This window comes from Indicator indicator, chromosome 7 (genome assembly GCF_027791375.1).
Source record: "Indicator indicator isolate 239-I01 chromosome 7, UM_Iind_1.1, whole genome shotgun sequence".
NCBI lineage: Eukaryota > Metazoa > Chordata > Aves > Piciformes > Indicatoridae > Indicator > Indicator indicator.
The window spans coordinates 4,555,456-5,688,060 of NC_072016.1; the positions used below are offsets into that span (position 1 = coordinate 4,555,456).

Sequence of the window (1,132,605 nt, forward strand, 5' to 3'; positions counted from 1 at the left end):
TAACATAGGGCAAACTCAACAGCTAGGCAGTTTCTTATGCCTTGGTCAGCTGTATTTCATCTGCTTGGCTCTTTGGGAAGAAGGGGAAGGCCTGGTGTGCTTGTCCTTCCATATCATGCAGGCTGCTCTTTCTAACCAGAGCAGCTAGCTGTTCTGGTCCTTGCAGCCTCACCATCAGAGGCAGCTGGAAGAAAGATGACTTCTGAGAAAGAAAGTGATAAATAAAGAGCCAGTTTTGTTTCTGAAGTCCTGAAGAAGTAGTAGTATGAAACAGGTGGAGGAAAAGAATTGATTCCTAATGATGCAGGATGCCATGGCTCTGTCCTGGGACACTGTATGGTGCTTCCTGGCATTGTTCATGCTTCCCTTGCCACCTGTCAAACTGCCAGGGGACATGCAGTATTTGGAACTGCAGATCTTTCTTGGCTGAACCTCAGACTGGTGTTTAAATGTGCTTCTAATTTCATATAGGTTTAGTTAGCGTTTGGACAAGGATACAACACCGACTGTTGTTGTCTTGTTTCCCTGTTGTAATATTGTCATGGTGAGGGTGATTAGGGATGATTATGGTTATTAATTATGAATTATGAAAATTATTACTCATTATAATTATGAATAGCTATTAATCACCTTATATATATTTATTTGGATGCAGTGTTGTAACAATATAGACCATAACTGGTTCAATATATACAATTTTACCCAATTATAATATTTACAGTCAATTTCTAATTTAGGGAACGAAAGGTGCGGTTCCACTGCTTGTCCACTAGATGGAGACTCGACAAGATGCTTGCGGCTTGCAACTATATACAGAGATATTTATAATGTTATCACGAGGCAAGTTAAGCTGGAAATATCACGTGGCTACACGTGGGCACTTTGAATAGAATGTTACTGAATGTTGCACACATGGAAAGATACGTTCTGTCTTTATGTGTAGCGAGGCAAGTTGCTGGGTTACGCTGGCTCACTGCTTATCTGCCCTGGGCTGCTCCCATCCAGGCAGCAACTTTCTTTCTCCCCCCTGCCACTGTGGGTGGGGGCAAGGCCTGCTTTCTCCTTCCGTGGTCTGCGGGGAGGGGTGGCTTGCTTTCCGCCTATCGGCAGTTTCCCTTAGCAGGGCTTGGAGCGGCTCCCTGACTGGAGGATCAGCCCGGTTCTCCGCGACGGGGCCGGGTCAGGTGATGGTTCCCAGTAGGCGGGTTTTGGTCGTCTCCAATCTCGGAGATAGGTTTCAGTGGGGGGTGCAGTGAAGCGATGCTTTCCCCTCTGCTCGGCTCGAAGGGAGCTGACTCTGCTGAACATTGGCGACTGCTTTCCATTAAGGTTATAAGGCAGTTCTTGATGTGATCTCAACGGAGAGGCTATCTTTCGCTCTTTCTTTCCCTTGGGGAAATCTCGGGTGCTTTGCCTGCTTAGGGCTTTGGAGCAGTTGCGGCTCCTTTTCTCTCCTGCAAACGGTGGAGGGTACGCAAGATGAGTTTCTGCTTATTTAGCTGCTTATGGCTGCAGCAGATCTGGACTGCCTGGCTCGGGCTTAGTTCTTCTCCTTTTGGACTAAAGCTTACCCTCTCTCGGGGCTTCCTCAGTCCTTTTGACTGGGCTTATGACACTGATATGTGCATCAGCGAAGGGATTATCCTTTGTGGGTTCCTCAAGTGTCTCAGTGGGCTAGCTTCTGTATTGCAGAGGCTTCCAGTATGCTTGTGTGTGAGAAGGCTTACAGCTTACACAGCGTGAGCTTATGTAGCAACTGAAGGCAAAAGGAGAGAGCAAGGTAGTAAACAAATGGAGTAGTACTTATAGATTTCTTGAGGCTAGATCTGGCCAATGGGCACATTTGTCAACAATCTACTTCCACCTATGGAAAAGGTGAAGCTAGAATTATGCCCTTAGATGGCAAGAGCATGAGCATGCCATGAGGTGGATGCATGCCAGTTGTTTACCCCTTAGGAAACAGGTTGGCGCCTAAGCCTTTGTCCTCCTCTCCTGAAAGGGAGGGTGGAAAGGTGAGACTTACCAAGGCATGTTGAGACAAGTTACCTGATATCTAGGGGCATAATTCTGGGCATTTGGTGCCTTCACTACAATATTTCGCTCAGGTATCTGTGTTCATCACAAATACATTCTATTTCTAATATATTCTATTTCTACTACTATGTGTTAGAAAAATCATCTGCCCAAGTGTTTGCACATAATTTATTAAGTGTGAGGGAATGGAATTGAGTAAATTATTGAGTCTTTCTTCTTATTCATTAATTTAGAGTTTGGTTTTCACATTTAGAAACATATCCACAGCCTTTGTCTCTTAAAACTCCACGTGGCTCTCTCATGGCATGCTTTGAAGAGCAATAGCATTCATTTTAGTGTGAAATGGGTTTTGTGGGTATTTTGTAAAGCCTAGAGTTGTTCAGAGTCAAAGTTTCTCTCCAAGATTGTCAGTGGTCACAGGAAAGAAATTCAGCAGTAGCCAGGTCATATGATTCAGCTGTTCAATTTCTTCCAAAGTAGGGAACCCTTGAGGTTTGCCTCCATCTGTGGGTTGCATGAAGGTGCAGTGTACAAAAGGCTGTTCTGACCTGCTGAAGAAATGCACTAGTCTTGTTCTGATCCTGCCTCACCCCAAAGTGTCTTCTGAGGGCAGTGCTCATGTGTCTGGAAAGTTTTGAGGGATACTATAGGCTGCAGAAAAGAAGGTGCTTGGGACCACTCCCAATCTCAGGGATGTGCTGCTTTTGAGAGTGTTTGATAGATGCAAAATCCAGCAACGTTATCAGTGTGGTGGGAAATGGTTCTTACCTTGAGGCACTGATAGATTAAGACTGTGCAGTTACAAATGGATTTTAGCAAATAGGATTTCCAGTTTCTTCCATAGAAAACATTGACAGTGTGTTTTCAGAGAACTTGAAAAAATTGAGGCAGCAACAGGCAGTTTGATTTTTTTTTTTTTTTTTTGCTTTAATAGCCTTGTGTACCAACATTCCCATGCACAGGACTGATGGATTGCTCAGCTGTTGTATACAGAACAGCTTGTCCTAGGCAACCTCTAGCACGGTGAAAGTAACTGAGGAACTCCATATGTCACGGTTCCATGGCCACATAATGTTGACCTAGGAAGAAAAATAGAAACAAACCTCAACGCCTTAAACCACGATTCATTTATCTATTTTCCCACAAAGAACGATGAAAGACTGTCAGCTGTCACCTTGAGGCTTGTTACTTTGATCCATAACCCATGTAAGCCTTTCTGTCACCTTGAGACTTGTTAGTCTGATCGACAAATCCACGTAAGCCTTTCTAAGAAACTGCTCTGCAGGATATTTACATTAACAGTAACAAGGTGAGTTTCCTTCTTTGGGGGATCAGCTGTAAAAGCTGAATTTTAATAAATGAATAAAATTAAACTCAAGATTCAGAAATAGAGTTCTAGATGAAAACATCAGGCAGGTGTCTTGGTGAGATCTCTTTCTTTTGGCTAGGTGCTTAATCCCAATCAAAGCTTTGTGGCTTTTTTTTTAGTTGAAAGAGATTTTACCAGCTCCTCTAAATAATCTGTGGCAATGGCAAACTACAAACCAATAATTTTTCTGTTGTAAAATGCCTCAAGGAAACCTTGATTTAAATCCAGTGAATACAGTTGACTGTGACACTTCTCCAGGCTTTTCTTTACTGAGAAACACATTTTCTTCAGCTGCTCTACACACATCAAGTTTTCTAAATCTTGTTTGCTGCTTTTCCAGACTTCAGTCTCTGTGCATTGTTCCTGAAGTATATTCTCCAAACTGGAAAATGACCCTGCTTCTGATCACAGTCTTCTCCCAGTTATGCACATTACAGATTCACATATTGCATCAGGTTGGAATTGACCCTCAAAGGTCCTCTTGTCCAGCCCCTTGCAGTGAGCAGGGACACCTCCAACTACCTCAGGCTGCCTAGGGCTACATCAACTCACTACCCTGCTCCAGTTTAAGACCATTGTCCCTCATCCCATCACTCCTAGCCTTTCCCTAGCTTTCCTCTAAGTCCCCTCAGATACTGAAATAAGGTCTCCCCAGAGCCTTCCCTTCTCCATAATGAACAGCCCCAATTCTTTCAGCTTGTCCTTGTAGGAGAGGTGCTCCTGCCCCCTCATCATCTTGGTGGCACTGCTCTGGACCCACTCCAGCAGGCTCATGTCTCTCTTGTGTTGGGGGTCCTATGGCTGGACACAGCACTCCGAGTGATGTGTCACCAGAGCAGAGTGGCAGGATCACCTCTCTCAATCTGCTGGCCATGCTTCTTTTGATTAGAATAATTACTCCCTGGATCTTCTGTCCAATAGGCTTGATAATACATAAAGAATTGCTTTATCTTGTTTGTAATTGTTTTACTGTAGCAAACCAGCACATATTCCAAATCATTCAGTGCTGTATTCCTTTCCAGACAATTATTCCCTGGCTTCTACTCAAACATTTGATTTTTCTGGCCAAAGTGTAATATCTTGGCCTTGACATTACTGAAATTCACATTGTTGATTGTAAGCCACGTGTCCAGTTTACTAAGACCATTTTTCAACCCTGTCTCCCAGAGTTTTTGCACTCTTTTTCCATTCCTTTGACCTGTACAAGGGATATACTTACCTATGTCCATCTTCTCCATAAATAATATTGACTGTTTCTGCTCCCAGTCTTGCCCAGAGCAGGGTAAATACTGCTTTGTTCCAAAGGAATTCAATTTTTTTAGTATTTTTGGGATTAATTTCAACATCAATGTATTTGCTATAAACTTCATCTTGAGAGAGGACTCCACTGCAAATAGAATGAAGACAACAATTCCAAGTTCAATGGTTTAGAGATTATTGAACTAAATTGCACTCTCCACAAGATCTGAGTTTTCCCCTTTCTTACAACAGAAAATTGCTGCTCTTTGTAACAGAGTAAGATAGTGGACCAAGAATATGGGTGGTTGTGCTCTGAACGAGGAGAGGATGAAAAACAATAAGTCTCCACATGTTGGGAGACCAGTGGGAGATGATAAAGGTGAGACTGGAGCTGCCTCCAGTGCCCAAGGGTGCTGAGTTTTACAGGTATTACTCCAGGGAGAGCTCCAGGTGACGTTTCCAGGGAGGATATGAGAGATGAGCTGGGAATTTCTGTGGGGCTTTGGTCTGCATGTGCAAAGAGGATGGTGGGAGGGATCTGGACATGCTGGAACGTGTGCAGAGAAGGGCCACAAGGATGATCAGAGGGGTGGAGCACCTCTCCTATGAGGAGAGACTGAAAGAGTTGGGGCTGTTCAGTCTGGAGAAGAGAAGCCTCTGAGGTGACCTTTTTGTGGCCTTCCAGTATCTGAGGGGGGCTACAAGAAAGCTGGGGAGGGATTTTTTAGGCTATCAGGTAGTGATAGGAGCAGGGGGAACGGAATAAAGCTGGAAGTGGGGAGATTCAGGCTGGAAGTGGGGAGATTCAGGCTGGAAGTGGGGAGATTCAGGCTGGATGTGAGGAAGTTCTTCACTATGAGAGTGGTGAGAGCCTGGAATGGGTTGTCCAGGGAGGTGGTTGAGGCTCCATCCCTGGAGGAGTTTAAGGTCAGGCTGGATGAGGCTCTGGCCAGCATGATCTGGTGTGAGATGTCCCTGGCCATGGCAGGGGGGTTGGAACTGGCTGATCCTTGTGGTCCCTTCCAACCCTGATGGATTCTATGATTCTAATTCAGCCTGGAGAAGAGGAGGCTCAGGGGAGACCTTATTGCTCTCTAGAACTACCTGAAAGGAGGTTGTAGACAGGTGAGGGTTGGTCTCTTCTCCCAGGCAACCAGTGACAGAACAAGAGGACACAGACTCAACCTGCACCAGGGGAAGTTTAGGCTTGAGGTGAGGAGAAAGTTCTTCACAGAAAGAGTAATTGGCCAGTGGAATGTGCTGCCCAGGGAGGTGGTGGAGTCACCATCCCTGGAGGTATTAAAAAAAAGCTTGGATGTGGCACTTGGAGCCATGGTTTAGTTGTCAGGAGGTGTTAGGTAGTAGGTTGGACCTAATGATCTCTGAGTTTTTTTCCCACCTGGTTGATTCTGTGATTCTGTAATTCATGGAAGCTCTTGTTTCAGAACAGGTACAGAAGACAGTGAGAACTGCTACTTTGGTAGTCAGCAGGAGATAATACGAGCTGTGAATGAAACTTACTGCCCAGACCATATAAATATGCCATTTATATAGTAATGATGGCTTTGAAGGTATCCTAGGGAGGAAGGAGGGATCCACCTTGCAAATTTGGTAAGCTCAGACACAAGATTGCCTTGTGTAAGATCATACAGCAAGTCACTGGCAAAGCAAAGTCCTGTCAGCACGTGGAGTGAGTATCCTGACAGGTATGATGCCATGCTAGTGTGAAAGCAGTGTGCATTCCAGAGGTGTAAAGTGTGGGGCTTGGGTTTTGATTTGACTGGGGGGGTTGGTCTGCTTTTTTGGTCTGGTCTGCTTTTTTGGTCTGCTTTTTGTTTTGTGAGCAACTCGGTCAAGCTGTATTCCAAATTTATTGTAAAGCCATATAATTCATGGAAAGAAGTGCCTTCCACTTTTTGCAACCATCTACCTGCTTTTGGTTTTTTTTTTTTTTCATATCTGATATTGAGTAGAAGATCTACAATACAGATGTAAGCAGTGCAAATACTTATTATGTGGACAGTGTGTAGATTAAGGTTAGCAGCATTAAATGCTATAGGAAAATATCAACTTGTCTTACCTGGCAACTTCATATTCTTTTGTGTTCCCTTCCGTGTCATGGAAAACTAGGTTTATGTCCCCCCTCATGTTCTCTACACCAGACAGTCTGATAAATACTTGTTGTCTCCAGGCTGCATAAAGAAAAGGAAAATAAAACTGCCATTTGTGATGGTTTGAAACTATCTTTTTAATTTTTCCTTGCAAAGTTCAGAACACTGACACACATTGATATGAGAGATCTGGGAGTCCTAGTATACTGGAAAGTTCTCTCTCTCTCTTTTTTATTTTTCTTTTCCTAAGAGGAATTCCTCTGTGCTAGCAAATGAAATCTTTAGCCTGCCTGAATTGTGATTACTAATGTGGCGTTATTGTCAGAGATGTGAGCATCTCTTTATGAAAGCAACAGAGCTGCATGTCTGCAAGTTACCTCAAGGCAATTACTTTCAAACATATGATCAACCACAAAAACAAAACAAAACAAAAAAGCCAAACCAACCCTCCACTTACTAGCAAAAGGTGGGTCTGCTGCTGTATTTAAAAAATACTTTTGGTTTACCCTCTTCAATTTATCTGGGAATCTGTCAGCGTAGTGGCCCATCATTGGACAGCCCTCCTGGGGACAAGGGAAGCAGTCTCCCTAGGGAAAATAAGAGCATCAGTTAATGAGGATTCTTTGTTTTCATTCCAGCTCTGATAAAATCAAGCCTTAAGATGCTGTTCTGATCTTGCAAAGCTGTGGCAGTGCTGCCTGTTCTCACATCCTGCCACCAAAACCCAATCAGCTTGTTTCAGGTAACTTCTGTACCAGTGCATACCAAGTGGGTATGGAATGAGCAGGTTTCATACCTGTGTGGATAATGGTCTAAAACTCCCTAGTTCAAATATTTTTCAGCTACCATCTAAGGCAAAAGTATAAGCTAATTTTACTCTCCCAGTGGAAGGGAACTTGCCTGCATCCGCTTTGCAACACAATATGAGGGGGAAAATAAAGGAACATAATTCATCAGTGCATTTATTTAGGTGCTGTCATCAATGCTTAGTGTAAATTAGGGAAGAGTCAGTGATTTTGGAGGCTCCAAATGTCTCTTCTAGCCAGGAATTAGTAAGGTGGATAGAGCTAACCTAAGTGCTATTTGCATAAAGGTTTAGGGTGAGAATTGTTGGGAGGGTTATTATTTTTCCTTCCTATTTGATGACATGAAGAGAAACTGATAAACCTATGCAGAGAGACTGAGAGCCCTGGGGCTGTTTTAGTCTTGAGAAGACTGAGAGGGAATCTGATCAATGTCTATCAATATCTGAGGGGTGGGTGTCAAGTGGAGAGGGCCAATTTCTTTTTGGTGTGCACTAATAAGACAAGAAACAACAGGTTCAAACTTGAATATAGAAGATTTCAGCTCACATGAGGAGAAATTTCTTTCCAGTGAGGCTGATGGAGCACTGGAGCAGGCTGCCCAGGGATTTGTGGAGTCTCCTTCTCTGGAGACTTTCAAAACCCACCTGGATGCATTCCTGTGCAGACTATCCTAGGTGATCCTGCTTTGGCAGGGGGATTGTACCCAATGATTTCTGGAGGTCCCTTCCATTCTCCAATGTACTGTGATACTGGGATATCATCCGTGCTTCAGGATTCGTTTTCCAGAACAGAGTAGTTGATGGAACCTCTGTGCTTCCTGATACCAAACCACACCACCAGAGCACAACCACTGGCATCCAAGTGCTCTGTGCCCATAATGGGCCCTACCACGGGCACAGAGATTTGCTTGACTCTTTAGAGCTCACCCATTCCTGGGCTGATATACTTACTGACTGAAAGGAGTCGTATGATTCACAGGGATATGCAAGGTATCCGGTGGGATAGAGGATACTTTCAAAATAGAACTCGTGGCTGCGGGAGTGATGACACCCCCCAAACACTGTGACATCTGTTGGGACAAAATTTGTGAGCATCCATGAAGTCACCTCCCTTTCTTCTGAACAAGAGCTGCACTTGCCTCACCATGGAAACAAAGGCACAGAACAGCAGCGTGGTCTTGGTAGTGCTTTTCCTCTGAATTTACGCATTCCTAGTTGCAGTAGAAGTTACTACTGGTTTATCTGTTTTGTTTGGGCTTTTTTAGGTGCCAGTTTCCCCAAGATTTTAAGTGAGATGCATTGGTCTGTTAGGGTGCAATAGTCCCTTTTAAGAAGACAGCTCTCTGCATATATACATGTATACAAGATGTCACAACAAGATTACATTAATTCAAATGTAAAAGAGTTAATAGAACAAGAAGAATCCACCAGCCTTCTGTCAAACTTTCTAAAGCCTGTGAAGAGAGAGAAGTCTCAGGTGGAGAGGAGAGGCATGTACAGTTTCTGCAAACACTGAATGTTTTCACCTAATTCATGCCTTAAAGGTGTGAGATGCTCTTTGCAGCATCTGCAAGAAAGTCCAGGTGATGGTGTCATGCTGCAGGTTTGGCCATGGCCCTGCCCTGTCTGAGCCTGGAAAACTTCCTGGGGGGCGGTTATTGAGCTGTTGGACTTGCAGACTCCCTGATCATTTTGTATTCTGCCTTTTTGTGTTCTGCAGGTCCAATTTCAAATGACAAAAGCAAAGCTTAGGCCTGTATTGTGCCTTCTTTCCATACAGTCCTCCTTGGGGAGCACTGTTCTGATCCAGTCTTTATTCCTTTCCTCATTTATGAGTAAAGAGGCAAAACTCCATCTTGTCACTCTGCCATTTCCTGCCCCAAGGACAGTTGCTTTCACTGTTCGCATTTCAGAACCAAACAAAAATAAAGCACTGTTGCATGGTGGCAATGTATGTTTACCTGCAATTAGAGCTCCAAAATCACTTTGTTCCACCTCTGGAACTAAATCAGTGCATCCAGGCATCACAGTTCCTCCATTGGGGTAAAAGTCCAGGTGCCCAGCAGTGCTATACATTCCAAGCCCTGAGATACAAGTGATGTCAGTGTCTGAGTGCCAGGCCCATCCCTCCAGATACTTACCTGCAGATGAACACTTACCTGTGGCAGGAAAGTGAGCAGCATTAGTGTGGATAACATCAACAAAATTTGCATCTGAAGGATCCAGCCTCACCACAGGAGAAAAGCCTTCAAAATAGGGCCCAGCAGGGTCTAAGCCTTAAAAAAAACCCACCACATTTATTGGTTGGGAGAAGGTGTTGCATATATCAACTTAAAACATCAGCTATTCAGTATAGCATGAGGCTTGTGGGATAATAACAATATGAATTTTAAGCTAAACTGTAGGGGGAAAAAATTGCAATAATATGGTTTTCTGAACCTTTTCTGCAAACTTTTGACAGAAGGAAGTTATTACCCAATAGAGTATATCATGGCATTTTTTTATTATGAAGGAGGCGTTTTATTAGCTGAAATCTTATTAGTGGCCTGTAAATCTATAAGACTAGGGAAAACCTAAGGATTATTGGTCTGTTGCTTTGCCTTTAAGGGCTTGATGTAATCCAGGGAATGATAGCAATGCTAATATGTTTGTCCTTCACTAAACAGTTTGTAACCTAACTAGACAAATTGGAATCAGGATAAAGTTTGTCTGTTCCCCAGCATTGCAAATAATGGAACTCCAGTCCACAGATGAATGTGTGGCAAGTTAGAAATGCACTCTGTTAGCTCTGCACCTTGCTGAACAGCCTACCTGTGATCCGTCTGATGTTTCTGATCCTTCTTCCTACTTCTCCTGCAGTATGTGCTCCCAGGCTGTGGCCAATTAAATGGACTTCAGAAGGGGAGTACTCGAAGATTTTCTAATTGTTAAGGTGGTGGTGGTGGGAGACAAGAACGCAGGCTTTAAATAGCAAGCAAAGAAGGTGTCTGAATCTCCCCACTTCCAGCTTTATTCCATTCCCCCTACTCCTATCACTACCTGATATTCTAAACAGCTAAACTGACTTCCAGCATAGCAAATATGGTGTGAATTCCTTTATTTTATTATTGTTTAGTTACACTAAGACTTGCTAGAAAATGATCCAGTCTAGAGTTTTTTAAATGTCTAGTGATGATGGATTCACTGTAGAATCACAGAATCAGTCAGGGTTGGAGGGGACCACAAGGATCAGCCAGTTCCAACCCCCTGCCATTGGCAGGGACACCTCACACTACATCAGGCTAGCCAGAGCCTCATCCAGCCTGGCTGCAAACACCTCCAGGGATGGAGCCTCAACCACCTCCCTGGACAACCCATTCCAGGCTATCACCACTCTCATGGGGAAGAACTTCTTCCTCACGTCCAGCCTGAATCTCCCCACTTCCAGCTTTATTCCATTCCCCCTACTCCTATCACTACCTGATATCCTAAACAGCTGGACTGACTTCCTGCATAGCAAATAGGGTGTGAGTTCCTTGATTTTATTATTGTTTAGTTACACTAAGAGTTGCTAGAAAATGATCCAGTCTAGAGTTTTAAATGCCTAGTGATGATGGTTCACTGTAGTAGTGTTGGCATCCAGTTACCATTGAAATAGAAAACTTCTTTGTTATTTGGATCAATTCCTAATTTCATCTTCCATCAATGAGATCTCAATTTTTCTTTGTTTGTTCTGCTGAGGTGCCCTTTTTGATCACATCTATTTTCCCTGCCCCTGCCTAGAACATGTGGTCACAGCACTCAGTGTTTTCACTGAAAAGCTTAGGTGGGGTGACATTCATTCTCCTCTTTGCCAAGTTCTGTGCTACACATGTAGATGCAAGCACTTGCCTTCAGGAGAATGAAATTCACAACTAGAAGGCAACTGGGCAGTTTATCATGCCTGTGGACAGCAAACAGCATTACCAAGTGAGCCAGCTCCTGCTCGTGTCAGTGATGCTGAGCTAGCTTACTTCTAGCACACGTATGCAGTGTTGGCAAGACTCTGGCAAGCACTGAACTGGTGAGCCGTGCTGCCTCTCCCTTGCACACCTCCTCGCCTGGATCATCGTATGGAAATGTTGCCACCTACTGGTTTCTAGCTAGTTGGCAGCTCTTTTAACCCACCTTCCCTTCTTTTGCATCTCCCGTGGCTGTGAGAAATCCTCACAGAGTTGATAATTAGTACAACTACCGGGATCTCAACCTCATCCTACAGCTCTGCCTGAAGCACTGGCTGACCACACTGGGCAAGCTTCATAAATCAAAGCAGCAGCAGCAGCATAACCCCACTAGATGTACTGAAGAGTCATAGGTGGTAAAGCTGTGTCCTTTACCTGTAAAGTGTTTAGGAAATAAGCAACCTCAGCCCCAATGACACGGATGTTGTTCACGGCGCTGACGTAGGTGCCTTTTGCACCTTCTTTCCAGTCAACAGCAATGCAGTTGATGTTTTCCACTTCCAGTAACAGCTGATGTGGGAACACATAAAGCAAAGTACTTAAGGAAAGAGCAGAGATTGGTCTTAAATTAGAAGAAACATTCAAAGGTAACATTAAAATTAATTTTCTCATTCCTAACCAAACAGGACCCTTCAGTGTAGCCTGTGCTGCAATTAAACACATATCTTCATAGAGATGCTTCACAGAGCATTAGGGGTTGGAAGGGACCATGAAATATCATCCAGTCTAACCTCCTGCCAGAGCAGGATCACCTAGACTAGGTCACAGAGGAACATGTCCAGGTGGGTTTTGAATGTCTCCAGAGAAGGAGACTCCACAACCTCTTTGGGCAGCCTGCTCCAGGTCTCACCACCCTCACTGTAAAGAATTTCTTCTTAATCTCCAGTCTAAATCTGCCATCCTCAAGCTTAAAGCCATTGCCCCTCCTGGCACTTGCTTTCAGCAATCATCACCTCACATTCCTCAGTCTGGGGCTTGCCACACAATTGCACTGTAGTTTCTATCTGACTTTCCTTGAGGGATGTTGGTAACTTCACTAAATAGCTTAGGAAATAGACTTCTTGACCAAATGCCTTTAAAACTGAGGGAGTCACATCAGGCTGAAAAAGTTTAGAGTAGAGTAGAAATTTCTATTTCAGTAAAGAAAGCTAATACATTGGTCACAGGCTTGCAGAGATCAGTGGTTTTTTATTTTTTTTTTCCCCTGGAAGAATTAAGTATTAAAGTCTGCAGTTGTAGCTTTCTGTAACTAAGGTTCACTTAAGACTTGAGAGAGAAAAAGGAGTGTTCTTCAAAAGAACTAACAAAAGTTGATCCATGATGAACAGCTGCAGGTGAATGACAAGGGAAACAGAAACTTGAAATGATAGTGCATTGAATCCTGGACTCTGTAGGCACCATAAGTGCATAGAGTGGAGAAGCAGATAGACTTGCCCTTCTTTTCAACAGAAAAATAATATGGAATTTTAATATTCATAGATTTATGAACAAAAATAATGCTGCAAATCTGTTAGTATCCAATGGTGGTCTTTTCCTAGCTTGTCCTTTTCCCTGCTAGCACGGAAGAGGCAAAAATTAGTGCAGATTTCCTTAACTATCAGAGCCAAGGCTGTCACTGACACAGTACTCTCTGCTGGTTTTGTGGCAGCTTCCACATTTTAGATTTGAAATCTGAGGAGCAGTGAACCAGAACAGTATTTGTAGACTGAAACTTGAGCTTTTTAACTCAGGAAAGTCTTTTGACTGAAAGCCAGTTCAGCTGGTGAATCTAACACAGTATTCTGGGGACATCTGTGTTGATTTTATTGCTTTTGTCTGATGTGTTGGGTTTGGAGATGGAAAGTGTCTAGGGAAGCATAATGTCAGAGATGACCAACAATCCTTGGCTCTGCTGCATCTTCCAGAGTGATAACAGTTTGCCTCTTGGTATCTGCTATTGCCTAGTGACTTGCAAAGTGGAAGGTGACTAGCGCCTAAAGGATACTGACAGGTTGTAGTTACATCTGCTGATGAAAATCAGAGGATACTCTCTCATACCAGGCACATTTCTACCACCCAGCCTTTTTTTCCAGTGCTGCCAAATCCATGAATGATGAAGGAGGTATTTCTACGTGAGGAAAAATGTGATTTTTGGATGGTTGAGGAATTTATCGCTGAGATCACCTGTGTGTGAAGAGAAATAAAAAGTTTTAGTTATTAATACTTTTAAACGTTTTTATAAGCCACCTAGTCAATCCCTCTGTAGGACTCAAGGGACTACTTTGAATAGACAAAAGTCTGAGATTTTTGGAACTTCAAAAGACCCCTGTATCTCATCTTTTAAAGTTCCACTCTGGGTTTCAAAGAAGCTGTCCCCATGGGGTTTCTTCTGTGCCTGTCTGCTTTGCTTAATGCAGGAAGAACACCATCATACGGAGGCAATCAAAAAAGGGACACAGTGTTGCATGACTCCTGTTGACCTGAGTTGGATGAGTTCCTCCAGGGAGCAGCCCACCAGCTCCACATGTCCTGGTTCAGCTTGCCCTTTGCTTTCAATGTGCTGCTCTGTGCCAAAGCAACAGATGGGTTTTGTTTATTTGTTTGGGGGTTTTGGTTTGGGTAGGTTTTTGTTTGTTGTTGTGTTTTGTTTTGTTTCCAGGTAGGTGATGTTTCTATCCCTGTTTTTGTCATTGAGGTGTTTCAGAAAGGCAGAATTCCATGCAGGAATCATGTGTAAGAGGGGTGATGGTTATTCTTCACCCATGGCTGCGAGCTGTGTAGTTCTATGTGTCAAGTGGAGGGGACCAGGCTCTTTTTTGTTGTTCACAGTGATAAGATAGGGCACAATGGGTTCAAACTTGAACAGAGAAGATTTCAGCTCAACATGAGGAGAAACTTCTTTCCAGTGAGGGTGACAGAGCCCTGGAACAGGCTGCCCAGGGGGTTGTGGAGTGTCCTTCTCTGGGGACTTTCAAACCCCACCTGTTTGCATTCCTGTGCAGACTACCCTAAGCGATCCTGCTTTGATAGGGGGGTTGGACCTCTTGAGGTCTCTTCCAGACTGATATATATTCCTTTTCTCTGATGGGGTTGTTTAGCCTGGAGAAGAGGAGGCTAAGGGGAAACCTTATTGCCATGTATAACTACCTGAAGGGAGGCTGTAGCCAGGTGAGGGTTGGTCTCTTCTCCCAGGCAACCAGTGACAGGAGGAGAGGACACAATCTCAAACCGTGCCAGAGGAGGTTTAGGCTGGATGTTAGGAAGAAATTCTTCACAAAAAGAGAGATTGGCTATTGGCATGGGCTGCCCAGGGAGGTGGTGGACTCACCATCCCTGGAAGTGTTTAAAATAAGAGTGGATGAGGCACTTAGTGCCATGGTTTAGTTGAATAGATGATGTTGGGTGATAGGTTGGACTAGATGATCTCAAAGTCTTTTCCAACCTGGTTAATTCTGTGGTAACAATATCTGACTGTCTGTGTTGTTTTCAAACACAGGGTCTGTGGTGTGAGCTCAGGAAGTTTGGGTGTGGATGAGGTGTGCCCTAGGTCATAGATACCTTAACATTTACTGGCTGGCAATTAGTACAAGATGTACTTTGACTTATTTTGTCATGAACAGAAGTGCTGAGTAACCTGCTGCTGAACGTTTCTTGTGTCCTCACATGTCCCTGCTCTGCAGATCATAAAAGCTTGTTACAGGTATAAGGTATCCTTAGAGAGCCTGGGCTGGATCCTCAGCATCAACTAGGATTGCTGTAAGCAATGATGTAAGTAATGGCAGTAATGGCATCATAGCTCATGCTAGAGGAATCCTGTGGAGCACAGAGGAAACTAGATTTGAGAGCCTGACAAGGATTTAGTGGTTTCATAGGCTGAAGTGTCGTGGTCCCAGTTCCTGAACTCACAGGTTGCTCCACGTTGATTTGCTTAGTATTTCAGGGTGTAAGCAGCCTGAGTAGTTCTATCTTTATTTTCAGAGTACAGACAGGTAAGAATGTGAAATCACTCCGATGTCAGGATGGAACGTGGCTTTGGAAACTGCATAAAATCAGTCTCTTCAGACTTCTGTTTTGAAATGTCACAATATCTTCCTAGCCGAGCTTCCCTGTAAGACAACAGTAATTGCTGTCCAATCTGAGTACTCAGGAGGCTGTTTATTTGCACTAGTCTTCAACTTTCCTCAGAGACCTAAATGCATGCAACAGGTAGCCTGCCATAACCCACATCCTGCCAGAAAAGCTGTTGTGTCTTACAGTTAGTTCTCAACACACTTTTTTATGCTTTACCCCAAAGTACATCCATTACTGTACCTTCAAACTGTCTTCTTTATCTGACTTGTTTTGCTTATGATTACTGACAGAGGCTTTTTAACTAGGTAACAAACATTTGTAGGTTTAGTCAGTTCTTGATGCTAAAAATCAATGTCACCTGTGAATGATTTCCTGTTTCTCTGGTGTAGAGAGAGAAGCTGATGTTCATATCTTCTGGAGAGTCAGGCAAACCTGTCAGAAGTCTCCCTGGTATCCCAGACCATGGTGGGTCATCTGTGAAACAGCCAAGCCTGTCATAGCAAACTTCTTTACCTGGAGAAGAGGAGAAAAAAATTGTTTGTATGTCAGACTGTCTGATGGTTGATGATGCATTTGAGACTACAGCAGATTGAAGAGCAGGAAAATGAGGGTTCCATTTTACAATTAATTTTGAAATTGAGATTCATTCTTGTTTCCTTTATGGTTATTGCCTGAAGCAGGTAGCCCAAGAGGAGGTAAATAATTTGAGGATAACCCAAATCAAGGCCCTGACATGGTTTTTACACTGGTTTTTTAGGCTTCTAAAGGATTTAGTTCAATTTCTTAAAAAAAAAAAGAAAAAAAGAGAGAGGGAGAAGTCTTTTAAGAAGTGCTTGTTAGAATTGCCCCTGCATGCTTCCTACTCCAGAGCATTGTGTCTCTGCTTGTAAGACTGTAGTCTATCTATGCACTATGAATGAAATGATAATTTCTTCCAGTACAGTACCATTTTCTAGATCAAACATGGCTCTTGATCACTTAGGTTCAACTTTTATGTTTCAGCACTGTGTGTTGGGCTGAGGACCCTGTTAGTGAGCAGTCCTTTGTCTGCATCTGTCATGGAATGACAGCACATGATAGAAGTAGCCCACATGACTCTGAATCTCTCTGTGAATTTTCAGTCCCAGGTCATGTCTCTTATATTTATAACAATAAAATTTAAACAGAGCAGAGCCTTTTAGCATTAGTTCTATGCACAGGAATAAACAAGTTGCCAAAACCTGCAAATCAGACTACAGCTTCAGTTCAAAGGAAAATATTAGTCATCCTCTCCTATATATTATTTCATCTGAATTCACCTTCTAGTGGTAGTTTATATTGATATAGTCTCACCTGCTGCTGTGCCCAGGAGATAAAATGCGATAATCCACATTCCAACCACCTAAAGTAAATTGAATATGCAGGTTAAGCATTTCATTTAGAGTGACTTATCCTTTTAAAAAGAGTGTAATGCAGAAAGAAATGCAGAGACCTGCCATTTGGAGAAGAATAAACTCCTACTCCAGTCAGAATACATTGGAGACACATCAGCTGGAAGGAAGTGTTGCACAAAGAGACCCAAGGCTCCTGGTAAATATCAATTAACCATAAGCCAGCACCATGCCCTTGCAGCAAAGGCAGCCAGGAGCATCCTGGGCTGCATTAGGAAGAATGTTGCCAGCAGGATGACATAGGTGACCCTTCCTGTCCACTTTTGCTGATCATTGCATTTCTTGCACAGCCAATGCTGCAAGCAGGTTGCTGAGGGAATAAGTCAGATCACCAGGTTTTGAGTTTTGCCAGCTGTGGAGATAACAGGTGAGAGGTGTAACAGAACGAATACAGTGATAACCTGTAACAAAATCTGGCTTGGGCTTGTCACTAGCAGAGACACTGAGGTGCTGCAGTGTGTCCAAGACAGGGCAGTTAAGCTGATGAAGGGTCTAGAGCACAAGTCTTCTGAGAAGTGGCTGAGGGGCCTGGAGAAAAGGAGGCTGAGGGGAGACCTTATTGCTCTCTACAACTCCCTGAAAGGAGATTGTAGTGAGATGGGTGTCAGTCACATCTCCCAAGTAACAAACAGCAGGATGAGAGGAAATGGCCTCATGTTGCACCAAGGAAGGTTTAGGGTGGATGTCAGGAAAAAATTCTTCTCTGAAAAGGTTGTCAAGCACCATAACAGACTCAACAGTAGCTGAGTCAGCATCCCTGGAGGTAGTTGTATTGTCTTGGGTTAATGCAGCTTGGTCTCACAAGCCCCTCTTTCCCCACACAAGTGGGAGGGAAAATAACACAAAAAAAAACCCTCTGGGTTGAGATAAAGAATTTAATGGGCTGAAACAAGGCACAATTACTTTGCAGAAAAACACAGCAAAAAGCAGAAGCAGCTGCAGAAGCCAGTGACAAAACAGTTCCTCCCCACCTAAGCCAGTAGCAGCCAGCACAGCTGAAAAGGTCAACCCCCCAAACCCTGAAACCAGAAGCAGCAACTGGAATAGGAAGCTTCTCCTTTACAATCTGGACTTCAAGGCCCATGATACTTTGCTGCAGCCAGCAGTTTAATTTTGAAGCTGGCATGATGGCAACATGGTATTGAATATACACGAGCAGATTCGACTCAACTTAGGACATGTATAAATATGGCATTTGGGGACATGGTTTGGCAGTGCTAAGTTAATGGCTGGACTTGATGATCTTCCAAACTAAATGATTCCATGATTCTTCTTTCAGATTCCATGATTCTCCCTTCCTTCATGTGCTGCTTTTACCCAGGGCTTTTTATATCCCTAACTTTATTTGGCTTCCTTTCCTCTCCACTTAGAATCATAGAATCAGTCAGAGTTGTAAGGGACCACAGGGATCATCTAATTCCAACCCCCCTGCCATGGGCAGGGACACCTCACACTAGATCAGGTTGCTCAGAGCCACATCCAGCCTGGCCTTAAAAATATCCAGGGATGGAGCCTCCACCACCTCCCTGGGCAACCTGTTCCAGTATTTCACAACACTCATGGTGAAGAATTTCTTCCTAGTCACCTGCCCCATGGCAAGGGTTCCATATGTTTCCCCATTCTTCCTCCCTTCTTGTTTGCCTCCATCCATTGTTCTCAATTTCCTCTTCTAGGTGTTTTCTGTGGTACTCACCACAGTTTTCTGTGGTACTCACCTGCCATTTTCAACATACTCTCTTTCTTGTAAAGGAAAAAATTTGAGCTGTCACCCTTGGTGACTGAGATAGTCCATTAGAAGTAATTAAGAATGGTCAATTTAGTATGTATATTCTTGCAATGTGGGGAACTGTCTCCAAAGGGGTAGCATTTGTCAGAGATTCAGCAGTGTAAGAAAGCTGGAAAACCAATGTTCCAGAGGCCATTGTCACTGCCAAATGCTCTCAGAAGCAACCAAGAAAACTGGGAATGTCAGAGAATTTGTCCTTCATGCTTGTATGCCAAATGTCAGGTAGGAGTCACCTATGTCCTTTTTTTTGGTGGAAGTTGGATTGCTTGGCTGTAATGATGTAGTTTCCTAACCAAGCAAAATGGGATAGGTCAGAATGCAGAATGTGTCTTTGAGCACTCTCTAATCAGCCCTGCAGTCCCTGTGTGGTAACAGCTCACTGTTTATGGGATAGGGCAGAGGAGCAAGGCTGAACACCTGAGCAGTGAGCTGGAGTTGCAAAGTGCAAAGCTAAGAGGAATCATGAAATTTCCTTAGAAATACAAATCTGTTCCTAAGTCTAATGCATCCTTTGATGCAGTTAACAGAGAATAAAATTAGCTGCTTGAGGAGAGTGGAAAGCAGAGGGGAAGTCTGACAGTGAGTGAGAGCGAGAGGAAAAAGGATCAGGAGTTATTCTATGCAGCTGGTGACAGACAAAACCAGAGAAGTCCTAACTGCCAGCCAAAAGGAACACCTCTGTCTAGCTGGAATATCTGTCATCATCATGATGAGAACCTCATGGCAGTGCAGGAAAATCATAGAAAATGTGGCTCACTAAATGAATTAGAGAGGTCAGTAGCATTTGTTTGTTTATTGGATAGCTCTCATGCTCAGGAGATGCATTGTCCATGGTGGGAGTGCTGTAGTAGGAAGGTTAATATAATTTCTTTTTAGACCCAAAATCTAAAAGGCAGCTAATGAGTAATGATTTTAGGAAATGTGGGAGGTTGTGGCCAAGTAAAAGGGATCAGTAGTTTCCTTTGAAGGCAGCAAATAAAAATGAATATACAGCTGGGAAAGTAATGGAAGGGGTAGAATTTTTCTTTCTTTCTTTTTTTTTTTGATGGTATTTTGATTCATTCTGTTATTGAGAGAGTTGTAGTGTGGGTAGGAGACAACGTTTTAGTGGGCAGGTTTTCTGCATTGGTCTATGTTAACTTAGTGACAAAAAGATGTCAAAGAGGTTAAGAAATGATATCTTGTAGCATACAATTTTATGGGGCAAAATTATTTTGCTGGTTTTTTAAGAGGCTTAGTGCTAAACAAGAGGAACTGGAACGACTTGTTCGTGAATGTGATCTTGGCAAGAAGGCTGCTGAGCTCACCCAGTGGACAGAGGACTGGCACTTCTAAGGCAAAACTAGAAAATTCTAAATTCCTGTTCAATTAGAAAGAAAAAAAAAAAAAACCAAAGCAAACAGTGAAACTGGAAATAGTCACAGACTGACATCCTAATGTGTAAAATCTACTGGAGAAGTGGTTGTCCTTCACAACAGGCCATGAAGTCACCTTCTAGACACTGTTGTTCAGACTGTGATTCATGGGCCACAAGTGGATGGTTTGTGAGATAGGAGAAACTCTGCATAATGACTGCCAAGTGTGTGCTTTGTATAATCACACACATGCACCACTCACCCTCCTCAAGACATGCACACAAGCACAAAGTCCATTCAGGAGGAACAAGCCCAAATCTCAGGGTCTTTAATTATCAGCATTTTAAACCTAATAATCTCACAGTAGTAAATAGATTTTTAAAAAGAATTAAACTAAGATACATTTCTTATCTACTTGCTAAGAATTTTACTCACAATTCTCTTATCACCTTTCTTACCTCTTCCACTGCTGAGCTGTAACAGATTACAAAATAGTTTTGTTTTGGGTTTTTTTGATGAAGATTGAGTATTCCACCTGGAATACTGTGTCCAGTTTGGGGCTCCCCAGTTCAAGAGAGACAGAGACCTGCTGGAGAGAATCCAACAGAGAGCCATGAGGATGATTAGGGGACTTGAGCATCTCCCCTGTGAAGAGAGACTGAGAGCCCTGGGGCTGCTCAGTTTGGAGAAGAGAAGACTGAGAGGGGATCTGATCAATGTCTATCAATATCTGAGGGGTGGGTGTCAAGTGGAGGGGGCCAGGCTCTTTTGGGTGGTTCACAGTGATAAGGAACAATGGGTTCAAATTTGAACACAGAAGATTTCAGCTCAACATGAGGAGAAACTTTGCAGTGAGGGTGACAGAGCACTGGAACAGGCTGCCCAAGGGGGGTTGTGGAGTCTCCTTCTCTGGAGACTTTCAAACCCCACCTGGATGCATTCCTGTGCAGACTACCCTAAGTGATGCTGCTCTGGCAGGGAGGTTGGACCTGATGATCTCTTGAGGTCCCTTCCAACCTCTGATATACTGTGGTACTGTGAAGAGGAAGAACAAGGAGGGGGCTAATAGAAATTGGGAATCAATAGCTAGGATTCACACAGGTTTCATAAGGAAAATGGCAATGCCAACATGTAAAAGTGTAGGCAGTAGAATTAAGACATGAGTTAAGGAATGTTTCATGCATAGAATTAAAAAGCTGCAATCTCATTGGTCCACTGCAGCATGAAATGGAGCAAAAGGCAAGGATGCAGCTGAATTAAAAGTTTTATGCTTTTTTTATTTCTTTCTCTACCAAAATCCAGTTAATGTTCACACCAGAAAAAAAATTATTCATGGTGATACTCTGTTCAGTCAATAATTCTAGCTGTAGAACAACTGCTGGAGCCACATATTTAAAATCACTGAAATTTGGTAATTCTTAGATGAGATTCTTAAAAAATAAAAATCCATCTAGAAAAAAACATTGATGATTTTTTATTAAGTTTTTGATTAAAAAGAAAAATCCAGAGACCCTGTGATAGGACAAGGGGCAATGGATATGAACTACAGCACAGGAGGTTCCATCTCAACATGAGGAGGAACTTCTTCACTGTGAGATTCACAGAGCACTGGAACAGGCTCCCCAGAGAGGTTGTGGAGTTTCTTTCTCTGGTGACTTTCAAGACCCATCTGGATGTGTTCCTGTGTGACCTGTGCTTGATTCTGTGGTCCTGCTCTGGCAGGTTGGACTCAAAAGTTCTCCAGAGGTCCCTTCCAATCCCTAACATCCTGTGAGCCTGTGAAAACTGACATGCTAACAGGTGGAAAAAATAGGATGAATGACCTCAGGAATTTCAGACCTGTGGGGTCTTAGTTCAACATCATCCTAAGGCAGAATAATGAAGCTCTCCACAGGATACACAGTCATGAAAGCAAAACTGTGAAAAACTGTTGAAAGCTTCAGTTGAGTAATAGAATTCAGTTATCTGACGTGACAAACTAACATGACATTCTTATAGGATCAACCTTAATTCTCATGATACTTGGATTTTAATCAGATCTGCTCTGCTACTTGATATTTTGGTTAAGAAAGCCAAATGGCACCCGGGCGTTGTTAAACAGTTAAGCAGATTAAAAATTAAACACATGGATTAAGTAGATTAAAGTAATTATTTCAGCTCTGACTACAGTGGCAGAGAACTCTAAGGTAATTCCTGGATTTACAAATACAGTTCTTGCTACTCTGCACCATTGTATCACATCATGACCAAGCAGTGATTGTGTTTGTGTAGCTGTTTTTTGGCCCTGTAGGTACTCCCTGCTCATGGCAGATATCCTCAGCAGGGTTTTAGAGGCATCAGTTCCTGGGCACTGGTGTTGCTGGACAGGAGCTCCCACTGAAAAACTACTGACATCTAGACTAAGGGATTAGTAAATAAAAAGTACAGGCCATGGAGGCTGGATTATGTTTTATGGGTTGGGAAATAAATGCTGTCAGACTGCAGATGATACTCGCAGAATGCAGGTGAACATTTGGGGAGGCAGAAACTGAAAAGGCCTTTGAAGTCTTGCTAATGTGTTATTGGTGGCTTCTGAAGTGTCAAGGAACTTGTTATTGTTTTCCACATATACAGGAGGGAGAATGGTATTTCCAGTATCTATTTTGTATTCCATATATAGATTAGGGTATATTTAAAGAGTACAGAGGTTCTGTTGGTGCTGCAGGCACAGGTTGGGGGACGGTTATTGAGCAAATGGAGAAAGCTGAGGAAATCTTTTCCATGAAGGTGGAAAAGAGGAAATGTGGAGAAAGCAGTAAGGCCAGGATTTTTTTGAGTAGGAGTGTGAAGGCTCAGAGTGTAGATGATTGTTCCCCAAAGATATAACCTGAGATTGGGAGAGGAGCAGTGATAACCAAACAAAGATGTAGTGGTCGAACAAGAACTCACCGTGAAAAATGAGTCTGAAATAGCCCAGCCAGGGCAAAAACCAGCCTAGTTTTAAGACAGTTTTATCACACAGTGAGAAGTGGTATGGGCAGGGATCAGTAATCTAGAAGGTGCCTTCCACTTTATTCTGTGTTTCAAAGAGGCCACATGGGAGGTTAAATGGTCACCTTAGCAGCCTAGCTGAGAGGTGGAATGGCCTTCATTGATATCATTGTGTTGAAAGCAAACACTGTTAGAGCTGGAACAGCCCTTCTGCAGTACCATTCTGCAGTGTTGGCTCATTTTCATCTGGCAGAAAAGCTAAGACTGACATTTTGTGCCTTTTTAGTCTTATGCAGGTTTTCCAATTTTCAGGACTACTTTTCCCCCATCAGTAGTGAGGTTTAAGTTCTTTACCTTCATGGCTTTTTGATTGTCACCATTTACAGGGCTTTTCCCATCTTTTCTTGCCTTACTACTCCAATCATACTTCCTGTATTTTTTGCACCGCCACTGCCCTTAAACAGAGAATATTTTTGTCAGTTCTGTCTTTCCAGTGCTTTATTTTTGTCCTTCATATTTTTCAGTAGTTTGGCACAGCACTCTGTTAGCAGTGTAAAAGCAACAAAGGAGAAACCATCCAGAAATTAGTGCATAAGCATTGGATATAGATTCATTGAAACCTTTTGGTTGGAAAAAAACTCGAGACCAACATGTACCTCTCTACAAACTCTTTTCAGGTAGTTATGGAGAGCCTCCTCAGACTAAACAATCCCAGTTCCCTCAGCCGCTCTTCCAAGACTCGTGCTCCAGACCCTTCACCAGCTTTGCTGCCCTTCTCTGGGCATGCTCAGAAACTCAAATTCCTTCTGGTAGTGAGGGGCCCACAACTGAACACAATATTCAAGGTGTGGCCTCACCAATGCTGAGCACAAGGATAGGATCACTTCCCTGTGCCTGCTGGCCACACTGTTCCTGATACAGACCAGGATGCTGCTGGCTGTCTTGGCCACTCGAGCACACTGCTGGCCCATGTTCAACCAGCACCCTCAGGTCCTTCTGTGCCAGAGAGCTTTCCAGGCACTCTGCTCCAAGCCTGTAGCATTGCATGGGGTTGTTGTGACCCAGCTGCAGGACCTGGTGCTTGGCCTTGTAAAACCTCACACTACTGACCTCAGCCCATTGATCCAGCCTGGCCAGAGCTCTTTGCAGATCATTCCTACATTCAAACAGATCAACACTCCCATCCTGTTTGATGTCATCTGCAAACTTACTGAGAGGACACTTGGTCCCCTCACCAGATAGCTGATAAAGTTGTTAAACAAGACTGACCCCAGAGTTACAGGTTAAATTTCCTGTTCTCTCAGCAATTACTGCATGGCTTTGTGCTTGAGGCATTTAGAGAACACTTGTTCATTGCACACCCAAGCACTAGAAAATTACCCAAAACTGTAAAAAGAAATAAGGAAAAGAAGATGACACAGTATTACAGTATATCAGAGGTTGGAAGGGACTTCAAGAGATCATCAGGTCTAACCCCCCTGCCAGAGCAGGATCACTCAGGGTAGTCTGCACAGGAATGCATCCAGGTGGGGTATGAAAGTCACCAGAGAAGGAGACTCCACAACCCCCCTGGGCAGCCTGTTCCAGTGCTCTGTCACTCTCACTGTAAAGAAGTTTCTCCTCATGTTGACACTAGTATCTTTAGGCCTCATAAAGAGATCCTGTAGGTATTTATCCATATGCAATTACCTGAAAGTACCCTATAGTTTTGGGGGGTTATTTACATGTAATTTTGTTGTTTGATCCCATTCTTTCCAAATGTACAACGAATATCATCATCTTTTCTAGGCACCAGGCTCACATAAGCTCTCTGCTCTGGGTAAGAGAATTCTCTGAGTATCTTCTGACCTTTTAAACTGAAGCTAAGATGGTGAGCTAGGGCATTAAATTGGAACAGCGACTAAGAAAAGCAATGAACATTCTTTTCTGGAGATGTTTAATGTGGGAAGCACTATAATAAAAGGTTAGCAAGTATGCAAAGTTGTACATGCATTTATTCATCCTTGGAGGATGTAGTAAGATCCAGGCTTTTAAGGTTTTTAGGTCAGTTGCTTAGAAATGGTGAACAACGTAAAGAAATTGCAAGACAATGCGAAGAAAACCCATTAAATATCAAATCCCTGGCCTCCTACTTCAGGACCTTGTACACAGTTCTGCTCTGATTTCCTAAATAATAGAATTCTCACCTTGACCCAGCACTGGAATTTCATAAGTTTAAATTTACAGAGAAAATTATGACCATTTAAGCACTACAAGCATTATATAAAACCCCAGACAACAAACATGATTCAGTTCTGGGAGGTGGCTGTGCCAATTCTGTGCTAACTAGGGAGCCTTCCTCTGACTTGCAGCCACCATCTGCCCACTTGTCTGTCTTTCCAGGAGGATGTTTCACTATTCCTTTGTATTATTAGACTACTACTAAATTCAATCAACTCAAAGACCAACAATATTTTCCTTTTATCATTTCTGAAGTGCAGAATAACCCTTGCTGATGACTAGTTCAAGTTTCTCTGTATGTGATAGTCTAACAAAATACCTCGTTTGCCACGTTCCTCTATAGAACAGCTCTGTGATTTTTCCTCCTTTCCAGTCTCTCCTTAAGCTTGCAGCTCTCCTGGTAACACTTGATTTGGTAGCCAAATTTATCCTCCTTTCTCATTTCAGCTATTGTTTGTGTTCTCAGGCATTGTCCCTTTTTAAAAACAAAAAGTCCAGATTCCACCTGCAAATTCTGTCATTTTGTTATTAAAAAAAACCAACCAAACAAACAAGAAACAAACAAAACTAGGGATGCCTTCAGTCTTAAATTAACTTAATCCCACTGAATCCACACAGTTTTCCTGGCTGCATTACATTATCACAGCCCAGAAATTCTCTTCCCCTACTGGGATTTCCTGGAATTGAAAAGTTTTATGCCTTGTAGATGTTGCCAGGGACTCCTCAGGATCACTGAGTGGTGTTGTTTACTTTACTCCTGTTGACTCAGACCACACCATTTAACCCTGTCCTTTTTTAAAGCAGGAGTTCTCACACTCCTCCAGCCTCAACCAGCAGTTAGTAAGGATGCTTGCCCGAACAGCTTACCAAGTTTTCATCCATTTACCTCTCCAAATGCAGGAAGGGTTGTTGCTTTGCAAGCTCCGTTCAGCCAGCTCCCTGTCAAATCCTGGTTGCTAGCAGCTCTTTTCACTTGGAATCCATCCCAGGATGGTGGGTGTGGACCTGCCCACATGGCCTCTAATTATAGGCTTCATGTGGGTGAGTGAGAACCTTAGTAAGAGCAATGCCCTTATTGCTGGATTATAACAGATGTTGCCTTTTCTTGTCTCTTGTCATATCTAATTAATCAACATTTTCACCTCTTAAGGTTTTGTTAACGGGCCTGATGAAAAGCCAGGCAAAGCCACTTTGGCCCTCAGAGGAGTTATTCCATGTAGCATTCCTGCCAGTCAACACAAAATGTTTACCTGAGTTACCTGCTTGTTGTAAACTACTGCTACAGGCAATGGGCTGAGCCTCCTCTGTGGGGAAGTTCAGAACAGGAGCATAATTTCGTTGCTCTGTGGCACCTTCTGGAAGTTACCAGCTCTCTGCTTGGTCTCTGATGTACATGCCCTGTGAAGCAAACCTTTGGAGATGTTCATGCAATCAAGTCTGGATATTTTTTTACAGAGTGTGGGCTAGCTTCTTTAAAAAAACAAAAAAAAATGAGGTGGGGGGAGTAAGAAAAAATGGTGTTACAATTTAGAGACAATATAGATCCCTGAGCATTTATGAGCTTTTGCAAATGGAGTCAGTCAAGCTCTGTGTACACACTACCATTTTGACTAATCTGTGTTGTCTTTGGCCATGTGAGATTCACAGATTAGATGTCTCTGTATCAAGCTCTCTCACTGGTTGGCATGCTCTAAATATCATAGAGTCATACAATTGTTAGAGTTGGAAGGGGCCTCAAGGATCATCTAGTTCCAGCCCCCCTGCCATGGGCAGGGACACCTCACACTACCTGTTCCAGTGTCTCACCACCCTCATGGTGAAGAACTTCTTCCTAGCATCCAATCTGAGTGTACCCATTTCTATTTTTTTTCCATTCTCCCTAGTCCTATCACTACCTGAAACCATAAAAAGTCCCTCCCCAGCTTTCTTGTAGGTCCCTTTCACATACTGGAAGGCCACAGTAAGGTCTCCTCTGAGTCTTCTCTTCTCCAGACTGAATAATCCCAACTCTTTCAGTCTGTCTCCATAGGAGAGGTGCTCCAGCTGGCATCCAGCTGACAGTATTGTGATCCACTGAGAGCAGAGAAAGCACAGCCACTTTCATTCAAAAGTGTAGCAGGAGGAGAAGGATAGGATGATAATAATCACAATACAGATTTGTGTGTTTGTTTCCTCTAAAACCTGTTTGTGACTTGCCCATCATGTAAGTTCCAGGTTCTCTTTTTGTGGTGTGGAGGTTGTGGGTCACAACTATGTCACAACCTAGGTCTTTCAGCTCCTGGGTGAGATCTCAAGTCACTATCTACAGGATGAGGGCTGTCATAATCATCTGTTCAGGCAACTGTGTAAGAGCAGCTGTCATTCTTGTGCAAGGAGTGATTCAAGTGCCTAAGGGCAGGAAGTAACTTGACTTAAATTTTCAGTTCATTCAAGATGCTGATTTGTGGTCTTGAGAGATGTGTATTACCTGAGAAGGTATAATTTCAGAAAAAAAACCACCAAAAATATGTTTTGGTTTTTTTTCCATGTGTTGAGTTGTGGATATAGCACTCAGCCTGCAGCTATTGTAAAAACACCAAGCCCAAGAGTGGCTGTCACTCCTTGTAGCACATGGCACCTACATGAATGTTTGGATCTGAGACTGGCTCCTGCTTGTAAATTGGTGCAAGCCAGTGCCACATATGATGACAAACATTTGAAAGAAGTCTCAGAGGAATCTGAAAAAAGCAGTGGCTAGTCAGTGTCTGGATCTCCTATTGAATTGCTGCTTACACTGAAGATGTATGCAATTCCAGATAAGACAGAAGAGATCTAGCTAATAAATTATCTACAGCCTTAGTCTATATTCATTGATTGGAAGATGGAAATTTGGCAGGAGTTTTGAGACCTGTATCTCCTCAGAACAATATAGCTCCTAAGTCCAGGGAGGAATGATGAGGCTGGGAAGCCACAGGAAAGAGACAAGGAATGTCATGTGCCCCATTTGTCAAAATATTGGCATGTAAGCTAAATGGAAAGCAGCCAGTGAAACTGGCATCACTATTCATCATGAAATATTTGAAATTGCTGAAAATCAGGACCCTTTGAAATGCTTTTAGGGGATCAGGATTGCTGGATATGCTCAAATATTTGGCTATAGTTTCCATGGGGTAGGTTCTTTGTGTGTGAGTGCTGAAGCAGTGCCACCAAGTCCCACCCAGCAGTACAGTTACAAACCAAACCAGAAGTGCACACTTGTAAATGTGACAAATGTCCACATCAGCTGAAAGTTGTATTTGGCAAGAACAGAAGTTTACCAACTTCCTTAGTTCGTTTACTGATCTGCTATATACATTTCTAAGTGGCAAACTGGTTGATGCAGGGGGGCTGTATACATTTTCAACGCAGACTTTCACTGTCTGTGTGTTTCAGAGGGACTACACAGTAGAGCAAATAAAATTAATGTAGGTTGGTATGACAAGTAGGAATTTACAGTGAAAAGAATTTCTAGTACATGTTGAGGTCTGATTTCTTTTAGGAATGGTCAGTTCTTCCAGGTCTGGCTGTGTGTCTTGGAGGAGCGCAGTAGATTTTTATGGTGAGTAAGAAAAGGCTGGGGTTTTGCAGTTGCTTCTGACAATAAGCAAGTGAGCACAAGCCAGATGGTTTTATTAATGCCAGCCTAAGAATTATTAAGGACACCAATGCATGCAGAATGATAGTAGTGGCCTTCACATAGGTAGGAAACACAGGATCAAAACACTCACTGAGAATCATGTTCTCCAAAGGAATCTCAGCAGCCATATTTCAAGTGCAGCACTGCAGGAATTACCAAGGCTTTCACAGAAAGACAAGTGAATAAAATTATAAAAGCAGCATTTTTCTCTCTCACTGCAATTTTAGATTGAAGACGATTTATGAATTCCTTAGCTTGGATGGAGGTCATCTAGAAGAAGCTTTGTGTATTCCCTAGAGAATTTCTAGTAGGTGTAGACAAAGACCACTCACCACCTTGGAGAATCTTGCCTTTAGTCTCTGAGTGGCAGGGCCATGAATAAAAGACACTTGTGATATTTCTACAGTTTAACTCTAATGTGTTCATTCTGGCCAAGTGAACAAATCTTACATCAGAGACAAACCCAATTTGTGTTAGTGTATCTTTCCAGCATCATACAAGAGCAGTAAAAGGAATATTTTGGAGATGATAAGTATGACCTCCTGTAATACAGGCTGCCTGCTATTTAAGTCATTAAATCAAGCAAAAATAATGTTAACTTCTGATTTTGTGAGGTGGAGACGTAGGGAGCATGGTATCATTTAAAGGAAACAGCAGTAGGAGAGAAGTCTAGAGCAGGTGGTGAAAGTAAGTGAAGAAAGAGAGAGAGCCAGTAGGGACAGCCAGGCTTTCTTTACAAGTAATGGGCAGAAAGAAAGGGAAGTGGATGAACTCCATTATTCTCAGTGCTTGATCTCCTGTTAATGCTAGACTGGTACACCTACTTGGAAGGTGCCAGTGAAATAAAGGAATAACTGTAGATTTTCCTTGGAGGTTGAAAGGCAAATATAAGTCTTTCATGTTTAGACTGATGTAAGAATGGCTCTGACAAGCTTGGATACAGATGAGTATCCCCTTGTCCTCAGCTCTGGTGAGGTCACATCTTGAGTATTGGGTCCAGTTTTGGGCACCTCAATACAAGAGAGATGTGGAGGTGCTGGAGCCAGTGCAGAGGAGGGCAAGGAAACTGGGGAAGGGCCTGGAGAATAAATCTTATGAAGAGGGACTGAAGGAGCTGGTTAGTTTGGAAAAGAGGAGGCTGAGGGGAGACCTCAGCTGCTCTCTACAGCTACCTGAAAGGACACTGTGGAGAGGCTGGTGCTGGTCTCTTCTCACAGGTAATAAGTGATAGAAGAAGAGGGAATGGCCTCAAGCTAGGACTGGGTAGGTTTGGACTGGACATTAGGAAAAAAAAATTTCATGTAAAGAGTGGTCAGGCATTGGAATGAGCTGCCCAGGGAGGTGGCTGAGTCACCATCCCTGGCTGTGTTTAAAGGTGGTTTGGATGTGATACCTAAGGATATGGTTTAGGGGGTGAACTTTGTAGAGTAGGGCTCTGGGTTGGACTTGGTGATCCTGAGGGTCTTTCCCAACCTGAATATTTCTGTGATTCCATGATTCTTGGAACCAAGCTTGCCAGCTTGGACTCTGGGCTTCTCCAAGCTTTTCTAGGGGGGAGGAGGGAAAGGACAAATAATGGGATGAAAAGGTGGCTGACACCAGTGCCAGCCTGTATTTTCACATATTGCTTATGTTTCTGGTGTTGCAAGACAGTTGCCCCATCTGAGCTTGTGGTGGCTGGGAGGAGAGGTGTGTTTTTGTACAGCACAGCAACGTAGGTGTGCTCTGTTTGCGTGAGGGCTGCTGGTGATGCATGTCCTTTCCGGAAGTTTTTAGCTCTTTGGTAACTGAAGGGAAAGAACAGATTCTTGACTCTGTTTTATCTTGGAAATATGCCATAAAAAATGGATTTATGCATGCTGTCAACTTCTGCTTACTATTTATTGGAAGCAGAATTACTTCAAGCAGCTTAGAGACTATTTGAAACTACGAAGTCCCTGGAGATGCAAAAGAATACAAAAGCCACAAGTTTTGCAGAGGGCTTATGTGGATAGATTTGCTGATAGGTCAGTGAGCAATTTTTTATCCTCCCAGTAGTCACCCTAACCCCAAGCAGCTCTGGTTTTGGAAGAATAACTCAAATAAATGTTGGGAATGAACAAAGATTTAAATTTTTTACTTCTGTCCTAGAAGCCTGCCAAACATAACTGTTAGAGCTGGGGGTTACACAGAATACCCTCCTCACATCCCAAAGATTTCATCTTACCTTCCATATAACAGATTGGAGTCTCATGTAGGAAAAAAAAATAGTAATGTGCACTGAAGGAAGAGAGTGGGGGAACTGCAGGTAAATAATTTTGCTATAAAAATATCCAGGAGGAAATGCAAGAGAAGGGAGTGAGGCAATACCCCTGCAAGAGTGTTAGCTGGGAAAATAGACTTGTTCCTGAGCAATGTGACCTTACAGGTGGGTTGGTAACTGACATGACATAACTCTGGGCTGAAAAATATTAAAACCAGATTTTGGCTCTACAAAAAGTACCTTCAGCATGTGTGTTTTGCAGGCATTGATTCACTGTAATCGTTCACTCACTTCTGGTGATAAGATAAAACCTCCAACCTAAATTAGATGTACAGGGAAAAGTCAGAAAAAATTACAGAAATACAACTATCCAGAAAAGAATTCATTTTTCTTAGGGAAACAGAAGCCCAAAGAGAGAAGCAAATCCTGATTAAACCAAAAACAAAAACATGTGGGAACTTGTGAAACACAGATTATCTAGAGAAGAGAAAAAAAACCCCCAACCTGATGTATTTTTACCTGGAGAAAATGATGGAGTTTCTGTAAGCAAAGATGCTTACAAATGATACAGTCAGGGCTATAAAATGGCACAACCAGAAAGGAGATCATCCTGAAGGTAGAATGAAGGCACTGGGGAGGCCTTCTGTACAAAAGCCTTGTCAAGCTTCACCTCTAACACAGGTGAAAGACCAAAAGGACTTGAAAGACTGGACATTAGGAAAAACTTTTTCCCAGCAAGAGTGGTCAGGCATTGGAATGAGCTGCCCAGGGAGGTGGTTGAGTTGCCAACCCTGGATGGTGTTTAAAGGTCGTTTGGATGTGGTTCTTGGGGATATGGTTTAGGGGTGAACTGTGTAGAGTAGAGTAGGGTTATCGGCTGGACTTGGTGATCCTGAGGGTCTTTTCCAACCTCAATATTTCTGTGATTCCTGCAAATTGATGATTCAATTACAAGGATTTTATTGATATATTCTAGGGTAGCAAGAAAAAAAAAATCTGAAAAGTCACAGAAGTAAAATGGATCAAAAGTGGGATGAGAAATAACTGCATAAGCTGAACATGGAGGTCTTGGTCTGTCAGTTCTATTGAATGAATTTTAATTATTCTCCTGCTTTTGGTTTTGGGCTGGCAAATATTTACAAGGGCCGTTTTGATACGTGATGCTTTTGGGGAAGAAGACGTTGTGTTGTGCTATGCAAAAGAGAATTTTAGTCCTGTTTATGGGAAACTTTGACCAAAATGGTCCTTGTTTCCTGATTAGCATATCTGCATACTTTATGACAAGCATGCTTTTTTCCTGTGTGACCTACTCTAGGTGATCCTGCTGTGGCAGGGGGGTTGGACGCAATAAACTTTTGAGGTCCCTTCCAACCCCTAACATTCTGTGATTCTGTGATTTTTTTTTTTTTCTCTGAAAATGGTATCTCTAATATTTCATACAAAGTAAATATAGATGATATGAGTGGAGCATAGAGTTATTACCTACTGTCACTCTTCACTTCTTCTCTAAGAGACTTAAGAGGTTTGTTTTTGTGTGTGTATATTTTACCACACCCCACTGCCAAAAGAGTGTCATGAGAGAGAAATGTGACTGAGGCTGAATTGCTTTCTAATGGCTTCATTAGTAATTTACCTTCAGCAGAATTTTCATAGTGAACAAATGCTTAAGGAGTATGAAATGAAATTTGTATTGTATTTCTGAAACACTTATGGTCTTACAGAATATTTCAATAATGCAGAAGACTGAATGCAAATTGTAATATGTCCTTACAAGCCCCAGACAAATGAAGCACATCTGATTTAAAAAGTGCTACCTTTCAACATGACAAACACATCAAATGTGCATCTCACTTGACATTTTAAAGCTGCAATTTCAGTGGTTCAAAAAAGGTGACTTATCTTGCTGTGAAAATATGAAAGAATTACCTATTCCAGTCTTTGTCAAGGGCAGATTGTCTTGTGAAATATCAAGCCCTTGCGTTTTTTGGACTGGTGCCATAACACAAAGTGATTGTATCCAAACATGTCATACAAGCAACAACTTCAAATGCAGGCAAAACAGGAGGAAGACTAATTGCTACCAGCAACAAACAACTGCTGTCAGTGTTTAGGGCTTTTTTCACCTGTACCTCATAAAAGTAAATTTCTTTAGCTCTGCCTATAGATGTTTTAACAAAGAAGTGCAGTGTTGGTGTTCGCTATACCAAACAATGAAAAATCACTCAGGAAACAGAATATGACCAAAAAAAAAAAGGCAAAGCAGGGCAATACAAGGGAAAGAAATTAATACAGTATTTTATTTTTAGCTGAAATGATTGGGTGAGAAAAACGTATATTTTTAAGTGGGCCAATCAGCTGGACCACCTTTACAGCACAGTTTATCAGCCCATATAAGCTGTCGTGTTTTGTCAAAATGCTGTTGAAATCGAGAGGGCTTGAAAGTAAGAGCTTCATTTATTGTTCATAAAAACATCAAATTAATTTTTAGAATGGCAAAAGTGGAGAAGCCAAGTATGGAGTCAGGAGAGGATGGGTTTTATAGGAGCCCTGAGTTCAATGGGACATTGGTTCCTTCTTGCAAGAAGCCATGGCCCACATTGCATTGTCCATACTGCTGCATCAAGTCATTAGATCCTGTGACCCAGTCCAGTGCCTGCCTCTGCTGCACACTTTTCTGTGACTCCAATGTTTACATTTCTTCTGCTTTAGTTTCTGACTGTAAGAAAGGGAAAACAAATCTTTTTTTCTCTCCCTTAGCATCCTTTATTTATGCCAGCCTGGGGCAGAGAGCTATGCCTGATTTGTGAAGGATATTAAAGATGGGGTAATCACTAGCTGTAGGTGTTTCCCAGCTGTGTGGAGGGATTGTTTTGTACTTCTCCAGGGGAGTGCAGAAGAGAGGAGTCCCTACTTACACAAGAAGCGTATCTTGCCTAAGGAATTTCCCTAAAGGATTAGAGGAGGATGAGTTCCCAGTTCGGGATGGTGTCTGATCCTAACCGGAATGAGTAGTGGTGGTAAGCATGCTGAAGCAGGAGGTCTGAGGAGGTAGACAGCTGATCTGTCAACTTTGCTGCAAACCTCCTAAGTAAGCTCCTCTGGCAAACTTCATAGGAGGTGACTGGATTCTGACATCTCAAAATGACTGCTGCATAATTTGAAACACACCTGTTCATCCCTCACGTTCAGCCTTGTGTAACTCATCTCATTACCACCGGCTGGCAAACCTCATGGGAGGTATTCTGGAAGAGCTGGTTGTGAGGTTGGGACAGAACAGTCACCCAATGTGATTCACACACAGGATTTCTGTTCCCAAATGATAAACCTCCCATTGGACTGAAAAATTTGCTGTCTGTCTTAGACCACAGTGGGCAAGTAAAAACCTAAAGGCCTGGGAAAATTGTTGTGATTTATTGAAGGAGCTTTGCTAACGTTTTGCTGTTGACTGAGTCAGAATCACAGAATGGTGAGGGTTGGAAGGGACCTCTGCAGATCATCTAGTCCAATCCCACTGCTGAATCAGGTAAATGAAGACATATCCTCTTCCAGACAATGTCCTTTTGTGTGGTTAGAGTTGTCATAGCAGGTAACCACGTCATTCCTCGCTGAGCCTCAGCAGAGTGCCAGGGCTTGCCACGTGCTTGGCTGCACGGTTCCACAGCCACAGAACACAGACCTGGGGAGGGAGGAAGAAAATATTTTTCAGCACAATGGGTCGCTTTTTGAGCAGCAGCCCAAGATAATCAATATAAATCACATTCTTATTTCACAAAGCCTGAATTTTTAATAGACTGAGAAACAGGAGTCCTAGCAGACTGAGAACGTAAAGTGCACGTTAGCAAATTATTTTTTTTTTTTAAAGAATTACTGCTTAATGACTAATTATTGAATTTTAAGACATGCTTGCCTTTATGCTCAGACTCTGTTAGCATTTTAACTTCAAGCAGGAGTGTGCTTTCAAAGGAAAACACTGCATTTTCCCCACTTACCACACAGGAGTGGTGTCAGAACATATCAGATGGATTCATTTTAGTTAAAACTAAAGCAAGAGGTGTGCTCCAGCAGTGTACCTAATGTACTGCAGATGCCAGTGAGTGCCTGGTCCATGGGATCAGGTTGGATTCAGCCTAAAGTTCCCTGTAACCTAAGTGTGCTGTTGCTCTGTGCAGATTTGTTTCTTCTGTGTTGTACTACATGTTAATGAAGATGCAGACACATTTTAGGATAAAAACTTGCATCTTTCTTACAAGTGCAGGACTTAGCCCCCCCCCCCCCCCCCCAAAATTTCAGACTCAACATCTCTCTGTTCTTTGGGGAAGCTTGGCTGCAGTGCTGACCTGGTTGGAGAATCTGTTAGCCAGCCAAACTCTCAGGTACTGCTACGAAATTCAGATTAGGCTTTTAGTTTCAGTACTTAAACCCCCTTGCTGTAAGGGTAGTGATACCATATTGAGGTGTTTCCCCTTTTTCTGTTTGTAATGTTTGTTTGGGGTTTTTCCCCACCCCAGACCCATGGAACTTGAACACCATTAGATGTGTACTCACACATTTCCATTCTCCCCTGATATTATTGTGACTTCTTCAGCTCCCATGCAGCCTCTGTCTGTGTGACCTCGATGCTTTTTCCAGAGAAACTCAACTTTTGAAATGTTCCCAGGAATTTCTGTGTCAATGTAGTTTAAGTATGTGTTGCCTGGTTTGAAAGTTCCTCTGCCAAAAAGAAAAGCACAGATGTGGTGTTCTGTGTTGTTTACAAATGGGGGGGGGTGGGGGGGTCGGGGGGTGGAATTTTGCTGCAGTTTAGGCAGAAAAGGAGATGAGTTGTGGGGTGCTAAGAGAGTTGAAATTTTGGGTACTGTTGTTAGCATTTTCTTGCCTTTTTTTTTTCCCCCCAAGAATTACCAATCAGTTATGTTAGACAAAATTTTACCTTAGAAAGTGCTCTTGGAGAATATGTTCCTTAGGGAATGCAGAAGGGCTTACACAGATCAAAAGCTTTCAGCTTAGCAGTAGCAGAGGATCACATCACAAGGTCCAGAAACATCAAATTCTGTCTTCTCTGCTGACTAACCGTTCAAGCCAATCAACAAACTCCTTCATGAAGTCTTTGGACTTTGTTTTTCATAGATAAAATGGATCAAAGATTTTTTTGACAAATGTTGTGACAGGGTTAACTTAAGAAAATGTTAAAAAGCCCTCCAAAAGTATTGTAGTTATAGTTATTTATCTCTCACACTTCTCAGGTAACCATTTTTTGGTAAGAATTAGAAGGGATTGTTTCATTGAAGTTTGTACTGATTTATTCCTCCAAATCAGTAGTGCTGTTTTTTTGTCTTTCCTGAAACTGTTGGGGTGGTGCTGGGTGCTCCCCAGAATGGCTGATGCTGAATAAGCTTTTTGGAGGTAGCTCTGAGGACTAAATGTCACTTTTTTTTTCCCCACCCCTTTTGGATGAAGCCTATGGTGTAGATGCCAGAGGGTTTGGAGCACGTCTGCTATGGGGACAGGCTGAGGGAGCTGGGGTTGTTCAGCCTGAAGAAGAGCAGGCTTGGGGAGACCTAACAGCAGCCTGGCAGTACCTGAAGAGGGCTACAAGAAGGATGGAGAGAGAGACTGTTTACAAAGGCCTGCAGTAATAGAATCAAGCAATGGCTTCAAAGTGGAGAAGAGTAGATTTAGATTGGATGTTAGGAACAGGTTCTTTACTATTAGGGTAGTGGAACAGTGGAACAGGTTGGCTGGGAAGGTGGTTTGGGCCCCATGCCTGGAGATATTCAAGGTGAGGCTCAACAGGGCTCTGGGCAACCTGATCTAGTTGAGGATGTCCCTGCTGACTGCAGAGGGGGTTGGACTGGATGACTTTTGGAAGTCCCTTCCAACACAGACCATTCTATGACGATTCTATGAGTCTATATACAATTGAAAGTCCTGGTGGTACCTACTCAGAGAGATATACAGAAGTATACAAATGACTTAGGTGTTTAAATTTTTGTGCCTTTCAGGATGAAAATACTAGATTAGTTCCCCCAGCCTTTGTTTTGCCATGGAGTTTATTCTAGATGTCTGGAAAAAGATCTCTCTTCAAGCAAGTCCAAGTCAAAAAAGTTTTATGAGTGTTTCTGCTTGCTCTGAACCATGAAGAAAATTATAGTTTACATTCATGCCTTCTGTGGTATCAGTGTTAATTATAATGGGATGCACATTACATAGAAATTACCTGCAGGTGTAACATTGCAGTTGTGTATTTGTAACCAAAAGTCCTCCTGGTCCAGCCCAATAACAGGGACAGTGGAGCCTGGCCTTTAATATTTAAACTGTGCTCTGGACAAACCTATGAATTTTAAATTCAGATTTACTGGAAAAAGCCAGGCTGACTGGCCAGGAGTCCCAGGCTCCAGAACAGTTCATAAGCAAGCTTCAACTTTCTTACTCGTGTATTTCCTGGAAGAGGGAATGATTAAATAACCATACAGCATGAAGCTCTTTGTATTCTCAGAGAAGATCACAGAATTATTGAGGCTGGAATAGACCTCTGAGATCATCAAGTCCAGCTTATGACCTAACACCACCACATTGACCAGACCATGTCTCTAAGTGCCACATCCAATCTTTCCTTAAACACCTCCAGGGATGGTGACTCCACCACCTCCCCGGGCAGCCCATTCCAATGTCTGATTCCCCTTTCTGTGAGGAAGTGCTTCCTGTCCCCAAATGGTGGTTGAGTCTTTGCCCTTGCCCACTTTGCTATGCTAACCATTATTCCCATAAAATAAAATAAAATAAAATACAGAACAGGAGAGAGACCAGCAAGCAGATTTTGAGCACAATCTGTATCATGAGGATCTTCAACCACCTAGCAGCCACTTTGATTGCCAGTGTAAATCACAGATCACAGAATGAGATGAGACAGGTAAAAGCAGCTGTCTGTTAATTCAGTACGGTAGATATGATAGAGGCATTTTTTTCAACAGTCATGTTAAGCTTACTTGTCAATGGTATATTTTTTCCTGATCCCATTAGTTCCAGTCAAGGCTATGTCTATGTTTCCCTTCATGGTTTCCTCTGCAGACACTCTGACATGTATTTCCTTTCGCCAGCCTTTGAAAGCAAAATGAAACAGATTATGGTTGTAGAGAGATTTCTTTCTTAATGGTAGAGCTTCTCACATCTTTCAATGCCTTTCAGGGAGAGGAAAGGATTGCAGAAGTGTGCTAGCAAGCAAATCAAATCTCACTCTTTATTAAGGCAAATGTTAATTCTGCATCGTTCTGGTCATATTACCTTTGTTGTCAGTGGTCTAAATTACAGATCTAGTATTTGCTGACCTACTGACTATGGTGCTGAGTATCTCATTTATTGTGTCCAGTGCTGTACTTTGCTTTTCCACTTGGCATCAATTCTAATTTTGTAATTCCTTACACTTGCTAGTAGTTTGGGACATCTCATGGGTAGCATGTTAACTCTCAGCTATGAAGTGGGGTTCACTGAAGTGCTGTGCTGTTGTTAAACAAAACTCATTGCTTTCCCAGGGTGAGCCCAATGTACCATCTGGTTAGGGTTTCTCTTATAGTTGTGCACAGCTCAACAGCTGTCATGAGATCCTGTCACCCCACAAGTCTTTCTAAGGCAGAAGCAGGGGCTTGGATACAACAGCACTGTCTTTGTTTAAAAAGTGGAGTTTAAAGAGTGGAGTAAAATGTTGCTCCCCCAGGAGAGTAAACAGATATAATTTTACTCCCCCATAAGGGTAAAATAAAACACTCTCCTGGAATTGGAGAGAAATACAGATTTATATTCAAAAATATATAGAAAATACAGAATCCATGAATCCTTACCAACTAATGCATATACAGAGTACGTGAAAACCTTCCAAAAACCTGCCCCCAACCAGACTAAACCACAAGCCCCAGTGCTTCTTTTCTCCTCCCCATTGCTTCCCTTTTATGAGGCCTAAACAGGCCAAAATTGTGCAGGAATTAGTCAGGTCTCTGCAGGCTATAAACAGATTTACTCCCCCTTGTTACCAGATAAGGACTCCCTCCGGAGAACCAAAAGGAGGGGGAAAAGAGAAGGAAACTAACTCCGCATCCAGTTTCATGGGGATGCAGGGATTCTGGGAATGAAATACAAAAGATTACGTTTTTCTGGGGTGTGTTTTCCAGACTGTGTAGACTTCTCTGTGGACTTCTCTCTGGAAGACTTCTCTGTGATTTAAGACCTTGCAGTGCCTTAAAACCAGGATGAGCACATATTGATTTTAAGCAACCAGGTTTGGGAATGTTTTGTTTGTTTGTTTTTTGCACTGGTTTTAATTTGGGCTTTCTACTCAAATTAATTATTTTGGTTTTTTTTTTTTTTTTTTTGCTCTTAGGGCGATAAGATATAAGCTTATTTTAATCTTTTTTTTTGGGTACTTTTTGCTCTTAGGGAGACAACATATAAGATTATTTTAATTGTTTAATTATTTTTTGGTACTTTTTGCTCTTAGGGAGACAAGATATAAGATTATTTAGGGGTTTCTTTTTGCTGCTTTATTTTAGTGCTGAATGAATAAGGACCTCAGAGGCTCTCTCTCATTTACTGCCCTTGCAGTTCATTGCCTGTAACGAATTACAGGTTATGACTTTTCTTACTTCTTGGTTCTGTGGCTGCTGCTACATTAATCACAATTAAAGCTGTATTTCTTATCACCCCCACCCATTTTGACTTGATGAGCTTTGCAAAAACATCCCAAAACGATCCAGTTTTATATATCATGTCCACAAGAACAAAGGTAACTTTCTTCATTCGAAATTTTCCACTTTCAGCATAGCATTCCCTCCACTTCCAGCTTTATAGAATTTTTGAAGCCATCATCTAATTAACAACATTTTAGCAGGATTTCTAACTCAGAGGTTACCATGAGTTGATCTGTTTCTGTAATTATCTCATCTTTCCCCAAGTAGTTCTGGTACTGCATGTTCTTAACACACCTGAAACTAGTTCTTGCTGTGAGTGCCACCCACTGACTCCAGCAGCTCTCTGTAGAAGGGCAAGGTGTTTGTCCACACATAAGTTCATTGCCACTTTAGCATTCACCACACAAAACAAGCACTTACGAGCATATGGAGGGGAGGCCCCTGTGTTTAAATAAACCTTTTGCTGTTCTTTCTCAGTTTTATGTGAAAACTGATCAGCATAATGACCCATCAGCGGGCATCCTTCCTTTGGACATGGGAAGCAGTCTCCCTGGAGGAAAATAGCAATGTGCGTTATGAGAAGTTATCTGTTTCTGGCCCACTTCTTCAAGGAGTACTTCACATTTTTCCTAGCTTTTTTATGAAAAAGTCATTCCTTGTGTTCATATCATGTCTTCAAGTGTGTATTAGTGTAGTGAGGAAGGGAGCTGAGATGGTCAATCAGTTTTTTTTCAGGTTGAAAATCTGGTCAAATTCCTTGCAGAGACCACCTTAACACATTGTGCCTTGCTACCTGGTCGGTAAAATACAGGTAATGTAACAATCTTTCATAGGGTCCATTGAAAGGTTGTCTGCTAATAGGGTGGGTAATTTGCTGGAGGTCTGGCTGGATATATCACTCATATAGTAAAAATATAGGAGTTTAGGAATACAGAATCTTGGGGTCTCACTTTGAGATGTATTCTGCCTGCTTTTGAAACTTTATTTTCATGCAGAACCTTAGTGAAATTTATCTACCTATTTAGATCAAAGATTCAGATGAAGACCTTGACACCTACTAAAACCAAACCAACAAAATACTACCACCACCACTCTAGATCATGGGACACAGGTCTGCATGGTGCCACCTGGGTCCCATGATCCAGACTACAGAAGTTGCCCAAGGAATCACCTTCCCAGGAGTAGGGAGACGATTTTCCTCCTGTACTTGGCACTGGTGAGGCCACACCTTCAGTATTGCATCCAGTTTTGGGGTATCTCAATACAAGAAAGATGTGGAGATGCTGGAGCCAGTGCAGAGGAGGGTAATGAAGCTGGGGAAGGGCCTGGAGAATAGATCTTATGAAGAACAACTGAAGGAGCTGGGGATGGTTAGTTTGAAGGAGGCTAAGGGGCGACCTCATTGCTCTCTACAACTACCTGAAAGGATGTTGCAGAGAGGTTGCTGCTTGTCTTTTCTCACAGGTAATTAGCCACAGAATAAGAGAGAATGGCCACAGACTGCAACAGGGTAGGTTTAGTCTGGACACTAGGAAAAAATTTTTCACAGAAAGAGTGGTCAGACATTGGAACAGGCTGCCCAGGGAGGTGGTTGAGTCACCATCCCTGGATGTGTTCAAAGGTTGTTTAGTTGTGGTGCTTGGGGATATGGTTTAGAGGAGAACTTCGCAGAGGAGGATCAATGGTTGGGCTTGATGATCCCAGGGTTTTTCTCCAACCTGAATGATTCTAAGATTCTCTGATTCAATGAATTAAGGGAAGAAGAGCAGGGCTACAAAGCTGTCAGTAAAATGTGTCCCTGGTACTTACCAATACAAAAGCTTGGTATGTTTCACACTGATACCCAGCAAATCCATTTGGATTGAGAATACTCTCAGCATAATACCGGAGACTTCTTTTGTGTCCACATCCAATAGATCTATACTCTGGAAAAAACCCCAGGTGAAAAAGATTAAAGCTATACATTAAGGCCATGACAAAGTAACCCTTATGGGTTTGTTTTGTTTTGTTTTGTTTTGTTTTCCTTAAAAGCCTTTGTTATGCCTCAGATTAAAAAAATATTAATACTTAAGCAATATTTAACATGTAAATTACTTGGTTTAATGGTAAGAAGTGTATTGATGTCTACATCTATTTTTACTGTTGGGAGGAGCTAGGTTCTAATCTGTGTGTCCCTGTGCTCATGATGAAGTTAACAAAGGTGGAGATGCACCAAGGTGGACCTTGTGCAGCCTTCCATGCTGTTATGTGTATTTAACTGCTTTTACTGTAGCATGAGAGCATTGTTTTTACACAAAGAGGGAAAAAAAAAACCACACTAAACCCACTCTGGAAAGTATTTTTGTCTGTTTTTCTTGTAAATAATCTGCATCATGAAGCCTTTCTGTGTATGTTTCCTTTATAATTCCTTCTTTAAATCTGATTAAAGTTGGTCTGTGCTTATAGCTTTAAAAATCTTAGCTCTTACTATTGGCTTGCTTAGTACTAGTGCCAAATTCACTTAACACCTATGTAAAGGGAACATAATGCTCTTCTTCCTACTTCATCCAAACCTGTAGAAAAAGGTAACTAAATAGCATTTTTAAAGCACTTCATGCATAAAAGCATTACATAAATGTAAATATCAAACAGAAGAGGAATGCACAAAGTAAGGTTTGACCAAGAGGCAGGAGTTAAAGATGTCTCTATGAACAGGAGATTCATGAAAATCCAACTCCATATATTTGTGTTCAACAGACCTGAGGTTTTCCACCTCAAAATATTGCAAACAGCCTTGTGCAATGTCTCTGGAGACTATTTAAACTTTTTTTTCTTTTTTTCCTGAAAATGCAAGCATTCTTATGCAGTTCAGTTGGAAAGTGTTTTGGTTCCAACTGACTTTGTGCACAGTCAGCTTTAGGTCCTCTTTGTTACTAAGTTCTCCAACCAATTTGAAGACAGAGCATTTCTGAAAGCAATTTACTCAACTGATGGTAAGGATTTCCAAAAGTTTAGCTGTGAGTAGCAGAGCTTCTCATTTCTGTAGATTAGGATCAGAAGTCAGGATTTTGGGGATATATTGTACTGGATCCCAGGGTAATTCTGATTAACTGCCCAGCTTTCTTTGAAGAACATGAACACAGAGTAGTCCTTTTATTGTCTGCTGTATTTTAACCTTGTGCTATTCCCTTTGAAGACACTAAAGCTGCTGATGACATGAATGAGTATGTCTAACCCTGGTAACTCTGGGACTGGTGTCTTTTTAGGGAGAAGGGAAGCTCAGATTTTAAAATACTCATTTTTATATTATCCTTAAATGAATTTTTTTCCAGTCTTTTATGTGTGGAATTCCCACTGAGGTTAGTTTGTCAGCACAGTTGCAGGCTTTTACTAAGGTTGTGATGAACAATTCTGCAGGCTTTTACTGAGGTTGTGATGAACAATTCTGCAGGCTTTTACTGAGGTTGTGATGAACAATTCTGCAGGCTTTTACTGAGGTTGTGATGAACAATTCTGCAGGCTTTAACTCAAGTTTCCACCTGGATTTTGCCTTGGTTAGTATAAAAGAAAATTGGAGGGTATTTCACAAGCAGCTTTAAATCTTCCGATTTCAAACATTCTCTCCCTATTCCAAACTAAGCTATATAAATAATGCATACATTTAAAAGGTTTTTTCCTTGGCCTAGTCTTTATTTCTAACTGTGGCTTGTAAGGTGGTATCATTTCTTTAAAATACATTTACCTCTCATAAGGTCATTGATACTCCGATTTGCAGGAGGCACACGAAGCTGCCTGCATCCTGGCATTTTCTTCCCACCATTTGGGTAAAAATCCAGATGGCCACAGGTCTGAAGAATCCCTGGTGCTGAAATGCACAACGAATTGAGCTTGCTCACTCTCAGTTGTACCGTGGTCAGCCCTCTGTGTTGGTGTCAGCCTTTGTGTGAAAACTTACCAAAATCAAAGAAAAGATGACCAGCATGAGTATGAATTATATCAACAAATTTTGCATCTGAAGGATCCAGCCTCACTGTTGTGGGAGCATACTGGAATAGGGGCCCAGCTGGATCCAAACCTAAGGGGATGGAGAGACATCTCATTGAGCAAATAATGCTATGTGTGTGTCATCATCAACAGTGTGTGTGCACTATATGCCATTACATTTAATTTTGTGGTCCACAGCCAGTAAAACAAAAGAAAGGTGGATGGAGGCATTGCAACACAGTAACATGCTGCTAGGTGCTTCCCTTATTTTTGGGGAGCAATGTTATAAGAATAGGCTTTTGGTGTTGTGGGGTTTTTTGGTGGTGGTTGGTTTGGTTTGGTTGGGGTTTTGTTTTTCTGCATGTTAATGAGAAATACCACAGTATCACAGTATATTAGAGGTTGGAAGAGACCTCAAGAGATCATCAGGTCCAACCCCCCTGCCAAGGAAGGATCACTTGATATGCTACTCTGAGCATGTAAATTTGAGAACTTTTATTTGGTCAAGAAATCTAGTTTTGTTTCCAAAAGATTTTGCTTGAAACTGTTTACCCCTTCACTTCAGTGCCAGTAAGCTCTCTTTGGGATGAAAGCAACATAGTTCCATTCTTCACTTCCCTGAACTGCTTATGTGACTGCTTGCTGTGTACAGAGCTGAGTCAAAGCAGTGTCTGCACAGAGAGAAGACCTGAAGGAGAAAGGAAAGCAGAAGACAGTGAGCCTTAGAAAATAGTGACGTGTGTGTGTCATGATGCTGTGCCTCTCTGTAGCTGTGCAGCTAAAAGCTTTCTTCCTTTCCAGGGTGTCTGTGGCTATTTATTGTCTCATCCTGACATACTAGGGTATATGACATCCTGACATAGGTATAGGGGATTTAATTTTTCATTTCAGATTTTCAATTTTTTTGGATGGCTGAAAAGTCACATTAGAGTGGGCTTTAAAACCCCAGTATGACAATGAGTTGCAGCAGTGATTCCACAGTTCTTTTAAGTTACATGAAAATGTAAAACTTTATCAGCTGAAATACCTGTAATCCTTCCAATGCCAGGTTTCCTCCTCCCTGCCTCTCCTGCAGCATGTGCTCCAAGACTGTGGCCAATGAAATGAATGTTGTCAGGAGAGTAGCCATAGTCTTTCTGTGGAGTTGTATGGAGAGGGAAAAACAAGTGTGTGAAGCAGGGAATACAAGCCCGTGGCACTACATCTTGGCCTCAGGGTGTGTCCTGACGTGTCCAGAGCAGTGGGTGATGGAGGGCAGGAGTGTCTTGGTAAGACAGTAAGAAGCCCATCATAAGCAAAGCTTCCAGAACCTATTGTCTGTAAGCATTTAGGGACATCTTATCTGTGGCCCAGCACTGAAGCAGATATTTCCATTTGTAGGTGATTGGAAACTTTTAGTGGCATTTTCAGCAGCATTATTGAGTACCTCTGTACTTCCTGACTCTCTTGCATCAAACCTAAAGGTGCCACCCTGAACACAGCCTTTACCATACAGCCTGTGCACCATCTTTCCTGCTCCACAGACACTCTTACCTCAAGAAGGTTCACCAGATACACCAACTCAGCCCCTACAATGCGAACGTTGTTAACCGCATCGGTGTACAAACCACTGGAGCCCCCTCTCCAGTCAGTCAAAATGCAGTTCACATCTTCAGTGTGCAACATGAACTGGTGGAAAACATGAAAACAGAAGCAAACAGGCATCAATTACAATGGTAGCAGGGTATATGCAAACAGTATTTTGGTTTGCTGTAGCTGGGGGACTCACTTTCAGACTGGTACAGACACATCTTTAGTCTATTACTTCCTACTAATACTGAAAAATCAACACAAGGAGGCAGAGTGGAGGCAGTGATTTGGATACTGTGCAAAGCAAGGAAGCTTTGCTTCAGTTCTGTTTCCCATTCCAGGTGCCTTGGTTGGCTGAAGTCATCACAGAATCACCGAATTAACCAGGTTGGAAAAGACTTTTGAGATCATCAAGTCCAACCTATTACCCAACACCATCCAATCAGCTAAACCATGACACTAAATGCCACATCCAGTCTTTTTTTTTTTTTTTTAAACACTTCCAGGGAATGTATCAGCTTCTCCTGATGGTTAAAAAAAGCAGATGGTGTGACTTCTTTTTTATTGTCCAAGATTTATTCTTGAAAATTTATATTCCTGAGTTGTCTAAAAGGCTTCACAAATTTGTGTTTGTGTGCTTGAATTTTTCAGCCTCAGAGTTTAACCAAGGTATCTATTTCATACACTTCTTGCAGTGGAAAATTCAGATGTTTCATTCTGAGACAATTCCATTTTTGAAATGTACCTAAATGAAATGAAACCAATCTGCTGAGCAAAGCATTTCGTTTTTTTCAGATCAAATGCCTTGCTGAGACTGAAAGGTTTATTTTTGACCTTTTGCTGAGGTGAGAAAAGTGACTCTTTTTTCTCTCTTTATTATGGGCAAGGAATTGAAAAATCAGTTAGTTATAGTTTCCCTTGTGGAGGTGAATGCAGGAAAAAGGCACTTAGCAGAAGGCTGAAGTGCACTAAACTCAGAGCTGTGTGGAACTCAGCTTCATTCTGAGGGTTCCCCCCCCCAAGCCCCAGATATTCCCTGAATTAACAAGAGGATAAAGGTGTACATTTTATGAGGGAATTTTCAGCCAGTTAATTGAGTGATGGGGATATTTGCACTTTGAAACACAAGTAAAGTGACTGCCAGGCAGCAGTGATACCATACCTTGCACATATTTGTTATCCAGGGGAGGTCTGCTCCCGCCAGGTGGCCGTGTATAAGGAAGTGAGTTCTCCTGTGTGGTCGGAAATGGGAAGCTTTGATAGTTGCAGGATTGGTAGCAGAAATTTTCTGTGTCAAGAAAAACCAACCAACAAACAACACAAGGATGTGACTGCTCCACTCCAGTATACATTTTGATATAGGCCAGAAGGTATAGTTCTGGGCTCAGAAGAGATGGGTCTTGCTCCTCGTTTGTAAACTGCCTTGCTGGGAGATATCAATTAATTGCCTCTAAAATTATTCATTTGCCTCTAGTTGATTGATCTAAGGATACTGGCATCCTCTGCACAATGCTTTGAGATACAACATGCCATGTAAATGCAAGATTTTTATCAAACCTGCTCTAGGAATACAAAGACAGCATCTTTGTGTGTTAGTGTGAGGTGTCCCTGCCCATGGCAGGGGGGTTGGAACTAGATGATCCCTGTGGTCCCTTCCAACCCTGACTGATTCTATGATTCTGTGACCTTCTGCAAGGTATAATACATCTGAGTTGGAATCTCTACCTGTCTTTCTTTCATTATAGTTTGAAGACAAGGTGCTTCATCTCTAAGCTTATTTATATTTTATGAGGAAGCTCATCAGAAGTAGCAGGGATTTGGGGATTTATTGACAAGAAAGGTTTTCTTTCCATTTAAAGACATTCTGAATGCTAAGTTGTTTTAAAACTTGTCTCTCATGTTTTGTTCTGGTTTCAGAAGTTTGAAAGAGGATCTTATGCACTAATTAGCAGACAGCTCAGATTCACTGAAAGGCCGATTAATGTTAAAATCTCAAATCACAGAAGTTTGGTTGTGAGGTCAGAAAAAGCTTGTTTAATGAGAAATCATTAAACATCTCCACTGTTTGTGACAGTCATTTATATATATAAAAAAAAGTTGAAATCACCTATCATGATTTTTTTAATGTAAGCCAGCAAGAGCAATAAATTTCACCACCCCTCAGTCCCTCATTTTCATTTGCTTCCTTTTTCTTGCTCTTTGTGCAGGTAAAATTAATGCTGTCTGATGATCTTCACCTTCTTTTCTTTCACCAGACTAATCTATAGTTCCACAAAACTGCTTGGTGCTGTGGGTGAATCACTTCCAACCCCTTGAACATCCTGCTGTGAGTTTCCCCAGTACTTGCTGATCTTTGGAGGAAAAGGCTGAGAGACTGCTGGCATCTTTCAGTACCTTCTCATTTGATCTGTCCTAAACAATCCTGCAGGGTTCTTTTAACTACTCCCATTTATTGCTCTGTCATAGTCCAGTTCCTCTCACTGTCACTGGTTTGCAGATGTTGTAGATTACCTCACATTTTTACTTCTTTTTTCTTCCATACAACTTCAAACTACTGTCTCTACACTTCTGTACCTGATGTGTCTTCTTGAGGATAACCTGGTTCAGCTCCCTGTAAGACAAACCTCCAAGCTCTCTCCATGGTATATTTTACCAAGTCTCCTTTTTTCCCTCCATCCCAGACTTCCAAAAATTTTTTAATATTTGAGGGCTTTTACCCCCATTTAATTATCCTTTTTCTTTTCTTATTTTTCCACATATGATTTAATTCTCTCCATTTTTTTTTCTTTAGTCTCCTGTTTTCAAAGTTTTCCTTTAATTTCTTTGTTCCATTTTCCTTTCTCTCCTTGGTGAACTTGGACATTTCTCTTCTGATCTTCACCCTTAACCATCTATCTTCTCTTGGGGCTTACTGTTGGCCACCACATAAGCAGAGCCTCTGAGACCAGCCATATGTAGTTCAGAGGACCTGGCAATCATGGGTGTGAATGATGTCCTTGAGTTGTTTGTATGGGCCTGAAATATGTTTTTAATCTGGAGACACACAGGAACCAAAATTGAACTTTCCTTTTGTACTGCCTTCCTTACTTCTGGCTTTATAATGCTAAACCTGAAACTAAATTTGGGGCATTAGCTGTCTGTAGAGAAGTGTATAAAATGTATCCAAAACATCTCAGACTACTTGTCTTAGGAGGCTGCAAATTATAAGTTTTAAACATACCTGGCTTGTCAGAAAGCTGAAATGAGGAAAAAGAGAAAAGGTGAAAGAAAATTATGATGTTCATGTGTAATGCAGAATTGTGACTTCTACTGGAGACTTAGGAGAAAAAAAATATGGTAGAAAAGAAAATGTCCATGTAATTTGTTGAATGTGTGTTAAATACTATCAGTATTCAAAACCAAAGCAGTTTCTTACTTGATATTTCATGATGTTGTCTCTAGTATAAAGAAAGAAATTGGTGTTCACATCCTCTGGAGAGTGGGGCAAGCCTGCCAGTTGTCTCTGTGGGATCCCAGACCAAGGGGGTTTGTCTGTAAAGCATCCAAGCCTTTTGTAGCAAACTTCCCTTCCTGAGGTGCACAAAGAAAAATGTCAGTGTTCTGGAAATGTAGCAGGTTAGGCTGCCAGAAGCTGGCAGGAGAGTGTTTATGCCAGGGAAGCAGAAGGTAGCCTGACTCAGATTAGGCTGGCACTGGGCTCATTTTTCCTTAAGGGGCTCAGCTGAGCCTTGTGCATATAGAAGTGGCTTGAGCTTCAAGACTGATTCTTGCTGCAAATGTAGCATAGAGCTCAGCCTGGTGAACTCAGGAGGATGCAGGATCTTTGGTTAAACATGATGTTAGCACAGCTGGCAGAAAAAGGCCACAGTATCTTGGTCCTTTGTGGATCTAGAGAACAAGCCAGCTTTTGCTGCCAGCACAGAGCAGACCCTCAGATTAATCCTAACGCTCCAGGAATTATCTAAATTGTGAATTTTGTTGTGCAACAATTCAGGAAGGAGTAAAACCAAATGAAAACATTAAACTGGATACCTCTGGTTGCTCCACATTAAACACCTTTATATTTTTTTTCATCACAATAAGATTTTAGTGGAAGCAATGAAGTGGAAGCTGAGTGGAAGCTTTGAGCAAAGCACAGCTTTGGGAAGTGTGGTCTGTGCCCAAAGGAGTAGAGTTTCCCAATTTCTATGGTGGCTTTAATGCAGTAATGATGCAAATATGACATATGGGTGTTGCCACTAAATGTCATCCTTAACCACTATTATAGCACAACAGTTGTGAAATCTCAAATACTTTTTATTGCTGCTAAAAGGATACTGAAAACCATGAGAAACTCTTATTAGCTAGTAAGAGGTGACAGATTCATACCACATCAGACTGTGACTTCATTACTCTGTATGAAATGCAGGGGTAGAGTGATAAACTCTAGTAATATCTCTATAGAAAGAGAAGATTTGAAGGTTTCAAATCTGCAGCTAGAGATTCCACAACCAACCCAGTCATTTTCACAGTCTCTGATGCCAGTGAACTTTTGGACTACGTCTTTTGTTCCTCTTGGCTCTTTCTGTGTGCCCATTCCTTGAACTATTCTTTCCTATCAGTAAAGAGATGTTCAGGAACAGGAATATTTTCTTGTTCTCTGCAGAGCTCTGTGAAGAGTAAGCACCAAGGCTGGCATTACAAGTGTTATAGCTACCATAAATGTTGGAGAGGGGGGAAACTGTTCTGACAGATGGGGCCCCATCCCTGGAGATATTCAAGGTGAGGCTTGACAGGGCTCTGGGCAACCTGATCTAGTTGAGGATGCCCCTTCTGACTGCAGAGGGGGTTGGACTGAATGAGCTTTGGAGGTTCCTTCCAGCCCAGACCATTCTATGATTCTAATTTTAACACCAATACCTTTCTAATTACCATTCTCTTTGCTAGCTGCAATACCTTTACACAATTAGAAAGTAACAGGTTATACATGGGAAAGACATGACATGACTCAGTGTTCCTAATGGGAGTAGTACATTAAATCTGTTCCAAAGCACATCCTTTTTACTAAATATAGATATTCTGGTGTAAGCTGCACCCAACAACTCTTTTTAGGCTTTATTGGCTATGTGTCTTACCCCTGGCTGCATCCAGAAGAAAAAGAGCAGTGATCCATATTGCAACCATCTAAAGCAAAGAAGAACACAGTTCAAATATAATTAAAAATGGAATCTGGAATTCCTTGACCCACAATAACAAACAGACAAAAAAGTCATAGTGACCAAAGGAATAGTCCAGGCATTTAATGAGTTGAATCCAAAAGAATCAACAGTTTCTTAAAAATAAGATATTAAAAAAAACCCCACCTTTGGTATTCAGTTTGCCATGGATATTTTGCATATGCAGGATATCCTCTAAGTATCTCTTAAAGATTATCTTCCCCACCTTGACAAACAAGACTTTTTTTTTCTTTAGAGCTGCAATTTATGGGCAAGCAAAGGAAATTCCTAAAGGATTTGCAGCAACTTCTTTTTACAGAGTGAAGTTTCTTTAGTTTTAATAGGAAAGTTACTCATAGAACTGCTATTCAGTGATTGTATTCAAAAGATTCCAGGAGCAAACTTCATCTGCTCATCTTCAAACTTTTCTAAGTCATGTAGATAGTATTGAAAACTCATTTTGATCATTATTGTCTCCTGTGTACCCTTATAAGCCCTGATCTGCTTGATCACTTAGTCACCAGCTGATACGTAAGCATTGGAGTAAATGGAATAAGTCATTTACTTCCAGGTGAAGTGGGGAAAGCCTTCTAAGTAGTAACTTATCTTTAAAGAAAAGAAGATCATGCTTAGGAAACTCTAATATCAAACCCTGATCCTCCAATGAGTCCTGCACAGACAGAGACCTGCAACTCTTTCCTGACCTACCCTTTCTCAGTCCCCTGAAATCTATCACAGAATCACAGTATTGAAGTATATCAGAGGTTGGAAGGGACCTCAAGAGATCATCAGGTCCAACCCCCCTGCTACCAGAGCAGGATCACTTAGGGTAGTCCACACAAGAATGCATCCAGGTGGGGTTTGAAAGTCTCCAGAAAAGGAGATTCAACAACCCCCCCTGGGAAGCCTGTTCCAGGGCTCTGTCACCCTCACTGTAAAGTTTCTCCTCATGTTGAGCTGAAATCTTCTATGTTCAAGTCTGAACTCATTGTTCCTTGTCTTATCACTGTGCACTAGCCAAAAGAGCCTGGCCCCCTCCACTTGACACCCACCCCTCAGATATTGATAGACATTGATCAGATCCCCTCTCAGTCTTCTCTTCTCCAAACTGAGCAGCCCCAGGGCTCTCAGCCTCTCTTCATAGGGGAGATGCTCAAGTCCCCTAATCATCCTCATGGCTCTATAGTATGCTGTTAGAAGCAAAGAGTTCATCCCTGTGAAACCCACTGCAGGTTCAAGCATGTCTTGCTTCCACCTGCTCTCATCCAGCCACTCACCAAATACCCCCCCCACATCTTATCACAGATGCATCTTATTTCAAGTCCAACTCCAATGTATATCCCATTTTACCTTGGCAAAGCTCAGAGCAAGCTCTTTGGGTTCACTTCTCAGTTGGTTGTGGCAAGCCTCGTATAGAAGCCCTTCAAGGTGCCTGGGACAAAGCAGGACAGCACTTCTCCTGCCCTCCAAGGGCACAGAGCAGAGGGACACTCACCCCACTGCAGCTCCACAACACTTGGCTTCCCAGCCACATCTGGGACTTTGCTGGCTAGTGCCAAAAGTGATCTCTTTGTTTCAGCATACCTAGGCTGAGATAACAGGAACCAGGTCAGACCAGTTGCTGCGTGACTCCACCTGCCTAATTCAAAGTTTTAAACAGGCTGTTATTGCTGTCCATCACTAATTATTTTTAAAGCTGAAAATAAGTGCCAGTAAGTGTGATGTGAACACTGAACACACATACTTTCAGGATCAGGAGGAAGGCTCCTGCCCCTCATCCTGTTCCTCATCTCTCTGTGACGCTGAGCTGGGGTTCAAGTGATCTATCACAGCAGAAGGCTGTAGGAGAAGCCCAGTTTTGGAGCCCTAGGTCAGAATTCTCATAGCAAAGCCATCCCTCCTGCAGCTGATCCCTGCCTTGCCTAATTTTCAATCTCAAGCAACATTTTCAGATTTGTGTTTGATACTTAAGTCTACCATTACAGCATTGAGGCACACACAAGGCTGGTGGAGATGAGTTAGCCCATGTGTTTGCAAGGTTTAAGCTTGGAAAAAAACCTTGGAAAAAAAGGAACAAAGAAGATTAAAAGTGATAAAAAACCCGAAATTGCTCAGTCTGTCATCTGTTATTTGTTCCTCTTGTAGCTCTCTCATCTATAATTTTGCTAGGGGATGAATTACCTGAATTTGAAAAGATGACAGAAATGCTTTTAAACAGTGGAGAATAGCTCCTTGGGCAGCTTGTCACCACATCCATTTGCCATGACTCTTCATAATTAAATTGTATTAATTGCAGTAATTTTAGGTTTTTTTTAGTGTGTTGATAACAACGTCTTTTCACACACTACTATATTGTTGTCATACTATTATGGTAACCTTTTTGATCAGGCTTTCCTGGAAATCTTTGTTCCTATGTATGTTGTTTTTATTTTTTTTCCCAACCAGGTGTCCCTGCCCATGGCAGGGGGGTTGGAACTAGATGATCCTTGTGGTCCCTTCCAACCCTGACTGATTCTATGATCCTGTGTAGACACAAACATGAAACTCACATCACAAGATTTTAATGCTAAACCCTTTAAGTGTATTGGGTGGCTGTTGGCACCTCCTAAGCCAAAGATGTACAGAAAAGGGAGACTCCCTTTTGGTATAAGTCATCAGTTGGTGGAAAGGATTATCTCACATCTAGCACACACAGATATGAACTGGATTAAAGTGATTCTTAAGAGTGCTAGGTACAAAAACATTTCCAGGCTTCAAGTTTTGCTTAGCCAGCCTTGAAAGGTTAATTACTTCAGATGCAGATTGTTGAAGCAAGTAGATTCTTCATTTCTGTGCTCTGTAGCCCTTGCAAGAAATTAAGGGAGATTAATATGTAGCTCAGAGAGTTATTTTTGGTTTGGTTTGTTGGTGGGGGTTTTTGGTTTGTTTTGGTTTGGTTGTTTTGTTTCCTTTTGTTTTTTATATACATTTCTTCAGGACTAAGTTAGCCCAGAAAAGTATTGGCTTATTCACTCTAAACTTCATTTGAGTTATCATCTGCTCACATAATTAAAGATAGTTGTTATGGTGCAAATTGGTCAGTTAACCAGGCACCAAGAGAATTCAGCAAACAAAAATTCTGAGCACGTGTTTGGAAGATACCTTCAAAAGAAGGAGACACACACACAACATCTGCCTCCAAGTCATCCCAGGTCATCCTGGTTAAAACTGGGTTCAGTGATAGCTCAGAACGGGGATGCCTCAGTGTGTGGTATACTCAAATCTGTGATACAGTAACAAATTCAAAGGGAGTGGATGCCTGTTGTTCTTTATGTCTGTAAGAATTTCTAGACAAACTCAGGCTGATTCAGCAGAATTTAATGACCCCACATAAACTTAATCTACATCACCTTCTTCTGATTTCATTCTATTATGTCTAATATTAGACCAAAACCTCACTTCATTCTATCCTCACAATTTTTCCCCACTTCAGAAGGAGAGTTTACCACAGAAATACATCATTTAAACTTCTAAATTAATCCAGTTGATTCAATAATTAATTTTCATTAATTTTTAATTGAATGTGTTTTGCCTGTTTGGAGTGTTTTGGTGTATGTGCTCTCTGGGCAGCTGAAGAAATCAGAATTACCTGTTACATTAAGAAGTCCTTCTGGAACCTGGTGTTATAGTCCCAAATTACACCTCCAGCTCTGCTGCAGCATGGACTTCAACAGCAGTTCAGTGGGGGGAAGGTTTTTAGCTCACTGATGAGATTCAGTGATGTTGCCAAGTTAGAATTAGAATGACAACATATTTGAAGGGTTTAGGAGTTTACTGATGAGAGAATCCTTGTCTCTCATTCTGGATGCAAATGTGTACTATGCACTTTAATAAGCCATCATTTCAGCTAATAGTTCTGTTTCTCAGGACAGATGAAGTGATCAGTGAGTGACTGCTGCCTTTCAGCAGCTGGTGCAACACTGTGACTCTTCTCCAGTGTTTAAGGCAAGCTTACAGGGAGAACAAGGCATGTTCCTAGTTCTGACAAATTAGACAGAGGATTTACTTCTGCAGACAGGCATGAAATGGATTTTCTATGCTAATTTACCAATACCAGGAAAGCTTATGCCTCAGCAAGGTTGTTAGATGTCAGCACTTGTGTCAGTTCTAGAAAACTCATTTCAATAGAGTTAATTATTTCACTGTTTGGGACGTCTCGAGGAAGCAGCAAGACACCAAGTGCTGACTCTCTCTCCCTTGAAAGTTTGTGAGAATTTCTTTCCCATTAACTTGTCCAAGCTGTCCCTGATCTTGCACATTTCCAGCATATTCAGCATCCTGTAGCAAACACGTTGGGATTATGCAGCTGTGAGAAGAACCATCTCCTTTTGTTTGTCTCGAGGTGTGCAACTGCCACCTTCGTTTCATTGCCCCTGTTACTAGTGTGGAGGAAAATTGAGAAGTCATTTTTTATTTGCCTTCTCCATAGAATCATAGAATCAGTCAGGGTTGGAAGGGACCACAAGGATCAGCCAGTTCCAATCCCCCTGCCATGGGCAGGGACACCTCACACTAGATCAGGCTGGCCAGAGCCTCATCCAGCCTGGCTGCAAACACCTCCAGGGATGGGGCCTCAACCACCTCCCTGGACAACCCATTCCAGGCTCTCACCACTCTCATGATGAAGAACTTCTTCCTCACTTCCAGTCTGAATCTCCCCACTTCCAGCTTTATTCCATCCCCCCCAGTCCTGTCACTACCTGATAGCCTAAAAAGTCCCTCCCCAGCTTTCTTGGAGCCCCCTTCAGATACTGGAAGGCCACAAGAAGGTCACCTCAGAGCCTTCTCTTCTCCAGACTGAACAGCCCCAACTCTTTCAGTCTGTCCCCATAGAAGAGGGGCTCCAGCCCTCTGATCATCCTTGTGGCCCTTCTCTGGACACCTTCCAGCATGTCCATATCCCTCTTGTAACAGAGGCTCCAGAACTGGATGAAGTACTCCAGGTGGGGTCTCAGCAGAGCTGAGTAGAGGGGGAGAATCACCTCCCTTGACCTGCTGGCCACACTTCTGTGCTGCAGCCTATGATCCTCTTCCTTTCATAGACTGCATTCATACCTTCATCTCTTTTCTGGGCTGACTTCTGTTTTAACTTTGTGTGCCAGAGGAGGTGGGGAAATGAGTGCTGCTTCCCTCCAGCTGGAGGAGATGCACAGTAGTCTTTTGCACTCCATTATCCAAAACAGTGAGGGGAAATTCCTTCTGTCCTGAAGCTTTGCCAACAAATTTGTGCTTTCTGGAGGAAAGAAGTGGCCAAAGATGGAACAAGGTTCTTTCTGCCACAGAAGCACAGCTCTGTGCAGTCTCTTATCAAAGCTTCCTTCTAGAGCATCATCTGTAAGAGAGGAACTTACAGGATGAGTTTCAGTGCATCTAATATGTAATGATAAAACCCAGGACTAATAGAGATCATTCACTTCAGTTATTGTGCAGGCCTATTTATGCTATTTATTTATTTTGTCTTTTAACTGCAATTATACTCACTGATCCTGCTCTGTCAAGGGGGTTGGATTCGATGATTTTTCGAGGTCCCTTCAAACCCCTAACATTCTGTGATTCTCTGATTCTGTGATCATGTCTTAACCTGGAAAGGAAATTTGCTAGGCTAGAACATAGCTAGCTATCCACCTACTTGTGCTCATTGTGGGGCATGTAATTCAGTTTTGGGTAGTGTAAGAGTAATTTTTATTATAAATAATAACAGTAAAAGTCACCTCTTCCAGCACATCAGTTCTAAGGCCCTCCCTAAGGAAGTAACACTTTTGAATACAAAAAATGAAATACCAGCAAGTATTTTTCTATTCTTTCCAGTCTGCTTGGCTGCTGAAATAGATATGAAGGGATTATACTATTTTCATCTGCTCTTCCCTCATTATGATCCAGCTTTTAATACTTTTATTGATGCTAATCCCAATGGGATCACTCATAGAATAAAATACTTTTTAGCTAAAGAAAGAGCACCAAGTGTAAGTTTCACTTGCTTTGTGTTTTAATGCTATTTAAACTAACAGCTATTGTGTGACTTATTCATACCTCCCATGGAAGCTTATGTTGTTTTCTTGTACTTCTTGAGGTGAGCCTGGAGACACCATGAGATTTGATCAGTAATACTCCTCACTACGTTTTTGTCCCCCAAATTAACTTAGTGTGAAGAAGCTCTTTATAAGAGCATTGGCTCCTATCTGCTCTTCTCCTAGCAGTATGTATTTCCAAGGACGTGAGTGTGTAATTAGTCATCCTTTACTCACTGCTTACCTCTCTGTGATTAGCTGTAACACTGACACCCCTGAGAAGAGGCTGGGGAATGACTAAACTTCACAAGCAATGCTGCAAGAAATATCCCCCTTGAGCTTCATCTGGCCTTCTGATGTTCAAATCAAGAAGTGCTGTGCAGCCTGCTCTGTTCTGGATGCATCTCACACAGCTGGTCTGAAACATCCCACTATCACAATACAAAGTTATTTAATTCATTGTCAGTTCAGAGCTCCTAGAGAAATGGAGATCCATATCCTGTTGATGTAAAAGAGCAGAGATAAGCATCCTCTTTCAGCCCCAGTACTGTTTAACTCCCATCTGGCAAAATTCAGGAATATCAAATTTAGACTGGAAAAAAAATGGGAATGCATAGTGCATCAGTTTGATAAAGCATCCCTCTTCCTTGAACAGTTGAGAGAAGAAAAGCATTCAAGCAGTATTAGTGAGTTCAAGATTTCAAGCCTGAAGATATTTATTTTATTATTTTCAAGGAACAATGGTGCAATTCCTCATAACCATCCTGTTAGGAATAGTTTATGCTTGTCTCTACAGCAGCTGCTTGCAGGTTTTAAGAGCCTAAGCTACACCTTTGACACAGATACAGACACTGATGAAATTCAGCAGTTAGAGTGGTTTAAGCCAGGTGAGATCTGAAATTCCTGTCTTAACAAAATTAAATTATTATTACATTTATTTCTTGGTTTATGTTGAGCAGCATTCCAAGCCGCATCATCATTTCTTTTCATCATTCCTGTGATAAAATACTCTTGTGCTCAATGTCTATTCTGAGGAAAACAGTGGCTTAAAAGTGCAAAATAGGGAACTGAGGAATGTGATATAATGAGAAAATTTTAAATCTCCTCCAGGAAGATGTTTTAAAGCCTATGGACACTATGTATAAAGATCTAAATTTCAAGATTTAAGTTAGTGAACTTCCGTGCAAGAAGAAAAAAGGAAATAAACCTTTGGATATTTTTCTAGCCAATTGCCCTTTTTTCCTTTCTTCCTTGCCTGCCTTTCTTTCTTCCTTGCCTGCCTTTCTTTCTTCCTTGCCTGCCTTTCTTTCTTCCTTGCCTGCCTTTCTTTCTTCCTTGCCTGCCTTTCTTTCTTCCTTGCCTGCCTTTCTTTCTTCCTTGCCTGCCTGCCTTTCTTCCTTGCCTGCCTGCCTTTCTTCCTTGCCTGCCTGCCTTTCTTCCTTGCCTGCCTGCCTTTCTTCCTTGCCTGCCTGCCTTTCTTCCTTGCCTGCCTGCCTTTCTTCCTTGCCTGCCTGCCTTTCTTCCTTGCCTGCCTTTCGTTATTTCTCTCATCAGCCATCTAGCATGACATTATGTGTTTTGTACATTGCAAAGTTAGAAATTGTTTTAAAAAAGGAGACAAACACCATACAAAATGGATTTCACAGATTAATGAGAAAGCATGGAGTGAAGATTCTAATCACAGCTGTTCTCCACAGCCCTGCAGAAAGCTGTGGTGAATGAATTTTAAGTGATCATCATGAGTTCTGTTATACAGTTTAAAGATTAGATGAAGTGAGGGGATGGAATTTCTATCTGAAGGCCTTTTGGTTTTAGATGTGTGAATTAAAGCTAGTAGTTATTAGTAAAATAGGAAGCCATCCTTTATGAGATAACTGGAACAAGTCCCTGATTGGTAGCATCATAACTGAAATGCTATGCCTTCAGAAGCACCATTCTTTGGTTTTGGTTTGTTTCTTTTTTTTTTTCCCAGTTGCTCCTTCTGTCTAAAATTAAAGAAGGCATTTTATTGAAACAAGGAACATCAGCTTGTGGGAGGGCTGGATTATTTTCTATGTGTTAGTAAAAATCATTTAATGTATTTATTTTGGAAAGATAAGACTAAATACAGAAACAGACATTCTACATATTCTGAATTCTTTCCTCTGTATTTCAACAATGCTCAGGTTTGCATTATCCTTATGTCTAATTTTTCTCAAATGACTGTAACTGTTGGAGCAGAATGCTCAATAGGATGCTATTAATTGGTTCTTTTAACTCTTGGTTCTCTTAAATATAGACACCAAATACAATAATTAAGTGATTTCACATGGGGCCTTCAGTGTACTATGTGGCCCGGGTGTTTTTTGGGTCTTGGTGGTATTTTTGCAAATGCTGGTTCCATCCCATTGCATTTCCATTGGCTTCAGTTGAGTACAGAAAGTTTATGTCAAAGTGCAGCTAAGTTTGTGTCACTGTCTTTAGGTCCTTAAAACCACTTATGGTGCGGCAACAGCTTAATGAAACTGAGTTTTGGGTTTGTAGTGTCCTCTGCACTTGCAGCCTGAGCATAGATTTGTGTTTATTCCTGATTTGTGTCTTGCCTGGAGAGGAGCTTTGACTTTGGAGCTGTGCATCTAAGGCACACAGATTCCTTCCTCAGAAGGACCTCTGTAAGGGGCTGGCAGAAGGAGAAGCAGTATGTGGAGTGTTCCTGACGTTTTCTTGGTGCCTTGTATTGACTTTGTCCCTCCCTGTACAAAGGGCTGACCTACACAGGGAACATTTTATCATCTTTGCTTCAGATACCAGAGTGCCTGTAAGCAGGAAGTCTTCCTTATTTTGCTTTGGTACACTGCTGTTTCTTTAGTCAGTTTGGTTCTTTTTTACTGCATTTTGCTGTCAGAACTTTAATAATTTGTGTGCCACTATGGGACTTGATTCAGGTTTTAATGAAGCACTACTTCTGCCCTCAGCTAGTTTTGGAAGGTCTCTCAACACTCATCTGAGAGATGCCAACCAATACAGGGTGGACTATGAAGAAAAATAATCAATTTGTTCCATCTTTCTGTAAATGAAATAAGGAAAAATGCTACAGGATGGCATCCATTTATTTTGCAGGACAAAATCAGTCTCAGGTTTAATAAGAAAACTGAGCATGGCCATTTTAATTGTAAATTGAAATTACAGAAACATAGATTTTCCTTTCCTTTGCTTTGTTTTATTTTTTGTTTTGTTTTAACAAAACAAACCTGGACAGGCTGAGAGCTAGGTGCAGGCAAACCTCATGAAGTTTAATAAGGAAAAGTGCAAGGTCCTACATCTGGGGAGAAATAACAACAGGCACCAGGACAGGTTAGAGGCTGCCCTGCTGGAAAGCAGCTCCACAGAGAAAGACCTTGGAGTGCTGGTGGACAGCAAGTTCTGCATGGAACAACAATGTGCTCTTGTGGCCAAGAGAGCCAATGGGATCCTGGGATGGATCAGGAACGGTGTGTCCAGCAGGGCTAGGGAAGTTCTTCTACCTCTCTACTCTGCCCTGCTGAGACCACACCTGGAATACTGTGTCCAGTTTTGGGCTCCCCAGTTCGAGACAGAGACCTGCTGGAGAGAATCCAATAGAGAGCCATGAGGATGATTAGGGGACTTGAGCATCTCCCCTGTGAAGAGAGACTGAGAGCCCTGGGGCTGTTTAGTGTGGAGAAGAGAAGACTGAGAGGGGATCTCATCAATATCTTTCAACAGCTGAGGGGTGGGTGTCAAGTGGAGGGGGCCAGGCTCTTTTGGGTGGTGCACAGTGATAAGACAAGGAACAATGGGTTCAAACTTGAACATAGAAGATTTCAGCTCAACGTGAGGAGAAACATCTTTACAGTGAGGGTGACAGCACCCAGGCTGCCCATGGGGGTTGTGGAGTCTCCTTCTCTGGAGACTTTCCAAACCCACCTGGATGCATTCCTGAGCAGACTACCCTAGGTGATCCTGCTCTGACAGGGGGGTTGGACCTCATGATCTCTTGAGGTCCCTTCCAGTCTCTGATATACTGTGAGACTGTGATACTGTAATTGTGAAGAAGAAAAAAAGTCATGAGGAATAGAGAAAACTCTTTAAAGGGCTACCCTAAGTGAGAATTATGAGGCAGGGCTGCAAAGCATGAAGTCATTTCAAGCCCAAAGAATGTGGGAGTGGGATGTTGCAATCAGCACAGCGTGCAACATATAAAGGCATTACCACACAGATTAAACCTTGAGTATTTCATAATATGGGCCCTACCCAGCCTCCTTTTAAGTCAGCTGTTTTAAGACAGCTTTTAAGACAGCTATTGCCACTGTTTGCTATATGCATGGGTGGAAGCCAGAAGTGCTGTATTGATTTCAGGGTGTATGGAGCAGTGGTGTGTATTTCAGGTGCATACATTTCAGCAATATTTCAGTGGTCTGTTATTGGATGGGCACTACCTGCTAAATGTGAAGAACGGGAGAGTGAAAAGCTTTAGGACTGGTTTCTGTGTGGGCTTTGTGCTTCTGAGAACCAGCAGGGTGGTTTCTGAACATACGACTTGTAGATGATTGCAGCAGGCAGGCCTTGGATTTTCGTGGAGCTGTGCCTGCTCTGGGGTTATTTAAACAAGAAATGGTCAGTCATCCTTCTAAACTGACCTGTGACAACTATGTGACAGAAGGATAAAATTCTTTCAATGGCAAATACAGCCTCCTACTCTAATTAGTCCTCCTCAGTCTGGTGACTGAGCACAGTTCAGTGTACAATCAGTTTGTGCAGAGCAAGTCCTTGCTTCCCAGATGTGTTGGAGTGCATTGTAGGTGCTCTGCACTGTTCATGGGTATGTCCTTGTGTCCTCTCCAGAAGAGAGGATGCTGAGACTCTGCTATGGACATGCTACCCATGGACTGAGTTGAGCAGTGCTGGTCCATGCAAAGGAGACAGCACTGCTTATTCTTGTCATTTGGAACATGTTTAACAACTATTATCTGCTTTCTGCTGCTGCCAGGCAGACTACAGATTAATTTAGTTGAGATTGATGTAAAACAACTAATGATCAAAGCTAGAACTATCAACAAGAGGCAAGAGCCAAACGATGCCTGGGCTGTAGGCAGGATCAGTCCTGGTCACTTAGGGGTGTACTGCAGCCTTTGCCTGACTCACCAGGACCACTGCCACCACTGGGGCAAACTACTCCTTTCAGGTGCACTGTTTCACTGCTGAGGTTTGTGTGCCAGGCACAGGCTCCCATGAAGTCTATCATTCACAGGCAATGCAGACATGCTAGACTGCCTCTGTGTCCAGGCAAAGTGTTTCAAGCACTCACTTAGGAGGTGAATATGCCATCAGCCAGGCAAGACAAGTTAAGGACACAGCAGTTTTTAAAGTCCTCAGTACTACTGATGATATGAACAGTAGTTAGAGCTTGCATCAGATGGAATAAAAGGTAAGTTTCTAGACAGACTCCTCCAGGTGGCTGACAGAGACCTGAGCCCATTGATCTTACTGACATCAGAGCCTCGCCAGAGAATATGGAGCACCTGGTCCAGATATCAAAGGCTATCCTCAGTGCTGGCAGTTTCATAGGTTCTGAGACAAGCAGCTCTTTTGTTTCTCTGGAAGTCTTCCTGCTAGCCTCAAACACATGCTTCAAAGGGATTGGTTTTGATGGCCCTCATCTAGCTGGTGTCACTTCTTAAAGTAGTAATTCTCTTGTTGCTATGAAATACAACATTTACCAGGTAGGGTAAGTTAATACTTTTTTGTATTTTATTTATTTATTTTGCAATGCAGAACACATAATAAAGGCAATAAGGAAGTTGAGGGACATTTTACCTTTTTTGTACAACACTTCTTATAGTAATTGGAATGAAATCTTAGACATAGTGGAAATGCCACCTCAGGAGTTCTTTGTTTTGCCTTTAGAGATTTTTCTCTGCTGCACCCTTAAAGTAGGATTTCATCACTGAAATGTTTCTCATATCCTTTAGTCATAGTTTTTAAACTCTGAAATTTGGCAGCCTAAATTATTATTTCTTGTACACTGTATACCTGTGTGCCTTTTAACATGGTTACTGAGCCCTGTGTGTGTAAGTTTGTGTGGTGCCTGAATGGTGAAGTATTCACTGTGTGTCATTTTAAATGGCACTGAAATGAAGTAATTCAAGTGATAAAAAGAGAGATCTGTCCTCAGGCAACTACAGAATCATAGAATTGTTAGGGTTGGAAGAGACCTCAAGGATCATCTAGTTCCAACCCCCCTGCCATGGGCAGGGACACCTCACACTAGATCAGGTTGCTCACAGCCACATCCAGCCTGGCTGCAAAAACCTCCAGGGATGAGGCTTCCACCACCTCCCTGGGCAACCTGTGCCAGTGTCTCACCACCCTCATGGGGAATAGATTTTTCCTAACATCCAATCTGAATCTACCCATTTCTAGTTTTGCTCCATTCCCCCCAGTCCTATCACTCTCTGACACCCTAAAAAGTCCCTCCCCAGCTTTCTTGTAGCCCCCTTCAGATACTGGAAGGCCACAATAAGATCTCCTCAGAGCCTTCTCTTCTCCAGACTGAATAGCCCCAACTCTTCCAGTCTGTCCTCATAGGAGGGGTGCTCCAGAATCTGTAGACAGAGAGTGAGTTAGATATTGTGTTTTGAAGCTTCACACAATGCTTATCTCCACTGTGTAACTGCTGATTTCAGGGAGCTCTGGGACACAACTCGAAGCAATTCCAGCCCTCCCAGTCTGTGAGGAGCACATGCAAGACTGCCATTCACAATGGCCAAAAGAGTCATGGCATGTTTGGTGTTCTATTCTAAGATAAACTGATTTCATTCATTAATAACACATTCCCCATGCCCTGCTCATAAAGAAAAACTACTAACAATGAACAGCTGCAGGACAGTGAACTGCAGAGGAGCAATAGCCTAGGTTACTGAAATGGCAGAGAGAGAACAAGCCCTGAGCTCTGCCTGCCTGTGCTGTAAGTGTTTGTATGCCTCAAGCTGCAAAATGCAGTTATATACATTTAGAGAATTGATGAGGAAAGACAATGTCTTCACCACTCAATTATTTTGTGAACAGAGAGCTCCCTGAACAGCTGAGCTATGCTTCCAGAATTAGATGTTTGAATACCAGCATCTTCACCCATAGCTTCAGCTGATTTCCAAAGACACTCTGAGCCCTAATTATCTGTGATGATTCACTAGATTGTCAGCCCCAGGAAGAATGCTTTCTGGTTATCAGGCTGGGGTCTGTGCTCTGGTAGTATTGTCATTATATATTCTTTACCATGAGGATGGTGGAGCAGTGGAACATGTTGCCCAGGGAGGTGGTGAGGCCCCATCCCTGGAGATACATGGGGGTGAGACCCAATATGCACCACCCCTCTTCACACAGCAGTCAGCTGGGAAGAGAACTGAAAATTGCACCCCAGAGTGCCCCAGTCTTTAAACTTGACTTTAAAAAAAACACCCTTCATTTCCTCACTGAGCATTACTACTAATTTATTATTACCTTAAAAATAGCATAGCCTCTAAACAATTCATTAATTATTAGCTCGCCTCATTAGTTAATCCCATTAAACTGATCTATGCAGGCATTTTTATCAGTAAAATTGAAAGTAAATTACCAGGAATATTGCTTTTCCAGTTGCATTTTAGATAGCAGATTAGATTAATAGATGACTTGAACACACACTTGCTTAATGTTGTACACATCTGGCTTCCTCCTCTCTGTGTTCAAGATAAGAGGGCATTTGATGGTGGAAAACGATGCTTTTGCCAAATGGTGTTTTGGGGAAGGATGAATTAAGTATATAAGATGGTGGCACTGGGACTGAACTCTACTCTTTTTACTAATTTGCATTACAGATCTTCCTAGGAAGCCTTGCTTGGAGCACAAGTGCCAAATGCCAAGCCTTGCATTGAGTACCATGTCAAGATGCTTCCAGCTAATCTTCCTAAATGAAAGCTTGAGTGATTAAGTAAGTGATTCTCAGCTCTGGAGTTTGCATTGACTCCAAGCTCCAAACCTGAGACAGGATGGCACCTCACATGGCTTGGAGACACTGAGACTGCCACAGGGGTAGCATTTTCTTCATGCTTCCATTTTCAGATCGATTTGCTAACTGCCTAAAGGGAAAATATTTTTTTTAAATGCCTACTTAAAAAGCAATTTGCAAGATTTTCATTATCAGATATTCATTTCAAAATAGTATCTAAGGGCCTGTAGTACTGAAACCCTTAATGAGGATTTAGAAATGATAATAAAACACAGTCAGAGCAAGACACTCTTGTGAAATGAACTTGATGGCTTGGCTCTTGAAGCGTGCTTGGAGTTTTCCTATGAAACTTGTAGATATGAGCACAGTTGTAGAAACACCTCCACAGAACAAGCATTTTACTGCTCAGGACAGGATCAACAACCACCTGTACCTATTTTATGCAGAAGACAAGAAGTCAGTACACAGAAACTGTGGGAAATTTTGTATACACCTTTTAACTCCATCATAATGTGTCACTGCCATCATCCATACTGCCAGTTACTTGCTTCACAGCAACACCTAGAGGCTAATGCTACACAGACATGAAAGGGAAAGATCTAGGTCTTGAGGCAGCTAACAGCTGGAATAAGCAGGAGGGATGGAGAGAGCAGCAGTGATGAATGAAGTAGTGCAGATAACTGACAGCAGTTGTTGTTGCCTACCCCAATAGCTGTCAGAAGTTAATGGATTCTCGAGGTAAAACTGTGCTGCAGCCTCCCTTTAGAGGATTTGAAGGAATCAGAGATAACAAGTGGTCTGGTGGTGGTTCTGTCCCTTCATATTTACTGTTTCATGGCATGTCTTTTGTGACATGTACATATAAGCTTATTCTAGCTTATAGCTGTGTTCTCACATATGAAAAGTTAGAGCTGGTTGCATTTTTTTTTTTTGAGAATTAGAATTAAGCCTTATGTTAGAGGAGCTATACTCTCCTGCCTCCCATGACTGGGTAACAAAACTGTGATGCCTCATTTCCCTGTAGAAATTGACAGTGAGAAAGTGTGTGCTAAACTGGTGCTGTTCAATGGGGTTCACATTCTACTGAGTTACTGTATCTGACATAAAATAAAAGCTATGTGTGTTGGCAAGGGGATAGCAATGTTTGCAGGCAACCATGGGTGTTGTGTGCAGTCATTAGTTTAGGATATAAGTATCTCTAGGTACATCTGATGTCTCTGCAGGGGCACATACAGCTGTATCCATGCAGCTGGCATAGAATCATGGAATCAGTCAGGGTTGGAAGGGACCACAAGGATCATCTATTTCCAACCCCCCTGCCATGGGCAGGGACACCTCACACTACATCAGGCTGGCCAGAGCCTCATCCAGCCTGGCCTTAAACACCTCCAGGGATGGGGCCTCAACCACCTCCCTGCACAACCCATTCCAGGCTCTCACCACTCTCATGGGGAAGAACTTCTTCCTTACATCCAGCCTGGAGCTACTATTGTTTTCTGTCAGGTAGAGAATTACAATTTATCTTGTTTGAATTGTTAAACCTCTCTCTTTTTTTATGCATTCAGTTCCACAGGAACCAACCACACCCAGACTAATCTGATCTTCAAATATGTTTGATTTCTTCTATCAGATTTGCTTAGTGTCATGGCTTAGTTGATTAGATGGTGTTGGGTGGTAGGTTGGACTTGATGATCTCAAAGGTCTTTTCCAACCTGGTTAATTCTCTGATTCTGCTTGAGTAATTTCTGAGAAGCACTAGCATGAACCATTTAAATGGTTTTAATGGTTTAAATAGTTTTAATATTTTAAATAATTGTATTGAAGATAAAGTTGGAGACAACTGTGTTTAAAAAAAAAAAAAAAGAAAAAGACAAATCTTTAATCTGTTGGTTGAGGTGGTTTCCTTGAATTCTTGAGAAGGATCCTTCTCATTCCAGTTTTGGGTTTTTGTGTTTGGTTTGTGTTGTGTTTTTTTTTTTTAATTGCTGTTATTTATCTGTGCTATTTTGTTTGATGAAATCAGTAAGAGCACATACTGATTGGATAAGTGTTTATTTTCACTGGATCTGGTTACAGCCAGGGTTCAGGTTTGCCTTTCTGACTGGTTAACAGCTGATAGTGATAAATATCCTCCAGTGAGAGTCTGCAGGTTTCAGAGGGGGATTTATTGATGATTTTTCTTTACAACTGGTTACCCAAGGAAAGTGAATTAACATAGCTTTCTCTACTCAGTTTCACAACTTTGTTGTGTTTTTTTGAGCTGTCCCAGTCTCCCTTGAGCCAACAATACTCAATTTGTTTGTTTACCTCTCCTGTGGTGCACATCCTCCTACTAAGGCACTCCTAGTCCTAGAGTGGCTTTGTAGGAGCATGGGAAACACACATCACCTGCAAAACATCACTCAGCTTGAGTTCGTGTGTAAGTACCACAGTGATGCACTCAGCTCTCCTCAGGGTAGCTCTGTGCTCCCTCTACAGAAGCTCTGTTTGCTCTCCCTTCATCATGCAGTTGTGCTTTTTGCTGGTGACTTGAGTGGCAGGTTTAGCTTTTCTGTGGTGCCATGAGATCTGTCTGTGCTGTGAGGCACCAGTTCACTTTCAGGTGCCATAAACAAGGATGTTCTAAATTCATAGATGGTATTTTGTGTGTGAAGATTATCCCTGTGCCTACCTTGCATTTAGTCCTAGTGGAGCACTCCAGCCTGCCCTTGTGCATGTGGGGTGGCATCTAGGGACCTGGTTTAAAGTCTCTGAATCTCAATGGGTAGTGATACAATGGAGCGTTGGAGGTAAATTTGAACCATTTTGGTAACCATGTGGATGTTCAAAATTTAGTGTGATGTGCTGGTTTTGACTGGGATAAAATTATTTTTCCTTATAGTAGCTAGCATGGGGCCATGTTTTGGATTTGTGCTGAAAAGAGCGTTCATGACTGAGGGATGTGGGGGTGCTCAAGAAATTGGGAGGGGACACAGCCAGGACAGTTGACCCCAACTGGCCAAAGGAGTACTCCATCACAGTCTCACAGTATATCAGAGGTTGGAAAGGACCTCCAGAGATCATCAGGTCCAACCCCCCTGCCAGAGGAGGATCACTTAGGGTAGTCCACAGAGGAATGCATCCAGGTGGGGTTGGAAAGTCTCCAGAGAAGGAGACTCCACAGCCCCCCTGGACAGCCTGTTCCAGTGCTCTGTCACCCTCACTGTAAAGAAGTTTCTCCTCATGTTGAGCTGAAATCTTCTATGTTCAAGTTTGAACCCAGGGAGGGACCCAGCCTGGCCCTCTCCACTTGACACCCACCCCTCAGATATTTATAGACATTGATGAAATCCCCTCTCAGTCTTCTCTTCTCCAGACTAAACAGCCCCAGGGTTCTCAATCTCTCTTCATAGGGGAGATGCTCAAGTCCCCTAATCATCCTCGTGGCTCTCCATTGGATTCTCTCCAGCAGGTCTCTGTCTCTCTTGAACTGGGGAACCCAAAACTGGACACAGTATTGCAGGTGTGGTCTCAGCAGAGCAGAGTAGAGAGGTAGAACTTCCCTAGCCCTGCTGGACACCTTTCCTGATCCATCCCAGGATCCCATTGGCTCTCTTGGCCACAAGAGCACATTGTTGTTCCATGCAGAACTTGCTGTCCATACTGTACAACATTGTGCTCAGCATATAAAGCTGGAGGAAAAAGGCAGGGGGGACATTCAGAGTGACAGTGCTTGTCTTCCCAAGCAGCTGTTACATGTGTTGTAGCCCTGCTTTCCTGGAGATGGCTGAACATCTGCCTGCTGATGGGAAGTGGCAATTCCTTGGTTTGCTTTGCTTGCTTGCATGACTTTTGCTTTATCTATCAAGCTGTCTTTGTCTCAACCAAAGAGTTTTCTCAATGCATTCTTTCTTTCTGCCTCCCAGTTCTCTTCCCCATTCTGTTTGGGGCAGGGATGAAGGAAGAGAGCTAGAGCTAGAGGCTGCATGGAGCTCAGTTTCTACCTGGGGTGTTAAACCACTATGTATGTTCTTTGAACCTGATGGTGATGCTCTCTGGTGGACAAGTTCGAAAAATTTGTTGGTGTGAACATCTGAAAGGTACCCAGAAAGACAGACTCTGGTGCTCAGGATGCAGGTAGGTAAGGGAACCAAATAGAAAATGTAAAGATCCCTGAAATAAGTGAGGAACTCAGATGGAAAAAAATCTTTTTGAAGTGTCCAGGAAAGAAAAAAGGAAAGAAGGGAGGGAAGGAAGGGAAGGAAGAAGGAGGGAAGGGAGGGAAGGAAGAAGGAGGGAAGGAAGGGAAGGAAGAAGGAGGGAAGGGAGGGAAGGAAGAAGGAGGGAAGGGAGGGAAGGAAGAAGGAGGGAAGGGAGGGAAGGAAGAAGGAGGGAAGGGAGGGAAGGAAGAAGGAGGGAAGGGAGGGAAGGGAGGGAAGGAAGAAGGAGGGAAGGGAGGGAAGGAAGAAGGAGGGAAGGGAGGGAAGGGAGGGAAGGAAGAAGGAGGGAAGGGAGGGAAGGAAGAAGGAGGGAAGGGAGGGAAGGGAGGGAAGGAAGAAGGAGGGAAGGGAGGGAAGGAAGAAGGAGGGAAGGGAGGGAAGGGAGGGAAGGAAGAAGGAGGGAAGGGAGGGAAGGGAGGGAGGGAAGAAGGAGGGAAGGGAGGGAGGGAAGAAGGAGGGAAGGGAGGGAGGGAAGAAGGAGGGAAGGGAGGGAGGGGAGGGAAGGAAGAAGGAGGGAAGGAAGAAGGAGGGAAGGGAGGGAAGGGAGGAAGGAGAAGGAGGGAAGGGAGGGAAGGAAGAAGGAGGGAAGGGAGGGAAGGGAGGGAAGGAAGAAGGAGGGAAGGGAGGGAAGGGAGGGAAGGAAGAAGGAGGGAAGGGAGGGAAGGAGGGAGGAAGGAGGGAAGGGAGGGAAGGAAGAAGGAGGGAAGGAAGAAGGAGGGAAGGAAGAAGGAGGGAAGGGAGGGAAGGAAGAAGGAGGGAAGGGAGGGAAGGAAGAAGGAGGGAAGGGAGGGAAGGAAGAAGGAGGGAAGGGAGGGAAGGAAGAAGGAGGGAAGGGAGGGAAGGAAGAAGGAGGGAAGGGAGGGAAGGAGAAGGAGGGAAGGGAGGGAAGGAAGAAGGAGGGAAGGGAGGGAAGGAAGAAGGAGGGAAGGGAGGGAAGGAAGAAGGAGGGAAGGGAGGGAAGGAAGAAGGAGGGAAGGGAGGGAAGGAAGGAAAAAAGGAAGGAGATTAAGGGACTGGGGGAAAAATGGTCTAGAAGTCATATATGTTTTAGTCTTCTTGTGTATTTAGCTTGTACATATTGAGGAAGAATTAAGGTACATCATATGTGGTTGGTTATAGATGTACAGGCAAGACTATGAGGCAAAATTGAGGTGGTTTTGTTTTGCTTTTTTCTGGAAGTGAATTTGTGAAAGATCTCTCGAGTGTTCAGTATTTACTACTGCTCTCATCTTGGTAGCTTCCCCTAGGTAAAGTACCTCTGGTTAAGGCAAAAAGGCACTGCAGAGTGTTCAGTATCACAACTGTATTGCTGCACACGATTTGCTGTTATTCCTGGACTATTTTCTCCTGAGGTGCAAGTTCATGCTACCACCTAGTGCAATTTGTGTTTCAGTGCAATGGCATTATGCAGCACGATGGCTTTGTTATTAATGAATGCCTCTGAGTCATTTCTAGCTGGTGTACTTATTGACTATAGTAACAGTTCTCTATTAGTGGAAGAAACAAAACATGATTGTTGTTCTACCTCTAAGCCCTCTGTAAACAGTATGCTGACTTCCACGCTCTATCTGCCTGTTTTCTCATATGTCTATAGTAACTGCAAGATAAGTAATAATTCTCCTAGCACAATAAACACACCCACACCCCTGCAGAATTATGCAGCTGTGGGATTTATAGAATCATAGAATCAGTCAGGGTTGGAAGGGACACAAGGATCATCCAGTTCCAACCCCCCTGCCATGGGCAGGGACACCTCACACTACATCAGGCTGGCCAGAGCCTCATCCAGCCTGGCTGCAAACACCTCCAGGGATGGAGCCTCAACCACCTCCCTGGACAACCCATTCCAGGCTCTCACCACTCTCATGGGGAAGAACTTCTTCCTCACATCCAGCCTGAATCTACCCACTTCCAGCTTTATTCCATTCCTCCAGTCCTGTCACTACCTGATAGCCTAAAAAGTCCCTCCCCAGCTTTCTTGGAGCCCCCTACAGATACTAGAAAGCCACAATAAGGTCACCTCAGAGCCTTCTCTTCTCCAGACTGAACAGCCCCAACTCTCTCAGTCTGTCCTCATAGGAGAGGCGCTCCAGCCCTCTGCTCATCCTGGTGGCCCTTCTCTGGACACCTTCCAGCATGTCCATATCCCTCTTGTAATAGGAGCTCCAGAACTGGATGCAGTACTCCAGGTGGGGTCTCAGCAGAGCTGAGCAGAGGGGGAGAATCACCTCCCTTGACCTGCTGGCTACTCTTCTCCTGATGCAGCCCAGGCTCTGGTTGGTTTTCTAGGCTGCAAGTGCACACTGACAGCTCCTGTTGAGCTTCTCACCCACCAGCACCCCCAAGTCCCTCTCCTCAGGGTTGCTCTCCAGCCAGTCCCTGCCCAGCCTGGATTTGTGCTTGGGATTGCCTCGACCCAGATGCAAGACCCTGCACTTGGTCTTGTTGAACCTCATGAGGTTGACTTGTGCCCACCTCTCCAGCCTGTCAAGGTTATATGCATGAACAGTTGTTGGTTTGCATGAGCACTTTATGAACCTTTGAGATATGATTTGGAAATGACTAGATTGTCTTCATCTCATGTGCTGTGGTATGTAAAACCACAGGGAGTGTCTAAATTCATAGGAATTAGAATTCTGATCTTAACAAAGAATGGTAGGGATTGAGCAGCTGGTGCTGCTAATTCCTAGTATGTAGCTCTTACTTTGGTGCCACTCTACATGGCTCTTGAAACACTCATCTTCTCACAGTGTCACAGTGTATCACAGGCTGGAAGGGACCTCCAGGGATCATCGGGGACAACCCCCCTGCCAGAGCAGGATCACAGGGTATTCTGCACAGGAATGCATCCAGGAGAGGTTTGAAATCCTCCAGAGAAGGAGACTCCACAACCCCCATGGGCAGCCTGTTCCAGTGGTCTGTCACCCTCACTGTACAGAAGTTCCTCCTCATGTTGAGGTGAAATCTTCTATGTTCTAGTTTGAACCCATTGTTCCTTGTCTTATCACTGTGAACCACCAAAAAGAGCCTGGCCCCCTCCACTTGACACCCACCCCTCAGCTATTGATAGACATTGATCAGATCCCCTCTCAGTCTTCTCTTCTCCAGACTAAACAGCCCCAGGGCTCTCAGTCTCTCTTCCCAGGGGAGATGCTCAAGTCCCCTAAGCATCCTCGTGGCTCTCCGTTGGATTCTCTCCAGCAGGTCTCTGTCTCTCTTGAACTGGGGAACCCAAAACTGGACACAGGATTCCAGGTGTGGTCTCAGCAGGGCAGAGTAGAGAGGTAGAAGAACTTCCCTAGCTCTGCTGGACACACCTTTCTTGATGCATCCCAGGATCCCATTGGTTCTCCTTTATTTATTTATTTTAAAGGATCAAATTCCCTATGAACACAGGAATCATAGAACCATTTCAACTGGAAAAGACCCTTAAGGTTGAGTACAACCATTATCTAGCTACCAGCTCTGGTGCTAAACTTATGTTCCTTAGAACCACATTTCTGTGTCTATTAAACACCTTCCAGAACGGGGATTCAACCACTTCCCTGGGGAGCACATTCCAGTGCTATTGGACCCTTTCAATGAAGAATATGCAGTCTAAATCTTCCCTGGTGCAATAACTGAGAAGTTTCAGTAATATAGAATTCCAGTATGATTTGGGCATCTTACATGAAAAGCCAAGTGTTAAAAACTTAGAGTACAGACCTAAAGGGTCAGTTTTGTGGTTGAGGGATAATTAATCCATTGGAGTTCAGGGAGACTGGGAGGTGTTTAAATATGAGCAGAATGCAAATCAGTGTAATAAGTGTAATCTGTAGTGCTGTAACTACATGACTGTAAGCTGTATGTAGCTGTTCTAACAGAGTAAACTTTTCTAAAGAAGAGAAATACGATGCTGCCTTAGTAGATTTGGAGGAGAGAAGGACTATGATTGGTTGTGTTACAACTCTGAGTGAACTCTCTGTGAGATTTTGGGCAGTGGTCCCAAATACATATTTCAAATGGGCCCTTCAGATTGATATTACAGCTATGTAGAATGATGCAGAGAGGACAGAGAGCATCAGTATCTTGTTTCTGTTCAGTGTTTGGAAGGAAGCATGCTAATGCACTCATTCCACTGAAGTCAGGAGGAAGTTAGGTGTCTGCTAGGGATAAGGATTTTTTAAATGGTTGAATCTGGATCATTCACACCTGAGAGTTCCTCAAGAAAGTACCCTTGGGTGAGGCACTTCACATACACAAACCAGCTTTGGAAACGAATTTTGGAGTGTGGAGGAAATTGCAGAAGCAGGGAAGCTGTGAATAGCTGCTGAACTTTGGAAAGGGCTTGTAGCTAAACGGCATGTTAACCTGATGTGAGGGAAAGGGCAAAGGATTTCAGGGATAAGGAATTAAGTGATAGGAATACAATTAATGATAGTCAGCATGACTTTATAGAAAATAGGCTTGATTTAACTCTTTGAGTGATCACATGTAATCATACTGCATAGAGATCATATCCTGGGCTGCATCAAGAGAAGCATAGCCAGCAGGTCAAGGAAGATGATTCTCCCCCTCTGCTCTGCTCTGGTGAGACCCCACCTGGAGTACTGCATCCAGTTCTGGAGCCTCTATTATAGGAAGGATCTGGAGGTGCTTGGAACATGTCCAGAGAAGGGCCATGGGAATGATCACAGGGCTGGAGCTCCTCTCCTATGAGGACAGGCTGAAAGAGTTAGGACTATTCAATCTGGAGAAGAGAAGGATCCAAGGAGACTTCCAGTATCTGAAGGGGGCTACAAGAAAGCTGGGGAGGGACTTTTTAGGGTGTCAGGTAGTGACAGGACTAGGGGGAATGGAAAAAAAACTAGAAATGGGTAGATTCAGATTGGATGTGAGGAAGAAGTTCTTCACCATGAGGGTGGTGAGATGCTGGAACAGGTTGCCCAAGGATGTGGTGGAAGCCTCATCTCTGGACGTTTTTGCAGCCAGTCTGGATGTGGCTGTGAGCAACCTGCTGTAGTGTGAGGTGTCCCTGCCCATGGCAGGGGGGTTGGAACTGGATGATCCTTGAGGTCCCTTCCAACCCTAACAATTCTATGATTCTATGCTTTAACTGCTGGATTACATTCAGCTGGCACAATATGCTACTGTGTATTTAAAACAACTGACACTGTAGTACATAAGCAACAACTCAAACCCTGAAACTGATGGTTTTGCCAGTGAGAAATAATCATCCAGTGAGGCTGTTTACAATTGTGTCTTCCAAAGAAGAGCACTCAACTCAAAGTGATGCTACAGTTTTAGGTACAATCTGGACTTCAATATAAAATCACTGTTGACAAAACATGCAGATGATACAGAGGTTGACAGCATGACAGATAGTGATGCTGAAGTCACAGAGAGTAACATGGGTAGTTAGAATGAAGCTGTACAATTAGCTACTGGTTTGATATATTTAATACCTGTATTTACATTTAGGATTTAATAGAACATGCAGAGTTGTATAGCTGAAAAACTTAGTTTGTAATTATAGAGGGGAGTGCAGTATACTTGAAAGCAGCAACTCTGAAAAGATCTTATAAATCATCTGGAACAACTGAGTCAACACAGACTTCTAATGTGATGTGTGAGCAACAAGAAAAAAAAAAGATTAACAAGTATTTGGCAATCTATTCAGGAAGACAGTGTGTAGGAGTAGGAAGGCAATTTTATGTTTGTATAAGCACTGATGGAGGCAGTATCAGAACATTGCTTACAAGTCAGGTGTCAGTGTTTCTAACAGCACAAGAAATGGAGAGGGTGTAGGAAAGCCAGAGAGATTATCTGAGCACTGGAAAAATGCCTTACTGTGAAGGACAGAAAGAACACAATTTGTTAAACTTATCAAAGAAGAGTCTGAAAGGTAACTTGACTGTAGGAGAGAAGTACTAATACAAGGAGAATACACCATGGATTAAAAAAGCATTTTAATCTCAGAGAAGAAAGCAAAGAAAACCTAAAGACTAGAAGCCACAGCCTCACTATCCAAACTCTCAATTAGACAAAGTTCAACATGCCAACTAACCAGCAGATGAGGTCAGATGAATTCCTCCCCTTGAAATCTTCAAACTGAACCTGACTTCCTTACAAATAGATGGGATTTAATCCAGCTAGATTATTGGCCTCAGCCTCAGAGTATGATGCCTTTCTTGTATGGGTTATAGTTTAAGGTATACCTACGCTGCATGAGATTCTTTGATTTTTATTTTTTTTTTTGCACAAAAATAGGATATCCTTAGGCAGAGCCAGTAGGATTATTTTAAAAGCAACGTGTCCAACATCATTATCTCTAAAAGCGAGCAAGCGTTTAGCAGTAGGGGGAAAAAAGTGTTTTCTGATTACTATTTAAAAATGAGAATTGCTATAGGGGAGGGAACGTTTTCTACCAGGGAACCCCACTAGATGGCACTGAAACATGCCTTTACAAATCCTCTCACTCGACTCGGAGCCGGATTATCCGTTCTTTTTAATCAAGATTAAAAGGAATTTATGAGCCATAGCATGAAGAATCCAAGGGACATAAAATTCTGATATTGGATAGGATGAATTTTCTTTCTTTCTGCTTATTGTACACAATAGACTGTTCACTGCTTAGTTTATTGATTGTCTTGAATTATCTTTATGCACTTAAAGGTTTAGAGGCTTTGTTTAAGGGAATTTAATCAGTATCAAATTATATCAAATCCTTCTTAGAATATGGAACTGAACACCATTCCAACCCATAGTTGGATTGCTAGCCAGGTCTTGTTCTTTTCCTGCTACAGTAAATTTAGTTAAAGAAATTACAGCAATTCTCTATCCTAAAGTGAAACAGAAGCTATGGGCTCCTCTCTCACTAGGACATGGCATCAAGACTGCTTGGAAATTTGTTGGTACACAAGAACAGGAATGACTGTTTCAGTAAAACATAAGAAACGTGATGTGAGCTTATAAAGACCCTTTTCTGGCATTTCACCTATTCAAGAAATTATTTATATCTAAAATTGATCACAGCAATACCATTCCTCCCCAACAAATAGATGTTGTCTTTAAACACTCAAGACATGAAGTGGGAAGAAAGGAATCAGCTCCTGCTTCACGTTTCCAATGATGTTTTTAATCTACTCAGCTATTCAGGCTGATAGATGTGTGCTGATAGGAGTGGTCACAGCAGTGGTGAGTCTGATAGTATCTGGGAATCACTGCACAGGTCTGCTTGAAGACATGCAGAAGGGATATACTTTAGCTTTGCACATCTAGTGGCTTAAGTTTAAAAGTGTGTGGTATTATGTTTTCTGATGTGATTCTAGTGAAAAAATAAACAAGACACAAGCTTTCTGCTGATGACAATCCCATGCTGAAAACACATTCAAACCCTACATGTGTCAGCAGGGTGACTGGAGGTGACTGAATCTATGGATATGCCTTGAGCTTGGCCCTTCAGAGAGTCAGAGTTAGCACATCCTCTGCTTGGAACTTGAAGCCTGTTATGCTTTTGACAGTTTGGGCTTTAGGAGATTTACCAGTGAGCCAGGTGAGAATCAACTGTCCTTCTGCAAATGATGGTATTACTAAATAGAATTGGTTTTCAGCCCAGTATACATTGCTTTGGTACACTCAAGGTATATATTGCTTTGGTCCACCCAGGGCTGTGAACAGCCCTGTTGAGATTCTTGGATCTTCTGCCCCTCAGCATGGCCTCTGAACATGTCTTTGACTACTATATCACCTAGTTTCTTTTGCTCCTAACCTTGGGTTGTCCTTGCTCTACCTCCAGACTCAGTAAGTTTATAAACCCATTCTAACCCTGTAATTCTGCAGTTTCAGGATTTAACAGACTTTCTTTTTTGAGCCTTTGTGGTCAGACCTTACTCATCCTGGCTGGTGAACTCTTTTTGAAAGTTCAGTGTTTTTTTGCCAAGCATTCTCAGGTCCATGGCCTGGCTTAAGTATGTACCTGGTAGATGTGTTTTCAAATGGATCTTGGATTCTCCTTTGCAATAATATATTTCATTAGGCTGCTAGTGGGAAGTGACTTCTACAAATTGTGACTGGGAGCTGTGATTTGGTGATTAAAAAAAAAAAAATGGCTGTCTTAGACAAGTGGTCACAGTTGAGGAGAAGCACTGCAGTGTCTGTGTATAAGCCTGAAATAAAACTGTAATCCATTAAGTCTTTCATGAAGGACATAGGACTTGACACTTGTCAAATCTCAGGCCTTACCAGGTAGATTTAAAGTATTTCTCTGTCTCTTTCAACAAGTGAGGTGTGATTTTTTTTTTTTTTTTTTTTCAACCTGTCCATAATAAAAAAGCAGAAGGTCCAGCACACAAGCATGGCTGATTTTCCCTATGCTTTTTTCATCCCTAGAACAATAACTTTTTGTCTTGGGCTGTCTTTGTCTCTCCCACTGACTGCCTCAAGTATTTCTGTGACTCCAATTCACCTTTTTTAGTCATAAAACCAATAGAGCTAATTTCTCTGGCCTCAGAAGTCTTGTTTGATTCTCCTATATAAGATACATCATCTATCCTTTGAAAAAAAACCAACATCTTATTATGTCATCTGTAAAATAATTTATTCATGATTACTTTGTGGCAATTTGGCAGCATTCTGATCTGTAACATAGTTATAAAACATTACCAGAAAGCCCAAATCATTCTTTTGTACTCACCATTTAAAAGATTACTCATCCCTGTTTTGAGAATATTACAGAAAATCCACAAACTTTCACTTAATTTTTAGGTTGAGTCTTCCAAGCAGAAATATTATATTTGTCCCAACTTGCATTATTCATAAGACCAGGGTGACAAATGTAATTTTACACTTGAAGAAATTAGTATGTTTTATATTCACCCTGCAAAAGCTGGTTTAGCCTGGCATTATATTTTTTTTTTTTCAGAGCTGTTGAGGGATTTGGGTTGCCCAATAGGATTTGTATTGATTTCTTTTTCACTTTTTTTTTTTGTGAGCTTTATTTTTGTTTCGTTGTTCTATTGATTCTGAGAGCTTTAGCCATTTGAGTTATTACAGATTGCTATATTTATGCTGTAATTCTACTCCAATAATCAAGAACTTAGATCTTCACAGCTCTTAAAACACCCTAACAAACAACAACTACCCCCCAAAATGCCACAAAGTTGCAACTGGCTTCCTGGGATCTGAAGTATCTCTGAAAAGATTTTACCATATTCCTTTTCTGCAGATATTTTTTTTTTTTTTCAGAGGAGTTAGAGACATTGGTTTATATCATTAATTGATAATTTTTTGGATGCTATTGCTCATTCCACTTACCTGAAATGTGTATGTAGAGTGCTGGTATATGCTAATGAGTTCTGTTTCATGTCATATGTCATACATAATGTCGTATGTCATATGTCATACATAATCTGTATGGAATGAACAACTATATAAATCATAGAATGGTGTGGGTTGGGAGGCACCTTCAAAGGTCATCTAGCCCAACCCTCTCTGCAGTTAGCAGAGGCATCCTCCACTAGTTCACATCCTTGTCCAGCCTCACCTTGAGTATCTCCAGGGATGGGGCCTCACCTGCCTCCCTGGGCAACCTGTTCCAGTGTTCCACCACCCTCATGGTGCAGAACTGGTTCCTAACATCCAATCTAAACCTACTCTTCTCTAATTTAAAACCATTGCTCCTCATGCTATCACTCCTTTGTCAACAGTCTCTCTCCATCCTTCCTAAAGGCCCCTTCAGGTACTGGAAGGTCGCTATTAGGTCTCCCTGGAACTTTCTCTTCTCCAGGCTGAAAAACCCCATCTCCCTCAACATGTCCTCACAGGAGGTATGAGATCATTGCAAAAGAGATGCAAGGACCTTGTAAATTCATGCTACTGTAAGTGGATAAACCTGAAGTTTAAAAATAAGCTTCTCCTGGTTGATTAATCAATACACTTAACATAAGCAAGCTCCCTTAAATGTATAAAATGATCAGCATAAACTCAGTCACCCTAGCAAGTCCTAAATTTATCTGTTTCCAGTAATTAACACCCAGAAATAGCACGGCTTTAGCTGTCTGTAGACACTTTGATATGCAACTGTATCATTTTGCTATATGCCCTGCATTTGATCAAAACCCCCAAACAGTAGCTGCCTAACTTTGAAAGAGTCCCACAGAGGTCAGAGGGACTAAGTTAAAATTAAGCACACCCTATGAGGATCTCTTTTGAGGAACAGACAAAAGAAGTACCTTACAAGTTAGTCTGCTCCAACAGTACTAGTTACTGAGAATGATAATTCCAACACCTTGGAATTATCCCAGTTAACACAATGGAGCAGAATATTCTTTAATACCAGTGCTGCAGATCAAAACTTGCCAGGCTTCAAACTGTAGCTGTGTCCCAAGAGGAAAAAACCTTTCTCAATCACAGGCAGAATTTGGTCAGCTTCCAGAAGAGATTTATTCCTCCCTACTTAATAAAATGTATTGCAGTTTTATGACAACCTGTGTAGCTTGGAGAGCTTTGGGTGTAGAAAAACTAGTGAAGAACAATTATCCACCCCACTCCCCAGGTGGGAAGCAGATTGCAAGCTATTTACAGAGAGAGTTGGATGTGGTGAGACAATGACCACAGAGCGGGCTTCAGCTGTGCAGACTGAATGTTTTCACATGGTTCCTATTGTAAGCACCCGAATTATAAAGTCAGTTCCTACTGTGGGGTTGGGAACTGCTGTAGCAGAAGTTGTGTGTCCTACTTGCTTGAATGGATGGAGTTCCTCATGCCATGGAAATTCTTCATCAGTTCTCAGGAAATGTGGACTTTTCATCTAGAAGGCAGTTTTTTCTTTGCTTTCAAGTGCTGTAGCTAGCACTCAGTATTTTGTGGTTTGTGGGAGGGCAGAAAAGAAGACTTCTCATGTAATCAGAAGGCAAGAGCTAATGAACTGGTTTGCCATCACTTGGAGGCATTTACTGCTCAGTAGATCTGTGAACTGCTTTGGGCTATCCTGCAGTATTGCTAGGGTTAAGCTGTTTTGGAGAGTTCATTACAAAATGGCACTGTCAAGGTATGAACTAAATAGCCACAGTTCCTGCTAAGTGTTTCTTGATGGTAATACAGTCACAACCTTAAAAACAAGAGTATTCATTCTCAAAAATAGTGCATAGAGAATAGAGCTCTGTATGTGTAGTGGACTATCATGGGCAGCAAGAGGAAACTCAGGATAGATAGCTGTTGAATTTGAAGATAAAACACAGAAAACTCCACCACTTTTAAATGAATAAAGTTGTATTTTAGTGAGAGGTAAATGCAGATATAGCTGTGGTTTAATGAAAGAAAAAAAAAAAACAAACCCACAAAAACCACCACCACCAAACAACAAAACAAAGCATAAAAATAAACAAACAAAAAAAACACAGGAGCAAACTTGAAAGAACCTGAGTAAAACAGTTTTAAAATCCTCAAAGAGTATCTTCTGTGGCACTCCATGTCATATGCCACACATTATTCACTTGCCTGAAGACGTTTTTTGTGACAGGTTCTGGAAAAGAGAAAGGATTGGACTACAGAAAATGAAATTTAATGAGTGCAGGTTGTGCTTTACAGAGAAAGTTTTAAACATTGAGGTTTTGTTTGTTTCTGATGTTTGAGAAGCATGATAAACTTAACAGATAAAGTACAGGGAACTCCAACAGAAACTTGGAACTGATCATAAAATTGAGTAACATGAATTTCCCATGACTCTTATTCTGCTGTGGATGCTAGTGGCAGCTGCAAACTCATACAACTCAATCAGAGGCTCTGAAATGAACCTTTAAAACCCTTTCACTTCCAAAAACTGGACTTGAAGGTATTTTTTTTTCTCTTTGTATTGCTACACAGACGAACAGTCAAGAAATTTGAAGGTAAGATTGCCATTTAGAGAAAAAAAAAAAAAAAAAACAACACAAGAAAACACTCTTTAATAAGTTTTTTCTAAAGGAATTTGTGAGTGGACAAAATAAAATATGACACAAAAGTATGCTGTTATCATCCTATTTTTCAGTATTTCCATCTTCCATTTAATTGACAGCTGGAGATAACGATTAATTTTAGCTCCTAAATGCATAATCTTTTGCAGCTTTCAGGAAACTAATGATTAGCACTAGTCCCTCAAATAGGTCTGTCTTGTACTAAAAATGTATCTTTACATTCTTTTTTGTGCCTTTTTTTCTTTTTTTTTTTTTTGTGAGAAAATGTATTCTTGGACATTTAGAAATAATAGACTGAAGGAAATGAGAACTGGAGTGCCCCTGCAATGCATGGATGTTTGGTTGTGTAAATAGTATAGAAATGCTCCTTATTTAAACCCACTGCTAATAATCATCTGAAATGAAACCTTGCAACCTGAAATTATCAAACACTTAAAATATATAATGGCAATGGCTTACCGTTTGCAGAATTTCAATTTCAGTCCGAAGAGTCTCACAGATACTTTCCCAATCATCAGCTTTGCAATTCTCCAGTTCTTTCTTAAGCCTGTGCCCAAAAGCAAATGCATTTTTAGGTCAGGGAACTGTAGCTTGGGTAAATATTCTTTTCAGCTTTGGTACCAGCTGTTGATTTGACTTACGTGAGAAGACCCTCATTGATTTATCTGCAAGATCAGGGTTATAAGTTTGCTAGTTTGGTAATTGGCAGCTCTCCAGCAATATAGTTAGATTTCATTCAGCATTGCCAGTTAAGATGACACTGTGGGGAGCTTCACAAAGTGACATTTTGGCTTTTTACACAGTGTATCTTGACTTTGTTGGGCAAAATTCTGGACCGTGTTGTTTTCATAAACCATGGAAGATTTATGGCCTCATTAGTCATAATTTTCCATATTTAAATGTGTGAATTTGAATGTTGATACTTAGGAAGTACCATATGCTAGTGTTCTTACTTTTCCTGGGCATCTATTTGTAGCTGCTGATGGAGACAGAATATTAGATTGAATGGATCCTCACCTGACCCTGTGCAGCCATTCCTGGGCAATCATTGCTCCACACCCCTCCACAGACTCCTTTGCTGTTACTGATGCTTCCCAATAGTTTCAGCCAGGAATTCTCCAACTTTTCCACAATAAGGACTAATTTTAATGTAGAGGTGTTTGCCTTCAAATTAGCATTTAGTCCTGCTAACAGGAAACACCTAAACTGTGCATGTCAGTGACTGCCGTGGTTTAAATCAATACTCAGTAGGCCAAGAGAAATCTATGCCAAAGCTTTTAGTAGTCTGATGAATGCAAGGTGATGAGATTATACTGAGCCTTTCCATGGCTGTCATAAGAAAAGTGTAATGAGAAAGCTGGAGTTGTTTACCCTTAGTAAGGCAAAAAACTGTGGATATGCTGGGACATAGATGTTGGGACAAAAGGAGGAAAAGTAGATACATTAAACGCTTCAAAATAAGATCTTGTTTCTCCTGAAGTTGAAAGAGGAGGTAGCAACTGTTTTTTTTTTTTTTCTTTTATACACTCTCACAGGCAATAAACAATTTAACCACATTAGATAAATGATGCACTTCTTTAGTTGTCTTACTGCAGACAGAGTTTTTCTGCACAATAGAATGGCTTTATTAAAAGTAAAAGGCATAGCTTCATATCAGAGGAATAGCTTAGTCACCATTTGGCGTTAGAATAGTAACATAACACTGGACCTTAAATTAATTTTGCTGTTCCTGTGGAAAGTGTAAATTTCTTACCATCAATATGGAAACAGTAAGAGCTCTACGTGTATATATTGCAGAGGATTAAATGCCTCCTTCAGGAATATTTCTCCTGCATTCGTGACAGATTGGGGTGTTTGAACAAAAGGAAATTTTGAACTACACTTTAAGAAATTAAATATTCACTGTACTGTAGCACACAGCTAGTTTGCAGACCATTTTCATTGAGGGAAGTTCATTTCAAGGTCTAAGATCAGCTTCTGATCTTGATTAAATCAACTTAACTTCATTGCTTTACCTCCTCAATATCTTCTCTCTGTGTTCTCTGTTAGTTTTATATTGAAACCCTAATTTGTTTAAGATAAACAAAACCCCTGCTTTACTGTAGGAAAAGACATAGTCTGCTACTCTCAGGGAAAATGCCCTCTCATTGACTTTCACATTGTAAAACTAATGCTTGGTCTGGTTGCAAGTTGTCAGCAAAGATTGACACCACTCTATGTTAGGTGTACATTAAGAATGGAACAACCAGAAGATAAGCAGTAGGAGTTGCTCATCTGTGTCTTGGGGTTGTGAATTAATTACTATTGATGATGTGCTTTGGAATGGTGACATTTTAGACATGGAGTCTAAAATGTATTTAAAATATCTTCCAAGACTGCAAAATGTGGTGATAGCACAACTCCTTACATAGCATGAGGTAGTGCTGATGAAAGGCATTCATTCAAATGTGGTGGTTATTTTTTACATTAATCAATTGATTCTGCTTTCAGGTCTTCCTTCTTTCTTGTTTAGAAGCTAGATAATTACAGTATGTGCCAGGAATATTATACTCACAAAAAAAAGGGCTGTCTGTTAGGTTACAGTCTACCCAATTAATGCATTGGAGACGCCTGAGTTGCTGAATAAATGATGAAGTTTTACCAGAAGGAATGTGAGACAATGGAACTATTAAAAAAAAAAAAAAGAAAGAAAAAGAAAAAGCTTAACCTGGAAGCAGATTTAGTTTTTTCATTTTACATTTAAGATAAGCAGGCTATTCATATTCATCTTTCCACTATCAGATTGAATGTGCAAACCAATTATTCATGAAACTGTACTGCCTAGATGGAGGACAGGTTTTCTGTCACCTTTGGAAATGGAAAGAGATGTACCTTCAGCAAGAACAAGGATTAATATGACAATTATATCCTCCTTATGACCCGTGATAAAAAGCAGATCTCTTAAAAAAGAACCCTGACAAATCACATTAACATTTGGCCCTCAGTTGCCTGTGGTTTTGTTTTATTTCCAACATTTCGGTCTCCTGGAGGAGAATAAAATATATCTTTTAAAAAAAGTCCATTGCATGGAATTATGAGCGTATTGGGAAGCTACAGCACCACAGGTAATGGGCTCTAATGAACAGCTGGAGTTGAAATGCCACATTGGTGAACGGAGGTTGGACTGCCCCTTTGAAAGCGTCCAAGATAAATAGTGATAGCAAAACCTAGCTTTAAATCAAGTAGGTGGAAAAACTGCATCAGCAATTTTTTGGATGCTAGCCTGCCCTAGACTGAGCTCTGCTCTCAGTGGTCCATTTCCCATTACTCTTGAATGCCAGAAGTGACAAAGAGATGAAAAAGGAGGAGATCACTGAAGACAATCGATTTTGCAGCTTCGAAATGAGCACAGCTATTAAGTGTCATTGGCATTTGTGGTTGATATGCACTCTTCTTGAAATTCAGCTGTATATGCAGAAGGAGAAGAGGAAAAATAATCGTGAAATAAATACATGTTGGTATTTTGAATTGAATCGTGATGAAAATAATGTTATTGTCAAAGAGGTTTCCTGAAAATCATCCACAGATTCAAATTACTGGATCAAAAGTTCCATAGTCCAAACTTGCATTCCAAGAATAAGTCTGTGTAAGAGGTCTTAAAGAAGAAATAGTTTGTGTAGAAGGCAGGGGGACGATGTGGGGTTAGGACTTTTTTTTTTCCTAAGTGGGGATTGTTGGAGTTGCAGAAGGAGCAAACTGGTTCTTGGTTACCTTTTGCTTAGTTTTTTCTTGTCTTTTCTTCCTGTATTCTGTTTTTTTTTCTTGTATTTTCTTCTTGTCTTTGCCTTGTCTCTGACCACCATTTTATTTCTTTAACCATAAATATGAGGGAACACATTAGAGTGTATTATAAAATGGAATTGCTTGATGCTGGTATACAGGGCATTGAATTTATGGGACAAATGAAGTTCCGTAAGAAGATATATATAAACTTGAGGGTATGTATGCTAGTTTTCCTGAATTTTATCATGAAAGTCAGGAGAAATGTTTATCCAAGGTTTTAAGACTTGATATTGAGTCTAAGGAAAAGTATAGAAGACTTTGGTTTATTGTCTTGAGCCAAAGTAGAGCTAACATGTGAGGTGATTCAGTCTGTGTTCAGTACTGGGACAAAATTAATGTATATGTTTCTATAGTGAGAGCAACGTTTTGCTAGGTATTTACAATTTGCTGACAGCACTAAACAGAAAATGCTATTGATACAGCTGAAGAAGTCAATAAATTTCAGACTATTATCATTGACTGAGGGAGAAAATGAGTCCTAAATGGAATTCAGCATCTCAAAACATAAATCCAAGCACTTAAGTTGAACAAATAAGGTATGTGCTTGATAAAGCAGAAATAAAATAAAACTCAAGAAAGTGATTAAGAAAGTGATAATAAATTCTAGCAAGACGATGGAATGTGAAAGCTAACAGGGTACTAAGCTACTTAACAATGAGAAATTAATGTATATTTAAATAAATAGGAATACCTTGCATAAAATAAGAATATTTGAGGTTTTACTTTTCCGGATCAAAAGGTGACTGTAAAATACATAACTATCATTGATTAAAGTTTGCATTTTCTGAATGCCATCAAGCAACTATTCATAAAAGTAGTTCTAAGTCTTGAAAGGTGTGGAGTTTGATTTTTTTTTTTTTTTTTTAATTTATATTCCACACACACATAAAACATCACAAAAAGTCTTTAAGAAATATGTTATTATAGAGGAATAAGCACGAAAAGTTAAGACACATTGAATTAAACTACACATTTAGGATGAGCTTCTGTGCAGCCAGTTTGTATGGACTGCTATCCATTGGAACTGTAAATACAAGTTAAATGGGACAGAAAAAATGTACAAGCATCAGAGACATCAAAACTGAACTGTGTTTCTAGGGGTCAATAAAACTCCTGTTGAAAGGCAGAGAAAATAAATATGGCTCAATGATCCTTCTAGTTCAAATGTCTTGATTTTTCTTTTGTACAGGGATGTATTAATATGGCTAGGGTACTGCTGAAATTAGTATTTCTGACTGTACAGCTTTGCTTCATGTCAGCTGTGAAATTTTCTTAGAGATAGAAAGGGATTAGACAGGTCCTTGTTTTCTTCTGCTTTATAGGCTCTCCATTCTCTGGTCACCTTTTGGGCTGAATACATCTCTTGAAAAGCAGGTGAGAGAGATACACAGAGTATTCTTACACCCTCCTGCTTTTTCCTGGAAATATCTCTTGCTTCTATATTTTCCATAACTTTTAATTTACACTTATATTTACTTTTCAAGTTGATAGTTGTCTTTTGACTACGTGGCATGCTCAGGCCTCTCCTTTACTGATATTGAAGTCCTTAATTATGTACAATATGTAAGCTTGCACTGTAAATCATTATATTCTTCCTCTTTTTTAGTGATTCCTGTTTACAAGGTCTAGAGATTTTCAGTTTTATACTATTGTCTTAAAACCCTTTCTATTGCATTGTCACTGTTTAAAACATTAAACAAGACCAGACGTGGCCATAATTACTTTCCTCCAGCCCCAAAATTTATTTTTTTCACACGTATTGCTATTGTTACTATTAGTCACTTCCTTACCCAAAATATTTAATAAGTCTTCCCCAGGTTAATGAATAGTTTTCCATGTAGGATAACATCAAATACTTGACTAATATCTAGATGGATGGCATTTGCATTTTCTTTGTGTAACCGATCAGTTCTCTTATCAAAGAAAGATATCATTAGTTGAATATGATCTACTTTTTGTAAAGCCACACTGCAGTTTATAATGGAAACCTAATTTAACATAATTCAAGCTATAATAGTTCCACTGGGCACTGCTATTAAAAAGAAAAGCTTAAAAAAATCAGTGAGGAGATTGTAATTAAAAAGCTCATTTTGAACCACATATAATACTCCAGAGATTGCTCTTTCCTGATTATAAAATTTAACAGAAAATTAAATTCCAAATTTTTTTTCTTCTAAATTATCAGAACCATGCATGGCCTTAGGCAGTCTGCTGTTGGCATGAAACATTTGTTCAGTTCTAATGAGTGTATTTCCTGTATGATTTGTAAAAAGAAAGCATCGTTTTTTTATTTCCCAATGTTGCTGTTGAAGTTTCTTTCTCTGTATCACAAAGTATAAGAAGCAACACTCTATTTTTAGGAATTAGGCAAGTATGCAAAGCCTTGAACTACTTACAAAATACACTGACTTGATGCACTTCCTTTCTATATTCTGATTTTCTGAAGTAGAATGGAAAGTCAGGTTTCAAAGAAACAATTTTGCCCTTAGTCTACCTTTAGAATGGTATGAAAAATACCAGTTTGAGGTAAAAACTCCCTGCTCTTAGTCTAAATAAACTTCCATTAAAATTATTTCTAGGTTGCTGTACTTAAGGCTATATATAAATTTGAAATTAAAATTTGAAAGAAGATAAATAATTAATATAGTAAGTAGTTAGAATTTAGTGGCATCAGCTAGTCTCTGCTTGACTTCTGTATCGTTCCGCTTAAGTGATGTTACTTGCTACCTGCCAGGGGAAATGGGACTCAAGAGAACTGATGCCAAAGTTCTTCCCTGCTGTTTTGTATTTGGGATTGGCACTGGAAGAACAGTTGATTAAAATAAGGCTTTTGATTTTAATTGTAGATCTTTTTGAAACAAAGCAAAACAAAAGAGCCCTTTTTGCTTAGTTTTTTTAAATTAGTTTTGCTCTTGCGTCATCTGACTTAAAATTTACAGGATGCCTCCTTTGAGGAAGGGGCTATAGTGCCTTATCCATAATTAATGCTGTCCTTAAAAATTCATATTTTGGTTAGTTTTTTTCCTGTATCTGATGTGTCTTAGAACAAGCCTACAACTGCAGCAATAACAGCTGTTGGAATTACCAGTGTGTGCTTCTCATGACCTTTTGTAATTCTTGGATGGATTTGGGAGACATTTTATGAACCTGTAGACATGGTATAGAGCATTTTTCTCAGCTCAGAGATGAATTGTTGCAATTTGAATTAGCTGGCTACGCTCCTCAGTTGAAACACAATTTACTTTAAGGTATATACTTAATTGTAATGAAGATTCTTGCCTTGCCAGCTACTTCTGATATTGATTTTTAAGCTGGGACTAGGTATGTGATACAATAACAGACTCACAGGGTGATCTGGGAGGTACATATTTCAGGTTATTGATGCTGACTGTCTCTCATATTAGTTCTAAGGAAGCATTAAAAACATTGGTGTTTTTACCATTTAAAGAGTGATGTTGTTTCCTGCTCTGTAAAAAACCAACCAACCAATAATCAAATCCAATGATGTGCTTATTTCATAGGGGGAAAAAAAAAATCGCATTTTGGATCCACATTACTTGTAACAAAATATTTTTCTCTTTATGCATACTAAATATGATTGTCATTAAAAAAAAAAAAAAAGTGTATTCTTGCCACAGACTCTTTATGGGCAAAAATGCATACCTTGTTAGGCCAAAAAGGGGTGTCTCAGAGAAGGCTCAATCACATTGATTTTAACATGACCAAAACTAACCCCTGTAAGATATTCACTAGCATATGCAAGAGAGCATTAATTGGTACTTTGGCTGAAAGAAAGCCTTTGCAAGTGCCAGGAAAGGCTTCCTGAGTTGCCCCCAGTGCCTGGTACTTTAGTTATTCTCACTGATACTACATGAATTCTTCTTTATTCTCAGATTTCCTTCAGAGGGCATCCAGAGGAGTGGTCAGGACAGTTCACTCACAGATCCTCTCTAGAGAGATTATTGGCATGGACTGCATCAGAATGCACCCTGCTGCAGCAGCTATGGTCCCTCAAGAATTTCTGTGGTCTCTTCTCCCAGGCAACCAGCAACAGAAGAAGACACAGTCTCAAGCTGTGCAGGGGAAAGTTTAGGCTTGATCTTGGAAGTTCTTCACAGAAAGAGAGATTGCTCATTGGAGTGGGCTGCCCAGGGAGGTGGTGGGGTCAACATCCCTAGAGGTGTTTAAGAAAAGCCTGGATGAGGCACTTAGGTCTAGCTGATTAGATAGAGTTGGGTGATTTTGGAGGTCTCTTCCAGCGTGGTTGATTCTGTGATATCACAGGGCATGCCGCACAAGTGCTAGGTATTGTCATTTTGAGCCAGCACTCTGCTGTGCCAAATATAACTCCTTAAAGTATTTCATGGACGAGATGTGTATATACATGATGTTATATGTTAATGTCACAGAGACACTGTGAAGGGGCCAGAGCAGCTATGATGTCACCAAATGCTGGGCAGTGTGGAGATGACTGGTTTGCTGCAGATGCTGCTGCCTCTTAGCAATCTAGGCACAAGACAGTGCATATATATTGATCTATAGCTGATGCAATCTATAATGATGATTGGTTTATGGGATAATTCAGACTGGAAAAGACATCAAGATGTCATCTAGCCCAATGTCCTTCTCAAAGCAGGGTCATCTACAAGGTCAGATCAGGTTACTCAGGGCTTTTATCCAGTCAAATCTGAAAAACTTAAAACCATGGGCAACTTTTTTTTTTTGCTTGATAAAGATTTTTTTTGTTGAATTCATCCTGAACCTCTCTTGTTTCAACTTCTGATTTTTTTTCTCTTTTGTTCTTCTACTGTACAGCATTGTGCAGAATCTGGCTCCATCTTCTTGAAGACCTCCTTGTAGGTACTACAGGATGATCAGGTACCTTCTAGGGGGACTATTTATATACTGCACCTCTTATAGCACAGAATATAATACTTCCATTTCCCTTCCATTCTCTTAAATTTGTAGTCTGATCTAAGAGGTGATGAAGGGGAAGGAGAAGGGGAAAGGAAAGAAAAGAGAGTTGATGGAGTTCTATGAGTCTGTTTAGAATTATCCCAAACTCTATTAGCACAGCACTGTGACGTGGAGAAGTGGACAAATGAACAAATGAATTTTGCCTGCTTGACTCTCCTGAAAATGACATGGAAGTAGCTATGTTGCTTCTGGCATGTGAGTTAATTTATTCAGGACTGTATAAAACATTGAGCATTTCTGATGTGATTAAGGCAAATCTGTCCTAAATTTTATCCAATGTCTGAAATTAAATAATATTTCAATAGAAAGAAAATGTCTTCAATACACTATTACACCTCAAGGAGCACTTTCTTTTTGTGATAGTAGCAGTAGCAGCACTTTATATTTTGCTCTACATGCAAATAATGCAAACTTATGGTGACTATAAAAGGAGGCATTTGAAAAAATAAAAATATCTCATTGTCCTTCTTGCATTGGTCATAGATGACACATTGTAGTTAATAGAATTTAATGTGTTTTATCCAGTGTTGTGTTTTCCACCCAGATGAAGCTGAAGTATTGTTTCACAGTGTTAATTTCACCATGTGGACAGGCAGTCAGACATGGATTTGAATGATTTGCCTAGGATCTCATAGCAATCAGTGGCAGAAATGGGGATTAGCAACATAATGTTTGCTACTGCTGTACCTTATACACAGGAAACCTGTTACAGAAAACTAATTACACCAATTTGAATATCAAGTGGCACCATGGCAGTAAACCACTCCAAGGGAAGTATGTTATTTAGAAGGAAGCTGACAACCTCATGTATCACAGAACCTAATATATCATGATGGAATGAATAATGTAAAAGAGTGAATTAACACATGCTGTCTTACAGAACTGCTGCTGTTATTATTATTTACACTCTGCCTTCTATGTACATGTTTGAATGCAAAGGTTTTGCTACTGTATGCAGAATCGTGAGCTAATTAATTTTTGTGCTGAGGGAATTTTGGCCATGTCTCAACTGCATGTAAGAGTTTGAAAAGAGTTAGTAATAGGGCTGATATATCATTTTCTTTCAAAGAACAACATTCAGCAGAAAAAATAGGCCATTACCAAATCATCTTTCACAAAAATGCTTGGGGTTCTCTGCAAAATTTTACTTTTCTGTTGAATGTTTTCAGAAATAAAAAAAAACTCAACAAACAACTTCCCCCCCCACCCCCACCCCGTAAAACTCAAAAATATATAGGGAAAGAAAAAGTGATGATAACAAAAGAACAAAAGTTGTGTTTTCCCTAACGGTACCTGTCAGAGATTTTTTTTGGTCTAGCTTTTCTAGAAGTTCTTTTTTATTGTTTCTTAAACATTTGTTATATATCTAGAGGGTCTATCATCTGCAACACCATAAAATAGGAAAAAAGGTGGTTAATTCTGTGATGTAGGGCTTCCTGCATTGGAAGATTTTTTTATTGTTGTTGAAAACATTACCTTATTTCCTCTATAGTGAAAATATAAATGTGACAGTTAAGCAAGCTGACAAGAAATGAGTCATTACCACTCAGTTCCTGTGAAACAATATTCACTGTTAAGGGATACTGTGCAAGGTCTTCTGTCATGGCTATATCTTTAGAATTGTGTTCTAAACTAGTTTAATTAGAAGGCAAACTGGAACTAATAGTAGAGATCACAGAGAAAAGAGGTCTTCACTTAGCAGAACCAATACAAGGTCCATCTGACTCAGTGACATTAATGTGGCTGATTCATCTCCTGGCAATCCCTCTGAGGAAGGTTGTACAGCCAGTCAGCAGAAGTAGGTATAGCACTGGGTAGTCCATCAGTACTCTGTGTGCCACTATTATTTTTACAAAAATTTAAGAACCGGTCTACCTCCCAAAGAGCGTTCACCTGCTCTGCCTCCAGGTTTGACTGACTTCCTTGCAAGGGCTTTCAGTTTTCAGTTCATTGGAGCATGCATGTAAGGATGAAAGGTTGGGAATTCATATTCTGTGGTAAAAATGAATGACTGCTCTGATTTCAGAGAGGAAAGGTAAAATAGTCATTGCCACAGCTACTAGGCCTAAAACTAAATATAGGGACTTACCAACATGAGATCTTACCTCAAACATTCAGGATCAGTCTGAGGTTTTTTGGCAACCTGGACTTTTTCCTTTTCTAAATCTTTTGTCATTTTTTCAGCCTCCCTGATTGCTTTCTCAAGGTCTAAACACAAAATTACAATTACATTATAAACATATATTAGTCATCCATATTCAAGGACTTCCCAGATTTTCTAAATATATCTTTTCTAATACTTCATGAAACTGTTTGTAGGGTAGAGGCATCTGAATAAAGAACATGAATTCTCTTATTATTGTAATTGCTATGCACATTGCAACCTTCTAGAAAATGTCACTCCTATTTTCAAAAAATTTATGACCAGATTCACAGCCTTTCTTAGCTCTCTTACTGTGGCATGGTGTTTACACATTTGTAAATGGTTTGGAGAAGAGAGGGCTCTGAGGAGACCTTATTGTGACCTTCCACTATCTGAAGGAGGCCTACAGGAAAGCTGGTGAGGGACTTTTTAGGGTGTCAGGTGGTGATGGGACTAGGAGGAATGGATGCAAGCTAGAGGAGGGGAGATTTAGATTAGGTGGTAGGAAGGTGTTCTTTCCCCATGAGGGTGGTGAGACACTGGAACAGGTTGCCCAGGGAGGTGGTAGAAGCCTCATCCCTGGAAGTTTTTTAAGGTCAGGCTGGATGTGGCTCTGGGCAACTTGACATAGTGGAAAGTTTCCATGTTCATGGAAGAGGGGTTGGAACTAGGTGATCCTTGAAGTCCTTTCCAAACCTGACAATTCTGTGATTCTGTAAAAAGTTACTAAACCAATTCTAATTTTTTTTTTTTTTAAAATCCAAATTTCAAAATCATCCCTATTGCTTGTGATCACACAGAACCTTTCTTGGTTCCCTCTGGGTTTTTTGTTTGTTTGTTTGTTTCTTTTCTTTTATAGGGGTTTCCTGTGTATTCAACATGTTCCTCCCAACTTTGTGTGTAGACTTTTTTTTTTTTTGGCACTGATATTTGATGAGCATCAAATATAAGTAAAGAGAGGATAGCTGAATTTACAGCTCAGATGTCTAGTGCCAAGGCCAAGTCTGTCTTTTTATCAGTCCAAGACATTTTGCCTGTTAAACATTTGAATTTTAGTGATATTCTTTGATTACAGGTTAATTGGTTTCAAACAAAATTTGTTGATTTATGTGTCCTTTGAAACACTACATTCTCTGTTTAAATATGTGACTTAGCAGCAAAAGCATAAATTTCCTTCTTTTTCAGCTTTATAGTTTGTGATTCAGAAAATCTGTAGGCTCAGTATCACTGACACTTAAATCTCATTGAAATGCATAATGTTTGTTATAAACATGCTTTAATTATATATTATGTAATGTAAAATACATTAAAATCTTTTTTCTATGATTTCTTTTTCTTGAGAAAAATGACAGAAGAGATTTTTCAGAAGCATTTTTCAAGTCACAAATAATTATCATAACAGGTGATTATCAAGCATACCTTTGAGTTCACTTTGGAGAGTACACAAATCTTGCTTTAATTCATTCTTCTGCAGCTGGAGTGCATTTAACTGAATGTTTTTATGTTCCATCGATTCCATTTCTGAGAAAAAAAAATGTTTTTAATTAAAGTGCATTACAGATTTAGTCTTCATGAGATAATCTTAATTAACTCTTCTTAACTATTTCTACCAGCCTTCAGCTGCCCAAAAAGAACCTTAAATAGAAAACTAAAATCAACTAAAATTACAGAATCGATAAGGTTGGAAAAGACCTCTCAAGGGAAATTATACATTAGGCTATGTGTTCATAATTGTGAAAGAAAATGTTATTTTTAATATTACTTATTTTTAATATTAGTAAGATCTTTGTCATGCTTTCTTGACTGAGCATAAAAAGAATGCTTTGCTTTAGAGTTACTTCAGCTGTAAAGGAAGATGACTTACTGAATAGGCAGTAAACAGTCACCTTTCGGCAGGACTTAAAAAAAAATTCTGTATTTTGTTTGGTGTTATGGACATTTGAAGCTGATCTTTGACAACACCTGGAATTAATTGTCAGTGTTTCCCTGACAGCTGGAGGTCCTCACATAATTTTCTTGTTATGAGTTACTTAACATTTCTATTTAGCATTGTCACGGTGGTCAGGACTGTAGCAGACAGAAAGACAGAGAAGGTCCAATTTGAAAGGATAGAATCAAGACAGCAACTGGACCTAGAGAGGAATGTTGGTCATGTTTCATATCCTCATGATCATTTGACTGATCAGATCTGCATGGATATGTAAAAATTAATCATGAAACTTAACAAGTGCTCCAACAGAGACGTTTTGGGTTTTTGTTTGGGTTTTGTTTGGGTTATTTTGTTTTGCTTGGTTGGTTGGTTTGTTTTAAAATCAGAATCAGAGCCAGAGAAAATACAGAAGAAGGTCTACTACCAAGTACAAAGCCAAATGAATAGTTGTATTGCAGTAACTTCACGATGGATGTCATGAATTCAAAGTGCTGGTGCTTGATGAATCATAGAATCAAGAGACTGGAAAGGATTTTGAGGGGTTTTTTACTGCATTCCTCCTCCTGAAGGCAGTATCAGCTGTACCTCTGTGATTTCTGACAGATGCTTGTATAACCTGTTTTTAATGACTTTTGACAGAGAAGGCTGCTAACTCCTTTAGTAATGGAATCTCCTAAGGCAGAGTATTTCAGCTGCTCACTGTTCTTACAAAGACTACCAAACACTCAGCCAGACTTTTCCTTACTATGCTTTACACTTGTTACTTCTATGCTTTACACTTGTTACTTCTTATTCAGTTCACTATAGGTATGGAAAATATATTAAGTTCCTTTTTTACAAAATCCCTTTTTGATTTAAAGACTGATATCCATTCTTGCTCAGTCTTTTCCTTTATAGGTTAAATAACCCAAATTCTTTAATATTTCACCACCTTATGTTCTCCAGATCTCTGATCACTCTCACTAGTTCCATGTGGCTTCTCTCCAGCTGGTCCACATTTTTTCTTGGATTGTAACATCCAAATGTGGATGCATGGTACTCCAGCTAAGAGCTTAACTGCCCTAGAGTGAAGAAGGATTATTTTGCATGTCTTAGAGGTCAGAATTAGGTTTATATCTCGGTATGGTGTTGGCATTCTGATGTCACTGACTCATGTTCAGCTTATGATCCATGATGATTCCTATTTCCTTGCTGAGTGACTGCTTTTCAGTCTGACTCTCTCTCTCTGTTCTAGAAAAGTCACATATTCTGTACCTTAACTCAAAGACAAAGTTGTGCTCTGGCAGTAAAGCATGAGTCCTGCAAGTCATCTCTGTATATAATTTTTTTGAAGCAAAGGAAATTTACATAGCTCCACTGTAGGTGACTATAATGAGTCCAAAGCTAATAGAGTACACTGCATATGAGAATGCACCTCTGTACTGGTTGACATTAGACACTGGGAGTCACTTCTGCAGGTCTGCTTCTTCTCATAGTGCTCATAATCAGAAAAGACTGAAGAAGATAGGAGAGCCTTTAATTATTCTTGTGTAGTGTGCTATGTCAGACCACACTCTTTCAGTTTAGTGATAAGAGGAAGTTCCAGATAGCAAGGGAATGAAATTAAAATTATTGTTTTGCAGAGCTATATTTCACTGGTTTGTTTTCCTTCCCTGCTAATACAAGATAAAATAGTTTAATGTGAGGCTTACCATTTTTCAACAGAGCTGCCTCGTTCTCTAAATCATTTAATTCAGTCTTGACTTTTTTTTTAACCAGAAGATCTCTATTACTCGTTAGTCCATACTCATTGTTAAACTCTGTTACTTCTCTAGTAAAATTATCTTCCTCTTCAGTCATTTTTCTCTTTGTATCTGCCTAGGGGAAAAAAAAAAAAAGAAAAATTGAATGTGAAAAAAAAAAGTCTTTATTAAACTAGGCAGAATGAAACCTGTTGTTGTTTATCCTTAAACTTGTAGTCTAAAGGTAGTATATTTACTTATCCTGACTTATGAGAACATGAAGATGGTCTGCAGTTCTATCGTTTTGTCTGCTGGTTTAACCTATTTTTTTCCCCCTAAAATAAAACTGAAGGATATACTCTTAATAATAAAACACTTTAAAAATCATCACATTACATTACTTGTACCAGCAGTTTTTTCAGGCCAACTCTTTACTGAAATCAGAAGAAAGTTTTGTTTAAAGCCAGTAGCAAAGTATGGCAACTATTATTTTTCAGACTGTTATTAAATGAAATAAAGTTGGTGTTTATTCCTCTGCAGAATACAGACTTACTTCAACACCCACAGTAGCTACCAGGAAAGCTATAGTTGATAGGAAGTCATGGTTTAAATTTTATGAAAAAAAAATGCTAAAGACAACATTAAATTGATTTTTAAAAAAATCTTAACTGATTGCTAAATTAAATAAAATTAAATAACTCCTATATATAGGAAGAAAGAAATTGTAACCTATACATCAAAGGTGACTGGTTACAATTAGAAGCAACTTTGCACTTCTTCATTTATAGATAAGTAACTTCTCTATGATATTTATTTTTCTTTCTTCCTTTCTACACTTAGGAAGGGGAATAGTTTGGGTGCCAAAGAAGTATTTAGAATCATAGAATCAGTCAGGGTTGGAAGGGACCACAAGGATCATCCAGTTCCAACCCCCCTGCCATGGGCAGGGACACCTCACACTACATCAGGCTGGCCAGAGCCTCATCCAGCCTGGCTGCAAACACCTCCAGGGATGGGGCCTCAACCACCTCCCTGGACAACCCATTCCAGGGTAAAAATTTAATGAAAAGGATATCTGCCTAAAGATTTAGGGTTAATACTAGTGATTCATACTGAATATTTGAAATGTAGCTCTGATGATATCCAAATACTCATGCAGAGAAGACCAATCCTTTGTGGCATTTATTAACATCTACAGATTCAAGGATCCACAATAATGGAAGAAGGAGGCAATTTTCAGTTCAGCACAAGAGAAAACTGAAAAGTTTGTTGTCTGTGTAGCTACCTTTCAAAAGGTGGCTAAGTGTGTCTAGCATCAAAGAGACTGTGTATGTCAAGATTCCTAAAATGTGGTGCTGGCTTTCCTGATTTTTTTTCTTTGATCCCTCCCAACGTGTTTTATTGTGGATGAGGCGGTTCAGTTTAAGGTGAGACTTTCCTAGTTTTCTTTTACAAAGGGAATTGTCAGCATTGGAGTTCAGTCATGCAACAAGTTGATAATGAAGTCAAGCATGTTAAATCAACTTTGCAGATAAACTGCAGCATGCATTACCTTAAATCAAAAGTGAGAATTTAGCTACATTTACATTAAGTATGCTAGATTTAAAAGAAAAGAAAAAAAGAAAAATTAAAAACCCCTCCATATTTAAAACATTCCTTCTTCCACATTTTCAGATTTTAAAAGTTGACTACCCTCATAGAGTGTAAAAGAGTTGTCTGAATAACATAACAGGAAACATACAAAAATTTTAAGAAGACTACTTTTTTGATTAATAAGTTCAGCTTTCTGTTTTTCTAAGCTGTCTTCACGTTTCTTCAGAGTTTCTAGGTAGAGCTGTTTTTCAGACAGATGTTGAACCTTCCAAGAAAAGAAAAGAGGTTATAAAGTTAAGATTATTGTTTCATTATTTCATCTACTTTGATATTGCACATAAAGATCTTGGTCCAGTTAAAACAGAGATGAACTAGCAAAAGCATAACAGCCTTTTTTGCCTCAATAATCTTCCAATATCACATCCAGTTGGAAGAGACCTCAAAGATTATCCAGACCAATCCTTGACCCAGCACTGAGGAGTCAACACTAAACCATGTCCATAAGTGTTATGTCCAGCTTCTGAAAAGCCTTTCTTAAAAGACACACTTAGTGCTGGTCCATCTATCTAAATTGGTGTTTTAAAGTCTGCTTTTCTTTTTTAGGTTAAACCCAAGAAAGATATTGATCACATGGGATCTTTTACATAGCATAGTAGTGTCCTTCATCTAATGGCATACAGCTCATCATGTACCAAATCAGACAACAATATCAGAGGGACAGGGGTCCAACATCATTGTTTTGACTGAATGGCTGTACACATCACCAACTCTGATATCCTGCTGTTGCTTGTGTGAAGGAAGCAGGAATATGCTTATATGTTTCTGGAATTCTTAGCCAAGGAAGTGTAATGCAAATTAGCTCATTGGCTAAAGACCATTTAACCACAATCCCCCCCCCCCTGCCAAGCACCAAGTTTCTATTCAAGTTTTAGTTTTACTAATTTTCAAAAACAGTTCTCTGATAGGACAGCATGCTGTTCAACTACTGCATTTTTAACATTTATTCTCAACTTTCCAGGTTGTCTAACCTGAGTTAAGATACATGGTAGGATAAACTATAACAGCAGAAAAACAGGGAACAGCTGAGTGTTGAAGAGTCTTGAAGGATAAAAGCCATTCATCTGATGAAGTGGAGAAAAAGAGGTCAAGAAAATAACTCAGACTGTAATACTCAGAACAATTAGGGAAAGCAAAGTTATCAGAATTTGCCACAGACTGTAAAGGCATAGAGTAAGTATCAGGGAATAAATTGCATTGTCAGGCTGACACATGACAGTTTGAGTGTGCAGAAGCAGGAAAACCCAAATGATAGCGATATCACAAAGGTAGAAACTGTAAAATTAAATAATGTAGATGATTTGGGAGAGGGTGTAGATGAAGTGCTTCTGATAAAAGAAAAAAAAAAAAAAGAGGAGGATAGTGGAATCAAATGCCCTATGACTAGAGTGTGAGAGGTGGAAAGAACCATATTTTTTTCCCTTATCTCTGATACATCCAGCATACTAAGTGTCCAGGAAGTGCTTGCCTCAGGAATATTTATGTTACACATTAATTCAAAGAGAGTAGATGGTCTTATATCACAGTATTTATATAGGTGAATATAACTAGCTGCAGTGTAGTGTCTCCATCTGTAAAATGCTTTTACAACAGATTTTTTTTTTTTTTTAAGGAATCATTGAACCATGAAAAGCAAACTGCTATCATTTGGGTTCTAATTACATGCTACCTGATTTTACAGGACAGAGTCAAAAAAAAAAAAAAAAAAAAGGCATTTCCTAGGAATCTTTGATTGACCACAGGCAGTCTCTGTGAAATAAATGTCAAAACACTTTTGAACTCAGCTTTATCTGCTTGGTCAGGCATAAGCAGGCATAAGCTGTTGTGCATGTATGCACTTGGGTATTTATGCTTATAAAGAATTGCAGTTACTTGGTGCTGGACAAATTGAACAGCATTAGTTGAACAGCATTATTTAACATTACTTAAACTATATTAACTGTTGTACACATATATAAATTTAATTCCTGTACTGAAAAAGAAATTATTTTAAGTAATTTTGATGACTGTATTACCTTTAAACCCAAATACAGTCTGATTGAAATGCACCTTCCCATTTTGTTTGTTTTCTGTATAATTTCCTATCTATAAATGGCTGCAAGTCAGACTAAACAAGCAAATAAAATATATTTTTGTGGACATCAGTGAGAATATTAATAATCCTGGTGAGAATACCAATAATCCTGGTGGGTGAAGCACATAAAACTTCATTAAAAATAGTTCTTCAGCTCTTCCTGTTAGTTGTCTACACTAATGGCTCTACAGTTGGGACTTTCTGTACCTAGCATGTAAACCTTGATTATAAATCATAGTGCATCAATAACAAATTATCAGTCTAAACATGAAATTATGATGTTCATAAACAAATTTATGAGCAAGATGACAAAGGACTGTACCTAACAAGCAATACTCAGGTATAATCTGTGTTGGATAAATAAGTTACTATTTGCAAGTGCTTTTGGGCTCTAAGACTGAGGGATGCATAAACGCAAGCATGTGAATAACTAACTGCTTGCATGATCACAGTCTCAATTTACAACCAGTAAATATTTGTAAATGAGTTCTCTTTTATTTTGAGCCCTTCACAGAAATGTTGGTATTTATTATTTATATTACATACTCTCTTAGAAAAGGCAGAAGAGCTTTTATTTAGGAAGGATCAAAACCATCCCCCAGATATTTATTCTTACAATCCCCCAAACGTTCTTGAAGATATTTATTTAAGTGATAGGATACCACAGTTCTGACTTCAAAGGAGGATCCATGCACTTTCCTTTTGTGCATATGTATCCTGCAAACATAGGTACTTAAAAGAACAAGAGCTGATGTTTAGGCTTCATTTTCAAGCATACACAAAAAATGGATTTGTGAATAATTTGTAACCACAGGTATTAATGATGAAGCTTAATCTGAAAATACATCTGCAGTCCGGTTAAATAGAAAGCATAGTAAAATGTTAAAAACACTAAACAGATTCATAAATTTTCTTCTGTCTTTGGCACCCCTTGGAAAACTCTTAAACCTTGTTAGCCCTAACTATGAGCCCAGGGTCTCAGGAAGATCTTAACACATGACTCAAGATCCTGTAAAGCAAACACAGGGAATATATCAATGTAATTTCTGTTAATGGCCTTTAATGAATAGCAGTGAGCAACGAAGGACTAGAATGAGAGAATAGTTTGGCTTGGAAGGGACCTTTAAAGATTGTCTAGTTCCAAGTTCCCTGGACTGAGCAGGGACTTCTTCAACTACTGCAGGTTGCTCAGAGCCCTGTCCAGCCTGACATGGAACCTGACAATCCAGGGATGGGTCATCTCTCACCTCTCTGGTGAGATGTGCCAGAGTCTCATCACCTTCAGTGTAAAAAATTTCTTTCTTATATCTACTTTGAATCTCTTCCCCTCTTGTAGTCCTGGGCCTCTGAAGGAAAGCTCTATAAGAAGTTCCAGGACTGTGAGGACAGGGCAGCTCACACCATACCTGAACAGTCACTCTGCCCCAGCTGATGTCTGGTGGCCATGTCTTGAGACCAGGCTGACCTGCATGGTGGCTGGCTCCCTGGCATGCTCTGTCTGCAGAGCAGAAATGCCTTTTACATGCACAAGTTCTGTCTCCAGTGCTTCCAGATTCTGCAAGTGTTACCTGGAAATGTTCTTACACCTGAGGTGAGTGAGTCCCTGAATACAGCCAGGAGCAAGCCTGAAAGGTGAGATTTGTGACAGGGGAAAGACAGCAGATCTTTTGGTTTCTTTTCACTGCAGAAATGCAGGCTCTGGCCAGCCTGATCTAGTGTGAGGTGTCCCTGCCCATGGCAGGGGGGTTGGAGCTAGATGATCCTTGTGGTCCCTTCCAACCCTGACTGATTCTAGGATTCTATGGTGTAAGGTTTCTCAGTGCTGAATTATTCAGTAGGTGGAGCATACGCCTTGAAAGTGTTTATGAATATATTCCTGAAAGAATAGGTTATATATCTGTAAATACAACGTATTTCATGATTGTGTGTGCTATAAACATGCCTGCTTACCTTACTTTCTAATTTCATTTTTGCAGCGCTCAGCTCCTCTTTTATTTGGTTGATTTTTTCGTAACTTCTATTTATGTCTAATTTAGCTGCAACAGAAGAGAAACCTGTAAGAACGTTGGCTTGGTTTGTACAAGTTACATTCTCAGGAAAACATCTCATTGGCAAAAAGCAGCCAGCCCCAGCTGCCTGCCAAGCTTTCGCTGACAAAGATGCCCTCATGAAAGCACAACTGGGGCCACTCTGCTTTTCCCTGGTGCAATGGAGAGGCCACGAATTGTGGTTCTGCTGTGGCACCCACAAGAAGAAGCCCATGGGGCAGACCTTGCTGGATAAGGGACCTTTTCTCCCTGGCCTGCTTCTCTGTGAACTGTATTTGCTTGAACAAAGCATCCAGGTTCATTTCTGTCTTCCCTTGGAGTCTGTGGGCTCTCTGGGTCTTGCTGTCTTTGTGGAAGGCTGGTTGATGGAGGTTGGGATTCCCTGGAGCAAGGTGAGGGTGGGCCCAGCCACGGCCACAGCTCTGAGCCTGCCAGGCCTCGGCTCTGGCTTCTTCCTCTCCGGGATTGGGAAGGAAACCCCAGGCCACAGAAGGAAGGACACAGCTGAGGAGGGAGTGCTGACAGTATAGGGACATGGGAGCTGCAGAAAATGGAGGGGTGAAAGTGAACCTCGGGCAGAAGGAAACACGGATGGCTGGTAGGGGGAGATGGAAATGATCTGACAGAGAAGCAGCAGAGTAGAAGCAGGAGAACGAAGATATATGGCTTGTAAAAGGCAACTGACACTGAATCTTGTCAGCTGTGCACATTTGTGACACATTGGTTCTGATTCGGGGTCTGGAGAGTTTTGATGCAACAGCTCTGAGTTTCTGTGTTTCTCTGGCGCCGCATGCTTTATACTGGTTTTGTGTCGTTCAGAAGCTGGGTTCTTTACTCCTTGCTCTTTGTGGAAGCATCACCATCCTTTTAACATGTTCTATCTGCTTAGATTTCTTTTTCTTTTGATGACTGATGCCTAAACTTAGCAGTTAAGGAAGCAGGTTACAATCTGCTATCATACAGAAAGAGGTAGTAAAGCTGGCTGCGTAAAACTTAAGTAATGGTGATCAGACTCAGCTGAGCTGCACTTCACTGTTAACATAAAATGAAAGTGTTTCTGTTCCAGAATGTAAAATGACAGTGTCTGTATTACAGTTGGTCTCAGTAAAAGATGATAACATAGCCTGTTGTAGTGTCTTCTAGAGCATATTTGTGCATGAGCTTACTGTGCTCTCAGTTTAAGCAGCTTCCTGGTTTGTACGTTACTGGATGGTACCATATACCCAGTTAAAAATATAATTCATATTGCAGGGTTTGTTCCTGCATCCTGAAAAGGATTAACTGCATTGCCAATAGGGAATACCTATGTGAAGTTGGCCCGTTTGTGCTGAGGCAGAAAAAGCCTGAAGGAGTGGAACTTTATACCCTTCCAGGCTTTTTAACATTGGAAAAGATTAGGATTATTGACAGCCCTGTCTGGTTAAAGAGTTTTCCTCAGAGGAGATGCTATTTTAGAATAGACTGCAGCAGCAAAGTCCAGAAATTAGAAAGAGAAAATCTTTACAAAAATCCCCAATGATATATATGAGAGTACAAATGTCTTACTAGTGAAAAAAAGCTGCTCTAAGTTAGCAGAATTAAACTGAAAAGCCTGGAAAAATGTTATGTTACAGTACTTGCTGCTTAACAAGCACCACGTTATAGCTGATAGCATGCTATAAAATGGTGCTTTAAAAAGACAAGACATTGTTCTATCTAAGAAATAAAATGTGGGTTTTGAGAAAATTTGAAAACCTGAAACTAGTGCACTATGTTGCAGGAAATGCAATTATTTTTTAAAATGGAACAAAGAGCAACTGAGGGAAAAGAGTTCACAAAAGTGAATTTAGAAAATGTTTCAAAGTGAAGCTTCCTACCCCAAAGGCCAAAGGTAAAGCAGATGAGTCAAATAAGAACATTTGATGATTGAGACAGTGATTTGTTACACAGGTCTGATGAGTGAAAAAGTAATTTTACAGAATTCAAGAAAATGAACTGCTCTATCAGTGGATCAAGGAGAAAAGGAAATGAAAAGCTTCCTTTGAAGTTTTTGAGACTTGACTGCTTTTGTGTTTCAAACTAAGAAATCTGCTGTAGGCTGGAATGGCGTTCAGTGTCACTCATTAAAGAAACAACTGTGTTTTGTGGAGGGTGCTTTAGTGTCACTAATTATGGCAAAGGAATTGCTCTTCCTAGAAAGAAGAGTCTGGCTCCAACTGTACTTCTCACTGTCTGAGAATGACCATTCAGTGTGATTAACAGTTCTGTAAAAGAGTTGTTCAGAGACAGAAAAAATTCAAAGTGGGACACGTATTTGACATTAAGCTTCATTAGCTTTTGGTTTTTGCAGCTATTTGCCTCGTGCTTGATTTTCACATGGTTAATAACTCACAACAATAACTCAGGATTGTATAAAGTGAGTCACACATGTCAAGCATATACAGGAGCTTTCAGAATCAGGATCAAGGCCATTACTTTACAGGTGTGTAGTTGCCTGGCTCCCATGGAAATGGGTGAGATGGTAGGAACCTAAACGTTTCAGAATGAAAGTAAAATGTGAATTACCTTTGCTCAACTCCATCTTTTGCAAAGCATAAGATCTTTTGTAAATCACTAGCTGTTAGAAAAGTGACTTTAATTTTATTCTGTCGGTCATATCAGTACGTCCTAATCTTAATCTATATCTGTATCTTAATCACTGTGCTGTAATCAGGTCATGTCTTTCCAGTGTACTTCAAAATTAGTAACTGCCCTTTGTAATCAGGCTGCTGTGATAATAGTGAAGTTTCTTCTACAAGCTTCAGTTTGTGTAGAAAGAAGAACAGAAAGATTTCATTTGCAATTTCAAGTCACTATAAAAATATTTATTAGTGTCATTTATTCCTAAATTCCTAAATGCTCAGACTGTTTCAAGAATGTGCTGGGTTTTTAAAGCTAAAAATGAAAGAGGCAAAGGTAAAGAAGCAGGAGGGTAAAAATTAGATGATGCGATATAGTCATCACCATAAAAAAATGTGTAGTAGAAGCTAGATATTATAGAATTATAATCACAATATAATCACAAATTTCCTCCTTTGCTTTTAAGCACTGCTAGTATATTTTTTCCCATACACCAACTATACTGCTTACTTTCAAAATGTGTTTACAGCAAACCCTCTTCTCAAAGCACATCACTTTGGTCTTCATTTGCTCTTGGTGGTCTTTGGATTCACCATCTATTTTTGCACTAACTGTTTTCTTACATGAAAGAATAAAGCTAAATTATTCTGTGGCATGAATTCAGAGCTATCATTTCATGTTCAATGCTGAAGTCTGAGCTATTCTTGACTGGGAATAATATATGTATGTGTGTATGTGTGTGTCTGTATATGTATATATACATAGAAAAGAATGAAAAAGCACTAACCACTTGGAATGCAGTGGTGAGCAGCAATGATGATGGAGGAAGACCACAAATGGTAAGAGAGCCAGTAATAATTTGGCATAAGTAAGCAAAAGAAACAGCAGAGTTATTCAAAAGTAATTTTTTTAATGTAGCTTTTAAAGTCAAAGCTTTAGCTCTACTGTTTTCAACTTCATTGTTAAAACACGGTAAGCACTAACACGGTGGTTTTAATTCAAAGCAAGAACATTTTGTGTGGTTGTCCTCCCACTGGCCATCCATTGCACTGCAGGGGAGGATGGAGATACTCTGTCTCTTCCATTTCTTGTCTCCTGCCCAGGCTAAGTGGGATGGGGGGTAGCACAGAAACAGCAGAACAAGCACTTGGTTGTCTCTGCTTGAATATGTTCATATTTCTAGAGATGAAAAGGAAAAAGGAGAGGGAGAGGAGAGGACTTGGCTATTTCTGTAAACCTAGGAAGGACAGCAGAGGAATATTGAAATGCATTAATAACCTGCCTCTCTCTATTTATGAGGAACCTAGGTTAAACACAGTCTAGTTATTCTCTCTGGAATCACTGCTGACTCTGTGGCTGGAAGCTCTCCCTTCCTAGTACACTTCTCATCAAGGGACTCAGTTTCCTCCTTGCTAAAGAGAGGAAATTAAAAAAAAAAAGATCATATCATAAAATATAAATCATGGGAAATGTAGAAATCCCTGGTAAATTATATGCAAAGGAATGCAGAAGGTTTCTCAGTACCCCAAATCCCTTTTTTGCTTGTTTGTTTGATATTTTTTCTTCAGGTGACAAAATTGTGAGTTGCTGAAAAGCCTTGTGAATTATAATGCATTAAATCCATGAGGAAGTCACTTTCTACTCTCCCTAACATGGCTGGCTGCAATGGAGAATTAGCTCCACTCTCCATCAGTTTGGTGGGAATGTAAACAACTTCACAACAGATGTTCTTTATAAGGCCAGAGCCTCGTGTTTGCATCTTGATATCTCTGCTTAAGTCTTAGATCCAAGATTTTGTTTAATTCCATCTGGAAAGGCTTCACTGGATCCCTTTGGATTATGAAAGCAAAGATTATTCTTTTAGGCTTTTAAATCTACATTTTCTCTTGTCTTTGGTTATAATCACTTAGCACCTGCTGTGCTGATTATAACTGATTGGTGGCTGTGCTGTTATATGAGCATCCACATTGTTCCTCTGTAGTGTTTTCTAGTCTTAAATATATTTCAGTTGTTTCTTTTACTGGATTTAAAAGTTTATCCCCCCAATTTTTGTACTCCCCCATTCTTTAGTATTTGGATAAGCAACAAATGAGGCTCTCATTTTGAAATATTTATCAGAGCTCTTATTTATCTTGGCATAATGGTAGTAACTTTTCTAACGGAGAAAGAATTTTTCAAATCTGCAGTACATATCACACTACAAAATACTGTCTTGGCTTTGCATTGTCACAGTAAATTTTCTTAATTATTTGGCTGTAAACCTGCAGTTTGCTTTATATCAATACAATCACTAACTTGGCACCCAATGGAAGCCATAACAGAAGCAGTGAAAAAAGTATTTTTTCTAGATTTTAATAATTGTTTGTACCTTCCATTTATGAAAGAGATCAGCTTTTTTATTTTGTGTTAGCAGAAATGAAAACCAATTATCAGTTATGTTGTAATGCTCTGTGAGAAAATGGCTACCATTAAATCTTCTGAACAAAAGCTAGTAAAAGGCTGGGATTTCATGCAAGAGATGTAATCTTGGATTGCAATGCATTAAATAATCTGTTGAAAATTCTTCATTTTAACCAGTTCAGTACAGTATGCTCCCTATAATCATATAACACCAGTATGCAACTTATCATAGAATCATAGAATGCTCTGGATTGGGAGGGACCTCCAAAGGCCATCTAGTCCAACCCGCTCAGCAGTCAGCAGGGGCATCCTCATCTGGATCAGGCTGCCCAGAGCCCTGTCGAGCCTCACCTTGAATATCTCCAGGGATGGGGCCTCAGCCACCTCCCTGGGCAACCTGCTCCAGTGTTCCACTACCCTCATGGTAAAGAACCTCTTCCTAACATCCAATCTAAACCTACTCTTCTCTAGTTTGAAGCCATTGCCTCTCCTCCTATCCCCACAGTCCTTTGAAAGCAGTCTCTCTGTCCTGTGCATGCTTTTCACAAGACCGAGTGGCTGGTAATCACTGAAATTTTAAAAGACAAAAGGAAGATTTCAAGTTAAACAAATGGTGATCTTGGCTGAACGACAGCAGTAGCTGATGCCCTTGGAATGCTTAAAAGTTGATGCTGCTGGCATGTCCCTTAGAAGCTAAAGTTTAAACAGTGCTGTTCTGGTATCTGAACTGCATTGCTTTAGATTTTCTAGGCACGTGAAATACCAGTACTTAATCTATGAGATTGGAAGGGACCTCTGAAGTTCATCCAGTCCAACCCCCTCTGCAGTCAGCAGGGACATCCTCAACTAGATCAGGTTGCACAGAGCCCTGTTGAGCCTCACCTTGAATTTCTCCAGGGATGGGGCCCCAACCACTTCCCTGGGCAACCTGTTTCAGTGTTGCACTATCCTCCTGGTAAAGAACTTGTTCCTAAAATCCAGTCTAAATCTGTTCTTCTCTAGTTTGAAGTCATTGCCCCTCGTCCTATCATGACAGGCTTTTGTAAACAGCCTCCTAGAATCATAGAGTGGTCTGGGTTGGAAGGGACCTCCAAAGGTCATCTAGTCCAACTTAACCTGGTTTTCTCACATAAACATTATCTTAGACATAGAAAAAGCTTAATGAACACTGAAACATAAAAAGTAAGAATTCTACAGTCGTTGTAAAAAAGACTTTTTTTTTAGATTCAATTGAATCTCAGACGTTCATATACAATGCTTCTAAGTTATCAGATGAGCAGCTGTCATTGTTTCTTTTAAAATATTCTAGGAGATTTAAAATTGCTTGTGTTTGCTCTTTAAGCTTTATTTCTACTTGATGCTGCAAGTTATAGGAAAAAGAATATGTGCAGATGACTGAAATAAAACTGCTTTATGGTCTTTACTCATAATAGGAGCATTATTTAGTGCCAGGTTAGACAACTGCTATACTTCTGCTCTGTGCATTGAAACCAAATGAGTTTCTCTGCAAGCTGGAATTAACTCTTATATGAAACCAAGAGCTGTCCATTATACTTTTAGGCTTCTCTGGTAATAGTTTTCATAAGATTAATTTTATGGTTCCATCCATGGTCCTGCTTAAAAATATGACAGTTTCCTCAGATATTTGGAAGACTTGGCTCATGGCCTGAATTAGGCAGCCATAGGGATTATTCCACATTCCCTGCAAGTGCACATACCAAGAAAGCACTATTAGAGGAATGGCTATTTCAGATTGACTAAAACAACCCTGAATCTGAAAACCTGATCTTAACACAACTATTGAAACTGCTTGATGTTACAAAACCTCTCACCAAAACTGGGCCAGATGGTATTTTTTTTTTAAGTGACAAACTGTTTTGTAAGAAAGTTCCCAATTCTAATTATTTATTTGGAAAAAAAAAGGTGTTGTTCCTGTGCCTTCAAAATATCCTGATCAGTTTTTAGAATACTTTTTTTTTTTCCCCTCTAGAATACTGTGGGGAAAGTATGTTCTACCTGCAGGTTTTAAAAACTGCTTTGTAAAACTCAATCGAATAAATAGATCTCTATAAAACTGTGCCCTCTATTTTCTGTACAGCCTTTTGTGGGCAGAGGAACATATTTAATGAAGACTTAACAATGATAAATAACACTTTATAAACTTAACTGCCTATTGATTCAGATGTTATGCTGTGATTTCATCTTTTCTAAAGATGACATAAAAACCAAAAAAGAGAACCTATAGCTGCATATCTATCCCTTCCATATTCCTTCTCACAGATGATTCTGAGAGATTAGCTGTCTTTAATCCTGAAGTTTTCAAAGGCTTCATAGCACACATCTGCATACATATGCCAGCACTCAGCACACAAGCAGTATAATGAAAGCATTGAATCCAAGTAAGAGTAGAAAATCACAGCTGCAGTAAGAACATATTATCAATTGGGCCACATTCATGAGTTCATAATTTGCATTGTATTGCAGTCACCTCTTTGCAGAAGCATTAAACATGTCTGTTCACAGATTGTGTGAAAAGTATGTAAATAGCTCCTGTGGGCTTGTCTTTTTGCAGCTTGTTTTTTTAGAAGGAAAGTAACAGAAGGAAAATTAATTAGACTAACTAGAAAAAAGTTGCTTCCTTTACAATAGTTCCATTTCTCCTATTTTGAGAATTAAATCAGAATATTTGAAATACTTTTAGTAAGTCAGTTCTTTGAATTCAAAATTAATATCTATAGCTAAGGCTTCAGAGCTCATAAACACAGCATTCTCATATATGTTTTTACATATGTTTTGACCTCTTCCTCTCCTCACCTCTTTTCTTTTTCTTTTTTTTTTTTTTTAAATCATAAGTATGCTTCTGTTAATGTGTTTTTAACAGTCTTATTCCACTGCTAAAACAAATAAACATAGCTTAAATACTAGTTCACAAGCAACTGTTGATTGTTAATGCTGTTAGATCTTCTACTGCTGGAAAAAGGAAAAAAAAGTCTTTATTCAAAGGACTTAATGATGAAAAGCTTGATGCACAGACACCTTTGTATTTCCAATCTTTATTTATAGCAATAATCCAGTAGGACATACTGAGTTAGACGGTGTAAGAATCTTAGGCATGGAGAATCACAGAATGGTGTGGGTTGGAAGGGACCTCTGAGGAGCATCTAGTCCAGCCCCTGTGCTAAAGCTTGCACTCAAAGGTGTCCAGGTGGGTTTTGAAAGTCGTCACAGGAGACTCCACAATCTCTCTGGGCAGTCTGTTCCAGTGACGTGACAACCTCAAGGTAAGATTGTTTTTCCCTATGTTTAGGTGGAACTTCCTGTGTTCCAGATTGTGCCCATTGCCTCTTGTCCTGTTACTGGGCACCTCTGAAAAGAGTTTGGCCCCATCCTCTTAAACCCCCACCCTTTATACATTGCTACAATCCCCTCTAACAGCCAAGAATTTAACTGCACAATTAAATCAAATGTGAAGATTTTCTTCAGACACATTATTAAAAGGGAGAGCAGAAGTAAGGAAACCCAGAATATCAGGAATGAAAGGGAGATGAACTACAATCTAGGCATGATTAAAATGCTAAACAAATACTCTGTCTCATTTTTCAGAGGGCATAATATAGAATCATAGAATAGTAACAAAGTGCTTAAGGGAATGAAGACAGAACAATGCAAGTTTCCATAAGTGAGCTCTCAGCTATGCATAGACTACTTACTGTGATGAAATGGAGAGGGTTAAACAATACTCATTTCAGGGCACTGAAAGAATCCTCAGATGTAAATGCTGATTTGCACAGAAGGCATTTGCAGGATTTTATGCATATCTCTTCATTCAGAGCTGGCTCAATACAATGAAAAAGTTATCCCCTGTACTCATAAAAGGGAAAAGAGGTGGTCAAATAGAATGCAGGCATGGTAATTTGACCTCAACGCTAAGCAAGGTCTTAGAGCAGATTTTGAAGGGAAAAAACTTATCAAGGACCTAGAGGTAAATGGGGAAAAAACTACAACATGGTTTTATCAAGGGTTGATCATATCAAACTAACTTAATATCTTTCTTTGATAAGATAATTGTCCTAGAGAGGAGTAATGCAGTAGACCTAATCTACCTTGACCAAAATAGGGCATTATACTGTTCCTTGTGGGAGCTTATTTAAGGTGGAGAACATAGGCTTTTAATGTAAGAATTGTAAAGTGGAAGAGGTACATGGTAAAGGGCTATATTAAAAGAGTTCCTGTAAAAATGGACACATCAACGTGAAAGGAGTTCACTAGTAGAATTCCTCTAGGACTAATCTTGGCACTGATTTAAATAGTACTTTTGAAATTGATAAGAGAATGGATGTGGCATAAAGAGATGGCACGAAACTGGAATGTGACTAGCATAGCAGAAAGAAAAAGAAGAAATTACCTTATGGACTCAGAAGATGGAAACCTGATAGTAGGAAGGAAAGTAGAGCTGTGTACTTGGGGATTAATATCCTGTTCTTTTAGTATAAGTTGCTGTCTTGATAATTGCTGGCGATAGTAAAGGCAAGAAGTTTCATCAAGTAGTCAACTCTGTGGTGACTGTGAGCCACCATTATGTCCTGGCCACAAAGCAGTTTCAGGGTGTATTAGATGAAGGACTTCTGTGTAGACAATAAAGTGTTAATATTGCTCCCCAAAGCATTGGTAAGACAAGTCTGAGAACATTGTTTACAGTTCTGATGACCCAGATTGAGCCACAGCAGGTGCAGAGTGGGATGGGTAGGGGAAAGGAGTACCTATTTTCTCAGCTGAGATGAAAATAGCTTATCTGGCAAAACAAAGCTTGAAAGGGCATATGGTTATATCTTTAATAGCACATGTGGGGGTAGACGTGAGGGAAGGAGACTTTTATGTTAAAGGATGACACTATTTCAAGATCAGATCCTTACAAACAATTATGAATATATGAGGAGTTTAAAAGAAGGCTCCTGGCAATCTGTGCACAACTCTGGAACTGCTTTCCAGAGAAGGTCATGGAGGCAGGGACCTGAACTACTTCCAGATGGAAATTTATAAATTAATGAAAGGATATGTGTGACATGGTGAAGTGATCATGAGTCAGAATATAAACTTTGTGCTCGAAAGCTCTGGGTACTTACTGACATTGACAGAGCAGTTTATCGGGAAACTTGTCTGTGTACTTTTCTTGCACAGCCCTTAAAGGGAAATGTTTTTAGCTGGTCCATGTGCCTGTTCTTCTATTGTTCTGCATTTCCCAGGACTTTTAAATTCCTTCTTTGTGCATAGTATAGGAGAAGGACACTGCCCTTTCTTAAATAAGATTGGTAGCAGGTAAAAACGGGGTAGTTTATTAGGATGTCAGGTGTTAGCTGGATGCAACTTGCTTACATAATCAGGGTTAATTTTATCACCTGAATGGGATCAGGAAGTAATTTTTCTCTAAGTCATACTGACTGGGGTTATGGAGAGTATTGTTTTCCTCTCTAACATAAACTGTCTGAAATGGGATGTGAGTTTTTATCTTCTGAAGTGTCTGCTCTTGCAGACTACTAAGGTGTGGCTGGTCAGGAAATTTCCTTACTTTAATACCTTCTATAGTCCTCTGACACATTGGTGGTTTTCCACCTTTTATTTTCCTGAGGATTGTGACTGTGATGCAGGACATCAGTATGCCACAAGACGTGATTCAATGTTTACTTTTCAGATCTTTCAAGAGGTTCCTCTGAATAAGAAAATCTTTATTGAGGTAGCATGGAGCAGAATAACAGGCAGTCAAAGACACTTCATGTGCCTTGATAAGTTTTGAAACAGAAAAGTTGAATAATTTTTGTGGACCAGATATTCCTGAGGCCTTATAGACCTGTAAGTGATGGTTCTAGCTTAAAAGATCTTAAACTACTGAGAGGATATCATATTCTGTTAACTGGGATTCTCAGGCCTTTCTAGCTTGGGTTTCCACTAACACACTTATAGATGCTTCACCTTACTACTAAATGAATGAGGTTCTTTTGACTTTATAAAATGCATTTTGTAGTAACTACAGACACACTGTTTTTCCTACTACTACTTGAAAAGTGATAGCGCTCTCTCTCATTAAATGTAAAAAGAGTCTCTGGCAATTAGGCTCCTAACTCATCTGTCATAGTTACGTGGGTACAATTAGATGGGGTGTAAATGCACTGTATTTTTTATGTTTAGTACTAAAGATTGCTCTTTGCACATATATAGAACCTCAGACTAGAGGCCACAAAGGACATAATGGTGTTAAAAATCGACTGCAGTGCAAACTATTGATAAACCTATGCTCATAGTGACTATGCTGATATTTTTCTTACCACTAATAAAACCAAGATACTCAGCTTGTTTCTTGAATTCTGGATAAGCATACTCTGAAATTGGACAGTTTATTCCTCATGAACTGCACAGTGGCATCAGTGTGTTGGTTCTGTGATGTGGTTTATCTCTTGCGATCGAGGAAATTGGAGTTTGAAAGTTTTTCTTAAATCACAGGATACTAAATGGCAGCATATCTACAGCTATGCATTTTGTACCTCTCCTTGCGTTTCTTGTCAGAAAAAAAAGAAAGCAGATTCATAAGTCAGGTCAAATGTAGTCTGCATCTGTTTTCTTGAGCCATATCTTGGCATACTCGGATAAATCATCTCTCAGTGAAGAGATGGCCTGAAACCTGTATAGCAAAGGCATGTCTCTAAACCTGCCAATCCTCTAAAAGCCTCATGTGGCATCTGCTTTGAATTAAACAGTTATCTGCTGGTGAGGCAAACAGCAAAATCACCAAATCAGTTTTCATTCGTTCTTCACATCATTGTCTCTGTGGAGTCCAGTCTTACAAGCCATGGAGCCTTTCAAGCAATAGTTGGCAGTTGCATGGCATATGTAACTTTCTAAATCTAACCCCCTCAGATGGAGAATGGCTACTCCCACACTTCTCAGTCCCTCTTGGCTACCATCTGGAACAGCAATAAAATAAAGCTAACTATTTTTATTATCATCCTAGGTACATCCTAGATTATTTTTTTTCTTTAATAAATTTTCTGATTTAAATTTAAGCTGAAAAGTTTCTGCTGAGTCATTTAAAGTTAACTATTTAAAAGTTTTGGTTAGAAGTAGAGGATTTTTTTTTTTGAGTGGATTCTGTCAGACTGTTTTTGTTTTAGAAAGCATAACACTCCTCTCCTACCCCTCATTATTGTTGTCTAAATTATTGTCATCAGGTGCTTATTTTCCTTTTATGTCACAGGGAAACTTTGATACATAAATCAGGGAAAGCTTTAGGTTCCTGATAGCAAAAAATTTCTCCTGCCTAACAGACACCTGCATCTGTTGTCAGAAACTTAGCTACCTTGTCCTCTTACTTGTGCACCATAGATATGTCACAGAGCACCTCAGACAAGTGTTTAGCCATCTCCTTTTAGGGTCTCTGTTGCAAACCAGAGCAGGGCTGAATTTGTTTTTACAAGTCCACCCAAAAGACAAAAAGTAAACTCTACTACGCATAATTGAAAAGGAAACAGTACAATATTTCAGTGCTCATTTTAATTGCCAAGGAATTGTGTTTCCCTGCAGAAGTGTTGGATTGAGATCTGTAAGTGTGCTAAGAATGGAGTGATTTGGGTTGAGGCAAAGGAGAAAGGCCTGCATTGTTAGGAACTGTCAGAGCATGTGGAATCAGAAGTACTGCAAAGGCTAGAGTACTTGCCCAGGACAGGAAAATTTTGATTCTGTATTCTCAACAGCACTAGGGAAATCAAAATCTTACTTTCCTACACTATTACCAGGCACCACATTCAGATGGGGGCAGTCAACAGCAAATTGTGTGAGTTCTGGAGTAAGCAAGGTGTGGTGTTAGTGACCATGATACCATGCTTCCAGAATTGTTTTTGTCTGGCAACTATGCAAAACATTCCTAGAGTCCTCAGAATACTTCCACTTCACACATTAAGCCTGAAGTATATTCTTAGTTCATTATAGCCCTGGCTTGTCTTTTGTGTAGTATCAGAATTGAAATGAAATGGGCCTTACCCATATGATAAATGGCTTTAAGAAATGAGTTATCTTGCGGAGAGATTTAAGAGCATGGGTTCAGTATTCAATGGATGGCATAAATTTGTAGTATTTTCCTTAAATATTGATCCAGTAACAGCATTAGTCTGAATATATAACCCTAATTAAAATAGAATACAAAATTGTTTGCAAACAATTGTCGTGGGGAGAGGAATATATATTTTATAATACATTTTCTTGCCCAAGGAGGCTTTATGTCCTGCTTGTCATCATGTTTTATAGTATTGGATTCCATTTGGACCAAATATACATACATATATATATATATATATATATATATATATATATATAGTAGTCTGAAACAGAAGTCAGCAGTAACTGTTGTATGCCATTTCCCCTGATTCTCTGTCAGCTGATGCTTGGAAGGAAGATAAGGAACAGGATCTTTGAGATGGTGTCTACAAAGCACTAAGATTATGAATGTTAAGAAGAGAGCATTGGAAGAAAAATCAACTGGGAGAGCTCATTTGAGATAAAATACAGCTTGGGTTTTGATCCAGGATCAGGGTACACAACCCAAACAAAGCAGAACAACTCATGGCTGTATTAAAACCAAAATGTATTGTAGTAGCTCAGGCAAATGTTGTGGTATCTGATGCACTCACACTTCTAATACTTGTAGGCTTTGCATAAACACAGGGCTGTTTTATTTTCTCAGACTAACCTCTGGAGTCTATGCAAACAGATTTTTGAGGATATTGGGCATTTTCCCATATTTTCCAGATACTTGGTGGGCTTGTCAGCACCTCATATAAGCTTCCAGGTATCTGGACAGATACCATAAATGGTCCCTGCACAGGAATATATTGTATGGTGAGTCCAATGTTGGATTTAGTCATAAGAGCTGCATTTGCACAGATTAGTCCTAAATACTTCTGGTTTGTGAATCTTGCACAGAAACATGGTGACCTTGCCTTGGCTAAGACAAGTTCTTTCTTGTCTTGTCTTTAAAACTTCAGAATTCCACGGAAAGCCTGACTTGAATCATTACAGAAATAAAAACATCCTTGAGTGACTTTAAAGTACAGTAAACTTAATTCAGCAACCAAGTGCTTTAATATAGAAATGGTTTTACTTCAGAAGGAAAGCTGTAACACTTGAAAAAAGTCTTGCGCAGATAGCTTTGACAGGCCAGTCACATAATTATGCAAACCATAAGCAACACAAAGCTCAGAGTAGGACCTCGTGGGCCCCCAAACACTGGAAGATTTTTGTTTGGATGTATTGCAGATGTATTGGCCAAGTTTGGGCTGGCATTGCAAAACATGCTCAGGAAAGTAGCCAGGGAGCCTGGATCAGTTTGCCCTCTCTTTGACCAGTACTTGTCAGCTTGGCCAGTAAAGAGACAGCTGGATATACTTAGACTTCCCATCAAGTGTTCATGTGCTAGCAAGCATCTTCCTGTCTCTGTATGTCAAGAGAGATTCTCAACAAAGAATCTTAAGTTTTTGTATGCCAACATCTTAGCAGGATTCAGAACTGTGACTAAGTCCAAATCTTTTTAACAGCCATTATGTTTCACCTTCAGTTTTGGATTTATCTACTCATGACTTCTGATAGTTAAAAGTATCACTAAAAGATGTTCAAGAGAGTTAAAACAGACCGAGGGAAACTTCTGCATGTGTGACAGTTCTCTTAAACATCTTTAGTCAATATTAATCAACTGGTACATTCCACTTAAGGAGGAAATCTTACAGAAAAAGCACTTGTGGTCATTTGTGGAAATCTTTCAGGAAGAACACTCATAGTTGTTGCTCTGGAGGGGCAGAAAATTACGTTATCTTCTGGCAGGGATTCTTTCCCCTCCTCCCCTGCATCGGATAAAAGATGATTGTAAATTTATCTTTCTCCCCCCCACTTTTTAAAGAGTTCTAAGCAGCATTTTTAAATTAATACTGACTGGGTAGTGAAGGCAGTTTCACCTTGCCTTCAATACAATGCCTCAGTGCTGAAGTGAGTTATTTCAGATGCCTGGAAAAGGACACTTGTCAGAAATCAATAACTTTGAGATTAATGCCATTTGTACTTTAAGTTTGGCATATCACTTTAATTCAGTCTGTTTACAGTGGAATGAAAGTCTGTGTGGACAATTGTCACAAAGCATGTAAGTGTTGAATAATGCTCCTTTAAATTGCAGAAAGAACATCCATTTTGATATTTTTCAATATTAACCATATGTTTATTGAATCTCTGGGAAAAAAAAAAAGTGCAAATTCAAAATATTATCAGAACTTGCGTTGCTTTGGTGGTTACATACAACCTGGAGATAGTGACCACAATCACACTAAACCAGTTTTTTAATACTGAAGATATTGTTTCATATTCTAAGCTTATAATTAATGAAGAACCCCCCCCCAATTTTTCAAGATATTTGAGATGAATAAATGATTAGCAAAGCACTGCTGTTTATAACTTGAGCTTTTAATATTAAGAAAAGCAACACACACACACACAAAAATTCCAAATTATGTTTGACAAGGGGAAGAAAGGATGCTGAATTTGAATGTTGTATTTTCCAGCCCTGTTGAGGCTGAGTTTTCTATGTTGCACAGATGTCTGTACCTTGAAAATGAAATTTATTCACTTGTGTTACATAAGAGTATGATCAGCTCTAGCACTTGGGTCATCTATCTTTGGAGTCTGTTTAGTCTTAATGGGAGGATTATAGGCATTTTCAACAAGTAAAACTTGTTTAAGCACCCAAGTGTGAGAATTAAAGTATAACAGTGTTATATCTGAATTAAAAGAAATTGAACCAATTAGAGTGGGCATTTAGACATTGTAATACATTCCACCAAAAAGTGCAAAGTGTTCATTTTAAACTAAGACTGTGGTAATGCATTTGAATAGATACCATGAAGAGTTTTATCCTTTCTGCTTCTCCTTATGTTCTCCAGATCTCCACAAACTACTGTGGCCCAGCTAGCTATCCTGAAAGGAAATCAATGAGCCATTTTGTGTGACATTTAGACTCAAGATTCTCTCTCTCAATGTGTCTTCACCAAAACTGACTCTACTGTTACAGTAATCCCCACAATTCTAGCCAAGACTGTAGCCTCCTTGCTGACTCTCTGGCCTGCTTCAAAGCATTTGCAACACGTGTAGTGAAGACCCAAAAGGAGGATTACTCAGTTTCCAAAGACCAGATCTGATACTCAATGTTCTAACTACAAGGATGTAGTCTAGGGGATGCACAAGTTTCTCTTTGTGAGGATGTCATGGTTTAGATCAGGACTGACTAAATACAGGCATGAATTACTACATAATAAATGAAACTCTGAGATGTTATTCTGTGTGTTAGCAGTCACTGCATCACAGAGGACACAAGTATCTGAAGTTATAGATACAGGATTAATAGAACTAGGGGAAATGGAGCAAAATTAGGAATGGGTAGATTCAGATTGGATGTTAGGAAGAAGTTCTTCACCATGAGAGTGGTGAGACACTGGAAAAGGTTGCCCAGGGAGGTAGCAGAAGCCTCTAGAAGTTTTTAAGGCCAGACTGGATGTGGCTCTCAGCAACCTGATCTAGTGTGAGGTGTCCCTGCCCTTGGCAGGGCAGTTGGAACTAGATGATCCTTGAGGTCCCTTCCAGCCCTGACAATTCAGTGATTCTCTGATTCCCCTTTTCTTGCTGATAGGAACAGTGTGGCGTGCAGTGGTTGTGAACTTGGTTCTATGCATCCCTGGAGCTTCTCCAATGTCAGGTATTCCTGAAAGTTCAGTTGTGCTGCCTCCTAAATTGAAACTCCTTCGTGTCTGGTGGTTTATTTTGTTGTTTCTTTTGTTATTATTGTTGTTTTGTTTGTTTTCTTGCTTCCTTGTTTCTTATTTTGATGTATAAAATTAAAAAAAAAAAAGGAAAAGGAAAAAAAACCTCAGATGTGCTGTGCTGATATTTCACAATATCCTGATTACATCTGTCAGGATGTTCTGACCAGCTCCAGTCATACAGATTAGAATGTAATCAAATTCAGAAATCATGATATTAATCACAATTGCTCTGTAGTTTCAAAATGCTGGGAACATCGTGCTTACATTTCATTCTGGCAAGATGCCATTATAGTACATGTTTAAATAAGTTTGCATTATTTTATTATAAATAGTGATCTACAGGATAATTAACCAAGTCAAACTTGGAGAGGTCACACTGTGGGTGTATAAGTAATTTGTTACAGCTTTAAATTTACCATAAAATATTTACATTTCATCTTAACATTTTGTCTGCAAACATGGGGTTTGTTTTTTTTTTTTCTTCTTCCATAAATTAATGACTCAGAAATTCCTATGAAAATGAGTTCATCAGAAACATCCTTCTCTTCCTTACTTGGAGCTGCAGATTCCTAGCCTTTTTGACATTTGTAAAATAAATTATATGGTTCCAGTTGCAGATATGAGTTGCTGATATCTGTAGCCATTGCTGCATTCAGAAGTGTGGCCTTTAGGAATGTTTTGTATGAAGCATGGTTTGTAAGAAGCAAACAGATAGACATTGGACAATCTTGTACGCTGGATGCTCTTTCAGTTTGTTACAGGATTGGCTGTTAACCTTTTTTAGGGTCAGGACGTTGCCCTTTCAAGTGCTTTACAGACATACAGATGAATCTCCATAGTCTGGAGCACAGTATTCCCTGCAGCTGACCCATAGTTATTCACCACTGTCCAGAAAAACCTGATCTAGAATGATTCAAATGAAGTAAAATTGAAGCAAGATGTAAATTACAAGAGTGCTTGCTTCAAAGAAACTGCTGACTGGTGGTTTCAAATGTTGTGCCAAGCGTTAGAGAGGTGCCCCAGGACAACAGAAAAGATGCCTATGTGTTCTCTTTGGCTTGGCTCCTGCATCCAGGCCATCTAGAGAGAGGAGTGAGGAGCTTCTGCTATGGATGGCAAGGCAGGTATTACAAAGTCAGCAAGGCCTGGAGAGACAGGTGGTGAGGGCTTCTAAGGCACACCCAGTGTGGTTCCTCTCTCTGATTGCCTGAATATATCCAAAGGCAATCCTCAGAACTGATGGTAAAAAATCCAAGAGTTTAGTAACTCCGAGAGAATTTGAACTTTGTTCATGTCAGGAAACTACTTGGAGAAAAACACTCATGTTCCATCCCTACAGGAGCGGAGGAAAGATTTGTTTTCAAACCTTGTATTTAGTCAAGCCCACCCAACTAAAGTGAGTTTTCTCTACTTAAACCAAACCAAAACCCTCAAGGTAATACATTATTTTCTGTTCTAACAAAAATATGTTTTAAGATTAGAAGGCTCTGATGTGTCTGCTCAAAGAAAACAGCAAATCCACCTTCGTATCACTCACAGATGGACAAACATGTGGAGTCCTTTACATTTGGTTGTTTTGTCCAAGTGAAGATACAGTGTATTTAGGAATATTCAGGATGCAGTTAGAGGTAAATTACTTGAGTCAGGATGAAATTTAGACAACACTCAGGAAGCCTTCATAATTTTAAAGCATGCATTGTTGCTTTTCAACTGAATTATGTCTGGTATTAAAACTGCAGGATGGATAGAGGATTTTTTTACAGGTGTTACCAGGAGGTAAGGAAGGTGCTGTAGGTTTACCTGGGCATCACATCATTAAACCAGAAAAAATTCTTTAAGATACAGCTGTAGTAAAGTGCTTGCAGAAAAGTGTGGAAGGAAGAAGTTGCAAATAACATCAGTTGTGACTCTCACTTTCAGAGCTTGCCTTTCACTGCACCCAGCTGTGTTTACTTCTTGTACCTTGTATTTGCATATTGCTTCACTTCTTTGATGCCCAGTGAGCACTCTGCTGTCATCAGAATTTTACAGAAGTAGTAACAGGGAGGCCAAGTAATGGGATTATCTGGTATTTTAGTAGAACAAACAGGTCTTCATTTTTCAGCATTGTTTTCAACAGATAATCATTTGGGTTACAGGAGAATTATCTCATTGTAAGGTTATTGCTATACTATAAAAACCCCCATAATGCTTGTGTTAATTAAGGTGCCATTGTTGATGTCTCAGGAGATATTTAGTTCCATGTTGAATACTTTAGTCCCATTGGCTGAATACTTTTTATGACTGAGCATCTAATTTCAACCTGTGTTCTCTGCATTTTTTTTTTCCTGAAGTGTGTGTAAACAAACCAACACCCTTCCCAACCCACTTCGAATAATAATAATAATAAAAAACAATCAAACACCACAAAAAAAAACCCACCAAACAACACCCAAACAAACAACCTCAAAAAACTCCAACCTCCCCCCAAAATTTCCCCCAAAATACACAATCATTCCCAACCTCCAACAACATGCAAACAAAAAGCCACACCTTCCCTCCGCCCCTCAAGCAAACAATAAAAAGTCAGATATCACTATACCTCTAGTAGAGAGACTACTACATGCAGCTGATGGCACATAGCTGAGAACAGTCCCTTTTGCTTTTTCTGTAGGACAGATTCTCAAGGCATTTGCCACACTAGTTTCTTCCACTTTCATTTTTTCTTTATCTCCTTTCACCTTCAATCTAAATACGTTGAGACTTTTTTTGTATCCTAAATTTCTCACCTCAGAGGAAGATGAATCAAACAGGGATCGTAGAAATTGACGTTGACAGTGTCACTAACCTTTTGGGAAACTTCCAATAAAATTGCAATTTTAGAGATACCATCAGGAGAAAAATTTATTATACTCGTCAGGGCTAGTCTAGCAAATGTACATAAAATACAGTTTTGAAAATTCGAGATGATAATTTTGCCTTTGGTCACTAAATTCTAAAATGACTTTAACCTCCATATATCTTTTTTGACTTCACTACACAGGGCATGAGTCAGGGCAGATTTGGTCCTACAGTTTAGAATAAGATATGTACAGTAAGTGAAAGCAAAATCTCCCCTGTGCCTTTACAGTCTTTTCTCTGTAAATGTGTGTGTAGCACGAACAGTGAACGCTGAATACCCATCAGTGGCTAGAGCTATGCACGTCTGAAAAGCAAATCTCACCACATTTTACACACCATTCTCTACACACACACTCAATTCAATGTGAGAGGGAATGAACCCCTTCACATGGAAGTGAAGCAGTATGCAAATATAAGGTACCAGCATTCTCCTTCTTTAGATGGGTTTTCTCAGATGCTGTTCAACAATCTGATTTCAATGTTCTGAGATGTTAATGCTTTCCACAATTATGTTCTTAAAGCTGCCTGGATGTTATATACTTACAGCAACAGACAATTAGAAGAAGTTGTTTTCTAGAGCTTTAGTTTTCCTGTAAAGACTATAAGGCTTAGTGATGTAAATATATTTTACATAGAGTAAAGCAGGGCTTCCTGTCACAGAATCATAGAATGCTCTGGGTTGGAAGGGACCTCCAAAGGCCATCTAGTCCAACCCCCCCTGCAGTCAGCAGGGGCATCCTCAACTGGATCAGGCTGCCCAGAGCCCTGTCGAGCCTCATCTTGAATTTCTCCAGGGATGGGGCCCCAACCACCTTCCTGGGCCACCTGTTCCAATGTTCCACTACCCTCATGGTAAAGAACCTCTTCCTAACATGCAATCTAAACCTACTCTTCTCTAGTTTGAAGCCATTGCCTCTCCTCCTATCCCCACAGTCCTTTGAAAGCAGTCTCTCTGTCCTGTGCATGCTTTTCACAAGACCGAGTGGCTGGTAATCACTGAAATTTTAAAAGACAAAAGGAAGATTTCAAGTTAAACAAATGGTGATCTTGGCTGAACGACAGCAGTAGCTGATGCCCTTGGAATGCTTAAAAGTTGATGCTGCTGGCATGTCCCTTAGAAGCTAAAGTTTAAACAGTGCTGTTCTGGTATCTGAACTGCATTGCTTTAGATTTTCTAGGCACGTGAAATACCAGTACTTAATCTATGAGATTTCCTTTTTTTTTTTCTTTACCTTTTATAATTTTACCTAACTGCATCACATCAAGTTTCTTTGCTGGTTGCATCCTCTGGTGCTGTGGGATTTAGCACGTTGTTTTTGCCGTGGAGGCATCAATCGCCTCCCTCGGACGCACGCACTGCCCGTAGGAGCAGCTAGAGGGCTGTATTATCCCATTTTTAAAGCAACAAGCCATCAATCGAGGGATGCAACCACTACCAGTCTGTCTCAACAATTTTTTCCCTACCGGTTTGGGCAAACAACCTTATCCGAGTTTGTATACCAGTACTTAACGGTGTCATTTGTATAAGATACAGAACTTCATGAGTGGCTGTGGGTTTGGCCATATTTTCAAATCTTTAAGGCTTATCAGTATGTCCTGCTTCTTAACTACAGGCTCTCTAATTGTACTGGTTTAGTATTTAACTACCTGTTCTCCTGAAATCGTAATCAGGTCACATATTAGATATGAATTCACAGAGGAATTTTGCAGCTTTTTCTTCTTCTTCTGGTGAGGACTGGGAAGCAATAAAGACTTAGGAAAAACTTCTTGGCCAAGAACAGCTGTGGGAAATCATTACCAGGTCTGATTAAAGTGAGGGGTGGAGGGGAAAGGGCATGGGAGGTCTTTCTTTTCTTATACTTTTGAATCAGTTAAGTCACTCAGTGATCTGAATTGCACTTGCACATGTTTTTTATTTGATTACTGTGTGACTGTTCATTGCTTAACTTTGCTTTTGTTTTATGTTTTTCCTGATACTTACTGAAAGCTCTAAACCCAAATAAATGACAGGTTCAGTAAAAACTCAATCTTGCTTTTGTGCTGCAAAAGCCCATTCAAAGCTTCATAAGCCCCTCAAAATTGATTTTTGGAGCACTGTTATTTTTAATCTGTCCTTTACGAAACTTTAATGCCTTGAGCAAATCCTTCTTGACTTATTCCCACCACTAGGCACTGACTTCATGGTAAGCAGATAAATGTAAGACAAAAAAAATGCAGTTCAGATTGTTCCCCCAGTCCCTAGTAATTCTCTAACTTGCCTATTCTCCCTTTCTCATTATTGCAGAAAGCCTCCTGTGTAAACACTACTTTTTGTGCTCCTATGCACGCAGACTTTTTCCCATCAGTTGCTTGCTCTCCCCCACCTGCTGTATCTGACTCATTAGTTCAGCTTCAACTTTGCTTCACCTATTCATTCTCCAGAGAATTATATTTAAAGCTCATGGCACTGTTCTTATTTTCAAGCATACTTTCTCTTCATACCTGCCAGGCTTGTAGATAATACTGTGCAATGTTCCCTAGGCTCAGTGTCTCCAACTTCAATATTTTCTTGGAGGGTTCAGTCTTTACAAGGAGGTCTATGGCAAAGGGAATCTGCAGACTATCTGTGGCCCAGACAATGTATTAATTCAACCTTCTTGTCAGCTTACTGAACTACTGCCAGCCATGGCAACCCAATGCAGTGCTCCAGAGCTACTGCATGTGGGACTGGCTGTAAAACAACAGTGACTACATTTGAGTCAGGCTTTTTTGCATGTGACTCTCTTCTGAGAGTTTGCTGTCAACCAATAATTTACATGCAAAGGAGGAGGCAGAAGGAAATCTAGTAAAACTGAATGCAGTAAAAATAGTATTATGACTTTGCACATCTTGTGTGGCTGAACCTCAAGTACCATATGGCCCTGACTACAGGTGTAGTTTGATGCTCTCGCTGTAATCAAGAGCATCTGGGTTCAGCCTGCAAGGTGGCAGGAAGCTTAAAACTGCCCAGAGTTAGAGGTTCACTTATCTCTACCTACTTTGAAACAAGTGTTGGAAGCACAGTTTTGATGGAAATTTTAGTATCAGGTAACTCCTCTATCCTCGTTATATTGTCTTTTCTTTATTAAAAGTTTTCAGTGACAGAATCCTAGCTAAGGTAGGCAACTAGACAGAAGTAAGGACCTGAAATTATGTAAAGACTGAAGTATGAGCAGTTAAGGCTGGCAACAAGGAACTTGAAGTAGTTACTACTGCCTTCCACATTATTTATATTGTGATGGTCTTTAAACAATAATTCAGCAGTGATTATGTTGTCATCTGTCTTCTAATGAAATATTCCTCCCTAGCAGCTGCATCTTATATATGTTACATTGTAAAACAGTTCTAGAACAATTAATATAAAACTCAAACAATAGAATAGAAAACCAGCTTCGATACCTTAAAAATGTTCACATGAAATAATCTGGATGGCTTTTATTTATTTTTTATTTTTAAATCATTATTATTCTACTGAAGAGCCTTATGGTCTGAGCAATTGCCAGATACAAATTGTAAGGTAGACTTTGGTTTCACTGAAATCAACAGCAAAACATCCCCACTGACTTAAAGTTACTCCCAAGGAGTCAAAAGGCAATTGGAAAAGAATGTTCAAAGGGAAAGAGTACAATTTCAGCTACCAGGTGGCTTATGGGGCTTTGTCTGGCATGTTTTTAATGCTTAAAAAACATTAAGATGACTCACAGCTATGATTTGCAGCAGGGCAAACATAAGCAATCCTAATACAACATGCCACATCAGTTCAGGAAAACTGCATGCCTTGTGTCTTGATGTCACACCAGTCCAACAAGCAAGTGACTTCAGCAGTCCTCTATGAAGAAAGCAAAATGCTTGTTTCAGTGCTGGCAGGATGTGGAAGTTCACAGAATCACGGAATTAACTAAGTTGGAAAAGACCTTTGGGATCATCAAGTCCAACCCATTACCTAACGCCATCTAATCAACTAAACAATGGCACTAAGTGCCTCATCCCATCTTTTTTTAAAACACTTCTAGGGACAGTGACTCCACCACCTCCCTGGGCAGTTCATTCCAATGGCCAATCACTCTTTCTGTGAAGAATTTCTTCCTAACATCCAGCCCAAACCTCCCCTTGTGCAGCTTGAGACTGTGTCCTCTTGTTCTGTCATTGGTTGCCTGGGAGAAGAGACCAACCTCCACCTGGCTACAACCTCCTTTCAGGTAGTTGTAGAAGGCAATAAGGTCTCCCCTGAGGCTCCTCTTCTCCGGGTTAAACAACCCCATCTCCCTCAGCCGCTTCCTCACAGGGCTTGTGCCCCAGACCCCTCACCAGCCTTGTTGTTCAGTAACAAACAGAAAGGATGGCACCCAGAGACTAATGAAAAACTATTACAAATAGGCTGACAAAAGTTATAAACAATTCCATCTCTGAAACAAACAAAAAACTTAAATACAATTGGTAAGTTCTGCTGTGGAAAAAATGTCCTGATTTGCAAAAGGCACCTACATTCCTGTTTAAGAGTGTGTGGTGGAGGGACATTGTAAGCAATTATACAAAGAATGGACTCAGTCCTTGGATTTATGGGTTGTTTTCTCAGAAAATGGTTGCATTTAAAACCTTCTTTTTTTCATTAAGACTTTTAAATATTTTTTTTTTTTCACTGTGGGTGATAGTCTTCCGGAGATGAGTCAAAATACTGGCAAGAGGAGTGTTTAGTGACAATATTTGGAACTTTGGATGAATGCTTTTCCAGCTGTCTTGTTATTTCTGAACTGTCAGGGCTGGTTTGGGGTTTTTGGTTTTGTTTTTTTTTTTTTTTGTATTAGTTTTAACACTTAAAACATGACTTCAGTTTCACTGTAATAGTAAACACCCCACGAAAGCTGTGTTGTATAACAGCAAATTTAGCTATTAATGCAGAGATTTCCAATGTGTTGCTTTTATATGCCGAATAATACTGGGTGTATATGTACACATGTATTCAGGACATTAATGCATGAATGGTTTTGTTAATGGTGGCCTGGATTTCAGTCTTATTTTTGCTTGCCTTGCTCTGCTGTGAATGTTGTAGCTATTCCTGGCTGAAAGTTGTATGTGACAGGAGAACAATGCTACCTGTGCATTAGACATGCAGGTAACTTCTACACAAAGCTTATAATGTGCCACATGGTGTCAAAATTACCAGTGAAGGAAGAATCATCTCTCTATAGCACCCTCTTCACTTTGCACTGAAGTGTTTGGAAGGCTAACTGGTTTCATTAAACACCATTTATTCCAAGAGCTGAAAAGTGTCTTGAATCATCAATGCTATCACTAACTTGGCACCTTCTAATTATCTTGATATACTCTAGAAATCTGATCTTTGCCTTTGATTCTCCAATGATACTCTTGCACACATAGCAGATTATAGATTTTGGGACCAAGTAAGAGTACATGACTTTTCATTATTAAATAATCAAAACACAAACAGTTGTGACTTAATCAGCTGCAATTTGACATCATTCCATCTTCATGGAGAGATCCAGTACTGGGGATAGTTTCACTTATTTGTTGTGGTTTTTTTGTTTGTTTGTTTGTTTGTGGGTTTTTTGGTGCTTTTTTGGTAGAAATACAAATCTGTCTGTTAAAATAAAAATGGCAGGAAAGGAAAATAAACCAAGAAATAACAGAATAAAACTTCCACTCAGGTTCTGTGAATGTCACATTCTCTCCACATCCTGGCATATGCTCAGCTTTTAAGTAAGTGTTTCTGAAGTACCTTACAACAGTTTAGCTCCATCTGCCATCCAGTTTTAGCTATAAAAGTGGCCAGCCTCATCATCTTCCATCTCCTGAGGCAAGGCAAACTCCTTTAGGCAAAATTTATTGTGAGAAGCAAATTCCTTAAGTCAAATGGGCCAAAGAGCTTGTTGACAAAATTAGAAGTAAATTATATACTGATTTGTTAAAAAAAAGAAAACCAACCAAACACAAAACAAAACCCACAACCAAACACATGAGGTTGCAGCTAAAGCTTAAAAACACCTGAATCAAATTTTCTGCTTATGAAACCAAGGAAATCTGGAAAGTGACGCTATTTTAGGCTAATTGCATTTTGTTGGGTTTCGGGGGAGCGCTACATAGTAGCAACTGTGGGAAAACCACTAAATAGTTCTCTGTTGGAACCATCTGTCACGAATATAGGACATATGTTCGCTTTGTTTATTCAGAAGCCAAGTGGAAGCCGATACACTCAACTCGGCCCCGGCCGAGGGATGGCCCGGGACGCGCAACGCGGGCCCTGGTTCCCCCAGCCGGCCGAGTGCAGTCTGCGCCGGGCTGCGCGTCCTCTGCGGAGCTCTGCAGGCATGGGACCAGCCCTAAAGAAGATCGCGGGACAAACACGGGCGGTCCATCCTCGTTGGTCCATCCATCCAACCTCGGGGTCGCAGCGGGATGCGCCGGGCTTCCCTCGCAGGCGGCGGAGGCGGCGAGACCGGCAGGGGGAGGCCGCGGCCGCCGCTGAGTCCCAGTGGAGGGCGGGGGCGGGCGAGGCGCGGGGTCATCCCCGCTGGGCGCAGGCAGCGGCATGCACCCCGCCGCGTGCGGCCGCAGCGCGGTCAGTTCGCGGCGGCTTCCGCTCCACAGCGCTCTGGCCGCGCCGAGCTAACCCGTAGCGCCGTGTGCTGAGTCTTCGCGGAGCCGCTCTGCTCTGCTGTGCTCGGTGGAACCTAGGCAGCAGCTCTCACTGGGGTTCGCCCGCCTCCCGCTCAGCTTCCTTCGCCCCCGCCCGTCCCAATTTCCCCTGCCAAACTTTCCCAGCCGCTGCCGGCAGCGCCGCACCTGCCCCCGCCGCGCCCCGACCCGGAGGCGGAGGAGGCAAGAGCACCGCGCAAGCTGCGCAGCCCCCTGAGCATCGCCTCCCCGCCCCGGAGCTAAAGAATAAATAAAGTTGCGGGCTGAAGGTTGGAAGAGACATACTGCCCCCGGAGGGGCTTGGACAGCTTTGGGGAGCGGCAGAGAGGGACTGCAAGTGGTTGCAGGGTTGTCAGAGGCTTCGTCCCGGCTGCGGGGTCGGGGGCGGGCGGGAGCCGCGGATCTCGTGTGTTGTCCCCCCACCCCCTTGCCGTGTGTGCTCTCGGTCCCTCCCTGGGAAGAGGCGCTGCCCACCCAAGGAGGCGACCGGCGCTCCTGCCCCGCTGCCGCTTGCTCACTCGCACACTGATATACCGGTGCGTACGTCTCTCGTTCCCTATCTGAAGCCGGTGCTTGTGTTTTTAGGTTGCTCAGACCTGAAATCCAAAGGAAAAACCTCAGCGTTTGCGTCGCTGCTTCTGCTGCCGCTGGTGGTAGTAGCGGTGGAGAGAGGGTTTTGAGTTTTGGTTTTTTTTTTTTTTTTCCTTTGGTTGGTTTGGTTTTTTTTTTTTTTTTTCTTTTTCTCGAATTCAATGGATGTGAACTTGGAGTCTTTGGACCTCGGCAGTTTTGGAATATCTACGTGCTGATGCTCTTTGTTGTGGCACATCAGCTTGTTTGGGGAAACCATCCGAAGACAGCAAGATGTTTCTCGTTATCTTGTACTTCGCTTTGCCCTTAGTGGGTAAGTTGCTGGCGTCTGATTTCTGTCTGTACAGCGGTTCATAAAGCAAAGCATAGGGTTTGTGGGATCGGATGCCTGACGGTTGTCAGTCTATTGTTTAGGCAGAACAGTGAAGTTTCCAGTAGTTCTTACGGCTCTGCCTCACATCAGTTATCCCAGTCTACATTTATAGCTCTGGGAGATAACAGACTTCAATACTCGCCTGTGTAGCCTCTTATTAAATTGAGCTCTCACAAGTTAGAGGGAAACTTTTCATTTTAATAAAATAAGGCTGCTTGGGAAGGGTTGAGGAGGGCTGACAAGAAGCAGCTGAAGGATTACATCTTCACCTGAACCTGGCAGCCTGCCCGACTGCAAGTGGTTTGCAGTCCAAACTGATTTCCTTTCCACAAGAGATGTTTGCGTTTCCATCTGCATGTGTCTGAGGAAGCGTGACAAGGGGGCAACAATGGAGAGGAGAGGGTTAATCTCATTTGCTTTGTTCTCCGGCAAAAGCATCATACGTGGAGAGAAATGGTTGGGGGAGAGTAATAAATTTTACCTTTATACATGTAGAATACTGACTCAAAAAGAGGCTGGTATCCATCAGTGAGGGTACCTACCTCTGAGCGGGTTGTTTGTGGGTGTAATTGAAATTACACCAAAGCTCTTGTGGAAAGTGAAGCCGAATATTTAACCCCTCAGTTAAACACTAGAACGGAAAGGTTATTTGTTCACCAAAGTGGACCTGAGGAGTAGTGAATGCTTGTTTTGTCACGCACGTTAACCCCTGTGGGTTTTCCTTCTTTTTTGTGTTTTCTCATAAATCAAGCAACAGGGTTAACGTTTTCCGTTTCCTTGGACTCTCTCTAAAGTGGAGCTAAGATCGTGAAAACCCAGTGTGCTTTCTCTTAAGGTGTAGTCATGAAGCCTAGAGGTTTCCAAGGTGCTGCTCGTGGGGCAGGCTGCCTGTGCTACTTAGGGATGTGCCTTGTGCTTGCCCAGATGCCTGCTTCGGAGCTCTGGTTAAACCAGCCTCATCTCAACGAGAGTTTGTTGGTTTGTGTCTTCTCTCTCTAGATGTACTTTTGTCTGCAGAAGTGAGCGGGCTGCCTGGAGGGGACCGCCTCGACTGCGTGAAAGCCAGCGATCAGTGTCTCAAGGAGCAGAGCTGTAGTACTAAATACAGGACACTGAGGCAGTGTGTAGCCGGCAAAGAGAGCAACTTCAGCCGGGCAACAGGCCTGGAGGCAAAGGACGAATGCAAAAGCGCCATGGAAGCTCTCAAGCAGAAATCTCTGTACAACTGCCGCTGTAAGAGGGGCATGAAGAAGGAGAAAAACTGCCTGCGCATTTACTGGAGCATGTACCAGAGCTTACAGGGTACGTTGCAAAACACAGAAATGTTACACTCCCCTAATGCAGTGTGTGATTTTGCAGCCCCTTACATCTGCAGCTAGCTGCTGTCACTGAGGCTAAACCGAGGGTCTGACCCCATAATTCACATTGTGCTCTTCAGCTGCAAACTGAGGACCTTTCATCCGACTCAAGAACAGCTGCTGCTCCGTCTCCTGTTGTTGGGAAATCCACAATAAGGGTTTCCTCCAGGGGACCCAGCTGACCTTTCTAAACCAGAGTCAAAAGATAAGGGCAGTAGCAAGTGCAAGAGCTACAAAAACAGTCATTCGGAGACCTTTTGCTAATAATATTTAAACTCCTTAATTAGGACTCACCTAACAAGATCACAGGACACTGGGACTAATTGCTGAAAATTAAACGTATTATGAAGAGGAGCATTACTGTAAAGGAAAAGTTTATTCTTGTTTTTCCTGTATTTACTAGCAGTATTCCCTGGTCATGCTGAGGCAGAAAAAAAAAAAAAAAAAAAAAGTTGTGCTTCCTAGAGCTTGTGGAAGTGCCAGTTAGAAGGGATATGATGGTGATTGACTTGAGACTTCTGTTCTTGATGTCACTGGCAAATTGCCCTTAGTCTATTGAGAATAGGTAGATCCTTGTATATCATTTTTAGCTCTGTTTTGCTCTGGCCCTGGGGTTGAAGATACAGTCTTTCAGATCAGTGTTTGTCTCCATTTAACTCTTTCATGTTGCTGCTTCTGCAAAAAGGGAAGTCAACTTCTGTTCACTTATCTAGGCATCAAATAGAACATTTTAATTTTTTTATTCTAAATTTTTTTATAATAAGTTACACTACTTGAATATTTTCTGCATTGTGAAAAGTTTCTGTTTGTGTTAGGAGTGTTGTGTTCTAAAGGTGCTAGTTTTCAGCTGTTACCTGGGCTGCTGCTCTGAAAAAGAGCTCTGCCTAAGTTAGAGTGAATGAAGAGGAACGTCCTTGCTCCAGCTTCTCTCCTGCTGGCATGAGATGGGACAGTCCCTGTGATGTCACAGACTGTCTGCAAATTATGACCTTATCCATGGAGGAAGGAGAGAAAAGATCTGGTGATGGCGATAAACAGCTAGCTTCTTTCAGGCGTTGTTGTAGATAACGCTTTGAGGAGAAATAGCCACCTGAACAGATTAAAGAGAAGTACATTTTACTAATATAGAATAACTTAAATTCTGAATTAAAGTAAGCCAAATCTTTCCTGAATTCTCATACAAGAAAAAAAACTTTTTTTTGTCTTTAGGGAATGACTTGCTTGAAGATTCCCCTTATGAGCCAGTTAACAGCAGGCTATCAGACATATTCAGACTAGCACCAATTGTATCAGGTAAGCAGACTTAAAATTCTTTAACTGAAACGTGACTGCAATCTGCTGCTTTGTACTTGAATTATGGACTTTCAAGCAATACTCCAAAATGTTAATATCATTCTGGATATAGGAAGTTCCTGATAGAGTTGCACAAAAGGAAATACAAATTGGCTTTTGAAATAATAGGTGAAATGGAAAGAGTGCTTGGCAGGATGGCAATTTGTATTCTTTTTGAGTCATTCTTGACAATAAATGCTAAATTTTCCTGTAGGTGGCAATCTGATTCCCTCTGTTCCTAATTTACAAATCGTTTCCTTTTTGGGAATATGGTCAGTGCAAGTTACCTTCCGTTGACATTAAAGAAGATCAGAAGATAAGTCTTTCAAATGTTTGCATCAGAGAACACTTTATAGTTTCATACATTTTTGTTGAAAAAGCAAATTTCAGAATTAAGGGCTTGTCTTCTTTTCTGGAACTGCTGTGTTTATGAAGTGCCTATTCACAACTTCCTTCTTTTTCTAGTTTTTCATTTTTGCTGCTATGTGACTGTATTTCAGAACTCATTTGTAGTAATTCGAATATGTTGCTCAGTAATTACTCTGTTTGCTTTTTATCCTAAATTACACCAATTTCGGATCGGATTTATTGACACAGTGATTTTTGGGGCATTCCCAGGGGTTACAGGTTGGAATTAATTTCTTTTTTTTTTTTGCAGTTTCAGAAATTCTTCTGAGGATGCAATCTGTACTCAGGACCTGTATTTGTTTTGTTACACAAACTAACCTGAATGTGCACAGTATGACTTCTGGGGCTGACTGTGTTGAAGCTGTAGTTAACTGACATGCTATGGATAAGTGTTAGTAGATAGCCCTTTAAAAGAAGGAAGAAAAGACCAGAGAGAGTGACTAGACCAATTTTCAGAAGTACTTACACTTTTTAGGACCCTAAGCCTCATTAAAAGCCAGGGGACTTGGGTTGTTAAGTATTTAATGGTACAGATTTTCAAAGGCATATAGACACATAAAATGTAGATAACTGCCCATTGGGGTTTTCTGAGAGGACTAAGTGATTCAAATAGGCGTTAGATGCCCAGGCAGTTAAAAAAATTCTAAGTGCTTAATGCACCTTTAGGTATCTTAATGCCTTCGAAAATTTGCCCTTTAGTCACTTTTCAAAATGCGGCTTCAGATCCAAATCGCATCCTGTCTTTCAAAATCATTATCCTAGTTTGGTGAGCAAGTCTGTTAGAAAAAAATACTAGACAGCAAAGAGTAATTTCTGAGGAACCTTTATTTATTTATTTATTAATTGCTTAAACCCCTCAACTTAGTACAAACCCAAGTCAAAAATCTATTCAGAGGCATTTCAGTCTGTTTTCTTAGTTTATGGTCAGCCTGCTGAGGGCTTTATTCTAACCTGCTTCAGCAGTTTTATGGTATCTGTAGAAGTACCCAGTGTACACTCTACCTTTTGGTTATTTTTTTTTTTTTTAACATTCCCCATTTGCTTTCAAAATAATTACCTTTAAAATGTATTATTTTTCCCCCTGCCTATTCTGTGCAACAATGAAGTAACACATAGTTGCCAACAAGTGGTGTCCATCCTACCACAGTCACTTAAGATGCTCACGGACTGGTTAGGACTCGTTCTGTGTTGTTAGTGCACCTGAAATTGCTGTTGGCTTTATCAGGAGATTCAGGTTTGCAAGGACTGGATTCACAGGAAGCAGCAAACAAAAGTTGTAGTCTGGTGGAAAACCAGCAATATTTGGAAGTATTGTCATCTGAAAGGAAAAGATTAGCAAAAGCATCTTCCTTATTGTCATGGTTACTACTGTGTGTTACATTCTCTAAAGTGGACGAGCCTTAGAGATTTTTTTGCAGGGCTCTGCAAATACCTCAACCAGCAGAACTTGGTCAGATTTTTTTTTTTTTTTATATACCTTGATTAAAATGAAACAACTCCCCCCACACACTGTACAAGCAGTGTTGGCAAGGGTTTCATAATTGGTGTTCTGCTAGTATGGCCATTGTGTTTTATAGATGTTGTTGCAGTGTTCACTCCCGTTAAAGTTACTTAGGGGTACTTAAAAGCATCTATTAACCCTTTCATCTCTCAAAGTCCATCTTGTGATACTGCATGACTTGGCAAAAACATTATACTTGATGTGCACCATCTTTTAAAATTATTTTAGGGAAAGTATAGAAAATCCCAACACTTGTCTTTGATGGTACAGAGAAGAGTAAAACCTTGGCTAAGATGACTGTTCCATGTGTTACATGTCTTCTGTAGGGTATACAAGTGTAAGAAATAGAGGATGGTTTTTAAGTGCAGTTAAAGTTGATGTAATTCTGTGCTGAAATGCGTTTCAAAATTGTATCTTCAGTGGCACCCTGTTTCCATGTTCTCATTAATCATTTAAACATCAATATGTTGATTTAAAGCAGCAGTATATTACTAAACCTGTTGCTAAGTTTGTAGTTTCTGTCTAGTTCCTGTTATGTTAATAGGACAAGTGATGCAGTTGTGTTATTGAAGTGACTCTGTTTATAGTTGTGGTTTATGTTGTGCTGGGACTAGTGGTGTAGTCAGCCTAGAACTAGAAGGGCAAGCTAAGAGCTCTACGTAAAATTTACAACTATGTTCAGCAACATAGGAAAGAAAAATCTAACCCCACAAAATTATCTATCATAGTACTAGCTGTTAAGCCCAAAGTATTGAAAATTTAGGTACTAAAATGCATGAATTCTGCATTTGAATCATTACTAAACTTGCAAGGAAAGTGTAATTGATAAAAAATAATCGATGGCTAGTACAGGGGTAAAAGTTCAGTGTTTGATTTACTTGTGATGACGTATTCTGAGTATTCAAGGTGTGATCTTTCCTTTCAATCTATGCTTTAAGATTGTAGTTAAGCTCCTTCTATAAAGGTAGTCCTTCTATAAAGGTAGTCCTTCTATAAAGGTAGTCCTTCTATAAAGGTAGTCCTTCTATAAAGGTAGTCCTTCTATAAAGGTAGTCCTTCTATAAAGGTAGTCCTTCTATAAAGGTAGTCCTTCTATAAAGGTAGTCCTTCTATAAAGGTAGTCCTTCTATAAAGGTAGTCCTTCTATAAAGGTAGTCCTTCTATAAAGGTAGTCCTTCTATAAAGGTAGTCCTTCTATAAAGGTAGTCCTTCTATAAAGGTAGTCCTTCTATAAAGGTAGTCCTTCTAACTCCTCACATGGCCAAGTGCAGGACCATGAATCTCTGCAGATGAACGGCACAGCTCGCTATCTTATTTTTTTGTTTTGAGCCTTCCTAGGTCTGAATTTTCTTGAACCACTGTGTCTGATGTGGTGCTTCTGCCTCAAGGGTGTGAATTTCTTGCTGGTAGGCAGCTTTTTGAATTACTGAAGACTTGTGTGTTTTAGAGGATAACAGATTTGGGTTACTTATGACGTGAAGATTTTGCTTAAACAGATATTTTTGCATGAACCTTAACAACTTCTGAGAGGTGAAAACATTTCAAGGCCATTGACTTCTGTCACAAGTACAGTAAATGGAAAATCTCTTGATTGGATTTCAGAGGTGAGCTTCACATGAAATTAAGGATAGGTGCTTGAACTTGCCACTTGTTAAAGTGATCTATAGCTTTTTGCTACCTGGGGAGCAGTTTGCCTCTTGAATTTCTATTGTGTTTGGCACTGAGCCTCACAACTGGAAGGTATCTTACTATTTTGGTATCAACTGATACAGGATAGTTGCTGTCTCTGTGGCATGTTGTAAGAAAATATCCTACGTAAAAACTGTAGCCTCATGTACCTGTGGGAACACAAAAGCCATGTTTCTGAAATACCTCATTCATTTCAACACAAAATGGAGAGCCACTAAAGCTGAAAGAAATGCCTGAAGCCAGATCTGTGAAGTGATGTAAACGGAATACTTAAAAAGAATTGACTATTTAGATCAATGTGTTTAGGATGACTTTTAAGTTGCCTAGTTAATATTGGGCTTATTATCTCACTGTTCAGCATTGTGTGTCTTCTTTCTTTCATGACTACTATGTTCAGAAATAATCTTAGAGGGCAGGCTACGTAAATCAGAATATTTCTTACAAGGGTTAGGTCTTGCTGGTAGTCTGTGGAGAACTGCTTGGTTGCATGTTGTTATGTCTGGTTTCTAAAATGTAGGACAGATAGTGATTAGTTATTTTTGCAATATTTTTTTAGTGTAGTAAACTGTTTTTACAGAGAGCCTTTTGTGTCATTAAGCAGTGAGAGAAAGAAACTGACTCATATGATTGCAGGTTGAAAGGAGTGTTTCCTGGTACTGCTGCTCTCATGAGAGGCTGCTTACTCTTTGAAAACTTTGGGAATCTCCTTTTGCAGAAGGTATCTGAAAACTTGTATTCAGGTAAAAAAAAGGGGGAAAAAGTAGTATATTTTATATTTGGTATGGTAAATTTGTTAATTAAAACCAGGAATTCAGTAGACAGCATAGGACATACAGCTTCCTCCTGGAGTGTGTCATACCCACATTAGAACATGGGTAGCACAGCACATGAAGTTTAGCATGTTTGATTTGCATACTGAGAAAGCTGTAAGTGCAAATGCAAACAGTCATGGTCAGTAAGGTGGCTTTTATTTGTGTTTGACAAGTTAGCCAGGCAGGAATTCTCAGGAGGTTGTGTGTGCTGGTGGTTGGTTGGTCTTATGTCCCCTTTCTGTAGGACTTAATGAATCCCTACGTTGTTCATAAGGAGAGCAGGTTCATTAGTAGCTTGCCCTTCTTCCCCTAGGTTTTTCAGAGGCAGGCATTGTGTATCATTGGTGCTCACAGATCTGAAAGTTCATGCTGGGAAAGAATGAACTCCTTCCTTCAAGATTTGGCTGACGTTTGTAAGGGGATACTTCTCCCTAGTGTGAAACTTGCTCTGAGGATTGATGACAGCAACCTGGCCCATCCCTGTTACTTTATTCTTCCCAGGGATGGGGTAGAGACACCACAGTGAACAGACTGCAAATGTTTCCTCTGGAAAAGCTGCTGTTGGCAAAGGGGGTGGGGAGAAGTTCAGTGTTTTGCAATACAAATTCTCAGGATTCAGGGAAACAGAGCTTCCTTGTCTGAGTGTTTAAGGTCCTTTAGAATTCCTTTTACCTTCTTTCTGCTACTTCTGGTGAATTACTTTTCTTCTGTAGAACCCATATATGTAATTCTTTAATTGTGAGAAAGATGAGTTATATCTCTGTCCTAGTCAACAGATTCACTGCTTTTTCCTTGTGGGGTTTGTGGCATGTGAATTAGTGGCTTCTCTCATTAATTAATACTGTATGACATCCCTGATTCCTACTGCCTGAGGCCTCTCATCCTAATTCTATTCCTAATTCTGTGTTTTCTTGTTCAGATGTTACATATTTTTCTAATTTAACACTATGTCTTTTTCTGACATGTCTGTAGGAATATTTGGGATGCCACACTTCTACAGAGGCTGTTTAATTTACAAGGTGCTGATTGTTGATTTCTCTTGACTGTTTACCATACTCTCACTAGCTCTTACCTCCCATATTGAAAACAAATGAGGTCCTTCATGTTCCTTAACTTGCACATTCACCCAATTTCATAAACAATAAAGCAGAACTTATTAAGTTAATAGGAGTCTTCCAATCTGATTCTGTTCCCTCTGAAGTAAGCATAACACATCAAAATCATTTCATTTGATTACAATGTATTCTGTTTCCTGTTGTAATTTGTTTGGATTTAGTTCTGGTGTTCTGATGTGAGTTTGAGCCTTTTGGTAACAGAAGAGTAAAGACCTGTTAATTTAGCCTTCACTAGATTGTCACACAACTATCTTGTAAGTAATACATGAAAAGAATAGCCTTTGGATCAATATATATTACTGATTTTACAGTGGCAAAGCCAGGTTAACTTCTTCCCCCAGTGAGAATTTGTGGCCCTCTGCCTGTTCCAAGAAAAATACAACCCAAACAGTCATCTATTTTAGGTGCCTTTAACGAAGTGAAAATAGTTTGACAAAAACAAACCTAATATGGGCGAGTACAATGTTTGTGTTCTTTGACATTTCTGTCTGCAGATTTTCTTTGCAGAGACAACTAGGCTGGCTTCCAGTCAGATAACAAGTTATCAAGGGTGCAGAGATACCAATTGCTGATTTCCACTCCTGCATTTTCATAATCAGATTGGACTTCACACAAAAGAAAATCACTTTGGTGACCGTTGGCTTGCAGGAGCTCTTTGAATTTCCTGTTTTCTGCATTTCTTGAAGCTTGATCTGATTATGAGAGGGGACTTAAGTACCTTGCTGAAGTAACTGATTGACCAGCTTGTAAAGGCAATGCCTGTGCACTTTAACTTCAGCAGGAACACAAACAGGCCTTGAACCCCCAGTAAGAATAGGTAAATATCCTCAATTTAGTACATGTTTATTTCCATGGTGAGATTATTGAAACTTGTTTGGTAATTTCTTCCAAGATCTGTAAAACAAAAGAAAAGGTCTTTGTTTCTCAAGTGTTTAAAATGCAAAGCTTTGAGCAAATGCAGAGTTTCTGTTTGTCCCAGTAGCCTAAGTAGGCTTTGTCAACCTATTTCAACAGGGGAAAGGAGATGAAATCCATTCTGTGGAAGGAGGAAGCCTCTAATGATACAACAGAGAAGACTTCTGCATGAATATTCAGGGTCTCCTCTAATGCTAGGAGTAGTAAAAGAAAATATTTAGGAGTGCTGAGGGAAACTCAGAGGAGAGCAGTGTTCTCCTGAAGCCTCAGAGGAAAGTGTTGGGAAATGGCTAGTTGAATAAGCCTGGTCAAGCATTTTGCTTGCACTGTATAATGTACACAGTGAACCAAGCCTTCTCTTTGTCTAGAGTAGCACCTTTGGAGAGTGGAATTGCCTTCCCTTTAATCTGTGTGTTTGCAGGAGAGCCTCAATTATAGTGTGATGGGCCAGGTAGCAAGAGGGCAAATCTGTATGTGCTTTTGAGCAGCAAATTGGATATTCTTCTTTCCTGTTACAGGCTGGCTTCATGGTTTGCTTAAGTGCCACAACCACTTCCTCTGAAGGAGGAGCAAAACCAGTACTGGTTGGATTGTGAGGAGGCATTGGGTACTTACTAGCTACTGAAGAGGAGTGCAGAATCTGGTTACTTATGGGGAGAAATACCAGCATTGTAAGGATGTGGTGAGTAGGGACAGGTGTGAACTGCCAGGGGAGCTTAGAAACACAGAATTTTCTAGGATGTCCCCAGTTTTGTCAGGCGTCTACAGACTGCTGTGTTTCAGGGATAAGCAGTTGGTTACAGCCAGTCTGCATACGGGGCGGCTGAAGTCAGTGAGAAAAAGCCCAGAGTTCATGTGACATAGCTTTGGTGCAGTCCTGTTGCAAATACCATAGTGATAAATGTGATGGTGTGGGCTGGTGCACAAGAGAAGCCTGTGCTGAAAACATTTCTATGGCAATCTTCCTCAGAGGGCTCCTGAAGATCTTTGGTAAGCTGTGTCCCCTGGTGAAATGCAGGGACCAGTGCCCAGAAGAGCAGTATCCTGCAGCTTGCTGTCTCTTTATGGCACAGCAAGGTGCGGTTTATGGCACACGGTTTGCACTCTGGCTCTTTACATTCAAAAATATTTTAAAGCTTTATTTTTTTATAGCCCTATTTGTACTTGATTCTCAAGGATGACTTTGACAGTCTTGGAAGAGCCAGTGGTATCTGTCAGGAGCTGACAGTATGTTAAAAATGCTGAGAGTTAAAATGCCTGTGTGATGAAAAGAAACCAAGAAATTCTGGATTGTAAGGGAGAACTTATTGGTGATAAGTATCCAGCATTTCATATCTTAACTCTATTGTTTTCATCTTAGAAAGGAATGTGTTTTTCTTTTAGAAGAGAGACCCTTTCTGCTCATGAAAACTAATTCTCTATGTTATTTTTTTGGGTGTTATATTCTTGCGTTTTCTGTGGTTGAAACTAACACAGCAACAATGCTGTCAGTGCAGTCAGGGCATTATCACAATTAAGTTATTTTTGGAATACTTCTTTAGTTTCTGTGATGCTTTGACAATTTTTGGAAGTGTCAGGATATTGTCCTGTGCAATCTGCACTCAGTCTGAAATTTAACATGAGAGATGCATGACACAAAGCGTAATGGCATGGAGATAGCAGTTCCTGCATAGAAATTTGCAGAAATGATGGGTTGTAAAGAGACTTGAAGATATCAAACAATTTGAGTAGGAACCCATAAATAAAGATGAATTTCTGCATTCACTGGTTATATGATTTTATCACTGTCTAGTGTCCATAAAATGCATCTTCCCATTAAAGTTTTGTCATGCAGCTGATGGGGTTGAGAAGTGTTAAAAGCTTCCACTCTCTTTCTTTTAAATTCTGCACCCTGTGTTCAGTACTAAAGCTCAGTTAAGCAAAACCAGAAGTTGCCATTTTCCCTCTTCCCCCTCTGCAGGAGACAGTTCTGTGATTCTCCCTGCTCCCCAGTCCTGCAGCTTCCAGCCCACTGCTGGGTTTTTTGCTTAGCCCTGACAGTCAGGCAAGTGCTGTGGCTTCCTTGAGCTTGTAACCATAACTGGTTCCTGCCTGACATACCTTTTGCATATTCTGCCATTCCTTCTGTGGTTGTTGTCTTTTATCTCTCTGAACTGTAACTTCTCCACCAAACACCCACCAGCTGTAGGACTTCAGTGGTTTCTTCTGCTGTTGCTAGAGCTTGGAGCAGCTTTGCTTTCCACCTCAGCTGCTCCTCAGAAATCTGACTTCAATTTTCCCCTTCTCTTTTTATGGTAGCTTGTCTTTTCTCTCTTATTTGATGTACTTGTGTTGTGGTCTGGCTCTGCCCCCAACCCTGCTTTTCCCTTTCTCCACTCCACCAACACCTCCCTGTTCTCCCTTTTCCGGTACTTCTACTGAGGCAACTCCTTCACTGTTAACAGAATTGTCAGGGTTGGAAGGGACCTCAAGGATCATCCAGTTCCAACCCCCCTGCCATGAGCAGGGATGCTTTCCACTAGATGGCCAGAGCCTCATCCAGCCTGGCCTTAAAAACATCCAGGGATGGGGCTTCTACCACCTCCCTGGGCAACCTGCTTCAGTGTCTCACTGCCCTTAGTGAAGAACTTCTTGAAAGCTTCCCATAAACTCTGCTTTTTCCAGCAGTCTCTAAATTGTTCTCTCGCCCTCCCTGTAGAGAGTTTGAGATGTGTTGTTAAAAAAAAAAAAAAAGGAATTATTCTTGAGTAATGGAACTAATAAAACCTGGTTTCCTACTAGAGTCCTCCATCTCCATCGGGGGCTGGACCTGATGATCTCTTGAGGTCCCTTCCAACCTCTGATATGCTGTGATAGTGTGATCTTCTGAATGCCCCCACTTTCTGTACAGACAAAGCTCCTATTTTTTTCTCCCTGTGCTGTGCCCTCCCCATATGCACTCCATTGTCTCTTCATCAGTCCTTAATTCTGTTCCGTGTCTCTCCTGTCTGCGGGGACGTGCTGCGCCTGGCTCGGTGTTCCACATATGCTGAAGGACTGATGATCAGGTGGCTGATACCTGCTCTCTCTTGGAATAGCTGGAAGCCAGAGACAAGCCTGCTTGGTCTTTGGCAGGGAAGTTTATTTGGATCTAAAACTTGCAGTTTTTCACAAGATTTGTGAGAACTTTGCATCCATTCCTTTTGTCAAACTTGCTCAATTATGTCCTATGGGTTAAAAAATCCCTAGGAGTTGCAGGGGTGTGGAGAAGATAGAGGAAATGAATATTAACTTTACTTACTTTTTCTTGAAAAATTAGGAGTAAAGAAAATCACATATGGTGCCTGTCATGTTGCTAAGCATTAGTCTGGGACATATCTCATCCTAGTCTCATAAAACATCTAGTGTTGTGCAAATGATAAAAATAAACATGCAGTGGACTTGAAACCTACAGACAAGTACAGTTGATGGCTGGCAGTTGTATTGGATAATTGAGCATCTCAGGATTCTCAAGATAGGAAATAATTCCTGCATTTGGGCTAGCTGGCATGAAGATTATTTATTCATTTGGATTTAGCAACGAAACAAGAAATAAAGGACCCATCCAAAAGCTGTTATGTATGAACACTTATGTTGCATTTGACTGTTTGGATGATACCACATTGTATTTACAAATGACACTGCTCTTTCTGGAGCTGTCTTTTTCAGATGGAATATTTTTAGGGTTAAGGATTAAGATTTGTTGATTTTTTTTTTTTTTTTTTTTTTGGTGTGGTAAGGTCATAAACAAAATTAAGAAAGGCAATACTAACATTTTGTAGTGATTTCAAAGAATTCATTTCAAAGTACCCAGACTTCTCCAGGCTTGCCACTTGCAGATAGAACGGAAAGTACTCTGCACAGCAGTGGCTTTGCATTAATGAACACTTAAGCAGCAGATTAAAATGTCTGTTGAAAAAATACCTTAGGATTATGTAATAACACTAGTCTGAGATACCAATAACAGCAAAGATAATTTTATTGAGCAGATCAAGTGCAATTAGATCTCAACTACAGAATATTTAAATACAAGACTAGATCAAACCCCAGTCCATTTAGCTTTACTTGCTTTCCTTCTCACCTACAGGAGCAGCACGTGACAGCAGTGTAAATTATCATTTTTATTGCTGTTCATTTTATGTTGTCATGGGAATGTACATCATGAACATCATTAGGAGCCAAACAAGTCTTCTCTCCACATACATGGCCATGAAGGGAGATGTGCTCGAGGAAGGCGACGTGTCTGCACTATTTGAAATTCTAATCGCAATTGCTAAATTTGCTTGGTGGATCTCTGTAAAGGCTTGCATAGATAAGAACTGCCTGTAGTGTTGTCATATGAAAAGTGATAAGCATTACAGCTTTATAAGCAATGAGGTTGATTAGGGGACTTGAGCATCTCCCCTATGAAGAGAGACTAAGAGCCCTGGGGCTGTTTAGTCTTGAAGAGAAGACTGAGAGGGGATCTGATCAATGTCTATCAATAGCTGAGGGGTGGGTGTCAAGTGGAGGGGGCCAGGCTCTTTTTGGTGGTTCACAGTGATAAGACAAGGAATAATGGGTTCAAACTAGAACATAGAAGATTTCACCTCAACATAAGGAGAAACTTCTTTCCAGTGAGGGTGACAGAGCCCTGGAACAGGCTGCCCAGGGGGGCTGTGGAGTCTCCTTCTCTGCAGACTTTTCAAACCCACCTAGATGCATTCCTGTGCAGACTACCCTGAGCGATCCTACTCTGGCAGGGGTGTTGGACCTGATGATCTCTTGAGGTCCCTTTCAACCTCTGATATACTGTGGTACTCTGATAATGTACCCATATAGACTGAGAAACTGTCGCTCTTTCTGTCACAATCTATGCACATCTAAATAGTGGAATGGAGGGGCAGACTTGCAGTGGTTGATGACACTTCCGACCTGATGAAGTAAACTGGTTTGATCCTTTGAGAGGTCAAACTGTGTGTGTGTGTTTCTAAGTAAACCTTCGTTCCCCAAGGCTGATGATGTGCGAGATGTCTCTTCCCCTTGCCAAATGTCCCACCTTTGCAATAGAAAATCAAAGGAGATTTGCAAAGAAATGTAGTATGTTTAATCTCATCTATAAAGTGGTGTGAGAGTTGTTGAACACAGAGTTTGGGGTGGTGGATTTTTTTGCACAGCTTAAAAATAGCTCTTTTCTGGGCTGGGTAGAAAGTGAATGTATTAACTCTACTGTGTAGGGAGAAAGGCATACAATGCTTTTTAATTTAGTAAACAGAGATACTTAAATCCAACTTGGAGCTTCATTAATTTTTGCTACAGAGTAGGAATGTATTAAAAAGATAATCTTCATGCCCTTGACCTTTCTCTAGGAGCTGTGGGAAGATAAAGCATAAATGAGAATAAATTTAGAATTAGCCTATTTGGAGGAAAAAATCCAGAAGTTATCGAATACCTTGGCTATCCACAAAATGGTGTGAAGTTGTTAGTCCTACATGTTCATCCTGGTAGAGGTGAGGAAAAGCAGCCTGCTGCTACAGCAGGGCTCTTAGTAGTCCTAGAAATGGGCAAGTAGTTCTTTTTGCATTCCCTGCTCAGTTCTAGCCCCTCTTGTGGAAGCTGCCAGAAGAGGTGCCAGTTAGAATGATGATTTCTGTAGCTCAGATACCTATCCCTTAACATTCCCTTTCCCCCTACTTGTTCTGTGTAGTTCACCATGCATCTGTCAAAATACTTTTGGTCATTACCCTCATGGAGTGTATTTGAACTATTGACTGAAAGGTGAGGATGTCAGTAAATTACAGATATCATTAATGGCATAACCACAGCCATAAAAGGTGAATGATTGTGGCGGTTCAGCTTTATTTATATGTTCATTAAAAATGTGTTGGTATCTGGGCATCTTTGATGTTACAGGAATAGTTCTGAAAACAGATGACTTTTAGTGATATCCACTGCAAGCAGCCACTCTGCAGTGTTCTTAATTATCTACTTTAAATTACTCACTTAACAAGACAGAGAATGGTTGCACTTGTGAAGCTGTCATCTTTAGGGCTTAGGTACTCCATTGCTGTGCAATAATTAGACAGCCTGATACTAACTTTCATTTATGCTAATTGCAAGTAAGCTTATAAATTCCTCAGATTATTATAAAGAGAGAGTTGTCTCCTTCCTATGGTGGTAAATCAAGGATTTAAATGCTGCAAACTTTCACTCCTGCTTTAAAGAGATTATGTCATCATAAAAATCATTCAGATATCAATACTTTGTCAAGCTAAGAAAACAAGAAATGTTCTGTCTTGCCTTTCAAAGTTGTTTTTGTAGTATTGCAACTGTAGGTACTGTTTTTTATCATTATTTTAGATTTCAGTGATGTAAACATTTATTTAATCCTACACAGGTAGACATAATGAAACTAACATCATTCCTCAAAGATGATCAATAAGTGACTCTACCTAGGACCTTAACAAGAGGCAAAAGCAATTGATTTCATAAATGGCAATGTTTTCTGTAAAGCTGTTCTCAGTAGGATCTTCAGGGGGAAAAAAAAGTCACAGATTTCTGTAGTACAGGCAGCATGTAATATCTGCTTTAGATTGTGGGGAGAAATGTAATTTACAGGTTACAAAGTGAATTATTTTGTCACACAAAGAATAAAATAGAGCCAATAGTTAGCACATATTACTGCTCAAGGGGAGCTAATTGAAGGATTCAGGATTGCATTGTAAGAGTCAAGCTTGTAGAACACTTAAAGTGACTAGTTTCTGTCTTTAGCCATACTGAGAAATATAATAATAAGGATTCTGGGCCTGGGCTTTGGTGAGAAGAACTACTTTCCTACAGAATGGGAGCTATCAGAATAGGAAATGTGTAAAGTGCTTCTAACAGATAGCTCCTCTTTCTACAGAGCAGGTTGTGCTGCTTCTGTGGCAAAAAAGTGTCACTGATAGATGAGGATGACAATTCATAATGTTCCTGAACGTGAATGCTACACATGTAGAACAAGATCAGAGTCTCAAGGAGCATGTCATAATGAATTAAGGTTTATTACTTATCCTTCCTTGTGGTTTCCAGATTTTTTTTAAAGGATTTATGATATTTGAAATATGCTTCAACTCAGAAAACCTTGTTATTTCAGAGTAATACTTTACAAATCATCTCTTCCCCAGGTTGTAGCTTGAGTGTAGTGATCTGATTCTGGGTAAGAACTTCTGTTGTGTGACGTGATATGGGAACAGAAAACTGTTTAATGAAATTCTTGAAATTGCTGCACACATTAGGAATGATTTATTAGACTGTAACAGGAAAGCTAGAAAGTTTTGTTTGTTTTTTTTTTTTTTGGACACTTCACAAATGTGTGTTATTAGCATGCAATAAATGTATTATTTTAAGCTATTTAAAGAGTGGTAAAAGTATTAAAACACACCTGTAAATCACTCTACAGCTATTTAGAGACAAGGTTTTGGCTAGCTGCCCAAAATACTGTTCATAGGAGGTATTTGGGGAAAAGAGGAGGTTTCTTTTGAGTTGTTTTTTACCACTGGGAGACTCCTGCTCTTCAGATTTTTTTCTGTACAGCTTGGAGTACCCCAAATTTGCTTTAAATAATTGAGTTTACCTGAAAGAGGAGGGTCATGCTAGTCACAGAATCACAGAAACATTCAGGTTGGAAAAGCCTCTCGGGATCACCAAGTCCAACTGAAAAGCCTACTCTACAAGGTTCACCCCTAAACCATATCACCAAGCACCATGTCCAAACCACCTTGAAACACATCCAGGGTTGGTGACTCAACCACCTCCCTGGGCAGCACTTTCCAATGCCTGGCCACTCTTTTCTGTGAAAAAACTCTTCCTAATGTCCAGTCTAAACCTACCCTGTTGTAGCTTGAGGCTGTTCCCTCTTGTTCTATCACTAATTACCTGTGAGAAGAGACCAGCAAGCACCAACCTCTCCACAAGGTCCTTTCAGGTGGTTGTAGACAGCAATGAGGTCTCCCTTCAGCCTCCTCTTTTTCAAACTAACCATCCCCAGCTCCTTCAGTCGCTCTTCATCAGATTTATTCTCCAGTGCCTTCACTAGCTTCATTGCCCTGCTCTGCACTTGCTTCTAGTGCTGGAAGAGGTGCAACCAGTGTATTTGTCATAGAAAATCCTGGTAATTTTAGTTGGCAAATGAAGTGTTCGTCTGTTTCACATTGAAACACCCCAATGTCAACCCAGGTAGTTTCTCTTTGCTGCACTGTTTGTGGAATGTGTGGCTGAGTTCATTCTTTTGACTGTTTTATCTTTAGTTGTTTTGAGTGAATGTGTGCTGGCAGGACTGTAGCTTTTTTCATATTAGATGTAAAAGCTGAGCTAATGTATATTTGGCAGACACAAGTATTTGGAGGTCAGGAAATGTACGGCTTTAGCTTTTTGTCTTTTGTACAATTCCTTCCTGACACAGACCTGAAATTACATTCAAACGCTCCTTTTCCAGTATGTGAGATGAATCAGTGCTTCACCAGTGCCTCAGATCACCTTTGCTGATGCACTTAAAATCTGACTAATACATATATTAAAGGGAGAGTTAAGGTACAAAGGCTCTAATTCTGGGCCTGCCTGGAAAGTTTCTTTTCATAAATCATTCAACAGCAGGTTTACCGAAAGGAAGGTTTGGAGGCTCATTCGTGTAAACTTTCAGAGCTTTCCCTCAAAATAGCTCTTTTCCATTGGAAAAAATGCAGTTATCCTCATTTCCTGACTGTACTCTGGGTCAGTTGCTCTGTGAGACTAAATGTTTTTTTTCTTCCTGTTAGGACTTTTCAAAGCCTTTACAGGTGGCATCGAAATGGCCATCAGTTTTTCAGAGAGCATGGTGCAGAAGAGACATGTCTGTATGTTTCTCTTCATGCAGCTGTCAGTTTGTAAAGAGTCAAACCTCCTTGTGTGGAGTATGATGTGATGTCCTTGAAACATAGGATATTAGGTCAGTATGTGTTTAAAGAGACCAGTAGCATAAGGCTAAACAGTCTCAAAGCAGTGTTTGTTGCTGTTGGATTGCAAGTTGTATCACAGTTTATGTCCTTGCACTAATTCTTCTATCTGTACCTGCTGAATCACAGTGAAATGAATTTAACAGTCATAGTTGGTAGGAAAAAGTATGCAGGAGCCCCATTTCACATCTGGCTTTCAGAGTCCATTTGTTTTATTAAAGATAATAAAGTGAATTGTACTTCAGCTAGGCAATTACTCCACTCTTTATTAAATAAAACAAACAAGGAAGAACCAAGTTGCATTTGCTTCAGAAGCAAAAATCTGCCAGTTGTTGTTTAGAGAATGGATCCTGTGATGACTGTCATACAGCATTAATTTTTATGCTGTACTTAGAATTTAAATACCTGGGTTCCTGGCAGTTTCTTTTCTTCATTGGTGACAAGTAAATGTGGAATAAGCAACCGAAATATAATTTTTGCAAAGTAACTTCTGGAACGAGGCAGACTGGTAGAAGGGAAGAAGGCAACATTTTGTGTGTGAATAGAACTGAAGTGTTTTTCAGGTAGTATGAAAGACTTATTTACACAGAAAATTCTCTGATTGTTCTCACTGTCATGCTTATCAAAAAGCTACTCCACTGAGTACCAAAACTTGAGAGCTGGCAACTTTGTCCTGGGGGGAGAATCTGTAGTGCCTTTATTTGGTGTGGGAGAGAAAGAAGAAAACAAACAATTTTCTTTCAAACATGGTAGAATTCCATAAACTCTGGTATTATTTTGCATTCTAATACAATCAGTCTTAATGTGTAATGAAGCATAAATATTACTCTATTTGTTGCTATTTTCTCTAGTTGTCAGTTGGTTGCTAATGGGAAATTCTGAGGTATGGATAAATTTGGTTATGTGGAGGTCAGTCCAATTTGCATGCAAAATAGTTGAGCTGAAGGATGCTTGGCAGAGGAGAAGAAGTGATATTTACACATTTAAACCTGTTTATTTCATCAGGTTGCATTGTTCTTTGAAGAGCATATGCTGCAGTAATTACAGTAGCATGCCACTTCTCCTAATTGCAGATTGTTTTTGTTTAATGTGGAGGTTAGATCAGCTCTTGTGGAACTCGTTGTGCTTCCATTTGTGTGCGGTGGAAGGACTGGGGCAAAATACAGTTTTATATTACTTTGACTTGTCATCTGGAACAAATTTTTTTTAATCAGGAGATTAAATGCCCATTTTCATAGCATTCAATTATGACAAATATTTACTGTAGAATATGTTCTGTAGTTAACTGCAGAAGAGTGTTTTCTCTTGCCTTTAGTCACAGAATACCCGTTTACATTCTATTATCAGGGTCTCATTATGAGTACTGTAGGCCCTCAGCTACCATTGAGTCTCCAGTTGTTTACCATTGGAGTTGGATCAAAATCCTCTTTACTAGGACACATTTTCAGTCTCTCTTTGGGCAAAATTCTTTTTAAGATAAAGCAAAGCTTTACCAATCAGGCTGCAGAATGCAACCACTGTCCACAGTGGTGTTTATTTGTATGTTCTCTAGATTGCAAATACACCTGGGAGTCCTGGTGGATAACAAGTTATCCATGGGTCAGCGATGTGCCCTGGTAGCCAAGAAGGCCAGTGGTATCCTGGGATGCATTAAGAGGATTGTGTCCAGCAGGTCAAGGGAGGTTCTCTTCCCCCTCTGTTCTGCCCTGGTGAGACCTCACCTGGAGTATTGCATCCAGTTTTGGGCTCCCCAGTTCAAGAGGGACAGGGATCTGCTGGAGAGAGTCCAATGGAGAACTACCAGGATGATTACGGTACTGGAGCACTGCTCTATGAGGAGAGGCTGAGAGCCCTGGGGCTGTTCAGTCTGGAGAAGGGAAGACTGAGTGGGAGACTTTCAAGCCCCATCTGGATGCATTCCTGTGTGACTTGTGCTAGATTGTATGGTCCTACTTTGGCAGGGGGGTTGGACTCAGTCTCCTGAGGTCCCTTCTAATCCCTAACATCCTGTCATCCTGTGACCTGGAGATACTTTGCTTAATTGCATCTTTTGGAACTCCATATGTGTGTTGTGTCTGCTTTTTTTCATGCATAAAAGGGTTGCAGCTATTACCTTCCCTCTAAGTTATGTGTGAAAAAAGGATTGTATTTAACCTCTATGGTATATTTGTAAACTCCATAACATTTAAATAATATTTTTTCATGCCTTTGGTCTAGTTCTACTATTATTTTTTCATTAGTCATAAAAAATATGGGTTAAAAGCTCTCAGAGGTTTTATGTCTGATGTCTCTGATAGATAATCATGGATAGATCTCTTCCACAAACCAGGACTTGTTCTTGATAATTATTCTCATATTATGACTGCTTTTTTGCTTTGGGCAATCTGATAAGAAGACTACATCATGCAGAGTCAGCAAAGTTCCTTCCAAATGGAGGATGTTTTCTCTGTGGGCAGCTCTTGAAATTAAAGTTCTGTGATTATTGACAGTGCATAGGATATGCACATATATATATTTTTAGGTTGGATATTGGGGAAAAAAGTCTTTACTGAAAGATTGGGTCAGGATTTGGAACAGGCTGCCCAGGGAGGTGGTGGAGTTACCATCCCCTGGAGGTCTTCAAACAAACCACATAGACATGGCACTTTGGGACATGGTTTAGTGGCTTGGTGGTGTTGGATTGATGCTTGGACTGGGATGATCTTAGAGGTCTTTTCCAACCTTAATGATTCTGTGTATGTTCCACCCTTTCTCTTACACTGGTTAGTAGCATGCCCCCACTTCTGTTGTGCAGCAAGCATTGCTCAGAAGGGTGCAAGATAAATGATCCAGCTTAAGCCAGTGTAGTCACTGTTCAATGTTTACTTCCTTGTCTTCTTCCTCATACTGGCAAAAGTTCTTAAAGACACTTCTAGTGCCAAAAGAAGGTTTTGTGAAGTGCTTTAATGTCCTGTTTGTGATACCTGCGATGCACCTTAACCTGTGTTTTAAGCACTGTTGTCATCCTCATCTGACTCTTAGAATTGATACACATTTCAGGAGAGCAATCAAACTTTAAACAGTTATGGTATGAAAGCTATACGCCATGCTCTATCAGGAGCAAATAGTACTGAGACCTTGTATGACATTAATTCTTAAAGATAATGCCTGCATTTTGCAGAACAGAATTGAGGGCCCTACATTTTTCCTTTAGACTTCATGCTACAGATGGAGAGGAAACTCCGTTTATAGCTCAGCAATCAGACTGCAGCTGTATTTTCCTCCTTTGCCAGATCCTCAGCAACATCTTGTCCTGTTCGTAAAGCCATCTAGTTTATGAAAGTCAGAAGGCTCCCAAACAGGACAAGCTGCTCATATTTGTGAAGTGTACAGCTGCTAGACCCAGAGCTGATGCACTGGGAGGGAGAGCAGTATTCCCATCTTTGTTTAATTGGTAACGTTGGCACTTTTCATGCCACCACTTGGAAAAGTCTGCAGTTTAGCAGTCGCTCTTGCCTGGCTTGATGCTGGCATGCACCCAAAGCAAAGCAAGATAGCTCTCTTAATGGCTGCTTCAGTTCTTCAAGATGCTTCAGTCAGTTGGAGTACACTGCTAAGGAAAGGTTTGAATTACAGGGAAAAGGAGAGTAACTACTCCACCTTCGAGCTCTCTGTGTAGAGGCACTGAAAGTCAGAGGTCAGGTGTGCAGTAGTACACAGTGCTGGGTGTAGATCTTGCAAGGTCTCAGGTCAGAGGGCTGATGTGCTTGGCTTCTGGCAGTGTATTGTGATATGTATTATGAGAATCACAAATATTTAGCAGGCAATCATTATTTTTGATAAAGCAACTTTGGGTGTACTTGTCATAAAGACACTTTTCAAGTACCTCAATTTTCCAGTATCTAAGTTCTATTTATAATTTATTTGTCTTTGATTCTGGTTATTTTTTGACATAATAAAACTTTGTCATTTAAAAAATAGATGATATAGAACATTGATAATTTTTCAATCCTTAATTTAAATTGCACAGTTCAATAAGCTTCCTTTGCCTATATTCTCTCTAGAAACTCTGTGCTTTCTATAAATACCCAATTCACCAATATTTAAAAGGCCATGTGCTATCTGAGAAAACTTGTGCAGGCGATCAGCAGCTCTGCCATAGGAATCCATCAGTGTAGTACTGCAAAAATTTGCACCTCTACAAGGGCAGAATGGTACGAATTTTACAGCTGCTGAATGTACTGAGTTAATTGCCATTTAGAGCCTAAATAAAATAATTCTCTATTAGAAGTTGTGATAAAAATGAGTGGTGTATAGCATCCTTTTTATTATTTATTCATCTGTAACTGAGATTGCAATCAGAAGTCAGATTTGAATCACACTACAGGGAAAAGTGCATCCTGTAAGTGGGGCTACTTGAGAGAACAAAGTGCTAATGCAGCTATCTGGAACCTGAGTTGCTTTATTCAGTGTATATTTGTGCTATATAGACACAACCTTGATGCCAAAGCCTTGTATTTAATGAAGGGGTAGAGAGCAACAGTCAGGCCATTTAAGAAGTAGCATCATTGCTTAAGTGATGTTTAAAGCAGTGCAGTAAACACTGTGCACAGGACTGGTTTAATGTATTTATCTAGTGTGTATGCTACAATGTCTAGCTTAGAGTGTATAGAGATTGCACAAATTATCCTCTAGTAGTGGACATGGGATTCCAAATTGCACTCCTTGGGGAACAGAAGGTTCCACAGGTGGAGGAAGGATTCTTCATGAAACCCTGAACTGGCTGAGTTAATTGCAAGGAAGAGATGTTGAGTGCTTCCCCTATAGTTCACAGAGCATCCAGTGAACTTGCACTCTCTGCTGACTCTCACAGTGCAGTCCTCAGCATCTCCAGTGCCTTTGGTTGCCTCAGGCTTGGTGGAGATCAAGCTTTCCAAGTGTAGGTGTACTTTCTGTGAGGTACCTGGCAATTGTTTTTCCTTCCTCTGTTGACTTCAGTTGTTATTATATTTTTGCCAATATTACTGACCTTTCAAATATTAAGCATTGTTTCTAAGGAAGTTGGTTTCCAAATGAAGCTAAATAAAACTTCTCAGTAATGTGCTTGGTTTTTACTGCTCTGTGGAATCACTGCTATAGACTGTATCAGATTTCTAGGAGTCTCAAATTCTTCCTAAGGACCAGGTCTTCATAGTCATTGTCTGTTGCAGAGTTGTCTTTCTTTTTAGCCAAAAAACTTTAGAGATAGTTTTGTTTTTTACTTTATATCTACTTTTGAAGGAATCTCCTTTCTCTGAAGCACTTGACATTTTTCTTGTTCAGTTGAGCACATTGTATTGGATGTCACCATGTAAAGCTACAAAATGTAACTGATGTGGACACTGTAGTTTCTAGGACAGTGACACTGGAGTGCATATTGCTTTCAGGAATGAAGAATTGCCTTTAAAGTCTATGTAATGGCTATGTTCAGTGTTCACTTCTGACTGGATTCAACAACAATAACATTTTTTTTCCACAGAAATTAGTAACTGCATTATTCTGGAAAGCACTTGACCATAAAAAGTCTTGCTTTGACATAGACTGGAAAACAGATGGAACAAAGGAAGGGCACATGGATAATTTGCATTCCTTTTCTTTCCTTCTGTTTTGTTTCCAGTGCCAACACATTTTGGTGCTTCTTTGTGTTTAGAGGCTTATGAGTGTCATAATGCAATGCCCAAAGGACTTGACTGAACATAATATGAAATTAATATCATTATTAACTATTGCTAGCAAATCCTTGAGCTTCCAGATTCAGGAAGAGAATATGTTCTAGGATGTAAACATGTAAGAATGGGAAAGAAAGAGGCAAGGGAAACTAAGTGAATCCTTAACTGTTGATACCTAAAGGGGATGAAGAGGTTCCTCAGTCGATTAGAGTACATGGGAGAGAAGAAATTTGAACATTTTTTTGGGCATCTTCTTCCCACAGCCTTACTGAAACTAGCTGCATCTTGTGGTATTTCTGGGCAGAGAATTAATTTATTCAATAGGAAAAAAAGTTAAATTCTACATAGAGGATCTGTTAAACTTCCTGAAATTCCTATGAACTTGTATTTCCCTTGTAGAATCTTATGGTGTCATGTCCAAATTAAGATTTTTGGTTTTTTTCCTTCTCGTCTTTTGCAATCTTCCATCTCCATTCTGTTCAGCAGGCTTCATTTTTAAGCCTGTTGCTGTGTAGCAGGAGAGTATTATGTACATCCTCTTAAAATGTATATTGTACAGTGTATCAGTGTTCAGTGATATAAAGACTGATTCTCCTATTAAAAAATGAGTGTGTTGGGTAAAATAGTGAGAATTTTTCTGAAGGAAAGGTGAAGTGTAAGTGTAAGATGATCATCAACACAGTTACCATTTACACCTGTAAAATTATCTGGATATTGATTAGGGCCAGAGTATGACAACAAGATTCTCCTCCCCCTCTACTCTGCCCTGGTGAGGCTGCATCTCAAATATTAAGTCCAGTTCTGGGCCCCTCGGTTCAGGAGGGAGCTCAGGGAACTGCTTGAAAGAGTCCAGTGCAGAGCCGTGATAATGATGGAGTGGAACATCTTCCTTACAAGGAGAGACTGAGGGAGCTGAGGGCTCTGTACCTTGGAGAAGAGGAGCCTGAGGGGTGACCTCATTCGTGTTTATAAAGATGTGCAGGGTGAGTGCCCAGAGGCTGGAGCCAGGCTCTGCTCAGTGATGCCCAATGCCAGCACAAGGGGCAGTGGTGGAAGTTGAGGCATAGGAAGTTCCATGGAAACATGAGGAAAAATATTCTCACTGTGAGGGTGACAGAACCCTGGAACAGGCTGTCCAGAGGGGTTGTGGATTCTCCCTCTCTGGAGATATTCAGAACCCACCTGGCTGTGTTCCTGTGTGATCTGCTCTAGGTGATCCTGCTCTGGCAGGGGGGTTGGACTGGATGAGCTTTTGAGGTCCCTTCCAGCCCCTAACATTCTGTGATTCTGTGAATTCAATATTAGGAAGTGAATTGTTATCTAACCTTTGATTGCATTTAATATTGAGAATTTAATTACCCAATATTTTGGTGCCAGTTTAGCATAATTAAGATTTCTGTCATTCTTCTAGATTATTTTTAAAATAGTGTGTTGAAAAAAAGGCTAAGAATGAGCAAGACAGCATGTGTAATTTTAGTGCCCATCACCATCCTGCTTGAATTCAGACCTTGAGTTGTGGTAAACACCAAATAGGACCTCTGAAATCCCTCCACAGAGAATATACAGATGTGATTTAATGTATCAGGTGGCTTGTAAATACAGCTGAAAGAGCATTTCACAGAAAGTCAGAAAGAGTTCTGTGAAGTTCAGCAGCTTGAGTCCGTTGTTGACTTGGGATGTATCAATTGTACTGGAGAAGTATTTCCCTCAGGCCTGTGATTTAGGAGAAAGAAATGGAATATCTGTTTTGAAAAACTGGGTGCTTTAGCTAAGTAGTCTTTTACTATAAATGCATATATAGAGATGTATATTTGTTTGGCTTTTTGCATGTGTTTTACTTTCATAGGGAATATCACATTGCAGTTCACCATTTAATGAAACACTCACAGCTTGTTGCCTTTTTTTTTTTCAGTGACATAACTTGGATATATTAGTGCATGTTTGGGGAAAGAGCTTGTTGACAATACATGCGTTTTGTGGACAAATTGCATGACACTCCATGCTGGTCTGCTTTGTCACAGTATATCAGAGGTTGGAAGGGACCTCAAGAGATCATCGGATCCAACCCCCCTGCTACCAAAGCAGCATCACTTAGGGTAGTCCACACAGGAGTGCATCCAGGTGGGTTTGGAAAGTCTCCAGAGAAGGAGACTCCACAACCCCCCTGGGCAGCCTGTTCCAGGGCTCTGTCACCCTCACTGGAAAGAAGTTTCTCCTCATGTTGAGGTGAAATCTTCTGTGTTCTAGTTTGAACCCATTGTTCCTTGTCTTATCACTGTGAACCACCAAAAAGAGCCTGGCCCCCTCTACTTGACACCCACCCCTCAGATATTTATACACATGAGAGATCCTCTCTCAGTATTCTCTTCTCCAGACTAAACAGCCCCAGGGCTCTCAGTCTCTCTTCACAGGGGAGATGCTCAAGTCCCCTAATCATCCTCTCATCCTCGTGGCTCTCCATTGAACTCTCTGCAGCAGGTCTCTGTCTCTCTTGAACTGGGGAGCCCAAAACTGCACACAGTATTGCAGGTGTGGTCTCAGCAGGGCAAGCCCTGCTGGACACCTTTCTTGATCCATCCCAGGCTCTCTTGGCCACAAGAGCACATTGTTGTTCCATGCAGAACTTGCTGTCCACCAGCACTCCAAGGTCTTTCTCTGTGGAGCTGCTTTCCAGCAGGGCAGCCTCTAACCTGTCCTGGTGCCTGTTGTTATTCCTCCCCAGATGTAGGACCCTGCACTTGTCCTTATTAAACTCCATGAGGTTTGCCTGCAGCCAGCTCTCAGCCTGTCCAGGTCATGTTGGATGCTGCACAGCCTGAGGGGTGTCAGCCACCCCCCAGTTTTGTATCATCAGAACTTGCTGAGGGTACTCTCAATGCCCTCATCCAGGTTGTTGATAAAGATATTGAACAAAACTGGACCCAGTACCGATCCCTGGGGGACACCACTTGCCACAAGCCTCCAAGGTGACTCTGTGCCACTGATGACAACCCTCTGAACTCCCTTGTGGAGCCAGTTTTCAATCCTGGTTCTCAGGTTATGTTTGTTATGCTATTAACTGCATTTACAGAAGCTCCTTTTATGATGGGAACTGTAAACTATTGCCTTTCTATCTGATGTGCAGCTGCTTCACATCATGTTTATTGGGTATTTCTTTGATGCAATCAACAGTGAGCAAATTTGTTGATGACACAAAACCAGATGGGCAAAGACTATGCTTGTTGTCTAGCAAAAATGACCTTGAGAGATTAGAGTGGCAGAGGTGATGAGGAGCAAAGGAAGATTAACTTCTTAATAAACATGAATTTATGTAAGGCAAGGGTGAAGAAGAATAAAGAAGCTTTAGCAATGGGAGGACCTGGCCACATTGGTCATGTTAAAGAGAAACTTAATTTTCCAGAGTGGTGTTTCAGTTCTGCCAAAACCTGTCCTTTTATGAAAAGAACCATTTCAGACCTCACAGTTCTAAAACAGCAAAAGTTCCATGGAGCAAGGGGGGGAGCTAATGCACAAAATTAAAACTTTTGAGGATCCTGCTGTCATATGAGTAATTTACATTTCAACCCTGAAATGGGGACCTTGCCTATGTAGTTGAGGGGGAAAAAAAGTCATCTATTTTGCTTTGCTAGACTCAGATAAGTCATCACCGGCTGCTAGAGTGATGAAGTTTAATATATTTTTATATACCAGAGAGTTTAATAATGCAGCCTAAACGTTTGTACTCAAATTCCTTATGCCTGAATTACATATATTGTAATTAAAAAGTGATTCAGTTTAAGTAATTCTAAATGGATATAAATGGTGGTATCATGTACTTCTGCTAATAACATGACCTGTTCTGAGTTTTTCTCTTCATTCATAACAGAAAATAGCATTGAGCTTCAACATATGCATGTAAAAACATCACTAACAAATAGGGTCTTGTAGATTTAGTATCATCTGTAACAAGGTAAATAGGGTCTTGTGGATTTAGTATCATCTGTAACAATGAAAGCCTTCCATAAGAGTTGTAAATGTGTGTGTGTGTATATATATAAAAAATATAAAAAGCTTATATATATAAAAATACATATTATTTATATGTTATATGTATAATCATATCTCTAGATTTACAAGATTATAGATATATATAAAAATTATATAATTTTGTATATATATAAGCTGTTAAAAATCAAAGCTGTAAAGCATTGCAGAGAAAAGGCAATTCATTGAACATAAGCAAGTGTATGTGGGATTTCTGTTTGGTCATCTCTTTTTCTCCATGATACTTTGAGAGCCCAGCTAGCCTTCATAGTGCTTGTAATAGAGAATCATACTATAAAGATTTGGAGGAGGAAGGGGTGGAACTGTGGCAGAATGGCCTTGTATTTTGCATTGTATTGAAATTGGGAAGCGAGTCTGATTTTCTGAAACCTGTGAATTGCAGAGGATGCTAGCAAAATGTCTTAAAAATGAGTCCTGACAGCACTGGATGGAGATAGTGGAAAACATCTTCGGTTACTCATAGTAGTTGGAGACAGAATAGACACTGAAGCAGAGAAAATAGCAAGTAGAGGCTTGTTCCTAATCATAAAAAAAGAAGTGAATCCAAAAGCAGAAAAAATGGCAAATGTTTTTACATGTATCAAAACCCATGAAAATTCAGTGAAGTAAAAATAGACCAATACTGTCATAATTGGTTCCCATGTGGCAGAACAAAAGGAGACTTGAAGACCTAGGGAAAGAAATTGTTCTTTTCTGTCCAGAGCCTTTAGTGTTACCAAGAAGCACAGAACTCATCCTCAGAAGAAAAATAGTTAGGAAACATGGAAAATCAGAGATATTTGCAAGCTAGCAGCTCTATAAATACAAAGTAGTCAGATTCTATTACTAGATGCATTTAAAAAAAAAAAAACCAAAACACACATTAATTTTTTTCATTTTCCCCCCAAAATTCTGCACTAGAAAAAATTGCTTTAAACTTCTCCTAACTTTGCTGCTTGCTTACTGGATCCCTGCAAAGAAATTGTACAGCTCCAGCAGGTGTATATTCATATTGTTGGTAATATCATGTGGGTAGAGATGAACAATCTTTTGCTCATCTAAAAAAATTTTAGGAGGACCTGACAGGAAAACTGTTTTGTCACTCCTTTTCTGCAGTAGTAATTGTGCTGTAGGGTGAGACTGAGCACTGATCTTTTGTTGTTTTTTTTTCTGTTACATAGATTCACATGGAGACATCCTACTTCATCCTTTCTTCATTCAGATGTATTTCATATACAGGAAAAAAGCATATTAAAATTTCTGTGATGTCTCAAGACATACAATTACTTCATGTTTTGGATTTTGTACAAAAGGCAGATCCTGAATGGTGTTAATAAAATGTATTTAGTCCTCCTTTGAAGGGTAAGGAAACTCCACTCTAGGATGTAGTGGACAGAAGAGATTCTTCTCCCAAGATTGCAGTGAAGTCAAGATGTGGTTTGTAATGCTCTTCGTGTAATGCTCTAAGTGAGAAGAGCTCTTTCTCACTTAGTGTGGTGCTGTATTCAGTGCACAGAGCTTCTCAGTCACTCCTATGTAGAAAGAGATACTTACCATGTGTAACCTATATAAACAACTGCCATAGGCAACTGTGGGTCGTAAACTGCACAGGGTGCAGGCAGTGGTGTGTAAGAGTGCAGGAGCCTTTGCTTCAGAGCATAGCTGTCTGTTTTGACCATCTTTGCTGTTAAACTGCTTGGTTTGCTGCTTTGCAAGTGGTAATAGAGGGCAGGGCAGGCTGAAGCAGAGATAAAACATGCTAATCTTCACTTCTTGTGAGTTAGTGTTAAGTATCATAAGCACCTGTGCCCCTGCATGGAATAAGTAACTTCTCATTCACTGTTCCTCTCTCTCATCCCTGAATTAGATCACTACCAGTGAATTCAGTTTAATGCAACTGGCAGGAGCTCCATAAAGCCCCACAGTGTGGTGATCTGCAACAGGGTGATTTTTTTTTTCTCCTGTGTCGTCTTTATTGTTTCCTTCTGAATCTTTATTTTCTAAAGTGAGCTGAAAAAGTGTTTTGTCTTGTGGCTTCTTATTTTTGTTTTGTTTATAAATGTGTCCTGTCCCATAATCCTTCTTCAGAATGTTCTTGTGGGTGGAAAAATAGTCAAATGTAGTCATTAAGAAAAGAGAAAGAAGCTTTAGAGTTGCCTAAAACATTTGTAATATCTATCTAAATATTCTGCCCTGTGTTCTTAATTAGTTTTATGAACTATGCCAGTTTGCACACTGAGGTTGTCTGGATATTAGAAAGTATTCAAGTGTAAAGTAAGGATTAGTCTGGTGCTCTTATGCTATCATTAGTACCTTTCAGTTTATTCTGAGGAAAGTGGTTTGTTTGGCTTTTTTTAATCTTAAATTACAGTTTTTATATTCCTGCACTTTATGATATGATTTACCATCCGGTTAAGTAGACTAACTAAATTAATATCCTAATGAGTGTAGTTTATTTTGGAAGATGGATTATTGTCCTTTTCTACTAGTTATCTAGATGATTTGCCATATTGCAACCAAATCATTACCCAGTTTTAACATGTGTTATGTTTAACTTTATATATTTGAGCCATGGATGCCTCTTTTTGCCTAGATCATGCACAGAATCAATGCAAGCATTCATTCCGATACAGCCTTTAAACCTAAGAAATGCTCCCATTCATGCTAAATCAGGTTTGGGGCTTTCTGTGGAGGCAATCAATAAAGTGATGGGATTCTCCTTTTGCTGCGTGCTGTTAGCATTAGAAGCTCACCCAGGGATACAGCTTAATGCTTGCTTACTTGGCCAAGATGATTAAACTCTGACTTAGATAAAAGGAGAATGAGAGTGATTGTATGGTAGAGGCAATGAGGCATGGTGTGGACTACACAGATCCCATAAAAGAGCACATGGAGCTGTGAAAGTTGTGAAAGCTCCAATGGGGCAATTCTTGAAATGATCAGGTTCAAGGGGAAAGCTTCATCTGGGGCTCACATCATTTTGGAGGAAGAGAAAGGTTTTGTTCTTTTGTCCAATTTACTTGTTTATGGGGTAGAATTTTAATCTGTTTTGCTTGGCTGAGGAAGAAGGTAATCTTTCAGTATGGAAGGAGAAGATAGTCCTTAAGCAAGGAACCCTTCTTCAAGTTCTTCTGACCAGTTGCTCTGAGGTTTGTGTTATGTTCTCATCCGGCACAAATCTTTCCTTGTGTTACTCCAGCTGCTTCTATCTTGTGGCTTAAGACAGAGAACTTTGTATCCAAATGTGCATCTACCCAATTTACTGGAATATTTTTCAAAGTGGAGAGAAATCTTTTCTCTTTGACCAAACTGGTTGAGGCCATGTGGGTCTTCTCTTCTAAGCTTCACTGTGAGGATAAATGTCTAGAGAGAGAAAATCAGGTCTAGAGGTTTGGGGGTTTTTAATAGTACAATTAGACAGGAAGGTTATTGAGAGCTGCAGCTTTGTCCCCAGGCATGAATGACTTCTGAGATTTGTCTGTGGTAAATCTCAATTTTCTTGGATGTAAAGCAGTCTGAAATGTTTAGGTGTTGTTCTGGGTACTTGATCCTCATACTTAAGGGAATGAATGGGACTTGAGTGGGAATTAATTTCTAGAGACAGGATGTGAAGGTGTGAGGGTGAAAGTTCTTGCAGAAAAGGGAAATTACTCCCTGAAAAGAGGAGACAGGTGATGTAAATATCCCATATACATCTCTGCAGACAATATATATATGTGACACAGGCAAAGGAAATTAAAAAACAAGCAAACAACAGAACCACCACATAACTCTTAAATTTAAAACTCATGTGACTATGTTCTGTACAGCTCTCTGTGGTTCACTGGCCATACAAAGAAAGACTTCTTGAAACAGCTTCTGTACAGGAACTTTGGGAAAGAGTCCAGGAATGGTTATTTTGTCTTCAGAAGACCCATGTTCCTAGGCCTAGGGTTCTTCTTTCTTTCAGAGTTACCTATGGTTACTTGCTGTTAAGTTCATCAGATGTCACCTTGCCAGCATTTGTTCTAGAGGAAAAAAAAAACCAACAAAACAAAAACATTTTCCCAAAAGCTTTATTGGACAAGCAATGCACCTTGTGCTCATGCTTTCATACTATTCCTTTTGTTTTGGGATCAGTAGCTTTATTGATATAATAATGGATCTCTGGAAAAATTAATCCTAACTGATTCATTGGTTCTATTGATATTATTACTGAATGAGAAGAAAGGAGAACATTTGATAGATTGAATGTAGTTTGACTTAAAGGAAGATACAGACAGGAAAAAAAAAAAAAACCTGTGTTCTGGATTGTTCTTGTGAAAGTCTCCTTGTTTGTTCACAGCATTTTAGGATAATTCTTGTAAATAAAAGGATGGGTTTTCTTTAAAGTACTTATGCTTTTTCTAGTGAGAGTGGTGAACATACTCAAATCTCTGGTTTTTAAAGACAGTATTTTGGGTTTTGAGGGGTGGCCAGTTGTAGTGTGCATCAAGTGCCATCTTGGTTGATGAAGAAGATCAAGACAGCTGTTAGTGCTCACAGAGCAAGCAAGGCAGAATCTCCCAGAGATGGAAGATGTACTTGGCTGTTCAGAAGAAAGCTGACCTTACAAGCAAAGAACTGAATTTGGCTCCCAGCTACGCTGCCCAGCGTATCTCCTGGCCTCCCCTGACAGTGTTTGTTAAGCCAGTTGCACAGGTTAGCTATTTGCTTATGTCCCTGCAAGCTGATTTTACAATGTACAGTATGAAGTCCACCCTCCGTCCTGGGAGGTTTCCAAACCTGTTTGAATAAGCCTTGAGCAACCAGTTTGATGCTGCAGCTGGCCCTGCTTTCAGCAGTACCTTGAACAGAGACCTCCTGAGAGCGCTTCCAACCTGAATTGTTCTGTGATTGTTGTGAACCAACAACCCACAGCATTTGAGGATACATGGTTATTGCATTGGTTAAATAAGGCAAACTGAGTTTTTTCCTAAATGGTGTCTGGGTGTAATAGATCCAGATCTCATTATGCTGTAATTTGACTTTATTCTGTGTATGAATAACAGATGGTAATAGAAGGCTAGTTCTTCATCAAAGTCATTGAAAGTTTTGCTATCCACAGAGGGGAGGTTCAGCATTCTCAGTCACAATTCTTCTCTATTGCCTTCTGCTTTATGGAGTCACTGTCCCTGTGCACAGTGGGCAGAAAATGTGTTATCAAATCAGATTGGGCCTGAATGTTTTTCACTGTGCTTACCAAGGACATTGCAGGTAAGAGGCACAGAGAAGGATGACTCAATGTTTTTCCTCACTGTTTTCCTTTGTTTCAGAGACCCGTAAAAGAAGGTGTGATGGCTTGAAACTGTCTTTTTAATTTTTCCTTGCAAAGGTCAAAGGGTATAGGGTATAGGCTGTGGTGGGAAGAACCCAGCCACCAGAGTGATGTAGAATTCAGTGCTGCTGTGGTAGATCCATGACATCCTTTTAAGATTAATAAATGAAATACCTAACTTTAGGGGTGGCTGGCTACAGGCATGCTGATGCTTTCCCAGAGATTTGGGAAGCTGGTATGCTAATGCAATTAATTAAATAGTGAATACACTTTTCATTTACACAGCTATCAAAATGCAGTCCACAGTAGTCCATTTATTTACACAGTTGTCTGTCTGTCTCTTGAACATCAGGGTGGTATTAATGATTACTTGGGGCATATGGCATGGGAAAGAAGATGGCTTTTGTAGGCTATCACTTATTTCCAGAGGCTATGTTATAGTTTGCTGTTTCTTTTTTTTTCCTACAGAGACTTTTCTGTGTAGGGCATATAACCTAACATGCTGTAAGTTGCATTAGAGGTTATATTTAGTTGAGGTTGAACAGATAAACCTGAAAGGGGGATGAGGCTGTTTCTTTAATGAAATACCTGTTGTGGTAATGCATATCTGTTGGGAATCTTTCTAGTTGGCTCCAGCCATCTAGACAGCTTCGGCTATAATGTCTTTTATAAATTGGAAATAACCACAACCAAGAGTATAAGCTGCATTTCTCATGTTACTGCAGTATCTATTTGTGCTGTGCAGCAGTCTTTCTGTGTGCAAAACCAAGGCAGATTTATCACTGACAATGGTAAAAATCTAAGTGCTTTATTGGTGAGCATCATTGAAGTGCAAAGAATAAATTCAGGTTTATTACTAAATAGCTTGCTGTACTTTGTAAATGTTGCTGTCCTGTAGGTAAGATTTGCCAGTCAGTAACATGATATACTGTTAGGCAACATCTTAAGAAAATTTCTTGTGATTGTCAACTCAGTAGCATTTTTTTTTTTCAGAGACTGGAGCAGTACTTGTTACACTGTGATTTCTGCACGTTGCTATCACAGAATGTTAGGGGCTGGAAGGGACCTTGAAAGAACACCCAGTCCACTCCCTGCCAGAGCAGGATCACCTCAAGCAGATCACACAGGACTGCATCCAGGTGGGTTCTGAATATCTCCAAAGAGGGAGAATCCACAACCCCTCTGGACAGCCTGTTCCAGTGTTCCCTCACCTTCACAGGGTAAAAAATGTTTCCTCATATTTCCATGGAACTTCCTATGCCTCAACTTCCACCCATTGCCCCTTGTCCTGCAATTGGGCATCACTGAGCAGAGCCTGGCTCCATCCTCTGGGCACTCACCCTGCACATCTTTATAAACATGAATGAGATCACCTCTCAGGCTCCTCTTCTCCAAGCTACAGAGCCCTCAGCTCCCTCAGTCTCTCCTTGTGAGGAAGATGTTGCTCTCCATTAATCATCTTTGTGGCTCTGCACTGGACTCTTTCAAGCAGTTCCCTGAGCTCCTTCCTGAACTGAGGGACCCAGAACTGGACTCAATATTTGAGATGCAGCCTCACCAGGGCGGAGCAGGAGGAAAACCTCTCTCAACCTACTAACCACAGCCCTTCTAATCCACCCCAGGATGGCAAGAAGGCCACAAGAGTACATAGCTGGCTTATGGTCAACCTTCCATCCACCAGGACCCCAGGTCCTTTTCTCCTTCACTGTTCTCCAGCAGGTCAGTCCCCAACCTCTCCTGATCCATGGGGCTATTCTTCCCCAGGTGCAAGACTCTACACTTGCCCTTTTTGAATTTCATCCAATTTCTCCCTGCCCAACTCTCCATCCTGTCTGTTTCTCCAAGTCTCTATATGAGAGCAATTTTCTTACTGGGAGGAGTTCCTGACATTACAAACACTTGAAGTACTAAAAACACTTAAAAAAAAAATTTTTTTTTTTTTTGGTCTATGCAAAGCAGTGCCCTAAGAGTCACTGTATAAAGAGATTGAAATCCTGTGTTCATAGTTTTCTTCTAGTTTTAGATGTAAGGCAGTCAGAGGTGTTGGTCTTGATACATGGTTTACTGCTCTCACTATTTTAATTAAACCTTTGCTTAGAACATTGAAAAAAAGCCAAACAAACAGACAAAAAACACCAAAACCCAACCAAACCCACAACTAAATAAAGTCAGTGTTAGGTTCAGTAAGTGTAATGGAAAAGTTACAAATACAATTGCTATGGGAATGACAGATTGCGTAGTAGTGTGCTGGATGTTTGACAGCAATCATATAAAATCCAAACCTTCTCTATAATGACAGCTTAATTTTGATCTTCTGTGAGAAGAAATGTTTAAAAAGCAGGGAAGAGTGGTGGTGCAGCTTGTGTCTGAAAGAAAGGGCCATAGCCAGGCCCCTGAATGCTGCCATGTTTGTACATACACCCACACGGACATCAAACTATGGCAGACACAACAGGCTCTATTTTAAAGCAGCTTTCAATGTGGAGACACTGAGAGCTTTTTAGAAGACTTGAAGCTGTGATTAATTTTCAGCAAATGCAGAGGAAACATTTTTGAGAAAGTGAAGAGTTTTGAAAATTTTCTCTATTTGTCAAAATCTGTAGAATTGCTGGAGTTACAGAGCCTTCATTTCCAAAACACCTAATTGTCCCATAAATCTATAGTAAATATTTTTTGTTACTTCCATTCCTTTTATCCTTTTGATTTCCTTCTCTGATAAATTGCAGGAAGGAACAGTTTGATAATCAAAACTTCTAAGAGCTCTGAAATTTCTCAGTGAAATAGTAAAATTCCATTAAAGTGTCAGAAATACTCTTAGATGGGATGAAAACCCTGAAGAGGTGACAACTTTGGGAGGCTTTGAAGCACCTGTGGGTGCACTTTGGACATTCAGACTGCAAGGTTTGCTGATGGGATTCTGGTGTTGGGCATTGACAAACAGTTTTGTACAGCCTCAACTTGCTTCAGTAGCAATAACAAGAGTGCCCTTCTTCATGCCAGCAGTATTTGGTGTCCCCACCTTCCTCATGGCATTTGGTAGAGGTTAAATAGGGGGAGATCCTTCTTGGGCCTTTAAGATGTTTGGTTTTCTGCCTCATCTGCAGTATTCTCCAGTATCAGTATTCCTGACCATATGCCATTTTCAACTGCAGTATGATCTTCATTCTTACTTCTGAGACTGAGCTTTCAGGGGTGACCTCATTGCTGTCTACAACTACCTGAAGGGAGGTTGTAGCCAGGTGGGGGTTGGTCTCTTCTCCCAGCAACCAGCAACAGAACAAGAGGACACAGTCTCAAGTTGTGCCAGGGGAGGTATAGGCTGGATATTAGGAGGAAGTCCTTCACAGAGAGAGATTGCCCATTGGAATGGACTGCCCAAGGAGGTGGTGGAGTCACTATCCCTGGAGATGTTCAAGAAATGCCTGGATGAGGCACTTGGTGCCATAGTCTGGTTGATTGGATAGGGCTGGGTGATAGGCTGGACTGGATGATCTTGGAAGTCTCTCCCAACCTGGTTGATTCTGTGATTCTATGATTTCCTAACTAGCCACTGAAGTTGGAGCCCTCTGGGCTAGTGACTTGTTTTCTGCTTTAATACTGGTGTGAGTGAGGCTCAGAATTACAGAGGAGAGTTCCTAACGCTAGTAAGAAATCTTCAATTAGAGAATACTGTTGGAAGGCTATGGCCACATAAACGTATGCACAAACTTAATTTTTCTTTAACGACCTTTTGTGCAATAGCAATCAAATGGATGAAGGAGTCCAGATGGGCTTGCGCATTCCCTCAATATGAAAGCTACATGAAACCTCTTGTTCCTAACTCTCTGAATGTCTCTTCCCTATACCTCTAGACCTGTAAAAAGAATCAACCCACTTGGGTGTCTTTTTTTTTTTTTTTACCTTAACATGTTTCTTCACAGTGCCAGTAAGGCATTTGCTTACTCTATTTCAAGGGACTGCTTGACAAGAATTGTACTCTCAAGTGCCAACAGGAAATGCTACTTTTGCTAGATTTGGTGGTTTTTTGTTTTGTTTTTGGTTTACAGCTCTGTAGCCTAAACAGTGCATGTTACAAAAATATACTAAAAAGTATTTTGATATGGATGAACTTTTGATCAGCCTGTGCCAAAGACCTAACAGATAAGGAACCTGAGCTTCCAGAGAGGCTTCTAATTTGTCATTGCTTCAGTAACCTGCATTTATAGGTGAAAGAAAGGGTTGAGAAAGTTGTGAGTGACCTTTACAGTGAACATATGTACATCTAAAGCAAAGGAAATGTTTGTCTGGGCTGGTTGGCTGCGTGTGGCAAGTTAGAGTTAGTTTCTAGTCATGTGTTTGAAGAATGAACAGATGAATGCTGAAGGAGTATCAGGGTTTGGCAGTATAAATTTTCTCTAGAGTAGAAAGGGTTAGGAACAGGTAACCTTTGATAAAACATTGTACAAAGTTTCTCCTGATCAATCAATATGTATTTACTGCCTTCATTTTTGTCTCCGTTGTTTGCTTTTTTTGGCACATCTCCAAAAGCTCAGCTCCTATCATTTTTTGGATCTCCTTTATTTCCCAAGGGCACCTCTGATTTTATTGAACAGTTTGGGGAAAAAAAAAAAGAATCCCCAACTCCACATGCCACAAATGAAAAATTTAAGACAGAAGATTTTAGTGAAGGAGGGAGGAAGGAAAGTGGTTTCAGTAACATGGCAAGGGGGGTAAAAAAATGCATTTATAAATAATTTCAAACTTAGCAGTTTACTGTCAAATTGTTACTCAAAGTATTATAGGATTATTGGGAGCAAGGATGTAAAGACAGGCTAATAGCATCACTGTTGTGCTGCAGAGAGCAAACGGGGTGCTACAAGGGAGCTGGTGGCAGGGAGGAAGGAAGCTGCCCTGGATGGGAGCTCATGCATTTCGCTTCCCCACTGGAGGAGAGGACTGAAGCGTGACTCTCCCGAGGCAGCGTTGTCTTGCATTGCTGCCAAATCTGCTGCTTTTGGCAGTAGTCTAACACTTCTGTGAGTCATATATCATCCTACCATTTTTTTCAGCTTTTCTATCACCAGTGTGAAACAACAGATTTTCCCCTCCTCCTTTTCTAATCCTGCCCTTGCTGTCTGTTTCCAGGCTGCTGTATGAGCAACATAACGTGCGTGTGCTCATCCCTTGCTTCCCAGCGATGGGATCTTGTCTCTTTGTCACCCCCCTCTAAGTGCTGAATGGGGTGCGTTCAGCTCAGCTTCACTCTCATCCTTTTTCTGGCAGATTCAGGTGCTGGAGCATGCATTAGGATATAGGTTAACTTGGGCTGCTGTGAAATGTATCCAAGGGCAGGCTGGCATATAGCCATCACATCAGCTACTGTATGAATCTCAACTACTACTAGGTAGGGGCATGACTACTCAATGTCCTTTATTCAGGTCTCAGGCTAAATCCATGATCTAGCCCTTAAGCATTATGGGAAGCTGCCAGTTCTCCTGTGATTGTGAAACTCTTGTTTTGTCACACATGCCCTGTTCTTGTAAAACATCAAAACACAAGTTCTGTATTCATTTCAGCAAACAGGAGAATTGAATTCTCTCTTCGTTAGCAGTGCGTGAAACAGTGTCTGCTGGTTGGTTCAGGGCTTTGATTTTTATTCTAAACCCAGATGGAAATATTTGCATAAGTCCTACAGTAGTCCTTTGTGGGGGCTCTTTAGTTCTTCTCACCCCAGTTAATATTGCAAACTTAAGAAATCCTCTAAAATTAATCTTTTCAGCGATGCCTGTCTCTGAGTACTACAAATATGACAGAAAGATCTAGAAATTGCAGCTAGTGCTGCTTTCCAACAGGCTGTGAAGCTGCAGTGATTATTTGTGTGTCGTGTGTGTGTGTTTATTTCTTTTGGCTAGTGAGACCTTCCATGTTTCCCCATTTTTATTTCCCCTCTCCACACACTCCTCCCCAGCTGCCGTAACCAGCACAGCACTCACCCTCTGGCCAGTATGCAGAATAAGCTGTTTGTGAGGCTGCTGGTAATGCCTCTCAGTCCACCACTAGACAGGACACATGCAGAGATGCTTGGCATCTGCGCTCCAACTCGCTGTCAAGCAGCCTGATACCACCTGGTGCCCTGTGGTCCAGAGTTTGTGCTCTGCTTGGTCCTGAGCACTCTGTAAAGAAGCCCTCCCTGGGCCAAACACATCCCCAGAGTCACTTCTGCTGCGTTGCTGTAAAAAGGATACATTTGGCATGTGTAGGCTTTGCAGTGCTGGAGAAGCAGGACACTGAATAATATTGTTGTTGTTTCATGGAAATTCTACTTACGGCTCTAGCTAAAGCTCTTAGCCTGCATGGAAAATATCAGTGATTTCTTGGGTTTTCTTTTTTCTACACACCAGATTCCCTCATTTCCACCCTGGGAGACTTTGTGCTTGGCATTGTCTTGTCTTCTACTGCTGTTAGTATGGTAGGGGACTCTGTGTGTGCTTAATGCTCCATACAGGGGATAGAAGCACTTACTGAGACAAGGGCTGAAGGATCTGAAGGTTGAGAAGGGAAGCTTTTTACTTAACATAATTTATTATATTAGAATTAGTATTTATTTTACTTGTAAAACATAAATGTTGCCTGGTTTTACCCTACCAATGATTTATTTTCCACTTCTATGTTAATTGATATCATGCCTGGACAGCATTTATTTTTAATTTGGGGTTTGTACGTGGTTTACTGCTGAACATAAATATCAGCCCAGTGTCTCTACAGTTTAAAAATTCTGCTGTTCAGGCTGTCACACAGGTCTTTTCAATGAGCCACATCCTTCTCAAACTCCCTGCGATTTGTTTTTTAAGTGTTGGGGCCAGTGGACTGAGTTGTGTTTGCTAGAGACATCGTTTTGCATTCACTGATCAAGTGCTGCTGTATTTTTGACACCGTTTCTTGTTGCCCTGTCTCTTGTTTTAGGCCAGAGTGGAATATATTCAGAGATATGTTTTCTGGAGTGTAATAATAGGAATGTAATAGCCTAAATTACCAGGCTGCTTGGCTCTGTACATGTGTGTACATGGGTTTCATAAAGTCTGAGGTGCTCTCTGCTTTATGCCAGCACAGCAATCAGAATAAAATCAAGTAAGGAGTAGATGAGCACCTCATGTACAGTAGTCAGTCAGTGGGTTTTGAGGGCCCTTTTCCAGTTGCCACACACGGAGCTGTTTTGAATACCTTTTAGTGACAGCTTTTATGGTATTAGAGATCAGAGTGAAGCTTACCTATTTCATCCTAAAAGCACATAGATGTAAGAGCTTTTAGGCCAAATCCAACATCTCTTTCCCTTGGAGTGCGAGTTTGGGAAGTATGAAAAGCATCACAGCTGCAGTGTTTAGATTTATGGGGTAGGTGCAAGCAGTAGAGAGCTGATAACTTCCATAGTTAGCTATTCTCACACTGGTGTGTTGAAGATGTTGAACAGGTTGGCAGTAGCAGTTGGTGAGCCTGCAAGCATCCAAATCACTGGCCAGTGCCCCAGCGCAACATCTACATAGCAGGCACAGATATGTCATAGCCACACAGCTGTTCCACCCCTCCTGTGACATTACGTACAGGAGTGAAGCCTATCCAAACTCTGCACTGAGCTTTACTTCCTCAGGGGAGTACCATTGGGCTTTCTGACTTAGCAGTCTCAGTACAAAATTGGTTTTCTTTGTCAACATATTGTCAACGTCCTGATGTCACGTTTGATATTTCTGCAATTTTGGATTAGAGGCTGAGTGATGCCAGTTGTATTCTTTCCTTTTCCACCTCTCTGACACCACCATTCTTTTTTTGATCATTACTTACCTTTCTCCTTCCTTACATTCTTCTTTCTCATTATGCCTCAAAAAAAAAAAAAAAAAAAGGAGGGGAAAAAAAAAGTTGTACATCCACGATAACTTTGGGGTTTTGTATGAGTAGTATTACCCAAATCAGGTTACCCAACTGGAAAATATAATATGGGAAACCGCACCTCTGAATGGAAGGAGGTAATGGTACCCATGCAAAGCAGTTAACAGCCACACAGCAATAGAAATGATTCTTTCAGAAGCCCAAGAGGTTCTTCTCAATGTAGTTGGTGCTCAGCTGAAAAAAAAAAATGAAAAAAAGAAAAAGAGGACATTTTCCCACTAGTTGGTGCTCAACTGAAAAAAAAAATGAAAAAAAGAAAGAGAGGACATTTTCCCACTAGTTGGTGCTCAACTGAAAAAAAAAAAATGAAAAAAAGAAAAAGAGGACATTTTCCCACTAGTTGGTGCTCAACTGAAAAAAAAAATGAAAAAAAGAAAGAGAGGACATTTTCCCACTTCTCTGTAAATAAACTTTTTCTCTGGAATGTCATGGCTGCATGTCACCCACTATAGCTAGATTTGTCTAACTTCTTGTCAAGTCAAGAGTTTATTTGTACAAAACTAATTTTAGGGTTTTCTCTTCTATGTAAAACGTTAGGGTTGTTTTTTTCCCTTTGATTTAATTTGTCAGTATCATGTAGCATTTCTGCCTCCATCTGGATCCATCTAGTCAGTCTGTGGATGATGGCACAGATTTGACATTTGGGGTTTTTTTCATGGATTTTAGGGAACTAAAAGAGGCTGACAGTCGCTGGCTGATTGGTATGATAGGAGAGGTCAAATTTAAGATCAACATCACTTTGTGTAAAAGTAAATAAAACATTGCTGGGCTTTCAGTTCTCTGTGGTATGCAGAATTTGGAGTTTGGTGTACAAACTAATTAGAGATGGAAATACATGGTAATGAACATGACTTGAAGTCAAGTATAATGCATACCAACAGTTCTGGAAATGCAGAAGCAGGTTTCTTGTTTTTTGTTTGTGGTTGTTTTTTGGTTGGTTTGTTTGGGGTTTTCTGGTTTTGTTCTTTTTCCCCCCAGAATTATGGATGCAAAAGATGTGGATGCATGACAATGTGAGGTCCCAGTAGGAGCATAATTGCTAAAAGCCTTGTGAAAAAGAATTGTTTTCAAATCACAACAATTCTACCGAATTGTTCTACCATTTGTTTTCAATAAGTATGAAATAAGAAAACATATTGGTTTGATCTCTAGGTGTAGCTTGTACCAGTGGTGTAAAAGCAGTATCAAAGGTTCCTGTTTCTTCAGGGAGAATTTGTACAATGTGCTACCACAGAACCAGAAACTCTGCTATACCATGTGAGCAGATAGGAGCTTGAGATCAGCATCAGACAATTGTTTTTGTCTTTGCTTTTACTTAAAATGTGTCATACAGAAGTATAATTTGGCTTAAGGATCAGAGGCCAATTTGTGCTTGAAGTACTAGAGTAAATAGTTTTTCTGTTGGCTTTGTATGAGCTACACTGAACGCTTATCCACTTGTCACAAGGATGTCAAGTCTTGGAGAGAGGCTTTCTAAGTAATCCTTTAAAAGAGGGGAAGTGGTTACAGAGCTCTGAACTCCCTGTGGATTTAGGAATTCATCATTAGATTGTCTATATCCATTTCTCTAGGAAAAGTAGTGATTTCTTGAGAGTGAGGTAGGAAGTTAATTTAAAGAAAACAAACCAACAGCAATGCACACTTTGAATCCCCAGTGATGGCACTCAACTGTGCAGGCTTTCCACATGTGGATGAATAAACCAAGGGTTTATTGCAGTTTTTGCAAAAACACATGGGTTTGGCCTTATAATTGCTCAAAAAAAAGCTGTAAAATGAATTGTATTTTGAAGTACTGTATGCATAAACTCTAGTCCCTTGATTACAGAGTAGAATCACTCAAAATCCAGTTTCTCTCATGGATACCAGCTAATCCCTAAAAAAGGAAACCACAAATGGTATTTTTTTTTTTGAAGCATTTAGTGATAACCAAAGCACAGATCTGAATTCTAATTTCTCTTTGTCAGTAATGGATAGCAGAAAGATAAAAGCTGTTGTGGAATATGAATATTAATTTGTTAACTGTGCTGCAAAAATCCTTCTGACCACTTAGCCCTGTGTTTTTGAAGCAGTGTTCTGGGGAGTAGCTAACTGAATCCCATTAATTTCAGTGAGAGCCAAATGACAGTCTGTATGGACCTCGTGGAAAAGGGGAGGGTTTAGTTCTTTATTCTTACTTCTTTCAAACTGTTGTAGGAGACTTCCATGTATTTAGTGGACTTTCAAAGGCAGACATATATAGTGCAGTTAAAATACTACAATTTAGTACTCGCACTGCCTAAGTTGCCATTTCCCACAGAGTAAAAGAGTACCGTTAAAGCACGTTGCTTTATTTGGTGGAGCAAGATTTAAGGCTTCTGCTCGTTCACAGTGTAGCTGGTGAAAACTTCATTGCCTCTCGTCAAAAAATAGCTCTGATTTAATTTTTGAAGCTGGAACCTAAATTTTAGGTCGTAGTTCCTTTATAATTACACATAACTATTGGAGTGGCATACGGTGGAAATATAGAAGGGTTTGTGATACAGAAGAAAAAGGAGGTAAATGCTAGGCTTTTATGTTGATTGCACCTGTATGGGGGCTTTATAAGCTTACAGTTTGAATCATTTATAGATACAGTCTCAACATTAGCTGCAACATAACTAGTATTGCAAGGCTTTTTGAACACTTTTTTCCCCCTGTCTTCCCCCCCCCCCACACACCTCTTTTTGCTGACTGAATGATAGGCAAAGCAATTTTCAACAAATGTCTCCCAGTAGGCTGTCATCATGGAAGCCTTATAATGTTCCATTTTAACCTTAGGACTGGCAGCTATCCAGAAATTATTTAGTTTATGCCAAACTGTTCTCAAAAAAGCACTTGCTCTTTTCCTATATGGGGAGAGAATAAACTTGAAAACTTCATGTTCCCTCCATCTTCCTGTTGTTTTGTCAGATCTTTTTTTCATCCGTGTTCTTCTATGCTTATGAGGATGTAGCAAAAATGAAGCAGCAATGTGTTCCCTTTTTCTCTTGAGGTGATCTCAGTATCATCATCAGATTTGACAACTCCCATGTGAGTCAGGTGCCTAAGTGCCAGCTGTACCTTCTAGAATGTTTAGTGGCAGAATTTGATCATTATGAGAGTAAATTCGACGTCATTGTGTCCAAACTGTTTTCTCTTTAGTAGTTTTAAAACTCTTACGTACTCTCCAATGGAGGGACTTGGGTGGTAATGTTACTGCCTTCTATAAAATCAGCTTTAGCTGTTGCTTTATATATATTCATTAATCCTTTAGTGTTGGCTAAGAGCTTTTTAATAATAATAATAATAAAAAAGGCATCCTGGAAGATGAAATGATCCCTTAAATTAAGCCTGAATCTAGAGTTTATTCAGGCTCAAGTCCTGAATAAGCTGGTGTTCTGATAGCCATAAAGCCTCATAGATTCTGTATGCCCATTACCCGAAACTTGCACTCTTAAAATTGCAGCAAAGTAACTTGGAATTGAAGGTGTATGTTTTACCTCATCTCTGCTGAGGAGTTTAGTTGTCCTGTGTTAACTAGATGGAAGTCTGTGTACTTGCACATCTTCTCAGTGACAGTATTCAGAGGAAACATCTTACCTTCAAATAATGCTTTGTGTTAGAAATTGATCCACTCCTTGAAACTTGCCACATCACATTGACTAAGGCTGCTGAGACTTTCAGCTCCTTCTTTTACTGAATTCTTTCTTTTTACCTTTTGTTTTTCTTTTATTTTTAACCCCTCTCTTTCCATGAGAGGAACTTTGAGTCATGTATGAAATACTTACTGGTTAGACAGTGCTTTTTGGTCTTGCAGTCACCGGAGTAGATTCTGTTCTGAATTTGGCTGCTAACCAACAGAGTAACTCACAATTTCTAATTAGATTCGTTATAGGTCAAAGTTGTTGCAGAAGAAGAGCCAAATGCTATTTACTGAAGTATTTAAATGTGGACAAGAAAGCCTAATTTGAAGCTTCCTGCTCTAGAAGCCTTGACCCTCTGTGATTTCATTGGTTTTTATTTCCCCTTTGGTTTCCAGTGTTCAGAGGCTCAACTACACATAATTTACCCACTGTGAAGTCAAACTTTTTCAATCAGTCAGTTCACTTACCAAGGTTACTGGTGCCATTTTGCTCACTGTTTTTTGTGGTTGCAGTAGTGGAAGCATAAAATTGTCTCAAGAACAAAGCCATTTGATGAGGGTCAAAGCACTGGCCTCTGTTGCTAGAATCTTTAGAGCAGTACAGGTGAGGGACAAAAAAGAAAGGCAAACCACAACCATGAACAACCCTGGTATTGCAGTGGCTGAGATCTTATGCTAATAGTTTATAGAAATATCCTCTCATGTATTTGAACTGTGGGAACAAAGAAGTTAAGAACAGAATTCACAGGCACCTTCCTCCAGAGATGAGCTGCTGAGCTTTGGTAAGTGGAAAAGTAAAACCATGTTTAGTAAAAACAGAGAGGAAAAGAGAATTCTAGATTCAGTCTTTATTTACTTAAGAGACTTCAAACAATTTGTAGTTGGAGAATTTCTCTTCCAGTCTGTTTCCTTTACATCAGTGCGTTCAGTTCCCGTGCGTGATTTCTACTGCCTGAAGAGTATAATTCACCAAACAGGGTTGGGGAAAAAGGCAAAGTTTTGCTAATAAGAATTTCACATAGACTATTAACTTAAAAATTCCAGGAGACATTATTAGTTGCAGGGACAAGGGTCAGGTCTCTTTGTGGATCTATCTTCTGTTGGCTTTCAGCCTAACAGCTTTAGGGGACATTAGCTTGGAACTGAGCAATATAAGCAGAAACAAGTCTGGTGGGAGCTCACAGATGCTTGTAATAAAAATTGTTAAAAATTGTTTCATTAGTTTGCGAAAAGCAGATTTCTTGGAATACTGTACTATCTTTTGCCAGGAATGCTTAATTTCTTTTATGTTCTCTATGTGACAAGTGCAAGCAGAAGGTAGCTCACAATTAATTATGATGATGTATAGAACTTAAAATGAGCGCTCAGCATTTTTCCATTTGCATGCTGAAAACAAAAGATAATTGGATTGGAAACAATATGGCATTTAATACAATTGTTCCTTTAAGTGGCACATTTTTCCAAAAGATAGAGATATCAGCCTTCTAGAATTACATAATATTGCAGACATATAAGTAAAACTAATCAGATATGCCACGTGCCCTCATTTTGTAAGTGCAATAGCTCATTTAGCTGTTAGCAAAACCTTGCTTAGTGATGCATCAATAATTAGAAACTGTCACTCTCTGTATATGGATAACACTTTTTCTCCCTCTTGCTATTTTGCTGTTTAGGTTAAAAAAAATAATCATCACATATCACATTTTATCTGTTCTGGAGTACAAACGTAGTTGGACACTTCAAGATGTCTATACAGAATTTTTAAACTATCACAAGGTGTAGAATTTTGATACTTCAAATTACCCAAGTATGTTTTTTATCCACTAGGCATGTAGAAAGGGTTGCTCTGGAGGCAACATGCTTATGAAGCAGTCTACTGTATGTAGAGTTTAATGAATATACTTAGTTTTCATAGCATAGAGAGCAAGTATTTTAGAACTGGAAAATACATTGGTTTCTTACTTGCAAGGAATATTTGTACTTAAACGTGCTTAGAAGGTCAGTGGCAAGCCATTTACTGGTGATCTTTTATCAGACAGGCTTCTTGGAGCTCATAGCTGTTCATTCATTTGGGGGAATGGGCATGAGGAAGGGCACAGTGCAGTTATGTCTGTCAGCAACTAAACTGCCAGGAACCATTAAACCTCTGTGAGCCTGGGCTGCAAACAAGATGGACAATCTTCCTAGATGATAGGGTTGCAGTGTCCTTTTCTTTACAGATCAAAAGAGTGTCTTTGCAGACCTGCTCTGTTACAGATCACCTTTTATGAGGACACAATTCCTCTGTTCTCCAAGGCATGTGTTTTATGTGCAACCACACTTTGTGTGTAGCCTTCTTGGCTGGTACTGTTGCTGCCTTTCAACTGAGCAGCAAAGGAGGTATATAGTGTAACTATATGTACAGATGTGGGGTCAGGAAGAATGCATGAAACCCCTTTTAATTCGTGTTTGGAAGCCTGTCCTGTTCCTTTTAGAAGTTATGTACAGAAAATAATCCGGACTGAACTATTATTAATGCAGGCTGATTTAAATCAAAGCTACTGTAAACATTCTGGCAGTGCTGGGACTGTGATGCATGGATTGTAGTGCCCTACCCCTGGTGTACAGTTGGAGTAGGTGGGAGAACGTTCCTTTTCCTTTAAAGAGATGCATAAGTGGATAGTGGTGAACGTTTTTTGTCCATTTTTAATTCCCAGCAGGTCTGTGATCGATCATTGGTAGGACCCTTACTCATCTGTGGGGGGGAAGAGGAAGATTTAGCCTAAATGACATGCTGTAGGGGATCCTGAGATGTGCTCTTCCACTAAAAATGATGGTGGTGCAAAGAACTGCTTGCCTGAAGTCTGTGAAAGAGCAAGCCTTGAGTGACAATTAGGTAACTCAGGTAAATAGAGATAAACCCATTTCTTTGGGAGGCATATGAAGCCTAAAGAACCCTCTATGCTGGGGAGAGAATAATGCAAGCTGATTTAAGATAGTCACACCTATTCAGATTTGTTAACAACCCTTCAAAATAATTTGTTTACAGTCTTCTTGCCAGTCTGCTCACTGTAGCCATTTCTCTGTGAGCCCATTTATTTCTACCCATGTGAACCCCACATTTCAATATTGCAGTGCACCAAAGTGTACTGGGACAACTCCAAAAGGTTACTTGGAAGCTCCCAGGTAGTCCTCAGTGCAGCTGTTTGCATTACTTAATGGTAGCACATTCAGAAACTATATTGCACTACTTCTCCAAAGGAAGCACCAGCTCCCTGTTCACTTGTGTGCCCCTCAGGTTGTTCATACACACTTAGAAAGGATTCTGAGGGGACAGCTAGCCTCAGATAGTGCTACAGAGGTGTGGATCACCGAAGGTATATTCCAGTCACTCCTTAGCTGTAAACATATGAGAAATGCACAAATTTGAGCTGGTGCTAAACCAGCATGGAAACATTTGGTTTTAATATGTAAACTAACAATTTCCAATTCTTTTTGTAATGGTAATGAAAATAATGAAATAATAATGAAATAATAATGTAGGAGTTGAGAAATTCCCAGGACAACTTACTCACCTGCTCCAAATTCCTACTGTCTCCAGGCCAGTGGGATTTCAAAACCTGATTCAAAGAGCAGCTGCCTGAATTTGTATGGAATGTTTTAAAGGTGCATGGTGTGGTGGACTCCCATGCATACATGTTTATGGCAATAATTGCATCACTGTAAGAATTTGGACATAGTCCCTGTGTCTCAGGTGGCTCCTTGACACACAGTGCCAAGACATTCACTCCCACACTTGGGCTGTGGAAGGGGAATTTCCTTTTTCTCTTCCTGTATATAAAAATATGACAAAAGATTGTACCTTTTTTTTTTTTCTTTCCCCCAAACAATCCTCTTTGCTATTCAGTCTGTAAATATTTATGGGCTGTAAGAAAATACACCTGCTACTTATTGCTCCATGTGAAACAAAAACACAGGAAAGAAAATGCTATAAAACAAAGGAGATGCTGAAACATATTTTATCAATTACAGATAAGTACTAGAAGTTAAAATGAGATTTTTTTTTTTTTTTCCAGAGACAAGCTTAAAAACAGATAGCAGTGAAGTTAAATCATGCCTTTGAAGAACCTGGCTCCAAAGGCTCCGCTTAGTAAAAGTCATAAGGAATAACTACAACCTTCTCAAAAAATAGATCACAGTTGAGTGGATTGGAGAAGTAAACTCTTCTCAGTGTGTTCTCAGAGATTATGATGGGTAATCTGTGTAGACAAACCTGCTTGAGGAGTCCCTTTTGTTACAAGGTTAAGGGGATTTTGTGATCAGGCTCATGTGAATTGGCATATAACTGTGCACTGCTTTAGTTATTAATCTGAGAGACCCCTGCATTTACATGGGCTATGTCTACATTGCATTCAGAATGCAAACATTTGAATTAAATTTGGGGGTTGATGCTGTGTAGCCTCAGTGGCATGCAAAATAATCCAGACTGTAAAAATACATCTAAGAACTGGGGGAAAAAAAAAAACCTTTTTTGAATGCTAAACTTGTACTGTCTTGACTACATGATTCTCAATATCAAAAGTTGCTATTTGAAGCATTCTGGAGAACATGTGCTTATTTTTATTAATGAAATGCCTACATTAGGAATTCTAAATGTATACTAGGATGAAAATAGTGAGGTAAAACTGTGCTGTTAATGTTACATGAATGTTTTCTTGGTTAGGAGTCTCATTGAGGAAACCCTTTTAGATGCTAGCATGACCAGGTCAGAGGTGGCTGTTCACAGTCTCTAATGCAGACACAGTCATTTCCTAGCCAGCGTTTCTGTAGATGAAGCTTCTGCAATGCCATTTTGTGCATTTCTTGCCATTTCTAGTAAATGTGGATAATCCTGCTTATATTTTGTGAATAACAGGAGACAATATTGTGTATGTCTTCTGCCTCTTCCAGTGGGAACTTGAATGATTGAAGTGTTTCAAAATACACTGTGCAATAAAGGAGCAGCAGTGTGCTGTGATTAACACTTTCCGTTATTAGGGGCACCATAGAAACTCATTTGGAAACTTGTTTGAGTTGTTCTTGTCTTGGCTTCTAAATGTGTGGAGTGGCATCTAATAGCTTTGCAGCAGTGCAGTGCTTCTGAAACAGCAAACTCCAGCCCAGAAACTGCTTCTGTTAAAAGCATGTAATGTCTGTGACTTTCCCCTGGGGAATCCTAGAATTCTTCCCTGTGATGTGGGGAGAATCTTCTGCACAGTATTAGAACTCCAGGCTTTAACATCAGCTTGAAGGTTTTTATTTGTAGGCCTGGTAAAGTTGGAGCTGGCTCATTGCTTCCTGCTGAGCAGCCTGTGGTAAGGTCTGATCAGAGCCTGGTAAAAATTAGTGGATGCTGGTAAAACTAGCTTCTGGGCCTTTAAAAATATTAATTGAGTAGTCTCTAATAGTACATTGTAATTCAGCTTAAAGAGCTTAATCAGAATCTATTTCATGCTGCTAAAGTGGCTCAATAATGGAAGGCTGATTCATAACCATCATAATCACTTCATTGAACTTTTAGTTTAGATCTGTTTTTCTTCTTGCTTTAGTGATTAGTGGTCTTCATAGCTAGAGAAACCTTTGAATCCAATGTTTGTAATATGAAAATTTAGTGTTATATCTATGAAATAATGAAATAGGGAAAGAATTGAAGGGTGGTAAATTCTATTGCTTTATTGTGTTTGAATGTAAGGACTTTCTGACTGTACTGATATTTATATTCTATCATCTTGGAAAATCCTGCAGTTCATTTTTTTTTTTTAAGGGAAGTGTCTCATCTTTGAGAATGCTTTGCCTGCTTGTCTGAGCTGATCCAGGAGTTTGAAAACATTGCTGAATTTGTAAGATAGATTATAATAATACTCACTGAGCTCCTTTCCAGAAAAGGTTTTGCCCCAAATGAGGTATGACTACAATAAAAAGTGCAGCTAGAGATCATAGAATCATTGAAGGCACTGCTTGGAAGGGACCTCCAGAAGTCATCTAGTCCAATTCCCCCACAGTAAGCAGTGACATAGAATCATAGAATGGTTTGGGTTGGAAGGGACCTCCAAAGGTCATCCAGTGCAACCCCTTCTGCAGTCAGCAGGGACATCCTCAACTAGATCAGGTTGCCCAGAGCCCTGTCGAGCCTCACCTTGAATATCTCCAGGGAAGGAGCCACAACCACCTCCCTGAGCAACCTGTTCCAGTGTTCCAGGACCCTCATGGTGCAGAACTTGTTCGTAACATCCAATCTAAATCTATTCTTCTCCAGTTTGAAGCCATTGCCCCTACTCCTATCACTGCAGACCTTTGTAAACAGTCCCTTTCCATCCTTCTTGTAGCCCCCTTCTGGTACTGGCAGGCTGCTATTAGGTCTCCCCAGAGCCTCCTCTTCTCCAGGCTGAACAATCCCAGCTCCCTCAGCCTGTCCTTGTAGCAGAGGTGTTCCAGTCCTCTGATCGTTTCCGTGGCCCTCCTCTGGACCTGCTCTATCATGTCCATGTCCTTCCTGTGTTGAGGCATCCAGAGCTGGATGCAGTATTCCAGGTGAGGTCTCACCAGAGCAAAGTGGCAGAATCACCTCTCTGAATCTGCTGGCCATGCTTCTTTTGATGTGGTCCAGGATGCCATTGGCCTTCTGGGCTGCAAGTGCCCATTGTTAGCTCATGTCCAGCTTCTCATCCACCAGAACTCTCAAGTCCTTTTCCATAGGGCTGCTTTCTATCACCTCATCCCCCAGCCTGTATTGATAATGAAGACTGTTCGAACCCAGGTGCAGGACCCTGTACTTGCTCTTGTTGCGGTTCACCTGGACCTACCTCTCCAGCTTGTCCAGATCCTTCTGGATGACATCCCTAAGCAGATCAGGTTGCTCAGAGCCCCATGAAGCCTGACCTTGAGTGTCTTCAGGGATGGGGCCCCACCACCAAATCCTTCTGGTGTCCCTGGGGAAGTTCCTGGTGTTGCTTAAAAAATTGCTGGGCTTAATTTTTCTTAGTGCTCCTTTGGTGAATGTTACTTTTCCCCAGAGCTGAGCTTCTGTAATAGATCATAGGATTATTCTAAGTTTTTCTTTTTTTTCTGTGGAGCTAACTTTGAATTACTACTGCAGGGTGATTTCATATTGAAGACGCATAATCCATTATAGTGTATCTTCTGCAGGGGTCATGTCAGGTGCCCTATGGGTGACAGAGTGTTATGTCACTATAGCTTTCTGAAACTGTTGTGCATCCATGCTCAAATAATGTATCTGGAAAAGGGTGATTATATGATACTGAAGTTGGCCTGTTGCTGTAGTCCTTTGTTCATATTTCATGTCTTTCACTGTTGCCTCAGTAGCAATGTCCAAATGTGCAGACAAAAGACACCATTTCCCAGGGGGCTCAGCTGATGACCATCACCCATGTTCTTGAGGGAAGGCAGAGCTGTCTGATCAGCAGACCTTAGCTCAAGGCTTTAGATACACTGTTGATTTACTGACTGATCTCTGTCTCAGCTTATCCATCTGTTCAATAGGAATAAAATCACTTCAGCTTTCCTCCAGAGCAGTTGTGTTTGCACCCTCTTATGAAGGACCTTCAATGTATGCATTCCTATGTAAGTAACATAACATACTGTGGAATTCCATTGGGCTGGAGTGGATTAATGAAATTAATTAATCTTGCCCTAACCATGGCTTAAAGGTAGCCTTTATCTGCATAATGGATTTAAATTTTGCTCTTTGCCTGTTACTGTCTCACAATTTTTCTAAAGAAAGATGTTTAGTTGTTAGTAGGCATTGATTTTCAATGGAATACACAGTGAATTAAACTGATTGTTTAGGAAGAGAGGGTCATGGATAGTTTTTTGTGTTTGTTTGCTTGGCTTTTTAAAAATGTTTGAAGATGTCCCTGTTGTGAAATGATTTGCTTGCACTGCTTTGAAAATAAAAAAAACAAGAACTCCAGGCAGGAGCAGTAAAACTGCCTTTGGACAGAATTAGAAGCAGCTCAGTTGTGATGCTTATTTCCTTTCTCAAAATAAGGGCAAGGATTATGTTCCACTGGTTAACTGCAGGTGAAAGGAAGCAGAGAATTTTAAGAAGAGATACCTGAGTAAGTGTGACAGAGAGCTGTGTCTTGGAAAGGAAGGAACAAAGTTATTTTGTATATTCAGAACTGTGGTGGCATAGATGAGGTTTTGTGAGAAGCAGAAAAAGAAATAATAATTTAAAAAGTAGTAATTCAGTTTCTTGGAAACAGAGGCCAAAAAGGAGATTTATAGAAAATACTGAAGAGTGGAGATGTGCAATACTTTGGATGTAAGAGTCAGGACCATGTTCTTAATAGAGAAAGTAACAGGAGAATTTGGGTTTTTTTTTTTAATGAGTGAGCATAGTGATATAATCAATGCAGGCAAGGAGGGTAATTATTTTAGCAGCTGTATTTTACATGTATTGGAGCATAAGAAATAAGGCCTTAAACAGGAATTTGCTGTGACTGTTGCAAGTAATGTGAAGTCTTAAACAAAGAATTTTAGTGGAAGGAATGGAGAAGATAGGGAGGCTATTGGAGATATCATAGAAAAGTAGCGATGCGATCTGATGACAGTTTGAGCTGTGATCAAGTGATGAAGAGTTGAATGGGCCATGAAAGTTGAAATCTAGAGAAAGATAGTGGTATTGTCAACAGTAATGGCAAGGAGGTGACAATTGGAAGAAAAGATAAGTTCAATTTTCAAGAGGCTGACTTTGACATCAAAATTGTGTATTTGAGAAGCGGGCAAGGAAGTGAGATAGCCTGCAGCGTGGGGGAAATGAAAGATCCAAGTGAAGATTGGTCATTTATCAGTGTCAAAATGGTGTTGGAAGCTGACAACAGGTGAACTCACCAAGAAAGGAGTAGGGAGGAGGACTGGCTGCCATTTTGCTCTGGAGATCAATGAAAGCAAAAGGAAGAAAAGGCAGGAAGAGGAAGTGCTGACCTGTCAGATCTTACAGTGGACAACCATGTCAGGAAAGAGAAGCAAACAGCACAGCAGGTGTTGTACTGCTGAGCCACAGATCACATACCCAACTGAAAACCTTACCAATATCTTTTATAGTAATACTTTTGGAAGGTGATTTACTTCTATGCTGAGAAAATCAGGCTTCTTCAGCAGTGTCTGTTAGGCACTTTTTGCCATGCATAGCATACGCTGAATCGCTGTGCGTACAAAAACTCTTGCTGTGCTTCCAAAATCTTAAGAACCTTTTGTTTTCAGATAGTTTATTGGATGGAGTAGTGCAGACACACTGCAACAATGGCATGAGTTCAGATGCTGCACTGGGTGTTGCTAATAAAACCTGATCTTCCCTTGCCTTGCTGTGCAAACACAAGTGCATATTCTTGCCTGTCCTGGGTGTTAAGTTCCTCCATGGGATCCTGTTCACTGGCAGCAGAGGCAAGAATTCCTGTTTTGTCATAAATTGTAAACAGTCACTAGCTGTTTACATGCATGAGAATAATTTGATTAGAGGCCTCTGAGATAAATGTACATGTATTATCTTTAATTTATGGAGCAAGCACGTCTTAAAGAGCATCTAGATGATCAGTTCCCCCTAAGTCTCAGTTACCTTATGGCAGGATTTTTGAACACATCCGATAAATCCATAATGCCTTCTGAGACACTAAATATTATTTTTAGTTTAAACATTGGGAAAGAAATTGGATTTTAAAGCTTATTAAAATGTTGTATGAATATTTTTCAAATATAATTTATATTATCAGTGGTGCATATCCTTTCAGATGAATAATTCACAGAGTGAGTAGTCACTTTTGATAATCTATAGTGGTATATTATGTGGGTTCTGCTGAGAGATTAACACTTATTGCCTGAGGAATGAAACTGGAGAATCTAATCCATTTGTTTGCCTCTTCACCGTGACAGATATTTTCTTAAATTAAAACCTATTAGTCTAAATTCTGAATCTTAAAATTGAATCTGTTTTAGCTCATTTTAGATTCTTATAAAACAGGATTATGATATATAGCATAGCACAGGCAAAAGAAGTATGCAGACTATTGATTTTCAACATAGTTTTTCTATCACAGACACTGAAGAATGTGTCTAACAAAAATTTATAGGATATTAAGCTGAGAAATGGTTTCGAGAGGCTACTGGAAGATGCAGGAAATAGGATAGACCCTTTCTGTTAATAATTGGGGGTTATAATTTTTCTGAAAAGCAGCTGAATTTGAATTGCCTTTTTAGCGCACATCATGATGGCACATCTAAGATAAAAGCAAGCAAAAAATGTAAGTGTTATTTCAGCAATATTAGTTGGACCCAATCCACATCATGTTATAAAGGTATGCATTTAACTAGAAATAGTGATGTAGCAGAAGCTAAATTTTACCAGAGAAAAACATGGGGTATGTACCAATTATGTAGTTCATGTCTGTTTAACTTCTTCCATTTCTAGTCAACTAAATTTTAATTGTAACTAGAAATGGAAGTACTAACTGCAAAACGTTAATGTTGGTTGTTTTTTTGACTGGAAGCAATGGTGGACCCGCTGGTATTGTCTCCTGGCAAATACTGCACAGTCTCAGTTGGACTTGATGATCCTGAGGGTCTTTTTCAACTTGAATGTTTCTGCGGTTCTGTGAAATCATGCTGAATTTAAGGAATATGCAGATCTTTGTGTGGTGAGACAGGAGATTACTAGAGCACTGGACCAAACATAATTTTAGGATGCATCCTTCAGCACTAGGGGGGAAAACTCTTATTCAGTTTAGATATTAAAGAAGGCACTTGAGGAAGATAAGCCTCATGTGATTCAAACCACTTGTTCACAACCCACTTCATCTTCACCTCCTGTTGTGGTCCATGAAAACAACCCAAACATGCAAATCTTGATCTGCTTGAAAAAGTAGGAAGGTAGATGTAGGCTGAGTTTTGCAGCAAGGACGTATTGAGAAGGCATGCATTTGATTAAGGTACATGACCCAATATTTAGAGCAGGTGCTTGTTGATCTTCCAAAAACCCCACAAACCCAACAAAACCCAAACAACAAACCAACCAACCTAAACAAACAAAAAACTCCACCAAGCCCACCCCCAAACAAACAAACAAATGAAACCGAAACCAAACAAAACCTGCCAACAAAGCAACAAAAGAAAATCCCCACAACCCTAAACACTCCTTGTCTTGTACTGGGCACTTCAGAAGAGACAAGGCTTTAGTTTTCACTCTGAAGTAGCCTGTCTAAACAGTATTGTAAATTGCCCTCAGAGCAAAATTGCTTTAAGCACTTCTGGTTTCAACAGTTAAAAGGCAAATTAGAGAAATGCCAGGATGATATAGTTAGTGGAGCTGCACCTGCCAAAATTGAGTGTCGATTTGGTCATATGTGAACTTGGTCAGACGGAGGTGGGGGGAGCTTTGTAGGACATGCTTCCAGTGATTTTTTTAAGGATAATGTGAAAAAAATGTGTTTCCTTTTAGGCAATAGTGGCTATTTAAAAACTTTTTAAAAGACAGTTTATGTGGATTGTGGTTTTGAGTTAACTCTTGGGGGGAAAAAACAGCCCTTTTGGACACCTTTTCGACACTTTAAAATACCCCTTTTGGACACCCACCTGGTAGGGAGGTTGGACTGGATGATCTCTGGAGGTGTCTTCCAACCCCTAACATTCTGTGATTCTGTGTGTGATTCTGTGATTATGGAAACTATGGTACCTGATGGAAGCTGTAATAGCTTGCTAAACCTTTAATTTGCAGCAACTATGGTGTTTATATTCCACAGCATAGAAATTGCATGTCAGCATAGTTTTGAACAGAGCAGGTGGCCAAGTCATGCAAGAACCAGTTAGCTAGCTACATAGTATTGGAACTGATACACTGTGGAGTTTAACAGTAGATCTTCCCTAGCAATTCATCCCTTCCTCTGTCAGAGGTGCTTTGAACAACCTTACAAAAAGCTTGTTACAACAGGCTCCCAATTTTCCTGGATGAACAGGGAGCAATCTCTGAAAGTTGGTTGGTGTAGTGTGGAGTGCAGCTGTTACATCACCCTGGGTAAAATGCCAAGACTGTACTTAAAAATTAGAGTCTACTCATATTAATAAATCATTCAAAATACAGGGCTTTCTTACGGTTGTTTTCGTATCAAGTCAATGCTGTGATTTAATGACAGTCAAGTATGTTGCAAAGAAAGAAACTTTATCCCATGAGTTACTTGAATAAACAGAAAAGGTAATTAAATAACTTCACTCTGTTTTCTGAACCAGATTTGGAATTCAATATATATTTGAAAGCTACAAGTGAAAGAGATCAAGCAGACACTATTAAAAGTTTTGCATGAAGAACAAAAGTTAATGTTGGTTGGGGTTTTTTGTTGGGTTTTTTGTTTGTTTTGTTTTATTTTTTCCCTAAAACTGGATCAGAGGGATAATCAGAACTATTATTGGGGTTTGTCATTTTCCTGCCTTGGCAAAACTATTCCCTAACTGAATATGATTTTGGAATATATTCCCTGGTTGTATGATAAAAGGGAGGTCCTCCTGTTCGAAAAACCAAACCAGAACAAGAACAACAACAACAAAAACAAACAAAAACCCCAAACCAACCAACCAACCAAAAAAAAACAAAAACAAACAAACCAAACCCAAAACCACACAAACCACAAAAAAAAAAAAAACCAAACAACAAAACACCAACCAAAAAAACCCAAACAAACAAAAAACCCCACACCAAAAACAGCAACAGAAAACCCCCGCCAAAAACCCCTGCTATTATTTGTGTCTGATCTAATGTGCCTAAATCAGAAATAAATGTATAATTAACCTTTTTTTCATGATAAATTAACATTAATTTTCTCAGGATTAGTGGGGAATAGCATAATACAGGGCAGGTTTAGCATTCACAGTAACTGTCACATGGGACCTTTAACACTCTTACAGGATTAGTGCAGCCAGTGATTCATCCTGTTACCATGCACACAGAAATGGTGTGCAGCTTCTGACCATCAAAAGAGGCTTTCCTAATTATCAGCTTTTTACAAGTGAGCACAGAAAGATTAGAATATAAATACGAGGAAGATGGCTTCAGAGTTCTTGAGGGAACCAGATAAAATCTGCTCTTTCCCCAGCCAGTAGTTTGATTTTTGAAAGAAGTTTTTTGCGGTATTGTTTGGGAACCCATCATTAGGAAGATAATTAATGAAAAGGCCTGTTGTTAGGCCTAAGTCAGCATGCTTGTCTGTACATCTGACCTTCTTTTTTCCACACACACCCCCCTCCCTTTTACAAGGGCATTGCTTCCTTGTCTTATTAATCTGAGCATTCTTTATGCAAGGAAAAAGATGAATAATTTTTGGTAGAGCGGCAAAGAACTTGAAAAGCTCTGGTGGAAAGTATACTGCTTTGATGATAGCAAGAAACAGGCCAGCTCTGTTTAGGTACTGAAGTACAGATTCAGTGCTTCGTTTTTTGGAATCCAAGAGTCCACAAGCAGAATTCTTTTGCTTGAACACTTGAACCAAAACAGGAAATGAAAATAGAGATGCTTTAGCAGCATCGGTCATATTAGCTGCCAGAAACTCCTCCCCAAGCTGTGCTGTGATTCATGTTTCTCTGAAGCCTGGCACAGAGAACTGATGGATGCAGCTTGTCCTACTACCTGGGAGAGCTGCCTCAGGGTGTGCACACAGACAGTGACTGCAGCTCCATGGAGGTAACTTGCTGAACTGTTGTGTGATGTGCAACTCGATGCAACTCTGAGCCCATAGATATTTTTTTAAGCAATTGACTTCATCTTCTTTTCTTATCGTTATCCTTTACAGTAATGCAGCAATTTATTGTCTCTAATACACCAACCATGACTTGCTCAGCTCAGTCTCCTTTGTGTGTCCTTCGTTAAATATCAGCCCATAGAAGAGGAAACGTGGAACTGCAGAACATGAGCAATACCTTAGGAAGACAAAACATGCTCACGGCCCAATACGCCCTTTTACAGTGCACAAGCTCTGCTTTGTAACTCAGAAAGGAAAATCAAAGGGGGGTCACAGCTCCTCTTTGAATACAAGATACTGTAGATTGCTTGGACCATTAGTCTGTGTCTGCCAGCAGTCATCTGCATTCTCCTGGACACGTTCCCTTTTGCACACAGAGTTCTTGTCCATGTAGATTTCAAGAATTTAACAGATTAGTTTGAGTTTTGTGAGTATCCTAGAAATTTGGATGCTACTGTGTAGGCTGCCATATGTCCATAAATTTCAGACATCTGGCAGTCCAGCTGGAACTGGTGTGCACATAAGATCTTGTAGAGCCATGCACAGCAAACACTGGGAAGAGCTGGGTTCCCCCGCTTCATGTGTGCTGCACAGTTGTGCGTGGAAATGTCCTGAGCTCTTGGACTAGTTCATTGCACATGGGCAGGAGTACCTGCAGTCTGTTTTGCTTCATGCTTTTATTCTTTGCCTAAACCTTGCTATTTTGTGCAGGACAGCCAGGATGAGTGTAAATGAATAAGGCAAAAATGTTAGTTCGTATGTAATGGATAACGTGGGCTCAGGCCTTTGGAGGGCATACATTTGAATATGTAGGGCTAGATTCTAGTGTTACAAACACTCTGTAAATTCAGAGAACCTTTTGGATCCCAGTGCAGTTTTTCTAGATTTGCATTTTGGCAGCAGAGATCAACATGAAAACTCTCCTTTCTTTTGCTATCCTGATTATTCATGCTTACTAGGAAAACCCAGAAGGCTGAACTTGTGTGTGTTGAAAACAAGCCTGTTTGTGCTTAATGTATATTGGAGAAGTTGTTGGGGAACAGTTAATCCATAGATTATAGTCGTAATGCTTTCAAGGACAGTTTCATCTTGGGTTATCAGCTGTTGTAAGTGCCAGTTGCACAAAGGTGTATTTAACTTGCACATTCAGTTTGCTTTGTAGTCAGATTTTATGCTCCTGAACAGATACAAGTTGCTTATTGTGTGGAACTATTTCTTTCTATTTATGTAAATTCTTCATCTTTTCTTAGATTATTTTACCTCTGTTTCATGTCAAACAAGATCCTGATCACAGGGCAGGATGTCTATATGTGAAATAGAAATTGAGTGTAGGTTGGGGCAGCTGTGTTCCATTGTCTTCTAAATTACAGATTGCATGGAAACCAAAAAGTGCTCAGCATGCATCCTCTGCTAGAGGAAGGCTATAGAACTGCATGTTTTTAGATATATCCTCTCTGAATTATGCACAAGATAAAGCCTACATATAAATATGAAGCCTGATAAAAGGAACTTGTTTTACATGAAGCCTGAATGATTGCATTTGGTTATGGATGTTATCTGCAGACCTATAGGCACACTTACACATGAAGTTCAGCCCTTTGTATATGGATGTATAGGGTAAAGGTCTTTGTTTTCATCTTGTAGTGCCAAGGAGATGGTGGCTCTTTGTTGTAATTAAATCTTGTATTATCAAGAAGAAATTACTGTGCTTCAATCTGAAAAGTCATTGTGCAGCTAAATGCTTCTCTTTGCATAGAAACTGTTCATAATTAATAACTCGTTTGATGGATTATTAGTGCCAGGCTGGATTGACATCTGCACTGGGGACATGATGTACCTGATTGTACAACCAAGTTGTAACAACATGTATGAACTACTGTAATTATCACATTGCTACTGTTTTCTACAGATGTAAAGATACATAATTCAAGCTGACAAGCCCAAAGATTTTATTGGAATGACCTATGATACCCTAACTTCTCATTAATACACAGCCAAATGCACAATATCAATTAAGTGTAAGACACAACCTCAGGGCCTCTTAACATTAGCAGCAGTTAAAATTAATAATGCAACAGAAGTTCTTACTATTTTACTTTTCCTACCCTATTGAAATGAAGAACTTTTGCAGTATAAAAGCTTTCTTAAAAGTGTGTGTTTTTAAATGGTCACTTCTTTTCTTGTGTTTTTGATTTTTTTACATTAGTATGGAGTAGGAGTAAATAGCATTTAAAATGAACCCATTGTTTATTCACAAATCAAATAAGCTACCGACAGCTGCCCTAGTGGCTTCCTCATTCACTTAAATTAATGCCTAAGGCCTTGGGGTGAATAGTCTTCTGGGGAGAATGTGGGCATTTATTTTCGATTTCCATTCAATGTTGGGTCTTTTAATGCCAAATCCTATTTAATGTGCACATGTTATGTTGAACTGTGTGCAAATTTATTCTATGGACCACTTGACAGAATTCATACTATTAAAGTCACATACAATTTGTGCTCGAAAAATAGGGTCTTTGCTTCTCTTTTGAACAAGTAGAGTACAATTCTGTCTTTATTTTAGTTTAAGATCTACATAGCACTGAGAATAAGCCCTACACAATAATAGGTACTTTTTAACTAAGCTTGTGGTTTGATGTTTGGATTTATTCCAAGCCCTGTCCATTTAATCAGGATTTTCCTGTGGCCTCAAGTGTTGAGACAGTGCTGTGATGGAAGCAGTTCAAGAACTTGAGGGGGAGGGTAGTTTTGGTTGATTCAAGTATCCTTTTTTTTTTTTTTTCTTTTCTTTTCTGTCCCCTAGTTGGAAGCTGCTTTAAATGTATCTGGACACCTACATTATGTCAGGTTTGCAAAATTCATTAGGCTCTGTGCCCACATGAGGATTTACACTCTGTGACAAAGAGATGAGAGGACATAAGAGTGATAATGATTCTGTAACCTGATGGTCAGCTTTCTCTTGGGGAAGTGGAGTACAGTCCCAGTTCTGCTCCAGGGATTGCTTATTCATTGAACAGAAGAAATAATTGAGGCGGATGACTGTCACTGTCTCGCTTTCTATCTGGACCTCATGTCAAAATGACCACAGGTTTTACAGCATCCACTTTACTGAGCAAGTTCAAATAAATTCCACTAGGTTTTAAGCTTCTTAGGCCTGGGAGAGAGAATATTTGTTCCGTGGATCTTGAGGGACATTGTTACTGGCTAAATGGAAAGCTGCTGTGCCCATTAACAGTGAAGTTATTGACCAGTGCAGAGTTCAGTAACAGGAGAGTAGCAATGTGGCCGTGACTGAAAGTCAAAGGTCTGACCTCAAATGTGTGGAAATTTCAGCCTACCATATGAGGGAAGGCTGAAAGAGTTGAGTTTGTTCAGCCTAGAGAAAAGAAGGGTTAGGAGGGACCTTATCACCATATTACAATATTTAGAGAGTCACAACCAAGATGGAGACTCCCTTTTTAGAAGGAGTCATATGGAAAAGTTTAAGGGTAATGGGTGCTTGGTACTCCTGGGGAGATTCCAGATAGACACAAAAAGAAAACTTTTCACAAGACAGTCAGCCATTAGAATAACCTCTCAAGGGAAGTGGGAGGTGAAGTCTCAATGTTAGACACTTAAGATTCAGCTGGACAGGATGCTGAGCCATCTTATCTAGACCACACTTTTCCCAAGAAAATGGGGCCTTGAGGTCTCTTCCAACCTAGTCTTCTACAATTCTATGATGCAGGGTTGTAAATAAAGTGCTTGTGGATTTTGTGTATCTCTTATAGCAGCTGAGCAGGGGCCTGGAATTCATAATGTGGGATTAAGTGCTTAGTTTCCAGCTAAAAGCCAGCACAGATATATTTGAAGTATTACTGGAAAGCTGGTTCTAGATGGCTACTAGCAGTGGATTGCAATTAAAGCTGAGAAAGGATTTCAGGAGCAGAAGTTTGAGCTTCTGACAGCTCCAAACATGGAATGTAACTTTCCTCCTTTGCACTTGTCTCAGTATAAGCATAGACTTGACACAAACTGGTAAATTTACACCTTTTGGGTTTGCTTCTCTTTTGCTTCTTTATGCTGCCTTCTGTCTCTGCAAGTTCTCAGATTTTCTTAACCATTAACTAAATAACCATAACTTGTTTAGCGTGGAGAAGACTCTGGGGAGACCTTAGAGCAGCCTTCCAGTACTTAAAGGAGGACTACAGGGATTCTTTATCAGGGAGAGTGGCAATAGGACGAGGGATAACCGTTTCAAACTAAAAGAGGGCTGATTTAAATTAGATATAAGGAAGAAATTATTTACTATGAGGATGGCGAGGCACTGGAACAGGTTGCTCAGAGAGGTTGTAAATGCCCTGTCCCAGGCAATCCCTGGCAATGTTCAAGGTCAGGTTGAATGGGGCTTTGAGCAACCTGGTCTAGTGGAAGTTGTCCCTGCTAACGGCAGAGAGGTGGACCTAGAGTATCTTTAAGATTCTTTCCAACCCACATCATTCTATAACTCTCTAAAGTGGGTGAAGTGTCCTTATTAGGTTATTTCTTATCCTCACTGATCTATGTTTTCTTCCTTTTTCTCTGGCATAGGTAAAGGTCATATCCCCTTGACTATTTCACATTCAGTCCTGCACTATTGTCTTTGTTTAGAAAGGAGGACTCTCAGCTGTGGTAGTGCTTCTCTGGCTCTGATTTGCTGTGTTGTTTTTTTCTGTAAAAATGTGAAGTTGGTGTTAACCCCTGCTTCAGTTCCTGGATTTCCCAATTTACAGCAGCAAGACAAATGACATGACTTTTGAAAGCTTTGCAGAAACCCTGCATAGCTCCTAATAACATCCATGTTATGACAGGAGTGTTGTCAATTTTAGGGGGTTTTACCTTGTTAGAAAGCTGTAGGCAGCAGCTGAAAGGTGGAGGTTGTGCTGTTTCCTCAGTTGTTTTTTTGGTTTGGGGTTTTGATTCATGTCAAACACCTCCACCCCAGCAGCTTCAACAGGACAATTCTGCATTTGCTTTATGTGCACTTCACGTCTGCAGGGTTATCTTTGTAACCATAAGGGCTGGGAAACAGTGGCCAAATTTGTCAAGCCAGCATACCTGAAGGTGTGCATTTTAGTTCCTTTCAAGGTCCTCAGATCAAAGTGATTTTCAGAGTTGCCACATGTCCCCCAGCTGCCAGTATCTCAGCATGAACTGGGTTTGCTAAGTGCCTCTAGAAAAAACATTGCTTTTATTGAGAAGTATGACATGAGGTAACCTGCTCTACCATTTTGCTCCTAATGTGCCTTTTATTTTCATAAAAGCTTATATTCTGAAGGAATTAAAGGTTGCAATTCCTCTCTTGCCAAAGAGAGCTTCCAGCTCAGCCTGTAGTAGCAGATTTGTCTGTATTTGCTGCAAGATCAGTTATCCTTGTTTGCTTGTCAGAGCTGTGTCCAGAGAAATTGTAACAAGTGGACAATACAAAGTAAAATTCTGTACCTGTAAGAAAGGGGAGGAGAAAAAACAATATGCTTGAAAAGCTTTGTAAACTCTGTGTTTTGTCAGTCATATTTGCATACTCAGCATGCTACATGCAAAAAAAGAAAAAATCAGCGTGTAATCTTTTTAGGCATTTCTTTTTAAGCAGTGCTTCTGCATATCATATGAATGCTTTTTTCCTAAATGACTTACACTGAGTGATCTGTTGCCTGCTCATTGACTTCTATTTCTGTGTTCAGCATATGTTTACACATGCCATTTACAGCTTTCATCATCTCTCCTCTCTTACTCTATCCTAAAAACCTTCATTCCTCAATGTTTGTCTGCTTCATGCATGCATTTAAGGCCAGCCTTTTCTCTTCTTGAAAGTGATGGTTTAGTAGTCATGAGGTCTTGGGTGATGACAGGTTGGACTTGATGATCCTTGAGGTCTTTTTCAACCTTATTGATTCTGTGATTGTCAGGAAGACAGAATTCTAGAGCATGCCCAAAGACCCTGTTGCTTTAACAGAATCAGTTTTATAGTAATGGTGTGCCTCTTGCTTTTAGAGCCTCTGTCACTGGAGGCATGACTTTCTGGTGTTTCATAATTGAGCTGTGAGCAGCAGCCTTCATTTGCCTGTGCAGTGGCCCTTGCATCAAATTGTTCTGAAGGAAACCACAGTCTTCTGGTTGTTAAAGCTGATCTTTCTCTGGAGGACAGAGCTGTCTTCTTCAAGTATGCCAGCTAGAAATATTTCCCACCTTAGACTAAACAATGGAAGTATTAAACAGCCTTTTTGTAACAGTGAGCAAGTAGGAAGTACAAGTTGAGACACATCATTGTTTTTAGCCATGAAATACATGGAATTATTCTTGGCCTTGATAGGAATTGGCTTAAACTCCAAGACCTCAGTCAAAGTGCCTGCATGCCTAGTTAGTTTTTCAGCCCCTATGTTTTCATCCTCCTGGGAGCTTAAATACTTTGGATCTGGACATTAGAACAGAAAATTAGTTACAGCTATAAATCTCAAACAATAAGAATATTTCTTTCCATTAAAAAAATGTTTTCAGAATGTGAAATAACCAGCCTCTGTTGGAGCTGGTTTCTGTGTCAGATCCATAGTGGTTGGGCCAGTACAGTCCTTGCATGGCATACTCCAGTCCTGAGTATGTCTAATTAAAGTTAGACCAAATCATCTTTTGACATTACTTCCAACTTGGACTATTATATTATCCCAGACAAATCCCACAAGGAATTTTCCCAAGCTTACCTGTTCCTTAGAAGTGCATTATTCATTCTCTGAGCTAGAGAGGGGCAGAATCTAGCTCTGCTTGGCCATCAGCCTTGTACTCCCTGACAAGGTGGCCTGTGTGAACTGTGTGTGGGATGCACTACCTCTTTGCCTGGGGGCTTCTCATGATACACATTTTTATCAGTTTGTTATAGTATGCTGATACTTGAAGTCTCAGAATGGGCTGGACTACAAAACGAATAGGAAATCCACATTAGCTCTTATCCCAACTACCCTCTCATTTGCACGCACAAATGATAAATTTCATCTTGTCTACTGCATGGGATATTGATTTTTCTTTTAAAATTCTTCTTTCAGGGTACATATCTATTTTCCCTTCATTGCTCTTTTATGCACCCGTTTAAACACAACGCCAGGAGCCCCCCAGGCTTGATAAAAAACCAAAATCCTTTGTGAATTTTTAATTAACCTGTCTATATGATTTGAACTGAATAAACAAAATTTCTTGCATATTTTTCCATTAACTGGCCTTTTGTATTCACACACATCTAAGCAAAACCTTTCTGGGAGAAGACTCAATTACCATTTCGATCCCTGTTTCACTTGAACAGTTCAAGCATGTTTTTAAGAATGTAGTCTTTTGTCTGCATATAAACACAGAATTAAAATCCAGCCTAGTATAACAACTAAATTAAAATTGGACAGTTTACCAATACCCATCAGACGTTACCTGTGGAGCACGCTTTCTCCTTGCAGCCTGACAATTTAAACTCCAAAGTGGCTCTGTGTGGCACTTCATTCTAGAAGTACCACAAGGAAATGGGTTTGTGGGTCTTTGGTTGCGAGCAAGAAAATCCAGACGGCTATATCGCATCGAAGGAAGATAGGAGTGTATGTGAAACTTTCCTTAGGAAATACCCTTAGCAAATGTTCCAATCTGGATACCTTTTTCTGTTTGACCCCTTTCTGAGGACAGTGACATAAAAGAAAGAAATAGATGCCAATAGATAGGTATTCTTGGAAACACTTTTTTTTATCAAGCGAGAATTGGCTTGTACAGATCCACGCAGTAGAAGATGGAAATGGAAATGTGATTTTCAATAAACACAAATTGTGTATGCTGATGTTTTAAACAGTCCTCTCCAAGATACAGTCTCGTTCTTCCAATGGAGTGTAACACCTCATTTACTCAAGTGTAAATGTTGTTTCATAATGGCAGTGTCATTCATTCCAGTGTTCTGTGGACAGATGTAAACAGATCGATTCGTTTTGGGTTTTAATTCACTGACTTTTTCTCTACCATGTTAAAATTTAAAAGCAATAATGAGGCAAAGATGTTGTACTGCATTGTTCTAATGGAATGAGGGAGGTAGCCTGAATTCCCATGTTCCATATTCAAACAAAAGAGTGATAAATATGGTGGCAACTGAATGAACACCAGTTGTTTTTCCTGAAAAAAAAAAAATATGAATCCAGCAGCATTCCTTGACTGTGGTTAGCCTTTGGGTCCACAAGTAAACATCCCACATCTAATTCAGATGTAGGCAAAATGCAGCTGACTAATTCTGCAGGCAGTTTATAAACATGCTTTGATAGGTGTGTCCTTCTAAATCTTACAGCAAATCAAATGGATGTCGTACAGTGTGACCTAACATAGCTGAAAGCAAACTAGCACATGCAGAATTCACATATGCATTTGCAGGAGAAATACAGTGTCTTTGTACCTTGTCTGCCTCTCTCTGTCTTTTCATTTTTATCACAAGGCTAAAGATGTTTACACTAGCAGTCCAAAACACTTCACCAATGCTGTTTGTAATTAAACAGCTTTTGCCCTTTCCAAAAAAAAAAAAAAAAACAAAAACCAACCTACTGAGGTTCGATTGTTTGCTTGTTTGTTTTAGGGGCTTTTAAATTCCGTGTGAAGTGCATTTGCACAAATGAATAGAAGTTTAATCTAACCTTGAATGCCTTCAGATGTTTCTTGGAATAAAGATTTTCTTGAGTAAACAGAGATCTGCCTTTCACCTGACCATCTGATAATAAAGAGTTTCTTTAATGTCTGAAGTGTTTTTTCAAATGCCACATCACTAAAATTCCTGCTGCTGTCCTTTGCTGCTTGTTCATCCAATTGCTTGGCTGGACTGTAGTTACCATGATGAGAATCTATAAAAGCAGTACTTTGATGTGGACTTTTTTGGCCCAGGAGAGACTGTAGTTTTAGACTGGATATTAGGAAAAATAAAATTCACAGAGTAATCAGGCAGTGGAGTGGGCTGCCCAGGGAGGTGGTTGAGTCACCAGCACTGGATGTGTTTAAAGGTGGTTTGGGTATGGTGCTTGGGGATATGGTTTAGGGGTGAACCTTGTAGAGTAGGGTTCTGGGTTGGACTCGGTGAACCTGAGAGTCTTTTCCAACCTGAATGGTTCTGTGATTTCTGTGATTGTTGTACTAACAGCTCTAGAACCATGTCTGAGACTTTCAAACTCCTTGGCTGTTGTTAAGCTGCTTTACTTTGGTGAGCTTCCTTTTTGGTGGGGAGGACATCCATGCAAGCATCCCTGGGGGGTTACTGGTTCTTGTGCCTATCAGTAGCCAACATGCAGCTGTGAAACCTGCTGCCACTCTGCTGTGTAAACAGCGTTGTGTAGTGATTTCAGAGCGCTTCGGTTTATAACCTTTCTTTGAAAACTAACCCCCTTAATAGTATTTAAACATGGATTCCAGATGTGACAGTTAAATATACTCATCCCTTGGGAAATTAGCAGTGGGGTTTTTGGATGGGTTTTTTTGTTATTCATTACTGAGTGCCCTCTGCCATTTTTCATGCTCTCTCTCCCATTGTCTCATTCTCTCTGTGTACTCCATATTACAGCAGGGACTGCTGTGTTTTGGTGCTTGCATTCTTGTGAGGTAATGGAAGAACAGCATTATCAGCAGCTGAACAATGCAAAGTCTCTTAATCCTGGTTACAAAATGCTACTGTATAGCAGCATGCTGAGTTTCACATTTCACTGTATGCCTAGCATGTGTATATATGGGCATCTCCATATGTTGGTGCATTTATGCACAATAAGAACATGACTGTAAAGTGTCCTTTAGGTGAAAACATGCAATTTTTGACCAGTATAGTGGGGTTTTTTGGTTTTTTTTTTGTTTTTTTCTCAAGCCATTCCAAATCAAGGATGGTTTAACTGAACACTCTTAAAAGTAAGTGGCAGCTGCACCATCATGAGTCTGGATTGTGGATGGAAACATCTTATGCCATGTCTCAGCTATAAAGTTGTTTGCCTTTGTTTTCAGAGCAGGTTTGTTTGAAAGACTGCTAGAAAGTTTTACCACTGACAAGTGAATTGTTCAACCTTTCAAGTTTCTTTCCTTAAAAACTGTCATGACCATTTTAAGAAGAAAAGACTTACCTGAAGTAAAGGCTCATTTTAAACTGTCCACATTTAAACAAAATTAATCATGACTTCTTCTGTAAATGTTCCTGGGAAGTCTGTCAAAGTAGGAGCATGGCTTTGACTGATGAATTACTAACTGAATGAAAATACAAGTTCCAGATTTATTTGGGACATCATTCAAGACTGGTTGGGATTGATTTTTTTTTTCTCTAAAATACACAAGATAGATTTTATATCAATTGATAAAGTTACCTTAAGAGCTTTATTGGAACTTGAATTTTGAGACCCATAGAAGAATCGTTCTTTAAATACTGCTTGGGCCAATGCTTAGGTCGATTTATTTGCAATGTCAAATAAGACGCTGTGATATGACAAAATTTTGTCTGGTGTTATGGTTAAGAAACTACTACAGGACCTATGTTTTCATCTTGAGCTATCTCTCAAATCCTTTGTGAATACACCGATTTCACATGCGATCTGCAAAGTCACAGTCTCACAGTATATCAGAGGTTGGAAGGGACCTCAAGAGATCAGCTCCAACCACCCTGCCAAAGTAGGACCATGGAATCTAGCACAAGTCACACAGGAATGCATCCAGATGGGTCTTGAAAGTCTCCACAGAAGGAGACTCCACAACCCCCCTGGGCAGCCTGTTCCAGGGCTCTGTCACCCTCACTGTAAAGAAGTTTCTCCTCATGTTGAGGTGAAATCTTCTATGTTCAAGTTTGAACCCATTGTTCCTTGTCTTGTCACTGAACCACTGAAAGGAGCCTGGCCCCCCTCCACTTGACACCCACCCCTCAGATATTTATAGATATTGATGAGATCCCCTCTCAGTCTTCTCTTCTCCAGACTAATCAGCCCCAGGGCTCTCAGTCTCTCTTCATAGGGGAGATGCTCAAGTCCCCTAAGCATCCTTGTCATTAATACTTTTTTCTGTGCTTAAATTCTGTAGCTATAAATGGGAAATACAATGGTTGTCCCTCTGCAATATTATGAGGATAAGTGATAAATTCATTAATGTTTTGTTGCAGATGTATGGAATGACGAAAACCTCAGAAGTGCTCAAACATCAAATATATATTAAAAAAAAAAAATCTGTGTTTAGATCTATTGATTTGAACTATGATTTGCCTGGCTCAAATCAAATACAAACTAGATTTTGCAGAAACCCATAATGGAATCTCATCTTCAAGTTCCTGAATTTCATCAGTCTTTTGGGCTGGGTTTTTTTTTTCCAGTAGCTTGAGTCAAGTGATGATTTAATTTTGCTTTAAAACAACTGTGGATAATGAGGCAAAATAGTCCCACAGGACGGTTCCAAAACACTGTGCCCTCATGCTGAAACCTGACTGTGTTTGGGAGATTTCTCTCCGGGGTGGATGGAAACGTTGTATGGCATGCAAAGCAGCCACTCCTTACAGAAAAATTTCAAGTGCTGGATAACACTTCGGTATTTAATGTACCAACATGATGTGATCTGAATTGGGTTTAGTTTTGCACTGCGATTTGTGAGGATCATAGAGATCATAGGATGTTGGGGGTCGGAAGGGACCTCTGGAGATCATCAAGTCCAACCCCCCTGCCAGGGCAGGACCATACAATCTAGCTCAGGTCACAGAGGAATGCATCCAGACGGGCCTTGAAAGTCTCCAGAGAAAGGAGACTCCATAACCTCTCTGGGCAGCCTGTTCCAGTGCTCTGTCATTCTCCCAGTGAAGAAGTTCCTCCTCACGTTGAGGTAGAACCTTCTATGCTGTAGTTTATATCCATTGCCCCTTGTCCTGTCACAGGGTGCAACTGAGCAGAGCCTGTCCCTCCCTCTTGACACCCAGCCCTCAGATATTTATAAACATTAATTAAATCCCCACTCAGTCTTCTCTGGACTAAACAGCCCCAGGGCTCTCAGCCTCTCCTCATAGGGCAGTGCTCTGGTTCCTCAATCATCCTGGTAGCTCTCTGTTGGACTTTCTCCAGCAGATCCTTGTCCTTCTCGAACTGGGGAGCCCAATGCTGTCTTCTGGGGCATGTCCTGCATCTCTGCTAGCTTCATGGTTCCCATCTGTTTATATTAATGTCCTCTGCCATCTTCAGTAGTGGGGAAAACTTCATTCCTTGCATCCAATTAATTTTCTAAAATTCTGTAAATAGAAATACACAAAATTATGAATTCCTGACAAGCTAGTGGCTTATTTGCTTTTGTAAGCTTTGTGCATCCTTTATATCATCTCGTTTTTTTACCAGATACCGTTCAAGCTCTTCATCTTCACCTCTAAACCTCAATTGCTCTCACTCTCCCCTACATGCACATTCTGCCTGAACTGTCTCTCTCCGTGTTACTGTGTCCTTCCATTTTGCTTTTCATCTTGTTCTTTTATGTTACACTTTCCCTAAGCTGTCTCCTCTGCCTCCAAAATCTTCGTTTTCATCCTCTAAACTCTTGTGCCTTGTCTTGCTTGTCATCTCTCGTTTGTATCTCCAAGGCACAAAACTCACCCAACTGTATTCCTACTAAAACTCTATGTTAAAAAATGGACTTGTGTAATCAAAAGAAGTGTTGTTTGTTTGGTTTTTTTTTTTGATAGTAGATTTATGAGGTGGTTTCTTTTTCTCTTTTAATTGATCCAGATGTTACATAATCCAACAAAGCACTGTGGCTCACACTTCCCAGTTTCCTAGTTAAAACTAGTTGGAGGCAAGAGGAATGGTGTGAGATTTTAAAGAAAAACCTAAGATGTTCAGAGAAGAATATTTGATTCATTCTTAGCAAAGTGAAGAAAATCATTCAAATCTATAACATAATTTTAACTTACCCTGATGACCTGTAATTTCCTTCTTCTGAAACATGGCCCCATTGCATTAATCAAATTGGTATTGTCGTGATGTATTGCACTCATTAAAAGGGTGATTCTTTTATTCTAGTTCGTTTACCATTCAGGATCTGTGCTATATATCTAGTGAGGGTGCTGTACAGAAAATCAGAATTTCATGATTTTTTTTTTGGCTGTCTTTTCCCCTTTGGCTGAGCCCAAACAATTTTTTGTTAAGATATGGCATTAATATCACACTGTATTGTTTCAGCAGCTAAGCAGAGCAGGTTTTGAACAAGACATAAATAATACAATGCCACAAAAGATTTAAAATATAATGAATAATAATGCTAGGTCAAGAACCAATTTATTTTATTGTCTGTTGCCTCTTTTCAGCTGTTATGCTAGAAACTGATTTGAATAGAAGTTTATTTCATTCTTTGTGGGGCAGATTCATAAACCAAAGTTGATCTTTATAGCTGCTTGCTTTTAGCAACTCTAAAGCTGGAGAGATCTATCCCAGTGAGTAATTCAAGTATGTATCCAGGATGATTGCTGTGCCACATGATACCTGTGCCATCTTACATTCAGGCAGCCAAGGTTTAAAATTTTCCCAGGTCACTGGCTGAATTGCTGTGAAATTGAGAAATTTAACTCATTTACCTCTTTCAAAGCAGCAGATTTCTCCATTCATTACTGTACTGGCATGGCTGAAAAGGTGGCTTAATAAATATATTCTCAAACATTAGCAATAATTAGGGCAAGTTTTTAGAAGTTTTACTAGTCATGTTTTTGTCAAAGTTTACCTTCCACCAAAAAAAAAACAACCCCAAAACCCCACCCAGAAATACCTCAAACCACAGTGTTCAGCTATAGAGCAATCTCTCTGTTCAGCCTCTTATGATTTATGTCCATGCTGGGAATTTAAGAATAGAAAGATGTCTGCAGTGAATCAGAGCAGCTGTCCATCTATCCCTGTCTGACAGCAGCCAATAACAGCTGCTTTCCAGGGCATTTTTGTGCTGTTTTCCTCTCCGTTAAACTCTTTTTGTGGGAAAGTAGGTGTTGTATATGTCATGGCATCAAGTAATTTGCTGTTAGTACAGGTGGAGTCAAGACAGGAAATGGTAATTAAGGACTTAATCTTGAATTCTGCTCAGTATTAGTGTTTGAGCCTAGGCTCTGCCATGGCAAGACAGGAAATAGTAATTAAGGACTTAATCTTGAATTCTGCTCAGTATTAGTGTTTGAGCATAGGCTAGAACAGACTTCTTACCCAACTTTTCATATTATATAGATTTCTGTTACACATTACTTATACAGAGAAAGAATTAATATAATCCTAATTCTTTCTGTGTGATGCTTAAGGAGCTGTGGGTTAGATTACTTGTTCTGTGTTGATCTCTTCTGAAGAGCTGCAAAATTAAATAGAATTTGACATCTTTCAGTGAAGCAGCAAAGTTACTCTGGGTTTGGTTTTTTTTTTAATCTAATTTCAAAGCAGAGAGTGTAGTTAATTTGAGTACTCCCAATTACATTGAACATTTTACCCTCAAAATTCGTGGGACACTCCTAGACTGGAAGTTTATGGTCGGTGTACACTGCTGCTGCACACTGAAGTGTTGAAAGCAGTTCCTTCAAAAGGTATTATTGTCTGTCAGTCTTTGTGAGAGTGATGGAGATGATCCACATATGAATCATGTTTATTGCATAACGTTCAAGAGCCATTTGGGAATGAGGTACCCTTCTGCCAGGCTGTACACAAACATGGAGTAGGAGATAAACCCTCTCCCGATGAACTACAGAGTAAATCACTGGGATAGACAGAGGGACAAAGCATGCAAGCAGTGGAGAGTGTGATAACTGCAAACACTATTTTAGTTCTATGATTGATTGGTTTCATTTTATTAAACCTGCATGTTAGTGCAGACGTGTTTTTCTCTCTTGAATGTCCACTATAAATATGCTTAATCAAGGAAAAGGGAAGTAAAATGAAAAGACAAGTGTGCCTGACATTGATAGAAATCCCATTTGGAGAAATTGTTCAGGAATAGTTCATCCATGTAAAAATATGATCCTTGCAAGACTGCCAAGGTCATTGAGGCCTGCGGTGATCTGATGAGTAAATGCTGGTCACGCCTGGAGGCAGCTTTAGCTTCTGAACTCAATTCTTCAAAAAAATGTAAAACAGTTTTACAGAAAAGAATGTTTGTCATTAGCCTGTCAGGGCCATTTGCTCCTTGTTTTCTTGGTGCCCTTTTCAGCAACTGCATAGCCCTTTATGTCCCTGTCAGCTGTCCTAGATAAGTGCAGATGGCAGAAGCGCTGGCACTGGTTTGCATTCTGCTGTTTGGGAGGTGGCTCAGCCACCTCACAGGGATGTGAATGTGTGCATACGTAGCCCATTTTAATGGCAGGACATCATCAGGCTTGTACCAGTCCCATTGTGGTTGGTATGCCCATACTAAGGGTTGCTCCCAGTAGGTTACAGCACGGTGGCCACCCTAATGAGATATGCCATCCTGATGTCTGAAGGGAACTGTGTGGTAGTTCAAGGTATTAACACATTCATGTGGAAACAGGAGAGTCTTAATGAGAACAGTACTAGGTTATTAGAGAAATTAATCCTTTCATTGCTGGTCTTCCACCATCCCTGCTGCTTTGCCATCAGCCACTGACATATGCAAACCCCCCCAAATGTTTGGTGCAAATTCAGAGCATCTGCATCTTTCCTAGACATACTATGTGCAGGCAAAAAGTTCATACAGGACATGCCAACTTCTGGAAAGCCATTAGTGCCAATGTCTCTTCATGCTGTAGTATACCTTGATGTTTGAATTTGCACATCCTTTCAGCATTCCTATTTTCTTTGATCCCCTTGCTTATTGAAAAATGCAAATCTAAATTGTATCTTATTAATGTGCTGCTTTGTGCTAAAGCTGTGGGGGGTTAAAATCCCAGCTTTGGTAACGTATTTAGATTCTTAATGTGCAAAGTGCAAAGAGAGCCAGACTTTCTGCAGGCCATATTTCCTAATCAAGTGTTATGAAAAGGATTTTTTTATTGTGCTTCTCTTTCTTGCTCTCATAGAATTTACAGAAATAAAAAGAGTAATGATTTCGTTGTTATACGAAGGATATTTTCAACCACAGATAGAGATCCTTATTAATTTGCTGCAATTTCTCAAAAATGACAGGAGTCTTAGATGAAAACTCAGAAAAAAAATGTATTTAAAATACATGAAAGCCTTTTAGCTGGTTGGTCTGTAGTAAATAGTCATGGACCTAGGGCCTCAGTTTCTTAGTAGTAAACAGTGGTCACTCATTTTTCCAGTTAAATATAGTAGCTTTTAGGTCCTATATTTAAAAAAAAAAAAAAGAGCAAATGCTGTAAAATTACTGATGCATTTAAGGCCATTAAACTGCTCCTTATATTTCCTTTTTGCTCTTGACCTATCTCATTGCCCTGGTAAAAGCTTTCTCTGTATGCTTAATGCCTTTTTTTCTTAGTGCTACTGCTTATTTTTTTTTGAATTATTTCTTATGCCACTGCTTAACTTTGTGGAAATTTGGGTGGATCACTGTGACTTTGGATTCAGCATTGCTGGAGAGGAGAAGGCTTCGAGAAGACCTTATTGTGGCCTTCCACTATCTGAAGGGGGCCTACGAGAATGCTGTTGAAGGACTTTTCAGGATGTTGGGTAGTGATAGGACTTGGGGGGAATGGAGCAAAACTAGAAGTGGGCAGATTCAGATTGGATGTTAGGAGGTAGTTCTTCATTATGAGGGTGGTGAGACACTGGAACAGGTTGCCCAGGGAAGTGGTGGAAGCCTCATCCCTGGAAGTTTTTAAGACCAGGCTGGATGTGGCTGTGAGCAACCTGATCTAGTGTGAGGTGTCCCTGCCCATGACAGGGGGATTGGAACTAAATGATCCTTGGTTTCCCTTCCAACCCTAACAATTCTATGATTCTATAAAGATATTATAGCAAAATGTAAAGCATATGTGTGACTGGTTAAAAGAATGCAAAGCTAGAAGGAAAATGCTATATATTCCTTCATAACTTTGTAGTGTTTTTTCTGCAGTAACTGCAATTTTAGGACATGCAGATCTACACTAAATTGTTGATTATACTAAACTGTGCTTCCTTGACTTTTCTCTGCTCTGGCTGCTTGAGAAGCCTGAGGGATCCAACTGTGGAACCGAGGTGGTATAGTCTATCATGATGTGGAACAGCTACCCTGTTACTGAGCTTCAGAGTTTTTCCAAATTCAGAGGAGAAGGGAACTCTTCTAGGAGCCACTCTAACATAGTAGTATCTCTATCCCAGTACTTCAAAGAACTTGAAAAGAACAAAAGGACAGCGTGCTTCATCCAAAAATGAGATCTCCTTTATCTATAGCAGGCCTTTCCATACTTCTGCAGTTGTGAGATCATTTAATGGCAGTGGTCCTCATCTGAAACATACAGATTCCATTTGATTTGTTGTAGTATTCCCTGATCCCATCTCTTCTCAGCTCTCTACTGCTCAGTGGCTGAATGCTGAGCAGGCTGACATTTCTTCCAAGAGCCCTTCAGAAATGGAAACTGATGCTCCTGGCACTGTCCCTTCACTAGCTTCGAGTGATTTTTATAGATGAATAGAAAATGCTAAGAGAGTGGGTTTGGAGCTCCCCAGGCTCTAGCTGACTGACTGACAGCTCCACGGGGCTAGGGCTTTGGGGCACTGATTAGCTCCTCTAGCTCAGTTGTTTTCACTGCTTTCCTGAACAGGGTCTATTATCTGTAATACTCAATAAATCATCAAATTTAGCTGACAAGAAATCCCAAAGTTTTGGTCAACTTTGCTGTTTCAGTGTATGGTTTATCAGAATGCTTCTGTTTCTCTGGGCCACTATGGTGATACAAAAGTCACCAGAAATCTGGTTTAATGTCTCAGTTGGGGTGAGAGTTTGTTTTCCTTCTCCAGAGGAGCAAAAAAAAACCCCAAAGCACTTGAAGACTGCTAATACCTTAAGTCTCACTTCTTGTGTGGTGGGGGTCAGAAAGGACCTCTGGAGGTCATCTAGTCCAACTCCTCACCTAACACAGGTACAGCTAGATCAGGTTGCACAGGAACACAGTAAGTCTCCAGAGAAGGAGACTTCACAACCTTTCTGGTCAGTCTGTTCCATTGCTCCATCACCTTCATAGTAAAGAAGTTTCTCCTTAAAGTGAAAACTCCTGTGTTCTAGTGTGTACCCCTTGTCCCTTGTACTATCACAGGCAAACACTGTTTTGGAGATGAAAAGACAGATTTTTTAAATTTTTTAAAATTATTTTTTATTTTGAGAACTGCTATCCTCTGCTGATAAAAGATCATCTAAAAAATATTTAACATAGCAAGCAATTTAGGAAGGTCGATTTGCGATATTTGACCTGTAATACATAGTATGTAACAAAAAAAAATTTAAAGATTTATATTTCCTTTTTAGTTTCAAGTTAAATTTTATCGTTAGGGTTTTTTTCTTTTGATGGCCCGAAAATACTCCAAAAGCCTGATGAGATTAGTTTTAGAGTACTTAAAGTGAAACTGTCTCCATACCATTAGCAATTATCTTTGAGAACTCATGGAAGAAAGAGCAAATCTCAGGGGACTGGGGAAAGACAAACATAGTACCTGCCTTATGTAAAAAAAAAATATGTATTTTTGTATATATACGCACACAGTCAATAAAATAAACCTAGGAAAAAGGCCCAGGGAATTATGATCCAGTTCCCATACTTAAGGCTTGGAAGGATGATCGAATTGGGTATTAAAAACATTGATTTAAATGCATCCAGGGGATGTAAGGTGATAAGGAGGGTCAGTGTGCATTCATTAAGAACAAATGTCAGAGCAGTCTAACATCCTTTGTGACAGGGTAATTGTCAATTGGTCTGAATTGTAGTCTGTGATGTTTAGGTTAGATCTTAGGGAGAAGAAATCTAACTGTAAGAATAACTGGGCAGTGTATGTAATACCCTGGAGGCCAGAGCATCCCCTCAATGGGAGACAGAGTCAGATATTTTCCAAAGGATGGGCTCCGTTTACCTTGCCACAGGAGGGTGAACTAGATAGCCATTGCAGTCCCTTCCAGCCTTGAATTGCTGTGAGCTTGTTAAGATTTCACAGCACACATTTGCTTGGTAAAATACTTGACAATGGGGCTTTCCTGAATTTAGGAATTTGTGTGTGCAGTAGGGAGGCAAACCACTCCTTTTTCTGCTATATTCTATGGAAATTAACTGAGGGGTTTTCTCATGTGGTTGCATCCACTGTGTGAACATGCAGTGTAGTCCCAGGTACAGACCTTTCACCTGCAAGCAGTTTTCCATGCTCAGTTATAGTTTTGTGTGGGCCAGGGTATTATTTTCAAATATTGTTTAAATCAGCAAACTTCTGTGTTCTTTTGGAGCCTGTTGGGTGACAGTGTGATGAGTGTGACTGGAAGAGCTCTGGCTATATGGATCAGATTACAAGATCATTTACTGGTTTAATCCATTTTTCACAGTCTCACAGTATATGAGAGGTTGAAAGGGACCTCAAGAGATCATCAGGTCCAACCCCACTGCCAGAGCAGCATCACTTAGGATAGTCTGCACAGGAATGCATCCAGGTGGGTTTGGAAAGTCTCCAGAGAAGGAGACTCCACAACCCCCCTGGGCAGCCTGTTCCAGTGCTCTGTCACCCTCACTGGAAAGAAGTTTCTCTTCCCCCCATGGCCGGGGGGTTGGAACTAGATGATCCTTGAGGTCCCTTCCAACCCTAACAATTCTGTGATTCTGCTTCAATTATCACTGTTAGATTTATCCCATTCCTCTTACAAAGTAATGAGTGTACACACCCCATTTGGCTTAAAGGAACAGATCTATATCCAGTTAATTTGTGGATAAATATGGGTTTCTGCTATTGATGTTTCTTGATTCACACAAAGTGGTTATATTAATACTGAAACATTATTAATCGATAGGTAGCTCTTTAAAAATAGATCACTAGGACTAGCCAATTACCTTTAAGTATATATCAAAGGCGACAGAGCAATTTGACTTAACGCTCATAGTCCATTAGAGAGTTCCAAACATCTTAATTATGATTTATTTTTTTTTCTTCTGCAGTGAAACTGCCAAAGCAAATTTAAATTTCTCATTTGGGCCTTAAAAAAAAAAAAAAAACAACAACCAAACACAAACAAACAAAGCCACAGACACTCTAGCATCTGAAGGGGGCCTGCAGGAAAGCTGGTGAGGGACTTTTTAGGGTGTCAGGTGGTGATAGGACTGGGGGAATGGATCCAAGCTAGAGGAAGGGAGATTCAGATTAGGTGTTAGGAAGTTCTTCCCCATGAGGGTGGTGAGACACTGGCACAGGTTGCCCAGGGAGGTGGTGGAAGCCTCATCCCTGGAGGTTTTTAAGACCAGGATGGATGTGGCGCTGAGCAACCTGATCTAGTATGAGGTATCCCTGCCCATGGCAGTGTGGGTTGGAACTGGGTGATCCTCGAGGTCCTTTACAACCCTGACAGTCCTATCATTCTATGAACAGCAAACCAGAGTGATTCTTCAGTTTTCCAGGCTTTTTTCATTCAAGAAAGTACAAAAATATGCTTAAATTTGTGGTAGATTCCTGAACAGCATCTAAATAGTGTGTAACCTTGTATGATTTTTAAGGTAGTCTGCTGTGTAAAGTCACAAAAGTAAGTTATAAAGATAGATGATGTCATTGAAATGGGGAGTTCTGTTTGCTTTGTAACACTAATTAACTCTATTGACTTTCAGTGAAACTGCATTGTTTTCTCCATCTACCAAAGGAAAATCTGACCAAAGCGTGCAATCTATTATTAAATTCTTAGAAACACGTTCTTTAGTCAAAGAATACAGTCTTCAGTTCAGGGGAGTATACGTTATGTTTTGTTTATACCTTGCTAAAACTTCAAATATCTGTTTAAAATATAAAACCTACGCTGACCTATTTATGGAGTCACTACTGACACGTCTGCTTGATGAAAGGAATACGTTTGTTCAAGTTGAGCATTGCACTGTGTGTTACAATCAGATGAGAAACTGTGTATTTCCCTTTGAGATTATCACACCATTCCTCATGTACATTTCCTTCCTTGAGTAAACTGTTTCCCTTCTGGCTGATGTCCCTCAGCAATTACCCAGCCTAAGCAATCTAGAGAGGAGAGTGCGTGAGGTGTAGCTGATTGTCATTCAATGCAAGCGAAATCTTTAGGTGAACATTAGTCACTCTTTTAGACATGTTAGCTTGAAGTGGAAGCAGTCAATTACAGCATAGAGGCTTTATGGCTACATTATTACCATCATACTATTAGGTTTTCAGCAGTAGCATTCTGTTTGATCGATCCGTGCCAAGACATTGATGGATGGGTTTGTTCTTCAAATGTCAAATACGTGGGACTTCCCTACTTATTTACTGCTGCACTACCATGCTGGGGCTGTCTCCCCTTCCCTACAGCATTCTGGCTTTAACAGCTAAGTGTGATTCCTTTGATTTGAAGTTTGGGTGTTGATTTCAATAGTGTTTTTAATCTTTCTTCTTCATGCTCTTGAATTGCAGAGGGAGTGATGCTGTTGGGTTGGATGGATGTGTGAAAGCTTCACAGTCATACAAGGGCCTTGGAAGGTTGTTGCTGATTGAGAAATGTATGGCTGTGGTGGTGTCATAACAGTGGTATATCCAGTGTGTGGTGAATTTCAAGATTCTCAAAGCTCAAAGCTTCTCAAAGTTCTCAAAGCTTCTATCAGTTGTGCTTGTTTGGGGGGTTGGGCTCTGTATTATTCTATGTTTCTCTCGTACATCACTATAGTTTTAGAGCACCACTAGTTTACAGATGCAGGCCTAGATTAGGTCCAGGCTTAAATCAGTACTAATTTTTTAACTAAATATATGTGCTTATAAGCATATTCAAAGGTAAAAATACTGCTATTGAGACTATTGTTTTTATAAGGCTAAAGAAGCATGTAAATACAAAAGAAAGATCAGATAGACATGGGGTGCTCTTAATCTCTCATCTCCAGCAGGATGGAGAAAGAAACTCCTCCTCAGCCCACTTGTGGAGGGGTGCTAGTTCTGTTCTAAGTACTTTAACCAGTATTTCCCAAACATTGTTACTGAAACCATTCTTGAAGAAAGAGACTAGAGAAAAATGGGAAAATGGAACTCAAAGTTTTCACTTAGTTTGATTAAGCATCAGGTATTGCAGACAGCAATTAGCAGTACAAAAGCTCTGAACCCAGCCTGCATCCATGGCTTCAGTGACACAGAAAGTCGGAGCAACTGTCATAAACTTAGATCAAGAAGGTAGCCCACATTGAACAGTGATCAGTGAACTGTGTTATGTACCAGAGGAATCACTCTACCACTGTACAACCGTGGTGCACTGTAAAGTTGCTGTACTGGCTGCACCTGCGGTAAGGGGAATGTGATCAATATTATTAATATCAGTGAATTAGTATTTCAGACCCATCCGTTTAGGTCAATACCGCACAAGTGTCCCAGCAGGATGTGGGTTGGAATGTTAGTTTGAATCCCTGGCAACAAGAACACTTTTTACCTAGTCAGGAGAGTTAATGTTGGGGGGAAAAGAAATTTCATATATTGATTTGGATAAATGTTACAGTTTTGATTACAGGAGTATTATACATTCAGAGTTCATCTCTTATCCATGTCCTTTCAGTGCATTTTGGACACCGTTAACACGTGCTGGATAGGTACAATTCTCTGCTTTGGAGCTGGCTGCAGTTCAGTAGTGTGTATGTGTGTAGTGACTCTGAATAAAATAGACTATTTAAATGTAAATATTGTTGACATTCTACTGGCTGAGGATCACTCCTCGTTAATTAGGAGGACATTCATTTTACCTCAGACTTTGAACATTGAAATAATTAATTTGAGTGTAAAACTGGTTTTCTGTTTCAGTTGTTCTTACTACACTCCTAGGTATGTGTACATTCACATACTTGTATACGTGCACACTAAATAAAAGCCAATGCTTTCCATATGTATTTTAGAGTTAAAACTGGAGCCAAGGAGAGGGTAAGCTGCTTCCCAGGTCATGATAGCACTTAATCAAATGGTGAGTTAATTTAAATGAGTTAGAGCATAGGCTGAATTAGGGCATTAAACCTGAATCCAGAGTTTATTGAACTTTTATCCAGAGTTTATTGAAGCAAATGAAAGTCAAAATATTATTTTCACTGGGCTTGAGACTGGACCCTAAATAACAGATGGCTGAGGCATGAGGGCAGCACCTCAAAAAAAATACGAGTGCTATGTAGTTAAAAATGAAGTCAAAATAATTTGATTTACTGCTTATTTTTTTTCCCCAGAACTATGTTTTTGCTTTTAGGGAAAAAAAAAATGTCAAGTTAGGCATTTATAGGAGATAAGTAAAAGTAAACCAGACCTCTGTCAGGGAGAGGGATGAGCAGAGAACAGGGGGGAAAAAACAGAACACTGGAGACAAAACAGAAAGAAGCTCTCTCTCTATTGCCACTTATCATATGTGGCATAAGTGGAAGTGTGAAAGGTGATTTAGAGTAGACAGCAAGCAGTGGCCTAATTATTAATGTGGTCTAATTTATTAAATAACATAGTGATCACAAGTTAATAAACCACCAGTTGCATGTAGGTAAGTGACAGACATCATACACAGCTGCCTTACCTTAATTTTGTACTGCTTTATCTTGTGGACACACAGTAGGACAGTGACCATCATAATCACTATTAAATCTCTAAGACAGTATCATTTAAGTGACTTATTTCCAAAGTGTCTATTTCCCTTGTTCCATTAAGTGCATCAATACACAAATCTCCTTGATCATTGGCTTTTGAAGTCTCAGCAATGAGACTTAAGATGAAGTGAGCAGCAACACAGTGGCTGCAGCTCACATAAGCTTCCTGAAGCCAATCCAGAGCAAATCCATGAATAGACAAGAGTTACCAGTGTTGTCCTCTTTGCATTATGGTGAATTTATTTATATTCAACAGGATTGCACTGGGACCGACTGGTAGAGTAAAGAAGAGCATCTGCTGGTGGATTAATGGAATGGCTCATGTTGTTTGGTAGATAGGCCAGATAACTGCCCCAAATGCTTTTCAGTAGCAACAGGGAAAGGGAGGGTGATTTGGTGCCCTCAGCTGCTGTGACTTTTCTGTTCTCTGACTCTATTGCTCTCTCTGCTGCCATGATGGCAGCTTTTGCCCCACCCCTACTGCTGCTGTCACTAATTGAGCATCTGCCCCATTTCTGTTACTGCTGCTTTCATTGTGATTTTAGTCTCATCTTTTACATGTGATAATGTACTTGGTCGTGACCACAGAGACACCAGTGCCTACCTGATAGGAGTTCCAGGCAAGCTTTAGAGACAGTGGAGCTTTCCTGTTGTTGTACTGGAGAGGGTATCTTTCCCCACTCTCTGCTTTCAGATATTTCCTGATTTATCCCATCAGTTGCTGCCAGGCTTGATCCATAATCACTTCTCCAGCCCTCTGTCCTCTCTTGATTTTCCTTCCAAAAGAGTAATACCTCGGAAAAAGCAGGATAATTTTTCTACTAAGGTTTTATATACTTTGATTCTTTTTTCAGGTTATAGCCATCAGGAGCAAGCTGCTGTCATAGATAAGCTAATATATGCTCCTGCAGTAGACAGTCACTGCGTGTAAACCATCCCTACCTATGCTGGTATTGCTTGAGGCTGGAGTAAGCTATGCTTCAGCAGCTCTTGAATTAACAGGTTTTGTCTGTCTGTAGCAATCTCCTGAGTGCAACCTGTACAGACCTTGGTCAGTGGATTTTTTGGTTATCTCCCATTCCCTCTCCTCCCCCTACCCCCCCAAATCTGAGAATAAAATAGCATAAATTTAGATACCTAGAAAACAAGATTTGTTAAGAAACAGTAAGTAAATGAGCGCGGACTACATAGAAGAGTGGAGTGATGGTAGTACAGCAGTCTTCATGAAGTTAAAAAGCTATTGCTAAGAGGAAAGGAGTAAAGCTAGGAAGGAAATGTGTTCCAGAAACATATTGTTGCAGGAAGTGATAGGGTGCATAGGAAATACTGGATGTCTAGTTGGAGAGGCTGTGGAGATACTGAATGTTAGAGCAAAGATTAGGCAGATAATAAAGGTGGGAAGAGAGTATGAGCTTTGGAGGTCATTGAGGACCCACTCAAAGCAGGGCCAGTTTCTACCCTGTAGCCCTCCTGTCCAAATTCTGTTTTTTCCAATTTGGCTGCAAAGATTAATCTGGGGAATTGTATCAAAAGGTTTGCTAAAGTCAATGTAAATTGATTCTATTCTCTCTCCCTGTTCACTGAAGCATTCATCTCAATGTAGAAGGCAGCCAGGCCTGATTGGACCTTGGTAAATCCATGCTGAATACTGCTTTTCATCACCTTGTTGTCCTTTGTGTGCATGGATATGGCTTTGAGGAGGGCTTGCTCAGTGATCACCCCTGTAACTGAGGGTAGGCTGAACCACCTGTTATTCTCTGTATCCTTCAGTGTGCCCTTCTTGAAAATATTTATATTTGAATCTCTCTAGTTCCTCTGATTGCTAAGACCTGTGAAAAGATCAGCCTCACAGAGACAATGGCCAGACCCTCAGCGTTTTTGCATGCATACCCTCTACCTTAAGGACTTGGGTATGTCTAAGCATTAGTCAGGATTTGTTCTGGCTATATCTGGTCTTGCTGTGGGGCAGGAAGGAGATATTTTTTTAGGAAATCCCTTCCAACATTGTGAATCTAAGATGAACTATGAATACCAGCTTCATAATGTATGAGGTTTTTGGCTTTCTAGAATTTCCTTCCTGCTCTGACAGACTCTCTTTCCTTGACACCTCCTATCTCTGCTTGAATCCAAATGTTCCATGGTTTTTGGTGCTTTGGGCACCCCCAAGGTCTTCCCAGCTGAGAAGCACAGAGAAATTCCTTGGTTCCCTTACTGTGCATTTATCCACCTGATGAGTTAAATGGAGTTCCCAGTTAGATTTCTGAGTAAGGGTTTTCATATCTTCTGCAAAGAATTGTTGTGGGTCATATTCACCTGTTCTTTGAAAAAATATAATTGTACATCTTACCAGTTAATTTTTACTTAGGTACCATTTGCTGAGCTTCTACTTCTGCTGTGTCTGTATGATGCCCAAATTTCAACATGTGGATTTACATTTTTGTTGTTGGAGTTGTGCCCATCTCTGTGTACACTGAATTTCTTAGCTGAGGTTTTTTTTCATCCCTTCCCTGTTGTGCCAGACAGTATTCACTTTCTCAACCTTTGACTTCTTCCCTTTTGGCTCATCTGTTATTCTTTCTCGTGGTGTTGAGAAAAAATGTAGTGGTGTATGGGCAAATATACCAATTTTAGAAGAAAATACTTATCTTACCATTTTTAACATGCTCACTTCCCACATTTTAACAGCTTCATTGTTTAATGAAAATGATTAAAAAGTAAAACTGAAACACTGAGGTTTATTGACAAGGCAATTCATGGCAAGTTGTTGAAATACTAAAATTGGAAAATTCCAGAATGTTATATCTCAAAACACACTGTACATTTACATTGTATATCATATATTATGATTGAAAAGGGACATGGTCCAAAACAGTAATAGCAATGAACTTAACATGTTGCATAGTCAAAAATGTATATTTAGTTTATTAAAATGCTCTAAAAATCCTTATTGCTAATTCTAAATCCATTCACAGTTTGTTTTCTGAAAAATGCTTGGATACTTGAGCCTTTGTGAAAGTTCATTTAATTCAGTGTTTTCCCCTCTTTCTGTTATTGTTCATGTCAAACTGAGCTCAGGTGTCTTAGAATCAGCCTTAAGTTAGACAAAAACTTTGCCCTAGTGAGGCCCTACCTGGAATATTGCATCCAGTTCTGGGCTCCCCAGTTCAGGAGGGACAGGGATCTACTTGAGAGAGCCAAATGGAGGGCTACGAGGATGATGAAGGGACTGGAGCACTCTCACAGGCTGGGAGACCTGGGGCTGTTGGGTCTGGAGGAGTCAAGACTGAGAGAAGATCTAATAAATGTCTATAGATATCTGAGGGCTGGGTGTCAAGAAGGAAGGGACAGCCTCTGCTCACTTGCACCCTGTGATAGGACAAGGGGCAATGGATATACACTACAGCACAGGAGGTTCCACCACAACATGAGGAGGAAGTTCTTCACTGTGGGGGTCAGAGAGCACTGGAACAGGCTGCCCAGAGAGGTTGTGGAGTCTCCTTCTCTGGAGGCTTTCAAGGCCTGTCTGGATGCATTCCTGTGCTAGATTCTGTGGTCCTGCTCTGGCAGGGTGGTTGCACTTGATCTCCAGAGGTGCCTTTCAACCCCTAACATCCTGTGATGCTGTGGATTATTTCTGATATCTTATTAATATCTATATAAGTAGCTTTCTTGTGAAATGAGACATGGGCCCAACTAGTATAGAAGCATTCTAGGTGCATATACAGATGTGCATACAAATGTGTCTGTGTGCATAAATCTGAGAGAGATCTGGGCCGTTTTTAATTAACAATATACTGTGCTCTAGGCGTATAGAATTGTAGAAGGGCTCCTTTGATTTTTTTGGTGCACCAGTGTAAAGAAAGCAAAATCTCCTGTTGAATTTAGTTTCAGCAACAGGAAGGTAGTGTGGTTAGAAAAAAAAACATTACAACATTCAGAGCCAAAACCCTTTCCTTGTCTGAATTCTGGTGTTCTTTCCGGTGTGGATGTCATAGCTAAGAGTATATCTAGCCCCTTCTTTTCTGTAACTGGCTTGACTTCAGGAATAAAGCAGTTGTTAGCAAGCAGAGAAAGGGCTTTGGAATTTCCTGCACTCCTGCTGCGTCGATTCAAATGCTGAGTTTAAATAATGGATGAAGCTAAGATTATTATAATTGATCATTGTATGATTTATCTGTCGTAATTATAACTAGGTTGAGAGAGAATTTTCAGATGCTAGTTTCCTGGTAGGCAGAGCCATTAAATAACAGTGTGCTGCCAAAACAAAATTAGGTGGGAACGTAGCCACAGAGTTCAGAATGTCTGTCCTCCACCTGATTTATTACTACCCTTCTGATGACAGTATCAGTGGTTATTTTCTTATTAGGAGCAGTAAGAGATTTCTGAATTGTTTCTCTTATCTTTCCAGCAGAACTCTGCATTGTTTCAAGCTTAGTCAAGCATAATAACTGGAAAACTGGAAAAAAAAACAAAACAAAACAAACTAAAACCCCACAAAATCTAATGTATAACGAAACTAAAAGGTGCAAGAGGTTGAAAAGGTTAATTAAAAGTCTAATGATCGCATTTACTGAGACAGTCCAATTAATCACTTTATTCCAGTGGTCATGTGAGAGACAAACCATTGCTACAGATAACTGATTTCTAGTGCTGGCATGCATGGTCTGTGTGCAGTTTTCTATGTATGGAAACGTAACTTTTTATTTGTAAGATGCAGTTGTTTATTTGTTCATTTCTTTTTAAGCAGCAGTTAATGTTTAACCCAGTATCCTCACATAAGACTTTCTCAAGCTGTAGTCCCTCTAAACACTGTGGGAGCATTGCCCCCTTGATACTTGTAGTCTTACAGCCCCACGAGAGGTTTGCTTACAGCTTAATGGGGTTGTAGGTATAGAAGAAATAAAGCACTAGAAATACATCATTATGTAATCTGATCTGTCTGAAGCAGTGTATATGACCAACAAAGTGAATTCTCAAGTGTCAACAACCACATCTAAATGTAATTTTTACCCACGTCGACTGGAAAAAAGGAAAAAAGAACCTTGAAGGATCAATTACAAGGGTCATAACCTTGTATTATCTGATTTGCTATAATATTCACACGAGCTTTATTGGAATGGAACATAAATTTGAAAAATAGTGAGATTAGAAAGGATTGCAGTGCTGGAACAAAGAGCTAGAAGCTTTTCCCTGGTTTATTTTGCTGGGGCAGCACTTTAGAGGGAGCCCATTATGAGCAGGAGAACAGTAGTTATGTTAACACGGTAATTAATCAAGTCTGAGGAAAAGAGGAAACAAGTTGTGAATTCAATTCTGCAGTAATAAAAAGAAATGCTGAAAGTTGCCCTGTAAATTGGCATGACTTTGGTAAACAGTCCCTCACTGTGTCTTGAGAACTTACATGCCATAAATCACTCCTCATGGCAACTGTGTAGGTTTGAATGTTTTCACAGGTTTATTCTGTATTTCCTTGTGTCTTAGGTCTTTCTCAGTTCTGTTGACTTGGTATTTAGGAAATTGTAAAATCCTGAACTGCGTAACACGAGGGCATATGCAGAAGCATGTTTTCACTTTGAATATTTTAAGGGGAAATTAAATTAATCTGAAGAACTCAGCTGAAACCGTGGCGATAGCCTTCCGCATCACAAAACCAGCCTCTGCCTCAGTACAGAGCATGAATTGTATATGGCATGACTGAGATCACTCCCACAGAAAAAAAAATATAGTCCCCATCATATATAATCCATCACTAATGCTAATGCAGCATGGATATGTTAAAATGAACCTTTGTGTCCAAAAAGCTCTTTAGGTTAGAACTGAAATCGTTGGGTGCAGCAATGTGAGAAGTGGTGACTGGATCAGGTTGAAACAGTTGGAAGTTTCTTTATTTAGCAGCCTCTGATTTTTTTTTTTTTCCCCCCATGCATTTCTGCCTCCTATGTGAGACAGCTTGGACAAAAGTAAAAATAGCATTTTTACTAATCAAGAGCCAAATTCTTGAACTTAATATTATTGAAAGTTGAGAGTAACTCTTCACAATAAAATGAATTTAACGATGCTGTCATAAATATAATGCAAAACTGCTGTCCACAGACCCATGTGGAAAATTAGGGACCCTGGCATAACCTTTCATTAGATTTGTAGCAGAAATGAAAGGTGATCAATCAGGATTTTTGTGTGAGTGATGACTGAAAATGTCAGTAGCAGACCATAATGTTGTTAACACTGAGGAGCAGGATTTCCTCCCCCTCTTTGCTTTCATGGAACCCTGCTGTTCACTATAGGGTTATAAGACTTTCCTCTTACATAACCTGTAAATTGAGCAGATGTCCCTCAGCCAGCCCACTGGGATCAGCCCCTTCTGAGTTTTCTGCTCAGTCTTTCCCCATTCTTCCCCAGAAAAGACTGGAAATATCAAAGGAAATTTTAAGACATCGTTTCTCCCCTTTTTCATCAACACATACTCAACATAGGAGTTTTCTCTTGCAGTCTTTATCTGCATTGTCTGTGGAATGACTCATAAAGTGGCCAATTAAAGGTAGCAGAATCTGACTAAACAGAGATATGAGGCCTCCTAAGTATTAAAGCCCAGATCCAGTGGTGAACTCAGGCAATGTAAAATTCAGCATGTAGGACATGCAGCCCTCTTAGTAGAATTAAACTTCCAGGAATAGACTAAGAGGTAGATTTATCCACCTAAAAGTCAGGATATCGCCTTCCAGGTGATACTTAACATCCTTAGAAAGATGCTCAGAACCCTTATAAAGTGCACAAGGAATACTGTGTTAAAAAAAAACCAACAGAAACACAACCAACAAAACCCCAACCAACTAAAACCAACCAACCAAAGGAAAAAAAAAACAACAAACAAAACAAACAAAACCCAAACCTTTAGGCATTCAGTTAGTAATCAGAATACTCTTTGAGGAAGGGAAATGGCTTTGCTCTCTTCTCTATGGGTTTCCACAAAGCCTAGGAGACTACCCTATAGATTAGACAGTAGCTTGGTTTGGAGGGAAGGGTTGTGGTATAGAAAGGGTTATGGGTTTTTTGAAGGGATTAAAAGAAGAGGGCACAAGTGGGATCATGCCTCTGCAGAGTTAGAATTAAGGGAGTTCTCATCAAGGAGGGAATCCTGGTTTCCACTCATTGCTCTTGTAAGAAGAGAAAGAACATTCTTCCCTGGGTGCAGGCCAGAACCCAGCAGTCTGCCTCCCAGGGAGAGCTCTCTCATCCTTGAGCTGAAGCATCATGCTTTCCCTTGTGTTAGCACTATTTCCTGTGCACCTTCTTGAGAGCACTATGAAGTGAGATGGTTTGTGAACCTCTCTAGGAAATGAAAACTGTGATTCTGAGTCTCAGATCAAGGAAGGCATTGAACCGAAGTTTCTAGATCCCAACTTAGGGTTCACCAGTGGAATCTCACAAAAACAAAGGTCAGGATGATTTTAGAAAGCCTTTGGGCACAGAAGCGATAAATACTTCCAAATCATCATACTGAGCAATGTAGATGCTCTAGATCTCTCCAGGGCTTGGACAGAAGACAGTATCTACCTCCTCAGGTAAATTTATGGTCTAGTCAGAAAAGCATTTTAGGGACCTGTGGAATTGCATTGTCAGAGACTGACCAGAAATGTAAAAAGTTCCAGTTTCTGTCTCAGGAACCTAAAATACCAGTGTAGGCAGTTTGCTTGTTTAGGTCCTTTTGTTCCTCTAGCCTTGGGTGTGTGCACACAGGAGTCAGTCTTGTCACCTGGTGTACCTGCTGCTGCCATCTGTTGTAATTTCAGCATGCAGAGTGTTGTATTTGATAGTACTCTGAAAGCCCTGGGTATAGCTAATAATATATTAGCTTTAACTGCTTATGATTATGGAAAAGGTTTGAAGTAGGTCTGACTAGAAGACAAGCAGAGCCTCAGAATAGCATGCACATGTGCATTGGTCTTATAATTTCTCAAGGCTGACTTTTTTTTTTTTCTAGTTCTCTGCCATTTGAGATTAGAAATAATTTGCTCAGGAAAATGGTAGTTTATTTGGATCCATGGAGATACAGGTGACATATTTCCCATGCTTCCCTTCTTTATTTTTTTTTTTTTTAAATCTGTTCTTTTTACAAAGCAGAAGTACTTTGGTAAGCCCCATAAAAAGCACTTTTCTTAAAGTGGGACCAGGCTTCTCCTCTTAGTCTGGTCAGTTTTTGGTTCTTGTATGCCATGTTCTGCACCTGCATTGAAGTAGGCCCATACTTGTGTGGTCACCTCTATCACTTTGTAATTTTGCCTTTCATCACATTAACATTTACTGCTCTCTTTACAGCATTCCATTCACTAAGAACTCTAGAAAACTACTAATGCTAATTACTTGCAAATAGTAATTGTAGTTTTAACATCAGCCTCAATAAATTGCTTTTTGTGTACTGTAAGAAGATTGAAAACCAAATGTCCATTTTGCTGTTTAATAAGAATCTTCTAGAACAAGTAATAGTCCTTTTACTGCTTCCATCTAGTGGGAGCATGATTAAGAAGCTACCAGTATCCACTGAGAATCCCTTCTCATGTACCATGTGGTTAACAGAAGTTGAGGAGACAGCCAAAGGCTCAGTAGGTGTAGAAATGAAATAGAAATGGAAATGCAAGAAAGATGAAAGATTAAAGAGGAAAAACTGTGAAAGAGGGTGAAGCATAAGGAAGATCCCACAGGGCAGAGGAAGCCCTATTAAAACTTTAGAGAGGTCTCTGTATAAGAGTGTGGAATGTTTGCCTGGCTTCTTTCTGCTGTGCAATGGGAACTTGAGTCCAGAACTGTTGCAGCTGCAGCAGTGTTGGGCTGAGGGCTGTGGGGTGTGAGAGGAGGTGGTTCAGGAGATGACAAATATCAAAGTGGTAACACCTTATACTGTATAATGCAAGTCTTTTTTCATCAATCAAGTTTACCAAAAAAGTCATCTCACCTTGCTTGCATGTGTTACGTGTGCAATAGAAGAGTTGGGAGCTGGTGAGCCATGTAGAGGCCAGTATCAGTGAGCTGGTGATTGCTGCCTCAGGGTTTTTGCATGTAGTGTGCAGCAAAGTGCTTGATTAGGAGGCTGCTTTTAGGCATCCTAACTCTATGGATGTTGAGAGCTGCTGCTTTCCAACCAAGGCAGCAGCTCCTGGCTTTGTCTGTGTTCTGCCATGACTCTGCCTGCACAACATCAGGGTATCACCCTTAGACACAAAGCAGCTGGTAGCTGCTGGTGACTTCTGCTGGGAGGCAGCATCCTGGTATTTGCAGATTTCTGCTGGGCCCCTTGCCGTGGGTGGGAGCCAGTGCCTTGCACACAGACGTGAGGCATCACTTGTAACCTGCCTGGAGGGAGCTTACCCGGGGGTCTGTAGGGGTTTGGTAGGAGCAGACAGCTAGATGGTTTGGCAGAGATTTCCAGAATGGCCCCAGGGAAGCTCTGGATGGGGAAATGGTGGTGGGAAGAAATCGTTACTTGTCTCAGGCTGCTGCTCTGACTGCCCTCAATCCATATTCAAGTGCCCCAAGAGCATGGGGAACTGAAAAAGGATTTCCTTACACAGACCTTTCCCAAAGGTTGCTGGCAGGAAAAGTAGCTCTGGATTAGATCCATTTGCTCTTAATGTAGTCAGTACCTAGCAAGAGCCAAACTTCTGCCTGTCTTAATAATTTTAAGCTTTGCAGAACAGAAGCTGGGTGAAATTTTGACCTTATGTGTTACTGCTGTGTAAGTAATCTCCAGCAACACACTCAGTATTGTTAACTGTTTGTAGTTACTACAGGATTTAGGAATAATTATGTTGCACTTTTTCAATAAAAATAAAGCATAAAGTATGTTCTGGGTTGTAAGTTTTGCATTAAAATGGGATTTAAAAGCTTGGGAGAACCTGGCATTAATGAGAGGAGATGGTTTAAGTAGTCATGTGTAATTCAGATGCACGTGATGAATGTGTTGTTATGTGCTCTGTGTTAGTCTTGGTTTTAAAAGTTAGAAGTCATTTGTATAACATTCTGATAAATACTCCAGAAACAGTAGCTGGACACATATGTATAAATTAGAAAAAGCAAGTTCTAGAGAAAAAACAAGCACCAAAACATCTGGCCCATGTTCAGAGTTGACATGTAGAGGATGCTGGTCTTGGGTAGATATTAATTGCATGAAAGATATGAATGAGCACAATTACTGTTTATGAACAATTTGCACCTAATTCAACTTCTATCCGAGATAACTTTCCCTGCTGCTTGGTTGGTCACTTGTGCTCTGTTTTCAAAAGAAGAATGATAAACCTGTCCCTTTGGATTTGTGAGGTGTTCGTATTCATCCTGCTTTTTAATTCTGTATGAGTTTTTGCTACATTTTTGACCTTTAATGGAAAACATGTGTATGATTATCAGCAAAGAGGTGCTTTATTATATCTTGGCTTTTCTTTAAAGAATGCCATCTAATGTATCATACAGTGAGCTGATGTCTGTTCATATTGAAATGCCCCATTCAGAGCTTTGCCAGAGAATCCCATTTGAAAGACTGGAATTTAGCAGTTGACTTCCAGGCACAAATAACCATGTAATTACTATGCAATCACATAGTAATTAGCATGTACTATTCACATATTGCATAATTATATACCCTGCAGATTACATAGTAATTATATTTGTACTAAACATATGATTCTATATACTGCATTTAAAAAAATAAATAAAAAAAACACCTTGGAGAATTCATTGTTAAGTTTATAGTTGTATGGAAAAGTAATACATTTCCATATATAAAAATATTGCACTTGTCTGACAGGGTTGTATTTTGGGTATGTCACCTCTGCTGCATCTGATGTTGCTTAAACTGTGGTAGGCTGCTATTGATAAGAACTACTTGGATCTGTTAATGTATAGCCAACTGCTCCACGTTTGTAATTTGGTAATTTGTGAAGCTAAGCAAAAAAAAGTTGCTGTTCACTGTGCAAGACACTGGGACTGAGAAAGACTCGGAGTGGGGATGTTTAATATCCAAAGTTTAAACGGATGAATTCACTGAACCGGAGCTATAGCATATTGCTAGAGTGAAAAAAACAAATCTAATGGTGTTTATGCATTGTGTTATTTGTGGACAGGTGAGATACATGGGATAGTAACAGGTGATTAATTTGTATCATGTAAAATGTGTGCTAACACCAAGGGCTGTCTCGGGCACGGTCAGTTCAGGCAGTCGCAGTGCCTCAGTGCAGAATGTCAGCCAAGCTACATCGCTTTTTCCTGCCATGGAGAAAGATAAAAATGTGATGCCCTGCACTGGAAATGGGAGGCAGGTATTAGGAAATGAAGAGTGACACAGACTTGAAGGGTCTTGGACCAAGTTTATGGGGGGGGGTGGGGGGGGGGGAAAGGACAACAAAAAATAAAAGCTTTTTAAAGAAGAACTTAAAGAGCTTTAGATCATTTGAGATGTTTTATCTGTGGCCAGACCCCCTAAGAGTTTTAGATATTTGCAAAATGTTCTCTTCAGCTTGCCAATTCTGTAGCAATGGGAAGTTAATGTATTTTCTAGGATCTGTGAAGCTAGCATTCCTAATATCCAAACCAGCATTATGATTAGTCTTAATTGAATTTTGCATTGTAATGCCAGTTGCCTTCATTTTCAAGCAAGGCATATATTGGAGCTTAATATCTGGATAATGTATTGCAAAATTAAATGTGCAATTACAATCTTAACTCTTACCTGAGTTTTTAGTGTTTTTCCTCTAACTTCTTGTAGTGTGTGCCCATAGGTGTGTGTGGAGAGACACATACTCCTTTTACAGTGTCCCTCTCAGGGTCACTTGGTAATTCTATGTCAGTTTCTCACAGCTTGTAAACTTTGTAAAACTTCTAGAGTTCAGGTGGCATCTATAGATCCTATAAAAGTGTCTTTAACTTACAGGCCTTGTGGGTGGCCTTAGGGATCTCACAGTCATGGGGCTGCAGCTACTTTCCTTTCTGTCTGGGTGGGCTGTTTTCATGCCTCAAAAACTTGTAACAACAGGCATGGGGGTTTTAGGTTCTGCAGAGCACACAAGTCACATTTCAATGCTGTTACCTGCTGTAGACACTGAATGTCACTTATGCTTTTCTAGAAAAAAAAAAAAAAGTCAGAGCTTTAAAAACACAGAGTTAGGAGCCCATGTTCTCACTGTGTTCTTACACGATGGGCCAAGCATAACCCTTCCAAATTTGCCAGTGATTTTGTTAGCTTTCTAATGAGGCCAAGTCTGGTGTGATACTCATCCTGCATGTCCGCTACGAGGAAGATGAAGTACAGCCTGCCTGGTGTAATCCTCCTTGATTTGTCAGCGTTCTGATCTGAACAGCATGCCTGTGCACTTGTCCACTCCTTAAACCTTGAGAAACACAAGGACTGGTGGCAGTTTCTGGCACTGAAAAGTTTTGTTTGTAACGAATGTATGCTCAGGATCTCATTGACAGCGCAATAAACGCGAGCATGGAAAGACAATATAAATGTGACGCATTTCTTACTGCTGTTGTGTTGTCTTTTCTAGTGGAGCCAGTACTTTCAAAGGGGAACAATTGCTTGGATGCAGCAAAAGCTTGTAACCTAAATGATACCTGCAAGAGGTTCAGATCTGCTTACATAACCCCCTGCACCAGCAGCACGTCTAATGAAATCTGTAACAAGCGGAAGTGTCATAAGGCCCTCCGGCTATTTTTTGACAAGGTTCCCCCAAAGCACAGCTATGGGATGCTCTTCTGCTCCTGTCGAGACGTAGCCTGTACAGAGAGGAGACGGCAGACTATTGTTCCTGTGTGCTCATATGAGGACAGGGAGAAACCAAACTGCCTGAATTTACAAGAGTCCTGCAAGAAGAATTACATCTGCAGGTAAGATAGCACATGGCAGGGGAGCGATTAATGAGGTGCCTACTAGGGAGGACTTTTTGGTACTGCTGGATTTGCCAGGGCTGAGGGTCAGAATGTCCACTAGGGAAAAGGATGAGTCAGGGAAAAAAGGAAATGCCTCTGAGGTCCTTAACAGAATAACAAAAGCATGCATCTGGTTATGGTGTGTGTCTTCTCCAAAAGTAGTCACAGCTACTCCCTCACGTTACGGAGGAATCTTTAAATTCCGTGTTTAATTCTTACAGATTTTGTATTAAATGCTTTCTTTAAGTTTGTGTATGAAATGATGTCTCAGGATGATTTCAATAGCCCATTAGTGACCAGATGAAAAGCAAATTGTTCATTATAATGGGATTTATTTTCATTGTAATCTTATGTGTGAGCACTAGTAACTGTGAATTCAAGCCACACACTGGACTTTACAAACAGTTGCAACACACAGACTACTCATGGGTTTGACTTCATTGGTTAAAAAGGAGTCCCCATTTGTAGACTAGATCCCACTATCTTCATAGAGCTGTTTTAGCCTTGGAATTGTATTATCTCCCTGCCCCTGGCAAGAGTACTGGGCTGATACAGCTGAAGGGTCCTTGATTCCCTGACCCAATTCCCAGCTTCTGCTCCGTGTGTTCACCCTGGAGAGGCAGTGCAGAGCTTTGCTTCACAGGACAAAATGGGTCCCCTTGCCTTCACTGAGCTCCTGCAGGCTGTTACACAACACTTGCTCCTCCTCCTGCCCTTAGGAAATGCTTTATTCCTACTTAGCGTTGTATATGTTTACATTAGAACATTGCTGTGCTAACATCTTATTCATGAAGTTATGCCCAAGAGTTGTGCTCTTTTCTCATGTGTAAATTCCTTGTAGATTATCCAATTCTATGAATGAGCAAGCAGGGAAACAAACACTGTTGTAAAATGTCAAGAACACTGAAGATATGATATAAATCTTAATAAGTCTTAATTGGTAAAATATTTACTTTGAAGTTTGTTTATGAGATCTTCACTGCTGATCTTAAGTGTTTAACTGTAGCACCTCAGATGTGCTAAGTGTTGTTCAGAGGTGTGGAGGTGAGTAGTGCTCTATCATTCATGGCTCAGGGGAAATCTGGAGCCAGTTTCCTCCGAGCAGATTTAAATCAGAACAGGATTCAGTGAGCTGCATTGAGCACCTTCATAGCTGATGTGGCTGTAGTTTGCATCTCAGAACCACCTGTTGTCCATGTCTGTGTTGTGCCATCAGTCTTCTTGCTTATATCCATTGCCTATATACAGGCTTAGTTAATTCATAGAAGTTAACAGTGTCTTTGCTGTGTTTTCTGACAAACTTCCAGTGTGTTACAGTGGCACAGAAATGGGAGAGAGAATTTTATAGGGAGGCTTCATCCTATTATTTGGGCTGTAGCATTCAGGAATTATTTAGTTAAATTAGTGCCATTACTATGGCCTCACTGTTTTTCTTTGGTCAGCTTTGATCTAATGTTATCTCAGCAGTGAAGCTTTTAACAGCATTTGTTTAATTTGACTTCAAGAGTCAGGTGCTGTGATTTTTCTTTATTGCAGTGCTGCAGAGGTAAGCTTGTTGAAATCTCTTCTCTTGTTGCCCTAAGTTGCAGGCAGCAATAGGATGAAAACAAATTTCTTTAGAGGCTGTTCCTGTGGCTTCTTTAGCTTTAAAAATACCCAAATTAAAAAGTTTGGACTCTTCCAAGGCTCAGTGAGACATGCCTGTGGAGGGTGAGGGGCAGCGCTGGTACAAGGGAACCAGAGAGCAAATGCAGGGTTTGGGGAAAAGTCACTGAGTGCAGCACTTAGGTCCTCTGCCTGGAGGTAACTCAAGCCTAATGTGCTGCTGAGAGTCATCTCATGTAGATGTTAATACCTTCTGCGCTGTCTAAACGACTGCTGTAGTTAATACCTTCCCTCTCTGCTGTCTAGGAGAGGAGGAAGCAGCAGTTATTCCTGCCTATCCATAATACAGCAACGTCTCTTACTTGTGAAGTTAAAGGGAGTTGATGTGATTTGTTCCTCTTGTCCTGCAGGAAAACAGAGACTTGGACAGGGAGGAAAGAAAGGGGAAATCTCTTTCCTGCTATTGAAAATGTTGGCACTGAAAAATACCAGTCTACATAGCAGTTCCAGATATGTTTAGAGTAATTAAAAGCTGGAGTCAGTTGGTATATAAATCCTGCTCTGATAATGTCTATTTCACTTTCAAATCAGAAAGAGTATCTAAATGGGAGTATAATTTGAGAATATGTTCTACCTACTGTGAAACCAAATCATGTAGAAACTGTTATTTGTCTGCCAATTAGAACTATTAAACCTTCTTCATAGTGCTGGTGAAGACAAGGGGGGCAAGTTATGAAAGTTTCTGAAAGTACACTTACAGGTGGTTTAGGAACGCTGCTTGTTCAGAAATGCAAGATTTCAATCTGTCCATACTCTCTATAAAATACCATCTGGGCCTATGCAAACAAGTATTTAAACATCCTAGGTTTGGATACTCTTTAAAAGCTTTGTCCTGGATGCACATACCACTGAATAAGATCTTGAGACAGAGTTAAGAGAAGGGAAGTAGTTTTGCCAAGCTGCAGGTGCCGCTTGCTGAAATGGCAGGATGCTTGGCTTCATTCTTTCTTTTTTTATTCATTAATCTCTCTGTTACATAATATTATAAAGTCTCAGTTGAGGAAGGGGGTTGGAAAAAAAGGCCAGAAATGTCAGGAAATGCAAATAAGTTCTGACTTATGTAAACAGTCCTAATTTTTCAACTTCATCAGAGTACTGAATGGTTCTGTTTCATTATCATTTTCCTGCTGCCTTTACTTGTATCCCTGTCCATATCTAGCTTTGAAAGCAATTGGAGTCTCCCAGACATGCCTGTCAGTGCTCACTGAAAAGCAAAGCCAGAAACTGAACAACAAAAAGTATTAATTAGATTCCTTTTTATTGTGAACATAAACAAAACTTTTAAAGAAAGTCAATATACTGTCAAAAACTTTCATCTACGATGTTCTCCTGGAATAGCTCAGACCTCTGAGGAGCCTCTTGATCATTTGAGCCACCAATTAAACTCAGAAAGTTGATTGATGTGTTTTAAAAACATCATTCTGCTGTAAAAGCAGGGCAGGCAATGTAGTTCATTTTTGCTGCCATCACATTTAAGAGTACTCAACCACTATTTTCTCTGAGAAACGAGAGTGTGAGTCATCAGTTTGGTCTTTTCAGTAATCTGTGTTTTGAATTTGCACATTTCCCCTGTCTCCTAAATGTGTTCAGAAGGCACTGACCAGAATGGTGATAACACAGACACATTATTATTAAAAGGACAGTATCAATCCAGTCATGTGCTGCAAAGATCTGAAAAGAAGGAGAGCATAAAAAAAGGCTTTGGGTTTTTTTAGTAGAAGAATCTCATAATAGAATGATTCTTGTTGTCCACAGTTACTATATTGTAAATGGTTGGTCAAATGTTTTGGGGTAATATTTCAGGTGAAGTAGCCAGACAGTAGTTCTTGACCAATTTCAGAAGACAACTATTTTGACCTGAAAAAGAAAGGGGGAGGAAAAAAAAAAAAGAAACAACATCCCCCCCCCAAAAAAAAACCCAAGCCCCAAAATGGATAAAATGTCTGTATGATATATTTAAATAACATTTCCTTATGGGATGTCTGTTAGATAATAATGAGATGTTCCATTAGGTGACAGTAGATGGGTCCTCTCCCTGAAAATACAATATTTTCAACAATGTGTATTCAAGGAGCTTAATTTTTATAAATGTGCTTTCATTGGTGTGTTCTTAACCTCTCTCAGTTTCTGATCATCTGTCCTAACCAGTCTTTATTTTGTTGCACCCACCCATTCACTTGTATGGGAAAGATAAATGCATCTACAGGGATGAGAACATTGTGTGAAAATATTTTCATCAGTACCTAAGAGAATTAATCCATAGTAAAAATCTGACAAAACAAAAAAAAAGTGCAGCTTCTTGCTATGTTTCCTGAAAAAAGTAAGAAACTAGACCAAAAAAGTAATAATAAAAAAATTCCCCTCTTTATATTCTGTTGAATAGATTTTTTTAATGCTCATTCACCACAGAAAGGGAGGACCTGTGCCTGTGCTCTTTTTCCATAAGATATATGCAGTCTACAAGTGCTTTGTGTCAGGACCTGTTTGTAGAAGTTGCTTCTCTGGGAATGAGTTGGGACTGTTCCTGCAACATGCACCATTACTGACTGCAAACTGTACACCCTCCTGGATCAGATTTCCCAGAGGAGGGGGTGGTTGAACACTGTAGACTTCTCTGTGATGAGGTGTTATTAATGTGCAGTCTGCCTTTTTTGCCCTGATACAGCAGAGGGGGACCCCAACACCTCTTACCAGGTGGGAACCCTCTTCAGTTACAGCATTAACAGGTAGAAGGGAGGAGGAGTACACTAAGTTAGGATTGTGTTAGGGGAGAGGGAAGAGGGGAGAAAGAAATAGGCTCTTTTTCTCCAGGTTTCTATCCCTTCGACTTCTCTTTCATTTTCCTCACTTTCTGCATTACTTTTTTCTCTTTCCTCTTCCTATTGCTTAGTCTCCTTTGATCTCATCTTTCCAGATCTCCCAGTCATTATCTTTCACAACCACTCCACCACATTTGAATTCTCTCTATGATAGCCACTTAAGAGTCCCTCCTCACCTGCTCTTCTATGTGGTGATCTTATCCTCCCTGAATATCCTGCCACAGTCCAGCGATCTGTAATACAGAAAATGAGAGGAAAACGTTTGTGATCTGTAATACAGAAAATGAAGGGGAAAACGTTGGTGTTACCTCCCTTTCTGAACCTTGTAGCTTGTATTGGTTACTATTTGGTTGGCCAGCTTCAAAGCCTGGCTGCTCAGTCTAACTGGCTCTAGCTTTACATGTTAAAAGGACATGTAGGGGATGTTTTCATCAAGGACACAGTACCATTATCCAGTTCTCTCTAACAGAGCTGGATGTGCCTCCCACAGGGGTATTTTTGTCAGCTTGGCACTCAGAGCTCCTTGAGGTTATTGTTCTGCTGTGAGTATGCAAAGCCAAGACAACAACATCATTTTTGTAACGCTGTTAAGGACATCAAAACAGTGACAGTCTTAATTTTGAGACGTGCAGGCAATGCCCATATTGTACATTAGAGACTGAGTCAGAGAGTGGGTGAAAACCTTCATGTGCTAGCAGCCTGACTCACCCTGCACCAGGGCAGGGTGTCTGCAGTGTAATAGAGTTGGCCTGAGCTCAGCCTCCTTGCACATCCTGCCTGCTCTCTCTGCACATGGCATAAGGCAAGCTCCTGTGTCTGCAAAATACCAAGTGGGATAGGAAAAACTATGTCAAGCTGACTTTTGGGCCATATCCTTCAGCATGCCCACAGGCTCACCTCACTGCTATAAATACAGCCTGAATTTGAAGAAGAAAGATTTTTGTACCTGTGTATATACAAGTGTATGCCTGTGTGTATATATTGCTAGAGACACCAAATTTATTTAAGTGAGGGAAAAAAAAAAAAAAAAAACAAACCAAACCCAACCAGGTTGGGTACAACCCAGGTTGGGTTTTGTTGGGTACAAACCCAACAAAAAAACAGGTATTAGGTCATTTACATGAATTAATATTGAGGAATGATCACACCTCAGAAAATTAAGAAAATAGGATCTAGGGAAAGGTAGATCAGAAGCTGGTGTGCTCTGAAGAAGAAACATGATGATGTAGTAGAGGGGGTGTGTGGGGAATTACTAGCCTGGAAAAAAATATTAATGCAGTCTCTGCAAACTAAGCAAAAACCCTTTCAAGGCGAAGTAAAGATGGAAAATACGTAATATTGTATTATTTGTTTCCCTTCCAGTCCTTTACATGATTAATTACATTGATGTTTTTTGTTAGTAAAATATAATAGGCAGAGTATTACTCTCCCCTCCCATAAAGAAAAGTAATTTAAATTTTCTTCCCTCCGAATAAAACTGGAGATGAATCAAGCAGTTCCTCCTTAAAATGTATCCAGAAATCCCTTTGGAGTCCAAAAATCAGAAGGCCCAGCAAAACAAGACTGCTTTGTCCCTGTTGAAGTGTAGAAGGATCTCATTCAGCCAGTATCTGCTGGGCCAATCCTCATTTATACTCTCTCTCTGTTCTGCTTAAGAGAATCTTGAAGATTAAAAGCTTGCTGGGTGATTGACATCTCTTCAAAAGAGGCCAAACCACAAGGATATAGTAATTAAAAAAATGGCTCAGCTTTATTCTTGCACCCAACTTTCCCATTGCGTTGTGCTTTAACAACAAAGAGCCTCACAGACAAGGGTTTTATGCTCCAAGAAACAGTAACTAGACAGCATCTTTGCACTGAGGTCCCTTGTCAGGCAAGCTTAAAGTACTTCAAGCAGCATCCTTTCAGTTAACTAGAACCTCTGCTGATTCCTGAACCCCAGGCTCCACAGAAAGGGGAGTGTAATTCTTTTGTGGCCAGTATCTGTAAAACACAGTGTTGTCAGAACTCTTTGATTCAGGTGCCTTCATGTGTGACCTACTCTAGGTGATCCTGCTGTGGCAGAGGAGGTGAACAAAATGATCTTTCGAGGTCCCTACCAACCCCTGACATTCTGGGATTCTGTTTTGCATGCTGTATCTTTGGTGGTATTCCTGATGTGGCTGAGGTCCTGCTAGTACTGTCTGGTTACTTTTAAGGACAAATATGGCACCAAATATTCATTTTTATCTATATACAGGGCTGAAAAAGGGAATGAAGTATGTGTGTCTGAGCATTAGGCAAGCATAAAAGAAAAGTGGATACAAATGATAAGAGGTTTATTGGCTGAATTAGGACACCCTGCCTTCCATGGCAGTCCCCTTTTTAGCCAAAACAATTCTGTAGGCTGAAGTACTCCCAGCCACCAGGAAACTTCCTCGCTAAGAACTTGGGGGCATTAGTATCATCCAAACGTGATCCTTCATCTCTGTGTATCATTTTGTCTGGAAAGTTTTGTTATTCTGAGTTAGAAAGGAAAGCCACCTGTATAATACAAAAAAATACAAAGACCAGAGATGAGAAAGACAAAGCCAAGAAGGAGGTTACAGCAGGGCAAATGTGACCCATTTGGTTTTGTTCAGTTATCATGGGGGGAAAGATTAAACTACATAATATTAATGAAGGAGTTTCACCCATGTTCAGTCAAAAATACTGAAATCCAGGAAAGTTGTTTGTCATTAAGCTTTAATAGAGATCTAAATTTGGAGCTGCTCATGTTCTTACAGATAAGCAAGCACTTAATTGCTTTGCTGGGTGGGGTTCCAGTGAGTAGCACTCATTTGTTGAATTCTTAGTTGAGAGACTTTTGTAGAGGGCAAGAGTTTAGCATCTGCTGCTTTGCATAAGTAGTTTCCACTCCCTAATCTGTTAAACCTGGTGAGGAGTAGAGTTTTGATTCCTTTTAATGTGCACCCAGTAACATTTGTCTAACTTTTGTTTCTGGGACAAAGAAAGGGTGTATATATGATGCAAGAGCATTTTCCTTAATAAATAAAAAATTTTCTCATTTACCTCAAACCATGTACATGCTACAGGCAAAGAGCTGCTCTGTGTTTAATGTGAATAACAGAGCTGTTATATCAAGTCCATTCCCTGCGTGCTTCCTCTGACATCAGTGACTTCAGTGGATTTATTCCAGGGCTGGATTTGGCTATTGCTGTTCATTGTAGGTAAATCTTCAGGCAGTGCTAATTAAAATAATGTCAACTGATTTTACCATTCCATTATGCTGGACTTTGTAAAGGTTATTTATATCATTCTACATCAGGCCCCAGTGAGAGACTATTTCTAGTGGCAGTTCATCTATTAAAAGGGCTGCAAGAAAATGCAAGCACTGGAAGTGAAAATAAAACTTTGTTTCTCAAGTGAGCAAGTGACAGCCACATGCATATTTTCAAGTTTTAGCATTTTAATGTTTACTGAACAGAAATTGCATTGCCTTCATTATGTTTTAAGCAGTACCATGTTACTGATGGAGTGACTACTCTTGACTGGAAGCCAGACATAAGTGCACCAGTATTATCTGCAAAGACTTCTTCTCAGAGGTGGTGGGTTTTTTTCCTATGCTTTGATTGTCTGCTGCCTTTCAAACAAGTGACACAAAAAGTTTTCTGCTGTGTGTTTACAGTTGAATATAGATGTGGCTGTGCAAGCTGACTGTGGCCCTTGCCTAAGGTTATTAATAGATAACCTTAAATTCACATGTTTGTGCTTGCACTGTAGTTGTTCAAACACATTCTATAAACCATGACAGCAAGCCTTCCTGTTATGAAACCTCTGTTAAGTTAAAACTTGACCATGTTGTTTGAATGGTCAGTTCATTTTATTTTTGTTTTTCTTCAGGCATCAGTTACAGTGGTTGTTCTCTTGGTTATGATGCTCCCTTTTCTAGTAAGGCACTGGAGGTACATCTCAGTAGTTGGCCATAATGCAGCATTGCAAAATGTTCTTCAGAATGGACGGTGTCTTTCAGAGGAACTTCTATAAACATCTGGATCACAGGATGTTAGGGGTTGGAAGGGACCTCTGGAGATCTTCCAGTCCAAACCCCTGCCAGAGCAGGACCATAGAATCTAGCAAAGGTTGCAGAGGAACACATCCAGACGGGTCTTGAAAGTCTCCAGAGAAGGAGATTCCACCACCTCTATGGGGAGCCTGTTCCAGTGCTCTGTGACCTTGACAGTAAAGAAGTTCTTCCTCATGTTGAGGTGGAACCTCCTGTGCTGTGGTTTACATCCATTGCTCCTTGGAGTATCAGAGGCTGTCAGCACGCAGCCTCAGTGGCTGTGTTCAGGTTTTTTTGACCATGGAGACAAAAAAAAAAAATAAGTCAAGACAGCCACATCATCCTTAACTGGTAAATATGGTTTGTTTTTCCAGTCTTATACTACAAATCAGTGCTTCTTGTATTAGCTTTATGTATCGGTATAGCTTCTAAAAGCAAGTAAACCATGTTGAGTAAGATCAATGCTCTGTTGGTTTGCGAGTGCTAGAACTTCTCAGCTTTTAGATGGAGGTTGTTTTGTGCATAGAAAAAAATGGGCTCACATAAAATCTGCTTTTATCTGCTTTAATCCTGATTTTATATTTGTCATCTTACTCCTGAAGTCAGAATCGTTTTTTGAGTCATCTTCAGGATAGCTTTCAGCTGTTGTGGATGCCTACAAAACCCCGCAGTAGGCACCCTTTCTTTCCCTCAGCCACGTCTCTGACAAGGGCACATGGGGATTTTCCCTTCAGAAACATACCACAGTGCTGTTGAGAGATTTCCTATGCAGAAAGCATGCCTCCATAACCTTAGGAAACTTGATGATCCAGTGCATCTGCCAACAGAAACTTCTCTGGTAAAGACAGAACTCGTGTTGGACTTTTCAGATTATTTTCTGTCTCCAAACTCAGCAACAGTTTCATGCTTGAGACAGCAATATCCTATTCTAGTTTATTCAAGTGGTTACAGAGAATATTGTTGTCGTGGACATCTTTCTCAGGTACTTGGAACTGCATTCTTTCAGTGTGCACTCATGATGTAGATTTCAGTAAACACCTAAGCATCCAGTGGCCCACTCAAGGACTTGCAGTGGCACAAATTTCTTTGGCTTGCTTTTTGAGAGTGACAATGATTTTGTTAAGTTTCCAGCCTGTAGTGCAGAGGCACTCCTGTCTGCTCAGCTAATGAAGTGAGAACAACTCCCTCCTAAATGCATTAGCTCTTTGCTGAGTAGCAAGCTATCAAGAGACAGTCTATGGCTTGGGCATCTTTAACCACGACAGTCATTTATATTTAGAAGCTTCAAATTAAACGGCATGAAGGAAATGAAATAAAATTAAAATACACAAACTCATGAAAAGCAGCTAGTGGATGTGTTGATGTTAGTGAAGAGCCTCGGTACAGGGACATACAGACTAAATAGAAACCTTACCAGCATCCCCTGAAAGAAACCACAGCCTGACAGTTCAGCCTGTCATTTTGTAGCAGGTTCTCAGAAAAGTGTTTTCTTTGCAGATCAGAAGACAGAAACACATTATGCATGCTTAAAATCAATGCAAGGAAACAGAGCCCTGCAAAACATATTTAATATAGGTTTGATTTCCTGTGGAATGCTTTCCAGATGTTCTCTCAAACAGGCCTCTAAAAAATTATGTGATGTAATTTTTTTTTTTTTTTGCAAACAGAAAGAGAAAATTCTGTTTTGTGTCACTGCAGCTGAGCATCACTGTTCTAATTCTTTATTGTATTACCTTGTACTCAGGATTTGCTCCATACTTTTCAACATTTGTTTTACTTGCTCAAAAGGTCAGTAGTATAAAAATATTTGTAATACTCAATTGCAAACATATCACACTTGTTTAGAATCACATTTGGGCTCAGTAGTTTTCCTTAAACCTAAAGGAGACCTCATGTGTTAAGTTAAAATAACTCTGATGCACAGTCTTGGGTCACTCACTTTGAGGACTTAACATTGATCAACTATGGGTCCAGTGTTTTGTTAAATTCTTCTTTTGATTATCTGTGGCAGACACTGTGTGAAAAGAGTTCTCCAGCAGATTGTGTGACAAGAGCAAAGGGAAAGGATAAGGTTAAGAGAACATGCTATATAATTTTATTTGTCTTTGCATGAAATCCAGTAATAGAACATGGGTGTGGGATCTTTAGAGTGCTTGTTACTTGGAACAATGAAATTTGTTAGTGGAAAAAACAGAATGTTTGTACTGGTAATTTTAATATCTAGGTATGGCTAGATGGAAATATTTTTCACTTTCCATGACTCCATTATCTGAGATCCTAGGTGTCTAGAAGGCTCTTGGTAAACAAAAAGCCTGGATACTGATAGATATGGTGGGGAACAGAATACAGACAGCCAGCTAGCCAGTTTGAGTCAAGTGTGGGTGCTCAGCTAAGAGGAAGCAGCTTTGGTGGACTGTCATGTCTGTGTCTGATGCTAGGAGCAAGCATTAGTGATGCTAAAAGGCATCTGAATGAGTCTTGTGTGGTCTCTGCTGATATATGCAGTTATTCCACAACCTAAATAAGCTGCCTGTAGGTATATGAGAATTGTTTGTGTTTTGCTTCCAGATGAACAACATCATTTTTAGAGAACAATCCAACCCAGAATCAAATATTTGCAAGGGCTTAAGTTACCAGTCATTTAAAATAACAAACCAGAAGCAAAATTAGATAGAAAACCAGCTTCTTTTCAGTTAATAGCTGGTGTTTGGTGTCCACAATCTGGTAATGGTTTCTGCCAGTATTAAAAAAGATTTGGGTCTGCTCGTGTGAGAGAAATTGCTTTCAGTATTCAGGTCTTGGGAGCCAAATAGTCTGCCATCAGATCTTTATATTTTTACCCTTCCCTCTCACTTCCCAAAACATACAAATGCTGAGCGTTGTGTGAGAGTGCAGCATGGGCTGGAGTCTGTCTGGGATCCATAGGGACCTCCCTGTGACAAACAAGGCAGGACCATGCAGGCAAGGCTCACCCCACCACCCCAGTCAGGGAGTGGAGCAGCCAGGGACAGCCCCAGGCATAAGGCATGTTCCCTAGGGATGGGCTGGGACACTGACATGTGAATGAACCTGGCTGAGTGCAGCCCATGACTGAGTAGGGGAAGGCTGAAGTCTGAGGTACTACAGCATCTCTGAGATAGGGGCTGAGGCCTGGGGGCCTGCAATGGGGTTCTGGGCTAGGTAGGGACTCGGTAGGGAAAGCTCCAGGGGTGGCCAGGCTCATTAGTGCCCTAGGGCCCAGACATTGCTGTTTTTAGAGGAGGGCAGCAGCCATAGGAAAAATAATTGTTTTGCTGAAAAAAATAATATGGTGTTGCTCTTTAATCAAAATACGTAAAAATGACCATTTAAAAGAACTACCAAAATTGATAGTTGCTTATAGGTGCTCAGTAGTGTGTGTTCATAACTAAAGAGATGTGAGATCTCTTGGTATTGCACAGCTTTAGTGTCTTTTAATGGAAAGGGAAAAAAAAAAGGGTCAGCTATATCACTGAGTGCTGGGAGGGTTCTCTCTCTTGTGATTGAGCTGCTCTGAGGCTTTTTTTCAGCTCACTGGTTGATAGAGTTTCTTATGTAGCCTTTGCCTCATGTTCTTGCTGCCCACTCTCTGTGTGTTTATGAAACAAAGAGAAATGAGAAGCTCCTCCAACAAGGCCATTAGTTTGGCCACGTACCAATCCCTTTTGCCACTTATGCATCCCAGTAGAAATAGCAGCACCCAAGCTACACAGGAGCTGTTTGTGGCTACAGAGGAGGGTACTGCATTTGACCCTCACAAAAGAATAAGAATTTTGGCTTTTTTTTCCCCTTCCCCCCCTGTACAATGGTGTCATTTATCACTCTGATACACATTCATTGCCTTAGTCTGCATTTTTTCTGTGTCAGATTTATATTCATTTCTGTTCTGAATATTGATGCAGCACTTTCCTTACATGACTATGCTGTGTCTGCCAAATGGTGTCTAGACACTGGAGCAGCTTTGACTAATTACTGTAGTCACCCCAGTCATTCAGCTTTGGCATTTATGTACTCTTTGTGTTACTGCCTATCAAAACATAAATAGGTACCTTAACCCTAGCAACAATGTAAAGAGAGGTGGCAGTGAGCATTGTGCACTTGCAGCCCAGAAAGCCAACCAGATCCTGGGCTGCATCAAGAGAAGTGTGGCCAGCAGGTCAAGGGAGGTGATTCTCCCTCTCTACTCAGCTCTGCTGAGACCCCACCTGGAGTACTGCATCCAGTTCTGGAGCCCCTATTACAAGAGGGATATGGACATCCTGGAAGGTGTCTAGAGGAGGGCCACCAGGATGATCAGAGGGCTGGAGCACCTCTCCTGTGAGGAGAGACTGAAAGAGTTGGGGCTGTTCAGTCTGGAAAAGAGAAGGCTCTGAGGTGACCTTCTTGTGGCTTTCCAGTATCTGAAGGGGGCTACAAGAAAGCTGGGGAGGGACTTTTTAGGCTATCAGGTAGTGATAGGACTGGGGGGAATGGAATAAAACTGGGAGTGGGGAGATTCAGGCTGGATGTGAGGAAGAAGTTCTTCCCCATGAGAGTGGTGAGAGCCTGGAATGGGTTGTCCAGGGAGGTGGTTGAGGCTCCATCCCTGGAGGTGTTTGCAGCCAGGCTGGATGAGGCTCTGGCCAGCCTGATGTAGTGTGAGGTGTCCCTGGCCATGGCAGGGAGGTTGGAACTGGCTGATCCTTGTGGTCCCTTCCAACCCTGACTGATTCTATGATTCTATGTCTAAACTCCATCTAACATCACCCAGGTGAGCACGGAGGACAGCAACTGTTGCTCCTGGCATCCACTGTGTGATGGTTTGAAATTGTCTTTTTAATTTTTCTTTGCAAAGTTCAAGCAGAGAAAGTGAGGGAATGTAAATAAGTCACTATTGGCTGTAAGAAAGCAAAATAATGATTGTTCTAAACACTTCCATTGGATAGATAGAAATGTTTAAGAACCACTATTCAAAACAAAGTTGGGGCAGTCAGAGTCAGAGTTTGGGCAGTTCTCAGCTTGCTGGGCTTCTGTCTGGTTGCTACTGCTTCTTTTCTGGCTGAAGGTAACACACTGACCTTGACAAGCTAAGTCTAACAGCCTTTCTGCTTCTTAACTCTCTGCTTTCTGCCAGGGGAATGTGGGGGGAGGAGGCCCCCAGGAGAGGCCCCTTGGGGAAAGTCCCTTTGGGGGAAGGGAGCTTGGTTGTGCTTTTCTGTTGATTGCATATATTTGTAAATGTTGTGAATAGTGTACATTTGTACATATTCATTGCATTTCATCATAGATTGTAGATTTGCTTGTAAATATAGCTTTCATTTGCTTCCAGACTGAGCTAGCCTGGTTATTGTCAGTGGGGGTGGGGGGAGTTCAGCTCTCACACTGTTACAATACACACTGACAGGGCACTTAGTTGTAACCACTCACTTGGGCATCACAGCCTGTGTTAGTGCAGTCAGTGGGAGATCTGGATTCAGGCAAAGTTAAAAGAGAAGATCTCTCTCTCAAGGCTTAATCACTATGTACCAGTAACTGAAAATGTGTACAGCTTGAGACAAAAGAAAAAAAAACACAACACACAAAAGGCAAGAGAAATCAACATCTGCTAGCCTTTTTTCTTCCCCTTTGGGAGCAGAGAGGGGTTAATAGAGAGCATCTGTCATTTGTCCACCCCAGCCCTAACCCTTGCTACCCAGCAACAGGGGCACTTCTTGAGGAGGATTCGTACGTCTGGTTCTTAGACTTGCCTTCCAACAGGCCATGATTTATACCACATCCAAACTGAAAATGCAGTTTCAGACACTTTCTGCAAATTCATCGTTTGCATCATCCTTTCAAAGACTTGCACCCGTCCTGAAGTGCAGAGTCGACCAACTTTAAAGAGGGAGAGCTGATAAATATCAAAGATAACTTCAGAGCATCAAAACCTTGCAAATCAAAACCAGGGCAAACCTCATCAGTGCTGTCTGTGCAACAGACTGTGCTAACATAAAATCAAATTGCCTCAAAAACTATATGCAGATTAAACACAATACTACTATTAACAGTGCTTATTTGGAAGCAGAAGTTGAAAGTTCTGATTTCTCGTGCTGAGTATTTGAAAAACCATTCTGAAAAGGAAAACAAATTAGCTTTGTTTCCTTTGTACATTTAACTGTTACAAATGATTTTCCTGGTGCTAACACAAAGCATTAGAGAAGAGCAGGTTTGGCTATTTTTTTTTCTCTCCTTCTTCTCAGAAATCCCGTTTGTTATTTGAGCAGATTTTCTTTGAATTTGCCAATAGGATTATTCTTATTTTTTTTTCCAGTTAGTGGTATACAAAATATTTAAAGTAAGCTTCCCAGAAGATCTGTGGTTTACTTTGAGGAGATTTTCTAGGGCTAATATAGGACTCATTTAATTTGTGGGGGAAGCGGGTCGCCCTACAAAGAGAAGAATTTAGTTTTGTTTTCTTTCTACAAAGATTTCTGAGTGGTTCATTTTCATTTATTTATTTATGCAAGGGGAAGGAAAATAAAAAAAAAAACATTAATGCTGCTGTGCACAAAGCAGGATTTGTGATTCTTCAGTGGAAAAAGGAATTAGTAGTTCCTTTCAAATGTTTTGCTGCTACAGATTATGTACAATATAAAGCTGCCTGTCTCACTATGCAACCATCTAGCAAATGGATGCATAGATGTACATTGCAGGCATAAAGTTGTGCACACTTGAAGACACACACGTTGTAAACTCTGTTTGTACTCCAGATTGTCCAACTGCTCAGTCATAGCTTAGAGTCTTCCCCACAAATTACTACCTACAAGATGTTCCCTGCTGAGGGACGACTAGGTGAACACTGTATGCATAGCTTTAACAGGACTACTGTCCTCTGACTGCTTTTTTTCAGCATCCCTAAAAAGATTTTCTCTTTCCCCCAGAAAGTTCTTAGTATCATGTACAATGCTTTAAGGATAAATGATTCTGTAGTTCCCAATTAGGCTAATTTGTCTCTCAAGATAAATAGCAGTACCACTGTTTTGCTCTTGCTGATGACCACTTTCATCACTGCCAGTCTACTGGAAATGTGTTGGGCTAGATCTTCAGTGACTGTTAATCAGCAGATTTGTGCTGAAAATAATGGAGTTATTTTGTGGCAGATGGAAGTCCATCTCTGTTTTTATTTGCTGACCTTAACTTTATCTCCAGTGGAAATGAATCCACATAAATATCAGGTGTAGTTAACAGCTTAGGAGAGAGTGAGAACTTTGATAGTATGAAGTTTGGATGACTCACTAGGGAGGAAGTGCATGATGATGTCCAGTAATGTTTGAACCAGAGCTATCTGAACTATATTTGGTTTATGAAAACTTAAATGTGCAATGTTGTCAGATCATTACCTTTTATGACCACAAATATTCTTCAGAAATTAACATAGAAATCAAGCTGTAAGCAAAAGGGATCAGCAAAGCAATTTTTAGCCTTCTTTAGGGTTTACAAATAAATACATTCCTTAAGCAGACTGGGTAGTAAATGACTGATGTTATTCCATAGTTACCAGTCCCTACAAACATTTAGAGAAGAGGAGTGTCTTAAATGACCTCTGGACCAATGCACCTAATCATCTAAGGGAGAAGTGGACCTTTAAAAATGATGAAATGATTGCAAGAAATGTTTTCAGGATTATGGAGGTGTTGACCGCATAACTGCATCTCCAAAAAGATTTATTTGTGGCCACATAAATACTGAAATTTACATCTGAGGACCTACTTTGTTTTCCAAACACAACAATACCACACATAGAGCAGGCTTGATCTTTCTACCATGGAAAAGGTTTTTTTGTACTAAAGAGATATAGTAGGGTCCCTTCTGTTCTAAAAGAGATTTCATCCAGGTGTTAGCAGAATTTGTAAAAACCTTAGAAACTGTCAACTGCCTTTGTTCCTAATTGCTCAGAAAGCTGGATCCAAGCCACTATCTTAATTATTGATTGGGAGAGGAATTACTGCAGTGACAGAGGGTTTCCTTGCCCAGATTTTCTTGACAGTGCTGCTATTTATCTCTTCCCATAACTTGGGATCTATTTCCTCTCAGCCAGTCCCCTGGTAGGTGCAGTATATATTCATCAGCAAAGCAGAGATTTTATGGGAATTTAGAAATTTACATGTCAGGCATCTTGGAGGATTGGTAGAAAGCTTTACTTTTTAATAAAAGGCATTAAAGGCAGCTAGCTACAGATGTCCATCTCAAGGTTAAATGGTTATATAAGGGAAAGGAGGGGGTGAAGATCTTACGGCTGATGGTGATTTGAAGGCAACTGTGGGTTTGTTGGTGTCAGTATGTTTAGTGAGTGAAGGAACTAAAAAGAGGTCATGAGAATAGTTCAGATAAATTCAGGTACAGTTTGCATGGAGTCTATTTATAGGATCCTTTTCCAAACTAAGCCTAGGAAGCTTTTGAAATTTGCCCATCACTGCTTTCAGGCCAATTATTGATATGCATCCAATCCCATTCTGAGATAGGTAAAACAATAAAGCAAACAAAGATAATTAGTCTCTGGAGCATGTAAGCAAATAAAGTAAATCACTTGCAAATCACTTGTTTCTGCTATTTTTGTGTTTTCCTTGCAAAACTGAAAAAAAAAAATAGGCAGTTATATTGCAAATCTACACAATGCTAGAGCACACTAAAAAATGCATGGATTATATTATTTTCCTTTGGAGAGGCTTTGCAAAGATTAAGCACCTGATGCTGAAACATCACTGAGTTGTTATATGCAAAAAAAAAAAAAAAACACCATGACTTTTTCACAGGAAGAATATTGAAGTAGGGAGGTTAATTAGTTTTTGTTCATGGAGATAAAGGTCTAAGTGACAATTTGTAAATAAAATCCCTGCTCCAAGTTTACAAGTCTAAGTGGATGCACCAGTTGAGCTGGGGAGAGCAGGCCAAGATGGGCAGGAGAATGACTGTAGGATGTGGGACCTTGACCCACCTCAGTAATGCCTCTCAAATTCTGCAGACCTTAATGGGAGTTTTATGTGGCCTTTAAAATGCAAATAAGCAGAAGAGCTGCTGGCTGCTAGTCTCTTTTTTTTGGATGAGTTTTCCAACATAGTATTAATCTGTTAATGGCAGTACAGTTTCCCTCCTAGTTTTAAAGCACTTTCTAGAAGTAAGCAATGCTCTCCCCTTCTTGGACATGGGGTAAGTGAAGATAATCTGGCCATTCAGCAGCAAACCTTGGTGCAGAGCACACATTCCCTCAGTATTAGGGGTGGGTGTCAAGTGGAGGGGGCCAGGCTCTTTTGGGTGGTTCACAGTGATAAGACAAGGAACAATGGGTTCAAACTTGAACATAGAAGATGTCAGCTCAACATGAGGAGAAACTTCTTTCCAGTGAGGGTGACAGAGCACTGGAACAGGCTCCCCAGGGGGTTGTGGAGTCTCCTTCTCTGGAGAATATCCCAGCCCACCTGGATACATTCCTGTGTGGACTATCCTAAGTGATCCTGCTCTGGCAGGGGGGGTTGGACCTGATGATCTCTTGAGGTCCCTTCCAACCTCTGATATACTGTGACACTGTGATTACAGACTTTGGATAAATGCACATCTTGGAAGAACAGATTCTTAGTACTGTGGCTGCAGGGGGTGTGGAGACCGTGCGGTCTGGATCTGCCTGCTACTGCAGTTCAGCCAGCTACGTCTGAAGGCCAGTCCAGAGCAGGAATATAAACCCATACCCTGGAAACTCAAGGCAGTACCAGAGCAGGCCCTGTCTCAAGTCACATAGTAAGAGGACTGTGGGAGCACAAACATACAGTTTTGTATAATCAGTAAAACAGAGGAAACTCTGTTCTGAATCTGTAGAATAACAGATTCCAGTTAGAGATCCAGGCATAATGACTGCTCATATGATAAAATAGCTCTTTGTCTTTTTTTTTTTTTCTCTTTTATTTTTTTGGCATGAAAATGCAGAGCATTTCTTTTAGTAAAGGGCAGGCATCTCCCTGTTGTTCTGTCCCTTTTCACTGTTTTCTTACACTTTTTTGTTCTGACTTCAAAAACTGATTTTGGAAAGCAAGGCCTCTTAGAAAGAGACTCTCGTAGCTGAAACGTGTCCAATATGCATTTAAGTTGAGGAATATTAAGCCTTGTCCAAAACTAAAAAGTGTAAAAGGTAAGAGTGCCTGCAGGCTTGGTTGTTAAAGATATACATTTTTCTTCATCTTGCAGATCTCGCCTCGCAGATTTCTTCACAAACTGCCAGCCTGAGTCACGGTCTGTTAGTAGCTGTCTGAAGGAAAACTATGCTGACTGCCTCCTCGCTTACTCGGGGCTTATTGGTAAGATGGCAGGGAAGGGTGGGGGCTTGCTTGAGCTAGGGAAAGCACCCAAACTATATTTTAAAGGCTCTCATGAAATAAAAGCTATGGAATATTATACTTTGCAATACGATGGTAAGAAAAATTCTCCCCCCTAAGTGTATTTGCCCTGTTGTACGTTACAGGGTGTCCTGGGGTAAATTTGTACATTGCAAGGAAATCAAGGATTGAAGATAAGGAGAGAAAGGTGTTTGAATTTGAAATAAATTTGAGCTTTGAAAGTAAAACTTATTAAGGTGGTGGAATTCAGACAGAACCATGAAGGAGGAATTAGAAGAGAACAAGTGAAACTGCAGCCTGGTTGGTTTTGCAGCTGTCATCACAAGACTGGGTAAATGCCTCTTCAGGGAAGTTTGCAGGACATTTGAGGAATGACACCATAGACCCAGCCTTGTTTCACTTCCAGCTGCTATTCCTTCCATGATGTTGTTCTGTTCTCTAGTAAGTGCTTTCTGAGATGCCTGTTAGTGAAAGTGAACTGAGATAAAAATTATCTTCTGAAACCCTCTTCCCTCTCCAGCATCATTTTGTTTGCTGTCGTGCTCCTGACTGTCAACAGGGTACCTTTAATGCAAGCCAGATTCCATATACAACGTGCAATATTTGATTCCTGAGAGAGAGAGACCGTCTCAGAAAGGTGGACTGGTAGAAATACTGTGCTTGGGCAATAAAGAATAAGTGAATGTCAAAACTCTGAAACAAACAAATTTTAAAGGCCACCAGATAAGATGTTTTTAGGCTTAGAGCCTGCACCTGCTGCGATGCAATAATATCCCCTTCTGCTGGGTGTGAAGGTCCCAGCTGAGGCCCTAAAGCAAATCCTGCTGTTAAATAAACGTCTCAGGAGATAATATCCAAAATAAAATATTTCTAAATATTGTTGGGTTTGCTGAAAAATATATGAAAGCTATATTCCCTGGCATATTGTTATTATTTTTACTACTATAGCAGCTAACAAGTGAGTTAAGTTCATGTGGCAATTGGTAAAATAAGATGTGATGGTTGCAAAGGATATTCTTCTACAACTTAAGAGATGAAGACAGTATGCAAAGGGTATAACATATGAACAGTTGTGACAGAACATCGTTGGACTCGAAAAGAAAAGAATTGAATGGCCTTGAAATCTGATCTAGTCAATGAGATTAAGAAGTCCTGGCTGCTGGCAAAGAGTAGCTGTTACCAATAGATACTTCTGGGTAAGAGCTGCCAAGAAGTTGTTGCTGCAACTAGTGAATTTTGCTGGCAGTTTTGTTGGATCCATTTTTCAATTTAACCCCAAGCACGACCCAGTTTTTTACTCAGGTATTTTTGTGTCACTGTGGATGGATATGCTGCAAAACATTGTCACACATCAGAAATGTGGAATGGATCCCTAAGGAGCTGAAATCAAAAGGAGATGAAAATTTCAAAGCAAAAAAGAAATATTTTTCTTCCTTCCTGCTGGCCCCTAAACCCATGCCAAATGATTGGAACTGACTAGTGTGACAAGGTTTACTTCTTGGTAGTAATTCTGATAAGCCAAGAAAATGACCAAAACAAAACTTCAATTTGCTGAAGCTGTAAATTCCTGCTTCTGATATCAAGCTGATAAAAAAGTGGAGTAAATTATGTGAAGACCATTAAATCTATAAGATGCTGAGATAGAAATCAGAGGTACAGTTTTTCAAATGTCTGTTTGATAGATATATAAAACACAGGAAAAAGGGAGAGACTGTGGGTAAGAAGCTGTTACAGATTCATGAATTCATCAGAGCTTCAGGATCTCCAGGTGTTTTAATTAAGATAAAATATTGTCCATTAAAATAAAATATTTCATTTAGCCATTTCATTAAATGTAGCAAAAATTTCACCTCCATAGAGTTTGTTCAGGAAAATTGACGATTCTCTGTGGAAGGTGCAGTGGATGTGATTCTGCTGTCACATGGTGATGTAAATGAGACTTCCCTGCACTTACTGCAATCCCACCTGAAACAAATTATTTCAGTGGGAGCAGAGTCAGGCACAGTTCTTGTATGAGATGCCTTTGTCACTTAAATGGAGAACAGTCTATCTAGGGTCCTTTAAAGTTTTTGTCATATATATAGTATTTTAAAGATATACATGTTTTACAGGAATTCTGAAGTTTTTAATTCATTGCTTAGGACCCTTGCTGTAGTAATAGGGATAAATTAATATATTTTAAAAACAGAAAAGCTGTAACAATTATCCAATGTAGACTAAAACTGGAGTTAGCCGTGCTTGAGATTCAGTGTTTTGGTTACAGCCTATTTAAGCCATCTGGACTTGCCTGTGCTCCCACTATCAGTTAGGTATTGTTGTAACTGCTGATTTTAAGATCTGCTTGAACATTCACTTTCTCACACATTTTCCCTTGTCTACAGTGAAATCCATCCCTGAGATTCCCAGGGGAGATTGTGTGAATATGGTGGAGCTGCTTTGGGACAAAAGCACTTCAGTCACATAGTCCTCTTCCTGAACTACCTTCCTCTCATTCTTAATTCACCCTAATTTGAGCAACCTCTTGGCTGCATTCAGGTCAATTCTGCTTTTGTCTAATGTAGGGAGACTTTACTGCCTACTATTGAGATCATCACAGGACTATTTGATACATAGAGCACAGAAAGCCAGGCATGTCCTATTTTACTGCCAAGCACCATGGTTTCTCTGATCTGTTACTGTCCTTCAGCAGTATTTCCAAGATGCCAGATAGTGGGGGTGGGGAAGGGAAGGTACACACATTGCAGGACAAAAAAGAAAATCCACCCCAGGAAACCAAGCATATAATCCGCTTGGGTTCACATCTGCCCCCAGGTTTAAATGACAGACTGATTTTCTACTAGCTGCTCTTTCAGCCACTCTGTTTTTGCTGGATGTACAGTTTGTGTGCTGTGTATACACATTCCTTGTCCTGTCTTTCTGTGTTCATCAACCTTAATAGCACCTTAGTATCTGTTACGCTTTTAGCACGTCTTGACCCGTTTTAATTACCTTATTAACACTTTCAGATATGATAAGGAAGTCTTAACCTCAGTGACCTTTTTAATTTCCCCAATACCTTTCTTGGTTTTTTGTTTGTTTGTTTTTTTTTTTTATTTTAACCCTTCACTAAGTGTTTGCTACTTAGCCTTTTTGCCTTTTTTTTCTTTTTGTGTTTTGAAGCCTGCTGTTTTCAGTCTTGATTTTCAGCTTCTCTACCCTCTTTTCAGGTAGCATCACATGGTTGAAATAGTGGTACTGAGCCATCAAGTAGATAATGGACAGATATTTTAATTTGTTTTATATTAATTTCGTGTTATTCATCTTCTTACTCATCTACTGTCAAGTTTTCATTAATGGTGCAAATTATATTTGCCTGTTTTACTCAATTCTCTACCTGCAGTTAATACGTTTTGAACTTTGCTATTTACTGATGTGCTAATCTCCTGTAGAATTTGAGCAATTCTTACTGCAACTATCTGTTAAAAATTGGAAGTAGATAAAGATATGGGATTGAACTCTAATTTAAGAACATCTCAAAATGAGATAAAAGATGGATTTTGTGAGTTTGGCAGTGGGACTGCATTCATTTTCACATACATTTACTGCCTTTCTCAGGCTAGGCCTTAATGTCTGTTGTTCCTTGTCTACCACATCATGTATGAAGCAGTTTGCATGTTGATTTGTGCAGTTCCCAGTGCTCCCTGAAGACTGAAAGGCTATTTGACATCATTCTGTGATTTATGTTATTTCTTATGTTCCTTTTTTTTTTTCTTTTTTTAGTTTGATGTTTGATAGCCCTTTCCTGTGTGTTATTGCAGACTCCTGGACCCTGGACCTATGGACCAAATTTTCTCTGCTAGTGTATGCTTTGGGTCACTGATATTTGTCCTTCATCTATTCCATCTTCTTAATGACTACTTTGATGTCAGTTTTGAGGAGATGTGATCACATTTCCTCATGATTTATAGCCTGCCCTAGAGTTGTAGATTACCAAGTCAGGACCATATTTCCTGGAACAGCTTTCATCAGTGAAGTCTGGAATACCTGCTTCTTTTCATTTAATTTTTCCTGTTTGGTCAGACAAAAGAAAATAAAGCCTCAAACTTCTCAATCCCTAGGGAAGTTTGAAATCTCTGCCTTGTTGGAACAAGTGCTGGTCATGTAACAGTTGTCTAATCCAGATGAGTGATGAACAGTTGCTTGTGTATCTTTTAGGACACAATGCATTCGTTGGTTTCACTTCATTCATGGTAGCCTTGAGTTGACATAAAAATGTGAGAGTCTTTACCTAAGAACTTGTAATAGCCTTGCAACGAACCTTTTGGTTCCCAGTTGTTGACAATGTTTAAGAAACAGTTACTGTACTGAAAAAAGTGGTGACACAGCAATAGTAATAGTAATTTATTACCTGCAAAGAATCTACTCTACTGTTTTATGAATGCTGGTTGTGTTTTTGCTTTATTCGTTGCCATAACCCACTCTGTTGTCAGGTCCCTAATGAGCACCATGGGGCTAACACTCCTTCAAGATGTATTAGGGCTCCTTTCAGCATGACTAGCATGCTCCTTGCTCAAGCGTTCTCCTTGCTCCTGTGTCTCAGAAATGTTTTTTTTTCAGGCTGGCTGCAGACTCAAGGAGGAAGCTCAGATCTGGATGTCTAGCTTCAGCTATTTATTTGCAGCTAGAACAAAAATGGGGAAAAACACAAGTGAGGAAGAATAAATGGATTTTGAGAGTTCAACTTTAAGGACACAAATCCACTTATGTTTGATTTGGCAGCAAAGCCCTTTCAAGAGGTTCCAACCTTTTCCCGGTTCATACCTCCCCTGTGCTGCACTTTTCCACCTGTCAGTTCTGCTGATGCAGCTCTCTGTGGGAATGCAATATAAACCTTTTTAGGGGAAGTGAATGGATCTTCACTGTGTGAGTCATTTTACATTCCCTAAAGGAATTTCATTCAAACAACCAAGGGTCTGAAGTGTACAGCACAGGGCTGGGTGTGAAAGGGCAAAGGGAGCCAGGAACTGTTAGGTCTGGAAGTTAGGGCACTGTCATGGCTCTGAATTGTGAGTCCAGCTCTGTGTACAGGACTTGCCAAGTGCTGTTTGCTATCCTCTTAGTATGGAGAGAATATTTCATTATAACAGTTGCTCACAAGACTGTATTTCACTCTTTGTTAACAGGTACAGTGATGACACCAAACTACATAGACTCAAACAGTCTCAGTGTTGCCCCATGGTGTGACTGCAGCAACAGTGGCAATGACATTGATGAATGCCTGAAATTTTTGAATTTCTTCCAGGACAACACATGCCTTAGTGAGTACAAAATTCCATGTCTTAAATGTGTTTTAGCATGTTTTCTGGAGTTTCTTTACTGTTTAAATACGCTATGATACAGCAAGGCCATCACTTTGCACTTAGTAAGGATATTTCTGCTGTAGGTATAAGAATTAAATGAGCAAAGTATGCCTGGTACTGTGGTTTATGGTCAAGACTGTGTCTTAGTTTAGAGCAAGATACATTGCTCTTTTACCTCTTCCAAAAGGGGCAAAAGAATATCACTCAGACAAAGGATTGGATAGGACTGGAAAGTTTAAATTGAAATGCTACTCAACTACACACAACAGTACAAAGCATATAAAATACACAAAAATCCATAGCCTGGATTTACATAGGACCCCATTAAGCCAAAGCTTCACACAAACCTCCCTTTAAACCAGGCCAACAAACCCAAGCCTTCATGCCCTCCCCCTACCAAGCCACACCATTGTGACACAGAAAAAAATTAACTTGGCAGCTCCAGGCCCCAATTAGGCAGCTCCATGCCTAATTGGCAGCATTGCCAAGGCTGAAACCAGGCCTCCCCTGCAAGAGATAACAGTCTGTGCATTCTCCCTGGGAGAAGGGAAGGAGGGAAAAGGGAAGAACAAGTAGAAGTGCTTGGGTTTGTAGGGATGCAGGACTTATGGGAATGAAATACAAAAGTTACACTTTTCCAGTCCACCTCCTGGACCTCTCTAGCCTTTGGAGGTCTGTAACTTTGTGGTTCTTAAGGCATCTAGCCTCTAAACTACTCCAGATTGCAAACATGAGAAGTTTTTGGAAAAAATTCAAATTACACAGTTGTATCCTATAGAAATATGTTTACATCCCAGTTCATATTTGGACCCTGACAGTCAGACAGCATCTCTATCTAAAAATTACAACACCTGAGGGACTTCATATAATTGAAGAAATTCATATGAAACAACCCCCCCTCCCCCAAAAAACACCTTGTAGTTATTGTATGAAGGATTTGCTCTAGGTAAGTACAAATTGCATTGTGCTTGCAATTTATAGCCAAGCTTCAGGCTTTTTAGACTACTTGATCTCAGATGCCTGCTTTTAACAGAAGTCTGGATCGTATCTTTTGTCAGGATTTCGTTAAATTATTGATTGTAGTTTTCTTCAGTCAAACTCACTCCCAAATAAAAGACTGTTATAAATTTCAGAATGGTTCAGTGGAGTCGATTTTGGCAGGTTCTCTTTTCAAATTTCCTGTCTGCCTGGAGCAGCATAATTGGGTGATATGGAGTGTGCATCAGAGTTTTAATTTCAGATAAATGAGGAGACCAAAGGAGCTTGGCTTCCTAGCCTAGCAGAACAGAAGTTGAAAGGATACATGACTGTCCTTTGAAATGGCATTAGAGGAGCAAGCCCAGTGAGGGAAAAGGGTTACAACATCACAGAATTAACCAGGTTGGAAAAGACCTTCAAGATCATCAAGTCCAACCTATCACCCAACACCATCTAATCAACTAAACCATGGCACTAAGTGCCTCATCCAGGCTTATTTTAAACACCCCAGGGACGGTGACTCCACCACCTCCCTGGGCAGTCCATCCCAATGGCAAATCTCTCTCTCTGTGAAGAGCTTCCTCCTAATATCCAACCTATACCTCCCCTGGCACAGCTTGAGACTGTGTCCTCTTGTTCTGCTGCTGGTTGCCTGGGAGAAGAGACCAACGCCCACCTGGCTACAACCTCCCTTCAGGCAGTTGTAGATAGCAATAAGGTCTCCCCTGAGCCTCCTCTTCTCTAGAGGACAATGTTGTCATGAGATCAAAAAGATAATAGCCATATATGTTTAGGTTCAAAATTGGAAAATATGGTTTCCAGCAGGAGTTTTTGAGGGTAAAAAAAAAATTATTACTTGTTTTAAAAGTCATATTTCATCAGCTTATGAAAAGATACATACATTATTGCTTTTTTCCAATATAATGAATGAACTCAATGATCCAGCCTGTCCCATCCACCCCTAACACTTGAGCTAACACTAAAGCAGGGTTCAGCCTGTATTTTAGTATAGGATGTGAAAATCTCCATTGGTAGGTTCTCCACTAGGCAGCATTATGGGGAAGACATGAGGAACATTGCTTATGAAAAGTGAGTGACTTGAGTTGCTGTTTGATCCATTATTTATTAAGCTTTGAAAGATTAATCAATTACCCAAGATCGTTAGAAAAAAAAAAAAAAAAAAAGAACCCAGAAAGCAATTTGGGCTATGGTTGGGTAGAAGTTACAATATAGCATCAGACCTTCTTCAGACCTAATGGGGCTGCCATTTATATATGCTGTAATAAGTCAGACTTTATTCATTCGTGAATGTATTAATTGCCAGAATGTTACAGGTTCCTTTTAGAACATAAAGACAGAGTGATCCTTTGTCCTTTCTTTTGCTATTGGTATAAAAGCATTAATGAAGACAAATCAAAGACATTAGATGTTCCTGTGAGACAAATTACAGCCATCCTAGCTGTACAAGATGTCTTCATGAAGGCATTAAAGACGTTTCTGAGTTTAATACAAAGTTTGTTCTCTTGCAGAGAATGGGAAAACTTCCAGATCGTGTTTTTTTTAACAAACAAAATGTTGCTATCATTAATGGGCCTTCCAGTGCCTCCAGTGGAGGAAATGCCATTTGTTTATTGGATGAGGCTAATATCCCTCCCACTTTTTTTCAACAAAACCAAAATCACTTTTCCACCGTGAGATAAAACTAGGACTTTCTTGCTGTTTTGCTAAGTTTACCTCCCCTTTAAGCTTAAAAATAAAGCAGTGATTTGGGGCATTTACAGAATATGTGGAAAAGTGAGCTTAAAACCCAATTTGGTTAGTTATGCAAAGTAGAATAGCTGAGACTGTACCCTGAGGGTTAGAGAACTCAAAAAGCAGGGCATGTAAGGGTCACATTCTCCTAACCTGGAGCTGGGATATGAAGCTGAGTTTACTGTGTCCCATATACACACCTGAAATCCTGGCTTTTCTTGCATCTCTATAAGCACTTGCCTAGGAATTCCACCCCAGAGTTAAAAAGCCTTTTGCAACAGGTGTGTAGTTGAAACTGGAATGGAAGTTTTGATTTCAAAAGGTCAGTGTGAAAATTCCAGTCTGGTTTAATGATGAGTTTCAACAAAGATAAACATAGAGTTATTTTCTTCTTCAGTTATGTTAGACAAAATGTGACTTTATCTTAGCATTGCCCTTCAGAATATGGCTGAAACTGGCCCAAATAAAATATATTCCATTCTAAAATTTGAGGCTACCTATTGCCTTGCTTATACTTTTATCCTCTTTGCTGAAAGATGCAATTTTATTGGTAATATTGCAGTGGTCCTAAGCAATGGCTGTCCACTTAGGGTTTGACCAAACTTAAATTCTGCAAATCCACTTTAAAGCTCCAGTTTAGCTACTGTGAAAGCAAATGTCCTGACATTCATTTCAGTACTCTAGAATTCCTGCTGAACTGAATGAGACTCAGGATATCAACCTATCTGTTCGAAGGATTTGTTCACAGCTGCCTTAGACTGCAGTGAAAAAGAACTGGGAAATGGGAGGAAAAATATAAAGCAGAGTTGGTCAGTAAAAGGACCTTTCTTAAAACTAATAGACTCAGAAGATCACAGGATGTTAGGGGTTGGAAGGGACCTCCAGAGATCATCAAGTCCAACCACCCTGCCAGAGCAGGACCACAGAATCTAGCACAGGTCACACAGGAATCCATCCAGATGGGTCTTGAAAGTATCCAGAGAAGGAGACTCCACAACCTCTCTGGGGAGCCTATTCCAGTGCTCTGTGACCCTCACAGTGAAGTTCCTCCTCATGTTGAGGTGGAACCTCTTGTGCTGTAGTTTAGATCCATTGCCCCTTGTCCTGTCAGAGGGTGCAACTGAGCAGAGCCTGTCCCCCAGCCCTCTGATATTTATAAACATTTATTACATCCCCTCTCAGTCTTCTCTAGACTGAACAGCCCCAGGGCTCTCAGCCTCTCCTCATAGGGCAGTGCTCCAGTCCCTTAATCATCCTGGTAGCTCTCTGTTGGACTCTCTCCAGTAGATCCCTGTCCCCCTTGAACTGGGGAGCCCAAAACTGGAGGCAGTATTCCAGGTGTGGCCTCACCAGGGCAGAGCAGCACCTTGAAACACCTCCTTACAGTCATTATGTGGTTTTTTAAAAATCCATTTGAAATATATGTGAAAATTATGTATAAAATGCATATTTAACAAACAATTTATATGTTTGAAGTATTATGAAAATATGAGAAAGGATGGACCACCTCTTCTATGAGGAAAAGCTGAGAGGGTTGAGGTTATTTAGCCTGAAAGAAGCCCCTGGGGAGACCTTATTGTGACCTCTCAATACTTAAATGGGCTTATAAAAAAGATGGGGACAATCATTTTAGCAGGGCACTTTGCAACAGGAGAAGGGGTGGTAGTTGTAGAATAAAAGAGGGAATATTTAGACTAGATCTAAGGAAGGCATTTTTGACAATGAGGGTGGTAAAACACTGTCCCAGCTTGCCCAGAGATGTGGTAGTAGCCCTATCCCTGGAAGCATGCAAGGTCAGGTTGGATGGGGCTCTGGAAAACCTGATCCTAGTTAATGCTCACTGCAAGGGGATTGGACTAGATGACCTATAAAAGTCCCTTACAACCCAAACCATTCTCTGATTCCATCAGAGACTCATAGAATATCTCAATTTAGAAGGGACCCCTGAGGATCATTGAAGTATGATTGTATGAAATAATTAAAGACTAATTGTAAAGACCACATTCAGTTAGAAAACAGAAGGATTGCATGCATTTCTGTGATCCTTCTTGCAATAATGGAAACAAAGAATTACTCTTTATTTAGGAAATCATAGGGGAATATTGCTTCAGATATTTACTTAGTCAGGTAAACCCAAGGTAAATATCATTCCTCTCTTCCCACTTTGTCTCCTGTAACCCAGCAGCGTGACTGTGATGCCTTTTGCAAATTCTTCTTTGCATGTTGGAGGTCTGAGAACTATCAGGGTAAAATACATCTTTTTCAGACAAGAATTAAATGTAAATTCTTTTACAAGGCAAGGAATACTGCTGAGAAGAAGTATTAATAACTTCCACATATTAGTCCCCAGTGAAATTGTTTGATTTCTCCTACAAAGAATTTGAACTAAGAAATCCCTAAATCCATGCTGAATCCCCAAAGACCTGATTAAAAACTGTTTTTTTTCCTGTTTATTTATAAAAAAAAAAACCCAGCCAATTTACTCTTGCCATAAACACACTCTTTAATCCCATGAAACTGTGATAAGCTTTTTAACTTTTATATTCTGAAGTTTTAGTTTAAGCATGCTTCCCTCACCTCATTATGCAGATTTTGATTGAAACTGTAAGGAAAAGATTGTCTTAGTTAAACCATTCTGTAGTTACAGGAATATTAGTTTTACTACAACAAGCTGTAGAAATAAATCAGTATTTTGCCTGCTCCCTGGTTCTACTTGGCTATGTTGTAACATCACATGCCTGAATGGGGACATAACAATAAAACTGTATTTTAAGTCTTCGGAGTAAATTTTTGAGGTTTTGGATGGTAACAAATACGATTAGGCTAAGTCCTGGAGCTTCTGTCAAGAATTACTGGGAACATTACAGAGAAGAGGCTGCACCACATAATTACATGACCACAGAATTGGAGTCCGTGGTTCTAATATCTTCAAAATTAAGGCATCTTTTTTTTTGTTTTGGTTTGTTGGGGGTTTTGTTGTTGTTTGGTTTGGTTTTGGTTTTTTTCAGCATAAAAACTGAGTTTCTATAAATACACATTTGTAATGGAACAGTAATAATGACGAAGATGATTAAAAAGCCAATTCTGCTTTCTGCAATTTGTTTAGAAACAGAAGAATGCCTCTGATTTATTTTTTACAGAAAATGCAATTCAGGCCTTCGGCAATGGTACTGATGTGAACGTGTGGCAGCCAATCCTACCAGTACAGACCACCACAGCCACAACTACAACAGCTTCCAGACTTAAAAACACAGGTTCAGAGACCACCAACAATGAAATACCCACCCACAACGATTCACCAGCATGTGCAAACCTGCAGGTAAGAGAGTCTTGCACTTGTTGCAGTGCAGCAATGAAAGTTTGTCATGGGTAAGTATTCAGAGTAGTCTCCTGCTGAATAAATAGATGCCTGCTTAAATCTGAGTATCTCTTTATTCCCATGCTGCAGTTACAATTGTCATGGATCGGACACTTATTTTTAAATCAGAAATGTGCATATTTCAAAGTAGACTTTATTGGATCTCTGGACGCAGAATGTAATTTGTTATCACAGGTTTGGAATGAATGTGGCGTTCTCCAAACCTTGCCAGGATATGTCAGATTAAATTAATCCCCTGAGTTACCCAAATTCAACTCTTAATGTCAGATAGCATGTCCTGCTACCTTCTTTCTTATGTTATTGGCAGTAAACTTAAGAGGTTTTTTTGACTGAGTAGGTCTGGATGTAAGAGAATATGTGCTGCTCCAAACTACATGATGAAGAAGCTGGATAAAGACAGAAGCTGTTTTGAATCAGGTGCTTTCCTAAACTGGGGTCAAGATTGTGGTTTTATTTTTGGCTAATGGCTGTAGCAGTTTCCTCTGACACTTCAGTTAGGCTATTCATGGTGCATCAGATTCTGAATGTAAAAGGGCTCATCGTTTGCTGAAGGCAGTACCTGCAGCTCTTTGAAAGTTTGAGGAACTTGGACAGGAGACAATTGCAAAATCAAGGCAGAAAGAGGTAACAGGAAATGGAAGTTGAAAATATCCTTAGGCCAGATTAGAATCTGAGGTTATAAACATTTTTGGTGATTTAAATGCAAGATTAGGTCAGAGATAGATCAGCTTGGCCTGTTTATTTGTCTTTTCAGGAGGAAAATTGTTATGTGCCATAAATGAAAGCATCCAAGTTTTAAGCTCTCATCTGGTACTAAGATACCTTTTTAATTTTTTTTTCCTCTTTTTTTGTCTTGGATTCCCAAACCCTTCCACAGGTGTAGCATTCACACTTCTCTTATTTATAAAAATTGATTTTTCATTCTTCATATTAAACTGTATCAAGAATTTCCATATTCACTAAAATGGACGTTTTGCATCCCTTAGAAATGTATTTTGCTTCTTTCTTTTTCTGCACCACTCTCTGACCTTCATCCTTTTCTAATTTCACTCTTCGTTTTGCACTGACAAATTTCTTAGGAATTAATATTTTTCAATGGAGAGACAAAATATATGTGGTTAATGGTATATAGCATTGAGTTTAGGTCCTTCTGCTTTAATTCTGTTTTTCATATCTGTGTGTTCATTATTAGCTAAGCTTTGTTAGTTACTGGTGATAGGGAGGTAGTTGCAGGTATATATTTCTATGTAGATCAATCATCTGACCAAACAGAATATGCTACAGAGAAACATAATCTTTTAAACCTTTTAATTTTTTAAATCTTTTAAAAATTGGAATATCTTGCATTATAGCAAAGCCTTTGATGGGAAATTACTCATTCACTTTGGGTTGTATTAAAAAGTTATTTTATGGGATTTCATTTCCTTTCAGTGTTTATCCAGTCCCCTATAGAGTGAGGCCTCCAGATGCTACCAAAGTACACATCATAAATAATAAACTGAAGAAATGGCAGGTGATCACAATTCCCATTGGGTTTTGCAAATGTTCCCAGTGGGTTTTGCAAATGTTCCTCAAGCCAGTGTCTCGAAAATAAAAGAAATTCTTTCCTATCCTTACTCCTGTTCCTCTGACATTTTGAAGTCACATCCTGCATGATTTTATCAGCACTGGTTTAAAGCTGTATTGTGACTTCAAGTGTTGTACCCCTGATATAGTTGATACAAGAACTAAAGGTCTGCAGAACAAAACCAACTTCCTTTAAGTAAATGATCTGTGCTGATTTTGTAGAACCTATAGGTAAGTCTCCACCAAAAGGTCACTGGAGTCATCTGAATCAGGCAGTTCTATTCTTGTGGAGTACAGCATTCTGGTGCTCATTACTTCCTTGTGTCAGAATTGACACATAAAGAACAAAGCTCTTTATATATTAATGCATTTTTCAAGAACAATAACTTATGAATAAAGCCAAAACAAGCCCACAGGTTTTGAAAAAGAAACCTGTGTTTGTTGGACAGTATGGTGCCACTCTGCATGTGAGGCTGAAACCTCAATGCAATTTACAGAAGAACTGGGGGCATTCATGTCACACTTGGAGAAGTGCAATCATTCCAAGGCTCTGTTCCCATGGAAAATATGCCTTTGTGCTATTTTCAAAGTATGAACTATTGCAACCAAAAAACAGTCTGAAGGGTTTTGTTACATGCTTAGCAGTTGAGCTGAAGGGTTTCCAAAAGGCAGTATAGCCTAAACATTATGAAAAGCAGAATTAAACACATAGTCTCAGCACAAAAAGACAATGGCAGAGAGGTGATGAGGAAATGATCATTGGGATGCTACAAGACTGCATACCCTACTTAGTGGGCCTCAAAACCCACTGAAGGAAGAAAGAGCAGGAAGTGATTGATTAGTATAGATTGCTATAGAAATAAATACAGTAAGGGGAGAAAGAAAGGAAGTGATTGATTAGTATAAATTGCCATAGAAATGAGCAGATGCTAATCTCCTGGGGTTGTAAAATAGAGGGCACTAACCCAGCCTGCCAAGAATACTGCCTGAAAGGAGGCTGTAGCCATGTAGGGGTTGGTCTCTTCTCCCAGGCAACAGAACAAGAGGACACAGTCTCAAGCTGTGCCAGGGGAAGTTTAGGCTCGAGGTGAGGAGGAAGTTCTTCACAGAAAAAGTAATTGGCCATTGGAATGTGCTGCCCAGGGAGGTGGTGGAGTCAACGTCCATGGAAGTATTCAAAAAAAGCTTGGATGTGGCACTTGGAGCCATGGTTTAGTTGTCAGGAGGGGTTAGGTATTAGGTAATAGGTTGGACTTGGTGATCTCTGAGGTCTTTTCCAACCTGGTTGATTCTGTGATTCTGTGGCTGTGCAATTTTTTGATACATTTGTTCCTGGCTTGTTCAGAATGGGTGTGTCTGTGCCATGTTCTCCTGCACATATGCAAACTTGGGTGTCAGAAAGGTTGTGAACATTAAAGAAAATATGAGATACTTTTACTACCTGTTGAAGATTTGGACTTCTAAATGATTTTTTTTTTGTGTTTCAGGGATGCGGTTTAGAAATGGTTTATTATTACAACTTACCATTGCTAAAGCAATATACAGTTCTATTGTGGTGGTTTCTGAAATAAGCTCATTTTTTGTCTCCATATGTATGAGTTTGTGTAATACATTCTTTTTTCTCTCCCTGTATGAATTTGTGCAACACACTCTATTTTCTACCCCTGTATGAATTTGTGTAATACACTCTTCTTTTCTATCCCTAAATTAAATCAGCACTCTGGCTTTGACAGGAAGATGCTTAACTTTGTCAAGCATCCTATAAACTCTTTTATAAATTTGCCTTCTAGTAGTGGATGGCTGTATAAAAAATGCTAAATTCAAGGATTTTTAGAGGTACTTGAGATCTTACAAGGGCTCCTCAGCACCGCATAAAAATAATTTATAAAATATTGTGAATGAAAAGATGAATTCCAGCAGCATGCTCCTTATAGAGGCATATTTTATTAAGTAGTTACCATCTCTGTCTTTATTTCAGATAGCTTCACTCTAGCATTTTCTGTTTAACTGATGTATTTGTTTATGCCTCGTGCTCAATCGTAACTTGCGTTCAGTAAGCCAGTCAAAAAATCGTTGTGGTCTTTCAGTCTCATCTTCTGTCACCACTGCTTGCACTGTCAGGTTGGATTCTTTGCAAGGGTCAAAAGAATGAGTTTGGATGTGTACTCACACCGTGTATTCTTCAAGAAAAATGCTACTTCTGCATTTAGGAGAGGTGCATAGAACTGAAAGATGATAATGAAATAAACATCAAGTGGTAGATTAAATTAGACTAGATTGCACCAATTGTTCCAACATCAGCAGCAGAGATAAATAAAACCCTAAGATTTTCATGCTGGCTTTGCTATAAAGTTTTAGAGGGCAGTGACAACAGATGTGGTGGAAGCCCCAGCCCTGGAAGTTTTTAAGGCCAGGTTGGATGTGTCTCTGGGCAACGTGATCTAGTGGAGAGTGTCCCTGCTCATGGCAGAAGGGTTGAAACTAAGTGATCCTTGAGGTCCCTTCCAACCCTGACAACTCTGTGGTTCTGTGAACAGTGATAGATGTCAAGATGGTTAAGGACATTTAAGTCTAAATTTATGCATTGATGGTTCTGTACTTTGTTTTCTCATATTTATTGTAAACGTCTTGTTCTAGTTAACCTTAGTTCAACACTCACAGGGAATTTAAAGTTTCTGTGCTTCTGAAGACATTTAAGCAGTGGACACATGTGATTGATATGCATGGCCCTTCAGACTGGCAAGTTGTTTTCAGTTGAATCCAGTATGTGAATTTCTTTGTTTTGACCCTTTGCATGTAAAATTACTGAGTGTTTAGAACAGATGAGGGTCGTATTGCAAGCTGCTCTTCCACAAATTTGTATAATTCCACAAACACTTGGGATTTTATAAAACATCTATTATGGCAAGCCTGGGGACTAAACCTGAAGACAGAGCTCAGAGCTTATACATGACTCACAGACTGAAAATGAGTCTGTGCTTTTCACTTGTGGATCTGTTGCAGATCTTCAGATGTGTAAGGATCTGCTCATCTGGTGTTTGAAGTACTGTCTATAATTATGTGATGTAGCTTCCTGTGTGCTAAATAGTATTATTTGTTATTATAAAGCATTATGTAGGTGTTTGGAGAGGGTTAAAAGCCTCAGTGTGGTATTCTGAGGATGAAGACACAGTAGGTGTGGAGCTTCTTGGGCTGGTAATTGGGTGGTGGGTGAGCATAAGCAGGAAATGCAGGCAGCATGTAGGTGTGTTGCTGATGAGGGGATAGTCCAACTGCTAAGATGGTATGCTGGAATAGAGACAAAGGGAACTTAATTTATCACCTGAGCACCAGTATTAACTTGCCCATATGCCTGGCACCCTCTTTACCCCATCCTTTCACACAACTTGTGATCTCTTTCCTTTTTTTTGTTTGTGGAAAACAAGCACTGCCCTTTCAAATGCCCTGCCTGCTTTGTCCCTCAGAAGAGGTCTTGGACCTCTCCTTCAGGCACTGCAGCTACTTAGAAGGTTGTAGTCAGGAGGAAAAGATAAACTCCTAATGCTGTGCCAAAACAAAATTAAAACCAAACCAAACAACAAATAACAAACCAAACAGAAACCAAACCAACTGAAAGAAAACCACCAACCTCCAAAACCAAACAAGAGAAAACCAGTATTGACTAAATGTTTCATATGAAAAGATTTAAATTTACCTGCTGTGTTTCCAGGATTAGCTGGCATAATGAGGTCATCCTGCTGCTACAAGTGATTTGGAGAACAGCTATTGGTGACTTTTCTTCTGAAAAAAGCAGCATCTTTGATTTGCTTCACTATGAATTATGTTGAGCCTAAAGAAGTATTGTGTGCTTGGCATGTACAGATTAAAATCTGACAGCCAGGGATAGTTTTCATCTTTAAACCTTTCATAATTTTAATTTTACTCTTCTAGTTTGAGGAGCACTGAACAGAATTTGTCTTTTACCAAAACAGAGACTGCTTTGTCCATTGATTTTGTTGATATTGATTTTGGTGAAGTGAATCCTCTGCTTTTTTTTATTTGCTTCATCACCATGCTGGAGTGGATCCTCCAAAAATGTGGAAATAAAACTTTCTTGAGATTGTGTTGATTTACTGCATGGCTCTTGCACCTTTCAGAAAGAGGTAGGGAAGGTCACCATGGGTGAGGTTTGGGTTTTCAGCCTGTATGGCAATCTTGGTGTTCACAGGCAGGAAAGCATTCAGTGGTCCACCTGCATTACTATGCAAACAGTGGACCTCAGTGGCAAAAGGCTGCTTTGCAGTGAGCATATGCATACAGATGTGCTAATGCTATGATCATGCTTGACCACTCCCTTTTGGAGGAAGGTTGTGCATCAGTTCTTCACCATCTTGGCCAGAGAATTCCAGGACCACACAAGACGGATATGTTCAAGCTTGTTGAAATCCTACTGAAGTTAAAGGTCTGGTTAATGTAGCTGATTAAATTCTAAGTACAGAGACTCTTTTGCCTCTGTTTTGAACATCAGAGGAACAGTTTGAAGATGTAGCCAAGTATCATACCCTATAGGCTCAGATATATCATATTAGTGTCAGTGTTGCTATGAGACATCAGTAGTCAGTAGAAAATTGTTCTCATTTACCAGTCTTGCTTGAACTTCGTAGTTGAACGTCGAGCCTCTTTGTGAGATCAGGCATCGTTTGTGGAGTAAAATACAGGCTAAAACTTCCCATCAGTGCAAGTCAGCACATCTCTTGTTATCATCAGAGCTACACAGGCACACACTCATTAAAGTTCAGTCTCTTTGGCATGAGAAGCTTTCTGTGAGACAGAAATATTCTGATGAAATATTTTTCACGTCGGAAGTCAGGAGTGATGGATTTCTGTACTGAAAGGCAGCAAAAGAGTTTATTGTGCACATTAGAATTACAGTTTAAATTATGGCTTCTTTGATTAGCATGCTTTTCATGATACCAAAATATTGTGCATGTATACTGCTGGAGAGCATAATACTTTAGCATTATTTCATCAATGATAAAATATTTTACAGTTCATTTAAAAAAAAAAAAAAAGGCTTTAATAGTCTGAGCATCTTTAGTGTATTATAATGATACAGCACTTTATAGCAGACTGTAAAAATCCAGACTACAGTTTTAGGAATCATGCAATTTTGTTTTATAGTTTAATAATTGTTCAATTGAAAATGAGTATGAGGTTACTAAAAACCAATTTAATGACTTAGAAAAATACAAGTTTATTAAAATGTACTGCACACCTTTAGAGAAAATTGAAATTTCTATGGGCAGATTATGGCTCTTATCCTCAGAAAGAATTTTGCAAATTATTACTGCTAAAAGCAGATGTAGCATTTGCAGTTTTTCCCCTAAGCCACATTCGTTTCTACATTTCACATGAGTATCCTCTTACAGGAACACCTACAACAGTACAAAGTGCTGGAATAAACCAGAATCAGAAAATCAGATCACATCAGATAAGCCAAATCAAACTATTCATAGCTGATGCTATTACTTTATGTGGTTCTTCATCATATTAAAGGTATTCCTAATGTCAGCCAACTTCAGTTCTCAATCAAATATCTAGTCCATCATGCATTTCCCTTTTAAAGCAGATAGCTCACTATAATTTTATGGCATAGCTACTACTAATAAAAAGTCTAGGTCATTTCATTGTGATGGTAGATGTTTAATCATACTGTCTGTGGAAGCACAGTTCATAATATATTGTGTGTTTATGAGACTTGACAAAGTGCTGTGTTTTAGGCATACTGGTTGCTACTGGCAAGTACTGGGTTTTAGCCATGCCTCTGCTTCCATTTGTACTTGTTCAAGTGAAAGTAACTGTGGTTATGCCAGCAGGCTGACCCCCTTGCAGAGCAGCAGGTCGTGCTGCCAGGTTTCCAATGGAACAGAGAAAAAGAATAGAATCCTTGAAATCATTCGTAGTTTTTTATTTCAGAGAATCAAAGAATCACAGAATGGGAGGGGTGGGAAGGAACCTCCAGAGATCATCTAGTGCAACCCCTCTGCTGAAGTAGGAATGGTTTTAACTGTTAGCTTTAATTTCTGTCAACTGGAACAGCTTGCAGGAGTCCTTCATGTAGACCAGTCTCCAGAATCATACTAACTATTCCACAGGCTCCTGATGTAAAAGGCACTCTTGACCTTATAACCCCAGTGAATGACAATTAACTACAGTGAAGATATCATCTCACAGGCTATATTTGTTGTGAAAACCTCAGTGTATTTGAGTGCTCTAGAAGGAATAAATATTTTATTAGTAGTATAAACTATGCTAGTGCCCTGTGTTATCCTCAAAAAGTATATCCACAGAGATACATGAGGAAAACCAAAGTAGAAGGCTGGTGATATCTCAGATAATTGATACAGTTGTCAGTACAGAGATGTGTCTTTCTAAATCACAGAAACAGATCGACACTTTGCAGAATAGATCAAAACTTAGCAAATGAAATCTTTATCAGCTCTGCCATTTTTGCAGAGAATTGTCATTTGCTCAGCAAGCAAAAGGATTTCACAGGACTTGTGTAATTGGAAAGTGTTTTTAAACACTGTTACTGAAGCAGTTATTGATGGGTTTGTTTTGTAGTGTCATAACTGAAGGCAAATGACTGTGAATGCTAAATAATTTTGGCTAGCGAAGCATTTTAATCATAAATGCATACAATTCTACAAATTAAATACCTTCTCTGTCTTGGGGGGGATAGTGCAGAACAGGTGAGAAGTCAGGGGAGTAGTGTAGCAATTTCTTGCACAACCTCCTTAATCCATTGGGAAGAAGGCTCACTCCCAGAGAGGAGTGAGTGCAACACCCTGGTACAGGGTTCTGAGGTTTGCCATCTCTTGTCCAGCCCCCTAAAATCCCCAGAGGTTAGAGAGGTGGTCCCAGATCTTGGAGCAGGGCTTCCCACCTGTGCTGGTTTGAGGCCAGCCAGAACATCTCTTGCCCCGAAAGGGACATAAGAATGACACACACAAACGGATTGGAGAGTGATGGAAAAGTTTAAATGGAAAAACGAATTGGTGAAGCTACAGAAAACTACAAACTACAAAGCATAGTGGAAAAGAACATCCTAAAGCATACAGAACCCCCTCACAGAATTCCCAAAAGCTTCCCAGTCCTCCCTTCCTCCCACCTGAGGGTCTACCCAACCCCTCAGGGCTCTTTCTTCCCCCTCCCGCTGCTAGGCAAGTCTCAGGCTGGCCAGGTCCGAGACTGCCCCCCCCTCCATTCTCCTCCTGGCATTAGGCCTAGACAGGCCTAAGAGGCCTTGAGGATACTCCCCCGGCATTACCCGATAAGAGAGGACATCTCCCAGGGGAGCAGAGAGGGAAGAAAGAGGAAGAGAATGACTCTGCAGATGGCCTTATAGGGCGCAGGATTTATGGGTAGAAATACACCGTTTCCTGTGTCCACCCCTCTGGGTGGGCACCCAGGACACCAGAGGTGTACCTCATGTAGCAGTGGCAGGGGGCACCCAGCCTAAACTGCCACACCACCCCAGAGTCCTTTCCCAAGCTGGATGAGGCTCTGGCCAGCCTGATGTAGTGTGAGGTGTCCCTGCCCATGGCTGGGGGGTTGGAACTGGATGATCCTTGTGGTCCCTTCCAACCCTGACTGATTCTAATGTTCTATGATTCTAAATGTTTATTCCCTGGCATTTTTATGAGCCTTAAATGTATGAGTGGGCTGAGGAGAGCTCAGGGTTGACTACTGCGTTCAAATTGCACTACAGTTCTTTGATTTCCTGTCACTCTTGTTGGCTGTTTGCTTTTTGCAGACATTTGCACTTAATGATCAACAGATTGTTTGCACAGATTAGCTACCTATTTCCCGGAGCACACAGACCTATGCTGTTGTTTGGGACAAGTAGTTGATTGAATGTTGTCTGCTGCTGCAGAAAAGTGTCAGTTACAGCTCACTGTCCTGTGCTTGCAGCTCGGATTTATTTTCAGCCAAAATACTTTTAAAGAAGATCGGAATTGTGTGGTATGTAGAAGCCACTGCCCTGTTGTGGTTGGTCTTGAGCAGTTAATCAGGCAGACTTCTCCACAAGCCTCCAGAGTCTTGTGCACATGCTTAATTGCCTATTTCTTAGTAGTTTCAAGTGTTCAGATTGCTTTGTTGCTCATTTCAGCTGAATCATGAGGAATATAGTAGAGTTAAAGCATCTGAGTGAAGGTGGATGAGTTTGAGTACGCCAGCGCTCAAAAACTGGAAAGGATAAGATGATGTTACCCACTGGATGAAAATGGGCTTGAAGGCATTTACCACATTCTCTCCTTTTACACATCTTGCAGAACATGCCAGTTGTGGAAGCGGATGTGGCAGCTTTGTTCATCCTCTTATGTTCAGATTCATGACAGCATTACTTACCCCAGCACAGAACTGGAATCTTTCCTCTGGAGATCTAAACATCTCTGCAGTACTAGGAAAGAAAATCACACTGCTTTTAAAGAGAGAGATTCCCTTAAACTAATACACATATAGCAGCTCTGAGCACAAAGATCCTTTTCAGACATCTCCCTGTACTCTTGGAAATCCTCTCTATTGGAAATAATAGAAATTGAGGACATGCACTATTTTATCATGGACAGTTCCCCTTTGGGAAATGATAACCAAGACTGGTTCTGCCCATTTATATGACCTGAGAAGTTGTTAGATTTTTAGTCTCAGTTTACTGTCATATTGACACCATCTCTGAAAACTCACTTCCAGTTAACCATTAATCTTTCTTAGATTCTTTTCCTATCTGTCATTTCCTCTTTTTGTTGTTGTTTGCTTTTTGGGTTTTGTTGTGTTTTGTTGTTGTTGTGTTGTCCTTTCTTCTTGCAGATGCATGCTGTAATCTTTGGGCACTCAACTGCCTCATAGGCTTATTCTGGTATGTAATTTATCAATATATGTCTTTCTCTATTTCCTCTAAAGATGTCATGGCTAAATGCAAATTCAAGGGGGAAAAGACTGCACATGATTGAGCAGGAGAGCTGTTGAGCCCATATGGCATAGGAGAGTCACCATGCCATCACTGGCTGGGCTGCCTTGGAAGCCACAGGGGGAAAGGGAGAAGGGGCTGGGGGTTGTGGCCATACTGGGATGCAATTAAGAGAGTGGTGTAGGTCTGTATTTTGATTCTGGAAAAAGTCTGAGGGAACCCTGTGTTCTTTTCCTTGAGTCAAAAGGATACATCGCCTTCCTGTGCCAACAGCAAACCCAAATACATGAAGTATGTTTATGCATACAAAATCACTTGAATCTGAAGAGGCAATCACACAAACTAATCAAATTCTGCTTTTTTTGTTTATACACTTCTAAAAATGGAATAACTCCACAGTCATGTACATTGCAATTATCCTTAAGTGTAGGTTGTAATTATCAATTACTCCTTGCATATATAGATATAATTCTTTGATAGTTCTGTGTAACCCATAAACTACTGCTCTTAACAAAATAAACTACCCAGGCTTGCAGTTACTGTGTGGCAGATTTGACCAAAAGCATTTAGGTAGTAATAAAGAAACATTTGTAGGGATAGTTTCTTCTTTATAACCAGCAGCAAATGAAATACAGAAAAGCCTAATGGAAATTAGAATACAATAATAAGTTAGTAATTCCAAATCATACATTGGTGACAAGGCAGCATAGCTGAAAAAGTAATATACCATGAAAAGAGAGAATTTGGAACCTCTTCCATAGCTTGCCAGGAATTTTCAAGTAGTCATATCAAGTTTATAGGACAGAAAATGAAATACAGTCTTTTAACCAAATTGGCTAAAATATACTCTTAATAAAGCAACATTAATGATAGCGAAACACCTGAACCACTTTTAACCCATCTGCTCATTTTATTTACAGTCTTTGCTGTACATTAATAATCAAATACTGGAAATAAATCACATGCTGTATTTTCTACTTATTTTTATCCCTGTAATTCCTAATCAGCTGTTTTATCTGTGTGACAGATCACTACATTGTCCTCAAACCCATTTACTTTATAGCATCTGTCAATTTGCTGTTGAGTTCCAGAACATGAAACACTGTCACCTATTTCAGTGCCTTGCCTTCAAAATCAATATAAGCTCAAAATGTTTATTTAATCTGTACTTTGGAGGAAAGCCTAATTATTTCACACCAAACTGTAGATGTAATCAGTGGACTTGGCCTAATAATCCCACCTCAAGTTAAGCCCTCCTGTGTTCTTGGCTCTTTCTGTGAGCCACAAGTAAGCAGACTAACTATTGTGTATAATGTAGGATATTTTTTCATAGGTTCACTCAGCATGTGTCATAAAGAATTAGAGGATTATCCTCCCTCATGTCTTTCTTGAAACAGAATTAGATATTCAGGGCAGTAATTTACTAAGTACTGCATTACTTGGTCCTACTTTATTTTTCCAGATTGCCTTTTTTCAGAAGCCTGAGGTTGCCTCTAATTCAAGGCTAGATATGCATTGTCACATGCACATAAACATTTGGGTGTACTGAATTCATGCTCAGATTTTCAATGTCTGCATTCAGGTTTCTAATGTACATGGCAGGTAAGGTGTGTACTGGCCAGGATCTAAATAGCTACTTGCAGTCCTAACTACCTAATTTGTGCAGAGCTGCATGAGTGGGCAGATAAAGCACACATTCCTTAATCTGTCTCTGCACAAATGGACAAAATGTAGTTTGATCAGAACTTTTCTGATCAAGAGTGTTTAGAATGTTTTGGGTGTGTTGTTTTTTTTTCTGCAGGGGCTTGCCCTCCTCTAGAAGCAGTGCATTAACAATGGCACAGATCCAAGATAAGTTCTTGAAGACCATTTGTGATGAATTCTATGTCACTGTGCTGTACTGCATGCTTCAATCACATGTGCACAGTAATTATCTGGTTCTGAAGGCAGATTTAGGGATCTGTTCCTTCAGGGACCTGAGTGCTTGTATACAATTTCAGAAGTCAAATGCAAATTCAGGAAGGGTAGTCCCTTTTCTCCTACTGATTTTGTACTTAATTAGTTTGACAAATTCTTGCAACTGCTTGCTCACTCATCAAGCATTGCCCTAACCCCTATTACTTTTGATTAAGATTTCTTGATTGTTCCTGAGGATTCAGTCATGGTTATTTTTAGATGAGAAATTCAGTTGTTAGGGAGACAACAGAAAAGGTTTAGATAAAAAACAACGCCCCATCTATATACCCAGTGAACACCTTAATGAGGATACTTATGAATCATTAATTAAGCAGAGGCTTTTCACCTTCAGGTGGATGGCTCAGATACAGTGTTGTGTTTAGCAGCAGTACAGACCTTTGGTGAGAGAGCTCTGGTCTTTGGGAGCTGAGCTGGTCAGGGACAGCCCCTAAACTACAAGTCATGCTGGCTCACATGAGTGTAACAGAGGACTGGGCTCTGGTGTTTCATGAACATTTAAAGAGAGCAACTGGCAGTGCTGCAGCTCCAAATAGTCTCCAAGCCAGTCAGGCACATCTGCTCAGATATGCTCAGCAAGGCCTCATTCATCATCTGCTGCCCTTTGTTATGTACAAAGCCTGTTGTAGTGAGTGCAATTACATTCATCCATGCACGGCACATCAGAAATGTGATGTCCTCTGCTGTTCAAGTGGTCACTGAGTGTGAGCAGCATAGTGAGCAGCCCAGATTCCTTTTAAGGATGCTGTTCTCAAATGCTAGAGAAGCCAGCCCCATCTTGGCCACTGCACATGGTGTCTCTTAAACCCATTAAATTCACTCCTCACTGGGGTGTTTCAGTGCTGGTGAGCAGATACAGCGCCATACATTAATACACAGTAGACACAATCTGTCTTTTATACATATATTCATCCCTCATCTCTGATAATACTGTCTTAGTTCTGACTTCCAACCCACTGCTCTGGTGGGGGTAGGGGTAACACAAGAAGTGCTGCAGTCAGCACACACCAGATGTGCCTTTCTGGAATGCTTCCTCTCTGGAAACTTGATGACAACATATTGACACTGAAACCTGCTAGTAAAACAAAGCTGATGCTTGCCAGTGTTAGATGGATCTGAGTAGGGAGATCACAGAGAAGCACTCCCCTCTCTTGGTCTGTTTTCTACTTGCCTCAGCTCAGTCCAGCACTATTAACACAATCCTTATGCACTCAGGGAAATGTTTGCCACCCACTGTCATCAATCAAGATTCTCTTCAGATAGCACTCAAGATATTTATCTAGGTGAAACCTTCTACTCTCTTTCCTGGTAGCGTGGGGCACCTTTACATTTTTTTCTCATAGACTTTTCAATGGAGTTGGAAAAATCTGAGGATATAGCAGGACTGTCCCTTTTTAACTGAGCAGTTTATCTCATAGGAAGGTAAATGATTGGTATGGGGAAACATTCTGAGTGCTTTGCAGTGTTATAAACCTACATCCCATTAATTCCTCAGTCTCTTCGATGAAGTGCACTGCCTGGGGTGCAAATTAGTGCCACTTCTGTGCATTGAACCTGTCCTCTTCAAAGAAGAACTGCTCCAGAACCACCTCCTCATTTCAAAAATACTACAGACTAGTTGTGTCAGTATTGACCTGAGCTAGATTAAACTAGCTACCTCAGAATATGAGGCTGTACAACCCATTAATATTCCCCTGGACTATTCAGTCTTCCACAACATAAATACTTCAAAAAGTAGGCAAAGTAGTCACAATAAATCTTCAAAAGCTTCTTCCAGTTTAGCATGGCAACCTTCCAAAATACACCCAAAGTGATCCTGTTGATCTCCACTGCTTGCATTATTAGCATTCATCTATTTATATTTTCTGGCTTCTTAAATGTAAACATAAATCTAAGCCTTCTGTCCTGTGAATAATTTGTGTGAGGAAACAAAGGAAGATCATATCCTGTGAATACAATTTTGCATAATCTGGTAGTTATTTGCATAATCTGGTTATTATAGGCTGGAGTTTCGTTTTAATAGGGTTATAATTGTTAAAGATCTAAAATTCACAATGCTTTTGTGTCAAAGAAATTGTTTCAGCAATGGGGAAAAAAAACTCTCAGTACTTCTTACTGATCTCACATTTAAGGCCAGGAGTTAGATAGGAAGTTACTTTTCATTTTTACTTGTTGCTGCCTGGCCAATGGAAGGAAGAATTCCTGTTGGTGCAGTGGGACCAGGGCACATTTCTAATAATGCTGTAGAATCATAGAACAATTAGATGTTGGAAGGGACCTCTAGAGGGTCCAACCCCCCTGCCAAAGCAGGATCACTTAGGGTAGTCCCCACAGGAAAGCATCCAGGTGGGTTTTGAGAGTCTCCAGAGAAAGAGACTCCACAATCTCTTTGGGCAGCCTGCTCCAGTGCTCCATCACCTTCACTGTAAAGAAGTTTCTCCTCATGTTGAGGTGAAGTCTTCTATGTTCAAGTCTGAATCCATTGTTCCTTGTCTTGCTACTGTGTACCACTGAAAAGAACTTCGCCCCCTCCACTTGACACCCACCCTTCAGCTATTGATAGACATTGATCAGATCCCCTCTCAGTCTTCTCTTCTCCAGACTAAACAGCCCCAGGGCTCTCAGTCTCTCTTCACAGGGGAGATGCTCAAGTCCCCTAAGCTCTCCTCTGGACTCTCTCCAGCAGGTCCCTGTCTCTCCTGAACCATGACTCTGCAGACTCCCCTTGCACAAACACTTCTCTGCTTATTTGAATAGCTTTGTTAACTACAGGGTAGGTGTTGTGTGTGAGAGCAGTGTTCATGTGTAAATCATGGAGATGGGAAAGGCCGCTGTGGTGTCTGTTAAAATATAGTCCGCTATAGTATAGCCCATTAAAGAGAAATAGTGCTAGGATTTCGCTTGCGTTTTTGGGAAGGGATGATTCTCTCCTGTCACCTCAGCAGGGAAAGAATGAATGTAGAATGCCACATCAAAGTCTGTCCCAAGTATTGACTTTAAAGATCCATACTGCAAGGGCCTTTTAATAATATTTAGGAAGCTGACAGGACAAACCAAGGTCTGGCTTAGCTAATGAAGATCTGTGGACAAGACCAACTGGATGAAGGTTTGCTTGTTTGTTTGTTTGTTTTTCCCCAATTATGACTTAGATCTGTTGAAACATATGCTCATTGTAGAAAATAAAATGCCAGCAATCAAAATTGTATGATATTAAATCCCTTTCAGGAGTTAGAATGCTATCAGAATTTGTTAATCATGAATACTAACAGTGAATTTTTAATACCTTTCTACAAAAACATAAAAGCATATATTCTAATGAAGATAAAAATAGGTTATTATAGACACAGCTAGCAGCTATGCTTGAAGTGTTGTCTTAACATTTTGCATTTTAAAAAATCCTGTGTGCAGCAACTTTGGACTTTGCCAAAACATTAACTATTTGGGTGAAATTTTCATGCTCTGTGTGTGGCTCTGGCTGAATTATTGGGGAGTAACTGCTTGTCAAAACCCCACAGTCACAGTCAGCCATAACCTGTTATTCTTAGAGATTCACCTTGGTAAATTTGAATGCATTATTTTAAAAGATATAACTCTCCAGTATTTTTCTTCTGAATGATATTTTCATTGCTAAAAAATTGATATAGATACTGAGGCAAGCACTGCTGCAAGTTCTCTTAAATTTCAGTCGTGCAAGTTCTGGGGATACATCTGTCCACCTGCAGAATTCAGCTAAAGGATTAGAGGAAGAGGGAGAAAACACTTTCAATTTTTATTTCAGTGGCACTTCTGGATAGCTGGTTGTGCCAAAAATGCAAAATTCCCCAACTGATCCGAATAACAGCTGTTCAGGATTGAATTACTTTAAAGGGAAAAAAAAAAGGGGGGGGGGCAACAAAAAAGCCAACCCACAAGTCTCTAAACCATGTTGTAATTAAACAGGACTTGGGTGCAGGCATAGCCACATAACTGGAGAGGTAAGGAAACTAAGACATTGGGCTGGAAACATAGAAGCTCTGAATAGGGATGGATGTAGCTGTGTGATGGGTGCTCAACTAAGCAGTTATTTTCTTCTACCTTTCTGTGCAAGGTTACTTTAGCATCTGCAGCCTTTGCTTTTGCTTCCCTGTAATTGCAGTGAAGTTGCTTGTTGTCTGAAGTGCCTTCAAAACCCTCTTAAGGCTTTCTGTGTTTGCTTTCTAGCCGTGCCAGTGCTCACAAGGCAGACGCACATACACGTACGTAAGTTAATGAAGAGAAAAGTCTGAAACGTTTTTACTCACTTAACCAAAAGCAGATGCTCCTGGTCATTCTTTTGCCTTCCTTTTTAAAAATTATGAGTGAATGCAGTGCTCAAGAGACCAGCAGTAATACCACTTGCTTAAGGTTGGTGTAGCACAAACAGTAGCTTCTGTAATGCTCAGCGCCCAAGGCCTCATGTAGGCTGGTGCTCAGGCAAGCTTGCTTCGTCTTCCCTTCAGCTGCAGAACCAGAGGACACCACCCCTGGTCCTGCTGGCCCCAGTACAGAGGCAACAAATTCATTGTTTGCTTAATCTCTTCCACCTACTGACAGCTTTGATCTGGATGTTTCATGAGTCTGACCAATGCAGCAAGGATCCCTGTTGAGATGTCTCTCTGCAACTCTGCTTCTAGCTTGTGAGGCTTTCTTAGCAAAGAGTCCCAGTCCAACACTGTCCTGTCATCTGCTTGGTGTGGAAGAAAGCTTGCCTTTAAGTAGCAGGCTTAGTGCATGCCTGCCCAGCAGAGAGCAGCTGCCACCCAGCCCAGGCACACCTAGAGGTGTGAGATGTGCTGTGGAGGTGGTGTAGCTGCATGATCATGGTGCCTGCTTTCAAGGCTCATTAGTGCAAGGCAGGCCTGTGCTGTTCTGGTTGAACTGCTTTTAGTCCCTGAGTAGCCATGGCTGACAGCTGCTCAGGAGTGTTTACACCACACTCCAATGCACCACATAGCCCAGTCTAATAGGGGAGGTGGGTACTTCATCTGCTGCCAAACAGAACAACTTTGTTTGCATATTTGGACATGCAAGGGCACACACTTCAGTCTGGGAAAGTGTTGTGGGATCTGTAATTCTTCAGTGGCTTAGGTTTGTTCAAAATTAAAAGCAGAGTGTGTCTTTTATCAGGGACTGTAATGACTTTGTGTTGATGCAGCATGCTTAGAAGCTGTTCAGTGCCTAACAGCACATGCTACCTGTAACTGCTGTGTATGACACTGGGGTGATAGTCATGCTGAATCACTAGGGAAATGAGTTTTAATAATAAAATCCCAAACAACTCAGCTTTGAATGATATGGCTGTTCAGTTTTATAACTAGAGGAAAAAAAACGAAGAGGAAAACCTAGGCAGCCTAAGCCATTGAGATAGTAACCTAACAAAACTGATTCTGTCTATGCTTTTTACTATTCTGTTTTCTCCTCTGCCCTTCTTAATGCAAAAATGTTTGCTTGAGGCATATCCATAAAAAGACCATATTAGGAGAATTGCATAATATCTCCTAAAAATAGGAAGCAAGAATCTAGGACTACAGAAATTCGTTTTACTCAGATAAATGAATGATTGAACACGAAAACAAAATTGTTAGCAAGTTGCTGTACTGCCATGAAAGGTAAGTCAGTCAGTTCAGTTGCCTTGGCTGGGTGTCATACTTTGTGCTGTGCTCACTAGGAGACTAATTGCTTGAAATAAATATTTGAAGATCTCTGTGTCTGGTCCTTGTAAGCTGTTTGATCAGTTTAGTGTTTCTGATAGGATCTGTGTTCTATAAAACCTTTAAGATTGCAGTTAGGCAGTTTGTGTGTTATATTGTCTCAGCCATATAAGTGCAGTGAGAGATGGGGCTTAATTAGGTCTCATCTTTGCTAACATAAGGATGTGGGAGTGGTCCAGAAATAATTAAAATGCCTCAGGTCAACTTTCCTTCTTTCCACACTTGTTTCTGCTTATTTTGGGAGGATTACTCCCAAACCCCACACCTTACCTCCCCCAATCAAATTTTCTCATCATTTCAGGATTTGGAGAAGTTGGAGGGAGGAGGATTTCCTCTGCCTGTGTTGGACTTGAACAAATAATAGGCCTGTTTCTCATATTTCTAAAGTCAGGTCTGCTGCTAAGTGTGTTTCTAGCTACAGTTATCAAGAGACACAAGTATCTGCACTGGACACCTGTTAGAGCAGGATTAATTCAATCCATCCTTACCCAGTGGTCTGATGAAAAGACATTGCTGCCAGCCCACCTGGCCCTGTCCAGAAGAGGCTGAGCAGTGCTCCTCAGCTGGTTACCAAAGAGCTGGAGAGCTGGCTCTAGGCAAATAGGGATCTGTGTCTGTCCCTGCCTCTCTTCCCAGAGGGTTCCTCATTCCTGGTCTGGGGCAGACTTCTTTTCAATCCCCTTTCCTCCTTGGAAATGTTCTCAGGAGTCTCACCATGCCTTTTTCCCTTGCCTGACCAGAAGGCAAACCTCCCTGCTTTGAGGTTGCCTTCCATCCCGTGTTTCTGATGCTTGATTACTCAAAACCAGAAAGAACCAAGAGATGCTGAAGGGTATGCATGTGTGTTCCTTTAAGAAAGCCAGAGCTTTGTGAAGGTAATCTGGAGCTGCCCACCAAGCAGCTGTCTGCTGCTTTTGGATGGGACCTAACTCATGATTTCTGAATGCTCAAACTGGCAAACCAGAGGATGCCTGGACCCAAAGCACTGCCTGGGCTCTGCCGCCCTGCCCAGGCACAGGAAAACCAGACACAAGGCTCTTGTAGGAGAATGAGAACAAACTGTGTTTTTTAGGACTGGGACAAAACTGGGGAGGACAGGTGTTTGGGGCTGGGAGGTAAAGGGATCTGAAGGGATTGGCTGATTAACTGTTCATTGCAATGTACTGCAGCCTGTTAAACTCTGTGTGTGATTCCCCAATGCATCTTTGGGCACAAAGGCATGATTGCTTTGGTTTATTTGATGTCTGTTAGCTGAAAAACTTGTGATTTGATTCTCAGACTTGTGCCAGCAGTGTCCTGGCAATGCTCATTTTTAAAAGATACTTGCTTCCCTGTGCAAAGTGGGATGTCAGCACTGTACTGCTTTTATGCAGAATGATGACTGATAATTTCATGCCCCAAGCTTGCATCTTGAGGGCTGATTCAGCAGAGAATAAAACAAAAGGGGAGGGGAAAAAAAAAAGGCAGAAAAAATATTTGAATTCTTTTTTATAGGATTGTACGAAGCTCACTTTTTATAGCATAAATAGCTTTGCACCCTGGCTGTATAGTATGAGTCTCAAATTGCTCTGTGCTGAATTGGATCCTTCTTTTAGTGGCCTGTGTCTCTGACCCACACTTTGCTTGTCTTCCCTACTGAAAGTAATTTATACTCCAGCATGGCATAGTATCACCGTGCTAAGAGGAAAATACTATTGACAGATTTGATAGATGCACCCATGGCTTAGTGAGTGCAGAAGAGTTAAACTGATTGCATTTTTACAGTCTGTATGTTTCTCTGCTTATTGTTTGTGTGCCCTGCTGTTAGAAAAACAGGTTAGTTGCATAGTAAATCTCTCTGATCAACACAAGAAAAGAACAAAAAGAGCAGCCAGCCTCATGTGTTACAGCGAATTCAGAAGCGTGGTCATTTGAAGGCTGTGTTCTGGGGGATTTGTCCCTCTTCCTTAGAAAGAAGAAGTTAATTTGGGCATAACTAATCAGGCATCTCAGGAGAGGACAAAGGCACCCTCATTAAAATTAGCTGAAAAAGCAACCCACATAACAGGTGTCTAGTGAAATGATACTGCTGGTGTCTCTCACTGTAATGCCGAAGCAATACGTTCCAGAAAGCACAGAGGACCCAAAGCATGTAGCTAACAGCAAAGGCCTGGTTTCTGAGTTTGGATGCTCACTCTGTGCCTCTTTGCCTTCATGTCTGATGAATTTATTTCCCTTTTCATGCTTCTTTCCCTCCCCTCCCTCCAAATTAAAGCTCACCTCCATTAGGAGCTGTCCCCAGTCAGACCTTTTCCTCGCTGTGAGTAGCCCCAATATGCATGCTGTAGCAGATACATAAAAATACTGCTGGATGACAAGCCATAAATAATGTGTGTACTGGCTCCTTGTGAGATATCACTGCAGTGTTTAATGCATTTATTAACCATGTAGTGCTATGATTTATAGAAGCTGGATGCATAATTGCAAGATAGCATTTCTGGGAATAAATCCAGGGCTATAGTGTCTTCAAGGGACAGAGGCAGAGTGATCTGGGGAATGGGAAGCAGGGAGCAACTAGGTTTGGCAGAATGTTATGGTAGTTACTAAGTGCAGGACAACAGAAGACCTGGTTGGGATGTGTCAGAGCAAGGACATATGATAGAGGTAGTTTAGGAGCTATTTGGATTAGAAAGAAACATGGAAGTCCATAGAGTCCTGTGTCTGGAGAAATATCTCTTTATGCAATATTCCTTCTTTCAAAACAGTGCTAGCTTCTCTGTGGGTCCTGATTCTCCTTTCTTGTAAGGAAAGAAAGTAAAATTTTGCCTCTGGTCATGAGAGTTATTTTTATTTCTGGTCATGCAGTTGATTTGTCTACCAGCCTTTGAATAAGACCAGCACTTTGGATATTAAAAGCTAAGGGTTTCGAAGGCCAAAACAAGGCTTGTGGAGGAACGTACAGGATGCTAAGCTCACCAGGAGGTGTGTGAATATGATTATACCTCTAAATACTATCTGTTGCTTGTGCTACCACAGTGATGAGGTTCTCTGTAAAAGCAGATGTTCGTTTTTACAGCATAGGAAAGCTCAGGTGAGTGCAAAGGTTGTTGGCAGTGTGGGGGTAGCTTTGCCGGAGCAGCCCACGTTAGTGAATTACAGTTCAGGCGAAGGCAGGACTTTGGCTTACAGTTGGAGGCATGTCACAGCTGAGTGTGTAAGTCATTAGGAAATGCTATTTTACCTCAGTAAAAAAGAACTCATCCTTCTTTCCATATGTTTAGCTGGTTATTTTCAGCTGCTTTTCTTTCACTGTTTTGGGGGGGTTGTTTGGTTGGTTTTAATTACTGCTTTCATCAGCCCAGCTCCGCTTCTGTTTCTTTTGTTTAATGGTGAAATTCCCATAGATCTCTTTGTCACCAGATGAGAGCTTTACATTAACATTAAAAAAAAAAAAACAAACCAACCCAATAGTTTGAATATAGAATTCTTAGCCATTTGTGTGTGCTATTTTATTCCTGTGGGATTAGGTGCTTCCAGCACATTTGAAGTTACCTTCTCACCTATATGTTAGGTAAGTAGGATACATGAGATGGGGATTTGGCAGTGAATCATAGACTCAGAATGGTTTGGGTTGGAAGGGACCTTCAAGATCGTCTAGTTCCAACTTCCACCTGCCATGGGCAGGGACACCTTCAACTAGACCATGTTGCTCAAGGCCTTGTTCAGCCTGGCTATGAGCACATCCAGGGAGGGGACATCCACAACCTCCCTGGACAACCTGTTCCAGTGTCTCACCACAGAATCAACCAGTTTGGAACAGACCTCAGAGATCACCAAGTCCAAACTATCACCTAACACCTCCTGATAACTAAACCATGGCTCCAAGTGCCACATCCAATCTTTCTGAATACCGCCAGGGGTGGTGACTCCACCACCTCCCTGGGCAGCACATTCCAATGTCTAACAACTCTCTCTGTGAAGAACTTTCTCCTCCCCTCAAGCCTAAACTTCCCCTGGTGCAACTTGAGACTGTGTCCTCTTGTTCTGGTGCTGGTTGCCTGGGAGAAGAGACCAAGCCCCACCTGGCTACAACCTCCTTCCAGGTAGTTGTAGAGAGCAATAAGGTCTCCCCTGAGCCTCCTCTTCTCCAGGCTAAACACCCCCAGCTCCCTCAAGCTCTCATCAGAGGGCTGTGCTCCAGACCTCTCCCCAGCCTTGTTGCCCTCCTCTGGACACATTCAAGTATCTCAATGTCCTTCTTAAACTGGGGAGCCCAGAACTGGACACAGCACTCAAGGTGTGGTCTAACCAGTGCTGAGTACAGGGCAGAATGACTTCCCTGCTCCTGCTGACTACACTGTTTCTGATACAGCCAGGATGCCATTGGCTCTCTTGGCCACCTGGGCACACTGCTGGCTCATGTTCAGCTGCTGTCAATCAGTACCCCCAGGTCCCTTTCCACCTGGCTGCTCTCCAGCCACTCTATCCCCAGCCTGTAGCAGTGCATGGGGTTGTTGCGGCCAAAGTACAGACCTCCACACTTGAGGTTCACCATCACTGTAAAGAATTTTTTCCCAATTTCTAGTCTAAATCTGCCCTCCTCAAGCTTCAATCCATTCTCTCCCATCCTGTCACTACAAACCATTGTAAAAAGTGCCTGCCCTCCCCCACTCTCTGTTTCCCCTCTGCCCCCCCCTGCTTTCTTGCAGGCCCCCTTCAGGTCCTAGAATCTTTGACCTCTTGCATAATGAACAACTCTCATTTCCCAAATGTGTTAATGGGTGTACATACTCCCTGTCAGAATTGTCTGCAGCAGTACCTGGTGGGCACACATTTCTATTGTTTAATTTTTTTTGTAGGATAATGGAAGATGTTATAAATATATCTCCCAGTCTGGGTGCATAGTCTCTGAGCCCTGATTTTTTTTTTTTTTTAACTCTGATAAGGTGTTCACTCACTGCTCAAGAGTTAGGGCACTAAGAATTTTCCGCTTAGGTTGTAATTAAAAGGCATACATTTTCTATAGCACTCTGTTCAACATGTACAGGGTTTTTCCCATTACTGGTGATTTAGTGATGCTCTGTTGTATTATAGTAGTGCAGCCTATGCCAGCATTTCCATTATAACCACTTTCTACAGGTTTATAACTCAACAGTAAAAATGTACTCTTCCAGTGGGAAACTTGGCATATAATGCCTCATCTCATCCTCAAAAAATAATAGTTTTTTTTTTTCCTTTCCCTTCACCTTCCATCCACCAAAAGAGGTTGGATTTTTTGCTGTATTTTAAATGGAAGATATTGTCCTTTCTGTTTCCATAAGAGAAAAGCCTACCCTGATTATTAAAATAACCTTTTCATTTCTAAGGAGGGAGGACTGTACAATGCAGAGTACATGTGATTAAGTGTTGTTGATGTTAGAAGGATTACAATAAGTATATGGATGGAGTGAAATATTACCTCCCAAATGGAAGCAAGTGTATATTGATCAATGCCATTGAAAAGCTTTTTTGTGTGTGTTGAATTTGTTTCTAGCTGTTGATTCTACCCTTAAAATAGCATCCTCAAAGGAAAATGGGTTTGAGCTGCTGCACACCATTGTATGTCTGGCTGAATGAAGTAAAGGAAGACTTTACTGCGTGTAGACAAAATAATGATATTTTTCTCTTGTCTCATTTGAGAAGCTCAGTAAAGAAGGAATTTAAATTCTAACTTTGGTGTTGAGGCCAAAGCACAATGTTTCCAACAGACAGATGCTTGTGTGGGTGGAACAGGTTGCCCAGGGAAGTGGCAGAAGTCCCATCCCTGGAAGTTTTTAAGGCCAGGCTGGATGGGGCTCTGAGTAACCTGAAATCCTCTTTCTCCTTTACCTGCCTCCTTGGAGCTAGCCATTTAGGAGTTAAAATCTACCCAGCTACCATTAAAAGAAGTTTCCTTACCTCTGTGAATTCCAGCACCAGTGCAAAGATAGAAGGAATCCTTCACTCTATTGTGTTTTCTTGTCACAAATTTGCTTCCAGGTATTTCTTTTTCCATTTTGTTAGTTCAATTTATCTTACCATATCCACTTCAACAGTGATGGTTCTTCTACTCCTTAGTAATTTTCTTCTACTAATTAGAAGAAAGGATATGTAAGAGGGAGACGTCTCTGAGTGTTTACTAATGAATTGAGCTATTATTTTGTCATATACTTGAAAACTATCAGCATATATACTGTATGAATTCTTACTATGGCCAAGCTGTCTTTCTCTTGAATCCCAGCTGGTTTAATTTTTTTCAGCTGTCTCTAATATATCTATTTATTAATATTAAAGTATCATGAAAAGCAGAGAATGTGCCTCCTAATGAGAAGTTCAGTTCCTTCATTTGGTTTCCAAAATCAGTAATTAGGTGGAAGACTCTTTTGTATCCATAGGCAGTACCAGTGGCTCTCAGATGTAAAATAAAATAGCCCTGTGTGGAAGTGAGCTTTTGGAGGGCATAAAATCAGAATGCTCAGCGCTTCCTCACATCATAGAATAGAATCATGGAATCATAGAATCAACCAGGCTGGAAGAGACCTCCAAGATCATCCAGTCCAACCTATCACCCAGCCCTATCCAATCAACCAGACCATGGCACCAAGTGCTCATCCAGGCTTCTCTTGAACATCTCCAGTGATGGCGACTCCACCACCTCTCTGGGCAGCCCATTCCAATGGCAAATCTCTCTCTCTGTGAAGAACTTCCTCCTAATATCCAGACTATACCTCCCCTGGCACAACTTGAGACTGTGTCCCCTCATTCTGCTGCTGGTTGCCTGGGAGAAGAGACCAATCCCCACCTGGCTACAACCTCCCTTCAGGTAGTTGTAGACAGCAATGAGGTCTCCCCTGAGCCTCCTCTTCACCATGCTAAACAACCCCAGGTCCCTCAGCCTCTCCTTATAGGGCTTGTGTTCCAGGCCTTTAGTCCAGGCATTTCTGCCCAAACCAGTGAGATTCTACAATGTACAGTGAAAGGAACAATGAGATTCAGATCCTTATATTTTTTCAGGAAATGAATTGCAAGTCCAACAGAATTTCCAGGTGGATGTATCAGGGTGCCGAGTGCAGTCAGTAGTTCTAGTGTGTAAATGCAAGCCTTCTGTTGTAAGAGTTGTTGATGTTTCTGGAACATTCAGATAAAGCAATGATGTTGAGAATCACTGAAGTACTTCAATCAACTGCAGCACCATTTATTGCAAATATCTTCAGCATCATAGGCATTGATATTGCTATTGCTATTGTAGAAAAGCAGAAAACTCTCAGCCCAGTCATGTACACCTCAGCAGTGGGAATATTGGATACCTTGTGATGCCAGGTAGAGTGCAAAATACTCCTCTGCTGTTGTATAATGCTGACACCAGAAATGCTTCTTGCTTGAGTCAGTGGGCAGAGCACACAATAACAGCAACAGATGGATGCCCATCATAAGACATGCCTGAAGATATATAAGATGGATTTCTTACTTTGCAATCATCTGAAATACCTAGGCATTTCATAATATTCCATGTATAATAATCCATGAATGCAGTGTAAACAAACAATTCACTTTAATTTACAGGTAGGTACATTAAAAGGCATTAAATGTTCTTTTTGTAACGTTTTAGAAGGGTCTCTGTGGCAGCTGTGCAATGTATTAAAATTGTGTTTGTACTTTCAGAATAATACTAGGAGAAATTGAGAGAGTCATTAAGACTAAAATACTCCTCTGTTGTATGTTTCCCTAAAACTAAGGCATATGATAAGCTTTTTGTTAATATCATAAAATCATAGAATGGTCTGGGTCATAAGGGACCTCCAAAGTTCATCCAGTCCAACCCCCTCTGCAGTCAGCAGGGGCATCCTCCACTAGATCAGGTTGCCCAGAATCCTGTTGAGCCTCACCTTGAATATCTCCAGGGATTGGCCCTCTATTACCTCCCTGTGCAACCTGTTCCACTACATCACGGTAAAGAACTTGTTCTGAGCATCCAATCCAAATCTGCTCTTCTCTGGTTTGAATCCATTGCCCCAATGCAGTGATAGTATGGTGATTATTAACTGTCACATTTAATCTCTTCTCATGATCACCTGGCACCCTTTTTAAGGGGCCAGAGAATATCCCATGGTATCTGCAGCTGATGGCAGTCAGCATTGTAATTACTGAGTAACTTTAACTGTTTGAGGCTTTGCTGTGAATTCCAATGGGAATGGGAATGTTACTGGATAACAGCTACATTTGAAGAGTTTATTTGCTGGGCATGTGCAAATCACTCTTAACATTTTAGGAGTATGACAAGCCATGTGAATTTATTTGAAGTGCTCTGTGCTGCTCTATGCATCAGCTGTACAGGGAATAATTTTTTCATTTGTTCTTTAGGCACAGAAGAGGAGGAAATCCAATGAATCTGTAGACACAGAGCTCTGTCTTAATGAGGTAAGAGTGTGGATCCTGTATACATCACAGGACATGGGTCTCCCTATGATATAAGATGTTAGAAGTCTATCAAGGTTATAATGGGCTTACTTCACACCAAAGTGTTGTAATGTGGTGGGTTGGAATTCCCCTCCCAACATTAACTTCACCAGGCTGGCTCAGTTCAGAAGCAATTGGAGCTATATTTACAAGCAGAACTACAATCTCCAATGGAATGCTATGAATATATACAAATATACAGTATTTACAACGTTTACAGATATTTACAATTAACAAAAACAGCACAAAACCCTCCTGGCCAAAGCCAGGAAAGTTGCCTCTCTGCCTCCCCCTTCCCTGCCTTCCCCTGACCTCCCTGGCCAAAAGGAAGAGAGAAAAGAAGCAGAGATTTATCTTAGACTTAGCCCAAGGTCAGTATGCAGGTTGTTGTCTCCCCAGTGAAGGAAGCAAGAAGAGAAGCAGAACACCCTGCTAGACTGCTAGAGATTGTTTTGAGAACTGAATCTTATGGGATCCATCCCTCCAATGGATTTGTTTAGAATAATAAATATTTTCCTTTTTACACCCAATAGTGATTTGTTTGCATTCTGCTCAAAATCTGTGAAAAATTTTAAGGGCATAGCCCTAAAACCAACACACAAAGTCTTCTTAGTATTGTTATGTTTAGATCACAGTATCACAGAGTATCAGAGGTTGGAAGGGACCTCAAGAGATCATCAGGTCTAACCCCCCTGCCAGAGCAGCATCACTTAGGGTAGTCCTCACAGGAATGCATCCAGGTGGGGTTTGAATGTCTCTAGAGAAGGAGACTTCACAACTCCCCTGGGGAGCCTGTTCCAGTGCTCTGTCACCCTCACTGGAAAGAAGTTTCTCCTCATGTTGAGCTGAAATCTTCTATGTTCAAGTTTGAACCCATTGTTCCTTGTCTTATCACTGTGCACCACTGAAAAGAGCCTGGCCCCCTCCACTTGACACCCACCCCTCAGATATTGATAGACATTGATCAGATCCCCTCTCAGCCTTCTCTTCTCCAGACTAAACAGCCCCAGGGATACATAGCATATTAAAGAATGGTCTTCACAGAAACCCAGAGCTGGGCTCAGTGGCCTCTGCTGACTATATTTTAGTAGCTGTGTAGTACATGTTGAGGCTGATCCCATGGGAATTGCCACTGTGCTGAGCGAGGATAATTAGGTAATAATCTGCAGGGACACAAGCTGATAGGGCTATTAACAAACAGACAGAAGCACAGTGGCCATAGAGTCATAGAATCATGGAATCAGTCAAGGTTGGAAGGGACCACAAGGATCATCCAGTTCCAACCCCCTGCCATGGGCAGGGACACCTCACACTACATCAGGCTGGCCAGAGCCTCATCCAGCCTGGCTGCAAACACCTCCAGGGATGGGGCCTCAACCACCTCCCTGGACAACCCATTCCAGGCTCTCACCACTCTCATGGGGAAGAACTTCTTCCTCACACCCAGCCTGAATCTCCCCACTTCCAGCTTTATTCCATTCCCCCCAGTCCTGTCACTACCTGATAGCCTAAAAAGTCCCTCCCCAGCTTTCTTGTAGGCCCCTACAGATACTGGAAGGCCACAAGAAGGTCTCCTCAGAGCCTTCTCCAGACTGAACAGCCCCAACTATCTCAGGTTGTCCTCATAGGAGAGGTGCTCCAGCCCTCTGCTCATCCTGGTGGCCCTTCTCTGGACACCTTCCAGCATGTCCATATCCCTCTTGTAACAGGGGCTCCAGAACTGGACACAGTACTCCAGGTGGGGGTCTCAGCAGAGCTGAGTAGAGCCATCATTCTGTAGCTAACAAAAATGACCAGTTTAGGGCATGAAATCATGTTCACATCAGGAGATGTGATGCCTGGACATCGGGAGACAGATTGACAGCCTCAAGAGACAGGAACCTCCCAGTGCTCTGTGAGCAGTTGGCTGAGCCTGACCTCCAAGCCTGCCTTTCAGACGTAAACATTACATCAGTTTCTGTGTCTGTCAGTTTATATCCTTTGTACTGATTCTCTCAGGAAGTTTAATAATTACTGATGTGCATAAATTATTTTTTGCACTGTGGAAGTACATAGCCCAGGACCTAATGTGCAGGCAGAAGACACCAAAAGAATGTGACAATGTCTTTCAGCTTTTCCTTCTACCAGCCCAGATTTTTCCAGTTCTTACCTCTTTAGGTAGTAATAAGAATTTCCTGTAAATACTAGAATGAAGCCCAAAAACACATGAGGGAACAATGCAGTAACATTAACAGATTTGTTGACCTCTTGTGCCAACTACAAGACCATACACAAGGCCCTAGTAGCTGTAGCTTAGCCATAAAGAACTGCTGGCCTGTCTTACCCCATACTCTTTCTCTGACAGTTTCCAAAAAGCAGATGCCCAGGGTTGGGTATAAGAAGGTATATTGTGATAATTGCCCCAATGCCTTTTCAACTTCCAGCAGTTTGCATCTCAAGGCCTTCCAAGTTAGCCAGTTCCAGCAGGTGGTTTCAAAATGAAGGAATGGCATGAAATGTATCTGTGAATGTCTCCCTGGCTCTGTAGACAGTCAGTTCTGTGGAAACTGATCACAGAATCAGCCAGGTTGGAAAAGACCTGAGAGATCATCAAGTCCAACCTAACACCTTCTGACAACTAAACCATGGCTCCAAGTGCCACATCCAAGCTTTTTTTTAACATCTCCAGGGACAGTGACTCCACCACCTCCCTGGGCAGCACATTCCAATGGGTATTTACTGTTTCTGTGAAGAACTTTCTCCTCCCCTCGAGCCTAAGCTTCCCCTGGTGCAACTTGAGACTGTGTCCTCTTGTTCTGTCACTGGTTGCCTGGGAGAAGAGACCAACCTCCACCTGTCTACAATGTCCTTTCAGGTAGTTGTAGAGAGTAATAAGGTCTCCCCTGAGCTTCCTCTTCTCCAGGCTGATGTTCTATACTCATTTTTTGTACCTTCCCTTCTGGGTACTTCTAGCTTGTACCTTGGCCCATTGCCTCTCCAGGATGGAAGAGGCTTGTGCCCTCTGTAGAAACTGCATCCTTGGGGATTTTCAGATCCTAAGTGGACAGGGTCTGAGCAGCTTTGCATGGAGTAGATTTGACTCGATGACCTTAGAGGTCCTTTCTAGTCTGTGATTTTCCCTGTTGGGTTTTTCTTCTTAGTGATGATGATAGCAGTGAGAACTATTCCTGCTACATGGTCCTTCTTAAAGAGTTCACTTTAATCTGCCAGTCTACACTTTTCCATATGCACACTGGTTAATTACTGGTAGCACAGAAGACAAGGAATGTAAATAATGCAGTAATTAAAGGAAAAAAAGGCATGAGGATAAAGTTTCCTAAGCTAGGGAATACTGTCTTTTCTGATCCCATGGATTAGATGTTATTCATTGTTATCCAGAAGTAACTTCTTGTCAGAGTTATTCTGTTGACTGTGCTGAAGCTGCACTTTCTCTGTGGGCCCTGCATTTGCTTTTTAAACTAAACTGGCATCATAAACACAAGTTTGTTAAAAAATTTGGTGTACTTAACTCTTGTAGGTTAAGGGAAACCAAGAGTTAATTGGTATAACCACAAAGAAAAGTCCTCCAAAGGCTAGAGAGTCCCAGGGGGATAGATTTACACAGGGAAACCCTGTTAAAATGGGGATTTTTTTTTTCATGCTTTCTTTTTGTATTATTATTTTAAATTGTGCTGTACTGTTGGTTTTATCCTTTAACCTAACTTCAGAATAGTGACATTTTAACATCTGGGTTTGTGCCTTTCATATCTTCTGTTCTGTGGTAGTGCTGCCAGGGGAGGGCGGGTCACGAACAAGGAAAAGATTCATTTCACGATGCTGTAAATTGAAATATTTTGCCATAAAATGGTAATGCAATGATGACCAAGGAAAGTATTATGTCTTGCAGAATGCTATTGGGAAAGAGAACACAGCAGGAGTCTCCACGAGTCACATATCTTCGGAAAATTCGCTGGCTCTGCCTGGAAGCTTCTATCTAAGCACACGGCTCACTCTGATGACTCTTGCACTCTCACTCTGTTTGTTCCTAAGCTCATCAGTGGTCTTGTAGCTGCATTACAAAGGACATGTAAAAAAAAAAAAAAAAAAAAAAAGTCTGTTTCCTGTCCTCTGTTGTTTATCTGGAATTCCAGGTCTGGGAGCTAAGCTGAGGCACTCCTGGCTAGAACAGTCAGCTGGAATTTTTTTCTTTCTTCCTTTCTTTCTTTCTTTCTCTCTAAAAAAAGCTTCTTGTGATATTTAGAGGCTTTGTGAAATACTTGGTGCAGTGCTACATTCCAAACCCAAAAGGCTTTTGGGCATGCAGTGTTTTAAAGAGACAGTGTGTAAATTTGCCTGTAAAGCAACCTGTTTGGATTATTTTAATAATTATTATTTTAATTCTGGCTTTTCCCTGAGGAGGAGGAGGAGGAGGATGGCGGTTTTCTTAGGATCCTATTTATCTCACTGAATGGTTTTGGTTTTCCAATTGATTGAACTTCAGACTATCGAGGATGCCAGGCTTTTGTCTAATGGTGAATGTTCTCCCAGAGAGTGGACTTTATGAAACTTCTTCATTTGATAAATTGCTACTGATGTTAAACTCTTTCAGTGTATTTAGCATTTTCCTCTTTAAATGTTTACGTACTGTAAGTGGTTCTGCATTCCCTGCTGAGAAGCCATTATAATTCACATACAGGTATGATGTATGTCTTTCAGTTAAATTCTCATAAGAATAGAGTGTGGCATAGAACTTTCTAACAGTACATTTATCTTTTAATTATAATCATCTAGCCTTAACAAGGGTGAAGATTCTCTACATTAACAAGAAGCAGCCATTGTGAAAGCTTGATAAAGATACATTTGAGGATCAGCAGTAGAAACAAATTTTTGCTACAGGGTTTCAGCTGTGCAGCCTGTGGTCTCCTATGCTTCCATTGTGATAATATAGTCCAGTTATTATACTGTTTGTTTAATAAAAAATGACATACAATTTATTTTCTCTACTATAGCAGCATTTTCTCTTTATCCATAGCTGATAATGTCAGCTCAAGAAGTTACAGGAACTTCATGCCTTGCTTTTCTTCTTATCACAACAGTACAGAGGGAAAAGAGGTAGCAGGATGTAGTCTGAACTGTGTTTTATTCCTTAGACCACTAAAATCAACACCAGAGGGTGGTTGATCCAATTCCAACACAGCGTCGTGCACGCTCGCCCATGTGGCAGGCTTTTCCCACCCCGGTACTTCCTGCTGCAGAGCTTGCCACTGCTGACATGATGAACTGCTTGCAAAACCAGTATCATAAATTGTTTTAGTGGTTTGGGTGGCAATATTGCCAGTATCCAGGATTTGATCACTTGGGGTTTTATTCAGTGATATTGACAGCTTGTGCTGGTTCATGCTGATGTTCTGCTGTGTTCTAGAAGGAATTCTTTAAAGCTTTAAATGTTATCAAATAGGCAGCATTTCTCCTAAGGGCTGTCTTTCTACCTTACTGTGATGGCTTGTTGACTGTTACAAGCAGTTCTGTCTAAATGATCAACAGTAATCAGGTTTTGTTTCTACTGAAGGTGGAAGATAACTTCACTAAGCAAGGAGTTCATCATGTCGAATTTACAGATTTACATTGGGACTTGACAGTTATGTCCCATCCTGCTCTTAAATGTCCAGAAGTATTTGCAATACAACTTACAAAGTACAAATTGCTGCTTTATAAACTGCAGTGAAGTTAGGGACTTAAGTGCAAACCCACACATCTGAGTAAAAGATTAGTAAACCTGTTGACGAGTTCATCTTTGGAACTTTTTCCTAGCTAGTAATAAACACTTTCCTAAATGCTGAAATTCATTTATGTGCCCCTGATTATGGTCACATTATGGAGGTTTCAAAGCACTGTGCATGTGATAAAATTCTGCAGTACTCTCTGCCACTGAACCTAACAAATCAGACAATATTACTCTTTAATTCTGATGCTGATAAGAAGCTGCAAATTACTTTCAAAGGCAGCAGAGCTGCTTTTGGAGTAGAAATACATAGCACATCATTACCAGGTAAAGCCCATGTGGTTCCTGTTGCTCTTCTTGTAGAAGCTCTTCAAATTACTGAAAACTAGTGACAACAGGCAAAAAAAAACCCAAACCAAAGATTATGAGATTCATCATTTTAAAAATAAATCAAATTCTTTTATGCCAAAAGGAGTTGATGGTATAACCTATTGAAATGCTAATGAACATAGCATTAGAATTCTAAAGTCTGACATTATCCAATTAAAAATATTTTCAAAACAAATTCATAAACATTACAATTACTCAATCCATCTTTGATCCACAAATCTTCCTTTAAAAATGCCATTTGTATTCAGCCCATGAAACATTTTAAGCAGTATCAGGAATTTTAATAACTTCCCAGTGTATAGTACATATGTTTTGAGGATTCTCTCTTTTTTTTAATTTGATTTTATTACAGTATCTCTGTTAGATTTAATACCAGTTATTAGAGCTTTGACAGTGTGTGATCCAGCATGAAAGCTATTGATCACTTATACTGTAAACAACAAACTAATTAGGTTCTGCTTACAAAAGAAATTGCTGGTTGTCTGATTCAGTGAGAGTTGCCTTTGGAAATACAATTATGTATGTAGCAGAGGAAGGAACAGCATTTTTTACAGCTAGCCATGTTACCACAGAAAACCCAGAACACTCAAACTTTTTTTTTTTCCTGTGGAAATTAAAAGCATTAATTAAAAAAAAAAGGGCTTATTAAACAGGCAAGAAGGAAGAAAACCCCCTTAAGAGTTTGACACTTAATGAGGTTTCTACAGGCACCACTGTGCAAATGTTGGAGGATTTTTAGAAGTTGGATGTGGTGTGGGTGATGTCAGTTTAGCACAGTGACCTTGTCAATGCAGTCATTTGCCACACTACTGATGTATGCAAACCTCAATTGTTTTTTCCCTTTCAGTCACTAAAATGTCATGTGTGGAGTGCTCAGTGAACAGGCTTAGGCTGGGCATTATATATTTTTTTCACACATTGATCAATGTAACAATAATACAGGAGGTGTCCACATACAGGATGTCCATACAGATGATCTGCTGTTCAAACTGTTAAGTTTAAATCACCTGATTGTATTTCTGTTTCTTCTTAAAAGTACACACAAAGGTAAAGTTCAGAGTGAACTGAAATATGTGACTAAGGTTTTGCAGTATTTAACACAGATAGTAATTCCACAAGTGGGTCCAATGAAAGAGGCACTGAAGATGAACCTTTCAGATATAGTAAAAAACAAACAAACAAACAAACAAAAAAAACCAACCCAGCAATTGAGGCTTTCCCTTGCCCCCAGTGCAGGAGAGCCCTGCTGGAGTGTCTGCACAGGCATTTGGGCAGAAATGAGGAGTGCAGCCCTTAGTTAACCATCTCAGCACTCTGACATCCTGGCCGCTTCAAGAGCTTGGGGAGGGAGCTACTGAGCAGGAGCCATCCATCCATCTTCACTGGGGCATTGCCTGCTTTCCCTTAACAGCTTCATTCTCACTGTGTCATTAAGGAAGAATTGGGAAAAGAGATTCTTAAGCATTTCAAAGCAGTGTGCAGACAGACTCTGTCTGGAGACCTACTTCCACCCTTATTTTTTTTAATATGAAATGACATCACTCCATGATCCAACCTTTTGAATATCAGGCTGCTCACAGTTTGAGGGATGTTGCAGTTTGAATCAATAGACTGAATACATAAATGTATACACTTCAGCTATGTGCTTAGCCTTTGCAATTAGGCTGGAGATGAAGAAATCAGCTTGAAATTTGAGTCCTCTTTTAATGTGTGGTTGTTGGCTTAATCAGTCCTATTTCCATGGAGGAGAGATGGTGAGAAATCAGTGAAGGAGAGGAGCAAAACTCAGAACAGCTCCTTGAAGGGACATGCACTTTGTGAATGTCAAGTGGCAGGAGCATCTCATACTTAGCTTGTAATAAAAGAGCTGGATTCTACTGTAAGGGCAAGCAGGAAAAGAAGGAAGAATGAGCAGTTATTTGCACAGCAATTACAACCTTCTGTCATGAAATGCAATTGTTTGTCTTCAGCACCAAGGTGGATCTACTTCACAGATGAGACTTCTTCATTAAAACTGCGCTGGGCTAAAGAGGCTTCCAAGGTTGTTGTATGCCCATAAAGGTTAGTCAGAGTCTACCTGATGTCTCTGACATCAAATAGAAGCATATTTGCTTCAGATGAACTTGGCAGAGAAATTAATCCAGTGACTTGTTAAATGTATCTCATCTTTAAATATTTGCTTTTTCTTACCAGTTCAGTTCCTCCTATGACATTTCAATTATTGGCTATTTCAGCTTCTCCTTTAACTTTGGAAGGTCATTTTCTCTGTGCTCTACAGTAATCCACTTTATAGATTTTTTCCTCAAGAGTTTTTGTTGTTGTTGGGTTGTTGGTTTTTGTTGTTTATTTGTTTGTTTTTTTAATCATAGCCTTTGCTTCTGAGAAAAAAGAAATGTGATCAGGGCTGTGTCTCTTCTGAACAGCCAACACCTTCACAGGGGGAGGAAACTGCAAGTGCCTAATTTACCTGTTAAGCACTTCTTTGACTAGAACAAGCTAAAACATGATGATGCTGAGCCCCAGATGGAATTTAAAATTTAGTTTGGCACTGAGGAAGAATTAAAAAGTTCTAAACTCTCACAGTCTTTTAGAAATATTTGAAATGCTTCTAATGTATTTTCTGATTGGAGTTTTAAGTTAAAGAGATAAAGTCTATTTTTTTCAGGAGGAAGAAGTTTCACTGGGAAAATTTGATGGGTCCATTGTTAAGGTAAAATTAGGGATGGTGGTGGATTCACATTTTTAATTCAATATTATCTTGACTTTCATACACCCTTGTTCTATGTTCCCTTCATCTGTTTGCCTTCAGGGGACTGTTAGGCTGAGTAGTTTCATATTAGGTATGATCACCTCAATAATCAGAAGTTGAGTTCTGCAACTCCTACTTAGATGCTTCATCTCTTTTATTTTTCATAAAAGTCAGAGCAACAAATTCAAGAGGGGGGCTAGAGATTATGTGCAGCTTAGAAGAGCACAGAGTCAACCAAATACTCAGTAGTACTTTTTATCAATATAGGTTGTGGTGCTATGAGTTGGTACCCTCTAGGCTAGGTCTGAAGTTCTCTGAACACATCTAACCAGAGAGCAGCAGCAGCTTCTGCTGTTTTACCTGTGCCAGGTGCCAGTGGCTGAACTTTGCTGTGTGTACACTTAGAGCTAATTGCTCCCTGGATGACAGGAGCCAAACCACTTACTTCAGCAAGGGTTCTCCTTAGCCCAATTTCCCCTGCTTTTAGTGGTTCCAATACACTTTAATTATTTTGCGCTACTTTTTAATCTATCAAAAGGAGAATTTCCCAGAATCCAGGAAAAAATGAGTCACAGATTTAAGGGCAGTTTTCTTCAAATTCCTCCTGCCAAAACATGACAGTAATTGACCCCTTACAGACTTCTATCCTCCAAAGGATTGAACAACCCCTGCCCAGTGACTTAGGAAACTGAGCAGGATTTTCAGGGATTTGGCTTCTAATAAATGAGGCTGCTTCTTATTTTCAGGCTTCTTCAAGCCACTCATTCCATGAATTGATGTTATGGATAAACATCAGTAAGTAATTGGCAATGGTGTCGTGGCATTATGCTGCCCCCCATGTTGACCAGCTCGTGTCAATCAGTTTTCCAGCATTGGTACCAATGATGCAAAGTTCCTCATGACAGTTGAACGTTGCTTTGATAGTAGGAGATGACATTCAAAGTCCTGCTATTTTAAGTGCAGAAATGCTATCTCTTGTTGTCTTACTCTTGTCTGAAGTAGAGCACCCCTCTTGTCTGAAGTAGAGCCCCCCCCTTGTCTGAGTTCATATACTTGATCTGCTTCAAAGCACTAGAAAGCTGAAAATGGTTGACTGGTGCCACCCAGTTCTTGATACCAGTCTCAGTAACCTAAATCCATCTCAGGTCAGTAACCTCAGTCTCTGTTTACTGGCCAGTTGCATAGAAGCAGTACCACAGTGAGCACTAGTAGGCACTTCTGGCTGAGCACAGATGGTAGCACAAGGTACACTGGCACTAGCTGGTCTGTATTACACCTAGCCTTTGTGTCTGCTTCATCACCCAGGCCTTTCTTGCTGCTGTGAAGCTCACTTAAACCACCCTGGTAAACCTTGCCAGAGCTACAGGCTGACAAGTCAGTCATGCCAGGCTTGCTATCTCCAGCTCTTTACCTGATCTCCTAAGGAGACTAAGGAGTTGTTTTTGACCACTGCACTTGACCTTAGGTTGGAGTTTAAAAGGTGCAAAAGCTAAGCTCCCTAGATTTTCTGAATCACAGGGAGATGTGAACTTCAAGCACAGAAGCCAGCAAATCTGCTGAAACTCTGGAGTCATTTTCACAATGAAATTACAACATCTTCATCCTCACTTGACCATGTTTATGGAATAGGATATATAATGACAAACAAAGCTTTTGTTGAAAACAGGAGAAAGCCTTAAGATGCAAAAACTACTGTTTGGGGACCCACCCACCATTTATTTTAGCAGGAGATACTGCAGAGAACACATTGGTGAGAAGTAGAAATAGATGTCCCAGTAGGTAGAAGTCAGAGGAATCATGTTTTTAACTGTTTTTTTCCTTTCTTTGGCTTTGTGAATTGGCCCATGGAAACTGGTGCCGTTCTGGGAGGTGAAGCAATTCTCTCAGGAGTATGACGTTAGCCAAACTGCAGCTGATAGGAGCAGAATCTCCTTCCAGCATCCAAACCTGGTTATTAGTCTTGACATCATCGGGATGCTTTGAGGTGGGACAAAGACTTTAAACCTTAGGTGAAAGTTAATTCAGGAAGAGTGTCTGTAAGGATTGCTGGAGGCGGAACAAAGCCCCATGGTGGATTTGCAGGTGGAAATGTGCAAAGCAGGCTGAGCTCTGTCACACGCTGCTTGTAAAGAGAAGTAAGTGGAGGTAAAAATACAGTCCTGAATTTTATCTTGCCTCCTCTCTGGGAGTGTTACAGTAGAACTGAGGGATAAAATGAACCTCTTACCTCTTCACAGTCCTTCCCACTGTTTCTGGATAGGAAAAGAAAAATAAATCCAAAAGGCAGACAGTGGAAAAAAAATGCTTCAAAGCAACATGTGGGAAGCTTAACTGGTGGCAATTATTAATCTCTGTGTTTTCCCCTCCCCCAGAATTATTGCTCCTGAGTTTGGGCTTGTGTGGTGTTTTGTGTAGCGTTACTTAGTGCTGAAATGATTAGTTGTGATTCGTCCTGCTCGTCCTGGGAGGCTGTATTTGTCTTTCACCTGAGGGGATGGCGAAGTGTGCACTTTTTTGGGTAGTGCAAGTTGACAAGAGCTGCAGAAAAGAGGAAATGTCAGGGCAGGGCTCAGGTAAAAGCAGTTTTGTTGTTGCACTGCAATGATAAAAGGATTGATTGCAGGTAGGTAGAAAGGATGCAGATAAGAGGTAGCATGTGGACCCAGTAAGACTGGCTTTCACTGTGAACTGAGGACATCCAATGTTAGAATTTTCCTTTTCATTTTATTTGTTGGGGGTTTTTTTTGAGGGGTGTGTGCTCTTTTTTATACTTTTTGTTTCTTTTTCTTCTATTGTTCCAAAACTATCTGTCTAGATCATGCTTCCATTTTCTGGAGGAAATTCTGACACAAACAGTTACCTTCTTGTGGAAATTCTTTGTTGTCATAGGGATTTCTGTCCATTTCGCTCTGCAGGTTATTATATGTCAGGTCTTCAGTCATAATGGCTGGTGATTTGTTGTTAAAAAAATAAATAATAAATAACTAAACCCGTTTTTCACTTGTTCCTGTTGAACTCTTTGGACTGTCCACACTTTGGAAGTCAATTCACGATGTCTGATGTTTTTCTGTTAGCATAATCCTCCTGTGTTAGTATTGTACATATCCAGAGAGGGATCCCTCCCAATAAACATTATTCATTATTCTCTCTTTTTTTTTTTTTTTTCTTTTTTTTTTTAATTAAAAAGCATGGGTTTTGTGAGAAAAATTTCATTCTGGTTTTGATTTTTTACAAGAAAAAAAAAGAAAGCTTGACTGGCAAAAACAAAAAAAAAAAAAAGGAAAACAAGTTTATTAAAAGGTCGGTCTCATTGTTCCCTGTTGTTTTACAGTCCACTATGATCTAAGAAAATAAGAAATAAAGCTTTTCCCTTTAAATATCCATGCATTTGCTTGCTCCCTAGTCTTTTGTGCTGGTGAATGTGGCCTGCAAAATGCCAATGAGGAGGGAATATCGGATGGAAATGATGGAAAGCAGGGTGCAGGAGTGGCCAGCTGGCCCTATTCATGCTTGTTCACTCTCTGGCGTGCAAGCAACGCCTCCACCCCGTCCCACCCCTGCAGCCTGCCAGGCCACAAAGAGAAGGCTTGCTCCAGTTTTCACACAATGGGAGCCAAAGAGCTGCATTGGGCTTCAAAGACAAAGGGATCTGGGCGGGGGGGGGGGGAATATTACAGGAAATGCAGAGTGTGCTGGAAGGGGAAAGCGATGGCAGCCAAACAAGTCTTCATGACGCACTTGCTCGTGCTGATGACTGGTGTGCAGGAAAATCACGTCAGCATTTGCTCATACTCAAACTGAGGCTTGACAAAGGAAAGTGTTATGAGCAAAGAACAATTGCACCCACCTGCAAAAAACTGCTGCACAAGTAAAGGGCAGCCCAGAGCTGCTGCCATTTTAAGGTGGAACAGTTTCAATTGGTGTTGCCTAAAGAGAGGGGATGCAAGGTGTGGGGGCGGGATGGGAGCAAAGGAAAGATGGGAGTGGTAGCAATGCATGTTAATCCAAAATGAAAGGGCTGCTTGTTTAGGGCTGATGTGGTTTCCCAACTGAGACACCAGCAGGTCACCATCCTACAAAATTCACCATCATGTTTTGGCAGCTCCAGAATCATAGAATCAATCAGAATCAACCAGGTTGGAAGAGACCTCCAAGATCATCCAGTCCAACCTATCACCCAGCCCTATCCAATCAACTAGACCATGGCCTAAGAGCCTCATCCAGTCTTCTCTTGAACATCTCCAGGGATGACAACTCCACCACCTCCCTGGGCAGCCCATTCCAATGGGCAATCTCTCTCTGTGAAGAACTTCCTCCTAATATCCAGCCTATACCTCCCCTGGCACAACTTGAAACTGTGTCCCCTTGTTCTGCTGCTGGTTGCCTGAGAGAAGAGACCAACCCCCACCTGGCTACAGCTTCCCTTCAGGTAGTTGTAGACAGCAATGAGGTCACCCCTGAGCCTCCTCTTCTCCAGGCTAAACACCCCCAGCTCCCTCAGCCTCTCCTCACAGGGCTTATAGGGGCCAGAGTTGCAAGGGATAATGACACAAGCAGGAGGAGATGGTTAGCTGTCCTAGCATCATTTGCTGTTCAGATAATCTCTTTCTGGAGGTGGAAGGGGAAGGCAGTAGAATCTCTATGGGAGCCTCCAACAGCTCAGTTTGGGTTCCCAGGCCACTTGTTGAGGCTGCTTGGATTTAGGAGTCATTCTGCTGCTGTTATGGGCCTGTGTGTACTCCTGCAGTGCCATCTCCCAGGTGTTTAGCAACTTCAAAGACACAGAGTTGGGGAATGTGATGCACAAAAGCAATCAAAAAGTTTGACAGTACGAGTAAGCATTAAAGTTTCCTTCTACCTGCTTTCCCTCCTTCTCTATGCTGCCACAGCACCACTGCTGTGAAAGAGATGAGGGAGAGTGGGAGAGCAGTAAAACTTCCACTCGAGAGGCACAGCTCTGTGACAAACTTGCCGAGTAGCAGCCTCTCCAGGGACAGAGGAAACCAAGCTGTGTTGACACCACTAAGCAGCCAGCTATGCAAGACCAGATGGGTCCTTTTGTGTGTGTTGTCTGAGGGTTTGATTTTTAGGCTTTGTTTTGTTGATTACTTGTTGAGTTTTAGCGGTTACTATTCACACATAGGCTTCCTTTGACAATTTCCCTCTGGGTGAAGAGAGAATGGCAACAGAGCTACTTCTCCTGGACAAAGGCCAGCTGGGTAAGTGAGAACCAGGGATCTGCCTAGAAGATGCACAAACATAAGCCATTGGATCACATTGGGTTTCTTGCAGAGGTATACATGATGCCATTAATAAAGAGTGATGCCTCCCAGCATCAATTTCTTGGCATGAAAGAGAGGATCAGTGTCCTCACGAAGAAACTGAATTCCCTCTCCACTGCCCCGGCTGCTAGGTTTTAAACACACAACACCCATCACAGCAGGCAGGTTGTCTGCCTTTTGAAAGGACTGTTAGTAAGGTGTAGAGATGCCCAGGTAAGTAAGTTGGGTTATCTACTCCTAGTGACACTATAGAATCTTTTCAGCTTAATGGGCAGAGTTATGCAGAGGCATTTTAAATGGCACCCTGGTAAGCCAATTAAGAAAGTGGTTTGATCTCATCGTCAAGGCAGGCATATGACTGACATGTTAGGGGGGGCAAATAATTGGAGTTCCCAGTGTGCAATTAAAGCTGCAGGGGGTCTCATCTGTCGAGGACATGGATTTTTGAGAGGTGGTCTTAACTATTACCCAAGCATGTTCCTACAGCTCTTCAAACCACTTTGCCCAAGCAATCGGCCAGCCCTGACACTTGCCCAGTTCCTGTGTGTTGGCAGCAGTAACTGTCTGTGTTAATGTCTGCTTCAGGCTGAATGCTCTTTTACATTCAGAGACAGGCATATGATTTCCTGCAACAGTGGGTTTTTTTGGTACCAATAAACTCAATTGTTTTGGTGACACACATGTCTTTTTTGGCCCCAAAGACAAATCACCTTCCCTTCCCCCCCACCCCTAATTCTGCATCTCCAATTTTTTTTTTTTTTTAATCTATATTAATTACAGAAAACTGCAGAGCAACAGCCAGGAACAAGCCAAAATAGGGATTGGGAAATGTTGCTCCAAAGTAATTATGCAGAGCTTTTTTTTTTTTTTCTTGTTTGGTTGAGGTTTATGTTTATTTTTTTTTCCAAAGAGGATGCTAGAAAATATGTTGCTTTGAGGTAAAAAAGCATAATTCACACAGTCTTTAGTTAAAAAAAAAAAAAAAAACCACAAAAAAACTAACACATTTATGTTTTGTAGCATTATAAAATAAAGACTGGGAGCCAACTGCTTCAGAAGGACCTTGGCATTCAAGCTTCTGAATTGCTATTGTATATATATGGTACCTAGGTTAGCTAAACAGATGGTATTTATCTCTTGGTTTGCAAGTGTGCCACATCCCTCTTGCTTGCAAAAGAGACATTAATGCAAACCATCTTAAAGACAGGCACTTGGGAAAGTGTCTCACAAAGCACACACACACAGACACATTCAGAGATATGCAAGCAAAACCCAAGGATTAAAAGAGAAATCTACATTCACTAATCCACTGCTGGCTTCATTCTAGATTGGAGAGGCCTCAAAGGTTAGTATTAACCCAGCTGAACAATGATATTTGCCTGTTTGTCAGAGGTCAGGATCCAATGGTTCTAAATATAGTTTAGTTTTTATTTGTCTCCAAAAAAAACCTCAGCCAACCTATTTGTCAATACTGCAGTGCTCTTTTGAGCAGATCAATGGCTGCATATAACTTGCTGCCTGAGGGCTTTATTATTAATACAGCTATAGGTAGGCTAAATATTGAGTGGCACTATTGGAAGGGGATTCCCTCCCCTCTGTGACTTTGATGTCAAATGAACTTAAAGCTCACTAACACATAGCCAGGATTCTGCTTGTGCTTGCAAGAAACTGTATCTCCCTCTCTGCCCATCATAGTAGCTATTGAATAATCTAAGGAAGGTTATTCAAATAGAGTTTTGGAGTGCTAGAAACCTATAGAAAAGATTTGCCACCTTGGATGAAGGCTGAGTCATCTCTGATCAGCCTCTTTAGTGAGATGGGATTAGATCAACCTGTGAGAGACTCCAGAACCTTTGTGCTCCTTAAATGTAGCACACAGGGCTGTGGTAAAATTAAGAACTAGCTGACTCTGGTTTAATCTCTCACATCTAAAAAGTAGAAGAAGTTGTATGTTAAATAATTACTGCTGCTGAAGCAGATTTTCCACTTAGGAGCTGGTACCTGTGTTACATGAGACGTTCTGACCCTTGCACATCAGTGCCTACACAAAAGTCGTGTTGCCACATTAATCTCAGCTGAGGTCAGTCACAAGACTTCATGCAGTTCAATGCTTGCTAGGTCTCAGCTGCCACCACTTGCCCCAGTAGGCATCAGAAGTAGCCAGATGTGAAGGTAAGGAAGATCCTGTTCAAGCACACAGCTGTCTGTAGGAACAGCCACGCTGTCAGCTCTGGTGGTGCTCAGGTATCTGATATGAGATTAGGCAACTGGCTGGTGAGCTGTTCTGTATTCTCTTGAGTAATATTTAACCTGACCTCATGAAAGACATGCTGTTGACCAAAAAAAGAGATAAATAGCTACATATAAAGCCCCTTGGTTGCTAGCACATAAAGTATTGCTGTGGGAATTCCTCCAGAAGTGAGCATGCATGTTTAGACAACTGGTTTTGTTGGTTTTAGACCAATTTTTATAATAAATGAGCCAACCTTGTGCTTACTTGAGGTATAACAGTGAGATTTTAACAAATGCCATTCAATATAGGGAAAGAAAAATTTCTGCTGGAGAACACAGAATCCGTGTGGCTGAGGGGTTCCTCCTGTGATCACAGACTGTCTACACTTGACAATAACTTAACTTTCAACACCCAGTGACATTAATTTCACTTGACTTCCTTTCTTAAGGTCAAAAGCATTAATCAGCACTTCTATCATTAGCTCGGTTTCCTTTTCTATTAAGTGATTATGATCACTTACTATTAATGAGTCGTGAAGTTTTAATAAATTTCTGCTGGTGTGAAATTGCTAAACAGTAATTATGGCATACACTGTATGGATGGTTTGTTCCACAATGTACATTCTGCTTAATGTGGGCTCGAAACATCCTCAAAAAACAACAGAAAATAATTAACTAGTTACGGCTGAGGATGTGGAATGGCCTTTTCCACCACATTTATAGTCCATAAAAAGACAAAGCAGGTCATTTCTTCTGTCATTGCTGGAATTATTGTGTATCTGGACCTTGTGACTCCTGCAGTTCTTTATAGGAAATGGCACTACCAAGGCTGCTTACTAAAGAGGAGGTGAAAGAAAATATCACATCTTTTAAGAGCTATTGCTTTAACTTGTGTGATATTTCTGCTATTCTGGCATTGCAACAGCAAGGTTAAAAAACAAAAGCCAGATCCTCTCTCTGTTAATACAGAAGAGAAATAACACAACAAGTCCCATTGCCAAAAAGTAATGCCTGAATACTGGCGCAGCTTTCCTCTAGCTCGCCGTTACTCACAGACACATCTAAACAAGCAATGCCAGATGCTCCTTTGGAGCTTGGCTGAGGCTTTTATTGGTTAACTGATTTGTTCAAACACATCTCAGCTCGGGGCTAGACCAGCAGTGCTGAAAGGTAACTCTGAACATGGAACATGTCAAGACAGCGTCTCAAAGAAAACAGAGGTTGCAGTGATGAGACTGTCTCTACCAACTGCCCCCTGTTACCAGTTTTCTGGTTTACTGACATCAGTGAAATTTGCTGAGAAGACTCTATCTGCCAGAGCCACTGCAGATGTACTCCCTTTTGTACTGAAGCCAAATTTTCTGAACCACACAAACGGAGGAATAGAATCCACTGAGGCACACTGGCTCCATTGAGCACAATTTCTGTGACATCACACCCCTCTCAGAGCAGTCAGGTCCTGAAGAAATGTAAGATTAAATCCTTCTCAGGATTTGTTTCTCTACTGATAGTAATGTGCATGAAATGGAAGTTGTGTTGTCTGTTTTGAAAGCCCTGGCTGGGAAGCCATCTGGGTCAGTATTGTCCTTTCTCAGTAAATCTCTTCAAAGTAATGCTGAAAACTTGAAAATGGTTCCAAGAAGAGACAAAAGGATGATTCTAAGACTGTGGAAAGCATGGCTAATAGTAAATCTCTAACAGTGCAATCTCATCACAAAACCACTATGTATTGTCTTGCAGACTGACTGTAAGTAGCTGAAATGGGGGAAAAAAGTACAAAACTGAAAATTTTCCATCCGATAGACAAAGCTTTAACAAGGCTGACTGGCTGGATGTTAAATCTAGACCAGCTCAGAATAGAAAAGTGTCACATTTCTAGCAGAGGAGGTAAGTAAGCATGGGAACAAGTAAATAAGATTTGTGCTGTGTTCTCCCCCATTGAAAAATATCCTTAAAACTGGACGAGGTGTATTTCCCAGAGAAAAGCTGTGTTCAAAGAATAACTCAGGGAAGTCCTACATCTTACATTGTACCAGAGGACAGCCTCTTAGTCTAGAATGGGTAAGCCCATTTCTCTAGTATATAGTTCTTCAGAGTTTGGGGTTGCCACTTTGAGATATCCTTGAGCTGTCTTTGAAGATTCTTTGTATTCTAAAATGCAAGAACAAGACACTATTCTTCTGGAATAATCACAACATGGAATAATCACAACAGATCATAGAATCATAGAATTGTTAGGGTTGGAAGGGACCTCAAGGATCATCCAGTTCCAACCCCCCTGCCATGGGCAGGGACACCTCACACTACAGCAGGTTGCTCACAGCCACATCCAGCCTGGTCCTAAAACCTTCCAGGGATGAGGCTTCTACCACCTCCCTGGGCAACCTGTTCCAACATCTCACCACCTTCATGGTATAAAACTTCTTCCTCACATCCAATCTGAATCTGCCCACTTCTAGTTTTGCTCCATTCCCCCTAGTCCTATTACTACCTGACATCCTAAAAAAAGTCCCTCCCCAGCTTTCTTGTAGCCCCCTTCAGATACTGGAAGGCCACAATAAGGTCTCCTTGGAGCCTTCTCTTCTCCAGACTGAACAGCCCCAACTCTTTCAGTCTGTCCTCATAGGAGAGGTGCTCCAGCCCTATGATCATCCTCTGATCTTGACTGACAGCACATGTTTATGCATGGGAAGGATGGCATCATGTAGGTCTGCAAGATGTCTCATATTGGTTGACTTCTGTACCAGAGAAGGCTATCACCAGGAGGCTGTGATCAGAGCTACTGCACCACCAAGTATTCTGCCATACCACCACAGAACTGAGTGGCATGATTCACAGCTGTATTTCGATTCAAATCTACTCTTAGCCCATCAGAAATTGAACAGCTCCTTGCTTTACACTATAAAAATGGTGAATGCCCTGCAGGGGGAGGAAAAGAATGACTTGCATAGGATTAACTGAAAGTAAAAAGAAACTCATTGGCTTCCTGTGTCTTCAGCAAAAGCTGTGACATTCTATGCACACGTTTGCACCATACTGCAGGGACAAGGTCATAACTTTATTGGCAGCTAAAAGTGACCATCTGTCCTTGCAGACCTTAGACTATCATCTCCTTGGAGAGTTATAAAGCAGTAGCAGTTACAGAATCACAGAATCAATAAGGTTGGAAAAGACCTCAAGGATCATCAAAGTCCCACCTGTCACCCAAGACCTCGTAACTACTAAACCATGGCACCAAGTGCCACGTCCAATCCCCTCCTGAACACCTCCAGGGATGGTGACTCCACCACCTCCCTGGGCAGCACATTCCAATGTCTGAGAACTCTCTCCATGAAGAAATTTGTCCTCACCTTGAGCCTAAACTTCCCCTGGCGCAGCTTGAGACTGTGTCTTCTTGTTCTGGTGCTGGTTGCCTGGGAGAAGAGACCAACCCCCTCCTGGCTACAACCTCCCTTCAGGTAGTTGTAGACAGCAATGAGGTCTCCCCTGAGCCTCCTCTTCTCCAGGCTAAACAGTCCCAGCTCCCTCAGCCTCTCCTCATAGGATTTCAGTTCAAGGCCTCTCCCCAGCCTCATTGCCCTTCTCTGGACACGTTCAAGTCTCTCAAAGTCCTTCTTAAATTGAGGGGCCCAGAACTGGACACAGGACTCGAGGTGTGGTCTAACCAATGCCGAGTATAGGGAGAACAGTCCCTGCTCCTGCTGGCCACACTATTTCGGATGCAGGCCAGGATGCCATTGGCCTTCTTGGCCACCTGGGCACACTGCTGGCTCATGTTCAGCTTCTGTGAACCACTACCCCCAGGTCCCTTTCAGCCTGGTTGCTCTCCAGCCACTCCAACCCCAGCCAGTAGCACTGCCTGGAGTGGTTGTGGCCAAAGTGCAGCACCCAACACTTGGACTTGTTGAATGCCATCCTGTTGGACTCTGCCCAGCTGTCCACCTGGTCAAGGTCCCTCTGCATACAGAAGGAGCTGTATTGCTCACCAGCAGTTACTGGGATCCCTGCCTGTATGACTTGTACCAATACAAGGAAGATTATTCAAACATTAATTCATATCTCTTACCTTCATCTTCCTTCCCTGGTTGTCACAGTGTTCGTTACTAGGTAATGTGCAGTTATACCACTGAAGCTTTATATCTCTCTGAGGATACTTGGGGTCAAAAATGAGCTTGGGATTCCATGGCACAGGAGGAGCATAATTTTTATCTGAAGAAACAACAAAGTGCAAGGAGAATTATGACCATCATAGCCAAATATCTACTGAAAGCAATTTTACTTTAATTGCACCTGCAAATGACAATTCCTGCATATGTAGGAAGGCCAGTAATTGCTTTTGGGGGGGATTTGCAAGGAGCCACTGAATGGTGCCTTGGAGACAAGTATTGTACAGGGTTCCTAAGAAAGCCCAGCCATGCATATGTGGGCACCCAAGTAACTTAAACCACCTAGTAACTCCTACAAGTAAGTCTGTTGCGTAAAGATTAAGCTATATCTCAAGGCTAAACAGGTGATTGGATCCTTAGCACCTTTCCCTCATTCATTAAGGGTGCCAGGACTCTTTAGTGTGGCTGGTGCTGTTACAACACAGCAGGTTTTGCACTTGATAGTTGAGGTGCATGACACAACATTCCCCTTCGTGTAGCCATGCTCTGAAAAGGCCTCTTGGATAAACAGGCAGCCAAGACAGGTACAGCCACATGTGGGGCTTGAGACAGCTGCACAGTGACGCTTTCAGCACTGTCAAGAGCTGAGAACTAAAGCTGCTCCAAAAATCATGCTCAATACTTGGGAACTGCTGAAAATGCAGGCTCAATGCAGCTTTCAAGGCTGGCAGTGGCAGAACAAGGGTTCAGAACTCTAAAATTGAGCTTGGAAACCTAAAGCAGTATGGGTGGGGATGAGTCTGGGCACATGTGTTTTAATGAAGGGGCACAAACCTCTCTCAGAGACAATGGGCAGGCCACAGGGCTGCTTTTTCTCCATATGTAAAGGGAGCTGATAACCACAGCAGGCCTTTAATGGAAAGTTGTCACTGGCCATATGGTGATGCCTGGCTACGGGCTGAGATCGTTCCACCAAGCAAGTGATGCTGAGGCAAAGTCAGCCCTTGTTTCAGAGCTCATTCCTCACTTTTGACAAGGGTTTGTGTTGCCAACTTCATTGTATGCTAGCTTCTGTCCACTCTTTTCATGGCTTTGTACTCAGTTACTGGATGGCAGAATGTCTCCAGGTTTAAACAAACAATACATATATATATGTGTGCTGTAAAGTCACATTTTAAAACAGATTTCAAGTTGGTGATATTACCTACCACTTGCTCAGAGAAAAAGCTCTCTAGTTTAACACCCTTCAGTTCTGAAACACTTTCAGTCCATTAGAGCCACATAAATACCAGGCAGAAAACAATAGCAAGCTACAAATCAATACATTTGCACAGCCAGACCTAAATAAATATGATCCAACTGCTGACTTGAAAAACAGAATAGTCCAAAGTTTGCAGAGTAAAATGCCAGTGGTGAAATAACGTTCAACTGAGTGGAGAAACCTTGACCCTCTTGTCAGGTAGCACACTCAGTGTAGGCACCAGGAAGGTGTTTATCAACTAGGAAAGCCAATCTTTGGCCAAAGTAATGAAACAGTTAATACTTTCCCCATTGTGAGTTGGGCATGGTTCAGCATTATTGTGGCTGTTGAGTAGAATGAGACACGTTCAGATGCTCAGCAGAGCTTTCTCATGAAGCAAGCATTAGGCCTAGCAGGAACTTTAAATAAATAATACACACAGTCTTCAGTTTGGAAATTGGTACTAAGCAAACAGAAATAAACAATACTCACTGTAATCTCACAGGCTTGGTGTCACTGCAAAGAAGTGTCAGAAAGCCTATGGGAAGAGACAAATCAGGAGTGACACACTCTGTTCATTTTGCCTTGTACATCACACATGCTTCTGCTCTGCAGCTGGTGGTGTGATAAACATCTGAAGATGCTGCAAAAGATCATACTGCAAGCTCCTAGGAAAGAAAGCCTAGAAAAGACAACAACAGTGCTTTGTTCACTTTCCAATTATGAGCAATAAAGTCCTTTGGATTCAAGCCCCAAGTAGCAATTTAAACTTCCAGACATTTTATGCCATGCTATTCCTCTCTTGCTTAGAGGTTTCGCTTCCTGATCCTGCCACAAATTAACATTTTATTGCATCCAGCATTACTAAGCATAGGGAGGGATACACATGAGTAAAGGACAAAAGGCAAAGAAGGCATGAGAGGAATGGTTCCTTTGTACCTCTGGGCAGGGGGATTGGACTAGATGATTTTTCAAGGTCCCTTCCAACATTCAACATTCTGGGATCCTGTGATTCTGTATGCAGCTCAAACTCACTTTTGTCCCTTCTTTTGTCCCCTAAAGAGAGGATGTGGCCATGTTTCACACCAGTCAGATTCTGTAAGCACATACCATATTAATATTGGTGGATTTAGGTTAAATAATTAGTGGATGAAACACAATTTTATTTTATTCCTTCTTTCATTTGACCCCCTGTTTGTATGAGAAAGGAGTTCAGGGCTCAAAGGCAGAGGTATCAGCTCTCTCCCCAGTGCAACTGCCTCCACTCAAGGCTTCTTGCTGTGGAGCAAATAAAATAAAGCAAACCAAAATAAACCAAACCAAATAGGTTCCCCAGGGTGAAAATGGTGGACCACTCTGTGCATATTTATGCATGGACCTTCACATTTGATGGGTTCTGCTCCCACTGGTCCCTCCACAAAACAGGAAGATTTCCTCTGGGATACCCCCTCAGAAGTGACCTTAGTGATTCAGTTATTTCCAGCAAAATAAAAAAATGCCCCCACAGCTTTTTAATCTACATGGTACTCATTTACAGTATTCATAAGAGCTCATTAGTGCTAAGGCACACACCTTTGTGTGCTTACCCAGCTGTCTTGAGAGACAGGAAAATGCTATTAAAACCATTTTATGTATGAGGACATAAAGGTTCAAACAGTCTAAATAGGGATTAAATTGAAGTTAGGAGCCAGCTTCTCAGGAGGGGATGTACAATATTTGCTTTCTGCATGGCCCCGTCCCAAAGATGCCTTCATTCTGTCAGCATCATCCTGCTGGACTCCAGAGCTCATTAAGCACTTTTGCATGCTGGGAGGCTCCTGGGGGAAGCAGAAAGGCTCCCATCTCCTGCCCAAAGTGCTATCACACCTCAGGGACACATGGAAACCCACCTCAACTCTGCCCAGATACTCAGTGGAAAATACAGTTGGGGTAGGGTGCTGCCTCCTATTGCTAACTGCTGTTTCTTAAAGACCTCTGCAAAACGTGGGAAACCCAGAGACTAGGTCCTCCTTGGCCTGAAGAAGTTTGGATTTATACTATATGTCCATCAGAGGAGGAGAATCCACAGGGCTGTAGCCAAAGCCAGACCTGGTCCTGTTGCATTCCTATGCTCAATCCAGTTTGGAAAGCAATGCCTGTTGAGCTGGCTGCTATTTCCTTTTTTTGTCTGTCAACCCTCCTCAATGACGTCCTCACCTAAGGATTTCAAAATCCACAGAAACTACATAGTATTTCCATTGAAATCTGGGAGTACCTGTGCACAAGTTGTAACCAGTGTTGTAAGCGTTGTACAAGCTACGCCAACACTATGGCCACTGACAAACAGGCATGAAATGTCTTCCTTAGGCCTTCTCCTAGGAAAAACAAGTCAGATCTATTCAAAGATGACTTAATTCTTAATTTCACACAAAAGCATTCAGGTTGGAAAAGACCCTCAGGATCACCAAGTCCAACCCAGAACCCTACTCTACAAGGTTCACCCTTAAACCATATCCCTGAGTACCACATCCAAACCACCTTTAAACACAGCCAGGGCTGGTGACTCAACCCCCTCCCTGGGCAGCTCATTCCAATGCCTGTTGTATTTCCTTTTGCATGACTATACCTAAGAGATGGATTGTCTGCAGTAAATTGTGTCTGAAATTTTCCAAGTGGCTCCATCCTACAGAAGATGCAGATAAAAGTGGTTTTTAAAACCATGGTCCAGACAAAGAGCACCACTAGCACTGGGCTAGCCACTTTAGGAAAATTATCTGGTAGCACATAACTCATGTTGCACGACAGCATTTTGAAAAGGACAAGGTACAAGGTTAACTTAACAAAAATCCATCATTAGCAGCCCTTTTTTGACTTCTCAGGCATTCTGGAGTCTGACTAGTGACTGTTAGTGAGCAGTTACTACCATTTCTTCAAAGCTTTACAACCCACAGCCTCTCCTAGGTTAGTCCTACCCACTAAATACAGTAGAGTAAATCTGACCCTATCTGTCTTAATAATCATTTGAAAATCTTCAGAAGCCTACACATATTTTGTCAAGAGCATGGCTGATGCCATCACTGCTTTAGGAAACCCCAGTGTTTATTGAGACAGTTCAGATCAATGTACAGTGACAATAGTCTGATTATCTTGGTAGGAACTGTGGTGGATGCTCTACAACTAGCATGTATGGTACACCAAAGTATTCACAGTGTATGCAAATACTGCATTTTCTTGTATAAATGTTCTCTTAATGAACACAGAGGCTTGAGATATTCTAGGACCTTGGCTCTATATCTATGATCTTCTTTGTGGAGAAATGGAGAGGTGAGCACAAGACAACTTCATGAGGTTCAACAAGACCAAGTGCAGGGTCCTGCATCTGGGTCGAGGCAATCCCAAGCACAAATCCAGGCTGGGCAGGGACTGGCTGGAAAGCAGCCCTGAGGAGAGGGACTTGGGGGTACTGGTGGATGAGAAGCTCAACAGGAGCTGTCAATGTGCACTTGCAGCCCAAAAAGCCAACCAGAGCCTGGGCTGCATCAGGAGAAGTGTGGCCAGCAGGTCAAGGGAGGTGATTCTCCCCCTCTGCTCAGCTCTGCTGAGACCCCACCTGGAGTACTGCATCCAGTTCTGGAGCCCCTGTTACAAGAGGGATATGGACATGCTGGAAGGTGTCCAGAGAAGGGCCACCAGGATGAGCAGAGGGCTGGAGCTCCTCTCCTATGAGGACAGACTGAAAGAGTTGGGGCTGTTCAGTCTGGAGAAGAGAAGGCTCTGAGGTGACCTTCTTGTGGCCTTCCAGTATCTGAAGGGGGCTACAAGAAAGCTGGGGAGGGACTTTTTAGGCTATCAGGTAGTGACAGGACTGGGGGGATGGAATAAAGCTGGAAGTGGGGAGATTCAGGCTGGATGTGAGGAAGAAGTTCTGCACCATGAGAGTGGTGAGAGCCTGGAATGGGTTGTCCAGGGAGGTGGTTGAGGCACCATCCCTGGAGGTGTTTGCAGCCAGGCTGGATGAGGCTCTGGCTAGCCTGCTGTAGTGTGAGGTGTCCCTGCCCATGGCAGGGGGTTGGAACTGGATGATCCTTGTGTCCCTTCCAACCCTGACTGATTCTATGATTCTATGAAATTATCCTAGTTCTAGTGAACTCTTGTAACCACACTGGGACAATCCCCACTGTGAACAAGGAAAGGTACTGTCTTTAGTAGAGGACCTCATCTAGATTTCAACAAGGCAGAGGTGTAGCAGCATGCTAACCATCCACATCATTCTGCAGAAACCAACATATTACAGTTCTGGGAAGTTCATAACGTTGTGGGATGCTGTCCTTGTATTAAGGAAATCTCAAATTCACTGCTGCAACACACAAGGCTATTAGAACAATTCCCCTTCTGTTCATTTGATGAAAACCACTCATCAGGAATAGTTAATTAAAAATCTATCCTTTGAACTCTCAATTTGGAAAAAGAAAAGAATTCCAAGTATTTTAACTCTCTCAGGAAATGAGGCGAGATGAAAGGAGTGCAGGCACGATATGGAAATGTGTTGATAAAAGACCTGTGGGACAAATGAAGTCACCAGCCCAAGGAGAGGAGAAGAACCAGTGAGCAAACTCCAGAGTAAAGATGATTTTGGCTCAGGTTTGAGACATCTGAAATGCTTCTAGTCTTCAGAGGTTAAGCAATCAAAGCCAGCTGAAAGCCAAATCTTCTTCTGGGCACCTCTTATCGTCAGTCATTTCTGAGAACCCATCCTTGGTCTGCTCTCTTCAGCCTGTGCTTTCTCCTGGGCTTTGATGCTGCAATTTCAAGGTTGCTGTTCAACTTGTAAGAATGAGACTGGGTGTTCTGCACACCATTTGTCAGAAAGCTGACCATTTTTTTCTGCACAATAAAAGCATGGGGTAATAATTTTCAAAGTGATCCTGGAAGTGACTCTATTCACAACAGTCAAATCAAGCCTTGAAGCCCAGGATTAATGATAGGATAACTGACAAGAAAATTCTTCCTATCCTTGCTAATGGAAGCAAGGAGACAAAGAGGCATAAAACTTGTTGTAGGAGATGAAATGCTTGCTTAAACTTTGCAACTAAGAAAGAGAAAGATAAGGCAAAGAGAGGTAGAAACAGAAGGTTGTTAATGGACTTATCTTGACAATTTCTGTTTTGAAGACTAAATTTAGTAATATTCTCCTTGTGAAATTACTTTCTTCCTCTGCCAGTAACTTTCAGAGCATGCATCCCCAGGTATGAATTAAAAAGGTATTTCCTGACATTGGCAAATCTATTGCTCAATAGGTGTATCCTTACTAGCTCTCAGTTTTCACTCTCTCGTCCTGCATGGAAACTGAGGTTTCAACAATCAGCTATTTAATCTGATTCAGTGCAGCCCCAAATCTCAACCAGTTTGCCCATGGATGCAGAACAAACAGATCTAAGAAGATGTGCCCTTCATCTATCAAAACAGCTGCCATCTGGAGACCATAAATATTGTGATCCTACCTAGGATAAGCTCCTGCACATGCATGCAAATTGAAAGCGATTTTGGTAACTTGGGCATAATAAAGTTTTAGCAAGATGACTGTTAGAATTATAGGTCACAAGCTGGAAAGTGAGCCGCCAGCCCTATTCACCCTCTGAAAAAAGAATAACAGGAAAACGAAATATTCATACAGCACAGGAGGTTCCACCTCAACATGAGGAGGAACTTCTTCACTGTGAGGGTCACGGAGCACTGGAACAGGCTGCCCAGAGAGGTTGTGGAGTCTCCTTCTCTGAAGACTTTCAAGACCCATCTGGGTGTGTTCCTGTGCGACCTGTGCTAGATTCTATGTTCCTGCTCTGGCAGGGGGGTTGGATTCGATGATCTCCAGAGGTCCCTTCCAACCCCTAACATCCTGTGAGCCTGTGATGGAAAGGAATCTTATATAATCATTCCTATTTGACTCACCTGTTTAGGTTTCTCAAGGTCTGTGTTCAATGTCCCTATTCTTTACCTCACAGTGTGTCACATGTGTCCAGATCACAGTCTCACAGTATATCAGAGGCTGGAAGGGACCTCAAGAGATCATCAGGTCCAATCCCCCTGCCAGAGCAGGATCACTTAGGGTAGTCCACACAGGAACACATCCAGGTGGGTTTGGAGAGTCTCCAGAGAAGGAGACTCCACAACCCCCCTGGGCAGCCTGTTCCAGTGCTCCATCACCCTCACTGTCAAGAAGTTTCTCCTCATGTTGAGGTGAAATCTTCTCTGTTCAAGTCTGAACCCATTGTTCCTTGCCTTATCACAGTGCACCACCAAAAGGAGCCTGGCCCCCCTCCACTTGACACCCACCCCTCAGCTATTGATAGACATTGATCAGATCCCCTCTCAGTCTTCTCCAGACTAAACAGCCTAAACGATGTCTTATGTTTCCTAGCAGTGCCTCCAATTCCTGGCTGTCATGAGGGAACATTCGAATTAGCACAGATACTCTCCCAAGGAATGCTGTGCCACGACCAGCCTCAGGAGTTGGTGATGCAGCCAGCTCCTCAGTGAAGCAGATACCCTCATTCACATGCAGCTAACAGGGTGCCATCAAGCCCCACACAGTCAGACCTGGGTCACTGCACTGGTTCAGCAGCAAGCCCCAGCCTCAGAGGTCTCTGCTCCCTGGCTGCTTGGCCTGCACATCTCCTCCTGACCCCCATGTCGGTGTGTCTTACTTGTGCCATCATGATTGCTTGTGGAGATGAGCTGTAACCTGCATTCCCAAAATGAACAGCCTGCAAAAGACTGTTAATAATAAACTGGTGCTAAAAACACAGCTGAGAGGTGATGGACTGCAAGGAGGTAAGTGGGAACTGGCCAAGGGCAACACACATCTTCAGCCAGCATTGCTGCTGCAAGCCACATCTCTCTGATTGCTCCTCTCAGTTACAGCAGGGGTGTTAGTGAAGTGGCATTGATGGGATATTAAGATATTAAGAAGCTAGTTCATGGGGACATTTAAACCTTTTATTGCTGTTGCTGCTGTGAATTTAAATAACACACCACTTTCTGCTGCGCTTTCCTATGGTACCTTTGAGGGCAACAGGGAATTCAAAGCCAGATCAGGCTGTGATCTCTGGAGCCCAGTGCCTTGTCATAAACACTGGCCAGCAAGACATTTCTAAAGAAAGCCCTTACAGCCCAAAGCTGCAGTTGCATACAAACTTGTCACCTGGGAGATTTCTTACTGGCTTCAGTGGTTTGAATGTGGCTTAAGGTTATCACGAGCACTCCACTTTTAGCAGAAGGACTCACATCCAGTTTACTGTTTTAAAGGCAGGGATTGTAACTGATACAAGGAATACAAAGAATCAAAAAAAAAAAAATCTATACCACAGAGGCCAGCTAAACTCTGCCTTTCTTTAAATCTCAGATTTTGAAGCTCAGGTAAAGTCTTATATATTTACATTCCCATCATGATGCTTTGAGAGTCAAGGCTGTGGATATATTTGTACCAAGGCTTAAAGAGCTGACAGTCCAAATAGACTAGAAAAAGGAGAAGAAATACATTATTCTTATTTTACAGATAGAGATCTAAGACAGAGAGAAATGAGGGGCCTACCTCAGGTCATACTAAGAGTCAATAGCAAGAATTGAACAAAGATTGCCTGAATCATGCCCAGTGTGCTAATACCTTGACCTTTATACCAAGGCATTTACACTTCCAGAAGAAAGAGTTATAGAGATGGCTGAAGGAAATCAGGGTATAGACAATTAATTATGTTTTACCTGCTCGCTCTTTCCTTGTCCCCTGTTACCTCCTGGCCCCACAGCTGGAATCATGAATTCTTGAAGCATTTTCTTCATTCAGGGAATCTATACATAGAGGATAAATAGAAGCTGGAAGAAAAATGCCAAGATGATAAGAATAGGTGGGGAAGGTTTTCTATGCTGCTAATCTGAGCTATGTGCAGCTACTCTGAAGAAAGACAGTGAAAACCTGAATATTTGGATTTTCCTCTAGGTAATAACTGCAGACCATAGGTGTTGAAGAGATAAGTATCCCAGCTCTTTGAAGGATGGTAAAGAAAGTGTTTTGTTAAAAATTACAGGAAAAGAATAACCCTCTGCTTTTTTTCTTGCCCTGAGAACTTCCAGAAATTCCCCAGCAGGTGCAAAAGACTTCAGGAGACATTGACAGTGAGGGGGACAGTGAGGACCTTTTAAAGCACTGATGGGATTTAGGAGCATAAGTCCCACTGACAGGCCTGAAATGTCACCTTGCAATTAACACCTGGAACAGCAGATTTTGTGCATTATCCTTCATAACTGCAGGTGATGTTGGATTAGATTTATTTTTTTATTACACTAAGAGATATTTTTTTATTTGTCTTGGGAATGAAGTTCTGCTCTCCCAGCCCTTCAGAGTCCCCAGTCTCATGTTTCTAAAGCTTCTTGGGCATAAGGTAGCTGTGACTTAAACCATACACTCACCAGGAACTCCCACTTCCAACCTTTCTCCACATGCACTCTCTTTGCTGACACTCTCAGGTGTCTCCTCAAAAGACACTGAACTGAATAAGAATATATTTAGCCCTCTGTTCCAGGTACACTGAACTATGTTAGATACTGCTCTTTGATTCACAACTTTGTACAGCTTTACCCTGCACATTCTCTTTGTGCTCTCCCATGCTCTCATTTGCTTGGATGGAATGCAGGAGATGTACAAAGGAAATCACAAACATCACTGCTTTGTATAGCTTGTTAAAAAGTTTGCAGCTGGCACATGCACATAACTCTGCTCTCTCTTTCTGATATAAAGCATGTCTGGGGAAAGAGAAACTGACAGTGACAGAAGAGTGGCTGCAGAGTCAGTGTCTTTGCCTTCACACCCAGAGCCATGGCTCCTGCCTGCCAGCAGTCATCTTTACACAGGAGGAAGCTCTGAATAGCTATAATTTAGACACCCATGCTGCTAATCCCACTAATCCCATGCCCTGATGTGCTCTGCTAGCCTGTGAAAGGCAGACTTGAACTTTCAGACCTGGTGGCACTCTACACTTCACAGACATGTCTCATACGTTCTCCTAGACTGAGCCAAAAGGGAAGCAACAAGGTTGAAGCCAAAGGAGCTCCACAGAGATTGTGCCAACCCAAGAGCTTCCTCCTGGAGGCCCAGGGAGGCTGGTCTGGTTTGTATCTGTGCATTTAAAGTCTACAGACATAGTCTGTAATCTTAGGCCACAAATGCCATGAGCTGTCAATTAAGGATGACAAGGTCTGTGTGGGAACAGTTAGTGAAAGGATCATTTAATCCTGAGGAAGCCTGGAGGTAGCTAAAAGAAATGGCAAGGTGCTGCCTGTGTATGGCTAAGAAAAGGCACACTCTTCCTACTGATAAACTTCAAAACATGATTTACTCTGTGCAGGCAGCAGCCTCAAACATCAAAGCTTCAGCCTCAGTGCAGTGTCAGAAACCCATGAAGCTTTAAGACTCAACCAAGCATCAACACCAAGCTGAGGCAGAAGCTTTTACTCTTGAGACTGCTGACTGGATGGATTAGATTAAAAAAACCCAAAAAAACTCAAACCCACAACTCTTTAAAATTGCTGGTAGAAAAATAAATGACTAAATGCATGTTTGCTCAAGTATGTCTTTATTTACCCTGCTGCACTCTACAAATCAGTATTTAAGCCCCCTACGTTTTCAGTGGAGTCTAAACCCAGCTGTATATGCACTAGTCAATGAACTAATGACAACAAATGCATCCAACAGAGGAGACAAAGGTTTGCTTTTAATCTAGAAATGAAATAAACCCCAAGGTAACTGCATCAGGCATTTTCTCTCATGCTACAAGTGAGTTGGCCTAGAGCAGCAAGGAACAGCTCCTTCCTTCCGGCATGCATTTTTACAGAGCCACTCCTGATCCACCCAGGGTCACTGCACCAGATGGGTGGATCAGGAATGGATCCATCAGCTGGGCAGAGTGAAAAGGTGTTCTGGTGGGAATGCTGTGGTAGATCTGGGTAACTCAGGGACTACAGACTGCTCAGGCCCTTCTGTCTGTATAGTAGAGCCATGACTAAAACTACTGTGGTGCTAAAGAATGGGACCTCCTTGTGCTGAGCTCTGTGGATGTGGTTGGGAAACGCTCATTAGGTAAGGAACACACAGGTCTAAATAGGCAACATACATAAACAGGGGGAAAAAAACAAACTGGGAGGGTTATAATTTCTCTTTTATATATCAATTATAATAATAATAAAAAAAAGCAACCCAAACTGGAAGCATTATATTATATCTTTTATATATCAATAATAATAATAGGGAAAAAAACAAATGGGAAGTGTTATAATTTCTCTTTTATATGTCAATTATAGTAATAAAAAAAAAAAACAAACTGGAAGTTTTATAATTTCTCTTTTATATATCAATTATAATAATAAAAAAACTCCAAACTGGAAGTGTTATATTTTCTCTTTTATATATCAATTATAATAATAAAAAACCCCAACTATCTGGAAGTGTTATATTTTATCTTTTATATATCAATAATAATAATAGAGAAAAAAACAAACAGGAAGTGTTATAATTTCTCTTTTATATATCAATTGTAATAATAAAAAGAAACAAACTGAAAGTGTTATAATTTCTCTTTTATGTATCAATAATAATAATAATAATAAAAAAAACAAACTGGAAGTGTTATATTTTCTCTTTTGTGTATAAATAATAATAATAAAAAATCCTAAACTGGAAGTGTTATAATTTCTCTTTTATATATCAATAATAAAATATGGCAGAGCTCCTAAAAAGTTATTTAAGGCCTTCCCTTAGTTTCAGCTGGAGTTACATGCCTCATTGGCTCACAGAAAGCATGGCAGGTACACAGCCAAGCCTTGCAGGGAGGAGATGGGAAATGACTGCAGAGTCCTCTTGTAAGCATTCCAGTCATATATGCTCCTCCTTAGAGCTGCATGGTTCCACCCTTAGATTTTGTCACCAAGTGAACACTGGAGAAAGGCATGGCCAGAGAATCTCAGTTCAATGTTTCATGCTTATGACACCTCCTACCCCAATGTCCCTACTGAACAGGGAATCAAGTCAGTATTACCTGGATTCCATACACTTGTATGAGAAGGTGACTGAAATAGTGATGGGGGAACACTGCCTTGCTTTGGATGGCACACTCGGATTTACAAATAGCCTACAACAGCTGGTGGGCTGCAGCTGAAATGATAGTTGGCATCCATACTGCTTGCACAGTTTATCTGCAGGTCTATTTTGATAGAGTTTCATTATTTGGACTAGAATTGGGCTTCGAGAAAAAAAGGATCAAGCTTTTAGAGACTGATTTCATGGTAAGGAACTCTGGTTAATCCTTCCCAAGGTTTCTTTCCCCCTCCCTGTGTGCTCACAGGTAGCAATCTTTCTCTGTGAACATTTGAGGTAAATTTGCACATTTCAGAGCTTCTCACCTCCAACCTGCCTTGGGCAAATTGGCAAAAAAAGCAAAAAGCAAAAAACCCTACAACCACCACCACCATAACAATTGGTTTCCTACAACAAAAAAGAAAAGTGAATCTCTGGAAGGTCTGTGAGCCCTGCTGCTGACAAAGAACAAAGTAGGAGGGGAAACAAAGGGAAAGATAAATGATTGAATGAAGATCCCGGGTAAGAAGCTGGCAGCCTGCAAAACTCCATCTTTTCTGCCACTTATTAACACTAAGACAATTTAGGAGCACTGCATTGTTATTTCTGTAGCAGGACAGCCAACCAAGCTTAGTGACATGGAACAAGTTGTCAATAGGCCTACAGATCTGCAGGAGGACTTTAATTGGGTAAGAACACATGTCAGGAGGAGGAGGAGGAGGCTGAGTTCTTTTCATTAGCAAAAGATGTTACTAGGTGTGGTAGCTTTTGGGAAGGAAAAACTATTCCTTTTTCTGTTTTATCATACAAAAATCTACTAAACCACAAATCATTCAGCATTACAAAGAAAGAGTGCCTTTGTATCACTTATATTACCCTACTGTGTTCTTATTATTAACAGTTTTGTGCTTAAGAACAGCACTTGGAAAAAAACATGCTCTTAAAAGCATGAAAACACTCCCTGAAAAGCTTTCCTCCTTTGCTTGTACCCCAGAATCCCAAGCAACATGTGGGTTTTGTATTCAGGCTCCCCAGTCACTTGTGTGAAATATTAATTCCTCCTCAGGGTCCAAAAAAAAAAAAAAAAAGAAAGAAAAAAGAAAAAGAACAGTTGAAAATCAGCTTTAGACACTTTACTCCCTCTGGGAAATGCCACCCTTAGAGTGTCTGGAGATCAGGAAGGTTAGTTGGATGAGAGGTAGGAAGAGCCATTGCCCTTTATGAAGGAATGATGAATCTGAAAGATGGTTAAGAAAAACCTGGCAGGATGTGCAAATTTGCCTCAGTACACACTGAAGTCTCTTGTCTTGGAGAGTGGTGGGGGAAATACAGCAAACCTAACTCTCTCTCAGGAAAAGAGGAGCTTGTGAGCCATTTGATTTCACAGATCCCATGCAGCTGAGGAATAATAAGTTATCACAAGCTCTAGACTAGAGACTAGCAGCAGACATATTTTGATCTTCAGCTCACTATTCTGCTACAAGCTACAATAAACATCTCTTCACAGAATCACAGAACGTTAGGGGTTGGAAGAGACCTCTAGAAATTATCAAGTCCAAACACCCCACCCAAAGCAGGATCACCTAAAGGCAGGCAGTACAGAGATGCATCCAGGTGGGTTTTGAAAGTCTCCAGAGAAGGAGATTCTACAACCCCACTGGACAGTCTGTTCCAGTGCTCTGTCTCCCTTACTATGCAGAAGTGTCTCCTGTGTTGAGGTGGAAACTCCTGGGTTCCAGCTTGTCCCCACTGTTCCTTGTGCTGTCACTGGGAACCACCAAAAAGACCCTGGCACCTTCATCTTGACCCCTCAGCTATTTATCAACATTGATAAGATCTCCTCCCAGCCTTCTCTTTTCAGACTAAACAGCCCCAGGGCTCTCAGTCTCTCTCCATAGGGGAGATGCTCAAGTCCCCTAATCATCCTCGTGGCTCTCTGTTGGATTCTCTCCAGCAGGTCTCTGTCTCTCTTGAATTGGGGAGCCCAAAACTGGACACAATATTCCAGGTGTGGTCTCAGCAGGGCAGAGTAGAGGGGGAGAAGAACCTCCCTAGACCTGCTGGACACACTTTTCTTGCTGCACCCCAGGATGCCATTGGCCCTCTTGGCTACAGGGCACGTTGCTGTCCCATGGAGAACTTGCTGTTTAGTTTGTAGAATGTTTTTGGTGCATGTCAGTTAGGTAGCTTTTGGAGACAGCTAAGCTTGAAGCTCCAAACACGTGCCAACTGTTAACAGAGATGTGAAAGTCTGTACCAACAACCAAGTCTTTGGAGAGCTTTTCAAAATGTGCCTGGTGGGGACATTTCATGTCCAATCCACAGGACCAGGCAGACTACATCTGAAGTAAAGCCTTCAAGCTGCCCACTGTGTAGGTGTAGAGGTCTCAGCCCACCTGACTCTGAATCTGACTCTGATCTTCTGACTGCTCTGTCCTAAGGATGCCAAATTATTATTGTAGCTAAGGTCACAGCAAGTCACCTGTGGCAGAAAGGAAGCCTGAAAAAGGACCTGAGGTCTGTCTAATTTTCATGTGTTTTTTTTTTTTGAGACTACAGGCAAGGAGGCCAGGTGCTCCCAGTGCCACTCAAAATGCTGAGGAACAGTGAATCTTGCCATGAGCTCCTCAGAGACTTGACTGAGCCTTTAGTCTGCCAGACATCAATGCAAGAATCTTAAAGCAAGATGAGCTAAGACGACTGCAATGAAAACATGGAGCGGGTAAAGGATTGATGCTTTCCTTTGACACTCTGCATCTTTCACAGAGACTTTCATAGCAAATGATCCTTAATTTCCCACGTGTGCACTCATTTTGCCCTGAGTGTGTCTTTTTAGAGGCTCAGATAATACAAGCTCACGTGTATAGGCTGCATAACATTCTGCCCTTTTTGGAAAGGACTATGGACAGGCAGCACTGAAGTTAAAAGTGCATGCAACTGATCAATGTTCATGGTTAAATATCATCAAATAAGACATTTCTCCTCTGATTAATTTCGAATGCATTGTCAAAGGTGGTACAGATAATATCAAATTCACATGGCAAGGCATAAAAAAAAAAAAGGCAGCATAAAGTCTCTGTACTTTTAAGCTGTCTGGTTTGATGAAAGGGTAAGGATTGTTCTGCTCTCAGCAGGGAGGAGAACATCTCACATACATAAAGGAAAAAAAAAACAAAACAAAACTAAAAAAGAAGGTGGTATTCTTCATGGTTCACCAATAGGGGACAGACTTCCTCATATTTGTCAGATTAACATATTCTCAGATGGCATTTCCCGAAGGGAATAAAGTGTCTCAAGTTGTTTTTCAAGCTCCTGTGCACTGTCTGAACAGATAGTTAGGAAATTGCATTGCTAATGCTCACAGTGGAGAGGCTTCCTATTGTAGGCTACACTGAAAACATTCAAGACACAGCTACACGTCCTCACTGTCTCTAAAGGAACAGAGCAGCTTGCTCCAGCCTGAGCTGAATGCTAGGCTGTTAAATGGTGGGGAAGCAACAAGAGAATATTCCTTGTGATGGAGGAGCCAAATTTCCTTGTGAAAGCACATGCCAGCTCACCTCAGCCAAACTGGCTACGGTGCACTCTCCTTACAGCACATCAGCAACATCTATCCACTCTGTCTGCTCTAGAAATTGTTCAAATCACCATCTCTGTCTTTCTCTCCTTTCTTCCCCTGAATGTCACAATACTTTTTGCCAGGGGTTGTAGTTCTGCACCCAGAGAAACACAAACCATTTTGTGTCTCCAAACCCATCCCCTCCCCCCCTGCTATTTCCCCCTTTCCTCCCATCCTACTGGCAATTATGAATGGGAAAAGAAGGTTCCACAATGGCAATGGTAAAACAAGTTTATATGGGTGTTTGGGTTTAACAGCTTTAATCTGTCCCAAACTCAGAAGCTAATAGGGTTACAAAGTTCACTGTTTGCCAGACCAAGCTACACAAAGGACAATTTCTCCTTCTTCCAGCCCTGTAGGTATCTCCAAAGTTACTGTTTGTCATTCCTGGGTAACACAGCTCTTTCATTGCAGCCATCTCTATTTCTAAGGTGACAGTTTGTTCTGCCTCAGGAGCCACTCACAGGCTCAAGGAGAAGTTAAAAGAGCTTCAGTTCAATGTATATTTTTATGAAGCCTCTATGATGTCAGTAACAGTTGTTGCTTTGACTGATTAGGCAGTCTCTAAGTACAATGATTAAATATGAAGATGATGGGGTATTCAGACTTAATCTCCCCCCCTCAATCCTCAAGACATTATCTGTAGAGAGCTGCTAATGCAGAAAATGTTGCTGCTACCACCCAGACAGCAATCTGAGCTATCCCAGGCAGCATTTGAAGGATATACTTCCTAACAATGGGGTGGGAGGTGGGCTGGAAGCAGGGTTTGCAAGGAGCAAGTTTGGAGCTCCATGCATCAGAGTTGTCGGTTAACTGTGTATCAGATTTACTAACAAGCCTCACTGAGGCAGGGCTTTCTAATTTATCACTGTCTTTCTTACACTGGAAGGAATGCTTAAAATACATGAACTGGGCTGTTTTAGGTAAGACCTGCAAATTAATCTCCATACTGTTGCATTTACTGGATCTTTACAGTGAAAACACTTGCAATGACTGTAGTTGATAAAAGGCTGCCGGATTCAGAACTGCAACTATCAAATAGTAAAATACCTGTTGCAGGGGGAGGAAAGTACTTGAGGTAATATCCTGCTCCTTGTAGCTCAAGCCTACTTTAATTTCATAATTAAAAATACCCTGCATTTTGAATAATAAATATCCATACCCATAACAGGTGGTCTGCCACATTTTTCAGTGTAGTTCAGTTCACCACTTACCAGACTTTTCCCCAGACAGGCTAAAATCTTTGTTTGCCTAAAGACTTCTTACAGCAGGCCAAAGATGCTGCTCATAAAACTCCCTCTGGCCAGAATCTTTGTTCTGTGTGTGAAGAGCTGGTTTCAGAGCCCCTCACTGTCCCTCCTTCATCAGAAGCCTGAGGATGGCTGATGTATGTGTATTTAGAGTTTTTCAGACACTTGCTTCTTTCCAGCTCCCAAACCCATTCACCAACAGTATGCACCTATTCTACACTGATGGAAAAGCTAAAAAAGTGGCCCCTAAACACCTGTAATTTCTTGAAGTTATTCTTCTTTTCCCCTGAGTGCATCAAATGATCAATGTCTATCAATAGCTGAGGGGTGGGTGTCAAGTGGAGGGGGCCAGGCTCTTTTTGGTGGTTCACAGTGATAAGACAAGGAACAATGGGTTCAAAGTAGAACAGAGAAGATTTCAGCTCAACATGAGGAGAAACTTCTTTCCAGTGAGGGTGATGGAGCCCTGGGACAGGCTGCCCAGGGGGTTGTGGAGTCTCCTTCTCTGGAGCCTTTCAAAACCCACCTGGATGTGTTCCTGTGTGGACTACCCTAGGTGATCCTGCTCTGACAGGGGGGTTGGACCTGATGATCTCTTGAGGTCCCTTCCAGCCTCTGATATACTGTGATACTGTGATACTGTGAAATGAATCTCAGGCTTTAAATACAGCACAAGTGCCAGGTCTCCTGTTCCTTCCCACTGCATTTCATCAGCAGAGCTGAGTGTTTGATCTGTTGTTGAGTGACTGAAGGTGGAAAGAGCGTGGTCACCCTTGTGTTATTTAATGCTGTTTTCCCTCAGTTTAGCAATTAGCACAGTCACTGAGCTGTTTTACAGGAGGTGTTGCAATGCTGAATTGTTCTACAGCTGCACAGGATCAAAGAGTCACAAGGGGAGCCCAGTGCATAGACCTGCCACATGTTCCTTTAGCTCAGCTTTGGTTGATGCTACCAGCTCGGATTGTGGTCATTAACTCTCCTTCTCTCTAAGATTTTTTATTTCTTGCAACATGTCTGAGAGCTTCGTTCTGGTCCAGCAAGCCATGACAGTGAGCCAGGAAAGATGAGACTGATGGAAAAGAGCCAGGGCTGTGGCACTGTTCTGCAGGAGTATTTCACCCCAGAAAGCTCTCTCCCTGTTTCAGTTACCATTATTGCCAATGTACTTAAGAGCCCTTAAGGATATATAACTTGTTTCCAAAAATCTAAATATGGGTGTATAACTAGTGAGCCTTAAGGACTACACTTTTATAGGTCTGTCTTGGGGAAGCATTAACAGAATGGAATCAGTCAGGAGAAAAAAAGGCAAACCCAAAAGAGTCATCTGAGAATAGCAACACAGACCTCCCTCATCCTCCCCAAAATCCTATAGCCATGCTTGTCCCCATATTTTCCCAATAGAGGCTTTGCATCAATAGCTCTGTCTGAAACAGCTGTACATTTTCAAAGTCAACATAAATATGATATCCCAAACTGGCAAAAGGGCTTCCTGGAGCTGTGCTGTGAGGAGGTGCTGCTTCGTGTCCCCCTGCTGTAGCTAGGGCTCCAAAACACAGCACCCTGTATAGCCTATGGCAAAAGGCAGGGGGGAGCAGAATGCAGTGCAAAGGAGAGAGAAAGGGGAGGGAGAGAAAAATGGCATCTACAGTTACAGAAAGGACAAAGAAAGTGTCAGAGGGAGAGTTTGACAGCACAAGCACACAGGGAAGATAAAAAATACATTAAAGTTGGATGAGACAATACAGAGCAGAGAGTATGTGAGTACAGCCATGATCTACTGCTCAGTTTTATTCTGCCAACATAACAATAAATTTATATTTACACATTTAAGTGGCACTATTAAGGTTTTACAGAATTCTGGGCCTTCCTTAATTAACCCCACAAGACAAAGTGTTCCAAGCCTCAAAGGCATGGCTTTTCTATTGCATACAACTCTGTTAGGCTCTTGTTAGGTCATGCATCTGTATCATGACAACCTGATTATAATTCACTTTATCTTTCCCTTTCCTGTGTCTTCTATAGACCAAAGTCTATAGCCACCATTCCTTTACTCCTCTCTTCTGCCACTTGACAGGGTAGGCTTTGTTCTCTTACTTCAAGGCTTGATTTACTTTTTACAGATGCTTGGTAAGGTTGGGAAGCTCAAAATCTACAGCTGAGACTCAAAGGTGGAAGGACTCTCCTTGCAGACTGCAGTCTCATGTAGCTGAGGAGACCTCTCCCTCTGAGAAACTGTGCTCCATGTCTTTAGCTCTGAACAGCAGTTAAGACAAAAAGGGGTTGAAAGTTTTCTGGGGATGGTGTAAAAATCTCCCAGCAATGAGGCTGGGTGTAAACCACTAATTTTAGGGAAAAATATTCTTCAGTTTAGGGAAGTGGTTCTTGCTACTGCTGCGTACCACTGTTTCTCCTGCAGATCATGTTAACAGTGAGACTCATCCTTTCCTTGGGGATAACATGTCACAGAGGATATGGATATGGATCCTATCATTTTTTCCTCATTGTAAGCACAGATGTTTGCTCTGGCTGGCAGATGCAAAAAACAAGTTCTTTTTCTCTCTGCTGAGATAGATATACTCCCTAGATAAATTTGAGAATGATCAACAGATAACTTCTTCAGAAGATTGACACAGAACTTGAAAAACAATGCATTTGTCTTCTGGCAGGAAAGTCCTCCCTGCAAAGCAGTGGCATAGAACAGGAAGGAAATGATCTATACTCCTTGCCTATTCCATCATTCTATCCTGTGCTCTACACCTTTATGAAGGCAATCATAAGATGAAGGCTTGAGACAAAGTAAAAATGCAGCAAATTGCCAAATAATTTCTCATAGTATTTTTGGCCTCTCCATTGTTCATTATTCCTTATGAGGAACTTTGTTTCCTGGCAACTAGATGTTAAGTGTTATTTCCATGCTGTGCAGGGAATTAAGACCTCTGTTTGCAACCTCTTCTCACCTTCACAGTGCTAGGGCAGCTCAGGAAAAGGTGGTGCTTATTTATCAGGAGCACCAGAGGAAGTCAAAAAGTGGGCCAAATCCTGCTGTGCTACCTGTGAACTAGAAGAGCTTGCCAGGACCCCACAGCCTGACCAAGTCCTGCTTCTGAAAAGAGAAGATCAGTAAGGGATAGTCTGAGGGCTCCTCCAAGGTCACCATCCTCCACCAAAAATGTGGCCAAGACATGACAGTTGAACTGTCAAGGAGGGAGGGAGGGAGGGAGAGAGAAAACCCACTCAGATAATGGACCAGTAACTCACCCTGTCTGAAAAGTGCTATAGCATTCTTAGGATTCAGTGTCCCTTTTCTTTTTTCTCCAGCCTTCTGATGACTTCCCAAATGGACCATCCACTGTAGAAGTAAATGTGTGTGCAGCTAGAGTTCCTTTGAGAAGTCCTTTGAATCTCTCTTAATATGGACTTCATTTCCTCTCTGTATTATGCTAGCCCCACTTCAATCTTAAAAGGCCTTGGAAAAAGTTGTCCAGCATTGAGAGACAGAATCCTACTTACGCTGAAGTGAATACTGGGTACTGAACACTGATGAAATACCTGTGTTCCTCTGCTGCTTGAAGCAAGAACTAAGGCAAGGGGATTTTAGGTTTTAAACAGAATTATAGGGGTGGGAAAGGACCTCTGAAGATCATCTAGTCCAACCCCCCTGCCAGAGCAGGTTCACCTAGAGCAGGTTGCACAGGACAGTGCCGAGGTAGGTGTTGAATGACTACAGGTGTTGAATGAGACTCAATCACCTCTCTGTCAGCCTGTTCCAGTGCTCCTTCACCCTTAAATTAACAGAGTTCCTCCTCCTATTTAGATGGAACTTATGTTCAGGTTTGTGCCCATTACCTCTGGTCCTGTCACTGGGCTCAGTGCAGGGGGGTTGGACAAGATGACCTTTGGGGGATCAGCCAGTTCAAAGATTTGAGGGCATGATATTATTATGATGTTATTATGTTGTTTGTGACTTTTCCTGAATTTCATAGCCTGGAAAATTTGTGAGGAGGAATCTTGGGTATTAAGCCTAACAAAGCTGCACTATGGAGAAAGAAGAGAGAGGAGTGAAAAAGCAATACCAGAGAAATCTGCACACTTGGTCTCATTGAAGTGTTGGAGCACTACCAAACTCTTGCTTGCGTTTCGTTTGCTCATCATTTCCGCTCACTGTGCCCTATTTCAACTCAGATTGTAACTATTTCTGAACATAAACTTCATTTGTTTCTAGCACTCACTGGGTGCCTAGCACTAATGATCACCACAGCCATTAACAGCTTGGAGGATTCCAAATTCTGGCTCTACTTAAAAGAACCTCAAATATCTCAAAGGATCGAAACTCATAGCCGGGGCTTTCAAAATCTTAATTAATTGGTACCCCACTGCTAACCTCCAACTCCCCATCTTTGTTTTAGTCACACTTACTTTGCAAGGTTTGTTTATTTGTCCTAATCAGTTCCTTTTCTGGGGCTGTGTAGGAAGGCTGCAGCAATGCACTGAGGATATACTCCACACAGAAGAGGCACGGTGGTTACGCCAATTATCTGCGCACCGCAGAGCTCTCCTTTTGTAATTGACTTCATACGCTCATGTCTTCAATGCTGAGTGCACAGCTTCATCACCACACTAATCTTTGTTCTGTTGGGAAAGCAAGTGCAATAATTTCCTGATCTGGGCCTGGGAGGTTTATTTATGCAGACAGACTGTGGCCTCTATCTAATGACATTTGTCTAATTGGTGGCCCATGCAGAGGGAGCATTAGAATTGTTGGAGCTCTGCAGGGAGGCTTGACCGTGAACTCCCCCCTGTTTCACTTGCTATTTGCAGGGCTCCCTCACTTAACCAGGTGCCCTCAGTTCTCACTCCTCCATTGCTGGAAAGCCTCAGGAATTGCCCCATTATCTGCCTCTCTGTAGCCAGGTGAGGGCTGGTCTCTTCTCCCAGGCAACCAGCAGCAGAATGAGGGTACACAGTCTCAATGAGGGGGACATAGCCTCAATGAGGGGGACACAGCCTCAATGAGGGGGACACACTTATCTAATGTGAGGTGTCCCTGCCCATGGCAGGGGGGTTGGAACTAGATGATCCTTGTGGTCCCTTCCAACCCTGACTGATTCTATGATTCTAAGTTGTGCCAGGGGAGGTGTAGGCTGGATGTTAAGAAGAAGTTCTTCACAGAGAGAGTAATTTGCCATTGGAATGGGCTGCCCAGGGAGGTGGTGGAGTCACCATCCCTGGAGATGTCCAAGAAAAGACTGGATGAGGCACTGAGTGCCATGGTCTAATTGATTGGATAGGGCTGGGTGATTGGTTGGACTGGATGATCTTGGAGGTCTCTTCCAACCTGGTTGATTCTGTGATTCTCTGATTCTTTCATACTGTTCTCTATGGAGAAAATATGAACCAGGAAGAAAAGCTTGCTGAGCCACTCTTTCCCTGACTGTGAATGTGGAGCATACAGCACCTGCTTTCCTCTGGTCTGCATCTGGCCATAAAGAAAATTAGGCATGGCAGACTTCTACTGTAAGATCTAAAGTAAGTTCACCGATAAAACAAACCTGTTTGTAGCAGAAATATGAGATTCAAAGTACATCACTGATAGATAAAATAAGCCTGTTTGTAATGGAGATAAAAGCTATTTAGGTTGCTGTGGTGCTGGGTAAACAGTTTTGCTTGAGTCAACAATAAAGTCACGAAAAAAAAAAAAAAAAAGCATTTCCCATTGTCCAGAAACTGCTTCTGAATTCAGGTCAAATTTCCTTATAATTCCATCTGAGGAAAAAAAAAAACATTGAGGCAGGACTCTCAGAAGAGGTGGCAGATGGTTTTGTTACCTTTTACCCAGCAGTTTAATGCAGACCCACTCAATTGATTTTTACTGAGGTCCATGTCCTCTCAGCAGAAAGCAGTATGCCAGCTCCTGCCCTGCCAGGATTTGCATCTTGTCTTTTGAGCCAGGATGGACCATTGCAGCTGCTCCCTTGTTTCACTGCCTTCCCACCTAGCAAGACATTACAGAGTGGTGAGCAACTAGAAATGAGGATCTCTTTCTTGAATTGCATGTCTAGAACTGTGGTGATGCCTAAGGGAAAAGCACACAGGGTCTGATCCAGCCCAGTCTCGTTTTACAGGCTCATACATCCCTCCTGGGACATGAGGTAGTTTGTCCTCTGACTCTGCTCAAGCAAATGTTAATTGGAGCAAGACCTGCAAGACAGTTCCACCTCCCAGCTGAAGATCCTAGGCTGAGGTTCACATGGTTTCCCTTCCTTCCTCACTCTGTCTAGGAGTGCTGAAGTGTTTCACCCAAGTGACACAGGTTCAGTGCACAGCATCCAGCAGCTGCTTCTCCTGGGTTGTGGGGAGATAGTTTCTATGTCTGTCAGGTAAAGAAAGAAGCTAAATCCAGACCTCTACATCTAATCAATGACCTTCTATTGTTGTTAGTGTTCACTTGCCTTTTGTGATCCAAAGAATGACAGATTTTGATTTGTGTTCCACAGAATTAAATAAACTACTTCATTTTATCAATGTTGATGATATCTCACACCATTTGGTACAATATTTCAATTTTTACCTCTGCTGCCTGAAAAAAAAAGAAAGCCTTATGTTGCACTTCTCTTGACTTTTCACAGCACTTCTATTTAAGAAGGGCTGGGTGTGTTATAGAAATCCTTTTAATAGTAAAATTCACACTTCTGGTGTCTAACTTTTGGAAGTATTCTTGATAAATTAACCTTACCTTTTAATTTTCTGGCTTTACTGGTAACTGGAAGCTTAAAAACCAGCCAGATATAAAATCTGGGAGTGGTGTTTTCAAAACAACCTTGACAGAAGGAACAATATATCCCAGAGGGAATGCATGTTGCAGGGATACTCTGGAACTGAGATACTCTATTTTCAACTTCTCAGTCTCCATGAGTTACCTGGAGTTCCTCCTCACCTGCCCTCCAGTTCCATAAGTGTTGTGTCTACTGCTAAATGTTAGCAGCTGCTGCAAAGGCAAGATCTCAAGAAGAGCTTGAAATAATAAGGAAAAAAGTCACCTAACCAAATCCACTCGCCTACACTGACCACAATCATGAGCAGTTTTGCTCTCCTCTTTTAGCCACAATTTTCTAGAGAGTCTTTTTACTTGATACACTTCTCCCAGCTTTGATCAAATGCCTGAAGAAGAGTAAAGCTGAGAACTGGACAGAAAGGGACATCTCAAGGATGCCTAACTTTGGCTTGAAACATTAGAATTGTCAGAATATTAGTTAAGGACATTTCTGGAGAGCCCAAGTGGCCATCTGAGGTCTGAGGCTGGGCTGAATATCAGCCACACAACTAAACCCTGTATGTCCCTGAAGCTATGAATGAATAATTCACTGGGCAAAACAGTGACCTCAGTGAAGTGGCAGGAAAAAGTTTCTTTTTGCCTCAGAAGGGGAAAGGGCAGGTTGCAGGAGTCCACCTAGGATATTGTGTTGCCTACAGTTGTGAGATGGGAGGCCCCTTCTTTAAAGACAAATGTGCAATAGTGGAAATTGAGCTGGCAGAAGCTGCCTGGGGAACAAACTCACCTTTTATTAAAACAAAGGAAAACTTGCCAGAACTGCTAGGCTCCACACAGCTTGATTAAAGCCATTGGGGAATTTACCAATCAAGGAAAGGGCAGAGCATGGGAAAAATAAGAAGTGCTAGATCAGTTAAAAGTAGCTAGAGAAAACCCCGAGGCTCTGCAGCTGGTCATTACTGATGCAGGAGATAGACTGCCTCAAGGAGAAGGGATTTAACAGGAGAAGAGCAACACATTAATCTGCAGAGCTCAGCATTAGGGCTGACTAATCACATGGCTGTAGACCACAGACCACCTTCTCAGAGTGAGGGCACTGACAAAGATCCCTGAGGCCATGAAAACTGCACATATGACCACGTCTGCATGCCTGAAGCAGTGCAGCTCACTATTACCCTTCCATGCCAGAGCAGATTTGTGTGAAAAGTAACTCCAGACTGTGTTTGCCCTAAGTGCAAACTGAAGATACTGCAGTGAATGGCACTAGTGGAAGCATTGCTCAGCTCTTCGGTGCCAGGTTATCACTGGCCCTGCTGGGCAGTCAGCCCTGCTGGAAATCATCACCACTTGAGAGGCTTCAGCTGAAAAGTCTTCTCTAAAGGCACTTTAGTGAAACAAAGTAAATTGCTAATCCTGATTCCCTGCCTCCCACCAGACAGTGGGACAGAGATGGCAAAAGGAGGACACACAAGTGCTCTCCCTGAGGCAGGTAAGCACCAGGTGCATGCATTTATCAGGCACAGATAAAGCCATAAAAACTTACTTCTCTGAGTCCTTTCCATGCTCTCATCAGTAGAACTGGCATAAGGAATTCAATGTTTTACCATACAGAATCAATTTCTGCCTTATTGAAGAACAACCTGACTCACATTCAGGCTATAAACTAACACTGATTAATAGCAGGGCTTGAAGGCACATGCCCACACACCAGGTAAGATCACAGACTTTTACCAGGATCTCCTACTTGCTATATAAGAGAGAAGGAACTGAGGCCACTGGGGTCACTTATAACTCAGTCACTTTGTGCCTCTCATGAAGACAAAGTTATGCAATCTCTGTAGTTGCATTTTCAGGCCTGATCTTCTCTGCCAGAGAGCACATGCTCTGAACTTAGCACATCCTGCCTCCTGGTCACAGCCAAGAGATTCTATACCTGTGCTAGAAAGCAATTACCTTGTGTTGGCCAGGATAGCAATATAAAGGAATGGCCACAAATCTTTTCTGCCCTGCTGCATCTCAGAGCTTTGTGCAACATTTTTTTACCCCCACCAGCCACCTCTCCTTCCTGCCTGCCATGAGAAGTGTCAGAAAACATCAGATTACAATGTTTAAATTAAATGTAGTAATCTGATCAGGATGAAATGCCAAATGAGTCTCCTCCTTCCACATCGGCCTCTGTGCCACCTGCCCTTTGCTCTGCTGCTTGGCTCTCATAGTCTGCTGCTTGGCACAGTGTCCAAGATAATATAAAATGGACAAGATAAAGAAGGGACTAATGGATAAAAACTTCTTGAGAGCTTTCAGGTAGAAGGCTTTGCAGTATAAGCAGATATAAGTGATGACATTTGTGAGGAGCCTGCCCTATGCTCTTCCTTTTTTAATGGGAAGAGTAAAGTGAAGTTGATAGAATAATTCTGAATTTTTCACCTTCTCTCTTCTAAATGGCACATCAGTGAGACACTGACAATGTTCTCACCATTAAAGCTGACAGTGAAATATATGTTCCCTGATTCCAGAAAGCTGCAATAATGTAAAAAGCAGTATGAATGTGAACCAGATGACCGGGTGGGGACCTGAATACAGAACAATGTGGGATCAATAGCTTTTAATAAACTTGCTGAATTTGGCACCAGGTGTTGTTCCTGAACATCAAAGAAGAAATTAATTTAAGGAATGGATCTGGATTTACGAAAGGAAAAAAAACGAAGAAAGAAAAAGAAAAAGACAACAACATGATCATTTTTTCTTCATCTTCTTTGATTTTACAGAAGTATACACAATACCACCATGTGAATCGAGATATTTTAGCCACTCTTTGTATTTCCCCCTCTCTGAGGCCAGAGCTAAGTTTTCACATGGGCAAGATATCTTTTCAGAGCCACTCATCTGTGATATTAGCTAAGTGAAGGTCAGACAACTTAAGAGCTCTGTGTCTCAAGCTGAAGATATTCAGAAGACTGAGCATTGCTGCTAAATGGAAGACGCAAGGAAAACTTCAAGAGAACTGTCTGCCACCTAAAATTCCTTGTCATCAGCAAGCTAAAAGAAATAATCCTGTGTTAAAATTTAAGAACATTTTAAAAAAGACCTCACACCCCCTCCATACATATTTTTTCTCTTTGGCTATGAACTCTACTAAGTTTAGTGTAACTCACAGCTTAGACTCTCTAAAGCAGGACACCCCAGGACACACTGTACCTCTCAGGCTACCCTAAAAAACAGATGAGGCCTTTTCTCTTTTTAAAGGTTCCTCTTTTAAACCAAGAGGTCTCCAAAAATCAAACAACCAGGAAAAAAAAAACCCTCCCAAGTCTTCCCTCATTAAACACTGAGCTCTCTTGCTTCACATACCTGTTACCCATGTAGCCACAGGTTCAAAAGTCCCATGGTCAATACCTCCCATTACTGATTTTATCACTAACAACTATTTGCTGTTGTCAAGGCTAAGATAAAAGGCAAAACAAGAGAAGGACTAGAGGGTGGGAAAACCTGATGAAAGAAAAGATTGATCCAATGGCAAAATGGGTTATGGTAGGGGAAGGTGAGCCTTTCATGATGTGCACAAGAGTTTGCCTTCCCTGTGCTCTTCGTCCTCTCCCTGATTCTGGCTGGCTTCCAAAGGGTTAATCCATCTTTGATAGCAGGAAACTAAAACTGTCCTAAATGCCTTCAGAAATCTGCTTGCCTATTACTAATTCCCTAGTGACAACGTAAAGAAAACCAAACACCAGATTTCACATCCTGAGCAAGCCTGGTTATGCATATTTAATAAAAGGAAACATACTATAAGATAAAAATGGGTGTCCATGGAAACTGCATGGCTGTCTTTACAAAAACACCCCAAAAAACCCTCCCAGGAAATTTTGCATATGACTTTCTTCCAACATACACTCTCCCTCTACCAGTGCTGGAGTTATGTATTGACTGTCAGAGATCCTCAGTGCCTGAGTGTTATTCTCACATCCTGGGGATGATCTCGGCGTTGCACAGCTCTGAGAGCTGTCATGTGCCGTACACAGCTGGGGATGCACATCAGCTTTTCTGCACTAGGCACACATGGGCTGCAGCTAAGCACTGGGTATGATGGCTTGCCCCTAGGATTTAGAGCTCTTCAGTTAGTTTTTTGTTTGTTTTTTTTTTTTTTTAAGGGGTTAGATGAGGGGAAAACAAAACAAAAAATGGCACGGGGAAGGCAGAAGCAGTCTGTGCTCTGTGAAGAAATGGGAGGTGGGGAGGGGGGGCCTGTGCGCCCAGCTCTCCACTGCTCCCTGTCCTCATACTCTGCAGGTACAGGGGAGAGACAACAAATGTGGGGATCACCCACATCTGGCTTTCAGAGGCTACTTTGAGCCTACAATGCTGTAACAACTCAAAGATACAACCAGCAGCTGTCCTGCTGCTTTATATGGGGTAGCCAACCTGCAGCTCTGAAAGCTGGGGTTCAAGCTCAGGACAGAGCGTAGAGCGCAGTGGGGAGAACAACAAATACTGAATCATCTTGTGGTTCTCTCAGCTCCAGCCACCAGAGCAGTGGCCAGCATCAAGAAGTGCTCAATAAGCCTCTTTGTTCGCAGCACCAGCTGCTAGGCGCTGTGGAGCTCTGCAGCAAGCGGTGGTTTGGGAGGGAAGCATGTGCAGGGACAGGCAGCAAAGGAGCTCTGTTACAATTAGCACACGATGTACAACTACAGTTTTATCAAAATGAAAGCCAACAGTTGCCTTCCTCAATGTTTTACCTTTAGCAAACCAGCCAATATGCCAACTCTACCAGCTGGCTCTTGTGCAGCTCTGGGAAAATGGTGAGATGTACACAGTGGGCCACACTGAGTCATGCATGAAGGCATGGTAGCAAAGGTCACCACAGAAACTTTGACCTCCTCCAATCTGTTTCCATACAGATTCCCAGTGTGTAAATTGCCCTAGCACTCAGCAGCTCTGAGGATCAGGACCCTACCAAAGCAAAGCCTGTGGCAGCACTGTGAGCTATCTTGTTACCATTGTTTCCAACAGAATCACCATTTTTTCCTCTTCAGTAACTAGGCAATTAAATTCAGTCCCCACTGTATTTTTTTTCTTTTTTTTTTTTTAATAGCAGTGAAGAATTTCCACAGTGGGATCAGAGATTTAAATAAAGAGCATCAGTTTCCCACCTCACTCTGCAGAATGCTGACAAACCCAACCTCTACCCTCCTCCTCTCCACATCTCTGCACACATTGGTTCTGTAACTGCTGCCTTTCATTTAACTTGCTCTCAGGGAATGACTTCCCAAAGGTTTTAGTTGCCCAATTACTAGACAAACATAACCACATACAGCTAAGCTAATGCAAATAGATTCCCTGCTCCTTCATCCAGTACACTTGCTTCAGGCTTTACTATGCATTCATAAGCAAATTCTGTTTCCTCCCTCCTAGAGAGAAGCTTTTATCCTGCTCCCTTGTTATCATATTGAGCATCCATAAATTCATTCCACTGCTTGAATCTTCTCATATTCCTGCAAAGTACTGGTGTTCAAGTGTCCACTTCTGCAGACAGTCATTCAGAGATGGACCTACAAGCTCATGCAGCAATGCAGAAGCTACCTAGCATTGCCCACATTGTCCTGCTGTAGTGCTCCTGTTTGTGCAGTTCAGACCGCTGACTTCCCATACTCTTGTTCAACAGTATTCTATGGTGTTTGGAAAGGAGAAGACCTGGCTAAGGTACCTCCATGTGAAATTTGCATCCATACTCTGAGGCTTTCACACCTGATAGGCACCACCATGTATCTGACCATGTTGATTAATAACACCTGCACAATCTAAGCACACACCATTAGCAGTATGCATATTCATGCCCTCCATGGCACAAGCAGAACACACACTCTTGAGGCCCTGAGCAACCTGACTTAGTAGAAGATGCCCTTTCCCATGGCATGGAGGGAGGGGGCTGGAACTAGCTGATCTTCAAGGTCCCTTCCAACCTAAACCATTCTATGAATCTTCTCATCTTTAATAGTGTGGTGGGTTGAAATTTCCCCCCCAGCATTATATTTGCCAGACCAGCCCAGCTGGAAGCAAATGAAGCTGCATTTACAAGCAAAACTACAATCTACAATGAATTGCAATGAATATGTACAAAATAGACACTATTTACAATATTTACAACTGATAAACAGCACAAGAAGCCCCCTGGCCAAAAAACAGGGGAGCTGCTAATGGCTTCTCCCTGCCCCTCTCTTTACCCCCTTGGAGACAAAGGGACAAGAGACAAGAGCAGACAAAGACCACCACCAAGGTCAAGCAGAATCAAGCTAGTCTCCCCCAGAGTGAGGAAGCCAAAAGAGAGCAAGAGTGTTTACCAAACTACTTCCTATTGTAGGTACCTCTCCAATGGGATTGTTTAGCACTATCATTATTTTTCCTGGTTACACCCAATGGTGATTTATTTACATTTTACTACTTTCTGTTCAAGATCTGTGGAAAATTTTGAAGGTACAGCCTGAAACTACCACAGACAGGATGATTCCATCACACTGATCCAGCCATGCTGCCAGCTTACAGCCTACAGCCCAGCAGCACTATTCTGAAAGACTGATTGTGCAAGGGGAGGGGTGTCCAAGAATAGAAGTACCCACAGAAGAGTCTCAGGTGCAAGCCTCATTCACATGGTCACAGTCACCATGCACAGTATTTTCAGTCTAAAGATAAGGTGTGCTCCTAGACCATGCTTTCACAAGTAGTACTTTCTGAGCATGTGTGGGGTTTGGAGTTCATGAGTAGATTATGTGCCACTGCAGTCCTGCCAAGCAGACTGTGCTGTTTGACTTAACCACAGTGACAGCCTTGCTCCTTGGCCTTGCCTCAAGAGTTTGCACAGCCTGAGAGTTATCAACAGTGTACTGACTTCTGAGGAGGGCCAGAGAGCACAGGAGTGCAGGTGAAATGGGCTGACACAATGCTAGCTGTGTCCCAGAGGTGATGGTGCAGGACACACCCAAGCTGACCAGATCCACGTGCCAGGAAACACACAGCACCTCTAGAGGAATGCTGGCACCAGCTCTCAGCAAGGACAGCATCTCTGGCCCTGGAACTAACCATGTGTCAGCAAAGGAAAGAGCACAACACCATTTCTGATGAGAGCTAGCAGTTTTCCTCTCCTGGCTCTTCTTCCCCAGCTGTAGGTTGTCCTATGCAATAGGCATGGGACCACCCATAGGCCATACAGAATGGCCTATCCCAGGACTTGAGGAGTCCTGGAAACCTATGGGAAAGAGGCAATAAATGCATATGTGTGATGCTTGCAATGCCAGTCATGCTCAAGCACACATGACAGGTAAGAGGGATGGATGGCAGGAGGAGGGCAAGGACTGCACTATGTGGTCAGCAGCAAGGCTGCAACAGCACATATGAAGCTGCTTGGAACCCAGACTTTTTAGGGTATCAGGTAGTGACAGGACTAGGGGGAATGGAATAAAGCTGGAAGTGGGGAGAGTGGTGAGAGCCTGGAATGGGTTGTCCAGGGAGGTGGTTGAGGCCCCATCCCTGGAGGTGTTTGCAGCCAGGCTGGATGAGGCTCTGGCCAGCCTGCTGTAGTGTGAGGTGTCCCTGCCCATGGCAGGGGGGTTGGAACTGGATGATCCTTGTGGTCCCTTCCAACCCTGACTGATTCTATGATTCTAATTTGGAAATATGGGTTGGTGGACATCTGAATTCCACTTATCACTCCAGTCACTCTCTTTTTGCTGCCTGTTATGTTCCCAGCACCAACCTCTTTCTATGTGACTTTCCAAGGATAAATACAAAATAGATTTCTTCCTGTGAGTGTAAGAAATGGGTTAAGTAAGCCTAGAAGTGGGTTTGTTCTCTGACTAGCACCTGTGTGCCCAAATCAACTCAGATAACTGTATTACTGGGGTAGCTTGAAAACAGACAAAAATCTGCTTTCTCTTTTTTTTGCTAAATCCACAGCTAAATGATTTTTGAGGGGGATGTTTTTGTGGGAGATAAAAGACTAAAATCAATGATAGGACTGTCTGAAGACTGAAGTTTCATTTTATCTCCACAAAAGAAAAAAATCAGGAGTCAGCTCTTTCAGTCACTCTCTATTAAGTTTTGGTTCAAAAATGTCACTTGTACTCACAGCAGTGCTGAAAAGACTATTTGTCTGAACCCAGCTGTAGCATGAAGAATCTCTTGGAATCTTTTGTTTATCAAATTCAATAAGCATAGGTAAGTAACAGTGTTTACTACAGAAAAAAAAATGAAAAAAGAACTTGCAGGTGATATGAAACCTAAACTATGACATGTGAGAAAAATTAATAACAGTAATCACAAATGGCTATGAGAATGGTATGAGGTCTGAAGATAATGCATATATATACTTAGATATCAGTCTGTGGTTCAGAGAGTTTAGGTAAAAAGTGCCTGACAGTTCAAAAAGGAAAATTACCTTCTCTCCCAAACACTTTTCAAGGACTGCAATGACAGTTTAATGCTCTGTATTATGAACTCTACCCTCTAACCATGGTGATGGCTCTGCAATGCATCTAAGTCTAGAGAAGAACTCTGAGAAGTGAGAGAGCAGTACAAGATGAAAGTTAGTTAAAGATTCCACAGTCTAAAGGGGTGCAGATGACACTGTTTTACCTTCCTGCTTATATCCTGCTGTGACATCTTTTCCCAGAAATACCAGCTTATATAAAATGCCACCAAAGACTTGGTTTTCACCCAGGTAACTGGGCAGGCAGCTGGCAATGGTTTCTCAGTTCTGGGTCTATGTGGCCCAAATTAGAGCTAGAAAGGCATCATGATTGTCTGCAGTAATTGGGTGACTAGAAATGATGGTCCTTGACATGCTAGTCCTTACAATCCTAATCTTCCAGTCAGTCTTCCTTTGCAGCTGGCTGTGTCTGGAGACTGCTGCAAGAGGAATTAGGATTAACTGTTTCTTCCTAGACATGTTATCTTTAAACACAGATCTAGCTGTAAAGCACAACTAAGCAGAAGTGAACTCCTGCTCATTTTCTCTTTGCAACCAACTTCTTTTCTAAAGAGCTTAGTCTCCAGTTCAGCTAAGCCTTTAATTGTGTGCTTAACTTTAAGTATGTGCTTAATGTCAGTGAAACATATGGGTAAGTATGAAACTGTGTGTTTTGTTCAATAGAGTAAGTTACTTCAAATGCTTAAACATTTTGCTGAACTGAGGCCTTGACAAGTAGAAAAAGAAAAAAGCATTTGATGGGATATAGAAAAGAAACAGGTTCTTAGTATCAGCTGGTAAAAAGCAGTATGCTAAAGTTTTTTTTCTCCTCACTGGTATAATTATATCAGTAACTCATTTCTGTTCATCCTAGAAGGAAGGATTTCTTTGAACCTTAATTGAAATGTGGGAGCTTAAACTGAGTAACTGAACTCTTTGCTTTTTGGTCGCCTTTGATCAGAATGTCAAAGATATTTGGATAATTATTTCTATTACACCAGTGCTCAAGAACTTGCCATTAAAATATATGCACATATCCTCTCATCTTCCCTGCATTTCTAGGATTACTAAAGTCCTGTAGGTATTCAGCCAGAAAAATGATGAGGTGAGTATCATGCATACCAATGCTATAAACCCAACAGATGCTCTCACTAGGATTTCAGGGCTGTTGTGATGGCACCCTGCTGAGATCCTTGCCCCCAGTTTATGTACATTCTTGTTACAAGCGGTGTTAGTAATGGCTCTGAAGCAAGAGGAGAGGCATGAAGTGATAAACTCCCTCTTGTTGCAGCTACTGTTCTTGAGTCTGGGAAATTTATCTTCCACGAGTTTCTGTACTTAAGCCCTTTCCTCCACAAGTCCTTCAGTCATTGCATTTACCATCATTTGCTCTCAAACAAGACACTACCCTGAATCAAGCAAGGTGGGCAGTGTTTGAAAAGCTATACATAGCAGACAAAAGAAGTCTGCCTTCTGGCAGCTCTCTTTCCTTGTCTGCCCCTGAGCTCAGGCTGTAGTGGAATGAGGTGTTACCCCATAAAAAAGAATAAATGCTACATGCAGGCAGAGTGCTTCTCCTCTCCCTTGCCCTATCCAAATCTGTTCTACTCTCACCTGTCCTATAGCTATTGCATCATATTCAGCCTCTATTTGTCCAGACTCTACATTTTTGCCCCTTAACTGAAGTTAATGACCACACCTAGCCATCCTCCTGACATGTATGTTCTCATTATTTCTTCATCCTTTGGCCTTTTCTGGTGCCATCACCATAGCAATATCTTTTACTTTGTGTGTTCTCAGCAATGGGAGCTGTTCTTTCTCATGACCTAGTAGGGAACATTACTCAAGAGGCAAACTTTTCCTAATGCCTCACTAATATGTCACTTAATTTCTTTCACATGACAAACCACAGAAATACAGAGCAGTGAGACCAGTATTTCAAAAAATGTCTCATCACAGCTCTCATGCAATGGCTATAAGTTTATGTCCCAATCTTGGCTACATTTTGGAGCCAAAGTAAGTTGCAAGTTAAAAAGAGCAATAAACAATAGGTATCACCTTAATTATTGAGATATAGCTTGTATTACTGCATTCCATTCTTAGTCCCCATTTGTTCTTTTCCTTCAGCATTTTGAGGCAGCTTAGACAGTTAGCAGGAACTCATGTCACTGCTCTTCTGGTTTACCTTTTAAATTCTGATGTATAATATTTGGGTTGCAGCTCTCACTAGAGGTTTCTTATTTCTTTTAAGCACTCCTCTTGGAGATTTGAAACCAGTCAAGCACATATTCCTGTAGGCCTTTCATTTTGTAAACACAGCCTTCTTCAAACAAAAATCTGCATTCTGGGTCATATTTGGAGATTTGTAATGTCTCTTTAATGGATTGTAAAAGCAAAGGGGTTGTTAGGATAATCTGTTTTACATCAACTTCTGCTTAAACAATAGCATATCTTTCAGAAATATCAGAGGGTGAAAACATGTTCTGATCCCAGACAAATTATTCTGGTAATCAATTACTCTCAGATTCAAAACACGGTGTGGGTTATTTTAAGACCATATTCGTTCAGTTCCACCTTCCATTCACTGAATACTGTTACCCTTTTTAGTGATGCACTCACACATCATAGTAATAAAATAGCTATCCATTCACCTCCAAACTTTCTTTTAGATAAATTAGGTAGATTCATTTTCTCAAATCATACATTATTGGATTTTTTTTCTTTTGCCCAGAGGATCAGAATCATTATTTCCTTCATCTCTGAACCTTTTCTCTGTTTCAGAGTTTCCCTTAATGTGTGAAAACAAGATCTGGACAGGGAATGTTAGCAATTATCTCAGTTATACCACAAACTCATCTTCCTCCTGCTTGACATTCATGGCTTATCAAAGCTAATGTTTTCCTCTCAGCCATTATTGGACAGGGAGCTCATATTCAGACAGTACCTATCATAAACTCTAAATCTTCATCAGTATTGCTGTATTTCAAGGGTACTTTTCAGCTATTCTGTGTATGTGATTGGAATCCTTTCCTCCCAGACACATGACTTTGTATTTGACTGTATAAAACTGCATGTAGTTCAGATGAGCTCACTTTACAGAATGATGGAAATCCAGAACATGGAAATTTTCTGTCCTGTCCTTATTTACCACTCCACTAATTTTTATGTCATCTCCAGTGCTTACCAACAGAGATTTTTGTATTTTCATAGAACCACAGAATCAACCAGATTGGAAAAGACCTCCAAGATCATCCAGTCCAAGCTATCACCCAGCCCTATCCAATCAACCAGACCATGGCACTAAGTGCTCATCCAGTCTTTTCTTGAACATCTCCAGGGATGGTGACTCCACCACCTTCCCTGGGCAGCCCATTCCAATGGCATCTTCCAGCTCATTACTAATGAATAACTAGCATTAGGCCAAGAAGAGAATACTGCAAATATCTCCACAGGACGCAGATTTTCAGTCATAGTACTTTTGAAATCTATCTACTAATACATCTTTCAGTCAAAGCATAAAGGGTTTGGGGATAAGCTTTATATACACTATAAAATAGCAGGGAATGGTTAAGCCATTTTAAACAATAAAATTCTAGCTGACCAGGCAATAGATTGGAAGCTATTGTTGCCATCTAATAACATTTTAGCCTATCCAGTCATAAAGTTTGAACATCAGCACGGGAATAAATACAAAACCACATTGTGCAACGAAAAGAATTCCAGCCCCTTAGAAATAATGCAAGACAGCTTTCTCCTTCAAGTGCATTCAACTGAGTCACTTTGTGATAAATACAGCATGATAATATTCAGTAAAAAGCCTTCTAATATCCTACATATTGGACAGAGAAAGGCATCTGCCTGCTTTGTCCCCCAAACAAGCAAAACTTGGAGAGCACTTTCACTCTGGCAGGGGTGTGGAGAGCCAGCACTACATATACATAGTCCCAGGAATGGCCTAATGTATATGGTAGCATCACAGTAACCTAATTCTGTCCTTTCTTTGTCTTAGTCAGCACAGCACACAGTGATATCACACGAGCCTATATCTTGCAAGTTATGTAGGGTTTTGGCAGCACTGTCACTTCCCTTACAACACAATGCTGTTTGGGCTCAGCCTCATTATTAAAGAAGTAGTATTTGTCTCGGATCAGTCAGTCCAAATGTAACACTCTAGCTTTAATTTTTAGTGATTTATCTGGGTCATCTATCAGGATGTGATATATAACACAACTGTATATTTATCTCATCTTGTCATATGAGCTATACAATTATTATTGCAAGCTTGAAATAATTCTAATAAGCTACAAATCATGTGGCTTGGACTTGGCTAAGAGTAACATTCAGCTGAAAAAAAAAAAATACAACCCAAAAAACAAAACCACAAAATAATTGTCAAAGGTTTTGTATGGGTTTCAAAACTGCTTGCCAAGAAAGTCCTCCACTTCCACTCCTCCAACCTTCCAGAACTAAGACTCCAGTCTCACCTTATTATTCAAGAAAGTCAAATACTTGAGATTTGTATTGCCTTCTGCTGTTGGCACTTGAAAATGGACAAGTAAATGTAATTTCACCTTTTGGCTTTGTGGTAGTTTAGTCAAATAGCTGTGATTTGTCTTTCTTATTAATAGGATCTGCATGCCACAATCCAAGCAAATAAATACATTCCCATGCAGCTGTTATAAGGCAGGTCAAGACTTGCTCTTTGTCTTGCTTGTCTGCATTGATGTAAGGCTCTTTCATAAGCAATAGTAAATGGAGATTGAAGGTCTTTTGTACCTTACCATCACAGTTTTGTTCAGAAACTACTCAAGTCCTACTAGATTAGTCATATGAAACACAGCTCTTCTGTTTTTGCTTGGTATTACAGGATTCACTAATCTATATGGTAAAAAGGGAAACAGAGCATTCACAACAGCTCTTCCATTCCCGGATGCTCTACATCTGAAGAAAATAATTAATATCATGAATAAAAACATTTGAGATGTGACTTCAGAGTCTCCTGGTTTGAAATATTACAAGCTTTCTTATTGCCAATGTCACGAGGTGGGTATTGAAGTATTCTTCAGCTTTACAGGCTCTTACTATGTTAAATATTTTTACTTAGGGCATAATATATGTTTTAACAACTCTAGCATGTAGAAACCATTTTATAGCCCTGAGCTTCACGGAAGTAATAGAAGTTTAAAGGTAATAAGGCTCATCTATTTTATGAAAGGGATGAGCCACCTTGACATGCTCATATTTTGCAGGTCCTAGAGTCTCCAGGTGCAAATAGAATTAGGCAGATGGGCCGGAACTGGTGAGAAAACTGAGTGAGTTTAGTCACATGAATTGGGCTTTCTAAAAGTGGAAACACGAAATCACCCTTTCATTACCCTTACATCTGACAAAATACATTATCATATGGTTCTGCTTGAACAGTGCAAAGACCATTCAAAACAGATACAATTGCAAATCAGGAAAGCTCACACTTACGTGGAGCCCTGACAATGTGATCTCATCAAGCTGGAACTCGAAATTGCAAGTGTCACTTCGGATACGATCAGAGAATGCTTCCTGTCCCAATGATGTGACATTATCAGGTTTGAGACTGTAGCAAAGGCACATGCACAGTTTTGTGAACTAACAAGGCAGATTGAGAACACGCTGGTTGGCAGGATATTTTAGATCCTGAGATTGCCTTGAGCTGGGCATAATTACAGCTCATTTTTTGCACATGGGAGAACCATCTCGAAGACGAAAAGAGCAGGGTACTCACTGAAGAAAGGAAAATGTTGATCTTTCAATTAGCATAAGTTCAAGCATCTGAACTGTGTTTCACATGGTGTGGACAGCTTTTGAGTGAAAAAATGCCATCTTATGTACAAAACTCTCAGGCAGCTGTGCTTCCATTTGTACAGGAATCATTTAACATCGAGAATTCTACTTTTAGCTGTGGTGTATATAAGCTTCCTTACAAAAAAAACCCAAAACAATCAAACCCCCACCTATATAAAATAGAGAGTTTGCTGCTATTGGATTGCATAAAGTTCACCCTTAAGGTAGGTCATTAGGAATTTATTAGCAGGATCTTTCTGTTGACTTGGACTCCTGCACTACAAAATAAGCACCGTGGTTCACGGTCACAAAGAAGGAAGGGCAAGGTGGCAGGAAGCCATTTAGATTTCTTGGCTCTCTGCAGATTTTTGGTGTTGTTTAGAGCTTTGTACACAGCACTTTGCCAGGAACCAGTTCGGAACTACAAGTTAGGTACCAGTCCAAAACAGAATTCATGCATTAAAAGCAGTAATTGGGAAGATGCTGAAGGTCACATGAGAATTAGAAATTTCAGAACGTTTCCTAGCACTAAAAACCTCCAAGCCACCAAATGCCTCTCTTTTCTGACATCGAAATTCCTTAGCACCTACAGTTTGCCTTTAAGTGACCAGGTGCTAAATTACTGTTTATACAGCAAGACATACTTTTTGGATATAAAGTCCTTTCTGACTTTAACTCTGTCAGATGGATGAAGACCCCTGGAAGCCAAGGCTTGGGAGCACTCCTTTTCTGTTGAAACCATGGGAGTAGAAGAGGCACATTGGTATTATTTGCATGGTGGAAGACATGAAGTCTATCATGGTAAAGCAGCTGGAGGAGGCAGAACTGTGAAGTGCTTTTGCCTCAGTGCTATGAATAAATGTACTTGGGAACAAAACATTTTATCAAGCATATACACAGTCTACTTTGAAACCATGTGATACCACATAGCATGGGCTGGAGCATTTGAAATACTAATTCTACGTGCAGAAGATTACAGAAGGTCACTTTGTTGGACATATGCACATAGTGTGATACCAAAATAATTATAAAATTAACATTTAAATGGAGAGCATCCTATCCACCACAAACCCAGCAGTTTTTCCTAGTGACCTCCCAGCATATTAAAACCATGACTGACAGCTTTCTATACAATGTCTGACAAAACATGAAACTCTAACATTAGTGCATAACTAAGGATGGGTGGGGAATGCTTTTCAGTATCACAGCTCCTGTCCCACCTCCTCATTTTTGCACAAATGTTCACATCAGCTGAAAGAAAAAAAAAAATCCCACACGTTCTCCAAATACCAAACTTCCTTGCATTGATTAATGCAGCATTTTATGAGACCTGAAAGAACAATGCTAAATGAACACAAGTGAAAACTTATGATGGATGTGTCCCTCGTAGCATTTAGATCTTTTCCACTTGATTAAAAATTCCTAGTTCCTCTTGACTGAATTGTTTAGGTTTTCAGCAGTCTCTGTCCTGATTAAAACAAATCAGCATCAAAGATCCCCAGCTGAATGAGGAATCATTAATTGAGAAACATGCAATGCTCCTTAATTACCTTAGAACAGTCAGAGAACAAATAATCTTAGGTTTCAAAGGGGTTTGCACACTCTGTGCATCGTGGGCTCATTCTCTGTGTCTGCTGGAATAAAAGTAGACTTGCCTATACCGTTGAGGGATATCAGTACAAGGCTCAGTAAACACATTGTAGATTGTTTATCTAAAGTGAAAAAACAAAACAAAAACAAAAAAACAAACCAGCAATGTAATGGCTGACTGGAAGAGCTAGATGTTGCAGTTTATTATGTTGATCATAGCTTTCAATTTGCTTTGCATATGCCAGCATTGACTGAGAAAGAAGGAAAGCTGTTCATCATTGAGACAAATTTAAATACTTCTGGAGCTGGAGTGTTTTACTCGGAAACATCTAACAAAATGTCAGACACGGAGGTACAGAGAGTAACCTTGCAGCTTGAAAATAGCAGACAAAAAGGCACAAAACTTTCATAAAACCTGGCTCAAAAGGAATCCAAGGAATATTTGCTATTCTTTGGTTGCTTGTTCTTTGGTACACAGTTTTGGTTTTTTTTTTCCTGACTGCTGGTTGTTTTTAAGATATGACTCAGATTCCACAGATCAGTCAGTGCCAACCTTCAGAGAAGAAGGAGTAACTGACTTTTTTAAGGGCACAATATACTTACTAATATGAATATCTTAACATTTGTTTTGCCTCACCAGCTCATAGAAGAAATCCTGCAGAAAAATGTCACTGAATAGCACTGAGCATATTCCTGGAGTGGGGTTGTTATTTACATTGCTTTGGCACTAAGGCTAATCCAGCAAGCGTAGTTAAACTTGAAAGGAGACAGCAAAATTAAACCTTGCACAGAACTACCTGAGAACAAGCTGCCTTGTGCCAGTGCCAGCATCCTGTGCTCTCTCACTGAGCTCATTGGCTCTGCAGAGCAGTAAGCTACTAGCAGGGGTGCAGGACAGTGATGATGCTGCAATGCCCTTCTGGTACCCAGACTAACTCACCTAGAGTGAGCCAGACAGACCTGTGCCATGCTACATTAGGCTCTAGAAGTGTATCCTTACAGCCTTTGGCATACAGCCCCCTGATACAGTCCAATACAGTGTGTGCAGTTGACATAACAAGATGATCCCAAGAAATCTAAGGGATAAATTCCATACTAACACAGTCTGAAAGAGTCCCTACACCACAGGAAAGCTTTAGGCTTGTTCCCAGGTCCTATAAACCAGTGCCATTGTTCTGGCATCAATGAACAAGTCAGAAGGGCGATTCTAAAATCTATTAAAGAATTTAATCTAAATACTATGTTCTGGCTTTAGTTCTCTGGCACCTGAAGGGCAACAGTGGCACATTCAGCCTTTTAGACTAAATCAACTTTGCTTGATCCCTTTTCAGTCCATAGCCATGAATTCCTGCCTAACTAGAAGCCCAAGGATTTCAAAGCTTTCATTAGAGCTACTTTTTCTTCTGGATAACTAAGGACTGTATCCACTCCTAAAACAAATTCCCATTTCAGCTACAGCCTGTGTAAAACTAAAAAGAACACTCCTCAAGCCCCTGGAGGACAGAAAAATTCTCAAGCCCTCTTGATCTCTTTATGCAGAAAGATACTGTATATATTTGCAAGCAAAACTACAGACCTTGAGCCAAACTAACACTTCTATAGGTGAGACACACACATACATATAGCAGCAAAAATGGACCATTTTTGGTGAATATGAGTTATGTTAACACTTTGTCTCTCCTGTGAAACTGAACTTCACCTATATATCACACTCCTAACTATCAAATGAGAAATGAGAAAGGAATATGTCATCTTGTTTACTGGTTCTGATTTTACTCAGAGTTTAGTGGTGCTGGTTTTGTTGTTGAAATCATAATCTGTATGGCTACAGCTACTGATGCCCTTCCTGTTGGCCTTCATTTTTAGAGTCAATAAACCAAAGCAAGTTGATCTTCCAGACAGCAAAACTACTGCTTGCACATTGTACTGTCACAGGAACACAAATAAAGAAGCCTTGGCAATTCTGTGTTGTTTGCCATCAAAGCAAAGTTTTGTAAAGCAGGTAAAAGCCAACCAAGCTTCAAAACACTCCTTTTAGCTTGGTAATTTTTGTAACAAAAGTAGTTTTTTATAACAGAAGGTTGAGCAAAGAGAAGGTAAATCACAAGTTCTGAATGCTTCTATTTTGAGCTAGCATTGAGCCATACAATTTTAAAGGCCTCCTTTTGAAAAATGGATTATTTTGCAAGACAAAGTGAACAATAACACAAAGTCTACCATTAGTAATATCAGTGGCTCAGTGGTGAAGACACCATAAAGCTGTATGCTTTCCTTTTGATGGGACTAGGAGAAGCACAGTGAGAGGCAAACCATGTAAAGTGACCTGTAGGGTAAGTGAGACAAGAACACCTACAGGGCTACATGGTTAATTCTTCCTCAAACTTTTCCACTTTGCTCTCTAAGTATTGCACAACAAAGCCCTCTACAGTAACACAGAAATTAGGCTGCAGTTTACACACTGGCTCTTGATAGAGTTGCCTGGATCTTGACATAACACACTACACTGGATACAAATACTGCTGACTGCCAGAACATGGGCAGGTTACAGGAGTGGGGTCATATTACAGTAAAACTGTTGGGTTTTGAAGGGATTCTTTTCATAAATCACAAAATTTCAGAAGACACTTCCAAAAGTCTTGGGCTAACAGCTAAACTGCAGAGGTGTGAGGAAAGGGTGGACACTGAGGACACGGAACATTCTGAGTGCCTATGGTAAAAGAGAAGTCAAAATGCAGTGCAGGGAAATGGGAACAAGTGGCTGGATACAAAAACTTTTAAAGCCCATACAGGAGACTGCTTTGTCCCACAGAATCAAATTCAACATATATGCTACAAATAAAACTTACAAATTCTGAGGGATTCAGGAATCACTGAGTAGCAGCTAAGCACAGGATTGGAACTTTGGAAGATTTCTATCTGAAATACACAGATGATGCTGAGACTATTTGCAAGATGATCATAGATAAAGTAGGAGAACTGCTGAAGGAACCAACAGCATAATTCCAAGAGGAAAGATGAAAGGATTTGGAAATGAATCAGGATCAGCATTTGGCAAGGACTGCATGCCTTCAGAACCTGGATGGGTTTCATGGAGAGACTGAATGAAAAGAAACTGCCAAGAGAGGCAGCAAATGCAAAAGACAATGTTTGAATGAGATGGTGGGGAGGATGGTGGGGAGGATGGTGGGGAGGATGGTGGGGAGGATGGTGGGGAGGATGGTGGGGAGGATGGTGGGGAGGATGGTGGGGAGGATGGTGGGGAGGCTGGAGCAGAGCAGCAATGCCTGAGCAGAAGGCAGCATCTACACCTAGAGGACAGGGTATCATTTTACTGAAAAATCTACTGAAGACTGGGAATCCTGTATTTTCAAAAAAGAAGTTACAGGAGGATGGCCCTGAGTTGTTTGTGGAGCTCAGTTCTGAAAAATATCCAAGAGGCAGTTACAACCCTTTGGGAAGAGCTTGGCACTACGTGTTGAGAGGGTTGCCACTAAATTATTAAAAGGAGGAGGTAAATGAAGCCAAAGGGTGTACAGAATAATTCTGCTGATTTCAGATATCTGAAAAAAGTTCAGAATAATGGAAGATGGGTTTCACAAATGCAATGCAAAAGCCAGTGTGAGGCTTGTCTGTTTCTTAACATCCAGAATGCTCAGTCAGAAAGTTGTCCGTTGGGATTTTTTGTTTGATTGTTTTGGTGGGATTTTTTTGGGTGGGTGTTTGTTTTCTTTTGTTTTTTAATTTTTATTTTTATTTTAAATAAAGTAGGAACAGTTCAGTACCACCAGTGGGAACTCTGGAAAAGAGTTCTACCAAATATTAAATATTTTCATGAGCTATTTGCTAATATCTAACACTATCATCACAATGGATATCCAGACTTACATATTTTAAGAAACCTTCTGATGTTACATCATGTCTTTTGACTTGCATTGGAAGAATTTATAACTCCAGAAAAACCTTTTTTAAAAGGCACAGTCTCTGTTTGCAATGAAGAAGACTGAGAATGAAGAGGATGTATAATGTTGGGCCCATTTAATAGAAATAAAGGATTAAGGCATGGAAATGAATTATGCCTTATATTCTCCAGCATGGTTAAAAATCACTGACATTTTCAGGTACAATGACCACCAAAACCCTGGTGCACCTTTGTGATCCTATGATCTAGGCAACTTTGAATGGAGCAGAAGGTACTGTACAAAGAATGGCTTCTTAAGGAAAAGAAAGAACACAACATCAGACATCTGAGAAGTCTGATTAATCAGTGGTATCAGTTGAGTAGATTTGTACAATGATTTACCAACAATGGGAAAATTACCTCAATAGGAAATAGTGACAGCAAATTCTGTGACCACTGCTGTGTGAAAAGCCACAGAGGATGAATTATTTAACATCTGCAAGCAAAGTTTTATTATATATTTTTAAAATATATCTCAAACTGTGCTACAGAAACCCACAACATGTAGCACTGTTAAATAAATCTGACAATAAGTAACTTAATAACTAAATACATTTAGCACTCCTGCAGTGATTGTTATTTTTAGATGAGCAAAGAGCTCTGAGTACTCTTTAAACATTAATTAATTAATCTTCAATACTCCCATGTCATTAGCAAGGTTAATTTTATAATTCAGTATTCGGTTAGGAAACTTAAAGCAGCAAAATCATTTGCCATATTCCAGCCAACTCTTTAAAAGCAGAAACTAAATTCTCTTTATTAATAAATTTAGAAAGATTTTTATCCCTGACAAGTTGGCTTTTGCTTTGGGAAGAGGGAAGGACAGATTTGCAGGAACACTAATAAGAAGCCATGTCTGAGAGAAAGCTTTAGGACACAGACAAATTTGGGTAGAGTTCTGTCACAGGAATATCCATATTGTTAATCCTAAACATTAGATTCCAAGACTATGTTTACTTTTTCTCAGGTATATTTTATAACTGAATACCATAAAAGACTTTAGGACTTCACATAAAATAAATAAGTTGTTCTTCATGTTACAATGTTCTTCATGTTACAATGGCTTTTGACAAACACAGACCTGGAAAGGAAGGTTAAAAAGAGTCAGAGCTCCAGTAGAATAAAATGTTTAACATACCTGCTAAGTCCGGAAATATTTGAAGAGCTCCATCTTGTTCTTTTCTTGCTTCTTGTCTTACAAAAGCCCTTTTAGAAAGAAGCATTTGCTAAAATTGGAAAAGAACATAGGTAGGCATTGTTTTGAGGATACCACAGAAAGCCAAACAGTTATTGTTAAATGAGTTAACAACTCTCTCAAAATCCAAATTCTTATTCTGTCTGTACTGTGAACTCTTGCCTCAGCATGCAAAAACTGTTACAGGAAAATATACTGAAAGATAAAGGATATAAAAGGATGGAAGACACTTGCCTCACTTCATGCACTCATGAAGTGCATGCTGAAAATATTGATGCCCACATTCTCTATGCACTATTTCCAACAGATTTCTATAATCTCACTCAAAAGGATAAATATGTTCCAAGTTTTGTTTCTGTAGAAATGACCATTGGTGTGCAGAGAAATGGTCACTGGTTCAGTTAAAGTCTTCATACCATGCAATATAATATGTTAGACTATGTCAGGGAACTGAGAAAATGTTCTGATTTAGATCAGCTCTGAAAGCAATTACATAACTCCATATATATTATATCTCTGTCTATCTATCTATAATTCCTCTGTGTTTTAGAGAGTGTTGTCTGGCCTGTGTGTTTTGATCTTTGTTCACCATTCCCACCCTTGCTTTCTTATTTTAGAAAAAGGGAGTTTTTAACATATCAAGAGATGCAAAGAGATTTTATTTTTTTTTTTTTTTTTTACCAAAACAAAACCAAGCTTCAACTTACAGGACTAAAGAAGTAGCAATGAAAGAAAGCCTGGGGTAATAATAGTCCTCTTTCAGCCTCACAATAAATTCATTTTCTTTGTTTAATACTATTTCACTTTCAAAATGAATGCTTTTATTTCTATAAACTGAAACAAAGTACGGCCCTGAGTTACACAGACCCAGGTTCTGCAAGACCTCTTCTCCCAGCTGTGTTCTTTGTTGGTATTTAACAAGCACAGCTGAAGACAATATGGGAAGTTCTGCCTACCTGCAGACAGCAGTAGTTTTGTTATTTGTCAGCATCTAAAACAGCCTCAGGTATTTCACACTTTGGTGATGATCTGGAGAAAGTAACAGTAAACTACAGCTTTTCAGGTAATGCTGCACTTAAAGACTGAAAAAAATAAAGTTAATTTATTTAATTTTCTCTAGTAACATCAACCATTGGGGTAGGATAACTCTGCTTAAAAGAAGACAGGGATTGTTAATTACCTTTAACAGAGACTTTTCCTTTATTGTCAAGAAACCTTTCAGATGCTTTTTAAAAACTGGTAATGAAATTAGATACATAATGATTTTATCATTTAGATTGAATACTAGGAAAGTTATTATGCATAAAGTCTGAACACCTGTTAAAGTGACCCCAAATTAAAATTCTTACCATCAGGATTCCAGGTCTGTATATTAGATTATGTAGAAAATAATTATCAATATGAATTTAGCAACACAACAAATTCCAAGTCACAATTTGAACATGTCCAAATGTTTTTGATTTGGGAAGATATGAGGGGACTCTAACTACAAAGAGAGAGCAGTCAGTTATGAAATTTTCTAATCAGACAAATCTGAATTAGTGATACCTTCATGCCTCAGCATATCTAGAATTTAGTTTTTTCTTAGATATAATTTTAAAAGTGACAACATTCAGACAAACTTTTTTGACAGGGGTAAACCAGCATTCCATTACATTTCACAGGAATGTAAGGAATGGAAGTATTCTAAAGGGTTAGTAGTAAAATTTGATTTAAGTAGCTTAAGAACTTTCTATAAATATGCAAGTGCAGAGGGGAAGTGAAGTAGTGAACAGCTGCTACCATGGACAGTCTATCTCATATTTTGAAGAGCAGTTTGTAGCTGCTTAATTTCCCTCAGCAGAATCCAAGGACTGAAGGGGTGGAGGCAGAATCCTGACAGACAGAACTTTATTGGGGCTTACTTTCCAGAACAGTGCTTAGTCTTTTATTTTTCATCCAACACAAATCACATTAGGGGTAAAAGAGGCCATTCAACATTTTCTGACTCTAAGAAAGAGTTCAAAAGTTAAACTAGAGAACAGAGTTTTAAAAAATCAGCCTTTTCATGAAGCAATCACAATGTGCCAGCTGATAACACATCTCATCTGACGGGCAGTGATCGTGATGTAAAAGTTTGCACATGCCAATAACTAACAAAACGTAGTTATCAGACATATTATGCTGTCTTCATACCTTTCAAATAGAAAGTTGTAACAGTTATTCTGAAACTTTGGGTTGTGATGTGTTGGCAGACTTCTGGTATGGAAGGGTAGTCACCATGTAAGCATTTGTATTTATTGTATTATTACAGGACTTTACTAATTCGCATGCAATCCGGGACCCCGGGAGAAGACAGATCCTTCAGAAAAGAACATTCTCAGAGGGAATGAAAATGCTGAATGATCCCATGACAAACATGCTTTCCTTGTACAAGCAACTGTTAGCACAGTAGGAATGGCTGATAGCTATTTGCTCATTTCCCAGGTTGTAATAACATATTTTAAGGGTTCTACAACTCGTGCCTGCTTTCCAAGTACGTCTCAAACCCTGGTTGGGACGCAGAGGAATGACATCCTTTATGAGCGAGTACAGGCAAACCTGCTCTGCAACACCTTCTGGTCTTTCTGTGGACAAGGTTTCCAGTACATCCACAAAACACACACTGTGTTTGTGAAATGTGTAGGCTGAGGATAACACAGAATTTGGAATGTATTCTAGACGAGTGGTTCTTTCCTTTTCCTAAGCGTATGCATCATACAAACCAGTTCCATCCATTTTCATTAACAGAGATCAACTTCAAAACTGACAGAAAGGGCTGTTATCAAAAGACCTTTTTGTTTTCTTTTCTTTTGCTAGGCTAAGTAGCATTGATTGAAAGCTTTAAAAAGGAATTTTCAAAGTTTTAAGATAGAAGGTCAGAATAGGCAATAAAGGTCACAAGATTGTGATGGCATTATTTCTGAATAATAATCTTAGTTTAAGATATGAAAATACTGAGACAATCATGCCAGCATAAGAAATAATTATACCATAATTCAGAAGTGCATAATTTCTTGAAACAATAGAGCAGTTATGGCTAGATGCAACATGATTTTCCTGTATAAGATATAACTACATACTGTACAATCCTGCCTTTTTTTTTTTTATAGTAATTTTTACATTTAGTCCTCACCCAAAAGGAAGCTGAGCACCTCCGTGTATGAATGGCATTACAAAATAAACACAACTCACAACAGGGCTTTATTACTGCTACTGCACCACCATGGCATGCAAGTAACTATGTAGTCAACTATAAACAGGAAGATGTCATCATCTTCCTGAATTAAAAAGAACATGAAAAATACAGATATAGTAGCAAACATCAATTATCTTTTTATATCTTTCATATTTACCAAAAGTCCATCATTACATGAGGCATTTAGACCTCTGCATCACGTTCCTGTATTAGTATGGAGTTGAGAAACTGTATTTTCAACAAGCTTGTACAAAACTCTTCATTTCCTATGTTGTCATCATGTAATGTGTTAATGACAGTATGACATATCTGCTACCTACCCCTTAGCATTCTCTTGCTCTTTTGTATACTCATGAATTCTGAGCAAATAAAAAGACTGAGGGCTGTGAAAGCAGTTTGTTAGGTTACCTATTGTGGCAACTGAGCCCCTTAAAGACTAATGTCCTACAGAAAGGAATATCTGCTGTTTGTTGCTGAGTTCTGATTGTGTGAGGTTCCATACTGGATGCTGGATTTGAGAACCACTGTTGGAAGCAACTTGGATTTCTAAATATTTATTTGATTTTTGTTATGCAGGGTAATTCCTTAACTGGTGTGAAAGTGACAATGAGATGAAATTCTGCAGCTGGGAGGAAAAAAAATACAATCCATACTTTATTATAAAAACAAGGGTCAAAGTGCTGACTGGGATTCCTTTCTTCTGCTCGGAGGTCAGGGCAATATATAGATACCAGAAAACTTCAATATTGAAATGGGAGCAGGTAGAATTCACAAGTTAAGCTGTACTTTGGAGACTCTCTTAGAAAAATAAGCACACTATTGCAGAAGCAGCTTTCCCATGCTCAGTTAATTTTGCTAACCAGATGGCATGGAGGATTCACACTCACTCTTTGCAAAATATATCATTTGGAATTAAGAACAGACTCTTAGGTACAGAAACATGAAAACCCACCCATCACTCAGCTGCAGCACCAATTAAGTTTCTGAGGCTTTTTCACAGTAAAGAAAACTAATAATGAAATGCTGAAATTAATTTTTTTCCTTTTTATGGAATATTTCAAATATGACAGGTGGTGTTCTTGGGACATACTTATGCTAAATTCAAAAGCTGCCTCCATATTTCAGGAAATTACAAAAGAACACCTAAATCCAAACAATCCTCTATATTTCCTGCTTGCTGGAAAGAAATCTTAACTCTGATTTTTAAGGAAAGAACTGTACAATTCTCGTTGTTACATGAAGCTGTACAAAAAATATTCCTTGAGTTTCCTGCAATTTGCTTGGTTTTCAATTATACAATTTCCTTCTACATTACAAAACAATGTACAGTTTTCCCTAGTTCTGTTCAAGGATTTTTTCCTGCTCTGATATGTTCAGGATTAAGAACACTAGGTATTTTATTTCAGATTTTGTTGACATCAGGACCCACACTTCATTAAAAATCATCAGACATACCTACCATAAGTTTGTTCTGCTTTGGGGGATAGCAGGCTGTGTGACTACAACAGAGCACAGTACCTCATATGTTCATTCATAGACTTGCCTCCATAAAAACTGAGGCTGTAGTATAGCTTTCAATGGAAGCCATTTAAAAAGAAGACATTACAGAATATACAACTGTAGTTTTGGAACCTCAGACACAAGTTCCTTGACGTGTTGAAAGATGATGCTTTCGATTCCTGACTCCTGAGCTCTTATCTTTACAGTCCGCAGGCTTCTGTTGCGAAATGTCTATCAGTGCACTTGCAATTGCAAGACCTGTAAGGTAAATAAAAGGAAAAAAACCAAAACTTTAATGCCCAGCTTTCCTGAGAAGTGCTTCAGAGCATTTGATGGTTCTCTTCATGACAAGTTTTCATGCTTTCCCAGAACTCATCAGTTTTATTTCTGAATTACATAACAAATTCTCAGTTTCTAAAACTTCTTAACAGTGAAGAAACAGAGGTAGAAAAAGAGTGCAGTGAAGACACTAGACTGAAAATCAGGACAACTGAATTCCATGTAAGTCTCTTATTGATTTCTTCTGTGATCTTAGCACCACCTTTTTGCACCACCATTTTCTTGGTTATGTGGACCAGCAGCTCCTTGTAATGGATTGTCTCTTATTAAATGTTCGTGCATTGCATTTAGAAATGAGTGAAACAATCAAATCAGAAAATAAAAGGGAAATAGAGACAACAGTTAAGACAAAATTCTATCCTTGAATACTTCCCTCTGCAATATAAATGCTTCCCTAATTGGGGAATATTCAGTCAGTATCTACGATGAACAAAAAGGCATGAAAATAAGTTTCCAGAATGCATGGATTTGTCTACAGAGAGTGAAATGTGATGGTGTTGGCCTAGATAAATTCTAAATGTTGTCAACTCACCAAAACTCTTCTTTTTCTGCTTCTGGTTCGGTTGTTGCTATTTTATGACTGTGATGATCTTAATCTATTACAGAGGGCACAGACTGGCATGCTTAGGAAATGAGTAATTCAAGAATTTACTCTTCCATTTGCTTGTAGCTGCATACTTGCCAGAAATGACTAACTTCTGCTGAAGTACTGTTATTGACCACATACTTAACACATGGTAATTGTGAATTTTTAAATTCACACTGGCAGCATTACAAGGGAACAGATTAGGAGCATTCCATTGTTCATGTGCTCCAGTGCACCGTGGTTGCAATAAACCATAGAATCATAGAATCAACCAGGTTGGAAGAGACCTCCAAGATCATCCAGTCCAACCTACCACCCAGCCCTAAGCAATCAGGGCTGGGTGACCATGGCACTAAGTGCCTCATCCAGTCTTCTCTTGAATGTCTCCAGTGATGGTGACTCCACCACCTCCCTGGGCAGCACATTCCAATGGCAAATCACCCTCTCTGTGAAGAACTTCCTCCTAACATCCAGCCTAGACCTCCCCTGGCACAGCTTGAGACTGTGTCCTCTTGTTCTGCTGCTGGTTGCCTGGGAAAGGAGACCAACCCCCACCTGGATACAACCTCCCTTCAGGTAGTTGTAGACAGCAATGAGGTCACCCCTGAGCCTCCTCTTCTCCAGGCTGAACACCCCCAGCTCCCTCACAGGGCTGTGCTCCAGACCTCTCCCCAGCTTCGTTACCCTTCTCTGGACACATTCCAGTACCTCAACATCTCTCTTGAGTGGAGGAGCCCAGAACTGGACACAGTACTCAAGGTGTGGCCTGACCAGTGCTGAGTACAGGGGAAGAATAACCTCCCTTGTCCTGCTGGCCACACTATTCCCATACCTTTACATCTGCAAAATCAAATCTATAGATATCTGCCACAAAGGTAAAACTGCTGCTGGTTCTCCATATGGCCCAATGCATCTCAATCTCTAACCAGTAACACTGCAACTCCACTAGGAAACTTTGAAAATACTTTTCACCACATTCAATGACGATTTTTAACCTCAGGTCAATATCAAACTCAGTTTACCTATTACGGAATGCAATTTTGCAACATTTTCCACGTGTCCCCTCATTACAACAGTTATCTACTAAGAAACTGCAAAAACCATTTTTCACTTACAAACATTTCTACAGGCTTCTTTCTTAGTATATGATATGCTGTCAGATTAAGTTCAGGTCTCCAGTAGCCTGAAAAAAAAATCTCCTGACTTCACAACAATGTTGTAGGAATTAATTAACACCCATACAGCTCTCTGAGAACGCATGGCAGTGTAATGCAAAATGCTGAGTACAATTAGCATTGCTACATTTTGCTATATGTAAGAGTCAAGATTAATTAAGGCATTTTTCTCACATGCACATATATTTCTTGGCATGAGCTAGCAATGCCTTAATTTGGACTTGTGCTCTTGTGGCCAAGAGAGCCAATGGGATCCTGGGATGAATCAAGAACAGTGTGGCCAGCAGGGCTAGGGAAGTTCTTCTACCTCTCTACTCTGCCCTGCTGAGACCACACCTGGAATACTGTGTGCAGTTTTGGGCTCCCCAGTTCAAGAGAGACAGAGACCTGCTGGAGAGAATCCAATGGAGAGCCACAAGGATGCTTAGGGGACTTGAGCATCTCCCCTATGAAGAGAGACTGAGAGCCCTGGGGCTGTTTAGTCTGGAGAAGAGAAGGCTGAGAGGGGATCTGATCAATGTCTATCAATAGCTGAGGGGTGGGTGTCAAGTGGAGGGGGCCAGGCTCTTTTCAGTGGTTCACAGTGATAAGCCAAGGAACAATGGGTTCAAACTTGAACACAGAAGATTTCACCTCAACACGAGGAGAAACTTCTTTACAGTGAGGGTGACAGAGCACTAGAACAGGCTGCCCAGGTGCAGCCCACCTGGATGCATTCCTGTGCAGAATACTCTAAGTGATCCTGCTCTGGCAGGGGGGTTGGACCTGATGATCTCTTGAGGTCCCTTCCAACCTCTGATATACTGTGAGACTGTAACTTTTTGATATATTAAATTTTGGAAATCTTTGAGGCACCTTTAAAGGATCAGTATCTGGTATTAGCAAATTCAGGGATAAAACCCAAACGGCCTGTTGATGGTTGCTTACATGTGATCCTGTCTTTAACTGCTAGGCTTTAGGGAGAACACATTATTAGGAAAACAGATTTTCTATATTCTATTTTTCATAAGATATTTTAAAATATACTTGGATGCCTGATGTTAACTTTGCTTTACATAATAACAAAAAGGAAGAACTATTTCCATCCACTCTATTGCTGCACATTGGGATATACCCTTAGAGTTCCATTAAAATTGGGTCACTATAGAAGATCATTTTTCAAAATGTCACACAAATCATCTGATGAAATTAATTTATTATGTTCTCTACACCCAGCATAGTTCCTTGTTATCAAAGCAATACAATTAACTGGGGGAACAATTCATTATTTCAGACTTGCAGTCCAAAGGAATTTCATTTACCAAGTCAAGCTGATGCACAGACACTACAAGCAAGCAGAATTTACATCAAAATACAACAGAAGTTTTGATAAAAATGCTGTGGCTTAAATATTCATTGAAAGAAAAAAAAAAAAAAGAAAACGTTCCCCTTTATTTTGCAGGGGTTTGTATCTAAACACCAAATATGAATATATAATCTGTAAATCAGATGGTGCTCTGTATCAGTTACCTCAGATCATGGTAATGATCTGAATGCTGCCATTTCAATACCCTACATACCATCCAAACTGGTATTTTCCAAACAAGTACCTGATCTCTGGTTGCTTCTGACTCTTGAGTAAAGTGACACAAAGGAACAGTGCAACAGTATGCTTCTTACACAGAGATTCAATGGGTCACCTCTAATAGTCTAATTTTTGGAAATTCAAACCTAGCTCCAGACCTGGACCTATTTTTATGTTCAGTTTGTTTTTTCTACTAAATGTGATAGAAATAACCTGACCTAGTTCCATGCAGCTAAAACAACCTCTAGCTTGTTTTAAGGGAAGATCATTAACAAGTGAGCTCAGTCAAATTCATAAGTGGAAAGTGTATTTTTTGTAAGAGATAATTGCATTCACAATGAAAAAAAAAAACCAAAAACAACACCAGAGAAAGCAATATGAACTTGGTTATCTTTAGCAGAAGTATTGTCTTTCCTAATGGAAGTTAAATGGTAATAGTTTATTCTCAAGAAGTAAGTGTCTAATCACAAAATTACTGGTGTGTGAATTGTTTGGGGTTTTTTTTTGGTTTTTTTCTGTGTTTTGGGGAGTTTGGGTTTTGGGGGGTTTTGTTTGTTTGTTTGTTTACAATTCTGTAAAACAATTAATAAGTGCAGGAATAGAATACAGCACATCAAATGAGATTGCCTTGAAAACCCCACTCCCAATTTCTATACAAACAGCCCTACAATTCTGCAGTTGAGCAAAAGCATCTGAAAAAGTCATTCATTTTGCAACGCTCTCCCCCCCCCCCCCAGTCTCTGTAAAAGCAGGCAGTACTATATATTTTAATTTTGCAGCAAAACAGCTTCATTAGGCGTGAAAGGTTAATTGCAGGTTTAAGTGCAGTTCAGGGAACAATGCATGGGTCTGTAGTGAATAGCACAGTCTGCTACAGGAAGGCTGAGTGCTATAAACTGTTTGCCCTGCTGAAATGTTTTACTACCTCATTTACTAACTGTCTTCTTTTACTGCTTGTATTTGTAGTTCTTCTAAACCTTTAATAGCTACAGTTTTATTTCACTGTAATCAGATTTAAATGGAAATACCCATGCTGGGATGTTTAAACATTTTTCCTCTGATTGTATACAGCTGCATTTGAACTGATGTAAGGCTACACTATCTCTCAAAACAGGAAAAAACCTTACATTGAAATCAAGTTAGTCTTACATGCTGGCATGCATATTTAAAACCTTTTTTCCTCCTCTATTGTTCATTTTAATGAGAAATGCACTGAGTTCTCACTATCCCCCTTGTCAAAAGTAAGGAAACAAAGAATGACCTCAGATTCATGGGTAGGCAAGTAACTGGAATTTTTTTTTTCTTTTCAATTTAAATATACATTATTGAAAAGTAACAATTGGATAGATGTCTTCATTTGATAAAAATCTACACGTTTTCATTGTTATGCAGAATCAGAACGTTCAGAAAACCAAAGATAGTAAAAATAACTAAAACTCAGGTAGATAAATTAGATTTGCTTGGACATTTTAACCAAAATTGTAGTTGCTGTTTAAGGTGAGCTCAAGCAATGAAAATAAAATGACAGCTGCCATACAGAGACTTAAACAGAAGAGACTGGTTAAATGCTATACTATTAAAGTAAGAGCTTCACCTTCAGCACCCTGCAGTCTTTCTGTTACTTAAAGACCTTTTACTGTACATGCTCACCTAATAATAGTGGACAGAGTCCTTTTCTCGTAAAGGATCTGTTATTTGAAGTCTTGAACAAGATGTAATGCCCAGGAATAGCTGTACAAATGGATCTAATCACGTTGAAGATACACTGAGAAGTGATGAGAACTACAGACTCTAGTGCTTCATGAAGTTGACCATAGCACAGAGTGAAGACATCAAAGACAATTTCATGCCCATCAATAAAACTAGCAGCTGTTGTGAAGGGAACTTTAATGAATTCTGTCATTTATCAGGGTTTCAAGTCTGTAGAGAACTGTTTGTAAATACACAATGTCTATTATCTGTGTACATTAATAATGTATTTTGCATTAGGTACTTCTTAATTTGATGAAGATGATCAGAGTCACCATAACCTTTATGGATGCATAGCAGGACTGCATACCTTTATTCTTCATAGCAAATACATATGTCAGCTATAGTGTCTATGTTGGTGAGGGAGCATAACTTTCAAGAAGGTTGTAGTGGGGAATTGTTTCTGAGTGATGCTGAAAAGATGATCTCACTTTTTACAAGAGATTGTGCTAGAAGTATTTTTATTCAGTTCAGTTATTTGGTCACATTTTCAAGGTGCCTAGTACTTCCTATACTTTTCCTGTTTTCTCCACCAAACTTTCTCCAAGTGGACTAACTCATGATTAATTTTCATGATTGAAAAAGCCAGAATGTTGTTTGTGCTATACACTCCTGCACTGTAGTTCAAGCCACGTTGAGAAAGATCCAAAAGGCACATAAAAAGGAACAGAATTTGGAATTCAACAGCACGATCCAAAAAACCTTCTCCTAACTATATACAAACCTGATACTCAAGTATTTACTTTTCAGGAGGAAAAATAAAAGTCATGTGAAGTTCAGGACTGTGCACAGCTAGAGGAACCAATGTATCTTGCAACAGAGCTAAGTTCATTTCAAAGTCAGAAATAGTCAAATCTTTCACATGTATCTGAATGTCTTGATCTGGCAGGTGTGCCCAGACGATATCCAGAGATCTCAGACTTAGTCACAGAGAAAAACAATCATAAGCAACTGCCAAGAAGAGTGAGTATCTTCATAACCTGTCACATGGAATTTTTTTTTTTTTTAAGTTGAATTAGCTATTTTAAAAGAAGGACAAGCTGACAGAACCTCAAAATCACAGAGTCTTTTTATGGGCTTCTCTTCCTATTTGGTGCATGGATGTGTATTTTAAGTTGACAGCACTCTTACTATGAGAAAGATGTATTAAACAAACTAAACTAACTAGGAAATTACTTCGGGCAAGTAACCACATCATTTTTTTTCAGGGATAATTTTTGCTAGATGGGAGGACAGCCAAGAGTCCAGAAGGTATGTTTTCCTTTACTTATGCATATAACGTAATTAAATAAGTAAAATATGAGGCAGAGCTTAAACCATAACAATAATAAACTAAATAATGAGAGTGTGGAATTAAACAGAGGCACACAAGTAGAGAGGAGATGTCATGCTCCTTTTTACTATAGCCTTGGTGTAGTATTAACAGTTCTTATCTATATCAGGGGCTAAGAAACTCTTACTCGCATAACTGACTTATAAATTACTTGCTGTCAGTTCATGGGAAATGGAGAATATACCATAAAAGACTTCTAGAAAAATGTTCAACCTTTCTTATTTTTTTCTCATTTTGAAAAGGAAATGGCCTTACATATTTGTGTGAAATATTTCTGCTTCATGGGGCCAGTAGTGATTATTTTGGTCAGGCAGTTTCCCCTTCGCTTGCAGTGTCAGATATCTGTCATTTAGTTTGTAAGCCAGGTCTGCACAACATCTGGTGCTTTGAAACTATCCAGCCTTCCAGTGGCTAAGAGATGGCATGGGCTGCGTGGTCTCCCTGGCTATGGATAGACAAGGATTTGCTTTGGCATAGCTCTTGTATGCTCATCATGGCTAACAAACACCGTACCATCAAAGGAAACTTAGTGAGCAGTTGGAGATACCATGGGAGTGGGATTGGTCCAACCTAATGGTAATTAACTGAAGCTTTATTCTCTCACCTATGCTGCTTAGCTGATGCCCTTCTGGAACCCAAGAATCACAGAACTGTTTAAGTTGGAAAAGACCTTTAAGATGCATAATGCAACACTACCAGGTCCACCACTACACCATCTCTCTAAGTACCACATCTATGGCACCTCCGGGGATGGTGACTCAAGCACTTCCCTGGTGCGAAGCCTTCCAATGCTGGACAGTGAAGAAATTTTTCCTAGTGGAAGTAGAAATGCACAAATGGGAGAGGAAGGTTGGGACAATAGCTGACCTGAGCTGCAAGAACCTCTTGCATGGGAGGATAGGTGGGAAACGGTAAATGCAGGAATGGTCTTGAAGAAGAATTATATTTGAGGGAACAGAAAAAGAGAATGGTGAAGCTACTAAGAAAAGGTCTGAAGCTTAAAATGCTAGTTGTTCAATCTGGCAATAAGTAAGCTGCAGAGATCCTGGGCAAGGAGTTTTGTTTTGGTGATGTAGAGGAAAGAGGACGTTTTGGAGAGGCTGCAGGAAGAGAATTCAGTGAGACTCTTCACTGTGGTGGTGAAGAAACAAAGTCAAAGAATACTTGGGTGAGAGTAAAGGGACAGTATCGTTAAACAGACCCCTGAAATCAATACAAATATTGCATCACGAATACAAAATAGCATCATGAAGCTTAAAATGTGGCAATGAAAAATAAACTACATAAAACTGGTGTGTAACATAACCTGTTGGTGAAGGGCAGCACAAATTCAAGTGTATTTGGAGTTCCATTAGGGAGAAATACAGGCATTTCCTACAAACGAAGGTAGAAAGATTTCTGATACCTTGCTTTGCCACAAAATCTTTACATTTGAAGAGTCAAGCACACCTTAATTTATGATGGTTAAATAACATCACTAGATATTTCTTGGACCCTATCCCTTGGTGTTCCCTGGTAAAGCTTATCACAGATTTGTCCAGGGATATCAAGAAGATGACTCACTCCAAAGACTAAAAATAAATTAAAAAAAAAATAGAAGAGGAATCGTAGTTGGCTGCCGAGTCACAGAATCACAGAATCAATAAGGTTGGAAAAGATCTCAAGGACCATCAAAGCCCAACCTGTCACCCAAGACCTCATGACCACTAAACTATGCCACAAAGTGCCATATCCAATCCCCTCTTGAACACCTCCAGGGATGGTGACTCCACCATCTCCCTGGGCAGCACATTTCAACATCTAACAACTCTCTCCGTGAAGAACTTTCTCCTCACCTCCAGCCTAAACTTCCCCTGGCGCAGCTTGAGACTGTGTCCTCTGAAGATAGTTTCTCAAAACCTCTTAATGACTCAGTTTAGACACTACAATGGGCTTGAAAATGGTTACATTTAGACTAGTTCAGTAAGAGCTTTTGAAGCTGCAATACATATCCATACTTAATTTCAATTAATAAAGCAGGTACCACATTTAGTCAGGAAATTCATTCAATATCCTCACAGAACAGCAGAGCTAAGAGAATTAAAGACTCTTGATGGTTTTATCTAAGAAGTTTTACCTTTTCACAGTTACAGGAAAGCAATCTACTGTTAGACCATTATTTTATTCCATTATTGTAATTTTTGGATCTCGGACCACAAATGGCAATGATGGAAATCTGAGAATGTCCTTAAGTGTTTCATTGCTTTCTCAACATTGCTTATTTAATAAGATATGATGGCAGGTTTTTGTGTGCAGTTTCTCTTTCTCCATCAAAAACTAAGGAACAAGTAATTACTGCACAAGTAATTATACATGTGATTAGACTTTCCCCTGCATTCCTAGAATATAAGTTGTGGAGACTCAAACAGGTGTATCAGTAGCGAAATAAATTTACATTTTTAGAGGGAAAAAAAAAAAGGCAGTTTTATAGCACGTATAACATTTTCAGAAAGCAAATCAAGTACATGAATGACAAATTCACCAAATAATTGTTATTTTATGTTATCAGCAAAACTGATGGCTATTAAAAACACCCAAAAGGAATAATCTGCTTAAAGTGTGTGTAAAACCCAGGCAAATTAAATCCTTGATGCTCTCTCACTCCATGGCACACATTATCTGCTAAAATGCAAGTAATTACACAGGTTTCTATAAGGGACAGTAAGACTTGAAACAGTTGTACTTTGTTTTCCATGCAAACTATTAAATTTTCAGTTTGATTACATCTCCTTTCCATTGAATCATTTATCCATATGTTATGAAAAAAAAAAATCTCTATTCTTGTGATGTTGTACAGCCGTTTAATTTGTTTTCAAGAAAATCTCTATAAACTAATTTGCCACTCTGCAAGAATTTGGTGAGCTGCATTAATCATGCCAGAATCTAATTTGGTCTTGTAAACCCATTTCTGTAGAAGAGAGAGAAAAAAATTTACTTGGAGTACTGGAGAAGCATGATTTTCCCTTACTTTCAGCAATACCTGGGTAAATACAAACTAAATTAGAATTGGTTTTGTTTAGAAGTCACTACCACAGCTGCGACCCAGTTGGGGTTAGTTTATGAAGCTCTCTGTAGTAATTACATGCATTTGGATTGCAAAAAACGTTCCAGACTTGCACTCCAGGCCAGACCTCCACTTGAGGTTACTTGCATAGCATTATTTTACTCTTTGCCTATTAATTTCAGCAATCTCCTTTTATTGGCATTGTGCGTGCCAATCAGAGAAAAGTGAAGATATAAATACTGTAAATGACCTTCACTTAAAACACTTTTAAAGCCTTTTTACCCAAATCCATTCATGCAGGTTGGACTCCTTAACCACTGTGATGAAAGCTAAACATGGTGAGTAGGAGGAACACCTGTGAGACAGATTTATTGTTCATATAAACGGAGTGTGATTGTCACTCCATTAATATACTGCTGAACTATCAGTTCGTGCAATTAAATAATCAGCATATCTGCACCTGTGTGTCTGCATATGTGTGAGTATCTGGGACACAAGGGAGAAGGCTCAAACACAACTGAGCAATCAACAGAACAGTTCGGAGGAGAAAAGGCAGAGCTATCCACCAGGGCTTGCTTCCCTCTAGAGAGGCCTTACTTGCAGGGGGTGATTTAAAGCAGATCTCTTCCTGTCTGATCAACCTCACCAGGTGAAATTCGGTTTTTGTGAATCCCTAATGATCCATCTGGGTAATAACATATGTTGTCAGATCTGCAGCTTTACTACTTCCCTCCTCAAGACAAAACACACAACCTTAAAGACAATAGGTTTAAGGGCCCAAGAGGGGCCAATTCTGCCCTCACTGGAGATAAAACAGTATTACTTACACGATCATTTACTTTTAAGGTAGAAGGTCAGAGCAGTAATTCCCAGAGATGTTGTTTCTCACACTTGCACCTTTAGTTTGCAGGTGCTGTTTCCCAACCCCCTCCCCCCCCCTTCAAAAATTTTATTTAAACCAGAAAGTGATGAATATGTTCATACAAAGCAATTGTTATGTTCACCAGAAATTCAATAGGATTGAAGCTTAATCAGAAGTCAGCACTGATATCTTCAGCTTTCCCATAATGCATTCTCATAAGTTTTGCTTTCCAAGGTTGATTAAGTACCAGACTTGGCTTTCATTTTCAACATATTATCACTCTAACCACTGCTTGGTTTGTAATTTGGTTCTGGCCAAAACCCAGTGCCAGTTTTTCAGTATTCTGCTGATTTCTACAATTAGACATTCAGTACATCCCCAGCTAAACAGCCAGCAGTCACTCTGGCAAAACAAATGATCTTGGGCATGCCACGCAGAATTAAATCAACAGGACAGAAAGTGTGCCCGGAATTTTGAACCATATTTTGAAATATTAACTGAAGTGTCAATTTCAGGGTCTTTTAGGATCTCTAACATCAGGGTATTTGTAGTTCCAGCAGTTATTAATGCCTGAGACAAAGGAAAAAAGAAAAGACACAAATACCCTGCTGTCAGTATTAGGGTGGCCCTATCAACAAAGCTAACATCAACTTACACAGAACAGTAATTGTTATGAATTTGTGTAGAAAAGCTGAAAAGCATGAAACATAAAAAAATATTTAAAAACCCAAAGATTTTATACAAGTGGCCCTATCAGAATCCTGGTCAGCATGCAAAGAGAATAATTCTGATGGATTCCAGTATGCACAGGCAAGCTATACAGCTAGTCATTTAGTCTTTGGTGAATCTCCTCTATTGCACTGAAAACACTACATTATAATTTCGGCAGGTAAAATGACATAGTTAGACCAGGTTACCATCAAAATGTATGGAAAGAGGGTTCCATTTCAAACAGTGCATGTTCATAATTCATTACATACACTTCATCCTGAACAGTCAATGTAGATAAATATCAATAAAATCATAGTAGCAGAGCACTGTTTCTGTTTGTGTGACATATAGATACACTGCAAATGTCTGAAGCTCTGAGATAATAATACTATGACTGTGTATCACTGAAAATATAGAACAGGCCCTAGGCATGCTTCATAATTTGGAGAGGAAAAGCTAGAAAACCGATAGTAATAGTCACAGTTTGTTATATAGCTCTGTGTGTACTTGCATTCCAACCAGTAGCATTTATTCTCTCATTTATTAATGCCATTAAAAATTTGAAAGAACTACTTCAGTACAAAGGTATCAAACTAACTTTTGTCATTTGAAACATTCCCTCTGACACTCCAAATTCAGGTTCACTGTTCTTCCTTTTAGGAACAACTTGCACAAGAGATACAGAAGCTGTGAAATATTTCTCTCTTGGGATCGGATTTGGCATAAGTCTCAGCCTGATGTGCCCACCACCTTTTTTTTATACAACAAAGTAAAATCTCTCACTCATTGCTTGTTGAGCAGGACTTGTGCCAGTAAATGGATGTGAAAGCAACAGGTAGAAACCAAGTGAAGGCTATAGTCCAGAAATTCTCCTAAAGTCCATTTCCCAGCAATGTCACCTCCCATAAGATGCACTCAATGAAAATAAAACTTCAGATACTGAAGACTTCCTACAGCAGCCCTTCCCCATCATTAATAAAGGGAGTGAGACATGGCAAAGATGATGTGGCAAGACATGCACTCTGCTTGGAGTATTCCAATACCAGATTATTTCTTTGAGACATAAGGCAAAATTCTGTGCATTGTTCTTCCTAATATTTTCATTAAAAACTGACATGCTGCATTAAGTGCCATGCTAGCTTTGTATTTCCAGGATGTAATAAGGAGCTGGTTTGCAATTCTGTATTTCAAAAAGTTTTTACTGTGTGATGAAGGAGAAACAAACCTTCAGCAGGACATTAGAATTCCCTCAATGCCATTTCCCTAAATCTCCCATCTGTTTTTTAAAAGCAGAAATTATGTTCAGTCTTCTATTTTCTGTTTAACTGCTGACCTTTTCCCTCTGTTTTTTTTTTTTCCCCGTATGCTTTTTGATCACATGTGAAAAACCTGGCTTGGGTTCTCTCATTTCCTGATTTTCTATATTTCAATTATACTTTAATGGCTATATATATATACAGTGATGACGATGATACAAGAGTGTGTTATGAATGAAAACTGTTTTGTACTATCTAAGCTTCTGAGAACTGCTACAATCTGAGTTGCTTTCTTCCCTAGCCTCTGAAGTGCATTCTGTAATACAATAACACAATAAACCCTGAATCTGCTCTTCCCTTTGCAATGCAATCCAGCATTCTGTTTCACATAATGCTGCTACATAATGATTTGCAACTATAAATAATTACCCCAAGTTATAAAGATAAAATACAAAACTTTAAAGCCATACCATTAGACACCATACACTTGAGAGTCTGAAGCAGCCATAAACAAACATTGATTTTTCACAAAGAATAGAAAAGAAGGTGATAATGAAAAGCATAGATCCTGCTTAGGAATACTTCATTAAAAGCCTGCTGCAAGCTTGGGTGTAAAGAATGGGAATAGTAGGTAATCTGTGGCAAACTGCACCTTGTTTCTAACAGGTGGGGCACCAGGTTTTATGACCTTTATCTCAAAAGTTAAGGGGAAAAAAACCTCAGCTGTGAAAATGGAATTTGACAGCATGTGAGATTCAGTAATAGAAGGTATTATCCCCCAAAAGGGCAAGTGTCAGAGACAAGAGGGACTTACCTAAGCCTCTCTTATGCTTGTGTTCAGATGTGTGAACTTATGAGCTGATTTTTATTTGTACTGTCTTGTCTGGAGAAGCCTTCAATATAAGGACAGTGGAATATTTAGAATTCCTGGATTTTTCCTACACAAAGTTTCATTGCCTTCATTCCAAACGGCCCTCCATTTTCTATTCTTATTTTTGCTGCTTCTTGTTCTGTTAAGCTTGAGCTGCCACACAATTTAACTGCCTTTACAAAGTACTTGTTTTTCCTCTATCTGCACTTTCAATGATCAGGAATTCTCTTTGTGAATCTGATGTTAGTTACCAAGACTACTCTAATTCCCTTCCCCATTCTTTCATCTCTTTGGACTGTCATAGCGTGAGGAGATGGTGGCATGGCAGGCTTTAAAAGCTGCAAACATCCTAAACATAATTTATATTGTTAGCCCTTCTTCTGTCTTCTCATTTTAGTGGACAATTATCTTCCAAGAAAAATACACAGGTCCACAATTTACAAAGAGAGATAAAAATCACTGTTCACATTCAAAGCATTCAATGCTTTCTTTAAGAGTGATGAAGCAGATTGTGAATAACCTAAATACAGCCACCAGCCTTATTTCACTGGTTCAGTCCCACATCTGCTTTAAGAACAATATTTACTGTCAAGGTTTTAAAAGCTGTGTTTTAACTAGTGCACATTTTTATGCAACTTTTCATCTAATTCTGCAAGAGTGACAGAAATTTGCTTTTCTCACTGGGATGGCCTCAAGGATACAGCTATCCTTTCTGCCAGCGTGCAACGTGCATGAAGCTGCTGAAGGTCCACAGAGGCTGAGGCAGTGTGGTTTAAACCCTGTTCAGAACCAAGATGGATTTCAAAGGGAGGGAAACAAGGCCAGGAGGCTCTTGCATGAATAAAGAGCCTTTAGGGTGAGGGACATTACTGCTTTGCTCTCCTGAAGATGCAAATGCTCAGCAGTTTAGACAACTCGATCTAGTATGAAACCACAATGCAGTATTTTCATACACTCCTGGCTTCCCACTCCTTGCTTTTCTGTTTACACATGTAAAAATCATCCTATTGCCCTGACACTTGCCTTTTCCAGTCCATACCAGCAGTCTGTATTAGGTCCAGACAACAAGAATATTTTAATAACACAGATGCTTAAACACAAATGAGTCTGTTAAGAGATCTAAAACTTGGAAAGAGAAATACGGCTCTCAAAATGGAAGGCTTGACTGAAACAAGTTGAATTTACAAACTTTCCCATCCAAAAAAAAAAAAATAGCTTTTTCAAATCATACTTTAGAGGTTTTCTTTACAAAATCAATGTTTCTGCCCTTTCCATATTGGTTTAAACATGAAGATATGTGTCTAGGGAGGAAAAAAAGTATTAAAATAGTGAGCTTACTATACACAACTTAACAGATGCATACTGATGTAGTGATTAGCTTGTTTGCCCAGGTTGAGTGCACAATGACTATGTTTCCTAATGCCATCATCATTCAATGAGACATGGTTTGGTATCACACAGAAGCTGGGACAGCTCTTCTTAAAACATAATATTTATGTATTGTCCAGTGAAAATAACATTTATCTAGGGTACTGATTATTTATTTAGACTACTGGTTATTTTCAAAAGACAATTACTTTTGGAGAAACAGTTTGAAGTCAAGATATGCTTTAAGTTATTGAATGATTGCAACACTAGGTAAAACCATAATGGACTGCTGCTGGCTAGGTGAGATGAGGACAGAGCTACAGCCATTCCACCTGGGATAACTAGTGTATTCTGCATAAATTTCATAGGCTTTGACCCTTCACAGCATTTTATTAGGAGCAAAACCAGTAGAAAGTTCCTAAAGTGAAGTGCTGTTCCTTCCCAGATGACCACAGTCCCTGGGTAGTTGCACAGCATGTACAATTCCAGTGTTTGTAGGCTAGATTAGATACATGTTTGTGCACCTCTTGATGCAATGAGGGCCCAAGCCACAGGGAAGCTTCTGAATGCCTCAAGAATACAAAGAATGATAACAAAAAATAGCAATAAACAGAAGTGAAACTTGTAGCATCACAGGTACTCATGGAGCTTTGGATTGACCACAAGAAAGCTGGCACAGTGTCATTGGTACCACGTATGCTGAAACAGCTTGGAAAAAAACAATCTGGGGGAAAAAACCTCAACCCAGTATGAATATAATGAATGGGTCTTCATTCCACACGTGAAAGTGTTTCTGATGCTGACAGAGCAAGGTAGAATATTTATCACTCTAGGATCACAGGGGACAAAACAACAATATTAAATCATGAGAGGTTTTATTTGTGAATTGGTAGTGTTTTCTGTCCCTTGTGTTACCAGAATGATAAATGCTTTCCTTTGTGTAGGAAAGAAAAGGTTCCCTACTGGCTATGCATTCTGTACATTTGTGCTACAATTTTTTGGAAGGGTTTGGTTAAATCCTCATAAATATCAATGTTTACATTAAAGGTGCTAATAAGCATTTTGGGGTGGTTATTGTTTGGGATTTTTTCCCTCCTCCACAGTTTTGAGAGTCTCCTTCATGATATTTTGTTTTCCAGGGCAAACAAACCAAGATTCAGTTATCAGAGTTCTTAGGATAACTGGTGGGAATATTGCAGAAGCACAATGTGATCAAAGCGGATGGAAAAGCAATCCCCAAATGACTAAGGGCAAAACTGCACCAGTCCCAGCATTACAGAAAGAGCTGGTATGTAGGAGACACATTAAACACTTGCATTTGAATTTTTAATACTGAAAATAAATGTCACAGCATTTTCATGAATCTATTTGCCTTGAATGCAGCTCATCTGCTACTCCTTGCTATGGGTAATACCTTCTACTTTTTATCTGTCTTTAACTCCTGCTTGAACACTCCAGCACTTGCAACATTTAATAGGGAAAGTTATGGCTTTTCCTAATTTTCTTACATTTTATGTTTTCATAAGCTAGGACAGAACATTCCAGTGATCACATGAGAGTTAACACACTTTCCTGCCAACATTTTCAAACGCAAGCACTATCTTCTGGTTTGCACAATTCAGGATGAATCCAGTGCATCACTGTGCCATCTAATGTGACTCAGCTCTGAGAGCTTCAGGGCTTGGCTAGTTATGTTCAGTATTGACTGTCTAAAGAAATTCAGCCATATATAAAAATAATCTGATTTCCAAAGATACAAACGTGACCCCAAGAGAGGATTATTTTCTAAAGGCATAATGCTATGCATGCTCTGAGTTCATGGGGAAAAGTTCCTAGAATGTAATTTTATCACATAGATTTCAATATCTAGGTTAAATGTGCTAAAGAATAATGCTCAAAAATACATAGAAATGCATTGTATGGTTATGCATTACAGCATGCATACATAGAATGGCTCTTCAAAAGAGCATGCTGGGTTTTCAGCTTCTTTTTCAGTGCAATTGCTATTACTGTTACTCAGACACCTCCCTGCAACCTCTGTCAGCCCCAGCCAGGGATACACCTCCCACTGTGCTGGGTGCAGTATGTGAGCACTGCACTGAACAGCCTACAATCTAACCAGCTTTCAACTGTGCTTGAATTTTCATGTTGTAAGAAACATTCACAGACCTTCTTAACCCACTGACTTTTAAAGTCAGGCTGAACAGGAAAACGTAGCTGGACTTTTCTGCAACAACCTACTAAGCACTGGAGGTTCTGCAAACCATCATCAGCTTTCAGTTACACTGCAATTCAGAGCCTTCAAATTTCTGACATCTTCTTACCCAGCTACTGAGTAGACCCTTGTAAATAGCTATGTTAATGATGTACAAGGAAGAACACAATCTATCTCACTTCTGCCTACCTTTGCCTTGCAGTTCTAACAGAAGTAAAAAAAAAAATGCTATTTTACATTAAAAACTGTCAAGATAAATGCTGCATAGACCTAAGGAGCAATAAGAGTACATTAATAAATTTCTTTTTTTCTGAGAGAATGAGACTAAATTATTGTGAAAAATGATAAGTTACTAGCTGCAAATCTCAATGATTTTATGGTTAATTTTAATATCAGAATGAGTGAATAAATTTTATTTAAAAGCAGTTTATTCTTCGAGTTAAGTATAGAACACATAAGTAAAACTAAACAAACAAAAGATTTGTAGTTTTGAATAGATTAGAAGATTATTTCCAAGAAACTTTTAGGACCTGTGCAAACAAAGTTTTATGTAGAAAATCACACATATGGAAGTCACAATGAATAGTCAAGAAGTTTCCAGATTTTGATAGATTTCAGGCTCTATGTGTCAAAAGATAAGCCCTGACACTGGCAGGCAGTCTCCCTTGAAAATTTAGACTACATATACAGAGATCTTCAGGTAAACCATTTTCTACTTTCACCTCTGCCTCCAAATGCTGGTCTCAAAGGACTTCATTTCAGCCAAGACCTGTCAAAACCCCCAAATGTTTTTCATTACTGAGTTCCTTCTGTATGTTCTCTGTCAGCTCTGTTGAAATAATAAATTCACAACTGATTGATTTTGGGAAAGGGAGAAAACCACTTTAACTCATTCCCTGATTTCGTTATTTCAGCCTGTAAAACTGGAGGCATATTTAAAATAATTGTTTGAAGTCTTTGCTTCCTGTGCCCTTTAAGGCATTTAAAATAGCAACAGGTTCAGAAGAAGTTGTAATAAAAATCATTCTGACTAGGACGACCATAAGAAATTAGTCTTTGCAATAGTAATTCACCCACAAACATCCAGCACAGACAAGATGCCCTGGTGTTGTTAATTGGTGCTAGGACATAGGAAAATTATTTTTTATATTCTGATGTATCTGGAGGGAATTCAGGACATTTCTGAAATTCCTTTGAGAGGTGAGTCTGTATGGTTTTTGTCAGCAGCAAGGGAGGAAAATACAAAACATCCATACTGCTGGATTAAGAAAGCAACAATGGTTATATTACCCAAAACCCAGAGAAGAGTCATTTCAAATTGTGTGTGTAGACAAGGACTTTAGTTTGGTCGAAGCAGTTGCAAGAACACCTTAATGGAGGACAAGAAAGCAATTAACAATGAAAAGTCACTGATGCAAAAGATAGTTCTAGAGATTAAAATCTTATTGAAACAAATGCTTCTCCATTTGATCATAATGAATTGAGCTGAGAGATCTGCAAAGCCAGTTCACTGAACACATAAGAAGGAAATAATAATTTGTTACTCAATTATAGTACAAAGCTTTCTGACCAACACACTGCTCTACAGCATCAGTTAAACAGAAATAAGAAATAGATAAACTGAACCACACAAGAGAAGAATTAGAGGCAGTACTATGTGAAATTGCAGTGTGATAATTGTGAAAAAAAATATACAGATACATCAGTTTGTGCAGTGCTTTAAAAACACAGGAAGAATATTCTTTATCCCAAATGGATAGCCACAACACTCAAGGGAACAGAGACAAAATGGGCATTGCAGGAAGGGTAGGGCAGGGATAGATGAAGCTAACAGCACAGGGAGGAAAGGGCCAGTGGTGGAGCTAAGCTGAACATGGCGCAACTGGAGAGTATTCTGAAATAAGAGAAATTGCAAAGTGTGAAAGAGAGATGGAACATTAAGAAGCAAAGATTGAGAAAAGTACATTACACGTGTGGGAACAGACTGCTTAAATTAGAGAAATCCATCAGATCAAGGTAGATTAGGTCTTTGTAATGAGGACAAAGTCTCAAATTCATCCCATCTGACTTTAGGCACGTAGCCAAGACATCCAAATCTGGAAGGTATCACATCAGATTTGAAAAACCAGTGGGGAGGCATGTGGAAAGAGGAAGCAAGATTGTAGGTGGGCTGAACTGCCCTTTGATAGAAGCTTAAGAATGAAACATAAGGGACCAAATTAGTAACACAGCCAAAACAATATGCACAGATTATGTGAAACCTTTGGTTAGATGGGACAGCTATAAAAGAGGAGGGAACAATAAACATAAAATATCTACAAAAACAGATGTAACAAGAAATTGCTACTGAACTGCTTTTTACAATGCAGCCCTCACGGGTCCCATGGTCTTCAAAATTCCTATTTATGGTAAAATGTGGCAATAAGAGAGAGATGTAGCAGAGTAGTGAGCAGTGATGAAGATAGCATCCACAGGAAAAAAAAAAAAAACACCTCTTTGTCTTTTAAATGGGCTATATTTAAATGGTTTATTTATTTTGTGGTTTCATTTTGGTGTTTGTTTTTGGGGGAGGTGGTGGTGTTTTTTTTCTTTTTAGTTGCTTTGCAGCTACAGCAAAATACGAAGTTACGCATGTAGGACAGAAATGCGAGATACACCAAAAGCCACAACCTTATTACGTTTTGGAAGTTCAAAGGAAGAAAACATCCCATGTTAAGAGGGTTCTTTCACACTATCAGTAAGAAAGATTTAACATTCAAGTCTAAAGCATGAACTCAGGAAATCTAAATGAGGTGATATTAAAGGAACTTTGATAAACAAATTATCAGAGTAGGTAAATCGATGATTGAAATTCTAAACTCTAAACTTGATTCTAAATAAGGAATCAAGTAGACACTCTGAAAGAGCCAACAGACTTGGAGGCAGACCACAAGACAAACCATAATAGAAACACACAGGAAGGAACATACATAAGTGGGAGTAATTACAAAAAAAAAAAAAAAAAAAAGACAAAATAGCTTGTTAAAAATCATGGAGTTTTGTATATATGTGTTTCTATATACATAGTTATTCCAGTTGAACATATTTCACTAATTACTAGCAGATAATTTATTCTGTCAGCACCACAAAGTAAAGAATTCAGGAGAGATATTTCAGTAATTTCATGATGAAAAGAATTATCTGAAAAATACAGATTTCTACACTAATAAATACAATATTTCTAGAAAATGCAAACAAACCCATGAAATAAGCTTCTAGATAAGAAAAGGAAAACACAAATCATCAAACTATCAACACGTTTTGTGCCTGTCACTCTGTAAACAATCAACTTAAATCCCATCTGAAACTGAGCTGTGAATGCCATACAGTTTCAGATTGCCACCTACTTGCATTTCATTCACAAAAACTTTGAGGAAATTCAGTTCAGTGCTCAAACTGTAACTATGTTTTCTAATATTCCTAATGATGTGCTACAAGCTGCATGTAATGAGGGCCTGATGAATCTTGTCCCTTAATAGGGACAAACTCAGGGTTACAACTTAGAGCCTGAACAAAAGTGAGGTAAAAAAGAAGTAGAAAATGTACTCCCTACAGAAAAGTCTTCCTAGTTTTGGAGAGATCCCTTCAGAGATACCTTATCCTTACTGAGTGTCTTGCTGCACTGCCTGCCAGGAGTGTACAACCCTGCACAGGAACCAGACAGTGAACGCAGAGTCATACATTGTGGTTCTTATTGCAGTCATGAAATTGAATTTTAGACATTTTCTGCATGGCTAATCTCTCTTGATTACATTTCAAAGTTCTTCAGTGAATGGTTAAATTAATGAAGCACAAGGTTTCCTCTTCGTGATTCTGCTGTCTCCAGTGGGAAAGGATCACTGGTCTTTGGTGCACATCTACCACTGTCTAGACTCATTCCTATTAGACTGTTCCTTGTCTTCCATTGGAAGTGTGCAATAGAGACACAGTGAACATCAACACTGGACTCAGCACCCTGTGAAGCCATCACCAGATAAACTCCATTTCTCCCTCTTGAAAAGGGACCTTTGAATGGAATTCTGTCCAAGAAAAACAGCCTCCCCCAGCCTTCCAGATCAAAAAAGGGGAAGAGAAGAGGGTGTTCAATGCTGAATGAAAGGATGGGGGGGGGGAGGGGGGGTGTATTTCCTAGCTATTGGACTTTGTCCCCCTCATATTGCCCATGTCTTCCTGGAGATGCATACACAAATGTTTACCATCAAGTCAATGCATCCATTGCATGCCTAAACTTTTACATGGGTATCTTGATTAGGGCCTTACAGGGACCCATCTTGTCAGCAGGGGTAGTATCCATCCCATAATGAAAACATCTAATAAAATTTTGTGTTTCACATTATTATTATTATTTTTTACTTGATATAGATATGATCTGCCACCAGGTTTCAGGACACTTAACATCAGAACTGCAGAATGCCCCTCAAGAATAGGAGGGATTTGCTTCAAACCAGTTTTCCACCAGCCTTGATACAACTGTGGACATGGAAACAATCTCTTTGCAAATCTCTTTCACAAACTGAAGCTAATACCTGGAAAGTCCAGACCAGAAATGTACAATAAGGATGAGAAGCTCTTTACAGAATCTGACTGAAGGGAAATCAGTATTACAAACATACTTGTAACCAGGGATCCATTACTGCTGCAATATATAACACACTACTGTGCTATTCAGCAAGCACTTGTAAGGTATGTGTCAGGAGTAGGAAATCACTCTTTCAACTCTCTGGGAATATACAGTGATGCAACATCAATGAAACTGGAAAATATTATAAGCATGCCCATATGTTCCTAACCTTAAACAGTTATCCACCACAATATATCCTCCTCTGCCTCAGTCCCAACATGATCAATTTTACTTTTGGGCTTTTAATCTGCATATCCCTAATTGTCTAAATGATAATTATAGGCATTAAATTATGTTGCCTTCCACAAAAAAATGTGCTTTGGAAAGACCAAAACAAAGATTAAATGCACGTAAAATAATAGAACTCTTTCAATGGCACTAATTGCAAAACAATTTAAAGAAGCATCTTTTGATGAAATAATTGTTTTAATTATACAGTATAGTTAGGTTTACCAACTATAAACACTTCAGCTTTTAGCATTGGTAATTTCATCTGCATTGTTTTCCCCACACTACTTCAGAGTGTAAATAAACTAGAAATATAAATCACTGCAAAAAGACATCTGAACAAAGCAGAAGGCAAAGAGGTGATCTGTCTACATACAACAGCTTCTATCTAGTGCATATATAATGGATATAATGCAAAAAGGCAACTTGTGAATTGCCTAGGAGAAACCTTAATGTTGAAGCACTAGGAGAGAGATCAGACCACAGGGCATTCAGAAATGGCATCTGCCCACAGAGAGCTCTGAGCATAGCTCAGCGAGGTCCCTCCCATTATAGAGGGACTACAGCAATGCATGTCTTCTGCCAGGGGCTTTTCTAAGTGGAAGAGTCCACAAATGACAAGGTTTCCATGACTGACTGCCTTAACCTCACAGATGGTTCATTTCAAAATCAAAATGACATGATTCTTGACTGCACATTGTGGCAGACCATAAACCCACCTTGGTGTATTGCCCACTATCCCAGGAAAAAAAAATGAATGTATCTATGTGGCTGCATCTTTCCATTGAGTTGGCCTTAAAGTATGCTTTGAGGCTGAGACACTTGGAAAAGGTGCTAAAAATCAAATACAGTAGCAGGGCAAATTTATTCTATAAAATGACTATTAAAGGAAACTAATATCCCTAGGCCAAATACCTCAAATTTGGTATTGTCTTCATTGTCTAGTGGATACAGACATAGTGAATGTCTTGTGACATTTGGTATAAAGAGGAGGGGAAAGGACATATTAAGGATGTGGAATGAATGTGGAAAGGGGATGGCAGTGAGGCATTGCACATGCAGGCATGCTGTAGCAGAACTGCAAACACTTCTACAGCTATCAACCAATCAAATCTCAGTTTAAAAATATGCCTGTAAAGGAGACTTGATATATTCCATGGAACAACTGCAGTACCAACTGCTTGTATTCTCTCTGCCTGCAAAAGCTCAACACACAGCAGCAAGGAAGTTCCTGCCTCAGTAAAAATCACAGTACTGCCCTTATGAAATTTCAGAACTATTGGTCCATCACAAGACACAGAAAAATCCTTCTGTGCTCTGACTGCTGAATTAGTGTAAATAGAGCAAAACCAGGAGAAGTGCTTGGCAGGATTTTAAGTAGTCTCTGATCTCTACACAGCATTTTCACTTGTATTGCACCTCAGTACAGGCACAATACTTGGTCTTGTTCTCACCTTGTGAATCACCAATCAAACTGGTTGAAGGATGCCAGACACAAATGTTGCTGTTTAAACTTCACTACCTGGGAATTGAATCGCAATTTCTTTCTATCAGAAAAACTTATCTCATTGAGCTTTCTTATGAGGAATGTTATTTTAAATAGCATTACTGATTCATTCATACTTTTGACTCATTGAGTTTCCACAGTGTCCTTAAAATTTTTTCGGGGGGGGGAGGGGGGGGAAGTCTAAAATATATTTTACTACAAAAGATAATGTTTGAAGCCTTTAGAAGAACTACATGGCATATTTTCAGCTGCTATTAATGGATACTCTCTACTACAGGCAATGAGTTATTTCCAAATTTGGCTAGGTTCTGGTTCTCCTTCTGCCTAGCTAGCAAACCACTAAAGTCCTAACTGATGTTACCTGTAGTACCTAGATATGGGAACATTATATAAGCAAATGCATATATATGGGTTTAATTCTGCAATATTCAGGGAAAAAAAAAAAACAAACAACCCTCTAATAAGAAAATATATCATTATTCTTTTCTACCTGGTTAGTTTAAGGATTATAATCTCAGAGAAGAGGCCTCAAGAGACCATCAAATCCAACCCCCCCTGCCAAAAGCAGGATCCCCTAGGGTAGTCAGCACAGGAATGCATCCAGGTGGGTTTTGAAAGTTTCCAGAGAGGGAAACTTCACAATCTCTTTGGACAGTCTGTTCTAGTGCTCTGTCACCCTCACTGTAAAGAAGTTTCTCCTCATGTTGAGGTGAAATCTTCTATGTTCAAGTTTGAACCCATTGTTCCTTGGCTTATCACTGTGAACCACCAAAAAGTGCCTGGCCCCCTCCACTTGACACCCACCCCTCAGATATTGATAGACATTGATCAGATCCCCTCTCAGTCTTCTCTTCTCAACTAAACAGCCCCAGGGCTCTCTCAATCTCTCTTCATAGGGGAGATGCTCAAGTCCCCTAATCATCCTTGTGGCTCTCTGTTGGATTCCCTCCAGCAGGTCTCTGTCTCTCTTGAATTGGGGAGCCCAAAACGACACAGGATTGCAAGTGTGATCTCAGCAGGGCAGAGCAGAGAGGGAGAAGAACCTCCCTGCCCTGGACACACTTTTTTTGATGCAGCCCAGGATAGCACTAGCCCTCTCGGCCACAAGCATACATTGCTGTCCTGTGGAGAACTTTTCCTTTTTACCTTTTGATTTCATGCCACTGCTAATGATATAATAATTTTCTGCAACATATTATGTAATACTGGTCAAAACTGTGCTACAATAATGCTCAAAAATAAAAAAACACCATAAGGCTGGCAAAATCTCTTTGCATACATACAGGGAGGCATCTGATCATTACAGGGCACATTTTAATCACTAACAAAAGTTTATTGGCTGTATCTTTAAAACTGACAGTGTCTTTCAAGATCTATCAAATTTATCATAACACAAGCTATAAAAATGAATAAAATATAAAGTGCATACTTCTTAGAGACATCATTTCCAAGCACGTAAAACTTTTATCCTACTGCTGAGCACTTTAAAAAATATGATTTATGAAAAAGGTTTATTTTATGGGCTCTGAGAACTAGATAAAAGTCCTTTAAACAACAGGGCTACCCTGACTTTTAACAAAGAAAGTAGTAAAGCAGGTGATGGGTGGCTGGGAGCAGGTAAGACAGAATTGTGCCCTGCATTCAATCAAATGCTTCTGCTTTTGGTAAACAGCTCTGAGAATTAAGGATGTTACAGCTGATGAAACACTCTTGCAAGTTCCCAGTTCACATTCAGCAGATTAGATATTTGTAGCACAACACACTGCCACACTAAGGTGCCAGCAGTAATCTTGTGCACAGAAGAGTGCTCTGAATGTGCAGGTTGGTGAAGATCTCATGGCTGAAGGGACTGATAAAAGAGCAGTCCTGTCATGCAACTCTTCTAAGTAAAGCCTCTTCTTAGTGTAGGCATCATAACATGCCATATTATTATTCACACAGCACTTCATGGATGGCATTGTGCTTACATTACCTCAAACATTAGGGCTTCTCAAGGTGAATTCTTATTAAAATTAGTAGTTGATACTAAGCAACTAGTTGCCTATTTTATTATTATTCTCATTAAAACTAGTAGTTGCTGCTAAGCAACTACTGGCCTGGCCACCCTTTCAGCTGTATAGCATCCACATGAACTAATGCAACTATTCCACTCTGGCTCCCTGCAGACTTTCTTTACTTTTGACCCCATACTTGCTGGGTCAGAGATACCTCTGCTAACTGCATTACTGCCCTACATTTGATTGAAATAGAAGTCCAGATCAGGACAGTTTCAAAGGTTTTTTTTGTAAGCTGATCCAACTTTAGATGCCTAGGGTGAGGTTCCTAAGCTAAGCTAATGATCTAGGGTTCCTCCGGAGGCACCAGAAAAGTAGGGTCAAGAGTGAGATTTAACAGCCAATTTCGAGCTTATATAATACCATAGGACAAGACATCTTTTTCAACTGCTTCATTCTTTCTGTTGACTAACAGGAAAAACTTAGATTAATTTAGAGCAGAAACCTAACTTCTAGACCCATGTGAGACAGCTCTTGGTTATTTTGACACAGAATTGGTTAAGAACAGCTGTGGGAGCAGCCTTATACAGACAGCATTAAAGATAATTCTTGCTTCAGGCAATTCACAAATTAAGCTAAACTAAAATCCCATTTCAGCTATAAAACTATTTCAAAAGATGCTTTTTGGGCTCATATTATACAACTTAATGGGAGAAGGGTGCCATATGGAGGGATTTCATTTTGTTAAGAGATACTCAGTTTCCTATCTTCCCTATGTACAGCATGGAAATTGAAAGCAAACATAAAGCTCATCATATATTTTTGGAAGCAATTGTCATTTTAAATACAGAGAACTTTATTAATATTGCAATGGGATACAGAAATACCAAAGTGAGAGATGTCTGAGTAAAGGCTCTTTTAACTCGGTTAATGCCATCTAGCTGTATGTAGTCATCTTGCGTTTATTGGTTTGCATTTGTGGATCATGGCTCTTTAGAATGTCATGTATTATTTTCCAAAGATCATTTTCAAAGAGAAATTGTAATTTGCCAAGCACAACTGGCATATGAAATAATAGCTAATGTAACCGTATGATGAAATTGCTGTCAAGTTGTTTACCAACTGTCCAGTACGATCAAACATGGTCTTGTGATTATATCCCTGTTCTGCTTGAGAAAAGAAATTTATTTGACTTCCAAATCCAGGCTTTTGTTCCAGCAGTCTTTGAATTCTGGGAGTACAGAAGTATTTTGTAACCTCCTTGGCCAAATGAAGGATTTCATGCTCTAAAAAGTGAATCTCATCAAACTCTTCATGGCCAAGAAGTGTCTGCTGATACGACGGGGGAGAAATCCTTCAATGAAGATGACTACTCTTCAGAAGGTGCCCCACACTTACAAAGTAGATCAAAGGTATGCAGCTCTAGCACATTCCTACCTATAAAGAATACTGCTGCAAAAAAAATATTCTAGTTACCTACAAATTTTGATGATATATACCACCTTTAGTGTGCTTTCCCACTCTTTATGGCCTAAACCCCAAGACGTTCGGCTTTACTTCTAAAGGTCTTCCCCATCAAACTGCCTCATTCTTAGAAGGGATTCCCTACAGTCATTGCAAAGCTATCTTAATTATCTCATCTCAGATCCTGTCTTTGATATGTTGCTTATAGAAAACTCATAGCTGGCTTACTGCTTTCCTTTGAACAATGACTTTTTGGCTGACCAGTACTGTCACATTGCTTCCTTATGCTCCCCCGTCTGTCTAGCCCCATCTGTTGTCTCTTGTTTTATACTTTGATTATAACCTCTATGGCAGTGGAACTGCCTTTTTATTCTGAGTTCATTTAGTGCCTAAACCAATGCAGCCTTGACCCATGATGAGGGCTTCCCAGCACAAGAATAACACAAACAAGCAAACAGTCTCACAAATAATCCAGCTGGAGTGCCGGATACAGACACTGCCTCGCAGACATCACAGCACAGAGGAATCAAATTCCACCCAAACTAAATTACCCAGCAATAGTGGTCCATTTGGTCATCACTGCAAAATAGCCTTCATGTTCCTCTTGCATTTCAGTCTAGCTCACAGTTGTGGCTTTTAGCTAAATAATCTCTCCTCTGAATAAAAATTGTTAAATTGTTGCATTGTGCACTTTAGCTGACTTGGGCTCATCTTCCTGTGTCTTGGCTGTCATGAAGTAGGCAGGCTCAGAATCTCCCTTTCTCTATTTTACCAGAAAAAAAGTTGGAGATTGAAACCAGCTCCCACAAAGCCAACTTGGATGTAGAGAGATGCTCACTCATAGCTACAGTGGCTGAAGGCACTGCTGCCTTCTGGTGTGTTACCATGCCTTGACCCATGCCTCATTCACAGAAGAGATGGAGGAACATCATGCATGAATGCTCCTCAGCTGCTCTGTGCAAAGTCTGGGACTACAGCTACCTTCTGTGGCAGTTTTGAGCTACACACTTTCTTTCCTCCTTCTGTCAGTCAGCCTGGGGTACTGCTCTCAGCTGCTTAGCTCATTGGATCATGCCTTGGTTTCTATCCACCACTGGCCAGGCTGCACTCCAAGCCTAGCTACTCAGACACAGCACAAGGAATACTCATGGACACTGTGTCAAATCTCTGCTACCTTGAGGAGGGGACATAAAGATTGAGAAGCCACTGTGAGAAGAACAAAAGCCACAAAACACCACATGTGTATGTTTGGATGAAGCAAATGATGGATCCTGTAACATCTCCAAGTCTCCATGGATGCAGAGCCTGAGCCTATTGGGAGTCACCAAAGTCACTGGGGAAGCTCAGGATGCTTACAGCTACCCTCACAAGTCGCCTGCAGATTCTGGCAGGGGACGTGGCACGGTTATATCCTCATTCCCATTTCAAGGCTCCTGTATACAGATGAACAGAATGTGGGACAGGATTTCTCTTGAGGTTCTTAAAATGCTGATTAGTTTAATTAACTTTTTCATGAAAGTAAAATAGGGAATAAATTTTTGCTCTATTCCTCTGAGATCAGATTATTAATGGGTCTCACTAACTTAGATTTCTTCAAGCATCTCTTTCATATTGTCAGTATTTTGCTGATTTGATTACATAGAAAAGGTGGCAGCATCATGACTGCTAATTAGAACTGAACTCTCAACTTTTTACCAGCCCACCTTTGTCTAGGCTTCATATTAGCAGATAAATAAAAACAGATAAAGTGTGTAGAGCTGAGCTTACCTTTAATACTGGTATTACTCTAGTTCATACACATCTTCTTTAAAATCCTACCTTTAATACTGATATTGCTCTAGTTCATACATGTCACCTTTAAAATCCTTTGGCATGAAAAATTGATAGGGAAAAAAAAAAAGAATATAAGGAAATCCAAAAGTTCTTTTTCACTAGAAATAAAGTGTTATAACTCTAGTGATCAGGAATGTCCTTGAGCTGAGAATTTTTGATGATATCATTAACAAGCAGTGGCATTACTTGTATGCAGGCATCAGCTATAAATTATGCTTTATGTACAGCCACTATATATTTTTCAGGGATTCAGGACCTTATCTAGGAGGTTCTGTAGACATCAGCACCAACACTTGAATAGGAGCTGAGGAGGTTCTGCAGCCTGCAACACTAAGACCACAAAACACAGTAATGAATGCTGAAATAATCATGAGGTAAGTACCTGGTAATTTCTCTTTCCTAGCCAAAGTGCACACTACACATTAATTAGAGGTAAGCCACCTAAGCACAATTACTAAGTATTCTACAGAAACATGTAATTTCTATGCAGATTGTGTTTGGCAAGAAAGCTCTGTGAATCTATGTTAGTCTGTCTCACCACAGTGGACAGTGCAAACTAAGCTATTAAGAAACCAAGTAACCTTGTGAGAAAATTTAGTATTTTAGTATTTATTGCTGCCACAGACTCACTGACTCACCTTCTACAAACGCCAAAGTAGTTATAACATGGAAAAGAGTAGGTTAAGAAAGACATACAGTTAAATTTCTTTATCTGACATGCAGAATGCCTAAAGAAGCTAAGTCTGGCTTCTCATCAGTTGCTTCTGAATTTTCCAACAAAATGGTAATGATATTGTCCAGGTGGCAAAAATTCTGTTTTAACAGCTGCATCAGTTGCTCAAAACTCAAAAGCAGCATCTTAACAGATTAACAGTTCTCCATAATATTATCTTTGTAGCATTCAATTTGTTCCCAATGATAATTGGGTATTTAGAGACACACATAATTAGAAAGAAATGACTGGATGATTTTTTCATTTGCTGAGAAATCTACTGTCAGGAAAGGAGATCCACTATGGGGATTAATATGATTCTGTTGCTAGAATTAGTGTCAGAAGGATATGAAAGATGTGGTTTAAACCATCTAGATGATAAAATAATGTTGTAGCAATACAGAGCTACACACAGTTAACACGTGCATGATACTTTTTTTCTCCAAATGGAACAATTCTAGTCCTAATTTCTTAAGTGTGGGTACTGAGGGGAATATGTAAGACTTAGGAAAAGATTAACTAGATTCCACCACCCCCCCACCCCCCCCCCCCATTAAGTGGATCTTTCCTAGTGTAATTTGGGATAGGAGATAAAACATTCAAGGGACCATTAGTTGTAGAACACATTTGTTTCTTCTTACTTCCAGATACCAACTGCAGGGCTCTATTTCTGTTTGCTTTTGCTGCTGCATTGCCTGACACTAAAATACATCTTTAACTGTGTATCATTTTTCTTCTGGATTTTATTTACCATGTCACTCACCAACTAGCTTCATATAAGTACACCTCAAGCTATGGGAAAAGAGCATTCCCCACATTCACTACTAATATCATTCCATAGATTGAGTGGAGTGCTTTATGAGGGATGCTGCTATCATCCAAAGACAAATCATGTCTATGACATATTCAGTTAGCTTTTACCCAGGGCTTAAAATCATACATCTACAGCACTAAAATGTTTAAGCTGGTCCTACAGCATCCATTTTCCAAGAAACTGATAGCTCTTTCTGTGCAGCAACAAAAAAAACTTATTTCTTCAATTACAGGTGCTATCCCCACCCTTACATGTGATTCCAGTAGAATCCACACTCAGAACAACACATTAAAACATATCTAAGTGGCAATACCAAACTGTATTGTTGCAGCTGTTTGTACAAACATGATTTTGTCCTTTCTTCTGTTCAGCCTATGCAATGACTGTTGCAGGTGCTCTGCAGAAACACATGACAACATTATGTTACTGAAGGCTGCTTCACAATGCACTCAGGGGAACTGAATAATGGCTGCACAGCCAAATCTGGCAAACCATTATTTCCAAGAACTTGGCTTTCTAGTTCCAATTATTTCCTTTTAAAACAGCCTTTAAAGCATTTTCTTCTGGCTCTTGCTCTTTGTTTGTTTTAAAGGAAAAGGCTAGCCAAGCTGCAACGTTCTTTCCAAAGCCCTGGTACTTGATACTGGATCTATCAAGCTCTGTCACACAACTCTTCAACATTATGTGCAGGACCAAATATGAGAATTGCCAACTATACTTCTGTGGGTGGAAATAATCTTTTCTATGACCCTCCAGATGGGGCAAAATGTTAAGGCTTCATGACAGGTACGGAGAGCTATGTTTGTAGAGCAGAGAGCCTTGACTCTGCCTGCCCTTCCCTCCCCACTGCTCCAGCACCTCAAACATGTTACAGTACAGCCTGTGCTGTACAGCTGCTCTGGCAGAAATGTGAACCCAAATCTTTAAAAATGTTTGAGTTCATTTATTATTTTGGTGTGTTGCCAATTTTTCCTATGAAATGCAGCTAAAAGAGAGAAATCTGTGATGTTCTGCAGTTTAGGATTCCACTAAACTGGACTGAAATCAGCAAACAACAACAACAAAAAGGCACTTCTTTAGTTCATGGGGGTTTTTTCTTGACCAAATTTAAAAGTCTGCTGTAAACAACAGAAGTGTTAGAAATTGCCTTTGAAAGGAACCATATTTTTCTGCAAAAAAATCTTCCATTCCAATGAGCTGGGAAACTTAGCAGATAGCCCTAGGTTTGTCAGAATATATGTTTCATATATAACTACACAAGCTCTTCACAAACAAGTTTATAACCACGATAAAATAGGCACCCATGTGACATCAGTTGCATTTAAACTTGTTAATTCCTTCAAATAGCTAGCTGCAGATACAGGCAGCCTTACACAGTTGCTAATGCCTTATACACAGTGTGACTGAATCACTAATAGCATTAGAAAATAAACTTAGCACCTAAGAAATTGGAATTTGAGCATAAATACAAACACCCAGTTAGCCTGGTTATTTACAACATCCAAAGTAATTCTTACAGCTAGCTCAGAATGGCACCATTCAAAGTACTGAGCTACTTCTGTCCATTTATTCTGAGTAGCTCAGTCAAGAACTGCAAATTGCACTATTCCATGTCTCCAGTTTCTTTGTTTCTATGGATCTGTGTCCAGCAGGGCTAGGGAGGTTCTTCTCCCCCTCTGCTCTGCCCTGCTGAGACCACACCTGGAATACTGTGTCCAGTTTTGGCCTCCCCAGTTCAAGACAGACAGAGACCTGCTGGAGAGAACCCAATGGAGAGCCACAAGGATGCTTAGGGGACTTGAGCAACTCCCCTGTGTGGAGAGACTGAGAGCCCTGGGGCTGTTTAGTCTTGAAAAGAGAAGACTGAAAGGGGATCTCATCGATGTGTATAAATATCTGAGGGGTGGGTGTCAGGTGGAGGGGGCCAGGCTCTTTTCAGTGGTGCATAGTAAAAAGAGAAGGAACAATGGACACGAACATAGAAGGTTTCACCTCAACATGAGGAGAAACTTCTTTACAGTGAATGTGACAGAGCACTGGAACAGACTGTCCAGAAAGATTGTGAAGTCTCCCTCTCTGAAGATTTTCAAAACCCACCTGGATGCATTCCTGTGCAGGCTACCCTAAGTGATCCTGCTTTGGCAGGGGGGTTGGACTTGATCTCTTGAGGTCCCTTCCAACCTCTAAGGTACTGTGATAACTTACATTTAAAAGACCAATATCACAAAGCATTTTTGTCCTTTCTTCTCAGTGTGGAACTTATTGGCCACGTTTCACAAGTCCTTATGTACAGTGAACAAAACTCAGTATTGCAGCACTTACATAACCAAGGTTCAGTATTTAATGCTGCATCACAGATACATCATTGAATGGCACTGAGGTAGGATTGTGTGGAGAGATGGTCTTGACCAATTGATAAAGTTGGAAAAACAGAAACTTTCCTAAACAGGACACCTTCTTCAGAGCTGAGGTTTCTAAAGGGAGGGATCTAAAGGGTGTTATGGTTCACATGATTAAGAATCATGAAATTTTATCCATGCAGAAGCATGCACAAGCATGTCTCAACTTTTCTAAAACAGTATAAGTTATCTTAAGCATCTGCTTAAGACCACTTAAAACTTCATAACTTTTTTTTTTGATTGATAAAGAATTCCTTTATCTTATAGAGTTATACTTTGTATCATGTTCTCCAAAAATATGCCTATGCAGGTACATATAAAATAAAGTTGAATCTGTGGAAAGAAGAGCTAACTTATTAACACCAAATAATACTGTAAGATTCTTGTCTTACCATTAAAACACTAAATATAACTGCTTCCACAAACAAAGTACAAAACATTACAGTTTCCCATATGTATAGGGATGTTTACTTGCAGCAACATCTACCTCTTAAGCAAGGTAGTAATTTTCTTGTCATTTCCAAGTAATATGTCATAACTTGCTCAATCTCCTGAATGTTACTTTCCATAATCACACCTTGAAGTGTCCTAAAAGTCTGAGGGAAGTCAGAATATTTTATGATGTGATATCAACACACCACTTTATATGCAGACAAGGAATAATTAAAGTTCCTCGTGAAAGAGTGGTAAGTGTGGTTAAGGTTGACTTTATTTTCCATTTTGCTTTCTGCTTTTGTCATTCCTAAGCAGAAACCATTAGCCTGAAAGATATTTGTAAGTGCAGGAGAATGTCAGAAGTTTCTTCCCAATTAAATATTTTTTCAGTAGGAAGATCACAGTCAATTTGAAAACCAACCAACCAACCAACCAAAACAAACAAAACAACAAAACTACTACTACTTTTAATCACATTAGTACCCCCATGTGCAAGATGATGGTTAAAAAAAGCTGCCTATTGTAACAATTTGATTTCATGTTGGCATTTCAGCTTACAGATGAGGTATTTAACTTTACAGCCTCATTTAACAACGCCTTCTCATGTAGACAGGGATCGAAATTGATCTGTAGCACACCTGTCTTTCTTTGTGGAGCCAGTGTGTGTATGATTGGATGCTTTTTTCTTCTTCACTAATGGGAAATAAAATTGGTTTCAACTGCATCCAGAATGAAACAAAGCTACAAGTAGTCCTGCAACTTCAATCAGGTTTGTTTCTCTCCATTTCAGCCTTACCAGTCTGGGACAGAAAATGGTATTACAACATACTGGGAGTTTACAAGAGAAGCACATAACTGTGGAGAGAAAAACAGCCAGCTCTTTAATTTAGGACTGGTCAGGTCATGAAATGAGCATAATTCACAAACTTGCTTCCAAAACAAGGAACATGTTGAAGTAAGATTCCAGATGCAATAATGAGTAGTCTGCTCTTCTTCCTTTAAACAGAGATCTATTCCTCTACATAAATTGTTTGGCTAGAAATGATGAAAATGTTTTGAACAGAAAGAAATGTTTCCTTTTTAAGCTCTGTCAGAAAAGCATTCCAATTAGAGAGTGGCAGATTTGTGGTATAAGGGGCATCCAAAAGCAAAGAAGATCAGAAAGCACTTTGTGAAGCAATGCCAGTGAGGTACCCCACTCCACTTTTTAATGCTATTTCATTTTCTAATACATGATTTCTTGAGAAATCAATATTACATCCTCTCCTCTATGCTTTGGAGAGTGCTTAGAACTACTGATTTGAAGGTGGGGCTTTTACTCATAACTGACTTTTCAATGGGCCCTTTGTACTACAATCCAAAAGATATAAATAATACCCTCAAAAACCCCAACTAACACTTAAGGGCTCATAACTTCAAGTTATGTTCAGTTCAATCTTGCAAATACAAAGCAGGTTAAGTGCTCAGACATGGTCCTCCTCTTCAGCTAAAAATTATTACTACTAGCATCTGATTATTATTTGGTGCTCTCTGTGACATGGATGTGGTATTTTTTAAATTTCTTTCTACTAGAAAAAAATTATTATAAGAACCTCAATAACCTTTACTATCCTCCATACCTGCTGGCAATTTCTCTAGGAGCATTAAGGAATAAATGGAAACAGCTTCCTTCAAAGTAAGGGACCAGACATGTTGCTGAGCCCTGCTGGGAAAACCATACCAATGCTTCCAGTGCTCAGCTGAATAAACAAAAGTTTCATCTCCCAGAGCAAGAAATCCAGCATTAAAATTCATGCATGCAATTTGATATCAAAAGAAAAAATAATTACAGGAAGTAAAGTCTCTCAACTTTTGTTTTTCAAAAGGGAAAAGAAAATGCATACAGTAGCTATTGCATTAGGTAGGGGAATTTGAAGAGGAGAATGAAACAAGTACTTAGGTGACAAGTATTTTTGTCAAAAGCACTCAAGCAATGCAACACCAGCTGAAGGAGGCAGACCAGATACTGCAGGCGAAACAAACACTGAAAAGAACTACAAGTGAGCTAGTTTGAGAGTTTACAGAAATTATTTGCTTTGCAGTCTCCTGGGACTTCTTCAGAGTCGTTTTTGTTCTATAACTTACACTGTTTTAATGGCCCTGGTAACATTATAATGATATCATTCCTCACATGGAAGAGGGGCTGGAAATGTATCTCTAGATATAAAGGTGGTCATGGCAGCATATCTTATGTCTGAAAGAGAAAGGCAATAATTTCTCTCTGTTTATGGTGTGTTTGCACACTTTAACTCTTTCCACACAGGCTGCGGTGGCAAGCACAGATCTTTTGATTGGAAATAATCTTTTTAAACACACCTGCTTTGCTAGTTTGAGTGTGCATTTATGCTATTTTGTGCTACTGGTGAATGTGTAAATGAAGACAAAATTGTACTGCCATTATAATTCTGTTCCATGTCTGAGTCAGCTATAGGAGGTATGGTTGAAGGGACATCAGCTGTGACTAGAACACCTGAAGTGGTCTAGAAAGTATTTCCATATATTTAGAAAATGAGCTGAGGATATAATTTCATAATTTTCAGGTGGCTAGATATGTTTCAATCAGCAGAAGCATTGATTTGACGAAGAACCTAGTGTTTTCATTTGGATAACAATTCGGAACTGAGATTTAGAGTTTCACACTAGCTGGGGATTTCTGTCCATCACTTATTGTAACGTTCACTCTGCTGCACTGTGGTTATTTCGTTGCACCTAGAGGAATAGATGCATTTGGTTCATTTAAGGATATAAAAGTGGAGAATATGATGATATAGAGCAGGGCACTTGCTGAGGTGAATTATTTCATATTGATTGAACCTTCTAGAAATTCATTGTCTTTGTGTCAGTACCCAGTTTGATGGATAAGTGACAGCTACAGGCACTGTGCAGCAGTCAGTAAGATCTGACAGTCTAAAGAAGGATACTGGATGCTCCTTAAGCTTTGCACAAGACAGCATAGGATGTAACCTGCCACTGGCTGGTGGAAACTCTCATTGATAGTTGGGCTGTACTGTCTGAGTGGCACAGGTTGTGACTGTGGTCATATTTGTTTATTATTGCATTGTTCAGATTCTAGTCTGCTGTAGGGATTTGTCTGATTTAGGATGTAAAATCCCATAGGTCTTGAATTTTTCATAGGGATTGTCACAGCAGGGAAGTGCGACAACGGGCTCCCCTAACTGTAGCAAAATGCCTTGTGCTGAAGTTGGCAAAACCAAATTCTAAACCTAAGGCAAAGACTGAGCCTTAAATGCTTGACATGGTTTATGACTGCTCACTTGACTATTTGGAATATCTTAATGGACCTGCCATTGATAAAAAAAAAAAAAAAAAAAAAGAAACAAACAAACAAACAAAACCCAGAATCACAATAATTTACAAGAAGATGCAGGAAATGGTGCTTTCTAAAAATCTCTTTTCGTATCACCACTTTTGATCAGCAAAAAAAAAAAGAGAAAAAGCAGCACTGCTTCCAGGGAAATGTCATTTCAATAAAATTCCAGGCACCTAAATGACAACTAGGGAAAGTTTATTGCAGAATCTCTTAGCACTATTCTGGGAACAGATTATCAGATTATAAAGCTCTAATATGCCAGTTTTAGGAGTCAATATTTATCCCACAGGTAAGGATTACCTGAATAGTTTGCAAATTTCCATGTGAATGAATTGCACATCCCTGTAACTAAAATGTACCTCACAGGACTTAAATTGCCATGTACCACTTTTGCTGGGAACTAAGTCACAATTGCTCTCTAAGACAAATTCTTCTCCATTAAATGCAATTGTCATTGCACCTTGCTACAAAGTGCCATAACCCTGCAGGAAGAAATAACTGATCCCTGCTGGCAGACTGTACCAGACATGAATCACTTACTCCACTGTGTAAGGAAAGAGATGGGCATGTTTGTGGGAAGAAGGAATTAGAGCCCAGGGCCAAGATCTCTGCAGGAAATCCTAAAAATAGCCAGACCTAGGAAGAAGTGTGGAGTAAGCTTTCTGGTTTCAGTGTCAAGGCACTTAGTAAAGTTAAGATTTTGGAAGTGAAAAATCTGAATCAATCACAGCCTTGATTTTCCTGTTTGTCTATAGATCCTGCACATAGCCCAAATTCAGAATTACAATGTCATGCATCAGATACCTCTCATTTTAGGGATGCCTGCCTTTCAGCAAACCAGTTCAGCTATATCAAACATCAGTAATTAACATTGTAAGAAGAATGGAAGTCATGCATATGGAAAAGGGCACAGTGAAGAAGAGACTGGAATGCAAGCTGGTGTACTTGCAAAAATGTTATTGAATGCTTGGTATCATTTTAGGAAGATTTTCTTTTAAAGTATCACAGTATATCAGAGGTTGGAAGGGACCTCAAGAGATCATCAGGTCCAACCCCCCTGCCAGAGCAGCATCGCTTAGGGTAGTCCTCACAAGAATGCATCCAGGTGGGTTTGGAAAGTCTCCAGAGAAGGAGACTCCACAACTCCCCTGGGCAGTCTGTTCCAGTGCTGTCACCCTCACTGTAAAGAAGTTTCTCCTCATGTTGAGGTGAAATCTTCTATGTTGAAGTTTGAACCCATTGTTCCTTGTCTTATTGCTGTGAACCACCAAAAAGAGCCTGGCCCCCTCCACTTGACACCCACCCCTCAGATATTGATCACACATTGGTCAGATGCCCTCCCAGTCTTCTCCAGACTAAACAGCCCCAGGGCTCTCAGTCTCTCTTCACAGGGGAGATGCTTAAGTCCCCTAATCATCCTTGTAGCTCTCCGTTGGATTCCATTTCCCCCTCCTCAATTTCCCCCTCCAGTCTTCAGTATTCTACACTCCTGCTGTGCCTCTTTGCATAGCCATAATACAGAGGACTAACACAAAATTATCAGGTCTAGAAAACACGACCTTGACCATCTTGGAGGAATTGGGATTATTTTGATATAGAGAAAGGTGACAGAGAGGAAATATAAAAATATAAAAGGCTGCAGAGAAGATGAAGAAGGGAAATGTATTTTTCCCCCTCCCATGGTTATTTTGGGCATGATAAAAAAAACTAATGGACTTAAAACATAGCAGAAAAAATTTAGGTTAACTATTAGGAAAAACTTCCTAAGAGTTAGCACAGCAATATATGAGAAAAATATTTCCTAAGTAAGAAGCAGAACCCCCATTTTTGTATGCTTTTATGGTCAGGTTAGACAAACATCTGCCAGGAATTGTTTACATGCAGCTGAGAGTGCCTTGAACAAGGGAGATGGGACTAAATGATCTCTAAAAGTCCTTTCCAGCCTTATTTTTTTATGATCCAGTAATCAACTTTGAAAGGAGCTTGGCATCGCTCCTATTGAAAATAATGAGAGTTTGCAGAGTGTTCTATAATGGCATTCCAGGCTTCCTCCAGTACAAACCAAGGTGGAACCATGTGCATTTTAATGCAGGAAACTGGGACCTCGAGCTCCAGCAGCTGCAAGAAGGGTGATAATTTATACCTAGCTGCATTTGGAACACTCAGTATCTTGCATTACCAAACTCTTTACACAGCAGAAGAGATTTGTTACCTTTCAGACAATTCTTCAGCTTCTGCTCTGCATTGAGGCTGATGGGTACCTGATAAGGTTTCTTAGGTGGATGAGTAACTGATTTTAATGTATCACTTCACATAAATTAGATCTTTCTTTATTCTAAATATTTTTCTGAGCAAATACTCTGACATCATCAGAAAGCAGTAAATTAAAGGATATATTTTAATTTTCATCTAACAGACCTTATAAAGCTACAAATAACTCTTGCCTATGTCAGTCTGAACAACCCTTTGGTGTAGTTCAGGACTTGGCTCACTCTGCTGCCAGCTATGGGTTGCTGTTTTCTAAAAACAAACCAACCACAACAAAAACTCCCAGCCCATTATTGTCATCCTGTCTATGTACAAATGCAAATGGAATTTATTCAAAGGGCCTTTAGAATATAGTAATTACAACCCCCAGAAACTAAAGAAAATTCCACCTGAAGTTCACATTTATACTTGGATTATTTTGCACTTTATGGCCAAAATTTCTTTCCTGCTTCCCCTGAAAGAAATGTAGTTTCTTCTTGAGGGTAATGTGTTATGCTCTAATAGTTTGTAGTGCAACTTATTATGCTTTGTGCATATCGATGCACTTGCAGGTAACCAAAATATCTCCACAAAAAAATTCATTGTCTACAGTCAGCTGCAATGTGCTTTCTAAGATTCTTTATCTATTTTCCCTCATGATGACTAATCAGTATTTCTGTATAGTAGACAAAGATTCTTCCATGAGTATATTTGACAGGAATCATTTATCTACAGGAAGAATAATGGATTAATCTGCACTTCCCTAGAAAAAACAAAACAAAACAATGGAGTAACTTATATATTGAGATACTGATCTGAAAATTCATCAACAAATACTGAAGAAAAGTTCTTAACTCTGTCCTTGACTCAAACTTTCCTGCTGAGGCAATGCAGGCATCTGGAAATTAATGAATGATGTTATGCACTAACCCATGCTATGGATGATTGTTTATATTTTTTCTATTACACTTACAACAATGAATCTGAGAACATCTCAAACAGTAATTCATTTACTTCCACAACATCCTCAGAAAGTAGTATTGCCATACTACACAGAGCATGGCAAAATGCCACCCATCCACAAACACATGGGGATGTTGTAATAGAGCAAGGACTTGAGTTTGCTTTGGATACAAGTTCCAATAGATGCAAGTCCAAGGAAATTTTTTCTTCCTTTTTTCTATGATTAACTACAATCAGCCATCTGAAACTTCCATGATTATCTCTAGCTAGAGAATCCATCTCTCTACAGAGCAAGTTCTGCTGAATCCACTGTCCTGTGAATTTGAACTGAGAGGCAGATTCAGCTGCAAATATGCAGTAAGGGGAAGGGTTGGGGTGGAAAAGACAGCACAAGCTTGAAGCAGTTATGTACCTGGAAAAATGCCCTGAGTGATGCTACCAGGGACAAATCTGAAGCCCTGAACTGCAGTTAAGGGTATCATGCTGGTATATCACTGTCAGAGGACAAGGATAAGGAAGGATTATCCTTTAATCACTGAAATTCAAGTATATTGCCTTACCAGGTTTGCCCTACGGCAGGGCACTAGGTATTTTATCTCCCACTTACAGTTGCAGTTGTATTCAAAGCATCCTGAGAACACAAGACTAATTACAGAAGACACTCAAGACTATGTATCATTGAATATTGAATTACAAGTAATAAATATATATATATATAAAAATACAGGAATTGAGCACAGAATGGGTAGATACATTGTCAGTATAAACTTGCCATGACTGCGTCACGTTGAGTCACTCTCAATCCTAAATATAGTTTGCCATCATAATTCTCTTTGCAGTCTTTCATTCATGTTTTGAGCACTTCAGACAAATTTATTAAAATGAAAGACTTAAAAGTGACAAGAGTGGTCCTTTTCTGCTACTGTCCAGGTTCATGCTTCATGCTTAGAAATTTGGAAAATTCACTTCATATTAACATTTCTTCATATCCAAGGATTCTGGAAAAATTAGGTTTATCAAAAGGGATTCTTTTAAAAGCAACTCACACACAAATATTATTTTTAAATGTCCCCCTTTGGGCTGAATCCTTTTGTCTGCCATTTTCCCATATTCAGGAGCTCTCAGTCATTTTTAGGCTCATCTTCTTCAGTATGAAAAATATATGCATTTTGGTGTGTGACTTACTTGGACTTACAGGTCCAATAATATACATATACACACACACACACACATCTATCTATCTATCTATAGAGATGTAAAAATCTAGCTTTTATACTTTCCCTGTCTTTATTTCCTAATGTGTTTACCTGATCCTTTGATCTTTGTTTGGATTGGTTTTTTTAACAGTCTCTTTTCATCTTATGGACCTGATTACTCTATCTGTCCAAACCCACCCCTTCTCTTATCCTGCCCATCTAATGCAAATTCTACCAATAGATGTGCATCCTGCAGAAATCCTCAAGCAGCAAGGCAGTCAGGTATGGTTCACCAGGGTGTATGAGTTCTGACAGCCTTTCTAGATCAAACCAATTCCTAAAAGCACCATTTGGTGGTTTCTATACTGCTCCCCATTTCAAGTTCCACAAAGAGTCATTTGGAGGCACTGTTGTATGCTAATTATGTAAGCAGGCACAGTGCCATACCCAGATGCTTGTACAGACAAGTGACCTGGATCTTCTATATGGCTACAGGATGTGAGCTGGCATGTAGACACCTCTAAACTATATTCCCTACATCCCTCAGTTCCAGAATTATAATGCAGATCCACAGAAGGCAAATGAATAAGGGAATTAACACCAACCCTGAGTTCTCAGATATCTGTGGGTTGAGTTAGTATCTTTGCTGGAACCAAAGTAACTCCTTCAGAAGGACATTTCTAGTGATTTCATAGCTAAGGGGCAGTTAATCCACAAGCAGAAAGGAAGTGGACAGTAACTGAGTTCACTGTTACAAACTCACTTTTGTTACAAGAATGAAAACATCCCATTAAGATATACTTCCACAGTCTGCTATTTGAATTTATTAAAGGAAGGTTTTGAACTTTAAACTTTATGTCTTTTCCTTTGTACTTAAAATAGTTACTGAATATATAGAGCACAGAGAGCAGATTACCTCCCACCGTTCATCTTAAAAGTTTTTATTTAACATTAACAATGCCAGTGGTATTAATTTGTGTCCATAAACTTTAAACCTAGCCACATACAATAAATAGCTGGACAATATTGATTCTAGACATTGAGCAGCTCCAAACTTTTAAGAGCTACTTTTAAGCAAGAACTGTCCCTATCATGTTTTTAAAGTAAGAACAGAAAGCCCTGACAGCATTCTGTCAACATTTACCTGAACCACAAATTACTCATGCATTAGAAATTCACTTGAAATGGCATAAAAGGGCTGTGAAGTAAATGTATTCCTGAAGCCTGCAAGCCAGCGTGGCTTCAGAAAACACCATACATGGTAGAAAGATAACAGATGCAAGGACTGAGTTGAGCTATAGATGGCAACTAATTTTATTTTCTCTGTAGCCTAATAACTCAGTAAGTCTTTAATGGTTTCACAAACAAGCAGATGGATGCCATCAAAAGCCACAATAGAATAAATCTGATTGCTCTCTGTAATTTTTGATATCTTTATCCTCAAAATAGACAATGGCAGCATCTTACCCCATGAGTGTGATGAAAATACATGTGGGAAAGTAGATTTATGAGCAAGTGCATTGTCCCACAGATGAAGGAAGCTTTCCACAATGGTATGACTATGAACCAGAACAGGTCTCAACATAACTCTTCCTAGTTTTGAAAGTAGATTCAGTGCTTCTTTTCAAGGAATTCAGTGTTAGGTGAAGGAGAAATAGGTGATGGACCCTACTTCTGAAATATTTAAATCATATATAACTTTATCTTTGAAAGGTTTATGGTTCTAATTTAACTGTAAGCCATCTGCTCCACCTAGTATGTGTTGACTGAATATAAAACCAGACCACTAGTTTCAAGTAGGAAAGATGCTTACGAGCAAGTGTGTCACTTGCACAGGGATTTATCCACTTCACCTAAGTTTGCAAGTCTAAATAGACACCTATTGAACCCTCCAAGTTTAAGAGTACAAAATGAAAGTCATCTGCTTGGTTTTCAAGGAGAGGAGAAACTTGGCCAAACAAGATGCTCTCTTAGGTTAAGTTGTATATTGACATGGGCTGAATGGAGGCAAGCCAGGCCCAATTACTGCCTGTTTCCTATGTAGGAAACACTGAGTCTTTTTGTCAATATCAAGACAGAAGAACAAAATATTGCTCAGTTGCATTACCATCAGTGTTTCCCTTTGTGTAAAATAAAAATAAACCATATTGGTGAAATATTAGTGGTGAAATATTCTGGGTTTTAGCCCCCATGAGATATCTCTTTAAAGTTACATAAATGCCATAGAAACTCAGAAAAATTCTCAAGTGAGAACTTCATATGTTTGTTAGTTGTTGTTATCACTTATCTGGGTTGTTTTGGTTTAGCTTTCTCTTTGTTGACATCTGTATAGTTCATGTCAAAAGAAAAACACATTACAATTTCTTTCAACTAAGGAAAGCTTAGCCTTGCACAGTGCCTAAGGGTCTGCCTGCGATACAATCAAATCTGAAGACATGACTCCACAGAACATTTTTTCTTCCTATTCATGAATTACTTGGTTTGTCCTTTCAATTTTACTCTGACTTTCCAAACTCTAATAAGCCTGTGTCTTCTTGATCACAGAATAAGCAAAAAGAAAGGGAAGAGAAGGGAGAGGAGACGGAAGGGAGAGGAGACGGAAGGGAGAGGAGACGGAAGGGAGAGGAGACGGAAGGGAGAGGAGACGGAAGGGAGAGGAGACGGAAGGGAGAGGAGACGGAAGGGAGAGGAGACGGAAGGGAGAGGAGACGGAAGGGAGAGGAGACGGAAGGGAGAGGAGACGGAAGGGAGAGGAGACGGAAGGGAGAGGAGACGGAAGGGAGAGGAGACGGAAGGGAGAGGAGACGGAAGGGAGAAGGGAATAGAAACATAACATCCATAACATGCAGTAACAGAGATATAGGATTTCACAGCCTACAAAAAAGGGAAACAAGACCTAGTTCTATAAGCTACCACTTTGCTTAGAGAAAGTGAAACCGGAGAAGAAATTGGTGCTGCAAGTAAAAAGGGGCCAAAATATAAAGGACAGCAGTTCCCCATCTGTTCACATGGAGCCCACTGGCTGTCTCTGCCAACTGACAAGGTAGGGAGCACGAGGCCCTGGCTCCTTTAGATCTCAGGCAAACCTTTCAAGGGACAAATTACTTCTAAAATCACTTCTAGAAACCTGCCCTTTTCTACATCTACAGAAAAACATGTGGCATATACATATGGTATGCAGTAGCATATAATTGAGAACAGTAAATTTAAATTTTCTATTAAACATTGTCTAGATTCCAGAGAAGCTTCTTTTTTTACTGATATATTAATCAGACTCAGTTATATGATACTTGACAATAAAAAATAATTAAAGGCTGGTAAATGGAAAATAGGTCAAAAATACATCAACATTTCACTAAAGATTGTGCCAGACCAACCCGATAATTTTCTACAGTAAGTTAATTGATTTTCTGGACAAGAACATGCAGAAGATTTTCTAGATTTCTAAAATCTTATACTGTGAAATCATCAACAGACAAAACAGAAAAGAGATTAGTACAGGAGTTACAGAGAATGAACAGTTGCATGAAGAGGAAAAAAGCGATAGTGTTGAAGAGGAAGAAGGCAGCGTGACAATAAGAATAAAACTTTAAACTTTAATATTTTCATTAAAAGGCTTGGCATAAAAGTAGGAGGATGTTGCTGACATCCAATCATGACAAACACTGCTATGTATCATAAGTAAAGAGAAGGAGTAGAATACAATGCAGAAAGAGATGCATGACCTCAAGGAATCTAAAGGCACTCAGATGTAACAGTGCAAAATTCAAAGTTATGTATTTTGAGAACAAGTAGAAACACACAGTGAAAGTTCACTGTTTGAGGAGGAGAAGAAGGGCAGGGATGTAAGAAATTGGCCAGAGAAAGACCGAGTTGGAAGGGAGGAAAATAGTTTTTAAAAACTTAAATGGGATACAGCAAGGAAATGTTAGTGCCATTGGGCAACACCAGATGGGACTTCATGTGGTGCTCTGAGTACAACCTGGCTATGCAAGGCAAAAAAAGCTGAACTAAAGCCGAAACTAGGGCAGTGCTACAAAGGTGTTCAGAAGACTGAAGAACATGTTTAAAGCAGACCCTATTTGCCTAAATCTGGCAAAAAAAGGTGGTGGAAAAGAAATACAGTTGCTGTGTTAAAATATTATACATGACAAAATCACATCAAAATAAAAAAGATAACCTCTGAGTACTTCAGCTGATAGTCAGCAGGTAGGTATGGTTGAAGGATGATGTTTCTTTCCAGGATAGAGCCTCTGATCTGAAGAGTTGGGTTCTAGTGCACCTGTTCACAGTCAGAAGATTAGGATTATGAATATCCATCATTGCCTCTATAACCCATGATGACTGGGGAGAGGAAATCAAATCACCATCTGGTCACAACCTGACAATGGCTCAGACAACCTCCATGAACAGTGGAGATACACACAACTGCAGCTACATTTTATGGTATTCAGAGCTTTTACAGCCCTGTCAGATGATTTTTTTCAGATACCTCTATGCAATTAAAGCTGTAAAACTCCCCAAAATAAAACCCACCACCACACAACCAAAACAATCCCCCACAAAGACAACAACAAAAAAAATCCTAGTAAAAACAGCCTACTTCCAGCACTCTGGAGGAACAGTCACAGTTTGGGTTTGAACAATGACTAATTGTCTATGGTATTGAATAGTTTCTATTAATATGTTTCTTTTTATTGAGTCCATCTAGGAAAGGAAATCCAGTAATAAAAGTTGTAAACCTCTCCTCCCCTCACTTTTTTTCTTTTATTTTTTGTTTATTTTTTTGGGTGCAGTTTCCCAATCAATGACTTGTGGAAGACACCTTGCTAACATTACCCTCCATTGTCTTCATATTAAAGTGTTGACATCCTTTTCAAACAAGTCCTTCAGAATATAAAGGACTCAAATGTCTATGCCTAGAATAATGTAGACACTAATTCATAACAGAGCCACCTAAAATTCTTTAAAAGACCAGAAAACAAAAATCAATACCCACCTCATTCTTCATCACTTACAAGGCTTACTATGTTAAGAATCTCAGTGCTTTTCAGGTAGATTTTTACCCTGAAGGTTGCAAAAATAACTGCTTTAAGGTTTGGGCTGGAGAAGGAATGATGGTGGCTACTGGGTCTTATTATCTACTCCGTTTTTGCTACTGCCATAAATATTTTTCAAGTAATCATCAGCACCATCTGCCACATATCACTGTTCTTTTCAGTGTCAATACTATAAACACAGCCTATTCCCTCAGTTGATGCAGCACAGAAGAATGGAATGAAGGAGAAAACAGTCACTCTAAAAATAGGCCTTACTATTTAAAAGAAAACAATTCCTTCAGTAAAATAATCTTCAGAATAGACGATCCCAGTTCCCACCAAGTGTTAAAAGACTTGCTAAGCATCTCCAGTTATCTGAAAAGAACCCCAGATTTTACTTCTCTTGAAACCATCCAACTTGACAAACCACTCTCTCTAGGTGTCAACAGTTTGAAGTTACTGTTTAATATATTAATTAGCTCAGCCTTAGTTAGAATCATGAAACTCTAACAAAGACCATTTGGATTTTCTCACACAATTTTACCTTGTCCTGTTTTTTGAGAATTTCACTGGCAGCATGTTGATAACATACAGAATATTCCTCAATACAGTTGCATTTCTATGCAAAATGCTCTAGTCATGCCTTAGGTTGGAGAAATCTTAAACTCCATCTTAACACAATCTGAACAATAAAGGTAACAAAAAAAGCCCTGTCCCTCACTGAGTCTTTTAAAAGAAACCATCTTATCTGCAGAGCTTCTGGTCAAATTAATACAGCTATGCATCTTTGCAGGCTGAGCTGCATGAACTGCCACTTGTGATTTCCATCACAGAAACCTCATTTGCATAATGAAGATATAGGATATTTTCTGGAGACAGTTTTGTTTTCTAGGAATGGTGAATTGTATGATACTGTGAACCCTACTTTGGTTTTGGCCCAGATAAAATGCCTGACTGGTCCCTGTAGCTTAGCACTACTTCTAGACACCCACACTGTTTGGATGTAAAACATTGTTTTGCTTATTTCCAGTTGCATGTTGGCACTTCAGAAAAGATTAAGAGAATGAAGATTGTGGGGTTTTTTTGCATTAGTTCATAGGAGACTATGAACTAATGATGGGTGGAGTGAGGTTGCTTTTACTCAGCATTTTTATAATGCTTTCCCTGTTTACATGTGACTTTATTCTAAGCCATATTGTTAGATTGCAGATCCAAAATCTGCTTCTTTGGTGCATCAATAAAAACATATGCAAATAAAACAGCAAATGATGAAAATAAGCCCACAGTTTCTCACCAAAATGACAAAGAAGGAGAGATGACACTCAGTCTAGACAGGCAGATTGGTACAGGACAAAGAACAGGATGCTGCAGAGAAATATGTTTACTTAAATACACATGTACTGTGCTCAGATATTAATTTGATGGGACTAATAAACTGGATAAGAAACAAATGAATGGGCAACCAGGTTAATCTTTATCTAGGCTTACATCCTTTCATAGATTTCCTCTTTTCTTCTATGTTTATATGTTTAGGAGTCTAACCAACCTACTGGTTACAAATATCTTCTCAGTTGTACCTCTGCTCCCACTTTGCTTCACCCAACATTCAGTGCTCTTGGTCTTTCTTCACTACAGCCTGCCACATATATCTGAATTAGAAGTCCCACTTCTAATTCAGAGAGAGGAGAAATAAACTTTTTAAATATAACTTCAATACCTCTTTAAATTAAGCTCTTTTTCCCTGCTTCTGCTGTGCTGGTTTTTTTTGGTCTGTTTGTATTGGTCCATATACACCTTCAAAATGCTGGATGAAATAGTCTAGAAATGGTTAATGGAATATGTACTTAGGGTGAGCATTATTCCACAACAGGTAACTCACACTCTACTGGCTACCTGACATTATACCATACATGCAGCTCTTGAGCTTTCAAGTCTTTGTTTTGCAGTTTGAGACCACACAAAGGACAAATATGATTAATGATCTGGCCTACACTGAAGCAAGCCTCAAGCCCTTTTTCTACCCTGTTACTGAGTATAAGAAAACGTCTACAAAGAGGTGAAATACTGTACCAGAATATGTATGTCTAAGAAAACAAGGGGTCAAAGATTGAAATGAGCCTCTGAGGTTCACCCTCAATTCTTCAGCCTCACTGCTACCCTGAGACAGCAAGTTTTCAGTGGGCACATGGATATAGTTGATAATTTGGAATCAGATTCAGATGTTTCCCTGATTTCCCTTGCTTTTTTCCCTTTGAATACATGAAAATGCTAGAACCCTCAGCATGCACACACAGGCCTTTAATAACATGTACCTTTAATAATAATTAACACCTACAATTCCATTTATATTCTGAGGTTACCTTTTTTTCATTAACTCATCTCATATTTCCACTCCTTTAGTATTCTATAGACACCCTCTAACATGATAAAAGCCAGAAGAGATTCAACCATCTTCTGTATGTCTTAATTACAGTACATTTTCATCGACATCTTTAACATTTTTCTGCAAGAAAATCTTTACTCATCCTTTTAGTCCTGCTGACTTTATCAATATAAAGTCATATTTTGCAAGTATGAAGGTACTGAGCAAGGAATGTGTTGGCAGCAGGTAGGGATTCATGGGAATTACTTTCCCCTGGTGTATGTCTGCAACTGTTTCACTGCATACTGTGGTAGGTGAAGGAATCCATCAATCCATTCTGCTCTGGCAGGGGGGCCGGACTAGATGGATCTTTTGAGATTCCTTCCAACTCCTAACATTCTGTGATCCTGGGATCTGCATATGGGTTTGTTTCCAAGGATCAGAACAACTGAGCAATAGCACAAAACATAATACTGTATAAAAATGATTAGCTATTTCATATTTATGTTAATGTGCCTCTTATGCTACACAATTCCCTTTTTTTCTTATTAATTTTAATCAAAGAAAATTAGAAATAGTATCAAGAAAGCAACTGAATACCCCCTCCCCATTCAGAACTAATTGTCTTGTAGAACACTTAATGAGTTGTTATTCATTATGATGGTGAGTACAGGGAAGGCAGATGGCATGATAATTTTATTGATTCTATGATCCTGCTGTAGCTTGCTGATTAAGTAGGATTGAATGCCACAGTTAGTGTGGCCAGAATAACATGAAATTCTGTTTTCATCCAAGGATATCAGAGAGCAACTTTCAGGTAGCACTGATGGAGAGACCTGCTGAACATGGAGTTATGCTATCTTCAGTTATATTTAGAGCAACAGAATATTACATGAACCCTTCCAAGGTGTATATTCAACAACTTCCATTGGAAAATTATTTCCACTGAGGTTGTTCTGTTAATTACTACATTACCTTTCATTCTAGTTTTTCATTTCCAAGTCCTGTTTCTAACCTCTATGTTAGATTCACCTCACACAGATGACTGGCTAGAAAGCAGCCCTGAGGAGAGGGACTTGAGGGTGCTGGTGGATGAGAAGCTCAACAGGAGCTGTCAGTGTGCACTTGCAGCCCAGAAAGCCAACTAGATCCTGGGCTGCATCAGGAGAAGTGTAGCCAGCAGGTCAAGGGAGGTGATTCTCCCCCTCTGCTCAGCTCTGCTGAGACCCCACCTGGACTACTATGTCCAGTTCTGGCACCCCTATTACAAGAGGGATATGGAGATGCTGGAACGTGTCCAGAGAAGGGCCACCAGGATGAGCAGAGGGCTGGAGCTCCTCTCCTATGAGGACAGACTGAAAGAGTTGGGGCTGTTCAGTCTGGAGAAGAGAAGGCTCCCAGGTGACCTTATTGTGGCCTTTTAATATCTGAAGGGGACTACAAGAAAGCTGGGGAGGGACTTTTTAGGCTATCAGGTAGTGACAGGACTGGGGGGAATGGAATAAAGCTGGAAGTGGGGAGATTCAGGCTGGATGTGAGGAAGTTCTTCCCCATGAGAGTGGTGAGAGCCTGGAATGGGTTGTCCAGGGAGGTGGTTGAGGCTCCATCCCTGGAGGTGTTTGCAGCCAGGCTGGATGAGGCTGTGGCCAGCCTGCTGTAGTGTGAGGTGTCCCTGCCCATGGCAGGGGGGTTGGAACTGGATGATCCTTGTGGTCCCTTCCAACCCTGACTGATTCTATGATTCTATATCAGGATGTTAGATGTGCTCTCTTGTTTAATGGAGAGAAACTCTTCTCCAGACACCTTCAAGAGAAAATTCAGCTCACTGTCTTCATAGGGAAGCAGCTTTCCTGGGTGCTCTAGCACTTGTACCTGCTTGGTAGATAGGGAAACTTTGCTATGTGAAAGTAACATAAGTAGTAAATAATTCACAAATGACACTATGCTTTAACACATTTACTGGCCTTCTCCAAGAACACTGCGAGTGTCAGGGGTTTAGAAACTGAAGAGCACAATATCTCAACATCTCCAAGGGTGGGATTTAGTATCATTAATAATGATGATGACATGATTACAGTTCTCTTAACAGAATTTATCACACTACCAAGATATTCTTTCTGTATTGCCCAATATATCACCAGAGCTGTGTGAAGACCTTGAAGGAGTTATTCTTGATCTTTCTACTGCTGGTAATTCATTGGCACTTTTTTTCTGCATTAAGTAATTTATATATTATAAGCTTCTTTTTTCTTTTTCTTTTTTTTTCCATTTTTTTACCCTAGCTTGTTTTATTCATTAACCTTTGAGATGTATAATTTACTTCTTTCTAGAAATCTGGTTGCAGCTGCTCTCATTATCAGATCTCCTTTGATATTGAGAAGAGTTTAGGGTATTTAAAGCAGGGGGTCAGATGCTACAGCAATAATAGATGATCTCTAGCTTTTCTAACTCTTCTGTGTCATAAAACCTGTAAGCCATGTATGTGCATTGTGTATTATAAGCTGCCTGTAACTGCCTGAAGAAGTGATTTTTCTGATTATGCACATACATTGATGCATGCATATTAATCCATCCATGAATTGTAGAGAGAATTGCTATTCTTTCTGAACCCTGAAATTCTTTTCTGATTACTCAAGAAAAATGTAGTCAATGAGACAGAAAAAGAATGAGGAACCCACATGTTCTAATTGACAAGTTTAGGTTTTGTCCTTGCTAAACTTCATGTTTTTCATTGGTCATCCTAGTTTATAATTTGGTTACTATTTCTTCATTAACCCAAGGAAAATTTCATAGAATCATAGAATCAAGAAGGCTGGAAGAGACCTCAAAGATCATCGAGTCCAACCTGTCACCCTAAACCTCATGACTATCTAAACCATGGCACCAAGTGCCACGTCCAATCCCTTCTTGAACACCTCCAGGGATGGTGACTCCACCACCTCCCTGGGCAGCACATTCCAATGGCCAACCACTCTCTCTGTGAAGAACTTTCTCCTCACCTCCAGCCTAAACCACCCCTGGCGCAGCTTGAGACTGTGTCCTCTTGTTCTGGTGCTGGTTGCCTGGGAGAAGAGACCAACCCCCTCCTGGCTACAACCTCCCTTCAGGTAGTTGTAGACAGCAATGAGGTCACCCCTGAGCCTTCTCTTCTCCAAGGCTAAACAGTCCCAGCTCCCTCAGCCTCTCCTCATAGGGCTTGTGCTCAAGGCCTCTCCCCAGCCTCGTTGCCCTTCTCTGGACATGCTCCAGCAATTCAACATCTTTCCTAAACTGAGGGGCCCAGAACTGGACACAGTACTCAAGGTGTGGCCTAACCAGTGCTGTGTACAGGGGTACAATGACCTCCCTGCTCCTGCTGGCCAAACTATGCCTGATGCAGGCCAGGATGCCATTGGCTCTCTTGGCCACCTGGGCACACTGCTGGCTCATGTTCAGCTGCTGTCAATCAGTACCCCCAGGTCCCTTTCCACCTGGCTGCTCTCCAGCCACTCTGACCCCAGCCTGTAGCTCTGCATGGGGTTGTTGTGGCCGAAGTGCAGCACCCAGCACTTGGATTTGTTGAATGCCATCCTGTTGGACTCTGCCCATCTGTCCAGCCTGTCAAGGTCCCTCTGCAGAGCCCTTCTACCTTCTAACAGATCAACACCTGCTCCCAGCTTGGTGTCATCTGCAAATTTACTGATGATGGACTCAATCCCCTCATCCAGATCATCAATAAAGATATTGAACACGATGGGGCCCAGCACTGATCCCTGGGGGACACCACCAGTGACAGGCTGCCAGCTGGATGTGGCACCATTCACCACCACTCTCTGGGTCCTGCCCTCCAGCCAGTTCCTAACCCAGCGCAGAGTGCTGCTGTCCAAGCCATGGGCTGACAGCTTGGCCAAGAGTTTGCTGTGGGGGACAGTGTCAAAGGCCTTGCTGAAGTCCAGGTAGACTACATCCACAGCCTTTCCCACATCCACCAGGCTGGTCACCTGGTCATAGAAGGAGATCAGGTTGGTGAGGCAGGACCTGCCCTTCCTAAATCCATGTTGGCTGGGCCTGATTCCTTGGCTATCCTTCAGGTATGCAGTGATTGTCCCCAAGACAATCTGCTCCATGATTTTCCCTGGCACTGAGGTCAGGCTGACAGGCCTGTAGTTCCCAGGTTCTTCTGTCCATCCCTTCTTGTGGATGGGTGTCACATTGGCCAGTTTCCAGTCTTCTGGGACCTCTCCAGTGAGCCAGGACTGGTGGAAAATGATGGACAGAGGCTTGGCCAGCTCATCTGCCAGCTCTTTCAGCACCCTAGGATGAATCCCATCAGGTCCCATGGACTTGTGAATATCCAAGTGACTCAACAAGTCTCGAACTAATTCCACATGGATTTCAGGAGTACAACACTGCTCCTTGACCCCATCGACCAGCTCAGGAGGCCAGTTATCCTGAAGTCCTCCTGCCTTACTGTTGAAAATGGAGGCAAAGAAGGTATTTAGAATCTCAGCCTTCTCCTCATCCTTAGTTACAATGTTACCCTCCACGTCCAATAAAGAGTGGAGGCTCCTCTTGCCCCTCTTTTTAACATTAATATATTTATAAAAATGCTTTTTGTTGTCCTTCACGGAAGCAGCCAGTTTAATTTCTAACTGTGCTTTTGCCTCTCTAATTTTTCTTCTACATGATCTAGCAACATCCTAAAACATATCACTAGTTGCCTCCCCCCCTTTCCAAAGGCGATAAACCCTCTTTTTTTCCCTTAAATCCTTCAGGAGCTCCTTGCTCATCCAGGCCGGTCGTCTTCCCCGCCGGCTCGTCTTACGGCATGTGGGAACTGCCAGTTCCTGTGCCTTTAGGAGCCCCTGTTTGAAGTAGGTCCAACCATCCTGGACCCCTTTCTTCTTAAGGACTGTTACCCAGGGAACTTTCCAAATAAGTTGCCTGAACAACCTGAAGTTTGCCCTCCGAAAGTCCAAAGTGAGGGTTCTGTTACTGCTCCTCCCTATTTCCCTGCATATTGAAAACTCCACTATCTCATGGTCGCTGCACCCTAGACAGCCTCCGACCATCACATCTCCCACCAGCCCTTCTCTATTTGAGAACAGCAGATCAAGCAGAGCCTTGCCCCTGGTAGGTTCACCTAAGAGCTGCATCAGGAAGTTGTCATCCATGCACTCTAGGAACCTTCTGGACTGTCTCCTCTCTGCTGAATTAAGTTCCCAGCAGATGTCTGGTAGGTTAAAGTCCCCCACAAGGACAAGGTCTGATGATCTTGAGACAGCTTCCAGCTGCTTATAGAATATCTCATCGGCCTCCTCGTCCTGGTTGGGTGGTCTATAACAGACTCCAACCAGGATGTCAGTTTTGTGTGGCCTCCCTCTGATTTTAACCCATAAGCATTCAACCCTTTCATCTGCAACCTCGAGTTCTGAGGCATCAAAAGATTCCCTAATATACAGGGCCACCCCTCCTCCTCTTCTCCCTTGCCTGTCTCTCCTAAAGAGCTTATAACCCCCCAGTGCAGTACTCCAATTGTGAGAATCGTCCCACCATGTTTCTGTGATGGCAACTACATCATAGTTCTCCTGGTGAACCAAGAGTTCCAGTTCCTCTTGTTTGTTGCCCATACTGCGTGCATTGGTGTACATGCACTTCAGCTGGGCTGCTGATTTCACCAGTTTGTGTGGTCCTCCCTCCTCTCCAGGGAGACTGGTTTCCTCACCCACCCCCTTCAGACCTAGTTTAAAGCCCTCCCAATGAGTCCTGCCAACCCCAGTGCCAGCACACTCTTACCCTTTCTAGATAAATTCAACCCATCTTGGTCCAGCAGGTCAGGTGCAGTAAGAGTTGCCCCGTGATCAAAGAAGCCAAAATTCCGCTGCTGGCACCATCTCCTAAGCCAACTGTTGATGGTGTGGGTTTTCCTGTTCCTCTCAGTGTACACCACTGCTGGTGAGGGAACTGAGCAGAACATCACTTGAGCTCCTGCCCCGTCAATTGATTTCCCAAGGGCCTTAAATTCCTTTTTAATCTTCCTGGTGCTGCTCTTTTCAATTTCTTCACTTCCAGCCTGGATTACCAGCAATGGGTAATAGTCAGAGGGCTGGATTAGTTTAGGTAACCTTTGGGTGATGTCCCTCACCCGGGCCCCAGGTAGGCAGCACACCTCGCTATGGGATGGGTCGGGACGACATATGGGTCCCTCTGTTCCCTTCAAGAGAGAGTCTCCAATAACTATAGCATTTCTCTTTTTCTTTGTAGCACTGGTCCTTAAGGTTTGGGGGGGCTGCTTCGTCTTTGGCATCTCCTTGATTGGTTCCTCTACAATACTCTCATCCACATTGCCCTGAGCCTGCAGAGTCTCATAGTTATTGCTCAAGGGCAGCGGGGGAGGGGAAGAGGGTCGGGGTGCATTCCGTTTGCTTCCCCTGACAGGGACCTGTATCCATCCTCCACTGCTCCCCTCAACTGGAGAGGGTTTCAAAGCCTGTTCCCACATATCCAACTCCCTTTCACATTCTCATATGGTCCTGAGCCTTGCTACCTCCACTTTCAGCTCAGCCACTTCATCCTTCAGCTCAGCTACCAAATTTAAGAGACAATTCACCTGGTCACACCTGACACAGGTGTCTCCTTCACCCTCCACACCAAGTGCCAGGCTCGAACACTCGCTGCAGCTAGAAGCCTGAACACCAGCATGCTTGTAGAGAGACTCAGTCTGGGAACCTACTGCGTGTTTAACACCCTTTGTCCGAGTTGTTACCATGGTAGGTACCTGCTGGCAAGAGATCTTGAGATCGGAGGTTTTATTGAGAGGTTGTTTTTTTTGTTTGTTTGTTTGTTTGTTTTTTCCCCTGTACCCTGTCAGCTGACCTGGCACGTGCAAGCAGGCAAGAAGCCTATAGCTCACCAGCCAAACTGGCGTCGCGCGCTCAGCCCCGCCGGGTTTTAAACATTCCCGCGGCTGACGTCACAATCCCGAGCAGGCACGCGAGAGGACGACCGCTGGTTGTCGCTCTCTGCCAGGGTCCTTCCGCCCCGCAAACCGCGAAAAGAAACGAAAAGAGAGAGAACCTAAAGCAGGCACAGCGGACCCGGTGTCGATCCCGATCAGCTCACCAGCCAAAATTTAAAACCAGTTGCTACTCTAGAGAAGTATAACTGAAGTGTTAGGATCCTCTTCAAATCTTACAGATAGAAGAAAATCTAATGTCTACTATGCTACACCTAACCTAAGCTGTTACACACTAACACTTACTGACTTTTCAGAATGTTTAATACTATAAATAATTCCTTCGTTGAAGAAGTCCCCTTTAAAACATGAATCACAATTGTGTTTCTTTTTTGACAATACATTATTTTTTCTTAATATTTCATCTGAATCTACATGACTAATCTGTATAAGAACTATCTTAAACCACCTATTAATTTTAAGCAGTTTGATTGTGTCAACCTAACAGTTGTTTATTTGTAGGATTAGGATTTAGAATTAAACAATGCTATTGGAAATCTTTAAAATTCTCAGTATTTTCTGCAGGGAGTAGAGAGCACTGAGATCTCCACTGGGACGTGGTCTCTCCTAGAGAAGTTTTTGCCTTGCCTAATCTTGTGTCCAAAGCCCACCATCTGTAATTTCAACTTCTCTTCCAGCTGCTGATAAAGGTGAAATGTAGAACATATGCTGCAGGAAGAGTAACCTTTACAGTGGTTTCTTGGATTTTTTTTTTAATGTTCAGAGACATTTTTCAACAAAATATTTGCTAATGTGAACCTTGAAAACAACTCATGTTTGATCAAACTTGGGGCTTAATAACAGAATTACAACCCTAGTAACTCCAGTAGACCACAAACTAATTGTTTGTGGAAAGAATTAGCTTTCCTGATTTGGGAGAAAATATAATGCAGAGCAATACAAGCCTTTACTTCCTATATTTCAGACATATACATCTAAGATAGGAAAGACATGGTCTTTTCATTGGGAACTGATAACCACTATCATTTAAACAAATGTTTGACACATTGCCAATTTATCCTAGAATGATCACAATGAACTTGAAAATGGTTATATGCAAGTAACAGAAGATCCCAAAATTACTTGGCAAGAAATAATTAACTCACTACTACCATTCACCTAAATATCATTGTTTTAACCTAGCTTAGGACATAAGGGAAACCAACTGCATAGCAAACATATGTCCACTGCACAAAGCTTCCACATCATTTCAAATAGCTTGGCACAGTTCACAGCATCTGCTCATAGGAAAGAAGCAGCAGGTAGTGCTGCAGGACAGGAATGAAGTGAATTAGTAGAGCTACAGGTAATGCCAAGAAACTTGCATAACAGCTTCTGCCTTGACTATGCATGGTTACATACAGTGAAAGCAATCCATGAGTACCAAAATTCATTAGACACACAAAAAACTCCTGAATTACAGCAATATAATCAAATGGTTGAACCAGCAGGTTGCACACCACTACCATTTCTACTTGCTTTTGACCCTGAACAAAGTGAAAGTTGTGGGACTAATTATTTTAGATACTTTAAACTCTGAAATGGCTGACAAATGGAGGAGCAGCATTTGAAATATAAGCCTGCAAAGCTGAGGGAAGGCATCAACAGAGCAGAACAGGAAGACATAACCCATGTAAAAAAGGGGTATTCTCTCCTAGATTGAGAAACATACAGGATGACACATCTGCTGTGTGTCAAACACAGCTCTTGCAAAAGCCTATTTTCCTCCACATTTTACACACAAAGGACAGCAATTACTTAAAAAAAGCAAATAAACAAACAAAAAACACCCCAAACAACCCCCTTCTGTATATAGTAAATAGAAGCTGATTATGAAATAACTAGATGAATACATTTTTTATTGCCAGGATACACATCACAGGTAAATTTGAAAACAACAGAAAAAAAATAAAAGAAAGATATAATTTCAGCTCCAATTCCAACAACTACTTTTAATTTCCTTTCAGGATGTTTTTCCTCATTGTATGACTATAAACACTTTTGTTTCTTTTTTCATTTCCTTAAAACACAAAAAGGGAATACACTAAGCATCCTTCCTCCTTCATTGCTCTCTTCAGGGCACTTACAGTCATATACTTCTTCCAGGAAATGTTTTTGACAAAGCATCAGTAACACTTCATAGCACTTCCAGAAATTATATTCCAAACCATAAACAGCATTTTAAGAACTAAGTCTTCATCTCAGAACTCAAGAGGGAAAAAAAATATATATACCCCTCCCCCCACCTCCTCTCAAAAAAAAAACCAACCAAAACAAAACTAAAACCACCAAATAAATAACAGATAGTCATCAAGCCAAAAGAAGAAAGAACACTCAGCTGAGTTTATTTCCAACATAAGTCAACTGAGTTTGCCCCCATCATCATTACTCAATACTTTTTAATCTCTTAAATGGATTTTTGAAGGTTAAAAGGATATCTTTTTGGCTCTTAATGATAAAAGTTAGTCTTAAAGCATATTTTCTGGGGTTTTAGGAGCATTGTGGGCACATACCACACAGCATACTATTCATTAAAAAGGTGTTCTTCTTGGCAACAACTCCAATGAATTCTGAAGAAGCAAGCTGATGAACTGTGATGTGCCACACTACTATCTTGACTTTGTTGCCATGACTGTTTTGTATCATATCACTGTAACCAATTATTTAAAGGATTTAGGTAACTCCTGTTTAGGAATAATTTTATAAGAATGGCTGTAATGGCTTTTAACAACAACCTAGCATAGATCAGATAAATTACTACAAGCACCTTCAGATAGTGCAAATGCTGCTTTAAAACGAGGTAGGATCATTTCCAAAGTGAACACCTTCCTAATGAAGCAGATGTGTTCACTCACACAATCATAAATTTCATCCAATAGGCATTCTGGAAAAGCCATTTCACTCAGATCCTGGGCAGCACAGCACTGAGATTCATGGAGCAAAGGAACTTGACTAGAAGTTAACTAGTCCAATGAATGTCAGCTTGAACTGGCATTCCCTATATGGCCTCATTTCTAGCAACTTGAACTGAAACCTCTGGAAGTGTTTGCATCTAAAATTGCTTTGCCCTAAAAACAAAGCTGAAGAATAACACACATTCTGTTTAAGGAAACAGAAATTAAAGATGCCGCTGTACACCAGCCTAGTTTGATTATTGAGTTTTTGATTTGGGATACCACTTCAAATCCCAAACAGAAATTCCTCAACTTATCAGCTTGACTTAGTAACCCCCTTGTGTCCATCTGCTCTGCCATTCTTTTGGACTCACATGGGTGCTTGGGTCCAAGTAGACTGCATTGCATGATGCTCACCACCACAAGGCTTACCTGACTGACCAGGAGGTGGGACTCCTGATGATCCTCTGGGTAGACATAAAAATACTGTGAGGACTGCTGCTCTGTTTCCTGAGCATGGCTCAATGGCAATCGGTTTAGGAGCGCCCTGAAAAAAAAAAAGCAACATACCAATGTAATGATTGAAGTTGCCATTTTGGTTTAATTTGTACATCTTTCATTTATTTTAGGTTCACTGTACCAGTGGGAAGATATTTTTCCCAAAACAGTTCTTTGCATTTCCACATATTGTCTTACCCATGTTAACTGACTTGAAAATGGACTGTAACAACCCACACTGCAAATCTAACCAAAAGGAAAAAGTGAAACCATCATAAAGACAACAAAATTATACTTAATTTTGTACTTCAGTAGATGTAGTGATACCAACTTCTTAAACTTTAGAAAATGACAAAAGCTTTTGGTATACACACTGCTGTCTTAAAGTAGCAGAATTTCCTCTACTCTAAGAAGTATTCTTGCGAAAGAACTGTGCTTCAATAGCATCCATGACCTAGCCTTCCTAATGCCATGACCATAAAGTGAGAGCAAATCTGTATTATATAGACATATATAAAGGTAGTCAACCCCCCCTGTATTTCCCAAACCAGCAAGTCTGCCTTCTCTGTCTGTCCTGGTAAGCAAATGATTTCTTTGAGGCAGGGCCTTCCTGATTTTTTTATTGCTTAGGTGGAAAATAGGTGCAGTATTATTATATTTAAATAAACTCTCTGAAAACATTGTCTGTATGATCATCATCTTACTTTGACTTACATAAAGATATAATGGTGGTTTTGATGGGACCTATGTGCTGTTACCAAGCATTTCTCATTAGCTAACCAGAGAGTTTCATTTGTAGTTAGCTTTCAACTAAATGGTTGCTGCCACGTTGTTCTTGAGATTAAGGACACTAGGAGTTGGGAAAAAAGCAAAGCAGTCTACAAAGCCATAGAATAGTAAGTTTCTAAAATGACAATTTACAGTGTTTCCACATTTGCATGTTTTGTGCTCACTAAGAGATAGGCATTTCACTTTGGAGGGCTTAAACACTTAGCCAAGCAGTAAAGATATTTCTGAAAACTTTAGGTCAAAATCAGAATAAGCATTTGTTTCCTTTGTAGTTGTTTGCAAAGTTTGAGAGTGTCTGTCATGTTGCAAGACAAAACCAGAGTTTGATGATTCAAAATTCAAAGCCACAAAACTTTCTATTTACATACAAAATTCAACATATATGTAAATGTCAACTGATTCAAGTAGACTAAGAAAAATTACAGTTTAGTCAAGTTAAATATACTGCAAAGGACTAGATATAAAGAAAACAAAGACACTTTCATCATGTAAAGCAATTATCATTTTCTGTTTTTCAAGTAAGCAACATTGACTACTGCTCAGTGAAGATAAGGAGACAGAGAATACAGCAATAAATTGAACAATAGATAAATATACTTTTTTTTTTTTTTTTTTTTTTACTTCATGGTCATATTTGAAAGGCATTTCTGTAGTTTCATTTGAGGTGATAGCATTAAAAAATCACCTAGGCAAGGAATGTCACCTAATTTAAAATTGCCATGGCATAATGAATGACAATTTATTGTCACTAAAACCTTGCCAAATGATGAAACTGCAAAATAAGCCCCTCCAAACCATTAGCTAAAAAATAATAACTTAAGAAAAAAACAAAACCAAACCAAACATACATAAAAAAAAAAATAAAAAAAAACCATAAGAAATATTTTCCAATCCAAGAGTACTGGATTTGTAGCCTTTAATTTTTTTTTTTTTTTGTAATACATTGGCTCACCATGTGGCAAAGGATCAAAGAAAACAGATTCTGAACTTATGTAAGCTGGTGCATAATTGTTAAGTTCTGGTAACTTGCTGTTCTATTATCAGCAAGACATTTAGACAGGCATTGCTGGATAATATGATTCTACACTAAAAGCAATGCAGAAAAAGTGGAAAAAAAAAAGAATAAGAACCTTGCTAATATCAGCAGCACTGATTGCACATGTACAAAAGAAGTGCATGTGCATTACTAGGGGAAAAAATGGTGTGGGGAAGTTTTAGTGCTAAGGTTTCTTTGACTTTCCTAGGTTGAAGGGCAATGTAAAATGAAATAAAAAATAACAGTAATTCTTCTGATCATAGCATTTAACATAGAAAAGGGTCTTGATGGGATCATTCAGATTAGCAGCAAGTCTGTGCCCTGGGCTTTTTCAATCTAATCAGACAAGTGTAGTCATAGAATAATGTAGCACAGCACTGACAGCAGTCTGCTCTAGACCTCTCTGCTGATTTCTCCCACCATTCATTGCTATACACTGCACCTTCAGTTGTCAAAATCTAAGGCTTCTCAACTGTGACATACTCATATCACACCGCCCCTTGGATCCCTTCACTGCAGCACTTCTACCTATATCTCTTCCCCAACCATGCAGACAGGGATGCAGCTCTCTGACAGTTAAGTTCATCTCCCTTCAACCCCATGCTTCCTACTCCAACCTGCATTGGCTTTTTTGCATCTCCACTGCAAACCAGTGTGCTGGTTTGGGGCCAGACAGATCGTCTCTTGCCCCGAAAGGGACAAAAGAATGAGACTCACACAAATGGATTGGAGAGTGATGGAAAGTTTAAATGGAAAAGCAATTGGTGAAACTACAGAGAACTACAAACTACAAAGCATAGTGACAAAGAGTATCCCAAAGTGTACAGAACCCCTCACAGAATTCCCAAAGGCTTCCCAATCCTTCCCTTCCTTCCACCTGAGGGTAAACCCAACCCCCCCAGGGCTCTTTCTTCCCCCTCCCACTGCTAGGCAAGTGTCAGGCTGGCCAGGTCCGAGACTGCCCCCCCTCCATTCTCCTCCTGGCATTAGGCCTAGACAGGCCTAAGATGCCTTGAGGATACTCCCCCGGCATTACCCGATAAGAGAGGACATCTCCCAGGGGAGCAGAGAGGGAAGAAAGAGGAAGAGAATGACTTTGCAGATGGCCTTATAGGGTGCAGGATTTATGGGTAGAAATACGTCGTTTCCTGTGTCCACCCCTGTGGGTGGGCACCCAGGACACCAGAGGTGTACCTCATGTAGCAGTGGCAGGGGGCACCCAGCCTAAACTGCCACAACCAGACAGTCCAGGTATGTGCAAGTTCCTTGTAGCAGGAGATGTAAATGGAGCAGGCCAGGTGCCCTTCATGTCCATGTAGAGAGTGTCATAAGCAGGGGAGGTGGTTAGTGAGTGACACTCAGGCATTCACTAATATTTCCACGTGGGATATCACTATGTACTAGGATAACAGCACCTGAATCCTTATACAACATTTATGATTAAAATAACTGGTATTACTAATGCAAGCAACAGAGCATTTAAGTAATTGTTCCTGGCTTGTCACAATGGCAAATCAAAACACCACCATTCCTTTCTGTTCGAGAAAGCAAGCAAAATGAAATCTTCATTTAAAAATGTAACTCAGAATACAGTTTATGCAGACACGACTGAAAGGAACAAATCTGCCCTTCTGCCTTCATTTGGTGAATAATTACTTTATTATAAAGCGAAAGATGATGTTTTCTATTGCTGTGTAATATAAAACCTTTTATTAATGGTCCTCATCCTTTTCTGCTTGAAGTTTATACTAACGCTTTTCAAAACACAATTGGAAGAAATTAATCCTGATAAACACTTTTGAGAGAATTTAATCCAAAAATCAAAGAGTAAGATTTTTTTATTATTATTTGTGTTTATTTGTTCTTTATAGCATGTTATGACTGAAAAAGCAGATCTCTTTATCTTACCCCATATCATTCAGATTCACCAGCAAAAAACCACAGAAGCACAGAGTAAGCGATAATAATTTAGATACCCTAGGGTTTGTCAGTTGTTAAAGATAAATACATAACCATGAATCAAAGTTATTTCACAGTGACATAACATGTTCTCAAAAACATGCCATTTATCATGCATTTTCCACAGGTTTTTTGGATGAGATAAGGCACATGTTTGTTTGCCCAAAGCACTTAGCCACCATGATTTACTTGCTAGAATTATCTTTATTTTTTCCCCCCTCTGTACAGAAAATGACTTACATTCTTGCCAACAAGCACCAATGACAATCATAGAGTTAATAAAACTTTATCAGTGGAAGACAGAATAAACAAATACTTCTTTATTTAACAACCTTTTACTCTTACATCCTCTTTCTTACACAAACATCATGACAGAAAGAGACATGCCAGTTGGGAAGGTGAAAAAGAAAGGGGAAGAAAAGCACAAAAGAATAAAAGGGTATCACATACCACTGTTAATAGTGAGAGAGTAAATCAGTGGAATGTAGAAAGAAGAAACAAGTGGAGAGAATAAGGAATGAAACAGAGAATTAAAGAAAAAAAAATATTTTCTCCACAACTTAAATGCGAAGTTATATATTTACTCACAGAAAACAAGGATTAGAAGTAATCCTCTATTTTTATCACAGAAAACATTCTCCACACTCTAGATTCTCCACATCCTAGATTCTCTTCTGAGAACCCTACAAAGGCCCAACCAAAGTCCAGCTGCCTGGATGAGTTTGTGAGAAATTATCAAACTTTGGGAAGATTCTTTGCTCACTCTTGATCTGTTTCTACATGAAATAAATTGTGGTTAGATTTTTTTTTTTTTCCTTACACAAAGGACAGATGACAATACTACCATTGCTGGAGTAAAAACACATGCCAGTGTATGCCACATTCATAGCTGTATTAATAGTATTTCTAAGCAACATGGCACACCTGCTTTATAATGACAAGGAAGTAACAAGTTGATAATTTTTAATTTAAATATTGGGGAAATAAAAGCCAGAAAATCTTGTATTTTGTTATTTGGCTGTTTAAAAATAAGAAGCTTTAAGACTCCAGACCAAGAAATAAGCTAGAAAGGGTATTCTGTTGTTCTTGATGGGCAGGACAGGCAACAGAACCAGCAAGTGTGAGATGAGAAGAGCAGGAGAACATAAATATGACTAAGGGATGTTCATGGATTTGCACAGATATTTTTGAGGGAAATGCACGGAAATTTCAGCATCAATTCATACCTACCAATGAAATTATTTAATACTGTGAATATGGAAAGATGAAAAGTGTAAAGTGTTTGGGGTCTGTCTGTGTTCCAAGCAGTGGTGTCTCAAGGAAGCATTATAAAACTTTGGATTTTCAGTATTAAATATATTTTCTGCTCAGAATTCTAAGTAAGGTACATCCAATTTTTAAGAGTGCATTATTACAGCAAAAGACAAATAGATCATGTAAGACTAAATGGCTCCAAACTCATGCCAAAAAAGCAATTAGAAAATTGAATCAAGGAATTAAGGATTAATGTGAGCATGGTACACCTGTCAGCAGTAATAAGTATTTTGACAAGAACAGAATAAAGTTTGACAGTGTGCACAAATACAGATCTGATATATAAATCAAGCATTAAAATGCAAACAAATGTGCATTAATCACTGTAATGTTTCCTAACTAAAGTAGTCTTGCTATTACTTATGAGAAATCATTATAAATAAAACTTCACCTCTTCTTACAAAACAGCCTGAGTTATACTTTTTCTTTTAGCAATAAGTTACGCCAATTTAAAATCAGTTCTAAATCATATTATTAAAAGACAATTTATCTAGTGAATTCAACATAAGCTAAGCTTTATGGCTTGGCAAAACCCAAGCAAATCTGTTGTTGTAGCAGGTTAGTACCAGACTCAGAATGTAAATGGCCACTTTTCTGCAGTTCAGTGTGTTAAGTCTTCATAAGGGAGAAAAAGACAACACTGTGTCCTCTGAAGAGGTAAAGAATATAGAAAAGGATTTGTGATATGTAAGCCTCAGATTCAGAAAAGCACTTGAGTACCTAAATTGGCTTTTGGTCAAATTTAGATACCTATATGAGAACTCAGAAGCCTCAAAGCCCTGTCAACCTTAGTTTTAATAGTAAAATTTTCCCAAGAAAGAGAAGCTCTCTTCTACCTGCCCAGGCACACCCTTGTGCTTTTTATATCCACTCAGGATTCACTCTCATTACTGTAGCTGCCCTGGATGGAGAGTGTGATCTAGGTAGCTGTTTGCAAAACATTCTTAGCAAATTAGATTTTCACAATACAGTTGTGGTAACTTGCTTTTAAAAGACTGCTGAAAGCAGAGCTAGCTCTGTTCTTCATGGAGTAGATTAATCCTGGTTTTCCCTTTCTGCTCTTGATAAATGCTTGCTTGAGATAAAATACTCTGACCTATATTTAAAGATGCAGAGTAAAATTCTGTGATTGGTCTGACCATTTTCAGTACAGTCAAGGCAGGCTTTTCTGCAGTGCAAAGGCGAATAAGAAAATTCATCATCTAAAATTCACAGAATTCCAATAATATCATTTAGTGGGGGCTTTTTTGCCCATTTTGCTGGAGAAACTTGTAAGTCCCTAACACAATTATCCTGTCAAGATTGGAGACACCCACCTGTAGCCTACCTCCATCCTATCCCCTCTTGATTTTCTCCTCATTTGTCAAGAGAATCAAGACCATCAGAGGAATGCAGAAATGCTGTCTGCTCCTCCCAACAGAAGCCCACCACTTTCACAGGACCCACTCCTCTACTAAGGAGAATCTGGCACTTCTCCCAGAGTGCTGAAACTAAGGCAATGCCTCAGACAGAAAAAGACCACAATCAATACTGCTGTTCGAATGCCAGTGCTATACTGCATTGCTATTCTAAATGTCAGGTATGTATTAACTCTCCTTAGCATACTTTTGGGTACGAGCTTTGCACTCACCCAAAAGTTTTGACAATTTTCTCCACAGATTTATTTAATGAGTAATAAGCCTTAATGACAGTGCAACAGGAAGAAAGGAAGGAAGGGAAAAAAAAAAAAAAAACAGCTTTCACCAAACATCATTTGTGTGCTAGGAGAAGCACACTTCAGGAAATACCACAACAGAACAAATAAGGGTGAAGTTCTCAACATTGCATAGGAAACACCATTTCTTCATATGGCCCTAGGGTTTTACTGAAATTGTAAGCATCCTCTGAAGATTTTCATCTAATCCATCCCATAAAGTTCCTCTCTTGCAATTAGAGAGCAGAAAGCTTTACCTCACCTAAACCTACAAGAATGGCCCAGAGCCTGAGTGTCCTCAATGCCCTGGGCTTCTACACTGCACTTTGTTTTGCTTGAGGATTTGTCAGTGATTTGTAACTATGTTTAATGAGGTCGTACAACCCCATACATGGTACGTAAACACATTATTTATATGTGATGGTACAATTCCCCCCCCGGTTTATGCCATTGGAAAAGCAGACTGCCAAAAGCAGTGTACCAGAGCACTACAACACACCCTCAATGTACCCAGCCCCTGTTCTCTGGGGACAATAAAGATGGTTACTTAGAATCATACAATCAACCAACCAGATTGGAAGAGACCTCCAAGATCATCCAGTCCAACCTATCACCCAGCCCTATCCAATCACCTAGACCATGGCACCAAGTGTCTCATCCAGTCTTCTCTTGAACATCTCCAGGGTGACTCCACCACCTCTCTGGGCAGCCCATTCCAATGGCAAATCTCTCTCTCTGTGAAGAACTTCCTCCTAACATCCAGCCTATACCTCCGCTGGCACAGCTTGAGACTGTGTCCCCTCGTTCTGCTGCTGGTTGCCTGGGAGAAGAGACCAACCCCCATCTGGCTACAACCTCCCTTCAGATAGTTGTAGACAGCAATGAGGTCACCCCTGCAGTGGACCAGAGCATTGAGACAGCCCTTCAGAGAACTTGGCTCCTACTCCCCAATTCTTATCATCTTGGACAATCAGTTGACACTCTTATGAACTGAAACACTTGTACTCAGGTTGTGGCCCAGAGAGGGGAGACCAAGACCCCAAGATCCAGTAAGTGCTGGACATGCACACCTGGAAAATATCAGGACCTTCAAGTCTGGGACTTGCAAAAAACAGAACATCGTATCACCTGAGTTGGGCTGAAATGGAAAAGAACCTGACAAAAGTCAATTATGTTGGACTTTGTAAAGAACAATCCAAAAGGAGATCTTTTGAGCTTTCCTGGACCACAATGGGCTGCACCCAGCATCTCTTCTGAATTGGGCTCCTCTCAGGAGCATCTGACAGCAAACTTGACACAAGGCCTGGGTGAGGCCACCTCCTTGAATCTCAACTGCCACCTGTTGAGAAACATCTCAAAACTCAAAAAGGAAAATTTTGACCATATCTTAGTCTCCTTTACTCACCTTTCTACATAATTAGGTGTTTGGTTGTATGCATTTGCTTTTAGAAGCGTGGGCATCTAGATATCTCACTATCCAAGTCTTTCCCTGTCTGCATGCTTTGTGTTTATGCAGAGATGTATGCTTTGGTTGAAAGTACCTTGTACCAAGTTAGCAGGAATCTTGTCATCCTTGAGTCTGTAATTAAGTCACTGTTTCACTAAATCACCTGTTACATTAAGTGCTACCAAACTTAGCATTTGATTCATCTCATTTGTTAATAAATCTTGAATTCCTGATAAATCAAACTGTGTCAAACATTTTACTCCTCAAAAAGACGTAAAAGCTGAAGAACATTTTTGTGTAGTTTACAGTTCTTTCCACCTTTACTGAAAGAGACCTGAGGTAACTGTCCTCCACAACTGAGTCACCAAGCCAGCACCGATTTACTGGGAGGACTCTACCAACTCTACTCAACCTCCAGAATGAACCAGGTCTCATGAAATATTCTATACTGTCTAATGGAGCTGAGATTAATAGGTTTATTGATAATAAAATGGAACCTGACCAAAATTATCTTCATATTTATTATTAGAGATTTTTTAAAATAGTTGATTATCCTTCCAGTATAAGTTTGCCATTGATTTCCTTGTTTCAAAATAGCAATGGAAATCTTAGAATATATTGGTGCATTACTTTCCATAAGAAAACCAGTGGAAATTAATAATTAAGAGAGCATATTGTCATTACCAACCTGTTACCCTTCAGTTTATTGCCTTACTTCTCTGTTTCAACATGCAGTCAAAGGTGTTTGGGTTTGCATTCTTTTCTGAGTACAGTGTGGTTGTTAGTTAGCAAGGGTTATGTACTGATGCCAAATTTACCTATTAATCTGAAAGCATTTAGACTCAGAAGAGCCTTATTTTTATTGCAAGAATTATACTTGCAGGAAAGTTACTCTCAGTTAATCTGGTAAAAGGCTTCTTTTCAAAACCTGTGTCACATAGCAGTTCATTAGCAAGAGTTATGAATTGACATTCTGATTAAAACTGATTTATGAAGACAAAGCTACAAGAAACACCTGCAGACATATTTATTTTCAACAGGGTTTCCAGAAATAACTCCTAGTCAGGTTTGCCTATTCAGCTTTCATCCTACTGCCTAGAGGTTGTCTGTTCTGAACAGTGACACCGGTGTGAACCATCCTGCAGTTTTCTTGACTTTCACAAGTGGCTGAACAGAACATAAGACATTGAAGTTAAATCAAAATACCAAGTAGCTGCAAGGCACATTGCATTTCTTTTTCTCTGTGTCCATGAATGCAGTTTCCTATCTCTTCACAACGATAAATCAACTTGGTTTTACTTTACTTGCCCACTAATAAAAGTAATTTCAGGTTAATCTGGAAAATATTGAACATAACATACAACGGATGGTGTGTGTAGCAGTTTTACTGGATTACTGCCAGAGGCATCCCCAAGAGCCTCCAGAACATTCCCCTATTAAGCTGTATGAGTCTGATTAAGGGCTGGCAATGCTAGCATCCAGTTTGTGAAAAGAAATTTATCTTGGCAGCAGCTAGCTAGATACTATTGGGAAAAGCACCTGAGACTCTATGGCTGTGGCATATCCCCAGACAGCTTCCTGTAAATTCTTCCTGCTGCTACTTCAACTTCTGTAAGTCAAAGTGGTGCTGTGCAGTGAAGTGCTACTAATGGGCATTTGTTTCCCAGATGGGTCCATTTGTTGAATCTCCAAGGAACAGAAACAAGTGGAGAATACTGTTATTCCTTCACAATTTAACCTGAAAGGCTTGCCTGTGAAAACTCACATTTCACTAGTGACAAATTACTGACAGTCCATCACTGTTTGATCTTGGGCTGATCTTTTTATGAGCAAATTGTCACTCCCATATTTCACACTGGGTTAACATTACCCCAGACTGCCTGGCAAAAGAGGACATGGTTCTTCTAGAGCCACTAACAACTTTTCAGGGTGGGAAAGGTGAAGTACTAACACAGTTTAATTTCCTCCTAACTTGTAGGCTAACAAGGGTGGCTGTGTTGGCAGGGAGGGGAATACCGAGCTAAGGAGGAGCACAGCAGAGGTTACTTTCATTGGGGACTAGCAAACTGAGTCAGCTACAGATTTCTGCAATGTCCATGAGGTGGATAAATTTGAGCTATCCTTTGCTCTGGGTGGGTCATAAAATTTATATCTGTAGTCCTGACAATGAACCTCAGACAGAAGTCAAGAGTTCTGACTAGGAGGTGCCTTTGGTGACCACAGACATCTCATTGCTGTAGCTGTGCAGCATCCTAGAGCCATTAAAAATAAGCTTTGATTATTATTTATATCTGCAGCAGACTTGAGGGCTAGGAAAGACAAGTGTCTTGAAATTATTATGCTGCATTTTGCATTTCTTGCAAAAATGGAAAGAAAATATAGTATACCATATGTCACCCAAAATACACTTGTAATGAACTTTTCTTCAGCAATGTCTTTCAAAATTCTTTTGTATCCTCCTGGCCACATGTAGGATGCCTAGTGAATGATAAATTAAAACTTTTATACCTGGAATCATAATAATAAAAAAGAGAACTAAATCAAGACACATTGTGAAAACTAGCTGCCAGCAGAAGGGATTAAAGTGCAAACTTGGCAATATTCTTAAAGCAGGAAAAAAATGCTAATGGCACTAGAATAACAAATTACTTTCCATCATGAGACCTTACAAAGATCAGAGCCTACTGAATGTAGAGGTGACACGAGCTGAACATCTGAAAGTATGGCATAGCTTTTGTTTTTATTGTCCTTGCCATGGTCCAAGGACAAGCTATAAAATGTACACACTGTAGTCAAAACCATTCTGAGTCAGATTACCCCTTTATTTAAGATTTGTAAGCCTATAGATGTTTTGATCCTACTCACTGTGTGGACAGCATGAATCAGACCATAGCTGCTCCAGCAGCAGGAACAAGCCACCATGAAAGACTTCTCTATCCTGAGGGAAAGCAAAAGGAATCCCAGTGTTGCTGCATTAGACAGTAACAGAGCAGCATGTGTTAAACTGACCAGTAGTTTTGGCAGTGCTTGCTGACAATGAGGTGGAAAGGGAGAGGGCAAGATGGCAGGCTTGTGGAAGTACAAATCAGGCCTTTTTAAAGGTGTTGCAAGATGCATCTCTCACCTTTATCTCTTGAGAAGACCTCCATCACCCACTAGTACTAGCACAGTTTAGTTTCCTCCTAACTTGTAGGCTAACAAGGGTGGCTGTGATGGCAGGCAGAGGAATACCGAGCTAAGGAGGAGCACAGCAGAGGTTACTTTCATTGGGGACTAGCAAACTGAGTCAGCTACAGATTTCTGCAATGTCCATGAGGTGGATAAATTTGAGCTGTCCTTTGCTCTGGGTGGGTCATAAAATTTATATCTGTAACTGTGACAATGAACCTCAGACAGAAGTCAAAAGTTCTGACTAGGAGGTGCCTTTGGTGACCACAGACATCACCTACTCCAGCCCATTCACCCATTTGATAGCATAAGTGGGTACAGTTTTTCACTTGAATCTGATGAATTAATTCAAATCTCAAATATCAGTGAGAGAATCCTTAGCTGCCTAAATCAGTACAACACTCAAGTAACACCAGGACTGCACTGATTTACACCAGCTGCAAATCTGACACTATATCATGAATTTCCTAATGGTGTCCTTGAAAAACCCTGCAAATAAACTCCAGCTAAAATAACATTACTTAAAGTTGCTTTCTAAGATATGCCCCATCAAGATCGTTAGCACTTAGAGTGGTCACAAAAATATTAGGAACTTCACTGAAAAGGCACAAGAAGTGAAACTTGCAGGATCTAATCTGACAAATAATTAGACACATGAGAATTGGTGCTTGGAGAAGCTGGTACATTAAAGCAAACAGGATTACTCGCATGGATGAAATTATTTATGCATGTTACCCATGTTAGCTTAACATAACTGATGGATTTTTGGTGGGGTTTTTTTGGTTTTTTTTTTAAGGCAGAGGTTTTTAACATAACAAAATAAGAAAAAGCTTCCTTCTCTACCATATTACAATATCTGCACATTTTTTTACTAAACTGGCAAAGCTCTGCTGTATTTGCTGAACTTGGGTTCGTTTAATCCCACTTATTTATTCCACTTATTACTAGGAAAGTGTGTGTTATTTTTTAAGAATGTATCACATTCCAAGCCTGCTTAGCCCCCTGAGTACTGTTAACTGAAAAAGACTAGTATGGAAACATAGTCCAGTTCAGCTTATGCTTCTGTTCCATTATAGTAAAGCAAAACTTAGAAACTCTGGCCTCGGTGTATGGGCAGCAGGTCCCAGTGGCATCAGGCCCTAGTGTGTATTTTTTACTTATATTTTAAATGTTTATTATTTTCTTCAGTCCCCATCCCCCAAAATCATTATTCTATGGGATCATAGAATTGTTCTTCTAAGATCATCAAGTCCAACCACCAAGCTAACACCACCATACCTATTAAACCATGTCCCAAAGTGCCATGCCTACAATTTTTTTGAATACCTGCAGGGGCAGTGACTCCATCACCTCCCTGGACAGCCTGTTCCAATGCCTGACCACTCTTTTAGTAAAGAATTTTTTTCCCAGTATCCCAATCTAAACCTCCCCTCCTCAACTTTAGCTCATTTCCTCTTGCCCTATCACTTGATACTAAGGAGAGGAGAACACATCCCATCTTTATTTCACAAAAGTACAGAAGATCTTGTTATTTTCCTTCAGTAAATGTTAATTTAAATTTTATGTTGTAAAATTTAGCAGCAATGGTGACACTTGAAACATCTTCTTTTCGAAAGATACACCACTTTCACAGCAGACTGACTATCTTTTTTTAAAGAGTTCCTGGAAAATTTACAGATTTGTGAATTTTTAACTAGAGTTTCCTTGAAATCCTTACATCTGATGAAGCTTTGTAGTCCAGCTCATATTTTCATATCTAAATTATTTCTCTTCCTCTAATTTTATGCCTAGAGTTTAATCCACTGCCAAGAGTAAAACAGAGGAATGTCTGTCCTGTACCTCAGTCAACACAATGGTGTAACACATTTACTTTTGTACTATATGCAAACTCTTGTTTATTTTAGCAGCAGCTACATACTCTTACGCTAATGAGGCAAATCTTGCATTTCGCCTCTGTTTCCTGATTCCTCTTCCTTTTCCCTCGCCTTTCCCAACACCTTTCTCAGTCTCAGGGTGCTCTTTCCCTGGAAATAAATGCCCCGTATCAAATGCCACTGACTAATACAACAAGCAGGAAGAGCGGGATCTTATTTACTTAAACAAGGGTTGAGATTTGAGAGCAGTCATCAAGCAGATGTTATTTCTGAAGCTGGAAGTGTTCATGATGATTGTTACTATGGAGACCAAGCTTTGTGAAATATTCCAAACAAACACTTCTTTATTAGCCTGCGCTGTAACTACAGCGCTCTGCGTTACGCCACATCCCACGGTAAGTTATCGAAGGCACAGATTTTTGTTCTGGTTACTTGCTTTCAATAGTAACTACAAGGCAGGATTTCTATAGGTCTTAAAAGATCGTGTGTCACAATACCAGCCAGCCATAAAATGACACACACTGTACTCATTCAGCACTAAACTCCCCTCTGTTTCATTTCCCCCCTCCTGCGGGCAGCCACTCAAATCAGTGTTGCCCTGTTCAGCAACAGCGAAAAACAGGAACCCACTGCTAATTCCTGTGGTTAGATCAGCAGCCCAAAACCAGCAGTGGTTGCTAAATGCCAGCCCCAGCCTCTTTAGCAATTAAAACATTCTTCATTCTGAGTAGACTGTATGAAGCGTGTGCGTCACTCAGAAAGTATCTTTCAATGGCTTGTCGTATCATAACCAGAAGTGTCATACTTGTGGCTTCAATCATGCTAGAAGTGAAAAAAATCATCCCAGTTCCACTGAAGTCAGTGGGACTCCATCAGTGCAGGATCCTTGGCCTTGAGCACATCCCTAGGGCTGGAGCAGACCACAGCCATCACCGCCAGGTGACTTCAAAACACCACAGTGCCAGTGGGAAGGGGCAACATATGCCCAACATATGCCTGGCATTTTAAACACATCTCTCTCTGGTGACAATTAAACTGCCCACAGCCAGAAAAAGGGACAAACTCTTTTTTTAAGTTAAGCTGTTATTAAAACACATTGAAAGGAAAACTGTTTTTAGGGCTATACAAGGAAAGTAGAAGGAAGTTTACTATAGAATGACTGCATCATGTGGATAGCGGAAATACTCCTTCTCCAAGGCCATTCTGCCTCCTTTCACAGAGAAATCCTTAGAAAGTATAAAATGTTACTAGTATTTCAAAATACAGAAAAGATTCAAGTCAGATATGTTAGCAACTTCAGATTATTATAAATTAAATTCCAAAGGTGTTTTGATTCTCAATTTACTGTCATTTGAGTACAATCTCCTTTAACTTTTCACACCACATTTCTATTCAAACAGGACAATTTTGTCCAAGTCTTCCAGAAACTTCTCAGCTATCTATCAGATGCGGGAAAATGAACACTTTTTTTTTTTTTCCTAATACAAGTTCTATCCAAGACTTACAATTTAATTTAAAAGTTGGCTTTGACTCAGGTACGATTGAGGATTCCTGCCTTTCATTATTGTAAAACAAATGTGTTTTAAAATACAACTATACAGTCAGAGCACAAGAATATTTCCACAAGAATATACAGAAGTATGGAACTACATGTGCCACTGGTACCTATTTTTAACACACAATATTGCCATAATGAGGAAAGTAGTAAGCAAAAGATCACAAACAGAGGAACCAGTTAAAAAAGTTTTGGTTGTGGTGATTTGTGCTGTCTGCAAGAGTATGCTGGAGGTAATAATTAAAAAGAAAGAAAGAATGATTTAAAAAAAAAAATCTGCAAAACATTTTAAGTTTGAGAAATCTCTGGCAAAGAATAATCTGGAAATGGGTCACAGACAAAGCAAGAGATCACAGACAAAGTAGGCATGTTTTATGAAGACAGAGTTACAATTTAGAAGTGCTTGTGTGGGACTGAATACAAAGAATGCAATTAAGGCATGGCACATGTCCTGGTGGACCAGCATAGAGAGAGGAAAGTGCTGTAGTTAAATGCTGTCGTTACAGGAAGGTTAAGGGTTCAGAGAACATACAAGCTGTCTTAAATGGCAGTTAGCTGTGCCCTAGACTCAGAATATCGTCACAGATTTTGTACTCTGTGAAGAAGGTCAGGCTTTCTCCACAGAAAAGTTAGAGATAGATGAACCTACCATGGCTGAAGCATGTCAGGTGCTCTGAATAGGGGTCCTCAAGGAATTACAACAAATCCTACTGCCTCCTGCTCCCCAGCTTATTTGGGCAAGCTGCCATTTGCAGCTACTTAGGGCAACCCTCAGCACCTGCTTATAGCAAGCCAAACCCATTCCCATTTATGTGGAGCAATTAAGACTTTCTAAGGGTTTTTGTTTAATTTTTCTGTGCCTTTTCCTGCTGTATTCCATGTAGAGAGGACACATAATGTAAGAAGATAAAGTACATAGGTAGTTATACACAGGGGTGAACAGACACACACAAGTACATGCCATTATTTCTGATCATGCTTTCAGAAATCTCTGGAATGCTTTGTTAGAACAAAAATACAAGCACAATAAAAACCATATCAAAGACCTTGAAAGAGGAATCCTCTTAAAAACTTCCTCAGTCCTAGACAGCAGTTTCTCATAATTCCCCAAGTGTCCTGAAATGATTTAGACTAAAAGGTTCTAGAGCCATCAATATATTTAACAGTTTCATAGATGTCTTTTAGTTCTCTTTGATCACTCTCCAGTTCTCTTGTCCCTGATTTTTCTGCTATGACATTTCTGGATGACTTCCAGTTCTGATTCTTGTAAAGTCCTTGTTTTTGCAGAATCACCTAGTGTTGAAATTTGCAATTCCAAACACTATCTTTTTTTGGTCTGTTTATCAGCTAACACTCTTTGCTCAAGCAATCTTTGCCCTTCACATTCCAATTGATTTTGTCCTTTTTCAAACTTCTATGAATTCACCATGAGTAATATAACTTTAAATACAGATTTTGCTTTATTTAAGAAAAAAACAATCTTTGTTTAACCTTCAGTTATGGGAAGTATCTGAACACCTCCACAGAGGCAAACTTAATTTGGGGGATTAGCATTTGATTCATTTGATAGTTAAATTATTGAGTTTTATTTTTACATTTTATTTATACATGTAAAACAAATTTTCCTGTTCACATTAAAGGTGTCTGAATAGTTGGATTTTTCCTCCAGTTTGCTGGGTTTTGGTCATGAGAGTTTCCTAATTTTCAGTGAACTGCTGAGCAAGCTGAAGATGTTAATTGGATAGATCACTTTATTTTTTTCTTCTAAGGGTTTCTTATTAATGGCTGGTCATGTAGATGATATAGATGTTAATCAATTAGCATCTGTCCTTCTAAAAGATTCAGTTAGGCCCCTAATTAACCATCTGTAAACAAACCTGTATACAGTAACAGCCATTTATTGTGAGCTAACAGACACTAGTAAGGACCTTATTTCTAACACTGTAGATACTTGACTTCTCTCAAGATACAGAAAGAAATTGGAAAAAGACAATTAACTTACTCTAGGTTGTGGATCACTGGATTCTCGCTATTTCAAATCATTGTTATTATGAGAAAGCATCAAAAATTGCAGGTGTCTGTTGCTTCCGTGAAGGGTTTTTTACTTTAGCAATACTAAGAGCTGTGTATTGCACAGCTCTACATGAGGATAATGAAGACCCTAAGATGAAAGCAATAGAGAGACAGCCTTTAAAAATGTCTTTTTTTTTCTGCCCTAGAAGAAAGACTTGTTATTATGAGCATTTGCAAAGAACACAAATGTCCAGCTACTAGAAAGTTCTTTCATATTGTTGAGTTTATAATCAATAAGTTTTCAAAGTTACTCCTGACCTAATTCTGTATTGTAGGACTTTGTACAATGTGCAGTGGTCACAGGAGCTTCTGAACGGCTTCAAAGAGGAACACTAACCTCTCTAGTAAATCTTGTCTCTCACCACCTCCTGGGAAGCATCCTCATTTAAGCATGCCAGTGCAATGAGGATTTCTCTTTTTATTATAACATGCATGGTATTACATACTGAAGGCACTATATATTTTTATACATCCCATTCCCAGTACGCTGTTATGGGCCACATACACTCACAAAGGCTTGATGCACAGTTTCCAGCTCTTTTCTTATGGGCTGCTCATAGACCATGATAAAGGGAAAGACACTAAGTTATTGTCCATATTTAAGAGCAATTTCTAGCACAAAAGGAAACCATCTTCTCTATTCTTACAAGCAGATAACTTAGTGATGTGTGTTGGAAGGCATAGTTCATTTTTACCACACAGAAGCAGAGCCAGGGTGCCACTCAATCACATGGAAGGGATTGCAGCTATTCGGAGGCACTTCCAGTTCTGCCATCATATCTATTTCTCATCCTTCCCTATTCTGTGCAGTGCCTTACTGTACTATTGAAAATGACAGGTATTACTTACATTGCTGTTAATGCACACCCAAGATTTTGTGTGATGACCACAGATAGTGGAATGTGGAAGTGCCTACACTTCCAGGCATTACGTCATGTGAGCAGAAAACATGAGAGAATCCACGGAACTTGGCAGAGATGACTTCAAGATATTCACATTTGAATAGAAGATACTCACATTTGAATAGAAGATAGTCACATTTGGGTTTAGTGCTAATATCTCAGTGATAATATTTTATGCTTTCCACCAATATTTCAGGAAGGGATCAGTGTGACTTCTATGTACAAAGCACTTTATTTAGTCTCCAATTCTCCACATAGAACTGTTTTCTAGACAGCAGTTCTATGTCATCAGAGCCCTGCTATATTGTCTTTAGGAGTTCAGCAGAATCATTAGGAGTTGGAAAGAAAATAAAGAAATAAAATGAACTTGTTAATCACCAAAGGAGAAGAAAAAAAAAAAAGAAAATCTATGAAGGGGGAAAGCAGAGCCACAAATCAGAGATCTAGCCTAAGGACTTTCATCTTCCTTATTTTGCAGTTCTACTTTTCTCTGACTCAGTGATATGCCTCAACATCCAGTTTTGTTATAGCACATTTATTTCATATTGATTGCAACAGATTGTATAACATGAGACATCTTCGCTTTGCAATTTTCCAGATTCTTCTGAAAGTGAACTCGTCAAATCGTCTAAAAACTTGTTGCCAGGGCTCTTAAATATGGAACCTACTGCTCTTTCCTTTCCAGAACTGTGTACATTTAGATGGTTAAATTAATATTCTCCTGGATTCCACACAGGGTATTACCATACCTTTTGTTTCAGATGTAATTCGTTACAAACCTCTGTTCTCCCATTCCACACTTAAAAGAAAAAAACCTGTCTCATTTGGAGACTTGGTCTGACTTCAAAGATATCTGCATTTTGTAATAGATGTTTCTAACTGAAAATACCAAGGCTTTTTTTCTGCTGTTAAGATCTGGAATTCATCTAAAAGCTCATGTTATATATGCTTGATATTTCATTTAACACCACTGAGCACTTTTGGGCCTCCTACCTCATGATCCTAGGAGATGGAAATTGAAGGGATTGATAACCTAAATTGGGAGATTTACAGCTTTCCACTGAGACACACAGCATCCACTTCAGGACCTCAACTTTAGACTGATACAAACAAACTTTACAATCTAAGGATATAAGAATAAAACCAATACCACAGTTTTTAATTTCTGGGTTTTTTTCTTTTTTTTTTTTTTATTTTTCTGCTGTGAAACATGTGGCATATGCATAATGTATGGCAAGGCAATCTACAGAGCTTTTATTGATGGTTGTTTGGTGTGATCTATATAACTCACATATTGCTCATTTATGAGTAATGCAGTCCTCCCAAACTCTTACTCCTATATATAAGAGATGAAAACATTCAATGAATATCACTTGGGAAGGCCACAGAATTCCTGAATGTCAGAGCTTACACAAGTCATGCTGATGAAGGCATGATGCTAACTGACATCACACAATTATGCACTCTAAATACATTATACATTTTAGGAAAATAACTAATTTAGGGAAGAAATGTGACTTTTTTTTTTTTTCTGGCCCAGACTAGTTTTGTATACTTTGGATGTAAAACCAGTGCCTTAGTTCCTGTCAGTTTGACTGCATGCTACTGAAAATTAGAAAACTGGGCTGTAATGTTGTCAGTTTCCAATTTTGTCTAGAATCTGTTTTATTTGTATTTCATAAATAACAGGGGGGGGGGGTTATGAGGTTTTGGGGTTTTTTTGGATAGTACTGAGATTCTACAACTTCCAATATGCACTCACATCTGATACTTTCACCATCAACATCTCTGTACCATGTAATGACTAGGGGCAGACTTCACATGCTGATTATTTTTTTTTTTAATTTTAAGAAGTCAGGCTAAAAATTTAGATTTTTTTTTCTATAGTTGTTCACTACGATTTCTCAAAAAATTCAAAATATCCCAAATTTTAAGAAGCTGCATCACACTACCACCAAATGCCTTTTATGTTCTCATTCTAATGGAATTTGATTTATAGAAATATAACTGTATATTCCATACTTAAGAGTTTGCTGTGAAACACTCAGTAATAAATCAAAGATTATTTTATTAAAGAAGTGTTTTCAGTATATTAAACAAAAAATACAAATTCATAAATTCTCTAAACTATCTATATACCTTTCAGTTTCTTCATAGGATATAGCTTGTAAATCTTTAGTATATAAAGTTTAAATTATTCATAATCAATACCAAAATCAAAGAGTTGGCAGACAGCTCATTCTAAAAACTGCAGCCATGCAATTCATACTCTGCCATAGTGGTCAGGTCAGAGTAAAAAAACAGAATGAACTGATGCAGCTAATTACAACTTAATTTCAGCTTCCCAAAGTGAAACAAATGATTGAACTGTATCTGCCATATTGACCTTAACATCATTCAACCACCTGAGGTTGTACCAGTTGGTAACCTGTAAGAAAATGGACACTGATATGAATGGTCCATGGTGAGGTGCTTCAAAGGTTTGAGACCAGTCTATTATATCGCTCTGAGCAGCTCTTACAGATTAGAAGGCATGAAAATGCATGATGGTGTTCTTCTAGATCCATCTGGTTCAACATTTCCAAATGCTGAAGGTAATTTCAGTGCATGCAGATTTCCTGTCTCTACAATCCCATGATGATACCTATTGCAATATGAATCAGACAGGTTTTCTTCCAATCAGTTAATTTACACATGCAAACAGATCATCAAAGTTATGCAGTGGGGCTAATAAAATAAAAATAAGTTTTTCTATTAAAAAAATATAAAATCTTTTAAGAACAGAGTAAGAGAGAAGGTCAAGGCCAAATAATTGTAGGAATAGATCCACTAACAATGTGAGCATGTCCAGAGAAGGGCAGCGAGGCTGGGGAGAGGCCTTGAGCACAAGCCCTGTGAGGAGAGGCTGAGGGAGCTGGGACTGTTTAGCCTGGAGAAGAGAAGGCTCAGGGCAGACCTCATTGCTGTCTACAACTACCTGAAGGGAGGTTGTAGCCAGGTGGGGGTTGGTCTCTTCTCCCAGGCAACCAGCACCAGAACAAGAGGACACAGTCTCAAGCTGCGCCAGGGGAGGTTTAGGCTGGAGGTGAGGAGAAAGTTCTTCACAGAGAGAGTGGTTGGCCATTGGAATGTGCTGCCCAGGGAGGTGGTGGAGTCACCATCCCTGGAGGTGTTCAAGAGGGGATTGGACGTGGCACTTGGTGCCATGGTTTAGATAGGCATGAGGTGTAGGGTGACAGGTTGGACTCGATGATCCTTGAGGTCTCTTCCAGCCTTCTTGATTCTATTGATTCTATTCTATTGAAAAGTTCTGCCTTGTTTGTTTAAAAATAAGGAATTCCATCTGTCTCCCACAGCCTAGGTGTATGCCACAATCTCATACCATCATATGATAGTCAAACATTAATGCTGATGAATATTTTTATAAATCCTTCCAAGTGGTACAGATCACCTGCAAGATATTTATATTGTGTTAATCAAGTCACATCCACAAGGGATACAATACTGCCACAGGTATGCAATCTGCCATGGTTCCCTGATCTCTTGGACTTCATCAGAACTCAGGTATGTAATTTAAGCAACCACATTTCCTTGCCTGTATTTCTGTGTTTTTTTTTTTGGAGGCTCCATTAACTCACTGAGCTTCTCCATCTGGGTCAGAAACCAATCTGATCACTTAAACTGTCTTTCTGCAGAGAAGAAGTCCCCATTTGGACCTAAGTATTTAGTAGCTATCCATAATCTACTGAAACTGGAGTCTCTTAGGGGAAAATATCACCATCTAAACCCCACACAGAAGTCTGATTTCTGAAAAATGTATGTTAGTTCATGTTAAAAATAGAAATATTACATGCCTTTTGCATAATAATCTTTAAGTTGAAGTACACATCCAAGATGTATGAATTCTGGATCCAATTTCCCACACTGGGAGCACTCAAGCAAAACTTTACCAATTTTCTGAAGACAGTTTTCCCACCAGAGTATGCCAAGGTATGGCATAGTCCTTGCTAGGGAAACTCCTTATTCTAGTGGTGGGACACATGGACAGACACTGTAATCAAGACTGCTTGTCAGGTTTGGATTAGACAGTAAGCAGGACTCCCTCTCTTATCTGAGTGTTTGAATGCTGGATACAAATTAGCCTATTAATGTTTGGGGGGTTGGATGCTTACATTATTGTAGTTTTTTAATGGCCCACCTCCAACCTCTTTTTAATGAAAGAATTATTTTGAAATTAAAGGCAACTTTCTTGCCAGCTATTGGACCTGCAAAAGACTAGCCAGGAGTAAATCAAAAAGCTATTTGGGGGTTGAAGGGAAGAGGTGCTCAAAGAATAGATGAAGAAAAATACAGTTAGCTCTTTGGTACTGAGCAAAATTAAATAGAAACCATCACTTCATTATACTATACCCAAAATGTTGCTTTTCATTCAATGCCTATGTTCAGCACAAATTAAAGCTAGTATTTTAATAACATTTACAAATATATGTTAGCTGTTATTGCATCAGTCACTCATTACTAATACTTTAAAGCAAAGTAATAGTTCAACAACTCCATTGACAGCGTGATAAATTACAAGGAACCAAACGAGTAAAAGGTACTGCACTTGCCACCACACAACTAGAGAGACTGCAAAAATAACAGAAATCTTTAATTAACTCAGGAAATTAAAAGGTGACTTTAATAAAGAAGCTTAATAACATGACACACTCAGATGAGCTCCCTAGCACATGTTAATCAAGAACAAGAAACAGTTTCAGGTACACAAATAACGAGATGCTTATACTCAGCCTAAATTAAAAGACAAATGTTTTAAATTGGCATCCAGATAAAAGATGAATCTGTGCTATCCAAGACTATAATCACAGGCACTGACCATAGGTCTCTATTAAATAACAACTGGAAGCAGGGCTGATTCTTGACTGAGCACAGATTAAATGACAGCAAAACTACACGAACCTCCTTCTGCAGTTTATGCCATATATCAGATGCCATAGGTTGAAAGCTAATAGCCCCATGTTTATGTGTAGATAAGAAAAACTTTTATGTTGGTGGGTTGTTTTCGGATGAGTAGCAGCCAATTAATTATTGCAGCAAATTATGATGTTAAGTTTTATTTCTGATAGCTGCTTAACCATAATTCCATTGCTTTCCACAATCACATTCACTGAAAGTGCAATATAAACACAGGAAATAAGTGGAAAACTCACTGTACACATTCAATGGATGTTTTAGTAGAAACAGGAATGGTTCTTTTCTACTCAAATATACCTAAAAAAGACAATATTGACAATAAATATAAGCCCTGCAATATTATGTGTGGGGTTTTTTTGGTGTCCAAACACATAACATTGCTACTTCAGTGGTATTTTTAATTGGTAGAATTGAAAACAAGGCATTTCCCTACAATCAATTGAACTGGAGCACAAAAACCTCCCTACAAAAAGTACTGAAATTAGAGTACACTAAATTTAATGGGCAAAACTACAACTAAACAATTTATTAAATAAGACCAATTGTTAGTATTGGTCTTCATCCACATGGAAAATATCTGGAAAGGTTCAGTCTCCCTGGTTTTGATGTAACTTTCAGCCACAGGCTTCAGCAGCCTCCACTTCCATGGTAGAGCCTCAGTTCCAAACAAAGTTAATTTTAAGTCTATGCAACCCTTACAAACATTTTAATAGCCATACATTTTCAGATGCTGCTTTGAGTGCATGCCAAGGAAGAGAACAAAAGCACTTCACATGCATTTACAAAATCCTACTGATTTATTTACCTGATCTCATTTACTGATTTATGAACTAGTATTCTCCTACGACTTAATTTCTGACAGCTTATAAACATCTCATATAGATTAATATGATTATGTTTGATTTTTGGTTAGATGACAAGGTATTCCCATGTGACAAGATGCACTCAATTATATTTCCCCCTTCTGATACTATTATGAAATATTAGTGGGTTTAATACACTTCTATCACAACAAGAATCACTCCCCAGCCCATTTTCCAGTGACTTGCACATCACTGGTCAGGAAGCAACAAGTAGAGTTTCAAAGTACAACTTAAAATTGATCTGCTTTATAATGATAGGGTTTTTTTTGGTGATATTTATCAAGACTAAGTGTGATCTGACCCTCTTTCCATCCAATTTTAAATTCTCCTTGAGAAGAAATCACTGGTGAGGAGTGACAAAATATAAATTTGATGAAAGCAACAGAGACTACACTGAAAAAGAGTTATATATTAAATGTCTCAATGTCTTACACAAATGTGGCCTTGATAGTGATAAACTACTAAGTAAATTTCAATATTAGAATACTATTTTAATTAACATTTAGAAATTATCCCTTGGCATTCCTAATCTCAGAGCATATTCACCTTAAAAATTCTTTTGCTTTTGTTCTCCTACAAAACATGTTGTGTGAGCTATGGGATGAAACTTACTTTATAAACCATGTTTGTTGCCTCATTCAAATGAATTTGGCAGTGTACAGTGGTACCACAATTTATTTTCAGCAGCCATGCCTCCTGCATGTTGCCTCTCCCTCCCCCAACTCCCCCCTACCCTGCCAGTTTATTCATTTCCTAAAGGAAATTGCAAGTTAATAGAAAAAGCAGCACTGGAACTGCCTCACATCCTATAGTTATTAATTAAGTAAAGTCTGGTTCAGTAACTCTGGATACTAAAAATACAGAGTTAAACAAAACCCAATGCTTTTTGAAATGAAGTTTCAACTTCATCAGTCATTCTACAAAATTTATGCATTAAGTTCTGTATCTTTCCTTTAAGGAGATTTTCCACTAAACCTCCAAGTAAAAATAAACAAAAAATAAAAGAGAGCTCTTGACCATTCCCTCTAAAGGACTCATGTATGAAACTCAGTACAGAAGCATCACAATAAGTTATGTTACCATCATGTAGAAGCCTCTAACTATGTAATTCTCCTTTACACCTATATGCAGATTATTACCCTGCAATTAATAAGAAGGAGCACTACCTGTATCATTCATAATATAAAATACACTTACGTGAGAAACTTTTAAATGTTCCTGATATCTGTAGGTCTTACAGAATAATTCATAGGTGCATTTAGTATTGAATGTTAAGTGAGTAGGTAGCATGCTGAGAAAAATGCACATAAACTTAGGTTGTAACAAGTCTTTTCCTTCCCAGTGAACCTTTCCTTAGAAATGAGCAGGTTAAGTGTTTTTTTGGAATGGAGGACAATAACAGGTTCAACAACTACATCAAATACATTTTGCATTCTGAACAGAATTAAATACATAGAAAACTCGTTGCAAAAGGTTGAACCAACTGATGCTATACATGCAAGGCAAAGGAGGCAATATTAACACATTTCACAGAATCACAGAATCAACCAGGTGGGAAAAGACCTCAGAGATCAAGTCCAACCTATTACCTAACACCTCCTGACAACTAAACCATGGCTCCAAGTGCCACATCCAAGCTTTTCTTTGAACACCTCCAGGGATGGTGACTCCACCACCTCCCTGGGCATCACATTCCACTTGCCAATTACCCTTTCTGTGAAGAACTTCCTCCTCACCTCGAGCCTAAACTTGCCCTGGCACAGCTTGAGACTGTGTCCTCTTGTTCTGTCCCTGGTTGCCTGGGAGAAGAGACCGATATTTCATCTGTAAACATGCATGCTGCAGAGAATGCTTGGAGTCAAATCACTTTGTATCCTACGGAAGAATTAAGTTTGCCTGAGGGAAGAGGAGACTCGGTCACCAGAAGCCTCCAACTGAAAAGCAGTGACATGGAAAGAGAAATGATCCAAATGCATGTATTTTATGACAGGTTAAATAAAATTGGTTATTATAGACGGTCTGGCATTCACCATTGATTGAGTTGTAAATATTTAGTTTTGCTCTCATATCTGCTTTTATACTCTAAACAATATTTGTGTCACAAGAGGAGTTTGTCACCTTTGTTTGAAGTTAAACATCAAGTGATATTTGCTATGACCTACCTTCAGAGGCTGAACTGTGCCCTTGCTATCACAGCTTACACTCAGAGAAAAGGAGAGGCACTTACAGAGAAAGGAAAAGAGATTCCTCATGGGAACAAAAAAGAACACAATTACTGGCAAGGAGTGCAGGGCAGATGCAAAGCAAACCCCCTGTGTTTACCCCTGAAGTCACAGAAGCTTCCTGGGCAGCACTAGTACTCCTCCTGTTCAAAAAGAAGTGCCAACTTGTGCTCCTCATCTTCAGCAGGAAATTTTTTTGGGCTTTTTTTTTTTTTTTCCTTTTTATGAAGTAAGCAGAACACTGTCTCCAGCCTTGTCTCTGGCTATTAGCACCTCCATCTGCTAAGATCTGTAACAGCACAGTATCTGTGCTTCAGCAGACTAACTCCTGCAGAAACACAGTCTGTGCTGCTGCCAACCTTACAGGCAGTAACACACAAGGGACTGAATAAATGACATCAGGTCCAGGTTTATAGCAAGAATCAAAAAGAGAAATAAAAGATCACACATAACATTAAAGCCATGACAGCCAGCATCAAGATTTCCTTAACCTTTAGTGTAAAAATCCCAAAACCCAACAAAATCAAAAAAACCAATGACCACTAAATATAAAAATGAGGCAAAAATTGTTGTATTATTAGTAGGTTTTCTTGTAAGAGGCTTAAAAGCTATTCTACCAACTTGGCTACACCTAATTTCTGTATGTTTATGAAAATGCTGTTCAGAGTCATGGTTGTTTTTCTTGTATTGGGAGTTTTAGCCCTCTTTCCTTCCCCTCAAAGAGATGGAAACAAACATGTCACATATCTTCCCATAATCTATATGGTCACCTATGTTATCAGCAAAAAGTAATTGTAAGAGTGAAAGATATTTTGTTTGCCTGACAGCTGGCCTGGTTTTTCTTTCAGAAATATATTAATTAGGTTAATAAAATAAGTGGCTTTTCTGGTAAATCTATTTCTACAGAGTGTGCAATTAACAGCCTGGTGAGTTAAATTTTATGTAAGCAGGATATATTTCTCCAACCTCAGATGGAGAAATATCTCCATCATCTCAGTTTCCTCTGAAAGGCTAGGTCCATTGCAGGAAAAATGACCACTATTACTCTCCCATGGAGAGTTTTGTGGGGTTTTTTTTGGTTTTTGTTTTTTTTTTCACATTGGCTCTTTATCTTGATATAAAAAAATCCCCTCAACCTTACTAATGATGAAAAGCAGAACTCAAAAGTAACTCTTCTCACTACTTGCTCACAGAAAGGTATAAAAAAGGTATATAAAAAAAGTATATCATCCAGCCCAGAAAGCCAACCATACGCTGGGTTGCATCAAGAGAAGTGTGGCCAGCAGGTCAAGGGAGGTGATTCTCCCCCTCTACACTCCTCTCATGAGACCCCACCTGGAGTACTTTGTCTAGTTCTGGAGCTCCTATTACAAGATATGGACATGCTGGAAGGTGTCCAGAGAAGGGCCACCAGGATTATCAGAGGGTTGGAGCAACTCTCTTATGATGACAGGCTGACAGAGTTGGGGTTGCTCGGTTTGGAGAAGAGAAGGCTCCGAGGAGACCTTATGGTGGCCTTCCAATATCTGAAGGGGGTTTACAAGAAAGGTAGTGAGAGGCTTTTTAAGGTGTTGAGTAGTGACAGGACTAGGGGAAGTGGATCCAAGCTAGAGGAGGGCAGATTTAGATTGGATGTTAGGAAGAAGTTCTCTGCTGGTGGTGAGACACTGGAACAGGTTGTCCAGGGAGTTGGCAGAAGCCCCATCCCTGGAAGTTTTTAAGGCCAGGCTGGACTGGGCTCTGGACAACCTGATCTAGTGGAGGCTGTCCCTGCCCATGGTAGCAGGGGAGTTGGAACTAGATGATTGTTGGGGTCCCTTCCAACCCTGACAATTCTGTGATTCTGTGTTAAAGAACAATGTTTCCAGAGCTCTAGGGCATTGCCTTAACCTTTCTACAATTAGAAACAGGTTCCTAAGTACTGCTGTTTTGGCAGAGATTGCATAATGCAGGCACATTTAAGCAGGGAAATAAATTAGACCTAGTCCATCATATTAACCTTCAGTTATGAGTTATATGTTCAGTTATATGCTTGGGCTGTGCTAGAACTAAAAAGTGTAGAAATGGAAAGACACCACTTTCTGTGAGGTTGCTGAAATTGTGAAATCTTCCACAAGGTCATCTCACTGAAGTCTGGCTGTTTTTTCAGACATTTTTAAGAAATCAGCTTTCCCCATAAGACAGTGAAGTATTCCATTCTTTTCTTTTTGTTGGATTCTTCAAAAAATTCGGAAGGCTGATTTCTGTTCAGTAACCTACGTGTGTGAGTTAGAAAAGAAGAAATCTCTAATTCTTCTTTCTTTGGTGAGATAAAAACACATTTTAAGTAGTTTTTTCCTTCAAATCTTGTTTTTCTTATAATTTTGAAAAAGGGCAAAAATTAAAATATCTAGACCAGGTTAATAAACAAAGCAATCACTGTGATGTAAAGTTCATGTTTGCAGACCCCTCTACTTATACTCTCTATATGCTATGCGTCTCTCTATAATGCTGTTGGGTGCATTTCCACCTGTACTTTCTGATCATGAATGAGAAAGAATAAAATGGTTATGCAACATCAAGATTTTGTGTTGGTAGCATTTTTATGACTCATAATTTGTCTGGTTCCCCTCTAGAGACTTTAACAATCGATATCTGCCACATAAAACAACTATTTTTGCCAAGAGGACAGTGTCACAGTTTGGCAGTGGACAAGTTGTAATAAAGAGTCAACAGAAACAAATGTATTTTCTATCTGTTTGTTTGTAAATCTGCTTTACTAGAGCCAGACCTAGGAAAACAAGTGTATGTACAAAGGAAAGCCCTTCCTTATCTACTGGTAGGTAACTCTGTCAGTGAAGGGACAGGTGTTCATCAAGGATATTCAGATACCTCAGCAACTGCAATAGAATTCTAGCTAATGAGGATGTGTGGCAGAAATGAGGCAGTGCTCAGAAGGAGTGAAGGAAAAGGGATTATGGGATTATCAGTCACACAGGAAACGAGGTAGAGAGGAGCTGCTCTGGAAGAGCTATGCAGTTATGGCAGGAAAAACTCTTGAGAGGATCTGCTCTGATTGGTAAGGACAAGTTTAATCACAGCGATGGTTAACAAAGGCTACTGAATCTTCCAGAAGCAGCAGCGTAGTAAGTGTCTACAACTACCTGAAAGGAGGCTGTAGTGAGGTGGGACTCAGTCTATTCTCCCTAACAAGAGAAAATGGCCTGAAATTGTACCAGGGGAGGTTTAGGTTGGATATTGGGAATAATTTCTTTCCTGAAAGAGCAGAAACAGGTTGCCCAGGGAGGTGGTGGAGTCACCCTCCCTTGAGGTGCTCAAGAAACACGTGAACGTGGCATTTCAGGACATGGTTTAATGGCTTAGGTTGATGGTTGGACTAGATGATCTTAAAGGTCTTTTCCAAGCAAAACATTTCAGTGACTCCATGATAAGTAGAATAAAGCTAAAAATGGCTTCCAGGGAGATAACCCTAAGTGAGTAGTCTTTTTCTTCTATCAGCAGAAAACCCAGCAAAATCAAAAACATTTAGACCATTAACATGCTTATTACAACAGCTACAATAAGTGCCATTGGGTTAATACACTCCCTCTCAGGAAGCACATGAAAGAGAAAGAAAAGATGGAACAAAAATCTCATTCATATAGGTGTGATACAAAATTACTTAAATTAGCTGCTGACGTACTCCTGTTACTGCCTGTTGCCATGCTAAAAGACTACATAAAAGAAGAAAGAGAGAAGAAACTACCAAAATTTCGCATTGCTTGCAAGGTCAGTTCTAAAAATTATTTCTATAATCCAGTTAAAATTGCACTCCTTAATGCATTCTTGGCCAGTTCATTCACATTTTCCTGTTTAATGACAATACCCAGTATTATTTAACTCTCTCCTTCAGACAAAAATGATGCACCCTAAAAAAATTAACATAAATTTCACTGGAAGAGGATGAAAACCAATGTAGGTTCTATCCAAATTAATTTAGGTAAGTACACTAGATAAATAAATCAGCACCCTTCAGCTCTCAGAAAGCACTTCAAGCAATTTCAAGTCATTAAAAATACTTTTAGTTCCAACATTTTGGCTCTTAGAACCATCTTAATGGCTATATGACAGTATGTTCTACTGCTAGCTGTATGGCTTTTATTGCATGCCCTGATCTATTTGATTATCACGGCAGCTTTTTAGAGAGCTACAAAGAAAAGCTGAAATAATGAATTATTTTTCAGACAAGTCTAATAAAAGTGTTAATCAAAAATACCATAAATGTCAGAGGCTCTCATAAATCCATTTTATATATTCCTCTTCTGAACATTCAACCAATGGAAGAAGAGTCCTAAAATGGGGAGAGGAAAAAAAAAAAGAAAAGGAGTGCATGCCAAGGAAGAGAACAAAAGCACTCCATATGCATTTACAAAATCCCACTGATTTATTTACCTGATCTCATTTACTGATTTATGAACTAGTACTGTTCTCCTATGACTTAATTTCTGACAGCTTATAAACATCTCATATAGATTAATATGTTTATGTTTGATTTTTGGTTAGATGATAAGGTATTCCCACATATGACAAGATGCACTCAATTTTATTTCCCCCTTCTGATACTATTATGAAATATTAGTGGGTTTAATACACTTCTATCACAACAAGAATCACTCCCCAGCCCATTTTCCAGTGACTTGCACATCACTGGTCAGGAAGCAACAAGTAGAGTTTCAAAGTACAACTTAAAATTGATCTGCTTTATAATGATAGGGGTTTTTTTGGTGATATTTATCAAGACTTAAGCGTGATCTGACCTTCTTTCCATCCACTTTTAAATCCCCCTTGAAAAGAAATCACTATTAAGTGAGGAGAATATAACTTCATATGACACTGTGGGTTTGTTAGCAAGAATTAATTTTGCATTTTTATGAGGTTTCAAGAATATTATGTTGGAAGGTGAAATTATAGAGCTGTCAGGTATGTCTGTTGGATCTCATACTAATGTTAGTACGATGCTATGAAGTTTCAGGAATTCTTTGTGGGGTTTCCATAGAGCTGTGCAGATGCTTTGTACCTATGGTGCAAATACCTGCTAATTTGCTTCATTTTCCAACTGAAAGCATTGAATCACATTTAAAAGAAAAAGTAAAACTTCTTAGACACGTAATTCATGGCAAAAAGATGGAGCTTTGTAACAGAAATCAAAGAGAGGCTTCCAGATGCCTTGGTAAGAGTGGTGCAGTAGATAGCTACTTTCAGTCACAATATACATAACCCTTTACTGTCAACAATCACACTTAAATACTTCTAGCAACCCCTAAGAAAAAATAAGTTGTCAACTGACTTGCATATGCATTACCTATTGCTTCTCTTACAGTGTATTCCTCATGTATAAAAACCTGTTAAAGCTTACAGAGATTCCACACAATTATTTGTAACTCACATACTCAGAGGAGAGTCCAGTTATTTAGATTTCATAATTCTTGGTGTGAAAAGTGAAATCAATAGAAAAAGTTCCATTTAAGAGTACTTCCTAGAGCACCCTTCTAGCATGAGAGCATCAAAAAATATATACAGTTCCTCTGACTGACAAATGCATCTCTACAGGTCCTCTTTTATAAAAGAACAGCCAGTGGCAGAAAGTGTCTCCACATGCTCAATGTTTCATCAAACATCCAGCCCAGCTCATTTTATATACTTGAACTTTTATTCAAAATGGGAAAATGTATTAATTTTAAGTGAATAATTCTTCCCCTGTTTATTTTCCACTAATAATATAAGAAAACAAATACATTTTACTGATAAAATTTACAAGAACCCAGAATAATGAAGACTTTATTTTCCCCCTTGCCCACTCTTCCCCCAGTGTTTTTCATCAGTACAGTTTTAATCTTTTAAGAAATCATTCTGATAACTTTTAACCAGTCATTGAAAAGAACCACAACAGCTATTGAACAACACTTTTTCCCAGATTTTGTTGAAGGATAATTATGGAAAACCAGCACCTGAGAATTCAGGGAATACTGTCATCTGATATTACTGTAAGTGGCAGAAGTCTGTACTCATTACCTGAATAGTTGCATCAAATCTTTGTTGGTTTTACAGTCACAGGTTCAGCATGTTAGGAGGAAATCATAGATGAAAGGACTATTTCAAACAAAATTTTATGTGTGGATTCAGTGCATTCTTGAGCATATTTTTTCCCCAACATGTCCACCTGTATCATTTTTTCTGAAAAACTATGACTAAGCAGAACAGCAGCTTGGTTTCATAGATCAACGTCAGGGCTCCTGTCAGTTGAGAGATGAAATGTTGTGCTTTTGGTTGGTACAGCCTACATTAACATGGACTTTTCAACTCAAGTTCACTTCCTATATCTGCTATAACAGCAGTTCCAATGGGATACAAGCCTTTCAAGATGAGATTGATTTCACTTCATTCTAGTTAACCTGATCACTATCTAGCCATACACATCTGTTAACATGAGACACACACAACAAAATAGTTTCTATTGTCATCTGCAGAAAACACCATGACACTGTCTAAACAAAGTGTGCTGTCAAAGACTTAAAGTGTCAGAGGAAAATGGTGAATTAAACTATCAGATTAAAAGGCACTGACATGAGTTAGGAAAAGAAGATTCAACAGCATTGCAGAGTTACTGCATTCCATTTCGATTATCAGATAGAACCCAACATTTAAATTTGAATAACGCAATACAAATAGATAATGGACAAGCTTGCACAGACTGATTGCAAAATAAGAGCAATACATACACTTAAATCCCACAAATCATTAGCAAGACACAATATTGGCCAAATTACTAGCTATCAAAATTCAGTTTCCACTTCTGAAGAATAAAACAAATCAAATGGATTTTTTTTTTTGGTTAGTGTCAAACTTGGAGAAGGAGCACACAGCAAGGTGTGCTGTAACATTACTTGTAATTTTGCATGAACTTTTCAAAAACTGTTGTAGGAAAGAACAGGGTAAGGATTTCATACCAATTTATTGATCCTAGAAGAAAAATAAAAAGGCAGAAGTATCATAAGTTTGTTACTAATTCCTTCAAAACTCAAGAGGTACAGGACAAGAATCGGAAGCACCTTATTACCATCACTTTGAAACATTAAGTATGAAGGGAGCAATTTTATATATAGAAGCAATATGTGAGTCTTACAAAGAAAAAACAAAACTGGAGGAAAAGAGAAGCCAGAGGAGAGAACTTGGGGTTTTTTGTTTAAAATGAGTCAGCATTTTGCTCTAATGCCAGCTTTTCTTCTTTTAGCAGATCTCACCTGACTGGATCACTCTGGATCAATATCACCTGACTGGATCACTCTCAGAAAATTCTACTGAAAAATAATCTCTTCTCTATCATGTAATTGTTCCATGACCCTTATTAAATAACTCCACATCAATGTGTTTCTATTTCCTTGCCCACTTCTACTCAGCTACAAAGCAAACATTTTAGGGCAAAGACTCTTAACCACAGACCTGCACTGTGTGTAGCCTGGTGGGAATTCTAACTTCACTTGGGACTGCAGTGTGTATAACACAAACAAAGCATAAAAGGAGTTCACAGAATTATGCAGCCACAGAGATAAGAAAACGCAGCAAGAGGGGGGAAAAAAAGAAATAATCTGATTTTAAAAATCAAATGACAAAATTTGGATAGTGCTGTGAGCAGTGCTGAATAAATGTAGTTTGCAGAAAATTTTATTTATTATTTGATTATTCCCATAAGCAGACATGCCAGTTCTTAATGACCATGCCCTTCCAAGATGACACAGGATAACTTGACTTTTTTTTTTTTTTTTTTTTTTTTTAAGTCTAGGGACATTAGCCTCACCAATATCTGTCCCAGATGGAGGTCTGGTAGCAGATGTCTGCTTGTATTCAGAGATTATTGATTTCTGAAATTTGAGCTCTGTATTGAAGACTTTGAGGATTGCTCTTTTTGGGAGGGGGTGAGAAAAGGAGCTGTCATTCAGAAATAGAAAAAAAAACCAAATATGCAATTTACTATGGTCCTCATGCTTATTAGAATTTACTCACACTGACTTCCCTTCCATAATAAAGAGTTTCACTGTCATTCTGCAGAGGACCCAGGCCATTTAATACCTGGAAAGCTTCACTTAAAATTTGTGTTTTGATACATCCAGATTCCCAGCAAGATCAGAATGACAGTGTTCTGTCTTGGACCTCTTGCAGTTTAAGAAATCTCAAAGGTCTGCTGTTTAAACCAGTAACATGTCTAACTCCTCACTCCTTGCTTTACTCATCCTCTCTTTAAATCTGGCAGAGACCACGCTGCTGTGAAGGGGCTGCCATGACATCATGCAAAATGCACCAGTGAAGCTTTAATGTGTGCAGTGACAGAGGCACAGGAAACAACTAATTTCTCATTTTCTGCCTCTTCCTCTCTTTCCTGTCAAAATTCTAATTATATGAAAAAAAATTGCATTTCATGGACATTGTGTCAAGTTGTCATAACTGCTGCCCAATGCAAGTGCTTGACTCTGGCTCCCAAATAACAATGTTAATGAGATAATGCAGAGCAGGGGGAGCATGGGCTGCCAAGCCTGTGCAACAAGCTACAGCAAAATTTCTCGTGAAAATTATTTCCTCCTGGACACAACTGCATTTGATGTAAAGATTTCTTAGCAGGTTCTTCTTCAAGCTGTATCATCCAACATGCGGCTTATGTCATCAGCATTCTGCACAAACTTGCTTTCTGCCAATGAAAGCCTCTCTTTGAAATGTTGTTACAAGAACTAATCCTATTTGAACCTATGAGTGTAAAACTCTGCCTCATGACAGAAACACTCAGAGAGACCCAGCAGACGAAATACCGAGGACTACGGAGGCCAGCACTGAGCTGGGTGGAATCTCTGTAAGTAATTTTACACTCTAGGGGGAAAAAAAAAAAAAAGAGAGAAGTTTAAAAACCAGTAAGTTGTGGCAGAAATTAGATCCATATTGACAGGTCACTTTGTATGTTCTTTCAACACTGACTCGTTCCAAACTCCATATTTTCAACTCACAGCATTCATTAGAAAATCATAGAATTGTCAGGGTTGGATGGGACCTCGAGGATCATCTACCTGCCATGGGCAAGGGACACTTCACACTAGATCAGGTTGCTCACAGCCACATCCAGACTGGCTGCAAAAACCTCCAGGGATGAGGCTTCCACCACCTCCCTGGGCAACCTGTGCCAGTCTCTCACCACCCTCCTGGGGAAGAACTTCTTCCTAACATCCAATCTGCATCTCCCCACTTCTACTTTTCCCATTCCCCCAGTCCTGTCACTACCTGACACCCTAAAAAGTCCCTCATCAGCTTTCTTGTAGGCTCCCTTAAGATACTGGAAGGCCACAGTAAGGTCTCCTTAGAGCCTTCTCCTCTCCAGACTGAATAGCCCCAACTCTCTCAGTCTGTCTCCATAGGAGAGGTGCTCCAGCCCTCTGATCCTCCTTATGGTCTACACTCACCTGTGTCAAACAGCAGTACTTATATTAGTTTATGGGGAACTTTATCTACCACCTTGCAGCATCATATGCAACATGCATATTTCTTCCTTAAGAGAAATGTGATATACTCTCTTCACATCTTTGGATTTAACTGCAACATCATCCTCTGTTCCTTCACTGAGGAGAACTAATGTAGATCTTAGTGGACAAAACAAAGCTATTGTTAACTAGTTGTAAAAAAAGGATTTGTAGTAATTTCACACTCAGATGAGCCCTTTGCAATTCTGTCTCTAATGGCACTTGGATGTCCATTGATTCCTAGAATTCTGTACAGGCATCAGGGATGGGATTAAGGGATGGACACAGTCCTGTTGGTGAAAATGCAAAACTCAACAGAATCAGCTACTTGCCACCCTTTTTGTTGCTATATATGTGCAGGGTCAAAAGAACAAACTACAAGTTGCATACTATTTGCATTCCTTAATGAACTGCTGGAGGCAACTGGGACATGGTAATGATGAAAACAACCTACACAGAACATAATTAAAACCCTATTTTGTTTATATTTTTTAATACTGCAGTTAACCCCAGAAACACAGAAAACAAACCTGTTCAGAAAACACTTTTGCAATAGCCTTTTCATCCTCAAAGATGCACAATTATGTCAGGCAATCTATGGGAGTATGCATGTTTTCTTTTCTGATGTATAGTACGTTTTCTTTCCAGGTAGGTTAATATTAACAGGCCTTATCATGCTCTGTACCCTCATCTTCCTCTTGCTGTCTGCTCCATTTCAACATTCAGTAACCACAGGGATTTTGTAACCACCCTCCCCAGGGATTCTTTTATCAAACTTTTCACTACATAGGCAGCAGCTGCACCCCTGCAGGTAGGGTAAAATTCAGGCTTAAAAGCAGAAATTATATTTCTTTCTTACAAATGAATAATAAAGCAAATAATTACATGATTAATATCTCAGTGCTTTCCTTTCTACTATGGCTGAATTTTCCTGGAGTTTACACAGAAAGCCAATTATTACTTTGGAGTTAAAATGAACTATAGTTGGGTCTTTTAACTAAAAATTCAACAAAACCCCTCATCCTAAAAAATCACGACTACTCATTCAATAAAAAACCCACAAGAAAACAAACCACACACGAAAGTAGAATTTGTTGTTGAATGAGATAAACAAAGCAAATTCCACCTTTTGCCTGTATAATTTAACATCTCCAAGTCTGAGATATTTCTCTTCTGAACAGGGTTCTCTGAAATAATTGTGATTTATCCTCACAACTCATTACAACTTTTTGTTTGTTTGTTTGTTTGTTTTCTTCAGTATTGCCACATAATAATAATATTCTGTTCCAAAAAATTCCATAAGGTACCACACTGCATAAAACTGTTATCATCTCTTGCTGCTCTCCCTGTAACTAAACAAGATGCTGCCTACAAGTGGCCACTTTGAGAAGGACTTCCATTTCCTGTAGTTCTCAGTGAAGCTGTTTTATCCCTCTCCTAAAAGCACAGGAGACCACCAGCTAAAGGCAATCCAAGCAAAATCGAAGGTGATAACTTTCTAAGGAAGGACAGCTCCTCATAAGATTTTTCAGACAGGCAAAATCATATTTATGACTCCTCTCTTTAGGACTGACATGAGTGCTGAGCACAGGAAGCATTCCTGATAGGCCTATCAGGAGCTTGACAACAGAAGGAATTGAAATACAGAATTGTGCAGGACATACCTGGTGAAAAAAGGGATGTCACGTTGGAAGTATTCTGCAGGGCGCTGAGAAAATAAATCAGCGTCTTACACATAGATATAACTTTGGCTTGTGGGAAGAATGCAATACACAAAATATGAAACCATTTTCTTTTGATTGAAGCTATTAACAATAATTCTGTATCAGCTTTTATTTTTAGCAAAGATGACCTCAGAAAACCTTAACTTCCCCCCCCCCCTGCAGCTCTATAGTGTAAGCCAAGACAATTGAACCCTTTTAGTATTAAAGCTGGGCACTCAGAGAGGAACTCTCAAGTACTATTATCCCTGGGACCACGAAACAAACTATAATTTGTGCTGCGTGTAGCAGTTTTGAAATGTGTCATGGAGATGGAGTGATTCATACTTTTTCTTAACAATAGATGCTAATATTTTCTAGTATTTAGAGTGTCAGCTTTTTGACAACTTACATTGCATTTTTGCTTCAGGTATTTCTTTTGTGTTACCTGAAAACTAAATTGTATGACTCGGTACAAAATACAGCTTATGGCTTGGCTACCACTGCTAGCTCCTCTTCTTGTTAAACATCTTGTGAGCAGGTCATGAAATCTTGGGGAGGGGTGAGGGCAATGAGAAGGAGAAAACCAGGGAAAATTTAGGATGATGAAAACATCTGGATCTCAATGTGAACAATAAATTTTGAAAGATGGTTTCCTTAGGCGGGGGGGAAACCTACTAATCTGTTATTACGAACACTTCACATCTTGTTTTCAGAGATCTCTGCATCTATCAAAATCCTGCTATAACTGTATAGGAGAGAAGCTAAGTCATGCAACAACAAAAGGTCTTCCTCTGGCATCTCACTTCTGAACATTCAAAAGTAATGCTGAAATTGCCAGAGCAATACCTGAAAACTGGGTAGAAGCTTCCACGGAAAAGATGGGATAGAGTTTCCATGGGCATACGACTTCCCCAAATTTGCATATTGACTTCAGAGCGCCCTTGAAGGCCCCATGACTGTAGTTAAAAACAAAACAAAACAAAACAAAAACCTCAATGTTTAAAATCTTCCTTCTGCTCTTTGAAAAACTATACTTTACACTTTCTTGGCAGCAGCAGTATGGAATAACTCCTGTGTTAAGCTCTGAAGCATATAGCTTTTTTGGAGCATTGTTGAAGAGCAACAGGATGCAAAAGTTCATACAGCGGAGTAAGTATCAAAATGTGACATTCCTAATAATGAGGAGGTAGCATGACTTGTTACAAAGCTCAAAAAACAAAGAAGAAGAATTACAGACTTGTTTCAGAACTGCAGCACAGTTTCATACACTCTCAAGAAATTCAACTTCAAAGCTGCCTGTGACATACTATGTGTATGTTGGACAACAGGAGAAAAGGACAATGAGACCAGCAGAACTTCCATGTTTGCTACTGATGTCAAGATCATGTTGCAGTTTGTGCTTTCACTGCAGAAAGTATCTAGGAGCAAATCAACCTCTTCCAGGCTCTCAAAAAAAACCCTGTTACCTGTAATGGAAAATCATTCCTCACCTTTCAAAAGAAAATTTTCCTCCGTAGATTTTTACTCTCTCATTCTCTCTCCTTTTTCTCTCTCTCATTTACTCTCTCATTCTCTCCTCCGTTTCATGTATCAGTATCAGTTAATGGCTCCACCTACCAGGAGCAGGAATACTGGATATTTATCATGTTAAAAATTTGACCACATTTACAGTAACAGACTTTTTAAATAAAGTAAAAGATGACAAAGAATGAGTATTACAAACAAAATCATCACCTGGTAATTTCTCTGGTATCTCCTATCTTACAATTGAGGTTGTGAAGGTGAAGCTAAGGAGATGAGGTGTAAGTAATAGCACTGCTTGGAAGACCAACCCACAAATACTCATAACACAAGGTCAAAATCATGGTATAAGGCCTATGATATACTAAGGCTGATATTCTTGTACTGTAGGGGACTGTCTCTGAAGCATTTCTTCCCAAAAAGATAAAAGTGGGTTAAGCATTGCAGAACTTTTCCAGTTCCAGTTGTCCATGCACAAGTGAGATAAAGTAAAAATCCAGGATTAGTACAATCTAGGAGATCAATGACCATCACATAGCTCCAGGATAAAAAAGGAATTACTACTCATAGCAGAAAAAGTCTCTAGTGCATCTTTGAGGATGTGGAAAACAACAGTAAAGCTGCGTACTTAAAGCATGTCCTTGTGTCTGGAAGGTATCTGTAAAAAACACAACAAAATAGCCTAATTTCTGACAACAGCAGGCTCTGTACCCCACTTGAAGATTTGATTAACCATGTACATGAACACAGACTCTGAAGAGTAAGATGGTACACTGAAAGGACTGTGATGGTATAGAAACATTCACAAGACTGAAAAATCTTGTTGCTCTGTCCAGCACTAAGTTTATGCAGGGCGTGATGTTATAACGTGTTAGAATCCAGCAGCAGTGAAGATGATGCTGTGACTAAGTCCTGTTCCAGGCTTCATGCCATGATCCATGCAAGCATGCCACACTGTCTTGCCCTCTCATTTGCTTATCATTAAATAAATAAATAACCAACCAACCAACCCACCCAATAACAAACCCATGCAAAATAGTCCTAGATAGTGTGACTATTTGTTTGCCAGCAGAGTTTAGTGCCCCAGCTTTTAGTCTACCAGGAGTTTCCCTGCTGTTGCTGTGCTTCTGACCACTGGCAACTACTGCAGCCCAGCAGCAAACAAGGGAATGTATCATACTCATACAACACAAGCATTGACATGACCACTATGGCCCTCTCCTGACACTTAGGGTTAAACATTTCAGACTTGAATGAGCCTAGATCTTGGGTTCTGTATAAATGGTTTAATCAGTAAAGAAGAAAATCTGCAGTAACGTCATCCCTGTGAACTTGTAACTGTGACCTATGAAGCTAAAAGCTGCTGCAATTTCCTTCTAACAGTCTCCTGCCCACACAAAAGCACCCACCTACCTCAACAGGCATTTCTGAGATGGCAGATACAAGGTTACCTGTAACAAATTTAACTATGGCATTGATCATACACATTCTCTGATGCCAACAGCATGAGATGTAGATGCTTTAGGCTCCATTGTAATAATTTGCTCCAAGTGCCACTTCTGTAGCAGAAGCCTAATCTCACTTTTCTACAATAACTACTATCATTCGTGGTATTATGGTACCCATATGACTCATCCTGCATAAAAATGGTCAAAACTCTCTCATTCAATAACTCCTGCATCAGGCTCTGCTGCTTGCTCTTGAGGCAGCTCTTCTTTTAGAAAGATATGCAGTTTTGATCAAAGACTTCCACTAATGGAAAATCTATCATATTCCCTGAATGGTGCATTCCAACAATAAAATATTTTGGCTTTTTAAAATGGGCATCATCTTTCCTGATCAAATTCTTTGACTTTCAGCCTCAGCCTGAGCATCTTGTTATGTTTTTGTCTTCATGATAAATGAATCCCCAATACAAAGCCTCTACTCTGTGTGGAGTAGATATGTCACCCCTTATGCCATTCTTTGACAAAGAAAAGCCAGTGGAAGAAAACAGGAGTGAAAATAAAGCCCCATATGAATTTGTTCAAGGTTGACTCAAGAAGACAAGTTTAGGTTTCATTTTAAACGCAAACCAAAAGTTATCCACTTCCAAATCTAGAGTCAAACACAGATGTTCTGATGTAATGGAGCACAAAAGAGAGGTGCATTTACCAGCCTCACTTATACAGTTACATTATAGATTTATACTTTTAATTAGTTCAAGTATTAGCAAATGAGCATGATGAATTTCTGTCAAAGTTAGAGGCACACTAGTGATGAAGGAAATGAATAGACAACAATTTCCCTGCTAAGGAACAGTCAGCATTTGCCAACACAGCCAGTATTATTTATGCTTAACACAAGGTGAAAATACTGCATAAAAGCTATCCCTGGAAAACAAGAAAAAAACAAACATCTTGTGGCCTAATCCATCCAGACTGCTATTCACCTCTTGGGAACAGTAACAGATCTATAACAGAGAACAGCTCTAGCACCAGGAGACCAAACAACTAAGCTGGATCAAAGGTCACATACCCATCCAGAAAAAAAATGCCAATTTATGTATTCAGCAAAGCTTCTAGAACACACAGATTGAAAACACAGTGGCTCTGTAACTACAACAAATGCTCCCCCGCTGATCCAGGGCTACCCTTGTAGCCTCTCTTAGGAACAGCTGTACAACCACACAAAAACATTATCTGACATGGAAGAAACATGTCAAATCAGCAACACTGGTCGATTTTAATGGTGCTCAAAGGACAGAGAAAAATTAAGTCACAGAGCTGTTCCAAGTTAGTCCATGACTGACCTGGGTTTGGGCATGATCACTGACAACCATGTTGCTTTGGTAAAGCCAGATATGTCTTTTGTTTTTTTTTTTTTTTGTCTTATTACATAAATACCCTGGACCTCGTTACCATACACAGTACTCAATAGAAAAGCAATGGTAAAGGTTTCTTTTATTAGGGCAGTAGCAAAACAGTCCAGTACATTAATAATCAATAGTAAACAACAGAATTTAACTGTCCAGCATCAAGATATCTGAAGTTCTAACCATAGCTTTCTTTACATATCCACACATTTCAATAGTCTCAATGCATATCTACTAGTTGGTGCAGGTTATATTAACATCTTGTACACACAAACATACATATGTACCTCAGTATGAATTATTTTAATCATCCAGGCACAGAGAACCTGCAGTAACTGACACTGTCAATAGCCATGCACAATTTTTTATGATCAGTTAAGGCCAAATAAGAGAAGAATAAGAAGCCAAAGGGAGCTGTGTGGAGAAAAGACGAGCAAGCAAACCCACTGATTGGAGATAGGCCATTTTCTCCCAGCTCTTCAGGCCTTAGATGCTAATGGCTTATTAAGAGTCAATGTCCATATCAGAATTTAGGAAAGCCTACTTCTGGGCTAAAAATAACTTCTAGAACTCTGCTTGTAAAGCTAGGTGGGAAGGCCAGAAGAAATGCCTGACAAAAACTTTCTTAATAAGTTGAAGAGGGCATTTGGGAGACCTAGACCAATGAGTCCTCATTTGATAAGGCTGGGCTAACCTAAGCCACCCTGGTGGGGGATGCATTTTTTGATTAAATAGTTCCTGTTCAGGTCTATCCCTTGAGAATTCTGTCTGATCACTACATACGATTTTGGAACAGAGATACAATAAATGTCTGAATGCTGGCAGACCTACTAAGCAAGCCCAGTTGGCAAAAAAAGATTCTATGGTGGTAGAATGGGTATGACAACAGAAGAACTACGGAAGTCTGCCTAGGACAGTGAAAATCACTAAGCCTTTCTCTAGATAGACTGATTCCATGAGAGAAAAAGGCAATATAAGCCTTTCAACTTTGGTACAGCATTTCTCTGCAGGTAGATGGCTTTTGCCATGTTAGCAGAACGATAACATGTTAGGTATTGTGTCTGTATCTAGATATGCTTGGAAGGTCAGCTTCAGCAAACACTAGTACATTAAATCTATGGTCCAAATCATATTCTAAACAGACTGGGTTCTTTATAAAGAAAAAATAAGGGCACTTTGAAAATAGTTAAATGTACAATCAAGTTTCAACTATATTGAATACTAGTATGGAAACTTAGTTACTAGATGTCTTCCTATCGACTTCACATAGCTCAATATGGTAGAGTAAGAAATCCATTCAAATGCCCAGGTAACCATGGTTGACCACATTGTGAATGTCAGTTCACTGACTCAGTTAGTGAACTCTTGCCATTTTCAGCTCAGGCAAGTCATTCACCTCAAAGAAAATCAAAGATTAACTACCTGTTCAGCTGCAAGTACAAGCGTGGTATTACAATCTGATGAACCAAGCATAATAAGTATTTTCCTCATTTACCTTTTTAGCTACACACAATATACATAAATCCCAGAGGTGCTAATTTCACTATAGAAACTACGCAATTAAAATTTGCTAATATAATTTGCAAAAGAGAAAGCAGGGGGGAAAAAAGGAAAGGGAAAAGAAAGAAAGAAAAAAAAGAGCCTTTTGGGAAGTCATTAGAGACTGGTAAGGGGTACAAGCATGTGACATTCCACAGAGATGAGGCAGGCTGGCTGCATGCCAATGTCAGCCACTGTAACTGCACCCTGCAAGAATTCAGCTGCAAATCTTTGTTTCCTTTATGTCTTTCACATCTTTGCAATTTTCAAGGCAAAAGGCAAAGACAAAGTCTTTCAGATGGAGTTCTTTCATCCAAGAACATTCTTCATCCAAGGCCAAAAGGTTCACCATTTCCTAAAAGGCCTTTGGATCTGCATGTTCAGTCATCTTCATCCAAATGTATTTCTTTGGGAGCATTATTCAGTCCTTGTGGTGGATCCTAAAAGAACACCAATAAAAACTATCTTCATTCCTTTCAATACAATCTTCAGTGTTTTTATCTCTAGGACCGCTGTATGAGAGTGCAAAATGGTAAATGAATCAAATATATTTTAATTAAAACCACAGCACATTGAAACTCTCCTCCTTCTACAGTTTTCAGTGTTTGGGTTTTGGTCAATTCTTTAGGTAAAGGTTTCCAAGATTAAACAGACTTTCTGGAAAATACCACATATGAACACAACATTTTTCTTTTGTGCTGACAGCAGTTTAAAATGATTACCTATCAGCTTTCCCTGGGCAATATTTGTAAAATAATAAAATTTGTGGTAGAAGCCTTTACTTGTATACTACAGTACTACAAAGTCTTCTGAATACAAAACTGTAGGCTACAAGGAGGTTCCTGTATACACTTTGCTTTACTGGAGCAGGGATAAGCAGGGTTTCTTCACAGAAGAGTGCATGATAACACTACAGAGAGTAAAAAAAAAAACCTGCAGTGGTAACTTGTGATTGCCAAAAAACACCTAGCTAAACCAAAAGAACAGCAGCTAATTCTGGTTTTGAAACCAATCCCACTCTTCTGCTTGCCTGATACTCCACATCATGTAGCATACTTCTCTTTTTCAAATACAAAGTTTTCCAATCCTTTCTTTGCCTCATTTTTTCTTTATTTTTTCATTTCTTCCTTCTATACAAATATCTTCTCTCCTTTTTCTCCCTGCTATCCTTCTTCTCAAGTCCACAAGTCCCCTCATGATTCTAGTTTTTGCATTTCTCCATCTGTATCATTTGCAGCTGTTTTGATCTCCACAGTCTCTCTACCAGTTCTGTCTTCCACCACTTCTCAACCTATTGCACCAGTCACTTTCAGCTCTTCTTTGCCTTTATTATTTTGTATCTCTCTCTTTCACCTAAAAATCAGTGATTTCCTATCTTCTCTATTAATTTTGTACGTGCTACAACTTTCTCTTGCACCATCCTGACAAGCAACTAGGTCACTTTCAACAACAAAGGACTTTGCTCTAGTAGTCTAACAAGTTGGAGGAGAGCTCATCCTCAGCTTCATTTTGGAACACATGAAGCTCCTTTGCAAGCACTGCTTGCCAACTCTCATTATTTTCTTACAATACTTGCAATAAGTTTATTAGTACTAGATCTGCAGCTTCTGAAGGATATCTCAAAGAAGTCTCAAGTTCTGGTGGTTACACAAAGAGAATGAAATGTGTCCCTGTCTTAACTTAGTAAATCACAGGTGAGAAAAGGTAGAATTCAACCCAAGTATTTTAAAACCTTATGATGTTTTAGCTGTGTAACTATTCACATTCTGATTTGCAGAGATAGCCAAACCTGATCTGAATAGAAAAGCAGACTGTAATTATTAAAAGGGAAGGGGAAAAAAAAAAAAAAAAGAAAGCTAATCTCCAAGTCACTACCTGAATGCCATTAAAATGTCACTAATTACACTAAAGTTGTAAAAACTGGCAGCAATGTTGTCTCAGTAACTCTTGTTTAATTTTGGATGGAAATGAGCAGAAGTGACAAGTGCTTGGTACTTTGCAGATTTCAAACCAGTACCAAACAAAGGGGGGAAAAAAAAAAGAAAAAAAAAAAAATCAATGTTCCTCAGCAGTTTGAGAGGTTTGTTCCTATCAAAAGTAATTTCTTGATCTCAAATTGGAAGTCGTTTTCCCTGTAATGGGAAATGGCCAGGCCAGATATAGGATACTAAGGAGGATTACTTTTTTATTGCATGCAATGTAATCAGTATATCCCTCCTTAATTATCTCAATTGTCATAATGGGGACAAAAAAAGGGCTTGATTTTTTTCTTTTTTTTTTTTTTTAGGGTTGTTTTTTTGGGGTTTGATTTGTTTGGTTTGGTTTTGGTTTTTTTGTTGTTGTCTTTTAAGTCACTCAGCCTCCACAAAACTTTAAATTTCTGTATTTTTTTTTTTTATGTTGCAAGAATTAATATAGCTAAATTTACCTTGGGATCCTTCTTCAATGTTTCTATTTAGTTTTGCAATGTAAGAGTAGAAAGCATTACAATTTTGACCAGAAACACTCTGACATCCACCTTCTAACATAATAAGTTATACCCCCCTGACTAGGCTATGTTTGCATAACTGGGTTCATTACTTAAAGGAAATATTTGTCTATCAGTTCTGTGCTGAGATTAATTTAAATACACTGAAGGCTTCAGAAAGAAAATCCTTTATACCATTAACTTTTTGAAAGATGTTAACATGACTTTAGCTCAAACAGAAGCTTCCTATACACTCTTTTGCCTTCAAGGCTGGAATAAAGCAGAACTCAGACCTGAAACCTGATAAAGCTCAGACAGTATTTAGCTTGTAAAAAACAATGCAAGGCTTCAAAGTCTATTAATTCTTTAGTGGCCCATGTTCTTTAGCCTTTTAATGTGTAAAGTAGATTTCTCTGCATGAGATTCAATAACTTTTAGCTCAAAGGGGATAGTGATATAAGGTACCATGTATCTTCTAAAAGCAAACATCATAAGCTGGTTTTAACACCAAGAGAAATGTAAAAAAGATAGATTGTGTCAGCTGCAACCTGGAGAAAGACTAAAGGCAAAACGAGGGAGTGTGCTCTCAGGTCAATTTTTCCTAACAAATTTCAGGCTTACCAGATATTGGACCTAGTATATTATGCAACTAAGGATCAAATTTATTCATAAGCAGATCTAAGCTATCACTTTTTGTTATGGGACCTGACAGTAAGCAGTCCTTAGCTTTCCCCTGCTGACTCCTCCTGAAAAATGTAGTTTAAAATAAAAAAAAAAAGGAAGCAACAAACAGCAAGCTTGGTGATGGCTCATAATTTTTCTCTGAGGTAGTTAAATATTATGAAGGGCTTCAGAGCACCCACAAACCAGTTTTGCAGTGCTCAGTTCCCAGCAATGAAGCTAGTTGTGGGTCAAGTCAATGCTAAGATAAATCTAAGCTTTCTTTTCAGCTGTCAAAACACTTAAGCCATACGAGATTTTAAAGTGATGTCATAACAATGCAGTTATTACTTGCCTGCCACAGGAACTGCTGATGGCAGTTGAAGTTCTTATTCATCATGGGGTCCAGACAATGGAAACAATCCATCTACCCTGTGTACTTTTTTCCTACCTATACTGTACTCACTTTCTGCCTTGTGACATTTGTCAGTGATGTCATACTTCATCAAGCAATTGGTGGCCTGCTAGATCTCCCGAGAACCGCGCTGCACTCCCGTGATGGAGAATAGGTAACTAAAATAAGCCACCTGTTCCAAGATTCCCCTTTTCAAAACCTGATGGGACATGATATTTGACAGTGACTGTCATAACTGATCAAGCAGTTGCCAGACTCATGCATATTTCCTGAAAGCTGCTGCTGTTTTTCATCACAGATTCCAGATAATTGAAATAATTGACCTGCTCTAGGGCCCTGCTTTGACTCTGGCATTTTCTGCAATGGGACATTTGCCTTTTGTCCTATCTGTCTAAGAGCTGCAGCAGAAAAAGGCTTTGATGCTTCTTCACAAGACGTCATAGCACCACAAAGGAAAATGACATTGTTTGCACAGTTTGCATTACTGAACTGCCAGACATGACTGTGCTCCCCATACTCATAGCATGACTTGCAAGCACATGTGCTATGTCTGAGAAAAGTACAGAAAGAGGCAATGAAGCAAAGCATGCAAGCTAAAGCTTGGCAATCCATATGAGTGCCAATCCTACCACTACCCTCATGAGTGTCAAGTAATTTAAACACTCCAGTTGGTTAAGCAGACTTCTACTAAGCTTTTTATCAGTAGATAAGGAGCCTACAAACATTTCCCAGAAGATCAGGTGCTCTGACTTAGGCTTTTCACCACTTATACATAGTTAAAGGACAGGCTTGCCTGTTGATATAAAGATTTTTAGAACAGGTCAGTTTGTAGTAGCCATTAAAAACTTATGTGTTCATCTGCTAAGGGGTATAGATCTTACTTGTCAGATTACATTGCTCAGTTTTATTTGAGAAAAATACCACATTCACTCACTAGATCACACCCCACTCCTGAATCTACTGTATTCATCTCAAGGATGCATGCTGAGTTGTGTTCATTGCTCTGCTTAGCACCCAAGCTAGTCACAGACTGACTGAGACCTTGGAAATAGAGCACACTGCAATAAGCACTCATGAGTCAATGATGAAAGTGCTGGAAATCTCTTAATATCTAACATTTCCTCAGCTGTACTGTAAGGAGTTCACTATTTTGCCTTGCACAAAATACAGCACACAGAATTAATTTAAAAAGACCTACTATAATACAACGTCAACCTCTAATAATGTCCAACTTTCCTAAAACCAAGATTCTTTTTAATCTGTAGCATTTTCTTTTCAGCCCTATCATCAAACAGATAACACTGAAATGACTAAAGTGAAAAAAAAACCTGCCAAATCTTACACTGATGTACAGCTAGGAATATCAACAATGGAGTGACAATTATTTATCCACTTGAAGATTTGATTTTTTTTTTTTTTTTTTAATTTGGATGAAAATTAAACCAACTCAGAAAGTCAAGATGATCTGTTAAGAACAACAGAGTTTATGAGTAAACTATGTGATAAAAAGAGTAAATTTTTCTCCAAGCTTTGTAGAAAAGAAAGTACTAAATGTCTCTTGAGTTTGATTTCTATTAGTGCAAAAGTAAAATCTTGACATCCAGAAGAGATTTGTGTTTCTGTCAAAAATAAGAGTCAGTACTCACATACAAGGAGAGGTAGTACCTAGATATTTGTTGTCCAGAGAGAAGCTACAGATTGCTCTGCTTCTCCCACGTTCCTGACCTTCAGTGGTCCTTACAAACCCTCAGGTCCCAGAAGCACCACAGCAAGTGCAACCCAAGCACTGCAGCAATACTTGCATGCTTTTCCCCCATTGAGAAATGTCTTAAGTAGAAGAAGAAATTTACTGAGCAGCAAAGTTTGACTTTTACCTGAGCAGCGAAGTTTGTCTTGCAGCTTCACAGAGGAAATTTTATCTAGGAAGACTTGACATACTACTCCAGTGAGTATTTGTCAACCAACACTTACTTGAGGGGAAAAAAGATGACAGAAACAACTTGGCTGTTACATGCAGGCACACAGCTGGGGAGTGTGGGAAGTCAACATTCTGATGAAAGAGTTGTTGTTTATTTTTTTAAGATACATAGGTGATGATTGAACACATTGAGAATTCAAAAGGGTGACTTTACAGATAATTGGCCCTGACTAACAAAAGAAAACAACACTTCAGCTTTTTTGTCAGCAGTGGGATGTAATTATGCATCATTAATTATACTGGCATGTCAATGAAAGGTCAGGCAACACCGTATAAAGGAAGAAGGAAGTAGTTTTATACCCTGACAATGTTATTGTTTGGAAATGTTAGTGCTTATACAACCCTCTTGGGATGGGAGGAAATCATTCTTCATCTAAATCAGGTGAAAATCTGGGGTCAGATTCGGAGCTGATTTAAAAGTAAGGACGTGAAATAAAACAAAGTGGTGGGAATAAAGAGGAATTGCAGATATTAATGTAACTGCCTACCCTTTCATCCCAGACAGACAGGTATGCTCTTGAATGGGTATAACACCAGGCAGCAATATTTTCACTTAGCAGAGGGTCTGCTTGCCAGCAGTAGTACAATTCAAAGCAGAAAGCAACTTCCCTCATCACTGTGCATCCTTCTATTAAAATAATCAATGTTATTTTTATTCAATACCTTCTTCTCCCAGTCCATCTTATTGGTCCTACTGCCAACTCTTCTAGAGGATAGATTTGTCTTCTGTGATATTGTGCCTCACTTCAAATAAAGCTGTGCTTTAATTTCATGCTATTTGACCCACCATTAAGAAAAAGGGAAATTTCAGCTTTGTTAGCAATGAATAGTTAAAGTTCTTTTTAGGTTCGTTTGCTTGTGGCTTGGTTTTAAGGTTTGTTGTTGTTTGGGGAGCTGTTATTTTTTATTTGGTTTTGGTTTATTTTGTTTTCTTTTTGTTCTAACACAAGTCACTTTTAGCTAGATTCTCCCCTTTCCACTGACTTACTTCCTCCCATCTCTTTATTTCCACAGCCTAATTCACCAGTAAAAAAGTGGGAGGCAAGTTTTGTGACTTTTAAGTGTATTTCAAATATCCTAGTAAATAAAAGACACTGTAACTTGAATGATGTCATCTCTGAATGCAATAGGTACTGATTTCCCTGATTCTTTCCATTTTTCTTAACTGATTAGAAATACAAATGCAACCTTGAAGGCCAAAAACTTCTGCAGCAAAAAGCACAGTGTTCTAATGTTTATCACTAATAGAGGCAGTCATGCCTCTTTGCCAGGATGAAAGAGGCTTGCAATGATATTCCAATACTGCTGCCTCTTTTCCCAAAGCAGGAGTGAGACTTGGCAATGGGTAAATGGGAAGAGGTGGGGGAAGCTGTGCCCCAAAAAAAAAAAAAACAACAAACAAAAAACCAACTCAGGGATACCCCTTCTCATTGGCAGGTTGGAATTAGGTTAGGTGACCTACTGGGAAGGGAATATATAATGGCCTAAATTCACAAACTTTGCTTCCTGAAGTTCAAGGTCCTGGAAAGTGAGAGTGTATTTTTGAAACAAAACAAAACAAAACAAAACAAAACAAAACAAAACACCTCCAAACAATAACACCAACAAAAACACACACACAAAACAAAGAGCAAACAAACAAACAGAAAAAAAAACAAAATGAAAAAAACACCACATGCAAAAAAACCCCAAACCATAACTCCCCCCAACAACCCCAAAAGAAAACCAACCACTAAAACCCAAAAATAAACTCAAAATCAATTTATGCCCATCACCTCACATTCAGATATATTCCCATTCCCTGCCCAGAAGAACACAAGGTTCAGTTATATATTGACATGATTAGAATGTTGACAACAGAAATGAATTGATGTAAAAATATTTTCATTTTTCTTTCCAGTTTAGGAGAGAAATCTTGTTTTCAGCAGTTCCATTCCATATACATCTCTCCCTTGAGATACTAAATTCAAAGGCCAAAACTGACTCCTTTCCTCATGTTCTATCTTTTCACATAATTAGAGAGAAATTGCTAATGGTCACATTGAACACTTAAATGAGATTTATCAGTAGGGCAAATCAAACTTTCACAGTAAGTCAAGTTATGCAGGATACATATTTCAATACAGCACTATACCACCACAGTTGGTAACTTACAGGCAAGCATTTAATTGCACAAAAAGTTTGGAGAGAGGGTGAGGGAAGTGGTGTAATGAGACTGTCTTTGAACAAAATCAGATGGATAAGCACTGATAAAACATATCAAAGTAATAATGTTGAAAGTGAAATTAAGCCAGAATAAGGAAACCTCAAATCCCTGGATTTTAACCTGGTGCAAAGTTTAAGCAGAAATGAACTATAAAACTAGGTCAACCTCTTTTTCAGTTGGCATTTCTTTACACAATGAAGTTGTGGTTTTGTCTAACAGTGCAGCTCTTCTAATGGCTAATGATGTATCTTTCTTTTCAAGTCTCTACAAGCTGCTAGAGAACAACTCAGATACTGTTCACCGTATCCAGCCTTTTGCTTAGGCAGCAAATGCTACTCTTAGGCAATGGTTATCTTGAGTAACTATAGCATCATTAACTTGTCTCAAATGCCCCATTTTTAAAGATTGTTCTTTCCAGGAACAATTTTGGAGGAGTACAGAGGAGCTGAAAAGGGCTGAGTGGTTTAGATTAGGCTATTATAGTAAAATTGAGCATCCCAATCTAAAACGATTTATTGCATCCATGCTCTTCTGTGTTAAAAGGTCTGACAGTATGCATCAAAAATTTTGCAGTAGTTGTATCATGTTAGGCCTTCTCCCTCACCATTGGTCAGATTTCAATTTAGATTACATTATTTACTAGAAAATAAAATAATACTGAAGTAGAGGATATCAATGAAGTGTGTCCAACATTTCACACCCAATCTCACAAACAGCAATTAGCATACAGTGCAAGTGAATTTGAGAGATCCTTGATTATTTCTGAGGTAAGCTAGCAGCAAAGAAAAGATATCTGGGGGATTCCTTCTAAGACAGCACAACTACTACACCACCTCTTGCTCAGATATTTAGCCAGTCTACTCTCCAGCTTCTACCACTGCAGCTCTACAAGAAGAAAGCAGGCATTTGGAAGACTTCACTGTACCTTACACCTCCCCAAAACAATGACTCGTGTGATGGAAATTATCTCCACTGTTAAAATCCATGCAGTGTGTTCAATCATTCAGTAATCAAATAAAGGAGGTATCTCCTTGTCTATATTTAGCCCATATCTGGGGCTAAATTACAGTAGTTGTTCTATCAGCCAATGGCTCTCCCTAACTGAGAAGGGGAATTGGGAAATGGAGAAAGACCCATGGGTTGAAATAAGAACAGATTTAATGAAACCACAAAACTTATACTCAGCGCAGTGAATGTACAGCACTCACAGCAGACCAAAAAGCAGTCCCCAGGAGCAGGCTGCTAAGTGAGCCACTCCAGGTATGGTGACTCCTGAGAGGAGAAGGAAGAAAATGGAAGGAAAAGGGGGAGGAGGAACAGGAAATCCCATTTCCAGCAAATGTCCTCCTTTTATGAGCACATTGTTTATGGTATGGAATATGTCTGCAGCCTGCTTGGGTCAGCTGTCTCGGCTGACTCAAAGCTGCTAATGGCTTACAGCCCAAGGCTGGCCTAGGATTCTGTCCCAGCAAATCCAGACCATTTCCACAGTTCATGTATCATTATAATCATCAAAAAAGTTTTCAAAAATGTTAATTCAGTAAAAACTGCTGAAGAGAACCAGAGGTAACTAGAACAGTACCCACATATTAATATCTTTACCAAGTAAAAATTACACTTTCTAGATAAACTAATGTATTAATGGAAGCTTAATTTATCCTTAATCAAAGAAAACTACCACTTGGCAAATAAGATCCAAGACACAGAATGGCTAGGAGGTTTTATTCTAGCTATGCTAGACAAGGGAAGACAAGTTTTTCAAAGGACAAATAAAATACAAACTAAATTTACATTTCAAAACATTTCCCTGAGCATCTGAGTCAGCAAACAAGCCTGCCCATTTTACCAGATCACTTTGCGTTTTGTATTTTCTACATCCACTATTCCCACTTTTTATTCAAATAAAGGTGATCAGGGTCGTTCTAATTTGTAAGAGGAATGCTATGCTTACATGGGCAAAGCAGGGCTCTGGGCCAGGACTCATGTTTATTGAAGCAAGAGTTCATTTAATGAAAATTAAGGATTTAATATTGTGTAATTAAATTTATGTCAACACAAATCAAAATACATAATGTTGGTTCTGTTAGTGCAGTCAGAGACAGGTGAGCAGACCCCTGCTCTCCAGAGAAGCTCTTTTGACTTAAAGAGCACCCCAAACTGATGGATCTTGGCATTCCCTGCACAGCCACTGTAGTCAGTGGTGTTCACATACATCAGTCCAGAATGACCTGGCAGTAGGATGGAGTTTCTTGTTTGCAGTTTTGACTTCTAAGAAAGCTTTAATTTGATGTGAAAGAAGACGAAAACATTTACTGGTCAGACTTAGAAGAAAATGATCTGAGGGTGTTCTTCATCATAATATTGTTGATGATTACTACCTCAAGTCTTTTCAGAAGTGGATAGGTCTTCCACACAAGCAGCTTTCAAGAGGGAATGCAAGACTAAACATTCTGTTTTGAAATACTGCCTAATGGTAAGTATAATACAATTAGGATTTGCTGTGTATTCTGCAACTTAGCATACATAACTTCCAATTTTGCCAGTCATTCAGAAGGCTTCAACGCTTATTTAATTAGTCAAAGCTTGGTAATTCAGCCAATGAAAAAAAAATGTTTAAGTCATATTACTCAAAACCAATGTTAACAGTTAATATTCTGAATGATGGAGCAACATAAACCCAAATTTGAGTAACACTGAGACTAATAAATTGATTAGCTAGTTCCTGTTGAGGAATTATATTCAATAAGAGTCTGCCAATACAAATTGCTATCAATTGCCACTTTATGAAGTGTCAAGAACAATGGGCTCAGGTGCATATTAGAACTAGTTGTCATGAATGCCAATTTACAGCAGAAAAATGGATTGTTTATCACCTAATTTAATTTCAGACAGCTAACTTACTCGTAGTAACTCATTTTAGCATTGAATTTTCAAGAACTTGTAATAAATTTGCAAAGCTAAATTCTTCTGTAAATAATTTAAAGCAGCATTTAAGTCAATTTTGCCATTGATTACGTAGAAAATATTTAGCGATCGTGTTCAACATCCAGACGCTCTCATTCCTGCCACTGGCAGCAAGTTTCATGACAAATGCTTCCCTGATGCAGTATTAGACTCGACTCCATGCTTTCAACACTGAGAAAGATGCATTGTCCATTGCTGCTTCTGGCCAACTCAGTCAAAATACTTTGTGGTGCCTGGTAGGTCATGCATGCTAGCAAATACACCACGTGTAGTAGAATTTACTACACTTCAGCACATCTGAACAGTTTGATGACCAGATGCTGAAAAAAAAAAAAAAAAGAGCAGGGAGTAGAAGTCTGCTCACAGGTTCATAAGCAGAATGAAGGGACACAAAGTTGCTTTGGTTTGGGGCAAAGGAGTGGTTTAGCTCATGCTATGTTTTCGCCATCCCGTTTCTGAAGTCTTAGGTTGATTGATGGCAATTGTGAACAAGGAAAAGTTTGAAGGAAAAAAAAAAAGTCTCTTGGAGCTTCTGAAAAATGATACAAAACATCAGTTTCTTAATGGCTTCAAGGAAGCTGTCAGCTAGGGATAAAATGAACATTTATGGAGAAGACCTTACAGATATCAAATATTCACTGAACTTCAGTTAACACTTTCCATCTACAAAGAAGCATTTCTATTGCAACAATAAGCTACAATGGCATAATTATTTAAGTGGTTATGGATCTACATAAAGTTTTACATCTAGGAACCTCACCAATCTGTGTCTACAGTTGTAATATACATTCTTCCAACAGCTTGCAGTTTCTGCAAACTGATGTACCATAAGCCTGTTTCTTCACTTTGCAAACAAGGGTTTGAAACCAATAGTGTTCCAGCATGCTTGCAATCAGTACCTGGCAAAGTCCACCAGCTTGTACTCCTGACTGTCAAACACTGGTGAACATAAAGGTTACTGGCAGCTTCATTGACTTACTGCAACTACCTCATGCCAGTATACCATATGTGCAAATCACTTTATATTTCAAAATAACAATTGTATTAATACTCTTCTGTAATCTGTGGCTTCAAGAAAGATCAACCACAGTTCTGTACAAGAAGCAATAAGCTTAAAGGTTCCAAAAGCCTTTTCAGCTTTCCTTTAATAACATGAATTGATTTAATAAAGAAAAAAGTTCAACAGCAAAGTCTTTGAAATGCCACCTCAAAAAATAGGTCAGAGTCTTACTTCCCAGCTTCCGTTTTACCGCATGAAAGGCTGGCTGTGTTTTGCCTCACGACTTTTTTCCTTATGGGAGCTCCCATGGATCATTTCTGTTAGCAAAAAGGAATCCATTGACTAAGCCTATCCTAGAGCTAACAGACTGAGCTTCCACTGGGAAAATGCTGCAGGCTGAGCAGAGATATTGACCAGCCTAGTACATAACAGCACATAACTAGCACTACACTACCATTGCTTTTCACCAAACTTTTTCATAAGTGAAGAAATATTTCAACTTTAGCTTCAAGTTGGACTAATAATGGAATATTTTACTTTGGCTAAAAATAAATAAATAAATAAATAAATCCTTGTTTTCTACAAGTCTGTCCCTGTTCTGTCCCTGGGAACATTTAACTGGATTTTCTGGTGTCCATCTGCTCTTACTGTTCCAGGAACAGCCTGGGATTACCACTTTCAGAAAGTCACTCTGTTCTTTTCATGACCATTTTGGAATGCCCTCAACTGCTGTGAGCATAAAGCAGAGCATGGACCGATTAGGAGAAGCCCGTTTCAGAAGCACCACTGCAGAATAGGCATGGCTTAGCACTTTACCATTGCAGACATCCAGCTGAAGCTTCTAAGCATTCAATTCAAAAATCCTGCCAAATAGAGAATTATTTACACCATGTTCAAAGAGCTTTTGGTAATAACAGAAATAACCCTTTGCCTGGAGGATCACTTTTGAGCCAGATTGTTTCTGTGTTTTACTGTATTGATCCACAGCTATACTGACACAAATAAAGAGGCAATCAGAGATGGGAACTTCTTCATCCAGTTTCATTACTGAAGCTAACCTCGCATATCTATGATGTCAGGACTCAAATGGCTATTCTCAATACTGTCAGGAAGTGTTTGACACCTGAAAGACAGAGGTGGAGTATGACATTTGAGTTTTTCCTTTTAGAAGGAGGGAAGGAAAGTATTCTCAATTAAGAGTTTATATATTCATACAGAGAAGGTTCAAAAACCTATCTGTATTCGCTGAAACAAGATAATAGTGTAGTAAACTTTAAAAGCACTCCCTCCCCACTCCTCACCCTAGTATGTTGTAAGCTTAGTGAAGAATTTAATGCTTCAGTTTAAAAAAAAAAATATTTGGAAGAACTTTTCTGTCAAGAAAGGTGGCCTTACTTCATTAGTTTGAAGTCTGTATCACATCTTAAACCCTTACAAAATTAGAGCTGTATATGCAATTATGTCAGAACAGAAAGGTAGTATTAGAAAGGTTGCAGCAAGGCATTACCACTGAAAAACCACAAGCAGATCTTACTTTCAGATCAACACCACAATTGACTGATCCAAGTGATTGTATACATTAAAATACAGGCTGGTTCCAATAAGTGATATTAATGATGAAATATCAACTAGTATTTCTATTGGCATCCTGCAACAACTGGTGTTTGACTCTGTACAATCCATTAATCATTACGTGGTAATAAAAGCTTTTCTAATAAAGCTTTCAGATTATAAATAACATTGATCAGCAAGAAATTGTTACTTACCATTGACAGACAATACATAGCACAACACTTTTAAGGAAGATATATGCACCACAGTACAGCTGCATACGAGGTCCTACCTAGACACAGGGGAACTAGGAAACAGTCACAGATGAGTACAGTGGTGCTTTTATACAGCATTTGGAAAGTTATGTTCATCTTTCACCAGAGCCTTACCAAGCATGAAGCATTAACAAAGCTATCCCAGCTTATCATCAACTCTTAGCTTTTATCCTTTGGTTCCAGTCCTACTCCAAACATGGAAGGCAAAAAAAAAAAAAAATATATATATATATATATGGAGAATTACATCACACTCAGAAGAGCTCCACAACAATCTACAGTCTGGGAAATATGCTATGCAATGTGAAGAATTGTTCAATTTACTGGACAACTTTTAAAAGACTACTAAATCTACAAGTACTAATAAAACTTTTACAAGACTTTGAGATCACTTAACAGATGAAGACTAAACAAAATGTAATGGCTCTTGAATATAGCACAGCTCAAGTTGATGAATTATTTTAAATACATCCATAAAAACAAGTGAAGGTATTCATCACTGGAAGACTGTAGATGGGTCAGCTGTAACTAGACTGAAGATGTGCAGAATTTAGATACCTAAGTTGCTCGCCCTGTGCTTCTCCCTCAATCCAACCCCCCCCCCAAAACCAAAAGAAATTAGAACAAATTTCTGCACTATTTCACTGCCACCTATGTCCAAAACCAGATAGATTCCTGCTCATGTACAAAGAAACATTCACACATGCAGCCTAAACAGAGTTAATGCCTTCAACCTTTACGTCTTGCATAAGCACATGCAAGGAACACCAAAGTAAACATTCCTTTGCTGAGATTTCTTATAGAGCAACAAAAATTCAGGATTGATTAGGCCAGGGAAAAGTACAAATGTGGAACCTATTATTAATATGTTACTGGGGAGTGAGAAAATTCTCCCTCAAAGAGCAATACATGAACCACACATTACATCAGTACAATGGGATCAAAGGCTTGGACATCATCTGGTGCTCAGATTAGAAAATCCATACCAAGTATCTTCTGTGTCCCAAGACAGTAGTCTAGGCCAAAGTTCATCTTCCCAGCAAGTTTGTGAGATCAAGAACCCTTTTCTCTACAATAGTAGAGTCCCAGATATGACAATAAAAGACAAGGACAGCCCATAGCCTCACGTTCAGGTCATAGAACTGATTGACTTTAAAGTGATGATAGCCTGCAATAACCACCTCTTATTTTCAGACCATTTGAGGACTGAACTCCAGTACAAAATGTAAATATGATCTGTTTTTTAAAGCAGAAGCACCTAACCCCAGGAGACCATTTTGATATGTGAATCCTGACTTGACAGAAGTTTTCTGCAGCCTGTTTTAGGTGCTTTTGAAGAGGCATCCCTTTCCAGTATTCCCTTTTAGCTCTGTTCCACACATAACTCCGGATTCAGTTGAGTCAGGCATCTAAAATTGGATTGCTACAGCAAAGGGCATTACAATAGCAAAACGTTTTGGGAGGAATTTACACCAACACTTCATGTGGTGTTTTGAAATTCACAACATTTCTGAATGAAAAGCTGTAGTAATTGTTGGCTTCTACTTTATGGCTTCTGTTACACTGAAACCTGTATCTATAGTGAAGAGAGCCAGGGCCAATATAAATACTGTCATTTATGAGTAGGTCACTGGACAGAGAGCAAAACCAACCTAGGCTTGCTTCCAATTTTTCTGTGTCGGTTTTCCTGTGGGTAAAGCAGGACAAATAACTATTAATATATAGGAAGCATTTTTATATGTAAAGATGAAAATAAACACCATCTATTAATAGGCTGTTTCAAATAGCTACAAGGCTACTGAAATACTGAATTACTATAATATTTGCTTTCCCTCAAAGGTTCTCCTTGGCTTTGTACAGAATTTACTACTTAAATAATGCATAGCCAGAAATCAGCAAAAGGACATTCACACATCAGGGAGCCTGACTCCATACACCACAAATAGCACTGAGATTATAGCAATGATTCTTAGATAATACTGGAATAGCCTCATGTTGTTAATTGTGACACTTAAAAATAAGGTGACCTGGGGCCTCGCCAGCATTTCTAAAACCTCTCAGGCTACACAATTAGTACAGCAAAAAATTCACCTTCATATATAAGGAAGGAAACATGAAGTAGAAGAGGGTTAATTTCTTTGAACACATGAACAACTTAACAGGACACTTCAGGTGGCGTTCACACAATAGGAATATTTGTTCCACAACAAAGAATACCTTTCATTCCTTTGAAATCCTTTTAATTTTGAACTGTGCTTAAATCATGTAACATATTTGTACTATTATCTGAATCTATCACATGAATAAATACTTCAGACTCTGTTGCAAGTACTGCTAAAGAAGAAAAGTAGCTTTTCAAATACAACCTCTGTTTAAACAGTATTGCAATTTATGAAGAAAATACTCAATTTTATGCATTCTTTTTTACAGGAAACCTTTAATCCTGGAAAAGGTCTATGGATTATCTTCATGAAAACAGATTAGAAACATTTTTTTTTCTTTTTAAGAAGTTACTTAGGTTTTCTCCTCAGAATCACTAACAAAGTCTTACCAGGAATGCAAATTAAGGGATTTCAGAATGCTGAAAGTATTTATATTCTCCTCTCCTTTATTCTATGCACAGGGTGAAATTGAAAAGCAAACAGTTGTTAAAGAATCCCATGTAAAAATCCTAGGCATAATTGAGTGCTTTCAGTAAGAGGCCACTGAACGTAACCGGGTGTGCATTAATTCTGCTTTTCAATCTTAAATTTCTAAAAGTTGAACATAAAAATATACACTGAGAGTTACATTCTCATAGGAGAAACCAAACAGTATGCACAGTCTTCCTGTGAACAAGCCTACATCGTGTCTTAACATCAGAGAAGATGCTCAGTTCTACCCAACCAAAGCAGAATAAACTGGTTTGTGTCTAATTTTTTCAAGCTGATGAGCCTTCGTAGCAGTATGCTGCAACTGTAGTACTCCTCGCTTTTGTGCATGCTCCCAGCACCACAACAAGAGCTGCTCCACAGCCTTCTCACCACCATCCCCCTTCCAAAATGCACCACCTTTCTTACTCACCTGTGCTATGCACATTTGGTGATCACACAGGAATGCTTTGCATAAACAATAGATATGTTTATGTCCCTCTCTTCTGCTGCTTTGCAATAGCTGTACAGATACCTCACTTACTGCAGCTACTGCAATGTGCAGGATTTGACTTAGGTCACAGCTTTTACTCACTCCATTGCTCATCTTTTCACAACTTGATCCTTTATTTATGCTGGGTAAAAGGAATCAATTTTATTTACCAGCTACTCGATGTATTCACTGTTTTTAGGCACCGGGACAAAATACCTTGCAGTATTAATCAACAGTAGGTGATTGATATTGAACCTCAGACCAACATAATCATGAAAAGGAAAGATTTGTATCTCCACTCAAAGTCGGAAGCCTCATTCTCATTGCATAGATCATTTGCAAGGCCCCCATATTACAGGGGCAGTGATGGCTTTATAAGTAGGAAAGAATTTCTAGATACTGAAGAATGGTTGTTTTATTTTTAAAAAGACAAAGCTGATACTGAGTCACTGTGAAAAGGACAAAAGGTGAACTAAACTGCCACTCCCCTACTAACAGTGGGACAGAAAAAACAACCAGGGTGCACAGGCTTTCTTTAATTCCTATGAGTATCCCCTCAGTCCTTATCAAATTAATACCTATGCTGACTGCTGACTAAAGCCATCAATTTTCAAAAGTTTCCTTTCTTAAAACTTACTTTACAAACATCTCTTTAACATTACACTCTGTGACAGAAAAGCTTATAAAGGAGTGTAACATGAGAGTTCATTTGGCCCTGCATCTCTGGTAATGGACACTGTATGAAATATGAACTTTCTTATCTGTGATACATTATACTTTGCTTGAAATATGGCTAATTACTGTCATTTGTTAGAGATGAGACAGTTCAGTATCAATTCTTGTGTCACATTGAATTCAAATTGCTTAAGATTGCATGAAATTAGTGAGAACAAATTTCTGTATACAAATTTTAGAGGATTCACCCTGTACCTCATAATTAATACATTGCCTTCACTGAAATTTCCAGCTGAGGAATAAGATACCAATACTAACACTCACTAAAGTCATTATCCCATTCATTGTAGATTAAAATCACTATAACATCTGTAACATCAGATCATATACAGAGGAGAGTTTCTCAATTTGTACCTTAAATAATTCATTACTTTTGCTTTGTTAAGGATTTGTAAAGCCACTTTATATCATGGACTCACAAGTTTGCTTCCAAGATACAGACAGTATCTTGGACACAGAAGTATCTAGGACACAGTCTCAAGCTGCGCCAGGGGAGGTTTAGGCTGGAGGTGAGGAGAAAGTTCTTCACAGAGAGAGTGGTTGGCCATTGGAATGTGCTGCCCAGGGAGGTGGTGGAGTCACCATCCCTGGAGGTCTTCAAGAGGGGATTGGACGTGGCACTTGGTGCCATGGTTTAGATAGTCATGAGGTTTAGGGTGACAGGTTGGACTCGATGATCTTTGAGGTCTCTTCCAGCCTTCTTGATTCTATGATTCTAATCACACAAGTAATTCTGTTTGTAAATTCTATCATAGTCCAACTGACTATAAAATTGATGGGTTAACCGCAGCTACTTACTTCCTTTTAAGTCACATGGACTACTTTTGGAAGGTCAGTACTGCATGTGAATTTGTTTGAAAGATTAGGGCATGCATTACATGAGCAATCTGATCTAGTGGAAAGTGTCTCTGCCTTTGGCAGGGCTAAATGCTCTTTAAGGTCCCTTTCAGCCCAAACCATTCTATCATTCTGTGACTACATTATACACAGCTACAAATCAGTAATACAAATAGCAATGACACTCATTAAATATCACTCATCTGTTGGAAGAGTAGAAAAAGATGAGATGATGGTTACATGAGAACAAATGAAGGCAGTGAAACATTTGAACTGGGGCAAGCCAACGAGTTTGCAGAATTGCCATCCTTAGAAATACACAAACTATGATTGGACAGGGCCCTAAGCAAGCTGATCAAAGGTAGCTTGACTTTGTTCAGGGGTTTGGTTCATCCCCAGCCTCTTTGACTACCAGATGACTACAAGAAACTCCTTCTAACTCAGATTATCTATGTGCAGGATGAATGCATTTTTCTACAGATTAGGTTTACTGCCTAATTCAAATTCAGTAAGTAAAAATATTGAATTTCAGCTTAACATGAACTCCCAACAAAGATCAGCTCCTTAGTCCCATTAATGTAAAGTCTCTAAAACATCTGATGAGAAGCTGAGGTCCTTAGCGCTGCAAATAGCCAGCTAACAAATAATTGCATTTGTATGTCAGAAGTGCTTACTATGTTGCTGTGTTAGAGACGTAATGCTGAAACAAAATGGTGCATGGAGAAGATCTGCATACTAACAAAGACAAGCTGGTTAGAGTTAAAAATGGGCAAGGCAGAGGTAAGCAAGAGAAAGCATTCAGAAGACCCTACACTTATACAGAAGATGGACCATACAATGATCAATACAACTCATTGTATAGAAGAGCTTTTAAAGTTCTAATTCAGTCCCAGCTTTCATTAAATCAGCATTTCTCAAGAATGATTTCTGCCTTTCTTGGTTGATTTAAAGCTGTTGCCCCACAGTCTGGAAGATATGAGTTGACTGTACTATTTTCACCTCAGGGCAACCACAGCTCTATGATATACCTGGATGTTTTAAGCTCTTTAAAACTCTGAAACAGAGTAATAAAGTATACCTCAGTAGCAAAGAGGCAAAGGCTATTGCAGAGATTGGTGTAAAAACATCAGACATAGCCTTTGCTTTCTGTGCTGGCTTTCTAAAGAATATAAATTCAAGGTTTCAGACCTCATCTTCAAGATACTCAGTGGCTAAGATGGCACATCTAAAACTCTGCCTAAAGGTCTGCGATCAAACCATCTCATCTTGCACAATGGAACTTTTTTGAACAAAAAAACAATTCCAAGTATGACAGGAGATGTAAGTTCCTTAGAATTAGGTCAGTAATGTTACTGAAATATTACTTGGTCTGTGGACTTTCACAAACTTCCCTACTACTTACCCCAAATCCTAGACAAGTTTCTCTGACTTTGCCCTCTCCCACATAAATGCAAGTCAAAAGATACATGGCACAAAACAAAGCATGACATCACACATTCCTACACTAAGTGCACTGGGGTTTATGCCACTTGTTGTGAATATTAATGGCTATATGCAGTGCATATCCCAACTGTAGTGCTATGTCTAGGCTTCGGAAAATATGATTTGGGTTGCATGCAAGTTTTATCAATGTATTACTCAGTGAAAAGGTCACATTAAGGGAGACACAGAAGCAGTTTTGTGCCACTTAATGGATTTGTATTTTTTACATTTTTATAGATATGTAGGCATTGGTCCCAAAGTATCAAAGCATCTTCCTATATGTCCCCAAACAAACTTTTGCTTTCCTTCAGGCTCTTATGTACTTTGTGTACCCCATCTAGTTCTCTTCTTGCTTTTAACTTTGAACTGTTGCATCTTCATATAAGGATGTAACACACACATCTATGTTAGAGAAGCTTGTTTAAAATCTATTTTGCAAAATAGTGGCAACCTGGTCATAAACTGTTGATAGATTACAAGCACACTGTGCTTTGTGCTCATTTCAATGGATGTTGTCCATGAAAGTTTCCTAACTACAAGAGAAAGAGGAAATGATATATTCTGATGCAGTACTACTACCATTTAATGATACTGGGAAATGAGGGGGGGGAAGTTCTTTTCAATTTTTAAAAAATACACTTTTGCAGTTATTCTGCATTTCACCATAGACACAAATCCACTATCCCACAATAACCCCACCAGAGTAAGTATAAAATTTCACAAGTCCAGATTTAATGGTGCTCTAAAAGACATACATTGTGCTGGATTTTGGACCTGGTGATGGGAGAATTTAACTCAATTTTCATGATTAAGCCCTGAAGGTACAGAGGAGTACACAAGAGCAGGTTTTTGAGATTTTAATGCAGATCCAATTTATGATGTTTGGCTGGCTCTGTTTAAAACAAAACGGTAATATATTTTCTTTCTATTAATATGATTTTCAAATCTCCTCCATAAATAAATAAATAATAAATGTGCCCTTTATGGCATCCATATGCCCAGAAGAAAATGATCTCACTGGATCTCATTGCCAAAGTCATGTCAGTGCCTGTTGGCATATTTAGTGGTGATCTCAAAGCGTGTCCTGCACTTGCGTGCTTTGTGCTGCGAAACGCAAATCATGTTCGTGCCACTGGATAATGCTCTGCTTTTGTGCTCATGAGCTGATATTTCAGTGTGTCCAGAAGGGTACATTTGATTCCTTCTGATGCCTACAATTTGAAAATGTTCTCAACATTAAATAAATTGCTTGTCTACTTTTTCAAAAGCCTAGCAGTTTTTCTTTTAATAGCTATTAAGTTGTTGGTAAGAACAGAATCACTTTATTTACTCACTCCAGTTGGCTCAATATTTATACATCTTTTTTCAAGTCTATAACGGTGAAGACAAGAAGCTAACAAAAGTGTCTCTTTAAACTTCCTAGTTTCTCACTGAAAGCTGGATAATAAAGATAAGAAAAAGGTCATTTTGCCAAGGATATAGCATAAAGAATAGCAGTTGAAAAGACGAAATTCTACTTTTAATAAAATTCCCATAACAATATATACCAAAGGTGAAATAAGGAAAATTTTATTTCGAGCATGTCTGTTGAAAACTTTACTGCTTCACGCTAATGAACAATAATATTTTACAATCTTTGTTATAGGGAGCCTTAATAGATTTGCAAGAAAGCTCTAATAGGTTTGTAAAGCACACTGAATTTATAACTGAAAGTGATCACATATCACAAATACTGCTTAATTTTTAAAGGAGTTCCTCTTGCAGATACAGCCCTGATACAAACTTAGAGATCTTCTCAATTTCTCTGTGGCCTAACTGCCTTCCTAACTTCTGTTTTTACTCCAGCTTCTACTTTACTGCAGCATAGCATTCACAATCTTTTGGTTTTCAAAAGGAATTGTACAAGCAGAAGGCTCCTTCAGGACCATTTAAGATTCATACCATTAGGTCCTAAATCCACACTGAGCCCATTCATTCTTAAAATTCCAATATTATGGTATTTTCTCTAATAAAAAATAATTCTGGAGATTATTGCTGAAACTAACACCTTATGCAATGTTTCTACCTCTGCTTTGCTAAAGCCAGTCAATGGAATCCATGCCCTGTCAATTTACATACCCAGCCTCCTCCCAGTCTCTTTGACATTTTGTGTTCCTCACACCAAATGATTGATCTAGTCTGCCTGTAACTACCACCACACTCCTCTAAACAATCAGTGTAAAAGTGGAAACTGCCTCTCACAATATGCAAAGGGAAAAACAGGACTCCTCCTCTTCCTCAGCACATGAAAGATGTGTTGGACAAGGTCCAGAGGAGGGCCACAAAAATCATCAGAGGACAGGAACACCGTCCTATGAAGATAGGCTGAGAGAGTTGTTCAGCCCAGAGAAGGCTCCAAGGAGGTCTTATTGTGGCCTATCAAAACTTAAATGGGGCTTTTAAGAAAGATGAGGATACAGGGGTCTGTGACAGAACAGTCAAAATAGTAGTAAATTAAAGAAGGGTAGATTCAGACTAGTTACAAGGAAGAATTTTTTTACAATGAGGGTGGTGAAACACTGGAACAAGTTGCCCAGAGAAGTGGTAGATGCCCAGTCCCCAAAAACATTCAAGGTCAGATTGGATGGGGCTTTGAGCAACTTCATCTCCTTAAAGACGTCCCTGCTCAAGGGATGCATTTGGTGCTTGAGCAGTCAGTTTCCCTTTATTCTCCTTTGGCCACCTAACTAATCTGCTCTTGTAGGTCTAAAAAACTCCCATAGGCTGCTTGGACTGTGTAGGTACAGCCCTCCTGAGGCTCAGTGCTTTATTACCTCATGGACAAATGCTATATTCACAGTTACATATAAAAATATAATTATATATACACACACACACACACACATATGTATACATATGTGTATACGTACAGTAATGTAGTTACTACTGTAGAACAGGTTGCCAGCTTCAAAACTAGTTTAGTCACAATCCTGCCTGGACATAACATTTCAGGATTTTCAGTGGATTCAGGCACAGCTTAGCTGATAAACCACCAAGTGCCTGCTTGGTTGTGTATTCTCAGAAAGTAAGAAACTGGATGAATCTGAAGTTTAGGTGATGTTTACTCATCTGCTCTCCAGAGCAGGTGCATTGCTCTCTACACAGTGAATCGTATTCACTTTGGACTGGAATTTAGTTTGATGGAAGTTACAGATGAATAAAACTTCAGTGATATCTGGAATAACTTCCTAGACTGCTTAACAATAGATGCAATTTGTCAAGCTCTGTAAAGTAAAGCAAAAGTACTGCAGTTTTGTCTCCTGCCTTCTGCAGTTTCTGTATGCATTGTGGGCAGGAAGGACTGAAACTCAAGTACAGAGCTATGAAATGGCATGCACGTAAAGTCTCCAAAACAAAACTAAGGACCACAAGTTGCCAAATATCAAACATTATACAACAGCCAGTTCTACCTGGAAACGTGGGAAATAGATGATGAAAGGCTACAGTCTCTGTACCTATATCTTCTCCTTTCCTTTTCTAGAGAGAAATGTCATGCTTCAATAGATGAGAAAAAACTTGAACTAAACCAAATGAAATGTTAATAAAATATATATAACTGTCAGAGAATGGCATGGGCAAGTCAGGTGTACAGAAAGGCACAAAACAAAATCAAACACCTTGAATGTGTCCAGAGAAGGGCAACAAAGCTGGTAAGGGGTCTGGAGCACAAAGCCCTATGAGGAGCACCTGGGGGAGCTGGGGGTGTTTAGCCTGGAGAAGAGGAGGCTCAGGAGAGACCTTATTGCTGTCTACAACTACCTGAAGGGAGGCTGTAGCCAAGTGGGGGTTGGTCTCTTCTCCCAGGCAACCAGTGGCAGAAGGAGAGGACACAGTCTCAAGCTGTGCCAGGGCAGGTTTAGGCTGGATATTAGGAAGAAATTCTTCCCAGAAAGAGAGATTGGCCATTGGGATGGACTGCCCAGGGAGGTAGTGGAGTCACCATCCCTGGAATTGTTTAAGAATAGACTGGATGAGGCACTTAGTGCCATGGTTTAGCTGATTAGATGGTGTTGTGTGATAGGTTGGACTAGATGATCTTGAAGGTCTTTTCCAAGCTGGTTAATTCTGTGATTCTGTGATCAATCTTTGTGCTTTTTAGTTATCCTGATAACATAATTTTTTTTCAATGCTTTGGAATGTTCAGTTTAAACTACTCTGGAAAAATCTCATTGACATGGATTTGCTGTCCAAAGGCAAGATTCCTGTAAGCAGGCCTTATCCAAAGATAATCCTAGAAGTATATACTTTGCTGTTGTTTTGCATTCACTCAATTTTGTACCAATCTATCTACTTTATGAAACAAGATGTTGAAAATTTGTATTTATTAATTTTAATGAACATAGGACATGTAGAGTGTCACTGTTCATTTACAGACACATCTGAACACTTCTGCTTGAAAACAATCAGAATATTTATTTTGATACTTTCATTCTGCAACGATGCCTAATTTAACAATTTCTTTTCACAGCATGCCAATACTGCTGCAACACCTACACTTAGCTAGTCAGCCAAAATTCCTGCTAATTGTTCCAATTGAGCATGAAATTTGTTGGCAATTTTGTTCAACACAAATGATATATTTCTATCCAAACAATTTTTGTAGTCATCTGATTAAGCAGTACATGTGCCAAATAAATTTTGTCAAGTGAAAAGACACATTTTTATCCAAAAAAACCTGAACAAAATCTGTTTTTCAGAACTAATTGTGAATTCACAGATCCTATAGCTCAGAAGCTAACAGGTAGAGGCTTTACTCTCTTGTTAGTATGAAATACTACAACAAACACCAACCTGCATGTAGACAAACATCCTATACATCATGTTTAAGGCACTCTTACAATGCCTATTTGCCCATAAGGCCAAACTGACTCACCAGAAATAAGCAAGCAGACAAGACATTGTTGGGATTAAAAATGTGGTTTCTGTAACTTCAGAGACATGACATATTGTAGAACTAATCTAGATTAAAAAAAAAACAACCCCAAAACAACAACACCACACCAACAACCCCCACCCCCCAAAAAAAAAAAAAAAAACACCACAACAAACCCAAACAACTTTCTTTAAGTTAAGGATTCTCTCAAAACATCATAGATTCACAGAATGGTAGGGGTTGGAAGGGACCTCTAGAGATCCTCAAGTCCAACCCTCCTGCAAAGCAGGACCTCTTAAGGCAGGTCACACAGGAATGTGTCCAGGTGGGTTTTGAAGATCTCTAGAGAAGGAGACTCCACAATCTCTCTGGGCAGCCTGTTCCAATGCTCTTCAGGTTTTGAGTTGTTTGTATATATTTTAGTAATAAAAACACACACACAAAAATTGGTCTATATGAAAAAAAAGTGGCTTATTCCAGGCATCATTTCTCAGATTATTTTTAGATTTCCCATATGCCAAAGGAGAAAACTATTACACAGAAATCTTAAAATATTATTAAGTTGATTCTGTGCAAGGAATTGAGTAGCTCTATGCTTTACATTGAACAGAGTTAGCATACACAACACACACATAACATCATAGCTGTGACCAGTATGCATGAGCAACTAGATTAGGCATTTGAGTCACATGCTCAGAATATTCACACTTTGCTAGATATAACTTTAAAGAGAAGCAACAAAAACCTTACACTTAATTGGGCAGAGCTACACTGTTTTATACAACCACTGAACGAGGAATTATTTTATGAAAACCAATTCATTATGTGAGGAAGGAGTTATTGCAAACCAAACAATGCTGCTTTCAGGTAAATGTTTTTCTCTGATGGAAGAACTATCAAATGTGAATTTTGCACATGATAGAACATCTCTCACACACAGTATCACAAAAGGATACCCAAGGTGAATCAGTCATTTGCTAAAAGGAATAAAAGAAAAATATTTGAAGACAGGATTTGAAATAAAGCAACTCAATAAGTTTTCCAGACATACAGGACCGAGGGAGTAGGCAGAGGAGAATGCAGTAAGCCATCAAGGTCAAAGTGTAGCACAAGATAATGGAGTTCTTCAGGCAGGAGACAGCAAATTTAGCATGATCTTTAAGTAATACAGAAAAACAGAAAATGTGATCCAATGCAGACTCCTCCTCTCACTGTCAGATGTATCCTCTTACTGCATTTCTCTGAGATCTAGTAGGCCCAGATGCATGGATTTTGAAAGGTTATAAAAATGGTAATGCACTAATTAAGACAAAAAATTACATCATGAATACAGACTTCAAGGAGAACACTGAAGCTATTTCAGAATGGATTGGAGATCATGTTAGGCAGACCTACAGTCATGGAGAGACTAGGGGTCAGAGATGACCTAATAGTCTCTCATCTTGCAAGAAAACTGAGGATGTAAATCAATGAAGATAACAGGAGAAGTGAAGGGTCAGAAATATTCAGTAACAACAAAACTAATAGTGCAATAAAGATACTGAAGGTGGTCAAGCAACAGAACAGAAAATTTTCAGAGACTGTGCAGAAGGAAGAGCTAAAGAGGAATCATGACAATAATAAAGAAAAAGTTGAAGGGAGAGAAGCTAATGCAGCTATAGGTACGTGATGTCCGAGAAATGTTTGTTCAACCTATTCTAAAAAGCTTCCAATAAAAGAAATTCCATCATCTCCCCAGGCAATTGCTTCCAGTGATTCAGCTTTATTATGAGAAGCCTTTTCCTGATATCTAGCCTAAACCTCCTCTACTACAATTTAAGTCTATTACACCTTTGCTGCCTACAGTGCATGCCAAGAAAAGATTGTTGTCTTCCTGATTGCTACTAACCTTTTGCATATTTCAAGGTTATTATTTTTACTCCCTTCAATAGCTTGCTCCAATTTCCTTGACTTTTCTTTGTAGTTATATTTTTTAAGTCCCTGATTGCTCACATTGTTCTCATCTTTATTGTCTCTCCTCTGGCCCTCCTTGAGCAGTGCCCCAGACCAGACACATTACTTAGCAAAGACCTTTCCAACGCCAAGCAGAGCTTGTTTTACAGACTTAATATATGGACAATATGGATAATCCAAACTTGGAATTAGCATGTGGTTAAAAACAAACACACACACAACTTTGCTAGGAAATAAAAAGTGCTTGTCAGGAAAATTACAATTAAACTCAGGAATGAGTGTGCTAAACCCACAAATGCCTTACATGTACATTCAAAGTCTTCTAAGGGGCAAGTAATAAAAACAACAACAACCATAATACAACCTTCATTTCTGAATGGCATAGAAAAGAAGAAATGGAGAAGGTATCTCTAAACTATGTTTTTGCTTCCTTAAGTCCAGCTACAGATTTTGCAGTCACAGAATCATTTAGAACAAGCTGCAAATTGTCTTATGTGAACAAGGTTGATCTGTGTGATCGATGCTGGCCTCACAGGCTGTATCAAACATATTCCATTACACCTTCCCCAACACTAAGCATGGCAAAGAGCAACATGGATTAGCCACTAAAACTGTCCTTCCCCATCCAGGACAGTGTTGGCTTTACAAACAAGATAGTGTGGGATAATGTCTAGATACCTCACTTTAACAATTTAGAATAATCAGATTTGATCATACTGCAAACAACATTTATAATAACTAATTTGATATATTCTTTGAAGTTCCCAGAGCTCAATTCCCAATAAGCTTGCAACTTACTAAATTATATAGCATGACTTCAAAGTAAGCAAGAAGTGCAAATATAATAATATCTGATAGCTGCAGCTGCCAAAAACGTCTTGCCTTTACAGTCACTGAAAACAAGATGACCATTGTAGGGACAGTTTCATCATCACCTGAAATAAATTGTTCCTTTCTTACAAGGGGAATGAAGTTATCCTCTGATACTGAGACTAAAATTAGCAATTGAGGATATCTAGTGGCAATCGACCTGTAACAAAGAGTTGGATAGAGTCTGTTCAGTGATATTAGACATTATGTCATCAAAATTATGCAGGTGTAATGCTGATGAAGCATACAACTATTGCCATTTTGTACAAAATAAGGAAGCATGCTTAGGTTGCAGTTTTAAAAATTACTCACAGAATTATTCTAATTAAACAAGAAAATGAACGTAACATAAAGGGATTTATTTATAAAGTAAGTTTCAAAGTCCTAGCATCTTATTAGCAGAAGAAACTTGTAACACAGCTTTCAGTATGAACTTCAATTATCAGAACCTCACAAATCTCTAGTACAGGATTTTCATGTGCTTTAATAAGTCACTCTGAATTCCAATAGCCATCTTTGGTATAATGATAGCTACTGGTGTCCGTGCAGACCTTCCAATTTTTTACTCAAATAAATGAGAAATAATGGCCAATCTTTGCTTCACACTTATCAGAAATGCCTGAAACACAAAATTTATTTAATGTACCACGAATATTACTTACTGCTTGCTAGAGAAACACAGCTAGATTTTATTTGAAAATCAAAATTCTTAAGATCGTCTTACCTTGTCAGAAGGAGAGAATAATCTAACATCTGTGACAATTCTACAGGAAATGCAGTTACTTGATAGAAAAATGATTGAAAGATTTACTGCATGTCTTTTTTTTCTGCAGGAATAATTATTAAAGAACAACAATTTGCAAAAAAAAAAAAAAAAAAAAAAATCCCCACATCTCTCTGCTCCAGTAGATGCAGCACAAGAGAGGCTGCTGTCCAGAGACTTAGCATGACCATGCAGTAGTGCCCTACTTATCACAAAGGCCTAAAGAAAGAATTTGTCCCTGTTTGTAAAAAAAAAAAAATAATAAAAAATAATCACAGGCTCTGAATGAAATGAAAAATACCCAGAAGTTAGATTAGACAAAGCAGGATAGAAAAAAAAACCATTTTCATTACTTTTCACTTGACAGATTAAATAAAATGACTCTAAGCAGCGCAGTGGAAGTCACTCTTCAAAAGTTATTTATGTTTTGGGGAAAAAAAGAGTGTTGCCTAAATGAGGCTTAGAATATTAAGATAGCCTAAATTATTTGCTTTTGGGTTATACTAAGCAGGGGAAAGCAAACAGGTCAAGAAATGGCTTAGGAAAAAAGAAATTAAATGAATAAAAAATGTTTTAGCACTGAGGCCAGTGAATGTCATGAAACACTGTATCTATTGATCTATGATGATATTTTAGATTTTTATGATTCTGATGTTGAAAATATCACAAAAGATCACAATGTTCTCAACATCTCTGGACATTGTGTTTCTGGTGTTTTCTCACTCTGCTCCTTAACAGCCTGTGCTATGTGAAACTGCTAACAGGGGCACCCCAGGAATTCTTTCTGTTACCTGCCCCTGGGACACTGGAACTTTGCTGTAGCTCCCCTTGACTGTTCTCCTCTTGGGATTCAGAGGTTCACTGCCTTCTAAGCCTTCCCTTCCTCTCCTCCATCAGAGTAACTTCAGGCTGCCCTTGCTCTTTCTAAGAGGGAGAAGGGCTGAGGTATGGCCTCAACTTCAGTCTCACCTTCTCTCATGCAGATTTCATCACTCCTCAGTAGGGAAATTGTAAGTGTGATGGCAGTAGATGCAGATTCAGATTAGGGCTGGCATGGGATAATTGTGCACAGGGTAGTATCATGAACATCATGCCACATCAGGAGTAGGTATTGCTTCATAGATCTAGAATTAGGATACTACTGTTAGAAGATAGTGGATGATATGATACCCAGAGGGAAGGAGGGCAGGGAAAAAAAATAGATTTGATTTCATCTGTGTTAATTTTAAGATGATGGTAAGATATTTAATAGTTGGTATAAGGCCAACATGACAGAAGGATGACAGGATGAGACTTGTTAATGTCATGGGGTGAATCAGTTACACAGAAGGGCAGCCTGAAGAGGTAAATATTGATGAGTAATATGGTTTAAATTGGCAAATGCAAAGGCTGTTGCCAGGGCTTGTAAACTACTCAGAGAGCAGGACACAGAAGGAATATGATGCAGATTAAAGTTTTTTTGAAGGATTTAATCCCAACATTTTGTCACTTTGTTGACAAAACATTAATAAAGTTAGACTGGCTGGGAAAGACTCCAAAGCAGAAAGAGCCCAAAATAACAGAGATACAACTCCTCTGTAATGTTTTCAGGACATTATTTTAATCTGTTGCAAATTGCTGCTAACTGAAAATAGACCCAAATATTATAAGATGTCTTGTAAGTATCTAAACTAGGCAATCATTTTAAGTACAGTATCCATACTCTTGTGTTTAGATATGCTTTCCAAACTCTGGGTAAAGAATGCCTTACTACCACAAACTAAAACTACAGTTGCTCTGAGTATTTACAAATAACTGCAAATAATAATAGAAAAAGCTAATCAAATGGCATATTACAATTCCCATGGAGAAAGGACCCATGGATCAATACAGTGTCAATGGAGTGCCTGAGTTACTACAATGTAAAGAAATGTATGAGGTGAGGGGATACATTAAAACTGGAACTTGTGGTATATCCATGGAAGTGTGAAGCCAGTGGGAAGCTCTGAAGAAAGTTACTGCATGTTGCTCACTTTTACCAAAAGATCTCTAACTTCAAAAGATCCCAAATGGCATCAGATATCACAGCATTACTAAAACAGTTCAATGATTATAACTTGACACAATAAAATGAAGTTATAGCTACTCCATCCTATCCTATTGTTTAAGCATTGCATCCTAGAAATACTTGTGTGATCCAAATTCCCTCCAGTCCAAAAGAGAGTTGAGATAGAAGACCAGAATGGCAACTACAACTTCTAGTTGTAGTTCTATCTACAACTGAAGATAGACTTGGAATAGAATCTTACTATAGTTTTTACACAATATGCATCAAAGGGCAATCAATACCCTGAAAGACATTGATTTACTCTTCAGTCAAATGTTTTGTTTTGATCTAGATTAGTATATTGTAATTCCAAGGAAACTTTGAATGGACTTCAGTCTGTGTATAACTATGTATTAATTAGAAAGAAACATTCTGGATACAAAACAATTACCAGAAAATGCTAGGCTAGGAAGAAAAAGCTAATGGAAACTGTAATATATAATGAAGATATTTTAGCATCTACCTCTTTTAGTGCTAAAGAAAAAGATATGAGAGAAGAAAATGGGGCAATTAACTTGTGATGTTTACTTCTACATTTTATTTAAACAACCAGTAGGTATAGAATGGGTTTGGATGCCTCAGTTCCCACTCATCTCCTTCCACAAAGACAGGAGAGAAAATGTTCCCATGTAACAGTGTAGAAACAAATCATATTAAAAAAAAAAAAAAAAGTTAACTTTTAACTACTGTTCAGTGTGTTCTCAGCCTGGGGAGCTGGAGAGGTATTCTGTTCCAAGAAAAGAGGAGACAGAAGAATGGAGATATTGGTGAAGAATGTGGGGGTCTTAGTATTTGGTCAGAAAATAGCAAAGCTTCTTCAAAGAGATACAGCATTTTTATGTGCTATCTATTCCAAGTATTTAAATTATGTCAGCAAGAACAATTGTGATTGCTTCCTATAGAGTAGAAGGACAGAGCACCTCAATTTGATAGGTACTCAAGAGCTGATTCTTTTTCTTTCTGCTATGAATCTGTTTTTCGCATTGCTCACTTCTCCGTGAACCTTAGAGATTTGATAGAGTGTATTTAATCTTCCATTGAAAGAGGCTATTGAGAAAAATAACAGAAGCTTTGAGCTTAAGAGGAATTGGCAGCAATGAAAAGTACAATCTTGAAAGATTTCAGAGCCATCACACCTCCTTCCCAGGTCCCATTATAAATAAGATAAAGTAATAACAGTAAACATAGTATTGTAAATAAAAGGAATAGAGAATTGTGATCTACCAAAAAGCCCAATATGGATTAGATACTCATTATTATCCAGATATTGTAATTCTCCCTCTATTTTCAGGTGAAACTTCCAGAATCCATTTCATGCATTATTACACTATTCCAATATCACATTGCTTTGCATATTATTATTTCTTTTCCAATGTACTGCAATTGCAATAAAAGAATGCAGTAATGTAGCCATTATGCACAAACAAAACCACTCAGTATACTCTCTATTCTTTAAATCTGTACAAGCAAAACACAACACTGAAATTCAACTCACAGCTGCTTTATTTATTTGTTTGTTTGTTTCTTTGCTGTAATCTCTGTTAATTAAGATAGATGTTAACTGGGGGCAGTATGTACTCAAAGGACTGAGCATGAGGTTTGCTCACTCCTTAATGCCTGTGTCTTGCATTCCTTCAGCTCACATCCATCACGAGAGGACTACCAGATGAGCTGGCTGTCACTCCAGCCCAGGCTAATAGATTCTCCAGTGGCTTTTGTTACAGCTCATGTCAACCTATTAAAACCCTACACCTTGAAAATGGCATACCATACATAGCTAAGACTTGTCAGCTGCAGGTAATCAGATGCTGCTTGGTTTCAGAAGCAGATGCAGATGAGACTAGCAATATAAATATGCAAATCACAATGGTCCCTTGTCAGCACCACTGTTCCTACCTCTAATGGCCCTCGTAGAAAGTCTGTTTGCTCAGCTCCTACTTCCAGTGCTACATCGACAGAAGCAAAGGGGCGGCTGGCCATCTGCTGTCGCTCCCGCATAAGTTGCTGATGGGGAAAAAATGATGTTTTAACAAAACACTGAAAAATGCACCAGGTATTAAGTCTGCCCTACTATCCCTCCCACTGAAACACAAGAATGTAAAGAGCATGCAAGGCATCATATTTGTAATATTAAAGGGAGAAAATCATAGCAAATTTTCATCATCTATATTTACTTGAGAATGGAGCCCAGAGAGCTTATGTTGTCTACAAATGGTCATTCAGCCTGAATTCTGATGAAACCTTCAAACAAAATCTTTTCTAACTGACTGTTCACTCTATATAACTTTACTTTTTGTGCAGGTTGTAAGTAAATACGAAAAACAGTTGGTAAAAATACTTGAAGTCTAATTCCATTGATAAGGCATGCATTAGAAAACCTGCCAAGAACAAGTCCATTTAGCCTTCAAATTTTAACACTTCACTACTAAGTCAGCTGAAATTAACAGTATCAGGACCCATAATTACATGCAGTATCTTTTCTTAAGTTGCTTGTATATGAACATGTCAGGATTGGGAAGCCTGTATCAGTGTACTTAAATATGACCAGCTATGCTCACAGAGCTCAGATAATCCCTCCCAATCACACCAGTGTGCACAGAAGTCCCAGGCAAAACAACAAAGCTAAGTCATATTTCTTCCTCAATCTATAATTATAATGCTTATTAATCCATGATGAATAAAAATGATGACTGCCACTAGATATTACAGATCTTGCTTCACTGGTTCAGTGCAACTAATAAAAGCATTATTAAATATTTAAAGTGACTGAGTTGTGCAATTAAAGTTGTGTGCTCCTTCAACTGAACAGGACATCACAGCATCTTGAAGAGACAAAATGCTTGCAAAAAATGTTTTATTAGGAAAGCTCTAAGTTTAATTTTCTTAGCATTTTTCTCATTATCTCTCTAGAAAGCTTAAAACACTAGAAACTGGTATTTGAATGCAAATGACACTAGCACTGTGATGTACTGTTCATAAAAGCCTTTGAAATAATAAAAGGTATGCAAGCAAATATTTGCTGGCAGCTTACTAATAAACACTATTGATTTAAGGTTTGTTAAAAAGAAGCAAGCTCATTTTGCAATACTTCCTATGTGTATTTTTCCCTGACTTGCACTTTCAGATTGTCTGAATAAGTATCATCATGTTAAAATCAAACCAGTAGCCTTCTAATGCATGCCCAGGACATCCTTCAGTCTCCTTTTTCATAAACATGTAGTGTATTTGACAGTACTCACCTGTGCAAACAGGCTTCCAGTATATCATACCAAGAGAATAACTACAGAATCACAGAACATTAGGGGTTGGAAGGGACCTCAAAAGATCATTGAGTCCAACTCCCCTGCCAGGGAAGGATCACCTGGAGTAGGTCACAGAGGAACATGTCCAGGAGGGTTTTGAATGTCTCCAGATAAGGAGACTTCACAGTCTCTCTGGGCACCCTGTGCTCTGTCACCCTCACAGTGAAAAAGCTTTTCCTTATGTTCATGTGGAACCTTCTCTGCTCCAGCTAGTGCCCACTGCCCATTATCCTGTCACCAGTCATTACTGGGAAGAGCCTGGCTCCATCCTCCTGACACTCACCCTTCCCATCTTTATGAACATTAAATGAGGTCACACTGTAACACCCCTCACCTCCTCTTCTCCAATCTGATGTATGTGAGGATGAAATGGCATGGTTTACATATAGAATAAATGCAAGGCTAGTATCAATCTAGATGGACAAAAACTACATTGTTATACCTTCATTTAAAAATGGAACTGGTGGTCTCTATATGCTTATTTACTTAGCACTTACTTGCACCAATAGAATATATTCACACATGTTACAGCCAGAAAGAACCACTATGACCCTCCAGTCTTACCAGCAACCTGACAAAGACCACAAAACTTTAAAACATAAAATACTGAGTCACTACATGCTAAAATTATTATATCTAGCTAATTTTCATCCTAAAATAACAAAAAAGGATTAAAAAAAAGAAAGAAAACAATGTTATTAGAGCAGTTCTGCCATATGGAACTCATTACAGTATTGTAAAGTCGACAGAGCTATTGGCAAATGCTTACTTTTTAATGGGAAATGAAACACTGTTTTAAACAAACAGAATTGCTTGGGGAAAGTACTTAAATTAGCAGAATAGCCTATGCTCCAAATGTACAAACAATTATTTAAAATATTTACTTGACACAGACTATAAAGGAATGTATATTTGATATCCTCTTTGGTTTTTAAGGTTAGCAGGTTTTTTTTTTTCCATCTCTGCTTCTAGACATATAGTCAGTAAAAGCTTTTCATTTACAAGGTAGTCATTGTAATTTTGATACTTTGAGAAGAGTGGTGCAAAGATTATTAATTAGCTCTGCAAACACAACTGAAAACTTTAAAATGTTTGGCTGCCCATGAAGTGCTGCCGAGTTTGGCAAGCTAAGCACTTGCACATCAAAGAAAAGTGCTCTATTCAAAACTGCTTCTTTCTCTTCAGCATTTTAAAGCTCCCTGTAAGGCACAGCAGAGGAAAAATAAATGCAATGAGGAGAGATGCAGGCAGATACCATGTAGTTTAAAATCAGTGTTGTAGCTGGAAAAAGTTAATTCTTGGACAATTCTGCAACTGTCCCATCAAGACTGGGGCAAAGGCAAAGTTCCAGTTATAGAAAATCTTGTGAGCTAGATTCTCACATGGTAGGTGGCATTCAGGTGTGACACAGTATTCATGTAGCACATAAGGGCATAGGGAAATTCCTGTGATTCGTGTATAGGCAAAGAAACAGGGAAACTCTCTGACCAGGGGTGTTACAGGAAGAGTGAGAACTCTTCCTTACCTTTTCCTCAGTAGCCAAAGAGATTAAAACCAACCAACCAAAACCCCCACGCATTGCACCATAGCTGAGTTAGAATAAACATGGCATGGTGGAAAGTAAAAAAAAAAAATGCTGGTGTTACTATCATACTCATAAATACACATATATACATATATATATATGAAGAAAAAAAAAAGTGATTGCATCTAGAAATTATATCAACAAAACACCCACACCATACTTCTTCACTAATTGTGGATATTAACTAGGAGACAAAATAAAAATTGACATTATTAACATGTAATATGTGAATATTTTATCAAGCTTTTAGCTTATAATAATCAAAACTAAGCACATGTCTAAGTACTTGCTTAAAACTATGTGAAATTCAAAGTATTCCTTTCACAGCATAGGACCAAGAATTTCACTGAGTATTTATCTTAGTAGCTAAGTGACTTTTAAATCTCATTAAGTACAAGAGGATTGAGAAGCTTAATTTTTTTAGGCACACCTTTTATTTTGCAGCAATATCAAAGTATTTTTTCATTTTATTAAATGGTTTTTCTTGTACAATACAGAATTATACTTGGCATCACTGAAGAAGAGTATGATGTTAACATACTGTAAATTATTTCAGTTTCTCACTCAAAACCCAACTGATTTCTTAAAAACCCCAAGCATTTTGGCATAATTAGTCCCTCATTATGGAAATATAGATTTCATCAGATTCTCCAAGAACATGTAGACATCTTTGCCCATAGATAATGTGAATTTTGAGTTTTAGTGTTCTAGACAAATAAATACCTTTGAAATAGAACCTGATTCCCCATCTAGAAGTATATCAGAGGAAAGCATTTGCCTGGGAATCCAATTCAATTTTACTACTAATCAGAAATATTCTCATGGGGGATACTTCTCTGATCAATGCAACTGGAGTGAATTAAAATGTTCCTTTGCATCTTATATAAACTTCTATAAGAAAATGCATTTGTTGCAAAATTCTTATTTAAGCAGACCTTTTTTTTTTTTTTTTCCTTTTGGTCAATAATGTTTAAATTTACTTTCAAAATATTTCAACTCCCATATTGTATCCATGTGCAATAAAGCACTCAATGTAAAATACATATAGCAACGATTTAACATTAACAGAATGCATTTCAGCAATCCCAGGCTGACATCTTTCAAATATTCTGTAATTTAGGAAGTGTTACCATTTTGCTTCTTTTTCCTATTTCTAAGACAGTTTTTTTTTCCTGTTGTTTAAAGACTTAGCCTCATGTGGAACAGGATAGTGCTTTTCTGACTAGCAGTGCTTTTTCTATGCTCTTCTCTTCACCTTCCAGTGTCCTAGAAAAGCCCTAACTGAAAAAAAGAAAGACTTAATAAAGTACAGGAGATGTTAGGAACTAGGGCAGGTGTCCTTTCTCTTTGTTATACAGTAACACACATTCTTGAGGGACTGATAGATTAGGGTAGCTGAAAAAGATGAGACTGTTTTAGTGCCCTAATAGGACGAAAAGAAAAATCCTTTCAGAGATTGTTCTGTTGCTGTCTGGCACCTTTATGGGCTAGTTGGGCTACCCACTGCCATAAGGTACACCTTAGAGTGTGCTGTAACACATGCACAGGCAGGCATGCACTCCCATGTTCATGGGGCAGCTTGGTAGCTAGTGTGGGGATAAGAGGTGACAAACACTTGTAGACATGTTAGAAAGACTTCTGACCAACAGCCCAATCTTTAAAAAAAAAAAAAAAGGGGGTGGGGGAAAACCTTCATTTTGGCTATTTAGAGGCAGGCAGTCCCAGTACAGTTCTCAGGAATTAAGGAAGGATATGGCAGTTGAAAGGGTGGCTGCCATTTTAACAGGAGTGACAACTGCCTAGGTTTCCTAGGTTTTCTTCCATCTCCTATCTTAGATTTTCTTTTTCTTTTCCTAGATCAGATCTCTACCCACACTGCACCACGACATCCATGACTTTGTCAGGGTGGGTATACACAACCACTAAGAATGTGAATTCTATAATCTCTCTGACAGCTGCTGTCCAGTCCAGTGCTGCATTACCCCCCTGGTGACAAAGACTTTCCAAATGTCTAACCTGAAATTCCTCTTCTGCCTTCCATCACCCACCTCTGACTTGTTTGCAGTTACAATTCCTGTTTCTGTGCTGTTTGCTGATGTGAATGAGACCAAATGCTACAACAAAAGAGTTAAAAAGGCTAGACATTAAATCTACCTTTTATAGGAAAAGTGTTAGCAATGAGGAAAAAATGTCAAAACCTCACAGAGCGCTGCATTGACTAATTTCAGTTCACATTGCATTTGACAAACTCCAAGAGTTTAATATATATATATATATATGTAAATGGACAGCCCTGCAAAAACAGAGAGTCTGTTGATCAGCAGCCATCTGAACATGAGCCAGCAGCATGCCCAGGTGGCCTAGAAGGCTGACAGTATCCTGGCCTGTGTTAGGAAAGACGTGACAAGCAGGACCACAGATGTGATTTCCCCCTGGACTCAGCACTGGTGAGGTCATACTTTGGGTTCTGTGTTCAGTTTTGGGCTCCTCACTACAAGAAAGGCATTGAGTTGCTGCAGTGGGTCCAGAGAAGGGCAACAAGGCTGGTGAAGGGTCAGGGGAACAAGCATTACGAGGAGCCTGAGCAGCTGACAGAACTGGCATTGTTTGGTCTGGAGAAAAGGAGGCTGAGGGAAGACCTTCTCGCTCTCTACAACTACCTGAAAGGAGGTAGGGGTTGGTCAAGAGGAAAAGGAATGATAGGACAAGAGAAAATGGCCTCAAGTTTCACCAGGGTAGGCTTGATTGGATATTGGAAGAAATTTCTTGCCTGAGAGGTTTGTCAAAGACTGGAATAGACTTCTCGGGGAGGTGGTTGAATCCCCATCCCTGAAGCAGTTTAGGAGACACAGAGATGTGGTGCTGAGGGACCTGGTTTAGCACCAGACTTGGTAGAGGTAGGTAATGGCTGGACTCAATTGTGTTAAAGGTTTTTTTCCAACCAAAATGATTCTGCAAGTCAATGATTCATTCCTTGAGGTTTTTTTATTGCCATATCTAATCAACAGAGGTAATTTAAATGGGTTTAAATGACTGCACAGATCTGTGTGGACCACAGCCTTTTCAGATAGAAGCACAATTTAATGATCTTAAAAAAAATCTTAAATTCTCATTCTCAAATTCAATTATAGTGACATTTCAATGAAGCTCTGATTATTTGCTTCAATTTACACAAGGCAAAGATTGCCTTCTTTGTAACTCCTCTCATTATAACTCTTGGTGTTACAAATCTCTCTAAATTAAATTAGCTATTTACATAGCTGGAAAGGAAAGCTATTTCTCATTTACATGTTGAATAACCTATCTGATGATGGATGATTTCCTCAAATCAGCTGCTTTTCCTGGAAAGGCATATCACAGTCCTTAAAGCAGTTGTTGGGTTTTAGTTTGAAAGAAGCTCACTGTTCCATGGTTGCAGGAGATAGGGCAATTGTGAGAGATTGACAAAAGCCAGCTTGGGAAACCAAGCAGAAGAAATAATCATATTTCTGACAGTAGTCTGACAATCTGGATTCATTTCTTCTCTCTGTTACGAACTTCCTAAATAATCCTGGTTGCTTGATTTCCCTGTGCCTCATTTCCCACTTTAAGTGGAAAGTGCCCTGAGGCAAGAGTGCCTTCAGGTAGGCAATGAGACATTACAAGGGACATAGTATGACATGCTATTTTCACTGCAAAGCAGACTCTACTGAAACTTCCTAAGACATCAGGGCCTATTCCATGCCACTTTCTTTTAAAATTGCCAGAAGAAAAAGTGTTCTCAGGTGTGGGCAAAGGTCTGACATGGGAAAAAAACGAGAGGAGTTATACTCCTTGTTCCAGCTTAATACCGAACAAAATGAAGGGTTATTTAAACTAGGCATAGTCCAGCAAACAACAGCTAAGACATACTTAAAATACAGTGTACACATCCCAAAAAATAACAGTTCCAAAAGGTCAAGTTTTTATGTATCCCTTCTGGAAACCAAATACCAGTCGTCTGTAATTTCCCTTGAACAAATCAAAAATGAGAAAAAAAAAGATGAGCCCTGAAAAGGTCATTTTGCTGCTAGATCCAAGGAACAGACATTTAATGTATTGCACATTAGCAAGCAAAGAGCAAAATGTGAATCTACTGTGACTTCAGGTTTTGGACCTTTTTGATTCTGGAAGAGAATCCCCATATCTAATCCACTCAGAGTATGAAAAGCTTCTTATTGTAATGGAAACATCACCCTGGTTTATGCTTATTAGCCAGTAATTTACAGAGCCTCACGCTACACTAAAGTTGTGATCAATCCTTTAGAATTTTCCCCAGAAATTAATTTAGGAAGATTTTTCTAGGTGCTAAGAATCAGTAATAAGCTCAAAATTCATTTCACTGCTTTAAAAACATACAAAGTGCTAAACAAAATCTAATCCTATTATCTCTTACACTTAGATCACTATGAATCCATGCTGCATATTTACACACTTTTGTGATCATAGACATTTTGAAGGTTCCTCTAGAGATACTTAAGCCTTTCATCAGGCCTTGCTAACCCCAGAACTGCCCTCTTCTTCCTAGTCAAGTGGGTTTAAAAAATCTTTTCAGCAGACTGTCGATCACTTTGCTGGTAGTGAGCCAAGTTGACAGAAATTCACAGAAAACTTCTAAAAATACTCAGCAAAGTAGTTTTGTGCACAGAGAAAAAGAGAGCCAGGTCTACTAATTATTTGTTAAATGTTTCCACATAAGACATTTTACTCTATTTGCCCAAGGACAGTTATTTATAAATTAATGTATTAAACTGTGTTCCAATTAATTATTTCACAATATGAAAGAGAGATTTAAGTATCATTTAATGCTAACTACTCCTTGGAACTCTTCCTTTTACAATAGTGCAGCACTTTAAACCTAAGTGCCATCTTTTTAAGTGCAATAGACACAGTATGAAACTACTTACATTAACAAAATCTCAGTGCATCCTATGGACATTATGAAGCTACTGCTTTTGAAATAAGTCATCAAGAATATTATCTATTATTATCACAACTGTTTAAACCTGCTTTTGTTACTTACCTTAGACAACAGATGTCAAGCTGGTAATTCCCAGTTCTGAAATGTTTAAGCTGTCCCTACAGCAATTCAAATTGTTTTAATGGCAGTAAATATGGACTAATAAAAGGAACTGAGCATAGGTGGAACCTTGTGAGGTCATTTTGTCCACCTCTGTGCCTACATAAATGTCTTTATGTCCTACATAAAGGCAGGTGCAATGTGATTATGATCCTTCTGCCAGATGTATAAGTTTCTTAGAAAGGCTCTTGTGATGGAAGTTCTACAATCACTTCACAAGTCCAGAGTGCCTGATGATCTCCATGCTGGAAAGGTCTTTTCTAAAATCTAAATTAAATCTCCATGCTGGCATTTAAGCAAATTGATTCTTGTCTTGTCTACAAGTGAGGAAAAAAACCCCAAACCAATAAACAAAAACCCACCAGAACCAGATCCCAGCATAAGTCCAACTGATATAACTTTTCCTGGTCATAATGAACAATTTATAACTATAGTTACTCCAAGAATATAGTTTTACATTAATTTCCTTTTTATCTAAAAGATCTGTTGTATCAATAAATTAGTTTGGCTTGACATGAGTTGATAGTTAGCAAGTATACTCCAACCCATTTTTCTACATTACTGTTTGATATTTTACCTCTTCACTGTAGGTGAAGAGTGAAATTAAGAGACCTTAAAATGCACTTTTAAAAACAGACTCTTTTCCTAGCACAGGCAAAGTCAGAAAGATGAGGTGTATATAATGTTTCTGTTTTATTCAAGTGCAGGAGAAGTATATTTAAATTGTCAAAGCATAAATAACATCAATGCATTTTTCAGCTTACAAGAGAACAAAAAGGGTAGGCACTGGATTTCTTTTCTATGTGATCTGACATGAAAACATACAGTCCAAATAATGACTCAATTGAAGCTGTATCAATTCAGAAAAAACTGAAATTTCTGGACCCTAGACCACACAGTGACTTCAGATACTCAAAATCTTGAGAATTTTTCCCCAAGTTTTTTTTTCCCCAAGGTTTTTTTTCCCCCCAGCTATTTTCTTTCTGCTTTAAAAAAAAAAAATTAAATTGCAACATCCTAAATGAAAAAAATAAAAAAGAAAAGAAACAAAAAAATACTGAGTAGGAAAATTGAGCTGTACTGCAACAAAGGTGAAGTATGCCTTCCTCACTACCTCTAATTCTTTCAAACCATCTCTTATTTGATATTACTGGCACGCCGAAAAAGTGACAATGTAAATGAAACATTTTAAGTGCAGCATCATTTCCAATTACACAACTATTCTAAAGTGGTACATTAGAAGCTACTTTAAGCACAGATTACATTACCATTAGGAAGGTAAACTGGTGATAGACAATGACTGACTGATGACTTTTAACTACTTTTAAGCTTTAATTCTTAAAGCATTAAGCAAAATGTTGTCCAGGGAGGTGGTTCATCCCTGGAGGTGTTTGCAGCCAGGCTGGATGAGGCTGTGGCCAGCCTGCTGTAGTGTGAGGTGTCCCTGCCCATGGCAGGGGGGTTGGAACTGGATGATCCTTGTGGTCCCTTCCAACCCTGACTGATTCTATGATTCTGATTCTAAAATAACCATCACTTCTACTGCCTCTCAAAGGGAATCAAAAAGAGGTACACTTACCAGGAGCCCTGCCTGTCTCAGGATTGAAATGCCCTAATCTAAAAGGATCCTTAGTATAAGGAGATGAATACCCTTGCTGAACAGGCATGCCACACTACCTTCTGCTGCTGTGTCAGGTGAGCTCTTCTAGACAACCATAGAATGGTCCAGGCTGGTCTCTCCACAGAAGGAGGGAGGTTGAAACTATTTGTATTGATTAGATGCTGCAGGTATCCAGGAACAAAATAGGCCATAAAGAATTGGTGAGCCATTTATCACTGAATCAGAGAATGGTCTGGGCTGGAAGGGACCTCCAAAGGTCATCTAGTCTGACCTCCCTGCAGTCAGCAGGGACATCCCCAACTAGATCAGGCTGCCCAGAGCCTCGTCAAGCCTCACCTTGAATACCTCCAGGGATGGGGCCTCGACTACCTCCCTGGGCATCCTGTTCCTGGAAAGAGCTGCTTCCTTATATTCAATCTAAATCTGCTCTTCTCCAGCTTAAAGCCATTTACCCCTTGTCCTGTCACTGCAGGCCTTTGCAAGCAGTCTCTCTCCATCCTTCTTGTAGCCCCCTTCAGGTACTGGAAGGCTGCTATTAGGTCTCCCCAGAGCCTCCTCTTCTCCAGACTGAACAACCCCAGCTCCCTCAGCCTGTCCTTGAAGCAGAGGTGCTCCAAGCCCCTCCAATCCTCACAGAAGTTGAGCTTGTGTTACTTGGTTACCTGGCTTACTTTTTCACAAAAATAAGAGGCTTATCCTGGCACTGATAGCTTTTTAAATTTCAATTGCTCCATCCAGGTGAAGCTCTAAACTCCAGTAGTTTTCACATCAACAACACAACTCTGAATCATTAGTAAAGTCATAGTTTTAAGATATATCCAGAGTCAGGAAGTGTGGGAAAAAAAACCAAAACAAACAAAAAAACCCACCTCTGGTCATTCAGAGTGTACATAAAACCATAGAAACATAAAATGGTTTGAGTTGGCAGGAACCTTTAAAGGTTGTCTAGTCCAAGCCCCCTGCAGTGATCAGGTTGCTCAGAACCCTGTTCAACCTGACCATGAATGTTTCCACTTCTCTGGGAAATTGGTTCCAATGTGTCATCACTCTCATGGTTAAATTTTTATTCCTTATATATAGTCTAAATCTATCCCATGTTAGTTCAAAACCATTACCCCTTGTCCTGTTACAACAAGCCCAACTGAAAACATAGTCTCCATCTTTCTATAGCACCCTTTCAAGTACTGAAAGGTCTCAATAAAGACCTCCTCGAATTCTTCTCCAGGCTGGAACAACTCCAACTCTCTTCACGGTAGAAGTGTTCCAGCCCTCAGAACACTTTTTTCCCTCCTCTGGCCCTGCCCCAACAGGTTCATATCCTTTTTGTGCTGAGGGCTCTAGAGCTGGACACAGACCTCACTCCAGGTGAGGTCTCATCAAACAGAGTAGAGAATCCATTCTCTACCTGCTGGTCATGTTTTTACTGATGCAGCCTAGGATATGGCCAGACAATTGGGCTACAAGCACATGTTGCTGGCTCATGTCCAGCCCAAATCCTTCTTGGCAGGGCTGTTCTCAATCACATCATCTCACACACTGTATTGATATCAAGGATTGCCCAGACCCAAGGCCACTTGGCTTTATTGAACCTAATGATGTTCACACAGGCCCACTTCTCTCTGGATCCCTCTGGATCGAGGTCCCTTTGGATGCCATTCCATCCCTCAGGTATGTTTTAGGCATATCCCTATAACTAATCCTGTCCATGCATGTCAGGAAACGAGAACACTGATCTGAACTCTAAGTGCTTGCTGAAATCAATATTGCAAACATCACAGATTTGGTCACCATGCTGGGCTGCATTCAGGTCAGCAAGAACTGGCACACACTGCAAGTGGGAATGGCATGTGGTCACAGCCAACTTATCTTGTGCAGGGGAGCGAATGGCTTTGAAACAGATGCAGCTCTGCTATCTGATCAGAGTAATGATGTGAATTAAATCAGCAATCCTTTAGTCATGTTTTTCTAAGTTTGATCTAGGAGATAGGAGATGTTAAACCTTTTAATGGTGGATGCTCATTAATACTCAAGCCATAAGTTGATCGCAAAGCTTTCCACTCCTGCTATATACCTAAAAAAGCAAGGCCACTGACTATCCCTTACCTTTGAAAGAAACCAAGATACTGAGGCAGTTGCTTTCTCTTAGTTCAGGTATCTTGAACAGGAAAGTATGAATTGCAAGAAAATTCTGAGATAATGAAGTCTGAAGTTCACAATATTCTAATGGAAAATTATTTAAGAGTTGAACTGCTACCTAGTAAGGTATGGCTACTGAAGGAACTAGAAGCTGTATAATCTCCAAAAATATTTAAGATACCTCAGAATTTCAGCAATAGAGGGCTTCTAAATGTTACATGTCCTAATCCTACAGTCTAAAATTCAGTTCTGGTACAAGAAGCACCACACTAATTCCACAAGACCATCTTGGTCAATATCTGCAGCAACAGAAGTCAAGTCGTTGCTCTCTTCGTCTTGATAATAACTTTGTGCACAAGCCAGCTGCAAACAAGGAAATTTGATTTTCCCACTAGTACTCCTACAAGGGATTGCAAAAGTCTCTATCTGTACATACACCACAGATTAGAAAAAAAATCACTGTGAAGAAGTTAATTCCTCAGTGAGACTTTCAACATAAAGGTGACAGAGAATGTAAATCAAAGTTCTCTGGCATTTGGAGCTCCAGTCAGACTGTTTAAAGAGAGAGAAGTGGGACGATTTAGAGTTCATCAATTATATCACATCAAATTAGCCTCCATCACTGGCTTGGCTTGACAGCTTTCATCTATTCTAATTTACCACAGAGAGGACAGCCAAGTACAGGATTGTGGCAATGACAGAGTCAAAGGGAAGCACAGCACTTTAGCATCACAAGAATGGTAGGGTCTTCTGGGCAGCCACTTCAACTGGGTCAATTTCCAGCCACGTTTAGTTTCTTTCATTTGCTTTGATCTGATAACCCTCATCCTCGTTTAAGGAAGCAACGTGCTAAACATCTTTTTAGCAGTCCTGCAGTCACTGACTCTGCAGACACAATTCTCTATATATCTACTTTACACCGTGATTTACCTTTGCAGTTAAATCCTTAAAATAGATGAGTACACTACTGGAATGCTACTGTAACTGCATGTGGTTAGACATCCTTCAAAGGAAAATCACTGTCAGTAAATTGTTAGAATTTGCTTTCAAACCAACAGACTTTGAATTTTCCATGGTTATTTGAAGACACTGACAGTGCTATAACTTAAACACAGTGAAACATAGCAAAACATTCAAGAACCTTAGAGATATTACATTCCAAAATATTTTATATTAAGAATTCATCCCTTTCCTATGGATACGATCACAAGCACTATGCATCATTTAAATTGCACTTTAGAGGCTTAGATAGATTCAAATGGAATGTGGGCCTTGGGTTAGCTTTCCGCATAATGGTTAATTTCCACAACAGAGATGAAAAGCCAGCTTTACTATTTCTACTGCAACAAATACCAAGAAAGAAACCAAAAGGACAAAAAGATTGTTTTCCTCTCCTCCTACAGAAAACATTTTTTAATACAGGAAAGTTAAAATAGGCATTTTAAAACGTCCATATTGTAAGGATTATTTCACCAGAATGAACAGGCTTCCAAAAGAGTATTTCCATACTCTTCTGTCATAAGTCCCCTGCATATTGGTATTCTGTGTATATTATCACCTTCTCACAGTACATTAGAGGTTGGAAGGGACCTCAAGAGATCATCAGGTCCAACCCCCCTGCCAGAGCAGCATCACTTAGGGTAGGCTGCACAGGAACTCATCCAGGTGGGTTTGGAAAGTCTTCAGAGAAGGAGACTCCACAATCCCCCTGGGCAGCCTGTTCCAGGGCTCTGTCACCCTCACTGGAAAGAAGTTTCTCCTCATGTTGAGGTGAAATCTTCTATGTTCTAGTTTGAACCCATTGTTCTTTGTCTTATCACTGTGAACCACCCAAAAGAGCCTGGCCCCCTCCCCTTGACACCCACCCCTCAGCTATTGATAGACATTGATCAGATCCCCTCTCAGTCTTCTCTTCTCCAGACTAAATAGCCCCAGAAATCTCAGTCTTTCTTCACAGGGGAGACGCTCAAGTCCCCTAATCATCCTCATGGCTCTATTTTTATTTTGTCTCTATTATTATTATGTGCATATCTCTTTTACCTGCTTCTGTCTAATATGGCCCATTTCCAAACTGAATATTGCAAGCTTTAGGCAAGTCAAGGTCATCTTTCCCATTCCTTCACTTCCTCCCCAAGATTGACTTTGCTGGTAGGATTTTAAGTACTGAACTACTAATAACCTTTTTATGGCAGTCTTAAAGTTGTGTTAATAAATGTATCAGATTAAAATGCTTAGAGACAAGTAAATTATCAGAATTTCTGACTGCTAATTTTTAGTGAAAACTTAGAGACACAATTGTCTTTTTCCTGGAATTTTAATTGGCTCCTTGTTTTTATATGCAGTCTTATGCAACTTGTATAAAGAGTAAATGAATACAACAAAATGCATTCATGACTTTCCTCTTACAAAACTGAAAACATAAGACATTTTTATACTCTTCCTTAATATCCCTCTTTCTGCATAGGAATCCTTTACCTGCATGAGAAAAGCCATAAATTTTTCAAGAATGTGGACTTGTTTTCTGTTATTTGTTCCAGCTGGAAATCTATTGGTTTAAAATGTCAGGGAACCTGCTATGTGTTAATGGATTTTTATATGGGCATCTGCTAAATGCTTTTAAATTTACACCACCATAATGTATGAGACAGCTGAAATTTCACTAATTGAAATTTATTTACCAAGAAAAAAAACAACAGCATCCTTAACTGGGAGACAAAAGAAAACAAATATATGATCTATGAGTCAAAGGTTCCACTGATCTCAATGATTTTTCTCAACAGACCTATATTTATCACAATGTATGCAAAGCAAGGCTCTGCTCTCAGGGGCTTCTTAAAAAGTGCATGGCAACTATGATTTGGCTAATTAATTTTCCACACTCATTTGGAGCTGTGGGAAGTGTACTAGTATGCAACCCTCAAACCTTTCGACTTAAGTGTTTCTTTTCTGACTTTGGGGATGTGGCAGTTGCTTGATTATTAACATTGAAAAACTTCTTGATTACATGAACTGTTGTTATTTAAATAGATGTGTTTTAAAAATACAGAAGAATTAAGGCCCAGGGAGGTGGTGGAAGGCCCAGCCCTCGATGTTTTCAAGACCAGAATGGATGTGGCTCCAGGCAACCTGATCTAGTGGAAATTGTCCCTGCCCATGGCAGGGGGGTTGGAACTAGATGATCATTGAGGTCTCCTCCAACCCTGACAATTCTGTGATTCTGTGACAATATTCACCTCTGCAGAGATACATTTATGTTCTCTCTCCTAAGCGGAGACCAACAAGTCTTTGTACGTAAGGAACATTCTCAGTACAGATCTAGCACAGTTTCAGTGTGTCACATGATAGCAGGTAAGTGCTAGGGCAGTGTGGAGGAGGCAGTTCCTCTCCATGAAATAAAGGTCAGAATCCTGTCAGCAAAGATGAACTGAATGACCACAAGTCTGTGAAATGCAAGAGCAGTGGTAGGGAGCGATGATCTCAAAAGATTCTCTGATCCTCCTCTGCCACACATGAAGAGAGGTGGAGTACAGAAACCGTTAGAGGTACTACAGGTAAAGCTTCAGGATAATGCCTTCATTGCAGCTTTCCTGCATTATCTTGGAATGGTTTATGTAGGAAAGAATCTTTAAAAGGTCATCTAGTCCACGTCCCCTGCAGTAAGCAGGACATCTTCAAGTAGATCAGGTTCTCAGAGCCCTGTCCAACCTGATCTTGAATGTTTCCAGGGATGGGGTTTCTACCATGTCTCTGGGAAACCTTCCCCTCATTGTAAAAAAACCAAAACATTCCTCCTTGTATCTAGTCTAAATCCACCCTGGTTCAGTTTCAAACCATTACCCCTTGTCCTCTCACAATAATTTGGTTCTATTTAGCAATTGATTACACTGGTTTTTCAACATTTTATATGGTTCAAAATGCAAAGAATTACGTTGTCCCCACAGATTATTTCTCTAACATGTTAGGAACACTCAGATGAAGTAGGAAAAGCTTTAATATTTTTGTTTTCTGACAAGAACTATATTTAGTATGAAGTTACAATTGCAAATACCCATAATTCAATTGCAAAAATCTACCTAATACAAATACTCCAAAATAGTTAACGTTTACTGCTTGGTCCACACTCCAACACAAAAGGTGTGAAAACATAACACTAGAGAATTTACTTTAATGCAGGGATACCTCTGCACCTGCAAACCATTGACTGTAAGATTCCAGTCTTATTATAAAATAAGAACAATAAATAATTTTTGGGAAAAAAGTGACCTGAATATTTGCCTTCCTTTATAATTTAGCATTTTGATTCTCTTCCATTTCAATTCTGATGAATGAATCTTTCAACAGTAAAGATTTGCTTGGAGTTATATTTCACTGGCCTTTAAACTAACGTGCATTCATTCCTGTCCTACAGGCAAAAGTCATTTCTGAGTTTCTCAGTCTTTGATGGAGGGAAATGTTGACCTAATTCTCTGCAACTTTAAAGGCAAAAGATGTCAACAATTCTTAAACATGGCTTTTAAAATGCAGGTCCAATAAAAGGTGCTCCAATAAAAATAAATAAATTTAATCTGTGGCCGATTAAATTATTTTCTTTGAAAGTGGAACCAGTCAGATCCCACAATTACAATCTTCCCTTGGATGGTACTAACATTTTAGGCACACAGTGACTTAAACAAATTAAAACAATTTGAGAATATATCTGGTTTTCCACATTACATAACCTCGTATCAGAGTCCTCATATTGCTTTGCCCTTTTTTTTTTTCCTGAGAAGTCCAGAAATTTCTAAAATATATAGCCTTAAATGCATTCTCAGTTGTAGTCTCTCTTGCTATGCTGAAAATAAATGGGTCCCACTGACTTGTTCAGCACCCAATATTTCTGACAATCAGTTTATGTATGCTCTAGCATATATATTTTAAAATACAGTTTTATTTTTAATACTCTGTATTCTTTTATTGCAGAAGTACAGGTTGTATGATTTAGTGTTCAACTCAGAAATTAATGGTGTTTGTGTCTGAATTAGTCCAGAGGAGGGAAAAAATAAAAATAAATAAATAAATACTGGAATTCACAGCTGCAGGAGCACAAATTCTTGTACACTAAACACTTCAGGTACTTTGTCCTTTCTTCTTCATTTATATTCAATGAGTCAAGGCTGACTGCAGCTGAGTATCTCAATTATTATTTTTAAGTCCTTGCATTCTAATCATGCTACTTGCACAGCAGAGGTCAGGTCCTTCCCTAATCACGTCCTGCCCAGTTTTCAGAAAGTGAAATGTGAAACCTACAGGCTGAACTACACTGAGAGTAAGAGTTGGTGTCACTCAGACTGCTCAGGTCCATGATATGCTAAACCAGAAATAAAGATGAGAAGCAGAATCAAGGAAAATGCTCATCACAAGCTGCAAAAACGTCTTATTTCTTTTCTTTCAGCTGTTTAATTCCCCTGTCACTAATGTGATTTAAAAAATAGATGGCAGTGCACATCTTACCAATGAGTAATATCCATTTTTTACTACCCAGTTAATGATAAATTCTGATTTGTTTTTCTGGTAAATTTTAAGTTCTGTTTCTGTAAATGTTTATGCATTCAATCACGCATAGATAACACAGAAATCTGTAGATATTGTATTACAGTATTACTCACCTTGTTTTGAAGATTAACATTAAAAAACAAAATTAAAAAATTAACTAGTTAGATGGATTTGTTTAAAGGAACAGTCTCCAGTATTTAGAAGTAAAGAAAAGATAGTGAAACCTCATGGATTAAAAATGCTACCTTTAAGTTTTCACCTACTCACTGTGTTGTCCATCTGTTACAGGTTGAGGATTAAGCATCCTACCATAGAGATAAAAAGTCCTCCAGGGACTACAGTTCAGGGGGGAGGCATAGGATAATTGTATTGTATTTTTTGTTATTCCATCCCTTAATCCTGCAATCCCTATATAAGCAGAGCTCATAGCCTGTTCTTTGCCTTTCTCCCTCCTCTCTGCTCCCAGCACGTGGCTCTTGTTATCCGCGGGGTTTGGGAGGGAATGCAGCCTTAGCAGCAAGCTAAATTCTTGCTGTGCCACTGGGCCTAATGAGTCCTAGTGGGGGTGAGCATTGAAGCCTGGTAGGCCTGTCTTGGGGCAGGGACACTTTTGGTTCCTTTTATAAATCGTGTTTTCCATTTAACCCCCAATTCTGTTACTCCTGTGGGGTAAAATACTTTCTGTCCTTTCACCCTGGGGAGCTCGCGGCTCAATCCAGGACACTATCTAAATAGTTTTTTATTTGTAGAATTAGAAAATTAAAATGTTATTCAGATTCCTCTTCACGTAAAAAGTACATTGAATATTTGCAGTATGTACGTGTGTCCAGCAGGGCTAGAGAAGTTCTTCTACCTCTCTGCTGTGCCCTGCTGAGACCACACCTGGAATACTGTGTGCAGTTTTGGGCTCCCCAGTTCAGGAGAGACAGAGACCTGCTGGAGAGAATCCAAGGAAGAGCCATGAGGATGATTAGGGGACTTGAGCAGCTCCCCTGTGAAGAGAGACTGAGAGCCCTGGGGCTGTTTAGTCCTGAGAAGAGAAGACTGAGAGGGGATCTGATCAATGTCTATCAATAGCTGAGGGGTGGGTGTCAAATGGAGAGGGCCAGGCTCTTTTGGGTGGTTCACAGTGATAAGACAAGGAACAATGGGTTCAAACTTGAATATAAGTGATCCTGCTCTGCAGGGGGGTTGGACCTGATGATCTCTTGAGGTCCCTTCCAACCTCTGATATACTGTGATACTGTGATACCTTCAGCCTCCTGTTCTGGCAATTTTCTCCATACACACACAAGTACTTACAGAAATCATCCACATAAACTCACAGAAAGGGCTTTTGTCTGCAGCCAAAAATGCATCTACTCTGATACTGTGAATTTATGACTATATCCAGTCTCTGAAGTGGCCACACCAGGACATGCAGTAATTATACCTGCATTTACTGAAGCTACAAGTAGGAAAGGATGGCAGAATATTGGCCTTATCATTTCCCATAGTATAAAATGGGTTATTTCAGACATTGAGTTAGGTCTAACATATTTAACATGACTTTTTTTTTTTTTTCAGTAAGTCCAAGTAAGGCTTAAAGAGAATGAATTCAAACAATTTACATACAGATAGATGTTCCATATTTCATGTATTCTATTTAATTCCAATGCATATTAGGCTTTCACTGCTGAGTGAACAGCACTTTGTAAAATGGTTGGAAGTCAGCTAAAGAATCATGTTGGCTTCAGTCTGCTAGGCAAGCCAAGATAGCTGTAAGCTAGTTACCTCTTCTGCAAAAAGAAGTGTCAAGTCACTCAGCAATATGCAACGGAGAGCAAAGATGGGGGAAAGCTAGAGCTAAAATCACACAATGTTCTCACATGGTGCATGGCATTGGGCAGTAAAGGCAAGCTCTGCAGCCAGCTAGTGTGTGATAGATAGGAATGCACTCCTTTGGACAAGGGGAATTGATCACATTTGTTCTACAGAGTACAGAGCTCAGGCATCTGAACCATGGGGGGAGACTGTAGCTAGATGCAACCCAGGTTTGCAGCTGGACACAGATGATGGAGGACAGCACTTTTTGCTACCTGGAGTGAACAGCTTTCAGAAGGTATAGCAGCCTTCTGAACGTTTCAGAGATCAATGATCATCTGACCCAAACCAAAATCAGTCGATTTTTCATCTATTCATTAGACATTTTCCCTGAAATTTCTCTCCTCTCATACAAAGCTGACATTTAGATAAAGTAATATTTTTGAAAAGAAAAGGTGTTCTTTTTACTCTTAGTAACAAACAATGAAAAATATTTGGGGTAGGGAGCACTGCCATCATTTCCAGGATTTTACTCATTCTGTACATATCTTGGAGTAACTTTGAAATGTTTCTGATCCTAATGCACAGCACAACACAAACACTTATGCACAAAATAAACAAAACTGAGGTGTATGGAGTAAGACATAGTTAAGATGAGTGGTGACACCCCATCTACTGAATTTACTTACTCTAGGAATTTTTTGCTAATCTTCTATTTCCAGAAAAATTTGCAGCCCTCTTTCATCTAAACTGCAGATTGACAGCTGTGAATCAGCTGTACAAAACAACTCTCATATTTTCCTCTCCTGGGGCACTTCTTCTCCAGAAGCCAACTGATTTAATGTCACCTCAGCTGCCACTGGCAAACTCACCAGCAGTGCAGAAGAATCAAGCTGTGATGTGATGAGATCTAGCACTCCCTGAGCACGTCATTTATTTTTGTGATGAAACAAAAATAGAGGCTGGACCTATAGTTAACTATATGTGAAAAGGACATCTAACACTACTTCACCTGGATATAAATTCCATTTACTTTTCAAAGAATAAAGCTTTATGCAAAAATCTTACTTTGTGCCATGCTTTCTGTGGTATCAGCTGCATTTCTCCATATGAATTTAATTCCTTAAGAGAAATGATATCAGCAGTGGTTCTCTCTCAATATATGGCTCAATACAGAATATTTTTTTAAACACTTTTATACAATTTATAATAAAAGGTCCAATTCCTTGTTGTATTAACAAACCAACCTGCTACCAAGTTGACACAAATGCCTCAAACAACTGGGCATTATTGGGGAATATTGTTGTTTATTCTAAGAACATATATGAGGCTTTGATGCAAAGGTTTGCAGACATCAACCAAACAGGGTATGTGAAAGTCTTCTTAAATATCTCCCTGCTTTCCACAGAGGTGTTTTGGGAAGGTTGTGCTTTAATTTGATACTGCAGACAGTTGTGTGCTGTTAGTCTAAAACTGCTAGTGCATAATATGGAACTTGGCTACTGCGTTTCTTAATGCAGAATGACATGGAACATTATTTGCCACATCAGGAAAAGCTGAAACTATGCCCTAAGGCAAAACATCCTGAGTCACAATTATTCAATTATGATGTTTAAGATCATCCACTGTTGTGTGAGCACTGTGAAAATGAGGCATAATGAAGTAGGTTACTCCAGGTCTGACATCTCACCCTTCTTTCTGATCATGCTGACTTTGGGGCAATTAACTCAATTCTGTTGTATAGTTTTGTGTGGCTTATTATTATTTCCATTGTAATATTAAACTATGTCTTCTGTTCCATTGTAATATTAAACTATGTCTGAAATGTCTGTTACGGAAGTCTGCATGCCACATTTTAAAAATAAACATCATCAAAATCTATCCCAAAGAAATGCACATATACTTAAAATGGTAAAAAAATATTTAAAATCAAGGCAGCTGGAGAACTAGAAGAATTATTAATTCATTATTGCTGTCAATAAAACTGGCACACACTGACCTATGCAAGACTATCCATTTTCTTATTATAATGCACTACTATGAATAAGGTTATTGGGGAATACTACCAACAAAGAGATGATAAACAAAAGAATGTTTGTTCTAAGCAAAGGCCATAACAAATAAAAAACAAATGGGAAATGTTTCCAATATTCATTCTCAGCTGCCCATCTCTCTTGTAGCTTCTTTAAAACACATTTAATACTGTAAAAACACATTTAATATTGTATGTAACAGAATTCATAAGGAGCAACACAGCTCTCAACTGATCATCCTTACAGATCTGAGGAGAGAGAAGTCTGCCACTGAGTGAGGTCCCAGCTTTGCAGCTCTTGACTACAGACAGCTCAGGAGGTGCAGGAACCACTCCTCCTCTGGAATCTGTCTTGTTCCTCCTGTACTTCCTTTTTACAGATAATAGATTAGCTCAATTTTCTGCCATAATGCCCTTATCCTTTCTCTTCTTCCTGAGATAAGGCAGATTTGGGATGGTTTTGATTTTCTCTTCAGCAATAGTAGAACCTCCTCAGGGCTGGCTTTTTTTTTTTTTTTTCTCCCCTTTTACCCTGCTTCCCTTGGAGACCAAAGGTTCTGAGTTTTTTGACAGTTAAGGATGAATGTGAGGAACACCTCTTTCTGCACTTCTTCATGCCTCCTCCTCCCAGCCAGCCTCCCACAGCCATGATGCAGAGTAAGCAGTGGTACAAGGAGTAGTCTCTTTGGTGGTACACTGACTTGTTTCACCAACTATTCCATCAATTAGGAATAGAGACAACAAGAAGAGCATCCTTGTGTTTCATCCCACTTGGGAGTTGGCTGTTGGAATGTGCTAGTAGAGTACTTAGAGGGGGGAAAAGAAAATAAACAAAAGTAGGAGATTTAGTCACCAACATAAGAATGGCTGGACTAGCCAGAAAAGAAAAGCTAAAATTTACCATTCTTCTCCTGCAACTATTGTGAGGAAAAGAAAAAAAAAAAAACAAACTATAAAAAAGAAGAAAATCATAATAATATTTCCTGCTCATGGATAATGCTCAAACAGGAAAAAAAATACTCTACAAGTATAGAGATGATTTGTGGAATGACAAGCTTTTCCCAGGACTCATACACAAGCCATATCACAGCAGGAAATATTGCTCAATGCATACAGACACACACACACTCTCCAAAGAAAAAGAGTATTTTAGGAAGTTTAATCTGGCTTCTTCTTAGCTGTGGGGCAAAAATTATGTGGGTTTTAATAGAATGTTGAGATAAATTAAGCCTACAGTAAATATGTGTACAGGTAGATGTGTCCTATTAAAAGTAGCACATAAAGTGAGAAGCCAAAAAAAAAAAAAAACAAAAAAAGAGGGGGGACTAAAAAGCAATTTAGCTGAAGAACAAAGATTTCAGGTATTAATTTACTGCCATAGATAGGAGCTTACAACTAGCACAAGCACAGAACATTTCCTATGCAAATAGGCAAGACAAGCTAGTTTCTATTTTCCCTGGACACGTTCAATAAAAGGCAAACATAATATCATGGGATGAGTAAAAATCTACTCACTGACTTTTATACTGTAACGCTTGGGGAAAAAGAAAAAAAAAAAACCTACAAGCATTTAAAATCTAGTACAGAGAAACCAGCTGGGACATGTTCAAAAACATGACACAATACTTGCCTCTGACATTATCCTGTGAAACATTTATTCAGGGTCTGTGGCTTTTGATAACAGTTGAGCATACTGCTGCTGTTCTCCAATTTATTTATTTGATCTGCCTGCTGATTATCTCTGAGCCAGTGGTTCAAGAATCTTAGTTTTTCCATCCTGAGCCTTACCATCAGCAAATTCCTTAAAGGAAATAGGTCTCACAGGATGATCCCACCTTCTACAGCATCTTACATGTTTTTAGCAAGACCAAAGCTGCTACAGTAACACAACAAATAAAGGCTTAGGTCAGAATGCACTGCTTGCAGTGATGGAAAAATTACTTTGTCTTTATAGGCATGCAAGAAACAAGAATCTTCTGATTTCTGTTGGTGCTTTTAGCCACAGAATTAAGCACAGTGCATAAGTATTCATCAAAGGACTGGGCTGCATGGAGTATTACCAAACAAAACTGATGTAATCAAGTTGAGCACCTTGAGTATTTTGGTTTCTTATGCTAAAGCAGGGGATTGGCTAAAACCTTATCTTTGATAAAAAGATAAATTTACATCTGCCTTCACTTTGGGAATACATATGGGCTCTACCATAAAGGAGGTGTAGATGGCCCCCATGTTAAGGAGAAGCAAGTTGAAAAGAAGGGAAAAATACTGGAATTATATTCAGATCCTGGTGCTATGTAAAGAAGTTAAACAGCAGTAACCAGCATGGATGGTGTGTCCCTGTAGCATCCCTTTGGTGGACAATCAGCATTTGGAAAGACGTGCATGCTCTAGAGTAATTTGGGTGAAATGTAATAATTCTAAGAAATCAGACCAATAAAGAACAAATAACACCAGACAGAGGCATTCCTCACTCATGTCTTTGCAGATCAAAATCCCTTGTGTGAATATGTGTAAAACTAGCATAAAAATCAGCATCGGGGCCTCCTTATTTTGAAACGTTAGGGTATTAATTCAATGGCAGAAAAAAAACCCAAAAAACAAAAGAGTGGACTAAGACTCCAATAATATGTCAGTACTTTTTTAGTTTGGCAAAGTCCAATATTTAAAATATCTGTTCATCTCCACTGCATATTATCATTTGTTCTTTTCCATTACCTCTCCCTCAACAGCAGTAGCAGAATGGGAAGCAATGTGTGAAAGCAAATTTCAAGATAGAGAAATGTAATACTTTGACTAAAACGAGAGGAGCTACCATTTCACCTAACATGCCTGTTAATAGAAGCAAAGCCCCTTGTCACAGATGCTGACTCCATATAATCTGTTCACTTTAAAGTTGAATTTAATTATATTATTACTTTTTATATACAGTCCACGGCTTAAAAGCCATGAGCCAGGACTTGTCTGCATTAGCTGCTGTGCAAACAAAAGAAGAGAGAGTTTATGGGCCAGAGAGTTTATATTATAATTTGTTAATTTTTGATGAAGAGTAAAAGATAATCTGAATGAGGCATTTAGGCATTCCAAACCAGAAAGTATTTAGCTTTATAATGTAGTTCCTATTATAATTCTCAGTCTGCATTCAGAAAACACCATTACCAGACACACTGAACATTGCTATGAACTGACAGTACAGAGGATAAAATCCTCTTTAGGTATAAATGCTTAAAGTATTACTGGCATCAATGGGATTGTGCCTTTTTACAATAGGATTTCAACCCACTATATAAAAAAGGTGGCAGGAGAAAAAAAAAAACGAAAAACAAAACAACAAACAGCCAAACAAACACCACATATAAACAACAGACTGTAAATTACCAATATCCATTAAAACTATGTTTTCTCCCATAACTGCAAAACAAAATAGCAGTAGTAATGATAACTACTGCTCAACAGCTATTTTCTGGAGCCAAAGCTTTGCTGAAGATTCTGTGTTGGTAAAAAAGAAATCTGATGTTGCCTAATGAGTTTTTCCATCTGCAGCAGGCATTGAGGCACTCTAAGAAAAACCTACTCAGAGCTAGAGTTATGGTTTTATGTCCTCTGTGAAAATAAGGAAACACAAATAAAGGCATTTGCTTACTATAAACTAATAAAATACTTTCCCCCTTACAATATGTGCCCATGTATGCTTACTATGATGACTTAGAACAAAAGGAAATGATTTAATCTTCAAATAGGAACATTACTTAAGAGTAGAAATACTAAGTCATGTCCCTTTGCCTTCCCAATATCCTCATCTGCTGCCTATAGAGGACATCTCTAAATCCAAAACACAGTAATCTATCCATATTCCAGCAATTTCCTAAGTTGCTAAGCACATAATTGGGTAAAATACATTGTCACAAATTTCATATCCTGACACACTGTATTTATATTCTTTCTTAAAACCTCTGAAAACATAAGGTAGGCATTATTTTATATTAAAACTTAGCACTTCATAGTAGCCATTACCCAATTTTATTTGTCATGATGACAGAACTAAATAAGTAATCACCACTATTGAATTTTAGATATAATACTAGATTTAAACTCTCTTATAGGTCAAGAGTCATATTCCCAAATGAATAAACATCACAGGAAGATAATCCCTACAGAAATCTTGTGACTAGCAAAGCTGTCAAAATTTGATTCAATACATTTGAATCTGAGTTTTAAAACTCCACTATTAAATGAAAATGTTGCTGGTCCGGTTCTGCTCTCTCACGGTGAACAGCATTATTTCTTTAAACTGACTACAATATACTCTCAAGATTAATTTTAAGAGGCAGGAAATTGCTCAACACATGGTCATTATTCCCATTAAGTAATTTCTTTCAAGGAAAAGAGGAAAGCTTTGTATTTTCAAGAATAACAAAAGAAACAGCAATTTTTAAAACTATGGAAGATAGAATTGGATCCAGTACCTCCCAAAAATATTATTTTAATAATAAACCAACCATTCCTTCAGCATGTGCATACAACAGTTCTGAAATTAATCTTTAAAATTACTTCAAGATTTCATAATTATCATAAGTGAAAATGAACATGCAGCATGCTATGGTAATGCCACCACTGAGTGGTATCATCTGAGCCTATTACCCAGTAGAGGAGAGAAGTAATTGGCCTGAAAACTCTCATTTGAATTGCTCTGCACAGCCCTGGAAAGCAAGTTTGATGCCTCTAATATCAAGGAACATATCCAATTCCAAAAATGAAGCAAAATGGATCAGGCTGGTCATAAAGAAATTACAAGCACTGAGCCAGAGTGTGCTAAACCACCTTCAAAGCAAATGGGCACAATTTTACTATACCAAATAACAACAAAGCAAACAGCTCACAAAGGCTTGTTTAGCACTCAAAGAATATTTAGATTGAGGAGATGGATATGGGCTTTACTTTATACTCTTAAAAACATCCTGTGAACTCTCCAAGATACATTTCTAAGTATCTCCTTAGTACAAGCCATTAAAAAAGTATTCTTTTTCCTCTTTTTTCCTCAGGTGTAATTTTGTAGATACCGTTACTTCCCACCTCCCCTAGGATCAGAGTGATTTTAGAATACACCACAACTTCAGATTGCTCAGGTTTTATAGTTCTTTGTATTAGTTCTATCAAACTTCTTCTAAAATGTCTAGTCTGTGGAAAATAAAAAAAGTACTTGGCCAATTTTCAGAAGCTTAGTATCTCTGGGATAATAAAGAGTTGTTTAAGTCAATCTGTTCTATAATGGAGAACTAGCATCAATGAGAACTTCAAGAGTGATTCTTGTCTCTTCATTATAAATACCAGATCTGTCTAGAGACATAATTTTATGTCATTATATGTTGTTTGCCATGTCAGAATAGAAGTGTTAGCCTCAAAATACTAAATTTGGGACTGAGTGATTAATAAGCATGTTTGAAGTTGCACTGGATGAAAAGTATTGTTGCAATTGTTTCTTCCTCCTGAAGTGCTGTGGTGTGAAAGCTTGTTTTGTGTGTGTAGAACTACTTACAGAAAATGCATTTTTAACTACCACAATTGATCATAAAGGGAAATAAGAGGAAATAAAAAGATACATTATGTAAACGACCTTGAGATTTCTTTCTCTTAATACAAAAGGCACCAATGTTTCTTTGCTCAGTCACTGGGTTCTGCAGAATGACACACAGTTGATTTAAAAACACCTTAGTTTGAGACTGGAAGCCATTTTACATTCTAAAGGATGGGATGTGCATCTTCCAAGTCTACTAAACACAAAGTATTGGGTTTGTTGCCTTGGAAAAATAAAGGGAAAAGTGGATCCTGCCAGGATGAATAAATTACAGTTTCATACAAAAGGAGAGAATGATGCTGTTGACACCAGTACAACATCTGGGGTTAACTGCCAAAAACAATGCAAAACTTATTAGCACCTGACTGAAAAGCTCATCTTCTATCCTGGGCCACATTACTCATTTGCTTAAGCCAAACACAGCTCTTTATCAGCTTCTGTCTTGCTTTATGTTCTCATTTCCCTGGAAACGTGTGGTAATGAAGGTCCTTCTAACAGATGTTCCTTTAGACTTATTAACTTCTGAATCTTCTTGTTCATGTTATCCAGCAAAAGTTACTTTATTGGAAGAGACAATTATGGGAAAATGGAAACTCACTCAGAGCTTTCATCATGATACTTAACTCCAGATGCTGATACTGAGTGAATGCATGCAGATGTTAATAATTTTCAAGTATGATACTTAGAGGTTGTCTTAAGTGATGAGGGAGTTCTTGTTTTCTCAAGAGATGAAGATATCCTGTGTGTCTTCAAGCAAAACATTGTAAATCATTGCTTAGCAAAGACTCAAACAGCAACTGTCTTGGTTACTGACAATAACTAAAGGCACAAAGCACTTTGATCCTACTTGCCTGAGGGAAAGTTATTTGGTGAGCTAAAATAACACTGTGGGACTATATAAATAGTATTAAAGCAATGAGCTTCGAGGAAAACATTAAAGCCTAGATGACTGAATGAAAAATACATGAAATAAAGCCCTAAGAAGAACGAAACATAACTATGCACTTGATTTACTTTGTGATGCATAGGACAGGATCAATGGCAGACTTCAGTTAAGAAAGGTAAATTTATTTTAATCTTTCACTTCTGTGGTAGAGCAATTAGCTTAAGCTTTAGCTGGTGATTACTATATGAAATTCTGATATCGAGGGAAGGTACACTTGATTTTAAACAAACCAAACAAAAACCAACAATCAACCAACCAAAAAACCCTGTACAGGTGTGTCACTACTCCTCATTACCATGTACAGGCTGTAAAGCTCAGTGCCACTAGAAATGCTGACAGTTTTAAAATATTTTAATGTAACAAATTACTTTTAAGGAAATCCATCCTTAAGTTCAGAGGAAGCTACAGTATGCACTTCCATGTGCCAGTGGGATAGCAGACTATGATTTGTTTTTTCAGAAGCAAATAGAAGTCTGCTGAAAACAAGGAACAGTTTGATACATGTTTGAAAACATGAGTAAACATGAAAAATATAATGTAGGGAAATGTCTCTGATGTATTTTGAAGTCATATAATTATTTCTTTATTCTTATGTCTTACTAAAAATCAGCTTATGGTTTAATTTACCCATTTACACGAGCTAAGCATTCTTACCCTGAACAAGGCAGTACTGTATTATCCTCAGTTATTAAGAATCACAAGCAGTAGCATTTCTCCCTTGAACAAGGCAGAAGGAGATTGTGAGCCAGTTGCTTTCCCTTGAAATATACACACTGAATGTACAAAAATCCAAAATATTTTACTGTCTTGGTTGATCTTCAGATAGATGCTAAGATCATTTGGTAGAGTTAAGACAAGCAAAACAAAGGAGCACTGTGTCCTAAGGCCAAGTCATAATCTCTCAAGAGATCAAGTTTGTGGAAGTAGAAAAATATTTTGCCTGCCAATGACACTGTTGTATGTGAATAGTACTAAGACTGAACTAATCCATTCTTTCACCAGGTCAGCAAAATATTGGCCAGTTGCATTCACTAACCAAATGTATATTGTGGTTATATACAGCTGTCAAACATTTTTGCAGGGACAGCAGAAGGATGACTTACTTTGAAGTGTTTTGTGCCACCTTCTTTTTCAGGAGCAGGGCATTCACATCTCATAGGCAAGAAGAAAATCTTCAGACATGAAAAACCCAACAACAAACATCTCACTTTAAGGACATTCTCATACTATTTAGTCAATCTCACTTAAATTAGCATACAGCTATGACTTGTAATTATTTTCTCCTGGAACTACTCCAAACAATACTTTGCCTTTCTTAAGGATTGAGGGGTATGTGAACAAAGAGAGAGAAAATAAAATTCTGCATAATATGTGGAAATTAGAGACTCACTTAAGCTTTTTCTTAACAAAAGTATTCATCAATTCTGTGTCTACTCTTGCTAAAACTAATTCCTGATTTTTAAAGGTGTACTGCTGCTCCCATTCTAAAACCTTCATTACTTCAATGGGCATTATGGATACTCTGCATTTTGCAATATTGAACCTTGGGGTCCATCACCTCACTCATATCATCAGGATAGCAAATTTCTGAATTTGCATTATGTTTTTTTCATCTTTCAAGAAACCTTATTGTCCATCTTTACAAAGGAATGTTCATACCAACAACTAAATCCACTACCCAACACAAAACTTCAGAATACATAAGGAAAACATAGAAATGAAATTGAATCAAGAAATGAAGAAAACGTGCACAAATGCAGTCACATGAAATGACTGCCAATTTAATCAAATAATTGAGTTTTGAGGCCCAATGAATATTCAGAAGAAGTTTTTTCCTTGATGGTGCTTCTAGAGAGTTGTTACAAAATGATGAATGTATGATTAGCAAGCCAAACTCCTAGGATTTGTTTTGGGGAATGCAAGCAATAGAAACATACTAACTGGACCGCAACTGTGAATATAAAATTTCAACAACTAAAACACCCTGAGCAAAACCCTGTGTTGTAAACAACAGCACCCAACTAGCAGCAGCACCTGCAAGCACCATTTACAAGCTCCAGGTTCATTTCCTCAACACTAGGTGTCTTACAGACACAGAAGAACAAAACAAGTCCTGTCTCAAAGAGCTTCCAACATAGACATGGGAATATTGCAGGACTGACAGTTGGTAAATGGGCAGTAGGTTGCCAGTGTTACCAGAAGAGAGCCAAGAAGGCATGAAAGTGGAGGTGAAAAAGCATACCTAATGTAGGACAATGATGCGGGGACTTGTTCAAAAGAAACTCCTTCTTCTTTTTCTTACAGTAGGATATTTGTAGAGGTTATGAAAACATAATAAATGTGCATATAAGTGTACACATATATATAGGGAATTCTACTCAAAATTTCCTGCTCTTTGCAATCAAAGTGTCACTGATGAATTCCCAGATCCATATCTACACAGAACAGTGATTTAAGCCATCAAGACTACCTACCACTTAGCCTATGTATTAGTATACAACATGGAGAAGAAAAACATCTGACTACTTCTTTTTTTCCACTTTAAATTCATCTTTTAGGGCAAATGTGTGCGTGAAGTTGCATTTTCATAGACAAATGTGTAATACCAGCTTCACTGCCTTGAAAAAACCAAAACATATCTTACTGATGGGCCAGAAAAAAATGTAGAACTTTGTTAAAAACCAGGCTGTGAAAAATGGCAGCAAATTCCTTGTGTAGCAGTAGGTGCTGTGTTTGGTTACATTCCAGAAACCTAACCCTACCTGCATAATTTCTTCTGCTAGTCACAGAGTGATTAAATAGAAATACATATTCTAGCTTCCAAAATCAAAAGGCAGATATTTTCTCAGCTAGTTCATTAGATTAGAAACCTTGTAGAGAAATTTCTCCAGTTAATTATTTAAATGGAAGTAATTTTAATGACAAAAACTCCCATTGCAAATCAGATCTTTTAAGGGCTAATATTGAACTACTTCTGATATTCGTATAAACCCACAAAGATTTCTGTAATTAGTAATAGCTATGGCAAGGGAGAAATTATTTCAGATTAAAATAATTGTATTTATAAGCAACCTGTTTTTATAGTATTAAATAAATAAATAAATCTAACAAAAAAGGCTTTTAACATTTCTTAATGTTTTAAAATTGGCTGGTAAACAGGTGTGGCAGTAACAGGATTCAGCTGTGCCAAGTACTTCCTTTTGGATATCTCTAATCACAGCTAAATCTTACTGCCTACTCATCTACTCCTCAGAGGGGCACACACATTAATCTCTCAAGTTAGCTGCTTAAGAACCTCAGAATATCAGCATCATACTGTTAGAAGTTGGTACATAATCTCTGATGCCTGATTTAGGTAGAAGCCAAGACATTAGATTGCGACCCTGAGATAAGTGCAATCAACATGAAAGATTCTAAAACAATAAAAAAATAGTAATTAATATAAATCAAAACATTATTTAATGGTACACCATACCAGCAAGTAGTAGGACACTATATGATGTGTTGTAGTGATACTAAGCGCTACCAAGTTCTTTTATCTAATATTATTGTTAAATGTTTAGAAGATAATTTACAGAATTAGGCATGAAAATAAACATTAAAATGCATATGCACTTGAAAATGAAGTTCAGTAATTTCATGAAGTAAATCTTATGTAAATATTTACTTGCCTAAAACTAATTGTTGACTAATTCCCAACAACTCCAAATCAGGTGGCTTAACAGCAAAGTGCAGGTTACTTAAAATGAAGGCTTTTAATACAAAAGTATAGGTGAAGAAAATCCCATTAGCTCCAAAGAAGTAATTTCTGATGTTCTCCTTTGCCTGACCTGATAAATCTGTGCTGTGTCAGTTTTCATTCAACAGCTATATTTGACTACTCTAAATTAAATTGCAGAAGGATAATGGACACACAGATCTTTTTCATCTTTTTACCATTATATTTGTCTATCTTAAAGCTGTAGCTTTTGCCATAGTGAAAGGGAACAATTACTTGTCTACAGTTCAATCTCTGCTTTCTATACATTCTTAACAGTGACTATTCCTTCCAAAACACAGCATGGACTGGAGCAAAACAGATCTTCCCTTTTTCTGACACATTCCATTAGTTGAAGACCTTATAACCATGTACCAAAGCACTCTCAAACATGCAGCTACATCCAATATTTCTTCAAATATCTGTATATAAAAACTAGACCAATTTAATACCAATACCTGTTATACAAAGCAGGTAAGAATTAGCAGATAGGTGAAAAAATAGATTAGTTAATATCTTGCTGCTTTGCTGTTTGCCACACATATGCAATTACACTGCATCATTATATTGATTTAAACACAGGTTTGCAGGAACTGGAATTATCCTGACAGTGACTGGCTTCCATGCTGCAGAGCAGACCCTGCAATGCAGTAAAGAACTTGTATTGGAGCCTTTAATCCACACAATATAGGTTTTATGCACTGCAAGTCTGAAAGACAACATTCTGTGTTTGATGATGTCACCTTCATCCCTTCTTGAACTGGGATTTGTACTTTAGAAAGAAAATATATAAATAATCTGCCTATTGGTACCAGTGTCAACCTGCCACTTGCAGCCCAGGTGGGTTACAGAAAGGAAGAGCACAAGACACTATTTGGAAGCAAAACCATAGTATGACCCAGTAATTTGCTCTCATTGCTGACTCTGTGAAAAGAGATGAATGATTAAACCATAATTAGGTGAAAAGATTTGGGTCTGGCGCTACTGTAACCAAAGCCTACATTTAGAGATGTTCTGCTTAGTCAAACAGAATACGCTCTAAAGAAACTAGGCTGTGATTTCCAGTTGGGAAATATTTACTCCTGGTAACTTCAAATAACCATTAAAACTGACAGAACAGATTACTTGTAAAGTTTTGGATGCTCTTTACTTTCTAAAAGGCATTAGCTAGAACTACAGAATGTAAGTCTGGATGCCTCCCAGCTGCCAGGGTAAAGTGGAAGGAAAAAAAAAAAAAGTTAAAATCTTTATGAAAAATAACAAAGACCCTTCAGAAAGTAAAACAAAACAAAAGAAATGAAGAAAAACAAAAGCAAAAACAAAAGAACAAAACCAAACCAAACCCACAACAAACACAAAAAAAGTCACAAAACTTCCATGACAACTTTCTTCTGAGGGGGGTTGCCATAAAATATTTAAGAAAGACCTGAGCTTATTTATTTAAGAAGACAGGAAAAGAACTAGCTTTATCTTCATGAGAGGAGAGTCAGATTATGATTTATGACATACAAGTGATTGTTCCTCTGCTGAGAACACCCACTTGCCACACCAAAGACATTTGAAGTACAGCCAGTCAGATTAGCAGTCCACAAAGATCTGTGTAGGTAATATGACCTAAATTGTGTAAGACTATTAAGAATCCACTGCAGCCCCCTAGACAACGTGATTAAAAAGCCAAGGGACTGCCAAAAGACTCAAGGTCAGACATCATCCTCAACCTATTTAGTAGCCACACAGTAGCAGTCTACTTTTGCAGAAATACTTGAGTGCTCTCAGTGGCTTCAGGAAGAACAACAAAAGTGGTGAAAAGGCCACCAAAGGACAAAGGTCACCAAAGTAATCACTAATAAGTACATAAAATTAGTGTGATTAGTGTGGCAAAGTATAAATTCTAGTGTGAAAACATTTAGATAAGTACTCGAATACATATCAAAAACCCATTCTTGTCCACCAAGCCTATGAGATCTCACTGAATCCAACAGAGAGCCATGAGGATGCTTAGGGGACTTGAGCATCTCCCCTATGAAGAGAGACTGAGAGCCCTGGGGCTATTTAGTCTGGAGAAGACTGAGAGGGGATCTGATCAATATCTATAAATATCTGAGGGGTGGGTGTCAAGTGGAGGGGGCCAGGCTCTTTTTGGTGGTTCACAGTGATAAGACAAGGAACAATGGGTTCAAAGTAGAACAGAGAAGATTTCACCTCAACATGAGGAGAAACTTCTTGACAGTGAGGGTGACAGAGCACTGGAACAGGCTGCCATGGGGGGTTGTGGAGTCTCCTTCTCAGGAGACTTTCAAACCCCCCTGGATGCATTCCTGTGCAGACTACCCTAAGTGATGCTGCTCTGGCAGGGGGGTTGGACCTGATGATCTCTTGAGGTCCCTTCCAACCTCTGATATACTGTGAGACTGTGATAATGAATGAGGTGAACCTTTGGTGAAACTCCTTTCAGAGGAGAATGAATCTCAAGCTCCCAGATGAGCAGTGTCTGCTTTTCCTACTTGTGCCATTAGCCAGCTCATTGTCATCCAAATCCAATTACACAGACACTCCGTGAAGGCGGAGACAAAGGAAACCTTTCACTAACAAAGTTTAATAATAATAAATCACAGAGCCCCAGGTCACACTGATGGCAGTGAAGTCTACACTGTGTGCTCCCTTTCCTAGTGACATCATATTTCGGATGTGATAGATTCCACTTGTGAAGAATCAGTCTTTGGAGTGGAAAAAGTCCTCAAAGAGAACCTGAGGATAGCTATTTAAAGAAAACAATGTAAGCCAGTCTGGACCATGGCCAGATAATAGGAAGTGAAAATATTATGGAAATGTCATGTAAATGGGTCATTGCTTCAGAACAGCAAGATCTGGATTCATGATCTTCTTCTTCTAAGGACATTCAATATACAGTCATAGATGATAAAAACAAACAAACAAACTAAACAAACAAAACCAAAAAACCACAAAAAACCCCCACAGCACTGTGGAAGAGAATTCATACAATACTATTCCCTGGATTCTCCAAAACCTGATTGCACCTTGAATTGTAGGGCTCAGAAGTTAACAGAGGGCTCTAATGAAACATTGCCCAAACCAAGCAGAGTGGAAAAAGTACTCCATTCCTTTTACAGGTTGTATTTATCAATATAGAACTTGCTTTCCACCTCCCACTCAGCTTCGCTTTTGAGTCCTGATCAGTTGGATATTCACTACACCCAGGCATCAATATCTCTTTCTCCAGTTCTCCATGACTACAATCCTGTTTTGCAATGTTGCTGCTGCCTCCTCCACCTTTCTTTGACAGTCTCCTGAAGACAATATATTCAATTATATCTATTGCTTGTCCCATACCCACAATATCTCTTAACTTCTTACAGGAGATGATCAGATTAATGTGATCATGGGTCCAGCAGAACTTGTGACTAGAATGTCAGTAACTAAACACTTTTGAAGACTTCAGTCTTTCCAAATCTCAGATTTCTAACTATAAATCGTATACAGCAGTACTTTCTAAAGGTTTTTGAGCTTACAACCATTTAATTTTACCAAGTGTTCATGTGATATAGTATCACAGTATATCAGAGGTTGGAAGGGACCTCAAGAGATCATCAGGTCCAACCCCCCTGCCAGAGCAGCATCACTTAGGGTAGTCCACACAGGAATGCATCCAGGTGAGGTTTGAAAGTCTCCTGAGAAGGAGACTCCACAACCCCCCATGGCAGCCTGTTCCAGTGCTCTGTCACCCTCACTGTAAAGAAGTTTCTCCTCATGTTGAGGTGAAATCTTCTCTGTTCTACTTTGAACCCATTGTTCCTTGTCTTATCACTGTGAATCACGCAAAAGAGCCTGGCCCCCTCCACTTGACACCCACCCCTCAGCTATTGATAGACATTGATCAGATCCCCTCTCAGTCTCCTCCAGACAAAAGAGCCCCAGGGCTCTCAGTCTCTCTTCATAGGGGAGATGCTCAAGTCCCCTAAGCGTCCTTGTGGCTAGTAATGGAAATACATTTTAAAAGTTTGTGAGGTTTATAACCAATCAACACAGACCAGAATACACAAAACTGCTGACACTTAGGTTAATAAAAACAACCCTTCAACCCAACAATATATGAACAATGCTACACTCAATGCTGAAACAAAGAATCAAGTAAATGACAGAACATAAGGGTTATGCTTGGCTATTATTATTTTACAGTACTCCACGATCCTGGTTATTTTTTTTTAATTTTAAAAATCAGACATTCATAGAAAATGTGAAAATAGTTCATGAAATAGAGCACAGGTCCCCATCTGCTTTGTCCTCATGTTCTCAAGAAGTGTGCAGCCCTTGCAGAGGACACTACTTTTCTACTACACCCTAAGTTCACTGAATGCCTACTAATAGACAGGAGCAGCATGAATAAATATGAAAGCAAACTCAAACTCAACAGCCTGAATAATTTATAGATCTATTTTATATATATATATATGTGTGTGTGTGTGTGTACACACTTCTTTGTGAAGTGTCTTCAGTGCCTATGGTTACAACTTTTAAAGCATAATGCAAAAGATTCAGATAAGGATCAAGTGGTCCAATATTCAACTTTCTTATTCATGAATTAATGTATTTATGTGACATGTTAAAGACGGAATGAAACATATGTATCTTTACATGCTTAATTATAATATTTGATGGAATCTTGTGTATACTTACATAAAGTGATTACTCATCGCCATAGTTATCATCATAAATTTTCTCATATATCTTAACACAACGTTAAGTAACAATAAAAATCCACACAATTCATTTTCAAATTGAGAAGCAAAAGTTGGGTTTTAGTGATAGCAAATGTAATTGTACCGTTCTTCATTCTTATTTAAATTAAAAACATTATGCTATTCTTTCTTAAAGGACATTACTTTTACAAGGGTGAGCACTCAATGCGTGCTGCCAAACATCTGAATTGGTAGTGCAGACGTATTCTGTACATGGTATGCTATGATTTTAATCAAGTGATGACACTTCCATCTCTATTTAAGATTAATCAGAAACCTGTGACACTGAAGACTAGAAAAGGTTCAGAAATTGCATTTACATTTGCTTTTACATTTCTTTATTTTCTCACTCAGATCTCAGGTTAAATGTGACATTAATACTGAAATGAACTTTTAAGATTAATCTGTTCTAGAGATATTAACATAAACCAGTTTTGTTTGCGCTATATGCTACTAAAAGTACCCTACAGGTGAACAAGAGTCAAGGAACATTGCAATGTCCCAAGGAAAACCTGAAGTCCTTATTCAATGTGACTAGAATGTCAGTAACTAAACACTTTTGAGGACTTCAGTCTTTCCAAATCTCAGATTTTCAACTATAAACTGTATATAGCAGTACTTTCCAAAAGGTTTTTACCAAGTGTTCACATGATATAGTATCACAGTCTCACAGTATATCAGAGCTTGGAAAGGACCTCAAGAGATCATCAGGTCCAACCTCCCTGCCAGAGCAGCATCACTTAGGGTAGTCTGCACAGAAACACATCCAGATGGGTTTTGAAAGTCTCCAGAGAAGAAGACTCCACAGCCCCCCTGGGCAGCCTGTTCCAGTGCTCTGTCACCCTCACTGTCAAGAAGTTTCTCCTCATGTTGAGGTGAAAGCTTCTCTGTTCTATTTTGAACCCACTGTTCCTTGTCTTATCACTGTGAACCACTGAAAAGAGCCTGGCCCCCTCCACTTGACACCCACCCCTCAGATATTGATAGACATTGATCAGATCCCCTCTCAGTCTTCTCTTCTCCACACTAAACAGCCCCAGGGCTCTCAGTCTCAGGTTTTAAATTCTATTTGAAAACAGACAGCTACTACAAAAGAATGTATGCTTCTTGGAAGCCACATGATCTGTCACTATGAGGGGAGAAAAGGTAGAGTGACAAGTGGGAAAGGTGTGGACAAAGGGACCAAAAACCAAAGTTTTGGGATTTTTTTAACACCATGCTTCAGTATTTCACTGAGTCATAGAATGCACTGAGTTGGAAGGGACATTTAAAGAACATTTACACCAGCACCATGCAGTAAGCAGGATAAAAGTCATACAATTGAGTATGACTTCATTTTTCCTAAGTCATCACCATTCAGTCCTGATTGCATTTTACATCATCACATTTCCTACAGACATTTGGAAATAGGTTAAGTTCTAGTGTAGCTCTGACAGAAATTATATGTGGAGAGTCTGCAACAAGAGGACAAGGGAAAGGCCACACTGTTCTATACTTACTTTATTTAAACTAAATGAAGTCAAAGCCCATGATCCTAGGACAGAAGTGATACAGGCCAGGGAGAACAAGGGCTGTCTGCAAACAATCATCTTTATCTGACAACCTGAAACTAGATATTGAGCCAAAACATTACACGACATACTGTCATACACCAAAGTAACTCGAGTCCTTCCATTTCTCTTTCATTAAATTTTTCCTCATGTATGTAGCTAATTACATCAGGCTTATTCCCATTTATGAATTTACCATAGAATCTTCTTTTTTAAAATATTAATATTTCAAATATTCCCTTTCATTGTAACTATATCAACATACATCCTGAAATAAGTGGGTTTTTTTAGTTGCACATTGACTGTTCCTGGTTAAGAGAACACCTTTAGTCATGGAAAATATCAATGTTATATTGATGCCTGAGGAACGAAGAAGAAACATTGGAGTTATCATGGGATTTTCCGTAGGAAATTCTGGGTTCATTTCACCCACATGCTCTCTGTACAGAAGGAGGGAGGTTGAGGCTATTTGTATTGGTTATATGCTACAGGTATCCAGGAACAAACCAGGCCATAAAGACTTGGTGAGTCATTTATCATGGAATCAGAGAATAGTCTGGGCTGGAAGGGACCTCCAAAGGTCATCTAGTCTGACCTCCCTGCAGTCAGCAGGGACATCCCCAACTAGATCAGGCCTCATCAAGCCTCACCTTGAGTATTTCCAGGGATGGGACCTCAGGCACCTCCCTGGGCAACCTGTGCCAGTGTTCCACCACCCTCATAATAAAGAACTTGTTCCTAACACCCAATCTAAATCTGCTCTTCTCCAGCTTAAAGCCACTGCTCCTTGTCCTGTCACTGCAGGGCTCTGTAAACAGATTTACAGCTGATTCAGTGTAAGAATGGGAAACAATGTAGGCAATGTAGCTTTGGACCTCTAAGGCTGAGTTTCCTTTGTATTCTACAGAAAAAGGCAAGCTACTCTAGAGAGCAGGTCAATATACCTCAACCAAGCATCTCTTCTACATGAACTTCCAGAGGAGCATCTCAGTCATACCAAGCTATACAAAGTTAAAACAAAACAAAAAAAAACCCACTCAAACCCAAACCAACCAGCAAACAAAACCCACAAAACAAACAAATGCCAAACAAAAAAAAAAAAAAGGCCAACTGTACAACAACCTCCCTCCTTCAATAAAATCACCTCCTACTTTCCCAGTCACCCCTGGAAAATTTTTTTGGCTTATATTTGGGCTAACCTGAGATTTCCCTAAGACTCTCCTCTTTAAGCCATTCCAATTTGTGTCTATAATTAAAGTATTATTTGGAGCAAAGAAATGGAACCTAGCATGTCCCCCAGCTGATGAGAGTACTAATCATCACTTCCTATTGTCTGGTCCAATTAATGTTTTATTTCAGTGGGCAATGTTAACAAGGCAGGCTCAGAGGATATGATGCTCCTGAATGTTCTGATTTACTAGTTGGGGTACTTTAAGAATTGGAAAGGTTTACTTCCAGATATCTGCTCCAGATAAAACAAAAGAATAATTGTAATTGTGATTTCCTCGCTACACATACATAAATATCTTAACAACTACACAAATCACATAATTTGGATGAAAGCTTCTCCTCCTCTGGACATCAAAATCAAATCTTCTAACTTTTCATTTGCAAGGGGCTCTTTTTTTTTTTTTGATTTATTAAAAGTATATGTCATGTTGAACGTTGCATTTAATTTCCCCTGATATTTTATAAAAGTGAGACTAGGGGGAAAAAAAAGGCATTTGGGTTGACCCAAATGCATTTTTCCTTCATTTCTAGGCCTGCCAATGAACAGCAACAGCAAAACTGACAATTTCAGTATTTCACAAAACCATAATTAAAAAGGTTCATCTGAGTTCTGGGTTTGCAGATATCAACAACTGATTAAAATGCAACCACAAACAGTGTGACCATATTTAAGAACTCTCACCATTCTGTTTCTCTCTCATGGTCATCAGCTTTTGCCTCAACCATTCTAACCCTCTGTCTAGCCTTGACAAATGCCATCCTGGCCACCTTACATTTATTCACAGCATTTCTAGAGAGATCATTATCTTGTCATTACTTTGATCATATCATCTCTTGCTTAACATCCTTTCATTGGCTCCTCACATTCCCTATCATGTCAAATAGTTTTTACTTGCCTTCACTTTCAAAATCCCTTGCAATTTATTCTCCCCTAGCCAGCACTTCTCATACCTTACCATTACAGCTCCTGAATCATTAATGCTGCCTTCTGAAATTAAAAGATCATTTGTACCTTCCCTATTAAATCCCTTAGGCTACCCAAAAACTGAGGCCGTTGTCAGCCTTCCTACCAGTCCTTAAAATTCAGCTCTGATACTGTGTGAAAACTGGGCTAAACTAGACCACTAATGTACTGAGCTGAAGGAGTATCCACGGGCTTCCACACCACCATAATTTTACCCAATAGACCTCCTTCCAGTGTGTTTCCACCTGTTCTTTTTTTGACTTCTTAGTTTTCCATAAAATATTCAGTTCCAAAGCTGTGCCAGGCACAAATCGAGTAAATGATGCAATTTGTATTTAAAAGAACCAAATCCTATGATTGCTGACTACTTGAAATCCCAGATCTAGAGACTGCAGGAAAAAAGCAGTCTTTAAATTCCTGTAGTACCTTCTATTAGTCTTTGCATGTGGTCATCACAATATTTTCCCACAAATAATGTATAACATGGGAATTTACAGTAAGGGTAGTGAGACACCAGAACAGATTGCCCAGGAACATCATGGACACCCCCTGCCCAGAGGTGTTCAAGGCCAGGTTGGTGAGGCCTTGAGCAGCCTGGTCTAGAGGAAGGTGTCCCTTCCCATGGCAGGGTGGCTGGAACTGGATGATTGTTAAGGTCCCTTCCAACCCAAACCATTCTATGAATCTATGACTCCATCCATTGGCATGATTTAAGAACTGGCACAAAATGTATGAAGGTTGGCAAGCTGCAGTAAGTTAAAACCAAAAATTCAAACTAGATTTTTTCCTTTTAATGCAGAGATTGCTTTGCTTTTTATTTTAGTGTGATGTCTGTACCTTGTCTCTGATGAATCTACCATGTGACAGCATGATTTTATGCAACAATAGTAGAGGAGATAATAAGCAAGCTGTAATAGCTGTAAAATCAAAGTACTTATTTTCTAGTACCTGTAGTTGTACTAGAGGGCAGGACTTCTAGTCCACTAAGAGACATTCATTTAAATGCCTTGCAGCCTCAAGTTCCCATGACAGATCCTGCCCTTTAATAAAATCAAGTTATTCCTTTTAAATGTTATTGGCATTTTATAGGCTGTTAAAAGGAACAGAGCTCAGAATGCTTATACTGCTCTGAGTCTCCCTGATTGTGTCCCATTCTGATAACCACCTGTCTGAGGAAGCTTTGATTGGGTATGCATCTTCTGCAAGTAATTCAATAGGAAACAAACATGTTACTGTTGTATTAAAACCAGAATGTGTACTGGGACCTAAGATTATTGGTCAGTGCAGGAATTTTCCAGGCATCTGGTCTGTAGCTCACGTTGCATGCAGTGAATTATATCCCAGTAATTGAGAATGATGAATGATTTGACCCTCTTAAATATATAATGAGGGAAAAAACAGCACAGTGAGAGCCAAGATTTAGGCAATTTTAGCCTCCAGAAAAAAACAGCTGTAACCCAACACCACCTACAAATCTCAGTGGGTGCTTTGGTTGGGCAGTATGTCATGTACCTTAGGTGATATATCTTCCCTTGTGGGCAAGAAGAAGCACTAATATTGATCTTCTACACCATGAAAAACCATATGTAACGTCAAAGAATTTAGAGGTTTACACAATGAGGTTAAAAAAACCCACTTAATCTTTTGCCTGGGGACTTTTTCTTTTTTCCTGCAGAGGAATTTTCTAAATGCCTTACAAAAGCAGGAGTATTAAAATGAGCATGACAAAAGACTGCTAAATTACTTTGACACAATTTAATGTCACGATTGCAAGATAATACCTCTCTCTGCACATACCTCCCTAATACTATGGTGATTTCACAGAACTATGTTAGCACAGCATATCCTGAAGTGTAAAAAGAAGATATGATAATTAGTAATTTCATGCTGGTATTTCACACTGGGATATCCTGCTGTGGTAAGAGACTGTCCGGGACCGACCTCCCACTCACATAAATACTGAAGTCAGAGGTCAGCTCACTTCTGTAACAATTTGTCTCCCTTCCCAGCTGGCCACCCTCCTGCCTGCTGCACTGAGTAGAAACAGCAAAATGCAGAACCTCTTGGGATACTTTGGATAAGATGCTGTCTACACAGCAGCAGAACAAAATTAAGGCAGCTACGGAACACAGAGGCATTGGCCTTGATTTATGATTTTGCAGCAGTAGACAGAAAAGAAGGGAAAGGAGGTAAATTAAGTTCATATACTGCCCTAAGTTTCTGTATTTAAAAGTATCAAGCAATATTGTTAGGGAAATTTGGATTGTGTAGTGAGGGACGCAAGTGTAAAGAGAAATGAAGAACTGATAAAAAGAAGAAAGCTACAAGAGAAGAGAGTTTTAAAACTACTGAAGTGAAGCTACTCTGATATTCTTGCTTGCTTTACCTAGTTTACGTATTTGGACAACCAGTTGCTAAAACCAGATTCTGGTCAGTATAATTGGTTATTAAATATATTTATAGCTCTCTTTTGTCTGTAGTTCAGTGACATGCCTGCTTAACACTGTAGGGGATGAGCATGTGAACACTCTGCATTTGTGTTTTGGCACAAGGACTAGATTTAAATATGAATGAAGAGATCTCCTGCAGCTGACAGAAGTGCTCACTCATTCCACCACTGCTGCAGAGATGTTACCACCAGCTCCAGGGTCCCATTTTTCAGAGCAGCAATTCAGATAATGCATATTTATAATGTTTTAAAAGCTGAACGAGTTAACATATCACAAAGTGCTTGAATTACACAGGAAGTAGCAAAACCCAGTCGGGTAGAGCCTTAATTTGATCCATCTGTATTGTGTGATGGGCTCCATTGTATGGAGTCCATCCTGCTCCATGGCAGACAGGGTGTGCATTGAAAGCCCTGCATTTGTGCTCTGAAAGACAGCAGCTGCTTCCCATCTTCCATAGCATCTGAAGAGAATTTTACACTTAGAGAACATGCCAAGAACACACATCTCGGAGGGACAAAATAGTTCTCGAGTTATCTGCTGCTCAGGAAAACTTCATGTGGCAAACAAAGGAGGATTTGCCAAGGGAATATGTTGAGCTGTTAAACACACACTCCAATAGAGAAAGGCAACACAAAACTTTATCATGGATTTGTGAAACTTCATATAACATATCCATACTTTTAACACTGGGAGCCAATTTCCACTACTGGAATGACAGTTTTCTTCCTGAGCATTTTGAATTGTTCTAATAAAAATCAAAACAGAAGAAACACAAAGAAAAGCCATTATCTCTAAGACTACTCTTATTCAACAAGCTCTTAGCCATTGTTACGGTAAACTTTTCTTATAATTTCTAATTTGTAGCTGATTTACCTTTTCTTATAGTACATTTTATCTCTGTCTCTTGCAGTACACAGCTATTAGTGAAACAAAAGTATGTCTCACTTTTCATTTTATAGATGAGACAATTATTGTTTCTTTTCGCCAATTTTGAAACTTTGTGTCAATACTTTTCTTGTTTGTCCATCACCAATTTCATACACAAATATCTCAGTTCTTTTTTCCCAGCTACCGTTGACAAACATGTCCATAAAACATATAAAACACCTTTTTCCACGTTGTTTTTAGGGGTGTAAACTCATCTCTATTTCCCAAAACTGCTTCTTGCAATGACAAACAACAGTTTGAAAAGAGAAAAAGAGATACAGCAGATATTTTATTTACACTGTTGGAAAAAAATTATTGCATTTCCCCTATATTTCCTTTTATTTTTCAGAACATACATGTTTATGTGTTGCTGTATAGAACCTGAGACCACAAAACTTTCAAAGAATAAGAGGAATACTTATTTATTAGCATAACACAAACAATATTGATAACAACAAAACAGTTAGTTCTGTGTAAATGCTGTCTTTACATTCCTGTTTCCAAATGTGCTATCTGCCAGTGCTGAACTTAACCCTTTCAGAAACAAACACTTCTGAGATATAATTTACCAAAGCTAGCCACATAACACTCAAATAATATGAGTATTTATATGCTTTTATCACATTATCATAGAATCAACCAGGTTGGAAGAGACCTCCAAGATCATCCAGTCCAACCTGCCACCCAGCCCTATCCAATCAACTAGACCTTGGCACTAAGTGCCTCACCCAGTCTTCTCTTCAATGTCTCCAGTGATGGCAACTCCACCACCTCTCTGGGCAGCCCATTCCAATGGCAAATCATCCCCTCTGCGAAGAACTTCCTCCTACTATCCAGCTTATACCTCCCCTGGCACAACTTGAGACTGTGTCCCCTTGTTCTGCTGCTGGTTGCCTGGGAGAAGAGACCAACCCCCACCTGGCTACGACCTCCCTTCAGGTAGTTGTCGACAGCAATGAGGTCACCCCTGAGCCTATTATTTTGTCTAAAGATACTCTATTATGAACAAAATCCCAATATTGTCTAAATCTGAGAAAAGTTGGCTAAGAAAAAACAACAAACAAAAGCTATACCAAAACCAACCACCTGGTAATTTACCCATTTGTGCAGTTTGCCCAGAAGATTTTGTAATTCATAAATGAATGAGAAGCTATCAGAGTTCTCTTTTCTAAAGGCTTTTATGTTAATTGAGTTTGCTCTAAACATTTTCATATATCACATCAAGTGTTCAATGAGGTGCCAAAGCACTTTGTTAGCAAACTTATTTCCCAGATGTGGCTGATGCTGGGACAGAAGGCTAGAATGTTCTAACATACCTAACAATTCAATTACAGTTATCTTATGGTGCCATCACATATTTTTCCTCAACAATCAAACAACCTCAGCTGGAAACTCCAAGCAATAACATAAATAAAGGACCATCTGGCAAGAATAATTAAGGAAGGCTGGAAATAAAACATTAATTAGTGCAGTAGTTCAAACGACCTTCAAAGGCCTTATTATGAAATTACATCCAAAACAGATAATCATTTATTTCGTGGTACAGTTATATTTAACTAAGTATGAATAAATAATAATATCATTTTAGGATGTGATTACACTGTTAGTGACTCAAACTGATTTTGAAATTGTCTTATTTTTCTATAACAATAAAATCAGAATGGAAAACCCCCTCTATCAGTTTAGAATGGCAGCCTTGGTTTTCCCCTCTTTCACTTCAATGAGTCACATGAATCAAGCTTGCCTAGAAATTCACATATTAGAAAGGAATGGAATGGTTTGCCAGGACAATATGCATGCAACTAACTGCTTTTAAATCATTTACATTTGTTTTCACAATTTTGGAAGGAAATAATTGAAGTCTAGAATGACTTGCTTTCTGATTTATGAAATCAAATAAAAGCGAAATACTAAGGTTTCTTAAGACCTCTACAGTAATATATATTGCTGCCACAAACTCAGGGAAGATATCTTCACATATCTTTCAAAATCTTTCCTACTTGTACTAATGATCTTCTTTTAATTGCAGCTAACTGAAATCAATATATTTCAACGTCATCTGAATGTCTCAGACGCATTCTTTATCCTCAAAGCAATACAATGGGAAAAGGATTCCTTTAAAAATATAACCAAAGGAAAAAAAAACCCAACACAACTACTCAGTAATTCCTGTGTCCCTGTATCTTTTCAAACTGCATTTAAAATGGAGGTATGAATTATTAACAAAGTTACATCTGTATATTTTCTCTATTGGTTCCTTCACTTGAGTATTATTGGAAAAATATGTTAAGGCAAAGGATTTTAAAGAGGACTATAATTAAAATCCATTAATTATGTTATTTTATTATTCTATAGAATTGCCACCCAGCCAATAAGACTAGAGCCTTCACTATTTGGCAGAGTCACCTTCTCCTTATTCCCAGGTTACAGGACATCAAGCAACTGAATGCATTACCTTGGACCACAGCCAACAGCACGTCCTTCAGTTCCAAGCCAGACGATGACAAAGCTCCTGAAACTCTCAGACATCATCTGGATAAGCAGGCACAGGGGGCAAAATCTTCCTTAGGGAATCTGAAGACCAGATCCACTTACAAAGACGCATTGCTAACAAAAGAACTACAGGAGTCCCTAGTGCCACCCAAGGCAGAGGGAAGCTGGATGGATTTTTGCTGATATGTTCTTGTTTCCACTATTGGCTTGTGGCTGACCCAGCATGCTGCTCACAACATCACATGCCATAAACAGTGAAAAGGCAGTTCTGATGGTGATACTGAAGGAAGGAACTTCAGGTTTGATCTTCTTCTTAAAGTCAGTAGCTTAACCCCACAAACCTTATTAGGGTCACAAATACATTACTGACGGGAGAAGATCTTATTGTGGCCTTCCAGCATCTTAAGGGGGCCTACAAGAAAGCTGGAGAGGGACTTTTTAGGGTGTGAGGTAATGATAAGACTAGGGAAGATGGGAAAAAAAAAAAAAAAAAAGAAATTGGTGGATTCAGAGTGGATGTTAGAGAGAAATTCCTCATCATGAGGGTGGTGAGACACTGGAACAGGATGGTGGTAGAAGCCTCATCCCTGGAGGTATTTAGGGCCAGGCTGGATGTGGCTCTGGGCAACCTGATCTAGTGTGAGGTGGTCCTTACTCATGGCAGGGGAGCTGGAGCTAGATGATCCTTGAGGCCCCTTCCAACCCTAACAATTCTATGATTCTATGAAGGTGCTTTTATAGTCTGAGAAATTGCCACAGGATAAGCTCACATGTGAGTTCGCTACTGCACCAATCATTTAGGAGGCAAATTACTGCTTGAACTTGCTGTTATTCTAAGAAAGAATATCAAATTATTGAAAAACTTGGGCCTAGATAGAAGGAATGGGAAAAAAAATACAGAGAGTAATAGCTAGCCAAACTACATGAGTGGGATATCAAAGATGTAAATAAGTAGATGAAAAGTAACTTTGTCAGGAGAAAGTGGAACCTGTACAATATCCATCTATAGGGAAAAGTGTTGGAAGGAAGAAAGCTCAGCTACTTAGAAAAAGAGGAGAAAGGAGGATGTAAAACTGTGAAAGTCATAGGCAGGCACTGCTTACCTAAGGGACAGAGGGCAGAATTTTTCAGGGAACAAAAGAAAGGTGAAAGGCCATGGAGTAGACTGTAATAACTGGAAGATTAGAAGGAAGAGGTCTGGACTCAATATCAGCATAAACTGCAGTCCAGTGAGCTGGGAACAAACTCAGCATGAGACAGGGAACACAGAACCAGAAAGCGGAGCTCTTTCTCCCTAAGAGAATCTACCTAGGTAACAAAAGAACTCCAGAGTTCCCTGATCACCTTCCTGTGCTGGTTGCATTAGGACAGGATGCTTCAGCTGCTGTGATTCTGAACAGGAGCAGGGGAAGGCAGATGGTCTGACAGTCTGTGCAATGATCTGAATGAGTCCAAGTTTCAAGATCAAGCAAAGGATAGTGAACATGAGAGAGACTGGTGCTATGTTGTTCCTACTTAAGTACATGGATAGATTGCTTTTTTTCCCATGGAAGGGCAGAAGAGGATTTATGTGTGATACTCAGGCTTACTAAAGCAAAACACTTATTTTCCATCAAGAAGCTGAAGGTACATTACAAGCCCCACATAAAATGGGCCAACATAACCATACATGTTTTCTCATTATTCTCACTGTCTTTAGTCCTTGCCTTTCTGACCTGATGAAGTCTGCTCTGAATGAAGAAGTCTGGCCCACCAAAAGATGTTACACAAAGTGATAAACAATCATGCTGCAGTCTTGTAGGGGCAGAGGATTCTCAAAAAATTGCAAAAGAAGTCCACATTCAAATAGTCCTCTCAATCCAGACGAGAGCCTCAGAAAATAGGAGTGCGATAGGAGTGCCTTTGTAATCTCACTCTTACCCACCTGAAGCAAGAGCATGGCATCTGACCAAGACTGGAAATCCCTCAGACCTTCTGCATGGCCCTAGCTGTTATGTACTACTTTTCAGAAAAGAAGAAAACCCAAAATTATACTGTAAAGTGGTATTAAGGCAGTATTTAGAGAGGCACAAGGCATGCTTCTGGTGAATTGGCAATGGAAGGTGTCCAGAGAAGGGCCACAAGGATGATCAGAGGGCTGGAGCTCCTCTCCTATGAGGACAGACTGAGAGAGTTGGGGCTGTTCAGTCTGGAGAAGAGAAGGCTCCCAGGTGACCTTATTGTGGCCTTCCAGTATCTGAAGAGGGCTACAAGAAAGCTGGAGAGGGACTTTTTTAGGCTATCAGGTAGTGATAGGACTAGGGAGAATGGAACAAAGCTGGAAGTGGGGAAATTCAGGCTGGATGTAAGGAAGAAGTTCTTCCCATGAGAGTGGTGAGAGCCTGGAATGGGTTGTGCAGGGAGGTGGTTGAGGCCCCATCCCTGGAGGTGTTTAAGGCCAGGCTGGGTGAGGCTCTGGCCAGCCTGCTGTAGTGTGAGGTGTCCCTGCCCATGGCAGGGGGGTTGGAACTAGGTGATCCTTGTAGTCCTTCCCAACCCTGACTGATTCCATGATTTGTGAGGAGATGGAAAGGCCTTTTCTGATTTCCAGTGAGTCTTTTTGGAGGATGTTTTGGTACTTTTGTGGCCCTTCTAGTGAAAGAAGTAGAGTGATCCCTTTCTTGAAAGAAATCTGTAAAGGGCAATGCAGGCTCCACCTGAATTTTTCAGAGAGATTTGACAAAGGCAGAAGAAGAGCATATATTATTTTTGTAGAAATGATAGCTTAACAAGACTGTATTTTTCTTTTTATTCCATGTGAAATAAGCACTTCAACAATAAAAAGCTGCTTTTAAAAATCTCTGTAGCATAAACAGCTTGAGTATCCGTCATTAGCAGGTATAATAGCTCGGCAGGAGATACAGCTTGAAACATGGAGAGTTCTGCTCTCCAATTAAAGCTGTGAAAATGCAGGAAAATAAAAGTGAGGAAAAAGAAAACAACCCTTAGGGAACTTTTGTGTGAAAAACTATTAAAAACAATTTTTACTAATAGTAATTTATATTGGTTGATTTATGGAGGAAAGGTCATCATCAGAATGACACCTTTGGCCCACACATACCAAGGCAACACTGAAAGAGGATCGTAAGATTTCAGTGAGAGAGAAGATTTCTTTTTCTATCTTCTAGTCTCCAGAGCCAGCATTTCACAGGTCAAGTTTATAACCTCTTTCTGCTCAAGGTCAACAGCTTCTGGATTTCGTGATGATGATTGTGAACTACAGGGAAAATGACAACATTAAACTGTTTTTTTTTTACCTCCTCTGTCACACCATGTAAATTACTAACAGTTCTGTTGCACATTTATGTTCGTACCTTTAAAACACAATTACAAAACCAGAAACTTGAAAAAATTCCCACTGATATAAAAAAAAAAAAAGGCCTAATAACCCTATGATTACATTTGTGTTTAGTTGTTGTTTGTAGGACCATCCAAAGTTATTAAATTCTGAGCCATATGAAATATTTGGAACAGATAATTCTATGTTTAGCTATGTCTGGAAAAGCCAAGCAAAGTCACAGTACTGTGCAAGCAAAATCAACCCAAACTATTCCATGGTAATCACTGTGGGTAGAATGCTGACCTAAGTTCACAGCCAACAGGAATTCCATCAGCACAGATAAGGTTGTAGAGGAAAAACTTTCATTCAGTGATCCCTCATGAGTCTACACTATTCCTGGGGAGAAGGAGCATATTCCTCACTGGGGAAAAATTGTATATATAGCTTTTCAGTGAATGACAAAATAAACCCTCTGCACAGAAGACAGACAGTTTTGCATCTATTGAAATTAAGTAAACCCAAGGGGAAACAACAGGCCTCTGAAATGGCCACACAGGAGGAAACACTACCTGGAACTATACAATTTAAAGCACATTGTCAATAGAATTGCGGTGAAGAAGCAATGTAAACAAAAGCACACAAACAGAAAAACCATTCTTACTTTACTCCCTGGGAAATTAAGATAAAATATAAATACAAAGCCAATTTTTATCTCCAGTTTGATCACAAAGCTGAGCTCTACCATCCTTAAGCATCCTAGAAATATGCCCGTTTGCTCAAAAATACAGGGAGAACTGCAGGGAAATATTTAAGTAAGGCAAAGAGAATGGAATAGCTCCACTTGGTACCCACAAAATTAAAAGCACACTGTTGTGGGTTCTAGCTGTTCTACCACAGAGAGGTCCTCCAGGAGTTCCAGAGGGGATGCAGAAAATTGTCATCATTTGTTATTTCATCCCATCATGCCTGCATCTACTCCTCTGTATAAAAGGACATTACTGTCTTTTCAGCCCTTTTCCTCTCTCTGTCTTCTCCCAGCCAGACCTCATCTCTGTTTGGTATTTCAGGTGAGGGTTTCAGCCCTGAGCTGCCTGGTTTGCTGGGGAAAAGCTAATTTCTTCTGCACCATTTGGGCCCAGAGGCATGGAGGGCAGGGGTGGGGCAGGTAGAAGACAGACAGGGGTGGCAGGGATTAAAGCCTGGGGAGGGTTTGGCCAAATTGGGGGAGATTTTGAAAAGGCTTTTTTGGCTTAAAGAGGTTGTTGTAAGGCCAGGTGGAAGGACTGGGCTGAGACTGAATGTGAACTTGGGTATTTTGTAATTTCTGCATACAGGTGTGAATAGTACTTCCATGTAAACTTCCAGCTCTTTCCAATCCCCTGTGAGAGCGTTTTTATTTTGCTTCCTTTGGGGGGTAAAATATAATTTCTGGCCAATCTTGAAATTAAGACACAGACGTGAATTAATTTTTTTCTTATGCAGAAGATAAATGCTAACATAAGGATTTCACAACACTCCGTTTTATTAGAGGAACATGAAGTACTAAACCAAAACTTGATGACTGGACCTAAAATATGATACAGCTAAGGATTCCTCAGTGTGGGAACAGTAGCTCTATTGGGTTTAAGATTATTCAATTCAATGGATCTTCTACATATTATTTGCTGGAGAAGAGGAGGCTCAGGAGTGACCTCATTGCTGTCTACAACTCCCTGAAGGGAAGTTGTAGCCAGGTGGGGGTCGGTTTCTTCTCCCAGGCAAACAGCAGCAGAACAAGAGGACACAGTCTCAAGCTGTGCCAGGGGAGGTATAGGCTGGAGATTAGGAGGAAGTTCTTCACAGAGAGGGTGATTGCCCATTGGAATGGGCTGCCCAGGGAGGTGGTGAAGTCACTTTCCCTGGAGATGTTTAAGACAAGCCTGGATGAGGCACTCAGTGCCATGGTCTAGTTGATTGGATAGGGCTGGGTGATAGGTTGGACTGGATGATCTTGGAGGTCTCTTCTAATCTGGTTGATTCTATGATCCTATGCTTCCTAATCAGTAGTCAGAGTCACTGTTCCAAGATGATTTCCAGGAGCTATAAAAGACTGAGTTTAATTTCTAGGATAGTGGAAGTCAATCTACATCCAAATACATGTATCTCTAAGCATTTGAACCATCCTGTCAGTAGGTCACTGTTTACTATGGTTGATTGAATGCAAACACTGCTATAGGAACTAATGAACTGCTTTTTCTGTGGCACAAAATGGAAAAAAAACTGTCTAGGTGAAGTCATTCAGAGAACAGCAATGATCATTTGCCAAAGATAATAAAATTTGATGATAATTATGGCATACCACACATCAAAAAATCTGCTTTAATAGCTGAATTGTTTCAATAAAAAGTACCAAGTGGTTCTACGTACAACTTTTCCCTGACAAAACAACTATTAAGCATTTTTCACACTTTAACATCTACATTTCAAATGTCATTAGCAATGACCTAGTGACAGGAATACACTAAAGCTGGCATTTATAGCTGACAGAAGATTGGGAAGCAGAGAAGCAGTGTTCTGCTATCTCCACCCAGATTGAAGTGTGAACTGCAGTGTGCTGTTTAGCAGCCCAGGCCTTATTTTCTCTGCTTCTCCTCATTTTTGTGTGGCACTGAGATATTTGAATGAAAAGGCATACAAAAGTCTTGGTTTTCTTAATCTCTATATGACCTTATAACTTCTTTGGGGAAAGAAAACCATCCTTTTTTATGATGAATATATACACATAGGTGCAGATACAAGCACACACTCTACTGTCACTATAAATTATATATGGTACAAGATGAAGTGTTTGTCATTTTTGATCCAATTTTTGCCTTTACTGCTTCTGTCAGAGTCCCTCAACATGTATCAGTAATGTTCTACTTTTTAAATATTTTTCTCCTTTCCTTCTTACCCCTTCAGCAGGAAAGGAGATCCAATCCAAAATTACTGATTTTTTTTCCCTGTTCACTAATCACTGTTAAAAATGTTGATTTTTTTTTTTTTAAACTTCTGGAATGAAATGAAAAATAACAAAATCTGTAAATATTTTAACGTTAGTTTGAATTTGAGAGATAGATACCCTGACAAATCTTTTGCATGACAAATATTCCAATATTTTAAAGTATTTTAATATTCTGGTTTATTCTATTAAGAGTCTATTTTTCTTATACACCTCTTCTTCAGAAAAAAGCCAAAACAGAGGTATCATGAAGCAACTCACAGGGTATCAGTATGCAAATATATTAAACTATTCCAAACACATACTTTTAAATTACTGGAACTGAATTGAAATGATTGTACTCTGTAATAACAAAAAATAATTATAATATTCTATAATAACAAAAAATAATCTATTATAATACTCTATAATAACAAAAACACTTTACTACCCTAGCATAATATTTATTGCTTATGGTGTCACATAATTTCCAGTCTCTATATGCCTTTTTTTTTTTTTTTTTTTTTTTTTTTACCCTGGAAAGATAGTGAGATGAAAACAGGGATTCTTTCATTCACATCCCATAAGTCTAAACATTTATTTCATAAGACAATTTTGTGGAACAAAACAAGAAATTAAACAATTGCTCATCATGGAAAATAATATAGTCCTGCATCCAATCCACACACTAAATACCAAGGTTTTTTTAGTTTGAAAGGTTCATGCATCCACCAATAGCAGAAAAATACTGAGGAGGAATTAAATATGCAGGTCACAGCTAGAACATACTGAGAAATTTTAAAAAATTAACTCAAGGGCAGATGGTCCAAGAGAGTATAGTCCAAAAACAAATAGCTTGGGTCAGGTCCCTGTTAACTGTAAGCATCCTAATTACTGAGACAGACGATGTTTTAAATGAATGTAAGCCACTTTGGCTGGGGTACAACTCTTAAATGTTGTAGAATTTTATTATGTCTTTTTACATGTACAACAAACAGTGAGCACTGAGGAGAAATCTACCAGAAGTAAGGTAAAGCACTAAGTCAAAACTGCAAAAACAAGGGCATACACCTTGTGGTACTTGGAGCACTGTCTCCAGTTTTGCACACAGGGGTTATTCTCCTCTGCATCCCACCATTTTCTTTATTCCATGGGCAGGGATACCCTTCACTAGATCAGGTTGCCCAGAGCCACATCCAGACTGGCCTTAAAAACATCCAGGGATGAGGCTTCCACCACCTCCCTGGGCAACCTGTTCCAGTGTCACACAACCCTCGTGGTGAAGAACCTCTTCCTGACATCTAATCTAAACCTACCCACTTCTAGTTTTGCTCCACTCCCCCTAGTCCTGTCACTCCCTGACACCCTAAAAAGTCCCTCCCCAGCTTTCTTGTAGCCCCCTTCAGATACTGGAAGGCCAAAAAAAGGTCTCCTCAGAGCCTTCTCTTCTCCAAACTGAACAATCCCAACTCTCTCAGCCTGTCCTCATAGGAGAGGTGCTCCAGCCCTCTGATCATCCTGATGGCCAGACGAACAACCTGGCTATTTTTTATAGTCAAAGAGGATTTTACACTCTAGTACTTTGAAGACATTTGACTAGCAGGATATTAATACAATGACCTATGCCTTTTTCATAAGAAAAAAAATCAAAATCTGTGATCAGATTAAAAAAAAATAATAATACCAATATAAAGGGCATGAATTAGCCAGGCACTTAACCTATATTCCAGACTCCTTAACTGTGGCCTAATGCTCTTTCAGACTTCTGAGGTCTTCCAACACACAGGTCTTGCTTTTAAGCACTGGTACTTTGCAATAGAACAGTGGGAGAGCATCATGAATCTTTCAGATCATGGTGATTACTCTAACTTGCTATAATTCTACACAACAAAATAGTGACTGCTTCATTTGTCTTTTACAAGTGGTACTTTCTTTCCTTTTTCACCCAACTTTCTTTCCAGATAGGTGTGCCAAAAGACTTTCAAATCTGTATAGTGGGGATAATACTTAATCTTCGTGAAATCTTAATACACATCCTAGTTGGCTTTGTTATTATATTGCTGTAAAGCTCTATTATCAAGAAATTTTTATTTTAGTTTTTACTTGTGTGAACACTACACGTCACTATGCAGTGAAATTTGTATGTCTGGAGTGCACAATAGTTGTAGAAAACCAAGATGAGAGCAGCAGACATTTCCCTCAGATAAAATCAATAGCAAGAATCCTCCAGAGCCCTGGCAGTGTTTTAAAGTCTGTCTATTAATGGTTGCCAAGAAAAACACAAAGAGAGCATTCCCCTGCAGAGTAAATTCAGTGCAGCTTACAAAACTCCCTCCCCTGGTGTGTGCACAATGTTTTGCTCTCCCTCAGGCGAGTCAAAAGCAACACAAACAAACAGGTAGGGCAACACAGAGAACATGTGATAACCTCTCAAGTTGAAAAGTGGGAACAAATTCTCTCCCTTAAAAGGCTTTCCTGCAAACCACATTTTATTATGAATGTAACTATTCAGACTCTACAGTACCTTTCTGTCAGAGACATTCATACAAATGTTTCTGAAGTCACAATTTTATCTGATTAATGCAAAATACATATGCTTGACATTGACAATTTAGTGAACTCCTTATAAGAGCTAATGATCTCCTGTCAGTTCATTTGCCTTTACTGAATCCTAATGGCATTACTTGAATCCTGTTATGATAAGGAACTAGTTCTGATTTTTGCTTATTTATATTTGGCTGCTATGAAAGCACATCAAAATGAACACTAAAACCTGGGCTTTTGCAGTTCTGCACTTTTTTTAAAGAGTATTTTAAAGAATTATTTTTCATTGCAATTAATTTTATTTTGTAACTTTAGACTTTAATTGAACTCAAAGATATCCTGAGGCTTCAGAGTGAGTACAAGCTGTCATATCCAAGAGCTCTAGAGAGGGCAGACAGAACCAACTCCTCACAGGAGGATGCTTCCCCAATATCTCATACTGTACAAAATAAACTCATATGATTAGTCTGCCTACAGCACCATATATATATTTAAATCCATCCCATTTTGTCTTAACCTTCATTCTGACAAACATCTCTGTCAACACATTAGTCATGTGTCCACAGTGGGCACAAAGAAGAACTGATTTCTCTTCTACAGTGTACTGGTGTAAACCATAGATGTCTTTCTGTGAACCAGAATCCTGCTGATTTTCTACATGCAGGATTTTCATTACTGCATGCTTATTAATCATAGAATCAGTCAGGGTCGGAAGGGACCACAAGGATCATCCAGTTCCAACCCCCCTGCCATGGGCAGGGACACCTCACACTAGATCAGGCTGGCCAGAGCCTCATCCAGCCTGGCCTTAAACACCTCCAGGGATGGGGCCTCAACCACCTCCCTGGACAACCCATTCCAGGCTCTCACCACTCTCATGGGGAAGAACTTCTTCCTCGCTTCCAGCCTGAATCTCCCCACTTCCAGCTTTATTCCATTCCCCCCAGTCCTGTCACTACCTGATAGCCTAAAAAGTTCCTCTCCAGCTTTCTTGTAGCCCTCTTCAGATACTGGAAGGCCACAATAAGGTCACCTGGGAGCCTTCTCTTCTCCAGACTGAACAGCCCCAACTCTCTCAGTCTGTCCTCATAGGAGAGGAGCTCCAGCCCTCTGATCATCCTAGTGGCCCTTCTCTGGACACGTTCCAGCATGTCCAGATCCCTCTTGTAATAGGAGCTCCAGAACTGGACACAGTAATTAATAAATGCTAGCAGATTTCAAAACATGATGATTTAATGAAGCAGATCTTTTCCTGATTAACAGAAATCAAATGGCACATAGTATATGTTGGTATACAAAGGAACACTTGTGAAGTAGTTTGCATCAGTTCACACTCCATGGCTGTTACTGTAAATCCAAAATACTGTGTAGATTCTCAAAGCATCTTACCCACTTCACCACGAAACGGTGCAGGAGAGAACCTTTCATCAAATCAGCTACTTAGAAATCTGTGTTTCTAAAATTTAGTCAACATTGGTCCCAGGGGAATGCTTTTTTAAATGCTCAAGTGATACTTCAGCTGAAGCTCATTATCTTTTATGCTTGCTTGCCTTCACTATTCAACAAAGGTCTAACCACTACATAAATACTTAATGATGAGAGGCTTTCCAGCCACTTATTTCTTACAACCATCTAACAGTTTGCTCCTAGTGCAGCCTAAATTACAAAAACAGAGACTCAAATTTACAGATATTTCCTGCATGGAACCATCTTTAGCAATATACCATTTCATTGCCATTTATACAGGCAAGCTTCATTATATTGCTTTGCTACTTGGAAACAAACAACTAACTAACAAAACCACAAACCCAAACAAATACAAACCCTATATTTTTAGAAACTTTTTTTTTCCTATGATGCTCTCAAGGTTTCCTTTATTTGGTTAATATAAATGGAAGGTCAAGCTCAAATATATTACTTATAAATTATAATATCAACTGAATATCTATAGGACTAGCACTATTATACAGCATTCAGTATCCTAAGTGTATGAAGAAAAATCTTTAGTATGTAATTACTTTCAGAGATGGCAAAATGATCATGTGAGGCCAGGTGATGTCACTTAGATCCTCCTGACTTCTGAAAACAGAACAAAGAGGCACTGAAGTCTACTTCACCTTTTAGGAAAGAAAATATAACTACTTTCAAAGACTCTGGTTTAAAAGAAGCCAAGAGAAAGAGAAACCCAGCTTTTAAGAAAAAAAAAAAAAAAAAAAAAACATTGTATGAGACACATGGAAGGCCCTAGCATCCAGCCCTGTCTCTTCAGGATGTGTACAACTTGAGCTTCATTTCAGGCTGAAATGAATATCACTCTCTGTGTACTCCATAAATACCTGATAATGGACAACGAAGAATAAAACCTTACAGTAACCAAGTTTGCTATAAGCATGGCAGTGATCCAAACTGCTGTGTCCACTTTCAAAGGTACTTTAGGGAAATTATTTCTTGTGCTGGCACAGTGCAATGCAAGAAACGTATCTCAAGTTAAAAATTGGACTATCACAACCCATGCAACACACGTGGTACTACATTTCCATAACTGCACTGCAGTGGCCCTGATCAGTCAAAGTCTGCATCTCACTCAACTCCTGAACTGTTAATGTCTTGTCATTTTATCTTTAACCCGATTATTATCTCAAATTCTGTGGTGACTGCAGAAAACAGACAAGCTGGCTTGGAAACAAATGTCTTCATTTCTATCTCCTCAGTTTATCTTATTTACCCACAAAAAAATGAAAGCAAAGCAAGAATCACAAAGTTTTCCAGGTACTGACCAAACTTTCAGACAAACAACAACCACCCCCAACACCTTCACAGACAACATTCACAGTGTTACACAAATATTTGGTGGAATCTCCACCAAACTTCCTTGTCATCAAACCTCTAATTGGTTATGTGAGGCCATCAGTACAAACACAAAGTCTCCCCTCAGTAAAGCAAGCACCTGCTGTCCGGGATCATCTTGAGGAGTTACTAAGTTGGATGGAGCAACCAGCTAATGAGAAATCAAAGGCAGCAGACACATATCTTTTCCCAGAGGTCAGGACAGCTGACCCAGTCAATTGTCTCCCTCTTTGTCAATGATAATTAGCCCCAGGTTATTTTAAATGATTTAAATAGTGCATCTTTGCTAGCCCAGATGATTTTGATTGAAAAGGGCTAAGTGAACCCTGGCAACACATTCAGCACAGCTGAGAGCATGATAACCTTCATCAGACTGCAGTGGTGAGCAGCTGGGGTTAGTTAGGGTTATAACCTTTTCCACTGGCACAGCTGGATAAAGAACAAATACATTTACATCTGAAAAGACAGATCATCATACTTGAATGAAAAAAATCAATCCTGTGTGCATTCCTGATCTGGTCATCTAATTGCTAGTCAGACATTTATTTTGTGTTGTTTTAAAACAAGATCACAAATGCATCCTAAACTTTTCTCTGTTCCACCTTCCAGTTGCATCTAGCACTTCAACGAATCCAGGAATTCTTTCATGGCTTAAAACTCAAATACAGAACATATGTACTGGTATTGGTAAATAACATTTAGTTTTCTTTCTTCAACAAAGATATGAAATGTAAGCTTTCAAGCATATAGCACGGAGTGTAGAACACTATAATTAAGAACTCTATATTAGGGAAAAAATATTTTTGTGATTTCTCATTAGTGCTCCTTCTTGTGTTACTCAGTTTATATTAGTCTGCTTATTTAACAACTCAATCTCATGGACAATTAAACAATACTCACAGAGGTATACGAATGTCCAACCCAATCAGTTCCACCTTATTAAACTCTTCTTTCATTGTTTTGTTGCATCCTGAATTACACAGTCAATACAGTCTCCTCAACAGGGCTAAACTTCTGAACACAGTTTGGAAATAAAATTTCAAACTTGATAGATTTCATTATCAGATTAACTGTACTTGCTCTTTTATATGCAAAACAAGAGTTTATGCCATTTATGCCAAAAACTTCCATAAACTTTCCTTATTTCTGCAGTGAATCAAGACCTGCAGAACTAGAGCTCCCGAAACCATTGCTGTCACTTCAGATGCTATCAGAGTTTATGGTAAGATACAAACCCAGAGTCTGCCTAGCACCAGCTACAATGACAAAGTTATTTACTACACTTTATGGAGGCACCAATCTTGTTTTCCATATTCCTGCTGAAAACTGGTGACATTCATTATCTTCCCAGTCACCACGGCATGACATGCAAGTCAGCTTGAAAACTGTGTCATAATAGCTCAACAGTAACATAAACATTGATTCTCTCCAAAGGTAACAGCAGAGAGAGACTACAGAAGAAAAACTTTCACTTTCCTTCAGAAAAGCAATTTTTTTTTTAGGTTTTGTCAGTACTATGGCAGACATGGATGCTTTCCTATATATTATTTTGGTATACATTTATTTTCTGAACTAAAAATCTCAGAATAAACTACATAAATATCAAAAAAAAATGTTATTTTAAGTGAAATCTCTTTGGAGATCATAAAAAAAAATAAAAAAACCTAAGAATCACAGAACCACAGAACATTAAAGATTGGAAGGGACCAAAGATCAACTAGTCAAACCCCCCTGCCAGAGCAGGATCACCTAGAGTAGGTCACACAGGAACACATCCTGGTGGGTTTTGAATATCTCTAGACAAGGAGATTCCACAACCTCTCTGGGTAGCCCATTCCAGTGTTTTGTCACTCTCATGGCAAAAAAGTTTTTCCTTATGTTCATGTGGAACTTCCTCTGCTCCAGCTTGCACCCACTGCCCCTTGTCCTATCATTGGGCATCTCTGAGAAGCACCTGGATCCATCCTTCTGACACTCCCCCTTCATATATTTATAAACTATAAGGTCAGAGAAGCCCTGAAGATTTATATTTTCATTGTGACTAAAGGTTTGCATGTTTAAGTTAAAGAAAAACTATACCTAAACTCCTGATGTTCCTTATTTGGGAGAGAATCACCTGAATTTCGAGAATAAGAATCATGCAGCAAAGTGTTGAATTAAGTTCTTTATAACTTATCCTACAATCCTCTTGTTTTGGATAGCAGATGAGTGATCTCTAATTTGTCAAAGGAAAGGGATAACTCTCATATTTTGTTACAGCAGCATACATCAGTGACAGGTCATGCCTCTTTGCAGTAGAGACCTTTAAATGATACTAAATGAAACTATTATATACATACCATATTTCAAGTGTCTGCCAACATTAATGCATTGTTTCAGTAATAACCATGAATCTGCTGTGACATATTTGGGCTATTTCTCTGTGCAGTTATAATAAACTTTTGTCCAAGAGCATTTAAGTCTGTAGCACTCATTATCCTTGTTGTGTGACCTAGAAGGGTCCTTGGTAATCAAAATTCTGACATAGAAGTTCACAGTTCAAATCTGCCTTTCAAGTTGTCCCTTGAGACTACTTGTACTGATCCCAAGTCTTTTTTTGACAGCTGTGTTGAGGTTTCCTGATTATAAATTCCCATCTCCTAATCTTTTCACTGGAAAGGGCAGCTGCAAGTAATGGCAAGTTAATTGCAGCATATGACATAGATTCTAATAAATGCTTTAAAAGACTCAGAAACCCATACTTAAAGAAAAACAATTTGGTGACAATAATTTCAGTGTAAATCTCCAAGTACTCAAGAGGTCTAAGTTGCTCCTAAACATTGCAGTGGGAGACAAAAATTAAAGTATGTTTTATGGGATATAGGTCTCAGTAATTGTCATTGCATGGCAGGGTTTTATGTTACACCAGTGAAAATGAAATTGTTCTACACATAACCTGGCAGCCAACACATAGTTCACTCACTAAAGGAGGTTGACTTATACTAATGACAATCTACTTTTAATACAGTTCAACCTTTTTCTTATCTATATGGTGCAGAATGTTGTGATGTTTAAAATAGAATAGGTTATAACAAGGCAAAATAACAGAAAAATGCTTACCTGTATCAACTATTAACATAATAGCAGAGATACAAACTAACTGCAGCTATTTGGCACTTGCAATTATTTTTAAGCTATGACAACTGTAACACAGACCTGTCACCCATGGCCCTAACTCATGATGAGAAAAATCACATCTTACAAACTAAGAAAATGCAAGAATAGATCAGTAAGTGCATAAAAGAAGAGTGATACATACTTTTAGAGAAGGTGACATTCTAAGGACCAACCCAATGGCCCACCAAGGGGCTATTTATGATGATCCAGTCTGACTTGATCCGTAACATGCTTTAGAGAATGGCCCCCGGTAGTTTATGCATCAACCATACAGCATTTATTTAACGATAGAGAATTCCTCAAGCCTTCACTAAGTTCTATTTCTCTTTGTAGGATCTTGCTACACCATTTCCTGATATATTAAAGAACTCACCTTAAAACTGGTAATTTACTCCCTAAAGAGGAGAAAAACTCTAATCAGATCACCTCTTAACCTTCATTCTGCTAACTACATTGAGATCTTCAGTCTCTGTCTGTGTAAGCATTTTCTGAAATCTCAGATAAATTCTTGCTTCTCCTCTGTTGATCCCATTACAATTACCCAGTCAGAAATACTTCAGATAACTATTTAAGGAAAGGAGCAAACACGGTAAATACGTTTATAGATTATAACATTAATTTTTAGGCTCATATATAGTATCGATACATTCTCTTAATGATTCTAAGCTTTGGAGTAGCACTGTAGGTTTCAGGTCTAATATTGCACCTTCAATTCATACCCATATAGCTCATTAGGGTTTTCTGGGTTGATGTCAAACATGAAAATACACAATGGGCATTGGGTTGCTTTTCAATAAGCAAGAAAAATGTTTAGGATAAGAGTAAAGTTTCCGGGGCTTAAAGCAGTTTGGTTCTTCAGCAAAATTTATACTTTAAATGAATCTTTGTAACCTCTGTAACCTCTGTATAGGTGAGCTAACTCACACTACAACCAAGAGCCAAAAATATAGCAAAATCTGTCAATCCTACTGCCTTCTCAGGTGTCAATGGGCATCCGTGCTTCCTTGTATGACATAAATAAGAAATATATATTATTTTTTTTTCCTTCAAATTTGTGAAAGGAGCACTTCTTGGAAGCTGAAATCCTTATCTTTACCTAACTGCCCTGGAGATTAAAGTCATAGAAGAGGAGCAAAACCTGTGGCAAGTAAGGGTATATTCCTATGTTCTTGTCCCACATAAGTACCCAGAAAACTGACAAGTTGATGACTTGGGTCAGTTTCATGACTCTAGACTATACATCATGCTTCACTTCTCCTCTTTTATACTCATTGCAGTTTAAAAGACACAACAACAAATAAGCAAAACTATCTCACCCCACAGCAGAGCTAGAAAATACAATGTCTTCTTCTCAAATCTTGCAATACAGGGCAAAAGACAGATGATGAACAAAGATATCAGGAGAGTCACAACCCCCCACTGCCCAAGAAAAAGCCACAGAGTTTCAAACTTGGAAGTGAGAAGGATACATAGAAGCATACAGCCTACTCAGAGAATCTCATCTACTTTAGCCCCAAGGGCACCACGGTGTCTATGCTGTGCTGATTCATTTGCGTGCTTGGAGAGATGCAGGACAGTGCAGGTACTGCTGCTCTATTAGGTGCCACAACCCACTGCGATGATTTCATCAGATCTTGTCAAAGATGCATACTCCAGAAAATACACAAAGCTTTTTCTTCCTTATTATGAATTAGAGATAATTTTCATAACAATTTTCTTTCAGATTTTCAAAACTGCTTTCCACTTCAAAATGTTTTACAGTAGCAGAGTACACTCCCCATCACCCTCAAAGTAAAGTTGTTTCTCCTCATGTTGAGGTGAAACCCTCTATGTTCAAGCTTGTACCTGTTGTTTCTTATCTTATTATTGCACACCACCAAAAAGATCTTGGCCCCCGCCACTTGACACCCACCCCTCAGATACTTATAGACATCAATGAGATCCCCTCTCAGTCTTCTCTTCTCAAAGCTAAACAACCCCAGGGATCTTAGTCTCTGTTCATAGGGGAGATGCTCCATCAATGAGATCCCTTCTCAGTCTTCTCTTCTCCAGACTAAATAGCCCCAGAGATCTCAGTCTTTCTTCATAGGGGAGATGCTCAAGTCTCCTAATCGTTCTCGTGGCTCTCTGTTGGACTCTCTCCCTATCTGTCTTGAACTGGGGAGCCAAAACTGGACGCAGTATTCCAAGCATGATCTCACCAGGGTAGAGTCAAAAGGTAGAAGAACCTCCCTGCTGGCCACACTTTTCTTGATGCACCCCAGGTTACCATTGGCTCTCTTGGCCACAAGGGCACATTGCTGTCCCATGGAGAACTTCCTGTCCACTAGGACTCCAAGGTCTTTCTCCATGGAGGTGCTTTGTGTAAAGTTTTCTCTATCATACGATCTAAACAGCATTTAAAAAAAAAATTATAACACTGCTAAGTTTTCAGAGCTGTAGCTCTTTAATAGAAAAAAAGAAAGATTTGTATGTATTTATTTAGATTAAAAAAAAAAAGAGAGAGAGAGAGAGAGAAAAGAAGCCTTTTGAAGGATCTAAACACGTCAGTATGCCATTAATAATGCAATTAGCCATACCTCATTTATGGTCCTATGATTGATTTCAAGGGAACAGGGGAAGAGAAAAAAAGGCCTCAGGACAATAGTGCAGTTACTGAATATCTGTAAATTAGCAATTATTTTTATTAGATGATTAGCAACCAGAAAAGTAGACATGCAAACATTCTAATGGAATAAATCACACTAGCATGTGTTTAAATGGCAGTCATAATATAAGTCAAGAGCACCTGAGGTGTTAAAGCCTTAAAATTGCATATTTTAGCAAAAGAGAAGAATAAGGCTAATGAGTTAGGTGTATATTATTTTTATATGCTTATCATAATCCCTTAGATAGCAAGTTCTAATTTTTTTCAAGGTGTTATAAAAATTGCCAGAATAAGTAGCAGAGTTACCCCTTCAGTTATATCTTCAAATACCAGCAGGACTAATCCTCAGGTAAAACAGCAAAAGCTTAATGCTATCGTATTTAATTTCAAAGGATTTGAACAAAGAAATTATTTTAGATGATTAGATCCCTTCATTTTGAAAGAGAATTTGTAGGGGAAAAATTATCCTTGTTAGAAAAGTCTGTTGTATTTCTTATAAACACCCAGGGAATATTTCCATAAAGATGTGGACATATTAGAGAAATTTGCCTTGCATTCCAGAACTCAACAATTAATAAGTGAGTTGTTGGACACTACACATGAGTTTCTTTGTACTGACCTTGAACAAGGAGTCATTGTGAAGTATCATCACTGCACTTATACTGTTAGTAGTGTAGGAAGACTATGTCCCTCACACTTCATCATGCATCACTGAACTGTAACAAACTCTGACAGGTACAGAGCGTATCTCTAAATATTATGACACTCTGCTAGTGACAGCTGGAAAAGAAAAGCTGGACACAATCATAGTTCTCACATTTACTGGAAAAGATGAGCTGCCATCCATAGCAACCATATTTCAGGAAATACGAACTAGTAAGTTTTAAATACTTTTCAATATCTCATTTCCCGACGTTTTAAAACCCTGGAAAGCATCAGTTACAGTTGCAGAGGCTTTTACTGTCAGCAATTAGTCATTGTGTCTGATGTATAATGTTGTCACAGAAACTATTGCTAGAAAAACAACAAAACCCCTAAAAATCTAAAGCATTTAATAACCTTGCTCACTTACATGACAACTCATGGCAAAGGTCATTTGTGAAAGCAATAATATTTGCATAACAATTGCATAAGAGGAAGCAAGCTTAGAATGTCATGGAAGTATTTCAAGAGAACTGGAACAGGCTGCCCAGGGGGGTTGTGGAGTCTCCTTCTCTAGAGACTGTCAAAACCCACCTGGATGTGTTCTTGTGAGGACTATTCTAGGCGATCCTGCTTTGGCAGGGGGTTGGACCTGATGATCTCTTGAGATCCCTTCCAACCTCTGATATACTCTGATACCTGTGATACACTTTCTGCAAATTGAGCTTTCTCATTCATCTTAAGAATTTCTTTAAGTAACTTCATTAAATACTCTATTTAAAATCAGAAAATTACATTCAAGTGCTGCACCTCACCCAGATGACAAATACACAAAGGAGGACTGTACCAACACTAACTTTATGATCCCTCTTTAATTCTTTTGATGAATTTTGCATTTAACGGAAAGGATAAAGTGCTGACAAACATATATGCTGTGAGGTGCACAGCTACCTGCTCTTCTGTAGTTTAACACAGGCCCAGTTCAGCTTTGGTACCCAAGGAAATACTTTACTCTTTGGACAAAATAACATGAGAATCCAAGAAACTATAACTTCTCTAACCAAGTATGTGCTATATATAAATATAAATAACATACAAAAATGTGTTCAACTCAAAACTCTCAACAAGTTTGTGGGTCAAAATATAGAGCATGGCCTTCATGAATAAGAATATTTTCTCCTGAAAATGATTATAAATCCACAATTTTATCCAGGAAACAATTGCAATATGCATACTGCATATGCATCTATGGAATACAATATTAAATACTCCCAGGAATATACTAGCACTCTGGAGCAAATCACATTTTTAATCAATACAAAATGAGAAATGAGCACTCAATAGGCTTCTGTTTATGCTTGTTAATTGTAAATACATTTGTGCACATAAGTAGATACACATACAAATATATTCAGAAGTGATAGTAATTATGATTTAACTGCTTTTTGCAGCACCAGAAACTGATTGGTTGTTTAATATTGTTGGCTAATTGTATTGTAAAATTAGATTAGAACTATTTGGATTAATAAATTTAATCTCAGAAAATGTGCAGCATACATGTGACTACAAATACTTCTGTTCCATCTTACCTCAACATGAGGAGAAACTTCTTTCCAGTGAGGGTGACAGAGCACTGGAACAGGCTCCCCAGGAGGGTTGTGGAGTCTCCTCTGGAGACTTTCAAAACCCATCTGGATGTGTTCCTGTGCAGATTACCCTAAGTGATCCTGCTCTGGCAGGGAGGTTGGACCTGATGATCTCTTGAGGTCCCTTCCAACCTCTGTGATACTGTGATACCTACAATGCCTTCCTGTAATTTATAACTATATTATACTAAACATTTTTCCAAAACGTTACACATTTGATGCTTCATTCAAGTTTACTTTGCTCAGAAGTTTCTCCAAAAACTTCTTTAGGGATACTTTTTGCTATATTCTATGAAATATTTTGAAAAAGAAGGAAAACCAAATAAAAACAAACAAACAAAATCCCAACTCATAATATAACTGCTTCAGTTGTTCCTTTGATTATTTTTTTAATATAAAAATGAGATGCATGTCCTGAATGTTGAAATTTAATTTTTTGGCACACTCTTTACTCAAGAGAAGTTGAAGCTAAACGATTCAAACTCAAATCTGACTTGATGATTTTTCCAAGAATGGCAAAAAATCTCCTTTGAAGGAAATCAGTTTGGTTTTATTAACTTAGGATAATTACAAGCCAGCACACCAGAATACATTGACTGTATATTTCCTATTACTTTGGGTATTGTGATGCTTTCACTTATATCTATTTAAAAGGCTGATCTGGATGCAAGAAAAGAAAAAGTGGATGGTTCATTTGATGTCTTCAGGAAAAAAGAAAAAAAAGGATGTCTTAAGGGACATTTATCAGGAATGCATAATCTCAGGTTTCCTGAACATCCATTTCATTTCATCTGGTTTTCCCTCTTTTGCAGTTTTTCCATTAAGCCTTCCCTAATTCTTGGTAAATTAAGTGGGAAGGGGAGTAATAATAAAGAAACATGGAGACAAATAAATTAAATGTACAGTAGAGACATCTGACAAAGTCAATATCGAATCATTTGCAAGACCCTTCCTTTTCTTTAAGATTGTAATTCTGAAGCTGAAATTCCTAACACAGGGTTTTCGAAAGTGTTTGTAATCCATCACCTTGAACAAATAGAGGTAGCTTAAAGTAAAAGAGAAGTGTAGAACAGTAACAGAGTGGAAAAGGATAGGAGGAGGTTAATATGTGGTACAGTAACCTTACAAGGAAATTAGGTTCAGTAGATACTTTTACTTGAACTTGCTCACTGTATGTGCCATTTCATCTACAACTTATTACTATTGCACCTCTGTCCTCACCTGTAAAACAATGAAACCTACCTCCTGCTCTAAAGTGCTTTCAGTCTTGTGGTTTTAAAGTTCTGAAAGAAATGTTAACCACTGAATCAAGAAGAGATAATGAACTATATACCACACAGTTAAAAACTTGGATTTTTTAATTGCTTATTTACCTTTCCTATATTGAGGAAACATTATATGAGAAATCTACAAACTTGAGTGAATTCACAATTGTTCAACAAACAGTATCAGAACATCAACAGAGTTTTGTTTTTTTTTTTTTCAGACTCCATATGATAAATCTACTTGCTTGGCTGCTTGGTCTGTAACAACGTTCTTAGCAATTAGATGGCCATATTCTCTTTAAGCAGATGGAACAGAGCTTAATGATACTTGAAAGTGCCACATTAAAGATTTTTTACAGTGACCACTTTTTTTTCTTCACTTAGTGCAGTGGAAAATGGAGTTTGACAGATATGACAGGTGATCTGAGGTTCATTTGAAAGCTGCAGTTAGTATTTTGTGCGCTTGGGTTTTACCTCTAAGTGCTTCTTCAAGACAAGAGGTCTTCATAGAGGTAGAAGATTCTGGGTCCTAATTGAATTTAGTATTCTTTTATGGCATGGACAAAAATAATACTCCCTTCTGAGGTTTCTCAAAAATCCACACAGAATCACAGAATTAACCAGGTTGGAAAAGACCTTCAAGATCATCTAGTCCAACCTACCACCCAACACCACCTAATCAACTAAACCATGGCACTAAGTGCCTCATCCAGGCTTATCTTAAACACTTCCAGGGACGGGTGATTCCATCACCTCCCTGGGCAGTCCATCCCAATGGCCAATCTCTCTTTCTGGGAAGAATTTCTTCCTAACATCCAGCCTAAACCTTCCCTGCTGCAGCTTGAGACTGTGTCCTCTCCTTCTGTCACTAGTTGCCTGGGAGAAGAGACCAATCCCCACCTGGCTACAACCTCCCTTCAGGTAGTTGTAGACAGCAATGAGGTCTCCCCTGAGCCTCCTCTTCTCCAGGCTAAACACCCCAAGCTCCTTCAGCCTCGCCTCACAGGGCTGTGCTCCAGACCTCTCCCCAGCTTTGTTGCCCTTCTCTGGACACATTCAAGCAACTCAACATCTTTCTTGAACTGAGGGGCCCAAGACTGGACACAGGACTCGAACTGTGGCCCAACCAGTGCTGAGTACAGGGCAGAATGACTTCCCTGCTCCTGCTGGCCACACTATTCCTGATACAGGCTGAGATGCCATTGGCCTTATGGCCATCTGGGCACACTGCTGGCTCATGTTCAGCCTGCTGTCAACCAGTACTCCCAGGTCCCTCTCTGTCTGGCTGCTGCAAATTTGAACTGTTTAGACCTAGAAATACTTTATAGTAGCTCTCTCATAAATGCCTTATTTCAGTTCTCAGCTTTTTCATCTGGTAGGAATGCAATGCTATTTTTCAAGGCATATTTCTTGCATTTTGGGGTTGTACTTCACTCAGAGCAGGGGAGAAAAAAAACACCAAACCAAACCAAACTCAAACCCACAGCAACATTTTTATTGCTTAAGTCTGACCACATATATGCTAGAAATATTTGACTACCACAGTTGAAATTCACACCATTGGGTACTGAAACTTTCTAAAGGCAAGATCTGTATGACATTAAAGGTATGTTTGATACTGCCCCTACAGTTAATGGTCTGTTAGATATTCTTTTATGTTCCTGTTTAAGAGGGTTTATAACTTTAGCACAAAATTCTTTGCAATCTGAAACTGAGCATACAGGATAGCAGTCCAGAAAGAATTTTGTTAGGCATGCATTCAAAACCTTTTACAAAACAGCTTTTAAATAGAGACCTTTTTTGGTGCTCCTAGCTAAAAGCAGATTAAAAAGAATTTTGTCGGCACCTATCCGTAATATTTTTTTTCCACAGTGAAATGATTTTTATACAAAAATGTCACTGCAGGATAAGAAAGACACATAACATTTTCACTGCAAAGAACTCAGTATGGATTGATTTTTGTTTCTATTTAATTAGATGCTACAGCAGTGGTGGAAACTACAAAACAGAAATACAGTTTACATCCCAAATAATTTTTAACTCAAAGAGGCACAGCTATCAAGACTTTCATACTGTAAGGCCAATTGTAAATAAATATCTTGGATGGAAGTGTTGCAGAACTTTCTATATGACCTAAGCATAGAGAAGTTGGCAAGACAGAGAGAGGAGGGAACATATGAAGAAAGTACAATTAGAGTTTTGGTCAAATACAGCAGTGTGGGTTTTTAGCTAATCCCTCATCATCCTCTCTTTGTGTTTAGCTAGGCTCACAAGAAGTTCTGTTGTGCTAAGCTGTTTTTGGAGGGAAGCAAACAAGAAACTGTTTCATGTATGCACCACAAATACTACAATCCCAATGTGTTTGCAATTGCCATGAGCTAAGTATGAGTGGTGCTTTGGAAAACCGAACTGAGCACAGGCCACCTACACACAGTACAGCAGACTCAATCTGCTTGGAAATCTCCTGAAGTCCACACAAAGGATAGTCTCAGCTGCTTCTTCTACTGTCCCTCGGGGTGCTAAACTAATTTCTAACATAGACAGAGCTGTGGTATTCAGCTTTACTAAAAAAGGTTCTTTAATAATGTATTTGCATCCTAATACCTAGGTATGCCATTTGTACACTTTGAGAGCTACTGGCTCTTGCACTATTTGCCACACCAAATGTAGTGTTCAGCTTTCTGTCTTCTGCCATCCTTTGAGCAGTTCAGCTGCCCTGCTCAAGGTAAGCTCTGAGACCAGGCCTGGAACACAACTATCTGGGGCAGCCTGCAAATGCTAGCCTGGGCATCTGTCTCTGTTTTGGGAGCTGCACATAAAACCAGGATATGGTCCCTCCTGAGCTGGCCTGTAGGCACACCCTTGCTTGGCCTTGTAACTTGCAGAGCCTAACTTTGCCCTGCTGACTTAGCTTCATGGTTTGACCCTTCTAGCCAGAAGGTGGCTGTGTGGTGGCTGAGCCTGATGGCAGTCACCAGCCCTCATCTGTTCCTCTTGTACTGGTACTGCTGAGAAGTATTTTGGCATAGAATAATATGAACGTAATCCAGATTATTTAGACTTCAGTAGCATTTTCTCATTAAGGCAGCAATCCTAAAACAGGAAAGCAAATACCTACCCAGAGCTACTGAAAGCAATGGAATTGCCCACGATATAAATGGTACACACTTACATATGTCTGCATGACCAAGAAATACATCCTTCAGCTTCTCCACAACAGAAACTGAATTGCTATTCACACCAGTGGAATTTATATAGTTACATTAATACCATATTGCTAGTTCTTGCTGAGAGGGAAAAAACATAATGTTAATTTTCCAAAAGAAATACTAAAAAAAAAAAAACTCTTAGGCTGATCCATCACTGAACCAATATGTAAAGCATTTCTTGGTACTCCAATTTCACCACATAGATGCAAGCAATTCCAAAGCACTCCAGCTTCCTTCAAAATAAGAATCATAGAATTAACCAGGTTGGAAAAGACCTTCAAGATCATCAAGTCCAATCTATCACCCAACACCATCTAATCAACTAAACCATGGCACCAAGTGCCACATCCAGTCTTATTTTAAACACTTCCAGGGATGGTGACTCCACCACCTCCCTGGGCAGCACATTCCAATGGCCAATCTCTTTCTGGGAAGAATTTCTTCCTAACATCCAGCCTAAACCTCCCCGGCACAGCTTGAGACTGTGTCCTCTTGTTCTGGTGCTGGTTGCCTGGGAGAAGAGACCAACCCCCACCTGGCTACAACCTCCCTTCAGGTAGTTGTAGAGGGCAACAAGGTCTCCCCTGAGCCTCCTCTTCTCCAGGCTAAACAATGCATTGCTACATGACAGGTAATTCACTCAAATTATTGTAAACCTCTACGTCATGCTGGAAAGCAACATTTACTTTTTTAAATGTGTCTGAAATCAGAGGTATTTGTGCAACATGGTGATCTTTTGAGTCACATAACACAAGTGTGCTCATTAGTGATATTTATAGATGTCAACCTACATAATTGGATAATTGATGTATCCATAAACATCACCATTATTTCAATGAGTGTTTACTTGAATTGCATGGAATTTACTTCTCCCTAAGGCAACACAATAGGCACAGGCTGGTCTTCTGAACATAAATTTCAAGGGGACAAAAGGATTTCTTCTTTTGCTTTGTTGCAGAATGATGAGTCTGGAACATATTTGTCAATATTTTGTAGAATTGAAGCCTCAGAATGCTCCAAGTCTCTACGAAGTGTTTTTCCATCAGACACAGAACAACATCTTTGGAAACTATAACAGCAGCTATTGCTGTCATTCCTGTGGCATGGAAGATGGGAATGCTCCAGTGGGAGGACAGGAGTTATCTCCTCAGCACTGTCATCGAGTCACACTGATTACTCTGTCTACTTAGAGCCCTTCACACTGAAGAGATCTTATTTCTTACCTTACAAAAAGTTTTGGTTGCACATCTCCTCTGACGATGCTAGCATTATAACATTAATTTTCAGTTTTATTCATTTAGCTATTTAGAACAAAATTCCTCATTTGGGAAGTTGTACTTAAGGCATTAGGGTCACAGTGGTATTTCTCTTTTGTACTAGTCAGAGTCTTCCTACCTGACATGAAGAAAAAAATATAAATGTACATATAAAAAAAAAAAAATCCAGTTCTTCAGTTAAATGTGAATTTAGGAAGTCCCAGAGATGTTTATTTAGCAACTACTTTTGTACACATAGTTAACTTTCATCTGACAAGCAGCATTAAAACTTGGATTGGCAAACATTTGTAAAGCAGTATTTCTTTGTGTAGATTTAATGATAGCTAAAGCTTTGCTTTAGAGAACTGTCTTTTGAGGACATCTTTTGGGGACCTAAGACGCACTTCAGGAATGAAATTTGTCATGTAGCCATTTCGACCTCAACATAATCTGTTAATGGTTTACTTATGCTACTGCATAAAAATTCCCTTTCCCCTCTCACTTCATTCCATCCCTTTGGTTTCACACTTTTTATGCAAAAGCTGACACTAACCTGTGTTTCTTTTTTCCCCTGGCAAAGATTTTTAAATACTTCCTTCTTAACAAACACAGAATCACAGAATTGTTTTGGTTGGAAAAGACTTGAGATCAACTAGCCCAACTACTGAGCTAACACCACCATGGTCATTAAACTATGTTCCAAAGTACCATGTCTACAAGTTTTTTAGCACCTCCAGGGACAGTGAATCCACCACCTCCCTGGGCAGCCTCCTTCAATGCCTGACCGCTCTTTCAGTAAAGAAAGCTTTCCTAATATCAAATTTAAACCTTCCCTGGTGCAGTTTGAGGCCATTTCCTCTCATTCTATCAGTTGATAGCAGGGAAAAGAGACCAGCACCCACCTCCTTTCAGGTAGTTGCAGAGAGCAATGTCTCACTAGAGCCTTCTCTTCTCTAAACTAAACAATTCCAGTTCCTTCAGCTGCTCCTCAGAAGGCTTGTGCTCTAGACCCATCACCAGCTTTGTTGCCCTTCTCTGGGCACATGCCAGGACCTCAAGGTCCTTGTATCAAGGGGCCCAAAACTGAGCACAATCTTTGAGGTGCAGCCTCAGCAGTTACGTTCAGCTGAACATTGCTTTGAGGCATTTTTAAAGTAGATAGCACATTTGGAAATTATGAAACTATCCATTTCTATGCATACAATATAAATCTAATGCTTTTGGATACGATGCAAAGATTTTGGACTCAAATGCCTTTATTCCTGTATGATAATGCCCCATCATTTTTAGGTGCAGACACAAAAATGTCTCTTGCTTGCAGTTCCCAGAGAAACAAAAGTAGAAGCAAGAGAGAGAAAAGGTATTCTAACAGACTGTTTTGGGTTTTGCATTCTTTCATAATGTCTTAATCACACTTATACCTCCCTCTAATCCACAGGTCTTCTGAAATATCTAACTTTCCACTCTATAACATTCTTCTGATAAACCTGAGCTTGACTCTACAGCACTAATACTTTCCCAGATAACTCCTCCTCCCTCCTGTGTCCCTTATGACTCTATCTGGGCAAGCAGCACATAGTGCAGGCAGTGTGTGGTTGTATTGGGTGGCTGATGGGGTTACACTGGTGGTCTGGGTAACTCGTATCTCCTGACTGGGGGAGTAACAACTACAAATACTCAGCTCTTTTGGCTTTGCTTCCTTCTTCTAAACCATTGTCAGTTTTCAAAAGCCATGGTGGAAACTGATGACTTTTGGACATTGTATCAAGGTAATTGAGTTGCAGGTGGTGACTGGGTTCAGAAATTATTACTGACAATCAGCAGACAGAGTATTTGCACAAGTGTATTTTTCAGACCACTAAGCTAAAATGCGATATTGGAAGCTGTGGAACTGTTTTAAAGGCAGGAAAATGAGCATGGTTATGAATTGTATGGTTTTCAATATTGTAACAATGAAACTAAGTGCCAGCTTTCTCTCTTTGTATTGCATTCAAAACTGCTCAGCTGAGAAGTGAACTTAGCAGTGGATGGCAAGCTGCTGTAATAGAAGCCTCACACTGTGCAAAAACTGTTGCTACTTTTTTGATGTTTCAGTTGTCTATCCAAATAAAATCATCCAGTGCAAATGTGCATGAGGAAGCATATGGTATGTAAATAAATAGCAGGAGGCTTGTGCTAAACAAACTTTGACTTTCTCTCTTCCAGCCTTTCTCTCCTCCTTTGCAAGTTGACTTTAAACGTAATTGGAAGGAAAAACTGTTTCTCACCTATGTGCTTAGATGTTATAGGAAATAATAATGTCTAGTCCAGTGAGGTGAAGATCTCCATTGTTTATTAGTGATAGTTAACATAAATTACTTCCAGCCTCCTCAGCTCTATATATCTTTTCCAAGCATGTAGATGCCAGGAATGCGTTTAATTAAATGAGGAGAGTCAAAAGGAAGCACTGCCAGGGTTATGAGATCTCTCAGAAGGTCCTTTTTTTGTCATGTACCTCCGATTGCTAGCAGTCAGGGAGAAAATTAGTCTTAGTGGGTTTTTTTCTTATCTACCCACCTTAGTAACAGCCAGGAAACCATACAGGACTGGGAGGGTCTCTTAACTCTTTTCAATCAGCTGAAAGACATCAAAGAGCAAGCTAAAACAAAGCTTCATCTCCTCCTCTGCGATCATTCTTCACTGCACAAAGACTATAAGTGAGCTCAGTTCAGCAACCCATATCCATATCTTTATTTGCACACTTAAGTTCTAGCAAAGCCCATGCGTGGACTACAGTGATTGGGAAAGATTGTTCCTGTCCTTCATACCCCATGAAGTATTAGTGCTGAAGCAAGCTCAGCAGTGATATTGCTGAGAGTTCAATGATTCAGAGACAGCTGAGAAATGTTTTTGACTGCCTGCCTTTGAGGGAATTTATTCTATTACCCTTTCCATTAGGCAGTATGGTGGTTGTAATATATATCAGCTGGAGGTACCTTAAAAGTGATGCCTCTCCTTCAATATTGCTGCAAGTTCAAGAGCTTTACAGGTTTGAGTTTAAGTAAAGCATCATCTACATTACCTCAATGCCAAATCTGAGCACAGTAAGAAGAACTATACTAAATTAGAACTAAATATAAATTAGCCTCTTGCTACCCTGTCCATTGAAAAAGCAAACAATAAAACAAATTAAAAAAAACCAAATAAAGACTCTGTGCTGGGATGGAGAGCTGAATATGTCCTCAAAGAGTCAACTTACTGCCACTGGCCCAGACAGTGGTCTTACAAACCCACGCTTCTCACTTGGCAGCAAGAACTCTCAGGCTTCCCAATGCTCTGAACAGGTACAGTGAGCAATTCTGCCATACACCAGATTGTTAGCTCAGATGTAGATATCTATGTAAAAGATGTTTAAAGTCAATTTATAAAAAATTCTTTAGCTTTCTGAATATTTCAAATATTTAATTTTGCAAACTACAATTTTAAATGAGCCTTTCTTGTCAAGAACATGCCAAACTGTCCTAGCCAAAGAGATTCTTTAAAAGGAAGATGTTTTGCTTTTCTCAGTGTTCGTCCTTCCCTGCAAGCCTAAAAGGATACATATAGATAAAACCCCCCAAAAACCTAGAAATAGAAACTAGTAATACATCTGATCACATGTGCTTTCATTAGTCTTAGTTTAGAAACTAAGATGGCTAAATCACCTAAGCAATCATTACAGAACAATTTGAAAGAACAAATGAGGTTACAGCTCATCCAATGTAGACACACTTCAGTTAGCTTTGAAGTTGGCAGTGAAGTTTTTCACAACACTAAGTCAGTAGTATGGAACTTAAGTGGCTGAAATAGCTAGCCAGTATTTAGATAAATTCTGTCCTTAATGAATATCTTAATAAACACTGTCTTTAATGAATACCACAAGACAGCAGCTCTGTGGTTTGAAGATTTGTATTGGCAAACTATGACCACCTTACACAGGACTTGAGAAGGGAAAAGGCAGAGATTAGGCCATAATAACATTCTGTGCAAAGGAAGATTTCACTCCCATTTTCTACCTTACTAATAACTTGGAGTGTCAGAACTAGAAAAATGGTAGGTTATATCTAAGGATATAATCTCAGGACAAGAATAATGATAATTAAAATATATCCACCAGTTTAATGAGATAACTAATTCTGACAGATTCTTTTTCACATGTAAAATGTAAATGGTGATCTTAGTTGGCCACAGAGGACAGTGCTTAATCATGTCACTGCACTGAGCCACCTGCTAGTCTGAGCCACCTGAGAACGCACACACATAGAATCATAGAATCAGTCAGGGTTGGAAGGGACCACAAGGATCATCCAGTTCCAAGTCCCCTGCCATGGGCAGGGACACTTCACACTAGATCAGGCTGGCCACAGCCTCATCCAGCCTGGCTGCAAACACCTCCAGGGATGGAGCCTCAACCACATCCCTGGACAACCCATTCCAGGCTCTCACCACTCTCATGCTGAAGAACTTCTTCCTCACATCCAGCCTGAATCTCCCCACTTGCAGCTTTGTTCCATTCCCCCTAGTCCTATCACTACCTGATATCTTAATAACCTATCACTACCTGATATCCACATGCATTCAAGCTTCCAGAACTGAGAAAGTTCTTCACCCACCCAAACATCTCAATACAAGCAATGCACTTCAAGACAACTGTGGTTTACATTAATTATGTGACTTAAAAATGTAGCACTAAACTGTGAAAATAATTTAATATGTTAAGTAGTGATAGGACTACGGGGAGTGGAATAAAGCTGGATTTGGGGAGATTCAGGCTGGAAGTGAGGAAGAAGTTCTTCCCCATGAGAGTGGTGAGAGCCTGGAATGGGTTGTCCAGGGAGGTGGTTGGGGTCCCATCCCTGGAGGTGTTTGCAGCCAGGCTGGATGAGGCTCTGGCCAGCCTGATGTAGTGTGAGGTGTCCCTGCCCAAGGCAGGGGGGTTGGAACTGGATGATCCTTGTGGTCCCTTCCAACCCTGACTGATTCTATGATTCTAAGAAACAAGACGAATCAGCTCACAGAAAATGTGAATCATAAATGTCACCTCTGGAAAAACACTGACAAATCTCATGTTCCTATTCAAGACAGAAAAGATCCTGCTTAGGTTTACGTCTTGGTGATTCACTTTGTGGAAGGATGAAGAATTGATTCTGCTTTTTCATAGAAAGACAGTATGTGCAGTGTCATCACTACGTCAACAATTTACATTTGTTTTACTGCACAAAGGAGTTTCAACTCAATTTCAAAGGCTGTACATTTGAAAAGCAGCCAGCTGGCTTTTCAGAACTTTGAATGGGGTTGTCTTTATGTTACCAAGCAAACAGATAGACAACTGAACATAAAGGGAATTCACAGCAGTTAATTAGCAAATGCCATTGTCCTGCTAAACGAAAATTATTTCCACATAGCAGGATACAACAGACTCTCTTCTTCATAAAAAGTCTACATATTTCTGTACCCTTTTAACATATTTTTTTGGTTGAAAATATGGCTTTCAAATGGCTATCTAAATGTGTCACAATGGGTAACATAATGCAATGAAATGCTTATTTTCTTTCAAACACTGCAATAAGGCATCTGCTGAATCCTGCCAAAAGATTCAGAGACATGTTTAATTCTGCAAGACATTCTTATGGTACAGTGCAACTACCTGAAAAGAAAACCATTCAATCTCAAATCAGCAGAGACTCATAAAGGTGTAAACTTGGTATCATCTGCTATCTGTTACAGAGACAGCACCACATCTCAGAATCTGGCTCACCTGGATTTTCAGTTTGATTACTGCTGCAGACTCTTTTGAAGACTCATATTAATGCAGAATAGAGCAACTTTTCCCATAATACATAAAGCTCATTTGAGAACACTGAGGGCAATTCTACTCTATACTCTAGGATGCTAGTGTTGATACAACTACTCTATACTCTAGGATGCTAGTGTTGATACATAGTCCATATGTATAGGAATTTGGCCTCTTAGACTAGCCAGAGTAGCTGTGACAAAATGGGATGCTGCATTTACCAGTTTCTAAAGCTGTTCTCAGATGGGCTAACAGGCAGCTGCCACCTGAAAAAGCTGTACTTGCATGTTCCATGAAAAGTGGAACATGGAAGGTATCACAGAAGACCTCACCATACAATAATAAACCAGCCTACTTCTCAACTGTCAAAGATCAGATATAAGCTATTGTGCTCCTTTCTTTTAGTTCTGTTGTTTGTCACTGTTTTTAATGTTGTACCAAATACTTATGCATATTTGTTTTTTTTTTACCTTACTCACTTCCCTTTGTATTTTGGCTTGTATCATCTTGCCAGCTAGCTTCTTCCTTTAGGTTTCTTTCAAGACACAAGATACAAGATTTAAACTTGCACAGTCTGATCAACTGACAAAGAAGGAACCTGTAACAGTGTGAGAGTTCTAACAGAGTTAGAACAATCATTATTTTGCTTTCTTACACCCTATAGTGACTTATTTACATTCCTTCACTTCCTCTGCTTGAACTTTGTGAAGAAAAATTAAAAAGACAGTTTTAAACCATCACAACCAAGTAAATCAGTAATGATGAAAACAGGGTAAAAGACCAGAAGGTTTCAAACGTATTTAAGATTTCAAATTATATTCAAAGGAATATAACTAAATGCAATAAAATGAAACTAAGGCAAAATTTGTATTATATTATTCAGTATAAATATATTAATAACTGTTATCAAGTTCTTGCTGCAATATGAACATGCAACACAGAAATCTTCTCACATATGAGTGCTTTAACAAAAATTGGGATTAGTCCATGAAATTTTAAATAACATAAGCAAATGACTTGTCATTTTTCTAGGAAAAAAAAATGAAGGAAAAGAAACAAGAAGCAGCATCTTTTAGCATTCAATTTCATAGCAGTAGGGAAATGCACATTTGGACACACATAGATACATCTATACACACAGGTTTACACAAGTGGCTTGGAAAATGGCATGCCCTGTGTAAAGCAGCTAAGCCTTGCTTAGGTTGTAGTTGTAAAGTTCACATGACTGCTACTGCTACTACTAAAAGTAAGCATATTTAAGATGGTAAGAACACAAAGTGAGAATAAAAGGACTGTTAAGACTACTATTTACTCATATACTTACCAACCTAGGGTTATTTTAAAAAACAGGTTATGAAATGAATGGGTGTTTTCAAGATATACTAAAAACATTAACTCTCCAATTCCTATGTGGGAATGCATGAAATATACTAGCCCTGAATTTAAAGGTGAGGTAGAAACAGAAAAAGCTAAAAAGAAAACTAAATTTGTCTGAAACAAAATTCTCTTTGGCTCCCTTCAAAATCTATTGATGCATAATGCATTAAAGAGATTTTTAATACATCTAAAATGACAAATGTATTAATGCTTTTATTGTTTTGGGGGTTTTCCAGCCAGGCTGCTTCATAAAACAAAGGACACTGTATTTGATCCTAGAAGCTGAAAACATTTCAGAAGAATTGTTTTTCATTTCCAGTAATCTGGTAATTTTTCATGTTTTGCCATCAATAGATTAGACAAAATATAAAATCAATCTATAATTCCATGACAGGAAATTATATCTTGCATAACTGCTGTGGAAACAGCAGCTACCCTCACAGCACCACCAAGGCTGTAGGAACATAGCATACACTTGCAACAAAGAAAATGCTGTTTGAAATGGATCATTTCCACTCTTCCAATAGCACAGTGTTACTAAACTATGACATCATTCTACGTTATACACAGCATTGTTAGGAGAACAATATGCTAAAAATAAAGAAACATAAACACAGAAAGGAAAGAATTCAAACTGAGGACACACAGCAAAGGTCAGCATGAAAATAGGCAAAACCTCAGAGATGTAGTGCTACAATAGTGAGGCCAAGGGAAAATGTGCAGCGAAAGTGCAGGCCTGATTGAGACCAGGATAAGCTCGGAGTGGCTCTGATGATACAAGCTTGTTTAACACGAAGAACAGAAGTGCAATTCATATGCCTGAATAAGCCAGCTAATCTCGTTAGGGTATGCATTCATGTAAAATTAGTCTCTGCCTTTCTGTCTGAAAGAAGCACTTAGACCTTTTTAATTTTCCTGGCCGAGGGCAGTAAACAATTGTAATCATTTAACAATCAGACCCTTTGCCGTTCAGATCTGTTCTTCAGGCTGCTGCAGCACACACTTCCAGCCCAACGATGGTCAAACTGAACTCATTTGTTTTGACTCCCTATGTCCTGCGTTTCACATTATTGGAATACATTTCTCTGTTAAACCTTACACACACGCTGTGTCAGCTACAATCCTGTCTGTTGCATAACAAAGCCTGATAAGCTGTGGCAACACAGAAAGCCTGCTGCCTGAAGTTGCAACATGATCACATAATTATTGACCACCTTCTCTTGACCTTCCTATTGCTAGTTCAGGGCCTTGTCTTATGATTATTCAATGATTTAGTTATAAAGGACTTCAGTACATATTACATATTTTAAATATAAGCATTTATTCAAGAGCTGAGTGTGTCACAGTAACTTCAAATAAAATCTGACTGAGGAATCTAAGCATTCATTATCACAGTAGCTACGCTGCTGGGCTTTCATAGATTATCTGGCCTATGAGATTTCAGCAATGGCTACGTAGCTGAGTAAGCAACAGCTGCCTTAAGCTTTCAGAGCAACTTAAAACTAACCATAGAGAAACAAACTAAAACATTGCCAATTTTTATTAAACTAGGTTATTTTGAATGCTTGCAAGGTATGAAGGAAATGATACTTGCCATCAGAACAGAGAATATTTCCTAACAGGAATAAAACAAACCATAGGAAGAAATCATCATTACTCCAAGTTTTATATGGCATACTCATTGCAGATACTAGGATAGAGATAATTAGGATATACAGGTTAATGTTGCTACTAATTTGAAGGAGTAGGATAATAGAATGTGAATTCTCAGTGTTTCAAAGGGAACACGTTTTTCTAAGCTGATATACAACCTCCTTGTTAAAACACAAGCAGAGAGCTGGACAGTTGTCTGTCATAACATCGACCCCAAAGAAAAACCAGGACAACCTACATCTAAAGAAGGCAATGAAAGGATTCCTCAGTGAACTAGTGAGAGAGGTCAATATTCCAACATGATAGAAATACATGAAATGTTCATTGAATATCTGCACTTCCTTCATCCATCCCCACTGTACTGAACTATGATTCCTTATCCTCCACCTCACCTGTGTAGGCAGATACGAAGCACCTTTGTCACCCTGAGCCAATACTGCTCAACTACTATCTTAAAGATCTGATGAGAGAGAATAACAAAAACTTCATCTCCTTTAAATCCACATGAACCACTACAGCAACATTTTTCATGTGCAACAGTTCCATTTGGTGCTTGTCTTCAGTCTGCTCTTGAACTTTTGACTCTTTTCCACTGTTCGTTGAGGAAAATTTTAACAAATGCAAAATTGCTGCAGTAAGAGAGGAGGAGAGAATAAAACCGAGGCTCCAAACATTTAGGAAAATCTGACTGCATGGCAAATGGATTTATGATCAATAACAGAGAGACAGAGAGAAACACATTATACAAACACATTGAGAAATATTCCAGATGTCAGCAACACTAAGCCTCAGACGTCAGATAACAAATGCAAGAGTGTGCTCATGCTTTGATGTTCAGCTTTACTTTGGGCTGAAGGTTGTTACTCTTCTCTTTTTAGCAAATACTATTTGCTAATACAAATTTGAATACTGTGCTTTCTCCTACTGTATTCTGCAAGTAACACAGAGAGTTTGCTAAGTTAAAATTGGATATTTCCTCAAATTGGATATTTCCTCACAATCATTTATTCCTGAAGGTAAAATCCAGTTGGAGGTGGCATAATTTTATATTTATCTACTTCATATAATAATAATAATAGTATATATTATTTACAAGGCTTGTTTATCATTTTACATATCTCTTTCAGACTTTTTCTTATGTAGGTTATAATATATCTTAGACTGAAAAGAAAATGAATCTGCAGAATAATCATTTCACATTTTATGGGAGTAAAATTCAAGAGACTATATAGTCAAAAAAGTTTCATAGAAAAGGCAAAGCTGTTAAATCAGATAAAAAAGAAGCTGTTAAATCAGATTAAAAAATAAAAGCATAGGGGAAATGAATACAAACACCTTACACTATTTTGATAATATCTCCTGATGAACTCACACAGATTTTTTTTTTCCCAAATATATTATGTCAGTTTACTCAGCAGTTTGATTTAATTCCATATGTCTTCTGATCTTTCAGAGAAATAAGGAATGTCCCAAACGAATAAGCAAGAGGATGTCTCAGAACCTTGATGTACACAAGGAAATCACAACAGAAATTAAACATTCTGTGATGGCTTTGTGGCTGGCAGTGCTTTCAGGAAAAGACTATCAAGACCACCAAGGCAGTGAAGGCTAAGACCAATTCACAGCATTTGAAGCCCCAAAGTAAAGCAGATTATAACATGCCTGTTATGAGGAGATGAAATTTTTAGCATGCACTTCCATTAAAAGTACATTAAGATTTTTTTATTTATACTAATAGAAAATACCTCAGTATACACACAAAAGGTTCTGTCCCATTCCAAGTCCGCTCTTCTTATTGCAAGTGAAAAAACTATAAAAACTCTGGGGCCATTGTCATGCATGTTGTGAGATGCACTTAAAAAAACTCAAAACCATGTCTGTTTTTTGAATTCCAGGAATATTTATTCTACTGAAAGCCACAATTTCCTGTGTGATTAAGGTCCTGCTACTTGGACAGAATATGAGGTGTGACATGTAAATTACATTAAAGCAGGACTATTGAAGCTTGGATTCCTTTTGACTTATGGGGTTTGACCCCTAACTCTTCACCTTCCTTCACTCATAAGGATTCCTCAGGGTTCTCTTTGTCAGTCCTGCTGTGCTCAGGGAGTGCTTGTTGGAGTGGCTTGTTGGTTTCTGACAAATACCTGCGCTGGTGTGCTGGTCCCTCCCTCAAAGAGAGATATAGGATGGGTCTCTGTACACTAACCATCCACTCATTTTCCTGACATTTGTTGAAGTTAATTGTCTTTGCAATCTCTGCTTTTTTACACAGTAAGTCTGACATTGACCAACGGATTACAAATTTTAGGAGGACAGAGAGGACAGAGGAAGATCCCCATTTCCTTAGGCAAAAATTTGTGAGAAGGCTCTCTGAAGTCATACGTTAGATAATATTCCTTGAAGTACTCCTAGTTCCTCACTCAGTTCAGCAGTGATACTCCAGAGCTGGTCATTCAGAGTGACAGGAAACCCCATGAAGTTTCAGGCTGGCACTGACAGCCTGCGTAATGATACCAGCTCACGTCTGCTGAACAGCAAAGGTCTGAACTGACAGCCCCTGACCCCTGCCACCGTGGTGCTGCTGGAAGCTACAAGACAGCTGGAACGGTCTACTGGCATATGAAAGCCTCTCAGTACAGATCAGATACTTTGTGCAAAAAGATCACTTTTGGGCTTCAACTATGAATGCAAATCTCTCCATTTGTATTTCTGCTACATGCATACACTACAGAAGAGAATGGGAACCTTGAATTTATTGCTGACTATTAACATTTGATATTTAACACATGAAACACATTTATCTAACAATTTGTGTTCTAATCTCACCAGCATTTGTTTCTTAAAAGGACTAGAATGTCCAGATTCTGTTTTAACCATAAGAAACACCAGTATCCGGGACTTTCTGCCACCAGCATTCTTCTGCCTGTGTGGATTTATCAAAGAATGCAAGCTGGTAGCAATATTCCACATATGTTCACTTTGTATAATCCTCAAAAAAACAAAGGAGTTCAGATCTGCAAACAAAGTGAATGTAATTTTTATAGAGATCATTTGCAACACTTCCTTTGTGTGAGTAGCAGGAGGAAATAATGGCTTTGCTAACAGAATTTTGATACTCTTCAGTAAAAATCATAACCATAATCTTACACTTCTTGTGTAAAGTATATTTTTGATCATCATAACCAGAGAAAACAGCAAAAGCAATATTACCAGCACAAGATGTGTAGATTTACAGTGATATATTAATCCTCAGTTTTTCTCAATCTGAGACAATAGCATTATCTTCAAGCATAAACTGGCCTACTGTGTATCTAAATCTATACACTGTGTATCTGTCTCTAAAAACAAGAGGTACTACAAGTTGCTCTGTCTCAAAACAGGTGAAATGTACTATAGATAAATGAAAGACAATTATTTATGCTTATGACATTACTAATATTACTAAATAAACTGCAGAATCTTTCTGGTGCTATCAAGAGTTTATGCTGTGGCCACTAAAAGAACAGCAGCAACAAAGAAACAGCAACATTAACATATGCCAGCTGAAGAGGGGCACAGGAAAGGTGAGAGTACACCCGTGTGAGCATGAAAGAATTGGCAAGGCATTTTGGCTGCAAGCAAACACAATCTGATTCCTGGAAAATATAACTGCACAGATTTGCTTTACCTAACACCGAGAGAAAAAAAAAAAAAAAAAAAAAAAAGTAGCTGCCTCTGTAAGAGTTCAAACAGTGTGTAAAATATAACTGTCACCCTCTGTGATCACACAGCAAAAGTGGCTATTTCAGCTGTAAGTATGTAAAATTTATCAACAGGTTTTCAACTGAAACCCATTGGAAAAAATACCCCTTTTGTAATGGTTTAGCACAAGGGCTAACCTGCCTGCTCCCCCAACATAACGGTGAGGGGAAGAGTAACCTGAGATAAGGAGATAAGAGTTTAATGTAACATATCATAAGCACAATGCATAATTACCTTAGCTAATAATCTAATTAATCGAATAATACAATACATGATTACCTTAGCTTAGCCTATTTGCAGAAGCAATGCAGTGAAATACAGGACAGAGGGCAGGGAGGGGCAGAACAAAACAGCACACCAAAGAGAAAACCAGAAGCAGCTACTCAACTCCCACTGTTTCCACCACCATGCCTACATAAAAGAACCAAGACCCATGAAGCTGGAACCCAGAATCAGCAACCAGAACAGGAAGCCTCCCACTATACAATCTCAACTCCATGCCCCATACATCCCTGAAGATATGCAAAGTGGGGCTCAAGAGGTCTCTGGGCAACCTGATCTAGTTGAGGATGTCCCTGCTGACTGTAGAGGGGGCTGGACTAGATGACCTTCAGAGGTCCCTTCCAACCCAGACCATTCTATGATTCTATTTTGCTCCATTTAGCACTTTGAAGCAGTTAGCACATTTTTTGAAGCTGGCACGACTGCAGCATGGTATGAATAACAGCAGCAGGCTCAACTCAATCCATGACACCTTTTTATAACATATGGAATGTGGAACACAAGTTTGGAAAAACAAATTAAAAAAATATCAAAGTAACACCCCTGAAAATAATAACCATTCTATCCTAACAGATGGCCAGGTAGCAATATAATGCTTTGTTAACTTTGTAGCAAGGGTGCAAAATGTTTTTGCCTTTCTAACCACCTGAAAAACAAAACAAAACCAAACCAAAAACCAACCAACAAAAAAAACCCAACCAAAACCCAACCCTGCTCTCAACCCCCAAATCTATGAGCTATTTGTGTATAAGTTGGGTAGAATTGCTGTTATTCACACACCTCTTATTAAGGCATGATTTACAAAACTTGGAGGATGACATTTCATTCAGCTATAATAAAGGTAACAAAGACTACTGTAACAGTTATTGTCCTGCCTGACAATGAATAATTTGATCATTTTCACTGATGTCAGTGCTCTGTTTTTATAGCATTGTTATCTAAAGTAAGTCTGGTACGGATGTGAAAGGTGATGAGGAAATCAGTCCAGATAATGGGGCAGAATCTAACTCCTACTGAAGTCACCAGGACCTTGTAAATTGATGTCAATTTATTTAAGGCCAAAAGTATTACATGTAATTCTCTGTGCTACAGAAACCTCAAACTTGGTACAGATATGACCAATTGATAAGAGAGACTGAATAAAGGGACACGAACGGTCACTGCAAAGCAAATTCACTGGGAACTGGCTAAATGTCTCTGATGCCCATTTCAAGGCTAAACAAGTCCAGCTTTCAGAGATGTCAAGCTTTGAAGATTTAAAGATTGTGTGGCCAAAACTATTAACACAACCCAAAACATTATGTGGCACTGATTAAGTCTGTATCTCTATACTCAAATAAAAATATAACTTAGTACCATACATAGAACATTAATTACCCCTAAATACCTGAAAATACTGAAATATGTCACGAATATGCATAACTGCATTCTAAAGGTTTAAACTCAACAAACACATGCCAAAAGCAATACCAAACTGCACAAAGTATTGCCTCAGGTATTAAAATGCCTGCTGAACCACTAACTTTCACTTGCACCCTTTTAGAAATCCTGTCCTATGAAAAAACAGGCAGAGATCTCCAAGGTGCGTTGTAGAAACATTCTGAACCTCTGCCTCATCTGATAGCTCTCAAAGACACCAAAAATATTCCAGCACCTTAAAGCAAGTCCAGTGACCATTGCTGCCTGCTTTCTTTGTGCAACCTACAATACAATGCCACACAGAAAGACTGGGAATCAGGCTAATCACATAAAACATACAGGGTATGTATGGTGATAGTTGTAAAATGAAACAATTTAACTATAAAGACTTTTGAGATTTACATTTTTTTTTCTATATTGATGAAAAAAAATATTCTGTGCTGGCAGAATTTGGTAGAGAACTTACTCCCCTGACATAGTTGCATTTCAGACTTGTATTCCCAGAATGCATTAAAAAAAATAAAAAGGATAAGAAAACACACACAAGATAAAAAAAATATTAATAAAGTAGCAAATGGCAACTTTAAAATCTAATAAGAAAGACGAACTGACTCTCTCCCAAGCTAAAGAACATTTATTGGATAAAATATGCAGTGAAATGGCATCAACTTTGATGCTACCTTCAGAGTACAACTTGGTTTTGCATATTACCACTCTCTTTAAAGCCAAACAAATGAGCATCTGGAACAGAGAAAAGATCTAAGGGCAACAGTGTAAAAGACCAAACATTGCAGTTCTCTAGCTACCTTCTCTTCTAACACAGACAAGTAATATCCCTAAAACCAAATTCTTTCAGTAGCTCCAACCACACAGGAACAAGCTAAAAGTTGTATGAGTCTTTATTGGTTATTTCTGCAGCCCTTTTACTTAATGTTTGGTGGTTTTTTAACAAATGGAATACCCATTCATGTATATAATGACAGAGATGCAAGGGTGAGCAACTGTGAGCAGAAACTTGCATTGCATATGACCCAGTTTATGCTACTTCCTCTAATCCAGGCGAATCCCTTTGCTGTACTTTCAGGAATCTAAATCAAGTTTCAGGGCTCAGTGGAAAGGTATGCTACTCCAGAGGGCAATGTAAGCCTCCTGCCAGCCCTAGCTTTTGCAAACTTTTGCAAACACACTCTTTCTCTATGTAGGACAGTCACTGAAACACAGATACGTTTATACATTCAGCAGCTTAAGCTGCAAAAGCAAATAACTGAGGGGGAAATACGTAGGAAATGACCTATAAATTCCTCCCTAACATCAAACAAAATGATGGGATGAGAGCTTTCTGCATTTTCTCCTTCACCTGTACTCTTCCAAAAAGTGCAATGACTTGAAAGAAACAATCTCAACTTGCTGGCTGTGTCTGAAATTCATGTTAATAGATTGCAACTTGGTTTTGTTTTGTTTTTGTTTTTTTTTCCATTTAAGCCATGTATTACAGTTTGGTTTGTTTCCAATTTCTGCACTGCTTCACATTCCACTGTGTATGTACCACTAATGAGGAGACAACTTTTTAAATTAAAAGCATTAATAAAATGCTGCTTGTAGATATTTTTTAATTAAAAAAAATAAAAAAATGTCAGATGTAAATAACCATCTGGGGATCCAAAGAGTTATTTCGTTTAGTACTGAAAGCTTCCAGCAAGTGAACTATTTCTGGAGAATTAAAGGTATAATGCACTGGCAGATACTCTATGATATTTGTGCTCTATTGATATCTGATACATTTTTGATAGTATATGCTTTTAAGCAATTCACATCCTTTCTGTCAAACAGCATAGTCACACCCTCTTGATGTAAATCTCTTCCTATTCAATTTTTTCTTTTTAAAAATTATTATTTATTTATTAGTAGAAGTATTTCTTTTTACTCCCTCCCTTTAAGTGGATACTAAACCATGGCTTGCTCAACTATTTAGCATAAGTGAAACTTGGAAATACCATTCCTTGTGATCATACTCAACCCTTAAGTTAATCCCTGCACATGGAGAGAGGCCTAAATGTTCATGACCAAGTTTAGAGAGGTTAAGAGTCCTCAATTTGCCTTTCTCTCCCTGCACTGGTGTTACCAAGTGTTACCTGGCACAAGACAATAATATTACGCTGCTTTATCCTCTCTTCCTCATTGCACTAAGTTGCACTGTCCCTTCTGTCCTCTTAAACTTTTTGTATTGTGATTTTGACAGTCAAAAGGTAGTTTAATCTTGAGTGATTATTATGTACCAGCAATGCACTCAGGCAAAAGCACTGCATGTCTCTAAAGAGTCATCAGTCTAGAGAAATCATTTTGACAATTGAGTTCAAGTATAACAGCCAAAAGGCACAGGCCTAACCTTTTAGAAGTGCCAGTTTTAACAAAAACACAACACAGCTGAGATGTGTTTCATAAGAGCATATTGAAGTATTGACAAAATAGAAAATACAACTAAGGATGAATAACAGAAAGGAGAAACTGATGCACATAGTGTAAGAGGGAATGAAAATGGGGGGGGGGGGGGGGATGTGAGGCAGGGAATCAAAGATAACAGCTATATAATCAAAATCAGGAGGGGGAAAAAATCAGGCAGAAAGATGTAAGATGAATTAATATGCTTATTACAACTTTTCCCCACATTTTCTGGCAGAGACTAATATTATAAAAAGATGAATATAACTGAACAAGTTTGTCACTTACTTGGAGAGACTTCTCATGAAAAAGCTTTGCTATAGTTGATTTTTTTTTTTCCCTTATGGAAACTCTCTGAAAATAAGTAGCAGACATTTGCATATTTGTATAACAAAATACTAGGTAGAACTGCAGTACAGCTAAATGTGAAAGAAGTGTTGCTAAAGCATGACAATACAATTAAAGCAATACTGCTAGAGAAAGCTAACACTATTCCCCATCTCAAGTCATAGCAACAACGGTGCCAGGCCTCTGAGGGCACTAGCCTTAATTGCCCTGGTCCTGTTAAGCAGATGGGGTTTGGCCCATTTTTTTTAGCCTTCTCTCAATTCCTGTGTCTGGCCCTGCACCACTTTTCACCTGGTTGGACACTCTGGGTGGCTCCTGGATTTCAGTCATCACCAGGGCAATCAATGGATCCCATTTCCACCACCCAGCTCTGCCTCAGTGTAGCAGGTGGGTGAAGACATTGGCCATTCTGGGGTCACCCCAGCTCCCCTTCACATAGGGCATTTGTGGCTCCTCAGCAGCGAGTCAGTGGTCAACTGTTCTTAGTTTGATTGTGCCAGTTTGCTTTTTCAGGAACACTCTTCCTCCCAGCCTTCAGCTAAGCCCCAGCCGTGCCTAACTAGCTGTCAAAGGCATCTCCCATGAAGCAATAAACACTGCAGAGATAGTGCCAGAATCATCTACAGTTGTAAATATTATTGACACAGTCACCATAATAAACATCCACAGGTACCTCTAACCATTTCCCTTGAAAGTCTAACTGATTATCCACGCAAAACTCTGAACAACCATCCTTAGCCTGTAGCCTGTTTTTACCTTCAAGGCTGCCACTTCTGTTTCAGGAAAACTTACATGTCCCAAAACTTGCCCATATTTTCCAGCAGTTGTGCAGTAAAGGTAATACAATTAATGGCATATATTTAATATATATATTTAAGCATGAATAGGCAAATAAGGCAGTGGCACAGCTTTTTCTTTCTGGAAGCATGACATTCAGTATCAGCATCAGGGAAAGAAAATCAACGTGGGGTTTTTTTTCAGAACCAGATTTTTAGTGTTATTTCCTGTTTATTACAAGATTAAATCCAAACAGAACATCACTCTGTCAACAATGACCTTCCATTTGGAATAAAAGTATGATTATAAACTCCTTAAGACACCAGGCAGATGTATTAATTTCCTTATCTAACCAGTGGGTCCCAATATATACAGCCACACAACCTCTCCAGAGACACAGTACTAAGTATGCTGGCCCCACACACATACAACAATGACCTGCTGCAAGACATGATTGTACTTGAATTTGCACAAGTTACTTCCCATTGTTATCACAGAAGCCAGCCATTCAACATCAAAGGCACCTTCAACAAACATTTATCTTGAAGAAGAAGCTCTACAAGTACGTTAATGAGATGTATTATATATGCTCAACAGCTAAAATGGGAATGGAACTTCACAACTCTGTTCATTATTATCAAAAGCACGTAAGCACCACTTGACTAACTTTTATGTGAGTGGAAGAGCAGTGTCACAGTGTAATGTTTTTCAAGCCAAAACATTATTTGAATTCAATATGATAAAAAAAACCCAAACAAACAAACAACACAACACACCTACTTATCATTTGATTCACTATCTTTCATAAACAATTTTACTTCCTTACCTTTTCTCTTTGTTCATTTAATTACTGGATTGTTTTAAGAATATACAAAGATCAAAAGCTGATTTTGTGGTACTTTGAGGCGTGAAAATCAAAGCCAATTGTAAATAAAAGATAATAAAAAATAGCTTTTTGCCCTCCAAAAATGATAATAATAAAAAAATGTTGTGGGTTTTGTTTTCTTTTTTCTACCTGCTTAAAATAAAATTACTGTTTGGGAATGGTCTGAACTACAAACTGCATTGGATTCTTCAAAGCAATCATGCCCACCAGCTGTAAAGCAAAGCAAAAGTAGGTAGAGAACAGCTACAACATGAAGTCACTATGCAAATCAGCACATTGCAGTACTTGTGGATCTCAACTTCTTTTCAAAGGCTAGAAGATTTAGTATACAATGTATTTGAAAGGGCAAAGTCTTAGCTAAATCAATAGGAAATCTGATAAAAACTTCTACAGGATTTCCCTGTTCATAACTTTATCAAAAGTTTTACTTTGCCTCTTAGAATATCTAGGAAAAGCATTAAATGCAGGTGGAGTTATGCTCATTTGTGCCACATTATTATGAGAGCCATAAGGATGCTTAGGGGACTTGAGCATCTCCCCTATGAAGAGAGACTGAGATCCCTGGGGCTGTTTAGTCTGGAGAAGAGAAGTTTGAGAGGGGATCCCATCAATGTGTATAAATATCTGAGGGGTGAGTGTCAAGTGGAGGGGGCTAGACTCTTTTCGGTGGTTCACAGTGATAAGGAACAAAGGCTTAAAACTTGAACATAGATTTCACCTCAACATGAGGAGAAACTTCTTTACAGTGAGGGTGACAGAGCACAGGAACAGGGGGGTTGTGGAATCTCCTTCTCTGGAGACTTTCCAAACCCACCTGGATGCATTCCTGTGTGGACTACCCCAGGTGATCCTGCTTTGGCAGAGGGGCTGGACCTGATATCTCTTGAGGTCCCTCTGATATACTGTGATAATGATAGAAGACATACACTTTCTCTTAACAAGAATACACACAGCCCCCATCCCACAAGGCAGAACTTACTAGCAACAACTAATACTTCATTCAGAAGACTATAGTTTGAAAATCTTTATTGTATCTGATTTCTTTATGACAGTGATGTGAGGGCACTGATGAATAAGGTACAGCTAGCTCTTAAAGTGAACTCTGGGAAAAGTAGTGCCCTGAGTAAAATAGGGAAGAGTTTTCATACAGGAAGAAACATGTGAACCCAGTCAACGTTTTCCATATAAAAACGTAAAAAATGCAATTGATTTCCTGCAATTACCACTAGTATTTTTGACAGACTGCAGCTTCAAGTAGCTTCACCTGGTAGGTAGCAGTCTAGTAAATGCTGCTTTTGAAATGAATTGCATCCCAAACTGCCAACAGAAAGCCAAGTCCCATTGAGGACAAGGAGATGAATCTCTGATCAGAGCAGTATTTTGCAAACATGCTACCTTCTCACCTGGAGGACACTGAACAAAATGGGACAAAAGTGCTGCATGACAGCTGGTTGCCTGAGGCCTCCCTCTATGATGGGAAGAAAAGCAAAGCTAGTATTTTCAGAGAGACGTATCCTGCAGCTCATGTTGGATAGAATCAAACAAGAGAAGAAAGGAATTTAAACAAAAAAAAAAAAAAAAAAAACCAAAATCCAAACAATCACAAACAGAGAATACTTCCCTGACTTTTGGAGTGAGAAGTCCCATAAACAATGAATATCTGCACTGGATATAGGAAAGTTGCAGGACAGTGCAGTAAATGGGCACTTACAGAGACACTTAAGAACTGGGATGCAACAAAAAGGGAAAGCCAACTCTTGCAGCAGAAGCAACATTCTGTGAAATCTTTGAATTAGAGAAAGATCCTTCAAAGACAGTGGAAATTTTTCAAAATTATGTAAGACTCACCTAAATGAGATGGATGCTAACAAAACAGAAGGATATTAACTCTTCTTTGGTTTAGCTATGAGTGAGAATTTATAGGGGTTGACAAGGAGTTTTTGATTGTGTAAGCTACTAGAAAACCTAGCAAAAACTGGGGTGCTAGACTATCTATCATAATATCCTACTTTGCCAGCTATCTGGCTAGATCACCTTGTTTCTTAATGTTAGAAATATGTACTTGCCTCTTGCAGCTAAAAAAAAATAAAAGAAAAAGTTCAATCTAAATGAAGCTGCTTATCTTCCATTAAAAGGGAGATTTTCAACCTATGGATAAATGTCTTTGTCAAAAAAGTTGTTTGGTAAGAGCTTCTATGTCATAGAAATATTTCCAATTAATTATAGCCTTGTAAGTAGACACAAAAACCAAAACAAAAAGCAAATTGTATATGTTTGCATGCATTTAACTTGGTAAAGCAATTTAATAAATCTATAATCTAGCTCTTGTATCACACTGTGCTTGATGCAAAATTTTCACCCCAAACCACTTTTTAGGATACAAACAGCATAGAAACACTAATGGCACATTCAAGTACTGATGGTGTCCCAAACACTGTATTTCCACAACACAAATGGCCTGAATTAACACTACATTAATTTTAATTAGAATCTGCATTTCAAAGCATTTTTGCTCAAACTGTATGCTTTTCTATAATGTTTACCAATGATTCAAGATAAAAGAAAAGTCAGAGGTTATATGTAAATTCTTCATTATATAAAAGAAGAAAATGTGCTTAAATGATGGCAGCTTTATGTCAGCAAACCAGCCATTCTGAAATGAGTGAAATATATTTTCCATCTGCAGGATACATAAATCACCTGTCATAAGATATGGGAAAGCAAGAAGAAGGACTCTCAGAAATGCAGTATTCTACCTGTGATAAACATTCTGCATGAATGCTGAACAGATCTGTTGTAAAAAAAAATATGCGTTTACGAATCTTGGTGAAACTGGTTCACCAGCTAAGGAAAAACAGAATAATTGCAAAAATGCACATTACAGGGGAAAAAATGAACAAACAAACAAACAAACAAAACAAAACACCAACCAAGCAAAAAGGAAAAAAAAAAAACAACAAAGGAAAAAACCAACAAAACAGAAAACACCAAAAAACTTGCTCAACTTCCAATTTGTTTTCAGTTTGAATCTCACCACTCTCACATAAAAGCCACTAGAAATGTACAGTGAAAGGGACGTCAAGTCCAGAGCAGTCAATGTAGCTCAAATAATGAAATCATACAAAGAGTTAGAATGAAAAAAAAAAAAATATAATCAGTAGGTGACTCAATCAGTCAGTTGGACAGACATCATGAACTTAAATGGTATAAAATGTAAAGAGCTAGTTTTGACTCCAGTGTTCCAGTACCTGAGATTTTGCAAGTTTAAGCATGGTATGACATGAATAACATCAAAGGCTGCTCTTATGCATATGAGATTTATAAGGAGGAACGCTGCTCCTTAAAAGCTTTTTTAATGGAAAAAAACAACTGATCTTCCAGATAATTACTTGCCTTTATTGTCATTTGGGACATAGTTTTGTAATGAAAGTATAAATATCAAATTCATGTAGATTTTAAAGTGGTCTTTAATGAGGAAGTGCAGGTATTATTACAGCACTATTACAGATGTATGCTGCTGTAATTTCATAGCATCTAGCAGTTGGCAGTCTAAAAGAAGTGGTGGATGCACCCTGCCTGGAACTGTTCATGGCCAGGTTGGATGGGGCTTTTAGCAACCTCCTCTACTGAAAGATACCTCTGCACATGTCAGCAGGGGTTAGTATAAGTGATCTTTAAAGGTTCCTTCCAGTACAAACCATTTTGTGATCCTATGATAATTAAAATGCTATTGCTATGTACACCTCCACCTGACTTCAACATGAAGTAGGTTTTCCTAATCATAAGAGCACGTGGCTAAAAGAGACATCAGGAAACTGTCAAAAGACCATTCACTCCCCTGCAAAGATTTTCCAATTTTTGTTCCACATTTCCCTACCCTACTCTTAAAGTCTTTCAACAACAGAGACTCTCTGGCATCTCTATCTATTCCAGAACTGCACAACACTAATAATCATAATTTATTCTCTTTCCTTGTGTCACCTGAATGTTTGCTGCAACATGGGCACCTCACTTGTCCTTTCTACCACCAACAGTAGCATTCTTCCATCCCTACCTTCAATGATATTATTACCACATCTCCATGTTCTTCTTTTACGCTATACAACTATAGTCAGACTTACATTGTAGTTGTTCACCTCTGAACATTTCCGAAGATTCCATAGATTTTTTGAACTGGAGCATCAACACTGCACCTGATGCTGCAGTTAAAGCCATACTTAGTACAGCACAAGAATTAGATGCCTTAGAGTTGTTACTTATACCAATGCAAGTCAGTAATGTATTTTTTATTTTTTTTTAACTAGGTTGCTGCTGACTTACATTCATCTTGTGAACCTTCCCAAGCCATAGATTAGTTCTGAAGAATTGTAGCACAGTCAGCTTCTTCTTCATGCTGTTTCTGTGAAGATGCAACACGATGGCAACCCAGCTTCTACTATCTGCAAATTTAATATTCTCTAATTGCATAGCTTAAGTCATTAATAAAAACACTGAAGTATTCTAGAGGTAGGCTAAAACTTTAAAATCAACTTCTAGTTAACACAAGTTAACTGCAGTCAAAGTGTACCTTGTTTTACTGATAATGAACATCTAAGCAGATTCTTCTGACCACTTCTGCACCTACTGCACAGCTATGTAAGCATGGCAATGCTTTCTTGCTTACCTGCTAAAGTATCATGTGACAGACTTTTCAATGCCTTGAGAATGCCAAACTGGCCAAGCATTAGATGCCTTCCCCTCCATTTAAAAGGACTTTTATCTTACCTTGGGAAAAAAAAAAAAAGCTTCTTCCCCTACCTCCCCCCTTCCCCTCCATGTGATTTGGTTAATTAAAAAAAAAAAAATCTATTCTTACAAATCACTTAGTTTTTGTTGAAGGATGTTTCTGGGAATTTACTGACCATAATTTTCTGGCTCCTCTTGTCCTCCCTTTCTGCTGAAGTTATTTATATTCATTGTTTTCTATGAGCTTACTGGATGCTCAAACCAGAGATGAAACTTGGACATTTCATGCATGGTTGATTTAGTCATTAACATCAACAATGTGGACTTGTTTTCTACAGGAACAGGGCAGATGACAAGTGAAGGAATATTACTAATGACCACTGCTAAGTTAAAACGTAGTGTGTTTGATACTTGGACATGCACATGGGTATGGTAGTTTTGTAACATGCTGCCATTGTTCTGGAAATATTATACTTTAAGTTTGTGAAGGTATAAATTATTACAGCAGGTAAAAGTAGTGCAGAATCAGTATTGTACATCATTAGCATACTCAGAAAGCATAAAACCATAAGAAGTGGGTGATTGGTTTAAATTAAGCTGAAAATCATATATATAAATGTTTTTTCATACTTTCATAATGCATTTTATCAAATATTGATTATGCCTTAAATATAACACATGAAAATAACAGACTATGTTTCACACTGTTTCTCTCTCTGCTTAGAAGCAATGCACCCAGACAAAAAGTTGAGAGCAACCCTGTCAGTTTCACTCACTTTGCCTGCCTAAATGGGGAGATGCCTAAATAAACTGCCTAGGGACAAAAGGATTATTAAGGAGTAATGCAAAACGCAAAGAAGCAATTTGAGCAAAGGCACCTGTAACACCAGTAAGCAAATTACTCTCTTCAAAACTCAAGCTTCTCCTGACTGGGGTGTGCTATTCACTGCTTGCCTCCTCCAGTAGTATTCTGACTGTGGCTGCACAAACACAAAAGATGGCAAAACTAGAGCTATTGAGATATGATAAGTCTAATTAACTGAGATTTCCAAAATGTATGTGGAGCACAGAAAAAAAAAACCAAACCTTAAGCTCCAAGGTTCATCGTGGTTTCCTTTTAGTAAATTATGTGTGGGTCAATTGGTGCTTAAAGCAGTTTAGAGTTATTTACTGATGTTACAATTTAACTGCCATGGTGCACCCAGGCCAATAAATTCCCACCAAAATATCAAATGCTGGTCTCTTCTCCAGAAATCAATTGTGTATAAATTAAACAGCATGGATGAAAATAATGGTCTATTCAAATATTCATATTCCCTGAAGTTCTTTTGCTACTATACAACCATCCTAAAATAACATTGCATTAATTTTAATTAAATTTTGCATTTCAAAGCATTTTTTTCCATACATAGTATGTTTTTGTGTGACTTCTGTCAATACTCAAAGATAAAAGAAAAGCCAAAGGTTATATGTTAATTATTAATTATCTGTTAAAAATTAATGTAATGAGCTTGGTTTATATCAGGTCACACTACTTCTCAACTATTATTTGTGAACTGTTGGAGCAATGAAAACTATAGCTCCAGGAAGGATAAACATTGCATTATTATATCCTTGAGAAAGAATAACTGCTCTAGCTTTTAGTAGGCTATGTCATACACCCATGCTTTCTTCTGTAGGCTTTTTAGGGGGCAAAGCTTCCAGTGTAAGGCTGCTCTGTTAATGTGCATGTGCAGGTTCCTCAAGAAATAAGCATGTATACACAAATCTTGTCACCATCAGCCAGATACGCAGCAGGATGACACCAGGGAATTTTTGCATGTACGAATACCTACAGAAAGAGAAGTTCCCCACAGAGTTTTTTCAATAGCAACAATACTGGCATTCATGGCAGTGAACAGATTCTACTGAGAGAGTAAACCAATTAATACTGCAGGCATTGAAAAAATAAACTGGTGGGGTTGACTTCCAGTTGCATTGATTATTGCATTCACTTTCCATTAAAAATTATTAAAGCTCTGACCTTAGCAGGGAGTTGTCAGTACCTTCAACATATTTTTTTTTCAAAGAAAGAAAGAATAATTGTGTATATAATCAACATTAAAAGAGAAAAAAGTCAAAGTGGTTGTTTTAGAAGGCATGTACTACCCATGTTGGGCTAAGTGAAATGCAAACGCTTTAAAATAGATTCAGGCATGATGCTAATCCCTCTTGACTGCTACTCCATTGCACACCTATATAACTATACCTGAAAACAGGCTTTGAAAGGAAAAAATAATTTCTATATTTGCAAGAAGTTGGACTTTTCTGGAAGCAGATACATTTGTGAAAGAACATCGATAATACTGACATCAGCTGTCCACAGACCAGTAGCAGACCTTACATACATTGCAAGCAACCAAAATGATTGTTATCATGATTTAACTGAACTTTTAAAAGACACAATTAACATTCAACTATGAAGGAGAAGAATATGAAAGTGATTATATATATGTATTTAGCTGGGCCACTAAAATTGCTGCCAACTCTGTGAAAAGCTAAGGAGGAACTAGAGAGGAATATTTGCTTTTCCCTGAAAGACCTCTTACTGTAAACCCTCAAGTATTTTCACTCTCTTTATAGCAGAATATTCTAAGTAATTTTTTTGTTGTCTGCATCAAAATACTCTCAGTTCTTTCTTACAAGGCTTTGAGGAATGGGAGGCTTGTTTGATTTTAGTAGGACACAGAAAATTGTACTGCAAATACAGTGGAAATAGAAATGTAAAAAATAGAGTTACTTCTTTGGGCCAACATTCAGCACCTGCTCTTTTGTTTTTGTTAAGATACAAAAAAAATGAATAATCTATTTTGGTGCAACCCTCTTTATTTACAAAAAAAAAAAAAAAAAAAAAAGCATATTCACCATCCTCATGCCTGAAACACTATGGAAACAAATCCAAGCAACTTTTCTTCTCTGAGATTCAAAGGAAGTTATCTGGCTTCTTCCCAGGGACCCGCTATGGATTGCCTTTCTCTCTGTCTGCTGCTTTTTTGCTGACAGGTAGTTTGTGAAAAATTCTCCTAATGCTCTTATGTTTACAACTAGCCCCATGGAAACCTCTCAGCTCATACAGCTCAAAGGCTCCTTAGGCTCTGCCAAGTAGCCAGATGCCTCAGGCACTCTTCTTCATTTTAGCCAATTCCTTCTTTCTCTTAAATAATCTTAATTTTACCTTCCTGCAAGCTTGAAAGCTTAACTTCATACACTTGCAAGATTGAACCAGGTCTGTGACAGATAGCAGGAATGTAGTCTATTATAATATTATTAGTACTATCTTCAGCAGCATTTTAGACTAATATTTAGAAAACCCAACACTAATAATAAATTCTGCTGAACTGAATACCACAGTTATTCATTTTGAAGTGCTGTTATCAATACTAGTAACTACATCCATGCTTCCTTCTATACACACATCCAGGAATCACATAAAATGAAATTAATTTGTTTTGATTGTTGCATTTTGTGATTCTCCAGACTAACTAGACTATGCAAATGTAAGAAGGAACTTTGTTTATTTCATTAAGAAAAGTGAATTATTTTATTTTCCTGGTCATATAAATATAATTAAAACACCTACTTAGTTTATGTTTTTTCTCATTCCTGTATTTATTCATTAAAGAGAAGGAGCTGACCATTTTTCTTGCAAAATCCATTATGTCTTAGCTTCCTTCTATTCTGAATTTTTGTGGGATGAAGAAACAGACAGATTTGTTGTTTTAGCTGCACAAAGACACTCATTCCCAGTATCTTTCCAAAGTACTTGTTTAAAAAAACATGTCTACTTGTACTACAGGTAGGCATGAATTTTTGTATCTCAGACGCACATCCTTGAATGGTTGGTTTGGCTTTATCTAGTTCTCTTCCAAACTTGGTCACCAGAAAAAGTAAAACCAAAATCCAGCTCTATTGCCATGTTAGAGGTCTTTTTTCAGCATTAACAAAAAGAAGGGAGAGAGGAAGGAATTTGGAAGAAAGGGAGGACGGAACTCAGAAGGATGGGAGGAAGGAACTCAGAAGGATGGGAGGAAGGAACGAACTCAGAAGGATGGGAGGAAGGAACGAACTCAGAAGGATGGGAGGAAGGAACGAACTCAGAAGGATGGGAGGAAGGAACTCAGAAGGATGGGAGGAAGGAACTCAGAAGGATGGGAGGAAGTAAGGAATGAATTCAGAAGGAAGGAAGAAAGGAATCTGGAAGGAGAACATTATCCTGCCAGTGAACATGGTAGTACAATATAAAATAAAATTACATACCTATGTGAGCTCTAAAGAAGAACAATTTCAAGAGACAAGATAAAATGTAGTAGAATATAACATTCTTCAGTTCTCCGTTGGACAGGATGATTTTTAGGTGGAACTGATGAATTTGTGGAAGGCAAGTTCCACAAAAGAAACCAGATCGCTATTTTGCCTTACAACATATTCATCCCTTGCTTCAAGGTTTCCATTCTCTACAACATATTCTTCCCATGTTTCAAGGTTTTCATTCTCTACCTGCAGAGTTTTCAAAGAAATGTTTTCACTTGGTGCATAATTCGGGTTTGTTTGAGGTTTTTTCCCCTCTCTCTATGCCTGCAGTGATTTTTCTTAGTATAGTTAATTTATTTCAGTCTACATACTACTTTAACACTATTCCAAGAAATCTCCCTGAAGCATGGAGCTTTAGGACTCTGTCTACATTTCCAGGGCTTAACTCTAGCTGTTCGAATGCTCAACGACTTGTCTCCAGCTAGGAAAAGAAACTGGGAAAAGGAAAGGAGATCCATGTGATGAAATGAAAACAGATCAATAAAACAGCAAAACTAATGTCAATACTAATGGCAATATAAAGTATAGAAAGTATGTACTAATCCCAGTGAATACACAGCAGTCACAATAAATGGGAAAGCAGTGCTTGAAATCAGAATGTTGAGGAAGTCCCTTCAGGGATAGGGAGAAGCAGGAATAAAAGGAAGAGGAGGAGACCCTCTCCTCTGCAATCTTCCCCTTTATATTGAGCATGATGTTTATGGTCTGGAATACACCTGTAGCCAGCTCAGATCAGCTGCCCTGGTGGACTCCAAACTGCCAGAGTCTATGCCTATAGATCACTGCAGGCATGGGATTCTGTCCCAGCAAAACCAGGAGAGGTCCAAACAAAACTGAAGCCAACTCTGCCCAGGCAGGTCATGGTGAATTCCTGCTGAATTCCTACTGAAGATGGCAATTCATAAGCAGACTTGACACAAGAGAGCTAGGATTACTTCCAGGAAATACGTAACTATAGTCTATAACTAAGATGGCCTCATTAAGTCTTGTGCCTCTTATAATTGTTCATTTAAACTCTTAACACTGTATGATGGTTTGAGATACCTACATTAGACCAAGTTTGCTTAGCTCATCCTCCAAAATAAAATTTCCAATATAATATGAGTCTGTCACTGGAATCATTTAACACTTCCCTTTACAAAGAATAAGTATGATGTGAGCAGTGCTAAAAATATCCAAATCAATCAGATGCTTCAATTTTAAGAAGTTACAGTATTATAAATACAACCTCAATTTTACAAAATTAAAGCAAAGATTAACTTTAAGTATAGGAGTTTTGACTCATAGGGTTATTTATATCATTAACAACAATTCAGCCCCCCACAATAATCATAATTGTGAAAAATCAGTGGGATGAGCTGTCATTTGGTGCCTCTTAAACTGACTGCAGAGGGAGTCCTGAGATAAAATCTAGTGTCAGCTAACTAGGTGTATCACTTGAAAGGTTCATTCAGAGAGGAACCTAAATTTTAGGTTGGAGAGAATGCAGAAAATGTCAGCCTGAAATAAATGCCCCAGCTTTCCTCAATGAAACTAGATCCACAGCTGGAACAAGCAGTCAGAGTTCTATTGATTTCAGAGGAGCTTGAGCAATACAACAAGTTGAGATTCTGGTCCTATGAATAGCTCCCTTGACTTCAGAGGGATTACTCACAGCCTATAAGTACATAGAGATGTGTAAGATACTTGCTAAGCAACAGGCAAGAAGCTACCAAAAAAAGAAAAGCGATCTGGGAGGTTACCAAGTTCCAAACATAAAGCATGGACTCCTGTAGACATGAATAATACTATGCACTGAGGTATGTTAATTATATGTATAACGATTTCTCAGTTTCCTTACATCTACCATTGGGGGTTCCTTCCTCACATTAAAACACACATGAGTCAAAGTATTCCTTTGTTGTTCAAGCTTACACCACATACTACATGCATCGATACAGCTAATGTATTGCATTCTATAAATGATATTACATGCACCCTAATCCATTATTGCCTTCTCTAAAAGGAATATTCAAAAATGCAATTGTTGTTGGAATATTAAAAAAAAAAAAAAAGCTGAAATTCACATATTGTCTCCCTTCATTAGCACTATCAATATAACTGAACTTTCTTATTAGGGTAACCAGAGAAAGGAGCCTAAAGCTATTACATGAATTGTTACTGCTATTAAAAAGTAGTCTGCTTTGCCTTCATTTCTGTGCTTTTAAGAATCTTTGAATATTCAAGAGAATAAAAGTACCTTGATATTAAAAGACTAGAAAGGTATAGGTACTTTTTTTTTTTTTTTAACAAACATAAGCTTATTTAATAAAATGAAGCAATAAATCAGGTAGCACCCACACATTGTATAAAGCAAACCTTCCCTCTAATTCCATGTTTTTATGCTTGTGTATGCTATTCTTCCAGACAGGCAAATGGTGCACAGCTGACTGCATAATGAAATGCTATATATAAATATGAAGATTCCAATAAAGGAATTATATTAACCTTTAAAGTTATGCAAGCACTTTACACATATAATACCACTCTCTCAAACATTTTTACATAAATGTGCAATCATGCATTACTTCCTCACTGCTCAAGAGACATATCCTGCACTATAGGAGGAAATAAGGATGTAAGTCATCTTTTTTTAAGCTATGTATGTTCTTTATCGTGTGTAATTATAAAAATACGTTAAAAAGAGGTTCTCATAACATATATATAAAATAAATTTTTAAACTTTAAAAGATGTAAAATATAAACAAACACAAATATATATATAACTGCTTTTTACCTAATTAATCCAATATACATGAATGTATATTTCAGACTAGACATATGGGAGAAATTTTTGATGCTAAGGCTGGTGAAACACTGGAACAGGTTGCCCAAAAAGGTAGTAGCAGCCACATCTCTGGAAACATTCAAGGCCAGGTTGGAGGAGACTGTGAACAACCTGATCTAGTTAAAGATGTCCTTGCTCATTGCAACGGTAGTCAGACAGGATGACCTTCACAGGCCTTTCCAATCCAAATCATCTGTGATTTGATATAATGACACAAGACACATTGGCACACAAAAGTATTTTGTGTGTGTGTGTGTGAGAGGAGGAAGAATATATCTGTATGTGCATCAGTGATTGCATGCTTTTGAATTAAAGGTAAAAATCCTTTCAAACATCTGGCTGAATGAATAGTAGGAAGGGTATCTGAGAAGCCAAAGGGTATCTGAGCAGCAACTGCTTTACTTTATGAAGGACAAGCACTTTGCTCAGCTACAAGCTGTGTTGTTTATAATCCCGTTTGTAGGAATCTGTTAGTGACCTCAGTGTAATCTTGTCAGCAGAAAGAAAAGTTCGACACACTATTAATAAAAAATCATTTGGATGCAAATTTCATCTGCAGTGTGGTGACTTTCAGTCAGAAGAAGTTTATGAGACAAAACCTTTGAGCCAGTACAAAACTGGCAGGCAACATATCAAGCTTTCCAGTAAAATGATCTATGAACATATTCTCTTGTACCCATTCTCAACAGAAGATTGAATGAATACTTCAGATATGAAACTCTCAGAGAGAACAAATCATACTCTCTTCAAATTTTTTATTGAGTAAATCTAAGTGATATATCTTTTTATATCTATATATAAAGAGGTAAAACAGAGTCAGAATGAAACTTCATGGATTGGCTCTTGGGTGAATTCTGGGTATAAAATGCAAGAAGCCTAACAAATCTTTTGGGAGAAAATGACAGCTCTCAGTTTTTCATTCACTGAACTAACAGGTGAAATTTCACTAAGAAAGGTACTGGTAGAAAGATTTGTGAGTCTTTGGAGGAAAAAGAAGGATGAGAGATTAAAAGCTAGAGTACATATCTGATCTATTTATGTAGTACAAGAATATTCTAAAAAATGCCTAGTTGCTTCTAAACTTTGCAATACTTGTGAACTCCTTTAACTCATCTAACAAATGTATCTTGCCTACCTGCAAATGTAATCCAGCTCTTCAAGTAGGAATTTGAGATTTGGTACCCAGGAAAACGATCCAAATTTCTTCTCATTTGTTTTTCAAGGAAGACAGTGAGATAAGAATAATGCTTTGGGAGTCAGCTCATCATACTCTTATTAGTCCCCTCAAGGACTCTCCCAGATGAGCAACATTATTTCACTATCTTACTTCAGCCTTTCTTAAAATCTTTTTTCAAATGTGATGGATCCATGGGAGGGTTGTGTGGGGCAAGGTGTCAAGAGACACCATGCAGGAGGTTGTTCATGTTCCTCTGCTCAAAATTTCACTAATCTTTTTGGAACTCTGAAATAAAAGAATGATACTTCCCATTTTCTTTCAATGGAGAAGGTGAATAACTTTGATGGTATAAGGTGAGAGAGAGTCTATCTGTTTGTTTCTCATTCTTTCACAAGGCAGGAAAGAAGAAGAAAATCTCAGCCAGGAATTAAAGTATAAATATAGACATTTAAAAAGCCTTAGAGAAAGAATATGTTTAAGAGGTGGCAATGTAAGTAGGAAAAAAATGAGAACCCAAATTATGTTATTAGTAAAAAAAAAAAAAAAAAAAAAAAAAAAAAAAAAAAAAAAAAAAAAAAAAAAGCACCAAAACTCAAAGATTCAGTTTAGGGAAAAAATACTTAAGTAAAATAAAAGATTAAAAAACATGGGGAAAGAGAAGTTAAATTCAGTTTTAACAAACATCCTTTAAAATATTTTGGAGGACAATTTATTTATTTATTTTGATATATGTGTATCTCTTAAACGTATATAATAACAGAGACTGCACTGAAATGAACTTGCTTAAGACTTGGTCAGTGCCTGAGCAGTGGAAAGCAAATATTTCCTCAATAAGCACTGAAGTAGGAAAGAAACATGAAGAGAAAGTGTCTAAATTTATGGGAAAACTGAGACACTCCCACTACACAATCCAAACAACTTGCCCTTGCTTAGTATTGGATTGAGGCTGTGCTCCATTCAATTTGGAATAAATAATGACCCAATTCAGCCAAGCACTAAAGTCAGAAGGGAAGAAAAGGGCAAAGTTCTGAATTTTCACCTACACCTATAAAACTTTAAAAAATAAATAAAATTGCTTGCCTCAATAGCCTGACAAAAATCTCAAAAATTGGATAGGAAAGTTTCTCCTCCTCTAGGTGAAAACAGACAGAGGTGAACAATAAATGGATGCACAGCTTTTGCCTTCATGCTTGTTCATATTTCTTTGTGTTGTTACATCTCACTTCTGACTGCAGTCTGTGTCCATACTGAAGGTAATATCCAAAAAGTCAAACATTCCTGTCTTTCAAGCATGATGAAAGAGGCAGAAAGCTCATTCCCCTGAATTAGTGAGCTTTAAAAGCAGGTACTGCAGAATTCTTTTTAACAATAGATTGCTTTCTACTTCTACAGTATACAACTTATTTGTAACACTTCATTCTGAAACCTTAGACAATAACACTATCTGTAAGAACAAGTTCTCTGATCTAGATTAAAGGAAAATACTATGTGGCACATCATCAAAACCTGGCATTTGACATGAACTGCTGCTGCTGTGAATTAGCAGATTGAAGATAAAGGAGATTTGCTTAAACACTACAATTCATAATGCTACTTCATGCCATGTACTGTTTCACATTTAAAATAGGAAGGAATATATATTTGCTCAATTTAGAAATTAAACAGGGAACATTTCTGAATGAGAAGCAACTAAGTATCTTTAGTTTTTTTGAAGGAAATCCAGGGATTATAACTGAAGCATGGACCTCTGATAGAAAAAAAAATGCTTGGCAAATAGATTAAAACTATTTTGCTCTTCCAAAGAAGCTAGTTTGTGTTTATGCTGGACTGATCAGTCAACCTATATGAGTATTCATACAGTCTTAGAAATGCTTCTGATGACATTAGGACAACAACACTTGGAAAACATCAAATCCTTTTTCTATAAGTGTTCTCTTTAGGGTGATGCCTATGACTACATCAAAAATACTGTGTTTCAAACATCTAGGAGTAACCATGGGAAACAGACTTGACCCCCTAAATCTGTAACCATATACACTCATATTTCTTCTTGAATGTGTCAATAAAACAAACCTATTAACATAAAAAATTAAATCAAAGAATTGCTCCATTCCATCACAGAATTTTACACAGAACTATTAATAAGTTTTGAGGAAAAAAATCACATGAAAAATGTATAAGTTGAAGAGAATACTGTAGTTTAAAGTATGTTTCCTTTCTATTTTGCAAGTAATAACAAATATATGAGCACTTGCCCTTAGAGGGAGAATATGCTTAACAACATTCACTGAATTAAAAAACTCTAAATGAAATAACTACAATAAAATACATTTTTCTTTGTAGCAGAAACTGGGCATATAATGTAATTACAGTGAAGGAAACTTGTATCTGTAAGTTACCCAGCACTTTTAAAGCATGTATAAATTTACTGAGGATCTACAGTAAAAAAAAAAACTGAAAAAATAATAACAAAACCCCTCAAAATTATTTAAGCATTCACAGTGTCAGCATATTAAGAAAAGGTAATTAATTACAGAAAGACTTGATTTGCCTTTTAAAAATCTAGATTACAGCAAGTGCTTAAATTTCCAAAACTTATCAAAATGAAAAGCTTCAAGGGGAAAAAAGAAAACAAACTTACAAACAAAATGAAATATGACAACTATCAGTGTGCATGACCTGATTCATGCTATATACCTGTAGCAGTATACATGAACTAAGCTTAATCTCATCCATGTTTAATCATTTTTTAAACAGGTAAGAACAGATGTTTGGGGCAGATTTTCCAACTTACCTATAATGACTCTAAAACAAAAGAATAAGGTGACCTTATATGTGGTATTTATTGAAGAGCTCCAGTTGTGCCATGGTTTTAATGTTAGAGCTACTGATATTAATACAGATATCATTTTGCTTAAAATATATTTAAAAGAAAATTGCAAACAGCAGCAACAACAAAAAAAGACAAGTAAAAGGAAGAAAATGTAAGATCTCTGCAGAGAGTTACCTCCTACTCTGTTCCAATGACTGCCAATGCAGACTAAGTCACAGCATCAGACAAAGTCTGAGATGCTACACTATGACCTTATGAGCTTACCAATGTTTTTCCACCACTATTTTGAGACTGTTGTGACCATTGGGGTGCACTGAAGAGTATAACTAACCACTCAAAAGATGTGATTGGCACCTGTGCTTAGCATTGGTGCAGACTCACCTTGTGCACTGTGTGCGGTTCTGGGCCCTACAAATTAAGAAGGATGTGCACGTCCTTGAATGCATGCAGAGGAAAGCAAGAAAGCTGCTGAAGGAAGGGATGTCCTGTGAGGAGCAGCTAAGGAGTTTGGGTACATCTGGAGAAAAGGAGGCTAAGGGGCCACCTCATTGATCTCTACAGTTTCCTGAAGAGAGGAAGTTGAGAGTGAGGTGCTGAGCTCTTCTCCCTGGTACCCAGTGATAGGACATATGGGAATGGTTAAAGGTTCAGATTTGGCATTAGGGAGGACTTGTTTACAGAGCACTAAAACACTGGAACAGGCTTCCCAGAGCAGTCAGTGCCTCAAGCCTGTCAGTGTTTAAGAGGCATTTGGACAATAACATGTCTTAACTTGATCTGCTCTGAATTGGTCAGGTTAGATGATTCTTGTAAGTCCCTTTCAACTAAAATACTCTTAATATTCCACCATAAAGAAAATTTAGCTTTCCACAACCTTATTCTGCAATGTATTTAATTTTTTCACCATACAAAATCCTTGGTTAAAAAAAATTATATAAATGTTTATAGGGATATTTGCATTGTATATACTGGATAAAGTGAAGGTGTGATTGTTTATTAAAGCTCTCAATTTATTCTGAAAGATAAAACTACTGCAATAATCTTAAAGTTATTGATACCTCTCTCCGTCGAGAAGCCCAACAGGTTTGTTTGATTTTCCAAACGACAGCGGCTACCAGCAGTAAGGATAAGAAACAACTGCAATTACAAACAAACAAAAAAAATCATAATTGTAGCATAATGGTCTGAGAAAGCTCATGTTTTTAGGGCATCAAAGGTAATTAAAATACATTAAAGTCTGGAGGAAAACTAAACTCCACCAGGACGACAAACAAAGTTCACCTATCCAAGTTCAAAGACAAAAGAGAGTGCACACCTCTACTTCTGTGATTGTCTCCATAAAATGCTATTGTCTCCAGTGTCTGGGGATTACAATCCTCCACATACTCAGAATGGTCTCAACAAATATGCACTGCATGTTCAATACGTAGGAGATGAAAACCCAGGTTGAACTACAGCAAAAAATTATACCAATTAATACTTCACTTTGTGAATTCTGAATCATTTCCTGGGGTGCAGGGATGATACCTACACAGGGAGTATAATGAGTTGGAGGAATCAGGTTTGCATGTGACAATAAGTCTTTTTGGTCAGATTGTGTACTACTCTGGAAAACATCTATTATAAAAGTACCTGGATTTTCTAGTTGCATGAAGAACATTCAATCACATTAGCACATCTGCTGTTTCCAATTAATATAACCCTGTAACTACTGAATTAAATTAGCCACCTATAATATTTCTTTTCCGTTGTTGTTTTGTACTGTTTTTCCAAAAAGCTTCAAAACTTATTCTTTTTACTGATGAGGGAAATACCAAGAATTCCCTGAAATAGTATAGTTCAGAGAGCACTGTGCATAACTGTAAAATATAATCATTATCCATGCAGGAACATCAATGTTTCCCTGTATCATGCTGTAAACAGATCTGAAGTTATAACCTGGAAGATACATCTCCAGAAGTAACAGCTTATGGCATTCAATATTTATCCTTAATAGAAAGACTATTAGAAAGCTGTTTATGGCAACTGCAGTTTAATGTCACTGTTAAGGTAATGGAATGAAAGCACCCAATCATTCATGGGTCTGCAAGTAAGAAAATCAGCTGAATATTTGACAACAATAACTACCACTGCTCTGACTACATTCAAAAGTCACTCTCTGTAACACAACCTTTCCTTGATGGTTAAAGTAACACAAATCAATATGGTTTGCTATCAGCATCTTACTCACTTAAAACTCTTTACACTACAAGCTTTCACAATTCATTGTTATCAATTTCTTCTTTGAACACCCTGGAGAAATCCTACCAGAATGAGGACAAGTTTGAAAGACAAAAGTATTCTAAATATATGAGGTATACCAAACATATAAAGTGGTTTGGGCATACAATGCTTAATTAAAATTAACAGCTTGGGGGGTTTGCTTGTTTGTTTTATTTTAAAGACATAATGCTGTCTGTTTAGCTCCAAGAAGGCTGATTGTTCTGAACCTGAGAGGAAAAACTAGTTAAAGGATCTGTTTCTGGATGCAAAGTTTGACTTTTCTCTTAACAGCCAACACAAATGACCAGCATTTTTTTAGTATTTTTTAATGATCTTTGGTAGTTAGGGATTTTTATGGAATGGAAATTATATTCTCTGCCTCTCCTTGTAGGGATTCAGCTTTTATTGAGTTTTGGCACAGAGCCTTTAAAAAACAAAAGTACTCGGAATTTTGATTGGCTCTGATCAGTAGATCAGAACAGTTTAGTATCTCTAAGAACCACTCTGCCAATAGCAAATTGTTAGAAGAGCCAATGATCCATAATAAAAGGATGTGAGAGGGTAAGTGCTGGTTCAAGAACCTCAGAGAATTCAAAAGAGAAATCTCAACCTTGCACCTTGATGAATCTCAGTGTAAATCACCCTTCTACATGAGTCTCTGCTGAATAATATATAATATCATTATATTTCTTCCTAGAAGAGTTCCTCTTTAGAGTTTCTTATGACTTAACATCTAAGTAGCACATAGCACATTATGGCAGAAATCATCAGAGAACCTTCACCATTTAGGTGACAGCACCCCTCCAGTTCATGCACTGATTTCACTTTTTAAAACCTGTTTTTGGCTGCCTCCTCCCTTTTTGGCAGACTCCTCTGAAAGGAACTACGTATTGATGGTGATTTTTATTTGGCACCTAGGAAAAGCAGAAAAAAACCTCCCACTGATGACCAGATTAAATCCAGTTTGCCAGCATCATCTTTTAAGCTTTCTAAACCAATAGCTGCTTACAAATATTATTTCCTAAAAATATTATCCCTACCATAAATGGTACTGTCTGGGTAGTAACTGCAACAGATGCTCAGGGACAACATCAAAATACTGATGTGTTGCTATAAATTATGTTGTGCATGAAGTAATAGCAAGCCATCTCACTTACTCTTCTCCTCTACAGCCCTTCCAAAAGAAATAAATCAGGGAAACACCAGCAACTCTGTTTAAAATTATGAACTCAAAGCTGCTAGAATTTGAGAGAGATTAATATATTCAAGAGAACTGGAAACCAGAAACTATGAGAGCCTTCTGCTGTGTGACTGTTCATTATAACCAGAACTGAATCTCTCTTTCCTTAGAAAGTTGTCATTCACATTTATTAATTTCTTCAACAATTCTTTACAGCTAGTAAAATAAAACAGACTTGAGAGTTCTGTCTGAAAAACTTCAGACCATTTGTTTTTGTGCTGTGTATGTCAATGGAGCTGGGTCACCCACTGAACTCTCCTGTCATCAGTCATAACATTGTTTAGCTTACATGCAAAGTCACACCCAGAAACAAGCTTTTCAAAGACACACACTTTGAAGCCCATACATAGTGTTTATATGTTATCATATATAATAACACACAAATAAAATAATATCAATAATTGGAAGTTACAGCATTGGAAATGTGAAATATTTAACATATTTGTATGATTTTTTTTTTGTAAGCACACATGAAATATGCTTTCTTTTTTTTCAGTAATCAGAAGCCAAAAAAACACATCAAAATTCATGTTAATGAAGAGAAAACAGAAAACAGATTTTGTCAAACTAACCTAGTTTCAGGCTGTGGTGAGATAATAGCCTTGGCTTGTTTAGGGCAATAAAAGTTAAAGCTGACTGCAAAGGATCTCACAATATCAAGTGACTTGGCAATAAAATAAGAGAATGAAATTCAGTGTCAATGAACTGAGAGCAATGCAGAGAAAGAAAAACTAACTACAAATACATAATGATAGGTTCTAAATTAGCAATTACCACTCAAGAAAATGATCTCAAAGTCATTGCAGATAGTTCTTTGAACGTATCATCTGAAGGTTTACTGGCAGTCAAGACAGAAAATAGGATGTTAGGAGAGATTAGAAAGGAATAAAGTAAAAAAAAAAAAAAAACAAACAGAAAACACTGGTGTGCTGGTTTGGGGCCAGACAGATCGTCTCTTGCCCCCGAAAGGGACAAAAGAATGAGACTCACACAAACGGATTGGAGAGTGATGGAAAGTTTAAATGGAAAAGCAATTGGTGAAGCTACAGAGAACTACAAACCACAAAGCATAGTGACAAAGAGTATCCCAAAGCGTACAGAACCCCTCACAGAATTCCCAGAGGCTTCCCAATCCTTCCCTTCTTCCCACCTGAGGGTAAACCCAAACCCCCCAGGGCTCTTTCTTCCCCCTCCCGCTGCTAGGCAAGTCTCAGGCTGGCCAGGTCTGAGACTGCCCCCCCCTCCATTCTCCTCCTGGCATTAGGCCTAGACAGGCCTAAGAGGCCTTGAGGATACTCCCCCGGCATTACCCGATAAGAGAGGACATCTCCCGTGGGAGCAGAGAGGGAAGAAAGAGGAAGAGAATGACTTTGCAGATGGCCTTATAGGGTGCAGGATTTATGGGTAGAAATACGTCGTTTCCTGTGTCCACCCCTGTGGGTGGGCACCCAGGACACCAGAGGTGTATCTCATGCGGCAGTGGCAGGGGGCACCCAGCCTAAACTGCCACAACTGGGAAGTCAATGCATGAATCTATAGGAAGCCTATCTTGAAGTACCCATCACCTCATCTCAGAAACACTAAGCTGAACTTAAAAGGCATAATAGAGTACAGTCAACTCAAACATGGGAATGGAATAGTAGTGGAAATAAATTCTTTTCAGTTTTCAAACACTAGGGAATTGAGACATGATACAGGCATTAACATCATAGGGAAAAATTAAAACAGCAGGACAAGTACAGATGGATGCTCTCCGATCTCCCATTATATTTCTTAGCTCCTTCTTGTGTCAGGAATATAAGAAAAGAAAGCACAACCATAAATAGTATGGGAAAACAGAGATTCATGCAGTGCAGTGCAAAATAAATGAATTAAAACCTGGTCACTGACAGCTAAAAATAGTCAGAAGAGGATCAACGTCAGAAAAAGAAATTCCTAGAAACATTTGCAAGGTTCCCAGAGTATTAGATTCAGTCAATTTTGATGAGACTTTGATACATAATAGCTAGGAACTCTGTGCATGATTCAGAGTGGAAAAAAAAGTGGTTAATAGTAAGGAGGACAACAAAATTATACAGTAGAATAATTGGTCAATTGTACCTATTTCAGCAATCTTTATTTATTTAAACAGAATCAGCGCTAAGTTGTATTCAGGCCTCTTTTACAGAATAAAGGATATATATTTCCCTTGGATTTAAAAAAAAATCCAAAAATAAATTAGAGATTAGTGTAAATGATCAACCTTTTGCTGAAACGAAAGGGTTAAAACAACCTTAAATACTCAGTAGTATTTACTGAGAATCCTACTGAGTAGGATTTACTGAGCACAGTAGTAAGCAGGCTTGGGAGATGAATCTATCACTCTACAAGGTATTACTGAAAACTGATACCATCAGACTTGTTCTTGAAATTCTGGTATTTGCATTTTTTTAAAGGAGATCGGAAACATGGAGAGAACAGAGAGAAAGATCACCAAAAAATATATCCAAACCTCGGAGCAAATCTTTCACTGACAGTGATTTAACATCATTTCACCTTTCAAAAAGATCAAGTGGTGACTTGCCTACAGTGTGTACAAGTTTCCATGGGGAAAAAACACCAAGGCTGTCATTCATCTATCACAGAAATGTATAGTAAGAAACAATGGCTGGAATCAGTCACATCTGAATTAAATTCAGGCATTATTATGATTTATTTTCTGCACCATAATATAATGTTACATGCACTGGAAAAAAAAAAGCGGGAGTACACAAATTAAATGTATTTACACAGACTCATCCACATGGTCACAGACTTGGTCCACTGTTTCCCACTCTCTTCTTGAGACTCTGAATGACATGCAAATACAGAGATGCCTTTGCAAAGCAGATTGCTTATGAAACACTGACCCAGGGTACCCAAATGAATGACTTTATGCACTTATGAATGTAAATCTCACCAACAAACAATTGTAATGCTAGCACAAGCACTGCTATAGGCTGGGCAGTGACTGACTTGAGAGCAGCCCTGAAGAAAAGGACTTGGGCATGCTGGTGGATGAGAAGCTTAACATAAGCCACTAGTGTGCACTTGCAGCCCAGAAAACCAATCATATCCTGGGCCAGCAGGTCGAGGAAGGTGATTCTCCCCCTATACTCAGCTCTGGTCAGACCCCACCTGGAGTACTTCATCCAGTTCTGGAGCCCCTATTACAAGAGGGATATGGAGATGCTGGAACATGTCCAGAGAAGGGCCACCAGGATGATCAGAGGGCTGGAGCACCTCTCCTATGAGGAGAGACTGAAAGAGTTGGGGCTGTTCAGTCTGGAGAGAAGGCTCCCAGGTGACCTTATTGTGGCTTTTCAGTATCTGAAGGGGGCTACAAGAAAGCTGGGGAGGGACTTTTTAGGCTATCAGGTAGTAACAGGACTGGGGGGAATGGAATAAAGCTGGAAGTGGGGAGATTCAGGCTGGATGTGAGGAGGAAGTTCTTCAGCATGCGAGTGGTGAGAGCCTGGAATGGGTTGTCCAGGGAGGTGGTTGAGGCTCCATCCCTGGAGGTGTTTGCAGCCAGGCTGGATGAGGCTCTGGCCAGCCTGATCTGGTGTGATCAGGTTGCCCAGAGCCCCATCCAGCCTAGCCTTAAATTCCAGGGATGGGGCTTCCACCACCTCTTGGGCAACCTATTCCAGTGTCTCACCACCCTTATGGTGAAGAATTTTTTCCCAATGACAAATCTAAACCTACCCTCTTCTAGCTTAGGTCTATGCATGTATTATGAACAGACTACTGAATTTCTTTTTCTTCATTATATATTAATGCCTATAAGTAAGTTACCTATTGTATAAAAAAAAAAATATTTCATTTTAATGCAAGTATTCATTTTTGCAGTGCTGTAAAAGCAACTATTTCATGAATTAAATATAAATATTTTAAGGACTAATATCGTAAATGGAAAGTAAACAGAACAACCCAAAATGTTCTATCCTTTGCTATTTCTTTTCTCATTCTCTTATTATTTAACATGCAAAGAGAAATTTAAATGTCTGAACACATAGGTAAACATTGATGCATGAATAATTGTTGTTTCTATGATTTTACTTAAGCCATTAATTTGCATAATAATTCAGCAGGCATTTCCATATTGCATGAAAGCACACACTTTTTCAGACTTTGCCTTAAATCTAGTATACTTCTAATTCTATTAAAATTAAAAGTTGTATGTGGTTCTAATTTAAGCACCCTTCACACTTACTGGTTGGTCTCTTGTCCCAGGCAACCAGCACCAGAACAAGAGGACACAGTCTCAAGCTGTGTAGAGGGAAGTTTAGGCTTGATCTTAGAAAGAAGTTCTTCCCAGAAAGAGAGCTTGGACATTGGGATGGGCTGCCCAGGGAGGTGTTGTGGTCAACATCCCTGGAGGTGTTTAAGAAGAGACTGGTTGAGGCACTCAGTGCCATGATCTGGTTGATTAGATAAGGCTGGGTGATCGGTTGGACTTGATGATCTTGGAGGTCTCTTCCAACCTGGTTGACTCTGTGATTATGTGATTGTGACAAGACACCAATACAGCAGTTCCACATAGCTGAGCATCATGCAGAAGCCCCAAGCTGCCCCCACTTAAACTCAGTTTGGGAGCAAAACATCTCTGCCAGCAGAGTTTCTCAAGAGCATTCTAACCCACAAAAACCCCTCAGTAGGCTCCTAACTTAACTGCAGCATCACACTGACATTGTCTTACTGTCTCCGTGCTCAAATAGATGTGGTAGACATGTCCTGAGATTCCTAGGGGTACACCTGCATTTCTGTGGATGTGGAGTGGGTTTTTTAATTAATCCCCTGACCACCACCACTGTTTTGCTTTAGTTTATGCTGTGAAGCAAACTTGGAGCCCATGATGCAGAGGCTGAACTGGAAAGTGTAGATTGCACACTCTAGACACAAATGGGCTGCCAGTCCAACATGAAAAAATGTCAAGATGCATATAGTGTAGATGTTGGGTCCTTAGCTCCATTTTACTCAATAGCTGATCTCCTATTTGTCCACACTGCTTACTAATAGACATAAGCAGCCTCACTGACTGCCCACTTGTGTGTACTTACACATGCTCAAAAAGCTCTTCCCAAGTCATGTTTCTGAAAATAGGAGTTGGCCATGAAGGCAATTATGGCTTGATTATTTGAACTTGCTGTGCTGAGTGAGACAATAGTTCAGCATCCCTCCAGACTGACAAGCCAGTTGATCTCACTTTCTTTTCCACTTCACTAAACAGCAATCTTAACAGTGATGCTATCTTGGACTGCATCCAGGTCTGGAAACCTCAATACAGCAAGGACATGAACCTGATGAAGAAGGTCCAGAAGAGGGCCACAAAAACGATCAGAGGTTTGAAGCACCTCTGCTATAAGGACAGGCTGAGGGAGCTTGGGTTGTTCAGCCTGGAGAAGACTCCAGGGAGACCTAATAGCAACCTTGCTGTACCTGAAAGGGGCCTACAAGAAGCATAGAGACAGACTGCGTACAAAGGCCTGCAGTGATAGGATGAAGGGCAACGGATTCAAACTGGAGAAGAGTAGATTTAAGTTAGATGTCAGGAACAATTCTTTAACATGAGGGTAGTGGAACACTGGAACAGGTTGCCCAGGGAGGTGGTTGGGGCCCCATGCCTGGAGGCATTCAAGGCGAGGCTCAAGTGGGCTCTGGGCAACCTGATCTAGTTGAGGACGTCCCAGCCTACTGCAGAGGGGGGTGGACCAGATGACTTTTGGAGGTCCCTTCCAGCTCAGACCACTCTGTGATTCTGTGTAATAATGTCTCTAAATAATACTACCTTATTTTTAAACATGAAAAAGACAAATTAAAAAGAAAAAAGGGAAAAAAAACAACAAAAAGACAAACAAAACCCCCCACAAACCCAAACAAAAAATAAACCAGAAAAAAAAACCCAACAGTATTCATTTTTTAAAAAAAGAAAAAAGACAACATTTTTATAGTGTAGATACATGCAAAGAAAACAATTCTCATATCTAAGTTAATGTTTTTAAATTAACATTGCAGAAGTTTCCTCAGAGATCATGTATACTGTTTTCCTAAGTACTGTTTTTCTGGTATGTTATTTACTCTATTTTATTGGCAAATGGACTACCTTTTAATTGATATGTTGTGAAGAAAGCACAATTCTAAAATAAAAATAGCTGAACAATTATTTTTTTTTTAAACCAAGACTTTGAATAGCAATTATTGTCACAGCAATTGATTTCTCTCATTGTACTTGACAAGAACATTGTGTTTATGATTATGATGTGCTAGGTTCAGCCATCCTTACTTGTATACTGATACAGACATGACAAGCAGCTCCAAAGATTTCAACAGTACAAAGCACTGTAAACACAATATTAGTAGTCTGATATGGCTGAGAGCAATATACATTTTTTGTGTGTGTTTTCAATAATTAATTAAATTGCTCTGAATCACACAGGTTTACAAACACTGTTAGAAGTGAGAATATTTCAATAATTAGTAGTTCTGAATGACTGCTGGAATGAAGTGCAGTGATTCCAAATAAAAATGTTGGAAAGACTTAGAGGACAGCAATCTCAGCTACCAATGGAGGAGGCTATGCAGCTTGGTCCCTGGTAGTGCAGTGGTGAGGGGTCATGTCCATACATCTTGGCTGACCCCTTGGAGCCAATACTTATCAGTCAGTAGAGCAGTCTAAGGAGACTCTGACTGCCACAGACGGTAGGAGACACTGCCTAATAAACCAGCATTGTCTTCTAGACCATTCAGGAATGCCCTACTCTTCCTAGTTGTGAGAAATACTACCAGCACCAGCAGCTCCATTCACTGGCTTCACCCCACACTCCATTTTCTGGAACAAATCAGGTAATAGTTGCAACCTTTCCCTCTTCAGCTACATATATTTTCATATTGCACATCATTAAATATTCTAGGGATTTTTGCAATCAGCCTAAATCTGTATCCCATTCCAAGTCAGATTTTTCATGTTGTTTTAACACAGTGGTAGCTCCTGAGCTACAGTTTGTCCACAAAAGAGAACCCAAGAGAATTTAAATTCAGCCATAAACCTTCCAATCCAAAAGCACTACAAAGGGTTCGAGCCCCCAGTTCTTGCTGTCCAAACAGGGAAGTGACAGAAATGCCTGAATATGAAGTAAACTACCTATGATGGTATTTAAAACTTCAAGTATTACCAAAAATCATTTAAATGCAAATTTGTATTTGTTTATTTGTGTCTCAAATGGAATTCACACAGGTTAAGCAGTATCTTTCAAATTTTAATTACATGCATAATTCTTCTAATCCAGATGATAGTGATTGAAGTGTTATTTTTGGATCACAGAATCACTGAATATTAAAGGTTGGAAGGGACCTGAAGAGATCATCAAGTCCAACCCTGTGCCAAAAGCAGGATCACTTAGAGCAGTGTGCACAGGAATGCATCCAGGCAGGTTTTTAAAGTCCCCAGAGAAGGAGACTCCACAACCTATCCAGGCAGCCTGTTCCAATCATATTCACTGTAAAGAAGTTTCTCCTCAAGTTGAGGTAAAAATTTCTGTGTTTAAGTTTGTATCCATGCAGGATGCAGTCCTGAAATTCTATAAATTCCTGTAAAACTACGGCATGAAGCATCTTATGAAAGTCACATAATTGTTCCTAAAATTCACTTCTTACCAACCTTATAAGAAATAAAGTAACAGTTAAAAACAAACATCTATGTCCTTCTAATAACCTGGTCCTCCCAGGTAGGACCCTATGTTTGATATGAATGCAAGGTAGATGATATGCGCATTTGATTGGTTTTACTCTGTCATCATTGATTAACAGGAACAGCATCTGCGCAGAGATGCAGTTCATAAAATTACTGACCAAGGTTTTCAAGTGAAGATTTACAAACATTACAAGGGAATAATGGAAATGCCTTAGCTCACGGATTTTAAAATGCATTAATATATGGAGAGCAAACAGAATGTGTTTTTCTTTAATATATGCTAAACTTCTTAAAGATGGCAATAGAAAAGCTTTACACCCTTTTCAGCAGTTCACACAGCAAAGTAATTGCCATGAACAGCTCTGCAGGTATAGAAAACACTAGCACATAGTTATTCCAAGGTGAGAAAAAGCTGACAGTGTATACAATAGGGATCAGACTTTAGAATAAACTCAACTGTTAAACGGTTTTCTAAGCCTTTCTATTTATCTGAATATTTAACACGTATTTTAAAAAAAGAAAAATCCCAAAGAATAGGTTTAAATTATCTCAGATTCCTGCACTTCAACATAGAGTTCTCTGATGCCAGTCTAACACCTATCATCAGTGCAGACTCAAGATAAACCCCAAGGAAACATCAAACCTCTATGAAGATTTCAACTTAGTATCAGAGCGTTTCTTTTAACTGAGAACAGAAGGCCATATCTAAAGAATTTCTTTTCCTGGTGTAGGAAAATACTGCAGTTCTTAAGTTTATAACATCTGCCTCTTATAATCACACATAGATCTCATATTTGCGTGGCCAGCAGGTCAAGCTCTTCCTGAACAGTTCTAACCTGATTGTGATCACAAGATCACAGTCTCACAGTATATCAGAGGTTGGAAGGGACCTCAAGAGATCATCAGGTCCAACCTCCCTGCCACAGCAGGATCACTTAGGGTAGTCTGCACAGGAATGCATCCAGGTGGGTTTTGAAAGTCTCCAGAGAAGGAGACCCCACAACTTCCCTGGGCAGCCTGTTCCAGCGCTCTGTCACCCTCATTGTAAAGAAGTTTCTCCTCATGTTGAGGTGAAATCTTCTATGTCCTAGTTTGAACCTGTTGTTTCTTGTCCTATCACTGTGCACCACCAAAAAGAGCCTAGGCCCCTCCACTTGACACCCACCCCTCAGATATTGATAGACATTGATCAGATCCCCTCTCAGTCTTCTCTTCTCCAGACTAAACAGCCCCAGGGATCTCAGTCTCTCTTCCCAGGGGAGATGCTCAAGTCCCCTAATCAGACTCGTGGCTCTCCATTGGATTCTCTCCAGCAGGTCTCTGTCTCTCTTGAACTGGAGAGCCCACAACTGGACACAGTATTCCTGGTGTGGCCTCCCCAGAGCAGAGAGGTAGAAGAACTTCCCTAGCCCTGCTGGACACACCTTTCTTGATACATCCCAGGATCCCATTGGCTCTCTTGGCCACAAAGAGCACATTGCTGTTCCATGGAAAACTCGCTGTCCACCAGCACTCCAAGGTCTTTTCTCTGTGGAGCTGCTTTCCAGCAGGGCAGCCTCTAACCTGTACTGGTGCCTGTAAGATGATGTCAACAATCTGCTGCAGCTGGATTCTTTTGCATGGCTGTTATGGTTTGAGGCTGGATGCCCTTAAGAACCATGGAGTTCCTTAAGTGCCGCCAGAGGGACTAGATGGACCCAGGAAATTTGTAACTTTATTATCGCATCCCATAATTCTGCCATGTCTATATAAACTGGCTACAGACTCAGATTCTCCCCTTTTCCGTCCCTCTCCCAGGAGGACACATAGAGCTTTATTTCGGGTTTGGTGCGGGGTGAGAGGCCTGGTTCAGCTTTGGCAATGCTGCCATCTGGGGCTTGGTGTGGCCTGGCTCTCTCTGGAGCTGGCAAGCACAATCTGTAGCTGCGTCAGTCTGGTACTGGGGGTCAGAGAGGCATGGAGGGGGTGCACATTTCTGGCCTGGGTTTGTGGCCTGTTTTGATGAAGGTTTTTGAAAGCTGTGGCCTAAGGAGATTTTCTGGAGAACTGTGGCTGAAGTGGACTATGGATTTTGTGTATTTTCTATGCTTTTGCACTGTTGCGTGCAGTTATGAATAGCACTTCCCTTTGAACTTCTAATTCTTTCCTGTCCGATGTGAAGTACTCCTTTGGGCAGGAGTGGAGAGCATCTGTCTTGCTCCTCTAAACTAAGACAATAGTTCATACATAGAATCATAGAATCAACCACGTTGGCGGAGACTTCCAAGACCATCCAGTCCAACCTATCACCCAGCCCTAAGCAATCAACTAGACCATGGCACTAAGTGCCTCATCCAGGCTTTTCTTGAACATCTCCAGGGATGGCGACTCCATGACCTCCCTGGGCAGCACATTCCAATGGGCAATCAATCACCCTCTCTGTGAAGAACTTCCTCCTAATATCCAGACTATACCTCCCCTGGCACAACTTGAGACTGTGTCCCCTCATTCTGCTGCTGGTTGCCTGGCAGAAGAGACCAACCCCACCTGGCTATGACCTCCCTACGGGTATCTTTTCTGAGCAATTCTCATTAATTAACCAACAGTCCACCCCTGTATGCCCAACCAAACAGCAGCTCAAAAGCAAGGAAGGACACACATGATCCAAGCTCACTAGTACTTCCACAAGGTAAATCTGAACTATCTCAACACCACTATCTCCTAAAAATATCCAAAACTATCCAACAAATTTGCACCATAGCCACTGTGACTCCACTCAAAAAAATTTAAGGTCACTTCTGTGAAATATATGTGAAAATGTATTTTATATATATATAAAAAATTCAAATAAAATTATGTAGGTTATATGGGAGAAGAATGAAGTTATAGAACATGATTTTTTTTTCCTACTTAGATAAATAACAATATAAATGGCAACAAGAAAATCAAAGAGAAGTGTATGAGCTGCCTCTGCTTAAGAACACTTATACTGAGTGTGGCAGCACAGTATTCATGAGAGGTGTTCGTGGACTAAGTCACCCAAACACTGACACTTGGTAGCCCAATGCATGTCTGTGTATGCAAGAGATTACAAACAAAAGATCAGATGCACCTGCTGATACTCCAGCTGTTTTGCATGTAATACAACTTGGTTTGGAAGTAATGGAGATTTATTGTAGTTAGAAAATGCTTGTTGCCTTTAGGTGGCCCATTGGCTGTTGCAAATGTTTCTGATGGCAGCAACCTTGCTGCATGGAGACTAGTTTTGGCAGTGGAGACCTGCAGTATGGCAGAGGAGCCAAAATAAAGGTCATAAGCAAATTAAAGTGGTACTCCTGTGCCATGGAGCTTTCTGACAGGTTTCCACAGGACCACTGGTGAAACACAGGAAAGGGAAATGAACCTTAAACAAAACAGTACATGGCCAAAAGCACACTGTAAGAAGTCTCTAGAGCACATTTAAAATTGCTATTAAAAATGTAACCAAAACAACTCTCTTGAGAAAGAAGAGTAAAATTAAAATAATAAACTAAAACTTCAGTAATTTAATTAATAAAGCTTTTCAATTTCAGCTCTTAATGCACAACTGAAAGATTAAAGTATCAATGGTATCTACTGCATTTTCTGTCAGTTATATCCTAAAGTATGCAGCACCAACGAAATAGCAATATAAAACATACTAGTTTATTAGTAAAAGCAGCTACCACATCTGTGTCAAATTGCTTATTAATATATACTGAATGTAGAAAACAACTCAATCCTTCATTTTTTCAAGCATAAACTCCAATTCCTATAACAGTTTAAAATCATCTCTGACAACTGCCCCTCCAAAGACTGCGTTTATTGGTCTTTGCTGTGCAATGAAACATCGAAATGTTTCCTGAAGGTAAGGAAGAATGAAACATGTTTGAGCAGGGAATTTGCTTTTTGCAGGACAATTATTATGCAAAATTTTAAAAAAGTTGTTTTTTTTTCATTATGTACATATGCTGACATACAGGAGTATTATAACTACTTTATTAAATAATTATTTTAAAGTAGCTCTATGCACGAAGGCATATATTGTCCTTCTATTTTCCTGCATACATAATTTATATACATAAAAATAAAGCTGTTTTTTCATATTAACTATACCAAAAGCCATACCAGAAGCTACTGTAAGTAATGTATGAATGAATGATTATGTGAATAGCTTTTATATACAACTAAAAAGGGAAAATGGATCTATTGTACAGCAGGATGCTATCCAGAAGACCAACATTCACATTTCATTCTGCCAATACAATGTCAAAAAAAAAGTGAACCATTTAAAAGGACTCTGAAATATATTATGCAATAAAGCTCTAGATGTGAACTTTAACTCTCAGCAGTTCTTCTTTTCACCCCTTTGAAGCAGCAAATAAAGAAGATTTACAATCCAAGGGTCTTAATCTAACATAAACTGAAATTAATCTCCATAGAATAAATAGAACATCACACCCATAAAGTGTGATTATGTTTCTTTTGCTCATGGAAAAGTCTTTCATATATTTCATGTAATTTTATGGTTTTGCCCTTCACGGGTGAAAAACTCTATACTTCTCTCAACAAGTGGTGTTTATAAAAACTCCAGATCTAAAAAGAAAAAAAAAAAAAAAAAAAAAAAAAAAAAAACACCACTACCAAAAACCTCTCTCCATTAAATTTGCAGACAAATTACAGAATATGGGATTTAATATTTTCTGTAGTAATTTTAAGAAGTATTACATACACAATATAATTTATATTTCAAAACAGTTGTTCTTTCACTTCTGCTTGTTTTCATGATGATTTTTTCTGATTTATGCTAATTTAAGATTTAAAAATTAAAGAAGGATAAAAAGACTTCTTTAATCGAATCAGTCAATTAGTGAATTTCAGGAAGAAAAAATGCCAACTAAAATCACATTTCAGCAGCCTTCCAAACCAGAAGATTCACATTATTTCAAGATTTTTTTTTTATGCTTGCCTCTCATTCTTTTCTTTCTCTGCACTGTTTCTCTAGTGCATATATCCTTTGATAATAAATCATAGAAAGAAAAAATCCAACATTAAGAGTCACCAAGCCATGCCATCATTGTTCAGAGTATTAGACTCAAATATAATCAAGAAATTTAATGCACTCCTAAAGGATTTCACCTTTCATTATGTAGCATTTCCAATACCTTTCACAAAGAGGCAAATATAATTGAAGTGGTAGGTGCAAAAAAGTCATCACTCTCCTTATTACTAGCCCTATTAATATGACATTTTCCTGAAGACAGAGTAAGCATTTTTAGATTTCCAGGCCAAATAAGCATCATTTTGTTCTGTGACTGTACTGTATGAGGAAAACAAACCCCCTGATACCCCTTAAACTGATATTTAGAATTTTGATTTAAAAGTCTTGAGACATGTAAGGAAAAAAATATATAAATTTTGAAACTGTAAAGAGTTTTCTTAAAATATTAGCCAAAATTATTGAATGCACAGAAAACCAATTATGATATAGAAAATGACTGGGCCACATATGCAGATTAGATTCAGATTTAAAATTATAAATAGATTATATAACTGCTTTTCATTATTTGCTTTTTAGGGCAGCTCTTGGAATCCACAATAGAGTTTCCATAATTGTGCTTCTTGTTGACAAAATATGTTTGAACTCTAATAAATAAATTAAAGCCACCAAAATTTTCCACAGAAAATACTTCATTTGGTACCAGGAAATTTTACTGGAATATTTTAATTAATATTCCACTTGGGTTGAGGGTTGGACTGGATGATCTTTGAGGTATCTTCCAACTGGATGTATTGTGTGATTCTGTGAATTCCCTTCAATTCTCCTCTCTCTTCTCAAAAGTAGTAATTTGATTCAGTATGTTAGCAGCTATGGAACCCACAGCATAATGCAGAGTCTAGCAATCTCTTTATTCTCTTTCAGTGATTTATTACAACTGAACACAAGGACCATGAATATTTCTCTACTGCCATAAACAGATTGCTCGTTTCTGCGACGTCACTCACTCCACAACATGCCATCCTGTGTCTGCAGACAGACTGGCAGAGTGCTTGAGAAAGCTGCTTGTCACTTGCTATAACAGAGAATGACATTATTGCCTAAGGCAAAATACCAATATTTTTTACTTCCTTTATTTTTGTTATTATTTTTCCTCATCAGCTTTCACCCCACTTCACTATATTCTTACATCTGGAAACAAACTTCTGAAGTTGACTTTGCGACTGGCACATATAACTTGTCACGAGAAGACAGAACTGCTTCTCTTCTGAATTAAAATGACAAAAGCAAAACTCCAAGTCCATTTATCACAGATGAAAACCTGTTCTAGCTCTTTTGTTTAAATTACAGTGGACTGGAGTTTCATAAAAAAAAAAGTAACCAGGCTTAAGCACTCTAGAAGACAAATAGCTGTGAGCATCAATGTTATTTTAGTCTAAGAAAACAACTGACTAATCCGATTTAAGAAAATACAATATGAAACGTAGAGATTGAAACCACAAAGTATGAATTATCTGTGATGCTTCTTAGGAAGCCAAATACAATGCAGCTGGAAAAAAGATGCATCCCTGAAAGAAGAACACTACAGAACTGCCTTAGAGTAAAGGAGCCTACAAAATACTGACTTAAAAAAAAGATATACTTTCTTCAGAAAAGTGTATTTCAGACTTTTGTGGTGAACAATACTACAAAAGTGGCAGCTCAGATTCAAATGAGATTTTATAAAAGCAGGAGTAGTTTTGGAGTGCGAGACTATACACTATGAAGAGGGTAACTCAAGAGTCTATTTTTCTCTCTCAAAGAAAGGGGAAAAGTCTTTCAAATTGTCTTACTGTCACTCAAATCTTAACCCTATGACTCCCTCCCGCATTTAAAAGTAACTCCAAAGCTTATTTCTATTTATTATGAAGTGAGCAGAATTTGGCATTAAAACCTTCACCAGGCAGAACAAACAGCTCTCACTTAGTGTATTTGATTTATATATATATATATACAGAGAGAGAGAGAGAGATGGAAAGTGAGAAGTTTAAAATGTTAACTGCATCCACTGTATATAAAACTACACAGGCCACCTTCAGATAACAAGCTGAGCAACTGTTTTGTACTTTGAGGAACAGTGCATGTTGAAATCAAAGTACTACAAGCACTAGTGCACTCACATACCCTTCCAAATGACTCAAAGGACAAACACAGAAAGAAGAAAAACAAGAAAAAATGATGAAAAACAGTTCTTTTCACCAAGGGATTAACTGACTCATCCACTTTTTTGAAGAGCAACTGATCCAGTGGTACTGGGGAATCTACTTTGCCTTCAGGCCAATAACAAGTGGCTGCCCTCTCAAGTAATAAGAGCATATCAAATAATTCCACAGTGATGACAAAGTTTCTGGATGATTCAGAGAATGAAAGACAAAACTATATCCCACAATTCAAAACAAACACTTTAAACAAAACAAACCCAACAAAACAACTCAGATTGCTCAACTGCAGTATAGGCATGTTTGTCCCAGTAGAAGTCTGACAACTACTTGCTTCTAAATGATGTGAAAACTGTTTAATGCATCACTAAGTAAAAATCAATTTTATTCTAGCCCAAAGATAAAATCTATTTTGATAAGATAATTTGATTTTCACGTTCCCAGAATATATTCTAATTTAGATTTATAAGACTCCTTCACTTTCTGAGAACCTAGACATAGTGGATGTGATTGGATCCTGACACAGTGTTACAGAGATCAATATTTTCGTCTCATAAAGCCAAAATCTAGCATTAATTTATCATTCTTTATTTGAACAAAATCAAAACATGAAGCCAGGCAACTATATCAAAGGATACTGGTAAAGAGGAAGAATTCACCCATTGCAAATTTATATCCAGAATGGCAGGTTCAGGTACTGAAGCTCTCAAGAGCTCTGATACAACCTGCTGAAATGCTGCCATCCACTCCCCCTGTGTGAAACACAACTAAATTAACTCTTCTGAAGTTCTGGCACACAGGCATACATATAGGGGTTATAAATCTGGTTCTTCAGTATCTGCTGTAATCCCTATTGTAGCTCATGCTATTAGTCCTCTTACTAACCTAAATGCCAATCCCTTTCTCCTACAACAAGCACTGGGCATATTCTGGATATTGTTTTCTCTCACTGATAGTGCTCACAGACAGATTTGTTACAATGTACCTCTGACCCTAAACGACTGTAATTTCCCATGGAATTTCTTAAAGCACAGACCAAAGAAGGATTTTCAAACTTTTAATGCATCCATATTTCTCAATATTACCCTACTTATTACAAACTGGAAATTCCTTAATTCGTAGTATTAAGGAGAGATGTTATAAAAGTGCATCATTCCAGCCAGTCATAAATTCCACAAGTGGGCAGCTTCACCCCAAAATCCAAACCAACAAGAATGAAAGCAATCACTCTGTGAACACAGAGATGTACACTCAGAGAAAGTGCCTGATTAGCTAGTAGTTGGCATTGAGTACTTGAAACAGGCTTTGATAAAAGAGTTTTGACAGTAGCAGTTGCATATCATTACTTATCACAAAAATACTACTAGCTAACCTTAGTCACCTGTTTTGATTTCATGTTTGCCTGGGGTTTGATTGTGAAACAAAACTGCATTTCTTAACAGAACTTCTGCTTCACATACATGATACAAATAGTTTTTTCTGAGAAACACATGAGTATTGCTATAAATTTTAACTATGATTTTATTTAACAGCAGGTTTAGAACTAAAGAGCTGCTTGGCTCTCAGTTCTGGATATATGATAAAAACTAACAAATACTGAATATTGTCAAATCTTACACATGGTAGTATATGATCTAAAGAAAAAGTGAAGAGTGTTTTCAGAAACTAAAGATCCTTCATATCTCATTATGAAATGCCTACCCTGGCTACCTACCCAGCTAAACCAATATATTCATGTTAGATTTGATAACACTGCAGACTACTTTATCACTTACAGTTTAGGAAAAAAAAAAAAGCCAGGCTTTAGCTTATTGAGTGTTTTACTGGTCAGGGTAATACAGAAATAGACTTTAACTATGGGACCTGCATTTCTTCAATAAAAGAAGAAATATCATTCATATTTGCTGCCTGTGAAATTTTCTAATGAGATCTCCACCGCTTCAAAGCAGGTGGGGAAAAAAAAAAAAAGGTCACACGCTTCTCAATTTGTGTGATGGCTAAAAGTCTTCAAGGCATGAGCTAAAAAGCATTGACTAAAGCAACAAAGATGCCACAGTTTTTATAAGACTTGGGAATTTGTTACTATTACATACCTGATTGCATTTCTAGTCTTAGAATAAAGGTCACCAGTAGACACAATGAAACCTTCCAGACTAAAAAGATTGAAATTAAATAGGCATTCTTTTATTTTTTTTCTTCCCCACTGTGAATCAGATGCTCTGGAGCACTACAGTTTCTGTAATATTCTGCTTATTTGTTCAGAAGAACTCACATTTATATGACTTTTCTGTTCTAGGACATACAACTATATCTCAGTAGATCAAGCATTAATTACAGATCTAATCATGGCTTTTGCACTTTATTATATATAGTTTTAAATAAATTGCTTAGAGAACAACACTGGGAAAATGTTAAGAATGCTTCTTGTTTTGATGTTTCTGATCCAAGCAGTAAAACATGCACTTCAGCTTTTGTTCTGAAACACTCATCCCATAAAGGACCAGTTTCAAAAGTGTACTTCCAAACACTTGCTAAAATAATGGTATTTTTCTGTTGCTATTTCTTTCTTAGAAACACAACACGAGAGCTCCAGCTCCTGAACATCCTGCCTATGTCTACAGACACCTTAATACTAAATAATTTGCAGAAGAGTACCATAAAACCATTAAAATATATTTTGATAAACACTATTTCTCATCATAACCGCAAAGCTTTAGCCTGGTTTGTATGTGCTTTTGGAGGTTACCGTGGCATTAATTTTTGTGTCGTCCCCCCGCTTTATTTTTTATTACTTTTTGTTTTTCTGCAACTGGATTCCCAAGATTGATCATTAGCATTATGCTGCAGATAGCCTCTCTTGATCTCAGTGCCAGCTGAAAGCCTTGGTTATACAATTAGGCTAGGGCTGCATCAAAGACAGGTAGGATAGCTGCCAGCCTTTCTCTCTGTAAGGGGGATTACATCGGCCTTGGCTCCCAAACAGCTTAGAGTTCAGGCAGACAGATCTCTTTGTGCATCAGAATCACAGTGAGTTTGCATTTACCCAGAAAAACCCACATCAGATAGACCATCTCACCATGAGAGCTAACACAATGTATCTTAGAGATGGCTTCCTCACCAAAGAGGCTATATTTTACCTTGTCTAAGCTTGTATTAGAGCACAGAGTAGAAACAAATTGCTTTTAGACTAACTCTGTTATTTGTCACAGGGTCTCTCTGTTCTGTCTATTAGGAGAGATTTGGCTTTCCTCCTATAGAAGTTTTTTTCTTAAGCTTTGTCTGAGAATCACCATTTTTTAAATGTTGCTGTCTTCCCAGAAAACCAACCAAACAAACAAGCCAACCACCCAACAACAAAAAACCAAAACACAACAACTAAAAGAAAGCAAAGGCCAAACACCAAAAATGCAAATCACTACTACTATACCGAGCTTTAAGAAACCAACATCTCACTGCTTTGTGTGAGGAGGAATGGGGTGCTTTACAACTACTAAACCATTCACCGTTAGCCAATGCATTGAGTGCAAAACATTTCAGAACATTTCTACCCCCTTCTAGGAGGCAGACATTAACAGAAGTTGGTTTGTTCATGGCTTTCAAGAGTCTGACTCTTCAGGTATAGCTCTTCATAGCAAAGTAGGAGGAGAAGTGGTATTGTGAACTTGTGAAAAAATGCCCAGCTGTTCCAGCAATACAGGAAGCCTGACGAACATGCTTGTTCATCACTGTCACATTCTGCATATACCACATGGTTATTGGGAAATATCTTCACTGCAAGTTACCAAAGCACTGTAACTAATCCATATATATTCAAGTTTCTGGCATTTTATAAGACAGATGAACTTTTAAGAAGTCTTTCAGTGAAGTTTAGAACCTATAATAGTTCTCCAGTGGCAGCTGAAGCCAATTCCTGCATTGCGTCCTCAACCAGATCTCAGGCATCACCTTTCACAATTAATCTCAAAGTCAGGAAAGCATGGTGGAGTGGTGAAGTGGTGGAGTGATTCAATTAAAAATAAAAAGCTATTGAACAGAGCCATCCTTTTTACTGGTTATTTGAAACAGTTTACAAAAAAAATCACGCACAAAACCTACTAGATAAGGCTTCATAGCTGGTTTCTCTTAACCACTGTAATATAGAGAACACATCTAGCTAATCTTTATGAAGTGAGCCTGAAGACTCTACCCTTGAACATAGGAAAGATGTCAGCAGTTGTCTGTAGTTACAGAGCAACGGCCTGGATCCTCTACCAGTGCAAATACATTTTAAAGACTTCCTCGTAGGCATTCCTTAAGAAAATGGTTAAGATAATGGTTTGATGGAAAAGAATTCTCACAATTTCTATCAGAAGACAGAAAAGGCTCTTTACCTGAAGAAGGTGACAAAGAACTGCACCAGATCCATGATAGTGTTGTGCTGTGAGAAGGCAATCTGGAAATAAAATAGAAGTAAATTACAACATTTTCAGAGTCAACAGCTCTTTTTAGGCTGGGCCTTTATGGCTTCATGGATGATTAGCTTCAGGTGTGATTTCAATCTAGTGTTCACACACCTGCATTTACCATAAAGTGAGATGAGCAACTAACTCCCACATCTTTGCCTGTGTCAAGCCACAAACAATGCAATATAGTCTTTCTATTCAGTGAATTTAGTTAACAGAAATAAGCACATAGAACTTGCTTGATATAAGCAATGAAACAACAGGCAAAATATTTAGAAATTATATTGATATAAATTGTCTTCTTTATAGTTAACTGTTTTAATTATCACCATTTTCCTTTTCAATTACAACAATGAAACGGGGTTTTAGAAATGACAAAAAAATCTCGTGCTTAAAATTAATACATTTTAAATATTTAATTACATAGTATAAAAATTAATGCACATACTATTAAAAAAAATCTAGTGTGTAATAAAAAATAAAATAAATGTTTCAAAGCAAATTGCTTTAAAGAGAAAGTAACAAATATTCTTTCAGGCTACATTTTTACAGCCTCCCCAGAACATGCATTAGTTCAACTCTTTACTGTAATTTTTCACAGAGATTTAATAATTATCTCCAAGACAGCATATACACAGAGATGCACATTCACACTTGCATGCAATAGAGCCTATAATTATTATTATAATTTCTTCCTTCTAATGTTAAGAACTGTACTTACTGTTTAAGTTATATCTACAAATATCCTTAAGTCCCTGTCTTGTGTTTCATTGTATATAATTATCAAACTGAGGACATACAGAATCTCTAACTATATTCCCAGCCTGTCCAAATAATTGCTATTTTCAGAGATCTTTGAGCATTTAGGATCTGATCTTTATGAGTAATTATATCAAAATTCTGATTCCCTTTGACAGACAACTTGTGAATTTTTGAAATGATAACTCATGACCCTCCAGATTTTTTTTTATTATTATTATTTATTTTTTATGCCTTGTGCTGGCTAACCATAGGCCAGATTATTTAAAGCCTTAGGAAGGAACAGCATGTAAACTGCATCATTCCAGGAATATGCATACACATTTCTAAAGTGCAATTTCTCAGATACAAACACCTCTAAAATGTAATTTCTTCTTCCTCTTGACTCATAATGCACAAGTGCAAGCAATGCAAACAATTCTAGCAGTGCAGGAATTCAGTACAGAAAGAAGATATTACAAATTGCTCAGACCAACTATCAGGAAAAGTACTTGATAACTGAATTAGAATATAATATAGAGTACTAAACAACTCAAGAGATATCATTTTATACAAAGGAAATTTTAATGTGACCAGCTTAAGTAGACTGCCCTGTTTGGAGCAGGGCAATATCTACATTCTGGTTTGGGAGCCCGTGGAAAGACAGAAGCAGCTGAAGACCAACGGGAAAGAAGCAGGAGAGACAAAGAATACTCTCACTTCTTAAATTTAATCTATAAATATTTCCATATTTGTCAAATATAAACAGAAATTTTAAATTCTCAGAAACTATAGCTTAGTCACTACCATGATAAGCATGGTATCAAAATGAAGACAGGTTAGGGAGTAATAAAATGAAAACAGTTGAAGAGAAATTATAGAGTGGACAAATTATCAAAATATCTCTTCGCGCATAATGCACAAATGCAAGCAATGCAAGCAGTTCTGGAATTTGGCACAGAAAGAAGATATTTCAAATTTCTCAGCCCAAATATCAGGAAAGATACTTAATAATGGAAGTAGAATGTAATCCAGAGTACTAAACAACTCGAGAGCTATCTTCCTATAGAAAGGAAAACTTAATGTGTTCAGCTCAAGCAGACTGCTGTGTTTGGAGCAGGCCAATGTAATCTTTATTTTACATAAAAAAGATAAAATATGAAAAAAGATCAAAAAATTTTCTTTAGCCAATCTATTTTTTCCAAGAATCCACAGTCTCTTTTTAATTTTTTTTTTATACACATGGCAAATATGAAGTAAGCAGATTTACAACATTTTAATGATTTTTCTGGTGCCTGTTAATGATTAAATGACTTACATATCACTAAGCTCAAAACGGGACAGATTTCTTTGCACATAAAATCCACCAGACACAAAATAAATTATTTTACATTTTCCACCTTCTATTAATCAAATCATCTGCTTCAGAACATTTCATTGTTCTTTTGTTTGGGGTTCATGTTTGCAAATCTATGGAAGAGATTGTCTGCAAAACTTGTTTGATTGGATGGAATACTCCCAATAGTACCCATGCTTTAGAGCAAAACCACAGTGAAATAAAAAGTACCATCCCAAAAGTAATTTCAGATTTTAATCAAAATTTATCTTCTAATGATTACATTATAGTTCATGTTTAAAAGATGAACTACAGTAGTTTCTGAAGAAACAGTACCATGCATCTTACAATAATTTCAACACAGAATATTAACAAAAAGAAAACATATTTTAATTACAAGTAGATCACGAAGGAGCATGCAAATGCGAATATGAGCCTGACACAAAGAACCATAATATAATTAAAAAGATGTAGTTCCATGGGATTTCCAACTAGATATGAAAGTTTCTGTTTTCTTTTCTTGTGCCTACGCATACAAGGGAAAAGACAAGGAAGTTCTTTCAACTCCAGGTTTTCACTTTGGACTTAAAGATCCCAGAGATTAGGATCTCTTGTTAATTTGTATCATGCCTAAGTAGCCCTTGCTTATGGACCTCTCATGGGCCATAATGGACAAAATTTTACCTCTATCTTTTCTTATAAATAAAGATCAAGATAAATATAAGATCAAGATAAATATAATCTCCATCACTTCCTATGCAATACAATCACCAAATACCACATGGAAAACAATTTTCTATGGCAAAGCATAGCCCTTTCGAGTGATTACAAAACTATTTCCCTTTTAAAAAGAGGCACAGTTATTGTGCTTTACACAGTTCAATGTGGAAAAATGGATGTAGAACTACTTACAGTACCATAAAACATTATTTGAAATACCATTGCAGATGCAGATGTTAATACTTTCACTCACCAGTACTAGATTTCTAAAAGAGAAGTTACAACATCGATATGGCAGCTACAGATATGGATATTGTTGCAGATGTATTTCAGTAACTGTCCATAATTTATGCTTCACCTCAGAGGAAAGCTTATAGACAGCTATGTGTCATAGATGCTATCAAATAGTTTTCTCATCTTTACAGAAACCACTAAAAAATCTCATCAGCTACAGCAACTGAAGCTCTTTTTCCTGTTTGGCTAGGTTTAAAAGCTTTCAGTGATTTTATGATCCAATACTGTTACAGATAAACTGTTGTTTGGCAACATAAATAAATGACAGCTTTTGCAGAAATCTACAAAAGGGATGTTTATTTTTCTTAAATACTCTGCTATTGACAGCAAAGAAAAATAATCAGAACGTTTAAGGTGAATCAGAAATTACTATTTTCACAGTAAAGATACCCAAAACATTACCCCCCCCCAAAAAAAAAAAAATATTGTGAAGGCTTCAAGATTTGCCACAAAATCTTTAGTCAAACTTCATAACACCACTCAGTTTTATTTTCCTTTGAAATTGGTTACAGTATTGGGAAATCCCTTGAATACAGTCAATGCCAATTGACTTGTAGCTCACCTAAGGTATTGTCATTTGCTACTAAAAAACTACCAATAGATGATTATTAGAGCCAAAAGGAATTTGTTGAAGCAAAAGAATTATAGGAGTTAGAAATTCCTAGCTTTGTGCTCCAGTAGGGCAAAGACGTGGTTCACAGAAAAACCTAGAAGTCATTTGAGTTTTCCCTTAATGTGTTTAAAAAAAATAAAAATAAAAAAACCAAAGCTGTCATAGGATTAGAGGTTCCCTACCTTGAGAAAATTTTTTGTGCAGTAGTTTGGAACATTCTGTTGAAAGTGTTTGTGAACCTCCAGCTATGAGGATCTATGATACCAAGAAACAATCAAGTTCTTGAGCATGCAAGCTCTTTTCAATCCTCAGAACAGAAGACTTCAAACTGAAGTTGAGAAGATTGCTCATTTTAGTATATTACATCACCTGATACATCTTTCTTGCATGGTTTTCTTGTGTAGAGTAGAAGGGATAGGTGAGGAAGGATAAGTTAATAAGGTAGGAAAGTTGTAAGGAAAAAGAGAAAGTGGTAGTTTATAATCTGTGAAACTTGAAGAGATAAGCATGTGCAAGGAAATTAATGTGACATAAAGCCAATGCTTCTGCTAAAGTCAAGGCTTTTTATAGCCTAGACTCGAGGTTCATCTTGTGAAGGAGTTGTGAGGAGTGGGACCTAGTGTTAAGAACTGCAGTGACTGTTTTATGAAAAATGCTCTATAATTAAACTCTGAGCAATGCCTTTCAACCCGGATTTAGCTTTGAACTCTGATGCTTCTGTATCAGACATGAAGAAGGACTTGTGTGTCTGAAAGTCTCTCTAACTTTTCCAAGTAAGCAGCTGGCTTAATAAAGATACAAACTTCTACCTACAAAATCTATCTTGCCATTTTATCTTCAGGAATATTGTTATCAGAGGCGCTTCTTCTATCAATATTGCTGCTTGGATTTTTATTTGGATGAAGTAGAACATAAAAAATTTAATTTTCATGTACAATCTTGTCATGCACTATATTTATAGTCCATGAGATCAAACACCAATATGCAGAATAAATATAGATACATTTTGAAAGCCACAGTCATAAAAATGCAAAGACAGAATTAAAAGATTCCAAAGAAAAAAACATGTTATATACATGTTCCAGCTCACAGTCTTAAGAGATAGAAAAGTATAAGAAGAAAATGTTCATGAGTGATAAATGAGCTGTGATGGTTGGTCCAACAAATATTACTAATATTTCTTTTTTCTCTGCCATGCTCAAGTCTTTGTGACTACATGGAAAACAAACAACAAACAAACAAACAAAACCCATAAGAAACAACAAAAACAAACAGAAAACCTACAAACAAACAAACAAAAAAAAGAAAAAGCAGACATAAAAACTAAGAAAATGCTTAATATCTTTACAGCATGTGACCTAACTGGAAAGCAAGGCATTGTGACTGCTGAAAAATCCTTTACAGCAATTGAGGCATGGGAAGTTCCATGTAAACATGAGGGTAATTTTTTTTCACTGTGAGGGTGACAGAACACTGGAACAGGCAGCCTAGGGGGGTTGTGGAGTCTTCTTCTCTGGAGATATTCAAAACCTGCCTGGATACATTCCTGTGTGATCTGGTATAGGTGATCCTGCTCTGGCAGGAAGGTTGGACTGGATGATCTTTCAAGGTACCTTCCAGCCCCTAACATTCTGTGATAAGTCAGACATGCATCATCATATGCCAGAGAGAACTACACAGGAGGATGCATTGCAACCAAGGTTTCAATGTATGGTATTTCTCAATTCTTGATTTTATGGGTTACATGCATAATGTAGGAAATACACTTTACACTGACTAATGATGGATGGGATAAGTCTGTTAAAGTAGAAGCAACTTTTTAACAGAGGGATTTTTCCAACCTTCAAAAATCAATGTCTGCAGGAATAGGTCTTTTATCCTCTGCTCTTAGATACTCCATTTCATGTTCACCTTCACTATCACATAGAGCAATAATATAGTCCTACAGAACAATAGGTCAAGATCACAAAAGTGAGACAGTATTGAAAGTTTAACTTAGGGACATCTTTTATATGGAAATAATGAGTCTAGCCTCAGGATTTTGTTTTAGTTTGAGAAATACAGGCGTTGAGAAGCTGTCTCTGCAATGCTGACAAAACCAAATTACCAAAAGGAAAAAGAAAAGGAAAATTAGGCACAAAGGAAAATTAGGCACAAAAGGGAAAAAAGAAAGGAAAATTAGGCACAACAGGAATGCACTCAATCAAAATTCTCTATTCAAAGTAAACATGAACCTAATGCATGAAATGGTTCATATATTCAAATAATGCACACAAAAAGCAATTTTAATCTATGCTCCACTTCATGATATCCACTAATGTAAACCTCTCAGACAGAGAACAAATACTTCCATTAATATAATTTTTTCATCTTCCCCTGTTAATAAATTAAGGACAAACAAACAAGAGAACTTGAAATAAATACACGGTAAAATGTTGGTAGATGGTTGGTAGGTTGTATCATGGAAACATGATACAATAAGGTCAGACACAGCCCAAACTAAACTGACTGGACTGTGTTGATTACGCACATTTCAACCCTGCAGAATTATTAGTTCCCTCAGTGTCATCAAAACTGTAATTTAATAGTGCTGGTCTCTTCTCACGGGTAATTAGTGATGGAACAAGAGGGAATGGCCTCAAGCTGACTGCTTAGGTTTAGACTGAACATTAGGAAAAAAAAAAAAATCACAGAAAAGAGTGGTCAGGCATTGGAAAGGACTGCCCAGGGAGGTGGTTGAGTCACCAACTCTAGACGTGTTTAAAGGTTGTTTGGATGTGGTGCCTGGGGATATGGTTTAGGGGTGAACCTTGTAGAGTAGGGTTGTAGGTTGGATTTGGTGATCCTGAGGGGCTTTTCCAATCTGAATGTTTCTCTGATTCTGTCTTTTCAGACACAACAGTTACACACTCCCACACTGGTACCTTACATGTTCTGAAGCAGAAGAAATAGGTATGGACTGAACATAAACACTAACACATTTTGTTGTCCATCCTCTTTTACACTTGCCTTAGAAATGCTTTTTTACTGAGGTAACTAGACAGCAAGCATAAAAGATAGCTGAGGAAAATACTTGTGTAGAAGAGCACGCTTTTGTGTGTAATAGATAGAACTTTGGAAACAGGATGTTGGAAAATTTAAATGCATAACAAATGTTCACATTTACTCTTTGCTGTATGAAGTGTTTGGATATCTACTGTGCAGAAACATAACTGCACAGACTCAGGTATAAACTCTTTAGAAGATATTATGTAGTATATAATAATTGGGTGGGAAAAGACCTATGCATATCTTTAAATTCTGTACATGATTACTGAACAGTCAGTAATTACATAGCAAAAAAATCAATTACTCTGATTTTTAGCTTAAATATAACTACTTTATGCGTGGGGTTTTACAGAGGGCAAAACATGGTAATGTCTGTTCTTTCACATTAGACTTTGACTATGAATAGTGACCTTTGCTTGTGAAAGTTGATGGTAGGAAACTGTCATTTTCCCAATGGAAACATTTAACAGGCAAAGCACAAAATGGATTTTATTTTCCTTTGGATAGCAATCATTCCAAGAGAGCATGATAAGAAAAGGACAAATTTCCCAACAATGAACCCAAATTACTTTTGTCTCAGAGAAACATTAAACCCTGTTACATGGAGGCCAAAAATGCCACACACTTATTCTGTATATTGGTTTTCCTAGAACTTGAAAAAGACATTTTAAAGAAACCATATCTGAATTTTGCCATGTGGAACATGGCAAATCTACTCCAATGTGTGAATCTAGTCAAAGTTAGTCACCTAGTTTATAATCAGTAGAGACAGGAAGGAACTCATAGGTGAGTGACTCTAAACTAGATGTGGGACTGTCATAACATGGAACGAATTCCCCCATGGAGCTGCCACTTCTCTCTGCTAACACCACAGGGAGTCTATGATTAGTTTACACTGCACATCTAACGTCAAGCTTAGAATACAAATAGTATTAGGTGAGATAAATTTCTCCCATGGTTTCTAAGTACCAATTGGGTATTTCTGCAAAACAATGTAATGCTAAAACAGGAAAAAGAAATATTTCTTCTTGGTGAGATGAAATGGTCAGAGAAGCAATGTGAAGGTAAGTGCCTGCTGGCAGAATCCTACTGCTTTCTATTGTGTCGATGCCAGTAAAGAATTAGTCTAATATTGACAAAGTTTTGCCCAGATGATGAGAATTAGTGATAGCTAAATTTTTCATACTGGCAAAATAAAATGTGAAGAAAATCAGTCTTGGAAACACGGCCCTCACATTGAGATATGATAAACAGCTTCCAGAGATTATCTGCATTCTGAAGTCCTGTCTCTCCTGATGTCTTAGAGTAGGCCGTCCAAATATCCACCTCTTTCTTTCTCAAACAATGTAACAATTACAGGATATTATTTTTACTATTCAGAGTCATGAGATGCTGAAAGACAATCTAGGTTTGCATTCAAGTACAACGAATGACATTCTCAAGGAAGGTTTTTACAGCTGATTGTTTTCCTACATTGCCCTTTGCCTGTTAAATCTGACATCACACTCTGCTATTTTACTGCTTTAATTTTCTGTATGTGTACACATATGAACAAAAATGCATAGCACAGAGAGAAACCCTCAGTTAATAACCTCCAAGAAGTGAAGGAGAAAAATCTGGAAGAGGGGAACTATTATCTAACTTACAATTTAATCTAGTATTCAAAATATCTTCATAATGATTAATACAGACATTATTCAGAAATAGAAATATTGAGTATTAAAGTCAATGAATAAAAGAAAATTAAAGGGCACAGACAAGTGAGAAACAGCATGTTTCAAAATTGATTTAAAAAAAAAAAAAAGCAAAACCTGAAAAGTAATTGAGACAAAGTCCTATAGTGCCAGAAAGTTATTTTAGACATAAATCTTTGCACAACTGAGTTCTACAAACCAAGTGTGAAACAGCAAATTTCTAGATAAAATCCTCTGAAACTTTGAGTTTTAAAAGCTTGGCTAGATTTAGTGGACTGGTAGAAGAGTTAAATGTGGAAGTGAAGAGAATGGAATCAGAGAACTTGTCAGGCAGAGCTGAATGACTAAATTCTACTGCAAAGAGAAGCACTGCATGACTTGTTTGTGAAACTACAAGAAGGAAAAGCCATTTCTGTAACTGGATTTCTGGGCACAAGCTGGAGCATAGAAGGTTCCATGTGAACATAAGGAAAAACTTTTTCACTGTGAGGGTGACAAAACACTGTTTCAGGCTGCCCAGAGAGGTTGTGACCACCTTCTCTGGAGACATTCAAAACTCACCTGGACGTGTCCCTGTGTGACGTACTCTTAAGTGATCCTGCTCTGGCACAGGGGTTGGACTAGGTCTTTCAAGGTCCCTTCCAACCCTTAATGCTCTGTGTATGTAGTTCTCTCTCTCTCCATCTTTCTTGTTATGCCTTCTTATGACATCTTATTATGACCTGACAAAGAGTCTCCCACTAGGAAAGCTACATCTGTTATGGAGTGTGCATTACAGAGTCATAGAAATGTGGACTGGAAGAAATATCTCGAGTTCACGTTGTTCAACTTTCCACTCAAAATCAGGCTACTGTCCCTGCCCACGGCAGGGGAGTTGGAACTAGATGATCCTTGTGGTCCCTTCCAACCCTGACTGATTCTATGATTCTATGATTCTAACACCAAATCAGGTCAACACTGTTTTTTCAGAGGTTTGAAACCCTCTGAGGATGGATATTCCACAGCCACTCTGGGAAGCTGGTTTAAATGCAGCACTACTAGCACAACGGATTCTTTTCTAATGTTCAGTCTGGATCAGCCAATGTACAGCTTGTGAGCCTTTACCCTTGTTTTACCAACTGCTACAGCACAGAATAATTTAGTTTATTTATCACAGCAACTCCTCCACAAGTGATTGCAGTTTACTATTGGATGCTCTTTGCCAGACTAAACAAGCCCAAGTTCCACAGCTTTAACTTAGCTTGTGTGCTTAAGGCCCCTAAAAACCTGTGGCACTACTCCCAGACCCACTCAGCTTCTGAACACCCCTTCTGAACTGGGATATTAAAAAGTGGAGTCTCATTCCACATGCAGCCTCAGCAGAGCTGAGTAAAAGCAGATAATTTTCTCTTAATGAGATCCCACACTTGGGCAACAGGAATTAGAGCATAATGTTGGATAATACAGCAGTTGATGTCAGGTAATTCCACCCTGATCAGGGCTTAGCACTTGTCAGCCTTCAGGAGGTTTCTGTTGGCCCTGTCCTCAAATTTCCAAACGTAATCCTGAATGAGAGCTCTACTGTTTGACATCTCAAACCATCTCCCTCAAACCATCTCCCTCTCAACATCAAGCCATTCCAGATTCTGATGTACAAAACATGTCTAATGCAGTCATTTTTCAAAGAAAGAAAAATTGACTCTTGATCCTTTTCAGACCCTTGACACATAGTTCTCTCTCTTTTCTTTTTATAACATCTGTAGAAGCTGACAAAGTTGAACAACTTGAGCTTGAGACAGTTATGCCAAAGATAAGAAAAATGACAACTACATGCTTGTCTTCAATCCTCTTAAAATATTCCATGGTTCTCTGACCAACAATGTTACCCTTACACTTCATGTTCAAATAAGCATGTGTTCAAATCCCATTCTGATTCACTCTTATTCAAAAAACAACCTCTACTCTGATAATTTAGATTTTTTTTCCTGCCAAACCTAAATTATCTCAAGCACAGGCTGATGATATTGCATCTAAGGAATGTGAGAAATTACCTGGGTGCTGCACACTAATACCTTCATTCTCATCTAGTGCAGCATGATCAATGGGCTTGCAAAACATGCCTTAACAGAGAAACCTGTTCAAACAGCTGGCAGAACAGTATGGCTCTAGGATACCATAAGAAGTCAAAACTGTAAATTATTTTTATTTAAAAAAAATATATATATGAAATCTCCAAGTTGATACATTGGTTTTGATTCTGTATAAACCAGTTGCCCATGCAGATTAATTTCACACCTCAAAGTTCTTTATATTACTCAGGAAAAATGGTTCAATAAACAACATTGCATTAAAAAAAGAACAACATGGCTCTCATTTAACACAGCAAAACTAAAGTGTTATCACTTCTCAGTGGAGAGTCTCAAAGATAGCTGCTTAGATGCAAAACACCCATAGGATGTTTTCATCAATGTCAGAATGGAATTAGTGGTGCAACTTTAAGTCTGCTGGTGCTGGTACACTACTATCATATTACTGCTCTGTCAAGCTGTGGCTAAGTTGATGAAGCAATTTGGATTTCTTACAGGCTTCTCATATCCAGGAAAATGCCTATCCACTGCCACTAAATAGCCAATTTTTAAGTCACTTTTCTGCAATTATTGATGCAATGGGATGGCTATTTCAAACATATATTTTGTAGAAACTGCATAGATTGTTAGAAGAAAAGATTTCTGGAGGATGAACTCAGAATCACAAAGTCAGTGCTACAGTGTCAGGGTATATTTAACTTTAAGAAGTTGTTTGATGAATCTGAGAACATCTCACTGAGGTGAAAGGGTCACTTCACAGCAGTTATCATCAGGTGCAGAGGGTGGCTCAAAAGTATTTCCCATATGAAGTGTCAAAAAAAAAGTCTGAAATTCAAGAAATAACAAGTTCTAGAACACACCAGTCAGCACTGCAAGATCTCAGCTCTCTCCAGTAAACCTCAGACAGAGCACTGCAGGCACAGATAGAAAAGACACCACACTATCTTACTGACTTGGGCAAAAGCTTTCTGGGGCAGCTAAAGCAAACATCTGTAATGCCAGACGTGCACTATATCACATCACCTTCACTTAGCATGCCAACCTGAAACCACCTAGTCACTGACCTTCAGCTCAGCTAATCCTGCAACACCAGAAAGAGTGCATCTGCCAGACTGAAAGAGGACCCAAACTGCTATAAGAAGACTCTGTTGTGATTCTTAGCTTGAACAATCCCAAAGTGTCATCATTGAAGCAAACTGAAAATGCTCACAGACTGGTCAGGAGCAACCTGTGGAAAGTGCATGAAAGTGACACAAAATGTCCCCTAAAATGTCATCCTGAGGCAGTCATCCCTGTGTCTAGTACAATGCATCTCTGCTGGGAATACGATTACTTTTACCTCCCACTTTCACCTTAAAGACCAGAGAGAAAATGAACAGTTAACTCTATTAAATCTTTGTATTCTGCTCCTCTGATACAAGCAAGGAGTGTTGGATGTTGTGGAAGGACACACAAGTGTCAACATGTTATATCTGAATTTGTAGGCAGTTAATAACCTTGCACTTAACTCTAATAAAAAGCATACTGTTTGAATTAGTTTAATTTACAAAGCTATCAAGACCACTTAGCATAATTGACCTTTTATTATTTATCAATATGTAGCTTGTTTACTCTTGTGGACTATTAAACAAACCAAAATCAAAAGTAATGAGATCAAATTAGACAACAAGAAGAGCTTTTCAGGGGCAGAGAGCTCCCTTAAGACTAGTCACAGAGCAGCTGATCCTGGCTTTTCATCTTAAACAACTGGATTTCAGTTACACTGTGTAGTAAGTAGACTGCAGTTTACAAGCAACATTACTCTGTATAGAAATGTAAACAAATACTCCAAATGTATTTAAAGAGCATCTGAGGTTTTAAACTAAGATTTCTGAAGGAATTCATGGGTTGAACTATTTTCCGCTTTTGAAGAGGCTAACAGAAGTCTTCTTTTTACAAAATGTCACATTTAAACCAAAAAACCAAAATACAACCTTATTTGTGAAGAGTGGATTTGTTGCTTGTGTGTCAGCTCACCAAAATAAAACGGACAATGATTTTGTATTAATAAAAAACAAATATACATGCAAGGAGATACAACTACATTATACAGTTAATCTGGCAAGCACAAATCTAACACCTTGGAAATCACTATGTGCCTCAAATTGGTAGTGTTTAGATTCCAGTCATTCAGGAGCCTAATACAAAATTGTAATTACTGATTGCAAAACCTAGAAAATAATAATTTTTGACAGGTATTTCATATGAACTGAGGAATAAATGATTGCAGAAGCAACTGATTATTTTTTCTTATGTTTCTAAAGTAACTCAGTTTTCTTCAGACATGGATTAGAAATGGGAAGGAAGGAAATATTAATATTGCAATATTGAGGAACTGAAACATCAGCTGAAGAAAACTTGTTTATCTCTTGAAAAGACTGATTCTTCAACACAACTGGTTTTATATACAGCATTCAGTGAAGACTTCTTAGTACACAGAAACTGTACACTCCCAAAGAAAAGCAGAAATCTCACATTCTTAAGTTTATAACACTTGGAAAATGCCCTGTTTTCTTTCCTGCATGGAAGATACTTTTCACCTTTAAAAAGGTAACAAACTTTACACTGCACTATTTGAATGACTGTAGAACTTAACATGATGGCTGTGGCATTCAAAGTTCATGCCTATGTGTATGTGTAAAAATACATACAACAGACACAGAAAAACTGTTTAAAAGGATGTTTTTTTCCTAAATCCACTAAGTCTTTATCTTCTTAAATACAGAGCAGAACTCATTTTTCTAGATAATCTACTACAGTTAACCCACTGGTTGGTCTCCAGCCTAATAAAAATGATATAAAAATTTTTATAAGGCTACAAAAGTTGAATTTTTAAAATTTATGCAATGTTTTGTTCTCTTCAGAAATCAGATACTTGGTTAGAAATGGCAAAACATGCACTGAATTTTTGCATAAAGATCATGCCAGTCAAAATAATGTATCTTAAACTCATTGGTGAGATGCCAAGAAAAGGGCAAAGCATTTTCTTAAACAGGAAGAGAGCAATTTCCCAAAGTTTATTGTTACAAATGTAGAACATGCTATAAAGCCATTGGAACCATGGAATAAAAATTTTGTATTTGCAATAGCACTTTTCTTGATTACTGTGGATTAGCATATTTATGAGGTTACTCAGCCTCAGGTTTAAACCCACAAATCAAAGGTTTATATCAGCATGGGTAATGGATTACACAGAAGTCTATGGCCTACCATATCCCAAAGGTATCTGCCTTTCAGAAGATTTATGTATATAATACCACTTTGTAGAAATTACATTTTCTGATCTTTTGCATGGTGCTTAATGTGTAAAACAACCAAGAAGCAGCATTTCCATTCAGCAGAGCAGCTCATGTATTGGTGCACTCCCCTCCTCCCCTACTGAGAGGACCAAGGACCATGAAAGAGGGAGGCTTTGATTCCTTGATGTAAACAGCACTACTCCAATGAGAGCAGAAGTCATTGTGAGCCCAGTTGATACAATTCAACTTCTGAAAAGAGGAAGGAACCTGCATTCCAGCAGCTGTTCAGAAAACAGATACCAGAATTTTGTCCGTCACTATCAGAGAATAAATGTAGAGTTTAAAAAATTATCTTGCTTTTTCCCTCCTGAAGTGAGCACTGACTAGATTAGTGTTAACCAGAATCACAGACTGTTAGGGGTTGGAAGTGCCCTCAAAAGATCATTAATGCTAGGTATCCACTGACTTCCTATTGGCTTCTGGAAGAGCAGAATTTCAGAGCAGAATGCTAGAGACAAGACATTGAAATGATTACTCCTACCTCCTATGAAAGACTATAACTAACCAAGAGAGAAATTATGAAGGTAGCTCACAGGCAGAACGGCTTTTTCAAGACTGTGGGTGAAACGTTGTTATCATCACAATGAAATGACAGCAAATTAAGACACAGAAGCTTCATTAAACCATACAGAGAAAGTTTTTGTCTGACAGCTTTATTGTTATTTCAGCTTTTTGCTGAAGATCAAGGTATGCAGATAATGGCATGGGAATCACTCCCATGTGTGTGCCTGAGAGTGAAGAGAACACATAATCATCAATATAGTTTAGAATATCCAACCTAACAAGATATGAAGAAAATACATAATGGATTAAGCTTTCTCTACTGTATGGATATTCCACTGAAAGTGTGGGGGTTTGCATGTAAGGGATGAGGTCTATTTATCAAGGGACAAGACTATTCTACAAGATCTGCTGCTAAAAGAAGACCAGATCATACTAATGTGAAAAATACTACTTAATTTAAATAAAGTGAAAGTGGTTAACTGACCTAAAGAATCTTCACCATACTAGGAAGGAAAACATATAACATGTAAGGAAGAAAATTAGTTTAATGTTCTTCCTTGAAGAGGTAATCAAAATCCAGAAAGTGACAGCTGAGACTTTTACAGGATAAAGTGAAAATTAAAGGATGAGGATTAACAGAATATGTTGTGATCCAATTTTGTTACATTAATTTTACTCCTTCATTTAAGTTTTATCCCTCATTCAAAACTCCTATTATATAGCAAGCTCTCATAAATTCAGAAAAACAAACAGAGAAAATTGACAGCTCTAGATTTCACTCAGTCTCTTAATCCATTCTGTAGAGTCAGGGTGACGTATCCTTGGTGTGTCATATATTACATCATCAACTGATAGGCTGTCAGAGCCAGGAAAAGATTTGTAAAATATGCATGGAAATCTGCAATGCTAGTAAACAGGAACCTTTGGCATTGTGATTTTTAATAAGTTGTAGTAGTTAGGTGGGACAAGGTAGATGAGATGAGTGTTTCTGGTAGATCTAGAATGAGGTAAACAAAACCAAGAAGAGCAGGACACACTCAACTGAATTCAATTCACAAGAAATTAGGCTAGCCATGCTAGCATTTTGGCAATGACACAATGAACTACATTGATAGCTACTGCCAACAGACATTTCCATGAAACAACATTTGTAACAGAAGCTCCAGAACAGAAATAAAGACACAGAGTGTAGCATATGAGATGTAGCACATAGAACCTTGATGTTAAAGGCTACCTGCAAAGCTCAGAATGGGATGCTGCTGCCTCATGATCAGAGGAAGACACTTTAATTCATAAAGACCTTAGCTGTTTATAAGAAGAAAAAAAAAAAATCAAAGTTGTCAGCACTGAGAGTACTTTTTATTCTCACTTTTTGAAAAATGTCCTTACAAGTATATTTTCCAGAAGCTCTAATTGTTTAATTAAGTATGCGCAAATGAATAGTAATCACTCAGGTGCTGAACAGCTTTAACAGAATTCAAATAAAAAAAAAAAAATAAATACACTCTATCTCCTGGAGCATTTTATGCTTTCAGAGAGCAAAGGAAAATTCAAGAGTTCTACACAACTAAAATGCAGGCTTGAACTCTTTGGGGACATAGGTACTGCCTTTTCCTTTCTTATGCTGAATACCTCACATCAGCTTAAGGCAGAAATATTAAGATTTGGGTTTGAGGGTATTTGTTCAGCTGTTTAGATTCTTTTCATTTGAGCAGGAGCAGAAAGGGTGTCTGCAGAGCAGAATTTGATCCCACAATAATGAATGTCATCTTCTGACAAAACAAGTATGAGTCAGGCCAAAGATCCTGCGTGAAAAAATAATTCAGAAAAATAATTAATGCAGGTTTTCTAACACAGAGATATATTTGGAATTCTGAAACACCTCATTTCCTGCACCCAATGTATGTGGCAAGGGAGTTGGGTGATGAGTGAAGAACAAGTCAAGTAAAGACTTGGTATCTTCCAGCCTTCCTTTATGTCTCAGTAAAACAACTTCTGCTTTTAACTCGGACATGTTTCAAAAGTGCAATACAGTATTTTCTAGGAAAGCCTTTCAGAAAACTCTGTTTCCCAAGAATCAAAGCTACAGAATATATCTCTGTCATGCACGAGCAGCTTTGGACTCAAACACTGATTTTAAACACACTGCTTAAAAGATTAAGGGTCTTAAAAATCTGGTGCCTACAGGATTTGTAACAAGAGAACAAGAAAGATGGCCTTAAATACACCAACTGAAGAAACACCACCTACACAAGTGCATGTGTTGTCAGGCATCATAGAAGCAAACGGAAGAAAATACAAAAGCGTCAATTACTCACATTAATTTTAGACAGAATGTCAGGACAAAGTATCAGGTTTGCTGTAGAAACCAGGAAATTTGTAGTTGTTGCTTGCTGCCATAGCCACTAGTGTTGACAAGGTTGCTACTGGCTGAGCTGCTCCCCCTCACACACACACCTCCCCCCCCCCCCAAAAAAAAAAAAAACATAAACCATTTTTGAACAGTGTTTACAGGAAAAAAAATTTGCTTTTCTAAAATGTGAAAATGGAAAAACCTTTTGCTTTAAACCTGAAATATTTTCATTTTAAACCTGAAATATTTTCATTTTAAACCTGAAATATTTCCCTGGGAAGCTTTAGAAATAATAATTTTTAAAAAATGAAAATAAATATTTCCCCACAAAATTTCCCCCAAAATCATATTTCACAAATTGCAACTATTGCACTCTTTATGCTTCAGCAGGCTTTTGCAAGAGCAGTATTGAGCAGGGCACAGAGGGACAAATGTTAGCAGTGCCATCCCCAAAGAGATGAACATCTTAAAAGACCATCCAGAGGATCTGGCTTCTAGTACAGGAAGGTGTTGAAAAATAAAGTTAAAAAAATTAAAATCATACTGTTTACTCCCTGCAGAGTGAACTTTCTCACGTACAGACTTTAAAGGTATCTTTCTTGCCAATAGCCATACGTTACAAATATCCTCAGAGCATTCCAGCAAAGATTATCAGTATGTTTTCTGGGACAATAAGACAGCAGAAAAGTATCTTCAAAGAAATGTATTGATTACACTCAGAAAGAAGTGTTGTGTTTTCCCCAGAATGGTTACAGAAATTCCCAAAATCATTCCATTGTATCCAACACCCCTTTGTCTAAATGAGAACTTCCTCATGGTTTTCACTGAGACAAGAGCATGTTTTTAAAAAACAGAGGATTTGTATATTTGTCATTTCTGAGAATTAATGCTCAATTGCTTTCTAGCTGCAAGTGAGTTTGTTTTGTAATTATTTTACACATCTGTAGAGGGCTAAATACTGATTTATGGTGTTTACTGAAATCATGACTTCCCCTGTTGGGGAAACAGTTCAAAGAAAATAAACCATGTGACAACATGCAAAGGTTACAGGGCATTTTCACAAACGAGGTGTTCTACACAGTACTGTTCTTTCAGTACAAATACATTCTCAATGATTTATTTCTTTTTTAAATGGTAAGTTAAAGTGTTTCACATACCAATTGCCTTTTTTAACCTGAACCTACAGCAGAACAAATTGAAACACAGGAAATTTCATTTAAATGTAAGCCCTTTTTTTTGTTTTGTTTTACTGCAAGGATGATCAAAGACTGGGTTGCACAGATAGGCTGGCTATTGAGCTTCTGGTTTTGGAGATATTCAAAATCTGACTGGACAAAGCCCTGGACAACCTACATTACCTGATGCTACTTTGAAGAGACAAAAAAATCTCCAGGTGGTCCTTTCCCATCACAATCACTGTGTTATTCTGTGATTAGGAACAATTACTTCCCTTCTCACAGGTTGTTAGCAAGGGTTCTTGGGCCTCTGCGTCAGTAACAGGAAACAAGTCAGAATAGGAATTTCTGAGAGATTGAATTTTCTCTCCGTTCTTCCAAAGTCAACAAGCACACAGACATCCACATTAAAAGTGTTAATTTAAAATAACAACTACTATCTAATCTAACCCAAATTTCACCTTTTCCATGTGTCTTGCCAAAGACAGCTCTGCTTTTTATTAATTTCAAAGCAGTTACATAAAATAAGGGCCATCCTGCAACTGATATTTTGATAAGAGAGTGATCAAAGTTAATTACATCAAAAGTTCGTGGGAAAAAAAAAACCAATGCCTGGATTCTGAAAATGAAAACAAATGTTTAACAAATGAACAAATGTAAAGTATTTACTGGAACATGCTATTGAAGAAGCACCAAGGTAATGCTTATAGTTTGTAAAGAGCACTGCTATGATTTTTTCATTATTGGTGTGAAGAACTGCATCGTGAAGTGATATCTACACAACAGCTCCATCATTGTACAATACCATTCATTTAATTTTAGCCTACCTAGAGAGTTAAAATTGTTTTCCCTACTAGGCATGCTGGAAAGCTGATCACAATTTATGACAATTAAGAGAGACCACAAACCTGATGGTACCCTTTTGGCCCCTTTTGCCGTTCCTTGATTAGGGATTCATTAAACTGCTTATTATCAAATTGCTGTAATTTAGAACATTGTGTAGCTGTGTGAAGCAACTGAATGTTAAATGTGTACTTTACATCAATTAGGTGAATGTGATAGCAGATCAAACCGTACTTAGAGAAAAGTTAGAACTTTTCTTCTGTGTTAGAGGAAAAAAGGAATGTGGAGAACAGATCCAGGTAATCAGGTGATTTGGATTTGTCTAGCTCTGTTCCAAACTTGGTCGACACAAAAGGTAAAGGCAACTGCCAGCTCTCTATTTCCAGCTTAGAGATTTTTTTTTCAGCATTAATAAAAGGATGGAAAAAGGAAGGAATTTGGAAAGAAGGAAGGAATTCAGAAGGAAGGAAGTAGGAAGGAATGAATTTGGAAGGAAGGCAGGCAGGAAAGAGGGAAGGCAGGCAGGAAAGAGGGAAGGCAGGCAGGAAAGAGGGAAGAGAGGCAGGAAAGAGGGAAGAGAGGCAGGAAAGAGGGAAGGCAGGGAGAAAAGAGGGAAGGCAGGGAGAAAAGAGGGAAGGCAGGGAGAAAATAGGGAAGGCAGGCAGGAAAGAGGGAAGGCAGTCAGGAAGCAAAACACCAGACACATATCCTTGGAAATATTAAACAAACCCATCTAGATATGGTCCTGGGCAACCTGTACTAGCTGACCCTGCTTGAGCAAGAGGCCCTTTCTAACCTCAAACACTGTGAATCTGAGATACCAATAAAACTAGAAGAAGAGCTGAAATTGCTGAAGTGCATCTTTCTCTGTCCTAATCCTTGCTATGCATAAAAACTTAACTGCAGTATTAAAATTCTTTGCACTTAATTTAGAAACTCAATAGCTGCAAAATTCAATATAGAGAACTAATGAAAAATAATATGGATTGATATATGCTATGCACATATACACATGGGTTGCTTGAAACGTCCCAGATATCGATATCTCTACAACTGGATCTACCAAAAAAATCTATTAAAAAGACTGCAGCCAGCACAAACTTTCACAAAGCTGCTCAAAAAAAAAAAAAAAAAAAAAAAGGAGTCAAAGATAAAATGTAACAGCAGTCACCAGCCTGTTCACATGAGTCATAACCACGAAACTTTAAACCATCTGATCTCACAACTATTCCCTGGTGATTTATAGTTCTTACATTCAATCAAATTTAGAAGTTTAATAAAGCACAGGAAGAAAAAAAAATCCCAAAAATCCCTTGACATGTCTGTATTTTCACTGTACCAGATTTAGCTAAATTTTTTAGCTAAATATTTAGCTAAAATATTTCTGTCTTTAAGACAGAAGTCTTCATTTCATCATTGTATGTGAAAATGTCTTGCGCCTCTTCAAAGATGGGATTAAAACAAAATCGTGATTAAAATACAGAATAACCACAAGAAAAAAAAAGAAAAAACCAAAAAGAGGTAACACACTGTGTCTGCTTTCTATTGAGAGTCTTCATAACTGCACACACACATACACATTCTTTCAAAAAAAGAATATTTATAAATTATAGTCAAGCAGAAATTAAAGGGAAACCTGTACATGGTACGCCAGCAGCGCATCAGAATACAACTTCAGCAAGACCTACAATTTCCCTTTTACAGCAAGAAAGTCTCACATATCCTAAACACCAAATTGTTTAGAAGGTAACACATCTAAAACTGTTTTGTTTCTCAGAATGAAGAAGAGGAACAATGAACCCTAAACACTGTAATTTGATTTGGGCTTTTTAGTTGTTTGAGGGTTTTGAGAAGCTTGGGGGTTTTTGTGGGGTTTTAAAATTTACACTGTACATGACCTGAACCTGGATTGCCTTATTCACTTAGTTCAGGATCTCATTAAACTGCCTTATCCATCCTGAATCAGGATTGCCTTGTCCATCCATAGCAGGTCAGGATCTTGCCTTTTGGTACTGTGCTGTTTTAAATACCCAATGACTTTCAATTTCCAGCAATGCTAATATACAATAATAAGCCATAGACATTAAAGCTTTAAAACTCTTTAAAGTTACCTTTAAAAAAGCTTATTCATTCTTAATTGACCTATTTCCAGTCATAGTCTTACAGAAAAAAAAAAAAAAAGGAAAGCTATAATCAATTCTGCATAATAACCTTCCAAAATTAACCAACTCAAATGAGAGGTTTTAAATGTTCTGAAATTAATGGATGTATTACCAATAAATCTTTTCAGTCAAAACTGTATAAAATACAAACTGCTTCTCTGTTGTAATCTTTAAGTTCTTTTGTTCACTTTTTAAATAATTTATTAGCCAAGGATGAGCACATCTCACTATATAGAACCACATCTCTACAATAAAAAATTCTGTCTTCTGCTTATTAAAGTAAGAATTCCTCGTTTTCAATTGCATCTTACCTACTAAACTTCTATCTATAAATTTTTGTGATCTTCAAGATCTCCAAATATTCCCTATGCTATGATTTAAAAGCCTGCCAGAAATTAAAGATACCAGAACTCCAGTGCAATTTCAGGTTAAATTCATCTTTATTGAACATTGATAGGTTTTGATCTGTTTCCTAGGTGAAGCCATTATACCAATATTCCATCTGACACATCTCTTAAGGATATGTCTGTTTTTGGAATGTAAGAATTCTGACTAAACTGAAAGGCAAGTTACAGCTCTCAAATAAACCCAAAATCTTAATCATCTTCATCATTCTTTCAATACAATTTATCGCATCTGTGCATTTTGTTTTAAACTTCAATCTGCTCAACAAATTTCAAGATCAAATATTAAAGCAACAAGTCATCCATTCTTTGGGATAGGTAACTTCAAAGTGATAAGAGTTTTTATTCAAAGGTGTTGGAATAAACTTGCACAATACATTCCTTAAAGAAGCTCAAACCAAATGTGCTATATTATGAAGTGAGCAATGTTCCCAGTTTCATATTTTTGCTCTACTAACCTGAGTTTACTTGATGGAATTTGTTCTACTTTCAGTTTGTAAAACCCAGTACTGAACTGCAGATTTTGATCAATTCATCAGTGTGTTTTTAATCTGAACCTTCAAATTCCAGTTAGTTGCCTGAGTACTGTGGAGAGAGTAAACCAGTACACTCACATTGCACTTTCAAGAGGAGTGAGAATAAACTCTGAATCACCAGAGAGGAGACTGGAAAAAGATCAGGGAGTTGTCGTATATTAAATCTGATGAGAGAAATGCTATGGAATGGACATTTGCTGGCAGCTTCAGAAAATAAGAACCAGAAGACACAATTCTGTACTTAGAAAGGACAAAATGTGATGTCAAAAAGACTTATCAAAAATTTTCTAGAGTGTTGAGGAAGCCAAGTGTTTGGTATCTATGCTATGAGTGTTTGTCCACAGGCCTCAGAGTACTTTTATTTCATCCATAGTCATGACTGACCTAATAAAGAATAGAAAATCCCTCAGAAACCTTTACTACTGAGGATTGGACTGTCATGACAAAAGTTATTGTCCAAGGGAGTAGATCTTCCACAAAATTTTACCTGCAACTGAGATACATTATCAGAAGCAAAGACTGAGTTCAGAGTTGTGACTGCAGCGTGTAAGCAGAACAACAATTAGAACTGAGGATAGAGTTAAGAAACAAGGTTAGAAATTGACTTTCTGAACCTACAGTTTATATAAGAGCACCAGGAGCTTGAATCAGATCAGGAAAATCAGAAACTGCATCAGACTGACTAAGAGCAAACATTTCATCAATCTGTTTGGGAGTAAAAGTCACACTCAATGGGTCAAGAAATACTTCATACCTCAGAACCTATTACAGACACCTGTAATAGGCATATGTTTGGCATAGTAATAGGCATAGTCTAGGCATATGTTTGTGTTTTGTTTTTGTTTTTTTTTTTTTTTTCAATTAAACGTCTAAAAGAGAATCTCACTCTTTTATAAAGAATGAAGATGACAGCTATTTAAATGTTACAATATTAAAAGAGAAATTACACTTTTATTTTTTGAAGCCTGTTCCAATGCTATGCTTATATGTCATATAACAGAGCTTAGTTTAAAATGTAAGTATCCATAAAAAGGTGATATGATAATATCTTGTGCTAATGGTACCATTATCAAGCTATGAAATTATGCCATTATTTTGCCCAACTGTGTGGCTTCATGCCCAAGGCCGTTGTTCCAGCTGGGAAGAACAACTCACAGTAATATGGCACATCATGAAATTTCCCTTATGTATTTGTAAGAGGTTTCATAAACAGAGTGCACCTATGCAAGCCACAATGTTATGTAATAAAAGTCTCCTGATTTATATCTGACAGTAGGAAATCATGTCAAACCATCCATTCCAAAGATTCCAAAAAATGAAATATATATATTTTGAAGGCTAACTAAAATGGAAAAAAAATGGATATGAACCTCATGCTCAAACACTTGTCATAGAAATAATTTCCCACACATTCGGCAAGTAAGCCAGCTGTCAGAAATTAGGATCATAAACCACAAACAGGTCAGTGGACAAAAAAGCTAGGAACTCCTTAAAGCTCAAAAGGGAGAGCTTAATGCACATAAAAATAATGATTCTAAATATATACATCTGCAATTTTTCTCTACATCTTCAATTTTTTCTGGTTTATATACACAAACTATAACACACCTTTCTGAGCACTCTTGAAAGTCACCTGAGTCCCACTTTGTCTCTCAAGTTAATGAAAAGATGAGTTGAAAGGCCTGTAATGGCATCTTAACACATTCATTACTAACATCTGGTCAGTTACAATCTTTGTACTTCAAGCCTGATCATTAGCAAAAGTACATTCCTCTTCACGCTCACAAATTGAAACTGCAAAGGGAAGAATAATTCTTGGCATCATTCTCACACAAGAAACAAAGCTAAATTATGACATCAGTTGCAGACTGACTCAATAGTAAATTACCAAATCCAATTTACTCAGGACCTTGTAATTTAGTTTCAATCTAATTTAATTCAATTTAAGATGGGATATATAAATGCTGATTAGAAGACTATTGCATAAGAATATAAAGTACTTAAATTCCTTAAGTTCCTACTGTTTAAGATACAGTAGTTTTCTTTGTTGTTGTTCTTTCAAAGACAGAACTGAATGGTGTTAGGAACCACAAATATTAATGTTAATAAAATTAAACAAGGAATTCATGCCAATTAATTCTACAGCATAATTTTCTAGCATGCAGGGGGAAAAAAATGATATCTTCCTATGCAAACAAACTGAACTACAAATACACTCTGAATTGTCTAGAGAAGGTGACACTGACACAGGCTTATCCTTGTGAGATACAACTACTGCTCTTTAAAAATGCAGTACAATGATGCTTGAAATTTAGAGAGTGTTATTATATGCCCATGAAAAATAGTTTTAAATTTCATTCAGACAAAATATTTACTGTATTTTACCTTTTGTATCAAAAGAAAAATTTTAAAGAATCCTTCAGATTATTAGAAAATAGATGAGCTTTTTGAAGTAAAATACACCAGTGGTCTGAAGTCACAACCTAGCCTACCTCCTCTTTAGACTAACTTGCAAAAGCTTTTTCAAAAATGTTTTTCATAGAATGATGAATGAATAAAAATTGTACTCAACTCTAGATTTATCGTTCAGAACAATCAGCAAATATTCAGATTCATCCTACTTAGCAAAGTTGTCAAACTCTCACTTTTGGCTGAAAAATGGTTAAAGAATTAAGTTAATTCAAACACTTAATAATGATCCACTGTAGTTAAACAAGAACAAGATGAAGAGGGGAAAGCTATTAATTTGTAACTGAGCACCTTATTTCAGTGAAATCAACAGAAAAATCCCCTTGTTTCCCTTATGGTGATATCCTTTAGTACTCTGTACCTGTCTACTGCACTGATCATCACTGTCTTTATAGTCTGGTGACCTTGTCACAGAAAGTGTAAACAACTTACGTTCTTCTCTGCTACTTTGAATTTAAAAACAAACAAGCAAACAAATAAAAACAAACAAAACAAAACCCAGAAAACCATGGATCTTACAACTGCATTATCTTGAGAAGAAAAGACAATGGAAACCAAAGATTCCCAAGACCTTATCAGCAATAGGACCTTCTGGATGACAGTCCTTTGTTAAATCTCATCACAAACTTTGAATATGCAGAGTGGCAATAAAAATACATAGCCTCACTGTTTACTCATTAGTTTACATCACACACAGACCAAAAAAAAAAAAAAAAAAAAAAGAAGTACCATTAGATACCAAAAAAATAGTACCATTAGATACCACGGTGTAATAGTACATTAAAGTTCTATGTTGTGGACTTCAGAATAGTGACCCAAAAACCTCTCACTGATACAACTTTTATAAATCTGTAAGTACTAAACTGCACAGTTTTCATACTTAATCTGCTTGAAAACACCAACAAAACACAACATGCATCTTAGATGCCAGCCATGGCAACCATGATGTCACTGAATAATGATAGACCATCCCCAGGTTTGACTTTATGTATATAACCATTTTGTCAGTGTGTACTGGTGACAACTACTTATTGGTATCTGCACAAGATGAAACATCTAGTTTATTTGTGACTGACTTTTGTTGCTAACCAGTTATTTTCTCAAAGTGGTTTGAAGGAAATGGACCAGAACAATTTAGCTATGCCTATGCAGAAAAAGATAAGGACTTTTTTAGGAGAAATCATCTGCTCAGAATCCTGAAACTGAAACCACCCTCTTGGGAGCTCTCTGCAATCAAGCAGGTCATAGAATCAACTAGGTTGGAAGAGACCTCCAAGATCATCCAGTCCAACCTATCACCCAGCCCTATCCAATCAACTAGACCATGGCACTGAGTGCCTCATCCAGTCTTCTCTTGAACGTTTCCAGTGATGGTGACTCCACCACCTCCCTGGGCAACCCATTCCAATGGGCAATCACCCTCTCTGTGAAGAGCTTCCTCCTAACATCCAGCCTATACCTCCCCTAGTACAACTTGAGACTCTGTCCCCTCGTTCTGCTGCTGGTTGCCTGGGAGGAGAGACCAACCCCCACCTGGGTACAACCTCCCTTCGGGTCGTTCCAGGCTTATTGCTTGCCAGAAAAAGTTCTAGTTATCCAGAGAAAATGGAAGAGCCTCTTGTTCCTTACAGATTCATGACACCAGCCCTCCCTCTGGATGTTAACAATGTGCTTAAAGTTTGAGATTTTCAAGGAGTTACTCATGGTGACCTTACAGATTTATGTGATCTATCTTTTTTGTGATCTTCTCATACCACCAAGTGAAAGTACAATGAAAGGACATTTTGAAGACCAACATGGACAAAGGCCAAATTTTCAGCTTTTTTTCTCCCACGATATTGCACTTAATGCTGCAGTTATGCTAAAGCTTTACAGGGCAATTAAAGTATTTGATCTGCAATTCAGTTAGCATTTTATTTTGAGATATGAACTGAAAATTAAAAACTGCCATGACAAAATTCAAGATCCATGATCAGAAGCTGTCCTCTGGGATACAAAATAATCACAAAAGGTGTCTACACAAAGACATGTTCTACTTCCCCCCCCCCCCTTTTCTACACTAAGGGGTTTTTTTTTCCCCTCTTCTACACTAAGTGTATTAAACATTTGATGCTTAGGGATATAATTCCTTTTGCTGTTTTGCTCACTGTTTGACAAAATATTTTGCCCTCAAGCAAAGACATGTTTGTCTGCAACGTATTTGTAGCACATTGAAAATAGCTGCTATACTTGTTGAAATATTAAAAAAAGAACAAAAAAGTGAAGGATTTTGTTAGAAAAGCAGCAAAGGTGTAAGAGACAGTTAAAAAGGCTGTGATCCTTTTTCCAGTCCTACTACTTCATTGTTATTGGGTAGTACAGTAAGATAGCTGGATGCTTTAGTGCAAATATGGCATGACAAAATCTGTGCATCTCCTGTTAACCTGTTTTGCTCTATTCAAATTTTAACCTACCCAAATCCTTTGAGATATATATGTATATATATATATCTACACATCAGGATTCCACACAGTGGTTGTGGGTGGAAGGCAGGAAGGCACCCCTGGAACTGCCCAACCCTTCCTATTCAAGCACGGCCACACAAAGCTGATTGCCCATGAACATGTCCACATGGTTTTTGAGTCCCTCCTAGGATGGAGACTCCACAATCTCTCTAGGTAACCTCTGCCAGTGTTTCCTCTGTTCAGATGGAGCCTCCTGCATGTCCGTTTGTGCCCACTGCCTCTGTTCCCATCTCTGGTCACAACTGAAAAGATTGTGGTTCTGTGTTTGCGCTCTCCCTTCATGTATACATTGATGAGATCTCCTCCAACCTTTCTTCTCTGGGCTGAACAGGCCCAGTTCTCTCAGCCTTCCCTCACAGCAGAGATGCTCCAGTCTATCATCTTAGAGACCCTTTGCTGGACTCTCTCCTGTAGCTCTTGTACTTGGGAGCCCAGAACCAGACATAGTACCCCAGACGTGCCCTCATCAGTACTAGTGAGAGGAGAAAGATCACCTCCCTCAACCTGCTGGCAACACACTGCTTACTTCAGGTCAGGATATCATTCAACTTTGTTAGAAGAGCGTGTTGCTCAGGGTTAGCTTGGTATCCAACAGAACCCCCAGGGCCTTTTCTGAAAAGCCACTCTCCAGCTGGGCAGTCCCCCAGCATGTACTGGTGCATAACTTTGCACTTTCCTTTCTTGAACTTGACTAGGTCCTGGCAGCCCATTTCTCCAGTCTCTCCAGGTCCTACTGGATGACAGTACAACCCCTCAGCATATCAGCCACTCTTCCTTGTCAACAACTCCAAACTTGCTGAGGGTACACTCTGCCCCATCATCCACAAAAATACATTAAAACCCAAAATATTATTCCACAAATGATGATTTTGCTAACAAACTGAATAATAACTTAACTTCAGGACAAATAGGATCACAAAAATAAGCAGTTCTGAGACTGAAATAATTCTGGCTTGTATATGAAAGTGAATATGGAAATGTATGGAAAAGAACTATGTCAAGGAACATATGTGCATGTATTCATTATGTGTGTGTGTATATATATACATACAAAATTTTTAATTATACATGTATAAAATAAAAGTAAAGGGCATCAGGAAAATGTACCCACCAGCCCTCGTTCGGTTTTAGATATCTGTATCCCTCATTCCATTTATCTCTTCTCAGTTTATACCTCCTTACGCTGACATACCTTATTTCTAGTAAAACAGAATAGGCAAAGGTATTAAGGAAAGGTATTAAGTAAAATCAAGTTAATTTTGTTGAACAATTTTATTCTAATATTGTTGCAGTACTTGTGACAAATTAGTTTCAGGCTTATATTTTTGTAACTAAATGAAATCTGTTTCTGGAGAAAGAAGTATTAGTAATTTCCCACTGCAGAAAACTGATGCTGCTTTGCAGCAAAATTTAATGGCTGTGTGATGATGCAAAATAGCTTTAAACACAAAATTCAGTCATACGAATGCAAATTTTTTCTGGCAGCCATGTCTCATACAAGATCAGGGAAAAAATAAGCACCTTCTGAAAATGCCTTATGAGCTTCATAATCCATACAATTTAGTGTTTCCTAACTGGACAAACACTTCCTGTCTTCTTTCCTGGGAGAATAAAAGGACTAGTAATTTCTTATTCCATTTTATTCTATTAAATACACTTATTCCTGTATAAAAGATAACATATCTTGTTTAGCTGATAACAAAGGAAGGATAAGGAGCTCATATACAAAGCAATTTGTGAGTGATCAGCGTGCAATATTCAGGCTATTCATCACAGCCCCCAACCACAGGAAGAATTTGTTTTCATTGAGAGATGAATGCTGAGTTAATGATAGGGGTTTGAAAAGAAGATATGAAAGGGACATAAAAAAAAAGAAAAACCACACATCTACCACCTCTGACTAATTCTAGAGCTCAATTTTCTAGACAAACTGAGCTTAGTACATACAGTAATGTTTATCAAAGTTGTTTTAGAAGGTTTGCATTACATATTTCTTAAATGAAAGTTTCTACATGAGTTTAAAGAGGATGATTAAAATAACACTTCAGAAGTCAAGGAGGAGAAATGGGAATACAGGGATCTGATGACATTTCAGTAGAAGCCAAAACAGAAGATGCTGTTGCACAGCTATGGCAAATGATGTACCTGCAAGCACCAGGAAGAGTGATGCCACTTATGTGGCAGCCATCACCCAAGAGAGCAGCTGGTGAAAGGCATTTTAGATTCCTGACAAAGAAGATACCTGAGAACGAGGAAATAATTTCCTTTTGTTTGTTTACACAGTGCACCACAATAAGGTTTGGATTCAGAACTGACACTAACTCACAGCTATTCATGTTAATAGGATAACACTAATAAAATCCATGATTAACCTTCATTCTTGTGTGAAAGGGAACTTTCTTGTAAAAAATGACAGAAAGGTGCTGAGCCTATCAATAGAATGGGAACAGAAAAAGGCTTCTTTGGCAGCATGAAACTAATAAAGACAAATGTTATGTGATAAAATAGTTTCAGACCACAGACATGGAGAAACAGGAAAAATATTACACTCCTAGCATGTAAACATTCTTCAGAAGAGTTTAGCATATGATAACTATCAGATTAGAAAAAGTGGATGTGTAATAACAAACAGATGCTTAATCACAGCAATTACCAATGCTGTGTTTGTAGACACAAGGGATGATTCAAAAGGAAACAATATAATAAAAAATTTTTTTTTCCACTAAGCTTCTACCAACTTTTACCCAGAAGATGAAAGAGACCTTTGTTTTAGAAGACAAAGTGACTGATGGAGACAGAATACATTTTTGTTCCTTCTGCTTCTGAATAATGGGATGCTTCACTAAGGGAAATAATGTTTACAGAAATATGGGATGGTATTATTACAGAAATCTAGAATTAGAATATCAAATTTAAATTGGTTAAACTTCACTTTGAAAATTTCCTTGGTGGCTGTGAAGTGGCACTAGATCATTCTGACTCCTTTGCAAGATGGAACTCAGTGATATAAATTGTCTTTACACTTGGAATACCTGAAGCAAAAATAGAAGTACAGCCCTATTTAGACTTAAATTCCTAAATTTCTTTTAATATGTCACCTTCAGTTATACAAAAAAGAATATTATCCATGCTCTTGACATCAAAGGATTTTGGTCCAGTTGGAGACTCTTCACAAGGTATTTTATATGCATTTCTTATCAGCTATCCTAGGAGAAAGAAGGATGAACCAAGAGCAATAATTCTCAGTGTCTGGCAGCAAATTTGTCAACATACATGGAAACCAAAGCAGACAAGAATACAAGAAGAAGAATGCTCAGTTTGAAATTCGTATTTGGTAGAAACACAACCCTCCCTAGCTTATCAAGCACTTCTGCCAAAGCTGAAGTTGACCTAACCTCAAAAATTTAATGCCACCATTACACAGTTGAATAGTTACAACATATTTCATAAAAAAAAAAAAAAACCTACAATCAAACAAATCAGAATACTCCATATCAACCCTAATAATACTTCTTTCTGATAGTTCCTTGTCTTTCCTTTACTTCCATTAGATTCTTCAGCAAAAGGTAAACTCAGTGTACAGTCTGAAGGAGTTTCGACTGTAATTCTCCTCCTGACACCTCTTAGTTCTAACTTCAGCATGAGTTTTTGTTTTTCTTTTGAATTCTAGCATGCAGTTCTGAACATCCTTCTACAAGCTTCTTATCTTCACAGAGCACAGCAACAGCCCAGAGCACCAAATCTTTGCCTCCTGATGTCCTCCTGCACTTTCACACCACCAGGCTCTGAATACAGAAAGAGCTGCTACAGAGCTTTAATGACTTTCCTACCTAGAAATGTCCAAGAAGGCATTTAAAGGACAGCAATCTTTCTTGTATGCTATCTATATGTCTCAACAGCATCAAACTTTAAGCAACATCCAAACTACTTGCTTCATGCACATAATTCAAAGTAGTAACAGGACAAAATAAAAAAAACTCCTTGTGATTAAATTCTATAAAACCAGGGAGATGATTAAAAATATATCACACACTGTTTGACTGCATAACATTCAACAGATTGATTGAATCTTTTCCTTTACTCACATGATGAATGAAGAAAAGGTCAATCTCTTTTAATAAGAGATAGATGGTCACCTTCATGAAAAAGACATGAGAAATACTTCTAGTATGTCTCCTGGAGCAGGGTAATTCAGCATATACATAAGCATGGGGAGGACCTAAGGAACATTTTGGGTCATGGGGAACAACCTTTTAACTATCCTTTTAACTATCCTCTATCACTGCTGGAGATGTTGTACATTATTATTTACCACATTTTAATGTAATCTGGCAACCTTAAGAACCTTTTGTCCTTTGTTTAGACAAAAGTATGTCCTTAACTAACAGAATGGTCCCTTCCAACCCTGACTGATTCTATGATTCTAAAGTAGATGGAAGGGAAGTAAACCTGTATGGAGCACTTACCTGATTTTGCCATGATGACCAAAAGCTGAACTTCAGTATTACTTAACAAAGAAGGAGAAAAATCTCTGAGGAACTATAAAATAGCTTATAAAAATCAATGGCAAACTCACATCTTGCATGAGTAATCCAAATTTAATAGTTAATGAAGTCATATCTTGAAATCCTAGTAGCAAGTTTAATTAACTTTTGGGCTATGATTTATTTTATTTTACTGAAAGGGACAGAAGGGTAAAGAAAAAAAGTTATGCTTATCTGATTAATAAGAATTTGGTGAGCATCTTCTCAGATTCCTGGAACCTTTACTGAAAAGAGTTTAACTAAGCTTGTATATCCTGATGGACACAGTTATCTTTGGTCAGAGGTTAATCAAATATTATCTCTTGCAGCCGTGGGATATTTGGCACTTAACTCCCCAAAATGTCTGAGGCCTTAAAAATCCAAAAGGGCAGCACAAGTGGTTAAAAGAAATAAAAAATGGAGATGATTCCAGGAAATACACAGTACACAGTATCTGCTAAAGGTCACCCGAGTGCTTTATAGAGTTTCAAATGCATTTTTTGGTGCATTTCTTTAATGAATTATGACAAATGTCAAACATCAAATGAAAAAACATAACAAACACTCCCACAAACTGCCTAACTACAGCACAGTAATGAGCCTTTGCTTCTATGTTAGTGAAAACTCTAGCTGGTCTTGAGTAAAACAAGGCAAGTTTAAGCTTTTCCTCAGATGAAATACCCATTTCAATGTTTGCTGAAAGCATGTTTGTTTCATATAAAGACAACATACCCAGCAGACTGAGAGGTGATTCTGCCACTGTACACTGCTCTGGCGAGACCTCACCTGGAGTATGGTGTCCAGCTCTGGGGTCCTCAACACAAACAGGACATGGACATGATGGAGGAATCCAGATGATCTGAGGGCTGGAGCACCTCTCATATGAAGACAGGCTGAGTGACTTGGGGAGGTTCAGCCTGGGAAAGAGAAAGCTCCAGGGAAACCTTATAGCAGGCTTCCAGTGACTGAATGGGGCCCAGAAGAAATCTGGGGAGGGACAAGGGCAGGTAGCAACAGGACAAGGAGCAAGAGTTTTAAAATAAAGAAAGGGAGCTTTAGATTGGACATAAGGAAGAAGTTCCTTACTATAAGAGTGGTGGAGCACTGGAGCAGGATTCCCAGAGAGCTAGTGGAGGACCCATCCCTGGAGAAATTCATGGTCAGGCTTCATGGGGCTCTGAACAACCTGATCTAGTTAAAGAAGTCCCTGCTCACCGCAGGGGGGTTGAACTAGGTGACCTTTAAAGGTCTCTACCAACACAATGCATCCTATGAGTCTATGAAACTGATAAATATGAAGTGTCTGCAACAATTTATCTCAAGTAGATATTACATATATTTTTTCTCTTCTCCTCTCCCCCTGCCTTTGATGTGTTTCAAATATAAAAGATTGTCACTTAAGAATGACATACCCATCCTTACACTTGATTACTGTGTGGATCCACCCTTGTTTCCTGGCAATGCAGACTCTTTGATTCATTCTGTTCCTCCATAATAATTGTAAAGAACATATTCACAACAGGATATGAAATGAAATCTAAAATAAAGAATGGCTGATGTTTCTAAAGTCATTGATGGTACCCAGCTGCTCCAACCACTCCAAAAAATGAGCACCCAAACACAAAGATGACTTTAAAAAAAAATTTTAAGCATTTTTAAATGCTTAGATATCATGTGTGATTTAAAAAAAAAATTGAGAAGTGGTTAATTCATGAAGAAGGTGGCAGGACATCAGCATTCTGTAATTCTGTGATAATTATCACAGTATATCAGAGGTTGGAAGGGACCTCAAGAGATCATCAGGTCCAAGCCCCCTGCCACAGCAGGATCACTTAGGGTAGTCTGCACAGGAATGCATCCAGGTGGGTTTGGAAAGTCTCCAGAGAAGGAGACTCCACAACCTCCCATGGCAGTCTGTTCCAGTGCTCTGTCACTCTCACTGTAAAGAAGTTTCTCCTCATGTTGAGGTGAAATCTTCTATGTTTAAGTCTGAACCTGTGTAGCAGGGCAGCCCCTCACCTGTACTGGTGCATGTTGTTATTTTTCCCCAGAAAAAATACTGATTTGAATTGGAAAAAAAAAAAAAAAAACTTCCTGCCATATTTTCTTGATTATATAATAACTTCAGGAACTTCTGTTAAATTGCTTAATAATGAAGTGTCATTAAAATTGCGTCTGCAGGTCAACTGCCTTTTCCAGAAACAATATTAATGTTCACTTGATGAGGTCAAGAAAAACATTCTCCTTATCAGTGTTTTCAGGCCACAGAAATAACTTTGCTATTGAAAACACAAACCACTCAGTTATATCCTACCAGTAGTGGCATACCGAACATGAAAGCTTATTTTACCCACACGATTAAACCAGAAACAGAAATGACAGCAAACACTCCTTAACTCCTAATGTATTTTACAGAATCACTTTGGTAGTTTAGAGGCTAGGTGCCTTTAAGAAACACAAAGTTACAGGCCTCCAGAATGTCCAGGGTGTCCAGGAACTGGACTGGAACTTGTATTTCATTCCTGTAAGTCCTGCATCCCTATAAAACTGGCTGCAGGATCAGTTTTCTCCCCTTTTCCCTCCCTCTCTCCTCCCAGGGAGGACGCCCAGGCTGTTATACCCTGCAGGGAAGTTAAGCCTGGTGTTGGCCTTGGCAATGCTGCCAATCAGGTCTGGAGCAGCCTAACTGGGGCTTGGAGCTGCCAAGCTGAATTTTTGCTGCATCACATTCTTTGGGTATGGGGAGGTAGAGAGGCTTGGCAGCAAGGGGCATGGAGGCTTGGGTTTGGTAGCCTTGGTTAGAGGGAGGTTTATGAAAGCTTTGGCTTAATGAGCTTCTGTGTTAAGCCCAGACTATGGATTTTGGTGTATATTATATGCTTTGTACTTTTGTATATAGTTTGAATAGCCTTTCCATTTAAACTTTCCAACTCTCCAGTCCTGTGTGTGGAGAGTTTTTCTTTTGCCCCTTTTGGAGGAGCAATCTGTCTCGCTCCAAACCAAGACAATCACAGAACGGTCTGGGTTGTAAGGGACCTCCAAAGGTCATCTAGCCCAGCCCCAGAACTAAGACTGCAGTGGTATCATTAGTCAAAACAAATTCAGTGATGTCTTTAAGCAATTCTGAATACTAGTTCTTTATACTTTCTTTGTATTCCTAAAACAAAAGACACAAAAAAAGAAAAAAACCACCAACTTTCAGAATAGAGGGTTGGAGCAATTTAGCAATTCCCTGAGCAGCAGGGCAAAATAGTCAGTTCAATTAAAAATTACGTACTAAGCCAATTGTATTATTATTCCTTGTGGAGCAAGGGGCTGTAAGTGTCAAACCAACAGAGAAAGAAGTCAATTGGTAAAAGTCTAATGGAATTTGTTTTCAAAAACTTACAGACCTAAAAAATGGACTAGTTTAATACTCCTCCTTTGAAGCCTAGTAACTGATTTCTAGAAATCCATGTGAAGTTCTGTGGAATATTTGTTTTAAAATTGTGGATTATTGGCTCTTCTTAACAACTTAGCACAGATATTGCAAACACTCTTCATTCCCACTGCTGTTTTCCCTCTACAGTTCCTAGGAGCAACTAGCAGGGCACCTGCCTGTTACATCATGAGAAGGATGATTTCACTCCTTCATTGAGACAGCACTGATGGGAATCACTTTACTTCTGTTGTTACAAATTATTCACATTTAAAAAAAAATTCAAACCATGGATGTTGGGAAAAGGAAGTTATATCACAGAAAACAGAAACACAGCAACCACAGTAGACAGGACCTACCTGCTTCCCCAAACAAGAATCAGTAATTTCTAGAGAGATGGTTACACAATTTCTTTTTTTAAAACCTCTGTAGACATTTCAGAAACTGCCTGGGCCACCTTTCCTTTCAGCTTGCCTAAACTACATATCTCTTACTGATATTTAGACCTATTTCCTCTTCCCTCTTCCTCCATACCTCTCCCTCACCATCAGTCAGACATCTTTAGCTGCTTGACTGCAGTATCAGCCTTTAAATCTTCCCTTCAGGAGATTAACAAGTGAAATCATTTCAGCATTTCCTCAAGCCATTTTTTCTAGACCTCTGTGCAATTTTTACTCTCCTCTCAACTCTCAAATTGAAACCAGAAAAAGCTGAGGAGTGCAAGAAGACTGCTTTGAAAGTTTCTCTTAAAACACCTCAAGGTAACTGATCCTGGTTTATGTCTTTGTATTCATTTGTTCTTCACATTCTGAGTTACTGTTTGAGTGCTATTAACACAAGTGTCAGCTTTGCAACAGAATTTCAAAAGTATAATATTACTTGGTATAATCATTTCAATAACAACTGGCTTTTGCCACATTGTAACTTTTAAAAGCCATTAAAACCCCTCGTCAGTATTACATATCAGTAATAAAAAGCTAATTTATTTCCCTCTACAAACTCTAGAAATGTTATTGCAATGATGTACCATTTACCATTAAATTCCTTCTGATAGAAAACACAATTAACCTTAGGACACCTGGTCTCATATTGTTAGTAAATTGTCACTACTCCATCGAATTCAATTTGAAAATACCAAAATAAAAAAACCTTCCTTTCTCCACAATTTGCTTGATTTCAGCAGACTGACTGAGGTGAAAAAAAAAGGTAATGTTAAACAAATGTAATGTGAAACAAAGGTAATGTGAAACAAAGATAATATTAAACAAAGGTAACGTGTAAATAACATGAAAATTAGTTTTTAAAAGTATGAGCAAGAATTTAAGCAGCAGGGTATTTCATATAAAGAAAACTTCAAGGCAACTCATCCATAGTGAGTGCAACACCCAGTAACTCAGAATTCATGCTAACACTGAGCACGTAAGCAAACCTGGACAGAACTTGATGGTTCAATACCCTAGGATCATGTGGTTTATCACAGTGAATGATAAACGATGTGAAAGCATCCCACAGGTGAAACTTCATTTAATGATCTGATTGAGCATTTATGAATTCAGGAGTAAAAATTCACATTGGTGCCAGTATGATAAGGAGTCTATGCACTGCAATTACACACATGGATTTTCACTGCTTGCTGTAAAAGACTGAATTCTATCATACCAGAACATAACTTGTCACCTCAAGTGAGTTCAGTTTATTATTTCATGAGGTGGATTTTTGTTGGTGGTGGTTGGTTGGTTTGGGTTGGGTTTGTTTGTTTGCAGTTCTTGTTTGCTTGTTGGCTTTTTGTAGTTTATTTAAAATCAGAAGTACTGGCTTTTCTACACCTGGCTGCTACAGTGGGTGCAGAATAAGCATCACTAAGAGCACCTTCCTCAGCCTACACCAGCCAAGCATAAAGAAAAACATAAATGGAATGTGAAGCATCTTAATGGAGTAATCAAAACTGCAATGATAACAATTGTGCTGTGCAATTTAATCTTCTAACTGCAAAACAATGTCTTGACAGACTAATAACTGTACCCTGCACTGTCACTCTATTCACAGATGCATTCGAACTCAAGGTGAAGAACCATTACAATGACCAGGAGGAGAACAAAAAATGAATCTTAGCAAAGGCAAAGAACAGAGCATGCTTAGCCGAGTAAGTTAAAGGCTGACAGGTGGTATGATTGCCATGCACAAGCACACAAAATGAGGTAGAAACCAGGAAGAATGAAAAGCTATTGCTCTTATAGAAAATGACTACACCATAACAAGTATGTATAAACTGAATGATTACATCTGCAGAAATAAAAGAGCTTTGTGAAAATCTTTTAAGTTCAAAAAACTTTTTTTTTTTTTAAATGCATGGATGAGTTTATGAAAACATTTGTTTGAAGCATAAGGTAACATCATGTCAGTGATGGAAAAGGTTTCTGCCAGCCCTGAGCCTACATTACTATGATTTCAGAGGACCCCTTTAATATCCCCTGTGTATTTGTGAGGCTTGGAGTCCAGCACATAAAAATTGCAGCTCTTCACTTTGTGTAAATAACCATATACATCAGAAGCTAGTAAAAAAAAAAAAAAAAAAAAGTTAAAATTAATTTTAATGAAAAGATTAATAATGGCATCATATCTTGGATAGAACAATACTTAATATGTATAAAAACCAAGGACTGGAAGTTTAATCTATGCTTCCTTTCCAAACTTACTTCAAACACATAATGTGAGAGAGTGGTCAGCTCAAAATCAACATGGAAGATGAACACATTATTTAAATATGCCCAGTTCATAAGAAGAGCCAAAATAAAACCAAATAAGAGAAAGGATTGTCAGAAGAATGGGGTGATTATACCCATGTGCAAGATCTTTTCAAGTAGCCCTTTACTTGTATGAACTCTATGTCCACTTCATGTGAATTTTATTTGAAGAGATATTCATCAGTCTTTACAATGAAATAAAGACAAGATCCAAGCATAACAGATAAGTGTAGTTTTTCCAGCTCCTCAGGATGCCTCTTCTAGTTAGAATAGGGTAGTGAATTGATGACTTTGCAATTAATAAAGGTGCAATTGATTTTTACCAATACCAGCTTTACCACCAATAAATAAAGCTTCAAAAAGGATTTTCAAAACAAAGGAAGTTCTGTGGTTGATGTCCATAAAGTATGAATTATGAGTTATTAGTAAAGGGAAAATGAACAAAAAAATGTCACCAACTAACCAGTGGAATAATTTTACTAAAACAAACAAACAAACAAATAAAAACAAAGCATTGTCAGCTTTCAGTAGTTCATACAGGGATGATGTAAATGAAATAGCTTTTCACCGCTTCTAATGCCAAAAGAGAAGGCAACAGCTAAAGAAAAAGATCCATTCTTACTGATGCAGACAAGATGTGACCATGAGAGTACAATACACCTGTAACTTTGAGCAGATGTGAGTACTGCAATGATTGCCACCACATGCCTTCACTTTGGCATGGATACAGTTACAGCACGCTCACCTTAATGAGTCTTGCAAGAACACATCCCCAATGAGAAAGGACAGCCAAAAAGTTCCTTTTAAACCCTTTGAATATGCATGTTATCAATACTTTATCCACTGACATCTCACCACCAACCTTGCAAAGTGTGAAAGTAACAATAAAAACTTGTAAGGCTGCCAACCTTACATCTCAGTTTAAATGCTGCTTTACACTATTTCTTCTCCCTTTTTACCCTAGCTGCTACATCATCCTTGTTGTTTCCAGTCTCTGGTGTGTGTACAAAAGCACTGTCAAATTTTCAGTATAGGAATGCATATTTTAAAAATCATATGCCGGAAGAGAGGGACTGGGGGAAACAACTCAAATTTTAATAAGGACTATGATTATGGCATAGAGGAAAGGTATTAGTTGAAAAGAAAGATTAAACTGAAAAGTCACTTCATATGCTAAGCTCTGTACAATGGATGTGGCTTGCAACTACAAGTAGTAAATAGTCCCTCCACAGTTAAGTGTTACCAGTTTCCCAGGTGTTGTTTTGAGAGAAACATCTGATCATATCACTTTCTATGATTATATGTTAATTCACCTATGAAGGCATAATGAGCAATTTATGGCCTTGAAAGAAGCCAAGAAGCCACTCACTGGGACTGCAGCTCCAAAAGGGAAAAATTAAAATCTGGCAGGTTAAACTATAAAACTACATTTATCTCAGAAAATATTGTTCACACATGCTGTTTTTATGATGATTAGAATTAGTGTCTACAAAAGCTACATCTCATTCTGTCTTAGCAAACTATCCAGAGGCCCTTTCAAAAAAAAAAAAAAAAAAAAAGAAGGCAGATAGAAATATTGAGCTCAAAAGGTATAGCAGCTGGACAAACACCAAAATAAACTATCTTGTATTTGTATTATACAACTTAATATCTTAAAAAATGACCTCAAGATTTATAACCATTTTCATTGTTTTTCAATCCTTGGGGTTGAAAGGGCTTTCAAGGAGAATGCACTGAATTGCACTCAATTCCTGGGACTGATCTTAGTATCTTCTGTAAATTCACTCAGCTCACATTTTACTACATAGTAATAAGTCATTGACTTTGAATGTCTTAAGGAGATGGTAAAGAGGGAATCATGTTTCTGTATCCAACCACTTAATGGGTATGTTGCAGAGAAAACAGTGTCTTCTCAGAGGTACACAGAAAGGGGATTTGATAGAATGGACATAAACTACAAGGTGAGAGACAAGGAACACAAATTGACAGGACAAGGATTTGAGCAGCTGGATCTAACTTTGAAGTTGGCCCTGCTCTGAGCAGGGGGTTGGACTGGAGGCCTTCAGAGGTTTTTATAAGATAAACTATTCTGTATTTCCCAGACTTTTGCATCCACAGCAAGTGAATTTTGTGCTGTATCAGTTTGATGTAGAAATTCACTATGAAACACTTCCATTAGAGATAATTAATACAAAAACTTTATTATCAGTGAAAATTAGTCATTTCTCTGAAACTCTCATTTGTACACAGCAGAGAATTTCTCAAACACTACCACCAGGAATAAAAGAAAGATAAAATTACCTTTGATGAAAACAATTCAATGCCTGCACAAAGATGGTATTATGAGACAAAGAAGTAATGATGATTCTATATACATACAAACAGCTTTTATTTCACTCGTCTGAGAATATCTGACAGCTTGAATGGTTTTTCAGTACCTGGACTGCTAGTTAATATGGCAATTTTAACAAGACTGCAATCTGTAACAATGTCAGTCTGGTGCATTTTTCTTGTCACAGTGAAGGATAATAATAAAAGGGAAAGACTAGAAAGTAAAATGAGGACATCATGAAACAAGAAGTAAAAGAAAAGAAGGAAAGAAAGGCAGAAGATTCACCTTCCCCCGTTTTGTGAAAGGTAGGTTCTAAAGAAGTAACAACTAAAGACTAGAACTATGAATATCGTTCAAGTAAGACAAAAAATAATAAGGTAGGAATAGAAAAACAAAATTTGTAAAGCATATGGGCCTAAAAATCCATTTTACTAACTTTAAAAAGAAGTATTCTCTAACCAGCAGCCTTCAGACATTTTCACAGATCACTGCTCTCCAATGCATGCCTACATGCATGCAATACAACACAACTGACACAGCTTCCACACCTTCTGGATATCTACACATTTAAAGGGGTTGCATTAAACCTTCTGGCAAAAGCACCAATTTGAGATAGAAGAATAATACCAATTCAACATGGCACATATTAAACTTTAACTAATGTGAAATGTAATTGCAAATAGAGTCACATTTGTACAAATCTGCTTCTAATGCAAGGCACGGTGAGATTCGCAGACTTTTCTAGTGTTATTTAAAGCTTTTGTCAATAACTGGCAAGAAAACAATGTCACTATTAATATATTTTTATTTGGCATGCTGAGGGAAGAAAGTGAAAATAATAGGTCACTTTCACCAAGCCATTTTTCAGAAGGATAAAGGGAAGGTAAAAGTAATAAAAACTGCCTTTGATAGTATAAATGTGGAATCAAAGAATGAAGATCATTCTCAAGGATGCTATTCTGGACTCAGTGGCGCTGAAAAATATTTCAGTTTATGGTACATAATCATTATATACCCAATGCTGTGATGAAAGGGTTATGGTAACCCCAGACGTAGAGAGGAAAATCCAGAATGTAGGGGGGAAAATGTGGACTGGAATCACAAGAAGAAAAAGCAGGAAAGGTGATGCCAAGGTTCCTCTGCTTCCTTCAATGGCACAGAATAGCCCATGGGTGAGCTATTGAATAGCAGCACTCTTTTTCTGCCCCCTCAAGCAAATCATTAACTCTGTATCTGAAACAGCAGTAATCATGCTTGGAAAAGCATAACCATTTCTAGCATCCATAATTGCTAAAGGATACTGAAATTCTGGAGGATTCAAAGGAAAGCCACAAGAATGACAGTAAGACTGGAGAACAGCAGAAGAAAAGGTGATGGGGTACATGATATTTTCAGCAGCAATACATCCTTCATATGAGGAAGTTGCTATTTCTGGCATAAAACTGTATTTGAACACTGGCCTGTGGAAAGCTACATGCAGCATGTTATTAAACAGTGGCAATAATCAACATTCAGAACTGTTTAATAGGAGTCTAGTGTGCATCCCACCTCTAGAAATACTTCAGTCAAGACTGGATCATTTAAAAAAAATAAAATATATGGGCTAGTTCAAACAGCAATTAATTTGTGAAAGCCTATGCTTTCGTTTGTCTCATTCCAGATTACATGCTTGCAGCAGCCCCTTCTGGATTTATCATCTATGAGACATAACACCCAGGTAGCAATGAAATCAAGTGCTTACATGAAAAAGTAATGACAAGTAACTAATGTACTTGAAGGCAGGTTTTAAGAAAAGCAGATGGTCTGCAAGCTCTCCACCCTCTTGTTTAATAAATTCATCTGGCTATCTGCATCTGATAGGTGCTTGTACTGCCTTCCTGAAGGGGGGAAAAATCAAGCAGCTTTGTGGTGACAGTTTCTGTTTCTTCACAATACATGTAATTACCTTTCTCCACAGAGAAAGACTTTGGAGTGCTGGTGGACAGCAAGTTCTGCATGGAACAACAACGTGCTCTTGGGGCCAAGACAGCCATTGGGATCCTGGGATGTATCAAGAAAGGTGTGTTCAGCAGGTCGAGGGAAGTTCTTCTACCTCTCTACTCTGCCCTGGAGAGACCACACCTGGAATACTGTGTCCAGTTTTGGGCTCCCCAGTTCAAGAGAGACAGAGACCTGCTGGAGAGAATCCAACAGAGAGCCACAAGGATGATCAGGGGACTTGAGCATCTCTCCTATGAAGAGAGACTGAGAGCCCTGGGGCTGTTTAGTCTGGAGAAGAGAAGGCTGAGAGGGGATCTGATCAATGTCTATCAATATCTGAGGGGTGGGTGTCAAGTGGAGGGGGCCAGGCTCTTTTTGGTGGTTCACAGTGATAAGCCAAGGAACAATGGTTGAACAGAGAAGATTTCACCTCAACATGAGGAGAAACTTCTTTACAGTGAGGGTGACAGAGCACTGGAACAGGCTGCCCAGGGGAGTTATGGAGTCTCCTTCTCTGGAGACTTTCAAACCCACCTAGATGCACTCCTGTGTGGACTACCCTCTGCTCTGGCAGAGGGATCTCTGGAGGTCCCTTCCAGCCTCTAATGTAATGTGATACTGCAATAATCCCTATGAGCATTCCATGAGGAATCAAGGAATGGCTCTGATTTTGAAAATCCTGGAGTCTCACCAACTAATATTTTCATTTTGTTATTTCATCACAGACAATAACACCTTGTCCAGATGACCATTAAAAGATTCATACCTTTACTTGCAAAACAAAAAAAAGGAAAAGAAATATTGCAACAGTAACACCTTAGAAGTGATCATGTTGGTGAAGTTGACAAGATTATCATCATTACTTAGCAGATGTGGGGGTCCTGAGAAGTCTCTGTCAGAAACACCTTACATGGGAATTTTAATATGGAGTTTAGGCCACTGATTGGTTATTACGAAATGTTGAAAACCACAGATGTGGTACAGTTTGGCACATATCCAAATGTAAACAAAATACTGCATGTTGTTCACATTTATCTACCAAACCTTGGCTAGAGAGGGTAACTAATGTTTTTAGAATGGACAGTCGTGATAAATAGGATGAATATATCTACTCCCTACAACTATCTTCCTATTTCCATTCTGATTCCCTGTGAGCCAGGCATTTACTTTCAAATTATTCTGACTGTGTGCAAGTCACTGTGTATGACCTTTAAAGGCTTTTACAGTTCAACAAGGCATGGATATTTTCTTCAGGGAGAATCTTAATCTTGGAAGAGTTTTTTCTTACTATTAAAAAAAAATTAGTTTCTATACCCTGTCGTATATTCCCTCCCAAAATCCCAAGACAAATAATTGATTTATTTCCCTATAGCTAATCAAAAGTCCTGAACAAATAAGACCTATCTTTGAGCAATATTTTCTATTTAATTCTAAATGTTCTAACTGCAATTTACTTAATTAAGTAGATAAGGGAAATGGAAATTACCAAAAAAAATTCTCAATGTCTACTTGCTAAACATCACAGGGAGATCATTTTTATTAGCAAATACCATATCTGTACATCTCTATTGTGTAATAGAACTACTAGTAGATGGTTTGTCTGAAAAAGAAAACCCTACACATTAGCTACAGGAGTTCTTATCTCAGACATTCAAATTACACACCAATTGAAACTATACATCATTGAGGACTAATTATCTCTTAATTAGGTGGTTTGGTTCCCTTAAATGATTATCTGAACTATTAACAGTGTTTCTCTTTTCTGAGAAATATATCAACTAAGTTAAATATTTACAGATATTCTGCTGGCTGACATTAAACCTTTCCTAAGGTGACTGTAAAAAGAAATGTACCATGGAGAGTAATAAATTTCATGCTTACATTTACTGGAGTGGCTTAGAAGTTGGTACAGCAAGACTGGCAACCTTGTTTCAGTATATTTTAAGACAAAAGTGAGCAGCTCTATCATTATTTGTTAAAGGCAAAAGTATAATCTGACCATCAGAAAACACCACCTCATTTTAGCAGTATTTCAGGATTCATGAGAAGCATTTTGAAAAATGCTATATTGGATGTGGACACATTAAGCCATACAACTGTCCTTGCTACTCCAAGGAAATAAATTCTAGATATTCTAGATTGTCAGTTTTACAAGTCAAGAACCAGTAGGTTTATGGTATTATATCTGATCACCTCAGAAAGAAAAAAAAAAAGAAGTAATCCTAATTACTGTAAGAGGCCACATTTGGGTAGTAATTTTCAGCTACTTTATATAATGCACTAATTATACTTGTAATACATATACCTGTAAAACTGCAACTATAGCACAGAATTTTTAATAATGGTATGTTGAAAAATATAATAATGTTTAATAATGTGTTGAAAAATAGAATGGAATTTAGTTTTAGAATCTGCTACTGAGAGAAACTAATCTTTACTTCCATGCTGCTGTGAAACAGATTTCCATTTTAAAATATTTTTTAATTCCTTCAATTGGTGGAGTTGGTATGGTTTGGTATTTTTTTTTTTTCAAATAACTCTAGAGCATAAATTCCATTAACACTGAACTGAGAAACATTAAAATACCTGAAAAGATGTTTCAAATCAGATGTAGGAAACATTCCTATGCAAGATATAAACCTAAAACTGACAGTCTGAATGTTTCCACTCTGCCATGGCCAGAGAGGTCATTAGGTGAGCCACTTTGGTAAAGTATCAAATTGTAAATGTGTCATGCACAAGGGCAAGGAGCAATGGATACAAACCACAGCACAGGAGCTCAACAATTTACTGTAAGGGTCATGGAGCACTGGAACAGCTTCCCTAGAGGAGTTGTGGAGTCTCCTTCTCTGGAGACTTTCAAGACCCATCTGGATGCGTTCCTGTGTGCCCTGCACTAGATTATATGGTTATGCGGTCCTGCTCTGGCAAAGGGGTTGCACTTAATGATCTCTGGAGGTCCCTTCCAACCCCTAACATCCTGTGATGCACAGCCACTTCATCTGTTACCACAAATCTCTCTTTCTTTAGATCTATATTCTTCTATAAAATCTTCAGCTAATTCTCTTACTAACTTAATGCCTACAATCAATGCATAAAACCTGAGAAAAATATTAAATACTATTAACTTTCCTTCAAAATCTCTTGCAAATCACTACATACTACTAAATCTGTTGTTACCTGAATCCCTTCATTCCTACATTCAGGTGCAAACTTGCACTTGCTTTTCTGCAGTCTCATGATCCTGCTCTGCTTTTTGACTGGTAGCTTCTTTCTCGTGTCACTTCTTTCAGATTCTGAGATGGACCTGCTCCCTAATGTGAGCACATTAAGCCTGAGTTTTCCATCCAACTGTTGAGGATCATTTTCATAAATATGTTTTAACTAGGACTGTCTCAATCCTGACTTTATACTATGGTCAATATCATCATACCTACAGAAAACTGTAGCTAAATATACATTTACATTCTAGGCTTGTTTCTCAGTCATCTTGAAATTAACCACCCATACTACTAGAAGTCTTCTATTCTTGTTTGTTTTTTCTGTTCCTGAAGAACTTAATGCCCCTTGCAGAATTGTAACTAAATGGTTCTTTGGTGGATTTCCCAGGCTTTTGCACTTGGTACGCTACTTTGAAACCTCTTTTTCAGAGTGATTTTATATTTACTATAAGAAAACGTCAAAGTCATTTTGGAAGCTAATGTATCCACATCATCATCAATACCTGTTCAGTGTTTCAAGAATTACAGTGTCTTCACACATAGCTATATGCAGTTACTCAGCAGCTTCCATGAAAACTGTTAAGGCATTTAGAAATTGAACCATTCACCAGAAATCATAGAGATTAGATTTTGGAATGCAGTCACTGATGGGAGGAGGTTCTGTACAAGCACAGCTACATGTGGACAAGTACACATTTTCAAATCAAAGATTCCAGAATCATGACTTTTGCAAATTTGGAAAGGTCTTTCATACTAAAATCTCTGATACTAAATTATTAAACTTAATTTAGCAATTAGGTTTGTGCTACTGCTGTAACTTCTAATTGCAGTGCCTGACAAGTTTTGCCTCTTGGAGATTTTACAACATATAAGTTATTCATGAATGTTAAAAATTCAAAACGAACTCTAAAACAACAACAACCAAAAAAAGCTGAAATAAATTATGCTACACAGTAAATTTTATTACAAGGGTAGATATGCTTCTTGATTTACAGTACATTCCTTCTTCAGTTGCTACGGGCAGGCTATTAACAGAGGAAAGAAAATCAATTCTGAAACAGAAGCCAGTAAACTAAATGAAAACTGGTTTCCCCTTAAAAAAAAAAAAACAAACAACAAGCCAACCAAACAAAACATAAAACAACCCCCCCAACACAATAAACAAATAAAAACAACAACAAAAACATGCAAACCTTTGAAAATGTATATAGGAGGTAGTTTTGATTATTTGTTGTGTTACATACAAATAAAATGTAAATCTTCACCATAATTCATTATTCTGTTCTGGCATGCAAACTAATGCAGGGTGCCAAAGACAGTTCTCCTCAGAACCAACAGAAGAATCCAACAATATGCTCTAAAGCTTGCAGTAGGCTTGTTTAAGAATAATTAAATACCTTCTTTCCAACATGTTGAGCATTCTACTCGTACACTAATACTATGTCTAACTTCACTGTAACAGTAATTGTTCTATGCTGTGGAAATATGTTAGATTAACTATTCTATAATCAAAAATAAATTACTTTTTTTTTTCATTAAATACAAACCTAATTTTGCCAGGCAGTATTTTGCTGCTGGGGTTAAACCTTATAATTTAAACTGACCCTCTGAATTAGACATTTGTGAATCTTTCATTTACTTTTTAAGGGAGGAACAGGAATAACTAGCAGAACAGTTCTTATTATTATCTCCGGATGCAGCTTTAAAACTGCTAGAAAATTTTGCTTCTCAGGCACAAGTTGAGATTAGAATTGTAAGTTTGACACTTAGAAAGAGATATAGGTGCATAAAAGTAGCTCTGGAAGTAGGAATACTACTGCTGTCCTTTGGGACAGAGCACATCAACCAGCCAGCCAGGACGTTTTAAGAGTATTTGCTTGTTTCATATGCACTTGCTACTTTGTAGAATATGGGGGGGGGGGAATGATGAAAATAATAAAAAAAAAGAAATAAAAAGGGGGGGGGGGGGGGTGGGGAAGACATCTATTACCAGCTTCAATGACAAAATTCCCTTGCCATAAAATTAGTTTCCTGAAACTGAAGAACATGTTGTATTTGCATAGCTGTCAGAAGCCCAAGCTTTATGATTGCTTACTACTTCAGGGACCACTGTCCATTATTTGAGGTGCTGGCTACAGCCTGAGTTACTGCTTTTCAATAAATGTTACAGCCTTCAAATTCCACTACCAGTGGAATCTGAATTAGATCTACGCTCAAAATAGAATAAAAATGAGCAGAAACAAGTTATGGGGCTGTGCCACGTATCCTGTTCAGAAATCCAGCCTATTTAAGACAACAGCAACTTTTCAGTGAGTCCCTGTTTAACAGATATATAAGACATGATACACCTAAAGGGTTGGAATTGTCAAAGAGTCAGTCAAACAAAGGGATGGTAAGTCTGGATGATAAATAAAATCCATTTGAACCCTCTAATAACAGAGATACTTTATATAGACTTCCTCTGTAAAGGTGTCTAAGCTACTGTAGCCAATGAAAGTCTGGAATACCTAAGCTTAAGCATCAGTATTCATCCTTACTTTCCAGTTAACTCTGTGTTACAGAATATGAAGAAAAAACATGGTATAAACTCCTCCAGTCATTCATCAGGAAAATACCAGGCATTCGTGCTCCAGCATATAACTACTACATTCTTCTGAGAAAAACTAGCAGCTGTCCATGTTACACCCAGTAACAGCTCTATTTGTGGAAACAGCTCTAAGCTGGAGATGTCCTATATCACCATCTTTCTAATGACCTCTTATGCAACTATGTCACATTTCTGCTTCTCCTTTGATGTCAAGGAAGAAGAGATCTTATAGCTAAATAAAATGCTTTTAGCATCATGAAATTCAAACACGGTGTCTTCCCCTGAGGGTTGCAGGGCTGAGCACCCAGCAATGTGCCTGTATCCATTTTGGACAAAAGGAAGGTGCTGACTAATGGGAACCTAAAGCATAATTTTATAAAGAGAGCAGGACTTTATCTGAAATTGAAAAATTCCCATATATTTTCTACAGCTGGCAAGAAACTCACTCCTATCCAGTGCTGAAGAACTTGTATTGCAGGGCCATTAATCTCACCAGTCACAAAAATAAAATGGGTCACTGGGTAGAGAAGAGTTCTCACAGCCCAGTTCATCCTTAGGAAATTGTTGTATATGCACAACCATCACATATCTTCTTTTTTCAAAGCCAGGCAATCATATTTCAAAAGAGGCTATTTTGTGTTAGAATCACCAGGGATTTATTAAGATTTAGGAAAAAAAACCTCCAAGCTTGCTGAATAGGTAAGATGCATAATAAAAGTACTTGAAGAAGCAACTGCAAGACATTGATCCTAATAAACAATTGCCTGCTGTGATGCACAGTTTTTCTTCATAGTCATGAAAATCTTGAAGATAACTGAATGCGAAAATAGAGATAATATAGGTGAATTTGACAGAAAATGAAACAGAGTTGTACTCAGCTCTAGTGAGGCCACAATTTTGAGTATTGTGTCCAGTTTTGGGCACCTCAATTCAAGAGAGATGTGGAGGTGCTGGAGTGAATGCAGAGGAGGGCAACAAAGCTGATGAAGGGCCTGGAGAATAAATCTTATGAGGCATGACTGAGAGAGCTGGGGATGGTTAGTCTGAAAAAGAGGAGGCTGAAGGGAGACCTCATTGCTGTCTACAACTACCTGAAAGGACATTGTAGAGAGGCTGGTGCTGGTCTCTTCTTACAGGTCATTAGTGATAGAACAAGAGGGAATGGCCTCAAGCTGCGACTAGGTAGGTTTAGACTGGACATTAGGAAACATTTTTTCATGGAAAGAGTGGTCAGGCATTGGAATGAGCTGCCCAGGGAGGTGGTGGAGTCACCAACCCCGGATGTGTTTAAAGGTCATTTGGATGTGGTGCTTGGGGATATGGTTTAGAGGTGAACCTTGTAGAGTAGGGTTCTTGGTTGGACTTGGTGATCCTGAGGGTCTTTTCCAACCAACCTGAATGCTTCTGTGTGCAATGTCTTGTACAATGGTGACTGCTGTCCCTCCATAGAAAGTGAAATGATAAGAGCAGTAACTCCAGCATCAACATCCAAACCTTCCTAATGAGAGACACAAGTAATCTTGGCCCCAATGCTACCATAAGAGTGAGGGTTGTGGTGAAATGCATATCAATATCAGTTATAAGCTCCTTCCTTAGGAACTCATTCCTTATATAATACATTCTTGACAAGTCACAATGAATACTGTAAATACAGAAGACTGATATTCAGATTGTATTTTTAAAATGCTGGATGTGCTGGATTACTGAGTTCTTTACAAGCTTATTGTGTAAAAGACATGCCAAATTTCAAGTTGCTGTCTTACTTATTCCTCTCAAGGAAGTCACAGTAATTTACTTAGCTGTAACAGAAATAAGAGAAGCCTGCAGTAGTGAGTTACCATATCATTACCTTTTTAACCATCATGATCTGGCCAATGCAGCATGACTGCATTAATGGAAATGACTATGGTGCAAAGGGCATTTATGTACAGGCCAAGTTCCATGACATCCAAACCCTTGTACTAGAATACAGAGCACTAATGATCATAGAAAGTCAAAGGTGGCTAATTCAAGAAACTACTATACAAACCAGCTAGAAAAGTTCCCCATTCCATATCAGAAACTGATGTATGCTTGCCTCTCCTGAAGATATTACAAATAAATATTTCTGTTCAATAATTCTAAGTTCAGATTTTAAAGTTAACAGTTTGAAGTCTCATTCACTACTGAAAGCAAAAACATCACAATTTTTATACACCAAAAAAAAAAAAAGCATGCAGATAACACTATTTGTATACTTTCTGTATGCATGAAAACATGAAATTCAGTGTAAAGCCATGATGTCAATCTCTCTATAAGCACAAAGCAGTCATACTAACCTGTATTTTAATTGGCCAGGAGAAATTGCTGACATAGACATAGAAAGTGATGTTTGGGTTGCTCCGAAAGTTGAATTTTTCACAGGAAAAGCTATCTCTATATTCCTTAATGTTAGCCTTAGAAACAACAGGAATCTCTTCTCCAGATATTGTGCCAGCTAAAAAAAAAAGCAAAAAAACCAAACAACAACCACCCACATGTGTGCGTGTATATATATATATATGACAAATATTAATCATCATTGAAGGTGCAAAGGTAAATTTCCACACTCTTTAATTACTTTTGGTGTACTCATTCTACAATTTTAAGAACTCTTTATATAGTTTACTTGGCACATGGTGTATATTTCATACACTGAGAATTCACAGTGAATAGCATAAGAGTGATAGAGCTTACATGAATTTTGGAAGACAGTTGGTATTGTTCATCTAGAAAGGCAATACCTTTCCCCAGTGATTTACATTCCATTTCAATAACAACTCATGGGTTAATTAAGCTTGAAAGCAAATTTGTCTACATTTTACATTGTTGCTATAGATTTTTATTTGCTCATGAAAGTTTTAATAACATAACAGAGTTTTAATGATGCAAATACATGGGTCACTTAAAGGAATAAATTCTATTTAATAACTATGGTATGTTCAGAATTATATTGATGAAGAAATTCATGAGTTTGTGAGACAAATTGAACCTTCTTTTATTTTTTATTTTACTTTGTCGTTTTTTTTTTTCCCCAGTAGGATTTAATTTTAAGCATCATGCTTCTCCTTGGATGTGTTTTCAGAAAGTCAAGAGACCAGTTCAGGGAAACTGCCTAAATAAAGCTTTTCTTTCTTCTTAAAACAAAAAAAAAAAGAGTAATGAGGTTCAAAGTTGGAGAAAAATAGATAAGCAGCTCGTTTTATCAGCATACACAGAAGAACTTTATTGTTTGATATCAATGTTAAGGTTAATAATTAAATTTTTAGCTTGAATACTGAAACAAAGAAATAAAATCTCAGTCTCTGCAGTAGTTAAGGAAGTAATTTATCTTAATTAAAATCACAGCATTTCATAACACTCTCATTTAAAAAATTTAAATGGACTACAAGCTTTTCCTACCAAAGTAATTTTAATTGAATAGAAGAGGAAGTTAACATATTAATGAAGCTTTGTTCAGATTGCAAATTATCATCTGAGGTTTAAATAATATAATTAATAATGGCATAATGATAATGGCAGAAGAATACATTTGGTAAAGTTTTATTAGCAAAATTAGCAACAAAAAGACAATCAGGTTAAAATAGCTTAAAGGATCATGAAATCATATGGAAAAAAGTCATCATACCAAAAGTCTTTCTCACCTGTAGAACCAATTGACCATGTAATATTGAGGTTGAAGTTGTTTGATGCATTAATTGATATATCCAAATTTTTATTTGACTAAAAACAAAAAAAGAAGTTAATATATATCAGAAGGTACTTAATATAGCTTATTTCATGTAACTGAATACATCCTTTTAATCATCTTCCATTTTTCATTTTAAATACAAATATAAATGGTAATAATTCAGAGCCAAAGGCAATCTTTTTTGCTTCAGTAAAAACAGGGTACAAGTAAGCACAAAACTACACCAGGTTTTTTTTTTGAGTATTAGTTGATCCAAAGCGTATCGACAATGTAGAAAGCTTTCTCAATGGATGCAGTGGAATAATTTTTAGTTCTCAAAAATATTTGAAATATCTCTAATACCTTATGGACTCTTTAACTTTTAATTAAATTACAATAGAAGACTTAACCATAACTCTCCAAAACTGGTCTACAGTTCATAACGTTTTCTTACCTGTTCTGGGTTTGCTATAAAGTTTATGGCAGTGTGATGGCGATCATCTTCTTGTAATAAACTGAAGGTAAACTGGTAATCAATCAAAAGGCTGTCTGTGAGCAAAACAGAAATAAAAATAAGACAATACATTCAAGTATATACAGCTAATATGTTATGCAAGTACCTAAAAAATTGTCATTCGTTTCATATTTAAAAGCATGGTATAATCTACAGGTCAGAATTATAGAACCATAGAATCAGTCAGGGTTGGAAGGGACCACAAGGATCACCTAATTCCAACCCCCCTGCCATGGGCAGGGACACCTCACACTAGATCAGGCTGGCCAGAGCCTCATCCAGCCTGGCTGCAAACACCTCCAGGGATGGAGCCTCAACCACCTCCCTGGACAACCCATTCCAGGCTCTCACCACTCTCATGGGGAAGAACTTCTTCCTCACTTCCAGCCTGAATCTCCCCACTTCCAGCTTTATTCCATTCCCCCCAGTCCTGTCACTACCTGATAGCCTAAAAAGTCCCTCCCCAGCTTTCTTGTAGCCCCCTTCAGATGTTGAAAGGCCACAAGAAGGTCATCTCAGAGCCTTCTCTTTTCCAGACTGAACAGCCCCAGCTCTTTCAGTCTCTCCTCATAGGAGAGGTGCTCCAGCCCTCTGGTCATCCTGGTGGCCCTTCTCTGGACACCTTCCGGCACCTCCAGATCCCTCTTGTAACAGGGGCTCCAGAACTGGATGCAGTAAGTAATTATTAACATACATTTCACTGTCAGTATTTGAACTACAATGTCTTGAAGAAATAATAAAAAAAACTTAAGTGAAGCAGTTACCAAAAAAAATAAAATTAATAGAACCAAATTAAGAAATAGATTCTATCACCGAGTCAGAGCAGGTGCTATACAGAACTTGAAATAATACTACTTTGTAATCCTTACAAACTATACTATCAACTAATGTTAAGAGTATGAGCAGTTCCCTAATTTTACTTTGAAATAATTTTTAAAATATTCTCTTCAAAATGTATTTAAATATTTTAATTTTACAGCCATACACTTACGTAAATGGAGTACACCAACCCTAACAATTCTATGATTACTACACCACCTTTTAGAATTATGAGCTTTAAAATTTCAGGGAAAAAATTGCATCTACAGTACAGTTATCTAGTATGAAGGCATGATACAGTAAATAACACTGCTACTAATAAAATGGCACAATGAAATTTTGAATAGAAATTACATGACCATCAAGATACTCTTTTCTAAATTTCCAGAATTCTAAGAGAATTTACAAGTGACAAATGTTATAAACAAGTGACAGTTTAGTATTGCCTCAGAAAGACTCTAGTTCACTTCCAAACAGCGTTTGTTCCACACATTTTTCTTTCAACTTATGAAAGGAGTGGAGTCTGTCAGGCAGTTCCTATTCCTGCCATTTCTGTCACTACACACTAACAGCATTGCCCTGATGGCCAGCAAAAGCTGGCACAGAAGGGAGAAAGGACTCTGATTCAGATGCCCCAAACCATGTTTAACCTTCCTGGGAGAAGAATAAAATGACTGGGACAAGTCCAGAGACATGAGTTTTGAGCCATCCCATTGTGTTTCTAAAGCTGGAGAAATGAGATTAACCCATAGTTGGGTCATAGCACCAGGAATGTCTGAAAAGGAACACTTTTTGCAAGGTGAAGGTGGATTTGTCAGGGTGAATCAGGTTTTCAGTAATGCCATAATGTAAGAAAGAGATGCAGTCACCAGGGATGACTGTTGCTACACTTAACAGAGGGTGTCACACAGAGTCCTAGCAGGCAGTGTTTAGTGCAGTCAGATAGTCAAGAATCAGTAGAGCCCACAGCAATGTAAAGTGCTTTATCAGATTAATAATCCTTGTGTAGCAGTCAGTTGTGAACCAGAAGTGGGTGTGGTAGATAAATCTTAGATGCACTGTGACAAGGGCAGATAACTTCGGATTCAACAAAATAAATCTTCTCTTTGACCAGTATGGTTTTACAGGGATCAAAGAGTCTGCTTTTAACCTCTGTCACAGGAAATAAGGAGGTATCTTGTAAACATACATGATACAATTATTTTGTGCATGTTAAAATATGGCTACACGTAAGTCATCTTTGATGCTACATCCCAGTGAGTAATTTTGAAGCCCTATTTTCATCCCTGTCTTGATGACATCCTACTAGTCACCAATACCACATAAGCAGTGTGTTATAAATAAAAAATATGTGATCATAAAGCCAAAATCTGTAAATACAGAGAGAGTGAAAGATAAAGTCAAAGCAGGAAAAAGCTGTGTCAGCTTTTTGTTGGACTCAGTAGTTTGCTTACTGCTGACAATCACCTTTTCTGCAGAAACACATCATCTGAAAAAAATACACTCTTTGGCATCCCTTGGGAAGCCTGATATAGGAGGAGAAAAAAAGCCTACTGAGCAATGAAGTCCGCTACATTGTCTTAATAGTTAAAGAACACAGTTTGTTGGGGGTTTATTACACCGAGTGTGGAAGAAAATTAGAAAATAAAGGAGATCTATGAAAGGAATCACCATGACCGTTGAAGCTGAAAAGTCCACTTTATTATTTGCCATCACAGTTTCATTATTCAAATAAGATTAAATTGATCTAGATGTCTTAGATAACAAGTTTTGATCAGGTTTTTGCAAGCTTATGAAGTCAAAGGATGAATAAATATTAAAAGACCCCATTTATTTATTAATACTAGTCTACACTTCTATAACTAGGCAAATCTAATTAATAAAGTCTCGTTGACACTATTAGCAACAGTGTGCCATATCCACATATTTGACAGTAAGGTTACATTGCACCAAGACATATTGAAAGGTAGCAGGACAGCAAAAATGGCCATTAGAGAGTGACCTCTGTTAAAGGGATTAATAAACTCTCTAAAAACCATAAGCAGCAAGACCAAAAGGTGAGAAATAAAATTACAGATGTGCTAAATCTCCTGATCTGGTCAACTTGGGGTCCCACGAAATACAAATGACTGCTTTAGTACGAATCTTTGCAAATGGAGTTTTAGTAAGTATAGGGTGTGCTAACACCACAGCATGCGCTCCTACAGAGAGTCTCTGTACTGCAGAGGCTGTCAAGATGCAAGAATTAGTGTAAGCTTTTGCACAAGTTACTGTTGATATGCTCACAATATATAGAAAATGATATTTTAAAATGCCATGGTCATCTTTTAAATCCAGATTGTGCTGTCTCAGAGATGCAGAGTATTAGCCAAAGACCACCAGTGTGATATAGTTCAGATTTCATTAGGGCTGGAGCACCTCTCCTATGAACACAGGATGAGAGTTGGGGTTCTGCAGTCTGGAGAAGGCTCTAAGGATGCCTATTGTGGCTTTCCAGTATCTGAAGGGGGCCTACAGGAAAGCTGGAGAGGGATTTTTTAGGGTGTCAGGTAGTGAATGGACTAGGGGAAATGGATCCAAGCTAGAGGAGGGTAGGTTTAGATTAGACGTTAGGAGGATGCTCTTCACCATAAGGGTGATGAGACAGTGCAACAGGTTGCCCAAAGAGGTGGTGGAAGCCCCTCTGGAATTTTTTAAGTCCAGGCTGGGTGCAGCTCTGGGCAACCTGATCTAGTGGGAAGTGTCCCTGCCCTTGGCAGGGGGATTGGAACTAGATGATCCTTGAGGTCTCTTCCAACCCTGACAATTCTATGATTCTGTAAGGGAAAACTAGGGATAGACACACGACTCATGTCCCAGTCCAATGAATGGACAACTTTTTCTGCATACAAGTTTTTCTTTACAAAGAAAAAAAGAAAAGGTTATTAAGGTTATTTACTCTTAAAACAATATGATTACTTTTTTTTTTCCTGAGGTTTGTTGCTGTTTTCTTGTTTTTTATTCATTTGTGTTTTACTTGCTGACGTCTTACCTTGATAAAAGATGTTAAACTATTTGGTTCCTCGTAACTTTACCACCAGTAACAAATCAGAAAAATACTTCCATTTTTATTTACACTATAGTTAAAACAGTAAATCATGAAAAACAGACTAAGAAAACACTAAGGAGCACCCTTTATGCTCAAGCTATCCAAAAGTATTTTATGGTGCTATTAATTTGTTAAGTAATTATTCCATTAGTTAATGGATAATTAATTAGATACTCCATTAGCAGTATCAAAGATGGTTATATATCCTGCACCATAGCCATTAGCCCCTCTGTAGTACTCCAAGAGTCTTAAACAACACAGTTTGTGATATTCAAGAACAGTTCTGAGAGCCAACACATGGAACTCACCTTGGCATTCTTCAAAGGTGCCAAAGGACCTTTAAATTAGACCAAGACAGTCATATGAAATGGGAAGAGAAGGTCGTCACTAAACTATTCCAAAGGAACACATTTCATAGCACTAACACAAATTAGAACTTTTTTATTCCACAGAGACCTGCATTTGAGAGGAACTAACCACTAAATCCCTGTCTCAACCACAGAGTGGAGGCTGCAAAACAGAAACAGATATCACTTCACAGCAAATTCTAATTCAGGGAAAATACCTAAAGTGTGTATGACTTGAATGAAGCAGAGAGCACTGCCTCGTGCACTATTATGATCCAACAGTGGAAATGATATCAGGAGCAAATGAAAGACCTGACACTGAGCAAATGCTGCTTCCCGGTTTGCATAGTCAGGACACAGAACATCCTAAATCTCTGGAATGCTCTGGAGCTTGATTTTATTAGAATGTAAATGAGTAGAACTAATTTAATGGAAATTCAAAGTGAAAGTAGAATTTAAAAGAGATTGTAAACTGTCTCCTCCAGCTATTGCATACTGCTGCTGTCTGTCTCTCCTTCCTTCCTTTTTCCCATGTTTCAGCCTATACCATAGGAGACTTCCCCCACATGTATCAGCAGCTCTCAGGGAAAATATCACCTCCCTCTCCTCCAGAAGGCTTCATCTTCTGCAGGCTACAGCAGGTAGAACAACTTCCCTTCCCACTGCCAAGCTCTTCCTAAGCATAACCCTAAAACATCCTCTATGCCGATACATCATAAGTGCACATAAACAAACTAAGCATTTACAACAGTACATCACATCGTATTTCCCAGTTCTACACTGCCATTCAACCTAGACAGCTTAGCCTGGATATAGACACAAAACAAAGTTGTGTAGTAAGAGTATGACCTGTCCTGAAGAGTTAAATGTAGAAATAGCCAAATGTATAATAGATAAATGCAGAAATAGCTATTTAAAAGCACACCCAGTATATCCTGTTGATATATACTGTTGTGCATCTTTCTGATCAGGAATTTTGAGAAGGCTGAGATTTTATTCCTTTTTTATTTTTTTTCTGCTTTAAACCTTTAAAAAGCCACCATAAGTATTTTTACCCTTTACGTAAACACATGAGACTCTTCTTAAGTGTTTCTGTTTACAAAGACACACAGAGAACAGATTGCTTCAATTAGGAAGGAAATTTGGATCACATACAAGCAGAAAGTAAAAAAAAATCTCATCGCATTTATATTGTAGCATGGGATGAGAACGAAAACACAAAGATAACAAATACTAAAGATATCAAACTGCTAGATGAGCAACACATTGATAAAAGTAATCTTATTTTCATTTGTCTGATCTAGAGAAATAAGATTTTGAAACCCTTTTCAAAATTTGGTGAACTCTGAAAATAAACACATTTAAACAATAACACTTCCCTAAGAGGTACCAATCACAATACTGTTAAAAGGCTATTAAATAAATTAAATATATAAACATATAGGATTTTTTTTTTTGTGGATTGTAGAAGCAAATGTTTAATTCTCCCTAAGTACCTTTGGTGTACTCTTAACACTTAAATATATAAAAAATGTTAATGACATTACAGAATGAGGGCTGCTTGTTTTCATTTTTTTTAAAGTTAACTGAAAAATAATTTACCTGAAATACATCATTTTTTTAGACAATTACTTGCTCTTCTACATACCCCTGATCTTTTGAAAATAGCTGCTGTTCAACTTATTTGTAACCTGTTCGTCTGATCTATGTAAAATCTTAATATCCAGCATTTTTTATTTTTCCTAACGCCATCAATATCCTCCATGTTTACATTTTCCCACTTAACATATTTTTATATATTTATTTTTAATGATATTCAGAGATGCCCTACACCAGTGAGGAAGGGAAAGAGATCCAACCATTATCTCATTACAACATCCTTTCCTATGTGCTGCTACAAACGGTTGTAAAATGTCTTTATGGCTCAGATACACATCCCAGACCTCCGTCTAATGTAAAATATAGGTGAATCAAGTGGTAGCCAGACAGAATCTAAACAGCTATAACTTACAAACTCCTTGAATTTTTACATCTAAAGTTTCACAGGAAATGTTCTTGAGGATGTAGAGATCTCCTACAGAGACTCAGAGCCCATACCCAGATCTCAATTCCCCACCATACACAGTATTTAGAATCCACAAGCCAGTTTCTCCAGCAGTCAGCCCAGCACATCCTAAGCACAGCTACCACAGAGTTCAGCACAATCATCAGCCACTACACCAACGTGGTATAGCCTCCTCTTCAGTGCTCTCACCAGAAAAGCATCTTGTAGGTTGCCTTCTTTCTCATAGTATTAAGCCCAACTCCTCCTCTTTTTGCCTAGTAGGGTCTGTGTCCCATCACCTTAGTGTAGGCAAGGGAGAAGCAGCAGAAGGATTCACAGCAGCAGGGAGAAAAATCTCAATTTTCACAGAGAGAAAGAGACCAGAGGAAGTCAAATGACACAGGCAGTCAGCAGGGAGAGGGGATTCCTACAGTCTGTTTCCAGGCATGTTGCTTCATTTTGTATTAAAAGTCATTGAATAAAGTAGAAAAAGAACATTGGGAGATAAGACCACAATACCATCCTGGCATCCTCAACGGTCAAATATAGCAAGAACTTATGGTTACTGAGTCTCTTCACATTTTCTTCCAAAGCCCTTGACTGCTTTCACAGTCAAAAGAAGTATTAAAATCAATTTGAAATGTCAGTAATGACTGCGTGTGAGAACACAACAATAATTAGGTGCAGAAAGCCGTTTAATTAAATGAGGAAAATAAAATTCCTAGCACTCGTTTAATCCTGGAATTGCTGTTAATTTTCAAGAAAGTGTTCTCTCCCTCTTTAATGAAGGCCCATGACTTTTAATATGGTTAACATGGCTTCGTATGGGAGTTTTATATTCAGATCCAACAAGGAACAGGTCTGTTCCCATAGTCAAGATTTCAAATTGAAAGAAAACTTTGTTTTCTAAAATGTCAGAATGTCCCCAAAAGAGTAAAGGCCAGACAGAAATCTTGATTTGAAATTCTGAGCATCACTACAACTCCGTCAGTATAACTGGAACATTTATATACATTATATTATAGATAGAATTAAATACAGATATATAAAATCCACAATAATCCATAATTATATATATTATATACACACATTGGTAACTCTTTTTAAAAACACTTTTTCAAAATTGGGTATGTTTAGCACAAATTAGTGATAAAGTCACACACAAACAGGTATGCTAAAAGGGAATATTAAGAGTGTAAAATAAACCACTATGATCAAGGGTGCCTGTGCATTACTTTTGGGTGAATGCTCATTTAATAGGCAGCAATTCAACACTTCGTTAACACTTTGTTCTATGTTCAGTACTCATGTTGAGCCCATGCCTCATTTACTGCATATTACACAAACCCTTTTCTAAAGACTGAATTAATTTCTAATGTAGCTTTCTATAGTATTCATCACTATCATTTTCTAAGTTCTTCAGAAAAGTTAATGAATTTGTTAGAACATTCCTGTGAGATGAGCAGACATGAGTCCTATTTATAGAACAGGAAATGAAACAAAAAACAAGGACAGAAGCATCCATTAATCTTAAGTAGCCAATCCGAAATACCTACAGTTGGATTTTTTTGTCATGTTCTGAATTACATAACACTACGTACAATCACTCTCATTTTGCAGTTCCCTCCATCATTCATTGTAATTCTTTCCCCTTTTACAACAAAAACAGGACAGGAACATGCATTCATCATTCCATTACACGATCACTGATTCACCCTCTACAAGCAAATTCATTCTGTGCAATGTAGAGGAAAGTTCCCTGGGAAATACTATGTAGACATGTTATTTAAAATTGTACAATCATGCCCTAATAAAAAAGAAAATCAGAAAGGATGGTACCAGCAACCTTAATTCTTCTTTCAATGAAGGGATTTTGTTCAGTAATTTTGCGAGTCAGGCTGGAGAAAATTCTACAGACCCATTTTTCTTTTGAGCTGACTCCTTCCTTTCCCCAAATCTTTCCAGCAGAGTCATCCCAGTTCACTGCATCTCTCAGCAGAGGCAAAACTGAACCTGAGCTCTCAGAAAAGGTGTAAGACCATACAGAACTGGACGCATTCATGGGTTTTCTAACTTTGGTCACTGGCCATTGTCCTATGGCTTCTGTCACATAGTTTCTTAAGACACATTTCTAAAACTAAACAACATGGCAGAAGATTTTCATACAGAACTTCTAAGAAATTTGTCTAGCATTTTGGCTTTAAAGTTTAGCTAACATTTTAAGCCAAAAGTACTCCAATGTATGTCAGACTGCCATACAAACAGAGCAGGCAACAAGAGACACTCGTAACAGTCTCACTGCCACCTACACCCTAATGACCACATCTTATAAATGCTAGGTGAGGTTTACATGATCAGTGACTAAAGTGTTATTTTCACCTTTGTTTTTTTTTTTTTCCTGAAATCCAAGAATAATAAATTATGCTGACAACTATGGCAAAGGACACCAAAAGGTGTCATCATGTACTTACTCAAAGGGAATTCTTATGGCAAATGTGAAATGGCAGTGGATGGATAGTCATTGAATCATAGAATTGTTAGGACTGGAAGGGACCTCAAGGATCACCTAGTACCAATCCCCCTGCCATGTGCAGGGACACCTCACACAAAGAGTGAAGCCATAAACCAGAAAATTAAAGTGTTTAATAGCAAAGGATGGCTAACAAAAAGATGAAAGGCTTCTTCATTCACAGAATAAACAGCTGGCACAACCATGTATGCATTAATAAAACCCTTTAAAACTACAGTTAAGAAATTATTTGTCAACCGTTCACTTCCGCCAGTAATATTATTTCAAGGTCTTCATTACACCAAAAGGTGAAGAGACAATTACATGCCCGATTTGGTACCTTTTCATCATAATTTTCTATTACTGAACTACACTAACTGATTTTGTGAATAGAAACCTCATCTAATAGTGTTGCTGTATTTTTACTTCTTGGAATCACTTTTAAAGTTGGAGTGGAAACCTCCCTCATGACTGCAACATCAGACCTATTACAGCCAGTCTTCCCACATTTTTCTATTTAGGGGATTCTCTATTCATGTTGACTCTAAAATTCATACTTTCACTTCTTCATTGCACAGGCAGTTTGTCTCTCCTGTGCTCTTTCTAGCAATTGTTCTCCAGTTTCAGAAAGAGCTTTTGAGAATAGTCTTATTCATGTTCCTCTCCATCAGCAAAAATGCTGCTTTTGAAACCAAGCTCCATTTTCAAATGTCATAAATCATATTCATTTGTGACCAAAATAAATTCTGCTTGTTTTACATCAAAGGGGGTTACCACCAGACCTATTTTCAGTCAGGGTAATTATTTTGAACTTTCAGAGCAGCTGCTTGATTCATCCCTCTATCATCTGTATCTAACAGTCATCCAATGTCTCATTTTCATTGTTATGTTGAAATATGTTGGTGTCCCACATTACTTGTCCATTGTGACAAAACAAAAAGTCATTTACTGTTAAGTCTTTGCTCTTGACTCACAATACTTGCATTTTTGCTAAATGCAAAGAGAACAGAATGAGCCTCAAAATACTCCAGCGCTAACTATTTATATGCCTCTTTTTAAATGTAAAGAAAGAGCATTCGACAATAAATTTCACAGAAGTTCAAAGCAGTTTGTATTTTTTTTTAAGAGTCAGCAATAAGAATTCATTTTTTTCTTTTACTGTATTTAAAAAAAAATCATTCTAGGCTAAAAAAAGCCTACAAAAAGAAAACTTTTATTCAGCTCAATGTTTCTAATAGTCTGGGCTTACTCTGTATTGACTAAAACTTTATGAAGATTATTGATCTTTTTCTAAGACAAATATGCACAGAGGTCAACAGAGTAACCCTGGGTTCTCTCTACTGACTATCAAAAGAGCTAGAATGTTAATTAAGGCTACTTTTAAAAAGTTAGTTAGGTGACATGAATTTCACTCTAACTTGGAGTAAGTACGCTTTAGATGTTATCACAGAATGTTAGGGCTTGGAAGGGACCTCGAAGAATCCAACCCTCCTGGCCAGAGCAGGATCACCTAGAGTAGATCACACAGGAATGCATCCAGGTGGCTTTTGAATATCTCCAGAGAAGGAGTCTCCATAACCCCCCTGGGCAGCCTGTTCCAGTTCTCCATCACCCTCACAGTGATTTTTTTTTTCCTCATGATTACATGTAACTTCCTATGCCTCAACTTCCACCCATTGCCCCTTCTCCTGTCACTGGGCATCACCAAGCAGAGCCTGGCTCCACCCTCTTGGCACTCATCCTTTAGAAGTTCTAATACATGTTATAATGCATGTTTAATACATGTTATAAACATGAATGAGGTCACCCCTCAGGCTCCTCTTCTCCAAGCTAAAGAGCCCCAGCTCCCTCAGTCTCTCTTTGTAAGGAAGATGTTCCACTCCCTTAATCATTTTTGTGGCTATGCACTGGACTTTTTAAAGCAGTTCCCTGAGATCCTTGTTGAACTGAGGGGCCCAGAACTGGACACAATATTTCAGATGCAGACTCACCAGGGCAGAGTAGAGCAGGAGGAGAACCTCTTTCAACCTACTAACCACAGCCCTTCTAATACACCCCAGAATGTGGCTTTCTTGGCCACAAATGTTATGGCAAGCATGAGATTTTTCACTGAGATCTAAAAACTGAGGAACATGTACAATTACCTGGATTCTTTTAAGCACACAGTCTGAAAATGGCGTTCCTAAAGTTTTTAAATTACGGGCAGCATCCAGATTTCATTGTTTTCATAGATATTTCATCAAATACTTGACTGAAAACCGTGCAACAACTGATGAGGTTCCTGTGAATTGCTGAAGACCCTTTATAAAATTCTGCTGAGGGCTGTGGTCTACAGACAGAGTTTGCAAACTAATGAACTAGAGAAATATGAACAAAATATTAGGAAAAGTAGCAACAGCAAAGAAATGTGAATGCATTTACAGGAAAAAGCCTACATGTCTCTGATGATAGAGCATTTCAAAGCACAAGCATTATGATTAGTAAAAAATAAAGTGTTATTATTTGATAGTAAGGACCACTCAGTAAAGGAACTATGGCTTTGTCACTGGGCAGTCTTTGTAATATCTTAAAACCTGTCATATTCTTGAAGTGTTAGAAAAAAAGGGGGTGGGGGGAGAGTGCAAATGATATCAAGGAAAAAAAAAAAAATCTCCTTAAAATATATGGTAGAAATTCAAATTTGTCTTGCCATGAAGTTTTCTTCATAATGAGCTAGGTGTATCGCCACCTTTACAACACTCTACCATGGCTTGAGACAGGGTGCCTTTAAAAACCATAAAGTTGAGGGGCAGAGAGTCCAGCCCGGTGGGAGGATATATGAAATTATGTTACATCATTCCTGTAATGCCCTTCATCTCCAATATGTCATTGGCTACACAGCTACTTTCAGCCCCTTCTCCTCTCCCTGTTCCCTTCCTGATGCAGCTCCCTTGTCTCCTGTTTGGTATGGGGGAGGGTTTGCAGCCTTGAGCAGCCTGGGCAAAGCTGAATTTCCAGCTGCGTCATGTTGGGCCTGGTGGGGAGTGCAGTAGCAGGAAGGTATGGGAAGGGCATTTAGGCCTGGGATTTTGGCCTGGTTGGGAAACTTTGGCCAGCCTAAGGAGGCACTTGGATAAAAGCAGCCTATGGATTGCTGTGTATTTTACATGCCTTGCACTGCAGTATGAGTTACGAATAGCACTTCCATTTAACCTTCCAATAATATTCTGTATTTCCTGTGCGGACTCTTTTTTCCCAGGAAGAGTGGTCAGGCATTGGAATATGCTGCCCAGGGAGGTGATGGAGTCACCAACCCTGGGTGTGTTTGAAGGTGGTTTGGATGTGGTGCTTGGGGATATGGTTTAGGGGTGAACCTGGTAGAATAGGGTTATGGGCTGGACTTGGTGATACTGAGGGGCAAACCTGAATGTTTCTGTGATTTCTGAGTTTTTCACAGAATCACAGAATCAATAAGGTTGGAAAAGACCTCAGGGATCATCAAAGTCCAACCTGTCACCCAAGACCTCATGACCACTAAACCATGGCACCAAGTGCCACGTCCAATCCCCTCTTGAACACCTCCAGGGATGGTGACTCCACCACCTCCCTGGGCAGCACATTCCAATGGCCAACCGCTCTCTCTGTGAAGAACTTTCTCCTCACCTCCAGCCTAAACCTCCCCTGGCGCAGCTTGAGACTGTGTCCTCTTGTTCTGGTGCTGGTTGCCTGGGAGAAGAGACCAAACCCCTCCTGGCTACAACCTCCCTTCAGGTAGTTGTAGACAGCAATGAGGTCACCCCTGAGCCTCCTCTTCTCCAGGCTGAACACCCCCAGCTCCCTCAGCCTCTTCTCATAGGGTTTGTGTTTGAAGCCTCTCCCCAGCCTCATTGCCCTTCTCTGGACACCTTCAAGTATCTCAATGTCCTTCTTAAATTGAGGGGCCCGGAACTGGACACAGTTAACTCCCTTGGGAAGAGTTAGAGAGCCTGCCTGGCTCCTTAAACTGACACACACTCACATTAATATTGCAAGTCTACCATGCAATGCCATTTGGCAATATACCAGCTTCAAGAGTCACTTCCCTGATTCTAGTTCTTTTTTCTTTAGTTGTACAATTTATACACACTGAAGAGATCTCTATTCTGTTTGGTCTTACAACTGAAATGGCACATCTGAGAAACAACATTAAAGTATAGTTTGAGCTCATGTGTTACTGCCAAACAGGGAATGCTTCTTGACATACAGCAAATGAAAGTGGTCAAATTCTAATGTTATTGAAATCTTCATCTTAGAATATTCAGACTAATGTAAAAGTCCCGCAAATAAAGTGTTTTCTTTTAGAAATCAAGGAATTTATTTTTATTTCTAAAAGAAATCAATATCTGTAACATGGTCATGGCAAAGGTATAAATACTACTTTTTAATTTGTTTATGTTTTTATATAAGCATATGCTCAAGTTTTCATACAGATTCAGAATATTCAGATTATTCACACAGTAACTTCTATGTGGAAAATCAGGAGATTTTTTTTTAATCCTGGTTCCCAAATAATTCAACACAGATCTCAGCAATTAAAGAAGCAACATCTGGTAGATCAGGCCTTACAAGGCCACTGAACATCCACTTTGGAAACTGGCAATAAATATAAACAGATAAGTAGGTGCTGTAGTATAACATTTTCAAAATTCTCTTCCTTCCTTTTTCCCCATTATTTGGTTGAACTTTGCTTAAGAAACCTTAAATCTACAGTCCAAATGTCATAGCTTACCCCACGTCACTCGCCTCCATGCGATTTGTACAAAATACACACTGTAAATTGAAGTTGAGATGTTTCAACCTTGCTGATACTCTCTGCTGCTTCTCAAACAATTTTAACATGCTAGTTCTGGGAACTAAAATCACTTACAGCCAATAAATCAACAATATTTTCAGCAAAATTGCATTTAAAAGGGGACAGAAATTGTGTATCACATACCCCACTGTGGAGTTGTGACAGGTACTTGGGTTGTGAAAAATATAATATGTCCTATCACCAAAATTGCACAATGGACAGTAGAAATGTTTTTGAAAGGAAGGTTTGTAACACAGGCATCTTTTCATTTAAATGGTATATTTAAATGAAATCAGGTATATTGAAAGTAAAACCCGTTAATTTAAATAACAGCATTCTCATTGCTTGGTAGTCATGTTAAGAACTGAGTGCCAATTCAGCAAAAACACTGATGGAAGATTAAAATTCCAAACATTTACAAAAGAGATTACAAATCTCTAATACTGCTAGTCCAGTTTACAAAGCCCCTAAACTAGCTAGGACAAAACATTTTAATCCTTACTACCAAGTAGAGAGTGACAAACAAGAAAAAATAAATCTAGATTCTTCTCCCTACTTCCTACAAATTTAGATTGCAGAGCTAGCACTTAAACACATCAAATAATAAACCATTTGGTTAAAGTAAGCAAACAGAAATAAGAGGTGAAGGAAAAACGGAGCCCAAAGGCTGTTTTTCTCAACCCCCACACAGTCACCCACTCTTCAGAGGGTATTTAAACTTCACCTGAGACAGGGAACGTTGGCCACCATGGCAGGGCTCACTGATTCCTTTCTGAAAGTTATTTGGAAAACTCAATTTCCACCTCAAACAGCTGCCAGGCATTAAAAGAAATATTCTGTTTTCCTAGGACTACTTTTTCAATAAACCAGGAGCTAGATACAGCTGTGCTTTCACTAATTCATGACTTTTTCTGGCCATGGAAAGAAAGTACTGCTAACTGAAATGCACACAATATAAACCTCTTCCTCTATTGTTTGTGTGCGTGTGTTTTTGTGATTCTCTGGGTTTTTTTCCAGATAACTAGCTTAGTACAGAACAATTGATAGACACCCCTATTTTTTTTTCCTAAATATCAAGTACAATATTATATGACACCAATTTTCTAGAAAATTAATTATCATGTGAAAATAAATAAAAATCAAAAGAAAACCAAACCAAACCAAAAGACCCCAGCAAACTGTAGTGAATACTGACAGTTTGGGTTTGGCATTTGAAAAGCACTGCTTGTTTACACCATCTAGAACTGACATTCATAGACCATATATTGTGGTGGCCAATCCTTGCCAATGAGCATGAAGTGAAGTATTTGCATGATGTAGTTGAACATTACCTTCCCAAGATTAATTTCATTTTCCTCTTTCTACTCTTTAGTCTACTGCGCTTTCTAATAACAACCTATCTTCATCTTCTCTTTGATTAACCATTCCTAGTGCCATGAAAGGCTCAAACACCTTAAAATTTCACCAGTCAGATTTTTCACAAACCTGTGCAGAAGTGGTACCTATCTATACTCAGCAAGCATAGAATTCCAAAATTCCTATTTAATCGATGAGAAAAATGTGATTTTTTTTCCCCACTTGAGATTTTTGTGCCCACATTTTTGCATAGCTTGTCATTTTTCTAAAATTACTCAGATGTCCATGGCATTTCCTTAAGGGGTGACACATCAAAGCATATTTATTTGCCCACAGCATAAAAAGACAAACCAAATGCATACAGATAACTTCTCTACCAGTGTATCTTCTACTCCTTGACAGATACATTTTTCAAGTCTCCTTAGTGTCTTGTTTGCTATTGTATCTGTTTTACTAATGTATACTGCTGTTTTTTGACCTCACACAGTTCACTCTTCCATTTCATGTCAGCCTTACTCTTTATATCAACTGACTAGCAAATTACACTTTGCTGTCAGTGGTTTATATTTCTGGAACATATTTTAAAACAATATGCACAATTCAAGCTAAGAAAAAGCGACAATTTATTAGTATCAAGGACTTAGTATCAGAGGGACCTTGACAGGCTGGAGAGGTGAGCACAAGCCAACCTCATGAGGTTCAACAAGACAAAGTGCAAGGTCCTGCATCTGGGTCGAGGCAATCCCAAGCACAAATCCAGGCTGGGCAGGGACTGGCTGGAAAGCAGCCCTGAGGAGAGGGACTTGGGGGTACTGGTGGATGAGAAGCTCAACAGGAGCTGTCAATGTGCAATTGCAGCCCAGAAAGCCAACCAGAGCCTGGGCTGCATCAGGAGAAGTGTGGCCAGCAGGTCAAGGGAGGGGATTCTCCCCCTCTACTCAACTCTGGTGAGACCCCACCTGGAGTACTGCATCCAGTTCTGGAGCCCCTATTACAAGAGGGATATGGACATGCTGGAAGGTGTCCAGAGAAGGGCCACCAGGATGATCTGAGGGCTGGAGTACCTCTCCTATGAGGACAGACTGAAAGAGTTGGGGCTGTTCAGTCTGGAAAAGAGAAGTCTCTGAGGTGACCTTATTGTGGCCTTTCAATATCTGAAGGGGGCTACAAGAAAGCTGGGGAGGGACTTTTTAGGATATCAGGTAGTGATAGGACTGAGAGGAATGGAATAAAGCTGGAAGTGGGGAGATTCAGGCTGGACTTGAGGAAGAAGTTCTTCCCTATGAGAGTGGTGAGAGCCTGGAATGGGTTGTCCAGGGAGGTGGTTGAGGCCCCATCCCTGGAGGTGTTTAAGGCCAGGCTGGGTGAGGCTCTGGCCAGGCTGATCTAGTGTGAGGTGTCCCTGCCCATGGCAGGGGGGTTGGAACTGGATGATCCTTTTGGTCCCTTCCAACCCTGACTGATTCTGTGGTTCTATGACTTGTAGGTTACTTTACAATGTGCTGAAACTGAGCTGAGTTAGTCAGTCAGAAAGTTGAACTTGACAATATCCACATTTAACTCCATGTACGATTTCTTAAAGTTTACCTAATGCAAGGTTTTGTCATCACCTTGAAAAAAGAAATGAGCCTCAATTTATTTAAATGATCCTACAGAACTCCTCCCTCAGATACTCAGCAAGGGCTTTACTAATGCTATTTCTAAAGCTGAAAACATTACCGACTTCTGTCTTGGCTTCTAGAAACAGATGTGCTAAGATTGCATGGTTCAGGACCCAAGACACCTTATGATAACTAAACAGTTGTGTTAGGTGTTTATCTGTAACTGGAATAGGCTAAACTATCACCAAGTGCTTCACGTTTGCCAGTGGAGAAAAATACCGAGCTGACATGGAATAATGTTCTAGTTTGTCCAACAACTCCTAGTCAAAGAAACAAACACAAATTCTCCCACAAACCATAAGCCACTTAGTGAATTAAGGGAGGTAGTCTCATTTCAATAGGTTCAAGATTCCACTACAGATCTTTCCTTAAGTCTTCCTGATCAAGAATTCTCCCTTTTCCCTGGGAAGTCAGCACAGGAAACAATGCAACTGTAAAACTGTCCAAAAGGTTTTCCCTTCAATGTCAGAAGGTGAAGGGAACTGATGGATCTTTTCCTATTCCATTTGCTTCTTACGACTTGCCTGCCTTGCCCCTCCAAGTGCCTCTGAGAAATAGATCTAAGGCTCTGCTGGAAGGCAGCCAGTCGGATGGGGATGAGGATCATAAGCAGCCTATACCAGAGGTCTCACCACAGTCTGATAGGCCTTCCAGCCATGTAACCACCGCTTCCACAAGGAAGAGTTGTAGTTGTTGGAGACTGGCTTCCAAAGGAAACAGAGGGCCCAATATGCTGGGTTCACCCTCAGCACAGGAATGTCCAAAGTCTTCCTGGAGCATGAAACAAAGCTACTAGTGGGAAACTCCCCAACCTGGTGCAGTTGTCAGACTACTATCTACTACAGATCTTCCAGACAGGTGGAGAGGAAGCTGCATCCCATGGTCTTCATCAATGACCTGGATGAGGGAACAGAGTGTGCTGTCAGCAAATGGATGACCATGAGCCAGCAAAGCGCCCTTGTGGCCAAGAGGGCCAATGGCATCCTGGGGTGGATTAGAAAGGATGTGGTTAGTAGGTGGAGAGAGATTCTCCTTCCCCTCTACTCTGCCCTAGTAATGCCACATCTGGAATATTGTGTCCAGTTCTGGGCCCCTCAGTTCAAGAAGGGCCTCAGGGAATTGCTTGCAAGAGTCCAGAGCAGATCTGCAAGGATGCTGAAGGCAGTGGAACACCTCCCTTAGGAGGAGAGGCTGTGGGAGCTGGGGCTCTTTAGCTTGGAGGTGCCTCAGGGGTGACCTCATTCACGTTTATAAGTATGTGCAGGGCTGTGTTGGGAGGACAGAGCCAGGCTCTTCTCAGTGACATCCAATGATAGGACAAGGGCTAACAGGTGCAAACTGCAGCATAGGAGTTGCCATGTGAACATAAAGAAAAACATTCACTTTGATGGTGACAGAACACTGGAACAGCCTGCCCAGAGAAGTTGTGAAGTCTCCTTCTCTAGAGACATTCGAAACCTGTCTGGATGCATTCCTGTGTGACCTATTCGAGTTGGTCCTGCTCTGGTAGGGGTGTTGGACTTGATGACATTTTGAGGTCCCTTCCAACCCCTAACATTCTGTGATTCTGTGAAAATGATTGGCAGCAAAACTGTTTCTTTAGCCTGTCCAGAGAAACCTGCAAGCCCATGTAGCATTTGGCAATGCGCACTCAGAGCCTGAGGTGAGATCATAATACTTTATTAGGAGCTTCAGAGTCTTGGTGTGGTTATTGTTTTAATTCTCTGGATGGCAACAGTTGGTTTGTGAGGTTATTTTAGCTCATGGCAAAGACTGTCTGACTGCCACTATTGGTATTTTGAGGTGGTAGGTTCATTGAAGCTAATCTTCTCTCAGACTATCATAGAATTGTCTGATTTAAATAATAATCTGTTTCACCAGGCTCTTTAAACACTAAGCAGATTTCTTTTAAACCAGAAGTCATTTGTGTGAGCCCGTAATTCGAAAGATAATGTGAGTCACTATTGTTACTGTATTTATAAATAATAAAAATTGTTTCTATCAAAGTCAATCAGTGTAAGATATAATTGGTGGAACTTATTATTTTACCTCAGGCATGACAGTTTTACAATTACAATATGTATTTAGTGTAAATTAACGCTGTCCCAAAAGGAAACATGAATTGCACAAATCAGTAACGAAGCCTCTAACTGCTAGCATCTATCTCAGAACTCCACTAAAACAAACATCTTTTCAAACAGCTAACATTTATTGTTTATGCCCTTTAAGTTTCAACATAATTTCTAAATATCTGGAAAATTTCTGCTAACAGTTTTATTAAAAGTGCTACTTGCTATTTATCTTCTAAAACACTCTCCTTGGAATGTTCTTGAGTTTAATTTTTCACCGAGTATAGCAAGTCTGCCACCTAGTGCTTTATGGCTACCTCTGGCACCCATTTTATTTCATCATTATTTTTTAATAATTTGTTTAATAAAAGATGTCATGCTCTAAGTCCCTGAATGCATGTGCATTTGCCTACACACACTCAGAGTGCTTAAAAAAAAAAATCTTCTTGCTAACAGGTTGCATTATATGTTTCAACAGCTATTAGACCATATTTGCACTGATTGACTAACATGCAACCATCTTATAACTATGCATTTTGCTGTAAACGGAAAAACTTGTACTTTATGAAATAAAGAAAGAAAATAATACCTCATGCCAATTGATTATAAGAAATATTAGGGAAGCCAACATCACTTTGGCCTTGTGCAACTCTATACAGTGTCTTATTTGGTTGGAGTGCCATTGTGTGCAGTATGTCCAGCACTGAAGAGAGGCACACCTTAGAATGGGATTTCAGTTAAATACTGCTAAAATTACTGCTTGGGGTCTAGGGGCAAAAAATTCTTCAGCAGTGGCATGCTACATGGAAAACAAAAGCTGGAGAAATGGTGACAGAAAAGGAAGCACAAACAGATTCTATTCTCAGAAGATATTTCCAAGCAGCAATGCTGGAGCAGCCCAAAAAGCAATTTATGGTAGATCCCAGCATGCAACACACAAACTGAAACCAGAGCCAGGTTTTAATTCCCCTTTTAATGACATTATAATACTTGTAATATAATAACTGTTACTGAAAATTGGCTTATATCAGAACTTTGACTATGAACAAGCCTGGTAAAAAAAAAAAAAAAACAAACCAAAAAATTTCAAATAAGGAAATATTAGGTGAGATGAACTATTGGACCACATCAACAGGTCAGATCAAGTCAAATTCTATTTTCACAATATATAAGGATGTATTAGTTGACCCTTTTGCTCTGAAACAGTATTGAGTTGATGTTTCTAAGCAGTCATTAAAGGTAGCATGTTGTCAAAAATTATCTACTTTTAATAATCTGTGCTCTACCAAAACATCTTTATAGCTAATACTATTGCAAATGAAAAAAACAACCCCACACAACAAAAAAAACCCAAACAACAACAATAAAAAAAATAATTAAGACTTCTTTTCTTACATTTATCAAGTGAGATGATCTTTAAATAAATGGGATCCAAGAAACAGGTATTTGGTTTTGTTTCAGGCACTGCATACGTTGCATAAAAAAAAACATCATGTAAAAGTTTTACATTACAATAAAAATTTAATGTAAGAACTGGTAAAGGTGTGTCAGTAGTAATGGAGCCAATGTAGCTAGAATCCACACAAGGTTTACAGCCAGAAGCAAAAATTTGTTCTTCCTCCCCAGCTCCCTGCACAGATATCAGATACTACCCGGAGAGTTTTCACTGAATATACCTTTCATGCACCCTCACCAATGCTGAACATGCAAGTAAGCCTTATCATCTTCTAGAGCTGCTGGCATACTAGAGATGTGCTTGTTGCTATCCTTTCTGCATGGATACCAAGGAAACAAGCAATAGTGTTATGAGCTATAATGATGTTATGGCTCCGTGTTTGTAAAGCCATAAATCAATTATTTGGGTCACTCCTCAAAACGTTGTTACAAAATATTTAGTATCTCTCATATATGATCATAGCTTTTTCCTGCAGTATACTTTAAGTAGGAAAAAAAAAAAAAAACAAACCCAAAACCAAACAGAACATACTTTGCTAATAAAATTTATCCACTGTCAATTTACAAACCAACCTATTAATATTCAACATCTTTGTCAGCAACATGAACAGTGGGACTGAGTGCACCCTCAGCAAGTTTGCTGACAAAACAAAGCTGTGTAGTACATCTGACCCTTAAAGCTTCTGCTGGTGGGCCTACCAACCATCTCCTTTTTTAGCATGCTTCATCCCATAAGTACACCTGAATAATTGACTGGTGAGTCAATGTGTGAAGCCATGTACAAACAGGTTATCATAAAACACTGAGTTGAGAGAAAGATTAGAAAGAGCTATGGCAAGAAACAAGGAAAAAAGTTAAAATAAAATGTGTACATTTTTTTCAGCTTCTTTTAAGTGAAGATATTTGTCCTTCCTCTTTTTTTTTAAGGCTGTAAATCCAACAAATATCCCATCAGAGGCATAGATCCTCATGAAGATGGGGAATAAATGATCAATAAGTAGGTTTTAATTCCACAAAAAGCTACGAATCATTCAGCCCCTCCCTGTTTTAATTCTTTTTGCAAACAACCCATCCCTCCTGACCTCTACTCCTCCCTGGGTTCTCTAATCCTCCTCAAAGGTCACGCTGCAATCTCTAACAAATTTAGAAGTGTGTGTGTTCTGCAGCACAGTAAACTCCATCATGTTAACCTAGATACACAATGCACTTCTATGTTCAAGTGCAAGCTCTCCCTTCTTTTTGACTTCAAGGATAGTCTTGGACCCATGAATCTGTCTCTCCAGTCTAAAGAGAAGCACCAGATTAAAGAAAATAGTTAATCAATTGCAATTGTATTGCACTGTAAGTACACTTTTGCTGTACATTGCTGAGAAAATCTCAGCTACCTTATAACCCACTAGTGATGCCCATTTTAAAAGGGCACCCATCTGCAGACCCAAATGGAGAAGCTACTTGTTCTCCTTGTCTTCATTGTTGAAGGTAGTATCCAGAAATAATAAAAAAACATGCTTCTCAACATTCTTTTCAAGGGTAAAAAGGAATAAGAAACTAAAGTATGTAAACCCACTACAATTCAACTACAATTTCTTGGCTCATTACTAGATTGGTTTTAGCTAGGAATTCTCTTGGTGGAATAGGCAACTCCTGAGTGCTCAGCTCATCTGTGCAGGCAAACAACATGATATACACTCACAGAACTGATTTGTTGTAAGCTTTTATGCTTCTGGTTGTAGTGTTAATAGAATCCATCAGTTCTACTTCTTCTTTGAAACACAGCATTGGAACTTCCTTACCCACCGTATAGTACATAAAAGAGATGTTTGGGAAAGTTTTTGTCCTTAGAAATACGAGTGTCTAAAAAGGTTTATGAAGGAATAATATCATATAGTCTCAAAACAAGGGAGAGCAAGCCTGTAACTCACCCTCTGTATACTAGCATATCATGAATTCTAAATCGAAACTCTGATTTTCTCTAGGACACTATTTTAACTATTTCTCCATTTATTATTTAAAGCTTTGGTGTCTGCGTACAACCCAGGTCAGAATCACATAAGTGGCACTTGTCCCAGTGATTCCCCCCAATCAGTCTAAAAGCATCTGGTTCTGGTGTATGTTTCTTTGCAGCCAGGAGCACTGATAGCAACAGCAATGTATTTCTAATGCTGCTGTGCAAAGAACTAATCCAGCCATTTGGATGCATCCTTTTCTATCTAGGTGTCACCAGTGTATATCATGCTGGCTGAGATACCAAAGAACAGTAACAGCAAATGTGAATGCATCATGATAAAATATGATAGTTATGGTTTGTGTACATGCAGAAGTCAGGTGCACAGCCATCTCTGGCCCCCACTCAGAATTCATTAGTGTGGAATGAGTCATTCACAGAGAGCTTGGCTTCTACCAGAAAGGCCTAGAGATACAGAGCATCCCTACCAGAAATACAGCAGCAGACTTATTCTCAACCTACAAGAATGTTTACCTAAACAAAATTACAGCTTGTACACTCATGAAGCTTTCTTTTGTATTCACACTCTTCTCTTTATTTGGTAAAAGAAATCTTTGATGAGATTTCCTCTGATGTGCCTCAACACTGGCACATTGAAAACTTCTGGCTCAAGAAATCCTTCCTCTTGCAAAGTTTCTGAGATGCACATTGTTGGATGTAAAGAGAGAAATATCACTGCATGCTTGTCCATTTGCTGTGCTCTTTCCCAGGCATGCATATTCAGGCACTACTGACAGCAGGGTACTAGAACAGATAAACCATCATGCACCTGTGCATGCATTCTTACACAGCTAATATTTTCCTGATTTTTATATCTTTGAGGCATGTTCTCATTCTCTTACTCTCAGAGAAATTTGTTCTCTCTCTTGTGCTTTTTCAGTTCATGATGGAAATGAAGAATGAAGTTAATTTTAACGGTAGCACTGGGCAAGGATTTTTACAGTCTGGATATTACCCTATTGCATGCCCTGTCTATTATACATTTTCTACTCTACTTTTATTAGGGTTTGATAATTTAGAGGAACTGCTCATGCCCAGTGCTGCCATGTTTCAAAATGCCATATTAGAATGAAATCTGATGGTTAACAAACCACTGCCATTATCTCTATGATTTGATGGCTTTGTTGCAATCTGTGTTTATCCTTTTGGCACAGCATCTGTACATAGATTAAGTCCCTGCCTGTGTCAGCATGTTACTTCTGATATAAATCTCATTCTTTCCCATCAAGTTAGACCTATCTGGAGGTTTCCTGTGTTCTCACTTCTCAAATCACAGCATGGTCCATGTACATATTTTACTCACTCTCCTACATCACAACTAAAGGCAAGGAGGAAGAAACTAAAACATTCTATGATTTCCCACTGGCTAACACTACAAAGTTAGCATTTACTTACTATCTTGAACAGTTTTTTGATGTTAATACCAGGGCCTACATCAGCATCCATCTGTTCCTTCTTCCTAGGCTTGAGGATGGCAAGAGGGAGGATAGAACTAGGCAAAAACTGGGTAAGCTTAGCAGAGAGCAAGAGACATGAACAGATGAACTTTTATAGGACAATGGGTATTCACAATATCCCAAGTTGCAGAAAGTTCTCTAAGGCAACAAGCATTCTCAATCCACACCCTGCTGTTAAAGAGAAATTGAGGTCATTGAATATCACACCAAAGTTAACATCCAGGATTGAATTCTAGAGGTTTAGCTTGGAAGAGTATTCCAATCTAGGGCAGTATTCACACAACATTAAAAAGAAAAAAAAAAAAAAAAAAAAAGGAAGGAAAGATAAAATTTGAACACTTAAAACTGGTCATTTTGAAGATGGCTAAACTCAAGCATGTGCCTTGCAAGCTTTCCTGAACAAGGCCCCTACCATACAGAAAGTTATTAGCTGTATTCCTAGTTTTGTGCCATTCACTGGTTTTCCTTCTAAGGGTAGAAACAAATGTGGCTAAATTTTTATTTCTCATAAACTTATGTTACTCATAAGTACATATAATTTGGTTTTCCTCAGTATTTTCCTCCCTCTTGAGCAGTAACTATTCCTTGTGGGGTAAAACATAAGAATATTCTTCACTTCAAGGAGAAGTAAAGCAGCAATGTGTCTAAAGAGAAAGTTTCTTACAGAGCAGTGAAATAAGGACAGAAAAATGTCATTCAAATATTTTTCTTGCATAACAGAGAAACATTTTCTTAAACAAATTAAAGCCCATGTTAAATTCATATTTTGAAATACTTGTATAGATAAGAAATTGGAGCATCTCTTTATGTGTCAATTTCTGCAGCACTGAACACAGGAAGGACATGGACCTGATGGAGTGGGTCAAGAGGAGGGCCATGAAGATGATCAGGGGCTTGGAACACCTCTCCTGTGAAGACAGGCTGAGGGAGCTGGCATTGTTCAGCCTGAAGAAGAGAAGGCTTTGAGGGAAGCTAATAGCAGCCTTCCAGTACCTGAAGGGGGTCTCCAAGAAGGCTAGAGAGGGACTGATTACAAAGGCCTCTAGCAACAGGATGAGGGGTAACAGTTTAAATTAGAGAGGAATAGAATTAGATCAGATGTAAGGAACAAGTTCTTCACCATGAGGGTGGTGGAACACTGGAGCAGGTTACACATACACAGATAAGGCTCAACAAGGCTCTAGGTTCACTGCAGGGGCATTGGACTATATGACCTTTGGAGGTCCCTTCCAACCCAAACCATTCTAGGATTCCATGATACTATGTCCCTGCTTACTGCAGAGGGATTGGACTAGATGACTTCTAGAGGTCCCTTCCAACACAAGCCATTCTATGACTCTATCGTTTTAATGCATGATTTAGCAGGTAACGGATGGTGCTGATAAACAATTGCCATTGAAATCTTAGGTCAGTCAGTTATCAACAAATTAAGAAATTCTTCCCTATTATGATGCATCAGCCACTAAATATAAGAAATACAGAACTCCATTATTTTAAATTAGCACAAGTTCCTCATTACCTCCAGATAGAATAGCTCTGAAAATCATTAATATAAAATGTTTTAAACAACTGAAACTATTAAAAGAACATTTCTTATTCCAGAACAACAAGATCTTTAAAATATTTTTAAATCTGGCAGAAGACAAATAATAGTAGGGAGTTAAAGGTGAAAGAGTATCTTGAATACAGTACAATTTGCCTCCAACATGATTTATAGACCCAACCTGCAACATGATAGGAAAAAAAATAAGGTTTTTCATGCAGGTGCCTGAAGTCTACAAATCTCATTACTGTCATTTCTTCTTCATCTCTTAAATTTAATTATGTTTACTTTTAAAGGACAAAACAGATGCTGATACACATGTCCAAAATAGCCTGTATAGGACTCTCTTAGTATTATGAATTTCTCATGTACTCATTATCTAGCTTTAAATCAACACAATTCAGAAAATTCATTCTTCTAAATACTGCAGCTTCTGTTTTGAAATAAGAAAAAATTCTTATGCAATGAGGAGCAAATGGAATGGCATTTATTACACCAACAGTATATTTAGAACACAGTTATAAGGAGTATTTTCAGCTTGATCTATTTTATATAAACTGTCAGTGTCAAAAGTTTAAAATACCATATTAAAAATTATCTTCCAGTTTTAAAGTATCACATTTGAACTTGTCTGTGAGAAAAACAAAACCAAACAATACAACACAACAATAAACCAACCCCTGCCAAATGAATATCTATCAAGAAGAATAAATATTTTAGGCTTATGGATATATCATCATCAGTAATAGAGTGTGTGTCTGTTTTGTTCTCTAAAAGATACCTTGCAGATGCAAACCACTTAAGGTGGAAAAGAAGAATTAGTAAGGAAGATAAATGTTCACTTCTTAGGCAGATGATGCCTTAAAGAGAAGTTAAAACAAAGATTTTTATGTACATTCTAAAATCAAATGCTAAAAATCAAGGACAAAGATCTGAATGGATGCTATAATCAGAGACGTGTCTTCCTGTAAACTGAAGTTTGAGGTAGGGATGATGTTAGGAAACAATAGGCAAATGGATCCAATTCTGACATCAAGCAGGTATGTACAAAAGCCACAGAAGTTAAAGCAGTGCTCTCCATCATCCCATACATTTTTATGATGATTAAAATTACTCTTTACCATAGCTATCAGCACAGCAAAATTGTCACAGCTCACTAAGGGATTTCTTTCACATGCGTAATAAGCTTTCCCATCCTTCAAGTCTTTCACTGCGACTATCAGAAACATAAGGCTCTAAAGCAAATTTGCCAGAGGCACCTTTTTTACAACAACAAGAACACGAAGACAACACACAGTAACATTTTATGATACTCTGGAGAGCAGCTGTGTATCACATCCCTGGGATGCAGACTGGCTAGACCATTCAGAATGTCCCCAGGAAATAGTGCTGTTTAGCCTGTTTGCATTTCTCCACCACAAATTCTGCCTTTTAAACAGTGACACAGCTACTTACTCCTTATGTTGAGATAGAGAATAACCCAACGGTTTGGTTGGTGTTGAGACAGAGAATAACCCAATGGCTTGGTCGGTCCCTCTCATCTAGGCATAACTTCTAGTAGACTTCAATTTGCATTCTCATGGACAAATGGAGAGGATCTCAGTGGCACATTTTATTTTTTTTCAACTAAAATATCAGTTTCAGAAAAAAACTTATGAAAACTATTTCATTCCCCCCCAAGGAAATTAAATTATTGCATAATATGTAAACAGCATTTAAGTACTGAACATGAAAAATATAAGTACTCACAGTAACATGTTCCCCTAAGTGGATTTCCAAGATACCTATTTTCAGAGTCACAGCTGCAGGGGAGAAAAAAAAAAAAGAAAAGACAAAACCAAACATTCCCATTAAACACAGTACAGTTGTAATTAAAATGCAGCTAGAATATTTATTTCACATAGCAATGGGTTGCATTACAAGTAGCACAAGTACATAAAAACATGGAGTATTTGATATAGCTCTTAATTAAGGCAGTCTGCTTTCCAGAAGCACCTCTCTATCCTCTCTTCTTACAAAAGAAAGCCAATGACTAGGCTCTTGACTTCAGTCATGTCCTTAATGTCAGTGCCTATTGTAAGACTCATCACAGGTAGTACTTTTCCATTAATGAACAAAAGAGTCAGGCAGGGAGGCAGAGCACTGGATCTCTAATTATCCATGTTGCTTCACTGATAGCTTACTCCCTTGTCTGGTTTTGATCCCTCTACAGGCCCTCTTCAAGAGAGCAGCTGACCATCAATCAGAAAATGTCCTTCTCTAGCATGCACTGTCCTGAAACACCACCAGACCAACCTTTGCATTCTGAGGCAATTTCCACACTTCTTCATGCCTTGCCCTTCAGGAATGGAACATGTACTCTCCATTTCCAACCACACAAACAACATGCACCCTTTCACACTATTTCCAACCCCTGAAATAAATAAATAAATAGCCCCAACAACAACAACAACAACTAAAACCAATCACAAACAAATAAATACCCTGAAGCATAAAACAAATTAATACATTTTCAAAACACTACAGAAGACTTAGAGGTGATCCAAGGCTATGGTGTCTGCTCTAGAAAGATGAGTCCTAAGATATGGAACTGCAACCTGTCTCTAGGGCCTGAAGTTGTAGCTCTGAGCACAGAAGCGCCTGAGCTCCTTAGCTTCTCCAAATTTCAGAAGCAATTGCTTCTCTTCATTGTCCACCTAGGACAGCAGGTGAAATTTAGACTGAAATCAACATTCTGATGCTGCTCACAAGACAGGCACAGTGTAAGAGCTGGAAAAATATCTTTCTTATTGATAAGATATATATAGCTATTTTCAGAGGCATGAAATAGCCTACAGAATTCCACAGTGATCAAGTTGATTTATGTAACATTTCTCTAAAAATGTCAAGTACCTTAATAGAAAATTATTATCCTCCTTTTGGTTTTCTAGACTATTCCACAGAAGACTCCAGCAAGATTGTAATTTTCTATTAAATACACAGAATGATTCATAAAACAAAGAGAAAGCTTATCCTTGCCTATTAAATTCCATATAAATATTTTCCCAGAGGAAATCTGAATCATTTAATAGTTTAAAGTGCCTTTTCATTACTTTTCTTTTTTCCTAAGAAACTTAAACTGCAAGGAGATATTTTGGGGTTATTTTATTTCTGAGGAGTCTTAAAAACTTCCAACTTGGTTAACATATTATTTAACAGTATAAGTTGCAGACTGTAGAATAATCTTTGTATTTCTGTTGGTCCCTTCAACAGTTTCCAACTAGTGATTTTTGACAATTTTAATTACAAAATAGGCAGACAAACTCCTTGACCCATTGTTAGAATATCATAAGGAAAATAATCAACAGTAGCACAATAATGGGGAAGTAGGAAAAAAAGATGCTCTAGACTCTGCCCTTGAACAATCTCGGTCTCATGCCAGCGTGAGAGCTCTTTGCAGGGTCAGCTATACAGAAATACATAATCCTACATTATTTTAATTATAACACTTTCACTTAAACTTCAAAAAACTTCAAATCTGACTGCATTTGTAGTTTTGTCCACAGAGACACTCTGACCCTGCAATCTTTTCCACAGAATTTAGAAGAGAATTGATGCACGTACCTATAAAGGAAGGGAAAAACAATCTCGAGTAATAATACTGGTCTGCCTGGTTTTCTTTTTACTGAACACCACAAGACTAACTAAATTCTTCAAAGAACAGTTTGCTGCTTAAAAAGATAAGGCTTGTAAAAACAGACTTGTGTCTGAAAGAGTCTTTAGGCTGACGATTTTAAAAGAAAGGGCTAAGGGAGAAGGGGATGTTCTCCTCCCCCTCTACTCTGCCCTGGTGAGACTGTACCTGGAATACTGTTTCAAATTTGGAGCTCCCCAATTCAAGAGAGACTGGGACCTGCTGGAAAGAGTCCAGTGGAGAGCTATGGAGATGATGGTGGGACTTGAACATCTCTCCTGTGAGGAAAGATTGAGAGACCTGGGGCTGTTTAGTCTGGAGAAAAGATTGAGAGGGGATCTGATCAATGTCTATAAGTAGCTGAGGGGTGGGTGTCAAGATGAAGGTGCTCCGTGATAGGACAAGGAACAGTGGGTACAAAGTAGAATATAGGAGGTTCCACCTCAACAGGAAGAGACACTTCTTCATGGTGAGGGTGACTGAGCACTGGAACAAACTGTCCAGAGAGGCTGTAGAATCACCTTCTCTGCAGACTTTCAAAACCTGTCTGGATGCATTCCTGTGCTGCCTCCCCTAGGTAATCTTGCTTTGGCAGGGAGGTTGGACTGGATGGTCTCTGAAGTTCCTTTCCAACACCTACCATTCTGTGTTTCTGTGATCAATTTTAATGTGAAGTTTGAAAATATTTCCTTTTCTTGTATGTAAGACTGTCAAACAAATGAGGCAGTATATCATGAAACAAATGAAAACATAATAGAGATTACAGGAAGAGGAACTTTTGCAGGAAGAATTTTTTTCTTTGTCTTCTGAATTCTTTCAGAGGCAAAGTAGAATATTAGATACAGGCAGTACTCAGAATATACTGAGGGTTTATACCAGAGCACAAAAATATATTTTAGTTAATTAACTGTGTCTTTTCTCAGACAAAACAAGAACTTTCCCACAAGGCAAGAAACTTACCCTGCTGCTCACTGATAATGGCAATGATTTATATACAACATGGATGAGCAACATCTGACTGCCAGTAACAGCAACCTGTACAACTTTCCATCAGGACACCAAAACAATTCCACTGTGAAATCTTGCTGCCTACAGCACTCACCTGAGATGAACTGACCCAGGGTCTAAAAGATGCTTAGCTTACTCTTGACACAAAACAGGATTTTTTCCCTTTTTGTTTTAAAATCTTGAAAATATTTATGAAAAAGAAAGCTGTTTCCATTTAGCTACCCTTCTAACAAGATGAAACCATCTCCTGTGGATCAATAATTACCAGAACCCAGGGATTTCCAGCATCACATATACCTTTTTTGGATTTATCTTTCTATTTACATTACAGGAAAAAAAACCATCACAAATACCTATAAATATCTATAAAATCCATCTAATGCATGACAGGTTTCACTATTTAGAAGAATACACAAAAGAAAGGTTAATACAGAATATTTTGCAATGTATGAGTATTCAAAAGTATTAATTTAAATCCAAATAATTAGTAATTCCCTAACAATTATTGAAGTGACCTTCAAGAATCTTGGAGAGAAAATGGCAATGCAATTTCACAGCCAGCCATTTCAGTTGGTTCAGGATAATGCATGAAGAAATGATAAAATATGCATGATTGAAAAAGAAAAGTGATTTACACCACAGCAAAGTGGTTTGATTTCTTATCATATGTATCACACTTCCTTATTATCATCTATATACGTTATGCTTTCTTTATTGGGAGCCTCATGGAAGTCAGTGTACCTGAGGAGCTAGTGGTCTTGGGCAAGGTATATCTGACCCCCAGGTCTTTGTTCATCAGGGTTGAGGAGCTTGTCTGTGAGCACAAGTAGCTGCTGTAAGGGAAGGTGCTGTGTGCTGCTGGATGCTATCAAAGAGGACCTTCCAGCTTGTCAGGAAGAGACACTTGGGTTTGTTTTTACACATGATAAAAGGCACTATGGTACCGGAGAGAGGAGACATCTCTCCATGGATGAGATCTGTGCAGCACACCAGAGGGCAAAATCCATGCTGACTCCACCCAATCCTGCATGCACACACACAGGGTTCCCAGCACCTGAAAGGGTTCAAGATTTACCTTACTCTTTCTATTCCATCTTATTACAACAGGTAGTTTACTATGCCATGTGTTGCTAGGACTTATTGAGATATAAAAAGAACCCTGCACCACTTCTCTTATGCTTCTTCCTCTGCCTCCTGGTGCAGAACACTTTTGTAACCTATATAGGGAATAGCATGAGCTGAAGTTCTTTAACTAGTTAGGGACACCTGCTTTAACTCAAATGAAAGATCCTACTTAAACAGTTTTCAGTGGAGCAAAAAGTATATTCCTAATCCTATTAGTTTAATCTAAAATTATTCATGTGAGTGTGTATGTTAGGTTCTGAATAAATTCAGTTTTGCCTTTTAATCCTGTGTCATTAAGTATACAACATTGCTCTGCATTAGTCTGCACTAATTATGGTTCCAATTGCAAAATCTCCTATTCACTGAATTATTTCCTTATGAGCTTTAGTCATTACAGTCATTTTTGTACCTTTTCCAAAAGCCAGCACACATTTGACCATATGTAAAGCATAATATATGCCTCATATCAGTGAAATGGGAGCCATGCTCTTTATTTTATGTGCTATAGAGCTATGATCATTTGCTTTAAGTGGTAATAATGACTGAGCAGTTCAACTCTGGCATGACTCCAAAGACACTGCTCCCATTTACAAGGACAAATGGAGGAAGGCTCCTACCAGGTTACATACAAGTTCTACAGTTTGTTTCAATATACAAGTATTCAATTCATCAAGCTCACTGACCTTCTGAAGGCCTGCCATTAGCAGTTATTCCCCAACTTCTCCCTCAATTATCCTTTCAAAACTGAACCAATTTCTTTCTCTTCCTTTTTCTCTCCTTGGATTTCCTGGGAGTTCAAAGTAAAATTTATGGACATTTTTTTCCATGTTTAACACCAAGTGACTAATAATTTCTGGCTTTCTCTAAACACCATAAACGTCTCCAAGAGTAGATTTTACATTAAAGATTTTATGCAATACTGAGAGGTTACAAATTGCCCTTTGTGGAAGCTTAGTAGTTGAGTGATATGTATGTGTCTAATTTTATTGTGCTTACTGATATATGCCTTAAGGAAGTGTATAGAGTCAAGCTTCTCACCTGAAGAAAGCCTTCAGTTTTGTAGACTAGTGATTTGAACATGGGGAAATCTTCTAAGAGTCCTTCCACCCTTTGATCATGAAGGCAGGATTTTCTGCAGTTCTGTGCCATCACTAATTGGTAAATGTTTTCTTTCAATTAAAAGTGAAGAAAAGCAGAAAAAGAGGAACAAGGAAGGAGTAACCCAACTAAAGCTGGCTTTCCTTTGGCTGAGTTTGGTTTGAATGCCAACCTCTCAGAGGAGACAAAAATGTAAGTCAGGTCATTCCAAAAGACAGGATCCTTTTATTTAGCCAATTCCCAGATGTGGTAGCTGTATTTTGCTCTGGCCTAGGCCTGGGCTTGTCAACTCTATTGAGTAGGTATATGTCTGTACCATTCAACTTCTGCTCAACTTTGTTCCACACTTTATTTCTGATTGTATTCCCTGTCTAGCCAGCGTTCTAACTCCTGCTGGCCTCCATTCCCAATTCAGCTCCCGATTTCCTTGCTGCTCTTGTACAGCAGGCTCCTGTTTACATTCTATTTTCCTGCTATGACGTTATGGGGGTCTTGAATAACGGAATACTATTTAACATAATTTGGTTACTTGGGACACCTCACAACCAAAGTTCAAACAGTTTGTAAAATAAATTTAAGACTTCTCTAGTCATTATATAGTTTAGTGGTCATGGCAGCTGGGTTACAGCTGGACTCAATGATCTTAAAGGGCTTTTCTAACCTTAATGATTCTATGTAGTTAAGCCTGAGGCATCATAAGTGGACTATGAAGTGTTACTACACACTACTATATATTACTAGATCCTCAGCACTAAAAACACAGCCACAGTGCTGTGACTGCAGCTTTTGCAGATATTTATGAGACAGTTGATTAAGCTTTAATAATAACAATGCAGTAACACTGAACTCAGCACAATTCACACAAAGGCATTTACCCTGCTCGTTGCTTACTCCTCCTTGAAACTTGTGCAAAACTTCCTGTTCTAAAAGTAGCTTCCCAGCAATGAGAAAATTAGTTAATGTAATTGGCTGTAATTCATAACATTTTGAAAGTGATGCCACAGAAACTCCAGAGTTTCAGCTCAAGAGCAGTGACTAGTGGATGAAACACTACCCTCAGCTATTCTTGGGATATTAACTGGTCCAGAACAGTCACTGACTGATACCTGGAATTCCAATTCATCCTTCTAGCTGGATGCAAGAGAAAAAAAAATCCCAAAGCCTTGACTTAGGCCTGCTTGGTTTCAATACCTTTTACACAGAACTGCCAAAGAGCAGCCAGATATTCTGACCATCAACAGTTAAACAGTCAACAGCAATGAAAGTGAGCAGCCTTACCACTAGCAGTTATGCTACACCAGTCTGTCTCATGTATTGAGAGTTCAACTACATTCAAAAGATTCAGAAGCATCATCATTCTTCTGCAGAAATGCTAAGATTCAGGTGTGGTAACTGAGCTCAGATGATATATTTAATGAAAAATCCTAGAAAAATGGGCACTGTCTGAAGGTTAACAAGTACTTCCTGATTTTCAGTCAATAAATTTGTTGAATGGTTAACTATTACTGTATGTTTATCTTGCTACTGTAGTGTTTATTTTCCTTCAGTGAAACACACAAATTAATAATCTATAAATGCAGATATATCTCTCTTATAGTTAAGGGTCTGCTTCTTGACATTGCACTACATTGTCCCAATGTTCTCCATTTAATATTAAAGTATGTGAATAATTCTCTAAATCATCTTTGGTCCTAATGTAAAAATTGGACAGTTTCACTTCTCTCAGTGCCAAGATCCTTCCAGTCATGAGCAACCTTTCAGCTTTAGTTATAAAGAATTCTCAGGCTGCCTTTTAAGATAATGATAACCTAACAAGGTAAAAAGGTACTCAGATTAATATTTCCAGTTAAGATTTTTAATAGTGTGGGGAAAAGATTTATGTCTCTTCTTGTAAGTGCACATAATGATATCTTGAGAAAATGTTTATTTCTGCAGATTACTTGGTCTTCTCTTCATATTAGTCATAAAAAAAGGCCTAGACCAGCAATACATTTTTTTTTTAATCTACGTTGATCTCACCAAAAGGAAACCAAAAACATTCCAGCATCATAAGCAAATTTTCATTTTCCAGATTTCCCTTATGGTATTCAAATTCCTTTTCTCAGCAAGATCGAGAAGAATTAATATTATAAGAGTTTCATATAGTCTTTGAAGTAATGATATTTCAAATCACTAAAAGCAGAATCACAGAATTAACCAGGTTGGAAAAGACCTTCAAAATCACCAAGTCCAACCTATCACCCAACACCATCTAATCAACTAAACCATGGCACTAAGTGCCTCATCCAGTCTTATCTTAAATACTTCCAGGGATGGTGACTCCACCACCTCCCTGGGCAGCCCATTCCAATGACTAATCTCTCTTTCTGGGAAGAATTTCTTCCTAACATCCAGCCCAAACCTCCCCTTGTGCAGCTTGAGACTGTGTCCTCTCGTTCTGTTGCTGGTTGCCTGAGAGAAGAGACCAACCCCCACCTGGCTACAGCCTCCCTTCAGGCTATCAGTTGTAGACAGCAATAAGGTCTCTCCTGAGCCTTCTCTTCCCCAGGCTAAAAAACCCCAGCTCCCTCAGCTGCTCCTCATAGGGCTGTGCTCCAGACCCCATTGCACTACAGGAGAAAAACTTCAAACAATACTTCCACAGTGTTACTGCCATGTTCTAATATGAAGATGAAGCATATTACAGAGGTTCATGTATAATAGATAGTGCAATTGTCAAGCTATCAATTCTTACTTTTAGGAAGCTGAAACTCTACAGCTATCACATTCTATTTTCAAAGAACTTTCAATATTCCTCAATGACTGAGGACTTTCTGATAGATACTCAGAAAATATGTCCAGAACATTTATTTATAATTGTTTCCTGTGAAAGAAACAGACAAAGAATCAAACTTCCTCACTGAACAACAATGAACAGTGAGCCTTCAAAAAAAGGTTACAAATGACCCATGGGAGAGTGATCATTAGAAACCAAACATGGAGGCATGGCAGTTTCTGGACCCTAGCACCCTTCTTGCCCTGCTGGTCTTTAAAGCCACATTTCTGTCCTTCAGACCATTTCAGTATCTATAAATCTGTCCAATATGTTGTTCTGATATTTTCCTTTCCTGCCCACAATAACTTTCTTTACCCTTCCTCTGCATGGTAAAGTCTATCAAATTCGTGCCTTACTGCCTACCATGGTTCCATCATAACCATGTCTGGCCTCTTTTTAAGTCCTTTTTAATATCTAGGATATCGATCCCATCTAATCTGCACTATCTTTTATTTTAACTTTATTAAAAAAAAAAAAAAAGACACCAATCCAAGAGATACAGAGACATCTATTAAGAACAGAGCACACAAAAGGGCAGAGGTGGTTGGAGAAAGTATGAAGATAAATTTTATACACACAGTCACTTTTCTCTCATCCCTTTCCTATGAAGAGCTGCAATCTACATTAGTCCACTAGAGCACAATATTGTGAATTTCCTGGAGCAGAGATGACACTGATACTTCTTTATGAAGTGTCAAATAAGTGGGGGAAAAAAACATTACTATGTTGCAACAACAATACTATCTCTGCCAACACTTCTGGTGTTGGCTGACTCTCCTTAAAAGGAATGGCTGCAGGAAGGGAAAGAAAAGTTGACTAACATGACACTATACTCTCACAGCAGGACACTGTGAAGTATTGGCCAAGAGAGCCATTGGGATCCTGGGATGCATCAAGAAAGGTGTGATCAGCAGGTCAAGGGAAGTTCTTCTACCTCTCTGCCCTGCTGAGACCACACCTGGAACACTGTCCAGTTTTGGGCTCCCCAGTTCAAGAGAGACAGAGAACTGCTGGAGAGAATCCAAGGGAGAGCCACGAGGATGATTAGGGGACTTGAGCATCTCCCCTGTGAAGAGAGACTGAGAGCCCTGGGGCTGTTTAGTCTGGAGAAGGGAAGACTGAGAGGGGATCTGATCAATGTCTATCAATATCTGAGGGGTGGGTGTCAAGTGGAGGGGGCCAGGCTTTTTTTGGTGATTCACAGTGATAAGCCAAGGAACAATGGGTTCAAACTAGAACAGAGAAGATTTCAGCTCAACATGAGGAGAAACTTCTTTACAGTGAGGGTGATGGAGCCCTGGAATAGGATCCCCAGGGGGTTGTGGAGTCTCCTTCTCTGGAGACTTTCAAAACCCACCTGGATGCATTCCTGTGCAGTGATCCTGCTCTGGCAGAAGGGTTGGACCTGATGATCTCTTGAGGTCCCTTCCAACCTCTGATATACTGTGAGACTGTGATTTCATGACAGGAATCCTGGTCTGTCACTCTTGATCCATTCAAACTATGTTTATCTTGTTTTTTCACTTCACAATGGGCAACTCAGAGGACAAAGCATTTTTCAAATTCACAAAATCTCAGCCAAAGTGGCAAGAGAATGAGGGGGTGAAACAAAACAAAACAAAGACAAAGAAAAAAAGAGAGAAAAGGGGAAAAAAAAACACAATCAAACTTTAGCTACCACAAGAGCTCTAGTGATATAATTTGGGGTGAATGAGAGAGTTCTTGCATCCCAGACAGGACTGACTGCGAAAGCTGAAGACTCCTGTGATGGTTTGAAACTGTCTTTTTAATTTTTCCTTGCAAAGTTCAGAACAGAGAAAGTGAAAGAATGTAAATAAGTCACTATTGGGTGTAAGAAAGCAAAATAACGATTGTTCTAAACACTTCCATTGGATAGATAGAAATGTTTAAGAACTATTACCCAAAACAAAGTAGGCATTCGGCACATTCTGCGTTCGGCAGTGGGGGCAGTTGCTGGGCTGTCTGGCTGCTGTTTCTTCTTCTCTTCTGGCTGAAGATAACACACTGACCTTGGCAGCTAAGTTAACAACTTTCTGCTTAACTAAACTCTGCTTCTCTGTCCAGGGGGGTCTGGGGGGAAGCTCCTGGGAGAGGGAGGCCCCTTTGGGAGGGTCCCCTTGGGGGGAAGCAAAGGGAGATCGGTTGTGCTTTTTCTGTTGATTGTATATATTTGTGAATGTTGTGAATTTTGTATATTTGTACATATTCATTGCATTTCATTGTAGATTTTTGGACTCTGCTTGTAAATACAGCTTTTCATTTGCTTCCAGACTGAGATAGCCTGGTTATTGTCGGTGGGGGGGAATTTCAGCTCACACCGACACACTTTTTATTTTTGGTGCCCAACGTGGGGCTCGATTGCTTGTTTGATTTATTTCTGCTCAGATTAGGAAGCAAAATGAAGCTGTTTTGGATTTTGAGTAATTTTATTTCATCTATTATCGGTGCAATTGTCTACAGATGGGCTGTTTCCTGCATGATAGACAAGATTGTGAGATATGTGGCATATAAGTTGTTTCTTTGGGTTAAGAATAAGCTACTGAATGTTGGTGAATTCTGTTGTGGTCTTATTGGGCTAAGAAGCTATGGTAACTCAACTATGGATCTGCTAGCAGACACATATGAGTTTGTTACTCCTCTTACAACTACAGAGGGTCTTTGGAGCCAGTGGTACCCTAGATATCTTGTACTAGCCTTAATCTTAATTTTATTGCTTCTTGGAATAATCATATGGCTACTGATAGCACTGTGTCAAGAAAGACATAAGGCTACTTGCTCTTCCAACTCTGCTGTAAATGTGAAAACCAAGCCAGTAAATTTGGTTGCCACTATCACCAGAAAGCGCAAAGGAGCTGCAGGAGGAGATGCAGATGCTGCAGGAGATGGTGCAGATGGAGATGAGGGTCCTTCTACTCAGGGTCCCTCTGTTAAGAAAGATCCTTCTGATGAGGAAGAGAGGGTTAGCCTTAAAACTCTGGTAGACCTCTTGAGACCCCACATGGATGATGGAGATGTAGGTCAGGATGTAGACCCTGGTAGATTAGCAACTGCTGGCAGAGCCTCTGAACTCAAGGAAATTCAACGGAGGATTACAACAGGATTATGGGGACAGTGACCTCAGGATGATGATGATGATGATGATGAGGATGACATACAGTCAGCTAATGCACCCAGACAGGAAATTAGACATGTGAGGAAGGATTACATCAGAGGAGATAATGAGCCAGTCCTGTCTTGGCTAGCCAGGTGTTTTGATATGGGAGCCCCAGCATTGGTGGTAGGCGACAAGTCGGCCTCTCAGTTGGGGATGCTCTCAAAGGATACAGGCATAGACAGGCACCTAGGCAAGTGCATTGGTAAAGTTTCTCTGTGGGCACGCCTCCTACTGGCAGTCTCGCTGAGGTACCCCAGCAGAGATGATTTACCATGGAACCCTAAGCCTTGGACCACAATAGCTGAGGGAATCAAGCGTCTGAGAGAATTTGCTGTGAGGGAAGTAATGTATGGAGATCATAAGACTCTGAATCCTGATGAACAGGCCTTGCAAAAAAGCTCATTAAGCTTGCTCCTCCTAATTATGCTACTATTCTGGCAAGCAGGATTGTGGCAAGAAATTATGGTGGAGCACCTCCCACTGTTGGCCATTTCACTGACCAAATGAGGCAGTTGGAGGATAGTCTTGCACGTACTTCTTTGGTTTCAGCCATTGAAACTTTGTCTGGAAAGATTGAGAATTGCATGAAAGAGCTGAAGGAGGAATTTAAAACCTCCATATCCAACTTGATGAAGGGGGATGATTCTGATTCCTCTTCCTCCAGATGGATACAAGTTTCAGCTGTTAGGAACAGACGTGCTCCAAGGAGGCCATTCCAGAATAGGTCAAACCAAAACAGACAGCAGAGGCAATCACGTGGCAGTATCTGGATAACTCTGCGTGATCAGTTTGGTGAGAACATGAACAGATGGGATGGTCAACCAACTTCTGATCTTTTCAAGAGGTTACGGGAGCTGCAGAGGGGCAGATCCCGAGGTAGCAATACCAGGAGGGTAGCTGTCGCTTCCTCAGTTTCCCAGAACAACTCTGATAGCTCCAACAGTGATCCTAATTCTGGTGCTGGACATTGTGCCGGCTGTACATGTGGAGGTAATCCCCACCATTAGGGGTGCCCTGCCTTCCGCCAGGGGGAGGTAAGGGATAATGGAGATAACAGAATCTATTGGGATGTGTACATCCAGTGGCCTGGCACTTCAAAATTTCAGAAGTACAGGGCCTTGGTTGACACAGGAGCTCAGTGCACCATAATACCATCAAATTATCAAGGGGGAGAATCTATAACTATTCAGGGAGTCACTGGTGGATCTCAAGAGTTGTTTAAGATAGAGGTTGATATAAGTTTAACTGGGAAGCAGTGGAAGAAACATACTATTGTAACAGGTCCTAATGCACCTTGTATTTTGGGAATTGACTTTCTGAGAGAAGGGCGTTTTAAAGACCCTAAGGGTTACAAATGGGCTTTTGGAATAGCAACTGTAGAAATTGATGGAGGAAAATTGAAGTTGTCCATTAGACCTGAGCTTTCAGATGAATCTGCAGTTGTGGGACAACATGAGATAGAGGATGTAAAGCTGCCGGTTGCTTCTCAAACTGTGCATCACAGACAATACAGAACCAACCGTGACTCTTTGGTGCCCATCCAAAACTTGATTCGTCAGTTGGAGAGTCAGAAGGTCATCAGCAAAACTCATTCACCTTTCAACAGTCCAATCTGGCCTGTGAGAAAGCAGAATGGAGAGTGGCGTCTGACAGTTGATTTCCGTGCCTTGAACGAAGTAACTCCACCCATGAGTGCAGCTGTACCAGACATGATGGAACTCCAATATGAGCTGGAATCCAAGCAGGCCAAATGGTATGCTACCATAGACATTGCTAATGCTTTCTTCTCTATTCCCATAGCAGAGGAATGCAGGCCTCAGTTTGCTTTCACCTGGAGAGGCATTCAGTACACATTCAATCGTTTGCCCCAGGGGTGGATTCACAGTTCAACCATCTGCCATGCAGTGATCCATGATGCTTTGGAGAAAGGTGGAGCTCCAGAACACATTCAGTTCATCGATGACATCATCGTCTGGGGTGAGACTGCTGAAGAAGTCTTCGAGAAAGGTAACAAAATCCTTGACATTCTCTTGCAAGCTGGTTTCGCTATCAAGCGAGACAAGGTGAAAGGACCTGCCAGAGAAATCCAGTTTCTGGGAGTGCGGTGGCAAGATGGTCGCCGTCACATCCCAATGGATGTGATAAACAGAGTCTCCACCATGGCAAATCCCATCAACAAGAAAGAAACTCTGCGTTTCTTAGGCATAGTGGGATTTTGGAGACTGCACATTCCTGGATACAGTCAGATTGTGAAACCTCTGTATGATGTGACTCGAAAGAGAAACAGTTTCCAATGGGGTCCTGAGCAACAAGCAGCCTTTGACCAGATCAAGCGAGAGGTAGTCCAAGCGATGGGTCTGGGACCTGTCCGAACTGGTCCAGACATTAAGAACATTCTGTACACGGCCGCGAGTGACAATGGTCCAACCTGGTGCTTATGGCAAAGAGCTCCAGGGGAGACACGAGGACGTCCTCTTGGTTTCTGGGGTCGTGGCTACAGAGGCTCAGAGGCAAACTACACTCCAACAGAGAAAGAGATTTTAGCTGCTTATGAAGGAGTGAAAGCTGCTTCTGAAGTGATTGGAACTGAGTCACAACTTCTTCTAGCTCCTAGATTGCCAGTTCTGAATTGGATGTTCAAAGGCAAAGGTTCTTCACCACATCATGCAACAGATGCTACCTGGTCTAAGTGGATGGCTCTGATAACACAGAGAGCTCGAATGGGAAATCTCGAAAGGCCTGGTTTGGTGGAGGTGATCACAAACTGGCCAGAAGGCACAAGCTGTGCTAAACCTCCAGAGGAGAGAGTAGCTCGTGCTGAGGAAGCTCCTCCTTACAGTGATCTGTCTGATGATGAAAAGAGATATGCTTTGTTCACAGACGGTTCCTGTCGTCTGGTTGGGAACAAGCGGAGATGGAAATCTGCAGTGTGGAGCCCAACGCGCAGAGTTGCAGAAGCGAGAGATGGAGAAGGAGAATCCAGTCAATTCGCAGAGGTAAAAGCTGTCCAGCTAGCTCTTAACATAGCTGAACGTGAGAGATGGCCAAAGCTTTATCTCTACACCGACTCGTGGATGGTAGCCAATGCCTTGTGGGGTTGGCTGAAAGACTGGAAGAAGAATGGCTGGCAGAGGAAAGGAAAGCCAATCTGGGCTGCAGATCTGTGGCAAGACATTGCTGCTCGCATTGAGAGAATCCCAGTGAAAGTGAGACACATCGATGCTCACATTCCTAAGAGCAAAGCTACTGAAGAACAACAACACAACCATCAGGCAGATCTAGCTGCAAGAGTTTCCCAGGTGGACACAAACTCTGATCCTGATCCTGATCTTGACTGGAAACACCGAGGTGAGCTGTTCTTAGCTCGGTGGGCCCATGACTCGTCAGGACATCAAGGCAGAGATGCAACCTACCGATGGGCTCGTGACAGATCCATTGACATTTCCATGGATGCTATCACACAAGTCATCCATGACTGTGACATTTGTGCTGCTATTAAGCAGGCAAAGCGGATCAAGCCCTTGTGGTACGGTGACCGATGGTCCAAGTACAAGTATGGTGAAGCCTGGCAGATTGACTACATCACTCTACCTCGTTCTCCATCTGGTAAGCAGTATGTGCTGACTATGGTAGAGGCAAGCACTGGATGGCTGGAAACTTATCCAGTTCCTCATGCAACTGCACGTAACACCATTCTTGGTCTGGAAAGACAAATCCTGTGGAGACACGGAACTCCAGAGAGGATTGAGTCAGACAACGGAACTCATTTCAAGAACAATCTTGTAAAAAACTGGGCCAAAGAGCACGGCATCGAGTGGATATTCCACATTCCCTACTATGCACCAGCTGCAGGGAAGATCGAACGCTACAACGGTTTGCTGAAAACCACTCTCAAAGCCATGGGGGGTGGATCATTGAAAAACTGGGAGAAACATTTAGCACAAGCAACCTGGTTGGTGAATAGTAGAGGTTCAGTGAATCGAGCTGGACCTGCCCAATCAGATTTGTTGCGAAAGGAAGAAGGTGATAGAGTTCCTGTTATCAGAGAAAAGAATCTGTTAGGCAAAACGGTTTGGGTATTTTCTCCTTCAGGAGAGGCCAAACCTGTCCGAGGGGTGGTTTCTGCTGAAGGTCCTGGTCACACCTATTGGGTGATGCAAGAAAATGGTGAAATTCAGTGTATTCCACAAAGAAATCTAACTTTGGCTGAGAGAGGTTAAATTCAGAGTGTTGCGCAGACACAGCATCGCGCCCAAGAGGAGAGTCCATGAGATCTACGGTGCACGAACCCTGAGAGCCCTGAGTCACCTGAGAGTCCCTGTTCCTTTCTTCGCTCCATCTGCGAGGAAACAAGCTGTTTGCTGTTTTTCCTGTGATTTGACTCTTTTGAATCATCTACATCTGAAATAGCCGGAATGGACTATGGTCTTTATTCACCTATTGTTGTAGATATTATTTTAGATTAGATAAATGATAGTAGCAGCCAATGGAATTGTTTAGAAGGGGTGGACTGTGATGGTTTGAAACTGTCTTTTTAATTTTTCCTTGCAAAGTTCAGAACAGAGAAAGTGAAAGAATGTAAATAAGTCACTATTGGGTGTAAGAAAGCAAAATAACGATTGTTCTAAACACTTCCATTGGATAGATAGAAATGTTTAAGAACTATTACCCAAAACAAAGTAGGCATTCTGCACATTCTGCGTTCGGCAGTGGGGGCAGTTGCTGGGCTGTCTGGCTGCTGTTTCTTCTTCTCTTCTGGCTGAAGATAACACGTACTGACCTTGGCAGCTAAGTTAACAACTTTCTGCTTAACTAAACTCTGCTTCTCTGTCCAGGGGGGTCTGGGGGGGAAGCTCCTGGGAGAGGGAGGCCCCTTTGGGAGGGTCCCCTTGGGGGGAAGCAAAGGGAGATCGGTTGTGCTTTTTCTGTTGATTGTATATATTTGTGAATGTTGTGAATTTTGTATATTTGTACATATTCATTGCATTTCATTGTAGATTTTTGGACTCTGCTTGTAAATACAGCTTTTCATTTGCTTCCAGACTGAGCTAGCCTGGTTATTGTCAGGGGGGGGAGGAATTTCAGCTCACACCAACACAACTCCAAAAGGTATTTAATGATACAAGCCCTCAAAGATCCAATCCCTCTATAAAGAGGCTATAAGAAAGCTGGGGAGGGACTTTTTAGGCTATCAGGTAGTGACAGGACTAGGGGGAATGGAATGAAGCCGGAAGTGGGGAGATTCAGGCTGGACATAAGAAAGAAGTTCTTCCCCATGAGAGTGGTGAGAGCCTGGAATGGGTTGTCCAGGGAGGTGGTTGAGGCTCCATCCCTGGAGGTGTTTAAGGCCAGGCTGGATGAGGCTCTGGCCAGCCTGCTGTAGTGTGAGGTGTCCCTGCCCATGGCAGGGGGTTGGAACTGGATGATCCTTGTGGTCCCTTCCAACCCTGACTGGTTCTATGATTCTATGGGTTTCCAAGTCGTAATTGATATCCTATATTTTGTAATCATCATACAGGATGCTTTAAGTAATTATTGCTAAAATTACCCAAGATGTACCTATGATCAGTTATTTTACAAGAAAGGAGGTGCATGGTTTGCTTCCTGGGCTATGCCAAGAGCAACAACCTCGTCCAACTATTTTTGTATTTAACATGTTTCAAAGTATTCCAAGACTTATCACCTTCCCATAGGTATTCCAAGGAGATCAAGACAAGTTGTCTTTCTTTTTAAAAGCTCTCAGTGCAAAATTTAGTTTGTATTCCAAAGAAACAAACGCTGACAAATTAAATGGAATAATAACAACAACAAAAATTGATAAATTGTCAGAATGCAGTCCTAAAACAAAAACAAACAAAACCCCACACCTGATCACCTGAAATATACTCATTCCAAAAGGCCATTCATTGTAAACAGAAAACTCATTCTTACAGCTAGAAAACCTAAGCTGATTATTGTTTCCTATTTTTTAACTATATACCCTAGTGAAAATAGTTTCTCTCTAGCAGTGAGCCCCAGAGACATGCTTAGGATCAAAGACTTCTATGATTTATTGTGACCAACCACTTGCCTCTGTGATAGCAACTGTAAAAAAAAAAAAAAGGAAGAAAGAAAAGAAAAAAGTGCTGTAGCTGAATGCTTTATCACGTCCATAGGAATGATGAAAGTGGTAGATTATGGGGGAAAAAAAGTAAATCAGGATTACAGAGTACTGAAATTTACTAAATGAGGATCTTTTCTGACGTCAGAGAGAAATAAAGAGAACCCAGGAGCCACACAAAAATCCTGTTTAGCAGTCCAAACGTACGGTAGAGGTGGGATATTACTGATGCAGAGATTGTGCGGTAACAGTTACAGCATAATCCCTTCCCAAGTCTCTATTTCACCAGCCTTGAGCATTTCTATTTTCTATCCATCATTTTCTGACTGTCTGTTGGTTTGCTTCTTAACTCAAGCCTGCATAGGATAATAGGCTACAATTACATTAACCGCCTTTCATCTCAGTTTGAATTAAATTTGTTCTGCATGCCAGCATGAAAATCTGTCCCAAGTCATTTTGCTTAAGTCACAGAATGATCAACTCCCTCAATCCAGTAATTTAGCTGATGGTGTTAATATTGTGAATATTCAGACATTTTCTTTCATTGAGAGATCATCTCAAAAAGAGTGCTTAAGAGAAAAACAGTAACAATATTTGTCAGTATGTTATGATAGTGATTTTTAAATGATTTAAGCTACAGTCCTACCCTCAGTTGTTCTCATGTTTCAAAGGTCTTTTTTCTCCCACTTGTTTTCAGATTGGGTTTCTAATTTATGCAAAATAGTATAATGGGTAACACTACCCACAAATTAGAAATGCAAAAATAATGTAATGTCACTTCAAACACAATTCTGGTGACTGAGGTAGTCCATCATGTCAGGAAAAGAGAGAGAGAGGGAAAGAAAGACAAAGAAAGAGAAAAGGGAAAAGGGAAAAGGGAAAAGGGAAAAGGGAAAAGGGAAAAGGGAAAAGGGAAAAGGGAAAAGGGAAAAGGGAAAAGGGAAAAGGGAAAAGGGAAAAGGGAAAAGGGAAAAGGGAAAAGGGAAAAGGAAAAGGGAAAAGGAAAAAGGAAAAACGAAAAAGGAAAAACGAAAAACGGAAAAAGGAAAAAGGAAAAAGGAAAAAGGAAAAAGGAAAAAGGAAAAAGGAAATCAACTGAGAGCACAGTGGAGAAATGCACTCTGAGGTGAATGCTCTTTTTGGAAGATCAGCACGGGATCTCACCATACAATTATATTTGCACAACATCCTAATGCATTACAGCAAATATTTCTCTCTTGGACCAAATCTAAAGGTTTCATTTCAAAATTCTCCAGTGATCATCACATGATAGGCTTATGAAAAGAAAAGGGGAAAAAAAGAAAAAGAAAAAAGGCATCTTCTCTGCTACAGTTTTAATCTTTCCATTTTCTTTTTCTCACTTTTTTTTTCTTTAAAGAAAGTGATGAAAATATGACTGAAAAAGTTTTCCAAAGTGTAATTTCAAAGTTCTACTTCAAAAGTGGCTTTGGAGAAGTCTCTTAAGTACCACAAGATTCTTGAAATAGCATAATATTTTATAACTTAGGCACTTGGTGCCATGGTTGAGTTGATTAGGTGGTGTTTGGTGATAGGCTGGACTTGATAATCTTGAAGGTCTTTTCCAACCTGGTTAATTTTGTGATAAAGAATCTTGGATTCACTTAATCATTTGCTGTCAAATTCACATACACTCCTCATAAGAAATATACAAGAAATACAGCAAAATACTGTGGTTTAAAACCAAAGTTGCAGGCATTCCTGATGATTTTTTTCCCCAAAAACCAGGCAAAAATCATCATTTCTCTCAATCCCAGGTAAGACCTACACACCACCTACTACCATAACAGAAGGAAAATCTGGCAACAGTGCTTGGATTCTGGAAGCAGTCTCATTTTCCATAGATAGAGTAAGGAATATTCACGACTTCAAGATATGGCTCAAATTTGCAGAAGAAAATACTCAACCAAAATGTTACCTGGTAATTTCCATTGCAGTGTGTTAACAGAGGGTATGGCAATCTACTATACTACAAATAGGCAGAAAATTGGATACAATCAACTATTTAGAAACACAAAGCTGAATATATCTACCATATAGCTCATTATATCCACTATGAAGGAAGAAGATGTATCAGACTAATACTGGGTTGCACTGTCCAATGTTTTTCTGTTTCTAGACCTGCATTTTTCTGGCATCATTTACTCTGAACCTCTATCATGTTTGTAACAAAGCTGCATTAGTCACCATTTGTTTCATTCTTTTTCTCCCAGTAAAAGAACTACTGTTTGTTGAACATTCACTGCATTTCAAGGTCAGCACTTGAATGACATCCGTGTTGCAGAAAATTCCATATGATACAAGCATAAAAAACAAGAGATAAAGAGGTTTCTAGGTTGCAGAAATTAAGTGTCAAAGGTAAAAGCTGAGGATGGGTACTCTAGAGTATTCATGGGTTCTCTTCTCCAGGCTAATCAGCCCCAGGGCTCTCAGCCTCTCCTCACAGGGCAGTGCTCCAGTCCCCTTCATCATACTGGTAGCCCTCCATTGGACTCTCTCAAGTAGATCCCTGTCCCTCTCGAACTGGGGAGCCCAAAACTGGACACAATATTCCAGGTGAGGTCTCACCAGGGCAGAGTAGAGGGGGAGGAGAACCTCCTTCAATCTGCTGGACACACTCCTCTTAATGCACCCCAGGATGCCGTTGGCCTTCTTGGCCACAAAGCCACATTGCTGTCCCATGCAGAACTTGTTATCCACCAGGACTCCCAGGTCCCTCTCCACAGGGCTGCTCTCCAGCAGATCACCTCCTAACCTGTACTGCCGCAGTTTATTATTCCTTCCCAGGTGCAGGACTCTGCACTTATCCTTGTTGAACCTCCTTAGGTTCTTCTCTGCCCAGGTCTCACTGAATGGCCACATAGCCTTCAGGTGTATCAACCAAGCCTCCCAGCTTGGTTTCTGCAAACTTGCTGAGCAGACTGTCAGTCTGTCCCCTCATCAATGTCACTGATGAAGATGTTGAACAGGACTGGACCCAGCACTGATCCCTGGGGCACTCCAATAGTTACAGCTCTCCAGCTGGACTTGGCACCATTGACCACCACACTTTGGATTCTATTATGTAACCAGTTCCTAATCCATCTCACTGTCTGTCCTTCTATCCCACATTTCCTGAGCTTACTCACAGGGATAGTATGGGAGACAGCATCAAAAGCCTTACTAAGGTCAAGGTAGACTACATCCACTGGTCTCCCTGTCTCTACCCATTCAGTTATTGCATCATAGAAGGCTCTCAGATTAGTCAAGCAGGATTACAATTAGTCAAGCATGATTTTAAATATTTCAGCTAGAAGAATCAACCTCTTGTGGCACAGTGACAGTCTCAAAGCAACCTGCAATGTTATCATAACTTTAACTGCACAGAAATACTTAAGAAGACTGATGAAAAGCAGGCAGATACAATTCTACAAAACTCTGCACAGAGGAATGGCTAATCAGAGCTTCCAAAGGGTAAATGTCAAACCATTCATTAAATCATGTAGTTAATTTAAAAAAGAACAAACAAATAAACAAAATCTACCACCATTTTTCACAAAAACAAGAACAAAAGCAACAGACTAATGGTACAGGAAAGGTTTCATGAAAGTCAGTGACAAAAAGACATGAGCATTAAGAAAAAAAAAGAGAAAGAAGTTTCATGCTTTCTCTACTGTAAAAGGAGTGTTGGAAAATGTTTAAATACAATAGAAAATGGTATCAAATCCTTGAGTATAAAGCAACAATAAATGCATTTTCTTTTTTCTTTTTTTTAATAAAAAATGTACTGAAAAAAATAATAATGCATATATTCCCCAAAGAATAGATTTACAGAATTCCCACTTCTGAATCTTAGAGGTATTTTATTTTTATGTGGATGGCACTGAAAAGCAGTGAAGTTGTTCTGTTTAGTTGTGTTGTTGTTTTTTCTTTTCATAACTATAGAGGAGGCACTCTTTCTGCTCAACAAGAAGGATTTCTTTATTTCTTTTTTTTAATTTATTTCTTACAATCATCATTTGTTTTCTTCAACATTACCTTGCCTCAAAAAAAATCTTACATTTATCAAGTCCAGAAAACAATAAATAAATAACAATAAAGAGAAAGAAAATGAAGGAATGAAGAGAAGCAAAGTATCAAAAGTGGCTGAGAAGAAATTTCTGAACTCATTTTGTGAATTGCTTGCTGCTACACAACAATTTACAATTAGCCTCCCAAAAGCAGGAGAAAGTCAAAATAAACTGCATGTTCCTCAATTCACACCAAGTCAGGGAAATATCCCCTCTTAAGTAACAAGGTGGTGTTGTGTATTTATATGTTTATCTGAATCAGGGCCCAAATTTGTGATTAAATCAAGACTATACATAAGAAAGGATAAAATGACCTAAACAAGAAAAGGATTAGAAAGTTATTTTGAAGCATCTGTTAGAAGTAATTGCTGCCCTCATCTCCTTCTGGATCTTGTAAGGACTTATTTCCAGGCCAAACTTATTTATTTATCTTTTAAAGTTAAACCTTCTTTATGAAATCTGATTTATTAAATCTCTTTCAGTGTATCTGACTATTCCTTTACCCTTTAATTCTTACCACTTCTCTGTGAGCAGCCCAAAATCTCCTCTTCCAGTACAGTGTGCCACTTTGGACATATTTCTTACGACAGTTTGGCAACCTCAGTACTCTCCCTTTGGCCTCCTGCTCTCATTTAGTGTTCCTAAATGTATCATTGCCCTGTGTAACAGCAAGTGAAAGAAAAGTGTTGTGGCAAGTCTAACTTTCAGACCTGATGATAAGTTTGCTTTGATTCTAAATCAGAGTCTTATCGCTATTTGAAACAGCTTTTCTAGCTGAGCATTTACTTCTACTGCTTTGTTCTCTCTTTTTTTTTTAAATTGCTGAAAAAATCCTTTCCTCAAAATATAAAAATAATTGATGGAGATGAAGAAGTAAAGCTGTAAATCAATTCTTCTGAAGTGATAATCTAATAAGCCACTCAGGCTTCACTGTTGAAGTTCAGGATATCACCTGGGCTCCGGGATTGATTTATGCCTTTGTAATCAAGCTCCCCAACCCCATTACTAGATAAAGAGTAACACTTCCCAATGTATTCACAAAAAAAAACATCGCTCAAAGCATGTAAAGGTTATGCAGCTTAATTTATATTTTATACTTTCTAAAGGTGATTTTTTCAGTTCAAAAGAAGAAAAGAATATTGGAGCATTCCCAATATTAATACGTTATCTTTCAGCTGGTGAGTACAGATAGAATAGGTCTTATGCTATTTGTTATTGCCCTATCAGCTATCATTCCCTGAAAATACCTTGCACAGGATGAAAAACTTGGCTTTTGATGTCAAAGTTTGTTAGTTTATGTTATAGAAGGTAAAATATTGCAGTAGCTTTTGGTAATATTGTTTATGCCTTTTCATAGTTTATTTCTTTTATGTCATTCATGTGGTAATCCAGGCTAAGAACTAAAAAGGCAAAGAAACAAAAAAAAAAAAAGGATGTTTATGTAAGCATCTGTGCTTATATATATGGTTAGCCTGCAGAATTCATTCTCTCAGATAGTCTATTTCCAGATTTTTGAACAGGAGTGAAACAAACATTCCTCTTACAGAAACAAATCTGTGTCAAGAATAACAATATAGGTAATCACATGAGATTTCATAGATCAGCTATAGAACAAGAATTTAACCCTGGTTTTAAAACAGCTTTTATAGATCCTTCTTTTTCTTTAAATTTTTAATTAAGCTGTAATTCAAACATCTACTGTTTTCTAAGCAGCTCTTTAAAATGTTGCATGCAGTAGATTTATCTTCATAAAAGAACAAAAATAGTTTATCATTTTGTTATCCCATCACTAATAGAGAAGCTAGTGTGACAGAAAGCTTTTCTAGCACTGCCTTTACTTGGGACATGGGGAAGCAACAACTGAGATGGAGAGAAGACATAAGAAAACCTGCATGACTTCTAGATGTCTGCACATACAACTGCAGAAGAATACATTTGTTGTAACTGGAAGGCTACCAAAACTGAGGACCATTTAAACATGATTTAGCACTGTGTAACTGATTTACTTATTAGCCTATACAATTATCAGCAGCTTTGTGAAGAAAGAAATGAGAAGCAATGCATTTCTCACTCCCATCTCTTAATATATTAATATATTTTTTAGTTCTATCTATGCATAATTTTAATCCTTTATGTGCAAGCATCTTTTAACACTCTTAGCAACTACTGAAGCAATTTAAAACTAATAACTGGTAACAAAACAAACCAAAATATTCTTAACTTTAAAACCAGAAATATAACTATTGTAGCTAGATTTTCATCTATATGTAAAAGATACACAATTGACTGGATAAAAAAAAGCCAAAACAAACCAGAAAATGAAAACATCAGTAGAAAGATGCTATATTACTTCTATTAGAGGTCATAAGAGGAGAAGAAAAGCAATCTTTCCATCACCAGGAGATTCCTCACAAATAGTGTCACCAGTACCCAATCTGAGCTAGCATTTCCTCAATGCTGTGTAAAACCTGATGTTTCTTCCCCTTTCCTAGTCAATAAAATTAATAAATATCACAAGGCAAAGCTGACAGATATATCTAGCAACAGGGTTTTCATCACAGGGTAGCTTCATTTCACAGTATCACAGTGTATCAGAGGATGGAAGAGACCTCAAGAAATCATCAGGTCCAACCCCCCTGTCAGAGCAGCATCACTTAGGGTAGTCTGCACAGGAATGCATATAGGAAGGTTTTGAAAGTCTTTAGAGAAGGAGACTCCACAATCCCCCTGGGGATCCTGTTCCAGTGCTCTGTCACCCTCACTGGAAAGAAGTTTCTCCTCATGTTGAGGTGAAATCTTCTATGTTCAGGTTTGAATCCATTGTTCCTTGGCTTATCACTGTGAACCACCAAAAAGAGCCTGGCCCCCTCCACTTGACACCCACCCCTCAGATATTGATAGACATTGATCAGATCCCCTCTCAATCTTCTCTTCTCCAGACTAAACAGCCCAGGGCTCTCAGTCTCTCTTCATAGGCAAGAGACTTTCACTTATTTGTAAGATTTTGAAAACAGATTTAAAAATAAAACCAGGATGTGGCAACTTGAGGAAGTTGAGTACTGAGCCAATCCCTACCAAGCAACATAAAGAGGCACTACTTTAATTTCAAATTTAGCTAAGTTGATAGCTCATAGAGAGCTACAAGCTTTTACACGGATATTTTCTTTCCCCACTGTTACCTATATACTTGTACCGGCTTAACGACAAATTGATTAAACCAGATGTTTATATCAACTCTAACAACTCTTGTACCAATTACTAATTACCATACTAATTGTCTATCAGATACAAATTATAAACCTAGATCTACAGAGCACAATGGATAATATTTTATCTGAGGGTTAAGAGCTGTACTGAAGCAATCTTCAAGAGCTTTGAAGAGTCACAAGCACTGTAGGATGTTCTAAGAAGAAGTTATGAGTCACAGAATTCATGAGTCACAATTAATTTAATTAAAAATAATCAAGTGCTTGGATTACTACATAAGTAAAACTTACAGACTTAAAATAAGGAAAACATGGATGTTCAGGACACATCTGCTTTAGAGAACCTCTTTCCCATGGAATACAAACTTTCAGACAGATCCCTTCTCATTTCATAAGACAAAACAAGAGGCCTGAGCAAGTGCTTGTCAATATATTTTCCCTGCTTGCAATATTTCCACACTGGATTCAAAAATCATGATTAAACTAGGCATAGAAGTATGTTCCCTGCAATGTATTGCCTGGGATAGCACAAGCCCTGACAACAGACACAAAGATTGTCTCTTGAGCTTTAGCTCAGCCCTGCTCAAAATTATGTGATTAATTTGTTGGATTAAGAAGTATCAGTAACACAACCACTTTAAAGCTACCAAGTGCTCACTCTAGTATTACAAAACTGTTTTCAATAGAGAACAATTCTGTGATAATTAATATTTTCAGTTACCTGTCAATTAATAAAATCAGTTCCAGCTTCAAATAATTCAACCTGATGTTCTTTAAAAGGCAAACTTACAACAGGTTCTATTAAAAATATTATTTTCATTGTAAATGTTCCTTGAACAAATTCTCTTCCTGACAAAGGAATCTCTGGAATATATAAGAAATGTGTGTTGTATCAGTTACACTTGGGAAAGAAATACAAGTTGTGATGGTTAAATTCCAACTCACCCCCAGTTAGGTATATATTTCGAATTTCCCCACATATGGAAATAGTAAGGGAAGCAGTTATTTTGACAAGCAGTATCTTAATATTTTTCTTTGTAAAATGGCTTGATATTTCAAGACAACTTTACTGAATTAATTCCTATGTATACTTCATACTGGATTTAATCACAAAGCCACTTTATAGTTAAAATTAAGTTTGTTTTAATAAAGCTGTAACTACAACCAATCAAATATAAAATAATGGAAATTGACAATACACAGACATATTAAGTATTGACTCTATCAAATTCTACCACGAAGTGTAAAGTTTCTCTCTTTTGTTCTTGGTAGAAACCTGTCAGAGCCCAATGCTTGCTGTCTCAGAACAATGTGTGACGTACCTGGTCTGAATAGACATGGTGATGGCTTTAATGGCTCTAGGGAAGAGTTGCTGCCCTGGCAGAATGGCTTAACAACGAAGAGAGAATTTCTGTGAGGCAGGAATGCCCTTTCCTTATTTTAAAACAACGGCAACAGCGCCACCGAAAGGCCAATAGCGGACATTGCACTGGGGCACTCGTCTCTGTACACACCTGACTACACACCTCTCTCTGATTTGGAGAGACTGCCTCCTCCACTACCACTACCAAAACAGTATAAAAGGCCCAAAATTTCCAGGGTCCACCTGTTGCATCTACCTCAGAAGACACTGCAGGGTACATCTGCCACTGAAGTACCTGGACTACGCCTGTGAAAATGTCACTGGATCCAAGGAGCAGTGATATCTTTCCTAACACACCACTCACTCTCTGTTTTTTCCTCTCCTTCATCTTCTCACTTTCCCTCTGCTCCAACCAAGCATCCTTAAGGCACAAGTGACCAAGAGTTTCCACTAGATCTAACAAACCCAACTCATCGGCCATTTAGTGTCAGCTCACTTTATTTTACTCCAAGGGAACTTTAGAATCTTATGACCTCCCCTCATGGCCAGGGTTAGCTCAGGACACAGGGTCATGACAAAACCACAGGAGAAAAGTTTACATCTACTTTGTACAGCTTCACAACTAATCTCCAGATGTAGCAATCAACACAGTTTACCAGCATCTGCTACTTAACATCTCACATTGGTGCCCATTTGTAAGTAATGAGCAGTTTCACTGCATTGGGGCAAGAAGCAGCTGGTTAATTCAAAGTGCTTGCAGGAGGCAGGAAGCCAATAACAGCAGGACACCTTGGGATGGAGCTGCAAGCCCAGCACACCACCTCATCTTGCAGTGGAAAAGTGGGATTCCTAGGAAGTGAAGGGAGGGAGAAGGTTTCTTGTTAATTTTCACAAAGCTGTGAGTCCTGAGTCATGTGAGTAGCATGTGCCTACAGCTTTGCCACATGAATATTTGCTTGTGTGGCTCCAAGTATCTGGTGGCCATTCTGCCTTGTCTCCTCAACTGGCTTCTTGTTGCTGAAATCATGATCATGATCCAGTATCGTTCTAAGAACCTTTACAGTCACAATTTTTAAAATATGGACTGGTTCATCTTATCATAAATTGAAAACTACCAAAAAGCACCTTCTTGTTTATGAAACACATGAAATCTGATGGCTTTACACAGTCAAATTTTAATACAGTTTTGATTAAGAGGACAACAACATTGCTGTAAGCCCTTCCTTTGCCTTTTTTCCTTTCTTCCCACCTCTCCCTACAAAGGACAAACTGATCACCTCTCATAAGCCTCAGCCTCACTAGCTCTTAGCTTCAATTCTAGTCCTGGACACAGAGAAGCCTTCCCAGATGTCTTTATTGCACACCCTAAAGGGTGCAACGCAGCACGATCTTGACATCATTTTCAACAGTTTGAACTGCAGAAAAAAAAAGATAAAAATCTCAAATTGTCCTCTCAACCTGCTGTGACCTTGTCTAAGGCTAAGACATTGTGCTATGCAGATACACACAGTTCTGCCCTCATTTAGCAGAAGGCACAATGTAAGCCAACCCAAGCCACAAGGCCTTTGCTCCCTCCTTAGCAGCACAGGAAGAGGCTCAAAACTTCCCAAGTGCTTTCTACAAGCAATCACAATCGCAGAAGCTAAAGTCGCAACTGTGCTGGATAACAGGAAATCAGACTCAATAAAGCAGTTGTCCAGCAGTCATAACTTCCCTTCCTGTGCTCTTCCCAAGAACTCTTCCATGTGGCACAGGCTATCCCTGTTTCTCTTTTTCCTGTAACTATCTCTCCCAGCGCTATATTACCCTAGTCCAGACTCAACACATACCCAACTAAAGGCAGAACAATTATCTCCGGCTTATATTGAGCTTTAAATAATTGTGGATCTATTACAGACCTAAGGAGATTGCAAAGTTGTCTATTCTTGGCAGCTCTGCTACTTGATTATAATAAAAATAGTATGCAGCATTACTTTGTCTATACATCCCTAGACAATTGGATCTAGAGCAACACTTCACACCAAAAATTACTAGCTTTTCAGAAAAGAGGTTTGCTTTATGAGGAATGCACCTTGAGGACTGGAATTAAAAAAAAAAAACAAAACCAAAACCAGACTCACTGTCATGTCACACTTGAGACATATTTAGACTTAGACTTATATTTAGACTTATATTAGATTTAGGCAGTCTTCCCTGTTCTACTGCTTCACTAATACATCCTGCATGGAGTAAACCAGCTTATTCACTCACTGAATGGCATGGCCATGGCAAAGGAGGGACAGTTTTTGCAAGCAACCTGTTTTGCTTCACTTATTTTGAAAGAAAATCCAGCACCATACATTTTTCAAATGGGAAACAAAAGAGGTGTTACTTAATTAAACCTATATCCAGCACGCATACTAACATGAACAGTTGGGCACAACAGACAGGTACCTTGCTTGCATTTCCATTTTACAGCCAGTAGCATCTGAAAAGTTTAAAAGAAAGTCAGTTTTCTCTGCACTTTTGTGGTTTTGGAAGCAGCCTGGAGAAGAAATAATAAATACTAAAAAATAAACCAAAACCTTACAGAAACTCCTGAGGCCCACTGGTGAGCAGATTCTGCTCTGGTGAGCTTGCCAAACCTAGACATAGTTACATATGTGCACACAGTCAGTTGTGGAAAAGCCTAACTTGGAAGCCAAAAGCAAAATTACTTTATTCTCATGACTATCAAACCCTCACACCCAAAGTATTGCCCATCTTTCAGGCAATTAGTATTGAACTCAGGAAGAGAAAACAGATACTTCATCAGAATAGAACACCTAACAAATTTAAATGTACCATTCTTAACTCAGCTCTTGGCAACAGACAACTTGCTAGCACAACTCCTTCTACACTGCAGTATCAATATTGCAGTGCTCTCCAGATTTAACACGTTGACAACTGACCCACAACAAAGTGTCAACACACAAAGCTGTTGGCTAAGTGTTTGCGGCCGCATCCTTAGCCACTAGGTCCTTCTCATTTCTTCACTGAGAACAATGCCTTCGAGGAACAATCGAACATTCAAACTCCACTTCATCTCCATTTTCACAAAGTCAAGCAATTTCCTGAATGAAAGGTAAGTTTACAATGGAACAATGCTTACAAAAAGAGGTTTACGTTTACAGACTCCAAAAGGTCCCAGAGGGCTTCATGAACTTTATGTATCTCTAGAGACCTCACCTCAAGCACTGTGTGCAGTTCTGGGTCCCTCACTTGAAGACAGATTTTGAGGTGCTGGAGCGGGTCCAGAAGAGAACAACGAGACTGGTGAGGGGGATGGAGAGAAAATCTGATGAGGAGAGGTTGAGGGCACTGGGGTTGTTTAGCATGGAGAAGAGCAGACTCAGGAGGGACCTTATCACACTCTACAACTACCTGAAAGGAAGTTGTAGTAAGGTGGGGGTCAGGATCTTCTCCCAGGCAACTTGTGATAAGACAAGAGGGCATGGTATGCAGTTGTACCAAGGGAGGTTTAGGTTGGATGTTAGGAAGCACAGGAAGGGAAATTAGACACTGGAATGGACTGCCCAGGGAGGTGGTGGAGTCACCATCCCTGGAGGTGTTTAAGGAAAGATTGGATGTGGCACTTGGTGCCATGGTCTGGTCAGTGTGGTGGTGCCAGGTCATAGGCTGGACTTGATCTCAGAGGTCTGTTCCAGCCTCAATAATTCTGTGATACTGAGAAAGTGAGCTTACTACAGCAGACACACACACACCACCAACCAACCAACCAACACAAAACAACAAATCAAATCAAATCAAAACCCGAAAACTCTCACACCCCAGGAAAAAAAAAAACAAAATGCAGATGTTGGCATACAATACTGCCCAAACCTGGTGAAAAAAAGACTGCACAAGAATCGGTCCACATCAAACTTTATTCTTCTTCACATTTAAAATTAAAAACTATCTCCTATCCTATCCTACTTCCTATCCTACTATTTGCCTTTTGCTTTTATTTTTTTTTTCTTTTTAAGCCATTAGAGTGCATTTGGGTCATGTTCTGAAGCTTTGATATTAGATGTATTATTTAAAATGAAAGCTGCAATTTAAGCAAAAAATGATTGATGCCAGAAACATGAATTAGAGGGGGAAAAAAAATAAAAATACCTCAAGTCCCTGACAGCTCTGGCAATAATTACTACACGTAGAGCAGAAAATTAGTACATTTAAAACATATTTAATGTTGAAGTGGGAGTTTTATTTTATTGTTCTCCTTAGCAACCTAACGATCTAGCTCTTGGAGAACTAGCTGAGGGCTTGAACCTATCCTTATAGGAGTCAACCTAAAATTTTCAGGCAGTTAAATAAGAACAGAAGCAGTCACTAAATCTACCTCAATCTACATGCCAGATTTAGCTGGAAATTCTCCTTGAAGCACCATAGCTAACAGAATAATTTATTCCTATTAATTCCTATTATTAATAATTTATTCCTAATAAAAATTTAAAAGACCTTTTTTGGCTAGCGTATTTATGACAATTTGCATCAGTATATCCCAGTTTTCTGTTGAATGGAAAACTCAAGGACTGGACTCAACCTGAACAAGAGACACTACCTTATGTCAAAACCAATCAAATATGTAAAACTAACAGTGGAATATGACCATGTAACAGAAAAAGGAAATGAGATATCAAAAAAAAAACAAAAAACCCAAAACAAAAGCCACCAAATTAAAATGCAGTTTCCTTTATTATCTTAAAAAATATTTAATATTTAACTTTTTTACTTCACTTTAGGAAAGCACAGCTCAGCACAGTAACTAGTGTTAAATGGATTCTACCCTCTATCAGGAAAAATAACTTCTTTAATAGAATTTCTTTTATTAAACTTCCAGCAACTAAAAAAAATCTCCCTGGGTTGTTTCAGTTTGTCTGTTTTGGGGTTTGGGGTATGTGTGCCTTTGATAAAGGAAGCTTTAATACAGTGAATTTATTATATGATTGCTATCATTTTTCCCCCTCAAAGAAAGCAGAAAGTGGAGCTCTGAGAGAAACAAAGAGGAACAGATTTACTCTGCTATCAGCAAATGAAGGTGCAATGATATCAATAGAATGGTGAATTGAACTCCTAACCCAGTGTATTTTTGCCTGCCTTTCCATCTGGTAAGAGGAATGATATCATTCTGTGGAGGGGAATTATACAGAAGAGGGCAGCTGGATATTTTTCAAATCTTATTCTAATGTAAATCAGATCATCAATAAGTGCTTATTACTTACAGATCCTTACAATGCTAAATAGCTTTTTTAAGCTTACATACTGTGAAGATCTTACCAGATAATCAGGGTATGTTTTTTACAAATAAAATTGCATTTCTTCCAACTTTTCAGAAGAAATAACAATATAACTAAGAAATTAATAGCTTAATTATTAATAAAATGAGCACACTGATTACTTTTTCATTCCAGATTGCCCTGGGTCCATATATGTCAAGCTTTTCCATTTATTCTTCTTACAAATATAATATGAAATATAATACTAAAACCACAGATTCCTCCAGCATATTTTAATTTCATGTAGCTGTTCTTCATTGCAAAAGCCTTCAAATTCAATTTTTACTGATTTCTGACATGGATTTCCAGCAGTTCTTTCCTGACACACCACAGCAGACATTTTAAAGTTTTCCATCCAGGTAAAATAATCACTACTACGAATTTTACCTAGGAACTTAGGTACACTAACAGGATATCTAACCTGCTCATCATTCAGGGTTCAAAGATACACTCCCAATACCAACAGGACAAGTTCAATAGCCTGAAATCTGCCACGGTGGAAAGCACTTCACAAGCAGGATTGATGTCCCTCACCCAAAACTAACAGCAATGGCTGTTACTGGCAAGCACAGTGCAATAAATGTTACAGGACATCCAGTAAAACCTGCCAATTTGAAATATTTGCTATGAAATCTTATTTCTACCAAGCACTTGTAACCCTGTAACCTTTCCAGGTGCTCACAATACCTCCAGATTTACACATATCTACAAGGGGCGATGAAAGCTTACAGGGACCTCCAGGTGAAAGCTTTCTCTTAGAACAGGCCAGACACACTGAAACTTCAAAGAATTACTTAATTACTCAGTTAATTCTATAAATTCCCCATTCTTCTCCCTTACATCCAGTACAGGTGCCCTCATTTAATATCAAAATTTGAAATACGAAACATCCCCTTAGCATATCCCCATCCATGAAGGTTTTTATGGCCAGGCTGGATGGGGCTCTGAACAACCTGATCCAGCATGAGGTATCCCTACCCATGGCAGAGGTTTTGGAACTAGATGATCCTTGAGGTCCCTTCCAACCCTGACAATTCTATGATTCTGTGATTCTGTATTCCCTACATTTCCATAGGCCTATTTTTGAAAATCCCTACGGGCAAATAATCCTTGCGTATGGATACACTGAAATCTATGGAACCCTTAAAAATCTCTGTAGACAAAATCCTATGAGGAAATAAATTATGCAGCTAGGACATAAAATATTACAGAAAATTAAATCAAATTAAGGATATAAAAATATTACAGGAAATTAAATCAAATTAAGGATGTAAAAATACTACAGAAAATTAAATCAAATTAAGGGTACAAAAATATTACAGAAAAGTCAAATTAAGGATATAAAAATATTACAGAAAATTAAATCAAATTAAAGTAATAGCTCTCACCAAAAAATATGTTTTAAGTCAATATGATTTTACTGTTACTGACAATGGCACATTTTATTATTAAAATCAAAGGGGAAAAAATAAAGTATTTTTATTTGTATCTTGCTTTAGTGTTTTACAGTCTAGTTACTTTGAATAATCAAATCATTCTAATCAATTCCTCCTTATTAGGAGAGTACTGTAGGATGTTACCATCTGAAGCTACCTACTTAAAGAAACTGAAAGTACTTCTCTTTGGAAGTGTGTGCCATTAAAGAAACATTGTAAAATAGGATGCAAATGTGCTCTAAAGTGCTTAAAGCTGCTTTAGAGCACTAATTTGGGTTTAGAATGCCCCTGTGCTTTGTGCTATCTGAGAACACGACTCAGAAATCAATACACGTGAGAGATGGGCATACAAGAAAAACCTAAAAACACATAAACATTAAGAGAAACAAAAAGATCCTCCATAAAACCCACAGACACCTCGTTGTTCTTAGGCTAGGGAGGGGAAAAGTATTGTAAAGTATTGTAAACCTTCATTTCCTAAAAACTCTGCCTCCAAGACGTGGTGGTCGCTGCACATGACAGGTAGGTATAAAAGCATCAGAGGGAAGAAGGAAGAGATGGAGGGAGGGAAAGAGATAACATACAGCCCTGCAGCTACAACTTTCTAATCAATAGGATTCTTGACAGGAGTATAAATCTAACTTTCACACTGAATAGCAAGAGTCTGGAATTTTCACAGAAATCCTTATTTTTTAAAAAATCCCAGGGTTAGAGGTTTGCTGCTGAGCTTGCATAACAGTCTATCTAATGAGCAGCAGAACAAAAGTTTATCCAGAGCTAGAGAGAACAGCATTTACTCTTTGAATCAAGTTCCAGGTGATTTATATAGAATATAATAAAGCAACAAATAGAAGTAAAGCAGCTCAAGAGGGACAGGGAACTACTGGAGAGAGTCCAAGAGAGGGCAAACAAGGATGATTAGGGGAAAAGAGCACCCCTCTTTGGAAGAGAGGCTGAGAGACCTGGGGGTCTTTAGCTTGGAAAAGAGAAGACTGAGAAGGGACCTTATTAATGCTTGTCAATATCTAAAGGTGGAGGTCATGAGGATAGGGCTGGGCTCTTTTCAACAGTGACCAGAAATAGAACAAGGGGCAAGAGCTACAAAGTAGAACACACCAGTTTTCACTTGAACTTAAAGAGGAACTTCTTTACTGTTAGGGTAACAGAGCAATGGAACAGGCTGCCCAGAGAGGTTGCAGAGTCTCTTTGAACGTGTTCCTGAGCAACCTGATCTAAGCATATCTGCTTTAATATCACAATTTGCCCTGAATAAGTCTTTGGTCCATGTAAGAATCAATGTATTACATGTGACAAACCCAGAGATTTTCAAACCAGGGATTTTTTTTAATTGCAATTTTAAGTTTCCTCTTGAAAAGTCAAAATTCCAATCTCCATTTTGTGGAATTGGTTTAACTCTTGACCAAGAGAGGAAAGTCCACCAACAGCACAATTTTTTCTCTTCTAGTTAATGAAATGGGATAAAAGAGCCATTTATGACAAACTCAGGGGCAGCACAACCAACCACGTGAGACAGAAGTTCCAAATCAGAGAAGAGGAAAAGATGATGAAAGAGATGCAAGTGAAATGGAAAGCAATAGCAAAATAGATATGTGAAATACAGACTGGGAAAAAATGGTCTAAAAGACCCTTAGGCTGAATGGTAGTTGGTGGAGGATTGATGTTATGAGGAAAAAAAAAAAATCAGTTTCCTGTAGTTCAAGAATTACAATGTATAGAGAGGTAGATTTTTTTTTCCTTTTTTCTCTCCATTCTTTGTAAATAACTAGAACGGCACCACCGCATGTCTGTAGCACAACAGTAATCAAGCCACTCATTAATATCTAGAACTGATTGCTTGGACACAAAAAGAGACAAAAATAACTTCTCAATAAAGTCTTAATTTAGAGTATAAAGATATTATCACTCCTCAGCATTTGTCATGATAAAAATTCATCATTTAGTCCTAAGCTTGGTTTCCCATCTCATCCTGAAAGCTTCCAATTAGCTAAAACCAGAAAATGCCAGAGGTAGCACTGAAATAATTTACCTGCCAGCACAGCTTTCTCATGAATATTCACAGAATCTATGCACCAGGTAGTTTTGGGGTTTTTGACTATTTATCAAGCAAACAGTTAAGGGTAGGGTTCAAGCCAGTTCAATAAATGCACCCAAGATGAATTCACAAACCCAGTGAAAGAACAGGTCTCATTGCAGGCAGAACATAGCCTCCCGGTACCTCTCCCTGTGCTGCTGAAGAGGCACAAGCCATATTTATGCCTTTTTTCTATTCCTAACCAACACTGCTATGACAACTTGTGAGCCAAAAACTATTTTAAAGAAGTATAATTGTGAAAGGTATAAGGTTCCCATTGGATAATGCAGTGTACAGGATAGAATGAATTGAAAGAACCACCTTTAAATATAAAGCAGTTAACTTTAATGTGTTATTCCTCCTACTTGACAAGTTACTCCATTTCAGTGCTTCTTTGTTCTTAGTCCTGCTATTTGTTTTGCTCTGTCTTAAGCTACAGGCTCTTTCCAATTGTACTTTCCATGAAAGGCCTATGCAGTCCTCTTTTCAATATCTGAATATTTAATGATATGAGGAAATGTCTCAAACACCATGCACCTTAATATGTTTTCAAAACTCTAAAAATCTAATCACCTTAGATACTGATCAAGATATGCAACAAATGTACTGAATAGAATTACCAATTTTGCAGATATATTTTACTCACAATAATTAAAAGAAATCCTAAAAGAAGGAAGACAACTACATGATATTTTTTTTACTCTGTAGTGTCTGCACTGCATCACAATGTGAGTAACATCACAAATATTACTAAACAAAAGCCTAATTAATATTGACATTTCCTAAGAAATGGAGGGAACACGAGATTCATCACTAAAACATTGTCAGGTCAATCACAAAATCCAAAACCAAAGGAAAAATGGATAATACTCTAGGCATGACTGAGCTAAATTAATTGTACTCACAGTTGACATTGGTCTCCTTTGATTCCCTTAGTTGTGCAGAAACATTTTCCCGTTTGCATGTGACAAATATTTGCATGTCCACTGCACGTGCAAGCTACAAAATCAGAAAGAAAAAGTGAGATTTCTTCACCTCTATTTTTCTTTATAACTAAAGGAGGATTCAAGGATTTTAATACTTCACCCTAAACACATTTCCTATGAGGTGTATTAAAATAATAAAATAAAAAAATCACTACTTCAGTTATAAGCTTCTTTGAAGAACATTTTCTAGCACATCATTTAGTTTATTTTCTGCAGAGTTAAGAACTATGCATGTGCTATTAGAAGCTCTCCTCCACACCTTAAATTACAGCAGTTTGAGAGTAACCATTAAGTCTACCATTTCAATGCACAATACAGAAAATGATTAACAACACATCTTTTCTATACAAGGTGAACTCCTGATCAAAAGCAAAAGCAATGACAAAATTCCTAATTAAAGAGAGTGTTGGTAAAATGGTGAAATGTCTAATATAATTGGAATTCTTGCTTTTGAACAAAAGAGAAAGCTGGGAAACTGCTTCAACAAAGGCTGAGTTAATGCTACAATTATGGTCCACAACCAAAATAGTCTAGAAGCAAAACACAGACACCTTAAAAGCTACTGAAATTCAAAATGGAGAATCACAGCAAAATTACCATCGCTCCACTCCTTTTTAAATTCAGTGGTTAAAGTAAATCTCTCCATAGTGGTCTGCTCACTGCCACTTTTGCTGCCTGATTCTCACCCAAACACAAGCCTTCATGTTCCCAAACCTTGAGCTTTCCTTCCATGTTTTTATGTATGACTATCCTGTTTAGGCAGTTCTCCCTCTCTTCCAACCAAGAACACAAAACTTAATAACCTCCTTCTGATAAATATGTCAATAGTCTGCCACATCATAGTGGAATAATTACCTGCTAATATTCACAATGTATTTAAAATGTTTTTTTTTTTTTTTTTTTTAATACCAAGTCACTTTGACCCTACCTTGATGGTCATATTATGCTTTCACTAAAGTTATAATTATGACTAAGATAAAAGATTTCATATTTGGGCTCCTGCTTGGGAACAGATAAGATATTAAGTGGTGACCTGTATATAACAAAAGTTTATTTTCCACTTTATAATCCTAATATTGCATTTCTATCAGAGGGATTGTGTTTTAATTTGACTGATAAGGAATAACAGAGGGAAAAAGTTAATATAACAGCCAGGTTAGAACAACAATTAAACATACTACTGACAGAATCTTTCAATATCAGGAATTCTGTGGTTTGCTCAGCCTTCAGTACTTGTTAAATAGCCAGCTGAAGATCAAGAAGCAATTCTTACTAAAGAGCTACTAGGGATTCAAACTGTCTGCAAGAAGCATATCAGAAATTTCCATACAGCATGCAGTGATGTGTGATTTTTTTTTTTTCTCTCCCTTTCATAATACAACTTGTTACAACATTTTTGAGAAAGACCTACAGTTACCATAGGGCTAAATCCTGAAATTTTGCTATGAACTTGACACTCTACAGTAAATGTTCATAGAAGTGCTACTAGTAGATAACCAGTGTGGTGGTTTGAAACTGTCTTTTTAATTTTTCCTTGCAAAGTTCAGAACAGAGAAAGTGAAAGAATGTAAATAAGTCACTATTGGGTGTAAGAAAGCAAAATAACGATTGTTCTAAACACTTCCATTGGATAGATAGAAATGTTTAAGAACTATTACCCAAAACAAAGTAGGCATTCTGCACATTCTGCGTTCGGCAGTGGGGGCAGTTGCTGGGCTGTCTGGCTGCTGTTTCTTCTTCTCTTCTGGCTGAAGATAACACACTGACCTTGGCAGCTAAGTTAACAACTTTCTGCTTAACTAACTCTGCTTCTCTGTCCAGGGGGGTCTGGGGGGAAGCTCCTGGGAGAGGGAGGCCCCCTTTGGGGGAAGCAAAGGGAGCTTGGTTGTGCTTTTCTGTTGATTGTATATATTTGTAAGTGTTGTGAATTTTGTATATTTGTACATATTCATTGCATTTCATCTGCTTGTAAATACAGCCTTCATTTGCTTCCAGACTGGGCTAGCCTGGTTATTGTCAGTGGGGGGGGAATTTCAGCTCACACAGACACAATCAGTTATGTTTTCCTAAAACCATTCATGTTCTCCCCTCCACATTTATGGAATAATTATTTAGGCACTTCAAGCTGGAAAAGCCTCTGCTCAAAAGTTAATTTTTTGTCTATCTATGCTATAATGTCAGTGAAAAACAAAGGAATATGTCCTTAACAGCTTGTTCCACTTCTGGTAAGTTAGCCACTCTTGCAAGTGATGCACTAAGAGAGCACAATAGTTATAAAGGAGCTAAGATGCCGAGTTCCAAATCACATTCCAAAAGCTGTCAATATATTGACAAAGAAGCTATTGCCAACCAACTTTAATTAATTATTCCTAGAGTTATTACTCGCTTAATAAGAAGCGGATCACAAACGTGAAAGTGGAACTTCCTTGACATGTCTAACTTTTATTTAGTAAAAGTATTTAAACACCAAAAAGCCTTTGGACACTGTGCAACCTTCTTGGGGAAAAAAAAAAAAAGGGTAAAATGGATTATACAGTAAAAGTAACAGATACTGCTATATGGGGATTTGTGGAGGGCAAAACTGTTTCCTCAGGCAGCTCAGACATGACTTGTATACTCAGTCCACGGAAGTTTTCAACACCACATATCCCCAGGGACATCTAAATCAACTCAGTACCTACATGGTGCACTTGAGTATAGTATGTGCTCACTCACACAGTGCTCCACTGCTGAACCCCTTCCCAACCAGGCAGCTATCTCCTGTTTCAACTGCATCATATTTTAGTCTCTGCACTCTGTCTTTGGAGTTTCCTGAGTTTATAATGGAGAACAGTTAAATAACAAGCACTAGATGAAATTTAACTTTCCATGGACTCATATCCAAATTTTGACCTTTGTCTATTCATAGCACACACAAACAAGGGATGCATTCATGATTCAGTCTCTCTCACCAAAAACATCAGCAACAGCTGCTCTACCTCAGCTGTGTTTTCATAACACATGAAGCTTCTACAGTACTAAGATTGGGAAGGTTGAAAAAGGAGAAGAAAGGAGAAGATGAGAAGACTCAGAGCCTTGTATTCATTCTGGATTCCTCATCAATGGTAAAGCTAATTCTGACAAGACCAGCAGCTAATCTTCTTCTATTAAAAGATTAAGGGACATTACTGTCATTGATCAGGTTCCCAGTAACTTAACTGTTGCCTGGATAATACCTTGAAAAAAGGGCATCAGGAGCTAATTGCTTTTCGTATTCTTTTCAAAATCTCATCAAAACAAATTCTATTTAACAGCAGTGAATGCATATTTTAATTACTCTCAGACTTTCAAGTCTGGGATGAAAAATGGACTCCTACCAATCTGTGAGCCTCTATGTGGTTAGTGACTCAAAAAAACCCAAAATATATATAAGCTAATGCTGCTCCTACTGAAGCAAATTGAATATATGTTATCAACCAAGCACAACAGGAGAAGCAGGATGACACAGCATTGTGGTACATCCAGTGGAAAAAGATTTAGATGCCATTATCTTTCTACCTCACTGCAGGTTTTTTCCCTGGCCTCCTTCAGAATAACATAAAAAGAAATTGTGAGCTTTGCATACCAAGTATCTTTGCTAATTAATAAACTGCAACCTGAAGCTACATTTGATTTCAAAGTAAAAGAAGATTTACATTCTTCTGTTATCCCAGTATCTCCATACTTCTCTTTCCATATTTTATTTAATATTTTCTACTTGTTTTTCTCTGCTTAACTATTCTCAGTGAACAGTTTCTCTTCTATTAGTATCTGTAAGCCAACTAGCTACAGTAGTACCTCTCACAGTCTAATGCTAATAGAAATATGCCAAATCTTAGATCAGTTTATATATTATGCCAATTGTTCTCAGCTGGCAGAAGACAGCACAAGAGATATAATTCCTATTTTCCTTTTATTTTTGTTTATTTGTTTATTTTTTGTTTGCTGAGGTCTCCCCTCCTCTCCACTATCAAGCATTTGTTTTTGGGGGTTAAGTTCCAGCAGCAGTAGCTGCAACTAAAACCTGTGTTAAGTAACTTTTTTCCCCCCTTTCAAAAAAAAAAAAAAAAAAGTTGCCATCTTTAATGTTGATATAGAGAAATGGTCAGCATGATTTTTCTTTGTAAGAATTCCCTTAAGGAAAAGAAAATAAAAAATTAAAAGTTAAAATGAAAGGTTTCATAGTTTGAGTAGAACCACATGGTTGAAAATTGGCTGAAAATTCCAAGCTCAGACTCCTTATTGCTTGATGGTGGGAGGATCACATTATCACTTTTGAATTTTTATGCCTGCCTGCCCCACCTTATTTAATGTATATGAGATGCTGTCGAGGAATATTTCCAGTATCTCATTTTTGTGCTTTAGAGTTCTCCAACGACATTGGATTCTCTGAGGCTGTGTATGAAATTAGCTGAATTACCCCACTGAGATCCTCAGCCAATTAGGGCAGTTTCAGTTTCTGCCACACTTACGCATTTTATCAAGTTTCAGCACCATTTAACTCATTTTCTTTCTGCCATTTAGTTCCCACGTCCTTCAGTGCAGAATTTTTGATAGCCACTACTCTTTCACACAACCACTTAGGCACAGTGTGCATCTTTGCACTGCCACATCTCACAAGTGATAGGTTGACATCATGTCATTCCCTGTCTTGATTATGCTTTAAATAACTTCCAGTTCTTGACATTAATTATTTTCCTTGGGACTCTGACAGTAGTCTGAAAATCAGAGGATGAAGGACATCTACACAGATTTGCTGCCCTAAGAGAAATGAAATATGAAGACAATTTTTATGCTTTTGGATAGAGATAATAGATCCCTAATAGAAAACCAGAAAGAATCACAAAATCAAAGAACAGTAGAGGTTGGAAGGGACCTCAAAAGATCATCAAGCCCAACCACCTCACCAGGGCAGATCACTTAGTGTAGGTCACACAGGAACGCTTCCAGGTGGGTTTTGAATGTCTCCAGAGAAGGAGACTCCACAACCTCTCTGGGCAGCCTGTTCCAGTGTTTTGTTACCCTCACAACGAAAATGTTTTCCCTTATGTTCATGTGGAACCTCCTATGCTCCAGCTTGCACCCAATGCCCTTGTTGTACCATTGGGCATCTCTGTGAGAAGAGTCTGGCTCCATCCTCCTAACACTTGACCTTCACATATTTATACACACGAATGAGGTCACCTCTCAGCCTCCTCCTCTCCAAGCTACATAGGCCCAGCTCCCTCAGCCTCTTCTCATAGGGGAGATGATGTTCCACTGCCTCCATCATCTTTGTGGCTCTGTGCTGGACTCTTTCAAGCAGATGAGAAACCTACTTACAGAAAGATAACAAACCAGCAGGGAAAGTTTCTCTAAACCAGATATTTTGTATTTTTGTTTCCTTTATTTAAAATGTATTCTTCTAAAGAAATTTAATGTCAGCTTTGGACCTAACGTCAAAAAACCTCCACATCACCAGCAGAGAAAGCCAGCCTCACCAATGCCATTAGACATTTTGCTGAGTACCACCACATGAACAATGGTACAAGGCTGTCAGAGAAGAGACATCATTATCTACAAGGTGAATCCAACTCAGACTCCACTGCTGTACAACATATTACAACACTCACAGCAGCATCATCCTCAAACACTGTCAGGAAGTTAGGAAGCTCTCAAAACTTCCCTGACAATGAGGAGAATACCTTGAAATCCTGCCTTAGCTTTAGAGCAAGTTTAATATATACTCATCCTTATTAAATTCTGTTCACGTTCCCTATTTCCTCCTAATTTAAATACTCATGTTCAGTATTCAAAATTCAGAAATCAAACTTTGAAAAACAATTGGTTAAAACAAAATACATAGAATTTATTCTCCCTCATTTATTTATACATATATATATTTGTGTGTATATATAGAATCATGGAATCAGTCAGGGTTGGAAGGGACCACAAGGATCATCCAGTTCCAACCCACCTGCCATGGGCAGGGACACCTCACACTACATCAGGCTGGCCAGAGCCTCATCCAGCCTGGCCTTAAACACCTCCAGGGATGGGGCCTCAACCACCTCCCTGCACAACCCATTCCAGGCTCTCACCACTCTCATGGTGAAGAACTTCTTCCTCACTTCCAGCCTGAATCTCCCCACTTCCAGCTTTATTCCATTCCCCCTAGTCCTGTGACTACCTAATATCCTAAAAAGTCCCTCCCCAGCTTTCTTGTAGCCCCTTTCAGATATTGAAAGGCCACAATAAGGTCACCTTGGAGCCTTCTCCTCTCCAGACTGAACAGCCCCAACTCTTTCAGTCTGTCCTCACAGGAGAGGTGCTCCATCCTCTGATCATCCTGGTGGCTCTTCTCTGGACACGTTCCAGCATGTCCATATCCCTCTTGTAATAGGGGCTCCAGAACTGGATGCAGTACTCCAGGTGGGGTCTCACCAGAGCTGAGCAGAGGGGGAGAATCACCTCCCTTGACCTGCTGGCCACACTTCTCCTGATGCAGCCCAGGATCTGGTTGGCTTTCTGGGCTGCAAGTGCTCACTGGCAGCTCTTGTTGAGCTTCTCATCCACCAGCACCCCCAAGTCCCTCTCCTCAGGGCTGCTTTCTAGCCAGACACTGCCCAAATACACAGACACACACACTAATATATATAGTCTGTAGTGCTTCTGAATGCAGGTTTTTAATAATATATATATATATAAAAGTGTGTTTATATATATATGTATATATCACAGTATATCAGAGGCTGGAAGGGACCCCAAGAGATAATTGGGTCCAACCCCCCCTGCCAGAGCAGGATCACTTAGGGTAGTCTGCTCAGGAATGCATCCAAGTGGGTTTGAAAGTCTCCAGAGAAGGAGACTCCACAACCTCCCTGGGCAGCCTGCTCCAGTGCTCCATCTCCATCACCCTCACTGTAAAGAAGTTTCTTCTCATGTTGAGGTGAAATCTTCTATGTTCAAGTTTGAACCCATTGTTCCTTGTCTTATCACTGTGAACCACCAAAAAGAGCCTGGCCCCCTCCACTTGACACCCACCCCTCAGATATTTATGCATATGGATGAGATCCCCTCTCAGTCTTCTCCAGACTAAACAGCCCCAGGGCTCTCAGTCTCTCTTCATAGGGGAGGTGCTCAAGTCCCCTAATCGTCCTCATGGCTCTCCCTCCATTGGACTCTCTCCAGCAGGTCTCTGTCTCTCTTGAACTGGGGAGCCCAAAACTGGACACAGGATTCCAGGTGTATGTGGTGTCAGCAGGGCAGAGTAGAGAGGTAGAAGAACTTCCCTAGTCCTGCTGGACACCTTTCTTGATCCATCCCAGGATCCCATTGGATCTCCTGGCTACAAGAGCACATTGTTATTCCATGCAGAACTTGCTGTCTACCAGCACTCCAAGGTCTTTCTCTGTGGAGCTGCTTTCCAGCAGGGCAGCTCCTAACCTGTCCTGGTGCCTGTTGTTATTCCTCCCTATATATACACACAAATACACTAATATATATGTGTATGTGTATATATATATATATATATATATACACACACACACACTAATACTTCTATATACATACACACACACTACTATATGTACATATATTAGTAAAAACCTGCATTCAGAAACACTACAGACTTCAAATCATAAAGATAATTCCAGGCAATCACATCTCCAGGATACAACAGGGATTGCTAGTATATCATGGCTGCTTTTCCCTCCTGGGAAAGAAGTGTGTGGCATTCTCTACTTCATCATTCACACCATGCTAACAGGTTTTAATTATAAACACAAGCTTAAGGCTCAAAATAAATGCCAGCTTCTGCTGGATTTCCAAAGTTCCTAATAGGCAAGAAGTATCATTAGCCTTACATCTTCCAAAATAAATAAATTTTTAAAAGCACAGGAAATCCTGTAATGAGAGACCATATTTCACTTCAGGAAACAGCAACAACAAAAAGATGGGAATTAGCATTGTCACAATTTTTGTGGGAAAAATTGTGGGAGCAGAATATTGTACAGGATATTGTACAGCTCTGATGAAGACTTTATTTCACATTGTAAATTCCTGCCTGAACGTGTACAATCTTTTAAATCAACTTTTAACATTTATATAAACTATGATAGGTATATTTTTAAAGGGTCATGTCAGCCACAAATATTGTTCTTGCAAGTAAGATCTGAAACTTCAGATGCAGTGTTTTGGAACCATTCATTCCCCCCCATCATGGCTGAGAAACATGAGCTAAGTACATACAATTGTATGAACTGCCTCCAGGATTGAGCTTTAACAATGAGTTCTGATCACTCTGATGTTCTAGGTATAGACACACCTTAGAAATTCAGTGATCTGTAGATGCTTGAAATGATGCTCCAGATTGACTGGCAAATTATCAGGTCATCAATATCTAGTATTGTAGTGCAAATAATGAGGGAACTTTTGAAACAAATCTCCCTCTCCTACCACGCTTTGGTTTGTATCATACTCCAGTGAAGCCAAAACAGAAGATGGCCACAGGACCACAAAGGTGACTAAGGGACTGGAGGCTTAAAAAGATGGGAATCAGCCTGGAGAAGCTTCAGAGGGTGTTCTTGGCATGTATTAATATCTGAAAGGAGGAAGCCAGACTTTTCATAGAGCCCACTGACAGAAGAGGAGGCAATAGCCACAACAGAATTTCCTGGTTTTTCAAGCAAAACAAAACACTTATTTTTCCTTTTCTTTTTTTCTTTTTGTTTTTTGACAGAAGCTGAGTTCAGCCCAACTTCCAGAGTCTTAGTACATTATTACATGCACCAGAACAAGAGGACACAGTCTCAAGCTGCGCCAGGGGAGGTTTAGGCTGGAGGTGAGGAGAAAGTTCTTCACAGAGAGAGTGGTTGGTCATTGGAATGTGCTGCCCAGGGAGGTGGTGGAGTCACCATCCCTGGAGGTGTTCAAGAGGGGATTGGACGTGGCACTTGGTGCCATGGTTTAGATAGGCATGAGGTGTAGGGTGACAGGTTGGACTCGATGATCCTTGAGGTCTCTTCCAACCTTCTTGATTCTATTCTATTCTATCTCCAGCTTGGGTTTATATTTAGCAAAAATATTTTTGTCTAAACAGTTACTTTAAATACTTAGCTACCATGCAAACATTCTACACACTAAGTATTTTAAATGAATACATAATCTATGGCTTCAAATATAGAACTCTGAATCTCTTTTTGGCATGTTGTTTTTTACTTATTAACTGCAATAATGACATTGGAGCTTCAGAAACAACAAAACCCCTCCCCACCATGAAAATCTGTTTTTAGGGAAATAGCAGCTCACACTACTCTTTTTTTACAACAGGCAGATTCTAAGTGTTACAGAAAGATTACATGAAAACAATATAATCCAGTAGAGTGAAGCCATGCTTCAAAATCACAACCCCATAGAATTTATTAAATAATAAATCCACAGCATGATTGATTTCGAGTTGCTAGCTCAGCATATAAATGTTCTTGCTGATGCTGACAACAAAAGAATACCCATCACTATTTCCATGAAGTATGCATTTTAGACAATTGAATTTAAAAACACTTACTGCTTAGCACCCCCATCTCCAACACAGGGCTGCAAGAGCAATTTTCCCTCTCAGCAAGTTAAAATACCATCTGTAGTGAGCTCTATGTTTGCTTACTTCAAAGATTACTAAACAAGCAGCTGCACAGGGCTAATTCCTTTAAGTCATCTTGTTGATTTTTTTTTTTTTTAAAGGAAAGCTATGACAATGCTATGAAATAGGGACACTACTTAGTTAATTTTGGTAACATGCAAGGTACAAGTTGCATCAAACCCCACACTGCATCAGTCTTTCTCACGCAGCTAGGATAAGTAAGAAAAAGTATCAACACATTGTAATGCTCAGTTTCACTGCAAATGTTATGTGGTAATATGAGAATTGCCCTTCTGAGTCAATTTCCTGCACTAGTAATATTACAAAACTGCCTAGTCACTTGTTTTTCTAGAAACATATATTCATCCAGGAGCCCCTGACACTCAGCATTCAGCAATTAGTTTTACAGGAAATGCATCCATTCAAACTGTGGGACAGGCAATGTAAAAAGCAAACAGATGTGCCCATCAGCACTTGTGCAGTATCACTAATTGAGTGGCACTAAAATTAAGCTAAAGACCTTCTGTAATGCAATGAGTGACAAAAACAAGTGTGCACAAGTAGAAAAAAAAATTATGTTATTAGGACTGCTATACAAGCAGGTCAAGTGCAGCTGTCATTTTAAGTGATGTGATCAACCTTCAGGGGAAAAAAAAAGATCAGTCTTATCAGACTAATCAACACAAATTAATTTATTTTCATCTTTCTTGGTTTATATTTCTTTGGTGTCAATTTTTTATACACTAGCAGCAGAAAAAAAAAAAAGTCAAAAACTATATCTGTGTGTACTGGCATTGGGGTTGGACTCATCGATCTCTTGAGGTCCCTTCCCACCTCTGATATACTGTGATACTGTGACATTGATAAGAACTGTGAGACTGAGAAACAAAAGCTAAATGGAATAGACATTTTTTTGAGGATAAGATATTGAATCTGAATTTGCAGGAATTCTCCAACCATCCAAATCCTATATCACGTATGTATCATTTAAAGCAAAGCCAATATTCATAACAACTTAATAGTTTTACCAGATCAATACTGGTTATATCTTTGTTCTGGAAAAGCAAGGATGCCCCATCAACCTCCCAGCCATTTTTTCAGAAGGTGATTTTTTCCAACAGCTGTCTCAGACTGCAGTGCAGCATGCCTTCTGCTCTTCCTTGGCATTTTAGAGACTAACCTGGTGGCTACAGAAATGCTCTTGTACTTAGCTGCTTGCCATTCCAAAAGAGCAATTCACTCGAGCCTGAATGTGATTTCACAGCAAAAGACAGACAGTTTCACTTGACCATGACCTAAGCCTGCTGAGATAGTCAGAGTACTTGTAAGGCAATTAGTTTTTTTCCTGAAAAGCAATACTGTGGCACACAGTCAAACAATCTGGAAATCACAAGTGAAGTTTCCTTAGCTTTTTGGACTGACACATACATTCCAGATGCAGGATTTTATTCTTAAGAAACCCAAAACACATCTGGAAACAAATAGACAGGCTGATTTTCAGGAAACAAAACATAATTTAGTTACACCAACATGATCCTACGGCAACCTTCCTCATTTGAGGGTTTGTATTTATTCTTAAGCCACTAATAAACTGGCAGAGTAAACTCTGCAGCATTTGTATTTCATTATTTCTTCTGTCTGAACCATTCATCCTGAAAAACTAATTGATTTTGCTCTTTGTTTCTTTGTAATAAATACCTCTCAAGTACTCCTGCTAAATCTATCTTTAATCACCAGTGACTAACATCACAAAGACAGCCTGGAAAACTGTAATTTTGTTTTATACAAGTAGATAATGAAACAGTTAACACAGAAGATTAACATTGGGAGGCAGGAAAATTTGTCTTGGAACAAACTGAACAGTATCTTAAATAATTAACAAGAGCCTTGCTGTGCCTGAACCATTCATGTCAATAGTGAACTAGAGTACAGAATTTTTATAGCTTGCTCTTAGGATCATTCAGGAATAACGTGGACAGGATTTTCTATCAAAACACCATGCCAAACCAAAGTATTTTCAGGAGAATTCATGCACTACAAATCCGTGTTTCTCTATGTTAACCCACGTGAAAAATGGAAACTTCTACACTCAGTTTGAACATGTCAAACAAAAAAAAAATATGCAGGTGAAAACATTATTAAGAACATTTTGTCTGGAGACAATTTTATTGTCTCCTTTTTGGGGCTCTCCATTTATTCTTTTATTTTTCATTAGAATATAGATTACCAAGAAACAAGTAACCTACAAGTTTTACAGTGAGTTAAGCTGCAGGTTTGGTGAGTTCAAGCTGAAAACTAAACTCTATCTGATGTACAGTACAGTTCTTTAAGCATGCCAGCATTGATAGGGATGTTTCTCTCACATGCCTACAAGATTAAAAATATTATTAACTTACTCTTAGTTTTCTTGCTTGTAAAAAGGCTTTTCACAAGAAAACATAGAAGGAAAATTAGAATTACTTAAGAAAAGAGGTCAGAGTGCAGAGGAGGGCAAGGTAGCTGAGGAAGGGCGTGGAGAACAAATCTTATGAAGAGCAACCGAAGGAGCTGGGGATGTTTAGTTCAGAAAAGAGGAGGCTGAGGGCAGACCTCACTACTCTCTACAATTACCTGAAAGGATGTTGTAGAGAGGCTGGTGCTGGTCTCTTCTCACAGGTAAGTAGTGATAGAACAAGAGGGAATGGCCTCAAGCTACAACTAGGTAGGTTTAGACTGGACATTAGGAAAATTGTTTTCACAGAGGGAGTCAGGCATTGGAATGTGCTGCCCAGGGAGGTGGTTGAGTCACCAACCCTGGATGTGTTTAAAGGTTGGATGTGGTGCTTGGGGATATGGTTTAGGGGTGAACTTTGTACAGCAGTGTTCTTGGTTGGACTTGGTGATCCTGAGGGTCTTTTCCAACCTGAATGCTTCTGTGATTCATATTTAGAAGACAGACTTTGGCTAGGTTTAGTAAGAACTAAAACAGTGAGGTTTGTTGGGTTTAGGGTTTGGTTTTTTAAAGGCAAGCCATAAACTGATGATTTTAGATGCCTTTATTTTTGCATGTCCAATCTGAGATGCATGTAAGATTATTTTCAAGAATCAAAAGTTTCATTTGGAGTGGTTTTTAAAATTACATCTTTTTAATTTTCCTGAAAAAGACAGCAGTTTCCCTATTATTTTCAAAATCTGGGGAGAAAAAAACCTCCTTTCATCAAAAGGCTGCAACTTTTTCTCCCTCTTCTTAAGGAGACTGTATAACTTCCTAAATTACTAACAAAAAGAAATTTGACAAAATTTTAAAAAACCAAAGATTATTCTAAGGCAGCACAAAAAGCAAAACAATTTAAACCCACTCAGTAGCTATTAATAGCAGCTTTAAAGGTACAAAAAAATTCCAATCTAAGGTGAAAAACAGCTGAAATCAACAACTGGTGATTGGAACTATTTGTGTGCATTTGGTCATTCAGAGTAAAAGCCCAAAGAAGAGAAATGAATTACACAATTTATCAGACCAAGAAAAAAACACCACCACAAAATGTGAAGTCAGGAAATCATTTCCCTGTGTTAGGCATTAGGAAGTACAAAATATGACTGATTTTTAATGCATTCAACTGCGAGTGAAGTGGCTTTTATTCCTTAAATAACCAATGTAGTCTACCTTTGTAATGTATTGCATTTACCATACAGGAAATTGAAGTGGAAGCAACTGCAATCAAACAGCAATGCCATTACAACAGGTTTGGGAGAATTTCACAGAATCACAGAATTTCACAGGCTGGAAGGGACCTCAAAAGATCACCTAGTCAACCCCCCTGCCAGAGCAGGATCACCTACACCAGATTACACAGGAACGCATCCAGGCAAGTTTTGAATATCTCCAGAGAGGGAGATTCCACAACCTTGCTGAGCAGCCTGCTCTGATGCTCTGTCACCCTCATAGGGAAAAAAATTTTCTTCATATTTACATTAAACTTCCTATGCCTCAACTCCCACCCACTGCCCCTTGTCCTGTCATTGGGCATCACCCAGCAGAGGCTGGCTCCATCCTCTTGGCACTCACCCTTTACATATTTATAAACCTTGATGAGGTCACTTCTCAGTATCCTCTTCTCTAAGCTAAAGAGCCCTCAGCTCCCTCAGTCTCTCCTCGTATGGAAGATGTTCCACTCCCTTCATCATCCTTGTGGCTCTGTGCTGGACTCTTTCAAGTAGCTCCCTGTCTTTCTTGAACTGAGGGGCCCAGAACTGGACACAATATTCCAGATGTGGCCTCCCCAGTGAAGAGTAGAGGGGGAGGAGAACCTCTCTTGACCTACTGATCACAGCCCATCTAATCCACCCCAGGATGCCATTGGCCTTCTTGGCCACAAGAGCACATTGCTGGCTCATGGTCACCCTTCCATCCACCAGGACCCCCAGGTCCCTTTTGCCTTCACTGCTCTCCAGCAGGTCCATCCCCAACCTATACTGGTGCTTGGAGCTGTTCCTTCCCAGGTGCAAGACTCTACACTTGCCCTTGTTAAACTTCATCAAATTTCTCCCCGCCCAGCTTTCCAGCCTGTCCAAGTCTTGTTGAATGGCAGCACAACCTTCTGGTGTGTCAACCACTCCATCCAGCTTTGTGTTGTCAGCAAACTTGCTGACAGTACACTCTGTGTCCTCATCCAGGTCATTCTACCAGTTGGAAAATGAGTTGCCTGATGCCTCAAAAGCTGTTTTCTCAACAGCGTACAGGGGGTTTCCGAGATCCCTTAGACAGAGGGATAACCATTTCAATGCCAGATAACTTCTTGACTCTTCTGTCCTGGTGGCATATTGATGTGTAGGGATAAGAAGGAACCTCTGCAGATCATCTCGTCTAGCCCTTCTTCTAAAGCAGCTTCACCTAGATCAGGTTGCACAGGAATGCATCCAGATGGGTCTTAAAATGTCTCTAGAGGAGGAGACTCCACAACATCTCTGGGCAACTTGTTAAGTGCTCCATCACCCTCCAAGTAAAAATGTTTTTCTTTTCTTCATATTCACCCTTTACATTATCTCTAAGCGTTGATCAGATCCTCTCTCGATCTCCTCTTCTCCCAGACAGAGCCCCAGGTCTCTCAGCCTTTCTTCATAAGAGATGCTCTGGTCCCTTCACCATCTTTGCAACCCCCGTTGGCTCTCTCCAGTAGTTCCCTGGGGAGCCCAGAACTGGACACAGTACTCCAGATGTGACCTCAATAGGGCAGAGCAGAGGGGGAGGAGAACCTCCCTCAGCCTGTTGGTCAGACTTCTTAATGCAGGAACATGCTGCTGGCTCACAGTTGACTTCTTGTCCACCAGAACTCCCAGCTCCTTGTCCATGGAGCTGCTTTCCAGCAGCTATATTGCTATAACAATTCCTCTGCACAATGACCTCCCTAGTTAACACTGGGAGCTTCTGCCATACCTCTCTGATCTAAATGCAATCTCTGATATAATCTAAACTGATCACCATGTAATAAAATTCTAAAATATACATATATATATATATTAGAAAATTAATTCCTTTAAGGATGTAAAATTGCAGTCAGTGAGGGAAGATACCATGCCATGGGTTACATGTTAGACTGACCAGCTGTCAGGATACATACTGGTGGGATTTTAGTAAAGGATTAGAAAGTGATGCTGGAATTTCTGACTGACTACAGATGTTTCTGCACTTAGAACTATGAGAATAACAGGGAAGTTGCAAGTGGTTGCAGTAAGAAAAGGGAGAATGAGATCTTCTCAGCACCTAGAAACATTTAGAAGGGCAGATTCAGAACTTACAAATAGACAAAATGCCTGCTTCTTTTTTAATTTCTATTGCATTTTGGACAAGAAGACTCTGGCTGTAGTCAAACACTTATTTGAAGATCAAATAAAAGTGATTTAAGAAAACGTCATCTTCAGCTTAACACTGCCAACACTTAGAGGGTTACATCTTCTCAGCCTTAACACAGTAGCTACTTGAGCTCTTTCAAGACAAGGCAAATTGTTTGTTGATAAGAGGCTGACAAAATCACTGCATTTCTGGACAGCTGCAAGTTTCTAAATCATGATCTGCCTATCGCCTCTGAGAACATCTCGTGAAAACCAGGCTCTTCAATTCCATTAGATTCAATTCCCTATGGAGAGAGACTGAGAGCCCAGGGGATCTTTAATCTGGAGAAGACTGAGAGGGGGATCTGATTAATGTGCATAAATATCTGAGGGGTGGGTGTCAAGTGGAGGGGCCCAGGCTCTTTTGGGTGATTCACAGTGATAAGACAAGGAACAATGGGTTCAAACTTGAACATAGAAGATTTCACCTCAACATGAGGAGAAACTTCTTTACAGTGAGGGGGACAGAGCACTGGAACAGGCTGCCCAGGGGGGTTGTGGAGTCTCCTTCTCTGGAGACTTTCAAAACCCACCTGGATGCATTCCTGTGTGGACTACCCCAGGTGATCCTGCTCTTGCAGGGGGGCTGGACCTGATGATCTCTTGAGGTCCCTTCCAGCCTCTGATATACTGTGATAAGGAAGGTGAACAGACTGGTACACAGCTCCAACAGACAGTAAATACATTTTATAAATAATCCTTATTCCATAAAACAAATTTTTAGTACATAAAGCTCAAAAATAAGATTGCAGAACACCTAATTCATCATTGCCAGAAACTATGTCACACAATAAAAGGCAGGAGAACTTGATCACCAACATCAGCCAAAGCAATAGAATTGTCATTAATCTTTGTGAAAAGATAAAATAGGCACAGAGGTAAACAAATGTAATATAAATCAAACTGCTGTATCTGTACAATATCTATAAAAGTAATAAGTACTGATAAGTAAGGGATGCCTGAACTCTAGGTTTTCAGACCAAGATGCTGAATCAGCACAAAATGCCTGCTGCTGAAACAGATTAAGATAGCACAAGTTGTTGCTAATCTTTTTTACTCTCAGGTAGTTTTGTTACATAATAGACCTAAGAGAAGCTTAGATTAAGTTTACTTAAGATGCAGTATTGATTGTACATTTGTAAAAGTTCAGAAATGTTTGCCTTCTGTTATTTTCCTTTTTAAAGTAACCTACCTTGTTCTCACTTCACTTGTGCTAGCATCAGCTTTGCTGGATCGTGAAGCTACCTTCACACAAAGCACATTAGTGTAGCAAACAGGCTTAAGGAACAGAGATATACTTGATAAAACTGGTTATTAAACATCACTGCACAATTACATTGTGGTTGTGCAAGGTGGAAAGAAAACTGATATTCGAGGGAAAAAAATCTTCAAAGGAATCAAAAAGACACTTCACATTTTTTTTTAGTTACCTTTAAGAATATTAAAAAGAGTTTTAATGGTCAGGAACTGAAAGACTGGGTTGAATTTAACTTGCTGTCTTCCAGCTGGTGGTTGAAAACCAACCATAACCTGGGCTGCATCAAAAGAAGCATGGCCAGCAAAGAGGTGATTCTCCCTCTCTAGTCCACTCACATGAGACCTTACCTGCAGTACTGTGTCCAGCTTTGGAGCCCCAAACAGAAGAAAGACATAGAACTGTCCACAGGAGGGCCACAAAATTATCAGAGGGCTGGAGCTGGGACTGGTCAGCCAGGAAAACAGAAGGTTCCAGTGAGACCTTATAGCAGCCTTTTAAGAGGGCATACAGGATAGCTGGAGAGGACTTTGTAAAAAGGCATGTAGTGACAGGACAAGGGCCAATGGCTTCAAACTGCAAGAAGCCAGATTTCAATTAGACATTAGAAGGAAATTCTTCACCATGAGGGTGGTGAGGCACTGGAACAAGTTGCCCAGAGAAGCTGTTGAATCTCCAACCCCTGGAGCGTTCAAAGCCATGGTAGATGGGACCTTTTCCAACATAGTCTAGTAGGAGGTATCCCTGATAATAGCAGACATGTTGGAACTAGATGATTGTTAAGGTCCCTTCTAACCTAAACCATTCTGTGATTCTATAGTATGGTGAGAATAAAATAAGAAATAAATACAACATGGTGTGATTTGGATGGGAAGGTATTCCAAGTCACCTCAGTCAGCTGAGTTGAACTGACCAAAAGTACATTCCACGCCACATGACGTCAGACTCAGCAGTACAGATCTGGGGGGTGGGTAGTGGTCTGGGAGACAACCACCACTCAGAGACTAGCTAGGCATTAGTCTACTTGTAGGAAGACAGTGAGTGACTGTCTTCACCTGTTGTTTTCCCTTTTTCATTCCCTTGTTACACTGTCTTTACCTCAAACCATGAGTTCTCATACTTTTGCTCTCCCTGTTCTCTCCCCATCACACAGAAGGAGCAGGGGCAGGGAGTCTGCTCAGTTGCTGGCCAAGATCAACCCTCCACACAGTCAGGGAGCAGTTCTCAACAAACACCAACATCTTCAATGGCAATTTTAAGCTGATACTTGAACCAGTGCTTTCCTGCACTTGCTGTTCCTACAATCAAATCACTCTTTAAGGAACACACACATTAAATAAGTAAAATCAAATTTAGAGAATCAAGTATTAGCTTAAAATGTGGTGTCTGAGATAAAAGTCTTCTGCAAGCAATCAAGGAAAACCATAAAAAAGATTAAATATGCCAAAGAGACATCCTGCCAAAATCCTAGGAAAACCCACAGCCACCCAAATGATCTCTCTGAAGGTTAATCATGAGGAATGCTACATTCAACATTTTTTTATCCCATGAAATTATAGATGTCTAAACAGCTTGATAACGAGACTTTTCTTGAAGTATAACTCCAGGTCCTACACTCAGGATTATTCTGAGTAAAAGTACATTATGGAATAAAAGTAATACCTATAAAGAAATATAATAAATAAACACCTAGAAAAATGTTCCTAGTTTCAGTTGAGTTTTTACTTTTAATTTACAAGTAATTATATGCTAGAAATCATACTTTGTAACACTATTCCAATCTACAACAAAGCCAAAAAGAAATTATGCATATACATAACAATTAATAGCACACTAAAAAGTCTGTTTAGCACATTTTGCTTGACAGTCAAAAAATAAGTGGAACAGTAATTTGCTAAAGATGTCACTTTCCAAGTTCTTCAGCTAAGTTTTCTTATGGCAATCCACTTTTCTGCTTTAGCAGCACAGGACTTACTTGGAATGCAATCTGATGATTAGAGTGAATTTAAGTTCATAAATAAGCTGAAGTGCAGGCATTTTATTCACTATCTTGGACACTGTTCAATAAACAGCATTCACTAAAGGAAGGAAAGTAAATTTTCAAATCACTTTTGGGGGAAAAGGTCAACTTAAACAGAGGAGCCCTTCTAACTATTCTAACAATTTCTCTGGGAAAAAACAAACAAACCAACCAACCAAACATAAAGCTTCTCTTGAAGGCCTTATTCTTCCATGAACTCTGATCTTTATATTTCACAGGCACTAAAAAGTTCTCTACCTACTTTAAAAACAAGTGACAGCATTTTAGTTATTATTGCTTTTGTTCTATAATATGGTGTTGTATAAAAATGAGTGATTGGTGTCATTTTCTCCATTCAACACACACACACACACAAAAAAAAGATGATCCCTCCACCACCACTGTTGCAATATGGGATTTCTTTATCTTGCCAGACTGAGCCCTGCAGCAGATTTCCTAGAGCAGCTGTGAAGCCTGCCTCCCGCCTTGGAGACATTTGGAAGCCTTCTGGATTCTGTCCCAGGTAACCAACTCTGTGTGGCTGTACTTCAGCAAGGGTTTGGCCCAGATGATGTCCAGGGGGTCCCTTTCAACCTCAGACATTCAGTGCCATATACTGAAGCATTAAAGACCAGACATTCCAAAACTTCTATTCTTCATGTCCTGTTATTTTACAGGAACACAGCATCTGTAATAGATTTGTGGAGTGGCTTTATGCTCATCACATTTTGGTTCCACACACAAGTTGTGAGAGGGAGGATAATGCCTATCTTTGAAAACCTTGCAAGAATCCTTCAAGATTTATATTACCACTAAGCTCCTGTCTTGTCAAGTTTTTAAGAGTGGTTTACAAAGGATCTCTCCACTGCCTTCATATTAATTGGCTGGTTGAAGATCATCAGTGTTCAAAGTTGGAATGGTGCTGCCTCATAATACCTTGATCCAAGTAATTTATTTTTTAAGAAGATCATTTATGAGTTGATCTCAGTTGGTATGACCTTTTTTTTTCCCCCTAAATGTAACCTTTTGTTTGGTTCTGTTAAGTACTACGTTTTATGATTCTGTATTTCCTTAGAAATATATGGACAAGAAATCACATGTCAGACAAAGTCTGGGAAATTTTGTACAGTAATTACTTCTCTGCTTCAGTACGATGCTCTTTATGCTGTTTCACCCACTTCTGTTTAATTCCATGTCCTTGCAAAGTGGAATGATGACAGCTGGACAGGGAGGAGGCATGATGCTGTCTGTGAGCAGCCTAGCTGCTCCATCAGTTTTGCTCTGACTAGCACTGTGAAAGGGCTGATCCAGTGCTTGGATTCCTCGTACCTTGCTTGCTACACTACAGCTATCTATGCTTTCTCCAGGCTGGAATGAAGCACGCTAGCTCTAAAGCCTTTCAAAATCTCAAGCTAATGCAAGTGCACTCTCTCATTTACATGACATGTTCCTAAGTTATTTACACCATTATTCTGAGGTCTGGCAACACTCTGGTTAAATGCTCTGGTAAGAGCATCTTAGCGTAGTATTCAAGTTGCCTTTTCTTGGCTTTCTGCTTGTGTTTATTAGGTTCCGGACAGCTGGACGTATTTTCTTCCCAAAACACATTCAGTGGACTGCAATGTTTTAAATGCTAGATGGACTATCAAATAAAAGCTGTGGGATCCAAAATACTGCAAGATCCAAAAGAACATTTGATGATAGATGTGCAACTCTCTCAAAAAAATGTTAAATGGCCAAATTCCCCTCCTCCCCCCAAATCATGGAGGCATCCAGACCACTCACCTGGCTGCAGTGGATGCTACTGACTGGATGCTCACATGGTGTACAATCACAGGAAGCATGTTTACTTTTATGGAAAGATGGAACGGTTGGAAGGGACCATCAAAGGTCACCTAGTCCAACCCCCTCTGCGGTAAGCAGGGGCATCCTCCACTAGATCAGGTTTCCCAGAGCCCTGTCAAGCCTCATCCTTCATCTACCAAGAGACAACCAGTTTGGGACCTTTATTTTAGTAGCATCTTCCAAATAGGAAGGAACTAAGTCCTGGGCTGTCAAAAGCAGTGAAAAGAGCAGGATGAGGTCAGGGACCCTCCCCCTCTACTCTCCTCTCATGAGACTCCACACCTGCAGCACTGCTTCCAGTTCTGGTGCCCCCAGCACGAGAAAGACATGGAACTGTTAGAGAGGGTCCAGACAAGGCCACAAGGATAATCAGAGGACTGGAGAACCTCTCCTACAAGAACATGCTAAAAAGAGTTGGGGCTGTTCTGCCTGGAGAAGAGAAGGCTCTGGGGAGACCTTAGAGCAACCTTCCAGTACTTGAAGAGGGCTAGAGAAGAGCTGGGGAGGGACTTTTGACAAGGGCTTGAAGTGACAGGATGAGGGGCAATGGCTTTGAGCTGGGAGAGGGGAGATTGAGACTGGAGATGAGGAAGAAATTCTGGGCACTAATTACAAATCAGATGTAGGGGTAAGCTGTTGCCTTCAGTATCGAAAATGTCCAAATGTGTGGTAACACAGAAGGGGATAGATATAAAGGTGAGAAAAATGCTGCATGACTGCTTAAGAAACTTCACCCATGCAGCCTGTCTGGCAGGAGGCTTTCACCAAACAGTCACCAGCATCTTAAACATCAAGCCTTTTACAGCTGCTTAGAGAGTGAGCAGTACAACTTAAAACACAATGTTCCTGCTGTGCTGCTGTTCACAGTTTTACTCCTCCTGCAAAAGCAACAGCCTTGGTAGTACAGTTATGGGAAAAACTGAACATTGTTTGGGATGTTATCTCTTCAGAAAAAATAGCAATACAGCAAAGTGCTTATCTTATTATTAAATGTATTACAAATTCACAGTGTGCACTACAAGTTACTGTAAACAATCTCTTCTGTCATCTCATACCTCTTCAGAATATTTTTTTGTAAATACCATGCATAAAGAGAATGACAAGATGAGAAGCAGCTAGAGGTTTGGGTTTTGCCTTTTTTTTTTTTTTAACTTTTTAACATTGACAACTGAGTAAATTATTAATAAGTTGGAAAGGAATCATAGAATGATAGGTGTTGGGAGGGACCACTGGAGACCATCTAGTCCAATCTTCCTGCCAAAGCAGGTTCACCTAGATTAGAATCATAGAATAGAATCACAGAATCAACCAGGTTGGAAGAGACCTCCAAGATCATCCAGTCCAACCTATTACCCAGCCCATCCAATCAACAGGACAGGATCCAGGCAAGTTTTGAAAGAGCCCAGAGAAGAAGATTCCAGCACCATTCTGGGCAGCCCATTCCAGTGCTGCACCACCCTCACAATGAAGTTCTTTCTTATGTTCAAGTTTGTGCCTGTTGTTCCTGCCACTGGGCACCACTGAAAAAAAAATGTAAAAAGAAAGTTGCAAAGATGACATAAAATTATTCCAAGCACTCTCCCATACTGTTTTCCTCCTGTTACTTTCTGCTGTAGTGCAGTGTACATAACTCTGCTGTTCCTAGAATTTCTATAAAACCTGTATATTTCCCAGAGGTGTAGCACATGACAGAACAAGACCTTCAAGAGTAGCCACGAAGGCAGCAAGCCAGTTTCTGTTCCCATCTACAGTCAGAGCTTTTTTATTTCCAAAATCCATTTATAGTTAATGATGAATTTTCTATTACTGAATTTTGTTATTCTGGTTTTTAAAAAAAGAAAAAATCATTAGGAATATCTGTCCTCCAACTCTTAACTTCCAAGTGTTCCTGAGGTTTCCTACATCTGGACAGTTCTACCCGCTCAGATTCAAACACAGCTGAGCTGTACATCTCTCATGTAAGCTTCAGCACAACACAAACCTCCAGAGAGGCTGTGGAGTCTCCTTCTCTGGAGATTTTCAAAACCCACCTGGATGCATTCCTATGCAGACTACCCTAATTGATCCTGCTTTGGCAGGGGGGTTGGACTCAATCTCTGGAGGTCCCTTCCAACCCCTAATGAACTGTGATACTCTGATGTGCCTTATTCTGCTAAATCACTAGAGGGTTTGATTCCTTCAGTATTTCTGCCACTGACTGACAGCATGGCACTTAGCACTCCAAGGGCTGCTCACACATTTGTACTCCAGATCACTCAGATAAAAGGGGTAAACAGAACTAGTCTTGACCCCAAACCCTATCCCTTGCTGAAGTGTTCTGTTCCTGCACGTTCAGGGTTCATCTCTGGCTTCTCTCTTATTTTTCTGCACATTGAACCAAGCCTTAAAAATGATGCTTTGACTTTGATGAGACTATTGCTTTACACTTTTCTTTGCCATGCACGTGTACAGTGCCTGGACTTACTAATTTGTTTGCTGTATATTATTTATTTCCAACAAAGAATGTAAATCATCTTGTGTAAGTAAGCATACATCACAATGTGAGGTAGCAAAGTAATTTCATTTTATATTTTGGCTACCTCCTTCACAGAAATAATAACTACCTGGAATAATTTTAAATCAGTGTAAGGAGAGATAAGTGTACCATCATAGAATTTTCTTTAACATAAAATACTTTGGTAATTTATTGCTGATTTTTGTGTAGAATGCAGCAATGAATCAAATATAAAAATAATTCAAACCAGATATTTCTGCAATGAAATGTCACCAAGAACTGAAGGATTATATATATCTTTACTGCAAACCACATATTAGGACTACTGAATGTAAAGAAGTATACACTAAGAATAGAAACTCTCATTTTTTGTGTAGAAGACAAACTCTAAGTGACAGAATTTCAGTAATTGGTATTAGGATCATTTTTTTAGAAGAAAAAACACAACTGAAAAAAAAATAAAATGGGATCTTTGTCAAACTATTGCCTATCAGCAACTGACATCTGACAAAAATAAAGCAGGGTGAGGGTCACTCACAAAGTAAACCTACATTAGATGGAAGGCTTTTTTAATGGCACAGTAACAAAATTGCTACAATTCCAAAACAAGTAAGACATTTTACTAAGCACTCATTGTATGGCAAAGATCTTTCTCAACCAAAACTGGGACATGGGGGAAGGCATTTGTTTGTTGGTCGCCTCTCAGCTTTTCTCCCAGTGTACACCAGTTTGCCTCTCAGCTGTAGAGGACAACCTCTTTACCCAGCATCAGCTGCTCTCCATAACTAAGTCAGATACTTGCAACTACAGCAACTTGTTATTTGAAGACTATCACAGTATTACAGATGGACTTTAAGAGTTATTTTCACTATCTTGTCATTCCTTCAGAAGGTTTTCAATAGTAACCCTCGAAGAAATAACTCAGGACCAATGCACCATGTGCTCAGGCAGTCTGAACTCCCATACAGATGGATGAGTCTTAGCAGAAAAGATGTATTGGTAGGGTTCTGCCAGAAACTCAGTTGCCAGCAGAAAAAAGTGACACAAGACAGGCCTATGAGGATGAAGAGGTTGGTTTTTTTTTTTTTTCAGTTCTTCATAATTTCTTTTTCTTTATCTGCCTATCCCATACTTTTCCTGTCTCATTTTCTAACTGCTACAGTCACATTTACATTCAGCTTCCCATTGAGTTGCCTTCTCTTCCACTCATTTTTGCCTGATGCTTTTACTTGAATTACAATTTTAATTTGAAGCTACTTCATTTTTCCCCCTGTGTTACCAAAAGCATTATTAGAATGAAGGAGCAAAAAATTAAAAAAAAAAAAAAATTGGACCATCTTGCTCTTCATATTTGCACACTGCCTGATCTCAGCTATGGCTCCAAAATCACCCTGAATCAAAAGAAAATTGATTGGACTTATCTATGGATCACTGTGGTGGTGGTTTTTTTCCTGCAGAAATCCCTGGCTCATGATTTGAGCACCTCTGTCACAGGAACAGAAGAAAAATAAGATTTACTGAAGAAAATCTACAAGTTCATAATGACTACATTCATCAAAATGTCTTAAACAGATTTATGACCTCTGTACTACCAGACACAATACACCGCTGCAGATAAAGCCTCAAAATAATTATCATCTGCATTTTTTTAAAGCATTCTTTAGTGCAAACAGCTCCTGTTAAAATCATGTCTACCAATAAAAATATGTGCTCTTACAGACTAAGGTTGAAAAAACAAGTTGTAAAATTTATAATTTTACTGGTCTTATAAATGGATTTTAGCCATTATTGCACTGCACATAATTCACTAAAGGTGATGGAATGCTTATTTGGTTGATAGCTAATGTATCCCTGAAGAATAAAAGCTATATTAATACATCATTTTGCCATAAAGGTGATACAGACAGCAAAAGAACATTTTGTCAACTTCAGGAAATAAGAGAACTATTAAGAATTATTTAAAGCGTCATAAAGCACCAGCAAAATGTGAAATTGTCAATAGGGGTAGACATTAATCTTTCCATCCCCTTGAACACACTTTCTACATATTGTGCTGGTGTTTACCAGATGTGCAGCTTTATGCATTGACTCCTGCATGTCAGAGTGGGGAGGAACAAGTGAACTCTTTAAATGAACAGACATTCCCTCAGAACAAAGGTCCAGATAATGAAACATCAGCAACACAGAAGAAAAAGTCACAGGACAAAACTTTCTAGCACTCTCCTAGATTCAATCTCATCCTAATGACTTTTCATGTTAAATAGCGGAAGGGAGGATATATTCAATTATAAGGGAATATACCAAAACCATCTGGAGTATTGGACTTGATTCTCTCTTTTACTTCAGGGAGAATCCCCCGATGCAGCTATTACAAAAGCAAACAGATGGAATTCCTGAGGGTACCTGACAATCCTCGGCGTACCAGGCTTTGCTGTTTAAACTATTCATGAACAAGACTTGATGGTCTGTTAAAGGCATCGTTTTTCTACTAGCATCACACATTTATACAAATCAGTGCTGTCTTACATTATGCTAGCTACTGAACTTTCTTTTTAAGTGCCTTCTGTTAAGAGGACTCTTGACATGGAATGAAATTCTGCCTCTCTGAAATACAAGAATTTAAGGTGTTGCTCCCATAAGAGTTTCTTTCTCCTCTTTTTCTTGACTGTGAGCGTATCCTCAAATTACAGAATCACAGAATTATTGAGGCTGGAAAAGACCTCTGAGATCATCAAGTCCAGCCTATGACCCAACACCATGACATCAGCTAAACCATGCCACCAAGTGCCACATTCAAACTTTTCTTAAAGACCTCCAGTGATGGTGACTCCACCACCTCCCTGGGCAGTCCATCCCAGTGCCTAATCAGCCTTCTGAGGAAGTGTTTCCTAATATCCAACCTAAACCTCCCCTGGCACAGCTTCACACCATGCCCTCTTGTCCTCTTAAAAGAAAGTTGTAGAGAGTGATAAGGACCCCTCTAAGTCTCCTCTTCCCCAGGCTGAACACACCCAGCTCCCTCAGCCTTTCCTCATATGACTTTCCCTCCAGCCCCCTCACCAGTCTGGTTGCTCTCCCCTGGACCTGCTCCAGCACCTCAATATCCTTCCTGAAGCGAGGGGCCCAGAGCTGCACACAGTGCTCGAGGTGAGGTCTCACCAGTGCTGAGTACAGGGCAGAATTCCATCCCTGGTGCTGCTGGCCACACTGTTCCTGATCCAGGCCAGGATGCCATTGGTGACCCATGCCCCCTGGGCACACTGCTGGCTCATGTTCAGCTGCTGTCACCCAGCACTGCCAGGTCCCTCTCAGCCAGGCTGCTCTCCAGCCACTCATGCCCCAGTCTGTAGCACTGCATGGGGTTATTGTGGCCAAAGTGCAGGACCTTGTGCTTGGCCTTGTTGAATCTCATACCACTGGCCTCAGCCCATCGACCCAGCCTGTCCAGGTCCCTCTCCCATCTTGTTCTTAGAGTATCCAGACCAAACAACTGCAAAACAATGATTCTGGATGCAAAGCTTCTCTAAAAGCTATTAATCTGGTTTTGAATCATTGATTTAGCTGATGGACTCATCTGCAGGATCAAATAAATGTTTAACCTTTAAGGAAAAGTTAATTTCACATCACATTAAAAAAAGTTAAATTCACATCACATAAAACATCATATAATTTCTTTTTTGTTTTTTTTTTTCTTCCTGGCAGCATGACTTACCTGTACACTGTCCTCCATTTGTGGGGTCCCCATAGTATCCTGGCATGCACGTTTCACATTGTTTTCCTGTTGTGAGGTTTTTACATTGATCGCAGACATTACTGTTGACACAGGTGCTGTGGCCATTGCACTGGCAAGCTAGAATATAACATTTAAAAGCCATTACTGCACTGCTTTGGGGAAGAAATTTTTTTCCTATAGCACAAAATTGCAATACAATGTAATTCTGAGGAGTTTAATGCTGACTAATGACCAGCATAAATATTTGTACTTCGACACATTACCTCTTTAAAATAGCATTGTGACAAGACATGAATTCACACAAAAGACCATAGAAGCTATGTGGTGACATGTGAGTGCAAGGTGTGTTAGAAAGTCTCCTTTGCCATTGTGAGCAACTGAATCCAGTCCTCACAGGTTTAATATTAGCAACCTGATCTAGTGGAGGATGTCCGTGCTTACTGCAGGGGACATTGGACGAGATAACCTTTGGAGGTCCTTTCCAACCCAAACCATGCCATCATGGTCACTCAAGAAACCTGTTCAGAGGCAGTAAGCCACGAACTGAGACCAAATGAAAACCTCATACCTACATGAAATCCACTGTGAAACACTTGAAAGACTGCTGTGATGGAGAAATAAGGAAGACGGACAATTCACACTCAAACTTTTATCTACTGAGGAGAGAAAAGTTACAAAAAAAAAAAAAAAGAAGAAAGCAATCCAACAAAACCCAAACCAAACAAATTTAAAAAAATAATAAACCCACCAGACAAACAACCTTGAACACTGATTTATGCTGAACATTTGTGATCCTAATGGCATACTAAGGGTTTTAAGGACATCAGGACCACATCAAACAGCTCCAGTCCCTCCTAACTACAACTCAGGTGAAAGTAAAACAAAATTTAACTACTATTGACGATGTTTTTATGCCTGACCTTAAAAGCATAAAATTGCTTTTTGTCAAATAAAATATTACAAACCAATAATCTTACACCATAGCTCCATTCCAGGGCTCCACATTTTGAAGAAAATCAGAAAGTACTGAACACTATTTCAGCAAAATCACAATATGACTTCTGCCAAAATCATTGATCCTGCTGCCATGACTTGGCTGAATGACCAAGAGGTTTTGAAGGATGACCTCTCTATAGAGTGGGACCTCAGAGCTCATAGCACTCAGCAGATTAGCAATCTGTCAATTACAGCAGATGCCAAATGTCAGACTGTGTCAAACCTGTCAATCCTTTCCTGGTGAAGGGTGTGTAAGACTCAGCAGAGGACACAGCTGTCTCTGTAAGATTTTTTTTTTTTAATTTGGATTTTTAATCTAAATATCACAGTGACCATGTCTTCACTTCTTACTGCTGGATTTAAAAATTTTTAGAGCTGTTTCATAATTTAGTGATTTCATAAATTGACTCATAGCCCCTTAAGCCACACAAGTTTAAAATCTCTTCTTCCTCCTGTGGCTCTGCCTTGTAAATGAATATCAAACCTTTCTGTACCACTAGTTGAGTCTTGTCTAAATATCTTCAGAAATTACAAATTATCTTTTCTCACTTGTCTAAATACCCTTAGAAAGTACAAGTTTTGGGGTTTTTTTCCTGAGAATGTTTGATTTTCAGATAACTTTGTGGTGTCTTCCACCAGGCAGTTTGCCATTTACAGTTTACTAAGCAAACCCAGCATGAATCACAGCTCCATTTGGGGGTTTGTTTATATGTCTTACACATTAAATTACTGAAAGCAATTGTTAAGAAACAAATGCAGCCCAATAAAACAAAAGTAAAAGCAGAGACTACATTAAATAAGTGTTCCATTACAGTAAAGTAAGATCATCTAATTAAGACTATCATAATGTAGGGAAAATATTTCATTCTGATAGTCTCTAACTAGCAAGTATTGATTAATAGATTATCTACTCATCCTAATTGCTTAGTTTTGCATTGCTTACTTTTTGGTGTTATTTAAAGGATAATGAAAGCCATGTTAATTGATTTCTTTTATTGTGAATTTTAGTTTTTTTTCTGTAAGTCATAATATTAGCTGGTCATGCATTATAGCTCTTAAGAAAATGGAAGAGATTTCAAATCATGCTCAAAAAAAAACCCCAAAAAACAAAACCTACCCTAAAACAACAAAATCCAATACAATCTACAACTAACACTTTCAGATTACATTATATATTTATAGTTATATATATAACTACATATATATAATATACATAAATATATATTAAAAATATATAATACTTTTTCCTCAATATATTAAATATATTGAGAAAAGTGACAAATCAAAACAATTCCACAGTTCAACACCTTCCTATGATATAGATGAGAGCAATCAAACTGAAGCTGTCAGTATTAAATAATTAAAATAATAATTCAAATAATGAGGCACTCTAATGAACATTTAAAATGACAGCTAGGAGCTAAATTTTTTAAGTAATTTTTGTATTTAAGTGATTCTAACGTACGTCACTGCCAAGCACAAAGTCATTTTCTAATACATACAAATATGATTCAGCTGAATCTTCACTGAGGCTCCCCTGGGGATAAGCAATTTTAAAAGTCTAATTTACTTTTGACCTCTGTGTTTAAATGGCTGCTGATGCTGACAATTGTTGACAATAATCATTTTAAGAAAATATTTTAAACTAGGAAAATATATAAAAAGGATGTCTGCATTATGATTTGGATCTAGGGTGAGAATTCTTCACCTAGTTATAAACAAACTCTTTAGAATTAACTCACACTGCTTTTCAGAGGAGAAATACAGGCTTGAAAGACAAGCTTGGGCTTGTATTCTACCTCAACTGCTCTCTTCATGAGAAGAAATGCCAACACTATTTTTCTTTTTTCCTTTTTTTTAAATATATGATGGTTTTCATTTTATCATATAATAATAGCTTAGTTAAACACAAATCTGATGAAAAAAAATGAAAATGTTCTCATATTAAGAGAAATACTATGACAGCTGCTTTGAAGACTACTGATTTAAAAATGACCAGTCACAAAAAGAAACATTTTTCTTATGCTACCTGCTGAACACTAGGTTTAAAGATTTGGACAGACAGAAAAGGAGAATGAGTTCAAAATATTTACCACCAACACAACTGCCCTGAAGCATTATAAAGAGCATGGATATAAACTACAAGGAAAACTAAGTGCATAAATGAATGAGCATGGATGACTTGCCCAACTGTTCACCAGCGTGGCAGAATAATCTTCAAACTAAATGTTACAACCTATTTATTTTTATTTCCATCCAAACTACTGACTGTTCAGCAAGCTTATACAGACGTAGTATCAGTTCTGTTCTGTTTCAAGAGCATCAGATGACTGCTGTCCTGAGAATAATAAACCATGTTAGTATAATCCATTACAGATGATACCTTGAGAAAATGAAACCAGCAGCCTAGGATCAAAAGCTACAGCCTATACCAATCAAAATGAAATTTCACATGAATTGAATTTTAGTTCTATGACTTCTGTAGGATTTGCTTCCTAAACTCAGAGAACAATGGCAGTTTTTAAAGCAAAGTGCAACTTCAGTGAATTCCTGTTCTGAACATACAATGAGTACAGAATTTTATCCAAGAAGAATGATTATTAAACAAATAAGATCATGAAATCTTTTAAAACATTTTGGATAAGCAATATATATATATTTATCTATCTATAGATATATATTAAAAATATATATTAAAACATAAAAATATATCTCTATATTATATATATCTATAGCTACATATAATATATATGAATATATATATAATATATATAATATACATATAATCTATATAATATATATATTATATAGATACTAGAATCTCACTGTGGTAGACACTATGTATTGCAGTGAAAGTCTAATTGCACTCACTATCAATAAATGTGTATTTTAACATAGAAAGAACTGAAGTTTCCATACAATGTGAGGCCATTCTACTGTTTCCAGAAATTTACTAGAGGCTTCTTTATTCATGAAATAGTATTAGATGGTTTGAGTTTTCTTGGTTTTAACTTAAAATATTTGACAATGTTTGACTGAGTTTCCATATTCTAAAACTTAAATTAAAAAAAAAAATTAAAAAAATCTACTTTCTACCTCTAGATCTAAAAAGAAAGTTACCAAACTAAAATTTTCTTCAGAGATTCTGCTTTTTATATAATCCACATAAATACAGATATATAAACCCACACATATAGATACACATATATACAGAGAGAAAAAGACGTCAATGAACAAAGTACCCAGGAGAGGGGAAGAAACAACAAACCACATAGCTGCATGTACCCCTAAACTTTCTGATCCTAGAGAAGCCCCAGCTTCTAAATTTATCAGCAGTAGGAACACTTGCTGGAAAAAAAAATTAGGCACAATTACACCACTTTAAAAAAAAAAATCAAGCTTTTAAAATATACTATTTATTGTCAATTATCACTGGTGGTCTTTCATACTCCCCAATGTGCTTTTGATTTGACTGCACCACTGCTTTCACACACTGCTTTCAGGATTTCACAGTCTCACAGTATATCAGAGGTTGGAAGGGACCTCCAGAGATCATCAGGTCCAGCCCCCCTGCCAGAGCAGCATCACTTAGGGTACTCTGCACAGGAATACATCCAGGTGGGTTTGAAAGTCTCCAGAGAAGGAGACTCCACAACCCCCTGGGCAGCCTGTTCCAGGGCTCTGTCACCCTCACTGGAAAGAAGTTTCTCCTCATGTTGAGCTGAAATCTTCTATGTTCTAGTTTGAACCCATTGTTCCTTGTCTTATCACTGTGAACCACCCAAAAGAGCCTGGCCCCCTCCACTTGACACCCACCCCTCAGCTATTGATAGACATTGATCAGATCCCCTCTCAGTCTTCTCTTCTCCACACTAAACAGCCCCAGGGCTCTCAGGCTCTCTTCATAGGGGAGATGCTCAAGTCCCCTAAGCATCCTCATGGCTCTCTGTTGGATTCTCTCCAGCAGGTCTCTGTCTCTCTTGAACTGGGGAGCCCAAATCTGGACACAGTATTCCAGGTATGGTCTCAGCAGGGCAGAGCAGAGGGGTAGAACTACTTCCCTAGACCTGCTGGACACACCTTTCTTGAGTATTTCCGTATGGCTGTACCAGTTCAGGCTTCCACAACCTTAAAACACCTGATGCCTTGCTTAGATTTCCAGCAATCAAAATTAAAGTACTATACTCAGATTGATATGGCTTGGACTTCAGAAATTCTCTTAAAGATTACAAAAGCATACATTCTATTGCTCACAATGTCTAAAAGGTAAACTGGAGGCACAGCTTAGGCATTTGGTAGCCACCCCCATTCTCACAACCAGATGGACTTCTATTTGAGCAGCAAGGACACAGGAAGTTCCTGCCCCTGGCCATCAGCAGTTGCCAATGCTTTCTCCCCAGCCACACTGCTCTTTGGTGGATAGAAAAGCCAGAAGAAAGCAAGAGTTGGAGCAAATTGATACAGGTGACTTTTAAAAAGTAGAAGGATGTGCTGGGCGAAAACCTATTTGCAAATAAATGGCAGTGTTATTTGCATTTTTCAAAATAAAGATGCTAATCTGGCATGCTTAAACAGAGAATCATCTCCTAATTCATATACAAGAAGAGAAGTAAATCTTACCTGGACATTGGATAAAAGACCACTCATAATTTTTCTCTTTTGGGCAAAGATTAGCTTCGAGTACCATTTCATTGGAGTGCATGCCCACAGGCTTCATTGGGCCTCTTGATGATCCTTCCAAACATTGCCCTTTTCCAGTGTTACTGGGATCATTGCACCATCCACACCCAGGTTGCTCCAAACACTGTCCACAAGTCCTCAGTCCAGAGCAGTTTTGAGCTTTATTACATGAAACACAACATTAATAATGCAAGAATTATTTTATTCTGTGGGTTTGGCCTGGGTTTTGATTTTTTTTTGTTGTTGTTTTAAATAAAATGTTAGGATTTTACAACAGTTGATGAAGAAATTACTTTGCATTCCCATTTCTTTGTGTATATTAAAGAAATGTCAGTAACATATTGGCAAGAATATTTCCATTTTCTGTAAAATTTGCACTTCTTCAAAGGTCACAAAATACACAGCAGGTGCTTGTTACATGAAAGTGCAACAAAAAAGATTTCAAATAAAGAGAGTGTAGCAGAATAATATTACATATCTTCATTAAATCCCCTGACAAAATAGATATTCTGTGCTTATTATTAATACATAGTATGGAATGCATATGCTAGTAATTTTACTGACATATACAGTCTCCCAATAGGAAAACTTCAGAATTCAAGACAAGGTCAATATTCCAAAGAAGAGTGATGATAATAATAATAATAATAAAAAAATTGTAGTAACTCAAATTCAAACCAAAAATTCATTTTTTAAAAGAAAGCATTTGAAAGGTTTGTGGTTTGTTGTTTTTTTTTTTTTTTCTGGTGGACTCTCAAATGGCTTCTACACAACTGTAACCTCTCAGTTTGGCAGCCAGGACATTACATCCAACTAATATTCACAGCTACCTGAATCACTCTACTGTATAAAGGCAATACTTGAATCTATGCTATAAAGGGTACACTAAGCAGAACAATCCCATTTTTAATGAAATAAACTGGCAGCAAAATAAAGCTAGATACTCTGATTTCAGCAACTATTAAAACTGTTTGAAAGTAGTAGAAATTGTCAGAGAGAAAAAAAACAAACAAACAAAAACAAACAAACAAATAAACAAACTCCAGTAGCCTAAAGAGAGATGTTGGTATCAAGAAAACAGTTAAGGCAGTTAAAATTTGGATGTGATCTCAAATGGCTTCAACAGTGCAGAAAGCTAGCACATGCTTTTGTATCATTAGGCTTGGAAGAATCCATGTAGGAAGAAATGTTTCAAACTTCCAAATATGGCAAAGGCTGGGGAGGGAGCCCACAACCCACTCTCCATTATTCCTGGAAATCAACATCAATCATGTGAAAAATCAGTTTTAAACATGCTCTCAAAAGACCTGAAACTGAATAAAGCAAATTTTGGGGGATTAGTACATTATAAGATAAGCAGAAAAATAAAGACCACCATTCTCTACTGGCTGACCTGCCTTTTCAGAGATTCACTGTAAATAATCCAAATTAGTCTCATGTTGCTATTAATTCAGAAAACAGTTCTGAAGTATCAGTTACACTATCTTCCTGGAAGACAAAACAGAACCAAAAGTGAACATCCTTAGATACTCTCTGTAGTGGCATTCTGTTGAAAAACAGAAGAGACCTAACAGAGAAGTTATTGTTTATGGAAGCAGGGGATATTCCAGCAGAAATACTCTTTGAAATTCAAGAGGTGGTCCAAGATTGTTCAACTGTCAGCTACTCAATCAAAAGTCATAATGGATGGAAGATGGGGAGATGAGTGAAATGCAATTTTTTGGCAAGCAGGTATTAAAATGACAAAATGTCACCAATAAAACAGTGGTTTTCATTTTATTTCCAAGTTGTGAAAATAAATGTGAAATTCTCTGCTGGTTTATTTTTTCTTATAAATCATACATGCTTGTGTGAAGTTTGGGGCTTTTTTTTAATTCAAAGGAAAACATCCAAAACCTCAGAAAGAAGTAACTCAGAATAAAGTATTTCTTTAAAAGAAAAAAAAAAAAGTATTTCATTTTTAAGGTATTATTACATTCCATTTTTCAAGTAAATAGAAACACTACCCCTTGATAAGGGAATCTACTTCACTACCTCAGCAGCAATAATGATATATCTAAATAAAAAAATTTTCAGGTCATTTAGACTACAATAACATCTAAACCATGTTTCATTTGAATATTCATTTTCTTGTTTAAATGTAAAATAATTAAGACTCTAAAACTCTAAAAATCCTGTTTATAGACACAGAATCTTGTTGAATAGAAAATACATAAATGTATTTTATCATTTATATAATGATGAACTAGTTCACAGCAAAACCCCTTTGCCTCAGCTAATACAAACTTTTACAGACCTGACAAAAATGACAATTAAATTAAAACCAATTTCATGTGTTCCCCAAACAAATTGAATCTTCATGATGATGTGCAAGTACTACACAAACTAGAACAGAATTCAGAATTTGGGCTGACATGATATCCACTATGTTTCAAAGCTTTGACATATGCTATCTTTAAAAGCTAAGCATCATTCATGTGGTGTTCTATCACTTTTATCTCCAAATTTCCATCCACCCATCTTTTGCCACAACTCATTACCAATATTTTATAAGCTGCAAATTTGATTCCGTATAGGACTGTAAAAAAAGTTCAGAACTGTTGCAAGTGAGAAACCTTTACATAATTAATTACTACTACAAATACACAGAACAAGAGATTAAGTGTTCCTATTTTTCCTTTATTAGGACCAAATATGGGCTGACAGCTGGGTTTAGAGGACATAAAGCCCCAAGGAACACACAAACCCTACTTCTTGTCTAAACCTGGACACTAGAACCTGGATTAATATATGAAATTCACTAGCCAAGTCTAAAACTTTACCAGAACATGTCAGCATTGCACTGGTTCATTATCTGCTGTGATTATTAAGGATGAAGAAGAAATCTCAATTAAGAGGGATACAGGCTCCTGGCCAATTTTCTTATCACTTATTTTTCTTTAATTCAGGTACATGCAGTGGTCTAGTACATAAAGCTTTTCTTTTCTTCCCTCCTAAGATTATGATGGTTCCTATTACAGGCCCAACAGGACCTTTCTTTGCTCAATATTTTCCCCAGTCTCAGGTGAAAGCAAGTAGCCACCTTCTGTAGTTTTTATATTTGTATCCATCCATAATCTACCAACTGGAACCATGATCTTATTATACCCCTGCTTCTTGCAGTCAACATCATCAATCATGTCACAACACATCCACACCTAAAATGTTCCAGAGGTGCTGACATCAAAAGATCCTAATGGAGAGAGAAAGGAAGGTAGAAGTAACCAGAAAAAACACTCTCACAGATTAAGAGCTGTAATGAGAGTTCAACAGAAGTTCAGTTTGGATCCCACTGGACTGAAGTCCTTTACAGGTAGGAAATATTTTCATTAAAACTCGAAGGACATTAAAAATACAAAGAACCAGTCTCCTGTACGGTTGTGACTGAGGAATTATTCTACATGAACTATGAGACAAGAATCTAAAGCACCTGGAAGCTTGATCCAGCATCTACATGAATTATGGCACCAATACACACTGGAACTGCATGGTGCTGAACTCACCAAGGTCTGCACCTTCTTTACCTGCCTGGTGGCCTAATAGAATTCCTTCGGTTTCCATGGAGAGGATAAACAATCTGCAAGGGTTAATAATCAGCATTTGCAAGCCAGAAGAATCTAAGGAAGACCAAGACCACTTGTTTTGCACCTGTATTACAATACTCTCAAAAGACTAAAACTATCACTATTGCAGTTTTTATCTCACATGGTAAGAAAATGGACTTCTTGGACAAAATCAATCAGAAGCTTCAAAAATCTGAATTCAGCTCATCTCCTTTTTTTGTTACCTTGATGTTGTATACATCTAAGTTTTAAAAGTACTCTTTTCCAACTCATGGCCTGTGGTTGATACTCTAATTGTGCAAACAATCATGGCATTTTTTCTTTATCTGAAAACAACAGACTTTTTACTCTTTCAAGAGACTGTTTCATCATAAGAGAACTGCCAGTTATTCTATCTGTATCTAGAAAATGCATACACAGTACTGACTGCTCAAGTTAGTAACTATATGAGGTCATTAATCTGGAATTATTTTCATCTTTAGTGAATGTGTTGATTCCTATCCATATAGAGGCCCTTTTGAGTGGAAAACAACCCCAAATCCACATCCTATTTAATAGGATAAATGCTGTGGCAGGTTACACCCAGCCCAGGAGGGGGTGGGCTGAAAAGAACCTAGCCCCCAGGTGAACAAAGAAACCTGACCCAGGTGGGCAGAGAGATTTGGTCCCCACTCGCAGGGGGAGGGGTCCCTGGGTCAAAGTCTATTCCACTCCCTCTTACTGTCCACCAAGCCTATTTAAGGGGAGTCATTTCCTGTCCCTCTCTCTCTTGCTCCTGCCCTCACCTGCCTGAGATGCTGCTCCTGCTGTTGCTGTAACCATGTGGTGGGGTCTGTTCCATGCTGCTCCAGACTCCTAAGGATCGCATCTAAAGAGAATTCACATTGCAGCCAGAGAATACTTTGCCAGCTGTGCCTGGTTTTGTATATATTTTTATTTCCCCTTTTTCCTTATACCTTTGTAACCTTCCTTCCACTCAAATGCTTCTTATATTTTTTAAAACTTACCTTTTCACTTCCAAACCACTTCAAGACTGTTTCTTTCATAGTTTTACCTCTCTTTTCTCCTGCATAATTTACTTTCTTCTACCAGGAAAAAAAAGGGAGAGGGGAGGCAATCTAAACCTGTTCCATTTGGGTTTTTGGACTCTGGGAAAGCTTAAAGCACAATAAACTGATGATGATACTCACGGGAGCATGTGGCTGTTTGCCATTCTAGGCACTGTCCGTATGGGAAGGAGATTATGTAGGCATTGGAGTCAACACACCGTTTTGTACTGCTGCACCACATGCATTCCATACCATTACTTGTGCAGTTGGCACATGTTGTTCTCAGGGAACATGGCTTTTTGCAGGGTCTGGCATTCTGGTTGGGACTGACTGAAAAAAAAAAAAAAACCAAAACCAAAAACCAAATATTTATCATTTTGAACACAAGTTCAATCTCCTTTTCCTTTAATCACACATTCCATTAAAAAAAAAAAAAAATCCTTGTCAAAGTGAATGTGGTTGCTTCCTAATTAGCTAGAAATCATTTCATCCAAACTTATGCTGCAGTATAGAAATATATTAATATAAAAAATTAAGTGACACTCAGCATGAGTTTTACTGTAGCTCTAAGAGTCCATTTAAACAATTTTACAGCAAATTTATCAATTTATTCATATAGCAGATTTAATAGTCATTGCCTAGTAACATAAGCTTAGTTATTTGCACATACATGACATAAAACACATCTCAAACTTCTATAACAAATAGCTACACAAGCACTGTTGTCTCTGACTACTACTAATTTAGAAGCAACTTATAAAAGGCTTCTGGTGTAATGCAAACTTAGCCACATAAATTAATTCTCAAATAAATATTTGCTGCTTTAGGAATATTATTTGTATAGATTAAAACTCCTTTTTTTTAATAAAAAAAGTAATTTAAAAAAAAATATTTAATCCAAATTATCAAAAAAATCCCTCTTAGCCACATGAAAAACCCAGACAGCTTACTAATCATGACAGTAACAGTAACTTGAGTCGAAGAGATTGCTTACCAACAGGTTTTTCACACACAAGACCATCTGCCATTGCAGTGCATGGATTTGCTTTCAGACCTGCCACCTCTGCTCTTTCTAGGTAGGCACAGAAGCCAGAATCATTTGGTTCTCCAGGCAGCCACTGCAGGGTTGTGTTTGTAAAAGGGGACATGTCATCCCATCCCCAGTAGGAGATGTTGATCTTCCGTAAACCTACCCAAGGGGAAATTTTCTATGAATCAGAATGAAAAAAGGGGGGAAGAGGGGGAAAAAATGTGAGATAATTAGTTAAAATGCTTGGTTTGCTTGGGATGTTCTTTTGTTACAACATTTCAAATAGCAGCTCATGTTTTGAGAGAACTGGCCATATTTTCTCACTCTCTCACCTCATCGGTCATTGTCCATAGAGGTTTTTATCTTAATTGGTCTACCTTGCTGAACCCTGCTCCACCACCAAAAAAACAAACAAACAAAAAACCCACCAAAAAAAAACCACAACAAAGATAAAAAAGACAAAACCCCTACCCACTATAGAATCATAGAACGGTCCAGTCCAGAAGGGACCTCCAAAGGTCACCTAATCTGACCTCCCCACAGTCAGCAGGGACATCCCCAACTAGACCAAGCTGCCCAGGGCCTCGTTGAGCCTCACCTTGAATATACCCAGGGAAAGGAGCCCCAACCACCTCCCTGTTCCAGTTGCACCACCCTCATAGTGAAGAACTTCTTCCTGATACCCCATCTAAATCTGCCCATTTCTAGTTTGAAGCCATTTACGTTTCTGTTCTACTACAAATCTGTTTCTTCTGATTAAAGTCAATTCTGATTACTGTTATTTGACACAGAGTCAGAAACCAGGTCAAACAGTCATAATTAAGTAGTTGTTTGGGGTTTTTTCCCAGTGGCTACTATACTGATTTCTACCTGGTAGGCCAGTGTGGACAATAAAATGCACTTAATTCACAGCAGTTTACAGTAATCAAAATTAATGAAAAACCAGGATAAATATCCCATCCTCTCAAGTCTGTACTGCTGATACCAATCAAAATCTTTAGGCAATTCAGAGACAGAGGTGAAAGTGGCACATCCATAACCCTAATGCCATTTATTACACATTGAATGGTCTTTTATTATTGATTTATCCGCTATATATATTTAAAAAAAGAATCAAGACTAGAAAATACAAAAAGCACTAATGCTGTAAAAATATTTAGGATATATCAGTAAAATTATATCACAAATTCTACTAATTTTTATAATTTCATCTTTATACAATTCCCAAGAGAAAAAGCAGATTTTTAAGGAATAAAGTCCTTTGTTCTGGGATAAATCTACATACATTTCTTGCTTCCATCACTGGAAAAATCTCAAGGTACCAAACCCAATCTCATTTCCTCAGTTAATCTCTGTGCAGGCAGTTTTCATGAGCCACAGTTTAAAAATAAGGAACAAAGACAGAGAGACTACAGGCTGTGATGGGTGTGGGATGGTAGGTGAATACCATGGTGCCAAATAACACAGCCATCTGCAGCAGGCAAAGGACAGAAGTTGTCAGCTCCAAAGTAGAGATGTTGATCTGATTGTGAATCAGGTTCTCAACTGATTTAATTTACAGGTCAAGGCATGTAATACACCATAATATACCTAAAGGGGACCTGTCACAGTTCAGGATCTATGTGCTATTTCACCAGTAAATTGAGAGTCACAGTCATCATGTCTCAGTAAGCTCTTTCATCTTTGATCTCATATCTTTCTTCAGCCACTCAGGTTTATTCCATGGCTGGAAAAAAAAATCTTTCAGAGCATTTCTTTTTACCCTGCCTTGTCAGGTCAAACTGCAATATGAAGGGTTGCTAATTCTGCTTCAAGAATAGCAATGGTCATTACTTTTTCTTAAAAAACAGTAGGTAGATAATCAGTACTTCTGACCTCCACAAAACATACTCCCTATGTGCTCTTCTTTATCTGTCCTATCAGTTGGGAGAATGATCAAATAAAAATCGCTACAGCAACTAACAGACTTACAGATGCAAGAACAAACTTTAATAAGACAGAAAATTACTAAAAAACATCCTATTCCATGAGCAGTGGTGCACTCTAGGAGACTTTACAGGCTGCCCAGAGAGGTTGTGGAATCATCTCCTCGGAAGACTTTCCAAACCCACCTGGATGCATTCCTGTGTGGACCATCCTAAGTGATCCTGCTTGGGGGGGGAGTTGGACCCAATGATCTCTTGAGGTCCCTTCCAAACTCTAATGTACTGTGATACTGTGGTACTCCAGAACAGGAAAAAGAACAACCACCAAAAATGCCACCACCCACTCTTGCGTCTCACTCTGCTGTGATCAGCTCTCCAGGTATTTGTGGGAGTTCCCACATTCTGGATATAAGAAAGAACATGATGCAAGCAGTAAAAGCAGAAGTTGGGCATCTAGAATGTGGTAGATAATACATCTGTTGATGTCTCACTTGTGATAGAGTTGCTTATATTGGTGTATATGTATGGGATCCATAGGCATCAGGAAAAGTTAGAGATTTATGCATGCCTCTAGACATCTCTCTCTAGAATGCTAAGCAAGCATATCAGGCATATATAAAGAAGGTCAGGGGCTTAGGCAGGATAAGTTGCTGACAAACACAGACCTAAAACAATCCTAAATCACAGAAACATTCAGGTTGGAAAAGACCCTCAGGATCACCAAGTCCAACCCATAACCCTACTCTGCAAGGTTCACCCCTAAACCATATCCCCAAGCACCACACCCAAATGACCTTTAAACACATCCCGGGTTGGTGACTCAACCACCTGCCTGGGCAGCACATTCCAACATCTAACCACTATTTCCATGACAAATTTTTTCCTAAATGCCTGCTTTGGGGCTGAAGAATTTTGGTCAAGAGAAACTTCAACATATTACTGACTGTTTCTATTGCACTGCCAAATAATTTGGCATCAGTATACAGAAAACACAGATCCTATTCCACCTATGGTGAAAGGCATGTCAGGCCAATAATGTAAACTGATGGTACAGCAGAGGTGCTTGGAGAGAAATTCTTCTGTTTGAGTAGGAGAGCGTCTCAGAACCATTTTAACAATGACAAAGTCCCAGGGAGGAAAAGCCAGAGCACCCTTGGGAGGCGAAACCAGCACCCCAGAAGTGAAGGCCTTCTTGCAAAAGCAACACATCATCATTCTTTATAGCTGTAATATCTGGACAACTTATAGTCATCATGTCAGATATCTCAAATTCCATATGTGCCATCTTTGGCTCTTTGCTAGTGTAAGACATCAAAATACAGCCCTGAACACTGATTAGCATGCTATCAAATATGCACCATCACAGCTATCACCTTGCAGGCTCACTGATGCTCCTCTGGGCATATTGTTAGGAAGCAAAAAACAGACTATCCAAAACATTTTGCAATGTCTGATTAAAATATGGTAAATAGCTGAGAAGTAGGCCACCAAAAACATTCCAAGGAAATGCTTAAATCAATTATGTGGCACTAATTTCATGATGTTCATGCTATGACCAAAGCTTAGCAGCAAAAACAACCTTGCTGCACTGCACAAAAACCAGCAGGAAAAAACAGTGAAGAGAGAATTCAGGAGGTTCCACATGTAACACCTGCAGTCATCAGTATGCTGTAACTATCAAACTAATTCCTTCACAATAAAATCATAAATCTAGCCATTATGTCTCAAACTGACGAAAGATTCAGTCATAATAGCTCAAAGTACTTGAAGAAGTGGAGGGACTTCAAAAGGTGCTGAATGAGAATGCCAAACCAGTTTCTTCTTCAGGCCTATGAAATAATGAGAGTTGAACATCCTTCACTTGAACTCTATGGTGGTTTCATTTAATGCAAAATGAATATAGGAAAGTGATTCCTTTAACTTTAATATCTTGCCAGAGATGCTTCTGAAGAGGATCAGACATCAAGGGAACCAGACTGCCTGTTCCCTGTACGCAGAAGTCACTAATGATTCTAGTTTCCAGGCCTCTTGAAAAATATTATCAAACCAGGTGGGTGAAAAACACACTACAAACAAACCCTTCAGAAAAACACTTGCTGACATGAAATCAGCCCTAAAAATGTCTGATGTTTTTCTTCCCAAGAATACAGCTTCTTTATTGGAAGGTCAGATGATCTTTGCTCAAGAAAAGTTACTTCTCAGACTGTTCTGCAGATCTGTTCTTTTTCCTCAAACCTTGATGAACGTATGCTTTCAAGCTGTCCCAAAACCACAACTCAGAAACCTATCTTGTCCTCACTGTATTTGGTACTTAGTAAGTTGCTCAGAGTTGAAAAGCAACCTGCGACTCAGCCAGAATCAGTTCCTTCTCTGTTTGGGTAAAGAAGCAAAGTTCCAACATCCATGTGAATGAGTACAGATGTGAACATGTACACATGCAAGACCTTGTCAGTAAAAAAATGACATCACCTTGCTCAGGAAGTCATTCAAGACGCCTTTGTCTCAACACAACAGAGCTGTCCTGCTGCTTAGCCTGTTAACTGGAAAGCCAGACAACAAGTGGAAATGCACTGAAACTTTTTCTAAGTGATTTAACTGTGTCTATCTCAGTTCTTCAAGCTCACTATTACAGTATCTGATGTATGTCACAATTTTCCTGAGTGCTGTACAGCAGTCCACCCTTGATGTAGCTGCCAGTCCACTGGGGACAGAAGTGAATGAGAACTCCGAAACAACGTGGTTCCTACCATTACTAAAATGTCAAATGCACAGCTCCACTCTTATCTGGAAACTTCCCCTGTTTAATTTCAGAAGGATCCATTCTAGCTCTTGCCTCCTAGAGAAATTTGTTTAGTTTCAGCAAAGCTGATAATCTTTTGCTTGAAGCAAAGATAGGACTTAGGAATTATTTCAATTACATTACAGAGTTTTATGTGACACAATGTAGTTGATAGAACTTCACCTTAAGGAGAGGGAGGGGAAACTGGCTTGTAGAGCAAATATGAATGCCAACCTACTATTTTCCTATTTTTGTTCAACATGTATGCATCAGAATTTGTTAAAATAAGGTTATAGAATATCACTGCTCATATTCTGGCTGTTCAAATTGAGACCTCTTTTTTTCTGGAATACTATCACTCTCTAGATTCTGAAAAATTACATATCCTTCTCAAAATCAGGCTCCAAAGCCTATGTATAAAATCTGCATTATATTGCAGACAATAAATTTTAAAACAACATCAACAATAATCAAGCTTAGTCAATAGCATTCTGGGTAAGTTATCAGAAAAAAAAAATCCCCAAACCAACTAGCAAACAAACAAAATAAAAGGGGAGGAAAATACCCAGGGATCATCCAGCAAACTTTTACAGTGAGCCAAAGCAACGCACCACACAGCAGGTGGCCAAATCCATCTTGGGAAAGCTTGTATTGGGCCCTACTAATGTTGCAATGGAGAATAGAATCAAACATATCTTGAGAACTATTCCATAGCTTTATCACACCACACTATTTATAATTTAGAACCATTCTCCAGAATATGTTTCTCCTCTCATCTATTTCTTTCTGGGCCAGTTTTTAGAATTCTATTTTAGAAGCCATATACTTTTGCTTGAAATGCAGCTGGCCACGGCTTATCTGCTTTTATAGAACAATCTTTTATAACAACGACAACAAGGTGCCAAAAACCCTTTTAAGTGAGAAATCAACCTTCATATTAAGTTAGAAAAGATTCAGAAATTATTAAATTCTGAGACAAATTGCTGGACAGGGTTTTATTTCCATCTGACAGAGTAAAACAGCGACGCATACCAACAGCACATGGTCTGGGAAGGTTCTTCTCCCCCTCTACTCTGCCTGCTGAGACCACACCTGAATACTGTGTTCAGTTTTGGGCACACAGTTCAAGAGAGAGACAAGGACCTGCTGGAGAGAATCCAACAGAGAACCATGAGGATGATTAAGAAACTTGAGCAGCTCCCCTATGAAGAGAGACTGAGAGCCCTGGGGCTGTTTAGTCTTGAGAAGACTGAGAGATGATCTGATCAGTGTCTATAAACACGTGAGGGGTGGGTGTCAAGTGGAGGGGGCCAGGCTCTTTTCAGTGGTGCACACTAATAAGACAAGAAACAATAGGTACAAGCTTGAACACAGAAGATTTCACTTCAACATGAAGAGAAACTTCTTTACACTGAAGGTGACAGAGCCCTGGAACAGGCTGCCCAGGAGGGTTGTGGAGTCTCCTTCTCTGGAGACTTTCAAAACCCACCTGGATGCATTCCTGTGCAGAGTACCCTCAGTGATCCTGCTTTGGCAGGGAGATTTGGATTCCATGATCTCTAGAGGTCCCTTCCAACCTCTAATATCCTGTGATACACAATCCTATTTAATTGAACATAAGGCAAGTTTTTATCCATTATAGGAATCTACTAAACACTGATCAGTAAAAAATTTCAAAACTTCAAAAAAGCAATCTAAAAATATGCTCTTCTCTTATTCTAAACCTCTTAGTTTTAAATTTAAGTAGTAATTATGGAGCTGTGATAGGAAGGAAAGTTGTGTCACCTTAACAAGAGAGTTGATACTTCATGTTAAATCCACTGTTTACTCAAAATTTAAGTGAGACTAGGTTGCTTTGAGCTCTACAGTGAATGTGATCATTTATTCATGACACTTTTCAGGCATTACTGCTGCCTCAGCAATAACTTAATGAGGGCTGAATAATTTGCAGATGAGTGAAGTGAGCAAGTCTACCTTTCCTGAATATCCAATTACTGTGACTGAAAATTTGCCTGTTTCTTAATTAAGCAAATTGCTGAGGAATTATATATAGCTTTCAGAAATTTATCCCCAACTTTATTTAAATTCCTTTCATTTTGTATCTTGAATTGTCCTTCAAGTATACAACACTTCTCCAACTCATTTTCTAATACATGCATCACAGTATGTTATTACCAAATTTGAACGAACTTCCCAAGAATCATTGGGAAGTTTTCTAGGAAAATAGTTGCCCTAGAAACAAATAGACAAACTGAAAATATAGTGGGCCCTTAGTGCTCACATTTCACCAATATTCACAGGTTTGAGAAGGGCTCGTAGCTATTTTGCCTCTTTTCTGCAAAATAATGAATAAAACCAAACCTGCTTGCTAAAAAAAGTTATATGACAAAAAAGCCTACTCATTCTATTTAATACCTCATTGCTTGTTTCCTACTAACTATGCATCAATTCTTAGCTACACTTGGTACCTCCACATTTCATAAGTATTTACCTAGTGAATGGCACACAAACAAGCAAGTAAGCTCCATGGTTTTTAAATGTCTCAGTATTTATTAGACACACATGATGAAATTTTGATGTAGTAAGTAGTAGGTGTCATATATTCACACAGAATCAATAAGGTTGGAAAAGACCTCAAGGACCATCAATATTCAGTCATAAGAACACTTATTTCTCCCTGCCTTTTCAAATTTCAGTATCCAGGATATACCCTTCAGTTTTCTTCAATACAGGGGACAATTTTCTTGGAAAGTCAGGTTCTCCTCTCAGGCATCCAAAGAGAGCTGAGCTCCCCACTTGCTGAAAGTATGAAGGCACTTAAAGTAGAGGTAAACTAATGGACAGTTAATGTAACAACTCTAATATTGAGGCAAAGTGCTTAAATAATCTATTAGACTTCCCAAACCACAATAGTAAAGTGAGACTTATAGAAGATGTAGCAAAGACAATAACCCAGGGAAAAAAAAAAAGTAGATGTCAGCTTCACTACAACCAAACATACAATAAACCCACAAAAACATACATCCCTCTGAGAATACTTTGAGCCAACAAGAAATAAGCTCACTAATTAACTGCATCTGACACTCATTTTATAAAGGAGGCTTAGCCTTGAGAGCAGTGAATTAAAAGGAAAAGCTGCAAACAGTTTATAGAATGAAAGGCACTTTTGAGAAATGTTCTCATCTGGGTTTATGCTTATGACAGCAAAACTAAATTTTCTCAGAATTTATTGCATGCTAACAAGAAAATTATTATTTTTAGTAAAGTTCCACAGTTGTGAGCAAACTCCCAAGAGAACTAATTGCACTTTTAAATGAATATACATTTGAATATTAGCAGGAACAATTAATTAACCTCATACTGCTGTTGAATCTACTTTGCAGAAAAACTCAAATCTTCCCTTTCATAGTATTTTGCTTACTAGGTCAATAAAACAGCATATAAGAAAACATATCAGGTATCATTTTGTATTACTAGGGGAATTTTCAGTCTATCTGTTGTGTTTATTTTGGCATTCTCTTAAAGAATTTAATTTATTTTTTTAATGAAAAGTAGAAATTAGTCGTTAGATTGTTTGCCATGGCTTTAGAATACATCTGCAAATTCAACAGTGTTTTGACATCACATTACTGAGGTCTTTGTTTTGTCCCTTTCTTTAGTACCAAATGAGCTTTCTACTTGCCCTTTAAAAAAAAAAAAAAAAAACCAAACAAAAAAAAACAAAAACATCTACTGACTTCCAATTAAGACAAATTATTGATAAACAATAAGGTCTGGACAGGACTGGGAGACAGTGGCAGTCTCCTCCCTCTGAATCCTTCCAAAGCATCAATGTTTTGTACTGCTCTAAGCATGTTGAAGAAATTGTCCTATATTTGTGTCAGAACAAGGACTTTGCATATTAGAAAACAATCTGCAAATTCCAAAATTGCTTCTATGAACAATAAAAAAAAATTCTTAAGTTCTTCCAGACTGTAATATTTACTGACACTACTTTAACAGTTTGGAAAATACACAACAGTTACCAAAGTTGTTTTTCTTTCCTCTATAGTATATCAGATAAAGCAGAGATGAAAACAGATCCATATTCTTATTTCCATGTGTTGCTCTGACACATTCTCTAATCCTGAAAGCTTTTGTTTCATGTAAGTGAAAGATTGTGAAGCGTTTTATATTAACCACACATGTCAAACTCCACCATAGATCAGACAGATGAAAGGTGCAGTGTTCACCTCACAGTTGCTCTGTGTATTTGTGAACTCCATACCACCACCTGTTACAAAATCAAGCCATCTAAAATTCAATCATACTCCTTAAATCATTGTGATTGCAGTTTGGGGGGAGAAAAGCAGGCAAAAGAAAATCAAGATGTTTCAGAGAGCCACTGTCATACCTCATAAGACATTTAGGCTTCCCTACAAAAACTAAGAGTAACTGCATCAACAGATAGGAATTTAAAAATTGAGGCATTGGGTTTTTGTTTATTGCTGTTGGGTTTTGTTTACTGCTTGTTGTTTTTTTGTTGGTTTTGGTTTTTTCCTCTAAATGGCACTGAAAACACAATTTCTGGTATCATTTCATTAGAGCTTCTGATAACTACATGATTGTTTATGCCAAGATACACTTAAAAAGCACATCCATTTGTCTACAGTTGCATAAAGTGTATGTGAGGTATCTCAAATGTATATCACCACATTGGCTCAGGACATACTTCATTTAAATGAAGATATGCTCAGCAGGATGTCACCTTGTAGACTTTTGAAGCCTTGAAATGTAAGAAAAATCTATCTTCCAAACACTAAAATGAGCTATTTCTCATCTATGCCTCAAGTCAGTCAGGTAATATCAGACATATCAATACTCTATCAGACACTATTAGATTGAAGGCCTCCTGTGCAGGATTTTAATAGGAATCGTGGAAGGGGGAAGGAGGCAAAGCAGCAAAATAAATAACAAGAGAAATCATTGCCATTTGTGATTTTGTTATTTTAGTTTCAATTACGTTTTCAACATCATATCATACCAAAACATGGGCAGATTGAACGTGTTTCAAGACAGCAATAAATACAGCATCAGGGGAGATCTGACACAGAAGAATTATTACTCCCTCTCTTTTATTAGCAAATAAGAGAAAATACAATGTCTTTCTAGCAGGGAAATAAATAAATAAATGGGGGTTTTTTTGTGCTCTGTCCAAGTCCTACATTTATTGGGGGGGAAAAAAAATCAGAACACTCAAGTACATAACCTATGCTTGCATGTTCTTCCTGAAATGGAACATTAAAAAAGGATAATGCAGAATCTTTTGATTCACAGTATATATCCCTAACCTCTTGCATTCAGATTTAGTGAATGCAAAGACATTTTAAATGCTGTTTCCTTTGTATGCATCTCAATTCATCTGCAACATAACTTTGCAAATCACACCCTAGATTGATACAAGCTTTAATTATTGTTCACAATTTGTCTTTCATTTTCCTCTAGCTTTAAAATCCCAAGACACTTAAAAAACAGGGGGGTTTAAACAAAGGATGTATGTTCTACAAACCAAAATGCACACTTCAAAAATTGTCCTTTGCTGTTTTGCTTGTAATGGAATCATATTCTGCTAAGACATCCCACCTGAGTGTACCTTGTCAGGTTTAACATCTTCTGAGCAGGCATACATCTCCTAAATGTGCACCAATGATGTGTTTAGGCTTTCCAACATTTTTCAGCACACCAATAAGCATTTGAACATTTAATTGCTAAGAAATTGAACCTGACCACCAATGGGCAGGTAATTAATCCTCAACTTCCCTTCTCTTGCCCCACAGTTAAATTAATACGGATCACTTTCCTGAGGAATATCTTGATGGCAGCTTCCTGTATTTGCCAGAGGCACGCAAGAGTTTTCAGCCCTCTATTCCCCCCACCGTTATCACAGAAAGCTAATCAGCTCCTGACTTTCCCTCGTGCTGCCAGCACAAGGAATTTCCACATGCTTCCCATACTAGACCAGCTTCTCTGTGTCCCTTTGGAAACCACACACCAGTGCATGTACAGGGAGCTATGGGTTTCCAGAGTGTACCTCTTTAGTATGTCCTTGTTTTCAGCTGCTTGCAACCTAGCTACTCACCACCCAAAACCAAATCTGCTGTTTGAGGGTCCCTTCCAACCCAATGCAATCTGTGAACCTGTGATTTACCATGACAGCATTTCAGCCATCCTCTAGTCGTATCTTGAAAGTAAACAATAACCTATAACACTTAAATCTGGTAAAAGAAACACTTGGCAACTGCTGTGTTATTAGCTTTAAACATGAGATGTCCTTAATATCCTACACATAACGCATATCAGTCTTTAGCAGCATGCTGCATTTCTTTGAACACAAACTTCCCTCTCGTCGGATAAACCCTTAAACTAGATTTCTCAAAGCAAATTTAATTCACATAAGCATCAATTACAGTTACTCAAGTTACCTGAAGTGTATACTTTTGTATTTCATCCAGAACAAATTCCACTTCTTTAGAGGTTGTTAATGAGGCAAGATTCCCACTTAAATTGTAGCAGTACAATTTGGCATTGTCATAGCTTTCACGACTAGAATTTATGCGGAGGCAGGCATCTCCAACATGACTCCATCCTTCCCCACACAGATGAGCTAGTTCAAAAAAGCAAAAGATTAAAGCTGATTTGAGAAAAAAAAAACAAACCAACAAAACAAAACAAAAAAAAAAAAACCACAACACTTTTGACAAAGCTAAAGGAGCCTGAATTTTATCTTCCTGAGATCATAATTCAAAAGACATCCCACACTCAATTTCCTTTTTCACAGCAAACAGATTCTAAAATATCTGAAGCAACATATTAAATATTTTTATGAAAAGAAACTTTTTAGTTACAAAATGTTTAATTAAGACACTATTTTCTCCCTGTATTAAGAGAGTATAACTTTATCTTTGCTGTACCATCCTACCTTTGCATTTAGATTTGTCCAAATACAAACTTAATCATAATGTAAGGAAATTCAGAGATTTTAGGAAATATTGCCTCTTCAGTAAATTTCAGTATTACTCAGATAGCTATTAAAATATGAGCAATTCATAGCAGCTGTCATAGTTAAGAAAGATTATACAAATCTAGTTTTAAACTGCACAGAATAAACTGATTAAAGTTATTTAATGAGTAACCTCTGTGAAAAAAAAAAAAAACTCTGTTCATTAACTTCATCTAGACATAAAGATCAAATAGAAAAGGTTCTGATATCTAAAGCATCTATGGAGCTATGCATATGAATTACAGAATAAATATTATTTCATCATGTTAACATCACCATTGGAGAGTATTTTACATTACTGCTTTCATAGTATTACCTACATTAGACAATCAAGAAACTAGATCTTAGGCATTATCTGTGCAGGAAAACTGAAGTATAATTGAAGCATAATTTATAAGATAAAGCCCCAGATATCACAGTAAAGTGATATCTGTAAAGCACTAAGTATGGCAGTTCAGCTCTGTACTCCGTGATCCCCACAGGCTAGAACTCATCACTGGCTTGTGCAGAGGTACATGCCATTATACCTTCACTAAGATTATTATCTCTCCCAACAAGATTATAGATGGCACTGATATACCAATCAGTGACATAAGTACATCTCTGTTCACCTGTACAGGCACATTTAGGCAGGGAAAGGCAGCACAAGTGAAATAAATCCAGGTCTACATATTGAACAAATACTGAACAAATATTCTTTGGCAACAACGGAGGAGATTACTCAGTTTTTCAAATCAACTATGAAAAGCATCATCGCTGCCCCACAGCCCTTACCAGGTAGTGCCTGGCACTCTTGCTGTCGCTGGTCCCACTGGCAGTTCAGGTGCAGTGAGCAGCTTTTGCAGCTGGTCAATTTATTGCAGATCTGTTCATTCCTCACATGACATTTGGTGTAGTTTTTAACCGACTACAAAAATAAACCAGACAGAACAACGCTTCAAACACATGTCAAACTGCCAGTCAAAACTGAAATAACACAGCAGGTAGATCACTCCCCTCCAAAAAAATCACAGCTACCCAAAAGATAAGCTTGACTTCAAGGTCTTTGCCTACCCTTACCAGTTGCAGAGAGTACAAAATGCATCTCTAGAGCACAAATCACTCCACATATCCTACACAACTAACTCTTGAGTGGGTCAGATAGCACCTGGAAGATGATACTTGCCTGGACAGAGCCCACAGTCTCACAGTGTATCAGAGGTTGGAAGGGACCTCAAGAGATCATTAGGTCCAACCTCCCTGCCAGAGCAGCATCACTTAGGGTAGTCTGCACAGGAACACATCCAGGTGGGTTTGGAAAGTCTCCACAGAAGGAGACTCCACAACCCCCCTGGGCAGCCTGTTCCAGGGCTCTGTCACCCTCACTGGAAAGAAGTTTCTCCTCATGTTGAGCTGAAATCTTCTATGTTCAAGATTGAACCCATTGTTCCTTGTCTTATCACTGTGAACCACCCAAAAGAGCCTGGCCCCCTCCACTTGACACCCACCCCTCAAGCCCAGGAAGATCTTAAATAACTCAACTAATACTGTATTTCTTTAATTAAGGGATATTCTCTTAATCGATTATTTCATCCTCTGTAGGTTAGAGCAAGAAAAATAATCAAACAGTATAAAAAATTACCCAAGATACAGATGTTAAATAATCACACATCATTGAAGGTGCAAAAATACCTTCTACTTGTTTTATCTGGATTAAATGCAAGGAAAATAGGAGCTATAAAACAGCAGCCAGAAAATACAAGGATTTGTCAAAATTTTCAGCCATGATTTTCTACAGATTTAAACTGCAAATCAGTATGCAGCACAGCTAGTATAAAATTTACAGAATCCACAGGAAACAGTTTTGTCAAGCAGTGACATAAAAGTCAGAATAATATTATTCCTTTAGTACCTCAGTATACAAGAAAAAGAGTAAATACTGAAGGAACTTTACACAGGGCTTTTGTTGGGATGGAGATTTTTTTCTGAAAATTGAGGTCCTTTCCAAGTTAGACATTTTTAATACAAATCATCTTCTCTCCCCCTGCCAAGTACTTTTAATTAAGACATAATATTGGCATCTTATTTAATAAAACCTCAGCCGATTCATCATCTTATCCATGAGGTTGTCTCTACTAAGTGAATTTCAAGGTAATAATTAATTCAAAATAGCTTTATACTGACAAAACAGTTAAGGTTGGAAGGCACCTCTGGAGGTCACCTTGTCCAACTCTAACAACCATTTTTTATCCCTAACAAGAGATTCATTCATGCAAAAATGGATTGCACTCAGATGGCACATGTATGCTTTACATGACAATTTTTGGTTGTTCTCCTTTCTAATAATCTCTTGGAGTATGATAAAGCCTATGTAAAGGGGCAATATGACAAGAAGTTACACTGTTGTTGGTACTGGAATAATAATGGTGATGATGCAGCATCAACCTACTGCAGTCAGTTAAAATGTTAAAACAGATTATTAGAATGAATTTTCAGTTTCACCCAGGCCCAGCTTCATTCCTCCTGAAGAACACTGCTGCCTTTCATTGGATCATTGAATCAGCGTTCATTGCCTTTATTGGATCAGATAGCCATCTGTGAGCTTGTTTAAGAGGTACTCACTGTTTTTCTGGTCTATAACAAAGGCTACTGTGAAGCAAAAAGAACCAGAGAAACAGTTCTACGAGAAGGTGTCTATACCACGGCATGAAACACATCCAAGTCTCAAGCTGCGCCAGGGGAAGTTTAGGCTTGAGGTGAGGAGAAAGTTCTTCACAGAAAGAGTGATTTGCCATTGGAATGTGCTGCCCAGGGAGGTGTTGGAGTCACCACAAAAAAAGGATTGGACGTGGCACTTGAAGCCATGGTTTAGTCATGAGGTGCTGGGTGATAGGTTGGACTTGATGATCTCAGATCTTTTCCAACCTTGTTGATTCTATGATTCAAAGGCTATGCGCCATAAAGTAATAGACTATCTAGGCCAATAAATTCATATCAACAGTAAAGCAGAAAAAGCCTTTGTTTGGCACAAGACCACATTTAGTTTCACTCAGTCGTGATACATATCCACAATCTGCTTGCAAGATGCTTTTAAGTGAATGCTATCATATAAGTAACTGCACTCTGCTCATTTACCATAATTCAAATAGTCACTTTCAACACCTTGTGATGACAGTCAAAATCCTTGAGCTCTGAGGTTGCTTTTGAAAATGATATACCTTTTAGTGCTATTACATACAGATTACAATTTTCCAACTAAGCCAGGGTATTTGTTCTATTGCTTTCCAATAATGAAGTGTGGTTTGCACTGGTTATTTAATGTTTAAAATAAAATTCAAAGTACTAGTGACTATTTTGTAATAATGTTTTTTATTGTATTCCCTTATTCCCAGCACTTATTTCCCTCGAATCCAATTTAAACATTGCTTGCCTGAAAATCTCATTAGTTCAACGTAGATGTGGATCCAACAGGTAATTCATATTAACACAATATTAAGGTTATAACTTAAGCTACCAAACCAAACGAAATTCAGGAATATGACAGCTCATTTGTTACTGAAGTTCTATATTGCTGTAGGATGTTTATAATGTTTACACACCAAAGCATGAGTAAATCAAGTTATATATAAAGTTTCCCACTTATGTCTGATTTACTTAGGGTTTTTTAGTACTGATCCTGGTATGGTGGAATACAGACAGACCTTTGCACTGCAGTGATTTTCTGCATCTCCACTGTAGAGTAAAAATATGACAGTAGTTTATCTTAGAATTTTGGAAATTGCTGTTAAATAATTTACCTCTCTCCTCCTCCTGGATTTTTCGGGTTGAGTTTACCTAGTCTACCCATAAATTATTAATTTAATAAATTTGCTACTATTTCCCCAAAGCTACTCCCATATCTTACTATTGGATACTCTGTAGTCTTATTTTTTTCTTTTTTCCCCTCAAAGATAAATTGGATACTATTCATAACTCCTTCTACTATTTTACACGTTTCCTCTTGACTATATTTTGAATTCTCCAAATGTAGGCAGATTCCTGTGAATATTATTACTGCATTACTGTGATTATTATTATCACTGCATTAGTGTAGCACCCAATGACTCTCATTAAGACAGATGTTAAACTTTCAGGAAGTAGTGCAAGCATTACAAAAAGAAGGCAATGATTCTTGCCTTGAAGGCACTGTATAAAAACATTGAACAATGTAGGACTGTAGTGCTCTTTGAACCATCTTCTAGTATCCTATCTCTCTCAAGAAGATGTTCTTTAATCATACTCTTCATGGGTTCTACTGCATTTAGTTTATTTTGCCACACTCTGATATAAAAAACTTTTCAATCATATATTAGTGAAACTCTTAAGAAATAGGCAAAATGCATCAGAATCAGTGAGAACAAGGAAGATGCTTAGGATATTGCAGAGAACAAATGAAAGTGTCAAAGTGCAAGATCACTGTAGTAGACTTAAAGGCAGTGAACTGCTAGTAGATGTCAATGTAACCTACTCTACAGAAATCAGAAATATACCACAGGCTGGACATGGAACCTCTTTCAAAAAAGCAAAATGAAAGAAAATGTGAGGCAGAAGCTAAGGAAGAAAGGCAGATACAAGCATGGCAGGAAGCTGTTTCTCCCAGTTTTAGAAGATGACAGAAGGATATGTAGTGCACAGAGGGGCGCAGGCAGCACTATCAGGTTTTACAAGTCAGAGTATTCCTGTTTGTTTCCATCTTCGATACAGACATCCAACGAGTAAGAGAAAAAGAATAAGTACATCACTGACATAATTTCTTTCTTTGTGACAAAGTCTTAAACAATATTCTGTTTCAAAGCTGAAAAGCAGCAAGAGACTCCATGAAAAGCTTGAAAGAGGAAACTATGCAGAAATTAATATGTCATATTTCATTAAGTCTGTATTTGGCATGAGATAGTATTAATGACAGTATTAGAGTTGCTCTTGGCCCTATGGCAGTATCTGTATTTGCATATTCTGGGGAAAAACAAAAAGTAGAGAAAGTGATCTTACGATTTTTAGCATCCATCAGTCTCCAAGAAAAAAAATACTTTTATTTTACAAAAAGTATAGATAAGCACTACATTTTATTATGGAATAATTTCAGAGCATTATGGAGAATGACTGTAAGGAGTATGGGGAATTTCAATGGTATCACTGCTCAAAGCAACCTTTAAAATCCTTGATACATGGGACAAAGCCTCTTATATTTGATGACAGAAAAAAAAAAAAAGCAAGGCTCTACTGGGAGCATGCTGTTCAATATCCTCACTAGCCAGATTTCAGTAGCATCTTGAACAACTCCATAAATTTTAAGTAAACAGTTTCCCAGTTGGGTAAGACACAATAAACACCCACTCAGCTTTTGCATTGTATATGATAGGGTCTGCATCAGATTAGAGTGTGACATACACCCTGATGTTCCCAAGAGAGCACAGCAGTGGAATATACTGCCTGGTTAATGTGCTGATCCACATCAGATGGTAAGCATAGACAGGTATACTTGTATCATCAAGGCATTAGTACCACTTATGAAGTCAATCTGTCCAGACAGAGCTGTTTCAGAGAAACTGCTGTATTTTGCAGCCCTTCCAATCAGCAGAACAGTCACTGCTTTCAAATATCCATGACCATAAGGCCAATGCCTAACTGATTGGCAACATATCTTTATTATGCTGGCCAGTTTCCATGAAGCAAAAGCAAAAACATTGTCTGTCTCATCTGGTTGTTCTGTGACCTATGTTATACATCCATGCCTTTTATACAGCTGCAAAAATGGTCTCCTTGTGATGTTTCTGACTCTACAGCTTGTTATCCCTTCTTGCTATCACAGTATTCTCACAACATTTTCATTCCACAGGCCTAGCTCAGAAGTAGCAGTCTACGAAAATGGTTATGCAGTCTGATCCATTTCCACTTCTCCATGTGGTGCCATTCTGTTGATGCTATTTTGTTGGGTTTATGTTGACAGCTGCAAAAATTTGCTTCCATCATCCCCCAGCCAATATACTAATTTTGCAATAGCCACCTTCAACTTATGGTAGTAACACTTTTCAGAGATCATTCTGATGAATTTTCACTCCCCCATTCTCTATTAAGTCCACTAACAGCCTTTGCCATCCACTTCAAAACCTGAATAAAAGATGGGAAATGATATAGAGAAGAGGGGTGCATCATTTGCTAATTAAGCTGACAACCCTGGTCACAAAAGGCTGTCAAAGAAGGATGTTGAACTGAGAAGCTTGTGCTAAAATACCCAATGCTCCACATTCATCAGGAATGATGACTGCTCCCCTTCTTAGCAACTGCTGCTTGCTTAAGAGTTGAAAACCACAGTTAGAAAATTGGCACCTAATCTAGCACAACATGTTAGTAAAAGAAGAGCCCTTCAAAAAATCACAAATCACAAAGGAAACTAACCATTAGTGTCTGGGACCTGAAGTCCCTCTGACAGACTTATAACAGGGCTGAATTTGTGTCTGCATTGTTTTTATTAGTGGTGACTAGCTACAAATGTGAGTGATTAGAGCTGGCTCTGCTCACCCTGAATAGATATGATTTGAGTCAGAGTCAATCCAGTTCACATCTTAATTTGTCTGTCTAGAGAACAGGATTGATTTGCATCAGGTTCAAACCAGAGAGCAAGCTACTTTTACTAATGGGAGTGTGTAAAGAAAGATTTTGAACTCAAGTACAGCCCCAAGCCTAGAGCTAGGTGAAAAATATAAGGAGGCAAAATTCAGAAAGCTAAAATACTAGTACAAGCTTGTCAAAAATCAAATGAGCAAGCAAGAGACTCAGCAGCTGGTGGACAACAACATGAGGCATAAAACACAGCAGTAAGCAATATTAAAAATGCAAAAATATAAACTGGCATGAATCTATATATTTATATTTACAAAGATCAGAACTATCTTACCAACTCATCACAAGCCAGTTAATGATAACAGTGTCTCATTCCTTTAATGAGATGACAAGTAACTCTATGGCTTAAAGAAAAACATTTCTATGATGCTCAGTGATCAGAATACCCAGGCTAATGAGACTGACCTAGTTCTGTTTGAAAGAGGGGAAAACCAAAACAAAACAAGAGGCTACCCTTCATGGGCTTCCACGGTTTCTGCCTGCATAACATACACCACACGCACACAATATCCAAGTGCATATTGACTCTGGGGCGTTCCAAATGTCGTTAATTAGGATACGATTGCATTTGTCCTAAGAGATGCACAGTGGGCTAGCCCAACCCTAAAGACAACATTAATTTCTTCCCCAGGAATAGATACTTTTGCTGCAGTCCATCTGCGTTCTTACTGCAAAAGCCAGACAAGCATGGTTTACCTTAGTGTTCAACACAAGCTACTATTACTCTGCTATACCCCTTTTCATTTGCTGCAACAGGTCTCTGCTGTAGCTAGAAGAGAAACAACAGTATTAATGACACAGGCATAGACTGGCAAAGACTCACCACACTACAGTTGCTGTTTGCTGAAATGCACTTCTTGTCGTCACACCACTGGCACCCGTTTGTGTTGGCAGTGCAGCTCGCGCAGTCTGTGTAGCGGTAACACCTGTCATCTGCAGCAGCTGTAATACAAATGAAAGTCACAAAGAAACATGGCACAGAAGGAGAATAATACTGCATTTTAAATGCTTGCTTAGAGCAGTTCCTCTTACATCCTTCGCTTGAACCCTAGCTGTTCATAAAGGTTTAAGTTACCATAGGAAATTAATTCTGTTCAGCTAATAAGATTTATTCCTTTAACAAATTCCTTTAGTAACAATTGTATTTGAAGGTTTGTGAGTCTCTTACCAACTAAAGGAATATTCACTGATTTGCAGCATACAAACTCATGCACACTGCACAAATCAACTGTATCAGAAAATTTCTTAAACTATTCGTTTTTCATTCCTTTACCACAGAAGAATTGCTTCAGAATCATAGGTGCAGGTTTCTGATAAAAATAATAGATGGCTAGCCAAGAAGGCAATGGTGAAAGAAATAAAATCAAGTTTAAAAAAAAAAAATCTAACAGATTGTACATTATTTGATACATCTAATAATGACTGGTAAGTTATAGTTCTGCACTTTCTCTGCAACAAATATTTGAGGAAGAGTTTGTGTTAGGTCCCCAACACAAGCCTTCAGGACTTGGGCTAGAATTTATGTTCCTTAAAACGGTTTAGGACACAAATAATAAATTGTGTTTAACGGAGGCCAAAAAGTTGACAAATCACCGTGGCTCAAAACAGGAAAATTCCAATCATCTCCTCCACTGATTACTGTGTTTAACTCAGGTCTGGTTTGGCTTCTTTAGTCTCAGGATCATGCAAGTTTAAGAGACTCTCTTGCCAGTGAAGCCTCGATATCCAAGAACTGATCTTTAGAAAAGCCACTAAAATTTGAGCTTATCCTTCAATATTGAATATCAGCAGTTTCTCAGATGATACCCTCAATCTGATAACAATTGAGCCATGTAGTGAAAAAAGAATATATGAAAAAAATGGCTTTTGTCAGAATATTACTACCTGAAACTGGAAGGATTTAACAGCAATGAAGTGGCTCTGTCCACACTTTGAAATAGGATTCCACACACCTCATCTCCTGCAAATTTAGTTGTAGTTTATTCCCACTGCAGAAATGTACTTCAGAAAATGTTCTGGTTTTATTATTATTTTCCTTCAGTCTGTCTGTGATTTGCTTTGTTTGGTTTTTTAAACACCTATTGATATGATCAGCTTTTTACAACATCCACTTTCATCTTCATCACTTCTGAATTTAGCCTCGAGATTTTTCTTGTTAGAAAGGGCTGAAACTTTCTAGACCTCTAAAGGTTATGAAACTGTACAAAAACAGTTCTTCAGAAAGCTCTACCTGGATAAACTTTGTTATACAATACACTTTTTCCCCAAGTTTGCAACTTTATGTCCTGTTCAGAAACAAATAAAAGCTAACAGAAAAAAAAAAAAGGAAAAAATAAAAAAGAAACTGTCTTGAAGCATTGATTAATAGCAGAGATTTATTCTTTTCTTTAACAAACATTAAAAGTGGACTGGCAGCTTAATTGTACAGTAATTTGTGCATGCAGCACACAGCCAAAGTCTGGTTAGCAATTTTATACTGTGCTGAAAGCAAAGAGGCACAGAAAAAATAGCAGGTGTAGGTAGCAAGGATGCAGATTCTGTTCATGTGAAGTACAAGAACAACATTTTCACAACCAATTTATTTGCGACAAGCCAAAATACTTTGGAATAGGGTGCCACAGTTATTCATAACATTAAATTGCTGTTTCAAACAATATAGCAAGCACAATGCCACACAAATCCACATGACAAACCTGAGCCCAGTTTGACATACTGCACCAAAGGGCTTGTTTGCCTAAGTTTGTTTCCAGCTGTGACTGTACTATAGCATTCTGTACAAATGCTGCTGCTTGATAGGTAAACTGCACAAAGCAGCAGTGCTTTCCCTCTCCCTTACTGGTGCATCAGATGTGAGGTGCCATATGCCTGTAACACCAGACATTACTTGCAGTGGCCATCTGCGCTCTGGCTGCTGTTACGCTTTCTTGGAAACAGAAAAGTATGAAGGCTTTTATAGGTAGACAGATATACACATCTACACACACACAGAGCTGGGTGTCTATGTGTGTAGCTTGAAAGGAGAGAAAGTGAATCACAGAATGTTAGGGGTTGGAAGGGACCTCCAAAGATCATTGAGTCCAACCCCCCTGCACAGGAGGATCACCCAGGGCAGGTCACACAGGAATGCATCCAGGTGGGTTTCGAATGTCTCCAGAGAAGGAGACTCCACAACCACCCCTGGGCAGCCTGTTCCAGGGCTCTGTCACCCTCACAGGGAAAAAGTTTTCCCTTCTGCTCCCATGGAACATCTTCTGCTCCAGCGTGCACCCATTGCACCCCTTGTCCTATCATTGGACATCACTGAGCACAGCCTGGCTCTGCCCTGCTGACACTGTCCTGCACTTCTCTATCAACATGAATGAGGTCTCCCCTCAGGCTCCTCTGCTCCAGGCTAAAGAACTCCAGTTTCCTCAGCCTTTGCTCATAAGGGAGGTGTTCCACCATCTTCAGTTACTTTGTGGCTCTGGGCTGGACTCTCTCAAGGAGTTCCCTGAGGTCCTTCTTGAAGTGAGGGGCCCAGAACTGGACACAATATTCCAGATGTGGCCTCATCAGGGCAGAGCAGAGAGAGAGGAGAACTCTGAACCTACTAACCACACCCCTTCTAATACACCCCAGGATGAAGAAAGAGGAACATTAATTCAGTTACAATATTTCAAAGTTCACCATTTATAAATGCTTCAAACACACTGAGTGAAATCCAATCTGTCAGATTCACAAAATGGCTTAGGCTAGAAAGGACCTTAGAGATCATCTACTCCAACCTCCTTGCTATGGGCAGAGATGCCTCTCAACTAGACTCAGCTGCTCAAGGCTTCATCCAACACCTCCAGGGAGAGGGCATCCAGAACCAGACTGAGCAACCTATTCCAGAGTCTCACCACCCTCATACTGAAGAACTTCTTTCTAAGATCCATTCTAAACTTACTCTCTCATCTAAAAACCATTTCCCCTTGTCTTATCACTAGACATCCTCAAGAAAAGTCCCTCTCCATCTTTCCTGTAGGTTCCCTTCAGGTATTGGAAAACAGCTATAAGGTACCCCCAGAGTCTTCTCTTCTCCAGGCTGAGCAACCCCAGTTCCCTCAGCCTATCCTCATAGCAGAAATGCTCCATCCCTTGCATCATCCTTGTGGCTCTCCTCTGGACTTGCTCCAACAGTTCTATGTCCTTCTTATGATGGACAGGCATGTTATGCTAAAGTCATTTTATGCCTTAGCTCCTGTTATGTCTTATACCAGCATCTTGAACTTGTGCTTTTTTTACACTTACTTCCTCGTATTTAAAATTAAAAAACAAAATAACAATCCAGAATTGAATGATTTTTTAAAATTAATCCGTAAATCTCTTGCACTTGGTGTTCTCAGAGCAAAACATTCTTAACAGTCCAGTCACTAATACCACTAAGTTGCTGGGGGGGTAGGGGAGACACAGTACTGGGTCCAGTTTTGTTCAGTATCTTTATCAACAACCTGGATGAGGGGACTGAGTTTACCCTCAGCAGGTTTGCTGATGATACAAAACTGGAGGGGGTGACTGACACCCCTCAGGCTGTGCAGCCATCCAACAAGATCTGGACAGGATGAGAGCTGGATGCAGGCAAACCTCATGAAGTTCAATAAGGACAAGTGCAGGGTCCTGCACCTGAGGAGGAATTACAACAGGCACCAGGACAGGTTAGGAGCTGCCCTGCTAGAAAGCAGCTCCTCAGAGAAAGACCTTGGAGTGCTGGTGGACAGCAAGTTCTGCATGGGAGAGCAATGTGCCCTTGTGGCCAAAAAGGCATCAAGAAAAATGAGTCCAGCAGGTCTAGGAAGGTTCTTCTCCCCCTCGACTCCACCCTGGTGAGACTGCATCTGGAATACTGTGTCCAGTTTTGGGCTCCCCAGTTCAAGAGAGACAGAGACCTGATGGAGAGAATCCAATGGAGGGAGAGCCATGAGGACGATTAGGGGACTTGAGCATCTCCCCTGTGTGGAGAGACTGAGAGCCCTGGGCTGTTTAGTCTGGAGAAGAGAAGGCTGAGAGGGGATCTGATCAATGTCTATAAATATCTGAGGAGTAGGTGTCAAGTGGAGGGGGTCAATCTTTTCGTTCATTGTGCACAATAAGAAGGCAAGAAACAACAGGTACAGGCTTGAACAGAGAAGATTTCACCTCAACATGAGGAGAAACTTCTTTCCAGTGAGGGTGACAGAGCGCTGGAGCAGGCTGCCCAGAGAGGCTGTGGAGTCTCCTTCTCTGGACACATTCCTGTGAGAACTACCCTAAGTGATCCTGCTTTGGTAGGGGGGTTGGACTTGATGATCTCTGGAGGTGCCTTCCAACCTCTAATGTACTGTGATACAGGACATTTGGGGATTTCCCACCACCACCACCTTCTACCTTACATTGCAATTCTGACACTGCAAGACCAGAATTCACTTACCCATTTTCTTAGGGCATTTTGCTCTGAGGATGTTATTAGCATGTCCAGATTCCCAGGATTCACAGTGTTTCTTGTTCCATATACACCTTATCCCTGGCCGAGCATTTTTACACAGCTCTTCATCTCTGAATGCTTCACAGTTTGGAGGCTTGTACACAAGGATGTCATTCAAAAGAACACTTGAAAAACCTCCAAATATATACATGGATCTATTAGGAAAAAGTAAGTCCAAAAATTATTATTGTAGCTATAGATACATTTTCTTCATTTGTTATCTGTCAATAAAAATATGTAACATATAATATTGTAAAAATCATTTTTCACCTTCCTCTAAACACTCCGTCAGTGGCTCCATTATGAAGATTTAGTTCTTCAACTTATTTCTCCACAGAAGTTTAGAATAACAACAACAAAAAAAAAAAAAAAAAAGCTCAAAGTGTTCTGTGTGTTAGTGAATGACATACCAAATGTCTGGGAAGAAGAGCCATGGAGGAATCTCCTCATTTTTTGGAGCTAGATAATGAGAACAGAGTGTGAAATAATGGGCTGCAGGAAATGGGAACATTTTTCTCGAAGAACATTTCAAAAGCAGTCAGTAATAATTGGCAGATGGATGTTTCTTTTTGGTAGCGTGTCCAGTGTAGTAGCTGCTGACAACAAAACCAGCTTGAGGTTTTACCCTACAAATTTTCCACTGAAAAGAAGACCTTTGTCCCATAGTTTCATCTTTGGGGCTTAGTGTGGAGGAGGAAGCAGGAGCTCAGCCACCACCAACTCCAGAAAATTTCAGATTCTTTCCATCTCCTATTTCCAGATGATGGAGCTTTACTGGGCTCCCCTACTCAACAAATTACAAGAAATTATGAACTTCTCTAGAGGATAAGCAATATACTTAACGTAAGTCTAGGTGTTGGCAATTTTTTTTTTTCCTGCAAGTGGTTAACAATGAAAACTGTACCAGTATCACCAAAAACTTGCCTTTTTTCCCATGAAAATTTTAGTTACACGGCTTTGATTTTTATGATTGTCAGAGAACGAGGAATTATAGCATGCTTGAAAAAGAAGATTTCTCCTGCCACATCCAAGTGAGGATTCAAGTTGGGACTGAAATTCAAATTCATTATAGTTCCCAATAGGAATGAAACACCTCAGTACAGCAGCAGGTTGATATAAAATGCCATTGAACAGATTCCACAGCATATCAGATGAATGATTAGCTGTGCTGATTACCTTAGACAAGCAAAGCCTCTAAAAAGCACTGCTTTTCATGTTGATAAATTACATTAGTTGTATGGCATTGAATCATACCCCACATAGATATAATTTCTGTCACAGGTTTTTTTCCACTCAGAAAAGCAGCCAGGAAAATTTAAAAAGACAATTTATTTACCCATTGCTGACAACAGCAGTGTGACCAAATCTGTTGACGTCGCGGTATAGATTGGGTTTGGGTAAAATCTTCCATTCATCACAAGCTGAAAGACCAAGGAAAAGCATATGAAAACATATAAAAGAGTTTTCAGCAAAATATATGCAAAAGGGATTTTAGCAGACACTCTTATAGTATTTTAACTACTTTATTTGCCCTCCCTTCCCAAAAGGAACAGCGCAGGTAACCCCTGCTGTCTCCACTCTAGAAACAGACCATCTCTACACCTCCTCTTCCTAGCATGCTTTCATCACCCATTGGTCTCAAACTCTGAAACAAAACTTGTCTGACATGATTAAAACCACTCTTAACATTAGTTTCTAGAGTGGTTTTTTTTCTTAAATTCATAGAATCACCCAGGTTGGAAGAGACCTCCAAGATCATCCAGTCCAACCTATCACCCAGCCCTATCCAATCAACCAGACCATGGCTCCAAGTGTCTCATCCAGTCTTCTCTTTAACATCTCCAGGGACAGCAACTCCACCACCTCCCTGGGCAGTCCATTTCAATGGCAAATCTCTCTCTCTGTGAAGAACTTCCTTCTAATATCCAGCGTAGACCTCCCCTGGCACAACTTGAGACTGTGTCCCCTCATTCTGCTGCTGGTTGCCTGGGAGAAGAGACCAACCCCCACCTGGCTACAACCTCCCTTCAGGTAGCTGTAGACAGCAATGAGGTCTCCCCTGAGCCTCCTCTTCTCCAGGCTAAACACCCCCAGCTCCCTCAGCCTCTCCTCACAGGGTTTGTGTTCCAGGCCCCTCACCAGCTTCATTGCCCTTCTCTGGACACATTCCAGTACCTCAACATCTCTCTTGAGTTGAGAAGCCCAGAACTGGACACAGTACTCAAGGTGTGGCCTGACCAGTGCTGAGTACAGGGGAAGAATAACCTCCCTTGTCCTGCTGGCTACACTATTCCTGATCCAGGGCAGGATGCCATTGGCTCTCCTGGCTGCCTGGGCACACTGCTGGCTCATGTTCAGCCTACTAATTGTTCTGCAAAATCCACACGATGTGACAGACTTTTTTTTTTTTTTTTCTCCCTGTTGGCACTACCAGAAAGCTAATCTGTGTTTTCCTACTCCTAATAATCAGCTTTCTTCTGCTGTTTAAATATCTTTAGTCAAATTTCCTAAGATCCTTCTAGAGTCTTTATCTGCAGTGATATGCATTTAGCACAGTGTATCACAGATCAGTGATATACACACTATCAGGCTTTAACCCACACTCTGTTAATGCCATTGTGCCATTTTTGGTCCTTCCTTTTGTGTATTTTTAATTAGGCTTTAATTAGGTAGATCCCCATTTTGAATGCATCACTGATGGGTTTTTCTGGAGGAAGAATTAATATGCACAGATATTCTTTTACACTTCTAAAAATTGCAGGACTTGAGCAGGCTTCATTCCCTAGTTTTGAAAAGCTGTATTTGCATTGCTCAAGAATAAATCAACAGGTACTCCTTTCAGATGCATTTGTTGAGTAGGTGCTCCAAGGACCTGTCAGCAGCACTTCTCTATCACATTTATCACGGCCAAAGCACAAACACCTCCCTTTATTATGCAGTTCTTTGCCTTCACAGCCCATTTCAACACCCACAATGACAACCACTGTAATCATTGTCAGCAAGTGATCAGTAATATTGCCCTAATGTTACACACTCTCAAATTAGCCAAAGGACCTCAATTCCTGTGTTTTTCATGGAACTTTGATAACAGAGAACTTATTTCTTTTCATAAGTGCTTTAAGATAAACTACCACTCCTCCAGCTGTGCAGCCCATCTCATTATCCCCTTATTTACAGCAAGTTTGCTGACACTAAGCTGTGTGATGCAGCAGACAAGCTGGAGAGAAGGGATGCCATCCAGAAAGACCTTGTCAGGCTGGAGAAGTGGGTCCATGACAACCCCATGAGGTTCAACAAGACCAAATGCGAGGTCCTACATCTGGGTTGGGGCAATCCCAAGCATCAATATAGGCTGGGCAGCAGCTGGCTTGAGAGCAGCCCTGAAGAAAGGGACTTGGGGGTGCTGGTGGATGAAAAGCTCAACATGAGCCCCCAGTGTGCACTTGCAAGAAAGCCCAGAAAGCAAATCACATCCTAGGCTGGATCAAGAGCAGCATGGTCGAGGGAGGTGATTCTCCCCCTCTGCTCCACTCTGGTGAGACCCCACCTGGAGTACTGCATCCAGTTCTGGAGTCCCTATTACAAAACCTTAAAGGCATATCACCATGACAGCACGTTTCAAGAACGTCTGCTTATGGTTAAAAAAGTTGAAAATATAATAATATTAATAATAATAATAATAATAAGTAGTAGTAGTAGTAATTGATGCTGTTAGTATCTATTATTACTATAAATTACATATATAAATGTATAAATATGTTTAATTATATGAAATAATAAATTATCTAATAATGTTATTATAATAACTAATAATTAGTATTAGGAATTGATGTTGTTAGTATTTATTATTATAAATTACATACATAAAATATATAAAAATATATAGATATAAGGAATAATCTATAATACATTATCTAATAATAGTTGTTGTTATTATTATTATTCTACAATAAAATCCAAACACCCCTCTTCCCTCCCTAGCTTAACACAACAAAAGTGGATATTAAGAAATTCAAGAGGTACAATTTGTCCTCCAGGATGGTGTCAGCGAGAGCCTAGGTCACTCTAACTGCTAGCTAGACAAGTCCTGTTCTCATTCTCACTGGCAGAACAGTTCAGCTCTGCTAGTGCTGCTCTTCTCAAACTACTAATGCAGAAAACTATTCACAGTATCACTTTGTCCTGGACACAGCAACCTGTTAGCACACGATGCTGAAAGCAAGGTCACAGAAGGGGGGCTTGGCACAGGAGGGAGAGCAGGACAGCGTGGCTACAGGCAAAACCACAGTAATACACCACTGGGCTGATCTAGGCTTCCACAGAATCACAGCCTGAGCCCATAAAGTTGAGACTGGGGCTGTGACAGACAAATCAATCACATCCTTTTGTAAACTGGAAACAGAAACTGAAAGCACATTATTACCAGGGTAACACAGAGAGTCATCCTTTCAACAGCAGGTTTAGACTGAATGAACATGGATGTTTGAAGAATAAGAAAGTATAGTAAGTTTAATTTGCTGCCTTACAGGATAAATGCATTCTCTAAATCTTACCTCCTGAACTCCTACCTTCTGTCACTACCATTGCTAACATTATTGCCATCTTTCACAATTGTGTTGTTTGGGGGGGGTTTAATTTTCTTCACTTAACAAGAATGAGGGAAGCACATACGTGTCCGACAGATGTTGTTCCTGAAACAGTTTCAACAGAGGAGACCGCAGCACTAGGGCACCAATTAATTACTTACAATCACAAGCTTCAGATGAAGGTGTGAGGAGTATTGAATATAAAAGTTGTGTATTCGCCATAACACAGCATAAGGCTGGCATGTGATGTCTCCATGGTGTTTGAATAAGGTAAGGAATTCAGGCTAAGAGCAACATTATTTATTGGAAATAGCATTTTTACTAAAATGCTAAACCCAGACGACAAAAATCTTGATGTTAAACTTTCAAATCAAGTCCTTGCTGCTCCAAGTCATTGCACATTAACACAACATGTACCACAGTGCTCAGACGTCTTTGGTGGTAAAAGGAAGCTGGTTTTAAAAACCCACAATAAATTTTCATCTGGCGTCAGTAGAGCACCACACATTATTTGTTGTATTTCTACAAACACGTATACAAATAGATAATATTTCCAGAAATTTATTTAAGAACAAGAGGGATTTAATGCCAAAGGGAAGCTGTAAAATGATAATAAAAGCTGGTTCCGAGATAAGAAACCCTTGAGGGCTGGAGATATAATAATTCCTTTCTCGATGATGGTATTTGTCAAACTGGCAGCTCTTTTCAATCGAGTACAAGGCAAAAAAAGGAGAGGGAAGCAGGTTACAAATAGCCTTCTCTCTTATCTCCTCCTAGCCTTCTCAATGACTACTGAACACTGAACAAAGCATTCTGCAAGAATAACACTTTTGCTCAGCTTTAGCCCAGCTTTTACTCTCTGTACAGATTGGTTCATTAAAAAAAAGAGTTAACCAGTTGATTTTTGGTGGGTTTTGGTAAAGAATCAAATAGAATTTGTCCCTCTGTCATCTTCAAACTTCTTTTGAGCATTTCAAAGTACCCAAATTTTCAGACTCACTGTACAGTTCCAAGAAAAAAGTGGCAAACAGCAGAGGCAGTGTGATTTTCGACGTTGTTTATTGATATTACAGCCTTCTGTGCATTTTATCTGTTGTATTAAGTCTAATAAGGATGTAAGCTGTAAGGAGTAAAGAATAAAATACTTCTCTCTGTAAAATCTTATGCATTCTTAAGGTATTATACAGAGAGGAACTAAAGATATGGGGTTGGTTGCATTTACTGTTGTCTCTGTATGTATTTGGGTATAATATATAGCAAGCACTTTGAAGCATACAGTGCTCTCAGTAAAAAGAGTTACTAAGCAGATGAAGGAGTGGTACTGTTCATTCCAAACTGATTAGCAGAACTCTCAGTCACTGACAAGGACAAGGAGGAATACAGGGGTTTTTCTTTCTGTTAGTAAGGTTTCTACTTCAAGAACAAGTTGTACTACACTGTATCATTGTAAGAAAAAGAGTCATATTCCTCCCTAGAATCATAGAATCAACCAGGTTGGAAGAGACCTCCAAGATCATCCAGCCCAACCTATCACCCAGTCCTAAGCAATCAACTAGACCATGGCACCAAGTGCCTCATCCAGTCTACTCTTGAACGTCTCCAGTGATGGCGACTCCACCACCTCCCTGGGCAGCCCGTTCCAATGGGCAATCTCTCTCTCCGTGAAGAACTTCCTCCTAATATCCAGCCTATGCCTCCCCTGACACAAATTGAGTTACCAGAAGAAACAGAAGTGGCTCTGAGAAGGAATTGACCAGTCACACAAAGTCATGATGAAACATGGACCAGATTTGAGGCGATCCAGCTCATGCTGGCAGAGGAAAAACCCCAGCTGAATTTTGCACAGGGTAGAGCACACTCCAGGGTCCACACTCCAAGACAGGTCTCAAGACTCTGTCCAGTAAACTGTATCCTTCTCACCTACATCCTGCTGGTAATACTGCATTACTGGTATCAGAGAGAATGACCAAGACATTTTACAGAGAAGTTGCAACAGTAAGGAAAATTTCACAACTGCACAACTCAGATGGGAATCTAAGCTATCTGTAAGAGACAGAGACACAAAGGAGGTGTCCCTAAGAATTCACTGGGGACCATTAAGGCTCCGCTGATGAGATCACTAAAAATGCAATCAGTTACATCAATACAAAGGTACTGTAAGAGCATACACAGTAAAGCAAAAGGAATATGCTGTTGTACATAGTATATATTATACTAATATAATGTATTCATACATTACTGGAACTTCTCCCAGTATGATTTTACAGAAAGGTAACAACCACATTTCTAATTAATGTTGCCACATCAGTAGAAGACACAAACATCAGATTTACTTCAAAATATTTACCTGAGATCAGATTTACCAAAAAGTGGCTAAAGGACAAAACAGGGGAAGTAGAGTCCTAGGTTATCCTGAAAGTCCTTCTCTGAGTGACTTTTGAGACATATAGCTGAACATACCATTAAAAATCTGTTTAGGAGTGGAGTTCAGTATAAAGTTTGCACTTATTGTTCACATCAGATTTTGAACAATTATACTTGAACTTTAGGGCAGAACTGAAGCAGAAGCATGTTGACACAGCTCCATTAAATTCAAGTCTGAACTATGTTCATGAAGCTGTTTCAAAAATTATACCAGTATCCAGTTGTCTCCAGTTAAAGTTTTGATTTACAAAAGTCTGAGAGAACTGGAACTCTACCAGCCGTTATTTTAAAGGTAATTAGTCTCCTCTTCCTTCATCTGATTTATTAAATGTATTATAGATGTCTCAATTATTTCCAACAAGTAGATGGACTGTAAGAATTACCCTAAAACATTTATAACTCACTCCCAAATCTACAAAACTATAAAAGAGAACATCAAGGAACTGAAATAGCTGTAAATATTATAGAAGCTCAGATGAAAAACTCTAAGCTTTGAACAGAAACAAAGCTTATTTACACCTCATCTTCCTTTCCCTCCCCAACCCTGCAATGTCCCAATATTGTACTCAAGACTGAACAGAGAGCACCATGCCTGGCCAGAGTTTGCAGATGGAACTCTAAGTGATATTCTCATTGTTCCCTAGAAAGAATGGAAATGGTTCATACTTCAAAATATTATAAAAGGAAAAAGACTTATTTTATACAATTTAATACTATTGAGAGTAATGATCCAAGATATAGGAGCAACAGGTTCATTTCCTACCCAATGGCAGGCATTTAAACCCACAGATTTTAACCTCTGAGGAAAGTGCACTGAGTGTTCAAGCTAGGTAACTCTTTACTACTCCAAGTTAATGCTGTTCCAATGAACCAGGGGGGGAGGGAGGTAAGGAAAAGGAAAAGCCACACCAAAATTTAATATTGCTAGAAATAGGGAGGAAAAGTCGTTAGGACAGTCTCTAAAAATGTGCAAGCACTGTTCCATACTTTACTTCCAGGATCACATTTGTATTTCTGCACTGGCAGGCCAGCTTAGCGACAACCTACTTCTAGCTTTGGAGCTATGCTTTATGGAAAGGTACAAGAAGCTACCTACTTTCTTTACATTATCAAATCATTGCTCAATTTGAAAGTATTTAAACAGCTCTGAAATGCCAATGTATTGGCACACATCTGCAGCCCAGCCATACATACTAAGCAGAATCCAAGATGAGATTATGCTGGCATGCTCTCCTTACACGTTGTACAAACAGTGCTGAAATACTGCTGCCACTAGGAGAAAGCTGCATGGAAGTAGAATCATAGAATGGTCTGGGTTGGAAGAGACCTCCAAAGGTCATCTAGTCCAACCCCCTCTGCAGTCAGCAGGGACATCCTCAACTAGATCAGGTTTCCCAGAGCCATGAGAAGCCCCACTTTGAATATCTCCAGGTACGGGGCCCAAACCACCTCATGGGCAACCTGTTGCAGTGTTCCACCATGCTCATGGTAAAGAATCTGTTCCTAACATCCAATCTAAATCTGCTTTTCTCTAGTTTGAAGCCATTCCCCCTCATTCTATCACTACAGACCTTTGTAAACAGTCTCTCTCCATGGTAGCTGCCATGATCAAACAAATTTGGTTTGGCTCTTATAGAGGTCTCCTGTCAGTTCTTCTCTGTACAGTTCTAGTGTATCCAGGTATCTTAGTAATTGGCATATATATATATTTAAAAAAAAAAAAAAAAGGACAGAGACTGAATACTTCATACACTGAAACTACAGGAACTGAGGAACATCTCCAGACCTCTGAAATTTCATTTTTAACAAATATATTCAGATGCAACTAGCATTTAAAATGACTGAATTGTGCTCTTGGCTCACGACACTCAGATTTAACTGTCCAAACTTCTGCTTGCAGACTAAGTTTAGTACCCAGAGCGCAAAGACTGATGCCAGAAAAGAAGAAAAAGACCAAAACAAAATAACCCTCTCGTAAGCTTGGTAAAATTAATTGCTCTCTGGAGGTACTTATCTCCTACCATTAACCAGAGGAGAGTCTGGATTACCGAATTGTATTAGAAACTAATCTTTCAGACAGCTAAATTTAACTGAGATGAATCCCTCCAAATACTTATTGCACATTAATATGAAAAACAGTTAGTGTTTTCATGGACAGTAAAAAGCTGAAGTAATGTATCCATAAGACTATGCCACATATAATAAGAGATATCATCAGAAGCACTCTATAGCCCAACTTGAACAGAAATAGTATAGGCTCTATCTCCAGGATACAGCTGGTTTACAGACAGCACCCATTTTTTACAAGACAGAGCATAATGCTTCATCACTTACAGTGTATCTAGGAAACATGATGCTGATAGCATCACTTATTTTTTTCTTCCAAGTAGTGTCCAAAAATTCGTGATATGAAGGGAAATTAAATTCTGAAATATACTTGCTCTGTAATTATTTAATTCTTAGGAAAAAATACACATTTACTCTTTTCTGGAAAAGTATGTCTTTAATGTGTGCTGTGAGATGGCATTTTTAATTTTGGTGAAATGAATCATACAGAAAATTAAGTCCAAATCAACTCAATCGTCATAGCTTTCAATTTTTTTAAAGAGTATTTACTGCATCATTTTCTTTTGTACTTCATCAGTTTTATAACACAGGGAGAATGTGACTTGCAGGAAGATATGAATGCCATATAAAACATTGCAATCAACTAGGGGGGAAAAATATTGCTTCATCTAAAAAGAAAAAACAAACAGACAAACAAAAAAACAGCTTACAACATTATGAAGTAGAATAAAAACTCCCTGTGTGTGAAAATCAGAAAGTTACACTTATCCAGATCCTGGGACTCACACTGTTTATTCTCAAGTGCACACTCTACAAATAAATGGAGACCAATAAGTAATATTATGCACTACAATGAGGAGGGAGCTCTGTTTCATTAAAAATTGAAGTCAGCTGTAAATTGAAGCAAGAATGAAATCAATGGCACACACTATCAGATGCCTACAAGAAGCTACACAGTATGTAATACAGGGATACAGTTGAAAAAATTCCACTGTTCTGAAAAGCCATTATTCACAGGCTCAGTGAAACTGGCAGGAAATAAAACATGCATGTTCCGTGTATTTAGTTTTCTGATTATTTCAATATGAAAGCAAACACATTGCACTGATATCTATACAAAAAGCCATAAAAAAAGCCATCAGCCAGTCTTGTAATCAGCTGATAAAGGCTTGCCAAAAATAGATCCAGGCATTATCCACAGGCTATTCTCAACAGGATCATGCACATTTCTCAGACTGCTCCGACACATTTCCTATTTTTTACTTCCCAGGACAAGTGGCTTTTTAGCCCAAATATGACCTGTTTATATTGCAGCCCATACATAAAACATGAAAACGAACATTAGGGAAGAGAAAAGGTATTTATGGTAAGAACAGCAGTGGCAGTAAACAAGACAGGAAACAGATTATAGACTCATTAAATTCTCTTAGATTTACAGCCTCCACAATCCTATTGGGAGGCTTTTCCATAACTGCACAGCTCTAATGGCTAGAACCATTCTACTGGCTGAAAGCTTACACCCAGGTAGTCTCATCTCGAGACTGTCTTTTACCTTAAACAGTTTCCCTCCAGAGTGCATTCTTATCATATATTTATAAGCAGCAATCTTTCCTGCTCTCAGCCACTCTTGTGCAAAATTAAATCTACCACAGTCTCCTAAAGACTCCTCGTGCTTCAGTCAGCCTTAATACCACTTGTGGATTTTTCTTCAACGCATGTTGCCAAAATACTACAAAAAAAATCCAGGGCCTGGGGAGCAGCACCCATACATCTTTTCATTAGGAGTGCAGAGGCCACTTCCACAGCCACATGCCATTCCTGACTCACACAGAAGCCACTGTCATGCTATTGTCGTTTCCTTCAGTATGGAGGAGAAAATTCTTATTGTTTCCTAACTTGTACCTTGTTCCATTAAACATGATCTCTGATCAACCTGATCTGGTGTGAGGTGTCCCTGCCCATGGCAGGGAGGGTTGGAACTGGATGATCCTTGAGGTCCCTTCCAACCTTGACAATTCTATCTCATGCTGACTATCATTTCCAGTCATTTCATTCACCCTGAATGACAGACCAGCATCTCCTCAATCCACTGTCAGCACAGTTTTGTGAGGTTCTTTTGTTGCTACTAACTTCTGCTTTTGAATTCAGGTAACTGGGAATAAAGACTCTATTTTGACCTTTGTAGTGCATACTAGCATGCTTTGGTGCTTCAGAAATTTTTTTTTTTTTTTTAGCACCGTCTGTCATTAAGTCTATCATAGAATAGTCTGGGTTGGAAGGGACCTCCAAAGGACATTTAGTCTAACCTCCTCTGCAGCAAGCAGTGGCATCCTCAACTAGGTCAGGTTTCCCAGAACCCTGTCGAGCCTCATCTTCTGTCCCATGAAACTAAGAACACTTTCACAACACCAAAATGCACCAACTCTTGCACTTCATTTAGCAACATAACCACTATTCATATTATAAGACAGTATTCGGCACATTTTTTTAACCTGATCATTTTAGCTATTACCTTTGGTCCCATAAATCAGAAACTTCAGACTATTACAGAACAAAAGCCTGGGTTTACATTTATAATGCAATTCATAAATAAACCAAAAGTGCTTGGGATCAAGATGTTAAAGAATCCTGTTAGCTGGACTTCAGAAAGCAACACTGTGGTATTTAAAACTCAGATACATACCTATATCATATGCCAGAAAATCAGCAGAAAAACACTTTGCACCATTACTCAGGGAAGTATCATTATGAGTGTTTCCTCCAAAAATGAGCATAGCTCCATTGATTATGACAGCTGAATGAAGATATCTTGCAAAACCACTCTCTTTCAAAATAGTCCTACAAAATATAAAAACAAATTCATACATACTAACGTGGAAAATTGCAAACATACCCCAAAAAAATATGCATTAGAACAATATAATATAGAAGGCAGACATGAAAGTAAAGCAATTACTTACTACTCTGATGAGATGTATTCAGATTATTTCTGGGATTTTTTTTTTTTTCATGTTACAAATAATATTCATCACTCATTTAAAATGTTCTGGCTTTTTTGATTACAAGAAGTATGCCAAATCACCTGACTGAAATAAAGTGCATCATGTTCACATTCATAAGTGATTAAAGATAAGGTAAATTTTACTTGAAACTGACTGAAAACTCATTTGTACCCTTATTTCCTATTCTTATATATCCTTAGCCACATTGGTTTGGGGTTTGGTTTTTGTTGTTTTGGGAGTTTTTTCTTTGTTGGTGTTGTTGCTGGTGGGTTTTGTTTGGTTTTGGTGAGTTTTTTCCCTCAAGGAATGTAATAAAAAATTCTTTAGAAGGCTAAAAGAGTCTTTAGATCACCCAAAGTACTGAAAAAAAGGAAAAGTTTTCTTTATTTATCAATTCAACACTCAGGCTTGGAAAAGAAAAGGCAGAGGTCTTTCTAGGTAGGATGAAAAACACTTGCACTGCTTCATAAATATATTCAGGCTGGCAAACTCAAACATACCGAATCTCAGCACCAAAAAAACAGCCTAGTCCACACAGATTGAATCTTTTATCTCCCTCCATTCATTTTATCCTGTGCCTGTGTGGTCTGCTTTCTGCTAGACTAATAACATGGGCCCAACAGTAGCCAAGAGCTATCAGTGCCACAGTTTTAAAGTGGCAGGTGTGGAACTAGTAAAAAGAACAGCATACAAACTTGATTCAATCACAGCAAACAAATCTTACCAAGGGAGAGAGTAACCATTTGTGGGACTTGCCAGCTTGAATTAGTTAAGTAGACTAGCTGTAGATGTGTTTGTGAAGAGCTGATTAGATCACCGGTACAGAATATTATTTACATTCCCATTGTAACCTTTTAGTTCTCTCACAAGTCTCATGTTTCCAAGTTCACTCTCACTTTGCTGCATGCTGCTCACATCTACAATTAAACTGCTTTGTCATTAGTTTCCTGTAACAAACATACTGATTTGACAGTCTTCCAACTGAATAATTCTGTCTCTCTCAAGTCACACTGATGACATTTGTTTAATATTTTTGCATCATCATAAGTGTAAAGTGTGTCTCGTTGCTTTGGCATAAATGATGTAAATCAATCAAGAATCAAGATGGGTTTTTAAGTGTTAAGAGGCTGTATGTTTAAACAAGCTGAGAGGAAGGCATTAAGTTATCATCATATCATTTAAATAGATGCCCCCTACCTCTAGAAAGTAACAAAGCAAATACCAGACTTCACATGAGATATTTTTTTTTTTAACTGCTTTAAAATATGATAATTCCTTCAAGTCACCAGCATACCCACTGATTTGCTTCTGGTTTTAACCCTTTTTGTCTAAGTGACTTGCATTTTGGTTGTGTATTACTGATTAATATACTTCGAAAATGGAGCGTGTCACAAATGTCTTTTTTTAACCAGGAACAGGCTTGACACAGAATACTTATGTTAAGTACCCAGGAAATCATGAGGTTTCATAGAATCATACAACCGTTAGGGTTGGAAGGGACCTCAAGGATCATCCAGTTTCAACCCCCCTGCCATGGGCAGGGACACCTCACATTAGATCAGATTGCTCAGAGCCACATCCAGCCTGCCCTTAAAAACCTCCAAGGATAAGGCTTCCACCACCTCTTTAGGCAACCTGTTCAAATGTCTCACCACCCTTATGGTGAAGAACCTCTTCTTAATGTCTAATCCAAATCTACCCTCCTCTAGCTTGGATCCACATCACTTCAACTCATCAGTTAGCATCATACAAAATCAGTAATGACAGGGAAATAGAACAAAACATTATTTTTAACAGTTATTTTCAACTAGTAATGGAGGAATACTGCTGCTCTGAGTTGAAAGAATGATAATGCACTACAACATATTACCCATTCAGACAATAGATGTCTTTCTGTCTTTTGCTTTACCAGTTTTCTATAGCTCCTACCTCCTAATTTACATTAATTGCTATACACTAGGCTCTGTCTTTATTATTCTGCCTTGCAGCTGTCTACAAATAGTTGTCTCAATCACTAAAAGCCTAGAGAGCTATACAGTGCTTCAGAAAAACTAAGGACTCTCTCCTCTTCTCCACAGTGGATAGAACAGCAGTTTTTCTTTGGGCTACTCCCTTTTCTACTTGTCACCCAACTGCATTTCCCAGTCCAACTCCCCGTATTCTACAGTTTGTCTTCCCCTAATTATTGTACATTGTGTGCCAAGTTTCATCCCTCCTGGTGAAAGTAACTTTTCTCCAAGATTCAGCAGAAGTGGAATTGTAATACAGACCAAGTTTGCTAATTTGGCCATGATCTTCACTACCGATTAGCACCACAGAAGAAAGCAACCTTCTGAACTGTCCAGCACATTGCAACTGCAGGCAAATGAACATGACAGTCTCAGCACACTACACTGAATTTATTATTTGTGCACATATACATTTATCTGCAAGCATTAGTCCATGTTAACTACACAGATGCCAAGAGCTGCATACAGCAGCATGATGGTGATAGAAACACCCAGGAGCCAGCAGGTGCTTCCACTGTTTCAGTTCATTAGCTAAGCCTAGCACCACATTGCCCTCCAATTGCCAAACTGCAGTATGCAAGTAATGAAAAGCAATGCAGATATTACAAATACTATAATGCTCCACCAAGTATTAGAAACAATGTTCACACTAGGAATTAAAATATCGCCCCCTCATATTCCACAAAGCATAAAGCTTATGCCTAATTGATATGGAGAAGTGAAAACCCACATGCCACTGAATAAAACAAGTGATCAGCTTTGTATATTGAGACAGCAAAGTGTATGAACCTCAGCCAGATCAGACAGAGTGTGTGCAAGAGAAAAAAACACAGTGAGGAGAGACAAATGCCAGTGTACACAGGCAGTAGAAAGACCAGGCATGGTCCCACCTTTTCCTCATACCCCACCTAGCCAGTGGTACATTCAGGCTCAGCTGCCTCACCGAGTGCTTTGAATACTGATTACACAATATCACAGTTACAGTTAACAATTCTTTTATTGCTAGTGTCATTACCCCAACCTCTCAGATCTATTAATCCAGTCTAATCTCTCACTATAGTTCTTCCATTTCATTGCAGAGAACATATAACGTTCTGCAACACGCAAAAGAGTTGTTGTCGTCCATGTGCTGAAGAGGTGGGCACAAGCCAAAGTCATGAGGTTCAACAAGACCGAATGCAAGGTCCTGCATCCAGGTTGGGGCAATCCCAAGCACTGGTACAGGCTGGGCAGTGACTGGCTTAAGAGCAGCCCTGAAGAAAGGGACTTGGGGGTACAGGTGGATGAGAAGCTCAACATAAACCACTAGTGCGCACTTGTAGCCCAGAAGGCAAATCACATTCTGGGCTGCATCAAGAGAAGTGTGGCCAGCAGGTCGAGGGAGGTGATTCTCCCCCTCTGCTCAGCTCTGGTGAGACCCCACCTGGAGTACTGCATCCAGTTCTGGAGCCTCTATTATAGGAAGGATCTGGAGGTGCTGGAACATGTCCAGAGAAGGGCCACGAGGATGATCAGAGGGCTGGCACACCTCTCCTATGAGGACAGACTGAGAGAGTTGGGGCTGTTCAGTCTGGAGAAGAGAAGGCTCTGAGGAGACCTTCTTGTGGCCTTCCAGTATCTGAAGGGGGCTACAAGAAAGCTGGGAATGGACTTTTTCAGGTATCAGGTAATGATAGGACTGGGGGAGATGGAAAAAAAATAGAAATGGGTAGATTCAGACTGGATGTCAGGAAGAAGTTCTTCATCATGAGGGTGGTGAGAGCCTGGAATGGGTTCCCCAGGGAGGTGGTAGAAGCCTCATCCCTGCAGGTTTTTAAGGCCATGCTGAATGTGGCTCTGTCGGGGGGGGGGCTGGAACTAGATGATCCTTGAGGTCCCTCCCAACCCTAACAATTCTATGATTTTATGTGACTTTACTAGAACCTTAGTCTACATTTCTCTATGCTTAGGTTTTCTTTTTCAGTAACAAGTAACTTAGTTTCCCGTGTTACAAATCTCACTTACCATGTCCGAGTATTAACTTCATATCTGTAAAGATCGTCCACCAATCCATATTTATTGCCAGGTAAGGCTTTGTATCCACCATGGACATAAACAGATTTTGTCAGTTCATCATAGACACTAGTATGGCCATATCCACCTTGCACAATTGCTCCTTTAGTTTCTGGTACGAGCCAGGAATTAGATCCTGGAAGAGATGTACAAAAAATGTAGGTTTAAGGCTCATGATTGGTAACACACAACAGTTTCAAGTATGTAAAATCATTTTCACTATAATTCTAAATACACCAATAACTAGGGACTTGTTTTAAGAAGTAATTTTAAACCAATATATCAAAATACATGCAAATGGATACAGTTATTAACTGTTATCAGCTATGCTTGATTAAAAACACCAATACATTGCTGCTACAGGTGCCAAGCAGCATCTCACACGCTCCCATGTGCGAGTTCAGCACACATACAAAACAAAATAATTGAAAAAGCCCAAATCTGTCAGAAAATATAGAATTAAGAGTTATGATTAATTCTTTCTCAACCTTAACATTGTCCCAGCAGAGCTATCTGATGAGAATTCAGTGCTGCAGCTACTTCAGCTGCATGAGGCACACCTGTACTCAATCAAGATGAAACCGTCTGGAGAAGCCTGGCAGAAACTGAAGTGCTGCAAGTTGTGACATGTATGTAACATAAGGCAGATACAGACAGATACTTTGCTAGTAAACTGCAAAATTATTGATCTAAAAATCAGTTTCTAACTACAGTTTCCTTAGTTATTTAACTGCAAGTATACCTACTCAGTTGCTGAGAACTCACAGAAGGATAATTTGATAGCAACTCATTAAACTGGCACTTAAATCCACATTTTTACATCACATCATTAATAACTGTAAAGAGATGACAAATAAAACCATTCACAATAGCTGTTATGGCTGAAGAATAAAACACAATTGGAGAATACTTTATCATAGCAATAAAAAAGACAGAAAGGTTAAGTGACTTATTGCCTGCAGCCCTGAAATTTCCCTTTTTTTCTCCTCCGTCTTCCTGGAAGATGACATAAGTCACAAAAAAAGCAATCCAGGAGGTATGTCCTGTAGAAGCCAGCCTATTCAAAAGAGCCTGTGATGATCAGGCAGCCAGTTCTTCCAGGGAAATGGAAGAAATAATTCACTTACAGCCTCTTGGAGATTATGTCAGAAGAGTAGACACTGTGCACAAGGACTTCCAAATTGGAGCAGTCTCCTAATTCTTAACCTAAACTGGCTGCTATTATAAAGTTATTTATCCAAGGCTAGCACACAAGACCATATGCCTTGCTTCATCTGAAAGTTATTTTAAATTCCATTTCCATTTTTATCTGATATTATGGTTAAGATTACCTCCTTTTCCTCTGATTCTTCTGTTCAGTGAAGAGACTCATGACTTCCAGTTGCTATTCTACCTTCATTAACTGGTTTCCAGGCACTGCTTCTCTAAGCTACATCTTTTTTTCCAATAACAAGTGCTTACAGCATGTTAGAAAGTATAAATTAAACTGGAATGTAATTCTTTTTTATGTGCATGAATGCTGATATGTGTGTAATACTCTATTGATAACTGACATAGCATACTTAGATTATTTATATATAAATTCACTAGCATCTCTATGCTGGATATTATCAAGCTGTTAAAAACTGAAGCTCTGAACACAAACATCAAGTTTACACTGATAACACTGTAGTTTATACACACAAATTACCTTGCTAACAAATAGATTTACTCAATACAAATTATGTAAGAGGCTTGGTGAGGAGTCAACCTGCAATCACACCTTTCTAATCACCTTGCTTGTTGATTGCAAATGATCAGTCCTAAAGAGTGGCATATATGCTTTTGGGGGAAAAATTGACTAATTCTCCACATAAGCTTCCAAAATGACGTTGAGCACATGCATAACATTTTGTGTTTAGGTAGCATTTAGAGCACTCTCACAGTAAAACTGAATATTGCACAGCTTTATATGACCTGCACAAAAGATTAAACAGCTAAACAGGAATAGCTGTTCCTTTTTGCATAATGAAAACTATGTGCTATGGATAACAACCTAAATTTGTGAAAAGAGTGCTGCAACATCTTTCTGAAACAAGTCAGAAGCAGTCTTACAGTTTCTCCTTCTATATCCCATTCTAAAATTTAGTTGAGCTGTCTGCATTTTAAATACTGAAATATATATGTGCAGCTTTCATCTCTTTCACACTTCAGCAGCAGCTTGATTATTGCATTGCTCAGGCAAAAATGCACTTCTGTCTGGATTTCAAGACTATCCATATAATCTGCCTTTTTTATTTTTTAAAATGACTTATTGACATGGATCTTCACCTATCTTTTTTTTAAACTGAAATCCAATTTTTATTGAAATTATTTACATAATTTTTTTCCATTCCCAAAGAGATCTTGCTTTTTCTATCATTACATCAGATGAAATCTTCGATTGACCAAATCAGTCATACCAAACTGCATCCTCAGCAGCTTAAAAAGCCAAATACAGAAAGAGCTCTAGGAATAAACAAACCAGAAATATGGAAATAGGATTTTTATCATTTCCACATTTTAATTTGTAAGTCTAATCGTGTAAAAATAAGGTCAAATTAATTAAAAAACAAACAAACAAAAATAAAACACAAGACAACCCCACAACACACACAAAATCATTCCTGTAATAGGGGCTTCCTTATTTGCAATTTGCTTCTTATTTGCAATTTGGCATTTTTCATCAACATCTGGCCAACCTTCCAGAGAATTTTGTTACATAAAGTTTCCCTTGAAAGGCTTAGGCAAGTCACTGTGATAACTTCAAATAATTAAACCTGTCCAATACTAAACAGCTGGACATAGTTACAGGCTGCAATGTTGTAGTCAGCTTTGTCAGACAGAATCATTCACTTCATGTCCAAGTTTACCAGAACCATTAAAAAAAAAAAAAAATAGAAGACATCTTCATCTTCAACAACATGTAAACAGAAAAAGAAATTACAGCTGAGAGAGAAGCTAAACTAATTTAACATACTGAAGCTGAGGGCATGACTTTATCATGGGTGCTATACAAATCTCATTTTACTACTACATCTCATTTTACCAAATGAGATGTTCTCAGCAAAAAAAGGATTAAGGTTATTCAGCCAGGCCCTGGTGAAGTCTCACCTAGAATATCACAAAGAGTTTTTCAAGAGAGATGAACTACTTGTGGAAAAGGTACAGCGATGAACTATTGGAATGAGAGTGGCATGGAGGAGGTTGCTTTAGTCAGTCTTGCAAGAGGGAGGATTGGTGTTTATAAATATAGTTCAAAGAGAATTCCAGAAAGGGAGATGAGCTGCTCACATTAAACAATATATCAGCCAGAAAACAAGTGAACATAAACAGGCCACAGATAAAGGTAAGCTATGAATCAGAAGACACCCAGTCACTAAAATTATAACAAATTTTCCAATGACACTGTGAACAAAATCCAAACTGTTTAAGGCTTAGGAAATATTTCAAAAGGAACTATACAATATGCTGCTTGTTTTTTAAAAGCACTGATTTTGACGGACAAAGTGATAAATTCCAGCCTTTTGCTCACAGGAAGTTAATCTCACAGAAAAAATGTGAGACCATTCCCATTACCAAAGAATGCAAAGCAAGTGAAATAAGAGACAAATGTTTATTTTAGGGTTTGGGGTTTTTTTTCATTTCTTTCTTTGAAAATGATTAAGATGGTCAATTAAAAAAATAAACATCTTATAAATTTGAGCAAGAGTCATTTTAGCATTCAAAACACAATAATTAAAATAGCATTTTGAGACAAAGTTGTTTCTAAAAGGATGTTTGAAAAGTCTGGAGAGGAGAAGGCTCCAAGGATACCTTGTTGTGGCCTTCCAGTATCTGAAGGGGGCTACAAGAAAGCTCAGGAGGGACTTTTTATGGTGTCAGGGAGTGAGAGGACTAGGGGGAATGGAAAAAAAACTAGAAATGGGTAGATTTAGATTGGATGTTAGGAAGAAATTCTTCACCATAATGGTGGTGAGACACTGGAAGAGGTTGCCCAGGGAGGTGGTAGAAGCCTCATCCCTGAAGGTTTTAAGGCCAGGCTGGATGTGGCTGTGAGCAACCTGATGTAGTGTGAGGTGTCCCTGCCCATGGCAGGGGGGTTGGAACTGGATGATCCTTGAGGTCCCCTCCAACCCTGACAATGCTATGGTTCTAAGTTTGCAGGGGAGAGGAGCGGGCAGGGAAGTGAGGGGCGTCAAGAACTGGCCTGATCTTCCCCTAGCACAATACAGCCTTGAAACACATGATGTAACAAGAACAAAATGTCCAAGAAGAACTTCAGTGTGCCATCTTTATCTCACTGTAGTGACAAACTAAAATTTTTCAAGCAACCATGAAGCTTATGCTAGCTTGCAAAAAAGGGAAACACATGCTACATCATAGGGTCATTTCTTTTGACATTTGTTCAGAGAAACACTTTTAATCAAAAGCAACCCATAACCCAAATCCAAAGTCATCAAAAAGAAAAAAAAAAAAAATCAGTTTAGAAACCCAAGTGATGTGCTGCTAACCCAAACACATCTCTGTCATCTAAAAAATAAGACAAAAATCACAACAGACTTATTCAGAAGTTTCTTAATGTATAAAAGAGCTTTTATAAACCTCAACTAAACCAGAACACCACGATTATATTCACCTTGAGACTCTCATTGAGATTCTTAGAAGGTTTATGAGGTATTGCTAACCTAAGGGGAAATAAATTTCCCTGGGGAGTAACCCAGAAAAGCTTTATGGTTCAAGTTAGTAAAATTGTTCACATAATTCCCACAACAGAATTTATTGGTTCCTCAAAAGTCGTAAGTCTAGGTACAGCAAGAAGCTCTTTTCCTGCACCACCTTAAGTTTGCAGTAGAAATTAATTCCCAGGCCTTTGCATGGTGAAATCTGCCTGCAAACCATGTCTGATGTTTCCCAGAATTTGACTTTGACAGTACCAACCCCTGAGGGATGCCACTTGTCACTGGTCTCCATTTGGACATTGAGCCATCGATTGTGGCCATCCAGCCAATTCCCTATCCAGCCTGTGGTCCACCCCTCAAGTCCATACTTTGCCAATATGGTGACCAGGATGTCATGTGGGACAGTATCAAACACTACACAAGTCTAGGTAGATGACATCAGTTGCTCCTCCCTTTTCCACTGATGCTGTAACTTCATCATAGAAAGCCACCAGGTTCATCAGGTACGATTTGCCCTTGCTGAAGCCACGTGGGTTAACACCAAACACATCATCTTCATTTTCTGTGTTTCTTAGCAAGGCCTTCAGGAGGATCTGGTCCATGATCTTGGTAGGCACAGAGGTGAGGCTGACAGGCCTACACTTTCTGGAGTCTTCTTTTTTCCATTTTTGAAGATGGGGATATGTTTCCCCTTTTCCAGTCAGCAGAGACCTCACCACATTGCCATGACTTTTCAAATATGATGGACAGAGGTTTGGCAACTTCATCTGCTAGTTCCCTCAGGACCCATAGGTACATCTTGTCAGTCCCCATGAACTTGTGCACCCTTAGGTTCTTTAGATGGTCTTGACCTGGCTCCTTACTTGCAGTGCGCAGATCTTGCTTTTCACACCCCCTACCCCCCTGTGTTTCCTGGAGCTTGGGTGGTACAGCTAGAGCCCTTGCCAGTGACCACAGAGGCAAAGTAGTCGTTGAGCACTTCAGCCTTCTCGGTATCTGTCACAACCAGGTCTCCATTCTCCTTTTGGAGAGGTTCCACATCTTTGCTGGCTGCCTTTCTGTCCCTGATGTACCTGAAAAAATTCTTCTTATTCCTCTTTCTGTCCCCTGCCAAGTTCAATCCTATCTGCACTTTTGCTTTCCTAACCTGATCCCTGGCTGCTTGGACAGCTTCTTTGTAGTCCTCCCACATGGTCCACTTACATTTCCATTGCTTATAGATTCTCCTTTTTGGCCCAAGTAAGTCCAGGTGCACCTTGTTCATCCGCACTGGCCTCCTGGCACTCTTGCCTGCCTGTTCCTTCTTGGAATGCACTGGTCCTGGGCTTGGTCCTTGAATACTGACCAGCTTTCTCAGGCTCCTCTTCCCTCCAGGGCTTTATCCCATGACACTCAGCCAAGGGGATCCCTGAAGAGGCTGATATCTGCTCTCTTGAAATCCAAAGTAGTGAGCTTCCTTTGTCCTCTCTTTGACGCCTTGAGGATCTTAAACTCTATCATTTTATGGTTGCTACAGCCAAGACTGTCCCCAAGTTCCACATCACTGCCCTTAAGTTTCACATCTTCCTGAAAAGCACAGTTTCTCCAGCCAACCAAATTTCCCACTGGTATGTGACAAAATTCTCACATGACAACTTGAGAATAATTCAGACCCATATTAACAGCCAGACAAATAACTGCTTTCTCTTATTCAAAGCTTATCACCATGGTATGAATGGTTTGGGATTTTGATGGACTGGGTTGGTTGGTTGTTTTCTCTTTGTTTTCTGTAAGTGTAGTTGTAATCTGTCAAAAAATTTTCAATACTACCATCAGAGATGATGCCAGGAAGCCTAAGGACTCTCTGAGTTTTAAAGGGATTTCCCCAGCCCATATATCTGCTCAGTATTTATATACATACATGGAAAAACATTTAATAGGACAATTAAAAAACAATTTTATATGCCATAACATAGAAATATTACTTTGAAATATTATATTATGCATTCTCTGATTGCTTAAATAACTGAGGGAGTTAGATCAATTCCATAGGAAACAAGGAATCAAAAAAGAAATTATAATTTTAAATCAGTGGGTACATAAATATTCCTATAACTGCATCAAAAGGTATAAGCCTTCATGTTTGTTTTATTGAAATAATAACTTAGATGTACCATGTCTTAGACTGAAAAAAAAAAAAATCTCTTTTATTTAATTCTCTCATTTAAAATCACCCCTAGGAGAAGCCTGCAGCTCACCAGGGGAATCCCAGACAGGCATGGCAGGCTACATACAAAAATTAGTCTTCATTTTTCTCTTATCTCCTCTGGTGGCAATGTGGATTTACTTTAGAGAGAAACCTATAAACAACGATGAACTATGCTATTTTACATTTCAAAAATCAGGTTAAAGGCATTACAGCAACACTAAAGAACCTTCAAAATAACTACATTCTTTTAGTAAACATTGTTTATGTATTCTGCCTTTCTCCCTTTTTTCTTTTTCTTTTTTTTCCCCTCTGCTTATTCTTTTTTACTCTACTTTGTAGTAAAAACAGTAAGACTGTGGTTTAAAAAAAAAAAAAAAAATTAAGTTTCATCACAGCAATAACCACTGCATGGAATTTCTAGTTTCAACCTTTACCTCCTTTAGAGTACCAAAGAGCAGGCAAAACCATTATACTCCAAATGTTTCTGCTTAACAAGGACTCTAACCTACACGATTTGAAGGCAAAAAGATATTTTACTTATTTTGAGATATATATCTATTTCTATCTCTCTCTATATATATATAATATATATATATATATCTATATAGATATATATAAATATAGATATTATCTGTATAGAGATATATATAATATATAATATATAACATATATATATTTCTTACCAAAAATATATTATATAATATATCTATATATAGATATTATCTATATATAGATATATATAATGCATATATTATATAATATATAACATATAATATATATATTTCTTACCTAAAAAATATATTGTATATCTATATATAGATATTATCTATATATGGATATAGATAATATATATATTATATGTTATATATTATATATATTATATGTTATTATATATTTATAATATATATAATTATATTATATATTATATAATATATATATTTCTTACCTAAAACAGGAGTCTTCTTCACTTTAACAAAATGAATCAGAATTTTTGTAACAGTACATGATAAAAACGGTTCGAAAGTGACTTACTGATGTAGTACTCTTGCACAATGCTTGTGTAACCATATATGGCAGAATATCCAAAAATTATAATCATGACCACATCTCTGCTGTCCAGCTCTACTATGTGTGCTGAGTGTCCTTCCACAGCATATTGCTGGCCATGTACAAGTACTGCAGGAGTTCTGGGACTCCAGGTTTGGCTTTGTATGTTGAAAACCCACAGCTCGTCGGTGACGTTGCCATTGTTTGTTTCAATTTTGCCACCATACATGTAGATGTCTTCCTGTAAGAATTGGAAAAGAAAGAAGAGAAGGCAAATAATGGATTACAGAAAGATAGCATCTGAGCTGCATGTTTCTGTGCTGTGCTATATTTCATAACTGAACAATCTGATTTAAACCTTCACATTTAATCTTATATTAACCAGCTCAGTATCAGACACTAATCCCAGACGACGATATTTAAACTAAATCAACAATGACGATAAGGAGAATATTTCTCTGAAAAATAAACCCAGCCATGAAAAGGACACAAAAATGAGTCTCAACTGGATTACTTCAAGCAGAAAAACTTTAATTACATGGCTCTTCTAATTCATACAGCAGCACTCTGTTAACAAAAGAAAAACAAACACACCACCAAAAAACATATTATATTGTTTTCTTAAGGAACAGTTCACAGAATGGAAATGTGATTTTTCCACACACTTAATGAGGATTTCATCCAGCACATGCACAAGAGAGCACACTCTCCCTCAAAGTCCTAAGAAAATTCATAGTCATCAGAGCCCAAAGAAAAGGGGCAGTGTGTGAATAGCATCCTCTTAGGCACATTTGCTGCAATCAAATCCCAAAGGGAAGTACTTTTGAGTCCTTTTAAAGGGATGCAAAACAGATTTTCCAGTCTTCATGAACCACACACCTCAAACAGCAATGCCATCTGTTTTGATAAGTTATAAATTATTTACTTAAATATTGACTGAATGCAAATCCCCATAAACCTCAGACTTCATATAGAGTTGCAAATCAAGGCACGCAGAGTCATAGAACAAATTCCAGCTTATTGGCTTCACAGATTGGATCAAGGATAGTTTATCTTGGGTAGAAATAACTCTGGTACCGTCAGTGATAGTCTTTGCTAGGAAATACCAGAAAAACATACACTCTGCAGGCCATCTGCATGGTCTTTGTACAGTTGGCAGTTATCTTCTGCATACTGCAATAAGGTTTAGTCTAAACTCAAACATACTGGGGTTGGGGGAAGGAGGGGGGGAATAAAAGACAGCTGCAGGCTTAGCACATTGGGCAAAGTTTTGCTTGGCATGCAATACTGATCCCCAGAAAAAGAGGCTAGAAGATAAAGAAACTATCTAATATAAGAAGATTGGATCAACCATGTGGAAATTTCAGACTTATTGACAAGGAGCTGATAGGATCTGAACAGAAATGTTAGCTGCATGCTACTATCATCATGCACGTCAAGAAAGATTAGCTCAAGCATGTAGGTTCAGTAGAATGACAACAAAACAGAGGCTTGAGAAGGTTATAATGCTGTCTGTGTAGCTATGGTTGATGATAAACAACAGACTCCAGGACGACACAAAAAACTTCATTACTCTGAGAGGTCAGTTAGTAAATGACTGACCAAACTGTCAGACCTCTCTTCAAGTGTAAAAGAATATACTTGAAATTTCTGCAAGATTTAAAACTAATTTTTTATCTGAGGCAGGTAAAGATACTGATTTGGAATTTTAAAATCACTCATTTTAAACACTCCCTGTTACCAATTAGTTTGGACTGATGGTGTTGGAACAGAAGATGTTCATATCCTTCAGCAGGAATTTGTAGTAGGATTAGATAAGTGCATCTGAACCCATTCTTTTCACAGAATCACAGTATTAGCCAGGTTGGAGAAGACCTTTGAGATCATCTAGTCCAACCTATCACCCAACACCATCTAATCAACTAAACCATGGCACCAAGTGCCTCATCCAGTCTATTTCTAAACACCTCCAGGGACGGTGATTCCACCACCTCCCTGGGCAGCACATTCTAACAGCCAATCTCTCTTTCTGGGAAGAATTTCTTTCTAACATCCAGCCTAAACTTCCCTTGCACAGCTTGAGACTGTGTCCTCTCCTTCTGTCACTGGTTGCCTGGGAGAAGAGACCAACCCCCACCTGGCTACAACCTCCCTTCAGGTAGCTGTAGATGGCAAAAAGGTCTCCCCTGAGCCTCCTCTTCTCCAGGCTAAACCCCAGCTCCCTCAGCCTCTGCGGTTGTTCCTATGAGATAAAACAACATTTCATAAGATCTTGGTGAAGACCCACAAAAGCTGTAAGGAAGCTGTGCACTGACCCAGTGGCATGGCTTGAATAAATTTCTTCTTCACAGGATTCTCTGTGGCTTATTTATTACACTGCCACATAGAACTCAAAAGGCAAATCACCATCACTTAACTTGGTGGATTAATTATTTATTTTAAATGCAGATAACAAATTACAGCAGAAAATATCAGCTAATTAGGGAGTTACAGCTGCTGTGTAACAGTATTTCTTAAAAATATCCGACACTGAGGAAAGACACCAAAGAAAACAAACAAACAAACAAAAAAAAAAAAAGGTGACCTGAAGAGCTGCATGAACTTTGAAACGATTACTCAGACAGCTGACAGTAAGAAAGTCCTCTCCACAGTTCTGCTTAAATGATTCAAAGTTCAGATAAAAGCACGCTTCTGCAAGGAGCAATCTTTCTAAATGACACAGCAGATCCTGTACCCAAGTCTATTCACAGAGAAAAAGACAAGAAGGTCATGATAACTGCTTTATCAACCACAAAAACTGATGTAACTAAGTTTTGCTCATGGCTATTTCTGAGATTAAGAAGCTCCTACTGCTGCTGAGAAACTTTAAAAGTTGGCAATGATCAGCTGAACATGGAGAAGGGCTCACAGACCAAAGTCAATAGAAGAATGGGGAGGGAAAAAAATGTTATATGCATAGTTATACAGGACAAAACCCAATGTTCTGGGCATATAAAGATGGATTCAATGATCTTTCAAGGTCCCTTCCAACCCCTACCATTCTGTGATTCTGTGACCTTTACCTGGAAAGCCTAATGAGGAAGAGACTGTAGGAAGGATACAAGAGGAAATGGTGCTACAGCAGCTGTAATGCTGTCCAGAGAGCAGATAAAAGAGGCAGATAAGCATCAAGAAGACACCAGACTTCAATAGACTCATATTATAAAACCTTGATACCACATGTCAAAAGCAACACTTTTAATCATAGTGCCAGATATTGAAGGTGAGCATATACTCATTAAAGTAACCTTGGCCATTTTAGATACACCACTTCACATTAACAAGTCTATCCAGGTTACAGAAATCTTTAAAGACCTCGTGGTTAGGTTTTGGTTTGGTTTTGTTCTGATTAAAATGTCATATAAATATTATCATATGCAAATCAAAGTACATAAAACTGTACTGTATATTGAACTTGCAATTCAGAGTTCCTGCTCAGCAAGGAATTCTAGCAAAAGCTAAATTTCTTGCTTTAAACTGAGTAGGTAGCTAGCTCACTTATTCATGACATTGCTATCTACAGATGGCATCGGCTGGGTTTCTCAGCAGCTCTTCTGGTACAAGCCAACAAAAGAGGGAGTATAGTTCCTGTCAGTTTCAATGGAACCAATGGAACTTTCCAGTAAATGTTTTCATTTTATTAAATCAGCCTTTTTCCCCTGAGAAAATTATTGCAGTAGAAGTTTTTGATAAACCATAATGACAGAGAAAAAACACCAAAAGGTGTATGATCTGTAAATAGCTGACTGTGCATGTAGGGCAGATATGATGCCTGCTTTCTGCTGTCATCCTAAAACCAAAGCTGGGATTGAACAAAATAGTGAAGTCACATTTCTCAAGAGAAGACAAAAATACTCATTCTACTATTTCTCTTGCAGAGTAACAACTGACACACACATTTCAACTATGGAATTTCAACAAATTGAAACAAGAGAATAAGTCAAACAGAAGAAAAAGCAAACTGTCACAATTTTGGAAAGTCTGCTAGAAGAATTAGGATAAAGCACTAAATTTCTTAATTTCTTCACCTTATTGATATCATCATCTTAAAAAATAAAAAGCTCTCCAAAGAACAAAATAATTCAAATAAAATTAAATTTTACCATCTCCCTAATAGGAGAGGGTAAAACACAACAAGATGACCTTTGAAGGTCTCTTCCAACCTGATGCAATCTGTGAATCTGTGACTTCTCTCAGTGTTATCCAGTGAAGAGATCAGAGGTGACAGGCGTAAATTGGATTACAAGAAAACAAATTTAAATTTTAGAAAAAAAACATATATTTTTACAGTGAGGATAGTCAAAGACTGGAACAGGTTGCTCAGAGACATTGTAGAATGAATGCATATATTCAAAACCTAACTGGACAATATCTGGAGCAGGCTACTGTAGTTGACTGCCTTGAGCAGAAAGTCTGCTGGTCCTTTCCAACCTCAACTCTTCTTTGTGATTGCATGAAAACAATTTTTTAACTCAGGCACACCTTTGGAGAGCCTCTTCCTTGTTTAATATGCTATTACAAAATAATCCATTGGATGATCAAGCAAAACACACACATACAAAAAAATCCCAAAACAAAACCATAACCCAGAACCCCTGAATATTCACTTTGTGTGATTAAACAGATGACATAGGAAAAACTTACAGAATTTTGGTAAACCAATGGCAATGGGTTTAGCAGTCAAATTTAAAATTTGAAGGAAAACAAGTTTTTAGAAGCCTGAAGGACTAAAAATACTTTCTATGTATATTTATTTATAGACTCAAAGCCTATCTAGTCAGGATCTACATGAGAATGCTCCAAATCCAAAAATTAATTCACAGGACCACAGGATGTTAGGGGTTGGAAGGGACCTCCAAAGATCATCAAGTCCAACCCCCCTGCCAGAGCAGGGCCAATTCCCCTTTAAATGAGTAAACACAAATTAAAATGGTGATTTGTGCATTCAAAGCTTCATTAAAGCCGATAAAATAACCCACAACATTTCCACATAACAGGTAGAAGAAAATAAAAACCTGAAAGACAAACAAAACAAACAAAAAACCCACACAGCAGTGTTCCGATATCCTTCACTTGAGCTTTCTCATGTTCCTGACTTCCAAGGCTATGTGCTTGGTTAATTCCTGAAAAATCATGCCCTGACAGCATCACCTGGTTTTTGTATAACAGAGTTAACAAGACTTCAACTCCCTTCAGAGGAGCATTTTACAGTAAGAAAAAGATTGAAATAGAGCAAGGCATTTACTCTACAAGATCATAGAATCGCAGAATCAGTCAGGGTTGGAAGGGACCACAAGGATCAGCCAGTTCCAACCCCCCTGCCATGGGCAGGGACACCTCACACTACAGCAGGCTGGCCAGAGCCTCATCCAGCCTGGCTGCAAACACCTCCAGGAATGGAGCCTCAACCACCTCCCTGGACAACCCATTCCAGGCTCTCACCACTCTCATGGGGAAGAACTTCTTCCTCACATCCAGTCTGAATCTCGCCACTTCCAGCTTCATTCCATTCCCCCTAGTCCTGTCACTACCTGATAGCCTAAAAAGTCCATTCCCAGCTTTCTTGTAGGCCTCCTTCAGATATTGAAAGGCCACAATAAGGTCAACTTGGAGCCTTCTCTTCTCCAGACAGAAGAGCAAAAAAGAGCAGGTAAGGGCACCCACTTGTCAGCTAGGTCCCAGTTAACAGACTATTCAGCAGAGCAGAATAACTCTTCTACATGCTTCACACTGAACCCTGAACAGAGAGCCATAATCATTAGTTCCTTTGACCTTGGACAGCCTCCCTTCCCTACACCATATCTCAGTGTTAATATTGATTTTATATGTCATATAAATGCAGTAATTCAAGACTTTTCTAAGGTTTATTGTGGTTTTATTCTTCAGACTTTGCAATTGTTCTGTTTCTCTAAAAGAGCAATACTCATCAGCTGCTCTGGCTGTACCTGGGAACGTTACACTGGTGTGTAAATTCTGCCTGCATTCCAAAAGAATCTTATCAAGAAGGAAAAAAAATGTGTAAAGGAATTGCAATAAGGGGGTAATTTATAATCCATTTCTAATGAAATGGAAGAAAATTAATCATGTTAAAATAAACAGTTTTCATTTTCTATTTCTTGACTGTATCACTGATACACAGAAAAGCTGATCTTCCAGAAACAAGTTTTCTGTCTTAATTCTTACATAAATTGAATCTGTTCCTGAGTATTTGGCCAAAAATGTCACTCTCAAATGACATCAAGAACAGTCATTCTTCATTTCCTTAAAACAAGACTACCAATCTAGTTTCCCCCCATAAGCTGTACCCTTGCAGTAGTATATAAATGAATTTTTGAGTCCTGCGAGTTTACATAAAGTAAGAAGATAAGTAAGAAAATAAGAAAACTTTTGTTTTCTATAGAAACTTGAAACTCCTTAAATTCTAGTCAAACCTGTACACCATTAAGACATTTCTGGAATATTTTTTTCAAGCAAAATATAAGGAAGACTGTCATCTGGCAACACCTCATCCATCACAAACCTGTTTTCTGTATTCCATATGTACCATCTGGTTCAGGAGTATCTAAAACCTTCTCTTCCTTTCCCCAGATCATCATCCACTTTAATAGGGTAACAGCACCAAAAATATTCTTTTATATGTTATATCAAAAGAAGAAAAAAAAAAAAGAAATAATCAACATCTCTACTTGATCTCATAATTCTCCCATTGGATCAAGACTGACAAAGTGGAAAGCAATCTTCACTTAACTATTCCTCCTGCAGCCTGCTTTATTATACTTACCTTATTGAGGAACTATATTCCCACTGAATAAGAACCTACTAAGTTACAGGTTACTATAACCTAAGCTACCCAGCAGGACCAAATTCAACTTCACTATAGTACCCACTGCAGCAATATGTATGTCATTACATCAACCTAATCAAGAATGCTCTTTATTTTATGGTTTCAACAGTTTTACACATGGTTGCTGGCTACAGTTGATAGAATTAACCACATTAATGGTTAATTAGTAGTAGTATTAATAGAACAGGTAGAAAATAGTTTCACATTCTAGTGCTCTTCCAAATCACAACAGCCAACAGAAATAGGTATTAAAGGAACAACAGCAAACCAACTGGGGAAAGTTTTTTTGTCTCACATTAAAGCAGAAAAAAAAAATTCACTCCTTTTTTTTCTTTTCCTACCTCTAGCTTTTGATTAGACTAATTAAAAAAATACCAGAAGATATACACACTCAACATCCCTACCAATTAAATTGGAAAAGGAAACAACAATAATTACCTTTCCTTAATAAAGCTTTAAAATGGGAAGTAACATCCATAAAACTCAAATGAGTCAAACGAAATTTGTGTATAAAATGCCCCATATACTGTAAAACATTTTTACAAGTGCTACTTGGTCAGCCTGTCTGTTTTGTTTCATTCCTGTTGCAGGTCTCAAAGGAAACAGATCTCAATGTCCAGTCATCTTTCCATTTGAGAGCAAATTCTGTGACACAAGCAACTCACTACTGTGTAAACTCCTAGCAGTGACTACTTCTACTTCTAATTTTTACTTTTACTTCTAATTTATATCTGGTAGTTTTCAAATTCTCCCCTATCTAATCACTGTTTAGCAGAGCTGTATGCACCTATTTCAAAAACCTCAGAAGCCAGTTTCTTTATAGTCCTGTTTCTTACAGGAATTATGTGAAAGTATGTTGACATTTTTCAGCATCAAGATGCCAGGAAACTATATACAATCTTTAGATACAGGAGAACCAATTGCTAACAGAGGTAGGTAGCACCTTTCCAATAACCAGTCTGAAGAGGCACTGAAGGTACTATCTAACAGTTTAGTTGGTCTAAAAGCAAGAACACTTTTATACTCTCTCCTCCAGAAATGCATAAAAAGTCTTAGTCACTTGTTATAACCATACATCAGTGGGAGTCTTCTGATCTTTTTTTCCTTCAGAATAAAGAAGTACAGTACTTCAATTTTAACTAAAGAAGTTTTCTGAGGGAAATGGGCACAGTAACTTATTTCATTCTCCACAGAGTCAATTATACAGCTTCAATTTACCTTGCACCATGATCAGGCAATACTAGCTCTGTGCTCTTGCTGCAGTCTAGCACTAGGCTTTGAAATCTCAGGAGCTCAAGTCAAAAACTTAATCTAATTTCTTCTCTGTGGATATTTTTTTCCTCTTAACTATAAAGGAAACATTACACAATGACTAGTATACAGCTCAAAACACAGCTCAAAGCTGCCATCTCTAGGTGTTATGTTCTACTACTCTTCATACTAACCTATTTTTTCTGATGGTTTTGATTGTTTGGTTTTTGTTTTGTTTAATTGTGTTTGTTTGTTTGTTTTTCAAGAGATTGAGCATCTAAAAGGAAAGATATCAGAGTTTATCCTAACAATTTAACAATTTTCTGTAAAAGGACATACATTTTCCTCTTGACATTTCTTCAACTTAGATAATCAGCTTCTTTGGGTCCACACAATTTTTAACATTTGACACAATCACTAGTACAAGCATAGTTAATTATTTGACAAGAGTGGTGCTCTGTTCATTACTAGTAAACTCTAATTACTAATTAACACGTGCCTTTGACAACAGCAACAGCTTCTTCACTACACACTTGCTAATCTTAACAAAAACCACAGATAAGAGTTGCATTTCCTCACTGAAATCCAAACAGTTCTCTGAATTAACACAAGCCTACTATATTTGATATTTGCTTGGTAAAGTATGTCTAAAATGGTTGCCCTTTAGTCTAGAATACCTCAAGAAAATATTAGCACTGAGAAATAAAAATGTTAAGTGACAGCCTTCATTCTGAGCTGCTAAATGATGCATTACTTGACTGTTTCTCAACTAAAAGGTCTACATTCTACAAGGACTGTAATGACCAAAGATAGTGGTCAGAAACATCTGCCCTTTCAAAGAACAGATATGTTTGCAATGAGTAAGGCAACTGACCAAAAGAAACACAATTTTTTAAGTTGATGCTGGGGGCATGAACACAATTTTGATCACATTACTACTGAAAACCCCCTCCACAATATTAGCCATGCCTTGGATGGATTCAACATCTTTAGAACAGCAACAGATGCCAGTGGAAAAAAAAAAAAGAAAGAAAGAAAGAAAGAAAGAAAGAAAGAAAGAAAGAAAGAAAGAAAGAAAGAAAGAAAGAAAGAAAGAAAGAAAGAAAGAAAGAAAGAAAGAAAGAAAGAAAGAAAGAAAGAGAGAAAGAAAGAAAGAAGAAAGAAAGAAAGAAAGAAAGAAAGAAAGAAAGAAAGAAAGAAAGAAAGAAAGAAAGAAAGAAAGAAAGAAAGAAAGAAAGAAAGAAAGAAAGAAAGAAAGAAAGAAAGAAAGAAAGAAAGAAGAAAGGAAGAAAGAAAGAAAGAAAGAAAGAGAAGGAAAGAAAGAAAGAAGGAAGAAGAAAGAAAGAAAGAAAGAAAGAAAGGAAAGAAAGAAAGAAGGAAGAAAGAAAGAAGAAGAAAGGAAGAAGAAAGGAAAGAAAGAAAGAAAGAAAGAAGAAGAAAGAAAGAAGAAAGAAAGAAGAAGGAAGAAAGAAAGAAAGAAGAAAGAAAGAAAGAAAGAAAGGAAGAAAGAAAGAAAGAAAGAAAGAAAGAAAGAAAGAAAGAAAGAAAGAAAGAAAGAAAGAAAGAAAGAAAGAAAGAAAGAAAGAAAGAAGAAAGAAAGGAAGAAAGAAAGAAAGAAAGAAAGAAAGAAAGAAAGAAAGAAAGAAAGAAAGAAAGAAAGAAAGAAAGAAAGAAAGAAAGAGAGAAAGAAAGAAAGAAAGAAAGAAAGAAAGAAAGAAAGAAAGAAAGAAAGAAAGAAAGAAAGAAAACAAAACAAAACAAAACCACACCTACAATTCTCCTTAACCTGAAAAGGAGCACTATATAAAAGGAAGAATATTCCTATAAAGAACCTAGAAGGCACAACTAAAATGATAGTGCCTTTAAAGACATTTTAAGGACATGCTCAGATCACATGAATGCTTCCTATTAAAAAAAATAATAATAAAAATAGTAATTCCCATTAAAAATAACACAATATGCAAAGCTTAACAGAAGGATAATGGAGACTGTTAAAAGAACAATGTTAGAAGAAAATTGTACTTCAGAATAAAAGTTCAAAAACTCCAGCAGGTTAAAACACAGAAATATATAAAGGCAAGCCATGAAACAGTTTAATGAGCTGCCAGAAAAATTACATGGAAAGTACTAGCACATCATTTTTCAGAGGCATGAGAAATACAGCCAGCTAGATAATTTGTAATGCAAACAGACAGTCTGAAGGAGTATTCTGAGAATCCTGAGCCACAGCAATAAAATGAAGTTAATTTTCCGATGTGAGTTCTTCATGGTAGACTTTGCAAGTATTTCTATAGCAGAAATTAATAGCAGAACTTTATAGTAAAGACAAAACAAACAAAACAAAAAAAAAAGGAAGAAAAGGAAGAAAAGAAACATGACACAAAACCAACTGACAAAACAATCAGCAAGAAGTCACCAGCATCAAAAAGAAAACAGCTGATCCCTGTCTGTAATATGCAAATCCCCTCGTAAAAATACTGTACAGTACTGAAAAACTGTAAAGCAACAGGCAGAAAGGACAGAATTCAATGAACACACAAATAAGACACACTGATGAAAAGTCCAACTTCTGAAAATGGAAGTTCTATCTTGCAAATCATTGGATTTTTCTGCAGACATCCAAAGTCAGGTTGACAGTTACCTGGAATTTCCAAAATATGCTTGATAACGTTCTTTGTGCCTTAAAGAAACCTAAGAGGCTTTGGGACAAGTACAGCAGAAAGAACAGGTATAAATAATTCTCTAAGAAAAAATTTGGGGGCATAGGGAGGGAAAAAGGGTCACTTTTTAAATGAATAGAGGTCATCAGCTTCCAACATGCTGAAAAACAATCTGGCATGGGGAGGAATGGGGGAAAAGTACATTTTTCTGACAATACTGTGTTATTCAAAATAGTTGAGACAATGGCCAAAAGGGAAGAACTGCAGAAGAATCCCATAGTATCACAGTATATCACAGGTTGGAAGGGACCTCAAGAGATCATCAGGTCCAACCCCCCTGCCAGAGCAGCATCACTTAGGGTAGTCCACACAGGAATGCATCCAGGTGGGGTTGGAAAGTCTCCAGAGAAGGAGACTCCACAATCCCCCTGGGCAGCCTGTTCCAGGGCTCTGGCACCCTCACTGGAAAGAAGTTTCTCCTCATGTTGAGCTGAAATCTTCTCTGTTCAAGTTTGAACCCATTGTTCCTTGGCTTATCACTGTGAACCACCAAAAAGAGCCTGGCCCCCTCCACTTGACACCCACCCCTCAGATATTGATAGACATTGATCAGATCCCCTCTCAGTCTTCTCTTCTCCAGACTAAACAGCCCCAGGGCTCTCAGTCTCTCCACACAGGGGAGTTGCTCAAGTCCCCTAATCATCCTTGTAACTCTCCACAGGATTCTCTCCAGCAGGTCTCTGTCTCTCTTGAACTGGGGAGCCCAAAACTGGACACAGTATTCCAGGTGTGGTCTCAGCAGGGCAGACTAAGAGAGGTAGAAGAACTTCCCTAGACCTGCTGGACACACCTTTCTTGATACATCCCAGAATCCCATTGGCTCTCTTGGCCACAAGAGCACATTGTTGTTCCAACAGTACTGAATGCACAACAGAAGGATGAATGAAAGGGTGGATAAATGTTCATGTGGATAAGCATGAAGCGATGCATAGGCATAAAAAAACCAATTAAGTCTGAATTTTTAATTGACCAGAATGAGATCTTGAGGTTATAAAGCAATACTTCTGTGAAAATACAAGTTCAAAGCTAACACCAGATTTTCCAAAAGCTAAAACACCATTAAGAATTAATAGGACAAAATTAGACTCTTAATTCTATGATAGCAATCTCTGAGGTACCAATACACTCCTGTGATACCTTTTATCTCAGAAGGGATAACAGAACTAGGAGAGGTAGAGCCAGTGGCACAATGTTACATAAGTAGGAAACAGCTTCTATATGTGTTTAGTATTTTTGCTTACATTCTTCCCTAGGCATTCATTACCTTGGATCCCAGCTTGCCTTCCGTTACCACAATTCCAATGATTTTACACTTGTTTCACTGGCAAGTTCAGCTTCTGAGGGTTTATGGTCAAGCTAATAAGTGGTTTCTATCTATTGCACAATTATTTATTTCTTTCCAAAAACTGTGCAATACATCCAAGTACTGAAGCAGTCACTAACACAAAATGTTTGGGGTCTAGAAACTGAATTATCCTCAAAAAATCTACGTTCATGATGAATCATTTTAAGATTGCTAACAGCATGCACAAAGAAATTCATTAAGTAGGATGCTGAAGAGTCCAAACCTGATATAAAGCAAGAGTGTGTCCATATCTCTGGAGTGGCCCTTTGGATACAGGTACTACGTTCCATATATTGCTTTCCAAATTGTAGCTAGAAAAGAAATAGAAAAGTAAACATTTTCTACTTGCAGAGAAATGGAAGCTTTTGTATGTTCAGACTAAGTTCTGCTGGACAGACTTGTTCAGTCACTTTAACTGTTGTGACAGCATACTAACTGGTGATAGTGCACTAAACATTCATCAAGCAAAACAGAAGCAGCTCTTTCAGGGGCTTATCAACAGCCTCAGAAAAATGGGACTGCAACAAAAATGACCAGACTTATAAGAAAGTTTTGAAACTAGGTTGATAAGCTCACTGTTATTACCTACGTAAGAAACCCACCTTACTGAACTGCTTATATCACAACCTTCTGCACTGCTTTGAAGATGCATTGTTGAGCACCCTCTCGGCTATAAGATTGATTTTAATTTCCATTAAATTTGCATTAATGCATTAACAGGCAACAGGAAGGGGAAAAAAAAGTAGATTTTTTTTTTTAAAGATAGAAGTAGGAAAGAAAAAACACCAAAGATGATGGGATTTGGTTTGGATTATTGCAAACACATGGAAGAACATAAGAGGTAGACAAAAACAGGAAAAAGCAGCACGCTGCTAAACATGTGCTAACACTTGCAGTTACCAAATTTAGGGCCTCTATACATATGCAAGTTACCATCCAAATGAGCTAGGTAATATTTAGAGTTGTTTCAAGTTTGTTTTCAACAGGTGGTGAAATACACATACATACTAACTGTCACAAATAGGAAACAAGTGACATATGTAAGACCTGCCTAACCCTCCTGGCTTGTCACCAGCAGGCTAGGTGTATGCATTACATACAAGTCTCCTATAGTTACCTGTTGCAGCCACTGTGCTGAGGGCAGCTGCTGGACACGTGCAGAGTGCACGATTCCTTAGCTGACCAATTCCTTAGCACTCTACATAGAGCAAAACAATAACAATTCCATGTGTGCCAAGAACAACATCTTCATGTTAGCACCTTTTGATTGGAACATGCTGCAGATGCCACCTCCTTGACATGCTGGCACCTCTTATTGGGAAAAGATCTTAGCTTATATATGTGGTTGGGTTTTACTGGTAAAGAGATGGATAATAAGGAGTATAAAAGACAGCCACTCTGAGCAATAGTGGCACTCTTACTCTCTTGGGTTAGGGACTTAGCTAGGAACAGCTTTGGTTAGGGCTGATAGAGACTTCTGCTTCTGTTAGTTCCCTACTTCATCTGACTAAGGCTTTGGTGTAGGGATGCTGCGAGGGATATGCTTGGGACTTCTGTTAGCTTCTTTGTCTGTTAAGGGCTTCCAGGACTTCTGTAAGTGGGACTCAGACTCTGTAATGCTGGGGATTCTACAGCACAGCAATAAAGGACTTCTGGAGAGAACTTCTGAGATTCTCTGCTCTCTGCATTTCTGGAATCTCATTGCTATACAGCAACAGGGGTCATGCCTTCACTTGTCACCCAACAGCAGCCCGTATCGGGAGAAGAAAAACAACAGTTTTCACAGAATTGAAGAAATCATGTATTTATAACACATGTAGTTTGAGGTTACACATATTTTCACTTGTTTTTTAAGCATAAGAAAATTACAAGTAGAAAATAAGACCATTAATAAAGAATCTATAGGGCCTGGAGAATAAATCTTATGAAGACTGACTGAAGGAGCTGGGGCTGCTTAGGTTGCAAAAGAGGAGGCTGAGGGGAGACCTCATTGCTCTCTACAACTACCTGAAAGGAGGTTGTAGAGAGGTTGGTGCTGGTCTCTTCTCACAGGTAATTAGTGATAGAACAAGAGGGAATGGCCTCAAGCTACAACTGGGTAGGTTTAGACTGGACATTAGGAAAAAAAAAATTTCAGCGAAGGAGTGATCAGGCATTGGAATGATCTGCCCAGGGAGGTGCTTGAGTCACCAACCCTGGATGTGTTTAAAGGTGGTTTGGATGTGGTGTTTGGGGAAATGGTTTAGGGGTGAACCTTGTAGAGTAGGGTTCTGGGTTGGACTTGGTGATCCTGAGGGTCTTTTCCAACCTCAAAGTTTCTGTGATTCTGTACACATATAAAGGTTTTTGTGACATTGCAGGACAAAGACTACCTCCCCTCCCTGGTAAGATTTGCTTTCCCTCAGCCACATCAGAAAGGGTATAACAAAGAAGGAATCACTTACTTCAACACCATTTGGAAGGAGCTGTAGTTAAAAGTGTATCCACCAATCACCCACATGAATTTCCCATGCAGGACTGCCTTATGGGAAGCCCGGCCCACAGAAGGGCTGAAGGGCTTTACATTTGGTAGGATCCAGTAAGACTCAGTGGAAGGGACGTTCAAGGAACAATCCGGACCTGTTTTGTAAACAATTGGTACAATCTGTTAGACAGGAAGGTTAAAACTAATAAAGCAGAAACAGGGGAGGCTTAATTACAGATGTCAGGATTGCTCATTCTGATAAAATACAGTGCACACTTTTATGTTTAACAGATGCTCAGGAAAAAAAAAAAAAAACACCACCAAATGACAAGAAGGGATGGCAGTCAAATTGAAAGCGTCAGGTTAGCTCACATAAAAATGATTGATTTCTGCAGTCTTCTCAAAAGAACATACTGTATGAGTCACAAATTGAAAGAAAGGTGTCATGCAGCATGGTTTTAGGTACTCTGTAGGTCTTAAAAGTGTGTAGCACAATATACAACATGTGTTACCCCTGGAGAAAAAAAAACATACAGTATTCGAACTAACCACAGCCATCTCATATCCAAGTGAGTAACACCAGAGTGAATACAGTTACAATATAGATTATATTACACTAATTATCAGGAATGAAAATTAGCCCTTTGCCTATGGCATACTGCATCATCTTTCAGGAGTAAAATATGTTGTAAAGTGCTTTATAAAAACAATTATTTCAATATTTAAATTTCATAGATAATTCTACAAAGGCTACCCAGGCTGTAACTATATATTATTTTGGAATGTATTTTAGCCAAGTATTGTTAAATAAAGAAAATTCAGCAAAATATATCATTTTTTCAGTTTTAGGGCTATTAAAATTATGAACAGCAGAATTTTTTTTTTCCATTTCTTCTGTAACCAAAATGATAACCAAAATGATCTCTTCACCATTAGTTTATGTTCTAGATGTTAGGAGAACTTTAAAATCTTGTTATTTAAAACATTAATGCATTCAGAATTTTGCTAAGGAAAAAAAAAAAAAAAAAGAAAAAAAGACCAAAAAGAAAGACAGAAATCCAGCACATGCACTATTTGCCTCTTGTCAGTAACTGTACATCATTGCTGAATGGTTTTATATCTACACAGGGAACACTGAATTTTTAGGATACCAGTGTGTTCCATTTTAGGCATTATCAATCATGGAATTGAAATTTTTGTCACCAGTGATGGCACACAGATGTTGTACAATAGCTAAGTTATTTCTGTAATTCAGTTCTGATATTATCAGCAACACTGTGTCACTCTTGGCCTAACTGGGATAAATCTTTCTTTTGAACCAAACATTACTAAAACCCAAAGCTGTCCAAGTCAACCTGGGCATAACCTTTGGTAGCTCAGTGACAGCACACTAAAATAAATAAATAAATAAATAAATAAATAACCACACCAAAAAAAAAAAAAACCCCACAACATAAAAACAGCCCCAAACCAACTCTACTAGTCTGCCTCCCAAATATTACATGTGACACCAACTTGTTTAAAAGGTTTCTGAGGTGATCTGGAAAACCAATGTGCTGTGCTTCCATGTCTAAAGGAAACTATAAGAATAGACAAAATTAGACGCCAGATAGGGAACTGCATCTACTCCTAAAAATCAGTATAAGCTTTCATAAAGAGAAGGGTTGTCTTCCAAAATCTCACAGTTGTTTGAAGAAATCAGGATGGAGTGATCCAAAAAAATATGAAGGGACATAGATTTTCACAAACCTTCTTACTGGAAACTATTAAACTTGTCTGTTGCAGCAACAGAATGAATCACAGAATGGTCTGGGTTGGAAGGGACCTCCAAAGCTCATCCAGTCCAACCCCCTCTGCAGTCAGCAGGGACATTCTCAACTAGATCAGGTTGCCCAGAGCCCTGTTGAGCCTCACCTTGAATATCTCCAGGCACAGGGCCTCAACCACCCCCCTGGGCAACCTGTTCCAGTGTTCCCCTACCCTCAAGGTAAAGAGCTTGTTCCTAACATGAAGGCCTCTGACAGCTAAAGTAATTAACCATAAGATATAGTAAGAAACAGTAGACAAGAGATTATGTTTCTCCTATGCGTATGATCAGGTTTGGGACAACTTGTTACAATTACTTCTTATACACAGCAAGCAAGCATCTAATTTGTAGCTAACTAGTTGTCAACTTTTCCTAGTACTCTATAGAAGAATCATGTCCACTGGAATTCAAATTACCTTCTGCTCATTAAATGATGGAGACACTCAATTCCCATTGTTCATTATACTTTCTACTCAGAAAAGATTAATTGTATTCGAATGAGGTCTAATGAGACTAAGAACAATTCAGTAAATTATTTCTTAAGCATTAATAATAGATACTGTAATAGAATTGTAATCTCAGCAAGATTCTGATTTGCTAAATCACTGGAGGAAACAATTTGAATCTAAAAGTGCGTAAAAATAAACAATTGATTAAGTATTCTTTGATCAGGGAAGACTTTAGAATTATAAAGACGGTGCCTCGAGTCAAAACACATTTACGTCTTTTCTAGCTCCCCTTCTTGCACGGACATTTAGTGATCAATAGTGCCCTCTAGTGGTATGCCACGGCTGAAACACACGAAGTATCGCACGCCAGCTGATTAGAGATTCTCCATTCTAACTGGGAACCGCAAGAATTCATAAAGCAAATCCAAAACATATTTAGATAATAGGGACTGCATTAAAACAAGGATAAGAAAAAACTTTGTAGAGAGAGTTAACAATGCAAAACTCTTAGCAATGCTGTAAACCAGGTCAGGGATTGAAAGAATGTCATAAACAACATTCTTGGTACTACCAGAGAGAGTTTAGCTGAGGGCAATGGAGCTGAGGGGACTTGAGCATCTTTATTATGAGGAAAGACTGAGAGACCTGAGATTGTTTAGTCCAGAGGAGAGAAGGTTGAGAGGGCATCTTATCAATGTCTACAAATACTTGAAGGGAGGCTGTCAGGAGGGTGAACCCGGTCTCTTTTCAGTAATGGACGCAAAAATCAATCAAAGGAAATTCCATCTGAACAAGAGAAAAGACTTTTTTACTGGGAGGGTGACAGAGCACTGGAACAGGCTGCCCAGAAAGGTTGTGGAGTCTGCTTTTCTAGAGATCTTCAAAACCCACCTGGACCCAGACAGGTTGTACTCAGTGGTCTCTAGAGGTTCCTCCCAGCCCCTAGTATTCCATGATTCTACAGCCTAAATGCTTCATTGCTGGTCTACACTAAACAACAGGAAAGGTGCATCCTGGTCTTGTTCTGATATGAAGGGAGGACACACACCCAAACTCAGGAGCTTGGAAGCAGCAAGTTTTCTTCAAAGAACACATCAATACCCCAATACATGACACACACGTGCACTAAAACAGCATCAGTCGGCACTGCCCCCGAAAAAGGCACCCCTGGCCTCCCTTCACTTCAGCTGTCATTGCTACTGAGCTGCACCATTCACAGAGCTGCACCACCAGCCAGACAGCTGGCTGCATCCAGGTTAATGCATCCAGGTTAGAACTTCATTTTTAGCCAGGCTACCTTTTCATCTGGATGTGTTCTCTTATATGCTTCACCTTACCTACACACACACGTGCTTGTGCCAACACAAGGAAGACTGCGTGGCCAGGACTGCCTCTTGGTGAAAAGTGTGAATCATTCATGGAGTTATCACAGTACTAAATGGTACCAGAAAAAATGAGTATAAAGTTGAAAAGACCCAAAGCAACAGAACAATACTGACGACTTCTGAAACATCATTTAAAGAGCAAATGCTTTTATATGGCTATTGCCTTATAAAGTCAAGGTAAATATAGGACTAAAAAATATCATTTACACATTTTCCTTCTTAAATACATATACCCCTAAACACTACCACTATTCAGCATAAATACATTTTCTATCCAGAAACATCACATTCACTACATACATGACTTTTGTGCACCAGAGAGCACAACAGCTGGAGAACAAAGATAATGAAAAATGTGTTTTATTCTTTTCTATTAAAATATGATTTTTCTTCATTTATTTAAAAACTGATTTTTTTTTCCTTATCTTCCTAATGTGTCACTCAATCCATGGGGGGGTGGGGAAGGGAATAAGCTTTCAAAACAGCAAACAACTCTATAAATCTGAATTGGGAGTCAATTAAGTTATCTTCAAAGGTTGGAACAAGTTTTATAGCTTTAAAAAGCAATTTACCCACGTAAAATAAGAGAAAAATCTAATTTCTTCTTATTGAGGAGTTTCATGAACTGCCAAAGTAACAATCTGCTCCAGTAGTTTAAGCCATAAGATCAATTTCCACCTAATGAGATTATATCATCTACTATCTTCAACCCTGATCTTTTCCTTTGGGATCACAGAAGAAAACCAGAAATAAATAAATAACTGAAGTATCAATGTGTTGAATATAAGTGTCATGATCTTCTTTCTCATACAATCTAAACAAAGCATTAAAATAAAATATTTATTGTTATTTATTTTGTATTTGTCTGATACCTGATCATTTGGGTTGAAAATTATTGCTTTAACAGTCTTTCAGCCACTACAAATATAAACCCAGTGTTTGTATTCTCAAGTACCCCATAAAATTGTCATATGATAGTGAATTTGAGATTATGAAACATATTTTGGAGTAAAGAGAATATATCTGAATAGACTTTCAATAAAAATTCTACTGGAAGGTTTTACCAAGCAGTAAATTACCTTTCTTACAGAGTAGTGATGAGATAGTAACTACATAAAAATACAAAGCTGCTGTGTAAATTAAAAGATAAATATTATTCAAGAATGGCTGACTGGCATTCTAATAGTATAGGTATTCATGTATTCCTACACTGCACAGTCCCACAGCATACATACATACAGGAGGTAATTATTTCTTCCCCCCTCCTGCAAAAAGTCCTGCTCCAAGTGAGACCTAACGGTAGACAAAGAAATACTGGACAGGTCTCCAGCTAAAGCAGCATGGCAGCAAGCTGTGCCAGGACTCAGCCTCCTCCATGAATGAAACAGTCAGAAATCCTAAGAGACACAAGCTGATGCAGTTCTTCAGATGCCATCTGGTTGCTATTATTCAGTCCCCTTTCTTTCCTCATCCAGGAGGAGCAGATCATCCAAGGGTGATCTGGCCTTGGGGAATCTGCAGGGTCAGTCTGAGCAGGAAGCCAAAAGGGCTGCACTGTCTGCCACTGCTGCCTGCCACTCACTGTGCCCTTTAACTGTTTGACTTCAGGCCTCTAAGGATGAGCTAAGCTGATAAAAAAAAAAAAGAAGGCGGCTTGATGCCACAGCAGTCTTTTCTGCAAGCACCTTGCATGTAAAGCTTTCCTAATCTTTTGTGATTCAGCACAAGTACACTCTTTGGTAATATTAAAAAATAAAATATAATCAAATAAATTTAATTTAAATTAATTTAAAATTAAAATACACTAAAACAAAAAAAAATAATTAAATTAAAATACTTAGTTTCTTATTCTCCAAAAGAAAGAGGGTTTTTTCATACCAGCAGTAGGAGACAGGACCCTCTGAATTAGAGATTTTGAGACTCCAAGCTAATGTTAGCAGGATACCAAGCCCTAATATCTCTGCTAACAACTTTTAGAAAACTTCACAGCTGTAATAGTCAAAGGCCTCCTTCCAGTTTTCAAACTAGGTGCACTGATGGCCTGTTTACCCTAATTTTTCTTAAAGAGCTGATCTCTTTATACATCCCACAGAAACAGCAACACTGCTCCCTCCCAGCCTTCCTTTCACTGGTTTAAACAAACCAGGCTCTATTAGTATCACACAGAAATGTTCAGGTTGGAAAAGACCCTCAGGATCACCAAGTCCAACCCAGAACCCTACTCTACAAGGTTCACCCCTAAACCATATCCTCAAGCACCACATCCAAACCACCTTTAAACACATCCAGGGTTGGTGACTCAACCACCTCCCTGGGCAGCTCATTCCAATGCCTGACCACTCTGTGAAACAAATTTTCCCTAATGTCCAGTCTAAACCTACCCAGTCATAGCTTGAGGCCATTCCCTCTTGTTCTATCTAATTACCTGTGAGATGAGACCAGCACCAGCCTCTCCACAACCTCCTTTCAGGCAGTTGTAGAGAGCAATGAGGTCTCCCCTCAGCCTCCTCTTTTCCAAACTAACCATCCCCAGCTCCTCCAAACACTCATTATAAGATTTATTCTCCAGGCCCTTCCCCAGCTTCATTGCCCTCCTCTAGACTCACTCCAGCACCTCCACACTTCTCCTGTATTGTGGTGCCCAAAACTGGACACAATACTCAAGGTGTGGCCTCACCAGAGCTGAGTACAAGGGCTCTGTCTTCCATAGCCCTGACCATCCTAATAGTTCTCCCTGTGTGCCTGTTCCAATTTGTATTCATAAAAGTGTGGTAACAAAACTGTAATACAGCACTAATGTCCTCTTGTAGATTCTGTGACTGATCATCCTAGTGCATTTGACACTTTACAGTCTATAGCATATAAAATTAAGAATATCAATTAGGCCCTATTCTAACGGAGATAGACAAGCAAGTTTTCTCCCATGTCACCTTCCACATTTCAAGCCAGGATTATAAAAGGAATGCTTAATGCTCTTAGTCCCCAAATGTACAAATTCACAATTTTTACTGAAGTAATTACATCACACACATTATCCTCTTTTTTTGTTAGTTTTCTTCAGGATATTCTGGTCTTGCTTCATATTTAAATTCCCACCTTTGTATTACCACGTCATTAGCAGTCTTATGACTAGATCACAAAAATTATGTAACAAGATCAGTTCCAAGATGACTCATTAAGTAATACTGATATCTTTCTCTATTTTTCTACCCTAAATTTCTGCTCAGCACACCCACTCACATTCCACAATTAAGATGTGCTTCCTTATGTATTCCCTGACTTCTTCAGTTTCAATGATTTTTTATCATCAAATCCTGAGGTTAAAAAAAAAATTGCATTTTCTTGTCACTTTTCTTATCAATATAGTTCATGTTAAAATAATTTGTAAATCCACCTTTCAACTGTTTCACTGTTCATTCACACTACATGCTTTTTATTCCCTCCCCTTTCAGTCTACAACTTGACACAGCTGCAATCAAGCCAACAAGTTTTGAGCTTCCTGAATCATTTTCTTTCTATTCTTAAATAAAGGTGCTATAATTAATAACTAAATTTAGTGTCTTCCTTTATCAGGGAGATCAGTGTTATTGATCTCCTTCTTCTGTTCAGGACTTGGTATTGCACTTGTTCCTTAGTTGAATCAATTGTTTGCATATTCTACCTTACCACATTTATGTGTATGCATTTTAAATACATATTTAGAAGGTCATATTGATTGCATGACTTCATATTGATTACATTTTTCATTAAAACTCAAATTTCATTAAAATTCAAAATTAATTAAAACTCAAAATTCATTAAAACTCCCATCCCAAATCTCAGCCTAACTGCACATACAGAGTGCTAACAACCACTTTAATGCACCCAGCCACCTATTCAAATGAATCCAATAAATATTTAAAGCTGAACCTGGCTCTTCGTTTACCTGTGACATCCTCTCTTTTGCAGCTGAGGTATTTGCCTCACACAGAATTTTCAGACACTGATTATTATAGCTGCACTTTGTTTACAAACTGCACCAAGTCCTCCAAGGATTTTTCTGATGATTTTACAGATTACTAAATTCTATCTGAAACATAAAGCTGAAGAATACATTTCTAGTATATATGAAAAAAACCACTCATGTTATACCAATTCTATCCTATGAGCTCTGCATATGCAAAATTTCCTTAGACAACTCTCATCGGTCACAAACTTGAAAATAGAAGGTTTCACCTCAACACAAGGAGAAACTTCTTTACAGTGAGGGTGACAGAGCACTGAAGCAGGCTGCCCAGAGAAGCTGTAGAGTCTCCTTCTTCTCTATAGACTTCAAAACTTGCCTGGATGCATTCCTGTGCAGTCTACCCTAGGTGACCCTGCTTTGGCAGGGGGGTTGGACTCGATGATCTCTGCAGGTCCCCTCCAATCTCTAATGTTCTGTGATTTCTTTGATAGACATAGTGAAATTTCCAAACACAGAATTCAGCAATTGGATTCTAACTTAAAATGAGGGCAGGAACAGACTTCTTGGGTTTGGGTTTTTATCTGTATGTATAGTATGAATGCACATATCTACAACAGGACATCTCCCATACTGTAACACTGCAGTTTCTTCTGGCTGAATTGACACTTCATCAGGGGAAGGGAAAAAAAAAAAAAGGCTAAAAAGTGAAATAAGGACAAAGAGGGCATTATCACAGGCCAGAATAGTTAGGACACCTGCTTCTAATTTACCTTCCAAAATCAGTTTTGTCCAAAGCATATTTTATATCATATGTCCTCCCCTTTGAAAATACCTGTTTGTATGCTTTCACTTCAGGAACATCAAGGCATGAAAGGCCAAAATCTGACATTTCAGGCCTCTCAGCAATTAAGCACAAACTCTCCCCTTTTTGCTTGCAGTACTGATGTTCAATGATCAACCTACTAATAAAGTCTCTCTTAAATTCAGTAATTTTCAACTCTTTCTTTTCCTGTCTGCACTCAGTACAAAAGGTTCCAGCACAAGAACATCACACTGAACAAGGCAGGAAAGTATATTTGCCTGTAGGAGCTCTCAAGCAAGGACTCCCACTGAGCATTAGTCACCACAAACTCCTTAATCTCCCCATCAAAAGATTGTTTCCTAGCAAGCACATCAGTTTTGTGGCATGACTTCAGCTCTTGCTGGTATTTACATCCCTCCTAAAGTGCTGATCCACAAACTGGCTGCTATACTCCATGATTATCTTTCAAATGCCTACCACAAAGAAAGGGTCCTTGCCTACTGCAAATCCCTCATGTGATAATTACTATCTACAGCGATCTGCAAGTCTTCTAACAACCACTGCTTGATAGGACAACCTTCCTTTTGCTGACACAACCTGCAGTCTTTGTTGCCAGACACTTTATGTTAAGTGATATTAAGGCAATTTTCTGGTTTATGACTTTGAACTGGATGATTTCTAGCTCTTCAAAAAGAGACTATCTTCCTTTATTTGCTACACAGTGAATCATTCTGTCTTATCTGAAAATTTTATGCCAACAAATTACATATAATAATTGAGATATTTTGTTAAATTGTCATTTAACATCAGACAAAAACTGTCCACTGAAAAATTCTCCTTGTAAACACTTGGCAACTTCAGATTTTATAGGTAACTATAGTTTTAATTCCTACTGCAAAACATGTTTTAAATTATTTAGTATGTGGCAAGCTATTTGTTTACTTCACATGGAATGAAATTAAGCTCCTTGAAGAAACACATCTCTCAATAAGGCCTGAAGCATTACTTTTTAAAAGGATATAACACACATTTTCAGCCTGGCCAATGATGGTTTGCTTCACTCTTAAAAGGGTGGAACTGTTTGCAATCCTTCCAGTCATCCTGACTTTTTAAACCCATTTCAGAAGCTAACTGCTCTGAAATCTCCTCTCCTTGTTTGCAGCCCAAGACAATCCAAGACACTCTCTCCCTGGTATCACAGAGAATTTGCTGGCTGCAGGCACATACTTAGCAAAAGGTAACACTTCTCTATAAATTATCTATTTCAACTTCTCAAACTGGTCAAATAGTGCATGAGCCACCACTTTTATCTCAACTCAGTCCCCTTTCATTTTTGCTTATACCTAGCAAAGAAAAAGAGAGCAAACCAATAGTTTTAAGGCATCTCTTTTACCTCCCTGGGGTACATTGACAGGCTGTGTCAGCAGGCATGGACAGATGCTGCTTCAGAATATTAAGACAGATTTCCCAGAATTTGGAGAGCGTAATACAGAAAAGGAATCACTCCAGGAAAATTTCAGCCTCCTTCATGTTGCCTGAACATTTTAAGTTAACTAGATTTCAAGTAAATACTAAATTTTCACCTTGCATGGAATTCTGAGACCAACCATCTCCAAAACATTTAACATTATTAGCATTATCAAAAATAATGTTTTCATTTTTAACAAAAGGAAAGTAAAAATTAAATAAATTTTTAGTAAATGTACTTTGTTATAATAATCATCATCATCATCTATTTACTTTCCAAGTCAAAGTTTTTATTGTAATGGTTTTACTCCATACCTATGCAACTAGCAGCAAATATCTACAAGATAAATTTTATGGAAGAAGTATGTAATAATGAAGACTCTTTTTACTCAAAAGAGCTGTTCTATCCTAAAAAAAAAAAAATACAGTGTCCTCTTTACTCAAAATACTTGGTTTAAAGGTTTTCTTTTGGGATGCTCCTTCCACAGCATCCACAAGATGTCACCATTGTAAAAAGAAAAAAAACCTCATGCAGGGAGAAATATGAAATGCCTTTTCTGTGTTCTGAACCATGGATTTCATTTTTTGTACATCTCAATCAATGTAGTCCATAGAGGTTTTTTTAGGGGGGTTGTTTGTTTGTTTTTCAATACAGAGACTAAACATACTCAAAAAAAAAAAAATGTGAAAACTCCAAAACATAAAATTATCTTTGAAAACACAGAAAGCCAGACTCTATTTTAGCCTGGATTTGTATTACCAGAGACAAACTCAGCAGACAGCAAAAGTAGTAAGACAGGTAGAAACGGTTAAGAATCCAGTATGGCAAATTAGCTACATAGAAGATAGTGTTGGTTTAGAAACTATAGAGTACATAGAAGCAGATAAATAAATAAATAGAACAAAACAGCAAGTCATCTCACAGAGAGATTAAGGAATGTTTGATATTGTTTTGTATTTAACAAGGGAAAACAATTATGCATCCAGGCCAGCTCATCTGTCATTAAATTAAACAAAATTAAGTTAAAAAAAAAAACCCAACTAAAATTGAAATGTGTGTAGGTTCAGTGAAAATCCAAGGAGCAATGAAGCAAATTATCTCTGCATAACCCTACTCACTGCAGGAAAGAAAAGGAAGCTATGCTGCACAGAAATGCTAGCTGAAAAGAAGGGACTAGAAGTGATAGACGGACTTTGTGTGTGTGTGTGTGTGCTCAAAACTTCTAATGAAGAGTACAGCACTGTAAATTAAGGTATAATCTAAAAAGCCTTTCCAAAGACTTGTGGCTTTCCCTCATTTTGTACACAGTCATCTGAAACTGTAAGGAATCAACGCACAAGTAAGCCTAGCACACTTGCTTCACGTTTTGATCAGAACTTCAGAGATTAAGCTTTCAGGATCTTTTTCTGTGCACTACAATCATGGAAGGTTCTCAGTAACAAGCCTGCACTGCTTCCATTCAATGGCCGTATCTCTAACCTACTTCCTCTCTGTGAGCGCACTGCCTGCCTTTTAATGAACAACTTCATTAATTATTGAGAAGATAAATGTATTAAATCTCATGGTGTCTTTGGTCTAATAGGTGTGACAGCTAATAGGAATAAAAAAGTCATTTCCTTTGACATGTAAAAAGAAACAGCAATGAAAGTAGAGGCAGAAAGTAATGGGAAGAGGGCATATCAGCTAAGTAATCTGGAGGTACTTTAATATTTATTTGAAACTGACGTTCTTCTCTTAAAATCAGAGCCAGCTAAGCCAATTGAGACTTCTGTTTGAAGTGGTAAAGGATTTTTGAAAAAAATCTAAATATCTAACATAATCATAATAAGTGAATTAAACATTTAGGATCTTAAGTAATTGATCCATAATAAGAAACAATTAGTTATGGCACTGGGAGTAAAACTACTGCACATGCTTAGAGCACACCCATTACTCCACAGTACATCCCCACACAGATATTCTTCTACTATCATAACAAATCAGCTTACCTTCCTTTTTCATTAAGAGGCTATGCAATTAACACAGAACTAAACCATACAGTGAATAGTTATTTCAGGAAGCACTGAAAAAATGTTGTGATGATGTGACATTAATTAGAAAAGGAAACAGAAAAAAAATATATATAATCAAATCTATCTAGACATTAAAGAAATTAATAAAGAAGGAAGTTAGGCTATGGAAGACCTTAGCTCACAACTCTTCAGTAATTATTGCCTTTTTTTTTTTTTTTGCCTCCCCCTTCAAATTAATGACACAACAGGAAGATTGCTCACCATAAAAATGTTCAGGTCAGTTTCTTCAGGCAGAAAATAACATAGCTATGAGCCTTTGATGGAATTAAAACACACACAGGTTCACATGAAAATCTACTCCATAAGTTATTTTTTCATTTATGTTTATTCATTAAAGATGCAAATGGGGCACGTGTATTAAAGGTGCTTGTTTTACAAGGGTTATCTTGATTCTACAAAACAAAGCCTTACCTTGCCAACTGTCGTTGCAAACACACAGCTTCTCCCCTGTCAAATCACAGTACCCATGATCTGGACTGCCACAGTTGGCTTTGCAGTATGGAATATCACAGGCTTCTCCTTTCCAATACTTGTCACACTCACAGTACACCTGGTTTGGTATGGACACACTGGTTGTACACTTCCCATGTTCTGAGCAGTTATTAGGACAAGAATTAATTCTGAAAAAAAAAAAAAAAAAGTAAAATAAGGGAAATGACAAGCCAGCAGCTGATGACAGTAGTTTTATCTGACAGTATTCCAACAGTAAGTGTTAAGGTATCTTTTTCTATCTGACAAAAGACAAGTGTAATTATGGTTTTACAGGCAAGTGAGCTGAAAGGGTGTTCATCCAGACTTACATACAAGATCTGTGCTGCAGACAGGATCACAAACATCATGTATGTTAACAAGAAGTATTGACATTAAGCAGAAGGACAGGCCCTGCCTGGACAGATAACCATCTACTCTTTCCTCTATTCCAGTATCAGAACTCCAGTCAGTCACTTCAAATGCTGATTATCTCTAGGAACATCCACACTGGAAGTGACTGCGAGCAGTAAGCCTTCAACTCTCCACCACAGGCTCACAGTCAAAGGGGTCTCCCGAGTGGCTTTGGTCCATGCTATAAAGCACTATGTCTAACATCTGAGGGCAATAAAATTGGAAAAGCTGTGCAAGAAAAAATACAACATGGCTTAATACCCTGACACTACTCATAGGTGGTGCTTCATGCCTTAAATCCTTAATAGCAGAGCCACCTTAATCTTGCTTCCTTAGCTCTGCAGTCAAAGATGCAGGAAAAGGAAAGGCTGGGCTGAGAGAAATCTGTGACTGTTACAGGAATTAGCATTGCTGTGATACACCCAACCAAACATCCAGATCACTGGCAACTGCACTGCAAAATTGTGCAAAGCGGTTCCAGAAACACAGGCAATTCCTTGGACACAAGGAGAGATGAAGGACCTTGAAGTATGTGGGTCAAAGATTTTCCATGAACATAATGGCAGGCAGTACGTGTCTGATGAAATCCAAAAAAGATTTGAAACCTCCTTTGATGACTTACAGCAAAGGGTTGGGTTGAAACTCAAAATAAACTGTTACTACAAATCCCTGATGATAACACAGACTGCTCCCTGTAGATGTGAGAGCATTCATAGCATTACTTGCTCATACCAAAGGAAGAAAGAACTGGAAAAAAGCTGGTGAGCTGAAGGCTGGCCTTTGGCCAAGTGTAGTTGTAGTAGGACAGTCAGGAGATGAGTTTTCATTTTCTAAAAGACTCACCTTAGAGGTCTAGTAACACACATGGCACTAACTGCTGTGAGGAACCTCTCCCTTCACAGAAAGAGTGTTCTGCAGTAAGGTGAAGAATTAAGTTTTGCCAGTAATAACAGAAAGATACCACTTTAAAAGTAGAAGTATTCCTGTGCAAAGAAAGAGGTTTGATAAGGATTCAAACATAAAGAGAAAAACTGGATCAACAGAGTTGGAAGCAGGCTTCCTGACTCCGAGGAACACAAAATTTACTCAGAGTTCTGGAGTAACTATTGTTTGTAACTGGCATGGAATTTTAGTCAGTTAATGCAGCCATAAGAAAGCAATCATAGGTACTTCTTCCATGATTAAATAATTGCTGTTGGCTCATAAAAAAAGAAAAAATTTCAAAGTATCCATTGAAATAGAAGAAAAAGAAGAAAAGAAAACATAAACTTTTGTGAGTAATACATGTAATAGAATTAAAAACTGGTAGGGTTTTTTTTATTTATTTTAAATCTTCCCAACAGATTAGTTAATGCTATCTAGCATGCACCACATTACCAAGTCATAAAAGAATGCAGAGCACATATTCATTTCTTGAGAATGCCATGTCATATTGCTATTTGCTCCCAAGACAAACAGAAAAAAGTGAAATAAAAAGCTTCAGGGATAACTGAAAAACGTATCTAATCACAGCAGAGAAGTGAGCCAGGTGATTGGATTTTACTGACATCAACTGACAAAAATTGAAGATATTCAGTCTTCTAGGCTGCCTTTTCCAACACAAGATATTTAGTGAGGTTTCCGAAATTCTGAAAGGCTATTTATCATCTGGTAGAAAACAGGCAAACTGCTGTCGAAACAGAAACAGTCTTTCCATAGACAATTTAACAAGAACTCTGCCAAGAGTAAGCCTATTGTCAAAAACACAAATAGGAGTTTTAAATTAATAAAGAATATGACAAATATATTACATGTACTTCCACATTTGAAGCAAAGTACCAGCCACCACATCGACACTGTCCCACACCACATCCTGGTCTCCAAGCTGATAATGTCTGGGTTTGATGGATGGACCATTCAGTGGATAAAGAACTGGCTTGATGGCCACACCCAAAGAGTGGCTGTCAATGGCTCCATGTCCCAGTGGAGGCCAGTGACAAGCAGAGTCCCTCAAGAATCAGTCCTGGGACCAGTCTTGTTCAACATCTTTGTTGGTGACATGGACAGTGGCATTGAGTGCACCCTCAACAAGTTTGCAGATGACACCAAGCTGTGAGGTGCAGCAGACAGGCTGGAGGGAAGGGATCCATCCAGAGGGACCTGGACAGGCTGGAGAGGTGGGCCCATTACAACCTCATGAAGTTCAACAAGACCAAATGCAAGGTCCTACATCTGGGTCGGGGCAATCCCAAGCACTGATATAGGTTGGGCAGTGACTGGCTTGAGAACAGCCCTGAAGAAAGGGACTTGGGAGTGATGGTGGATGAGAAGCTCAACAGGAGCTGTCAATGTGCACTTGCAGCCCAGAAAGCCAACCAGAGCCTGGGCTCCATCAAGAGAAGCATAAGCAGTAGGTCGAGGGAGGTGATTCTGCCCCTCTACTCCGCTCTGGTGAGACCCCACTCGGAACACTGTGTCCAGTTCTGGAGCCTCTATTACAAGAGGGATATGGATATGCTGGAAGGTGTCCAGAGAAGGGCCACCAGGATGATCAGAGGGCTGGAGCACCTCTCCTATGAGGAGAGACTGAAAGAGTTGGGGCTGTTCAGTCTGGAGAGGAGAAGGCTCCGAGGAGACCTTATTGTGGCCTTCCAGTATCCAAAGGAGGCTACAAGAAAGCTGGGGAGGGACTTTTTAGGGTGTCAGGTAGTGATAGGACTAGAAGGAATGGAGCAAAACTAGAAGTGGTAGATTGATATTGGATGTTAGAAGTTTTACACCATGAGGGTGGTGAGACACTGGAACAGGTTGCCCAGGGAGGTGGTGGAAGCCTCATCCCTGGAGGTTTTTAAGTCCATGCTGGTTGTGGCTCTGGGAAACCTGATCTAGCGTGAGGTGTCCCTGCCCATGGCAGGGGGGTTGGTACTAGATGATCCTTGAGTCCCTCCAACCCTAACAATTCTATGATCTCAAAAAAAGTTATTTCAGAAGCTGAAGGAATTGAAAGGAAGGAAGAAGAATATCTTCAGTCACGGGAAAACTGTCACTCAAAGAAAGAGCTACAACAGAACTAAGCAATCCCCTATTTAACTAAAGCATCCAGTATAAAAAGAGACATTATATTGTGTCACAAGCCTGTCCCAAATGAGGTAGAAGTTGCAATTAACAACTGCTGCACCTGAGAAGGAAAAGGCTCAGGTCTATCGGATGCATCTGTGGAGCTGCAGACACAGAAAAGCAAACTGGAGGAAAAGGCATAGTTGGATCAGATTAGACTTTGCCCTCAAGGAAACTAAAAGGTGGAAGATGGACAATGAAGATAAGAACTACAAAAGCAAGATACAGACCACAATGAAAAATTGGAAAGGAAGGTGCCCAAGAAGTAGAGAGAAAAATGGAATACAACCCTTGTGGCTGGCATAAAAATAAAAGTAGCACTTCAGTTTCAAATGTCATAGAAGTATATTGAGGAAGAAAAAAACAAAAAAAAAAAAATCTATCAACAAGTGATCCCAGTTGAAGAGCAGGAAATCGACATGACAGCAGATATAATCCCCCTCCAGCTGCAGGTGGTAGGTAAATACTGGAAGGGGATACACACATGGGATAGGAAAAACCATCTTGGAATGGCCATATAGCTTCACTCAGAACAACAGAATTTCTCTCTCTCCTTTTTTTGTTTTTTTAAGATATCATTGAATGACAACTTACTACAACCCCAACTCCTTGGCTTTAAAAACATCCCCACATAGTATAACCTTTACACTATTAATAAAACCAATCACTGGGATTATCCCTGGGATTGCCATTCTCCTGAAACACAACAGGCCAATTAACAATGTCATTGCTTATTAAAAAAACCCACTTACGAGTAAAAAATGTTAAATCCAGTTAGGTTATAAGCAGCATCGCTGAAAAAGTGCAGCAGTGCATAGCCAGACGTAGTAACTACTTCAGGAACAGTTTCATTTCCACGTACTTCAGGGACTATTAGCCCACTGGAAAAGAAAATGAGAGCAATGCTTTTACTCAATCTTTGGATGAAAAAAAAAAAAAGGGAAAAAAAAAAAGAAATAAAGAAAAGAAAAAAAGAGTTAGTTATTCTGGTTGTTAATTATACAGAGAGACAACATACAAATCTCACTTAAAATCTCTTTTTTATATATATAAAGAAAAAAAGAGTTAGTTATTCTGGTTGTTAATTATACAGAGAAACAATATATAAATCTCACTTAAAATCTCTTTTTTACATACATATATATAAAGAAAAAAGAGTTAGTTATTCTGGTTGTTAATTATACAGAGAAACAATATATAAATCTCACTTAAAACCTCTTTTTAAAATATATATAAAAAGAAAAGAAAAAAAGAGAGATTTAGTTATTCTGGTTGTTAATTATACAGAGAAACAATATATAAATCTCACTTAAAACCACCTCCTTTTAAAATATATATAAAAAGAAAAGGAGAGATTTAGCTATTCTGGTTGTTAATTATACAGAGAGACAATATATAAATCTCACTTAAAACCACCTCCTTTTAAAATATATATAAAAAGAAAAGAAAAGGAGAGATTTAGCTATTCTGGTTGTTAATTATACAGAGAGACAATATATAAATCTCACTTAAAACCTCTTTTTAAAATATATATATATGTATAAAGAAAAGAAGAGCTAGTTATTCTGGTTGTTAATTATATAGAGAGACAATATATAAATCTCACTTACAACTTCTTTTTTAAATATATACATAACTATGAAGTGTATATAAATCTTGCCCAAGCCTCTCTAAGGTAGCTTTTCACAGGAAAACAAAACAAGAAGCCTCTTCTCTCACACAGTAATGCAAGATTTCACATCAGATTATTCTGAGGGTCCAGGCACCGTCAGCATAATGCTAAAAAACTAAACTTCAAAATGTGTATATATCCATCAGACAGGTGCTTAACCCTGCATTTAAGTGTGAATTCTATTTCTACATAATATTTGCACCTTTAGAAGTTTGTATTATTAAAGAATTTCAAACCTGGAAAGCATGATAATTAAGTAATTTCCACAGAAAACCAGGTTCTGGAAAGGTGTTAAGATGTCAGTCTTAAAGACTGAAGTAGCTCCAAAATTAGAGCTTAAAATAGCTTTCATATCAAATGTCCTGAACAACTCTTCACATATAGAAATAAAGAAAGCATTTAGCAGGCATTTCTTGTAACTTATACATAGCAAACACTGCCTGAGCCACAGACTGCAGCTCTCCCTTAAGTAGCATCAGAGACTAACATCATCAGCCATTGCCAAGCTGAATGCACATTAAAACTCAGGGGACATTATTGGAAGCCTACTGGAAAATACATTTCTGATTGACAGTCTCTAAGCATTAACACTCCATGCCACATAATGGATTTCTGCCACTACCACCTAACAAAAAAAAAAGTAGTGTTTTGCACTTTAATATAACAGAATCACACAAAATCACAGAATTAATCAGGTTGGAAAAGACCTTTGAGATCATCTAGTCCAACCTATCACCCAACACCATCTAATCAACTAAACCATGGCACTAAGTGCCTCATCCAGGCTTATTTTAAACATCTCCAGGGATGGTGACTCCACCACCTCCCTGGGCAGCCCATTCCAATGGCCAATCTTTCTGTGAAGAATTTCTTCCTCCTAATATCCAGCCTAAACCTGCCCTGGCACAGCTTGAGACTGTGTCATCTCCTTCTGTCCCTGGGTGCCTGGGAGAAGAGACCAACTCCCATCTGGCCACAACCTCCCTTCAGGTAGTTGTAGATGGCAATGAAGTCTCCCCTGAGCCTCCTCTTCTCCAGGCTAAACACCCCCAGCTCCCTCACAGGGCTGTGCTCCAGACCCCTCCCCAGCTTTGTTGCCCTTCTCTGGACACGTTCAAGCAACTCAACATCTTTCTTGAATTAGGGGGCCCAGAACTGGACACAGGACTCAAGGTATGGTCTAACCAGTGCCGAGTACAGGGCAGAATGACCTCCCTGCTCCTGCTGGCTACACTATTCCTGATCCAGGCCAGGATGCCATTGGCCTTCTTGGCCACCTGGGCACACTGCTGGCTCATGTTCAGCCTACTACCAACCAGCACCCCCAGGTCCCTTTCTGCCTGGCTGCTCTCCAGCCACTCTGTCCCCAGCCTGTAGCCCTGCATGGGGTTGTTGTGGCCAAGGTGTAGAACCCAGAACTTGGACGTGTTGAATCTCGTGCCGCTGGACTCTGCCCATCTCTCCAGGCTGCCAAGGTCCCTCTGCAGAGCCCTCCTACCCTCTAACAGATCGAAACCTGCCCCCAGCTGCTCCCACAAAATTAACAGAACCAAGCAAGCAATTCAAATTAAAGCCTCTAATGTTATTATATTCCTCTCAAAGCATTAAACGCACTCACCTGAACACAGCTATTAAAGGTGCATATATTGAATCTCCATCATATACATACATGTGGTCCCAACTACATTCTGTGGCAAAGTGATTAAATCTTAATCTTAGTATGGCATTTGGGCTGAAAAAATAAAAAGTAAACCATTATTTACAGAAGTATTAAGCTCAGAAAATAAAGAACTTAAAGCAAAATTGATCACGTCAGGATAGCTCTATTGAAACGTTTCGAGAGCTAAACATATGGGAGTCAAATAACAAAACACAGAGCAAGCAAATATTTCACTTTATCTTTGAAAAATGTTAAAAATTACATCTCCATTCCAAGTCTAATAATCTCCAAAATAACTTCAGCAGACTTAAGTTCACTAGGCTTTATCTGTATTCAGAATCACAAATTTTTAGCAGTTTAAATATCCCATATTAATATACTAGCTTTACTTTATAATGTCAGGACTATGAGGTTTAAAAAAAAGTCTTTTAAGACAAAAATCACCTACATATCCACATATCCTCATCCCAGTACTATACTAGGTGGGTTTTGGGGTTTTTTTTTCTTCCTTCCCCACCCCTCCTCATCTCACACCTGGGAGTCAGATTTCATCAGATTCTGGTAGACAGCCAGGTGGGGACTGTAAGATTTCTGAAAGGGGAATTTTTTCATGTGACAGAATGGAATTTAGAAGCAGACTCCCACACATTTTCCATGAAACATTCCGATTATTTCACTAAATATATATACATATATTTAATAAAATATTTTATACTTCCACACCCCCACCTCTACTGAAAGGCTTGGGTGTGCTTTGTCAGTTTGGAAGACCTGTTTTTGTTTTGTTTTTCCACAAATCATTTGGAGAGAGTTCTTTGTTCATTTTTTAAGAGAATTTTATACATATGCAACATCCTTATGTGTTGACATTTTGCACTATGTTACTGGGTTGCATTACTCCTTCACATACTGTGCAGCATATTGTTTCCTCCAGCTACACACTCTACAACCTCCTGCAAAGAGGATGAACAGAGTGAATACCAGCTTCAAAGCAGAGTTTGCATGCAGGCTTGTTTCCACCTCAGCACACTGTAGTGCAGTGCAAATATACCTGAGCTAGCTTGGTTAAAGGAGAAGTCTGCCTATACCACAAATATATTCAGCTAAAGCCTAGCTACCCACATATTGAAACTTCCACTGAACTGATTTCACAAATCCATAACTTACCCATAACTTCATTACTCATGTGTTTAAATTACAATCTGCATGCCAGCAGAACAAAATCAGATTGGATAAATCATTATTGAACCACAGAGCAGACATCTAAGGTAACTAAGATTATGACAACATAGAAATACAGAAGGGGGTAGGTTTTTTTTTTTTTGCATTATCAGAACTCAGATCTAGCTGAGCTCTTCAGCAAAATTCTGACCCATGGGCCTAAAGCAAAAAGTCCAACTGAAATGTAACAAATTTGTGCCTTTTAACAGTTGTCATACTAGTGCATATGTCTCACTTATTTTTGTGTAGCTGTGCTGCATTTGACTGAAAAATTAGCAACAGACATGAGACATCTAAACTGTTATCAACTGTAGGCACAATATGATTTTAAAATTAAGTCCATGAGGAAAACTAGAATGCAGAAGAGAATACAGTATAGCAACACTAATGTCTGGGCAGCATGTAACTGAATAATTATCCTTAGGCTGGAGGCATTCTGTATTTGAAGCCTTTCTGGATTTATCACTGGCAGAATAAGATAATGAGTTAAATCACAGGATTGTGTAACATATTTGGAATTTATGCAAAGGTATTCAAACAGGCAGTAAATTTATCACAGGGTTTTGAGAGCTTGCAGCAATGGCCAAATTCCAATGTCAGTCTAACTTTTGCCAACAATGTAAATGAGAATGGAATTTGGCCAGCTATGAGCAACCCTGAAAAACCTTACTTTAATTTTCTTTTGATTGTTTGTTTTGATATTTGTTGCGTTTAAACAAAACCCCCAAAAAAGGCAAAAACAAATCCAAAATTTTTTATATTGTATCCAGATGCAGTTTCTACTTGAGGAGTTCTTTAGATCTGTAGAATACACAGTACCAAACTCTCAGAAAATTTAAGCTATGAAAACAAATACTTACTATCCTTCAATTAACCATGTGCATTTAGTTTTATATTTATAATTTATTGGTCCATCTGTTAAATATCCAGAAGGTTCTGTTAACCTACAAAAGGAAAAGAAAAAAGAGCTATAATAAGCCAGAGACATATCAACATGCCAATAGATTATTTCTGGACTTGGAAGAAAACTAGGGAAAGAGTTAAATCTCTCTTCATATTTCTTAACATACTATTTTTCCTCGCAAAAAAAAAAAATCAAATTCTGTTTATGTCATTGATTTGCTTTCTTACTCTACACAATAATAAGGTTTCTAGTTTAGTAGCAAGAAAATATTACATAAAAGTTATATTATCCTTCACAGAAAATGACAGCAGCCTACAGTGGATGCCAGGAAAGCCTTTAAATCTCTACAGATACTCCCAGCAGTGTTACACCACCTTTAACTTGCAGCCCAGGGACTTTCTCAGCCAACATTGTGCCTTTGTACTGGTTTGGGGTTAACATTTCTCCTAGGAGTTTGACCATGTAAACTTGCAGCACCTAGAACATCCTGCAGGGATGATTTCTACATAAATACAAAGAGACATCTGAACTGGTTTTGTCCTGAGCCTACCTCTCGGCAATTGAACTGACATCATTAAGCCTGGTATTGGATGAGAGGATGAACAACACCACCCTGTTCACATGCTTTATCTCACTCAAAATTGTTGTTTCCCTCCCTTCTCTCCACTGTCCATTTTCCAGCTTGCAAAATCCTTGCTTATTTAGTTCTTGCCTGTATGAAGTGCCTACACTGATCACCCCACTGCTGGTATTTCATGTGTCTTTTGTATTCTCCTATATGCTTTCTGAGATGCAACACAGAGATCAGGTATATCATTCAAAATGCAAGTGAACCATGAATTTGCACAGTAGCATAATAATGATTTCCACTTTGTTCTCTATTCCCATCCTAACATTATTTGTTCTTTCAACAGCTACTAAGCTGACACTTTAAATACAACTAGCTGCTATAACTTTTTTTCTGAATTAAAATAGATGGCTCAATATTCATTACATATAGAAATTCATTTAATGCAGAAATAGAAGCTTTTTCCTACTGTCACATATATTATTTCACATTAATCTATACACAGTAATAAAACTGCAGATGAAATTCAATAATCTATTACCATAAAAGCTTTCTGGAAGAGCTTAGTATCTTCAGCACACTCTGACTTCACTATTTACCCCATATTCTACATCCTTTATGATTACATTCTGTACTTCAGGCCTTAGTACACATCTCTAGTGGCCATAGCCGACTGGGAAAACCAACTACCCTCTTTAAAATGTTACAATGATGATAAGGAATACAAATACATCCTCAGAAATGCTCATTACTTCCACTATAGTGTAGAAAGATAATCACTAAATATAAGTATCCTTTAAAAAAGGAGAAGCAGTTGAAGGTTCTTGTTTTGTTTCATTTTTATTTTAATAAATCAGTAGACTAGACCTAAGTCCTGAAGCCATGCTGAACAAGCTGACTAAATCACAGTTCAGTTTTCTCACCAAGAACCTGGATGAACAAGAACCAGTGTCTGCTATCCTACTTTCTTTAAAGCTGGACACAGCAATTCAAAAAATATTCACTGCCACATCTATTGCAAATTATTTGCATTTCAACTCATATCAAACACTAATTACATACTCATTAACAGAGATCTGTAGAAAGGAAGTAAAAACAAAAGGAGCAAGAAAGAAGAATTTATGAATCACAGAATGTCAGGGGCTAGAAGGGACCCCAAGAGATCACCTAGTAAAAACAAAAGGAGCAACAAATAAGAATTTTTGAATCACAGAATATCAGGTCTAGAAGGGACCTCAAGAGATCACCTAGTCCAACCCCACTGCCAAAGCAGGATCACCTATATCAGGTCACACAGGAACTCATCCAGGCAGGTCTTGAATATCTCCAGAGAGACAGACTCATGAGACAAGGTCCATGCCAACTCCTAGGTTTTTAAACAAGTACCTTCACCTGTCCTACCCTACAAGAACTAGCTTCACCTTGTTAGGCACACCATAAGCCACGCTTTCCTTTTGATGAAACAGTACAAAGACCCTTGACATGAGAAGCTGTACTTTAAATAATTGTACTTCAAAACATTTTCAAGGCATGAAAGCAGTATCAATAACAGATAAACAGCTGGTAACATAGGCAACAGACTAGAAGGTATAAAAAAAAAAAAAACCAAAACAAACTAACCAACCAAAACAAAACAAAACACACAAAAAAGGTTGGGCGGGGGGGAAACAAACAAAGGACCAACACACCAGCCAGCCACCACATCCCTCAGTTTTAGTACTTCTCTAATAAAATACATTACTTTGAGCTGGTCTGAATACTGCAGCACACCACCACCCAAAAGCAACTGCTCCTGGTAAGTGCTATGCAAATACTGTTGTAGCTCATGTGAAAACAGTGACTGAGGAGACACAGCTGATAAGTCCCACTCCTCCCCTTCTTCACACTGGAGAAGCTGTGGCTATTGTAGCAGCATGGTTAACCTTTCCTCATTCGTGTTCTGGCCACAAGAATACTTTGGCTTCAAGCAAGTAGAAGATCCATGCAGTTTAAGCTTACAGTATTTCTTTTTGTTGAGAAATACCAACTTTACCTACAGGCTTACTTCCACATTTATAGGCATGACACAAAGAGGTTTTCCAGAGTTATTTTGGGCTTCATTCACATATTAATTATGTTCTTTGGACAACACTAAACATAATCTCAACTTATAACTTAGCAGTCTAAACTGCACACAACAGATTCTGAAATCAAGCTAATATTGCAGCTTGCCCCCTAGCAGAACCTTAGTAAAGCTGATTACAGGAGCAGATCCTATGTGTGAGTTTGTACTAAACTGATTGGAGTTTTAAGCATCGCAGCCTTTTTTGCCAAAACAAAAAAAAAAGATGACTTTGAAGTAATTTTAGTGCTGTCATAGGGTTTACACACAGATGTAAAGCCTTATATAGTAAGCCACAGAACATTCATTTTGCTGAAAGATGTGTGAAATATCCTAAGTGTTCATTTGCAATCATGACCATTTCTGCCTTACCAGCTGCATAATGCAGTGTAGGTGACTTACACGAGCTGGTTTTTATTAGGTCAGTCCTTTGGCACTAGCAAAGTGCAAACAGTTTCCCCTTCCACCAAGGCTGATGATTTTCTGATAAATAGCTTCTTTCAGAAGAGTAGGTAGCCTTTGAAGCACCTATTGCATTTTGCTAAAAAAAAGTCAAGTATAAATAAGAGCATGTCATGGCTCTGCAACAACAGTTGTGGAAAACAGAAAGATAAAGAGATTATTCTATTCAAAATAAATACTTAGCAAGACAGTGGGGTATTACTTTAAGTTTCTTGAATCATACCAAGAACTGCTCTGTACATTTTTTCTTTCCAAGCATTATGAAATCCCAAATTCCATAAATAAAACATGGACAAGCAGTACTACTTTCATGTAACCTATTACTAAATCAAGGGCAATACTCTCTAGCATATACCATCAAGTATTCACAGACACAGTTTTGCTCTGTGACTAAGAGCTATCCTAGCAAATAATCAAAATCCAGATGAGCCAATATGACTACACACTCTTTAGTTACAGAAGTGGAGCACCCCTTGCTCATCACTGAGTAAGCTTCAGGGATGGCCAGGCCAGAACAATTTGTGTGGCCTGCTAAAGCACTGCAGGTTTATCACACCTAGACTCCAGCTTTCTAAACAGAATGCAAAGAGGAGCACCTGCTTTATATTTCTCATTTTAAATTGCATGCCAGCTTTCATAAACACAACAGTATTTTTTTAGGTGGCAAGGTTATAACCAAAACCTATGAAGAACTAGAGGTGCGTGGCAAGAGAGTATTTCCCTTCTCTGTACACTGTGAAACAGATCTACCAAATTACAGAAAGAACTCATGATGCTGCACACTAAAGACATTCAGAAGCATCAGTCAATAATAGCTTAGGTGAAAGATATGTGGCACTGTAAGTTGTTTCACCTAGCAGACAGAGAGACACCAGAAATGCAAGGACTAAAAGCTGTAGCACAACCAAAACATGAAGCAAAGGGAAGTCTGCATTCCTCTGGAATATTGCTACTCTTATAAAAGAATGGAAAATATAATTGAGTTAGAATTCACAGTAGCAACATTAATATTTGCCACGGCAGAGACTTTAATTCAAGACTAATGCTTGAAGAAAAGAAGAAAGTATGTTCTAGTTCAGTCAGAAATTATTGGTCTAAAATGAAGGAGCAGTCAGATGAAATCTATGACCTGCAACACAGAAGTAGTCAGAGCAGGTTATTAAAATGGCCCTTCCTAGTTGTAATATTTATAGATCTGTGAAAAATGCAGTCCTGTCATCTCCCATATCTTCTTGTAAAAGAATAATGTTGTCAAGTATTTCAGAAAGGGGCGCTAATTTAAACCAGAGAAGTCATTGGGTGTTTTCTGTCACCAGCAGAACATGAAGACCCTCCAAGTCGCTGACAGACAGACAGACAGAGGTCTGATTTACAATACAGGAGGTATTAGGTGAAACAAAGCATAAAGCACGTTCATAATATCACAAGTATTCACTCTTAAATAAAAGAAGAGCTTATAGAGAAGTTAATTTATCTCTGTATTAGTGTCACAGTATTTCATGAAAAGATGAAATACTTTGCAATGCCTGCTTCAGATACATATGACTATAAGAAACAGAGCTTGCTTTGCTATATGGATTCACCTCAGTATCAGTACTTCTGCCAGTCAAAGATTGTTCTCTCTATTGTTAGAAAATTTTACTCCGTCTCCTTTTCATCTTTTATGAGCATTTGTTTTATTAAAAGAATAAAAATCAATGACTGTGCTTCAAAGTTATAAGATCAAATCCTTCATAAACACAAGGAGAAGCAATCTTTCTAGCTTGAGATCTTGTGCCTAATGTCACAGCAGGGAAAGAGGCTCCTCATGTATCCCAGATGAGATCAGGTGAATAAGTTAAGAAAGAATAAAACAAAAGTTTTGGACCACCTTACAGGTATAAAACAGAATCAGAGAGCACTGTGATATCACAAAGAAGTTCAGAAGAGATCAAGAGGCCATTTCACACACCAAAATTTCAAGTGATAGTCTAAGAAGGGGTTTTCTTAATTCTTTTCTCCAAAGGAAACTCTGAAAAACACATGCTGAAAACCCCACAAAACCAGACTTTTGTTTTCCAAGCATTGATCACCACCTGACAAAAATCCTAAGAACTCACATTTGATTTTCTTGCATTTTAACATTTATAGACCCTTGCTCTTTGTTGTTTTTTTTCACAACATATGTTAAAACAGAATATACTGAACATAATATATAGTTCTATTTTTTCTTCAGTGACTAATCAAGAGGAATAAATATTTCAGACATTAAGAAAATACTGGCATATGCCAGTCACAGTCCTATACTTGTTACATACTGCTTTGCACTGCTAGAAGGATGCACATTTAGAAGCAGTAAGGACATCCACAACAACTTTTCACACATCAAGTAATCAAAGGCATGATCTTAAATAGACTCCACTTCATCCATTCACAAAGTAACAGTTTCCTTTGTAAAATGTGCTTCATTCAAGTCTTCAGATCTCTTAATTTACTTTAAACAAAGCCAGGCTGCAAAACAATTAAAAAAAAAAATCCCAGAAAAGTAAAACGAAGGCTACAATACAACAACGATTTTCACCATGAGAATACATTCTGCAGTTCAAGAAGCTTAACACTTGTATGTGGCATAAATCTACATTTTCTTGAGTGGTTTTGGAGGATTTGCTTGTGCCTAGCTTGGAGCCTTTTTAATAAAGTTAGGTGGGACATAATCTTTGAATTACTCCAAATATTAAGGGTTGACTTCCTTCCTAAGGTATTTTGTTTCCTCATTGACTGTTTCTGTGAAAGGCTGTTACCCCTAAGTATATTTTTCTAACAGTCCCCAAAACTACTGAAAGAATACTGCATAGAAGTAGATGCTCCTTCTAAAACACCAATTTAAATGCCATCTTACTTAAGCAATGTATTACCACTTAGATGAAAGTTCCCAAAAATCTGTTCCTTGCCTTGGGCTGCATGGTATTGTCATAGAATCACAGAATGGCTTATGTTGGAAGAGACCTTCAAGATCATCTACTCCAACCTTCCTGGTGTGGGCAGGGACTACTCTCAACTAGACTCAGCTGCTCAGGGCCTCACCCAACCTGGCTTTGAACACACCAAGGGAGGAGGCATCCACAACTTCCCTGGGCAACCTGTTGAAGAGTCTCACGACCCTTGTACTGAAGCACTTCTTGCTAAGGTCCAATCTGCTCTCCCTCAGCTTAAAACCATTGTCCCTTGTCCTGTCTCTAGACACCCTTACGCAAAGTCCCTCTCCAGCCTTTCTGTAGGATTCCCTCAGGTATTGGAAGGCAGCTCTAAGGTCCCTCTGGAGTCTTCTCTAGGCTGAAAGACCCCATCTCCCTCAGCCTATCCTCACAGCAGAGGTGTTCCAGCCTTTGGATCACCTTTGTGGCCCTCCTCTGGACTCACTGTGTCCTTATGATGGTGACAAAAGAACTGGATGGAGTACTGAAGTTAGGGTCTCACAAGCACTAATTATATAAACTCACAGAACACAGACACAGACCACAGCTACCCCAAGTCAGGATCAGCCATACTACAATCTTTCTTCACAGTTACCTGTCTAATTTGTTCTTAATAACCCCAGTCAGAGAAGTCTGCAATCTTCTAACCATCTTAAACTCTGTTAATGCAACAACATTTTGCAAAAATGGAACTCACTGTAAAATCCCTTCCAAAATTTAGAGCTTGTGTCACTCACCTGGAAGAAATGGATTCCAGAATCTGTTTGTCAGTATTTTATACTTCTTAGCTAAGAATGGAAATGTGCTACTACCATCATATGCTGGCAAAATATCTAGCTTGTTCATGCTAGTGATGTTTAGCAGCAAGCTGACTATAGAATATTTCCAAATTTTAAGTAGCACATGCCTGACAAACATGATTTGGGTAGGGAATTTTGAAGCCAGAATCTTCTAGGATTACCTGGCAATGGAACAAGTACTGAAGTGCTTTAAGATTGGATGCAGGCACAGAAAATGACACTCAGTGTCTACATTTTCTTATGGATTTCTTCCATCATTTATGTGCTTCGGTGTCTCATCTGTAGAAAGAAAATAACACTTCCTGTAAGGTGAAAGACCTGAGGTGATCCCTGATTGTAATGATGAGGGTCAGCTAGTAAACTAGGTACAATTGTAGAGAATGCACTTCTTCCTAGAATGTGACAAATAATCTGGCATGAAGTGCTGGTGTCCAAACTGTGCTGTGTATCTCAAACAAATGTGTAAAATCACTTCATTAGGCCAGAGGGACCTAAAACTTGCAAGCAATCTGTATTACTGCACAATATTTGATGAATAAATTGTTCTCTTATTCAAGAGAATTCTTGGAAAAAATTGTACATTGGCCATCAGTGCTAAGATTTTATTTTGAAGCTAAGATCCCCAAAGACCTAACCCCCAGCCTTGAACTGTATCCTGCAAGCAAAATATTGTGATACACTGTAGTGCTTAATGTATTTTTGAAGAGTTCCTGCTCTGTTTGTAGGAATGCAGTATTCTGTATCAGTTATTACATTATTGTATCAGTATCAAACCAGTAAAATGATTGTGTGATGTTAGTATAGAATTGAGAGTCTTGGAATCTATGTTTTTATTATAGACATGCATTTATTTTATGCATAGATGTGTTGGCCTCTGTTACTTTGAAGGCTAATAACTTGCCTTCAATGAAAAAGGTGATCATGTTGAATATGTCATATTGGACTGCAGGATCTGGGACATAAAGGAGCAGATTTTAACTAGGTATGTTGCCAGATGCAGCAGTAAACTGTAAGCTGCAATGATTTTGGTCAAAAGCCTGGAAGGAGGGCTGGTGGTGTTCGTGTGTGCAAGCCCAGCTGATGAATGTACTTTGGAGGATGCTTGATAATTAAATGTCTATGTGGTATATGCAAGATGTACCAAAGCAGTTATGGGGAAGAGGGAAATGAACTGTGTATTTCATAGCAAGTATCATAGAGCTGCTGTAATTAAGCTGCATGCTTCTGTAGTTCTCTCACATCAGCAGATCTGTTCTGTTCCCTTCCTAAGTCAGCTGAGGATTTTCTAAAGAATAACTTAAAACTCCTGAACAGGAGCTGGAAGGTGTCCCTGAAAAATAACACTAGACAAACACCTGCTTTTGAAAACATACCAGCTTGCACTTGTGTGCAGAGCTGTAACAGCTTGTTGAGTCAACTGTGTTAGAAAATATTCTTGCAGATGGTTTCTAAAACCTGATGCTGATCTAAGTATTAGATCTAGACCATGGACATGCTTCATCTTACTCCTTATTTTTAAATACAGCTATTAAGACTTGGTCTGATTTCTTGTGTTCAAGGAAAGCACTGTGCAACGTGTGATATAACTAGTTTATGTTGTAGCTTTCTAATCTACAGGTTTCCTTATTGCCTGTGTATTCACTGGGTATGGAGGTGACTCTATTGTGCTTCAAAGCTAATGCTAATTTTGACTATGAGCCGAGCTGCACAGGATCTTTAGTAGAAGAAATACTGTTTCTTGTTCTCTTATTCATGACATTGCAGGCTTAAACTTCAGTGCATCATACTCTGGTGCTACTTGAAGGCTACATTTTTTAATAAAACAACACTGTTTGATGAAGGAAATTCTCAGGTATCCTCCTTTTTAAAAAATCTCCAGATTTTTAAGCAGCAGCAACCTTTGGAGGCTTTCTAAGATGATGTCAGCCTATGAGATAAGTTATGCAAGCTGATCTCCAGTATAGCATCTAATTATGAAGTATACATGTGCTGATGATACAGTTTAAATGATTTTAAATGATACAATGCCTTTATGTTATGGTTGTTCCTGTTTTAAAGGACAGCTGATCATCCTTCCTGAATTCTTTTTTCATTGCATTCCTCTTGGCAGGTTATCCTTGCCTTACATTTAAGACGCTGCTCTCGTTTAAAAGGTCTTGTCATCTATTCCATAAAAAAGTAGAAAATGGAAATGTCTGGAAGCCTGAAAACCAGGGCTCTGAAGAGAGTTATGGATCTCAGGCTAGCAGGCTTCTGTGTAAGGATGTTGCAGGAAAACTGCATATTCTGGTCCATACATACTAGCATCACATGTTTCTATTTGTCCATGTGCTCCACAGCATGAGCTAGTAATGTTGTTCAAAGCATCATCTCTGGCACTAGATTTCACTGCTAACTTGGATCACAGGATGTTAGGGGTTGGAAGAGACTTCCAGAGATCATCAAGTCCAACCCTCCTGTCAGACCAGGACCATAGAATCTAGCACAGGCCACCCAGGAATGCATTCAGATGGCTCTCCAAAGTCTCCAGAGAAGGAGACTCCACAAACTCTCTGAGGAGCCTGTTCCAGTGCTCCATAACCCTCACAGTGAAGTTCCTCCTCATGTTAAGGTGGAACCTCCTGCGCTATAGTTTATATCCATTACACCTTGTCCTATCACAGGGTGCAACTGAGCAGAGCCTGTCCCTCCCTCTTGACCCCCAGCCCTCAGATATTTATAAACATTGACTAAATCCCCTCTCAGTCTTCTCCAGACTAAAAAGCCTCAGGGCTCTCAGCCACTCCTCATAGGGCAGTGCTCCAGTTCCTTAACCATCCTTGTAGCCATCTGTTGGATTCTCTTGAGCAGATCCCTGTCCCTCTTGAACTCAGGAGCCCAAAACTGAACACAATATTCCAGGTGTGGTCTCACTAGGGCAGAGTAGAGGGGGAGGAGAACCTCCCTTGATCTTCATAAATCTGGCCTGATTCCTGCTGTGAATCTTAAGGATAGATTTTTTTTTTTTTCATAACAGGTATGAGAGTTTTGGAGGATACCACCTGTGCTTAAGAGCATCAGAATAATTTGTAAGTAAGGTTTTAGTGTTCCCCCTCCCTGCCCCTCCCTTCTCTCCCTGTTGAATTTTACTTAGTCCAGATTCACTTGTGCAGTTCTTTTTTTGTCTCCATGTGTGTGTTATGGCTCCTAAGTTACTTGTTTGAGAGCCAAAGAGCAAATTACATCTGATGTCTGCATATCAGAAATAGTATATATTTGCTCATCTAATTAATCATGTTGAAGTTTTTGGAAGGGGAAATAGACTTCAGAAAGCAATTTTCAGAAGCTGAGTGGATAATGAACTTAAGGTTCAGAGGTTGAATGTACTTGCAGAAGTGTTTGCTTGAGGCAGGATTTGAAAGAAACTCTCTCTAAGGAGGTCACTCTATGCAAAGTAAGGAGTGGTGCAGAAACAGATGACATTTGAGCAGGTCCACAAAATAGGATTTGGAACTTGTAATTGATTCAGGATGGGAAGATTTTCTTGTTTTGGAGACAGGCTAAACTGTTATGAAGGTATACACTGCCAGAAAGAATTCATGGACTTAGCAACAATTATAGGATAAAAAAATCAACAAAAAGATTTTGCTTAAGAATTTATTTAATATTAACTACTAATTTAAATATTAATAAAATACTGTAAATACACTCAATTGATATTAAACTAATATTTGTTTAACTATTCATAATTTCACACTTGCAATTAAACTGGAGGCTCTCCTTTCAACTGTGATATTCTTAAGATGTAATTAATCTCTTTAGGGTTTTCTTTAATTTGAAGATAAATTTCAGGTAACTCATATAATGGAACACAAATTCAGACTCTTGTTTATGTGTATATGACAACAGTGTATCTTTTTTTAGAGAGATTTTTAAATGATGCAAATAAGGAAATTGGTTGAAATAACTTTTTCACCTAATGAACTGTTCCTGTTTTATAATCAAGCTGTTAAGGTCCCATTCTAAGAGAATGTCTTTATTACACAAACAGCTCTTGTGTTCAGGTGTGACTTAATTACACTAATTAGCCTGAGAGGGTGGTGTGTACTGGATGTATTAAAGCTCAGTGTTTGATGCTAGAGTCTGGTTTTGTTTCTGCTTGGGGTATCAAATGTCAGGGAAAAGGAATGTGAAAGCAAATAAATAAGCCACGATCAATAAGTGTTAAGATCATCATGGAATCCTGAGAGGAAAAAATGCAAAACAATTAATCAATCAAAACCTCCCTTGCAAAACAGTAATCAAATTGATTTTTTTGGAAAGCTCTGAAATGAGTACTTAGGGATTGTCCCTATTTAAAAGCTGCCATGTGATAGGGAGTTTGAGAATTTAATTTCTATGAAAAATGCTTTAGAGGTTTTCTTATTGCCTGTACAATAAATTATGTGGTGGTTTGTTTTTTTTTACCCTGTATCCTTTACTGCTGTATAAATCTGCAGAGAAGTTATGAATTTTTCATATTGCTGCATGGTGATAAAATTGCTTATTATGTCATAAATACATTTAATTGCATCATATAATGAGGGAGGGGAAGTGGACTGAAGATGGAGGGAAAACATAAGTAGTCTTAGAAATTAACAGATAAAAGAAAGTTTTGCCACTGAACTACACAAGCAACATAAAACCAAAGAAATGCAGAACCAAAGAGTTCTTTCCTTTTTTTGTTCAAGTATAATTATTCTAAAGGACAATTTAAATGTGAAGAAAAAGTTGTCTAAATTACAGAAGATTTTATAGCACCCTTCACACCATATCAAAAACTTCACCTATGCTTTGCCTCAGCTACTGCAGTCTTGTTTTCTTTTGAGCTGGCTCCTCTTCAGTGTGTCTAAGCACTGAAATAAAATCCTTCATGACTTAGATTTCCTTTAGCCATTTGTAAATCTCATGGAAGGAGTCCTACTCACATTACTTCTGTACCAAACGAGAGGATAACAAACTATGCAGCCCCACTAGACCTCTGTTTTAATTTTAGTTCCTCACACTTTTGGAAAACAACAAAAATCATTAGATTGTTTCTAATTCTGGAGCTAGAGGTTTTACCTATTTGGTGTTTTTTTTTGGGGGGGTTGTTTTTGGGTTTTTTGGTGGTTTTGTTAGTTTGGCTTGGGTTTTTCTATGAAGGGAGTTCAGTGACACTGGAGCATGCTCACTCTGGATACAAGGATACAAGCACGAATCACCACCTCGCTTGATGACCATCTTTCACCACTAGTGCACAAGAGGGCCAATGGTATCCTGGGGTGCATCAACAAAAGTGTGTCCAGCAGAACTAGGGAGGTCCTTCTGCCCCTCTACTCTGCCCTGGTGAGACCACACCTGGAATACTATGTCCAGTTTTGGGCTCCCCAATTCAAGAGAGATAGGCATCTGCTGGAGAGAGTCCAACAGAGAGCCAGGAGGATGACATGAGCACCTCCCCTGCAAAGAGAGACTGAGACACCAGGGGCTGTTTAGTCTTGAGAAGACTGAGAGGGGATCTGATCAATGTCTATAAATATCTGAGGGGTGGGTGTCAAGCAGAGGGGGCTAAGCTCTTTTTGAAGATGTGCAGTAACAAGACAAGGATCAAGAGATACAAACTTGAACATAGATGATTTCACATCAGCATGAGAAACTTCTTTACAGGGAGGGTGACAGAGCTACCCAGAGAGGTTGTGGAGTCTCCTTCTCTGGAGACTTCCAAACCCTGAGTGGATGCATTCCTGTGCAGACTACCCTGAGTGATCCTGCTTTGGCAGGGGGGTTGGACTCAATCTCTGGAGGTCCCTTCCAACCTCTAACACTCTGTGATTCTGTGATTTCACCCAAGTGATATGTTTATGTAATGACCAAACTATTATTGTAAGCTTAAATGAATGACTTAAATTCTTAATAGGAGGAGAAAAACAGGATTGGTAATGTACGTTTCATTTTATAAACCTCAAGTTATCAAACTTGTAACTTTTTGTTTGTTTGTTTATCTTTTCTAGCAAATAGTGCAGTTGTCTGAAACTGCTAAAAAGTTGTAACCCCAAATAATGGGCTAAGACTCTGAGCCTTGTGAAAGAGGGAAGAGGGCAGCAGGGAGTTTTAATTAAAAAAAAAAAAAAGGGGCAAACAAAAAAAGTGGCTAATGATGAAAATGGAAATTAAATATTCAAGCTGTTAAATTTAACAGAAATATTGAAGTTTCTTTACTTCTATTATGGTTCAGCCTTCCTAGGATATTATTTGGCCTCGCATTAGAAACTGCAAATAGTAATTATTTTTTGCATTTACTGTGGGATGTTAATTTATAGTTGCCATTTGTAGAGTATTGTAACTCTTTTATTAATTAGATATAAACTTTTAAAATCGCTAGGTACTTTTGCTTCAACTTCTGAATTTTTATTTTAACATGAAGCTTCTTGATGATGCCTAGTTCCTGAGGTATTTTCTTTTTTTTTTTTCCTTCCCTTTCCTTTTCAAGTGCTTTGATTTTTCTAATGACTTGCCTGCCTTTCCAACATTCTGGCAAGTTGGGATTAATTAAGAAGGCGGGCAAGTTGGGATTAATTAAAAAGACTTGCCTGTAAAGCATCAGGGATTTTGTGTGAGTTTAAAGGTGAAGCCTTGCATATTAAAGGAAAATATTTCTAAAGCAGTCTGTATATATGTGTGAGTGTATCTATTTGCTCGTGTATCTGTATATGTCCAAATACAGTTGAGTACAAATATTCTTGAAAACAGAATTTTCTAGAGTCTACATGAAAGTCCAAATTCCATGCTCTTGGTTGTTTGACTTCAAGCAGCTATGGGAGCACTGCAAACCTTCCCTTATCTGGGGTAAGTGCCTCTAATCATTACACTGCTGAAGGAGAGTGAGAAGGAGGAAGGGTTTTGTCTTCTCCTTATGTACTCATAAGAATAAAATCACTGCCACTGGGGCTCTGTGAGCTGTGATCCTGGATTGCTTAGCAAGATCTCTGAGGAATTAGGTTGGTAGAGTCCGTATGTCAGGGCAGACCTGGCATTCAGCTTCATCCAAGCAACTGTGTCCTTTTATGAATGCCTGAAAGCAGAGCTGTTGTAGATTTCACAAGCTGAAACGTGGAAAAAAGCAAGGTGGCTGCTAAAAGCAGCTGTTTTCAGGACTGCACCGTGTGGCTAAGAATTCTGAGTTGCAATTTAGGCATGAATATTGCTTTTATCCTGCTTCAGTCTACAAGCTACTCTTCTTCCTTTCCTTCCAGATTTCTGTCTGGTGTTACCAGCCAGTAATTGAAACTGCTGGCTCTTGGAATCTCTGCAAAACGTTGATCTCTTTCTTTTCCTTTTTTGCCCCTCTGTTCCCCTACCCTTGCAGGAATGCTACACTAGTCCACGCACACTATTTTAGTGGCAAAGGCACTTCCTTTCCTTTTTGTAGGGCCCTAAAGCTGTGTGAAAATACAACACTTGTGGGGTTTCTAATTATTGAGGTAACACAAAGCCTTGGTTAACTATATGTGGCAAAGATGTAGTTCCCTGTTGATACACTCAGGGACATTTTTATATGGAGAGGGTACGGTGTTCAGAAAAAAAATTATAAAAGATCAAAAACCACCCCAAAGCCCTGGGAACAACTCTAGAAGAAAAATTTGAAGCTTGTTTAAAATTGTGCCTTAAGGACTTTGTATATTCAGATTTAGATAAAAGAATCTTTAGCTAATTCACCTTATGCCAGTGTCACAAACTCTGAGGAGTGAAATGGCAATATTTTGTAAATAAATATGCCGTAAATATGTTAAGAGCCTCTTGATTCTCTCATTTCTGACTGTCTGAATTTAGACTGCTACTCTAAATGCCTACTTTTGTGTGCATATCATCACTTAGCCAAAAGAGCTGTTCCCTCTCCATTTGTTTTTCCTTTTCTTCCCTTTGTGCATACAGTCTGTCATATTTTTACCTCGGACTTTGCTATGCAATGATAAGAAGTGTCTTCTTTCTAGGCTCTTACTGTTTTTCTAGTTCCTCAAATAGCATTCTTTGTTCATATTCCAGTTTAATCTTTCCTATTCTATTTCCTGGATATGTCTTTGCCTTTCACCTGTGCTGTGATGCCTGGCTGCTTCTGGAAATCCAACATCGGGATCACTGCTTCATCTCTAGAAATCTCACACTGTAGGACCATTTTTCTTTTTTTCTGACTGTATCCCACTGGTTGCATACAGTCATTCTACTGCTGTTTCACTTATCTCCTCTCTTCTCTGATGGACAGGTTAAAATGCACTTCCAAGTGTATTATATTATAGGCTAAATGACTAAATTTAATCTCTTTTCTGTTAGTCATCAACATCACCTAGCTCTTTTCATCTCTGATAGTATGAACAACTTCATGCCATCAACAAAGTGCCCTACCAAGCTCATGCCACTATTGTTAAGCTTCTTTTTCAGGTCAGTTTTTTTTACTGCTTCCACTATCTTATGTTAATCTCCATATAGGCTGAGTTTCTTTCCTTACAGGCAACCTATTGGCCCCATTTCTATCCAGCTTGTTACTTGCATTATGGTTCTCATATTAACTTGGTTCTCCAGGTTTAACTAATTACATAGCTTATTATAGTCTTAATATAATGGCAATTTTCCTTAGAGTTGCTTTATTGAAGATAAAGTGTGATGTTAATAAATTTATGATGCATTTTATTCTACTTTCCGCTCACATCCATATTTTTAGATTAAACTGTGAATATAGAATAATGAGAAGCTAGACTAATAGGTTCTATTAATTCTGAGCAATTCTTTCCCTTTTTGCATTAAATTTAGGTACAATATTTGCTGAATATGACAAATGGTATAATTTAATATATTTAATGAAGTGCCTAGTGCTTCACTTGCAAGTTAATGCCGTGGGTCTTTTGTTTCCCAGTGATCTTGCAAAGAGATTCTTCTCTCTCTCTTCTGGTAGGACAATAAGCTCTTGATATTTTATTAGTACTAAAGCTGTGGTATTATCTAATTCTATACACTTATTTTCATGTACTGTCCTGCTTTTGCAAGTTAATACTTTACATCTTCATCATCCTAAGTGACAACTGTCAGACACTTATTTTGTGTTAATTTTTTTTTTTGCTTCATGCTTTCCCAATATTTTTGACATCTGTTTCACAGCTTTGCAGTCCTATATATGTATATGTATGCACACACTCTCACACCAACACATGATCTACTAAGTTTTTTAAAATGTGGACAATTTGGTTCTTTTAGGATAATTGGTGTTACACATTAAAGTTCCTGTGCTTTGGTTTTATAGTTGCTTGCCTGGTATATGTTTTACTTAAGAATTGGAATTAGAACAGGAAATAATGCTAACCAAGTTACAGATTATAACCACAGCACCCCAGTTTATATTTTAAGATGTGATCAGATATTTAAGGTTCATTAGATGTGATGATTTTTAGCCTCACTTGGAACTTAGGCAGTATTTTACTTCTGACTTCAATTTCCACCTCATAAAGCAGTTTTCATGTTGGCTATAAGGTAAACAGCACGAAGTTCATCTCCATTGTCCCATAAATCTTATTTAGAATGAAAAATTAATTGTGCTGAATACTATTAGAAATACACACATTCCACGTTTCACTATTTGCTTTCTGTCAATCATCTTAATTATTAATTGTGTAAAGGAAACAATGAAGTACTTCATAAGATGCTATGAAGTGAATAAACTAGCTGTCACTTGGAAAGCAAGTTCTAATTGGCAATAACAAAGAAATAATATCTACTTCTAACAGGTTTATGATCCCACAGCATGCATTTTGCAAAGTAGTTTGCAAAGATTAATTATTTGTGTGCTTGCCTAGTTATTAAAGGTAACAGTCAGTGTATTTGACTAATCTCCATCTAGGATTACAGCCGGAGTGCTAATGAGTATGTACAGCTGCTTTGGCATTGGTATCTATTCTGTCCATATGGATACTCAACTGATACTGATACATCATGCATGTATATAACACTCTTCCATCTTCTCTCTTTATTCTCTGCACTAGAAAAGTAGTCACTGATGGAAAATTTACATGGAAATACCTAAGACTTAAGGATCATACACACTGTCTTAAAAAGTGCTAATCAGCTACATTTGGCACTTAAATTATGCAATTTGCCTAGTATCTAAAGCTTTGCTGCTATTATATGCTCCAGTAATGGCCCTGTTGTTCAGTACTTATGCACATGGTGGTATATCTGATTTAGTATGTCTGCTTGATACATAGTCAAAATAAATATTTGCCTTGGAATTGTAGAGTGGAGGGGAGATTTACAATGAATGATACATTTTTTATCAAATTCTTCCCTGAGCAACAATAATATTTGTACACGAGAAGGTGTATGAAGTTGTGTGCATATATGTATATATTCAACAGTACTGTGCAAAACCACATGATTTTCATCACTCTCATGAAAATGGATGAATGATAACAAATTAATTTGCATAATCTATCCACACCTCGGCTCTGGGTGGCAGACTACAGTTTTCTAGACAGGTTCTTTTGTGTTTACTCACAAATCATTAAAAAGCCCCAACAAGCCAATCTGCTCTGTAATCCAAAGGAAGTGGAAGTGTTTCTCTTTGTTGATATTTCAGTCTTTATTTCTTGTCAAAAGTGAAGAGATGCAGCTTATTGCTACAGAAGGAACAGAATCACAGAATCAATAAGGTTGGAAAAGACCTCAAGGATCATCAAAATCCAACCTGCCACCCAAGACCTCATGACTACTAAACCATGTCACCAAGTGCCACGTCCAATCCCCTCTTGAAACCCAAGCAACAGAGACAAGACTCACTTCATCACTTTGTAAAAGCTGACTACTACTACTGCTATTGGGTGGACAAGCCAGGGAATAGCTCTTCCTGGTAACTCAGGTAAGTACAGCAGCTGAGCATCCACTGGGAACTGAATTTTGAGCCTTGACTTTTTTTGAGTAGAGAGCTCTCTGAAAACAACTGGATTTATTCTCATCAAATCACTGCTTTGAGAAAGTAGCCCTTCATCATCAGTTTAATGAAATATTAGCAAGAATGTCCACCTTTGTTCTGAGATGAAAGGTCTGGGATGGCTCTACCTTTTTGCTTTAATTCAGAAGAGTCCTTTTAATTAAGAGATCCCTTTCTGGATCCTTAGGGGGCCAATTTGCCTGATTGCATGATGTTTTTTTTCCCATTTGCAACATGTTTCCCATGTGGAAACCTCTGTTTGCAATACCAGTTATGTGTAAGAGAATGCATACTGTGCTTGTTAAATCTTGCCATATAAGGCTGGAAGCACCAGCTCTTGCAAAGCTTGCAGCCTGTAAGTGAGCTACAACATGCAGGTAAAGACAGTCTGGTTGTTTCAGTAGGTCCCTGTAACCTTATCTTATAGTTAATTTGAAAATTATTTTAACCTTATAAATTTTTTTGGAAGGCTCTGGTATTGAAATGAGGAAAGCAAAGACTATTCAGAAGTGATTAGATGAGTCAACAGGTAATAGATGCTATAATTGGCACTTCTTTCCACACTGACCTCTGCAAGTCTTGGAGATGGGCAATTCATGGCCTCTTTGTTTTGTGATGGGTGCAACTGGGACTTAGAATCATAGAATCAACCAGGTTGGAAGAGACCTCCAATATCATCCAGTCCAACCTATCACCCAGCCCTAAGCAATCAACCAGACCATGGCACTAAGTGCCTCCTCCAGTCTCCTCTTGAATGTCTCCAGCGATGCTGACTCCACCACCTCCCTGGGCAGCACATTCCAATGGCAAATCACCCTCTCTGTGAAGAGCTTCCTCCTAACATCCAGCCTGTACCTCCCCTGGCACAGCTTGAGACTGTGTCCTCTTGTTCTGTTGCTGCTTGCCTGGGAGAAAAGACCAACCCCCTCCTGGCTACAATCTCCCCCAGGTAGTTGTAGACAGCAATGAGGTCTCCCCTGAGCCTCCTCTTTTCCAGGCTAAACACCCCCAGCTCCCTCAGCCTCTCCTCACAGGGTTTGTGTTCCAGACCCCTCACCAGCTTCGTTGCCCTTCTCTGGACACGTTCCAGTACCTCAACATCTCTCTTGAGTTGAGAAGCCCAGAACTGGACACAATACTCAAGGTGTGGCCTGACCAGGGCTGAGTACAGGGGAAGAATAACCTCCCTTGTCCTGCTGGCTACACTATTCCTGATCCAGGCCAGGATGCCATTGGCTCTCCTGGCCACCTGGGCACACTGCTGGCTCATGTTCAGCCTACTATCAACCAGCATCCCCAGGTCCCTCTCTGCCTGGCTGCTCTCCAGCCATTCTGTCCCCAGCCTGTAGTGCTGCTTGGGGTTGTTGTGGCCGAAGTGTAGAACCTTGCACTTAGCCTTGTTCAATCTCATCCCATTGGCCTCTGCCCACCCATCCAGCCTGTCCAGGTCCCTCTGCAGGGCCCTTCTACACTCCAACAGTTCAACACCTGCTCCTAACTTGGTGTCATCTGCAAACTTACTGATGATGGACTCAATCCCCTCATCCAGATCATCAATAAAGATATTGAACAGGATGGGGCCCAGCACTGATCCCTGGGGGACACCACTAGTGACAGGCTGCCAGCTGGATGTGGCACCATTCACCACCACTCTCTGGGCCTGGCCCTCCAGCCAGTTCTTGACCCATTTCAGAGTGAATCTGTCCAAACCACGAGCTGCCAGCTTTGCCAGGAGCTTCTCAGTATTGACCTAAATTATGCCATCCACCCTCTATTAATATGACTGGTTTATTTGTCTTTGACATTGTCACTTTTGGAAAAGAGGTGTCCTTCAGGAGGTTGTTCTGTTGGGTTTATTTCTTTTTTAATCTTGTGCTTTCACTGATTGTGCTGTTTCATTGAAATTTTTCTCTTGACTTTCATGATAGAGGTCCCTCTTGACTCTCGACTTTCAATTATGGGTACTACTCCTTCAGTGTCTCATTGAATTATTTTCCTTACCAAGGCTTTCAAAAATAATTGAAACAGCTACTCTTCTTTTTTAACCATCATTCTCCACTTGATTGCTTGTCTGCAAACTCTGTCCCTGGCTGCTGCTTTTAAAATATGTTCTTCCAGCTCAGCCTGTTTTATTTCTTTACTCATGCCCATTCATCTGCTGAGGTAATCAAACATTTTAAAAAGTGAAGTGTCTGAACCTCTAAATGTCCAGCAATTCACTTGTGTACTTAGTACTTCTTGAAGACCTCTCAGGTGGGATTAAGATAGTCTTAGTATGTCGTTTTACCTGTAAATTAACCCTTTGCTCCTTTTTTTCTTTATCATATACTCATGAATATTCAAATGAAATTATTCCTTAATTCAGCATTGATTTGTCTTACTTTTCCCTAATGAAGGCATGTGGAGCAGTTAAGCTGTTACAAAGATTTAGAATCCTCATGGCAGTGCTGAGTACATACAGATCTTTCCAAAACTCTAAAATGCAAATGTGGCAGACTAAGAATTCATGTGTAACTTTCATTTTAAGGTCACTGTGTGGAAGAGGACTCTATTCAACCTTATTCATAAGAGACTGCATTCTGATCTTTGTGTGCTGGTGGCCTAACAACATGTTGCCACCACCTGATTTTCTTATGGGTTAGCAGGTGGCCACTTAGAGATTTCTTATGACTTATTCATCTGCCCCAGTGCTCACTTGTGTCAACATATTAAATGCATTACTAGAGAGGGTTCTTTCCTGTTTTGAAGCAGGCAGATGTTACTGACCTCATTTGGGCCCATATCTTATCTAGCATATATACAGCACATGTATCAATCTTTTATGCAGACTAAGCTGCAGAGTAGTGCTAAGGAAATCCAGACACAGGTGAGTGGCACAAATCTGAATGGCTGTCCATAACATGCAAAATAAGGAGGAATACATGAAACTATTAATCTATACAAATACATAATTGCTCTGAAAGCTTGCTTAAAGCATTTCCCTGGGCAGTTATATGTTGTCTGCTTAGTAGCTTAATCTGCTTCTGAATATTGATACTTTCTGTCTTGAATATTTTTATTTGCAACTTCCCCATCCACTTGAGTGAAATAATTCAGCCTAACTTTTGCAGTTGTTACCTATAGGATGCTTCTTTCCTCTTTTGGCACATGCAAAGTTTCTATGTTCTTCTTGAGCAAGTGGTAGAAATGCTAATGAAAAGAATGTTCAAAACTACAGCTTAAGAGAACTGAGAGCCTTCCAACAGGTTTCTGAGGTTGGGCTTTGCCATGTCTTATCCATAAGACCCTGCACTGTATGCCTGCAAACTCATGTCAGAGGTGACATGTTCAGGGCATTGCTAGGGATGGAGAGCAGGAAGAGTGGCTCTGTGTGTGCAGGTCAATTTACACAGAGTATATACTGAGGCTGGGGTTCTGTAGAGCTGGCTCTCTTCCACACAGTGATCTTAGCCTAAAATATGATTCTAAATTCAGAATTTATTATATGAAGAGTAGATACATTCTGCTGTGAATGATTTTTTGATAGTATATGGTTGAAACAATACAGTATTTACCTCCTCTTTGTTGCAAACAATTAACTTGCAGATCTATACCAAAGCAACTCAGACAAGGACTAGATCCTTTTTTTAAGCTTAGTAAATTTTTTTGACCTCCACATTTTTGAGGTAGTATAGAATATGTATTGAAATTCAAGAAACATGAGTAAATACTTCCATAAATTTCACTTATGAATTGAAAGCTTTTAAAAGCAGCCCTGTCAGTTTAGATTCCCTAAAAGTATCATATACATGTGCTGTATAATCCTATCCTTAGTAAATAGATTTTCAGCCTAAGAGCTTCTATGAATCAGAAGACTTGGATCTTTAGGCTGATTCAAGAAAAAGCACTTTAAAATGTATAGGGATTAAAAACTTGTATCCCCAGTGATTTTTTGTAAGCAAAGACTTAGTTTGTTTTCTAACTGCATGCAAAAGCTGACATTAGGCTGGCAATTCCCAAAATATAGGCTGCAGAAGCCATAGCAATCATGTATATACAGATAACTTTTGACTTGGTGTTTAAAAAGCAGCTATTTTATTAAGATAGCTCGAGGAGGAGGAGGAAGAGGAGAAAATAAGACAAAAGCAAACTGAACTAGAGCACTTCCTTCAGTCAGGAGATATCTTAAGTCTACTGTCACACTGAATCTGACTCCAAACTCCCCAAAGTGGTTGGGTGGTTGAGCCTACTTGTGCTGACCACTTGTAGCTGACTGGGTCAATCCACTCATGTTACAGCTCGAGTCTGGCTTCCACCCTGGTGGGATGGTTTTAAGGCTATATTTTTAATTTCTTCTCACCACACCACAATACCTGATGACAGAAATCAAGGGAAAAGGAGATGTGTTTCAGTTTGGGTTAGACGGGATGCAGAGGTGGCACAAAATAACCTCTGCAGAAGATTGTGCCTTGCTTTGCCTCTGCTGGCTGGTGGTTATTTTGTACAGCCTGCCCCATGTCTGGCACCTCTTTTGGGGGAATATGCATTTTCAAGTATAAATGCAAGTGTGGGGTTTTTTGGAGCAGTGGGCAAAGTGAGCAAATTCACACAGCAAAATAAAACTCTTTACAGGGATATACAATTAATTTACTCAGTCTACTTTATCAGTGTTAATTAGCTGCTGGACCTAGGCTACCACACATTCTGGACACTTTTTTCTTCCTTTATTTCTTCCTCTAAATTGATTATCAAATCTCAAGTTTTAAACTTTTGTCTCTTTGAGCAATGAACAAAATATCAGCTTCCTAACTGTATATTTTGAGACACTGAAAATATGTCTAGTCCTGGAGTAATTTTCCTCCCTTTGGAATTTTCTATGGTTATTTTTTTCTTTTTGCTAAAGCATATGCATCCATAGAAATGGGGTTTATTTTTCTGCTGTTTTGAATAAAAGCTTATTTGAGGGATGACTCAACGAGCCCTCTGGCTCATTTTAGGCTGATTGATAACCCTTTAGCTTCCTTACTGAAAAATGAGCCATGCCAGAATTAGAGATTCGTTTTAACTGTAATATATTCCAGTATAATGACCTACTAACAGTCCTGTGCATAATGCTGTCCTCAGAGAGCTGAGGTCAGGAGTGATTGAAGCTCAGATTAACGATTTAAGAGCACCTTCTGGTGACTAAGGCAAGGCCAAAAAATTGCTTGTTTTGGCTGTGGTGTGCATCTTTGGAAATGCATCCACAAGTGTATCTTGACAGGAGATTTGTTATGTTTTGTGCAGGAGGATATACTCAGATATAGTTTTCTTTTCAGCCTTTCTGCTCTACAACCTCTTCCTTCCCCTCACCCCCCCTGCTCCCCCCCCCCAGCTCTTAATCTTTGTAGTTGTTGTTTGTAAGCGTTGCTGAACAGATGCTTATGCTAGGTAAGGTCTAAAAGGGTAGCAATAACCAGAAGCTCCATCACAAATTGAGGCCCAACTCTGCTTTCAAGTGATGTAGCTTTTTTCCTGAAACTGCATGGAATGTTCTTTTGACCATAACTCTGCTTGAAGTTACTTTGACATGGGTAACATTTTGGTTCTGACAAGACCTTGATTTGGAAACAGTTACATGTTGAAAGAAGACTTTGCTGTACCATGTATTGCAAAAGTATTGAAAAGGTTCAAGGTCAGCTGAAAGTTAAAAGAAAGCAGAAATGTCCCTTCCTGTGACTTGTTGCTGATATTAAGCTATTAAGCTCGTGCAAATTCTTCCTTGGAGTCGTTTTCTTTAGAAATCATTTTTTGAATTGATAAAGACTGAGTCAGCTTTGCATCAATGTTATCAGATCAGTAGGAACTTTAGAGCCTTCAGTTATGTGAGATGGCAGCACAGACACCAAATTCTAGCCCACAAACTGAGAACTGAATAAAAGCAATCTTAAGACTTGCTTTTGTTGTAAAAGGTTTCTTTTGCTCTGGATTCAAAACTATTTTAAAGCTCTGGATAAATACTGCTTTCAGAACATGTTGGCAACACAGAATCTTTTCAAGGAATATTTGAAGACTTTTCTTTTATTCAGTAAAAACTAAGAGCATTCCTTGAAGTTCATGTAGTTTCCTAGCCTTCAGAAGGAGAGTTGATTGTGTTAGTTTGCCTCTTATTTGCTCACTTATTCTTACTTGTAGCAAAACTTCTCAAAAGCAAAGCCAAGCATCCAAAGCATTTAAAAACAAATTATCTTTACTCCTCATTGAAAACAAACAAAGCATGTTTGTTATAAGTGAATTATTCACAATGTAGAAGGTACTGCTTATGTCAGGGAATAGTAGAATTGAAAGGTACTCAAGGAATCATCTAATAGAGCAGATAAGGTCATGCAGACAAGGAAAGCCTATTCTATTTAAACAGGATTTGTTTCAGTTGTTATCCTTGTTGCAATAGTAATCGTTCTTCAGCTAAGTACTTTCAGATGTCTGTCTTCTCTATGCAAACCAGTGCACTTCTTTCTGAATTCACTATGTATTCCAGTTTTAAGCCCATCAAATAAAGCAATAGTTATTTTCTTTATGATGTATCTTTGAAAGGCCTTTTTGTAGAAATTACATCAATGCCAGGAAACTCACCCTGTGCTCAACTGTTAGATGACTTGTTGAGTGAGGAAACCAGGCCACTTTAGATTCCTGGCTTGATACCTTGCAAGAAATAACTAGATGACAGTTGAAGCAGTTACATGCTGCCAGGCATACTTGATGGCCTGTTTGTAAGTTGGCATATTAAATATTCAAAAGATACTTTTCCTGATTCTATTTCGGTCTACAGCCACTGAAAGTTGGGGAAGCTTCTCCCACAGCATCACCAGTGGAGAGCATGCTGCTAGTACTTCGCCTTTGGCACCCAAATCATGAGACCCAGCAAGGGGCAGCACCAACCCATTCTCATTTTCCCTAACCATTCAGCTACCTTGAAGCAATTCTCTGCTCTAATGCATTTTTCTACCTAAACCAGCACCACTTCTCTAAGCCTTAGGGTCACTGCTCTTTTCTGACCCATTTTGGATTCATTGTTTGCCATCTCATTTCTTTTCCTCCACTTGTTTCCAACAGCCTAATTTACTGGTTTTCAACCTCAGTGTATGGCTTTGTTGATTCTTGATGGCTTTGGGGTTCTATGCTATGTATTGGAAGCCCCTCTCCATGGACAGGTAGAGTTTGTTTATACTGTCTTAATGAGCAGGAGGTCTTCTTTTCTAATCTATTCTGCCTTGTGCTTGAACTGACTGAGAAAAATCAGTAGCAGCTCTGAGAGCTTTTCATAGCAGCAATTAGCTCCTCAGTCTCTGAAATGGAAGTGAGTGCAGCCTGTTCTCTTAGGAGCAATCCTAAGAATTTCTGCTCATGAAAGATGGTCCTACACTTTCTATATCCTCTCACTGACAAGACAGGCTGGCAGCATGTCTTGTGTGCTGTGTGATAGCCCTATAAGGATAGCATGAATAGGCTCATAAGAGAGCTGGCTTTGTAGGTGTGTATTTTGCTGTTGTACTCTGCATTCTCCTTTCCTGGGAGACCAGGGGCAGCAACCCCTGTGACTAATTCCTATATCTCTTCTTACCCCATTCCTATCTCCAACTATGCCTTTTCAGCAGCTGGCTGATACAGTGCTGTAGCAAGCCAGAGGAAGAAGGAGGTTGGAAATCTCAGTGGAAACTTTCACATTTTGGTTCAATGAATGGGAAGTGTCCTTATCAAGACAGGATTTGAAGGGACCAAGTATTCCGCAGAAATAGTTTTGCTTAGCAGAAAGAAATTCTAAACCAAAGTTACTTGGTTCAGTGCCCCCATGGAGTATTACACTGACAAATTTCAGAGCTGTATCTTTCATAATTGTACTAATACGGCACTTTATTTAAATCCTAAGCCCTGTTAGCAAATAGCATGATTAGTTTTTGTCCTGTATTCTTGTGTTTCTGTGGACAGTAAAAGTAACAGCAATAACTTCTCCCAAAACCCAAACAAGTGCTCTGAATATACGTAAGGCACACTAAGACTTATTTCAGAAGGAACTCAGACTGGTAATTGTCAGGATATTTCACTGCAGCAGCTTTGGAGAATCACAGAAACATTCAGGCTGGAAAACACCCCTGGGATCACCAAGTCAAATCAAGAACCCTACTCTAAAAGGTTCACCTCTAAACCATATCCCCAAGCACCACATCCAAACCACCTTTAAACACATTCGGGGTTGGTGACTCCACCACCTCCCTGGGCAGCTCATTCCAATGCCTGACCACACTCTGTTAAAAAATTTTTCCTAATGTCCAGTCTAAACCTACCCAGGTGTAGCTTGAGGCCATTTCCTCTTATTCTATCACTAATTACCTGTGAGAAGGGACCAGCACCAGTCCTTCTACAACATCCTTTCAGGTAGTTGTAGAGAGCAATGAGGTCTCTCCTCAGCCTCCTCTTTTCCAAACTAACCATCCCCAGCTCCCTCAGTCATGCCTGACAAGATCTATTCTCCAGGCCCTTCCCCAGTTTCGTTGCCCTCCTCTGCACTGGCTCCAGCACCTCCACATCTCTCTTGTGTGGAGGTGTGCAAAACTGGACACAATACTCAAGGTGTGGCCTCACCAGAGCTGAGTACAAGGGGAGATGTGCAGAATCACACAAAATCGACCAGGTTGTAAAAGACCACAGAGACCATCAAGTCCAACCTATTACCTAATACCTCACAACAACTAAACCATGGCTCCAAGTGCTACATCCAATCTTTTTTTTGAACACCTCCAGGGACAGCAACTCCACCACCTCCCTGGGCAGCACATTCCACTGGCCAATTACTCTTTCTGTGAAGAACTTTCTCCTCACCTTGAGCCTAAACTTTCCCTGGCAGCTTGAGACTGTGTCCTCTTGTTCTGCTGCTGGTTGCCTGGGAGAAGAGACCAACCCCCACCTGGCTACAGCCTCCTTTCAGGTAGCTGACCCTCCTCTTCTCCATGCTAAACAACCCCAGCAAGGTCATTGCATTAGCAGGCTTTCTGTTAACAGGGCAGTGAATGGTATGTTGCATTTGGCTTGGTAACTGCTAACAGTAGTTCTCTGTGTGCCCCTGCCTTCTAACACTTCTCATCACTGTCTGCAAATTGTTCTTGCTGATTCATTTCAATTGAGAGCCTAGGAGGTCAAAACTAAAACTGGCAAGAAATTCTTGTAATTTTAAAACTTTGTATTTCCATTAATTCTGAAGGTGTTTCATTGAAATATAGGCTCAAAGATATCCTTCCCCTCCCTCCAGAGGAACCCCCAAACCCAAAACCCCACCCAACCAAAAAAAAAAAAAAAAAAAAAAAAAACACCAAACCACAAACACCACCCAACAACAAATCCAAACCTCCCTCCACCAATGTGTCCCTCACCAATTCTGTGAAACTGGCAGCTGAAATCGTTAGGACTTGAAATATTGTTGTCTTTCCTGTCTGATATCTCTTCATCCACTTCCACAGGGAGCATTAGAAGTTACTGACAGTGCTATGACTTACCCATGAATTAAAGCCAAGCAGAAAATATGACTGAAATGACACCTGCCACAAATTATGTGTTCAAAAATGATGCTGGTTTATTACTAGTAAGAATCTTTCATATCCCCAAACAGGCTATGCTTTGTAATACCCCAGAGACATGAATGCCATTATTACAGTTCTTTACAGCAAAAAGAGGGAAGTGCTTTGTATTTAAGGCAAATGAATAATGTCCTGATAATCACTATAGCCACAAAAGTCAAAAAGTAAGTGATTATCTATGTAATTATCTAGAAGCCAGTCATTGAAACCTAGTCAGCAACCAGCCCTTTGAATTTATTAATCAATTAAGTTATTTGAAGAACTATTATGTCCTCTTATCTTAACATTTCTATTGTCTGAGGTTGTATTCCAGGGCTGGGAACCTTTTCTGAGGCAGTATGTGTGCTGATGGGATGTGGGAGAGAGGGAGTTGGCTGTTTGTATATGTTAAAATAAACAAAGCAAAAGAAAAAAAAACCAGAATGAGGATGCTGAATTAAAATGTTGAAAACCAAACAAAGAAAAAAAAAATCAGTGTAACATGAAACAAACTTCTGTTCATACAGCATTAGGGATGCTAACAGGTACTTGAGGTCTTTGTTTTTCTTTGGAGTATGTGTGTGTCAAAGTTCACTGAATCTGAAATTACCCAAATTGGAAGTGGCTCTTGCAGCCTTATGGTAAGAGATATTTTACTGTCAGAAGAACTCTGTCCTTAAACACAGAATTTGATGGTTAGTTACTAACCAATCTAAAGGACTGAAAGGTAAAAAATAGCTGCTTCTTGTTCAGAACAGGTATTTCTTAGAAACTTATCCTAAATAGACAATGAGAAATTTAGGAGTAGGTGTCACACTGGATTATTTAGAGCATTTGGCTGTTACCTCAGGAAGCTTAAGTTAAAACCCTGAACTAGGTCACAAATGAAAATGAGATTTAGAGTGATGTACAGTGAAAAACTGGCACACTGCATTACCTTTTTGCCAAGTACCTTGTTCTGTATTGTCTATATGCTTTGTGCCCCATATTTTAAGATACTGCAGCACATTTGACTAATTACAGAAGTCTTCTAAAACACATATATATGACTCAGTATATAAACACATAGACACGTATGTTTAAAGTATATATAAATACATAAAAATTCATAAGTAACTTCTTCACTCATGTTCATCTTGTGATTAAATCAAACCTGTAGACAATCTGATGTAAACCCCACTTGGATTGAAATCTATTTCAGGCAACAGAGATGAAGTGAAAAACATTAACAAAATAATGTAAATAATATGTTAGAAAATAGATTTGACCATGTTACTTCTGGAAATGGAGGGCTAGTTTGCAGAAAATAAAGCCTAGTGAGAAAAGAGCTTTAGCAATTAAAGAAACCTCAACTGTAATTTTGTTGTTGGGGAGATTTTTGGTTTTCTGTTTGTTTTAAATGCTAGGGATAAGGTCTTACTTCTGGCTATATTTAGAGTAACATAATATAGCCAGATACAGAACTTTTCTAAACTAAATAGTAACAATAATAATGTGGTAGGATAAAAACAAGTGACAGAACCACTTCAGTCTGGCAGACTATGGTGGGTTTGTTGTTGTTTGGGGTTGGTTTTTTTTTCTTCTGTTATTTTTTTCTTTATTCTCTTGGCAACATTTGGCCATTAAAATAACTCTTGTCATTGTCAAACATTACAGCAATGTGGTGTCTCCTTGCTTCCTGCCAGATACTCTTGTAATTCCTCTTGGATTCTAATAGTATCTATCTTGATGGATAGAAGAGAAGACTTTGGAACTGCTGCTAATACTCTTCTGAATCAAGGCTGAATTAGTCAGAGTTCTGAGTATTTCAAACCTTACTCTTTTTCTGAGATAATGAGTAACCATGACATGAAACTGAGTGCAGGAATTTCAGTCAGTGAATCAGGAAATTTGTGTCTTACCCAAAATGGGGAATTATTTTTATACAGCTTCTTCACCTTTTGGAAGGTATAAATAAATTAGCATTTGCAGCCCTAATTAAGTGGCATAGCTACACAAAGAAATGTATGATGTCATGTTTTTCTATCAAATGTCAACTTGATTTTTCTCTCAATACCTCATGTATTGAGCATAGTGGCAGCCCTATTTATAGGCAGAATCTTCAATGACATCTATGAACTAGCCTGGGCGTTTCTGATAGAGCAGTTATCTGTCACATGAGATTTTGTCCAACCATGATATTAAAATAGGAGATACCAAATGTGTGTGTGATGTCAGATAAGAGGGAGGAAGCTATATTTCTTGACATTTTTTCCAGGTCACTGGAGGATGTTGTGCTATTTTAAAAGGTGTGGATTTCCAAGTTGAGATAAAGAGGACCACTGCCACCTGGAAAATATTGGCAAGATTTGTACTGCTAATTGGTGCAATAATTCTGTAGACAGCACGGAGTTCCACGTTGAACTCTGCAAATTGACTCAATTCCATACTCAGTTTTATAGAAACTTTCCACACACATCACACCAAAGTCCATCTGTGTAAAAGTAGATAATTATTTTTATAAATGTTGATGATTTCTAAGTGATTGGGGATGGTATAGTGCTTAGTTTCTTAAACTAGAGGGAACAGCTATGTTCCCTCTCCCCTACATGGAATCATTTGCATTTAGAAAGCATTTTCTGACTTCAGATGAAACCTCAGGAAAACCATTTTTCAGGAAAGCACATATACTTGGGTATCAATGCTCAACAAAGAAGCTGTAATGTCTAAGAATCTGGGTTTGTTCATTTCTCAGACACAGAATCAGGTGATTTTGACAATAATAAAAAAAAAAAAAAAGAAAAATAAATTTGTTTCCTAATGGATATATGTGATATTTAGTAGAGGAGGAATAGTGGCATAATGAGACTACAGGTAAGGAATAGTTTCCCTGAAGATAATCCAAGCAATTTGTTAAAAATCTGTGTGTGGTTTTCTTCTTGCTACATTACATGAATTATCTCTATGCAAAAGTGCTAAGAATCCACTGAAGGGTAATAATGCCTTTAATGACTAGTTTCTGAGCACTGAGCTGTTTTTCCTTGCTGCCTCCCTCATCAGTCAGCTTCCTAAAGGGTTTCTCATGGTGGCTGCACTCTGCTATTCTCCTTCATACTGTATTAGTGTCTTGGCAGGCCAGATTCTGTTAGGCTTTGCTGTCTGTCTTAATTTTAATTTTTGGTTTTAGATTTGAGCCCTTGCAGAATTGCTTCTCTTTTTGGAGAAGTTCAGTTATTCCAAAATCTGGGTTCATTTATGTAGTTGTAAAAATACTCTATACCAGTAGAGAAAATGGTGTTTCTTTGCCTAGATTCAAGGCAATCAACATTTGGATTTTTTTTAGTTTGATAGTTATGGCTTATACTCACATATTTTAAAGAAAATGTGTATGTACTCTGAAGAGCAAATTGAAGATAAAAGCCATCCTGACTTTTTCAGGACCCATGCTGTGAAGCTACTATATATTCTATTTCTGTATCAAGCTATTAAACAAAAACGGCCCAACCATTTGTGCCACAAGATTGCTGTGCCTGTTCTTCACCTCACAGGCCTATGTGCACCCAAAATTCATCAAAAAATCCTCTTAAAATAGAGTATTTTGACACATGCTGATGCCAGAAGCTAAGAGGAACATTTTTCTATATGCAGACAAAGTAGCAAGCTCTTTTCTATGTGCACATCAGTATTTTTCCCTTGGTCTTAAATCAATATAAGAACTCTGAGGAAGAGGAAAATGTCCAACGAGCAATGCTGATGTCTGGCAACTGCCTCTTTAACTCCCACAAAAAATATCACTGTGGTTTTATGACTTACATTACACTATACAAAACTGATGTCATGATGGGAACCTTGAGATACAGGCACTTGGGCTTTAATTTTTTTAAGTACTGACTTCATGTTACTGATTTGTAAGGTGAATGAATAGCAAATATGGATAGTAATTCAAAAAATGTTGAGTGATGGGAAAAATGCCTGTGATGGAAAATGTAGGGTTTTTTAAAAAGAACTTGATAAATACACAAAAATGGAATTTCATCTTCTCTTAGGGAGTTCACTGATCTTTAAGTAGGATTTCTCACTATGTGGTGCAGTCAGCAGCTACCAACTTTCAAGACAAAGCTTGTTATCTTACAAACAAAAATAGATTTTCCTACTTAGAAAGGGATTATAAATGAAACTTTCCATACAGTTCCAGATCATGCAATCATTGATCCCATCTAATACTGCCTGGGAAAAAAAAAAATTTGAAGGGGCAGAAATTAATTCAAATTTCTACACTTCAGTAGACATAATTAACCCCAGTAAGATGAACTAGAATAATACCATTTAGCTCCTTCTGTGGAGGAAGGAATTACAGGTTGTATACAAATCAGCATGCATAAAGGCAGTTATTCTGCTACCTACATTCAAGAGAACTGGCTGCCTTAAAGACATAAAATAATCCTTCACTGCTTGCTATGCTGGTCAGACTACATCTGGAGTAGCAGGTACCATGTTGAGATGCAGATGAATTGGAGAAATTCTAGAGGAGGGAAGCATAGAAGACGACACTACGAAATGTTAAATTGCTGAATTCAGAGAAGATGAATTCTAAAGGTAAATTCTATACCTAAAGGTAGATGATTGTAAAAGTTAAGCAGAAAGAGGAAGGGAATTACCTGATATCTCAAAAACAACTCACAGTCCTTTTAAAAAGATGACATGAACTATGGTAATGCCTTCCAAAATGTGACCATCATGCCTACTTTTCCTCTAAAGGAAGAGATAACATAAGGTATGAGACTATTTATTTGCCAAATTAAATTTAAAACCTAAGTAGTATTAAATGCTACAACAGGTACAGGCATTTAGGGATAGACTGAAGTATACATTTGCTACAACTGAGCTTTTTACACACCCACAGCAATGGCAACCAGCCTTTGGGTGCTATCTTAAGGCCTAAAAGGGTCATCAGCCATCTGTTCCCACACTTACTTGCTTAAGTAACAAACTGCTTACTCTGCAAACAAACTAGACTACAAAATCCACGAGCCCTTTGCCTAACTTGTGCTTAGATGGTCCTACAGATGTTCTCAGACTTACACAAAAAGGATTCTCTATATTGTTAATTACATATTGCTTGGGTTGAAGTGCAGCATTTTTAAAAGAGCATTGCTCCATCCCAAACACGTGTGTAGGTAGCCCCACAATTAAATGTCTCCCCAGACAGAGGTGGCTGCATTCAGTTCACAGACTAGTTTGAGAAAAGTAGTGACACCTGTCAATCACCTGGTACTGAGGATGAAGCAGCTCTGGGGTTTAAGGCAGAAAACCAGACTGAGCTGCCAGCACAGTACTAAGCTTGGAAGCATTCTCTGCAGCTGCACACAGCAGGGTACCAGGCAGCAGGGAAGCACTTTCTCTGCTTCTGCATTTCACCAGGATAACTATTACCTAATGACAAGCATCTAGTTCTAGCATACATAGTTCAAGAATGCTGACAAAATAGGGAAGGCTAAAAACCAAAAGAGCAATCAAGGATGGAAACACTTGTTTTATGTTGAGATGACTCAAGGAACACTCCTCCATTCTCAGTGACGAGAAGGTGACCGTATTTTAATCTGCACAGAGAACTTAGTCCTGACATACTGAGGGCTCTGCAATGAAGGTCTGACTCTAAACATGAGAAACATGAAAAGGCAGGGAATTTTTTATATATATATATATATATATATTTTTTTTTTTTTTTTTTTTTACAAATCAGAGACCAAAAAAGAGTTAAGGTAGACTTTCTGGATTAGGAGAATTATGCATTTGGTTTTGCTGGTTATAGAAAACAGCGAGGATAACTAACCCATGGAATGAATGCTGCAAGTCTGTACTGGGTTTTCAGCCACTGGAAGCATTTTCAGACATGCACAGATGCTTTTCTAAACGTGTTCAACTCAAACAGGAATGGATTCAAAGTTACCCTACAGCCTGCATGAGACAAGACACAAGAACAGGTAATCAGAAAGTTAATTTCTGTGAAAACCCATAAAACAGTGGTGGACTTGGCAGTGTTAAGTTAATGATTGGACTCTGACCTAAAGGGTCTTTTTCCAGCTTAAACGATCCTATATAGAAAGTCCTAAGCAATAACAAAACCTACATTAATTAAAAAAAAAAAAAATTAATCTTTCAAAGATTACCTTCCCTCCAAAAATAGCACTTTTGATTGCAGACTGTTCAGCTTGTAGGAGTTTGGTATGGTTGTATGTGTTACGCTTCTACATCTCAAAACAAGAAATGCATTCTCTAATTCAAATCTTACAAATTTCAAGCATCTTTATCATATGAATCATGACTGTATTTTAAAACTTTAACAGAGAGCGAGCACCATATTGGAAGAAGTCTTTTTCAGAGCATCACTGCTGAAATCAAAAATTTAAGTAAAGATCACATTTTATAGGGATAAAATCATAATCACTGATGTTTCCACTATTGTATCAACCTCCACATGTTGACTTACAAAGAGGCAATTTGCAGGTGTAACATCTCCTGCATGATTCTACTGATGCCAGTAAGAGCAACTATGCACATGCCTTGAATCAGACACAAGCCATGCTGATGACAAAGAAAGTTGTGCAACTAGTAGCCTGAGAATCAATCCCAGATAACAGAAGTAGGACCAGTTTAAGGGTGATGTTCTTTCACATTACACTTAAGGCAAGCTAAATCTGTGCCTCTTCTAAACATGACAACTTTGTTTTCCCATCTACACCTGCTTGTTCCTATACCTCCTCTGGCTCAGCCAGAGACTTACACAAGTGAAGTAATATGAGGCAAGAGAGCTCTCTTTAACATTTGCCTGGGAGGAAAGGAGATATGTTCCTGTTGACACTTTTCAACTCTCTGAAGTAACATTAATGCATACATAAGAAACAGAAAGCTGTAGTCAAAGAGAAGTATGAAGCGTAAAGTTACCCCTTTTAACAGCAGCATGAACTTCAACTAGCTGCAGCTAGAAATAAGTTTTTTTCCCTAATGATTATAAATAAACAATTATGTTGTATGAGAAAATCTGCAAGTTAAGGACATTTTGTGTGAGTCATTCTGCACTCAGCAGAATTAATTTTTAGACAGAAATAAGGATTTTGCCTGGAATAATAAAATCAGATAACCTTTTAACATTTCATTTGTGAAGGTTCTTGCACTTAGAAATTGTTCTACCCTTGAAGAATGCAAAATGCTTTATAGGAGTTCTAGAAATTAAGGAGAACGTGCAGGAAGTAATTCATAAGCGTTGTAAGAACATCTGTAGATAAGGTTTAATTATCAAACAGATCAATTTGCTCTTACTGTCTCCATAACAAGTAGGTATCTAGTACTAGCCAGAGCAGATGAACTGAAGCAGGTACTCAGAGGTGCTCACCCATCCCATACAGCCTGCTTTGTTAATTTGAGTCCCAGCAGGCATATGTATCAAGTAGCAATAACCATCTGAAGACACAACCTACTTTCAAGACAGTATTTTAGAAGACTGGGTATTTCCAGTCACTTAAGACCTCAAAAACTTAAGAGCCATTTCATTTTCATGTTCTTCCATGCACCAGTGTATAAATCAGAGCTAGAGAAATGAGTAACTTTATCTTCCAACCTGAAGGAAACATTTTTTCCTTGTAAAAAAAGCCACTCTGAGTAGCAAGACTAATGAAACTGGTTTTCCTGTAGTGCTGCAACTCAAGATTGATTGATTTTGACATGTAAATACATAGAAGCTGTGACTGCAGCTTTCCCTGCAGTTGGACTATTCATGATGTTTGTATCCCTGAATTCCCTGGAGTCTTATAACACAACTGATTTGGGCAGCCTTTCTCTTCTGCCCAATCTTATATCATTACAACAACTGTAACTGATCAACAAATTCAAAAGTGTAAGATGGGGGGAGAAAGAATTGCAAATGTAGAATTAATAGCTCCATTTCCTTAATAAATCAATCTACCAAAATAAAACTGGACACTGCCTTTATGCTTCTGGTTTTGTTTACTTCTTGGGACCTGTCCTGTTTGAAGCTCCCTGCTATAAAAAGAGAACCTGCTCACCCTTTGGCTTTCTTATCTTTCACTTCTCTCCTGTAAGCAGGCAGACAGAATTCCTTTCCTCTCTGTTTTGACAAGTTTCACATTTTTTTATTTTGGAACAAAATAAAAAATTTTTTGCATTCCCTCAGAGTAAAAGGGAAGGAGGAAAAAAATTTAAAAAGAAAATATTTAAAGGATAAGGAAATAAATCAGAATTCCATATTTAGAAGTCCATCCTGAACTTACAAGTAAAACGATTTACTGCCAGACAGATCACTCTGAAAAGTCACTGACATGGATGTGAGCACAATGGAGAAATAAATGGAAATTCAGTTATTCTATGAGTTACCATATGCTTCACAATACAAGGAGTAAATACAGAAGTGAATTTAAAAAAAGGAGTCATAAGTGCTAGAGAATCTTTTTTGCTTATTTTTTCCCCCATCCACTCTCATCCAGTCAAGGGCAACATTTGAAAAGTAGTTTACTTACTCAGTAGTTCTACAGGGAAAAGGCAAGGTTACCATAGTATTGTCAGTTAATTTTGACAAGTGCTTACTAAGACTGATCAATTATTTTTTATGTGACTCTGCTACATTGTTATCAGCCTAGCAAACAAAGCTAAAAATACTACATCTCTCTCACCAAAGAATTAATGGTCCAAAGAATTAATGGTCCCAGGTTACACCTAGGTAGATTACTCCTCTTATGATAATGTTTTTGATGCTTGCTAATGCAAGCCACTGCATTAGCCCAGATGGGCAAAAATAACCATACCTTACTTACAGGAAGAAAAAAAATACCCCAATGTTTTCAGGTGTTTTAACCATACCCTTAAAAATCTGTTTTCTTGAGTAATTTAGTGACAGAAAACAGGTTTTACACACATGCAATTTAGGCCATTCAAAGTTCAGTTTTGCTCTTGCATAACAGAGACCCACCCGGGCACTTCAAACTGCAGAAACTTTGAAACAATGTCTAGAATAATACACAAGGCTCTGTCAACATTTCTATAGATAACATCTACAACCCGCAAACTGATAATGCAGCTGATAAGTCAAACACTTTTTCTTAATAATTCTTACTGACAGAAACAACTGCTGCAGAAGTTACACACATCCAGCATCACCTGTCAGATGAAAGTACTACTGCTGCAGAAGTCCAGCAATGGCTACTTAGGTATAAGGCACACACTCACACTTCACAAACCATATGCAAATATTCCACGATAACTAGTCAAACCATCAATTGCCACAAAATAAGAAAGGTGTTCCATCACCCAACCATAAGGCAGACTACAATTCTTGTTCCAATTCTTCTCCTGGAAACACATACACTTGACTCATCACCCATTCAAGTCCCATCTGTACTTTCAAGATTAAAAATAAAACCACTCTGAGTTGCTGTTTGCACTGTAAGACACTTTAAGATATTTTATACCATCCCAAACTTGCAGGACTTGAAAAGCTTTAAATCCTGGAATACTTATTTTCATTGCAGAGTGTATTTTGCTTCTATATAGAATAAAGATGAAAGATGAGCTATCAAAGACACCACTAGGAAAGTGTCCTCAGTAAAAAAATAGGTCTCCAACATATTATAAACAGCTCACTCTTGTAAGAGAGATCACAATGCCAGCATCACTGTCATCACTAAAACTAAGCATGAAAGATTATAGAGGAGTTAATGAGAAATCTATTCTGATTCCACCAAAACTCCTAACAGTGCATCGATTAACAACTGTGTTAGCTCAGCTCTGAAGAAATGCCCTTCCAACATTCAGGCAGAACTTCCTCTAGGTGGGGATGGATTATTAACTTTCTACCAGCCATGAAAATGTAACCACTGTGCCTCCTCACTCGACAAATAACACCAATATAAGGAAACAAATATTTTTAACAGATAATCAAGGAAATACCCATAATGGCTGGATAAATGCTCCAGTAACCATTCAGAGAATACACTAAGTCACAATAAGCTTGAAAAGGCAAGAAACTAAAAATTGCCTCAGCCCTTGCACTGTTAAGCTCTGTTGTGAGTAGCATCATGACAAAGGATACACGTTATCTCTTTAAAGAAAGCAAATAATAGCTCTGCAAACCTGCTTCCTGCAGATCCTCACACACAAAGATTGACCTGGGCCTCCTCTCCTCACTCTCAATCACTATGCAATTCACCTATTGTTTCACAGCAGGACAAAACCCAAATCCTAAGCACACACGGGTGACAGATGACCAACTTCAGAATCTTTTTACCGCGTTCATATGCACCAAATACGTATTTACAGTTGCCTTATATTACCTTTACAGCTCAGTTGTAATCTCCCTGACGGAATAATCCACCAGGTATTACCAGTGAATTGCTTCTTCCTCTGCAGCATGTCATCACTTCAGCCAACATGTCTGACTCCTAGGTCCTCAACTCACAAGTTAACAAGTTACTGGGTTTAGTTTTTATTTAGTAAAAAGTGACCTTGGGTTAAATGCTTACAAGATGTAAATTATGTACCTTATTTTCAGTACTTCAAAGGAAAAAAACCCTGAATTTAAAACACAGTTTAAATAAAAAATTATAGTTATTGATACTTTTTTCCTATTAAAGTATTTGCCAAAGACAGAATTTGAATTCTGTAAGAGTCAGCCTCACCAATATATTGTTACTAACTAGAAACTAAAACGTTTTCCAGCTGTACGTGTCAATATACATAATAGAGTTCCATTTTTTAAGAGATGTTTTACCATGGAATGAAATGAGATGTCCTGTCCAAGGTTATATAGTGAAATAACAGCAAACAGTATTCCTCACTGCCAGTTTTTATACAGATACCAACGGGGGTGGGGGGAAAGTGACAGCCCTATAAATTAAATCTGCTTTTCCACTACATACAGAAAAGCAAGTGTCAGGGTGCACTTCTATCTTACTGATCAATGAGTCGGCATCACATTCACTTCAAAGAACGAGAAGGTAGTTCTAGCTTCACTGACCACTCATTCCGTTGCAAAAATCTGTTACTGGTTTACATTTACTGCACTCCTCTCCTGCGAACTTTGTCATGAGTGAGGCACATGTCACGAAGTTACGTTTGTTAACCTGAACGTGCCTAACGCCCACTTAGCTAAAACAGTTGAAAGAGAGTAGGACTGAAAGGAACAAAACACTTTCGCTACGCAGGAAGTCTTGCAAATTCACTACTAATTTCTGCTCCTTGAGCTGGCCCATGAAATGCGCATCATTTTCATGACACTTCCAAAAAGGACGGCACCAACTCGACTGTAGGCCGATCAAATAGAGCAGCCTAATTCCAGCGGTAAAATTTTCCATCGGGGGACTGGGTCCTGTGTTCTTAGAGGGAGGCGGACGAGCGTATTTCATTCTTAACTTCTGTTACATACTTCCACCACGCATGAATGTAACCATATCAGACGCAAGGGGAAACACACCCCACACACCCCCCCCCCAAAAAAAAAAAGTGAAAACGACAGAAAAGAGTGCAAGAAGGAGGGAAAGGGCATTGTAATAAGCAGAGACTTACTTGAACCTGCCCTGGCAATGTTGACACTGGTCGCCTACCCAGCCCTGGTCGCAGATACAGGTGGAGTTGACACAATGACCCGAGAAGCAGGAGATTTTGTCGCAGGACCTGGACTGGGACACCTGGGCATAGAGGGCCAGGTACAAGAAGCCGTAGAAGAGCAGCCAGCTGTTCACATCCAGGAGCGAGAAGAAGCAGCAGCAGCAGGAGGAGGGGAAGGGTCTCCAGACGCCCAGAGGCGCGGGGGCAGCTGCCACTCTCCTCGCCGGGCTGCCCAGCTCCATTTTCGCCGCCAGAGCCATGGGCCGAGGTACGGCAGGCGGCGGCAGCGATGGCAGAGCCACCCGCACAACCCGGGCAGGGATAGCTTCCTCTAAGGAAAAATAATCCAGGCACGGAGATTCAAACCCCCCGCTTCCTTCTCGCCTTCCTCTCCTCGCTCCCTCCCCTCCCGACCCCAGCGCTGCCTTCCTCCGGCCCTTTCAGTCTTCTGCGCCCCGTCACTCCCGAGGGAAAGCCCCGCAGCAGCAGCTCTCAACCATCCGCCCCTTCTCTTCGTCGTCCTCCTCAGGGCTCATCGCTCCCGTCTTCTTCCATGGAGAAGCAGAACTGCCTCTTGACCTTGTGTTTTCTCCTCGGCAGATATGCCCCCCACAGGCGTGCACACACACCCGCACCCCCCTCGATCATGTAGCCCCCCGGCTGCCCCTTCTCCTTTGTAGTCTCTCTGCCCGCGGCACACACGCAGGCGGCAGCGAGGAGGAGCGCGGGAGGCGCAGCCGTCCTCTCGCCAGTCAGTCAGATGGAAAGTGAGGGCGGCCAGCCCCGGAGCCGCTACGGCATCCCGCACCAGCGTGCGGGGGGACTCAACAGAAAGGAGGGTGCTGAGAAGCTCTTATCCCTTCTCCGTTATTAGCCCTGCAGGGTAGAGAGGCGGGACGAGGGTGAAAGAGGAGGACTAACAACCACTCCATGTCCCAGCTGACAGCTTCCAAGCAGCCATTTTTAAAGGCTAATTGTCATCTCCTCTCAGTCCCGCCTGCTCGTTTTAACGCCCCCCCAGACCCTCCCCCCGTTCTTCGGTCCGTTTGGATCCGTCCCTCCGTCCGTCCTCCGGCGGCGAGGGAGGGGAGCCTGGTCCTGGTGGAGCGGTGAGACCACCCTCCCCTGCGTCCGGAACGGGGAAAGGTACAAGCCGGGGTAACCACTTACCGGCACCTCCCGCACCCCCCACGCCTCTCCCTCCCCTTCCCCGGCTCCCAGCCACGGCAATCTGCGCTTCGACAGACAACCCTCCCGCCCACGCAAAGCGGGAAGCGGGGTGGGAGATAAAACTGCCACAGGAGCCATCCGACGCAGAAAGCCGGCGGAGGGCTGCTGCCACCGCCCGCACTTGGCTCGGAGGCCCCGCGGGCGGGGATGGGGGGCGAGCGGCGGGCGGGAGCAGAACCGCCCCGCGGGCGTTCGTTAGCGGAGGGGGGCAGCAGGAGCCCCCTGCCCGGCGCTTCTTTTGGCTCCGGGTAGAAGGGAGAGCATCTGGCAGCGGAAGGCGCTGGTGTCTGCCGTGCTACTACCTTGATCCATAGCAGCCTGGCCGGGCCGCTCCAGTGTTTGTCTGGGGTCCTGCTAAGCGCGAAGACGGTTTTCTTTGAACTCATCAAGGTTAATAGAGAAGAGATGTCACAGCCTGCTCTGGAATCCTTACCTTCCCGAGATTTACTCCATTTTCCTATTTTAGGGTTCAAATCAAGACGTTGCCTTCTGCTTAGAGCCTGATGAGCGCTAACCAAAGTTCCTAGCTTTATAAACGGAGCTCTACAAAAGCGATCGGCGTAATCAAGATGCCTAAAATGTCTCGGCTTTAACCAAGTGTGCCGTATACAGCCAGTCTTTTGCAGCTTTGCTAGAGCCTGTTTTCATTTTACGGTCTCTTTTACAAGGGAAAAAAAAAAAAAAGGCGGGGGGGGAAGAGCCTTGTCAAACGATGAAGACAGTAACAGCTGTCAAGCCCTCTGAAACTTTCTGCTAGCACTGAAATTGACAATTTATGATACGATGTCTCTATTCCAAGAAGATATAGAAAAGGTCTCTAATTTAATCTCCTGGTACACTCCCCAAAACACAGGTCCAAAGTCCCCTGTGCTAGAGTCTGAAATAAGGTACAAACTGACATTCTTTCAGATTCTTCTTGGAGCATGAAGGAATTGTTTGGGATTTAAACTGCTTTCCCAGGCACACCGTTAAACCCTCACCTGCATTCCTAAAAAAACAAAGTCCATCACTACTACAGTGAGGAGCACAATAAGATCCAGCAGTATCTATTTGAACTTTGTGTGATGTAAGAGTCCAACCAAGATCAGGATAGCATAGCTGAGTGAAGTACAAACATCACAGAGGAACATTCTGTGCTTTAAGGAGTTTACAGTATTGACAGAGAGGAACACCTGAAAGTGTGTTTGGAAAATCCATGACAAGTGATTTGTGCAGTTTCATTCCCGAGGGTGTCAGGTGGCCCACAAGCCACTTTCAGTCCAGGAGCCTGTACATTGTCCTCCTCACAGAGCTGAGATAGATAATTTCATTGTTCTGGTTCAGACACATTTCTGAGCTATTAGAAATCTCTTTTGTATGTGTTTTTGTAATGAATTGGTGAGTTCATGCAAAGAGAGGAAAAGGAAATTGTGTTGCTGCTTTATATTTTATGTAAAGCAGCTGAGGCCGAAGCCTTTGGTGGAACAGTCTGCTAATTGTACAATATTACATGTGATTAAAGCTGCTGAACAACTGTCCTCTGTTAAATAACATTATGAGACCAGAAATGCAGTTAATAGATTATAATTCAAGACCCAGTCAATTCAAGGCTACTTTTTAATCCAGAAACACTTCATGCAGTACTTCTGCTTACCTTCTTCCTTTATACCAACCAAAAAAGTTCTCAAGCCAGCCATTTTTTCCTCAGACTGAAGGAAGGTTTTACTTCAGGTGTACAGAAGTCAGCCAAAGTTTTGATATTATCATTCACAGCAAAACTGAAATCTCAGTAGTTCTGTGCTGGGGAAGAGATCTATTCAAAAGCACAAAGTTCAGTGTCCATGGGATGTCAACTTTCTTCTTCTGTACAGAAAAGACAAGAAGACAGAAAAGAATACAGAAAGACAGGCATTCTGAAGGAAGGAAGGGATTTGGAAGGGACAAGGAAAGAGACAAGGAAAGAGACAAGGAAACAAAAAAAATAAAGTAAAAAAGAAACGAGAAAAAATAAAGACAAGAAAATAGAAGAGAAAACAAAATAAAAGATACAAATTTACGCTGGGAAGGTCTCAGAGGTAATTCCATGAAGCTGAAGGGAAAATATAAATAGGCTATCAGCAAAGGACTAGAGTGCTTACAAGAAGTGCAGAGAATAGTGTGATGGTACTTTTACTGTATAAGCAATCAAAGGAAGGAACAGTGCACAGCTATCTTCTGGCTAAGAAATAACACACTATGAAAATGTAGGAATGTAAAGCTTTTGGCTGCTGTATGTCACATCAATGGAGATGTTTCATAACCCTAGAAATTAATAATATTCAAATGTCAGCATGGGTTCTTTGCTGATTTGATGGGAATTTTGTGGTGTTAGATGAAGTTAACACATCTGGCTGAGAGAAGTCAGATCTGTCAATCCTTTCATCATTACATCAATATCTGTACGTTACATTTTTCTTGGAAGTGTAATATTTTACACATTACATCCTCGTGGTTCAATAATTTACACTTTCAAAGGGCTAATGTACTAAATTGTCTTGAGTAGAATTTACAACTTAAAAGCATTTGGCCTACTTATGCAGTGTTTAAGTTACTGAATAGAATCAGGCTGAAGTAGCGCTGTAGAAGGTTATGTGAACAAAACCGTGCAAGAATACATCCATTGTAGTAAGAAAGAAAAAGAAAAAGCATAAAGTTGTCTTAGCTGGTACTATCAAAGCCTAAGCACTAGCATACCAAGGAGAAAAATACTGATACATTTGTGTTCATTCAATAAAACCACTTAAAGTATATTTTAAAATCTCTATGGCTGCTGTTGTGAGGCAGGGTGGAGTGGATAAAGGGAGACAGCTCTGAAGCACAGATTTTGTCAGCTGTTAAGAATTTCTGCAACATCCTGAGCACATGGACAGAGCAGAACCCATCCTCTACTCCATAAACCCACACACACATGCATACATACAGCCCCCTCTTTGCTCTGCTGGCCTGCTCCTACAGGCTGACACCAGCCAAATCTCACTGCAGACAACTTCTTTGTTTATGGGTGCTTAGTCCTGTTCAGGGTAGCTAGTGCAGGCAGATTTCTGCAGTGATGTTGAACAATATAACCAGCTGTATAGAACAGGGAGGGGAAAAATAAAAAGATTGCCTTTGTGAATGGCCTCTCTGCAAGAATATTAAGAGAAACAAAGGTTTTCAATGCCCTTTCTCTTCTTGCCAGACTCATTAAGCAAAAGAGGGCAAGGTCTGCACTAGTTCTGGGCAAGGACATATAGATCTGAGCTGGCCTTGTGATTTACTGGTAAAAGTAGCATGTAGATCGGGGCAGTGGAGGTAAATAGCTGCAGAGTGCTTTGATACAGCTTCAAGAGCTCTTCTAGCTTAACACATCTGAGCAGTACAGGCTTTATGGTGGGCAGCACACAGGCTTCTTACTGAAGCCTGCAAGCATAACTCGAGTGTAAGCTTTCCCCTTTCTTTCCAAATATGCTTTGAATGGAGGGCAATATAATTTTTTTCTTTCTTCCTAAATCCCATGCTAATTTTTCATTGAGAGTCAGGGGATTGGACTTGATCTTCAGATGTCCTTTCCAGCACCTACTGTTCTGCAATTCTGTGAGTCACCTGAGCCATTCCATATAACCCTTTCTGATATGAAACCCATCAGTCTCTTCCACAAGGCAAAGCAATTTTATCCCTGCTCAGCAGATTCTAGTGCTAACAGAATAATGTGTTACAATTTTCTGTTCATATTTGTCTTATCCAGTAAGTCAACACTGGGGAGGCATCAATTTTATAGGATTAAAAATATAAGCCTTCCCTTGCCTGCTCTTTTGGATTTTAAATTTAGAAATAAAGTTCAAAGAAGATTCACTGGCACCCTTCTAAAAATGAAACCTCAAGAGAAACTTTTACTTGTCTTAACACCTATGCCTGTATTTTCCTGCAGCAGTTAAGTCACATCTGTCACTATCATCTCCAATAAGTATTGGTGAGCAAACTGCCATACAATAAAGACTGTAAATGCTGTATGAAGTTTACCAAACTTAGAAAGAACTACTGACCAAAGGAGGGAAAAGATAGTGTTTATGTTATTTTATCCAAAGCCAATATCTGGAGAAAAAAAAACCAAAACATTAGAGTCAGTTCTATATTTTTTTATGCTTATGCATAAACCAAGGTGTAAAATCAATTCTACAATGGAAGAGTCAGATTTTTATTGAAATGTTTGTTCCTTGGCAGCAGTTTTTCATCAGGAGGAAATAAAAAGTAATTACATATTTGCACAGTTATTTTTAAATTGTGAACTTTGGATCAAGAATAGCATGGTAAAAGTTGGCTTCAGATCCATTTAAATGTGGAAGAGACTTCAGGAAAAAAAAAAGCAGAGACCAGACAAAACCAACTTCTATCAGCACTGACAATGACACTGTTGTTATTTGAAACACCTGTCTCCTTTCAAACAAAAGTCTACTGAACCAGGAAATAAAACCATTTGATGGTTTTTTATATACTTTCTGTGCACATACTAAAAATTAAATAGCCCAGCTCTACTTGATAGCCTTTCCATCTCTGATTGAATCAATCTGCTGACATTGATCTTGACTCCGGGTACGATCCTTTAATTTATTTTTTGAATAACAATTTTTTCAGGTGTCTTTCTACTAAATGATGCTGTTCTGAATCCTTGATGCATCCTGCAATATACCACAAATTATCTGGAAAACACTGACACTTTCCACTGCAAATATCCCTTCTGCTGAGTATTTTTCTGCATCTGCTCTGCTGCATTTCATTTTCACCGTTATTCCTTCTGGAGTTTTTCCACAATCCTGCTTAATCTTGACTAAGACAGGGCATTTTTTCCTTGTCAGCAAAGCTCCATCTCACAATTCAACCTTTCCTACACATCATTAGTAGGTATACTGAATTTATCCAATACCCTTAATGTTCCCAAAGGGACACAGCTATTAGACCTTTTCTAGCTGAGACAGCATTTACTTTGAGTTATTTTCTCTCATTCTTTTCTGAATCAGGAAGTTATCTTTAGGATACATACCACTGCTACCTTTATTTCTCTATCTATTCATTTTACTAATAATTCTTGGGAAAATGATGAAAAATTTATCTGATGGTAGTAAAATTCCATTGACCTTACTGGGATTTATACCTCTCCTTCGGAACTTTCTAGAGGTTTCCACATTTTTCTGGATAACCCATAGGCTCTGATTTTCTCTTATTGACTGTCTTGATTTTGCAAGACTTAGGAAGGTTGCACTTATTATTAATGGCTTACTGGTTTTGTCTCATCACATTATACTTTACCCAAGTGCTTCTTTTAAATCCTACACCAGTTTATTCTAAGGCTACTAAAGCATGACTTCTCAGTCCATATTCTGAAGCTAACAAACTTAATGTCTTAAAAAAAGAAAACAAAACCAAGGAGTACAGGTTAGGGGCTGCCAAGCTGGAAAGCAGCTCCATGGAGAAAGACCTTGGAGTCCTGGTGGACAGCAAGTTCTCCATGGGACAGAAATGTGCCCTTGTGGCCAAGAGAGCCAACGGGATCCTGGGGTGCATCAACAAAAGTGTGTCCAGCAGGGCTAGGGATGTTCTTCTACCCCTCTGCTCTGCCCTGCTGAGACCACACCTGGACCACTGGGTCCAGTTTTGGGCTCCCCACTTCAAGAGATACAGAGACCTGCTGGAGAGAATCCAATGGAGAGGCATGAGGATGATTAGGGGACTTGAGCATCTTCCCTGTAAAGAGAGACTGAGAGCCCTGGGGCTGTTTAGTCTGGAGAAAACTGAGAGGGGATCTCATCAATGTGCATAAATATTTGTGGGTGGGTGTCAAGCAGAAGGGGCCAAGCTCTTTTCCATGATGCATACTAATAAGGCAAGAAACAACAGGTACAATCTTGAACACAGAAGATTTCACTTCAGTGTGAGGAGAAACTTCTTTACAGTGAGGGTGACAGAGCACTGGAACAGGCTGTCTAGGGGGGGTTGTGGAGTCTCCTTCTCTGGAGACTTTCCAAACCCACCTGGATGCATTCCTGTGTGGACTACCCTAAGAGATCCTGCTTTGGCAGGGGGTTGGACCCAATGATCTCTGGAGGTCCCTTTCAGCCTCTAATGTACTGTGATACTGTGAACTGTTAAATTAGCATCTCTTGGGAAAAAAAATGCAGGTTTAATTTAACAGCATGATCAGTATTTTTGTTAATAAAATTTTCACCTTTACATTTATATCACAATCCAGCTTCTTTGGGGTGGTATTGCCTAGTCTTAGTGATTCTATTTCAGTACAGTCTCATATTGATTTCTTGCTCTTTTTTTAAAAGCTGTTAACAGTAACTACTACAATAACCTCTATAATACTTAATTTCTCAATATTTTCTTTCAACACTGTAAGGAAATAATTTGGGTTTCCCAAAATTGCATTTTCTTTTCCAGTTACTACTTTTGGAACCTAGTGATTTTTCCTGTTAGTTCCCTTTTATGCATAAAATAAAATAAAATAAAATAAAATAAAATAAAATAAAATAAAATAAAATAAAATCTCCTCTCTTTTCTATTAATACTTGAGTAGTTGTGCTATTAAACTTTGGGAAATGATACTTGCAAAAATTGGAAAAACAAGTACATCAAATAGACTGCCACAAGGATAATGACACAATAATTGTACTAGGCATAATGAAATAATGGAATAAAAGGATGCTCTTTTTTTGCCCTTTGATTTGCATAAAATTGACAAAACTGAGAGGCTATGCATGCATTGATCCCTGTCTTGTCTACTATACAGATATCAAAAAGAAATTGAGTAGATTATTTTTTCTTCCCCCTCAATTATATGACATTATATGCCAGGAATCTAACTGGCATATTGTATTAATTCACTGAAATGATTTTCAGTAATTTGATGAAATAATCCTGATGTATAAACACAATATTTTGTCAAGCACACAAGCAGTTATTTAATTAGCTTGAAATATTGGTTTCCATATCTGCAGACTGAAAGGATGGTAGAAGCCATCATTATTAAGAATTATCTTCTTTCCCTGAAGTAAAAAGTTTTACACATACCTAGATGTACAGATATTGCCCTTCTCATGTGGCATGCCCTGCTTCTGTAGCTGGGCTGAAGAAACTACACACAGAGATGCTGACCTTATTCATTTCATCAGCTCAGGATTGTGGCAGTTTGAGGCTATGCCTTGAAAATTTGTTACAGATTTCAAGCAGAAAAATAGAAAAAATGTAAATAAATCACTATTGGGTGTAAAGAGGAAAAACCATGATTGTTCTAAGCAATTTCATTGGAGGGATATCTCCCCTAAGGTTTGGTTCTCAAAGCAATCTTTAGCAGTGTGTTCCACTCTCTTCTTGCTTCTTTGCTGGGAAGATACACTAGCAGGAGTTGCTGACCTTGGCTGCATTGCTTTGTTTTGGTATTAACCTCTCCTGCTTCTTTCTCTCTGCCCTTTGTACAGGAGGGTCAGGGAGGCAACTTTACCTGGTCTTTTAGCCAGGGGGTACCTGTGCTGTTTTGCTAATGGTAAATACCTGTAAATACTGTATACTTGTACATTTTCATTGCATTCCATTGTAGATTGTAGTTTTGCTTGTAAATGTAGCTCCATTTGCTTCCAAACTGAACTAAACTGGTAAAGTTAATGTTGGGGGGGATTTCCAACCCACCACAGGGATAAAGGCCCAAACTGTGCTGGGGGCAGGTCTAGCTGCACAGCCAGTGTGAAAGTGAGTGTTCAGGGTAGCTGAACCTTCCTACCAGTCTGGCAAGTTTCACTTCATGAACAAGGCTTTGAAAGGTACTGGTGAAAAAAATTCCACAGGCTTTACCTCCTTCCCTTTTCAGGTTATAGAGTCAGAATACGTATGGTCAAAGCCAAGGTGGGGCAGAATAAGAGAGAAAGGGAAAAAAGCAAGAACGGGAGAACGCAAAGTGAACCATCAAATACCTGAAGCATAGATTGACAAACACTGCAGTCTGAGATCTAAGTGCTAGACCTTATGGCGTTAATATCCTAGTGTGACCTAACTATCACTGCAGAGGTGTGTCTGGGTAAACAGCAATCCTGGAATGGAGTTATGGAAAGGTATGGCACATTCTAGAAGAACAGACATAGGCAAAGTCAGCTGGCATGGCTTGTGAAGAGCATGTTTACTTTTGATATCTGTGAAAAAGTGACATTTGTTGAATTTGTTGAATACCAGTTGAAATATGGAAGAGAAAAAGAGTAAAGCACACATAATGATAGGTTTACACCAAAGATTTTCTGACTAGGAGGCTTTTTCATTTGAGGTATCCAAGAGGTAGAAACATGAAAGACCTGTGTGGCAGGACTAGTGGTTAGATGGGAATACAGCTGACTGAAGCTCTGTTTGATAAAGAAGGAAGGCAGGACATAGATGATCTATTCAGTTCCTCAAATGTGCTAGGGGCTGCTTTTTTCTTTTATGAAGTGGAGGAAATTACACCAAAAGTAGCTATTTTAGATTTAATTCAAATTCTGTAGGAGGAAGTGGTTGACAATCTTAAAGTGGAAGTTAATTCAAGTGAAAAGATCATAAAAATGATAAGTCTTCCATTCTTCCTGTAAATTGTGAATAACAAAATAAGGGTAATGGATTTCAAATAGCTCAGGGAAATGCAAGTATCTGAGAACTGATAAGGAAAAAAGGAATGCAAGAGATAAAGGCACAACAACAAATTATCCTAACATACAGGAAAGAGTAGAAGTACATCAAAAGTTAATATGATTGCATCAAGAACTCTTTAATGATCTCAAAATCTAAAAGGAAATTGTAAAATATAGGAAAGAAAGGACACATATATAATGGATAAGAATTGAAAGATAGCCCAAGCAAGCCAGAATTTAAATAAGTAAATAAAGCACAGAATGAGACACAAGTGGCATGGTAATATTCATACTCAAGTCAAACAGGACAGATCTGTGCTTGAAATAGTGGTAGTAACACCTGTGCTACTTTGTATCAGGAGACTGCTCTTTTCCAAAAGGATAATGCCACATTATCATGGCTAGTCAATTGTGTTTGACCCATTTTCCTCTCCATATACTCCATCTCATATTGATGCTGTACTGCTCTAAGTCCTCTGAATGCAATTTCACAAGCTTGAAGCAAAAGCAGATGACGGAGTTTCTCAGGTGCCCTTCCCAGCCAATGCTGACTTTAACTGTCCACTGTCATTACAAGATGAGGCATGCATCTGGATCACTGAAATGAATTCCATACATCATGGTTTACTTCTGCACACAGTCACACTAAACATTGAAATGTTGTTCAAAGCAAGATTATGAAATATGGCTTTTGACTGCCCCGCACGGTGCGGCTCTGTGGCTACATCACTGCCAAGAGAACTTATTAGCTGTGAGTCAGCACCAAGATTGAGAATCCACAATCAAAGGTAACACTCTAGATGTGTTACACCAGGTCATTTTGTTATGCTGTGAAGACAAATAGCTGCAGGGTATAAGAAAGTCTGAGAATAAGAAGATTCAGTAAAATCTTGTTGAAAAAAAAAATGGGGAAGCAGAGTATTCTTATTTCACAACACCTTTTTACACAGTAGTGTAATTAAGCTTAGTCTGTTTAAATGCTGCATTTTCCCCTCATTTTTCCAGACTACAGTAAGATTGCTTTGTCCTCTATAATAAAAAAAAAAAGTGCAAAAATTGGTCTCAGCCACTTTCCATCTGTTTAAATAATTCAAATATCTAAATTCACTGCCAAAAGTAATTTGTAATAAACTTTGTCTAGATAATTTACTGATTGAAGAACTACCATAATGTCAGACAAGTTATGGAGTTTTCACTTAATTTCTCCTTCTGACCTTATCTGCTCACTTTCTTTGATGTTTACATCAACCTCAGTATTCTCTTTCCATGATTTCTATATTTAGCCTTCTACTTCTTATCCATGTCAAGCCTAGAAAAATACAGAGTTCTTTTTATTAATCTGAGAGCAGTTGGAAGTAATTCTAGACTAGAGGAAATTATACAAAATACTCCTCACTCTCTCACATGAGGAGAATTTTAGAGTGCACCCTCTTAAAGCATAGTAAAATAGAGCTTGTAGAACTCTCTTGACAACAATTCAAGACCAAAATACTATGTTTGTGAGATTTGGGTTCATGAGGTTTTCTTTAACAGAGTAGGCTAAATTTATTTTTAAATTGGATTTTAAAGTAAATGTTCTTCAACACATCTCCCCTATGCACCTGTTGTTCCCTCTGCCTTACTTGAATTACTTTAAAAGACCCAAACAAACAAACAAACCAGAAAATAACTTGGTTTTATTTTTTACATTCCTTCTCCCATTGTTAGTGTTCATGGTACTACCAAAGCAGCATAGTACAGGGATGTCATGTAAAGGATAGGGCTAATCTCTCCCTGCCAGAGAAGAATCACCTAAGAAACCATCCAGGAACACATCCAGACATTTTTTGAATGCCTCCAGAGATGGAGACTCCACAAACTCTCTGGGCAGCCTGTTCCATTGCTCTGCCACCCTCAAAGTGAAGATTTTTTTTTTCCCCTTATGTTTACATGGAACTGACTGTTTGTGTCCATTGTCCCTTGTCCAGTGACTGAGCACCACAGAGAAGAATCTGGCTCCACTCTCATGACACTCACCCTTTAGATATTTATAATCATTAATGAGATCTCAGTCTCCTCTTCTCCAGGCTAAACAGACCCATCTCTCTCACCCGTTCCTTAAAAGGCAGACGTTCCAGTCCCTTCATCACCAGTGGCAACTGGACTCTATCAGTGCCTTGTGTTTCTTCAACTGGGGAGCCCAGAGCAGGATGCAGTACTCCAGATGAGGCCTCACCAGGGCAAGGTATCACAGTCTCACAGTATATCAGAGGCTGGAAAGGACCTCCAGAGATCATCAGGTCCAACCCCCGTGCCAGAGCAGCATCACGTCAGGTAGTCTGCACAGGAATGCATCCAGGTGGGTTTTGAAAGTCTCCAGAGAAGGAGACTCCACAACCCCCCTGGGGAGCCTGTTCCAGTGCTCTGTCACCCTCACTGGAAAGAAGTTTCTCCTCACGTTGAGCTGAAATCTTCTATGTTCAAGTTTGAACCCATTGTTCCTTGTCTTATCACTGTGAACCACCGAAGAGAGCCTGGCCCCCTCCACTTGACACCCACCCCTCAGATATTTATACACAGTGATGAGATCCCCTGTCGGTTTTCTCTTCTCAAGAGTAAATAGCCCCAGGGCTCTCAGTCTCTCTTCACAGGGGAGATGCTCAAGTCCCCTAGAGGGGGAAAAGAACCTCCTTTGACCTGCTGGTCACACTCTTTTTAATGCAGCCCAGGAACCAGTGGTCTTCGTGGCCATGAGAACACATTGTGTGCTCACTGCCTTACATAAAGACACTGTATTGTCATCTACAGCATCCATCAGGCTGGGCAGTCTGACACAGTCCTGGCAGAACACGCATGTGCACACACATGGATACAGTAACACACTTCTGCTTGTAACTGTTCCAGGCTTTTCCTTTTTTTTCTTCTTTTTTTTTTTATTCTTCTCCATTCACATAGCCTCACATACATCACACCTTATTCTAGAAGCTGCCTATATGGATAAGAAAGCTCCTATTGTCCCTTCCCCAGCCCAAAGGGACTCTTTACAGTAAGGCACCAAAAGAAGTCTCAAAAGGAAAAAAAAAAACAAACAACTGTTTGATGTCCAGAATTGCATATGAACACCTGCCAAATATCAAATGAATGCCAATTTTACAAACAGCAGACAGGAGGGACGTTTTCTGTGAGTATTGTGGGCAAAAATGAATGCCCACATCTCTGAAGAATGTCAGAAAATTACACCAGCAGAACAACAGATACCACATGAAGGATAGGGTTGGACTCTTAAGCTTTCACAGGTTTGTATAGTCTACAATTAAGGAGAATAAACTCAGGATTTACAGTATGAACCTCAGGGGAAAAGTGGTTTATGTGTCTTTGATGCCCGTTTTCCACATAACTGGAAGACAACACTGAGAGTACAGTTAGCTGGCTGTAGCAAAGGAGGCACAAACATGTCAGTGGGATAACAGAATCACAGAATAGTTTGAGTTGAAAACTAGATGACCTTCAAAGGTCATCTAGTCCACTGCTTCTGCCGTGAGCGTGGACACCTTTAACCAGATTAGCTTGCTCAGAGCCCAGTCCAGCCTGACCTTGAATGTTTCCATGGATGAGGCTTCTACCATTTCTCTGGGCATCATGTTCCATTATCTCACCACTCTCGTTGCAAAAAAAAAAAAAAAAAATCTTTCTTACAGTCCCTCTTTAAGTATTGAAATTCCCCAATGAAGTCTCTCCAGCAGTTCCCCAGGGTGAACTACTCCACATCCTTAGCCTTTCCATATAGGAGAGGTGTTCTAGCCCTCTGATAATTTTTGTGGTCCTCTTCTGGACTCAGTTCAACAGGTCTATGTCTTTCTTGTGCTTAGGACTCCAGATCTAGACATGATACTCCAGGCAAGGTCTCACCAGAGCAGAGCAGCAGAATCATCATGTGCAACCTGCTGGGCTGATGGTAGCAGCTCACACCCAAGGGCTTCTAGAGCAGCAAAGCACAGTGAGGTTCATTAGTGGTTAACTCCTGTCTCTTAGTTAGTGGTTAACCAAGCAGCTGTCTCTGCCTTGACCTTCAGGGGTAACATAGAAAGAGAGGTGATGAAATAAATGTTTTTCACATTCAGTGACCTCAAAAGGAAGATGAATATTAAAAAGACAGACCTTATCTGAGCATGGGAATGTCACAGCATTCATTTCAGCATGATTTTAACCAAATCTGGGAAACTCTTGAGCTCCCTTGGGGTACTTCCAAGAGAAGAATTTTCACACATGAGATTAATTTGTAAAATCTAACAGAAAAACTTTAATTTAAGAAACTACTACCTTGTATTTCTGTCTTTCCTGATCACCCATTTGGGCTTATGAATCAAATAAGAGAATTCTTTTCCTTGTGTATGTATAGCAAGGGAATAGCTCTGGTAAAAGAAAATAAAAGGAGTCTTCACAGAAAATATGAAATTACGAAGGGGGAAAAGTATGTAAACAGATCAGCATGGTGTTTGAGCTCTGGGCAAAAATAAAAGCCACACTCCACAAACCTCCAGGATACAGTTTGTGCCTGCTTGATCCTTTCCTGTCCAATGACTGCTCTCTGGCCTTACTTCCAAACTCTTTGGCACCATGCCTATGCAGAAGTACCACATTACATTTTCATACAAAGGCTGTCTTTCATGTGCCTGTGTCAGATGACATCTGCATTATAGAGCAAGACCAGAACAGTCCCTCAGTTGAGGAATAAAGGGGGAGGAAAGGCAGAAGTGTCTGTCACACTCTCTATTATGGTAGCAGAGAAATATAAGCTTAATTCAGATGACTTGTCAAGGGAAATATGATTGAATTATCTCTATAGCCCAGCTGAAAGGTGAAATGATGAGCAACCTGGAATTAAATTAAAATCCTAAACCCATTAAAGTATTCAGATTTCCCAGTCTAAGATAAAAGTGAAAACCTTTGAAATTAAGCAGTCTTCCTACCCTTATCTCAAGCTGAAGACGCTGCTGCTTTGGATAACACAAAGGAAGCCAAGCTGGATTATTGTTCATTTGAACACTGGTTTTCAAATGCACCATATTTTCCTCAAGAAATGAACATTATTCATTTCAGCTTATGCTGGATATCAAAGTAGCTGTAGAAAAGGACACAAAATAAATTACCAACCATCCTTTGATCCCAACACACTCCCACTGCTCTGCTTCCCAACTCCAGGGAAGAGTGTGAAGGGACAAAATCCCTTCCTTATTCTCAGCACAGTGCTGCACATCTTGAGTCTTTCAAAGCTCATTCTTCCTCTGAAAAATGTTTTTATTCTTAATAAGTTTGAAACTCTGTGTAAGAGTTCTTCAAATGCCAATTTTCTCAGATGATCTCTCCCTTGCCTTCAAAGCGATCCCCTTAAAATGTAACGCACGAGTCCCATCTTGTCTGGCTCAAAGAGACAAACAAATAGTTCTCTTTTGAGGAATCAAAGTCTATTCATCCATCCCATCATGAGGCATTACATTTCTGTACAGAAATATTCCATTTCTTATGTGCAATAGAAAGAAGAAAACAAACATGTTTTTCTCTTCAAACTGGTTTTCACGTTGGGGCTGTTACACTTCTGCAGCACATGAAGGGATTCTTTACCTGCCCTCATTAAGCCATTTAGATGACAATAAAGATAAAACAACACCATCTCACCTTTATTCTCAAGAGTGTAGTTAAAGGCTGAATCACAGCCTGACAATTGAAGTTACTGTAAAACCATATAACAAACCAGATAATCTCATAAAGCTATAGTTCAAATGGAGCCAGGAGGGATCAAACACAAACTTACTTCACATCTAGCAAAGTCAGACCTATTCCTCTGTGCAGTTATTTGTTAGAATCAGAGAATTGTCAGGGTTAGAAGGGACCTCAAGGATCATCCAGTTCCAACTCCCCTGCCATGGGCAGGGACACCTCACACTAGATCAGGTTGCTCACAGCCACATCCAGCCTGGCCTTAAAAACCTCCAGGGATGAGGCTTCCACCACCTCCCTGGGCAACCTGTTCCAGTGTCTCACCACCCTCATGGTGTAAAACTTCTTCCTAACATCCAATCTGAATCTACTCATTTCTAGTTTTGCTCCATTGCTCCGAGTCCTATCACTACCTGACATCCTAAAAAGTCCCTCCCCACCTTTCTTGTAGCCCCCTTCAGATACTGGAAGGCTACAGTAAGTTCTCCTTGGAGCCTTCTCCTCTCCAGACTGAACAGCCCCAACTCTTTTAGTCTCTCTTCATAGAAGAGGTGCTCCATCCCTCTGCTCATCCTTGTGGCCCTTCTCTGGACATGTTCCAGCACCTCCAGATCCTTTTTTGTATTAGGAGCTCAAGAAGGATCTGGAGGTGTTTGGATAACACAATATGGAACGTGTCCAGAGAAGGGTTCAGGTGATGCACCTGCATCCCTTTCCTTCTGTCTGTCTACCAAGACTCCAGACCAGGCAATTTTCTTTGAAACTTGCATGGAATCAGAATTAGGAAACCCCAGGCACAACAAGAGTCAATAGAAACAACAGAAATGGGAACATTTACTAATAGCACTATTGTTGTTGTTATTGAAGAGAAACAGCACTTTCCAGCTGCGTTTTGAGCACAAGGAAAACTGAAGGCAAGGCTGCTTCATAGCTTCTGATCCTTTCTACCTACACAACAGAACCAGCTCCATCCTTCAGTGACTGGAGCAACAGCAAGTTTTGCCTGATATAAGCTGTATCAAAGGGCATTAAATTATCAGGAGGAAGCTAAGGAAGAAATAACTGTAATGATCAGGCTTCCACAATAAGAATTTTTCAATAAATATTTCTACATCCCTTAGAAACTCTTCAGTGGAGAAAAGTTATTGCTGTGCTTTAGCATTATTCCTCAAGCATTTGCCTATATGCCAGATAACAAAGTAGATATCAGTGGAGATTCTCTCAATAAACATTGTTTTTTTTTAATTAAACATTAAACATAAACCCTTTGAACTGGTATTTCTTCTTCCATCATCAAAATATTATGCTGGTGTAGTTACATTTCCCTTTAGCCCTGGGTTTGGATTCTACGGAATTAAATATTCCATTTCAAACCCACATATGGTAGCTCAGTGATTTACACCTCATCTAATTTTGCTAGATGTCAGGAGCCCTTTTAATGAGTGCTTAGAGGGTTTCATTCCATTATAGTTCCAGAGAAGCTGATGCTGCGTTTTCTTTCAAATTCAAAAATTTACTTGGCTGACATCCAACCTGCAATCGAATAATAATGAATTTTAAAAACAACTTCTTCCCAAGCAGAATCTCAAGGAAAAAAAAAAAAATTAAAACGATACAAGAACAAGCGTGCCACATTTATACAAGCCTCCACAGCAATTGTCTGAAAGACAAAGTGAATTGCTGCAATTTCTCAGAAAGAGAGCCAGTAACCTTTGGAATGGTTCTTCCAATCAACTGCAAATTCACAAACAATTTAATGTGTTTGGTGTTCCTGCTAGGTTTGAAAAAAGGAAGAAGAACAAATAAAAACCTAAATGTGAATACAATCTGAAAAAGCATTTATTTAAAACCTTCTGCACTGCTAAATCTCCATAGAATCGTAGAATTGTCATTCTTGGAAGGGACCTCAAGGATCATCCAGTTCCAACCCCCCTGCCATGGGCAGGGACACCTCACACTAGATCAGGTTGCTCACAGCCACATCCAGCCTGGCCTTAAAAACCTCCAGGGATGAGGCTTCCACCACCTCCCTGGGCAACCTGTTCCAGTGTCTCACCACCCTCATAGTGAAGAGCTTCTTCCTAACATCCAATCTGAATCTACTCATTTCTAGTTTTGCTCCATTCCCCCCAGTCCTGTCACTACCTGACACTCTAAAACGTCCTTCCCCAGCTTTCTTGTAGCCCCCTTCAGATACTGGAAGGCCACAAGAAGGTCTCCTTGGAGCCTTCTCTTCTCCAGACTGAACAACCCCAACTCTCTCAGCCTGTCTCCATAGGAGAGGTGCTCCAGCCCTCCAGTCATCCTCATGGCCTTTCTCTGGACGTGTTCCAACACATCCATATCTTTCTTGTAATAGGGGCTCCATGGATTTGGACAGGTTGTATGTGCAGAGGCAGAGTAGCAACCTACATACATAAACACAGTCAAAGAAGATCAACAGGACTGGTTTCAAGAAACCCCTGCCCTGCAATACCCCCTGCCATCCAACAGCAAAAGCCATCCCTGCACTCCTGTAAGCAGAGCAACAAAAAACAAAACCACCTGTGAATGTCATCACAGACTCCCTGGAGAACAATGAACCTCCCCAATTAGTCTGCATCAGTTTTGAGGAGTTTCTCTTTCTTCCACCATTTATCTGATTGCTTACAAGAGTAATTTCCATTTTATAAGGATGATTTTCATACACTAAAATGCAATTTTTATCCCAGTGTAGTGCTGATTAGGAGTCTTTCTAGGAAGTTATGTTGTCAAGACCTGGTGAAGTGGCCACATGTTCCTTGTACTATTTGTAAGCACATTTACCACTCACAGTTGAAAAATCAGTTATTTATTTACTGGTTTAATAGGACATAGTTCCAAGCAGCATCTGATCTGCTAGCTAAAAATTTATGCAACAAATATTAGTAAAATTATAAAACAATAGGCAAAAGAGCACTTGAGCAAGAGCAAGAATTTAATTAACCTTCTCCTGCATATAAACAAAATGTTGCCATCCATGCAAGATGCTTTCCAGCCTGTTTCCAGCCCAGGGGACACTGGTGTTCCCTTATTTCCTTAGAAATTCTGTAGAATAGGTGAGAGTTTAACTTCTATATAGAAGTAATTTTCATTTACTGAAAAGTAGAATTATGTCTTTGGATGGAATGATCCTCCTTCAGCTCCTTTTATTACCACAGAAATATAAAGCTAGAGGAGAGGTGACCTAGCCCTAGCTTTCTCTTTTTTAATCTAAAAGAGCCCCAGTTCACACAGTCTTTCTTCAGAGATCATATTTTCTAGACCTCTGACTGGTCTCTAACACCTCTCACATCTCTGTTCTAAAAGCACCTTCAGAGTTATTCCATCATACTGAAAAGGAATTGAATCTAAGGCAAATTTAAATTTACTGTTTAACTTCCCTTCTCCCTTTATCTTTTTGCTTTTTATTTCATCAGAGGTAAATGCAATCATGGTAAAGGTTCCTTTGCAGTTATGGCACGCCCTAAATGTCGTAACAACTTCTTCCTCAGTGTTAAGTATGCTCCCTTATTATGTGTCTGCAAGATTTACTAGCACATAACTGAGTGAAAGACTTAGAGTTTATCATTCATAAACACATTAATTCTTTTCTGAACAGCCTCAAATCATGGCTTTCATTATTTCAGTGTGCACTCCTTTACTGTGGCCCAGAATTCTCTTGACATCAAGCACTTTGCAAAGTGATGTTTCTGTGTTACCACATGCACTAAAGATGAATAAATTGAGCAATATAATTTTTACTATTGCATAACTGAGATACATCTTTTCTTATGGCTGGTTTGAGATTAATGCACTGAATCAGTACACTTATTTTCATGAAATGAATATAGTAATGAGCCCTGGAATCTTCATAAACATCCTAAAACATAGGTATAAACTAGGACATAACTAATAATGTGATCATTTATATGCAAATGCTTTTTGGTTCTGATGTTGCTGGTTATTAGAACACCATCTTAAGTTGTTCTTGGAAATATTCCTTTTGCAAAGATATTCAGGATGTAGTGACTGTAGACAACTTGTTTTAGTGAACATTGAAATCTGCAGTCTTGCAAAGGAAGGATTGGACTTGGTTTCACCTGGCTGGCTGAGTAGATATGGAATCAATAACGTTACTAAAAATCTGAAGAGAAGTCATTATTTCCTTACTATCCTCAATATCATTCCTTATCAGAATTGCTCTGTTCCCTTCATTGCAGGTCTTACAGGCAAGTTCTGAAAGACAAACTATGGAGCTACATATTCTAATGCTCATTTGGGATGAAAACAGGTGGCAAGAGGAGATCACAAATTGCTCCACAAAGCTTACTGCATGTCTAGGTTGAGGTCAGTAACATTCTTGCTCTGCTGCATTACCAGAGACTGAATTCTTCTCGAGTATAAATGTTCTCTTCCAAGGGAGAGATGTATTGGAGAGCACAACAAAGTACCAGCAGAGGCACTGAGAATCCATCACACTGCATCACAGCAGGAAAGGAAGCACTTTCCTTGTACATTTTCAAAAGGCAGTGACATTCTGGAAGCACAAGGAATGAAAACTGGGGTTGTGCCTTCCAAAAACACAGCACAACATCTCATTCTTCTGCATTTTAGTCTCAGCTCTTCAGCCTGGTAACTGCACAGGGACTCAGCCTTTGATACTTGCTACTATTTCAACACAGATTTTAGCAGTTAATAGCTAGCCAGCCACTGAGTTTAAATTCCAGTTTAGTTTGTGCTGGACATCACTTTAGAGGAAAAAGAAAGCAAAAGATAACAGAGAAGTTAATCACCTGGGCTTAAGGAGTGTTTGCAGAAAAATGCCCTGACACATCCAGAAACTGTTCCTCCAGACCAGCACATTTTTGAGACCATACAGAAGTTCACAGAGCTACCTGATACTCTTTTCATTCTCTGGCTCACTCTGAGGGATTTTGTCTCTAAGGCTCTCAAACTAGAGAGTCAGATCTTTTTCATTTTAGTTTTAATCAAAAGGCAAAAGTGCATTATGTGAATAGCAGAAGGATTTTTTTCCCCAACATCACTGCAGAAAGTACCTCTTTCCCCTCTTCTTCAAAGTCATTTTTTAGCCTTAAAACAATGTATTTATTGAGGTATCTCCCCTCAAAACTAATCACAATGAAAAATGGGTAGCGACCTCGAGAGTAGTGATTATTTTATTGCACATCACAAACATGCCAAGGGTTTCATCAGATGGAAAAACCAACATTTTTTTAAAAATAAAAAAAATCTCAGAAGCCCTGTAATGAAATTACTCCTGGAATCCTGAGAGCTAAGCTGTTTATCCAGCAGATTTTCAACATGAGTGAGGTCTGTCAATTTTTCTTAATTAAAAGGTATGAACTTGTTACATATGTTTTTTTTTTTTTTCTGATGGCAAAGGAAAAAAATACCATGGTGGGATATTAAAAATCATAGAATCAGTCAGGGTTGGAAGGGACCACAAGGATCATCTATTTCCAACCTCCCTGCCATGGGCAGGGACACCTCACACTAGATCAGGCTGGCCAGAGCCTCATCCAGCCTGGCCTTAAACACCTCCAGGGATGGGGCCTCAACCACCTCCCTGGACAACCCATTCCAGGCTCTCACCACTCAAAATGCAACCTATTGGTTTCCAAATCAGAACTGGAGGTTTCTTTTTCATGCCAAACTGCTTTTCTTCTCTGTCTCAATAACTCTGAAGCCATCCTCTGGAATCAGGGCTTCAGTATCTAACATGACTACTTATTAGGTACAGGTATAGAAAACAGGTGCCTGGTTTCTTTGGATTTGAAACCAAATTTACATTGCTCTGAGTTTTAGGTAATAGCATAAAATATCCACATTCAGTGTAGTTTACAAGAAATTCTTTTTAACAGATTATCTGTATAGTTGGGCTTCTCCTTTCTAACTACCAGAGAATAAACACTTAGTGCTAGGAGCTCTGCAGTCAGAGGCATTGAGCAAATTTGCCTGTTTATCCCTTTATGATTCTCTGAACCTGTATTCCTGCATCTGCTGCATCAACAGTTTCAGAACCAGTAGGGTGGAACAAAACCTGGCTCAATTACTTGGCTCTCAACTGTACCACCAGGAAAAAAAAAACAACCCACAACCAAACATAAAACAACCAAACCAAAAACCAACCCAAAATGCTCTTGTGTCATTCAGAGGATGATTCAGTGACCTTCAGTAACAGAATTGCTAGAGTCATTCAGTTAATCAGAATCCTGAAGATGGCCAGTCAGGATAGGTGGCCTTGATTTGCACATATCTCACTTTGGCAATGGACAAACTCTTTTCAGATACAAAACCATGTCACGTTTTCTAAACTGTTGGAAAACAATGAAGAAAAATCAACCAACCTAGCAAGATTATGAGCAATGTAATCTGAGAAACCGGCCTGATGCCTTCACAAAGGCTTTGGTATGGACACTTGGCTCACTCCAGCATTTTGAAAATAGTTAAAAATATTTTACTGCTAGCAAAGTGTTTCTGTTGCTCTGCTATCCCAGCACGGAATCATAACAGAAAGTGTCTCTTTCTAGGCATAAGATAGAGACTGAACAACCAGAAACTGGGTATAAGAGTGACAGGAGTCTGAGACATGCACACAAGAGGAAGAGGGCAAGTACCAACACCTGAGCATGATCAGAGGTAGAAACCTGCACAGAGAAGGTTTGGTACCTCCTCTAGCACTGTTTTTTTTTTCTTGAACTGGTAGAGTAGGAAATCACTATTTTGAACTCTTGTACAATTACTTGTATAAATTGCTACATGCCTCTGGAGTGAGAAATACACTGTAAACTAAATAAAGCAGAAGGCTGGAGCTTTGGAAACAAAAGTGGATGCACACTGTGGGTATCTTTAAGAATAAAGCTGCTGTGTGTCTGGGAGAAAAGTGGAAATTCCTGGATACCATAACAATTCCAAGGATTTAGGCTCCAGTTCAAAGGAATGGAGAACTGAATGAAACCTGAACCTGGGCTATAAGCAGATATCCAAATTGCTACTTATTAAGCCAAGGACTTAGCATTTTGCCTAATTTATATTCAGTTAAAATGAAAGAAAATTCATCATATGCTGAACTGCTTTTCTAAATTGGAACACCCCAACCTTTTTCTGGAAGCTGATAAGGAATATCTACAGCAGTGTAGACTTGCTGTAGCATTTTTCCATATTTCAGTACAGCCACAGTTATACAGCTACTAAATGCAGTCTTTATCTACTTTTAAAAATTAATGCTCCCTGTGGGAGCTTTGTTCATAGTCAGAACTTAATTGCTTTACAATGCCTTTTTCATTCCAATCAAGACCATTCCTAGTAACTTACTGGGTTGTGGTGGTAACAAATCACTCATCCCAGCAGTGAGAGTGATTATCTGAAACTGTTATATAGAGCTGGGGAAGGTTTCCCTCCAACAGAGCCTAAATTGTGGATTTAGTTCCTGTTTCTACTGCACATCACCTTTGTGTGTGAGAAAAAAAAACTGAAAGTCAATCAATATTTTTGCTGGTTCGGATTTCTGAATTTAACCACTTCTTGACCTTTCTTGTCCTTGTCAGATTCATTCTGCTCAGTAAGAAAGCAGTTCCCTTAATTGTTGCCCATATGAAGGCTAAATTTTTACCTTGCTGAATAAACAAAATCCACTAGGCATTTCCCCCCACTTCACATCCTCGGTTCAATTTAAAACAGCCTCTCCTGGGTTTTGCACAGTGAAACGCTTGAAGAATCTGACCTACAGCTCACTGCAGTAGCTAAGAATCTTTTATTGACTTCAGTGGCCTTTGGATCACAATCTACATGAAACTGTGGCTTTGTGTTTTAAGACAAATAAGAAAACAGAATTTAAAGGGACACATTGTTTCAAACGGACTCATTCAATTTCTTCACAACAATTTAAGAAGTCACAAGGGAAATGAGTTTTTATGGTCTCATCATTCCTTTGATGTAAAAGTGCACACTCCATCTTTTTGGCATTTCATTCAACAGCAGAGCACATGGAAGAAAAAAAAAAGAGCCCCACTGTGCATAAAGAGAATAAAATATGTTCAAGAAGAAACAGGAAAAGAGATTCAGGTTAATACGAAGGTCAACCTCTTTCTGCGTTTCAAATCTGCAGTTTGCTGAGATCTTAAAGAGAAGCAAAAAAAAGCTTTAGTCTTCAGTGCTGTCATCCTTTAGCTGGAGAAGAATTAAAACCCAAGCAGAGATGCTTTGGCTGATGTTAGCATGGTAAATCTCTGTTGGATTTTAAATTATCTGTCACTGAAATCCCACACCTTATTGACACACTTCTCAATATACATAAACTGAAGCTAATGCCTCATTGAGGGTATGAATAAACTCCCAGAACATTTTTATGTTCCACTCACCTCTTCCTGCACAGGAGGGTAGTGCACTAGCCTGGTCTGCAGAGCCTCAGCCTGTGACACAGCCACAGGTACTGACCAGTTTGGCCAAATCAGCCCATCTCCCTGGCAGCCTATTTGAATTGAAGCCCAAGAGTCAGCTGCACTCTGATGAGGGTCCACAGCTTAGAGATCTTGGTGCCATTCCCCTCCCCATTGAGAGCTGGTCAGATCGAGCACCTTCAAGGAGATGGAAGGTACAGACATCACATCTGGACTCAAGACTACTGTATGAGCTTTCTACCCACTGAAGGGGAACTCTGCCTCAGACTCCTTGGAGAGCAAGCAGGCTGCACTGCAAGCATTCAGCTACCATAAGACAGGGGCTGGATGCTAAAGAGCAAAGCACCTCAGCAGTTTCTGTGCAAGTAGCAAGACTGGAAAAGTCATCTCAGTTTGTGGCAGGACAACGAGTTATGGTTTTAAACTAAAAGAGGGTAGATTTAGACCACATAAAAATAAAAATTCTTTTGCAATGGGGGTGGTAAAACACAGAAAGATGTTTCCCAGAGAAGCAGTAGAAGCCCCATGCCTGGAAATGTTCAAGGGCAGGTTGAACAGGGCTCTGAGCAACCTGCTCTAGTTGAAGATGTCCCTGCTCACTGTGGAGACAGTGGGCTAGTGGAGGTCCATTCCAACCCAAACTATTCTATGAATCCCAGAGTGGGACACTCTCATACTCTCCACACTCAGATACTTTGCTTTCAGGGTGGTTTTTTTTCCCCGAGTTCTTCAGAAAAACCAGCAACACAAAACCTAAGCAGAAGAGGTTACTACCTGGGGCACGACCTGACAGGCCTGCCATAGAAATATTTCAGCAGCTATTTAGAGATTTAACTGAAAATGGCTTTTTAATGCCAATATTTTATTCATCTACTCAGTTACCTCTCCTTTGCAGGAGAACTGCTAGACAATGACAATGCCTTCTATTTATAACCTCTCAAAGGCAATTTTTCAGTCATACTAGGATACTAGGTGGTTTGTTTTTTTTTTTTTTACCAGTAGTAGTGGAAAGAGGGAAAACTGCCTTTTCTTCCTAGCTGTATCCTTTTCCTCCTTAAAAGTGGGAAAGTAATATCCAAAAGGGAGTCACCAGAAACAAAAGGATGAGGGGAAAGGATTTCATACAGATGTAAGAATTCCTCTGCTATTTAAAGCTATGAGCACACCTCAGACATGAAAATTGGAAGTGTGGGGAAACAGTAGAATAAACATCACCTGTGATACTATTTAATGGTTAAATGTTAATAAACACAATAAATCAGAGGAAGATGTTTGTTTGTCAGCTTCTCAGGGAGAAGACAATAAAACCAGAATATTTTGCTATTGTCTTTGCATATTTACTCTACTAGGTAGGGTTCTCTAGGAACACACAAGCTGAATTTCCATGTTTTCTTTCTGCTCTCTGTCCACAAGCTGTTATTTTTATCTTCCCTTTTTCTATAGTAACCTTGGAGAAAGATCATGTTTTAAAAATTAAGAGCTTCCAGTTTGGACTTCTCTTTTTTTTTTTCCCTGCACTACAGTCTTCCATTATAGTTCCCCAGAGGACCAAATGGCCTATTCCCCACCCACCCACCCCCTTTTTTTTTTTTTACTGGAGGGTGTGTCTGTGTATGTCCATAATTAACAACATTTTAAAAATTTAACTATTAGTGAAAGCACAGCTTATGGCATCCCAGGGAAAAAGGGAATACAGAGCTCAGTGTTGTGCCAAGTTAGCCTTGGAGTCACTTGGAAATTTAATTGTTCCCCTTGATTTTTGCATTGTGCAGATCTTCCTTGTTCTAAATCTCAGTGTTTAACTGGGGCTATTCAGCAGTCTGGATGTTTGAAGGGATGGTAGTCCCTGTTTGGCATCACCCAGGGAAAAAAGCTGATTAATTTCACTACTAGTTGCAATGATTTTTAGAAGAGAAGAGGGGAATAAGCAAAGTCACCCTTGAGATAAACAGCAGCTTGAGATTACAGCACCAGAAATGAATTTATTTGAAATAGAAAACAAGGAATAACTATTTTTCTCTTCACCATGAAGAAATTTTACATTCCAATCCTCTAGTTTAGTGCCTTAAGCTCTCATTTTAGACTTCTTGTTCTACTGATTATTTTTGCATGAGAATTTTGCAGCCTAATGTCTCCTCAGCATCAATTTAAAGTTTTTCTTCACCCTTTCATCCTGTAGTTGCAAGCATAGACACAAACACACCTGTTCTACTTTTTGCTCCCCAGTAGCTCCAATGCAATTTATACTTTTGCTTGTTCAATCTCCAGTCCCTCAAGCATATTTAAATTACCAAGCTGACCGAATTCTTTATGAAGAACTTTGAAACTCTTTTGAAGCAGGTGACTCAATGACTAGAGAATACCTTTCCAATATTTGTATACAAAATATTTGCCTATGAAGGTGGCACATTTAAGCTATGAAGACATCATATGCCTCTAGTTAAAAACTTCATGTGTGCTCTACAAGAATATGAGCCAGTATTTCTCTGTATTACTTCTTTAATTAAATGCATCTTGTGAGGGGACACGTGGGGAGGATGAAGACTATGTCCTTTCTAACCTGCAAACCATGAGCACCAGAACTGATGTGAGTAATGGATTTATAAGTGGCTGCAGGATCTGCTGCCTCATCCTGGGGATTGCACCATTATTGATTTCCTGCCCAGGAACCCTTCCCCCTTGCCCTTCAGCCAGCCTCCACAGTGGCTACACTCGTGAAGTGTATCCAATTGTGAGCACCTAAAGATCAGACTGGAACTAATATGCAAGTTATCTGTTGCTGTTCAGGGTTCTTTTCTAAGGAAAACTGCTTTTTAGGGCAGCCATTTCCCATACCCTTGCTTGCCTTTGCCTTTTGACATTGCAGGGAAAGTACAGAGGCATTAAGCATCCTGACAAGTTCCTATTCTGCTGCAGAGGGTACACATTTCACAGACCTTTGTGGCACAGATTCCTGGCTGAGCTTTGAAGAAGGTCACTGCAAACTACCCCTTTGCTATTACATCACCACAGACTATTGCTGCTTTTGGCTCTGACACCTACCAGGGTAAGGCAACAGCATGCCAGCTTTTGGAGAAATTGTATTTATTTAAACATTACACTTATCAATAACCTTGTGAATGCCAAATTTCCTTCTCTATAAAAATTGAGATATCCTGCAAATGACTTGCTGCAGTCAATGCACAAGCAGCAACCACTGAAGAGAATTCCTCAAATATCCCAATTATAGTACATGGACATTGCTTTTCCAAAGCAGATAAAAGATTTTCTGATACTTGTTAAGAAGAAAAATTGTCAAGAACCTAGGTAACAGTTCCTAATATATAATCTGTAATTCTACAATGCTTTAATAATGTTGATGAAAAGCAGACACACAATTAGCAGAGGAGGAAGAAAGAAAACCATCATCTTAAAAGTGAAATTGGTAGCAAGCCAAAGAGCAGTATTATTTTAATAGTAATGCTGAGCTATATCACTCTTTTAGAATTCTGCATAAATTAGCTACCAGACTATTTAGGAATAGAATTTCTTTTTTCTTAGCTAGAAATATGCATTCAGGGAAAAAGAAACTAACTGGCTGCCAATCCTCTGACTTATTGTCAGTCAAACCAGACTATGTATGAGAAAGATGTGATTGTCAGGCCAGTTACAATGAGGAGTTCAAGTCACATTCCCCTGACTTACTGTCAGTCAAATTGTACTATAAATGAGAAAGACACAACTGTCAAGCCAGCTACAATAGGATGGCCTTTAATATATACCACAAGACAAAAAGGAAAAATATACATCTCACCAATTAGAAGAGAAAAAGGAGACCACATGAAGCGAAAAAAATATTGACTGTCACCAACAGCTTGATTTCTCAAGTCTTTCTGCTCTGCCTGTGCCTCCCCTCCTCACCATTTAACAGCTGAAGGAAAAGGGGAGTGAGCATTCTTACCACTCTCACCTGTAGCAGGTATCTTGTTCACATTAAGCCCTGTGGTGAAGAGTTAGTTGCATCTGTTACAATAGTAAATAGCATCACTGGTTGTCTGCACCCTGGGAATCCTTCTCAGGTGGTTCTTAGCCATCTGCATTACTTTTCCCCCCATTAAAATTCTCCCACTTTTGGTAGTGTGCTGGCCAAATTCTTTCTTGCATGTGCTCATAGGCTCATAGGACACAGTCTCAGGCTGTGCCAGGGGAAGTTTAGGCTGGAGGTGAGGAGAAAGTTCTTCACGGAGAGAGTTGTTAGATGTTGGAATGTGCTGCCCAGGGAGGTGGTGGAGTCACCATCCCTGGAGGTGTTCAAGAGGGGATTGGACGTGGCACTTGGTGCCATGGTTTAGTAGTCATGAGGTCTTGGGTGACAGGTTGGACTTTGACTATCCTGGAGGTCTTTTCCAACCTTATTGATTCTGTGATTTTGTCTGGAGAGGAAGAGAGCACTGATGGGGAAGTGAAGAGAGAGAAGCAGAAGAGAGTTGCTTACTTTAGTAATTAGTTTGGATCCTTGCAATGCTAAGCAGAAATCTGGCAGGCAGGGGAGGGCAATGAGCATGGAATGAAGTGTAATTTGGGACCAAAAGAGAAAGAAGCAGCAAAGCAGGATCCAAACCAACACATCCATTCACAGTCCAACCCATCCAATCTTTCCACTGTTGTTTTTTTCCCTGTACTGAAACAGGGTCTGGATTCCTCTGTGTCACTATTTCCCCCTCCCTCAGTCCTTGTTTTATTTTTTCTAAGATGTTATTTGGCTTGAACTATATGACAGTAATGTTGCCTTTAGAACATTAGTGTAATTGAACAAAAATGCTACATGCTTTCATTTGTACTTAACCTTTAAAGGAGACATTTATTTAAAGACACTCAGCAGGGCCCCCTCCCTTTTGGCTCTCTGGCTGAGTGCACCTGTAGGATTCTTCAAATTTATGATGCTCATAATGATGCAGGAATGAAAAAGATGATAATGCTTTTTACGTATTTTTAGCTAAAAATGCAATGCTCATTTGTGGAAAATGTCAGGATAGTTTTTAGGGTCTCCATGTTCTATGTCACAGTGTTGCCAGTTTCCTGTGTACTGTTTAAACAAAAGAAGATGCAGTTTAATCTGGTTTTCATCCAGAAAAAAGGTATTAACATGCTAAGGACCCAAGACTGGCCTGTGAAACAAAAGGAATCTCAAGACTTCTTAGGTAGGCAAAGAGAATGAAGGTAATTTCTGCACAGGGAAATTCAGACCCTTGTGGCTCCAGGAAGAATCAGTTTTTGTATAAAAATTGAGTCATGGGAATAAATTTGGTTTGAGGCTGACCAGGCAAAAGGACTGGGATTTTCAATTTATGGGTTTGGTGCTGCCATGGCTGCAGAGGCCATGTGAGTATCATGTTATCAGCAGTAATTAATGAGTTTCTGAAGTAAAAGGAGATTGCTGGGACTAAGAGAAATCCTCTCTTACTGTAGTGGTCTCAGTCCTGAGTATTCTTTCTCAAAATCAGCATTGAACACTGTTCTGCACATAGGTCTGAATGCCCATCCCATGAGAAGCACTGAGTGCCTTTTTCCTTCCTGCTAGAGGCAGACTACTAACGTTTGTAAACTCTTTCCACCCTGGTGGTGTCACTGCTACATATCAGCAGCTTAAATATTCAATATTTTAAGTAAAGACAAGACTGAGATGCTGCCAGCCTGATAAATATCAGAGGATTCAATTTGCTTAGGAAACTGAAGTAGCTGCAAATTAATTTGGTGTATTTAATTTGTGTTTAGAAGGGAAAGCCCTTCACTTTGGTATGGAAGCTCAGCATAATTTTATGTGTACACTCTGATTCTGAGTACATAAGAGCAAATAATGCTGGGGGTTTTTTTTGAGTAGATGGATACATTACTAAAAATGACAAGCCCATTAGATCAACAAGGACTATGTAATTATCACAGGGAAATAAAGCCAATAAATCTCTCTAGTATAAATTATAGGCTTATAAAGTCATGCATAATGAAATAAATGTTTAATTTCTTTTTCCCCCTGAAATCCAAAATCTCGCTTTAGAAACAGGAACATTAAAAATTAATTTTCATTTCATGTGATGGGTACAGTGTGGTTGAGTGGTTTCAGCGTGGGCACGTGCTCCCAAGCAACTCTTGGTTCTATTCCTGGTTCTGACATTGATTCACACCATGGTGTGAGAGAAATCATTCAACCTCTCTCTCTATCCTTTGCCCATCTGTAAAGCTGAGATAATGCTCTCCCGCTTCACAGCGCCATTAGGAGGGGGACGGAACATCTGTTCTGCACCTCCAAGATGTGGAATGCTCTAAAAATGCAAAACAGTATTAGTGAAAGAGATGGATAAAAACCTTCCAGGCTTTGGAGAGTTTTGCTTTGTCACCAAATTTCTTAGTCCCTGGCAGGAGTGATTTCTGCTTCCATAATTTGGTCAGCTCTTTCTTTCTGTAAGATTCATTATTTCCCTCTCCTAGCGAAGGCTTTTGCCATTAAAAGAGAGATGTTTACTCTGAATCGGCTCTTCCCTACAAATAATTGGCAGCATGTTCCTTGCAGAGGCACAGCAGAGAGCTCATCCTCTGCAAAAGACTCAGCCCCTGACAATGCAGGTCCTGCTCTACGAACAAAGACTCAGACAATGTCTGCTTCCTAATTATGCAGAAAAGGTGAAGGAAAAGGGCTACCAAGGGATAGAAAATTATGCAATGGGAGCACAGGCTCAGAGAAGAAAGGTTGAAGAACTAAAACTTTTACTATGTGTTTGAATATGAACAGCTTTTCTACAATGAAGGAAGAAAATATTTCTTTTAATCAAGAACTTTGCAAGCCACATGGAAGGGTGGGTAGCAAATCTAGGCATAGGGGTTGTATTTCCAAACAGAGGTACAATCATTTTCCTTTTTTAAACAATCATGGGGTTTGCTGCACTACAGATTGTATCTACCCATTCTGTGCAGCATGCTTCCCAAATTATTTACTTTGTCTGCCTGTCTACTCAGGCAGCATTTATTTATCTCCCTTCAGTATTTATTTCATTGGCTGAAGAAAAATATAAATGTACTTAATGATACCTTTTTTCTTTTTCTTTTTTTTTTTTTTTTAATATAATTGATACCATTTCAAGTAAATTCTCTTTGCACAGCTGAAATTCCAGACAAACATTGAGGTGCCCTGGTTTGAGTTAGAACAGAACTAATTCTGGCCAGGGAGTTTACATTTCTGTTCAACCTCTTCCAAGTGCTGGTGCTTTCTGAAGTTAATGGCATATTTTCACAGGCAGTGTCTGCTTCCAGTAATGATAATGCTTAATGTTTCTGGTTAGTACCAAGGGCTGGGATGCAGACCAAGGTCACAGCTAAATCTTCTGTACTGCATTGGAGATGCAGAGTAAAAGCCACAGCTGCAAGGAGGAGCAGACAGTTCAGGTCACCCTAAAGTCACCAGTGAGGTATTCCATTCCACATATGTCATGTTCAGTATAAAGCTGAGGGATCACAAGGGTCAGCTCCTTCTCTTTTTCAATGGCCAGCATCTGAGGAGGACTCTGTTCTGTCTTTCATCCTGATCCACAAGTTCCTGAATCCAAGAATCTAGCTCCTGAATTGGGTTCCTGTCTGCTGCTGAGTCCAGTCTGGGACTTCTGTCATAGCATCAGTGATGACAGGAACTAATTGCCATCAGGGGGCTCGGTTTGACATTGGTTTTGTACGGATTTTGTATATATTTAATTTTTCTTGTTATTATTTTCATTGAAGTAGCTTTAGTTTTCCAAACCATAAGCCTCTCTCCTTTATTCCTGTTCTTTTCATCTTGGTTCCAAAAGGGAAAGGGTTTACCAGAGAGCATTTGTCACTCATTCAGTGGCTGGCCTAGCCCTAACCCTTGATATTAGGTAAGTAGGAATGGACCTTGTATTATAAAGTAGGCAGTCATCTTAAAAACTCTGTACAGCTTATGGAAATAAAAAAACCCTAACAATATATATAATACTCTATAACTGGCTAGGGAGAAAGATAAGACTTGCACCCCAGTTTTGTCAGAGGTACTTCAGAGGTAGTTTGACACATCCTGCTGTGCTTGAGTGGTATTAATAAGGACCTTTGGATGATTAACTCAAAAGCCTAACCTGGAAAGATAGGCAGCTATGCTCTAATTGCCATTATTAGGGACTTCACTTTGGCCTTGAAGTCTTTAGGAGGCTGTAAAATAGTGTCTATTCCAAGTAAGCTCTGTTCTCCACTACCTATCTCCATTATATATAGTCACAGATTACAAGGGCAGAAAGATTTATCATACCTCCTCCTTCAGACTGACCTTTTAGGTATTTGTGGTGGTGAATGCCCTTTAGCCCTGAACCAAGCTGTGGCTGAGCTAAGTTCCTCCTAGGAAGTCAGTGGTCTTGATTTCATGTATCCATTCTGTGCTTTTGGCAACGTATCTATCTATCTATCTATCTATCTATCTATCTATCTATCTATCTATCTATCTATCTAATTAGAAATAACATTTTGTATTTCTAGGCACTCAGTGGTTTGGGTGGATCTCGTGATGCTTTTGTGTGTGAGAGAGAAAGGAGTTGCCACTAGGAACAACAGAATAAGTACGTTGTAGGCTGATCCTATTGCTTCTTAATTTTCTTTTAAAGCAGTGTTAGCTAATTAAGCCTCTAAATATGCGGCAGGTTTTCCACAACCTTGAATCATTTTTGTAGCCCTGTAGTCAACCCTCTCCATTCTGCAGCTTACATTCTGGAAAAAAACCAACCAAAAACGTGGTTTAAAATGAATGTAATCATTTCACTGCAGTCTCAGCTAGACAGTGAACATTCCTAGAAATAGTAATTCTTCACTGCTCTTTCAGTAGATATGTAAATCCATGCTCACAGGAGAAAGATAAGATGACTATACCTGAAATAATGTTTCCCAGCCACCAAACTAATTCCCTTCCACTTACATCATCTCCAGCAAATGAGATAAATGATTGCAAATACACAAGCTGAGCTCTGACCACCCATGACAACAACTCTCCTGAAGCTACACATGCCAGCAAAAGATCTCAAAAGCAGTTGTGCCTGTTGCAGTTCATGCCCTTCATTCCAGGGCAATTCGGAGCATGGGGGTTGGAACTAGATGATCCTTGTGGTCCCTTCCAACCCTGACTGATTCTATGATTTCACAAATGCCACCTCAGGAGCAACCTAGCTGGGGCACTTTTAGTGGGCATACAGATGTGCTTCAGATTTGGATGAAAGATTCTGCTGTGGCCAGGGGGGTGCTCAGCATTGTGCATTATGCTCAGCAGCGTTTGCAGCACGAGGTCACAGGGCAGCTGAAATCCAGCAGCATCTGTAAAGGATGAGGGCAAACCACCAGAGCACAAGTGTCAGACTTAAAGGCAAGCATACATGGTACCACAAGAATGTTTTGCTTCTATACATTAAACATTTTGTATGCTAGGGTACATATCCATTCCTCTAAATGCACTGCTATAGATCTACATATTTTGCTCATCCACAATGCCAGCATAGTGTCCTAAATATGTCATCATTTCTAAAATATGGAAGTGCTCCAGCTGACCTTAGGAGCAGATATACAAGAGTAATGCAAGGGGTTGAAATCATACAAGAAATAGCAGTTTCTCAGAAGATCCTGTAAATTATTTAAACAAAACAAATCAAAAAGGTAAAACCTATTTTCTGTCAAGAAAAAGGAAAAAAAAAAAGCAAAAAGGAAAAAGGAAAAGCAAGAAAGAGAAAGAGAATAAGAAAGAGAATAAGAAAGAGAAAGAAAAAAGAAAATAAAAGGAAAAAGGAAAAGGAAAAAAGAAAAGGAAAAGAGGAAAAGGAAAAAATAAAAAAGGAAAAGGAAAAGAAAAATGAAAAGGAAAAGAGGAAAAGGACAGGAGGAAAAGAGGAAAAGGAAAAAGGAAAAAAAAAAGGAAAAGGAAAAGAAAAATGAAAAGGAAAAGAGGAAAAGGACAGGAGGAAAAGAGGAAAAGGACAGGAGGAAAAGAGGAAAAGGAAAAAAGAAAAAAGGAAAAGGAAAAGGGGGAAAGGAAAAGGAAAAGAAAAAAGAAAAAAGAAAAAAGAAAAAAGGAAAAAGGAAAAAGGAAAAAGGAAAAAGGAAAAAGGAAAAAGGAAAAAAGAAAAAAGAAAAAAGAAAAAAGAAAAAAGAAAAGGAACAATTGTTCTCAGAACAAATTTCCAGAGAAACTGGAATTCACATGGTAGGCATTCCCACATGCACCATGAATGCTACCTACAAAATATGCCTTTAGATAAATTTTGCATTTTTCTTTTGCTACATTCTCTGGGAGCATTTTCCATTGTGCCTTGGGCACAGATGTCGACACAAAGAAGTGGATAATGAAGCCCCAGTTCACGTCAGAGTGCACCTATGCCATGAAAAAAACCAAAAAACCCTCCCTGCCTTCAATGAGATACTGATGTATCTAAGGCATAATAATAGGAGCAAGACTTGATGACTAACATGAGCATCTGCTTCAAAAATACCACAGCTAGAGCCGAGATATTCTTATAGACAGTCTATTGTACTTGCAAAAGACAAGTAAAGAGTTCTTGGTTGAGAATACATGTCAGGAAAATGACATGTTTTCATCACTTCCAACCAGAGTTAAAAGACTCTGAATACATTAGCCAGCTGAAGGAAAAATACTTTCAGCTTTTGTATCACAGAGGGAATCTGTAAATGCAAGTTACAGTGTAACAGACAATTAGTGTGGAGCCAACCGTTCATCATTTCTAAAAAATTCCCTTTTTTTTAATTTTTTTTTTTAAATGCACACAAGGGAGTTCTCCAAGTTTACACTGCTCCAGTTTGAGGGATCCAAGCTCATGAAAAGAGTTTAGGGTGGGCAGGATTGACTCTTAACTGTAGCTGAGTAGTTATTTCATACAAAGCTTTAGATCATTAGTTAATTCAAGCCAAGTATACATCCCTGCATCCCACTTCAAAATGGTCCAAAGCTTTTGATGAAAATCTGGTTGTCAATTCAGCATGCCAGCTGGCATGGAATCCAAGGCTCTGCTTTCAATACCTTTTTATCAGTAGTAGGTATTTCTTCTGGTTTCTTTCCTAAATCTGACTTGTTGTTGCCTTTATCCAGAAGATTTCAGCCACACACAAGGGGCTGAATTCCAAGGGGTGGCTGCGTTACAGGACATTGCTTCTGTGAGGGTTTGCTTGTGCTGGCACTGGCAAACATCTGAGGATAACTGTTGTGAGCAAAGTTATCCTTTTGCAATCACATTCTGACTCTGAATCATCCTTTTGTGAAATGACTGTGCCCAGGTGGATGAAGAGCACTGATCCTTTTAACTTCCCAACTTTGCATTTCTGAAGCTGCCTTGGATGACATCTCTGGATCCAGCCTGACAGCAGGGGCGTGTTGCACTGTTTGACAGGAACGTGCTGCCATTTTCAATGGATGAGGGAATGGAAGTGTAGAGTCCAGCTCACAGTCACATTAGACTTTCAAGGAAAATCATGACAAATTTCAGAACTGAATGAAAAAATACTCAGCTAGTTGTGAATAAGAAAAAGAAAAAAGAAAAAAAGAAAAAAGAAAAAAGGAAAAAGAAAAAAGAAAAAGAAAAAAGAAAATAAGAAAAAAGAAAAAAGAAAAAAGAAAAAAGAAAAAAGAAAAAAGAAAAAAGAAAAGAGAAAAAAGAAAAAGAAAAAGAAAAAAGGAAAAGAAAAAAGAAAAAAGAAAAAAGAAAAAGGAAAAAGGAAAAAGGAAAAAGAAAAGGGAAAAAAGAAAAAAGAAAAGAGAAAAAAAGAAAAAAGAAAAAGAAAAAAGAAAATAGAAAAAAGAAAAAAGAAAAAAGAGAAAAAAGAGAAAAAAGAGAAAAAAAAAAAGAAAAAAGGGGTTTGATTACTTGTAGGAAACAAAGCAGGAAAAATAACATAAGAGTTGTCATAAAAGATGTGGCCATGTAAGCAAAAGAGTTGTGCACCCCTCAGGCCTCTGTCAAAGACATATCTACAGCTGTGAGCATTACCAACATGGCTAAAAGGAAGCACAAGGGTATTTGTACTACAAGAAGTAGGGAACCAGGAGTACATACAACATCTTTATTCAGAGAGAAAACCAGCAGTTTTCAGATGTGTATATAAAGAGAGAGAAAGGGAAACCCTCAAAGGCTGGGTTTGCCAGTTCCGTTTAAAATACAACATTAAAAATAGGAAACCAGACCAGTGAAGATGTTTGTGCAGCCCATCCATGCTGGTACAATCCTTCACTGATCTTTGCCTTCCTGTCACAAATGTCATATTTTCTCATGCATTTAGAGCAGCACCAATTTCACTGTGACATACAAGAAAAGGAGTGTTAGTCTAAATTCTGCTCCTCTGGTACTTACAGCATCAAAGGGTGTTAGGGTTGGAAGGGAACTGCGGAGATCATCGAGTCCAACCCCAACAGCACTAGGAATAGGCTCTGAGAAGGATGTACCTACTCCTTGGTATCTGTGAAATGTCATACTGAAAGAAATTAGAAGATAAACAAAGGATTAATATTAATTTGCACCAATCATCTCCAGCATAATCTTTCACTCTATTTAGTTTTTGGGTTTTTTTCCCCTTGGTGCTCTTGTGGCCAAGGCCAATGCCACTCTGGGGTGGATTAGAAGGGCTGTGGTTATTCAGTTGAGAGAGGTTCGCATTCTCCTCTACTCTGCCCTGGTGAGGACACATCTGCAGTATTGTGTCCAGTTCTGGGCCCCTCAATTCAAGAAGGACCTCAGGGAACTGCTTGAAAGAGTCCAGCACAGAGCCACAAAAATTATTAGGGGAGTGGAACATCTTCCTTATGAGGAGAGACTGAGGGAGCTGGGGTGCTTTAGCTTGGAGAAGAGGAGCCTGAGGGGTGACCTCATTCATGTTTATAAAGATGTAAAGGGTGAGTGCCAAGAGGATGGAGCCAGGCTCTGCTGGGTGATGCCCAGGGCAAGGGGCAATAGGTGGAAGGTGAGGCATAGGAAGTTCCATGGAAACATGAGGAATTTTTTTTTCCCTGTGAGGGTGACAGAACACTGGAACAGGCTGCTCAGGGGGGCTGTGGAGTTTCCCTCTCTGGAGATATTCAAAACCTGCCTGGATGTGTTCCTGTGTGATCTGGTGTAGGTAACCCTGCTCTGGGAGGTGGGTTGGACTGGATGATCTCTCAAAGTCTCTTCCAGCCCCTAACATTCTGTGATTCTGCTAATTATTACAAGCAGACCCTTATCACCTCTTCTCCCAGCCAGCCTTTCCCCCTCGATAAAAAAGGAGAACAAAATTTAGTATACAATTTGCAACAGCCTAATTAATTGGCATTTCCAGGCTGCCTCAGCTGTCAATGTCTGTGATGGCAGGAGATGTTTTGCCAGCTCCACCTTCATGAAAAGATATATATACAGAGAGATATAGCCAAGAACAGCGTGGGAGCTACTTCCCCCCAAAAAAATAATTGTTGAAAGTCACTAGTAACAGGAGAGTTATTAGTACAGATCATTTCTACCATGTCAAAGAAAAGAAAGAATGACAAATAAAAGGAGCTTTCCAGGAAAGTAAATGATATAAAGCTATTTAATTAATAGTAGGCTTAGTAGGTACCATTAAGCAGCTCTTTAGGTTAATTTTAGTCTCAGCAGGGGTGTGGATAAAGAGGAAGTGATTTTACACCTTCTTCCAGACAAAGCATCATTTTATTATATCTGAAAGCAGAAGGCTCTTCCAGTCTGCATTAATCTGACTGCACTGTGAGCCCACTTCTTAAAAAAAAAAACACACACAACAAAAACAACCAACCAATAAATAATAGATTAAGCCTACACTGACCCCTTACTCACACACAATAGAAATGTGAGAATATGAGGTCAGACTTGAAGCTGAAGGGCACTGTCCACTTCTGGAGTAGAATTCTATTTTTCACCACTCCTCCACTCCTAGCCAAAGCCAGATAAGCTCATTTTTATTAAAGCCCATAGCATGCAAGGAAGGACACAAAGAAAATACAACAATTCATCCAAACATCATGTTTCCAGTGAAGAGCTCTGTCATAGCTAGGTGTATCCAAAGGCAACTGTCCATATATGAATCACAAACCCACAGCTATGGCAATACTTCCACAGTTAGGCTCTCAGCATTTCCTAAGTAAGCATCTTGGTGTGTTCCTGATATTTGAGAGTGAAAACCTTCTCTTTTAATGAATCCCACAGACTTTTCTTCTTCAAGCATTTCCTAAATATGCAGAAACTAAGACCTGTGTTTCACAGGCTCACAGGATGTTAGGGGTTGGAAGGGACCTCTGGAGATCATCGAGTCCAACCCCCCTGCCAGAGCAGGACCATAGAATCTACCACAGGTCACACAGGAACACATCACAGAATCAATAAGGTTGGAAAAGACCTCAAGGATAGTCAAAGTCCAACCTCTCATCCAAGACCTCATGACTAGTAAACCACGGCACCAAGTGCCACGTCCAATCCCCTCTTGAACACCTCCAGGGATGGTGACTCCACCACCTCCCTGGGCAGCACATTCCAATGTCTAACAGCTCTCTCCATGAAGAACTTTCTCCTCACCTCGAGCCTAAACCACCCCTGGCACAGCTTGAGACATCCAGGCAGCAGGAGGGGATGATGCATCTGCTCCTCATCTACCCTGGCTGCCAGGCCAGCTACTGCCCTAAATACATCTGGCATACCCTGCAGAACTATAGTACAACTGGGCTGCACTGCAGGATGGACAGCCCAATCTTTCAGCTTTGCTGAGAAGATGAGAACATCTTTGCTCTTTCTGACTGTAGTAGGAGCTGAAATTTGAGTCCTCTTAAGCAGCCTGTTAGAACAAAATATCACAGGATCACACAGGATCACACAGGATCACAGGATGTTAGGGGTCTCCAAAGATCATCAAGTCCAACCTCCCAGTCAAAGCAGGACCATAAAATCCAGCACAGGTCACACAGGAACACATCCGGACAGGGCTGGGAAGTCTCCAGAGAAGGAGACTCCACAACCTCTCTGGACAGCCCGTTCCAGTGCTCTGTGACCCTCCTAATGAAGAAGTTCCTCCTCATGTTGAGGTGGAACCTCCTGTGCTGTAGTTTCTATCCATTACCCCTTGTCCTATCACAGGGTGCAAGTGAGCAGAGCCTGTCCCCTCCCTCTTGACATCCAGCCTCAGATATTTATAAACATTTATTGAATCCCCTCTCAGTCTTCTCTTCTCCAGATTGCCTTTTTAGTTAGGAGAGCTATTTTACAGGAACCTGCATCAGTAACTGAGACAAACAAACACATTCAGCAATTGATTTTGACAGAAGTAAATATAGCACTGAAAGTGCAGAGGAAATGTTATGGTGAAACAGCCTCACCTTACATACAGGCTGACAAGCAGATTTCCAGGACTTCAAATTCGTGCATTAATGCTCAGATACTTAAAAGTTTAAATATTTTAATCTGGATTTACTTGTTATCCTAAGCAGCCTCCTGCAGGTTTACAGGCCTAAGGTCTTCAGATCAGTCTAATTCTCAGCTGTCTTTGTGTGACACACTGGAGAAGGTTTGAGCAAACACATTTGTTCCCAAGTTGTTGCAGCAACCTCAACCTGTTCTGAAATCAAGTGTGTACCTTGGACACTGTTCATGGCTATGTTAAGTAACCTGTAGGGTCCAAGCCTCAGCTGCTCTAAGGCTCTTTGATATGCAAGATAAAGCATGAATTGAGAAATATTTCCTGCAGCATCTATGGCTTGGTGTCTGCGTGCTCTCATCCCCAGCATGACAAGGAAGTGAAAAAGTAAAAAACAAAACAAAACAACAACAAAAAAAACCCCACCCAAAAACACCCAACCAACCAAGCAAAACCTAAACCCAAACAAAACAAAATTAAAAAAAAACCAAACAAAACCAACAATAACAAAAACCCCACAAACCAATGAACCAACCAAAAACCATAAATCAAAACCCCACCATTTAAAAAATTCCTTTTTTTTTTGTACCTCCAGCACCTCAAACTTGGCATCTAACACTGTATCAAGCCATCTTAATGTATCATAGGGAATAAAGAGTGTATGACACCAGTGTAATAAGACATTCACTGTAAGACAGAATGAAGAATAGGAATTTGTTCACAAATGTCAAAATAAAAAAGAGGACAGAGATGAAGGCACAACCCAATACCCATTATCAGTATCACAGTCTCACAGTACATCAGAGGTTGGAAGGGACCCCAAGTGATCATCAAGTCCAACCCCCCTGCCAGAGCAGGATCATTCAGGGTAGTCCGCACAGGAATGCATCCAGGTGGGTTTGGAAAGTCTCTAGAGAAGGAGACTCCACAACCCCCCTGGGCAGCCTGCTCCAGTGCTCTGTCACCCTCACTGGAAAGAAGTTTCTCCTCATGTTGAGCTGAAATCTTCTATGTTCAAGTTTGAACCCATTGTTCCTTGTCTTATCACTGTGAACCACTGAAAAGAGCCTGGCCCCCTCCACTTGACACCCACCCCTCAGCTATTTATAGACATTGATCAGATCCCCTCTCAGTCTTCTCTTCTCCAGACTAAACAGCCCCAGGGCTCTCAGTCTCTCTTCACAGGGAGATGCTCAAGTCCCCTAATCATCCTCGTGGCTCTCTATTGGATTTTCTCCAGCAGTTCTCAGTCTCCAGTCCATGCCAGGCTTAGTTCCAGTGAGTGGTTTCCCTTCTCATTTATCATCAGCCATTTCTGTGGTATTTCAATGTTGAAACTACAGTGAACTTTGATTCATTTCCCCACTGCAGGGGGAGAGTTTAGTACAGAGGAAAACATCAGCATTTAAAGCCCTGGTATGCCCTCTCTGAAGGTGCACCTGCTGTGATATGATGCCAGCTTCGGATTCTGGAAGACTCTTCATCAGATTTGTTCCCAGAACTTCTTTAGTCCTTGTCATTACAGACAGTGCACATGGATAAGGTAGCCTCTCCTTGCATTCATGCACCTTATGGCTGACCCTGAGGGAGAACACTCTGCATGGTTTTACCTGCTCTCTAGACTAGTTTGCAATCTGATGGTGGACTTATTTATATTCTTAAACTAATTCCACACAGAACGTTAGGGACTGGAAGGGACCTCGAAAGATCATCCAGTCCAACCCCACCTGCCAGAGCAGGATCACCTAGGGCAGGTCACACAAGAACACATCCAGGCAGGTTTTGAATGTCTCCAGAGAAGGAGACTCCACAACCCCTGTGCAGCCCATTCCAGTGTTTTGTCACCCTCAGAGTGAAAAGGTTTTTCTTATATTCATGCAGAACCTCTTCTTCTCCTCCAGCTTGCACCCATTGTCCCTTGTCCTGTCACTGGGCATCTCTGAGAGGAGCCTGGCTCCATCCCCCTCTTACAGACTTGGTGTGTGGATTGAAAGAAACTATTTATGCCCTGGCTGCACCTTTATGGGCTTTGCTGGCTGGATTCTGACTGTCCTGCCTGAAAGTGGGTCCTGCTTTGATTATCCCACCCAGCTAGAAGGTTTCTCAAAGTATTTCACAGTCTCACAGTATATCAGAGGTTGGAAGGGACCTCAAGAGATCATCAGAGCAAGATCACCTAGGATAGTTCGCACAGGAATGCATCCAGGTGGGTTTGAAAGTCTCCAGAGAAGGAGACTCCACAATCCCCCTGGGCAGCCTGTTCCAGTGCCATGTCACCCTCACTGTAAAGAAGTTCCTCCTCATGTTGAGATGAAATCTTCTATGTTCTACTTTGAACCCATTGTTCTTTGGCTTATCTCTGTGAACCACCGAAAAGAGCCTGGCCCCCTCCACTTGACACCCACCCCTCAGATATTGATAGACATTGATCAGATCCCCTCTCAGTCTTCTCAAGACTAAACATGTTACTGCTGGGGAGACTGGATTCCAGAAGAAAATGAGAACAGTCAGACACTGGAATCATCTCCCAGGGAAGTGGTGGATTCCCCTACATGGAACAGTTTTAGGACACCCCAGTCTGAAGAGCCTTATAAGTGCTTCTAAGTACAATAGAATCTCATTTTCTATCCTGAAACCATGGTTGCCTGCAAGCAATCCAGTAGTCAAGGATGCTATAGCCAAGCTTCATTCTTCAAACTCTTGAGCACTCACTATTAAAAGGAGCCTGAACTTACACCTGAACATATATCATTCAGGTGTCTCTCTTCTTAGACATAAATCTCTTTTCATCCCCTGTCAAGACAGTGCTGGTTACCAGCAGGGCTACTGGGGATAACTCATTTTTATTGGAGGGAAATGACAGCCAAGGAAATAAAGATATGATATGGAAAGTTATAAATTATTTTACTATCTTTTTAAACTTCTGGGGGGAAAAAAGAAGTCTGTCCTTTTTTCCCCCCTTTTATTCTGAAGCAAGCAGTTTGTGACAGCACTTGAATTCTGTAAATACATTACTGAACTTGAGGATCTACCTCTTCCCAGCACAAAGGTTTGCTTTTAATATTTGCATGAGATCCAAAGGCTGAAATCCGCTGGAAACCAAGGACTGAAGGGGGCTTTTGGGTCCCTCCAGGAAAGCTGCCTGCAGTTGCAAGAAAAACTCCATAACACTCCCAATGAAAACTCATTATTAGCCAGTCCAACACCTGTTGTGCAGCTTGCTCTTGCTACTGCCATTACAAAATAATTTGCAAAGCCAAATTCTCATAATATTTTTGAATGCCTAACTTTATCCTAAATGCACTTGGGACAAGTGGCTACTTACCTACACTCCAACCACTGCTACAATCTGTCCTACCTCAAATATTTTCTGCCATTCTCTGGCATTTACTCTTCTCCCCTACAATTTCTTCATGGCTATCAATATTAATATTTCTTCAGCCTGACTTCACCAAGGTAGACTGTCCAACCTCTCAGGTTTTTATTTTTCTGGGTCCAGATTTTATAAGCCAAAGACAGATCTCTATGCCATGAATTTTTGAGGTGGAATCAATTCTAGCTTTTCAACCTAAAAAACTTGCAGGCCAGTTTATTGAAGTGTAACACTGTCTGGATGCCTCCTTGAGGGCTGCAAGCTCGATAGAAGTGGAGAAAAGAAATGATCTCCCTTCACCAAGAAAACAAAAAATGAAATAATGTTAAGCAAATGTTTCTAAGAATTTATCAACAGCAGCCCTTAGAAATTAGCGTTAACCCCCAGAGGAACACAAAACCTTAGGGAGTTACTTTAAAAATATTAATGGAGGAGAATAAGGAATTTTAATGAATATATGCTAAATATCTTATGACTTGAAGCACTTAAGATGCAATCAATCTCACCACAGTGGTGACAAGTTAGAAAGCAGTAAGCAGAGAGACTTACCATCAGATAAAAAGCTCAAAACAGAATTACAATCTTTGCTTGTCACCAAAGCACTAATACTGAGAAGCAATTTACATACAAAATTGGAGCTACATAGCTAATGTACTCTCTTATCTCACTCAAACTACATTTCCCTGACAGAACTCTGGTCTTCTGTTGCCACAAGCTCAGGAAAAAAATGGGTGATTGTGCTCCTCAGCCACTATCCCTTTTTTTCTACGTCACTGCAGAATTAGGTTTTTTTTTTGTTCTCCTGAAAATTGTAAGGTAGTCTAAGGAAAACTGCCCAGCCCCTGTCTTCTTTTCATCATTTCAAAACCCCTAAAAATACTACTTACATAGTATGCAATTGGAAAGCTACAATGAATAATGTATAAAGAACACATTTCTTTGAATTTCAGAGCCTTTTGATGGCAAAAAAAAAAAAAAAAGAAAATTTTTCAAAATTCGATAGACTGAAGGATGTGATTCTGCCATGTAGCAAGCAAGATGAAGAGCTCTGTAATATTTTCTTTCTGACTTTCATGTGCATCCATTTCCTGGAACTGGATACCTGAGAGTGAAATTAAACTACTTTATATATATATATATATATATAATATATATATATATTATATATATATAAAATATATATATATTATATATATATAAAATATTTAAATAAATATATATTTATATACAGATATTAAAAATATATATTTATATACATTTATATTTATATAAATATATATAATACCTTTATATATATATACACATGCACACACACATATATATAAAAATAATACTTTTTATATATATACACACATATATATTTAAAAAATGTTTTTATATATGTAAACACACACACATATATATATAAAATACTTTTTTATATATATATATACATACACACACATACATATTTATAGTGGTAAATTTTCTTTTCACAAGTCTTCTCCTGAATGTTAAATTGACTACCTATAATCAACCCTTTCTTCTCTACCCTGTGCAATCATTTCCTTGATAACTCTTAGCTATTCATACCTAATAGGACAACAGAGTGATCTAAATCCAAAGGAACTCTGCTGACTTCCTCTGGGTGACTGCAGTGCTCTACTGCACAACTCATCTGCACCTCCTGGGTCCTGGGCCCTACAGCAAAGGGATTCCCCACCATCAAGGGTAAGGCCATGCCCAGGAACATGCATGGGGGTTGGTGTGCTGGATTTATCCTGCTTCTGAAAAAAAAATGCAACCAACAGGCATGCAAGGAGAGAATCACAGAATGTGTGGAGCTGGAAGGGACCTTGAAAGATCATCCAGTTTGACCCACCTCCCAGAGCAGGATCACCTAGGGCAGGTCACTCAGGAACACATCCAGGCAGGTTTTGAATATCTCCAGAGAGGGAGACTCCACAACCCTCCCAGGACAGCCTGTTCCAGTGTTCTGTCACCCTCATAAGGAAAAAAAATTTCCTTCTCTTTCCATGGAACTTCCTATGCTTCAGCTTCCACCTATTGCCCCTTGTCTTAACATTGGGCATCACCCAGCAGAGCCTGGCTCCATCCTCTTGGCACTCACCCTTTACATATTTATAAACATGAATGAGGTCACCCCTCAGGCTCCTCTTCTCCAAGCTGAAGAGCCCCAGCTCCCTCAGTCCCCAGTGGAAGATGTTCCACTCCCCTAATAATTTTTGTGGCTCTGTGCTGGACTCTTTCAAGCAGTTCCCTGAGGTCCTTCTTGAACTGAGGGGCCCAGAACTGGATACAATATTCCAGATATGTCCTCACCAGGGCAGAGTAGAGGAGAAGAAGAAACTTTCACAACTCCCAGTGCAACACCTGCACTGGTTAAACAATTTTGCTTCTGTTGCCTTCCTCCCCTTCCAGCCATGAGCCAGAAAGATCAGTCAAGAACAAGCAGACACATTGCACATTTCATTCCACAATTTGAGGAAATTCCTCAACAGTCCTCTCTGTTAATAGGCATATTGTTACCTGTGTTTTATTCCCACTGTAAAACTTAGCCATTGCATGCCATCTGTTTTCCTCCTTAGTCAGCAGCTAGTAGTAGACAGCATTATGTGCAGAGTGTCAGTGCATTCTTGCAGGGTACAGCTATATTTTTAGTGAGCATTTTGACTCCCTTATTTGTGGAGAAGTAGACTTCTGTCATCTCAAGGATGATTGTCACATCATGCTTTATCTGAGAAAGCAGAATTATTAATTTAACCCCTGCAGCAGTCTCTCTTACAAAATGCACATTGAATATGAGATACTTAATGTGCACAGCTGGTGTGACCACTTAAAAAAATTAGGGAGAAAATAGCTTCTTGGTTTTCAATTTCCTCCCCAAAAGAAGAAGAAGGGGGGAAAAATGAAAACATAAAAAGGCTCATTTTGTTCTGCTCTAATTAGTATGTGTGCCAGTGCATGACTTGCAAAACATGCAGATGCTTTGAATGAAGTGTAATGTAGATTTTCATTAATCTCCTTTGGCACAAGACATTTCTTCTGCTATGTGCATGCAGGAAGCAATGACTAGAAAAGATAAGCAATCACAGGCAGTTCCAACCAACTTAAGCTGGCTTTTGTAAAGGGCAAGGCAGGGTCATAGAAGAGTTTGGTTACCTCAGCATCTGACATCTCTCACTTTTTGAGTTTTCATTATGATGAAGAGCTTGGGGTAATTCCTTTGTAATACAAAGTATCAAATTCAGATAGGGGGACTCTAAAGAAATTAAATATCAAGGTACTCTGAAATTCATGCCTTTCAGTCAGGTACATGCCTGATCCAAGAGGAAACCACAGGCACCTTTTCCTTACAGCAGACAGGGAATTAACAATTGCACTTCCTGAAACTACTTTCCTATTTAAAAGGGACTAAGCAGAGTTTCTCTTGCTGGAAATGAAAACCCATTAATGAATAGTTTGAGAGTGAAGTTTTGGGCTCCCCAGTTCAAGAGAGACAGAGAACTGCTGGAGAGAATCAACGGAGAGCCACGAGGATGCTTAGGGGACTTGAGCAGCTCCCCTGTGAAGAGAGACTGAGAGCCCTGGGGCTGTTTAGTCTGGAGAAGAGAAGACTGAGAGGGGATCTGATCAATGTCTATCAATATCTGAGGGGTGGGTGTCAAGGGGAGGGGGCCAGGCTCTTTTCAGTGGTTCACAGTAGTAAGACAAGGAACAGTGGGTTCAAACTTGAACATAGAAGACTTCACCTCAATGTGAGGAGAAACTTCTTTACAGTGAGCCTTGGAACAGGCTGCCCAGGGGGGTTGTGGAGTCTCCTTCACTGGAGACTTTCAAAACCCACCTGGATGCATTCCTGTGCAGACTACCCTAAGTGATGCTGCTCTGGCAGGGGGGTTGGACCTGATGATCTCTTGAGGTCCCTTCCAACCTCTGATCTACTCTGGTACTGTGTGAAGTTGGAATTTCTTCCATATATTTCCACTTCAATTTAAGGATATTCTACATTGTTTTAGTTATGGCTAAGGAACATAAGAGGCAGAGGCTGTGCATGTTTCCTTTTAGCAAATAGCCTAGCTGGGTGATTTGACCAAAGAGCCACATTCCATGGCTGGTGAAAGTGAGTGTGCCATGATGAGAACTGAAGATGCTGTAGGCTCATTTGCCAGCAGCAGCAAACATCCTCTTGTCAGGAAATGACTAACACAAAGAATAAAAGTTGAATACAAACTACCTTTCCGAGACACTTTTAATTATGAGCACACACTGATGATGTGAATTTTCCAATAGCGTGTTCTAGTGTTTCGCCTAGAATCATAGAATCATAGAATCAACAAGGTTGGAAAAGACTCAGATCATCAGGTCCAACCTATCACCCAGCACCTCATGACTAACTAAACTATGGCTTCAAGTGCCACGTCCAATCCACACTTCCAGGGACAGTGACTCCACCACCTCCCTGGGCAGCACATTCCAATGGCCAACCACTCTCTCTGTGAAGAACTTTCTCCTCACCTCAAGCCTACGCTTCCCCTGGCACAGCTTGAGACTGTGTCCTCTTGTTCTGTCATTGGTTGCCTTGGAGAAGAGACCAACTCCCACCTGGCTACAACCTCATTTCAGGTAGTTGTAGACAGCAATGAGGTCTCCCCTGAGCCTCCTCTTCTCCATGCTAAACACCCCCAGCTCCTTCAGCCTCTCCTCACAGGGCTTGCGCTCCAGCCTAGTTCCATTTGCTCCATTTTGGGATCTCTTCTATTATTACCTTTTGCTTTTCTGCAGTCTCCCTTCATGTCTTTTCTTTTTCTTCCATGAGCTGGTTGCTGATTCCCTCTGCACTTTCACCTCTTCCTTTGTGAGCTTTGCACCTTGCACTTCCCTACACACATAAGAAGAGAGTCAACAAGTTGCTGGTCTATACATTAGATTTGGGGATTAACTTCTAAGCAGGAGTAACAGGACTGGGAAGTTCATACTCCCTCAGAGACATTGGCTTGGGCAAACAGCATTGCTCAACTGCTTGATTTCCACTTTCAGAAGAATCTTTTTCACATATATAGGGACACATATAGGTATAGGGACAATATATATAGCCTCACATATGTAGGCATAGGGACAATCTATATAGCCTCTTACCTGAAAGTCTCAACTTTGTCTTCAGGAAGAGGCAGATCACTAAACACACTCCGTGGAATGGTTCTAGGTTAAAGCTGGCATGCTTGACATCTATCATAAGAGAAATTAAATTAAGAAAGAAGGAAAAAAAGTTCCTGTAATAACAAAATCATTAATTACCCAAATGGATTTCTATTTACAGTGCAAGTGAAATGATGACTTAAGAAGATTACAGAGCAACGTGCAGAACAGAACATTGCTTTCAGGAAGAGCACAAGCCAAAATCAGAATGAAAAGTGTATGCCATCATTTGAGATAATACACAGGGGATACAAAAAGATGTTCTAAAAACTCAGCAGAAGGAAATATAATTCTTTCTGACCGCTTTAGAAAGAGGCAAAGGCATTAAGTGGTGGTACAGGAGCATTAATGTTTCCTGAAGAAGCATTAAAAAAAAAATGAGGGGAAAAAAAAAAGAAAAAGTGGATTTAATCTACTGTACCTTTTAAAAACTCCATGCACAATGAAAACCAGTTTTCCCCAAAACATGTCCTAAGTGGTGAATAGTTCCAGGCAAAGAAATGAAAACAATTCTATTTGGGAAAAGCCCTTGCTTTAGGATAGAAGTTATGATGGCAGGACTAGACAAAATGTTAGGTTTCCTAGAAGTAGCAGAATTCAGAGATTTTATAATATATCTTTCATTTTCTCTTTGCACAGTAGATCTAGTAGAAATTGTCCCTGCCCAGGGCAGGGGGTTTGGAACTAGATGATCCTTGAGGTCTCTTCCAACCTTGACAATTCTACCATTCTATAAGAAAGACAGGAAGGGACTTTTTATAGGGGCTTGTGGTGATAGGACAAGAGAGAACAGCTTTAAACTTGAGGAGGGTAGAATTAGACTAGATATTTGGAGGAAATTCTTTACAGAGAGGATGGTGAGACACTGGAGCAGATGGCCCAGGGAAGTCATGAATGCTCCCTCCCTGGAAGTGTTCAAGACCAGGTTGGATTAGACCTTGAGCAACCTAGGCCAGTGGAAGGTGACGCTGCCCATGGAAGGGGGGGTTGGAACTAGGTGGTCTTGAAGATCCCTTCCAACCTAAACCATTCTGTGAATCTATGAATCATTACAGCTTAGTTTCCAGGTATTAGTTAGTAAGTACAACTACCTCTCTGGAGGTCCCTTCCGACCTCTTATGTACTGTGGTGCTGTGATACATGGCTTTTAAACACATCCAGAGATAGCAACTCAGCTACCTCTCTAGGCAACCTGTTCCAATGCCTGATAACTCTCAGTGATTTTTTTCCCCCCTAACATCCAGCTTAAACCTCCTCTGGTACAGCCTGAGAATGTTCTCTCTTTTTCTTTCACTACTTACTTACCAACAGTCACCTTCAGGTAGTTGTAGAGAGTGATAAGCTCTCCTCTCAGCCTCCTTCAGACTAAACAGCCCCAGTTCCCTCAGCTACTCCTCATATAGAGGATGCTTATGAGAGGATGCAGTTAAAAAGGTAAAATATTGCTTTTAAGGCTAAAACTATAAATGTGGAGTGCTTCCCTGGCTCAGATAAATAATTCTTTAGCTGCACAAAAAAAAAAGAAACACCCTACCAAAAAAAAATCTTTGTTTAATTAAAAAAGAATAAAAATTATATGAACATTTACAGGAAAGAGAGGGTTTAAATATGAGTTAAAAGCTTCAAGGCAGATAAATCAAGAAAGAAGCAGGGGGGTGGGCATGTTATAGAAGAAGCAATACTCAAAAAGGGACCATCAGTCTGACAGTTTAACTCTTGCAGGAATACTTTGAATTATTTCAGTTGTCATTAGCTTGAGGAAGGTTTTACTTTGATAGCATTAAGCATTAAATATTTTTAAAGATGAAAATGCCAAATAATCTGCCTTGAATTCTTTTTATTCTTCTGCACAAAAGCAGCAGTCATTAAATAGGCTGCTCATGGGCTACAAAGAGGTAAGCCAACCTGCCATGCTGTGACCTCAGGAATGACTAACTATGGATGTCATTAATGAAACCATAAACTGAGCTTTTAGAATGGCAGCTTTGATCCTTTGTGACTTCAAATACTTGGGCTCTGAAGCCTCCTTAGGGTGCTCCATATATAAATATCATTAATGTGCCAAGAAAAAGAACCAAGACATAACTAAGCAAATAATTATGATTAACCAAACCTAAAAAAAAAAAAAAGAGGAATGTCAAATGTTCATTTATCTATATTTAAAATTCCATTAGGGAAAAAAAATCCTTTTAAAGACTCAACAGTAGCTCCAGTGTTAAAGTGGCATTTAGAGTATGCAGTAACATTCAGTGCACCAAATGGTGCACATTTAAGGGTGGCATTATAAGAATAAGCCACAGGAGGAATAAATGTTCTTCTCTGAAGAGCTCAGCATCTCAGCACTTTTTGCACACAAGTGGGAGATTTTGCTGGTTGAGTACAATCTTACTCTTGAAAGATGAAGAAAAGAAAGAGTTAAGGTATCTCTTAGGCTCCTCAACTGGGGCAGAACTCAGACAGTAAATAAAACAGCTCTCCTGAGAAAAAGAAATGTGTGATTCATTCACTCAGCCCCTCCTGGACAGGATGATCTTTCTCTGCACACCTTATGCAAACTCAGCTGCTTTCTCCAGGGCTAAACTGATGTTGCAGCTCAGCTCTGACAAAGAAGAAAATTCCTGAAGAGGGCCATCCCCATAAAAATAGAGAGAGTGGGATGCAGAGGACAGCAAAACAAATGAAGGTGCCAACATTATGACTGGGGAATAGGGCAGGTGTAAGGAAGCAGCATGGAAGAGAATTGTTGGTTTTGCTGGATAAAAAAGCCCACACAGAACTTGAGACGACCTTGAACACAACTTTAGTAAGCTCAGATACTAGAACTTCAATCAACTTTCCCTAACACATGCTGAGCACCAACTTAGAAGCTGATCATGTTGCCCTTAGTGGTGGAAGGAACTACATCTGGGGCAGAATCCAACCCAGCACAGACAAGGTGTTCCCCAGAAATATTTCAGGGACTGATGAGGTGAGAAATGGAGATTGGTGCTGGCATCAGACCACTCAATAGCAGGAGGCAGAAAGGATTCATTTCATGGCTGCCAGTCACCACCTGAGTTTTGTTCCCTGGAAGATTAGCCAAGGCTACTTTGCACATGCCAGAATGATCTTAGTTTGAGTAGATCAACAAGAGGTCTGAAAAAAAGAGTACTTCCACCAGAAACCTGAGTAAAGGAATTAAAAAAAAAAAAAAAAAAAGTAGAGAACCAGTAAGAAATTACACACATCCCACAGATCTTTAAGGGTTTGTTTCTGTAGCCAGATCATCTAGAAAAAAACCACTGATTTCAACAAAGTCATGATTTTGCAAACAGTGAAAAAGAACAGAAATGGGTGCTGTAAAAATATTTTTTAAAATGCAAGCTGACACTTTTCATTACTCAGAGGTAATGATGTTATGTTTCAAGCATTAAAAAAAATGGCAATGTATCAAAGCCCCAGCCCCAGCTGGAGAATTCATGTCTTCTGGAATACAAACAGTAAAATGCTTAATGAGACAAGTGCCACAGTTAAAACTGCTGCTTCAGAAACACCCTCAGCATCCACAGTTACCCAATTAGTGATCCAGCAGGAGTGTGAGCACGTTTCCCCATTCAGGACTACAGAAGCAAAATAAATATTTCATGTGTGTAAACTCAGTCACTGCCTGATCATGAAACATTACCCTAAAGAAGCAGGATTTTCTTAGACTATACTCACCCACATTCAGCCTTTCTCCAGACTTTTGTGAAGATTCAGGTAACAAATGCAGGTTTTAAATTAAAAGCCTCAAGTTTTCATAAAAGAGCTTTTGTGTGCTTATTGTCTACAGCAGAGCATGGCAAATAGCAATGCCTAAAATAAGGTTTATGGCTGAGAAAAAAAAATAATGTGTGTGATGCTGAACACTTCTACATCTCCTGCAGTTTTCTGGGCAGATAGAGAAAACCACTCCGCTCTTTTCTCTCTAAAGTGCAGTTCTGCTTCTCAGAGGGAAAACACCACTTCACTTTCATTGCCTTTGCCCCACATCTAAGTGAGAAGACATCATGAGCACTGGTGGGTCAAGAATGTGTGGAGTTAGGTCACAGACTGCTGCCCAGCTCTGCCTCCCAGCCAGCAAACCAGGGGTCAGGCGGGCTGGATGACCTGCCCAGGGAAGGCAGCAGTTGGTTCAACTGAATGACTAGCTGCTGTACATCTCATTAAATGTTCCCACACCTTCCCAGAACTGCTGATCTGTGTGTCAGGTCTGCTCCTCAGGAGGGGAGCTGCTGTATCATTAGTAGCTTTCTGCTACGGAATAAAAAAATCAGACAGGCAGTAACACCTCTTCAGCTCATACATGAGTCAAAATGCTGAAGTTTTCAGGACACCAGCTTCTCACAGCAAGAATTAAACCAAAATCTTCCTGATGAAACAATAGGAAGCACAAAGAAGTGGTATCAAGAGGGTACCATATGCTCCTGAAGTTGTTCCTACAACCACAAGCTGCTTTCGTTCTGCCTCAATATTCACCCAGAGAGCCATCCGCCTGCCAGCTCTGCAGCACGAGATTGCAGGAATGCTCTCTTCCAGCAGATCCTGCTATACTGAAGCCCTGAAAGAATCAAAATTCTGGGGAGGTGACATTAAAATAGACCTTGATCTCTTATTGATAATTATGGATATTATCTTCAAAAGAAACATCCCTCTCCTGTATATCAGGGTAAGGAAAACACCATCTACTCCTACAGCAGCATTGTAAGTCAGAGCAGCCATCCACCTCTTCTCATCAGCAGCACCACTGTTCTTCATGGTGCAGCAGCTAGAATACCTTCCTTACATCCCCAAAGGAATTCCCTACTAGAGGCACTTTTTGTTTCATGCATAACATCCAGACCGTGATGAGCTCTTGATTAATCATATGCTGATTAATTACTTGCACTCTTTATGGCTTGAATTCAGCATAGCAATCAGTTTCTACCAGCAGCCTAGTCCCAAGTTCTGAGGTTGGCCAACTACCTGTCACTAGATGTGCACGTACCACATTTCTCTGTGCATTCCTCATATGTTTAGATTATGATCTTAGAGCTCTTGCACAGAAGTGGCAAAAGTTAGCTCATTAACACCTCAATAGCCTGCAGTCAGTACCACCCAAGAAGAAACCTTTTTGACATCTATTAAAATGCACCTGGACTTTTCACAAATACTGTTGAATCAAGAGGCTGATCCAACAACATTTATTATCTGACAATATATATACAGTGGCTTACCTGGCCAGACAATGCATTTTGAAAGCAAAGTTGCCTTATATGCACAAGCATCTTTTTTAGGTGACAATGAGAAATAGAGCCCTTTCTCCTCAGTATAGCTCATATTTGAAAGCACAGACTTGTTTGAGTGAGGGCAGTAACAAAATATGCACAGCTTGAATGTTTAATAGGTGGGAATTATTATCTGTACCTCAAGTCCAGACACAGACTATTTCCCATTAGGCCAGCAGGTACACAAGCACAGGGTAACTAACACATATGACCCTATATAAGCCCAGCTGTGTCAGGTCAGACCTATGACCACGGAGCATAAATGACCTTTGACCATACTCTGACAATAATGAACAGCCAAAAAAGAGGAGGAGGACAGGGAAAACATGCAGTGATTAAAATATCCCAGTCTGCAGTAGCTTGTGGCTCAGAGCTATTCAGCCAGAGAAGGTGTAACAGTACTTAGGTAAAGAGGCTGTTAAGTGCAATTGGAACTCTCCTTTTCACAAGTTTCTGACATTTGCTGTCTGATTAGCATACATTTAAATATGCATGAACACTTGTCTGCACTCTCCCCTCGTCTGGGGGGCTCAGGGTGGCAGAGTGCAGGGCATCTTTTCTCCAATTAGTCCCTAGCAACACATTTTTGTGAACCACCTGTTAGAAACAACCCTTCTTTTCTTAATATTGAGAACCAAACCTCAAAATGGAAGTTAAGAAATAGAATCCTGTCACAGCTATTGTCTGAATGAAATGTTAGCAGAACCAGTGGGGTGGTTTTTTGCTTCATTGGTGCTCTTTTCCTGGTTCAAGATTTGCAGAGCTTGTATTATCCTGAAGCTTCAGGGAGTTTTATTTTGCTTGTAAGCAAAACATTCCCCAGCCTTACCCAGTGCTGCTCTCCCAATCTACACTTGTTCGCTTGGTTCCATTTCCCAAAGATCTGATATAGTATTTGAGCAGAGACTTTGGCAGTGCAATTTTAGAAGTTTCCCTGGTAACCACTGCTGACATCTCTAACTCAAAATTTAAGACTACAGCTCTCTGTTAACACCCTTACATGGAACCCACCTTGCATCAGCCGAGCTAAGGAACCTCACAAATGACAATTTGACTTAGCCTGCTCTTCAGAGAGCTAAGATACATGCTCACAGACAGTTCCTTTGCTAAATAAAAGCTGTCCCCACCTTCCCCAGTCTGCAAGGAGGGAAAAGATGCAGATCAAATTTTAATAAAACTATTCAAAGGAAAAATGAGATTGGAAAAAGGTAGATGCTTGAGAGCAGGTCAGAGACACAAAGGAAGGGGGAGGAGCTGGAAGTGACAGCATTTAGAAGGCAACAGAAACCCCTGGAAAAAGTACTGAGTTGGCAAAGAAGAGCTGAATACAAATTAATTTAATGCAATGAAGAAAACATGAAGAAAGGGGGAAAGAGTAGTCTTTAATCACTCCTACAGTACATTTTTTGAAGTGTGCTCCAGGTCTGTGAGGGAGGTAAGATGAAGAGTGTGCCACCATGAGATGTATTACTGGTCCCCTACATTTCTCACTGCTTTATCTCTGGGCAATCTTTTGTCTGCAACCCCAGAATTCTTCAGCTGTTTCTGTTGATGTCTCAGGTCTGAACTAGAGAGATGAAGCTATCTCCCTTATTCAAGCAAAGCCACAGCACAGCAGTGCATCACCAGTTCCTAGCAATCCCTTCTAACTAAAATAGTTCACCATTTCCCACTCATAAACCCTTCCCACCAGCTCCTCTTCTTCTCAGTGCCCACCACCACTTTCCTGGTAGACATTCATGATGATGAGTTGGTTGCTGTCCTTATGTTTTTGTTCTTACAGACAGCAAGCCCACATCTTTATCTTGCAATTTATTTCATAATATCTTTAATTAACAGTTCTCCCATGCCCATAAAACCCCTGCAGTTCATTTCTGACCCTACCACTGTCAGCTTTTAACAGTGAATATTGCCTTGTCTTCATTCCCCCCTTTTCCCAGCACATGAGTGCATAGTAGAAGGCAGATATAGGAAAATATTTTCCTCCTCAGCACATGTTATTACTTTTAATTCCTCGGGGACTGGAGTGCTATGAACCACACAGTGTTAAAAGGCACCAGATAAGAGGTCAGGAAATTTCCTGGGCACCACCTCCCACCTTGGGCCCCACGTTTCCCATCCTACCTCAGTCAGGTTGCAGCTTCTTTGATTAAGGATTTCTCTATTTGTGCAATGCTTACCACAACCTTCTTTTTCTTTTTGGAGCAAACAATAAGGAGAAAGAAAAAACAGTAAATAATAACAAGAATACAGCTAAGGGCAGTATCATTTAAGAAAAGGCTGGAGAATCTCTGTCAATTGCTCTACATTGTACAGGAAAAAAATATGGAGTGTGGTGCTTACTAGGGTGGAAGGAAAGAAAGAGGAAATACAAAGAGATAGAGGGGAAATTGAGCTGGTTTGGCCCTTACTACAGAAAAAAATCAACCAAACATAAAAAAAAACCTAAAAAAACAGATGCAAACCATAGTGCCCTGCAAAGAAAGGAAAGATAAAAAAAAGACTGTTTATAGACTAGTAGAGCTGGGCAAAAGAGAGAACCAGAGAGCTATACAGCACTATAAACAGAAAGTGCTGAGGTAGGGAAATAACACTGCTGCTACAGAGGTCATGAGGAAACGTGCTTGGGAGGGATCCCTGGTGCAAAATGCACCTTAGAAAGGGTTGAAGATAGTTCTGCCAAAGCAGGGCAGCTCTACTTAGTGCATGGGAACACTTAGGAAAAGAATCATGATGGGTTAATATTTGGGATTTTCAAAAGTATATTCAGAAAGCTTTTTTTCCTCCACCAGCTGAAGCCCTTCTTTGTCTTTGCATCCCAACTCACTGATGGTTCTAACTGACAAGCCACTGAATATGAGTAAGCAGTGTGCCCAGGTAGCCAAGAAAGCCAATGGCATCCTGGCTTGTATCAGAAATGCTGTGTCCAGTAGGAGTAGGGAGGTGATTGTCCCCTTGTACTCAGCTCTGATGAGGCCACGTCTTGAGTATTGTGTCCAGTTTTGGGCACCTCAATACAGGAGAGATGTGGAGGTGCTGGAGCCAGTGCAGAGGAGGGCAACGAAGCTGGGAAGGGCCTGGAGAATAACTCTTATGAAGAGTGACTGAAGGAGCTGGGGATGGTTAGTTTGGAAAAGAGAAAGCTGAGGGGAGACCTCATTGCTCTCTACAACTACCTGAAAGGAGGTTGTGGAGAGGCTGGTGCTGGTCTCTTCTCACAGGTAATTAGTGATAGAACAAGAGGGAATGGCCTCAAGCTATGACTGGGTAGGTTTAGACTGGACATTAGGAAAATTTTTTTCACAGGAAGAGTGGTCAGGCATTGGAATGAGCTGCCCAGGGAGGTGGTTGAGTCACCAACCCTGGATGTGTTTAAAGGTCATTTGGATGTGGTGCTTGGGGATATGGTTTAGGGGTGAACCTTGTAGAGTAGGGTTCTTGGTTGGACTTGGTGATCCTGAGGGTCTTTTCCAACCTGAATATTTCTGTGATTCTGCGGTTTCAACTATAACTCCAAATACAGAAGGAGCACAAAACTGATTATGCTTTGCTGCTGCAGCCGAGCTCACCAGCTCTTCTGACTGAGAAGCAGGCAATACCTTCACAGACAAACAGTCCTCCTCTAAAACTTCCAAGCCATGTACTACAGCAGCAAGTTTCCAGCACACTTTCAGAATCTCTTTTCTTAGATGACTAGAAGTGAAAATGTGCTCTCCACTATTATCACTACACTACTATGCCTTCTTCCCATTCGCTGCATTGTTTCCTAACTGCTTGAACATGTTTGAGAAGAAGCAGTGCAGAAGAGTGCAACTTGCACTTTAACAGGCACTCATAAGTTGAGATTTGAATTACACTTGCTGGTGCCACGCTGTGCAGCTGCTGGGAGGAAACCAGGCCAGCATATAGCAGTCACTGACAGAAATGAGATCTTTTCTGTAACAGTCAGGTACAATTTACAGGTCAGAATCTCCACTTCCTGAGTGTCTGTGAAGAGATAGAAAACCCCTCAGCCTGGCTGCATTTCAATATTACATCAAATGAACAATTTATCTCTTCAAGAAAATCTAGTCTTATCACTTGAACTTCACTCTCTTCACTGCTTTAACTCTCAGGGCTGCAAAATCAGAATCACACTCATGAACATATGAAAAACCCAAGTTTCACATCCTGCAGTTCATATGCTGTTGGGCTTCCCTCTCATTCCTTCTCCACAGGTCTAAACCCAAGAGAATCTTACAGCAGCTTCCAGCCCTAGGCATTCAAAAGCAGGCTAAGGGAGCTTCAAGTTAGGACCTGAACTAAGAGATAAAAGCTAGACTGACCTTTGAACTCTGCTTGTAGATGTCATCTGGAAAGTCTGAATTTAATCTTCCTAGCAGAAAACACAATCTTGCAATCCAGCAGTGAACCTAGAAGGAATATTGGCTTTTCTTCCAGGATAATGCATAAACTTCTAACAGGCATTACATGTCTGTGGTAGGAAAAAGGGAAGACTAGGTCTTCAGTTCATCCAGGTCAGACCCCATTAGAAACTATGTATGAGGATGTTAAGGGCCAAAGACCAAGTTTCCAGCCACATTCTGCTGGGTAAAAGCTGTAGCTACTGATGGAAAGTTTCTGAAGCTTACCCTTCATCATCTGCACATTTCCAAAGCTCAGCCTGTTCTTACTGAGCCTGATACTTCAGGGCATCATAGTTCCTATACATCACAAGTGTCTTCTTCCACATTTTGTATAATATAGATGACTCCAAGGATGTGGACAAGCAGCCAGTCTAGCCAGATAGGGAGGGCTGGTCATAGAGCTGTTCCATTTTCTCTTCAGAGCTGGGAACTGCTCAGTGTCTTCCCAGGAACCTGCAGCTTTGTTTCTTCTGCCTTTGGCCCTCTAACACAGCCCATAGAATCATAGAATTGTTAGGGTTGGAAGGGACGTCAGGGATCATCCAGTTCCAACCCCCCTGCCATGGACAGGGACACCTCACACTAGATCAGGTTGCTCAGAGCCACATCCAGCCTGGCCTTAAAAACCTCCAGGGATGAGGCTTCCACCACCTCCCTGGGCAACCTGTTGCAGTGTTTCACCACCCTCATGGTGAAAAGATTCCTAACGTCCAATCTGAATCTACCCATTTCTATTTTTTTTTCCATCCCCCCTAGTCCTATCACTACCTGACACCCTAAAAAATCCCTCTCCAGCTTTCTTGTAGGCTCCCTTAAGATACTGGAAGGCCATGCTGCAATGGTGTCACTGCAGGGTTGTTATGTGCAGATACAAGAGATCTTTCTCTTAAATAACACAACCCCTCTTCTTCCTCACTGCTCAGCAAAAGATGCTAACCAGGAGCTGATGATAAGCTTTTCTTTAGACTACTGATAACAGAGCAGTACAAATGGGACATTTCTCAGTGCTCCTTGGGTGTGGTAACACTGGAGCACCACACCAGAACACAGAGTTAGGACTGCAGGAACTGAGTTTGCAGCCAGCTGAAGATTCTTCCTGGTTTCTGCAGTTGAGCTGAGTGCACCTCAGCTGAGCTGCGCACAGCACCACCTGTATGACATGAAGCTGCTCTGTCTCCTGCCTGACACACAGCTCACCTTCAGAAGTGGAGAAGGAGGCTGGGGGGGAAACTGTGTGCACCTGAGAACTGAGCAGGGCCAATCGGCACTGCAGAGAGGGAGTTAAGGCTGTGGCTGTTTAATCTGGAGAAGAGAAGGCTAAGGGGAAGATCTTATTGCTCTCTACAACTACCTGAAAGTAGGCTGGAGTGAGGCCAGTGTTGGTCTCTTCTCCCAAGTAACTAGCGATAGGATGAGAGAAAATGTCCTTCAGTTGTGCCAGGGGAGGTTTAGGTTGGACATTATAAAAACTTCTTTAGAGAAAGAGTGGTGAGGCTTTGGAACAGGCTGCCCAGGGATGTGGTGGAGTCACCATCCCTGGGGGTGTTCCATGAAGTGTGTAGATGTGGCACTTCAGGATATGGTTTAGTTGTCATAGTAGTTGGTTACAGTTGGACTCAATGATCTTCAAGGTCTTTTCCAACCTTAATGATTCTATGATTCCAGCTTGCACAGCAAACAACATAAAGCTCAGCCTAAGCTTTGCTGGGTCAAAAGTTGCTCCTTCTCATAGATACACCAAGCAGTACAATGTGGTAAATCCACAAACAAAAATCTATTTATGTTATGGCTTATCTGAACCCCAAAACATAAAAGGGGCTTTAGTATCCACTTTGGGAAGCTAATTTTGCCATAAATCACCTCAGATTAAAGAGGCAGGTAAAAGGAGGGCAAAGACACAATATAGTAAGTGGAGGTGAAGGTCAGCCTTATTGCTAGGAGCCTTTACTGTTCAGCCATCTCCTGGCTCGCTCTTTCTCACTGAAAATCTGTTGATGCCTTACCACTTGACTGGGGTGGAATCTTTAATTCACATTTGCAAATCATTTTTATATCCCCATGTAAAACCTGCAATACAAATATGTGACATAAAAGAACACTCCTGGTCTGAACTCCTTTAATAGAGCAGGAAAAAAGGAATTGCTTATGGACTAATTTGCACTTTAGCAATTCCCTTCATTAAAGAAAGCAATAAAAGATAGGACTTTTACATTTCATCTGCATTTTTGACCACAGAAACATAAAAGGATGTCTAGCTGCAATGTGTTAAAGAATGCCAGAGCCTTTCCCTTTCAGCTCTACCTTTACTGAGAAGTGGGCAGAGGTCAGTGCTCACTGCATCAGAAAAGGACTTGTTAAAATGCAAAACCCTTCTCAAACCTGGAGCTTCAGAAAGTGCTGTGCTTTGAAATAACATCCTCAATTATGTTTGAAAGTTGCAAGTTAAATGGGAATGCAGATAACAGGTACTTTCTAGCCAGCAAAGCCTAAGGAGAGGCTGGTTTAAAATAACTCCAAATAGTAACCTGCAGAGATTAGACTACTGCTAGAAAGATACTCCTGGAGGCACTGGGCTTTCTATTTGAACTACTTTTGAACTACCAGCTAATGGGATAGCTTTCTTGTATTCCTCCTTTATAACTAGATACAAGCAAGTGGGAGACAATGACAAATGACATTCAGCTTCAACATTTTAACAATAAAAAAATGAAATGGTTTAGTGAATACCTTTGGGGTTCCGTGTTCTCTGGGCAGATTTCTGCTCTGCATCACAGCAATGTAAATCTGGGATAATGTCAGTGAGGTCAATGGAAATATTTGGGCATTACACAGATAATTTTGAGCAGAACTGTTTAAAACTGATCTAACTTCAAGAAGAGATGAGGAGGTATTTTACAATTAAATAATAGGCAAGTGGAGCATGGTGGTATGCATGCTCTGAAAAGGGTGGTGGTCTCAGCAACGTTATCACCTGCAGGCTTGGAGGTGATCTTTTTAAAGCACATAATACTGAACTATGAAACACTCCCCAAATTATTTTAAAAGTAGCTGAATTCAAAAGAGTACCTTTCCTGCCCTAAGCTACCAGTTTTTATTTCCAATAATCATATGTACATGAATCCTAAATCATACTGCAAGTAGCATTCAATCTGGTGACAAAAGCCAGGATCCAGGTAACTTGCTGCTAATCTCAGCTCAACTCAGCTGCTAACATAAACACAAATGTTTATTTCACAGAATCACAGAATTTTAGGGGTTAGAAGAGACTTCGAAATATCACCCAGTCCAACCCCTCTGCCAGTGCAGGATCACATCCAGGTGAGTTTTGATTATCTCCAGAGAGGGGACTCCACAACCCCCTCAGGGCAGCCTATTCCAGTGTTCTGTCACCCTCACAGGGGAAAAAATGTTTCCTCATGTTTCTATGGAACTTCCTATGCCTCTGCTTCCAGCCATTGCCCCTTGTCCTGTTATTGGGCATCACCCAGCAGAGCCTGGCTCCATCCTCTTGGCACTCACCCTTTACATGTTTATAAACATGAATGAGGTCACCCCTCAGGCTCCTCTTCTCCAAGCTAAAGAGCCCCAGCTCCCTCAGTCTCTCCTCATAAGGGAGCTGTTCCACTCCCTTCATCAGTTTTGTGGCTCTGCACTGGACTCTCTCAAGCAGTTCCCTGAGGTCCTTCTTGAACTGAGGGACCCAGAACTGGACATAATATTCCAGATGCAGCCTCACCAGGGCAGAGTACAGGAGGAAGAGAACCTCTTGACCTACTAACCATAGCCCTTTCCTCCCCTCATGGTATGTTTGGGGCTATTTTTTTGATCTGGGAAACACATGGAGAGGTAGAACTTACTGTCTGCTGTGATACACACATTGTCTGGGAAGGAACTCTAATGGTTCACATTAATGCTGTCTCACATTCACATGCCAGGTCCTACTCCAAGTTAACTAAATCGCTCAATAATTGCTTTAAACCCCAGCTGGACACCCTTGTGATCATGAGTCAACAGTCCTGACTCTACCTCTAGAATTAAAGCATAATAATAATATCTTCGTTTCCAGGCTCACCCTTTGTGACATGTACCTGGGCAGATGAAGAAAGACGATGAGCAGATAAGGAATCCTCAGAAGTGCCTTTACACGATGCACACTTACAGTTCTTCAATTGCCATTGCAGTTTTGATCTGGAGAACTCTGAAATTAGGCTTTTCACTCAGTCTTCAGCCTGTAATAGACTGCACGGAGCAGTGCAAGTTGGAGCAATCAAAAGCAAGGAAATTGCATTAAAATCTATTTTTAAACCAAAAAAATTTTCCTTCTCCTCACTTTTTTTCCCTCTGCACCCTGTGTGCTCTCTGATAAGATGCATCCTTCCCACAGAGTTAATTTTGAGCACCTACATTCAGCCAGCTGTGGGGCAGCTTTCTAGCTCTGAGGCGTCAGGCTGTAGCCCTGACAGACCCAGCCAACACTTGACCAACTCAGCATGACAGAAACATGAAACTTGAATTAAGTATTAGTGACTTAACAGGACCCCAGTTAGGAACAACCTCTCAGCTGGCAGTCAGGCTCACAGAGCAGGAGCTGATTGAACTAAATGACCAGAATATTCAACAGCATGTCTAAAAATCCTCCTAACAGTCATGCTTTGGAAAAGTTCCTTGCTAACCCTGGGAGACTACTGACAGGTTTATTTTCCAAGTGAAAGGTTTAAAAATACAAATTTTTTTTCCTCTTTCAAATCATTATTTGATACTCTCTTTTTAAGGCTTTTCACACCCATCCAGAGGAAAAAAAAAAAAAAAACTACAAACAAAACCCAATCAGTTGTGCTTGGCTGAAGCCTACCATTCAGCTCGACAGCTCAGATGCTCATGCTGAAGATAGTAGATATTGACATTTGAGAGAAACATTTGAGAGAAAAAATTGAGTCTCAGGAGTCACTGAGGTGCACACACACAAGAGGGTTAAATCCTAATGATTACATCAAAGCAATCCTCCCTAATGAGAAAATGTTCTGGGGCACAAACCAAGCTGACATACCAGAAAGTTTTATTCTTTCAACGATTTCAGGTAAATCTGAATGCAGCCTAAATTTTCTTCCACCATGGGCACACATCTGCTGTTTTATTAGTTTTGTGGAACATAGAATCACAGAGTGAACCAGGTTGTAAAGACCTTCAAGATCATCTAGTCCAACCTATCACCCAACACCATCTAATCAACTAAACCATGGCACTAAGTGCCTCATCCAGTCTTATTTTAAACACTTCCAGGGATGGTGACTCCACCACCTCCCTGGGCAGCACATTCCAATGGACAATCTCTCTTTCTGTAAATTTCTTCCTAACATCCAGCCTAAACCTGCCCTGGCACAGCTTGAGACTGTGTCCTCTCGTTCTGTCACTGGTTGCCTGAGAGAAGAGACCAAGCCCCACCTGGCTATGAGCACCCTTCAGGCAGTTGGAGACAGCAATAAGGTCTTCCTTGAGTCTCCTCTTCTCCAGGCTGAACACCCCCAGCTCCCTCAGCTGCTCCTCATAGGGCTTGTGCTCCAGCCCCCTCTCAGAGGGGTTTATTCCTTCAACAACATCTCCTCACTGGTCTCTCTGAAGGAAATGAATCTCCAGAAAGAAGCATGCTGCTTGGCTTATATATAATTGACTGGGCTAACCTCACATCAAAATGAACAATGATAACCCCCTCCAACACTCCTCATTGAAGGATTAAAGGTACAAACAACGGGGTCTGAAGATTTCTTTTCCTCACAGCCACCCCCTTTCCTAAAATGTCCATGCTACTCTGCACCCCAAAGAAAGGAACTGTGGGAGATTAAGGAGGCTCTCGCTCCTCCTGGAGCTGAGGTGCTTGAAAAGTGCACCAGAAAAGATGCACTTGAAGTTTAAATTTCAACTTTCCTAACTACTTATTGCATTTTACTGAAGTATTTGTGCATAAGTACATAAAGGTTTCCTAGAAAGTAAACAAATGCTGTATCAACTGAGCTCCTCAAAGCCTGCAGCTGGATTTGACTCGATAGGAATAAAATTACTTTTCTGTAACATTGTTAAGAAAGAACAGAGCTGAGTGCTTTGAAGCCCCCTCAGAAAGCTGAAGCACACCTTTTTTCCAGCCCCCTACCACACCAGTATTTTCAGACACCAGCTATTTTTCTTGATTTACTAACAATTCCCAGTTGTTTCTGCCACTCAATGATTACTTGCTCCTGGCTAGTATATTTTTTCTCTCTCTTCTGGACCACAGTCAGCAACATCCCCAGACTAACTTTCCTTCACAGCCTTGGGCCATTTGTGAAACCATTGGATTGTTGCAGTGTGAGATAAATGATTCTCAGATACTGGGGAACAGTAGTGGCTTGGGGAAGGCTATTAAACTCTGAGAAGCACAAGCATGCACATGGTCCAGAAGCGATGGGAGAAAGGTTGTGCTTTTCTTATCATTATCTTGCTCAATTATTTTGACAGAGAGAAAAATGATGGGAGCTTTACTCCTGTGGTCCAACAGCTGGACACACTTCTAAAAGATGTGCTTCCTTGGCAAAGCTGTCTGCTTTTGTGTGTTCAGGATGAAAATCACATGCATAAGCTTTGCTTTTCTTTTGTCTTTCTTTGCAGCCATAAAATATGCTTTTGCCTCCAGATAAATTTAATCTCAAATCCTAATTAGACCCTGCTTCCCCTGCAGCATGACGGATTATTTCTGGGTTCTTCCTACACAGTTCTGAAGGACCAGCCTGGATTTGTTAATGCATGAGGACAGAGTGGGGATGAATACTTCACATTTCCATTGATAGAAAAGAATGGCTGAATACGAACTCAGGCTGTAGGACTAACCTCATTCACAGAATCACAGAACATTAGGTTGGAAGGGACGTCCAGAGATCAAGTCCAACCCTCCTGCCAAAGCAGGATCACCTAGGGCAGTCCACACAGGAATGCATCCAGGCAGGTTTTGAAAGTCTCCAGAGAAGGAGTAATAAACATCCACAACACAGCAGAGGAGAGCAGACAAAACTGGTGCAGGGAAATGTTATACAAGTCAATAAAAGTTATACATTCCTACCTCTGCAAAGAGATCATCACCACTCTCAGGTTTATTCATTCTGCATAGATTTTAATAGCACTCTTCAGAGAAATAAATTTCCTAGATAAACATATTAAAAAAAAAAACCAAAACAAAACCAAACAAAAAAAACCACCACTAATTCCATTCTGACAATTTTGGTGTGTTTGTTTAAGTAGAAAATAGAACTGTTATATATTTCATTAGACATGGAACAACATTAAGTGATGCACCACATCATTAATATTTATTTGACTTTTTTGTTTGTTTGTTCTTCCCCCTGCAAAAAAAAAGAAAAAAAAAAAGGAATGAAAACTGAGGGACTGAAAATTAGTATTACTAAAAAAAGGATAAAACATATTATATGTGAAAATGAAGCACATAAGGCTGAGTAATAATCTACACCATTTAGTAAAACAAGACAGGAGACCTCCCACTGAAGTCAAGAGAAATAATCACAGGCTGACATTTTCCACCAACTCATGCTTGGAGAGAGGATTGCTAGAGCACCACTATTCTCTGTTGCCCACTCTGCCTTTTGCTGGAGGTCAGCAAAGCAGCATAATGAGACATATGGTCTTCTCCTAACAGAGCCTAGTGTATTTGCACAAAATTTGCACCATCAACACTTTGCATGCCAGTCTAGGTACAGGGCAGATGAGGTGGACACACGCTTCCTCCTGCTAGTGCTGCTGGGGGTATACTCTGGCAGAGGTGTGAGCAGAGGGCTAGGAAAACCAGAAGTAATAAATTCCCCAAGTTGAAGCCAGTAATCTCTCTGTGTACAAGCAGCAGCTGGGTGAAATTAATTACCTGGACAAGAAACCAACAGTCTGCCAGTGTCCTTTGTCAAATACAGAGTATAAAAGCAAGAAGAAACCATATACAAAGCAGTGCAGCAAAGCAGAACTGAGTCCTAAAAGTGCAATCTGCATAGCAAAGATTACAGAGAATTAATCTTATTTTCTAAATACATTTAGGTGTTTGTACACAGTGCTCCATTTACACTGTGAAAATATACCTGCAGAACTTGAGGTTTTTGTTGACCCCTAGGAAGGCCAGCTGCAGGAAATGATAGAATACAAACATAGCACTCACAAAAGAGCAAGGATTTACAGCAATTCAAAATCAGCAAAACAAAACACAGCCTTTTGGAGCGAATCACAGAAGTCTGTCTTTTCAACTGCTGAAATGAAAATAAATGCCTTTTGCACACCAGCAACCCCCCCATGCATTTCCATGTAAAAGCTTATCAAGCTCTGAAATGATGTATTTAAGCTAAATGTTTATATATGTGCTGAAAGAAACAGAAAGGGTAGGGAAAACGCTGTCCTTCACCTTTACTCCATTAGAACATTTAATGTGTTTTCTTACATGATTACCTAAAGTGAGTTTATCAATTTCAAAAATTTAACAACTGAAATATGCATTTACCTCTTGCCATTCCTTTTCTACCTCCCTCCTTTTAAGCTGTAAAATCATATTCTGAAGCCACTACATGGCTGTGACATCTGTGAATTGATGTATTTTGGTTTTAATGCATGCACTCAGCTGCAGATCTGACTTTGAAGTACTTAATTCTGAAATATCTAAAATAATCCCAGGTCCCAGAGAAATGGCACTGCTTCAGGACTACGCCTTTCTTATCAGAAAGGGCAGAGTAAGAAACTAGACACACCTCATCCTTTTCAGTTCTACTTATTACCAGTTTTCCAGTCCCTCCCCAGAAACTACACAGCCTTTTTGCTCCATGCTTTCCTATGGCCCATTCGTACCTGCAAAGAAATTCAAGAGATGAGTTTCAGGATTAACTGTCTCAACTGGTAAATTGGGATGCAAAGAGAAAAGGTCAGGCACAAAGCTGTAACACAAGATGAATACAACTGATAAGAGGAAGGCTGTTCTGTAGGCTATAAAGACATTTCTGTGTTTATACTACACATTTCATTGCCTCATTTCTCATCCTACTCATTCCCAGTTACTGTTTACTTCTGGGACAAACTACATCAGCCCTTTTATCACCCACAGTTTGAGCATAGAATTGTTTCAGCATCCACAATGCACAAACCAATGTGACATGGAAATGTCAGGGAGAGGCTGCTGCTTTGATTTAGCCCCGTTTCTTTGAGCTAGAGGTAGGGGAGAAGTTGATTCACAGTATCACAGTGTATCAGAGGTTGGAAGGGACGTCAAGAGATCATTGGGGCCAACCCCCCTGCCAGAGCAGCATCACTTAAGGTAGTCTGCCCAGGAATGCATCCAGGTGAGTTTTGAAAAGATTCAAGTTCAAGCTATTCACACCCATAACAAAAATACTAGGTTTGTCTCAGGCAGCCCTGCTAAGGCTTCCTCTGAGCCACAGCAGCATTCAACATTTCCCCCCAAAGCACAACTGGAAAAAAAACCAAAAAAAACCAAAAAGAAGTTGGTTTTCTTCTTACCATACAGTCCCTTTTTTTTTTTGTCCTGGAGCACTGAAACCATCTGCTTCCAATTACCAGCTCACTGCTTTACCTGTTTAACACTTCCACAACCTTAGCAGTTGATCTCAGAGACAATAAGGAAAGATGTGCAGTCTCATCACCCAGAGTGGAGACACAAGCACCCAGATGACAGCCCAACTTGTCTGACATGCTCTTAGGTTTTGCTGATTTACTTAACCAGGTCTCACAGAGAAACAAACTATCCCCCTGGCTATTGGAAACAATGATTGCTCTTCATTTTGCCCAGGCTGCCTGAATCCATTCACTGTCTCTATGACTTCCCTCGGGTTGTCTATTGTAGTCACTCTTGTGTACTCACACATGTTCTCTTCTCTTGTCACTTTAAGATCTTTTAAGTAAAATTAATATTGTTGCCAACTGATTCCTTGATGCTACCAAGCAAGAGGAATGATCCTAGCCTTTCAACTCTCAGAGCCATTCATGCTCAGAGTAGCAGCTTCACCATTTATTACACTGAAAGGCAAACTCTAATGTATGCCAAAATTTGGGAAGTTATTCAAAATGGAAAGTTATTCAAAGTTTGACTTTTTTTTGTTTGTTGTTTGGTTTTTTTTTTTAATAAACATATAAATCAAACACAGAACTGCAGGGTAAGATGCAAGTGGTTAGCTATTTGATGAAGGCACTCCTAGAATATTTTGTTAATGCCTCAGATTTGATTAATATATATATATATTTAAAAAATGCTATTTAGTTAGAAAACATTTTAAAATGTGCTTGACATGCTGGCAGCAGAAATACAGTATGAAGTGCACAGAAAAATCTACCATTTAGGTAAGGAAGAAAGAGAGCCAGCCAGGCAGAGACATTAGGAGATAAATTATGAATCCCCAGTCAATTTCACTGAAGCAGCACCAGCACTGGAAGCAGAGCCAGGGCCAGACTCTGGTAGCATACTACTATGGACCATAAGATTGCAAGTCCAAAATCAGCTCAAAAAGCAAGACATGCTTTTCTACTAGGAATTTCCCCATGAACAACACTCATTAAATTGAGAGAAATCTTTCAGTCTTTGTCACAGATGTATTTCAAATGGTAAATCACAGAGACATGCTTATTTTCTGGCCAGAGTAGCATAAAATTCCTATTAACCACTGTTTGTCTCAGCTGGGCATTCAGTACTAACTCTTCTACAAGTCTCAGAAATATTGTATACACACTTTTCCTCTCACTCTAAATAGCCCTTAATGTAAGATCTCATGACTGTCAGTAATCAAGATAAAGGATCACAGGATATTTTGTTCTGGAAAAACAAAACAAAACATTTTTCTTGTGGATATAGCAAAATTATGATATCTCAGGGACATGCATGTTAATAAGAGTAAAGAAGTTAAAATGAGTATTTCCCTAGGTTCCCATGGGAACACAAGACCTACTTCCAGATCTGGACAGTTTCAAGATACTTGGTTAAACACTTACTAAAACATATCTAAAAAAGCCATTCCTAGGATTTGCAGTGTCATCCTGGTTAATATTCATTGGGACAAATGGCTCAGGGCACAGAGATGTATTAAAGGGGTACCCAGGAAAGAGCATGCAAGTAAGGCTGAGCACCAAGCAAAGACACTGGGAAGTTGCCAGAGGGGTTTGAATGTTTGGAAAGGTAGCTCAGCTGTAACAGGGTTGACACTCATCAGTGGTCATAAACCAAGCTGTTCTTGCATAATTTGTTCATGACTTTTTGCACTCTTTACACTGTGTCTTCTATGAGCACCTATCTGCTGTCACAGCTCTGTGTGCTACCAAACAGACTTACTACCCAACTTGTAAGCAGAGTAGTTCTATAGTTCAATAAAAGTTATGTTAACCATTTGAGGTAAAGACTATTTCTGAAGGTGATAGAACCTAGCCTTGGGGAAGATGAGAAGATTCTGCCTAGAGCTGGTGAATGTCTCTCTCCTTCCTTCAAAGGAATAAAAGCATTAAGGCAAGTTGCATTTGTGAATTGAAAGACACCTTTAGAACATTATCTACACACCCTATGCAGACTCTTGCATGCAAACAGCTGTGTTTCTTCTCTCCCTGGGCTTTCCATATGCATTAGGACTTGCAGCCTAAACCAAAACTTGATGTCAACAGGATGCTTTCTTTTGAGTGCCATTCCATTTCTCTTGAGTGACTAGACCATGCAGCAGATCCTGTCTTCTCAGGATCACAGATCTGTTAGCATTAATTACAAGAGACCAGTTGCAAACTAACCCCAAAACTGATGAAAGTACAATTCTCCTTTTGAATTTACAAAGATCAGGAGGTCCTACACTGAATAACAAGAAAGCCATGGTGAGCATTAAACAAACAGATGAGAGAAGAAATGTGCTAGACACTTATAACACTGTATATAAATGTACCCTATTAATAGATTTCTCAATTGCTCTACATTTTAAAGAAACAAATCCCTGCAGATGAACCAAGCAGACTAACAGAATTATATCTACTGGGCTATTCTTAAAAAATAGGAAGATGGATAAAATGAGAACTTAATCTAGAAGACCACTGGGATAACATAAATTAGGTCCTTGAAAAGACACTAATTTAGATAATAAGAGAAGCCACATTACAATCAAAAGTCTCTGATCATTGAAGATAAGTATACTGGAAAGTGACATTTTCTGCTTTGATTTATTTAATTATCTCTTACTTCTTTGCTTCTACCCAAAATACCACAAAACCCACCCCAAAAAGACCCATGTAAAATCTCCCACTGTTTTTTTACTGAACCCAACTCTCCTCTCCCATCTCTGATACAAAAATTCTTTACCATGGTTACTTCATCCACAGCTGTATATTAAATGTCTTGCTACAGTGCTCAAACTTTTCAATTTGCTTGTGGTATTTTCATCATTGTTTACTGAACAATAAAACATAAACTCTATTCTCCCTTGAAAACAAAAGCTTCATTAATCTTGCCCAGACTTCAGTTTCTTGTTGTATAGAAAACAAAAAACTACTATAGGTAGCTGGAAAGGTACCTTGCAGTAAGAAACTTTGAGATATTTATTTCACTTCTTAGATTGAAAGCAAGGTTGGAATTTGGTAACTTCACACAATACCAGCACAGAGAGAAAACGATTTTGTAAGGTGCAAAGACCTAAAACGCAGCATGTGGAGAATCAAATTAAGTTGGGAATAAGTCACAACTTGTTTTATGCAATAGAAGTAACTAGCTATCAAGATAACTTACCATACAAAGCAGCAAGTCCATTACCAGAGTCGTTCAATTAGAATTTCAGTCTCTCTGTAAAAGACATGTCACTGGGAGCGAGAGAGACAAGTCCCTGTGCTCCAGAACAAAAACTCCAAGGTGTACGAGTCACAGAGAGCCACAGCAGGCCACTTGGCCAGCAACACCACAGAACTGTAACAACAGGCAGTCCATTTCTCTTTGGTGACATTTCAGTGACAATGTCAAAAACAGGCCTTTCTCTTAGATATCCCTCAAGTGTGTAAATTCATTATGACAAGAGGAAGGCAAGTCAGTGTCGCTGCTAACTTGCATGGGGACACAGAATCACAGAAAACATCTGGTTGGAAGAGACCAAGATCATCCAGCTCAACTTTTGACTCAGCACTGAAGGGTCAATACTAAACCATATCCTTAAGTGCCAGGTCCACACACTGCTTAAACACCTCCAGGGATGGTGACTCCACCACTGCCCCGGGCAGACCATTCCAATGTTTGAGAACCCTCTCTGTCAAGAAGTATTTGCCAGCATCCAGCCTGAACCTCCCCGGCACAGCTTGAAACCATTTCCTCTGGTCCTGTTGCTTGACACCAAGGAGAAGAGTCTGGCCCCCTCCTTGCTCCAACCTCCCTTCAGGTAGTTGTAGAAAGCCATGAGGTCTCCCCTCAGGCTGCTCTTCTCCAGACTGAACAACCCCAGCTCCCTCAGACACCCCTCACAAGCCATGTGCTCCAGCCCCTTCACCAGCCTGAACACGCTCCGGAACCTCGATGTCCTTCCTGTAGCGAGGGGCCCAGAACCCAACACAAGAGAACTGAACACACAAGGAAGTCCTTTGAGGACAGTCCATTGCACAAATTAGAGATCCTTTTAGCATTCTCAAACCAATACCTTTCAGCCATTTTGCAAATCCCAAGGGAAATTGTGAGAAATCAGTACAATCAAATTCCCTTGGCTAAATGAACTGTGAAACAGGCCTTTACTGCATCAGAGAATCAAAATGGTTTCATTTAAAGTGGATCCCTCCCCCAGCCCACACAACTAGCCAGGACCAAAATCAGCCAAAGCCTAGAACCACATCAGACTTCTACCCAAACCATGGGAGACAGCAAAAGTAAGTTTCTTAAGTCCTGTAAAGGACAGAACTAGACATTATGACTGGTCACCAGTTGAGACATTGTACCAAAAATCAGATTTGCACACCTGCAGTGAGGACTGCACTCTTCAGACCACTTGTTATCAATTACCTTCAGGGACTGTTTAGACCTAAGAACTATTCATGTCCACTGAATTTTCAGACTACATCTAGATTTAATGCATCCTGAATGACATTTGAATAAAAGAACAACCTGCATAGGAAAAACTACAGCAAAATGGACATTTCCTGAAATGGATTTCAAGAAAGCAAACACCCCACCACATTCTTGTATTCTTCAAACTATGACAGTCTTTGTCACCATGGTAATTCAGGGTTTGATTAGCAGCTATAAAGAAAAAACACTTTTTTAAGCACATTTAGCAAATAGTAGGTTTTTTTTTTATTAAGGAAATATAACAACATTGCACCCTGCAAGTTTATGAAGATGGTAGGCAAGGGAAACAGACAGATCAGGAAACAGTAAGTTCTGGATATTTTCAATGCATGATCTAACCCCAGAAAACAAAAGAACCATTTTTCTTGCACTGCAGTTTGTCACCCTCCCAGTACAGACTTGTAAATTTACACAGGAGGCAAGACAATCCCAATCCAATCTTAAAATGTCTCAATCATTCAGTCTTTTTCCTTGACCCAACTTATCACTTATCTTCACAGCTCCCAGCAGTTTCACCAGGATGCTCTGTCTTCAATTTTTTATGAGATGGCTCTCCTGAGAGGAGAGATGTGCAATGCTCTAAGGATCGTGCAATTTCATCAATTGTCCATTTGTCTTCATGAAGGGCGTGCTCCTCTAGCGTGAACGGACCTTGTTTGGTTCGGGTCAGCTCTTGCATAGTGGCACAGGTAGAGAGTTCTACAGTTAAGGAGAAAAAAAGAGGATTTAGGAAAAGTGCATGGTCAAGTTGAACAATTTTCAACTCACTGATTTTTACGTGTAGCCTTCTGTGTTATTCTGCTTTGAGACTGAAGCTCGTGAAGATTTATCACACCTTTACATCTTCCTATATTTGAGCCAAGGAATTCCTTTGATTTCAATAAATCTCCAGTGTAGTCAAGAGTTTAAAATCTGACAGGAAGTTGGCAAAAGGTTTTCCAGATTTAAATCAGAAGGAAAAGAGAGGAAATAATGACACAAGACACAAGCAGAACGTTCTGTATTCACAAGTGACTTAGATGCCCATGTGCTCTTTCTCCACAGACTTTGAAGCTTTAGCACTCCTTGCCTTTAAGAAGGATTTGACATTTTAATATAAATAAGTTATATAAATACAAATTAAAAATATCAACAAATAAAATAAAATAAAACAAAAAAACCCCAAATGCTCTGCTATGTTAAATAAAGAGCAGTAGGATAGAACAGTCAAGAGCTACAGAACATGACAGCAAGCAACTAACTTGTTGGTACACAAATATACTAAAATACTCTCTCCCATCCTTTCTGATGCAGGAAGATTTTTACTGCATTTTAAATTTTTGATAAAAGAAACCAGCTGAGGACATCTGTCATTCCTCAGTTTGTCATTAAAGGACTAAACATAAGCCAGTATGCTCAGAAGGCAGTAATGGAAAGAGAATCTTTGACCAGCCTAAGCACAAATACCAACGTTGAAATTCACAGGGTTATCCCACATCACTTGCTTTCTCGATCTGCAAATGTATCATTAAAAATAAATCTGAAATGGATTATCTACTCTCCATCAGGCAGTTTGATAGATAGAGAGCACGAGACAAGGAACTCTTTGGGAAAGCAAACCCATTCACAGTTCAGGTAAAGGAGAAAGAAAACACTAGAAAAATCATCACAAATGTAGAAGTCTTTCCAGCAGATAGGGTTTATTATGTGCATGGTAATGTTCTGTGCAATCTGTTTTCAAAATGTGATGAATAATGTTTAAAAAGACAGTATCCTTCTTCTGATCCTTAATCTGAGTTAGCTTTAACACATAGAAGAGGAAAAGAAAAATCCCCACCTTGCCTTGTATTATCTCACTCAGTGCTATTAGTTGCTCCATTTTTACCCCCGGCCCTCAAAGTTCTCTGGCAATTATTTATCCTCCATTCCCCCCAAAGAAAATACTGTAGCATACAAACCCAAGTGATAGCCCTACAATTCTGCAAAATAACATCCTGCAGGTACAAAACCCACAACTTTTCCACAAAACAGAAGCGTTCCTTAAAACTGCTGTGGGTTTTTTCATGCCTACCTTTGCCAATGTCACTGACCAGGCTCCTGACATAAAAGCCACCACCACATTCAACGTCTGGAATGGTAATAGTGACATGGTAAATTGCCAGTGCAATGTGCAATCAACTTTACATAGATAGCATGCCCCCACAGAAACGTAAAAAAAAGCACTAAGCAAACAACCCAGTGATAAAATATTTATAGGATGCAACATCAATTATTCATCCTGTAACATATGTGTGGGTGAGATTGCTAAGCTAGACAGGAGGGAAAGCAAATACAATGGCAACTGAACTAACTCACTGGAAATCATGTACTTGCTGTGGTATGCTAACAAATGCTTCACTCCTGTTCATTTTAAAGGTTTCAGAAGGCTGTTTCCCATTTCTAACCATGAAAACAAGTTATTTCAAGTATAGTCCAGACTGACTATCAATGCTTTTAAGATACTGCACACAGGCAGCTCCAATAAAATGAGTAAAACTCACCTCTAATTCTCCCTGCTTTCTCAGTCCCTTCCCCTGAGAGCCTGTGATTCACTGCTAGTCACTCAAGCATAAAGTAAAGGCTGAAGTAACACAGCACTGAGTTCTGTCACTCATACCTGCTCATCATAGAACACTGGTCCATCAGAGGACTCTGGGTCAGCTAGGAAGCTGATGAATGCAAGACATTATCTTGACCTCACAGTAGCATCCAACATTTACAACAGTCTTTCTATTTATTAATGTGCTTCTTAATGCACTACCCAAGTTTCTTCATGTATGATGGAAGGAAGGATAAGATCCTGCCTCCTCAGCTGAGAAAGAGACCTGACTAATTGATACTGGACCTTGCCACTCCCTGGGAGACATCCCAGAAGACCTGGGCATCTGGGCAAAAGACTGGGCAAAGCCAAACAAGCAGACCTGAGAACGGAATGAGCTGGGCATTGCGAAATCATGGACAGATGCAAATAATCCCCTGAGCAGCCTCTCAGAATTTTCCCTCACAGAAAGATTACATTTAAGCAGCTTAACTTAAAACCAAAATGCGGTGCTTTTACTGCAAAGAGAAAACCTCTGCACATGGGCTGACACCAAAACAAGTAGCTGAGAGAAATGAAACCCATTTTACTATTTTTCTTCCCCCATTCTGAGCATAAATAAGCACTAACAGGCTGGGAACACCCCTCTATGTAGTAATCTCTGGCCTTTACCCAGTGTGAACAATGGTGGCTGAAACTGCTGGAGAGAGAGACTGTAGACTTTCACTGGCCGAGCAGGCTTGGCTTCAACTGCTTCTCCTCTCTTCATCAGAGTTGATAGCCTTTCTCCATCCTTCTTCAAAGCTGAATAGCTGATCAGATAGAGCATGAAAATGTGTGTCATACGGTTGCAAGAGCACAAGCTTCCATCCTACAGATCCTCTTAATATTGTACTATAGCAGCAGGCATTTTCCCCTTCTAATCCTCTTCAAGTGCTCACAAAAAAACCCTCTCCAACAAAACCAACTAGGAAGTGCTTCAGAAATCTCTTGGACACAGAATCATCTCATTCACCAGCAGCTATGTCAACTGGAAAACAAGAGCTGGTGTTCTGTTTATCTCTTTCTGTATGGATTTAAGAGAGTTTCATCACTCAGTTTGTAGTTTATGAAAATAAGGGGACAGGACACTTCCAGCTGCCCCTAACATACTGCCTCTCAGAAGCGTCAGGACACTAATGTTGAGCTGAGCACTGGAAGCAGCTCAGGCATGTAACTGTAATTCTGCCTTGGACCTTTTACAGAATCACAGAATGACAGAAACATTCAGATTGGAAAAGACCCTCAGGATCACCAAGTCTAACTCTTCCCTGAACAGCAACTGCCATGTTATGGAGCCTTGTTCTAGCCTGTTTAGGGACCTACTACAGAGTTAATAATAATAACGATTTCACTGATTACATGAAACTTTACCCAATTCTCCAACTTTGGTCTTGACAGAAAGATGAGCATAAGAAAAATCTTGCTCGAATTGGCAGAGTGCAATCTGAAGCAGGTCAGATGAAGCAGAAAACCTCCTGAATGACTGACCTTACAGTGCTCACAACGGAAGTGGAGTAACTGACCCATGGTAAATGCAAAGGAAAGCACAGTTAGCTTAAATCACCATGAAAGCCATCTGTCACAAGGTGAGTGCTTGCACACTGCCAGCTACCATGGCTCACCTGGCTAGAAGAAATTTGCTAAGCTATGGAAGCTCAGTCACTAATCACTCATTCATACTCTTTAAGTTTTTAGAAAATTAATTGAAGGCACTTCCACATAGATGTCAGTAAGCATCCTCTTACCCCACAACTAAAATTAAAGACTTGGAGCTTTGTTTTCTAATTGGAGGACTGGGTACCACCACACCCTGCAAAGCTGTTTAGGACATTTACCATTAAAAAGCAGACTCCAGGTTACCATTTTTGCTGGATGGCCATGACCTGCAGTTGCAAATGCTAAACTCCTAAGCCTGCCTTGTCTCCATCCTCCTGCCAAAATGTGTCCTTTTATTTCTGAGGGAACTGACTTCTGTTGGCAAGTCCCATCAGCTGAACACAACTGCCAAGAGCATCTGAGCATTGCAGAACTTACAGTGGAGGAACCTGCATTATGTCTCCTATGAACTTCTGCAGCACGTTTTCAAGATCTCCTTTTGTTATCTGGTCTGTAGAAAGAAAAACAGTAAGGACCTTAACACTGATGAATCACATGGCAGTAATGGCATCAAGCACATTCTGCAAACAGACACAAAGGAGAGCTCCCCCTCCTCTCAATGCAGATTGTGTGGAAAACACCAAAAGAGATAACACCCAGAATGTAGGTAGGAGTGTGAAAAGAGTGGAACAAACTGTCCAAGGTGATTAAGACAGTCTGGTTGCTTTCAGAAGGGCAGAAATCCCAAATCAGACACTTTTCTTTTGCAATTTTTCTCTCTTAGGACTGCAAATTCTATAAAAACTACAAAATTTGTCCTACTTTGTTTTTTTTCTTAAAGGACCAAAAAAAAAGAATAGAATGCTCATCTAACCTTGGCAACTTCACTTTAAGAGTACCTAACTATGAGGAAAAACAGAACAGATTATTAGCGAACACAAGCTTTGTGTTGTTTTCTTTTTCTAGTCAAGAAAAAGACTGCATCTGGAACAACATATCAAATGTCTGTATCAAACAACTAACCTGCAAATGCACAGCAGGGTATTGATATGTATTAAGAAAGGCAATTTTATTGAAGAAATCCTGTAAAAAGAAAGATAGCTGCTTTAGGCAATCTACTCTCTTTCAAGACTACACATACAGATCTGTCCCCCTTATTAGAAGGCTATAACCTAAGTAGCTGATTGCATTGCTCCTTTGAAATACTCCTCAATGGAGTTGACATTCATCCCTGATTTGTTTAGAGAGTACAAACATCAGATCTGTAACCACAGTGTACTTCAGTGCCTTTCTACTGACTAGGACTTGACTAATCCTGTTTCTCATAAGTTACACTCAATTAGTGTCACCCTGCTAAGTCAACAACATCCTGGAACATAAACCAACCAAATCTCTTTACTGAGTCTTCTTTATGTTTTGGGACAGACCTTTACTTGCAAACTTTACAAAACAGATGTTCTTGATGCTGTAAGGATAAAAGAAGAGTTTCTTTTGACAGCAGCTTTGGAAGACGGCAATGTGGTATCTCATTTTTGCCAAGCACACTTTGCAGCCTCAAGAGCAGATGCTGTCCCTAGGCCCCAGCAGCTCTCTCAAGAAGTGTCATTAATAGTGAGGTTGTGAGGCAGAAAAAGTCAGTCAGGGATTGCTGAGACTGATGTACATCAGGATGCAGGGCAAAACCAACAAAATAAAGTTATGCAGCAAGTCTGCATCTTCTTCTGAAGAGCTTCTTACATGGTTACTTCAAATTTCTGTTTGTATTACACTAGTTCAGCCACATATCACAACAGAACTACATGGTGGACAGTTAGGATGACCCAATTCTACGCTGATGATCCTGTCAGTCTTTTGGTTAACCCCAGATTGCTTCAGGCTAGAATTTAGTCTTGATCTAAGCGTCAGTGTCACTTGGGCTTCTCTTTGAATTTTCACCTCATGAACTGCATTTCTGGCTAGGGCATTTAATGAGACACCTGAGTTCAGTTCCTGCTGTGATCTCATATTCCCCTGATTGAGAGGTTACATCTACAGCCTCTGAGGAAATCACACGTGCTGTAGGCAATCTCTGCCTCTGGAAAGACAAAAAGAATTCCCAGGTGAGGAATGATGCATTAAGCCATTAACAAACAAAGTTGTGTGGCGTGTTAAAGTAAATATTTACAGATGAGTTTGCTATGATCTAAAATAAACCACATTTGTCTTTGTGGCACAAGCTGACTAGTATTATGTTCTGAAAACCTATAAACATGCTGCTGCCTTTTTTTTTTAAAGCATTTTTCAGCCTTTGTGTTGGACTGTTTTGGATTCTTGCTGTTTCCTGGAACAACATACAAGCTGGTAGAGCTTTCACTTAGCTCTCATTCATAAAGGAATGCTCTATTAATCTGATACCAAACAAACAGTTTCACTATGTGTAAACTGTATTTGTGCCAGGCATCAGATTGGACTCGTGGCTCTTGCAGCGCACAGAGCCCACACTGAAGAACCAGCCCCTTCGCAACTTTTCAACTCCCACAGGGGAGGGGAACGCAGTCCTGCTGGCCAGGAGAACCATCTGCTTTTAGACCCTAGGCCCCCAAGTCTCCCTCATCTGACCATGGGCTTGGGTTTACTAGGTTAAAATCTTGCCTGGTCAGCAAGTTTAGGGAAGAATTTAGAGTCAACCCTCCATGAAACATGAAACACACATAAAGCTAATTAGCTTCAAGTCTCAACACTTCCTCCCCCCACTTGAATTCCCTGGGTTGAGAGATGTTTCTCCAGAACACATCTGTCACAGATCCTAGCTGCCCTTGCCAGCCAGAGTGAGCCTGCTCCTCCCAATATCCCTACTGTAAATACCAAACATCCTCCTCTGTTACACATTGTGTACATAGAGCACAAGTTTTTCTTAGAGGCTGGATTTACAACTGCAGTTCATTGCCCTTTCAGGGAGGGGCGTGGCAGCTGCTACTCCCTTTCACAAAGATTCCAGTGAGGACACTCACGGTTTGGCCCAGGAGATAATCACATCCAGACCCCCAGACTTACAACAGCCTTAGCTTACGGAAAAACAGTTGTAGCTGCTCTGTGAGTACACAGTTTAGAGTACATTCAGTTCAACACCGTTTTCCACATTCCTTCCTAAGCTCTTAGACCTACAGTAGAGTTATGTGATCTCTGATGTGTCCTCCAACAAACCGTTCTATCAGCACCCCACAGCAGCCAAAACTTAGTTCTCCAGTGCTTCCAGAAACATTGAAAATAAGCCTACTGGCTTCCAGCATGAACATGTTTAAGAACAGTTTTGCTTCTGAACACTGGTGATTGTTGATTGATTCACCTGCCAGAATCATAAAGGAAGTTAATTAAAGCTGCCAAAACAAAAGCTGCCAGTTTGTACCACAAGCTCAGGAAATCTTCACTGAAGGGTGATACTGTCCTGTGCTTGCTGACAAACTGCACCAAAACAGAACATAAGAGCTATCCATGACAGCTCAACAGAACTATAGAAGATGACCTTGATTCTATCTGGCCCAGCATAAATGATTTGCACAGAAGCAGAATACCAAAAGGAATACGTTTTCCAAATTATTCAGGTAGTTCTGTTAAATATATATTTCAGCATAATCAGCAGAGACCTGCAAAAAGTCTTCATGAACTTTGTTCTCCATGCCTGGATATAGTCTGTAGTCAGCTAGGAGGAAGTGGGTTTCAGAATGCACATTCTTGTGCATAGCTACAAACGTTTAAAAAGGGCTACAAACATTAATATGCTCAAGAAAACAGAAGAACACTAAATGCTACTTGCTTCCCAATTCAGCAGCTGACAGCCTGGGAGCAGTATGGAATGTAATTTCACATGGAAATTCAAACCCATTGATAAGAAACAAACAAAAAACCATGAGAATTTCAGGAGGGAGGAAAGAGCTCCTTAAACCCAAGGAGCTCTCTTCAGTGCATCCTTTCACTGAGTCTACAGGGAATATACCACAGTTGGCCTCCTGAACTGCTGCCTAGGGACACTGAGGACTAAAATGTAACACTTTCTCGTAGTTCATACAGCAGACAACTTTCTGCAAGCACTTTCCTCTTGGAGTCCAGTGAAGTCATTCAAGAAGAGTTTCATATGTAATGCAAACTGGTTTGGTGCACTATCTCTGCACTAAGGCCCAATCCTGGATGCTGCTGGTCATGCAGGATTTATATTCCCCAGTAGATGCTCTGCTTCTCCCAGGATCCTTTTAGGTTTCAAAGGAAAGCTGAAATTCAGCTCAAATACCTGGTTTGTTTGTTCTTGGAGTACCAATTAGTGTTAGGGATTAGAGATGATGGACCACCCAGATAATCTGCAGAAAACCAAGCTGCTTTGGAGAAGACACTGGAAAAGATGAGAAATATCTGCTTTGTTAGAAGAGGAAGGAAGGACATACAAACTGCATAGGCAGATGGAGAAAAAGGAGTATGCATGTTGTCTGCTTGTTCTGAAAAACTCCCATCTGACTGATTTGCACCAACACAGAAAGCAACTGACACCAATTTCAGAAGTGTTTACTTCATCCATCACCTTCATCAAGAGGAAACTTTGTCCAGCACCCATAACTGCAGTGCCCCAGTAATGCCAATAGTGCTGTTCAAGAGACTGCATGAACTGGATCGTGCAACTCATTTAAGTTTAAAAAGACAAGCAACTCAAGAAAAGGGCCTATTTTTAACCCAAATCAGTTCCTAAGCACCCAGTTTACCAGAAAGCTAATCCACCATAACAGAGGAGGCAGTGCAGAGGTGGGAACTACTAAGAGCTGCCAGTGAAAGAAATGTGCATGAAAATAACATTCTAAATTCTGTTTGTAGGAAACAATACAAAACAAAAAAGCAAAACTAGTGTTCAAGAAACAGATTCTATTTTTAATTAATTGACCACAGGAGTTGCATCTGCTTAAAATGATATTTCACAGTTTATATGTGAGTATCTACAATGAACACTACTGAGTGCAGCAGAACCACAACATTCCATTTCCTGAGTTAGATGTAAAACCCAAGGAAGTGTTTTCCCTAACCATGATGAAGTGATGGCAGCTCTAACACCCTGTGGATTCACAGTCCTTCAGAAGCTTAGAGGAAGGCTTAGAACTTGGTCCTGAAGCAAAAGCAAACGCTCCAACATCTCTGAAGAACATTTTCTAATAAATAATACTATTTACAACAACCTCTAAGGTTAATGTGGGCAAGAAATTCACACCTGCCTGCCTTGTGCAAAATGAAAAAAAATGCAAAAGAAAGAGATTGGGGTGAGAGGTGGAATCCAGGCTACTTTTTTCATTATGTTATTAAAAAAAAAAAAAAAGATTTACTTCTTGTACCTATTACCAGGTACCACAAACAGTGTGGGACCTGTAGAGTTGCTAAGCAACCAGGTACTTCTTTGGTTTTTTTTATTTCTTTCTTCCACAGGCTGTGAAATAACTAATGGCAAATATATTTGGTGTGTCTCTGGTTAGTTTTACATTGTTACTAAGATGCCATGGGTATCCTGGAAGGTCCACTCCAACAAAGATACATTCAGGATTTGTTCTGAAGCCTTAAACTGCGGGTCAGGAAAGTTCATTATATTAAAGCTGCTAGGACACAGAATGCAAGCAAGAGCAAGATTTGGTAGGTGAACATATGTGGAAAGTAGTTTATGCCATTCTCATTTTACATCAAGCAGTCTGTAGTCTAAGGGGCATCCTAGAGGGAAGATCTAAGCACTTTATTCCTCCCCTGGCCTTGAAGGGGGTTACTAAAAGAGTACTCATGGGACTGCACACTGAAAGAGGACAAATTTACTGGACACAGCATGCCATTTGTCAGCCTGTCAAAGACTTAAAATGACACAGTCCTGCCCAATGCTATTTTCTGCTGCCTAATCTAATGCCTGGCATGTTTTTTCCAACAGAAACGAACACTTGCACTGGACATAATTGTATGAAGCTGGTCTGAATTATATGAGCACTGAAGTTGAAGATGTAATAATCTTAGCTTGATTCACAGTCACAAACATTTCTTCCACTTTTCTATGACAGAGGCCACATAAGCCTTCAAATTATATCAAGTCTGTAGATACATTTATGCTTACCATAAGGTTTTTCTTCAGTTACTTTTCCTGTAGCATCTAATGTATCAGTAGCTTTGCCCAGCAGTCCAATGGCAGTGTACTTCTGGGAAGGAAAAAGATTAGTCAGTCAGGTCTTCAAGGTTCTTTTGTTCAGGTTCTCTTTTTTTTTTCCTTCTAAAACATACACTGCAATTGCCAAGTACTTCAAATCAGTACAGAACAAATACTATCAGAGTAGTCAATCCAGCAACTCTTCAGGAAAGCAAAAAGTAAAGATGAAAAGACACTGAACTAAACAAAGATTAAATCCTGCAATACATATGCCCATGGTTTCAAAAACCCTCATCCCAGGATGAAGCAAGATGGAATCTGATTTTTGCTACAAATACATCAATATCAAAGAAAATAATAGGGTGGTAAAATCAAAGTTTCTGTGGGGTATTATATGTCACTGTTGAAATAAGGTACAGAGAGCAACTCTCACAACTTTTCAGTTCCTTCACCACTTACAACAAAAACAAGCAAACACAAAAACCCCCAAAGACCTTTACTTCTGAAAGCAAACCACACACTTCCCAAGGCAAAGTATTACACAGTTCTGCCATGAAAAGTGGCGATACTCAATAGCCTACAGCAGGGTTTTGGAACCTCTGCAATGTGGTAAGGACCTGGAGACCAGTAAAAGGAGTGCAAGGACACTGACAGGCATCTCTGCTTCTCATGGGTTCTCCAAGTATTTCCATTTCAGAGCTTTTCATGGTTCTTCTCTAAAGAATTCTTCAGTGTGTATGTGTTTGTAGCTTGCAAGAAGGATGTTCTCAGGCCAGTAGCTCTTGTCCTTGCTGCATTTCACCCGATGTCCTTGTTTTGCATGTTTTCACCCTAAGTACTGCCACAGGCTGTGGGCATATGGCAGAATCTGCTAGAGTTGCCACAAGGCTTCCCATGAACCCACTGGCCCATGTCTTTTCATGTGGCTGCCAACATACAAAGACTCACTCTGTACCACAAGTTTGGGTGAAGTTTGGAAATACCTTTAGGCATCACTCCTAGTGGTTTCACCCATTGCCTATCCCATTCCATTTCCCTCAACACTATGTTAAGTCCAGGAGCCAAAGTAGAGCATTTACATAACCTGGAATGGAAAAATCAAGGTGTTCCACACAGCTAATTCTCAGGAAGGTTTCAATGACCTTACTCCCAAGTGAGCACACGTATTTGAAGCAAGTCATAAAAGGGTGTATCTTCTAGAAGCTGGTTGACCAAATTCTACAGGAATGCATACAAACAGGCACAGGCACTAACATTTTACTCTTTGATGCAATATAACCTTTCTTGTGTAGTTGTGAAGTAGGAACATGCTCAGGCAATACTAGTGTGGGCTTATAAATCACACCTACGAAATGGGACCACGAAGACATGCCTTGATTTTGTTCCACTTGACAACCTGCCACTTCAATGTATTTCTGCAAGCAACTGCCACAAAATGGAAGCAGCAGCAATAGTCAGACATAAAGGCAGGGGAGTGCAGACTTCAATATAATAACTGTATTCTTAGCTTACTGCATGAAGGCTGCTTTTGTCCTAAATACTGCAGATGGCTGAATCCCCTGATAACTCTGCAAACTTAAAGACACTTTGAAAATCAAAATTCAAGTTTGCATACTTTTGGAATGCATGGAAATGAAAGGAAGAATGGATGAAGGCTGCTCCACAACAAGTATTTAAACAAACTTTCAAGTACAGTATCTGATTTTACGACTACAACACTGCCTGCTTTCTGAGACATTTAATGATTGAGTTCTTAATGTTTAATAGCATAGCTAGAAAGGAGACACTATTAAGCAACTACTCCAGAGGTTAGTAAAAACATGTGAGCAGATCTTCATCATTCTAGAATGATAAATATATTAGGTGTTCAGTAAAACACAATCTCCAGATGTTTCCAAACCAAAGTATTGATACTACTTCACTTGGAGTCACTTTCTTCCTCTTAATTCTGGCTTGGCTATCACTTCACCCTGTCTGTTAAATTAAGTTTTATTTGACCTACCAGGAACATAAAGGTAATATCATCTGTTTATATGTAAATAGAAACTGTATGAACAATGTAGTCCAAAACTCAATACTTGACTTCCCCTTTAATTCCTGCAAAAGGCCACCCAATATGTAAAATGAGCATCCTCTAAAATTAATTGTAAATGCCTTTTCCTTACAGTCACAAAAGACTCCAGACAGCAATGCATTAAAACACAGAGAAAGCTATAACAGGTCAGGAAATTAAGAATTATATTTGGTTTAGGATCAGTGTCTGGAGTGCCCTTGGGTATCTACAATTATGTATCGTAATTCTTACTAGCCACTTAATAAGGTTTATATCCCCTTTGCTAGTGTGCAGGACCTGCAGCTTGTAGAACAGAACAGGAGAGTCCAGACAATCTATTGTTCCTCTTATTTTGTGTCAAAACTCAGTGATAACTCTCTTTAGACACTAACTCACACTGCCCCCAGAAGCACCCAAAGGATTCTGAGTCATTTAGTAAGTCTTCAGTGACCTTTTCTCACCTGTGTTGGCAATCATTTACTTCTTCCAGTTTTATAAAATACATCTAGGGGCATTCTTCCTGTACTCTCAGATTACAAATCACTGCAGGAACACAGACAGCAACTGCTCACAACCACTCTGCTTCAACCCACTCAACCTGAAGCAAAAAAAGCAAGGCAGTAGGTGTAGCAGGCAGTGGAATTCGACTCGCAAGTACAGACCCTGATGGGAAACGTTCTTCTATCGGCAGCTCAGAGAACACACTGACAATCAATAGCTCCTACATCCTTTCCCTCTACTCATCTCAAGAGACCAGGACCCAAACCATTTAAAGATCAAAAGCAGAACCTCAGCTTTCCTATGGGATTCCATAGCATGTAAGTGTAGTGCATTAGAAGCCAAGATCAAGCATTTCCAGTCACAACTTGCAAGCACTGCAGCATCATGCATTAATTCTAGCTTCTAATGGCAGTCAGCACGGTCCCAAAGTGGAGCCTCACCACCCTATAACCCTGAGGGCATGGAGACCTTCCCAAAACTCCAATAAGGAACTGCTACATCTCTCAGACTTCTAGAAAACCATTTTTCTCAGCATTATGGCAACTGCAACAAAAAGCAGCAAAGCGGTCAGAAGCCTTCAGGCATAAGCACCTCTTTCATTTGCACTAGTGTGGAGACAGCCTTGAGAAAATACTTTACAGCAACAAACCAGTGCACTCTGTCACTGATAATGTGGAAAGTCTGCCACACAGACTGAGGGATGTGGTGGATGCAGCCTCAACAAGACCAGAAAGACAGTGAAGTGCTTTGGCAGTAATACGCTTCCTACCATACCTGTGACTAGAAAGAAACATGCCCTAAAAGTCAGGGCTGGAGAAAGAACAAGATTACAGGAACCCATAAAGACAAACATTATAAACCCTTTAATAAATCTGACAGATCCTGAATAGAGGAATTTCATTTTAGAGTCACAACCACAGGGCACAGTCAAAATTCTCACAAACAATAAACCATATGATGTTTACAGCAATGTTTTAGTAAGAGAATACCTATCACTTGGCTTTTTTATTTCACACCCAGTTTCAGAGAAATCCTTATATGATCATGGAACAGGCAAGTATATCCATAAAAAGAGAGAGAAAAAGGAAAGACTTTATCAGTATACATATCTGTGAAAGGAGGAAGAAGAGGAAAAGGAAGAAGAATCCCCTCCCATTTGAGGGACTCTACAGCCAGCATAGCTACTAACTGCACAGGCCAGCTGGGGGGAGCTCCTAGAGGCTGAAGCCCCTGGGCTGTCTGCCAGGCATGTCTGCCCCACTTATCAGTACAAATGCCAGGCAGACCATGGAATGGAGCTTCTCAGTTTTAACTGTTAATACATCAAAGTTTTATTTGGAAAGAACCCAGATACTTGAAATCTTAAATGATAACATGTTTTAAAAGCTTTTTCAAACATGGAGAAGCAACACTTTGGAAGAGATAGACAGAAACACAAGTAATTATGAAATAAGGTCACTACTAGCTGTCAGGAAGATTTTCGGATGTCTCCCACTGCAAGAATTTCCCAGGCAAGCATCTCTCTGCAAGAGGCAGTTCATGAAAGTTCATCCAAGGATGACCCATTTTCTAATCACAGTGACAACTGAACACAGAAGTGTAAAAGGAAAATAAATAAATAAAGGCTACAGTCCCACATGCAAGAGACTGAGAGCTGGGCAAGTGAAGCAATATTCAATAACAACACAAAGTCAATCCATGTAAACTGACGTCTGCTTGTAGCTTACAAGCGTGAGGAAAACGAAGCAAAACAAATAAACAAACAAAACCCAACACCAAATGCTTTGAGAACCTGAAGGAAAACAGAGTGAGCACACAGCAGGCAAGCACCGATCAGAATCAGTGCCCCACAGTTAAAGCCAGACCTTGTGTTTGGTTTGAGCACTTACATTTTTATAGACAGAGGACACAGAGAGTGTGAAGAGGCCTTAAACTCTCTGTTTTACAGTAACATTCAGTTTGTGTATAATGATTTCTACATCAAAACTATGGTGGTCTGGATTTAATATTTACATAACTTCTATTTGCTGTTTGTATAACATTAGCAGCTACCAGTGGTTTCCAGTATGCTAATCACCCACCAAACCAAAGTAGTGCATGAGGTAGACAAACAAGCTGGGAAAAAAAAAAAAAAAACTCAGGGTTGCCATAGTTTCAATTATTTTCCAAAACAAAGCACTCTCACTAAGCAGATTCCAATATATTAAAAGCACAGAGCCTTAATCTCTTAAAAGCAGGTTGCACAGAGGCAAAACAAACACTGTAGAAGGAGGGAGAAGTATTTTATGATAGAGCAAATTCAAAATTATCAAGCGCAAAACATGTCCTCTTTATATACACAAACATTACAACTTCTCTACCCTTCATTCTTTCTCCTAAAAGAAAAAGCTGAGTTTGTGCTAAGCCTGCACGAAAATTTATATACTGCTAGATGCTGTAATTGTACTGTCATTGCTGAAGAACTATCTGATCTTTACTCTTGGATTAACAGGATTTTCTGACCTCTTATGTCAGCTTATTTTAAAAGTTCAAACATATGGGGCGACAAGATTTTCAATGTGAAGAATTAGAACCACCTGTAACAGGGGAACCCACAGGGGATACTTTACCTGGAGTTCAGAGAAGCTTTAAAGTGGTAGATAAAAACTGGCAAGTTTAAATTTTAGTGTCAGAAGGAGAGCAGGAAAGGGGTGAGAGGGGGATCAACCTCAACAGTAACACTAGGTCACTCAAAATAGCACCATGGCCACACATCACTTATAAACCCAATACAGGCTCAGAGAGCATCCAAGAGGAAGCATGAAGTGCAACAGTAGCTGCTTGCAACCCACAGTCTCTTTACAAACCTTTCTGACGCTTGCTCTCTGTGGCAACCTATCCCAGTCACCAAAAATTTCTCAGGTTGGCTCTTAAATTTCATCTTCAGCTTTAGTACCTACTCTTTAACCATCTCCTTAACATCTTTAACCATCTCCCCATTTTGTCTTCTAGTGCCAACACTAATAGTTTATACAAAAAACCTCAAGATGCCCTTCAGCTTCTATCCAAGTTTAAAGGAAATTCATAATCCTCTGCCCAGAAACATATGCTCCCTCCAGTGGGGTAAGATTTTATAGGTACATACAAATTCACAGTTAAAATCGAATACATGAAAGCCTTTAGGTGAATTCAAAGACACTGCTAAGGCCAAGACACAGTGAATTCTAAAAGGCAGTGCTAAGAGCATCTTGTAATTACTAGGAATGCTACCAAAACCATGGAAAATGGCAAGTTTAAATCTGTTAACACCTTTCTTCTTTTTTACTCTGTGATTTTTATTAAGAAACATAAAAAGCCTTGGCATGTTACAGCCTTGATTTTTTTTTTTAATGAATGCAAGCAAGAACTGTCCATGTAGCACAGACACACACACAATTACAGAAGGGTCAAGAGGAAAGAATGTGACATTGACCTCATGAATGGCAGAACAGAAAAATCAGTAGAGCGTGCTCTCAAAATATTCTGCATTTTTGGAGGAAAGAGCTTCTGCAGCACAATAGGTGCAGTCTCCTCAAGATTTTTCAACAGTTTAAAGAAAAAAAAAAGTGAGAATATTAATAGAGCATGAAGCTGAGCTATTAATAGATTAGACTCTGAGGTGAGCATAAAAAAAAAAAAACACTTGAGCAATACACAGCATGTAAAGCCACCTTACTAACAGTACCACTGCAGGGAAGTGTGTATCTATACTATTTGACAGCTTCTTCTTCTACAACTTTGTATTGGGGATACTTGGGCTGTGGTAGTTTTAGCCTGTACCTCTAAAATTTTCCACAGATCTTGAGCAGAAAGTAGTAAAACATAAATAAATCACTATTGGGTGTAAAAAGGAAAATAATGATTAATTCAAAATATTGGAATAGATAACAGACTTAAACAAGTTGTACATAACAATATCTCTCTTTTCATTTCTTTGCTCTAGGAGAGACTAACTTGCTTCTGCTTGACCCTGGCTGCACTGCTTTGTTGTGACTGGTATCAACAACTTTTCTGCTCTTTTTTTTTCTCTTGTCCCTTTGTGTACAGGGGGTAAGGAAGGAGGAGCAGAGGAGGGAGAAGCTGCTGCAGCTCCCCTGGTCTTTGGCCAGGGGGGTTCTTGTGCTGTTTACCAATTGTAAATACCTGTATATATTTGTAAATAGTGTCTCTTTTGTACATATTCATTGCATTTCACTGTAGATTGTAGTTTTGCTTGTAAATACAGCTCCACTTGCTTCCAACCTGAGCTGCTCTGGCAAATTTAATGTTGAGGGGCAGAATTTCAACCCACCACATTGGCAGGGCAAGAGTAGATATTCCAACCAGCCTCTTCCCTTCTTTGGATTTGTTATTGAAAAAATGGGTTAAAGAACTTATCACATGATTTGCAGCAGCAGTAATCAAAGACGGTGAGAGCATGCAACATCTCAGGGGCACGTGCACCACCATTTCATCCAGCTACACTTCAGCCCTTCCCAATTCCTGCATCCTTCACTGTGCATGCTTAACATTCTCTCAGTTCATCTTGTTTTGTACAGACACCACTTCAAGTTATGGTAACACCTACACATTCTCAAAACACATCAAACCCAACATCATTCATGTTTTTTCCCAGCCTTCCTCTTATAGAAGCATTCTCCTTGGGACAAAATAAGGAGGCCAACCATACTTTTAAACACTGACATTGATCTCTAGCCAGTATCTGGAACAACAATGTGCCCTTGTGGCCAAGAGAGCCAATGGGATCTGGGATGCATCAAGAAAAGTGAGTCCAGCAGGTCAAGGGAAGTTCTTCTACCTCTCTACTCTGCCCTGCTGAGACCACACCTGCAATACTCTGTCCAGTTTTGGGCTCCCCACTTCAAGAGAGAGAGACCTGCTGGAGAGAATCCAAGAGAGCCACAAGGATGATTAGGGGACTTGAACATCTCCCCTGTGAAGAGAGACTGAGAGCCCTGGGGCTGTTTAGTCTGGAGAAGAGAAGACTGAGAGGGGATCTGATCAATGTCTATCAATAGCTGAGGGGTGGGTGTCAAGTGGAGGGGGCCAGGCTCTTTTTGGTGGTTCACAGTGATAAGACAAGGAACAATGGGTTCAAACTTGAACATAGAAGATTTCAGCTCAACATGAGGAGAAACTTCTTTACTGTGAGTGTGACAGAACAGGCTGCCCAGGGGGGTTGTGGAGTCTCCTTCTCTGGAGACTTTCAAAACCCACCTGGGTGTGTTCTGGCAGGGGGTAGGACCTGATGATCTCTTGAGGTCCCTTCCAACCTCTGATATACTGGGATACTGTGATCTTGAGGCATCCAGGGAATAAGAAATTCATTGTCAGTAACACACAATAAAGCGCACAGGATGGAGACCATTGCTAAGCTGGCACAAACAATGATTGGTCTCTCAGTCAAACTCTGCTCTGGGAAGAGATTGTGGAATTACAGTAGCAAGTTCTGAGTCTCTGAAAAAATTTTCAGGTGTCAGCAGCAGTCAAAAAAAAGCAAACTATTAAAGGGGTGTTAAAGCTGTTACGGACTACAGACATAAGTAGGGCAAGTTTTTATTAATAGACATGCCATCTTTGCACTGCATTGTGCAAACATACAAGGAAGTATTCTCTGAATGTTTGCACAGTAATGTGACACATACCAGGCAACAGAAATGTCAAGACTCCTCTGTCCTGTATCTATATTAAAGGAATGTAATATACTGCATCTAATACATGAAATAGTAACTAAATGGGTGAAATTAAGCAACCACTACATGTCAGGAAGAATTCACCCAGCCAGTCTACAAGGGCTGAAACACATCCATCTGCCAATGGGTTAACATTTTTCATAAAACAATCACTCTATCTCCAATCTGCCAGTCCTATTCCTCAAGGGAAACATATAAAACACCTTTCAAAACAAGCCTGGGAACTAAAATTCATAACTCCACTGGGTTCAGAAAGAAACACATGAGCTCAATAGAGATACTGGATTTATGGCATACTATAACATTGCTTCACACTAACCCCTTCTCATGCCACAATATACAATCTACCAGGCTCCCTCCTCCCCTAGGAGATAACCTTATCATCTCGTCCTTCCCTCTCCTACCTCCCCTGTAAGGCAAGAATAATTTCTTTGGGCTTGAACAGAGGCAAAGTAATGACATTTTGTGTAGCTGCAATCCATTTTGCTTAAATGAGCAGGTAACATCCTGTACTCTTCTTGTTTCCTCTCCCATTTCAATACAAACAGAAACCAAGTCAGACCCTTGGTTATTGTGGATAGGATACTATCAACAAAGAGGTGTTAGAATATAAAAGGCTATGAACCACAGAATGAAAAATGAGAAGGTGTTGCAGATGAAAAATTTCCTAGGGAAAAAGGTAAAGAGCAAACAAACCACTTCCACTTGGCTTCCTCCAAGACAAATATAGACAGCTGGATACAATAATACTGCAATTAGGAAGCAAAAGCCCAACTAAAACCATAGATGAACACAAGCAAGATGGGATCAGAGGAATCATTCATCAAGCAGTAACAGTCTTGTGACTTGGAAGCTTGGCTGATCAGCTTGGATCAAAACCTTGCTACCCACACAGGAGATAAATTGTTTTCTTACTCTGTTTTATTAAAACAGGTAATAAAATGCAGCCCATCTGTGTGGAAGAGTCTGAAGTCTTACTGACAACTGTTTGCCCACACAGGATTGTTGGTACACTACAAGCACTAACTATCTTTTCTTTCAGAAATGGTCTAAAAGGTACCTACTTAAATAAATTCTAAACAAACCTGAAATGCACTTAGAAGTCCGTGGCTTCTGGTTTAGATTTGAGTAAGGGCTTGCATTTCCAAACACCTTTTTCTCTGGACTATACCAATTAGTCTAATAAGAAGCATTACTACTACCCACAAATCTTGCCTTTCAAAAAGGATGTGAAAAACATCAGAATACAAAAAAGAAAATGCACTGGTTTAATTTTACTGGCTCCAAAAGAAAACGAGATGAAGCAAAGAGCTCAGCTGGGGATACTGTAGAGAAATTTTTAAGATTAAGAGCACACACCATGAAGAGGGTCCTTTCAAAAGGAAAGTCCACTCAATTTTCTTGCACTTGTAACCCAGATATACAAACAGCAGCACAAACTGCTTTTGAAATACGTTAAAAAAAAATTCCTGCAGTGAGGCTCTTCAAAAAGAAAATTAGGATTTCCAAAGAAATAGGCTCTTAAACCATCATGGTGTGCATGGTAATGTGCAAACACACAAATATTGGCAAAATAGAGGTCTCAGAGAAGCAGAGTTCTTATATTTCTCCAGAAAAAATAGACAGAGGAAATAAATTTATTGCAGCTTCCACTCAGAAGAATGTTCCAGAGGGAGCCCCAATGTATTACTGGATACTGAAGAGTCCACATGGAGCTTTGGTGTCTAAGAAGCTGTACACAAAGTCACAAGAAAAAGCTTAGTTACTTCTGCTACTTGTAAAACTACTAGATGTGCTTTTTAATGCATTATTAATTCATTGAACCCACTGCCAAAAGATGGAAGCTAAAGACTTAATTCAAAAAAAATGAGTTAATGGAGAAAGCTAGCAACCTTTACTCTTGAAAAGTTCAGGGATAAAAATTAAAGCTTAATTTTTAGGACAATAAAACAATCTCAGGGGGCAAAGAAATAACATCCTTTATGGACACTTTGTTCCACAGCATCTGGTGCCAACCCTCTAGAGAAACAATTTTGTAATATAAAAACTCTAATCCCAGAATCAACCAACTTAGTGTCTCTCTCTGAAACTCTCTTACATGATTTGAAGAAATTCCTGCTTAAGAAAGCTCTCTCTCATATGATACAAGTGTGGCTGGCAAGTTCTGAGACCTGATCACTGAACTAGCACTCACATTCCTTCCAGTATTCATAAGAAGTTAAATGTTAACAAATGCAATAAATCAAAGTTGTTACATACCAGGTCCCTGATGTATCTTTTCCTCTTTTTCTCTTTCTAGTCCCTCTAATCATTTGGGGCTTGGGTTTTACACTGCCCAGTGACTGTGCCTTTTTGGATAGTGCTTCATTTTGGAGGAGCCACAAACTTTTGAGATTAAATGTTCTATTTTAACTAGTCCCTGTCCAAGCTTGTGCAACCAGCATGAACTACTTGGGCAATTCCCCTCACGTCACTGAGCATTTGTAGGTTCAGATTGTATGTGGACCATGACAAGAAGTTGCATTCTGAGATAAAACAAATATGCCCATGCTTTCTGCTCATCAAGAGGCAGTCATTTCAAACACAGTTTGATGGATGGCCAAGTTCTGGCCTCATTCACAGTAGTAAGACTCAAATTCTCATAGGGTGAATCCAGATGTTAGCTCACTGAAAAACACGAAAATGAAGCACGGAATTGAAGTCTGAAAATTTCAATTATCCTGTTTTATCCCCCAGAAATATAAATAATAACTGGACGAAGACATCTCCTCCCAATGGAAAGTATTAGAATAATGAAGAATTTCCTTGCTTAATGTTCTTTGTTTTTTTTCTTCTCTGACAAGTCCCTGATCAGTTCCCTCATTACTTCTATGTAGGCAGCACATTCTGGTAGATAAGAGGTTTTAAAAACAGGATTATTGCTTTGGAAACTGCTAGCTAGCATTTTCTAACACATTTCTCACCAGAAAAATCACTTCTACGTTGTGTTTGAGGCAGATTAGTCACCCCTAAGACTGAGTTGTTCAGGAACAATTTAACATAATAAAAATTGGTCCACCCTCATTACATTCATTTTACTGGTGAATATAGGAAACATTTTCTCATTCTACTGCTTTTATTCTGCAAGCACAATAAAACAATTTCTCTCAAAAAAACAAAAAAAAAATTAAGGCAGTGCAAAAAGTCCAAGCATGGCCAAGTTGAACTCCCAGAAAAGAAATGATTCTCCTATGGAACATGTATTTAATGATCAGTATTTAAATTTCATATACAAAAGGATTCAGCTTCTTCCCCTCATTTGGAATATTTGAAAGAAAATAAAGGAAACAAACAAAACCTCAGCCAGCTTTCACATATTTTTATTTCTGAATAAATATTAGGAGTTCTGGAGAAATCTGAAACATGAAGTAGGTATTGCCCTTGGCTGCACATTTCTATTTGTTTTGAGTTAATTCATATGGAGGTCAAACCAATGGAGAGCTGGATTTACACTGAAAGAGTAGAGCATGCATGAGCTGCAAATCAAGCGATAATGTTTAGAGCTGCCACACAGACTCAGGAAAGTTTCATACAATATTTGGGGAAAAGAAAAAAAAAATCAGAAATAGTCCAATCTCTGGCAGAGCCACCATATGGAGTTTATTGCAGTAACATACGTTTTGGCCACTCAGCATAGCTCTGCTGCCAACAATGCCAGACCAAACTCTTTCTTTATGAGCTACATTCCTACCACCAAGCAGTAAATTCTATCCAGAGAGGCTCAGGTGGTTCATCCAAATCTTTACAGTAATAAGGGGAACAAAAGAGAAACATCACACTTCAGCATCCATAATGGTAAGAAATAAGAATATACATTCCTAGCACATGGCATGGGATCCAAAAAAGAAACTCAGTGCTATTGCAGATAGTCATGTATCAGATCTCTCACTAAGCCACCGTTCTCAGCGTGGTAAAAACCCAAATAAGCATCCATGGGAGACCCTTCAGCTTTCCTAAGCTCCTCAAATTAATGTGTTCCTAATTTATTGAAGTATTAATAGACAGCAGGAAAGCAGAGACAAACTCCAAATGAAGGTTCCTGATGACCACACCAGAACCCCCAAGCCCTGGCAGCAGCAGAGCTGATCTACCGTAATTTTGTTTGCCTCATTGAAGCAAGTGCCCACAGCCTACACCAATCGAAGGCCAGGTGACAGCTGATGGATCTGGCTAGGGTAGCTTATCTGCCGGGTCCCCTGCCCATTTCTCTTCTTTGCTCCCCTTTCTTGCCCTTCAGTAGCAGCTGTAAGCTTTCTTGAGCTACCTAGGGACAATGGTTAGCTAGATAACATTCCTACTGGCTACAAGACTTCAAACTGAAACCACCATGGAACTTGCACATACTCTCTTTTGCCATACAAGTTGAAAGTACTGCAGCCATCAGAGCTGTTTCCACTGTGAACATCAGCTGAAGAGATTCTTACTTGCCATATAATTTTTTAAATCAACAATTTTCATACATTTAGCTAGGATGACTTAATTTACCTGAAAGTATATCAATGCCTTTTTTAACTTAGAAGTTCTTTGAAAGGAGATATCAGGTGTAACTGTTTACACTTCCCCTGCAAATCCAGCTCCAGCTGCTCCCTGCATGTTTGAAAACACAGGTGTCTCTGAAATCTGGTCCTGTAAACTCTGCAATCTGTTCCTATAAACAAAATGCAAACCCATTACTTGCAGTGCAGAGACTGCCACCTAACTACAGGAAGTTTTGGATCAGACTCTATACAGGTATGTCCTTTTATCCTTGCTGTATTCCCTTCTGTCAAATTATTTGTTTGAGTTGAACTGGAGACTGTCAATCAAACTCTACCTCTAGCTATCAGTTCTATACCTGTAAAGAGCTTAAATGTTCAGACCAGGAAAGAATGGGAAAAATAGCAGAATAAAATGCATTACAAAGGCTGTCAACTTGCTGAGCCCACTACCAACTTTCCCTGAGTATAAGATGAAATTTGGAAAGCTTAACCAATTTCTGCATCTGTCTTTTTCACTTAAGCTTCTCATTTAGAATTAATGGCTAAACCCATTGGATTCTTTTGCAAAGAAGCAAGCATCACTGGTAGTTTATTCTTGGGAGCACATGCACTTGTTTGTGTATAGAACATCTCCAACCTGAAGTGCACTCACCAAGACACAGTACAAGTAATCCAAAGCAGCAATGAACAATGTTGCTACCTGTCAGGGCTTGAGTTTGGATTCCCTCATGCAGCCACAGGGCTGTTGTTACCTTTGGCTCCTTACACATGCTTATCCATGTGTTACCAGAGCACCCATCTACAGAGATGCAATCTGGAACCACAGCTACTAACACAAACACAAAACACTCTTAATTCCAAAAGGTGCCCGTTAAGGCCTCATGGTATTTAAGAAAAGAAACACAGACCATCTGTTACTGCAAGCTAAATAACAATTATGTTATCTACACATAAGGAAAACAACCAAGAACTGAACCCTCATACACAATTACATCCTGAAAACATCATTTACAGTGCCATCTTCACTACAATTTTTCTCCTTTTCATTTTGTTTTTGGTTCCTCCCCCCCCCGCCCAGTTGTTGTTGAAAACTTTAAACAGTATAGAAATCTTCCTGTAAAATGGGAACTTGGTCTTTATCAGCATTTTGCAGAAAAAAATAAGCCTTTAAAAATAACCTTTCTGGATGTAGAAGTCTTAATATCAAATTTCTGACTAAACACAGAAAGGAAACGAAACACATTTAAACAAAATACACAGAATGGTTGAGATATTTGTATGTTGATGCAGCAATTCACTGGAAGAAAAAGAAATGAGAACAAACAAACAAAACACCCCACTAATACAAGTCATTTAACACTCCTTACCTTGGAACCTCTCAACATAGTACTCAGCATTTTTGTTCCTTTTCCAATACCAACCACTGCAAAGACAGAAGAAACACCACTTTAAAAACAGGTCGGCAGTTCCCTCACTCAACACCATTCACTACTAAACATTTTTCTAGTCAGAAATATGGCCTTTCATGCTGTTAGCATATAGAGTCAATAACCTTGAGAAAGTATCTCTGATGTTCAAACAACATGTGACTAGTGAAAGGAAAAAAAAAGTAAAGAAGACGACAACTAGCTTCACCTGTTGTTAGAACACTTGAATTCACCCCCTGGATTTATTTACCTTTTAATCTTGGATAGTGCAATTAACACCATCTCTGGTTTGCTGAAGGCTATGGCTCACTAATAATGATTCTAGCCTTTGCTGTAACTGAACAGTCTTTTTAAAGGTTGATAGTGACCAAGAAGAATACAACCAAGAAAGCATAATGGAATTCTTTATCAGGCTTAGTGCACGATAATACAATAACTGAAAGGTCCAACTGCTTCTGTCAAAAAATCTTTTCTAATTGAACCTTGCAATTACTGTGTATGTACAGTGCTGTCTTTTCTATCTTAAACCTGAATTCTGCAGAACAGCCATCAGTCAGCTTTCCTAAAAGAGAGAAAAAGAGCTAAGCTTTTTACGAGGTGCTTTCCCTGAAGATGTGTTCCTACTGATTTTCTCCACATAGGGCAAACCAAAGAAACAATGAACATTTTTAGAAGGAAATTAGTTTTATGCACAACTCACTAAATATGTAACTGCTTACATCCTTCATTTTAATAAAACTTCAGGAGCTAAGGGAGATGCAGGAAATCAGCTCTCATGTGAACTAGGAGCCAGTAGCAAAAGCCTCAAATTGACAATCGACTTTTTTCTTTTAAACAAATATTTGTGCTCTGATGCTTCTCAGTCTTTCTACTCTGAGACTCATTAGATTGACTCTTATTCTCAATTATTTCTCCTCTTTTTCCTGGAGGTTTTCAGTCACACATGCCCTTGTGCTTTTGTGCACTTTCAGTTCAGCCAGCTCCTGTCATATTTGCCAGACAGGGAAGAGCTGCAACAAGTCTGAGAAGAGGAGATAAGCACACAGTAAAACTTCATAACTGAGCACCTTTTTTTGCAACATGATGACATCACTGGCTCTTCAACATAACTGCTGAGCTGAAAATTGCTGAAAAGTGTCAAGAGGTTGGATAATTTTAAAGGCAGTGAACGCTTCCATGAACAAGACACTAACAATTTTCCCCATTAATCATCAGCCTCTGTGTAGCAGGCCTATTAATGCAAGGTAGCATAAACTCAACGTGCCAGACCACACAGTGCAACAAGGTTTAACTGAATTTTTAATGTTGATACTTCTGCATTTTCTACTATGGAAACATAATTAATAAATGTCATATAGAAACAAGCCAAATATTTACAATTCCCACTGTGCAGCATGAAAAGTAGAACCAGAACTGTAGACCTAATATTAAAAGGAAATATTCACTAAAACTTGACCAACAGTTCTTTGCCTCTTGTATCTAAAATAGGAGCTGTGAGTCCGAAGTCTCACCACCTTTCAAATTTTTACTCTTAGGCAGCAGTCACTCCAAGCCTCAGTGCAGGGCCATCACACACCAATGGCATTTAGCCTCACATCTCCAAGGTCCTTCCTTATCCAAATTTACTGTAAGTAGGAAAAATATAGAAGTGTATCATCTAAAAATACTAAGGCATGTTATATATACTTTTAGTATGTTTTATATTATATAAAAATGTGTATTTTCTGATTAAAAGCACTGCTCAGTTATTTGCAGTACACTTGGCACACTAATTAAGACACCATATCAAAGTTACAGATATGCAGTACATAAAATTTGGGAAACAGTAGTATAAATCAAAAAAGGTCAGAGGTTTCAAAAATAAATATTTCTATTGTGCTACTGTCCATGAGGAAAGAAAACTTTCTGCCCCACCACCCTACCCTAAAAAAGCAGCACACATGTCCTGAATAACTTTTGTGTCCTCCTCTTTCTCATTACCTTATCCAAATCCAGAAGAAATTTGGACACTTTCCCTTTCCCATTCCTCTCCAGTTTTGTCTTTTCTAATCCAGCCATCATCGATTTTTCTCTGTGTGTTTTGTATGGCAGTGGAATGAAAGATCCTGTGCCTTTTTTTAATCGATCCACAGCATATTAAGGTGATGCATTTCTCTGCCTTTATCAAGTACATCGAGCCCAAGTACTTTTTGTCATGCCATGGAAGGAGGCTTTGGAGCCTGCTGGATACTAGAGAGCAGTAAGTGAAGCAATTAAGAAGTACAAGTGATTTTTTTCTTTTCCTATGGATCAATGCTGTTGACTTTCCACAATGAGCAGTAGTAGCATGCTCAAAGGGAAGATCTGTGGGAAAGGAAGATGTATGCTTGAGCAATTCACACAGCATTCTCCAATGAGCAGCCAGACGGCACAGGAAAATGTACCTGTGCTTTCCTCTAGCCCAGGAGTGTCACATTTTGCAATGTTCATGGGTGACAGACATTACCAGCCCATAGGCCTCTACTAGCAACAGATGCAGCAAACAAGGTCCCCTTGAGGCACAGCTCTTCTGGAGAGAAGCTGTTACATCAAAACTCAGTGGATTTACTTTCAGTGGATACTCATTGTTACATCTGCTGATTTTCACTACCAAAAGAAGTACTGGTGGTATTTCTTCTAGCTAGGCAGAGCTACAAGGCTGTAGTAAGCTGCAGTCTGCACATTGCTTGTTGGTGACAATGTATGACACAAGAAAAACACACAACCACAGCTGAGTTTTCAACAGCAGCAATCAACACCTCCTGCTCCTCCATAAAACAAAGGAATTCGATAAATGGATTGTTATCAAAAGACAAAAATCTCTTTGATAACTCTTCATAAAGCAAGACAGGATGCAAAAAACTGTTTCTATGCTCAGCCTCCAAAAAAAAAAGCAGCAGTGAATTGCTCTTGCATGTCTTTCATTTGCTGAGTATTACAATCCAAAAAGCTGCAACAAAATCCCAGAACAGCATTAGTTTAAGAAGAAATACTTTTTAAAATTATGATGACTGCAAATCCTCAGCTTAAGTTAAAAAGCCATCAATTTCTGAGGTAATTTAGAATTCATTACACAAGAGTCTTTATTTTCATGTCACAGCTCTCAATTTATTTCAGAAGTTGGGGGAGGGGGAATAGAGTCTTCTGTTAAGAAACACATTATGTAGATGCAAAGGAAATTTAAGCCAAACCACTCCTCCACAGTAGCCTGTACTGCCCCCTCCCCCCAAAAGCACAAAGCCTGCCATCATTATCCCAAATTGTACCTCCGCCTCTGAATTCATGTAGGCATGAAAATGTTTCCTGAAATCATCTTTTGATCACTGTATTTATAAGTTTCATTACCCAGAACTCCTGCTGCTGCACTGTCCAACGTTCCACCATGTCCAATTTTCAAAACCTGACTTTTTTTGTTCCCATTTGTTTGCACACCAGCTTCTGCAAACAGAAATTGAAAGGAAGCATTATAGGACAGCCTTAGAACATAGGAAAACCAGCACGTACTTCCAGGCTGCTAAAGGGGACAAAAATCAATTATTTCAGCTATGAATTAGCAGTGCAGAAATTGCTGTACTGAATAAAACCGATGGTCCATCTAGATCTACTCCCGATCTCAAACCATTTCCAAGCTATTTTCACTTAGACATCAAGTCTTACACGCCATTATAAAGAGGTGTGCCGAAAACACTACTAGAAAACCTGGTGGACAGTTCACTGTGAAGTCTAATTAACAAAGCACACAAGAACAAGCAAAGGGTTGCCAAAATCATCCATTATGCACAAATTTTGTTGAATAATCTGAGCAATTTTTGTTGCATTTACTTCCACGTAATGGGTCACATTTATTCCCACATACACAGCCCTGTGGAAACTCTGCCATGAACTGAACTTGCTCACTGCTGCTTTCCAAGTTGTCAGAGCTTCTCACCATACTTCCTATGAAGTTGATGACTACAGGAATTTTGCAGACTCCAATACCCCTTATTTATTTGTATGAAATATGACAAATACTCTAAGCTCCCTTACCTATTTCTATTATCTTTCCACCATGCCTTGACATCAGGGAATCAGACGTGATCCAGCTAAATCTCTTCCATACCAGGCTGAATTGAAGTCTGTGCCTGCATGAGAGCTCACTACAGAGTAATCAGCCTGCATAAGCACTTGCCAGTCTGAAGGTGTGTTCTCACTTCATCAGCAAGTGCCCAAAGCCCAGATCAGATGATCAAGTCCCCATATCGATTATAAAGAGAATCTAAGCCATAGTCCCTCATGCCTTTGCAGTGCTCACACTTTTCTCCCCTAATCTCTGTCATGCAGGCTGCTCTGTTTTAGAAAAAGCAGGTTCTGTGCTCAGGCCTTTCAAAATCCTCAAAAGCATTGTGATTTTCAGTCATTTGGTGACTTATTTCTTTTTTAACAGCTGACACCCATTCTGTCAGATAGGTGCACACGGTCCCCGAGACCACACTCAACAGGCTTCCATACAAGCTGGGATCCCCTGCCGTGCACACTGTAGGACTGGAGCTTTTTGCTGAGGCAAATCTCATCTCCAGCTTACATCTTGCTGTACTTTAGGCAATAACAGATGCCTGCCCCAAATGGGCACATGGTGAATATTGCCTTACTGTGCAGCATGACCAACACCGTTAGTCTCAGGTGGACCCAGGAGCTCCACACAGCAAGACAGAACATATCCAAGAATGGCTCTGTGTCACTCCACAACTGTCACAGGATATTACGGAGTGGAAGGGACCCTCGAAAATCATCAAGTCCAACCCCCCCTGCCAGAGCAGGACCATAGAATCTACCACAGGTCACACATGAACACATCCGGATGGGTCTTGAAAGTCTTCAGAGAAGGACACTCCACAACCTCTCTGGGCAGCCTGTTCCAGTGCTCCATGACCCTCACAGTGAAGAAGTTCCTCTTCATGTTGAGGTGGAACCTCCTGTGCTGTAGTGTATATCCATTACCCCTTGTCCTATCACAGGGTGCAAATGAGCAGAGCCTGTCCCCTCCCTCTTGACATCCAGCCTCAGATATCTATAAACATTTATTAAATCCCCTCTCAGTCTTCTTTTCTCCAGACTAAAAAAACCCCAGGGCTCTCAGCCTCTCCTCATAAGGCAGTGCTCCAGTCCTTCAATCATCCTCATAGCTCTCTGTTGGACTCTTTCCAACAGATCCCTGTCCCTCTTGAACTGGGGAGCCCAAAACTGGATGCAATATTCCAGGTGAGGTCTCACTAGGACAGAGTAGAGGGGGAGGAGAACCTCCTTCAATCTGCTGGACACACTCCTCTTAATGCACCCCAGGATCCCCACAAGGGCATATTGCTGTCCCATGCAGAACTTGTTATCCACCAGGACTCCCAGGCCCTTCTCCACAGGGCTGCTCTCCAGCAGATCACCTCCTAACCTGTACTGGTGCAGTTTATTATTCCTTCCCAGATGAAGGACTCTGCACTTACCTTTGTGGAACCTCATTAGGTCAACTACTACTAAGCAAACAAACAAAAACCCAAACCAACCAACAAACAAAAAACACACCAAAAGCAAACCCAAACCCCCCCCCCCCGCCCCCAGTTCTCCTTTACCTTTCTGAATGCAGTGCTTTCTGGGTGCCGTGGCCTGGCAGGGGTTGTGGCATTCTCATGAACGCACATGGTGCTGCGGGACACCCAAGCCACAGCCACGCCGAGCCGGACAGCCCTGACCAAGGGCCAAACGGGTATTCCTGTCACGCCGGCCTGTTCCTGCTCTGGGACCGCGGGCTCATCTCCCTGTCCCCATTTTCTTGCTTTATCACCAAAACCGCACCGCGGGCCTCCCAGCCCAACCCGGGGAGCCTGTGCCTCCCAGTGCATGCTCCAGCCCGCAGCCCGGCCGCCTACCTGCCAGGAGCCTCTCCTTCAGGAGGTTGAGCACGCCGGCCGAGGTGGGCCCCTTGGGCTTGTACACGGCGAACAGCCCGCTCAGAGAGAAGAGTTTATCGGCGGACTTGCCGAGCACGACCCCGCTCGCTTCCCTGGCGGCCATGCTCCCAGCAGGCCGCGCCGGCCAGAGTAGCCGACCCGCCGCAGCACCCTCCGCCCTACCCGCGGGCCTCTGGGAAATGTAGTCTGCGGCGGGCCGGCCTCGGCGGCGAGTCGGCGTTGAGGGGAGCCCGCTGCGAAGGCAGCCCGGCGGGCGGCAAGGGGAGCACCCCTCAGCCCGGCACGGCAGCCAGCGGCACGGTCGCGTCGGAGAAAGCAGCTGCGCAGGACCTGGCTGCTGTTCAGAGACTTTCTGTCTTAACGAGATGGCTCCACCAGACAAAGGCTCTTTGCAGGCATTGCTGGGGAAGTTCAGTAACCAGTGTGTGTCCCGGTTTAAGTCGTTGTACCTTTGTTGCTCAGATTAAAAGAATTGTATTCTGCTGACCAGTTGCCGAGCCCGTGAATCTTCCTGCCTTTGTACGTGCCCTGGGAAGGCAGCCTCCTCTCACTTCCATACTGAAGTCACTTCTCAGTCCTGATTTTCACAGGCACGTTTCTCTGGCCCAAGGCATTTATGAAAGCTGTGGTGGAGCAAGGCACTGAGAGCTTGGATGTTTCATTCATGCATTTCATTTATTCATTCGTAACAACCTAGAGAGGAAACCCTGAAGAGACACTGTTATGGAGAAATACATGGTTAGCTAAGAACTATGCATTTTCCCAGTCCTTCCAAAGCTTGAGAGAAGGAAATCTTCCTTCTGCTGAAGTCAGTGACTATTTCTGTACAGAGCATCATCAAGCTCCATGTGTGGTTTTTCAGCCTGTACCAGAGTCAGCAGCTCACTGTGCCTGCTCACACCTTCCACAGCAGCTGCTTGAGGCCCAGAGCTTCCAGCTGCAGGCTGCCACCACTGCATCCATACAATGGATAATGGTTCCTGGCCACCAGCAATGCCCACCAGCCTCGTCTATGCACCTCTAGTGTGTATTATTAATCAGGTGCTTTACTTGCTTAGATCTCATCTACATGGCTGTAATCTGGCTGTGGAAATATTAGCTGTTGCCATAAGATGCGAGGGTGGATTCCCTGGTGAGTTGTACAGGTGGCTGCCTTTGGAAGCGAGGCGTCAAGAGTCCTTTTCCAGAAGATAAAATGACAAAGCCACGCTGGGTAAGAGATCAGTGGGGAAATTGCTGCTTATTTGCATGGAGTTAAAATTTAAGCAGAATTGTGGAAGGCATGTTGTAAACTGTGATAGAATTTTTAGTGCAGAGATGGTTTGGTCCAGTTCACAAACTATTCTTGCTTAAGCGCAGATTGCTCTGTAAATGGGCTCAAGCAAAACTATTTAAACATGGTTATTAAGAAATTATATTAGTAATCTTCCAAGCCCGAGGACTGAAATGCAAACCTCTCACACCATCATGGCCAGCAGTAGCATTGGGTCAGCAGCCTGTTCTGAAAACATTGCAAAGGATCAGGGGAAGATTTTGCAGAAATGAGAGCTCCACCCTTGGCATAATGATGTCCTTAAAGCAAAGAATACCTCAGCTGTCAAAAAATGCAGCAGCCAACAGGCTTTCAAATAATGCCATGGCCAGCAGGGCCTGTGAAAAAAATCCCTCTACTGCCTTCTCAGAACTGACCTAAGCAGAGAATTGTCTAAAAAGATGCAATCAACCTGACATGTGCACAGAGCATGAGCTGAAGGTCAGTGCCTGCCCCCCAGTATTGTTCACAAACTGCAAAAAGTTGTTTTTCAGTTTCATTGTTGTGTTTGTTTGTGGTTTGGGGGTTTGGGGTTTGGGGGTTTTTTTTGTTTGGTTGGTTTGGGTTTTTTTGTTGGTTTTTGGTTGGTTGGTTGGTGTTGTTTGGGTTTTGTGGGGTTTTGTTATTGTTGTTTGGGGAGGTGTTTGATTTTTTTTTTTTTTTTTTGGTTGGTTGGTTTAGGTTTGATGATATTTTTTGTGTTTGTTTTTTTTTTTCTGTGAGAAGATTTCAGGTATCTAAATAAAATACCCCCTCATTTTTAGTATCAAGCAAGAAGTTCTTGTAGGTATCCCAAACTTCTGCGTCAGCAATTAAAACACAGCACTTCATTACTGTGGCAGATGGAGTCTTTGAAAGCTTAGAAAGAAGTTATTTGCTTTGACTTCAGTGAGTGTTGGATAATGGCCCAAAATAGGAGTTGTGGAAAAAAGCCTATGAATGACTGACAGTATTTTAGTTAGCTGGGAGTAGATGTGTATATAAATCACACGTGGCTCTCTTCATGGGGCAAGGTTATGCAGCATTCAAAGTGGTGAGAATGAGGTACCAAATTGTTCCTCTCAAGGGCTCCATTTCAGATTTGCTTCATGTTGCTTGTGATTAAGAGTCATTACCATCTGCTCAGTAGCCTATTTGAAATGTTTGTCTCTAATGATTCCTAGCCAAGCCAGGATCCACAACAACCACAAGCATGATTAGAGCTGCTGACTTTGTGTACAACCTTAATAAAGGGTCACAGTAAATGGCTGAAAGGACAATGTTGCTTTAGTCCTGGGATATGACAGGTCTAGGTGAGGCAGGCCAAATCCTCCACTCTAGTCAGTGGAACTGCACGAAATAATGCCTCAAGGATCTGGTGCAATTGTGCTTTATAGAGAAGAGATAATGGGCAGTAGCTGTTGTAAGTGCAAAGAGCAGATGAGTGCTGCTGCCAAAGAGGAGAAATCCCTTGCTTGCTTCTGCGGAACAGAGATGCAGCATTTCCTCCTATCTGCTCCAGAGAGATGCTTGCTTTACTGTGTGCTTTCAGACTGGCTTTTACTGAGGTAATGTTCACAGACCACACTGCAGAAGAAAATGATACTGCATTACAGCGTTTAAAGTGGATTCAGTAGCAAGAGGCCATTGCTATATTTGTGTTCACTTTATGATTCCGCCGTTATCGCCTGATCCAGGGCAGTGCAAATCACAAGGCGGTCAATCAGGGCTCGTGTTCTTCCTGTAAAAACAAGGAGTTGCAGCTGTTTGGAAGTTTACATCCTAGACTGTGAACTGCTCCCTTGTCAGCCAGTGGAATTTCATCTGTAATAGGAACTATCAGAGCCTGAAATACATGGAATTTTTTTTCCCCTAACGGTTCCATCTGTTTGGTTAATAAGGCATAGATAAATAATTCTTCAACTTGTTAGTTCGTTCAGCCCCCTTCAGATGGGCACGAAGCACATGACTCATTATGTGTGAGTGGTTCTTCTGAGCAAAAGTAGCTCCTTCAGTATCTTGTTGAACTGCAGCAATCTGGAAAAAAGCATGTCAATTACTGCATGCAAGGGAAAGATATAACTACCCATGACATCCACTAATCCTATATTTGGCACTTTTTGTTAGTCATGCTCCCAGTCAGGAAAGGTTCCTAAATACTACAAGTATTTCATGAACAGATTTTTGTATTTTGTTCAAAACAAGATCAGTAGTTGAGGCTTACACCAATTAGGATTTTATGTCTAGGCTTTTGTTTATTTATAGGAATATTTTCTTTCCACCTTTGTTCTGGCTTCTCTGATATTACAGGGATTATTTTTAATAGAGAATAGTTTAGACAAGAAGAGGCTTTGTTTAGCTGATTTAATACAGATTTATAGTGTCAGTCTGAGTTTAACTGGACAGAGTATAGTAGGATCCACATGTTTTTAGCTGTTCCTTCTGTATGTGAAATGCAGGTCCATCAGTTACCTAAACAAAAGAGCAGCAATTTTTTTCCTAATCACTGGTATAGAGCTACAGAGAAGTATGATACAAATATGGTATCAATTGCTTTTTATGGATCCTTTCTAAACATACTGCATTAGTAACTAGAGACAGATCTATTACAGACTGGGAAGTTACTTTTAATCTCTGGTATGTGCCAAGGTGTTTCTGTAATGACAGAGGACTAAGCTTAGTCTGGAATCAGAAGACTCAGTGATGCTAAGCGGAAGAAAAGCAAAATACATTTTGCAAATCTTTGATTTTTTTGCTAATAAAAGTCTCAGTGGGATTCTTAGTTCTTGTTTAAATTTGCACAGTCTCTTATTACAATTGCTGTCAAAGAACTAATTTTCCAAGAAGCTGCATCCTAATTAGGAACAAAGAAGGACTCACCAGATGTGCATATGAAAGACAACATCACATTAATGATTGCTTAATATGGACAATTCAAGTCCAACCTGCCCCTCCATAGATTCAGAACATAAGGTGAAAAAGGCCTAGACACTATTAAATCTGAGAAACTGCTAAATCACAGCTAGAAAATAAATTCGGCAGCATGAGTCGAACTAAAGTGTGTTGTCTTGAAAAACATTCAATCTTGATTTGAAAATACTAAGAGACAGGGGAGAAAAAAAGAGATTTGTAGCTTCACTAGTAGTTTAAATTTATACTTGTTTTCTCAACTGGCTTTGTATAATTTCAGCATTCAGATAAATGTGCTCATAATCAGCCCTTTAGTGACTCATTCACAGCTTGGGGGCCCACCTATAGACGCTAATTAATGGTTTGTGAGATAGATGCCCACAAAGAGAATGCCTGAGCTCCAACTCCTCAAATGGCCTCCTTTCCTCACCTACTCGGGAAGGAACAGCTCGTACCTCCAGAAAAAAAGCCACCTTCAACATCCAACATTAAAGTCACATCAAAGTTAAATAAATGGGATGTATCAGGAAGGGTGTGTCCAGCAGGGCTAGGGAAGTTCTTCTACCTCTCTGCTCTGCCCTGCTGAGACCACACCTGCAATCCTGTGTCCAGTTTTGGGCTCCCCAATTCAAGAGAGACAGAGACCTGCTGGAGAGAATCCAACAGAGAGCCACAAGGATGCTTAGGGGACTTGAGCATCTCCCCTATGAAGAGAGACTGAGAGCCCTGGGGCTGTTTAGTCTGGAGAAGAGAAGACTGAGAGGGGATCTGATCAATGTCTATCAATAGCTGAGGGGTGGGTGTCAAGTGGAGGGGGCCAGGCTCTTTTTGGTGGTTCACAGTGATAAGACAAGGAACAATGGGTTCAAACTTGAACACAGAAGATTTCAGCTCAACATGAGGAGAAACTTCTTTACAGTGAGGGTGCCAGAGCCCTGGAACAGGCTGCCCAGGGGGTTGTGGAGCCTCCTTTTCTGGAGACTTTCAAACCCACCTGGATGCATTCCTGTCCAGACTACCCTAAGTGATGCTGCTCTGGCAGGGGGGTTGGACCTGATGATCTCTTGAGGTCCCTTCCAACCTCTGATATACTGTGAGACTGGGATATTGTGAAATACTGTGTTGTTTTCTTGACACAAGAAAGCTAAAGTCTACAAAGCCCCCATCTGTGGAGAGTTAAGAGCTTCTCTTCCAACACACTTCCAGATTCAATGTGCCCCAGCTTCAGTGGGGGCAGCGCCACCTTCCCTGCACAAACAGCTGGGCCAGTTCAGCTCCCCAGCCTGTACTGGAAGCTTGCAGCAAATGCTTAGGTACAGCATAAGAATGAAGACTGCAAGGGTTTTCCTTCTTCCATTACATACCCAGCTTCTCGTTGTCTGCAGTCTGAGGTATTTTTAGCCAAAGCTTCAGTGCAGACTATTATATTTAACCATTATCAATGAATCTTTCATCCATCATCTAATCTGCCTAATTGCTTTGAAACCATACATTCATTCAGCCTTTACTCTCAGGCAATGACTTTCCCAAGTTAGTTGGAGGCTGTATGAAACTGTCCTGTTTATTTTCTCCTTTGTTTTGAGCTACCTCAACTAGCACTAGGTACCTCCTGAGTCTAGTACAATGAAAAATTAAAAACTCATTTATTTCCTCCCATCTCTCCCATGATGTGAAAGGCCTTAAATCATACCTCACTCTCCCCTCATCTGTCTCTTCTCAATTTGAAGAATCCTATTAAGTCTTTCTGAAGCTTTGATGTAGTCACTCCTCGAACAGAGGCTATTTGCTGGCTACAAACTTCATTATGATTGTAACTACCTTCTCCATCTGTTTTTAGATTTTAAAACATCTTTCTTGATATGGAGTGGCCAGTACTTCACTCACCAGTTGAGATATGGCCATGTTATGGTTTTATGCATGGCATGAAGAGACTTTCTGTTGTGCTTTCTGTTCCTTCCCAAAATTCTAAGCACCTGATTTAGATTTTTGAACTCTACAAGATGCAAAGCTTGGCCTCCTGGGCGTAGATGGAGAGTCTCTTTCTGCAGCCATCCAGGCAATTCCTTATCCAGGCAGTGATCCACCCCTCAAGTCCATGCTTTTCCAATTTGCGGACCAGGATGTCATGCAGGACAGTATCAAACACTTTACACAAGTCCAGATAGATGACATCAGTTGCACTTCCCTTATCCACTGATGCTGTAACTCTATCACAGGAAGCCACCAAGTTTTTCAGGCAATGAACAATTTGATCCTTTTGGCTCTCAAATCATGACACACTCTTCTTTCAGGTCAGTGGTCATTCCAGCAGGTTTTGCCTGGAAGATAACCTGCTGGCATAAGAATGACCATGGGCACATCTCCTCTATCCTCTTTTATTGGCAGAACCTCACCCTAAATAAGTGCAGGTAACCATGGATTAGTCCCAATCAATCTGCCAGTGCATGCAAACGAAAGCAGCCACTGCCCTTGGGTGGAAGTTGTATCACTAATGAGAACTCCAGAATCGATATCGAGCAGCTCCAGGCAGTGGAGTGTCTTTCTAATGCACATTATGATGCTGGTCCATTTGCCATAAATTATTCAATTTTAATTGTTTAGGTTTTTGAGTCTGTAAAGATGCTAATTGCCAACTGTAAGATTAAATTGATAATGCTGGGGGTTTATTTTCCTAAAGTTGGACTTAAAATCACAGAGAGAAGAAAAACTGTTGCTTTACAGATACCTTGATAAAACTGAGGAGATTGTGAAGATGAGTATTCTGCTTTTCTAGTCTGGGTAGAAATCATTAAGATGATATTCCATATTTACTGTGTCTGTGTGAACAAATTAATAAATATACCTACATCAATATTCCACTCCATCTGGGTTATGCCATCCAGTATCTTGATCACAGACAATGAGCAACCCTAAGATGAGACTGTGGTTTTGCCTGTCATGTCTGAAGTGTGATACTTTTCTTCAAAATAAGAAAGCAAAATAAAGTATTTGTCCATTTTCTGACATTTGTTCCAGGTTTTCATGCACTTGTATCATTCTTTCATTTGCTGTTTTATCCTGCAGGATTTATAAAGATCTAAAGAGATGGACAAAGAGAAAGTTTGCTTTTTGTATTAATCACTATGGGGAAATGATAATGAGAAGTTTATTCAGTTTTTGCTCAGAAAGAAGATTATTTGCTAGAAATATAAATCTGATACCACCCAGAAAGTCAGCATGGATATTTGCACTTTAAACTTACTGTATTTAATCTGAACCTCTCTTTAAGGTGTTTGAGGAGGAAAGGAATTGCTATTCATGGTATCCTGATTCATATTCCGCTTATGAAATAACATTGGTGCATGCAATCTCAAACATGAAAGATAAAATAAAGAATGTTTTTCCTCTGCTAGCTGTTGGAAATTTCTTCCTGGAAAGCTGAAAAAAAGGCCAAAGTATTGTTTTCTTTTAGCTCAGAAGTCCACTTTGAAGCAGTATTCACTTACACAGCTGAAGAGCTTGATCCCAGGAGTGCTCTCTGTTGAAGTCAGTGAGAGGTAAAGGATGCTGAAAATCATGCCCTAATTGCTAACTTGGCTTGAAGGTACATTCTGTGTCCTACTAAGAAGCCAGTTTACAGCAATCGTCCTGTGCTGTAATAAAATCCTGGTAAGCTGTGGTAGCTGAGACTAGCAGTGTGTAAATGCATTGAAAAGAGGCACTAAATGGATGTACTGGGGAAATGATACTTTGGCAATTGATCCTCAAGAGGTGACCAGAGATGTGCAAAAGATGAGCTGCTTGAGTTATGGCTTCGATAAGGAAACTCTGCTTGAGTACCCTTTTTGGTTTAAGCCCTTCTGTTCATAGGAAGGTCATTAAGTGACTTTGTTTCTGGAGTATATTTATTACTCTTAAATCCAGTGCAGTCTATTTAGTCCTTCCTGATGCTTCTTTGTGAAACATTGATGAGAAGCTCGCACACACAGTCATAGAGTTTGTCTGATTACTCCATTCATATTTAATAAGCTTGCTGCTTACACTTCAGAGTAACAACAGAAATTAGATAATGCAATACTTTAGTCCTGGAGTGCCCCTAAATCTGCCTCTGAATTATTTATTGTACTGGCTGAGGGCAGGAGAGCTGTCATAACCCTAAATTTATCTAAATCCTGCATTGTCTAATTTGTTCCTCTTTCTTTAAAAATATAACTATTTTTTATTGAAACTGAAAAGAGACAGCCTTTATCTGTTGCAGATTTGGTAATCCTTCTCTGCAGAAGTACTGCAGTCAGCAGCTAAAACCAAAGATAATTCAGTTTGACTTCAGCTGTATATACAAAATGTGAGGCCTGCAATCAAATAAGACTGGGAAGATCTGTTTTGTTATAGATGTGATTGTGTTCTCTAGCTAAGACAGTTGTGGGTTTTGTTTTAAACTGTCAATTAGACAAGAACAGAGATATTAACCAGCTGCACTCTCACGTTTTTAGGTTTTTATGATTTCATTATGATAAACTAAATGTCTCTTTTGTATGGGTTACAGCCAGACACACACTATCAATGTAAGATTTCTAGGGTCTTTAAAGCAAACAAACCTTGCAAGGTAAAAAGCCTAAGCTAAGCCTAGGTGGCCCCTCAAGCAGAGCCTAAAATGATGAGTTAAATGTTGGTGGGCTCATCGTCTTTTTGCCAAAACAGATGGAACCTCTCATACCTTCAGATTGGTTGCTAGGAATGTCCCATTCTTAAAAGTCATATCTGAAAACAGGACCACAAAATGGAACTCAGCTCAGATGTATTTCAACTTTCACAAAAGCAGAAATTTTGTAAGAAGAGCTCACTTAAGGTGGTTTGCATCCTCTGATCCCATCTTGTAGTAGAGATGTCCTGTACTCATGGGAATGGTTCATAAACCACTTCTAAGTTTAAACCTTTAATGCAACAGGTACCTATGTATGTCCAGCATCAAAATAGTTCAGATACCTAGGGTTTAGGAACAAGTACTGAGGTTTAGGAACAAGTACTGAGGTTTAGGAAGAAGTACTTTACCCTAAGGGTACTGGAACACTGGAACAGATTGCCCAGGGAGGTGGTTGGAGCCCCATCCCTGGAGATATTATAGATGAGGTTCAACAGGGCTCTGGGCGACCTGATCTAGTTGAGGATGCCCCTGCTAGCTGCAGAGGGGGTTGGACTGAATGACCTTTGGAGGTCCCTTCCAACCCAGACCATTCTATAATTCAATGATTCTAAGATCTCTAAGTGGTGTTACAGAATAGCTGTCTAATGACGTAAGGCAAAAACAGGTTCATGCAGAGGGGTACTGGAGTGTCAGTGCCATGCCACCCCCTTCCAAAACATCTTGGGGGAAAAACACATATGAAAAATGAAGTGGGGTCTAACTACATTGCACAGAAGCAAGAGGAACCCAGAAGCAATGCAGCTGCTCCCATGTTTTCTTCACTGCCTGCACTGCTGAGAGAAATGGCTCCACTGTGAAAGCCTCAACTCCAGACACAAAAATTGGTCACTCATTCCTACCCTGCAGCTTGACAAAACAATCTGGTTTAAAAGGACAAAATGAGGAAGGAGCATAGAAAATGTTGTCACTCTGTTCCTAAACTACAGGAACTCCCCATTTAAAGTCTGGGTTTGAACCTCTTTGTGCTCACTGCCTCTCAGGAGATGTGCATGGTAATGCATCATTATCATCACCTGTTATTAACAAAAAAAGTAGCATGTAAGAGTCAGAGGCACTTTGCCACATCTCAAGTGCTGTCTCACTGGAACACTTACAGAGACAGATTGCATATCCTGACAGCAGTCCAAGGGGAGGAAAAACCCAACTTTGGGAAGGCAACACAATCTAAATTTCTTAAGAATTGAGCCAACAAACAGATGGCAAGAACTAAAAGTCCTTAAAAAAAATCCCATGGCCCTGGCCACCCTGGCATCAGTCTGATACTCTGCCAAACTGAGAGCCCCAGTGAATGAACTGCAAGGAGCTTATAGTTGTTTCAGTCCAAAGGAGCTTAAGGGGGAAAGAGTTGGAACAGATGAAGTGCTGCAAGTGACGACAGCTCAGAAAGTTAATATGGGAACCTGCTGATTCAGTACCAGCAAGGGGAGAGGGGAACTCTGAAACAAGTATGTGATCTGATAGTCAGATTAGTAAGTTATTTTTCAGCACAAGTGGAACAGTTATTGTAACTGCTCCATGGCTGGCACATCCAGCTACTGGAAAATTACCTCTTGTGCAGAAAACTTTCCCCACACAAATCCTGAAAATTAAGACTTGAATTAGATTTGTCTTGGACACAGCAGAGACAGATTTATAGAAGGATTTCTGCTCTTTCCTCACCAGGGCTGTCTGCACAGCACACACTGCTGGGCAGGTACCAGCCATGCAGCAACCCCAGCCACCCACACTCCTCATGCCACAGCAGAGTTTAAGGATTCCTCTTTCAGATAAATCTCATTATATAAAGCCTAAGCTCTCCCCTGTGTTTTGGAGAGCAGAAAATACCAGCTGGGGGAGGAATGAAACCTAGAATAGCAGCTTGTATGAAACAAGCCTTAAGAGACTTTTTTCCTCATTTTTTAAAGTCTTGCTTAATGGTTCAGTCAACTAAAAGAGGATCTGCTATCCTCTTCAGCGGCATTCATCCAGATTTAGCTTCAAAGTCCAACTGTTTTAACCCTGAAAATTGTGGGATCTGTGTGATTCAGCAACACAGTACTCTTACTTTTCCCCAGAAAGCTCTGTCTTGTCTGACCAGCAGAAAATGACAGTGGAGCCAGACCAGATGCTCACAGGAAGATGCTTGTGTGTCAGAGAATCACCATCATGTCTCCAGAATCAGCTGTGCTTTGTGCTTGGGGTCAGCAGCTGAAGTAAGAGCTGTGTTTGATGCTGGTAGCCTGAGCTTCAGTTCATAAGCACATGCTCCTCAGTGACTCAGAAATCTTCTTAGCTTGTTTCAGAGCTTTCATGGGGCAGGGATCAGAGAGAAGGGATGACCTTCCCTCAGAAGCTCTTCATTCAATGGGTAGAGTTGGCAGCATCTCCCACTCCTAATTCATGTTTCCATCTGGCCTTCCATTGAAGGATGAGGGTGAAAACATGCCTGGGGAAAGGCTGGCCACAGAGCTATTATTGGTTTTCCCTGCACCATTGCTGTCCAAAGTGAAGGAGACGTGCTGGGTGGTTACAAGCAGGCAGAAGAGGCTACAAACGCTTCGAACCACTGAGCTGATTAAACTTGCTTTCATCATCACAGTAATTCCCCATCAAAGATGCTGTGTGGCCAATCACTGCATTGCACAAATCACTGTGCTGGAGCCATTCCTGGGTGAATGTTCTTCTCCCCAAAGCCTGCAAAGGGGGGAGAGATTGAAGCAAACTATCAGAGGAGTGAGCAGGCTGCACGGTCTTCTCATTTCCACTGGGACAAGCCTTGCACAGCCCCTCCAGGCTCATGGAGCACAGAGGACACTTAAAGCCACTTTTCTACTTTCTGGTTTTGATTGCTGTGTGGTTCTTGCTGGCAAGCCCAGGCCTTTGCTGTTCTATTTACCCTTCCCAGAAGTGCACTTAGTGATAAATGCAAGACTCGAATCCAGGCATTCACTCTGGGAAAAAAGCAGGTTACAATAAATAATGGTTACAGGTTAAGTCACCCAAGTATTGCTATGCTCTTGATAGCTATCAAAGAAAAAATATGCCAGAATGCTTGCAAATAACCTTTTATTTCTTTCTCTCCCCCCCACCCCCAACAACTTCCATTTAAAATTGTCTCTCATGAGAGATTTCAGCTCTTTTCTTTGCTTTCAAACATAGCTTCCCTCTGTGTCTCTGACTCAGAAGCAGAGAACTAAAATCAAACTGCAGAGAAATCTGTTAGAAGATGCCTGGAGGTATATGTGGCACAAAGACATGGAAACTTTATCTTATTTTCTGGCTTCTCTGAACTGATCATGGGGACTAATGATTTATGTCTCTCTGAAGAACTCCTTGGAGCTACATAGTCTCAAACCTGATAAAGTATATACCACCCCCTGACCAGGCACCTGCCAATTTAGGTTTAGCCTTCTTAATTTGGGCTCTTCCTGTTTCACAAAGATTTGACTTTAAAAAAAGTTTCTTGAAAGGTATTATCAATGCTCATCAGTTTTCCAAAACCTGCATGATATTTCTTCTGAGAGTACTGCCAGCCTGACATTTTTTTTGAGAAGAAAGGAGAAATAGCAGAAATTTACCTTTCTGCTGAGAACAATCCAATGCCACACCTCTGTCCTGTGTGTGGGTCTTGAGCTGGCTCCTGACACAAGGACAAAGTTTGCCTTGGCAAACATCACAGACATATTTCATCCAGCCCTCAGGACCAGTGTAGGTGACCAGCAGGCACAGAGAGAACACAGGCAGCTGCCTCGTTGAAGTCACATCTGCTAAAGTTTAGTGTAAAATTATTTATCTGTGCGAAAAGAGCGTCAGGGTTTGCTCAGAAACATAAATACAACCTTGGTCATAGACAAGTGCATAAATACACAGTGGGGACAAGTCTTTAAGAGGTCAAGATAGATGTTTTTGGAAATGCACCAGAGATGATGTGGCTGAGTGACATTAAATCTGGTCACTGACTCCCTTGTAACAAAGTCAGTGGGAGTCACCATGTTTGAACTAGATATTGTCTGATTCATGTCCTTATTTGTATGAATCCAAAGTGGGATTTGTTATTTGGGATACAAAAGAAACTAAGCAATTTATTCACATATACAATGAAAAAGGAATTCACATAGCCAGGAGTCTGCCAAATGCAAGGCAGCTCCAGAGAAAAAAAATGGCATTGTGAACCACTTCATAGCTTAACAGAAAATAAGCTGGGCGTACGACAAGGTAGGAACCATCTGCTTGGCTTCAGTGGGAATTTCCCTAGAGTAATCATTGCAGGAGTGGATAGATCATGAAAGAGAGGTTTGGGTTTTGTTGTGTTTTGGGTTTGTTTTTTTTTTCCTCCTGTAGTAATTAAATTTACTGGGTTTCTGCAGAACAGTTCCTGGCAGAGTGTAAGACATGTATATGTAATATCTTCCCATTGTAAGGCTACATAATTACAGTGACCAACAAGCCCATTTAGTTTTGCAGTGTCTGATGTTTCATCTGATCGACAGTCCTTCATTTGCTACAGATCATAAGTCCATTTTTTTTTTGGTCAGGTCAGAATTTCCCATTCAGCCACTGCTCCATGCTCTGGAGTGCCTCTCCCTGCCCACAGCATCCAAGATAAATACCTATTTGATGTAGTCCTAGATTTCTCTAGGAAGCTGCAGTTTGCAGAGCTGACTGTATTTGCTTCCTTCTTCTTCATGACAGTCAGACTAAGCAGTTGAGCTTTACACAGGACTTCTTCAAGCTGGGAGCAGAAAACATGAATCAAGGGCGCAGAGGTCTGTATGACCTTGCAATAAACTAATCTTGTCCTTTAACTCGATGCTTTTGGACCTGCACCATAAATTCCTCATCAGGATGTAAATTCAGACCTGCTCGTAGTTTGCTTCTGCAGTGGTATCTGGAATTAATATTGCAGTTCTAATGCAATTGGAGTTAAATATTGCTCTCAATCCCAGTACATTTAATTAAGCAATACTTACAGAACAACTGGATGTTCTGAGAACTGCAATATAGTGACCTGGAGTCTTCTTTTCCTTTCTCTTTTATTTCAATACTTTCTTTTGTGTTCCAGCTTCTTTTGCACTGGTGATTTAACATTGTGCCACATCCTCACAGCTGACCTTTAGAGAACAAGAAGCTGAGACCACTGTGTTGGTTCTCTTCTTTTTTTCCTTTACCATTTCAAATAATATATATTAGATTTACTTTCATTTTCTGTGAGAGATGAAAGTAACCTGGAGAACTGCACAATGTCAGAAGGGATATTTTGTTGAATCTCTTCAAATACGCTAAGCTTGGTTTTCCCAGTTCCCACACTAGGTGGAAAGGAGCAAAAGAAAAAGCAATAATTGTGCAGTGTTGTCTGTACTAGCAATTAAAAATTAGTAAATTACATGTATCACAGTAGCCCAGTATCACAGTATATCAAAGGTTGGAAGGGACCTCATCAGGTCCAACCCCCCTGCCAGAGCAGGATCACTTAGGGTAGTCTGCACAAGAATGCATCCAGGTGGGTTTTGAAAGTCTCCAGAGAAGGAGACTCCACAGCCCCCCTGGGCAGCCTGTTCCAGGGCTCTGGCACCCTCACTGTAAAGAAGTTTCTCCTCATGTTGAGCTGAAATCTTCTATGTTCTAGTTTGAACCCATTGTTCCTTGTCTTATCACTGTGAACCACCAAAAAGAGCCTGGCCCCCTCCACTTGACACCCACCCCTCAGCTATTGATAGACATTGATCAGATCCCCTCTCAGTCTTCCCTTCTCCAGACTAAACAGCCCCAGGGCTCTCTCAGTCTCTCTTCATAGGGGAGATGCTCAAGTCCCCTAATCATCCTCGTGGCTCTCCCTTGGATTCTCTCCAGCAGATCTCTGTCTCTCTTGAACTGGGGAGCCCAAAACTGGACACAGGATTGCAGGTGTGGTCTCCCCAGGGCAGAGTAGAGAGGGAGAAGAACTTCCCTAGCCCTGCTGGACACAACTTTCTTGATGTATCCCAGGATCCCATTGGCTCTCTTGGCCACAAGAGCACATTGTTGTTCCATGCAGAACTTGCTGTCCACCAGCACTCCAAGGTCTTTCTCTGTGGAGCTGCTTTCCATCAGGGCAGCCCCTAACCTGTCCTGGTGCCTGTTGTTATTTCTCCCCAGATGCAGGACCTTGCACTTGTCCTTATTAAACTTCATGAGGTTTGCCTGCACCCAGCTCTCAGCCTGTCCAGGTCATGTTGGATGGCTGCACAGCCTGACAGGGTGTCAGCCAACCCCCCCAGTTTTGTATCATCAGTGACCTTGCTGAGGGTGCTCTCAATGCCCTCAAACCCAGTGTAAAAACAAAGATGAATAATTTGCCTGCAAGCAGTGGGCCTGACAAGGAAAATCCACCTGCTGGCTATATTTTCTCAAGATACATCAAGAAACTAACTCTCTCCCATAAAGGAGTCTAAAATGGTGCTGATTATATATCTTGATTGCAAACATAGTGAGTTTACAGAGGAGAAATAAAAACCACAAAAAATAAAGATTTCTAGAATATGCTTTTATTGTGTCTTTTGCCATGCTTGACTGACTTTCTAATGTCCTCTTTAGGAGCAGCATCTGCATAATCAGAACCAGAAGGAAAAATTATCAATGAGCCAGGCAATCTAATCAGCATTTTCCCTGCACACAATGGTTAAAGAAACTGTGCAACCTGAGACGGGGCTTAGCAGCGTTCAGTGTCAGAGCCAGCTTGGAGACAGCACTGAATCAATGAACCCAAGCTCTTGAAAGGCAAGGCAGTAGCTTCTTTAGTTGATTGTGGTTAGGTTTTAATCATACTGTCTGCTGGACAGATGGCTGTCTCCTGATCACTGAAGTCTTACACTAAATGTACCACCAGACTTCTCTAAAATGCTGTGCACTCCGCCAACCAAGACTCTGACAGCATTTGTCCTTCTGGGAACACAGGGAGAACTTCTTGCCTCATGGCTGCAGGGTTGCAATGCACCAAGGCTGGCTGAGCTCACAAGAGCAACCCTTGAGCCCTCGGATGAACCCACACCTTGAGATTTTGCTCCATTTCCTTTATTCCAGGCAACCTGGTTGTTGCACATTTAGAAAAAGTAAATGTTAGATGAAGCTAAGTTGGACTGTGAACAACTTTCTTCTCTACAGGGCAGTCCAACTGCCTGAATCTGTAGAAAGAGCTCCCAAGCTGGCAGGTGCCCTAACTCACACAGCTTGAGTGGTTTAAAGGTATTGCTGTGTGCATAATATTTGGGCCCAGTGTTACTTCCAGGGAGTGCACAGCTGTGTGGTACAGCCCACAGCTTTCAGTAATTTCACAGGTTCTGTATGAATCTTTACAAACAAGAGGGCAAAGAGGAACCTAATGAAGTTCCACAAGGATAAGTGCAGAGTCCTTCATCTGGGATGGAATAATGAACTGCACCATTACAGGTTAGGAGGTGATCTGCTGGAGAGCAGCCCTGTGGAGAAGGACCTGGGAGTCCTGGTGGATAACAAGTTCTGCATGGGACAGCAATGTGCCCTTGTGGCCTAGAAGGCCAAAGGGATCCTGGGGTGCATTAAGAGGAGTGTGTCCAGCAGATTGAAGGAGGTTCTCCTCCCCCTCTACTCTGTCCTAGTGAGACCTCACCTGGAATATTGTGTCCAGTTTTGGGCTCCCCAGCTCAAGACCCATCTGGATGTGTTCCTGCGACCTGTTCTAGATTCTATGGTCCTGCTCTGGCAGGGCGGGTTGGACGCAATGATCTTCAAAAGTCCCTTTCAACCCCTAACATCCTGTGATCCTGTGTAATCCTGTGATCCTGTGTGATCCTGTGATACTTTGCTCTAACAGGCTGCTTAAGAGGACTCAAATTTCAGCTCCTATTACAGTCAGAAAGAGCAAAGATGTTCTCATCTTCTCAGCAAAGCTGAAAGATTGGGCTGTCCATCCTGCAGTGCAGCCCAGTTGTACTATAGTTCTGCAGGGTATGCCAGATGTATTTAGGGCAGTAGCTGGCCTGGCAGCCAGGGTAGATGAGGAGCAGATGCATCATCCCCTCCTGCTGCCTCTGCTCTGGTGGTGGGAGGGCAACTTCTTGGACCAGCTCAGCAGAAGTCCCCAGGGTACCCTGAATCTGTGTTTTGGATCATTAGAGTAGAGGGTTACAGATTTATTTTTTTTCTCTATAATGCACATTTTGAGACAAATACCAGTTGCAGTGAAGCATCTTCCATGAAATGGTCTGTTAGAAAAGGGTCAAGCTGCTGATGTGCCTATTGCCATTATCCACCACCGCTGGCGAGCATCCATGCAGCCACGTGGAACGTGGCTCACACAAACCAGTTCAGTGACAATAAAACAGCAGAGAGACGTGGGGCTGAGTTTAGTGTCTGCAGAACTGCCTGGCAGGAGCAGGGTTTGCAGCCTCTGACTGATGATGAACTGGCTGTGTAAGCTTTAATTAGCCAGCGACAAGGCAGCATCGTAAGAACTGTTTTACTAGTGCAAAGTAAATACTTGCTCTCCTGCTTCCCCCATCCCTGAAAGGCATTAGGTACTTGGATGTGTCCCTGCCTGAGTCCCAGGGAGGCAGATGCTGGGGGAGTGAGGAAGAGGTTTTTGCAACCTGACCCCTCAGGAGGAATTGCTGCAGCTAAGCCTTTTATGCTGACACGTTTTTCTGCAATATTTATGCCTGATCATCCATTATTGTTCACCTCATGGTCTCCTTTCCTTCCTCACCCTGAGCTCCCTTATTAGACAGCCTCCACTGTTTAGGAAGCACAGAAAAGAATTTAGGAGTCTGAAATCAGAGAAAACTATTTTTGGCATGCATTGAAGCTTCCACTGAGAGAGATGTGGAGAATTAATCGGGCAGGTAGAAAGGGCTGAAAGCAGAGACTGGTGGGTGCCCCAGCAATGTCACCCAAGCATGTGAAGGGCAGAGCTCCCCTTGCCTCAGCAGGCCTGTCCACAGTTGATTTTAGGTGGGAAATGCTTTTCATGACCAGTTATTAAACACCAAGTGGTCTGGCTGGTTGTTTTATCCAGTCCATGCTGGATGCTTTCCCCTTGCGGGCTTGCAGAAAGGGCAGCTGCAGTCTCAGTAGCAGCTACAGCAGCCACTTGCAGCAGGGACAAAGGGGAAAGCTCAGAGGAGGCAGCAGAGCAGGTTAGTGCTAAAAGGAAGCAGTGGTCCTATAAACAGCTTTCTTATGGACTTCTTTATATTAAGTTTTCAGTAGCTCAAAAGCAGCTGACATTCCGGTGCATCATTTTCACTAAGGAGGGAGCTGAACTTGCTCCCCCCCTCTGACCTGTCTACTGTAGGAGGAGGGGAGCCCACATGAAGTCAATCTGCAAAAAAACAACCTGTTGGATCCTGATAGGGGTCAAACTGCTGAGGTCATAGATGTAGCTGAAATGAGCAGATTTGTCCTTTTCAGCAATTTTGCAAGATGAGATGCTTGTGCTGTGAGATTTTTGGTTTGCTTAGGGTAGTTATTGTGGGTATTTTCTGTGTTTAAATCCTGGCTGCCTGAAGATAGCCATGGTTTTTGCCAATGATTTTAGTGTAATAGGAGTCTGATCTTGAAATATCCTGAGTTCACAGTCCATTTAAATGATAATTTTTTGTAAATCTGCTCTAGATCCAGATACCCAGAGGTACGTTTCCCTGCTGTGAACAGATCTGCTAAAAAGCATGAAGTAGCTCTTGATTTAAAGGACAGCCACCACCACTGATTGTGTGCCATAGGAGGAGAATCATGGTCAAACACAATTTATTGACTTTATCCCTTCCTTAACTAACAGGCAGCCTTCTGAAAAATATGCACAGTAGCCATTTGATGAAATATGACAGCAAGCACTAAATTACAATCCTCAAATCACCAGTTCAGAGCCATCAGAATTTCTATTTTTTTTTCCTTCCATTTCTCCCACTATAATTTCCGGGCTAGAGCTCCAGCCGTTAATAGCAGCTACATCATTACACTGCTGTGACACTTGAGCAGCACCCTCATCCATTTCAGTCATTGATCCACTAATATGTGCCGGATGAAAAAGGAAAAAGATCCAGCTCATTCATCCTCCCCCGCTTTTCTCCTCCTCTCACCAGGTGGCAACCACTCACCCTTTGCCTGAAGTCCCTATCAGATTTCAGCTGCTCAGTGTTAATTGTTTCAAGTACAAGGACTGACCCCAGACAGTGAAACTAAAATTAAAGGCACAGGGCCATCGAAGTGGGTGAAATGCTACAGAAGTGAATGGATCTGCAGCTGCTTCTCTTGGCCCACAGTCTGCTGACAGCACTGAAAACACCACCTTAGAGCTGGAGCTACAAAGCACACTTGTCAGCGTGGGATTCTTCCTGGAATACGGAGCCAAGCTAGGAAAAGAGTAAGAAAAAGGCTAAAGAAATGAGGCAGTAAGACCAACAGTACAGCAAGGTACTGCTGGAGAAATGCTGCTTTAAGTAGCATCAACTGCACAAGTTGTTCTGTAACTCCAGTTGATTCTGGGGCAAAAGAATGTATCTCCTGTGGACATCCCTGGGTAAAGCCATGTTTCAACTCTGTGTTTATGTGCATTGTAAAGGCACTAAGCTGAAAGACACGTTGCTTACGCCTGTGGCTTGATGGTGTTTCCTAATCCAGCAGCCTGATTTTATTGTGGAGGTTTTTTTGTTTGTTTGTGGGGTTTGTTTTGTTTGGTTTACCTTTTAAATTTATCCAACTAACCTATAGACAGATTCTATTTTCTCTCTTTGCTTGGTACATCTGTTCTTTTGTTCTGCCTTTCCTTACCTTTATATTGCTCATTTGGGGGATCAAAGGATAAAGGAAGTAAAAATCCTGTTAGATTTCAAGGGTCCACACAGCAGTAGATAATTGGTTTCCAACCAAGCCCAGACTTGTCTTTGATCTCCAAAGCTTTGCAAAGAACGTTTTGCTAATACACAAGCAAACCTGTTCAGTAGAACTACCAGGAGATCTAATTTTCAAAGTTTGCAATTACCTGTGCAGTGACACTTTAAAAGATGAGAGGACCTGCTAACAATGCTGTGGGTTTATGCCATCTGCCATTAAACTTTCATAACGAGATGTAACTACACCCTTCTGAAGAGAGACTTCTCTCACGCTATAGGACCAGAGGGGATGGGTCATGCAGCAGGGTCATGGGCAGGAGCCAGTTTCTTCCAGCTCCCCAGAACATGGTTTAGCCACATGACCATCTTTCCTTGCTGGAGATTGCTGCTCTTTCCCATTGTTCTTCATGAAGCTCAACAGAAATTTGCTGCCCAGTTTCGTGATGGTTCATGTCTCCACCTCCAGGCACAGCTCATAACCTTTGGCTGTGCTGGTTGAACATTTTTGAGTGGTGTTTTGTTGAGTGAAATGTTCTTGTTTATCTATATCTTTCAACAAAAATAAAAGTCAATGCCCAGCAGCTAAGGATAAAATTATTTTTAACCAGCTTAGCCACCAGAAGAACCATAGTATGAACTTGTATCCTTGTTCATCTGACAAGCAGTAATCTATTCTGTCACTGTGAATCTTGGCGCCCTTCACTTTACCTTCCCTTATTCACTAAATGTTCTTCTCTTCTCCCTCCATTCACACTTAACCTACTGAAAGGTTAGTTTAAGGGTGGGTGTCTGTGTCCCAAGTATCAAGTGATAGGGCAAGAGGGAATGGACTCAAATTACACCAGGGGGGATTTAGGTTGGATAGTAGGAAAAATTTCTGCACTAAAAGAGTTGTCAGGCATTTGGAACAGGCTGCCCAGGGAAGTGTTTTGAGTCCCCATCCCTGCAGGACTTTAAAGATGTGCAGATGTGGTGCTTAGGGGCATGGTTTGGTGGTGAACTTTGCAGTGTTAGGTTGAAGGTTGGACTTGATCTTACAGGTCTTTCCCAAGCTAAATGATTCTATGAGTCTATATTAAAAACCAAAGTGTGTTCATGCTAGGAAAACATGAAATACTCAAGGTAAAATGACTGATCGTGGGTTCATAGGAATCTCCCCTCCCTCTCCCCTCCCTCTCCCCTCCCTCTCCCCTCCCTCTCCCCTTCCTCTCCTCTCCCTATCCTCTCCCTCTCCTCTCCCTCTCCTCTTTCTCTCTTCTCCCTCTCCTCTCTTTTTTTTTCCTTTTTCTTTTGGTCCTTTTTACTTTTTCTTTCTTACTCTTCATACCAGGCCTGGCCAGAAACAGCAGATTTGGGTTTTGTTTATCAAGGCAGAATGATTTTGTGCAATCTAGAGAGGCACAAGACACACAGGTATACACTCACATATGCATACCCAGATCTGTAAGTGGCTCTGCTTCTTTAAATAAACAGCATACATTCATTTAGCTTGAATCAGGACTCCTGTCAAGCTCCTACCCTAGAGCAGCTACCGATTGCACTGTCAAAATCACTCTCTCTGTGGTTCTGAATAGGTTTCTTAATGAAAGAGCAACATTAGCTCTTTAGAACACTTTGTCCCTGAAGGATGCAGCAGCAACAGCCACTGAATGATTTCTGTCTCAGACATGCTTATAAATGGTAGGAAATATAATGGTTTAGAACATGGGTATCAGCTCCCTGGAAATCCTTCACAACAGTGATTCAGGGAACCAAGAGACAAATGGATGCTAAGAATGGTACCCACTGATGAGTGCTGTGTTACCCACATGCACACCAACCCCCTTAAGAATAATTACACTGTGGGTATGTTGTCACTGAAACAATGCAATAAGTGGGGAATGGAATTATCTGGGACCAAATCCAAAGGAAAAAATGTTCTGGCAAAATGAAATGTTAATGTCTGCTCGTTGCCGGATTAAATAATGATGAGCATCCGAATGAAATTCTGAGTTTCTATTTTTGCAGTCTGGTCATACCCACTGTCACAGTAGTCATTTTTTACTCTTGTTAAACCTGGAGGCAATAGCAGAGTAGAATTTGACTTGAGTGGAGATGTCTAGATTCAAACCAAAGAAAAAGAGCTTTTGTTATAAAATGCTTGGTTGGAGGCAGGACCCAGGTGTTCTCTTGTTTCTTTAATAGGGATGACGTGGCTGCACTCAGCTCAGGTCTGCAAACCAGGGCTCCAGCACCATTTTTATATGTTGAAGAATTTTGTTTACCAGCAGCCTCATACATAGCCCCAGTCTCAGCTCCAGACAGATTTCAGATCAAATGTCACTGTTCTTATTCAGGAAAAACCCACAAGCAGCTTTTCCACAGCATGGAGGTATCTGGATCAAAACCAACAAAAAAAGGGATTACATTTTTCATCAGAAGAGAGAAGTATCTGTCCCTGTTTCGTTAGCTTCTTCTCCCTGGCACAGGAGGGTGAACTTTTCCTGCTGTGTTTGATCCTCTTACTTGCCTTTTTCTTTTTTCTTTTTTAAGTTCCAAAATGTATTTGCTACTGTTGTGCCTCAAAATTTGTTTATAGGCAAAGAGGAAACACATATTATATAGGAAGCCAAGAATTTATCATAAGCATAGCTGAAATCCTTGCAGGCTGTTCCAAGAGCTGGTATCAGCCCAGATCCAATTATTACAGGAAGAAGCAGCTTTGTCTAGGCACAAAAAAATCCAGTGCTAGTAGGAGCCTGTTAAAATTGCTCTTCCCAGGTTTTGCTCCTTTTCCTGATGTTACAGTCCCCTTTCCCTGCTGCCTGGAGTGCTGTGGTTGGTGCTGTCATTCTGGTGGTGGGGCTGCTGCAGCAGCTCATCACTATCAAGAGTCTCTCACCAGGAGGACTATGATATTTGTGTTGATAGCTTTGTTTCCTTCATTTCAAGATCCACTTGGGTTCAGTTTTAATATACTTCTGAACCTGTTTTGCACCTTTCTTTGTTCTTCATTTTTCTGCAGCTCCACATCAGATCAAAATTTGCTATTTATTTCACCTCTGGAGTGTTAGCTACTATTTCTTTCTTATCCCTAAATCCAGTTCTGCCTAGCCCCAGGCCTGTGTTAACTGAGTCCATTGCTCTGGGGTCTCCAGTGCAAAGGCTATGCCCAGTTTCTTTTTGTCCCATGCCAGTATCCCTCTACTTTAATGCTCTCAAGGCCCCTGCCATAGTATGAGCCCCACACTTCTCTACACTACATTACTTCATTAGGGTGCAGAACTACAGCAGCACCATTGCAGTGATAAGCAAAGAATTTAGCCATATCCACCTGCTCTGAAGAAAAATTGCTGGTCCAGCTAAATCAAATTAAAACAAAGCTGCAGGCAGGTCAGTAGAAGGTCAGACAAAGCAAGCCTGATACACCTTAGCCCTGAGGCCTTGCAGACTCAGCACAGAACCTGGGGCCTGTCCCTAGCAATGGCAATCTGACAGAACAAGGTTACATGGTGGTGTTATTTTGTGAGTCTTAAGTTCCTCATTTGCTTCCCAACCAACCTGGACACTGCTAATACCCAGTGTCATCCCCCAAGATAGGGAGCTGCAGGCACAAGGCTCAGCCCAACAGCAGGAGTTTGCTCTTCAGCTGTCTTTATGGGAAACAACTCCTTAAATCCTGTGTGCAGGATTGGTGCCTCCTTAGTTGCCTTTATAGAATTTCATGGAGCCCCTGGAATCAATGGTACTGAATTAATGTAAAGCTATATATAGGTTAATCAGGTGAAATCTTCAGCTGCTAAAATAGTTGAGTTACACAACGATGCTGACCTTGGCTTACAACGGTGCAAGTTTTCTTTACCAAATTTCAGCTTCAACCTGGAGAAGACCTTTATTTGGCATCTGGGTTAGCTTGCTCTTGAAGTCCATCCTTTCCCACTAATTAACAAACTATAAAGCCAATGTTTGAATGGTTTCTTAGGGGCTTCTGGCAATTGTTCATTATAGCTGCTGAGCATAAAATGTTTCTGCAGAAAACTGAGTCAAGACTGAGAAGTCAAGGCTGAGAAGTCAAGCCCCTTCCTCCAAACAGTTCAATACCTGAAAAGCTGAAAAGATTAATTACACATATATAGCTTGTTAAATGAAGTCTACATATGAAATTCCTCCGTGGCAGGAATTCCTCTATTAATAGTCTTAAGTCATCCAGCTGTCACATAGACAAAAAAAAAACGATTATTTTTCACTCAAAACCACAAACTCAACAAAATCACTCAGATTACTCAGCATCATCTCAGCGTGTAGATAGTAAGCAAAATGCTTACAAATAACTGAATAATTAGAATCACAGAATGGTCTGGGTTGGAAGGGACCTCCTAAGGTCATCTGGTCCCACTCATTCTGCAGTCAGCAGGGACATCCTCAACTAGATCAGCTTGCTCAGAGCCCTGTCAAGCCTCACCTTGAATATCTCCAGGGATGGGGCCTCAGCCACCTTCCTCTGGGCAACCTCTTCCAGTGTTCCACTACCCTCATGGTAAAGAACCTGCTCCTAACATCCCATCTAAATCTACTCTTCTCTAGTTTGAAGCCATTATAGAATCAAGACACAGCAGAACAAGATAAAGTGATCAGGAGTAAAAAGCAGTATGCTCCTTGAAGTGGCACCAACTGATGCTTATGCTGGCTGGAATTATTAGCTTCATCTCTTTTATAGTTCCCACACCTTTGCTGATTTCTAAAATAAAATGAATTAATAATGGTTTACAGGATAAGGATATATACCATCATCCCAAACTATCCAGCATAATGTCTTCCTATTTTCTGCCCCAGAAGTAAAACATAGAAATTTTCCATGTTGTAGCTTTTCCCTCTTAGAAAAAAAAGTCATCCAGAATGCTTCTTGTCAGCATCTCACTTGAGAGACATAAACTGGAGGGAATGGTTTTGAAGCTGTGGTACTGCCCCACCAATTGAATGGATCACATTTAATCATATCCAGACTTTTTTTTTTTTTTCATTTTTCTGTTTGGTTGATATTTAAAAAAAAAAAATCCTGTTTTAGAAATTTGGCAATTAGAATCATATTAGTAGGTCAAATTGACATTTGGAATCAATTATAAAAGGGAAAAAAAAAAAGTTGTGCTCACTCTTGATAAGATCTGATAAATCTGGTTTCCATCTTGGCCATATCAAAGTTTATTGTGATTTGTTGGTTTTATATTAAACTAACTCCTTGTTTAATGATCCAAGCTGAGACCCTGGCTGTAGAGAGGCAGGCATTTAATATATGTGGCATGGAACTGCTTGCAGAGTTTTGATGAATGATTTATGCAGCATTATTACTCTTACTTTTCCTAAATTTCAGCAAAAAGTCAGGGAACAGCAGAATCTGAATCTGTAACTGTAAGGTCTTATTTACCAACCACAAATCTGCCTTCTGGCACAAGAGTTATCACTGTCTTTAAACACATTGTATGTGACCCTGCATGTTTCTGTCTATGTAAGCAAGGCCAAGAGATTTGGGTGATTCAATGGTCATCTAAAATTCTTCAGGCTTCAGTTCCTCAGGGATTTGTGTTTAAGTATTTGAACAAAGAAGTACCATCAAAACAATTAAATTTTGAGCAATTTGATAGATGAAATACATGAAGTATACATTTCATATATCCATATGAGGGGATTTGATCAATGCCTATCAATATCTGAGGGGTGGGTGTCAAGTGGAGGGGGCCAGGCTCTTTGCAGTGGTTCACAGTGATAAGGAACAATGGAGACAAACTTGAACATAGAAGATTTCACCTCAACATGAGGAGAAACTTCTTTCCAGTGAGGGTGACAGAGCAGCGGAGCAGGCTGCCCAGAGAGGTTGTGGAGTCTCCTTTGGAGACCGTCAAAACCCACCTGGATGTATTCCTGTGTGGACTAGCCTAGATGATCCTGCTTTGGCAGAGGGGTTGGACTTGATGATCTCTTGAGGTCTCTTCTAACCTCCAATATTCTATGATTCTATAATATAGGCAATAAGAATCTCATCCTTGACTTCTGTGGTAATGCTATAAAATCCCTCTGAGGTGTACAAACTACTGCAGTTCTCTTGGTCCATGCCATCAGTTGTCCCACACTTGCCTGAGCAGACCCAAGGCCTGTGTCCCTGTGCTGAGCTGGTATGAAATATGGCTGTTGGCAAGATCAGAACTGTTGCCAGGCCACTATTTGTACAGACATGTTCTTCAAATCAATAGAAGGTGTCTCCTCAAAGTTCTGTCTTTTAATCATGACCAAGCTGGGTTTTCCTGAGGCATCACAGGAAACTCATGAATGCAGGTTTTTCTTTGATAATTTGCATTCCTGTTTTCCTTCCGAACAACTTAGCAACATTATCAGAAACGACAAAATGAGTTTGCAAAGCGGGGAGTGAAGATTTTGCTTATTTCTGCTGATGGCAAAATTCCCAGGGATTTCAGTGTGCCCAGGTTTTCCTTCTTGATGCCTTTAGCCATGTTTGCTATGTGGACTGAATTTCCCTCGCAGATCCTGAAGCTAGATCTGAGTGGACAGGAGCAGCTCTGCATTGTCCTTAACACTCTCTGCCTGCTGAGCTACACAAACTGCTGACTGAAGAATCCCCAAGGTGAAGGACAGGATAAAAAACATCTTCAGGGATTTGAAAGGATGGAATTAAGAAGGCAGGCGAACATGAGTCTCAAAAGGCATGATAAACAGTAAAAATATCTTCCCTTTACAGGAAGCTGAAAGGAAAAGTGTCTGGAAACATGCACTGTATTGCTGGACATTCTGCTTAACAGTAAAAACAGCAGGCTCTCAAAACCTTAGGAAATAAAAATTCATGACCCAAATGAAGAAATACGAACTTGACAGGTGCTTCCTGTGGATGAGGAGATGAGGGAAGTACAAGTGGGTTTCTCAAGGAAAGGATAATGACAATTCTGAGCACAGGTAATTTGTTTCTTCCCTCCAAGGCAGCTCAGCGATGGTGGGGGGAGACCCTGGCCCTGCTAATCAAGCTGTACCGCCCGCTGCGGGTAATGGGTGCTGCTTCTGCAAAGAGGTTATTATGAAAGCCAGTTGCATTTGGGAAGGCTGAAAATTGCTTTTCTCAGATTGCAGCAACTTTGCCTCATTTACAGCAAATGCTCAAGTGGATCAGTCCAGCTCGTAGCTTCCTAGCAGAACAAATGTCTGTTATTCAGGAGCAGTTAATTAGCTGGGAGGCTGAGGATGTAAATGCCTGTTTGCTTCGTCTCCTCACACACACAGGCTGGGTTCCTCCTGGAACATTCAATGGTTTGTTCAGTCTGGTTTTAAAACTGTGAGGTTACAGGCTCTTTCCAGTTCTGGTCTAAGCACTCAGGTCAGGAAGCTTTCATTGGTGAATATTGGTTTTCCTCAATGACAGGATGTCATTCTTAATTGCATTCTGATAAATTAGGCTCTCCAATTCCTTCAGTCTTGGTTGCTTAAGGGTTTCAAATCTCTTTACTGGGAAGTAATGTTCCTCTAACCCTAAGACATAATTTAACTATGCTAAACTCAGTTACCTCTGTCACACTCTTCCCTTAAATCAGTTTAGCATCTTCCTCTGTTTACTGCAGCACTTCCTGTAGTCTTTGTTAAAAGTGCTATTATCCAGCACAACTCCTCCAACCTGGAAACAGGATACTATCGACCTCGAAACACAGGTCTTGGTTCTGCTCTCCTCTGTGCAAATTTCCAAAGCAAGTTTATACCTACAGGTCCCTGTGGAGGATACTCTTCTCTTTTCAGCAGCTGCTATGTCAGAGAACTGTTCACTTTAGAATATAAGGAGGCTCACCTTTTTGGAAAAGGAAGGTAATTCAAGGATATACTTTTCTCCATGCTCCTACAGCCTAGCACTGTAACCAAGTCCTTCCTTTCACCTGTTTCCATATTTTTCACTGTGTAAAATGTTTTACCAGAGAGAGGAGACACCATACAAATCTCTACTGAACCATGAAGCTGTAGAGCACAGAGACAAAGCCAACAAGATGTATCTTATTTCTCTACCTCACCAGAGTTACAAGTCACTGACAAAGTTTTCAGTTCTGCAGTGCTATTCTAACAGGTTTTATGCCACCACCAGCAGCTACTGTAATAACCAGCAGGGATTTAATGAAACATAGAGCAGAATATATATATATGTGTGTGTATATGATCCTAGTGAGGGCAATTTAAATAGCCTGGTGAGAAACCTCATTCCCAGCTGCATCTTTTTATCCTCGCAGATCTGACTCCAAAGGCAGTATCAGCACTCAAGCCAAACTTGAAAAATTTAACTTTTCACACTTCCTTGTTTTTGGCATTTCCAAGAAGCTTATGACACCTGAAAACTTTCATCCACCATATGCTTCACTTGATCCTTAAATTGCTCTTCAGTTCTTTTTCTCATCCTTCAAAGGGAACTTTGGCTGATAAAAAGGATGCACCAGTAACATACAGGTTTAGGCCAAAAGAGCTCATGTAAGTTGTGACAGATTCACTTCTCTGAGCATTAATCCACTTTAATTCAATTGGATCACACACCAAACCAGCAAAATCCTTGAGGTTTTCACAGCACCACTTTTGTTAGCATTTAAAGGTTAACAAATTCAGTAGATCCTGCACTACTTCTGTCAACGTTGAGAGCCTTGACTGAGAATCTGTAAAAGGAGTTAGAGACCACACACTGAAAATACTGTCGGTTTTTTTTTTTCCAATAGGATGTAGTGCCCCAAAACCTCACATCAGAATGCAAGTGTCATAAGATTATCATGCTTCAATAATCCAGCCATTTCAAGGATATCAAAGCAAGATAAAAATACCAGATATAAAATGTGCAAATTTTAATACAACTTCCTCACTGCTTGAAGAAGCAAAGCGTCCCCAAATCTCTAAATGCCTCACACAGGCACAGCAAATAGATGATCTGGGGTGAGAGATGACAATCTCTGAGACCCAAGAGGATGGGGGAAAGATGCTGAGAGCTATAAAAAAAGCTGTCAAGTGTATCGTCTTGCTGTAGCGCTCCTCTTGGTAAAGATGCAAGAGCACTTGCAGCTGTTAAACACTGAGAAGGGGAAACAGCTTCACATCCAAGTGCCACCCTCAGAGGGGATCTTACAGAGCAACGAGATTTTTAAAAAGCTGATGAAAGCTTGAAGGACAACAAAACCAGATGAGATACTAAGTAAAAATACCCAACAAATGCAACTCTAAAAGACATAAAAACATATGTAAAAACCTATGTACAAAAGCCTCCCTCAAAGGCCCTGAGGAAGAAATGGTCCTTGCTCACGTATGCGACATTCGTATCCGATTCAATAAGCACCCTGCACTCAGATGCAATAGAAACCCAAGGTCTTGTCTAGACGCAGCTTTGACTGATACTAGTGCTCTCAGGAAGAGTAATGTTAATCTGTGTCCAGGATGACTCCATCCTGGCCGTTTCCCTTAGCTTCCAGTTTTCATGAGCAAGAAGAGTATGCTGATTCACTCCCAGCCCTGCAGAGGAACTGTACAGGAAACAGGTTTATCCCAGAAGACGCTGCAGTGACAGACTCAAAATAAATGAAAGGACTTCAGGATGTAATAAAAATCAATGAAAGGACTTCAGGATGAAAGGCATGATGTAAAATGTTAAACCATTTTCTGTCTCAAGGTCATCCATACAAACCCCATTATAGATTATGTAATAATAGAAGCAGTCGCTTCGATGAAATTAATTTATTTGATAATATCCCTTTTTAATCCTCCATGCATTTTTTTCAGCACAAAAAAAGTTGGAATTTATCACAACCTCCTTCATAAAACTTAATATTGTATGTCTGGTAATGTGGCTGTTTAACAATTCCTCATTAGAAATCCCACACTTGTGAAACCTTGGCAACACCGTCAGTAAGTGACCTACGCAAAGTTTGAATAGAAAAATTTTACTGAATATCCTCTGTTTAATGTAAACAAGGCAGGAGGCAAAACAAGGAGTATATTTTTTTTTATATAGTTACACTATTTTACAGGGCACAGAAATATTAAGGATCATGGATTGAAAACCCTCTATGATATGCAATATCAGGTATGGATTTTTCCATGCAACCCCAAGTCTACCGGATCATTCTAGCCCTTTGGTTTAGAACTTCTTTTAGCAAGACAAATAGCACTAATAAAATGTCACCTGTGCAATTTCACAGCAGGCTATGGCAGAAATTACCATGCACTTTACAAAGTCATTCCATCATTACTTGTGCCCTGTAAAATTGAGTGTGAAAATCTTTACACTAATCATAGTGTAAGCAAGCTTGGGATTCTGGTCCTTTTATATATATATATATAAATGTATATATATACAAAGGTGTTGTACAACCAGACTCAAGCTGTGTATCAAGCCACAGCTTTTATATTGCACAAACAAATACATAAGAACATTACACAGACAGGAATCTGAATACCAAGAATATGACAGTCATATGAGAAACTAAGGACAAACTTCTTCTACCAGAGCTAACACATGGCTTATTACAAAATTTTCTATATCAGATTCTAAATCAAATACATACTAGAAATGGGGGGAAAGAAAAAAAAGAGTAAAAAATGTGTCTATTTACAAACATGTGCATCAGGATTCAAATGTGGTTTGGATCTGCTTTCTGAAATAAAAATTTACTCTAGTATTACCTCTCAAGTATTTCAATCTAATCCTAGTGGCCATATTTTCTAAGGTGATAAGGAATTGCATTTCCCACTGACACCTGGAGGATCTGCATATGCTGAGAACTTCAGGCCACATATTCTCTCAGGTGTCTACCTCTGGGTAATAAATAACCACATACAAACACACGCACACAGAAACAAAATGGGCACCTCAATGACATGCATAGATCAGAAAGGTGAAAACATGGACCTGAACTAACTCCTAAACTCTTTTTTTTAAAAAAAAGTGCATGAAAAATAGCATCACAAAAAAAAAGATAATTACATGAGTTCCATCTCTTAAGGAAGATTAAATCAATTTTACAAAAATAAAAGTCATTGCCATCATGTAATAAAGCAGTTTAGGATAAAGCAAGTTTAAGAATTGCTTCAGTTCTATCAGGATGGATCCATACCTTATATATAAATTTATCAACTAAATGCAAGATGTTTGCAAGAATGATGCTTGCAAGAATGATGTTTGCAAGAACATCACCAATGCTGCTGCAGAGCAAACAATTTCATCCAGAAGTTAAGAGTTCTTCTAGTTATAGCTACTTATTTTTCTCATGGTCAAGCTGGAAGGAACTGCTGCCACTCAGGAGACTGTTTTGCATTAAAATGCCACAGAGACTGCAGCAGTCCTTCCAGAAGCTGGCTGATACAATTCCTTACAGTGTAATGAGCTCAGGTATCAGTGAAAACAACAACAAAAGCGGTGATGTTAATGCTTTCATTTGAGATCAGACATCTCTTGAATGGCTTTATAAATTGTGACCTTACTTGGAATGCTCATGCAGGCTTTGTTTAACATTTCTCTCATTTTCATTTAAAGTAGCATTTTCACTTCCAGTTTCCACTGGAATTGGGGTATTAGAAGAATTCTGGAACTTATGCTTTGGAAAAAAAAAATAGAAAATCTGGAGAAGAAGTAATTAAGCTCAAGCATAACCAACAAAACCCAAATTAGTAAAGCATGAGCGTTTGTGCTCAACAGCTTAACTCCATTCAGGTCAAGGATTGAGGTTTAGGAGTTCTTGAAATTAAGCTTATGTTTAACTGCTTTGCTGAGACTGATTCACAACAAGTGTATTTATTAAACATCAGTCTGCATAGACACTTCCTAAACTATGGTCAAGTATGTCATATTAACAAAGCTTCTAATGTGGACTGACTGCAGTACTTTTGCTACTTTCAAGGTATGTTTCTAAAGAACAAAACTGAAAGGAGAGGAAAAAAATATTGTTTTCTTTTTAAACTTGACCCTAACATGCTACTTTGACCTGAAAACACATTGGGGCTAAATTCAGAAGGAAAAAAAAAAAAAAAAGTGAAGAAGTAACACATGCTTTTGCTTGCCAAAACAAAACAGGTAAATGCAATGTTTTGGACAAAAGCCTCCCAGTAAAGGGAACGACTGAATAAACGTTATACCTGCCAAAAGGTTTCCTCAGTTACAGAATTATTCTCTCCAACTGAAACTACATTGGAAGCTTTTACAGCAGGACCCTCTTCAATGTTGTGACAAGAATAAATTTAGCCCACTAACTGTGACACTGTTCTAATTAACCTGCTAACTCAAAAGGCTTCTCAACATCCAGACTCCATAAATATTAAAAAGCAAGACCTCAAAGGCATGGATTCAGAGCAGAATCTGATTCTAGGTACAGTCATGTACATCCAGAAAAATTCTAATGACTAAGTAAATTAGTCTGTATTTGCATATGAGCAATCACATCTGAAATGGGCATTAGCTGTGCAAATAGGACAGTAGGAAAGACAAATAAAAAATAAAATGTAAACACAAGGAGCTAAACTCTACCTTGCCTGCCTATGAGGGGAAAGGGGTGCTACACACCTGTGTGAAAAGCAGGACAGGTCCCTCCTTCAAGTCACTCAGTGTGACCTGAAGGCTACCTGGACCTGACAACGAGTTTGCAGCAGAAAGCAGCAAGACCTGTTTGAAGTGCTGGCTGCCATCATGCTAGAAAAGCAGAATCAAAGCCTTCCGAAGTACAAACGGCCCTCTGCTTGCAGTGCAAACGCCTACCCTGGCTGATAGTATTCATACTGAAAAAGGTTCACTGAGAGACACTTCTGCATCCCAGCACTACCAAAGGCAGGTGCAAATTTTGGTCCTGTATGTGGTATCAATGCTGTACCTGAATCAGCATGAGTCAGTCTTTCACTGGACATTGCTGCAATGGTCAGACAAGCAACAAACACGTTTCTAAAACTGACAGAACGTTTAGACTCCTAATTTTCAAGGCACAACAGATTTTTAAACCAATTCAGGGTAAATAGCAATTGAAAAGAAATTAAAAATACTGTTTCAGCAACAGCTGCTAATGACCTATAATTAACTTCCTTGTAAAGGTGACATGAGTCAAGCAACTAGAGCTCACAAGCCAAAACTTAAAGCAAATCGAGTTACACAGGTGACCTGACAAGCAGTCACTTGGAATGACAGAGACAAACGTGCTAGAAACATGTACGTTTCAGATATATTTGTTGTGGATGTGATGCCAAATCAGGATTAATTCCATTAGTATTGATTTTATACTGATATATCTCCTAGAGTAATCTGCTGGGGAATCAAGCTCAGAGTTGTCTAAGATTCACCAAAACAAAAATGATCCCACTGGTGAACTATTTTGAACCTCTTCTTTTTTTTAAAAATAATATACACTGCAATTTTAGTTGCAATTTCCTTTCATACATCCAACTGAAAAGAATTAAGACATAAAAATGTTATAAAATTAATTTGCTTTCTTAGAGTAATGTGGTCACAAAAAAGCGAATTGGTTCATTTGAGCCTCAGAACATACAGAAGCCCCAACTCTCTAAACATTGTCATTATATAACAGAATAACCAAGGTCTGATGTCTGTGGTTCCTCATGCAGCTTTTGCAGCTCTTCTCACAGTGGCTAGAAATGGTATCACATTCTAGGTCCATCTGAATCCCCTTTCTCATGCAGTGTCAACATCTGGTACAAGCAACTTGTCTTCCAATTCTGCCAAATGTCAGCTGACTCTGCCAGGAGGCACCACCTCTTCTGATCTGGTTGTTGTTAACAGTCTTTTTGACTGAAACAAGCTAGGTGGCTTTACACCCTGGCTGCTCATCAAGGCTGCTTATGGTGTAGATGAGGCATGATACTTCACAAATGCAATTGCTGCCAGCTCTTTGCAGAATTCTTCCAGCACAATCACGCCCTCTAGTAACGTCATGTGGTCAATGCTAAGGAGTAAGAAAAAACAGCAGAGAATGAGGACTGGCATGTAAAAAATAACCCAAGCCAGCCAGGGGTCTTGAAGAATATGCAATGTATTACTCACATGGGCCCTTCTGGCTCCAAGCCCAGCAGGCGTTTTCTGACCAGCAGAAGTTTGGGAGTGAAATCTGGGATGCGCTGAATTCTAACCATGAGGTCCCCAACAACCTATAAAGCACAATGCCACCAACACACAACATTAACCACTCTGCAGAGTGCTCAGCAGCAAGCTTAAAGGACAGCTTTCAGTGCCCAGCATGCAGAGCCACTTCACCATCCTCACAGGCTCATAAAACAACATGCAGAGCATCTGCTCTGCCACAAAAAGGGTGAGTGGGAACAGAAAGTAAAGAGACACAAAAGGACAGCAAGTCTTGAGTCTCATAAAGCAACATGCAGTGTCTGCTCTGTCACAAGAAAAGGGTGAATGGAAACAGAAAGAGACACAAAAGGACAGCAACTCTTGAGCCTCACTAGCTGTTGCCACAATTTCCATTATGTATTTTAATTATGCCAAGGATTAATTTGTCTTAGTAAATGTTGTCGCAGGCAACTGCCCAGTAAATTCCTGCATTAACGGAAAGCACAAGGGGACAGAGTGAAAATTCTATTTTGAAATGGGGAGGAAGAAGGGAGCTAAGCCCTCTGTTAGTACTGGGCAAGCATCATTAATAGGCTCCTGACCAGCTTAGTAACAGCTGGTGCGTGGGGTAGGTGCGGGATCTCTGACTGAGAAGTCTGCAGCTTGACAGGCACCCAGCCAGCCCTTCTAGGGTGCAGGTCTGGCAGGAGGAGATGGAATCAGAAAGCAACAGGAAGGAGAATTCAGTAAATCCAGGACTTCATTGTCAAGAACAGCCTTCACTGGTAAAAAACAGGAGGATGAGCAGAGATATTCATCCAGGCACAGGCTATTCAGGAGTGTCCTTTGCTTGTATGTCAACCAAAGCCATCTCTTTCTCATCCAGGTGCACACCTGTGCCTGCTCTGTTCTTACAGCACTACCTAACGTTGCCTGCAAGTGACAGCAATGTGACCTAGTCCAGGTTAAAGCAACATCATTGCCAGAGGGGATATTTTGCATCTACACAACGAAACTAAGCAAACAAACACTTCCGAAGACATGAGGACAGAGAAACAAATTTTACAATATTTTTGGTAGGAAATCCAAACTCTACATTCAAATGAAGAGCCCAAGCTCCTGCTTTCAGTGAGAAGCCATTTGTCAACTTAAACTACCCAGCAACATTACCACTAACAATGAAGATGCTAAATACATCACTGCTCTACAGCCATATATAAATACTGAGTCTTTACTCACCCTGACAATAACAGAGAAGAGAGACCTGCAGCCAGAAGCTAGGTTTACATAAGGATCCAAAAGGTATTCATGTATGTGAGGATGGGGAAATAAGGACAGCTTGGACAACACTGACGTAACTTGCAAATTTACATCATAGGGCTGCAAAAAAAAAAAAAGATAAAATACAAGTACAGTGCTTAGTTATTTTTATGCTGGGTTCTTTTCACACATCCAGTGTTTATTTAATTACTACCTTACATACAGAGTTACAAATAAATAAAGAGTAAAGCCCAAAGACTCTTGCTCTCCACAACAGGAGTGATGCAAATGTAACACTTGGGTACTAAGTGTCATTATCTGTGTAACTGCTACCACCACCTGAAGCTTTTGCACACTTACTAATTGTAGGACACACCCTCTTCCTGCAAAACATCTCTTCAGCTCAGCAGCTAAACAAATGACATAGAGTCAGCCTCAGTTAAACATCTGCTTGCTTCTCCTGGGTAACTGTGAAATGTATGAGCTCAAGAAACTGAGAGAGACATCCATGTTTACAGCTAATATGGTATTTTTCTTCTTCTACTTTCTCTTTTTCTTGGAAAGAACCATTGCAGAATGCCTGGTCACCTTGTGGCAGCATGCTATGAGAGAAGAGAAAGCAGCATGATATGCTGAGATCCTTCTCTACCTCCTTTCCCCAAATCAACCAAATGGGAGAGGCAAGGCTGTCAGATGCTTGAAGACGCTCATCAGTCACGAGGGAAAAAATAGCACCTAACTTTCTAGGAAAAAAATAGTACCTAGCTTAAAGGATTTTACTGTTTCAGTAAGAAAGCGATTTCCATAAAAGCAAGTATATTCACCATATCTTATTTATGTTCCATGTACTTTGTTCTCCATCCTTGGTTTCCTCATCACAGTGAAAACAAGCTGACATTTAAATTCAGCCCCAAATTGGCAAACTAGTGGAATTTCCTTCCATCTATTCTCTGGTGGAACAGACTACATTGGCAAAAGGTGGACAGACATTCCCTTGGTACACCCCTACGCTAGTCTGAAGATGCTACCAACACCCAGATGATTTAATTTCACCTTGTTTTGGGTTACAGGATCCTCATTCAGTCTCTCTGCCTGCCTGTTGGCAGTAAGATCCTCGGTGGTAGAAGCACACTGAGAAGAGGATGATTTCATGGCCTCATTTTTCTCCCAGTCAGTGGCAGTTATTTCTGTACTTGATATTCTAGCAATAGATTCATCCCAGTCTTCTAACAGATAAAGATTTCAGACCCTGGACTGGAGATGTTATAGGTAAAAGAGATCACTGCAATTCAAGTTCTTGCAGGAAAGTTACTCTGCAGGCAGACACAAATTCCTTCCATAAATCTATTCTACTGTCTATCCAGCTGAATTGTAGAAGGTCTTTAGACTTGTCTGAGTCAGTCAATTCACTAGGAAGCTTTGAAGCCATGAGCATTATCTGGTGTTCACAAGAAGAAAAGGAAATAAAGTAGTAACACGTGCTGTGTTGTTCAGACAGATTGTTGTTGTGATTTGAACTAATTGAGAGCATTAAGGAAAGCTGCTTCCTCACACAGAGCTTTTATTTCTATCCATATGTCAGCAGACTCAGTAAGACAGTCTTAGAGCAGATAACATCCCAGAAAATGTCTCTGTAACTAAAAAGGTTAAAACCAGAAAAATCTGCAGTTCAGGAAATTCTTACCAAGTTCTTAGGAAATGCTCAGCTCTGCAGAACTGTATAATATTAATAGGAAGAAGGAGGTACTGTTTGCCAGATGAGGTACTGGATTTGAACACCTTGAAACAAGTTACTTCACTTGTGTGCCTCAGCTATCTCTTGTCAGAAACCAGCTTAATGATACCTGTAACCTCTGCAAAGTATTCTGAGGTCTCCTGAAAAAAACACAAGAACTAAAGGTACAACTCTATCTACAGCACAGACATTGAACACAATCTGCAAGTAGCACTGTGTCACCACTAAAGGTTTTTCAACATTTTTTCGCTTTGTCTGGACATTAGCATCCACTATGTCAAATCTGCCACTGACAGGACCCAGGGGGTGTTTTTGTTTTTTTTTCTATGCAGTTTCTGTGTTCTGCTGTGAATGGCCTCTAGGAATTTCAGTTTGGTTTTTGGGACAGGGTTTTGCTACAATATAGTAAGAATTTACCCTTTATGTCTGGTTCAGAAATTAAATTCTTCTGGAGTCAAGAACCATTTTTGGCACCTCGTTTGACTGGAACATGTCCAGAGAAGAGCCACGAGGATGATCAGAGTGCTGGAGCTCCTCTCCTATGAGGACAGACTGAGAGAGTTGAGTTGTTCAGTTTGGAGAAGAGAAGAGTCTGAGGAGACCTTATTGTGGCTTTCCAGTACCTAAAGGAAGCCTACAGGCAAGCTAGAGAGGAAGTTTTCAGGGTGTCAGGTAGTGATAGGACTAGGGGGAATGGATCCAAGCTAGAGGATTGAATTAGACATTAGGAAGAAGTTCTTCACCATAAGGGTGGTGAGACACTGGAATAGGTTGCCCAGGGAGGTGGTGGAAGCCCCATCCCTGGAAATATTTAAGGCCAGGCTGGATGTGGCCCTGGGCAATCTGATCTATTTGAAAGTGCCCTGCCCATGATTCTTGGAGTCCCCTCCAACCTGACAGTTCTGTGATTCTGTGCCTAACCCAAACGTGTGTCATGCTGCCAGGTAGTACATCCAAACGGACACTCTGCTTTGTGTAACTGTGCATATCTGACACCCAGGTGTTTCTCAAGAGATGTAACTTGGGTTCTTTTTGTAATTTATATGTCATTGCTCAGACAACATTTTCATATGCATGAGGCTTGTTTGTCCTAAGAGCTGATGATATCTGGTGTTCTTCATCACTTTAATCTATAACCATTTCAGCTAGTGAAGCATGCAGAACATGTTCACTGGAAGCAAAGCTCTGAGAATACACAATACAGCAATGGAAATACTTGGCTTTCTTTCCCAACTTCTGAATTATACAAGTTAGTTCTCTCAAACATCCTCTGAACACTCACAGAGCTGACCTAGAGGCTACTACTGACTTCCTGGCATGTTTCCTATGGATTTATATGTTCAAATAACTCTTGTCCTCCTTATGACCAGGAAATCTGGCACTACCACAGCTAATTGTTCATTTTGTAGACAGTTCCCTATGAAAAACAAAAGAATGATACAAACTTCTGAAGTTGGTACTACTGCATCTGTAGCAAATTCAGGTGGTACTACAGGGAGGGTACTCTAGACTTTCAGGGATCATTTTCACTGGCAAGAAAAGTTATCTTGATCTAAAGCAGTAACACTGACTTGGCTAACATAAGTCCAGAGTTTAAAGAAGACAAAGAAATAGTAAGTTTTCACACAGAGCAATCTCCTTTTCACCTCCCTGAGCCTTCACTTCACCTTTCCCCAGAAAGCCCAGGCCATGCAGGCTGGCTAAATACAGAAACAGACATCAGGAAAATTAACTGCCTTTAAATTCCTTTGTACTAATATAGGTCTGTCACATGGCTCATTTTCTCAACAGGGGGACAATCAGATCCTACCTCATTTGTTTGTCCTTGGCAGCTATACTTTTATTATTTGAAGATAATCAAACAGGAAAAAATATTATTTTACATTGCAGACTGAAAAGGATACTTTCTAGAAACTTTCCACACACCAAAACCCAGTTTATTCTAACAATGAAAAAACCAGGGGAAATGTTAGCAGTGATAGAGTAAGTTCTTTTCATCTTACACAGTGATGTAAACTGCTTCCAGGATATGACTTCAGATTGAAGTTCACTGAAATGTGGCAGAAAGGAATGGGACCGTATTTTATTTACTGAAAAACGTATATGTTGTCTAAGTGCAAATTCCAGAAAATGAAAACAGAGTCAGTGATGCTAGTACTGAAGGATTACTAAGATACTGTCTTACCCTCTTCTTTTACTTACAGGATAATCTTGTCTTCCTCGTGTATTTAAAATGTTTCTGGTCAAGAAAACATTTAGTACAAAAAACATGGGTCACAAAAATGAGAGTTTTTGTCCTCTGCTTTTGTGGAGAGTGCCAATCGTTATAACATCCTGCAATCTACAGAGATCTGCCCCTGGACATGGCACACTACACAATAACCCTGATGCCATAATTGACATCTGAGTGATGTGAAACCATGGAACCTTGGAGATCAGCCCTTTAGTCGCAATGAAAGTATCAGAAATGGAATTCATAACCTGTTCTTCCTTACCTGATCAAGAATTCTGCCCATTCTTTCAAACAGGACTTTCAAGAAGTGTCCTTCAAAAAACGACGCTTCTAAATTGCACTTTTCTAAAGATCTGGGAGACCCAGGCCACTCCCACCGTAAGCAGATGACACAATAGTCCCGGAACTAGAAAAGAAGTAGTGAGGAAAACAGATTCAAACCTCCATGGAAACTGCTTCTTTCATTCGAATAGTCCTTATGCCTTAAAAACATCACCTGTAGCTACATGAAAAAACTAAGCCCCAAAAGAAAAGTCATTCTAACATCAATGTAACTGGTTTCTATGCAGGCACCTCATTTTCTTGACATTCAGGCTATTAGGATAGTTTCAAAAACACAAGTGGAGAATAAAGCTCCCCCAAAGCATCTGTGGCCAAACCAAATAAGCAAAGCTAACAATACACAGCCTGATCAGGGTTCTTCTGAAGCAGGAATTGCATTCAGGTACATTCTTCTTGTCAGTACTTTACCACACTTTCACTGTATTATGTGTAGCTTATCTTCCTACCCAGTCTATATTGCTCTCTAACTCCCAGTACAGGACAAGCAGACGTGGATGCAGGAGGTAAAAATGAAGAAAGTACTTCAGGGCTTTCTCTTCCTTCCTTTTGTTTCCTATCACCCATGACAATCTTTCTTAACTTCTGCCTCTGATTTGCTGCATGCTTCCTTATCTCTCACTTTCAAGGAATTATATCTTGAAATTTGCACAGGTTATAGCAGTGAAAATAAGGAACACAGGAATAAACAGTAAAAAAAGAGAGACAATACAGACTCAGAAATTCTTCACTGCATGTAGCTTACCTATTTGTGCAGGCTTCCAGAAATAGAAATATGGAAGCATAACAGCTATTTGGATGTAGTAACAGCAATAGGCAGGGCTATTCTTAGGGGGAAAATATTTTCAGAGTAGTCATATCATTGTCAGGAAGTGACAGAAACCAATTCAGTTCTTTAATAACTCCCAGAATACTCTTTTTCCCAAGGCATGAAAGAAATAAAAAGATGATATGTGTTTTCTGGCATCCAAGTATAGAACATAGGGGGAATTTTACATCGACCTTTGTTTCTTCACTGTCTATTTTCAATTCCTTTTCAGCAGATACTACAGATAAAATCCAAGCTTCCCATCTTAAACTGCTGATATAATAATTCAGAGGTTATGGAATTTTGTAAGTAACTACTACACATAGCTCTGTTACTCTACTCCTTTGCATGAATTGTTCTGTTCTAGAAGATGCACAGGGCTTCAATAAGAAAGCTGCAAACAAACAGCGATTGTCCTCTGACAAAGGAAACTTCAGATGTTTGTAAAAACAAGACTCATATTTATGTCAAAACGATAAACCATAAAGCTTTCCCTACCTACTAAAACTCCTAGCTTCAAACCCAGATGCCTGAGGCTGCACATTCCCTGTGATGAGCCTTTATTTTTAAAGTCCCAGATTGCATAACTCCTATGCAGCATTTTAATTTCCCTTTAGTCCTTTCAAACAGCTCGGCAGGCAATTCTCCAAGAGAATGCAGATAAATGCAAAAGCAAATTAAGAATCTATCTGCAGTTCAGATCTTCTCTCAGTGCATTTGTTATATGAATATTAATGCATTTAATGTCATCCATTATCCCCACTGGAGTAATACAAGGTGGATTCAACGTCAAAAGATCTCCAAAGGTAAGTATTCATTAGAAAATAAAAATTGAATTTTCCCATCTTCCATCACCAAAGGATGCATTTTGTAGGGCTATTTATAGAAGCATTTGTATATTCTCAAGCATTTCAAATTCTCAAGGACTAAGGAAGATGTCACTGACTTACCTGTCTGTGGGCATCTCTGAGGTAAGTATCATAGCCTGTACCCTCCACATGATAGGACGACTTAGCTTCATCAGGTACAAGACAGAGAAAACTGAAGAGAAAAAAAAAAAGTACATTAAGTATCTATAAACCAAAGACTACCAGATCAATACTTTCTCATCATCTGTAGCAGTGTACACAATACTGAACTGTCTGGCCAATTAATCCCCAGATTCTACCACCACTTTATGTTGAAAACAGAGAATACGAAACCTATTTAAGTGCATCTATTCCAAATACTGTTTGTAATATATATTTCAGAACTTTTGTATCTAGCACTAGAGGTAAAAATCTCTGTGGAATCATATTCCTGAGAATTAGCAGACTGAATGGAGATAAAAAGGAATATTCAAAACCAGGTTAGGTATTTGCCAAAGGTCAGACTCCATCTTACTAGAACATATGGAAAATTTACTGGGGAATAAATGAGTCGAAAGAGAAGGAGAATTACAGTTAGAATTCTTCTTAACCTACTGCACGGGCAGTTTTATTTGCCATAGTTTGTTGTGGTAAAAAAATTAGCTTCTAAGAACATACAGAAATATTTGCATATAAATGTTCCAGTCTCAAATATCATTGACTTTGCCCAGCTATGGAATGCAATTACATGTCTTTATTACTTCACCAATATCTGACCTAAAAAACATCAGGAAATTCTGAATCTTATCAGAGAGGAACTGTCTTCTATTAAAAAAAAATATAGAAAAAAGACTAAAACTTCTGGACAGCAAAATAAACCCCATGTGGGCCCTGTTTCCACATTTTAGCTTTCTCCACATCCCAAGAACTGCTGGAGTCGTGTTAAGATTTATTTGCAGAAGTAAGCAGTATTTTTGTATGGATTTCATCTGATCTGAAAAAAAGAAATATAAATTTGCCAAATACTGCAAATTCTGAAAATGCTTCTGTTCACTCATGGAGTTTACACAGGGTGAACTCAGGAGAGTGTTCTTTGTGTCTTTGCTCCAAACCATGTCCACCATCAACTATATATAGCAGTACTGGGGGTGAGAGGGCAAGCAGCGACGATGCCATTCTATGCTGACTGTCCTCTGGCTGTTTGCTTCCGTTGGCTAACACCTTTGATTATTTCTGGGTAAGCAGATAGGTCAGCACTGAAATACCAGTGCTGTTTTGCTACTGTGTATTAACACAGCAAGCAGCATTTGTCCTAATGCTAGTTGCTAAGAGAATTACCATCATTAAGTTGCTTAGAGCAGAGCTTGTCCTCTTCGTGATATCCAATTTGCAGCATGTCTAACATGCACAAAGGTATGTTACAAGTGACAGAGGTGCCCCTTGATTTTCAGGGAACAGACAGTTATCTATAGCATGGCAATTATGTCCTGTTACATATGTGTTTAAGGAACATCAGGAAGTTTGAGGGATTTCTTTTTCCCCCTAAAATATTTACGGCAAGACTCCCCAGCCTTCTCCAGGATGGTCAAGTCCTGTAACAGCAGTTTCAGCATAGCAAATATTTTTGAGAAAAGAAAGTTTTATAATCAATGAGGCTTTCATCCTCAATTCTAAGAATCTGCCTAGACTATTAGCTGTAAAGCCCTTCTATTTTTTCTCATTTATGTTGAATTATTTTTACTTATTGTAAGCTCTAATCTTTCAGGAGTAGCTTTCTGATAAAATGCCACATAATTTCATTCCGTGGAGTCATTTTACCAGCTGGCACAGAATAACATCCCTTACAGAGTACATTTCATTTGAACAGCGTGTGCAGACACCCACACATTCAGAGATTTCTTTTAAATGTTTGTTTCAACTTACCTATTTACAATTTTATGGACTTCAGTCTTCCCATCATTTTTTGGATGTTCTGGACTGACAGGTGGAGAAGCACTGAGCCACTCTTGAGCTGACAATGTGTTATCTGGAGACAGGTCAGTAAATAATGGATCTTCCTCTAGGTCTCTGTGAGATTATATTGGACAAAATCAATCATTCACAGAATGTTGTGGAAGGCAGGAAAATGTCTGGGTCAAAAGGCAGCTTTTCTGGTTTTTCTCCTCTGAACAACTTGCATGTTTTCCAGAACACTATCATATGTACCTCTTTTTTAATGAGCACAAATACCCAACAAACTTTGTTTTGAAGAAAAAAACATTTCTATATCTGAACAACAGGATAAACATTTCTGTACAAAATCACTGCGTTAAATCACTCTTTAGCCATATATTCTACATGAGAGAGTTATCACCAGGAAATAATTAAATTATTTTAGATGACTTAGCTGGCATGGCTAGTCCTCACCCCTCCATTAGTACAGGAGACACAAGAGCATTGGAACAGGCTGCCCAGAAGGATTGGGGTCTCCTTCACTGGAGACTTTCAAAACCCATCTTGACATCTTCCTGTGCAACCTGATCTAGGTGAATCAGCTTTGGCAGACAGGTTGGACTGGATGATCCCCAGAGCTCCCTTTTTTACCCCTACCATTCTGTGATTTCCAGAAGTTGTTAATACAATAATTTCTGCATCCCTTTATGGAAATGGATTAATAGACACAGCACTTAAAGTCTTATCTATGCTCACTTTTCTTTCAATTTTGTTCCAGAAATAGGGATCTGAATTAGTTGTTGTGAAAACCTCAGTTAGAAAAGAAACTTACACTGCTCCTGCAATCTGTCCATTCTCCACCACATCTTTATCTTCTTGACAGAGAGGCCTATATTCCATATAGTTTCTTTCTTCTAAATTTCTCAGAACCAAGTTATAAAGGATGTGCTCATTGGGTTTTTGCAAAAGGTGCTCAAACATCCGCAAAGTCATTATGCTGATCTGCAACATAAAGAAGTGAAAATTCAACAAACTGATGTGTCACTGCATTATGCTTTTTGCCTTTTATCTGGTTTGCACACCCAAGAATGTTGCAATTCTTATTTAGATCATGGAAGGAAGCAAAAACCCTAAGAAAATTAGGAAACTGCTATGCTGAATGTGGTATAAACACAGATGAAGATTTCACACGTTTGAAAATCAGTATGTGGATGAATTTTTTTTTCCTGTAAAACAAAAATGTGTCTAGAATCTGCCAAAATAACAATACAAAGAACATTCAGAGAACTTACAACTTAGCCTTCCATATTACAATCAGATCCATGCTGGAAGATGGTTATCATTGTGCAAATGAGACACAAAACAAGACAAAGTTAGCAATAAAGACCCAAAACAAAACAAAGTAATACTGGGATATTGTGACTAGATCTATAGGCTACAATTTTGACATGGAGACATTATGCAAACTTTTAAAAGGAGACTGATTTTAAGCAGTAGAGAGACAGGTTTTTAAAGACAGCTTTAGAGAGCTTTGCTTTGCAAGCATCAACTAATTTATACAGACAACTCACTCTGACAAGATGAGCAGGTAAGCATACTAAAACAAAAAAGATAGGCTTGGGTTGTATTTGAAAAAATAGAGGATGAAGGTTGTTTCATGGAAAAAATGAAACAAGCACCTCCCAAGGAGGGATTATACTGATGTAAATTATTTTAACAATGTTTACTGTGTGCAAAGTGCTTATAGCTATTGTATCATCTTTTAAATGGCATCAGGCAGATTCTCTGACAACATTTACCTTATGTAAAAACTAGCAAGTTTTTAACAATACCTTATGGGATAATATGACAGAATTGGCACCATATAACACTGAACAAAGCACAAATTAAAATGCAGTTGCAGAAATGGATTTTTCCCTATCTTACAGACGAGCAAGCCTGACTAGATACACACAGGGGCCAAGCAAATTTAGGATAGAATCTTTATTAATGAGAACAATATGCTTGCTGGGGAAAACAGCTTGACTTTTGTTTTCTGAAGGGAATTTTTAGCCCTGTCAGCCAGGCAAAAAAACGGTCAATTGACACAAATGTGAAAAAACCTCATGTCATTTTAACATTCTCTACACAAGACAGAACTGCCCAGCAGACATTATCATTACTACTTCTCACCTCGTCAGAAATATGATCACAGTGTTCAATTAACCTATGTCGCAATGGATGTCTGTTGATGTCTGCCAAAGTTTCTGGCTCCCTGTGTTCTCCAAGTATAAAATAAACTACTTCCTGCAGCAAGACGTCTGAAGTCACTTGACGAACAATGCGATGCAATAGTGCAGTTGATGTGAGGATTCCAATCTCTGAACTGAACAAAACATTTCGTGTCAGCCATGTAGCAGATCTCAGATGAAAACAAAAATAAACAGCTGGACTGGGGAGTCTGTTCTGCTGTGTCTTGTAGGATGCTACTCACGTTTGCATCAGCTGGGGTTCCATAACATCAATGAAAAATCGTTCCTGCACAGCTTTTGCCATAGCAACAGCAGTAGTCTGAAACAAAAGTACAAAATGCTGTGTCTCAAACTCACACGGTAAGAAACTACTGGAACTACTTATTTGCTGCCTACATTTATAATCCATAAACATTTCAAACCTTTTGTGCTTCTTTGATGAGTTGATCACAGTAGTCAAACCATGAAAGAAATGAAATCAACGCTCTTTTCCCTGGAAAAGCAGAGGCATCTTCTTTGTGGCTATAGGAATCCAAACTAGGTAACACAGGGAGAAAATCCTTATTTAGTCTACAAGTAATTCCAGAATCTTGGACTTCATCCTTACTGACCTTTACAGAGTAATTCATGATCTACTTGCAATGAAGTGAACATTAGAATAGCTTTTTCTGCTGGTCTCTACTAATCTGGCAGTGCTGTCATTCTACTGGTTTACCGTGGCACGCTAAAGGATACATACTATGTACAGCAGCAGAACTCTGTTTGGTTAAGTGTTTCTTGAGTCAGAAGGGAAAAAGTATCTCAATTTAAAGGCTCTAAGGAATAACAAATTCACCATTTTCTTCAGCAAAGCAGTCCAATAATTATTCATCCCACTGTTCAAAGTTGTGGATTTTTCCCTTTCTACCTTTGAAGTCTGACCACCAGAAATGTTGGTAGGTATCTATCTCAGCACAAATAAATCATGAGCGATTCATAGTAAAGAAGGCAGAGTAGGGAAATGTTTTGAAAATCTGACTTGAAGGCAGTTAGGATAACAGGCCTGTATCTTTTGTTTCCTGCTGATGAGTTATGCTGTAACTTTCCTTCTTCTTTTTTACTGCAGAAGTTTTGCAACAAGAGCCTATTATTAACGACCTGCCCTTCCTGCCCTCTGTGGCAGCTTAGAGCACTCACTCTGCGAAAAGTTTATGTTTTCTACATCCTTGACACCTGAACAAGAACACAACCTGTACCTGATACTACAGCTACACCACAACTGCTAAATAATTCAGTGGAAATACTTGCCCCTTGAGGAATCTCTGCAAGGGACTGGCAGCCAAACCTGGCCCCATATCAGAAATCACACGTACAGCAGATGCCCAAAGTCATACCACTACTCTGCAGCTGGTATCTCAGCTCTGCTCCTAAGACTTTAGCAGAGGGTGATGAATATTTTATACGTATTATCTACCTATAGAAAATTAGTTTCAGGGAGGGGTATAAAGTAACCTTGGGTATTAAGTACAAAAATAAAATTCTTACCCCCAGTTAATTGCCTCCACTGTCTCGATGTCTAAGGGATCCAGTGACTGAGGCAGGGCTTTGTAGAGGGTGGCCAGCCTGTCCGTCAACAGTTCACATAAACAAGTGCTTTGAGTCAGGCACTTGGCAGCTGCTGGCTCTGGCAAACTCACCAAAAGCATGAGGCCTTCACAGGCCTTCACTGCTATTCGGCCGTCCTGGCAGAAGGGCATGAAAGAATTAATCAGAGGGTGAACGAAGCTCACTTGAAATCAAGAAGCAAACATCTCCCAAATAAAACCTCTCCATTCTCCCACAGTGAGTGAATGCATCTATTTTTGTTGCCTTTTCAGTCATTAAAACTTAGTTCTTGTGAATTTAGATGGTACAAAATAGAAGAATATTAACCTGGATCCATGTCAAATACTAAGAATGCAACAGCAACCTTCAGTTTGACAGGATTAGTGCTGTAGGTCAGCTTAAGAGCAAGGTATTAGACAATGTAAAATAGCACTTAATAGTTACAAGGTACATTGGTAGATTTAGTTTTCTGCTCTTCACACTGCTGTGGCCATCACAGTCTTTACCTAACCCCCCTCTAGTTTATCTGAAAGAATCTGAATATGAAGGATGGAGCCGGCTATGACATGCAGCATCCCAAATAAATTGCTCAAAACCCAGCCACATTACCATCAGCAAACTTAGTACTAATTTTCTAAAAATATTACTTTTATTTTAACCTTAACTGGCAAAGAAAATTGCACAATTACAAAAGCTGCTTGAAAAACAAGCCTCATTTTACTCTTCATAGTTAAAATGCAGTGTGTACATATGTGGGTGTTCACTCTCACTGCCCACTTCATACAGAATCCAAACTATTTCATTTTATCACATTAAGCAGAACAACAAACAAGCAAACAAACAAAACCCCAAAAACCCCAAAAACTCACAGGACTTTTAGTGAGGTTTAGTAGAGAATTCACTAAATTATAGTCTTGATTTGGACAACCAGAGGAGGACTCAGGTGATGTGACATTTAACTCATCCAGACTGAAAGAGAGATCATCTGCCTGTTGTGGGAGGTCATCCTCCTTCTCCATTTGCTCTGCTCCAGCAGCACCAGGTGTTTCTTCAGGCTGAAGAGGCTGTCCCGTGTCTGTTGTCAGAGAGTCTTGGCCTTTTAGCATGTCTTCTGTGATTACATTTGCTGATCCTTTGGAAGTCATTATTTTTAACTTATTCTGAAAAACATTTTGGAAATTACATGGGTGAAATTACCCTTGCTCCTGAAGCACAAATCTACCAAAAGCTAATTTTTTACACAAGCATCTGAAGCAGTTCTCTGCAAGGTTGGATACAGTAACCCTGTAGAACGTAATGGGCTGGGGGAGTTTTTAAACCTGAGCATTTTAAAATCTGCTTGAAGTTCTCTAAAGCCCGGTGCCACTTTGCATCAAGGCTGAACATGCCATTTGCAAAGAGGTGGCACATTTTTGTCTTCACCACTTAAGGCACACATTCACTTGATCTGACTATGATTTGGTAAGTTCTACGTTTAACTTCTGAGGGGACCTTAACACCTGCTGGAAAACATCCCTTTCCAGATAAAGGCCTCAAGTTCATCTAATGTCTGAAATAGTGTTTCCAGTTGGAGTAACACAATTAAACTCATTCTAAACTTCTTGAGAGTCTATCTTCAGCGGGAAAGGGAAAAAAAAATGTCTTTTATGACAGCAACTCTCTTTGTGTTTCTCAAGAAGAAAATTAATAGATTGACTGGACAGAAGATTCCAGAAGTTAGCACTGGATACTATAAGAGATCACAGAGAAACTTCTCGGAAGCTAGAAAGCATGTCTGCTTAGCCTGAAAGAAAGCAACCCATCTGTCTTCCCATAAATCTGTCTCTAGCACATAAAAAGACATTTAAATTTGAGCTCTGTGATAGCAAGAAGAAACTCACAGCAAGGCAAGAATTCATTGTTCTTCTGACATAAGCACAGGTAAATAATACTTTAATAGAACCATAAATTAGACTTCAGTACAAGACATTTTTTTTCAAGTGAGTACTGTAGTGAGATTATAAATCCAAATGGTTCCTGTTCTCCACGATAACACCAAAATTATTACAAATATATTTCAAGCATTAATAATTTAAGAGTAACCATTTGGGGTTAATAGCATTTAGTACACACAAACCAGCAGGGACTAACTACATGACAGTCTCAGGCAGCAAACAAGAAAATTACTGTCAATGTCTGCTTGACTGATGTGCATTCATTGTGGAGAATTTGTACTGAATGTTGTGATATTCCCAGGAGAGGCAGCCCAATGATAACAGCAGCACACTGCATGCTATAAAATTAGTATGATTTTGGATTACAGTAGAAAAATTAATCCTTCAGCATATACTTTTTTTTAACATTGTGAAACGTGGAAGGCTACAAAGCAACCAAAATGTGTCTGTCTGAACTGTGTCTGTCTATCCTTAAATCTTCTAAAGTCCCCCAGCATCCTCCTATGTATTTTATCATAGCATTAAAAATGACTGAAATAGAGGTGCTAAGTCCAACATCCCTATGCAAGCTCCTTCTCTCTACACTAGAACAAGGAAAACTCAGTTTAATGAAAAAGGCAACAAAAAGATGAGTATATGGATTTTAAAGGTTTAAAAAAGCAGAATGTAGTTCTATTGGTTCTTAGTTCCACAACTTACCCATGAGATAGTTACACTATATAGCCCTATTGGTTAAGCAATGTAGGTGAAAGATTTTACTAAAAACATAAACAGCTTTCTATTAACAAGTTATTTGATATGGAATCATCCAAAAGAAATCCTGGCTTTGTAAATAGTTTTTTTTATGTTCATAAGATGCTGAAGAAACTGATCAGGAAAAGTCAAAGAAGGAAGCAAAAGTAACAAATAGAAACAGGCTGCTTTGGAGAGATATATCTGCATTTCAGCTTGTAAATGTTGGAGATTTGAGAGAGACAGGCCATGTAGAATTCTGTAAATTTACCCTTTTGTGTACTGGAGGGTCAGAAACAGCTACTAAGTCACAACAGCACCTCTAAGAGGCATAGATGTAAAAGACCAGAATATTCTGTTCTAATAAGCGACAATTCTGCACCCAAACCTCTGTATCTGGAAACAACTATCAGAAGTTGTAAAGGCAATATGTCTTAGGCTGTGACATTTAGAATAACGTTGTGAAGGAAAAGAGAGGCTACAAGAAATGTTCTTCAGCTTGCCTGAACTCTACAGGCAGCATTTGGTGAAACTACAGATCTCTTTAGCATCATTTGCTTTTCCTTGTCTGATTCTTAATATTGTTATCTTGGTATTTAGAGAAAGAACTCCAATGTCTGACAGAACACTTGAGGTCCTGATGGTTGGGGTTCTCAGTGTCAATTTCAAGGCCATTATTTGAGTATAGGAGCCATTCAGAGGGTTCTTTTCAAAACATGTAACTTACATAAGTGACATCAGAAGTAATCCTGGTTTGCACTTGTCCCAGATTCTGCATGTAATATATCTAGTAATTTGCTTCTGAGTGCTTTTGATGTTTAAACACTAACTTTTCACTCCTTCCAGCATTTCCACTGCTATTACAACTACAATGGCAATATAATGACAATCAGGGTGCTGTTTAATTAAGGTAAAAATAAACTCAAGATGGATTCTTTTTTACTGACTTCTAAGTGATATTCATATACTCAATGGAAAATAACATATGTCTGCAGTTTAGGAGCCTCTGCTGCTACAGATCTTTTCTGCAGAAGCTTGTAAAATATTCCTGAAGGACATTGTATCTACATCTTTTCACCTTTGCAGCACATACATAATAGATACTGTGTCACCATAGGAAACATCAAAGTGGGAGCAGAAGGTGTTTCTAAGTGGACTTTTACAAATTAAGATTGTGTGTGCTCCTTCTAAATGAGAACTGAAAGTGAGTCGAGAAACTCTTTCTTCTTCCACCCTGAGTTCATCAGTGCCACACGTTAAGTTCAAAGAGGGAGTAAAGATATTTGGCTTTCTTATAGAAAGAAAATAGTCATATTGTAGATTATGAGCTGGCACTGCAGCTAGACCATATGTGTCACTGCCAAATAAGGGCCTGATCCTGCAGAACACTTAGCAACTTTCAAGGTTTCAATGCCCCGTGCAATCTGTCCCTTAGTCTCTGTTGTGCTGAAGACAAAACAACATAAGAAATCCAAGGTCTCCCTCACACAGTGTTCTACATTACAATTCATATCCCTACTCTAGAGGCACTCTCACTACAAAGGATAATGTATATTTGTGAGTCCGAGTAAATTATAATATAAATAATCAAATGCATCAAACCTCTGGAAGCAATAAAAACCCCAAACAAAAAAATTATCAGAGAAAAACAAAATCACAAAGTAAATGAAAACTAAGCTATAAAGCACGATGTGATACCCCCAGTTCTCTTAGATTTTATCTGTGACACAGTAAATACAATCATAGAACGACAGAATGGTTTGGGTTGGAAGGGACCTCCAAAGGTCATCCAGTCCAACCCCCCTGCAGTAAGCAGGGACATCCTCCACTAGATCAGGTTGCTCAGAGAGCCTTGTTGAGCCTGACCTTGTATATCTCCAGGGATGGGGCCTCGACTGTCTCCCTGAGCAACTTGTTCCAGTGTTCCACTACCCTCAATATATCTGGAAAATTTTAATTTTATTTACTCACCTCAAGAAAGAAGTTGACCAGGTATGGATCCTGTTTCAGCTTTGCACATACTATACAGAGAAACTGAATTTCTTCATTTTCTGTTGGAGTTGCCAAAACTTCACCACATAGCCTGATTAATTTCTGTCACATAAAGTGAATAATTAAGACAGAGTAAGTTACAGCTTTTTCTAGGAATGATGGACTGAATTTTTTTTTCTATATAACATTCTACAATGATGTATGATTATTGACTTAAACATTTACTCTAGATTTAGATGACTACGACAAGATTTCCTTATTACTTATGGCTTGCATTGCAGGGGCAGTTCAAGCAATTTCTTTATTTCACTTGACAATGGAAGATTAAATATACCATTAGCTAGAGCATAGTAAGAGAAACCTGTCATGCAAAAATACAATTTACTTGAAATTTGAGCAGTACCTGCACTGGCCTATGCACGTTTATGTGGGGAAGAAGAGGTTGCCTTATTCTTCCAAGAAGTTTTGTATAAAAAGCCAAAACTTGTTGTTTCATTCCTGGAGGACACTGAAACAAAACCAGATGAACAATAACAAATACATAACAAATGTGGAGGGAAACAGAGATGCAAATTTGTCACTCAAAATGGCTAATTAAACAGCAATAATTTATCCCAAAGTACTTTTATTGATATTAACAGAGATCAACAAAAAATATTGCATCTCATTAGCATTTTCCTTTTCAAATTATTCATGCTTTTAGTTAACTGCTCTAGTGCAGACTTCTACCAATCTTTCCAGGAAATATTTCCCATCAATACAGTGATAAGGAAAAACTCTGAATTAATTGGCTACAGGATGGCTGTATTTTATGGTACTGTGCCACAAAATACAGCAATTCAGTGAGTTGGACGTACAAATACACGATGATAAACTACCAACATCTTCAGGTCTACAAAAGGTTTTTTAAATTCATGAGCAATTAACCTTAGACAGATAGAGCATTTATAAAAGCACAGATGTTCCAGGACAAGACAAAGCTCTTGTTTTCCCTTAGATTCAGCAGAATATAAATCAAATATCTGTGGAACATCCAGCCGTTGGTCTACTGTCCCTCATATACCAGGTCACATAAAAGTACCTTCCTATCTCCATGAGATCTGATGACTCCTGGTCCTTTATGCACCTAGCTAAGCCTCCCCTGACTCTAATATGTTCTATCATGTTAGCAAATGCTGTTATTCCAGAAGTCAATTTTAACCCACTAAATTTCCCTCAACTAGTTCACTGCCAGGTATGGCAACTGCCTAATCTTGTTCTCTTTCCAAAGTCATTATCCCTAGATTATTAATCCTGAATTATCACTGAATTGTCAAACAATCTGTTGAAAAGAATGGCAAAATGTGTACCAGGAGGTGTATCTACAATAATGTAACAAGTCTAAGTGATTGCTGTGAAATAACATTATTCTTTTAGCAACAGATCTTTGCAACATCTTGCAAGCACTGAACTTTGTTTACTTCAGATGTATCAACTCACAAGTGGCAAAGTGTAAAGACAGGCTGTACAAGAATTGCTTGTACAGGCACATTTGCATGAGTGCAAAATGACTTTTCTCAACTCTTAGAAACATACCAGCAATTACCCACTTCACAGATGTCACCATTTTGTCTTGGTTTCTTAACAGATTACTGAATGATCTGTATTTCTGAGCAAGGACTTTCAACACATCAGGTATCTTAGCCTGTTCATAGGACACCTGGTATAGCAACAGGAATTGTAGAGCTGTGGCCCTTCTAGAGCTAGGAACATCCCAGGCTCAGACAGCTGGGACCCTACATGGTCTACATATGTAAAATCAAGTAGATAAAAACACATGACAACGTGTAAAAGACTAAGAATGAAACCACAGAGACCTTCATTTATCCTTGTAACAGGATACACTGCTATCCTAACTGAATCTGCATCAGGATAAAAAGAGTTCTAGCACAAGGGCTGCCACATTCATTTACCCCATACATTTCAGCTTGTAAATCTGTCAAGAAAGACAGCAGCAAGAATCCACCAAGACCATGAAGCTATTTTCACATGTGCCACAAAGCAGACATGAGAAGAACCAGACAGCATGGCCAAGGGCTTCATTCATACCTGCACTGAACAAGACTCATATAGGACAGCTGCTTAGGGATCATCTTAAATTAATGCTTTCTGACTGGAAATCTTTCTGAGCAGGAACTCACCACATTCAGCAAAATTAAACAAAACTGACATTTGATACAGCAATTTCCACCTAAGAAGCTCCTAAAATTCAACAAAGAATAGATACTACTATCTTCTAGATGGCAGGAAAATTCTAAACTGAACAAAAATGTTTCTCCTACTTCTAGCTTCACAGTCCATACTATCAGAGTGGTGAAGAACAAATCTCAGTGGTCTGTCTTAGCATTTCACCAATTGTCTCACTTTGATCACACTTGTAAAAGACTGCAATTCCCAATATGTTGGCAACAAGCAAACAGCTATTTGATAGAGTTCAGTGTCCCACACTACCACCTACTGTAAGAACTTCAGTCCCTATTACAATTAGGAGCTCATACAAAAGACAATCTGCTCTGCTGAGAAGTACATACATCAGCTTTTCCTAGTGTGTAGAGTGTCTCCAAGATCTTGTGATGTAGCAAATATTCCATACATGGTCCTGTTTCACCCGACTCCCTCTCATTTTCCTCTTGAACGAGAATATCCAACATCTGTTCCAGGTGAGAGGGAATGTTGGTATCAGTCACAGGAGCTTTGTCATCTAAGAAGGAGAGATGTGCAATTAAGAATCAATAAAATATTGTCCGCACTTTTCTTAAGTTCAGTTCCAAATTTCAGATTTTTGAACATGGCCACTCATCTAAAGAATCCTACATATGGATTTGAACATGACTTAAACTGAATTTTCAGAACTGCATCTGGAAGTGTAAACTGGAATATGCATTAGGCAGATATCTGACCATGCAATGGCGAAAAGGGGAAATGCCAAATTTCAAAACATGCACAACACAGTCAAAAAGGAAAACTTGTATGGCCAGAAACCAGGTTTAGGGAGAGGAAGGTTTAACTCTCAATCTTCTGGTTAGCACCCATCCTGTCTGTATGCTGTTTATTCTTCACATTTTTTAGATTTGTCTTTTATACTTTCTGCCTTAAGACAGCATTCTGTCAGACTTTATAAAAGAAAGGGTAAGACTCTGATTTCATTATATACTAACACCATGAAGCTGCTGTCGATTTACATGCTACTGGCAGTGGGAGCTGGCATTAACATGTTGTAGAGCATGTCCACACGTGGAGATTTTCCTTTTTATTCTTTTCAGCTAAATTCTGCTTGAACAACTAGCCTATTAGAGAAATGGTTACTACTTCTTATGCAATAACCTAAAAATAACTGTCACTTGCACGCAAATGGCAACAAGAAAACTGCCATGTCAAAGTGATTTTGGTCTCTACCACAACCCCCAGTTAGCCTAGAGTGTTTTGCTTGAACTTCCTAGGCATAATTGTGTTCTCACTGCAGAGGACAGAAATACCTCCACTTGTTTTTCACAAGACTTTTGAAAGTCTGGAAGAGAGGTCAGCTTTTATTCTGCACCACGTAATCACAGGTATCAGTTTTCCCCTACCACCCTGTCATTTCTACCCTAGGAAACATCACATAGCGTTCCAAAAGACGACTATTTAGAACCAAGGCTCGGGTTTCAGCTGGTAGAGAGTAAATATTGATATAAACAAGATCATCAGTCCCAGGCACAAACACAGATTCAACAGCTACTCTATCAGAAATGCAGGAATAATAATTCTGAGGAAACCTTGCTGACATTCACTTTTAAAAATTAATAGTTTTAAAGGCCCCAAAATTCTAAATTTAAATGCTGCATAACTGTTGTAGGAAACTGAGGAAAAGTGTAAAAAGAAGCAACTACAACCATATTTCTTTAGAACACTCATTTTTAAAGAAGAGCAGAGTAAGGTCTGGAAGAGTTTTACCAAATGTGTTCTAAATCTGCTCACAAACTCCTCTTTCAGAACTATGCTATCAAAATATCTTTCATGGAGACAAGATACTAAAGAATAAATACTTAATACTATAATACTAAGAACAAAGAACTCATATATGTTTGGTAAATCTATGACACAAAACTACTTCTGTTAAAATCTTGGAAAGAAAAAGGCAATCTCTGATGTAAAACAGTAACATTACCAGAAGGGACTAGATCTCTGTACTTGTCTATTTAGATTAAACAGAGTATGTGAAGACAGAAATTGGGTTGGACACGAAAAGGTACAATTATCTATGAGGCACTCACTCAGGAAAGAATTCTACCCTCAATAATTTTCCTGCCTACTTTTTAAGAGATGAATGGAAGTAGACAATATTTTTAATTACTAATTATTATTGTTGGCATTTTGATAAAATGCCATGACTCATTTTCCTATTTCTTAATCTCTATGTTTTAACAACATTGATATTGGTAATTCTACTTTTCATAATAAATGCACAAAAACAGAACATTGGGTTTTTTTCTTTTACCTGATGTCTCTATGTAGTAATGGGTGATTGCTTTCCAGTGGTAAACAAAATCTTCTTGTAATGGAAGGGAAGGTGCAAGCTATGGGAGAAAAAACAAACAAAACAAACAGAAAACTATTAGGAATGAAATATTTCCTCAGAGATTAAATTGAATTTTATCTTACACTTGGAAGTAAACTGCTGCAGCCTACCACTGCTACAATTCTTACTCTGCGTTCTTTTACCTTTAACATGGACTACATACATTATTCATGGCACGAGCCCCATGTCATCCTGCCTTGCTTGTGAACATCAGTTATAATCTCTGTGATGTCTCTATGCCCAGACAATGTCTTTGAAGCAACAAAAGCAATTACACATACAGCAAAGCAGCACCAGAAACGTAGGCTTGAATTGTTTAGATCTCAGAGTGTCGTCCTGTAGGAAAAATTAATGTTCTTTTCTATCTGCTCTTGATGTCATCCTCCCTCTCTGTGCACTGTTCTCCTCTCCCTCTGTTCCCTTGAAAACACCAATTAGCTACACAGGTTTTGCCATGCCTTTTTTCCTGTTAACCTTTAAAGCTTAACTTTTAAAAAGATATTTGTTTCATTTTTTTTGGCAAATCAGACCCGTCCCCAGAGCTTGACAAGCTGTTCTTTTTTTTTTTTTTTTTAAACAAAACAAAACAAAAACAAACCACAAAACACTCTTCCCTTTTTATTTCTGAAAGAAAAGGAAGTTTCTTCTATTCTGGAGGAATCTGGGATGGCCAGTTGGGTGTGACTGGAATCCAGGAATAACATGCTGGAAGAATCAGTCTCCCACTCAGTCAACACCAGTAACACCTAGCTTGAGAACTGCAGCCCATTAGAGCACAGGCACAAACAACTGCTACACCGCAGACAGCACATGAAAAAAAAAAAGAGACCACAATCATTTCACAACTCTGCTCTTCAACGTGAGAGCTGAGGCAAATACTGCATTTGTGACCACAATATAAAATGTTCCCAGCTGGTAAAATCAGGAATCCTATAGGGAAACCCCCACACCACTCAACAGATCATGAGGGTCTGTTGTTACTGAGGCCTATTTGCTTGAGGCTTTTTTTTTTTTTTTGACAATCAAGCCCTCAAATAATTCTTTTATAGGCAATCCTGAAATAAAGGATTATGGCTTGACATGATGGTAGCAATGAGACTGTTGGGCAAATGGAAAGAATCCCACATATAAACTGACGTGCCCATTTCTGAAGAATAAGGAGTTGAACCACCCCAACTGAATTCCCCTTCACAGAAACACAGAGTGGCTGAGGCTGGAAGAAACTTCTGGAGATCATCTGGTATAACTCCCCTACTCACACAACCACCTAGAGGCAGTTTCCCAAGACCATGTCTAGATGGATTTTCAGTATCAAAGGATGGAGATTCCACAACCTCTCTGGGAAACTGTGCCAGAGCTCAATCACCCTCACAATGAAGAATTATTCCCTGCAGAAGCTACAGATACCACACTTGAGATTAATAACTCCGAATTGCTCTGCTGTCTCCCTGTAGTGTCTAAAAAGTGCTGAGTTCGTGGACAAACAGAAACACATGGCTCAGACATCTGTATGCTCTCCACCGAGTACTGATGGTCTCTTTGAAAAAGACTTGGAAGTTTTCCACATCAGTCTTCTCCTTGAATTCAGTGACACTGAAATTTATTTTGGTACAGACACACAGCTCAGTATACAAACAGGAGGACCTGCTGTGATAAGAAAATGAAATACTGTTAACGATCCTTTGCAGGCAGGACTTTGAAATGCAAGGTGCTTGGTAACTATCTGCACCTAGCTCCTGTGTGGAAATGTGTCCTCACAAATGGCAACTGGGAAATCAAACTGACATTGCTTTCCATTCCCTGAAAGTCTGGGGATGCATTAAGTCTTCCACATTTGTATGGCTAGGCATTGAGAGCAGCACTTTAGCACACCAGCTACCACAGAATAACTATTAAGACACTACAACATATAGGATAAAAGTAGTTTATTTTACTATGAAGTTTACTAGTTGTTGAAATTCATAACAATAAGTGAATGACTGAGCATATGTTACTTTGTATGTCACACTTGTGGCTGCAGATGTTTATTTCAAGCAATCCAAGAATCATTTTGCATCTTTCTGCAGCAACACTGAAAGAAATAATCTCTCAACTCTGGCTGATAAACAGCACAGAGAACACTTTTGAGGAATACTAGGCCTTTCAGACCATTCTATTTCCAAGCAACACATGATAGATAACATTAAAGATTTATCCTCAATTGATGTGATTTTTCCTCTCCACTTCTTCTGCCTCAAGATGAATTTAGTTCCTCTGAGTAGTGCCAGGAAAAGGATTTCACTTCTCAGCACTGTCAATAATTTATCCACTACAGGAGAGCACTGTGGATACAGACATTCTCCCTCCCAACAAATGCCTCCAGGGACACTTAAAAGTGAAAAAGTGATTCAGGGACAGGTCCCGTCCTTTTTAATTAAAATACTGAGTGATTTCACAGTGGTTTCTGATTGAGGACTGCAAGACAGAGACACTAAACAGAGATGACATTACCATGTGTGTGCGCCTGTGCATGTGTATGTACGTTTGCCACCAGCTGGCCGTGGTATTACAGAGCTGTGGGAGCTTTGCTGCACTGAGCAACCAGGCTCAGCAACTCTGAACAAGATAGAAAAATTGCACTTCTTTACTTGTTCAGCTAAAGCACCCCCATCCCCAGATCACCACAGCAGATGGACCTAGCACAAATTTGCTGTTTAAAATACAGCTCTTCCAGGGAATATCTAACAGAGATGTAACTCCAGTAATGCTATGTATTACTGTAAGGTAAGTGTTTTACTGATAAAAAATGGGGAAAAAAACCCCACAACAACAAAACACCAAACACCACCACCCCCCCCCCCAAAAAAAAAAAAAAACAAACAACCCAACTCTCTTAACTTATTCAGATGCAAAATCAAGGTAAAGACCAAGGCTAAGACACCAGCTTACATACAAAGCCCAGCACTGGTAACCATTAGAAAAATATGCTTCCAAACACTTGGGTTCACATGCCTTAACCCTACTAGGACAGGTAATTTTAGGCTGAAGTTGTACTTTCTATTTTAGGATGAATTATTAACTACCAGCTGAGGTGGTTAGAGTTGCCAGTCTGAATAATCACTCTTTTGTAAAAGTACACACACTTGTGTAAAGATTCTGAAGCAAAACAAAATTCATTGTGAAGGCCATTAATTCCTACTATTTTTCAAATTTGAAAGAGTTACTACTCCAGGTATTTCTTACAGTTACATTAATTAATTTTGATGCAAATACATATGTTCTTACTAATTTTGAGCTATGAATTTCTAACCTCAGAATAAAGATGCTTTTCCTAGGGGAGGAAAGAAGTCCAGAGTCGTAATGATGGCATTGTAGGTGTTGGTATATCAAATAGCCAAAACCCACCTAATGCTACTAAAAAAACAGTCCAAGTGAGCAGGCATTTATTAGCTCTTCCATCTGGTTCCCAGCTCCAGCAGTGGAGCTTCCTGGGAGTGAGTGAGTGTTCTCACTTAAGAGCTAAACTTAACACATGCTGCCTTATCATTCTGGTGGCAATAAGTTACTAATGATCAAACCCCAACTCCCTACAGGAAAAGTGCTGTTCTCAGGAGAACTCTAGATCTTTGACCAGAACTATAGTCTGCTTGTTATAAAATCTGTCCAAAATACAATTCCATGTAGTTTTCAAAAGCACACAGAATTTGTGTTTAGGCAGGGGGGAAAAAAAATAACATGAAGAGCAAAGAAAGGTATAAATATTCAGTATTTAACAGCAATCACTTTGTGCATGTACTAATTATTCTCATGTTTTTCGTATATGCTTTTCAGAGGTGCAATTCAATACTGAAAAGAAGGGAAACAAGGTAAGCTGTGGATATCACTTGGTATCTTTTGGACAAGTTCACAAAGTAAAGAGAAGATTGTGTAGAAGAATAACAGGTACCATCTGACCAGATGCCAGAATCAAAAAGCAAGCGGAAAGTGGGTCAAAGAGAAACGAAGGGGAAGTGCACGCACACTCCTGTCACTGAAACAAGGAAAACTACAGTAGTCACTCAAGTGTTTTATTTCCACCTCACTACTGACTAGTGTGAATGTTTGCCCTGAAGGAAAATCTGGGAAAAGACTAATGCTTGAAGGTTTATTTTACTTCTTCAGTTGATGAATGCACAGAGTTTACAATGGTCACTGGTTTCACAGGCTTGCAAGCCATGCATTAAACTTTGTCATTATAATTTGTTAACAGCAGCACAATGTTGAAACAACTGGCAATGTGAGGTCATTACATCAAATTAAGTGGGTTCAAGAAGAATAAATCTTGTTCTGGGCAGTTAGACAGTTAATGATTTTGGAGCAGTACCTGTAGTAAGTGACTCAGTTCCTTTCAAAGATCTGTTTTGCCTCAAAACGTGAACAGGAAAGAAGGTACATTTCTGTTCTGCCCTGAAGTAAGGTAACAGAACAAAGACTGCAGTCCCCTCCCCCTCTGTTATTGTCTCAAATTCACCCAACCCAGTTTAAGGATGATCTGTCAGGACAACGCCATGGTCTCCTTGTGTATCTGGATGTTGCAGAGAAGTCCAGAACGGGTGTAAGTACCTAAAATACTGGCAAGATTGACATATGGAAACATGTGGCAGAAAGTACGAGTCAGTTCTAATGAAAATCAGGAGTATGATTTTATCACACTTGGGCAATTTAGGCAGAAAAGACTGAAAGTTTTGAGTTGTTCAAGGGAAGAAAAAGTCTTAATAAAAAGCAACTGGTCCCTTATGTTTGCCTCATGACAGTTGTGTCATAAGATAATCAATTAAAGCCTGGTACACTCACAATAACAGAAAGGCAAATACTCGTGTGTGTAGCAGACTGTCAACCTTTGGAACTCTTCCTCACAGTTCAGAGCGATGGGTATGCCCATCAGATAACAAGTACCTAGTAACACTGGAACTATTACTATTTAAATGTAGGCCTGTGGGCCCTGAGGAAGGACAGGGACATTATATAACTGCTATGTAGGAGCAATGACAGGGGAGAAGATCTACCCAAACAATTCTAATCTAAAGTAGTTCTATGAATAAAGCTAAGCCCAGGCATTTCAGCTGTATTTAAGGGTCCAGCTCAGCTGAAAACTGTTCAGCTGCAACTGAACTCCCCCAGGCACTCATAACCTTTGATAATTTATATCTTCATTACCCGTTCTGTAACTTATATTCAGGGCTGAAACAGAGTCCACTTGAGGCTGCACAAGCTTGGCAGAAATAAAAGCAGTAACAGCAAAGAAAAAATGATGCTCCAAATTCTCTAGGTTCTGAAAACAGCAGGCAGCATTAAGGTGGACTTACCTAATATTTAGGATCTACACCCGTTTTCATTTTCAGATTAGTATAAAGGCCAACATACTTTTATTAAAAAGAGAGCAAAACAATGATTTAAAGTCAGATACAGCCCCTAAACTTGTTAGAAGTTTCTATTTCTTTGTTCTGTCTTTGAATTAGTGGAAAGTAAGAAACATTCATACTATCTTCTTGCTTTCCTGATGCCAGGTTTCACTTCTAGCACGTGGTGCTTACTATTTGTCACAACCCTCTCTGTGTAACTTAGTGCAGTACTTATTAACAGAAGATCCATCACAGTGGTGTTAGCAGGAGAAGCAATCCTAAGAGGGACACCAGAATTGAGCAAGGACATACAGCATGTTGCTTGACAGTAGTCACCTGCAAAATGATATTATCAAACTGTTTATGTTTTTTTTTTTTGGGGGGGGGGGGCGTGGGGGTGTAAAATGTCCCTACTATCCCTACTTTTCCCCTTTTCCATTCAACTCACTAGGTTTTTATGGACCTCAAATAAATGCAGTTCTTCTTGTTTATTTTTTTACACACCACTAACATAAACATTCCTCTAGGAATAACTTTAATTAGTTACCTTGAATTGGTAGGCCTGAAAGAATAGCTTCTCTTACTCTTATTCAAAATGTGTCACAGCTCACCACAAGATTTTTTTAGTCAGGCAACCACTAATTTCTGTTTCTCCTTCAATTAATGCACTGTCTATTGAAGGCATTCATATGTGGTCAAAGCAAGTTTTCAAATAAATTGTTTCATCACTGTTTAACTTTCCAATTACCACACCACTGCTAGAACAGCAAACTAGGAACCTGAAGTTAATTAATACACACTTTAATAATCCTGCTAAAGACTGCAGAACTACAGACACATATAAAATAAACTATATGCTTAAGTACTTGCAGCATAGAGGCATACATCAATGCACAAAGGGTGCCCCTCACATGAGGTAGGATTTGGTGAGCTGGCTATTTTTTCAACCATTTGAACCATTTTCCTTCAACATGTCCCTCCTTCACTTCCAGCAGTATTTCACTGCCAGTTCTTTAGCTCCTAACCAAAGATGCACCTCTTCAAACTCAGTCTTGTAGGTGTCTTAGCTTACTGAAAAAGGCACTGAAAACCAGAGGGATGTTACTACCGGGGTCCTACTTCACCGTAAACCCAAACAAAAATAAACCGAGTATAAACGAGTCCTTATAAGCAGGTAGTTGAATGCGGCCTATAGAAACAGCAGCTTCAGAAATAGGCCCTGCTGCTTTTCTTTCCCCAGCGCGGCAATGGGCAAAGATGTGTGAGTCTCCATGATTAAATCTAACTGAGCGTTGATAACACCAAGTCCCCTGGGCCACCCGACCCGAATGGAAAAACAAAGCAGGGATAAAACTGTCTGTTTGGAAGTGGCAGTATCACACAAAAGCACTGGAGACAGCACTGTTGTCTGCTAGCCACGACAAGATGAAATCCTTTAAAGAGTTTCCTGAATTCACTTCCTTTCTTCTTTTTTTTTTTTTGTTTTTTTTTGGTTTTTTTGTTTCACAGAAAGCAGCCGGTACGGGCGGGCTGGGCTGGGCTGGGCTGGGTAAGGGCTGCCCTCAGGCCGAGCTCGGGGCACCGGGGCCTACCAGGAAGGGACATCAGCAACGCTGACAGCCTGGAGGCTGCTCCCGCTAGCTAAAGGGGCTGTGCCGGAGCCGCCCGGGCCCGCAGGAGAGCCCCGGGCAGCAGTAACTCCCTTCTCTCCCGGTAGCGCCGGCCGGCGGCGGCCCGTGCTCGGGCAATTCACTCCCTACCCGGGTACCGTGCAGTGCTGGCCGTAACATGCCCAGGCAGGTCGGCCTCCGCGTCCCTGCCCCGCGGCAGGGGCAAGTCAAGATCGGCGGGGCCAGCGAGCGTACCGGCTGGGCAGGGCCCTTCGCCGCTAGCCCTGCCCCGGCAACAGGCCTTGGGGAAGGGGCGCTGCGCTTAGGAGCCCCCTCCCCGCGCCGCTCCTCCCCCGCGGGGCCCGCTAGGCGACTAGGCCCGGCTCGCATCCCCGGTGCGGCGTAGCGGGGTTCGCCGGCGGCCTTACCGCCTCCACGGCGTGCTGCAGGATGGAGGTGAACTTGGAGAACATCCTGTCCCGCGACTGGAGCAGCCGCTGCCGGGAGGACCGCGAGAGCTCCTCGATCCGCCGCCGCCGCCGCTCCAGGGTGAGGGCTGCATGCGGGGTCCTGGCCGCAGGGATCGGGCGGGCGGACGGACGGCCGCCGACTCTGCCTCTTGCTTCCCGGCGGACACCGTGGCACTGACACCGCCGGGCTCTGGCGACGGCTGCCGAGGCTTCGGCTGTCCGCCCCGGCACGGCCTGCAGGGGCCGCCACCCCCCGCACGCAGCCAGCCGCGCCGCGGGAGGCCCGGTCGGGCGGCCCGGCCCGGCCCAACACAGCGTGCCCAGCACTGCTCCGCCCGGGGCGGCTTGGCCCGGTGTCCCTTGCATTGGCGGTCAGACGGGGCCGCTTGTGCCGGGCCTGTCCGGGGCACAGGCTGCGGGCAATGCAGGACACGGCCAGAGCTGAAAGTGGGCAGGGATCTCCTGTGTCCCCGACCAGCCCCTCGCCCCTATGGACAACTCTCGGACAGGGAAGCAACGGGGAAGGGAAGCCCACCACCTCTGTCTCCAAGCCCAGAGGCCATTAGGCTCCAACAAAGGTCCCCGGGTTTACACACACCGCTTTGCTTCGTGAGGGCTGGAAGACCACCCGCGACTGCCAATATGGCCAGATACGAAGCAGCCCAGCTGTGGGTGGCCAAAGGCCCGGCTTGCTGTCTGGTGGGACAGTTGGGATCTGTGACCATCTGCAGGGACTGTGAGGCCCTCGGGGCAACAATGAAATGTCTGTCTCTCCACAACGCAGCATAATGGTGATAAGCTCAGAAATTCAGTGACATCTTGTTGCTGGTGGGTGAGAGGCTGGTAGGACTGGTAACAACGTCCTGGCTGTGGTCCTGAGCCTTGCAGTGGTCCTGAGCCTTGCAGTGTAGCACTGCATGAGAGCGCTTGTGGCAATGCACCTTACTTGTTTCACTGCTGTTTCCCCCCTCTGCCCCACCAAGAGATCTGAAGAAAACAAAGAAGTCTTTACTTCACCTCCAAGCCAAATACTAGAAAGAAAAATACCATCCCTGCCCTTTTCCCATTCTACAGGAAAAGCCAAGGTAAGGTGGGGTGAGCAGAGATTACAGATGTGGCTGGTGAGCGATGTGGTGTTTTGGGAATAGCTACAATTCATGGGATAGTATTTGGGTGCTGGGCAAATCAAAGTAGAGGAATAGGACTGATCTGGCGCAAAACCCAGAAAAACAAATGACAAAACAAATCTACATGACAAATGTAGATTTGAATGCAAACGGGTTGTCGGCAAGTGAGCTGAGTAGTGAACCAGCTTTTCTCACATCAATGTGAAGGTGTTTACTGTGTTAATGGGGACCTTCCCCTTCTCTCACCATAGATACTGTTTTGGAGCCTGTCTCTGAAGAAAATGAGAATTTAAGGCACACGTGCTTGATTTAAGATGTCTGAGAAAAGATGGTAATTTAAAATGCTCTTTGCAATCCGTTTGTTTTTGCTAAAATGTCTTTTGGGTGCGCCTGAGCCTTCCCATCTCTGAGCAGCAGAATTAATAAAGAAGCAGTGAGGTGTCATGAAAATAGAGAAGGAGACAGTTTTATAACAGTGAGAGTATTCCTAAGTGTACTTCACAATTTATGAAATCATAAGTCACCTCTTCACAGCTGGTGAGGTAAAGCTTTTCTAATGCTTGAGAGCCTCATTATTCTAAGAGTGCCTGATGCATATTAAAAAATTATTTTTTTTAAACAGAAGATTTCATTGTGGTTGGAATTGAGGTTTTGAGTGTAAAGGTGACTTTATATAAGGACTCCTCAATATGAAATGTCTTGCAGTAAAGGAAAGAAAATATCACAATTATGTGATTATTCCTAAGTGTATTAAACAAATTGAGTCTCTGCAAATAACCCTGCACTTACTTAGGGTATGTTGAGTTGGAATTTGTATCCATACTGCAAAATCCAGTCTATGGTGCCTATGCCTATTGCAAACTGAGATATGGGTGTTTTCTATGCTCTCTTAAAGTAGTCTCAAATTTCTCAATTATATGGAAGTAGTTCTCACTGCTGGGAACATTAGATAAATGCTGGTGCACCAGTAGTAAGGCAGATCCCTAGAAACTAATAGAAAAATTACTTCAGTGTCAATGCGAAGGATCTGACCTCAGATGAGGTTTCATTCTGTTTGGATACTTCTTGTGCTCATTGGACATGATTCAACTGGAAATGACTCTTAGGGACAGGTTACCAGTATCATGTCATAAGCAACAATACATCCTCACCTGGTCATGCTTGATGTTCCCACTGGAATAAACACAAGTATTACTACATTTTAATACTCTTCAGAGCAGAGCTCTGCTGATTAGTGTGGTTTGGCTTTGGTTGGTTTTTTTATGTGGCAAGGTATTTTTTCTTTTGGGTGGCACATGCAGTAAGTGTTTTGTTTGAATGTGAGGTAAGACACTGCTCGAAGGCAAGGCTGGTTTAATTGATAGAGCTTTTGGGAACTAACTTTTATCCTTCTTACAAATTAATGAAATTATCTAGATTAAATCAGTTTAAATGGAGTGAGACAGTGAGATAATGTGCCAGCATTTCTATCTGAAAATCTCTCTGCTATTTAGATTGATGGCACCAGGCCAGTCTCTAATAGATGTATTTGTTACATTACAGAAGAACTTCCTGCAGTCTGGATTTTTGCTTCTGAGAGGTTGAGGAAGGCACATTTCTGTACCCCAGAATGAATACATGCTAGTAGAGCTATACATAATGTCTGTTTCTATTTTGTGCAGGAATTTATTATGTTTACAATAACCAGATTGACATCTATGTTTGCAGTGACTACTTGATGAAATAAAGAATGAAATGTTAGTTCTGCTTAGCATGATCTCTACTTTTGAGGAGGTATAAAGAGATGTTTAAAATCATCTTCATACCTTCCTGATTCTGGACTGTCTTATAGAAAGCAAGCATTCTGTGCACTGGATACCAAATAGCATACAACAGGATTGAAGTCCACACTGTACTCCTCCCTTATTTGTAGTATCATACATGCTTCTGTTTACTTTCATTTCCCACCATGAATATTTTGCTTGTCTGTCCTCTCAGCTGCATCTTCCTCCTTGCTGATTTGCTGGTAGCACCATGTAATCACCTCATGCACTGTTTCTTTAAATCACATTTTCAGTGGTCTGTGCATCATGTTCCACATTTGCACATCTGCTTCTTCTGCAGAGACGTTCTCATGGTTTCTGATCAGTAACAAACTTTGTAGTCGTTAATCTATTGTCTAATTGCCTACCTGTCAGATCTGCAAGTGTTCTTACACCATCACTCACTGCCACCGTGGAAGACACAATGCTGGGTTGGGTGGATAAATACACAGTCCCAGTAGGCTATTTATTATGTCCAGGCCTCAGTTATGCTGTCTACACTACTCTGCTTTAGCTTATATGATGGATTGTAAAGGAGGCTACAAGGAGATCAGAAGGACATGTTGTCAGTGAAATGGGACATTTGTTTTCCAAACACATCAGATTTTCTTCAGATATTTCTATTCTACTCCAAGTGTTAGAATCCAAGCTTTCCTCTATAAGTAAATGTATGAGTGTTCTGCCAAGTGTTAGAACATAATGAATTATTGAAACAAGATCAAATATGATCAGTTAGAGCTTAGCCAATTTTGCTGAAGTCTGCTGGTTAGCAGGGACAGAAGTTTACTTGTTCTTGTGGTAGTGGAAGCTGAGGCAAAGATTAATTATAAACTTCTGAGTTTATGCTACATTGCAGCTATAATGACTGCAGGAGTCTGAATGTGGTATTAGACATAAAACTGGATTTTGCCACAAAATATTGGAAAAAAAATACTTGAGTGGTCCACCTACTATAAATTGGTTCAATCATTTGTCTGTGTGCTTGCAGAGAGGGAATTCTAGCAACCAGAAGCGGCATGTATTTCTGGGGAGAATGTAGGTGCTTAGCCTTGACCCTACTAAGAGATTTCCGAGTAATTGTCAGATCAGCTCTGACTGCATTGTTGTTTTCTATTGCATAAAAAAAATTTCACTGTTACTTACATCTTTGGATTTAGGGCTATAATCTGTTCATTCCTAAAATGTCATCAGATAATCTGTTTAATCATAAGCAAAAGCTCATCTTCAGAGTCAGTATGAGCTTTGCAAAATAGTTTTGGCACATTACTGCTAAGCAAGTGTAGAAGCTTTCAGCAGATCTCTCTTTCACATTAGTCCACAATTAAAAGCAAGTTTTGTCAGAGTTTCAATTCAGATATCTTTGTCCTGGGGCATAATTTAAGTATTTCATGAAGCCTGATATTAAATTTTGACATTGTAAAATGTATTCATTTTGAAGCAAATGTCTAAAATATTTATGATGCAAGGTACTTGGTAGTGGCTTCATTATTAATTTTAAATTATTGATAGCACAGTTGTTTAGAGGGGCCCAAATACTAGTGTCACAATGCTCTTCAGTGTTCATTATCCATGGAGTTACATCACAGGAGTCCAGTGATGTTCTCCAGTATTTAGTTGTATCAGAAGGGTGCCCATAACTCTTTCGAGTACTGCTTGTGGCCTCTTAGAAACAGACTTTTACCAGAAGAGGGCACAGATGACATTGCTTCATCTGTGGGACACAAAGCAAGATTCAGAGAATCCTTCACAGCTGTTCTTTGGGGGGAGAAAACCAACCCTACGTATCCTGTGTAGAATGAATCGGTAAACCAATGAGTAATGTTACCTGTGGGCTTAACTGTTGCCTGTTGGCTTGTAAAAGTTTTGGCTGCTACACATCTTAGTAGTTCTGTTGTCCCTCTTAGTTCTCAAATCACAGAGTCACAGAATTATTAATGTTGGAAAAGACCTTTAAGAACATCAAGTCCCACCATAACCCATCTACCATGACCACTAAACTATATCTTGAAGCACCCTATCTACATGTTTCTTGAACACCTCTGGGGATGGTGACTCCACCATCTCCCTGGGCAGCCTGTTCCAATGCCTCACCACTCTTTCACTAATGTCCAACCTAAACCTCCCCTGGCACAACTTAGGCACGTTTCCTCTCATCCTATGACTAGTTACCTGGGAGAAGAGCCTGATGCTGGCCTCTCTACAACCTCCTTTCAGATGCAGAGACCAATAAGATCTCTCTTTAGCCCCCTTCTCTGCAAACTAAACAATCCCAGTTCCCTCAGCTGCTCCTCATACAACATGCCCTCCAAACCCCTCACTAGCCATGTTTCTCTTTTCTGGACACGCTCCAGGACCTCAATGTCTTTCCTGTACTGTGGTGCCCAAAAATGGGCACAGTACTCAGGCTGTGACCTCACAAGGGCTGAGTACAGGGGCATGATCACTTCCCTACTCCTGTTGGACACAATGTTCTTGGTACAGGCCAGGATGCCATTGACCTTATTGGCCAGCTGGGCACACTGCTGGCACATGTTCAGCTAGTTGTCCACCAGCACACCCAGATCTTTTTCCACCAGGCTATTTTCCAGCCACTCTTCAAGCCTGTAGTGTTGCTTGGGGGTTGTTGTGACCAAAGTGCAGGACCCAGCAATTGGTCTTGTTAAACCATATCCCATTGGCCTCAGCCCATCTAGTCTGTCCAGATCTCTCTGCAGTACCTTCCCACCCTCAAGCAGATCAACGCTCCTTCTCAGTTTAGTGTCATCTGCAAACTTGGTGATGGTGCACTTCATCCCCTCATCCAAATCATTAATAAAGATATTAAACAGAAGTGTCCCAAATACCGAGCCCTGGGGCACACCACTTGTGACTGGCCACCAGCTGGATTTAACTCTGTTTATCACAAGTTTTTGGGCCTGGCTGTCCAGCCAGTTTTTAATCCAGCAAAGAGTACACTGAAATTTCTCAAGGAGAATGCTACAGGAAACAGTGTCAAAGGCTTTACTAAATTCCAGGTAGACAAAGTCCACAACCTTTCCTTCATCCACTAGGAGGTGGATGACCACCTGGTCATAAAAGGAGATGAGTTTCGTCAAGAAGGACCTGCTTTTCAAGAACCCATGCTGGCTGTGCCTGATCCCACCATAATCCTGCACTTGGCATGTGAGTGCATCGAAGATGAACCTCTCCATAACTGTCCCTGATATTGAGGCCAGGCTGACAGGCCTGGAGTTCTCTGGATTCTTCTTTCTTCCCTTTTTGTAGATGTCACATTGGCATCATCTGACACCTCCCTTGTTAACCAGGACTGATGATTGATGGAGAGCAGTTTGGCAAGCTCCTCCACCAGCTCTATCTGCAGTCTTGGGTGAATCCCATCTGGCCCCATAGAACTTGTGAGTATCCAGGTGGTGTAACTGCTTCCTCCTGGATCATGAGGAGTTGATGCTGCTCTCCATCCCTACCAGGAGGCTGAATACCCTGAGGTATGATGTTATTTGAAGCTACAGGACTGGTTTGAGTTTATAAAGACATCGACTTACCCCTGCGGCTATCACATCCTACTTGATATCTGCATCTTTGCAACAACTAAATCCCAGAAAAATTAAGAAGGGTCTAATATTCAAAGACTGGCCCTTCTTGACAACTAACTGAATTCTGTGTGGTTCCCAAAGAGGTGAGACTAACCATGTATATCACTGCTAGATTATTTTACCTGTAGGTGAGGGTAGAGGAGCCATCTGAACGCCTTCCAGTTAGAATTGTATGCTCAGAAGCTGTACTCTGAGCCAAACTGGATTTCTAGAAAAAGTATGTACAGCTTGATCCTTTGTAATTCTGAGTCATCAGCCCTGTAGGAATCTGCACTTGGATGAAGCCTTTAAGGAACTGAGCTGGAGATGCTACTGGCAATAAGCGAAGAAAATTAAGTTGGTAGTAGACCTGGGGTCATCCAGAAATGCTTCTGTTGCTCATCCCCATTCTTTTGCCTCAGGCTGCTCTGGACTTGTTTGACATTCAGTCCTCATGCTGTGAAATGCTGATGTCCTGTGTTTGTAATACATCTAATGCAATGGAACCTGTTCCTGGTTAGATCTTGGGCTGGTACTCTAATGCGCTGCCCCTTGTTTTCTGCCTGGCAGCACATGTGCCAAGTGAAGGATTTCCATCCACGCATTTTGTCTGGTATTGTGTTCAGAAGCTGTTATCTCCAGTCTCTGGGTCTCCCAGGAATTCCCATGCAGTGTCATATTGATCTGTTTGAACCCGGGGTGCCCGAGTGCTGCATCAGACCAGAGCAGCCTGCGTTTCCTTCTTCCTCTCCAGCAGTAACAACCAGGCAGCAGAAAGCCCATCGTTACATTTGGCATTACATGGACAGCATACATCGAAATTCCGTGTTCAGACGTGGAAACCTTGTAGTAGCATTAATCAGTTTCCATGAGCTACTGGTGAACAGTTCCTCCCAGTGCTATCTGATGGCCCGCAGAGGGCAGCCTGGCCTCACTTTTTGCTCCTGCGGTGTGCTCGACCGGAGAATTCCGTCATCTGCTGGCACCCTCAGCTGTCAGTGTGACTCGCTGTGAAATAAACAACTGAATGTTGTGGAGAATTAGCATCATCCCTAAACTAAACAGATTCAAAAGTACACCAAAAAGGAAAAAAAAAAAAAGCCATGTGAATAAATTAAACCTTCTGGGTTTTGTTTTGTTTTTCTTTTAACATATTGAAAGGAAAATATTGCATGAGAAAACTCAGCTAGATCTGAGCTTTAAATATCTCACATGAACAACAGATACATTCATTGGTAGACGTGAAAAGGCAAGAGAAAGTAAATACTCAGAATATGCACCTGGATGTACAGGGCAAGACTAACAAGAGAAGAAGTTTGGTTTTTTGTTTGTTTGTTTGGGGGTTTTTTTTGACCAAATCTCTTTGGGAATCTTTCAAGATTTGAGGTGCTGTTGCTGTGGCTGTAAGGCTGTGCCTTTGACTGGTTGGCTCATGTCCTTTCCTAAGTGTGTTGTGAGTCCTTGTGAAACAGCCATCACAATTTCAGGGAGATTTTGTCTTAAGAGGATGTGTCTGCATGTAGGCATGCACCCTAGCTGTAAAACTGATGAGTGTCAGGTTTGGAACTAGAGGTTGTTATCTTGACTTACTGTGACAAGGAACAAGGCATTCAGTTCTTGAAAAAGAGCCAGTCCTTCGTGTCTCTCAAATCAAATTGCATCCACCAGCTGATTAAGGAATGAGCTTGATGTGCTCTGAAGGGAGGCCTGTCCACTTCTGTACTTCTCAGCCAGAGGGCTCTGCACTACAGTGTTCAGAACAGAAAACATATAAAGGAATTAGTATTTGAGAAATTAAGACAGCCTTGGAAATGTGTGGAATCCAGGAGTATGGGAAGAAACCTAAGTATGATCATAACCTCTTATGATCAGATGTCAAAGTTCATTATTTTCATATTAATTTAGGTAACTAATTTCTTTGACCCCAAATTTCTACCCCACATAAGCATAGCTGTACACAACAGAATGCATACACTTCTCAGAGTTTGACTCATAATTGCAGCTATAGATGAGGAGGCTCAGGGGTGACCTCATTGCTGTCTACAACTACCTGAAGGGAAGTTGTAGCCAGGTGGGGGTTGGTCTCTTCTCCCAGGCAACCAGCAGCAGAACAAGAGGACACAGTCTCAAGCTGCGCCAGGGAAAGTATAGGCTGGATATTAGGAGGAAGTTCTTAGAGAGAGTGATTACCCATTGGAATGGGCTGCCCAGGGAGGTGGTAGAGCCTCTGTCCCTGGAGATGTTCAAGAAGGGAGTGGATGAGGCACTTAGTGGTGTAGTTGATTGGATAGGGCTGGGTGATAGGTTGGACTGGATGATCTTGAAGGTCTCTTCCAACCTGGCTGATTCTATGATTTACTACTGATTCCTAAAGCTTTCTCTGTATAAGAGCGCTGAGAGATTTTCACTCTGGTTTATGTCTAACTTTGGGGGATTTTTTTTTTTTATGTTAAGTGTCTTTATATGTATCTATGTGGGATATTTGAGGAAGACAAATTCAGTAAATAATTTCTATTAATGTTTGCTGTGAGTAATTTGGAGACTAATTCTCCTTTGAAAGATATAAATAGGAACTTTTCTCAACAGAGATTAGTGAGAGCTGCCCTTGAAGCTCATGGAAATCAGTGAAAGGCCATGTATTTATATGGACATGGTGTCCATTACTGATTCATTGCAGATTTGGGTTAGAATCTTATACTGAAAGAGAGCTGTCTTGCTTTCATGTCATTCATGTCACAGAGAACTATTTATTGTAAGGTCATTAAAATTCTGATTAAATGATAATACGTAGTAATGCTGTAGTTTTTCTTTCTTTCCAGGATGACTGTTACAGGTTTGGTTTCTCTAAGAAAGGAGCCAGTGGAGTTATGGTGGAATGTGCAATAAAAACCTGTAGAAAAATCCATCCTTCTTCAACTTCCCAATGTCAGTTCAGTAAAAGAAGCTAAATAGGTTATTCAGGCCAGCCCTGGCCATCCTTGCCATTTGCTTTGCCTATAGAAGTTGTTCTTTGAAACCTACTTCTGAAAGAATTTGCCTTTTTTTCACCTTTGTCACAATGGTCTGATTTCCAGATGAAACATACTGTGTTGTGCAAAGATGGCTATGTTCTGACTGATATCTCCATCAGACAAAGATGTAAGGCTGACTTCTACCTGCTTTTTCATCTGTGCTGTCATTCTCCCCTGATTTTCAGGAGAAAAGAAAAGAAAAAAGATGACATACAGCTGATGGGATCTTAATGTTTTTTTTTTAAACCACTATCCTGCTTTAATATGTTTCAAGCTGATTCAAAAAGTGGTGAGGGACAAAGCAGATTTTAACTTCCCTTTTTTTCCCAAGAATTGATGTTAAAAATATCGATAGTTTATTTCTTCTTTTTGAATAAGTGGCAAATGGGTAGGAAGAAGGGCAGGGAGTAGATACTTGGCACCAGGAAATTTTTGGAAAGCCAAAGCACAAAACTTGCAGTGATGTGTACAGGATGGTGTTACAAAGATGGTATTCCCTCTGTTACAAATATGGTACAGTGTCCAACCTTAGTGTCTGAATCTTGGTCCCAAAGCTACTGAAAAGCAAAGGGAGTGATTCTCTCTCATGTTGCTGTGCAGATCATGAGTGGGGACTTGTATTTGTTGTAAGAGTTCAGTGCAGTACTTGCACTAGAAGCAAGTCTGTACAGTCAACAGGAAAATGCAGGAGGTAGGATTCTGCTTCCCAGAGATGAGTGATTCAGAAGTCTCAGGTAGAAGTAATGCCTGAAATAAAATAATATCAATCACTGCTCCGTAATGGACTTTTAAAGGAGTCAGGAAATGGCTTAGCCAATCACACAGCTCAATAGCTTGCTGCTGCCCAAAAGAATCACCTTTTCCCTCTAATGGTTTCTCCTCACCCCTTCCTGGCCGTGCAGTTCTGCACTCACCTTCTGTCAGCTCCAGTGTGCCTGCTCCTGAGACTTTGGATTATTTCTCTATCCTTCTGTAGCCTTACCTGGCAGAAAACTAAGCCAGTGCAAGAAGGTGAGCAATTCTTTACTAATTAGTGAGCTGAAGTAGTTCCTTGAGGATCAGACCAATGGTGATGATGCTGCAGTGAGGGAAGCAGGAGCAGATGGACTGGAGTAAGAAAAGAGGGACTATATAGGAGGGTATGGGACCACCCCTTGCAGATATGGGAGTGAGGTCTTGGATTGGCTTGTCCATCTTCTCTGACTCAACATCTCTGGTCTAAGTATCTGAAGTCTTAATCTGTAAACAGCAATAATGATATCTCATGTCTTCTCTTACCTCCCTTTTTCATCCTCTTCAACTTTCTTCCACATTCTGCAGACACTGGCAGGATCTGTGATGGCAGCTACAGGTGCTGATTCAGCTGCACACATGCAGATTGCCTCACTGGTACTTATGGTCAATGAATATGTACCCTCCAGAACTGGTAACCATTCCCACTGCAGCTTTTGTCCTTCATTTTTGTTTCTTTTCCAAAATGCTAATTGCTACCAAAATTGTAGGAATGTAGGACTCTTTCTGAATCATAACTTTTAGTCAACTTGAATTCAAATTCTTCATATCCAAATCTAAAAATTCTTGGAGGGAACTTGGTGGGCCAGCAGGAAAATGTAATAACTTTTATCTGCATCAATTCCTCCAGAAACCCACTAAAAAGCTCTTTTTAATAAATGAGTACTGTGTCTGCTCCATTTTAGCATTCTTTGACCAAACAGGTCTGGTGAACTTCTCTGCCTTAGCAACTTGACACAGTGATTGGAATAAACTCTTTGTGTTCTATAGAAACCCAAATTACAAGTGCCTTTCCCTTCCTACTTCCTAGCAGTATAAAGAAAGGAAGTTCTTAATTAAAAAGCTAATTTCTACATGTTCCCGAACCTTCTTTTTAAAGCCACCTAATAAGTATCACACAGAAGAACCCTTGGTAGTGCTAGCTGGAAACTCAGTGAAGGAAGTACATAGGAAATGACTCAATTAAAAATACAAAATGCTGTCATAGTACATTGACTGAAGAAAACCTTGGCTCTTCTGGACATGAAGGAAAACTTGAGTTGTTTTGCAAGTGGAAAATTCTACTCATCTCAGAAAAGCAGGCAGGGAAAGGAATAGTTTTACAAGTGGATGTCAGATCACCAACTAAAGATAATGCCTTAGGAGTGTGGAGGAAGAACTTGATATTGACTTTATTCCTGCTTGCAGGACTGAGAAACACTTGCAACGGGCAAGAAAACAGAATGGCATAAGGAGTATGATCAAACTGAAGTGTGGGGGACACTGGGCTAATCTATGGCAAATAACTGGATGTGACTAGAAGTCATTGCTGTGTGTGAGCGTGAACACAAATTCAGCTAGACAGATGTGCCAACTCTCTTCCTGTGTGTGTACCACCCGTGGAGAAGGCATGTGTGTGCTGGCCATCCTGCTGCTGTCTCCATGCTTTCTTACGCATAGGTAGTCCCTGCACAGCTGGTGTAATGGGGAAGGTGAGTGGAGTGCAAGCACTGCCAGAGGGTTGGTCCAATAGATCAGGGTCGCTGGCCGGGCTGAACGCTCCAACAGCAGTGGGAATGTGTGGTACATCAGTTACTAGGACCCGGGTTCTGCTCCATGGACACTCTGTGATGCAATCTGCCACCTCACTTAGATACAAAGATTGGTTTGTTGTATTTTTTCTGATGGAAAAACTGTGTAGGCTTCTTGCTAGTATGCAGCTGTATAGTGTAGGGTAGAACAGAGTGGAGGAGTGTGATTCAGTCTCTCGTGTCATTTAGTTTGCATGCTGGCTCCTCACTGAACACCACAGATTGTGCTTTCTCTTCTGAGTTCAGAGTTGCCCATTCTGAAATTGATAAGAGCCTGCTCTAATGTTTTCACTATTCTGATGTGGTCTTCTAACCTGTTATTCTTGACAAACTAGATTGTTGTTTTGCTTAACTCTTGCCAGCATCTAATAAACTGGTAGCATAGAGGTTTTCTTTTTAGTGTGGCTCGGGAGTGTTTGGCTGATTTCGACTGGAGTCTAGTCTGCTGTGGGGAGGATGTCCACCAGATACTGATCTTCTTCTAAGGTGCTTTGCGGCTGGTTGCTTGCTATGTTTATTAACGAGTGTGGAGAAAGCCGAGTACTCTTTCCTCTATGTTAATGCCCAGATCGTTTTGCAGACAACATTGCTATGATTTTTATGTTCACACACTACTTACACACAGATGTGCAGGTGCCCTGCTCTGCTGCTGTTCGCTGGGTGAATTTCAAGCTGTGCCGCACATTTCTGTGTCGGGTCATAGCCGAGCTGCCGAACGGCTCAGTCAGTGGCTGTAGCACCCCCGTCTCTCCAGCGCTGTAACGAGCAGCCGGTCTGGCCCAGGTGCTTCTTCCAGCTCTGCTTCTGCAGCCGCTGTAGGTGCCCAAGAGCGCATCGCCGGGCGACGAGCCGCGCCCCGCACACCCACCGTGTGACACTTCCCTCCCGCCCTACCAGCAGCCAGCACCGCCGGGTTCCTCTGCCCCCCCGCCCCGCCGCCACCGATCCCAGCGCTCAGTCCAGCCTCACGGGAGTCACCGCGGCCCCTCCGCCGGCCCTCCCACGCCCTGACAGGCCGGTCCGCGGCGACACACACGGACACGTACAGGCACACACGCCCGCGGGCTCACACTCGCCCACAGCCACCGCAGGGCGGCCCCCGGCGCCGCCCCGCACAGCGGCGGGCGGGCAGGGACGGAGGGAGGGAGCGCGGCGGCGACGGCGGCGCGGACCCGCCCGGCCCAGCCCGGCCCAGCGCCGCCGCCCCCCCCTGCATCGGCCGCCGCGGCGCGGAGGGCGCAGGGCGGTGCGGGACGTGCGCTGCCGCCGCTGGAGCTCCGCGGGGTCCCCGCTGGCCTGAGCCATGTCTGCCAGAGGTGGGTCCCTGACGAGCGGCGCCGGGTCCGCGTCCCTGCCAGCTCCTTGGGCGCCGGCGTAGGAGCCGCGCTTGACCTTGCGCGCCTGGCCATGCTGCAGTGCCCCGCTCGCTGCGCTTGGGCAGAGGTTGCGTGGGCGATTTCGGACCGGGGGAAGGTGAAGAGGTTTCCCCGTGCCACTGGCCGTCGCCTGCTGGTAGCGTTTTACAGCTCGGCCGGGGAAGAGGCTCCAGAGCGGGCTGCGGCGGGTCTCAGCGCCGCAGAGCATCCTTCGGGGCCGGGCATCCAGCCGCACCTGCCGGGCGAGGCGTGGGGACCCTGCCTGGCCTCTCCCCAGCGCAAGGGGGGCGGCGGGTTGGTGCGTTTTAAATGGTGATGGGAGTGTGTATATATGCAGAGAAAGGATGGCAGTGGTGAGGAGGGTTAAGGTCTGAAGTCGGTGGCTATTTCTGCTTAGGCGATGTTAAGTGATTGGTACTGGCGTGTCTGCTGAGCGCTGGCGAGGCATCTGGCTTGTCCTGTCATTGTAAAGCAGGTGCTCCTCTTCGGGTGTGGTGGTAAATCCCATCGTCAGATCGTACCTCAGGTGAACATTTGTATCTGTCTCAAAATTAGCATTTTGAAGTTTCACTTCAGATTTGCGTTTGCTTTGATTACGGCCTAAACTTTGAATAGGCTTTGTCCTTTGCATGCGTTTGTGCATAGGCTCTGACTGTATGCTTGGAGATTCTGGGCTGGAGAAGAACAGATCCACCTCATTGACTGCAGATCCTGGCTTGTCCCAAACTTCTGCTTACAATATGAAAAACTGATGCAGGTGTGGCCAAAGACTGGTACTTCTCAGTTTTTTTATCATAGTTAGTATCAATTAAAGGATTCAGGGAATGAAGTTCAACAATTTCTGAACGTTGTCATAAGAAAGCAGAAATACCTGTAAGCATTTCTCGAAGGCAAAAAACTATCTGCACAAGAACAAATAAAACCACTCCCAGTTTTCTCTGAACTGAAAAAATACTTTGTTAAAATTAAGTGTTACAAATTAACAACCCCCTGAATGTAGAGGTAGATCTTATTTATTTGTCCTTTTATTTCTCTACATCTTTATGTATCAAATACTGCTCACTGTGGACCATCTTTTTAATTTGCTTGGATTCACGTTGATACCCAAATAAGCTTCCTGCACTTGGAAGAAATTGTGTGACTGCTGAAAGGCTGTCAGCATTTTGTGGTTAGGACCATATTCCTAAAGCATCACACCCATTTTAGATATAAATAATAAATGGTGTTAAAGCAGCATAAATCTTTGTAGCACAGTAGAATTCTTGCTTCAGGAAGAAATGGACTGTATTGGTCTCTGAAGAATCTGTTTCTCGAAAAACACTGTATTAGCATCAGGGCTGTGCAAAGGCTTCATTAGTACTTGAGGGAAAAAGCCAGCAAAGCTTGGTAACATGGATTCAACTTCTTGTCTTCCAAGGGGTACCTCTGGGTTTGAGGAAGTGACAGAAAAATGTTACCATTTCAGGTCTGCAGATGACTCACCAGAGCTTAACCATATAGGATGGGAAGCCAGGAAACATTTCCAGTGGCCATATTCCCTTTCACTGCATGCCCCCCCTTCCCCACCCCTCCCCCGAACTGCTCTTTCTTTGCCTGCTTGATTCTGCTGGAGAGCTGCCTGGAGAAGAAGGGGAAACTTGTTTGCAGCTTCTCCCATGCCATCTAATTTTTTTCAGAATAATTGGTTGGAGGGAGAAAGAGTCCATAGGACTTTAGGGATGTAGTGAATTAGATTAAGATACTAATTTCTATCAATATCAGCTTTTCAATTTTAACAAACAGACTTATTAATGATTGTAAACATTACTGCTGTTAAAATGTTACATATCAATGTAATTTTTCCATATTTATGTGATATGCTGAATCTTAATGAGGTTACTCATGAGAATGTAGCTTGAGTAGAAGGGAGTCTTTAAGGGAATTAGGGCTTTGTTCAAATATCAGATAGGGATCCTTTCCTTCATGAAGGCAGGTTACCTAATGCATAGGGAGTCTCATTAAAACCACTGTATCATCAAGATCTGCATGCTAAGCAAATATTGATTGTTCTTTTGTGTTATGTTAGCTGTCCAAAAGGTGATCATTACAATTCTGAATGCATCAGCACTTGGAGCTGTCTGCTTGTTGATCATATACAAAGCAGAACAGGAATGGCAAAGGAGTTAAACACTCACCTGTGCCATTGTTATTACTAAACTGCAGAAGATATTCAAAGGATGGTAAAAATCATCACGGTATTATCATTGTTCAATCTCTGTGGGTCTCTATTCATCTCTTTTGCTCCAGGAGGCAGCATGGTCTAGTGAACTGACTGCAACAGATGACAGAAGAAACTCCTGAAATCCAGCAGTACCTCTGTGCTTTTTGAATGGTCCTTTTAACTCATTTGTTCTAGTTCCCTGTTGTTATTTAACCAAAACTACCCCGCTAGTCATTGACATTATGACAGATTGTAAATCAATATATGAAATACACAAATTAATGTAATTTTGCCTTATATGGAGCTCTGGATGAAGAGTTTTGTGTTTCCCTACTACTTGTCCAGTGGAAGTAATGGTAGCTAACTTTTTGAGAGGGATCGTAGCGAGGTCTAATGGTTCATCTGTGCTTTAAGATGAATTTTCTGAAAATTTCATGGATTTTTTCCCACCCTTCACACACGTGGTTGTTGCAGCCCTTCACACCTGTCCTGTACCTCTTGCTGTTCTCAAACCTTCTGCTGCTGCTGCTTTTCTCATAGTACAGCTCTAGCAGATGTTTTGACCAAATGCCAGATGAAGCAGCACAGATGAGTATTCCCAGAAGCTGGAACAAATAATAATTTTTGAAATCTAGTGATTGAACAGGGAGCTGAAATGAACTCTGAAAATCCCTTTTCACTTCCCCATCAAGTTGGAGTCCTTCCCAGGGCACTCTCACGACCTATTCTGCAGCCTGTTGGGATCAGTGGAGAGCTGCTGTTGACGTCAGACAGGCTTTTCAATTTTGCAGTTTGCAGAAGGCTTCATATTCTTCTTTGAGCAGTTGTTAAGTAGCTGTTGTTAGGACTCATACATGACTGAATTTGGGTGTTGGAGTAGCCTTATAGATTGTTGCTTACCTAAGGGCTTGTATGCAGAGAGCTGTAAATTTTCTGGATGAAAGACATTTTTTTTAAAGCCAAGTATAACCGTGACCTACTTGTGCATGTTATCTCAAACTGCTTAAAAACTGTCAAAACTACTTGTTATCATGAAGGTCTAAGTTAATGGGAAAATGGCTATTTTTGACTATTATAATCTTCAGTTCTGCTACAGCAAACAGTCACAAACTACAGCAAACAGTAGTGTTTGGTGTGGTGAAATGCAAAGATCTTTACTACATTTCACTGGAAAGAATTAGTATGAACTGTGTTTAGTCCAGCAGGCAACTTCTTCAGGAATATGAAGGCATGTGAAGTGGGAGGTTTATCAATAGTGCTGTCTTTTCAACTCTTTTGTTTTTGTTTGGTTGGTTGGGTTTTTTGTGCCATAACAAAAATCACTGAAGTTTGACAGAAACCAGTGTTGAAGAAATAGTATTGCTGTCTAATATTAACAGGTTGTATGGTACCACTCTGATGCTGCAAGTATGGGTGTTGTTGAGGGGGTAATTACAATTTTTAGCCTACTCCATAGTCAAAGTAGTAGGGTTGTTTAGCTTAAGAATTCGTTTTATACTACAATCCTATTTGACTTTCTACCACATGTAGATCAAACACTTCTCATTTCAGACAAATAAACCACCCTTAATGTTGATATGAGGGAGATTTTGTCCTCATTTTACAGGTGAGACAGGAAGTGAAACAATCTCTTTCTTTTCTATGAGTCTCAGAGCCAAATCAGAACAGGGGAATTTATTTCTCTGGGCCTCTTCTGAGCTTGTTAGCTCTTACACAAGCCAGTAACAGATTTCTAAGAGAAGGTGATAAACTTCAGCTCATTGTGTTTTGCTCTGATAACAGTTCTTTCTTCATCCATACTGTGCACATTACTTGATTGATCCATCTCACAGTTGTGAACTTCTGTGTGAGGAAATCACGGATTTTTCTATGAAATAGTTACATACTAAGTATTGAGCTCCTGCATATTCCACCAATAACCTTTATTTTTCTTTTTTTCAAATCTTCTAGTCCTCCTCAAATAGCTGTAGACATGGCTGCTGTTGCTGGCAGTGATTGAGCTCTATGCTGATGTTGGCAGCTGCTGGTTGACATTTTATTGTGGTCTGTCATTCTCACAGTGATATTGTTATACCTGAAGGAACCAGGCACTTAAGGGTGACAATATTGTCTGCCATATTCTTTTTGAAACATATTGCTGCATTTTTCTAGGTGTTGTCAAAAAGATATTTCTTTCAGGCATGTAATAATCTGTTCTTGATGTGATTAGTGGCATGACTAGTGCATAGCTGTTGCCGAATGCCCTTAGGCTGAGAGACCTGGAAGGTGGGGACAATGTGAGCTGGCTGGACTTTCTTTAATTTTAGAATTAGAGAATTTTAGTATGTTTAAAATAGTTAATTATTGTAGCTTTGAACACTTCTTGTAGTAGTGAGTTCCACCATTTTGCTTTGTGTAATGCTCCACAGCCCAAAGGAGCATGCTCCTGGCAGGGTTCAGTGCTCTGCAGCATGACCTGAGAAGGAGCTGTGTGTGCAGTCATGCTGACACAGCTGTTTACCACTTTGAATACCTGTGCAGTGCAGAATTTGGAACTGGCTCTGAAGGGTTTTTTTCTCCCCAGCTTCTGCCCTGAATTTCTTCTGTGCTGATTTCATACTGTTACTTAATCCTATCTGCACTTTCTGTTTATTTCTTCCAAATACATGTAATTACTGGTTTTTGGGTTTGGGTGGTTTTTTTTTTTTTTTGTCCTCCAGTCACTCATTTTAGGACTGGAATCTCAATTTAGTGGCTTAAAAAGCTCAGAATCAGCACCTGGATTGTCACTGCAAGCTGTACTTGTCTATACATGAGAATCAGTAGCTGCAGCCAAATCTTTAGGCCTTTTGTTGTGATAGGGAAGAAGAGTATTTTACTGAGGTATTTGACTTATAACAGGAGTATCTCTTTTAAGCTGTTCCTTTTTAAGTTTTGCCTGTTTGTCTCATCTTTTTTTTCCCCTTCAACAAAGTTTAGTCTGTGCTGTTTAACTTTTGTGATTAATGAAAATTAGTCTTGAACGCATGGAAAAAGTTGCATAAACTAATGGCAACAACAAGAGGAAACTGGGACAATGAGGTAGGATCTATTTTGAAAGCATGGCTTTGAAAGGAATTGCACAGAAGGAAAATAAGCATCAGCTTATGGATGGAAAAGCCAGTAAAATTGCTTTTAGTGAAGAACACCAGAACCTCATGTGCTTTGCAGTCTCTGAAAACAATCTTTTGGGATTTTTTTTCTTCTAATGGGTTTGAATTGAATATTTAGAATTATTTTATTCTAAGTAATAGTCTAAATAACTGCATATGAAAACCACACATGGTTAGTTCATATGACTGCTGTAGTATTTCTTACAGTCTCCTTCTCTGGAGACTTTCAAAACCTGCCTGGATGCATTCCTGTGTGAACTACGCTAGGTGATCCTGCTTTTGGCAGGGGGGTTGGACTGGATTGTCTCTGGAGGTCCCTTCCAACCTCTAACATTCTGTGATTCTTAGTTTTGCAATGTACAGGCAGAAACTTGCAGTGGAAATCAGACTGCTGTGTAAGTTCCAAGACCAGTAAGTAGACCCCAGCTTTTTTTTAATCACATACTGTCTGGGCTACAGTGTGTAGCCTAAGCAGGTGGTGGTCTTTTCTAAAAGCCAAGGAAAACACTAGGCATTGTACAGTAATAGCAGAAAAAGCCTCTGCCAGCTTCCCTTTAAAAAAATATGCTCAGCCCTTATTGTGTCATGTTTTCAGAAAGAGCTTCGTTTTTCAGAAACTCAAACCCCAAGAAGAGTCCCAGTCTTGGAAACATGATTGAGCATTGCATTCAGTGTGTTTACCAGGCTGTAATGTAAGGAAATCCTTACTTTGTAAACAAGGTTTGTCCAGACAGGCTTCAGCAGGGTACACCTGTGATGGAGGAGCCTTATGTTCATCTTTTCCCATTCATAAGGCAGTGCTAGTGCTTCGGTGAGTCAGTTTGTTTCATGTAAACCATGAGCTGTGGCCACATCCACAATGCAGCACCTGCTGTTTACATGTACACACTGGAGTTGCACTTAAACTCAGCATGGTGTTGATTGCATAGAGCTTTAGTGAGAGCTGAATATGAGCTACCTGTCTGAGTACCTGCCCAGTTTCTTGTTTGGATTTTGCAGCCTGTGTTGGCTTCTGTGCTGTTGCAAACAGTTTGGTGAGGTCAGTTTCAACAAACTCAGTTTTGCTGATGAGTATGGTGTGATTACATAGCTTTGGAGTTACTGCCCCATGGCTAGAGAAATTTGCATGCACTTCACATTTGTTGAAACCTATTCATCTGAGCTCTACATTCTGAAGTGCAAGGAGAATCTGTTGTCATCGTTGTAAAAAAGGCTGATGTATAGAATGTAAAATAGGAATTATGAAGAAGACAGTGTGCTCAAAGGTGAGGCAAAAGGTTTTATATTTTTTCCTGTGGTGTATTTGCAATTTCAGTTTACACAGTGATGTATGAAAATGGTCCAGCAAACCGTGAGGTTCTGACTCCTTGAAGCCCTTAGACCTCTGCTTAGCTCTGGAGCATGCTGAAAAGTGCAGTATGTGTTGCTGTTTACTGATGAAGCCAAGAATGTATTTTTCTATTTCACGTTTATAGATTTTTTTTTTCTTGGTAATTTACTGGATAGCACTTAGCAGTGATCCTTTTGGAGGTAGGTCAGAGAACTGAGTGGCCTTATCACAGTGGACTTTACAAGGACGTTTCTGGAACACCAGAGCAGGTCACATATTGTCATAGAGATGGACAACAAAAAGCACGAAGCTGAAACAGTTTCTGTAACCTGTTCTTTTTGTTGTTGTTGGTACTTGTCATTCTCTTTTGCTGTACCTGGAACCTCAACTTAATAATTTGTAATGTGCTCTCATTTTAACTATCGTTTCCTCCACTGTAAGTTTTGCATGAGTAAGGACTGTGGGATTTCACTCAGTGAAAGGATTCTGCTTTAATTACTGTCATTATAAAGCTGATTTTGTTTTTATCACATCAGGCTTGTATGAGGCATCTTTGATCAACAGTCAGCAAAACTGCTGTTCAAATTACAGTTTCCCTTTAACTAGTGATGAAAGCTTTCCATTTATTTTTGGCATCACAACGTCTGGGAGACAACCAGGTTAGATAAGAGCTGAAATACAGGTAATGATAAAGGAATATAGCTAAGAGAATATAAAACAGCCCTGAAGAAAGATGTTCCAGCTCTAACTCACTGTGGCCCTATACATGCAGAGAATGCAGAACAGCTTGTGCTGAAGTACTGGCTCTCTGGTGTCCTAGGTTGCCACTTCTGTTAATCAACACTTGTGGAAAAGTTTGCTTCAGTAGAGACAGTGTAAGGTGAATGAATTTCATGGAATTAGGGTGTAAAAGAAAAGATGGATCTAGGACTTGCCATTTCACTGAAGATAGTAGTAAATACCTTGTTAGTGGAACAGGAGTATAGCCAAGCATGTGGCCAATAGGGCATGTGGAATTCAATGGTTTTCTCAGAATGAGAAACAAAAGGGGAACACCCCCCCCCCCTTTTATTTTTCCTTGCATGAAAGCATACCAAAGTGAAGCAAAAGGAATATTACCCATGAATATTTTATGCCTATTAATGAAAGCTGCCATAATGGAAATATACCAATTTGTCTGCCAAGGAGTTTCTCTATTCCAGTTGAAAGAGTGTGTACATGCATGAACAGGCTGTGCCAAGGTGTGTGTGAATTCCTCTGTTCCACAAATGGAAATCTGCAGATGGCTTGAGTGGTTCATAATGAGCAGAGCTGTAAGACCCATTACCTTTCACTGGAATTGTGCCTGGTTTTTTTAATCTTACTTCACCTGTACTCATGACTGTCCTCTGCATATGAATGTAGATGCACAAGACATGATTTCAATGTTTCTATGGCCTTCTGCTGCTATTGTATAATTTTCCCTTTTATTGTCCTAGAAAAGCAATAAAACAATTAAATGACAATCAGACAATCCACTAAAAATCTGTGGCATATGCAAATGTGAACAAAACTTACTGCAAGAAGACAATGTTGTTTTATAATAATGTGGTTATCCAAAACTGTTTATTCTACTTTATGAGCTGGAGATAATCCCAAAATTATCCAGTCCAGACTTTGATCTAGGGAAGAATAATAAAACTTTGATCATTGTTGAATTGGCAGCTGCTATAAAAAGTCTATGTCACATTTCTCTCTTAGTAACACCAGCTTAAATCCAAAATAACTGAAAAAAAGAATTTGGTGATTGCAGCTTAGGGATGCTTTCTGACTTGACCTGAAGTAATCTCTGTCCAAAAATATCTCTAAATAGTTGTTACAGGGTTTTTTTTCTGTTGCCAGATGTTTTGATCTTTGAGATGAAGAACAAATATGTTTTGTGTACTTAGATGTGCAATGAGTATTTGGACCCTTGTGTTTCAGGGAAAGAAGCTCTGGTTTAATAATTATGTTCATACATAATCTGAGTAATTTATACCATGGTTCTGATGTTATTATCTGTCTTTCTGTCTTTCTGTAATTTAAAAACTAACAGTTGTCAGTAGGCAATGTCCGTGACTGTTGTAGTTGACACAGTGATTTCTTTCCATGCTTGCAAGATAGTAATTATTCTCCTGCACATTTGTGATGTTCTTCCTTTAGAGCTGCAGCTGGACAGTGGCAAATCTTTCTGGCTTTAATCTTAATCAAATTTAAATCAGAATGTAAAACAAAGCAAGCTATCTAACCTTTTTTGTTTGTTTGTTTTGGGTTTTTTTTGTTTGGTTTTTTTTTTTTTTTAATTGTAAATTGGAATTTTTGAAAGCTCCATAACTGTATGGGTCAACAAATCTCACAGACTTGTAAAGTTTCTACCCATAATAAGTTCAGTAAGGCAAATGGCTGAAAACTTAAAGGACAGTTGATTTTAGGATCTTTACTGTATTTTGTATATCTCGAAATAACATGAGCTCAGTCACCAGGTAATGCTGAGATTTTTTTAAATCTGTTTGGCAGGGATGTTGAGCAGTTCATGTAACTTTTGGTGTAGTGTTTCCTTCAGCCAGGCTGGCACTGCACTGTGCAGTCAGCCTCTTCTGTAGAGTTCATGGTGGTGCAGAAGATCAGCAGAGCAAGAGTCAACCTTCCTCTTATTTTGCTGTTTTTCCCCTCTGTGGCTCCTTGCTTGACACAGATAATCTGCAGATACAAAGTTTTCTTTAATAACACTGGTCTTGTGTTTTAGGCAGTAAATCCTGTTGAGTTAAGCACGTTCAAAAGGTAGGTTTGGGAGATTATGTGACTTTCTGCAAAAGCCATTTCCCTCTCTTTCTCTTGTCAGCTGGTGGCAGCTTTTGTGGATAGCAGAAATTCTCATTTTGCCTTTCTGCAAGGCACACAGGGCGAGCAGACCAGTGCTCTGAGATGCACTTTGTTCTCTCTCCATTGTTGCCACTCCATATTTATGAAAAGCAGAAAGACTACGTGCCTAAAGGGGGATTCAGAATCCTGCTATTTATGATGCTTAGGAGGTATTTTTAGTAAAGGTTGTTGGTGCTGCTGCCCAAAGGGTATGGCTGAGTGAGGGTAGGTCAGGAGGCAGCCAGCTGAAACTAATGAAGACTGTAGTTGGAATTGCAGGGAAGGGGTAACCCTAGCAAAGATCCCTTTGGTGGTTGTGTGTGTGTTTGAATGTGTGTGTATGGAGTTGATGTATAGAAAACAGCTAAAGAAGATTACAATCTTCTAAAGATTATAGTCAGCTAAAGATTATAATCACCTGTACTCACTGCCACCATTTGAAAGAGGGGAGGAGATTAATTCATGCTATGTTCCACACAGTTCATCTTCCTGAAAGATTATCAGAGTTATGAGGAATGTTTTTTATAGGAAACCAAGTTTTCATAGCTGAACCCTCCCTCCCAATGTACAGGTCCAGAAAGATCTGTATGATACTAATACAGACTCAGTTTTCTAGGGAAGCAAGGCTGAGATTGAGCCTTGTTCTACCCTTGTCAAGTTTGCATCCCACACTTTCTTCTTGATCGTTAAATTTGCTTCCTACACTTTCTACCTTAGACTGAGAAGTCACGAGAGCAGTGGATGAAGGAGGTAGTGAGTAAGAGCTGGAGAGAGTGGAAAAGGAATAGAAGGGCATCTGGGAATGGTGAGCAAAAGAGACATGTTTAAAGCAGAGTGAGAGAGTCATTTAAAGAGGTTTAAAGAGGTGAGAGAGTCATTCTTCAAGCTGGTATAGAGGCTAAAACTGGCCCTGAATCTAAAAAAGGTTAAAATAGATGGGAGTACAGAACATTTGGAGAATTGCAGGAGGGAGTTGTAAGTGCTCTGATGCCAAAGAGTTTTTGGGTTGGTTTCTTCTTTTTTTTTCCTTTTCAGATGTCCCAAGTAACCTAGCAGTCAGGCTAGGGGAGTGCATGATGAAGTAAATGCCAAAAACTGCAAATATTTTTGTGGTTTTCTGAAGGCAGTGGAGGAAGGTATTGGTTTGAAATCATCTGAGGTAAAACTCTTATCTGCCTAAAACCTCTGAATGCTTCACAGACTGATCTAGGAGCTGGTGCTCTGCCAAATCCTATTTTTAAGCAATTAGATTGCTTCCCTTAGCAATACCACACAAGCATAGGGCCTGGAAAGGGAGGGGAAAGCACATATGCAAGCCTATGACTTTTGAGGGGAAAAATATAAAATCAAGTTTGGTGCTGTGTTTCTGTGTTTGCATAGCAGAGCTGATCTTCAGTGAGACTGAACAGCTCCAACTCTGGTGCCTTTCTGTCCCACTGGGTTACACAGCCCATGTTGCTAATTTAAAAAAGAATCTGCTCTTTCCCTTGATACACAGCTGATGCTTTCTTTGCACAGCAAGTTGAAGTTGCAAGCAGAAGTATTAAGAGATTTCCCCATTAGGTGAGGAATTTAAAGAAACTAGAACTGATCATGCCAAGAGAGGTCCTCTGTTAACTCTCTGGGAATGGATTCATTATGAGATCAGCTGCAATGTCCTTTTGATTTCTGACGTGTCTAAAGAGCACCATGGATGCAACCAGAACTGATCAAAAGTGTTTTCATGAATCATAGAACAGTTTGGACTGGAAGGGACCTCTGAAGGTCATCTAGTCCAACCCCCCTGCAGTCAGCAGGAACATCCTCCACTAGATCAGGTTGCTCAGAGCCTTGTTGAGCCTGACCTTGTATATCTCCAGGGATGGGGCCTCAACTACCTCCTGTTGCAGTGTTCCATCACTCTCATGGTGCAGAACTCGTTTCTAACATCCAATCTAAATCTAAATCTGCTCCTCTCTAGTTTAAAACCATTGCCCCTCAACCTATCCCTACATGCCTTTGTAAACAGTCAATGTGCAGCCTTCTTTTAGGCTCCCTTTAGGTACTGGAAGGCTGCTACCAGGTCTTCCCTGGAGCCTTCTCTTCTCCAGGCTGAACAACCCCAGCTCCCTCAGCCTGTTCTCGTAGGAGTGGTGTTCAAGCATCCTGGCCAGTCATCTCCCTGGCCCTCCTCTGGACCCACTCCATCAGGTGGATGTCCTTCCTATGTTAGGGCTTCAGAGGTAGATACAGCACAGGTGAGGAGTACATGTAGTTTTTCCATGTGAAAAATACAGTTCATGTTAGTGAAATTGAGAAGACAGAAAGAATAACTGGAAGAGCAAGTAAATCCCTGCTGCTGCCTAAACACTAGTGATGTAATTAAGGGTTCCAAACATAACAGTTTTAGTCACAAGGTATCTTCCTTCATGCTGATGGGAAAGTTCGTGTGTGCTTTTCAACAGTAAATGTTGTATCAAAAGTGTGGCCAATGGACCACATAAGGGAGTGTCTGAGGTGTTTCCAAGTTCTAGGATACAAAAACGATGTTTTGACTCCATCATGGGGGAGTGTTGGTCCATTTAAAATGTGTGCTAGTAGTGAGGTTCTTAGTAAAGCGTTCGTTGATGTTTCTGCCCCAGTCTGTATTCCAGAAAGTATACTCATCATGGTAATAGTTCTTGATTACTGTTAGATTTCATTTTCTGCCCCACCCTCCTTAATTTCTGCAATGCAAAATAACCTAGTAGGAAACCTTTAATTCATCTTTTCATTCTGTCCATCATTATTTACCATTAATATTCTGGGCTCTGTAAGCATGCTACGCTTAAATCGTTCTTCTTTGGAGTGCAAATGTTTAGCATTGAATTCATTTTCCACTAGGAGCTGCAAGTTAAAAGCCTTTCTAAAATGCTTGTTTTCCCATTTTACACATCTTGAAAAAGTTAGGCAGTACTGTTGGCTACACTTGAGCCAAGGATTCTGCAGTATCAGAGGGTGAGACAGAACAATTCACTCTTTCCTGAGTGTTTCAAAAAATAGTCAGTATGCCTTTTATTTCTGGTCTATTTCTTACCAAATGACAGTTCATAAACCACAGTGCTTGTTGTATGGGCAAAGAATATATTGACAAAAAAAATTCCTTTATTTTAGTAGCAGAGCTCTTTGAAGACAAGTGGGGTGTATTAAGAAGAATGTGTCCAGCAGATCGAGGGAGGTTCTCCTCCCCCTCTACTCTGCCCTGGTGGGACCTCATCTCTAGTACTGCATTCAGTTTTGGGCTCCCCAGTTTAGGAGGGACAGGGACCTGCTGGAGAGGGTTCAGCAGAGGGCTACAAGGATGATTAGAGGACTGGAGCATGTGCCTTATGAGGAGAGGCTGAGGGACCTGGGGCTTTTTAGTCTGGAAAAGAGAAGACTGAGAGGGGATTTAATAAATGTTTATAAATATCTGAGGGCTGGCGTCAGGAGGGAGGGGACAGGCTCTGCTCACTTGCACCTTGTGATAGGACAAGGGGCAATGGCTATAAACTACAGCACAGGAGGTTCCACCTCAGCACAAGAAGGAATCACAGAATGGTAGGGGTTGGAAAGGACTTCTGAAAATCATTGAATCTGACCCCTCTGCCAGGGCACCTCAACAATGTATTGTTATTGAGAAATGTATTGGGAAAATCATGTGAAAAAATGTGTTAATTATCTGTGCAGTATATATACAGCTACATGAAGCTGGATTGTCCCCATGTGAAAGTACAAAAGCACACATTGTGATCTTTGGGGAATTGTTCTTCCTGGCAGTTAAAAGAGTCTAGGTAAAGTCTGTATTTCATCTGCAGGCTGCTTTATCTCATCTAGGACACACTGGATAACATGCTATCCTAGCAAGAAGGTGTGAAAATTACTTTTAGCTGCTTCTAGAGCGTTATGACTGATACCAGATGTAGCTTAGTGCAGGGAAGAGAAGCTGTTTAAAACTGGAAATTGATCCTACTCTTAATTAGTTCAATTCTGTATATTGATCAAAATATTGCTGTCCCTTCCTCCTTCTATCCCTGCTTCCCTGTAGGCTAAAGCTTGCACTGAACTGAGTAGCTCTTTTGCTATCCTGACAGCTACATTGGAAAACAACTGGAAACAGAAGGGACTCTACCAATTGTATGTGCATGTATATGGATGTTTTTATTCAGTTAATTGCAATCAGCTGCTGCTGATCATGATTTCTGATTAGATTAACCCCAGGTGGGTACCCATTTTTTTTTTAACTAGGGCATAGTTTGCTTCCTAGTCACACCTTATGTTCTCTAAAGAAAGTGCACTATCTGGCTGCAGTTGTTATTTAGTTTTATAACCTGTTTGGGATACCTTCTGTGCCAGTAGGGGCATGGAGGTCTTACCCCTAATCTAGAGTGTGGTAGTTTTCTGTCTTGGAGGACATAAACACTGTCAGCAGAATGAATAGAGCTGAAAGGTTGTTGAGCAGCTAGGGGCAGAGATTTACTGCATGCTTTCATTACCTTTGAATCTTTTCATTACTTTTTGCGACGTAAGTACCTTGTGGAAGTGAGCTACACAAGGGAAGGCAGCATGCTGCATTATGTCTTCTGATGCTGAATTCATGCTCTCTTTGATTTCTTCTGTATCTTTTCTATCTTTTCTCCTTTTTTTTTTTTCCCTTCTAAGCAGAGATTTGGCAATGGTTGGTTTTCAATTTATTTGACGTTTGGCCATCTGGAGCTGAGCAGAGCTTTAGTCACACACGTTAGCTGTGTTAAGTGGAGCAATGTAGGATCTAGGGGCCAGATTCAACTCTAAAGTAAGCACAGGGGAATTAGCAAAGTTACATCAGAACTGGACTGGATCTTTCAGGGAGCTGTTTGCTATGCAGGTTCCTGAGAAATTTCCTCTTGTTTTCTCAGCTCTGAGTGAGCTTGGTGTGAAGATGCTTGGGATGCTTGGAGTAAGTTGCTGAGCCAATAAATGGAAGCCTGTCAAATGATTTCCCAGTACTTTGTTTCTGTCCAAGTCAAAGTCAACAATAAGTACTTCTCTCTTGGTAATACTCTGTAGAGTAGTTGGGATGTACTGATGGCCCAGAGGTAGTGCTTAAAGAGCACATACTTTTGGGTTGCATTTAGGGTTCGTTTTATTCTGTAGGTATCTCCCCAAGCCCTGCATCTCTCTACCCCAGCTTTTCTGGAAGGGATTGTTCCAAAAGCAGAAGATAATGAATACAGAATTATTAGGTGATTGAATGACTTCTGATTTTTGTGTTAACTTTGTGTGCTGAGTACAAGGGATGATGCTGGTTTCAGTGGACGAGTTCCCTTACATAAGGATATTTCTAGTTCCTTGAAAATGAGGCTGTCAACAGTTTTCTGGACAAAAGTGTATATTCCACAAACATTATTATTGGTGAGATTTCCATCTCCACAATTATGATGTCCAGCTTCTTTATGGATCATATGAACAGCCCATAACATTACTTTCGTGACAGTTTCACTCTACTTGTAAGTTTGCCTTATGACTGCTTTGTTAATACAGAGAGAGATTGTTGTGGTTTCTTAAAATAAGGTATCAAGGCTGAGCCTGGTTAAGAGAATGGAAATGGTGCCATGCACAGGAGCATGAACTCTATTGTTGCTGTTAAAGTCCAGGTGTGCAGGAATCACAGCCTTAAGTTCCTCCTGTCTGCAGATCAGGAGTGTGACTGTAAATTGCCATATGACATATATAATTTCTTCTACCGAAATAGTTTGAGAAACAGTACAGGGAAGGTCACAGGAGCGTGAGTTTTAGGACCTGTATGTCTGGTGAACAGGCTGAGCTGAAATGCATGTCAGTGTGACTCAATTGTTGTTAGTTCTCAAGATTCATAAGAGTTTGGGTATGGCTACTGCTGCTGCGGTTATGTGTTTGATGTGGTTTCAGGCAAGGCCCTGAGATTCATTTCAAAATTCCTCTATCCTTCTTGGTTGCATTCTTGCAAATTTCTACCCAATATGCTGCTCAGCTTGCTACTGAGTTTTTCTCCATGTGTGGTACAGCTGGGCAGAATGAAAACCAGCAGGATTATAAATGTATATAGCTTCAGATGTTATCTTTATTCTCTCAACGTGTAGCCTAGTTAACAGCTGATGACTTCCTTTCCTCTTGTTGGACTTCAGTTTCCCTGCTCACAAACAGCTATGTTGGTCCTTTTTACAAAGCTTTAGGATTAATGATTCTAATGCACAATACAATAGAGTCACTTTGTTAAATCAATGCTCCCTCAATTAGTGATCAGGCTCTTTAATAATTAAAACTATTGCCCATAGTAGTTTTTTGCCTTTCCTGATGTCCAGAAAAGCAGTTTAGACTTGACCCAATTGCTTCTGTTCTTGTGCAGATGAGCTGAGGGCTGAGCCTAACTAACTGCTGCCATAGAGTGAGGTGAGGAGCTGCAGAGCAAATTCCCCAGGTTGTAGAAGCTGATCTGCAAAAGCACCTCACCTGTGTTTACAGGATTTTTAGATTTGTTATGGGAGAAATGGTTAAGAAGACCAAAGTGTGGGCCATAGCCCACATACAAAACTGCTCAAAGAGAAAACATGTCTATGCTTGTGCTAGTGTTAGTGAAATTCAATGTAAAGTATCTGGTTAGCAGGCATTTACCAAGACTTATGTGCATCAGAAGTCAGACTGGGTTTGTAGATGCCTTAAAATCTGTGAGCTGTGGAATGAAAATCATTTGAGACAGCAGTCATGGAACACATTTTGATCATGACTTCTCACCATCATAGCCATCAGTTGTCACCTGTAAGTTGGTCTTTGCCCTTGAGAGCAAACTGCCATAGCAGTCCAGTGAAGCCTGTTGAGGATGTGGGACAAATGACGTGGCTGAAGGTTTTGTCTAGCAACACGGTCCAAGCTCAGACTGCAGTCTGCACTGTGAAGTGTCCTGCATCACTAGATGTTTGGGATTTTATTTCAGAAGCATTGGTTACTTAGTTCCATCCACTGCCTAAATAAGCCTGAATAAGGAAGTATGCAGTTTAAAATTTTTGAGTCCTGCTGTTGTTGTTAATTATGTTTAACAAGATTCAGAGCACCAGAGTTAGAAAGTTTTGTGTCTTGTGTTACCATGGATGTCAGTCAGAGCTGACCATAGTTCTATGATAGTCCCGTGCTGAATACAGGCCTACTCAAATGTTCCTCAATGCTGGAGCTTCTTTCCTACTCTGTCATTGAACATACCAGGTGTCAATGGTTAGTATGATCTATGATGGCAGGTGCAGGTCAGGATACAGGAGAGGAGATAAAAGATGAAGCCATTATATTTAAGGAGGTTAGACAGCAGAGATGATAACATAACCTGGTAATGCTGTATTGTTCCTTCTCTGTCATCTAGTCCAGCATGCTAAGCGTGTCTCTCGTTACCTAATCCAGAGTGGTGCTGTCTCATTTGTGCAGGAAGAACATTAGTGATACTTGGAAGAGGCTTAGGTAGGATTTAAATGTCATGCAGATGTGGGCTAATCCTTTGCAAGGGGTTGTAGTCAGCCTTTTATGCAAACACATAGTTGTCCTTTTTGCTGCAATGTAGATAGGTATGAAAATCAACAGCTTTGAATTACAAAGACAAGTTCTTTTAGGTCCACTTGGTAGCCCAGGGAGCATTGCAGTATCTGAATACACTGCCCTAAAAAGACATAGCAGACATTTAACACAGCATTTTGTAATGCAAATCTATTTCTAGTTAGGTGTTACGTGATTATAGAGAAAAAGAGAGAAGTTTTTTGTTTTGGTTTGGGTTTTTTTTTTTATTTTCTTTGAGCAGGGTAAGTTAAAAGACAAAATCAGGTCTTGCAATTTTACTGCTTAAAAAAAAATTAAGAAAATCTCTGTAAATGTATTTTTGCTCTTACCCAAACAGTCATAAATTGGTAAATCAGATGATCAGCTTGGAGGAAAAGAAGTACAGGATAACATACAACCAGAGGCTTGTATTGAGGCTACACTGGGAAGCAAAATAGAGCAGGTTTGAAGCTGTATTTGGATGACCTTCAAATCCCATCTGCAGATTTCTTTTTAGCTTCAAGTTTCAAATGTCAGCTGCAAGTAGATCATTGCACTAGAAACACTTAGCAATAAAAGATCAAGGATGTCCTTTCTTTACATTTGTTTTAGAGGGGAGAGAGCTGTGCTGCCTCATTAGGAATTGCTGTCTTTGGGTAGACTGATGGCTCTGATGCATTAATCAAGGATGAAAATGGGAATTTCTCCACTAGGCAAAACAGAAGCATTAGAAATCCACTATGTTAACATACTATAACACACTACTTCAGTCTGCTCTTTGGGTTTTGTGCCATGAAGCATGAATACCTGTGGCTAAGAGCTATAAAGATTTAGAAAGTGTGGAAGATTTTGGGAGTGAAGGAAGAAAGCCAAAGCAGTACTAGGGTGTAGTTGTGGTTAGTCAGTGTTATGATCTCTTGCCTCCTTGAACTGCAGAATTTACCAACAAATCCAAAATGCAAGCTGAAGGGAGGAATCTGCCCCCAGCTCTCATTCTGGCTGTGGACTCCCTTTTGTGCTTCTGTTACTTACATGAAAGAAATGGAGATAAAGGGGAAGCACAAGCAAGGCACCTTTATTTTAGAAGCTTTATGTCAGAGGTTTCTATCGGCCAGGGTGATCCTTGAGTCCAGTGAAAACACACTGCGCCTTAGCTGCCTCCAAGAGGCATTTGGCAGAACTGAAGGCTTGCTCGGAGAACTAAGAAGCTGCCCTGAAGTGCTGTAAAAGCTTCAGGATCTTTTAATTGTTACCACTGATGACATTCAAGCCTGATTCCCACTGGAACTTCCTCTTTTTTAATTACAGTCCTGAGGATGATAACTCGGCAAACGCAGCTGCAGCATTGCTGTTGCATCAGTTACTTAATCATCCAGCCTGGATTGGAGAGAAGATGTGTTTCTCTACTCTCATTATAAACAGCTGTAGTGAAATGGAAAGGTTTTGATGACTCAATGTCCCTTTTCAGCTGTGTTACAGTGTGAGGGCTGCAGAATCCTAACCCTAGTGTGCAGTTCTCGTGTGTTCATGTTTTCAAAGGCGTGCTGGTGCTTTTTCCCCAAAAAACCCGTGAAACACTACCAAAGCAGCTCATCTTGGGCTCCTCAGTACAGCTCTAAGAAAAAGCCTATGAATTAAATGAATCCAGCCTCAACAGCTTCCTTTTAATAGCTTTCACAGGTGAAGGAGACAGATCTTATTAGGAATAAATTGAAGATACACAGAGTGGCTTTATTAGGGAAGGCTTTGAGGATAGCACTCTGGTTATGTTAATTTCTCTATGGGGTCCTCTCCTTAGTGCTGCTTGCTAACCTGCTCCTTGAAGCAACATGAATGTCTGAAGATTATAGCTCATAGGATTCACCAGCAAAGTCTCAACTGTAAGAACGTGGACTGTTGAAGTGATTTCTGTCAGTTCACCCCTGCAATGATCTGACCATCTCTTTATCTGGTCCTGTTAATAATAAGGAATATTTGTGGAATTTGTCTGAAATGCAAGCTGTAGCATCTGAACATTATTCCAGCTAAACTTTGAAGCTAATCAGAGGACATGTATTTACGTTGCTGAACTAGGTCACCCTTTCTTTGTGTAATTTCATTCTGAATTTGTTTGGGATCAAAACTAACACTTTCCTAACACCATTATTCGGTTGCTCAGGCAGTTAAAATCCTCAAGCTGCTTTGTGTAATATGCCTCACAAAGTAACTTCCAGAAACGTCAACAGAACTGAGAAATTATTAGTTTGGAGCTTGTAAATTAAACTAACTGCACTGAAGACATGCTCTTTATGTGTGGTGACGGGAAACAGTGATAAATATGATGACATATTCATAGTGATATAGATATGCTACAATCTGTAATTAAGTTCTTCCTAGTTAGTTAATTAAGCAATTTCATGGTGTTCTTTTGGGAAGGCTGTGTTTTATTACTAGGGCACTGCAGAATTTGGTTTGTCTTCAGTGATTTTTGAGGACAAGCTTGTAGCTAAAATAGTGGTCTACATTGTCTGTCCTTAGAAGCACACCTGAGTCAGGAGTGACCCTCCTGATATTACCTGAGCCAATCTCTTGCAGTGCCCCATGCTTGGAGTATTCCCCAAGATGTACTGTGCAGACTACCCTAAGTGATCCTGCTCTGGCAGGGGGGTTGGACCTGATGATCTCTTGAGGTCCCTTCCAACCTCTGATACACTGTGATATTTAATCATGCCACAGATGACCTGCCTGTGTAGTGATAAAATATAAAATGAACTGGCCTCCTGCCATGTAAAGTACTGAGGGATCTACTAGAAGAGGCCTGGCAAAACCAGTAAGATTTGTAGGAGATCTGTATTAAGTTCAGGCTTTCAAAAGATGTTAGGAACAGCTGGTGCTGCATTTTGGGAGCCTCTTGTAATCCAGAGCTAACTCAGGAATAATCTGTTTGCAGCTGTATTGTTTCAGGGATGTCTTTCCTTCTAAACAGTAAGTGGAATTTTAGGAGTTTAAGATGGACAAAACCAAGATCAAGATATTAAAACAAACAAATTTCCAAACCAATGACCCTTCTTTGACACTAATATGATCATGAAGGATCAGATTTTCTCAGCACTATCTTTCTTCTTTTTTTTTTTTTTTTTTTTTGGTGGTTGGGGGAGGTTGGTTGTTTAGATCCAGTTTAGGTCACATGCAGTGAAATTGTACTTCATGACTGAAGCAAACCTGCTTGCTCTTGGCTGCACTTGTAGGGCCATGGGGGCTTTGACAGTAGTACATGAGAGAGCCCTTGCCTAGCATGTGAAGAGGCTGAAGATGCACACAGTGTGAAAATGCAGCACAGGCTGCTTTGTTTGGAGGGGTCAAGCCATCTCAAGAGCCTGAAGATGTGTGCTTCATTGTGATGCTTTGAGCAGTGTGTGGCCAAAAGCGTGCTGCTGATTGTGTCTTCATGCCTACAGATTTTGTCTTTCAGTGTTTTTTCCATTTTCTGTAGCCTGGTACTGAGGAGCATTTCCTTTTACTCCTTGATTTTACACTTTATTGTAGGCTACTTTATGTTGTGTTGTGATTCCTCGCATTAAAGTGTGAACATGTCAGTTGCTGAATGGAGAAATAATTTTAGTCATAAGATTAGCAATTACTGGCTTTTTAAAATATCTGGATTTCGATTGTCAGGAATATGTTTACCATGGAAAGTCTGCCTTGTGCATGTAAGAATTCACTACAGAAAATTAGGGAGGAATAATACCATTTTGCTAGTGTTACAAGGTTTCATTTTTGGGGAAAAGCAAACTCTCTTGGAAACGTGGTTTAAGATCATTTAAATGCATTGAGGCAGTTTCCACCCCACCCCATTTTTAAGACTCTAGAGATTCACTTTAACGCTAGCTGTGTTGAATTGGCCTATCTAAGGCAGACATTTAGGTAAGGAAATACATTTTTCTTTGAGAAAACTGACACTGATACATTGGCAAATGACTAAGGTGGCATTTACTGTGCCTGGTCTTAATGGTTGCTGAGGAATAAAAAGTGTCATTCATCCCAAGAGATACATGACAAGGCTGAGAAATTAATGTTCATGGGTACTTTCTAATGTTAATTGGAGAGAAAGCTTTGATGCTCTAGTGTGGAGGAGATGCTCATCTTTTGGGTACCTGCTGCTGGATAAGGTGAATCTTGCTCTAAAAAAATGCTTCATATGATTAGATTGACACTAGGAAGCTCAGCAAGGCTGGGTGAATGATGGGCATGGTGCCGAGTACCATTTACACACAAAGATCAACACTCGAGGACTTGCTAATCTGAATAGACAGAAGAAGCAGAGAAATAGTTTGTAGCTTTTATTTATTTCATTATTCTTTCATAAAGTAAGCTACATAAAGTTTTTTAATAATTTGGACTCTGATAAGTTGCTGTAAAGGAGCTGGACTGGCAGGCAAATTGCTGAAGAGTTCATCAGAGAAGCACAAATAAACACAGTTCATCAAACAGATTACAAATGACATATATTATAGGTACACACAGGATGTTGAAAAATGAATGACAGACCTTGAATCAAGTTAATAAAATCCACTTTGTGTGGCAGAGTAGTGGATTCTTTGTTACAAATAAAAGGAGACGTGCCGTTTTTCGGCGAGTGCCTTTCATCAGAGGTATGTGCTGGTGCTGTGCTGTGTTGGGAAGGCTGTGAGATAGGCTTTGATATCTGCCTGGCACATTTTCCTCTTTGGCCATTACAGCCTGCTGCACAGAGAATCCAGGTAAAACCCACATTTTAAATCAATTTCTTTGCTGTATTCAGAAGAGAACCTTGAAATAAAGATACACCTTGCATGATGTTACCTCTAATGTACCTACTGATCTTTAGCAAAGCAGCAGGAATCACAAGATTTAGAACATCAGTCTGAAGCACGTTTTCCACAGAAACTGAAGGCTGACACTGATGCATGCAGGCCATTTGTCATCCTCAGATGGTGGCCACGAATTTAGGTCACTTCCTAGTGTAAGTACTGAGGCTGTCGAGTCCTTAAATATGACTTGGCCTCCAGCAGATCGTGTAGAGCAAGGTACTTCTGAGCTGACTGCCTGGCAGACCAGGCCAGACGCAAGGGCTTCGGGGAGCAGCTGTGGGCTGCAGTGGCCTCAGCAGCTGGTGCTGGGCAGGGCTGCAAAGGCTGCGCAGGCTCAGGAGCTGCTCTGGTTTGGAAGAGTACCAGGACTGGGTGGTGGGTGGCCATCCTTGGCTTAGTGAACAGGCAAGTACCTGTGGGTCTATGGGTGACATTCAGAGGGACTTGCACAAGCCTGAGAAATGCGCCCTGTTCTAGTCTGCTCTGGTGAGACTGCACTTGGAGTACCTCCGACTCTGGAGTCCTCAGCACAAGAAAGACACAGACTTATTGGAGTGGGTCCAGAGGAGAGGAATAAAAATCGTCAGAGGGCTGGAGCACCTCTCCTACAAGGACAGGATGAAAGAGGTGGGTTTTCAGTTTAATCACCTTGCTTCCATGCTGTTTTAGTGTGCAAACAACTCACCCCTTGGGAGCAAATGATTTGTAGATACTGTCTGGATTTGCATTAGCCATCCCAGAAATCCTCTGAAGTAGTTTTGCATTCCTGGCTATAAAATGGATTTAATGAGAGAAAAGTGAGAATTGTTTGTGGTCACTGTTAGGCAATCTTTTATCCAAAGGACCTTGCCACCTGTAATTCAGTTTCTGAAGTCTTTTGGAGTTGTCTTTGTAGGTGGCCTAGATGGAGTTGTCTTTGTAGGTGGCCTAGACCTGGAGTAGGTAAGCTTTGGTCTTTTTTGACTCCAGACATCATAGCATTTTGATTGCTCTGTGTGACCTCCTTGGCACACCTCCATCCTTCCAGGTGATGACTCTGGAATTACAGGCTTCACCCGTAAAAGAAACAGGCAAGTCAGTTCTTCTAGCAATAGGTCAATCTCATTTCACGGTGTAGTAGGTATAAGTAGAAATTTTAGGCTTTACAGATCTTTGCACAGTGTTTCACAAGTTCAGTTTGGTCTTGGAGTGGGAAATCCTCAACTCCTTTAGTCACTTTTCATTCCCCTTGGCAAAGAGGGTCAGTGTCCTAGGGTAGGAGTAATTTTCTACAGCATCTGTGTTTCTTCTCAGTTTACACAGAAGTGTCAGGGGTGAGTAGCCTGCCTGTCTGGGCTAGGCTGGTACCCTCACCCTTTCCCTTACTTGTGAAATTGCACATGCTTCCAGGGGAGAGAGTAAGGAAAGTGCAGTGAACCTAAACTGAAACACTTAACACTTTACTGGTCTTCCCTGCCCTATACCCACTGAGTTGGGCTTTCCTTTGCTGAAATAGATCTGAGGTAACAGGTAATGTTATACTGAAGCAATAGGGTGGGGAGGGTAACAAGGTATTTGCATCTCTGTTGCTGTAGTGGTTGTTATTTTCTTTATTATATTTCCTTTTTCCTTTTACTATTCTTTGGTGAAATAAAAGCAGCTGATCTTAAAATAGAAGAGGAAAAAAACAGTTTCACTAAATAATTTAAAACAATTACAGGCTTTATTTGGATCTATGTGCATCCTGTTTCTACTGCTTGTGGCAGAGAATAGGGTGAGAAGGATTGTTAAAATCACTTACATTGCTTTTTCTGTTGTCCATGGGAGCTGGTAGCCTGTGAGATCCTTTCAAATGTGCCCTCAGTTGTGTGTTCAGAGGGAGAGAAGCAAGCAGTACTTTTTTGGATCACTTTGGTTAAACACTCTGGCATGGATGCTAGCCCTTTTCTCTGTCCTGCAGCCCTTTAACAGTAACTTGTTCTCTCATTTCTCTCAGCAGCACAGTCTGGAAATCTCCAACTGAAGTGTTCTGTGAACAGCTTCAGTGGCAGTAAGGGAGCAGGTCCCTCTGTGTTTTGGGTAGAGAGACTTAAACTGCAAGACAGTTTCACAGCACTGTATTACATAATACTGCGCAAAGTGAAAAGTAATTAATGTGGAGGTGGAAAAGATACCCTTACTACTCAGTGCAAAGCCGGCTTGCCTTCTCGACAAAGATAGTTACCTCCTACCTCTTCATTTCCATGAAAGGCTCTCTCAGAATCCCAAAGACAAGAAAAAATAATTGGAAAATTGTCTTTAATCTTTAGCAGGATCTGCAAACACACACAAAAGGTTGAGGCTACCTTATTCTGTCACCTTAGCTGGCTTAGTATTTGGAAACGATGAGGAAATAAGGGTTAAAAAAGACCCAGTGTTCCCTCCTCAAGGGTGCAGAATTCTACGTTCTTCAGCAGACCAGCCCCATTCTCAGCTCATGGTGCACTGGAGAAAATGTGAAGTAACCTTGCAAAACTAATGCATTTTCCCAGTACATCTGAAATCAGAGTGCCACAGTGCATGGAACTTAGGAAAACTTCAGTTACTAAGTCACAGTTATTGAAGAATCTAAAGAGGTGAAGCTTTCCTGAAGATGTTCCCTGCTGAAGAAGTGATAGAACTGCTCAGTTTTCTCTGTTGCACCCTTTCTTATGTATATAAAAATTTGATTTGCAGCAGTCTCAAGTTATATCAGGGTATGATAACAAGAACAGAGTCTGGCTTAACCTCCTAACAGAAGCTCATCTGACTTAGACAATGTATAATCATAGATTAAAAATACCCTGAGCTTGGTTACATCCTAAAAATACTCTTCAAAGTTCTTAGCAGCTGTTACTAGAAATAGTTTACTATTGGCTAGGCAGTACAGTAGAAACTGAAAATATAAAGACTAGGTTTGTTTTTTTTTCTCTTAAATACTCATCATGGCTTGAATAGTCTGTGTTCAGGGTAGTATCTATCCTTGCTCCTCTTAGGCTGCTTACAACGACTGAAGAAGCAAGTAAAAAGGAACAGCGTGTCATCAGTACTTTTCATATGTATTGATGATACAGATTTTCTTGCAATATTTTCTGTTCTGATTACTTCATCTTAAACTAGTGAGAGTTCAGAAAAAGGAAACTGACATGATTGATGCTGGAAACATGATGAAAGACTAAACCCCCCTGGGATTATAGTCTTAGGCTCCAGTCTTCATCCCTTTTCTGTGTCATATCAGTCGCTAAACATATCATAAATGGTGTAGAAGAGATAAATAAGGGTCACCTATTTTCTTTCCTCTTAAAAATATCAGGGCACTCTGTTGAGTAAAAATCCTGAGAAACCTGTAGAGGGGAAAAATTGGGAGTGCTTGATTAGACTTCAAAACTCATTGCAAAAGACTTCTGATGAAATCAAGAAATTAATGAAACAAACAAAGAAATTGAGTCTGTGAGACTAATCTATCCAAATGTCTAGTTTTAGTGAAATTAGAAAATTATTGGTTCTGCAGTCCAGGGTATAAAGCGAGAGGGCTACGCTTACACACTGTCTTAAGAGCATTGTAAAACTGAAGAAAGGAAGGTGCTAGGGCTGTATGTGTTATTGTGTGGGTTTTTTTCAAGAGTATGTGCTAGCAAATAAGTTTTTGATGCTTGTACCATGACCAGCCCTGGTCATGGAACCTGTGTTTCTAGAACTGTCCAAATCTGAGCTGCCTTTGTTTTTAAAATAAATCCCCAGAGATGCAGTTGATCAGGCCAGGACTTTTTCTGCAGATTTCTAGTCCACGTTCTCCTCTTGAGCAGTCTCCACATTAGCTTTCTTTGTGGAACCCAGAGAACCATGTAATTGTCTGCATCACAAGAAATGCAATCCTAGGAGTGTGTTTTTCTGCAGAAACACTTTCCATGTCCTTTTAAAAATTCAAGCAATTGTCACTAGAGTATTAACATCAGCACAGTATTTTTGTTCCTGTCTGAAAAATTCTGTACACTCTTTGCTTTTCTTTTTAAAGTGTGAGGTTGCTTTTCATTGTAAGAACTTACTTTAAATTCCAGAAAAGCTGTATATTATGTATTTATTTAGTAGTTGGGGTTCTTAGAACATTTTTTTTCTTCTGTCATTGTTCCAGCAAGACCAGATCAGTACACAAATATATTTTGTAAGTGTCACTCGTAGGTAATTTTTGCCTTATGACACATCTTTTAAAATGTGCCTGTACTCTGCACAGGGGTATGTGTTGTGAGCACAAAGGCAGTTTACTGGTAGACATCCTATAATCCTCTCATTTGCCAACCCTCTAAATTCACTAAAATAAACGGTGTTTTGTGGAAGTCTTGGCAGAAAGTGCCTTTTGTATAGAGTAAAAACAGATGATGGCAAGCATGCTAATCATCATAAAGAGCATATTGTTCAGTCAGTGGTTTGGGGAGATTCTGGAGGAGTGGTAGCATTAATCCTGTTACCCCCTTCAAATTACATTCACCTTTTGCCTGTGGAAAAGATGCTGCTGTTTGTAGAGCATAGACATGTTGTGGGCATCTGCAGGCATGCAGACATGGGCTTGGCATCAAGGTCTGGATGGTTGAATGTGCTGTTAAATGCCTGCTTTACAGCACTCAGTGGGTAGCTACTTTCCCTCACTTCTGTGTTGGAGGCAGTCAGGCAGGTTAACCTGTTTAGATGCATTAACCTGTTACACCCAGCAGTTCCTGTTTGAGCAGGGGATGTAGGAGTGATGATACTGCAGAGACATTGGAGGAACTGGCTAAGAGCTTATCAGCTGAAGGCTCCTGTGCCTCCTAGTTCTTGCTGGCAGTCTGAAGTGTGCCTTGGCAGCTGGTGAATTCTTCAGTCCCCTCCTATGTCTCCTTTCTCTTTCAGTGCAACAGGTGTGCTCCCAACTACACAAGACCTCTCCCTTATATCTTTTATGATTAGGAAACTCAGCAAGCCCACGGTAGGTAGGTGCTGGTACTTTGAAGCAGTGGTGCCTTCATTCCATTAGTATGGTTTTCCATGTAGGGATTCTAAACTTCTACATGCCATCAAATGAAAATCAAATGTGAGCTTAGAAGAGGAGAATATAAAGTGTATTTTAGTTACTTATATATTCTTCTAAGGGTTAAATCACCATGGAATTATGTTGTGTGAAATTCAGTTTTAGAAACTTCCTGTCAGCTACTTGTTGGTATGTATGCTAACGTTCACATCCTATGTCAAATAATTGATGCTGCTACTACTGGAGTACAGGCTTGGAAATTTTAACTTACCTTTGTTTTGAAAGTAATTTCAATGAATGTAAGAGGCCTAGAATTCCAGACATGTAAAGCAAACATTCATTTTCCATAATCTGTTATTGTCCCTTGTTTAATAGAAGGGAGAAAAGAAGAATGTTGTTATCCAGACTATTTCTGATGCAGAATTCTTTGTGTATTCTTTTCTTTCCTCTTCCTTAAACTCTCTTCAGTGTTATGGTTGCTTTTTGTTGTTGTTGGGGTTCTTTTAATGTACTTATATATAAATTATAAGTTTGGTTAGATTGCTGTACTGCTGTAGCCCAGGGAAAGCTGCTTTTAATAGTTAATGCCAAAAGATGATAACAAAATATTTGTAAGATTTGTGGCACTTTTCAAAGAATTATTTAAGTTCGTAGTGCTCTTGGGTTCATTTGAATGAGACACTATAAACATTACACCTGCCATTTGTACCTCTTGCATCTCATTGCAGTTTGTTTCTAACTTTGCAGGCAAGTAAAAGACTCATGAGAGCTGGGACCATGGTAGACACACCTTGTTATAAAGAGCTGCAATTATGTATAGGGGTGTTCTGCATAGTTGTTCCTTAAAGTATACTACATTAGGTAATCAATAATTTCTTTCCTGTTCTTATTGTTAAAAGTATTGAGATTCTGGTTTATGAACCATTGTGGTTTATTTCATATTCAAATGAGAGTAAGAACATTACCCTTTTTATTTTTGCAGCTGCATGCAAATGAATAGTATTTCCTTCACCAATTATAAAAGGGATTTGGAAAAAGAGAGGCTGTACAGTAGCAGCATGGTTAGCTGACCCATGAGACTGACATTAGAAAGATTTAATTTTTGCTTTAAAACTCATTTCACTTATGCAATCTTAATTTTTGGCTTCTGAGTAATTGTCAAAATCAAAAATGAAAGGAACTTTTCTGGACTCTTGAGAGCATCGGTTCCACAGGTATACAAAACTTACAAGAACACATTTTCTTTTTTGAAGAGCATAACCTTCCCCTAGAATGTTTTAACCTGCAGTAATTCTTTACCATTTTGAGAGTTCAAAAGCCTGGGAGTTGTGAAAATTGTGTGTTCAATAAAGGTCTTTTTGTTTTGAAAGTTTCACTTTGTTACTGCTGACAAAAAGAGCAGACAGCAATGTTTTAGTGTACAATTAACTTTCAAGAAATCACAGAAGAGGCCAAGGTAAAACCTTACAAATAATATAGGAGAAACAGAGCATAAACAGGCAAATAGATGGGGTTAGCTGAGGAATGGAAAACTGCAAAGTCCTAGGAATATTCCCCTGCCTCTTGACTGTCTGATTAAATTAGGCAGATATTGCTTATGTGGCTTTGTGTCTGTAGTGCATAATGTTATCTTACCTTGTTTAGAAAATTAACCTGATGAGTGAAGATGTACATGTTTAATGCCAGATGTATAAGATGTGACTTTCTGCTGCTAGAATTCCCTTACTGTTGCCCCAGAGAGTTCCTGGAACACCTGTGACAGGGAGGAGCATTAGATGGTGGTTAGCATCACTTTCCTTCATTTCAGAACAACCGACTGAGGACTCCGACTTCTCTCTCTCATTAAAAAAAAAATTAAGTAATTGGTGTATTTTAGTTAAAACAAATGCATCTTGCTGAAGCATATAGCAACTATCAACAGCACTAATTTATGTATAGTAGTGCAGCATGGGGCTGAGAGAATATCTATAAGCCTGTGTGTATTTTCTCAAAGATTTTAGGGTATTTTGCAGGATTTAGATGTTAATATAAGCTACTTTGAACACATTTGAATACTCTGGTATTTAGATATTGTAGTACCAGTGCTATATGGAGTTCAAGGGAGGAGAGAAGAGAATGTTATTTCACAAATGAAAAAGCTGGAGTACTAAAGTGTAGAAGTAAATGCTTGCAAATTATATTTCTTCTGTTTACAGAAAGTAAAAATTTTTCTTGGAAATTCTGCTTTCCAGTTCTGTTGGCATCCCTGTCTTGTTCTTTCACCACACTGCATTGGATGTTGTAAGCTGTTTCAGGGACAGGCTCAAAACAATGAATATGGTGCTGTATTTGGTATGCTTTCTGGGTAGACTCCTCATCCAGTCCCATATAAACATTCATTTTCAGAAAGAAAATCATTTAACCCAAATGCTTTAAAGAAGTATTGACTATGTATCTGGATCTGTTGACCTTTTTCTAAATAAATAATTCATATTCAACTGACACTGTGTCTCAGAAATACCCTAAGATGAATCTGTGTCTGTGAGCAGGGTTACTTAGCTTTACCTGAGCACTTGCTGAATACTGGTCAAGGTGAAAGGAGGAGCAACCACGTTTTCCTCAATGCAGGTATACCTGACAATCTCTCCTTTTGCCAGCAAAGGTGGCAAATGAGTTTGAAGTTGAAATTGATAATAGTAGAAGTGCTTAGAAGCACTTTTAGCATTCGAGACGTACTAACAAATTATGGATACAAAAGAGTGGAGGAAAAGATAACTTAGCATTTTCTCTTGAGGCCTCATCATGACAAAGAACACTTTAGTTTCCTCAGGCTTGCTTCTTTCATTCCAGATTTAGTCTTTTCAAGAGGAGAAAGTTACTGGAGTAAAGTAGTGGAGTAGCAAAGCCAGTCAGTCTGGAAGCAGTACTTTTAACAAGTGTTTGCCTGCAATTGACAAGACTAGGAATACACTGGAATAATAAACAGATGTGATAGAGGAAGGAAGACATAAAATTCACTCCACTACACAGAATACATTACTTAGAGCCCTTTCCTTTCAGCTCTCACCAGGAAACTGCTGTGAGTAAGGATGCCTGGCCTGTCAGTGATATTGACACTGGATATTTGTCAGTTACACTTGAAAAATTTTGAAGATGTTTGTCTCCTATTCCCTGTGAATCTCTTCTGTTATACCTCTCATCACCATATTGCTTCTCATGCAGTTTTTGTAATGTAGGGCAGTGTGCTCTCAGGTTGTGTATTTACCTTCAAGCAGCACTTTCCTGCTACTACAAGTCCTATCCAGCAAGTTCTGTGAATGTGCTAACCCAAGTGGGAGTTCTGTGTATCAGAACTTGGTATCAGTCTCTTTCATGTTCCACTAAAGGTTATAAATTTGAGTTCTTTGGGAAGAATGGTGCTATGTGTATAATTCAGAGGACAGTGTGGATGGCTGGCATACATTCTGTAGTGCAGCATAAAGTGTGATCTGTTCCTCCTTCATCTCATGTGTCAGTGTTACATAAGAACTTTCAGGAAACCTACAATTAAAGAAGACAAAGCCCTCTTAAGGATTTATAGGGTTTTGTCAGTCTTAGTGGCAGACCTAAGGCAAGTGAACCCAGCCCTTTTTTCCCAGTGCACATTAATTTTAACATGCGTAAGAGAGAAGTTGTATGCTTGAGATTTCTCAAAAATTCTGATAGAGGTAGGGTTTAAGTTCAGACATCTTGAATGCCATTACAGGCTTTTCATTACCACTTCTTCCAGCTCTTCTATGCTTCACTCTTGCTGCCTTTCCACTCAGAGCTATGTACTGCTAATATTGGCGCTTCTACAACACCACCGAGTGAAGTAATGCTAAAGACATAGAGAGTGAATGACAGTCACCCCCTCATGGTTAAATGCACACACTCAGGCATGCAGGCCTAGTGCAACCCATGGTAATTTAAATAGGTGGCAATGTAAGGGCAAATTCTGGATTTATGGTATTTCAAGTTTCACTGACAGTAAAGCTCTGTCTCCGGAGTCCCAAAGGTATACACTCCTCTGAATTTCAAAGTAACTGGTGAAGCCTTCAGTTAACACACTACCACTAGGCTGATTTTCTTTAGGAAGTCAATGTCACACCGGTTTGATCAGTGAAATGCTGCTCCCCTTCTCCAGTGCTCCCTGCTTTACAGATGCATAGTGGTGTTGTGGTGTGGTGGGCTGAAATTCCCCTCCCACACTGACAATAACCAGGCTAAGTCAGTTTGGAAGAAAATGAAGCTGTATTTACAGGCAAAACTACAATCTATAATGAAATGCAATGAATATGTACAAATACACACTATTCACAACATTTGCAAATATGTACAATTAACAGACAAACACAACACAGCCCCCTGGCCCCAGAGGGGTCCTGCTTCTTTTCCTCCCTGCCTTCCCCAGACCCCCCTGGCAGAAGGAAAAAGCCAAGAAGCAGAGAGATTGTTAGAAACAGCTTTTCAAGGTCAGTATGCAGGTGTGTGTGCTACCTCCCAAAGCCCAGCAGGGAGACACCAGACAGAAAGAAAGAGAGACTGCCTGTACCTTGTCTTGAGTACTGACTCTTAAACATTTCTATTTTTCCAATGGAAGTGCTTAGAATAATCATTATTTTGCTTTCTTACACCCAATAGTGATTTATTTACATTCTTTCACCTTTCTGCTTGAACTTTGTGAAGAAAAGTTAAAAGCACAGCCTTAAAACTACCACGAGGAGGTAAATAAAGATTCTTGGCACACCAAGGAAAGCTACTCTTACAATTAGGTATTGAGATTGTCTGACTAATTCTGTTCTTTTAGTAATGCTGTAAGAGAGCAGGACGTGACTTAAAAATCCTGATCTTAGGGAAGATGTGATATTTGAGAAAGTGGGAAATATTGCTTACAGCTCGTGGAAAATATTAGGAAGATGCCTGGCAAGAAGCATGAGTTTCTTCTCAGCTTGTTTTGCCTCCCATCTGTCTGCTTCACTGTGTTCCACTCTGCAAATGTAACTTCCTTGCATTGTCAATGGTGAAAGGGTGTTTGAAGGAAATGGTTCATAAAATCTTCATTACAGGTTTAAGAGGAAATGCAGGAGCTGTAAATCTGTCAGAACAGGTTATTCCTGTCCCTAAATAAGGCAACTAGCAACCCTGATTATAAAGAAAAACCTCAGTGCTCAGAAGCTGCTACCTGATCCTTGAGCCTATTTCCAGATCTGAAGACTTCTGTAAAATGCAGCCTGGTTTGATTAATTTCTTTGAGATCCTTCTGTGGTTTCTGTATGTAATCTGCACTTGAGGAGAAGCTGAGGGCTGTTGAGTGCAGCTCAAATCACAGCTGACATCATCCACAGAATTCAGCTGTGATTGCCTTTGGAGTGAGGCCTGACAGATGCGTCATTTGCTTCTGCTGCTCTTTTGGATGTGAAGATATGAGATCCTTGTCACTTCTGACACCCTGTGCTCATGTCCCTCACTGACCTCCAGCCATAACCTAACTTTTCAGTGGCCTGGGGATGGAAGAAAGGCTGCAAAAATCTATTGCTAGGATTGCTCTTTTGGAGTACACAAGGCTTTTGCTGCCAAATACTTATGGGAAATACTAAACCAGTTCACACTTTCCATGGTGCTGCAGTTGCAGATGGTACCTGGATATGCTGCCCAACATGTATCAGTATAGTCATCAGTGCAAAAACAACTCTGGTAATGGGATTTAAGAGATGATGAAATTGGATGACAGAAAGGTTTTAGACATGACAGACTCATCAATTCCTTGCTTGTCCCATGGTTGCCTTCTTGGGGAGTTATATGGGCTCAGAAGCTCTGGTGAATCTCAGAGCCTTGGGGAAGAAGCTGAAATATGTGAATGGAGCAAGGAAAGCGTTGTGTTCAGCAACCCAGTGGCAATATATTACTTTGAGATATGGCTAGGATGTTTTCCTTTATCCAGATCGGTGATTTATACAGACACGGTTACATTGGTGTTAGAAACAACATAATAGCCCTGTGCAAGAATGTGTGATGTTACTGGGGGCTCACAATGTAATGGTCAGGAAGATAATGCAGGAATGACAGTTCTCTCCATTCATTCCATTGTTATGGTTTGATAGAGTCTGATGGAAAATTATAGGAACAGCTAATCCAAATTTAATAAAGAAATTAATTCAGAGTTGAAGGGGCTCTGGTTGATCTTAATATATTCTCATAATGAGCTAACTGAAATTGATCACTCTTGCTTAGGAATGAGACTGTCCACAAAGGCTTTAAAGTAATTTCTGTAATCAAATTGAATTAATTTGCTAAAATGTCTGCAGACAGAGAACCCACTACTGTCTGTGTGCAAAGACACAGAAAAATAAATCTACCTGGCTACACATCCTTGGCTGGTAATTATAAAGAGGATGACACTGCAGTATCCCAGTGGGTTGCAGGAAGCATGGTATAAACCACAGTGCCTTGCCCCAGTGTCCCGAGTCTCTCCTCTGTGTGAAATCATTGCCTTGAGCTTGCATCAGGGACTAAGGACTCTTAAATCTGATAAATTTTACCTACCTCCTCCTCCCAGTGCTGTAATTTACATTTGCTTTACCCTGGCTCTGATGTATGCCATCTTCACCCACAGCTGAGAGAGTGAGTCTTTAAACACTTTTTCCATCACTTAAGCCAGAATTATTTTGTGATTCAGCTGCTGGGTGAGACAAATGCCAGGTTCTCCAAGGAATGAATGCACCACCTGGCCCGTGAGCTCCAGTTGTCTGGCTCTGTGCCTCGAAGGCTTCCTGCACTACCCGATCTTGTGAGTTATTCCCAATGTGTAATTTTTTTATTGTTTGCTGCTGTTGTTAGTGACTCAGCCAAGACCTGTATCTGCCTTTTAAATTCAGGAAGGTTGTGAAAAAAGAGGAAAGGATGGGCGCATGGGAACTGCCCTGAGCTGTTTGTAATGTTCCCTCTCCATAATACAGCTGGAATATCACTCTCATGTGCCACTTTGGCACATGGAAAAGCTGTTTGAGAATATTGACAGACTCCTTTTTCTGACAGTTGAAGCAGGATGCTTGTTTGAACGTCTCTTCAAATTCAGCACCCTGTCTTTTGGTGTTATTAAAGGATTGTGCTGGTCACAGGCACTACTTAGCAGCCCAGGAGATCCATTTTATACTCAAAGCTGCCTAGAAAAGGCCTCTACCTTTACAGGGCAATTCTGAGGGATATGAAGAGGTGTTTATCTTCATCTTCTGTCTTCTCAGATGTTAAGTTCATTGACTTCCCAAGAGTCACAGTCCCTTGCTACTGAATTGATTGTTTCCACCCTAGTACTGTTGTGGAGTATGACAGTAATGAGATACACTGCAATTAGATGGTGCGGTAGGATCACAACTCAAGAGCTGATCTCCGTTGTTATAGGCACTACCAAGTCTACTACTTGAAACCTTAAAGCCTTGCCATGCATAGTTATATGTGGAAATTATCCAGGAGCTGAAATCAGTGCCGGCTGTGGCTGCCCACTAATGAGGTTGTTTTTGTTACTGCAGTGCCCAGGCTGTGTACTGGCAGGTTGTCAGCAGCTGCTGTGTGCCAGCAGTGGTCCGTGCTGGCTAATGCCTCTCTGCTTCCTAGCATTCTCCTAGAGCATGGTGGTATTTGTGTAGGTCACACTCTTCTGAGGACAGCTAAACCTGCTCTTGCATGTTTCAAAGGTGGAAGCATTTGCTCTCAGTTCTGGAACAGATACTTTCATCTCAGAACACAGTGCTCTGGTGGGGAACCAGGGACATAACCTGGACGTCAACTTGGACTGGCAACAATGCAACCTTGTTTGTCAAGCCCTAGCTGGAGAGTATTCGTTTGCAGAGATCTTACTGTTCCAGTGTGTGTTATGGGGCTTAATTGAGGAAAGAAGTTTGAGTGGGAATTCATTTAAGGAAAGATTTGGAGCCATCTTCTTCAAGAGTAGTTTTTTTCCTAAAACAGACCCTATTTTTTTGTCTTGTTTTTTGTTTTTTTTTCCCTCCTGAGCTGCGAACAAGGGTCACAGAATCACAGAATCAACCAGGTTGGAAAAGACCTCAGAGATCATCAAGTCCAACCTATTACCTAACACCTCCTGACAACTAAACCATGGTTCCAGGTGCCACATCCAAGCTTTTTTTGAACACCTCCAGGGGTGGTGACTCCACCACCTCCCCAGGCAGCACATTCCATGGGCCAATTACTCTTTATGTGAAGAACTTTCTCCTCACCTCCAGCCTAAACTTCCCCTGGCACATCTTGAGACTGTGTCCTCTTGTTCTGTTGCTGGTTGCCTGGGAGAAGAGACCAACCCCCATCTGGCTACAACCTCCCTTCAGGTAGTTGTAGACAGCAATGAGGTCTGCCCTGAGCCTCCTCTTCTCCAGGCTAAACAGTCCCAGCTCCCTCAACCTCTCCTTACAGGGCTGTGCACCAGACCTCTCCTCAGCCTCATTGCCCTTCTCTGGACACATTCAAGTCTCTCAATGTCCTTCTTAAACTGGGGAGCCCAGAACTGGGCACAGTACTCAACGGTCATCACCACAGGCAGGTCTGGGACATGCATTTCAGCTACTTGTAAATATGCACCTGTACTATTTAGTTCTAGCACAGGACAGTTAATTACCTCTCCAAGGCACTGGTACCATTTAAAAATATTTCCAAGGTATTTCCAACTCATCTCTCACCAGACTGCTGTACAGTAATTTTATTCATAGTGAGAATTTAAGCTTGCAAGAAGATACCTTTAGATTTTGCTGGATGTGTTTGTGTTGGAAAGTAGCATGTATTCTGGTATGGCAGAGTTGAGTAGAAGGCAATGCCTTCTAGAGATCCAGGCTTGTTCATCTGCTTTCAATACATTATATGCCAGAAGTTTTTTATTTTTTAAACAACTTCTCTGTGGCAGAAAACCTTAGACATTTTTTTTCTGGATTTAGTGTGGTTTTACCCCAAAGTAACACTATTTGCATCGAGAAACGGTGTTCTGAATTTCTGACAGAGTGAGTGAAATGCTTGTTAGGACATAGATACTGCTGATTGTTCCCAGGATTATTATTTTTTTTTCTTATGTGGTTATCATTGAAGAACAATAAGAATGACTTTCTGTGATGACCCAGCTCATCTATTTAGTTTGGAAGCTGCTCATACTCTCAAATTTGCTAAACCTGACCTTTTTGAAAGTGAGACTCTCATTCTAGAGTTCCAGGAATTACTACTTCAGAAGCTAATTCCTGATAATAGCGAAGAGTATGTGTTTGCTGAGAGACATGACTGGAAAATGTGAGGGGAATTGGTGCCATTAGATCAGATGGAGACTTTAAAAGATGATTGTATAAGGTATTCTGGTGCCTCTTGGGATAGGGTGTGGGTGGCCTGGAGATGAGGAAGATTGTCTCCTAGTTTTGACCCAAAATTACCTCTTGAATCTGGAGTCCAAGACTCAATGAAGCATTTAAGGGGTTTGATTTGTTTAGTTGTTTGTTGGTTTTTTTGTTGATTTGCCCCCCCCCTTTTTTTTAATTGATGGGTAACACCATTACTGAGTTTTTAAAATTATGTTAGTATTTTAGGTTGACAAAAAAAGACTAGTAATTGTAAATTTAGTTCAGGGATCACAAAGATCATTTTCTTGGCACCACGAAAGCATAAGAACAATCTGAAATGCATCTTTAAGTACACAACACAATTAAGCCTAGCAATGAGCCAGAGTTTAAGATTAAAAATAGCACTTGTTCTGAAGCTAAAAATAGTTTGAGCTGTAAAAATTATTGACACTATAATAAAGCTATCTGGAAACTGAGCTTCCGAGAATGTATGATCCATGTAAAGGTGTCTATGCTCTGAGTGGAGCAAAGGATTTGTGTTTCCAGTGTAGGTGTCTGTATGGTATGTGTTATCCAGCCTTTCAAATCTCTGAGCAGGGGCATGTACTCTGGGTGGAATTTGTTTTGAACTGCCCTCTTTGGCAGCACAGCTGACCTTGAGTTAGGTTTCTGATTCCCTTAGGCTACATAAACAACCTGCTAAAAGGCCAAACTACTTGTTGGGTGGGTTGGAGGTTTTTTTCACTTTTGATTTGTCATGGAATGAATGTGAAACTCATGATAAATATTAGTAGAATTAGTGTGTGGGTGTCATCAGTGTGCATAAATTGCTAAGTGCTCAGTTAAATACCAGCTGAATCTCACTGGCTTGTATTAATTTGTGTTCATAAAATTGTTCTATGGATTCTCAGTTGCCAAAGGGTGGAATTGTTTTCTGATTCACCTGGAAAGGATGGTTAACTGGAACAGCTCATTATTTAAACAGAAGAAACAGACCACATCTTAGCTGCTTTCTGTTCTTTGCAGGAGAGTTGATTAATTAATAACAAGAGAATGAGGTGTTAAAAGATCTTGCTGGTCTCCCTTTAGTGATTATAGTAGGAAAAGCGTGGGCAGAAGGTCTAAACTGTTGCTAGGAATACAGGGAAAAGGGAGGAATTCCCAGTTGGTGAGCCCAGTTTTGATCATTTCCATTTGGGATGCATTCATATGAACACCTTGATCTTCTGAAATAGTGAAATAGCTTTTCTTAGTACAAACAACTGCTAAGTTTCACCCAGTGGCAATCACCCTTTAACCTGTTCTTTGATGTGTATCAGGGGTACAGCTTTGAACTTGAGTGTGCTCAGTATTCTCCAAGCCAATACACAAAGAAATTGCTCTTAAATAGCATATAACTGGAGATTATGGACCAAATGTGACTACAAATTTTACAAAAAACTGACCAGACCTTCAGGCTTAAAGTGTCAGTATCGTGAAGTCCAACCAGCAGCCTGTGATAAAGCAGTGCACCTCAGGGCTTGATGCTGGAGTTACTGCTGTTCACCAGCTTCGTCAATGACACATTCAGAGTTGGTATCAGATTGGTATGAACAATGCACTGATGGGAGAGCAGGGCTGCCCTTCAAAAGGACTTCAGCAATCTGGAAGAATGGTCCAGCAGGAAACTTGCCATGTTTGCCAAACACAAATGCAGTTGCACATTGGTTGGACTAACCAAGCCAGCTGGGAGCAGCTGGCCAGGTAGCTGCTTTGCAGAAGAGGACTACTGGGTCCTGATGGACAGATCAAATCAGTCAGCAGTGTGCCCTTCTGACTGCAGACTGGAGTAAGATTTACAAGATTTGCCACAATGTAGGTGGCAGATCAAGGGAAGTGAATGCTGCCCTCTGTTCAGTTTTGTCTAGTTTTACCCCCACCCTTCCATGCAAGACAGATACTGACAAAAGAGCAGAGCACTGATTAGGGATCCGGAGCTTGTGACCTACGTGGAAAAGCTGAAGGAACTGGCTGTGTGCAAGCCTGGGGAAGAGAAGGCTAAGGGCAGGTACAATTGCTAGCTTCAACTACCAGAAGGGGTCCATACTTTCTATATAGCTTCCTTCTCCAACTCTCCTTGGTGGTTAATGACAGAGTAGAAGACAGTAGTCTCAAATTGCAGCAAGAGAAATTCCAACTAAATAGAAGGAATTTTTTTCCCCCCTCCACAAAAATCTGAGCCCTTGATAAGACTACCTAGAAAAGTTGTGTGATCTCTGGAGATTTTCAGAAGTTGATGGAAAAAGGCCCCGAGCAACGCCCTGCTTTGGGTAGAAGGTTGAACTTGAGATATCCAGAGCTCCCTTCCAGCTTGATTTATTCTGTGATTCTCTTTTAAGACTAATGGCAGTAGACTGCTGGATGCAGGGGCTCCTGCCCTTCAGCAATCCAACCTACACACTGCAGCCTGCAGTCAGTAGGCACAGGCTGTGCTTTTTTTAGGCTGAAATCTTTTCATCCTTAATTGTATCTTAAGGGTCAGTAAGGATATCAGTGGGCTACTTGTAAAATAAAGCACTAGCCATAAGGTAGAATATGACACCCAAAGAGTTTCAGCATTCAAATCAGCAATGATCTCCTCCATCCCCCAAGCATTGCTCTTGCTTGTCAGGACTCTTCCTTTTATACTCTGTATTGCTGATGGTGAGTGACCTGACAAATGACTGATGTGAGTTTGTGAGTTTCCTTATCTTTGGTCTCTTGTCCCACATGTAAGTCCTGGCCAGATTTCTGCTTGCTCAAGCACAAAATTTGGGTGGAACAGAGAAAGGAGTTGCACTGTGATGAGTTCTCTGCGCTCCTGGTGCGTGGTTTATGATGCATTGGGCACAGCAGTGTGAAACTACTGGTTAGCCATGGCAAGTGCCAGTGGACACAAATCTTGCTTTCTGTCCTTTGAGACACTGATAATAGACAAATAAATACAACCATCAATTCTGCTGGCCATCTCTTCTGCGTTTTAACGCTGCTGTTGCCCTGCTTCTAAAGAAAACAAGCGAGTATAAAATCATGTGAATGCACATTAAAAGATGGATGAATCTCCTTTTCTTCTGACTTAGCAACTCCTATCAATTTTAACCCTGCTCTCAATTTTAATCCTGCACATTTTTGGCTAACTTTCTCTACTGCTTGTTAGATAAACTCAGTGCAGATATTTCTGAGGTCTGTTACACTGGCACTTTGGGTTTTCTCTGCTTACCATGACAAAATAAGAACAACAACCAACCAAAAATAATTGTTACTTAGATTCACTGGTTAACAGTCTGATGTTTCCAGTGAGGCTATTGACTAGAAATGTGTTGAATTTTGGGGTTGTAAAAAAAAAACCCAAAAACCTGTTGTTTAGGTTTGTGTATCACCTTGCTTAAATTAGTGTGACAAGAAAGATATTTTCTTGGTCTAGAGTCACATTTCATATGTAGTAATTTCAGAGGTAATAAAAGTTTAATGAAAGAATTTTTAATAAAGTCCACAGTTGTGATAAAAATTGCTTTGCAGCAGAAAAAAATAAGAGTTGTAAGGCATCATTTGAATTCTTCCAGTAATCTTGCCTAAAACAACTCAAAACTGAAAACCTGTCATGTGAGTTCCTGCCCAGAATGTTCTAGGTTTTCTATCTGACTTTGTACTAATCAGTGGTATGCACATTTAGAACAATTAATTCCTTTCTTTCTATGTCCTGATTTTATCTCCTGTCCAATGATTGCCTCACCTGCTCAGGTTTTAATTGGCACAGAAATGTTACTGTGTTTTTTACAGATCTTAACCCAGTAGAAGCCTTGTAGACATTAATGAAATAAAAATGACAGTGGCTTCACTACTTCTTTTCCCCTGGAACAATGCTGTGGCTATTTTTGAAATGTAGAGGATCTCAGCTGAGTTGAACACTCATTTGATGAAAGTCTTAAGGACGGAATTGAATTTTTTTTTTTTTCCTACTTGGGCTATAAGAATCCTTTTGATCAAATTTGAGCCACCAGAACAGCTTAGTGCAAGTGTGACTGATAAAGGTGGTGGTTTGGTTTTGGTTTGGTTTGTTTTTTTGTTAGGGTAATATGAAACAGGGCAACTGAAACATGGACAAATGTTTAAGCTTGAATATTTATTTTTGAGAAATTAATAAGTAAGGTGGAAGAGATATGTGAGGTTTTCATACATGAGCTTGAATATTTATTTTTGAGAAATTACTCACTAAGGTAGAAGAGATTGTTTTTCATACATAACCTGTAAGGTGGGTAGGAGACACAGAGGTCTCCTACTGAAGCATACTGGTGACATATTTGGTAGCTGTATTCATTCTCAAGGGGCATCAGAGGGGTTGAGGACAAATTGTAGAAGCACAGTGAAATTCACATTTACTAAGAAAAAGACCTTTGTGTCCCTGGGGCCTAAGAAGGATTTTTTTTTTTTTTAGGAATTTACTGGGGAGCAAGTGACTGTAGAGAAGGTTGATGTCTTTTTTGATGACAGGATGATGGTGTGTAGGTCTCTGAACAAGGATGTGTTGCCTCAGCCTAGTAAAAGAGAAAAAAGTACCTGTCAGAACACATGTCCAAAAGAATGTGTTGCTTATGAGGGGAGAAGAGCCATTTAAATTAGTGAAAGATGTCACAACAAAAAAGTGTATGAACAGTCCAGTAAAAAGTTTAGTGTAGCACCTAGAGAAAAATCAATGCTTACAGTAGCCTTCCAGTGAAACTTGTAATTGTTACACATTTTAACTCAGGGTCTGTAATGACCTGTGTGATTGTTGATAGCTGAATGTGAGAGTGGAAAGTTGCATCCATTCCTTCTGCCTGAGTGTGATATTTTCCTGCTCAGTAACACACCTCAATTTCTTGTGAAAGAGAAAATGAAGTCTTCAGAGATTGCATTAGCATATTCATTGCATTCTTGCAAAGGATGTAATATCACAAAGACATTGGCAAATAAGTAGACTTCCACTGTAAAGACTCCCACTGGGTCCTGTGAGAGGCTGGCTGCTGAGAATGGGCACAGTCTGAGGAACCTGCAGGACCAAGCATGGCTCAGATCCTGGTGTATCAAGCCACAGACGGTGCTGTTCTTGAGCCAGGTGTGATGTGTTGTGCTGAAAATCCTGACACAGGTAATGCTGCTTGTGTTAGGGCTGAAGAACGTTTGCAATATTTGCTTCTGCCTATCAGTCTGTGCTGGGGGTTAGTAAATTCTACATTTTCATGCAGGTTTTTATAGAGAAAATTGGGTTTACTTCCCTGTTTTCCTGTGTCTTTTTGCAGAGCATAATCAGAACCCTGCCTCGCTCTGAACAATACCCAGAACATAAGAAAAAGTTTTCACTGACATTAAAGAAAAAAAAGAGACACTGCTTAAAATATCTTTTTTTTTAACTGCTGTTTTGCTTGCAGTGATGTACATTGAAAGCAGAATTCTGAATTACTGCTCTGTTTTAGCTTGCTCACATGTGCAAGATACCTGCATGAGGATCAGTTTTATTTCCTATACATTGCTTACAGACTTAGGCTTTATTTCAATGTGATATTTACTGTAATAATTCTTTTTTTGCTTTCTGACAGTCTTTACAGCTGTTCCTCATTGTGAGTGGATCCTTCAGTCAGGCCTTTCATTTAGGTCTTAGCTGACTTCTTTGAGGGTTAAGATTCCTCTTAAACTCAAGGATTTAAGTATTATTCTGCCACTGACAGAATGCAAATATTTTTCTTTTCCTTGAGAATTTTTTGCCAAGTGGATCACTGCTGCAAGCAACTTGCATCAAGATTAGGATCACTCAAAAGTGGTCATTCAAAAATCTGTGACAGAAACCACAGATCAGAATTTCAGGACTCTAGTACATCATTTAGTAACTTCTCAGAGTAGAGGCAAAAAAGATGTCAAGAAATTCAGATTCAGATTGTCAGCTGATGTAAATTGGTCCCTACACTAACAGCATCTTTCTCAAGGAGGAAGGTGGGGGTTTTAGTATCAGGAAGCAAAATCAACAGTAACTAGCTGAGGATCTGGCCCAAAGTTATTTGTTGTAAAGATCTATTAAATGCCAGCCTCTGATGGTACTAAAAGTCATTCCATTAGCTTAACACACTGCCTTTCTGAAAGAAAATGCATTTGCTTAACCCACAAGATGACAATAAAAAAAAGGATTACAGAAAAATTAATTAATTAGATGATTTTCATAGGTCCTATTTTGTTTCTTGGCAACAGAAAGTATGTGACATTCAAGGGTCTGCCAAATGTTTTATCATCATGTTATCCATTTGTGATCCATTGCCTGGTGCCTGAATTAAGAGCCAAGTCAGAGGAGAACAATTGGTATCAGCAAGTTCCCAAGCTATCTTTGAGTGTGGAAAAGCAGGAGGGAGGTTGTGCTTTATTATAGCTATGCAAAGACTTAGCTTAGCTTAAGGAAAGTCAAAGTTGTTAAGTAAATCTTTAAATTAAGTGTAATGAGCATCTACCATTTTAGTCTTACAAACTATTTAAAGCTCAGTGTATCACAACTGGAATATTTGCATTTCTTGGAAGCGTACATTGAAATCCCAGTAGAATTGACTCAGCCTCCTTCCTTCCTGCATGGATGTGTTGGAGAACATGCAATTTACTCCTTTTTTTTTGCCTTCTGATAATGATTGTAGAGGCAAGAATGCCTGGGCTTTTTCATCAGAGCTGTCACTAGCTCAATGTGTGACCTCGGAAAATAACTTGGTGTCCACATGTGGGGAGTTTTTACAACTAACTGCCTAAAATTAGACACCTAAAAATAAACAGCTTGTATTGTTGCAGATGTAAAATCTTGTTTCAGATTATTTTGTTGGAAAATTTTGGCTTCTGTGTTTGTTTACCTGTGAAACTGAATGGTGTCGAGAGACAATAAAATATTCTAAAATCTTTGAGCAGAGAAAGCATGTAGAGAATGGGTCTTGATTTTAATATTGTTTTTTTCTTGAGGATGTAAGAATTTTGTCCTCAACTTCATCAAATCAGCAGGTGATATCAGGCAGGCTTGAAAGAAAAAAAAAAAAAAGGTGTTTTGGAAGTGTTTCTTCATATATGAAGAAATTGGAATATGGGATGGAGCTCAGTGCCTCAGCATGTAAAGCAATAAAAAGAGGGACATATTCCAAAAGAAATTAGAAAAAAAAAAAAGAAAAAGAAAAATAATCTTAAAAAATGAATAGGTGGATTGGTAGCTGTTAAAACACTGATCTGGAAGCAGTCCCCAGCTAAACCACAGTTTTGCTGCAATGGGAGAGAGGATCTAGAAGGATCTCTCAGTATTTGCCCTAGTTTGTATTCTTTTTCCCTTAAGCACTTCCTCTTGACTACTAGCAGAGTCATTGCAGGTTTTAGATCTTTATTTATGCCTTACCGAATTAAAACACTGTACAAGTTAATTAATGTTTTTAAAACACTGAGATCATCAAATGAAATGGATATGCAAGAATTTCAAATGATGTCTGAAGGGGGAAGGAAGGTCCTTATCTAACTACAGAGATTCGGTGTTCTGCCGTTGGCCCAAACCTCTCTCATAATGAATTCATCTACAGGCTGCTGCACTGGGTTCTAGAGATGTCTGGGTACTGGCAGCTCTGTCTTAATAAGGCCTCCTTTTAAAACCATGTGACAGTTTACAAAATGCTCTGGGATACACTGGGAGGAAAGGTACATAAATACATGTAAAATGCTATAATTAAGATATGATTAGCAATGCACAAAAAAAGGAATATTTGCCTGGCTACACTTTATATGTCTATAAAGTTTTATTTTCTGGAGCACAGAATACATGGAATAATACTTGTTCTGAGCAGTTACACTAGAAAATTGCTGTGCACAAGCTCTGAGGCAGTTGCTGCAGATGTGTTTCTGCTGTGAGACACAGGCACTGAAATTCAATAATTTCCCAGGAAGGGGAAAAAATTCTGGAGAAGTCACCAGTGGAACTTGTAAATGAGAAGAAGAATTACTAGTAGTCAGGAGTCTCAGCCTTAGATTGGGATGTGAGGGAAGTTGTTTGCTGAAGTAACAAGGAAGTGTCTGCTTGTAATTTTCCTCCTGCGATCATTTGGGTTTGCTGCTGTCCCTTGTGAAGAGCTCTGGTGAAAAGGCTGTGGCATCCACAGGAGCTGTGTAGGGATGTTTTCTATTATGTGAGACTTGAAGTAAGAAGAAATAAGGAGATAAGCTATGAAGGAACAGGGTAAGTTAATTTCCTGTGGTAAGAGCTTATCTCCTTTAAAATCTCTGCCTTATTTTTCCTCTGTGGATTTGTTTTAAATAATTTTCTCTACACAGAAGGTATAATGGCTAGACCATTGGGTAGGATTCATGAGACCTAGGAATGTGCTGCCTCATGGATCTGTGGTCATCTGAAGTGGCTGGTAACATCCTTGATGAGTTGATTTTCTGATAAGTAGGTAGTTCGTGCTTGTGGGTGCTTCTCTTTGGGTTGCATGAAGTCTGGAGAAAAAAAGAAACATAAAAGAAAATAAAAGGCACACAAATGAACTCTTAAATTTAAGAAATGTCACATCGGTGGTTTATTAATGGAGTCATGGAGAACAGTGTTGTCTTTCTCTTTTCTCCTGGCACCCTTATAGTTCTGCATACCCTTTGCAACATGGGGATTAATTATTCTCAGTCAATTTGTAGGAATTGCAATAGGCTTGAGAACTCTGTGGGATGGAATAAGCTAACTCCAATGAAATTGCTGGAAAACTAATAGCCAACAAGTCCCTGCTGAGCTTTAATAGCCAACAAAAACATCTCTCTGCTGAGCATAATGGACTGCAGTATTTCAAAGTCTTATCACTTGGCGGGATTTCTGTGTGGTTTTTCATGGGAAAAACATAAAATGTTTATGATGGCACACTGGCAGGTTTCACCTTCTCCAGATATTGGAGGCATTAGGAAATTCCTGAGAGAATGATCAGAACAAAACCTGTAAGGAAGAAAAAGAGGAGTGTTTCAAAATATACATAAAGAGGTGCAGGTAATGTCTCTACAAACAGAGCCTACAAAAATGGAAAGAGTCAAATCTCAGTGTAAGCTTTTTTGTAGTGTTAGCTAGAAAGTTTCAGAGAGTCAACTTTACACGCTGTCATACAGACAGGATTTTACAGGCTTAAGTTTCCCTGCTCCTGACACATATGCAGAACTGCTTAATCCACAAGCAGAATTTATTTGGCAGATGGATGAATTGGGCTGCTTGATGACAAGCTGTGTAACTAAAGGTAAGATCTTGTACTAAAGAAATTGCTTTCATTTAAATTGGTTTAAGCGTTCTGTTTCTCAAACAACGAGGATCCAGTTTTATTAGACTGACTTTGAAGTATGGGCCAGGTTGGATGGGGCTGTGAGTAACCTGGTCCAGTGGAATGTTTCCTTGCCCATGGGAGGGTGGTTGGAACTAGATGATCTTAAAGATCCCTTGCACCCCAACCGTTCCGTGATGATTCTATGATGATTCTATGACTAGCACATGGTGTAAAAAGCTACTACTTATGGTCAGTTAATTTAACATCAATGGTAATTAACATGTAATCAGTTGTACTACAGAGGAGGTATGCATGTACATACACAGCTGTATAGAAGACTTTCACTTAGGTGCATCTCAAATACAGCATCTAATGCTGTGACAGAATGAGAGGATACAGTCTCCAGCTGCACCAGGGGAGGTTTAGGCTGGATGTTAGGAAGAAATTCTTCACAGAGAGACAGATTGGCCATTGGGATGGGCTGCCCAGGGAGGTGGTGGAGTCACCATCCCTGGAGATGTTTAAAATAAGCCTGGATGTTAGTGCCAGGGTTTAATCGATTAGATGGTGTTGGGTGATAGGTTGGATTTGATGATCTTGAAGGTCTTTGCCAGCCTGGTTAATTCTGTGTGATTCTGTGATTCTGTGTAATGCATAGCTAGTGTGAGTGTGATGACTTGTGTAATATGTAGATGTCTATTGAATCATTCTCATCTTCTCTTTCATCTTTTCACCTAAATTAAAAAAAAAAAAAAAACAATCAACAATATACATGTGGTAAACTGCAGAAGTCACACTGGCATACTTCAGGAACTTTTCTCTTAATGAGGACAGAAGAACCTCTTTCTAGACCTACAGAGCTCTTCTTCACTATTGTATCTGGGATAGATACACCATAAATAGCTGTTTCTATGAGCAGAGTAAATAAATAAATGCTAGTGGTCAGCACTTCCTGGGAATACAGTATTGTAATTTTTTTGTGTCTGTAGAACAGGAATAATTGTGTCTGCTTACCACATCAGAGTGGAAGTAATGGTAATTAAGCTGTTGAGTGCTTTGGTTATTAAAAAGAAGAATGGGAGCAGAGAGAAAGCAGTGATTCTGATGAGCTAATCATTTTCAGTCAGGCACATTGAAGTCCAAATGGAGTGAACGCCCTGTCCTGCACTCCACTTCATTTGGCAGCATATAAAATGTATGAAGCCAGGGGAGAAAGCCAGACTGACAATAAAGGTAGAGAGACCAGATTCTGTGCCTGTGTTTACATTCGTCTGTGTGCCTGCATGAGTGTGTGTTTTTAACAAGCTGACTGAGAAGATGACAGTTCATTGTGGGGAAAATGAAAAGCCAAGAGTTCAGGAAATTCAGGCTTTAGTGTTTGAAGCAGGGAATTAAAAGTAATTGGCTAAAATTTGCTTGGATTTAGCAGTTCACACGCAGGAACCTGAGAGTTTTTGTATGTTTCTGGCATATTTTCATACATGTTTAGAGGAGAAATAGCATCTTTTTGCCATCTAAAGTGACATTTTAGGGATAAAATTAGATTCTTGTTATATCAACACCTCTCAGTCCATAGTAATATACAGACTAGAGCAAGTGTGTTCTAGAGGGAGCTCTGAGTTGCAAGTTGTCAGTTTCTGCACCTTGTGTTTAGCTGCTTTTCAATCTCATTTCCTAGGACACGAGGGCTCTACAACTGCTCTGTCAGTCTTCCCTCTCCTTCTTTCAGGTAAATCAAACTTAAAGATAAAAACCAGTAGCTGGGGTACACTAGAAAGATGAGGGTGAAAGAAGAGCGTGTGCAGTTTGGGCTGTATGGGTGGAAATGGAAGACATTGAAGCATTTAAGGAAGACAGCTTAAGGGTTCTGTGGGTGGATTTAAAGGACTTGGAGAGGAACTGGGAAAGCAGACAAATGGAAAGGAACTAAGAGTATTTCTGGAAATGATATTGCCAAAAGGATATTACATAGAGGTAGGGCAAACCCGATGGGTGTTGAGGATGTTGGATGCAAATCTGTCAGAGAGAAAAGATTCATTAATTCAGCTGCTCATGGAACAGTTTGTCTCTGGATAGTACATAGAAGGAAATGCCTGGAAGTCCACATTTAGAGGCAGCCTAATTGCCTCTGTCCAGGCAGGGTGTTGTGAGAACATAGGGAAGATGCTTGAGACTGACTTTCCCTGCCTCAAGTGTGTGTGGAAAGTGGTAGCAGTGTTTCTTTGCTCTCCATCTTCCATAGGCTATTTTGTTTATGTGCTGGAGAGCCATAGAATAGAAGCAGGAGCATAAAATAGAAGGAGATGAGATGTACAGTAAAACAGAAAGAAAACAATCCCAGAACAAAATAAAGTCTGTTTGCAGTCAACCTTGGAGGCTGGTTGGGATCTTTTTGTATGAAAATGAAAATTAGCAATAATAATATCAGCTGCTTTGAGATAGTCAATACATTGGAACATGTCACTGAAAGACAACATACCACAGTCCTGATGACTAATGGAATATCTAAAGGAAATTGTTCACTTTTCCTTTAAACTGTTTGGGAGCACAGGCACACCTATTATTGCTCAGGCCACTCCCTTTAGTACTGTTCAACCCAGGAAATACTAGAAATAAAGCGTAGAGTGAGCTACCTCTGAAGGATCTCAGTTCTTCTTCCAGCTGGTCATCAGTGCTCTGGAAGGCTGTAGCTTTTGAGGTCCAGAAACATTACTACTTGAGAACACAAATGGAACTAGAAATACATCAGAGCTCTACAAACAGCAAAGGTTTGTCATGGGCTATAGCTCTGCAATGTAAATCTCTGTTGGTAAATGACTTAGCTTAAGCCATCCACAGGACATTAGTTTTTAGATTTATAGAAGGAAAGCAGGCTGAGGAAGTTCTACTGGACTGGAATTGGGATGTTTGTTCACAGAGTAATTTCTTCATTTTAGTTTGTTTTCCTTTACTGCTTTAACACTTGAACACCTTGCCATTCTGGTGTATTTTATGAACAGTGGACTTTGTTATGTGGCTGAACAGTGTGTGTGTGCATCTATGTGTTTCTCTCCTGGACTGGATTTTTAAATACAAGGAGCAGAGCACAGCTCGGTGGAATTAAACAGGCTTGTTATCCAGCTTTTCTACTCCATGTGTATTTTGTGAGAGGTTCTTCACTGCTCTGTTTTGCAGTTTCTCTGTCTTGTAGGTAAAGATGATGACAGCATGCTGCTGCTGAGGGGTAGGTTCTGTATAAAGAGGGTTTAGAGTTTTGTAGTGGACAATGGTCTAAAAGTTCAGAGTGCTGTTAATTAATGCTTTGAATGAAAAGCTGCTAACTGCGCTGGTTTAGGGTGCTATTGAGGGCAGCTTTCTTTGGAATTTAACCTGAGGAAACACTGCTGTACAACCTGTGACTGACTGAGCACATCTACCTGCTCTTGGCTGTCACTTCTATTTGCTTTTGCATGGAGAGCAGGCAGCAGGATGTTGAGCAGCTGTTGCTGGTGAGCAGCTTTTTCCCTGTCCAAAGGTGTTTCAGGTATGACTGTAGAGCACACAACGCCAGCGTGTAGCAACCTGCAAGGAGTTACTAGTGGATGAAACCACCTTGCTTCTAAACACTCAAAACACATTCAGCACAGTTTTGATGGTAAGTTACAACAAAGTACTACAAAGTGGATAGATACTCTTTGCATCTAAGAGGCATGCAAATCTTTGTTTGCTTAGTAAACATTTCTCTCTTTTTACACCATGCTCTTAGAAAAAGGTGGAGGAAGAGGCCTAAGTATAGAAAGATATATTTAGCTTTCTTGGTAATTCAAATGTGGGTAGTTGCTTTCTCTGTTGTGCTCAGGCAGATAAAAAAACCCCTGAGGTACACATTAGATTTAAGGGGTCAGAACTGGAAGAAAGATTTTTACTTTTTTGTCCATTGTCTAATCTAATCTAATCTTTGTCACTTAAAATAATATCTCACACAAGTACCATCTACCTTTATGGGTCTAGAGCTTAAAAATGTCCTCAAAAATGAAAGAATAGGGTACATCTCTTTATTAAAAGTATCACTTGACCTTAAAAAAAACCCCCACCAGCCAAACGCTGCCACCACCAAAACATATTTTTCCAGAGCTAATTAGTCTTTATAGGCAAACCACTTAACTTTATGTTGAATTAGATGCAGCAGTTCTGTTTCTATTGTTTCTTTGAATTATGTTGAATTAGGTATGCAAAAGTACTTCTTTCACCCTCCTTATTGCTTTACCTCTTTTTTTCCCCCCCACTTTTAAAATACTATTTGGTATTTATTACGTTACTATAAATTAATCTTCCCATCAGTACAATGTAATATCATTTGGTTAAGATAATGTGTTTCTATGTTGTGATGTGGGAAACTACCATCTCGTTACGTGAATTTATATATCAGATGAACATTTGTCCAAGTTCCATGAGGATTCCTTCTAGCGAGGTTAGGGTGAGTATTTGGATCTCCATTCCTGACACTGAGAATTGGGGAAGTCTTGCTTAAATCTTTGCCTGCTTTGGCTAGTGCAGGTGACCTCTTGTCTGGATACTGAAATCTCTTCTCACTGCTGTGTCCTAGTAGACAAACTCCTGACTGCCATGCTGATAAAGCACAGGATAGAAGATTGATTACTTCTCCCTACTACTCTGCAGGTGCTTGTATTTTCTCTTTCCTCCTAGGAGGAAGTTGAGAGTCTAGCCCTTTTGAAATTAAATATAGAAAGGTACTTCTGGAGATAATTCTTTGTCATTTCATTAATGTGGGTAACGAAAACAGATTGTTTTGTTTTACTTTCATTTTTAATCAGTTTCACATGCTGGCTTTCACATTCTAGAAAAATGATCCACTGATTCTTCTTGTCAGCTGTCTGAGTTTGAAGCCCTGACCTTATTTTGATGATAATCCAGTAAACAGCTGGAGAACTGAAATTTGCTATCTCTTCATAATCAATTAATTGATTCTAGGAGAAGTACTAGGAAGATCTGGATTCCAAAGAAAGCATAAATGTGGGGGGAAACTCGATAACAAAACAATCAGGAAACTACTAAAAAAGAATCATAGAATCATAGAATCATAGAATCAAGAAGGCTGGAAGAGATCTCAAAGATCATCGAGTCCAACCTGTCACCCTAAACCTCATGCCTATCTAAACCATGGCACCAAGTGCCACGTCCAATCCCCTCTTGAACACCTCCAGGGATGGTGACTCCACCACCTCCCTGGGCAGCACATTCCAATGGCCAACCACTCTCTCTGTGAAGAACTTTCTCCTCACCTCCAGCCTAAACCTCCCCTGGTGCAGCTTGAGACTGTGTCCTCTTGTTCTGGTGCTGGTTGCCTGGGAGAAGAGACCAACCCCCTCCTGGCTACAACCTCCCTTCAGGTAGTTGTAGACAGCAATGAGGTCTCCCCTGAGCCTCCTCTTCTCCAGGCTAAACACCCCCAGCTCCCTCAGCCTCTCCTCATAGGGCTTGTGCTCAAGGCCTCTCCCCAGCCTCGTTGCCCTTCTCTGGACATGCTCCAGCAATTCAACATCTTTCCTAAACTGAGGGGCCCAGAACTGGACACAGTACTCAAGGTGTAATGCATTATCTTGTCATTCACTCATAGTTAAAAAGGAAATAACTGGAAGCTGCCAACTAGTTTTAGTCTGAAAATATGCATAACATATGTTTGTAACATAAGGTTCTCTGCTGTGGTGGTCAGCACCTCTTTTAACTGATTCTTCTGAAAATATTGCTCAGTGCTGCTAGAAGAAGTTCATTAATCAATTTTTATAGGCACAGCCTGACAGGTTGTCTGGCTTGCTTACCTCTTTTGATTGTTGCTGTTGTTGTTGCTGTCCTCAATTACAGAACTATTTCTAAGTCATGCCTGGGCAAAACTCTTACCAAAAACCTGAAAATGTGCAGGGAGTGTTAATAGCAGAAGGGATGTTGAAGCTGACCTGCATAGAAAATGATTTTTTTTTTTTGTCATTGAATTGTGTCAATTGTAAATTTGTACATTAAACAAGTACCACAGAGGTAATGTTCACACAGATAAAAGAAATGCAAGCTTTGCTCTAGACTGAAGGAGTATACACTACTGTGCACTGGTACTAGTTGTTTGCACTCTACTTCAGCTGAAGAATCAGACCTTCCATTGTGGAGTAACTTTCCAGGTGAATAATTTTATGTATTTTAAGGCCCAGGAACTATAGAGATTTTGTGATGATGACTAAGAATGCATCAGCAGATTCTCTCTCAAAGATGATCACAGACATTTTGACTTTACATTACATTTTATCTACAACTTGTTTATTTTTAAACCCACACTTCTGTTTGTAAAGTTCACCTGCTGGAAAACTACTTTTTTTTTTCAGTAGCCCACAAAACAGATGACCTTAACTAGCAAAGCCAAAGAACCTCAATAGATAGCATTTGGTCAAATGGTGGCAGAATTTGATCAAGAGATTCTTGCTGAACAAATACTGCTGTAAATTCTTGTTGCAAATATAATATGGGAAATATCAATCCTGCAGTCATCATAGTGGTGTTAGATTGTTTACAGCTACTCCATTTGATTCACTCACCGTTCCTATGGTTTATGATACCACTGGAATGATTTTCCCCAGTATTATAAGATCTTATTTCCAACCTTCTGTTCCAAAATTGTAACTTGCTAGATGCCAAATGCTCTCCACTTCCACTACAGGATCAAGACTCTTGATTTAGTACTATCTTTGAATAGCTCTCATAGGATTTGCTCGGCACAGCTTCACAATGTTGTACGTCAGGGAAATATCCTAAGATAAGGCCTGGTTTGTGTTGAGTGGCACTGGTAAAGATCAAACCCAGCTGTACCTGGTGTCAGGTCAAGGACAAGTTTCTCATTTTTAATGTCCTGTTAACTTTGGAAGTTTGATGTGTTTCTCTGACTGTTGCTTTTTCTGTTGGTGCCAGGTTACAGAGCTTATTTGAGTAGATTCCTCTTAGCTATCAAGAAAAAACAAGTGAAATGAGACCATGGGATACCCAAGAGGACCAAAACCTTGGTTTATCAAACAATAGTAGTTATGTGGTTTGTTATATGTCATTTCCTGTCATGAATAAATTGAATTAAATTTAAGAGAGTCTTTTGTCCACCCCCATCAGCGTATTATCAGACATCACTGCCTCATTTCTGCCTAAATAGTGAGATCCCTGTGTGAGAAGTGAGCTGCTCATTGAGTCATAATTTTGCTTAACTCACAGTTTCTTGGCTTTTAACATGCCTCTTGATCACTTGTGTGTGTGCCTGCAGCTGATTTGACCAGAAGATAGTGCTGACCACAAGAGGAAGGGTTCAGCCGTGCTGCAGGATTAATTTAATTACAAAACAAAGATTAGCCAATGCAGCATATTTAAAGCTGCTTTTAGTAGGAATGCTGGCGGTGGATAAACTGCTCTGATGTCATTTCTGGCATCCTGTAGTAGTGCCATAGTTTCCACTATATAGAAAGGTAACCTCCTATTCTTAGTTTTGATAGGCACTGACAAAAAGTTTGCACTGGCTTCTGGTTGATACTTAAATTAGTCCATAGAGTACGAAGAAGGAATCTTTTCCAGGACTTCACTGAAACCAGGAGTGGGCAATATGACTACAAAAGTTGTCATGCTCTGAGAATGGCTACGATGATGGAGACCAGCAAGAGAAATGCTTTGTATACCCTTCTCATCCTGTGTGCTGGTTCTACATCTAAATAGAAGACTCACTGTTGGGAGAGAATGGGGCACCTTAAGCTAAGATATTCAGGAAGTCCTGCAGTGACCTAGAGAAGACTTTCTTATGATAAAATTCTTTGTTCAGGGTTTGGGTAAAGTTGCTGTGTGTGTGTGTTTCTGTAGTCGTGTGACTTGGCGGAAGAGACTATAATAATATCCAGTTTATTTTAATACATAACAAGAAGAGTGGTGGATTGGTGTCATGCTTGTAAGGCATTGCTCTTTTTAAAGGTACAAGAAATAAATATGAGGATTGAGAAAGCACTTGAGCTTTCAACTTTGATCTCTTTGCTTCCCAACTTATTTCTGTCTCAGTTACTGCATTGCAAAGAGAATGTTACAGAGTTTCTCCTCTCAGCAGGAAGCAAAATGTCAAAGTTCAAGAAAAGAAATATAAATTTAAAAAAAGTCTGATTAAAGGAATTGCATTTATCTTGAAAGTCTTTGCTTACTTGAAGCTACCTTAGTGATTTTCTGGAAAAGCAGAATGAATATGAAACACAATGGGGAGCTATTTTAATGAACCATCTCTAGCTCTTGGGGCTTCTAAATAACGTAATTTAGGTTTTGGTATTTTTATTTATTTAGTTGTTGTTCTTTAACTGGTTCTGTATGGGTTGAACTGTTGCAGAGTTAACAAGCATAAGTCAGTCAAATAAAATTAAAATTTTAAAATATTTTTTGGAAGGACTTGCTTTTCAAATACCAGTTTAAATAAAAGAGACCTAAACATTGCTGAGGAGTAGAAAACCCCCCTGATTTCCTACTGAGTGTCTGAAGGACTGCCAGCTTCTGCCAGGATTCTTTTTGCTAATTATTCCCTAGAGTGGCTTAGGCATATCTTTAACTTCATGTGTGCCCTGGGATTATTTATATGCACTGAGATAGGCAAGCACTTGAATTGTGTTGTTGAGTCAGTTGTTCAATCACACAGTCTTTGGGGCTGCAGCCTCTTTTATATTTATCTTTCATACAGCTCTCACTATATTCTACCTGTAAAATTGCATAAGTTGTCAGCAATTACAGTTAGTTTTCTTCCCTCACATGTAGGTAGGAAAGATTGGTTCTGCTGTAAGAATACGTGGTGCAGTGTTCTTGACATTAGAGATCAATAGATTAGGCTTGTGCTGCCGGAAATAAAATGCTGAGCAACCTCATCCTGTAATAATGCAATAGATGAATCCATTAATGCACACACTGTTATTTTGTGTCTGAAAATAGTCAAGGAACGAGGTGTTGGGTTTTTTTTTTTCCCATGACTAGTCTGAAATAAATATTGAAATTGATAAAGTAAAGCAAATAGCTGTTGGCTGAATCACATTCTTTGTCATAACCTGCTAACTGTTTGTTTTTCTAGTCACAGCAACCAGCGAAACAGCGACTTTGCTTGTTTGGGGCAGAATAGCTAAAAATGGAATCTTCAGATCAAAAGATGTGCAGAATTAGTTATGCTTGACTTATCTGGTAAGAAGATTCTCCAGGGAAAATTAGCAGTTTTAGAGTTAAATAAGGGCTGCAATCTATTGAAAAATCATTAAGAAATGTGAAAACAATGAAGTTGGAAGGTAATTAAGATCAAGAAGGACTCAGCTATGCTTTACAGAGCTCTTTTTTAAAGGCTGACCAATTATTTCCTAGCATTAGTATCTGTGGTACCTCTATAGTTCCCATTATCACAGAATCTAAAGACTTCAGTCTTTAATGTACCTATTGTTACAGATCCCTTGCGAGGGGGGAAAATGATATGGGGAAACACAATGAAAGAGATTGAGGGAATGGCTGAGCAACTGACAGCAAGTCTGGGAGAGCAGAGGCTGCATGTGTCTCAAATCCCAGGTTAGCATTCCAGCCCTTCAGGTCTTACTTTCTTACTGTTGCACTCACTGTTTATTTCTCATGTGACTAATTGAGTATGGCAGAAGATACTTTGGTAGCTGTGATGATGTTAAATGCTAAAAATGGGTTTTGTTTACTTAAACAGAGTAGGATAGGATCTCCATGGGCCGTAACTGGTACGGATGTTGGTGGCGTTCTTCAGCGGTACTTGACTTAGAGTAGCATCATACCTGAGGCCTTTAGTCATTAACACGAAAATAAATCAGCACTGCAGATGCAGTGCCACAGAAATTGCACTTAATTTCAGGGTAGTGGCAGTAACCAACCATGAACAGTGCACAGTGGAATGTGGGCCTCACTGAAAAAATGCCTTTGGGGATAAGTGTTAGAAAGCATGGACACTTCAAGATTCAGTAAGTGTCATTTTTGTTGTTGTTAAAGTACATCTGTAGCCAGAATTGATTGCAGAGTTTATTTTATGTGAAGATTAAATGATGGAAAGGGAGCGATGAAGCCACTTAGTTTAGTTCCTCTGGCAGATCAAGGTCTGGTACAAGATATATGAGTTTTGAGCTTTCTGTGCCTCCACAGACACTGCCCATTTTGTATCACAGGCTGGGGCTTTAGTTGTCTGTCTCTGCTTTACCTTTAAACCTAGTAAAAGAAATAAATTTTAAACTGAAACTGGATAACCTTCATCGATACCAGTTCCCTGAAGATGGCAGCTAAATTGTGTGAGGTTAAAAGTGTTTCAGTTGATGAGTTTGGGAATTGGGGGGAAAGTGGAAACTGGGGGGAGGTTTGTTTGGTTTTTTGGGTTTGGTTTTGTTTACAAGTTTCACAGAGCAGTAATGTAGAAAGACTTAGTGTTTGTTTTATATTAGCAAATTTGAAGTTGTACAGATAGTTTTGTTTCGTGCTTTTTGATAAGCTTTATAGATTTTTTATTTAAAAAAATTTTGTGGTTATCTGGAGTATTCTTAGTGAAACTGGATTATCCAATATATAGAACTGATGACTTCAACCATTCAAACCATCCTCTCATTTCCAGTGGATGTGTGTTTGATCCCTGACAGTAGACAATACCATGAAAGGGATGTTTTAAGGTTTCCAGAGGTAGTATGCAGTACTTTGCTAAGTACTGACTTCACTGTTGTGTGCTTTTTGTTTGTGTTGGTATTTTTCCCCTAACATTATTTAAATATTTCATTTGGGGATTCATTTTTCTGTGTTCTGTTTTAGCCCAGCTAATAATTGTACGTGATGGTAACTGGCTGGTGTTGTTCTCTCTTTTGTCCAAGAAAAAGATGATTAGATTTAATCTCAAGCTTATTGTTTAGATATTGTTGTTTGTTTAATCTTTATATGTCCTGCTCCACTGAAGGATAAACTTAGTGGATGCTGGGGTTTAGGGAAGTGAGTCAGATTCAATTTCTGAACATCCAGCAAAGGGGAAAGGCATTCCCAAGAGCTTGTTATGCTGCCTGTCCAGCTTTACAATGCACTGCAAAGCTGGTCTTTTGTTATCTAAACCTCATGTGCCATGAAAGTTATCATACATAGTTGATAACAGGAAGCTGAGCACAATGCTTTAATTCAGCTGAAAGATTTTGCAAATGTCATCAGTTGGGAAAGGAAATCGTCACCATGTGGTCTTAGTTAAGCCTGAGATAGAAATGTAGTTGTGCTTTCTCTTGTGTTTTTTCTTGGTTGCAAATTGTAACAGAAGGACAAATGGCAAAGCAATGCTCCATGTACGTTTTGGAATGAACACCAAGAAGAAATTGACACATAAAATAAACTTGCTTTCTTATTTCTGAATCAGCTTAACAAAATAGTTTGTGCATACGAGTCTTGCTGTTGGTGTATAAAACTGAGCTTTATACATTTGCAGTGCTCCACTTCGGGAGATCCCCAGATGGGCTTTCAAAGAGTTAATGTTTGATGCACTGTAAGATGATACAAAAGTAGCTACACTCTGTTTAGACTTGAACTTGCTACTATCCTTTCATGTAGACATTCACAGACTTCAGGAACTTGACAGGCTTCATAACAGTTCTTCAGTACTGTGTTTTGTGTGTGTGTGCTACAAAAACAGGTGGTTTTGGATGGAGTTTGGCTAATGGTTAGTTAGTGTCAGATATAATAACAGCGAAGAAAAAAATCTTGACTTGGCAGCCTGATAACAAGCTGTATAGAGACTACATGGGAGGCTTGTGCTTAATGGCATTGCTCAGCTGAGTGATAACACAAATCATTTTACCTTTGATACCACTTTAACCTGAGTTAGCCCTTTTCAGTGAGCTAATCTTTTTTGGCAGTACAGAGACACCTTGCAGTGTTTCTGTTCCTCGTGCCATAGTCAGCAATACAGCTTACCTTATAGGACTTTGTATGGGTAGTAAACTAACTTGGTAGAGAACTGAGAACTTTGTATTTATGTGTCCCTTTAGGACAATAAAAGATGCCAATGCCCTTGTGTTTTTAAAAAATATATCTTTTGCTTTTATGGACAATAGATTGGTGAAGCAGTATTAAATATTAATAACTAGGCACTTAAATCTGCTTTGAGTGAAATTTACATCTAGATGGATTAGCACACTTTTTGAAGTGTCTGCTGGGTAACAGTATGGCTTAATATGGACATCAGTAGTCATGTAATCTCTACTAACTATTTTTTCATGAGTAGATATGATCTTAATGAGGAAGTAGCAAGCATTAAGTGAGTGGAGAAAAATCAAATGTGGCTAAGAAGCATATTAGTTTATGAGGAACATCTGCTCTTCACTGGTAATGGTCACCTGAGTCAGGAGACTATAACCAAAGCCATTCTAGAAATACTTAGCTCATTGATTGTGTGATCTGTAGTAGATTTTCATATGCTCTTTCTCCTCTTGTGAATCTGATAGAACTCTGCCTTTGTCTCTGAAGAGCAGAACAGAAACAGGTATATGTGACCACTGCAGCTGGCCTGGTGCAGGGCTGCTGAGTCAGTTCTCATGTATTTCCATCTCAGCCTAGATAACAAGAAGATTAGATGGTGAGTAAGCTGAGAAAATACCCTCTTCCTGTTGCTCCTGACTGTGGTGCCTTAGATCTTCTGAAATAGAATCATAGAATGGTCTGGGTTGGAAGGTGCCTCTGAAGGTCATCTAGTCAACCCCCTCTGCAGGCAGCAGGGGCATCCTTGACTAGATCAGGTTGCCCAGAGCCCTGACAAGCCTCACCTTGAATATCTCCAGGGATGGGGCCCCAACCACCTCCCTGGACAACCTGTTCCAGTGTTCCACTGCCCTCATGGTAAAGAACTTGTTTCTAACATGCAACCTAAATCTACTCTTCACTAGTTTGAAGCCATTCCCCCTCACCCTAACACTACAGGCCTTTGTAAACTGTCTCTCACCAACCTTCTTGTAGACCACCTTCAGGTCCTGGAAGGCCACTATTAGGTCTCCCTGGAGCCTCCTCTTTTCCAGGCTGAACAACCCCAGCTCCCTCAGCCTGTCTTCATAGCAGAGGTGCTCCAACCCCCTCATCATTGTGCTAGAACTTACCAGAAAATATGGTAATACCTGGGCTTTTTTTTTCCTTTCTTTTTTTATTTTTCTGAGTTTAGTCCCCAGAAGATACATAACATTGACAAGTTGTGCATAGGAATATTTGACCTAGTGGTGCTCTTACAGCAGTGGACACATCTGCTTGCTGGAGTATAAAACATTTCAGAAGTGGTGGTAATTCTGTTTCTGGATTTAAGCTGGGTGAATATGCTCTTGTGGCCAAGAGAGCCAATGGGATCCTGGGATGCATCAGGAAGGCTGTGTCCAGCAGGTCTAGGGAAGTTCTTCTACCTCTCTACTCTGCCCTGCTGAGACCACACCTGGAATACTGTGTCCAGCTTTGGGCTCCCCAGTTCAAGAGAGACAGAGACCTGCTGGAGAGAATCCAACAGAGAGCCACGAGGATGATTAGGGGACTTGAACATCTCTGCTATGAAGAGAGACTGAGAGCCCTGGGGCTGTTTAGGCTTGAGAATACAAGACTGAGAGGGGATCTGATCAATGTCTATCAATAGCTGAGGGGTGGGTGTCAAGTGGAGGGGGCCAGGCTCTTTTTGGTGGTTCACAGTGATAAGACAAGGAACAATGGGTTCAAACTAGAACATAGAAGATTTCAGCTCAACATGAGGAGAAACGTCTTTACAGTGAGGGTGCCAGAGCCCTGGAACAGGCTGCCCAGAGAGGTTGTGGAGTCTCCTTCTCTGGAGACTTTCAAACCCCACCTGGATGCATTCCTGTGCAGACTACCCTAAGTGATGCTGCTCTTGATCTCTTGAGGTCCCTTCCAACCTCTGATACACTGTGATACTGTAATATTTTAAATGTCTCACTGATCTGAGCTATTTCCCCTTGTGCAGCAAGAGAATGGATTTTGTTGCAGTTTGAAAATATTTTCGTAAACAGTTGGAATATGATAAGCTGAGATGTTTTTTTTTAAGGACTAAAGCATGATTACTTCAAAAGCCACAAAGTAGCTTTGCACTACCGGTTTTTAAAGCTCAGCAAATTCTGTGTAGTACCTGAATTATTGATGGAGATAAATTGGAAGGGGAAGCTCTCTTGTCTTACTGGTCTCAAGCAGGCAGTAGTTGGTTGACTTTGCAGAGGAAGGCAGCTCCTTCTGAAGCAATGAGTGAACAGATCCTTGGTGAGGAACCCCACGGTCTGAATGGTGTGTGTCAATATGCCCAGAAGATAACTGCCTGTTTTGGACATCTAGGTAAAGAAATTAAAGATATGTATGTTTGCTTTTTTTTTTTTTTTTTGGGGTGGCAGGGGGGTCTCCATTATGTGGATGAAGTGTTTCCAGAAGTTTACAGTAAATAGCTGAGAGGTTTTTACATCAGCCTGAAGTCTTCAGTAAGTAGATTGTGTGCATCCAGAGTGAAAAAGCTGCACGTATAGAGTAATTTTACCACAAGTGGAAAGCTTTTGTTCCTTTTTTGTATGTGTATGTGTGTGTACTAGAATAATTTTTTGCTCTTTCTTGCTGTTCTGGTTATTTTATTGCTTGGATCACTGTATTTCTTGATATAAATAGACATAGTGCTCACTCATTTTTCATTTATGAGAAGGCCTTGGTTTTTTCTTTTTTTCTCATTCCCAATACGTTTGAGAATTATTACATGGGAGAAAAAGATAATCCTGTTGCCTTGGATAGACGCACAAAACATTACTTGGGGCTACCTACCTCTGCAGTAAATGTGTTACCCTCTGAAGCAGTATGAGGGAAAAATTTTTTTTCTTGTACAGTGTTTCCTATGCCATTATTTTGGTTTTTTCTTCGCAGTTAGATTTTGCTGAACTAAGGTGACTTCAGTTTCCTGTTGTGTTTTCTTGTTTGTTTGGGTGGTTTTTGTTGGTTTGGTTTTGTTTTTTTATTTTTTTGGTTGTAGTTGGTTGGGTGGGTTTTGTTTTGTTTTAAGTTGGGGTTGTTGCTTTCAATATAAGAATAAAGTCAAACTGAAATGCATTTGCAAGGAGTTTAATTCTGATGGCAGAAGCAATTAAAGACAACATGGCAGCAGTACACATTTCTGCCTTTTTTTTTGTTTTCTAGCTGAAGGGCCAGTTTAATCCTCAGCATTGGTCAGAAGGATGAGGGATATTCTACTATGATTTTAGCCCTTGGTGTCTAATATTTGGTATTATTCAGTGCCTGCTATTCTGTTGTGCAAATTCTTTGGGGATTGCAGTCAAATTTTTTTGTTACTTTTGTTCTAGTAGCATTAGCACAGGAGTTTCTATTCCTGGTTGTATGTGAAATACATGTATTTTTATCATCTGGGCAGCCAGTTGGTTTGCTGAAATCAGAGGGGATGGAATGGTCTTGAGACAGATGAAAATATTTGTAAATTAAATATTTATGAAGTTGGTAATGAGATAAAATATTTTAAGTAGCTAGTCTGCCTAATTCCTGCTTCATAGCTCATCCCTTGTGAAAACTGTCAGTCTGGAAAGTGCCCATACCTCAAACTGTGCTCAGTGAAGGCTCAAGCCCCCAGCACTGAATACTTGGATAAGGCACAGCTTTGAATTGGCAGTGATTTAAAAGTATTTTGCTACTTGGCAGATACTGAGGAAATTTCCTCAACACTACTTCTGGGTTGGGTGCCCTGGATTCCTGAGAACATTTTTCAAGAAACATAAGGACAGGGTTGTGCCCTTGTGTTCTCAGCCTTTTCCTTTTCTCTTCAGCAAGAATATTAGAAATCAATCTTTTCCACTTCACTGAGTACTTGCTACTGTCTGTTTGAATCTGGTTAAGGCTAAATCCCAGTGCCTGGTAACAGTCAGTATGTTATACAAGGCTGTCTCAGGCCTCTTCCTTTTCCTTGGAAACAAGGATCTGACCCTTGGAGCCAACTGCTCTGAATAGCCCTTCATTTGACTTGGGAAGTTGCTGTGATGTTTTCTGGTCTTGTTTTGCTCACTTCTAGTTCTTGTTCTCTTGATATTGCATATTAACAGAATGGAAGCTCTTGAATACATACCCTGTACTTAAAAAAGAACAAAATAAAAACACCCTAACAAAACACCATATTGCTTCACAAAGCAATTATATGCTTCTAACACATTATGAGCAGCATCTGGTGTGTGGTCTTTGAGATTGAGATTGTATTTATCAAGACAGGGACAGCAATATCCAGGGCTGGAGATGGTCACCTGTAGAGTAGTCTCCGCCACAGGAAGGAGGACTTTATTTTTAGTTAAGCAAGATGCTTCTGCACTGCCCTGTTAAGGTCACAAAAAACTCTTCTCAACAGTTCCCATGGTCCCCCAGCAATCCCATGTGTCTTGGTGGCAAAAGGAGACTGACTTGCGCTTCACTATTTGAAATAGCATTGAACCCTCCTACAGCAGTCACAGGCTGCCTGCTTCTGTAGCACAGATGCTGTGGAAAGTCTCCACAGTAGTGATCTCTGCTGCTTCCCAAGCTGACACTGGAGTTGCTCAACCTGCAGAAAAGTCATGCCTGCCCTGTGCAGGAATAGATCCCTGCATGGGTGAAAGTGGATTCAGCATCTTGTGCCTTTTCTCTGCCCTTTCATCTTTATCATTTAGTTGCAAGTCTTCTGGGCAAACTGCAAGTTACAGGAATTGATAGTGACTTTATACAGGGTTTGATTATGTGGGAGAAGACTGCATTTTCTTCTGAGTATGGCTACACAGTAGATCATACTAGTGGAGCACTTATTGCAATGGCTGAAAGGTTGGAATCGGCATGGCTACAACAGAGAGTCTGGAGTCAGTCTTAAACCAATGCATGCAAACTCTAGAGAAGGACGAGGTTTTCTTCCCAGATTTAGACATCCAAGCTGTAGCAAATGTTGCTGCAGTTTAAAAAGTTACTGCAGAACTCAGCTTTCTGAGGATTAACTTCTGCAGCAGCATTCATGTCAGGGCAATGTGTGCTTTTGCCTCACCTACCTCTAAGGGCAAAGTCTACCTTGACTTGTTGGTGAGGCTGGATAATTGGCACTGCTGCTGTCAGATGTCAACATCCTTCACTGATTAGCCAGCAACAAATGATACTCAGTTGAGAGATACCTGTGTCAGAGTGCATCCAGCTGTCTCCTATGAGTCATCCCTCACAGACTGGTGATCCTCCTTCAGCTGAAGTGGTAGAAGGTTTTGGAGTTTCAGATCTGTCTTTTCTGCTCAGTTGCTGTGCTGTGCAGGTCAGTAGGTTGTGAAATCTGGGAGAGATTGGAAAATTATTGCACAGCTGCATTTCCTAGGTGAAAAAACACAGCATTTGCTGCCATCTCTGAGCTGATAGAAGATACTTTATGGGAGAACTCAGGTTGCTATATTTACTGAGCCAGCTCTTCCTCAAATATACCTCGGCATCACCCCATTAGAATTAGTACAGTGGTGCTTTGTCCTGCTGTGCCCATGACTGATTATAAAAGCCATGAGAATGGCTGCTTCAGAGGAACTGTGATTTCAGGCTCATTTTCAAGATAACATAGAAATCATTCTATCTGAAAAATAAAAAGCACTTGACCTCAAAGGAGGTGTGTAACGATAGATGATCAAGGTCTGGATTTGTGAAATGATATTGTAAATAGTAAATAAAGCAGTTGTCTCTTCAAAGGCTGTCCCCATCTGTAGATAGTAGTTTTACAGGAAGAATGAAATGACAGTTTGTCATTGTGCTCAGTAAGCCTATTGTTGGTTACGGGTTTTTTTTTTTTCATCTTCTCGTTTAGCAAAAGCCTTACAGGAAGCAGTGCAGTTAGTTTCAATGCTCATCAATATCTAAAGGGCAGATGGCAAGAAATTTGGTCAAACTCTTTTCAGCAGTGCCCAGTGACAGTACAAGGGCCAGTGGGCACAAACTAGAACACAGACAATTCCACTTACACATAAGAAAAAACTTCTTTATGTTGAGGGTGGCAGAGCACTGGACAGGCTGTCCAGAAAGGAGACTTTCAAAAGCCACCAGGACATGTTCCTGTGCAACCTGATCTAGGCATACCTGTGTCAAGCAGGGGGGGTTGGGCTAGATGATCTTCAGAGATCCCTTCCAACTCCAACCATCCTGTGATTGCACCAGGTCAGTTTGCAGCTATAGCTTACATATATATAAAGGGGAATTGAAAACCTGGGTCAAACACTGCCTGGTAAAGTTATCTTAGGAGTTTGGCTGAGTAGGGATTCTGAAGTTGTCTCTGAGCAGATCTTGGTGTAGGTTCTGCCTGTAACTTTGTTTTACAGATGTTAGATGTTTTAGGTTAGGGTTTGTTGTTTGGTTTGGATTTATTTACTCTTTTGCTTTGGAATTTCCTGTGACTTTCCAGTGCCCCGTTGATGATTAACTCTGCCTTTACCCAGGAGAAATATTCATTAGATGATTAGATTAGCAAGCCACTGGAATTGGATTAATGTAAATACGTTTTACAAGTGAAGCAGGAAGGGTTGGCATAGTATCTGCAAAGCTTCTCCTGTCAACTACACAAGAAAGAGGAGAGGAGGAGTGCAAGAGAACCAATCCTTAATAGTTGGAGGAAAGCTTAAGTGCTTTTGTTTGGGATAGACAGTGAAAGCTGCAGAAAGGATTTCTGCAAAAGAAATCTGCTTATGAAGTAGTGTTAGCCAATCTTTGTACGTTCCTCAAAAAGGAGCACCAACATATTCTGTCTTTACTACAGTGTTTTTGCCAGAGCACACATGGAACCTGGCACGGAACATGGGCATGGTAGATTAAATGCACAGATGTGCATTTGTAGATTATGATGATGATTCTT

The 1,132,605-nt window shown here is 39.6% G+C and overlaps 7 protein-coding genes across 7 annotated transcripts; 1 reads left to right on the top strand and 6 right to left on the bottom strand.

The window, feature by feature from the left end:
* Positions 1-3,049: 3,049 nt before the first annotated feature.
* LOC128968000 (pancreatic lipase-related protein 2-like) lies at positions 3,050-26,364 on the bottom strand. The gene is made up of 13 exons (XM_054382320.1): positions 26,236-26,364; positions 16,921-16,969; positions 15,947-16,101; positions 13,576-13,701; positions 11,914-12,048; positions 10,370-10,478; positions 9,718-9,834; positions 9,520-9,642; positions 8,510-8,628; positions 7,211-7,340; positions 6,723-6,834; positions 4,623-4,790; positions 3,050-3,113 (listed from the first exon to the last, which is right to left on the bottom strand). Exons 1-13 carry the CDS (start codon positions 26,362-26,364, stop codon positions 3,050-3,052), a joined length of 1,536 nt encoding a protein of 511 aa, XP_054238295.1.
* Positions 26,365-34,841: 8,477 nt separating this feature from the next.
* On the bottom strand, positions 34,842-50,619 carry LOC128968002 (pancreatic lipase-related protein 2-like). Its single transcript, XM_054382321.1, has 12 exons — positions 50,571-50,619; positions 48,872-49,026; positions 46,619-46,744; positions 45,421-45,555; positions 44,915-45,023; positions 43,859-43,978; positions 43,646-43,768; positions 41,734-41,849; positions 40,345-40,474; positions 38,233-38,344; positions 35,794-35,956; positions 34,842-34,922 (listed from the first exon to the last, which is right to left on the bottom strand). The coding sequence occupies exons 1-12, from the start codon at positions 50,617-50,619 to the stop codon at positions 34,842-34,844; spliced, it is 1,419 nt and encodes a 472-aa protein (XP_054238296.1).
* A 29,318-nt stretch (positions 50,620-79,937) lies between these two features.
* Positions 79,938-101,481, bottom strand: CCDC172 (coiled-coil domain containing 172). The gene is made up of 8 exons (XM_054382322.1): positions 101,403-101,481; positions 101,082-101,167; positions 97,149-97,265; positions 95,378-95,543; positions 93,176-93,277; positions 91,719-91,821; positions 81,274-81,361; positions 79,938-79,970 (listed from the first exon to the last, which is right to left on the bottom strand). Exons 1-8 carry the CDS (start codon positions 101,479-101,481, stop codon positions 79,938-79,940), a joined length of 774 nt encoding a protein of 257 aa, XP_054238297.1.
* Positions 101,482-122,665: 21,184 nt separating this feature from the next.
* Positions 122,666-284,615, top strand: GFRA1 (GDNF family receptor alpha 1). Its single transcript, XM_054382395.1, has 10 exons — positions 122,666-122,701; positions 128,405-128,476; positions 129,536-129,838; positions 131,104-131,187; positions 223,175-223,514; positions 242,298-242,407; positions 247,609-247,743; positions 253,656-253,834; positions 280,472-280,528; positions 284,454-284,615. Exons 2-10 carry the CDS (start codon positions 128,437-128,439, stop codon positions 284,613-284,615), a joined length of 1,410 nt encoding a protein of 469 aa, XP_054238370.1. The 5' UTR covers positions 122,666-122,701; positions 128,405-128,436.
* A 66,259-nt stretch (positions 284,616-350,874) lies between these two features.
* On the bottom strand, positions 350,875-889,307 carry ATRNL1 (attractin like 1). The gene is made up of 29 exons (XM_054382173.1): positions 889,024-889,307; positions 850,004-850,087; positions 847,881-847,994; positions 845,343-845,471; positions 841,024-841,232; positions 828,664-828,838; positions 826,443-826,530; positions 814,006-814,261; positions 806,038-806,221; positions 801,706-801,860; positions 791,282-791,366; positions 789,892-790,100; positions 785,287-785,405; positions 778,599-778,731; positions 777,247-777,428; positions 766,046-766,259; positions 765,193-765,381; positions 760,341-760,559; positions 754,704-754,841; positions 727,795-727,888; positions 692,181-692,233; positions 665,209-665,303; positions 664,729-664,807; positions 663,385-663,542; positions 613,393-613,454; positions 591,674-591,752; positions 484,618-484,725; positions 409,357-409,471; positions 350,875-350,999 (listed from the first exon to the last, which is right to left on the bottom strand). The coding sequence occupies exons 1-29, from the start codon at positions 889,305-889,307 to the stop codon at positions 350,875-350,877; spliced, it is 4,134 nt and encodes a 1,377-aa protein (XP_054238148.1).
* A 71,797-nt stretch (positions 889,308-961,104) lies between these two features.
* TRUB1 (TruB pseudouridine synthase family member 1) lies at positions 961,105-992,150 on the bottom strand. The gene is made up of 9 exons (XM_054382325.1): positions 992,131-992,150; positions 991,261-991,751; positions 988,709-988,801; positions 985,286-985,341; positions 971,107-971,188; positions 965,445-965,517; positions 964,041-964,180; positions 962,862-962,918; positions 961,105-961,510 (listed from the first exon to the last, which is right to left on the bottom strand). Exons 1-9 carry the CDS (start codon positions 992,148-992,150, stop codon positions 961,296-961,298), a joined length of 1,227 nt encoding a protein of 408 aa, XP_054238300.1. The 3' UTR covers positions 961,105-961,295.
* A 32,503-nt stretch (positions 992,151-1,024,653) lies between these two features.
* On the bottom strand, positions 1,024,654-1,054,722 carry FHIP2A (FHF complex subunit HOOK interacting protein 2A). Its single transcript, XM_054382218.1, has 17 exons — positions 1,054,678-1,054,722; positions 1,047,199-1,047,277; positions 1,045,253-1,045,422; positions 1,043,086-1,043,190; positions 1,042,662-1,042,784; positions 1,038,894-1,039,184; positions 1,037,965-1,038,161; positions 1,036,863-1,036,977; positions 1,036,683-1,036,759; positions 1,036,382-1,036,574; positions 1,035,042-1,035,211; positions 1,034,201-1,034,344; positions 1,032,380-1,032,470; positions 1,030,545-1,030,688; positions 1,026,294-1,026,434; positions 1,025,037-1,025,140; positions 1,024,654-1,024,938 (listed from the first exon to the last, which is right to left on the bottom strand). Exons 1-17 carry the CDS (start codon positions 1,054,720-1,054,722, stop codon positions 1,024,833-1,024,835), a joined length of 2,295 nt encoding a protein of 764 aa, XP_054238193.1. The 3' UTR covers positions 1,024,654-1,024,832.
* Between the last annotated feature and the right edge of the window lie 77,883 nt (positions 1,054,723-1,132,605).

Coding starts and splice junctions, on each gene's coding strand:
- LOC128968000 (XM_054382320.1), bottom strand. CDS start 26,364: ATGTGGGCAGGTCCACACCCACCATCCTGGGATGGATTCCAAGTGAAA. Junction 9,835..10,369: donor AAACATCAGACGGATCACAG/GTAGGCTGTTCA, acceptor GTTTTTTTTAAG/GCTTAGACCCTGCTGGGCCC. Junction 8,629..9,519: donor TTTTGGAGCTCTAATTGCAG/GTAAACATACAT, acceptor TTGTCCCAACAG/ATGTCACAGTGTTTGGGGGG.
- LOC128968002 (XM_054382321.1), bottom strand. CDS start 50,619: ATGGTTGCAATATGGATCACTGCTCTTTTTCTTCTGGATGCAGCCAGG. Junction 46,745..48,871: donor ACAACATCATGAAATATCAA/GTAAGAAACTGC, acceptor TTCTTGACACAG/AAAATTTCTGCTACCAATCC. Junction 41,850..43,645: donor TATCAATGACCTTATGAGAG/GTAAATGTATTT, acceptor GGTTTTTTCCAG/AGTATAGATCTATTGGATGT.
- TRUB1 (XM_054382325.1), bottom strand. CDS start 992,150: ATGGAGCTTGATGATGCTCT. Junction 962,919..964,040: donor GCCACCATTGTTCACACTGG/GTAAAGGCCAGA, acceptor TTACCATTCCAG/ACGTTGAATGTGGTGGTGGC. Junction 961,511..962,861: donor GGTCAGTGACATTGGCAAAG/GTAGGCATGAAA, acceptor CCTTAACTGTAG/AACTCTCTACCTGTGCCACT.
- CCDC172 (XM_054382322.1), bottom strand. CDS start 101,481: ATGAACCTGGATGCTTTGTTCAAGCAAATACAGTTCACAGAGAAGCAG. Junction 91,822..93,175: donor TCTCCAAAGTGAACTCAAAG/GTATGCTTGATA, acceptor TTTTGTGTTTAG/ACCTTGAGAAAGCAATCAGG. Junction 79,971..81,273: donor AAATTGAAATTCTGCAAACG/GTAAGCCATTGC, acceptor CTTGTTTTTAAG/GTTGTGACTGTATTACCATC.
- GFRA1 (XM_054382395.1), top strand. CDS start 128,437: ATGTTTCTCGTTATCTTGTACTTCGCTTTGCCCTTAGTGG. Junction 131,188..223,174: donor ACTAGCACCAATTGTATCAG/GTAAGCAGACTT, acceptor TGTCTTTTCTAG/TGGAGCCAGTACTTTCAAAG. Junction 280,529..284,453: donor CAGAGCTCTGTCTTAATGAG/GTAAGAGTGTGG, acceptor TATGTCTTGCAG/AATGCTATTGGGAAAGAGAA.
- ATRNL1 (XM_054382173.1), bottom strand. CDS start 889,307: ATGGAGCTGGGCAGCCCGGCGAGGAGAGTGGCAGCTGCCCCCGCGCCT. Junction 828,839..841,023: donor TTGCAACGACAGTTGGCAAG/GTAAGGCTTTGT, acceptor TTTACAAAACAG/GTCCGGATTGTTCCTTGAAC. Junction 484,726..591,673: donor GGGCTTCTCGACGGAGAGAG/GTATCAATAACT, acceptor TTTCCCCATCAG/CAACTTATGCGGGAGCGACA.
- FHIP2A (XM_054382218.1), bottom strand. CDS start 1,054,722: ATGTTCTCCAAGTTCACCTCCATCCTGCAGCACGCCGTGGAGGCG. Junction 1,036,760..1,036,862: donor TCATCAAAGAAGCACAAAAG/GTTTGAAATGTT, acceptor CTTTTGTTTCAG/ACTACTGCTGTTGCTATGGC. Junction 1,026,435..1,030,544: donor TGGGCAGAATTCTTGATCAG/GTAAGGAAGAAC, acceptor TTTTTTTTGCAG/CCCTATGATGTAAATTTGCA.